Source organism: Vanessa cardui, chromosome 17 (assembly GCF_905220365.1).
Source record: "Vanessa cardui chromosome 17, ilVanCard2.1, whole genome shotgun sequence".
In the NCBI taxonomy this organism is placed as follows: Eukaryota; Metazoa; Arthropoda; class Insecta; order Lepidoptera; family Nymphalidae; genus Vanessa; species Vanessa cardui.
The window spans coordinates 964800-1836907 of NC_061139.1; the positions used below are offsets into that span (position 1 = coordinate 964800).

The 872108-nt window shown below is 33.5% G+C and overlaps 13 protein-coding genes, 1 long non-coding RNA gene and 3 other non-coding genes across 27 annotated transcripts; 8 read left to right on the plus strand and 9 right to left on the minus strand.

Moving 5' to 3' along the window:
* Nucleotides 1-2375: 2375 nt before the first annotated feature.
* Nucleotides 2376-13227, plus strand: LOC124537029 (protein spaetzle 4). Of its 2 annotated transcripts, none has more exons than XM_047113738.1 (5): nucleotides 2376-2530; nucleotides 9706-9885; nucleotides 10075-10856; nucleotides 11980-12141; nucleotides 12614-13227. In XM_047113738.1, exons 1-5 carry the CDS (start codon nucleotides 2501-2503, stop codon nucleotides 12867-12869), a joined length of 1410 nt encoding a protein of 469 aa, XP_046969694.1. In that variant the 5' UTR covers nucleotides 2376-2500; the 3' UTR covers nucleotides 12870-13227. The 2 variants fall into 2 exon arrangements, with proteins under 2 accessions (XP_046969694.1, XP_046969695.1); XM_047113739.1 differs by having other exon boundaries at nucleotides 2378-2530; nucleotides 9703-9885.
* Nucleotides 13228-14527: 1300 nt separating this feature from the next.
* Nucleotides 14528-44876, minus strand: LOC124536819 (disks large homolog 5). Its single transcript, XM_047113438.1, has 28 exons — nucleotides 44249-44876; nucleotides 44127-44176; nucleotides 42985-43277; nucleotides 41468-41583; nucleotides 40863-40982; nucleotides 40103-40220; nucleotides 39021-39166; nucleotides 38120-38243; nucleotides 37267-37379; nucleotides 36974-37080; nucleotides 36149-36288; nucleotides 35935-36030; nucleotides 35471-35590; nucleotides 30212-30369; nucleotides 29116-29300; nucleotides 28760-28839; nucleotides 28062-28192; nucleotides 26087-26195; nucleotides 25554-25644; nucleotides 23667-23740; nucleotides 22932-22995; nucleotides 20705-22638; nucleotides 20133-20407; nucleotides 19497-19717; nucleotides 19272-19405; nucleotides 18654-18873; nucleotides 18492-18577; nucleotides 14528-18410 (listed from the first exon to the last, which is right to left on the minus strand). The coding sequence occupies exons 2-28, from the start codon at nucleotides 44167-44169 to the stop codon at nucleotides 17613-17615; spliced, it is 6096 nt and encodes a 2031-aa protein (XP_046969394.1). The 5' UTR covers nucleotides 44170-44176; nucleotides 44249-44876; the 3' UTR covers nucleotides 14528-17612.
* On the minus strand, nucleotides 33963-35111 carry LOC124536818. Its single transcript, XM_047113437.1, has one exon. The coding sequence runs from the start codon at nucleotides 35094-35096 to the stop codon at nucleotides 34134-34136; it is 963 nt and encodes a 320-aa protein (XP_046969393.1). The 5' UTR covers nucleotides 35097-35111; the 3' UTR covers nucleotides 33963-34133.
* A 340-nt stretch (nucleotides 44877-45216) lies between the features above and the next one.
* On the plus strand, nucleotides 45217-68310 carry LOC124536797 (insulin receptor substrate 1). 4 transcript variants are annotated; one of them, XM_047113399.1, is made up of 13 exons: nucleotides 45217-46249; nucleotides 54895-55078; nucleotides 56654-56779; nucleotides 58523-58674; nucleotides 60468-60575; nucleotides 63303-63626; nucleotides 64887-64985; nucleotides 65130-65238; nucleotides 65364-65552; nucleotides 65853-66117; nucleotides 66193-66790; nucleotides 66877-67004; nucleotides 67256-68310. In XM_047113399.1, the coding sequence occupies exons 1-12, from the start codon at nucleotides 45883-45885 to the stop codon at nucleotides 66996-66998; spliced, it is 2643 nt and encodes an 880-aa protein (XP_046969355.1). In that variant the 5' UTR covers nucleotides 45217-45882; the 3' UTR covers nucleotides 66999-67004; nucleotides 67256-68310. The 4 variants fall into 4 exon arrangements, with proteins under 4 accessions (XP_046969355.1, XP_046969356.1, XP_046969358.1 ...); XM_047113400.1 differs by lacking the exon at nucleotides 60468-60575; XM_047113401.1 differs by lacking the exon at nucleotides 63303-63626 and having other exon boundaries at nucleotides 45220-46249.
* Nucleotides 68311-75162: 6852 nt separating this feature from the next.
* LOC124536635 (serine/threonine-protein kinase VRK1) lies at nucleotides 75163-79956 on the minus strand. The gene is made up of 6 exons (XM_047113160.1): nucleotides 79347-79956; nucleotides 79198-79267; nucleotides 78808-79004; nucleotides 78037-78253; nucleotides 76701-76871; nucleotides 75163-76600 (listed from the first exon to the last, which is right to left on the minus strand). The coding sequence occupies exons 1-6, from the start codon at nucleotides 79569-79571 to the stop codon at nucleotides 75816-75818; spliced, it is 1665 nt and encodes a 554-aa protein (XP_046969116.1). The 5' UTR covers nucleotides 79572-79956; the 3' UTR covers nucleotides 75163-75815.
* Nucleotides 79957-92980: 13024 nt separating this feature from the next.
* On the plus strand, nucleotides 92981-179304 carry LOC124536811. 2 transcript variants are annotated; one of them, XM_047113423.1, is made up of 9 exons: nucleotides 92981-93338; nucleotides 153902-154081; nucleotides 170687-170847; nucleotides 172835-172937; nucleotides 174528-174716; nucleotides 175952-176116; nucleotides 177804-177931; nucleotides 178401-178586; nucleotides 178995-179304. In XM_047113423.1, exons 1-9 carry the CDS (start codon nucleotides 93149-93151, stop codon nucleotides 179196-179198), a joined length of 1506 nt encoding a protein of 501 aa, XP_046969379.1. In that variant the 5' UTR covers nucleotides 92981-93148; the 3' UTR covers nucleotides 179199-179304. The 2 variants fall into 2 exon arrangements, with proteins under 2 accessions (XP_046969379.1, XP_046969380.1); XM_047113424.1 differs by having other exon boundaries at nucleotides 178434-178586.
* On the minus strand, nucleotides 110410-110481 carry Trnad-guc. Its single transcript has one exon. It is a non-coding gene; the product is annotated as a tRNA-Asp (tRNA).
* Nucleotides 110570-110641, minus strand: Trnad-guc. Its single transcript has one exon. It is a non-coding gene; the product is annotated as a tRNA-Asp (tRNA).
* Trnad-guc lies at nucleotides 110730-110801 on the minus strand. The gene has a single exon. It is a non-coding gene; the product is annotated as a tRNA-Asp (tRNA).
* Nucleotides 162522-163937, plus strand: LOC124536812. Its single transcript, XM_047113425.1, has 2 exons — nucleotides 162522-162682; nucleotides 163267-163937. Exons 1-2 carry the CDS (start codon nucleotides 162602-162604, stop codon nucleotides 163864-163866), a joined length of 681 nt encoding a protein of 226 aa, XP_046969381.1. The 5' UTR covers nucleotides 162522-162601; the 3' UTR covers nucleotides 163867-163937.
* A 94617-nt stretch (nucleotides 179305-273921) lies between the features above and the next one.
* Nucleotides 273922-275618, plus strand: LOC124536833. Of its 2 annotated transcripts, none has more exons than XR_006966906.1 (2): nucleotides 273922-274119; nucleotides 274902-275618. XR_006966906.1 is itself a non-coding variant. In XM_047113458.1 (2 exons), the coding sequence occupies exons 1-2, from the start codon at nucleotides 273971-273973 to the stop codon at nucleotides 275549-275551; spliced, it is 783 nt and encodes a 260-aa protein (XP_046969414.1). In that variant the 5' UTR covers nucleotides 273922-273970; the 3' UTR covers nucleotides 275552-275618. The 2 variants fall into 2 exon arrangements, 1 of the variants encoding a protein (XP_046969414.1); XM_047113458.1 differs by having other exon boundaries at nucleotides 273922-274103.
* A 1443-nt stretch (nucleotides 275619-277061) lies between these two features.
* On the plus strand, nucleotides 277062-294380 carry LOC124536735. The gene is made up of 5 exons (XR_006966899.1): nucleotides 277062-277211; nucleotides 277323-277548; nucleotides 277803-277967; nucleotides 292770-293223; nucleotides 294123-294380. It is a non-coding gene; the product is annotated as an uncharacterized LOC124536735 (long non-coding RNA).
* On the minus strand, nucleotides 289336-418626 carry LOC124536734 (potassium voltage-gated channel protein Shaw-like). Of its 4 annotated transcripts, XM_047113315.1 has the most exons (10): nucleotides 418406-418626; nucleotides 324052-324194; nucleotides 319561-319771; nucleotides 306989-307106; nucleotides 296920-297114; nucleotides 294975-295655; nucleotides 294649-294784; nucleotides 294057-294182; nucleotides 292529-292623; nucleotides 291576-291663 (listed from the first exon to the last, which is right to left on the minus strand). In XM_047113315.1, exons 3-9 carry the CDS (start codon nucleotides 319767-319769, stop codon nucleotides 292544-292546), a joined length of 1545 nt encoding a protein of 514 aa, XP_046969271.1. In that variant the 5' UTR covers nucleotides 319770-319771; nucleotides 324052-324194; nucleotides 418406-418626; the 3' UTR covers nucleotides 291576-291663; nucleotides 292529-292543. The 4 variants fall into 4 exon arrangements, with proteins under 4 accessions (XP_046969268.1, XP_046969271.1, XP_046969269.1 ...); XM_047113312.1 differs by lacking the exon at nucleotides 292529-292623 and having other exon boundaries at nucleotides 289336-291663; XM_047113313.1 differs by lacking the exon at nucleotides 291576-291663 and having other exon boundaries at nucleotides 292242-292623.
* A 23150-nt stretch (nucleotides 418627-441776) lies between these two features.
* On the minus strand, nucleotides 441777-763561 carry LOC124536824 (potassium voltage-gated channel protein Shaw-like). The gene is made up of 10 exons (XM_047113446.1): nucleotides 763338-763561; nucleotides 693115-693264; nucleotides 642944-643076; nucleotides 599275-599454; nucleotides 562383-562616; nucleotides 534266-534580; nucleotides 518166-518375; nucleotides 445127-445274; nucleotides 444813-444914; nucleotides 441777-444601 (listed from the first exon to the last, which is right to left on the minus strand). The coding sequence occupies exons 1-10, from the start codon at nucleotides 763379-763381 to the stop codon at nucleotides 444078-444080; spliced, it is 2040 nt and encodes a 679-aa protein (XP_046969402.1). The 5' UTR covers nucleotides 763382-763561; the 3' UTR covers nucleotides 441777-444077.
* Nucleotides 763562-770983: 7422 nt separating this feature from the next.
* LOC124537025 lies at nucleotides 770984-774483 on the plus strand. Its single transcript, XM_047113733.1, has 2 exons — nucleotides 770984-771005; nucleotides 773576-774483. Exons 1-2 carry the CDS (start codon nucleotides 770984-770986, stop codon nucleotides 774481-774483), a joined length of 930 nt encoding a protein of 309 aa, XP_046969689.1.
* A 3619-nt stretch (nucleotides 774484-778102) lies between these two features.
* Nucleotides 778103-782447, plus strand: LOC124536835. 2 transcript variants are annotated; one of them, XM_047113462.1, is made up of 4 exons: nucleotides 778103-778222; nucleotides 779224-779312; nucleotides 781494-781705; nucleotides 782312-782447. In XM_047113462.1, exons 1-4 carry the CDS (start codon nucleotides 778123-778125, stop codon nucleotides 782325-782327), a joined length of 417 nt encoding a protein of 138 aa, XP_046969418.1. In that variant the 5' UTR covers nucleotides 778103-778122; the 3' UTR covers nucleotides 782328-782447. The 2 variants fall into 2 exon arrangements, with proteins under 2 accessions (XP_046969418.1, XP_046969417.1); XM_047113461.1 differs by having other exon boundaries at nucleotides 781494-781679.
* Nucleotides 782448-782643: 196 nt separating this feature from the next.
* Nucleotides 782644-791587, minus strand: LOC124536911 (zonadhesin-like). The gene is made up of 5 exons (XM_047113577.1): nucleotides 791491-791587; nucleotides 788434-788601; nucleotides 786470-786583; nucleotides 785346-785531; nucleotides 782644-783188 (listed from the first exon to the last, which is right to left on the minus strand). The coding sequence occupies exons 1-5, from the start codon at nucleotides 791555-791557 to the stop codon at nucleotides 782932-782934; spliced, it is 792 nt and encodes a 263-aa protein (XP_046969533.1). The 5' UTR covers nucleotides 791558-791587; the 3' UTR covers nucleotides 782644-782931.
* Nucleotides 791588-872108: the final 80521 nt, after the last annotated feature.

Below are 872108 nucleotides of genomic sequence, written 5' to 3' on the forward strand. Positions count from 1 at the left end.
GCAAGATATACATAGAGAATTATCAATTTAAAGTAAAATTATTAAACATTTTAATCAGGTAATTTGTATAAAAGCTATGAAATATATGCATACTGAGTCGAGATGGCCCAGTGGTTAGAACGCGTGCATCTTACCCGATGATTGTGGGTTCAAATCTAGGCAAGCACCGCTGATTCATGTGCTTAATTTGTCTTTATAATTCATCTCGTGCTTAGCGGTGAAGGAAATCATCGTGAGGAAACCTGCATGTGACAAATTTCATGGAAATTCTGCCACATGTGTATTCCACCAACCCGCATTGGAACAGCGTGGTGGAATATGTTCCAAGCCTTCTCCTCAAAGGGAGAGGAGGCCTTTAGCCCAGCAGTGGGAATTTAAAGGTTGTTGTTGTTGTATATAAATAAGATTGAGAGAAGAGAGCAATTTTTAAAGTGTTTTTATTACAGGAGAAAATTGAAATACATTTTTTTTATAACATCTTCAGACTGGCACGGAAATAGGTCTCAGTAAGTGATCGTACTGCCCTAAGACATAACGCTGTAAGATTTTAATTTTTAATTCCTTTCATCAATAATGCGCCACTGACGTTGGGAACTTAGATAATATTTCCATTGCACCACACTACCAAAATATCATAAATCTTGGAGCTTCCCAAACTTCACCTCACTAAAAGAGGAAGTCTCTGCCAGCCAGTAAACCATTTACGGATTGTTACTTCCTTGATTTTATTTCTACGAGATCAAGGTGAAAAAGTGTGTAACATGTCATAATTAACGTGTCAGTAGTACAACTACACCGAGGCATTTTATTGGCGACTTCAAGAATCTCGACTTCGAGACTTGGAATCAGCCCGGACACTTACTTTGTAAGCGAGTATGTATATGGAAGAAACATGTCAAAACAGATTACAGAATGACCTTGTGAGTTGATCGCATACGAACGTTAAATATAAATTTAAAAAGGCAAAGATAGGTCAGTAGATTTTTATTATCTCCTTTTTTATTTATTTTTTAACAGGTAGGAGGATTTACTGTAATGAAAAAATAAAATAAAGGTAAAAAACATGTTCCAACCCCTTCAAATTCATATACTTATAATTTTAGACTGAAAATCTAAAAGTTTTGGCGAAAATTCTACAAAATAATAAATAATAGTGAAATTATATTTAAATAGATATAAAATTAAATAACGGCAAAACTTTAAAGACTTTTTTAACAAATTTGTGACGGAGATAGGATACAGTTTGAAATAACATGTAACCTACGTGTTTTCAACTTTTTACCCCTGAAAATGCACGTACCACCGACACCCCTAACAGCGCGGATGAAACTAGTGTTATTATAATTCAATTACAATTGCAATTATTATTAAAAATCAGTAATTGCATTTAATTAGGCAACACCTTTCGATTTTTAAATTGATAGTCGATTTGCAAAGACGCCATTGTTTTGGCGCGAGAGAAAACACCATTTTCATTCAAGATATCGCCGTGGGATAACGGTTCGGCGCACGCGCATCGCTCCCCGTCCCCCTCGTCCAGTTCTAATCACCGAGGGTTAGAGAGAGATAGCCGATACGTATAGACGACGGCTGGCAAATGATTACTCGACTGACCTACTCAATCGCACACACTCTTTCTCGACGGCAAGCGGGACCTAATTTTTCTGTTGTGTGAATTTGTAATGTAAGTAAAGATGCGGTTGCGACTCAGTAGCGTGTGACAACAGATATCGAAGATTAATAACCGGAGCGAATTCTTTTACGCAACTCTTGAAATAAGTCATTATTATTTTTTGACATTCATAGATCAATAATTGGTTTTGTGGAAGCTCACTGATTTCCCTTTTAGTCGATCGAATTATTATGACAAATAAATAGAGTATTAAAACCATTTTGAAATATTGCAACAGTAATTTTCTTAAGCTTTACAGTATTATGCAACAAATGCTAAAAAAACATTTGGCATTTTCAAGTTAACAATATTTAACTCGAATATATTTTAGTAAAGAATTATTTAAGAGATGATAGGACAAACAAACTAGTAAACAATAGATTAAATATAAAACTTTGCAGAAAAAATAAGCTTCTCTAAGTTAAAAAATAGGTTAAGCATAAAGTTAGCATAAGTCTTCTCACAGCTGCGACACACGCATCATTCAAAAATTGAAGTAAAAACACTCGTACGCATTGAGTACCGTTAATAAAGACATAATTCACGCAATCAAATTCAAAAACTGCCATCCATCCGTCAACCTGATTCCAATTAAACTCGAGTCTGACATAAACCGCGTTTGCGGAACACCATTTAGCCGAGCGACAAGTGTCCCAGCAACTTTTCCTTTACCATCGGATGTCGATTCAAAAAGTCGACTGCATCTCTGCAGTCCTTGGGTACGGCATTGCATGCGCCCGCCGGCCGCAGTTGGTGATCAGCCGTGGTGGCGCGTGGTCGCCACAATGTGTTTGCCGAACGCGTGCGCAGTGAAAGTTCGTTAGAGAAATGCGTCTCGCGATCGCCTTTCTGTTTGTGGTGAGTGCTAATTACGTTGAAAGTGCTAATAGGCTCTTCTGTAGACGCCGACAATTCGTAAGGATCGTGCGAATTTGAGTTTGTATCAACATCGGAGGTTTTATATTTTAATTAAATACAATTATAATTTAGGTTAAAATTATAATTCTTAAATTTCTAATTACAAATTGTATAGAAACTTACAATGTAGTGCGGTTTATGAATAATTAACTTTAATGTTCAAATTTAAATTTTATAAAGAATTAATGCGTTATTATAATATTAACATACGAGGCTGGTAATCATAGTTTAATTCAAACGTGCATTCTTGCACTTATCTCAGAAATTAATCTTTGATATTGATAAAATATTTTCAAAAGTAATGACTTTTAATAATGCTTTTGATAAAAAATAAATGATAGAAAAAAGATTAACCGAAAACCATTTATTAATACTTTTCCAATAAGACCACTCTGTCTTTAAAAACGCTAGACAGAGCTAGAAACCAAGCTGAGAAAATCAACAATTGGACATCAATTTAAGCGTAAAAGCTTAAGTGGACATTAGTTTACAAAGTTAACTGAACACCCCACGATAGATCTTTAGCCTGTCTACGAAAGCAGGGCGAGAGGCAGTCTACACGAACGTGGGAAGCGGGCCAAGTACCTCGCACCCATTTTTTACCCAACGTACACCTAACGAAGCTAATTTCATTGCCAGATAAGAAACAACACTATAGTTAGCCAGTCATGGACTATATTCGGTTGCAATAATAAATGTAGAACAGTAATCATTCCATTGTACTTACAATGTATCGGTGAAATTGTATTTGAAGTAAACAATTTATTTACTGTAAAGTGAAGAAATTTACCTGGAATAAGAAAATTAAACTGGTCTAGTGCAAGTTGAACTCGCAGACTAGTGGTTCTGTAACTAGTATTATTATGTTTTATAGCTGTTATAATGTTGTTAAAAAAGACGTCTTCGTTAAAAATATTCCAAAAAATAAATGACGCTTACCTTACAACAGTATGACGGACAAACGATTAGTATTATGGTATGGCAAGGAACCCAAAAAAATGTAGCCAATTAGTAATGTTGAGTGAAATTTATTTTCCACATAAAATAAAACAACATTATTTATAATGTAACATCTATCACTGTTAATACGCTGCAAGAAACAGAGAGAATAGAATTCTCGTAATAATATACTTAACATAACTTATAGCACGATACTACTTGTTTATATGATACAAATAAATATAGAAAAATATATCTAGTGACGTCTGAAAATGTTAAGTTATTTTTAATTCATGGCAAAAAATTTAAACTCAAAAACTCAAAATATCTTTTAAAATTCATTTCTTTTTCACAAATTTAAATTACACTTAAATCAAGTCGAAAATGATTAAATTTTTTTGTTGTTCGTTCATGTTTCTTTTATCTTTTGGAGTTTTATCTTACTATATACTTTTATCTTTCTTTTATCTCTTAGGCAATAATACTAAAATATAAGTTTACCCAAATGTGCCAAAATGCATTCTTCTGAGTTCTACTAAAGTTCGATCTACAAAAGTTATCTTAGTTTCATTTCATCGATACAAGGATATCTATGGGCGAAGATTTAATCACTTACGAACATATTGCTCATTTAATAGTCTACCTTTCTAAATGAAATAACAGAAAAACGTACCTACAGCAAAATTAAACAAAAAGGGACAAGTCGATTTTATGACTATACCTACTAAAAATGGTTATTAATTGTTGTTGGTCTTTGACACGTCTTAAGGCTGAAATATATAAAACCTTGAAATGTCTTGTTATAATGGAACAGTTGAAATAATGCAAATCAATAGTGAGTTTGGAGAAAGCCGATTTCACCGGTTTGCATCGTGAGTGAAAGATTGCGTAGTCAGATACGAAAATGCTCAAGATTAAATTTGTAAATTGAATAAAAATATATGAGTAGTTTCAGTCATTGAAATATTATAAACAGTAAAAACTTAAAAAGTAAAATGAAACATCAGTTTTCAAAGGAATTATGCAAACGAGGCTTTAATACGAGACTAAGCGGTAGCTGGAAGTAGTTTGCTCCAGAAATTGAATTTTTCTATGATATAGGTAGATAGTATGACGACTGGTGTGAAATGGGTCACCACTGCCTAAATTGATACTGTAAGAAATATTAAACATTCCTTACAATGCCATATCGCCACCAACCTTAGGAATTAAGATGTTATGTATCTTGTGCCTTTACTTACACTGATTCAGCCACCCTTCAAACCGGAACACAATATTAAGTTATACTGTTTGGTGGTAGAATAGCTGATGAGTACCTAGAGAACCTACTCAGACGGGTTTGACAAAGCTCTACCACCAATAATCTAGAAAAAAAAACAGTATTCAACCGACTTCCAAAAGGAGGAGGTTATCAATTCGTCTGTTTTTTTTTTTTTTTTTTTTTTTTTTTTTTTTTTTATGTTTTTTACCTCATAACTTTTTACTGGGCGGACCGATTTTGATAATTTTTTTTTTGTTTGAAAGGTAGTGCTTCCCGTGGGGTCCCATTTTTTTTATTTTTTTTTCCGATGATGGCATCCATGTGAAAACGACATAAGGCTTATATTTGCATTGCGTGTATGCGCGACAAATAGGTGAATAACTGAAAATCACGTTAACCAATTTTGATAATTCTTTTTTTATTATAAAATATATACTTCAAGGGTAATTTAGTGAAAGTTTGGTAAGGTTCTGAGCACAGGATCCATGACAAAGTAACGGAACGGAAGGGAACGGAACAATTCTGAGGAGCACGTTAGCGATACTCGGTCGAATCTTTTATTTATAGGTTATTTGGATATTTGAGTCACCTTCCGTAATGTGGTTATGTTTATGTAATTATCATAGTCGAATATTATAATCAACTAGCTACCCACCCCGGCTTCGCACGGGTGCAATACTGATACTAAATATACTACAGAATTTGTTTATATACGACATCACATCGCAAACTTCTAAAATGATCAGTGTTTCTTTACTATATTGTTCATGTATTATACACACAAACCTTCCCCTAGAATCACACTATCTTTTAAAAAAAACCGCATCAAAATCCGTTGCGTAGATTTAAAGATATAGGGACAGAGAAAGCGACTTTGTTTTATACTATGTAGTGATGGAACTCCTATACGGCTCGCAGTCAGGGTGCGATATGGGGCAGAATTTCTTACTATCTTTAATCAAATTTTGTGTATGTGATGTGATGTCATATGATGACGAAATATAGTTGGTCTTTTTCAAAGTTTTTTTGCTGAGTTCGATTACAGCTCTTTCGAGGGATCCTTGTAGTTTACCCCGCGTGACGTATTAAATCCGCATTTTCGAAAGTCTATTTTTGCTTTATTCGCAAGTTTCCTTTGAAATTGTCCTCGAAGTAGTTTCTGACTCATATAAACGGAACGCTAAATCTATCCATATTAAAAAAAATTAGTTTGTCAACATCAGCTTCACTTAAAATCAAAAAATAAATAAAATTTTAACAAAAAGAAAAACCGACTTCAAACAAAACACTATTTTAAAACAAATGAATATGCACGAAAAAGTAAAAAAAATAATTGCGTATTCAACATATTTTTTAGAGTCTTCCTAAGTTAAATGAAATGAAAAATATTAGACTACTTAAAAGTCGATTAACGATTATATCATGTAGTTATAATTATTGTTATATTTGGAGTCGGTGTCAGCCAATAAAACCCTACAGTATATCTATCAAAAAACAATACGAGAATAATTTAACAAATATGTTTTTTACAAATTACCTTTTACACAATAATATACTGGATCAATCAAGGGGCTCGTATCGCTTCTTTCTTTTGATTGTTGGGGCAAGGGCACCGTGGCTGACACCGGCTCCAAATATACCAATAACTATAACTACATGATATAATCGTTAATCGACTTTTAAGTAGTCTAATATTTTTCATTTCATTTAACTTAGGAAGACTCTAAAAAATATGTTGAATACGCAATTATTTTTTTTACTTTTTCGTGCATATTCATTTGTTTTAAAATAGTGTTTTGTTTGAAGTCGGTTTTTCTTTTTGTTAAAATTTTATTATTGTTTACTTACATTATTTTAAAACATTTATTATGTTTTCATAAAATTCTGACTTATTTCGATTATTCTGAATTATTAACTTTAGGACGATGATAATTTATATTATTTATACGAAATGATTTTTATTGTATTCCATCTCTAAACCAAACATTTTTTTTAGATCCAAAATATTTCATTGTAATCATGAGTCAACAAAATGAAGATTACATCTAAAACAAACGTGTTAACAAAACGAAATGTGACGATCAAAATGAAATAGGAAACAACGGCTATGAAACAGTAGCTTGACGTCACCAACTGCTCCCAAATACCATTGGTCACTTTCACTTACATGCCTGTCCATCTATCTGTCCGAACTAATGATACTGTAACCTCGAGCTCTTTTGTTACTTATATAATGGACATGTTACGATACAAAATAGAGTCGTTAGAAACATATCTGAAGAATGACAATAAATCTATTGTTAAATATTTGTGCCTAAACAATTTGGAAAGTGAAAATGTTTCTTAAAAAATAAACTTACAATTGTTTAATGAACTTCTGTTTAATCAATATAGTAAAAATGCATCGAAAGCATAATTAAGGATATATTGTTTTTTCACCAGCGCTAAAACTTTGTCCAAAACTTCAGCTCGAAACTAGGAAATCATTTAAAATGTCTTTACAACACAACCACACGTACTGAGAGTGCAGTTGAATGAAATTTTAGTTCTGATAAAATGATAACCGACCACAGAGTATTACAATTAAAAGCAGACAATAATCTTCCATAACATACAGATTTACTCATAAATTAAGACTTAATTGTATACATTTTGTAGATAAGTATATCTTAATAATGTGGCTCTGATTTTTGAACTAGTTAAATTTCGATAGGAGTTAGTTCCCATACAAACGCAAAGTTTGATAAATAGATCAGCTGTGTTTAGAACTAAAGATAAATAGGCAGAATACTTAAAACAACAGGGCTATAAACACATGGAGTCTGTAAATAAAAAGTCAATAAAACATGTTTGTACTGTTTATTGTACAAGATATACGAAAATAAAAATTGTATATTAATTCTAACGGTTTCGCGAGCACCCACATACGCGCACGTACAGTGCTCGATATCACGTCATCAGACATCTTCATGCCCCGAATTGTACGCGCCCAAAAACGTCCCGTGATGGCCGGCATTTCGCTCGAACCTTTGCTTTGCTTAGAGAATATAATGAAACCCCTGCTTGGTAGTAGGAGAATGTAAAGTATTGATGGCAAATACATTTTGTAAAATGTATTTGCCAACTCAATCTTGTTAGAAATATATCCAAAAGCAGTCATAATCTGTAGAATCGTCTATTTAATTTATAATTGCTTAGTTTCATCTATTTGACAGTATAGTTGGAAGGTTTGACAGAAGGCTAGGTATGAGTCGAGTCTGTAGTACATATCCTAGTAGTGAGAAATATGTATATATTGTAGTAAGACATAAAAAGACTATCTAATTGTGATCACGATACACATCAAACCATATTTCTATTAGATTGACAATAATTTTAAAAAAATATATGAGTTTTAACATGTCTTATTGTATTTATAAAATAAAATAATTAATTAAATTGCGATCTCTGTTATAAGTTGTGTTATTAAGATAAAGGATGGAAAGATATTTTTTTAAAGAAAAGCCTTTTTCACTTCACATAGATTTCTAATCTTGCTTAATCAAATTTAATGAGTTAATTACTCAATGTATTAGATTTAAAATGCAAATTATGAGTACCAAATTTATAACGACATAGCTGGGACTTAATATGCAAAAATATTTGATGACAGACGGGATATTTGTCCGTCCAATAAAAAAATAGGTTATGAGAAAAAAGGTTTCATTATCCATTCCTCTAAGAACATTTCATGTTTTAATATTCTCCTTTCAAATAAAGTGGTTATTCATATATATAAAAACAAAGTGGCTATACCTCCTTATATTTATATTTTATATAATAACTAAAAAAAATGCAATTGACTATAAATCTATAGCGTAAATCGCAACTACTAAAGTAAGATAGGTCAAGCTTAATCGATGCATCGATAATTTCCTTAATGAATCTAATGTAATCTGATTGTAGACGTAGTTTACAGATACGGGTTCGAATAACATATTTCATTATAAACACTACCACCATTTATATTGTAAGGCATATTTAATGGCTAAGACAATAATATTATGGTCATAGATAAACACTATTTAAGTGATGAATTTGGTCACAAGAAGCAAAGAATACGCAATACTTATTTTCATTGCGGTACAATTATTTTGAAATCCTTGTTAGTTACACGCGCGATTACACATCGATCCAAAAAGGATCGTACCTTACAAAGAGAGTAGGATCGTAACGTTCCCCAACCTTACAAAGAGAGTAGAAAGTACCACCTAAAAGTGAAACCTAAGTCTTAATTGTATCTTCAATTAGAGTGTCTGTGGGCGTTTACTTTCGTTCGACTGGACTGCAGACAGGTGAACATGTTTCGAGAGCGATGACCCCGATTCGGGTCTAATGAATCCAAACATTTACATTACGGTTCATTTATCAAGACGCTCACTGTGTCAATTTTTTGTAATGCACTTTTATCCATTTGATTGATGTAATTGCGGAATTGGGGAATATAATCAAGATGTTTGTATTGATAGATGGTAACACTTGACAGGTTTATTTTATGACTATTTAATTTTAGTGATATAATATGTGTCTTACTTATTCGACATAAATCTTACTATTAGAAGAATAAATCGTTTCATATAAAGTGACACAAATTTTTTTTTAGAAATAACAGTAACTAAATTTTTAATGATTGAGATGCAAAAAATTTAATTTGTTTTAATTCACAAGCTACATTAACTTTTTCTACATTGAATCTTGATATGAAGCTGTGTGACTGCAGCAAATTGATTATTTATTTATTAGTAACTCTATAAGTTTATCGCTATTCAACTATGGCATAGTAACTGTAATTATTACAGTACTTTACGAGATAAGCTTGCGCATTTAAGGTTTAAGGCGGAAACATAAAATGACACCATCTCTTGTTCGCAAGTAGGTGACATGGACAGCAGCTCATGGCTACGACTATGCCTCGGCGTGTGCGCGGCCCTACCGCTCCAAACGCGCCAAACCTGTACCCGACGTGCCGTGTGATCTGAGCAAGCAAAGCTACTGCACCACACCCGGCAATAGCTACCCTTGGCATGCGATACGACGATTCATCAGGGAGAATCAGGTATGATAATTGTTTCTTAAAACTATACATCTCAATGTTATATATAAATTGCGTCTCTGGTTATTTACTTTGTTTTTTATCTTAATGTCCCAATAAAATTGAATCGTGGTTCGTGACCATGCTATACATTGTTTTTTAATGCCATTTTATGATATATTTAATTTTAATAACCTCTTTTAATGACTTCAGGGTCTAATGAGAAGAATGTACGGGGAGGAACGTCACATCGCTGTACTTAAAGCTGAATTAGAAAATTTCATTGACGATGACGACGATGACAGAGGCAGCGATTTTTCGGAAGACCTTATAAAAACAAAAATGTTGTATACAAAGAAAACCCAAGGACGTGCCATGAAAGACAAACCACATTTTAGACCAATTCAATCAAATGAAAAACAAAAGAAAGTTGATAACGATACCTTAAAAGTGAAGCCTTTAGATACTTTGAATAGTACCAGTAAAAACAAAGACAACCAAAATGAAACAAATAATGAAGCATCAAACGACGACAAGGGTATGTCGTACAAAACTAAGCTCGAAAGTATAGCGAATATTGAAATCAATAATTTAGATCCAGACGTAATTACTCTAGAAGCAGTCATAAAACAAAGTATTGAGGCAAACAGTATATACACAAACTTCTCTGGTACGTCAAAGAGTGAAATACTGTCTTCCGATATTAAAAATAGTACAGAAAGGAATACAATTGCAACAACAACAGAAATGATAGTGAATACTACAGAAAGTAATGATGAACAATACGATGACATAACAACAGAAACGGGTAAGGATGGTTGGAAGAGTAATGCTGATGCATCGACTTTACCTCCAACGTTACTATTTTCTGAACATGAAAAAGTTAAAGTCGATCGTATTGATACGAAAGAAAATGAGAAAAAAGAAGAGTTTCATCCAAAACCAGTCGTACATCAGGAAACAATGCGACCATCTGTCATTAAGCTACGAGGAGCGTAAGTTTCCATTTATTTTTTCTATAATGTTCTTGCATGGGTGCATATGACTTTTTATTCAAATTATGTCTAAAAATCGGATAATAAGATTAAATAATTTACTATAAATATTTTACTCAGTATAAATACCTATTTTGTTTAAAAAACTTTTTGGTAAAATATTCCAAACAACTACGTCAAAACATTATAATATATTATGTATAATAAAAAAAAATGTCGTCCATTTACAACTCGTTTAAAGAGTTAAAGCGTTAGATCATAAACATATTCATATAATACAAAGATCCGCTGTATGTTGAACATGGTAATTTCCTTGATGAAGTCATGGTCTAAAACGTTATTATAATAACAGGTTTCCACTTTTGCGACAGCTTACTTTCACCCAGGCCAAAGTATATGTTTATTTAGTATCACTGCCGTCATAAACTTAATGTTTTAATACTTTTCCTTAAATTTAATAATTTTCACTTGATTGGAAATCGTTGTGAACAGTTATCTTGCATTAATGCATCGTGAAGTTATATTGCCGTCCTTTGATTACGTTTTATGTAGCTTTGCAATCAAAAGAACATAGGAAAATATGAATTAATAAGTATGTACTGTAAAATCGATTTATTCTTATTTTAGGTTAGCCATAACAGCCACAAGAGAAATTAAAGTAACTATTTTCGGGATCCATCAGAAATTTAACAGTATTTAATATAATGTTGTTAGATTTTCAAGAATTCTAAATGGTGACTTACAGTTTGCAAATTAATTGTGATCATATTTTGCACATACACTCGTTGTGTACTATTATAGTAGTTAATCTTTACTTCTATACTAATACTCAATATTATAAATGTGAAAGAAACTCTGTCTATCGCTTTTTCACGACTAAGCGAATGAACAGAATTTTGTATGAAGCAAATTTGAACTCCAAGACAGGACATAGGGTACCTTTTTTGACTAATACATGACAAAAAACCCCGTAAAATGCGTACGAAGCCGACCGAAACAACTAGTTACTTATAATTTTATTATTGGATCAAATAATCGGTCTTGCACAACAATTTTAGTATGTTTGTAAATTATAACTTTTGATTGGAGCATGATTTACAAAGTATTGATTTATTCACTACAGAAATGCATGCGAAACCAAGGAAGAGATGGCAGCACCTTTCTGGGCGAACAGCACGCGTGGGGAGATGCTGGCTCTCCTCAACATGTATCCCTTCGAGCAGTACATACACCTGGAGACGTGCGTGCACAAGCACAAACAAATGTACTGCAGAGAAGGGTGCAGGTAAGACAAATATTATTAAAATTATTTTTATAATATTACAACAACAACAGCCTGTAAATTCCCACTGCTGGGCTAAAGGCCTCCTCTCCTTTAGAGAATGCGGTTTGGTGGAATACACATGTGGCAGAATTTCTATGAAATTTGACACATGCAGGTTTCCTCACGATGTTTTCCTTCACCGCTGAGCACGAGATGAATTATAAAGACAAATTAAGCACATGAATCAGCGGTGCTTGTCTGGGTTTGAACCTGCAATCATCGGTTAGGATGCACGCGTTTTAACAACTGGGCCATCTCTGCCTATAATATTACAATTTATGTTAAAAAAAAACCTTATAAGAAGTACTAAATTTTCCTAAACACGCCGAACATGTCTCGTGAGTCAAACCGGTTTTCAAATTTACTATAAATTGAAATAATTGATCAGATTTAATATAAAAAGTTAAAAAAACCCGCACTTTTAATTTTCCAGATGTGAACAGCAGTTTCGTCTCCATCGCTTGCTGGCTTACGACCCGCGTAACGAATGTCGCGGCATCTTTGCGGACTGGTTCAAATTCCCAGCGTGTTGTGTGTGCAAGTGCTACGACGTGCCTCTTGAGTTCCGCGCTCGGTCACCCAGGATCCTGCACCCTCAGTACGACGAAGAAGTTAAAAGACTGATCTATGAGGACGTGGCGAGAGACTGGTACACCATGTCCTATGAGGACCCCGATGAATTATATTGAATTATGAATCTAAAAGTTTAGGACCTTTTATGTTGAGGTATGATTATGACTTCGTTTAAAAGTGGGGGGTAGGTATCCTCGCTGCATACTCAAGTGTTCAGTTAGTTTTACAAATATATGCACAATCATTTTTAACGTCAGCTTTCGACAGTAAAAAATAAAACATTTTTATTTAGACATGGATACAGCTTTTGTGTTTACGTTCTTAATTATAAACGTTTGTAAAATAAGTTTAGGTAGTATTTATCTACGGACATATTCACCCGTAAACCCCACCATAATGATATATTTAATATAGATTTTCATTAATCATTTATTTATTGAACAGAAGTACATGTTATTCAGTATAGTTTTAAGAGATTTATTATGTGAGATGAGCTAGCATTTTAGATTAAAAATATATGTATAATTTGAAAATCACACGCTCAATCTTAAATCTTTTGAGTAGCCCATTGTGCTGAATTGTACATATCACTGGTAATTCATATTCATTTTAATTGAATTTTTCATAACTGTTTCTGTATTCTAAGAACTTGATGTCAAGTTTCCTTTCGCTATATCAACAATAGTAGATTTAAATTTTAGGGGTATAAATATATTATTGTTTATTTCGATAAATTATTTTACTGTTAAGTTGTATACATACTTAAATATTTCGTAACTAATCATTATATTTAAGGCTAGTGAAATTTGTAAATTATATGTAAAAATATAAATAATCGTTAATTATGTGGAGAAATTCTATTAAAATCCGTTCGTTTAATACGTTGTTTTTTTTTATTCAATTTAATAAGCAAATTTAGATATATTATTTTAATTTATTTATTGAATATACATTTTTTTTATATTTACGACGATGTAATAAAAACCCCACTGGATTTATCCGTACATCGGTATTGGTTGTGAACACTTAGACTTAAAATTAAACAATAATTAATAAAAGAAACAAAAGTACATAACAATATAACAATTATATGTATTTATAGCCTGAAAACATTTTCTGACGGTCGTGATTTTTCTTGTGACTTTTCACTTTTAGTGTCACACTATGAGTTCTCTCTAGGGTCGTAAAAAAGTGTTCATCATCTTAAAATCCATTTTCGTGTGTGATCGAGAATGATATATTGCGTCGCAATGATTTGATGCTTAGATTCAAAAGTTACAAAGATTTTAAAAATTGATAAAGTAATGAATTTGAAAACTGACGAAGGTTTTCTTACTCTGACTTTACATGCGAAACTGATTGCCCGATCACAATGAAAATTCAGTTATAACCATGTGTATTTTCATGGAGATGATTTTTAAACTATTCGGTTTTTATTCGCCACTAGATGGCGCTACAGAACACATACATAAGTGATATACATAAGCAGGACTCGTCCCGACGTTTTTCTATAAAATATAAATCATCATTACATAGTTTAAAACAAAGTCGCTTACCGCCCTGTTCCTATGTATGCCTTAGACCTTTCAAATTACGCAAGAAATTTTGATGCGGTTTTTGTAGTAGATAGAGTGATTCGAGAGGAAGGTTTTTGTGTATAATATATGGACAATATAGTAAAGAAACAAGAAAAAATCTGTAGTATACTTAGTATCAGCATTGCACCCGTGTGAAGTTGAGGCGGGTCGCTAGTGAATAAATAAAAGAAACATAGTTCATTCCGTATATTTATTTATTGCTTCATTCTAAATCGTAAACAATTCGTTGAATCTTTATAAACGTAATAATTGTATAAGGAAAATACCGTCGTAGTTGATATGCACAAATACGAACAAAACGAATTTACATAAAAATAGAAAAAAAAGAAAACAAACTTAAACAGATAAATATATCGAAAATAAGACATAAAAACTGCCGCGTTCATTTATACTCACAATACTGTTTATTGTCAATTTTTAAATACATTTTCAACTACTAATTGTATATAATTATTTAGTTTTATAATTTACATCGAATCGAACAATATAAGCAACTTTCTTAACGGTAATATCAGATCAAATTAAAGTACACTTAAAACTAGGAGTGGTTAAAAAATATAGGTTTAACTGTATGAATTTTTTTTTGTGCAACTTCGAACGATTTCTATTTATATTTTTCTTATATGGTAACTATTTTTATAATGACAAGAAATGATAAAAATTCTCTGTAAGTTTACTTAATAATTATAAACATCACCAAAAAATATACAGATAACTAAATCTTTGAATATTTATCTCAATAAAGTAGCACCATATTGTTTTAATAATAAAATATATTTTAGTAGGAATCGAAATTGAGGAACAGGTCAGTAAAGCTTGTGAGAATATTTCTTTTTTTTTGTTGCCATAAACATTTGTTTCACACGCCATAAATTCATTTGTCGTTTAATCAAGGTTGGCACCGACGAAGTGTCTATCAATTTATCAATCGAATCTATTCATAATTGTTAACATATCAACTTGTGACAGCGTTCTATCAAGTGTAATTAGCTTGAGTCATTCCAAACAGGTTTCGGTTATTTTTGGCAAAGTTATTTGTAAATGTTGCCATAATTAATATATCCATAAATTGTAAATAAATACAAAATACCGGTTTCGTCAATGCCAACCATAGAAAAACGTCCTTCAGTCGTTACTGTGATAACAATAAACGTTACAAAAATTATTACAGAGAATTTTTATCATCCTAAACATTTTGAACAACGGTTGTATTGTTTCCAAGTATCCAGTAAGCGTAAAGCTGTTATAACGGCGTAAGCAATAACGCTAACATAACATAAACTTGTATCAAATCTCTGTACAAAAAAAACTTAACTACTAAACTGTGCTGAAAATAATAAAAAAAAATTCAATATCCATAAAGCCTCATCACATGTGAATATCAATGAGATCGCTTACCAACTGCACTCTAGCACTGTTACAACTACACATAAACTTATAACTCTTTATATTAAAATAAATAGATAAATTTAAAACACTGGCTGATTATCTTCAGACCGTTCGATAATAAATCTTTTGATACTCTGTGGACATATACTTCATATACTTAAACAACTAAATCGATAATATATAGAAACTTTATAAGTAGGCTTCAGTTGTCAGATGTTTTAAAAACAATCGTAATGAAATTAACAGATTAAAAATAACATTTACAAATTTTATTTTACGGAATAAGCGCTATAAAATAATTTTCGCTAACATTTACAGTAGACACGGGTCAGAGAAGACGAAATAGAATCGATAAATTTGGTCCTTCTCATTATTCCAACCCTATTTATTCCGTTAACCAATTAATTCACTACTTATATTTACGAAATCTCTGGACGCCTACGAATAATTGTATATGCAATTTGTAACCTTAAAACTGACGTGTATAAGTTTTGTCGTTTCAAAACGATGACATTATAGCGTCATATAAATGGTGCTCTAAGTGTTGTGTAAAAAACGTCTTATAATGTGCATTCAATATAATAAATAATGTTAATCCAATAAATATGTATTACTTTATTATATAAACAATAAGTTCATTATACCGTGCAAAATATATTTTATATCAATCGAAATGATTTTGTAATTGTCGATTATACGTACATCACTATTAACGGTTTACATCTGCGAAATAGTTTTTATTTATCGAAAATTAAGTTAATCAATTATCGTCCAAAAATCGTTGTAATCCAAAAACATCTATCAAATAATCTACCATTTTCTAAATTTGCGAAACACGCAATACTATTTTGCCTTTTAGGTACACAATAATACTATAAATATCTATAAACATAACAAAACTATTTTCTATTGATCCCTAAGAAACTACTGTCAACGTTGTCTATACCTAAGCTACCTTGCAAAAAGAACCCTATGTAGAACGTGTTAGGGTATATTATAATAAATCGTCTACTAGTCTAATCTAAGACACTTTCAAATATATGAATATTTTATTGTTTGATATATTCCGTCTAAGTATGATGATGTTTAAGAGGACTAATGATATCTGTTGAGGCGTTCAAAACAAAAATCAACAGAAAATTCGACCTTGAAATGTCTATGTATGTATTAAAAAATCAAATTATAACGAGTACAACTTGATAAGGACATAGACTAGATAGACGAAGAGCTTATTTGCGAATAAAAAAAAAATAACTTCTCTATTGTTTTCACCATTTAAAGTTATAGTTCTGGATTAGGATAAGACTGTTTCACCGACCTAGAGCAATCGATATAAAATTGACAGTTACATTAATATTATTAATCTCAGCGGCACCTTTATATATAAAACATAATTTAAAATAAATCGATGATGTTACATGGTATGACGCTCGGGCATATATTTTTACTATTTCAGATAAGATGAGAAAAAATTTCTACTAATTGTCTTAACTATACAGTACACAGAGATATATTCTCCAAGTTAAAAGTTTGTTTGAAACTTCTAAATGATGTCCGTGCGACATAAAGCATTTCACTTTAGCACCTACATTGCTATTACAAAGTTTAGACCAATTCTGAACACTTACGTTGACTCAAAATACGATATACCAAGAACCGAGACTTTAATCCTAAAAATAAGCACCAAGATAAGGAAATATTAGATCGGGACCGCACCGAGGCATTAATACTTCGTGTAAAATGTTCGTACTAAAGTACAAAAGTATACAAAGACACGGTTTCCGGAATACTAACGCGATCTCGTAAAAACCTTGAAAAATCTTCTACAAGTCGGTAATCACAAAATTATAAAAAGTATACGCCGTGTATACATCAATAAGACTTCCAAAGGCCCTTAATGGCTTTGAGCTTGGGCGACCTCTTCGTCGCCTCCAACTCTTGTTTGAAACTGATGATGAACTTCTCGCGCAAGCTGAGTCGGGGAGAAGACGGTTTTAGAAGGAACTTTTTTAGGTCATTCGTAAAACTACTCGCCGTGTAATTCGGTTCGTCTTTTAACGATTCCTCGTTGCTCGATTCGAGAAACGACACCGACTTATTCGATTGAATCGAGTTCTTTCTTTCGCGCGGACGATTCGTTGGAGTCGATTTCGAGCGAGAACTGATAGTAGCTTTGCTAGATGGAAGACTATAACTCCTCGATACGAGGGAATACTCGTCCTCCATGGAGTCGAGGGTGTCCGTGGAACGGTTACATATTTTGCAGCAATACCGGCAGTGTTCCATGTCGCTGTGATACCTGCCATTGCACAGCACATAGTTTTCCTTCATGCGCACGTGTCGAGGCGGTTTCAGCCTGTTCTTGTCCTTATATCTATGCGAGTCCTTGTCAGTCTTCCTCGGCCGCTTCCGTTTACACTTGGGACAGTTATTACGAGCTATTTTTTTAAGTTCCTTTAGAAATTCGTAGTCGATTTCGAAATATTTGGCGTCCGGTTCGGAGTAATACTTCAGGTCGCTGTCAGTAGAATCTTTTTTGGCTTCCTTGGGTTTCTTCTTAGTCTTCTGTTTGGGAGTGTCCGGTTGGCCGGGATCCGAGTAGTACCTTACATCGACGTCTGAAGGGACAGATGGTTTGTCATACTTACAGTGGGCACAGAATGTAACAGACTTCGGTCTGGAGGAGGTGCAAGTGGAGGGGGTGTGGGAAGGGGGCGTGGGGGGCAGGGGTCAGGCCTGCGCGGAGGGCACCCACAGGGTCTTGTTCTGCTCTTCTTCCACTGCTTCTTTGATTTGTGTGCACATGTACGCTATATTAACGCCTGCTGGTATCTCAGCTACAAGCAAATAAAACATATAAATTACAAACTATACATTTCAAAGTATGAAAATCTCACTAAGCTCAATACTTACCAGATATATAATTTCTAAATTCATTCTCCACTTTCAAGCCATGCTCGTACTTTTCCTTAGCGGCCTTAGCAGACACTTTATCCGCGGGATACCTCGTATCCTTGACTTCCTTGATCTGCTTGAACGACTTGAACTTGATGAACAGTACTATAGGGTATATCTGGTGTTTATGAAGTTTCTCTATGACCGGCACGCTCACGTCGACTATACAGTGGATACCCTGTGGAGTGTTAAGGTGTGGATCAATACAAGATTATCAGTGAAATGAAAACTTAAAAAGAAATATTACTAAGTTTGATAAGAATATTTTATCTTGGAAGAATTAATAATAATATCATGATTATATCCTTAAGAACTTTGTCGAGATATTATAATGATGAAAATCAGGTACTGGGTTGAATAAGCATTTTGCCAAAGATCGCAGGATCATTCCGGGTAGCTTTGATGTGTGCATAATTCATTTCGTGTTCGGCGGTAAAGTCAATATTTTCCTCAATAGAGTATTCCTTTACTTTGTAGTGGAAATTACTGGTATTTTACTTACTAATTGAATTTTCAACTCAAGCTCTACAATCTCATATTAATGCTGTAATGACCATAACGAATATCTTCTCTCACCTTCTCCGCAAGATCTCTCAAGGCTCTCGGATCCGGTCTCGCCCGCGCGAACACATGCGGCCAGTCCGTGACCAGCTTGCCGGCCACGCACTCGCGCAGCGGGCCCAGCACCGCCACCGGCCGCCGGCTGCCATCTGTGGGGGCGCACGCGTGAGTCGGGTACAGTCGGGCGCAGTCGGGTACAGTCGGGCGCAGTCGGGCGCGGTCGGGCGCGGTCACACTCACAGTGCAGGCGCTCGACGCGCTGGTAGGAGAGCGGCGGCGCGTCGTCGGCCAGCGTGCCCGAGTCGCTCCAGCAGCCGAGCTCGGTGTTGGAGAAGGACGCCAGCTCCTTGCTGTCGCGGTGCTTCTTGCGGCGGAAGAACGAGCGCCGCGCCGTGCTCGACGCGCGCCGCGCCGCCTCGCTGTCCAGCGAGCCCGCCGAGCGCCGCAGGATCTCCTCCACCCTGCAACTCGCGAGCGTTACGGGACATATCCGGAACCTATTCCGAATCATTCTCGCTGTGTACTTCAAATATGTGGACCTACCGCGAAATAAATTATATACAACAACAGCCTGTAAATTCCCACTGCTGGGTTAAAGGCCTCCTTTCCCTTTGAGGAGAAGGTTTGGAACGTATTCCACCACGCTGTTCCAATGCGGGTTGGTGGAATGCACATGTGGCAGAATTTCTATGAAATTTGTCACACGCAGGTTTCCTCACGATTCCTCCTTCACCGCTGAGCACGAGATGAATTTTAAAGACAAATTATGCACATGAATCAGCGGTACTTGCCTGGGTTTGAACCCGCAGTCATAGGTTAAGATGCACGCGTTCTAACCACTGGGCCATCTCGACTAATTATATGCTTAAATCTTACTTAAATTTACTGGGTATGGTGCCCCAGTGCCGCTTCACCCCCTTGCAGTCCAGCTGCCAGGCGCGCCACAGGCCAGGCGCCCCGTTGAACAGCGTGTTGTCCACGAACAAAACTTCGTCCTTCCTGAACCACAGCGAATACTCGTCTATGGTGTCCATGCCAATGGACGTTATTTTTGCGCAGCGATCGAAACCCGCGCGGATGTAGAACGCGTCACCGGGCTTGTCTTTAATTTCATGGTACTGTTGAAGATCGTGACGAACCAGCACGCTCACCTGGGTTGGGGGAAAAATATATTAGTAAACTAACGAGAATATTTCCATATATAGAATAATTCAAAGCACCATTAGCGCAATGGTCTACGGACCGCCTAGCATCGCCTAAGAAGCAGGTTCGATTCTGATCCCTTGACCAATTTGTCTATCTATTTATCGTCCCACACCTAACATAAGTTTTAAGCTTATTCGGTAAGGAAAATAAGAATAATAGTGCCTTAGCCATTTTTAAGAACTTAACATTAATACTTGTTCAATAAAAGACAAAAAATTCAACAACTGAGGGGTGAGCCTTACCTTATCCGCCGGTTTTGCCAACTCCAAAGCAGCCTGTTCAGCGGTTGCTCGCCTTAAGTCTACATTATTGTACTCTAAGATTTGATCCCCCGTGCGTAAGCCCGCTATATAGGCCGGGGAATCGATTTGAACACTATGCACGAATATGCCCACTGCATTTCCGCCCACTAAACTTATGCCCAAATCTGAACAATTTCGCATCTCTATTAATAAAAACCTGGGTAGATCCTTCCCCTGTGATTGCCTCAAAGTGGCAACATCTGTGGAGGGTACGTCCATTCTTAGGGACTGTTGCGGACCGGGCGAGTTCCGAGGTGTGGGCGACCCTGACAATGAAACCTCCTCATCGTGCGAACTTTCTCCAGAAGACGAACTCCCTGGAACTTCCATCTCGTCCTTATACTTTTCAGGGCTAAATTGGACGAGCATTGTTATGGAATTTCCAATTTGTCTTAAAACACTAGCAGCCAAAGTATACGTTGCGGAGCGCATATTGATACCGCAGACTTCAAGTAGCTGGTCACCAACTTGCAAGCCAACTTGACTCGCCAAGGAATTCTCATTGACTGTAGATACGAAAACGCCCCCACTGCTCGGGGGACAGTATATCTGTATCCCCAGTGGCTGCTGGCTTTTGTCTATGTGCACCCTTCGAAGCTCACCGGGTAAAGGTTTATTCCAACCCAATCCACAGTACTCTGGCATAGAATTTCTCGTCCCTTTATGCGTGAGTTGCTTAGCACCTCGTCCAGGACTCAGGACTTCAACGTGAAAAGTCGGCATCGGTGAATTTCTCTCCGAACTTCTCTCTATCGATCCTGTGCTGAGTTTTCCTGCTGAATTTTTCGAGGTGACACTGGGATTTGAGGGTATTCGAAACCTCTGGTTTTCTTTTTTCCTCGGAAATGTCCCACCTTCATATGTATGGTGATATTCACGGTTGGCTCTAGGTACTGGTTGGAGATCTGACATATTGTGCGTGTGAGAAGTAAACGAGTGCATGTCGTAACTTGTCCCGATACTTTCTCCGGATTGGCTTTGAGGTATATTTGTTGGACTAGAAAGGTGATTATAGCGACTGGAGGTGTGCGGGTTCGAATTCGTAAATGGCCCTCTGTAATACTGGGACTGGAGTCGTGATTGTGAAGGCAGAGTCCCCGTCATTGGAAAATTCGCGTTGCTATTTAAACTGTCCGGCCCGAAGCTGTCGCTGTCGGACGGGTACTTATTCACTGTTTTCGGAGATGAGGCCTTTTTTGAAGAATAAAACTGGTCGAGAATATCCTTTCCCGTGTGATTTTTTATGGAATGGTCAAGTGAACTGGGTGATTTTCTCGTCACAAAGTCAAGGGAATTCGGGCCCTTATTGACCATAAAGTCTAAGGAGTGTGGACTTTTCGTCCGATTCCTCATTGCCGGTTGGTAGAACAAGGAATCCTCGGATGGGTTCTGAACTAAACTAAGCCTGTTCGGCGTCACGTCTTGTTCGTAATCGCTGATGGATATTTTTTCCTTTTCCAACGTGCGATTCTTTTCGAAGGTCATGCTACTGGGCGCAAAAGGGTTGTGAATGGCTAAAGGTGCAGGCTTTGGAAAGTGCTCGATCGCTGGACTCGATTCTATAGATTTGTACACTGAATGTCTCGCCGGTGTGGTGACTTGTGTTAGCGGCACGTGTCCCAAAGGGATCGGGTTCGAGTTTCGATTGGTATTCGATCGCTGCGGCTCCGGTGGTAGCTTGGTCGGTGGACTGAGCAGAATGGATAGCGGTGGCCTCTCTTTCCTGGAACGAGGTTGTACAATGGTCCCAGTGGCATTGTCCTCTAATATAAAATTAGCTCGAGCTTTCGGCCAAGTGCCTCCATTTTTCGCGTCATTTTGTGCTTCCTTATTTTTCCGACGCGATCGTTTTAGCACACTGCTAGTTTCTTTAACTGAAAAAAAAAAAAAAATGTAACACGTTACAAATTATAATATACTTACAACAAATGAAAATTATATCGAGATAAAATACTGCAGAATAACGTATGTGTGGGGTAGGGGAATATTACATTGCATTTCAAACTTTTGAGTGTAACTTCGCTAACTTAACCAGTGAGTTTGGCCATCCATATTAACCAATTCCCTTAAATTTTATAATGATAAATTACATGTTTATTGAATAATGAATTATTGCATGTCAGATGATAATACTTAAGTACTCAACGAGAACTTTCTGTTTCCTTACTTGTTTTTCCGTGATAACTGTCGATAACGGAATCCAATTCGGCGATAGCGTCCGACTCCGGCACCTGGAATTAGTAATATATTCATAATTTTAATAAAACACTATGACTTAGCAATTAAGTACTACACACTTAAAACACCTAATTGTGTATTAATTTATAACAGATTATTTAGATGTGAAATTTACCTCATTTAAAAGAGATTAACTTATTTATTTGAATTTAAATACTTGATAGTTATTACTTATACTAAATAATAAAAAATCTACCAGTCAAACAGATCTACCAAGTCGAAAAAAAATACAAGTAATCTGATAGGAACAACTGAAATCATTTTGAGTATAAATACGGAAATACCTTTTATGTTTTGGTAAGTTACAAAAACATAAAACCAAATAACAAAACCACTTGAACATTACAAACAAGTCTCACAAACCACAAATGAATACGAAATTACAAAGCGAAATATATTAAAGTAAATGACAATTTAAAGTTCCTACAAAATATGGGTTAAATTTCTAAACGATTATGCAAATATACAAAACACATAATATCATTGCTGATTTGAAAGAACAAGCGTCAGTAGAGTGACACAGTATACGTGCACAGTAAACACACTTAAAAGCATATTGATAAGATATCAGATGCAAGAATAAAACAAAAAAACTTTGAAGCAAGCCACTAACGCCATCTAGCGACACAATACAAACACGCAGACACACAGAGGGAGGCTTTACCTTGCTCTGCTTGTCCTTACACTTGCTGACTCCGGTGACAGCTTCGATCTTCCCGCGGATCACGTCCCAGGCGCCTGCAAAACGCGATGCAATGATCGTACTCGCTATCGGTAAAGTTAGAGACACACTTAGTTAAAACTATAAAACAAAATTAAGCTGGTGTTTATGTAATTATTTATGACGATAGTAATAATTTACTATGGAACATTTTTTTTTTAAAAAGAATGAACTGTACAAATTTTGGTTTTTAGCTAAAAAAAATTTAGCTCTTTTTTATTTATTTTATCATGAATTACTTTAATATAAATACTCATTTGTACATTCAGTAAAAATAAGTCATTTTATGTTTATTAGTATTTAAGTTTTAAATTTTTCTATTCTTTATACAATTAACATTTATACTGACACTTTTTAATTATTTACTACAATTCAAACGATGGTATTTACTTAATAGATGAAGTATTTCTTAAAAAAAAACATTTGATTAATCCTATAAAAAATAAGTGTAACTAACATAACTTTTGCCGCCATACAACAGTACTTAGTATTTTTGTTCAGGTTTAAAGATTGAGTAACTGTATTTACAGACCCAAAGGTCATAACATCTTCCCCGTGTTGGCGGTACAGACGTAAAACGAATTTTTAATACATATTTCACAGAGAACCAATGTCTATGGGCGTAGGAGATCTATTAACAACAAATGACTTATTTGTTCACCTACCTAACAATAAAGAAAAATTCAAATCGTATTTCTTAGTATAAATGTAGGGCCCGGTGTACCACAAACGTTCAATACATCGATGGCTTGGCTTATCACTCGATAGCTGATAACGATATCGCTCAAGAGTTGTGCCCAAATAATGTACTTTGTTTTGTTTAAAGACACACTTTGAACATGTGACGCTTTTTACATTACAATATACAACTGGCAATATATATGTGTATGTATATATATTTTATACAATATTGTTCTAGACTTCTTGAGAATTTATAAATGTTGATATATCAATGGACTGAAGTTAATCAATTTTAAGCAAAAAATTAAAATAGCAGGGTCAAACAAATGTACGTATACTTTATATGTGTATGGTGCAACGTTTCTAAGTGAAACGTTTTTGATGTAGAGTTTTAACTAGCGCACTTGTACTGAATTGCATGGGCCTTGCATTTATATATAGTATGACACAAATTAGATGTAGCATCGGAAAATGCAATGGAATGAAAATAAAACCGATTAGTGCCGATTTACACAACCAATAGAAATAGCTCACTATCGCGCCATTCGACGCTATTCGTCACTATAGATTCTCGCGTCAGAGAAAGCAGTGCATGTAAATCGACGCGTCAAATTGACGAATATATTAGGTCATATGATATTACAAGTTATTACGTTTGTGCAAAGATCATATTCGTGTGAGAAAATAAATATTGATAATTTGGGATAGCGTACTCAATTCGTATGTGATCGGTTTTACGAATTTTGCCGATGCGACATCTAAGTTGTGTCGTACTATACCTATATGTATATGTATGTAGAATAGGAGCTGTTGATTTTCAAGATTGTTATTAAGTATACTTTAAAGGTTTTTAGTAAAATTTTCGAAATTATCAAGTAATACGTTTCCTACCATTTCTTCTTAATCAGAGAATTGATCCAAAACGATTTGAGTGTAACAATATAGTGTAATATTAAAATAAATACTCGCGTATAATGAATATAATATTACACATAGTAACGCGATTATTACTATTTACTCTTGAACAGAATTATAAGACATTTTATCGCCTTACTTTTTTAAATATCATACTGGTCGTTATAATATAAAGATATGAGTTGTTTTCTTAATATTATTTGATTTGTATCGTGTATTTGTACATCAACTTACCTCTCTCCTGGTGTATCTTCCCCTGGCTCCCGGCTGCCACGTGATACACGTATCGTCTGTCAAAATCCGGCACACCGTGGTCTACGTGTACCTGAAACATCATATACATATTAGACGTTATAAACTATACAGTAGGACATAATGCCAAACAATACCAAACACTCATACCGTCTAATGATATGTTTCAAATCATACATATTATTCATTTCTAAACGGCTCATATGAATAAAGTCAAAACATATTCTGTAATTGATTATGGAAAAAAAATTAAACTTAATATTCTTTTTATTCGAATTGGATATTAACCGTCAATCTAAGTGGGCCAAGTCACTGAGCTCACTTAAGGCTTCAGAATATGTGAGATCTAGATGGTAATTATTCCGTATTTTTGCGAAATTTTACTCAAAATTAAAACCCACAGATTAAAGAGTCACTGCGTAAACTATGCTTCTTGTTTATTTGTTTTGAGTATAGTGGTGAGTGAGGGTTATTAATAAATGCATAAAATAAACATATTTCTTTGTGCTTGGTACCTTAGGCTCGGGCGGCGGGGGCACGAAGGCGCCGGCCCAGCTGTCGTCCGTCTGCGAGCAGATGTTGACCGTCTTGCCGTCGCCGTACGACTGCTCGTACAGCGAGAGTCTGCGGGATGTTTGCGCATAGTGAGGCAAAAATGCAAACATGTTTACTTCCGATTTTATCGGAATCGGTCCAGACCGGATGAAAACGCGCGATATTATAACGAAAAAATTTGAAAAAAATAACATTATTTCTGGTATACTAATGTGTTTTTTTTTTAATTAACATTTAATGACACCTGTATACAAAAAAAAAACTGTATTTAAAACAAACTATTTGATAGCTACCTACCCACGTAACTTTATTAATTCAAATATATATTATAAGTCACCCGCGGCTTCACTCGCCAGTTAGGATGTTGGTTGTCATGTGTGATACAATAAAGTAGCCTATATCTCTTGGCGTTAGAGTTAGCTTCATACCAAATTTCATTAATGTTGTCTTAAATTTTAGCGATTATTACACATTTAACTAAAACTAGTTATTATGGATTTTAATCGCGTATATAAATTATTTTGGACATCCCGACGTTTCAAGCACTTTACAGCGTTCGTGGTCACGGGTACCCGTAATATACGCGATTAAAATCCGTAATAACTAGTTTTATTTAAATTTCATCAAATTCGGTTCAGCGGTTTATCCGTAAAAGAGTGACAGAAAGAAATTTTGTAATATTAATCTAGAATTTTAACATTTTATTATACGCAATAAGAGTGGATATTTTAACTTATAATAAATATAATATGGACAAAAAAAGTTAACATAAGATTAAGACAACATCACTAAAAATGTTTCCAATTGCGTTTAGACAACTTTCTAGTATTTATAGAAAAAGCTAACGTATTTGATCATAGCAAACACCAAGTCACCTATCACATTATTCTTTTTACAAGACAGGGGTATATAATATTAATATAAAAAAAGCTTTTACTTATAACATACTCATAAATATTAAAATAAAGTATAATAATAAGTATTTTCACTAGGCTAAAAGTTCATCAAATTTAAACAATTGAACTAAACAGTGGTTATATTACCTTATTCCATATACAGTGATTACATTAAGCTGAGACCGTTCCTAACACTATGAATAAAGTACTGACACAGTAATCACACCGGAATAAAGCGATACATAGATCTGTTTCATGGTCTAAACTCAGCTGAATCGTGTAGATAATGACTGGATAGCTTTAATGTTTATCTAATCTTACAGATAATGATCTGATAACACTTCTAAAATAATACTATATACTAATTTTCATATATAAGATGATCATTAAAAATTCTTTTGGTGGTTGTCTTTATGCAAGCTCATATGAATAGCTATACACTTATCACATATTCTACCATCGACCAGAAATACTTGATATGTTTGTGTTCAGATTTGAAAGGTGAGTGACCCGGTGTGTTACATAGTCTTTGTCACTAAGATGAGTGGAGAATTGATGTTTTAAGAATAGTTTCTTACGACGCCAATGTCTATGGGTGATAGTGACCACTAACAGGTGTACCAACAACAAACAACATTGAGTCGAGATATTTGGCCATCTCGACTCAAGGTTAGAACGCGTGCATCTTAACCGATGATTGCGGGTTCAAACCCAGCCAAGCACAGCTGATTCATGTGCTTAATTTGTCTTTATAAATCATCTCGTATTCCACGGTGAAGGAAAACATCATGAGGAAACCTGCATGTGACAAATTTCATAGAAATTCTGCCACACGTGTATTGTTCCAACCCGCATTGGAACAGCGTGGTGGAATATGTTCCAAACCTTCTCCTCTAAGGGAGAGGAGGCCTTTAGCAGTGGGAATTTACAGGCTGTTGTTGTTGACCACTAACAGGTGGACCGTTCATATATGTCACCTGATAACGACATAAAGGTCGGCCCTGTCTGATGCCACTAGGGTCGTGGAAGCGACGCGTACCTGTTCCTGGGGTCGCAGCAGGGGTATAGCGGGCGCAGTACGGTGAGCAATACACAGTCGTAGTGCACGTCGCCCAGCAGCGCTGCCGCCTCTGCCGCGCTGCCCACGCCCTCCAGCGAACGGTTGTTGATCTGATGGCAAAGGCCAAGGCTATATATATCTATACATAGTTGTCGCCTGCGGCTTCACTATAGTCTGTTCGCGTTAAGAATGCAGTGAGTTGTAATTGTTTGTTTTAAAGACTATATGTATATTGAATTTAAAAAATACACATTAAAGTAAAAAAATCGAAATTAATTAATTAATATTTTAATCACTATCACTAGTGTCGTCGTTAGTATTTATAATAAAATAATTTTCAGCAACTTCATTATAATAAAACAATTTTCATTTTTTCATAATTTTCCATAACATTATCTAAATCCCACATGGCAATTTTGAGAAATTCATCGAATTTGATTCAGTAGTTTGGTCATAAAATAACAAGACAGAATCAGAAATCCATAATATTGATAATACAATTAAACAATTGTATTTTTTATGTAAAATAATAATTAATAATTATTTGGTACGAAGAAAAGTTTTTTTATACATTTTTTAATATACGTTGATTGAAAACGAATCCTTTCCAATGATAATAAACAGTAGAAATCATTTTTTTATTTAAAAATATAATACAAGTACATTTATACACTCACGCTCACAACTCTGTCGCCGACGTAGATATTTCCCTCCTTGGCGGCTGCGCTACCGCACGCTATTTTGCTTATGAAAATACCTGGCGACAATTTTTTACTCATTTAGCTTCTTCTACAAAACTTCACAAAAGGCGAAAGCAAAAATTTATTTATTTATTTATTTATTTATTGAAATAATTAAAACGGACAATATCCAATTACACTAATTATTAATTATTACATTTAAGAAAATTATATAAATTCACAGACAAAACACTAATTATACAAGCTAAATACAAAGCAAATGAATGACGACGAATAATTTACTAAGACAGAACGAGGTATCGTGTAATGGGATAGGTGGGCGGCGCACTGACCCTGCTGCAGCGTGAGGCCGCTGCGGCCGGCGCCCGCCACGCGCAGCAGCGAGCGGGCGGCGCGCGCGCGCTGCAGCGTGAGCGCCACGGGCCCGCGCGCCAGCGCGCCGCGCAGCGCCGCCGCGCACGCCGCGCCGCTCGCCCACGCCGACACGCCGCCCGCCGCCGCCACGCGGTCCAGCGCCCTGCACGCACACCGTCACCCACACTGCTCACTCTCATCCAACGGTACTGATTAGTTACCGAGATCCGAGGCCTCAAAGCCATCATTTTGCTACTCGAACATTAAAATTATAATAATCTTTAGTCGAGTAGGCGGCTCACGGAGATTTTGAATTGTCATGTAAGAACTAGCGCGCACGGGTTATTTTTGTCACGGTGACTGTTTCGTCACTCTTGCTAAATCCGTAAATATGTATGGAGTTGCGCGCACGTTACATCGTGACAATTGGGTGACAATTGAGTCCGCCGACCGGCGAACACCCCGTGACGAAACTGTAAGCGTCTTTACGTTTTTTCATAGCAATACCCGTACTAGTGACAAATTTGTCACTCTCGTCGTCAGTCTTTCGCTATCTGCACTTTGACTGCCGACTTTGGCGCGCACAAAATGGAGTCACTATCTATTCGAAACGTAAACATTCATGAAGACAATACTGATAATATGTTCTAATAGAAGAAGTGAAAAAGAGACCAGCTTTTTATGATAAATAATTGGAAGAGTATTTAGATATTCACGTGAAAATTAAAGCATGGGAAGAAATTAGTACCCAGTATTCTCTTCGCTTTCTTTTTCTGCCGAGTATCACGAGTTCACAAAGAACCACCGTCTCTTCGAAATCCATAGTGGCAAATGACACTTCGATTTCGAAAATATTTTGTCACTGTCTCTATTAATGAGCGCACTCCACTTTGGAAACGTGACGTGACAATGACAAACACTTTAAAGTCACCGTGACAAAAATCATCGGTGCGCGCTAGGCTCTTATAGTATTGAATTAGATGTAAAACTTATGAATGTACACAATCTGAATATTACTTAAGAAAACTCATGTTTGAAATAGTAACTGTGTAAGTGTTACATATATCTACTGACTTAATCTTCCCGTCGGCGATGGAGCCCTTCTTGACCGAGGCGACGTATACGCTGAAATCGTTCGGGTAGCAGGGCTCGTCTCGGCCGCCACACAGCTCGAGACCCAGGTCCGCCCCCATACCGCTCAGTTCCACGTCGATTATTTCCCATTCGAAGTCCTGAAACACCGAGAGCCAATTATTAGTTGATTAATTTTAAAAATACAATTATATTTCTTTCTTTAGGTGAAATTTTTTGTAATCTCTCAATGCAATTTGTAATAGCGCAATATATTTCCGTAAAGTCGCAAATTTCCCATAAAAATGGAACAATAACATTAAAACACTAAATCCAGTAATGAGACTGGCTAACTCTGGAGCACAATTATACTTGACGACCTCCATGGTCGAGTGGTTTTTTATTTTATTTTATTTATTTGTTAACATATATACAATAATATTTTCGTTTAAAGGGTGCAAACATAAACTCGAGAAGTTTTCCCGTGCACCCTGCGTCATCGACTCTAATCATTACAAAAGTAAAAATTGATTAAAAAAAGTACAAAAACTAAACTAAATTATACAGAGAAAATATAATGATAACATTAGTGACATGCAGGTAATATTACAAAACATTTTTATTGAAATAACTCCATGTCGGTAGGTGTATATATTTTTTTTTTCTTGTTGAGTGCGTATAGGGTGTTCGTATAATAATGTTATTATTTTTATATTATTTGTATTTTTAATATAAAATTGTTTTAGTTTAATATTTTTGAGTCTTATCTTTTAATGTTTTTTTTTTTTTTAGAGATTTGTTATAACTAAATATAAAAATATTTATTTACTAAATATACAAATAATAACATTTATAATTATTACAGAAGTTTATGTAGATAATTAGATAAGTTTACAATGCATTAATTAGATCAATTTTGTAGCTATGACTTTTTGATAATGTTGTTTTAATATAGTTTTTATATTTTTTAATGTTATTTTATTTTTTAGAGTTATCGGTAATTGATTGATAAGCTTAGGTACAATATATCCCAATGATCTTTTCCCATATAAATTTGAATAATTAGGTAATACAAGTTTTGAATTCGCAATACTACGTGTTTTCATATCTTCTGGATTCACTTTTCTAACCTGTTTTAAATTATCATTAAAATAATTTTCTATTAATAGAGTTAATTCAGTTTTTTCATGAATTGGTAATATCTTACAAAATGCAAATAATTTTTGATAATTGTTATGAAATTTACTTTTTACGCTAGTTGGAGATAGTTCTTTTAAAATTCGTAACTGCAGGAAATATATTCGATCAAGGTATGTCTTATATGTTCTTCCATAGCTTGACAGACCGTAAGATATTATCGATTCAGCCAAAGATGTATAAAGTAACAAGCGAGTTTTATACGGTATTTTAGATTTTATTAAGTGAAATTTTGCAAGTATTGCTCTTAATTTGGCACACACGTGATCGATGTGCGAGTTCCAGTTTAGTCTGTTGTCTATTACTAGTCCCAGATAGGTATGTGTATCTACAATATCTATTGGACTACAATCACAGAGCGTCGTGTTCACGCTATTAATATTTTGATGTAAGCAATCATGGGTGTGAATAATAAGCTTCGGTTTAAAAGGACTTCTATTTTGACTGGAGCTTATATACATTAATTTGGTTTTGTTAGCGTTAAGCACTAAGCCGAAATCGTGTGACCATCTGACGAGTACATTAAAATCCGTTTGGATACGGTGTAGCGCTTCCGTTATATTTCGTCCGGCTGCTACTAGGCAGGTGTCGTCGGCAAATTGATAAATTTCACTTCTTTTTATTGCATTTGCGAGACTATTTACATATGTCAGATAATGAAGTGGACCTAGTACAGAGCCTTGAGCTGTGCCTTCTGTCACTTGTACAGTATCACTATCTACATTACCTACTCTTACAAGATACTTTCTATCGTGCAGGTAATTTTCACACCATACAAGCAATTTGCCTCTGATTCCACTTTCATTCAAAGCTTTTAACAGTATGTCATGTCTAAGCGTATCAAAAGCCTTGCTGTAATCAATGTATACTACCAGTACATGTTCTTTGTTGTCTAGATGTTTATATATACTGTCAGTGAAGGCTGATAAAAGCTGCGTGGTACTCTTACGAGGTTGGAAGCCATACTGTTTGCTAGATAGAATATGGTTACTTTCGTAAAATTTATGTATTTGTTGACTAATGTATTTTTCGGCTATTTTATCAATAGTAGGTAATATAGTTATAGGTCTGTAGTTAGTGTAGTCTGCTATGCTACCTTTTTTATGAATCGGTCTTACAATTCCGGTTTTTAATATAGGTGGATATTTACCAGTTATGATACTTGCATTAATTAATTTCGCCAGGACTTCTTTAATTTTTTCACATATTTTCTTAATGTCAATAGCTCTTATATTATCTATACCGGGGGATTTATTATTACTTAATGACATAATAATTTTTTCTACGGATTTAGCATTTGCAGGTTTATAACGCATAGTTACATTAGCTGAGACGTTGTACGTTGATTTGTCAAGTAATGGTCTGGAACATTTAGGAATTATTTGTTTTACACTGTTACTAAACATGGAAGCGAAGTTATTTGCAATTTCTTTACAAGTATTACTTTGATTTTCAAAAGCATTTCGTAAAACGTCATCAACTGAGGACTTTATCCTACCAGTAATGCTATTTAGAATATACCATAGTCGACTATGATTATTTTTATTGTTAATGATATTTAATTTAATATTGTCGTTTTTAGTTTTTTGAATCAGACTGTTTGCATAGTTTCTTGCTTTGTTATATTTTTGTCTTAATATTAGATTATTTGCATCTTTTATCCACTGTGAAAAAAGTTCGTCCCTGTATTTACATACTCTTATAATTTTGTTGTTGATCCAATCGTTGTTCATACGTGTTGTATTTGATTTTATTTTGATTTTATATTCAGATTTTTTGTAACAATCTGTAAAGCTTTTATGTATATAATCATAAATAGTTATAGGGCAATTGGTATTATATATATTTTTCCAATCTATTTGATTTAAATAGTAAACTAATTTTTGATTATTTAGAAAAGTTTTATATTTAGAAGCAGCCTGTATATGCACTCCTATACAAGCTAGTATAATAGCGCGGTGGTCGGCCAGTGTCGTACCGATAGCCGCAGTGCAAAGTTCTTGTGTGTGGGATCTTGCGTATATGTGATCAATGCATGATCTACTTAGCTTTCCATTACACATTTCAATTCTTGTGTGTTCAGTTATCCCACATACAAGGCCCATGCTATACAAAGTGTTATTATAAATATGTTTTACAGGATTGTCAGCTTTAAGGTTTATATTAATATCACCCATTAAATATAAATCGGTATACTTATTAAACATTGCAATTTTTTCTCGGAGTTCATCAACAAATAGATTCTTACTTAGACTGGGAGGGCGGTATATAGCAAAAAGTATAGCTGTATAGTTTGAATTTGTGGTAATTGTGCAAATTATGCTTTCAAAATATTTCGATCTTGTATTTTTTATGCTACATTTGTGTTTATCGCTTATATATACTATTATACCACCCCCTTTTCGTGACTTTCGTAATGAAGTAAACATTTGATATCCCTTAATATTATATAAACAGCTAATTGTTTCTGAGATATTTGCTTCCGTAAGTACAATTACATCAAATGGTTGGTTAGAGGCCATTATACATTGTTCGAGAGTTACAAAGTTTTTGTTAACTGATCGGATATTAATATGAATACATAACAGATTAATTTGGTTATTAGGTAAACAACTTAAAAAATCATTAACACTGCTACAATCTCTAATTTCATAAATTTCTTCTGACAAATTATCCATATATTTTTTATAGACAGATAATATTGATAGACATATTTTTACATTTTTACTTAAGCCTTTTTATTTATTATTGTGTATAAATCATCCATTGTTTTCAATGTGTAAGTTTTTTCATTTTCATCTTTACGAGCTCTAACATATCCTTTTTTAAACCACACGAATTTGAAATTCTGATTTATTTTTAACTCTTGCTTAGCATTCCAAAAAATTTTTTTATTTAGTTTCGTCATAGCTTCTCTAATATAAACGATATTGTTGTTACCTTTATCAGTGGGGTTGATGTCCGATACCGTAGTTTTAGTACCTTTAGCTGCAATTATCCATTTTTCTTGAGTTGATTCGTCTTCCAGTTCAACCTTTATGATCTGGTCATTTCTACCTTGAAGTCTTCTTACACTCTTGATTCCCCCTTTAGGCACTTTGAGTTTAATAGCTACCTTCTCTACGATTTCTTTAATTTCTTCATTCTTCTGGTATGGCACATTAGCAATTTCGATAAATTTCGCGAGCTTTTCTTGCTCTAATTCCTGTAGTCGTTGTTCGAGAGCTCCCAGACGAATTTCTAAATTGTTATTTTTATTTGTAAGTTCTATATTCTTGCGTTCTAGATTTTTTATAGTTTTCTTAAATGCATCGATGCATTCTACTACCTCATCTAGTTTCGCGCTATGAAATTGTAGTGAATCATTTAATTCTCGTAGTTCGCTTTTTATAGTTTTCTCAACTTCTTTAGTAATATTCTTAAGAAATTTATTTGCGTTGATTTGCACAGGAGATTCGTCATCTTCTTCTTCCTCTTCTGGAATAATGATTGACGCATATCGTCTTGGCGACTCTTGCTGACACTGCTGACATGTCCACTCAAGGCTAGGAGCTGCCTTTAGAGCAGTTATCTGTTTGTTTGTTAGACCTGTACATTTATTGTTAAGGTGCACAATCCGCTCACATTTACTGCACTCCAGTCCGGGAGAGGTCTTTGTGATATTCTTTTTACAAGCATCACACTTCGACATCGCGGGTAATTAGGAAAAAAAAAAAAAATAGTAACGTAAAATGTTGCGTAGATATATCGTGCTATGCGTTCAACGGTTCGTCAATGACTGTTTGTACACCGGTTTTCATGGGTACGCCACTCTGAGGTCCCGGGTTCGATTCCCGGCCGAGTCGATGTAGATTACCATTAGTTTTCTATGTTTTATTGGGTCTGGATGTTTGTGGTACCGTCGTTACTTCTGATTGTCCATAACACAAGTGCTTCAGCTACTTACATTGGGATCAGAGTAATGTATGTGATGTTGTCTCATATTTATTTACTGAGTATTAAGTACTGAGTACAAAAGTGGTAAAACTTCCAAGAGCATATAGGGTACAGAGAATGAGAGGCGACCTGCACGTCGGCGGCGTCGCGCGGCTTGGCGGCGCGCGGCTCGTCGTGCGAGCGCTTGGCGTCCTTCTTGCCGCCGTGGCGCCGCGCCTCCGCCAGCTCGCCTACCATCTGGTCGCGCTCCTGCGAACACGTGTCACGTCAGCTCTAGCGTGCGGGTGTGCACACACTCGACTTTCAGGACAGACGCAGAAATAGTCGAAATTATTTTGAAATTGTTACACTAATGAAGATTGCCTGTCTCATTGGACGAGACTTCTAGGTCGGGTCGATAAAAAGTAATTGGGTTTCCAATTGAAAAATTGTTGCTTTTGGAAATTAGAGGCGTATCTTGTGCTTGATTTTATGAAATAGAGAGTATTTATGCTCTATATATTAGTTGACTAGTCTCTTGTTCGCCGTGACCGAAATGGGTCGGGACGGCATTAATAAAAATACATATTTTCAGCATTAATTAAGGATATTACCTTTCTCAGTCGATTACAGAGAGCCTTAACGCTCTCTCGCTCCTGCAGCAGCTTATCCCTCTCCGAGAAGGCCCAGTCTCGCCTGCGCTTGGAGACCTGCAACAGGAGGCTGTAAGTGACCGGGCGGCCGTGGGTGGCGTTGGGGGGGCGCGTGTAGAAGGCTGTAAGTGCCCGGGCGGCCGCGGGTGGTGTCAGGTGGGGGGGGGTGTCGCACCTCGGCCTCGCGGTGCGCGTCGTGCAGCTCGGCCTGCAGGCGCTCGGCGCGCGCGCGCAGGCGCTCGATCTCCTGGTTGGCCTGCTCCACGTCGTCCACGCGCTCAGCCTCCGCCGCGTCCACCGCCATGCCCACCAGACCTGCGAGACCCACCGTCAGTTACGTACCAGCCCGTATATAAAGTAAAAAAGTAAAGTAACAGCCTGTACATTTCCCACTGCTGAGATAAGGCCTCCTCTTCCATTAAGGAGAGGGTTTGGAACATATTCCACCGCGCTGTTCCAATGCGGGTTGGTGGAATGCACATGTGGCAGAATTTCGATGAAATTAGACACATGCAGGTTTCCTCACGATGTTTTCCTTCACCACCGAGCACGAGATGAATTATAAACACAAATTAAGCACATATATATAGTGGTGCTTGCCTGGGTTTGAACCCATAATCATCGGTTAAGATGCACGGCGTTCTAACCACTGGGCCATCTCAGCCCGTATATACGAGCCCGATTTGGGGCTCCTTCTATCACATCACACTAACTCTAGTATTAATTATAAACACAAATATGATATAAAAACTGATTAATGCCCGAAATTGAACTCGTAATCATACTAGGTTATTTTGATTATCTAATACATAGTTAATATTTCTACCAGTACTAACCTTGAACTAGTCTATGAACACAAGTCACACATTGTTGAATATGTATATGTCTTACCATTAAACATTAAAACATAATTCGATTGGGATAAGAATTGATATTTCGAAATTTGAAGAATTTTGTGCCTACACTCCATTTCAATAGTAATAAATAATTAAATGAAAACCTTGTAATTTATCCATCGAGGGGTCGTTGGAGTGTTGTCCGTTGAGGAAGCCATCAGTTCCGACTCCACTCGAGAGGCCCAAGTGGTGATATGCAGAATTATCTTGTCTGTGGAAATAAAACAATAATAAATGTGAAAAAAATATACAAAAAAAAATATTTATTTATTTGACTGATGATTATCTTGTATCCTCTCCATGGTTCAAACTATCTCCTTACGACATTGCATCGAAATCGATTTAAGTCGATTAAGGTGACAGTAATTTTAAAAAATATTAATATCGAATTACCAACCTCGATTTGCCCAATGTGGAGGTGTTCTGTGGAGTCTTCAAGTCGGTACATTCTTTGATAGCGCGATCGCGGTCGACCAGCGCCGATTCTATCTCCCGGCGCAGGCTTTCGGCCTAATTACGAAGAAAACAAATATGATAATTAATTATATGTTATGTTTTAATACACCTTTATAAAATGTTTGGAATTGCAAGCATGTTGGAGTCTGCAAAAATATTGTTTTTTTAAACGATAACTTCGCTTATGATACAAGGCATACAATATACTTTTTTTAATAATTATTCATTTAAATATTTTTCCTCTGTAAAAAAAAAGGAACGATGGTCTAGTAAACAGATATGTTATTAACGCGCAAAAAGTGAAGACTATAAAACGTCCTAATTGGGACGTTTTCCTTTAATCGTTTTACGTAATAATACTTTATACTACATCATAATTACGTAGTAATACATTTTGCGTAATTAAAACATCTAGTTATCCCTTTTACTTATTGTTTTTATCAAGCTATCCTTTTTACTTTAACGAAATGTAAAATAAACGGTCCCCGGCGCGGCACACTATTTTCTGTTGTTTAGTGTGGATATAACATATCTGTTTATTCGAATATCATATTATATTATAATATATTATATTATATTATACTGTATTATATTATCGTTTAATTTTTTAAGACTATCTTATGTTTTTTGTACACCTATATCATTCTTTCTTGTACATCCTAAGGTTGGCTGGTAGAGAATGCAGTAGCATTAAGCCCGCCTTTTAATACTTTTGTATTGTACAATAAAGCATTAAAATAAATAAATATCATTGATTGAAAGTAGTGTTGGTAGCAACCGATGTCGGCGCGTACCTGCAGTGCGGTGGCGCGTTGCTCGTCGCGCGAGGCCTGCAGCGCGGACTCCAGTGCGGCCACGCGTTTGAGCGCGGCTTGCAGGTCGTCAGACAGCTTCTCCATTTCCTTGTGCACTGTGTCCCTGTAATACGCCCTTCGCATTTTCACATCTCGCTGCCTCCCGCATTCCACTGCTCTACTTTTATGAGCCATTTATTTTAACTTCTTCTCAACCCACCAAAATGCCCCCTGCCCCGATTCCGTACGTGCTTTTTGTTTTTTTTTATGGTATAGGTTGGCGGACGAGCATATGGGCCACCTGATGGTAAGTGGTCACCATCGCCCATAGACATTAACGCTGTAAGAATTATTAACTATTCCTTACATCGTCAATGTGCCACCAACCTTGGGAACTAAGATGTTATGTCCCTTGTGCCTGTAATTACACTGGCTCACTCACCCTTCAGACCGGAACACAACAATACTGAGTACTGTTGTTTGGCGGTAGAATAACTGATGAGTGGGTGGTACCTACCCAGACGGGCTTGCACAAAGCCCTACCACCAAGCTTTTCAATTATCTAACAGATGATTTATAAATAGCCATCGTGTAGGTATTTTGACATTTGAAATCATTGAGATAGGCAGGCAAAATGGAAGTCACGAGCAAATTGAAGTACTTACTAAGGATTATATGAAATGGCAATAAACATTGTACCGTCGAGCCTTTTAATTAATTTATAAATAAATATGAGACAATATCACATACATTACCCTGATATATATGACAAGACAACATAGAAAATTAATGATAGTCTATATCGACTGGACCGGGGATCGAACCCGGGACCTCGGAGTGGCATATCCATGACAACCGGTGTACACACCAGTCGTGGACTATCCATAGAGTGCGTGCTCACCTCTCGCTCATGATGAGCGTGTACTCGGCCATGGCGGCGTTGCGCTCGTCGGTGAGGCGCTTGATGTCGCTGCGCTCGCGCACGCCGCCCTCCCACTGCCGCACCACGCTCGCCACCTGCTGCTTCAGCGCGTTGCGCTCGCGGATCTGCACGCACACACACACACACACGCATGTATTGCAGCTGCCTTACATAGCACTCTGTGCTCGCGCCTTGCGCTAGCCACAGGCACGACTATGTCACATGTGCAACAATTTGTGGAATGATTAATATTTCTTACAGTGCCATTGTCTATGGGCGGCTCTGACTACTTAATTTGGGCTGACAATTATTGTTTAAATATTCACAAATATCCAGTGTTTTATTATTCGATTTTATAACTCGGAAGAAAAAATTGGTTTTTATTGATATGTTTTTCTAAATTAACTTTTGAAGTTGCATTTTCGACAAATTTTGAAAAAAGCTAAAAAACGTGATATCTCGTATCTGGTTCACTTTTGGATCAAGCATATGGGGGTTCAAAATAATGCAAATATTCACCCTTATCACTTCCTAGCGGATGTACATCAAATTACCAATAACCCTATATATAAAAAAACCCTCTCTCTATCTCCTCCTCACCCTTTAACGCGGAACACAGCGATGCAAAATATGGCTATTAGACAACAAATTTGTGTCGTGGTGACATATGTTCAAACAAACCTGCAGAAAGCCACACCTTGTATATTCACCTACCTTCGTATATTTTTTATCTTTCCTACATAATGCTATAGGATGTTTTATTTAATAACAACAACAACAACAGCCTGTAAATTCCCACTGCTGGGCTAAAGGCCTCCTCTCCCTTTGAGGAGAAGGTTTGGAACATATTCCACCACACTGTTAAAATGCGGGTTAATGGAATACACGTGTGGCAGAATTTCTATAAAATTTGTCACATGCAGGTTTCCTCACGATGTTTTTCTTCACCACTGTGCTTGCCTGGGTTTGAACCCGCAATCATCGATTAAGATGCACGCGTTCTAACCACTGGGCCATCTCGACTCGATATTTAATAAAAATGTTGGCAATTGTAAACATACCACTGCGTTCCTCTCTTGTGTCAACTCGTGACATTGTGTCTTCAGCCTACTATTTTCTTCTTGTACGATTCGTAGGTTCTCCAGAGTGGCATTGTGATTTTCTATTAAGTCGTCATACCTAAAACCGAAAAGTAATAAGTGATTTACATAGTCCAGCTAATATTAACATTTATTACAAAACTTCGGAGATTCTATTTTCGAATTTTGGTTAGTGAACGCAAAGACATAAATAGGCTATTTTACTGGTTTTTAAAATCCATTTTATATTATTTAGTAGAGGTTAAGAAACCCATTAAAAGTTGTTTTTTTATTTCTAGTACATATTTGCCGAAAAATATCATATTAAAAATTCCATTTTTAAATAACGCGCGAAAACGCTACTTGGACAATATGGCGCTACAATGGGGTCGGTGACGTCACTTTGCTGTATTTTAATCTGTGGTACATATAGTAGAAAAGCAAGGTTTACAAAAAAGTGACTTCATCGTAAGCCCGGCCAATCATGGGTGTTTTGTGTTACGTGACAAACGTTTGAAAAAAAATGCATTCTTATTTATTGATTTTTGAATAAATTGAGTATTATTTTCAAGTTTCGTTACTAAATGACCATTTTTAAACTCATAATATACACTGATTACAATAATTCACAATTTATTTTTTGCATTGTCAAATAGCCTATTTTATTAAGTTTAGGTAACCTCTTTTACAAGGAAACCCTAATAATGTTAACTTTTTAAAATATTTATTGAAAGCATAAAACCTCTTTTGGAAACAATCGAACTCTTCCTTGAGAGCCTCGTATTTCCTGAGTGTATGGACGAGAGCGTCCGAACCCTCCGCGGTGCCGCTCTGCTGCAAATGCTGCACTTCGCGCTCGAGTCTGAAGTCAATATTACAACAAAGTTAAATATGAGCTGAGACGGCCCAGTGGTTAGAACGCGTGCATCTTAACCGATGATTGCGTATTCAAACCCAGGCAAGCACCACTATATATATATATGTGTTTAATTGTGTTTATAATTCATCTCATGCTCGGCGGTGAAGGAAAACATCGTGAGGAAACCTGCATGTGTCTAATTTCATCGAAATTCTACCACATGTGCATTCCACCAACCCGCATTGGAACAGCGTGGTGGAATACGTTCCAAACCCTCTCCTTAATGGAAGAGAGGCCTTATCTCAGCAGTGGGAAATTTACAGGCTGTTACTTTACTTTCTTTACTTTAAATAACCACATTCGGTCCATTCATCATCAACAACAAATAGGTATTAGTCCTAAAAGTCCAATAAATCATTCATTTGACTAGGTAGTCTAGGTAATAAGTAATATTTTATAGTTAAATAATTTCATGTAATTGTTTTTACCGTTGATTGTCATTGAGCAAGTCGCCATACTTGCCGCGGAGGCTGCTCGCCTCCTGAGCCGATACTTCTAGCTGATTCATTGCTGCCCGGTGCTGACCACGGAAGTATTCTAACTCCTGACGATAACAAAATACGCAGACATGTAATAAACACATTCGTCAATATGATATTCGTTACGTATCAAAGAAATAACGATTACAAAATTCATTCATTCATAAAACCTAAGTCAAATAACTTACCAGTTCTGAATAGCTGGTAAGTTAAGAGTTTTCAGAAAGTTCAGTAAAGTCTTTCAGCTGAATTTCAATTCGAATTTTTAATGAGCTATTCGGAAAAAAGTATTTCATATTACGCTCTGAAGTCGTACAAAATGAAAAACCAGTTAATATTTTTCGACGAAGCAATGAATATACTCTCAGTAATATATAGGTTACTGGGTCAAGTTTGCTTTTAGCGAAGTTCATTTCTGAAACGCAAATTCCGTTGAATAGCAAAGAGTTTCAACATTACTACCTATAGCTTCGTTTTGCCTCTGAATAGAAGAACTAAAAATGTATATTCAATCCGCATCTAAGTTTATAGAAACAGTTACGATAATGATGATCTCAAAGTATAAGGATTTGCTTTGAGAGATATATATTTCAACATCATTTATTTTTATTTAAATGAATGTCGTTGAAACTTTAACAAATATTATACAGTATTTTATAACAAGAATAATTAATGAGCTTAGATGTTGCATGGATGCGAGTAGTCGGAGAAAGATCAAAGTGGCGTCCACTGTAAAAAGCCTTTGTCCAGCAGTGGACAAAAACGGGCTGATGATGTGATGATCTATGAGCTTAGATAACCCTTAAGATAGGCTTGGATCTTAGATAAATGGTTTGAATTCGAGAAAAGACCTTTAAACTTTCAAGTATTTCATTTATGTGTTTTTTCTAATCTCATACTCGACGGTGAAGGAAAACATCAGGACGAAACCTGTATGCGTCAGCTGATAATCTGACAGGCATGTGTCCACCAATCCAAATACAGTTGCATAGTTGAAACTCTGAACCTTCTCCTTAAGAATATAGGAATTGTTATCTCTTTCTAACATATAGTGTTGAAAAGGATAGTATTACTTATTTCTGTCAAATCATAAATTTAATTCAATAAATACATAAATGATTCTTCCCCTTGCTGAATCCATTTTGCTCAAAATACAAGCTACTAATGATAATATATTTGTCTTATATTACAGTCACTTTACTGAAAGAATAAGAAATAAATACTCGAATTATAGTAAATAACATATGACACTCCTTTTTGCATAGCTATACAACAAATGTTGGCATAAAGCTTATACATAAATCAATGTATCATCATAGAGCCACTTTGTAATGTTGCTAGTTAAAAAGTCACTTACTCTTGGCCAGTATAAATAAAGGCAAATCTTAACACCAAAAAGGGCCTTTTGCTCCAAATATAATTAATTATTATTTATTTAAAATAAATTAATAAAAAAATAAACACACCTTCATAACATGCTCACACCTCCTTGATGTCTCTGTGTGTTGTCGTCTCAGCTGATTGAGATCATGCAGAGCCTTTTCGCACTGTTGTTTCAAGGTCTCGTTTGCCTGCTTGTTGATGACGTCATACTGTCCAAGCTCGTAGGGAGCGCTCATAGCATGCGTATGACTGGAGTAGTTCGACTTGTCGTAGCATTGTGATGAAGAGAGCACGTCATATTCGATAGGCAGTGGTATGGACGTTATTTGGGTGTTTGTGTGACGTTCATTGCTCACGTAGCTATGGGATATTGACTCTAGAATATGTAGAAAATCACATCACATTAAATACACAGTTCATTTCAGTTTCATTACTTATTTTGGACAAATTTATTAGTTATTGAATATGTCATGTTTCCTAACACTAATTAGACTATTTATTATTTGTTAAATAAAATAAATACACTTATTACTTTTACAATAGTTACTGAACTGATATGATATATGAGAATTGACCAAGACTAACTCGGTAAAATCTAAGCTATAAAATACTTTAAAATTACTTATATCATACTATATAACATGATATATTTTTTTAAATCCTTTATTTACCCAATGTCACCACAGCTTGTAGTTTTGGGTATAATTTAAGTATTAGTAAACTTTATTCATAGACATTGGACGCTAATAATAAAATTATTTAAGAAAAGGTAAAATTAATTTATGCTTAATTTTCTTTAAAAATATTTAAATGCAATATTTATTTATTTTATTAAAAAGTAATTGTTATAAAAAATTTGGTAATATTTACTATATCTTAACTACATATACTTTTATATTTGTTTCACTAAAATGGAATATTGTATAAAAATGTAATAAAAATTATAAAACATAAAGGAATATATCCAGTATCTGTTTTAATTAGACTACTTGTTTACATCTAATATTACATTTTTATTAATTTTTGCTGATACAAACCTATATAGTATTATTTACACAATAACACTACATATTATATTCACTAAAATTAGTACAGGTACTTTCACAGATTAAATAAAAGTTTGTTATTAAATCGTTACCAAGTATACTTTTTTGTGATAAACTTATTTATTATGTGTACAAGATTTGTTTATGTTATTAGAATGTTGCTTGTTGGAACAACTTACCATTACTCCCATTGCTTTCCAAAGAGGAAGTGCCGGATGCCATAATATGTCTGAAATTGTTTTATTTATTTAATAAAAATTACTTAGAAGCGAATTGAAATTAATTTAACAATTTACTATACCTTCACTATTACGCTCTATGTCCCATTGTCTTCGAACTTACAAAAAATGATCTAATAAGAAGGTTGAGGAAGCTTGTGTTTGTTTTATTAATTATTTTTTTCTTTGATAAAATCCAAATCTCCTAGAGTGCTTGACACGGTTTTCACGCTCTAATGATGGTTGCAAAACTTCTAAACCACAAGTGTTGGTTGACTGTTGCAACTTTACTGTTTACACAGGACGAAATCTATTCGACATTATGCGACGATTTGCCAGAAACTTCTTGGCCACCCGCGAATATCTGATAACTGTACACCGATACGGTCCATAAATACCATCACCGAACATTCAAAACACCGAAATCGCCACAAAAACTGTCCTTTCGCTACGAATATGGTTTTCACGGCAAAGGAGTTAATGCTTTTTCACAATGTAAACAGATCGTTTATTACGAGAGCCTTTAAACCAAATATGAAAACCACGCAGTTTTTACAATAATTATAAGCTCAAATAAGAAAACAAAACTATTACACGTATTTATCAGTACTAATTTGCCAACATTTCCCGTTTCTGTTCTCTACCTTTTTTAGCAAGTAAATGAATGAATGAATGACGGACACAAAAGAGGACGACATATTTAGGAAGTGTTGTCAATGATAAAATATTAAAATCCTAGATCGGATACAAGTTTTCGTTCAATAATTAAATATTTAACTTCAAATTATACAACTGAATTAATAATAAGAGCTTCATACTACGATGTATTATTTATTACAATTATGAATTTATATAATTTAATATACATATCTAATTTATTTTATGGTTTCATTTATAATTAAGTAAACTACAACTTTTGGTAGTAAATTCTTGAAATTTTTGCATTTATTATATCCGTGTGATTTAAATATATATTTCCTTATCAAATATTAATAAATAATTTGAATGCGATTACTTAATTTCTTTAAAATGTTGGTCAGTGTATCCGAACATTACGGCACTATTTTCTCGTAATCGTCGTTCGAATAAATGACACGCAATAGCGAGGAACCAATAAAAAACGACGCGCAAATACAGGAGTTTTATAAATCAAGTGCATAACATAAAAACGATTTCGTCTAATTTGATTGTTTCATTTCTCGAAATTATATGGTTTTGCAATAGTACAGAATAGCGCGTAAAATTGATTGTTTTGATGTCGCACGGAGGCATGACCACGGCGTGACTTCCATGCCCTGCGTTCCTACGGAAGGGCGTGCGGATTACGTTTACTATGAATGATTTTATCTCTTTCTAAACTCGTGTATCTGTGAATGACCGAGTGTAATAGCGAGCGTACCAAATTATGGATTGAAAAGCGTTTGTTGTTGTATTTTGATATTTGCACCGCATTGCTGCGGAGTTATTGCCGTTATCTCGTTCGTGGATCGTAGTGGTTTGATTTAAGCAGTCATATGGCGCCTGCAAGACTTGTCCGAACGCGAATTAGTTACGCAGTTCGATTTGTCGAGCGCTTTACTATTTACGCACTATTGAAAAGAGATAGTACGTATTTTTAGTCGCGTCGACGGTGAGACGAGTGACTTTCATCACGGTGCGTAAACAACTTCAAGGTTATCCGTCGTGTTTGTGCCAGTGCTGATGCGGAGGCGCTGACATGGCTGCGATGGCAGAGGGTGGCGCGGTAGTGCGTCAAGGCCACCTTCGGAAGTTAAAAACGATGAAGAAGAAGTACTTCGTGCTCCGGGCGGAGACTTCGGAGAGTTCAGCCAGGCTGGAGTACTATGAGTCTGAGAAGAAATTTCGTTCTGGGGCAGCACCTCGTCGAGTGCTGCCTCTAAAAAGTTGTTACAACATAACCAGGAGGCTGGACCTGAAACAGAAACATGTGATAGCGTTATTCACTAAAGAAGAGCAGTTGTGTATAGTGGCTGAGAACGAAGTGGACCTTCATGCTTGGCTTACTGCTATTCTGAAGCAGTTTAGGTCAGATGATGCCAGTGAGGAGCTACTGCATCCCATCCGTAAGTCAGATTTACTATTTATTTATAGAAAAGTGAATTGCATCAAATGTTTAGTATCGCTGTAACCTTAACTAGTGTTATTTATATTTATCTCGAGTTCTTTTTTCTTATCTTAAAAAAAATATGGAAATCGTTAAATTATAGTGCAGAATATATATATATTTATACAATTCCTATTTTTTTTATTCCTTTATACTTTACTTTTTTATTCCTTTATAAATATGAAGTCTTGATTTCTTAACAAAACATTATCGTTAATTAGTTAAATACATTGTAATTATAGTGTATTTCATTTTAAAATATGTTTTAAAAGTTTTAATAAATAATAAAAAATACATTTCGATCTCTGCACTCATGATAATATCTGAATAACATTTAATTAAAAACAGTTCTTTGATTTATATCTACATATATCAACCTAAACAAGATTAAATAAATTTTCTATTACAAAATAATGTGACGGAATGTCAAAATTTAATTAAATATTGTTTCATATACACCTAAATTCTAATATAAACAGAATTGATATAAATGAGGCATCCTAGATAGATTCCATATACTTCTACCATGTTTATCTACTATGTATATATCTCTTAGTATTTTACTTACCATGTAATGGTTTTTATACATTGGTGAGTAAAGTCTATTGAAATTGATTGACTGGTAACTTCCCTAGATGTAACAATATTATATTAAAAAATGAGCATGCTCATCAACAATACTCAACATAACTCTTTCAAGATGAATTATATTTGAGAGACTACACAGAATTCATAATAGTGATGATTATCGAGTCATTTATTTGTTATTCGCCTGTATCCTCAGAGTTATTGGTGAAATAGCCCATGATTTTTTACCCATGCCCTACTCGCACCCATGGTGTTGGTACACACTTTAAAATTTGTGCAATGAGCAAAGTGCAAATGAAATGCACATTAATTTAATTATCAAATAATGTATCACACTTAAAAATAAATATAATGTTATTTGCAAGGCCTTATGACTCATATGAGGACGAAAACAAATTAATTATCTCACAAAGTTTTTTAATTAATGGTACCCAGTACCCAAACATCGATATTAACAACATACAAATAATATGTAATTGTCAATACTAACCTACAGTACTTATCTCTGGCTACAGGATGTAAATGATGATGCATTGTTGTCAATTATAAGAAAATTATAACATTCAAAATTTAAAGTAAAGCTTAAATTCAACTCATAAGATAGGTGCTTCTTTCATTATGGTGTCCTATCGATGCAGGCATGAATACAAATATTGCTCAATATTTCTCTAATATGTATGTTTCCTTATACAATTATCTTTTTCACAAACAAGATACACAAGATATAAACATAAAAAACATAGCATACGAAAACTCAGTACAGTGGTGTGTGTTAAGCTTTAAACCCATAATCTTTGAGTAAAGTTTATATGTTTTATAAACTAAGCCATCTAAATAGGTTCTTTGATCCTATTTAATCAAAATTACATAAATAATCCAAATCAAAATAAGATAACAAAGTATTTAGTTATAGCAACATTATAAATACCACAATACTAACCATGCATATATTTAGTATTGGATTAAAAAAAACAATTCATTTAAATAAATATGCCAACTAATTTTTGTAAAATCCATGTGACATGAAGTTTAAAATATATTATATTGTAGAAAAGTGTTGTAAATTTTTACTGAATCAATAAATAAAAAGTGATATCAATCATAATTCAATGGTATGCAGTATGTATCTCATTAAATTTGGGTTTATGTGGAATCAATAAGTCATATGATGGAAACATACTCCTAGTGTTCTCAAGGCGACCATGTCATTGACCTTCTGATTGTACTTAGATAATGTGAATAAACTTCTATTATGATCATTATGACAGATCGTTTGACATTTGACACCATATGACAGTAAATTTGTAGTAAAGTATTAATATATATATGTATATTTTTTAATTAATTGAAGCATTGTAATAGAAATCATATATCATTAATATATTATATAATATTTTTTAATTATATTCTCAGTTATATGTCATATGTTGTAATTGCTATGAGATTTGATTGTAGTAACTTGTATTGATAATAACGATTTTGTGAATATTTCGCAAGAATAAGACTAAAAAAAATAGGTCACATAAAACTAGATTTAATCTGTGCGTTAGCTTTTTAAAGTGCAGCAGGACATTCTGTAAATTGTTATTCCGAAAAAAAAAACTTTCCTATTTCCCCCCTACCACATATTTAGCGATAGCATTCGTGCCGCCTACTTTTATAGCGACCTTGAACTTAGCTATGACCAATAATAACCTTTATAGCCTACTTCTTAAAATTCAAAATTTTATATTTGTTATGGTAATTGAAAAATGCTGTTAAAGTCCCCTATATATACTGTATTATTTATGTCTTCTACGAAATTGGGAAGTCCCGCGAACGTATAGATTTTATTGGACACGATTATGAACGTTACGATATTATTAGGTTATTTTTTTCCTGTTTCGAGATAACTCTATCTGACTATCGTTTTATTAACGTTATATTATATTTAATATAAGATTTGATTACAAATGAAATTTATTTTTTAAGACTTTTCATCGAATCAATTCGAGTTTGGACGATTTTGTTATTCTTACTATTTCTGTGAAAATGATTTGACGACAGGTTTTTTAATTACCCACATTCGATCAAATATTTAAATATTATTCAGAGTCGAGATGGACCAGTGGTTAGAACACGTACATCTGAACCGATGATTACGGGTTTAAACCCAGGCAAGCACCGCTGTTTCATGTGCTTAATTTGTCTTTATAATTCATCTTGTGTTCAGCGGTGAAGGTAAACATCGTGAGGAAACCTGCATGTGACAAATTTCATAGAAATTCTGTCACATGTGTATTCCAACAACCCGCATTGGAACAGCGTGATGGAATGTTCCAAACCCTCTCTTTAATGGAAGAAGAGGCCTTAACCCAGCAGTGGGAATTTACAGGCTGTTGTTGTTTGTTGTTGTTTCAGTGGAGTCCTCATTTATCATCTGTATCTGTACATAATAATAATCGAATCACTATCATAGTTGTTCAGATTTTGTGGATATATAATTTAAAATACTTAGAAGAGTGGTATGTAACGAACAATTTTATTACTACCTACTTACTCTGTGGTAGGGCCTTGCAAGCCCACCTGGGTATAAATTATTCTATCGATTAATTACAGGCATAACGGATATAACATGTTAGTTCCAATGGTAGGCGGTGCACTGCAAGTAAATTTTATGTTTGATATTTCTTATACTGGCAATGTGGCCCATCTGATGCGGCCATATACTCCGCCATTATTTATGTTTTTTTTCAAGTTGTTTAGGGGGTATAGGTATCTGAAAATCATAGGCAATTAATGAAATATATCATGTGCTTAAAAATATTATAAAAAGTTGTAAGAATAATTGTTCTAGACCAGAATATTGTAAAATATAAATATTACAATGGCAAAAAAAAAATCCAAGTCAGAATATTTATTCATCATAGAAACGTGACGCTCGCTTGTTTATTGTCGGAAAACCCCCAACAGTCCGAAAAGAAATATTTCAGACTATAAAAAAACCAATTGAATTGGTGCGTCTTTTTCTATTTATGCGGGAAAATTGCAACACTAGATCATTTTTAAGTTTTAAGGAACGTTTAAACATAATTGAAATTACCTTATATTTAAATTAAGACGATAGTAAAAGGCAAATCGGGGTAATGTTAATACATCGAATAAAAAAATCCCTAGTGCGATTGAAAATCATGACGTTTCCTCAATAAAATTGTTGATGATACGAAAATAACATCGGCAATATATATATAATGAAATCATAAAAGTCGTCTGTTCGTGAAATAGTTTGTAAAAATAACCATAGACAATACTCGCTCTGAAGTGTATTCGTTGGTTTGTTCGCTATTTTGTTCTCTTTAATGCGGCAAGGTTTTAACGTGATTTTAGGTTTCAAGATATTCGGTCAAAGATTAAATAAAATACAGTCAAGTTGTGGGTATTTGGCAATTTAATTTAGGTAGATAAAATTGTCTATGCTATCAATTAATTGCCCGCTTTACAAGAAATGAATTATTGTGATATGAAAACTTTGTATTTGGGTTATAAAAGGATTTGCTGAGACAATTAAAAATATCGAAAGTTTATGCGATTGAAGACAAATTACTTCGTATTAATAATAACTAGACATATATTAAGCGATCAAGATTAGTGCTTATTACCACGAGGGAAAACCCCGTGTCAGAAAAATGTAAATCATAAAATCAGCGAACATTACCGATGAAAACCCATAGCACTTAAAAAATTCATATGTGTAAAAAGTATAAATAGTTTTCTTACTCTGTAAATAACATTCAAAGTATTGTAATATTCAAAATATGAGCTAATGAGTTAATAGAATATACAATTTATAATACGTAATACTAATACGTCATATCCGGAAGGAAAGAAGAAGGGATGAAATTTTGCTAAATATGTATAAATATTATATAAACCTGCGGCTATACCCGCGTGAAAATTATAAAAAATAATCTTCCAACCCCCGTCCTGAGGAAGTTTCCTAAAATCCATTCTTATCGGATTTGACGAAACCTTACTCTATATAAGGCTAAACTATATAAGGAACCTAGCTGAAAAAAAAATCGAAGTTTGTAGGTAAAAGGTGTTTTAGTTTCTGGGATTTCTTGATTAATCAGTCTGTAATCGGTCTTTTATTTTTTACATCCTTTAGCGCTTCGGAATCATCTAGCTTTTTACAGTGTATTTTTTTTTTGAATTGTATAATTAGTTCTGAAGATTAACCCTATAAACAAACAATTGTTACCTCTACAGTATTAGTCTATGTTAATGCTTCACTGTGTATCAGAGTTCTTAATTACTCCTTATAACACATTATAAGGTGCAATGTCGACTGTATAAATTATATGTCTCTTATATTTTATATTTCTTTATAATTCTATGAAGATTTTAATGAATAGTAATGTAAAGTATTGATTTTGTTTTAATTACTTCATATTACCAACCCGCATTGGAACAGCGTGGTGGAATATGTTCCAAACCCTCTCTTTAATGGATGAGGAGGTCTTATCCCAGCAGTGAAATGTACAGGTTTCAAGTGGAAATTTACAGGCTGTTACTTTATGAAACAATATAGCCCCGCCGCGTCTGTCTATCTGTCTGTATGTTCGCGATATACTCCAATACCACGGGATGGATTTTCATTCAGTTTTCACTAATTAATAGAGGGATTTATAAGGAAGGTTTAGGTCATAACTTTTATTAAGGTTTTTATGTAAATGAGTTGAAACAGAATTATTAAATACTTCGGGAAAAAAGCAACAAAAAATATATAAATAAAAGGTAAAAATATAAAAAAAGATCCACCCGTGCAAAGTCGGGACGGGCCGCTAGTTTATTTATAATAGTCTTGCATACTCTTTCTACCTTTTAATTAATTTGATATTTTTTTATCATAATTACACATATATATTATGTTTAAGTTTTGTTGTTATATCAGAAAGTGTTGTTTATATTATAGAAAATATATTTATAGAATTGTATTATTTTGTATTGGATTGCCCGCGAATTCATTCAAAGGATTTTTTTTAGGAACTTCGATCTATGACAGGTTTTGTTTTGATTTCATTTCATTGTAAACTGCAAGTCACTATCTACATTTTGCGCCATGTTATGAAATATTATTTAAATGTCTTTTTTTATACATCCGCTCTCAAACCTGCTAGGAACTTCAATCCCCTCTCTGAAATTAAATATTTGTTTAATTGTAACGTTTTAGTAAATTGCAATCAAGAAACATCTTTAATACACTACGATTGGAACATTTCAAAATGACCACTTTGATTAGGCGACTTTTTGGAGCTATCATTTCATAATTACTGGGACAAAAATCGGCTTATGCTATGAATATTATAAGATTAACTTATTTTCGAATTTATTTCGAAAAATATGATACCAAAGTATTTTTTATAGCAACATTATATATATCATAATATTAACCATGCATATACATATTTAGTATTGGATTAAAAAAAAAGAAAACATTTTTTTAAAAAAAAATAAACAAGCCAACTAATTTTTGTAAAGTCCATGTGATATGTAGTTTAAAATATATTATATGTATTGTAGAAAAGTGTTGTAGCTTTTATATGCTGAATTAATAAATAAAAATTGATATCAATCATAATTCAATTGTATACAGTATGTATCTCATTAAATTTAGGTTTATGAAAACATACAGCATATATAGTATAATACAGATTGCATACTAAAATAATTCCCATATAAGTCAGTAAAGTTTTCACTGTTATATTAAAATGCATATTTTAATATAACAGTGAACCTAATAACAACAAGTAATTAAACACCAAACAATAATACCGCTTTTTTAAATATATTATCTTACAAGCCCGACATTTTTCCAGAAAGCAATGCGTCGGCTTTCCTTTGTGACTAATAAACATACTTTAGTTAATTGTTCGACTAATGTTTTGTTACACCGATGGCCGATGCTCATTCGCTGATACTGTTAAGTAGCCAAAGCCATTGAACAGAGATAACTAATTGGATTTAGTATTAAGGAAATCTTAAACTTAAAACTTTTATTTATTTATGTTATAATAATTATTTATCAAAACATGGTCGTTAAGGTTATTAGGAACTAGCGACCCGCCACGACTTCGCACGGGTGGGTGCGATACTAAATTCTTTTTTTATGGCATAGGTTGGCGGACGAGCATATGGGCCACCCGATGGTAAGTGGTCACTATCACCCATAGACAACGACGCTGTAAGAAATATTAACTATTCCTTACATCGTCAATGTGCCACCAACCGTGGTAACTAAGATGTTATGCCCCTTGTGACTGTAGTAACACTGGCTCACTCACCCTTCAAACCGGAACACAACAATACTGAGTACTGTTGTTTGGCGGTAGAATAACTAATGAGTGGGCGGTACCTACCCAGATGGGCTTGCACAAAGCCCTACCACCAAGTAACTAAATATACTAAAGAATTTGTTCATTTACGACATCACACTAGATACTAAAACTGTCAGTGTTTCTTTACTGCCCGTATATTATATACAAAAACCTTCCTCTTGAATCAATCTATTAAAAAAAACGCATCAATTTTGGTTTCGTAATTTTTAAAGATCTAAGCGTACATAGGGACAGACTGCGGTAAGCGACTTTGTTTTATTTTGTTACTATATGTAATAATTAGTGAAGTTACATTAAAGAGGGATGGGATATTAACATTTGGTGTTAGGGTTTGTGCCAAGACCGCCTGAATAGGCACCTCTCATTTATCATTCATTTTATCGCACTGTATTGCCGTGTTCCGTTTTGAAAGGGAAGTAAGCCAGTGTAATTAATTACTGGCAAGATACATTACTTAATCCCCATGGTTGGCGGCGGTTGACGAAGTAAGGGAATGCTTAATGTTTCCTAAAATCTATGGGGCGATGACTCTTAATATTGCAATAATATGAACCGATGTATAACCCCAACAGTGATGAAGCTGACAAGCAGAATTAAGGATCTGTATACGAAATATATTCGCTAACCTATAGCGATGGAACTTGATATACGTATGATGATCCAAATAATATTTCACACATAATGACTTCCAGGCTGGATACATTACATACATATATAATTGTATTTAACTAATATATATTTTTTAAATGTATAAGAGTAACTACTTAGTTTCGTGCCGGTTCTTCTCGGTAGAATCTACTTTCCGAACCGGTGGTAGCTTCACTTAATTGTAAAATGACGATTCAAAAGTGCTTGTAAAACCCACTTGAATAAACTTTATTTTGATTTTGATCAACCAGAGTCGCAAAAATCTTTAGAAACAGTTTGTCTAACATATCATTAATTGTATTATCAAACTTTCGAACATTGATAGAATCTTAATATTCATCGGAAATATTCGTCTAAGATTAGATATCTCGAGATAACAGTTTAACTGTTCCAGTAACGACCACAATTCCTTAGTCAATAAAACACGTGAAACAAACACTCACATCTTAGTCAAAGTTTGCGACCAGCCTTTTATATTTTAAATGCTTTTCTTAGACTAGTTTTACTATCCTAATAGAGACAATATGTAGCATACTTTTTTAGTTTGGTGACAACTGGCTGAAAAAAAGGTGAAGTGCAAGTTGGCCTCGCGAACTTACGATTCCGTACCATTTATAAAAACTGCAAAACTAAAACTTTAGCTTTATGGGCATATTACTATTTATTGTTATATCAGCAACAGAAATACATCATCTGTGAAAATTTAAATTGTGTATCTTTCATGGTTTTTGAGATACAGTCTAATGACAGACGGACCGACAGCGGAATCATAGTAATAGAGAAAGATCTATTAAATCCATATACGTACATAAAAGCAGGTGAAACTGCGAAGAGAAGCTACATATTCTATTCGCAGTTTCACCTGCTTTGTAAAAATTTGACAGGAGAATTTTAAATTCATATTTTTGTAATATAATAAACTTAGTACATATAATAATATCAAAATGTTTTGTTTTACTTTTAATATATATGTTAATCAAACGATTTGCAGAACACGTGTGGCAAGTCAACGTACAGAAGAAAGGTTTGGGTGCGTCAAAGAACATTCAGGGTCTCTACAACCTCTGCCTCACGGACAAGACGCTCACACTTGTCAAGATCAAGAGTCAGAACAACGTGATCAGCAATCTTGACATACCGGAGCGGGTCGAATACTCCTTGAAGAATATTAGAAGGTAAGTGAGAAGGGATTATCTTTTAATATTATTTAGTGTTAATCCATACTTATCGCTAAGACCCCATACAGACGACGTGTCAAGTGTTTCGTTATTGTATGTTGTAGTGGTTAGTAGTCGCACTACAGTCAACTAAGCTATCATACAACGAAATTGGTGAGGCTTGAATCCTATTTTGGTTGAAATTCACGAATGTGCAGTCACTTTGTCGTAATGTTCATAGACGATATATATATATATATATTTGGCGCGTCTTCTTAATTTAAAAATGAATAATATTTTTGACAGTTTTATATGAATGCATGTTTATATTTAGAGGTTAGGTCACAATCGAAATTTTGGGATTAGAATTGGTTGTGTTGAGGAATGGACCAACTGATAACTTTATAGATGTTGTTAATATTAAAAGGAGGACAATTATTTTGGGCTTGATATAAGCATAGCTTTATTGTAAAATAAGATACACTATAAAACTAGTGTACTTTTTCTTATCTTAAGAACTTCTAATAGTGCTTGGTTAGTACATTTCTTTACAAGATGGTTAAATTTTTGCTAGTCTTCTTTAGCTCTTGGTCAGTTGTCATTTGCGTGTAATCGATCTTAGCATTACAGTCATCAGAGCATTGTGATTCATTTACAATAGATCAGTTATATCGTAGAGTATAAAATACTTTCGATACCCAAAATATGCAAGTTGATATTTCCTAAAAATATTAAATATCTGTACGTTGATTTATGTTATTATTTTACAACGAATGATCAAATTTGAAACTTTGATAAATCTGCTTAACAGTTTGTTACTGATGAAAACAGTTGTGGATTGTGCTTACTTGACTTTTATTATATATATAATTTGCGTTGTATTCCAATTATGTTTTAGTAGTAGTATGTGTGTTTACATTTTGGAAATAAGTTTTAAATTTTATACTTAAGATGAAACTTTTTTCACACTTTTGGTGCTTCTGTGCTTAAACTAAATACTATTCAATTTTGTTAATGGAATAATTAACTTTATACATAATATATTCGTGTTTGTACGTGAAATATTTTTGAATGATTTTGAGGTGTATTTTATGAACCGCGTTTAGAGTGGAACATCTTTTAAATGGGATCTCAACTCATTCACTCATTGTGAACTGATTCTTGTGATTATTTTGTAGAAATCGATATATACAAACTCACTAGTTTGTAGAAACTGAGTTAGTATATAGAGCCCATGAACTGCGTAGTTCGTATCGGCCCTCTGTCGAGAAATATGTGAATTTGCACATTGATTCCAAGATGTTGTATGCAGTTGCGCTGTACAGCAACTACAGCATATATGCTTTCGTAAAAACACCTGAAGCTTCTCTTGCTGTTTTTTCATAAGTCCGTGCTGTTTATTTTTGCCAAGCGCTGTTAGAGTTTTATAAAATTTAAAACTAAGAGCGCTAATATTCCAAATAAACATTTAAGATTACTTCAAACTGTTGTAATATTTCTTTCTGCATTTAGTGACATATTGCTCACTATATTTTTTTTAGTATACGACCTTTTTACTTAGCTAATGAAATGTCAATTATGTTTCTTTAATAGGTGCGGCGATTCCGAGTGTTTCTTCTACATGGAGGTCGGCCGGCAGACGGCGACGGGGGCGGGCGAGCTGTGGATGCATTCAGACGATTCAAACATCGCTCAGAGCATGCACTCTACGATATACCAGTGAGTTTTCAAACGAATGTCCTCCTGATCATATTATCGGAATTGTCTATTTAACAGGGAATACTTGGCCGACTTTATCGGAAGATGTAGTGCGCCAAAAACCGGCCAAGTGCGAGTAGGACTCGGGGCGAATATTATCTATAAAAACAAAAAACGTACCTGTTGTAGGGCCTCTTTAAATATTTATTTCATTCTTTTTTTTATTTGTTATCTGTAAAATTAAAGTGTCTAACTATCTCGGTTCTCGGAGTTACTAAGTCAGACGGACGGACAGAGAAGTCTTAGTAATAGGGTTCGTTATTCTTTTTGGGCACGAAAACCTAACAAATACGTTGTTTTTGTATGACGTGTCTACGTATTAAATCTTAATAGTATCAGCCCAAATATTTCTTATTAACATAAACTGAGATGCAGTTCAAGTCCCAGGATATTAGTATCTTATAAACTATATATTTTTAATATAAAGCAATTAGATAGATATCCTACTAACTAATAGATAGTTAGTTACCTGAAAACGGTAACGAGGCCGTATCTTCCACTCTAGACAAAATTAAGGTTGGAGAATCAGTTCGGCCATCAAATAGGTATTCGATGTGACGCGTGATCAACGATAGGCGAGTGGAAAAATCCCTAGACAATTGTTTATTTTTAAGTGATCGATTTAAAATTTTCAACCGACAACCATTTGTTATGTTCGTTGCACATCGATTCTCAAGGCCACTTAGATATAACTTCGTTTATTGGTCGCTTTTTGTCTTCCCCTGTATATTTATATAAATGTTATGAATAAAGGCAGATGCGCACCGTTTGATTTGATTGTGGAACGAATCCTGATAGTTTGTACTTCAGTACATGATATGAAGAAAAGCAAATGTAAATGTCTCACGACTGTGTTGAGGCTTTTCTTCTTGAAAATCTTTAAAAGTTATCCCATCATGGTGTTCCAAGATGCAAACGAGGGAGACTTCCACCATTCCCATTTTGCCCAAGGAGGTAACCTCGTGATCTTTTCCTCCAATAAATAAATTTAATGACATGGAAATTTAATGGAGTTTGCTCGGGTTAAAACGAGCAATCATCAGTTAAGATTCACGTGTTCCAACTACAGGCTATTTTAAAGCCGGAAATTGAGGTAGTTCCTAAATGGTTGAAAAAACTGTTTTAACATAATCGACGTCAACGCGAGCGGAGGGTCGTGCAGGCGCTCGACTTTAATTAAGTTTTTATAAGTGCCTTTGAATGGTTTGTTTACGGGACTAATTGTAGAGATACTTAGTACAACATTTGTTTTGAGACTTTATTGTTGTGAGCCAAAAACTGTGCTGCGTTTTTAATCGACGCTATTTTAATGATTGTAGACAGAAAATTTTGTTACAAAATTTAAATGTATGTACATATATATCTCACTATTCTATATAGGTCCTTAAGCATTATTAATAATAATTATACTGGTATTCCTTGTTATTTTATCGAAGATTTCTCGAAGATTACGATTCCAAAAATCAGTGCTGATTGGTCATAATAATGACAAAAAAGATTTATTTATTAAACAATTATGAAGGAAACACAGTGCTGAGAACAATAACTAAACCAAAACCGCACTCAACTTTCAAACACAACGATCATAAGTCTTATTTGGTGGTGGAAAGTATGATGAGTATGTGTACGCAGTGAAACTCGATTTTTTGTGACATTTAATAACTCAAAAGCAAAACGTAATAATGTATTCGTTTCAAATTTCAGCGCTATGAGGAATTGCGCGAAGGAGACAGAAAACGAAAAGGACCACATCGTAGTGCCCGCTAAGAATTCGCTGCTAATGGAGGGTTCGCATCCGCTGCCCGCGCGCCGGCAGACGTACTCCGACGGGCGCGGCCGCGCGGGGATATACAACGGTGAGAACCTCTAAGAGATATATCTCTCTCAAGTATCCACAAAAGGTCGATGACCGACGTATAGTACGACACAAATTAGATGTAGCATCGGAAAATGCAATGGAATGAAATTAAAACCGATTACTGCCGATTTACACAACCAATAGAAATAGCTCCCTATCGCGCCATTCGACGCTATTTGTCGCTATAGATTCACACGTCAGAGAAAGCAAGTGCATGTAAATCCACCCGTCAAATTGACGAATATATTAGGTCATATGATATTACAATTTATTACGTTTATGCAAAGATCAAATTCGCATGAGAAATAAATATTGATAATTTGGGATAGCGTACTCAATTCGGATGTGATCGGTTTTACGAATTTTGCCGATGCGACATCTAAGTTATGTCGTACTATATGTGATTAGATGATTCACGCGGAAAATTCAAAGGGATAATGACCTCTAGGTTACCACATAATCTATGACGTCAACAAGGTACAGTTAGAAGAAAAAGTTTCGAGATTTTTTTTTTTTTTTTAACAGAAACCTTGCTTCAATTAAATACGTATTTCGATTATATGTACATATGATTTGTTTAAGGAAGTTTTTTTGGATTCGGATTATTGAATTTGTTTTCACTTTTAATGTTTGATTTTAATAACCGTGTAGCGATGGTGAATGGTTATTTTTTTTACAGTAAATTCAAATATTAAACATTTTCGATATAACAGTACACTGCTCATGATTGAAAAATACTTGGGAGGCTTTCTTTATTTTATTTTTCTTTTCTCATAAACATTTAGATTCATGTAGATTTGACAATGATTTTATATCATGTAGAAACTCAGCCTCTTAATGTTTTTTAAGACCTTATTCCGTTTAACATCGTATTCATTGCCATTAATAGTAATTTTATAATCAATGTGTTTCTGCTTGTGTTATTTGATCTGTAACGGAATAAGGCCCAAAGTAATATTGTAGTTAATAGTCGGTTTTTATTTTCCTGTAGTGTAGTTAGTTGCTTATTATAATAGCTACATATAACATCTTTCAACCCTTTATAAAATGAGAAATAAGTATTGGATAAGTTGATACTTTTCTTTCATAAAAATAATTCGTGCATTTTGTTTTTATTTGGTTAAAGGGTTTTGTGCAATATTTTATGTTGCTGTCTGGTAAAATGTGTTTGTGTAATTAAAGGCACAATGTACAGAACATCTTATTTTTAATTTTTATGACTGGCAACACTTTTATAGTATTAGATGCGATTCATTTTTGAAGTGGCAACGCTTACATGTGGTGACTCGTTGGGTGGCTTATTTGTTTGTCCATCGTATTATAATTTTGCGTGTAAGAGTTTGTTCCGCGCATTCACCAAGTATTCAACATTTAACATAATTATGTTAATAAATAACTATACAAATTGTATTGATTGTACTGTCAATAAAACAGCGAAATTTAGTTTAAGTTTTCAAATGAATTTTATAGTGGGTTGAAATTGTTTATATAATAAGTAGATTGTCACTAACATTTTGTAGTTAGTATGTCTCTGTTAGAACTGTTACAATTATACTATCCGTTTTTTTTAAATTACACTTTCGACATTCGAATTTCGAATTTTGTATTTCGAACGTAATTTTAACAGTTCTAATAAATATAAAAAGCCTTGCATCACCGATCGGACGAGGTACGCCGCATTTGTGATAACGTCGCGTGTCCGCGTACACACCTGCTAACGAGGAACACGGCCAAGCGAATATACGTCCTAACCGATACACATAACAGCTATATCGGCGTAATCTATTGCAGACAAGGGCCTCTGTGTTGGCTCGTGTATAAGACAATGCGTGTGCGCCTCAGCCACCTACTCCATAGACGACTCGTCTGCGGCGATAGCGCCTCTGACGCCAAAGAACGGTAGGAATATTGTGCAACGAATTATACGATAATGCCAGTATTTGGTATTGTGGTGAAGAATCGTTTCATTTTAACTTATCGTACCTTGTATCCTCTGTTTTGTTTAATCGATTTAAAATATCGATAAAACTCGATTGCCGGATCACGTGATCATTTGGCAAAAATTCAACTATTTTAAACGTTCGTACTGTATTGCAGATTTTTTTTGTAATTATTCACATAATGAGTATTATATTTGTTGATTCAAAGGATACAGGGTAGTCTACATTGTAAATGATCATCATCGGCTTCCCTCTTCAATCATCGCTCATTTTATGCTAAATGCATTTTCATCATCATCCTGTATATTTTATTTTGCTCTTTCGTTTGAAGCGTCCTTCCCTCTTCGTAATTGAGACGTCATCTTGATTGTGTTCAATTTTTAACTCCTATATAACGCGAGAGTTTCTCATTTTCGATTGTTCTTTTGTTTTTGATGTTTATCGTAAGCAAATGTAATTGCTATGTGTATTCCATAAGTGTTTATAAAGTTAATTTAACCCAAAGCATGATATCTGATAGAAACGCCCTAAATGTTTTCATTGAATAATAAGTAATTATAATTGGTGTTTTGAAACTAATGGACTTTTGGTTTTTTTTTTATGAATGCTAAAATAAATATGTATTATTAGTTTGCCTAAAATCATTAATAATAACCGAGTGTCTGTCATTAAACTAACACCTAAAACCCATTAATTATATTTGGAGGGTCTAAAATATTTATTAATATAAGACAAGATTGAAATGCAACTAGAAATATATTTTCATGTAATAATTCCAGACCGAATCTCCCAGGTCTTAATTATATTCAGCTTAACGTATAATGGAATTAATTACGTAATTGAAAACAGATTTTCTCGAGTTTGTCATGCATGAATTAAATGGTCAAATTTTAGTGTTTGGTTGTCTATGATGGTTCTTGATATTTTAATCTGTGGGTATCGTTTATCAAATAATTTCTCTACTTAAACATTAAACAGTTTTTGATAGTACTAGTGGTTCAAACGCGTCGGTTTAAAGCCAACTACATTTTTCTCCTATCAGAAAAATAACGACTCTACAAGTGTTACTTAAAAAGTTTTTAAAATGTCTAATTTAATCCTATACTAGTATAAAGATCATGAGAAAGAAACATAGTTGTACCACGCGTAATAAATTACTAATAGTGAGTCGAATTGTTTTACACAAATACACATAAGACGTAGACAATACATTTAGGAAGCAAAGGTTGGTTCACATTTGTCAAATCCATCAATTTAAGATTACAAGCTCTAAGTAAAAAAAAGCAATAATATCTTAATGTACCATAGATAGCAAACGCAGGTAACTGATTTCGGGTTTGTACCTCGTCTAAACAAAAGTATAATTGCGTAAACGAATAGGACTACTACAGAAGTCGTTGGGGGTTTAGTCCTTATTCCTTTGTAACACACAGAGTCGGATTTAAAGGTGTGGAGGCCCCGGGGCTAAAAGCAGTGAGGGCCCTAGACAAACAGAAGCGTGAACACCCTAATAATTATATTTTTATGAATTAATTAGTTTTTTTTTAAATTAAAATCAGTAAGCTATGAATTGTTTCGTATTTGTATCGGTAACTTTTAAAATATTAAATGGTAACATTTTATAATTTGACTATATCTCAGTATTTGTTAACTTGCTGAAAACTGTGGCCCCCCCTCATGTGGAGGCCCCCTCTCATGTGGAGGCCCCAGGGCAGTTGCCCCGGTTGCCCTCCCCTAAATACGGCCCTGGTAACACATACACCGCCCCCCCCCCTATCGTTGTTCCGTCTGAACGTAATTAACTCACTATTAGTAAATTGTTACAAATGTGTTCGTAAATTTAAACAATTGTGATATTTATTATATTAGAATTTTGGTTTAATGCTGGACAAAGTCGTGAAGAACATACCCGGATATAATGTTAGAATATATAGTTTAGATAACTAAATTAAAGTGCTACAATCGTCTATGTCTATGTGAATCGTTTAAAGCATGTACATATCTGTCGAAGTATTTTGGTCTCTGTCGTCCAATGACGTAAGGTTTAATATCGTCTGCATGAATCGGTGATGGTTTTCTGTCGTCTGACCAGTGTACTGTCTGGTGTGAAGATATCATATACAATACATACATAAACACAAACATTTTAAAATATGGCAACGACTTTGTGATTTTAATGTTGCCATGTTTTTGTAAAATATTTTTAACATATAACGGACAATGGTATCTTGGTCAATGATATATTATAATTAAAAAATGCTCTAATTACATAAGAGGATTGTTAGTTCAATAATATAAGAATCTAATTGAGTAATATATGTGATGATTTAATTTCACTATAAATTGTGTTTTAAAATGTTTTGTCAAAAAGACATTTTCCAGCTAAGCGTAAAAAAGTAAAAGCTATACCAATTGATTAATAGCTCGAATCAGATACGCTACTCTAAAGTACTACAGTTTTTAGTTATTTGCTTAGTTACAGAAGGATATCACTATAGAGAAGTGAGCATAGTATTTCATAGTGTAAGGCTAGGGTCGATAATTTTTAATTGACTTTGTTTCTTATTGCAAAGGCGTAAGCTTCATAATCGAGATACCATCGTCTCACATCACTTAACCAACCATTGCACCGGGTGACGCTTGGTGCCATATGTTTACGTGTCGCTTCTCATTGTATTTTCCTCAGCCGAAAACCAACCGCCGAATAACACACTAACGACTGACAAACTCATCGATCATCCAGTGAGGCTCAAAAAACACAACCGTACCGACTCGTTGCCCACCGGGTGTTCGTTATTCCAAGAACCGCTCAAGATCGGTCACACGAGGACGTGGTCCACTCCCCTGACCGGAGACGAATTGGATCGAGCGATTCTAGAGAAATCGTTGATTCACTCGTCGTGTAAGACGGTCAACGGGAAGGACATATTCCCCACGAAGAAGTCGTCGGGAAGCAGGCGAGCGAGCACTGGTCAAAGGTTTCCGAAACTGTCGCCGGCGCATACGAAGAGTATGTATAAACGACACCGCTTTCCGTAACCCGCATCGCATCGCACCCTTACTAACTCGAGACCTGCCAGCCGCATGACTCCAGCTGACAGACTCCACTCATTCATTATCTGTTTCACGACCTGGCGACTCTTGGCGGTTTGAGTTCGCTTGACGTTTGAAATAGAAGATAAACAAGCTTGAAGCAGTGAATGCATGTGCTTGATTTATAAATAAGTATATTTTTGCTTGCCGATGATGTTTATTATATAATAAATATATATTTCTCTTTTTTTGTTTTTGCATGTTTTTTTCGACTCATTTAAAATTAGATTTAGTTAATTTGTTTGTGTAAGTTTTTTTAACTTTGTCTGTCCCGAAGATTTAACTAGAGAATCATTTTGTTTTAAAACAAAAACAGAAATGAAAAGTTTTAATCTTGAATAGAAAGAACAAACATCCATAAACTCATGTTTAAATGTACATTATTATAATTTTTATTTGTAATACACTGAATGTTCCCAAAACTAAATGCTTATCCACATTTCGTTGTCATTAACAATATATTAATAGCTCATAACAAGGTACCCATTGATATCATTATGTAAATGATTTCTCCGTAAGCTCAGATATTTTGTCCCGATTGGAAAATTTGCTAAGGCTCCTATCACTGTCAAGCTTCATACTAGAAAATTTCACGATGTTTTTATATTAAATTTTCAATGTTACTTCACTGTGACAGTGCTTTTATAATATCAGTCGATCCTCAGTAATGCGACAAAAGTTTAGCAAATTATTATTGATAACATCATTCCGTATTCAATAAACTATTCAATAACTATCATAGAATTTGTGAAGTAAACCAAAAATATGATACGCAACACGAACGATGTTGCAACCTATTGGTCGTATAACAAGAACAATCGTATGTGACGCTTATGCTCTTCTTAATTTGTATTACTGAGGTTCGACAGTTTCTTTAACGTGAGTATATGTCCTTTTGGGTTACTTATTAAAAATACAGAAACTCTTATCGTGAAACTATCAATTATATTATTATGTTGTTAAATTTATAATTGGTGCTTAAAATCTTTAAAAATTTGGTAGTAACATTAAAAAAGTACTAGCTAAATTCCAGCTAAAGCCAGGACACGCTTATTAATGGTGTTAAATAAGTATAATATTAAATGTTAAACTATACATTGCTGTTTTAAATTGGATTTATTAAAAATGAATTATCGTCGAGGATAAAGGGTCTACAATAAAACAATTTTGTCCTCAGATTCGAGTGCGTTACGAAAGCGTTGTGAGACGATGCCTTCTCGTGCGAGCTCGTCTTACGAACCCGAGCGACTACCGCCGCGCGATACAGATCTTGACGGTAGGAAAATTTAATTACTGATTGCTTTCAATTGGTGCTTTTTATACATGCTAGCTGAGACATATTTGGTCACATTGACTTAATATGAATATGACTTAGATTTTGGTTTGATGATTTGTAAGTGTTAAACTTTTATCTCGTAAGGTTTGGACTCATCGCGTGACGACATCGACTCGATATCGGAATGGTACCGGACCCCGAGGATACCCGAGGAACCGGATTGTTGCGACATCATGTCGAAGGATTTCATGAGGTAGCGTGTTATTAGAATGGCTATAATTATATGAAATGTTTGTTTGATGGGCAGTGATAGTAGTTTCTGAAAATGAATATTTGGGCGTTATTTTGGTTGTCTAAGTTGGTATTGTGTATTTATAGCATGACAACGCGTGGCAGCTCCATAGCGCACTCGCGGACGTCGTCGATGGGCGCCGACGAGCCCGACGTCGCCGAGGCCACCTTCCCCGACGGCTACCTGCCCATGGCGCCCGGACACGAGCCCCTCGGCCTTGTCTCCTCCAGTGGCTCTGTCTGCAGCGGAACGCCTTCCACCGATCCTAGGTTTAGGTAAAACTAACATTTGATTTACACTCCATTTTTTATATCCATAAGTTGAATATGCTTTGTTCAAGTAAGGGTTGAAAATTCTTAAAATTGTGATTTTACAAAATTCTACTCAGTAAAGCTATCCCGTTATCCTACTTGTTTATTACTGTGATTTAAATAATTATTTGATCATAATGGTATGGCATAAGTGAACATCGAAAAACTGGAACAAAAGTGATAATTCTTTATACAGCAAATTAAAAAATCAAAATACATAAATTAACTAATAGCGATAAGTACTAAATAACGATTTGTCCGTAGCGAATACCAACTGGAACCCGCCACGGCGCACATCTCCGCGGAGCGCTCCACGCGCGCCTACAGCGTGGGGTCGCGGCCGGCGTCGTCGCGGCCCGAACCCGCCCGCCTGCGCGCCTACAGCGCCGGCGCGCGCCGCCCGCCCGCGCACCACGCGCACGCCGCGCACAACCATGCGCACCACGCGCACCTCGCGCACCACCACCCGCGCGCCTCCGCCGACGACCTCATGGAGCTCGACTTCTCCACCAACTCGCCGGCGCCCAAGGTACCTCGCCCCCCACCTTCCCCCCATTCGCTTGCTCGCTATCGAACTCGACGAGATCGTCTAAATCGGTCGCAGTGGCCCTCGCAGGTGATCGTGGCGCGGACGCCGCCCGGCGGCGGCTTCGCGGAGGCGCGGCGCAGCAACGTGGACGAGTACGTGGACATGTCGCCGCGCAACGCGGGCTACGTGGAGATGCGGCCCGGCGAGCGCGGCGAGCGCGGCGAGCGCGGCGAGGCGGGCGCGCCGGCCACGCCCGACGGCTACGTGGAGATGAGCTACGGGCGCGCGCCCACGCGGCCCATCGCCATCGCGGCGCCGCGCCAGCCGCCGCGCGCGCCCGCCGCCTCGCCCGCCGCCGCCTCGCCCGACGACCGGCGCCGCCGCCGCGAGCCGCGCACGCCGCTGGGCTCGCAGACGCTGTTCCACATGTCCATGGAGTCGCCGTCGTCGCCGCCCGAGTCCGACGTGGCCGAGCTGGAGGACGACCACCACTACCTGAGCACGGTGCGCGAGATCTCGGAGGACGGGCGCCGCAGCCCCGAGGCGCGCGCGCCCGACGCCGGGGAGGTGTCCTCGTCGCCGCAGTACGTGCAGCTGGCCGGCCCGGAGCCGGACGAGCCGCCCGCGAACCCCACCGCCGCCAAGACCATCGTGCGCCCGGACGACGTCAGAGGTCAGTCTTGCGGACCCGCTTGCTAAGTTAAAATGAGTTAATGTCGCTATCTCGACGACAAGCTATAAGCGTGTGTGGTGTTGCAGCGGGCGTGCACTACGCGGCGCTGGACCTGGAGCCGCGTCGCGCGCCGGCCGCGCCCGCGCCGCGCCTCTACACGCAGATCGACTTCCTGCGCAGCGAGAAGTACGCCGCCGACGCCACCTAGCGCACGGTACGCACCACTTTACTCCTTTCCCATTCGTCTACCGTTTTTACTAAATCAGCTCACAATCACTATCGAAGTATATTTTTTTTTTTTATTTATAGTGTAATTGTTTCTATTATTAATTAATCTTGAGTCATTTTTTTTAACACAACTGAATGTGCCCTGTATTCCAATAGCAAAAAGAGTAAAGATATAATAACTACATCTTAATACGCGTAACACACTTTTTTTAACATATATTGTATCTGTACCGACAGCGCCGTCACCGCCGGCCGTCACGCCGAGGCCCGTCGTCGTGGACTCGTCTCGTCTCGTCACATCTCATCTCGTCTCTATGTTATCTTTCAATTCAATTTGTACAAATTTTAAACTAAATCAAAAAACGATAATGAAATACTGGTATGTTATACATTAAATTATAATTAATGCGAATATTTATATATATTTCGCTTACGTTTTATTTTTAAACTTGGCTCGCCGTTACTTGTTTATATTTTGTATGAATTGATATGAAAAAGTGTGAACAATCAAGCGTGCGTTATCGGTAATATAAGTGGTATTATTAAGTTTCTTTCTACAAAATTTTATATATTTATATATTAAATAAGGCTGATCATCCGGTTCGAGCACAAGGCAGATTGATGTTTATTCTTTAACGCTTGTCGTTGAAAATAAACATAAATGTAATTAGTGTAATTGTATATTATTTTATAGCGCTAGTATGTGCTTGGACGACCAGCCTCGAGTATATTTTTTAAATAATAAGCTTTCTCTTTATACGACTTCTAATTAGTAGTCCCTTACGAAGTTATGATTGCACTGTTATGCCAAATTATTATTAGTATATTAATTAAATTACTCGTATTAGAAACTTTTACTACTTCGATTACATTCATTATCAAAAATTTTAATGAAATTAAAAGTTTGACGGATCAATAATTAAATATACACTCCTTGGCCGCAGTAAGGATCACGCCACGCATCGGATAACTGCTAGAACGTTTGGGCGCAATACTCGAGGAAACAAAATCAGAATCAGTATAATCATACATTACTATAACGTACGCTAAAGCGTTCTAAGGATTATATGTTTTATTGCATTAAAATAAGAACCATAATTCTCTAATAGGTTGACGCGAGTGAACACTCAGCCGAGGCGCTTAACTTAAATTTTAACTGCCATTAAATATAGAAAGCGTATGATCGTACAACTTGTCCTAAACTTACCTAAAGTGGTATTTTTTTAGTAATATAAGTAACTGTCTTATTTATCGGTATCAAGGTATAGTATTATTTGCCATTTTTGCTTTTTTTTTTTAGTCAGTAACTTCTAAAGGCTAGAAACTATCGGGCCATGGAGCCCCTATTAAACATATACCAAAATAATAATAATTAAAAAAAAAGTTAAGGCCGAATTAATTATAATTTAATCCAGTTGAAGTAATACTTTGTAACTTCTCAGTACCTTTGTGGTATTGATTAGATTACTTGTAAGACTGTTTCCGCGTCTTGCAGGTAAAAGGGCGAAAGTACATTTCAAAAACCATACAAAGAACACATTTTGCTATTTGAATAATGATAAAAAAAAAATAAGAATATTGTTTGTGCTCACGGTAGCTTAACAGTACAAATACCTATGCCATATTGTGAAAGGCATTTGTTATATAGAACAAATAATATTTGTTTGTATTCTGATTACCACAATAAAAGGTTATAGACAGTTATTTTAGTCTAAAATAAATACCATATTAGGTAAATTTATAGGACAAAGGTTACAAGGATTGACTGTTGTGAAAATGTTCTTTTTTTAAAAGTCATAATTAAATTGTGTATTTTTTTTAAATGAAATTATGTTTGACCGTTAGATCGAATGAAATGAATAGTTTCGCATATCGCTTGCTACTGTTTCCGTGATACGATTCGCTGTGTTTTTATTACACTCTGTATAAATATTGAAAACGAAATGATTCTAAGTCTACGCAAGTCTTAAATTAATTATTATCGAACGCATTTTTATAAGTGTACAGTAAGACACAACTTGGATGTAGCATCGGCAAAATTCGAAAAACCTATCACAGCCGAATTAAGTACGCTATCCAAAATTATCAATATTTATTTATTATGTGAATATAATGTTTACACAAACGTAATAACTATTAATCACATGACCCAATATATTCGTCGATTTATAAGCACTTGCTTTCTGAAGTGACACGAAAATCTATAGTGACGTATGGCGCGATAGGGAGCTATTTATATTGGTTGTGTAAATCGGCAGTAATCGGTTTTTATTGAATTCGCCGATGCTACATCTAAGTTGTGTCGTACTGTACGTTCATTCGTTGTTTTCTCAGTTAATATATTGAAACTGATGAGAACATATTCGTACAAAATACGTTTAATATAATTAACAGTAAATAAAATAATTCGTTTTATCGGTTTGAATATTTTAATTATGGAAATATCGTTCAAACTCTAGTACAATCGCGAATACAATTATAAGGATATATTAAGAGAATAATTCAAATACTAGTACATTGTTAATAACCGATATATATACATAGACACGTGACTCGACCGTGGATCACTCTTATGCATATAGATTCGACGACACTAAAAATAATGCCTACCTTGTCTTACATTGGAAGTAAGACAAGGACAGCGCTATTCTTAGTCGGGTTTAATAAGAATGTTATCCAATTCGGGTTAGGACATAGCAAATATTAATGTTAAATACGACAACGGACGATTGGGGAAGAGAAATGTGTCACAAAGGTATTTTTGTACGATATTGTTATGAAAAAAAAAAAAAAAAACAAAATTTCCAGTCAACGCAAACGTTTTCCTATACAAACAATTTACAATATTTTAAAACATATCTCACCTTCTTTAATTCGAATGTAATATAAATCGTAACTCATTTGTTTATTATATTTGTTAAATGATGTAAATAAAACCCAGTGCACATTTCTCAGCCTCTCCGTTGTCCTTAGTCGATAAAGCAACGGTTGTGAGAGAGGCCTAACGTAGTTGATTCAGTTCTTGCGTTCCAGATAATACTACCTATTGTGTTCCTAGGGTACTGTTTAAACCACTGTGCAATTTTTACCACGATGTTTTTCAAATCGAAGTTATTTCTACACTGTTATCGTTTGTTATTGGTTAAAACTTGGCTATGTTCCATTCGTAAATACAATTTTGAATAGGCAACTTTGTAATGATAAATTTCAGAATATTTTGGGCATTCAAAAATAAGATAAACTTGATGCTTGAATTCGCTTATAAAGTTTACCCCACACGTAACATATACAGTTAAATAAATACTTTTTTTTTGTTGATATGTGTATCTGTATGTGTGTGTATATCAAAATCAGTTAATAATCATTGTTGAATGTTCTGCCTTAAAATCAATGTTGTTTTTTTTTCAACATAGTTATGTTATTATTAATGATTATTTTTGTGGCGGGAAATTTAATTAATATCTCAGCGAAATTTGAAAGACAATAATCTTCTACGACACAGTTATTCTGTATTTTAGAATGATAGGCCAAATCTATTTTGAATATATTTTCATTGGCAAAATCAGAATATGCTTTATTCAAGTAGGCTTTTACAAGCACTTTTGAAACAACTTTAAGTGAAGCAACCACCGGTTCGGAATGTAGATTATACCGGTAAGAACCGACAAGAAACTTATTTAATCAACGTCGGGATCAATATTTGATAATGTTTTGTACAAGTTTATTCTCGCAAATTCAATACGACTTTCAGGGTACCGAATGATGATAGCCAAGTTTTGTACCAAATTGATACCTGAGCTTGCCCTTTATTGTTCAAAATGTTTTTACAATAAGTTAATCATTTACTTCTTGCCTCTTTTGTTTCCAAAACTTATTCCGATCGATACGACGAGCACTACTAGATTTGTCGTAAATGATGTGTTATAAAATCTACTTGAATGTACATTAGTACGCTTCGTGTACAAGTTAATGGTAAAAATTTAGTACAACCGTGTACTCGAGAATACAAGTTACGTAGACACAGATATTCTGTCGTGTGCCTTAAAGTAGTCACAATTTTTTTTCAACGGACACCGCATTTTGATCTTTATGATCATTCACGGATTTAGTTTAGGAGATATAATTAGATTTAATACATTCGAATGGAAGTAAAAAATTTAAAGCGACGCAGAAGGTTTTTTTTATTATTTTTTGTGCCGCGTATGACGCGTTGTTTGAGTAGGTTGCGTTTTTGTTCCTATTTGCGATTTGTAAAACTTATTACCATGTTTTTTTTTTTGATTATGTTAGGTTAGGGCTTTCGTTCCAAGATTACGCGATTTTTTTTTAATGTTAATGTTATTTTGATACAATCGTATCTTTTGTTTTACAACGTGTCTCTGACGGAATAATAAGTTACATGATTGTGGCGTATTTAATCAATAAAATCGATTTATTCTACTTTTCACCTGACAGTAAACCCACCCAGTAATCTCAGATGTCTTTATTATTAATAGCAATTGTATCCGTTGAAATTTCTTTTTTGGTCCTTCGTGACCGGATCGCGCTTTTTTTTATTATTTTGTTGGTTTTGAAATTTGTTATTGATCTAATCAAATTAGACATGTATAGGGTGAAACCCGACGTTCGAATGAAATTTGAACAATAAAAATCTTCTGCTCGTTACACACCATAAAGTACAGGCTCAGGCGCGTGAATTATGTGTTCATACAAAAAAAATATGGTTTTATTTAATACTGTTTACACGGAAAAGTAACTTTTATTATAGTAGTATTTTTGCAACAATGTTGAGATTTTTAAACACAATGGTGGATATTATTAGTGATTTTATTTTTCCACATTGAAATAGTCGTACGTGTTGATAAGGTTTATTTTCGCATGCACCAGGGTTTTAAAATATATATATTAAATAATTCGAGTGGAAATGTTCCATGTTCATGAAAAGAAAAACTTTAGAAATGTGAAAATATTTTAGTGTAATTCTAAAAGATGTATTTTTTATTGGGACATTTCTTCTCTACATTGATGAAATCCATTAATAGGTAGTTTTAATAGAATTCTATATTGTTTGTTGCAAAGAAACGCATGCAACAGCTCTCTTAATAAACAGGATTTTCTATAAATATATATCTATACAAAAATTTACAGTACCAAAATTAACAATATCCAGAAAATTACAAAAGATAAAGACTATACAAAATATTTTTTTAATCATTGCCAGCTGTTGAATGCGTTGTACTAGCAAAATATTCGATTAAGATATTATAATAACGTATGAAAATATTAAAAAAAAACACGTGTTATTTATACCTTTAGTGTAACTTTGTCGCGTGTCTTACGGCGCATGCGCAGTTGCCGTTGCAAAGTTTTCAAATCCCGCCGGTGAAACGTTATTTTAAATAAAGTGCAATTAATATAAATAGATGCCTCTGATAGTACCAATTATACAAACCGCTATAATAAATGCAAAATGGATGTTACATTCCGACGGAAGCGATTCGACTAGTCTAGTGTGTTCAAATACTTCATAAATTGGTAAATAGCTTAGTTTCAATATAGATTATACGCTTTTGCCGCGCTCGAAACAAAAAAAATCATTTAAAACTATGTAAAGTAATGGGACCTGTATATAATGCCTGACTGAGTTAACACCAAATTTTTATATAAAATGTTATTTATTACGACCCCGCTGTCACGTGGGATGCCTATTTTCTTATAATTGTAAATTATTAACAATCGGACCGGACCTTATCACACTGATCGGACGAGCTAAGCGATGACAATCTATGCAACATACTGTACACTTGTCAGCCAGTCACTTGTCAACACAAGTGACATCTCCAACGCGGGCCGCATGCGTCTTGTCGCGCATCAGACGATAGTTCTGCTTCGCTCGAAAATAGCATATGAGAAGCGGTGTGATACGATCCTTAGACTTTCCCCGTGTTTAGATAACCAGTAATAAATCGTAAGCTTTAAAAAATCGTCAGAAAATTATTACCGTTCGTTATATAATATTCTTTAGAAAACGTTTTTTGGATAGTAGTTGCGCCAAAAAGTCTTTTTTTTATTTTTTAAATTAAATTCATTAAGCGTACTCAATGATGAAATCATTTTAGAACTGGCCACGTGTGAAGGTATTTTTTTTTTTAACTTAGTACAATTTGGCAGAGCCATTGTTTAATTTATATTTATGTATAAATGTCATTAGAAGAATTTGCTCCGAGAATGAGCCATGCGCGTTTAGTTGTGACTGGGGAGAATCGTGACTTGACAGGATTTAATTTGAACATGCAAGCGAACGGAGTTTCGACGTGTTTAAAAGATTTAATGTATAAATATTTAACGTAGAGGTAAGGAGTATGATTTCCAGGTATATAAAGTATATGCGTAAATGTAGCAAAAATAAAGCGCCATCTATTGACAGTGCATGACAAACTTAAACTGGATTTGTAAAGGAAAGCATTTACGGATCAACTTCAGGTTTAGTTACTAATTTTAAGTTATACTGTGTAACATTTTTTTCCCACTAAGTTATCACTTATTAAGAATACATTTGTTTATTTCTTTTTGACATACTTAACTTTATTGATAATCACCAACTTCAGACTTTATTGGATTTGCTCCATAGCCCATCCTAGATGCTCATGAAGATATTATTCTACGCATATATAATTGATGTTACATAAGAACGGGTACTCCTTACATCTACATATATGAATGAAATACAAATTGACTAATACCAAGGTATATTAATAAAATTTCCGTAATACGCAGAATTTCCGACATTATCAACGAGAAAAAGCTACCAGTGAAATATCCCAGTGTGACGTTCAAATATTTATACTAATAGTTTTCTAGTCGTAAAACAACATAGGTTTGTTTTTCTTTCTGATGATAATTTATAAGATTTTTCGTATATTTCGTCAAGTCACCGTTCTCCAGCTTTACTAGATAAGCCAGTACGCAGATAGCTAGTGCCACCTCGCAATTATGTAGAACATGTTAGTTATACATAGTATATACTTTTACTTTTATTCCACTTAGAGATAAGAATTGAGTTGTATACTAGGCGTAAGTTTGGACGGGTACGGAATATAAGGATAGTTTAATCTTTATTATGTAGATCGTTGATCAAGCTCCTTTTAAAATATGCCACACACAATATTTTATAGAAAAAAAAAATATATACCAAATTATATTGATAAAAAATATATTTATTTATTAGCACAAAGTTTATAGAGCCGTCTCGGCAAGGTCACAAAACGAAAAATGATTGTTGAAATTTTTTGCATATTCTAAAAGGAGATTTTGGCGTCATTTACATTGCTGAGAAATTGTATTTTACTACATCGAAAGCTAGTGTGAATGCGGCCTTATTTAAACTTATACATAATGTGTTATTGTAAAACTCCGTACAACAGAGGTCATGACAAAATGGAGTTTATGATATCTATACTAGTCCCATTGCAAGTTAAATAGATTTTGCATAAAAATGTTCCTGTAACGGCGTAAATAGTTGTTTTATAATGTTTAATAGTAAGTGTACTGAATGTCTAGAACATTTCGTGTCGTACCAGCTATGTAGGGTACCTAAGGATGAATTCGATGCTATACTGCGAAGGCTTATTGGAATAAAATAGTGCGCAGCCGATCGTGAACCTTAACGTAACGACACAAGAGCTAAACTACTCTGCACGGATACGGCTGTCGGTGGCGAATCTATGAGGTGGCGCTGAGTGAGTTATGTTGTTTGGAAAAAAGATTATATTTTTTTACAAATGGTGCTAATGTTTTGTGTTTTAGTCAATAATAGCTTGACCGCTCGTACTGCCACGGTAGGGACGTGAGGGAGAAGGGCTCGTTGAGAACGGCCCGCCCATATCACAAAGAGCCTAGACTTAGCGACATCACTCCACAAACGTATTAAGTTAGGTGTACTTTAGCTTTTGTAACTCGCAGCCGTCGCGAGCGCGCCGATGTCGGTGACCGATGTTATGTTTATTGAATTTCTAAATCTAATTTTTTTGGTACGTTACATTTTGTTTACTTTCATATTACGATTATATTGTAAATAAAAATAAAAGCTTTGGATTTGATTTTGTTTTTGAATTACCCTCTCATACCTCAGTAAAAACGAACAATAAATTTTAAAAATACTGTTTATTTTACATGATAATAAAGAAACCTGAGCAAATACATACATTAGATAAAAGCAACAACTTCAAATGCATCGTTAACATTATCACACAAGTAAATTTCCCGCCAATAAATTACGCTCATTACATATTTCATTACATGTCTTTTTCAAATAAACTCACTAAGTATATATACTACTTCTCCAAAATACGTGAGATGTAGTTGAACAATATTTCAATCACTGTAGTCAACGCATTTCATGTCAAACATTCATTATTGGCGCGAAAAATACACAACTCATTCAAAAGTTAACTAACTATATGATAAAAACAATACAATCAACGTAAACTTATGCACAATTCGGCAATAACACTATTAATTTTGAATTTCTCAACAATAAAGAAAAACAATTATTTTCTAAAATTGTTAAATTGAATGAAAATATAAATGCCAAACAAATCCTAGTCTTCATCGCTGCCGTCTGCATTTTACTATGTATTATTAAAAATAGTATATTACTTAAACACAAATGTGTCTCTTATAACAATTATAATCATTAACCGGTTTAAAAATTTGTGATATTTTTGGTGGGAATGGAAATTGATTATGGCGATTTATATCAAACGTAAAAAAATAAGTACTACTAGTTATGGCACAATTACTTCGGTGGCGATCGTCCATTAAGTACGGCGGGCGTGTTTTTCCAGGACTTCCCTTTGGGCTTTAAAGTCACTTTCTTCTTCACAACCCTCTTTACCGTGACCTCCTCGTCTGAGAGCAAGTTCTTTTTCGACCTCGTCCGTTTCTCTTCGATTGTAAACGAGTCATCGAATATGTCTCCGCTCGAATTCGGAGATTCGCTGATTTTAATTCCTCTTATTTGTTTCTTTTCTCCAATAATTTCACAAATCGGACTATCGAAAGAAACTTGTCTCGAATTAACTTTTGGTTTCTCAGCAGACGTTTGGGTCGAAATATTTGCGTGGTTTTTCTTCGCGGGCGGCGTTGCTTTCGGCGCCATTTTTGTCTTTTTCACTTTTACCAGCACAGCGGGTTCTATTGATTTCCTTTTCTTAGATCGTGTTGGGATTTTTTCTATACTTTCATCTGGTTCTTCGTTTTCAGAGTTCTCTTCGGTGACAGCTGACTTCGTTGGTGGTTTTTTACGCCGTTTTATTAATTTCAGGTCGCCGTTTTGTTTCGCTGTATTCTTTTTGAGCACTTTTTGCGTCGTTTCCTCATCGGAGTTTAGTTCGTCATCGTTATTCTTATCGTCCACTCGTGTCGCTTTTCGTTTTTTGGTTTGTATGAATTCCATTTTACTCGTTTTTGTTACCCCTTCCGATTTTAGGTAAGTTTCAAACAACTGTCGACACTTTGTATAATCTACATTATCTTTTGGTTTCAGGGAGTTGATGTACTCAAAGTATTTGATCAGAGCTTCTAAAAAAAGAAAAGAAAAAAATATATAATATAATCAAATAAAAAACGTATCACTAATTCACTAACATGTAACAATGAATATTGCCATATTAAAACTCACCAGGTACATTTGTGAATTGTTTAGTTTCATTTCGAACGTTTTTCATAAATGTCTCTTTGGAGTTTTGTACAGTTTTTGGTTGTTTCAAATTTTTCTCCCATGGCAGTTCCCCGACCAACCATTGCAGCATATTGTAGCCGAGTATCTCAAGATCACCTCGCATGGTTGCCACTAGAACATAAACAATAATAAGTGTTAACTTCATCGGTGGCTTTATTTTACTTATATGTTTAATTAAGAGAACATTAAGTAAAAACTGTATTTGATACACCTACATATTATTATTACATAACTACCATAAATAATAAAATGGTAAATAATAAAAGGTCTGATGGATGAAGGTGCAGTTTATAGAAGTTGATTGAAGATATAACCTCCCCAGCATCATCCTTATTCCCGAATATTTTATACCAACATGCAGTGACACAGTTTGGCCATTATGTGTTGTAACATTATATAATACAAGTAAAAATACTGACTATGGGTGACTAAATAATTAAACCATTTAGAAAGCTAGAATTAGAAATTAATAATAAACTTGTTTGGAGTATACACTATATTATTACTATTATTAGACATTCGCTACGTTAAATTCTAATATTTAGTTACATTTAAAAATAAAAATGTTTTGTTAAACAAAATACAGTGTAAACTCTTTATAACGATAAACTCTATAAAGTAGAAGTGAGCACAACTTGGTTGGTTTGTGTTAAAACCCATATATTGATACACTCTATAGCAATACAGCCATCCTCTATTACGAAGAAATGTGTTTATAAATTTTGACAGTAACTATTTACTATCCTGTTCACCCAATCATATCTAATCTTCGAAGCATAGTGTTAGCATTTTTCCCTGCTAATACAATCAGTATTAGCTTAAGATGAAGAAAATGATCTAGTGGACAAAACCAAATCACTACCAATTTTGCTTTCAAATTCTACAAACTTATTTGTAGAATTTTTTTTGTTGTTTAATCAAGACGATTCCACCACATACACTAGATATGAATATAATACATAAAAGAACTGTTATTGGACTATATGTGTAAACAATAATTTATAAGCATACTTTATCTATTTCAATTTCGATTCGATCGATTGGGTTGTTTTATTTTGTTCACTCCATATAACGAAAACTCTCTATAACGAAAAATCTTTAAAATAACGAAAAAATGCTCAATCCCTTGAGTTTCGTTATATGTATTTCAAAAGATATATACTGACTACAGTATTTTTTACCGATAATGAGTGAAAAGTTAGAATGAGTCCTTAGCATTGTATATAAGGATACCTATTTTCATGACAACTTATTTAATAATTATGAATGATCTCACCTCCTAAATGTGCATCTCGGCTTGTATATTCAATGGTTCCATTGTGGGCACATTTAGGGTCAGGTTTAAACTCCTTCTCATTGACCCTTGTTGCTAAACCAAAGTCTACAAGATATGCCTGATTCTCTGTTCCTTTCTTGAGGCCCATTAGAATGTTCGCTCCTTTTATATCTGCATGGACATAGCCTTTACTGTGTATATATTCTAGCACATCTAGCTGAAAGGAATGATAGTATTACTTAAAAAACAATCATTATTTTTTTTAAAGGAAAAAGCCAGTTAATATCTTGTTAATAATGTTTCTGTTTTCTCAACCATAACTTATGAATTCTGAAAGTCATAATAGAAGGTAAATGGGCCTTGAAAGTTTTTGAGACTTGTATAAAAAAAATCTTAATATTTTAAATTAATTTAGTAATTAATGATCTAGCTATTATTATAGTTCGTTAAAAAGATAAAATATTTTATTTCGTAGGTCTATAAAATTAAAGTCTGAATAGTTAAACAACAGGTTGTTATAGATAGAAAGATTCCTCATCCATTACCCACAAAGAGCAAACTTAATACTTTGCAAATATGACTGATAATATCTATAGTAATATTATGAATGGAAAAGTAACTCTTAGTAAATTACTGATCAATACGGAATATAAGAACAAATATATTTTCAATTTATTTAGAAAATGAATAATCTTTGATTGAAAACCTACAACTACAACATTTACAACTTGCAAATATAATTATTCCTTAAAGATAATTTTTAATACAAACCATTTGTAATCCTAATTGGAAGACAGTAGCTGGTGGAAAACACCTTCCAGCTTCTTTGAAAAGGCTCCAGACATCTTTGCCGTACCTCTCTAGAACTAAATACCTGTATTTTTCACCTTTGTATTCATGGGAACCATTTCCGTAGTAGGATGGCATACCTAGTGTAGTTAATTTCTTTGCCTTCATGAATTTAGCAACTGAAATAAAAAAAAACTGTACAATTGTATAAAATTACATACACAACAATAGAACAATTAAACAGAAGATGTTTTTACTTTATACTAATTTCATTCATTGCACAGCTGTCAGTTGTTTCTAAGTTTTTTAATAAGCATAGCATATTGTGTGATGCCTAATGCAAATAATTACTTTCCTTTTATCTTAACTTACTTTCATCTTTGCTAGCATTCCTTATATAAAAATGTTTTTCCACAAAGAGTGGGCCATTTTCATGTGGTTCCTGTTGAATAAAAATACCAATTTATATAGATATCAGCTAGCTATAATGTAGAAAATAAAGAATAAGGTTAATAACTTACTATTTTAACTACATATGGGTAACTAGAGTTTTTCTTGGGTGAACTGGTGTGTTCGCAGGCTGAATATATTTCACCAAAACCGCCGACACCTATCGAAGGGCCGATGCGCCATTTCTTTTTAGATATCGTATCATTTATCACCTCGCCAACAGGGATAGGAGCTGGCATTTTATACCCATTTGCTTTTTTCTTTGGCTGAGCCGCTTTTTTCGCCCTTCCGTTCATTTCGAAGTTAAAGGAACTATTTCACTTTGAATTCATATATTACTAAGTTCTATCACAATCATATATATTTTAAACTAAAACGTACTTAATATAATATTGCTAGTCTAATATTTAAACAATTAATACAATATTAGATTAATCAAACAAAAATGAGCGTCGTTGTTGATCTACGATAGGGATGTCACGCGAGAATCGACTATCGAGATGGATCAATCATTATAGAGGCAAACATCGATATGTCATAAATGAATCGATAAAATATATTTCTCTTTTAATATTTAAAATAATCGTAGAACATAAAAATAAAGTCTTGCAAAAATATTTATAAAATATAATTAAAATATCAAGGCGTACAATTCAAAACGAACAAACACCTAGGTAATTTGAGGTTATTGATATAACATGCTATAAAATGGAGTATGTACTCCATTATATAGCATGTTATGACATTTACAACTTACAAATTTACAGATCTATAAAATCATTTTATAAAAAAAAATGTTAGTAGATATTAATAATAATTACACACAAACAATTAAATACGAATTATCATTATTATACAAAGTAAATACGACATATCGATTCCTTAATAGTCGGTCTTACTCTTGATTTTTGCTAAAATGATTATTTACCAAGAAGTAGATTACAGATTTTAATATTATTTTAAATTTCTCGGATTTTTTTACTAGCAATCTAATTAATACACACACAACTGCAGCGGACAATCAGTTTTAAATTGTTTTCTTAAGAATATAAAATAAAATATAGTTATATAAAATATGTTTTTAGTACACACTAAGGTTCTTTAGACTTTTTTAACTAGATCTTAGGTATGTGTTTTAAAATTAATATGATTGTGACGTTTATGCCTGTTTGTGTGTCTTTCATTTTATTTTCTTCGTACTTGATTTCGGTTGGATGATAAAACGAAAGTCAGTAAGTCCAACGGTTAGTGCAAAGTAATAGGGAGCATGCAAATATAATATTTATGAAAATTTTGCTATAAAATGTTAAATAACTATAAAAGAAGGGCCACTGCAAGGTTTATATTTGGTATAATGTTTGTTTTTTAAAAATAATTACGAATGAAAGTAACTTGAAACGGAACGTATTTAAAAACACTAATTAGTGTTCAGTGACGTCACTTCTGTTATAACTACTTATTTGAGGTTATAATTGTAAAAAAGTGAATATTGAAACCAAAATTAAATTAATTGCGTATTTTGAATAAAAATGGAATTTGGGTTTGTCAAAGCAGACTCCAGATTCCTCTTTTCAGCTTTTAATCACTTTTTTCTCAGTTTTGTGTCAGAAGGTCCACTCAATAACCATTTATTTGAAAACTTTGTTGAAGTAAATGAACACATTGGCACGAAACATAAGTCTATCTGTCTATCCTTTATGGAGTTCTTTAAAATAAACACAAAAATAAAAATATTGCATCTTTCCTATTGCGCATTGAAAAAAACATAAATTAATGATATAAAATGATTTTTTAAGCAATGATTTGGGTATTGTCTGTAAATTTAAAATCAAATGTATCTTGAATTGAATGTATTTTGAGTAAAAATTTCACGGTTTTTTATAAAATATTGTCGACATAATATTTTGATTTCAATCGCTATGTTTAGCTTAATCAGTTTTTTAGCTTTTTTATACCTATTAATATATTAGTGGCTAAAAATCCATATTCGGCTCTTATATTTTGCTAAATGCTTTAAATATTCAAAACTTTGTTATCCAAAATATTCCTTACCTGTCATCTTCCATAAACATAAGTATTTTTTTATTTGATCTTCACTAGATTAAGTAGTTTCTATTTTATATATTTATTATACTAGCATCGGCTTCGCACGAATGTAATGTACCAAACGTACTGCAAAATATTTTTTTATACAACGTTTACTGTTTTTCTGTTAGTTCAGGGCCATATTGATCTATATTAATGATGTACCATTAATATAGATCAATATGGCCTACGGTTTAAAGTACTTAATTTGATAAGGATTAATGTTGTACTACTTAAAATCGCTTTGTAAATTAAGCCATTATTTCTCGTCAAGAGTAAAGAATGAAGATTCCTATTTTGATTTATCGCTAAAAGATAGACATATACTGACACGGACTTTTTTTGTAAACCTTTTAAGGGTTTACATTATTCTGGATACAATATTTTGTCTTTAAGTCGTAGAACCAGCATTTGCAAAGAGAGCGCCAAAAAAAATTTTTTTTTCCAACGTCACATTAGAAATATCCAAAACGATCACAGTTTATTTTCTTTATTATGCATATATTAGACATATGAAAAATCTATTTCAAAAAAATCGCATCAAAATCCGTCGTGTAGTTTTAAATATCTAAGCACACATGGCAAAGACAGACAACGGGAAGAAGCTTTGTTCATATTACGTAGTGATATTACTGTTCCCATGCTTGGTAAATACACGTCTTGTTACATAAAAGAATTATAATTACTACATAATGAGAAAAACTAAGCTTTTTATAATTCTATATAACTGATTAAATAGTTATGACAGGAACCCGCTCTTTCGTCCTTAGGTAATCTGATGATCTATGTAAGGTGGAATTTGTAAAGTACTCATAACAGTTGTTCTTTAACTTGAAAAAGTTATTTTTGATATATTACGTTAAACTCTTTGTTAGTAATATAAATTAAAGAAACAATAAGAAAATTATCAACATAATACACAAATATTGAAACTTGGTGGTAGGTCTTTGTGCAAGCCCGTCTGAGTAGGTACCACCCACTCATCAGTTATATAGTAAGTGGTGCATTGACGATTTAAGGAATAGTTAATATTTCTTACAGCGTCATTGTCTATGGGTAATGGTGACCACTAACCATCAGGTCATATGCTCGTCCGCCAACCTATACCATAAAATAAATATCTACTGTGATTTTTATGTATCGATTGTTATATTTAATAAACAGGATGGTTTACCTATCCTCAAAATTCGTTTCTTGTTTAATCTGAAAATAATAAACTACTAACTTTATTTTTTTGTTTAAAATTACAATAGTTCTTATTACGGTAGTACCGTTATTAGTTCTCAATTTATCTTAAGGTTATAAACAATACGAAGATTAACTAGCTTAGCGAAACTTAGGAGATGAAACAACCTAACTATAAATTGAAGGAATCGCTAACCATACAAGTTGCTTGATTGTCTGTTTAATTAACCCGTCAAACTTAGTTGACTGAAGTTTGGGAGGAGAAAAAGAACTTTTTGTTTAACTTTTTTTTTGCCTTTACAACTTTTTATTAACAGATCAGTGCTCTTCATTGTTCAGTCAAAATATTTTTTGATCGATAAAAAATAAATACGATAACAATTAATTAATATAAAAATAAATTAAAATAACTGGCAACCAACGAATACGTCAACATGCAAAAAATTGAGCTGTCAAAGAATTATTCAAAGAAATTTATTTAAAATAATCTAAATCTAATTTTTAAACCTAAAAAAGTAAAATACAGACAGTATATAAAATAAAACAGTAATAAAATATGCGTATATAACAGTATGAACAAATATATAACTACAATATGCAGAAAATCAAAATGACAGTGTCAAAACACAATAAATAATGTAAAAATCTAAGATCATGTTGACAAGAGCCAGACAACAAGCGCACAACAATCCATCCCCGGACCCGCCGCTCAGCTCCGCCTCGCAGGCACAGGACCCCGCACAAGGAAGTAGTCTGGTGTCTGCAGCTGCGTCGAGCTCGAGCGACGAGTACTTCTCCCCGCCGACGTCGCCAACACCTGTACGTCGAGCGGGGAGACGCCGGCCACCGACGGGCTTGGGAGCCAGAGGCCAACCGGTCTCGAACAGGGTCCCCGCTTCCGGTGGTGGTGTGCAGCGCATGCGATGGACACAACCCATTAATGAAAATGTCATGCGCGCATACTATGGGGCTACAAAGGGGGGAACTAACCTCACTGCGTACCGTGTTAGGATGCTCTCTCTGTTTCAGGCGCTTGAACCAGCTGTCAACGTCTCGGCTCAACGACTGTCGGATCAGGTGCGAGTCATTCTGCGTAACAACAGGCTGAGTGACACCGTACTTGATCGGATTCGCTCGGAAACATGTAATAGCGATGTCACTTCTGGCCCGTCAACGCCCGTGGTTGAGGAACCACTTCCTGCAATACCACAGGGCCCAGAACATGATGATGAGGGTGGTGGTGACATGGCTATTACAAAAAGTAAGTACAGTGATCATTTGAGGAGCGCACTGGGGGATGCGATTCGGGAGTATCGTAACACTCCCGCTGAGCTTAGGCCACGTTTGCCACGTTTACCCATGACTAAACGGAATAGGGACCTAGTGTGCACCCTGGATTCACTGCTCGCAGATTATTTTGAGAGCAGTGAAAATCTCGAGGATACGCACTCAATTCTGTTTTGTGCGGCTGTTGCAGCATGTCGTGTAGCTGGTGTTACATTTGAAGACACCGAACGTGCTACACGACCAAAGGCTGTTGCACCGGCCTGGCAGAGCAGGATTGAGAAACGTATTAATGAGACCAGAGTGCTCATTGGAAAACTATATTGTTTTAAGGAAGGGAATACGCGTCCACGTGTAATGCGTTTCGTGGGGCGGGCGTTCTTGGGAACTGGTATCAGTCCGCAAGAATATCCATCCCATGTCGTGGAGCGTATTGACTTCCTAAAACAAAAAGTTTATGCATGGGCAAGCCGCATCCGTCGGTACAGGCGGCGAGTGGACCGTTATCACTTGAATCGCAAATTCCAGAGCGATCAAAGGTGGGTGTACAGAACGTGGGAGCGACTCGACCAGGATGTGAGCGATGGGTGCCGCCCAGATGATGATGCCACGAATACATTTTGGCGCAACATCTGGTCGGTGCCCGTCGACCACATTGAAGGTGATTGGATGCTGGAGGTCAGGCAAGCGTGCGAGCCTTTGGAAGTGATGGGAAAAATTTCCATTGCTTCTGAAGATGTAGCTGCTGCAGTTCGATCCGTTGCCAACTGGAAGTCTCCGGGACCGGACGGGCTGCATAACTTCTGGCTAAAATGGCTGCGCAGCTCGCATGAATGCTTGGCATCCCAGTTCCAGTCAGCTCTAGAGTCTGGGTCGCTACCACAGTTCCTTACCACCGGAGTCACCCACCTGCTCCATAAGTCAGGTAGTGCAACGGATCCTAAAAATTATAGACCGATTACTTGTTTACCGACGGTCTATAAGCTCCTTACCGCCATTCTGAGAGATAAGATTAATAGTCACATACAGAATAATAGTATTTTGTCTGTCTCTCAGAATGGATGTAGGGGTGGATCACGAGGCACTAAGGAGCTACTCCTCATTGATATGACCATTAGCCAACAGGTTCGTCGTTCTCGAAAGAGTCTGTCGACATGCTGGATAGATTACAAGAAGGCCTATGATTCCGTGCCGCATACATGGCTCTTGAGGGTGCTGGAGTTGTATAAATTAGATACAACTCTATGCAGTTTCTTGAGATCATGTATGGGGCAATGGCGGACAGTCCTTCGCTATCCAGGATGCCGAACGATTCATGGTAATGACGAACCGATAAGGATTGAGCGGGGAATATTCCAGGGCGATAGTTTGAGTCTATTGTGGTTTTGTTTAGCCTTGAACCCCCTAAGTACTCTCTTGGAGAGTTCAAGGCTAGGCTATCGTTTGCGGAGAGGAGGTAAAGTAATATCCCACCTACTTTACATGGATGACTTAAAGCTCTTTGCACCTTCAGATTCACAACTAATGGAGTTACTAAAGGTAACAGAAACTTTTAGTAATTCTATTAGAATGGAATTTGGAGTTGACAAATGCGCGGTTATGCATGTAAAGCGAGAAGAGATTATGGAATCTGACGGATTACAACTTTCAGATTCCATAAACTTTAAGTCACTGTCCGCAAACGAATCATACAAATACTTGGGTATGTCGGAAGCGTTAGGCATCAATGTGACCGACATGAAACAATCATTGCAGGAGCGTTTCTTTGGTCGCCTGAAAAAGGTACTCAAAAGTCTTTTATCAGGTGGCAATAAGGTTCGCGCCTTCAATGGTTGGGTCATGCCGGTCTTGATGTACTCTTTCGGCATACTCAAGTGGACTCAAAAAGAACTAGACGCCTTGGATAGGAAAGTTCGTGTCCTGCTGACTGCATATCGAATGCATCATCCTCGGTCTTCGGTGATGAGATTGTACATCCCACGGAGATGTGGTGGCCGTGGCTTTCTAAATGCCAAGACCCTACATAACCGTGAGGTATACAAACTCAGGGAGTATTTTCTCCACACTGACTTGGATATGCACCGAGATGTAGTTACAATGGACAAGGGACTAACTCCGCTCTCTTTAGGCAAAGAGAACTGGCACAAACCTATAGTATTAAGTACTGAGAACCGCAAGGAGGTATGGAAGAGCAAGGAGTTACACGGACGCTTCTATCGGGCCCTTCATGGACCCGATGTGGACTTTATGGCGTCCGTATCTTGGCTACGGTTCGGTAACCTATTTGGTGAAACCGAAGGTTTTGTCTGTGCGATTATGGATGAAGTTATCATGACGAACAATTACCGGAGGTATATTGTGAGGGATGGCACGGTGGACATATGTCGGGCGTGTCACACTCCGGGCGAATCCCTTAGACATATTATTTCCGGTTGTTCTCGTCTTGCTAACGGAGAGTATTTGCACAGACATAATCAAGTGGCCAAGATTATCCATCAACAACTTGCACTTCGATACGGTCTTGTGGTATCAGAGGTACCATACTACAAGTATGTGCCCGACCCAGTTCTCGAGAATGGTCATATCACACTGTACTGGGACCGATCTATAATCACTGACAGGACTGTTGTCGCCAACAAGCCTGATATAGTGGTGATAGATCGGTCAGAGCGCCGCACGATAATTGTTGACATCACCATCCCTCATGATGAGAATCTCGTGAAAGCTGAGAAGGATAAACAAATAAAATATCTTGACTTAGCTCACGAGGTTGTCGACATGTGGGATGTGGATACAGCAGTTATTGTGCCGATAGTTGTTTCAGCGAATGGCCTAATGGCCAAGAGCCTCGACCAACATCTTAAGAGACTCTCGTTAGACAGCTGGGTCAAGGGCCTGATGCAGAAGGCAGTACTCCTCGGCACGGCGCGTATTGTGAGGAAGTTCCTCTCTTTGGAGCCCTGACCACCGGTGGCTTAGACCCTGTTCCCGTCACTGGTTGGCCTCTGTATTTTATATTTTTAAATATATTTTATACATATGTTTGTATTTTATATTTAAAAATGTAATATAATATGAGTAAAAATAAATAAATAAAAAAAAATTAATATTAAATTAATAAGTAATGTAGGATGATTCATTGTTCTTATATATAAAAATAATAATAAAATAATGTGGGTAATTCAGAAAAATATTGTTTCAATGTTTTTTTAAACCTGTATAACTTTGGTGTGATAATAAAGTCTAGAGATAGGTTGTAATAGCCACTGTATCGATACATTTTTATTCTGATAGTATTCATACTATTAATCACTAAGTAAGTATTTATAAGCCCCACCAAAAAATAAATTTAAAGTAGGTTTGCGATATTTATACACAGAGGCTAGAGTTTTTATAAATTTAACGTAACTATTTAATACATTGATGATAAGTAACCAAACGACGTAGATTAAATTTTATATATTTTGGTAACGTATACGTATACGTATGTACATCTAGTACAAATCTTCATATATAAGCAATGCCTCGGAAGGAAATTAACCGCTACTTTCATTATATTGGTAAATAATGGTTCTCTCATATTGTATGGTGTATAAAATATTGTCTGTGATTAGTTTTGCCAAATAATGGAATGTATTTAGCAAATATTATACATGATAGAAGATTATTACATGGCAATACATAAAAATACTGCTAATACTGACGCTAGTTCATTTTTCACGTAGATAATAGATTTATGATTAAACGGGGAAAGGCTGATGGCATTGTTGGCACTTGGCACTATTCCACGCGATCATGATTTGTTCATTAGCTTTTTTATGTTATTGTACTTGCCCTCGAGCAATTTAAAATTACACGAATTTAAGGTGTGACAAATTTTTCAACCGCAGTTTAACCTGTATATAATGGCTTGAGTTTTTAAAATTGGGTCAGGTGTTAAGTACATTTATTGTATGTTCAAGGTGCCTATTTTATTAACATGAAAATAGATAATGCCTCGTGTAAAACGACACGTGGTTATTATAAAATACACTTTGTTCTGCACGATCTAAAATTGGGATTTTTTAGATTTTTCAGGATTATTATATCTACAACTATATACAAACTGTGTAGACCCTGGACGTAACATTTTGATTATTGATTTGGTTATTTGTTTAATTCATCTATACGACTACCAAAGGCATGCATGAGACAGTTTCAGACTCTCAATTTTGACTGAGAAAGTATACGGGAACTTCAATTAACCCAGGAAATCGGTATTTTTGGCCCCATATCTAGGTAGATTACATATTTATTTATATAGTATGATTACATTCTAGGCAACTGTCTTAAAGTGAATGACTCTTTGGACAGGTTATAATATAATAATACAACAGCAGTATGATCATGTCAAGCAATGCTACCAACCTTTAATATAATTAGAGTTAAACTTTGAGGGTCTATGACACTATCGGAGCGGCTTAATGACTAGTTGATTGCTCAAGACGTAGTTTGTTAATTAGTACGTAATATATAAAGTTGTCTAACCTTTATAATTTGAATATTAAATACCTTGAATATAACCATAAATCTGGGACTGGGATATTAGTTTTCAACCTTTGTAACATGTGGTGGTAAGGCTTCGGATATTCTGCTGCTTGTATTCTAATTTGAACGGTGAGTGAGCCAGTGTAACAATAGACACAAAGAATATGACATCTTAGTTTTGAAGGTCCGTGTCGCATGTGCGATCTACTTGATCGCGTAATTATATTGATTGTGTAAATTTCCCACAGCATCGATATTTATGGGCGGTGATGGCCCTTTACCATCGGGTAGAACATTTGCCCATCCGTTCCTACCTACATATATCATAGTTAATATATAATCAATAATTAATCTTAACAATTTTCTCATTTCAACATATTTTATTACAAATTAATTATGTACGTAAATTATTAAAATTTAACTCTAATGTAATTAACGACAAATTATCATCATCATCCTCCAGCCCTTATCCCAATTTACTTGGGGTTGGTGCGGCATGTCTTCTTCCATACTTTCCTATGTGACGTCATCTCACAAGTAGCATTCTTCCAGTCATATCATTTTTCACACATTCACTTTATTAATCATTTACCATAACTTAAATGTTAAGAATTGTATGTTTCATATTAAATGATTGAGCCGCTAGTAGATTAAATTTAACTGTTATATTCCTTGGGATAAGATGTTTTAAGTATATTTTTCAGTTTCAGTAGAGTTTGACAAAGTTATCCGATGCGATCTATACTAATTTGTCGTGTCGTTGATGTAGATTAGAAAAAGTAAAAGTCCAAATATACTTCCTTGCGGTACTCCATATTGAATTTTCACCGTAGTTATAATCCACGCGCGATCATAATTAGGTTCGGTTAGGTCAAAATGGAACAGAGAAGACGAATTTTTAGATATTATTTATGTCTAAGAAAAGGTTTTCTTGGAACTGTTGACTTACATTTTACATGGGTTGTTGAAAAATATATATATTTTTTATATGAAGAAGAAAGATTATAAATTTCAACCGCTTATTCTTTTATTTTTTTTCCGACATCTCAAATTATCAACGATCATTTTATATCAAGTCCACATTTATGAATTAAGCTGTACAGTATCTAAAATTCAGCTTCTCGATAAACTTGAATTTATATTAATTTTTTCAGTCGTGATGGCTATATAGGCTGTTACCTTTTGCAACTGAAAAAAGCGTGGCTCATCCGGTAGCGTTAGCAAAGGAGGTTTTTACTTTTTTGTTATTGCGGATTTTTGCCTGTGATTTCTTATACCGCTACTTTCTATTATATGATAGGAAAAGTATTTAAATATTGAAAAATTTTTTTTTTTTTTTTTTTTTTTTTTATGGCATAGGCATTAAGGTATTTAGATTGCGTACGCTGTCGACCGGGTTACACGTCAACACCGTCCCACTAATCGCCTGCGTTCCCGCGCACGCGAGACGACAGCTAATCAGAGAAAGTGCTATTTTCTGAATCGTAAACGTTTAATTTGTATTACAATCGTGCGAATTGCGACGTGATTGCAACTAATTTTGTAAATAGAAAACTTTTTTATTCTGGGGCATGGATTCATTGAGAACCAAGAATCAGACTATTTTATAAAATTTGTTTTGTTATTGAGACTTTAAATGTAAAGTAAGCAGAGTAAAGTAAAGTAACAGCCTGAAAATTTGCCACTGCTTTGATAAGGTCTCCTCTTCCATTAAGGAGAGTTTTTGTAACATATTCCACCACGCTGTTCCAATTCGGATTGGTGGATTGCACATGTGGCAGAATTTCGATGAAATTAGACATATGCACGATTCCTCACGATGTTTTCCTTCATCGCCGAGCACGTGATGAATTATAAACACAAATTAAGCACATATTGTAGTGGTGCTTGCCTGAGTTTGAACCACTGAGGTTGAGGTTCTAACCACTGGGCCATCTCAGCTTCTTTAAATGTAGAATGTCAATCATTGTATTGATGTAATAACTCAGTAGCGACCTGCCCGGCTTCGTACGGTTGCAATGCTATTACATTAGAAACTTCTAAAATAAAGAAACATTGATAATGTTTCTTTACTAAATTGTGCATGTATCATATACAAGAACTCCAATCGAATCACTCTATCTTAAAAAAAGAAACCGCATCCAAATCTGTTGCGTACTTTTAGAGATCTAAACATACAAAGGGACAACGTAACGTAAATTTACAAAATAAGATATTAAAAGTAAAATTGCCGTAGGTATCCAATCAAATCCATCTCATTAAAGGGAGAGAAGGCCTAAGTCCAGCAGTGGGAAATTTACAGGCTGTTGTTGTTGTTGATACTGTAGGTTCAAGATGTAGATTCTACTGAGAGACAAAAACTCAATAGTTTCTCTTTATCCCCTTTAAAAGACAATGGTATATTAACAAAGTACGAGTTATTGTATATAAATAACAAACATTAGCAAACTCTGATCAGATATGAAATGAAACAAAAGAAATTGTCGTTTCTCAAACGTAAATATTAAACAGTAATAATAATTGTTGTGATCTAATCTTTTGAAATGTTTGCATTAGTCATCTTAGTATTCAAATGTTCATACGGTCTTTTAATTCAGCTCAATTTATCTTATATTTTTGTTAATTTGATTACGCAATGAAAATAAAAATAAGAAATAGAAAGCACTCTCGATTTCATAGAATTTTCCCTTCGCGAACAAACGATTCAACGTCATACTCATCAATCAACATTGACGAGGACACCAATTACGCTATATTCTATATACTATCTCCTTGTCCTAAAATAATGCTTTAAAAAATCTTTGTAGGTTCCACACCAGGTCATTTAGATCTCATAGATTTCATTTGTCTTTGTCACCGATTCACTATGGAATGGTTTTGCTTGATGCCCTTAATAAATTACATGTGTAAGTAGTAAACTCCCAATTCCGAATTCTAGCATCAGTGAAATAATTCTTAAAAGTATCTACTTATCTGTAAAATATATGATCCTCGTGGCACATTATGTTGTTATCCATCAATCAATCAGCCCATTTCCGTCCACTGCTGGACATTGGCCTCTCCAATTGCACGCCACTGAGATTATTCTTGGGTTACTCGCATCCAGCTCCTGCCAACCGTCTTGCGTAAGTCGTCACTCCACCGTGGCCGAGGACGTCCTACACTACGTTTGCCAAGACGTCGTCTCCACTCTAGAACACGTTTTCCCCAACGGTTATCGGTTCTGCGACAAATATGTTGTTAGCACCAAGCGATAATAGATCTCTCTGCTTTATACTGCAGTAATATTTCATTTTGAAGGTATAAATAATATTAGCCAAAAGTCAACCCTTGAATACAAAATTTAAGCATATAAAAATGAGACTGTCCTCTTAAGAGACGAGCTAAAATTTTCCCTCTCAAAAAATATCAACCACATTGACCTCCGAAAGTTTGATAATGACAATCTAGCTGACTCTTTGGTAACAAAGTGGAAATTTACCGTCGGATTTGAAACAAAAACACTTGACGATATAATGAATATATTATTTATCATATTTTACAAGAGAAGCTAAATTAAGTAGAATCGTTAAATTTTAGTGATTCCATTTCATTGATCAAGATGTTATATATTTAATGTCCGACTTTAAAGTCTATCTTAAAAAGATAGAAAATATTGAACAATCGAATATCTATAAGTTATTTTTTTCGTTCATAATCAACTGCTAATTGTTACTTCTTTTTTTAAATATCTTTGGGCCAGATTTTCGTTCTCTGCCAATAAATTATTCCTGAGGCAGTGTTCATTTCTATTGTAAAATTGCGCAGATCATTTTAACTCTGATATAGAGATTCTAATAATTTTATAAAAAAAAATTATTAATAAATAAAAATTTTTTATTAATTAATATTATTAAAAACAAGATAATACAGATGATGGAAAATCGTAAAGCCAAAACGTGTTGACTTGCAGGTTAGATATATTTCATAAATTTAACGATATTGAACTAACGAAACTTTGTATTTAAAATATCTTGCTGGTTCTATTCGGTAGAACTTCATTACGAACGAACTTTTGGTAGAGGTAGTTTTACATTTAATATAATTCTGTAAAATCTCGATTCAAAGGTACTCGAATTTCGCTATCATTCAAAACAGTGTTACATTAAGAAGAAAACGTAGATTTCGGCTTTGTTGCGATCTAAGAGATCATTCATATCAAGTGTAACTCATAAATTATTTTAATATTATTCAAATTTTACTTTTATGTTAAATTAATGCTCAATGAATTCATGATGCAGCCAAAGAAACTATGTATCTCAAAAATAGTTGGCATTATTTTGCAGAGAAATTAATTGTAATAGTTTAATTATATATAACTACAAACTAAATAATTTTAAAATTATAATAAAATCAACTCATTCACTTTTTTAAAATTAATAAAGCAGATTAATAATGTAGGTTACGGTTACGCAAAGCGTACTGTTTCTTTTAAGAAAGTAAAAGTAGATAGACATTGATCCTAATTTTTCCAAGCAAATAGAAGAAAAGTAAAAATGCGGTGAACAATCAGGTCGTTGTACCAAAGTTGTCTTTTTTGTCCCTTTGCTTTTTACGAAGCGCATACCCCGAGTCAGTGCTAACCTGTCTCGCGAGTGCGGAACATGCGCGCGCGCTCCGCTAAAATGGCCGACGGAATTACGCGCGAAAATATTTATTTAGTCTGTGAAAATCTTTCAATAATTTAGTTTAAATATTTATCAATAAGTTCTTAGTGCCAAAGATTATTTTTAAAAATAATTATGAATCTAAAATGCTCACGCTATCTCGTATTGGATGTTTGGTGTATATATTTATTATTGTAATCGTTATCTGTGATGGAATTAAAAGGGATAAGTTTAAGAGAAAGGTTGATGTTATTAGTGACATTCCAAACAATAAGTTTTTATATAAAAATGTGACAGCAACTAATAAAGAAGAAAAAAGAGGGTTTTTGTCACCTGGTGAGTAAAAAACTTTATAATTTTAAATATAGAATGTAACCAGAAATAACTGGAAAAAATTCGATATGATCCATTCCACGTCGATTTTAACCATAGGTTATACGCCTAGCAAGTAATTCTGAATTTTCATTTGCTACCCCAAATAAATAAACCATATTATGACTTGTAATACACAAGAGCCGCTATTCAATGAAGTTGGGCTTTGGGCTTATTCAACCACTCTGCATCACTTCGCCTGGATGGAATTGCACGTGTCAGAACATAATCAACATTCTATATAATCATATCTTTGCAGAATTTAAAATGAATCCATCATAAATAGGAATAAAGCACACGCTTATACCAAGTGGTCTAATGGATCGACTTTTAATATGACAATACAAACTATCAAAAAACATTTTATTAATGCTGTTCTGTGTTTGCTTACTAAAAAAAAAACAAATGAATAATGCAATACCATATGTATTTTAAATGTATTTGTTCATTCTGTTGTGAGTTCATTTGTAACATGTTTATCATCATATCTAAATTAAAACTAAACCATTTTGTCAAAGCTTATTATAAGCAAGTTGTCATTATTTTTATCCGGTCTACTTTAAAAAGTAACATTGTACATAGACCAAGACTTAACATAAGTAGAGCAATCATTTACATATATCAAAAGTAGAATATAATCTAGAATTGCTCCTTGTGGAACGCTTATTTTTAATACAGACCAAGATAACTTAATTCCTTTATGTTAATTAATAGAATTATTTTATTTATCCTGACGGTTATGGAACCATGCTCGTTCGCCTGATTTTGATAGATTTTATATAATATTATTATAAACTAGTTCTAAAAAGCTCAGATCACGAAAGAAATGTATTCATTACATTCATATAGATCCCGCAGCATTTTTGATCCTAGGTTAACCAATGTAAAGTTATGTGATTATCCCTTATGAATTTTGCAAGCCCGTCTGGGTAGGTACCACCAACTCATCAGTTATTCTATCGCCAAATAACAGTACTCAGTATTGTTGTGTTCCGGTTTGAAGGGTGAGTGAGCCAGTGTATCTGCAGGCACAAGGGACATAACAGCTTAGTTCCCAAGGTTGGGGGCACGTTGAAAATGTAAGGAATAGTTAATATTACTTACAGCGTCATTGTCTTTGAGTTATGGTGACCACTTATCATCAGGTGACCCATATGCTCGTCTGCCAACCTATACCATAAAAAAATGGAATTAAGAAAGAATGGATCTAATATATCATCACGATTAACCTTTCTTGTGGATATCATATAGCAAGCAAGTTAGAGATTGTAATAAATAAAATACAAAACAATTGAAAATCTACTCGTAAAAAACCTGCTGCTAGTCTGGGTAAAAATACATCGAATGCTAAATGTGTTTGCCGTAATCTCGTTTACACTGATCCACATGTATAAACGATACATCAAAACAAACGTTTGATTTGAATTCGGCCAAATCAGTGTATTCAATAAATTTATTATACAGTTAACGTTTATTAATGAATCACTACTTACAATAAAATCGGAGTGTCTGTTTGTAATATTGGAATAAATTGCTTGCTTGCTAAATATATATGTATGTCCATGGTTCATATGCTAATATAACATTTTCCTTCCAATTTTTGTTTATCTGCCTGTCTGTTTGTTCCACCTAATCTCTGGACCGGTTTGACCGATTTTGATAGGATTTACACTGACAGATAATTAATGTAATGAGGAGTAACTTAGGCTTAACGATAACTTTTCTATTCAATTCAAACTCGTACAAAGTCGCGGTCACTAGTTAATGATAATTTAGTTCAAATATATAATAGTAAAAGGTGATTTCTATTGATTTCAGCCATTAATAGAACATTAAAATCTTGTCCATAGAATATAAACAAGTGACATTAAATGTGATAAACTTGTCTAAAAAGAAAGTAGATCATTATCTACCAAATGTTTTTATCTACCGTTTAATACTTAAGATATTATTTTTTATAGTTAAATAGAGTAAAGATAAAATTAAAACATGGCATCTATAAATGCATTGTATTTTCAATGTTTATGATTGATATATAAATTATAAAATTCGTCGAACTCGTATTTTTATTTCAATATATAATAGTAATATATTTATCAATTATATAAAGCTACCATTAGTGGTACCATTTTTTTTAAACATTTTCGTGTAAGTTTTTCTACTGATTAGCCTTTGGCGCTTACTTCATATTATACCACAAATATACATTGTTGTTTACATCAATTGCTGCAACGTAGTTGAGCTGAGAGGTGCACGAGTAAAAATCTTCAACAAAGTGGGCTTTGCTCTGAAATGAATGAGGTCCTCCAAATCGATTTCCAAAAATATAATCCATCTATTTATATTCAGCCAATCTATTATTTTCCCCACTATATAGATATATAGAGGTATATAGAGATATAGTTATCCTCCACTGGACTAAAGCCTTATCCAAGGTCTGATTAAATTTTGACATCTCAGTCTGCCATATCCTGTCTAACTCCAATACAGATAGAGATGGAGAGACTAGATATTAGTGCACAAAACAATGTGTGCTCAAATAATGGCACACTCTTACTCATGTAAAGATAATCCCTCTGGTAGTTTTTGAGTTTATTGCGCTCAGATAGACAAGTGCTGAACGAGGAACTTTATTTTATAATATGTCCATCATTTGATTCCACTTATTGATCCATTCCAAACCAAACCGGTTCAACAAATATTCAGGTTATAGTTTGTTTTAAAAATAACAAAATAATTAAGTTGTTAAGATAAGCGATATGAGCTTATATATGTATATTTGGAAGAATTTCATCTAGTTCATGCTGGTTTCATCAAGATTTTTTCAAGAAACACGTTCATTTCAAAGAACTATTCCATAAATGTGCACCAAATTAGCAATTGTTATATTTGTCAAATAAAGTATCGGATATTTGATAATACGTGGCCAGAAATGTATTTTTATCAGGATATATATTATATAAAATATATATATAATAGATATTTTTTTATATAAAAAATAAAACAATTAACACGATCTTTATAGCAATTTGAATGTTATATAGTCTTTGATTTAAATATGATGGTATGACTAATTAGGTTACGTTCGGTAGCTGGTTACTCGGCATGCGCGAGCGCATAACCAGTAGGTAACTAGTAGTTTGTTTATGGTCACCGGCTTGGTCACTTTTAAGTAGGTTTTCCGACACGCAACTTTTGCAATGATGAGTCGCATCTTGCGATTTAATCTTTTTTATTGCTGTACAGTTTCACTATGTCTTTTAAACATTCGCTATATAAAATTCAAACGAGTCATCGAAATAACTTTCTTTGGATTTAATAGTATTGGTGATACATTTATTATTTATCTATGGAAAAAGCCGATACGACTTTGGAACCTTCAAGTAAAAGCGTAAACATTTCTTAAAGGCCAGCGATACATTTGAAACTCCCCAGTGTTTCAGATGTCCAGGGATGGTAGTCCCTTTCTATCAAGGGACATCTTGCTCGTTTGCCACCAGTTTAGATGGCGTCAGTGTTTCAACGTCCAAGACGTTGTCTCTGCAGTGTGAAATCCCTCTTATCGTGTCGAAATACTATTCTATCAGTTATAAAAGAGGTATTGCAACTGTTTAAATATAAACTTGTGCAGTTAATGCAAGAGGAGGCCTTATCCCAGCAGTGGGACATTTACAGGCTGTTACATTTTTTTCTTTTTTTTGTGCACTATAATATTTTCTGTGCAGTTGGTAAATTATCCCCTCAAACGAATCTGTCAGGATTAAATATGGTTCAGTATATAACGAGAATAGATTACATAGTCATTAACTGATAATTAGATGATCATCTGCAAGTAACACATTTTGTATGCTTTGTGTTTAATTGATCTCGTGCTCGGCGATGATTATGAAGAAACTTGCATCTGTTGGTTCATCTGCCATTGGAAATACATAATTAATATACATAGATACTTATTCATAGGCTGAAATAGATAATGATTCGATATCAAAAATAACCAAGTCTCTACCAGTAATTTGTTAAGAAAATTTACAGATTTAGATAAATATCTAGGTGAAATAAAGAAAGAAGATCTGTACAGAAAATAAAAAAAAAGTTAGATTAGATAGCAAATCAACGGTAGACTTTAAACAATGAGGCTTCTGATATTAACTGAGCTGTTTGTATCCGTGTGTCGTCATAAGGACCTTACCCGGTCAGTGGTATTTATAACGAAAACAACATAAATTTAAACAAGTGCCGCTATATAACATTGAAGCATAAATTGTCAATAAATTAAAAAAGACGAACCAACCGGTTAAAACGAAACGAGAAACGAAATAGTCCGTGAATTTTTACGTCAATGTTTATAAAAATAATTCGACATAAAGTATGACCGGATTTGTTTATGATGGTTGTTTTTTATATGTATATGTAAACTAGTAGTCGCCCTCGGCATCACTCGCATTTTAGGTTATTGGTTGTCATGTGTTAGGCATAAAATAGCCTATGTCCTTAACATGGAGTTCAAGTTTGCTTCATATCAATTTTCATCAAATTCGGTTCAGCGGTTTGGTCGTGAAAGAGTGACAGACAGACAAACAGAATTACTGTCGGACTTATAATGTTAACATAGACGAGTCATATAGTGGTCACCGTCCGTAGTCATTGGTATCATAAGAGATAATGCTGCTGTCAAAATAAAGACGCACAATGATAATAATATTTTCATAATTGTATCCTTATGTTAATTTTAAAATGACTTTTATTGGTGGTAGGGCTTTATGCCCGTCTGGGTAGGTACCAACCATTCATTGGATATTTTACCACCAAATAGCAGTAATCTGTTTTATTGATTATTTGTTCGCAGTATTGGCTGCACAAGCACGTTAGAAATGGTTAATATTTCTTACAGCGCTTGTCTATGGGCGGGGGTTACCTCTTACCATTAGGTGGCACATTTGCTCGTCAGTCGATATCATAAAAAAAGTCTGATCTGATAACAATTTGCACAATAATTCCTATAGGAATGCAGCAGGAAAGAATTATTAAGAAATTAAGGATGAAACTTTATATGGAGTTTTTTTATTTGTAATGTTTCAAATTTGGAAATCAGTATCTCTTGCATTTATGAAATAAGGTCAGTCGTTATAGCGCTTTCGAGCATATATCCCATAAAAGAGTATTTGTGATAAAAGTTTCTATGGAATTGTTTAGGAAAACATTACAATTTTCTCCAATGGTATATCACGTCGTATATACGGCTAGTATAGATATAATGAAACAGAATAATTTAGGATCAACGAAACTATTTAGTATCGACACTATCAAATAAAAAAAAGAAATACTGGAACAATAACACATCAAAAGCCTGGGGTAAATAGGTTAATATAAACAAATTGAAGATACACATGCGCACACAGTTATGAAGGTGGGGTAATCAAAATATTTATTCTGACAAAGAGCGATTTACTTATTTTCATTTAAGGCTTACAAACATGCACGAAAGTGAATATAATAAATGTAAAGATTACTATTTTTAAATATTCTCTATCTATCTAACTATTGACGACCTCCATGGTCGAGTGGTGTGTACACCGGTTTTCATGGGTACGCCACTCTGAGGTCCCGGGTTCGATTCCTGGCCGAGTCGATGTAGATTACCATTAGTTTTCTATGTTGTCTTGGGTCTGGGTGTTGTGGTACCGTCGTTACTTCTGATTTCCATAACACAAGTGCTTAGGCTACTTACATTGGGATCAAAGTAATGTATGTGATGTTGTCTCATATTATTATTATTATTATATTATCCTAATAGTTTCAAATAGTGATCCAACATATCTAAACTCCATTGGATTAAGTGAATCTTAATCAAAGATGGGCTATTTATAATATTCATGGGCCTAAATTTGTCTTTATAATGAAATAACAATGTTTATAGTGAGATAACGGTATCCAATCATGTTCAGTGGACACCGAAGAATGGACTGCACATCGTTGGTTACCGTTTTCCGTTCCGCCGTTAATTTGTGTAACAATCATATTCTATATCTTTAAAAGTGTAATATACAATTACATCACGCAAAAACCGTGAAGATATTCAGCTTATTTCAAAGAAGAATACTTGGATTTGACCTGTCTTGTTGGTCTAGTGGTCAGAGGACCACATATACCTTAGTTCAAGTTTCAAATGTCAGTTGAAGCTGATACAAAATTAACCGGTTTTTCTGTCAAAAAGAGACCTGCATGTTTGCTATGTGTAATCGGTGCTAAGCAAGGTCTGCGCCAGAAATCTTTCTGATTTGCCGTTCCATCTGATTACGATAGTGATTATGGAGTAAGTGCACTATGATATGTTCTGCATACTTGATTGGGCATACCTAGATATTATCTTAGGAATTGGTCAGAACATCTTCTTCATCATCTTTCTAATCTTATTAAAAAATGTGTGTCTGTTTGTAATACTGAAAAAACCACTTTACACTTAATGCATTTGTCATGATACACCTGTATATGCATTTTTTACTATTTTTGTCTGTAAGTCCATCCGTTCCCGCTAATCTCTAGAAACTGATCTAATAAGGAGTAATTAAGGCTAATTTTATTTTAAAATTATACTTATATGGATATAATAAAGTCACGCTGCAGTGACCAAAAACTGTCCAAAACTGCGCGCAGTCACGTCAGGTGCCTCCCATCAACGACTTAATATCGCAAACGCTGTCTAATATAAAATTAATAAGTTTTACAAAAATCTGCGATATGATCAATAACTTTTTAGTTATAAATAATAATACAATAATAAATAACAGGATCCTTATTTCTTGGTAGTCGTTACCAACGTCCAACGTCTTGATATATTTTTTTATTTACAAAAGTCGTAGAACATATAAGTACTATTAACAAATCACGTGTTACTTGAATTTATTTCTCGTTTTTTGATAGCCAAGAAATAAAAAATAGCGATAATTTTAGTTTTTAATTCGTCACAATTCATTCAATGATTACTGTTACATGGAAATTCAAATTACGAATGTTGTGGTTCCATTGCCATATTTGGAAGTTGAGATAATAACAAGCTGTATGGATCGAGACACGTTCAGTATACCGATTTGGTTGCTAACAGCTTGAATTAAGTTTTATTGGGGTAAATTATACTTTGGTCAAATAAAACTTTTTCAATAATTGCAAAACTTTTTTATTATACCTTCTAAATATATAAAACTCAAAGGTGACTGACTGACTGACATAGTGAAGAAGCGACTATTAGTTAATTTATGAAATATAAGTTTATTTTAACATTAATTTAACAAAATAAAAAAATATATATTATTTTAATTAGCACGCTTTACTTGCTCCGACTCATAGATTAGGACAGTAACAGTTAAAGCGGGTCGAACCTTGAAGAGCAAGGAGTTAATAAAGGCTAAAATATATTAATGACTTTCGACTAAGCCCCAAAGCAAGTAGGATATTAATACGCCTTAGCTGATAATCCTTATACAACATCCGGCAGTGTATTCACAGCGATATATGTTTTATAAATTTTAAAGTCAACAAAAATAAAAATAAATATAAATATTTTTTCTGTTGATTGACTGCTGTTAATTGAACGACTAGTATCGTTCAATTAATAGCCTAGCCTTTTTACTAAGTTTTGCCGTTCATTAATAAGCCTGTATGACATTCAGCTAGTACATTTCATGTGATAAAAATATTTTGGAAACTATGAACTATTCAACAATACAAATTGAATTTTATTCACTTAATTTTTATGGTATTTCTTCAAACTATGCATGACCCTTAGTTTAGTTGTATAGTGTATAGAATGTTTATATAGTATATCTATCTAAGAACTAAAACATACGAGCTAACTTTATTATCTTAGGGCGCGTAACAACTACACTTCACGAAACATAATATTTTTTTACTAGTGTACTTGTACTGAGAGGCCAAGTGTCGATGACCTTAATTTTTTTTCGACACTCTCTAGCTTTGATCGTCTATCTGGTATTATAAAAAAGCTGAGGATTAAAAACATAAAAAAAATTAACAAAATTAGTAATAATGCTCAAAACAAATAAATAAATAGTATAAACAATTATTTTACGTGTTGTATAACGGGCGGACTTATGGCTAATTAGCCATCTCTTCCAAACAAACCAATCTATGAGAGGTTTTTAAAACCACAGTTGTAGGCGGTGCAGTCATACACTTACATACAAATATTTACACACTATGATACACCAACAAATATTTAAGATAATAAAATGTAAGATCAACATCACCAACATACATCAACTGCCTGTAAATCCCACTGCTGGGCTAAGGCCTCCCTTTGGTTTTGGAACATACTCCACCACGCTGTTCCAATGCGTATTGGTGGAATACACATGTGGCAGAATTTCTATGAAATTCAAACACATTACATAGACACATGCAGGTTTCCTCATGAAGAAGTTTGCCTAGAAGCAATCACGCGTTCGAACCGCTGAGCCATCTCGGCTCCAAATGTAAGTTTTAAATTACAATATTTAAGAGACTACAAATAATTTTAAATATATATGTGAAAAAATGTTTTTATGCGGATAAGCAGGTTTTAAAACTGTGCCAAATATCAAATCGAAACCACTAATGAAAGAAAGAAGTACGTCAAGTGTACAACAAAAAAAATGTCGACAAAAAGACATATTACACGGTCCAAAAGATTTATTGTCTTTTTCCTCCTTTTTTATATTAAAAGACAAATGAACATTTTGTTTCTATGTCATTTGTATTATAAATGAGTTTATTTGTTTGTTTTTCATATCTTAACTCTGCAACTAGTCATCGTGATTTTTTTTTATGAACGTTTTGGGGTACAGGGAAAGAGACCGTGACATAGGCTATCCTGCTTCCTCCCCTCACACGCGGGCTTAAACCATATGTATTCAAATAATGTGTCAGATAAAAAGGATCTGCAAAATTTTATTAAACCACGAATATATTTTTAATATTGTCCCTTCTTTTCCTTGTTGTTTCTTCTGCTGCCGATATTTTTAATGCAGTCAGACCACTTAACTAGGTAATTATGTACTAGTACATACATATATAACGGGTTTATTAAATAGCTCTGGGATTGAGGTCTAGATTTGTAACATAACTACATATTATATATGTGTGAGCAAGTTGGTCGCATAAGTTTGTGTGTGCGTGTAAATAAAAAAATCATCAAATATTTTATTAACATTAAGAATGTTCGAAATATAATAACGGATTTATGATAAAAATTGTCTAATGCCTTTTAAAACGTGCGAACAATGAACAACCATTTTGCATATCGTTTTACAACAAGATCGCAGAAAGTGTTGAAATTACATCAGTTGACAAATAAAAAAAAGTGTAAAGTGAGTCAGTATAGTATTTGGAATATTTTTTGTGCAAATAGTTTACATATTTTATAGGCGATTATATACACACTGGGAATGATCGCCTCCTATCTATTTCTTTGTTATATTGAAAATTTTAAGTATTCTGATTTCTCGTGCCTTTAGTTAGCAGACTCAATTATCATTCAAATCGGAACACCATAGTAATAATTATTGCGGTAGAAAATAGGATGAGTGGGTAGTGTACAAAGTCCTACCATCAAGTATTTACTTTCGACTATTCAAAAGCAAGTTGCAATTTTATATTACATTAACTAGCATCCCACCCGGCTTCGTAACACATGCTTCCGGGTGCAACACTGGTACTAAATGTACAGAATTTATTTCTTTAAGACATAAAATTAGATCCTTTAAAATTATCACTGTTTATCTACATTGTCCATGTATTGTATACATAAAACCTTCCTCTCAAATCACTCAATCTAATTAAAAACACCGCATCAAAATCCGTTTCGTAATTTTAAAGAGCTTTGCAATTCTGAATTTTAATTTCATTCATTTTGAATATAATATTGGAGATCATCTGTTACTTGCTTAGTGTTGGGAGAACATTACGAATCCTATTCGAATAAGTTTTATGTCGATTTGAAGGAATAAAATTGTCATGTTTATTTGAAAGAGTGGGCGCAGTTTGACGGGTGAAAGAGGATCACACTTTGCATCTTGACCTGAAGAGGTTTCGAGGTCAATCACCCTGTAATTTATGCAATGTTTTTTCGTATAAATAAGGACGTGCGCCTTCTTCAATTTTAATATCGGCACATATATCCTTTACTTTACACACGAGAAAGTGACTTTACAATGTTTAGCATCTTCAATACCACTTGACGTTTATGCTTTTTTATATCTCAGTAATATAAAATGATAAAATATTTACTTTCGAAATTTTAAACATATTTTAAAAACGCCTTAAGTGTAGAAAAACTGTTACTAATGGTATTGCTTAGAGCATTATGTATCCGGTTGTAATTGGGAGATATTTCTAAATACTCGATCTAATTGTACAAAGCCGCGGGCGATTATTATAATACATACTTATATGTTGAGCTAAATATAAACTTTGTGGTTCATTAGTGATAACGGTAGATGTTATATATAGACAGCACATATTTTGTTCGCTGACAGTAACGCATAATAAATAAATGAATAAATATGAGACAGCATCACATTCATTACTCTGATCTCAATGTAAGTAGCTAAATAACTTGTGTTATGGAAAATCAGAAGTAACGAAGGTACCATAAACACCCAGACCCAAGACAACATAGAAAACTAATGATAATCTATATCGACTCGGCCGGGAATCGAACCCGGGGCCTCGGAGTGGCATACCTATGAAAACCGGTGTACACACCACTCGACCACGGAGGAGTCAACGAGGCAGTAATTATTTAAGAATTTAATATGTATTCATGCAATTTATTTCATAACTCAATAAAATTAGTACGAGTCTCGTATCTTGTTGGCACCGGTCTTAACGCGTCTTTTCCGGCAATCCTACACATTAGGCGTCGTCCCGAATTCCTGGAAGACAGCTTTGGTGCATCCGATCCCTAAAAAAGGCAACCGCTCAGACCCGTCCAATTATAGGCCTATAGCCATCACCTCCTTGCTCTCCAAGATAATGGAGTCCCTTATTAACTGCCAGCTCCTGCGGTACCTAGAGGAGAATCAGCTGATTAGTGACCGCCAGTACGGTTTCCGTCGGGGTCGCTCAGCCGGTGATCTTCTAGTTTACCTTACTCATAGGTGGGCTGAAGCAGTTGAGAGCAAGGGGGAGGCATTAGCAGCCAGCTTGGACATAGCGAAGGCCTTCGATCGCGTATGGCACAAAGCGCTTCTTTCGAAGCTTCCTTCCTATGGGCTTCCCGGGAAATTATGCAATTGGATTACCAGCTTTTTGGCAGATCGGAGCATCAAGGTCGTTGTCGACGGTGCATGCTCTGACTTAAAATTCGTCAATGCTGGTGTCCCACAAGGTTGCGTTCTATCACCCACTCTGTTTCTTCTGCATATCAATGATTTGTTGCAAATCGGGAACATTCATTGCTATGCAGACGACAGTACCATTGACACCTTATACACCGGCCGCGCTAATATTTCTCGGGAAAACGTCGAAGAGAACCGGAACAAACTTGTGTCTGAAATCGAGTCTTCATTAAACGAAGTCTCGAATTGGGGCCGGCTAAATCTAGTCCATTTCAACCCCAAAAAGACGCAAGTTTGCGCGTTAACCGCTAAAAAAACACCATTTGTCGTATCTCCACGATTTGAGAACATTCCGATAGCCGCTACAGGTAGTATCGGAATACTTGGCGTTGATATTTCGAGCCTCGTTCAGTTCCGCGGTCAATTGGAAGGCAAAGCCAAATTGGCTTCAAAAAAGCTGGGCGTGCTCAGCAAGGCGAGACAGTATTTCACGTCGGCCCATCGCCTAAAACTTTACAAGGCGCAAATTCGGCCTCACATGGAGTACTGCTCTCACCTCTGGGCGGGTGCTCCCCAGTACCAGCTCCTTCCATTTGACCGCATCCAACGTAGAGCGGCTCGAGTTATCGACGATCAAGCCCTTTCCGATCTCCTTGATCCTTTGGCTTTGCGTAGAGATGTCGGATCACTCTGCATCTTCTACCGAATTTTTCACGGGGAATGTTCCGAGGAATTGTTCGGATTAATCCCGGCTGCTGAATTTCACCTTCGGACATCTCGTCAAAATTCTAAGTTCCACCCGCACCATCTTGATGTCCGAAAATCCACAACAGCGCGATTTCTTAGACATTTTCTGCCTCGCACAACCACTTTGTGGAACCAGCTTTCGCCGGCGGTTTTTTCGAACCGATACGACATGGGAACCTTCAAGAAAAGAGCCTACTCCTTTCTCAAAGGCCGGCAACGCACCTGCAAGCCCCCTGGTGTTGCAGATGTCCATGGGCGGTGGTAGTCACTTTCCATCAGGTGAGCCTCCTGCTCGTTTGCCACCTATGCCATAAAAAAAAAAAAAAAAAAAAATCTCTTCCACCGTAAAATTAGCAACGACTACATCAAAAGCAAAATAAGAATAACAGATGTACGAAAACGAATTAGATTACTCAAATGGCATTGAGCAGGACAGGACAATAGATAGAAAAAAAGTGTCACACAATGATTACCACGAGGAAAAGAAATAATGGAAGATCGTATAAAAAATGGAGTCATATTTTCTCTCGGAGATGTGGATCTAACTGGGTGCAAAAATTATGGGAAATAGATGTATGGAAAGGTTTAGCACAGGCCTACCCCGCTCAGGCGATTGCTCCAAATATTCTTTTATATCTTTACATTGTATAAAACAAAGTCGCTTTTTCTATCCCTGTGTCCCTTTGTACGCTTAAATCTTTAAAACTATGCAACGGATTTTGATGCGGTTTTTTTAATAGATAGTGTGTGTTTGTGTTTATTATACATGAACAATATAGTAAGGAAACACTGATAATTTTAGAAGTTTGCAATGTGATGTCGTAAATAAACCAATTCTATAGTATATTTAGTGTGAGTATTGTACCAGTGCGAAGTCGAGGTGGGTCGCTGGTTTATTTATACACGCAAAACATATACTCATATGTCAAATTTTTAAATACCGATAGATTATAATCTAATCTCACGAGATTGTGAACTGTCGAAATATTGTGAACCGTAATATACTGCTTACAATTTAACTCATTATTATTCGATAGTGTATAATCTATAGAAGTAACTTTCAGATAAATTATATAAACTCTAACCTAACTGAAATATAATGAACTATCAAAATTGTGTATATTTATTATAAGTTGAATAAACGTTCACAATTTTTCGACGTTTACAATTACGCGCTAGGCGTCCGCAAATCATTGCGCTATTACGATTATGACTTTTTATTGATAGTCATATAACACCTCGCCTCACTGCCTCCACTGGTGACAGAAGCCCTTCTGTTACCAGTGGAGGCAGTGAGGCAGGCAACTCATAGTTGACACATTGAGATCGCGAATATAATTATTACGGTGTAATGTGACTATTGATGGTTATTTGTATTGTAGACTAAATGTTTTTCTTTTGTGGTAGATTGATTGTTATTTTAAATTAAAGATAACTGTTTTAGATGTTAACCTACTACCTACTTCTTCCCCGCGCCGCCATTTTTATATATTGTCTTTCCCCGCGCTTTTGCGATGTGTGTCACTCGAGATGACACAGAAAATATATATTTATAGAAAATATAAATCTAATATTCATTAATATGTTATTATAGATCTGTTTACACTACATTTTAAGCAAAACGGTGCTTAAGCCATTGAATCACTGAAGTGATATTTTGTTCATAAACAGCTCAAGGATTAATCAAATGTATGGAACTGTACGTCCGTTATTTCGCAAGTGAAGCCGCGACGTGTGTTGCTTACTTATACTTTCAAAATCGTAATTGGCGCTGTCCCGCGTCGTGATCATGAAAGTGATATTCTTGATGAGACACGAACATCAATCTACATTAACTAACTGTTATTTACATAGCTACGTATATCTACCGCACGCGATTGAAAATGATTTCTTTACATTCTACTGATCTTTAAAATGCGACTATAAATATAGAATCTTGTTGGATAGTTAAACCTTTGGGTTTACGATGTGATATGGAATCAAACTATCTAAATTACAACTTTATCTTTCTTGGTAGTAGGGCTTTGTGCAAGCCCCGTCTAGGTAGGTACCACCCACTCATCAGTTATTCTAACCCCAAATAACTGAGTGAGTGAGTGAGTAAGCCAGTGTAACTGCAGGCACAAGGGACATAGCATCTTAGTTCCCAAGCTTGGTGGCACTTTGATAAAGTAAGGATTATATTAATATTTATTACAGCGTCATTGTCTGTGGGTAGTGGTGACCATTTACCATCAGGTAGCCCAAAAGCTCGTCCGCCAACCTATTCTAAAAAAATAAATCTAAATCGGTTAAGCGATTTAAGCATGAAGAGTTACTTTCGCATTTATTATAGGTATTTGTGTAGATAAAAAGTTAATTGTAATACATTGTAAACTTAAACAAATATATAATGATTTCAAAACAAATTATCAGAATAGTATATAAAACTAGCTGTGCCCTCGACTATGTACGCGTTTGAATTTAACAAAAAAATATATTATTGTAGGCTAGGTTACTCCTTATTATATCAGTTATCTGACAGTGGAAGTACCGTAAAAAATCGGTCTAGCCGTTCCAGAGATTAGCCGGAACAAACAGACAGACAGACAGACAGACAAAAGTGTAAAAAATGGTGTTTTGGTATATGTCCGTGTATACTTACATAAGCATAGATTAAAAAATGGCTATTTTAATATTACAAACAGACACTCCAATTTTATAATATATATAGATAATTACATTTCCTTATTTAAAAACACTGTTACAAGATGAACATTTAAATATCTATTTGTCTCTTTCTGACATCAGTAATTTAGAATTCGATAGAATAACATAATTAATTAAATACAATTATGTAATGTATATTACTTATGTTTACTACACCATTTAGGACATTTGGAACTTATATGCTGTACCGGAGTATTTTTACCAGACAATTAATTAAACCATAAAAATAAATTACGTTTAAGAAAAGTATATCCGTATTCAGGTATATCCGTATTTGAAGCCAATATAACCAATATCACCAATATGGTTTCAACGACGACGACGGTTTTGACGACCTCCATGGTCGAGTGGTATGTACACCGGTTTTCATGGGTACGCCACTCTGAGGTCCCGGGTTCGATTCCCGGCCGAGTCGATGTAGATTACCATTAGTTTTCTATGTTGTCTTGGGTCTGGGTGTGTGTGGTACCGTCGTTACTTCTGATATCCATAACACAAGTGCTTCAGCTACTTAAATTGGGATCAGAGTAATGTATGTGATGTTGTCTCATATTTATTTATTTATAATTAACGTACCCAAATTTCCAAGCCAAGGCGAAAACAATTCCCTTTTGAGAGATAAGTATTAATTCTTGTGTTGCGCTATTTAATAGCTACACTTGCTATTTATTATTAAACCATTTTGATTAAAGATTTAAACGAATTAGCAAAGTTGAAAATATTTACAGAATTTTAATATACAGAACACTTTAAAGAGATTTATTGACTTTGTGGTTTAACTGTAGGTATTCCTACAGTTGTTGAAAGCATTTTAAAAACATTTTAAGGTTAGTATGACACAACATAGATGTAGCATCGATAAATTCAATAAAACCGATTACTGAATATTTACTCAACCAATAGAAATAGCTCCCTATCGCGCCATTCATCGCTATAGATTCTCCCGTCAGTTCAATCCGAGAAAGCAAGTGCATGTAAATCGACGTGTCAAATTGACGAATATTAAATTAGGTCATATAATATTACAAGTTATTACGTTTGTGTAAAGATCATATTCACATAAGAAATAAATATTGATAATTTGGGATAGCGTACTTAATTCGAATGCCATCGGTTTTATGAATTTTGCCGATGCTACAGCTAAGTTGTGTCGTACTATAGAAGGTGATAAGAAGAAGAAGAAAGATCAAAACGTCGATTCTTGAGTTACAAAACGATTTCGAATCGACAGCGTCTAGAAAATCCAATGTTTGTAAACCGTAAAAACATTTACGGATTTTTATTATAGATTAATTAAATTAATATATTCAAAACCGGTTAATTTTCATGCTCTCTAGCCATACTAATTTGAGTTTGTTATTTTTTAATCGTTTTTTTTTTCTAATTTATCTGTTCTAAAACTAATCCTGTTTAAATAAAACTTTCACATCGTATAAGCGTATTAAATGCGTCTAATATTTTCGTTATAAATGGATTTAGGCTAAATAAATTGAAATAAATATTTAATGAGAAACTACCTAGTTATTCTTTTCATAATAATTTTTTTTTCATAGATAAAATAAACTTTTGTTATAATAATAAGTTTTGTTCAAAGAGTTTTATATCGAATTTTTAAAAATAGAATGTATCCAGTAAGAGACAGTGTTTAACAATAAGTTAATTAATAATACGATTTATTAAGTTAAGTATTACATTGAAAATCCTTTTCTCGTGTTAGTTAATTAAATCAAATCAAAATAAACTTTATTGAAGTAGGCTTTTACAAGCACTTTTGAACCTTCATTGTACAATCCAGTGAAGCTACCACCGGTTCGGAAAGTAGATTCTACCGAGAAGAACCGGCAAGAAACTCAGTAGGTACTCTTATTCGACATTTAAAAAATACAATCCTGTCAATAAGTTTCATTTTATTTTTACATGTGTTCTTTGCGAGTAATCCTATATAAAGTTATTTGTATGTGCTTACTACTAATGAGACTAGTACTAGGAACGAAAAAGCCCAAAATCCATTGGCGGTTAATGCTCTAAATATTTAAGGGCGGGTCGTCGCTGAGATGTTATTAATATGAAAAATATATATTATATTACTTTCATAATTTTTCAGCTTAAGAAACGTTTCCGACGAGTTATGGAACTGTGAATATTAAATCGATAGGATTGCAAATGATTTATAAATCTGTTTTATAAATATTTCTCATGTACAGAAATATGCTAATCAACATTATCGGAGCCATAAAAAATAGATACTCCACGGCGGGGAATCGAACCCCGGTCTCCCGCGTGACAGGCGGGGATACTTACCACTATACTACCGAGGATTGTGAGTAAAATGGTAAATGTACTCAGTAGTTACAGAATTGGGATTAATATTCGAATAAAGAAATGTTGAGTTTACAAAAAAGGTAACTCCACGGCGGGGAATCGAACCCCGGTCTCCCGCGTGACAGGCGGGGATACTTACCACTATACTACCGAGGATTGCGAAATATGTGATGAAAATACTCAAACCTTACAGATATGAGCTTAAAATTCCAAATTAAGAAAATAATACTCATAAAAGTTGTATCTCCCCGGCGGGGAATCGAACCCCGGTCTCCCGCGTGACAGGCGGGGATACTTACCACTATACTACCGAGGACTGTGAGTGAAGTGTAAAATTGTCTATCAAGATATTTTTCAATAAAGTTGCATCCATATCTCTACGCTGTTCTTTATGTCAACTTAATCACGAATCTTTATCTGCAGTGCTCTTCAGCAACAATTTACTACGTATCAAAGGCGATAAATATCGACCCATGGAGATACGCCATTTTGATGATGATTTTATAAATATATTTTTTTTGGCACTTTTCAGTTTTTGTTAGGAATTTTTCTCATTACCAATATCCTTTGAAGCTGAGATTTTAACGTTTGCTGTAGTTAAACTGCTCACTGCTTTGAGGTAGATTAATTGGTGATATAATCAATTTACCATTTACAAAATTTAATATTATACCTTTAAATTAATAAGTAAATCTTATTATTTCTAAATAGAATACTTTTAGAAAAAAAACTCCTTGATTTAGGTTCGGGTTCCATCACAGGACAAAAATAATTGTCAAAACAGCATCGTAAATCTGTTTATTTAAAAAAGAGTAACTATGCAAGTTTCTTGGCTTTTCGCTGGAGGCTAAAGAGGCTCCGAGACGGTGGAAAAGTTTAAACATCAGATTCAAAAACGCTTCATTGTAAATTTTATTTGAATAAAATTGATTTGGTTTGATTTGCATTCCTACCTAACGGTTTCACACAGTAAGATAATTAATTTACTAAGACCGTTCATTCTTCCAATACTAAAGTGTTCGCTTCTATAACGAAATCTCTCAAATATTTTTATCATTGCCAATTAATACATTTTAATAAAATGTTGAATGATAAGGCGTATTACAATTAGATGATAAAAAAGTATTAAGTTGTATTTGTTTATTTCCATGCAAGATAAGTAGTATTTAAATTTTATATAATTATTATCATTGTATATGCAACTGATGGTCTGAAATGAGTAGCTATGGACTTCCTTGATGGTTCTTTTTGTTAAAATCTACAAACCGAATCTGAAATTAATAATTGTAAAATGACAATTCAAGTATTACAAGAGCTTCATCTTTACATGGTACAAAAACAAAGTCGCTTACCGCAGTCTGTCCGCTTATTATTTATTTATGCTTATATCTCTCAAATTACGCAACGGATTTTGATGTGTTTTTTTTTAACAGATTGAGTGATTCGAGAGGGTAGTTTTTGTATGTAATACATGAACAACGTAGTAAAAATACACTGATCATTTTAGAAGTTTCTAATGCGATATAATAAATAAATTGATATTAGATTATTATTATAATAAATAAAACCCGTGCGAAGCCGGGGCGGGTCGCTAGTTATTGGATAAAGTACATTTTTATTTTATTATTATCATAATCGGTATCTCACTTTGTAACAATTGACGGTCGTGATCAGCTGTTATTTTTTCTAGATAGTGTAAGTCTAAGTCGAGGGGAATTCTATCAGCTACATAATTTCCATACATTTTGTAGTTTATTGATATGTCAGGTCTACGGGTTTATTCAAGTGTTGGGTCCATACCACTCCTTCAAGGAAGCTAATACGTCTCGTATGCGTCTCCCTTGTGGTGCGGCTAAGAAAAACATAGATTTCTTTGACTTGCGGAGGCTGTAACGTCTATTTGATATATTATAGGAAAGGCACAAATATATTTATATAACGCCTATTGATAAACATAAACAGAATGCTATGGTGTACCTACTTGTACCCTGTACCATTATTATGATATTTTTCATACGAGATCTTATACGCCTCGTACCGTAGGAATAGAAAAAATAAAAATTTTACTTGGTGGTAGGGCCTTGTGCAAGCCCGTCTGGGTAGGTACCACCCACTCATCAGTTATTCTACCGCCAAATTACAGTACTTAGTACAGAGCCAGATTTAAAGGTCTGGAGGCCCCCGGGCCACAAAGCAGTGGGGGCCCTAGACAACAGAAGCGTGAACAACCTAATAATTATATTATCACTTTTAAAATATTAATATTTTAAAAGTTACCGATATATTATTTAAATAATAACATTTTTATAATTTGACTATATCTCGGTATTTGTTAACTTGCTAAAACTGTGGCCCCCACTAATGTGGAGGCCCCAGGGCAGTTGCCCCGGTTGCCCTCCCCTAAATACGGCCCTGACTCGGTATTATTGTGTTCCGGTTTAAAGGGTGAATGAGCCAGTGTAATTACAGGCACAAAGGACATAACATCTTAGTTCCCAAGGTTGATGGAACATTGACGATGTAAGGAATAGTTAATATTTCTTACAACGTCATTGTCTATGGGTAATGATGACCACTTATCATCAGGTAGCCCATATGCTCGTCCGCAAACTTATACCATAAAAAAAATTATGGCGCAGACAACGTGTTAACAAGCTGTTACTAGTCTAAAAAAATCGTTATGATTCATCCAAGATTTGATCTCAACAAACAAATATTAAAAGTTAGCACGAATAGGATTACAATAATTAGTGTAATCATACAAAGTCGGGACAAGAAACTAGTATACAAGTAAATAATGAACAATAATCTCAACTATACAAGAAAATTAAGCGTGCAAAGGCGAACTTATACCAATAAGGAATCTCTTGCAGGCAATCTTTAAGGTGCTGAGAGGAGAATAATTAATTAACAAGAGTTTGATTAAAACGTCGTGTGCAAACTATTACAAAACTTCAAATCACTTATAAATGAAAAGGTAATTATGAGAAATAAACCTTTTTTATTAAAGTAATTTTTTTACAGTATTTAAAACTTAAATCTTTAATTTTATTAATATTTCGTTATATTTGACGACATATCATAATTATTTGTACTTATTGTATTTGATGTGTATTAATATTTTATTTTAGTTATAGATTAATCTTACTTGATGACTGGTGTATCAAACCACCTATAATCTACATCGCTGTTTTCAAGGTTGCCTGGAAGAGATCGCTGTTTAGCGATATGGTCGCCAAAATTGTACGCCTCTTTTATTTAAGCTGTATTTATTTTCTCCTTGTTCGTGCATCGATGATATAGTTTTTGACGTCATAGAATCTAACTGGCTTTAAGCACAAATTAAGCATGAAGTAATATTGAGTTGCTCCGGGTTTTATCCTGGGCTGTAGATATGATTGACGACTTTTTTGACAATGGACTACAAAACAAATGAAAAGCTTATCGCATTTTAACATCACAATCATCTCATTATTTCACTGTCTTCTTAGCACATTACTATAACTAAACATATCGCCGTCCCCGGGGAATAAAAAGATAACTAACAAAACGTAAATTTTCAGGAGAATTAAAAAACATGTTTTCGTCAATAACTTTTTAAATACTGGACATAGAAGCGTGATTTAAAGTTTATAGAAAATTAGATTTTTATAAGCTATAAGTTAATAACGAGAAGAACCTGTAACCTATGTTGAAACGGAGATATTTAAAAAATAAAAGTTAGCCAAAATCAATCATCACCTGTGTTGCCTAACGCCCGTTATCATTTTATTCACAGTATTTCCTATCCAAAATCAAATATTGTACAACAGCTATATCATTTTATTCTTAGGATTTCAAGAGTCCAAACGCAAATGATAATACCATAATATCATTTTGTTCTCGTAAATATTCATTTACCATTTTATGTTTAATGACTGTAATCGATTTTTCTTGTAAAATTTTGATATGGTTATCACGTTTAGTTTTGCTTTTCTCATGATACCTTTTTACTAAAACAAAATTAAACCAAGGAAATACAACAAAACGTCCAATATTTAATCCTTCTTAAAATCGAGTAAAGTAATCCCATCAAAAGCAATACTTGTCAAAAAAACCAAGTCTCGCAACTCAGTTGTTCTGCGGTAAAAAGTTGTGAGATCCATGTAATACCAAGTCTTATCCATGTAATACCAAGGACTTCCTGTCCTAATACATCCACTCCCTAAGACCACGATTGTGGTCCATAACAATTAAAAATCAATAGTATCTGGAATCTCAGTACTCGAAGCATTAAGTTGTTACGTAATAATTGACAGCATAGATTGAGATGCGTCACTATAAGATCATGATCATGATCTTCTTCCTCGTCATCAGCATTGCTTCCAGAGTTACCCTGATGAGTTAGAAACTTGTTAAGAGCGTGATAATGCTTGAGATATGTCCTGACTTGGAAACGCACATAAAACCGTCATGCATAGCCTTGCTTACTGGAAAAAGTTTAGTATACATATGTATAGCACTGGCAACTCCGTCACATCGCTGGGGTTTGGACTCCCTATCTGTCGGGTATCTCGTTTCATACTGATTCTTCACAGGTTCTATGTTTAAATCATATCTGTATTTTAATACTGATTGCTGTGAATGGGTGACACTCTCTTCCATAATTTGGGTCCACAATATTCTCTTACCATCTTACCAGTTTTTTAGGCTGCCCCTTAGGTTGTTAAACTTTGATTGACCATTTCCTTGGCGTTATATCTGCCACCATTAACACATGTGTTCCTAATAATTGAGTAAATTTAATCGGGAGTATATTCTATTCTAGTTCAGTTAACCCTCAATATTGAAATGCATCGAATCTCCACTTTGGTCTTGGTCGATCTCAAAACATCTGTCCATTGTATAAAATCCAAGCTTTTGTAATGTAAATATATATCGAACTAAAATAAATCTGTTTTTATTTTGACCGTAACATACATCGGAGTAAAATAACATGTTATAGACGCCTCTTTTCTTCTCATGGAGTAGCAATTGCCTCAAGCAAGTACCTATTTTATTAGCACCTCTTTTCGCAATCTGAGCATGCCAAACATAGCAATACCTAACAAGCCTTTACAATTAATATCATCATATACAGTGAAATTGTGAATAGGATACTTTCTTTTATAGTAAAAGGTACCAACTTCAGACTATGAGATACTCAAAACCGTTTCGAAAATTGAAGACATCTATGGTCTCTGGTGTCAATCTTGCGCGAAGTCTCGACGAATTCCAACCCCCTGGACAGGCTGGGCTTCGGACTGCTTTGGTAGAACAACCTTGAGGACGAGGTGAATAGAAGAATTCAGCTAGGTTTGGCAGCGTTTCGGAAGTTACGTCGAATCTTTACATCGTCGATCCTACAGTGCCTTAAGACGATAGTCTTAAACCGGGGCCTCCTACCCGTCATGACATACGGAGCCAAAACGTAGTCACTCACGTCACGACAAAGCTGGTCCACCAGTTTAAGACTTTAAACCAGCTCAGCGTTTCTCTGCGGAATCACATCAGAACAAACATCATCACATAACCGATAACCGTTGGGGAAAAAAGAGCAGAGATGGCCCAGTGGTTAGAACGCGTGCATCTTAACCGATGATTGCGGGTTCAAACCCAGGCAATCACCGCTGATTCATGTGCTTAATTTGTCTTTATAATTCATCTCGTGCTCAGCGGTGAAGGAAAACATCGTGAGGAAACCTGCATGTGACAAATTTCATACAAATTCTGCCACATGTGTATTCCACCAACCCGCATTGGAACAGCGTGGTGGAATATGTTCCAAACCTTCTCCTTAAAGGGAGAGGAGGCCTTTAGCCCAGCAGTGGGAATTTACAGGCTGTTACTTTGGGGAAAAAGTGTTCTAGAGTAGAGACCGCGTTTCGGCAATCGTAGTGTAGGACGTTATCGGGTGCGGTGGAGTGACGATTTACACAAGACGGCTGGCAGGAGCTGGATGCGAGTAGCCGAAGAACGATCACAATGCGTGCAATTGGCCTATGTCCGGCAGTGGACGAACATGAGCTGTTGATGATGAATACATTCAAAATCTTGTTGCTCTCGTATGCCATGTTCATTAATTCCAATCTTTCCTTTTGATGGTTCATTTTGATTTTGAAACCATTCATTGGCACCTCCTTGATATTTTTTTTTAATTCCTTGATATTTTTTTTTATATTATAAATCTTAGTTGGAGTCAAGTCAAGAATACATTCTGTCTTGGTTTAGGATTATCTGAAAATTCATGAGCTTCGTATATAACTCATAGCGATGCTATGATATTTCTTGTGTTAAAATAAATAAATTTTGGATATTGTTTACAATTTTTTAGTTGCATTTTCTATGTAATCCGAATTGCCTCCAGTACTTGACAGACAGTTGAGTTGCAATATTTTTGATGTTCTACGTAGACTCGACTAATACTCTGATTCGTCCGCCGAGAAATCTTCAGCTATATCATTTTCCTCGTAATAAATTCCTTCTTTTGGGCTGTTTTAACATATAACATGGTATGAATTATAACTACTTCATCAAAAGTATTATTACAAACACACCTTATACGAAACACGTAGACTGTTTTGCACAAGAATAAAATGATAACTGCTTTTATCACAAGCTAGTCGAGAAGTTTTCACGAGAAAATAATTGTTAGTCTGTTTGTCCTACAGTAAGATATAAAGACATTTAGATAATAGTACAATATATTTTTGTTCTTGAAATATCAGGCATGAGTATAATCGTAGAATAGTAGTGTAATATTTTGTAACTTCGTAAGTATCACTACAATATTTATGAAAAAAATTGAGCAGGTGTATTAGTACCCAAAGATCTCAAAAATGACAAAACACTAAAACGATGATAATGGAAGTTATCATTTTGTTCCCCGGGGACGGCGATATGTATACCATGTTATACTTACTTAAGTAGCGAATAAGATTCTTTTATTATATTCAGCAAAGAAATTTTATTTTATGACATTATAGGGAAGGACAGGGTAAGTGCGATTCGATTCGGGCGTGTTATATTCAATGACTCTTATGAGAATACCCTCCATGAGATTCTAGAAAAATAGAGAATTTTTTACAAGTATAAATATGTAAATATTTACATCACAAGCTCCATAACGATATAGAAACAACGCATACTTTCTTACTTATTGTATATTTATACAAAACCTACTACATTACTGGAAGTATGCAAAGAAAAACAAAAATTCGAAGCAAAGAGGTTTTATATTAAAAAAAGATTATAACATATTATATCGAAAAAGTTTTTCTAGGAAAACAGCTTTCCTATTTATCAAGAAGTAAAATTTGTGCGACTCACTGATCATATCAGTATATATCTTTGGTATATTTGGAAATGTTTGCCATAATGTGTAGTGTTTTCAACCGACTTCAAAAAGGAGGAGGTTATCAATTCGTCTGTATTTTTTTTTTTTTTTTTATGTTTGTTACCTCATATCTTTTTACTGGGTGGACCGATTTTGATAATTTTTTTTTGTTTGAAAGGTAGTGCTTCCCGTGGGGTCCCATTTTAATTTTATTTTTTTCCGATGATGGTATCCGTATGAAAACGACATAAGTCTTAAATTTGCATTATGTATGTGCGCGATAAATAGGTGAATAACTCAAAATTGGTTGGCACAATTTTGATTATTCTTTTTTTATTATAAAGGATATACTTTAAGGGTAGTTTGGTGAAAGTTTGGTAAGGTTCTGCGCAAAGGATCTGTGACAAATTAAGGGAACGGGAGGGAACGGAACAATTCTGAGGAGCACGTTGGCAATACTCGGTCGATTTTTTTATTTATGGGTTACTTGGATATTTGAAACACCTTCCGGAACGTGGTTATGTTCATGTAATTGTCATAATCGAATATTATAATCAACTAGCGACCCGCCCCGATTTCTCACGGGTGCAATACTGATACTAAATATACTAAAGAATTTGTTTATTTACGACATCACATTGCAAACTTCTAAAATTGTCAGTTTTTCTTTCCTATATTGTTCTTGTATTATATACACAAACCTTCCCCTTGAATTACACTATCTATTAAAAAAAAACCGTATCAAAATCCGTTGCGTAGTTTTAAAGACATAGGAACAGAAAAAGTGACTTTGTTTTATACTATGTATTGACGGAACTCCTAAACAGCTTACAGTTAGGGTGCGATTTGGGGCAGAATTTCTTACTGTCTAATCAAATTTTGTGTATATAATGTGATGTCATATGATGTACGACATATAATAGCTCTTTTGCAAAGTTTTTTACTGAGCTCGATTACAGGTTTTTCGAGGGTGGTACCTTGTAGTTTATGCCGCATGACTTATTAAGGCCGCATTTTCGAAAGTCTATTTTTGCTTTATTCGAAAGCTTTTTTTGAAACTGCCCCCGAAGTAGTTTCTGATTTATATAAATGGCACGCTTAATCTATCCATATTAAGAAAAAAATGTTAGTCTGCATCAGCTTCACTTAAAATAAAAAAATAAATAAAATTTTAACAAAAAGAAAAACCAACTTCAAACAAAACACTATTTTAAAACAAACAAAAATGCACTAAAAAGTAATAAAAATAATTACTATATTTATATGCTATATTTGGAGTCGGTGTCAGTCAACCCTGCCACCCACTATAACCCAACCCACTATATCTGTCAAAAAACAATACGAGAATACTTTAAGAAATATGTTTCTTACAAATTACCTTTTCGTATCCCTTCTTTCTTTTGATTGTTGAGGCGTGTGCCCGTGGCTGACACCGGCTCCAAATATAACAATAACTATAACTACGTTATATAATCATAAATCGACTTTTAAGTAGTCTAATATTTTTCATTTCATTTTACCTAGGAGGACTCTCAAAAATATGTTCAATATGTAATTATTTTTATTACTTTTTAGTGCATTTTTATTTGTTTTAAAATAGTGTTTTGTTTGAAGTCAGTTTTTCTTTTTGTTAAAATTTTATTTATAATAATATAAATGAATAATTATTTTGTTTAGTATGTTTTATTTATGTGGTTATATAAATTAAAATGCTTTATACGAATATTTAATATTGAAAATTTAAATAGCGATTGTCTTGTCTGATGGATAGATATTTTTTTTGGAAATAAAAACATATATGCGTCTTAGTAAACCAGCAGGAAACATCTCCAGGCGACCATTTCCTCCCTTTCTATTTCGCTCTATCTCTTTCTAATATATACGGTTTCATGTCATATTATTAAAACTTTTTTGTTATTGTTTTAATTCACATGGGATTTTAATAACATTTTTTGTGTTTGTTATTTAATACATAATATATAACTAAAGTAACTTTGTTCAAGCCGACTGTCCCAAGACACTTCTCCTTTTAATGTAAGAGATCCTTACGTTTAAAATATAATTTCTTCTTATATAAAAACGCTATTATTAGCATATATTTGGCTATTATCATAAAGAGTTACTAAGTGCGAACATTTTAAGAAAATTGTATACATAACTGGGAATATAAAGTATCATATATTATATAATGGCTATACATAATATAATAGCTGCTATACCTCCTCAACTTACGCGGAGAAGGTTAGGAGCTTATTCCACCATGCTGCTCTAATGCGGGTTGGTGAAATCAGACACATGCAGGTTTCCTTACGATGGTTACCTTCACCACCGAACTTGAGATGAATTTTATAAACACAAATTAAGCACATGAAAATCCAGTGGTACCAGATGAACCAGCAATCATCGGTTTAGATGTACGCGTTCTAACCACTGGGCCATTTCGACTACACTTATATACCTACCCTTTAATAATAGTTTAGAAACAGTGAACGATTATGGACAATGGTGTAACTTCTCGCCCCACTTAATATAATAGCTACTGGATCGAAAGTTTTAAAAGGTTTACTTATACGAACAGTTTACAAATCTATACATATAATAAAATTGGAATGTCTGTTTGTAATATCAAAATAGCCCTCTCTTACTCAATACATACGTATGTATACACGGTACATATACCAAATAATATGTTTTACAATTTTTGTTTGTTTGTCTGTCTGTTTGTTCCGGCTAATCTCTGGAACGGCTGGATCTATTTTGACGGGACTGTCACTGGCAGATAACTGATATAATAGGGAGTAACTAAGGCTACAATTGTTTTTTTTTTGTTAAATTCAAACGCGTACAAGGTTGCGAGCACAGCTTGTATGTTATAAAATAACGAATTAGTATTTGACTCAGCAACTCGTTTGACAACTGCGCATATAATGATGACTTCCATTTTGCAACGTTTATATGTATATTTTAATTATAATTTAGTTAGAACTATACCTACATATTAAAACATAATTATTATGGTACATAATATTGTATCGAAAATAGAGATCCTATTTGTTTCAACAACATTAGATAATTAAATACGTTTTGATATTTAAATTATAATATATTTTTATCGTATGTACTAGTTTTATTTGACAATTTTATTTTAAAAATCTTAATAAATTGCAAATCAATTGACGAATTTGTAACACATATATTAATACGAATCGAAAATTAATGAATGTAATCACTTTATTTAATAAAAAATAATTTTGTCTACGATTAATTTATAACTTAAGTGATGGTCTAAAATAATTAATTTTAATTGTGATAATGATTTTTATATTAATTTTAAGATATAAGTATTGAATTTGATTTGATTAACATCACAGGGTACGTAAATATTATTACTAATAGTCGCCCACGGCTTCATTTTCAACCGACTTCCAAAAGGAGGAGGTTATCAATTCGTCTGTATTTTTTTTTTTTTTTTTTTTTTTTATGTTTGTTACCTCATAACTTTTCACTGGGTGGACCGATTTTGATGATTTTTTTTTGTTTGAAAGGTAGTGCTTCCCGTGGGGTCCCATTTTTTTTATTTTTTTTTTCCGATGATGGTATCCATGTGAAAACGACATAAGTCTTAAATTTGCATTACGTATATGCGCGACAAATAGGTGAATAACTGAAAAGCACGTTAACTAATTTTGATAATTCTTTTTTTATTATAAAATATATACTTCAAGGGTAATTTGGTGAAAGTTTGGTAAGGTTCTGAGCACAGGATCCATGACAAAGTAACGGAACGGAAGGGAACGGAACAATTCTGAGGAGCACGTTAGCGATACTCGGTCGAATCTTTTATTTATAGGTTATTTGGATATTTGAGTCACCTTCCGTAATGTGGTTATGTTTATGTAATTATCATAGTCGAATATTATAATCAACTAGCTACCCACCCCGGCTTCGCACGGGTGCAATACTGATACTAAATATACTACAGAATTTGTTTATATACGACATCACATCGCAAACTTCTAAAATTATCAGTGTTTCTTTACTATATTGTTCATGTATTATATACACAAACCTTCCTCTTGAATTACACTATCTTTTAAAAAAAAACCGCATCAAAATCCGTTGCGTAGATTTAAAGATATAGGGACAGAGAAAGCGACTTTGTTTTATACTATGTAGTGATGGAACTCCTATACGGCTCGCAGTTAGGGTGCGATATGGGGCAGAATTTCTTACTATCTTTAATCAAATTTTGTGTATGTGATGTGATGTCATATGATGTACGAAATATAGTTGGTCTTTTTCAAAGTTTTTTTGCTGAGTTCGATTACAGCTCTTTCGAGGGATCCTTGTAGTTTACGCCGCGTGACGTATTAAATCCGCATTTTCGAAAGTCTATTTTTGCTTTATTAGCAAGTTTCCTTTGAAATTGTCCTCGAAGTAGTTTCTGACTCATATAAACGGAACGCTTAATCTATCCATATTAAAAAAAATTAGTTAGTCAACATCAGCTTCACTTAAAATCAATAAATAAATAAAATTTTAACAAAAAGAAAAACCGACTTCAAACAAAACACTATTTTAAAACAAATGAATATGCACGAAAAAGTAATAAAAATAATTGCGTATTCAACATATTTTTTAGAGTCTTCCTAAGTTAAATGAAATGAAAAATATTAGACTACTTAAAAGTCGATTAACGATTATATCATGTAGTTATAATTATTGGTAGATTTGGAGTCGGTGTCAGCCAATAAAACCCTACAGTATATCTATCAAAAAACATTACGAGAATACTTTAACAAATATGTTTTTTACAAATTACCTTTTACACAATAATATACTGGATCAATCAAGGGGCTCGTATCGCTTCTTTCTTTTGATTGTTGGGGCAAGGGCACCGTGGCTGACACCGGCTCCAAATATACCAATAATTATAACTACATGATATAATCGTTAATCGACTTTTAAGTAGTCTAATATTTTTCATTTCATTTAACTTAGGAAGACTCTAAAAAATATGTTGAATACGCAATTATTTTTATTACTTTTTCGTGCATATTCATTTGTTTTAAAATAGTGTTTTGTTTGAAGTCGGTTTTTCTTTTTGTTAAAATTTTATTTATAGGGTGTTGGTTGTCATGTGTCAGGCAAAAAAGTAGCCTATGTGCTTTCATGGAGTCAAGTTTCCTTACTACCAATTTCATCAAATTCAGATTCTTCGTAAATTCAAATCGTTTATAAAAAATACATTGGTAAAAAAGGCGTATTACTCGATACAAGATTTTGTAGATGATAAAAAAGCGTGGAATTAATACTAATATAATGTTGTTGTTGTAATAATGTTGACTTCCACGCAGGATATGTTAATTTTAATAATTGTATTAACTAACATGACTTTGTATTTTTAAATGTTGAAAAAGAGTAACTACTGAGTTTCTTGCCGGTTCTTCTCGGTAGAATCTACTCTCCGAACCGGTGGTAGCTTCACTTAATTGTTAATTGACGATTCAAAAGTGCTTGTAAAAGCCCACTTGAATAAAGATTATTTTGATTTTGATTTTAGAGAGGCTGAGTTATTTTCACATTTATTTACTAGCGGGTCACTTGTTCAAAAATAAAATGAGAAGTGCATAGCATCAAAATATTAATCGTGATTATATTGTAACGTTTATTTATTTATCTGTTGATAAAAGTATGTAAAATGACGTCATTTCAAACATGGATCAAATTGTATCCACGGCTTATGTTTTCAAATAAGGATAATTTGAACTGGCAAGGTTTTATTGTCACGGCCATTCATCCACCCAGCCATTCCGCAGGGATTTTTTCATTCCACATAATTTGTAACCACTCATAAGTCTAAAGTATTCATTTGATACTAAATATCAAGAGTTATCAATGTTTCTTTACTATATTGTTCATGTAGTATATACAAAAACCTTCCTCTCGAATCACTCTATCTATTAAAAACAGCATCAAAATCCGTTGCGTAGTTTTAAAGATTTAAGTTTATTAAGGGACATAGGGAGAGAGAAAGCGATTTCGTTTTATACTATGTAGATAGAAGTATGGATTTATTTGGTGGTAGGGTTTTGTGCAAGGTTGTCTAGGTAGGTACCATTTAATCATCACATATTGTATCGCCTCTAAAATAGTTAGTATCATTGTGTACCGTTTTGAAAAGTGGGTACCGTAAAGCCAAAGGACATAGCATCTTAGTTCCCAAGCTCTTAGGCGTATTGGCAGTGTAAAGAATGGTTTACTTGACATCTGGTGGTTTATTTATTACTTCACTTAATTATTTAAAATAATAAAAATAAATTTACAGTGAACAACGAATCGTGTTTGAAACAATTGGTTTCTAAGAGGAAAAAGAATAATGACAAAGATTATATATCGTCTTTATGACGATTATGACGAAAATATTGTAAATGCGAGACTGTGGATGTATGGATATCTTTCTCAATCGTTCAACGGTTGATTATAGTTTGGAATAGTAGGTACCTAGGCAGCGGTTCAGAATGAAGGTGATTCACACGCGGGCGAAACCGCGGTCACATACTCCTTTTCTCATAAATTCCTCGTCAATTCTAGAATTAAATTGAAATAAAATTCTTACATTTCACAATCCTGTTCCGGTTGAGTAGAGGTAATGTCGCTAAAGGTCTCTTTAGTCTTTAAAAGATTTCAATTTCCCTTTAACAATGCGTACAAAACCGGTAACTGTTTGGAATTCTAGGACATAAAATCTATCTAGGGAGAAATGCATCTGTAAGAACAAGACAAGCGTCTTATTTACAACGCAATCTCTTTGAGTTTATCTATTACAATTGAAGAGGATGAAATACTTGCTGTCCTTTTTTCAAGAAAAGAAAATGGACAGAACGATTAGATTGGACAAGAAAGAAATAACAATATTTTTAGTCTGAAATCGAAATACTTATAGGATTGCTTTCTTTTTTGTTTGTGTGTGTCAAGAATTTTGCAGTTGTGATTTCGTATTCGCTCAGTGACTCAATCGCATATGGATACGATAAATTAATGTGTGTTGGTTTTACACGCGCACACACACAAAAGTACACACAGACACAAATCTTGAAGATTGAGTATTGGTCGGAAAAATGAAATAAGATCATTTTGATTTAGATTTTCAGATGGTGTATTAACAGAAATTGCACAAAACAAACAATGCAAATACATATGTAAAAATATCATATAAAATAGACGATCAAAAATTTCGTCATTTGTAGAAGTATAATCCTTCCAAATAAAGATGTCCACACAATACGGCGTCATTTTCACAACATGGGTTATACCTATATAGCGTGTCATTAGATTATTCATCAGCATCAATCATGTTTAGAAACACTTGAATATTAACCTCATGTCTTTGAGTGACAATTTATATTAATGGATTTCGGTTCTTGAAGGGCAAATTTGATAAACCGAGTTATCTGTTCGAAAACTTTTCATCATAGGTTTATATAGCAGATAGTTAGCTGGCTGAATTAATACTAAATTAATTAAGAATCTACTATTCGCTTAAAAAATACTATTTCTAAAATATCTGTAGAATTCTGACATTAAACAATAAATACAATTATTAGTTTAATGACTTTTAGTTGTGCCTATAGGGCACAGATTATTTCGCCAATGTCACGTAGGATGGAGGAGGCACGAATGAGATACATTAAACATTTTGACTCAATATATTTCTTTGTCGGGTAAAAATTTGATATAAGAAAACAATAAGAAAATTGAGTATTGAGATTGAAAATACATGCAATTTATTATATTTATTATTTTTTACGTCATATTTTGTTAAATATGCTAATGAGCAATATAGATAACAAGCCGTTTCACGCGGTTTTACCCCCGTTAAACGATTTTTCAGCTGAACTCTCAGTTTGTTAGAGCTTGATGTTATATAATATTTGAAGATGGGGCTTTAAACACTGGAAAATTTTAAAATACAAACTTTCAACCTTGTTTTTCCCCTCAGGGATGGAGTTTCCTAAAAGCCCTTATCATAAAATTCTTAGCGGATGTCTACCCTATAAGGAACCTCCTAAATTTCAAGGTTGTAGGTGTTATAGTTTCTGAGATATCATGATTAATCAGTGAGAGATATTTCACTTTTATAAATGTAGATTTACGTATTCATTCATATTATACTTAAGTATTGCACTTTAATAAATAAATCTATTTAGATTTATGTTTTTCAATGTGCATTTGCTCATTAGAAAACATAAAAACGGAATATACGAAATTGCATGAGGTGCAAGAGGCCGAATTTGTGATAAGGTTATTTCTTCCGGACTTTCGAACCTTTAGATAATAAAATATTTTTTCTATTAACTTATTACTTTTTAGTCGGTGTTATATTTTATATAAATTAAAAGTCCTCATGTAACAAATGGTTATTTGTTGATTTTTTTAAAAAGCGCTGAACCTATTTCAATGAAACTTATATGGGACCACTTCTGGAGCATGATATACCAAACAATAACATAACAAAAGAAATATTTAGTGAACCTGTACTTTTCTACATAAAAGCTACGACGAGGAGTATAAATCCATATATTAATGTTGAAAGAACCATCTCCTAACTCCTAGTAATTGAGGACTTACACCTTCCATCATCAGCTCAGCAGTATAACATTATGATTGCCAGAATCAAATACCAATATAACTTCAGAAAATATGTAAAACACGGTTCATGTGCCTATAAAATTTGAGGGTTCCCCTCGATTTCTCCAGGATCACATCATCAGACTCTGATATCCTCATCATGGTACCATTCCAGGAGTATCTTCTTTCTAACTAAAAAAATTATCACAATAAGATTTTTTATCAAATTGGCTTTTTAGAAGGATCAGACTCAAAGTAAGTCATGTTCTAAGATGTATTTGTTAGAGAGATGGTGGTCACAGCATTTAATGACTGGAATTAAAATAAACTGGGTTTAGAAAGCAGTGGGTTTAACCGCGTAATAGTTTACCAAGAAATTAGTTCCGCAAGAGCACGTGTACTGATTTGCTGCTCTTGCTGGGCTAATTATGAACATGTCCTTAAAATATGGGACCTTGGATTATAATAGAAATATTACTAAAGTTATTAATTTCGGGATATTTACCATGGTTTTTTTTATATTTATTCGGTAAAGCTCGAAATTTCGACATTATCTATGAATGTCTAGTTCACGAGAGTTCAGTCTCGTGCGAATAAAAAAAAAAAAAAAAATGGTAAATATCCCGAAATTAGTAACTTTACTTTAGTAAAAATAACCATGTTAATTTAAAATCTTAAATAGTAGAAATACTTTTATTAAAAGCCTAACACCTCACTTTATTGCTTCTAGCAATCTTTACTAAAACAACTTTAATAATTATTGTTCTTCTGTGTATGTCTTAGATTATACTTTTAAAACGGTTAAATAATACATAATTATATTTTTAATCAGAGTACTTTATATAGAAATACATTCTGTGGTCTTATAATACCGATTATTTATTATTTCATCAAAATCGGTATATATTTATTCGGTAAAGCTCTATCTATTATAAAATGTAATGACAACTTCATGTTTACAAATATAAAAACATACAATATACATAAGTTTTAAGTGGCCATACAACTGGCCACTTAAAACGCGGAATACTGCATCAAATAAAAAAAAAACATATCATTTCGCAGACCTCTGTGAAGATATCAAGAAACACATACACACACATAAATAAAATTCACACACACATAATTAAATTTGCTACCGTTGTATCGCGTTTGACTGCGCGATTAAGAAATGTAAATAAAAATTGATTAGCGTCACTTATTGCCACAAAGTTGTAAAGTAAAGTTTAAATATGCATATGGCATACATTTATTCAACTTCAAGTGTACCCAAAGGTTTTTGTAAAAATATTGCATTTAAGATCGCTTTTAGTACGCTTCGTAACATTTATTTTTATGTTTTTATCTCTATATGTAATTTTATCTTTGTTGTACAGTAAAGAATATTTGTGTTATATTGTTTAGGAAGGTTTTTTATTTATGTAGTCAATAAATCAAGTGTTTTGATTGTTTTTTGTTATTTTGACTTTTTTCTGAAATTTTTGTTCTCCTGTCTTTTTGATTTCTTTTTAACTTCTCAAGTAAATCAATATTAATTATTTATGGTTTCGTTATAATCTCATAATTCAAATGATTGATAATATAATTTACTGATGTGATGACTTAATATTTCAAACATGTAAATATTCGTCGAATATTTTTAGTTCAAACCAACCAAAGAACATTCAAAGACTTTGCGTTTATAATTTGTTTCCTGCCAAGTTTAGTCAACTCAAGTAAACCTGTATTTGTTAGATGGTAATCTACCGTAACTATATCTGAGATTTACAGGCTATAAAAACTATTCAATAATTATCATATATATTGGCAATAGAAGAAGAGCTAAAGCGCCAAAATGATGCATTTGTATAATAAGATTTAAAGTTTAGCCTTTATATCTCATTATCATTTATACACGTTACGCTTTATAATCCAGTTATGAATATTTGATAGTATAAAACATACATTTGTATGGTACACGGTAACTCTTTAAATGATGGTTACAATCTTTTATAGATCTTGTTCATAAGTGTTCTTTTTCTTAATAGCGTAGACCGGCATTCCTGTTATAGACTTGCTCACCCCGTGATCCACTTCAAGTTTGCAGGCGACACTCGGTTAGCGAGATGCGCTTGGATTAGTCGGATGTGCACGTACAGATATTGATAATTCTTTCAGCTTGTCTGTATTTAACTCTAAATTTGCTCATTAAACATTAACTAGTCAGTCAACATCAGAACTTCGCGTTTAATTAAAAAAAAATTTAAATTTCGAATTCTATGACAGTATGTAAATTAGTCATTCATCTACATTTGAAGTCAAAATGATGATTTTTTTTAAATGTTTTTATTATTTTTTTATACAGCTTTAGTAAGTACCGCTTTCTAAACGGTCAGTAACTTTTCCGCTCTTTGGGAAATTGTAACAATTTAGTAAATAGCAAACGAGAAACCTCTTTCATTTTCTACACATCTACGACTGATGTACTAAATGAGACCAAAACCGTTTTTAAGTGTTTTTATCTTCCTGTAATCACTGGGATAGGAATCGGTTTACACTATTCATATATAAGATAGTGACAACAGAATGAAGAAAGGTTTTCAAATAAGTTACGCGGAAGATTTTATCTCAACTCGATATTTTGATATTTTTCGGATTGGATTAGGTTAGGGAAGTGATGGCATATATATTCTTTAAGTTGTTCTTTTGACAGTCAAATCAACGATGCCAGAAAAAGTATTTAATGTTTAATTAAGAACCTGATACTCCACAATTATTTCACTACCACTCCCTTGGAGTAGTAATGCAAAAAGCTCTATTAAAAGATATAACACCTCGCCTTATAGGCTCCATTGGTGACAGGAGGCTTGGTTCTTTGCTTGTTCAGAGGATCGGAATTGGGATTCAACTGGGAAATGCTGCTAGCATCCTTGCCACCATTCACTCAAACAATTAATATCGTAAATATTTAAGGACTTGTGAATAACTAAGCACCAGGTCTATTTCAGCCCAAGGTCGACATAAGTTCAATTACAATAAAAAGAGTAGTTAATGAGTTTTTTGTCGGTTCTTTCCGTAGAATCTAATTTTGGAACTGGTGGTTGGTTTCAAAAGTGCTATTATGAGCTCATTTGAATAAAGAATATTTTGATTTTCATTTTAAATTAATTAGCACCTATAACAAGCATGACAACATAAAATCGAAAGTAACACAATAATGTTATCTTAAGTGTTTTATTTACTGGACCACGTCGATTTTAACTCTAGGCCTATACCAAACTGGTTTGACGACATGCCTTAATTAATTCTAATAAAATTTCGTATATACATATAAATTATCTTTTTATACTTCTTCTTATGAAAGTATACTTAAAAATGTAAAAAAAAAATTATGTCGTGTCCGTCAACGGTTTGTTTAATATCCATGTGGATCAAGTAATTTGAAACACTTTCACATTCATAATACACGGTAGCCTTGACATTGTAAACACATCATGCAACATAATATATAAAGTACGATGCAAGATTTTGTAGATAATAAAAAAGCCTGGAATTAATACCTGTTGACTTCCATGCAGGATACATTATATACATATATAATTGTATTTAACTAATATGATTGTATTTTTTAAATGTTGAAAAAGAGTAACTACTGAGTTTCTTGCCGGTTCTTGTCGGTAGAATCTACTTTCGAATCGTTGGTAGTTTGGCTTAATTGTGCAATGACGATTCAGAAGTGCTTGTAAAAGCCCACTTGAATAAATTTTATTTTGATTTTGACTTGACCCCATCCCAGCTTCGCACTTAACTAACTTAACTTAAAAACTTATGTCCATCCGGACATAAGTTTTTTTTTACATTTTTAACCTTATATAGATTTTGTTTTATTTTTTATATTTTTTTTAAAACGCTGTACCACAATATCTATTTATGCTTACAATATCAACTTGTTCATCCTTTTTCATTAATTTTAGTAAGGATTCCTTATCTTTTCTTGCAATTGTCATAGCCTACGTTACTAAGAAGAATTATACCTTTCCGAAGGTGAAAGAATTTGGAAATCAGCACAGTGCTTTTTGAGTTTATTCATTATAAAGTTACACATATACAAAAATACATTTTTTCTTTATAATACTAGTGTAGACAATGAGATTCTTCTTGGAAAGTAATATTCCATTGTTATTTAAATATTTAGTACAGTAAATGGAATGGAATGGAAAGATGACATATCTCTTATCTTAGCCGTTTAAAAGTGCAATCTGAGATTTTATCAGTTGTCATGATAAAGCGAATATTTGGCGTTGCATATATTTGCAACATAGGTATTCAAGTATTAAAGTTAAAATAGGTAGAAATAATTTTGTAGTAGCAACAGCTGATGCTGATTGGTTATATTGAAATGCATTCAATCATTAAAATGATCGGTAATTATATAGAAATATTATTAATACTATTAATCGATTTGATGACGTCGATACTTTCAGATATAATTTTTAATTTATATACTTTCAATGTACGTATGATTAATGTAGCTTAGTTTTGGCGATTTGTCTATTTTGACACCTGGCGGTTTCTGTTAATTTGTTTTAAGATTAATTTATATTTTTAATCATAATCTTAACTGTTTATTTCAAAGTTTTATAATCGATTAGATGTGTCTGTCCAACGGTGCAGAGATCGCCTGGCTCGGTATTTATGTAAATATAGACATTTAAACCATTTTAACTATTTATTTTGCTACATACACATACATTACATCGATTTTACACAAGAAAATAATTAAATTTAAAGAACACAGTGTAGGTAGCAAAGTGGTAATCTCAGTATAAGCTGTGTTAACGAACAACACTGATTTTCAGATGACTAAGTATAGTATAATTATTTAATAAATAATATTAATTTTGTCCAAGTGATGTTGATTATAGAATACGTATTCATTTTTTTATTAGTGCAGGTAACTTATTATCTTATTTGTAAAATATAATATCTTAGAATGTTTTCATTATTTTTGTTTATATGTAAGAACTAAGTGAATGTGTGTGAAATGTTTTTTTATTTGAGGATATATGATGTCGTGCTGAGCGTGCATTAGGATTAGGTGGCTTTACATTATTGATAATCAATCAATACAGTCTACTTGAAGAAAGAATGTTGATTTTACGTGTTATATACGTTTTTTTTGGTCGATTTCTTTGCAACCGATTCTACCAGCAGTATCGTAGCAATGTTCCGGTTTGAAGGGCGAGTAGCGAGTAGCCAGTACCTCCAGGCATAAGGGGCATAAGATCTTAGTTCCCAAGGTTATTAATGCATTGATAATTAAAAGTAATGGTCAATATTTCTTTCACCACCATATATTGTATGGGCGTATTCCCTCGTCCTATAATATATCTTAAAGAAGATCAAAACTTTGTCTATAACAGCAAATTAAAAAGTGGGAATATCTCACGGACTCTTAAGTCTTTATTACTTAACTTTTTAATAGCATCACTTTGTTGTCTTACCAATATCCACTTAAGCCTACTATATAAAAAGATTTCTTTTTTTGGATTAGCCGTTCTATTGTACGTTTTGTTATCCATCAATAAAAGATAATGAAGAAAAGTGGAAAACCCAACCAAATGTATTTGCGTTTAAAGTCACGCTAATAAAACGTTCGTTCCTCTTATTTTTCCGCCGGGACAAGGATTAATCAGATTGTAATGCTTGTTTCATAGTTCATAATTTTTTTTTGTGTTATTCCATCCTTTTTTACGAGTTAACGCGATAAGTTAAATGGTGTTGTTATAGGACCTTTTTGTTGACTTTTATCGCTCTGAATTAATATAATTGTCGAATCGTTTTATATTTAGTGAATTATTTATTTAACGAGATCTTTCTGTAACTTTGAATTTGTAAAAAGGTTTGGTTATTTGTATTTTTAAATAGACTGCGAGGGGCGTCGAAAAATGTAGTGGTCTACTACACGCACACTAGTAAAGTAGTGTGACGTTTGGCAAGTGTCAAGCATACAGAAATGTCACGCACTCTAGTAAAGTAGTGTGACATTTGGCAACTCTTTCGTGTCTTCTCCATCCTACGTGACATTGGCGAAATAATCTGTGCCCTGTCGGCACAACTAAAAGCCATTAAACCAAGAATTGAATTGAATTGACATTTGGCAAGTGTCAAGCGCACAAAGCTGTCACGCACACTACCAAGGGAGTGTGACGTTAGCCAAGTGTCAAGCGTAGAGAAATGTCACGCACTCTAGTAAACTAGAGATTATAAATTATTAGATATTTATCGCAGATTACATATTTATCTATTGATCTAGATATGTCACTCTATTTTTTGTGTTATTCCATCCTTTTTTACGAGTTAACGCGATAAGTTAAATGGTGTTGTTATAGGACCTTTTTGTTGACTTTTATCGCTCTGAATTAATATAATTGTCGAATCGTTTTATATTTAGTGAATTATTTATTTAACGAGATCTTTCTGTAACTTTGAATTTGTAAAAAGGTTTGGTTATTTGTATTTTTAAAAAGACTGCGAGGGGCGTCGAAAAATGTAGTGGTCTACTACACGCACTCTAGTAAAGTAGTGTGACGTTTAGCGAGTGTCAAGCGTACAGAAATGTCACGCACTCTAGTAAAGTAGTGTGACATTTGGCAAGTGTCAAGCGCACAAAGCTGTCACGCACACTACCAAGGGAGTGTGACGTTAGCCAAGTGTCAAGCGTAGAGAAATGTCACGCACTCTAGTAAACTAGAGATTATAAATTATTAGATATTTATCGCAGATTACATATTTATCTATTGATCTAGATATGTCACTCTATTATAAATACCATAGATAGAAATAAAGAAGTACTTGCTATAGTTTAAAATATAAGTTATTAAACTTGTGTTGAGCTATTTAAGAAAACACGCGTCGGATGAAATAACGCAAGTGCAGAGCCCTAAAGTTCAGGAAAGTACTCCAATCACCGAATAGGTGGAATAAACAAAAGAAAACAAACATCGAGTGGAGATAACCTATTTGATCAGCAGACGATTAAATAATACAAGTACAGATACAGTATGTACGTAATAGATTTAAGATAAGAAAATTCAAGACAACGTCGGAAGGAAAAGAAAATATTTGCCGTTTGAAACGATAGTACAGTCGTACAGCTCCCTAAGTTATTCAAGTATTTTATCTCGGCATAACTCATTACGTCAACATGCTAGTCTTATCTAGAAAATGCTACGATATTTGTAGTGAACAAACTAGAAGGAAAACTTGTTTTATAGCATTTTATAGATGCAAAAAAAATCTTTCAGTAGTCGCTAATTATATGCAACATAAGACATTTTAAACACAAAACACAATCTTGGTACTCCTGTTTCTCGACTTGCAATGTATACGCTTCTACAACAGGATCCCAGAAAGCGTTCAAAATGCTTCTGCTTCGAAATTTAATTTTTTTGTTGTTGTGTGCGAAAGGTTACTATACAATTTGTGAGTTTATGATTGATAACACACCTTGGCAATGAAACGATTGCCTCCTCCTATTCCTAATCATATACAATATGTATCTCATTAATTTGACAAAAGAAACAACAAGAGCCGCTGAGTTTCCTTCGCCTGATCTTCACAGGTCTGGGTGTTCCTTTTTCCGAACCGTTGGTAGTATTTAATTTGACCATAAATAAAAAAGTGTAATGAAATCTTCTACGTAGAATAAAGTAATTTGAGTTTGAGTTTGAGTAATGAGAAACATTAATATTATATTCTCACGAAAAATCGGTTTAATCAACCTGACGGTAAAAACTGTTAGCGCTCATTGGGCAGATCAAATAGCGCTTCAGCGATTTTCTTTTACATGCTTCCGTTCCTTTCTCGGAAATCACCAACACAGATTTCAGGAAAGCGAAAGGAAATACATTACACATGAAAATAATTTAGTATTTATTGTATAATCGTAACAGATGAAACGAATGATAAATTATGTATTTGGGGCAAGCACGACGGGTCAGACAATGGTAAACCGTAGTCGGGAATTCCTTTTTTAAAAACCAATATGTCCAAAATGTACAAAAGAAAGCAATGTGTTGTAAATTATTTTGTATAGTCTGTAATGAAAGTGTCATTTTAATGTCCTTATTCATTTCGCTTGTGTCAGATATAAACTCTTATTTGGTAATATTCTTTTAAATTATGGTATGCATCTTTTCAATTTTTTTTGTGCTTTGTTTATTATTTTTTATCTTATCTATACATATAATAAACTTGAAGTGTCTGTTTGTAATCTAAAAAAAAACATTTAAAAAAAATTCCGATTATTTGTTCCGGCTAATCTCTGCAACGGCTGGACCGATTTTGACGAGACTTTCACTGGCAGATAACTGATATAATAAGAAGTAACTTAGGCTATAATATATATATATATATATATATATATATTCAAACGCGCACAATGTCGCGGGCACAGATAGTATGTTTGACCCTCGCCAAACATCATACTAATTTACTAGTGTGCGTCTACTTATTAATTATCTAACTTATGGTCGTTATTTTTGTCGTATTCATATTAGCAGTCTATCTAGACTTATAAATGAAATCAAAGAGTTTTCTATCAATTTAATGTCCTACTTTTTATAACTTAAAAAAATAATCGTTTTTTTCAACGTTTCGACAGAGTTAAATGAATTGAATGATTGAACTCCGAATTACCTACTGAACGAAATTCTCAAATACAATAGCTAACATTTATTATTACCGTGACTGGAAAGAAAGAAAAGCTGAAGCGCCAAAATTGTGCTATTACAAACTGAGGCTTAATGTAAAGTTAATAAATATCATTTCCCAAAACTACAATTTTGGCGCGTTAGCTTTTCCTCTTTTCTTCTGTATAAGTGGATAAAGGTATCTGGATATCTGTTTAAAATTAAAATAAAATCATTAATCAAGTTTATTGTTACTCGCCGCGAAATGACGCTGTAGTAATCAACATCTATTCTGTTCAACTAATGAGCATAACTGGTGCATGTAGACACATATACACACGCATACATACATACGGCTTGGTACAAGACCACCACCCAATAATAATATTTTCTATCAAACAGCAACACTTAGTTCGATTCGGCAGGGTCTATGTAGAAAAAGTTAATTAATTTTCTATGTTGTCTTGGACCTGGGTGTTTGTGGTACCGTCGTTACTTCTGATTTTCCATTACACGAATGCTCTAGCCACTTACATTGGGATCAGTCATCATCAATTTCATTCAAGTAAACTTTACAATTAAGAGTTTTTGAATCGTCGATAATTAACTACCAATCCATTCACCAGTCTGCCTACCTATATAATAAAAAAATCATACATTCCTATATCTGAAGGGTTATTGTAAAATCAAGACGTTTTTCTAAGAGTCTACTTGAATTGAATATGTTATTATTTTCTATACATATCAGATCTGTAAGCAAGCAATTCTTGAACACTCAACAAACCGCGCTATCATCTAAATGTGATCACGAAAGTTCTAACGGGCGTCATCTTTTTTTATTGATGTTACGGTGAAAGTGAAACATTTGTTGCTTCCGACTTTGACCTCGAACGAAATAATAAAAGTACACTCGAATATGGATTGGATCTTTCCATCGATTTGTTTTATTTTATTCCACTCTTTATTCATCTTTTTTTCCTCGTACGATTCAGATTATAATCACTGCATGTCGAATTCCTTTTTTTATTTATTGAATGTAATTTAATGTTCGAGCACATCACTACATACTAGAATACAAAGTCGATCCCGATATGGATTGGATCTTTCCATCGATTGGTTTTATTTTATTCCACTCTTTATTTATCCTTTTCTCCTCGTACGATTCTAATTATAATCACTGCATGTCGAAGTTCTTTTTTAATTATTGAATGTAATTTAATGATACAGCACATCACTACAGATTGGAATACAAAGTCGATCCCGTTGTCTGTCTGTACTTATGTGTGCTTAGATCTTTAAAATTATGCATCTTGATAGATAAAGCGATTCAAGAGGAAGGTTTATGTGTTACACGCATAATATATAGAAGAGAAACGCTGATAATTTTGGAGGTTTGTAATGTTATGTCGTAAATAAACATATTTTTTACGCTTACATTGTAAACGCTGGCTGAACCCTATGTGATAGATCAAAATAATGTACTACAGTTTTGTACACCTTAAAAAGGTCTGCAGAATAATTCCCCATTGTTGTCTATCTTTTAGGGGTTACACGCAATAACCATTTTTTATCCTTATACTTCCAAAAGAACTTATAATTGATTTTAAGCAATACAACATTAATCCTTATCCAATTTCTTAATTGGATAAGGATTAATAATATAGACTAATGCGACCTATTCCAACATGTGATTCAATAAGATATTTCAGATTTAAAATGACAGGCAGGAAAATGAAAGGAATGGCGGTTTGTTTTGTCGAATGACGGAAAAACTGTGAACGTTGTAAGACATTCTGTAGGATATTTAGTATCAGAATTGCACCCATGGGTAGCCGGGGCGCGTCGCTAGTTTATTATAATGAAATATATTTTTTAAGTATGTATGTTATATTCATATTACTTGTATACTTACTGTATGAGTTTGGAGAAATATCGTTGCCCATTTTTGTCAAGATCAAGATATAATTTTGTTTGAAATTGTATTAAGCCAGTCTGGATTTTAAATTTATAGCTTTCCATTTTTTAATTAACAGGGCTCAACGTCATTTTTTTTTATTTAATTTATCATCGCTACATAGTACAAAACAAAGTCGCTTTATCTGTCCCCATATCCATGCTTGCATGCATGCTTTAATCTTTAAAACTACGCAATGGATTTTGATGCGGTTATAAAATGACAATTCGAATATTGCAAAAGATTCATCTTTACATAGTATAAAACAAAGTCGCTTACCGCTGTCTGTTCCAATGTACACTTAGATCTTTAAAATTACGCAACAGATTTTGATGCGGTTTTTTTAATAGATAGAGTGATTCGAGAGAAAAGGTTTTGTATATAATACATGGACAATGTAGTAAAGAAACACTGATCATTTTGAAGTTTCTAATGTGATGTCGTAAATAAACAAATTCTGTAGTATATATAGTATCCGTATTAAACCCGTGCGAAGCCGTGGCGGGTCGCCAGTGAGATAAACAATTGAAGCATCAACGAAATTCAATAAAAAAATAATTTATCATTACAATGATGTAATCAATGCTTAACTTAGCTTTAAAGAGAGGTCGTTAGCGAGTTTCTTCATAAGCAAAAATCAGGGTAGGTTGAGTAGGGATGGTAAACGTGCAATCGGAAACGATTACGAATTTATAAAATGCCGGCCACACCTGTGTGGCAGAGCAAGGAAACTTACAATTGGTTAAACAGGTGTGACCGTAGGTTTGAAACATATTCGCTTGAACGAGAAATAATAGGAAATTAATACATATTATATAGCAGATTGATAACGTCATATGCAAATACCTACAATTCATTGATCCTTGATCATATCTTCATCTCAAATATATGTTTCATCAGGAAAAAAAATGCGCCAGAAATCTCATCATAATTCATTACAGCAAAACAAACGATAAACAACAACAACAGCTTGTAAATTTCCCACTGCTGGGCTAAGGCCTCCTCTCCCTTTAAGGAGAAGGTTATGGAACATATTCCACCACGCTGTTCCATGTTGGTGGAATACAGATGTGACAGAATTTCGAAATATAAATATAAATCCAGCACATGAATATTCAGTGGTGCTTGCCTGGGCTTGAACCGCAATCATCGGTTGAGATGCACGTGTTCTAGCCACTGGGCTATCTCGGCTCTCGATAAACAAACAAAGTAATATTTGTCTTTATTGTGAGTAATATACCTACTGTTTATTGTATTTAGACAGCTAAGATGTCCCAGTGGTTAGAACGCGAGCATCTTAAGGGGTGATTGCAACAACACTGAATTTTCATGTCCCTAATTGGTGTTTATAATCCACCTCGGAAATGAAATAAAACATCGAGAGGAAAAAGGAAGATACAACATTTTAATGAAAACCTAGATCAAATATTACTCTGAGAAAAAAAAATCATAAAAATGGAGTCCATAAATTTAATCCCCTTTATATATATATACTCTTAGCAGGTATTTTTTTTACTTTTTCCAAACCTCAAAATTAAAAAAAATGTGTTGTAATCGGTTCGTGAATGACAGAGTTCTGAGACAAAAATCATAAAAACTATACAGTAATTTTAAAGTCGATTATACAAATATAGTTCAAATACTCACTACAGATTAGACATATTAAAGAAATATACATACATAGGATGTAATTCTGCCAAATGTGTGTTTACTTGGTGGTAGGGCTTTGGGCAAGCCCGTCTGGGTAGGTACCACCTATTCATCAGTTATTCTACCGCCAAATAACAGTACTCAGTATTGTTGTGTTCTGGTTTGAAGGGTGAGTGAGCCATTGTAACTACAGGCACAACTTGTGCCGCACAAGGGACATAACATCTTAGTTCCCAAGGTTGGTGGCACATTGACGATGTAAGGAATAGTTAATATTTCTTACAGCGTCATTGTCTATGGGTGATTGATGACCACTTACCATCAGGTGGCCCATATGCACGTCCGCCAACATATGCTCAAAAAAAAATGTTTCAACCTGTGTAGCAGCTTGGTGGATTAAACTCGAAAGCTTAACCCAGCTAAAAAACATCAAAGAAAATTACTCTTTAAAATTTTGTTATATATTTCCAACAAATTGCTTAGTAATCCTAACAATGAATGACTTTGTAATACTAAGATCGATTATTTGGATAAGTTTTATAGCATCGAATAAAACGTCGATTTTTTCGTGGCACTTTTGCACGATCTGTTTTTTTTTTTCTACAACTAGCTGGCTTTGTATGCAAAGGGTTGTCGATTAACAGTTAGCGTGTTAGTTTGTCAGACCGGTTTTTGATTATGGTTAGTGACTTCCAATCGTATTATCATATATATATTTATCATGACTTCTTACAGAAAAAATATATGCAAAGTTGACCCTCCCAACTATTTCCTTAGAGTTGAAATTTTAAAAAAATCTCTCAAATTGAGCGTCTACATTCATCCAGTTCCTAGGGCTTTACAGTTGTGTAATCTAGCCTCTATACAAATGATGTTATCATCCTCTTCCCTTATCCCAATTTTATTTGAGGTCGGCACAGCATGTATTCTCCTTCTATACTCCTCTGTCAGACGTCATCTCACAAGTAACATTATTTCTAACCATATCATCTTTCACACAATCCATCCATCTCTATACAAATGAGATGGTTGAAAGGTTTTATGATATAAACAAATAATATCTCAGTAGTCAAAAGTCACTTATGATAAGATTTCTAGCTGTGTTCTAAAATACTTATTTCAAATCAATATCAACATGTATGTACTTACTGCATTAAGCAAATTTTTTAGGTGAAATGTTAAATGATAACATAAAAATTGTACTCGTATAATAATAACATTATCAGAATCAAGAGCCTGTTAAAATTCTCGTGAAACAAGACTTTTGAAGTAGGAAAACAAATAACGAACAAAGTAACAAAAGGTTTTGATATGTTTCTCATTTGTTAGTTGTATTAGTTGATTTTAGTAAGTAGTGATTATCAATCATAGATATACTGGCGTCGTAAGAAGTACCTTCGGAACTAAGCTGATAATTGTGCCTAGGCGGCTAATTCACCCTTCAAACTGTGTATGAAAATAACAATATCTATGAAGTGGGTGCTTGCTACCCAGGCGGACTTAAGCCACCCCATTCCCAATTCCATTGGCAAGTCAATTTTTATATTCAATGACAGTTTGAACTGTGAGAGTAAATCAGCCAATGTAATTACAGACAATTCAGTCAAAATAATAATTTTACAAGACTATCAAAACGATATAATGTTTTACATTTGATTATTTTTTATATTAAATTAGATAATGTATGGCTTGGTATTTTTATCAAGCAGGTCTGCCGCTGTCACGGTACTAAGACTGTTCTTGGGTTTTCCCGGTATTATAGAGTCCCGCCTCGTTGAGATGTGCGGGTTTAATTCTAAGCCAGAACCTACGCGGTATAAAATTGAACATAATATTTTTATATATTAAAAGATAATGATATACCTATTTCGAAATACTTGATTAGAAATTGGTCTTTAGTTTATACGTTAATGTTATTAAACTTGTTTTTCTTACCAATATAATTTGCATAACTAGACGAATAAGACTTAACACGGTCAATGATGAGCGAAAATTGTAATGATTTTATACATATGAGCTGAGATAAGATGAGAAGTGTATAGAAGTTCTGGCATAGAATTGTGGGAGCGTTAGTTAGATTTATAGTTTTAAGCTTCACATCAAGTCTATTCCTTCAGGGGTTCCACTGGGCTTTTATTTGGGACTCTTTTTCTTTTATGTTTTTATAAATAACCAGCCAAACGTCTGAATTCATTATGTTAGTGTGCTTTTTATAAGACAACAATTTGTTCATATAACATCCTATAGGACAATAAAACATATTTAAATGTTAATTTAAAGTTATAACTTCGTTTAAATGTAGATAGTCTTATAATTAACAAATATGAGTATATCTTACTTTCAAGATATTACATAGGTTAAGTATTAGACGTTTGATTAAAAGTTTTAAGTGATTCAACAAATATTTAGGTTTTAGTGATTGTATAAAAGTGGCAACCCTACCTTCCTATCGAGCCAAAGTAACGACTAAATCGAACAATGTATAAAAAAAAAGAAAAAAGTACCGTCCGCACTGTCCTTAATTAAGTTTTCTTTCTATATTCGTTTACACTTTATTTACTGTGAAATTGTGAATAGGATATTGGATAGTTGAACCAATAATACTTTTGGCGCGTCCCGATATTATCTTCATTTCGAAATAGACGTATCTCTAAGTTCAATAAGTATAATGATATATATTTGTATAATAAGTTTAGGTGTAAGTTCAAAATATCTATTTTGATTGCTTCTGTTAATCATTCATTCTGTACTAATACTAGTTACCCGGCTTGGTTTCACAAGGTTTTTTTTTATTCTATTGGTTGGAGCATATGGGCCACCTGATGGTAAGTGGTCATCACCGCCCATAGATTATGGCGTTATAAGAAACATTACCCATTCCTTTTATCGCCAATGCGCTACCAACCGTGGGAACTAAGATGTTATGTGCCTTGTGCCTGTAGTTATACTGGCTCACTCACCCTTCAAACCGGAACATAAGCGCTCGTTATAATACGATACATATTAATAAACCTTCCTCTTGAAACAAACTGCTTACTGATAGCAACAACAACCTGTAAATTTTCCACTGCGGAGCGAAGAACTCCTCTCCCCTTGAGGAGAAGGTATGGGACATATTCCACCACGCTGTTTCTTACGCGGGTTGGTGGAAAGCACACGTGATAGAATTTCTATGAAATTAGATACAGGCAGGTTACCTCACGATGTTTTCCTTCACCGCCGACCACGATATGAATTATAAACAAATTGAGCAAGTGAATATTCAGTGGTGCTTACCTGGGATTGAACCCGCAATCATCGGTTAAGTTACACGTGTTCTTTCCACCGCGCCATCTCGGCTGATATATACTCTACTTTTTTTTCGTTTATTTTCGTTTCGGTCGTCATTAAAGTCGTTGTTAAAAAGATCTAAGCATATCGACTACCGGGAAGCGACGAATATGGAAAAAACTGATTGTGTGTAATCGATAATCTTTGAAATAATCTATGAAATTACTTACCTTTAGACAACTTAATCAACAGGTAATATATGCTATGACGTATGTACTCTTACATTCATAGACTTCGACGCGGATGGAGTTAGACAGTTATTTAAATTAAATTCAATGTATGTCTCGTAACGGTGTTCAAATTGATCATTTGATTTTTGCTTAATGATCTTTAGATCATCTCACATATAATTAGGAATTTTTTCGTCTTAAAATTATAGATGATCGGGCTTTGTGAGAGTCCAAGATGATTTGAATAAAATAATTAAAAAATAAATTATATTCAATAGTTAGTATTTTTTTAGATTACTCATGAAAAGTAGATCTGGCATTGATAAATTAAATGTTCTAATATTGTTAAGTCATGTTTTTTTATTTCGCTGGTAGGTTATCGAACGGTATCAATGTTCATATTATAATTAAATTTTAGACCGCGTGTTATAGTTTTATTTTTTAGTTCAATATATTTAAATAGAAAATCCAATCATTATTTCAATGATTGGATTTTCTATTCGTTCAGGTGAGAAATAATAACTCAATAAATAATATAAATTTCCTGCTCCGTATAATTTTTCGATTATATTTTGTCATGCCCAAGGGAATATCAACATGACCTATAAGATATGATGCAAGTCTTTTCGGTATCATTAGCACTCTATTAATATAGAAAGGATAATTTTAAATAAAATACTACTTTTAAAGAAATCTGTTGGATTAAGTTATAAAATTAATCCGAGAGAGGACCGGTTACACAAAATAGCAATAATTCAGTTGGCAATTAAAAAAAAGTTGTGAAGTAAGGCTTGTGTGCAAAAGATTATAAATTTAGTCAGTTAATGGTTTATATTTGATATTGGCTATTTCTTTATAATACTAAATATATGTAAACAATCACAAATTAACAAACGAAACAAAAGTAAACGTTGTGTGTGATACCATCAATGCTAACTAATGACATAAAAGGTGGCCGCTCTTTGCAAATTTTCAACATGTATTTTTTTATCTGGACAGGTGGAATTGGAAGAACAGATTGGACAGTTGGATTTGGAAACGTATTGTATTTTAAAGATGAATGAATAAATTTCCTTATCTTTATCCCTTGTATCGTTAAAAGAATCAATTTTGCACATTGGATTGGAAACAGTTACACTCACTAAGTTTTGCTTTATACAAAGGACAAAACTGTCTTGTCATTCTGTCAAAAATGTTTGCAAGTCGGTTTTACAAGCATACACCCGCCCTTACTGATTTGAGAGATTATACTACGTCTTGTCAGGCATGAATTGATTTTATTTGGTATCCATTAAATTCTAATGAAGAGACCAAATTTATATAAAAATATAAGGAAAAAACTTTGCTCCAAGTCGGTCTTATCACTTATTAGAAAAGATGGTCGATTATTTTGTTTTGAAATAATGAATAAATGTAAATAATTTATATTGAATACAAAAAAAAATACATTAAAATATAATCTAACTTGAAACTAAGATAATCCATTTATATAACCTTAAGAACCTATAAAACGACGTTATATTATTCGCTCCAAAAATTTTATGGCATTTAAATATCTGAAAAGCAATACAATGAAACAGATAACAGTTTATTCCAGCAGTTAAAGTCATTAAAGAGTCTGAATACGGCGCGAATAGGAGTTCGGCCATTCGTTGCCAACTTCAGTGAGATTAACGGGGCCTGAGGAAATAACGAAGCCTTAATCCTAGATTATCTCGTTAATTCTTTTTCTAAGTCCGTTACGCAAACGATTCGCGAACATTGTAACAAGAGCCCCACTTATATTGGAAAAGACAACCTCTAATAGAATCATAACATTATGATACCTTGTCGATACCTCTCCACAGATATCAGGTGTTTCTGTCCGAAACGGAATTGAATTTTTTTTAAAGTTGACACTATTTGAGTTTATATTTCCATGTCTGAATACAATTATAACAATATGATACCTGGTTGATAATTGTCCTCAGATATTGAGTGTTTCTTTCCTAAACGATGGTATTTTTTTTTAAATTAGTAGGTGTATATTTTCATTTCATCATAGTAAATATCATTGATTTTTTTTGACACAAAGAGTCCCTTTCATAATCTGTTTCTAATTTCTATTAATGTGAAATCAACAGTTGGCTGGACAAAAATCCTGCTGAGAATCTTTCATTGGTTCAAGTCCATCAAAGTATTCTCTTATTCGATTTTTTTTATTCTGGACAGTCAAATAAATTCGAATTGATTTGCCACAATGGCATATTCCTCCAAATTATAGGTAATTTCTTACCTTAACTTAAACACTTTTTATTTGGCACCACAACAACGAGGCATTGACGTCATGAAGCCAGGACCAGTAACCCATTTTAAATGTTCCGTCTTTACCGAAAGCGATTTACCGCGAATATCTTGAGCGAAGTGGGACGCTCGAGGCGTCGGTCATATGTCATACTATATGTTTCCTTGTTAAAGATAAGGCGTTTTCTTGTTATTTTCGCAACATGTTTATTTTAAAACATTTTCAGAGATGAAACTCGAGCGTATTTTGTTTTAGAAGCTTATTTTTAGACTTTATCATTACAGTCAAGATTTGTTCGGCGTATATTTTATTCCGTTAATAGGGAATGTTTTATGTTTAACTTACTACAAGTTTTATTGCACGATTCGTAGTGTGAGGCGTCAGAGTGCTTTAATTAATCAAGAACTTTTGTATACTGTCTCTGTCTAAATCTTAGAAATATATTAACATAAAAAAAATATTGTTTAAAAATTTATAATTGATGTGATAGAAACTTAAGCAAACTCTTCAATAATTTAAATTTCCAAACGGACACAGGTATTCAGTTTAAATTTGTCATATCAATTACTCGTATAAAAGTTAAGTACCTAATTGAAGTATTTCTTGGAATTCATTTATATTGTATTCTGTATATATTGTTACCTAAGTACTATGTTAGAAATGTATATGTAGTAAAACTGTACAAAGTTTCATCCGACGAATAAAAAATCAAAAAATCTAACATATATTTCGGAAACGTTTTTGAACTATTGTAGCGCTGCGGTAGTAAGGCCGAAGAAACATCTCAACGCTAATCTTATACCGTAATAACTCGACATTAATTTATTAGATTTCTTTAATCAAAGTTTCATTTAATTTCCGACTAGCAGTGACCATATTTTTTTAATTTAATAACTAAGTAAAATTGATATTGGAAAATTTTAAATACCAAATACTAAACGGAAATAGTGCTCTATTTCACATATACGAAGTATTTTAAATATGTTGCCCATGGCGATAATATTTTCCACATTCTATTCCAGTGTATTTTTCAACAAGATAGAAAATTTCATAAAATACTCTCAATATTTTTCAAATAAAGTTCTTCGTTATAGTAGAATCTTATTTATAAAAATGGACGTGGACTTCGACACGGTTAGAAAGATCACCATAAAAGATGAGACGCAGATGTAACTTTTTTTTTTAAATTATGCTCTCTACTTTAATATCACTGAATATTCATGTAATTGCAGTACATTGACAATTTGTTTTTGTTTGCAGTTTTGTAAATTCAAATAGTTTGTAAAAAATACATTATGGTAGAAAAAGCATATTATTCGATACAAGATTTTATAGGTGACAAAAAAGCGTGGAGTTAATAACTGTGACTTCCAAGCAGGATATATTAATTTAAATAATTGTATTTAACTAACATGACTTTGTATTTTTTAAATGTTAAAACAGAGTAACTACTGTGTTTCTTGCCGGTTCTTCTCGGTAGAATCTACTTTCCAAACCTGTGGTAGCTTCACTTAATTGTAAAATGACGATTCAAAAGTGCTTGTAAAAGCCTACTTGAAAGAAGTTTATTTTGATTGATTGAATGTTTATGAGCAGTGATAACTAAAGCAAGATGAAGCAAATCTGAATGGAGACCGAATGCAAAAATAACTGATTTGATATCGCAAGTATAATTTCACTTTCAATTAAGTGATTGTGCGGGTGAAGACGGCTTTATAATTTATTTATTATTTGAAATATATATTGGTTTGTCAGAAAATTGACACATATTTACCGAATAACAGCTGTAGTCAACCTTAACCAGTATTGTATAAGGAAATTTAGCCCCGGTCTCCTTCTTGGAATTTCTTAACAACAAACAGACACCGGTCTGACCTGCTATTTAGTTCCTTGGTATTTGCATCATAAGCATAGTTAAACGATTCGAATTCTATCATTGAACTTCGAGCTTCAAATAAATGATTCAATTCAATGAATTGCATAGTTATACTAATTTTCACTATTGTTACGTGAAAACTTTTAATTGCGAGCGAAAAGTTTTAATTGGGAAACATACAATATTGCTGAATCTGAGTTTTGGGACACAGAGGTAATTCTATACTCAATTACATAGAATATATTATATCACATTTTTTTAAAACACTGTCATTCTAAAAAGCCTTATTGAGTAATAAGGCTTTATAGTTATTATAATTTACATAGGATGTTTTCTGAAGTTATACTGAAATAAATTAAAGTGTATTTTGCACTAGCTGAAATTCATCCCGTTGGGCAAATTTATAATAAAAAAATAATGAAATTCAAATAGCAAAACGATTTCACGTCGATCTGTCAAAGTCACGTGACGTACAAAAAATAAAAATAATAAAATATAGTCTATTCCAATCAAAATATGAATAAAGGCAAACAAATCTTACGTTTACGCAAAATATGCGAATTTCTAACAGTACTTGACTAATCTATATTTGTCTATGCTGTCACACTTTCTACTAAACTACTTACTATATATATTAATTGAATTAATTTAATTTTAACTTTCAAATTTCTGATAACTTTTATCAAAGTTCTAAAATTGAGACTTTTTTTCAAACCTATATGTAATGATTATATAATGAATATCATAGATTATTCAAGTTCTGGACTTGTATCTGTTCGATACAAGTACGTGTGTACTGTATCAATACAAGTACAATATATGTGAGAGTAACAAGACAGATCTGATTTTAATCGTCAGTAGACTGTTGACTAAAACAGTCAATCGAATATGCTTTTTTTTTGACAATTAGTCAAAGGTCGAACGATAAAATATTTTAGTATAGTTTGTGCAATTATCTGGTCGTGGTTTATTTACAATAAATCACCACGACTAAATGTGTAATGAAAGCAGATTACTACATGAATGAGCTGAGATGACCCAGTGGTTAGTACGCGTGAATCTTAATCGATGATTTCGGGCTCAGGCCCAGGCAAGCACCACTATATTTATGTGCTTAATTTGTGTTTATAATTCATCTCGTGCTCGGCGGTGAAGCAAAACATCCTGAGGAAACCTGTATGTGTCAAATTTCATCGAAATTCTGCCACATGTGCATTCCACCAAAGCGCATCGGAACAGCTTGGTGGAACATGTTCCAAACCCTCTCCTTAATGGGAAAGGAGGCCTTAGCCCAGCAGTGGGTAATTTACAGGCTGTTACTTTACTTTATTTTAATTTACTTTACTACACAATTATTGTTATTTTGTGTGCTTTAAGGATTTATAAAGAGTATCAATACCAGTATATTATGTAAGCAGTCATGAGCGAAGCGTTGCTTTTCCCGTTACGCTTAATAAAAACAAACTCATCATATTGACGCCTTTGAATTAAACTCCCTTGGAGTTGTAAAGAGAAGTTTTCTTAATGAAGGCAGTAGTTTTAATGAATGCAAGTTGTAATTAAGTAGACTTATATCAAGATGCTATTAAGTTTGTGACTTAAAGATAGAAATTTTTCTACTTGTTATTCTATCTACATTTTTATCAACCTACAAACTACAATTTGCATTTTTTTATGCTATTGGTTGGTGGACGAGCATATGGGCCACCTGATAGTAAGTGTTCACCACCAAAGACAATAGCGGTATAAGAAACATTAACCATTCCTTTCATCACCAATGCGCCACCAGGCTTGGGAACTAAGAGGTTATGTCCCTTGTGCCTGTAGTTACACTAACTCACTCACCCTTCAAACCGGAACACAACAATACCAAGTACCTACTGTTGTTTGGCGGTAGAATATCTGATGAGGCCTTACTACCAAGAAAATTTAAATCCGCCGGTTGTTGAGAATGCAAATTATTCATTATTACAATTATTTTAATTAATTCTGCATATTATATGAAATACACAAATATAAACTTCATTCAAGTAGACTTTTATTGACACTTTTGAATCGTCATTATCCAAGTTTATACGAATTAAAATACAATTTAATTGAATGTGAAATGGGTTGCAATGCGGATTATAGCGAAATAACACTCAAATTATTATTTATTCTATAAAATTGGCGATTAAAAACTCCGAGCTTTTTTGTCATTAACATAATTATTTATCGATTAAATTTATAGCAATTAATTGGTAAACCTAATGAGAAAACAGACTTATTGTGAATAGAGATTAAATCTATATCATTTGAAAGTTTGTACAGTCAGAGTAAGAAAACATTCGTCAGTTTTCAAATTCATTCCTTTATCGAGTCTTAAACTCTTAGTATCTTTTGAATCTAAATACGCGACGCAATATGTCATTCTCGATCGATAAAGCAGATTATCGCTCATAGTGAGCACACGAAAATGGATCTTAAGGTGACGAACCTTTTCTTACCCCGACTGTACAACAGATCTGCAAAATATTACCCGTGAAGGTACTTGGAAGGGCTTTGTTGAAGTCTGTCTAGGTGGGTAAACCGCTCATCATATATTCAAACGCCAAAGATCAATACTAAGTATTGTTTTGTTTGAAGGGTGAACCAGTGTAACTACAGTCAAAGGGACATAATATCTTAGTTTCCAAGGTCAGTGGATACTATTAGGAGGCATATTTGCCAGTCAAACTACCTATAAGCTATGAAAAAGATAACAGTGATTTCGTTTTCATCTCTTACCATTCAATCGATTGGATAGGCTATCACCTGCCTCCTATAGTGGGAGAAACAGCGCGTGGAATATAGTTGTTTTGGTATATTAAATAAATAGTAAATATAATTCCTGCGTGTAAAGTTCGTGTAATGTATAATATGTGTGGTACATGGTTAAGTATCCCGGAGGCCATTAAATCATTCCTTACAACGAAGTTAATGTTTGCTTTGGAATTTCAAATGTCTCTCACGTAGAAGCACTTTGTGTTCGTAAATAAAATCTAATAGAGATTTTTCCTTTTACCTCGTTTTTGAGTAAGATGGAAGAACGATACGTGACTCTAGATATGAAGTTATTGCAATGTTTAGTACTAGTGGTCACGGCTTTGCTCGCGTTTAAGATGGTAGTTGTCATGTGTCAAAAAACTAGTCCTTCCTTGGGTTTCAACTTTGCTTTATACCAAATTTCATCAATTTCTGTTCTTTGTTTTGTACGAAAGAGCGATAGATAGGTTGAGTTATTTCGCATTTATAATATTGGTGTAGATTTAAGTCGGCCTTTTCCCTCTACCTGTATCTGAGCTAACTTCTACTAAACTCAGTTTTCACTAAAAGAAAGTTTCGTTGATATATTTTCTGAATGTTTTGTAGAAAGTTGTTAAGATACTTTACCCAAATAATATTCGTATACTTACACGTTCATGCAAAAGAGTGGGAAAAATCCACAAAGTAGGTACTTTACATTTTCTACCTCGCACAACCACTCTGTGGAACCAGCTTTCGCCGGCGGTTTTTCCGAACCGATACGATTTGGGAATCTTTAAATAAGGAGCGGCAACGTACTTGCAAGACCCCGGTGTTGCATGCAGATGTTCATGGTCGGTGGTGATCGCTTTCCATCAGGTGAGACTTCTGCTCGTTTGCCAACTATAACATAAAAGGAATAATTCAACATAGTATAATAATGGAGGTCTTAAAAAGACCTACGGAAAAGCCCGTAATAGTTTCTACCTATCTTTTAAGTTTAATTACGAAAGACTTCTTATTTACTGCAAATTAGTTTTAAAAACAAAAGATTATTCGCTAATCTATTTTCTCCTTATTATTAATGCTCACTCAGATATAAATTTTTGGTTTTTTTGGGTATTTCATATAGATTAAAATGTTCTCTTACATTGTAACATTCAAATTAATACTTGAGACATGAGTGATTACAAATTATGTGGAATGAAAAAAATCCCTGCGGAATGGCTGGGTGGATGAATGGCCGTGACAATAAAACCTTGCCAGTTCAAATTATCCTTATTTGAATACATAAGCCGTGGATACAAATTGATCCATGTTTCACAATGACATCACTTTACATGCTTTTATCAACAAATAAATAAACAAACGTTACAATATAAACAGGATTAATATTTTGTTGCTATACGCACTTCCATTTTATTATTAACTACCAATCCGCCCGGTTTCGCACGAGTGCAATGATATTAAATATTCTACAGAATGTCTTACAACGTTCACAGCTTATACAAGTTGCTATGTTCCCGCGTTTTAAGCCTTTAATAACTTCGAGGATAATCATTTAAATTAACTACTTTATTAAATTAAATTAATAAAGTAGTAAATTTACTTCTTGAAACACTCTGTCTATTAAAAAAATCGTATCAAAATCCATTCTGTAATTTTAAAGATCTAAGAAAAGAAAAAGAAGATAATATGAAACCGTGTGATGCAGAGAAAGATTACTAGTTTAAAATAAGTTACTGATGGTATATGAAATTTAAATTTAGAATAAAATGCAACTGAAATAAAAAAAAATGTATTCCAAGACCGATTCCGGTCAAGTCGTTGGGGAAAAGAACACATATGATTTATATTCTTTAAACACACACTCACATAGCTTGTTTATTTCTAACTATTAAGAAATACAATACTTACAATAGATTTGCCGTACTTTTGTTTTCTTACCAATATACGAGTATATCATATTGGCAACATTTAACCTTTTCATTAGTTGGATCAGTTCCAGAAATATTTTCTACAAAAGATATTCGAATATCGAATCCAATAAGGAATTAAATTAGTACGTCTCCACTTAGGTAATTGATAAGTCTACAAAGCTCACGATAACTTGGTCTGGTATGGTCTTGATAGTTATGTGCATTTCAACTCGAACAACTGGTTTTACATTACGACGGACTTGTTCTTGTAATGATAGATACACTTTTCTCAGAAGTATATGAGTATGCTGACACACTAAGTTTTCTTTGATATGAGTTAATTTTTTCGTACAGCAGGACAAGCTTCGAGATAAATTCTCCCATTAACAGAAGGTGGCAAATGCTCTTATGTTTAAGATAAGAAGTCATTGACCTTGCTCGATTAAACGATAGTAAATATGCCCTTTATACGGAGGATTTCAGAACCCCTGTGTTCTGTGATTGAAGATAATGTTACATGTCTGTTCACCGCAACTTCTCGTGCAAAACTTATTTGTTAGACGGCAGCGGTGATGCTTACTTCTACAGATTGTCCATAGACCAATTTTAAATTCTAAATAAGACTAAACATCTATTAAAAACCTGGCACCCGGTCCATGACTGGTTCAAAGCCGTTCACGGGTTGATTTGAACTATGATGATTTCAATGCGTGACCTACATTACCTTCTAACCGCAAGCTGTACCTGTTAATTGAATAAGACATCATTAACAAAACAGTATTTCCAATAGGATTACTTAATATGCTTTAAATAATATTAAAAAATTAAATTAAATTTTAAATTTCCTGAGATCTAATAGGATTGGAATATTGCCAAAAATATAATGGAACGACAAATTTATTTTGCAAAAATATAGCAATCATAAAAATATTTTAATGAAGTTTTGATTCTATCAAATAATTAAATAATTAGAATAACTTAAAACAATTTACAATGTCAATTTAAATTTGTATAAAATTGTAGTTTAAATAATTAAAAATTTTTAATTCCTAATATCTTCATTAGACAAAATTTTTGGCTACGATGACTAATTACTGAGGATAATACATGCATTTATAGTTGTTATATTTAGTTTTGTTTCATTAAAATCCTATATTAATTATAGAAGTATTATCCTTACTTGTTGATTGTGAAATTAATAACTAGCACCAGTTCGGAATAAAAAATACCCTAAGTAAGCAATAATGGACGAGAGAACTTCACGGGATTTTTTGGCCAACAGATTCGACAAAACCATAGAGAGATCTAGAGTTATGCCTTTTTGGCTGGCTTTCTATGATACGGAAATGAATATCTTAACTTCGGAATATGAAATACATTTTGTCTCAAAAAGAAATCAGAATATTTGAGTTTACTTTTCAAAACTGACTACTTTTAGACATATAAGTATATAATTCCCATATACACTTAAATGTCTAAAAGTATAAAAAAATATCATTATAATTTCGGGCAGAAACACCTGATATCTGTGGAGAGGTATCGACGAGGTATCATAATGTTATGATTCTATTAGAGGTTGTCTTTTCCAATATAAGTGGGGCTCTTGTTACAATGTTCGCGAATCGTTTGCGTAACGGACTTAGAAAAAGAATTAACGAGATGATCTAGGATTAGGGCTTCGTTAATCTCACTGCAGTTGGCAACGAATGGCTGAACTCCTATTTGCGCCGTATTCAGACTCTTCAATGACTTTAACTGCTGGAATAAACTGTTATCTGTTTCATTGTATTGCTTTTCAGATATTTAAATGCTATAAAATTTTTGGAGCGAATAATATAACGTCGTTTTAAGGGTTCTTAAAGTGATATAAATGGATATATTTAGTTTTAAGTCGTGTATCTATTTGTACAGCTCGCGGTCGGTAGTCCGGATAATCGCGTATCTGTATAACTGAGGGCCGGATAATCGAGTTTCTACGGTAAATTAATGTAAATTATTTGCTTCTATTCATTATCTAAAATAAAATTCGCTACCGGTATTGTAATAAGTGATAATACCGTCTTTGCGTACTATTTTTCCTTTTGATTATTACATGAGTTTGCTCTTATGATGTACAATTAAAAATTAATAGCAACTTTAATAAATCATACTAGGTGGCAATAAGGCCTAGTGCACGTGTGCAAACCCGAAAATCCTTACATTTTTCGTCCGTTCCGAATATTCTGATAGAAGGGTCAGTCAGTTTCGTTTTACTAAGTAGTAAGAAAATAAATTATGAAAACGCCGTTGTCTTATAATACAAAACTCAGTGAATGGAACTGAATTGGTTTGAACTGTGGCCTTTGGTTTCACATGTTTTCTATAGAACGTGCCAAATTGACTCTCAAAACGATACAACGATTTATCAATAGAAATCTTATTTAAACATAAATAATTATTATCCATTCTTTCAAATGCAAATAAAGTTATTTACGATTATTTAAATGATTTTCAAACAAAAAAATATTGTTTGATTCTGAATAATCTCCAAAGCGACTGAACCAGTTTGCCGAGACTGGCTAATAGATGACTAATATTGTAAGGAGTAATTTGGCCTACTTCTATTTAAAAAAAAAAAAAAAAAAAACGATAAAGTATTACTAAAAAAACCTCACAGGACAAACCCTTTCAGACCTAGCAGGAACTTTATATATTTCTCATTTTTTGTCATTCTGTGTTTAATTTTACAGTCTAAATCAATCTTATTATTAGCGTAAAAGATATGAACCAAAATACTTCAAAATTGTTTAATGTCTAATAATTTTCTGTTACAGGTAGTATTTTCTCATTGGGCAAAGTTCTCAATTTCTTCCCTGTGGGCGGTGAGAAGGAATGCCAGCCCTCTGGTTTCACTATCGCGAGAGCAGGGATCTGTCTCAACCCGTACGACTGTCGCCAGAGAGATGGAAAAGCTTCTGGTGACTGCGCTCATGGGTTCGGCGTGTGCTGTGTTTGTGAGTTCAATTGACTTTATTTTATAAGTTTTTATTCAAGTATTAGTTATCTCTTAATTTAATCGGTTAATACTCGTATGTATGTATAGTGCCAAGATGGCTCATTGGATAGATCGCATCTTCACTAAATATTTGTGATTTGTAAGAAGAGCTTTGTAGGTATTACCCAATTCCTCATCTGAAATGCTATGTAATACAATATTTTGGTTCTTAAGGTCGATAAAATAATGGTGAAATTTTGAATAGTTTATGTTTTAAAACGCCAATACCCATGGACGGTGGTGACGATATGTGTCATAAATGCCAATCATATTAAATTAAAAAAAAGTAAGCGGCTTTCTTTAGGTAAGTCGTGTTTTCAGGTGCCTAACTTGTTTTTGAGTTGTGTTATTTACACTTCTCAATCGTGATTTCCACTGAGATTCGAGTTTGATTTTATAGGATAAGTTTATTTAATTTTTAATGAATTATTTATCTATTGAAATGGTTTGCATGAAGTTTATTATAATAATTAAGTAAGCACTTGAAAGCCATTGGATTTATTGTCCATTGTGGCTTTGAATCAACGCAATAATATATGGTTAGTTTTCATACAATTTGACGCAGTTGCGGTATGTATGTCCATAAATATCTGTCATCTAAATTGACAGTGGGTTCATAAATAAAACAATATTCGAAAGTATAAATCAGAACTCGGCAGATGTAGATCCAGTAAGCCGTCTGATCCTCTGACCTGATCTGGGTTACCTTTATGTACATATGTATGCGTCCGATCTGGAAATTAACTAAATCGAACTCATTTAATTTCAAATGGAGGAGGGCTGGTTCGTTTTTTGCCCAGAGGATCGGAATTGCGCTTCAACGGGGAAATGCTGCTAGCATTCTTGCCACCATTCCACGCGGTCAAGATTTATACAGTAACTAGTTTTAGTTCATATTTGTATATATATATTTAAGTATTTAATGTTGTTAATTCTTATGTTAATAAAGATTGTTTTGTTTAAAAAAAAAAAAATCTAATGTAAATATGTATATTCAATAAAGAACTATTATTTCACTTCAAGAAGAAACTCTTGAGAAAATCGATAGCTGAAAAACTCTCAGAAACTCAGCGGGATTATCGTATTTTTTGTTCTTATCTTGTCATACGTTTACACAGATTTAGATAAAATAGGGAATTATTAATATCGACATATATTAATTAAAAGATGCCCTGCGCTGCATTTGCACTGGATTTTCTGATGAATTTTTGATGGATATTGATGTATCGAAACTCAAAGTTACATCAAAACTTAACTAAAAACACTCACCTAAAAAAAATTAACTATATTTATTTATTGTTATCAATAATCGAACAACAAGAGAATAATATATATCTTATTATTTATAATTATTCTGTACATTTGTTCGTGATTGCACTTCTCCTAAACGTAGGGCTCGATTTCGACGAAATTATTGCTAGTATATAGATATATTCAAACTGACAATTTTTGAAAAGGATTATTCGGTAAATTCAGGTAATCTGTTAATTCGATTTGAACAAACATATCAACGATCACATTAAAACAATACAGAAATTCCATTATCAACTACTCGTTCTCAATCCAACTAAAAGTTTTCCAATCTAAGAACAATTCACGCGCTCCCGAAGTTGCGGTGAACGACACCGCAGAGCTGAATACCTAATAAATCTACTCTTAATACACTATTGTTCTTGGATAGGATTTGTGCTAACAGCTGTTTTGAGAGCTATTTTTGAAATTTATGCTGCATTTAACAGCAGAGAAAGAGGATGACCAAAAGAGATTTTAAAAATCGAATCTATTTTTTTTAAGAACGCGAAGCATGTTCCGGTCTTAAAAATATTAAATATTTCGTTTCGGGTATTTATTTTATCATATAACTAGTAAGTACCAGATTCGTACAGGTATATTCTATGCCTAATACTTGACGTATGTATGACGTACGTGAGCCTTTGAAAGATTCTGTTCAAATCAAATCAAATCTATACTTATATTATAAATGTGAAAGTAACCCTGTCTGTCAATTTGATGAATTTTGGTGTGAAGCTAAATTAAACTCCAAGGAAGGACGCTACTTTTGTCTGACACATAACAATCAACCTCCTAAAACGCGAATGAAGCCGCGGGATACAACAAGTCAAATTATATTTTATTCAAGTAAACTTTTACAAGCACTTTTGAATCGTTATTTAACCACTATACTTAGTAAACCTACCATCGGTCCTGGAAGTAGATTCTACCAAAAAGAACTGGCAAGGAACTCAGTAGCTCCTCTTTTTCATCATTTAAAAATCATGTCTGTTAAATACAATTATATTTGTATGTAATATATCCTGCCTGGATGTCAACAAGTATTAATTCCACGCTTTTTTATTGTCTGAATAATCGCGTTTTAAATGCCTTTTTTACCAATGTATATTCTACAAAAGATTTGAATTTATGAAGGAAGTAAAGGAAAATTTGATACACCATAATGGCTCATGATCATTGACATTGTAAACAAGTTTCATATCAGGTTTTGAAATTTTTCTTGCAGTACTTTGCTATGTTTTGGTCATTTAATTTCGATTGCCTTGAGCTTGCTTGCATTTGTATTGTTCTTAATTTTAAGATTGAATAATATAATTGTTCGAATATTCTACTCTGTATACAATGTATTGTTTAAGTTAGAAAATGTTTAAACAATATACAATCGAAGTTGTGGAGAAACAGTTGAGTTCAGAACAAGTGTAAGAATTGTTGAGTTTCAGTTAATTGGTAAAGATATTGCATTGTTTAGACTTTACTTTCAAAAAGACGAAGTTTTATACATTCACAATTCTATTAATTAATTTCCTCGTAAAAATGTTTTACAAATCTGACTTTTCATAATGTTTTCGTTTATCAACATTTACCGACTAAGTTTATAATTAGGTTAATTTATTTGTACCTAGATGTGCAGTTTATCGCACAAGTAATACACGGAAAACTTATATACTGTATATCTTTTTCCTACACATTACTCTCGTATCTCACGTAATAATATGTGTCTTACTAAAATGCGTCCTTAAAAATTTTGTGTAAATTCTTGCCCTAGATCGATTTTCTTATAACGTTTTTTAACTTACTATATAGTAGAAAACAAAGACGTTTCCCGTCTGTCGTCTGTACGTCTGTCTTTAAAATTACACAACAGCCTATGATATTTTTTTTAAGTAGATAGAGTAATTTGAGATCCTCATCTCGACTTACTCCATCTACACTAACCCCTCTAACCCCTCGGTCATATTTAAAACACATGTATAATATAGTAGGAAAAAATTGATAATTTGCTGGAAATAGCGGTTTGTATTGTCTAATGAAAAAAGCTGTGAACGTTTGTGTATCAAGACATCTGTTGTATATTTAGAATCAGCATTGTACCTTGGCGAAGCCGGGGCGGGTTCACTAGTTGATAATAAACAAAAACGCTTCTTTAACTAAACATCAACTACAGCGGATGATAAAGACTGTAGGATCTACGAAGAAAATAGTGCAGGGTGAAAGTGTGTCTGCAAACACTGTCAATTTTTCTTTCTTAAACATAGACTTCCTTCCTTTATTTCTAACTATTCTATCTATTCCCTCTCTTTTAAATGCAACACATTTCCTTTGTGTTTTTATAAACGCACACACAGATCCCGTTATATTTCCGCGTAGTGCCGTAGATTAGCTGGCGTTGCCGAAATCGTTCAGGAAGATATCATCATAATTAATTCGATTCAAGTAAAAACAATACACAACATAAATCATCGAGAAATATGATAACGACACTCCGTTCTGACAGGCATTCCGTTATGAAGTTTAATATTAAGGTACGCCAACCTTATTACGAGATATCAAGTAAATACACGTATGTTGAAGAAACCAATTATCCTTCTTTTTACTAACTTTAAAAAAGGTAGAATTCTTGTCTGTATGTTCCCAATGTCTAGGTCCATACGAAATTATGATAAGTGTTTTTGATAATATAAGGTATATGTGCCTCCTGATGGTAAGTAATAAACATAATCTATAGACATTAATCAATCCTGGGAACTAAGATTTTATGTACCTTGGCAGCACAAGAATACTAAGCACTGCTGATAGGCGGTAGAATATCAGATGAATGCCTCATATCTACCCTGATGACCTCGCACTAAGCTACCGAAAATTCAATTGAGGATTTGCCAGACCTTAATGCCAACTCGGATCAATGTTGGAAATTATGTTATTGTATTTCTTCTCGTGTTTTAATTTTAAGCAATACAAACCACCAACCTGGAGCTGAGATGGCCCAGTGAGCTTAGATGGCCCAGTGCCCACCGCTGATTCATGTGCTTAAATTGGACAATTTAACCGATGATTGCAGGTTCAAACCCAGGCAAGCACCACTGTTTCATGTGCTTAATTTGTCTTTATATTTCATCTCGTGCTCAGCGGTGTAGGAAAACATCGTGAGGAAACCTGCATGTGACAAATTTCATAGAAATTCTGCCACATGTGTATTCCACCAACCCGCATTGGAACAGCGTTGTGGAATATATTTGAATCCTTCCCCTCAAAGGGAGAGGAGGCCTTTAGCCCAGCAGTGGGAATTTACAGGCTGTTGTTGTTGTTCCTTTGAGTATCAGCTAATTGGTAAAAAAACAAATATCTTAAAATTAAATTCAGTCAGTTAGATAAACTCACAGAGCTATATTCGCTACATAGCATATGTCTGCACATATCATATATATAATATATCTCTGTTATTTTATTAATGTAAATGTTTGGTTTAATACTGAATACATTGAGTTTAATATTTAATATTAGCCAATGTTAATTAACGGTAGAATAACAAGTCCTGCCTATTGTGAGGAAACAAAGCATCGATTGAATTTCTATACAATAGTATTTTATCCATAACGGTTTGAAATAATTGCATGATTAGTTGACTATTGAACATTGAATAAATGCCTCATTAGTCAAGTGGTAGGATTATGAAAGCTTATATATGTAGGTTGCTATTTAATAATAACCTTTATATATATATTTTTTACATTAACAGCCTGTAAATTTCCTAGTGCTGGGCTAAGGCCTCCTCTTCCTTTAAGGATAAGGTTTGAGCTGCTGCTCCAATGCAATAATTTTACAGATTATCGCTCATACTGATAGATCGCATACGAAAATAGATCTTAAAGTGACGAACCTTTTCTTACCCCGACTGTATATTAAAATCTTCATCAGCAAAGGAATCTGGGAGTTAGTGCTTACTCGTAAAACCATCAACCTTGGGAACAAGAAAGTCTTATGCTTGTATTTACACGGGGTATTTCACTTTAAGAAAACCTAACCAAACTGAGTAAATAGGTTGTTTTGTTTTGTGGCAGAACTAGTGATGAGTTCTTGCCAAACTTTTATCATGGAATACATAATAGCCCTCATGTCCTGCATAAGTGGATCGCAGCTGTCGTGGAAATCGGTCAGGAGGACAATATCAGTACTTTACTAACAGCTCTTAAGAAAAACCCACGACAGGTTTTCTTAAGAGCTGTTTGAATTGAGAAACCATAAAGGCCTACTTTTATTACTTTATCCGTTTATTTATTTATGAGCGGAGATAACCCAGTGGTTGAATTATGTAACTTCTTTATTTAATTAGAAGATTGGATTATTAGCGATAAAAATAAAAATAGCATTATTACATCTCCATCGAATTGTAACCCTGCCCCCCACCCCGCCCCGCTTAAATTATTAACAAAGATCACTCAGGAATAACGTAACTTATTACCCGTGAAGAAAAATCCAAATTTTATGATTACCTCCTACATACAAAACAACACATTTATCTCTTCATAATATTATTTTCAATTTTATGCACTTTTTGTTGACACTACATTCTATCAAACTTGTACAGTTGATTATTGCCTCAGCAGCTCTACGACTTCAATTTGCTATGATTACTGAATTCAATCATAAGTCATAAAGTCTGTGAGCTCATGTTATGAAATATACTTTATTAACGGCACACGCTATCAAGCGTAATGATTTAACATCGCATGCCGAAGTGAAAAGCGAACGTTATTCTGTATAATTGATTTTGTATACCTCACTGGCTACCCGTAACGTGCATCGTGGTGCAGCACATTAATGGTAATTACTGTTCACGAGATAGCCCGAAGGTTGAATATGTGAACTTTAGCCGAAGATTGTGAGTTCAAATTGAATTTTCACTGAGAACAGAATGTGCGAATATAAACCGATATGTTCGAATAATACACGAACGCGACGTTAGAGTTGCCGAGGCTGTCTTTCTAATCGAGAGCGGGGCAGTGCTTTATTTTTACTTATTAATATAGGTTCAGAATGAAAAATCAATGATCACGACACCCAAGATTTAATTCCGCAAATTTAAAACATGCTTTATTAGGTATAGTATTTATGTCTATAAAAATAAAGTGTAGACAGTGCTAGCTTTGCCGATACTCCGATGTTAAAAATGTTTATAAAATCGTGTAGTGTCCTTCTGCATGGAGGAGCTTTACATTCTTTGCTGTCGATTTATGGTACACAAATTTGTACGTGCGTGCTTGCTATACTTACAGTATCGGGTAGGACGGAAAACCGATATGCCCTGAGAAAGATTAATTGCAAAAACCAATGCTTAACGTGATTACAGAGGAACAAGAGCACAGCCAACTTAGAATTATTTTATAAAAAAACAACCGACCCGCCCGGCTTCGCACGGGTGCAATGCCTATGTTGTTTTTGTATATAATACATGTATTATATACAAAAATCATCCTCTTGAATTACTCTATCTATTATAGAAAGATCTAAGCGTACACAGGCTTTTACCAGGAGGCTTTTACCCTGAGGGGTCCACAAATTAAAATAGTTTAATTTACTTTAATTTCCTAAATTTGTTGCTTATACAATTTATGTTTATGGAATAAATAAAGCTATTTTATTTAATTTAATTTATGAAGCATACACAAGGACAGACAACGGTAAGCAACTTTGTTTTATACTATGTAATGATTATCACATATCGGTCCAACCCGAATTCAGAGTCCGAACCGTTTCGGGATCAACCTTATAATCAAGCTAGTACAATGAGCTAGTTAAATTAATTTATCATCTATATCCTCAACGTATCAACCATTATCCATATCCATTGAACATACGTCAACCCATCAAACCCTTCTAACATACGTGTATTATATAATTTCAATCAGATATGCTTCTCCTTACCGCCGTGTCATGTGTCAATACATTATCGTTTACCTATTTGTAACGATTATACGCGATCGTTCTTAATGAGTTAATATTAAAGCCCGTGATATAAGGGAGCGATGGATTTGTTCTCTCCTGCGTTAGTGTATTAGGGACGTTCGTGTCTACAATATGTCTTAGTGTGCGTGTATGACTACTGTTTGAATAAAGAACACCAATTAGTTTTTTTTTTAAGTTACGCTGATAATTGAACGCAAAGGCATTAGTGAACAGATCTATGTATATGATTCATGTATAGTACGACACAAGTTAGATGTAGAATCGGCAAAATTCGTAAAACCGATCACATCCGAATTAAGTACGCTATCCCAAATTATCAATATTTATTTCTTATGTGAATATGATCTTTACGCAAACGTAATAACTTGTAATATCTTATGACCTAATATATTCGTCAATTTGTCACGACACTGACGCGAGAATCTATAGCGACGAATAGCGTCGAATGGCGCGATGGCAAGCTATTTCTATTGGTTGCGTAAATCGGCAGTAGGTATCGCTTTTATTGAATTTGCCGATGCTACATCTAATTTGTGTCGTACTATACATGATTATATGTACATGATTTCCGCAGTATTCAAAGTTTAATAGGAAGTTTGTAATACAGAGAAATAATCAATATACGACAGGACTAAACTATTTTATAAAAGTTAGGCTAGGTTGTGGCGTAGTGTTTGGAACGCGTGCATCTAAATCGATGATTGCGGGTTAAAATTCAAACAAACTCGCTAAATTTACAAATACTTAAATTGTGAAACATCCGAAATTCTGTCACACCACCAGCCAGCAAAGGAAGAAAAAGCTTTAAAGGCTGTTATTAGTCAATTCCAATCTCATAATAAATATAGTTAAAAAAATCTTAAATTTGCATATTTTATTCGATTAATAAATAGCTCTGTTATATAATACTCTATAAACGTTTCTTGATTAATCCAGTTAACTGCTTAAAACCATTTAAATTTTACTTCAGAAGTTCCCGTTACAAATTCGCCGACATTCAAGAAACCATTTTTTGCTCTCTCCGTTATAAATACCAAAGATTATTCAATATTTTTTTTTTTTTTTTGGCGGGTAGACGTGGAAAAAGACAGACATACATTTCGAAGCTCTATTTTTATTTAATTTTTATTCATTGCAAAAGTACATATGTTTTAAAATTTACATTACCTTCGTATAAGTAGGCTATCACTACACTCACACACAAGTTTTCAACACAAAAAAAATGGACACTCCTGTTGAACAGCTGGTCAAAAGTATGGAGGAACTTTCTTCAATGTTTAGCCAGAGGATGGGTGAGTTTGAAATCAAATCAAATCAAATCAAATCAATTTTATTCAAGTAAACTTCACAATGAAGCGTTTTTGAATCGTCAATAATCAAATACTACCACCGTTTCGGAAAGCAGCTTCTAGCGAGAAGAAACGGCAAGAAACTCGCATAGTTGCTCTTTTCAAATAAACACATTTACAATGCTGTTATTGACAATAATTAGCGTCCTATGATGGAACCCGAGCCTAACTCCAGGCGTTTCTTTCTAAAAAGTACTCTTTTAATGAATAGTATGATTTATTTATTAATTTAGTCTTAATAATATTTTTAAATTTTGAAAATGGTAAATTGATTATATTTTCCGGTATCTTATTATATATGCGTATACCATTGCCCAAAAACGTTCTATTTACCGTATGCAAACGGAAACTGGGGGTTACAAGTTTATTCTTATTTCTTGTATTAATAGTATGTACATCAGCATTGATAGAATAATTTTTAATATTCTTTTGTATAAAGATTATATTATCATAAATATATTGTGAAACAGCCGTTAATACACCTATTTCTTTAAATTTTTCGCGTAATGATGTCCTGGAGCTAATATTGTAAATAGAAAAGAACTTAATACCAGCCAGCGCCTCTGCTTCTACTAATCCTACAATTAAGTCGCTATCCGCCGAGTTCTACGCATTTAAGTCCCTTGTATGGAAATCTTTGGGCCTACTTAAGGCCCAAATAGAGCTTATCGCCATGGGTTTGGATCGCATGGAGACTCACAGTCGCAGGAAGGTTCTTCTCTTCCATGGTGTCAAAGAGGAACAAGGTGAAGACGTCCTCAAGAAAACACTAGGGGTATTAACCGGCCATTTGAAGTTGTCTGATGCTACACCTGAACTAATTGACTCCTGCCATCGCTTGGGGGTGAAGAGGGATGCTTCCCGGCCTATCTTAGTTCGATTTGCCTCCGTACGCTTTCGCTCCAGAGTATGGAATGCCAAGACGGCACTCAGGGGTTCTAAAATAACTCTCTCAGAATTCCTGACAAAGGCCCGTCAAAGTATCTTCATAGAAGCTCGCAAACACTTTGGGATGAAGAAGTGCTGGTCAGCAGAAGGCGAAATAATCATCCTTCTTCCCGACAACTCTCGTAAGAAGATTTCTGCATTGTCCGAGCTCAAACAATTAGTCGCCCAGTATCCAAAGGGCAACAAGTGAACTCCGGTACTTTGTAGGTTACATTTAAATTTAGTCGGTTTATATGACGATGATACTGACGTTTGCATTGCAGGGTATAGTTAATTTCCGTTTTGTTTATTTTATGTTATTAACTATTTTACTTTATAAATGAATTTTATAATTTTATTTTTTTACTACCTTATCTTAATATTGTTAAAGAGTGACAACTAACAACTCAATGTTGAATGTCAAACGTCATTGTTTTTAAGTCTGGATTCGAGTCTTTTGAGCCGTAAGATTATCTGTTAATTTTTATTCTTTTTATTTTTTGTTTCTTCTATAATTTTCATTTATATCTACTAACTTGTTATATCTTAAATTTTAACACTTTCTTTATTTTTTGTTTGTTTTAGTTGTGTTCATTTTGAAGTGTAAAATCATTTTTTTTTCAGTCAACTTATGCCTGAGGTTTGTGTTTCGAATTAGTTGTTATTTATTTATTTTTTTTGTTTGTATTTATTATTATTATTATTTTATATTTATTTACTTTATATTATTTTTATTCATATTATAATTGATATAAGTATATATTTTAAGTTTAATGATTTTAGATGAAGAATATTTTTCTTGCTCGTCAGATGAATTCTTGAGTATCTCGACTAGTAGTAGCAACACCTCGTCATCGGACTCAGAACCACTTGAAGTGAAGCTGCCAAAAATATTTAATAATCCTAATCTCCTATCCTTAGTGCATATTAACGCGCAGAGCTTAGTTGCTCACTATTCCGATCTTCTCACTTCCTTCAGCAACGGCGTGGTTGACGGAATTCTGGTGTCTGAAACCTGGTTAAAACCGTCGATTACATCTACTATTTGTGCTCTTCCAGGCTACCAGTTTTTCCGTAATGACCGCACTGATCAGGGTGGGGGTGGCGTTGGGATTTACCTTCGCAGTGCCATTCCTGCCCGAGTAGTTTCTCTTTCCTCCTCAGAAACAAAAGGATTCCTGGAGTATCTTTTCCTGGAGATAGTATTACACCATAAAAAGATCCTGCTGGGGGTATTATACTGTCCAAACGATAAAATTAACTATTTTGACATATTAGAAGGTGTTCTGGAAAATCTCGTCCCTGTGTATGACCATGTCATATGTATGGGCGACTTAAACACTTGTTTATTAAAGAATAATTCTAGAGCACAAAAGTTAAAAACGCTAACGTCATCACTTAATTTAAACATTCTCCCCATGTCCTCTGCGACACACTATTTTCCCAACAGTAGACCAACTCTAATTGATGTAATTGTCGTCTCTAACCCTAATTTTGTCTCCTCCCACGGTCAAATGACTGCTCCATTCTCGTACCACGATTTGATTTTCCTCACTTACAAAGTGCGTCCTACTAAGGTTAGAGGCAAAATTTATCTTCTGCGCGATTTTAAGCATATGGACCTGGATCGTTTGAGAGAGGATGTGAAATGTATTGACTGGTCGTCACTATTATCAGCTAATGATATTAATGCCATGGTTGAGTCACTAACTACTGAGCTGATTAGAATATTTGATAAACATGCACCCGCTCGACCAGTACGGATGAAACATGCACCTGCTCCCTGGTTAACGCCAGTGATCAGAAGAACTATGGCTAAACGTGACAGAGCAAAAGCTCGACATAAAAAACTACCATCAAAGGAAAATCTTGACGAATACAAAAAACTTCGTAACATCTGCAACAGAATGTGTAGGGATGCTAAACGCCGCTATATTCACAGTAGACTTCAGAATACTTCCCAAGCGCAAGTTTGGGGATTCTTACGGTCATTAGGTGTGGGCAAAACCACGGATAGCTTTCAAACTACCGTGGACCTCAATGAACTAAATCAGTACTTCAGCACGCCACCTATAACATTAGATCCTGACACTAAGTCTGCTACACTTTCGTATCTATCTAATCTTGTTCCACCAGACCTGCCCCCTTTCACTTTTGAACCAGTCTCGGAGGAAACTGTTAAGAGGAATGTCCGATCTATCTCCACAAAAGCCATCGGTAGCGATAATCTTAGCCTGGATATGATACTTCCTGTGCTGGAGGATATTGCACCTGTGATCACTCACATTATTAATTTCTCACTTTCGTGCAATATCTTCCCAACACTCTGGAAGAACGCCTACGTTATCCCGCTACCGAAGACCTCCAATCCTTCCTCTTGTTCTCAATACCGTCCCATATCTATACTGCCTATCCTATCAAAAGTCCTAGAATCTATAGTTCACAAACAACTGTACTCCTACTTTACCATCAACAACCTCATGTGTCCTTTCCAATCCGGTTTCCGTCCATCACACAGCACCGTTGGAGCACTGCTGAATATAACCGAGGACATTCGGAATGCTATGGATAACACCAAGCTTACTGTAATTGTTCTGTTAGACTTTAGTAGTGCTTTTAACTCTGTAGATCTTGACATTCTTCTTGGTACCCTCCGAGCGGTTAATATTTCTTCCTCTACCATTGATTGGTTTCACTCTTATCTTTTCGGGCGCCGGCAGTGCGTGAAAACAGAAAATTCATCGTCTGCTTGGTCTAACTTATCTGCCGGTGTTCCTCAAGGCGGCATACTCTCTCCACTTCTCTTTTCTGTTTTCATTAATAACATTTCACGTGTCATCTCTTCTCCCTTTCATCTGTATGCAGATGACTTACAGCTGTATCGTCATTGTCAGTTGTGTGAGTTGTCTGAGACTGTTGACTGCCTAAACGAAGACCTCTTGGCTGTTCAGTTATGGGCCAAATCTTTTGGCTTACTGGTTAACCCTGCCAAATCACAAGCAATGATCATTGGTAGCAGTAGGCTAAGAAGTAAAATTGACTGGCCATCTGTGCCCTGTATCAAGTATGCTGGGGTTCCAATAGCCTATCATGATAATGTAAAAAACTTGGGCCTGATCATTGACTGCAACATGTCTTGGACGTCTCATCTCAACGATGTTAGTAAACGTATGCATTTCACGTTTCACTCTCTCAGACGTCTCCAATATTTTCTCCCTTTCAACACCAAAATTATGCTCGCTCAATCTCTTCTTCTCCCTATTCTCGACTACGCTGATGTTTGCTTTCTGGATGTGACAGAGGAACAGCTTAATAAGTTAGAGCGCTTACAAAATCTTGCTATTCGCTTTATTTTCGGGCTACGTAAGTACGACCATGTGTCTCTTTTCCGCGCTCAACTTAAATGGCTGCCTATCCGATTTCGCCGTGATATGCACATCCTTTCGGTCCTTTTCAATATTCTCACAAACCCTAATATTCCTGAATACCTCAGCTCCCGCCTCAACCTGCTTCCTCCTTCAACCCGCTCCAGGCGTTCTTGTATCACTATGATGCTCGATGTGCCTCGGAGTAACAGCAAATTTCGACTTCAGTCGTTCACAGTACGAGCTCCGCTACTATGGAACAAACTTCCTAAATACATACAGGACAGTACTACTATCGATATGTTTAAAAAACGATTAAGACAGCATTTCCTGACACAAGTTTACCCTTCATCATAAACTTTGATATTAATACGTGTATATCTATGTATATTATATATATCTATATATATCTATATATGTATATATATATTATATATATGTGTATGAATGTGTATTTATATAAATATTTTTTTATAAGTAATTATGTGTGTAATAAATAGAAGTATATTTTTATTTGCTATCCATTATATATAAATATATCAAATCTATCTTATTTTAGTCTGCACTACATTGCCCGCTGATTGACTCTTATCACTCACCTCCATAGGTTGACTGGAAGAGATCTCTTTTAGAGATAAGTCCGCCTTTGCTCATGTTTTTTCTATTTTATTATTTTCTGTAATGTCTTTTTAGTGCAATAAAGAATATATATATATTTCAATGTCAACGCTGTTAAATTAGCTTTGTTCCTCATGTGGTAATAATGAAATAAAATAATGTTAAGTTAACTGTTTTAGGTGTAGTTAATAAGGTATAATAATAAGTTTTAGCAGCATTGAAATGATTATTTACAATATAATAATAATCTATTTATTAATAATATTATAATACATAATTATATATTCTTCTTTTTTTACTACTCTTATTCTTATACCTATTAGCGACCCGCCCCGGCTTCGCACGGGTGTTATGCTGATACTAAATATACTACAGAATGTAAATATTACGACATCACTTTAGAAATTTGTCAAATAATCAGTATTTTTCTACTGTACTATTTATGTATTACACGTATAAAATTTCCTCTTGAATCAGTCTATCTATTAAAACAAAACGCATCAAAATTTATTGCGTAATTTTAAAGATCTAAGCATACAGGGACAGACAGCGATAAGCGACTTTGTTATATACTATGTAATGATGATTATTATATTTGACATTTAAACGTTTATTTTTGTTAGTAAAATTAACATTGTTATATAACATAGGTGTGCATCTAGAGTTGTCTATTTCGAGTGACTTGACACGAAATTGGCGGTTTAGCGGGCATGTTCATCGTTTAGTTTGTGGCTCGACCTGAGAGTGCATTATGTATGATTGTTCATAACTCGACAATAGAACGAAAATTTCAAAGCACATTAAGTATTGTTTTAGATTTTTTATTTTGTCAATAGCATAGCAAAGCTATGAAATTTCATTGAATTTTAATGAATAATTAGAAACATTTACTTACACATTTTAACAAAATAAAAAAACAAAATCAAATCAATTGTCGACCTCCGTGGTCGAGTGGTGTGTACACCGGTTTTCATGGGTACGCCACTCCGAGGTCCCGGGTTCGATTCCCGGCCGAGTCAATGTAGATTATCATTAGTTTTCTATATTGTCTTGGGTTTGGGTGTTTGTGGTACCATCGTTACTTCTGATTTTCCACAAGTGCTATAGCTACTTACATTGGGATCAGAGTAATGTATGTGATGTTGTCTCATATTTATTTATTTATTTAATTTTATTCAAGTTAACTTTAGAATGATCCATTTTTGAATCGTCAATAATTAAATACTACCACCGTATCGGAAAGCAGTTTCTAGCGAGAAGAAAAGGCAAGAAACTTGCCTTGTTGCTCTATTCATGTAATCAGATTTACAATGCTGTTATTTACAGTAATTAGTGTCCTATGATGAAACCCGAGCCTGACTCCAGGCGTTTCTTTCTGAAAAGTTCTCTTTAAATGAATAATATGATTTATTAATTTAGTCTTAATAATCTTTTTTGAAAATTTTGAAAATGTTATATTGATTATATTTCCCGGTATCTTGTTATATATGCGTATACCATTGCCCAATAACGTTCTCATTACCGTATTCAAATGTAAACATGTAGTAGAACAGCAGTTTTGTATTATAACAGTTGGAGATGTTGTTCGGAAAATGTTGACAACTGACTTATGATGAAACGGTATTTTGAAACGTATATCCTATAAATTACAATCAAAGTCGCATATAACATTTTGACATTTAACGCTCGTTTTCTTGATTTTTTGAATATTTCTAAGGACCATCAGCAGTCGCTAGACTTACTTAGAGTATTCTTGCTCTCCTCGTGTAAGTGTGGTCTGTTAATGCAGGAAAAATAAATTCAAACTTCAATTCCTTTACTCAATATAGAAGCATTTTACGTACTTGTTTATTGTTAAAATAAACATCACCACCATTAACGGTTCGAAAATGAAATTACAGGTCAGGTCAGTCCTGAGAAAAACCGGTGAAAGAAAATCGGTGGGTTTTTTTTTATTATTTACAAATATTCGATAGGAAAAGGACTAGCCAGGGTGCGATCGTTTCATTCCCAAGGTGTGCTATCAATAATAAACTTACTGATTGTGTAATAACTAGATGCAAATTTAAATTTTTTTTTAATTTGACAACATCGGCATTTTGAAATTTCTAATAGTTATTTAATCCTTACAGAAGTACAGTGCTAATACTTAACGTTGCTTAATTTAATAAGGTGTATTATTAAATTTAAAAAATATTTCAATGTTTTAAAATATATAAATAATAAATAATTAAATTCAAATGAACATTGAAGTTATATGTTGTGGTCGTAAATCTAAGTGATTTAAGTAACGTTATATGGTAATAACAACGAATGAGCTCTTAACTGTTATCTGATTTGCTTGGCTAACCTCCAGTTTCTAAAGCTTTGATCAAAGTAAATTTAACAAAGTCAGCTTTATCTGAATGTTCATTGGGTAGTGACAGCCGATGACGCAATCGGCGTCCAATGAGCGTTCAGTATTTAGTCAAAATAGTTAATCTGACATTGATCAAAGTTTCAGAAACCGACGATTAGTTTAATAGTACCTATTACATGTTTTTTTTTTTAATTATTTAAATATATATGTTACAATAGAACGTACACGTTGTTTTGATAAAATCCTCTAAAATACATTTTTTTATTATTAAAAAAGCAAATTTATTGTTAAAATACGAATATTTTTCAGTTTTAATCGACGCGCGATCTAATAATTTGATTTAAACACGTATTATTGAAATCGGCCGATCGTATGTAAATATTTCTACATTTTGTTTTTCACTCTAAATCGTCCGACTTCAATAATACGTATTTAAATCAAATTATTTTATTACTTTTTCAGTGATCACTTTGAAGTCGGTGTTATTTTTTAGAAAAAATATTTTATTTTACTCTTTTTAGTGTTATTTTCTGAAAATAGAAATTAAAAATCTTTAAGTAAAAAATGGTTATTTGTTGATTTTTTCAAAAATGTGCACAGTATGTATACACTCTTTTTTTAGAAATAAATAGGTTGGAGGTAACTGGTGGTATAGTATTCGCTATAATCATATTAATTGTTTGTTTCAGTCGAAGTGACCTGCGGGGCAGTGGTGCAGAACAACTTGACGTATTTCATGTCACCTGGCTTCCCTGAACTCTGGACTGGGGAGAAGGAATGTGCCATCAACATCGAAAAGACTCACGGGGGTATCATGCAGTTGAGGATAGATTTCGTACATTTCACTATTGTAAGTACACATTGTGGCAGCCGAAAGGTTTATATAAACTTCGCGTCAAACGCCACAAATATAATGCATTTGGTAGATTGCGAATGAGATTCTTATTCTAAACCTGGAGCATGTTTGTATCGTATTGTTAAACCTTTCTCAATTATTAAATACTCAATTTTTCTAATTAAGACCAGGATACCAATAATGAGCTGAAATGGCCCAGTGGTTATAACGCGTGCATCTTAACCGATGATTATGGGTTCAAACCCAGGCAAGCACCACTGTATATATGTGCTTAATTTGTGTTTATAATTCATCTCGTGCTCGGCGGTGAAGGAAAACATCGTGAGGAAACCTGCATGTGTCTAATTTAATTGAAATTCAGCCACATGTGCATTTTACCAACCCGCATTGGAACAGCGTGATGGAATATGTTCCAAACCCTCTCCTTAATGGGTGACGAGGCCTTAGCCCAGCAGTAGGTAATTAACAGGTTGTTACTTTTTATTTTACTAATAATAGTGCGTTCAAACATATATACTCCTTACGGATATAATATAGATAACTATAAAAAACTACTTTATATTTTAGTTTAGTAGTTTTATTAAAATTTAATATTATTAAAGTAATGCGCTTAAGTAATAATTAAGAAGGGACGGGTATAGTAATAATTAAGAATGATTCGAATTTAGAGCATTTCATACGTTTTAAGAGAACTACTTCAATTACAGGCTAGTCATAGCCAGCATCCCGTAGAAGAAGTAGCTCAAAACAAAACGAGCAAGAAGTTCGTTAGTTCTTCGTCTGGTCCTTTCAGTCGTGGTGGACTGCTGTATTGTTTGTCTACAGATATACTGACTGTATGTGGAAAATATAAAAGTGGCCAAACTAAAAATCTTATTGGCCGCTTAGGCAACATTGGCCGTCAGAGTTGGATGAATATTAAATACACGCTGACTAAAATGTGTTTTACGTAAATAAACAAGCACTCCTACATTAACACAAAGATTTTGTGTTTTTGTTATTTTCCAAAACGTTTCAATGAAAAATTATTTATAGCAACAATCTCGTTCTTTACATAATTAAAAAGTATAATAATAAGAGTTACAAAAACAAACACCAAAGAATCGAAAGAAAAGAAAAGAAACCGTAAAACGCTTACGTTTATTGGTTTATTACCCTTTTTGTTTTTACGGTTTGGTTTCAACAGGAAAAAGTTATGATTTACGAAGCGTCGCATTTATTTGTTTTTTATATATCCACGTTCAATATTTGACGAAAAATTTGAGTTATTACGCACCTTTGGATTGTGAATGACGTATAGTACGACACAACTTAGATGTAGCATCGGTAAATTCAATAAGACCGATTACTGCCGATTTATACAACCAATAGGAAATATTTCCCTATCGTGCCATTCGACGCTATCCGTCACTATAGATTCACGCGTCAGTTCAACCCGAGCAAGCAGGTGTGCATGTAAATCGACGTGTCAAATTGACGAATAAATTAGGTTCTTTGATATTACAAGTTATTACGTTTGTGTTAAGATCATATTCACATAAGAAATAAATATTGATAATTTGGGATAGCTAATCGGATTTACGAATGACGGATTTGCCGATGCTACATCTAAGTTGTGTCGTACTATAAATCTAGCTGCTTATATTTTGACGAAGGATTTGACAATTCGGATTTAATAGTTATAGTTGTCAGCGTGTTTGAAGGTACAGTCAGAGTAAGAAAACCTTCATCAGCTTTCAAATTCATTCCTTTATCTAGTCGTATACTCTTAGTACAGTCTGAAACTGAAGCTGCATATAAAATAAAACTTACATAGTATGATAACTTCATTTCCTAAGTATGATATCTTAAGGTGACGAACCTTTTCTTACCCCGACTGTACATTATACTATGAACTGAGAAAATAATTTATACCCCACTTTCATACTTAAGAACGATTTTGTTTTTTTGTTGAATTTAACATTTCTTATTTTATTTTTAGGGGCAGCCCAATAGAAAAACAGGGGAGTGTGACGAAGACGCGTTGATACTCGGGGAAGGAGCGACGAACTTCACTCTATGCGGACAAAATCACGCACAACACAGTGAGTAACTTTCCAAAAGTAATTTACTTCATTTAATTATTTACTATTCATATATATTAAGAAGTTATCAAATTCAAAACAAACTTTTTTCAAGTAGGCTTTTACAAGGACTTTTTAATCGTCATTTAACAACTATATTAAGTGACGAATCGACCAGAAACTCAGTAGTTACTTTGTTCAACATTTAAAAATACAGTCATGTTAGTTAAATACAATTATATATGTACATGCTTGGTTTAACGTAGAAATATCGGTATGGAAAAAAGAAATAACATATTAACGAAACTAGACTAAATTAGTACGCACAACTAATATTCTGTAATAAGAAGTTACTTCGTTTCTCATTTGAGAAAGTTTGAGGACCGACTTACGGTCATACGGTATTTTGATGCGTATATCCGTTTAATGCTATAATTATTGTAGTCAATATCGCATACTTCCACTTTCTGAAATTTCACGATTTTACTCTGTGGAGGATTATTCTAGGGCTGTAATATTACCAACGCATAGTTTAACATGCTACTTTTGTATGTCCTTTAATTTAGATTATGTATTAAAGGTATTCTTTTTATTGTAATCATACAATGTGTTGTTCCTTGTTTGGCTTTGTGCAAGCCCGTCTGCGTAGGTACTATCCACTTATCAGATATTCTACCGCCAAACAATAGTAATCAATATTGTTGTTTTATTGTTTGGCTGATTTGGTTTGAAGGCTGAGTGAGCCAGTGTAACTACAGGCACTATAGGGGCATAATATCTTAGTTCCCAAGGCTAGTGGAGCATTGCTGATGTAAGGAATGGTTAATATTTCTTACAGCGCCATTGTGTATAGGCCACTTGCTGTCTCTTCCTAATTTTTTTTTCTTTTAATTAAACAATAAAACAGATTAATGGTTATGATAATGGATTAATGATGCAGGTATGAGTTTTTCACTGAAGAAATGCGATAACTGTCTAAAGAGTCAAGTCCAACTATCAAGTCTCCAAAGAAGATAAGGAGTCCTAAAAGACTTGACAGTTTCTTCATAAAAAGTATTATTAGTGTAGGTAATGCGTTTTAAGAATATATATAAAAGGTCTGTGTGAAATAACATGGGAAACTTAATTAACTATAACTACTTAGTTTGCCGGTTTTTTGGCTGTACCTTTGATACAGTTCTATAAAATGACGATTCAAAAGTGCTTGTAAAACCCAGATTGAATTCATGTGTTTTGATTTTAATATATCAGTAATATTTTGTAGGCACCTTTTGAAAATCGTGAAACAATACTAATATAATACACAATATTTTTTTTATGGTATAGTTTTGCGAATTGGACCACCACCATAGACAATGACGCTGTAAGAAATATTAACTATTCCTTACATCTTCAATGCGCCACTAACCTTGGGAACTACGATATTATGCCCCTTGTACAGGCACAAGGTTAGTTACACCGGCTCACTCACTCTTCAAACCGGAACACAACAATACTGAGTACTGTTGATTGGCGGTAGAATAACTGATGAATGGGGGTAACTACCCAGTGGGGCTTGCACAAAGCCCTACCACCAAGTAAAATGTAATAATATGGTTGTTTATTTTTCAGTATATTACACTCTATCAAGCACCAGTGAGACACGTGAAGCCGGGGAGCTCCCGAGCACAAAGTCGACACCATTGGTGATACGCATGCGCGGTAGTGATATGCCGCGTCTCTGGCTCTTGCGTCTGGCACAGATGCCGCTTGCGCAGTCGTCGCCTCACAATTGTCTTCAATACTATGTTAACGATAATGGTAATCATAACTATTTTGTATATCTTCTAGGCTTAGAGTTCAATCTGCTGTTTCTCTCCTAATCTCTTATAGTACGATCTGATTTTCTCTCGACACTCTCGGATCATCTCAAACTTTTAGGCATATATATAAACAACGACAACAACAACAATAGCCTGTAAATTTCCCACTTTTGGGCTAAGGCCTCCTCTCCCTTTGAAAAGAAGGTTTGGAACATATTCTACCACGCTGTTCCAATGCAGATTGGTAAAATACACATAAGGCAGAGTTTCTATGACATTAGATACATGCAGGTTTTCTCACTATGTTTCCTTCACCGCCGATCACGAGACGAATTATAAATACAAATTAATCTCGACTTATTTATAATCTAATATATCTAACAGCTGGGTCGGATTACACCTAGCCATTGTATGTAATTGAATACTGGGATCAAGCGGCTTTTGAAGTTATTTTGAACCAACATATATGTAAAAATCGACCAATTTAAGTGGTGAGAAGGATTTCTATTTGTCATTGAATTGAAAGAGTCTCTCATATTTGCAAGCATATTGTACAGTAAGTAAGAAAACCTTCGTCAGTTTTCAAATTCATTCCTTTATCAAGGCGTATACTCTAAACTAAAACACTAAACTGACAACTGCATATAAAATTAAACTTAAATAGCACTCATTCGACACAATATGACATTCTAGATCGGTAAAGCAGATTATCGTTGACTGTACATTTATATGTAAATGATTCCAGACCTAATATAGAGTTTATTCCAATGGAATGCGTAGATTAAGACTTATTTATCATTTATTTATTTAATAATATGTATACGTGCTGTCGGGGTAAGACAAGGTTCGTCACCTTAATATCTACATATTTTCGTGTGGTCAGTATGAGCGATAATCTGCTTTACCGATCGAAAATATATGACATTGACAGATAGATTTTGACAATTAAGCAAAAATATCATATTTAATTTAAATTTGTAATGACTACTTACGCCATTAAAAGATTTCATATTGATATAAAACTAGACATAGTCCAAATATGTTTCACAATTTTGAACCAAGTTATCATACTATGTAAGTTTAATTTTACATGCAGTTTACAGTTTAGTGCTATAGATTCAAATGCTAAAGAGTTACCGACTAGATAAAGCAATGAATTTGAAAACTGACGAAGGTTTTCTTACTCTGACTGTACATCATAATCATTTATGGTAATTACGAGTATATCCGTAGGTACTTTAAAAACGTTTAACTACGCGTCGAATGGGCGTCACCTCGCTAGTCAAGAATATAGAGCATGCGTCCGAAGAAATGTTGGATTCTGTTCGATCAGATACACGCCATGCGACAGTCGCTCTTTTAGGATAGGACCGAGAGGCGATACTCCCGTGGAATCTGGTGAGTTTAAATTGTTAAATTCTTATTCTTGAGGTTTTTGGTTTTGCAATCATTGAAATAGAAAAGGAGTTGGAATGGTCCACCACTCAAGTAGGTGTGTAAACCGACTGTTTGTGACAAAACCCTTGATGTTCTCTAAATCATTTTGATGTTCATCTGTCTGTTAATATTAGTATAGTAGAATATTATATTACACATGATTAACGATGAATTTGACAGCTGCGCCCGCGACTTTGTGCACATTCGAATTTAATGAAAAAGTTATTGTTATCGCCTAAGCTACTCTTTATTACATCAACTATCTATCAGTGAAAGTCCCGTCAAAATCGGTCCAGCAAATTGAGATTATCCACAACAAACAGACAGACAGATAGACAACAATTATAAAAAAAGTTATTTTGGTATAAGTACCTTGTATTATATATATATATATATATATATATATATATATATATATATATATATATATATATATATACTATACTATATATATTATAAACACATGTACATTTACTAAAAAGCGGTTAGTTTATTACAACGCACACTTAAATTTTATTATATATATAGAAGTAACACATGTCTTTAGAAATTTAAATATTGCACATTTAAATATTTCTGATGACTATACCAGTTGGCGAAGTTCTGATAAACTACCTACTTTCTGACAACAATACTTAGTATTGTTGTTTTTCGGGTCAAAAAGTGAGTGGTTCTCGATATCGGCTATTACAAATTCATATTACTTTTTGCTCGAAACAAATCCTTGATTTTCAATGAAATTTAATACGACTTAACCATTTTGAATTGGGTTTTGATTTATTTTGCTTGAACTTTTGTCATCAGGTCCAATATATACTAGTTATTTTATTTAGGTTTCCTTTTTCATCAAAAAAAAAATCAAAATCAAAACTTTATTCAAGTAGGCTTTTACAAGCACTTTGAATCGTCATGTAACAATTAAGTGAAGCCGCCACCGGTTCTAAAAGTAGGTTCTACCGAGAAGAACCGGCAAGAAATTTAGTAGTTACTCTTTTCCAAACATTTTAAAAATACAGTCATGTTAGTCATCATTTATCATATTAAATATTCTTTTAGAAAACATAAAGTTGAAGTTACTTGTGCTTGTACAACAAAATTGGAGCAATTTGTTCTTCGAAAGTATTTACAGAGTTTGAGAGATTTGATTTATTTTTAAAACTAGATTTCGAGTATTTAAATACCAAATGGACTTGTACCTGTTCGTTTATATTTTTCTTTTAATGTTTTACTTTACTTACGCAAAATTATTTCGTAACTTTGTAATACGTAATTGAATTTGTAAAGTTTTTGAATGATAAAATAATCATAATTGAAATGTATAAGAAATTAGGTCTTTCGATGAAGAAGGAATGTTGCGTTACGACTTTACTAGTTTCTCCTCGCACCATAGTCTGGACGAGGAGTTAGGAGGACGGGTTATTAAGTACCCTAAGTCCTTGTCCTTTTCAGGACTCCAACAACGCACAAGGTAAATGTAATCATGATCAGTTAAATCGTTATGATGGGAATACATGACAAACATATAAATAGACTAATCCTCTCCAATAAACTCCAAGCCTACTCCTTAAGACATTTTCACCTGAAAGTAGTAAAACTTAGTACCTAATTGATTGTGTCATCAGAAGCTTCTAAAGTTATTCGCTTCTAGCCACAGACCAGACGGACCAAATGATGCCAATCAACGAGCAACCGAGTCAGGATGAGGAAGAGGAAGGTTCTGGATCTGATCCGCAGATTGTTGAAACTTCAACTCCTCGACCAGGGATCTTGTCTAGAGTACGTTTTGATGCAACAGCTGATTACTTGGTTTAAAATGTTTTGAGTGTAACTGCTATATGAAGTGAGTTTGATAAAGAAGTTACGTAAAAAAAGTTTCTTGAGAGAATACCTTTAAACTAAATGAAAGCTTCTTGAAATATTTGGCTTGGATGATTTTTCAATTCTTAGAATGTAAACAATATAGAATTAAGTACATTTAATATACTAAACGCTTTACACCCAAAACTGAACTCATTTAAATCTCTTCAACCCTTTAAACAAATAAACCTAATTACTGACCAGAATGACGAATTATTTTTTTCCATTACCCTTCTTTATAAAAGCCTTTGATGTAATAAATTCCTTGATAATAATAATAATTGATTCACCTAACATAACAATTTACTGATATATTTTCCAAAATCATATTAATTACCTATAATATGAAACCCGTAATGCCCCGTAGTTACTAACTCCTAAATAACAGATCTGGAGTTATATCTGGCCGTCTTGGGGGCAGAGATCGTTATGGGGCTGGTCTCCGTACCTCCAGCACTACAGCGAAGAGAAGCTGAAGTACTACGGCTACGGGAACTACATGAGTGATGGTTTCGGGAGAATGAAATGCACGGACAGGGTGACGATACCTTGTGAAAATGAATATTTTGTTTCGGTGAGTAACTAATGCTCTCAACTTCCAAACCTCAGGCAAACCTCCCCTTAACATTATGAATGCCATAAGTTTATCATATAATTGATCAAGGGATGTCGGTAGCTGCGACGTGTGTGTTGATTTAAAGTTCAGTATAATGTTGTGATTGATGCATTATCTGGACTCAACATTCTACATACTAAAATAGCAACAAGTTCCAACTTAGCTCTATCAAGATAATAAAGTTATACCATTTGATTTCATTTAATCTACTTAAAAATCTACTTAAAGAGTACATAGACACAAACGAATTAATGAAATGATTCCTAGCAACATGGCATATGTTTCTAGTGAAACTGTCTATCAGTTCCAAAATAGATTATCGTCTTCAAGTATACAGATATCAAACTTGCGCCTCATGCGTTGCAGTCGCAGCGCTGGGGCGCGGGCGTGTGCGACCCGCACCACTGCGGCGCGTCGCTGTGCGCGCGCGCCGCGCGGGACTGCCGCGTCGACACCTCCATCACGCCCTACGCCGTCTCCGTGCACTTCGGCCCGCCCACTATTAAGCCGAATCCTGAGGACAATATCGGGATGTGCTTGCGATATACGCAGATACCTTGTGACTCGTGATAACTTAGCTTGAATCATTGAAAATTTAAGTCGTTTTTGTTTCCAAACTATAATGTAACACTATGATTAGTTGACTTTTAGAGCAATTATGTCTTTTGTACGTATATTACAATGAGCGACAAAGTTTTGTACTTATTATACAATGGTATGGTTAATATAAGACATTTTGGTGGTAGGCTATTATTACACGAACTTTTTTTATGAAATAGGTTGGCAGACGAGCATATGGGCCACCTGATGGTAAGTGGTCACCATCACCCATAGACAATGACGCTGTAAGAAATATTAACTTTCCTTACATGGTCAATGCGCCACCAACCTTGGGAACAAAGATGCAATGTTCCTTTGTAGCAGTGTTGGGCAAATTTTAATTGCAGGAACAATTAAAGATTAACAATTAATTAATTGTTAATTGTTACTACTACAGTTAACAATTAATCAATTGTAATTGTGGAAAATCACAACTAACAATTATTTAATTGTTAGTTGTATAACTAACAATTAACAATTAATTAATTTTTAATTGTTTTTTTAATTTTAATTAAAAATAACAATTAAAAATACTGCTGTAAAATATAAAGACTTGAGCGAAGACGACGACTTGAAATATTTTTGTTTTATACCTACGCTGAAGAAATATTTATCAATGCAACTTTATATTATATAATATAAAAATAAACACTTTTTTTCTGTGGAAAGAGAGATTTAGAAAAAATAAGCTTAATACTTAGAACCTTTGACCACATTTTTATTCGTCTGAAGTCTAATACTTATAGCTGAATTTTCCTAAATATTTACTAATTTCATTTTGATATATAAAGTTAATTGTTAGTTTTAATTGTTTTATAAAACAACTAAAAAAGTTAATTGCAATTATTTTAATTGTAAGCTGCAATTGACATACGTTAATCAAATTAATTTAATTGCAAGGTGCAATTAAAAGTGTAATTGCGATTAATTTAATTGTAATTAATTTAATTGCAATTACTTTTTTAGTCAATTAATAAGATAATTGACAATTACTTGATTAATGCCCAACAGTACTTTGTAGTAACACCGGCTCACTCACCCTTCAAACCGGAACACAACAATACTGCGTACTGTTGTTTAGTGGTAGAATATCTGATGAGTGGGTGGTACCTACCCAGGTGGGCTTGCACAAAGCTCTACCACCAAGTAAAGCGTTAGGTCAATTATAAACTGAAATAACACCATAGTTATTTAAACTCTCAAATGTGTAAATGCGTCACAAATTTGTGTCTTATTAACATTATTTAATAATTATTGAATTTATTAAGCAAATATTAAGAAATAAATAAAATGTGCTTGACTTTTTGAATATTTGTTTAATGACTTAAATATGTTTTTGTGTTAAATTTATTTATTTTAGTAAAAATATATTGTTAATAATAATTTCTTTGTAAATTTTGTATTATAATAATATAGAGTAAATAGAATAAGGTTGTGAAAGTATTAATTATGATTGTAATATTTATTTATTTATTATTCGTTATAAGAAATTTGTTAATAAATGTTTTTTATTGAAATTGTTATTTTATTTAAGTTGTAGTTAACAATTTTTTTATTCTTTAGGAGAAGTAATATCTTATTTTGAAGCGTTTTAAGTGATACAGCATTAATCCTTATTTAATTATGATAATATATTAGCAATGCGTTTAAAATGGATCAGTATAGTTCTGTATTGCATGTATAAAAATTAAATTTTTGAACATATTTCAGATTTAAAACAGGAATATGACTGCTTGTACAGTCTAATGATAAAAACAATGAACGCTGTAAGACATTCTGCAGGATATCATTGCTGTGTTTGGTGATTGGTGTTTGTGGTACCTTGATTTTATATAGCACGCTTTAGCTACTTACATTGGGATTAGAGTAATGTAAGTGATGTTGTCTCATATTTATTTTTTACTTTTATTTTTATAGAAGATGTAAAGTCTAGTACGGCAGACAACAATCAAACAATCATGAAAAATCCGTAATTAAAATTAAATTCAAGTTTTCTATCCTCTCATCTTCTCTTTTGAAGTATACTCTTAATTTACCTCAAGCTATATTTGTAAGGTAAAAGAGAAAATTACAATCGTTCGTAATTCACTGTTAATCGCAACCGGGCGTATCACAAAGAGTACTAATTTTCCATTTTTCTAGATATTACTTTTCTTGTTTGCAAGTATAATTTTATACAAGCAAGACTCTCAACTTATTTGCTTAAGTTAATTAAATAAATAGCATTAACTTCAACGAATTACAGTCTTTATGTTTTGGGATTTAAATATTTGACACTTTATATTAGGTTTTAGTTATAAAAATATCATATGTACCTCCTTGAAGTTCAAGTAAGCTTTTTATGAAAATTCACCAATTTCTGTTTAGTGGTTTAGCTTTCGCATTTAGCATAGTTAATTAAATATATCTGTCCACTGGGCCATCTCGGCTATATATCTTATATATAGCCGAGATGGCTCAGTGGTTAGAACACGTGCATCTTAACCGATGATTTCGGGTTCAAACCCAGGTAAGCACCACTATATATACATATGTGTTTAATTTGTGTTTATAATTCATCTTGTGCTCGGCGGTGAAGGAAAACATCGCGAGGAAACCTGCATGTGTCTAATTTCATTGAAATTCTACCACATGTGTATTCCACCAGACTGCATTGAGGAGGCCATTAGCCCAGCAGTGGGAACTTTACAGGCTGTTACTTTACTTTTTTTTGGTTTATCTGGTGACTTTAAAATTACATTTCGACATTATTTAATCAATTACCATAAATAATAAAATGTTGTCTTATCTTGTATTCGGAGGAATATTATATTATTAAAGATGAAAACCGATACAATTTAATTAATACCAATTATGATCGCGAGCAAAGCTAGTAATCCGCATTGGAAACTTTTTCCTATTGATTCATGTTCGGATAATTACTCCGGATTATAATTAATAGAATATCGTGAACCATCGTATAGAGTATCCCTATTTAATAGTCGAATAACTGAGGAGTGTCCGGTATTTTATTATGCCAGTAGCCACGATGAAAATTTTAGAAGTTGGGCTTTGGGCAAGCCCGTCCGGGAAGGTACCCACTCATCAGATATTCTACCGCCAAACAACAGTACTTAGTTTTGTTGCGTTCCGGTTTGTAGGGTGAGTGGGCCAGTGTAACTACAGTCACCAGGGACATAACATCTTAGTTCCCAAGGTTAGTGGCGCATTGACGATGTAAGGAATAGTTAATGTTTGCAGCGCCATTGTCTATGACTGGCGACCACTTATCATCAGGTGGCCCATATGCTCATCAACCAATAGTATAAAAAAATAATATAAATAAATATTTGCAGCTCTCTTTGTCCCTTTGACAAACAATAGTTGTCTTATACGTACTATTTCAATGGAATCGGCTCTGAAACATTTGATATCTCATTCACAAAGCCTACTTTCGAACAAGTGTAAGCCTGAATGCAACGCTGTAGTGTGTTCAGTTATTACTAACTTTTATTCGTAACGTCGAGCTGAATTAGATATTTGTTTGATAAAGTTTGATGAATTAATCATCGAAACGATTTTATTTCTTCTATCTTAATATTCTTTACTTAATTTGGTGGCAGAATTTCATCCAACATATTTTGGATTTCATATGATAATTTTTCACCACCACCCACAAAATCATTACATAGTATAAAACAAAGTCACTTACCGCTGTCTGTACCTATGTATGCTTAGATCTTTAAAATTTTTAGATTAGATTTTTATGCGGTTTTTTTAATGGACAGAGTAATTCAAAAGCAAGGTTTTTGTATATAATACATAGAAAATATAGTAAAGAAACACTGATAACTTAGAAGTTTCTAAATGTGCCGTAAATAAACAAATTCGATAGTATATTTAGTATCAGCATTGCACCCGTGTGAAGTCGGGGCGGGTCGCTAGTTTTTATTTGAAAGTGAATAACATTTTATCTATAACACCTACCGACTTGTAATTTAGCAGGTAGTTTTTACAGATTTTACGAAATCCAACCCCCTCCAACCCCTGAGGGGGTATAACGGGGTTAGAAGTTTGTGTTTTATTCATTTTACGCGCTTAAAGCCGCCAATTCACTTTAAGCGCATGAAAAGTCATTTGCTTGCCCGAGTGTAAATCTCAACCTTAATAGCAGATAATTTATTAATGCGATATAATTCCTTTGATCCAATTAAGACAAGATCGAAATAGCCCGTTTAATTAAATATTAGTGAACGTAAACTTTTAAATTAACCGAATAATTTATACAATGTTTAATTACTCCGAAAATGGCAAAGTTCGTAATATTTTACGAAGTTACGAACGCAAATGTACCTTAATTACTTAATTCATTGAAAAGTTTGATAAATATTTATTTCATCTAGTTTGTATATACTGTCTGTATCGTTTTTCTTATTGCAAATCTTAATTGAAAAGTACTAATTATATATTCTTCTATCTAAACTTAGTGTCATTCGAATTTAGAAAAAAAGTTACTGTCGTAGCCTAAGTTACTCCTTATTACATCAGCTTTCTGTCCGTGAAAATACCATCGAAATCGGTTCAGCCGTTCTAGAGATCAGCCGGAAGAAACAGATAGATAGACAAAAATTGTAAAAAGAAACCGCACCGTTGTACCGTGTATACATACATATGCATATAGTAAATTTATTTTAATATATAAATTTTATTTATAAAAGTGCAACTACTGAGTGTCTTGCCGTTTCTTATCATCATCTTATATCATCTTATCGTCTACAATCTACTAAAATCTACTTTTCGAAACGTTACCTACTTTATATTTAATTCAACACTGTAAGATGATTCAAAAGTGCTTTATGAGCTTTTTGATGTTTTTGGGCTTACTTCTTAATATAATACGAATATTAAATTAACTGCTATGTATACCTGGAAGGTAAAGTGACTAGATTTTAGTTAGGTCACGGGCGATATGATTACTGGTTATTTGTATTTCAAAGGAAAACTTTGCAGGACCAGCGTAGCTAGGAGATTCCACCCTTCTCACCAACAAGAGAGGAGGCCACCAGTGGAACATTTATATTGACGATCTCTGTACACCGGAATTCATAGGTACGCCTCCGAGGTCCTGGGTTCGATTCCTAGCCGAGTCGATGAAGAAAATTCATTAGTTTTCTATGTTGTCTTGGGTTTGGGTGTATGTGGTGCCGTCGTTACTTCTGATTTTCCACAACACAAGTGCTGCAGCTACTTACATTGGGATTAGAGTAATGTATGTGACGTTGTCCAATTATTATTTATTTACCTATTCATAAGCCGTTAAACACATTAAGTACGAACAGTTCAACTGTCGCTTGTTACGTTTTAGTTTTTAGTGTATATTATTAAACAAGTAAATGAATTTATACCCAATTTAAATTCCTGGGGGAAATTCTAAATTAATACCCGTTAAAAACTTTTTATAATATCGTAAAGATACGAGTTCACAAAAGTTTGTTGTTATCTCGTGCCCAGCATCTTTGTCGTAAGTCGTGATTGCGTTTTAATAATGCAAGTGAGGACGTTTCGCTGTATCTTGGTACTGGTAAGCCAGGTACTAATTCTACTAACAAATCGTCAATTTATCGCAAACGAATCAAAACTTAATTATCATTGAGCACTTTTTCTATTAATCTGACAAAAAATCACGTTGTAGTTTGGTCACAGTGAGCCCGAAATATAATCAGGATCATTTTAGTATTAACTAGCGACCCGCCCCAGATTCAAATGGGCGTAATACCTTAGAAACTTCTAAAATGACCAGGGTTAATTTTCTATATTTTCTATTTATTATAAATAAAAACTTTCGTCTCAAAACACTATCTGCTAAAAAAAACTACATCAAAATCCGTTGCGTAATTTTAAAGATCTAAGCATACATACGGACAGACAGCGGTAAGCGAGTTTGTTTCGTAATATATAATGACAATGATGATTATTAAATAAATAAGTAGAATTGACCACAGTTACGATTAAGCTGTGATTAATTTTTTGAAACAGTAGTTGGTGTTTTTTTATTTATTTTATAGATTTGGCATATATGCCACCTGTTCGCCACGATAGGATGCGTAAGCGATCCCGTGGCGTCCGCCGAGAGACGGTGAGGGTACCGATGGTATTTTAGTGGGTAAACCCGGTGGACCTGGGCGTACTCGGCATCCAGAAAACCGGGGAGTCCCACACACCACCCGCACCTTCCTTCACGTGGGGGAAGCGCGTAAAGCGTTTTTCCAGCGATAAAAAAAATATATATATTTGCCACCTCATGGTCAATACCGTCTATAGGCATTGGCGCCGTAAGAAATATTAACCATTCCTTCAATTGCATATACGCCACCAACATTGGAAACTAAGAAGTTATGTCTCCAGTGCCTGTACTGCCTTGCTAAAAGTTTTAACCGAAAGACAACAATACTGAATTCTTTTGTTTGGCGGTAGAATAGCTGATGAGTGGGTGGTACCAGGACAGGATATCACAAAGTCTTATCACCAAGAGTTGAAGTTGAATCGGAATAAAAGTGGGAACGTATCATAATATTATAAGTTAGTAGAATTGCCCCCTGTATACAGTTGTACATTGTATAACACCATCTTGCTATCTTCGCAATTCATATAGACTTAGAATATACAAATTGAAGATTGAAGTTCATTTAATATGGCAAAGTAATATATGTGATAAATTATTAGTTCTGACTATTAACAGCGACTAGATTTTTCTATTAGTGTGCAGAGGTATGGAACCATTCTAATGAGTACTAAAAAATTCTTATTTAACAATTTCCCATCCTAATCCAGAAACCTTAATAGTCACCTATTCCATCTCAGCCACCTTGACCCTGATAAGAATAACTAACTTTTTTTTAAACTTTTTTTTAGAACATATTTTTCTGCTTTCCAAATCTATCATAACAATGCGAGTTATGATAGATTTGGAAAGCAGAATGCCTCGGGCGTCAATTAGTGTAAAATACGGACTTTTTCTAAAACTTTTTTCAGCATACATTCAGTACTTCTGTAGGCAAAGCGTTAACAGGCACGTATTATGTGCGGGCTATTCAAAATCCTTTCAGGGTTCCTTGGAAAATCATCAATAGGAAATTACAGGTGAATTTTGTATGTTCATTGGGAATGCTCATGTTTTTGAATGAAACTCAAATTGATCGTTTTTTTGAATTTCGAATAATATCATGCATACGCTTAAAATTCGATTGTTTTGGAATTTCTTGTTTGAATAAGTCACGAGGAAAACTAAATTTATTAAAAATATTAACGGAAATGCAATGACTTTGCTAAAAGTGAAAAATATTTCTGACTTACTATTTGGATAAACCCTTATGCTATTTTAGTGTCTTTATAAAGTGAGCAAAAACATGAAATTAGGTATTTAATAAGCGATTAAAAGCATTATATGCTCTTTCCTAATCGAAAATGTTGCCGGTAATTTTTTCTATTATTTTCTGAGGTCTATGAGGTGTGTGTTCTGGTTCTATCTGAGATACCACTTTCAACTGGTTAGTATCTTTATGACTATTAACAAGCACGTGTATCAATATAAGTTTATTATGTGCTATAACACCGGCTTACCATTCCTTAAAATTGGAATCCTGAATATCGTGATTTGGCGGTAAATATGTGATTGGTACTGACACAGACGAGCGTGTAAGAAGTTGTACCACTGATTAAATTCTTGCTTTTAGTAAAATGTTAATATCTATGGCATAGATGAAATGTTTGACGCTCTGTTTTTTTGCTTATGAAAGAACTGCTACATTAGATCAGTTGTTTATGAGGCAGATCAAATTGTCTGATCCAAGCGCCAAATATAAATTCAGTTCATAGGTAATCTTTGATATATTTATATAAAATACATACGCAAAATTGGTACATACGTTCTTGTATTACACACTGCTCATGGAAATTAATGTGAGATTAAATCGTTATAACTTTATTAATATTTCCAAACTGAACTAATTTAATTTAACGGGTACGGAACATATCTGTTGATATTTAATTCGTTAACTTTTGCGCAATGCAGGCTACGTAAGCTGCATTTGAACTGAGGTTAGGTGTAGACTGGATTTTATTTTTATGTTAGTTATATTAACCTTTCATCGTGGAAGACATGAACCATATATTATCTGTCTCGCTCATAAGGCATTTGTTTGAAAGAAAGAAAAATAGCTTTCTAAGGAAATATTTATGACAGCATTTTATATTTTGAGGGTATTTTTTATAATTCCCTTCTACGCCAGAATTTACTATTGAGAATAAAATAGGGCATATTTTTAAATCTCTTTTGTGTTTAGTTTTTACCGTGGTAATGTTCTTTGGATTTTTACAATAACTGCCTGCCTTACAGGTTAGATGCAGATCTCTCGAAGTCTTAGGTTCAATCTCCAAACCTTGGGCCCGGTTAGTAAAAATTTATTAAAATTACCTATCGATTTTTTTTTAGTATTAGCCCAGAGTCAGTGTCCCGTAGCCAAATACTAAAGCGATGTCGTTATTGATATTTTTTTATGGCATAGGTGGCAAACGAGCAGGAGGCTCACTATCAGGGGGCTTGCAGGTGCGTTGCCGGCCTTTAAGAAAGGAGTACGCTCTTTTCTTGACAATTAGCAAAGGAACTTTGTTCCAACTTTTCTTATTCACAACATCTCCCGATTATTCTATTATAAAAGATTAGAATTATCATTATCATCATCATCATGTCAGCCGAAGGACGTTCACCGCTGGACATAGGCCTCCCCCAAAGATCGCCACAACCACCGGTCTTGTGCAGCCCGCAACCAGCATATAATTATCGTATAATACAAATTCAAGCACAACCTTTCCATATATAACCTATTAAAATATACCTGACATTTTTTTAAACATTATATAGAAAAAATAATCAAATTATTGTACGAGTCATAAGTTCAAATTAAACTATGCAGATGTCGGTATAACTAATTATGTTTAAAATTCTCATTAACACCGTGTAGTCGTGTAACGGCCGACTCGTGCTATCGCTGCTCATTCCAAGCGAGTCTTTAGGTATATGACAGGGCTTAATTGAGTATCGACACAACGGATTTTCCCTTTATTATTTATGATTAATTATTATTTATATTAATGGGACGGTTTTATGTTATACATATATCGAAATATACCTTGAGATTAGGTAAGAATAAATTCTAAATAAACCGCAGAACACGACCGTCAAATGTCAAAAATGATATGAGACATTGACAATATTTAAAATTATTTTTCAGTAGATTATAATCAATCGAAGTGAATTTCAGTTAAATTATGAAAAATTTAACCTAACCGAAATATTACAAACCATCGACATTCACAGTTCATAATCTTTCGTCACCTTAGATTATAATATATTTATTATATATTTGATTACGATGCATGTGTCAAAATGGTATATGACTGTCAATTAGTTGTCAACATTTCACAAGTGAGTTACGAAATGAATTCTTACAGATTCACTACACTGAAATATCAGATATGTGATATGTGACATTGATATATACACGAATCAAAATAGTGAAATTGTGAGTCGGTTGTTAGCATTCCATGAAATTAATTCTCACAGAATAGGACTATTGTAGCGATTGTTAATATCTACTTGATATTTGAACCCTAACCCAGAACACGGATTGAAAATATCAAGCAGTTATTTACGGCATGACTATCATAGATATATACTTTAAAATAACGCGTGCATCAAATATCGTATTGTACATTAATAAAATTTGATACGTAGATCTTGAAAAAATGAGTATTAATTACATGAATGTGCTAGTAGTGCTTGCCTGGGTTTGAACCTGCCATCATGGGTTACCATATAACCTAGCCACTGGACCACCTGGGCGATCTCATGAAACTAAACATATTTAATGATGTCGAAAAGTTGTTGATGGTGATGATTTGCTGAGGAATTAGGCTACCATGCATTTTTTAATTATTGCATCGTCCAACATAAGTACTTTCTATTATTTTGCTTCAGCTTAGGTGAGTATGCTAAAGTAATTATAAACACAATGGTGCCATTATATAGCCCGTTGTTTAGTCTGCGTTTTTGTTCTAAATAATATTAAAGAGCTTTGGGGCTTAGTGGTGTATTCATTAAAGGACATGACTGCTGTTGTGAATAGAAATATCTGGAGTTGTTTAGACGACAAGGCGGTTATTTCAGGGTATTTTGCAATTGTTAAGATATAGCCTTAATTAAAACAATATATATTCAGACATAAATAACCATAAACAAAGACAGAACAACACTAAAACGTGTCTTATATAATAATCTATATAATATAATAATCTTATAAAGGCCGGCAAAAACCAACCGCAACCCCCCCATGGTGTTGCAGATGTCCATGGGCAGTGGTGATAGCTTTCCATCAGGTGAACCTCCTGCTCGTTTGCTCCCTATAACATAAAAAAATCATTAAGCGATATATATTATTCTTTTTGACCTTTTTTATAAATAATATATGACGAGAGAGTGGGCCATCCGATAGAAAATGATCACCACAGCCTGTATATATTGGCACTGGACGAAAACGTAACCATTCCCTACATCGCTAATGCACCACCAACCTTGGTTACTAAGATGATATATTCCTTGTGTAGTTATTCTAGCTAGAATTAACTTCAAAACGTAATTGAAAAATTCTAAGACGCTGTTTGGTTGTTGGTTTTAAATATAAGAAAATGGCATGGAATTAAGAAAATGCGTTGCAATAGGCTCCTAAGGTGAGTTTTTTTTTTAATTTAATTTATAACATCCACAGTCTCGCAGATGCCCGTGCCTTTTTTTACATTTTATATTAAATAACATTTTGGTGTTTTATATTTTATACTAAACATCAGCAGTTCTTCGCTGGAAATCATTTTTGTCATCTTCTTGGGCCGTGGCCCACACTGTTTTTTTTTTATATAAATAATATATACATAATCTATACTAAATAATATAAGGTGAGTTCGATCCCTTGTACTGATTCTTAAAATGACTCTTGGCATATATAAGTCTTGGCGTATATATGTATAGTACGACACAACTTAGATGTAGCAACGGCACAATTCGTAAAACTGATTACTGCCGATTTACACGACCCATAGAAATAGCTATTTCTGTTGATCGTGTATATAGTATAGGGAGCTCCCTATCGCACTTTTCGACTACGAAAGAAGAAACGAAAGCAATTCAAAGGACATATGATCTTACAGGTTGTTACATTAGTGTAGAGATCATAATATTCACATAAGAAATAAATATTGATAATTTGGGATGGCGTACTTAATTCGAATATGATCGGTATTACGAATTTTGCCGATGCTACATCTAAGTTGTGTCGTACTATAATTATCTAGCACACATAAAAAAAAAAACAATGTTATCAACTTACAGCTCTATCAGCTTGTCTATATAATAGCTAATCTTCGTTTGTCCGGAACACAGCAATACTGACTATTTCTGTTTAGCAGTAAAATATCTGATGAGCGTATGGTACCTACCCTAATACTATTGGCAAATTCTGAAATAAAACGAGGTTAAAATATAGAACAATGCGTGAACAGGAAGCATAAGTTGATAGGTTATTCTTTAATCATAAATACACATTCAAACCATATCTAAGTATCAGGAAGATAATATAATACATTCAAGTAATCCATTAGAGCTTTAGCGTAGGTAAAACCAATCATATTTCATTTGTGTAACAACTCCAGACCGTCTTTGCAACTGCCCTGCTTTCATAAATGCAAATTTAGACGTCCCAATTTAAATTTTGTTTCTGATGGTAAAATATTTATACATATATTAATATTTTTAGTGGGAAAGTAAGTCTGCCTGCTTATAACTAGTTATGATCAAATTTGTTTAGACGTAGTTCATTGATTTTAACGTATTGGCAGTTTAGGTCTTGAATAACGACATAAATTGCAGGTAACCCTATAAGATTTGGCACATACGAAATTGGAAATAGATGGTAATTTAAATTCAGATTAATCTTTTATTTAGCCTCTTTTATTTATCCATCATATGAGATACATCCAAGGAGGTTGTATATTTTGTGTACGATGATAAATTTATAAAGAGTCAGGTGTGAATTATCTAAGAAACGATTTAATGTTCCTCCCCTGCTTCTTTACCATTTAAGGGAAAAATTTGGAGCTTTCGTCACAGAGTGTATATACATCTAAAAAAATATTTGTAGTTATCTGTCTTTCTTCACGATCGATAAGCACATATTAAGTATATGAAAATATAGAGATACTTGGAGGGTTTAAAAATATACGAGTTGCCATACGTATATGCTATGTATTGGATAAAACAGTGAAAGTAATATGAGTATGTGTCTTATATTTCAGCGTTTATTTGTCAGTCGTGATGTTTCAGAAACCAAACAGATGGCGTTTCTATTTGTGTTAAGTTTGTTAATTTCAAACTCAACTCAACTTCGTACTACAGTTTCACAGCAACCGGAAACTTTGGAAAACAAATTCCTTTAAAGTTTTCAATGGATTAACTGGTAACTTTATCCGATCGTTCGGTTTTCTTTGAGAAAACTAGTTTGTTAACGAGTTTAGAATGGTTGTTTTGTTTCTGATATAATTTTTAACAGCCTTTAAATGTCACATTATAAGCACTCACGTCTTCAAAAGTTTGGGAACATAGGGTAAAATTTCTTGTAACATATACAAGTTTCCTTGCAATGTTTTCTCTGATCATAACATGCATTACAAAAAAAGTGAGCATATAAAAACTCATTGGTATCCAATTTATTCAAAATAATAGAATATTTGAATAGAGAACGAAATTCAAAAAAGTCTTATTCATTACAGAGTAGTGCTGTTACAGATAGCTTATTACTCTCTGAAACCATTGAATTCTAATCCACTTAGTATAACTTGGTCCTATCTCTGTAATAGAGGCACTCCTTGCTCTGTGATATATGCTATTAATTATTCTGTATGCAGAGAACATAGAAGTGCTATTAACTTGTAATAATATGTACAACAAACGTCTAAGACAATGGAATCCGCTTGAATGTTGATGACCTTAGATTCAAACCTCGGAGAATGGCTTAGATTATACACATGCTTACTGATTTACATAAAAATATCAATAAATTGTCAGCTCTCTATCAATTTGAAACGATTTGAAATTTATTCGGTCCAAAAGAGACGATGAGGAGCAGTGATGATTGTTGAACTATTTATAATTGACGCTTTCGTTGGTAAAATACACATACATAAGGAGCGGCTTCGGAGAGAGAACACGACTATATGAGAGAGCGTCTCGGCATTCGAGGTAATCCTACCTACCTTTATTAAGGAAGTACCAAGATATATTCTGACCAGATACGTAAATAGGCGTTAGCCCGGAAAATGCTGGTCGATAAGATTGTGGCAGTAATCTGTTATTATATATGGGAACTGACTTTTTTTAATGGACGAATTAAAAGTGAGTCTCCTAGAACAAAGTATATTTTTAATCAACTAAAAGGTGGAGGTTTTAAAAATACCTTTAATTTTTATTTTTTTCTTACTTCAGGGTTCCTTTTTTCATGAACCGATTTTGAGGAATCTTATTATATTTTGAAGGATAATCTTTTTGTTTCGTCCATTAAAATAAAAAAGTTGACGTCGGTGACATTTTTGTAAAAAAAAAAGAACTACATTGACCATAAATATTCTTAATTTAAAATTTATTTGTTCTGTGAATAATTGATATTCTTCTAAACCCAAAAGTTGTTGGTAATATAAGGAAACTCCTACACATAATGGTAATTTAAAGTGATTCGAACCAAGTCCGATAGGTGCAAAATCACGTGGAAGTTTCAATTCCACAAGAGGTCAATCGGCTTTGCGGTAGCGCTAAGCGGATTCGAGCGTTCGGCATCTTGTACGAGTAGAATTAAATTTCAGCCTGAACTAACCGTGCCGACTGACGTTTGAATTAACTTTTAATGTACATATATTAAATATTTTTAAATCAAAGTAATCTCTGTTCTACCATTCAATAACAACACTTGATATTGTTGTACAGTTCGAAGGGTCAGCATATCAGTGCTACTACAGGCACGAGGGACATAACATCTTAGTTCCTAACATTAGCAAAACATTGGCGATGTATCAAAATATACTTTATCCAAATAGGCTTTTACAAGCACTTTCCGTCAATGGGTAGTGGGTATGTAGAAATGGATAATAAAGCAAAGAAGTTTTGAACATAATTCCACTCAAATATTTAACATTCAGATAAATATTTGAGCGATCCCAAAATGATAGCCTTCGCTTGTATTGTAACAGGTCAGATTCGAGCATTACGTAAATCAGTGAAAATATTTAAGCATTACAGTGCGCAGCATAGTAATTAAATTCATTTTGTAAAATTATATCAGTGAGAGTCAAGAGTCGTGCATACAGCTGACACGACTAAGTTGGATGCTAAAAGTCGAATCTTAGATTAATATAATATAATTATAAATAATATAATAAGCGTTAATATAAAATAATAATAAGCGAATGCTCGTCAATTAGTGAGGTAGTACTGTAACGTAATGCATGAATACAATCGAATTAGAATTTAGATTGTTACATGAGAGCGAGTCTATATGATTTTTATGAACTTAATTTTGATAACTTGTAGACTTTCCAGGAATACGCTAGGCCGAAGTCAGGATGTCACTCACCGTTGTCCGCATTGAAATGTTGGGCTTCAGTGTTTCCATCACTAAAACATAGGCCGTTTCATTCCATGGTCCATGCCGAAGCCGGTGGTAGCTTTACACAGCATTGTCTATTCAAAAGTACTTTTTAGTGCCTACTTGAACTACGAATATTTTGATTTTGATTTTGTTTCGTTGACAGTGGCGACGCATCCTGCGGGCAATCCGCCCTGTGAACTCCCTGAGTATCAGTTCCAAATTGAAGCTTTAGGAGTACAGGAAGACCTGGGGTCCTCACCAGCAGGCTTGATGATAGTAGAATTTGAGTCGCTGCGTGGAACTGGTGAGCTGGGCGCACAAGGCATTCTAAGCCGAGTACCAAGTTCCCGTAATTCCAACTCAAAAATGGATATACAACAAACTTATTGTTAAAGCAATTATATAAATGTGTTCCCTATTACGATAATTTATTGCAAATATTACAAACGGTTGTACTCGTATTTATAAAAAAAAATAAATGGAATATTGAAGCTTAAATCGTAAAGTGATATCCTTAATTCCTAAAGCAATTATAAAAATTTCGCTAGCAGCAAGCCAATTTGCTACGAGCTCGCCGTAAAAAGATTTCTTCCACTGAAATCACGCCGATTGTCATACTATATAGCTGTTACTGTAAAATTATTAAAAATGAGAAAAAATGGGAATGTTTCTTGAAAGAATTTTATATTGTCAAGTCTTATTTTGTTTTCTATAAATAAATAAGCGGTTATTTAAATAGCTTGTGAATAAAAATATATAATTAGTTATCAGAATTTGAATACGCGGCATTTAGTAACAGCCTGTAAATTTCCCACTGCTGGGCTAAGGCCTCCTCTCCCAGGAGAGGGTTTGTAACATATTCCATCACGCTGTTCCAATGCGGGTTGATGAAATGCACATATGGCTGAATTTCAATGAAATTTGACACGTGCAGGTTTCCCCACGATGTTTTCCTTGATATATATATATATATATATATATATATATATATATATATATATATATATATATATATATATATATATATATAGCAGTGTTTGCCTGGGTTTAAACCCGAAATCGGTTAAGATGCACGCGTTATAACCACTGGGCCATCTCAGCTCTACGCGGCATTTATTCAGTCGATTTTGTAGTTTAAGCTAAAATTAACTATTCTAGATATCGGGACATATTAGCTCATTTTGGTCATTAGACCATGATAGCTTTGAAACTACAACTCATTTATAAGAAATAAAATTACAATTATGTATGGTGTATTAAGCCAAAATATACATAAACAGTTAATTTTATCTTTATTTACATAAGCGTTTGAATCTCCTCACTAAATAATAGTAATACTGAATAAAAATAGTTGAATTACAATTCGAGACACACAATAATAATCGAATGGTCCCGGAACGTAGTCAGTATATCCGATCCGATCCGGCTAGCCACTAGGCCGGATACGTGGTCTGTTACTTGTTTAACGCATATCGATTCGTAATGAAAGCGTTTCCACGGAGCAATGATTGTTTTCGCTGCGTTTCCGGTAGCCGATCAGCCTAACACTTGGTCCAGCTAAGCAGATTAGCAGCACAACGCTTTGTAAGCGGCGGATTAGAGCCCTCGCCCTGCCGGATAGGATTACTGGGCGCATTCTTCCAAGATATAATTTGATTTCAGAACGCGGACACTAAAGGATTATTTTGTTGCTTACAATAGTAGACATTTCGTGTACCATTGTTGTATTAATGTATAGAGTTACTTTCAATCAAATAAGTACGTAGCTAAATAACGGAGAATAATAAATATCTCGTGTGAATTATAACAATACCAAAAAATGGTCAAAATAATTTATACAATAGAAAGAGGCAACGAGAAACAGAAAGAGAGGGTAAGTTCGTCTGGCATAACTCTTTTTATCAACCGACTTCAAAAAGGAGGAGGTTATCAATTCGTCTGTATTTTTTTTATATTAGTTTACGTAACCACATCTACCAGTACACACTATCGTGAATCGCATAGAATCAATAATTCATTTTTTTCTTTCTAAAAAAACTAAATGCATATGCAATGATGGTAATTATAACATAATTGTATAAACATATAATTATGTTATAATTCTGACGTCATCTGAATGACGTCAGAATAAGATGATCAGGATCGAAGTCTCTGTTGGCGTCTGCCGCGAGCAAAAAAAGTACATAAGTTAGTTTGTGACAGTGCTAACAAATTGTAATAACTTAAAACTACCTAAATTCTGTCATGAATTTTAAAGGAAAAAATAAAGGAAAGGTCTAAGGTACTCAATTCCAGATAGATTTTGTAACTATCAATAAGGTCGTCCTTGCCTTGTCCGCATATACTATATGTGCATGCTCATTGCTCAACCTCAAAGTGACAAATTCTATCATCTAAAACAAACATCAATTTAAATAGGTAAGTCTCAACATTTCATTAAAACAAAATTATAGAGTAACTTTTAAAGCAAATTTCAGTAAGACGGTAAGAAGTTAGTGAATAAACGAGTTCTTATATAAACTAGACTTTAACGGATGGGAACTACGTGTGCGTTTTAGAGGAAGTTGCATTACGTTGGAAGTCTTTTAGTTTTTATCTTGCATCGTACTGAGTTTTATTTCTTTGTGGAGTTCCTAATGTAGTCTGATTAAGGTTTTTATGAATGCATGCAGTTAAAGTATGCTATTTACTTCAGCTGTAATTTCGTTTGAATTTCGGAAACGGATGCATAGTTTAAAATCAAGTATAGCTGCAATAACTAACTCGAAAGTGATATCTTACTTTGACAGTAAGAATTTATTAACATAAGAATTAACAACATTAAATGCTTAAATATATTTATACAAATATGAACTAAAACTAGTTACTGTATAAATCGTCAAGAATGCTAGCAGCGTTTCCCCGTTGATTCGCAATTCCGATCCTCTGAGCAAAAAACGAACCAGCCCTCCTGTCACCAGTGGAGACAATGAGGCGAGGTGTTATACTTTTGATGAAGCTTTTTGCACCACTACTTCAAGGGCCAAGAGTTTCGACAGCACATGTAACAAAAAAGTAATTAGATATATAATACACGATATAAGTAAGAATTAAATTAAGAATTGTATTAAAAGAACACAAGTATCAATTAAGTAGGTAATCAAAATTTCACGATCTGAAATATTAATGTAAATCAAATGTACCATATTGAAGAGCTAGATATTATTTTGAAGACTTTAAATGCCAAAATAAAATTAAAGAGGATTCTTGAATGCATTTATTTTATTGTTACGATTTAACAAAGAATTAGTTTAAGAGAGCGAAAATAGTTACTGGCCAGATAGAAAGAGGTACTATTGGCTGTACAAAAAAAAAACCGTAAAGAAAATTACAATAAATTGCTGTCGACAAATTTAAATTCTATCTGAACTTAAACTATTTACATATACGCATATCATATCATCATATCATATATTATAAAAAATCTCCAAAAAAAAAGAAGATACGTTTTGAAAAACTCAAGATTATTTTCTTGTTAAACATTAAATCAACGATTATTTTTTTCTGTTTTTGTTAATCAATGGCCAAGAGGTCGTTAAGAGGCTGTGCTGAAGCTTCAACCAACACCTGAAGAGGCTCTCACTTGGCTATTGGATCAAGAGCCGGATACAGAATGTAGGGGGTACTTGAGACGGCTCATATAGTGGGGAGATTTCGCTCTAAATGAGCCTGGCTGTCTAGATATGTGCTAATATAACTTGCTATATTCAACCGTCTCTTATTTTCATTATTACGATAAAGATTTAGGTATATAATTTATTGAAGAATTTGTGTACATAACTTGATATAGAACGACAATTATTAAACAAAAAATATATAAATAAAAGGTAAAAATATAAAAAAAGGTTTATGACGACCTGTGCGAAGTCGGGTCGGGTAGCGAGTTTTGTTATAAAAATTTATGTTGGCAGTCATCCGCACATATTTCGGAACTCGATACTCATAACGCAGGACGAGCTTACAATTAGCATTTGTGTTACATATGCTATTCATGAACTGCTGATATTATACTGCTGATGTTATTCAGAGTTACGAAATAAATTGTGTACGGATATTTGTATCATGACCAAAACACTAGCAACAAATACCGATAATGACTACTACAATTTTAATTGTACTGATTCCAATAAAAATATTTAAATGAAGTAATCACATAAATACACGGCGTTCACGACTGTGGTAATGATAGAATTTAATTATTAAAACTTAACTTTAGTTTATTACCTAACCTTTATAAGTTTGATTTATTGTTTTAAGCTAAATATTGTAAACACCTTTATATAATATCATTTTATTTTTAAATTTTACAAACACAAAACCGGAGCGAGTCGTCAGTACAATTATATAAAGGGAAAAAAATGTATATACCTATATACATATGTATATTTAATCTAACACCAAATAGGTTGTTTTTTTTAATTTGACAACAAATGTATTTTTAAATTTTATTTACGCCAAAATGCGTGATATTCCCAACGGAGCCTAACATTGAATGATAATGTTTAATAAGCTACTAACTTTTATGTATGTGTGCAACAACACAAGCGGATGGCTGATACGACACGAACGCAGAGACTTTAGGATATAATAATAATAATATGAATCCATTATCTTTAATAGGATAATAATCCCTTCGAAAATAGCGAAGGCTAGTAGCTGGTAAGTGAAAACACTGGGACTGTTTAGTTCATTATTTACTAGAACTCGCCCGCGGCTTCGATCGCTTTTTGGGTTTTTTTTTATGGTATATTTTATGGCGGACGAGCATATGGGCCACTTGATCGTAAGTGGTCACCATCACCCATAGACAATGACGCTGTAAGAAATATTAACTATTCCTTACATCGTCAATGTGCCACTTACCTTGGGAATTTAGATGTTATGTCCCTTGTGCCCGTACTTACACTGGCTCACTCACCCTTCAGACCGGAACACAACAATACTGAGTACTGTTTTGGTGTTGCTTTCTTGTAGTTAAAATTTGCTTCATACCAAATTTCATGATATTCGGTTCAGAGGTTTGGTCGTGAAAGTGCGACAGACAGCCAGAGTTACTTTCACATGTATACTATTAGTATAGATTACGTTTATAAATAAATAATTATTAATAAGTATGACAACAATAATAACATCAGCATGTAAATTTCTTACTGCTAGGTTAAGGCCTCTTCTCACGTGTTCTAACCACTGGGCCATCTCGGCTCTGAACTGACTAATAAATATATCGTCCGTCAAAATTATTCCATACTTGCCCAACATATTCATTCCACCCTTTAACAAAAAGCTTCAACGAGGGCGTTCATCGGAATGTTCATAATGCGGAATAATCTGCGTCCATTTTGTAATGAATAGAAACAGATTTTCTGAACTGTTTGCCCTCTTCAGTTTAATTTGAATACGTCTGCTTCTGTATTGTAGAATTTAAAGATGTATTTATTTTAAACTTAATTTCAGATCGTGTGAAAAAAATACTTAAATGTACTTGAAATAAATTTAAATGTAAAAAGGTCGCGCAAAGATTTTCTTGTCGGTTAAAGTGATCTCTTAGAATTGATCATCATCATCAGCTTTGCTCTCCACTGCTTAATAAAGGCCTCCCCCAGAGCACCACGCTGCTCGGTCCTCTGCCTCCCTCATCCAGCCTCCACGGACGTCGGACCAGCGGGTTGGAGGTCAAGTCTTAGCATTGATACAAGGAACAAACACAAACTTGTTACTCCTCTTACTCGACTGCTTAGAGTCATTTCCTCTTTTGTGAGGCAATGTACAAAGTTCTGCAACAGTATCTCAGAATGCGTTCAAAATGCTTCTGTAGCCAAATATTTTTTTTTTGTTAAGGAACGCTTACTACTACTACTTACTACTTGCGACAGGTTACTTACTATACTCATAAACTCCACTAACTAGTGGAGTTTATGATTGATAGCACACCTTGGGAATGAAACGATCGCCCTCTATACTCTATTCATATTAAATATAACGTCGAGTCGTTGATTTTCCATAACACAAGTGCTTTAGCTACTTGAATTGGGATCAGCTTAATGTGTATGATGTTGTAAAATATTTATTATATTGGGGCAATCCCGAATAATTGTGATACGTTTAAGTAGTCTGGAGTCGCGGAGAGTCAGCCACAACAAGTTCAATAAGGGATTAGCACTACAAACGATAAAACGTTACAGAGAAGCGCTTGCGAAGACCGAACGGGGAATAGTCAATGCTAGTGACGTCGCAATACCCACTTGAGAAAATTTATCGATATGGGTGCTGAAAAAAAATATATAAGAAAATAGAAAAAAAATACATATTTGGAATATTATTATTAAAAACAATTTAGTGACTTTACTTGGTGGTAGGTCTGTATAGTAGTAATCAGTATTGTTGTGTTGTGGTTTGAAGGATGAGTGAGTCAGTTAACAACAGGCACATGGGACATATCTGTATTTCCAAGGTTGGTAGCGCATTGGCCATGTAAGGAATAGCGGTGACCACCACTACCACTTACCATCAGGTGACACATTTGCTTGTATACCTACGCATATAAAAAAATACAGATATACCATTCAATTAACTGTACGGACACTTGGTCTGATTAAAGTTTAATGATAAAAAAAACTACGTAAAACTTACCGTCGTTTTAATATAAAACTTTATTTGTAGAAAAAATACGTTTGAAACAACTCAATGATAATGTTTTTATAAAATAAAATTACAGAATATTTTGTAAGCTTTAAAACATTCGTTTTAAATGCGGAACGAGAATTTTATCATAACGAACGTTATATTTTTGTTTTTGCAGAATTCACCGACAAACACTTCGTTATAGTGTCGCATGTTTTGTATGTATGTCGATATATTACATCACTACTTATCAAAGAGTTATAACTGTGTAGTTGTATCTGCCGCTTTTCCCGCGCGAAATTTGTAAAACTTTACCCATAGCACAGAAATAGCCACCCAAGATTGTATTCGAGGGACGAATTAAAGAGTTGTCTCTTTCTTTTTTGATATAACATATAAACTCCTTTGTATATACACAGTTTGTTATTGGAACTTGTTGCTTTTAAGGTATAAAAAGTAGCCTTTATTATAACTTTGGGTTTCAATGCTAAACTAAACTAAATATACAAAAGTATGTCTATACATACCAAAACATAACAATATAAACCGCTGTGTGCCTACGTTTTATCTTCGAAAATATTGATTTAATTTAAATGAACAATGTTTCTAAGGTACTCAATTGGATAAGGATTAATATTCTATAGCTTTAAATCGCTTCAATTAGAGAACAAAGACATAAAAATCCGTTGCGTAATTTTATAGATCTAAGTATACACATGGGCATTTGCCCATGTACATTTGTACACAATCAATCAATCAATCAATCAGCCCATTTCCGTCCACTGCTGGACACAGGCCTGTCAAATTGCACGCCACTGAGATCGTTCTTGGGCTACTCGCATCCAGCTCCTGTCAGTCAGTCCTGCCGTCTTGCGTAAGTCGTCACTCTACCGTGCCCGAGGACGTCCTATACACTACGTTTGCCAAGACGCGATCTCCACTCTAGAACACGTTTTTCCCAACGGTTATCGGTTCTGTGACAAATATGGCCAGCCCACTGCCACTTCAGCTTATTAATACGATAGGCTATGTCGATGCCTTTGATTCTTTGGCGCCTCATTTCTGATGCGATCCCTCAGAGAAACGCCGAGCATAGCCCTTTCCATAGAACGCTGAGCGACTTTAAGCTGGTGGACCAAATTCAACTGTACACGACTTTGTTTTATATTATGTTATGATGTATTGTGTATGTATAGTCTATCGCGAGTACAGTATTCTTTAGTTACAGTATCGAAATCAAAGTTTCTTCTTATATTTGTTTTCAACGATATTAATATTCCCTTCAATACTAAATAATATAAAGTTTTTGAATAAACACTAGTATAACAGAGTAATTTATATGCACGGACTGTTTACAGTCTGTAAACAGTTTGCGCATGGAAACCTCAAACTTTTATGAACTTTTTCTTTACATGAAGTTAAATGAATAATATTTTGTAGCTAACTTCAAGCTGGAAAATTTAAATAAAGAGCAAAGAACGAACCGTCTTGCGTTTGTATAATACATAAGTTTGAGGAATTTACATATAATAATATCAGTAAAGAACCTAATTTCCATCTTTAAGGGATTTCAGATAAAAAGAAAGTAGCGGGTTGTTGGTTTATATGTTGTGTGAATTTTAATTGATACATGTAGGTTTAAATTAATCGCTCGCAAAATTAATTAAACTAATAAAAATAAAATACCCAACTTCATAAAAATTGGTCTACATCAAAATAACTAATTTTGTTGTAAATCTGTTTGCTTATTGGTCGGTCATAGCCGATGACGTATTAAAGATCATACATTAAACGAAATAACATCAACAACAATCACAACAACAGCCTGTAAATTTCCCACTGCTGGGCTAAGGCCTGCTCTCCCTTTGAGGAGAAGATTTGGATCATATTCCACCACGCTGTTCCAATGCGTTGGTAGAATACATACACATGTGGCAGAATTTCTATGAAGTAAGACACGTGCAGGTTTCCTCACCGCCGAGCACGAGATAAATTATAAACACAAAGCCAAATTAAGTAATTTGAATTTTTAACGATTTAGGAACTACGAGCTAAGCCTGATTGACATTTTTTTTTATTGGAATAACTCCATCTTTGAGATGAAAAAAGCAAATAAATTCAAATCAAGATTCTTTATACAAAGTTGAAGTACTAGAAGTTCAAAGAAATGTCTCAAGATTAAAACTTGAGATGGGAGATTTATTTTTGTAATTTTATCATCTCACAGTGTCGTTCTTTGAATGAAATAGTCTGGAGGCGATCAGTTTAATCTCAAGGTGTGTTTTTATCTTAAGAATTGCAATTATCATATTATATTTATTTTGTATATCATTATATTATAGGTGTATAACCTTTATAACAACCTTTTAATAAGGTTACTTAATTGGTGGTAGGGCTTTATGCAAGCCCGTCTGGGTAGGTACCACCCACTCATCAGTTATTCTACCGCCAAATAACAGTATAACCAAATAACCGGAACACAACAATACTGAGTAGTATTGTTGTGTTCCGGTTTGAAGGGTGAGTGAGCCAGTGTAACTACAGGCACAAGGGACATAACATCTTAGTTCCCAAGGTTGGTGGCACATTGACGATGTAATGAATAGTTAATATAGAAATATTAACAGCTTCATTGTATATGGGTGATGGTGACCACTTACCATCAGGAGGCCCATATGCTCGTCCGCCAACCTATACCATAAAAAAATATACTAGTAGACGTCCGCGGGTTTTTCGCGTTTTAGGTTGTTGGTGTTATGTGTTGTGTGTGTGTAAATACACACTATATACGATAAGTACGTATATAGTCTTATCTTGTCTGTTATATTTTATAACTATATAAAATGAATAATAATAAAGATATTCCAAAAGATCGTTTCGATTCGCCAACGTAATACCATGTTTCATTCGGCTTTAATAATTCCAGGTTAATTAAAATACCACGGTGTTATTTCGTGTGCTTAGGAAGAAGAATATGGGGAAATGTATAAATATTATATCAAAAAATATTTTGCGTTCACATCATATTTTATTTACCTTTTAAAAAGGATTTTATCAAATTGGTTGTTTGTTTTTTTATACTTGTACATCAGAATTCCATCACTTACAACTGATTTTTTTTATATGGTCCAATTCAAATATAAAGAAAAAAATTGTAGTATATTTGTGTTTTTTACGATCAATATGTATAAGCTTTGTTTTTTTGCGAAATTAGGGGAATTACAATTTCAACTCTCGACATTTAGTTCAATAAGGAGCAGTATAATATTAAAAAAAGCGTAAATAAGCGATGCATTCATTTTCAGCGTTTTTTTTCACATTCATCAAACTTCATGTATTGAATCAAAGATTCATTGCTATTTTTAATAACACATATCGACAAAGACGTTTTTTTTTTTAAGGATGAATATTGTGGTCAAAATAACAACAACAACAACAGCCTGTAAATTTGTCACGGCTGGTGCTCTTCTTTCTTTGAGGAGAAGGTTTGGATCCAGGGTGTACCAGTCCACCACACAGTACCAATGCGGGTTGGTGGAATACACATGTGGCAGAATTTCTATGAAATTAGACACATGCAGGTATCCTCTCGATGTATTCCTTCACCGCCGAGCACGAGATGAATTATAAAGACAAATGAAGCATATGAATATTCAGTGGTGCTTGTCTAGGTTTGATCCCGCAATCATTAGTTAAGATGCCTTTAAATCATTGGACCATCTCAGCTCAGGGCGAAATAAATCGAGTTAAAATTATTGTAATTTTTTCAAAACAAGTGTTTTATATACATAAAAATGTAAATTATTAATTACTAATTACTTATCATAATATGTTGTAGTGAATTAACAATGATATTTATTTTTATTTTACTTAAATGTCAACAATACAACAAGAGGTCAACCCTGTCTAAAGTCGATGAAAATGAATTTACATATTGGTACATATATTTATTGGCAATATTTGCGAAAAGATTTTCTCAAAAATTTCGAATACCAAAATGCTCGAATATTAATATTACTTGCTTTATGAAACAACGTGCTTGTGACGTCATCGGGCTAAATTGCTTGTAAAATGTTCTCCTATTTTTTTAAATTAATATTCATTCACTAGTTATCTTTATAATCTGTGGTTACTAAAGTATAGGTATATTATTAAATTTTTCTATGTCTATTCTATGAGTATATAGGTTAATTATTGTTATAAGTCCCTAATATTGAAATTTAGAATAAGTAGGTAGGTAGGTAGGCACAGGGAAGTGGATGAGCAAATGGGCAATCTAATGTTAAGAAGTCTTAACTCATAAACATCGCACTATAAGAAATTTAACCATCCCTAACATTTTAAAGTTTACTGTTTAAATCAGTAATAATATCCTCCATATTTTGTTTTGTCTAGGGACAATATCTTTGACTGGCTTTTTTATGATATAAGTAGGTAGTATGAGATAGGTGAGGTAGGGAAAATGGTGATCAACTGATGGAAGTAAAACCACCGCCCATGTATATTGGCGCTATAAAAAATATTAATCGTTCACCACTTACCAACCTCGGGATCATTTGTACTCGTAGTTACACTGGCTAATTTAACCAAACCGACACATTTGTTTGGGGGTAGAATATTTGATAAGTGAGTTCTATTAAATAGGCTTGCACTGAAGCTTAACAAGAGCAATAATAATAATAATAACTATCAAAACTATTTCTGTTTCATAATTATTAATAATATATTGGTATTGATTTTTCGGAAACCTCAATGATTTCACAGTCTACAGACCACCTAACGAAGTGAATGCCCTGACCCTTTGACGATGAATGCATTCACTTCAAGCCTTATTTAAGCTTATAGGAATTAACATTCATTAATAGATACAAAAAAACATTATTATTTAGTAATACTAATATTTACAAATAACTACGTGATATTATATATAATTACTAGCTACCCACCCCGGCTTCGCACGGGTGCAATACTGATACTAAATATACTACAGAATTTGTTTATTTACGACATCACATCGCAAACTTCTAAAATTATCAGTGTTTCTTTACTATATTGTTCATGTATTATATACACAAACCTTCCCCTTGAATCACACTATCTATTAAAAAAAACGCATCAAAATCCGTTGCGTAGATTTAAAGATATAGGGACAGAGAAAGCAACTTTATTTTATACTATGTAGTGATGGAACTCCTATACGGCTCACAGTTAGGGTGCGATATGGGGCAGAATTCCTTACTATCTTTAATAAAATTTTGTGTATGTGATGTGATGTTATATGATGTACTAAATATATTAGCTCATTTTCAAAGTTTTTTTGCTAAGGTCGATTACTTTTGAGGGATCCTTGTAGTTTATGCCGCATGACGTATTAAAGCCGCATTTTCGACAGTCTATTTTTGATTTATTTTTAACTACGTTATATAATCATAAATCGACTTTTAAGTAGTCTAATATTTTTCATTTCATTTTACTTAGGAGGACTCTAAAAATATGTTGAATACGCAATTATTTTTATTACTTTTAAGTGCATATTCATTTGTTTTAAAATAGTGTTTTGTTTGAAGTCGGTTTTTCTTTTTGTTAAAATTTTTATTTATGTAGATATTAATGAGATCTACACTTAATTAGAACATTTTATTGTTCTATCTTTTATAGTTTAGGCATCATACGCAAAAAATCAACTTTTTTGGTAGATTTTTCCTTTTTTGTCCGAAAAACCCAAAATATCTTACGGAACTCTATTTTTTTTTCAAAATAATATTTAGCCTATGTTATGCGGGATTAATTAAGCTTTCGAATGGTGAAAGAATTTTTAAAATCGGTCCAGTAGTTTTTGAGCCTATTCATTACAACCAAACAAACAAAGTTTTCCTCTTTATAATATTAGTGTAGATTATGAGTATATAAATAACTATGATTACCATTGATCGTTGCAAAACGCTAAACTAATATTATAAATGGGAAATTCACTCTTTTGGTTACCTCTTGAATCCCTGAACTGATTTTGATTATATTTGCTATAGAGATAGTTTGAGTCCTGACAAATATAGGCTACATTTATAGCTGAAACTGCAGGTTAAAGATATATATTATTTGTTTGATAAAAATCTTTCATAACCGCTTATGGTCAAATTACAGAATGAAAAGAATCTTGGTGAGTCTACGGAATAATAATATCCCTAACGAGAAATATAACACACAACGATGTTGGTGATCCGCGTTATACAAGGAAGAGGTATTTAATAACGAGATTCCCGGATTTTGTGATCCAGTTAATTCCAGATAATATATTGCATAAGACGAATTAATTAAATTTTAAAGGAAGTTCACCCAATAAGTATAAAAGGTCATTTTATTTCATTACCATCTTAAAATAGACTTTTTCTTATATAACTTAAATAAAAAAAAAACAATACTTATACAAAGAAGCCATTATATCATTAGATACGTCGACAATGAAACATCGACGATGTTTACTTATCGTTAAATCTTAACTCAAAAATTTCAAATCAGCAGTTTTTTCAATAAGAATTAAATTCGTATTTCAAACTCGCAATGTTAACCGACCTACGGTAACAAACAACGACAGCAGCCTATAAATTTCCCACTGCTGGGCTAAGGCCTCCTCTTCCTTTTTGAGGTGAAGGTTCGGAACATTTCCGCCACGCTGTTCCAATGCGGGTTGGTGGAATACACATGTGGCAGAATTTCTATGAAATTAGACACATGCAGGTTTCCTCACGCTGTGTTCCTTCACCGTCGAGCACGAGATTAATTAGAAACACAAATTATGCATATGAATATTCAGTGGTGCTTGCCTAGGTTTGAACTCGCAATCATCGGTTAAGATGCACGCGTTCTAACCACTGGGCCATCTCGATAACACGTTAATTTAATTCATAAGTCCTATAAATTGTATCACTGTTATAGTCATTGTCCGATCACATACTGACATTTCACTCTCGTGTTTTTCAGCAAGTTTCGAGTTTATTTTTACAGAAAATCTATACAGCTTTAAATACTAAATCAATAATGTCGAGAAGATTAAGGATAGAGTAAGGTTTACAATTGAAAATTAAAATAAAATAAAGAACATAACGTTTTAATGTATTGTATTTTTATTGCATCAATCTTAAATTTAAATGTAATTTTAGGTCATTATGATTTAAGATTCGTAATCATGATTTATAAATTCAATGCATTGCATTATCATAAATATTATCGTATTTCGAAAAGGGTTTAAGTCTAACAATATCACGAGAATCCGAATAAATAAGGTTATTATCCTTATCAAAAGTCATACCTAGTATTCCGTGTATGTTTAAAAATTTCTTCACTCTTTGCAACATGTTAAAGAGGACGTACACGCCGTCTTCACTGCATAGGTATACGCGTCCATTATTGTCTAGAGCTATACCGTAATATTGAGGATCCTTCTTCAAGAATACAACATTACTTGAACCATTTTGAACACCAAACAGCCCGGTACTATTAATGAAAAATATATTGTCATCTGAATCGATTACAAACTGGTTAATTGTTGAATTTCTCAGCAGTGAAACCGTTTTTATTTTACGATTTTCGTAATAGTATAACTTGAGACTTGGAAACTTGATGAAGTAGATCTTTGACTTAACTTGGATCCACCAAATATCTAAATTACTCACACCCAACCTCTTGAGGCTCTTCGAAATCGGACTGTATTTGTAAATGCCGTGACTGCCACCGAAGTAGATTTCATTTGCCGAATCACTGGCCATGGCAAAAGCGTCTTTGATACCCTTTAAAACAGTTAGCTTTCTAGTGTCAATATTGAATGAGGCTGGTAAATACTCCCCCTGGCCCGAGTCAAAGCTGAAGTAAAGCGTATTAGTTACTCTACTAAAAGCTAATTGATTCGGACTGTGAGCTAGTGAGGCTAAATTTTCTTTGGTGTAACATCGGCTACTGGAAAAGTCGGTAAGTAGATCGCAAATTTTGTTTCGGTTGATTGTAAAGTTTATCATTTCTTTGATAGCGATCACCATTGGGAATGTTATTAAAATACCGTATAAATTGAACACTAACATTTTCTTAATACAAAATTAATTACACTTATTGAATTTGTGAGCAATTTTTTTATCTGTTATTTTTATTTTAATATCCGTTTGACTGCTGCCTTCAACCACAACACACATTCTGTCACTGTAAACAATTGAAACTGTTTTGTTTACATGAAAGACAAACAATGTATGTATTTGTAAATAAAATTGTGTCTATTTACAAGTATACAAATAGTTGGCTATTGGGTGGGATAAATAATATACCCATTGCAAAAGTGTAAATTTAATGAAAGTCTGTTTGGCTTATTAGTCTAGTGGCTAAGTTAGAGCGTATAATATCGGATTATGAGAGTGGGAGCAAAATAGAGTTGAGATGGCCCAGTGGTTAGAACGCGTGCATTTTAACCGATGATTACGGGTTCAAACCCAGACAAATACCACTATATATATATATATATATATATATAAGTGCTTAATTTGTGTTTATAATTCATCTTGTGCTCGGCGATGAAGGAAAACATCGCGAGGAAACCTGCATGTGTCTAATTTCATCAAAATTCTGCCACATGTGCATTCCACCAACCCGCATTGGAACAGCTTGGTGGAATATGTTCCAAACCCTCTCCTTGATGGAAGAGGAGGCCTTATCTCAGCGGTGGGAAATGTACAGACTGTTACTTTACTACTTTTTACTTTATTTTGGCTTATTGGTCTAGTGGCTAGGTTAGAGCGTATAATATTGGATTATGAGAGTGAGAGCAAAATAGGGAGAACAGAAAGAAGAAAAGAGACAGCGCCCTTGCGCAAATACTCCTGTATTTTAAAATATCCTCTTCTCTTATTACTCTTGTCCGATCAACGTGGTTTAAATTAGTAAAAAGAAAATCACGTAAATTGAAGAATTAACATTGAAATTGCGTGGTTCCAGTCAATTATCCTTAACGATAGAGAAGGTTTTTGACCTAATTGTAATTATTGTACATCTGTAGAATAATTACAGGTTGATGACGTCATCTTGCCCGATTTCGGTCCCGGCGGCCATTTTTAAAAGGATCTAGCCTACTTATTTGTAGTGTATAAGAGTATTTGCAAGCATAGGAGCTCTCTCATTTCTCTCCATCTCCAACACCAACGAAAAGAGATTTTTTTTTATTTACGTGCTATCCAAAACAGATGGGTGGGGGGGTACCTACTTTCAAATTCTGACTCCACGAAATTACTACAAAATTTTATCGGTCTGATTTGGAACGTAGAACCTCGTGTACCGTGGTCTTATTTACAGACCGATGTGACAGTAACTAAATACTAGTTATAACCATTATTATTCAAGTAAACACGTAACTATTATAATATGCATAATCTAAAACTTTGCCCTCAAAAATGATAGGAAACAGACATTAAGAATCTGCTTTGCTTCTTTATTTTTTTACTCAATGGATATATGTATATGAATTATTAAAGTAAGTTAAAATTTTACAGGACTGAATTTTTCAATGATAATTAAAAACTCGCTCCATTTATTGCAATACAAAAGCAGGCTGAAGAGTATTCTGCACGAAACGAAAATATTTGGGCAACAATTTAGTTCAGATTGATGTTCCAACATGTTACGTTAGCTTGTGATCGAATACATCCTACAGGGAGGCTTGCTGTTACACCGATAATATTATTTATTTATTATCAAAAGGCAATAATAATATTTTAATAATATTCTATCCTGTAATATTTTGTTTGTTAAAATGTATTTTAATTTAAATTAAACTTATAATTTGATGATTTCCCGAATATATTTATAGTAACTAAAACTTTTATTGGTGCTCAAGAAACCCCAACCAATATAAAATCGATTAGTGAGTCTTTACCAAAATCGTCTGAAACTTGCCTTCAATTTTATATTATATTTTAGAGTATTTGTTATTACAAAATGGTCAAAGGGATTTGGGTTACTACGTCTGGGTAAGTACAGCTCTCTTGTTAGAATATATTTTATAGTCAAACAGCAATTCAGCTTATTGTGTTTTAGGTGGAAGGGTTAAAGAGGGTAACTACATTTACAAGGGACACAACATCTTCGTAACCAAGTTTGGTGTCACATTGGTGCTACACATCATATTTTTAACGGTATCAATTTCATGGACCACTTGCCATCAGGTGGTCAGTACAGTAGAAATATCATGCCATTTTAAGGTTATATTGTATGAAAAAAATAACATTCCCAAGACATATAATAACTCTTTTTATCTTAAAGTAGAATAGAATATAAGCTTCGGTGTGACATTCGTCCCAAATTCAGGGCAAAGTGAACAACTTAGATTGGTTTGTTTACGATAAGTTCAATATGTCTCCGGTACGTGACACTAACCGACGAAATAAAATGTTAGAGTTATTTTTATTTCCCTTTACAACGGTGTGATGTGAGGACTCTGTCGATTAAATGTAAATGAATTTTGTTTTAAAATTTCAAACACTAATTTTAACATACATTCGTAGCATACTAAAATTATAAAGAGCTAAGATTTATTTAATTGTTTCCGTATTCAAATTGATTGAATAAAATTGATCTGTATAATATTGTAAATATTTGTGTTCCTAGATGGCCTAGTGACTGGAAGTACATCATGACCGACGAATGCGGGTTCAAATCCAGGCAAGCAAAAGTGATTTTCATGTGATTAATTTGTGTTTATAATTCATCTAGGTTATCATTCGGTGAAGGAAAACTTCGTGAGAAAACCTGCATGTGTTTAATTTCATAGAAATTCTACTAACTCGTATTGGAACAGCGTGGTGAATTATGCTCCTAATCTCCTCGAAGGGGGAGGAGATCTTAGCCAACCAGTGGAATATTTACAGGCATGTGTTGTTTTGTTAAATGAAATAAGAAAGTCATAAAGAGCGCTATTAATTTTAAAATACTTTCCCAATTAAACATTTGGTGAGCAGAGTTATCTGTCTTAATTGATATAAATATAAATTAACACAATTTTGACGTCAATTAAAAAGTTTTAATATTATTCTATGAATTCAAACTTACGTGAACAGTTGAAAGTCATATATGTAGATGTTCACAGGAGCCGATTTTATAAAGTTTTGGAAATTCTTACCAGCGCTTACCTCGCTTTATAAATACATATTTAGGTTCCACTTCTGGCCAAATTCAAAGGTATACAATTCTGACAGATCATAGAATGTTATTCTGGGCTACTGTTGGTATTTATAAAAGTAGAAATAAATTATACGACTTATATGATATGAGGCGGTGGAATCGAAGCGTAGCCTTTTTAGAATACGTCATTAAATATTCCAAATTTTTTAAAACAGTATGCATTTCTGCTAATTCCTTATATTTAAAAAAAATCCTGAATTCTGATAATAGAATTAAAGCCACATGGGATGTTATTAGTAGTGTTAGTGGAAAACCCAAAAAGGAAATGATACCAATAGAATTGAACACAGGTAGTAGATACACGAGTTCTGAATTAGAGGTTGCTAATTTATTTGAATCATTTTTTGATAAAGTACCCCATAAAATAACATTTCATTTAAAATCATCTACATCAAATGCAGCTAGGTTATTAAATAATAGTGTTTCTAAATGCGTTATTGATTTTTCATTTGAAACGGTTTCTGCAATAGATGTCATAAAAGTATTTAAAACTATAAATATTAAAAAAACTAACGACATATGGGGCATTTCGGTAAAATTTTTTAATAACATCATATACGATATTGCTCCGTATATAGCAGTAATTTTTAACAAGAGTTTGGACACGGGTTCATTTCCTAACTTGTTAAAATGTAGTAAAGTTTTACCACTTTTTAAAACTGGAAACAGAAGCGATCCCGGTAATTACAGGCCTATTTCAATACTCCCATCCTTAAGTAAAATTTTCGAAAAAAATATTTTAAATCAACTTCTTGTCCATTTCGGTACAAATGCTATTTTTCATGGTGAGCAATTCGGTTTTAGAAGAGGTCGCTCGACAACTGATGCGGGAATTGCGCTTCTCAAACATATTTACGATGCTTGGGAGAAATCACAGAACGCTATTGGAGTATTCTGTGATTTATCTAAAGCATTCGATTGTGTAGAACACGAAACGCTTCTTTATAAGCTCAAATATTACGGTGTTAAAGCTCTTGATCTCATCGCTTCATATTTAAGTCAAAGAATCTAGCAAGTTTTCATTAATGGAATAAAGTCTTCTGGATCTACGTTAAAAATGGGAGTTCCACAAGGTTCAATTTTGGGTCCCTTTCTATTCCTAGTATATATAAATGATCTTCCTTTCTATGTTAAGGGTATTTGTGATATAGTGTTGTTTGCTGACGATACTTCGCTGATTTTTAAGGTTGACAGGAAAAAAAATGACTATGACGATGTGAACGGTGCATTATCACAGATACACAATTGGTTTACAGTAAATAATTTAGTTTTGAATGCTCAAAAAACAAAATGTGTAGTTTTTACCCTACCTAATGTTAGCAAGCAAAATTATAATATATCTTTAAATGGTGACCGTCTTGAAGTAGCTGATACTACGGTGTTTTTAGGAATAGAATTGGATTCCAGACTTCAGTGGACTTCTCATTTATCATCCCTAACAGGAAGACTCAGCTCCGCAACATACGCGGTTAGAAATGTTAGACAACTAACTGATATTGTTACCGCTCGTTTAGTTTATTTTGGTTATTTTCACAGTATTATGTCATATGGCATATAACTTTGGGGTAACGCTGCAGATATTGAATCTGTCTTTATTTTACAAAAGAGAGCAATTCGGTTTATTTATAATCTTGGAGCTAGAGACACTCTTCGGGATGTTTTTAACAGAGTAGGAATACTTACTGTTGCGTCGCAATATATTTACAACAATATCATGTATATTCACAGTAACATTGATCACTTTGATAAAATCAGTGATAATCATTGTATATGCACTAGAAGTAAGGATAAACTTATAACGCCAAGTTTCCGACTCCGCAAAGTCAATAGATCCTTCTTGGGGCAAGGTATCCGTTTCTATAATAAAATTCCGCAGAAATTTTTAACTTTGCCGTTTAGTAAATTCAAATCGTTTGTTAAAAATACATTGGTAGAAAAAGCATACTATTCGATACAAGATTTTGTAGATGATAAAAAAGCGTGGAGTTAATACCTGTTGACTTCCAAGCAGGATACATTAATTGAAATAATTGTATTTAATTAACATGACGTTGTATTTTTTAAATGTTAAAAAAGAGTAACTACTGAGTTTCTTGCCGGTTCTTCTCGGTAGAATCTACTTTCCGAACCGGTGGTAGCTTCACTTAATTGTAAAATGGCAATTCAAAAGTGCTTAAAAAAGCCTACTTGAATAAAGTTTATTTTGATTTATATAACATTTGCAAGTAGGACGTAATCCGTTTGCACATTGATGTTAAATATTTTCACATGTCTGAAGTTGTGTTAGGTAGTGTATTACAGCAGTGTTTCTTTAAATGTAATTCTCTTTGGAAAACGGTAAAAGTTTTTTTAACGTGTTCAATTAGCCATTTATCTTTTCTATTCAAATGTAATGTTTGAATACATTAACATAATAGAGTATATTATGTCAACGAAATTAATGGTACCGAAAAATTACTGTACAGATTTACAAATAATAAAATAATTTGCGATATTCGGTGGTAGCTCTTTGGGCATGCAAGAAGGGTGAATGAGCCAGAGGAACAAAAAGCAAGAGGCATAACATTTTGACCGTCAAAGTGGAACATTGGCAATGAAAGGTACGGTTAATATTTCTTACGTTTAAAGACGGTGGTGACCACCATCAGTTGGTTCATAAACTCGTCTGTCTGTCTATATAAGAAAATAATCCCAAATATCTAAAGATACTACAGGAAGAAATCAACCAAACAGGTTAATACAAGTTGATATTATGAATTTCGTTTGAGTCTACTGACGTTCTTGCATTAAATTCATAACCTAATTGAATAAAGAACATTTGATGCTTAGAATATAATTATAACATAAATATTTTAATTTCAAAAGTCATACTTTTAAATTTACGTTACACTTAAATTGTCCCAAAGTATACTGAGATACATTTTTCAAGAGTCTTTTCAAACGGAGTTCACATATCCCGGAACGAACTCGTGGACCGCAGATTCTGAGTTAAAAAGACATTTTTGCTGGAAAATATACTAGGGTGTTGATTTTACAAGACCACCTCTATGAAATATGAATGTCGGTAAGTAAATTAATGTTATAGAAAAATGGACCTTGCTGTAAACGTAATAGGGCTGATTTTATATTTATAAGTCTTTCAACTAGTAAGCACTTTTCAGATTTGTTGACATTTATAAAGAAATTTTATTAATGAAGTCTCCGTAGTTTCGGAAATCGAGTGTTGCTACACTTTAACAGATGTTGTGAAAGACGTTTTAGTTGTAGACTAGGAATTTAATGTCACTTTTATTTTTACGAATCTATTAGGAAATATATAAATCTTTTTCGATATTTTCAGAAACAAATAAGAAGGAGGTTGTATATTTACGGCATCAAGAGTTTAGAAATGATCTTTGGTTTCAATATTTATTTATTATTTAAGGAAACTAATATAAAATTTAATCATTATATCAACGAAAAGAAATTTTAATATAAACTACCTATTAAAGTTTCTTTAGCTAATTAATACACATTTAAGTAATCGCCGTAAAAGTAACAGTAAATAATTATACATTTTAACAAAATAGAGGATCTGGCTCATATGTGAATCAGAAGATTGTGAGTTGAAACTTTCATTGACTTCTAAATATTTTCCCCAAATGGATCGGCCTTTTTAGATTAATTAGATACGATTAAACGCTCAGAATCGAACCCGCGAACTTTCACATAAATGCTTAATTTCAGTCGTAATTACGATCTCAACAAAACGTGATAACGTCATTTCATTTTTGAACACGAATTGTCATATTACGGATTGGATAATTGCGAAGCCAAATATACGATAACGGTTCAATTAAAATTCGAGAATAATTATTGATCAACTGGTTAAAAATTTTATATTAATCAAAAATTATAAACAATTATCATATTGCTAAAAATACTTCTTTATGTTACTTTTGTACTATAGTAGTTGTAATTGCCAATACGTGAAGTCGTTAGATTGGTCTCTGAACATTGTTCGATTGTCTAGGATTTTTTAAACCCTAGATTGTCTAAGATTATAAGAATAGAGGATTATATATTTGTCGTCTGAAATATAATTTGCGGTATTATTAAAAGTCAAGTAAAGTAGTAAAGCAACAGTATGTAAATTTCCCACTGCTGGGCTAAGGCCGCCTCTCCCACTAAGGAGAGGAGTTGGAACATATACCACAACGCTGTACCAATGCGGGTTGGGGGAATACAGTTGTGGCAGAATATTTATGAAATTAGACTCATTCAAGTTTCCTCACGATGTTTTTCATTACCGCCGAGCACAGAATGAATTCTAAACCCAAATTAAGCACATAAATATTCAATGGTGCTTACTTAGTTTGAACGCGTAATCATCGGTTAGTAGTAAATGAACGCGTTCTAACCACTTTTTTTTCGCTGGAGAAACTCTTTACGCGCTTCTCCCACGTGATGGAAGGTGGGGCGGGGGTGGTACTCCCCGGTTTCCTGGACACTAAAAAACCAGCGGTACCCTCTCCGTCTTTCGGCGGGCGCCACGGTATCGCTTACGCATGCTAACGTGACGCCCTGACGGTCGGCCCGCCTATGCGGGCCTCCAACACCTAGGGGGGGGGGGGGGGGGTATTACGCGTTCTAACCACTGGGCCATCTCAGCTCAACTGGTTAACAATTTTCTATTATTCAAAAAGTATAAACAATTATCATATCGTTAAAAATACTTATTTATGTAGTTGCATTTGTATTATAATTATATATTTAATTAACACATATTTTGTTAGTGTATCCGATTTCATCAAAAGTGTAATCGATTTTAGAACGTCATTCGTTTGGCTTTAAGATAATACATGACGTTTTCCTGCGCAAACAAATTGTCAAAAAAACAAATGAGAGTCATGCATGGAACGCAACAATAGAAGATTTTTGTAAATTGGATATTTAACTTCAAGAAATAATCTTTGCATTAGTGAATTTATTAATATAAATGTAAATAAGGGATAGCTTTACTCAAATAAATTTGGATGGCTCTATTAGGTTAGAATAATTTATTCTACTCGAGAATGGAATAAAAATAAACAAACCTTATAATTACATATGTCACGCTATTAGCGAATAGCTTAGCTACATTGTCCAGTACTAGCAGTGTTTCCGATTACAGCTTCGTCGACGTTCAAAACGCCATTTTTTTCACATATCCATAATTAATCTATATTAATAATTTCGTGAAGATCAGTAACTGTAATGATTTTTCAATAGTTTTTTCAATATTTAATAAAAAGGAGTACGTCGAAAGGGCCACTCATAGCATAGTCCTCTCGTCCTACATCTATGGTTATCTACGATGCGTTTGCCATTCGTTGCCAATTTCCAGCGTCATCACCGCGTTTTGGACCAAGGGGTTATGGGCCCATTATTGGTCCATCCGTCTGCTTCCTACTTTATTCTATAAATTGCTAATGCTACAATTGCCAAAGAAATCACATGTCTACATTAAACTATTATGCTACAAAAAAGCCGATTGAAGGATTGAACAAATTCCAACTTATTGATAGCAAAAACAGTGTCACAGAAAGGAAGGCATAACGTGATATCGTGAACGTGTTGTCTGAAACAGGTGAGTTTACGCATAGCCCAATCATTGACACTGTGTTTCAAACTGATGATCGAATTTGTCGTCTTGTCGCCAGCTCGTTGATTCCGAATCTCAAGTTTTGACTTTGAACCCAACACAGGTTAGGATCGAGCCGGAGCAATGTGATGGCCTTAAAATACACGTATATAATAATAATAGTTTAACATTTGTGCGTCTAATCTACTTGATTTTACTGTCTCTGACTCTTTATGATTTACGATAGTCTATGGATATCATATTTTTGTTATTAACTTGACTAAAATTTCAGCTACCGTAGCTTAGCATAAAATACAAATATTCTATTTATTCTTTATTTTTTTATGGAATAGGTTGGCGGACGAGCATTTGGGCCACCTGATGGTAAGCGGTCGCCGTCACCCATAGACAATGACGCTGTAAGAAAAATTAACTATTCTTTTTATCGTCAATGCGCCACCAATCCTGGGAACTAAGATGTCCCTTGTACCTGTAATTACACTGGCTCACTCACCCTTTAAACCGAAACACAACAATACTGCGTACTATTGTTTAGCGTTAGAATATCTGATGAGTGGGTGGTACCTATCCAGGCGGGCTCAAGTATGTATTCTATTTAAATATGCCTCCAATTAATCTATTCCTTCAGTATTCAGCATACCATATTTGCTAAGGGAAAGAGGTTTTTAAATGTTTATCAATAATAATGTGTTTCTCTCAAATTTTCAATAACGAATTGAGTATGGTCTTATTTCGAGCGTGTGATAGATGTATAAATATATGATATGTATTTTTATTCGCTAAGTTTTCTCTGTAAAAACATTTATACGAATTTAACACGAGATAATATCGTATGTAAAATTTCATGAGGTGAATTTAAAATTCAGTTGTTCGCTCAGGCTTGAAGTTAGACTATTCAATTCAAACCTTGGAAAATGTTTCTCAGAAATGCGGTGAGCTATTCTATTCGACGCTTTATATACTTCTAGGGTCTATATTTAAAGGAGAAGGATTTTAGTTTTCATCAACCATATACAGCCAAATCTTTTATTTATCTTTAGTTTTACTTACACGGAATTATTGTTTATTTCTTTTGGAACAGGTACACTTGATGGTAAGTAGTCACCAGCGCTCATAGACGTTGGAGCTGGAAGAAATGATCCCCATCCTTTGTATGACCAATGCGCCACTAACTTTGGCAATTAAGTTTTTGCCCCTTTAGCTAAACCATATTGGAGCTAAGAGAAATAATAATAAACTATTACATCACCAATGTGCCAACCTTGGCTATAAATATACCCTTATTGCCCATTCATCCTCAAAACCAGAACAGAGTAATATCAATATAGATAGGAAATGTGGTGAGTCGATGGAACTTAAAGAGACTGGCTTGCCCATATTCTACCATCCCGTTAATTAATACCAGTTAACATATATATTTTTTAATATAAAAATAAAGAGAGATTATATAAAAACTAGATGTACCTGCGACTTTAAGTTTTTTGGATATTAGCGTGTACTTTTTAAAGTAACGCTATACTTTATTTCTATTTTGTATATAAAATACAATTCTGAAATAAAAGTATCCTGAATTACTCCTTATTACATCAACTTATGAAAGTCCCGTCAAAATTGGTCCAGTGTTCCAGAGATTAGCCGGAACAAACAGACTGATAGATTAAAAAAATAAATAAATATTACTTTGGTATTTGTACCGTCTATAAATACAAGTACATTAAGTAAAAAGCCGTTATTTTAATATCACAAACATACTACAATTATTTCATATGTATAGATCATATGTAATTATTCTGAACAAAACGTAACCCATTTATGCAAGTCGCGTTTGCATTTAGTACATCGTCCATCATACCTCTAAATAATATTTACAAATGTATTGTCAATTAACGCTAACCGGTATTTGTGTGTACGCTAATAGGGATTTCGCGGTTTGAAGCAGATTAAAGTGGGAATTCAAAGCGGGCTCATTCTGAGTCGAGATTACGAATTAATGGGATATGTTTGATTATTCGCGGAACATTCGGGATGTTCAATGTTCCAGTTTTAAATATTTAAACGTGTATACGTGACTCGCGTGTGCGCGTGGACATGACATTATTATGATGAGCAGAGATGGCTCAGTGGTTAGAACCCGTGCATCTTAACCGATGATTGCTGGTTCACACCCAGGCAAACACCACTGAAGATTCGTGTGCTTAATTTGTGTTTATAATTTTCTTGCTCGGCGATGAAGGAAAACATCGTGAGGAAACCTGCATGTGTTTAATTGCATAGAAATTATGCCACATGAGTATTCCTAACCAACCCGCATAAGAACAGCGTGGTGGAATATGCTCCAAACCTTCTCCTCAAAATGAAGAGGAGGCTCAACCTAGCAGTGGGCAATTTACAGGCTGTTGTTGTTGACATTATTTTACATAACGAATCCATAAATAAAAACAGCAATATTACAAGCAGCTAAGAATAGTATGGGTGATACACATAAATAAATGTAGTAAAAACTGGAGAAGAGGCGAGACAGAATCAGACAACGTCCTCGTCACGACATTCGTGTCATTTTTATTCGTAAAGTGCACCAATGCATGTTATACATCAGTAAAGCAAACATAAATCATGCTTCAGAACAAAGCAAACACAAGCAAACGTACTTAAGACTTTCAGAAAGATTACTGCAAGTATACTTTGAATTATAGAGCATGTATAAACAACAAAAATCATGCTGAAAGCATACAGAACGTATGCAGAAAGTACAACGAATAAATTCAGAAAGAATAAGAATAACATACTTAAAAAATGCTAAAAGCATATTGGACTCGCAAAACTGATAATAGATTCAACGTAAGGCCATTATCTAAGGCTTTATGTACTTTTCGAGACTTATCCTGAGAATTTGATGATTTAAAAATCGAATAACTTATAATAATTACGAGACAATCCGGTATTTGAACCTTGAAAGTCAGCATATCTAAGTTTATAAGCTGGCCACTCACCAATGAGGCAGTTTGAAAGGCATTCAAATGAAATAACATAATAGTTTGTACATGTCCTATAATTGCCTTTAAATTGCCGGAAATATGCTTGCAGAGCAAATACATACACAATAGAATATCGACTTCGATACAGATTAAACCCATAAATCAAATATCTATAGGTTACGTTAAGGGCAAGAGCCGTGGGGTATATTATTGCAGATATATTTGAATAACGAACAAATTAATCATTTGGCTATTGTTGGTTGAAAATTTATAAATCAATAATTCAATATGACATAACTCCGATTACATCCGAATTAAGTACGCTATCCCAAATTATCAATATGTATTTCTTATGTAAGCATGATCTTTACACAAACGTAATAACTTGTAATATCATATGATAATATATTCGTCAATTTGACACGTCGATTTACAGGCACTAACTTTCTCATGTTAAGCTGACACGAGAATCTATAGCGATGAATAGCGTCGAATGACGCGATAGGGAGCTATTTTTATTGGTTGTGTGAATCGACAGTAATCAGTTTTATTGAATTTGCCGATGCTACATTTAAGTTGTGTCGTACTATAGAGTCAACATAAAAAAAACCAAACCAGTTATTAAAACAACAGTTTAAAGAAATCACGTGCAAATCAACACACGTGGAAGCATTGAAGCCATAAAAGTGTCAGAAATATTTCACTTAAATATTCAAATTCCAATTTTGAAATATTGCTGTACTCGCAAAATGAAGTTTCCCGAAAATTAAAAGCACGTGCATCTCATACGTCACAGGAGTGAAACCTTTTATGTCGAACATTTCTAAACATAGAGGTTTTATACTAAATTAATTAAAATTGAAATCTGTGTTCTATTTTTAAATTTGTAAATATACACTCTCACACACATGCAAACATTTTAAATGTCCCTTTCTATCTTTAGTGGATTAAACAATTGCTCCTCATTTTTGTAACTATCTATTTGACCGATTAATTTTTTTTTTTTAATGTGTCGATCTTTGTTTTAGCTTTAGAAATTTATTCTTAAAGTTCGTTTATTTAATATATTCTGGTTTGATTCACATTTTTTCCACAATTTACTTGGACTATATAATCAAAAGATATTAACAATACCGTACCAATATATACATAGGAATCAAAATTTAAAATTATAACTTTTGGTATCAAACTAACCTAGAATGTATAAATTAAAATATGATGTATACCATATATAATCTAACGATACAATTTTTCTGTCACATATATATTTCGTCACGTTTAAGTTCACGATGTATTAAAAACATATTACTGTGTACATATTTCTTTATAAAATATTCGTTTAAAATAAAATGTTATTTTCGTAGAAAATGTAGTCTATTTCTAAGCAATACGTTGTGAAATATTCTGTAGTGATAGAAAATGAAGTGGCTTTGTTTCTCGCTATTTGTATCGCGGCTTAAACTCAATTTCATTTAGTAAAAGCTTTGCCGGTGACTTTGTGCGCGTTTGAATTGAATACAAAAAAATATGTTGTAGCCCAAGTTACTCCTTATTACATCAGATATCTGCGGGTGAAAGTCCTGTCAAATTCGATTCAGTCATTCCAGAGATTAGCCGGTATAAAGAGACAGATAAAGACAGACAAACAAAAATTTTAAAACGGTAGTGTCATTGCTGACACGAGTTGAAAGGGGAAAATATAGTCGTGGGCACAGCTAGTATTAATAATATAGAAACCGTATATGTTTATATAATCCTGCACAATGCCAATATATAAATTACATATTTAAATAACAATAATATAAATATACTTGATATATTTAATAATTAAAATAAATCAACTTTTCATTCAATTTAATTTCAATTTGTCTGTATTGTAGGTACATAAAATATATACGTAATTTTTATTGATATTATGGAACGCTAGGTAAAAAAGATGTATTGTGTTTTAAACTAATGTATATATTTATCTAATGTGAAAATAATTATTCAAATCACACTAATCGTTTCTGAGATTAGCGCGTTAATAAATACAAATGGCACGTGAATATTTAAGGCTTTAGTTTAAGGTAAAAGCTCTTGACGTAGCTTATTGTATTCTTTTATTTCAGAATTTTTTATTTTATTAATAAGATACAATGATATTTGGATGATAAAATACCAAGGAGTTCGTATACATTGATTTCTACATGACATAATAAATAAATTGAATATTTTATCGAGAGTTACATAAACCATGATGCTTAATAACTATATCTATACAATTACTCAGTTAATAGTATCTTGGAATAAAGCGGCGAAAATTTAATTTCGATCAATTGAACTACTTGAAATAAAGTTCTTTACTAAATCAAAAAAAAAACAAAACCAAAAATATATATACATAGTTTATTCAAGTAGGCTTTCTCAAGCACTTATCCACCTGAAGCTACCACAGTTTCAGAAAGTAGATTCTACTGAAAAGAATCGGCAAGAAACTCAGTAGTTACTCTTTTTCAACATTTAAAAATACAACAACAACAACAACAACAGCCTGTAAATTCCCACTGCTGGGCTAAGGCCTCCTCTCCCTTTAAGGAGAAGGTTTGGAACATATTCCACCACGCTGTTCCAATGCGGGTTGATGGAATACACACGTGGCAGAATTTCTATGAAATTTGGCACATGCAGGTTTCCTCACGATGTTTTCCTACACCGTTGAGCACGAGATGAATTATGAAGACAAATTAAGCACATGAATCAGCGGTGCTTGCCTGGGATTGAACCCGCAATCATCGGTTAAGATACACGCGTTCTAACCACTGGGCCATCTCTGCTGCATTTAAAAATACATTTATTTTATATAATTAGGTATATGAGTCACTACTTTTTATGGTAAATCTCTAAATTTAAATAAAGTAACAAGTTGACATGAAAAAATATATTGTGTAAAAAATATAAAAAAGGAGGTCGATTAAGAATTGATGCTCTAAACTTGCGGTCATTGTCTGTAAGTAAAAGGATTCTAACCAAAAAGAAAACACAAAATAATAAATTTTTTAATTTGATTTGACGCAGAAATTCAATTCAATAAAGTTGACTACCTTTTTCCAGACAAAGTGTAACTTTTGAAGTCATGCCAAATCTTCGCAGTAAAATGTTCGTACGTTCTAAACCAGTGGTAGTTTTACATCCAATTTAATCCAATAACTTGATATATGACGACGCAAACGATCTTAGAAATGTCTATTTAAATTAGTAATACTTTATTTTGTGTAATATTAGGTATAATTATTATATATTGTTACTAGTAGACGCACGCGGCTTCGCACGCCTTTTAGGAGGTTGGTTATCATGTGTTAGGCAAAAAAGTAGCCTATGGTATTTCTTGGAGTTCAAGTTTACTTCATATAAAATTTCATCAAAATCAGTTAATTGACAGTTTGGACCAATAGACAGACAGACAGACAGAGTTACTTACACATTTATAATATAAATAATAATAGATATATAAATATGATTAAACTTTCTTAAAATTTATATTTCCTTTAAGGTTATTGTAGTTGCGAGTTTCCTACCCTTAAGAGCAGATATTAAGCAATATATTTTATATCCCGTTTGCTTACCTTGACTATTTCCGCAAACATATGGTCTTGTATAATACTTGCACACTTGGGAATATTTATGAGGCGTTTGTGATCTTTTGTCGACGTCATTTCTTATATCATTGGTTGGCGAACGAAAAAATAGGCTATTTGATCGTCAGAGGTCACCACAGTCTCTATACATTGGTGCCGAAATTTTAATTGTTCGTCATATCGCTAATGCTTCAATCACGAGCACTAAGATCTTATGTCCCTTGTGCCTGTAGTAACACTGGCTCACTCATTCTTCAAACCAAAATACGGAGGGGATAAAAACAAAAAGTAAGAATGGTATCTCTCTTTTGATTATTACTCAATAACAATTTGTAAATATTTCTTACAGTACTTACCATCAAATGGCCTATTACCGATCCAAAAAAAAACCAAGTAGATTTATCTACATTTCTATCATAAAGAAGAAGAAGAAGAAATCAACTGGGTTTTATAAAGGTTCCTATAAAAAGTATCTTTTTAAGTTTATCAAACCACTTAACATACAACTTAAATTTTATCTATATTACATTCGCTGTGACTAACGTATGTGATGCTATGTCATATTATTAAAATAAACCTTATGCCATTACAATAAAGCTTTTAAAAGTAGAAATTGAATGAAGACAGAAGAAATATCTCGTATCGTGTAGTGTTAAACTGGATTGGTTCGTTTCAAACAGATGGTGTCACGAAGATACGTCTGTTTGGTTTTGTGTTACTCGTGTTTCAATTTGAAATTAGAATTGAAGTTTCATTTCGCACAAGAAAAATATATATAAAAATGAATACTATAATTGGTCCTTCATATATTGAATTGATACTTACAATATTTTTTAAGAGTCAATAGCGCAATTATTCACAGGCCGATTTGCAATTTTAAAGTCGCAGGATACATATAAATATGCTACATGTTATTTTATACTAATTAGTAAGCAATCTATCTATTATAATAAAATTGAAGTTTATGTTTGTAATATTATAGTAACCTCTTTTAAATAGACTTCAAAAAAGTAGGTTCTCAGTTCCATTGTTTGTATGAATGTTTGTCCACGATTATCTCGCGTTTGGCTAAAGCTATTTGGATGCAGTTTTCAGAAAAGTATTTGTTACATTCAGGAGAAGGTTTTAGTAATTTAACCGATTCGAAAAAAGGAGGTTCATAGTTTGACCCATAATTATTACTAAATGCTTATGCATGTATGTAGGTATATATACCAAAATGCCATCTTCACAACCTTCATCTGCCATATTTTTTTACTATAATGAATAAATATATGGTATTCTTAAACAGGTTCATCATTTTTATTTTGTTAGGTATAATGTGACCATCGTTGTTGAGTTTACAATAACTGATATGAACTAATTATGCTATAAGAAATGATAATTGTAAACATGTTTGTGGTTCCAATAAAATAAAAAAAATACAATAAAATTTAACATCTTTTACGATTTTTCTGTCTGTCTGTTTGTTTTGGATAATCTCTGGAATGTGTGTAATATTTTGACCGTCCCTTCACTGGCATACATAGCTGGCGTAATAAGGAGCAACTTGGCTACTTTTATTTTAGAATTAGTGTCAAATTCAAATGCCTTCGAAATCGTTTTGTATGACATATTTATATTTGAAATATCGAATGGAAAATACAGAAACCGTCATCAATTTTATTTTATAACACTGACTGGTGGAAAACTGCGAATAGATTAAATGCCTCAACCATTATATCGGTGCAAATAGATTTAACGGCGCATTGTGCAGGGCACTGTAGCATTTTTTTATTTAGGCTAGTTCTACACTAGCAACATGCTCCAGTTCTGTAATTATGATATATTTTAAACATGTTTTTTTAAGTTCACTTTGTGGTAGGGCTTCGTGAAAGGCCGTCCGGGAGGTACCAACCACTCCACAGATATTCTACCGCTAAACAACAGTACTTAGTATGTTGTTGGGTAGTAGTAACCACTTGTCATCAGGTGACCCATATGCTCGTCCGCTAATCTATGTCAGTAAAAAAAATGTGTCTTGGACACTCGCTTGGAACAAACTTTCAATATAGAATAACAAACACAATTAAATAAATGAAAAACGTTTGATAATAATTAAATGACAAGAAATAATTTTGCTTTAAAAACTGTAACTGTAACAATAATAAAAAAATATTTGTTTAACCAATTGTTTATAATAGAAAGAGACAAAAGATTAAGAGATTGAAACATCACAACATGGTATAACGCTTTTTCCTTCATTTTTGTTTACAAACAATACAACCCGTTGAAGTGACGATTTCTGCCAGTTTAAAAAAGTACCTAATAAACTCGAACTAGAATTCAAGTACAATACTTTTAAAACGGAAAGATCTACAAGGAAGGACATAGGCTACTATTTAAAACTCGAACTTACGACCGCTGCCTATAATATGCAAGTGAAAAACGAATAAAGTATATAACAAAAGTTTTCGATATAGGTCGATTTCAGATAATTTATCGACGTCATTTCACGAACGTGAGGTGAATTTCAATTAGTGATGTAATTACAGGTGAAACGTTTATACATACGATAATGCGATTTTAAAATTTCCGTATCGCAATGTATGGAAGGCTGACACGTTGGTCTGTTGGCTAAATTATTAAGCAAAGATTATAGAATCTGAGGTTGAAAATTATAATTCATAGAACTGAATATAACATGATCTATACTGATGTGATAAATTCGAAAGTAACTGTCTGCCTGCTTGTCAGACAGTCCGGTTGGTTTAAAATACAAGATTCAATTCCAACGAATAGTCCAAACATAAGGTAATTTTTATATCTAACACCTGATGACCAAGCTCTAAGCCGTGAGTAAAGTCGTCGTCGACAACTAGTAAATAAGAATTAGTTCACCATTTGCCACATGTCTAAATTGGTTAGAAGTAGCATTGTTGTATTTTACCAAACTCTACTAATTTTGGTGGATATACATGGATACACAAAAATCGAACTTTTACACAAAGTTCTTCTCATGAGTTAAGGAATATCTTCCTACACGCTGTCCTAACATGTATGGTTGGTTGTATGTAGGTTGTATGTATGTCACCGTGAGATTACAAAATTCGTTAGATTACAATCTGACAAGATAAATGGTAATCTGTCGAAATATTGTGAACTGTGGAATATGATTGCAATTTAATGCATTATTTTTCGCTATATTGTAATCTGTCGATGGGAATATACACCTAGAAAAATTTTATCGTGGTTTAACGATGGAATTGGAATACAATTTGTATAAATATTTTTAGCTTTTAAGTTATTTGAATATCGAGTTTAATTAAAACTGCGAGTACATCGTTATATCTAAGGAATATAAGAAATTATATTTATTAAATTTGAAATATAGTCCCTTTTAATTTGCGTTTTCGAGTACCTTTGAAAAATATATTTTTATTTCTGTGAGGCTAGAGGTATAAAAAATACATTTAAATTTTTTTCATTTTACGCATTAATATATTAATAAATTCTCTTTTGAATTTCTGTATAAAAATACTGTAATTAAATAACGTAAGCGTAGTGGAAAGGTCCATATTTTAAATAATTTATCCTGTCATATGGGTGTGATGAATCACTAAGTATTTAAAACTTATAATATGTATACTCTTTATAAAAAACAATATCATCATTGTGAAGCTTAAACTATTATATTTTATAAACTTATTAAGGTTATTAATTTCGGGATATTTACGAGAACGTGTGTCGTCAACAAGACATTCGTAGACAATGTCGAAATATCGAGCTCCACCGAACAAAAATAAAAAACATGGTAAATATCCCGAAATTAATGACTATAATAATAAAAATATCCATGTTAATTTAAAATCTTTTATAAACATTTTAAAATATAACACAGTTATATAACTGAAGATGCAGACTAACATTTTTTTGGGTTGGGCTAGTCGGTCTCTGTCTGTACGTTACTAAGTTTATATTATAGGAATAAACAGAATCTAAACTTACCGTCATGCTTCTGTTATCAGCATCATCTGCGCCATAGCCTATCTTCTTTCATACTTCTCTTTCTGACGTCATCACACAACTAAAACTATTTCCAGCCATATCATCTTTCATACACTACATCTGTCGTTTCTTAGGTCATCTCCTTCCTCAATATCTATCCACGTCCATGCCCAAAACCTTCCTTACAACGTGGTCCTCATTCCTCTGCATAACATGCCCATACCGTGACAGCTGGCATCCACATAACTTCCACATATGTAACTGATATGCTTCTATATACTCTTATATTAGGTTAGGTTAGGTTATTTAATGACAAATATATATTTATAAACGAAATCCTGATTTATTTATTTATTAAAGAATTTAACAGCTATAAATTTATAAACTAGCGACCCGCCCGGCTTCGTTCGTCTAGAACTGTTAGAGTTTATCTACAATGTTGAGCATATATTATACATATAAACCTACCTCTTGAATCAATCTATCTATTAAATAAAAAGCAACAAAATCCGTTGTGTCATATAAAAATCTAGGGATACATATGGACAGACAGCGGTAAGCGACTTTGTTTTATACCATATAATGACAATGATACAGATATCTAACGCCCAATGACGAAATCAATTTTGAGAGTCGCGTACGTCCATTAAACAGCCAACGTAGTTTTATTGCGTGAAATTCGAAGTTTTACTTCTCTAAAAGTACATTCATCTCATCATCTTGACGATCACGATGATATCGAATCGAGAACTGCACGAGTGTCATTAACGGAAGCTGAGAAGCTTTGAAATCCACTTAAAACCGAATTGTTGACCCCAAGAGCGACTTTTTAAGATAATTTACGAGTAGATTTTAAGATAATCTATACTATGATTGAAACATCAATGGTTGATGGTTTGTTGATTGAAAAGTTTCATTTATTTGTCTTATTATTTCAATCATTACAGATCTAATTTATATATTATTACGATGATGATTAGACTTCACTTGGTGGCAGGGCTTTAGGTGGTAGAGCCAAGTCCACTCGAGAAGGTTTCAGTCAGTAGCCATCAGATATTCCATCCCGTATTAGTAGCGAATTGGCAATGAAAGGAATGGTTAATATTTCATACATCATCGCTCATTGAATGGCCATTGTCTTTGCGTCATGGTGACCACTTACCATCAGGTAGCCAATGTAGTCGTTCGCCATATACATTATAAAAAAATATTGGTCGTTAGTATAAAATTAGTGTAGATGTAGATCATAATATTTGAAATAATTATTCATTGATTTCATATGTATTATGTTATAATTAACATAAGTTACATAATAAAGACAGTGTATATAAAAGAGTGACAATCAAGATCTTGATGTATATGAGGGGATGAGGAGTGGGGGGACAAAAAGAAAAGAATTTAGTTTTTGAACATGACTGCTAATTGTTAATAGTCGTGATTGTGTCTTAAAAAAAGAAATTAAGACTCAGGTACTTGTAAATGTCTCAATAAAGTTATAATTTAACCTCCTCTCCTTATCAGGAGAAGGCTTGGAGCTTGTTCATCACACTGATCCAATACGAACTGCTGGACATATCTACTCAGCATTTTATTAGGAGATTTATACAAAATACATTTAATCACATATGTATAATATTTGCTCATCCAGTTAAAGCCCGCAATCTTGGGTTAAGAATCACTCGTTACAGCTGGCTATCACGACTTATTAAATAAAACTCCTAATTAAACAAATGATTTATTTTAGTCTAATCTCTTAATGGACTGTGATTTAATTCACCCTTTTCATATATTTTACATTATGCTAATGAAAACCTCTTTTGGAATATATTATGAAAAATATTAAATGTCCTAACTCGTAAGCATTGACAGTGTTCCCATTAAGGTGTAGCATTCGCTATTTTGACTCGTATTCATGGTTCATCGCACCAACATCGCACCCGTAAATCAATGTCGAATGCGGTGTGCGTTGCGGGGACAACGGGATTGTTTTGTTATTTATGGACGAAAATTGTATCTTACATAGAAAGTTTATACAGTTGCTTTTGTTATATATTCTGTTGTGATCTTGATATTTGTTTTCAGAATACTATCAATGATATTCCTACATAATGTACTAAGTTTTGGAGTATTGGTTGTCACGTGTTAGGCCAAAATAGCCTGTCCTATCTTGGAGTCCAAGGGTACTTCATACTAAATTCTATGAAAATCTGTTCAGCGGTTTGTTCGTGAAGGAGCTACAGATAGACAGATAAAGTTATTTTCTCATTTATAATATTAGTATAGAAATTAGTATTAATAAAGTACTAATTATATGTATTTGTAGGATTCTTGTGTAGTTATTAAGAAGTAGGTACAAAAATCTTAATGACAATAGTCTATCTGATCGAATTCACCAATTTAATTAAGAATACGAGCAAATGTCTCACCAAATGCCTCTTGTTGGTAAGTCTTCACAATCAACAATAGTAATTGACGCTGTAAGGAATTTAATTATTCTTTGTATTGCTTATTATCCTATCCTATATATATCCTATTATCCTTAAAGTAAGACTCTTATGCAAAGTGATTCACTAAACAAAGCAGAACACAAAAAATACAATTTATTGTTGTTTGAGGGTAGAACGTGGATGGTACCATAGCGGTCAAGCGAATAAATACATCTGACACCAAAGTTATATGGTGGGTGAGTGATAAAATTAGATAGTTTGATTGTATATGTTTTCTGCAAACGCAATAGAGCACCTGCATAATAAATGTTCTACGACATTAGCTGATATTCTCTTCAGAATGGCAGCATAAAAAATATTCTTTATAGCAAATCAATAACGATAAACATAAATTGCACACTGGAAAGTTATTCAAGAGATGGTCATATTCCATAAAACATCGAAATAACTCTTCCAAATAATCTTCAGGTGGAGCTATAGAGGAAAGAAAGGAAGGTACAATTGTACATATCACAGATAAATAATACGTCAAAGCGTCAAAAAGTTTCATTAGGATTTATTTACTTTTTCACTGTAGTACTGGCAACGTGAGGATGACGTACAGAACACATGACAGCGAAAAAATGGATATTTCGAAATATATCGAAAGAATTATATTACGAATGTGAACGGCTAAACTTATATTTTGAATATCATCATGACTGATAACGAGCTGATGACTGACCCCTCGATATAATAATAATAGCTTTAAAATATATTAATATACCAAAAAAAGGAACAACATTTATTATGTATGTTCTAAAATTATTACCAAAATATTCATTCGTTAAAATAAATGCGTAAATCCTTGGAGTAATAAAAAAAACATGAATATATAAATTATGAACAACGTGCTGTTAAACCTGATAACGTTCGCATTCATCACTTATCTTACAAAAATTCAGCGTGGATTCATGGCGTTTGTCAACGTCGTAAATCAAGTGTTGAATGCGGTGTGGAAAGCAGGAACTCTGCTAAATTATTACGATTTAGGGATGAAACACATTTGTAACCGAGCGAATTCGGTCGGAGGATCGTTATAACAGCACGTTCAAACCACTGTTTATCTATCTTATGTTTAAATTTTGACATTATTTAATGAATCATTCTAAAAAAGTATTTAAGAAAAAATATAATGAAGACTTTCTTTTTGCCTGAATTAATTAAGATAAAAAATGAAGCGCTTGAAATTTCCGTGGGACGATTGTCTGTCACGATGAACAATTTAAAAATCGAATAAAACTGTTCGATTTTTAAATTAATCGTTACATTAATGTTATATTTTTAATGTATTGTATATTGGCGGTTGTGGCCCAACTGCCATTCTACCTACCTTCTAAAGGAAAAAGTGATTTACAAGGGATGATCTTCCGACTTTACTAATCGTTTATAAGTACTTAGTAAATATTCTGTTAGTTAGTTAGTCTGTCTATAGAAAACAGAAATAATTGTTTTGTATGTAACTTGCCGCACGCATGCACAAACACACATACACACACACGCACATACACACAGACAAACAAACGCACACCCATACACACGAAAATATACCGAACAAATAAACAGACGCTTGTAATAAATTTATTCTCTGTTTATTGTAATTTCCGTCAAGCTGCTTGTTTTGTTTAGTCTTTAAGACATGTCAATAATTTGTATTTAAGTATGAGAGAGTTAGGGAAGAGTGACTTCTCCTGACACAGGAGCATACTGCACTCAGAAGGAGAAGTCAACCTTTGTAAAGTTAATGAAGTGTTTTCTTACTGATGAAATATATATTTTTTTATGTAAGTATACATAATTTGCGGAATACATTGTCTTCCATTTGAAGACAACCAAATCAATATGGAGGAAATAGAAGTCAGTACTGTGTAGTCAGTACAGTAACATTTTAATTAAAAAGTGTTTTTATATAATGAAATAAGAAAATCTCAGCACAAAGTGTGGTCTGTCAACAGAGACGGCAAATCGTTTAATTCCCTAGGTTTCGAAAATCCCACGTCGCGCTGAGCTCAAATTAATCTTTATATCCATAAACATAACATCATGAAAATGGCATCGCGCTGGTGAATATATTGTTTTTAAACATAAACAAACAGCTACGTCTGACTTATGTCATTCTGATCCTGAGGCTGATTCGATTTCCGTGTCAAGTTAATATAAAGAAAACGTTCTTTATTCGATTTTGAATAATAAAACATTTAGATGTTTTAAATCTTATTTCATGTATTATATGAATATCACCTTACTTGGTGAAGTCGTTTGGGAATTAGACGATTACTTAACGATGCACTGTTCCATCATAATTTTATTTTATTGGTATTGTGACAATGATCTTAATTTAATCTGTTTTTATTTTTAAATAAGAAAAAGATTTTATGAAACTAATGCGTTATTTTTAATCTGTTTTACACATTTTGGCATTGAGTTTATTACTCTTTATTATGTAGTGTGGTGTTTATTAAATTGCTTTAAAAAGATTTGAAATAGTAATTCATTTGTGACAATGGTTTTGAAATGAAGTTTTTTTTAATCGTCACTCAAGGAAAAGGCGTAATGCCCCCTTCACACGACCTTTTCCTCTGTCTTTCTATTGTATACGTTAATTTATATCACTGTGTCTGAAAACAAACTTCGTTCGAACCGCTTGTCCCACGACACTTCTCTTTTCTTCAGAGGAACCTTAACGACCTTGTGGACAGATAAGGGCTGAATAAATAGAATAAAGAGCCGATATTGCCCAATGGTTTGAATGCTGCATTATAACCGATGATCACGGGTTTAAACCCAAGCAAGCACCACTGAGTTTTCATATCGTTAATTTATGGCAGTAATTCATCAAGTGCTCGGCGATGAAGGAAACGTGCATGTATTTATTTATTTAAGGCAACGTAATTTCAAAATAATTCTGCCACTAGTGTATCTAGCATTGTAGCAGCATGGTGGAATATGCTTCAATCCTTCCCCTCAAAACGAGCGGTTGCCTTTGCCCAGCAGTAGAAAAATTACAGGCTGTTGCTGTGAAATATAATAATATTACCTTTGTTATATTCAAAATTAAGCCGATGAATTTCAGCAAAATTATAAAAGAGCTTAAGTATGTATTCCACTTTTAGCGAAATGATGTCAGGCGTGCTTCCAGAGCAAGTTGTGACAATGAAGTTAGCTAAGCGGGTTAAATGAGTAACAGTATGCTCTTAAACGTTATGAGAGGATTGCGTTTCAGAAATCCAATTAATTAATTGTTAAATAATATAAGGCAATATATCGAGATATTATTTTTACGTCCTCATATATAAAGGCTATATAGTTTATTTTTGTTTGAAGGACGAGTGAGCCTAAGAGGTACAAGGAATGGTACACCTTAATTAATGATTTTAGTTGGCATTGGTGATGGCTAGTTTGGGCTGCGGTGACTCATCTTCAGATTTTAAATTAATTTGAGGTTTTAATATTAATATTTTTATTTATGTTCATTTATCGAACATTGTACAGTAAAGTTACAGCCTGTATATTTCCCACTGCTAGGCTAATGACCTCCTCTCCCATTAAGAAGAGGGCTTGGAACATATTCCACCACTGGTTGGTGGAATGCACATGTGGCAGAATTTCTATGAAATTAGTCGCATGCAGGTTTCCACCTTCCTGGGTTTAAACCCGAAATCATCGGTTAAGATGCACGCGTTCTAACCACTGGGCCATCTCGGCTCATTCATCGTACAGTATATGTAAGATACGGAAAGATTAATTCCAATCCAGCACAGCAACAATTACAAGATTACAAGAGATGGAAATGGCACTCGACCGACTGAGGACCAGAACCACTGCGCCGGGTCCAGACGGTGTCCCACGGTGGACGGGTCCTGCGCGACGCATTGGTGCACCTAGGTGGGAGGCTTCGGGAACTGTTTGACGAGCCTGTCCAGCGGGTAATTCCCGAAGTCGTGGAAGGAGGGCAAGTTGGTTCTGTTATCAAAGGAGGGACGTTCCCTTGATTGTTCTTCGGCATACAGATCAATAGTGCTACTAAATGAGACGGGCAAACTCTTCGAGAAGATTCTCGCTGCTCGTCTTGTTCAGCATCTAGAAGAGGTGGGGCCGGGTCTGGAGACTATAAAGGAGGCACTCACATACCACAGGGTGCCCTCTTATCTCAAGCGACTTTTGGGGGCCATACCTCTGCGACCGTGTGGTCCTCTGGGAGGTTGGTGATGGGCGAATTGTCCGATTTCACGTGGCTTGCGGCATTCCACAGGGATCGGTTCTCGACCCACTGCTGTGGAATGTTGGCTTCGATTGGCTCCTGAGAGCGCCCGTCCTTCCCGGAATGGGGGTGTTGTGTTACGCAGACGACACTCTTATCACGGCGAGAGAGCGAAATTTTCAGGAAGCGGCCCGCTTGGCTGAAGTCGGAACGTCGCTCACGGTGGACCGTATTGGAATGTTGGGCTTAAGGGTCTCCATCTCTAAAACGAAGGCTCTTTTACTCCACAGTCCACGTCGAGGGCCCCCGAGGGGCGTCTATCACCGTCCACGGAACCGTGATTAAGGTGCAGGCCCAGATGAGGTATCTGAGTCTGATCTTGGATGGAAGATGGGGTTTCGGGCAGCACTTTGTACAACTGGGCCCGAAGCTCATCAATACCGCTGCCGCCTTGGGCCACCTCCTACCGAACGTGGGAGGACCAGACTCACCATGCCGGCGTGGTACGCTCCATGGCGATGTACGGCGCACCAATATGGGTGGATGCTCTCACCGCTCGAAACAGGGCGCTTCTTCGGAGACCAAAGATCGTCCTCACCTCACCTCACCCACATTCGTGGATACCGTACGATTTCATGGACAGCGGCAACGCTTCTCGCGGGTGATCCACTCTGGGAACTCCAGGTGGAGGTACTAGCGGGAGTGCACCGATTCCGGGTGGAAGCCAGAGCGAGAGGAGACCATCCAGGATCCGCGGAGGTGGGGCGAGTAAGGAAGCAGGCCATGCGACAGTGGAGGCGATCCGCCCCCAGTCGATGGATAAAACGGAGTCACGGCACAGTAACATTCAGACTAACACAGGTGCTTACCGGACATGGTTGTTTCGGGAAGTACCTGCACAAGATAGTAAGGCGGGAAATAACACCCGCCTGCCACGCGTGTGGTGCGGTGGACACGGCGTGTCACACCCTGATGGAGTGTGCCGCTCGGGGGCCTCAGAGGCATTCCCTGGTGGCGATAATCGGCGGAGAACTTTCGCTGCCGAACGTTATAACCGCCATGATAGGCAGCGAGAGGTACTAGAACGAGATGGCGTCTTTCTGCGAAAGTGTAATATCGCAGAAAGAGGCTGCGGAGCGAGCGCGTGAGAGTGCGTCCGCGGATTCGCTTCGACGAAGAAGACCGGGGAGAAGGCAGCAGCGCTATGCGCAGCTTCTCTTCCAGCTGTAAACGTCACCGGGAGTAGAGATGTTCTCTGTACCCCGGGTACTCCTCTAGCTTGGAAGCCCATGGTGGGCCAACCGTCGGGACGTCACGGTAGAATGCGTAAGCAATCCCGTGATGCCCCTCCGTAGAGACGGAGTGGGTATCGCTGGTTTTTTAGTGGGTATTCGAGAGCCTACAGCGCCGGCGAGCCGAGCGAAAAAAAAAGCACAGCAACATAAGCATCATTCATCCACTATGTTTTATTAAGATCAGCTATTTATATCAACTGAACTAACTCTGATATGTAAACGTAAAAAAATGTGACCCGTCACTTTGGTGGTGAAACAAGTGAAACGTGGCATAATTTTATCCAACGGGTTCTCTTACTAAGATTTTATACACTACCAAACTCAAAATGGATTGTAAACCCAAAACACAATCTCTTTTTATTTTTTCCGAATTTCCATGAAGATTTACCAACGTGCTATATTGCAAGGCCGTTTCGTCTTCCCTCAGATATCATTTAATACCCAAATACCTGTAGATAAATCCAAGGGTTGAATTTCCTAAAAGGCCGAGTAGGCTCGTGACTAGGATGACAAAACTTCGACCGATTTTAGTTGTCACGTTCTCAGGAAACCTCTTTCGACGTTTGTAAATTCACAAATGTAGCCAGCATCTCGTAGAAAATACTCGCATGGAAATTAAAAACATATAATTAAAAGTTGAGTGAGTCAACTATCTTCCATTAGCCTAAGGCAGCCTATATCAAAACGGGTACAAAGCATATATACATGCACGTTTAATTATAGATATCAATACCCGTATCAGGGCCGGATTTAGGGAAGGGCAATTGAAGTAACTGCCTTGGAGGCCTCCACATGAGTGGGGGCCACAATAGTTTTCTGCAATTTAACAAATACCGTTAAAAGTTACTGTTTTAAAAGTTACCGATACAAGTAAATAAATCGTAGTTTACTGATTGAAATAAAAAAAGCTTAGTAATCCATAATAAAATTATTAGGGTCTCCACGCTCCTCTTGGTCTAGAGCCTTCACCACTTTGTGGCCCCAGGGCCTCAAGACCTTTAAATCCGACTCTGACCCGTATGGAGCATATAACGTTTAATTAATTCGCCAACGCCTGATGTAAAAAAAATGCAATTTCCAGTTAGTGAGATGTGTGCTAAAATAAAAAAAATTGAACATCATCGTCGATTAAGAAGCGGACGAGGCAATAAGACTTCTTAAGCGTTTTCTTATTGGAAATTCCAACTTTTGTTCGGTTCGAGCTATCATTGGTCGTAGTCGCATTTATAGTATTTCATTTATACTTATTTCTAGTTTCAATAAATTCTAAGTCGTTAACTTGTAGTTACGAGTATTTAAGCTTTTACATCACAATGCTACCATTTCGATTATAATCAATTATACATTCCAATTGGTAGTTATGAAATACATTTATTAAATCATTATAAAACTTATTTTATAGTCTATGACAGATTATGTGAAATGTTTTTTTAGATATCATTACATACTTAGTATGAAACAAAGTCGCTTACCGCTGTCTGTCCATACGTATACTTAGGTTTTTAAAATTACGCAACGGATTTTACGGACGGTACAGTGATTCGAGATGAAGATTTTTGTATATAATACATGGACAATATAGTAAAGAAACAGTGATCATTTTAGATTTTTCTAATAATGTCGAAAATAAGCAAATTCTGTACAACATTTAGTCTCAGCATTGCATCCGTGCAAAACCGGTCGCTAGTGAGATAGGTAGGTGAAATATTTAAAAAATTTAGGAAGCGGCATTATTAATTTATAAAAAAACCAAAATCCTTACGTTTATTTTGAAGGTGGTAGGGCTGTAACATCCTTGGTGGTAGGGCTTTGTGCAAGCCCGCCTGGGTAGGTACCACTCATGTGGCCATATGCTCGTCCACCAACCTATTCCATAAAATAACGTATTGACTTCCAAAGTAGTTCATCATTTAAGAAGAAATTGAAAGATCAAACTTAACAATAATGTAAGTTAACACGAGGGTAACCATTATGTAGAATGGATCAAAATGGATTAAACGAATTCCACTCAAACAAGCTTTGACAGGACTAAAGCCGATTTGAGGCAGAAATACACTTGTTAAGTCGTGTTTAGCTTAAAGTATCCGATTAACCGTTAATTTTACTTTAAATGAATAACCAATTACACAAATTAGTTAAGCGATTATTCGCTAAATATTTTTTGTATAGCTTTATATTTTTCTACGTTCTAAAATTATATATTTTATTTTAGCAATAAAAGTGATTTCTATACACAGATAATAAATTTTAATTGGGGAGGTAAAATTATTTGAGTCAAATAATTTTTTTATGTGATAGGTGTCAAACGAGCAGGAGGCTCACCTGATAGAAAGTGACTACCACCGCCCATTGACATCTGCAGCACCAGGGGACTAGTTGGTACGTTGCCAGCCTTTGAGTACGCTCTTTTCATGAAGGTTCCTATGTCGTATCGGTTCGGAAAAACCGCCGGCGTAAGTTGTTTCCACAAAGTGGTTGTGCGAGGCAGAAAATGTCTTAGAAATCGCGCTGTGTTATGGATTTTTGGACATCGAGGTGGACATTTTTTTCGTATTCAAAGATTTAAACTATACCATTGCATAAGTATTAATTTGCCGAACGATGTAGTCTCGTAGAAATAAAGAAAGCTTGAAGCTTAAAATGACGCTTTTATCGTAACTTTTTTTCTCACAAATATTCCTATATTGTATTTATCAATGCATTCTACAGAAATCAATCTGCTCGTTTATCTATTGTTTACAGAAATAACTTACAACTCGTTATTACGGTTAAAATTTTTGAAAACATTTATTTTAGAATTTTTGTAACATTTAAATATTTGGTTCACAATCCCTTAAAAGAATTCGTGGAAACGGTTAATCCGGCGTTAACGCTCTTACTAATTTGTAAATGTCGGTTTCCAATATCGGCCACATTTAGTATTGCGAAGTCTGCTAAATTTCTTTGATAGTGATTAATAGTGACAGCCTGTAAATTTCCCATTATTGGGCTCCTCTTCTTTTGAGGAGAAGTTTAGAAACATATTCCACCATGCTGCTCGAGTGCGGAATTTCATGTGAATAATTTCGTTGAAATTAGACAGTTGCTGCTTTCTTACGATGTTTTCCCTCACCTCTGACTTTGAGATGAATTATAAATACAAATAAAGCACACGAATATTGATTGGTTGCTTGGGCTTGAACCTGCAATCATCTAATCACTGGGCCAACTCGACTCTGATGATAGACATTACCTTCACTGAATCCACACTCATTCATATTAAACTAATGAAATGCAATCAGTAACTTCTACACCCTCATCCAGGGTGGAGTGCTATTGATTTGAGCCAGAAGTCCTGAATCCGTGTTTAAATTTTGTTTTAAGTTCTTCGTTAACCATGAGCTCTTACAGTTCATTTTTCAAATTAAATTATTCTTACGAATTCATGGATTGCGGGTTCAAACACTAAACCACCAGGCCAGTAAGACTGAATTTTTATTTGCGTTAAATCGACCTTGGTTGTGATAGAGAACAATGCAAGGAAACCTACCTAAATTAAAATATGTATGTTATATGTGTAAACTAAGCCATATTGGAACAGCTTAGAGACTAGCTTATCTTCTCCTTAAACGGAAAGGAGGTTTTAGTCCTTCTGTGGCATATTTACAGTTACTTTACTTTTACTGTAATTATCTTTATTGCTGTCATGAGACAGGAGTTGACGCAGCGTTTTGATATAAATTTATAGGATCTCGGCCTTATTCAAAGCGTACTGACTATACCCAACTTAATGATGACACAAATGATTTACCAGTTGAAGTTAAAACAAGTTATGAATATAAGGCTATTATTGTTTTTGGTGACTTGGTGGTGATAGACTTATCTTGAGCTTTGTCGCCAAAAAGTCCTGAAACAAGATTTAAAAAATCAGACAAGGCGCAAACGAATCAATACTCAACATATTAAATCGTAATGTTATAGCCCTGTATTTGCTGAATATTCCAATATCCTATAGCCCTCGAAACTAGCAGTCATATTAGCTGGTCACTAGACGAGGTGATATTAATAGATATATGCTTTATAATAATTTATATATTACATGTACATTGTATATATATGTATATAAAACATAAAAACTCGTCTGTTTAAAATTGCAATTCTCCATTTGTATTTATTTATCCATTGTATGTTAAATATTAAAATAAATTTTCATATAAATATTTCATTGCAAAAACTTGAAAATGTTACTTCATTTTTAATTAATAGCAATTATTATATTCGTAACAATGGAATAAAATGTACCAAGACCGATACACAAATTCGCCGGCTGTTCCATATACTAAAATAAATGATTATTATTTAATACCAAGTCCCGTTTACTCCCTATCCCTTGGGAATTCTGAAATATCCTAAAAATAGTTTTTAGTTTTTTTTTTTTTTTTTTTATGGTATAGGTTGGCGGACGAGCATATGGGCCACCTGATGGTAAGTGGTCACCATCACCCATAGACAATGACGCTGTGAGAAATATTAACTATTCCTTACATCGTCACTGCGCCACTAACCTTGGGAACTAAGATGTTATGTCCCTTGTGCCTGTAGTTACACTGGCTCACTCACCCTTCAAACCGGAACACAACAATACTGACTACTGTTATTTGGCGGTAGAATAACTGATGAGTGGGTGGTACCTACCCAGACGGGCTCGTACAAAGCCCTACCACCAAGTAAAATAGTTGTTGTTTTAACCTACTTGCATGCTAAATTTGAAACCCCTAATAATTATAGTTCCGGAGATAGAGCTACTTTGGTTCGAAAATATAAATCCCATTTATTCCTTATCCCGTAGGAATTTTGAAAAATCCCTTCTTAATGCACCTCTAAGAAACTTAAGGCATACATGTGCCAAATTTCAAGTCTCTAGGTCCAGTGGTTTAGGCTGTGCATTGTCTGTCAGTCACTCAGTTACTCAGTAACGGAACAGTTTTATATATATTGATTATTTACAAAAAAAAAATGATTGAAAATTATGGACTCAATGGAAAAACAGCCAAGATAATTAAGTAATTCTAGTAAAAAAAAAACTTGATTGAATAAAATTGATCTGTATAATATTGTAAACATTTGTGTTTCTAGATAACCTAGTGGTAAGAACACGTGCATCATAATCGACGATTACGGGTTCAAATCCAGGCAAGCACCACTGAACTTTCATGTGCTAAATTTGTGTTTATAATTCGTCTCGTGCTCGGCGGTGATGGAAAACATGAGGGAACTTGCATGTGTCTAATTTCATATACAATCTGCCCAGTAGCTTCTCAGCCCAGCAGTGGGACATTTACAGGCTGTTTTTGTTGTTGTTGGGTTTCTCTCGTCCAGACAGACACGAGACGGGAATTTATTTTATCATATGTAGTGATATATTTCATATTTTGTTACGGATCCCTAATTTCATCTGTTTTCCTCATAATACGCGCTCATTTTAAAGCAGAAATTTTATTCGTTGAAAATAAAGGATGCGGCGGTTTGTAATGATTTAAAATGGAAATTGTTTTATAACAGCGAGTCATCATTGTACAATTATAATTCAGCTGTAATCTTCAAACAAAGTGGTTAATTAATTAATTATTTATTTAATTAAAATTTTCATAGTTTTTTCAGAATGTCTAGTATTCCAAAAAAAAAATGTTATTCTTGACATCTTAAGTTTGATAAAAGAATAATTAAAAAATGTAAAGTCATATTTGTTTTTCGTTTTTAATTTAATTTAACAACAACTTATATTCAGATCTACAAGATTACAATTTAGTGAAACATAATGCGTTAAATTGTAAAAATATTTCACGGTTTACAATATTTCGACAGTTTATAATCTCACGAGATAGATTGTAATCTAAACAAGTTTGTAATCTCACGGTAACATATACAAAGAGAAATAAAAAAATAATAATAATAGTCTTTGTAAATCGTGACCGCGTGGAATGGCGTAAAAAATTAGAGCAGTACTTCGCAGTTAATTCGCAATTCCGTTTATCTCAGAGAAACACGTAGACAATAACAGTTAACTATATCTACTTAGTTATAAAAGTTAATTTGAGTCCTTATTTTAAATGATAACAAGGAAAATGATAGAAGTATAAAATAAGCAATCAAAAAACTATTTTATCATAATTTTGAATGTTAAATATATTTTAGGATTTTGTACAATCTTGGTAAATCCAACTCGTAAAATCAAACTTCTTAGACATTCCAACGTTAGCCAGCAATCTTTAGTGTTACTGTATTCCAGTTCCAGTATGAGTGAGCCAGTGTAATTACCACCCATTATATATTCCAACGTTAGGCAACAATACTTACTGTTATTGAATTCCAATTCCAATATGACTGAGCCAATGTAATTAAAGTTGCATAATCTCTCAGTTCGTAAGATTGGTGGCGCATTGGCAGTCTGAAGAATAGTTAAAATTTATTGCAGCGCTAATATTTATGGGCTGAGATAATCCCTTACACATCAGGTGGACCTTTTGCCCGTTTGTATACCGTATATAATAAATCTTAATAGTTATCAATACCTCGAATAACAATTTAACACTCTCTAAATAATGTGTTAAACCAATACAGTGTGATGTTTTGAAATAATAAAAAATATAAACATTAGCACCAAAAAAACGATTCTTCCATTTAAACATAAAGGTTGCATGTCCAATTCTTTGATGGGGATGTAAGGGGGCGCAAACTACACCTTAGTGCCTCAAGCCAACCTCACCTGCCCGTGGTGCATCCTGCCGACCAGCAAATGAGGCTCTGGCGACCGACTGATGGCGGTATAACCATCAATATAATAGGCGTAGCTAAATACCACAGGCCGGTGACGGGCAGCAGCGTCACCGGTGCGAGAAGCTACGCCCTGCGATCGCCAACCCGCCTGCCCAGCGTGGCGATTATGGGCACAACCTCCACATGCAGCACACACGCAAGCCACGGCCCCCAGTTCCCGGCAGCCCCGCTATTCCTCGTCATGGTGGCGACGATGGTAACGGCGGGACGGGGGGTGCTAAGAATCACTGGGCTACGGGAGGCCACCACAACCGACTGACCCTTGCGACGTACAACGGACGCACGCTACGGCTTGACTCGCATCTAGCGCAACTTGAGGTAGAACTTGGGAAAATTAGGTGGCACATATTAGGGCTATGTGAAGTCCGTAGAGAGGGAGAGGACACCGTAACCCTCGAATCAGGCCACCTAATGTACTTCCGAGAGGGTGACCAACAATCCCAAGGTGGCGTTGGGTTTCTGGTAAATAAGTCCCTAGTTGACAACGTGGTGGAAATCTCCAGTGTGTCGAACAGGGTAGCGTACCTCATTATAAAGCTCACCGAGAGGTACAGCCTCAAGGTGGTGCAAGCGTACGCACCGACCTCGACACACTCGGACGATGAAGTGGAAGAATTATTCGATGACATATCGAGGGCCCTCCACTTCACCACGAAAACCCACTACAACGTTGTCATGGGGGACTTCAACGCTAAAGTGGGAGTACAGAACTGCAGCGAATCGGTAGTAGGACCCCATGGACTTGGAAGCAGGAATCATAGGGGGCAAATGCTTGTCAACTTCCTCGAACGGGAGGGGCTCTTCTTGATGAACTCCTTCTTCAAGAAGCAGCCGCAAAGGAAGTGGACGTGGCAAAGCCCCGACACTATGACGAAAAACGAGATCGACTTCATAATGACGGACAAGAGGCATATATTCAGAGACGTCTCAGTGATTAACAGGTTTAATACCGGTAGTGATCACCGACTCCTCCGAGGCTCTCTGAATATCAATTTTAAGGCCGAGCGCGCCCGTCTGATGAAGTCCACGCTCCGACCAAAGCTGCTCCAAACCATTGCGGGATCTGAAACATTCCAGTCAATCCTGGAGAACCGATTCGCTGCCGTGGAAACCACAACGGACGTAAACCAGAACCTCGAAAATGTAGTTCGAATTCTCAGGGAAGAAGGCACGAGATATTGTGGCATGCAGCGTAAGGGCAGGAAGTCGAACCTTTCGGAAGAGACTTTGGGGCTCATGAAGAAACGACGTGAAAACCCACCTGTCACTTCGTCAGAGAAACGGCAATTAAACCAAGAGATCAGCAGGCGCGTACGACACGACCTCCGGTGCTCCAATACTCTTGCAATAAAAAGAGCTATTGAGCAGAATCGGGGATCTAAAGTGTTCGTACAATCTCTTGGAAGGAGCCACCTGACGAAGTTGACCACAGCAAGTGGAGAAGTCGTTTCTTCTAAGCCGGCAGTACTTTCGGAAGTAGAGGACTTCTACGGCCGGTTATACGCATCGCATGCATCTCGACCTGATCCCGAAAATGAGGATCCTAGAGCTACATTAACACGCCATTTCTCCGAAGACCTGCCTGAAGTCAGTATTGGCGAAATCGAGACTGCTCTTGGACAGCTTAAAAATGGAAAAGCCCCTGGAGAGGACGGCGTTACCACAGAGCTATTAAAAGTGGGAGGTAAACCGGTACTTAGGGAACTTCAGACGCTTTTTAACTCTGTCCTCTTCGAAGGGAGAACTCCGGAGGCGTGGAGTAGGAGTGTGGTCGTCCTGTTCTTCAAAAAGGGAGACAAAACCCTGCTGAAGAACTATCGTCCCATATCCCTACTGAGCCATGTCTATAAGCTGTTTTCAAGAGTGATCACGAACCGTCTTGCGCGAAGATTCGACGAATTCCAACCCCCGGAGCAGGCCGGGTTTCGGACCGGATACGGCACCATAGACCACATCCATACAGTGCGGCAGATTATACAGAAGTCCCATGAGTATAATCGGCCCCTGTGTCTTGCATTCGTGGACTATGAGAAGGCCTTTGACTCGGTTGAAATCTGGGCTGTTCTGGAGCCCCTGCAGCGTTGCCAAGTTGATTGGCGATACATCCAAGTGATGAGATGTCTCTACGAAGCTGCCACCATGTCCGTCCGAGTACAAAATCAGCAAACAAATCCCATACCATTGCATCGAGGAGTGAGACAAGGGGACGTTATTTCCCCCAAATTGTTCACTAATGCAATGGAGGATATGTTCAAGACGCTGAACTGGAAAGGACGTGGCATTAACATCAATGGCGAATACATCTCTCACTTGAGATTCGCAGACGACATCGTCATCGTGGCAGAAACGCTGCAGGACCTACAACAAATGCTGAACGAGCTGGCTGATTCTTCTATGCGTATCGGCCTACGGATGAACTTGGATAAAACCAAGGTCATGTTCAATGAACATGTTCTACCGGAACCGACTACGATACACGGTACCGTTCTCGAAGTTGTTCAAAAATATGTCTACCTCGGGCAGACTCTGCGATTAGGTAGAAACAACCTTGAGGACGAGGTGAATAGAAGAATTCAGCTGGATTGGGCAGCGTTTGGGAAGTTACGTCGAATCCTAACATCGTCGATCCCACAGTGCCTTAAGACGAAAGTCTTCAATCAGTGCGTCCTACCCGTCATGACATACGGAGCCGAAACGTGGACACTCACGACAAGGCTGGTCCACCAACTTAAAGTCGCTCAGCGTGCTATGGAAAGGGCTATGCTCGGCGTTTCTTTGAGGGATCGCATCAGAAATGAGGTTATCCGTCAAAGAACCAAAGTCATCGACATAGCCCACCGGATTAGTAAGCTGAAGTGGCAGTGGGCTGGTCATATTTGTCGTAGAACCGACAACCGTTGGGGAAAACGTGTTCTAGAGTGGAGACCGCGTCTCGGCAAACGTAGTGTAGGACGTCCTCAGGCACGGTGGAGTGACGATATACGCAAGGCGGCAGGCAGGAGCTGGATGCGAGTAGCCGGAGAAAGACCACAGTGGCGTGCACTGGGAGAGGCCTATGTTCAACAGTGGACAAAAATAGGCTGTTGATGATGATGATGATGATGTCCAATTCTTATTTCTTATGTCTTTGATAATAAAGTTTAAAATGATACCCCGTGTCGTTAAGCCTTTTGGTTACAAAAAGTCTTTTACGCGATCTTTCTGGAACGCCCTTACGCTTAAAAAGGGACCGTTCGCAGACAATTAAAGAAAGAAATCTTGAAACAGATGTTGCATGGTTCTGTGGATTTTTTTTATTGGCAATGTTTCGCGTGTTCGAGTGGATGCAATAAGTATTCCAAAGCCAAACAGTATCAGTAGTAGGGGCATAGAGTATCTTAGTATGTTATATACTTAATATTTCTTACAGCGTTATAGTCTATGGGTAATGGTGACCACTTACCATCAGGTGGCCCATATGCTCGTCCGCCAACCTATTCCATTAAAAAAATCTTCGACTTTCAAGGTCATTCAAAACTTTTCTCTAGTCTTTTTAGTCTAAGCTCTAGATATACGAGATTTGGCTATACGTATATTGAGTTGCAATAATTAAGTGAATAATATCCCTATATGATGACTATTAGACAAGTCAATTTAATTTGGTCACAGGCTGTCGTAATGTACTACAACATTCTACTAAAAATACACCATTGTTAGGTTTCTCTGCTGTTAACAAAGTTTCAGAACTTATGCAAAATTTCTGCAGGTTACTGGATGTATAGTATATGGAAATAGAATTTCATCAGTCATTTGTACGTTATCTCACTATGTTTTCCTTCGTTGTCGAACGCGAATGAAATGTAAACTCAAAATAGCTACGTAGAACTCCGCCACACTTCACTAGGAACTAGTTGTTATTTGACTTCTCATAAAATAAATTACCTATTAGAATATTGTAATTAAAATTATAAATGGAAAAGTGGGTGATTTTTTGGTACGCTTTTATAGCTCAACTTAAGTGTAGATATAGACACAGAGTATCTAAAACCTAACCCCTAAACAGATAATGGGATGAAACCATGATAGGAAACAACTCATAATATATTATTAAAACGCAGAAAAAGTCATACAATTCAGAGAATAAAGTTTTTTTTATATTCGAAATCATAAATTTTTGGTACAGAACATTGGAATGGTAAGTTATAGGTATTTCAGTTTATACTTAACACAATCTCTAAGTCGAAAGCAATTTAACGAGATCGTAAAACTATAATAAAGCGTCGTTTCTGTTCCCATTTCACGGAACCCTAACCCCGGGTCAGTGTTCGCAGTTAACCCTGTAACGAGGGTAACTCATAGTTTGACGATAGCTGACATCTGCTTCACGAAAATTGTCTTTGTGCTTATACTGGGTCATTGTAACGTTTCCACGTTATTAATGGACACGTGGCAATGAAAATATAACATTTAAGAAATCTTGAAACAGATGTTGCATGGTTCTGTGGATTTTTTTTATTCGCAATGTTTCGCAATGTTTGTTTGTAAAATGTAAAATGTTTTTTTAATACCAGCCCAAATTACTGATGATTATTTAATTTGAGGGTTCAAAGCTGGTACAACAAAACTCAATTTTTGATTTTCTTGATTTGGGTTCAACACGATCACTTTCTGGCTATAAGCTCTGCTAGATATGTATCTATCTATCAACTTGTATTAGAGAGGCGCAAATAGGCTAAAATAAGGCATCTGAAGGCTGATTTTTTTAATTCACATATTATAGCGAAACGAAGAGCGACACGATTCCCACGAGGCGGCAGCACTATCATTACGTCAGGACGCGACTATATTCGTGCTACGACGGATCCTACCCGATGGAGGCGCACAGAGACGACTCACTTACAATTTCGCTCTCGTGAAGTTCAGTAACTCCATCCTAGGAACTATCATTCGCTTCGTTGCCAAGTGTGATACTAAATTAGGGTGTTAAGTACTTTAAACGTTACATAAACGTGTTCCTGTATTCGCGGTTTCCTCATTGCTCGATCACCCTAGTAATACGCCCCTATGATGTCTGATGATAGTACTGATGTCGTGGTCGAAATCTTTTTTTCTTAGTAATCGTAATCGATTATCTTTTGTATGCTAATATGTTTTTATATGTTAAGTAAAATTGTAAAAAAAAGCATCCACTATTTACGAAATTATTCGCTTTTAAGATTTTACGTTTGCAATATATTTTTCATAATATTTTTAATGCCGTTTTTCGCCGAATAAATTTTTAGCTGCTTATTTTAACATCTGTTAAACTCCTTAGGTTTTAAAACAAAAGGTATCTATCTGCCTATATTATGTGAATTTTCATTTATATTACTTTACATCATGACGTCACAGTACGTTAAAAGCTGATTTACTGAAGCAATGGAAATATTTAAAATATCTTGTACATTAATAAAATTTATCACTAACTTGTCATGAGAAATAAATTCATACAGTTATCATCAGTCTGTTAATGTCCCACCGCTAGACCTCTTGAGGAAGAGGTTTGGAGCATACGTCACCATGTGGGTTATTGGATACACGTAAATACATTTTATATTAAATAATAATTTTATTTGAGTAAATTTGTTACGAAGAGAATTATAGCATAATTGACATGAAACTTTTCAAATAATTATAAATACGAATCAAATGTGATTGAACTTAATAATTTATGTAATCAAATTATTAGTTATGGACTCGCCAAATAAATATTCTGTTTGGAATAAAGTAAAGCTAAGTACACATGAAATACAAATTGTATTTTTTTTATAATTTATTAAAAAGGTTGCTTCACATTAAGTTACAATATAATCGCAGCAATACTTAATATTATTTTGTTTTGGTTGAAAGGGTGAGTGGTCCAGTGTAATCATAGGCATCAAGGGACGTAATGCACGATAACATCTTGGTGGCGCATTAATATAGAGAATGGTTAAAATTTCTTACAGTGTTCATGCCAGTATCATCATCAGCTGGTCCAACTTATAAACATATGTCAAAATCTATACTTATAATAAATCTGTAGAGAGGCCATTTCTGTACATGAAATTTATTTAAAAAAAAAACTATCAAGGGATGATAAGGGATCGCTACTGGTGCCAAAAATGCAATCAGTAAAATTTTTGTCTGTCTGTCTGTCTGTCTGTCTGTATATTCGTTATAGAAACAAAAACCACTCGACGGATTTTAACGAAATTTGGCACAATTATTCTTCCTACTCCTGGGCAGGTTATAGTATACTTTTCATTACGCTACGATCAATAGGAGTAGAGCAGTGAAGGGAAATATTGGGAAAACGGGAGAAGTTACTCCATTTTTTAAGCTTCCGTCGCGTGTGCAGCCTTAATGGTTAAAGCTACATAGAAATCATGTACGACACAAATGTTCTTAAATTATTATATAAAAATAAATTCCTCGACAGCATATGTCTATCTTTCATAGTTGACTCACAATAACACGTGAAACTTCCGGAAGCTTAGCAATTCGGCGCTTTCTGACTATATTTGTCTACTCTTACGTTTACAATACTCTCACTCATCCCTAATTACAAAAGTTCACATTATTACCTATTCAATAAAAAAAAGAATCATGTAAATCGGTGTAGAAACACCAAAGTTATACATGAAATACGCTATAAGTCATCGCGCGTGAATACAGAATCATGCCATAAGGATTATTTTTGTGTATCGGTTGCCGCGTTCGACGCGCTACGCCGCGGGAGGTATAAAAAAGCGGCGGGTCCGCGCGTGAGCTTCATACAATTACAATATTTGGCTGTTGATGCGAATAGACGTTTAGAGTGTTCGACCTTATCGACAGACAATAATTGTTATTTACCAACCGTGCTTTTCAGCGCGACTTTTAGTCTAAGCATATTATTAGTTAAAATTTTATTTCTTTATAAGTGAAGTAGTAGTAGGTACGCATTTTAGTTATTGTGGTAGTGTTTAATTATATTAATAGTTTATTTTCGTAATTATCATATAATAATAATTATTACTATATAAGTATATCATATAATTATTACTATATATGTAAGTAGTGTTTAATTATATACCATATTTAGTTATTATATAATATTAATAGGTTTCGTAAGTGTAAGGTAGCTTTGGTTACTGTTGATTGAAAATACACAATGCCACCTAAAAAAAGACCATCTTTATCTCGAAATTCGAGAGATGCTAAGAGGATGAGAAATGCGCGTTCTCAAGAATCGGCAGAGGAAAGAGCACATCGGTTAAACTCTATGAGAGTTAGTGCCTCAACTTCTCGAGCCAATGAAAGCTCTTCAGAGAGAGAGATGCGATTAGCAGCTGACAGAGAGAGACGAGCTACATCACGGGCGTCTCAAAGCTTTTCTCAACGAGAGCTGAGGCTTACCATTGACCGAGAACAACATGTGTTATCCCGAGCAGCTGAAACTGCTTCACAGCGAGAATTGCGTCTCACAGCTGACCGCGAACGACAAACTTTATCTCGCGAGTCTGAAACATTTACTGAAAGGGAATTACGTCTCACAGCTGACCGCGAACGGCATGCATTATCTCGCGAGTCAGAAACCTTCACTGAGAGGGAATTGCGTCTCACAGCTGACCGCGAACGGCATGCATTATCTCGCGAGTCAGAAACCTTCACTGAGAGGGAATTGCGTCTCACAGCTGACCGCGAACGTCATATATTGTCTCGCGAGTCAGAAACCTTCACTGAGAGGGAATTGCGTCTCACAGCTGACCGCGAACGTCATATATTGTCTCGCGAGTCAGAAACCTCCACTGAGAGGGAATTGCGTCTCACAGCTGACCGCGAACGTCATATTTTATCTCGAGAATCTGAAACTTTTACTCAATATGAAGACCGTTTGACAAATGATAGGGTGCACCACAATATTATTAGATCTCTCGAAGATGAACATGAGCATGAACAACGACTAGAGTCGGTACGCGAACATTACAATTCTTTGAGACAAGAACGATTAATAAGTTTGTCTAATGAAAGATTAAGAATCGAAAATATTCGGTCTCTTGAAACGGACGAACAGCGAGAGGCCCGTCTTACTGCAGACAGATTTCGACATAGTCTTAATAACTTAGATGTATGCATAGAAGACCAACCTAGAAATACGGTGGCATGGTCCGACAAATATAAAAGTGGGTTTGCTTATAACCTCACAATTGATTACAAATCATCTTCTGTAATAGGCGATATGAACGTGGTATGTTCTTTTTGTAATGCTTCAAAGTGGAGTAAGGAGTCGGCTGGTTTCTGTTGTTCTGGAGGCAAAATAAATTTGCCTTCATTCGAAGACCCACCGGAACCTTTGAAATCACTACTTTTGGGGGAACATGTGCAATCTAAACAGTTTTTAGACAACATTCGCACTTATAATAGTGCATTTCAGATGACATCCTTTGGTGCGCAACAAATCTCCGAAGGTCCTTTCATGCCTACTTTTAAGATACAAGGTCAAGTTTACCATTTGATAGGAAAGCTCTTTTGCCTGAAGACCAACCTAAGTTTCTTCAAATATATTTTGTATCCGACTACGACGAACAGTCGAATATAAGAAATCAATATTTCCCGAATTTAAATGCTGAACTCATTTCACAACTTCAGAACATGTTGCATCAGGTTAATTCGTATGTATGCAGTTTTAAATCGGCATTAGAAGCTCTTCCTGGAGATCATGATAACAATTATAAAATTGTTATAAATGCCGATAGGCGTCCAACGCAGGAGCACCCTGGGCGTTACAATGCTCCATCCACGAATGAAGTTGCTGTGGTATTGGTCGACCAGGAATGTGATAGGCGTGATATCGTTATCCGTTCTAGAGACAATCGTTTGCAACGTATTTACGAAACCCACAGAGCTTACGACAGTTTGCAATATCCTTTGATATATTGTCGAGGGGAAGATGGTTATAATTTTGCTTTATACCAAACTGATCCGCGTACAGGCGCACCTATTTATAATAAAAAGATTTCATGCCTTCAATTTTACTGTTACCACTTGCAAGTAAGACGGAATAGGTTTGTATAGAGATAAAAGAAGAGGCTTTTACTGGTGGTCCACGCTACATGCACGAACGTACTCAAGATGCTTTTTGTTACGTGAGAAAATATGGACGTCCCGACTTATTTATTAATGTAACTACCAATCCTAAGTGGGATGATATCACTCGGGAGCTTCTTGAGGGTCAAGCACCGCATGACCGTCATGATATCATCGCAAGAGTTTTTCATTTAAAATTAAAATCAATGATAGATCTACTTACCAAAGATAACATTTTTGGAGAAGTATTATGTTACATGTATAGTGTTGAATGGCAAAAACGCGGCTTACCCCACGCACATATCCTGGTTTGATTAAAAGATAAGGTTCGACCTAATGATGTAGACAGTTTAATCAGTGCTGAAATTCCAAGTCCGATTGCAGATCCTGAGTTATACGACATTGTTAAATCTCATATGATACATGGTCCATGTGGTGTATTTAACGGAAATTCTCCTTGCATGCAAGACGGTCGTTGCACTAAAAGATATCCAAAAGCCTTAGTGGATGAAACTGTAACAGGACATGATGGATACCCATTATATCGTCGCCGTTCAAGAGATACTGGTGGTTTCACTGTTGAAAAGCGAGTATCTGGACAACAGGTTATTTTAGACAATAGGTGGGTCGTTCCGTATTCTCCTGTGTTGTCCAGAGCATTTCAAGCTCACATAAATGTTGAAATGTGTAATAGTGTAGAGTCAATAAAATATATTTGTAAGTACATTAATAAGGGCAGTGACCAAGCTACATTTGCTTTGAGAAATGAACATGATGAAGTTACAAGATATCAGTCAGGCAGATATATAAGTTCTTCAGAAGCTGTGTGGCGGATCTTAAGTTTCAACATTCATGAAAGATTTCCACCTGTGACTCATCTGGATGTTCATCTTGAAGGTGGTCAACGTATATATTTCAACGCCGAAAATGTCACAGAACGGTTAGAGAACCCTAGACAAACAACTTTATTAGCATTCTTTCGACTTTGCCAAACTGATGATTTTGCAAAATCTCTTTTATATGAGGAAGTTCCATCGTATTATACCTACGATAAGCAACGAGGTGTCTTTAATCGAAGACGCCGTGGCAGGCCTGTAGATGGTGAGTCAGGTATTTTCAAAGAACATGTTCTTGGCAGAGTATACGCCGTTCATCCTAACAACGCTGAGTGTTTCTATTTGCGATTATTATTACATACTGTGCGAGGACCAACCTCATTTATAGATTTGAGAAAAGTAGACAATGTTGTTTTTCCCACTTATCATGCAGCTTGCCAAGCGCGTCATTTGCTAGAAAATGATCAGCATTGGGATGACGCTTTAGCAGAATCCTGTGTTAGTGATAATCCAAGACGGTTACGTAATTTATTTGTAACATTACTCACATTTTGTAATTTGTCAGATGCTGTACAATTATGGGAAAAATATAAAAACAAATTTTCAGAAGACTTTCTTAGAAATATATCTAACAACGATGAAGTCACAACTAATGATAATTTCCGTGATCTTGCCATAAATAAGTGCTTATTAGCTCTTCAGGATGAGTTAACAGCAGTTGGCGGTAAATCACTATGTGAATATGGTTTGCCAACACCAACCTCAGTCGGAGAAGTAACTAATAGGGAATATTCCGCAGAGATTAGCTACAACTTAATGGAACTGCTGACAACATTAGAAAACGGTATCCCAATAATGACTGCAGAACAACGTTCAGTTTATGATCGCGTGTGCAGAAGTGTCCAAAATAATTTGGGAACAATATGGTTTTTAGATGCACCTGGAGGAACTGGAAAGACCTTTTTGACTAAATTAATATTGGCTTATGTTCGAAATCAACGTAAAATAGCTCTTGCCGTAGCTTCATCCGGGATAGCTGCAACATTGCTACCAGGAGGTAAAACGGCTCACACAATGTTCAAAATACCAATTGATTTAGATTGCACGGAAAGTCCAACCTGTAGTATTTCAAGAAATAGTGACAAAGCTAAGGTATTACGCGAGTGTAATTTAATCATATGGGATGAATGTACGATGGCCCATCGAAAAGCAGTAGAAGCAGTAGATAGAACTTTAAGGGATATAAGACAAAATGATCGACCAATGGGCGGTATCACGGTTTTATTTTGTGGTGATTTCCGACAAACCTTACCGGTAATACCACGGGGAACCCGAGCTGATGAGGTTAGGGCTTGCCTGAATAGCTCTTATTTGTGGCGTGATATACAGTCGGTGCATTTGACTATAAACATGCGAGTGAGAACTGGAGATAACCCGGATGATAGTCAATTTTCTGATACATTATTAAAGATTGGTGAAGGTACCTATCCACAACTACACCAAGGAAAACTTATTCTGACGCCTGAATTATGTTGTATAGTGCAATCTCAATCACATCTTATATCGTCAGTTTACGGTGACGTAACAAATATATTGAATAGGGACAATTCTCGGCTATGCGAAAGATCTATTTTAACTCCTCGCAATGATCAGGCAACTGAGATTAATAACAAAATACTGTCGAACATACAGGGGGAAAGCAAAGTTTATAGATCAATAAATAGAATGGTCGATGAACAAGAAACTATTAATTACCCGATAGAATTTTTAAATTCTTTAAATATGCCCGGACTTCCTTCTCACGAAATTTGTTTAAAAATTGGCATTCCGATTATTCTACTCCGAAATTTAAGACCACCAAAACTTTGCAATGGTAATCGACTAAAAGTAACCCAGTTGCAACAAAATATAATCGAGGCTCAAATTTTAACAGGTTGCGGTGCAGGAGAAACCGTCTTTATTCCCAGAATACCCTTAATACCAAATAATTTTCCATTCCAATTTAAAAGGACTCAATTCCCAGTTTCGGTGTGTTATGCAATGACAATTAATAAGGCTCAAGGGCAGACTTTTCATGTTGCCGGAGTAGATCTCGGTGTCAGTTGTTTCTCTCATGGTCAGTTATACGTTGCTCTTTCCCGTGTTAGCAGTTCTAGAAATCTTTATGTTCACGTGCCGGACGGGTCAACTTTCAATATAGTTTACCCGGAAGCTTTGCGCTAAAGTATTTTGGTTCTATAGGTACTTAAGCCCCATGTGAACGTGATGAAAATAATATTACCAATACATTTTAATTTAATAACACACAAGGAGTTACACGTTGACGAAGTCACAGGCACAGCTATCTATACTTTTCTGCCGGAAGTCACTATTCCACGCGGACGAAGTCGCGGGCAAAAGCTAGTATAAAATAAAATTAACAAAAGTCTCAAATAATAAAATACGTCATATGTAGAGCTACAAGAATCATTTGTATAATCCTGTTTACGAATAAGGTCATAAGTCCAAACATTCATCAAACAATGTTAATCCTTCTTGACTGCGATTTACTGGGGTAAAATTTGACACCGAGTAATCGTGTCTCGAGACTTCACTATAATTTAAGGTGAATGTTCTCGAAATCAGAATAATATTATAATGAGAAAGTAGCCTGTCTGTTTGATTTATTGTCACGACTAAACCGCTCAACCGATCGTAATGAAATTCGACACAGAGATAGCCCGGGACATGATAAGGATGTAGGCATATAAATTACGGAATTTACGAGAAAGTAAGCAGTCTACAGCAAAAATAAATTCGACCTGGATGAAGCCGTAGGGAACGACTAGTTTAATATTAATATAAACATATTTTATACAGTAAGTTATAAAAGTAAATTGACGTAAAAGGAAAGCTGTCTTGGGAGACTCGGCTGAAATGAAGATGATTTCGCTGTATATAATAACATAATTAAACAGTTTAATATCGTTTGAGAATTATTAATTTACAATGACAATTTTTTTTATTAAAATCCTGTGAAAAGAAAAATTATAAAAAAATATTATACACAAGCGTGTCTTATAGAAAGGGGAAAAGAGAAAGAAAGAGTGAGAGAGGAAAAGTTCACCCAGACGGGGCATAACGCTTTATGCTTATGTGATCTACCAGTCCACTGTAAGCTGCGTAAAATAACTTACTTGCAATATATGTGAAGTAATTAAGGGTATACTCAATAATGAATTTCATACATACATCTTACAAGACCCATTGTTTATTTTAGTTTACACAACCTTAGGTCTACAGCTGAAGGCTAGTCACTAAACTAAGAAAGCGATCTAATCTGTTCTATAAATCTAATATAGTTAGTGCGTTAAGGCTATACATTACTAATGATTGAATGGTTCCTACAACAATAATTACTGGCTAAGAATTTATACTCAAGTGGCTTAATTCTTCTGAGATCGACAGTAAATTGTCTCTAGTGGCGGATTAATGGTTCAGAGATTGCGAGAGGAGACAATTTAACGTTTATCTATATTGTTTTTTTGGTCTTATTCGATAAGTAGTATGATATATTTCTAGAACATTTTATATTTTCTTTATAAGAAGTTTTTTTTTTTTTGTTGACGCAGGGTAAATCTTCATAGATACCCGAACTCCTGGGGGGGAGGCCGGGTTATGTGAGATTGTACTCACTAAAACCCCCTGCGATGGCCGCCACAGCACGGAAAACGGAGAGGCTACGGGATCTTTCGCAGCACGTCCGCGGCCTCTCCCGTGCGTTGCTCCGCTTGTGGCTTGCGGAGCCCTTCTCAGGAGGGCGAAGATGGTCTCGCCCTCCCCGCACCCCTCGCTGGTGCGTACACCGGCAGTCCGGGGCCATACCGGACTGCGGTCCTCCTCTCGGCCGTATGAAAACGGATGCGTGAGACCCCCATCTCACGCACCCACGGCCGGAGGTTCTTTATAAGAAGTTATCACTTCAAAATTTAAGAAGGAGGGGAAAGGGGAAATTTTGAGGTTCATGAACAGGATACTAATATTATAAATGTAAAAGTAGCTCTGTCTGTCTGTCTGTAGGTCTATTACTATAACTCCAAGCAAAGACATTTATAATTTTTTTGCCTGACGCTTGGCAACTAATTCCTAAAACTCGAGCGAAACCGTGGTCAATTACTAGTTATTAATTAATTTGTATCCACATATACGTAGTCCGTCAATTTGGTGTATCTTTAATTTGTGTTTTTGTTTGTTTCAGTGGAGTCGAGATGGCCCACTGGCTAGAACGCGTGCATTTTAACCGATGATTGTGGGTTCAAACCCAGACAAGAACCACTGATTCATGTACTTAATTTGACTTTATAATTCATCTCGTGCTCAGCGGTGAAGGAAAATATCGCGAGGAAACCTGCTTGTGACATATTTCATAGAAATTCAGCCAAATGTGCATTCCACTAACCCGCATTGGAACAGCGTGGTGAAATATGTTCCAAACCTTCTCCTCAAAGGGAGAGGAGGCCTTTACCCAGTAGTGGGAAATTATAGGCTGTTGTTGTTTGTTGTTGTTTCAGTGGAGTCCTCATTTATCATTTGTACCTATATATCTGACAGGAAAACTTAGTTCTGCAGCATACGCGACTAGAAAAGTTAGATAACTAATTGATATTGATTCCACTCGTCTAGGATATTTTGGTTATTTTCATAGTATTAAGTCATATAGCATATTACCTTGGGGTAACGCTACTGATATTGAATCTGTTTTTATTATACAAAAGAGAGTAGTTGTTCGGACCTTTATGATATTGAAACTGAACTCAGTTCGGGATGTTTCTAACGAAGTAGGAATACTCGCTGTTGCGACACAATATATTTACAAGAATATTATGTATGTGTACAGTAACAGCTGAGATGGCCCAGTGGTTAGAACGGATGCATTTTAACCGATGATTGCGGGTTCAAACCCAGGGAAGCACCACTACATATATGTCCTTAATTTGTGTTTAATTTGTGGTGGAATGCACATGTGGCAGAATTTCGATGAAATTAGACACATGCCGGTTTCCTTACGATGTTTTCCTTCACCGCCGAGCACGAGATGAATTATAAACACAAATTAAGCACATATACAAGTGAATTACTATCGATACTTGAGGATGTGATATTTGACGATCATATATGACAAAATAAAAATTAATATAACATAAATATTAATTAACTTCTAAGTAAAGTTAACCAAAAGCTATGTAATTAGTTACGCATCGTGTGAACACCCTAGCTGCGTTATCGACACAAAACAGTTATGTAGGTAGATACATTTAGTTATCGCGCGGTAGTTTACCTACATCCAAACGCCGCGCACCGCCGCGTCTTAACAGGGTAGCAGGCTACCTTAGATAAACAAAAATGATCCAATTCCCTTCATACTTTAATCCTGGCTTAGGACAGGCAAAAATACCAAGATATTTCATTCGTTTAAGCAACCAATTTATTGACTAGGTAAATGGTGTGAACTTGACACAAAAAATAATATGAACTGTTTACCTATCTTGGTATTTCCGGCGTATTTAAAAATGGAATCATACTTATTTACAACAATTGTCAATCATTAAACTACCTATTTACCTCCATAACTACACTAACCTTAACAAATGTTCAAAGTGAGCTCCTTCTCGTGTGATACACAGTTCGGCACGTTTACGCATATTGTCTTTCACACGATTTAATACGAATGGGTCACTTTTAATAGGTTCGAAAGCACTAGTGATTTTTAATTTCAACTCCTCTCTGTTGACATACTCTGTAGCATACACAAGACGTTAATTTAATTACTAATAAGTAATAACGGGTCACACGCACACACGACAGATTAGGTATACGCGTAATATCGATCGCTAGGCACGCGCGCGGGAAGACGGACGTACAGACCTTACGGCGGCGCTCGCATTGTTAGTATTTGTTAAATTTTTAATTTCTTTTATGCAATGAATTTATATATTTGATGCATTTTGCAATTAACTGAATTAATATTAATATTGGACAACATCACATACATTACTCTGATCCCAAACTAAGTTGCTAAGGCACGTGTGTTATGGAAAATCAAAAGTAACGGTTCCACAAACACCCAGACCCAAGACAACATAGATAGCTAATGAACTTTTTCTACATCGATTAGGGAAATGGGAATCGAACCCGGGACATCGGAGTAGCGTACCCATGGAAACCGGTGTACACACTACTCGACTACAGAGGTCGTCATGAATTGATTGAAAGGTATATGTAACCGATTATTTATTAATATATATTGAGGATATCCACCTGACCAATGGGACTTTGTGTAAAGTAGAACTTTGTTCCGTTCAATCACTCTGATAATTCTATAAGAACTTCGAATGGAAAGGATACGGGCACAAGACAATATTACTTGTGGTTTGAATCCAAATCCACAATAGCTGCAACCGTATAAGCTAGCCACATGATCTTGGTAGCTAATGAATGCTGATAACAAACAATTCTCAAATTCGATACACCAGTTCAAAGTGTCACTCTACTTAGCATATCAAGACATCCAAATATTTCCCTATACACAAAATAATATGTTGCAGTGAAAATCCATTCTTTGTATTGTTTTGTAATTGTTAATAGATCTTCGTGCAAGGCTATTTGGGTAGATCTCCATCACCCAATCCTTACATGTTCAAAGGCCAAACAGCAATACTTAGTATTCTTATATGCCGGCGGTGATTAACATCGTGTGGCCATTTGTACGTCCATCAACCTATTTCATAAAAAAACACTTATCCGGGTGAAGGGCAAAGCGCTTGACAAATTAAGGTTAACGCATTAAAAATATCGATATGAAGTCGTAAACGATGAACGATATGCTGAAGTCTGAAGACTTTGGAGCGTTTAGGCTATTATAACAACAGCCTGTAAATTTCACACTGCAGGGTTAAGGCCTCTTCTCCCTTTTTGCGGAGAAGGTTTGAAACATATTCCACGACTCTGTACCAATGCGGGTTGGTGAAATACACATGTGACAAAATTTCTATGAAATTATACACATTTAGTTCTAACGATGTTTACCTTCGCCTGCAAGCAGGAGATGAATTAGAAACAATGAAGTACATAATTATTCAGTGGTGCTTGCCTGGGTTTACACCCGCAATCATCGGCTAAGAATCGTGCGCTCTAACCACTGGGCCATCACGGCTTTAAACTGTTAAACTTGATAATATTTTACTGGTCATATTTTCCGACGTGCTTTTATCGATGCGGCTCGATAAATTAACTGGAATTCGGAACATCGATGTCGATATTTCTTTATTGGAATGAAAATTGATGTTTTTACGAGTGCTATTAATTTTTTGATTACGAATTGCAAATTTATGACAATTCATTTGGCAAGCGAATTGGAGTATTTCAGTGTGTATATGTCCGTTATAATTGTTTCCATTTTACAAATCATTCTAAATAAAGAGCTGGAGCTGACATGAAAAAAAATGAAGCAAAAAATTGATCCAATTTTTATTCGTCTCTTATTCTAAATTATGTTTTAATTCAATTTGTAGTTGAGACTCTAGGACCTTTGAGTAGCACAAAATTTAAAGTATAAAACTTCGCCTTAATGGGTGACTGGTTCAGTTTTTGCCCAAACGATTGGCATTGCGATTCAGTGAAAATTCTAGCATTCTTGATACCGTTCCACGCGCTCATTATTTGTACAGTAACTAATTTTTAATCTTATTTATATATGAGGCCTAAATGTTAATAACTCTGAAAAACTTGTATTGAGATTTAAAAAAATATCTATTTTTTGTAAAGCAACATAGGTAGTTAAAAATGTCCCTCTCCATGAAATTAGGGAATAGGAATTATTAGTCAGGCTGAACAATATTATCAAAGAGGATACTTTATTTGTACGTCATGTATATTTACAGTAAAGTAACAGCCTGAAAATTTCCCACTGCTGGGCTAAGGCCACCACGCTGTTCCAATGCGGGTTTTTGAAATGCACATGTGGCAGAATTACCATGAAATTAGGCACATGCAGGTTTCCTGACGATGTTTTCCTTCACCGCCGAGCACGAGATGAATTATAAACAAAAATTTAGCACATATATATAGTTGTGCTTGCTTGGGTTTGAACCCGAAATCATTGGTTAAGATGCACGCGTTCTAACCACTGGGCCATCTCGACTCTTGTATATGTATAATGCTTAAAAATCGGTTCGAAATCATACATATCACGGTCGGTTCTGGAGGAAAAAGTTGTGTTGAAGCTTGGAAAGATCATAAAATGGTGTTCCATTTTAGTATTGCTTAATGGAACTGAACTGTAAAATCGAAAGAAAAAACCTTTTTAGCATTGGCTACCTTTTCAGTACTAGAGTTGCATGTGATATAGTGTTTAATTGGTAGAAATCCAAAACGAATTTACATTTATTTTTGGCTGATCACGTGGACCGGTATCTGACTCTTCATAGAACAAACTAATGCATGTTAACATGAAACTTAAAAGTAGTGTCACATGTCCGATATTAAACAAAGGTCTTAAACGTATTAACAAGATTTACTATACAAGTTTTGTAAAGTATTTATCATTTATCTCGTGAAGATTAGAATTTATTGCAGAGCAATAAAAGTAAGGAATAAAATAGTTCTATGACGGTAGCGATGATAGTACAGCTAAGGCTTACTGGAATAAGGATTGACAAAATTAGTGTCGATAAAAAATTGGATTCTTAATTTACTTTAAGACTAATATTTAGTTAAATGGCGTTTTAAATTCTTGACAGTAATTTGTATTTTTCAACCGACTTCAAAAAGGAGGAGGTTATCAATTTAACATAACTTTTAACTGGGTGAACCAATAATTTTAGCTATATTGTATAATCGTAAATCGACTTTTGAGTAGTCTTATAAGAGAACTCTAAAAAATATTTTGAATACGTACTTATTTTTTTAACTTTTTAGTGCATATTATTTGTTTTGAAATAGTCTTTTGCTCGAAGTCGATTTTTCTTTTTGTTTAAATTTTTATTTATTTTTACTATATTATAGGGGGCAATCGAGGAGAAGGCTCACCTGGTGGAATGTGACTACCGGGGTAGTACCGGGGCTTAAACATCCGCAACACAAGGGGGCTTGCAGGTTCGTTACTGGCCTTTAGGGAAAGTGTACGTCGAAATTTGCATAGCTTTTGTCGCCAATTATGAATATGTCTGTAGAATTCGCTAATATTTTAAACGATTTATGTGTAAAAGTTTCATTAAATTTATTAATTTATGGATATAGAAAACAATATTAATTCATAATTTACTTAAAGAATAAAACGTAAAAATCGAATAAACCATTTCAGAATTATACCAACTGTACGGTTATAAAAAATTAAGAAAGAACATAAAAAAAGGAATACTTGATTTACGAGGCTTCGAAGAATAATTATATACGTATTATTCCGTTTACACATCGGTGCATATTCTCAAAGAATATATATCGATATCAAAGTTATACTTCGAAACGATATCCACCCGTAACATAAAGGATCAACTTTTCCATAAAAGCTTTTACTGTTGCTTGTCGATATTCCCATTAATAAAACCTGTCGCATCACTATTTCCGTTAGCCGAATATAGAATTAACGACGCGCAGCGATCTGGGAGCCAAATGAGGTGTAATTGCTTGAAGCCGGCGAAATCTGACTTCATGGAGTTAACTAATCCGAAGCCAAGATATATTTTTGAATTATACTCCTATATATACGGTTCTCTCTGATTTTGTAATGATTCAGGACTATTTGAGACTTTGCGAATTTTTATGACGCGGGTACTTTTTTCATATAGAAATTATTGCTGATGTTGAATATTCAACATTTCTTTCTCAAATGAAAATCAATTGATATACTAAGGCTATTAAATACTCCGTATGCCGTTGAGCTATTAGAAGGTTAGATGATATTTTTTTTTAACAGGATTGTTACACATCTCTCTTTCTGTCATCAGTAATTTGAGTATCAAAAGAAGAAGACAAAATATTGTATGTATAAATATACGCTCAATGAACAAAGTGTAAAATCCAACATTAGTCTGAAATTGAGTTCATATGGTGAATTCAAAACACACCATTGGGCCATTCTGTAAGAAGAAACTCGAAACTCACTGCAGACCATGTGAGTATATCAAAATGTACAGGACATTGACTATTATAATTATAAAATGTAAGGGATATAGGTATCAAAATCGCCCGTCACTTTAAGTCCATTGCTAAAATTTCACGAGTGAGCCAAGAAGTACATTTTTACAGGATCGCAATATTTGGCTTCAATTGATCCCAATTATTCGGAAATTACGTAAAATCAATGAACTATTGTACAAAAGTGAATAGAATTTTTTTTATGTAGTAAGGAGTTTGTTGACGATGAGTTGTGATGTATAGTATATGATGTTGTAGTAAGCACAGCTATTACAAACAGAATACAACTAGCAACGTATTTGTATTTGTGCAACAGCTGTCCGTTCCGCCAATTAACTTTCTCTAATTAGTCGTTGCTATAATTTTGGCTTTAGACTCGATGTAACGATTATTTCCCTACACATACGACAGACGTTAAGCTTATCGTTTGTTTGCTCAATTTATTTATTTTAAACATAAAAACCGACACACATAAATATTATTAATGCTTTTTCAACCGACTCCTAAAGAAAGAGGTTAGTATTTGAGTATGATGATCCATTTAGCTTCCAAGCACGAGTGCTAAATTTCGTAAGTGTATGCTTGTATGATTATCCAGGAAAACTAAAAGTCGTATTGAGATGATCCTTTTTAATTTAAGTTAGGTGTACTTCAACTTAGTGAATAGTGTAAGTTTCATTAAAATCGTGTAGTTTCATAGACACATATTTTTTATTTTTATTTCACTAACTGTTAGTAATTTTAAAGTCGGATTAATTTTTATAAATTATTTATTATACTTATAGTGAACATATTATACTTATAGCTTCCAGTGAACTGGAAACTGTGAAATTGTGGTGTTATTATTTGCCCTAATACTTAAAAAAATTATATGAAAATATAATAACATATGAGTTGTATGTAATAAATTTATGAGCATGACAAACAACAACAACGGCCTGTAAATTCCCACTGCTGGGCTAAAGGCCTCCTCTCCCTTTGAGGTGAAGGTTTGGAACATATTCCACCACGCTGTTCCAATGCGGGTTGGTGGAATACACATGTGGAAGAATTTCTATGAAATTTGTCACATGCAGGTTTCCTCACGATGTTTTCCTTCACCGCTGAGCATGAGATGAATTATAAAGACAAATTAAGTACATGTATCAGCGATGCTTGCCTGGGTTTGAACCCGCAATCATCGGTTAAGATGCACGCGTTCTAACCACTGGGCCATCTCGACTCATCTCGATCATGACAAATACAAAAAGAAAATAGATCAAATTCACTTAAAATATTTAACTTTGTGATAAATTTGACTTTATTTCTTCTTACATATCAGGTAACACAGGTCAGTCTGTAGCTACATAGGTTTAATAAAATATCTCTTAATCACTGCATAAGTATATTAACTGATATTTCAATAGACATATAGTCTATGCCGTAGCAATTCGACCATAATTTTCAGCTAATACATCGTGGATGGCACAAATGAACTCCCCGGAGTAATTTTCGGTGTTTAGCTGTTAATTATTACAAGCATAATCCAATATTATCAGCGTAATAGAAACAGTGGTACATCCTACGTTGCTCACAGCTGGGTTAGTAGAACACATAACATGACATGATCGTTAATGGACCAGGATTATAATGTTATACGTCATTGTCCATTATTAGCTCTTTGGACAAAGTTGTATTTATGACTTTGCCAATGAAATATATACAGATGCCAAAGGCTACAAACGTTACTTAAGGTATTGTAACGTGACAAAATATACCATGCCATAATTTGTACTATTATTATAAATGTGAAAATAACTCTGTATGTCGCTCTTTCGCGACTAAACCAAAGAACCGAATTTGATGAAATTTGGTATGAAGCTAATTTGAATTCCAAGAAAAGACATAGTCTACTTTTTTGTCTAACACATGACAACTCAAACCCTTAAACGCGAGTGAACGCGGGCATAACATAGCATAACATAACATAACGTAAGCGTTACCATTTAGCCATTTTTCTAAACTACTAAGATAACTATCCAGCTGCGAGTTGGGTCAAAGTATCGCAATTACATCGGGATCGTATATAATATTTAGTTTTGATTAAGCTGTTTTATTTTTGTGATGAATAGTTGAAATTCGACCAATAATAATTTACCCCCTGATGCGCTTGCTTTTTTTGCCCACACTTGCTTCCTATCTCCTGGTGGCAATATATAATAATATATAATAATCTATCCCGCTATGATCTAAAGTCGGTCATAAAGGCAATATTATTATTCAATTATTCGACAAAGATTGACAATCTATTAAGTTACAGGTCCTTAGGGAACAAGTTGTAATCATGTTTATTGGAATATTCCTTACTATAAATATACGTTGAATTTATTTATTTTTAAACTAAACTAAATTAGAAGGAGCATTTATGACTTTTCATGTGCTTAATTTGTATTTATAAAATTCATCTAATTCCACTCAGCGTTGTAAGCCGCTCTGGATGGGTGGTTTCCACTTATTCCACATATATTCCAACACGAATTACTATTACTTTTTTTTTACTGACATATATTAACCGTAAAGAATAATATTTTTATTAACATAAGAATTAACAACATTAAATGCCTAAATATATATATACAAATATGAACTAAAACTAGTTACTCTATAAATCTTGAACGCGTGGAATGGTGGCAAGAATGCTAGCAGCATTTCCCCGTTGAATCGCAATTCCGATCCTCTGGGCAAACAACGAACCAGCCCTCCTGTCACCAGTGGAGGCAATGAGGCGAGGTGTTATACTATTGATGAAGCTTTTTGCACCACTACTGAAATAAATCTAAAAAAAAAATTAATATACGCGATTCAAATCCGTTATAAGTAGTTTTATTTCAATGTGTAATCGCGAAAATTTAAGACAACATTATGCACCACTACTCCAAGGGCCAAACGTTTCGACTACGCTTGATCCGTATTAAGGTACATAAAATTATGTTAAAGAAAAGTTATAAATTAAGGAAAGTACTACAACGCCGGTGGAAGAGATCGCAATGTAGCGATAAGGTCGCCAAAATTGTACGCCTGTTCTATCAAGGCCAAATCTATGTTATATCTATTTTTATTTCTGAATGTGGTGTAAATAAAATAATAAATAATCATAATAACGTTTTATTTACATTGTTTTTAATGCGAAGCAAACGATTATGCCTTCAAATTGAATAGGCTGCATAAAAGCTATGCCATTAGCATGATTATTTTAAATGAGGTCGAAACTGAATGTGGTTTTTGTTCAGGGTAATTGAATGTAATTTTGTAAATTGATGTATTTGTTGTGACCAAATATTCCTTTATTTCTGCTATAATCTACCTGGCTTTCAGTATTAAATTGGTTTTTAGTAAGTATTTATTAATGAGATCATATATACTATGCACTGTTTGTGATTTCACTGGTTTTACATGCAGAATTTGGTTACAGGTTAAATGTATATTTAGGAGAAGATTGATACATGATTAAACCAATACAAATTCAAATCAAATCAAAATCAAAATACTCTTTAATTCTTCAACTAGCAACCACCCGATGGTAAGTGATCAATACTCATAATTATAACATAAGTGTAGTTGATACTGTAAGAAATATTAATTATTCCTCATATCGTATCGTATATCGTATATTATGTCTACGTCTCTGTGCACTGGTACACGTTACACTGGTTCACTACAGAATTACACTGGCTCACTACAGAGTTACACTGGCTTACTAAGTGTTTTCACTAACTCACTACAAAGACATACTGGCTCACTCACCTTTCAAACTAGAACACAACAATACTACGTATTTGTCTTTGGCGGTAGAAGATGTGGTAAATGGATGTCTAAATTCGGATAGCTTCGGATAAAATAAAAAAAAAGTGCACTGAAAAATATATCTTAAGATATCGTGGCAGAAAATATTAAATTGTCAATCCAAAGAAGAAAGCATCAATGGCCAATAGTTATTAATTATTTTCTAGTAAAAGATGTATAAAATACTATTTACAATGGTATTTTATACATAGATTAAGTATTGTCTATGAAAATCAATTGATAATCCAACAGTTGATTCTAACCTAGAAGAAATTACACAAGTGTTATTTCAGTAGTTCGGGATGGCCAAAATAATATTATCGTTTTACAATGATGCTTCAATGTCTCTATTTTTTCTAGAATGCCCCACGCTATAGTCCAATTGTTTTATAATGACAGCTCAATAATATTTAAAATAAAAAATAGTCTTACATGCCAGTATTAAATGCTATGCCATATAAAATAATATTAATTACAGTGTTACAAATTATTGATCAATTAATTACAATAATAATTGTAATTAAATATAATAAAGTAAAATCAATAGCTCCTGCTATATTAATAATATGCAATAATAATGTGATATAAATTATGATATAGAATCAAATGTCATAAAACCGTATTGAAGGCTAAGGTTACTCTCGTAACACAAGATACTTTCAGCAAGTAAAAATTTGAACCCATAATCTTGTTAATACTTTGTTCTACCTGCTGCGCCTGCTAGGTATAATTAGTTTTCATAGTTAATATCAGCGATGTATCAACGTCTCAAGTAATTAAGTTGTAGATTCGACGCAACATTATATATTTGAATTGATTTAGATTGTAATTGGATTGATGACATCGAGTAATTAGAATATCTCTAATTAGCATGTTACACGTTACACATTAATAAGGTGAACTACGAGTCTCCATAATTGTGTAGTCTGGTTATTGTCATATCATTAACTTTCTTATTATTAACTTTCTTATCATTAACTAACTTATTAAAATTTTGTACGTGCACTATGAGTAAGGATAAGCTTATAACGCCAAGTTTCCGACTCCGCAAAGTCAATAAATCCTTCTTGGGGCACGGTATCCGTTTCTATAATAAAATACCGCAGACATTTTTAACTTTGCCGTTTCGTAAATTCAAATCGTTTGTAAAAAATACATTGGTAGAAAAAGCATATTATTCGATACAAGATTTTATCGATGATAAAAAAGCGTGGAGTTAATACCTGTTGACTTCCAAGCAGGATGTATTAATTTAAATAATTGTATTTAACTAACATGACTTTGTATTTTTTAAATGTTGAAAAAGAGTAACTACTGAGTTTCTTGCCGGTTCTTCTCGGTATAAACTATTTTCCGAACCGATGGTAGCTTCACTTATTGTAAAATGACGATTCAAAAGTGCTTGTAAAAGCCTACATGAATAAAGTTTATTTTGATTTGATTTGATTTGCTTTGACAAGTATTCGATGTGATTTCTTTCACTTTTTCTATATTACTTAGGCTGTAAGGTTTTGAGTTTTGAGTTCTATACAAAAACAAAGCTGAGTATCCTTTACAGTTTCTTAATAGGTCTGGGGTGCTTTAACCAAACTGGTGGTAGATTTGTTAACAATAAATAAAGCAAGTGATTCTGCATTAAATAAAGATCTTTGACTTCGATTTCTGGGTAGATCCGTGTACGAAAATGGAGTGGTTATAACCCTTTTCTTCGATATAACCCAAAGCACTTGCATCTTCGCCTGTAATATTTTCTCCTGTCAAATTTAACGTCTCATTGGATTAAATAGAAAATACACCCACACATACAGTTATTTATTCACACATGTGCATTTTTTGCTAAAATATCTGGTCTTACTGTATGACATAACCTTTCTTATTAAACGTTAAGTCCTCTTTGTATTGATTTTTACTTACATTATGTGAAACAAAATTGATTAACAAAACATATTATATATTTATACACTCTATACAAAGTTTTATTATCTTTGTTGATTTCTAGACTTTATCATCATACTCTATATCAGATAGGATATATTTAAGTTTAATTGTGTTTTATTGACATAAATTCTACTACTTCTACTAAAAACTACTTAACTCTTTGCCGGTTATTCTCGTAATACGTAAATTTTAACAAAAAAAAAAAACTGACTTCAAACAAAACACTATTTTAAAACAAATAAATGTGCACTAAAAAGTAATAAAAATAATTGCGTATTTTAGAGTCCTCCTAAGTAAAATGAAATGAAAAATATTAGACTACTTAAAAGTCGAATTACGATTATATAACGTAGTTATTATTATTTTTATATTTGGAGCCGGTGTCAAAAAAAAAATCAATAAATCATCTATACAGTGAAAAGTTATGAATAAACAAACATAAAAAAAAATACAGACGAATTGATAACCTCCTTTTTGAAGTCGTTAAAAAAACTGTTTCAATTAGCCAATAGGAATACAGTTATTTTCATTTTAAAAATGGAACATTATTTCGTTATATTGGTACAAAACCCCTTATTTCAGAGTACAATGTACAAAAATATATTGTTTCTGTAAAAGTAATGAGAAATTCTTCACTTTGCACTAAGCAAATATAAGCGATTGGGTATTTTCGCATTACTTTAAAGTGCTCAGGGAATCTAGATTAAAATAAAAATCATCATTTTAATTGGGATAATTGTGGATAAAATTCCGATTACCAAAATGGAGATCACAATGCGTTCATCATTTTAAACGAGATGGTCAAAGGACATGTAAGATCTAAACTTCTGCATGCAACCAAATGGTATATATCGATGACGTCACTGCTTTCATAGAGCTGCATAATTTGTGTTTAAAATTGACCATTTGCGGTAATAATATGGAAGTCAAAACGCGGTTCCACCAGCTCTTATTGGAGCTGAGTGATGATATAAGGTAACCCTCCCTTAGTGGAAAGAAGGCCTCACCTGTTCAAAGGGCTAAACGAACATTTACTTTATTATTTTTTAATACAATTTAGCAAAGACGACTGACAATGTTTTTATACGTATAGTTCTGAGCGGAAGCAGACAACGTGTTCCAAGTCATAAAGTTGCTAATCACACTTAGATAAGTGCCATTGAATTATCAGTCTTATTGCACCAGCACAAGAGCTACGTGTTCTCCTGCGGTATTTCTAAAACCTTTTACCGAAGAAAAACAGAAGAGTTGACGTGAATCGTTACTGTTAAACGACACGATATTATGTATACCATGTGTTTTTAGTGTATCGCCTATATATTTTCATATGAATGTGTGAGTAAAATGGTTTTGTGTTAAGTTAAATTATTTTATTATTCAACCCTACATACATACTTTTCTGTATAGATCCATTCTGGTTTAGGAGCTGAGATGGCCCAGTGGTTAGAACGCGTGCATCTTAACCGATGATTTCGGGTTCAAACCCAGGCAGGCGCCACTATATATTTGAATTTAATTGTGTTTCATCTCGTGCTCAGCGCTGAAGGAAAAAATCGTGAGGAAACTTGCATGTGTCTAATTTCATATATATTCTGATACAACTGTAATCCACCAATACACATTGGAACAGCGTTGTGGAATATGTTCCAAACCCTCTCCTCAATGCGAGAGGAGGCCTTAGCCAGTTACTTTTGAATTTACCAGCCTGTTACTTTACTTACTTTACTTTTATAGATCCGTTCACACACGAAGACTCACACTTGTTTGCATGTATCTCTTACTTTCAAGATGTCTTAGTGTGCTTAATGAAATAAAAATTAGATTACATTTGTTAATAAACATCCATGATGTAACTTCGACGTGCGCCTTCGTGTATGACTAGAACCTTAATCCTGGCTGGCTGGTAGATAATGCTTTAAGACCAACTTTTCCATATTTATTGGTGTAATTGCAATAAAGCATTTAAATGTCTATTTTCACTTTGTATGCTAATTAACCTTTCGAGAATATCTCAAGGTTGTCAACTTTTGAGATTTCTACTTTATTCGAATAAATTATTTAAAATTATATTAGAGTATGATGCTTGTGCTCCATTACATATTTGCAGCCAAGCAAAAAGCATGTTTTATTGGCTGCAAAATTAAACCAACAGCAACCATTAAATCTTATTTAGCACCATTATGGTATTCTTCATGACAGCATGGATTTACGAAGTGAAATGTTACAACCCCATAGCCACGGTCGTTAATTTTGGAACCTTTCAAACCGGAACACATCGATAAAAAATAATTGTTTTCGGCTTTCCGTTCTGATCGATCGATCACGTAAGTCAATGTAAAGGGAACAGTCAATAACGCAGGACGTGTTATATGAGGCCACCTCATAATACGACTGGAAAGAATTTAAGCACAGGACTAACGTATTTACGTGCCTTACGAGACACGAGAGTGTACAAAAGAAGCCATATTATGATTGATTGATAATTCCAATTTCCAGGCTCCGGGCAGATCTTGAGAAGTCTTCAATAAAAAAAACCAATAACTTTTTATTGACATGGGCTTCGAACCCAAGACCTTAAGTTCTGCAGTCTTGTACTGAGTTACTAAACCAAAGAGAATGTAACCGAAATGCAGAATGAGTAAGTAGTATCTACTCAAATGGGTTTACACAAAGCCCTTAAAAAAGTAAATATAATAAAAAATGGTTTATTTACAGCAAACATAGTCTATTATTATACATCTTTATTATGTCTTTCAGACGTGAGATCAAACAGCGGGTATTATAATCTCTTTGATGATAACCGACGAGCACTTGATATTTTTGGAGTAGCGTTTAATATTGACAGGAGGAAAAATTGAAATCATATTTAGAGGTAAATGTCTTATACAGTCTTGTAGTTAAATAAATAAATATTAGACAACATCACATACATTACTCTGATCCCAATGTAAGTAGCTGAAGCACTTGTGTTATGGAAATCAGAAGTAACGACGGTACCACCAACACCCAGACCCAAGACAACATAGAAAACTAATGGTAATTACATAGACTCGGCCGGGAATCGAACCCGGGACCTCAGAGTGTGGTACCCATGAAAACCGGTGTACACACCACTCGACCATGGAGGTCGTCAGATTCAGATCAGTCTTATATGAGTTTTTCATTCATATTTGCTTCCTTTTTTGTAGCAGTTAGTGCCGGATCCAAATACATCTACGCTTTAGCAGTTCAGTGATAAAACATACATAAATAATTTTTATTTATTATAATTATGTCACGTTGGCAGCGGCTTTATATTTTTTTTCTTTAGTTGTGGTAGTTTTTTATTTCATCTAAAAAGATAGTTACCACCACAAACATATATACTTATAGTAATGCACAACGCACACATATGTAATAATAAATAATTCAAAGCATGATTTTCTAAGCGATGAAAAATTCATCGCGTTTTTTTAAAGTAACTGATAACGGAAACAATTTTATTAAAAAGTCGACCCAGATAGAATCTGCAACACGAAACGTCGATGGTCGCACTTCATAAAAATAGAGTGAATCTTTTTTTTTTGCCTTAAAGCTCGTTTTAATTTATTTAGCTAGAGCTTTTAATGGACCGTTGTTCGCGACTAAATAACAAGTCATTGCATTATTTTCTTTTTCATTAAACATTTATCTAGTTACATTGTTAAGGCCGATTATGATGTAATTGTAACGCCGATTTCTATCTTGATACTTATTTATTTAGAGTTAAAAATGATGTGATGAGTGTGTTTTACATTCAAAATTGACCATGAATTTTGAAATTCAACGAGCCAAAATCATTGTTATTTCAAAACATTTAAAATATCAGAAAAGTTAACTTATCTTACGTTTTGAAACAGGAACGCATTTCTCATACGTTTCATAGTGTTTAGACTATGTTTTATAGACTAACTTTATACTGGACTAAGCGTTGATTTTTCTTATATTTTATAAAAAAATGTATCATTGATTTTAATTAATTTAATTACTTGGTGGTAGGGCTTTGTGCAAGCCCGTCTGGGTAGGTACCACCCACTTATCAGTTATTCTACCGCCAAATAACAGTATTCAGTATTGTCGTGTTCCGGTTTGAAGGGTGAGTGAGCCAGTGTAACCACAGGCACAAGGGACATAGAATCTTAGTTCCCAAGGTTGGTGGCGCATTGACGATGTAAGGAATAGATAATATTTCTTACGGCGTCATTGTCTATGGGTGATGGTGACCACTTACCATCAGGTGGCCCATATGCTCGACCGCCAACCTATACCATAGAAAAAAAATTGTATAATTATATATAGACATTTTTTTCGATACACTCTATTGATAATAGAGCAATGGTTTTTCATAATCCTAGCATCAATCTTAATTTGTGGGGATAAATAGGATACTATTGTTTCATAATATACGTATATACATAGAATATTGTAATTGTAAGTGTAACAGCCTGGCCAAGGGAAATTCGCCGACGCGAATATTCGTGCGGTGCGAACGGCGAAGCGTCTTGCGAATGAAACAAACGTATAGCAATGTACAAAGCATGCCTCGCGCAGCGGCGACCGGCGAAGCGACCAGCGAATTGTACCGAGATAATAGCGCGCGCGACTTGCGGTGCGATCGGCGAGCTAAACAAATCTATGAATCTGCATGGCGCACGCCACGGTTTCGGCGGTAGTCGCGGCGAATTGGTGCCGTTATCAAAAGAGTTTAGTTTCTCTCGCGGCGAAAAAATGAACACAGGGATTTTTTAGCTGAAATACCCAGACCAGCTATCTGGAAGTCTGGTCATCAACGGCATAAATTTAAACATGACGTAGTGAAGAGATTGTAGGAAGAAACAATAAGTATATTTCCGTCCATGTCCCGATTTTTATTCAAATCATACACTCCACAATCTGTTCCAAATATTAGGTCTTGTACCAAAACACGATTACTTCCTAAGCAATATCGAGATAATTTCGATAAAGACATTTCGCCATCGAACTTCCTCACTGGTCGCGACGGCGAACGTCACCGTCCGTGGTCTGCAAACGGTGCCGCGCGAATTGTCGATTCGCCGTTCGCTCCGCCGATCTCCGTAGCCAGGCCGTAACAACGTTGCGTTTCATGCACGGAGCGTCAACAATTCTGGCCATAAGTTGTCGTATCGATACGCTCCGTGCGTGGAACGCGGCGTTGCCAAACCGCCTGCTGATGCTGAAACAATTCCAAACCCTTTATAAACGCGTTGCCGCTTGTCTTTCCACTTTGTGTCCATCCGTGCAACAAGACACATTTGCGTATTCAATGTTAAAATGGAGGATAAAGAACTAATTGAATGTGTCCGCAAATACGAATTTATATATAATTTAAAACATCCCAAATATGTGGATGATGTCAAGAAACGAGTAGCTTGGAAGGAAATTGGGGAGCAACTAAAACAACCCCGTGAGTTTTTAGTATTGTTAGTATTTAAATCGATATATTTCTTGTCATAGATGCCTCAATATAAATAATTTTACTTTAATGCATGCCCATTTTTGTGTCTTAGATTAAAATATGTTAATCTGGAGTGACCACTCGAGCTGTGATTGGTGATGAGTGATGAGTCAACCTTTAATTGTGATGTATTAGTGAATATAACAAATTTGTAAATAAATGTCATCCATATATATAAAAAAATTGGACTGTCCATTTGTAATATTAAAATAGCCCTTTTTTACTCAATGTATATGTATGTAAAAATACTTTTAGTATTATTTGTACTTTTAGTATTTTTGTGTTTGAGTATTTAATGATGTGTATTTTTTATGCTGTTGGTTGGCTGACGAGCCATTTGATGGTAAGTGGTCACTACCGCCATTAGACAATGGCGCCATAAGAAACATTAACCATTCCTTTTCAATTCAAACCCAAAAAGAAATCCATAATTATTTTTAAAGGAAAATCTGCTAATAAAACCTCTGTTTTGTTTACCGTTGATGTTTTCATCAGGATTATTGAACATAAAAATGGATGAAATCTTTAAAGTATATGAAAACTTTTTGGAAATCATAAACTGTTATCCATATTATATCGTACCGGATATGGGCGTAGAGATAATTTATAACTGTATATAAGACTGGTAATTAGAAAAACTATTCTTAACGTTTAATCTATGTTATATATTATTGCTTTTTATAACCCATATTGAAGTCATATGTAACATTGATGTGCCATTAATTAGTTTCAAATTTGATTTTACAGCTGTTTCTTGTAAACGAAGGTGGCATTGCCTTAAATACGCATATAGGAGGGCTTTGAATAGAAAAAAGGAAAAAACATACAAAAATATAAAACAATGGAAATATGAAAAGGAAATGGCGTTTGTGGCTCCTTTTTTAGTGACAAGAAATAATCAAGATTCCATCGAAACTACAAGCGATGATAAAGTATCTGAAAATGATGAGATTCTTGACATAGAATCCAATGCTTCAGAAAATGTCAACACTGATACTGAAACGGACTACAGCCTTGCGAGTAATGCTAATAGTACTAAAATATCAAACGATTCTCTACAAAATGAGTCACAGCAAATACAATATACTAAGAAATCAATAGCAGAGCTAGCAGCATCTATTATATTAATGGCAAAATTGCTTGATGACCGAAACAAACTCAGGTCTAGAGGATATGACGAGTTGGATCGCTTTTTTTTAAACATTTCTGATACTGTTAAGAAATTCTCACCGTACGAACAAGCAGTGGCAAAAAAAGAGACATTTTCTTTGATATCAGAAATGGAATTACAACACCTTGCTCCATCTAGTTCATCATACGCCTCTACGTCATCTACGTCATCCCCGCAATCAGCAAGTAGCAGAGTAACGCCAATACCGACAAGTCCTGACAATTGAAATGATCAAACACAGCATTTTGTTCATAAATTTAATACACATAAGTAAAATAAATGTATATAAACAAGTTTGTATTTCTCTTACCGTAGATTTGCTCCAAGTTTTTTTGGTTTGGCACTTCCTCTAAGTATTATTTCTTATAGTGACATTATTCTCATACTCATTTCATTAAATTTTGATGATGCCATTAATCAAGTAGATGTCTGAATAACGTCTAGTACTCTTTCCAAATTTTATTATTTACAACAGTTTGTGTGTGTGTGTGCGCGTGCGTAAAAAAAAGTAAAGTAAAGTAACAGCCTGTAAATTTCCCACTGCTGAGATAAGGCCTCCTCTTCCATTAAGGAGAGAGATTGGAACATATTCCACCACGCTGTTCCAATGCGGGTTGGTGGAATGCACATGTGACAGAATTTCGATGAAATTAGACACATGCAGGTTTCCTCACGATGTTTTCCTTCACCGCCGAGCACGAGATGAATTATAAACACAATTAAGCACATATATATAGTGGTGCTTGCCTGGGTTTGAACCCGCAATCATCAGTTAAGATGCACGTGTTCTAACCACTGGGCCATCTCAGCTCGTAGCAGCGCGTGCGTGCTTGCGTATAATATTCTCTCTGCCTACCAGACGAATATGCCTCACACAAAAATACATGTGTTGCGGATTGATAAGCGGATGAATTGGTCACTAAAACTGTTAGACACGGCCAAGATATGCCGTTGATATCTGAAGTACATATTAGTCTAGTACATAGCAGCCCAAGTTATACTTGCTTACGTTCCTGATACGTTCATAGTTCATAGTGCGGGTGATGGTATGATTCGGTGTAGGGGCCAGAATTCTTTTTAAAAATTCTTCATCATACCATTACAATTTTTGGGATACACGCACCAAAAAGCGTGCTACCGCAAATGAAAACCGTTTCAACATTTCACGAATACAGTTACGTAAAGTTAATAATAATAATAATAAAGATTTATTGGTCAAGTTGCACTACAACACAATAACAATCTTATTCACATATAAAACAGTATAAAAAAACACAATAAATTAAAATTACACAAAAAAAAAAAAAATATTATAATAGAAAAATGGAAGAAAAAAAAAATTGTGCTGCAGTAATACAATACCAAATGGAGATTCGCTCAGTAAAAGAAGAAGCATCAATGATGCTTCTAAACTGATTTTCAGCGGTCTCCAGAAGGTATGCGCTGACAGCTGTGACACAAAAAAAAATAGTAATAAAAGTAATACAAAGCAAATCTAAACACTAAAAACAAGCAAAAAAAACTTCTTACAATAATATAACGAAAGGAATTTAAAAAAAATAATAATAAAATGATAACAATAATAACAATAAACAGTCCTAGCGGAACGCTGTGCGAGTGAGATATCTACATGAGATAGAAGCAACTAAACGGCAATTTTAATGTTAGAGAAAAAAATTATATATAACAATAACAATGTAGACTTAATGTTCCATCTCACTCTCAGTCTGAGCGTCACCTCTAGCGCTGAGCCGTCGTGCGTACTGCTCGTCCGCACTAAATAATTATAATCATCGTTGATTATAGGCACAACTTGTAATTAAAAATAAAATAGCAACAATGACAAGTAATAGGAAAAAAAAAAAAGAAAAACAGACATCGCAATGGTAAGTCAATATTTTTTTGGATTACATATGATAAGATCATAACTTCGGCTTTTCAGTTGTATTATATTTCTCTGGTCCAAGTCCTTTACTTTATATTTATTTATATTCTAGGCTCTCGAGTGTAAGTGATCAAAAACAATACTATACGGAGAATACTAATGTTAGACAGAAAGTTAACGCCAAGAAAATTTAAACCTGGAAGTATAACATTTAATATCCAATACAAAAAAAATAAATTGGAGTCGGAGATTGTGTTTAAAACTACAATAATAACAACAACCGGTCACCGAGCGCTGGCATGACTCATTCCAAGTGCTATCGGGCCGCAAACAGATAGGTACCTACTCTTACTATTAATCGTATTCCTAAAGTAAACTAAACATACTTAGTGTATTATAATAATTACATTCTGTTAAAATTTATTTTCATAATTTATATCAATTTTTAAATACTGAATACCTACACACGAGTACATACTATAACATAACATATATATATATATATATATATATATATATATATATATATATATATATATATATATATATATATATATATGTGTATATATATATATGTTGAAATTGTTTTCAGGTCCCGCAAAGGAGGTGGAAGATCATTCCAGCACTTGGTGGCGTTATACCTGAAGCTGCCTCGGAACGCTGCAGTTCTGTGCTGGGGCATTTTTAGCATAAAAAGTGACGCTCGCGTGACATGTTCATTACTGTTCCTTTTTAACCATTGTAGTTTGTGGTATAGGTAAGGAGGAATCTGATATTTAATAACACCAAAAAGTAACGATGCAAAGTGTAGTTGTCTACGATAATTCATTTTTAAAATATTGGCACTATTTAGAAAAGGCGTAACATGAGTACGAGGTGGAATATTGAAACAGTACCGTGCGCATGCATTCTGCACTCGCTGTATTACCTTTTTAGTGCGTGCAAGTAAGCGGGGCCCTATAACTGCGTCAGCGTAGTTAAACTTAGACAAAATTAAGGCCTCGCATAGTTTGATACGGACATTCGTTGAAATTGAGTCTCTTATACGATAAAGGATCTTTAATCTATAAAAACAAGTTTTAGATATATTATTTATATGATTTTCAAAGCGAAGTCTTTCGTCCATTAGTACACCTAGATTACGTGCCTCGGTTACCCTTTCAATATGTTCACCTCTTATCTCTACTTTAGGGTTATAAATGTTAACTAATTGTATTTGACGATCTGTGCCAAAAATCATGTATTTTGTCTTGGCCGCATTTATAGTCAAAGTGTTTGACTCCGACCATTTGGAGATACGGTCTAAGTCCTGCCCAAGCTTGTGCAAAGCTAAACTTATCTCACTTGGTTTAAATTATATATACAATTGTATATCGTCCGCGTACATCTGAAATTTACAATTCTCTATTTTGTTTACTATGTCTGATATGTAGATTATAAAAAGAATAGGGCCCAAGATGGATCCCTGCGGTACGCCCCTGTTTACCTGGCTACAGACAGATTTATCAGCATTACCATCCTCACGTCCTATTTCTACATATTGAGTGCGATCGGACATATAACTTTTGAACCACTCTACAGCTTCTGAGCTAAAACCATAGTATGCTAATTTTGAAAGTTACTATGTGTTAGTGGATTATTATAAAATAGCACTGCAAAAATACAACTATACCTTTTTTTTCTGTGATCATTTTTAACACTGTCGCATTATATATTTCGTTTCATTCTTTCAGGTCAAAAGTTTTACATAACAGATAATAATTTTATTCAAAAATATTTTCAGTTCCGCTGGGACTCTAGTATGTTTGAATTAAATAATATAGAATTAAGGAAAATCATACACAGAATATACAGTGTTAATATCTCATTTAAAATGTTTCTCTATTTAATCGTGTGATACAGAGTTAGGTTGGGTTCATTTCGGCAATTCATATATGTCATCGTGTCAAGCGGTTTCCAAGATTAATGATCTTCCAGAAGGCGACGAAGAAACCCGCCCAAAACGTATGTGTTTTCGGAACACCAAAAATCTTATCAAATTAAAACCACAATGGTAGAGCCTCATAATCCATTTGTCAATTGAGGCTTAGGGGCCAGGTGTGCTAAAATTGGGAAACGTTATATATAAATATTTCTCTTTGTCTAGGGCGGTGGACCTTATATATGTATGCAGCTAATAAATCTAAATAAAATTGCGTTGTAATAGATAAAATATAATATAGGAAGTTAGATGGAAGGGGAATCTGGACTTGAAAATAGCATTGCTTAATAGTTAACATTCTCTAATAGTTACGGATTGTCTGGGTAGGTATAGTACAACACAACTTAGATGTAGCATCGGCAAAACCAATAGAAATAGCCCCCTAACGCGGAATTCAACACTATTCAACGCTATAGATTCTCGTGTCATGACGTATAAATTGAAGAGTATATGAGGTCATATGATATTGCAAGTTATTACATCTGTGTAAAGATCATATTCACAAAAGAAATAATTATTGATAATTTGGGAGAGCGTAGTTAATTCGGATGTGATCGTTTTTACGAATTAGCCGATGCTACATCTAAGTTGTGTTGTACCACCCACTCATCAGCTACTCTACTGTTAAATCGCAATACTTAGTATCATTGTTTTCCAGTTTGAAGATTGAGTAAGCTAGTGTAATTGAAGGCACGAACATTTTAATATTCAAGAGAGGTGTCGCATTACTTGTCTTAAATATAAGACATCATTTATATTTCTGACAGTGCCAATGTTCTTATGTCTTTAACGATGATCAATTAAAATCTATTGGTAGTCTGCCTACATATATCTTAAATTTTTTTTTTTCATTTCAAATCAATTTTATTCAAGTAAACTTCACAATGAAGCGTTTTTGAATCGTCAATAATCAAATACTACCACCGTTTCGGAAAGCAGCTTCTAGCGAGAAGAAACGGCAAGAAACTCGCATAGTTGCTCTTTTCAAATAAACACATTTACAATGCTGTTATTGACAGTAATTAGCGTCCTATGATGGAACCCGAGCCTAACTCCAGGCGTTTCTCTCTAAAAAGTACTCTTTTAATGAATAGTATGATTTATTTATTAATTTAGTCTTAATAATATTTTTAAATTTTGAAAATGGTAAATTGATTATATTTTCCGGTATCTTATTATATATGCGTATACCATTGCCCAAAAACGTTCTATTTACCGTATGCAAACGGAAACTGGGCGTTACAAGTTTATTCTTATTTCTTGTATTAATAGTATGTACATCAGCATAGATAGAATAATTTTTAATATTCTTTTGTATAAAGATTATATTATCATAAATATATTGTGAAACAGCCGTTAATGCACCTATTTCTTTAAATTTCTCGCGTAATGATGTCCTGGAGCTAATATTGTAAATAGATCGGATAGCTCTTTTCTGTAGAATAAAAACAACTTCAATCTCTGCTGCATTACCCCATAACAACATTCCATATGACATAATACTGTGAAAATTACTAAAATAAACTAGTCTAGCAGTACTTATGTCCGTGTATGATGGAACCCGAGCCTAACTCCAGGCGTTTCTCTCTAAAAAGTACTCTTTTAATGAATAGTATGATTTATTTATTAATTTAGTCTTAATAATATTTTTAAATTTTGAAAATGGTAAATTGATTATATTTTCCGGTATCTTATTATATATGCGTATACCATTGCTCAAAAACATTATATTTACCGTATGCAAACGGAAACTGGGCGTTACAAGTTTATTCTTATTTCTTGTATTAATAGTATGTACATCAGCATTGATAGAATAATTTTTAATATTCTTTTGTATAAAGATTATATTATCATAAATATATTGTGAAACAGCCGTTAATGCACCTATTTCTTTAAATTTCTCGCGTAATGATGTCCTGGAGCTAATATTGTAAATAGATCGGATAGCTCTTTTCTGTAGAATAAAAACAACTTCAATCTCTGCTGCATTACCCCATAACAACATTCCATATGACATAATACTGTGAAAATTACTAAAATAAACTAGTCTAGCAGTACTTATGTCCTAATTATTTTATTTTACTAATTATTTTTATTGCATAAATGGCACTACTTAGTTTTCTTGCCAGGGCATACAAATGGGTGCCCCACTGCAGTTTGGAGTCAAGAGTTATCCCTAAAAAGACCGTCGACTCAACAAACTCAAGCCTTTCATTTTGCAAAGTTATTGCAGAAGGATTTGATTTGACATTTGGCAAGGAAAACAAAACACATTTAGTCTTTTTAGCATTTAGTACTAAATTATTTATGTCAAACCAACCAAGAACCCGCGACAGAGCACTGCTTACAACTTCATAGTAGTTTATTATTCTATCAAGTTTAAAAATGAGGGATGTATCATCTGCAAACAGTACAATGTCGCAAGTATTTTTTACGAAATAAGATAAATCATTTATATATATTAAGAACAAGAGAGGTCCCAAAATTGAACCCTGTGGTACACCCATTTGCGCCACAGCGCCATTTGATTTTGTACCATTAACCACAACCTTCAAAACTCTTTCACTAAGGTTGGAGGAAATTAATTTCAATGCATGGGCCCCTGATACCATAATATTTAAGCTTTTCTAGGAGAATATCATGCCTAACGCAATCGAAAGCTTTTGATAAATCAAAAAAAAAACTCCAATAGCGTTTTGTGACTTTTCCCACGCATCATAAATGTGCTTAACAAATGCTACACCCGCAAGTCGAGCGACCCTTAGTAAAACCAAACTGTTGAGAATGCAATAGCTTATTCGAGTTAAAGTATAATAGCAATTGATTAAGCATGACTTTCTCAAAAATTTTACTTAATACTGGCAAAATAGAGATCGGTCTGTAATTGTTTGGATCATTTTTATCACCGGACTTAAATAATGGGATTACTGTACTTAATTTCAACATATCAGGAAAAATACCAGATTGTACACATTTATTAAAGATGATAGCTAAATAAGGAGCCAAGTCAACAATTACATTGTTAATAATTGTGACTGATGAATCCCATAGATCACTGTTTTTTTTCAGATTTAATGTTTTAAATATTTTTAATATTTCGTACGGAGTTATATTCTCAAATGAAAATTCTAACTCATTCTGGGGAACATAACATTTGAGTAGGTATAAAGCGTCATTAGGAGACGCATTAAGGCCTTTAGTAATATTCAGAGGAATATTAGAGAAATATTCTTCGAATTCATTGGCCACATCTACATCTTTGCCTACAATTTTGCCTTTTATACTAAGGGATAACTGCCCTGCATCAAACTTCAACCTACCTGTTTCCGAACTTATAATATCCCAAGTAGTTTTCATTTTATTATTAGATTTTAAGATTTTATTTTTAATATGCAACGAACGAGCTGTTTGACAAACTTGTTTAAATAACTTGGAATATTTTTTAACAAAATTGATAAATTTACAATCACGATTATATTTCTTAAGTTCATATAGCTCATACAATTTATTTCGACTTATATAGATACCGGTAGTGGCCCAGTCTGAGAACTGCATTTCATTGTTTTGATAAAAGGTTTTTAACTGAAATATTTTATTGAATTCGTTATTAATTACTTGTAAAATGATAATAATAAGAAGAAAATATATATCTCACCTTAAACCAAACAATAGCAATATATAGTTTTGATGGTATTACTAACAAATATATTTCATTAAAAAACCGTACTCTTTTCTTTAAAGGAACACAAACATACCGGGTATCCCCCGGTGTTGCAGATGACCATGGGCGGTGGTGATCACTTTCCATAAGATTAGCCTCCTGCTTGTTTGCCTCCTATAACTACAAAAAAATCACATTGGCATTTTAAAATGCCATGCTATAATAAAAAATAAATATTGAATACACTTTTTAAAAAGATTCGTATTTAGATATACATTATTTATATTAATTATTGAAAATAAACATTTTAATGTCTGTTTGATGAAGAGCCAAGATTGAAAGCGAATTTAAGTTGTAATGATAATTAATTGATAATGTCAATTAGGGTTCGTGAACTTAAAGAACCGAGATGGCCCAGTGATTAGAACACGTGCATCTTAAACGATGATTTCAAGTTCAAACCTAGGCAAGCACCACTATGTATGAGCTTAATTTGTCTTAATAATTCATCTTGTGCTCGGCGGTGAAGGAAAACTTCGTGAGGAAACCTGCATGTGTCTGATTTCATCGAAATTCTGACACATGTGCATTCCGCCAACCCGCATTGGAACAGCGCTGTGGAATATGTTCCAAACCCTTTTTTTAGTGGGAGAGGAGGCCTTAGCCCAGCAGTGGGCAATTTGCAGGCTATTACTGTCACTTTACTGTACTGTACTGAACTTAACTTAACTAAGGATTATTTAGCCTCAAAATAAAAAGGGAAACAGCATTACAAACATTAAGTTACAAAATTACTCTCCACTTTATACATTAAGAATTTCCTTTCGGCTCTCGGACTACGTCCATTGCCGCGCAATGAATAATAAATGAAGCACTCAACTTATTAGAAAAACGTTTAACTATTCCTAAGGTTGACCTTTTCTATAAAACATTACTAAGCGGTCACTTTTTGCCTTTAAATATAATTTATGTTTTATAATTGTCTAGCCTAGCATGTCTATGAACGATTAACAAATGTATATAAAAAAACGAACTAGGTATATTATAATAATTATTTCTTTATAAAAAAGTACTTGTACTCGGGACGCCCAGCAACCAACTTATCACTTGAAGTTTAATTATCCGAAGTTACAGCGCTTAAGTTAAGAGCGAGAGAGCTCGATCCTGCTTACTGTCGTGGGCGTAAGAGAAAGGGAAGCGAGACAAAATGGCGCCGTAACGTGTTACGTAACGCGTAATTGATAAGAAAATTTTATTTATGCTATTGGTTGTCGGACGAGCATATGGACCACCTGATGGTAAGTGGTCACTAGCGCCCAAAGACAATGGCTTTATATATTATATTTTTACATTTATAATATATATATTTTGCATAAGGCCTTGCATCACTGACGGTCCGATAGTTTTGCAAGGTTAAATAACAATAAAACAATCAAATATCGTAATAGTTACATTCTTATTTATAAATATTTACCACGTGTCTATAATATAACATATATTAAAAGATGTAGCATTATGTTAAAATCGTTGAAGCGAAAATCGTCGGCTATCGAATAAAGCTTTGGCTCCATTCAAGCAAATAGCAGTACTATAATGGATATTATCAGACGTTATAGTATGAAATATTTGAAGACCGTTAAAGTACCTATACAGCAGTATTCAATAGCCCATGGTATGTGTCCTTTAATAATATGACTAAGTTGTATTTAGGGATTAAGAAAATGGATACAATAGAAAGTAAAAATTAGCTTTTTTTATTTATTTATTTTATGTTATAGCGGGCAAACGATCAGGAGGCTCACCTAATGGAAAACGATCACCACCGCACATGGAAATCTGCAACTCCAATTTCAAATCGCAATCTCCGGGGGGCTTGCAGGTGTGTTGCTGGCATTTAAGGAAGGAGTACGCTCTTTTTTTGGAGGTTCCTAAATCGTATCGGTTCGGAAAAACCGCCGGCGAAAGCTGGTTCCACAGAGTGGTTGTGCAAGGTAAAAAATGTCTTAAAAATCGCGCTGTTGTGGATTTTCTGACATCAAGGTGTCCTAAGGTGAAATTCAGCGGCCGTGATTAATCCGAACAATTCCTCGGAACATTCTCCGTAAATAATTCGGTAGAAGATGCAGAGTGATCCAACATCTCTACGCAAAGCCAAGGGATCAAGCTGATCTCAAAGGGCTTGATCGTTGATAATTCGAGCCGCTCTGCGTTGGATACGGTCAAATAGAAGGAGCTGGTACTGGGGAGCACGCGCCCAGAGGTGAGAGCAGTATTCCATGTGGGGCCGAATTTGTGCCTTGTATAGTTTTAGGCGATGGGCGGACGTGAAATACTGTTTCGCCTTGCTGAGCACACCGAGCTTTTTTTGATGCCAATTTCGCCTTGCCTTCTAATTGACCGCGGATCTGAAGGAGGTTCGAAACATCGACGCCAAGTATTCCGATACTAGCTAAGGCGGCTATTGGAATGTTCTCAAACAGAGCGGATAACGCACAAACTTGTGTCTTATTGGGGTTGAAGTGGACTAGGTTTCGTCGGCCCCATTCCAAGACTTGGTTTAATGTCGTCTCGATATAAGACTCAAGTTTGTTCCGGTTCCGACTTAGTTTACTTAAAAAATCTGTTTGTTCCGGCTAATCTCTGGACTCTAACAATTGGGCCGATTTTGAGGGGACTTTCACTAGCAGATAACTGATATAATAAGTAACCTAGGTTTTTTTTGTTAAATTTAAACGCGTACAAGGTCGCGGGAACAGCTAGTGTACCATAAAACTGTAAATAACATTAGGTTGTAATCTATCTGTACCACTGAATTTTCGTGCGCTTAATTTGTGTTATGAAGGAAAATATCGCAAAGAAACCTGCATGTGACTAATTTCGACAAAATTCGATATGAAATTCGAATATGCTCCAAACCTACTCCCCAAAGAAAGGTGAGGCCTTAGCCTAACAGTTGCAAATTTACAAGCTGTTAATTATATGTAAATAATATCTTTTAGTATAATTTGATTCAAAGTAAAGTATATATGCATAAGAGACAAAGTTAGAGGATATGTTAATATCATATGTTTTTGTTCGAAAATAACTAAAATAATCCATTGTGAATGAATGAATATTCTTGGAACAATATATCATTATTATAAAAGCTATTAATTTAATCGGATAAAAAGTAATCCAATGGTAAAGGTCATCTGTGTGGCCACAATGAAAAAAATATATTAGGGTATTATCTATATCACGTGATGACAAATGCTTGTTTTAATATCGGGAAACATAGCGAAAACTATATCAATAATTATGAACACGGATGTTTCTCGTTGCAGTTATTAACGACAGAAATCAGTGAAATAGACACGTATTAAACTAATATTCCAAATTCAAATTTCATATTTTACTGTACAAATTCTTAACGGCCAGAAAAGAAAATGCGTTTTAAAAAAATATAGACTAAAAACTTTTTCACCTTATAATAAATAATCCATAATTCAATAAATTACTTAAAATATTTAGGAGCAGACTAAATAAAGTATAAAGGTTTTGTTTAATGTGTCAAGTGGAATACTTAACACATAAAAGTGACTTCTATATAAACATCAACTAATAAGTATACAAGAAAATAATTAGTTTTAAAAATTTGACATTAATATCCAATCACTAACGTTTAGACGTAGGTAGTGCGTTCATTTTTTTAGAAAGGGACCGCTCTTTCGCCTTGCGTACGCCAAAATGTACTGAATGTAGTAGGCATTACCAATACAATATTTAAAGACACAAATAGAATAAAAAATAATAATTCATAAATGAATTTTAATGACGTATCAAGTGAGTTTAGAACAGGCTGTTCCATTCATTTTCTTCGGTGGATACTGGATGCAAATTGAGATTAGAATTTCAACCAACTAATGCAGATAAGCTCAGTAGACATACTCGTAAGTCTGAGTTTAAAAAAAAAACTGGTTAATACATTATCCGGCTTCTTTCTTTACAACATATGAGTGCACCTACAATTCGTTAGACAATGGAAAAGTTACAGGATTATTAGAAAAGTTCACGATTAGTTTCGATGAAAGAAGTTGTGATCACATATTAAAAAAAAAGAAACATATTTAATTTTATGTTCTTGACGGTGTTCCTTTAAAATAATCAAGTTGAGTACTAATACATACGATATGGTTTGGAGAGTCTTCAATGATCTACTATTGATAATCGTTATTAACTTACAAGGATGAGCGGGAGACGATTTGTAAACACTAATTAAGAACCCAACGGGGTAAACTAGTATTGTGTTCTGTTCTGAAAGGTATGTGAGCTAGAGTAAGCAAAAGAGACACAACGGCTTAGTGACTATATGGCAAAGGTTGGTGGTGCATTGGCGATGATAAACAAAATACCAGCACCAATGTCTATATAGTGTATTCCAACCATATCAGGAGAAAAGCCAAATAAATAACATTCGATAGCTGGCAGATATCATCGGCGGAGAGCCTGTTAAATCTATAATATTACGTCGACGAAACTCTTATCGAAAATTTTGGAAGTAAAATTAAAGTGGAAATAACTGATTAAGTGCAATAATATTGTTTTATGAATACATATATATTAATCATGAACTGTTATTTGCACAATATAGCTCAGTTATTAGCGAAATGTATGAAAGAAAACTAAGTTTTGCTTATCTTACCTACTGCCATTAGAATAGGCTAAAGGTCATTGACACTTAACATCAGGTAGCATTTGACATAAAGTAAAAAAAGTAAAGTAACAGCCTGTAAATTTCCCACTGCTGGGCTAAGGCCTCCTCTCCCACTAACGAGAGGGTTTGGAACATATTCCACCACCCTGTTCCAATGCGGGTTGGTGAATTGCGCATGTGGCAGAATTTCAATGAAATTAGACACATGCAGGTTTCCTCATATTTTCCTTTACCGCCGAGCACCAGATGAATTATAAACACAATTAAGCACATATATAATGGTTCTTGCCTGGGTTTGAACCCGAAGTCATCGGTTAAGATGCACGACTTCTTACCACTGGGCCATCTGAGCATTTGACATCCAACTATCTATTTAAAAATGAACACGATCGTTCACTAATGACAAAAACTTTATGCAATATCAATAAAGGAAAGGTAATTGAAACACTCATATGATTTTAAAATATTTAATGAACAATATTTCAAATATGTTTTCGTATTGTTCAAAATTGTATAATATAATATAATGTATATAGAATGCTATACATTAAGATACAAGCCCTGTTTATTCTCTGTAAGCCTTAACCTACGCATAGTTGTGCGATAACCAAAGAAAAATTGGATAAAATTGTCATATAGACAACATAACTATTAGAACTGATCGATACAAAAAAAACAAACAAAAACTCGTTCGATAATTGTTTATTAACAACGCACGTTTCGAATTTATTATATGAAGTTAATTCTACGTCAAGCGGATATAAGTTTCTATATTATATAAATAGTAATTATATTGAATTTTGCAAAGTAATTTCATAAACACAATAATTTAAATTTCGAATTGCAATTTTTTTTAAACTAACTAAAATAAATATTCTTAGTGTTGCAATCGATTCTATATTCAAATAATTTATCGTTGTATTTCTGGCTTCTGACATTTGGAATTGTACGGAACGACGTGATCTATTCAGCGTGACATGTATTTATTATAACGATTCCGAATACCATTTTCGTACAATATGTATTATAAATATTCGTTATAACGAAACGATATCGATATTTCACGATAAATAATAAAGTGATGTTAATTTTTAACAATGGTCCGCTTAATTTATATATTTACAATAAAATAGCATTAACTTCATTATAGAAATTTAGCAAAATAAGCTTTAAATTTAAGAAGACACAGCACTAGGCGAAATAATATTTAACGTTACAACTTTTTTAATTTATCTCACTAATTGGTACAATGAATTTAGAATGACAAATTTTATGATAAATATCATATTTATATTTATGATAAATCATATTCGTGCTATACGTTTAAAATTATTGCATTTTATGCGACGTCTTAACATTATAAGAGAAATGTTTTATTATATTACATTTTAATAATCATTTAATCGAACACAAAAAGAAGAAAAAAAATTGACGTCAATTATTTCATAAGTTTTTATTTATCAAATGTGAAATGAACCAACATATGAATATTGATTTAAATCGTATAAGCGATATATCTATATATAAAAACATAATTATTATCGAATTCAATACGGATATATATTATTATTACATTAATGAGTAAGTAAAAGCTCATTTAACATTTGACAATTCTGTAATGATAAACACAGGATATATTTCTTAACATAGATTATACAGGATACAAGATTGGAAGCTATAAAAATGTTTATCGGAACAAAAAAATAATTTACACGACTAAAATATATTAGACAACAATCTCTAATATCTTTATAATATAGTTATAGACTTTTGTAAATGGACAGGTAATATCGAGAAACGGTTTAGTGGAATAATTCTATAATTTTAAAACATTTCATTGATAACTATCTAATACTTATAATAACATGATATTATATTCGCTATTATACACGTATAAAAATAATATAACACCAAGAATAAAAGAAAGTGCTGATGATATGTGTCTCTAGTGATTTTAGTAACTGTTGAAATATAAAATTATTAACGCTAAACTTTTTATTTACATCATTATTACTAAACAACTTATTTATTATTGGAGAGAAAAACGCTTGAATAGTAAATTAATCCTTATAAATTTGTCATAATTAATGCTTCAATTAAAAACATTTAATTACTGTGTGGCATATCTAACTATTTGTAGGTCTATAATGAACTGGCTTCATTTGCGGTTGACGTAAGTGAGCTACATACGTTTAATATGTCGTTACTGTAAGTGACATTTTAGCCGTAAATGTGTTATATTTGTCTAAATTATGGGCATATTCGTCAGAAAATTAATACAAATTTGACAATCGAAAATCATAAAATCACTAAGCAAGCGTTTTTCAGAACCGTCTCATGGACTTTTTACTATTCTAGTATGTATTTTGTTATGTTACGAATAAAATTTTGACTAGTATTCGTCCGCGTGGTCACCCATTTTAAACATACATATTACACGTACAATATATTTCAACTTGTATATGTATATAATTTATATGTGTATATGATGGTTTATCGGAAAAACAACAATCTCAATTTTATTGGTATAAAAGGACATTTTTGAAATTTACAATTTCAATCATTCTAAGTAATACTACCGAAATAAATATTGATTAGGAGGTGCTTAGATAAACCTGCTATCTTCTTTTATCGAATGGCAATTCAATGATAAATGAAAGAGAAAGCTATGTTTTACTAAACACCTGGTAATCAATATTTATAGGTAATTCCGTAATGTATAGACATCTACTTATTTACAATTAAGCTTTGACTAGTGGTCACAAAATAACATATAATCGATGATGCGAACGGTAAAACTTCCTCTGGATAATATTAGCTGAATAAATTCAAAGCACTACATACAAACTTCGCCTTTCAATATAGATTATATGTACACACAAACAGGTTAGCCGATTATTATATCGTCCTACATTATACCTGTAAGCATAGCTGATATAGATTCAAGAAACTGTGGTCGCAGCTCGCGGGTACGGGCGGCTTAATGTAAATTCTTTGGAATTTTTAGTATTCAGTTCTAAAGTACATTTAGAATATAATATTTCGTATTCAGATCATTTGTCCGTGTTTTATAAAAATGTTAACATGTGATCATAAGTAAACATACTTTCGCTTTAGGGTGGATCCACATCTGTTGGAATTTATTCTGAGCATTATTCAATAAAAGTCAGATTGACAGTAAACGATTTTATCTCACACGCACAATGGATATGTTAGTGTGCTGATCATGATGACTTTTAAAAGCAGCGTGTGTTCTTTCATTCGTCAGATCGTCCACCCTTAATATCAGTACACGTTTATCAAATGACATTTACAAGTAAGCTAAGGCAAATTAATATATTTAAGAAGTGATAAAGTCGTTATTTTTTATATTGATAGGTATTTTAAGATTGATATACCTTTTGTATTTAAAAAATATTTTAAATTCAACCTTAACTAAACTTAAGACTATCACGGCCTTTTATGCTTAATTTAATAAGTTTTTATTTTCTTTTAAAGTAACCGTAACTGCTAGTGATATTGGTAAATAAGAACAAATTCTTAGGAGCTGATTATTTTACACTTTCTCGATACAATGTTTATGATTTTTGATTAATCAAGCTTATACTAAGAATTTCAATTTAAATCAACGAACGTGCCATTCTCAAATTATTCTTAGCTCAATTGGTCTCTTCCACTAACTTATCATCAAAATTCGTTTATTATAATTTATTGATCATTAACGGTGCTTGTTATCCATTATGTAGATGCTGACGATTTTCGTTTTTCTATTTTATTATCCCGCAATTTTGTTTCATCAAGTGATTCTATTTTATGGCCTCGTAGTAGTGGAGTTCTAGCATCCGTCTTTTCTTCAATTTTATCAATATATTCATTGTTAAAATTATTAGCTTTGACAGTATTATCACTTTCTACGGAATCTTGTCTGGATTTGCTTTCTTCTTTACTGTCTTCTATTTTTTCAGTATGGTACGCCATGTTGTCGAAGCATTGTGCCGGGACTAAATTCACTGATTTCATCATTGGTAGTGCTATAGCGAGGGCTGGACTCATGTCTCGGGGACTTGGGGTTAGACGGGTGGCTACGGTTAGATCCATTCCCGGCATCAAACTTGCGACTGTTGGAAAGAATTATATTAAAACAATGTCTGTAGAATCTGTTTAATTAGACGAATATTAATTTATCAAAAAATTATAAAGTTTTTTTTTTAACATTAAAAATAATTCACACATTTAAAAGTTTGCATGCAGCAAACGTATGGCATAGCAAAAACTTTATGATATTGAAAATTATTTTTAGAATAACGAAGATACCGTACACAAAACGCATACATTTTTTTTTACAAATGAAACAAGCGTAATGAATATTTCTACACCATACCCATTTTACCATGACATCACAAAGACAACGAAACGTTGACACTTCCACTCAACAACGAGGACAAATATACATGTATCGCACATAAAGTACAGCATTTTACGAACAAACAAAAACTAAACGTGTGTAATTTTCATCCATGAAAACTATCGCATGTGAAGATTTAAATATCAAGATAAGTAAATTACGTTTATTTTTCGTATATATAACAAGCTACAATATTAGTTTTAAATTATAAAAGTAAAGTTTATTTATATTTTCATATATACTATAGCTTCTCAGTGAAATTCTTAAAGAAACAGTAAAATATTTCGGACTACGTCATTATCTAAATTGAGATAAACCTTTAGAAATGTAAAACAAAGCTAGATCTTTTGTGTTCTTTGTAAAGCTCTTTAATTTTAGTCTTGGTAAATAATATTGCGATAGTATTCATAAAATTAAATTATTTGTTAGTATTTATAACATCTCTGTGAGTGTTGTGTTCAGTACTCACTCTATGAACTGTTTAATTGTTAATTTTATTTACATTCAATTGTTTTCTTGTATTAGAAACGTTAATAGCATACATGTAATTATCATTCAACAGTTCCTATAGTAAGTACCATTTTATCGATTGTCTAAACTTGAACCGCCGTGTTGAGTTCTGCCTTGGTTTCTTGAGTTGAGTTACTAATAGTTGATGTTTTGAGGTGGTTGCCTGAAAGTATACTATAGTATAAATTTCTACCTCGTCTACAATAGTATAATTAGGATAAAATCAAATACATATTATCTGGTTGAAATGACCTATAATAACAAAATGTGTTTGTGATTTGTAATAGTTGAACTGAAATGTATTTTTAGTGAGGCATATAAGTTCATTATCGATGTTTGAGTAAATGATGATGACAATGGTAGTACACTATCTAAGGATTTCTACTACGTTAAAAATACAGGCGGCAAAGCATCTAAACTAACGAAGGCCCCACACAACATTTAAAATCCAACCTTCCGCTCTCATCGACGAGGCAATGGGACCTATGCTGGATCCGTGTGCTGCTTGAAGATGCCTTTGGTTTGTGCAATTGTGATGAATAATGATCATATTAGTGTGTTAGTATTGTATAACATTCCCATAAGCTAATTCCGTTTGTGCAGGCGACATAGTAAGCCCGTTCCCGGAGCCAGCCAGTGTGTCGCTTTTTAAAGCATATTTAAATTTTTTCTTTTGCAGTTGTTTGGTGTTGTTTGGATCATAGCCTCAAGCTCGCTACGATCACCATCTGTGGAGGATTACACCGCATAAGCAGTTAGTTATGTGAGTTCCTAAATATATTATACATTCGAAAGGACGTTATTAGCAAAATTTTGATGTGTATACTTTTTTATGTATAGTTGAAAAAAAATTTATTTTCAGCCGTTAAAGTCTGAGCGACTTTACAACGTGACGTTAAAATAGAGCGGATGTTATCTATTTTTGCTGAAACTCAATATAAATTAAATTGTACCAGAAGCCAATCTGACAGACTGAAAGTTGGGAAGGCTACATTGTTCCGCTTCCAGTTTAAAAGCTTAATATGTCTGAAAAATAAGAACAAAATATCACACAATTTGTTAAATTGCTTGTTTATTCTTAAACTTTTGAAAATTTACAATACCTTTATATAAAATGTTTTTGATCAAATGGTCAATATAATTAGCCAATCCAGTGACTAATAAAGTCCCCTCATTGAGATATTCTCATTTAGCGTGATAACTAATTAATTCTATACAATCATAATATTATAAAAAGACATTATCAGTTAATTCACTACTATTATTTAAAATAATCTCTTTATACATTTACATTGTAAATTTACTGAAAATGTCCTTTAGCGACTAAGTCATTAGTCAAGTTAGTATTGGTAACTGACTGGTGTTTTAGTTGAGTTATATTTTTGTTATGATATTAATAATGATTTGTTTGTAAATAATTTTGTATGCCAATTCTATCAATATTTATTTCTGTGAATAATAATTAATCATGATCTTTAAGTTTATATGTATTATTATCGATGCTGAATGTAATAGCTTTAATAGATTTGGTTTATAAATGAGATTTATTTAAATTATTTATATATTTGTCGCCATCAGTTCTGTCGATGTTCTTACCCATATTAGGTCCCATCATATCTTTAGGATGGTTTGTTTTAATGGCATTCATTCTTCTGTTCACAGCTTGCGGTCCCATACCTGGTGCTAAAGGTCCCGCAGGACCGCCTGGAACCCCTGGTGCACCTATCGACATTAATATATTATTAATAATATTCAGAATTTCAATGTACAATATATTTACATTAACTTGTAAAACAATGTATAATGTTATGTACTCCAAGGGAATTTCTACAGCTTTGGTCTTTTTAAGCGAAAACTATTGCCTCTCTAACATAATATGATAGCTTAGCAATCCAAAAATAAAGGAGATAATTTAACGTGCATCATAGTTTTTATGTGCTCATTGTCAATATATATTGCCCATTTTGAAACTCTGAGCTGATGCAGGGAATTCATTGATGGAACCTATAACTTTTATTCAAAAGTGTTTGTAGCAACCTACTCGAACTAAGCTTTTTTTTGCTCAACCCGGAATGTAATTGTAATGTAAAACTACACGCAGTTTAAATAATATCAAGTATTAGGTAAAAGGTACAATAAATATAAGAATAAATACATATTAGTTAATATGAGCAAAGTGTAAACTCACGCAGTGGCGGCCTGGTGGGCTCCACGTTGATGACTCTTCGCCTTTTCTTTGGTAGCTTCGCACGGGCTTGCGTGTGTGAGTAGTACATCGCGAAGTTTGATACTATGACTGGTACGGGTAGAGCTATCGTTAACACCTGTTCGACCGAATATTATTAATTAGTATTTAACGTCCTGCCAAATCTTTTTTTAATTTCACTGTTAACATTAATATTAGGTATTAATTTTAAAAAATCTTGCCTAGCGGCCATAAAAGCCACCAAAAATATAGAATACATAATTTTTAGAGGATTCAGTATAATTTTTAGTAATGCATGAAATACTCACACCAGCCAAAGCACAAAGTGCGCCAACGAACATACCAACGTAGGTCTTCGGAGCCATGTCACCGTATCCCACTGTGGTCATCGTAACCAGCGCCCACCACAAACCCAATGGAATGCTGTTGAAGTCGTTGTGTGGGTTTGTTTGTATTCTCTCCGCGTAGTACACCAGGCTCGCGAAAATCACAATACCGAGCACCAAGAAAAATACTAAGAGCGTCAATTCCTTAGCTGACGCTCTAAAAGTCTGAATGAGGATCTTAAGACCAGACGAATGTCTTGTCAACTTAAACAGTCTCATGATACGTATGATGGAGAAAAATTCAAGAATGTCCGCATTCTCGACATGGGATGCGTATTTTTGAAGGATTAAGTCGATGTAGAAACTCATGGTTGCGATGTAATCGATGATGTTTACGGAAGATTTGACGAACTCGCACTTATTGGGCGAAGATATAAACCTAACAAGTATTTCGAGGGTGAACCAAGCGTTGCACACACATTCGATATAGAAAAAGGCTACGTGGGCGTTCGTTTGCACTTTGTCCAACGCCCAGCCCTGTGTTTGATTCGCGGTTGTCACTGTATAGTTCCTGATTACAGGCACTCGCATGTCCGGGTGCGTTTTCAGACAGAACGATATTATAGAAACACAAATAAAAAACACTGATATCACCCCGATTATCTGAAAAGAAAAGTATGCGTTAATATTTCAGGCAAAAATCTCGGCAATTAATTCTAAATAAAACTATAAATGAGTTTGTAGATAATATCACACATATGTTATCACAGTAAATAATATGAGATCATGTGTGAAATTACAAATTCACGACCAAGAATATACTGCATTCGTTGCATCTGTTGTTTTGCACAAAGAGATTAAAATTATTCGATTGGAAGAGTAGCCCGAAGTTATATAATTACGTATCAAAACAGAGAGGACTGTACTACCTCGTTAAATTAATACCATTAGCATAAATTTGAATCAGAAGCGTGAACCTGTAAAACTCCTGCGTTGCTGATAATCTCTTTACAATTTTAAAGGATTACATTTCTTTGGTCTTAAAAGAATAATTTAATTCACTGAATAAAATTATTATTGTACTTTTTTTACATGTAAAGTTCAAATTAAAAAAAAATCTTTTGGAATCCACAAGCGCCAAGTTCAAAGCCGGTATATATTTATTTTTTCCAGTACCTACTATTAATATTGCATAGCGAATACGGAGTTGGAACCTTAGAGCCAAGAATAAATTAGACTTAAATGTCACCTTGTTATTAAAACTTGTTGAAATTTTAATGAAACAAAAGAAGGTTACGGGTAAATTTTAGATTAATTGTTTATTTTAGCCTCAATTTATATTAATATATGTATAATAGTATAGGGGATTTATGGATGTGGTATTTCAGACCTGAATATGGATACGGACGTATGTATAAACAATATTTTATCGGTTTCGGATACGGCAATGAATATGAAATGTTTCGGATAGTTTCAGTACTTACATTAAATAGAAACTGTAACAGGAAAAGACAAACAATATAACAAGTTTTCAATGTTGAAAAATCCCACTTTTTAAAGCATTTATAGTTTCTACTTTAAACAGCCTTATTATTTTACGATCTTAATATAACATAAGGATTAATATAGTCATCAATATTTTCTAATATTTTATTTAAGAAATGTCGTTTTGTTCCTTATATGTTTTCATACTTTAAAATAAGTTAATATTACGGAAATAATCTCTTACAATGTTTTAACAGGGAAGGTCTTGAGCATGGACGTGAATATAGAGGAAAGGGACGATTAAAGAAACGATGGATGGATTGTGTGAAATGATGACGTCAGAATAAATAATGAAAAAAGAAGACAAGCTGGGCCGACATAAATAAGAATTGGGGTAGGAGCATAATGATCATGTTTTAAATTAAGCAGAAGAGTCACTGACCTTTGCCGCATTAGAACTATATGGCTCATCGAATAAAGACCACATTTGAGGCTTAAGCTGCTGCCACCACGACACCGTCCCGTTATAGTAGTCTTCCTCGAAACCAAATTTGCGAGCTACTTCTTCGTCAGATGGCTTCTCCGTGTCTAGATCTAGGCGATCTAGCACAGCTAAGGTCTCTTGAGTGTCCCGATGCTGTAATGAAAAATCAGTTATTAATTCACTACGTTTAATTCATTCACCACTCATTAACGATTTCGTTATTTATTTTACTGTTGTTTTGCGTTAAAAAAATAAGTTTAATATTACGTTTATTATGAGGTATACAAGATACCCGAATAAACGATGAATATATATACAAAAATACTAAAATATTGAATTTCGAATATGAACACCAGATAAAAATCAATGTCTAAATTATTATTTTATCAATTAGGCTCTTACAAGCCCTTTTATCATTATTTTCTGTATGATAATATCCAAAGATTCAATTGAATTTAAATCTATCATCAGTTTGGAGTACACTCACTAATTACTCATTTCATAAAATCCAAAATTAAAGTCAATTGAATACAGCATTTATAAATACGGACCTAAAATTCTTCCTTGTGGAACTCATTTTTATACAGATAGTGAAAGCTTTATTACAGTCGTGGAATTATTTTTGATGATAAGATCTGCAGATAATACGGTGTTACAGATAAAACTCTTGAATAATGATATATAACTAACGTAGAGCAATTAACGCTCTTCGCAATCAAATAATGAGTTTCATCGTGAGTTTGCAAATTTTAGCAGCGGGGCTTTTTCTATTTCAGATAAATCTATTTTTTTTTTTTTTTAGGTGTAGGGGCCTGTGTTCTACCTGATTGTAAGTGGTCATCACCTTCTATAGAATTTAGAATCGCAAGAAATTTGAACCATTCCTTCACCAATAGATCTCCAACCTTAGGAACCGTGTTTTTTTTGTTTTATATGTCTGTACTGGTACTCATTCACCCTTCAAAGCGAAACTCAAACAACTAAATATTGTTGCTTAACAGTAGGATATTGAGGTGGGAGCTATTCAGAAGGGTTTCCAAAAAGCCCTTCCACAAAAGAAATATTCTTAATTAGAAGATTTTGAGCATTGCATTATTGTGTGTAAATCTTAGAGGAACAAAATCAAATATTCCATTCACATATTTTATTATAAAGTGGAAGAACTCTGTAAGTATAACATGTAATTACTCACATCAGAGAGATCGCTATTACGTCTTGAAATATATGTTAATTCGTGGAGCATACGCAATTTCGACGACTTAACATATAATTAATCTGCTTTAAAGCGCTTGATACTGAATGCGACGTCAGCGTCGTTAGCGTATTCATACTGATGTTTTGTTGGAAATATTTTTAGAATTCTTTATTCAGAATGCCTTAAACGATTACGGTGTTACTTATAATATATTTATATAGATTTGTTTATCTATTATGTAATTTACTTATCTAATGAATTATTCAGACAATATTCATGAAACGGTAGATTTTTAAATAAACTACGTGTTTTGCATGAAGGCAGATGTCAATATGACTTTAATTCATCAGGATCCAATCTGCAAAGGTCTGCAAACCATTAATTTGGCAAATATACTATTCAGCTCTAAATACATTATATTTTTAGATCTTTTAAGCATCGTGTTTAATAATATATATTTTATAAAAATGTATTGTTAGTATAATTTAAAAAAGGAGTTGTTTTTGTTCTTTTATCTATAAAGATAATTAATTTAATTCAATCCTTAGTTTATCCTTTTAGGTGTGTCAATAGGGCACAGATTATTTTGCAAATATCAGGGATTGAGAAATTATAAAGCATTATAAATTAATTACTTGTAACATTTAAAAAGTTTTCGGTATCGCAAAGCTGACCTTTGCGTAGAATACCGACAAGGCCAATTAAGATATAATATTCCTACCGCCGAATTAATTTTCTGTTAACGCCTTTGATTCATCCCCAGCCAGCCATGACCACACGTAATGCGAATTTAATTTCAGAATGAAAATTAAATTTATCAAATATTCTTTCATAGTAATAATTTTATTTATGAAAGCAAGACGGATTATTTTTATAAATTTCGATTTATTTCGAGGCGTAGGCTTCCTCTCCTTTTAAAGAAGGTTATGAGCATATTCCACCACGCTGCTCCAGTGTGGGTTAGTTCACATGCAAGGCACATGTAGGTTTCCTCATGATGATTTCCTTCACCGCCGAGCTCGATATGAATTATAAATACAAATTAAGTACATGAAAATTCAGTGATGGTTGCCTGGATTTGAACACGTTATGTCATAATCATAATCAATTAAGATGTACGCGCTCTAACCAATGGACCATCTCGGCTCTTACGTATTAATTATGTATATTAAATTCAAACATTTATGTATTGGTTGGTTTTAAACCACGCTTCACTGTGGTCAGTTATACGAGCAGATAAAAGGAAAGATTATATCTAAAACCACAGTTCGGTTGTGAGTATTTAATGAACTCATTATACACTAATTACTTATAATAACATTTGATATGATACAAATAAATTTACGATTGAATTGATAACTAGCGCCATCTATTATTGTACAGCATAAGCAAAATATTCTCTTAAAAACAATAATTGTTCATTAGATTTTAACATATCTAGAAAACAAATGAAATATAAAATGAATTATGAACAAACTGACCAATAACAATAGCAGTTAATTGTTGATGTCAATGTTTAAAATTTAAAAATAGAATGAATTAGTAATCAACTATCTATTCTGAGCTACTAACAAACGGATTGGACGTTTAGGGGTTGAGAAATTAAATAATTCCGACTTATTCTTTCGAATATAAAATGTATAATGACAGAAAGAGAACATCGATATTTAATTAACCATTCAAACCATTCCTTATTAATGTAAGGTGGCAATACTAATGTGCCACTAACTTCACAACTAAGATAAATTCTAGTCTTACTAGACCTGCACAGGTCAGCTCGTTAAGGAATAAATATAAATAATAAACAATAATTAGTTGTGAACAGAATAAATAGAACAAATTTCATTAATTCACGTTTTAATTTTACTATAATATTACTAAATAAGAATAATATAATATACTAATTACGTAAATTACTATAACAGCGTACAAACAGATACTAATAATACGAAACGGTAAGCTGGCAATGACACAGCTGCTGATAATATTCTGCTATAATTTGACAGTAAAATTGGTGGAATCCAAAAATACATATCGAAATATATCGTTGAATTACATAATATTGAATTTTCAAAAACAGAACAAAAGCGTAAAATATTAACGACCATATAAAATTAAATAACAATGAAATCAATAAATGTAAATATAAATTATTGTAATGGCAACACAATTATATAAAACGTTAAGCGCCGAAATCAATGACGCGTAATGGCCGCAGTAATTTAATGCGAATATTTTGTTGCGATTTATTCAATTGTTTAACATAAATCAACTATAATAACATATATAATCATCATTACATGGTATATAACAAAGTCGCTTACCGCTGTCTGTTCATATGTATGCTTAGATCTTTTAAATTACGCAACGGATTTTGATGCATTTTTTTAATAGATAGAGTGATTCGAGTGAGTGATAATACATGGACAGTATTGTAACTAACAATTTTAGAAGTTTATAATGTGATTTCGTAAATAAACAAATTCTGTAGCAAATTTAGTATCAGTATTGCACCCGTGCGTAACCAGGACGGCTCGCTAGTTGTCTATAAAATTGGAACCAGTAAATTATTCTGAAACTCGAAACTCACCATTGAAGAAGAAAGTGAAATGTCAGAACATGATAAGCGACGTTAACTATAGTCAACATTTCATTGAGATCTATACTAATACTGTAAATGCGAAAGTAAATCTATCTGTTTGTCTCGCTTTCACGCCGAAACTACAGGACTAATTTAAATTAAATTTGGTTCACACATAGTCTCTTTTTAATTGGAAAAAAGTGTTGGAAAAGGTCTTAAATCTAAGTAATATTTCATGTTCATTTGTAAATATGAGTATATTCATATTTCCTACGCCAGCATAGCCGCGGGAAACAACTAGTTATTACATTTAAATTTGTCGTTCTATCCCCAAGTATAAACAGAATGGGTAAAACTTTGTTTGTTTCTATGTAAGGGGTTAGATCGAGATTCGAGAATTGGGTTATAAGTCTCGACTTATAATCAAATTATAAAAATTTGTAAGTCAGTTTAAGTGTATTTTATAAAATCTTGGATGCTATTTTTGGCGAAGCATCAGTGTGATAACTATTGGTTAATCTTGGGCGAACGTAGCCACTTACCGTCAGAGGACAAACTTGCTTATGTGCCAAAAAAATATTATAACATACTACTTGCATAAAATTCAAATCATTAAAATCTGCTAGTTTAGAAACCGACTTTTCAAAAATCAAATCAAAATATAAGTTATTCAAATAGGCTTTTACAAGCACTTTTGAATCGTCATTTAGCAACTGTTAGTTGTACCCCGTGGCTTCGCTTGCGTTTTATGCGAGTTGGTAGTCAAGCAAAAAAAATGTCTTTCCTTGGAGTTGAAGTATTTCTCACATAAAATTTCATCAAAATTTGGTTAATTGGTTTCATTGTGTAACAGTATGTTGTTAATGTTTTTGCATTTGCATTTTTATCGATGTATCGCTGATTAATTGAGCTGAGATGTCCCAGTGGATAGAAAGCGTGCATCTTAACTGATGATTGCGGGTTCAAATCCAGATAAGCACTACTATATATGTATGTGCTTAATTTGTATTTATAATTCATCTCGTGCTCGGCGGTGAAGGAAAACATCGTGAGGAAACCTGCATGTGTCTAATATCATCGAAATCCAGCCACATGTGCATTCCACCAACCCGCATTGGAACAGCGTGGTGAAATATGTTCCAAACCCTCTCCTTAATGGAAGAGGAGGCCTTATATCAGCAGTGGGAAATGTACAGGCTGTTACTTTACTTTTTACTTTTTTATATCGCTGATTTCATAAAGCTGAGTAATTATATTGTTATGAAACTATTGTTGAAAATAGCCACCGATATTGCGACGATATCGCGCAATATCATATATTTAATAATAACATATCGAAATGCGTCGCGTACGTTATAAAAAACGGACGATATGGTACAAACGAGAAAAGTTCGTGATGTTAAAACTTCTCGACCGAAATGATTACCCGTTTATTTTCGTTATACTTTTTGTTTATTACATTTTGGAAGTTGTAAGACATGATATGATCACTTTTGTTGGTGCGAATATTAGAAAGGTAATATATCGTTCTAAGTTTTCTAGTTCGCATAGATATAGTACTACAGAAATTTTCTCAATAATTGTGTAATGATATATGTACAGTCGGATAAGAAAAAATTCAAAATCAAAAAATCAAAATCAAAATAAACTTTATTCAAGTGGGCTTTTACAGGCACTTTTGAATCGTCAATTAACAATTGAGTGAAGCTCCCACCGGTTCGGAAAGTAGATTCTACCAATAAGAACCGGCAAGAAACTCAGAAGTTACTCTCTTTCAAAGGTTCGTCACCTTATCTATTTTCGTGTGCTCAGTGCGATAATCTGCTTTACCGATTGAAAATGATATATTGCGTCGCAATGATTTCATGTTTAGATTCAAAAGGTACTGAGAGTTTAAAACTTGATAAAGGAATGAATTTGAAAACTAACGAAGGGAAGACTGTACATTATCACAAATTCGAATGTTTAAAACGCTACAAATATAGAAGTATCAAACGCCAATTTTAGTTACGCTATAAAAAAAATGGTGGTAAGCTATGTTATAAAAACAAATTCGAAACTCACTACAGAATACGAACGTGAAAAATCGAAAACTTGTATAGGAAAGTTTGTCGCAACAAATTCTTAAATTTGTCAGCATGCAATCTCACACTTGTCGTCGAGCAAAGTAGCTGTCGAATCAAGTTCTTAAGTATTTGATACATTAATATACGTTTATAAATAACTATTTGTAGCCTGAGGCTTCGTTCGCGTTTATCTTGTTGTCAGATATTATGTATAAAAAAATAGCCCAGTTCCTTAGGGTTCAATCCTGTTCCAATTCCTGAAATGACTTGACAGATTTTGACGGGACTTCCATTAGCAGGTAATTGATGTAGAAATGAGTAACTTAGGCTGCTTTGATTTTTTATTATAAAAGCATAATAAAGTCACGCTGCAATGTTTAAATACTGTCCAGTACTCCGCGCAGCCCATGCACACCCACCCCCAATCCACCGCTACGTCAGGTGGGAACCAACGACTTAATCAAAAATCAAAATAAACTTTATTCAAGTGGGCCTTTACAAGCACTTTTGAATCGTCATTTAACAATTAAGTGAAGCTACCACCGGTTCGGAAAGTAGATACTACCGAGAAGAACCGGCAAGACTCTGTAGTTACTCTTTTTCAACATTTAAAAAATACAGTCATGTTAGTTAATACAATTATTTAAATTAATATTATACAGAATTAATAAGTTATATTGAAATCTGGAAATTAAATAATTTTTTTTTTGTTTAGTTCAAACGCGCAGGAAGTGGTGTGTAAGCTAGTTTTAAAACATAGCTCTTAAAAACCTGTGGTTTCCTCGTTTTAAAACTGTGTATCTAATATAATCCAGTTATTTTATCTACAATATTAAATAATGACTTCTATATTGTGCACCAATTAAAATATATATATTTTTTTAATATAGTATCAACCAATGATATTTTAATAAACAGATATGTTATATCCATACTAAACAACAAAAAAAGTGTGCCGCGCCGGGGACCGTTTATTTCAGTTTTTTTTTACATTTCGTTAAAAGCAAAAAGGATAGCTTGATAAAAACAATAAGTAAAAGGGATAACTAGATGTTTTAATTACGCAAAACGTATTACTACGTAATTATGATATGTTATAACGTATTACTACGTAAAACGACCAAAGGCAAACGTCCCAATTAGGATGTTTTCTAGTCTTCACTTTTTGCGCGTTAATAACATATCTGTTTACTATAACATCATTGGTATCAACGTATTGAACCACATATTTCTATTAAAAATATTCTATTATAATAGTGTATATATTTTTTTGTATTGTGAGTGTAACAATATCGCTTCGTATAACGATTTGAATGGAATTTGAATAAAAATTCCAAATGAGTTGTATTCAGATCCAACGATGCAACTTATTATTCAGTAATGGTTGAAATTCACGAAGTGTGTTGTTTATAATAACTAGATTTTGCTTACGAGTTGCATCGATTTGAAAGCCATTAGGATTGCATGCGTAATATAACCTCAAAATCAAATATAGGTACTCTATTTAAGTACACTCCTGCCAGTACCTGGGAATCATTATTTTATAAGATTTAATTAAATTTATAGATACCATTAGAAGAACCGACAAGAATCTCGATATGACTCTTTTCCACCAATCAATTTATGAACGTTATTATATTATAATATAATTGAATTACTATATAGTTACAACAACAGTATGTATGTTTCCCATTGCTATGCCAAGGCCTCTATACTATATAGTGATCAGGACTTAATTCTTGAAATATTCTGACCAATGATATGACAGTTATTTCATTTGCCACATATTCTAGAAATTATATTAATTAAAAGTGTAAGCGAGCAAGTTTATAACCTCACTCAAAGTCACAGGGGAATGGCAAAACCTTACCTGCCTTCATCCAAACATTCGCCAAAGTAGGAGAACTAAGAATATCTTGGCAATCAAAATCTATTTCAGCTTTTGATAGTGGAAGCTAGACCAATGAGCTGATTGAAGCTGACAGCTATAAGAATATTATATTGATTTTTTTTGTCAACGGTAGCCCTGATATGATCACAGATAAAAAAAATCCAAACATTGTAATGTTAGTTCCTTTTGACACTAAAGTGATATAAGAATCGTTCGGCTGTATAAAATGGTGACATAATTATTATACAAAGCCACGCCAAGATTATCGGATTTGGGTTTGTGTATAAAATGCTTCAATAAAATCTCTCTCATTTCGGAAAATCGGGAAAATATATCAACTTTACGCGATCAATTGGTTTTACTTCATAAAGAGTTATCGTTATCATCAAATTAAACACACTAAAAATCTTTGACATGAAAATACTCGACAAAAGAGAAACGTAGTATATGAAAATGAAATGGAAATATCAGTTAATATTCCTATCATTGAGAAGGTTTTGGACAACGCTTGAGTACGTAGTAAATGTATATAGTTATTAATTGTCCTCTTATATCGACAATGATGCTGCTTGAAAATAAAAAGCGAATAGGAACATCGAAGCTTTATTAACGTAATGAGGACAATAGAAAAAATATTGCCTGTTTAGATATTAAAGTGAAAACTGAAGATCAGGGGAAAAATGTATTACAAACTGTCACTGACTTTAGATATTGCATTGTTTTAATAAATCACAAAACTATATTCTATAAATATTTTAGTTGTCTCAGTTGATTCTTTCCGTTGAGATTAAAATATTCGTTTGGAAAAATAATACGGTTTTTATTTTGACTCGAAATTGAACTCATAAAAAATTGGAAAACCAGCCATTCGTTTGCTCAACACCGTGCAAGAAAGGTGTTCTGGCCAAAATATTTATAGCATAAAGATAGTAGTAGTAGACTTTAATAATAATTAGAGACATAACATCGTCCAAAGTATAGTGTTAATAGTGAAAAATAAAGTGTTGTACAGTTTATGTAACTAAGATAATAAGCAAACGGCGTATAAAAACTTGACTTGTTTTTGTTTCGGGATTGAAACGGATGAATTCACCAATCAGCTGCTTATCTACTAGGCCGGTGCGCTTCAAATAAACAATTTACAAGGATAAGGTTTTATCATAGAGGTTATTATGATATTATTATGATTGCTATGATTGTGCTATCCGGTTTATATGGCATATGAAATCATTAATCAATACCATTGTTATAGATGTCACCCCAAACCTTTTAATATGTCCTACTTTTACTTCTACTTTATTAACCTAATAATTAATAACATTAAATGCTTTAGTATATACAAATATAAACCAACTGTATAAATCTTGACCGCGTGGAATAGTGGCAAGAATGCTAGCAGCATATCCCCGTTGAATCGCAACTCCGATCCTCTGGACAAAAAACGAACCAGCCTTCCTGTCACCAGTGGAGGCAATGAGGCGAGGTGTTATACTTTTTATGAAGCTTTTTGCACCACTACTCCAAGGGCGAAGCATTTCGACATCAAATATACTACTTTTATAACCCAAATCAAGATACTTTTAATCCCAAAATTGTCGACGTCATCCTAAAGGCTACTATAGGCATATTGTATACTAAATTCATATTTTTGTTTTAGTTAGTTTAGTTTTAGTTAGCATACTGACTATTCTCACAAACTCAATCTAAATTAAATTCAATATGGAAGCATGAGTAGACTATCACTGCTTCGGAAAAGAAAATACCCTGATCTGAAAAGAACCGGAGAAAGAAACTCAGCGGGTCTTTTTTTAATTTCGGACAATTATGTTATTCACATATATTGAATATGATTTTAAATAGCGAAGAGGCGATCGTTTAATTCCCAGCCCATCAATAATAAACTCACTAATTACCTATATAATAATCCGTCGCACACAAGGGTTTCTTAACCATTTTTTTTTTATTTGGCAACAAAATCATTTTGAAAGCTTTCTGTGATCCTGGTGTAGAATAATATATATTGCCCGGCGAAACAGTTACTGAGTAGTATTAGTAGTCGAGTAACAGGAGTAACAGGTTTGTGTTTGTTCCTTTTACATGGAAATTATAGTCCACTTAAAAATACAACTTATACCGAAAATAAAGGATTTTATGACTCTTGTTTCTGTATTAAACTAACTCACTTACCTTCCAAGCCGGAACACACCACATAGTAATGTTTGACGTTCAAATAAAGAGTGGGCTGTACTTTACATTCTGATTCTTGTGGAAACAATTGACAACTAGATAATAACCTGCGTGTACGTCATCCAGCAGCACGGCTCCACCTGGTTCGCGTCCAGGCCCCAGAACTCCAGCTCTTCCTCAAACAGCGGCCCGCAGACATCCGTCGGGTAGTGAAGCTTTCCCGTTCTGAAATTAAAATAGTATTTTAATCTGAAGGTAACCGTTAAATATTAGTTTTCTTATTTGTATATCATCATATCATAGTTAAGTTAAGAATCAATGTTTCTTTCTTATTAATCTAGTTGAAATATTATATATATTATATATACGACCATAATAATATAATAAATAAATGTTGGACAAAATCACATCCAACATCTCATCCCAATGTAAGTAGCGAAAGCACTTGTGTAATGGAAAATCAGAAGTAACGACGGTAACACAAACACCCATATCCAAGATAACATAAAAAACAATGAACTTTTTCTACATCGATTCGGTCGGGAATAGAACCCGGGACGTCGGAGTGTCGTACATATGAAAACCGGTGTACGAACTACTTGACCACGGAGGTCGTCAAAAACACTTTAAGAACATGTAATTTATTTGTGAATTAATAATTTTAATACTATATTTTAATTATATATTTTTGCTCAAATATGTATTTTTCGTTGTATTTTTAAAAAGAAAAATTATATATTTAGAAAAGTCTTGTTTAGATTTAAGGATAAGGCTCCACGACGGATTGGGTACAATTATATCTAATCAATAAATAATTAATCAATGCATGTATTACACGTATTGATTACCAAACGTATAGAAATATCCACTTTCTAGCCATCGTAATAAAGTTGATATTACTGTACATAGTATTGCACTTATGTCAAGTATACTTTCGCAATGCTGGGCTCTTCAGAATAGTCCTTACAGATGAACTATTCTCGAGGGAGTTGATAAAATAATTAATGGTCTACTTCGTTTTCTGCTTACAAATTGGGTCTCTAGGCTAAAGCCTTAGCTGTATATAAATTTAACATATTATACTACGTTACCTTATATATATATATATATATATATATATATACATATGTTGTTAAGTTATGGTCGAGCAAATGGGTCATCAGATGATATGTGGTCTCCACTCTTCATAGACATTGGCACTCTATACAACTTTAATAATGGCTCCCCCACCCTCAGAACCGGAAATCAAGCTAGAAGTGAAATATGAGTTGGTGGTATCAGACGAGTTTACACAAAGCCCTACCGCCAAACAAATATAAAAATCTTTAATATAAAAGAGTTTTATGAAAAATCTAGAATATTCCAAGAAACAATATCACATTCAACATCTTGTATCATTATAAAAAGTATTCTCTTGCGTTTGTTAGAAAAATGTTTTAGTTTTCTTGACAACAAAAGATTCTTGTAATGTAACTTGAAAACACTGTCGAGTATTTTATTTAAAAGAGATATTAAAAACCAACATTCACTTGTGGTCGTTTAAAATTAGATAGTCATACAAACACCACATTGTATGTATTGTTATATCGTGTAGCTTTTAATATTGCTTGTATACATATACGTCAGTTTAAGCTAGTTCGTCATAAACTTACGATTCATATAAGAATCAGATTTTGTTTTGCTGACCTTACTAAAAAGTAAGGTCAGCAAAACAAAAACCATAAGAAAAATCTTATGTTTTTTAAATGGCAGTCAATATCATTCATGAACAAAAATTATTCTACTATTATAATTTTTAATTTAGCTAGCTTTGTTGGCGTAAGATTTTTATTCATGCCGTATAATAACTTGGCCTATATCAACACTAATATTATCAATATGAAAAGTTAAAAAATGGGTCTGTTTGACTTTATATTTTTCTGTGCGTCTGTCTGCTTGTATCTATCTGTTACGCTTTCACGACCAAACCACAAACCCGAGTTTGATAAAAAGAATGATAAAAATTTGAAAATGTTCGTGCTCGATAAGAACTGAATTACAATAATTTCTTACATACAAAAATTTTTTTAAAAAAGAACACGGAAATAATAAATAAAGTGACTGTAAAGACTTATTGAACAGTGATAAAACTTACATCAATATATAATTTTCCAATATGAAGTCCATTAGACCTTATCATTATTACTTTAAGGATCATTTATTTTACATTCGATTTTATTAGTTGGTAATTGAGAATAAGTTTAAGTTCCAACTTTATAATATGTTACTCTGAAAATTCTATAACGAATCGACGTAATACTTATTGTAGTCAACTTCGAACTTTCCATTTGAAACTGAGAAATTCTTATAAATAGGTTGAAAGAGTCGCAGAAGTTTATTTCAAGAATTCGTAAGTGACTACTTTCCCAAGGACTGTATCCCTTAAATGCTTGGGGCGTTTCTACTTGGATTTAAAAGCGCAAAGTTTGGCGTTCATTAATCGACTCGATTTATCCTTATTTTAGTAAATCGTGGAACCTTTATTTGTGTTATTTTCGGTTAAGTTTTTGGGTCAATAATCTCACCAACAAAGAAGTAAATTCACATTTAGTTTACTAAGAGATGAGATAGCCCAGTGGAGAGCTGAGATGGCCCAGTGGTTAGAACGCGTGCATCTTAACCGATGATTGTGGGTTCAAACCCAGGAAAGCACCGCTGATTCATGTGCTTAATTTGTCTTAATAATTCATATCGTACTCAGCCGTGAAGGAAAACATCGTGAGGAAACCTGCATGTGACAAATTTCATAGAAATTCTGCCACATGTATATTCCACCAACCTGCATTGGAATAGCGTGGTGGAATATGTTCCAAACCTTTTTCTCAAAGGGAGAGGAGGCCTTTAGGCCAGCAGTGGGAATTTGCAGGCTGTTGTTGTTGTTGTTACTAGGTTAATATAGGTATGTAAAATAAGTGGTCGTACGCAGTTCGCGCTAAGGGCGTTGGTGGTTATGTGTTAGGAATAAAAAGGTAGCATACACCCTTTACAGAGCCAGCTTGCTTCATAGAATATTTCATCAAATTCCCGTCAATGATTTGGCCGTAAAGACCATAAGAGAGCAAACAGATATAGTCACTTTTGTCATTTTTAAAATTAGTATTCATTACATAGTATTTGGCATGAGTTACGAAATATTTAGTAGAAGAAGACTGGCGTTGTTAGGAATTTATAATTCTTCATAAATTTCAACTGAATGCCAATACGTCATCAACCAAACCTAACTTACCTTCTTCTCCCTTCAAATAGAAATAAAACAATACCAATAATATTAGCTGACTAGAATACTTGGTATTGTTTCGTGGTAAATTATCTAACGCGTGGGTGGCAGAAAATCTTAAGTCTCTACTGTAAAATAAAATTATTATACTTTTTTTAGATTAAAGTATATTTTTGACAACCAATACGAAATTACAATGCTTCTGTAACAAATAGATATTTAAAGAATTTGGTTAAAAAATGTAAATTAAAAACAACGTAACTGATGTTGCTTAAAGAAATTAATCAAATTTCTAATTTCAATGGAAGTTCATAAAATTCGAAAAACGAAATTGTGTTCGAAATTTAATTTGAAACGTATATAAAAATAGTGTATCAATATTGACATTGCGTCGGGAGTTACTCGGAGCTTAAACAGTCGCCAATAATAAATTTGTCAGTGCAGTCTCCCGTTGAACTTTAAAAGCTCGTGTTCGTAAATCAATAACGTCTCTGGTACAGGAGATTAAACATGTTGTTCAACCAGAAAGCGCTTTAACAACTTAAATATTTTATTAGTAGCTTATTCCCATAGCTTTCTATACTATATTTAAGGCCTGCGACCTTAGTTTACATATAAACGAGCTAGTTAAAGTAAAAAAGCATATTTCGTTAAAACATGCTTTAGAATAGAAGGGAAATTCTTTGTTGCGAACAATTTCCATCTAGATGTATTAATTAATTTAAGTTAAAATAAGAGAATAGTATTTAGTAGAAAGTGCAAAGGTGGTCTTGATTCTTAAATAAATGTATTTTTTAATTAAAAAAATATATGCATGTAATAACTTTTTAAATGTACCAGTATTATTATAAAATATTTCTATTTAATTAAAATTGTAAGACTTAATTAAATATTCTAATTAATTTTCTTTTATATATGTAAACTTTGCTATACGATTGTTAATTAATAAATTTATTAAAATATTAATCTACTAATATTACGCATAAAAATATATACTTAGTTCAGTAACTTATTAGTTATTGAAGTGAAAGATTAGTTAATGTTGTCAATCGTATCTTTGCTTTAAATTTTATTTACGATCACTTGGTGGTAGGGCTTTATTCAAGCCCGTCTGGGTAGGTATGACCCACTCAGTATTGTTGTGTTCCGGTTTGAAGGGTGAGTGAGTCAGTGTAACTACAGATACCAGGGACATAGCATCTTAGTTACTAAGGTTGGTGGGAAATTGGCGATGTAAGGAATAGTTAATATTACTTACAGCGTCATTGTCTATGGGTGATGGTGACCACTTATCATCAAGTGGCCCATAACCTATACTGTAAAAAAACGATTATAAAAATCATCAGTAAGATAAATTAATTATAATATTGCCCTTGAGCATTGTCTAACTAAATATCAATTGGTTAATGATGAACTTCGTAGCAAAAATATCAATTCCGAAATGGCCAATTTGACCCCGATACCAAATTTATCCCCAAACAACCGAACTGTCTTGCCTTTATCAATTAAATTAATTTGCCCTTAACCAGACACTTGAGATAATAAATCGTAGCCTCAGATCGTATTGGTTAAAATTAATAATGCTAATTGTTAATGCCAGATGTTTGAAACCGGATATTCCTTTGTTGGTTTTAAAAACATCTTGAAAGTATAATAATAATATTGATGGAAAACTTTCCAAATGGTTCATAGAAATTGATAATCAAATCAATTTTCTTCAAGTAAACTTCACAAAACGTTTTTGAATCGTCAATATTTAAATACTACCACCGTTTCGGAAAGCGGACTCCTGTTAGATTATTTCCTTTTAGATTAGCTCAACATAATTCTATCGGCTCAATTTGTGAATAAACCCAGGCCAAGCCTTCCCCTATCATCTTCTTGCAAATAGATATACGAGGCAGACAATGTCATTGATATCGACGATGGTACCATTCAATCGTCTGATTCACTATCTAGTCGAACTTAGTTGATCAATCAAATGGAGTATTGACGTAATCTAGTTCGAATATATTTTTAAAATATCCGCCGTCCGTTCAATATTATTCGAAACTATTATTTTTGCATCCCATTGACTGTTAGTGGCCAATTGATGGATCAAACAAAAGGATTGGATTTAACGTTTGAATAAATATTGTGAATCGAGAGGGTGCAGATAATAATACACAAATCTTATCCAAAAATTGATGAACCTAGTCAATATAGAGACTCAGACAAGTGCACATAAATGAAAAAAATATATAACTATGAGCCCTCGTCGTTCAAATGGAGTTCCAACAAATATAGTAGACTTCATAAAAGATAAGAATAGAAATAGATAAAAGTTATCGTCTCGATAAAATCTTCAATCATATAAATCTGATAGATTTAGATAGTCTTCTTACTTTATGAAGAGCTTGTAAAAAGTAAATTATTCTTTGATTTCATTAATGTCAAAAGTCAGGCGTAATAAAACGTACATTTTTAAATGTTAAAAAATATGTACGGTTTTAAACTTTTATTGTTATAACGTTGGGATCAAATTCGTAGCAGAGACAATTCGCATGAATAATATTTTCGGAGTTCATAAGGTTGAATAATTTTGGTACGTTGTTACCATAAATGAAAAAGGTCGCCTCCTAAAATGCCCTAACTAAACAAATGAAGGGTGAAAGAAAATAAAATGTTGGTTCTGACTTTGAAAATAAACTTGTATCAATATATGCCTTGAGGTTTTCCACATGATTTGTTATGAAATCAATGATTTATTTACCTTTGAAGTTTTTTCAACAATTTTATACAATAGATTTAAAGAGGTAAAATTTTCTGATGAATGGGATAATATATTGGTTAAAGAAATATATTGGTAAAGTTAGACAGAACTATTAAAATTTAGTATATTTGTAACGTTCCAAAAGTTGTTGCCAAATTTTTTTGTGATGAATAATGAAGTAGTAACAAGTTCCAACTTTAGTTTAAAGATTCAACCCGTGTGTTTTATTTTATGATAAAGTTTGGCGGACGAGCATATGGGTCACCTAATGGTAAGTGGTCGACATCACCCATAGACAATGACGCTGTAAGAAATATTACAATTCCTTACATTGTCAATGTGCCACCAACCCGGGAACTAAGATGTCACGTCCCTTGTGCCTGTAGTTACACTGGCTCACTCACCCTTCAAACCGGTACACAACAATACTGAGCACTGTTATTTGGTGGTAGAATAGCTGATGAGTGGGTGGTATCTACCCAGACGGGCTTGCACTGAGCCCTACCACCAAGTAAACACCACCATGTTGCTAGTCGTAGGTCAATGAGAATCATTGATGTTATGGCTTCATAAGGAAAATACTGTCAATCAAGAGAAATTAAAGAGGATATATATAAAATAACTAAAAACACAAAATAGCTCTATGAAACGGAACTGAAGTGCAAATAAGTCTACGTAATATATGTGACTTTATTGCTCGTAGAATCGATAGTTGATGTTCCAAGGTTTCAAAATGTATATGAAGATCATCCACTGGATCATTGTAACACCTGTTAAGTAGTATCTTAGATACATAGAAGGAATATGAATGGAATCATAAATTTGGATTGAGAACAATATGAAAAAGGTAATAGAATCATCAAAAAATGCTATAAACATTTAAATAAAAACGAGACCGTTAAAGCACCAAATTATTGGTTAGCTAAATTCTTCTGTTTTTGAAGTTTTGTATTAATTGCTTTAATTTTTAATCGGGTCAATAATACTGACTTACTTAAGTACCATAAAAAGCAATCCAAAGTACCCTGATACAACAGACAAAATATATTATTTTTAATTTCAATTTTCTTCCTTTGACACTCGTCAATGATAATACTTAATTCTAAATAAAACACTTATCTCCGAAAATCTGAAGTTTCACGGAAAAACAATTTGAGAGTACGAATTTATGAATAGATCGCTAATTCGTATTGAATTTTAAGTATATTTATTTATAAAACTGAGTTTTAATATATTATGGATAAAGATTTATGTTTTCAACCCGTAAAAATACTGAATAAAGGTGAAAGTGAAGATGAAATTAAGTTACGATAAGTAGACTAAACCATTACTAACCACATGGGTATCTTCCAAAATATCCAATTATCTCTTATTTTTAAAACGTGCTTCCATTTATGATTATAGTATTTACTTGGTAGGGCTTTGTTCAAGCCCATCTGGACTGGTGCAAGTCACTCATCAGACATATTATTACCAAACACTAGAACTCAGTATTGGTGTACTACTGGGATATAATATCTGAAATTCCACGCTGGTGACGCTGTGCTATTGTAAGTATTAGTTACCATTACAGGCATTGAGTTTATGCTATGTATATTACCCTGGGATGGTCCATTTGTACGCCCATATACCTATATCACAAAAAAGAGGGCATCGAAATATATTGACAGATATCGACAAAGAAAAAAATATGAAAAACGTTTGTGCTCAATGGTCATTCGTTTTGTGTCCTGTTGATTGATGGACTAAGTGAAAGGTCTATGTCTGCTGGACAAATGCTGCAAAAAATAAACGAAACGAGACGGAATGTTTTTATCAACGCCTTTATCCTCATATGGTAGTGTACTCGTATATATTTACAAAATTGAGCTATTGAAGGGTATACAATACAATACAATACGTAATCAAAATCAAAATATACCTTCTTCAAGTAGGCTTTTGATACGTCATTTAACAACTACATTAAGTAAAGCTACTACCGATTTGGAAAGCAGATACCAATAGAACTGGCAAGAAACTGAGTAGTTACTCTTTTTCAACATTTAAAAATACTGTTATGTTAGTTAAATATATGTAAATATCCTGCCTGGAAGTCAAAAAATATAAATTCCACGCTTTTTTATTGAATGTATAATCTTGTACCGAATAATATATTTTACCAATATATTTTTACGAATGTTTTGAATTTATGAAACGGGAATGTTCAAAATATACGTTAAAAAAAACAGTAATCTGCATGGAAATTTTGTTGTCCGGGACTATAATAGTTTGTCTGAAATATCAATCTTATCTAATATTTTTTTTTCTTTGTAAGTTTTTTGTTAATAGTTTTGTAAATAATATAATCCTAGATACATGTTGCTCATACACAAACGAAACTGTTATATATGTATGTATACCCATATATTTATTATTTTATGCAGACTTCTCGCGAGTAAGGCTTCGATAGCATTTTCGACGTTCATTTGTTACGGATCCCAAAAATAGCTATCTAGGTCGCAGTATCGAACGTATCAGAAAAATTTAAGCTGAAGTGCTTTTCACTGTAAAACGTCAAGATTTCGTCACTTATTTGAAATTGGAGACGCGATACTTCAATTATTGTACGTCGCATTATTAAACCTTTCGAAACTTTTTGTCAACTGTTGTAAAAAAATCGTGTTTTAGAAGGAGTGTTTTTAATGATTTTTAAAGTCGAATCCTCTTTTGAAACTAAATCAATGATCAAAATCAAAATATACTTTATTTAAGTAGGCTTTAAAAATTACTCTTGAATCGTCATTTTATGGATTATATTTAGTGAAGCTACCAATATTTCTAATCAATAGTTAGTCTTTTTCATCATTTAAAATACAAAGTTATGTTACTTAAATACAATTTAATATATCATCTATAAAGATAACATCATCTTTATAGATATTACATAGTAATAAAGGTGAGTTTGTATTATGATTGTATTCACAGTTGTGAGAATCATATTGTTAAAATTAAAAAAAACACTGTTTGATTAGTTCTTTGGTACTAATCTCGTGATGAATAAATCGTACTTTAAAAGCCTATCCCACTGAAGACGTATATGTACAGTTATTGGTAGGATAAACGTTAAATGGACAAATACACAGTTTTCACGACTAAGTTACTTATTTCTTCTCCTGATGTTGCCGAGTCATTGATGAAAGAAAATGTAAGAGCTTGCAAATCTAACTTTAATTTTACCCTTGTAAACCCCAACGACATAATACGCGCCTTTAAGTCATTAGACATCAAGAAAACGGCTGATTTATGGGGTATTTCTCTAAAGGTGATAAATTCGATTATTGATGTGATTGCACCTTATCTTGCTTTAATATTTAATAGTTGTGTCCAATGTGGTATATTTCCTGACCTGATGAAACATAGTAAAGTTATTCCAATATTTAAATCTGGTAGTTCTTCAGACCCCAAAAACTATAGGCTAATTTCAATTCTACCTACCCTGAGCAAAATATTTGAGAAAATAATTCTAAACCAATTATTAGAACACTTTAACAAACATAATCTGCTTCATAGTAAACAATTTGGCTTCACGCGGGGTCGCTCGACTACAGACGCTGGTATCGAGCTTATTAAGAATATCTATGAAGCCTGGGAAGAGTCACGGGATGCCTTAGGGATTTTCTGTGACTTATCCAAAGCCTTTGATTGTGTTCAACATGAGACTCTGGTCAGGAAACTTTATCACTATGGAATTAGAGAATGTGCGCTCGACCTTCTGACTTCCTATCTTAACAATAGAATTCAGAGGGTTGACGTTAAAGGAAAAAGGTCTCCTGGGGTCTCAGTTGGTATGGGGGTCCCTCAGGGATCAATTCTTGGACCTTTTCTGTTTCTCACATATATAAATGACTTGCCCTTTCTTGTTGGGAACAAACATGATATAGTATTGTTTGCTGATGACACCTCCTTAGTTTTTAAAATTAATAGAAAACAGGTACAGTACGACGACGTAAACAATGCTATAGCTGATATAGTACATTGGTTTAGCGTAAATAATCTTAAACTAAATAATAATAAAACTAAAATTGTGAAATTTAGTACGCCAAATGTACAAAATGTAAAAGCCGATGTACTCATCAATGGGGAATCGATGGATCCAATTGATTCTGCTGAGTTTCTTGGCCTTACTGTTGATGCCAAGTTGCAATGGGGCCCCCATATTGACGGATTGGCGAGTAGACTGAGTTCTGCGGCATTCGCGGTCAAAAAAATTAGATTATGTACCGATGTTGATACGGCTCGCTTAGTATATTTCAGCTACTTTCATAGTATAATGTCATACGGTATTGTGCTGTGGGGCACTGCAGCCGCTATCCATACCATATTTGTGCTACAGAAGAGGGCTATTCGCGCAATCTACAACCTAGGAGCTAAAGAATCGTTAAGGAATAAATTTAAAGAAATCAAGATATTGACTGTTGCTTCTCAATATATATTCTCTAATGTTATGTATGTACGAAAAAATATTAATGATTTCATGAGAAAATGTGATACTCATAACATTGGTACAAGGAACAAACACAAACTTGTTACTCCTGTTACTCGACTACATAGAGTCAGTAACTCCTTTGTGGGGCAATGTATACGGTTTTACAACAGGATCCCAGAAAGCGTTCAAAATGCCTCTGTTGCCAAATTAAAAAAAAATTAATAAGGAACGCTTGTGTGCAAAAGGTTATTATACAATTAATGAGTTTATGATCGATAGCACACCTTGGGAATGATACGATCGCCTCCTGGCTGTTTCATCTCATATTAAATTGTTTATTTATATAATACATAAGACAAACAAAAAAAAACCCGCTGAGTTTCTTTCGCCGGTTCTTCTCAGGTCAGGGTATTTTCTTTCCGAACCGGTGGTAGTGTTTCAATTGACCATCAATAAGAAAGTGTAATGCTTCTACATTGAATAAAGATATTTGAGTTTGAGTTTGAATAGAGCCACAAAAACGTCATCTCCTTTTTATTACTAAATTTTTAAATGAAAGAGGTCAATGAACTTTACCTTAGTTTTTTGTGTCCAACCAGTCCAGTCCTTTTTACTAAAATATCATTTGTAATAAAGATTTTAATAACGAAAGACTATTACGAAAATAAACTATTCCATAAAGATAAAAAGAAATAACAGTAAAGAAATTGAATAGAATTTTTAATAAGCGATGATTACGTAATTTATGAATAATATTTTTTTAAATAATATTATGCTTAGCGACAAAGCAGATATTGAATTTTATTCATGGAATATGTCTTCACTTATGTATTTATTATGAGTGAGATATTTTTAATATGTTGAAGATATTTGATTCGAGACACGAGTTCATTTTAATATATTTCACTTCGTGGTAGGACTGACTGCACGCACGTCTTAGTAGATATTCTTTTACTACAGCTGTACTTAGTATTGTTTGTTATGTGACGGTTTGAAGGGTAAATAACGACACAGGGGACATACCTATCTCTAATATTTCTCAAATCTCCTAAATCGGATGGAACGTCCGGCTACCTATTTTATAAAATATTTGTATTCGGTATTTATTCATTATTATGAATTGTGAGCCTTTAGAATATTATACGTTGATAGAATAATAAAATGAAAGGATATCTTATTCAATTAGGCTGAAACCGTCAATTTACAAGATTATGTCAGATGTATATGTACATGTAGAATATTGAATGAAATGAATGAAGAATGAAAGTTAATAATTACTCTTTTTATCAACTACTAGCGGTCGCCCGCGGCTTCGCCCGCGTAGATAACGGTTCATAATCAGTCTTCTAATAACCCTACTGCTGACGCACGGCACATTTGAAGAATTACTGCAACCGGCGCTTGGATCTATTGTGATAAACCTCAAATTCGTGCTCACAACACCTCAGCCAGACCAACATCAGCCACGAATCTGATGAGGTTCTTAGGGTCGGAGGCCATTATGCCCTCTAAGGACCGGAGTTAGAACATTTTATAGTTCTATCTTTTATAGTTTAGGCATCATACGCAAAAAATCAACTTTTTTGTAGATTTTTTCCTTTTTTGTCCGAAAAACCCAAAATATCTTACGGAACCCTATTTTTTTTTTCAAAATAAAATTTAGCCTATGTTATGCGGGATTAATTTAGCTTTCGAATGATGAAAGAATTTTTAAAATCGGTCCAGTAGTTTTTGAGCCTATTCATTACAACCAAACAAACAAAGTTTTCCTCTTTATAATATTAGTGTAGATATTACAATTTTCAATTAAGTATTATTAATTAAGTACATATAAAGTAAATTTTATTTAGATTTGTTCAATAACTAAACTAAGTAAATAATTTCTTTTTCGAAAAATTGGAAGATGGGAGACCATTTATAGGTTAAAAAAATAGAACACATAGAAGGTTGGTAATATTAGATATACGAAAGAACAGTTAACTGCTAAAATGTTTTGTTTTTTTTTTAATTATTCTATATCGAATTAACTACTAATTAAAAATACTAGCAAATCATGAACTCAACCGAAAATATAAAAATAATGAAATATATTAGGACATCACCAATCAGTTTCGCAATTTCTTATTGGAGAGCTGTTTAGAAGTTTCTCGATCATTCAAATTTACTGGTTATAAAACAAAGGATATTATTATACCAATAATCCTACCTGTAGTAGTTGAGAACCTGCGCGAAGACGCCGGGGTGTCTGTCGAAGAAGTACTCGTTGAGTACGGGGTCGTAGTTAGCGAGCGCCTCCGTCAGACGGGACAGCCGCGTCGCCGGGATCTTCTTCAACGTAGCCTTATAGGTCTCATGTCTGATGCCACCCACGTTCAAAACTACGCGGTTCTCCGCGTCCATATTGAGGAGATTCATTTCTGTTAAAAAAAAAAAGCATAATTATACCAATCGAATGTTAGAGACGCTATTTGTATTTTATAATGATGCGCAATTAAAAAGTAACGTAATCATATGTAATCATAAGTAATAGTAACAGCCTGTAAATTTCCCACTGCCGGGCTAAGGTCTCCTCTCTAATTAACGAGAGGGTTTTGGAACATGTTCCACCACGATGTTCCAATGCGGGTTGATAAAATGCACGTGGCAAAATTTCAATGAAATTAAACACATGCAGGTTTTATCACGATGTTTTCCTTCACCGCCAAGCACGCGATGAATTATAAACACAAATTAAGCACATGTATATAGTGGTGCTTGCCTAGGTTTGTATCCAAAATCGTCGGTTAAAATTCACGCATCACAACGCCATCTCAGCTCACATATGTTATCGCTTAGTTGTAATGACTTTTGTTTTTGGTTACATTATTAATAGCGTGTCTCATTAAATACTTATTTATTCCAAAAGCACATCCCAATAGAAGGACATTTCCGGTCCATTACTGTTCAGATACAGTTAAAGGTTAAAGGTTTACGTGTTTTTGTACGAACTCGGACTTTATCAAGTGATTATACGAAACGGTACTGACAGCGGTCTCCTAGTGAATAATTTAAGCTGGTGATTATATGAATATTTTGTAAGGCCGCGGTCATTCCATTGTTATGCTACCTTAAAGCAACTAAAATAAACATTACAAAACTTATGGTTTTCAACTACAGAGCACATTATAAATTACTAGCTATCGCCCGCGGCTTCGCTCGCCTTTTAGAGGGTCGGTTTTCATGTGTTAGACAAAAAAAGTAGTCTATGTCCTTCCTAGGAGCTAAAATTAGCTTCATAGCAAATTTCATCAAATTCGGTTCATTAGTATGAAAGTGAAAGAGGGACAGACATAGTTACTATAACATTTATAAAGTTAGTATAGATTGTGCAGTTTCTCTCTTTTGGCCTTAAATATTATTATTATTTTGTTGAAAATATTCTGTGCGTATTGTATTTTATTTATGAGACTATGCGTGGTTATTTATGTTGTCATGGAAATATATAATGCTAACTTTTTTTTTAAATGTAAATCGAAGGAAAGATAACCCAAAATGTTTTCAATTTTACATCGCAGTGATTGATTTTTTTCTAATATATGTACATATTGTTATCTCCTTTGGAAATCTCAATTATTTTTGATTCAAGGTCAATTCAGGTTTTCAGCTACGAGATGGTCAGTACCAGCCGAGAGTTGGCTCGATAAAAAAACCTTTGATCCGTCATCTGATTTTTGGGCCATTTGTTTGTGAAATTAAAAGACTACATTGTAGTATTTTCTGTAGTCGACTGCTGTGGACTAAAGCGGTCGGTGAGCATTATTGATTAAATATTTAATGTAACACAACACATGTACGGGAATCAATAAATGAAAGAAGATAGTTTATCTACAATAAATGTATGTAAAGAATATTTTGTTGCCACTGAATTATATTTTGAGCCGAGATGGCCCAGTGGTTAGAACGTGTGCATGTTAACCGATGATTGCGGATTAAAATCCAGGCAAGCGCCACTGAATATTCACGTGCATAATTTGTGTTTATAATTCGTTGGTAAAGGAAAACATCGTGAGGAAGCCTGCGTGTGTCTAATTTCATAAAAATTCTGCTACATATGTATTTCACCAACTCGCATTGGAACAGCGCGTTGGAATATGTTCCTAACCTTCTCCTCAAAGGGAGAGGAGCCTTAGCCCAGCAGTGGGAAAACTATAGGATGCTTTTTGTTGTCGATATATTTTGTAAAGCCGTAAATAATTCGAGCGAATTAACGTAAACCCGTTTTCAACTGAATTATTTTGCGAACTAGATAACGTTGTAATTAGGGTCCCTACGAAGGGCACCGTAATTAGTGTGGAAATAACTAAAACAGTCAAACGGAACGAGTTAGCTGTTATTATGGTGAATTAGAAAAACTTTGGAAATAAATTACTTTCGTCTAATAGCCTTATATTAAACAATGTTAAATTACAGCTTATACAATCAAACCTATTTTTACATATACATAGGTGGTTAGAACACCGGAATCCTGACCGAAGACTATTGATTCAAATCAATATATTTTGATAGTCTATAATTAAATAAATAAATAAATAAATATGAGACAACATCACATACATTACTATGATCCCAATTTAAGCAGCTGAAGCACTTGTGTTATGGAAATCAGAAGTAACGATGGTACCACAAACACCCAAACCCAAGACAACATAGAAAACTAATGGTAATCTACATCGACTTGGCCGGGAATCGAACCCGGGACCTCAGAGTGGCGTACTCATGAAAACCGGTGTACACACCACTCGACCATGGAGGTCGTCAAAAACAACAACAAATTAACAAAAAAAATAAAACTAAAATTACTTTGGTATATGTACCTTGTACACATATGGAATTAGTAAAAATCGGTAATTGATATATTATTAACAGACACTCCAATTTTTATTATATGTATAGATTTATCACTTTTTTAAAATGTCCTACTATCGAGAACATGAACGACGGGACCGATTTTTTTTTAAATATTGGACAATATCACATACATTACTCTGATGCCGAGTAAGTAAGAGTAAGTAGCTAAAGCACTTGTATTATGCAAAATCAGAAGTAACGACGACGGTACCACAAACACCCAGACCCAAGACAACATAGAAAACTAATGAATTTGCTATATTGATTCTACTGGGGATCGAACCCGGCACCTCAGAGTGATGACCGCCTCAGTCGAATAATGTGTACAACATTATTCGACTACGGCGGTCGTCTTATCGATTGGTCGAGTATTCGATTTTGACGGGACTTTCACTGTCAGAAGAGTAACTTAGGCTTCAAAAAGAACTGTTTTGTTAAATTCAAACGCGAAGTCGAGTGCATAGCTAGGACATATGATATACAGGTAACGAAAGTGAACCGTAATATATCTCACGTAACAATTCAGAGTGAAGCCTCTTTGAGCAAGATTGAAGTCAAATTAATTACGCGTTACAGTTATATGTAATATATCTAAGTGTGGGTGTGAGTATATTACATATTATTACATATTTTTCGAATGAAATTCATGTCAATTATGTACATTGGACGTAGAATGTGTATGTGAATCAACGAATACAAAAGCGACAATTTTATTACGTTTTCGTCAGTTTTATGTGTTGAAATGTGATGATGATATCGTTCGTTCGATTTCGGTTACAGAAGTCCGATTCTGTTAGAAATCACTTCGTATCTCACTTCTGAAACATTGGCGACTAATTTACAGCGATAGGTGATTTTAATACGTGTGTTTTAAAAAAGTTACAATTATTATAGTTAATCTCACACATACGAGTATAACAATCTGATAATTCTCAGCCCCATAATGCTCAAAGAAGGCCGCCTTTTAGCACCTTATTATAGTGCACAGACAGAAGAACTTCCTTACTTTTGTAATCCTAGACGACCAAACCGATACGAAAGGAAAGAGTTCATGGTCAGGATTATCGGCTTTACACGTTTTCCGAGGTAAAGGAATGTATACATCCAACTTCTAGACTAGGCTATTAATGAGATATTTCGGCTGGTAGACTTAAAGTTTTTATTGACTGGACCCAGGACTTGGAACCAAAACCTTGTAGCCTTAATTCTAGACAGTGGATTACGAATTATACCCCGGCATCTACGGCCTTAAATCTAAGAACTTTAAATAAAATGGATCACTCATCATTGTAACCAAAATATAATGTAAAGTATACTATAATAGGCGATGCAAAGAATAGCCAATATCTCTTCCAGCGCCAATGTCTATGGGTAGTGGCTATCACTTATCAGATGGCTCCTTTTCCCATTAATATTGTGATAATACACACACACACACACACACACACACACACACACACAAGTAAAATTTATTTTGATATAATGTTAGTTTACCTACTGATTGTGAGTTGAAACTCACAATCATGAAACGGAAAAATAATATCTTACTATATACTGAATATATAGTAAGATATTGTTTATTCTTTTTAAAAACATGGACAGAATTATATGTTATGGAAGAACGGGTCCTTCTGTCACGAGTATTATATTATACTCACTAGAGGGTCCCAACCTTTATTTGCTATGTACAACTTGATAAAGAATAAACTATTTTTCATTTTCATAATTCTGACCAAAAATCGGTCAAGGAATAGTTCTACCGTTATGAAAAGTAATATTCTAGTGACTCCAGAGTGACGTATGAACTTACTGTATCTCCTCAACTCAACACGACTTCAACTATATACCGCTACGGTGATCGGCTTTGGCCGCGTCGCGACATGATCTGGATATAGTCATCTTCCAACCGGCTGAAGCTTGCGTGTGATGACATTGCTGATACGGCGGTGAAACCTGAAACAGATACATACAAATTATTTAATTGAAAAACACTATTAAACTTTAATTTTGGTCATAAAATTTTGAGCGGAGAAGCGTCATTTTTAAGTAAAAAAACAAGATTGGTGTTAATGCTGCTGTTAATGGGTTGAGGGCCAATGTTACAAGTGTTTTTTTATCCTAATATCCAATGGCTATCGGGATATAAAATTAACTTGTGGATAATAGGCTTGCGTTTAACAAATTTTAATTTTAGATGTTATATATGTCTTTTTAAAATAATTGTTAATTTGACGTAAATGTTTTTAGAGAGGTGAGGGTCATGATCCCTTTCGGACCGAGCTTGACTTATTCAAACTTTGTTTAATTAATCAATAAATAATAAGTGACTATGAAATTTTTGATCACCCTTTGGCTTCATTGAACTTCAAATCTTTAAACAATTTATTTGTTATTTTTTAATTTCAGATCTAAGGCTAAGAATTACGAAAACACAATACAATATTGGTTTAGAATGATTAATAGAACTAAAACTATATTTGTTAATACGATTGGAAATATTAAAAAAAATATAATTTACATTTAGTTCTAATGTATAATATAACATATTTATAATAATGCAATGAAACTGATATTTTTTTCCTAAATGAAAAAAAATATTATTTGAATATATAATTTCCTTTTTAAATTAAATATATATATATATATATATATATATATATATGTCTATAATTTCCTTTTTTTTATTTAATTAGATGTTGGCACGAAAAGAACGAAAGCATAAGTCCATTGCCGTTTTTATAATTAAAAATATTGTTTGTAAAAAAGCACGTTCCTTTAGTAAAGATTGGATTAGAATTTACACTTCTATTAATATAGATTATAAAACTGCGTCTTCATGAAAGGAAAGTTGTTCTATTTTAACAGTTCTACTGACATACATACTAAATGGTACGAACATTTCTGTAAGTTGTAAATAAAAATGTACATAACATTATAAGTTGAATATTAAAACTAAAATATAATACTAAAATAAAATATCGCGATTCCAATGAATCTAAATTATTGTCATCTGATATGTTCAAAATAAAATCAAAATAAACTTTATTCAAGTAGGCTTTTACAAGCACTTTTGAGTCGTCATTTTACAATTAAGTGATGCTACCACCGGTTCGGAAAGTAGATCCTACCGAGAAGAACCGGCAAGATACTCGGTAGTTACTCTTGTTTAACATTTTAAAAAAAAGTCATGTTAGTTAAATAGAATAATTATTTAAATTTATATATCCTGCTTGGAAGTCAACAGGTATGTATATATTGTTGAAATGATTACTTTGGTCGAGTCGAGTAAGTCGAGATGGCCCAGTGGTTAGAACGCGTGCATCTTAACCGATGATTGCGGGTTCAAACCCAGGCAAGCACCGCTGTTTCATGTGCTTAATTTGTCTTCATAATTCATTTCGTGCACAGCGGTGAAGGAAAACATCGTGAGAAAACATGCATGTGACAAATTTCATAGAAATTCTGCCACATGTGTATTCCACTAACCCGCATTGGAACAGCGTGGTGGAATATGTTCCAAAACCTTCTCCTCAAAGGGAGAGGAGGCTTTTAGCCCAGCAGTGGGAATTAACAGACTGTTGTTGTTTGTTTTGTTTGATTACTTCAATCAGTACGCACGTCTGGCGCTGTAGCTGTCCCAAGACTAAGAGACCAAGAGGCTCATTCAACAAAGGAACATACACTGACAGACTTTTAAATCTGTCATCTCTCAACTGACAACCTATAAAACTTAATCACGTTGTCGTTCTGTTAAATGAGTTCGTATACGTGTAAATTCATAATACCCGACATACACATATTTTTAGAACCAGAAGTAGGAAGTAGGCTAAAACAATTATCTTTAATTTACAGTAACAATAAATCTACCACAATAGAAAAACATTTAGTCAACAACACAAATAACCATCAATAATGACATTACACCGTAATAATTATATTCGCGATCTCAATGTGTCAGCTACGAATCTCCCGCCATTTTTTTAAGGGAAGTTTTGTGACTTGACGCAGATTTGATTGTTTATTCCAACTATATAAATAAAAAAATTAAGTTGTTTCTTTGAACGGGCTTCGTTAAGGAATAGGTACAGTATACATTTTGTGAAACTAGATTGTTTTGAAAAAGTCTTAATTGTCATTATCTATTTATTGAGAAAGGTATTATGTTTATCTATAACATCGCGTTACGATATGGTTAAGTACACTAATAAGGACAACATTATTAAACATTTCTAAGTGTCAGTATTATAGATTTCACTTGGTGGTAGGGCTTTGTGCAAGCCCGTCTGGGTAGGTACCACCCACTCATCAGTTCTTCTACCGCCAAATAACAGTACTCAGTATTGTTGTGTTCCGGTTTGAAGGGTGAGTAAGCCAGTGTAACTGCAGGTACAAGGGACTTAACAACTTAGTTCTCAAGGTTGATGGCACATTGACGATGTAAGGAATAGTTAATATTTCTTACAGCGTCATTGTCTATGGGTGATCGTGACCATTTACCATCAGGTGGCCCATCTGCTCGTCCACCAACCTATACCATAAAAAAATACTAATAAAATATATAAAAATATTTATATTCCAAAATGTAACTAACTTGTGACACTTTGTCTTATACCGTTTATCGTGACGTCATTTAGATAGATATCTAATTATTTTTCCATGAATCCTCGTCTCTTGTGAACTGTCACTGTCTTTTTTAATAAAAGTCTAAGGCGAGTCTGATATTAAAAAATACATTTTTCTCAACACAAAACACAAAAATAAGGATAATGTGATTATCGTCAGAATTTAATATTACAGGATGACATTTTAAAGACTTTATTCTTCTATACTTTAGTGTGAGCAAGAAAGCCGATTGTTGGCCAGTGGTTAGAACGCGTACATCTTTACCGATGATTGCGCGTTCAAACCCACCCAAGCACCACTGAATATTCATGTTCTTAATTTTTTGGGCTGGCTAGGAGGCTGTTGTTGTTGTTGTTATTGTTATTGTGCCCAACAGACCAGAGTGCAATCTAGAGTTTAGAACGCATTCATTATAATCGATGATTACGGGTGATATTTATCTAGTCCAGCCCAGTCCTTGGCGGTGAGGGAATAGGAGCAGCGTGGTGGAGTATGCTTCTAACCGTCTCTTCAAAAGGGAGGGGAGGCTTTAGCCCAGCAGTGGGAAATTTGCAGGCTGTACAAGTTTTTGTTCGCAACGTGAATGTACTACAAAAATTTTTCAATGTTATTATTGTTAGCAAAAGGACACAGGGTTACTAAAACACTTACTAAAACACACAAGTAAAGCTGTGGGCGGAGTCTAGTTTACAATCAATAATTAGTCGTTTTCACTTTGCTTATCTTATTTGATTTAATTAAGAACATCCTAATAGATTCTCATTAACATTTTCGCTGATGTCTACCAAGTAACATTATGTAACGATCTAAAACTTTCTTAAAAACCGCTTGTAATTTAATCTTTCAATAAAAAACCACACGGTCATTCTATCTATTCGATTTGAATATTTTTATACCAAGAAATATAATGGTTACGTATCACAAAGCCTCGTTTATCATCTATCTCGTAGTTTATGTATTATATCAAGCATTTTGCTCGTTTGGGCATCAATTGTGTGTGAAATATTTATATTTGCAATTGACCTTATTGGGTTCATGTGTGTGTAAATAATGTTATTTGCGATAATTTAAACAAGCGTAATAAAACGATTGATAATGTTATCACGATATATACATGGTCATTGTTTTAAACGATGCTAGCGACCCGCCCTGGATTCGCACGTGTGTAATGCTCTGATATAAATTATATTGCAGAATGTCTGACTTTTTTTAAGATTTTTTTAATGTGTAATTAGTGTTTTGTAGTTCACGGAAACGCGGTTGAACGGGATAAACATCCTATGTCCTATGTCCGTCTCCTGGTTCTAAGCTGCAGCCACCAATTTTCAGCCAAATCGATTCACTCATTCTTGAGTTATAAGTAGTATAACAAACATTACTGTCGTTTATGTACAGAAGTAAACAGGTTAAGTACGGGTGCTATTTCACTGTGGTGTGGAGTAACATCATTCTATTCGTATAACATACTTCCGTCCCTTTTCATGAAATTAATCCCAACCATGCACAAGAGCGAAAGGAAAGATGTCAAATAAAAGAAACTGTCGATCCATGCATAGCAATGAAACATAATTATTTTCAACCGACTTCAAAAAAGAGGAGGTTATCAATTCGTCTGTATTTTTTTTTGTTACCTCATAACTTTTCACTGGGTGGACCGATTTTGACACCGGCTATAAATATAACAATAACTATAACCACGTTATATAATCGTAAATCGATTTATAAGTAGTCTAATTTTTTTTTATTATATATACATATTTATTTGTTTTAAAATAGTGTTTTGTTTGAAGTCGGTTTTTCTTTTTGTTAAAATTTTATTTATTAACATTTGAGGTTGAGTTAGTTTAATTTTGTTTTTTATTTATTTTGGAAACATACAGTAACTATTGAATAAATAAAAATTTTAACACAAAAAGTATTACTTAAACCTAAATTGTTTCCTATGTTAAATAATTCATACAATTTTTACAGTTACAGTATAGATGCAAATAATAATTATTAAAATTTTAAATTTAACAATCTTCAAAGCTAATTTAAATTAAATTAAATCGAACATTAAAAATAGATAGACATGTTATATTGACATTGAAACAAGCAAGATATTCGTAGGAATATCTTGCTTGTTTCACATAAATGTTGGATGAGTATCTTATCAGCGTGATACCTATCCATAATAAAGTGAATATAGTCGTAGTAACTGACAGTTATTAAAAAAATATAATAAAAATGTTCTTTCGTGATTTTTTCAGCTATGTAAAAATTATGCGAAAAGATTTATTATTTTTAATAAAGTTTGCTTAAAATTTATTACATTTCATGTACCTAAATATTAATACAATCATAAATATTTTTGACAAAGGAAGCATATTCGCGAGTTTGTCCTTATTAAAGTACTACAATTTCGCGATCTGTTCGAAGGATTGTATATCAGATACTTCATTCTAAAATAAACTGTATGTGTCTGGAATAAGGTGTATTTTCAAAAAAACTGGTAAAATATTTTTTTCGCCGTTGGGAATGATATGAAATGTAGCTACGAGAAGAACAAAGAACGTGCCACAGACTGAAAATTGTACAGATAAAAAATAAAACAAAATGGTTTGTAATTTTTTTTCCACTGTAGCAATGATAAAGGTGTAAGAAATTGAAATAGTGTACATGCACAATACTGATCGTTACGTTTTCATTTAAAACGGAGTTATTGTTTTAAAGTCCTCTGAGATTTCTTGTAGTTTAAGAGGTTAATTTGAGACAAAAGATAAGCAACACTTAGCATTTATGATTAATGGCTAATATGGAATAAATATAAATATGGTTCAAACCTCCTCAAAGAGGAAGGAGGCCTTAGGCCTGCAGCGGGAAACTTCCAGGCAGTTGTTGTTGTTGATTAACGCCTAAGTTCTTACTTGAGAATACATAAATGTTAGTATTAATATATTATATGAGATTTTCAATTGAAAGAGACTGAAAGAAACTGATAATTACTATTATATGAGCCCTTTCTTAGTAATAGACCATCTAAGGGTTGTTTGATGCAAATTTTATATGAGTACTTGCCAGATCCCTTTTTCCCATTTTTCATTTTGGGCAAGTGCTCAGGCCCCGCGATCGATCGCCCTTCAGATAAAATAAATAAGTATAACATAAACATGTGATAATAATAAATCTATAACCTTGTTTAACTACTTTCTTTATTTATTATAACAAAATAGTATTCTGCCAGAGTCATAGAGCCCCATCATCTTAATATGCACAAGGCCCCCGACAGGTTAAAGATGATCCTGGCACTTGTAGGACATTATCGGGCTGTTATTTACTATTTTTATACGATCTATTATTCTGCTGTTGTCCAAAATCAAGTTGATCTATACTAATATTATCTGGGTCTTTGTTTTGAAGGAGCTCAATGTTATATATATATATATATATATATATATATATTTATTTATTTGTATACTATCCCTTGTTCTGCAGTCGCCCAAAACCAGACTGATCTTTACTAATATTATCTGATCCGTTGTTCTGAAGAGGCCCAATATAAGGCTGTTCTGATGTATTTCTATACGAGACCTAGATCTGAACTAGTTCAATATCGAACCGATCTATACTGTAATTAACATTGGCTAAACTCTTTTACATTACTAAGTTTAGTTGAAGTTATAAATGTAGATGGGTTTAAGCGAACTTTCTCTTTACGTGATTTAATACTGGCTAGTGTAAAGCTTAAGCAAGCCGAGCTAGTTTAGAGAGTTATCCGCTTCACAGCTAAAACTTATGAAAAATGTATGGAGTTGCAGCTCTGAAGTGGCTCCACCTAAGAGTTTTTAATAAGATGTTTTAATTCTTAGCCGTTTTTATTCTTTATTCAAGAATATTAATTACGCTGTGCCCTCGTGCACCTTGTTTATAGTAATACCGTTTTATATTCCACAACGAAAGTTACTAATTATTTTTTAAATGAAGCTGAGTTGTATAAATTTTATCTTTTATTTTTTGTGCTATATTTTAAGGCACAAAAATGAAATACACTATACTCATATTGTCGGCGAACTCTTTTCATAAGGATAAGGTATTTGGGCCTTATTTAACGTTGCTCCATTACGGGCCAGTAGATATACATGAGGCGGAATATCATTCAACGCTTGTATACTTTTTCAGTATATTTTTTATCTACCGGGGAGATGTGTTATAAATAATTTAGTTTTAAGGGATCATAGATGTCCAGAGTGTCTTGTCCAGAGTTAAGCTCTATTTGAATTTAAGAATTTAAGGTCATGATATATTATATTTTGATTTATTATATATTGTACTAATGAACTCATAGTTTGAAGTTTTAGATTTAACATAATATATGTATGTGTGTGTAATAATTTCTCTATGTTGATGTTGTTGTGATTAATACGTTAATCTCTATGCACAAATTTCTTATATACTTAAAACTTACTGAGACAGTGAACATCTTTTCACGTTACATTTTTATATCTATATATATTATTTTATCAATAGTGTGTTGTCTTCAAACCTTGAAAAAAGATCCTTTAAGCAAAAGGATCTTTTTTATGGTATAGGTTAGCGGACGAGCATATGGCCCACCTGGTAAGTGGTCACCATCACCCATAGTCAATGGCGCTGTAAGAAATATTAACTATTCCTTACATAGTCAATGTGCTACCAACCTTGGGAACTAAGATGTTATGGCCCTTGTGCCTGTAGTTACACTAGCTCAGTCACCCTTCAAGCCGGAACACAATACTGAGTACTGTTATTTGGCGGTAGAATAACTGATGAGTGGGTGGTACCTACCCAGACGGGCTTGCACAAAGCCCTACCACCAAGTAAATAATATTAAATATTATAATAATAGTAACATTAATATAAAAAATTTCAATATTCCTTTTACTAAAAATAAACTACGAATTTTAAACTTGAATAAGTTAATAACGCTATTGAATGTGGGTCCAATTTTCATTTCTAAATTCAATTTAACGACCGTTACGTCTCTTTCAGACTCTTAGACTTGAGAGATTTATCAGACTCTATACAATTCGAAAATGTTGAAAATTTATTTTAAAATGTATTTTTAGTAGAGCGACTTCTTTAGTACTTATTACTTTTTAACTATTCAACGAATGTGATATGAAATGTTTGGATGGATGAAATACACATTTTTAAAATTATTTCTGATATTATATCTAACTGAGCCGAGATGGCCCAGTGATTAGAACGCGTTCATCTTAACCAATGATTGCGGATTCAAACCCAGGCAAGCACCACTGAATATTCAAGTGCTTAATTTGCGTTTATAATTCATCTCGTGCTCAGCGGTGAACACATCGAGAAGAATCCTGCGTGTGTCTTATTTCATAGAAATTCTGCTACATGTGTATTCCACCAACTAACATTGGAATATGCTCCAAACCTTCTCCTCAAAGGGAGAGAACGCCTTTGCAGCAGTACAAGACAGACAGACAATAAAGTTAAGAAACACTGATCATTTTCGAAGTATATAGAGTCTGTATATTTAGTATCAGTATTGCACCGATGTGAAACCGGGACAGGTTGATAGTGTAGAATAAAAAAAATCCTAATTAATCTTTTTGATGCTTCGACATATGTGTACGCTCTGTGATAGTCGAAGTATATACGTTTATATTCTATTTATGCCACGTGGTCACGTATCGCCTCGCCGTAGTCTGATGCAATGTTTTTAAATATTTAATTTAAATGCAAATTTTTAGCGCCGGCAAAAATTAATATTGACACAATTACTATTCCACATCCTTACCTTCATTATTTAACGCTAGCATTATAAATAAAGAATATTGCTGATAGAAATGTTGTAATAAATAAATAATCCTATTTTAATGTCAGTTTGGCTGAGAAAAGTGACCTTGGACGTCTGGTTGGCTTGGAGTAAATTATAATGTTGTATCTTGTTTGTACCTCTAAAGACGCATTACTTTGAATGTTACCCATATATATATTGTTAATTTTCAGTAAAAAAAGTAACAGCCTCTAAGTTCTGGTCTCCCATTAAGGAGAGGGCTTGGAACATATTTCACCACGCTGTCCCAATGCGGGTTGGTGGAATGCACATGTGGCAGAATTTCCATGAAATTAGTTATTTTATTTTCCCTCACCGCCGACCACGAGATGAATTATAAACACAAATTAAGCACATATATGTATATATATAGTGGTGTTTGCCTGGGTTTGAACCCGAAATCATCGGTTAATATGCACGAGTTCTAAACACTGGGCCATCTCGTATGTAAGTTACTATGTGATATTATAAGTACTTCGTGATAATTTGTTTTTAATTTTAGTATTAGTTAATTTATTTAATTTTAGTATTCTTACTGATAATTTGATTAACAATAATATGAAATAGAATTTTTTATTTACTTTTTTATGGGACAGTAAGATGGGAATCAGTTGACGGTAAATAGTCATTATGTTTACCACTCTTTTAAGCATGAGCACCGCCACCTTACGAACTAATATGCCACAACACTTTGAATACAATCATACATCAAGGGATATGTCCCTTGTGCTAAAGGCGATTTTATTCAATGCCTTTTTATCATGTAAAACATCACTCCATTTGAAATTTATTTTAATATAAAAATGATCGATAGCCTATTTTTTTAAATTGAAAGCTCTGAACCCTTTTTGTGATCCTATTGAAAAGCGTCAATGTATACGACATAAAAGCACTAAAGTATTCTCGGACAATGGAAATGCTTATTCATTTAAAAAAAAACTGATAAAAATAAGACCAACACGGACCACCCTGCAGTACAATACCAAAATGTATACTGAAAGAAATATTTATAATATTTTTATATAGCAAAGAAGTATCAAATATACGCGCTACGCACAATTAAGTTAGTAGCAAGTGATGACGGGGAGCGTCTTAACAACTATGCCTTTTACAACCTACCAACAATCTCCAACCGTCATACAGTTCACCCAGTACAGAGGATAATATTCATTTATAGTTTTATTAATTACGAGTCCCGTTTAGTCTCTATCCCTTGGGAATTTTGAAATATCCTAAAAATTTTATTTAGTTGTTGTTATAACTTACTTGAATGCTAAATTTGAAACCCCTAATAATTACAGTTACGGAGATAGAGCTACTTTCATTCGAATATATAAATGCCATTTATTCCCTATCCCGTGGGAATTTTTGGAAAATCCCTTCATAGTGTACCTCTAGGACACTTAAGGCATACATGTGCCAAATTTCAAGTCTCTAGGTCCACTGGTTTAGGCTGTGCGTTCTCTGTCAGTCACTCAGTGACGCAGTAACGGAACAGTTTTACATATATTTATTTTTAATAACTCAGAATTATAGTTTTCTACTGTATGTAAAAAAACTTATATGTATTTTATTGTAAACATCAATATTAAGCTGAGTTGTTAATGGATTAAAATAAATAGAAAGTATTGCTGTTTGTCGGAAGAATATATGATAAAAATCGTAAATGTAATCCTATTATTAAAAAGAAAATTAATATTACAAATGAATGGTAACTTATTATTAAATCTTTTGGGCCAAGACAAAGATCTTATGCTACCAGCTGCTTACCTCAGATTTATGAAAAACCTGCTCTGCCTTTGGAGGAGGTATTTGCAAGTAGTGGGATATTAACAGTCTATTACTACTTACTTTACTTATAACTATAAAATTTTTGGCTTTTATAATAAATTCCTTCCTTCACCATTCGAGTGTTTACTCGGTGGTAGCGTTTTGTGCCCGCTTGTTTGGGTAGGTATTACCCACTTATTAGTTATTGTACCGCCAAACAACAGTACTCAATATTGTTGTGTTCCGGTTTGAAGGGTGAGTGAGCCAGTGTTACTACAGGCACAAGGGACATAATCATGCCATCAAACTTGAGAACTAAGAAATTCTCAAGCTTGGTTGCACATTGACGATGTAAGGAATAGTCAACATTTCTTAGAGCGTTATTGTCTATGGATGATGGTGACCACTTACCATCAGGTAGCCCATATGCTCGTTCGCCAACTTATTCCATAAAAAAAGAAACGAAGCAAAAATTAAGCTTTTATAAAATTGAGATAATAGCAGTGGTCGTCTAATTTGTTCCACTAAAACAAAACATTAGAGGTTTTCCAAAGTATATTAGTATTTGGGTCAACACTCGCAAATAGAGCGTGTAGAGCCGCAACGTTAGGGTATAAGGTTCAACAGTAAAGTCGTTGGTGATAAAATACACAATACGCGCGCCCTTGACCCGAGCAAATTGTGCGAGCTCTATGGAGCTAACACAGAGTATGTATCGCACTGGAAGTGATTATTGTAGCAAAATTATCAGTCTTAAAAATTAACTAACTTGTATTTTTATTCATCCATTGTGATATTAGGTACTTAACAGGTTTTATCTACATTTTATAATAATTCTACGGCCTAATAATACCAATCTTAAAAAAAACGAACTTGTACTTTTTATTTGCTTATACATAAAGTATTATGATTCTAGTTATAGATATATAAATCATCAATCATCATCAACAGCCTATTTTTGTCCACTGTTGGACATAGGCCTCTCCCAGTGCACGCCACTGTGGTCTTTCTCCGGCTACTCGCATCCAGCTCCTGCCTGCCGCCTTGCGTATATCGTCACTCCACGTGCCTGAGGACGTCCTACACTACGTTTGCCGAGACGCGGTCTCCACTCTAGATCACGTTTTCCCCAACGGTTGTCGGTTCTACGACAAATATGACCAGCCCACTGCCACTTCAGCTTACTAATCCGGTGGGCTATGTCGATGACTTTGGTTCTTTGACGGATAACCTCATTTCTGATGCGATCCCTCAAAGAAACGCCGAGCATAGCCCTTTCCATAGCACGCTGAGCGACTTTAAGTTGGTGGACCAGCCTTGTCGTGAGTGTCCACGTTTCGGCTCCGTATGTCATGACGGGTAGGACGCACTGATTGAAGACTTTCGTCTTAAGGCACTGTGGGATCGACGATGTTAGGATTCGACGTAACTTCCCAAACGCTGCCCAACCCAGCTGAATTCTTCTATTCACCTCGTCCTCAAGGTTGTTTCTACCTAATCGCAGAGTCTGCCCGAGGTAGACATATTTTTGAACAACTTCGAGAACGGTACCGTGTATCGTAGTCGGTTCCGGTAGAACATGTTCATTGAACATGACCTTGGTTTTATCCAAGTTCATCCGTAGGCCGATACGCATAGAAGAATCAGCCAGCTCGTTCAGCATTTGTTGTAGGTCCTGCAGCGTTTCTGCCACGATGACGATGTCGTCTGCGAATCTCAAGTGAGAGATGTATTCGCCATTGATGTTAATGCCACGTCCTTTCCAGTTCAGCGTCTTGAACATATCCTCCATTGCATTAGTGAACAATTTGGGGGAAATAACGTCCCCTTGTCTCACTCCTCGATGCAATGGTATGGGATTTGTTTGCTGATTTTGTACTCGGACGGACATGGTGGCAGCTTCGTAGAGACATCTCATCACTTGGATGTATCGCCAATCAACTTGGCAACGCTGCAGGGACTCCAGAACAGCCCAGATTTCAACCGAGTCAAAGGCCTTCTCATAGTCCACGAATGCAAGACACAGGGGCCGATTATACTCATGGGACTTCTGTATAATCTGCCGCACTGTATGGATGTGGTCTATGGTGCCGTATCCGGTCCGAAACCCGGCCTGCTCCGGGGGTTGGAATTCGTCGAATCTTCGCGCAAGACGGTTCGTGATCACTCTTGAAAACAGCTTATAGACATGGCTCAGTAGGGATATGGGACGATAGTTCTTCAGCAGGGTTTTGTCTCCCTTTCGCTTTGGTCGGAGCGTGGACTTCATCAGACGGGCGCGCTCGGCCTTAAAATTGATATTCAGAGAGCCTCGGAGGAGTCGGTGATCACTACCGCTATTGAACCTGTTAATCACTGAGACGTCTCTGAATATATGCCTCTTGTCCGTCATTATGAAGTCGATCTCGTTTTTCGTCATAGTGTCGGGGCTTTGCCACGTCCACTTCCTTTGCGGCTGCTTCTTGAAGAAGGAGTTCATCAAGAAGGGCTCTTCTTGATGAACTCCTCCCGTTCGAGGAAGTTGACAAGCATTTGCCCCCTATGATTCCTGCTTCCAAGTCCATGGGGTCCTACTACCGATTCGCTGCAGTTCTGTACTCCCACTTTAGCGTTGAAGTCCCCCATGACAACGTTGTAGTGGGTTTTCGTGGTGAAGTGGAGGGCCCTCGATATGTCATCGAATAATTCTTCCACTTCATCGTCCGAGTGTGTCGAGGTCGGTGCGTACGCTTGCACCACCTTGAGGCTGTACCTCTCGGTGAGCTTTATAATGAGGTACGCTACCCTGTTCGACACACTGGAGATTTCCACCACGTTGTCAACTAGGGACTTATTTACCAGAAACCCAACGCCACCTTGGGATTGTTGGTCACCCTCTCGGAAGTACATTAGGTGGCCTGATTCGAGGGTTACGGTGTCCTCTCCCTCTCTACGGACTTCACATAGCCCTAATATGTGCCACCTAATTTTCCCAAGTTCTACCTCAAGTTGCGCTAGATGCGAGTCAAGCCGTAGCGTGCGTCCGTTGTACGTCGCAAGGGTCAGTCGGTTGTGGTGGCCTCCCGTAGCCCGGTGATTCTTAGCACCCCCCGTCCCGCCGTTACCATCGTCGCCACCATGACGAGGAATAGCGGGGCTGCCGGGAACTGGGGGCCGTGGCTTGCGTGTGTGCTGTATGTGGAGGTTGTGCCCATAATCGCCACGCTGGGCAGGCGGGTTGGCGATCGCAGGGCGTAGCTTCTCGCACCGGTGACGCTGCTGCCCGTCACCGGCCTGTGGTATTTAGCTACGCCTATTATGTTGATGGTTATACCGCCATCAGTCGGTCGCCAGAGCCTCGTTTGCTGGTCGGCAGGATGCACCACGGGCAGGTGAGGTTGGCTTGGGGCACTAAGGTGTAGTTTGCGCCCCCTTACATCCCGATCCGATATATAAATAAATAATAAATATGAGACAACATCACATAAATTACTCTGATCCCAATGTAAGTAGCTACGACGGTACCACAAACACCCAGACCCAAGACAACATAGAAAACTAATGGTAATCTACATCGACTCTACCGGGAATCGAATCCAGGACCTCAGAGTGGCGTACATATGAAAACCGGTGTACACACCACTCGACCACGGATATAGATTCAAGTTATATATATATATATATATATATATATATATAGTTATAGTATATAGTTTACAGGTTTTATCTTAATATTATAATAATTAATATTATTCGAATACAAGACAACTTGTACTCAGCGTCATATTTAATATTGTATGTCAAATAGCATTGACACTATTAATAATATAATGTATTACAATTTCTTTAAAAAAATGTTAGGCAGAATAAACTAATAAAGTGTAAGTTTTGGCATTATTTAATTTCAGTCGTATCTATTAATTTGATATCTTTGGGACAACTCGTCTGCTAGCGTTTTCAGGCAGAGTGAAATTACTCTGTTTATAGCTAGTGTTGCGATCTACGTTATTTTTTTTAATGGAATCAATGAATACATGCATATGTCTCTATATCGATTTTATATATGAACATGTTTTAGTAAATTTTGGGAGATATCGATTATATTCGAATTCTTGTATATTTTTAAACCATTTAAGGATTTATTGTGTCATCTAAGTAGGTGGACTCACAAATGGACCATCTCATTATAAGTGCCATTCAGCATCATCTCCTGCCCTTATCTCAATATTATTTGAGGTCTCCTGTACATAGCATGGACTAACTCCATATACTTCCCAGGCAAACCTTTCTCTTTCAATGCCCCCATAACACTTCAGGCACCCTATCATAGGCTTTCTCCAGGTCAATGAACACCATGAGCAGGTTCCAAGTGCCACTGTTTAATGATAATCGTTAAACAATTTTGAACATACCAAGACATCACTGATCTTGGGAACTAAGATGATAAGTCTTTTGTGCCTATACTGGCTCACTGATACTTCAAACTAGGACATGACAATACTAAGTGTCTATTTTTGTTTGTCGGGCACATTTGCTTGCATACCATGCCTTTAACTCCAAGTTAGTATTTGTTTTGTTACAAACAGATATTTGTTTGATCGGCATCGACAAAACTCAGGCATCACTAAGTTTTTATGTGTTTAGTTGTTGTTTTTATTTCATCCCATACTAGGGGGTGAAGGAAATTATCATGAGGAAATGTGTATGTATCATTTTATATATGTATATTTTTATTTTATTTTTTTCAATATTTCGAATCAGGAAATTATTTTAAAATATAATATAACATTGATAACAGCATGTATCCGAAAGCAATGAAAATAATAGATTAGATTATGATAATTATTTTTAAACAAGAGTTCTGTTGTAATGTATAATATAATAATAGATGATTTATAATTATTTTATAATATTATCAAGTAAAACTTATTTAAATAAAAATGAACGTAACCAAAAGTTATTTTATATATTGTAATTTGTAACGTCATTTATGTTTACTGAAGGTTGCCTGCCGAGGGTATTTTTAGCTAAAAATGCGCCAGTTTCGTTTTCCACGGGCTTTTGACTCCGCAAATAGGTGTCGTGGCTTTACAAAGACCGAAATTATCTGACGTTTCGAAGAAGAGCGGATGTTAATGTACTTAGATTGCGAGGATGATCGAAATTCTTAATAGAGATTCGTGTATCTACACATCAACATGTGTGGATGTGTTGATATTGTCTTAAAAATCAATTTTGTTCAGAGGATCGGGATTGTGATTTCACAAGAAAATGCTGCTAGCATTATTATCACTATTTATGTCTCTATATATACAGTTTTTCACGACCTCCGTGATCGAGTAGTGTATACACCGATTTTCATGGGTACGCCACTCCGAATTTCCGGGCTCGATTCCCGGTCGAGTCCATATAGAAAAAGTTTGTCTAAGTTGTCTTGGATATGGGTGTTTACCGTAGTTACTTCTGATTTTCCATAACAGTGACGGGATCAGAGTAATATATGTGACGTTGTCCAATATTTATTTTATGACCTCAATGTAAATAATTCTTATATAAATATAGTTCATGAAAATTAAAAGATGATTACGTACTAGCTGTGTTATGCGTTCACATTCCATTGCATTGTACATCACTACATCGCTTCTGTGGTTTGTAGCTCGATATTATGTACTCCATAATCTTTCGCAGTAAATGGACTATTAAATTCAATTACCAGTGTAACGATTAACAAAAGAAACATATCGTCTCAGTCCGCAACATAAGCTTATTGGCTATTTAAAGATTGGCTAACAAATTCTGATACAGCCAATGTGGACCAATCGCTAATCAACACGAATGCTTGCCATATTCTTCAGCTTAATATAGGTTAAAGTATATTTTAACTTCATACAGTGTAATTGATTTTTTGAGACAATAGTGCATAGTTATACTACGATACGATAGTAGTCGAGTTATTATTACTCTTGTTAGATTCTCTCACGCTTCATGGTATGGTTGGCACGCGTAATGGCTTTCGAAACGTGTTTTGCTAATATATGTATATAAAATTACGTTTTTAATATTATTATGTGTTAGAAGATGAAATATAGTTGGATGTTTATTACAAATGTATTTTTATGGTATAGGTTGGCGGACGAGCATATGGGCCACCTGATGGTAAGTGGTCACCATAACCCATAGACAATGACGCTGTAAGAAATATTAACTATTATTTACATCGTCAATGTGCCACCAACCTTAGGAACTAAGATGTTATGTCCCTTATGCCTGTAGTTAAATTGGCTCACTCACCCTTCAAACCGGAACACAACAATACTGAGTATTGTTGTTTAGCGGTAGAATATCTGATGTTTGGGTGGTGGCAGACAAAGCACAACGCCCTACCACCAATTAATAAAATGCATAAAAAGTACGTTTTTATTTTTTAATATAATTATGTGTTAGTAGTATTAATATAGTTGGATGTTTATTATGCATTAAAAAGTTTGAATGACTCACGAAATAAATCCAATGTATGTCTTATAATAATAATGATGATATTCATTATTTCATTGTTTATTTTTGTTTTTACCTTAAAAAGTATTTTATTGAATTTTTATACAAAATAAACCAAAGTTTCATGGAAAAAAATTTCATGGAAAATTATTATGAGCTACGCCGTAGCAAAGGAAGGCTACGACGTGCGGCGTAGTAGTAACGATCCGCTCCACACTTACACATACATATAAAAATAAGATTACATCCATCAGTATCGTGCCGAGCGATTTTTTTATAATACAAATATATAATTAACTAATTTAATCACGCGGTTTCGGCAGAGTTATATGGAATTTAAAAAAAAATTCAATAAAATACGCTTCATTAGTTTAAACGTGAGAACGTAATTTTATATTAAGCAAGAAATCATATTAATTTCGAATTAAAGTGTAAGTAGAAATATATAAAATGATTTCATGCTAATGATGGATTCGATCTGATATGAATTGAAATATGATTTCAATAAGAAATGGCTTTCAGAGTTTTAATAATATTATATATATTATTAAAACGTTGCCTTGAGTCGAGATGGCTCAGTGGTTAGAACGAGTGCATCTTAACCGATGATTGTGGGTTTAAACCCAGGCAAGCACCGCTGATTCATTTGCATAATTCGTCTTTAAAATTCATTTCGTGCTGGTCGGTGAAGGAAAACATCGTGAGGAAACCTGCATGTGACAAATTTTATAGAAAATCTGTCACATGTCTATTCCACCAACCCACATTGGAACAGTGTGGTGAAATATGTTCCAAACCCATTCCTTAATGGAAGAGGAGGCCTTAACCCAGCAGTGGGAAATTTACAGGCTGTTACTTTACTTTACGTTTTTAGAAAAGTATTCAATTCGGTTTTTTAAATAATGTTGTGGCTACGGAAAATTGTACATCTGATGATTAACGGATATCACATTGGCGCTATACATATTCCTTACATAGTAAAGTAACTTACATAATCAAAATCAAAATAAACTTTATTCAAGTGGGCTTTTACAAGCACTTATATCGCCAATTAACAATTAAGTGAACCACCGTATCGGAAAATAGATTCTATCGAGAAGAACCGGCAAGAAACTCAGTAGTTACTATTTTTCAACATTTAAAAAATACAGTCATATTACTTAAATACGGTTATACATGTATGTAATGTACCCTGCCTGGAAGTCAAGAGGTATTAATTTCACGCTTTTTTATCATCTACATTACACTAGGAACTAAAATGTGTCTTGAGTATGAACTTACACTGTCCCACTCATTCTAGAAACCAAACACAACAATACTAACTACTTGACGGTCAAATAACTGATGAGTGGATAAAACGTGATGACAAAACAACTATTTTAATTTTTTAATAGAAATTAAGTAAATATATGTTCAATGAAATAAATTTATTATTATATAGTGAATAGCATCTAATTTTTTTGATATATAGCATACAATAACATCATTTATCCGTGACTACATTTTGATATTACTATATTTCTTTGAAATTTCTTTGATATTTTCTGTAATAACTACCTTAAGGGCTTCTGAAACCTGTCTCGCTGTCTATTTCTTGTGATATTAATTTAACGATTGATTGATATTATTAAGCTGATAAGTCACAAAGTTATTTCTCTCATTTAAACTTGGAGTCGAGACACTTGGTACGAGAACAATCAATCATAGTATCCCCCAACAACTAGTTAAGTAAAATCAATAACATCAAACGGTAATTATCGACCGTTACTTGATAAATGATTAATGATCTCACATTATAAACAATGTATTCAAAATTTTATTGTGAAACCTTTTGTAACGCGTAAGTAAAACGATTCACGTATGTATTTTTTTTTTGTTTTTATAAGAAAACAAGACGTGACCGCGACTTCGTGCGCGTTTGAATTATACAAAAGTTATCGTTGCAGCCTAAGTTACTCCTTATTAAATCGGGTGCCTGCAAGTGAAAGTTCCATCAAAATCGGTCCAGCCATCCCGGATAAAAATTTAAAAAAAAATATTTTGGTAGATGAACCGTCTATATTACATTACATACATTTATGTAGAATACATAAAATAATACATACATAATACATGCATTTATTTAATTAATAAATAAATCTTAATATAACAAACAAGCACTTCAACTTAATTATATGTGTATTAATAAAACAAAAATATTCTTAAATCCGAATTTATTATTGTTTGCAGAGTTAATTTCAGTTTCTGATGAAACTGGAGACAGGATTCTTGATTATGAACACTTATCCGTTTATAAATACTTCTACACTTTAACGGCTCCTAAAACCATTAACGCGCTATCAACATAAGATGCTTTACATGTATCGATGGAATTTTTATTACAATGCAGTACTTGGAATGTACTATATATAGACGTTTATGGCTATTATAATATGATGTCACTTTTGTAACAGCCTGTAATTTTCCCACTGCTAGGCAAAGGCCTCTTCAATCTCTTTGAAGAGAAGGTTTCACCACGCTGCTCCGTTTTTTTATTTCGTTGAAATAAGACACATTCAGGTTTCCTCTCGATGTTTTCCTTCACTATCGAGCATGAGATGAGTTATAAACACAAATTATTAATGAAAATTGAGTATTGCTTTCCTGGATTTGAACCCGCAATCATCAGTTAAGATCAATTTGCTCTAACCATTAGGCCATGTCGGCATTCAGTTCAGCGTTAGAATGCTCGTCTACTTATTTGTATACGTGACTGAAAATACCCATATATTTATAGTATCAATATTCGAATCATCTGTCATATTACCGTCAAACAAAACTTACAACAATTGTCAGTCTGTAATTACCTAATCAATAAGGAATTAATGGGCCCATATATCAATGTAAACACAAAGCAGTTAGTAGTTCAAGTATCTTTGATGAAATAATATACACTTGTATCGCAGAGTTGCAGGCGATTGTATCCATAAATACCAATTACATTTTTGATAAATAAAAAAAAAAAAACAAATGAGGCGTTTATGCAAAAGTCTACAGCGATAGAAAAAAATAATTAGCTTTTAAAAGAAACACTTTTATAACAAAGAATTAGACAAAGAAATTTCATTCGTAAATGAAAGATTAAAAAAAATTATAATGCCTTCAAAGATATTTAAATTTAAAAGAAAAATTATAAAGTGGTTTTTTGAAATGCGAACAATTTTAACAATGAAAATTTAAATTATGAAATATTTTATTTACGATAGAATGCTTTAATAATTTATTTAAATAAGAAACATGATTAGCCGTGTTAATAAAACAAACATAAAAAATCACATAAAACTAAGTTAGTTTTATTTGATACATAATAAAAGGAACACCACTTCTTGGTGGCAGTGGTGGGTGCGTCTGCGTAGGTACCACCCACTCATCAGTTATTCTACCGCTAAATAACAGTACTCAGTATTGTTGTATTCCGGTTTGAAGGGTGAGTGAGCCAGTGTAACTACAGGCACAAGGGACATAACATCTTAGTATCCAAGGTTGGTGGCACATTGACGATGTAAGGAATAGTTAATATTTCTTACAGCGTCATTGTCTATGGGCGACGGTGAACACTTACCATCAGGTGGCCCATATGCTCGTCTGCCAACCTATACTATAAAAAAAACACAATATAGAAAATTGATAAAAGTTAAAAAAAACAAAACCAAAACAAATTCTTATATCATTGCTAATCTCAAAGATATCAAGGTTCCGTATGAAAATGTCACGGAATCAATATTGGTTGATATCAATACAGGTTCTCATAAAACGATTAAAAGGTGAAAATTTTCCTGTATTTGTGATATCTAGTCTCAACCCTGATAACGACAGGTGTTATTGAAATATTGGTTGCATAGCGTGCGAGTAATTCAACCAATAGAGTTGCAATAGAGATAGTAATTTCAGGAATGTGCCGAGCTCTACACTATTGGAACTCTTAATATGTAAAGTTGAACAAACCAGAATACTAAAATCGAAGTATTTGTGTGTAATACTAAAATAAATATGCATGTAAGATTTGAAATTAACCTGGTTTTATTTTATTATTAAAGTTAGTATGGTAATTTCTATTTTTAAAGTTATTAATAACGGAATATTTTCCCTGGTTTTCTTCGGTGGAGCTCGATATTTCGACATTATCTACGAATGTCTTGTTCACGAGACACCGAACAAAAATAAAAAAACATAGTAAATATCCCGTAATTAAATAATTTATTAATATACATGTATAAAATATGTTAACATTTTACAATAAATAATAACACAGTTTTGTAAATTTTGGTCTGTCTCTCTCTTTGTTCTGGGTATTCTGGGAAACGGCTAAAACGATTTTGAAGAGACTTTCACTGCTGATCGATAGGTAATATTTTAAGTTGTTTAGGTTACATTCATTTTGCAATGAAAGAATAGGGACACATGAGAAAAAATACAACCAGAAAAAAAGCACAAAGGTTTCCGGGACCCATTACTACTAAATGTTTGATTTTAATAATCGTTTATCTATAAACCTCTACAAGAAATATCTATATATGCTACTATATTTATTTTAATTCAAATGAATAATCAAATTTCTTTGGATGATGAAACTATATTCTCAGTAGGTCAGTTGTAGTCAATATGGTCAGTTAATCGTAGGCTCAGCCTTCAAAACGAAATGAAAAATATTATTTAGCTGTAGATACGTAATAAGTGAGTGATGAATGCCACCAAGTGATAGTGTTGGGCATATTATGAGTCAAAATTAAGATGTTACTAATACATAAAGAATAAAGAATTATACGATAAATATTTCAATAGCTGAAACTACTGACTCTAGATATAATTAATATTCAGAACATAGATTTATTTTGTAACGTAAGCATCCGCTGCAAAAAGGATTTGCAAAGTATACATTTATCGCGAAGGGTATGAAATGGGTATCTTTTGAAAAGTCTTTGTTCTTTGATATAAGGAATATTAAATCTCTTGTAACTCATACTGCTAGCAGCGTTGAACCTTTACCTGCTTACGATCCATAATTTTTATTAGGCACGATATTTAACAATATCATCAGCAATTATTTGGAAGTTTCCGACGTAAAGCAATTCAAGATAACAATAAAAAACATTATGAGCCGATTCAGTTGAAATCAGTACTTCATTGGGCTCTTAGCTGTGTAATGTGTTGTTACGGCCCATTTCCGACGCAATTTAAATGCGTATTTACTGGAACGATACACGTAAGTTACTATGTAATGGAATACAAGCTTTAGGTAAAAACAGTAGACAATGCTCATTGCTCACTAAACATATATGTTTAGTGAGCAATGAGCATTGTCAAAATCAAAAAATCAAAATCAAAGTATACTTTATTCGATTAGTCATTTACAAGAAGTTTTGAATCGTCATTTAACAGTTAAGTGAAGCTACCACCGGTTCGGAAAGTAGATTCTACCGAGAAGAACCGGCAAGAATTGTTTCTCCCGTTTTATTTAAGACAAATGATAGAAGCAAAAATAAACTCGTATTTTAAAATGGACAGAAATCTGTATCAGACACAAATCAAAACTTAAATAAATCACGAAAGAAAATGGATAATTAATCACTACATAGTATAAAACACAGTCACTTGCTCGATCCCTATGTACCTATGTATGCCTAAATCTGTAAAAATACACAAAAGTTTTTTTTTTAATAGATAGAGTGATTCGAGAAGAAGGTTTTTATACATAATACATGGTGAATTTCGTAAAGAAACACTGATAATTTTTTAAGTTTCTACTGCAATCTCCTATTATTGCACCCGTGCGAAGCCGGGGCGGGTGGCTAGTTGAAAATAATTTTAAGGAATTTTTTCTTCGTTATAATGTTGCTACTGACTATCGAACGATGCTATTTGCAATTTGAGATGGTGGAAGATGAATGAATGGAGTCTAAAGCTCTGAATCCACTTCTTAAAGATTAAAAATTCGAGTCCAATTTTTAAGATTCTACATTGAGACATAGAACTCAGTATGAGTGTCTTTTGTGTGCAATCAAATGTACCATGTTAAGAAATCGATGTCGGAATAAAAGCGTAATGAATTCGTCTTATTTGAAAATAAAAATTTAAATAATATGCAATTTAAATTGTGATATTATAAGAAAAACTTTAATTAATACAAAAATAGATGAACATCTAAGACACAAAACTATACACATACAAATGACAGCAAGAAATATATAAAAATCTAAGTTTGATAGTACTAATTTTAATTGCTTTTCAAAATGTATAAAGATAACGGCTACTTAAGGTTCAATAAAATGTGAGACAGCCGAGTTCATTCCGTGGGGATTTATTTCAGCAAACCTTGTGAAATTAGAGCCATTAACGAGATAATTCTCAAGGAAAAACCAATGACGAAATAAAAAAATAATGGTATTACTTATCAACTTTTGATTTGATAAGACCATGCTTAGTCACATATGTACGTTAATCTATTAATCTTTTGGCATATTTATAATGCTTAGTGTAGGCAGTTTTGGTTTGCATTGAATTTTGAATTTATATGCGTTACTATATTATTCAGATATAAAAGCGAAATTTGCTTGCAACACTGGTAAAAAAATCGTCATTTCAATTTAATCTTTATATATCTAGATATAAGGTTTTTTTTCTTTCGGTCAATGAGTTTCCACTATCGAACGCGTAATATGCTTTACCTTGAACAAAACTATTGTTTTTACCCAGTTACCATAGCAACCGTAACACAACCTGCCTGACACAAACGTGCGTGTCACACCTGATGTATCAGGCTATTGGGTTTCGGGGTAACTACGATTTTCTTTATGCTAACGAGATATCTTTTGAAATTTGAAACTTCGTGACAATCGAAAGATGAGTGAGATTGGACGATTTATTATTTTCGGCCAAGTTTTACGTCAAAGCGAGGTATTTATAGAATCCCCGATAGTTTTGCCGCAGCGATTAGTGATTATGTCGATTTTATCTATACGATACACGATACGACTAAGTATCATGAAGGTACGATAATAAATCTAAACGAAATATATTATTAGAAAAATGACATTAAGGTAAAACACAATTAAATTTTATTGGAACATTATGGAAACATCAAGTAAAATTCCATAGATTAATTAATGTAGTATAAAATTGGTGATAGATCTATAACTAATAGGATTTTGGCCCAAAACTTTGTATCATTTGTCATCTGAAATACATTATGTAAGATGATATTAATGTGAAACGGTTCCATGAACGTATACAATAAAGCTTGAGCGGATTAAGTTTTGTATATTCGTAAATACAATAGGCACCTTATCCAAGTGTCAATCAATATGTGGTCTGAAGGTCTTCAGAATACCGGCTTGTGACCTACATTGGACTGTGCCACGACCGGCAATACGTACTATTGTACATATATTTGTATCTACAGATTTGATAACTTACACATATCAGAGATTTACTCGATAAGAACACATAACTATAGATACACATCTATTATAGTCTATTATACTATTTTTTAAAGTTACACATATGTTTTCTTTTTAATTTTCGCCATTTTTACTAGTTTGTTATTTTGTCTTTTTGCTAGAGAAATTTATTTTTCTTTTTAATGGCCCGTTTAGCCAGTTCATTTAAAAGACACATTTTTGAAAGTCTCCTCCACCTCCACTAAGTAGTGGATGCCACAGACATTGGCACTGTAGGAAATATTAATAGTTCCATACACTATTTTTTTATTTTGGCTAACATCTGCAATTTTGAAGAGGCTTTCACTAACAGAAAGTTGAAGCAATAAGGAGTGACTTGAACAACTACAACAAAAGATATTTATTTATTGTTCTAAAATCAAACGCGCTCGAAATCACAGCGTAATATCACTATCTGTATCAACACAAAATACAGAGTGAGAAAGAAACAGAAAGACAGATAATATTGACAAAGTATTATTTGTGTCAAAAAGATTTGTTCTCTTATCCTTCAAATTACTATCCCTCATTTCTTGAAATCACGTCACATGTCCAATAAATGTAATTCCATTATAAAGGGGTTGGTATAATAACCAATCAACAACGTTAATTCAGGCGTGCGACGCTGCATTCAAAGAGCAACAGAGATGGTAATCCAGAAGCAGAACGTTAGAAAGAGACGCACTGATGTCTTATTACCGTGCTCGTTACATAGTCACTGAACGGCTTATCCAATATGCATCTAGGCTCTTATGTCCAGAGAATGCTTTACTGTACGATTTTAGAATTTTAAATTGCAAAAGTGGATATTCTTGACAGAACGAATACTAAAATATGTTACAGCTTTGATAACATACGTATTCGTTTTGAGGACGTAAGTAAGCATTTTTGCGATATAGAGGAAATATGTGAAGAAGCTAAGACCAATTTGTTTATATGAGACAAAAATTATCTTATACAACATGCTACTGTTATTGTAAAGGTTTTGCCAGAAAATTGGTGACAGCCAAATCAAATCTCAAACGGATAACGTTCATAGTCATTTATTTTTTAATATTAATCATCATTAGATTACAATGAAGCAGTTAGATGGCTGTACAGTAAATTTCCCACTCCTGGGCAAAGGCCTTCTCTCTCTTTGAGGAGAAGGCTTGGAGCATATTCCACCACGCTATTCAAATGTGGGTTGGTGGAATACACATGTGGCAGAATTTCTATGAAATCAGACACATGCAGGTTTCCTTACGATGTTTTCCTTCAAACCCGAACACGAGATGAATTATATACACAAATTAAGCACGTGAATATTCAGTGGTGCTTGCCTGGGTTTGAACCCGCGTTCATTGGTTAAGATGCACTCGTTCTAACCACTGGGCCATCTCAGCTCTACGTCATCTACGCAGGATATGTAATATACCAGAGCGTGCGCTGACATAAGGGAACACATAATACTTTCGCTTTCATAATCAGATGGGACGGAAAATTCGAAACGATAAATGCGTTCAAGCGTAGGATAAACAGGCTTTACGTGATCTTTGGGGCACATGAATGTAAACACTATTGAGCTGTTGAGAATTACTTGACAGAAAAACGGAATTACTCGATTTGGAATTGGGGATATGCAAACTTATTAGCTACTAGAACAACCAGGCTGTTAAAACTCTATAGTAAGATATTTTCACTTGTTAGCTTAGATCTATGGTGATGGTAAACTTTTTAATAGCCTTTATCCTGAATAATAATGTTATTGAATAGTAGAGGCCCAAGAAACATATAAAGTTTTCTTTGGAGAAAATGGTTCAAGAATGTATAATAAATAGTCTTCGCGTAAAAAAGGCTATACAAATAAGTGACCTGATAAACGCCTAGTTAAGGATAACTCAGACCTTATAATTGTCTCCAACCTAAAGTGACGTCATTAGTGAGTAATCTACGCTACGCCAAATCACGTCAGTATTAAGTTATAGCACAATTTGCGACAACAATGACGTGACGTATGAGAATCGATCGGCGTTCTTAGATAGGTGTTAAGACAGTAAAGAGATTCTTGTCAAACAGTATTTATGTATTTTATTATTGAGTAACTACTAAGTTTCTTGCTGGATCTTCTCGGTAGAATCTACTTTCCAAACCGGTAGTAGCTTCACTTAATTGTTAAATGACGATTCAAAAGTGCTTGTAAAAGCCCACTTGAATAAAGTAGATTTTGATTATCATTACGAAATTCGAAGTCATTTATTGAACTTTCTAAAATTCACCTTAATCTCTTTTCTATGGCATATTTTGAATATGTCCTTAGTAATTAGTACTGTAAATAGTAATCATAAATTTAGTGAATTTTTTAGTGAAAAATAGCCTTAATTATATGAACAATTTTCTACATCTATTTCAAAACGTATATTCTTGATCACGTTACACATGTCTGTTTCGTGTTTTTGTAAATTTATTCTCATACATTTTGGTCTTTTTTATAGGCTTTTACAGTCAGTGTGTAACTTTGTCTGGACCCGTATGGACAAGCTGATATAGAAAGGAACAAACACGATATGAAATGGAATATCGAAACGTTTTTTTCAAACATCAAACTCCTCGTAGCTCTTCGCTACACGGTACTTCAAATATTTGTATGCCTCCCTTAATCCGTGTTTTCGAGTTTGCTTAATAAGCGAAACCCAGCTGAAAGTTTCGCTTCGCTTGGGAAATCTGAATTATTGAGTAAACATCCCCAATCCAATTATTAATTTCATCCTCCGTTCTACTATGGCACTACGACTGGCTAGGCTAAGCATTTTCTGAGTAATTTCCGCAGATATGGGACAAAAACGAAAGTAATGTACTTCCTGATATGATAGATCTTTCTTCGGTTAAATAACCAGATCTCATCTATTTCTTCTTATCAGTTAGAATAATGTAATTATATACATATATACAGTAATAAAATTTTCTTTTTATTTTTGTATGAATCTGCGTCTTTTCAAACGTAAAGTAAAGTAACACAGCGGAATAAAGTTTACTCGATAAACATAAGAAAAAAAAAACAAAATTTTTTTCTTGGAAATTGGAATAACAAACGATGTGAGGTATATTGTCTGGTTCTAGCATTTTTATTCTAAATCCTTTGGGAAGCACATTTTACTAACGAGATGTCTACATTTTTTTCACGGAGCTTCTACATTTCGTTTATATGGATATTAAAAAAAAAAACCGCAATAGGGTAATGATGAAAAAGTATGATGACATTTATGAGGAATTTTAGCGTGGAATTTGTACTGATGGAAGTGCTTACTGTTTTTTGCCATTCTAGTTCTTTTTAGATGCGGTGTGCGGGAAGCAGGGACAAGTGTGAGGTAGCCTGTCTCTTTTCGATTTGGTAATGTGTGTGCAAAATCATGACGACGTAGTAGCCAAAAATTGAAAGTGTAACAAATTCAGGTTCACGTTTGTAATTAGAATTTCATAATTAATTAGGATTACATAAAGCCAGCAATAAATCTGAAGTAAATGCGTGTAATTAATTATTTTAGGGAGAGAGCAAAAAAAATATAGGGATACAAAAGTAGATACAAAATTAAAAGCGTATTCGAATTCTTGGTAGCTTGTGTAGTGATTAACTTGTTATTAAGACTACAATAAATAAATTCACGTTTCGTACTACCGAACGATATTAAAAGTAACAGCCCGTAAATTTTCCACTGCTGGGCTAATAATCTGGGCCTCCTCCTCTCCCATTAAGAAGAGGGCTTCAAACGTATTCCACCACGCTGTTCTAATGCGGGTTGGTGGAATACACATAGCAGAGTCAATGAAATTAATCACATGCAGGTTTCCTCACGACGATCAAATTATTGTATGCTTTCGTACTCAAACATTTTTATGGTTCGTAAACATCGATCTTGAAAACCTCTGACGTAACTCGACCTTTGAAGGGTATGCACGATAATCTCTAGAGACTGAGCCATTCTCCTCCTTCTTAATAAAATTACACCATTTTTTATCACTGTTTATTCGCGGTTTAAAATTAGACTATTGAATTTTGGGAGAATTTCATGGTATTGTACATCTCAGGCTACTTTTTATTAGCCTATATATAACATTATGCTATCATGTTTCGTATTTTACCAGCCACTCATCAGATATCGTACTTCCAAAGAGCAGTGCTTAGTATTGTTCAGATTTGAAGGGCGACTCACTGTCAGTGTAATTACAATTTTGGTTTTAACTTTATTGATATAGACGCTTCCTGTAGGCCTGTCTGGATAGGTGTTACCCATTCATAAAACATTCTTCCACCATACAGCAACACATGTTGTAGGAAGTATTTGAGTTTGAAGGGTCAGTGGGCCTGTATAACTACAAAAACAAGGTACATCACATCTTAATCTCAAAGACTCAAGATTGGTGGGCTAGTGTCGATGTAAGGAATTGATAATATTTCGTACAGCGGCATTGTCTATGGGTCGTGATAACCCATTTACTCGACTGTATTATATATAACATATAACCCGCATATAACATGAAAAAATATTACCATGTATAAATACATTTTACTTAAATCTAGTTTTTTTTAATCAGTCCCATTTGTAAATAAATTTAGAGGGTAACACCTTTCATATCACCGCTGGATTCAAGCCTTCCTTTTTTGTGGAGGGATTTTGGTTTTGCTGACATTCATTGAAATAAACAAAACAAATTTGATACTGATTCCTGATACTAAATAATTTGTTTCTAGGCAACAAATGCATAAAAGTAACATAACGTGTATTAACAACATAAAAAAGTTAAATTAACAAGCCGTAAATGATAAGTGATGGTTTTAATGACGTCGCGTGCAATATTTTTGTATTAACGTAATGTTTTACTGTTTTATTTTATAGTTCTCAAAATTACTTATATTATATTTATCGTCAATGTGCCACCAACCTTGGGAACTAAGATGTTATGTCCCTTGTGCTTGTAGTTACACTGGCTCACAACAACATTACAAGGAGAGTCTCTAAGTTTTTACTTATTGAGAATAGTGTAAGCCAGAATTTAAAATGATTTAAAGAAGTATTTGGTTCAGTAAATCTTTTCTAAAGAGAGTTACTTTTTAGTTGGTGTTAGCTCGTCTCTTGGATTTGGAGTTAGGTATCAGCAATATTTAATGAAATTATGTGGAAGTTTGAAAGGTAAGTGAGGCAGTGTACAATATTCAAAATTTGAAAGAGAATCCGAATCTAGAATCTAGAATTCGCACTGTTTATTATGAAGTAAGGTTGAATTTAAATTAAACGCTCCGTAGACAAATTTATAAAACTAAACTATTAGATATACATATTAGTTTATACAAAACGAAAAAAAAAAATGGAATTTCATTTAAAACGAATCCACGCGTAAGTGATATTACTACTAAACGCTAAATACCGCATAAATCTTTTATGTATTTACAGACACCAAAAAAATTCAATGAATAAACCTATCGCGAGTTCGTCCCAATTCCGAATACATTTAATAAACGCTCCTGGTTTATAAGAATTATTCTTTCTCACGAATTTGTATGCGAATGACGTATTCGTTTTGCTCTTCAACACACCTGTGCATAATTTTACGTTTTTAAAATGTAAATTGTACCACCGAATATTTTTTTGTTTTTCATTCATTAGGGCTTTGAATTTAAATATGCAAAACAAAATCGGTTTATCATTTTATGTTAACAAATAAAATCATTTGAATTTAGAAATGAAATAGGAGAATACGTAAACTAAATTGATTTAATTATGGTATTCTTGCAATTGATAAATGACAAAAGGCTAATTAGCCTTGTAAAGGTCAGTATTAAAAATGTAAAGGAATGGCCGCCGTTGGGTATGTCCAACAGCCACATCTCCTTTTGCAGAGACGCTATGGTGCTTATTCCACCTTCGGGATAGTAAAAACACATTTTTTGGAAGATTTTTAACCGACACATTAGGTTTTCTCACTTTGAACAAAGAGAACGAGGCGAATTATAGAAACTATTTAAGTAAATAATAACATATTTAAGTATGTGAGAAATTAGTGGTACTTTTGTCAGAAAGTTTCAATTCAGATTCCTGTATTTTAAACATCTACTCTTAATTTGATCGTATCATCGAATTCCAAAATAGCAAAAGTGAACTGTCGATAAGTAACGGAACCCTAGCCGATTATATTTGAAGGGTAACGATCAATAGGGAGTTTCCAAAAGTCATTTATTATTTAAGATCGCCCCAATTTGTAATAAATACTAACAATATTAATAATCAATACAAATCTGAACTGAAACTAATCAAAGATAGATAAGTTCGAATATTATTAAAGTTTAACTAAAGAACAACTTGGAGTTAGGGCGGAGGAGAATGCAATATGATAAAGTATCATTTTCTTCCTCTTAACATTTGTCCAGTACCATGACGCGGTTCACTTTCCTGATCTTTATTTTTCCGCTTTCCTGTTCGTTATGTAGAATATCTTTATCAAACCATTGCATTATGACCTCCCTCTTCATTGTTAGTGTACTTAGATGTTGCAAAACCGATGAACTCAAGTGGTCCTGTCTGGTCTTTTTCACAAGAGATCGTCGGCAATATTATGAATGCCAAGTCTGCTTCGCATACCCATTTCATCTTTATTTTGGCAGTATAGATACTATCAGTATGTCTTTTTGTGCTGGACAATATTTAGTTTATGTCTTATTACTGACTTTTAAGCCAGACCTTTCAGCTAAATCAGGGTACGTACACTGGATGTACAGAATACAGAACACTAATTTATTGTGAGTTAATCCCGTTTTCGCTATAGTCTGCAGAGCTTGACTACTCTTTGCCCATTACAAACGTTCATGTCGTAGGTAATAAATTTTTCATAACCAGTGATTAATCTTTTCTCATTTATCGGTAGGTTAACTATCGCAATGTTTCAATAGAGCTTGTTTCAAAGAACTCGTTTAACACCCAAAGCCTTTTTTGTCGACCTACAGTCCTAAGTCTTCTTCATAGATCTTCGTCGTTGTAGCTATGTCGTAATTCCTGTGTAACATCGAGAATCGAGTTTATCAGAAATATATCGCCCAGGGCAGACCTCATCTTTGACATCAAATTTCCCAGATTTAAAACACTTGAACCAATTTTGAGTAAATAAGGCACTTAAGTTCATTAACGTCGCATTTTGTTTTTGTGGTATCTGTCGCGTTTTTTTGTAGTAAAATTTTAAACTGTATCGAATTTTTTCGTTAGTCAGATGCAAACAGAGCGATTTGACTGCATTTTTTTTACTTATAAAAATTAATTATTAAAATTTGGTTTGTATTTGTGAAATAGCATCAAGTAATGTAATATGCAGGATTAGTAATTACTTTAACTTTATAAGTCTTACCTTACAAAGTCCAAAATGTCACTATTATTTCAATTAAAAGTTAATCACCTTAATCGTTAAAGATAAATGGATTCAAATTTAAGTTAACTTGAATTTCAAACGTAATTAACGAGGCTTCAATTAAAGAGTCAATCAAAGTAAGACGGAAGTCAGGAACTTGCTTTACTAACAGCATTAATGTGCACTCGTTTGAGGTTGACGGAGGCTGAGAAGGGAGTTCATCTGAGTTTGAATTTGTTCACGAATTATTATATTTATCTCAGTGGGCGCTTACGACTTTATGCTTTTAAGAAATAATTGTAAGATGAGTTTTTTAATAGTTAAATATTATTGAATAATAAGAAACCTTTAATATAAATATGCCAAACAAATCTAGAACTTATTTCTTTGAAATAGAGTAGCTTTCTTATGTACAGTCATGTGCACTATAATACAGAAACAGGTAAAACAATGATGATAATGTTTGACAATTAAATCCGCCCTTTCTAACGACTGCAAAATTTTAATAATGTATTTCTAATTTGTATTTAATAGACACGATGTTATCGTTTCACGTTACAATCATTAAAATAAAAACGGTATTTCGTTATTCCAAACGTATCCAAAATGAAACAGTAAAATTAATTTTTAATTAAGGAAAATCTGAACACTTCCTTTTTGTGTGTAGGTTTATAAATTATAAAAATATACATCAAGTGTTTGTAATCTCAACAGTTTATTTATTTATTTTAATTAAGTGGGTCTTCTCACACAATTTAAGTTTTTTTTTTTCATAAAATAGAACGTTTTCGCTATATTTTGCTGGGCAATTATTTAAAAATGTCGAGAGGATAAAGAGGAAATTTCAGGTTTCCTAATTAAATATTAATGTAACGAAAAAAAATATTTTCAATTAATTATATAAAACGCCCTGAAAAGTTGCTTGTGGTTTCAAACCGAGTTTGTAAAGGATGATCGGGTTTTCGAGTTTTCTTTGTTCTTTCTCCTAAAATTTATTATTCAATCCTTGTCTTCGCAACTTTACTCTAGAGATAAACGTTCTAAGGTACATTTTTAGAGTTGAAGAGGTAGCAACAGACTTAGTTGTTGGGTTGGAGTACTTTCTGCAAACTCAGATGGGTAAGTACGAAAATAATGTGTTCTACCGTCATACAGAAATTACTTCGTACTGTTGTTTGAAGGGAGATTGAGCAAAACGCATAAGAGATATAACATATTAGTTCCCATACAAGGTGACAAACATCTTTGGGTGCATTAGTACAAGAACATGCCCAAAACAAAATTAATTGGTGAAATAATTTCTTTCCAAAACCTTGATTATTTCTACAGAAATTAACTTATATTCAAGGTCAAATTATTTTTGTTTATTGTTCTATACTATGATGTATTATTAATAAATTTATAATTTAAATATAAAAATATAATTTTACTATCATGTCAAAGCATGCAAGGACAAGAATAACTTTAACTAGCCAACTTTTGATATCGCTTGAGATTTTTCAGTCAGTATTAATTAATGTAAAAGTATGAAGAGTAACTCTGACGAACAACATAAAAAAAACTGTTATTTCCTACAGCACTCGCAACTGAACATACCGTTGAGACTATAAAATATAATGTTGCAAACTTCAATATTCTTCACGAGGGATATAAAAATAAAATTGACACATTTTAACTCGTTCACGGACAGTAACGTACCGTGAATGCTTGAAATTTCTACTCCCTGACGTTCAATATCAAGGCAAGAGCTTTGGGAGGACAGTTATACAGACGTCACCGCTGTGAAAGTAGACATTTATGACAGTTATGTGGCGATAAGAATTTTACTCGTTGCAGTAAAAAAGAAAATATTACCTTTTATATTGCTGGTCAGTATATCAGCAGTGCAATTTATAAACAAGTAAAAAATTATTTGATAGTAAATTAATTTGTTGGAAGATCATCTGTATTTATAACAGCCTAAAAATACCTGATATACCTGAAATATATTGATGATAACAATTTGGTTGGACTTTTGTATTTGTCTGATCCCGTAACATATGAAGCATTTTGGAACATTTTTTTTTTGGTAGAGCATACTTCCCGTTCGGTCCCATTTCAATTTTATTTTTTTTGTTAACATTTTATGTTATGTTTTCACTGGTCTGTGTCTAATTTGTATATTTCGTGATTGCATTACTCTGATAGATTATGTCTCATTGGACATTAGAAGTAGCTTGTAAACTAGCCCAAAGGAATGATATCTTCAATTGGGTTAGTGGTTTTAAATCGTGAATACCAATTTATTTTTCTCGTTGGTTCTTCTCGGTAGAATCTGTTCCATGTCGTTGTTAGCTTCAATATATTTGAATTTATTTATTTGATTTGATAGCTGCTTGAGATTTGAAAATTAGTAGTGCTACACTTCTGACTCCGAACTTCAAGGGTCTATAAACATTAAATAGAAAATGCCATTAAGTACTCGTGACGGAAGCGAAACTCCGTTATGTGAGAAACGTTGCCAGAGAGTTATACATAACTGCGACCTTGAAATTTTACTGTAACTGTCCAAAAGCATTTCAGTTACGAAATCGCTTATAAATTTCGGCGAATCAAATATAAATTGCATAAAATACAGTCGGCGAAATTATAGTCAAAATTGAATTAAAATAATCGTTGCATCATAACCGCGAAGTAATACCTAATAATACAGCGAAGATGTGAAACAGATAACATAAATCATTCTTCGTGTATTGCGATAATTTATGAAGCTGTGTAGGAAGAGCATAAAATCTGGTGTATACAACAACGGGTGCGTTTTATTTTTGTTGTCATTGAACATGAAGTATATTTAGAAATGGTATTGCACATTTTGGAATACATCTGTCTTAGACCAAATACGAGCTTTAGGCCAAGCATCAACCAATCTATCTATGATTGATTGGTTGGTGAGTAGGATCGTTTTATCGAGTAGACCCAACGTACTATGGAAGAAATTTTAGAAATCCTTTCCCTAAGTAGATCTCCTAATTTCCACGCAAGCAAAACCACGGGTTTATGATTTATAAATTATAGAAATAGTAATTTTTATAAAATTTCTGAATACTGCTAAATACGCCTAGGGAAAAGTTGAGTCTGTACGGCCAAAGAAGCTCTCTGTATGAACGAATTCCCCGTTTTCATTCGCAGTTCAGATATTGCCAGTTAAAAAATAATAATTGAGATCTGTCAAAATTTGTTAATTTAATTGATATTAATTATGCTTTGTCTAACATGATAAATTTCTGTTCTGTTTACTCTAATGAAACACATATAATCCTAACTTAAACATAAGGTGCAGTAAGGAGTTAAAGAGAACCATCAACTTACGAACGGCAATAAAATGAAGTCGAGATCAGTTAATTGAGCATTTATTTCATTGCTTGGATTAAACCTACATGTAATGTCGAATAAACCTTATTTTACACATGGGAATACAACAGTTATAGAAACAAATGCTGTTTGTATTGTACTAGGATTGGCTTAGTTATGTTAAGAATTAAAGGAAGACCTTTTTAATGTATATAATGAAATTGGGTAAATAGATGATAAATATCGCACTGAAAGTAAAAACGACAATTTACTCTACAATACATCTGAGATGTTGTGTCTTTTACGTCTGTAAATCTAGCACCTTATTTAAATTTCGATCTGGAATCCCGAAATACAGTATTGATTTTTGGTTAGAGAATGATGAAAAATGGTGAGTGGTATCAAGTAGTATCAATAGAAGGGGCCTGCATGAAGCTCGATGAAAATAGTATTGGAATTACAGAAGAATCGACATAAAAGTTTTGATGTGTCACGTAGTAATGGAGATTTGTTTCAACTTGGTGTTCCTTTATGGCTTTTATTCTTTCAATGAATATTCATTTCCATAAACATATGAATTGTTAATATGAAGTCCTTAACTATAAACAAATAAAAATAAAAATTATTTGATATGTAAAACATGATAGAATGGCATGAAGATTGTAAGAAGCATTTCTTCAGCTTCTGAGCCAAAAATGAATCAGCTCTGTCTCCAGTGAGGGCAATAAGGCGAGGTTATACTTCACATTATCACTACCCCTAAAGTTTTTATGATTTCCATTTTAAGTTCCATCTTTCAATGGAATTGGAAATATCGGGAACGTGCAATGCATCTTACCATGCAAATGTATATGGGCAGATGTGACCACTTACTATCAGCTGGTCCATTTGCTCGTCTGCCTCTATAATATGAATACAAATGGCAGTTACGTATGGCTTACCAGTGAAATGTTTTAAGCATAAGAATGAAAACTCACCTATCCAAACAAAGTATTCGTTCAATATCGTGACGTCAGCAAAAATCTGTTAGCATCGGACCGATGTTTTATGTAAATAATTATTATACATATTTTTTGGATTAAGGATTTTTTTGTTTTTATAATTAACTAAATAAATGATAACAAAAATGTTGATACAGAACCACACATTTGTCTTTCCAATTTTTATAAGCAAATGCTCTTTTATATCAGAGTCCTAAAAATATAATAATGTTTTACGTGTCTTATTTTATATTTTTAAATGTCCAAAGAATATAGGTAACAGTATATATAGTGGTTATCAATTATAGTTTTGTGTCTAGTCAAATAAGTTCAAAATCTTTATTTACTATAGAAGCATTAAAGTTGTTTATTTTTGCCAAAAATCTACTACCATCCGAAAATTAGTATTTCTGATCAGGTATTTTTTTTATCTCAAATTAAAAATTATGGGTGATATGGTAATACAGTGAGATTCTTTTTTTATTTAATTAATAGTCTGGTCGATAGTTTTATTAGTGTTTTTGGTGGTTTCTTTTGGTATGTAATTGTGTGACGAATGATAACTTTTGTAATATCCTTCAATATACAAACGTTTCTTAAGGATTTTGATTAATTCAATTATTGAATATTTTTGACTAGTGTCCTATTGTAAAATCGTATACATTGTTTCACAAAAGAATTATTGACCCTGTGTAATCGTAATATGATATACTGTGCATCCAAATAATTTAGACAAACACGCAAAGTCCAAGAATTTTTTTTAAATGTAATTTCGTACGAGAATTTACGCAATAGACAAAATGTAAATGATAGAAGTCTAAATATAATTTGTATAAAATATTAGTGAGTTCGGGAGGACTTGCCGACGAAGATATATTCACGTTAACGAATATTTCATAAGACTTCACCGCGTGCGAAGGTGAACTTCATAAAATATGTGCCATTTGTAAAGTGGCTTGTATATAAAGTACCTTAGACTTACCCTTTTTTAGCCAACAGAAGCTACCAGAATAAGGGTATTTCTTATGTAATTGGTGGCAAATGGGCAAGCGGCTCAGCTGTTGGAAAGTCACAATTACGTGCTGTTTTGCTTTTAGGAATAAGCAGGCTCATTACTTAAACTTTCCGAGACTCGTTTTATCGGAAAAAAAGTCGACGAAAGTTGGTGCCGTAGAGTGGTTGTGCGAGGCAGAAAATGCTTTAAAAGTTGCGCTGTAGTCAATTTCCGGACATCGATGTGGTGTGGATATAAATAATAATTTATTTGATAATTATTAATTTGATTTAGATAAAACGTTAACATTGAGAGACGAAAACAAAATTGTCTTCCAATAAATGGACATTTTAGAAGAATAATATTGATCCCAGAGTAGGGTCGTGAAAAGTAAGAAAGCACTGTACTATATTAACAATAATAATATTACAACATTTAAGTAAGTTTTAGTCACAAAAGCGCGCCTCGTTTGGCGCCAATTAATTTTATTTATTAATAAAATAAACATAACAAAAATTTATCTAATTTATATATCTTTGCTGTCTGTAATATATTTGCCTTCTCACGTAGACTACCTCGTACACGTAAACACTCGAGCAGTAGTTATGGATAATAGTGAAACATATTAACTGCAAAGATGTATTCAAATATTTATTATGATACTAGTGATTTTAGGAAGTTCCACAAAAAAACTTACTCCAAAAAGATTTTAATGTATAAAGAATCCGTTAGCCGTAAATTTGCATTTATTTTTTACATTATATAATTTAAAAAATATACTATATTCCTTTAACATTATATATATTTTTAATAACATTAAATGGTTAAATATATCCAAATATGCACTTAAACTAGTTACTGTATAAATCTTGACCGCGTGGAATGGTGGCAAGAATGCTAGCAGCATTTCCCGTTGAATCGCAATTCCGATCCTCTGAACAAAAAAGAACCAGCCCTCCTGTCACCAGTGGAGGCAATGAGGCTGGGTGTTAAATTTATGATGAAAAAAAAAATTATAAAGAATAAAATGTAACGGATGTATGTTTTGTTTTTATTTCTATTTTTGCTTAATGTAATATTTAACGTAGATTATCATAAACTTTTATATTCTTATATAATTATCTTTATTATTTTGTGGTCACTATTTACTTCATAATACGTTTACACCGAATTGACAACTACGGATCACTTGAAAATAAGAAAAATGATCGAAGTACAAATTGAATGACAATCGAATATATTTCATTCAATTTTTATAAAAAAAAATCAAGTCTCATTCAGAGAAACAAATGATATTACAACAAAAAGACTGTCAGAAAAATCTGATAACAAGATCTGCAATTAATCAGGCGATGTCGTTATTATTTTATTTGTGTTCGAGCTTTATTGGCTCATGTGATTATACAGATAAAACAACAAGCGAAATTATTTAAAACATTCTGTGAAATCAATTTGATTAATGACTATTTTTCAACGTCGGAAATCATTAGTCTATTATGTAACTTCACTACGTAGTACAAAACGACGCTTTTTCTATCCTTATAAAAAGACGCTTTTTCTATCCTTATATCCCTTTATGATTTTGATGCGGTTTTAATAGATAGAGTGATCCGAGAGGCAGATTTTTGTATATGATACATGGACAATATATAATAATAAAGAAATATTGATTATTTTAAAAGTTTCTACATTTACTATCAGCTTTGTACCCAAGCAAAGCCGGGGCGTGTCGCTAGTTTAAAATATTTCAACGTAATAATTCTTATCTACAATCGACTCCATAGCTATTCCGTACGAACTTCTTTATCTCAAAATGCTTCCAACTTTTTAAAACGTCACTCAGTAAAATAAATATCATGTAAAACAATTTCGATAAAAAACATCCAGACAATAGTAGACTCCATTTCTCTTTGTTATCTAACTTCGATATAAAAAGAACAGTAAGTCGATTTAAAACATTTTTTTCTGACTAACAATTCATTCTGAATAGAATAGATTGAATCTTCAGAAATAATACCCTACGGTTTTCTATATCACGATGTTATAAATAATAGTTTTATAGCTTTATTATCAACCGACTTCCAAAAGGAGGAGGTTATCAATTCGTCTGTATTTTTTTTTTTTTTTTTTTTTTTTTTATGTTTGTTACCTCATAACTTTTCACTGGGTGGACCGATTTTGATAATTTTTTTTTTGTTTGAAAGGTAGTGCTTCCCGTGGGGTCCCATTTTTTTTATTTTTTTTTCCGATGATGGTATCCATGTGAAAACGACATAAGTCTTAAATTTGCATTATGTATATGCGCGACAAAAAGGTGAATAACTGAAAATCACGTTAACCAATTTTGATAATTCTTTTTTTATTATAAAATATATACTTCAAGGGTAATTTGGTGAAAGTTTGGTAAGGTTTTGAGCACAGGATCCATGACAAAGTAACGGAACGGAAGGGAACGGAACAATTCTGAGGAGCACGTTAGCGATACTCGGTCGAATCTTTTATTTATAGGTTATTTGGATATTTGAGTCACCTTCCGTAATGTGGTTATGTTTATGTAATTATCATAGTCGAATATTATAATCAACTAGCTACCCACCCCGGCTTCGCACGGGTGCAATACTGATACTAAATATACTACAGAATTTGTTTATTTACGACATCACATCGCAATCTTCTAAAATTATCAGTGTTTCTTTACTATATTGTTCATGTATTATATACACAAACCTTCCCCTTGAATCACACTATATTTTAAAAAAAACCGCATCTAAATCCGTTGCGTAGATTTAAAGATATAGGGACAGAGAAAGCGACTTTGTTTTACACTATGTAGTGATGGAACTCCTATACGGCTCGCAGTTAGGGTGCGATATGGGGCACAATTTCTTACTATCTTTAATCAAATTTTGTGTATGTGATGTAATGTCATATGATGTCCGAAATATAGTTAGTCTTTTTCAAAGTTTTTTTGCTGAGTTCGATTACAGCTCTTTCGAGGGATCCTTGTAGTTTACGCCGCGTGACGTATTAAATCCGCATTTTCGAAAGTCTATTTTTGCTTTATTCGCAAGTTTCCTTTGAAATTGTCCTCGAAGTAGTTTCTGACTCATATAAACGGAACGCTTAATCTATCCATATTAAAAAAAAATTAGTTAGTCAACATCAGCTTCACTTAAAATCAAAAAATAAATAAAATTTTAACAAAAAGAAAAACCGACTTCAAACAAAACACTATTTTAAAACAAATGAATATGCACGAAAAAGTAATAAAAATAATTGCGTATTCAACATATTTTTTAAAGTCTTCCTAAGTTAAATGAAATGAAAAATATTAGACTACTTAAAAGTCGATTAACGATTATATCATGTAGTTATAATTATTGTTATATTTGGAGTCGGTGTCAGCCAATAAAACCCTACAGTATATCTATCAAAAAACAATACGAGAATACTTTAACAAATATGTTTTTTACAAATTACCTTTTACACAATAATATACTGGATCAATCAAGGGGCTCGTATCGCTTCTTTCTTTTGATTGTTGGGGCAAGGGCACCGTGGCTGACACCGACTCCAAATATAACAATAATTATAACTACATGATATAATCGTTAATCGACTTTTAAGTAGTCTAATATTTTTCATTTCATTTAACTTAGGAAGACTTTAAAAAATATGTTGAATACGCAATTATTTTTATTACTTTTTCGTGCATATTCATTTGTTTTAAAATAGTGTTTTGTTTGAAGTCGGTTTTTCTTTTTGTTAAAATTTTATTTATTTTATTGTTCACGTCATAGATATATTTTTCCTTATTTAGTTTTGACACTAGATAAAACACTTTTAGTACTTTCTAATGGTTTCCTTTGCGGTTGTTTTTGCCTAGGCAGTAGAAATGACTTGGGCCTAGGTAGTGAGGTGTCGAGGCCTATACCTAGTCGTTGATAACGTCTAATATCTCCAACACAGGATCTAGGGTGTTATTTAATTTGTCTGTTTCTAATTACTCTAGTTAATTTACCATGCAAATCGAAAAACAACATTGCAAAGTTTTGCTCTAAAGCGCTTTAAGCGCCTAACTAGTAACAACGATGGGCCTAGAATAACATATACATATTGTAGAAAATGAACTTCTTAATTGTAAACTTCAAAACTTCATTCTGCAGGCAATTTGAACCCAAAATAGAAGTTAAACTGCTGAGTAAATAGAATTCACTTTGATTAATAATATAATGTGATTCATAATACAATTGTTATTCATAAAACACATAAACGAATAGTGAAAGCCAGATGTTTGCGTCGCTTTATGAAAGAAAATGAAAACATCCTAACAACCAATCTGGTCCAAATACGTAACTTTTTCCCAACTAACGCAACCTTGAAATCGTGCCAAACAAAATCAAACCTTACTACATCATATCAAAGTTCATTATCGTTAAATATTTATCAAAGAAGGGGTCGGGAGAGGAAAAACTAGTCACTAATAAACTAAATGCCTACAACCCATTCGTTTTCGTAAATGTTCATTATTATGTATTCTCCGTCTGATCTTCGGCCAGATGTTTGAATTGTGATCTCGTTGAGAAAAACGTTTCGTTTCTCAACTGTGATACAATGATTAGCGAGTTTCTTTTCAAGTGATTTATTACACTTAAGATGACTTTTTGGAACAAGACGCGTAAGTGGTTTGAGATTCGAGTTTCTTTTTTAATTTATTTTAGCAACACTGACGAACAACTGACCTTATAGGTAAATGGGCCATTAAATATAGAACTTTCGTCCGATAGGCGCAAATTCTATAAGAATCAACTGCCATAAATCTAAGATGTTATGGGCTTGTATCACACTGAATAAATCCCAATTAATCCTAGTACCAGAGCCAAAGAATAGGAAAGATTATGGTGGCAAAATAACAAGCAAGTGGGTGGTATCTAAGCAGGGGGTTCAAAGCTCCTATATCTGGTGAGTGGTATATACTACTGATGGTTGAAACGGGTTAATATGTCTCTTGCAATTTGCCTTCTTTAATATCTTTTTTTTGCGAATAACCAATAAATTGGTACTTTAGAATATAATATAAAGCATAATTATTCACAATAGATCAGGCCATACCAAGACATATAAAATTTAAATCAAAGTGTTAGAAGTTTACATGACATCATATTCAATCTCAGTAGTCTCTCAACTGATTATAAGAAAATTATTTATTGAACTCAATCATTTGAATTAATTTCAAAGCTCTGTTAATGTATCGGAGTACGATCAGCGATCAAGTCTACTCATCACGGCAAATGAGCTGGAGATAATCTCCTATTATAAATAGATCTCGAGTGCGTGCGGAAATAAAATTGCACTCAATACACTCATTCTCGTAATCCTATAAGAGAGCAATTCAACACGATTGATGTGAGTTGAGTGCAATATATTTGTAACTTGTTTACGTGGTTTCCATGGTAACGCTCTGTTAACTTCCAAATTCAAATTGTTGAGTTTTGTTTTTTGACAGAAAAATCCATCAACTTCACTCTGAGCCGAAATGAGGTTTGAACTCAGAACCTTGGAATCTAAAGCCTTATGAAATAGCTATTAGACTAACAAACTTGGAACCCACACATACGGAACGTATCGATTCCAACCTATTAGTATAATTGAAAGCGAATACCTGTTAGGTGAATGGAGGCTTCCTAACCGAAATCTCTTGCAGTGTCCAATATCAAGAGTTTGCTGGCTGCGTGGAATACACAGTCAGATTTCATACATACAATAATATATATACACACTAACTGTCTTTGCGGCTTTAGTCACATAAAATTTATGATACTCTACCCTTAACGAAAACCGTCACCCGCCGTCATAGTCAACCTTCGTGGCTGAGTAGTGTGTAAATCGGTTTTCATGGGTACGCCACTCCGATGTCCCGGGTTCGAGTCGATGTAGAAGAAGTTTATTAGTGTTTTGAGTCTGGGTAGGTTACTTCTGATTTCCCATAACACAAGTGCTTTATCTATTTACATTGACATCAGAGTAAAGTATGTGATGTTGTCCAATATTTATTTATTTATTATTATAATTATAAATCCATTGTAAAGCGAATTAATAAGAAGCCTATATATCAATCATTAGGGATTTGAACTATTTCCACGACTAGCTGTATTTAATATGTTTTAGATAGAGTTACTTTTGCACTTATAATATTAGTTCACATATTTATATTTATCACTCAATACATATAACAGTAAATTATATAGGTACTCGTTTCGTACATTGGTGTTCTCGCTATCCCTTCATTATTATATTTTTTGGAAGGCAATGTGACACTGGAGAAAATTACTTTCCGAGGCATACGGAGTGTAACATAACCAACTCCGTAATTCATCATCATTATTATTTTATTATTATTTATTTAAAATGCTTTATTGCACAATACATCGAAATATATGGGAAATACAAAACATTATCTACATGGTGTGCAAGGGAGGTCTTATCACTCACAGGCAACCTGCGGTGATAGAAGTTTAGAAGGAAAACAGGTAAGTGAAGAAAAAGATATAGAAAAAAGATAAAAAGTATAATATTGTAATATTTATACTAAGGTATAATATATCACTATATATATGTGCATAGATCACTAAAATTACGCAACGGATTTTGATGCGTTTTTTTTAATAAATAGAGTGGTTCGAGAGGAAGGTTTTCTATACGTGGACAACATAGTAAAGAAACAAGAAAAAAGCTGTAATATACGTAGTAGCAGCATTGAATCCGAGTAAAGACAGAGCGGGTCGCTAGTTGAATATAAAGTAATGTAAATGTCCCACAGTCTGTTAAGCAGAAGATTTGGAGCTTACTACTGTGATATATAGTAGACACATGCAGAATTCCTCACGATGTTTTCCTTCGCCGCCGAGCACGAGATGAATTATAAACACTAATTAAGCACACAAAAACAGTGCCGCTTGGTTCTGCATCCTTGTTCGCCATCCTTGGTTAAATCATAAAACCATTGTGGCATCCTACTGAAAAAACTTGAAAGAGTCAGGTCGGGCCAATGTAATTTCTTGGACAAGCTATACCAATATGTACATATTTTATACAGCACAGAACAATATCAATAAAGGATGATAAAAATAAGAATATTAGGGATATTCTTCTAAGTCATAAATAAATGGATGGGGGAATTTTAATGGCGTTAAATAGATAACAAACAAAAGCCTACCCGAGCTTTTATGATAACGGTTTTCTTGTAATCACATTACCATTTTTTTTTTTGGTAAAAATTACATCGATAATCTTAACGTTTCTGAAGGTAATAAATAAGCCATTTTGAATGAGCGGGTCCCTTTTCCTTTGGAGAGCCTGTTAATCGTGAATTTTGGACTAAATAATAAAAAATAATAACTCTTGGGAATATGGTTACGGTGTATTGAATAACAGTTTTGTTCAAGTAGGTTTTATTGAAAGGTTATTTTGAATAAATAATTACCTTGTGTATATTGAGTTTATAATTACAGGCATTTGACACGATCAATAAGACTTTGTAGCAATTATTGTTGTAACATTACAATATACTTTTGACATTTATTTTGTGAACAAGAGTGTGCAGAAGTTCGAAAGATCATTTATAATTCTATCAATATTAAAAAAAAAAAACAGCCTGTACATTTCCCACGGCTGGGATAAGGCCTCCTCTTCTATTACGGAGAGGGTTTGGAACATATTCCACCAAGCTGTTCCAATGCGGGTTGGTGGAATGCACATGTGGCAGAAGTTCGATGAAAGTAGACACATACAGGTTTCCTCACGATGTTTTCCTTCGCCGACGAGCACAAGATGAATTATAAACTCAAATTAAGCACATATATGTATATAGTGGTGCTTGCCGGGATTTTAACCCGCAATCATCGGTTAAGATGCACGCGTTCTAACCACTGGGCCATCTTAGCACTTATCAATATTAAACACGATTGATATAAGATAAATGTAGTTATAATGGATAACCCTGTTTCTTATTGAAAGGATGATAATAATCGTCACTGCAGATCAGATCCGCTTATGTACTTATGTACGTATGTACTACTTAATTTGATCTGTAGACGTTACGAGCTTATATTACATTATATGATAAAAGATTATTGCCATTCGCTAGCATATCTTTTTTGGCATAAAACATAGCTCATAATGCTACATGTCTCAAACATCATGAGCCATATTAGCAAAAACCAGTTCATAAACCTCAACAGTTGGCCCATAAATAGAGGAAAAAGCTCACATTCGCGTTTTTAATATTTCTATATATTATTTCGCCCGCACGTTATTTTCGTTCTATGTGCGAGTGAGAAAGCATAATATACGAAGCCATTTTCGATTCGTTTTCGTGAGTTATAGGAATTTTTGCTTCCTATTTGAAATATTTTAAATATTCATTGGTAACACGCCCTGTGAAATTTTAGTATGTGGGATAAATACAACATGTACTAAGACTGAAGTTCATTTTAAAATTACTAACAGTACTTTGTATGTGTGTATGTATGTATGTTTGTATATGTGTTTAGGTATGTCGTGCAACCAATTTAAAAGCTAAATAGTAAAGGTAAAAAAGAGCTTTAACACATTTTTAAAAAGCATAACTTTGTCTTCGTCATTAATATTGAAAGTTTTATTTTTATTATTTTGTTTTTTATAAGAATTATTATGATGTTTGTTTTTGTTTAAAATTATAAATTATCTCGAACGTAAGTAAGGCCATGAAATATAATCGGTATTAAAAAAAATGGTTTACAAATTTCCCAAATATTATATTATTTTTTACAAATAGACATAATTTCAAATACAATCAGTTAAAAAAGAATTAAAAATTATATTTTTATACGTTCTACACAGAGCAAGAAACCCTAATTACTAATTGTTCCCGATTTGAAAACATTTTTTTGGAAGATACTACATTTATTTATGAAACCAAAAAGGGCTTAAAGGCAATTCCAATAATATTTATTTTTCAATTTATTACTGCGTAAGCATATGAAAGGATTATTTATATACTATAATAAAATATTATCTAAAGATATCGATATAACAATCAACATCGAATATTTAATCATTTACATTGAATAAACAATCAAATGTCTCTTGAACCAAAAACAAATGGTCAACAATTAAAATGGGCATTGACAAATAAAGGCTCGATCCCGTCAATGTCGGCCTTTGACCTGTTGATGAGGCTGCTAATTTGACGTCATGAATCACAAATAGGGTTGCTAATACCGGAATATATAAAACTCTAAGGAAATACTCATTTAAAAATCCAATCTAAAAATATACCTACTTAATTAAGTATGATTTTTTCAAGTAATATTAATGTTAATTAAAATCTAAATATAATGCAAGTACGGTTCTTCTTTGTAGAATCAGTCCGGTAAGAATATTTTAGAAATGCCAATTACATATAACTATAATAATAGGTTGGGGAAAAAGTTTCTTCGTATTTTATATGAGAATTCAAAAAGTTTTTTTTATAGTTTACTAGCTTTTGCCCGCGACTTCGTTCGCGTGGACTTCAGGTTCGTCCCGTCTAGTCTAGTAATCGCTTAAAATCGCTTCATAAATAAGCCATTATTTCTCGTACAAAGTAAAGGATAAAAAATGGTTATTGTGGGTTATTCTTAAGAGATAAACATATACCATCACGGACTTATTTGTCGACCTTTTTAAGTTGTACAATACTGTAGTACATTGTTTTGATCTATCTTGTAGGATTCAGTCAGCGTTTGCAATGTAAGCCCAAAAAATGTGTTTTTTTACGACCTCACATTAGAAACCTCAAAAATTGTAGCCTATGTGTTATTCTGATGTATAAGCTATATTGTGGTAAAGTTTCATTCAAATCCCTTCAGTAGTTTTTACGTGAAAGAGTAACAAACATCCATACATCCATACATACAAACTTTCGCCTTTATAATAGTAGTATAGTTTATTTACATTTGACTAAAGTATGTAGGTGCCATTTTGGTCCATAACTTTTTGCCATCTTGTTGGTAGTGACATGATCCCATTGCTGTAAAAATTTTGGGGCTTCTGATCGAAAAACTGCGACAAGTTGTTTTGGCAGTCCTCTCGTGATGTTAACCTGACACTGCCTAAGGAATTCTGCAGAGACCGAAACAGATGAAAATCTGAAGGTGCAAGGTCAGGACTATACGGCAGATGCATTAATACCTCCCAGCCAAACTCTCGTAATTTTTGTTGAGTGGCTAAAGATGTGTGAGGTCTAGCGTTGTCATGGTGAAAAACCACACCCCTTCTGTTGATCAATTCTGGCCGCTTTCTCTCAATTTCTTGCTTCAATCTCATCAATTGTTCGCAATACAGTTCTGAATCGATGGTCCTGCCGGGCGGTAACAGCTCATAATGAATGATGCCCTTCCAATCCCACCATACACACAGCATTACCTTGTTGCGAGTTAATCCGGGTTTTGCCACAGTCTGTGAAGCTTGACCGGCCTTTGACCACTATCTTTTTCGCACGTTCTTGTCGTATGTGATCCACTTTTCATCACCAGTTATCAGCTTCTTCAAAAATGGTTCGGTTTCATTACGTCGTAATAAAGAATCACAAATGAGTACACGGTTCATTAGCTTTCTTTCAGTGAGTTCATGAGGCACCCATATATCGAGCTTTTTTGTGTACCCAGCTTTATTCAAATGAGTCAAAACCGTTTTGTGGTCAATTGCCAGTTCTTCAGCTACATCGTAACTACTAATATGCCGATCTTGCTCCTCTTTTTCAAAAATGACATCAATTTTGTCCGTAACAGGGCGACCAGAGCGAGATGCATCTTTGATATCAAAATTTCCGGCTTGAAAACGCTTAAACCAAACTTGCGCTACTCTCACAGATACTGCATTAGGTCCATAAACATCACAATTTTTTTTCGCAGTGTACTAATTATTTATTATTGATACCAAGTAAGCTACTATAGACTCTAGTTGAGATATAGAGACAAGAAAATCTTCACAACTGAAGTAAGAATTATTCACATTCAAAGTGCTGTAAATATTAGAGTTCAATGGAAAACCGCAAAAACCACATTTTTGAATTCAGAATTGTTTTTCTTAAATATTAAATTTATAGGTTCTCAATGTTTGCTTAAATAATTGTTTAATATTTTGCTTTGTATTCAATTTATTGTAATTTACTACTACTGTTATTTTTTATTATTCGACTAAGTTGGCAACCCTCAGTATGGGAGATGTTGATTTATCGGTGCTAATACAGTCACCAATAATTTAACCTAACCGTTATTTCCTAATAATTATTTTATTAAATATAACTCTTTTAAAATAAGTTTTTTTTAATGGAGTTGGAGTATGCTCTATAAGACATTTTGAGTCATATTGTCATAGTTTTTAATTAAATATAATTGTAATATCTCATTATAATTAGGTATATATATATTTCTCCGTTTCTTTTATTTGTAATTAGTTGTTGCCCGTGGCTCCTAAAGACGATAGACATACATATAGACGGACAGAGGTACTTTCAAATTTATAATGTTAGTATTGATTTTATACATATTCAGGTATTTATTTTAATTTATTTATACTTACATAATTTCAGAAATAGACAATCATGTCTTAATATATACATCAATAACTAGCGTACATGACTTTCACAAACCACTCGACACTGAACAATTATACATATATAATGAATTTATTGAATATAAAATTAGAAAAATTAAAACCTAATAGAAAATACCTTAAAATAAGTTTAACAAGCAGGTAGACGGATAAATAGGATCTGATGACATTGGCATAATAAAAACATTAACCATTCCTTACATTGCTAACACGTCGCCAACCCTAAGAAACAAGATAATCACTGGCACACTTTCCATTTAAGCCGGAACCCAAATACTAAGGTAGAATATGTGATGAGTGGGCGGTGGTAGGTCTTGCATAAAGCCATACCAGCGAGTGACGTGATAAATTATCTTTGAACGTAAAGTTAAAGCGTTACATACACTCACCATTATAAATCTTTGCTTTTGATTTATGTCGATCGAAATTGTTTAGCGCCTTAAATAAAATTCAAAATTTTCGAGGAAAATAATTTATATTAAGATTTTATACAAATAGAATGATGAAATTTATTTATGAATATCAAAAATACCACTGATCAAAGCGAGTTATTACGAGATGACCTTTGTGCGATAATATTATACAGTATCATTGAGAAACGGAAATTATTCAGATGTAATATAATATTTGAGATATTATTTCAACTATAAATAAAAGTATGCTCTACTTTCTGGTTTGAAATGGTGATTGAAAGTCATTCGATACGTGTTGGGTATACTTCCTTCTCAAAACAAATCAAATGACTTTTTATTCGAGTAGGCTTTAACAAAGCACTTTCGAATAGTTCTATTTTATAGTATTAAATATAATGATACCAGCAATTAATTCAGTTTTAATTTCGAACATTTAAAATACAAATTTATGTTAATAAAATACAATTAAATTTAATTATAATACATCCTGCCTGAAAGTCAACACGTAGTATTTCCAGCTGAACTGAAAGCGCATTAGTGATGCTAGCCTGAACATGAATCGGTAAATACTACTGGAATATCTCCGCTTTTGAAATTAAATACATATTTTTGCCTCCGTGCTATATATAAATCTATGCTAAAAATTTACTGGTATAACACATATAATAATATTGGTTATTTAAATATGTAGGACTCAAGTTCTTTCATAGAATATATAAACAGTACTAAATAAACAAGTGTATCATCATAGTTTTTTTATTATATTAGCATCATAAAATATTGTAATTTTGTGAAAGTATGAAGACATGTTAATCCCAAATAGTTTAACGACAAAAAGTTTCTACATTGCAAATGTCTATTGTATATTTCTCTTTAAAATAATCTGCATTAAATGTAATGAGAAAAGTCAGTAAATATATTCAGTAGTGGGAGAGAGTTAAGTGTATAAAATTTACCCTCGATTCAAAAGAGTTTTATCAATTAATACATTTTTAAAAATCGAACAGGATCGAAAATTAAAAATAAAATAATAAAAAAGACAAGCATGAAATAAATACAATTGTTTTTTTTTTTCGATTCCAGTCGTAATTTTAACATCACGCGTTTCGAGTCTAATTAATTTAATTCAAAGTTAATAGCCACTTACATCACCATTATCTTAATTAAACCGGCAACGAGCTATTTTATCTAGAAACCGATTATTTGTATACCGTTCTGCGCTTGTGTACAGAACCGTCCATGCTGGTTTCCCAAACAAATAGATTGGAACTTTGTGTATTTTTTGTACTAAATTCGATTTTAACTATCATCCTTAATTAATTCGAAACTATTTACAATATTATACATTCTAGATTAACTTATAGTCTTGTATAATTAATATAGCAACAGCAAAACAGTATGCCCTTAGCAATACTTTTGTATAATCAACAATAAATAAAATTTTAACAAAAAGAAAAACCGACTTCAAACAAAACACTATTTTAAAACAAATGAATATGCACGAAAAAGTAATAAAAATAATTGCGTATTCAACATATTTTTTAGAGTCTTCCTAAGTTAAATGAAATGAAAAATATTAGACTACTTAAAAGTCGATTAACGATTATATCATGTAGTACGACTCCAAATATAACAATAATTATAACTACATGATATAATCGTTAATCGACTTTTAAGTAGTCTAATATTTTTCATTTCATTTAACTTAGGAAGACTCTAAAAAATATGTTGAATACGCAATTATTTTTATTACTTTTTCGTGCATATTCATTTGTTTTAAAATAGTGTTTTGTTTGAAGTCGGTTTTTCTTTTTGTTAAAATTTTATTTATTTTTTGATTTTAAGTGAAGCTGATGTTGACTAACTAATTTTTTTTAATATGGATAGATTAAGCGTTCCGTTTATATGAGTCAGAAACTACTTCGAGGACAATTTCAAAGGAAACTTGCGAATAAAGCAAAAATAGACTTTCGAAAATGCGGATTTAATACGTCACGCGGCGTAAACTACAAGGATCCCTCGAAAGAGCTGTAATCGAACTCAGCAAAAAAACTTTGAAAAAGGCCAACTATATTTCGTACATCATATGAAATCACATCACATACACAAAATTTGATTAAAGATAGTAAGAAATTCTGCCCCATATCGCACCCTAACTGCGAGCCGTATAGGAGTTCCATCACTACATAGTATAAAACAAAGTCGCTTTCTCTGTCCCTATATCTTTAAATCTACGCAACGGATTTTGATGCGGTTTTTTTTAAAAGATAGTGTGATTCAAGGGGAAGGTTTGTGTATATAATACATGAACAATATAGTAAAGAAACACTGATAATTTTAGAAGTTTGCGATGTGATGTCGTATATAAACAAATTCTGTAGTATATTTAGTATCAGTATTGCACCCGTGCGAAGCCGGGGTGGGTAGCTAGTTGATTATAATATTCGACTATGATAATAACATAAACATAACCACATTACGGAAGGTGACTCAAATATCCAAATAACCTATAAATAAAAATTTTAACAAAAAGAAAAACCGACTTCAAACAAAACACTTTTTTAAAACAAATGAATATGCACGAAAAAGTAATACAAATAATTGCGTATTCAACATATTTTTTAGAGTCTTCCTAAGTTAAATGAAATGAAAAATATTAGACTACTTAAAAGTCGATTAACGATTATATCATGTAGTTATAGTTATTGGTATATTTGGAGCCGGTGTCAGCCACGGTGCCCTTGCCCCAACAATCAAAAGAAAAAAGCGATACGAGCCCCTTGATTGATCCAGTATATTATTGTGTAAAAGGTAATTTGTAAAAAACATATTTGTTAAAGTATTCTCGTATTGTTTTTTCATAGATATACTGTAGGGTTTTATTGGCTGACACCGACTCCAAATATAACAATAATTATAACTACATGATATAATCGTTAATCGACTTTTAAGTAGTCTAATATTTTTCATTTCATTTAACTTAGGAAGACTCTAAAAAATATGTTGAATACGCAATTATTTGTATTACTTTTTCGTGCATATTCATTTGTTTTAAAAAAGTGTTTTGTTTGAAGTCGGTTTTTCTTTTTGTTAAAATTTTATTTATTTTTTGATTTTAAGTGAAGCTGATGTTGACTAACTATTTTTTTTTAATATGGATAGATTAAGCGTTCCGTTTATATGAGTCAGAAACTACTTCGAGGACAATTTCAAAGGAAACTTGCGAATAAAGCAAAAATAGACTTTCGAAAATGTGAATTTAATACGTCACGCGGCGTAAACTACAAGGATCCCTCGAAAGAGCTGTAATCGAACTCAGCAAAAAAACTTTGAAAAAGACCAACTATATTTCGTACATCATATGACATCACATCACATACACAAAATTTGATTAAAGATAGTAAGAAATTCTGCCCCATATCGCACCCTAACTGCGAGCCGTATAGGAGCTCCATCACTACATAGTATAAAACAAAGTCGCTTTCTCTGTCCCTATATCTTTAAATCTACGCAACGGATTTTGATGCGGTTTTTTTTAAAAGATAGTGTGATTCAAGGGGAACCTTTGTGTATATAATACATGAACAATATAGTAAAGAAACACTGATAATTTTAGAAGTTTGCGATGTGATGTCGTAAATAAACAAATTCTGTAGTATATTTAGTATCAGTATTGCACCCGTGCGAAGCCGGGGTGGGTAGCTAGTTGATTATAATATTCGACTATGATAATTACATAAACATGACCACATTACGTAAGGTGACTCAAATATCCAAATAACCTATAAATAAAAGATTCCTGTGCTCCTCAGAATTGTTCCGTTCCCTTCCGTTCCGTTACTTTGTCATGGATCCTGTGCTCAGAACCTTACCAAACTTTCACCAAATTACCCTTGAAGTATATATTTTATAATACAAAAAGAATTATCAAAATTGGTTTACGTGATTTTCAGTTATTCACCTATTTGTCGCGCATATACATAATGCAAATTTAAGACTTATGTCGTTTTCACATGGATACCATCATTGGAAAAAAAAATAAAAAAAATGGGACCCCACGGGAAGCACTACCTTTCAAACAAAAAAAAAATTATCAAAATCGGTCCACCCAGTGAAAAGTTATGAGGTAACAAACATAAAAAAAAAAAAAAAAAAAAAAAATTACAGACGAATTGATAACCTCCTCCTTTTGGAAGTCGGTTGAAAAAAGGAAATCAGAGGAATTGAGATGTACATGTTTCCGAAGAAGAATAACAACAACATTTTATGATATAGGTTGGATGACTGACATCACATCATCAGGCCATTTTTGTCCACTGCTGGACATAGGCCTCTCCCAGTGCACGCCACTGTGATCGTTTCCGGCTACTCGCATCCAGCTCCTGCCTGCCGCTTTGCGTAAATCGTCACTCCACCGTGCCTGAGGACGTCCTACACTATGTTTGCCGATACGCGGTCTCCACTCTAGATGACTGACAAATGATGGTAAGTGTTTACCACCAGTAGACAATAGCACTGCAAGAAACATTAAGCATTCCTTAGAATGCCTTGTATTTAATATCTAATGAGTGGGTGGTACCTACCGAGACTACAAAGCCCTACCACCGAGTTGTATTCACTATATACAAAAAAATGTGTATATCGAACATGAAACTTGCATTGACGTCATCATTGCTCTTGGAAACTCGGATGATTTTATGTCCCTTGTGTCGTTATCACATCTGTTTGGTGGTAAAATACCACATGGTGAGAGGGTGGTACAGTCAGAGTAAATTTCAAATTAATTCCTTTATCAAATCGTTAAACTCTTAGTACCTTTTGAAACTAAAACACTAAACTGAGAACTGCATAAAGCATATAAAGTTAAACTTACATAGTATGATAGGTTTAAAATAGTGTAATATCTTTGGACTACGTCTAGTTTTAAATCAACATGAAACCTTTTTTATGACGTAATTAGTCATAACAAATTCAAACTAGATATGATATCTTCTACTGAATTGTCAAAATGTATCTATCAGTGTCATATTTTCTCGAACGGTAAAGCAGATTGTCGTTCATAATGAGCACACGAATAGATCTTAAGGTGACGAACCTTTTCTTACCCCTACTGTATATTACCTTACACTTAGTAAACGAAGTTAAAAAAACAAACATCTCAAAGTCGTAAATAAATCAATTCAATAATAATATTACCAATTCAAATGTGATACATAATTGGTTCGATATGATCGTCATTTCCTTCATCAATTCAACAGCCAATCAAGAATATATTTCAATACATCGACATGAAGTACATCATTAAAGTTGAAACTAATTACGTATATTTCACAAAAGGAATGCTGATACAAGACTCTTGTTTTAAAACAATGAAAGAATACAAATTGTCGACTCGAATTTTACATACTATACGTATTGTTTTCAATTTAAGCGCATTATAATACGTGTGAATTGTACATCTTCAAATTTGTTTTACTTTTGGCGTAATCCATTGCTATATTGCAATTCTTTGTGGGTATGGCTTTGTGCAAACCCGTCTGGGTAGGTACTACCTACTTCTCACATATTCTACCGCTAAACAACAGTACTTAATATTGCAATATTAAGTTGGCGACGTAACATCTTAGTTCTCAAGTTTGGAGGCACATTGACGATGTAAGGAATGGTTAATATTTCTAACAGCGCCAATGTCTGTGGGCGGTGGTGACCACTTACCATCAGGTGGCCCATGTGCTCGTCCGCAAACCTACAGCATAAGAAAATTAATAGATCAACGTTTTTTGCTCGTATTAAACAGATATTAGTTGCTACTAAATTATTAAAAGTCAGACGATTCAGTTCGAATTTAATTTTTCAATTGAGCGGCGGATATTGACTCCTGTAAACGTAATTCCAACTCAAATCTCAACAGATATGACTTATCATTGTGAAAAATTTGTTCAACATTAGAAATACCCTTAGAACTTGACCACATAAAAAACCAGGAGGTGAAAACATTGGAAGTCAATGCGTTATTTATTAAAATAATACTTATTATCAATTGAGGAAGTTTTATTTTGTCTACATATATAAGTTTGGTTCTTTGGATTTTCAACTTCTAACATTTCTCTTTTAACATATGACCTAGGTATTTATTGTTGTGAGTCGTAGAATAGTAATTATTGAACAAAAAACGATCGTTGGTAGATGAGCGAATGGGTCACCTGATGGTAAGTGGTCCTCTGCCAATAGACATTAGTGCTGTCAGAAATATAAACAATTCCTTACATCTCCAATACGCCACCAACCATGGGTAAAATGTTAAGTCGCTTGCACTTGTTGTTACACGGGCTCCACGTATTATAACTCAAATATATGTTCAGATCCCTTTCCTTAAATTTTTTTGTAATGTTTTTGATTTAAAAATGCACGCTAATCCCTCGTGTTTGAACTTTCCATTAGAACCAAATTGGGTTTTAATGTACTTGCGTGCAAATTATTCAGGTCTGCTTACAGGGCACCATTGATTATTTTACAGTATCACTCGACAACAGCAGCTGTAAATTCCCACTGCTGGGCTAAATGCCTCTTCTCCCTTTTGAGGAGAAGGATTGGAACATATTCCACCACACTGTTCCAATGCGGCTTGGTGATTTCACATACTGCGGATTTTCGTTGAAATTAGATACATGCAGGTTTCCTTACGATGTTTTCCTTTACCGCTGAGCTCGAGACGAATTATAAATACATATCAATCACATGAAAATTTAGTGGTTCTTGGCTGGATTTGAACTCGCAATCATCGGTTACGATATACGCGCTTTAACCCATGGGCAATCTTGGCTCTCATGGTTAAGTGATTAAGTTATTCATCATCTTATATTTTATGATTTGTGGTGAAATTAAAATAATTCCCTCTGCTTTTATGGTGACTAATGAAAATTTAAATAAAAACAAAACAGCGCTAACAACTCCATCAAATAATTTTTTTAGTTATGTAGGAATTACTTTTGTGATATTCTAAAATAATTATCTTCACGACGTAAAGTTATTTAAAAAAATACTTTTTATTTAGAAAAGTGTGCTTAAACCTGTTTGTTCAAAGCGACTGTAATTAAATAAAACCTAACTAGATTCCAGTTGCCGTAGCACGTCGTTGGAGGTCCCGTTTTACTCCGAAATTGAGTTAGCTACATATTGGGTTAAAAGCAAAAAATACTCTAAAATATGAAATGCTAAATAATTGATGTTATAGTCTGTTTTTAAGCTTATTAAATGAATGGGATATAATGGATTGTTGATTTGATTAATTATAGACTGATATTAATTATGAATTAAAATTGGGTTAGAGAGGAAACTTCTGAGATTATTCCTTACTGTCAGATAGTCATGTGACAAAGTCACCTCTCACCTTAAGATTCTCGCAATATTTTAGTTGATAATCAAGCAGGAAGCATACTTCATGTATGCACAAAAATCAGATTAACGAAATTTACATGTGTTGAATGAAAATCTGCCAGACGTAGATTCACTAATCCACACTAAAGGAGTGTGTTGGAATTACTTACTAACTTTCTGTAATTAAATTTCAAATATAAAAAGTACATAACAATTTCTTTAATTACTTCATAATCATTTGGTATAATTGTATGCAATTCTTCTCAAGAAGTTGCCGAGTTTGAAAAATGTAGGTCATCAATTTTTATAATAACGAGAGAACTTTGAAACTCAATCCGACTCAATTTGAATCTCATTATTTTTCAGTTTGCAGCGAGTGTATTCCTGTTACTCTGTAATTAAAAATTCTGCTAAATTTATATATATTTTTAGCATTATTAAATCTTCATAGAATTAACGTCCGTATCCTTGGCTTAAAAACAAATTAGAAATGCTTTTTTATGTTATTAAGGTGCGTCAGTAAATGGGTCAGTTGATGTTAAGGCTTATCACTATTTGTACTGTAAGAAAAAAATAAATAAACATGAGACAACATCGCATACATTACTCTTATCCCAATGTAAGTAACTAAAGCACTTGTGTTATGGAAAATCAGAAGTAACGACGGTACCACAAATACCCAGATCGACAACATAGAAAACTAATGATAATCTACATCGACTCAGTCGGGAATCGAACACAGGTGTACACAGTCAACCACGGAGGTCGTCGTTAAATATATATAATAACATTCCTCATAACATCAATGCCTTGGGAACTGAGATGGTATGTTCCTTGTGCCTCTAGAAATGGCTTTTTCACCCTTTAAATTGGAACACAACTATACTAAGTTTTAAGGTGTCACCACTGTCTTTATATACATTGTCACCGTAAGAAATATTAACCATACTTCACATAGGGAATGCGCCAAAAATCTTGGGATTTAGGTTGTTACGTCACTAATCATTTAAACAGGAACTTAACTTGCTATTTGGTAGAATGTCTGACGAGCGGATCCGGATCAACTCCATGAAGTAAGTACCACCAAGTTGCACGAATAGATGTTCCACATCAGAAATTCATTACATTTTGACATAAAGTGTTTGCTATAAAAAGACCCGTGTCCCTCGAGGGCCGGCCCGTTCTATTAAAATAATTATACTTGAAAAAGTTAACTTTTATTATAGAGCCTTCATTATAACAGTCAGAATCGAGATCTCATACACTTGTATTTCAATTTGTTTTGCGTTATGTCGGTGAAAATAGCGAGTATTTTATCAATAAACAAGAACATTTAAATTAAGGAAGTTGATTGTTTTAATTACAATCACTTGATTAATGCTTTCAGGAATATCTTTTATCTTCTGTAATCAACTTGAATGATGATTTTGTACAATAATAAATTAAAACCTTCTAACGAATCTTCTAAAATTCATCTTCATTACATAGTATTTTTTTATGTTATAGTTTGGCGGACGAGCATATGGGCCACTTGATGGTAAGTGGTCACCATCACCCATAGACAATGACGCTGTAAGAAATATTAATTATTCCTTACATCGTCAATGTGCCACCAACCTTGGGAACTAAGATGTTATGTCCCTTGTGCTTGTAGTTACACTGGCTCACTCACCCTTCAAACCGGAACACAACAATACTGAGTACTGTTATTTGACGGTAGAATAACTGATGAGTGGATGGTACCTACCCAGACGAGCTTGCACAAAGCCCTACCACCAAGAAATAGTAGTAGTATAAAACAAAGTCTCTCACCGCTGTCTGTTTCTATGTATGCTTAGACCTTTAAATTTTATATTTAGTATCAGCATTGCACCCTTGCCGGGACGGGTCGCTAGTTAGTTATAGAATTAATAGACAAAAATAAAACTTTTATAAGTTGAATGAAATATTTATTCTGAGTAATCAATTAACTTTAATAGGTGTCATCGTGGGTATAATATATCAGCTATTGTCTCATAATTACCGTTTAAAACAAGCCTTGGTCATGATAATCTATTTAAACAAAAAAAAAGTTAGTCTGTGTAACCGTTCCACTTAATTTCAAAAAAAATTAAATTTAGAATAATTTCTATCGTTACTTCTTTGATGCATACATATATAGCTCATCAAAATTAGACTATAATCTATTTTTTATGTGTAGCTATCGTCTCATAATCATTTGGACAAAAATCGTCTTACTCTATTAATATAGGACAGGCAAAAAAGTATTTAATGAACTCATCGAGCTGATAAGAAAATATTATGTTTTATATATAGAAGTTTAACCGGTGTTAAGATTTATAGAGAGAAGTGACGTAACTTGTTACTATTAATGGATGTGGTAGTCAGTGATCAACCCTAAAATTATATATATTTGAATATAGAACCTACTAAAGAGCCAAGACAGCTCGGTGAACACATTAATCTTAATCGATTACGTGGTCAAACTCGAACCAAGCTATCAAATTTTCATGTGTGTGTGTTTCATGTTTCATGTGTGTGTAATTCATTTTTGTTATTAGCGGTGAAGGTGATATGAGCATATAAATATTGATAGCATATCTGGCAGGTGGATTAATAGGCGTCAATATTATCCCTTAAAAGAGAAAAGACTCTGAGACGAATGGTAATAAATTAACAGGTTGTTACTTTTTAATTAAGAGGCTTGCATTGAATTATTAGAATAATAACAATAGTTTCAATAATACATTCAAATATTTTTAAGCTTCTATCACCGCAGGTTGTCTGTGAGATCGCTTTAAGCGATAAGACCGCCTGTGCGCACTATGTATGTAATCTTTTGTATTTGCCTTATGTTTCCATGTGTTGTGCAATAAAGCATTTCAAAATAAATATATTTTTGAAGTTATTATATTTATTGTAGATAATTAACTATTACTTATACAGGTAAAATAAAAACTAAATTATGTATGATATCTTATTAAAACAACACAAAACTTATTAATGAAAATAATTAATCGTTTCATCCGCACAGGAAAGAGATGCTTGCCATTCAAATGTTACGTTAGTTAATCGTTAGTGCTTATGAATAGTTATCATATATTGAGTGTCCATCGATTTAGAATCGTATTTCATTTTACAGCGTGTCAGACAGATTGTCACGCCCTCGGAAATAGAGTCACGGTTGAACAGTCTTCGCCCCAGTTGCGAAGATAAGTTAGAACACGCTTTATTCGCTCCCGTTTTATTCCATTTCCTTACAACCTAGATCAGAATATTCTCGCGTAGGCAGAGAAAATTTAAAATGCAAATTTTTTAAAATTATTTACAAGGAAATAACGAACTATACTGTTGTTTGTTTTACTTTAGGCACAAGGGTCACATCTTAGTTCTCAAGGTTGGTAGCGTATTTGCATTGCAAGGAATGTTTAATATTACTTGCAATACTAATATATCTGGGCGGTGGTGACTTACCATTCGTTAGTCTTTGAGCTGATAAACTATAAAAACAAAATTGTTACTAAATAAATAGTCTTAGTCTAGTCTTTTCTATATATAGGTACATTTTATCAGTGATTTTTTTCTTTCGAAGTATCATTTTTCTCTCAAGGAATTTTGCACATAATATAACAACTATAATACACTATGATAACGTTAACTTAAACAAATGAATGGTAAGAAAATAAAAACAAATGTTCTTTAAAATTTTAAACAAAAGTAAAATGAATAACCTCACATAAATGACGTATATTTGCATAAACAAATCCAAGACCAAGGGTGTCAAAGTGTCACGCGAAAAGAAATGAAGTCTTACTTCTTTATCACGTTTGCGGGGAGTTTTAAAGACAGATTTATCTCATTTATTCTTCGATTACCGATATTGTTGATCAAAGTATTTCTTCCACGAACCTTTTTTTTGTTTTTTTTGTTACTTTTATTTAATTTGTACACTATTTTAGTTATATTTTATATACTTATGACTTTGCGTGCTTATATAAATATATATTATCTTTATGGTAAAGATTAAAAAATGCAGTGTGAAATACTCCACTTGCATAATATTACGTTTTTTTAAGTGTCTACCACCCTACAACGCATGCAACATCGGGTACTTGCATGCGTTGCCGGCCTTGCTTTTATTAAATATATATATATTTTTAATAGATAACATGTACATTGTCCATTGTGTTTGATTATTATTAAATAAATAATATCTTATCAAGCTATTTGTTCCAAATATAAATTATAGTTAGTATTGTTCTCGTGAATAGATTATTCGTAGATAATGTCGAAATATCGAGCTCCACCGAACAAAAAAATGGTAAATATCCCGTAATTAATAACTGTAAAGTAAAGTAAAAAGTAAAGTAACAGCCTGTAAATTTCCCACTGCTGGGATAAGGCCTCCTCTTCCATTGAGGAGAGGGTTTGGAACATATTCCACCACGCTGTTCCAATGCGGGTTGGTGGAATGCACATGTGGCAGAATTTCGATGAAATTAGACACATGCAGGTTTCCTCACGATGTTTTCCTTCACCGCCGAGCACGAGATGAATTATAAACACAAATTAAGTACATATATATAGTGGTGCTTGCCTGGGTTTGAACCCGCAATCATCGGTTAAGATGCGCGCGTTCTAACCACTGGGCCATCTCAGCTCTGTAATAACTGTAATAATAATTTATTTATTTGTAATATTATTTCATGGCGAATGTGTAGTTCACCGAACAAGGCAGGATTCAGATTTACCACGAGTATGATTGTTTGTTAACATTTGGAAAAATGAAATCAATTTTTAGTAAAATGAAATATATCTCCAAAATCAAACGTCCACGCGAATAAAGTCGGGTTCACATATCCGTCGATACCATTAACGTTTAATGTGTAATTCTCATAAAATCCAACGACCCTCAAATAAGGTTGGCTAAAAGCCAGAAAAGATAATTTTTATGAAGTGCTAGAGTGTAACACCAGTAGCCGAATAGAATTATTACGTACCATTCGGATACACTTATTATTTGACACGATGGGCTACGAAATTTGATATACTTTGAAAACCTTCGTGGACCTTTTTTGGATCATTGTAGGGATAATAAGGTTGGAAATATATGTGTATAATCTTTGGGGTATGTTGTATTATTTACAACATACATTTCCGTTCTAATTTTGAAATAAAATGAACGAAGAATAATTCATTTTATCAAAAAGTAAGTTTCATTTACTTAGGAGAAACAATTTGATTGGTTAATTTAAGCTTGGAAATGTTATTCTTAATCTTCTTCTTTTAAGTTCTGCTTTATCATTGGGTTCGAAATATATATTTTTTAAATTAAAAATTAAACGAAATATTTTGTTTTTTTTCTTTTTTATTGTTAGGTAGACGGATGAGCAAATGAGCCACGTGATGGTAAGTGATTTCCATCATTCATAACTATTGGACCTGTAAAAAATATTAACAGTTCCTTGCATCACCATTGCACTTCCAAACGTTGGAGTTAAGATAATTTGGAGAGAAGTTACACTAGCTCACTCAGCTTTCGATTGGCGCATTAACGATATAACAGATTGTTTGTACTGGCCAGTGGCCACTTACTGTCAACCTATTTGCCAGCTCATCGATCTATTTGAAATAACCGTTACCGCCGATCACGAATTGAATTATAAACTCGAATTAAATTCGAAATTATAAACTCGAATTTGAATTATAAACTCGAATTAAGCACACGAATATTCGGCGGTGCTTGATTAGGTTTGAACCCGCAATCATCGGTTAAGATGCACGCGTTCTAACCGCTGGGCCATATCAGCTCTAGCCGACCACTCATATTTAATCAACTAAATGTCATAAAATTTCAATACGACGAAGCGACTACTATGGCTCAAGTTAAACCAATAAGCATCGACCCTTTCCCGGTCATCCAATAACTTGGATCACGATACGGGTATAATATTTCTACCTAATTTAATAGGTACCTTTTTAGAATGGCTTGTCTATGTAATAATATTGTACATTTAATATATTTAGTGCAATGAAAACATATTATGGGTCTTTTGCTAGCGTTATTTCGATAAGACTTGAATAAATTTAAGAAAAGAACCTTAAAATTTCTTAAAGGTTTTTAACGCATCTGCAGGTGCAGATGTTCATGGGCGGTGGTAGGTGGTCACCATATGGTGAGTCTCTTTAATGAAACATAAATATATAATATTATAGTTTTTTTTAAAGTCAAAAAAAAATGGTTTTTTTCCATTTTTTTCTCTTAAATAATATTCTTCTTTGTTTGTCTTTTTGTGTATCTATCGCGTTAGTACCACATGTTTAATGAAAATATCAATCATTAATATTCTAATGATCATGATCATGTCCTAAAAGTTTGAGTATATTAGGAGAAAATAATCAGTAGAACTGTAAAAATAACTTCGAAACTCACGTAGAAAACGATTGTGAAATATCAAAAAGACACACATTTACGATAAGAAGTATAACATTTAAAGTTATACGCATCAGAATAAAATCTCACTGATAGACTTACTTTTCAATATTTCGCGAGTTAATTCTTATAAAATGGATATTCATATAGATGAATTGTGAATTAAAAACTCAATGTGAGATACTCTTTTAGATTAGATATATATCTAGGGTGTCGTACTACAAAATCCCTAAAACAAACTAGGCAATCTTTTACTTTACTAGTGTGTATGTATTTTTTTGACGTTATCTTCGCTTTGACAGTCCATCTAGACATCAAAATAATAAGCGGCCTGTATCGGCTTCACAAATATGAACATAAGATTTTTTTTTATGTATTTGTTTTTTTTTTTTTTAAACGCAGTGCCACATTTTCTATTCCATAGATGACCTCCGTGTTCGAGCGGTGTATACATACCGGTTTTCATGGTTTCATGGTTTTCGCTCCGAGGTCCCGGGTTCGATTCTTGGCCGAGTCAATGTAGATTATCATTAGATTTTTATGTTGTCTTGGGTCTGGGTGTTTGTGGTACCGTCGTTACTTCTGATTTTCCATAACACAACATAGCTTTAGCTACTTACCTTATTATCAGAGTAATGTATGTGATGTTGTTTCATTTATTTATTTATACTTACAATCCGAATTTGTTCATCGTATTTTTTTTTTTAATTTAAAATCTTATATTTTTCGTAATATTTATTAAATGAACGGCTATTACAATTTAAAAAAATCAAAATCTATATTAATATTATAAATGTGACAGTAACTGTCTGTCTGTCTGTTGCTCTTTGACGACCAAACAACTGAACCAAATTTGATGAAATTAGGTATGAAACAAACTTGAAATCTAAGAAAGGGTATATAATATATGCGCTGAGTATAGGCGTTTTGTCTAACACAAGACAACAACCTAAAACGTAAGTGAAGTCGCGGGTGACAACTAGTTTATTATATATGAATTGAAACAGTCTTGAAAACAGTATGATATATTTGAATAAGGATTTAAATAGAAGCATAAATAACATGGTTTAACTTTAGTGGATATTTCTATTAACTTTTTAAATGTAAATAGTGACACACTGATAATAGTTGATTAAATAGCAGTGTGAATTTTATTTATCTCATTTCAATAAGCTTGTGTTTAATATTGCAACTGGCTTAACATATAAACCAGTCCTACCTACAGATATATAATATGTATTTGCATTATCACCAAATAGATTGATTTGAAATTTAAACGAAATTTTATTCGTTTCTAGTTTCATCGAATGGATTAACTAAAAGCTTATTTCAATAAAGTGTTGCACACTATTAAAAAATTTAACAACGAATTTACTTATGCCAGCATTTAAAGCTTTTACAGTTTTTTCGTCAGATATTTCCCAATAAAGATTTCCGCAGCAAGTTTTATTATTTAAATTGAAAATAGAATTGAATGAAGTTTTAAAGGCAGATACAGAACCACTGAACCAGATGTCAGAGGGATTTATAAATAAAAAATGATAATCGTATTAAGTGTAGATCTTATAAACTGTTTACAGCTGGTTGGTTTCACTTTGATCTCATCCGGGATTTATATGAAGGCAGCCTCTGTAATAGCAGAGGAGAGTGTTTTACGCGTTTCTGTTAGCATTTCACTATGAATGCCCGATGCGTGGTATTATGACGTAACCTTTGAATCAAAGGATTGAGTGTTACCTCTTCACTGCACATATAAAACAATTTTAAAGTCGAGTTCATTATAGTTTCTTTGCAGCTCGAGCTTACTTTGGTATCAAAATTGTATCAATAATTCTTTAATAGTATTGAAAAGTATAAATAATCACGTCAGAACAATCTTTGGTTACACTTCTTCTGTTATAAAACGCAGAGTCCGTTTGGATTCGAAACCATAATATTAATTTAAGATTTTTTAAAACTAGACCATCACTGCTCTATTTGCTTACAAAATATCCAAACTAATATTATAAATGTGATTCTGTCTATCTGTCTGGTATGCCAAACTACTGGATAGATTTAAAATGAAATTTTTTACACAAATAGTCTAAAGCCTGTGAAAAGACATAGGCTACTTTTTAATTGGAAAAAAAGTCTTGTAAGCAAAGAGGTCTTACATAAAAGTAATATTTTAAGTTAATTTGTAAATATATTTATATTTTCTAAGCGACCAAACCCGCGGGTAACAGCTAATATAACAGCTGTTTACATACTAAAATATTTAATAGAAAATAGAAACTACGATTGCAAATATTGATAAAAATATCCATTCTCTACGTTCGTTCAAATTAAATTTTTATTCTTGAAGCTAATTACACGTACTACACGAGCCATTGTTGCCAGCTCTATTTTATAAACTGCAAGCGAATCACGACCTTACGATACGGAGATAGAGTTTATAATCTAACATCAATCCGTAGCCGATTAAATTTGATGAAAATCGGATTTTCCAGCTAGTTTCCGACCGGAGCAGGCCTTATTGGTAGCGTATAGATAAATAAAGCCAATACTAAGCCTCTATCTGAACCCTTCTATTGAATCAGTATTATGCGAAACGAAAGTATATCCGAAGCTTAGATAGATATCTATCTATCTATCTATCTATCTTGATTTTATTTAGTACCTTTTCAGTGATAAGAAATGAAAAATCTCTGGTGTATTAAACGCAATTTCGAGGGTATATCTTAGAAATGTTATGCGTATGATGGTTATTGCAGTCATTTCTGATTTAAGTAAACTAAGAAATGTATAATTCAAATACACGGCGGAGCAGAGAGGGTGTATACGACATAAGAGTTCTTCACACCAAAATGACTTTACAGTATACTACTACATATTTATTATAATATTAGAAATTTATCAATCAATTGTTATAAGAGTATCCGAAAATTAGATTATAATCTAATTATGATTAAGATATAGAAGAAACAGAATATGGTACAGTCCTTTCATGTGATATTCTACCACCAAATAGCAATACTTTGTATTGTGTTTTATTTTGTTGGCTGAGTGTGTCAAAATTACAACAGGTACAAGAGACTCTTATGGGGACATCTTAGTACCCAAGGTTAGCAGTGTATTGACGATGTAAGGATTTCATGGTTTATTAAAATCAAAATCAAAATAAACTTTATTCAAGTGGGCTTTTACAAGCACTTTTGAATCATCATTTAACAATTAAGTGAAGCTACATATATACATATTATATATGTGAGTTTATAAAAATATTATATTACATATTATCAAGCTCCGGATTTTTCTCCAAGCATCAATTCTGCGCCACTTAGTCCAAAAATTTATAAAATATAGTTTGATGCTTATTGTCCAAAAATTATGAAGTTACAAAATGGTAAAAAGGCCACGCTATTTACATTTTTTCATAGTTGGTTAACGTGTATATACGTGTACGTAATATGTAATTATCAACCAAACTAACCCTGTTTAACTAATCTATAAATTAGTTAGAAATAACACGAAGTTTTATATTTAAGTAATGCTTTGTTGGTATTCAATTAACATCTACACTCTACAGAGCTCTCGTCCGAAGTGCTCTTAATCTTGCCAGCCATTGAAAGCGCTTTGTTCGATAGTATTAAGTGGAATCACTTCACTTCTGTGCTATTTTCTGCATTTTTTTTTGTGTTAGAAGTTTTTAATTTGGTATTGTTTTCTATTGGCTATTCAGAGGTAGATGTTAGATTTATTTATTGTACGTACTTTCCGAATCCGTGAGTAGTTTTATTGATATAATCACATACGAAGACGCTTCTAGATGTTTAATTAACTTTATTAGAATGAAATTTTTTCTTGCGGCTTACAGTAATGTGAATTACCGAAAATCATCATGTAAAGAAAAAATGTTACGATCAACAAATTTTTGGTTATTTTTTTTAATTGATACGGAAATTTTTCATAACTTTTAATTATTCAAGGGTAATTTATTTTTAATGATAGGTATAATTTAATAATAATTACATGTAATTATGAATAGTTTATGATTCGTTTCATTGTTCTGTTATTTAATAAATAATATTTATACATATATATTGGAAGAAACTACGTTCCGACTGAGTGTCTTTTTTACGTATTTCTTAATTTTTTTATAAATGTAACAACAACAACAGCCTGTAAATTTCCCCACTGATGGGCTAAGGCCTCCTCTCCCATTGAGGAATAGGTTTGGAACATATTCCACCACGCTGTTCCAATGCCGGTTGGTAGAATACACATGTGGCAGAATTTCTATGAAATTAGACACATACAGTTTTCCTGACGATGTTTTCTTACACCACCAAGTATAAGATGAACTATAATCTCCTCGAAGCCTTAGCCCAGCAGTGATAAATTTACAGGCTGTTAATGTTATTGTTAAATAACGATCAATGTATAATAAAGTACTTGAAAAAATCTCGAGTATATTTTGGTCATCTGTTCAATTTGCTCGATCTGAATTTGTTTTATTTTTTTGTCAGTATATGTTTAATGGGTCGAATCGAATCGTGTTAAAAAACAATTACAGTAACGTACGTTAATATTGATTCTCCAATTCTGAACCGATGAGCGGTAATGGAAAGCTCTTAATCAAACGTCAGTCAGTCAAAGTCATCCATCGTCGAATTTCTTCATATTAAACAGATGAAGCATTTACCGTAGTGATGAAATATTTAACAGTTGTATTATTTGCGCTATTAGTATAAAATGTTTGGTCTGATAATTTATTTTATGTATCGCTTTATTTTTCTCAGTTTAAATAATGATATAATATTAGACATAGTTTTTCTGTTGGAACGAACCATTTGACGAAACTGACGTTTGAAATACACAGTGTCGCAGATTCTTCATTTGAGTCTATGCCTTATTTAATCTTTATTTTCTTAGCCATCAGTTCCTGCCTAATTGTTTTTCCTACCAAAATTCCTTATTCCTTTCCATATATAAATATTTCAGTTATTATTATTTTTATTAATTTATCATAAGGTTTTCTTGAGACATTTATATATTCAAGACTTTATTATACGTAACAGGATCTATAATATTAGCTTTTCCATTTCCTTTTTTATTTCTAATTTGTTAATGTAGCCACTTTCAGCATCATGTTTTTTTTTTTTTATTATATAACACCAATTCCGAAAAGTAAATGAAAAAATATTACATTAAACTTAATCAAAATGAATATTCCTTTGATCCAGGTTGTGTTTGTTGTTAATTCAATTCCTTCTGCTTCAAATTACAAGTAACTTCATTAGGATCTCCCTTATTTATAATTGGAATAAGAAAAGCAAGCACAGAACCGCAAAGTGATACAAACCAAGCAGTTCCAGTTTAATATACATTAGCCAAGATAAATAAATTTAGGTTCCTAATTTAATTCTTGCACAAACTATTTGCTTATAAATATTATTTAAGGTATGTGTGTTACAAAACAGAATGTTTATCTGCTTTTTTTACAGAATCTTAAGCTTAAAGTATATGAAGCTTAATGCAATTGTGTATATAATTTAAAACTGTAATTATTTTTTCACTTCAAAATCTATACTGATATTTTAAATGTGAAAGTAACTCTGTCTGTCTGTCTGACTAGCACTCTTTCACTAAAAAACGTAAACCGAATTTGATCAAAATTGTCTATCACATAGTTCATTTTGTTATGCAATTTTGATCTGACATCAAACTTGAGCACCAAGAAACGTAGGCTACAGTACTATCAATATTTAGTTGGTCAATATGAGCAACGTCTACTCTTAAGGTAGGATACACGTGTTTCGGGGAGTGCTACCCCCCACTTTCCATCACGTGGGTGAAACGATTTTCCAGTGAGAAAAAAAGATACATGTTTTATCAGTTATGAATCGATTTGATTTTTTTTTAAATATAGATTCTCTAGTAGATATTGGATCTGACCTTTTTTCAATTAAAAAATAAATCAATCAATAAATCGTTTGTCAACCATACGAGTTTCACGATACAGAGATTTTAATTTAGAATTTCAAGGCAATCGATTCAGTTTCAGCATCCAAATTATTTGTTTTCCGCCAGTCTGTGAGATCATCCACTATCTGTTTGGTCAGCTGCCGTGTTTGTTCATTAACGTATTCTGAGATCGAAGATTATCTGTGTATATATAGTTAGAAGTATTCATTTGTACGCTTAACAAGATATATGTGTGCGTGAGATATACGCTTGATTTGATGAAATTTTATTCAATTTTGCTAGTGTGAGTGTACTTAGTAGCCAATAGTCGGATATTTTTTTTTCAACGCGTTTCCAGTTTTAATAGTCTATTTATAATAATCTTCTATTATACCTTTGGTCTGTGTTTCGTTTTAATGAGTTATATTTGATACTTGTGATTGTGAGTTATTTCTTTTAGTATAACTTGTATAATATTTCAGAGCATACTCATATTTTTTTATTATTCTATTTCACGCAATAGTGTTAAAAAGTCATATTTCAAGTTTGTTTTAACAATACACTTACAATAAACACTAGTAGATGTATTTTTATTCGAGACAAAAGTCTTTCGAAGTTTACAGTCTAGATTTATAAGATCCATTGCGTTTGTATAAATTTATAGTTGCCTACGTCATCATTTACACAGAGGGCACATTTGTTACTAAACAATTCCTCTTTGTTGACGGAAAGCCGTAATAAACAACAAAATGTAATTAACTACACGAATATATTTACGTTAAAGCTTCAACGTATCTATAGCGTTCCGCTTGCGATACGCCAAAATAGTAACAGAACGGGGCCAATTCTACTAATTCATAATTACTAACATTCGTGATGCTTATACTCATAAAAATCTCAGCTGAATAATTTGGGTAATTCTACTATTTTTTAATGGGATATTTTAACATTTTTGGTGTGAAAATAAATGGATTATTGCGTTAGTAGAATAGTAAAAATAAAAACAGTTGTTTTCAAAATCGAAATATACTTTATTCAATTAGGCTTTCACAAGCGCATTTGAATCATTCATTAGTCATTTAACAGACTGTAAGTGTAGCTAGTAGTGTAGTAGAATAACCCTGTTGTTTGTCGGATTCGACCGATTTGTTTAGGATTCAACGTGTAACCACAGAACTGTATGTTTACGTGAACTGTATATATATCTGTTAATACTGTTATCGTTTAACTGAGTAGTTGTTTTCTCAACGAATTGAACTCCTAATTTAAACTTTATCTCGTAGGTGAGCAGCTATGTCACGTAATTACAAACTAACAATTCTGTTAATTAATGGTTAATTATGAGAGGTAACATCTAAATAGATAAATAGCTTTTGGATTTTATATGATGATGCAAATACGCATTCAAAATCAAAAATCAAAATAAACTTTATTGAAGTTAGCTTTTACGAGCACTTTTCAATCGTCACTGTCAATTAAGTGAAGCTACCACCGGTTCGGAAAGTAGATTCTACTGACAAGAAGCGGGAAGAAACTCAGTAGTTACTCTTTTTCAACATTTTAAAAATACAAAATCAAGTTAGTTAAATACAATTATTTTAATTAATATATTCAGCTTGGAATTCAACGGGTATTCGTTTTTTAAGTTATGCTTTTATTAAAAAAATCTTTTCAATTTATATTATAAAAGAAACATTCGATTTTATTTAGCAATGTGTATCCCCATATAAACATATAATTATTATTTTTTAAAGCAAATTGCCACCTTTATTGTCTCCCTACATGTCATTTTTTTGTGCGCACTAAAGGTTCCTTTTCACTATTTTTCCATCTTTATGTTACTGACATAATCAGGAAAATCTTCGCGAATGAATGTAAAATTGGAACCTGGGGCTAGACACGAATATGGAGATGAAACCCAGATTACTTTACACAGAGCGTATTACACATTTCATAAAGATAATCGAAAGGTCTAGATCCCTTAAGTTGGGCTTGTAAGATATCCCTAATATATTCAAACGATACGCCGTAAAGTCCTATCTATCGGATGAAGAGGTTTTTCCAAGAACACCTATTTGATATTTTGTTAAGCCATAGAGTATTTCGAGTTCGCATACTTGAACTGATAAGAAATTATTAAATACATAATTTTATTTTGTATTTAAATTAAAAATATAATAAATAAATAGATATGAGACAACATCACATACATTACTCTGATCCCAATGTAAGTAGCTGAAGCACTTGTGTTATGGAAATCAGAAGTAACGACGGTACCACAAACACCCAGACCCAAGACAACATAGAAAACTAATGGTAAACTACATCGACTCGGGAATCGAACCCGGGACCTCAGAGTGGCGTACCCATGAAAACCGGTGTACACACCACTCGAGAATGGAGGTCGTCAAATAATCTATTTTTGTAACTAGATATTTAATTTAATTATACATATAACATACTTCAAATATCGGAATAAAAATTACAAAAAATATTCTTAATTTAAGTAAACTCTCAACTAAGATTCAAATATAGAATTCACTTAAAATAACTCAATAATATTTTTTAAAATTAAATATATAATCTATAAATAATCATATTTATATGGATTTATGAAAATCGACGAATACGAATTCTTCAATTTACATTATGTATAGTTAATATACACAGATTAAAAATGAAATCTCGAATCAGTTCCAGCGCGTTCCATATTCTTAATTTAAATCTTTAATTCAATTTGAACGCAGCGGTGAAGAGTAATCGAATAAATCTTGCGAATGCCCGACAAAATTCTGAAACGTATATCCATTATCCATACATAGTCCGGCTATAGTTTACTACGTGGTAATGTCACTCATCATCTTTTCTATAACCAGACAGCAATACTTCGTATTGTTATGTTTTGTTTAGAGATGAGTGACGAGTTCCCGCAGTTGGGGGGGTACTTTGGAGATGTACTGCTTACAGCGACATTGTTTAGAAAAGATAATACTTACTATTATATACACTTATCAGGTTGGTTGTAACATTTGTTTATTTTCGGAAAACTAACAGTACAATAGAACACTATTATTACAAGTATTTAAAACGGGATATATGTTAATGTAAGTCTCGTGAACGAGACATTCGTAGGTAATGTCGAAATATCGATCTACATGAAATAGAAATAATACAAAATTGAAACAAAGGTATTAAGGACAAGAATAGTTAAAAATCAGAATATAAACAATTAATAACTAAGCCAAATATCAATTAATATTTGTAATTGAAAATTAAAAGACTTAAAAAACATTGATTACATACGTAATATAGGTTAAGATTAATTGATTTTATTTTTAAAACTTTAAAAGAAACATGAAATTCTATCTATACTAGTATTTTCTTTATTATGATTATTTATTTTATTACACGAACGATGTACAAAATTATTTTGGGCATAGTTTTAGTACAGGGCAAATCAAAGAGAACATATTATCTCTTACAAAATATAAAAAACAGTAATATAAGTTCAAAGACATAACGGGAAAATAATTATTGTCTAGTTATGGAACATTGTTATTTTGTTTCCAATCAATGATTCCAAATAGATGTACGGACTAATTGGTTATTGTTAGTCAACGCTAGTTTCGCGAACAATGGAATTGTGTATGAATGTCGCGAATGCATTGCAGCCAAGTTGTCATATCCCCTTGTGTTTAAATTAACATCGTTTCATTTTAGTATTGAATTATAGACGTACTATTTTTATTATGATAGCAAAATTTTGATATATTTTATTAATCAACCGCTTCAATTCAGTTTATTTTTAATCAAAATTATCACATCTGAATGTAGAATAAGATTTTTGACTAATGTCTTCGTCGTATGGAGAAGTGTTGCCGAGCCGATGGGAATTATCAACATTATAAAAGTTAGTAAGGTAACTTTATTTTTTTTGAATCTCAAAACTTTCTTAGTGATCTACGCATATATATGCAGTAAAAATGTTTTGGAATATGCCCTACAATTCTCCATACTTTTTTTGAAAATGTTTAATGAAAATTGACAATATATTTAAAAAGATGAAACTGTCTATTCCAATCGTATATTTTATATCATGTAGATGATTCGAGTTAATATCAAAATTGTTTATCAATTGCGCAAAAGGCAATGTGTTTGATGGTGCGTGTAATATCCTAAAACATCGCCCTTTTTCCTATAAATACGATCGCATAAAAATAATTTCATTTCCATTCAGAAGAGCTTTTCTGTAAGAACCAACTCGACACTTAGAAATACATTAAATTATCAGCTCTTCACTATCGCCTAAGAATGTGGTTTATATAAACAAAGACTAATCAATATAAAATTAAATGGCAAATTAAAAACCTATCTATCTTTAATACAGAGAGAAGATTAGTCTTTTAAAATTATATTTATTATTGAAACAAGGCATTCTTGCCACAACTCTAATTACATTCAAAATCAAAATAAACTTTATTCAAGTGGGCTTTTTTTACAAGCACTTTTGAATCGTCATTTGACTATTAAGTGAAGCTACCACCCGTTCCGAAAGTAGATTCTACTGAGAAAAACCTGCAAGAAACTAAGTAGTACTCTTTTTCAACATTTATAAAATACAGAGCTATGTTAGTTAATACAATTATTTAAATTAACATATTCTGCCTGGAAGTCAACATTTTGAATCCTAAAGGTATTATGTAACAGCAACATAAGAGCGTATATCCAATGACAATCTATTTTTAGTATATTTATCTACATATACCAATTTAGCGGATTAAGACCCGTATCCTCCCCGATAGAAAAGGCTTTGGCGATAAAATAGCCTGTTAGTCTGGCGTGCGCTTGGGTACAAAGAGTTATATCCACTTTATCACTATTGATAACATTTTCGACAGCACCTAGTACTTTATAGAAGAGGCAAAACCAACTTTTATCGAAAATCCAATACACCTCGATGTGGGTCAAACTATCGGCTGTCGCTTAAACTGCCTTGATTCTATCTCAAGCGTCTATCTAAATGTTTTATATTTGTATAGGTCTATAGGTGAGGTTATAAGATTCAATCAATCCGAATAGTTATATAATACTTATAAATACAATACACGCCCAAATTCCAACTGGGGTTTATATATAAAGCACGTGTTACAAAGTACATTGACGAAAGACGTATTACTCAATATTAGATTATATTAATGATAAAGAAAGGTTTTGTTGATTTCTGGGCAGGATAAATACAAGTCTCATTATACTTATTGACATATTCTGTAATTCAAATGTTGCAAAAGAGCATCTGAGATTCTTGCTATCTTTTCTCGGTAATTTTAAGTTTTACTTAAAATTTAATACACTGTAATATGATCCAAAAGTGCTTATAGAAGCCTATTGGCATAAAGATTACTTTTATTTTGAATTCGTTACGTGTTCAATGACGTGATTGTATCAAATTCAATATTCACCCATTAAGCTATCGTCTCTCCTTAAGTAAACTTGGTGGTAGGGCTAGACCGTCTGCGTGGGTACCACCCACTCATCATTATTCTTTCGCCAAATAACAGTACTCAGTACCGTTGTGTTCCGGTTTGAAGGGTGTGTGAGCCGGTGTTACTACAGGCACAAGGGACGTAACATCTTAGTTCCCAAGGTTGGTGGCATTGACGATGTAAAGAATAGTTAATATTTCTTACAGCGTCATTTTCTGTGGGTGATGGTGACCACTTACCATCAGGTGGCCCATATGCTCGTCCGCCAACCTATACTATAAAAAAAAAGTAAAACGTGTAGGTGCAGCAGACGTAATAAAAATTAGTAATTCATAGCAAAAATGCTGCTACGAATAAAAGCAATGGATTGATATGATTATTTTATCGGAGCTTAGAGACGAACAATGACTTCGGTCGCCATAAATATGCAACGAGAGTGAATTTGCACGAAAAACTCGTAAATCAATAACCGCCGAGTCACTTTTACGGTTTTCAATACTCAATAGTCGTGTCAATTTGGAAGCCATTAGGTAATTGAAACTCGACTTGTGTTAATGCAATATACTGTCAATTTTTTTTTCATTAAATTATGAAACGAGTGCTTTTAAAAATTGACATACATGAACTGTCCAAGTTTTGTTTAAATATTTACATATGTTGCATTTATTTTGTTATGAAATTCGATTTTGGATTTTATAAATAAAGTCATATAGTCATATCACAAAGTAAACAAAAAAAAATCTTTAAAAAAAATGGATGGGTGGGGCCGTTTATGGCTATCTTCTATTCTCAAAATGAGTCCCCAAACACGCCCACTTGATTTGTCGGACCCTCTACCAAACTACTACTAGCTAATATTATTTTTAGTTATTAAACAGTGTGTGGTACCTACCCAGACGGGCATGCACAAAACCCTACCACTAAGTATACCGAGAAATAATAAAAGTCCTTGAAAGAATCTCTAATAATTCACAGCGGAATAAAAGGTGTACTTTGCATAATTATTGTATAAAGAGATAACTTAAGTGTGGGGTATATTGGACACGCGTGCTTCTGACCCAACCTTTTTTTAATATTTGTAAGCATTTTCTTTGCCCCGAAACCTGCATATATACATATGTAAATTGAACACGTATAATGTATATGTGTTAGGTCAGATATGGACGATATCAAAATGGCTAAAAGTCTTTCTAACGGAAGGGGTATTATTGAAATCGGTCGAAAAATGGGCTGATCAAGGTAAATGCTGCTAGCATTTTTTAAACTATTCCAGGCAGTCGTGGTTTAAATAGTAACTATTTTTAATTTTTATTTGTAGACTTTTGAATATATTCTCAGTATTTGGGGGTTGTATCGTGTGTAGTGTTATTATAAAATATAATGATTGCTCCATTATTTTATTCACAATTATTTCATAGATAAATAAAAGTAATTTTATATGGTTTGGATACACTTTAATTATTAATTTAAATTCGCTTTTAATTTGATTGCGTTATTAATAAATATGACGAAATTTTAAATATAATCAATAGTCAAGTCAATAGCCCAATGGGTTTTTGGACCACCTAGCTATAAAAAGTATCACTCCTCCTCAGTCCTGACACAAACTTTAAGCTCAATTGGAGGGAAAAATAGGAATATTAAAAATTCCTTTTACTGAGGTAAAGGTACTACTTTTTTTAATAGAAAAACTATAACTATGAGAATTGTACTTTATAATATTGTTCTGGAATGACAATTAATTTTCATTATTTTATACTGGTTTCACCCGTAGCTTCGTTCGTGTGTTTAGAAAGTTTAAAAGTTAATTTTACTCGATAGGATATCCCATGGGAAACATTATACAACACACTAAATTTACAGTATACCTTAGAAATATTTTGCAAACTTCCATAGAAAATTTCATACTAATTTTCTCCCTCTTCGGTGATTTGTCATTAACTTATGATCATTAACTTAAATACCTACTTCTATATTTCTCACATCAGAAATTTCAAATTTCCATACTAACTTTCAAACTCAATTTAAACCTTTAGGGAATTCATTTTCAAAATTCCTCTCTGATTCCTGTTCTAAGTCTATAACGGATGATCGTGCAAAGTTTAGCATTATTAGATTCACTGGTTTAGTCAAAAATATCATTATACCTTATTTTATTCATATACACCTTTCCATATTTTGTTCGGAAATTAAAAAATATTATAAGTGTATTGTTGTTAAAGAATAAGACAATAATTTACATCTATCTAAAAAGTCCAAATTCAACAACCCAAAGTCTAGTTAAATTTAATCCAAATTTTCGCTTAAAAAAAACAACACAAAGGTGAATGAACGCGATTTACAAAAATATTTAATCAAGCTAGCGATATTTTTAATTCAATGCACACGTTGAAAATCCTCCATCTGTTTTTCATTAACGACTTTTATCCGTACAATCTATAATTACATTTGAATAATACAGATTACTCTTAAAACTAGTTAGAAAGCTATAAGGATAAAATCGCCTTAAATTTTGGAGACAGCTATGACATATCACTGAGTGTTCGATTCTGTAAGATATATTCTAGTATGAACGCCTATGCTGCACTATCTATTTGCTAACTTGTATAATCCAATAGGATCTAAGAGATCAGGTATAAGATCAGTATCATTACTTGCTTTCCGAATTTCTAACTCCAAACTGCTGAGCTTAAATTTTAGTCAATTATTTTCTTTGTATCCAAGTTTTGTTCTCTTCACATCTCTTGTTTCCTAAGATTGTAAGTAGCCCAGCAAGATATTCTTAATATTTCAAATATTTAGGTAGCCTGATGATAATTGGTATCAAATGCCAATAGACATTAGCACTGTAAGAAATAGTAACCATTTCTCACAAAGCAAATGCATTACCAACCTTAGGTGACAGTGTTTAATCTGAACATCAATAAGTAAGTGCAATTCTTCTATGTTGAATAAAAGAATTTGAATTGAGTTGAGTTAAGGAACTTTAGGAGCCAAAATGTTACGCACGTGTTAAATTAATATTCGATACTTTTATTGTGAGTTTTGTGAGCCCAAATGGTAAAGTGGACTCAAACCCGGAAATAATTATGGATCTCGTGAAGGAAAACAAATTCAGCAATATCCGTATTGGAGCAAATTAAGAATATAAGATCCTAATGTTCTCCTCAAGAGAAGAGGCTTTCGTCCACCTGTGGAATACTTGCAGGCTGTTATTTTAATTTACTGGATTTAATTGGATCACTATGCATCTTCTGTCGTATTTTATGGGAATATATCTTAGGAATTGTTTGAAATTATCCCGCTAATTGTCACCTTTGCATATAGAGTCTAAATTCCAAATTGAACACGCAATAGCTAGATGTCCGAAAATACACAAACGCATATATAAAGGCACTTCTGCTTCGCATAACCAATGTTGAACCAGCTTTTATCTTCTATTTGAAACCAATACGACTTGAGAACCTTCAAGGGAAGAGTTTACATATTTCTTAAAATCCGGCAAAACACCAGCAAGCTCCTTGATATTGCAGATTTTTGCCCCTAGTCGTTTGTCGGCAAAGTATCATAAAAAAATTGCAGTAGTTTATAACAATATTAATTCTGAAAAAACAAGAATATAATATTATAGGTACTGCAACTAAATTAGCGGTGAACCGTAAACCATGCCTAATAGTTCGTAACGATCGCAATCCACGGTCTAGTCGAGTTTATGGGACTATAAAGTAACAAAAAAATCACCTTATAGTGTTTAGATTAGAAGTTATTGCGTCGTAAAATATTTGTCTGTGTACACGTAATCTGTAAACAGATGTGTAAGTGTGCAGTGCCGCACATGAGTTTTCCCAACCATATAATATAGTTTCAATTAGTTTTTTTTTTCTGTTAAAGGGGGCAAGTCTTTAAGGAAGGAGTAGGTACGTTCGTTTCTTAAAGGTTCCCCAGTCGTATCGGTTCGGAAAAACCGCCGGAGGAAGCTCGTTCCACAGAGTGGTTGTGCGAGGTTGTGCGAGTTAGTTATATTTAGAATTAAATATAAAAGGTACTTATTGTATGAAGGTGATTTGACATGATTTGGACAGTCTATAGCCATGCTTTTAATGAGTCCCCCATTTTTTCATGAGTTCAAATAAAAATTTGCAATCAAAATCGTTGTAACAATGAATGTCCGAATAAAATTAAAGCGTAAAAGGAAATATTGTGATTGAAAAACGGTAACTTGTGTGGTTTGTTTCGAAATTTTTATCAAAGAATTCTTTACAAGGACACTAGTATACACAAAAACACCTAATAAAATTGATGTGTCTGTTTGTAATATTAAAATGCATATGTATACACGGTACATATACCAAAATAACATATTTTTCTATTTTTATCTCTCCGTCTATAGGTCTGTTTGTTTCGTCTAATTATTGGAACGAATTTGACTGGACTTTTACTGGCAGATAGCTGAGGTTATAGGGAGTAACTTGGGTTATAACAATAACTTTTTTGTTAAATTCAAACGCGCACAAAGTTCCGTCACAGCTACTTAGTACCTATATACAAAACAAAGTTTTAAATCAGTACAATCACTTGGAAAGGTGGAAAAGTATATGTGTAAGTGTTGAATATTTCTTACGATTTCAATGTACAAAGTGTCACTTAGCAGGTGACCCAATTCGCCTTTTTTATTTAACCCGCCGCTGGTGACATCAATTTGGCATACATTATTGGTGACACAGGTCTCAGAGGTTGGCAGCAAATTTCAAAATACACGCCAACCTCGTCCTTATGGCTCGTATTGACGGTAAGACATTGAATATAAAATGATACTTGACATCAAGAAAATCGAAGAGAAAAAAAGGTTGCAAAGTTGACTTTATAGAAGTACCTTACCTCCCATAGGTATGGTGACGTTTACTTTACAGGTAAAAAAATATGCCTATTTTTTTTTAATTCGTGTAATTTTTAAATAATGTGTGGGGATAATATGTACAGCGAGATGGTTTGGTAATCCTAATTAATATTTTCTTATTAACTGTCTGTATGGATTATATTTTGTACATATCTATTTAGAGACCCTTACGTTTTTTCTCTGACGAAAAAATCCGGACGCATCACTAAATCTTTAATTCAATTAAGAAAACTTTCCGGACTTTTTGTAAATTTTAATTTTGTTTTATGTATATTATAGGCTGAACAAATCGGAGGCAGGCAGGCAACCAAAGGCAATTGTTTGAAATAACTGAAAATAAATTAAGGGAGTTGACAAGACCCTTCGTGTGTTTGTAATAGATAACGATCTTAATTATGATAAATTATTGTATTGTATACTTACTAAGTTATAAGGAAAACAAACCTTTCTGATTTCATAATATCAACGCTAGGAGTGGATGTTAAGATTAGTATTTAAATTATGCATCAATTTCATAACGCCGTTACAGCTTAGAGGCACATTGTAGCAACTTTAATGTGAACCAACACGTAGACCTAGCCCTTAGGAGCGCAGACTGCAGACGAGACAAAATTACAAATAATAAAAAAAGTTTCACAGTAAATTGCTTTACATACCAATTTAGAGTACATACATACTGGGAAGTATTTGCGTAATGCAAATCATTTAATCGACACTTAGTATGTGATTGTTATACTATAAACTAACGACCATAAAAATCGCATCAAAATCCGTTGCGTAATTTTAAAGATATAAGCATACAAAGGAACATAGGGACAGAGAAAGTGACTTTGTTTTATACTATGTAGTGATAATGCGTATGAAACTAAACGATTCCTGTCAAATGACAATAATAAGACGTGTACTTAAGCCATAAATGTAATTTGTTTTTTTTTTGTTATCTATAATTAATTATTTTATTATCCAAATTAATAGTGTATCAGGTTTTTTAAATGAACATGATTATTTTTATGATTACAGTTGTTTCATCAGGTAAATAAATATTACTAATTTATTTGTAGGTCTTAATTCGAACACGATATAATATTTTCATTTGTCTTATACAGACGTCGTAAATATTTTCTACACAAAAAAATTAATTGATCGATAAATGGATGAGTGAAAGGCAATAAACTGTTTTGTCTCTTTCTATTTAACTCCGGCTTAAGAGCTTTATCTCGACTCGTAGTTGGGTGATATATTTCTTATCTATATTTTATTTGAATGATACTATAAATAAGAAGTTTTCTGAGATCAGAATTTCATCTTGTTTTGTATTTTGCTTTTAAAATACAACAACAAACAACTACAACAACAGCCTGTAAATTCCCACTGCTGGGCTAAAGGCCTCCTCTCCCTTTGAAGAGCAGGTTTGGAACATATTCCACTACGCTGTTCCAATGCGGGTTGGTAGAATACATATGTGGCAAAATTTCTATGAAATTTATCACATGCATGTTTCCTCACGATGTTTTCCTTTACCACTGAGCACAAGATGTATTATAAAGACAAATTAAGCACATGAATCAGCGGTGCTTGCCTGGGTTTGAACCCGAAATCATCGGTTAAGATGCAAGCGTTCTAACCACTAGGCCATCTCGACTCATACATCTTATAAAATACGAAATGTTATAATAAAGAGTCATTACTTTAATTTTAATAAAATGAAATTTCTCAAATCTAATTTAAGCCAAATACATCTTTTTACATCTATGTTGTTCAAATTAGTTACCACATTTATAATCAAACCTAAATCTCCGAATTTTTGATTATTACATATGTGCTCGCATGATTTCGAACCTGCAAACATCAGTTAGGATGCACACGTTCCATCCATTCTGTCATACATAATATCTGTTGACTTCCATAATATCTGTTGACTAACATGACTTTGTATTTTTTAAATGTTGAAAAAAAGTAACTACTGAGTTTCTTGCCGGTTCTTCTCGGTAGAATCTACTTTCCGAACCGGTGGTAGCTTCACTTAATTGTTAAATGACTATTCAAAAGTGCTTGTAAAAGCCCACTTGAATAAAGTTTATTTTGATTTTGTCACCTCAGGTAAAAAGAAACAACGTTAAAAATATAAGAATTAAATCAACCAGCAATCAAACGTACAAATTAAAAAGCAAATAGTGGTTATTATATCCATATCTAGAGTTATCATCATTAGTATTCAGACCTGTAAAGATTATTAAAACTGATTCTAATACAGGCTGACCTATTTTAAAACACTGAACGGTGTATCAGTGTAGTACATCAGCGTTGTTCAGACAGTTAAGTATAATGTTTGCGCTGCTCCACCTATATCAGCGTCTTTACGTGCAAATAACATGCAAGGCTGCCTAGTAACCATATATTGATTTAGGGTTGACTAGCGGTCCGGCCCGGCTTCGCTCCAGTGGGCATTAGTTTCTTTATTGAATTATTACCTTTTTTTTTGCTTTTTTTCCGACATGGCTAACAATCGTCGTTCTATTTCAACTTATTAACGCAAAAACCTTAATAGATGATATACCTAAACCTTCCTTATGAATACCTTTGTCTATTAGTGAAAACCGTATTAAAATCCCTTCAGTAGTTTTGGAGCTTATTGCGAACATAGCGACAGATAGACGAGGCCGGACTTGGTTTTTAATGTAGTGATTATGAAATAGTTGCTTTCGAAAAAATATATTTGTCAATATTAAAATAGTTCAATTTTTATTTGTTCTAGACTTTCAACTGACGCTTCTAAAGTCAAACATTTAAATGCATAATTTTGTAATGATGTGTTATATGACAGTTAGTGGAAAAACCAGTTGCTCTACAGCCTGGTATGCTATACCTAAAGGCAACCTATTATTTACTCTGTGTCATTTTTCTATTGATATCTTTGTGGTAGAAGCGACTCGTGTGTTTCTGCAAACGGCGTGACCGTATACTCGTATTAAGGCCTCAGGCGTGCGCTGATACTAGATATATTTGCTAGTAAGTTAAGTAAGTTGTTATATATTAATGAATAAGATTTAGAAATATGTATATTGCTTCATATTTTGATTATTTTTTAAGAGCCGATGTGGCCAAGTGCAACCCGTACGTATTAACCGATGATTGCAAGTTCAAACCCAGGCAAGCACCGCCGAATTTTCATGTGCTTATATTGTGTTTATAATTCATCTTGACCTCGGCGCTGAAGGAAAGAATCTGCATGTGACTAATTTCAACGAAATTGTGCTACATGTAAATTCACCCACCGATCTAACCTAATCTAACGTTCTCTTCAAAGATTAGATGCCTTATCAGTGGGAAATTTACAGGCTGTTACTGTACCGTACCGTATTTATTTTAGTCCATACTACGGAAATTTATTATATTTTAAATTATAGGGTATTCAAATAGTTTCGGTAATTCACATAATCGCTAGTTCTAATAGGAAGCTATACTAATTTAAGCCATTGGTTTCTATCACATATCAGACAAACAATGCTTACGGCTTTTGTTCACCATGAAAAATACAAACGAAAGTTCAACTCTAGTTCCAAATTTAAAATTATATTTTTGTGACGTTGTCGAAAAGTCTGACTTTTGTGAAATATTGCCAAAACTTTTCTAAAAAATTAAACACGGCGTCTTTTTGACACGTCGGTCATTTTCCGTTTAGATAATTGGAATTGAGATTCGATGGAGAATCGTTGATATTTCTGCTATCAAACAATTTCATTTATTGAGAAGATAGTTTATATCGTTAGTTTTTAATTTAAAATATATTCGAACTAAAATTATTAGGATAACGATTGCTATGGAATGAAACGCATCGAATTCGATTGTAAGAAACACAACTGTATGACAGGAAAATAGTTAAACAATGAAAATTTTCACTACGACTTGTCTTTGTCTCCTCAGCATCTCGAGACGTTTTAGGAGCAACTGAAGAATCTTGTTTTGTGCTGTTTCTAGAAAAACGTCTTTGAACGCTTTCTTTTTATTATTTTCTAAATCTTCATGAGTTTTTTCTTTGTAAATGTAAGAAACATAAAATGGAACGAAGACGGTTTTTTAATTTTATACTTTAAATTGTAAATGATAAACCTAGGTTGTAGGTATGATATTCAAATGTTTTATGTATATAGAAAGAGAGGCAGATAAATATGTCGACCTCCATGGTCGAGTGGTGTGTACACAGGTATTCATGGGTACGCCACTCCAGGACGGGTTCGATTCCCGGCCGAGTCGATGTAGATTACCGTTAGTTTTCTATGTTGTCTTGGGTCTGGATGTTTGTGGGACCGTCATTACTTCTGATTTTCCATTACACAAGTGCTTAAGCTACATAAATTGGGATCAGAGTAATGTATGTGATGTTGTTGTCTCATATACCTATAGGTTTTTCCAATCAAAGAAAGAGTGTAGAGAAACAAAACGATGTTAGTGCCTTAATTTTATTTTTAAAGTTTCGATTTGTTCATTTTTTTCCCTATTTCATAATTATGGTAATATCATAGATTATTCAATCTCTCAATCAATAACATCACGTAAATTTCGATATCAAATATAATTTATTTATGTTGTGATGTTTTTTCATCCAATTTAATCAAAAAGTATTTTTAAATATTCATGTATTCAATTTGTGTCTTTTTATTTATTAACTATACATACATAATACAGTTAATAAACTTTTATAATTTCAGATTAATGATGGTGAAGAAACATGAGGAGGCGGCTTGTGTCAGCGAAAGTTCTATCTAAAAGTCATCACCATCACTTTGGTTCTGTGACGGAATAGCCTTCAATCCTATTCATTGATATGAGAAGAAGCTTTCGCCCAGCGTAGTTATTTATTATCTGTCGTTATTTACGTCCATATGCAACGAAGTATTATGTAATATATAAGTGCATATCCCTATAAAACGTTTACCTCAAACTATAAACAAATGAACGCTGAACTACAAAAGATTTTTTTAAGTCAAACTAAATAGAACACTTGAAATCGAATACAGATTCGATATAATTAAAAGTGCAACGACCGAATTGAAATAAAAACTTAGTAAAATCTCTATCGGTGTTTACATCTTGAAATCTATTCAAAATTTCAAGAAATTTCTTGTAGTATATGCTGTTCATTGACAGTTTTAAATTTACCGTTCGTAAAATCCGTTTCGTAAATTCAAATCGTTTATAAAAAAATACATTGGTAAAAAAGGCATATTATTATAAGATTTTGTAGATGATAAAAAAGCTTGAAATTAATACCTGTTGACTTCCAGGCTGGACACATTACATACATATATAATTGTATTTAACTTATATGATTGTATTTTCATAATTTCATCATTTTATAATCTGTTTTCCGAACCGGTGGTAGCTTCACTTAATTGTAAAATGACGATTCAAAAGTGCTTTTAAAAGTCCACTTGAATAAAATTTATTTTAAAATTTTTTTTGACTATATATCAAACTGTATTAAACATTACATACGTGAACTGCCAGTGCATTTATATCAGTCCTGTAACTCAAAACGATATCTTAATAAATCCAAGTATAGAACATCCATACAACCGGATCCAATATTCCTAATCATATTTTATACGAATTGGCTTTTACTAGCGCTTTTGAAGTATTACTTCGTCATTTCTATTTAAAGCTACCTCTAGCCCGGGATTATTATTATCAAGAAATGAATGTAGGTTTAACAGATATTTTCCGAGATCTAGAATAGGTTTTTTTTGTAGCCAAAAGTGAGATACGAAGTGACAAGTGATACAAAAATAAATATGCAAATACTAGATCAAGATATACTCAAGTATGGATCAACAACATCAACAGCCTGCACATTTCTCACTGGTAGGCTAAGGTCTCCTCTCCCTTTGAGGAGAAGGATTGGAACATATTCCACCACGCTGTTCCAATGCGGGTTTGTGGAATGCACATATTCCTCACGATGTTTTTCTTCAACCCCTAGCACGAGATGAATAATAAACACAAATTAAGCACATGAATGTTTTGGTGTTGAAGTGGTGCTTGTCTGGATTTGAACTCGTAATCATCGCTCAAGATGCACGCGTTCTAACCACTGGGCCATCTCAGATTTATATTTGATACGAATACACTGAAACTGCAACCCTTACCACAATAGTTAGTCTATGCAACTGGGCTGGACAGTCATTCAATTATATATTCAATCAAATTACGAAGTTATGGAACGGACAAACACATATAAACACATTTGTTTTCGAATATTACTACGTATAAATAGCATAGCATTTGTTTTTTTGTCCATGTGTGCGTGCGGGATTTTTTTTTTCATATTCAAAGCACGGAAACTATATCTAATATTCAATAAATACTTCATAAAAATAATATGAAACGGAAACTTAAATATCAGCCTGTCGATATGAGATACGTGTTTATTATTTAATGTAGGCGATACATAACACCGTTAGGCGTTAATATATCGGTATTATCATAAATTGTGCCCACGTATCGTATTATTGTATCAATATATATTACTCATCACATTATAGTAAATATCAGAATAGAATATGACTACCAACTCACGCACTCTTCAAACTTAGCAAAGCAAAGTATTGATCTATGGCTCTAAAACAAACCATGATAAATAATGATGATGTTGACTATTGAAAAATAACAGTATCAATTCCCTTTTTCTAGCAGATGTTTAGATAGTAGATACTTTAAATTAACGTATGAACGATGGCCTAGGGTTTAAGCAGCACTGAAATTACTTAATTCGTATTTTCAATGAAATACACAGCAATAATTATTCAAATACAATATATGTAGTGTATTTACAATCCATATTTCACTATCAAACCGATGAACCGAATTTGTTGAAAAATGGTATGAAGGTGACTTGAAATTCAAGAAAGGACATAGGCTACTTTTTTACCCATGACAACCAACACCATAAGAAGCAAAGCCGCGGGCGACAGGATAGTGCATATAATGAAACGTTGATTAGTGTTCAAGGTATGATTTTCACGTATGGTGTACTTCTCTTATCGTATGGGTCACGACATCATGTGTATCGTTAGTTCCCCTTAAATGTTATACGTCTAACTGATTATTATATTTCTCGTATCAGACAAACATCACCCATCCCTTGGCTGTAAGAGCCGAGATGGCACAGCGGTTAAAGTGCACTGACGTGATTAAATCTGACACTGAATTTTCATGCTTATTTTATTTTTATAATTCTTCTCATCATTATCGTACATGGCGGTGAAGGAAAACGTCGTGAGGAAACCCACAGGTGTACGACATTCTACAATATGAGTATCTACGAACTCGCGTTTTTAGCGTGGTAGTATATGCTCCTAACCTTCTCCTCAAAGGGAGGAGAAGCCTTAGCTCGACAGTGGGAAATTTACAGGGTGTTACTTTGTATGTATACATCCCTTGTCTGTATTCTTCAAGTGTGTGAAGATCAAGGAAGCACTCCCAAGAAGAAAGTATCTTCAAAAGTACGAGCCCGGATTTCGAGGTAACAACTTCCCTTTTTACTCATATTAATAGTCATAATACTTGGTGGTAGGGCTTTGTGCAAGCCCGTCTGGGTAGGTACCACCCACTCATCAGTTATTCTACCGCCAAACAACAGTACTCAGTATTGTTGTGTTCCGGTCTGAAGGGTGAGTGAGCCAGTGTAACTACAGGCACAAGGGACATAACATCTTAGTTCCCAAGGTTGGTGGCACATTGACGATGTAAGGAATAGTTAATAATTCTTACAGCGTTAATGTCTATGGGCGATGGTGACCACTTACCATCAGGTGGACCATATGCTCGTCCGCCAACCTATACCATAAAAAAAAAAAAGTCAACTTATCTCTCGCGAGTAATATATGTACATATATTATATATAAGTATTACGATATATGGACAAAATATCATGGAGGTGTATTCCTAAGGTAGAAGGTATAATTAAAAATTTTTGCATCATCTATGTGTATTTATAGTGGCGACAATGGGACATTTGGTAGTCCGCCTTCCTATGGCATAAAAAAGATAGATAATGAATTCATCTATGTGAATTTACTGTGGTTACAATGGGACATTTGATAGTCCGCCTGCCTATAGTATAAAAAGATTTATTACTGAATTTCTTATTCAACATTGAACTTTCAATATTAAATTCTCATTCCAAATCAGTGATGGCTTGCATTTACTTTGTGAGACGTCTCAAAAGTTTCAAATGCAAATTTCTCTATTTACTTAGACATAAAATTTTATGAAGACACAACGTATAATTTGATTCGTCGTCATACAGCAACGTCATCTAATATTAATCAGGTACCTGGCGGGTTCCCAAAATTTCATATTATGATGCATTTCACTTATGTTACGTAGAGTGAATTCATAATTCACAACTTGTTCTTGCGTCTTTCAAAAGGCCGTCGACATGAAAAAGTATGTTTTAAGCAAAGTTATCACTTAGCTGTATGTTTTCATATATTACATATTTAAAAGTATTATGTAAATACATTTGCTATGTGAGCTTAGAAAGCAACACGTATCATGTGCTAATGCTCTACAAAATACCCTTAAAATTATTTCAGCAAAGTGTAGTATTAATAATCCTGATGACTTTCTAGACGGAAACTATAACATATATGTATATATTTAATTCATACTTTTCCCTTTGCACAGTAAAATAAACAAAGTTGAAATATATATAAATGTGATTACTTTTTATTCAAATATAAACTGATAAATTGATTAATAAATCCGATGTTCAAAATTAACTTCGAAAATTTGTTTAATAATAAAAAAAAAAAACAAACAAATATTATCCATTAAACCAATCAAACTTTAAGCTTTTTTTAAATACACTCATATGATTTCTTATAAAGCTATACGGATCGTATATTATACATCTTATTATTATTACTATTGTGTATTGGTTAAGTGTGGGTGAATGTAATTAATTACTATTACTGGTGAGATTGATTCATTTTTTGCCCAGATGATCGGAATTGCGCATCAACAAGGAAATGTTGCAACATTTCCTTGTTGACGCGCAATTCCGATCTTCTTGCCACCATTCCAAACAGTAATTAACAACAGTAAAACAGTAATTTTTATTTGTATCTAATTAAGGCACACATGCAAAAAAATGAGTAATTAAAAATATATATCATGATTTTATAATTGGAACTCTGCTAGTTCCTCTTTTTTTTCTCGCTGGAAAAACGCGTTACGCGCTTCGCCCACGTGATGGAAAGTGGGGGCGGGTGTGTGACTCCCCGGAGCCCTGGACGCCGAGTGTACCCAAGCACACCGGGTTTACCCGCTAAAAAACCAGCGGTACCCTCTCCGTCTTTCGGCGGACGCCACGGGATCGCTTACGCATGCTACCGTGACGTAACCTGCTTGTTCCTCTAACACAATGATAAAAAGTACAATGCGAGAGGAAATAAATTTTCAAACGATTATAAAAAGCATGACTCGCTTTTTCATTACAAGAAAAGTCCGATATCTCGGAGAGATTAGATCTTAATCTTTTCGCGTAATGGCTCTTTGAAAATACAACATAATTGTATTGATTGATGGTCTGACGCTGTCAGACGTTGAGTTCGAAATTAATTGCAAGTCGAAAATTGATTTATTAATTACCGTTAATGTTTACTTCGGTTTTCACTTTGGATGTTATTTCTAGTATTTTTCATTACAGTGAAAATTTATTATTTCCTTTATATATTTATGCTATTGGTTGGCATATGGGTCACCTGATGATAAGTGGTCACAACCTCCCATAGACAATGGTGCTGTAAGAAACATTAACCATTCCTTTCATCGCGAATGCGCCACCAATCTTAGGAATTAAGATGCTATTTCCCTTGTGCCTGTAATTACACTGGCTAGTTCACCCTTCAAACCGGAACACAACAATACTGCGTACTTTTGTTTGGCGGTAGAATGTCTGATGAGTAGGTAACCTACCCACACGGGCAGGCAGGGAGCCCTACTATCAAATAAATATATGTTGATAATCATATTTTTTATAAATATATTTTATAAGGTGGATATTCATTGACTTTAGATATTTCTACTTTGTCATTGTTTCAGGTCTTGTTGCAGATTCTAAGATTATGAGTGATTTAATAGTTATTGGGTTCGAACATTCCAAAATTTTCGGTTACACATACAAGTGTGCATCTTTGTTATAACATACATTTGTGAGCTATATTGTCTCCTGGCTGATCTTGAGGTCAAATTTAATACTAGTCATTATTGGCTCTTAAAGAAAGATAAATAAAATTTTAACAAAAAGAAAAACCGACTTCAAACAAAACACTATTTTAAAACAAATGAATATGCACGAAAAAGTAATAAAAATAATTGCGTATTCAACATATTTTTTAGAGTCTTCCTAAGTTAAATGAAATGAAAAATATTAGACTACTTAAAAGTCGATTAACGATTATATCATGTAGTTATAGTTATTGGTATATTTGGAGCCGGTGTCAGCCACGGTGCCCTTGCCCCAACAATCAAAAGAAAGAAGCGATACGAGCCCCTTGATTGATCCAGTATATTATTGTGTAAACGGTAATTTGTAAAAAACATATTTGTTAAAGTATTCTCGTATTGTTTTTTGATAGATATACTGTAGGGTTTTATTGGCTGACACCGACTCCAAATATAACAATAATTATAACTACATGATATAATCGTTAATCGACTTTTAAGTAGTCTAATATTTTTCATTTCATTTAACTTAGGAAGACTCTAAAAAATATGTTGAATACGCAATTATTTTTATTACTTTTTCGTGCATATTCATTTGTTTTAAAATAGTGTTTTGTTTGAAGTCGGTTTTTTTTTTTTTTTTTTTTTTTTTTTTTTTTTTTTTTTTTTTTTTTTTATGGTATAGGTTGGCGGACGAGCATATGGGCCACCTGATGGTAAGTGGTGACCATCGCCCATAGACATTAACGCTGTAAGAATTATTAACTATTCCTTGCATCGTCATGTGCCACCAACCTTGGGAACTAAGATGTTATGTCCCTTGTGCCTGTAGTTACACTGGCTCATTCACCCTTCAGACCGGAACACAACAATACTGAGTACTGTTGTTTGGCGGTAGAATAACTGATGAGTGGGTGGTACCTACCCAGACGGGCTTGCACAAAGCCCTACCACCAAGGTTTTTCTTTTTGTTAAAATTTTATTTATTTTTTGATTTTAAGTGAAGCTGATGTTGACTAACTAATTTTTTTTAATATGGATAGATTAAGCGTTCCGTTTATATGAGTCAGAAACTACTTCGAGGACAATTTCAAAGGAAACTTGCGAATAAAGCAAAAATAGACTTTCGAAAATGCGGATTTAATACGTCACGCGGCGTGAACTACAAGGATCCCTCGAAAGAGCTGTAATAGAACTCAGCAAAAAAACTTTGAAAAAGACCAACTATATTTCGTACATCATATGACATCACATCACATACACAAAATTTGATTAAAGATAGTAAGAAATTCTGCCCCATATCGCACCCTAACTGCGAGCCGTATAGGAGTTCCATCACTACATAATATAAAACAAAGTCGCTTTCTCTGTCCCTATATCTTTAAATCTACGCAACGGATTTTGATGCGTTTTTTTTTAAAAGATAGTGTGATTCAAGGGAAAGGTTTGTGTATATAATACATGAACAATATAGTAAAGAAACACTGATAATTTTAGAAGTTTGCGATGTGATGTCGTATATAAACAAATTCTGTAGTATATTTAGTATCAGTATTGCACCCGTGCGAAGCCGGGGTGGGTAGCTAGTTGATTATAATATTCGACTATGATAATTACATAAACATAACCACATTACGGAAGGTGACTCAAATATCCAAATAACCTATAAATAAAAGATTCGACCGAGTATCGCTAACGTGCTCCTCAGAATTGTTCCGTTCCCTTCCGTTCCGTCACTTTGTCATGGATCCTGTGCTCAGAACCTTACCAAAATTTCACCAAATTACCCTTGAAGTATATATTTTATAATAAAAAAGAATTATCAAAATTGGTTAACGTGATTTTCAGTTATTCACCTATTTGTCGCGCATATACATAACGCAAATTTAAGACTTATGTCGTTTTCACATGGATACCATCATCGGAAAAAAAAATAAAAAAAATGGGACCCCACGGGAAGCACTACCTTTCAAACAAAAAAAAATTATCAAAATCGGTCCACCCAGTGAAAAGTTATGAGGTAACAAACATAAAAAAAAAAAAAAAATACAGACGAATTGATAACCTCCTCCTTTTGGAAGTCGGTTGAAAAAGGCGATAGATTTGTACGGTTTGAGGGGAAACGAGATGGCCCAGTTTTTAGAACGCGTGCATCTTAACCGATGATTTCGAGTTCAAACCCAAGCAAGCAACACTATATATATATATATATATATATATATATATATATATATATATATATATATATATATATATATATATATATATATATATATATATGTGCTTAATTTGTGTTATAATTCATCTCGTACTCGGCGGCGAAGGAAAACATCTTGAGGAAACCTGCATGTGTCTAATTTCATCGAAATTCTGCTACATGTTCACACGCATTGGAACAGCGTGGTTGAATATGTTCTAAGCCCTCTATTTAATGGGAGAGGAGGCCATAGCCCAGCAGTGGGTAATTTACAGGCTGTTACTTACTTTAACTACGTAACGAATTAATGGGTTTTTCATCAATAAACAGAGTGATTTAAGAGAAAAGTTTATTGGAACGTGTATATTACAGTAGATAAGAGCCAAGTATATCAACTTTCCTATCCAGAAAAAACAATTTTTTTCTTTAATGTTTGTTCTTATATATAAAAGTTTTATATAACCTTACGAGCGGCCCGTCCCGGCTTTGCACGGGTTAACATAAGATTTTTTTAAACATTTTAACTTTTTATTTATATATTTTTTATTGTATATTTTCACAAAAACTAATAAATTATAAATAAATAATAAATATTAGACAACATCACATACATTACTCTGATCACAAATCTGATACAAGTAGCTGAAGCACTTGTGTTATGGAAATTTAAAAGTAACGACGGTACCATTTACATCGGCTCAGCCGGGAATCGAACCCGGGACCTCAGAGTGGCGTACCCATAAAAACCGCTGTCTCACCACTCGACCATGGAGGTCGTCATGCATCAATTATGCACTTAAACCTTCCTTATGACTCCCTCTATCTATTAGTGAAAACCGCAATAAACTCATTCAGTAGTTTTGGAGATTATCGCGATCATAGTGACAGATGCAGTCGGAGACTTTGTTTTGTAATATGAAGTGATTGTAGGTATTTGTATGGATAGATAGACCCTTAAAAAGTTGATTAAAAATCAGAATATAACTCAAACATCCTTATGAGAAGAAGTAGCCTTACATTAAAGCATATGCACATCGTTCTTTTATTCATAAAATTATTTCTAATTTATAATATTTATAATAAAGCATCTTTCATTAAAATATAGCACGAAAGCAACAAGCCATAAATCTTTATGATAATATCCATATAACAGAGATTAACTAGCGCATCCTCAAATATGATAAAATTATAATATATTTTATAATTCTATAGCCAAACGGAAATATTCGTATTCGTAGAAAGCTGAGTTTTAGAAAACATAGATCAACTTCCGGGAAATTTGTAAAGTCTTTAAAAATATTTTGAAGTCATCTCTGAACGTAGGCTACATAGCGACTACCTCAAGTTTGTAGTTATTAATTATATATGTAATAATTTACGATTGCTGATTGCTATGTGTGCTTATATACATAGCAAGTACGAATCGTAAAGTACTTCCCAGCTTATTTAACATTAGTGAATTAGTCCTGTGTCAAAATAAAAAGTATATCTGTAAAGAATACAACTATTGATCCTCGATCGTTAAATAGTAAAATTCTAGAGTCGATTCTGTAACAATTCACTTCGTTACTCGTTAAATATTAACAACTGAGTTACGGTGATACGATTTTGATACGTATATCCTATAGATTGTATAAGTATTTTGATCAATGTCGCATGTTAAATTCCGACATTACACGTTCGTGTTTTGTAGTGTTTCGAATATTTTCTTCCGGGAACTCTACTACTAGTAAATTAGGACAGTAAATTATTAAGTGAATTGATTGTTGCATGTTATACATTGAACATTTCAAAGAGGAAATGGAAAACAAAAAAGGAAGGCGGGTAATGGAAAGTCAACTCTTTTTTAGGTACCAACATACGTGTAAATAGAAATCAAAATCAATAAATAAAATGTTATTTATTCAAGTGGGTCGGAAAATAGATTAAGACGAGGGAAAAGAAACTTAGTAGCACAAATTTGAGTCAATCAATTTCATTCAAATGTATAAATTATAGGGTTTATAGGGCTTTAATTAAAAACCAATTCACCTATTTTTAATGATCATATATTATTAAAGTTGTCCATTATAATTTCATAGAAGATTTAAGTTTATTAGTAAGTATGTCAAGGGCATAGCTAGGTGACAATTCGATCTTTATGATAAGATTGCCAATTATAGTCTATTTTGCACTGGCATACTGATCCTTTTCCAAAATACATCAATATAATTTATTTATGGTACTACTAACAGAATATCAATTTTTAAATTACATAGTCTTCCTTTTTACGATCTGGCTTTATTCAAAATAGTTTCTAGTACTTACCTTTCATATTATTTGAGAACAAAGGCATATAAAAATGACATATAAAAATTCAAACCTCTGTAACGTTTCAAAAGTAGGTTATCATTAATTACTAAACAGAACTATATAATTAACGTACTATACACACAGAGAGCGTTTCAAAAGGATTTTTTAAAACAGTCTTTGATATATTTAAGTAACTTATGTAAATTACTCTTTATATTCATTATAACTGTAATTTAAATTATAACTTAACGATGTAGTAAATATTACGTCTAGACGTTATCCAAAAATATTTAATTAATAATAATATTTCATAAGTAGTTTAAAAGCGATAAGAATCTGACCGAATTTAAAGTTTAACAATTCCGGTCAACATGAACGGTTTTTATACACACGCAATAAAGTAATTTAATTTACGAACCTGTATCAGAATTAAAGAGCCCCACATTCGTATCCAGAAACACGCCACCGCACTGCTATATAAAAAAAAAAGAAAAAAGAATATCGATTCACTGAAACATCGATACACTAATTACATTTAATCGAACGCAAACTTTAGTTTATCTGTTATAACGTTCACTTTCAGAATTCCATATTTGAATAGTACGCGGCCGGTTGGCGGCAACCGCGCGCGCCTTCAGGCGTCCGTCGCGTCACTGACGTATAGGGAACGTCTTACGCATGCGCCTTAACAAGTGTGCCGATACCTAGGCATTCATTTTGTAATGAACTGAAACTTCACACTACACTGAAACGTTCCGTATTCGCAATAGGGACTATTATCCCGTGACAATGGAGATAAAAGGTACGTTTCAAGTTCGAAAATGTTAATACTTTCTGTCCCCCTCCCACTTGAGGTCTTTACAATGCATTTGAATTTTAATTGAGCAGAACCGTAGAAAATATAAATGTGGATTAAGCGTCTTGGATACATATGTGAACCATGCCTAGTTTCAAGACCGCGTAACTTATATAGTCCACGAGCTATACTACTTCACATCGACTTTTATGAAGATATGGTTATTGTATTATATTATATTTCGTTACATGTGATAAAAAACCAACAAACAACAACAACAACAGCCTCTTAACTTCCAACTGCTAGACTAAAGCCTTTAAAGCCTTTGAGGAAAAGATTTAGAACATATTCCACCACGCTGTTCCAATGTGATTTGGTGGAATACACATGTGGCAGAATTTCTATGAAATTTGACACATGCAAGTTTCCCCACGATGTTTCCCTTTACCGCCGAGAACGGGATGAATTATAAATACAAATTGAGCACGTGAATATTCAGCGGTGCTGGCCTGGATTTGAATCCGCAATCATCGGTTAAGATGCACGCGTTCTAACCCTTGCGTCATCATGCCTAAAAAACCAACCAAACTTTTTTAACTACGCCTCATTGTTCTTTTCAACCGACTTCCAAAAGGAGGAGGTTATCAATTCGTCTGTATTTTTTTTTTTTAAAATAGTGTTCTGATATTAATACAAATAGATTTTCGCAAAAGTAATCGACTGACGAAATACGAGTTAATAATATCAATAATAACATTTTAGTTGGTTAAAATAGCAATCATAATTATTCAAATTGAAATGTAAACTTTCCGAACTGCTTAAAACTGGGTTAGCACATTTTAGATTAACTGATTTAGAAAATTTATTTACCTTGGAAATAATTCATAAACAAACTCGATATGGATCCGGATATAGAATACGTGAACTTCAACAGAATATTACGATTTCAAATCCGGAAAACTCTATAAGTTATCTCAATATAATTAAGTTCTTTATTTTAACCTTCTTGACTTCTTAATTTGTATTTGTAATTCGTCGCGAGCTCGGCGATTAAGGAAAACATCGTGAGGAAACCTGCATGTGTCTAATTTCAACGAAATTCTGCCACATGTGAATCCATCAACATGCATTGGAACGTGTTGGAATATGCTCCAAACTCAAGGATTAACCGCTGAAAAGGAATCCTTAGCCCAGCAGTGGTTAATTGACAGGCTGTTGATGTTGGTTTGTTGTTGCCTTGAGTCGACTGGATTTCTGTTTTATACATAGTTACTCTGTAACATTTAACTTGATGAAAATTTCCAAAATGTATAATATATGAAAAGGAACATTTGCCCACTAATGGGCTATTGACGAATTCCAATGTTTCGATATGATACATAAACAAACAGTCAATATTTCAAATAACGATTTCTTCTTTATCGATTATTTGGAACAAATGTTTTAAGTTACAAGGCCATGTAACAATGTTTTTATTTCAATAGCTATTAATAACGCTATACTCATAATACATTTATGTCTCCAGGGCTAGGTTTTAGCAAATTTCTATTGCTATTTAATTTGTTTTTATTTTTAAGTTGGCTTCATTATTTGAAACATAATAAAGTTAATGTTCTAATGGTAGGTATACTATAACTACATGATATAATCGTTAATCGACTTTTAAGTAGTCTAATATTTTTCATTTCATTTAACTTCGGAAGACTCTAAAAAATATGTTGAATACGCAATTATTTTTATTACTTTTTCGTGCATATTCATTTGTTTTAAAATAGTGTTTTGTTTGAAGTCGGTTTTTCTTTTTGTTAAAATTTTATTTATTTGTTGATTTTAAGTGAAGCTGATGTTGACTAACTAATTTTTTTTAATATGGATAGATTAAACGTTCCGTTTATATGAGTCAGAAACTACTTCGAGGACAATTTCAAAGGAAACTTGCGAATAAAGCAAAAATAGACTTTCGAAAATGCGGATTTAATACGTCACGCGGCGTAAACTACAAGGATCCCTCGAAAGAGCTGTAATCGAACTCAGCAAAAAAACTTTAAAAAAGACCAACTATATTTCGTACATCATATGACATCACATCACATACACAAAATTTGATTAAAGATAGTAAGAAATTCTGCCCCATATCGCACCCTAACTGCGAGCCGTATAGGAGTTCCATCACTACATAGTATAAAACAAAGTCGCTTTCTCTGTCCCTATATCTTTAAATCTACGCAACGGATTTTGATGCGGTTTTTTTTAAAAGATAGTGTGATTCAAGGGAAGGGTTTGTGTATATAAAACATGAACAATATAGTAAAGAAACACTGATAATTTTAGAAGTTTGCGATGTGATGTCGTATATAAACAAATTCTGTAGTATATTTAGTATCAGTATTGCACCCGTGCGAAGCCGGGTTGGGTAGCTAGTTGATTATTATATTCGACTATGATAATTACATAAACATAACCACATTACGGAAGGTGACTCAAATATCCAAATAACCTATAAATAAAAGATTCGACCGAGTATCGCTAACGTGCTCCTCAGAATTGTTCCGTTCCCTTCCGTTCCGTTACTTTGTCATGGATCCTGTGCTCAGAATCTTACCAAACTTTCACCAAATTACCCTTGAAGTATATATTTTATAATAAAAAAAGAATTATCAAAATTGGTTAACGTGATTTTCAGTTATTCACCTATTTGTCGCGCATATACATAATGCAAATTTAAGACTTATGTCGTTTTCACATGGATACCATCATCGGAAAAAAAAATAAAAAAAATGGGACCCCACGGGAAGCACTACCTTTCAAACAAAAAAAAAATTATCAAAATCGGTCCACCCAGTGAAAAGTTATGAGGTAACAAACATAAAAAAAAAAAATACAGACGAATTGATAACCTCCTCCTTTTGGAAGTCGGTTGAAAAATATTGACGTCTATTTTTACTTCGATAATTGCTTTAATTATCATAAAAGTAAAAAAGTAAAAGTAAAGTAACAGCCTGTACATTTCCCACCGCTGAGATAAGGCCTCCTCTTCAATTAAGGAGAGGGTTTGGAACATATTCCACCACGCTGTTCCAATGCGGGTTGGTGGAATACACATGTGGCAGAATTTCGATGGAATTAGACACATGCAGGTTTCCTCACGATATTTTCCTTCACCGCCGAGCACGAGATGAATTATAAAAACAAATTAAGCACATATATATAAGTGGTGCTTTCCTGGGTTTGAACCCGCAAACATCGGTTAAGATGCACGCGTTGTAACCACTGGGCCATCTCAGCTCAATATATAATTATCATAAACACACAAAAAAGGAATCCAAAATTCCTTTTACAAAAATAAGTATTTTCTTTGATAGCGAAATCAAATTTGGAACACCCATAACATTGCTTTCCGAAATTAAAACAGTCCAACAATGAATCTTAATCTTAGTAAATACATTGTTCTCATTTCGAGGATACGTATATTCTAGAATGACCATTATTTAGGATCAAGTATCGCACAATCGAATTGACGGCTGTAAATCAGGTATTTCTGTACTATATCCTAACTAAAGGTTAAAATCCAGCAAGTCCGTATTTTACAAGTACTTGATTTATGTTTGCAATTTATCTTGTACTTTGCGAAGGGAAACTTGCGTGTGTGGAAGAAATTCAAGATTCTTATCTATCCATTGTATATAAGCTGAGTTTACATCACAAAGGCTTTTCTTCAACGATTTCATATTTTTAATAGAAGAAGAAGAGAAAGAAAGAAAAGAGTAATTGCGATAGCACAGATAATAGTAAGCTTAAGAGAATAAGATATAACTGCTCTCTATTTATCTTGGTAGGAAATGGAATTCGACACGAACGTATATATTTACTGTTAATACCTGTTGACTTCCAAGCAAGATATATTAATTTAAATAATTGTATTAACTAACATGACTTTGTATTTTTTAAATGTTGAAAGAGTAACTACTGAGTTTTTTGCCGGTTCATCTCGGTAGAATCTACTTTTCGAACCGGTAGTAGCTTCACTTAATTGTAAAATGACGACTCAAAAGTGCTTGTAAGATCCTACTTGAATAAAGTTTATTTTAATTTAGATTTTTACAGTTTTCTATTTGAGGCGCGCGAGTTTAGTTTAGACCCTCGCTTATTAAACTTGGTAGAAGTTTTTCGTACCCGTTTGGATAAGTATGTACGTATAGCTTGCACAAAACTCGTCAGTCTGTATGACTATAAGCACAAGGAACACTTAGCTCCCAAGGTTGGTAGCGCATTGGTGATATAAGTTTTTTTTTCTTATCTCAGGCCAGGCTAATCATTTTCAAAAAGCTGACTCATTTGCCTCACCCACTTAGTTGAAATATAAAAATCACACAATCAATATTCAACCGGAACCCATGATAACATTTTATACTCTTTTTTCAACCGACTTCAAAAAGGAGGAGGTTATCAATTCGTCTGTATTTTTTTTTTATGTTTGTTACCTCATAACTTTTACTGGGTGGACCGATTTTTATATATATTTTTTTTTTGTTTGAAAGTTAGTGCTTCCCGTGGGATCCCATTTTAATTTTATTTTTTTCCGATGATGGTATCCGTATGAAAACGACATAAGTCTTAAATTTGCATTAAGTATGTGCGCGATAAATAGGTGAATAACTCAAAATTGGTTGGCACAATTTTGATGATTCTTTTTTTATTATAAAGGATATACTTTAAGGGTAGTTTGGTGAAAGTTTGGTAGGGTTCTGTGCATAGGATCCATCACAAATTAAGGGAACGGGAGGGAACGAAACAATTCTGAGGAGCACGTTAGCAATACTCGGTCGAATCTTTTATTTATGGGTTACTTGGATATTTGAATCACCTTCCGGAACGTGGTTATGTTCATGTAATTGTCATAATCGAATATTATAATCAACTAACGACCCGCCCCGACTTCTCACGGGTGCAATACTGATACTAAATATACTTACTAAAGAATTTGTTTATTTACGACATCACATTGCAAACTTCTAAAATTGTCAGTGTTTCTTTACTATATTGTTCATTTATTATATACACAAACCTTCCCCTTGAATTACACTATCTATTAAAAGTCAATTTACGATTATATAATGTAGTTATAATTATTGCTATATTTGGAGTCGGTGTCAGCCAAGAAAACCCTATAGTATATCCCTATAATATATTTCTTACAATTTACCTTTTATACGATAATATACTGGGTTAATCAAGGGGCTCGTATTGCTTATTTCTTTTGATTGTTGAGGCTTGTGCCCGTGGCTGACGCCGGCTCCAAATATAGCAATAATTATAACTACATTATATAATCGTAAATTGACTTTTAAGTAGTCTAATATTTTTCATTTAATTTTACCTAGGAGGACTCTAAAAAATATGTTAAATATGCAATTATTATTATTACTTTTTAGTGCATTTTTACTTGTTTCAAAATAGTATTTTGTTTGCAGTCGGTTTTTCTTTTTGTTAAAATTTTTATTTATTAAGGTAGCAAACAGACAGGTGTTACTACCGCCCATGGACATCTGCAGCACCGCTTTTGCAGGTGCATTGCCGACCTTTAAATAATGTATATCCGCTTTTCTAGAGGGTGGAAGCTGGTTCCAGAGAAATGTTCTGCGCGGCAAAAAATGACTTAGAAATCGAGCTGATCATCTTCTGAGATGGTTATATATTAGCCACGAGACAAATGCCACAGAAATTTAAATCATGGATATTTATCGTTGTTTCTGTATTGGAGATCATAAAGTTTTCGAGTAATAGTCTAAAAAGTGTTACTCGGGGGATATGGATGGTTCGAAGCCGTTCCTTATATACAAGTATCAAATAAATTGAATATTTACCCAATAAAACTGAAAACAAGATTTAATATCACGACAAAATTTACGCAATGTAAATAAGGGGTTCAATGGCGTTGAAATGACGAAAGATGGAATAATAATTAGTACTGAAACGTCTTTTTATTATCCCAAACGTTTAAGCATATTTAGTCCTTAAAATTATAGTATTATGGTTTAAAGTCCAATGTAATCATACACTTATACCCAACGTTATTATTTACAAATTATTCAAATCCTTCTTCCTATACATTTCTTTATCATTGAAATGTTTGATACATTTTTGATTATTTACATAATACTGGGATAATATTCTGGAAAATTTTATTTACTTATTAAGCTGCAAAATCGTTAGTTGAGAATAAAACTAGATTCAATTATTTCTGAGAAGGTAATGACCGTATAAGTTTCATAAAAATGGCATTATAGACCATGCGATCAAATAAATGTTTGTCAGAAATGTAGCAAAGAGGTTTATACACCTTTTTAGTCTGAAAAGTTTTATTATTTAATTCATCGAGTATCAATATTTCTGTATTGAACCAATACTCTTTTTTCACAATAAAATCGTGTACATTGCAGCCGAGATGATCTGCCTGGATAGGTTTATTTATTTTATAGCGCTGTGACATTTTTAAAAAATAAAGGCTGCTAACAAATTTGATTGCAATCCATCACTGGACATATGTTTTTTTTTCGATACCAAGTTAAGTAGCAAAAGCACTTGTGTCATGGAAAATCAAAAGTAACGACGCGTCGTACCGTCGTAACGTACCGTCGCGACGGTACCGTCTACATCGACTTAGCCGGGAATCGAACCCGGGACCTCGGAGTGACGTACGCATTAAAAATCAATGTGCATACTACTCGACCACGGAAGTCGTCATAACTATTCTCTTTTCACATTCGCTTGTGTGTCCCCACTTTTCACATCATTGTTTTATCTGAAGATACCTCTACCCTATTATCAGATCTTCACGTCTTGTCTGCTCTAATTATCTATCTGTAATGGTTTTTCGATATACGTGACCAGCTCAAGAAAACGTTGCCCGTGACTCCGGTTTTTCTTTAAATAGCTTCATTTTAGATTTTATTTTTCTAACTCTCTCCTTGCACCCATAACTCCCTAAGGTGAGTTTTAAGCTGAATGCTATAATGATTATGTATTTATTAAATATTAATAAAAATTAACGTTACAAAATTTTGAATAAATTGAAACAGATTAATTACGACATGACCATTTCTTTCTTGTATTACAGCATGGCTGTAGATGATAAAAACTTTTTTAATAAAGGATCGTTGAAAACATATATTGTCAGCTTTAAGTAGCCGAGTAAAGTTCTCAACTTAACCTCAATATTTGAAAAATAAGAATTAGTGTCTTCCAAATTGCTACAAAACATTTATACTTAAAATAAAAAGTGTAAAACCCAAAATAATAGACTTAAAATGTTTTAATCATCATACTAGATGAGCCCGCGCAAGGTCGCGGGCTCATCTAGTATGATGACGACTACGCTTTTAAAATGAACAATAAAGAATACATTGTAGCCTTATTATAACAGTCATCTGCCAGTAAAAGTCTCGTCAAAATCGGTGCAGCCGTTCCTGAGGTTAGCCGGAACAAACAGACAGACAGACAGACCGACAAAAATTGTAAAAAAAATGTACATATACCAAAATAACATTTTCAGTTTAATAATTTCGGCATAAATACATATACATTTAATAGAAAAAGGCTATTTTAATACCTATTACAAACAGACACTTCAATTTTATTATATATATAGAATACATCATTTATTCGTTAATAAGTTTTGAATTTTTATTTTAAAAATATAATCAAATATATCAATACGACGCTTGTTAGTCTCATGAGAAACGAGATGAAAAATAAATCGAGATTGGTTTTTTCTATCGAGAAACTCTAAATAGCAGTCAGGAAGTCACGTCAAGTTAAGAAAGCACGTAAACCTCTTAGTCTTGGTCTTTTCACATTTGCTGTAACATCACGTTAGCAAAATGATAGTAATTTGTAATATCATAACTTATAACATGCAATTTTATTACAATGATATCAAGATGTATATTTAAAATATATATTAATAATTATTCTGCTGACATCGAACGTCAATTTTTTAATGAATTTATGACAACAACAACAACAACAACAGCCTGTAAATTCCCACTGCTGGGCTAAAGGCCTCCTCTCCCTTTGAGGAGAAGGTTTGGAACATTTTCCACTACGCTGTTCCAATGCGGGTTGGTGGAATACACATGTGGCAGAATTTCCATGAAATTTGTCACATGCAGGTTTCCTCACGATGTTTTCCTTCACCGCTGAGCACGAGATGAATTATAATGACAAATTAAGCACATGAATCAGCGGTGCTTGCCTGGGATTGAACCCGCAACTATCGGTTAAGATGCGCACGTTGTTACCACTGGGCCATCTCGACTCACATTTATGACAACATAAGATTATATTATCTGTGGATAAGTAGTTATGGCGGGCTTTTAAAACAAATATTAGTACAGAGAAAAATCAAAATGGCGGATTTTGTTTAACCGATCCCAAAAGTTGACGATCTAAAGATTATGTGTGAATATTATTATCAAAATAATTTAAACAATAGAATCTAATTACATTTTTGTTCCATTTGCTGTCGAAACGCTTGGCCCTTGGAGTAGTGGTGCAAAAAGCTTCATCAAAAGTATAACACCTCGCCTCATTGCATCCACTGGTGACAGGGCTGGTTCGTTTTTTTGCCCAGAGGATCGGAATTGCGAATTAACGGGGAAATGCTGCTAGCATTCTTGCCACCATTCCACGGGGTCAAGATTTATACAGTAACTAGTTTGATTTAATATTTGTATATATTTAAGCATTTAATGTTATTAATTCGTATGTTAATAAATTATTATTTCCAACAATAGAACGCAGCTTTCATACTGTGTAGTGTCCTTTGGTGTTAACATCATCATGTCCTTTGAAATTTGCATAATATTCCTAGTTTTGACGACGGCTGCTGTGACCAGAATTGATCACGAATACATAATTATTTTACAATGGAATGTATTTGTACATAACAATTTTGAATCTTATTAAGATTAAAAATATTTTACTGTTTCCCTCTTGTAAACGCTGAATTGGTTTATTTTAACAAATATGTAATATAAAGTATTTTTTGTATATAAAGTACAGGACAGTTTATTGGACTTTTTGATGGAAATTAATCCGTAATCTTGACAACAGAATTGTAATAAATATTAAACATTCCTCACATCACCAATGCGCTATTAACCTTGCAAACTACAATTTTATATTCCTTGTGCGTGTAATACTGGCTCTCAATAATCAAATCAAATTAAAATATACTTTATTCAAGTAAGCTATTACAAGCACTTTTGAATCGTCATTTAAGAACTTTATTAAGTGAAGATACCACCGATTCGGAATGAGGATTCTACCGAATATAATCAGCGAGAAGAAACTCAGCAATACTAAGAATAGCTGCTTGGCGTAAGAATATATGATGAACTACATACAAAATTTAGATCTTCAAGCTCAATTGATATATAAATTGTCATAATGACTTAATTTTAAATTTATGCATATGATTCGAAAATATGTGTCTTTGTGATTGCTTAGAAGAACATCACATAATACATGGAACGCGGTCTGACGATATGAAACTCTAATTTCCCCGAGGAGCCGTGGATAATTGCATGCTTAGGTAATTATACGCTTCATAACTGTGAATGTGTGGAGAAACAATTACAAATGTTAATTGCCATGGGTACATATTATGTTTAAATGATGATAATGAGGAGGTTAAAATATTTCACTGCGTCCAAGTATGGAGTATCTGGATGACTAGTGACCTACCCTGTCTTCGCACGGGTGCATTATTTTAATAAAGAAAAATATTAAGATTTTAAATATGAAAATAAATCTTTCTCTGAAAGACAGATAAGTTTGGTATGAAGCAAACTTGAACTCTACGAAAGGACATTGGCTGCTTTTTTTATCCTGACAACTAACCTGTAAACGAAGGAAAGCCGAGGGCGAATACTAAATAAAATATATAAAAAAAAAAGCTCAAAATCTTGCCAACGCCTATCACATTCAATATGTTAAGGAAATAACAATCCTTAAACTTCTAGCTATTTAATTCACATGTTATATTTATAAGCGATGTATAATGCAGGACAAGATTCATGTAGTCACAGTAGCATGTGAAAGAGATCCCGTGAAGTCCGTTTAAAAGGAGAGGATACCACTTTTTTATTGAATAATCCGGTGTACTAGGGCAGTCCTGGGCATCGACGAGTCCCATATTTGCCCCCCTTCCCAACTTCTCGTGGGGAAAGCATAATGCGTTTTTCCAGGGAAAAGAATATTAATGAGGACACGATTCAAGTATAAAACTAATGTAACTACGAAACTAGCGCCATTTGTGGCGTGATGTGCGCTCGTTAAATAATTCCATTATAATCTGAGTGATAAAATTATTTTATGAGTTTTTATTGACATAATTAATGGTTGCTAAGTTAAATTTGTATGTTGTACATCTTTAGGCACTTTAAGAGTATATTTTAACGATTAAACTGACCATCGTAAAATCATGATATACAACGTAATATATTCGATCATATTCTTAAATTTTCAATAAAAAACCTGGCCAATTTTTTCGACCAGAACACAGTAACTTAAAATAATGCCCAACAAAAAAGTATCACAAGGGGCCTCATAGCAATCTTGGCTGTCGTTATCCATGGTGGGCATTGTAACGGTAGGTATTTTGAAAATAAGAAATAATGCACACTCGTATCGTCCAAAGTATTATTATTTTATTGTTCTTTAATTCAACACACAAGATACGCACAATTAACACTGGATTATAACTTTACGAGCCAATAGGTTAGCACGTGTACACCTCATGCAGCAGCTGTCCACTGAATGACGGCCGCTATTCACTGAGGCGACACCCACTACTCTATTCGGAGTTACCCGCTCATAAAAAAACAACAAACAATAACACAATCGACTAAAACTAAAACAATATTGAACAATCTAATTTTGATTAACATTAAATCATAATATAATTTCGTAAATTTTATCATTAAAACTAATCAAAAAACAGCGCGCCGTCATATGTATGTGCTTTATTTGTGTTTATAATTCATCTAGTGCTCAGCAGTGAAGAAAAACATCGGGAGGAAACCTGCATGTGTCTAATTTAATCGAAATTCTGCCACATGTGCATTCCACCAACCCGCATTGGAACAGCGTAGTGGAATATGTTCCAAACCCTCTCCTTAATGGAAGAGTAGACCTTGTCCCAGCAGTGGGAAATTTACAGGCTGTTACTTTTTTTCTACGAGAAGATGCAACACTTTTTATATAATGTTAAATATATAATATTAATATTTAGTATCTGGGCTTAGTTAATTAGGCTACAGACGTGAAAAGAAGTTTAGCATTTTTTGGTCGTGTACTTGAATAAAACAAAAAATTGTTTTTATAATTTTTAAAGTACCTACTATCTCATTTTTTGGCCAATGAAATGAAATTATCAGTGGAGGAATATAGCCGAGATGATCCTCTATGACAAGTAAATCTTATCCGAAAATTGCGAGGTCAAACCTAAGCAAGTGTTACTGGATTTACATGTAGCGAATTCCATTTATAAATAATTCATCTCGTGTTCGATGGCGAAAGAAAACATCGACAAAAATCGTCATGTGTCGGATGAAAACATGTCACTTCTGTGCTAACAACTCGAATTGAAGTAACACGGTGAAAATACCTGCAAAGAAACATTTACAGCTTACCTTTTTTATTATGCTTGGAACTATTCCGTTCTACGTGGTCACTGAAATGATCTTCAAAGATTTATTAATTCGACGACCTCGAGTAGTGTGTTCACTGATTCTCATGGGTACACAACTCCGAGGTCCCGGGTTCAATTCCCGAGTCGATGCAGAAAAAGGTCATTAGTTTTCGATGTTGTCTTGGGTCTGGGTGTTTGTGGTACCGTCGTTAGTTCTGATTTTCCATAACACTAGTGCGTTAGCTACTTACGTTGGGATCAGAGTGAATGTATGTCAATGTATGTGATGTTGTCCAATATTTATTTATTTATTAATGGTTATTTAAGGTACATTAATGTAATGACAATTTTGTTTGTACTTTCAACGAAATATGAAGATTATTATCTCATAAAATCTTCTTATACATTGACCCGTTTTCATATCTTTGTGACACCATCAAATTCTTCTCGTACATTTTCGGAGCGGGTGAATTGTGAACATATTTACGATAAAATGAGTCTTATGCTAGTCGTATTAAGGACTAAAGGTTCAAAGGACATTAGAGCTCTTAAGAGTTATATGAATAAAAGATGGCGTTAACGATTCGTCGATATGACAATGGGAACACACTTCGTTTTCATGTAATATCGATTATGGATTGATAAAATGTCTCGTGCTATTTTTGTGTGTGTGGGTACCTACTTCTTGAACCTTATGTATTCAATGTAAATTTTATATACTTACTCTTTAATAGTACACTCTTTTAATACTTTCGTAAGCTCTAGAGAAGTGATTCGTTATATTGAAATTCTGTGTCAATAATAAGTTGGAGGCAACCTGACTATCCAGGAGGTCAGGATAGACCTGAATAGGTATCTCAGGGACTAGGGGATGTCCCAGTATCCTGGGAATCCCCCCTACGTGTTGGAGGCCGTATAGGCGGGCTGACCTTCAGGGCGTCAAGGAAGCACGCGTAAGCGATACCGAAAGATGGAGAGGGTACCGTTGGTTTTTTAGTGGGTAAACCCGGTGTGCTTGGGCGCACTCGGCGTTCAAGGCTCCGGGGAGTCGAACACATCTGACACTTAAGAAAAATGGCGGCAGAAACTAGGCAAGATTATTCTTTCTCGACTATTATTATGAACAACTATAACTTGCTACATAAGAAATGCTTTAAGTTGATTGCCAATGTCAAAAAGTAGCCTTATTATGCTCAGCAGATATGAAGCATCAAAATAACATTATCGAAGTAACCGAAACAAAAATAAAATAATTTGTCTGATAATTAGCGTAATATTGAACTGCGGCCTTAACCGCGTGAAATTCTTAAAACTTTTCCTATATCAACCCCAATTTTGCCGCCTTGAGGCGTGATTTAGGAATTCTAAGACTACATTTTTGAGTCCCTTGACTCAAACAATCTCAATATATAATAAATTATACAAATACATCTAAATCGGCCCAGCGAGTTTAGGGGAAGAGGTAACAGTCAATAAATCTGTCTTGGGAAATGATATCCGTTTCTATAAAATAATTCCACAGATATTATTAACTTTGCCGTTTAACAAATTAAAAAAATATGTAAAAAAGAAATTGGTAATGACGGCATATTATTCAATACAAGATTATATGGATGATAAAAAAATGTCGAGCTAATACTTGTTGACTTCCAGGCGGGATATGCTACACGTAGTAGAAAAAACGTCATACCGCTTATCGTCACGGCATACGTCAATCCTAATAATAATAAGAGTCGAGATGGCCCAGTGGTTAGAACGCGTGCATCTTAACCGATGATTGCGGGTTCAAACCCAGGCAAGCACCGCTGATTCATGTGCTTAATTTGTGTTTATAATTCATCTCGTGCTCAGCGGTGAAGGAAAACATCGTGAGGAAACCTGCATGTGACAAATTTCATAGAAATTCTGCCACATGTGTATTCCACCAAACCGCATTGTAACAGCGTGGTGGAATATGTTCCAAACCTTCTCCTCAAAGGGAGAGGAGGCCTTTAGCCCAGCAGTAGGAATTTACAAGCTGTTGTTGTTTTGTTTTGTTGTTGTTGTTATACGTCAATCCTAAGTCCTGAGTGCGTCACTCTTCCACATCAAAAGTCATTATTTTTATAGTCATATCAATTAATGGTCAATAGCTGGCAAAGTGACTTTTATCGGATAGTTTTATTGCTTACAAACAAAATTAAAGGAGGATTGCTCAACACGGATGCATTCTGCACTTATTTAATCAAAATATCTGGTTAAAATAACCAAAATTATCACACCCAAATATTATATAGAACGAGTTTTATTCGTTCCGACAGCGCAGAAAATGAATGCCATTAAACAAAATTATATTAAAACATGAAACTAGCGCTGTAGGATGCTCGTAAAGTTGTTATAATTTTATGTTATCATATACCGAAGAACGTTTTGTCTGTTTGTTTTGTTTATTTATTTATGCTTAATTCTACCAATATTTAATATATATTTGTAAAAGTCACATTAATGCAATAATCGGCCTTATGACTAAAACAGCGATCTCTCCCAGACAACCTTTTGGCAGATACCATAACTTTGGTAAATTGTATAGTGCATATAAAATTGTTTTCTTGTATATATGTATCGATTTATAAAGTCTGCTACTTTGTGGAAAAGGGCGTTGGGCAATATTATCTGGCTAAATAGCATATTAAATAGCCATTTTTATTAGTATTGCTGCGTTCCTGTTCACCCGTCAAGGGTAACTCAGACAGTTTTACTAGAGGAATAATTGATATAAAGTCTTAGTTCTCAAGTTTGGTGAGGCAGGTGATTTAAGGGATGGCAAATATTTGCTATAGTGCTAATGTCAATGGTGGAGACAACGTTTTTTAAAAATAAACAAATATTGGACAACATCACATACTCATTACTCTGATCCCAATGTAAGTAGCTAAAGCACTTGTGTTTTGGAAAATCAGAAGCAACAACGGTACCACGAACACCCTGACCCAAGGCAAAATAGAAAACTAATAAACTTTTTTCTTCCCGTCATCGAACCCGGGACCTCAGAATGGCGTACCCATGAAGACCGGTGTACACACTACTCGACCACTGAGGTCATTATGTTACTTACTATCAATCTTGTAAAATTTTGTTTCTGGGTCGTACACAGTCAGGGTATGTTGCTAGTATACTACGAACTAAAGTTCCCCAATTTCTGTCATATTCGTAGAGCTTCTAACTGAGAACCTTGTTTTCACGATGCAATGCATAATAAGTTATATAAGGACGAGTTTACATTGTACGATGTTTGTAAACGACGAAATGGCATCAATAATACAACGCGAAAGTTTCACGATTTACATAATAAAAAGCTAAATTGACTTAGTTGTTAATTCCGTCTTGATTTTCTAATAGATTTATGGCTTTATTATTATTGTATGGAAGTAGGAAGGTCAATGAACTGTTCAGCAGGGGCTGTATATGGGCGTCTCTCAAGGTATGTCTCCCGGTTTATTGCGTATCGCATCCAATATAGGATATTTTTTAAAATTAATAAAGAGCAGATATCGTTCCTATGGGTCTTATTAAATAGATCCAGAAAAAGACTATTTTCTTAATTTTTTGTAATTAATTCGAAGTAATAATCAAAAGAAAAAATCGTTAGCTAGAAAGTTCTTGGGTAATCCTCTCATATAATATTGTCATAAAAAATTACGAACATTATAACATAAGTGAGTATTTAAAAAAATATATTTAAAAAAATTATGCAAGAATTTTTCCAATCACACATTTTATGAAAAAATTAAGTACGACAAAAAAGTCGTCTGTTTAATTATACTCCTTCGTGACTTGCCTTAAGTTTGAATCATAAACTAGAGAAACTGCTAATTAGGGAACCAAAAACCCTAATTAATAAAGTTTTCTTGTCTTCTCGATTACAGAACTAGTAAGTGTTCCTCCAAGTTATTTATTCAAAGTTGCATTTAAATTTTAATAATGATGAAGAAAATTACATTCAATAGAATTTTAAAGGCAAAAACCGGTTAAAGATTAACAACTTTATCAGGTTGAAATGTTGCAGAAATATTCTTAATGAATGGAATATAAGCGGTATTGACTTACACAAGAGGATTTTGCAAAAATTATCTCCTGGGGTGTGAAGATTTGTAAACTGATGAAAGAAATATGCAAAACGGTATAAGGATAATGATTACGATTCAAAAAACTTTTTAACAAAATCTAATAGGCTGAAATTTAAAATGAAAATTAGTATGAATTTGTTTTTTTTAGTTTGGTCTTTTGTTGAGTATAGATAGTAGTTACATTCCTTTTCAAAATTCAGAGATACAATTGGGTATGAAGTTAATGTTCGTAATATTTTTAAGTTAGAAAAACTGAAATATAATAACTGTTTTTACTATTACTTTCATCTTTTACCATTTATTTTCCACCATTTTAATTTCAGAATACATCAGTAACGTAAACAAATGCCTACCCATTCCTCGCTTTTTTATTTTTCATCAATCTTCGATTGAGTATACTTACTTTTCGATATTTTCAATTTCCAAGTCAAAAAAATACAATAGAGTCTTATTATAGAAATGAATACTGTGTCCCAGGAAGGATGTATTAACTTTGGGAAGTCGGAAACCAGGTGTTATTAGTTTCCTTCCTCCTCGTGTCCATACAATAATTGTCACCGTTTCTTTCAATAAGATCGACATTATTGTGAGTATACACAATATTGTTGTAAACATACTGTGACGCAATTGTAAGTATACCTACTTTAATAAAAACATCTCATAGGTCGAGCTCCAAGATTATAAATAGATAGAATAACTCTTTTTTGTAGTATGGATAAAGTTTCAATATCTATAGCATATATATATATATATATATATATATATATATATATATATATATATATATATATATATATATATATATATATATATATATATATATATATGTATATCTCCATTGAATTGTCGTAAGCCGTAACACTATATAAGCAACCCAAGTATACTAAGCGATCTGTATTTAAATGTGTAACGATGAAGGAAAACGAATCTTAATTATTATATTTAAAGTTCGAAGGAATATCGGCGCACCTTCATCATCTTTCAGTAATAAAAAAAAACAATGAAATTGTGACCTAACATAAGAAAAATGTCAAAGTCGTAAATAAAGATACTGTGCAGAAGTCAAAACCAAAAACGATCAAATGTTACAAAAATAGTTTAAATACAAATAAACTACACTAATATACTTGGAATTTGTTCCATGGAAATTAAAGTTAAGTAGTTCTGTAGAATGTATAATGTTTTGTTTCATAGCTCTTATAGTAAAACTGTTTGGGCGGTTTTCTCAAAAGCGCGTTGTGGTAAGGCTTCCTCTTTAGTTTTGGAGCTTACTGCACAACGCTGTTTCCACGTGGGTTTTGACATTTCTGTAAAATTTCCATCCATCTCTCACCGTCACTGTCAACTAGGCTATCTCGAGAATGATGTAAACAGTTTTTTTAAATCTTGTTAAAATTGTAGGTCTATTAAGCTTACCAATAAATCCATGTCCAGATTCAGCTTCACTACAGTTTCATCATTCGTGGAAATTAAAGTTCATTCATCCAGCAACGTTATTATTGAAATCCTAGGAAGCAGCTGAAAGTAATGAGTTCCGAAAAACTGAAAACTTTATTTGTTTTCACGTAGATCGGCGTATGAAAATTTAAATAGGAAGTATTCCATGAAACGCTACTGATTGATTCACAGTAATCTAAAGAGTAAATATCATGCCTATGTGTAAATATATTGTAAGGCCATTTCATACTATAAGGTTTTTTCTTATTTACACTTAGATTTAGAATATTGAAGCTTCATAAATGTTCGAATAGTGTATACACCATTCCGAGAGTTTTTTATTGGTACACCAGTCCGAGATCCCGGGTTCGATTCTTGGCCGAGTCGAAGGAGAAAAAGTTCGTAAGTTGTCTTGGGTCTGGGTGTTTGTGGTGCCGTCGTTACTTCTGATTTTCCATAGCACAATTGCTTCAGCTACTTACATTAGGTGGGATCAGAGTTATGCATGTGATGTTGTCCAATATTTACTATTTATTATTAAGTTAAAAAAAATCATAAATTAGAAATGATAATTTTTTTCCAATATACAAAATATTTAATCAATCAAGTGGTTTTAATGACAATAGAATTGGACCAAAATTGGATTTGTAACACACCAATAACTTACAACTTACAAAAATAATCTTTTCAAGTGGAACACGGAAACTTCTGAAAGTATTTTGATATTGATTTAACTTTCGAACATCTATTTAAAGATCTGATAAGGTCATCCAAGAAAAAAACCAAAATCAAGGCGAAAGATTTTGGTCATTTATCTTCGAGTCAATATTGGCGAGGGATATTGTTCCTCAATAATTTCCCAGTCTGCCTTATTGGGTCAGTTTCCTGTTACAGTCAATATTTACTGCGCAATTGATTATAGCCACGGCAGACGCTAGACAAGATTGTCGCGAGCACAGATTAAGAGTGGGCTAGATGCCACATGTTCACAATACAGTATGAAAAGAGAGCATGTCCTTTTTACAACTACGAAGACGTCATCTCAGCCATATATATGTACATCAAAATAAATCATTAAAATATACCTACTAATAAGATAATACTGCAGGTATTGACTCTTACTTTTACTTTTTACTCTTACTTTTTCACAGCTTATAACGACAACAGGTATTTTTATACAACAACAACAACAGCCTGTATATTTCCCACTGATGGGCTAAGGCCTCCTCTTCGTTTCGGAACATATTCCATCACGCTGTTCCATAAATTTTGATACAATGATTTTTATACACTAATGAAGTAGGCACGCTTGGATTTCTTGTGAAATTCTGTCACATGTGCATTCCACCAACTTGCATTGAAACAATGTGGTGGAATATGTTTCGAGCCCTCTCGTTAAGGGGAGAGGTCAAAATTTATGGAACATATTCCATCACGCTGTTCCATAAATTTTGACACAATGATTTTTATACACTAATGAAGTAGGCACGCTTGGATTTCTTGTGGACTGACCTACTCTACATTTAATCGTAATTTTTGGATTTAATCTATTTTAATATTTTAAAATAACCGATCTCCGTTCTCATATTGTTAGTTACTGTTCTGTGTCTACAATGATTCTTATTGTAAACCCGAATTATCTGTTAGACATTTCATACTAAGTTCTCTTTGAAATGTTTATTAAATTTTTACATTTATTTTTGTACGTTGTATATATGTTTTCGTATTAAGTACTGGGTGAGATAGGCAAGACTGTTTTAAATGATAAAAAAACTCACTATATTATTCGGTACAAGATTTTATAGATGATAAAAAAGCGTGGAGTTAATACCTGTTGAATTCCAAGCAGGATATATTAATTTAAATAATGTATTTAACTAACTTGACTATATATTTTTTAAATGTTGAAAAAGAGTAACTACTGAGTTTCTTGCCAGTTCTTCTCGGTAGAATCTACTTTTCGAACCGGTGGTAGCATCACTTGATTGTAAAATGTCGATTCAAAGGTTCTTGTAAAAGCCTTCTTGAATAAAGTTTATTTTGATTTTGATTTCTGATTTTGACTAAAGCGTTAATTATTAAACATCCTGTGTGAATTAAAACAATAAGAAAAATAAATTTAAAAAAAGGAAACGGAAAGAAAGAAAACTTAGAGTGACGATTGCTATCAGTTAACTGTAAGCATAAAAGAACTTTCTTTTGTTTTGTGAACCAAAAATATGTTTCAGATCTCTTTTAATTTTGTCTGTTATTGCAAGTCATTTAAAGAGTTTGTCTTATGTCTACATTACTCTTTAGTAGGCGATTGATTAGACCCTGTCCTCTGAAATTTAATTACGCGCCACAGAGGCCGCTTTGTACTTTGAATCGTTGACTACAAAGAGATCGCTACAAGTTAATAAACACACAATATATAACATAGCACTTCTTAAGTCAACGTTATCGCTTAACTTATCTCAAAGTATCTTTGAGTAGTATTCGCTATTTACTTGTTGTTAACCGAAGATACCAATCGAAGGATCCTTAATTGTTAATTGGTTACAACACTAATACATTAACGGGGATAAATTATGCTATACAAGAAGTTTTATCCACTTAGTTGCATTAGAACAGCGTGTGACGTCATTATCACAAACACTCAAAAGCACAATTGTGTTAATTGTGTCGGGGGAAATCAAGGATGAGTTCTATTAAATAAATTATATAAATAATTGTTGCGCATAAATATTTAGAGTCGTTTTAAGGTGTTGATTGCCTGTTTAATTGTCATTAGCACAACGTTAACTGCAAATAAGATTACTTTTAATTACTTTTACAAATTTTACTTTTCGTTATTCATAATTATTAAATTTCCACATAAATGTCTATAAAATAACTTTATAATTTTTTTTAATGTATATGTTATAATTATTAAGTGACCCATTGTACCTTACAGATGTTATTTATACTTAGTAAAAAAGTAAAGTAACAGCCTATAAATTTCCTGATTCTCTGATTTGAAATGCAATCTTCTATTCATATTTTTATATATAAGGATTGTAGGTTACCCTGAAACTCACACATTTTTTTTATGGTTGACGGACGAGCATGTGGGCCACCTCATGGTAAGTAGTCACCATCACCCATAGACAATGACGCTGTAAGAAATATTAACTATTGCTTACATCGTCAATACGCCACCAACCTTGTAAACTAAGATGCTATGTCCCTTGTGCTTGTAGTTACACTTACTCACTCACCCTTCAAACCGGAACACATCAATACTGCGTACTGTTGTTTAGCGGTAGAATATCTGATGTGTGGGTGGTATCTACCCAGGCGGGCTTGCACTAAGCCCTATCAACAACCATTTTTACACAATTGTAATCACATCAAATATATATGACAGAAAGAACAAATTAATAAAAGTGGCGTGTCGAGGGAGATAGTCGCAGAGGTTGAAAATAAGTTGTTTTTACAATATTTCCTTTTAATATGAGATACGACCAAATTTTTATTCAAAATCAGAAGTGAATAAAAATATAGGTTACATTAATATTTTATCAAATTCTATACAATAGAAAAAGACATAGAGGAAGAAAGGGAAAGGCCGCCTGTACTGGCATAATACTTTTTCCTTATGAGAAAATTTGTGCCGGTTATTTCAATTACAAGTGGCGTAAAAGAATATCGAAAATTTATTATTTATACTACACATGTAATTTGCGATATAGGAGTCTATAATTAAAGAATAGGCATGAACTAAACTTGATCCATTATCGGTTTGAAGAGATGTAACAGTGACCTTAGATCCCTACCGTGCATGCCGCTGATAAACGAAAAAGTCCCTGGCGACAGAAATCATGGATCTTTAACCACACAAATGCTGAAATCCAAAAATACTAGTTAAGTAGCAGGAAGCAGTTCTTACAGCGAAAGATTTCCAACTCCTACGATCACTAACCCGCCTACCAGGCATGGTGACAACGGTAAATAAAGTAGAATTACGATTATCCAATTGCCAATTAACCGAATCGCCAATTATCCGAAATTTAAACCAAGTAGGCAATTTTTATACTTTGTATTTTTGATAAGGCCTCTGTGTTACTGTGATCGAGATGTTCAGGTGAGCAATATTGTAGAACTGTGTTTCTTAAACTTAATAAAGTTTATGCTATGTGTGACAGTTTGTTTTCATTTCTTAGCTGTCTATGTCCGGTAACCGCATTATTTCTTTCTACTATACTGGTCATGCTAACAAGTGCGATGGCGGTACTGAGAACTCCAAGGCTACCATAGGGTACCTCAAATCTGTGGATGTGCTTAATGTTTCTGGCCACGAATAATGCACGCTTTCTGAGACAGGACGAACGCCTGATCGAATCGGAAGGATAGTCACATTAACTATAGTCTGTTCGCGTTAAGAATGCAGTGAGTTGTCATTGTTTACCGGTTTTACTCCGCCCCCTTACCAATCAAATCTTTTTTAACAGCAGGGTGAAGGTGTGTGCATATTTGTGTTAAAATTCTAACAAATTATATTTGTTTTAAAGACTAAGTATGATGAATTTAAAAAATACACATTAAAGTAAAAAATCGAATTTAAGTCATTAATATTTTAATCACTATTACTAGTGTCGTCGTAAAAGTGTTAGTAAAGGATTTTCTGCAGCGAGTTCCGTAACATTATCTAAATCCCACATGGCATTTTTTTCTTGTAAGACGTGGTCGCGGCATTTCTCGCACGTTTATTTTTACAAATTGGTGAGAGCGTGAGTGTAGGTGATTTTTTTTTAATTTCAGTTAATAATAATAAAATTTTAAATAAATGAACAATTTAAACAAACAAATTATATAAACAAATTATTAGTGAACAACTTATATCACTCGATCCTAAGTTTCCTGCTTAATAGTAAAACCAATAGCTGCCACTGAAAGTCATGTTTAATCTTTTTTTTTTCGAACTGTGTACTGCTGTTGGCCCTTTTGGCCTCTACAGCGTCACCGGGGTGTTTAATAAACAAAATTCTTAACACTATGTACAATTGTTTGCGAATCTTGCCATCGCGTTGTAGAAATTTACATATTTTAACATGACGTCATCTAGTAGCTATAGGTTACATTAAATATTACGTGTACAGCTTGAATAAATTAAATATAAATATATAAATAAATAAAATTTAAATAATAAAAATATCAGTTAATAATTAATTAAATGTGAACTTGACTTTGTAATTTGAAAAGATTTGATTGGTCAAAGGGGGCGGAGTCAGGCCGGTAAACAATGACAACTCACTGCATTCTTAACGCGAACAGACTATAGGTATAGTAAGTCTATCGGATATCTCGGACATCGGAGCCATGTACGAAGACATAGTGAAGGTTAGGTCTCGTACCAGTACTTTGTACAAAATTGTTATGCACCCGATTATCGACGATCTCGATTGCATAACGATGATTGAGACTGAATACATTTTACTTAATAAGTGCTAAATATTCATCCTTCAATTTTTGCAAAAAATATATTTAGCCAAGTGTTTATGGCAACTTAAAGACAACAGCAGTTAAAGATAAAGTTAGTTCGTGGTTTTTCAATTACAGTGGAACTTATTTTTTAATTAAAAATCATACAATTAAGTTACAAATTAAACCAGTTAAATTTGTCAGGATTATAATTATACGTCGTAAAAAAATTGACTTATACAAATTAAACTACGAACAATCTGTCAGCACCATATATTACACTAGCACACTTAAACTAAAATGAAAGACAAGATTAATTTAAATTCTTCGATTTATTTAAATAATAAAACATTTTTTACAGTAAAAACAGTAATTGCAACCGTGTCGAATTATAACGCGACCCCAATACAAATATTTGCTGTAAAGCCCAGTCAAATTCGGGACGGTTACCACAAACATAAATATAACATTAGAAAAATATTTCTGAATTCTAAAAAACAACACACTGACAACGGAGATAATTACAAAAAAACTGGGTGGAATTACAGTTTACAGAGCAATGGCTATCAAAACAGCTTGATTGTTTGGCTTATTGATTGATTTGACCTAAATTATGTTTTGATCCGTCGTTTTTCTATTGATATATAAATTTATCAGTAACAAGAGACTCAACAACGTGTGAACGTCAAATGGTAATTGATGTTACTAATATAACTCGATAATTGCTTGTGCTGATAGATGAAGTCGTCGTCATCAAATAAATTTGGATCATATTAATAATTGTCAATAATTATTTGGTGGCAGGTTTTGCCGAGTATGTCTGGTTGGGTTAGGCTAGTACCCTCAGCAGATGTTCCATCGCCAAATAATAATACTTAGTATTATTATATTCCTGTTTAAAGAGTAAGTGATTTAGTGTAGCTAAGGGCTTAAATGACATAATATTTTGATTCCCAAGGTTGGTGGGCCATTGGCGGTATAACGAATGATAATATTTCTTACTGCGCCAATGTCTTTGGGTGGCGGTGACGAATTACCAGGTTTTCCATTTGCCCGTCTAATTACATATATCATAAAAAACAATCGATATTTATTGAATTTTATATGATTGCGATAATGAATGGTTTTGACAATTACTTATTTAGTTTCCGAATGGAATACGAGTAGTAATAGCCCAAAATATCATTTTTGATGAGGCTATAGAGTGACAAATAATAAATGTCAACGCAAATATCAGTAAAATAAAATTAAACTGTACGCCGGAGCATTTTGTGTAGATACGAAATTGTTCCCAAAACTAAAACAAAAGAAGTCTACAGTTTGCAGATAGAATTGTTAAGGAAAAGACAGAGAAAATTTACATTACAACAACGTAATATTTATTTTTTACGCGTTTTGTATGTCCCTTCTTTATACTTATTTACATTTATATATATTTCTACGTTACATAAATGTCATAATTTTATGACATTCAACGTCCAACTTATTTCCCCAGCCGGACGTTTGTACAGCCATGATTTTCTATATCCTAAGTTATATTGACTAGACTTTTACCTTTTATTTGGCACATTTTCTTGGTTGTTTATATTTAAACATTTTTTATAAGTAAAGAAAATTCAATTTCTCTGGCTTCCATGCCCGAGGGGCACATTCCTTACAGCTAAGGAATTGCTTATACTAAAAAGAAAGCGTTTTTCAGAACAATGACGAACTGCTGAATAAAATATTTTGCGTTGTGAAATAGATTTTTATACAAATTAAAAGATAAAATATGACCGGAGTTTAAATGATCTAACATGATCAAAAGAGATACATATGTTATAATAAGTACGTACTATGTACGACATTGACAATGAGTGAAAGTTTTTAAAACTGTATTTACTTTTAGATATCAGTTTTTTTGTTCGATACCATCCAATGTCAGTTTTTGGGTTCTCATTACTATACAAAAATAGCAATTAAATAATTTAGAACCAGAATGTTTGTATGAGCATTTCCTTAGCATTTAGAATTCCAAATATTGACTCTGAACATTCGGTCGTTTACCTTAATTACTGAGATTGATAAATATTAAAGGGTTCAAAATTTTCATCAATAAATCGTATAGATTTATCACATGTATTTGATAATACCTAATATTCTACATTGTATTTATAGTTGAAAAACTCATAATTAGGGTTTTTTATATCCAGAATAATTTATTACAATAATTAAATTTGATACATTCTATAGCTATACAATGTTTGAGAACTATGACTTAATTATTTAAAAGTTCATCATTGTACAATTTGATCACTGTTTCGTCTTTCATTTTTACAAAATATACAAAATTTTATAAACTAACAACAACTACATTATTTTGGTCAAGATGAAAATTGATTTTAATACATTATTTTTTTTAAGTTTTTAAGTAAAAATAATTTACATTTTTACCACTTTTCAAAATTATCCTCAATTGCAATTGAATTTTTATAATTTGAACAATACGATACTAAAATTTATTAGGTTTTTAATAATTTTAATGTTATATTTTAAATAAATTAATATTCAGAATTTAAGTCTAATCTAATTTGAGACATTTTATAACAATAAAACTATTTACAATGAAATCGATTTAGTAGGAATTATTATTAGGACTGTTATCATTCGAACTACAATTTAAACTTGTATCAATCATATTCATTTCTATTACATTAGAATTAATTTCATCTTTTGCATCTACAGTAGTGTTGTCTTCATTTGAATCCTCATTAGTAATATGATTATCATTTTCTTCTATATTATTTACAATCACATCCCTATCTAAATTTTCACAACTATCACCAGAATTAATAATATTGTCTCTTATTGAATCTGTAATCGATTCTCTTTTTTCAACTATAACATCTACACTAGGTCTGTAAAAATCATTCTTGTCATTTTTAGGTAAATCTGGCGGACGAACGGTTGATAGGGTGCTGGATAAAAATGATGATTGTAAATTGTAACCAGGTAACAATTTCGGTTGCAAGGGTAACATCAAGTCTAAGGAACCGGTGGTTGCAGGTCTCGGTTGCAGGGGTGGGGCGGTCATCAAAGGTGGTTGCAGAGACGCCAACGAGATAGCACCGCACTGCGTGTTGATTATCGGGCTCTCGACTGGAAAAAATTAAGGAAAATTTAGCATCTCACTTGTTTTTATCAACAATGCATTTTTATTTATATACTTTAATTCTGCATCATAAAGCTAAATATAACTTGAAGTTAATTAATTGTAAGTTTTAAAAATTTATTTGCCTCTGGGTAGGCTCTAAGGGTTTGTGTTTAGGAGAAGCGTAAATGACAATCACGGGTTGCTTAGGCGTTTTACCTATTGGCGCTCTTGCTTGAAGAGGTTGGGCAGCTGCTGGTGGACGAAGCATGTTTGACGGACCCTGTAGTGCTAGGCTTATCATGTTCATACCGTTCACACCTAAAAAAGCGATGAATCAATTAGTGTAAATTATTTTATATTCCTAAATTATTTATTATTCAAGCGGCTTTATTTTTACAAAGCGATTCATTTTAATTCCATAATAAATGTATTCCATATAAATTGTCCTCGAAGACTTTCCAAATTTTAGTTGATAACAATGTCGTTGATAACGCCATCTGACGATACTGAAATAAACTTCTAAAACTCACCGAATTTATTGTTCCCGGGTAACTCCTTTAGAACCACGGGGTGTTTCACTGCGTTTACTCTTCGGTTGGAGGCGCTAGCGTCGCGTTTCCTACGGGGTTGTTCAACTGGTAGCACACGTCGCCGCTTCTTGGGTAGTTTTGATCGTGCCTGCCGATAGATGGCGTTATATAATATTTAGTTTCGGTTATCTATTTTTGCATCTTAAATTAATCCATTCTAATATTATAAATGTGAAAGTATTTCTATCTATCTGTCTGTCTGTCTGTCTCGCTTTCACGCTAAAACTACTAGTTTTCAATAAAATCACACAAATGATCTAGAGCCAAAAAAGGAATTGGACTACCTTTTAATTGGCAAAAAATGTTGTAAATAAAGAAATCTTACGTCTACGAATTTGTAAATATATGCATATTTTCAATTAATTTTGAAATAATTATTATTGTCATATAAATTGTGATATAAATTTATAATGTGTAGTTTTACATATAATCACATCACTTCTGTTGAAGTGAAAGTCGTTTATTACTTCATAATAAATATTATGTACCAACAAACTTTGGAAACAATCATATTGTATTATGGCATGATATAAACAGACAAGTTTCAATGATATTTCTAAGAAGAGCAAAAGTTGGTAGAAGAACGACTGGGGACAGAAAATAAGTAAGTCATTTTCGACCCGGATTTTGGTTTTATGGAATCAGACAGAGTAGATATAACCTCATCGTATTTAGTTATTCAGAGCTTTTTAATTTTTGTTTCTTTGTAAAAAAATAAGAATTTGCTAAAACATACTCTTTATCATAATTATGCCGTCGGATGCCTTTGGTAATGTTCGTAAATACGATGTTAGCCGATGAAATATATTTATTCCAAATAAGTATTATGTTGTGAAATACAATCGAAGTTTTATTATTTTCAATGATTTATGATCACTAATACTCTACCAACCTTGGAAACTTAGACGTTATATCTATTGTATCTGTAGTAAGACTGGTTTACTCAAGCTTAAAATTAGATCACAAAAATAGTATGTACATAAGTATTGCTTTTTGGAGGCGGAATATATTATGAGAGGGTCGTAACTTTCCAGACGGACTTGAAAAAAACTTTACTACTAAATATAAAAATAAGTTATAAATTAAATATTATATAAATACAAGACGTTCCTCCCATTTTCGTCCTGGTGAAGTAAAATTCAACAGTTTAGGTGAAGTTTGATTACATACACAAATATGGAAGGTACATATTGTATACAAAAACAATACTTTGTTCTGATTAATATCATATTATATGAAATTTTGTAATAAAACAAGTGAAAATCAGTTATATAATGTCGAGCATATTATTTATATTTTTATATTCGAATATTTCAACGTTTTAAGCTAGCTTTGCCCGCGAATACGTTCACTTTTGAACTTAACAAGTAAAGTAATTATTCATTTCGCCAATTTTATTATAATTTATTAATTATGTATTAAACATATTTTGTGATCAATAAATACTTCAAAAGTTAAATAGTAGTACAAATAAATTCAAATCAAAATATACTTCATTCAAGTAGACTTTTTCAAGCACTTTTGAATTGTCATTTAACAACTATATTAAGTAAAGCTACGACCGGTTCGGAAAGTAGATTCTACCGATAAGAACCGGCAAGAAACTCAAAAGTTACTCTTGTAAATGATTTTTTCTTCGCTTTATCTGTTTCTCTGTAATGTTTCGCGCTCTACATCTCCTTTTTATTTTATAATCTAAGGTTGACGTGATAAGCGTGCATTAAATGTTCTTTTATATTAACAAACGAAAACACAGAAAAACCTACGTCTCTATCAAAACGATATAGTTTAAATCCTATTATTTTATATTATAAATGCGAAAGTGTGTGAGGACACATAGATTATACATCAGTATAACACATAGGCTACAATTTATTATGTCTTAATGTAATTTGGTCATAATATTATGACATATCAAGTACCCGTGCTGAGATGGCCCAGTGGTTAGAACGCGTGCATCTTAACCGATGATTGCGGGTTTAAACCCAGGCAAGCACCACTATATAATATATATGTGCTTAATTTGTGTTTATAATTCATCTCGTGCTCGTCGGTGAAGGAAAACATCGTGAGGAAACCTGCGTGTGTCTAATTTTATCGAAATTCTGCCACATGTGCATTCCACCAACCCGCATTGGAACAGCGTGGGGGAATATGTTCGAAACCCTCTCCTTAATGGAAGAGGAGGTCTTATCTCAGCAGTAAGAAATTTACAGGCTGTTACTTTACTTTTTACTTTTTACCCGTGCGAAGCCGGGGCGGGTCGCTAGAAGTTTTAATACTTTCTAATCATGATCTTTCTTAGTGTATAATCAATTTTATCTCGCTTTGTACTCTATTATAGGAAAGGGACGGAAGTGTGTAAAAGGACAACAGGGTCAAATCAAATAGAGCTTCTATTTGATTTGACCAATGAGCGAGCGCGGTGCAAGTGTGGACTGTAAGATGGAACCACTCTATTTCCTGAGAGGATATCATCTTAATGTTGCTTATTACTCAAGTGGAAGAACTAATGTGAAGCACGCTCCTTCTAAAGAAATTGGCATTTCTAATACGCACGCCCTAAAGACACCCTCAGGTCCTATGAGCCCAACCCTCAGCTTGGGATGTAGGGACGTGTGCTATTTATAACACCATCAAGGGCTCTTAATTAATGAGGCCTTTAGTTTGTTAAAAGAACTTAATAGCTTCTGAAAGTAATAGTTCTCTTAACAGAGAAACATTTAAAATATATATTCCACCCTAAGACACCGCCTTCGTACTACTGAAATATTTCATTTAATTAAAGAATACAAAAAAATGTTTAGCGAATTAATGAAGTACAAAAAAATAATACTAACTGAAATGCTCGAAAGAGTTTATTTAGACAGGGTACCGACATTTTTGAGCCTACAAGTGGCATACTTACTTAATAAATGACGTTAAAATTACTTTGCTAAAATTAATTAAAGTTCTTATTTCTTTTTATATCTTTGCGGTACTCATTTCGATAGAAATATTAAAGTATATAAAGAATTTAATAATTACATTACAAGTCATTTCGGTATGATAAGGTGTTGGTGATTAGAACTGCGTACCCTGCTATGGTACCTTGTCTAAATCATTCACATCAGTTTACGTAGATTTTTGTCTTAAGTGCGAAGTAAAAAAAGGAGTAGCTTGTTTACTATGAAAATATAAGAAAATAGAATTGAAGTAAAAAGCAAAATATAATTTATAAATTATATTTATAGTGCTTGAGTTATATATATAAAATATATTAAAAATTTGGTTATAATTATTAAAGCAATTTAATATAAGTGCTGCAATGCAGCCTTGCTTGAGGCCTTATAAATATTTGCGACTTTTTGAAAATAGAAAGTTTTAGAGTAATTTCTAGGCGGCATATTTCTAGGTCTAGGTTTTAAATACAAATTTAATCTATACCAAAATGTAAAACCAATCGTCTTGACTGATTATCGAAATTGGAAACTGTACCATAGAAAGTAATTTTTGGAAATTTGGTCTTAAAGAATGGTCTTGAAGCAAATTGTAGCCATATACTTGTACCAAGGTATCGTGTTTATATGTAAGCAAAGAAAAAATAGTCTCGAAATTATTTCATGCTACGCTTCGAGCTACAACGATGAACGAGGAACAATGTGTATTTTATATCAAAGGATCGAGGTTTTGTGCATTGTTAAGGGTTTCCGATTCCCAAAAGAGCTTATAACTTAACAGAACAAGTGCACGTTGCATATACATACAACAACAACCTGTAAATTTCCCACTACTGAGTTAAGGCTTCCTCTGTCTTTGAGGAGAGGACTTGAAATATATTCCACTATGCTGTTCCAATGTGGTTTGGTGAAATACACATGTGGCAGAATTTCAAGAAAATATAAAATTAGACACATGCAGATTTCCTCACGATGTTTTCCTTCACTGCCGAGCACAAGATGAATTATAAACACAAATTAAAGATCTGAATATTCAGTGGTGCTTGCCTGGGTTTGAACCTGCGATTATCGGTTAGGATGCACGCGTTCTAACCACTGGGCCATCTCGGCTCTCGTTGCAATATACAATGCAAATGATAGAGGCAGCTCTGATATAAGTTTTATAATAACTGAAAAACAGTGTAGTTATATCACGTTGGAGCTCGTGGGTTCAGTACTGGGTCACTGAGTTTTCATGTCCTTAATTAGTGTTCATAATTATTGATCTCGTATAAGCGGTGATCGTACTACCCGTATTGGATGAAATTCTGCCAAACGTAAATCCACGAACTCACGATAGAGAGTATTGGAATACTCTACAGCATGAATTTTATTTGAGTGATATGTTAAAGAAGGTACGTATGTCTGCTTACAAATCCATTTGTGTACTTATGAGGTGGTCGATAGTTTCAAAGTTCCACCTTATAATGAATAAGAAAAAAAAAAACATCTTTATATATGAGTGTAAACATGTTAAATAAATGAACGATACCATTCAATTTGAGGCGAACTATATGGGTAACATGTTACAAATGAAATAAAACGCTTGAACATACTACTTATGCAATATTCCAATTTATGTAAAGATAAGGAAACGTACGCGTTAATCTGGTTACAGATAATTAAAATCAAATTTAAGTTAAATAAAGACCTTTCTAATAGCAATGGCCTACTATAAAATACGTGACTATAATGGCTAAATGCGTGATCATTATAGGACATTAATGACTTAAGTTCTGATATGTTTAATTCATGTTATGAGAACATTTAAGCTCGTCTGTGCAGGAAATTGTGAGGAAACCTGCATGCGTGACAAAGATTCGGCGGGGTAAAGTAACAGCCTGTAAATTTGCTCGGCTAAGGCCTCCTCTCCCATTAAGGAGAGAGTTTTTGGAACATATTGGAAATTAGACACATGCAGGTTTCCTCGCGATGTTTTTTCTACACCATCGAGATGAATTATAAACACAAATTAAGCACATACTCGTATATACATGTATAAATATAGTGGTGCTTGCCTGGGTTTGAACCTGAAATCATCGGTTCAGATGCACGCATTCTAACCACTGTGCCATCTTCTCCTGTCCTAAGTTCTTGGAAAGAGTTTTGGTGTGAAACAAATATAGGCTGTTACTGGTAACTGTGACAGCTTCACGTATGTGATGATAAATGATGAGGAATATAAAGCTCTTTATTCTGGCATGGTTTAATGTCAGCAATTTTTCCTTGACACACTCGAGCAAGCGGACAATTAGTGCTAATGACATTTGGCTTATGTTATAAGTAATGTGAGAGTAACAATTAAGATCACCTCATTTTATATCTCTGTAAGATTTCTACTTCATTTCGTCAAGTTTATTAAAGTGATCATCTTACCGTCTTTATTTAATGCGACATTAAGGATATTAATAACTAAATAAATTTCAGACTATTTATTTTTACGAGTATAAAAGCATTTGTAACAAAAAGATTAAGATGTTTATCTTATTATGTACTAGATAACCGTCCTAGTATCGCACAGGTAGAATAAGGCTCTGATCTATGAAACGATATGAAATAATGTACGATATAAAAACTGTGACTTGGTCTCGGGTAATGAAGGTTCCCATTATCAATGATTATCATTATTGATTATTGATTCCCTTACGAAAGTGACTCCACTTGACATTTGATGTTTTCCACAGTTACCAGTGACAGCAGGTTTGTTTATCATTTATTAATTAAAATGAAAGGTGTGGCAAATAGACAGAGGTAAAGAAACGCAGACGGTCGGAGAGTTTTACGAGTTCCATTTTCTCTTTATAAGTTCCATATAACAACAAACAACAACAGCCTGTAAATTCCCACTGCTGGGCTAAAGGCCTCCTCTCCCTTTGAGGAGAAGGTTTGGGACATATTCCACCGCGCTGTTCCAATGCGGGTTGGTGGAATACACATGTGGCAGAATTTCTATATATTTCTAAATTTGTCACATGCAGGTTTCTTCAAGATGTTTTCCTTCACCGCTGAGCACGAGATGAATTATAAACACTAATTAAGCACATGAATCAGCGGTGCTTGCCTGGGTTCGAACCCGCAATCATCGGTTAAGATGCACGCGTTCTAACCACTGGGTCATCTCGACTCTTATATGTTAAAAAAATAAGTTCCATGAACAAAAATATCATATTCTGACCAATGATTTTGTAACAAATAAACGACAAACATTCAAAGTAATTATTATATAGTGATTTGCCCTATTAAGCTAACTCCATGTTATTTATTTGAGTTCGAAAGTTGCCACTGTTAACAATACCGTGAATCGGAAATCGCGTAGAGCTTGGCTGTGATCTTGAAATCTTTCCGGTAATATTATTAATAACTTGATTTATTTAAAAGGAAATACTTCATTACCCCGTCCGTCCAAATACAAGTCGTACAAATTGGTGCTATAAGATCTATAATCGTTTCATAAATATATAGAAATATGTGAATATACAAATCTAGAAACGTACATTATATTGTTCATTAAATATCATCCGAAACATTTGAGCATCGTACAAATATTTAAGCTGTTGAATATGCATATAAATAGGCTGTGTTCACTCATCCTGGATTCTGGTGGTCTGCTATCATTAAAAGATTATCCCAACAGATTAAATGTATGTAATAGAAAAGTTTAAGGGATTAAATTTTAAATTACCCTATATCATGAAACAGTTACGTTTAATATATAATTAAGCTTTTTTTTATGTGATAGGTGGCAAGCGATGGAAAGTGACCACTGCCGCCTATGGACACTTGCAACAGCGGGGCCTTGGAGGTGCGTTGCCAGACTTTAAGGAAGTAATACACATTTTGACGAAAGCTGGTTTTAATCGCGCTGTTGTGAATTTTCGGATATCAAGGTGTTGCGGCAGAAACTTCAAATTCAAAATTCGTAATTCGCACCACCTAGATTAGAATCTTCAAATTTTAGCTTTGTATTTACAAAACCATATGTAATACAGTGGCGTAAATAGGGCGGTGCCACCGGTGCCCAGGCACAGGGCGTAGACTCTCGGGGGCTTAAGAATAGACAGACTGGTCAGGACTATTGTTTTTTCGTTTTGCTCTTGTTAAGATTCCACTGAGCCCTCGATTCTAGTACTCGATTACTCGATTCTAATAAACACGTACTTACATGCTAGTATCATTAAAAACATAGATCGCGCTCATTTTTTTGGCAGCGCACGAGCGTATTTGTTTTTAGTGTTTATCGTTAATGGGCAACACATTTGCAGTAGTGAACCTGCGTTTAAGTTTTAGTGAGTGAGACAGTAAAATAAGCAAATGGTCTGCTTAAATAGGCACAGAAAAGGCTATTTACGGCACTACTAAAACAAAGGATTGGTCATTATGGTGGCGCTACTGTTTGTCCAGATTCGTCAGGTGGGTTAACCGACAGGGTAACACGGTATGTTTAAACGATCCCATGATGCCCCTGACAAATCGGAGTGGGTACTGCTGGTTTTTAGTAGATTTTGCTTTGTACTTGACGCTGGTGTGTTTGATATACCCACATTTTGAGGAAAGGGATAAATACGTTCCCAGTAACAATGAAATGATTGTCACACTTGTGCTCGTTGTTAGTTACGGCGGCAAGTGGTGCGACGACCGTCTGTTAACTTTTTGGGTCACGCCGTTAAAAATATTGGGTTTCCCTGTACAGATATTCCCAATAGCAGTTGAGCGGAAATTTTTAGTCTTTTGTAATTGCGAATACGTGAAATCGTTAGTTTGGTCGCTTGTCTGAACATTGTTCAATTGTCTAGGATTTTCCACCCTAGATTGTCTAGGATTATGAGAGTAGAGGTTAAACATATATTTCTTCTATGAAATATAATTTGTGGTATTGACTAGCTCTTTTAGTGTGACTGTTATGGTCGAAATCAGACAGATACCTTTTTACCTGGTTTCCAATTTATTGTTACTTGTTATGCTTTGTGCATGTCCGTCTGGGTAGGTACCAACTACTTATCGTATTTTCTACCACCAGGCAGCAATACTTAGTTATGTTGTGTTTCCATTTGAAACGTGAATGAACTGGTGTAGCTATAGTCCCAAAGGATATCACGTAGCTACCATGGTTGTTGGCACATTGGTGATCTGAGGAATGTTTAACCTTTTTTAACAACTCGACTGTCGATTGTTGGTGATCAATTATTATCATCGGATTAGCCATTTGCCCGTAAGCCTACCTACATAATAATAAATTGTTGTACTGATAATTTTAAATAGATTATTTTAAATTCAAGTTATGTTGTTAAATATTTTTGAAATAAGTTAACTTCAAATTCTATAACGTGTCACAGCTCGACACTACTTATTCTAGACTCTGATCGTGACGTCATCATCCATCGTTCTAACTTCATTTTAGTGTCATTGCACGTGACGTCATTATAGTGCTTAGAAGATTGCCACAAATCACTTTGGGGTGCGAATTTAATCAAAGGTGGCGCAAATTGCCCGCCACTGACTAATTTACGATCGTCTCGCTCACTTATAAATTACGTTACTATTTGTATCTGATGAGCATCTATAAGCGAGCGTTTCATGAAGGATACTAAGAACATTAATTAATTTAAAATTTAAATGTTGAAAAAGAGTAACTACTGAGTTTCTTGCCGGTTCTTCTCAGTAGAATCTACTTTCCGAACCAGTGGTAGCTTTACTTAATATAGTTGTTAAATGACGATTCAAAAGCCAACCCTATACTATATCTATCAAAAACAATACGAGAATACTTTAAGAAATATGTTTCTTACAAATTACCTTTTATACGATATTATACTGGGTCAATCAAGAGGCTCGTATCGCTTCTTTCTTTTGATTGTTGAAGCGTATGCCCGTGGCTGACACCGGCTTCAAATATAACAATAACTATAACTACATTATATAATAGTAAATCGACTTTTAAGTAGTCTAATATTTTTCATTTCATTTTACCTAGGAGGACTCTCAAAAATATGTTAAATATGAAATTATTTTTATTACTTTTTAGAACATTTTTATTTGTTTTAAAATAGTGTTTTGTTTGATGTCGGTTTTTCTTTTTGTTAAAATTTTATTTATAATCTATACGTATAATGAAATTGGAGTGATTGTTTGTAATATTAAAATAACTCTTTTTTACTCAATGCATATGTATGTATACACGGTACATATACCAAAATAACATTTTTGTTACAATTTCTGTCTGTCCGTCTGTTCGTTCCGGTTAATCTCTGGAACGGCTGGACCGATTTTGACGGGACTTTCACTGGCAGATAACTGATATAATGAGGAGTAAGGTTACAATATATTTTTTAAAGTTCAAACGCGTATATGTTCGCGGGCATAGCCAGTTTTATCATATGATAATTAATTTGTCGCGAGCACTTGGTAGGGTTCAAGTACAGCTGTGATTTATGTAATGCTTGATTACGCTTGTTTGTAAGCTTTAGGTGTCTTTGTGAGTTAATCGTGTAATTTAGTATAGAGAGGAAATTTATTGACTTAATTATATTACATAGAAAAATTATGGTCTAGATTTTGTTGTACTGAAATATTTGGTCGTGTAAATATAAATGTAAACGGTTATAATATTCATATAATTGTTTGTTTACAGATTGTCACTACTCAGAGCTTTTACAGCTATAAAGAGTACTATTTAAAATCAGCGTTGAGTTAGGTCAGAGCAAACCAACAGGCTAAATGGCCCTGACCCACTGGGTCAAAAGGAAATGACGCGGTAGCTGAGGCTGAGGGGAGGACCAGTCCGTATCAGGAGGGAAACCTCGAGGCCAGTACTAGGCTTGCCATGCAAGCGGGATGACCACCACTGCTGGTACACCTACTTAGAGCACGAATGCTGTCATTATTAATCATTTAGTTATTCTTTACATTATTGTTGTTTTCCTTAAGATTAATTCGTGTTTACTTTGTTAGAAAAAGAGTAGTTGACAGGTTTGCTTATTATTTCTCTGTCATAAATATATTTTTCGTTCTTTCTGTCTTTATTATGTATCATCATTCATAATAACTATGATTGTTATTGAATAAATAACTCTTCCATTAAAATGAGTATGTAAAGTAAATCTAAGATAAAAGAAAACATTTCCAACCAATATTGAAAGATAATAAATAGTCCTATTTCCAACACACAGTTGAATAGATGGCCTTGGATCGATAATTGGACAGCTGAACCAATATTCTAGATAAAAATATATATTTTGATTCGATCAAAGGCATAGAAGTATTTTATTTCATAACGTTATACATCAATCGGATAAATAATAGAGAACGTTGTTTTTGTTTTAATTTGCCAGACGATGAATTACTCATAGACTATCAACCATAAACCACTTCGCCTGGCCTCTATGACGTAATTGATGTATTTTTCTTGTATATGTATTCATTGGTTCCCTCGACATCCAAATCCCTGCAATACAAATAATTGATTTTTGGACGTGCAGTATGGAATTCTTCGGACATATATTTTTTTAAAACTTAAAGTATACACTCATACGTAATGAATACACCCTAAATAACTAATTCATGACCTATTTATATTCGTTAGATGTTAATTTTTATGATAGCCATTTTCTGTTGGCGAAGTTAATAACTAAATAGGACTAGACTCCAGTTGCTTTGGATCTGCAGCCTCAACATCTTACTGTTATACCTTCGAGGTAGGCACCAAAAATATACTCCAGATATTTCTTCATTGAATTATCTGAAACTATTGAAGAAAAGCGATGTGTAGATAGAATGAAGATAGACAAGTTGATTAGGCCTAATTACGATCAGACATCTCTGATTGACACTACTGGAGATGAATCACTACATTGCAAATGTGGTGTCGACTCTAAGATCATTACTTGTATCGCTTATCTACTCAGATATATATAATACCTCGAACATTTACCTACAAAAAATGCTGGAAACAAAGTTGTCTTTGCGATGTACTTTGTTTTAAATCACAGAAATATAGGAATAAATTTAATGATAAGAAAATTGTTACTAAAGATTACATGTGAATTAAAAAATAACAAACAATGGTACAGAGATAAAGAGTAAGAATATTTAGTAGACCATGAGCTACTTTAGAGAACTGCGCTCCAAAAATTATGTACAGTCAGGGTAAGAGAAGGTTCGTAAGATCTGTTTTCGTGTGCTAAGTATGAGCGATAATCTGTTTTACCGATCGAGAATGACATATTGCGTCACAATGATTTGATGTTTAGATTCAAAAGGTACTAAGAGTTCAAGACTTGATAAAGGAATGAATTTGAAAACTGACGAAGGTTTACTCACTCTGACTGTACGTAATTTGATCCACGTTAGCAATCATAATTTTGCTTTAGGTTTATAAGATGCGATACTAATATAAAAACGATACAAATAAAATTACGCGATTTGCATTGCGATTCCTGCTTAGCCTTTATGCAATTATCCACGTAGAACCGTCAACAGCGCATTGGTTTACGGGCTGGCTAAAAAGACGAAATTTGATCCTGACCCCAAATTGCTGCAACTTTTTTTAAAATACAATAAAATAAAATAAAAGTACAGGACTATAAATTCACGAATACGAAAGGCTTGATAATGCATTACATCTTTACGAATAAATGAATTAAATCGTTATCGCTCGAGGCTTCGACCATGAGTGAAAGGGGGATGTCTTTACCAACGGGAGGTCTTTAGCAGGTGCTAAGTACTTCATGTCATTTTTTGTACTTACCACTTAAAACGTGTAAGCAGTTTCATATTGAAGACACTTTCGTATTTATAATATTAAATCAAATCAAATCACAATATACTTTATTCAAGTAGGCTTTTACAAGCACTTTTGAATCGTCATTTAACAATTAAGTGAAGCTACCACCGGTTCGGAAAGTAGATTCTACCGAGAATATCCGGCCAGAAACTCAGTAGTTACTCTTTTTCTACATTTAAAAAAAATACAGTCATGTTAGTTAATACAATTATTTAAATTAATATATCCTGCCTGGAAGTCAACAGGTATTAAATTCTACGCTTTTTTATCATCTACAAAATCTTGTATCGAATAATACGCCTTTTTTACCAATGTATTTTTTATAAACGATTTGAATTTACTAAACGGCAAATTAAAAAATGTCTGCGGAATTTTATTATAGAAATGGATACCTTGCCCCAAGATAGATTAATTGACTTTGAAACTTGGCGTTATAAGCTTATCCTTAATTCTAGTGCATATATAATGATTATCACTGATTTTATCAAAGTGATCAATGTTACTGTGAATATACATGATATTGTTGTAAATATATTGCGACGCAACAGTGAGTGTTCCTACTCTGTTAAAAACATTTCGAAGAGAGTCTCTAGCAAGGCATTATGCAAGGTATACGGTACCAACCAATAGTACGTGTTATTGCAAAATAACTTTCAATATAAATTAAATCCAATACAATCCTTTACGATTGAAATTGAAACCAGATCCCCAATCCACGTTCCACCAGTACAAGCGCTTAATGAGGTATTACGCTAAAAAGGATATACATCAAAAGAAAACTCCCGAGGCATCGTAACCACGCTTGAAGAAAATTTTACCCCAGACTTATAGACTAACCTTTGTATGTATCTGTTGATATTTCAAACGAAAAGATTAAAGCCTTATGTTTCCAAAAGTTTTCTTAAACTTGGTCTCTTGTCTTTTACAAGGTATTGAAGTAAAGTGACAGCCTGTATAAGGGATAGGAGGCTATTGGCCTATTAATACAAAGCATTGGTGTGGAAGAATTTAATTGAAGTTAGACACGTGCATGTCTCTTGGCAATGTTTTTTTGACAATGTTGTTTTGTTTTCCATGGCCGAGTGGTGTGTACACCGGTTTTCATGGGTACGCCACGCTGAGGGTTCGATTCCCGGCCGAGTCGATGTAGATTACCAATAGTTTTCTATGTTGACTTGGGTCTGGGTGTTTGTGGTACCGTCGTTACTTCTGATTTCCATAACACAAGTGCTTCAGCTACTTACATTGGGATCAGAGTAATGTATGTGATGTTGTCTCATATTTATTATAATTATATACATTATTATATACATGCTAGCACGAAAAGAATTACAAGAAGGAATCGTCGATTGAGATGCACGTGTTCAGTTTTCTTTCAATGTATCCGATTTTCAAAAAACCTTTTTTACTTATATACCTATGAGGTATTTGAGACTTTAACTTTAGAGGCTTTTTTTTTTCAAAGTTATAAGCCATGAGAAAATGGACATTTCCATTCCAACTTTCGGGTATTGGTTTTAAAAATACGACATTGTTCATACGATATTTGAGTTGAATTGGTACTTTCATAACCCTCAGACGTGTATTAGTGTATGCAACTCAGTTTTGGTGGAGGTCCTTATTCTTCCTCGCGTGATTGAAAATCAAACAAATATCTGACATATCATATTTATTTATGACAGATATTACGCATGTTACGTTTATTTATGCTTATAATTGAATGCACCTATTCTTAATTAAGCCTGAGCTGTGACGGAACCACGTACGAGTCTAGCAATTGGAACCGAATAAATTAAGACGAACGACTACTCAGCATTAATGGAACAAGAGATAAGAGTTAGCGATTAATCGAAAAACAGCTTAAAAGTATTCAATAAATTAAGTAATGATGATGGGATTTTTGTTCAAAGAAGTCATATGAGCGGTATATATACATATAATACTCATACAGTTAATGCCATTGCTTTGGGTAAATTTGCCTAGTAGGTACAAAGCATATGTTCCAGTTTGAATAGAGAGTGAGAGTGTGTAATTACAAGTACAAGAAATATAAAAGTTTTGTTCCTTAGGTTGACAATACATTCGTGATGTTAGAAACAGCTAATATTACTTACAATGTTTATGGGGACTATATACTACTTACTATCAAATGCAGGAGCAATTTCTGTTCCCTCTCTTCTATAATCCGATAAAATTAAAAAGCTGACAAAACCGGTAAGATTTTAGGCACAAGATTTTAACAGCTTATCTAAAATAGTCAGTGAAAAAACTGCTACTCTCCAGTCCCTAAACTTCCTCTAGAATTCAGGTAATTAATCCAAAATTACTAGCTATTATATCATCACCTATGTAATAATACAATAAATAAATTGTATAAAATACGCTACTTGCTTATGCCTTGTAACAATATCTGGCTCGTTATTAGAACATTTAATACCGATTCTAGCTAGCATTTTCCTTAACTGGTTCGATTAGATTGCACCGTTTGCTTCTAAACTAGCTTTAGCGTATTGATCCAGAACACTGCCTTTAGAGGGCTGAGTTAAATAATTGATACCTTATATAGAATATGATGTACATGTGTGAGCTGTGATGGACCATTGGTTAGAACGCGTCCATCTTAACCGATGATTGCGTCATCAAACCCAGGCAAGCACTATTGAATTTTCATGTGCTTAATTTGTGTTTATAATTCATCTCCTACTCGGCGGTGAAGAAAAACATAGTGAGGAAACCATGTGTCTAATTTTACAGTAATTCTGGCACATGAGTATTCCAATAACCCGCATTGGAACAACGTGGTTGAATATGTTCCAAACCTTCACCTCAAACTGATAGCCTTGGCCCAGCAATGGGAAATTTACAAGCCGTTGTTTTTGTTTGTTATATGCAAGTTTCATCATAATAATTTCCATCACTATTAAGAACGAGAGGAATTGTCAACTATTTATCTGCTAGTTTTGGACCCAGAATCAACGGTTAAGATTCACACGCTTTAACTACAACCCAATCTCGTATAATTATATCTTGATGATAAATATCGTTTTTGTATTTTGAATTATTTTCATAATATTATACTTGAAATTGTTATTGTTTATTTGTGAGATGAAAACGATTTTATAGCTTCGATTATTCTATATAAGGCCTTTGAAGAGACTTATGTATGAGATAATTTAGGCTTGAATTATTTTTATCCTTCAGAGGCCTTTATGTCTTTGAACAGATATTCTCAGGATGGGTATCCTTTGAAATTCAGATTTTGTAAATATATACCATTTAAAAGTAATAGCCTGTAACTTTCTGTCGGGCCTTTTTAACTTACAAGGAAATGTATCGCATTAAATATATGTCGTCTGATTATATTTTACAAGAAATGAACTATTCTATGAAATCATTTCAAACTAAATCACATATATCTCAATGGTTTCGTATAAAAACCGTATATAAAAATAATATTTCGATTTTATAGAAAAATCGAATGAAATTATGGGATTAACAAATGAATGAATGAAATAACAGACGCGAGTGAATGTGACGTATAGATTTCGAAATATAAAGCAACGTGTTATATAGACAAATGTTCAAATTAAAAAAAAAGATTAGAACTATATTGCATTTATAGGACACTTAACACATCGGAGAAAATCTTTCGGATTCTTAACAACAATACTGTAAGAAACCACAGTGTATATCACCTGACTGTGATACGGTACTTTATTATATTCAACGACACAAATAACTTCTTGATACTTGACGATCGCATTTAAGAGTCTTTCTTGCTCGAATATAAAATATTTTTGTCAATTAAAATTACTCATAGACAGATTAATTTTTATGAAAGCAATTTTAATGAATTGGTTGTTTGCTTATTGCTTATATTCTTAAAGTTAACCTGTAAATGTCAGCTGGATAGCTCTTTTTGAGGAAAGGGTTTTGGGCGATTTCCACCAGTCTCGTAAATAGCCTTTTCTGCGCCCTGTGCGAGCTTCTATAACTGCGCCCTATTTAAGCAGACCCTTTGCGTATTTTACTGTCTCGCTCACTAAAACTTAAACACAGGTTCACTTCTGCAAATGCGCTGCCCATTAACGATAAACACTAAACATACTATACTAGCATGGTACGTTTGTATTGGCATCGACTCAGCAGAATCTTAACAAGAGCAAAACGAAAAAACAATAGTCCTGCCCAGTCTGTCTATTCTTGCGCCCCCGAGAGTCTACGCCCTGTGCCTGGGCACCGGTTGCACCGCCCTATTTACGCCACTGGTTTCCACTACACTACTCCACTGTTGTTTGGTGTATACACATGTAGCAAATTTCCATCCGACATAATTATGCACGATATGATATTCTCACTAGTCACCATTTATAACATGATTCATAACAAAATTAGAAGATGCTCTTCAGAGTTTGAACTCACTCTCTTTGCTTAACATACAAGTGTTCTAAGCACTTAGATATTAGGCTTAAAGAAAAATAATTAGGTCCGACTAGTTAAACGATCTAATTATATTTGCGTCCTATTTTTCTTCTGAAAAGTATTGTATAAAATTTTCTTCATTAATGTGGAATATTAAATTCATAAGGAAAAGTATTTCACTGACCTTTAACCTTTTTACAAACATCAACGTGTTCTTACGTTTACCAGTCTGAGTTTGGACTGTATATTTGTGCGAATGTGTACATTTAAAGACAAAAAAATTACTAACAAAGAAACGCTTTCTCTACTAAATCATTAGTACTGAATTAAGGCTATAAATTAAGCTTAATACAAAATATATATACATCATTACGAACGAGAGCATTTAAATTCAAGAACATAATAGCTATCTTGATTGATGAATTTTAGAGAACGCTGTATTACTGACTAACCTCTTATGAACAGAAGAGTAAATACTAATTCCAATGTTCAAACATGAAAAAGGGCAAACTTTATAGGAACATTAATTGACAATTTCCAGAAACACTTTCAAGCCTAAATACCGATTACCAAATTTTTATCGATCGGTAACAATTAGTAATGAGTTACGCTCGTGCTTACAAGATGTCTGTATGCGTTAAACGATTAACATTACAGTCAAGACAACTTTTGTTTTTAAATTTTGCATGTAGTTAACCGAAGACAGACGAGTCTGTGTAAGTCAAAATACTAAATTTGTATCTATAAAGTAGTACTGTTTTATAAAACTTTTATATTAACAGGTATTTCATTTTTGTTTTCATCTTCTATATTTATATTTTTACTAGTCGTGAAAGAGTGACAGGTACACAAATTTTTATTATACTGGACAAAATGGGGACAGATCAATTGAATTGAAAAAATCAAGAGTCTAAAACTATAGACGATTCCGCGTCGATTTTTCATAGTCTCATTCTGTTATAGTTTCTGGGTTTCATACTCTATCGATTCGTTAAGTTTTCACATGATTGACGCTCAAAGACGTTCATAAATGTATTTTTTCTTTCATATCTTGAAAACATTATCATTTATAATTGAATTCTCAATTTCCCGTAAATATTACAGAACGCAAACACACGCTGATCTGCGTAACGAGGATTGAGGACTATAATTGCGCTCATGAATAATTAAGCTATAATTAAATTCGATCAGTAAATTAAAATTGCAGCCTGAAAATAACCCAAGGCTGAGTGTCTTCTTTTGAGGAGAAGATTAGAAAGCATATTCCACGACGCTGATCTACAAATTTGGCGAATACACATTAAACAGACACTAATTCGATACAGGTTCTCATGTTTTTATAATGCAGTGCGTCGATGTGTCAAAGCGACGAACAATAATGAGAAAAATTTCCTCGAATACTTCCTAAAGTTTGTCTAAGTATGAAAAAAAAATGAAACAAATCCGAAAATCGAAGACTCTTTTTCGTCAAAGCACCAAAACTAACCTCAGTCCGTTCGAATTAGTGTTAGTGTCGAATTTTAGTTTTCAATTTATTCTGTACTTGGCAGAAAAAGAAACGTGAGGGAGACTGCACGTAGCGGAAGAATTTCTTAGACGTATACAACAGCTGATCCACATTTACGGCTTAACAAAGCTGTCACGGGTGTTTTATAATAACGACTGCAGGATAATCTAATATATCTAGAGGCGTTTCGTGCTTTCAAGATAACGCAACTAAAAATGTTGCTATATATCGCGAAGAGGAAATTTTAAACTTTTTAATTCAGTGAAACAAGCCTAAATACCGATTTTCATATTTCGAACATTTGTAAATTTACGTGGAAATCACTCCAATGATGGTCATGCCCCGCCCACTTCATCCCCTTTTAACTTCCGATGGAAATCTATTTCGAAAAACCCTCTCACAGTGCTCACCTACATTTCATATGGAATACCTATGCAAAATTGCAGACGGTAATACGATAGGCAGACTCCAGGGGAAATTACCAACGGCGTTACTTCGGGTTGCTACTGAAATTTTAATGTTTTGCAGCCGTAAGAGCTAACCACTAAACTAACAAGGCAGTTACAAACATTTATTATTAAAAATGTGAGTAGCAAGCAGTGTACAGTAACTTGAAAAAAATATTGAGTACAAAAAGTAATCATAAAATTAATAGAATTCATGTTATTAAGAATATTGAAATTGCTCGATTTGCTAGCAGGTTTTTCAATTGTTCGTTTATGGTATTGGAAGATATATGAGATCAGCTCAATCCAGCCACAAACGGAATCCAGTGAGGGAGAGGGGTGTAAGAGGGTTTGGGTATAATTATCGCTTAGCCTCATCGATCAGTACTGGAGCAATCCATCGTTAGGGTTGTACTTAGTAAGGATCCCGGCAAAGCCCGTTCCAATCCCAAGAGCCTGAGTACTTTTCTGAAAAATCCCTAACCTAAAATTCATAACCTTATTTATTTATTTAAAAATGCTTTATTGCACAACACACGGAAAAAAAAGGGGAAATATAAAACATAAAATAAGTACATGGTGCGCAAAGGCGGTCTTATCGCTTATAGCGATCTCTCACAGACAACCTTTGGTGATAGGAGCTTAGTTAGTTCCAAGTTCCATAAACCTGTCTATTAAACAATGCTAGAGCAAATTGTATCTCAAACGCGTCATAACATATCAAAAGTAAATTCAAATAATACAACAAAATATATTGGCTTTGTAGAATATATATTAAGGATTACCCTTAAAAAACCTTCCAATAGAATGAGCAGTCTTGCAAATTGAACACATGATGCCAAAGACGACTTACAAATTGACGTTTCAAGCGCTTTTATAACAAAAAACACTGACGTACAGTTTTTGGAACTGCTTGGGATAGATCGTTGTAAAAATAAAGGCTTACCTGACATATATCTTTGAACATACTTATCATACAAAAACGCTGAGTTTTAATACTTTTTTCGGGTTCATTATGGAACTACTACAATTTTTAAACTGATTTGTATAGAAATTGCATGTGGTGATAATCACGCAAAATAAGAAAGTAATCTGCTTTTTTACATTCAATATACATAGCATTTAAGCATGACGTTTTGTATAGGTCTTTTTAATTTGCTGGAGTGACTAAAAAATATTTTATAACACAATTTCAGTTATGTCAGCGTAACTGATAGTTGAATTAGTTCTGTTGTTTTTAATTAAACAATATAATACTCCAATCACTAGTGATTGCTGACTTTTAAATTGGACTTCGCAACAGTGAATTCTTTTTAAAAATAAAATTCGAGTTACCAAATAGGTCCTTAAAACAATTTTGTGCCAGGACAATGTTGAAAAAAAGTTTTACCTAATAAGATAGGGAAGCACACGCAATACCAGTGAGCTTCAATGTATATATTTTTTACTTGTTGCTGTGTCAAAAACATTTATTTCGAAACGTTAAATATATTTGCGCTGCACTAAAATTCCACATTTAGATTTGAATCTCATCGTACCTAAAGAAATTTCAATTTAAACTAATACTAATGACGTAAGCTATTAAGAAAAAATTAAAAACCTCGGCACAGAAAAGTCACGTTTGAACCGCCAACGGACCCGGTCGCTCGATGATGTTCTTTAGGAGCCATTAGGAAACTACGAATGTGTTTTAAGCGTGGTGTAAGTTACAAAAAATTTACTAATTAACAGAGCCTTCAAATGTAAAGAAAAGTTTTGCGATTAGACCTATTTAGATTAAATTACTATATATACATATACTAGCGACCCGGCACGAATGTAATGCTGATACTAAATGTAGTAGAGAATGTCTAAATTATCAGTTTTACTTTACTATATTTTCCGAGTATTATATAAAAAAACCTTCCCCTTTAATCACTATATTTATTAAAAATATCGCATCAAAATTGTTGTAATTTTAATGATCTAAGCAGACATAGGGACAGACAGTCATAAGCGACTTATACTATGTAAATATATCGCGCGAGATTGTAAGCATTCAATTTGTAAACGGTGATTCAAATAAATAAACTTAATCGAGTTAAAGGCAAAACTACGATAGTAGGTACATAATTTTATTCGTTACATTAGGTTAGTGTTTATAACTGAACTGAAGATCATTTTGTTAGATTAAAATCTACTAAAACTAATGCATTTTATTGTAAGTATGTTACGGTTCACAATATTTCGATCTTTTACAATCTCGTCAAGATAGATTATAATCTAACGGGAATTGCAATTCTACGTATACATATTAAACAAATTGAGTTAGCAAGTACTGTGTAAAGTAAGCCGTACTGATAGATTCTTTTTTGTGACTGTTCCCGTAATCGACGTTAAAGAACATAAATTTTGATAAATATAAGTATATTTACACTTTTTTATTTATTGTTAAGTTACATGACACAACGCCAATGAATCTATATTTCTATATTTCTAATTCTAATTCTAATTCTTTATTTGTAAAATTTTTGAAAACAACAAAAATTTCGCCACTAGGCATACAAATATAAATTGGTACAAATTATTACTTTACATTAATTGAAATATAAAAAAATAATTAACTGCTAAAACATAAAAAAAAAAACCAATAATAATAAAACATTAATTAAAATATGTCAAAATATAATATAATTAGAAATAAGATTAATTAGGAAATTAGATACGAACTTAGGCAAACATCATTAACTAATATCAAAAAATTCAGAGATTTTGTAAAATGTCTTTCTGAAAAATATGAATCTTTATAAAACTTTCCAGAACTGGCTCATCCCAAAGTTATACTAAGTCGTCATGACTTACTTATAAGTTTTCCAGTATAATGGCGAGACATCTTTAACAATAAAACGCTTCGCCTATAACTTTAAGCCGTACACCTAGTACAAGTATCTTACAGAGAAGAAAACGAAAGTAAGGGCTTACAAGGGAACATACTTGGAACTTGTTTACGGCGGGTCGATGTCAATGAAAGTCGGACATTTGATCTCTGAAAACACTTTAAAAGACTCGTTATAGTTTATTGACATGATCTAGTATTATTTCAAGTAATCATGTCTCAAAGCGTGCTTAGGCATTAACAATTTGTTAATATATCAAGAATAATTAATCTTAAAATAAATTCCAAAACAAGAGAAAGATGTGTCTTTACCGGGAATATGTATTCGCTTTTGTTGATTTCTTAAAATCAAACAGGTGCTCCATTAATTATTTATTTTATGACTTGAGTTCTGACAAAGTCTATCTTCCATTTCTGATGTTTCTGAATATCTCAATGTTTATCAATAATCTATGTGCGGATTAAAAATAAATACAAATCAAATATGACGAAATTCTTAAATTATTGTCAAGATTATGCCCTTACACATGGTCTTGTAATTCATATCAATATGAATATCGTTATATACGTAGGTTTAAATTTGACAATCAAATACTATTCCTTGATTTACGCTCGTTATATTAATGTAATTGTGGACTATATTTTATTAAGAAGATCTCGATACCATTAGATTTACCAAACAATAGTATACTTTGGCAGATTTGACTTATTTTAATTTTTAATGTGACATTTTTAAAGTGTCATTTTAATACCCACATAAAAGTAAAGTAATATTAAATTAGTTGTACGAATATAAAATTAATTATTATTTTTACGCTTATTGCTCAAATAGGACTAGATAATTCTGTAAAATTGCGAAGAGCAGCAATGCATTAAAATGTAAAGTATTATTGTGCTTTACATAAAGTATTATTTAGCTTTTAAAATGCGCTGCATGTTCTGATATAAAGTCTATGTATATTGTCTTGGTGGTCTTTCAGCGAAGCATTACAAAAAAACGTTTCCACGTGTATTCGTATTGATATGTAGGTTTTATCACGATGTTCCGTCCCATCAGCGTCCGACAGAGATTTGTTTCAATTAGTCAGTGTCAACGTTGAAATATATAAATATAATTTATTATACATCAGTAGAATACATAAACCTTAATGGAATGCTCTTTGTCTTGCCCTTTTTACTATCCTAATTGTCTTCTTTATAGTTTTTAGGGATCCACGGTGAACAAAATCTTTCTATAGTTGCTTATAGATATTTCCAATATCTTTTAATGTATGCTGTATACGCTAATACTGCATACGCGTGAAAGATATAAATTAAATAATCAAGGATCTACATGAATTGTCAAGACTAACAAACACTAGTAATTTTTTAGCAAATACCAGCTAGTATTGAACTATGAATAAATCTAAAACATTGGAAAATTATGTTTATTTTTGTAAATGTTTCAGTTTAGAGGATGGGTACAGTGGCCACCTGATGGTAAGTGGTAACCACTCGCCATATATATTGGCACCGTAAGAATTTTTAACCATCAGCCAGCAAATTAAGGAACTGAGATGTAATGTTACCATTGCCTTGAGCTACACTGGATCACTCACCCTTTCAAATGGAACACAAAAGTATAAAATGCCATATCCAATATATTTTATCGGTATAATATATGATGAATGGGGGGTACCCCTATTCAATGTTGCAAAGCCTTAGCAAGTAAAGCTATCAATCTGCTCGGCGTTTTTTATGAGAGAATTATACTATAAATTAACAGAACAGTTTCTATATAGAACAGGGTTATTAAAAAGTAGTATATTAATAATCATATATTATAGGCATTTTTAGTATACGGTGACGATATGGACAAGGACGTCTGGCAAATTATTAAATTAACCCTTTATTTTATACACCAACATTGGGTGAGTTTTCGACTCAAACTTAAATTCATTTATTCAATATACATAGAAGCACTACACTTACTTATTTATATTCAAATTGACACGACAGGACGAAATCAGGGTATTTTCTTTTCCATCTTTACCATACCGGTATGGCATATAAAAAGCGACGAAAGGAACTCAGTTTCTTTTGATCAGATATCAATGAATAGACAGGAGGGTCGTTACATTCCTTGGTGTGCTATCAATCAATATTTTAAAGTAAGATGAAAAGATTTTTCTAAATAAACTTAATTTCATTTTTAAATATTTGATCTTACTACGTGTCATACTATTTTATTAAATCAATAAAATATGAATACGTCGTTTATATTTTCACTTCGTCCCTGAATCAAGGAACCCAAAAACGTCACGAGTAATTCGAAAGATTTACGGAAATTACACATTCTACGGTACGACGGATTCAAGCGTTCCCATTTATTAAAAGGCGAAATGATTTTGTCCGTACGAAATCGTAGAAAATATATTTCCTTTTGACAGCCGACGAACGGGCAAAGCGTTAAAATGCAATGGTATTTTGTGAGCGAATTGAGATGGATAAAATAATCAACCACTTTTATTGTAAATATTTATTTTACTTAAAAAAGCGTGTTTACGTCTGTGCGTGTAAACTACTCATGTATGTACGATACAACTTAGATGTAGCATCGGCAAATTGAGTAAAACAGATTACTATCGACGTATACAACCAATAGAAATATCTCTCTATCACGCCATTCGACGTTATTCGTCGCTAGACATTCGCGCATCTGTTGAACCCGAGAAAGTAAGTGCATATTAATCGACGCGAAGTGTCAAATTGACGAATATTAAGTCATATGATATAACAAGTTATTACGTTTGTGTAAAGATCATATTTTCATAAGAAATAAATATTATAAATTGGGATATCGTACTTAATTCCGATGATGGATTTTGCCGATGCTACATCTAAGGTGTGTCATACTATACGAAGTGTACATAAGTTTTATATTTACATTTTGTTACTAGGAAAATCCAACACGATCGAAAAGAGTTAAGACACAAGATCAAGAGCTGTAAGTGCTTTATGAGACAAAGGAGGGTAAATATTGTCAACATCCAGACTTCCGACTGCCACTTAGAATTTCCTAACTGATTACGAAATGTATTATATTTTTATTAGACTGGCCTAAGGATTGATCTCAGAACCGCGAGGACTATGAGTTTATAAGCAAGCCAGACAAACAATCAAGTACGCATTTAAAAATAGTAATTAAAAGTCAATTATTCGTCGTCGTAATAATTTACTACGTCATAAATTTTTCTATCGCTAACCAGATTGTGATCTATTCGAATTAACAACATTTTTAAACAACACGTACTTATTTGAAGTACCCATTCTCGCTAAATGGGAAAGAACGTTAAAACATCATGTATTTGTGGAAAAAAGAAAGAAAAATACAGACGAATTGATAACCACCTCCTTCTTGAAGTCGGTTGATAAATTAAATTATATTAATAGAATGTCTCATTATCTAAGCCCAAGTCAAGGGCAAATTATATGCAAACAGATAAACGTACTTCGTACTCATGTTTTGTTTGCTGATGCTAACTTGAGCAAATATTTTCTTACTCGGTTACGTATTCCTGTCTGTTGTCAGCTTAGCTTGAGGGGTTAAAGGAGTATTGTCTATAAACAATGCGGTGTGAAACATAGATTAGAACAACAAAGATAAATTGGTGTTATTAATGGACTTCGAATGTCGTAGTTTATGTTTGATGATCGTGGCATTTTTTTTATACTTGTCTCACATCAATATGGTGAACTGGCGTTTGTTCAACTATACATTTACTACATAAATATTAAAAGACAAATGTTATTTTGTATTAGTTGTAGCATTTTGTAGAATATAATTAGATTTATGAAAATTTTGTCTATTTTTTTCGTTATCTGAATTCGCATTAAAACGATTTTATTGAGCGAGAGCGAGTCAGTGAATCAGTATAACTATAGATTCACGAACAAAACAACTAAGTTCTCAAAGTTGGTGAACAACAAAAGTTAGCTTATAATACTTAAAATGTCTTATGTGCCAATAGCGCCCGTGTTCCATTTGCCCGTTTGGCTTTGCAGAAAAAATAAACTATGTAAAAAACGTTGAAGAATTTGTTATAATATGGCATTGTACCAAGTGAGTAAGCTTGCGATTACCTATTTGGATTTATATCAAACTACTGACTCATATAACTATATTATAAATAAAGAGTATGGGCCATATGGAAACTATACTATTGCTTATCGTATAGTCGTAATAAATAAAATTTTAACAAAAAGAAAAACCGACTTCAAACAAAACAGTATTTTAAAACAAATTAAAATGCACTAAAAAGTAATAAAAATAATTGCATATTTAACACATTTTAGAGAGAAATGAAATGAAAAATATTAGACTACTTAAAAGTCGATTTACGATTATATAATGTAGTTATAGTTATTGTTATATTTGGAGCCGGTGTCACGGGAAGCACTACCTTTCAAACAAAAAAAAAAATTATCAAAATCGGTCCACCCAGTAAAAAGTTATGAGGTAACAAACATAAAAAAAAAAAGAAAAAAAATACAGACGAATTGATAACCTCCTCCTTTTTGAAGTCGGTTGAAAATAGCTGGAATTTCCATGACATGACCATATTTCCTTACGATGCCCTTCACTGCAAAATACGAGATGAAAAATTATAAATACTAATTAGGTTTAAAACCCACTGGTGACTGGATTTGAACCCATTTTTTATTCAAGAGTACTAGCCTCTGCATTATCAATTAAAATTTTTAAATAGAAGACGAAAATAGAACAAAAGTTTATGCTCATAAATGTGAATGTATTGTTAATATAAATTACACTGACTAAGAATAATTTCTCATTTTAACGTCTTCTACATTATAGTTCAGTGTTCTCATCACGATCATTTCATTATTCATATTATATATTATATTCATTTCCAATCCATTTGACTCTTGATTAAACAAAAGCGAAAAAAATCCCTCGACCCTTCGCTTTGTTAGGTCATCATTCAACTCATAATATCGAACTTAAGATAATCTATCTTGTCATGTCGGTGATGTTCCCCTGACAAATATCAGTAAGGGGGCCATTCATAAGACAGAATATCCAACTGCGCAAGACTTATAGCGCCAACCCAAGTACACCTCTTATCCCTTACTCTCATAGTACGTAAGGAAGATGAATGTTATGTAATTTGACACGACTTGAAAAAGTTCACGTGCACGACCAAATGCTTTTGACACTTTTCAATCTATAAGAATGTAAGCATCTTCCAGATTACAGTCTATTAGTGAACTAAATCATTTTCACTGATCGACTTAGAATTTCGACCTAGGACTTTGAGAAGTACTAAATCAACTATGTATGTAATTAATATCGCACAAAGATAACTTTTGTCTGGCCTAGAACAAAATTAGTAAAGTAAAGAATAGTATGGCCTTTATAGTAATGTTGTGTATTTTTCAAATGATTATTATGACTTATTGAATCAGTGCAACAGTTTCGGATGCTTTATTTGTCTATTGAACAATGGTATAATTATTATCATCATCATGATCAGCCTGTTATTCCGCTACTGGATATAAGCCAGTACAATACATGGTTTGTTTCTAGTTTGACAAATTCTGATTCTAAATGAATGTATAATAATTTATATTAAAAAAAATTAAAAACATTTCATCATGTTTACACCAAATATAAATGAGTGACTTGCAGCTTACAATAAAATAAAACCTGTCATGGGTTTTTCTAAAAAATCTTTTGAATTTCATGGGAAACCCAATTGATAAATGGTACCAACCTTCTATGATTACGAATTTTTATTTGACTCACGCAACAACGTGCACTGTAAACTCTATACATGTGTTACGATAATTAATACGTTTTTTTTAAAATACTTCAAAAAGAAATACGTAATCATTTCCATATTATATTTTACAAGTAAGTGGTACTTCGAAAGATCCGTCATATTTCGAAGTATTGCTAACTAATTACTCGTACAGTTCCATTGGAATATGTAAAATCCACTGTTAAGAACGGAATCAAGACTCAGGGAAACTTATGAATTTCTTACTTGTTGTTTTTATATTACTATATATATTCACTATTATTTCGGTACTTTTGATTGTTTTATTTAATCATCTATATTAAATTTATATGGAGTAGAAATCCTCTGCTATAAAAAACGACTGATATCTTAATGAAGCCATATCATCTTCATAAGCAAACAATAATCTCAAGTGGTAGTGTCACGCTGTATACCTTCGGGTTACAACCGAATGGGCCGGCACGCCCGGGGAAGTACCACTCTCTCATTTAAAATCAGCGTAAAGTGGTAGTTATGCTACCGCGTTTCGTCCGGTAAGTGAGAGTTCCGGAGGCCCAATCCCCCTCCCCCCCAAAACTTGATGGTTGTGCAGAATTTGGTAAAATTACCCCAGGAGGGTACCATCAACGTCAGCGGTGGAGAATCCCTCTCTGGGCATCCATGCTCAGGATATACACCACCTGAGCAGGGATGCCCAGGCTGCCCTCCGAATACTGGGGGGGTAATTTTGCGCTCGCCACTGTTCGGGGCAAGCGGAGCAGGCATCATAAGGCAACCCCTACCACCCTCGCTGTGGACTTCTGCAACATAAGGGGACTCAACTCCAACCTCAACGCCGTTCACTACCATCTGGAAACGGCGAAGCCGGCCATGCTCTTTCTAACCGAGACCCAGATATCTTCTCCTGCCGATACGACTTTTCTCTCGTACCCGGGGTACAAATTGGAACATTCCTTTATACCACGAGCTGGGGTATGCGTTTACGTCAGAGATGATATCTGTTCTCGATGCCTCGGCAGCCTTGAAGGACAGGACCTATCGATTATCTGGCTGCGTGTAGACTGCGATGACCATCCGCGAATCTATGCGTGCCTTTATAGGTCCCATAGCGGTAAAGCCGAAACCGACCGACTGGTTGAGCACGTCCAAATGGCTACAGATTCCGTGCTGCAGCAGATTCCATCCGCAGAAATCATTATTCTGGGTGACTTTAATGCTCACCACGCAGAATGGCTCGGCTCATGCACCACCATCATTCGGGTCATGATCGGGTCAGGATCATGCGGGTAGATCTGTTCTGGACTTCGCCCTAGCGTATGATCCTACACAACTGGTCAACTCGCCAACGCGAATACCGGATGTGGAGGATCATACACCTTCCCTGTTGGACCTTCTGCTGACTTCGCATCCGGATGGCTATCAGGTTATCGTCGATCCCCCTCTGGGCTCGTCTGACCACTGTCTCGTCCGGAGTACATTGCCGGTCGTGCGGTACTCACGGCCTCGCTTTGTTGGGTGCCGCCGAGTATGGCACTACAAGTCAGCAGATTGGGATGGGATGCGGTCTTTTTTTGCATCTTACCCATGGGGGCAGATTTGTTTCTCGCCGGATGATCCGAACGCTTCTGCTGACTCTGGTGCCGATGTGGTGCTTCAGGGTATGGAACTATTCATTCCTTACTCTGCAGTACCCATCGGTGGCAAGTCCCAGCCTTGGTTTGGTCGCTTCTGCAAAACGGCATCACGCCGAAAGTGGGAACGCTATCAAACCTGGGCTAATGCATCTGCGTCTCGTGATGTAAATACCAGCGCATTTAAAAAGGAATACAACTCTACCTCTAGGTCCCTCAAAAACGTGATTGCTAGGGCGAAGACGGAGTACATTGGCAGAATTGGCGAGAGACTTCAGGAACACGAGCGTTCTGGTCTCTCGCTAAGGCTGTCTTAGGGAATTTCTTTTAGCCATCTTTTCCATCTCAATTCCAGCAAAGTGCAGTTCGTAAAGCACTTCTTTCCTTGGACATTCATAAGTCGAGCGGACCCGATGGTATCCCTCCAATCGTGCTACGGACATGTGCTCCCGAGTTGGCACCGGTCTTAACGCGTCTTTTCCAGCAATCCTACACATTAGGCGTCGTCCCGAATTCCTGGAAGACAGCTTTGGTGCATCCGATCCCTAAAAAAGGGCAACCGCTCAGACCCGTCCAATTATAGACCTATAGCCATCACCTCCTTGCTCTCCAAGATAATGGAGTCCCTTATTAACTGCCAGCTCCTGCGGTACCTAGAGGAGAATCAGCTGATTAGTGACCGCCAGTACGGTTTCCGTCGGGGTCGCTCAGCCGGTGATCTTCTAATCATGCATGCTCTGACTTAAAATCCGTCAATGCTGGTGTTCCACAAGGCTGCGTTCTATCACCCACTCTGTTTCTTCTGCATATCAATGATTTGTTGCAAATCGGGAACATTCGTTGCTATGCAGACGACAGTACCGTTGACACCTTATACACCGGCCGCGCTAATATTTCTCGGGAAAACGTCGAAGAGAACCGGAACAAACTTGTGTCTGAAATCGAGTCTTCATTAAACGAAGTCTCGAATTGGGGCCGGCTAAATCTAGTCCATTTCAACCCCAAAAAGGCGCAAGTTTGCGCGTTAACCGCTAAAAAAACATCATTTGTCGTATCTCCACGATTTGAGAACATTCCGATAGCCGCTACAGGTAGTATCGGAATACTTGGCGTTGATATTTCGAGCCTCGTTCAGTTCCGCGGTCAATTGGAAGGCAAAGCCAAATTGGCTTCAAAAAAGCTGGGTGTGCTCAGCAAGACGAGACAGTATTTCACGTCGGCCCATCGCCTTAAACTTTACAAGGCGCAAATTCGGCCTCACATGGAGTACTGCTCTCACCTCTGGGCGGGTGCTCCCCAGTACCAGCTCCTTCCATTTGACCGCATCCAACGTAGAGCGGCTCGAGTTATCGACGATCAAGCCCTTTCCGATCTCCTTGATCCTTTGGCTTTGCGTAGAGATGTCGGATCACTCTGCATCTTCTACCGATTTTTTCACGGGGAATATTCCGAAGAATTGTTCGGATTAATCCCGGCTGCTGAATTTCACCTTCGGACATCTCGCCAAAATTCTAAGTTTCACCCGCACCACCTTGATGTCCGAAAATCCACAACAGCGCGATTTCTCAGATATTTTCTGCCTCGCACAACCACTTTGTGGAACCAGCTTTCGCCGGCGGTTTTTCCGAACCGATACGACATGGGAACCTTCAAGACTTTCCATCAGGTGAGCCTCCTGCTCGTTTGCCACCTATGCCATAAAATAATAATAATAATAATAATGAATATTTGACTCCTAGGCTATTCTTGAGTGTGATAAGTGTTCGATAAGATGTCTTATCATAAATAAAAGTAAAAAATAATCATTTGTATGTTTCACTTTCCATATAGACGTTTTATTCTACCCGTGAAAAGCCAGGACGAGATGCTTGTTAAACAGAACTAAAACACTTATTTGAAAATAAATTATAATATAAAAAAAAAGATTTCGTAGCCATTATTATGTTATTGAAAATATTAAACTCAAAGGTTCTATCTCTACCATTTAAATTTAAGAATATTCTTAGAACCTGCTTACTACGGCCTTGGTGTAATTCCTTCAATCTTTTTCACCGAGAAACCCCAAGATTTCTTTTCTATTGATATTGCCTGCGAAATTTAATTTTATTATCGCATCTAGACCACTTAAGAGGTCTCAGGCTAAATCAAGGATTAGTCTATATCTTCGTCTTGATTTATTTTATAGGTCAAGATAGCAATCTTAATTTGCAAAATGATTAAAGCTCGTAGACAGTTAATTTGTTTGGTCATTTGTATTTTTTATTATTATTTTATATATTTGATTAACATGGATGTTACAACAGGTGGTGCTTAGTTACTTCTGTAGACATTGTCGTTGCAATTAATACAATGCCAACGCATCTCCAACTTTGATACCCAAGATGTTATGTCTTTTGTGCCTTCAGTTACAATAACCACCCAATTCCATTTCCGCTGCCCATTCACTTTTAAAATCGGAACACAAGATTACAAACTATAATTGTTTGGCAATAGAAAAGTATGTTAGTAGGTTTATACCTATGTTACGATATAATCCGAATGAGTCAGTGATAAAAAAGCTTTCACGAATTCGCACCTTATAATAAAAATTCGGCAAAATCAAGCAATGATCCTGGAATATTCTAACGATATAAATATTCAATGCTTGATGGCGCTATTGTCCTTTTCAAAGGGCGGAATCTATATCGAGCGAATTCAGAAATTATAGTATCAATCAAACAACACCAAGTTCTGCGTCTTTTGGAAATAATGGATTAACGTTATAGAATCAGCTTCGCCCGGTTGAAAATTTACGGTCTTACTTTACTTTTACTATTAAAACTATAAATTGTAATTTTAAATAGAAAGTTGTTAAAATTAAGCTTCTAGTTTGGCCGAATTTCGTAACTTTGTTTGAAATTTACGACAAAACGCATAAATTCTAGCCACAAACTTTACCGTAGGAAAATATCACCTTGCACAGGGATTACTTATCCTAGTACGGTTCGTTTTACATTTACATACAATATTACTATTATTAGTCTGAACTTTTTGTATTTAAAACGGCTTTTTAGTTTGGTACATAAAACCTGGAACATTGACTATGAAAATTTTCTTACAGTACTAATGACCAATGCAGTTAAGTCCATTATCAGGCAAATTACTTACTTGTTTGAAATAAATATAATACCAAATCAAAAGTGACCTAATATTGATAATACGTTTAAGAATTAAATTTTAAAGTTCAGTACTCTAACGTGGAACTAGACCTTACAGGAAAACTCCGTTCCGGAATATACGCGTTTAGAGAAGTTAAAGGCAACTGATATTGATACGGCTCGATAAGTACATGTTTATTTTCTTAGTATTTTTTTATGACAAACTTTATTTTCTCAGTATTTTTTAAGACAAACTTATTTTCTTGGAGCTAACTGCCTCGTTGACTTAAATGTTCTAACATTTAAAGAACGTACATTCCGAGATCATAAGTTCAAACCCCAAGTCGGTCAGAAAACCAAGCAAGAAGGTTAACATATTTTAAAAAACTATTGTCATTATGGCTGTATATATCAATACCATTACCAGCGATATCATAATAAGAATGAGTTTAAAAAATCAGCTAATGCCTAGAGTCTGGATATTAAGGAAAGCTAACAGTTTCGACAAGTTTGCTGTGCTAAAAAAAATATTTTCAATCTTTGTTTTGATTTTGGTCGTTTTCGAATCTTCAATAATATGTATGATATCGTTTTTATTTAAATGTTATGATAATTAAAGATAAATGCGAAGATTTCCATTCCGCAAATGAATAATTCCTGGGCTTCCTCGTCCCTAAAATGAATATAAATTTTGCTAATTAAATAAATCTATTTTTAAAACAATTAATAAATATTCATACAACATAAATTAACTCAATAAATAATTATAATATTATACAGCATGGAGTTGGTGTTGGTTAATTTTAAGGCATGGTGTATAATTTAATTGTATTTAAATTCAATATTTATGTTATTTCATGGGTAGGACACGGTATGATTTAATTGCCGGCTCTTCTCAAAAGTATTTAAATTTGGAAGCGTCAAAATGATTGAAATAAAATATAACCTCTTTTAATATGTTCTTTTGATGCAACGTAGTTATAAAATAATGTTAACATTAACACACTATCTTTTTAAAATTGGAAGACAATACATGTTCGATATACAAATTAAATCGAGTGCAGAATTTTGTTCGATGCAAAAATGAATCGGAATAAAAAACCGCCGAACGAAATGGAACATTAAATAGCTACAAAATTTTCACGTCAAAAATTGCGAGCGTTTCTGTATTCGAAGTTATTTAAAGCACTTAGGGGAAGTGTTTGAGCAAGATATTACAGAGTAAATTTAAGCCTATTATCGATAAATTGACTGATCAATTTGAATCGAATATAGTTTATTTATGATAGGACCATCGTGTTACAGACTTTTGATATTTCATTGTTTTAATAAATCACAAAACAAAATTAAACAAATATTATAGTGCCTCGGTTGTCTCTCCGATAAGATTACAATAATTATTTTGATTAATATGGTTTTTATTTTGACTCTAAATTAAGCTTATAATTGAAGTCGGACAACCAGCCTTACGCTTAGATACGAACAAGAGAAGTGTGCTGACAAATAAACACCTATATTATAAAAGTAGTAAGTGTTTTCAATGTCAATTAAAAGTCCTCTTGTCGAAAATTAAACTCTATTAGTTAAAATATAATAAGGCCGTAATAATCTTGTATTAACGTCGCTTAATATAATTTTGGTATCCATATACCAAAATTATATTACCTTTTTTATTTTAAGATTAATTAACCCTTATTGGATAATACAATAACGACATAATAAGCAAACAAAATTAAAATTCAAAACATAATATCCTTTAACATAGTCGATTAAGATAAAAGTAATATATAATAGGACTTATAAGCAATTTTCGTCGTAATTAAGAAAATACTTAGAAGTTTTGATAAAATATGTTTCCAGCTAAGGTTGCTTGCTCGACTCCACTCAAAATTTAATAATGACATTAATTAAGCTGCGGAAGCAGTTATTAAGGATTGCAGGTGCTTTTTAATAATATTTCATATTTAGTATTTTTCATAAGTTACTAGTAGGTCTCCAAAGAATGCTATTTAGCATTTGCTCAAATTTTCCAGCTAGCTTCACTTGGTAGCTTCACTTAATATACTTGTTAAATGACGATTCGAAAATGCCTGTAAAAGCCTACTTTAATAAAGTATATTTTGATTTGATCATGTTTGAGCTGAGTTGGCCCAGTGGTTAGAACGCGTGCATCTTCCGACGATTTCGTGTTCAAACCCAGGCAAGCACCACTATATATATGTGCTTAATTTGTTTTTCTAATTCATTTCGTGCTCGGCGGTGGAAAAAAACATCGTGAGGAAACCTGCATGTATCTAAGTTCATCGAAATTCAGCCACCAACTCGCATTGGAACAGCTTGGTGGAAGGTGTTCCAAACCCCCTCCTTAATGGGAGAGGCTGTTACTTTACTTTTTTTATTGTTAAATACTAGTCACTCATTTATCTATATTTGGTGTCAAAATGATGAAACCCTATTTCATCATTATATATAGAAATCAGAAGTAACGACGGTACCACAAACACCCAGACCCAAGACAACATAGAAAACTTTTACTTTTAATATTTCCATGAAGTGACAACCCTATTCTTTGAACGTCAAAGTAACCGAGTCTCAAAATAATTGGCGCAACATGAAAACTCGGATGCTTTTAAAACGCTATCAAAATAATAGCCGCTGCTTCTTTTGTAATTAAACAATTTATAATGTCATAATATACGGTTCATGTTAATGTGTAATGTAATTATTATCACATACTTTCTGGTTCAGATGGCTATAAATATGCGTCTGTTGGGCTAAGGCTTGGGAATTAAGTAGAAGTAAGTTGGCTCATTCCACCAGTATGCTCCAACAATAAGGACTAAGCTGGTTTAACCCATCATCATACTCTAATGTGGATTGGTGGCTTTTTATGATATAAGTAGGTGACCGAACAAATAGGCCACATGATGGTAAGTAGTCACCTCCACCCATAGACAACGCGCTCTTAGATATTATTATCCATTCGTTAAATCGCCCATCAATCTGGGGCAATAAGATGTTATGTTCCTGTGCCTATCGTTGCATTGGCTCACTCACCATTCAAAACGGAACATAACAATACTGGGTACTGTTTTTTGGCGGTAAAATATTTGATACGAAGGTGGTGCCTGCCAAGGCGAGCTGGCATAAAGCCATACCACCAAGTACACAATGACTGCACACTTAGCATATTTTCAACAAGACCTACAGATTCCTACCAACGATTTTCGATACACAGATTACAAACTTTGTGATAGGGCTTTACGCAGGCTCGTCTGGTTAGGTACGAGATACTTATTTATTGTCACTGGCAAACATCAATACTTGATATTAAATATTATGTTTCAGTTTGAAGAACGAGTGAGCCAATGTAAATACAAGTACAATGGTAAGATCTCTAAAGGTTGATAGTGTTTAGCGATGCAAATATATAAATAAGTAGGTAATATGTCTTGCAGCGCTAATTTACATATGGTGAACATTTCTCATTAAGGGACTCATTTAAGCGTCTACTTATTTATTTTATAGAATAGTTAAGAATTTTATACGGAACCATTTTATCGTGTCTATAAATAATTTATAGTAAAAAGTTACAGTACTTCATAACAGTTTTAATAACTTCAATTTTCTTCACAACAACATTTCAAAACAATAGTATTTTCAATTAACATTCGAGCGAATAATATCGCGAATACTTAGAAAAGAGAGTTTCATTTTTAAACATGGAAAAGCGTGCAAAGTTCTTCTGAGGCTTTACTGTTGAGAAATTGTTTTATTCAATGTTAACTTACTTATTTTTAACTTTATTTTTACAAACCATACTTCTGTATGAAATGTTTTGACGTTGCTTATTCGTTTTTCCAATTTACTACCTCACTCAAAATCAAATTGTAGGATTCCATTGAACAGTTGAGTGTCAGTTACCTTTGAATTATATTATTCAACTTCATAAGATTCTAGATTAATTACAATGATTTCTGACTGATCCAACTTCGGTTCTACTACGAAATAAGATCTCCTTTACTTCTTTGAGGAGAGAATTTGGATACCATTCCTCAAAGCTACTCAAATTCGGATTGGTGACTACAATTGTAGAACATTTCTAATGCTAAAGTCTTATCCAATTATATTACAATTCATTAAAATATTTCAAAATTATTTTTACACAACGCTATGGAAGAACAAGACTTTCTGACACAATTTTTTCTATAGATTCACTAAAATGGTACGACCTTGTAAACTCATAAACTGTAATAGAACTTGTTAATTGTACATTTTATCAAAAATATATATGTTTTTCATGTATTTTCTTACTTTTATTCATCTGACGATCGAAGGTCACATCAAAATAGTGAAGAAAAAATTCTTTTGGTCGATATTTAGTTCCAATATATCAAAGAACTATTCTGGTGATATCATACGACAAATGTGTGCAGGAGTGCTCTCAAAATTATTTTTGACGGCAATTATTTCATCAATTGATCGGGTCGTATAGACTTCAATCAAAGCTGTTATAAGTTCTTTTGAAACATCACTTTACAAGTTTGTTAAGCTTGGAAATCTATCGAGAAGAATCAACGAGAACTTTGCTTTTACTTTTTCTTACTAATGGTAATTATAACTTGATGGATCTTAGTGCTAGCCCCTCTATATACCTATCATAGCAATTATAATTGTTATGTTAAAGTTTGAAGAAGTCCAGTTTAACTGAGTCAACCAAACTACACAAAGAACAAGATCCCTTGTTACTATCACATATTAATTCGCAAAGTAAGGAATGCATTAGTGATATAAGGAATGACTGTTAGAGAGTATAATAAAACTTTTATATTGAATTAAAAATTCATATGTTAGTGAAAATCGGTAAAAAAAACCTTACGACCTTATTCGTGTCGTCACAAAGCCTTTACTTTAATAATAAACGATGCATATAATCGTAAGTTATAGCAACGGTATATAATCCACAAAAGTCGACCACACATAAAGTCGCAACTTCTGTGTTGTAACGTTTTGCGTCGGACATATGTATCAATTTTTGTTCTTTCTACATCATACGACGTCGGAACTGAGCAATGATTCACGTGTGTGCGCTCTAATGGATCAACACAAATCATCGCAACGGAAGACAAGGCTATATGCGCGGTATTTTATATGTGATAAGATATTATATTGTTATATTTTATTATTATTAATACAAGGAATTATTATTATATTATATTATTATTATATTTATTAGCGAGTTAAAATCTCGTTATTTAAAGAAAATATGAAAATATGGTTGTCACGTATGTGTAGTATTTATATTTTAATAGATTACAGTACCAAAATCTCTTATTAGCCAATAATCAAGTTACGACCTAATGCGTAGGAGGTGTCAATTTATTCAAGTAGGTTCATAGAAGCACATTTGAAACGTCCTATTCCAGCGTTGGAAGGCAACTATGCTGACCATTACACGTTGGAACTGAGATGGCCCAGTGGTTAGAACGCGTGAATCTTAACCGATGATTGCGGGTTCAAACCCAGGCAAGCACCACTATATATATGTGCTTAATTGTGTTTATAATTCATCTCGTGCTCGGCGGTGAAGGAAAACATCGCGAGGAAACCTGCATGTGTCTAATTTCATCGAAATTCTGCCACATGTGAATTCCACCAACCCGCATTGGAACAGCGTGGTGGAATATGTTCCAAAACCCTCTCCTTAATGGAAGAGGAGGCCTTATCTCAGCAGTGGGAAATTTACAGGCTGTTACTTTACTTTACTTTACTTTAACTTTTATTCCAGCGTTGACTTACATAGTATCACCGAGTAAGATACTCAGTAGTCATTGGCCAGTCCACTTAGTTGAATAATATAGCAAATTTAAAATATATATTCGAATGAACTGATACGACCCATTGGCAGAATATATAAATTTGAACTATAGATACCAGGAAAGTATGGCATTTTCCTCCATATCATGATCATCAAGATCATGAGTACCAAATCATTTTGAACGATAGTGGACTGACCTTCAATCTTTATGAGAAATTAACAGATTGTTATTGATTATTACTTTACGTATATTTTCTTCTTCGTTATTATACATATAAAAGTATAACATAACGTCTTATCTATAGGATATACATGAAGAATTTCTCAAAAGATAGATAGAAATCATATTCACATCTATCTATCTTTTTTTTTTTTTTTTTTTTATGGCATAGGAGGCAAACGAGCAGGAGGCTCACCTGATGGAAAGTGACTACCACCGCCCATGGACACCCGCAACACCAGGGGGCTTGCAGGTGCGTTGCCGGCCTTTCAAAAAGGAGTAGGCTCTTTTCTTGAAGGTTCCCATGTCGTATCGGTTCGGAAAAACCGCCGGCGAAAGCTGGTTCCACAAAGTGGTTGTGCGAGGCAGAAAATGTCTGAGAAATCGCGCTGTTGTGGATTTTCGGACATCAAGGTGGTGCGGGTGAAACTTAGAATTTTGGCGAGATGTCCGAAGGTGAAATTCAGCAGCCGGGATTAATCCGAACAATTCCTCGGAACATTCCCCGTGAAAAATTCGGTAGAAGATGCAGAGTGATCCGACATCTCTGCGCAAAGCCAAAGTATCAAGGAGATCGGAAAGGGCTTGATCGTCGATAACTCGAGCCGCTCTACGTTGGATGCGGTCAAATGGAAGGAGCTGGTACTGGGGAGCACCCGCCCAGAGGTGAGAGCAGTACTCCATGTGAGGCCGAATTTGCGCCTTGTAAAGTTTTAGGCGATGGGCCGACGTGAAATACTGTCTCGCCTTGCTGAGCACACCGAGCTTCTTTGAAGCCAATTTGGCTTTGCCTTCCAATTGACCGCGGAACTGAACGAGGCTCGAAATATCAACGCCAAGTATTCCGATACTACCTGTAGCGGCTATCGGAATGTTCTCAAATCGTGGAGATACGACAAATGGTGTTTTTTTGCGGTTAACGCGCAAACTTGCGTCTTTTTGGGGTTGAAATGGACTAGATTTAGCCGGCCCCAATTCGAGACTTCGTTTAATGAAGACTCGATTTCAGACACAAGTTTGTTCCGGTTCTCTTCGACGTTTTCCCGAGAAATATTAGCGCGGCCGGTGTATAAGGTGTCAACGGTACTGTCGTCTGCATAGCAATGAATATTCCCGATTTGCAACAAATCATTGATATGCAGAAGAAACAGAGTGGGTGATAGAACGCAGCCTTGTGGAACACCAGCATTGACGAATTTTAAGTCAGAGCATGCACCGTCGACAACGACCTTGATGCTCCGATCTGCCAAAAAGCTGGTAATCCAATTGCATAATTTCCCGGGAAGCCCATAGGAAGGAAGCTTCGAAAGAAGCGCTTTGTGCCATACACGATCGAAGGCCTTCGCTATGTCCAAGCTGGCTGCTAATGCCTCCCCCTTGCTCTCAACTGCTTCAGCCCACCTGTGAGTAAGGTAAACTAGAAGATCACCGGCTGACCGACCCCGACGGAAACCGTACTGGCGGTCACTAATCAGCTGGTTCACCTCTAGATACCGCAGGAGCTGGCAGTTTATAAGGGACTCCATTATCTTGGAGAGCAAGGAGGTGATGGCTATAGGCCTATAATTGGACGGGTCTGAGCGGTTGCCTTTTTTAGGGATCGGATGCACCAAAGCTGTCTTCCAGGAATTCGGGACGACGCCTAATGTGTAGGATTGCCGGAAAAGACGCGTTAAGACCGGTGCCAACTCGGGAGCACATGTCCGTAGCACGATTGGAGGGATACCATCGGGTCCGCTCGACTTATGAATATCCAAGGAAAGAAGTGCTTTACGAACTGCACTTTGCCGGAATTTAACCTCCGGCATCGTGGTATCACATCGCGGAATTGTTGGTGGAGATTTTCCTTGGTCATCCAGAGTCGAGTTCGACGCGAAGAGAGAGCCTAAAAGATCAGCTTTCTCTTTCGCGGTATGGGCCAATGACTCACCGTCTCTGTGCAGAGATGGAAAAGATGGCTGACAGAAATTCCCTAAGACAGCCTTAGCGAGAGACCAGAACGCTCGTGTTCCTGAAGGGAGACGCACCAGTCTCTCGCCAATTCTGCCAATGTACTCCGTCTTCGCCCTAGCAATTACGTTTTTGAGGGACCTAGAGGCATAGTTGTATTCCTTTTTAAATGCGCTGGTATTTACATCACGAGACGCAGATGCATTAGCCCAGGTTTGATAGCGTTCCCACTTTCGGCGTGATGCCGTTTTGCAGAAGCGACCAAACCAAGGCTGGGACTTGCCACCGATGGGTACTGCAGAGTAAGGAATGAAGAGTTCCATACCCTGAAGCACCACATCGGCAACAGAGTCAGCAGCAGCGTTCGGATCATCCGGCGAGAAACAAATCTGCCCCCATGGGTAAGATGCAAAAAAAGACCGCATCCCATCCCAATCTGCTGACTTGTAGTGCCATACTCGGCGGCACCCAACAAAGCGAGGCCGTGAGTACCGCACAACCGGCACTGTACTCCGGACGAGACAGTGGTCAGACGAGCCCAGAGGGGGATCGACGATAACCTGATAGCCATCCGGATGTGAAGTCAGCAGAAGGTCCAACAGGGAAGGTGTATGATCCTCCACATCCGGTATTCGCGTTGGCGAGTTGACCAGTTGTGTCAGATCATATGCTAGAGCGAAGTCCAGAACAGATCTACCCGCATGATCGGTGGTGCGTGAGCGGAGCCATTCTGCGTGGTGAGCATTAAAGTCACCCAGAATAATGATCTCTGCGGATGGAATCTGCTGAAGCACGGAATCTGTAGCCATTTGGACGTGCTCAACCAGTCGGTCGGTTTCGGCATTACCGCTATGGGACCTATAAAGGCACGCATAGATTCGCGGATGGTCATCGCAGTCTACACGCAGCCAGATAATCGATAGGTCCTGTCCTTCAAGGCTGCCGAGGCGTCGAGAACAGATATCATCTCTGACGTAAACGCATACCCCAGCTCGTGGTATAAAGGAATGTTCCAATTTGTACCCAGGGTACGAGAGAAAAGTCGTATCGGCAGGAGAAGATATCTGGGTCTCGGTTAGAAAGAGCAAGGCCGGCTTCGCCGTTTCCAGATGGTAGTGAACGGCGTTGAGGTTGGAGTTGAGTCCCCTTATGTTGCAGAAGTCCACAGCGAGGGTGGTAGGGGTTGCCTTATGATGCCTGCTCCGCTTGCCCCGAACAGTGGCGAGCGCAAAATTGCCCCCCCCAGAATTCGGAGGGCAGCCTGGGCATCCCTGCTCAGGTGGTGTATGTCCTGAGCATGGATGCCCAGAGAGGGATTCTCCACCGCTGTCGCTGATGGTACCCTCCTGGGGTAATTTAACCAAATTCTGCACAACCATCAAGTTTTGGGGGGGAGGGGGATTGGGCCTCCGGAACTCTCACTTACCGGACGAAACGCGGTAGCATAACTACCACTTTACGCCGATTTTAAGTGAGAGAGTGGTACTTCCCCGGGCGTGCCGGCCCATTCGGCTGTAACCCGAAGGTATACAGCGTGGCACTACCACTTGAAATCTACTATAACTATCTAATATAATCTCATTATGATAAACAGGACTATTCAGTAACAAACTTTTTCAGATGTCACTCGTCGAAATGTTGACTTTTGAGATTCGATTTTTGGTTATTTATATTATAATTATTGATGTAATAAATTTCACATATTATTAATAATCACGTATCATGACCATCACTTTCTGTTTTGGGTATTTGCTTACAAAATATCTTTATATTTTTCTTTTGAATATTCGCAATAGCGGATGCTTGTCGATCCCTTTGCCCTTTTATACTGCTCTTTCTAAGCGATGACTTTGTAAGAAAATCCTTTTATTAAATGACGTAATAATTTTAAACATATCAAACGTATATCCGAACCTTAAATGTATACAAATACTAGCTGTGCCCGCGACTTCGCGAGAGATTGAATATAATAAAAAAGTTATTCTTCAGTTCTCAGATTTTACTATAACGTATTAATTCGGTATTAGGCACCTTTTGTGACCATTGACGCAACAGCAAAGTGGTGAAAAGCATGAGGGCTGCGTGCGTTACTAGACAGTATTTCTTGATTTGATTTTGCAGTGTGACTTTATTATTTTAAATATAATTCTAAAATAAAACATAATAGGCACATTGATAGCTGATGTAATAAAGCCTCAGAGCTTATTACATCAGCTATGTACCACTAAAAGTACCGTCAAAATCAATCCAGTCATTCCAGAGATTAGGCCAAGACAAAAATTGTAAAAACTTTGTTATCTGTGCCATGTAAAAATACATATGCTTTTAGTAAAACACAGTTATTTTAATAACACGAACAGACACTCCAATTTTATTATATGAATAGAAGATATAAAAACGTTACTGCGCACAAACACAATACATCATCCTAGAACAGGTTAAAAGCGTGACTATATCGCTGGAGCAATCTCTTTCGTGCAATTCGTGTCAGAAATTGAAGTAGTTTGTATTTAGAATGGAATTCTCATATATGAATATAAATAATAAATATGAGACAACATCACATACATTACTCTGATCACAATGTAAGTAGGTAAAGCACTTGTGTTATGGAAAATAAGAATTAACGACGGTAACACACCCAACCCCAAGACAACATAGAAAATTAATGAACTTTTTCTACATCGACTCGGCTGAGAATCGGGACCTCAGAGTGTACCCTTGAAAACCGGTGTACACACCACTCGATCACGCAGGTCGTCGAAATATGAGATTTTAATGTTTATCTCTCATGTAATTTACAATGTTACATTGTTCTATTGCTACATCGTTTACGTCAAAATATATCTTCAAAACAAAATTTAGCCTTCAAACGTTTTTTTTAAAGCGCCATTAATTTAACAACAACAAGATGAGCGCGCAACTCATCATTACACTTCCATTTGGAACGTTTCGTTGTGAACATTTTAAAAATATACTTTCTAAAGCATTTTTGAATGTTTTAATTATTCTAATTTAATGTTGTGAGATTAAATTGTTTTTGGGAATTATAATAATATCATTCTTTCGTATTTGGTGGACCTCGTTTGGGTGGGACTTATGTAAAATTTCAAGGCAGAATTTGAATAAATTTTGTAACTATTTGAAGCATCAATATCGCATTAGATTATGAACTACATAGTGATGTAAACATTTGCAGGATTGATGACCTATCAGGTTGTTGTCACAAGTGATAAGCACTGCTAGCACAATTGACGTATCCCTTAATAGGAATATTAGTAATGCCTTGATTAATTTAAGGCATTGGTAGTGTTCCTTTTTAAATGTAACGTTTGAGTGAATTATTTTCGGTCCAAGTGGTCCAAGGGAAAATGTACACAATTTCTGTACCCTCAAAAAATACTGTCAATTTCCTTACTCTCATAATCCAATGGGACGGCAAATCGGTGATAGTTCAGGTGTTGGATACCAAAGGTTTTACGGCCATTGTTACTTGTAAAAATAAAGCATAAGAAGAGGTTATTGTGGGTTATCCCTGAAAGATGAAATATAATTATATCAATACGAACTTTTTGTAGATTTTTTAGAGGTACAATTTTGTATTACATTATTTTAATCTATTTCGTAGCGAACGCTTGCAATATAAGCGCAAAAATAAGTGTTTATGCACATCATTACTTGGTGTTAGGGCTTTGTGCAAGCCCACCTGGATAGGTACCACCCACTCATCAGCTATTCTACCACTAAACAACAGTACACAGTATTGTTGTGTTCCGGTGAGTGAGCCAGTGTAACTACAGGCACAAGGGACATAGCATCTTAGTTCCCAAAGTTGGTGGCGCATTGACGATGTAAGGAATAGTTAATAATTCTAACAGCATCATTGTCTATGGGTGATGGTGACCACTTACCATCAGGTGGCCCATATGCTCGTCCACCAACCTACTCCATAACAAAATGATATTAGAAAAATCAAAAAATATCAGTGTTTCTTTAGTATGTAGTGTATATATTCACGAAAAAAAAACTTTCCTCATGAATCACTCTATTTATTAAAAAACCCGCTTCAAAATAAATTAATAAATAAATTTAAATATCTAATCATACATATGTAGGCACGAATAGACAGCGATATGTGCCCTTATTTTTTACTATGTAATGATTTAAATAAAAGCTTCATGTGAGATTATTATCGTTTAAACTGTAACAAAATAGACGACAATTTTCGGGCATTTTGTGAGACAGTATTAGCTGTTAATATTTAAAAAAAAGTCAGTCCACAGTTCACGGGTCATTAGCCTCGGAGGGACAGAAGGGTTAAGAGCTCGGCTATTATGCCACCCTGACGCAATTTAGATTAAGTTTATAAATTTTATTTAGTGTTTATATTTTGTTATTTTTTTACATAAGGTTTAAGAAACAATGTTTTAAAAACTGAAACGGGAGACGAAAAATCCTACATCACTAGGAACATTCAGAAAAATTGACCAGACTACGGAAATGAACTAAAAAAAATCTCCAGAAAAATACAATAACCATTTGTGTTGTATGGAGCCCAGGAAAATCGTTTTTTTTGAAGTAACCAAGACCTTAAAAAAAATCTTCTTTAATATTATAAATGTAAAGTAACCCTGTTGTTTGCCTGTCGCTATTTACTGACCAAACTGCTGAACTAAATACAGTAATACTCGGGGTATTACTGTATTTAGTTCAGCAGTTTGGCATTACGCATTACGCTACGCTACGCGAATTCGAAGTTACGGGATTTTTAAATTTTGTAGTTTATTCGGTTTCGGAAAAAACTATATACATTTTTTTAAAATTGGTAATGTGATAGTAACTTAATTTAAACTAGCGTCTTTAAGTGACGTTGTCGAACTTGCGAGCCAAATAAATTTGGAAGTGGGTAGTGATGAAGTTCAAAAACTGCTGGATTCCCAAAATCAGGAGTTTACAATGGATGAGTTCATAAAAATCGTAAACAAGAAGAAGACATTGAGAATATTATTTCTGTAATCCAATCCAAATGATAGCTGTAAACTTGTCCGAATCCACAAAACAGGGATAACAATTTTGAAAAGCATAGATTTCCAACGAAGAGCACATTTATTTTACAACACAAGGAGTAAAAAATATTAGTAAGCTACGAGATGTTATGGGAGAAGGAAATATCATGTCATCATCAACTTTCTACATCAAAATAACTTCGAATTGTGTTTACACAGTTTATCATAATATTAAATCATATTATCTACAATAACACACATACATTTATTTCTTAAATTATTGTTCTATTTATCCCATCTTTTTATTATAATTCTATTTTTCCGGTCCCAATTAAAGATACCTTGTCCCATCTATCGCGTAAGTTCGGGGTATTACTGTATGCTGAAATTTGATATGAAGCAAACTCGAGTTCCAAGAAAGGACATAGGCTACTTCTTGCCTAACATATGACAAGACCCTAGAATGCGAGCAAAACTGCGGTCGCCCACTAGTTCAACACAATCAGTTTGTCTTCCTCAAAACTATTTAAAAACACGACTCGTCTTTGCATCAAAATTTATCAAAGCATTTCTGTCGATCTAAAGAAAAGCGATTGGTTATCCCGTCGATCAAAGGAGTCATTAAGGTGTGAAATTGGTTATGAATTTTGCATATTGATCATATCGTTCGATATAATCTTCAAATACGGGGTGTAAACTCGGTCTATACACATTAAGCCAGTGATGGCTTTTAGAGGTGTCAGGGTTTTGTTCACGCTTATATGGGTAACTGTCGGCCATTTAATCGTTCTTCTACCAATAAACAGTAATACCTATTTAAGAGGTTGGAAGGGTAAGTCTGCCAGGATAATAGTATTTTACTTCACATTGTGGTAAAGCTTGAAACAATGTGAATAAAAAGACAAAATATTCGACGACCTCCGTGGTCGAGTGATGTGTACACCGGTATTTTATGGGTACATCACTCCGATGTCCTGTGTCCTGGGTTCGATTCCCGGCCGAGTCAATATAGATTATCATTAGTGTTCTATGTTGTCTTGGGTCTGGGTGTTTGTGGTAACGTCGTTACTTCTGATTTGCCATAACACAAGTGCTTTAGCTACTTACATTGGGATCAGAGTAATGTATGTGATGTTGTCTCATATTTATTAATTAGGCACTAAACCAAAATTATTGATAACTAGTAGTGGCCCGCGGCTTCGCTCGCATTTTAGGGTTGGTTATCATGTGTCAGGCAAAAAGTAGCCTATGTCCTTCATTGAAGTTCAAGTTTGCTGAACCAAATTTCATCAAATTAGGTTCAGCGGTTTGGTCGTGAAAGAACGACAGACATACAGAGTTACTTTCATATTTATAGTATTAATATAGATTAAAGAATTTACTTATTAGTAAATATTTGTTAACTTCCGTCTAGGTCTGATTTGTCTATGGGTGTCGGGGATTACTCAACATTAAGTGGCTCATTTTATGGCCTACCTTCTTATAAAATTGAAAAAAAGAATATTATATATTCTTCAGAAAAAACATCATCACCATATTAGTAAATGTAACACGTTAAACGTATTCAATTTTGCGCCCTATAATAAACGTCATGAGACTCAAATTAAAATATCTCACTATGCTAATAAACACGGCATGACAAAGTTTAATTATAAGAAGGTTTAGACAGATTGCCTGCAAGGTATGAAATTCCTCGAGATTTATTTTAATACTGACATTGCTATCCATAATTTCGTCAGCAAATACTCAGCATCTGCAAAGTGCTATCAATTTTACAGCTCTCCGGTGGGACTTTGTGCTTTATTACTTTTACAAAACGGTGTTACTATTTCTGCGTTCCATTATAAGTAAAGGTATGTAATTAATGAATTACCGATACAGGGAATAATTTATTAGATTATGTGCTAAGAAGTGCTGGAAAGGCTTATATTTATGACTATTAATATCATATCAATGACTGCGATTCCCAATCTTTGTTATATTGGAAATAATAAAAGATAACAAAATAATACGAAATCCCAAAGAAAGTTATTTTACTTAGTAGATCTTATTTAAAATCAATATAAAAAGGCTCAATATCTAGTTTGTGGCATATATACATTTATCTTTATAGGTTGTTAAACACACACCTTTATTATACCTGTTCTTATGTTATAAATTGTTGTATCTACTAATCGTTCTACTCTTAGTTTTCGCAACTAAAGATTCTGTGTTATTAATTAAAGGAACCACCTGATAATCTCTAACTGATGGGCTAAAGCCTTCTCTTCATTTTTAAAAAAAGAAATGGAGCCTACTCCACCGCCCTCCAATGTGGGTTGACAAATAGACGTATCCTCACAATAATTTCCTTCAATGCCGAGCATAAGATGTAAATACAATATATGATAATGGAGAAGTGCTTGCCCGGATTCGAATTTTTTATGTTCGGTTAAAACGCACGCGTTCTAACCACTAGGCCATCTCGTTCTCAAAAGATAAATCACTTTAGAAGATATACATATCTACATCATAGATATGAATAAAAAGCATAAAGTTCATTTATATACAAACGCATTTATGTATGCATGCACATAGAAAAAAGACGAAGTGATCGTTGATATCTGAAGATATAAAACATTACACATCAGTTATTTCAAAAGGTAACAAACCAATCCGTAAACAGTTTATGAGTGCATATTTATATTTTAAGATGGATTCAATAATAAAAAGTAACATAATTGGGAGCAAAGCAAATTAATATAATAATAATCAACATTTATAAATAACTAATTTCTTAATTCATAACGTATAAAATAAGGCGTATTCTTAATTAATTATATGTAAATATATGTTCTAATGCTTACAATAATTACTAAGTACATAATATTTAGCCTAATTACCTGGCTGTTCATTAACTAAGTGGTCTTATGTCTTTTAACAAAGATACAGTCGGGGTAAGAAAAGGTTCGTCACCTTCAGATCTATTTTTGCGTGCTCATTATGAGCGATAATCTGCTTTACCGATCGAGAATGTCATATTTCGTCGCAATGATTTAATGTTAAGATTCAAAAGAGAGAGTTTAAGATTTGATAAAGGAATGTATTTGAAAACTGACGAAGGTTTTCTTACTCTAACTGTACATTGGGTGCTGATTAATTAACGCGCTATTGTACTAGCGCCACACATTCATGGCTCAATAAAGTGACTGAATGTGAACTTTACAATTAAAAATAATTACGACTAAATTGACTGTAATTCTATTAAGTTTAAAATTTATTGGAAATTGGGCAAAAATAGTTGCAGCAATTTGAGTCACGAATTTGTCGACAATAGTTTTGGATTAAATGTATATTCCGAACCGGGAATATAGATTCTATCAAATACGGGGAATATTCCGAGGAATTGTTTGTATTAATCTCGGCTGTTGAATTTCACCTTCGAACATCTCGTCAAAATGCCGCAGCACCTAGATGTCCGAAAACACATAACAACGCGATTTTTAGGACTTTTTAGCCTCGCACAAACACTCTCTGGAAATAGCTTTTGCCTACGAATTTTGAACCATCAAGAAAAGAGCGTACTTCTTCCTTTAAGACTGGCAACTTACCTGCAAACCCCCGGAGTTGCAGATGTCCATGGGATAGTACCTAATCACTTTCCATCAAATGAGCCTCATGCTCGTCTGCATATCACATAAAAAAGAACCACTTGTTCTTTATTTAAATAAAGTATATTTCCTTTGTTTTATTTTTATATGACAAGCATATCGATTCCTTTTACGAAATGCGTTTGGAATAAGCTAAAATATAATTTGTTTATTATATAAGATCTTATCAAGCTTCCGTTATATATAGGTTGCACAAACATTCATCTCCGAAGTTTTAAATCTAATAGATTTCGATGATAGCTTAAAATATTTTTTCTAGCAATCAATCCATTACCTTCAAAAACTAGAATTTGAAAATATATTTCCAGTGTTTCTCAAATTATGATTTATATTTCTACAATCCAAATGATTCAAAAATCTATACTTTTATAAATACATAAACAATTATACGTGTTTATGTAACAGCCATTAGTGTGACTCATTGCTTTGTGCTGACTTAAGGCAATCCTACAATGGAAGACGTCTCACCTTGTTGATTTCAGCAACACTCATGTATGCTCTCGGAATCATTAAACGATTTGTTATCATTGCGAGAACTGCGCACATTCATACAAATCAAATAGCGCGCAAGCATGCTACTCATAGCACATCTCCTTTTCTTCCTTAATTTTTCTCACAGAATAATAATAAATCTTTTGATTTGTCCCACTTACAAATGTGTTATATTTATTCCCCGTGAAGCTTAAATAATAATAAGAATACTTCAAAACAAATTCAAAAATGTTTCCTTAAATATCCGGACGCAACTAAAAGTTGTGTTTTCTTTGTAAAATAAATAGACAGGCAATTGGACTACCGGATATAAGTGGTTACCATCGCCCTTAGCCATTGACGATATAATTTTTTTTTTAGCGATTATAGCCATTCCAATACACTACCAACTTTGGTTGTATATGTTTTGCAAACTGTCTCAGACAGACTCCTTGGAACTGGTATAGAAATAGTATTGTTTATGAAAGTACAATATGTGATGAGTACGTGCTACCAGAATCCAGCCGGACTTACACAAAGCCCTTTCATCAAGTAAAATAATCAGATTTAATAAACAGACAGAAGAACGAAATAAAATAGCAAGGAGAGCTTGTGACTCTGAGGTAACATGTAACACAAATCCTTATCTTGTTGACGGTACACGTCACCTATCTCCAGTAGTTCGGTTTAAAAATAAACAACACGAGATAACTTTGAAATTAATGAAGCGAGAGATCCAATGAGGCGAGGTTACTCTTTCAACATAAGCTACATTACAAATTGAACCATATGTTTTGGGGAATAAGGTATTGTTTCGAATATGGTTATCTCTTAAATAATCCTTTAGGTAAAATATAAGCTTTTATCACAATCTTATTTGCGTCTGAAGCAATTGTTTAGATATCAATTATTACGATTTTTGCAGTGCCATAGTTTTCGTAATACAATTCATTACCCCCAAAGTTGAATAAACCCCTGGAAAGCATATGAACACAAGATGCAATTGTTGGTATGATATTTTTGACTTTTAAAAGACATAAAGACTCATCTGTATTTAAAAAAATAGTATGTCTCCAATTGTTTTATGTAAGTAGTCGCCACTGCCCACGGTAATTGGTACTGTAAGAAATATTAATTACTCCTGATATTACAAATAAGCCACTGATTTGAGAACTAACATGGTTCCTCGTGCCTTTAGTTATAATGGTTCATTAAACCTTTTGAACTAAAACATAACATCAAGGCAGAAAAGCTAATAAAATTATGATACCTACCCGGACGGCTTGTACAAAGCCCTATCAAGTCAAACTCAAATTCCTTTATTCCATATGCATTACACTTAAATTTAACTAAACACCGGTTTGGAAAAAGAAACACCCAGACCCGTCGAAAGAAACTCAGCGGGTCTTTTTTTGTCAAAAGTATGAATTAATTTCTGAAATAGTAGTCCGATTTTTTTACCTCAATACCACCAACGATGCCTGCTGAACTAAGGTATAATATCCTTCAAAAGCGAAAAAGTGACATTATTATCACAGCTCTGTAAATAATTTACAATTTTCCTACTTCACTGATATGTGGACTCGCGTTAATCTTGTTTTATTGAAGCATGATTGATTACCATGTAAGCTGCGTTGAAACCGGCAAAGTTATCAATAAAATTAATCATACTAATATATGCTATACATTACAATTAAACTTTGAATATGGAATTGGTGACCAAATGTTTACGATCTATTTAAAGTTGATTGATTATATTCCAATACTGGTTAATATTATTTTTGTCTGGTCTAGTCTGCCTAGTTTATAAGGCTATGGTTCTCAGTATCTGTTCAGAGTTAAGAAGATGTCAATATTGTCATTGCAAAGCCTGCATCTAAAATCTCTCCGATTATGTCGAATCGCTGACCCATTTATCTGAATGTATATCTCTTCTTACTTTGATGACTTCATTGGTGTGATTAATAATAGACCACTGATAGATAGGTGTAACTAATAAGTGACAGATCTCGAAGTTTCAGAGGCAAACTCCAAAAAAATATGACTTTTTTTTGTATAAAATAAAAACTTAATAACAGACTGGAAGTACTCATGGTGCCTCGGAAAGCAAGAATTGCGTTCATCTCTACGTCTAAACTCTGCAGTAATACATGACGAACTATGAGAGACAGGTATTTGAGTATACACCTGTGATTACGCACACACTGCACACACACACAATAGACGTAAAAAACAACTCCAAATATTTCCAGCAGTCGTCCTATAAATATGTGATATAATCATTATCAAAATCAAAATCATTGTCCTTAAATATAACATTTAAACTATGAAGCTGAAATACTGCTATCGTGCCGGCTCACTGTCGTCCGAGGCGAGGACAGTCCGATAGAATTGCTAAGATATGATGTGCTATAAATATCATAATTCGATTAAGGTAATATTCAATCATTTTCAAATGTCAAATACAGTTAGACTTTCCATTATTATTAAAAATATTTATAGATTATATTATACTTAAAAATAATATTTAACGTCAATCCGTTATAAAAATATCTACATTTTAAAATAATGAATAATGACTTTCCGATACTCGAGAGCCATTTTTAACAAACAAAGGTTTGACCTTTTCGTCTGGTCTATAATCGTATTCGGGTCAAATAGCTTTCGAATGAAACCTAATTCCCATTTCGACCGCTGCGGCAGACTATTTATTAGAATAGTGAAACAACGGATCTTTGGTTCTAGTTAAATGAGCCGTAGAAATTGAAAGGATCGGTACGGCTACTCGTTTATCTCGTAAAACTTTTAAGTATAAACTTTTCTTAGGAAAAATTTGTTTTGTAATCGATTTCGTTAGGCTTATTTTTTATGGTATGTTATGGCGGACGATCATATAGGCCACCTGATGGTAAGTGGTCACCATCACCCATAGACAATGACGCTGTAAGAAATATTAACTATTCCTTACATCGTCAATGTGCTACCAACCTTGGGAACTAAGATGTTATGTCCCTTGTGCCTGTAATTACACTGGCCCACTCACCCTTCAAACCGGAACACAACAATATTGAGTACTGTTATTAAGGTAGAATAACTGATGAGTGGGTGGTACCTACCCACTCATCAGTTATTCTACCCTCAAATTGGGGGCTTGCACAAAGCCCTACCACCAAGCATAGTAGTATTTTTAAAAGCGTTTGGATTAGACGAAAGTAAAGAAACAAAAAACGATCCCACTCGTTGTAATGTTTTTATCGAGCAACATATAAATACAATAACAGATTACGAGTATATGTACATATGTCAAGTAAATAAATAAATAAATATGAAACAACATCACATACATTACTCTGATCCCAATGTAAGTAGCTAAAGCACTAACACAAGTGGTTCAATCTTAAATGCTAACTTCTACAAAGTAATACATAAAGAAAATCCAAGGGGTTACCTATATGCGATGGATGTATGTTCCCTAACCGTAAGTAAAATAAGTAAGTTTTTTATGAAATTTAAATTGTCGATTTTCAGGTCTCGGGTTCAGCTGGCTGCTGTGGAATATCCGGGCGTTTAATGATTTTATTAATTATCTTTTTCATGACTTACTAATTAGCGAAGGAGTTAAGAGTAAGGAATACAAATAATTTTTCATATTTACTTTTGGCTCACAATGAATCCAATTTTCGCGCCCAATCATTTTGTTATCACGTATTTCATCTTTATTCTAAATCAGGCAGTCTATCATATTAATCCAGCAAGCGTTCAGATTTAGATAAATAACATACATATATACATATCATTCTATTTAACTAATATAATATGACTGTATTTTTAAATTATAAGAAAGAGTAACTACTAAGTTTCATGTCGGTTCTTCTCAGTAGAATCTACATTCCGATCCGGTGGTAGCTTCACTCAATATAGTTGTTAAATGACGATTCAACAAGCCTACTTGATTAAGACAACGTCCGTGGTCGAGTGATGTGTACACCCGCTTATTGTGTGCGCCCCTCTGAGGTCCCAGGTTCGATTCCCGGCCGAGTCGATGTCGATTATCATTAGTTTGCTACTTTGTCTTGTGTCTGGGTATTTGTGCTACCGTTGTTACTTGTGTGTGATACTTATAAGTGCTTTAGCTACTTAGATACATTAGAATCAGAGTAATGTATGTGATGTTGTCTCATATTTATATATTTACTTATTTATTTCTTTCTTTAAAGTATATATTCTATTTGATTTTAGAAAACTCTTTCAGTTTATGCTTGAAATTAAACTTGAAATATACCTACTAATATGCTCGCATTTGTAATTTAATATGTTTTAACAAAAACGCTCCACAAAATTTACCGACGAAAAGCATGATGGATGTTTAAGCGAGTTTTTTGCCGAAAGTCGGAGTAGACGCAAATGTTCCATCCGACAGTTATAACTGTTTTAAAACTTTGCACGTCATAAAATCTAAGATATATTTACTGTTTTATGTTAATTTATTACATCGGATCATTTGACTTTTCAATAAAAAAAAAACTGCAGTCGACATGGCCCAGTGGTTAGAACGCGTGCATCTTAATCGATGATTGCGGGTTCAAACCCAGACAAGCAACACTGAATATTCATGTGCTTAATTTGTGTTTATAAATTCAAATCGTGCGTGCAAACCAGCATGTGTCTAATTTCATTAAAATTCTGGCACGTGTGTATTCCACCAACTCGCATTGGATCAGGATGGTGGAATGTGTTCCAAATCTCCTCAAAGGAAGAGGAGGCCTTAGCCCAGCGGAGGAAAATTTACAGGCTGTTGTTGTTGTTGTTATTGTAAGAAAAAAGTAATGAGCAGTTTACAAATAATTCCATGACGTTTACATCCTCAAAAAGACATATGTTTCAACGTACTAAAGTTAACTCCCCATTTTGTACGAAAAGAAGTTTATGTCTAGATTTTAAAGTTTACTGGGACCTTTTTAGTTTGAGGCAATTTTTTTTATTTTATCTTCTATTACAAGAAGCAGGTGATATAGATCGTTTCGGTTATGTAATCTAACTAAACTATTCATCGCTTAAACCATCTGACCTTTGCAGTCCATTAGAACTGAGTTGAAATGTTTATTAAAGGAATATTAGCTATGAAACCCCGGTAGCGTCTTAAATTTTCGCGATTATTACACATTTAAATAAAACTAGTTATAACGGATTTTAATCTCGTATATTAATTGTTTTGGACATCCCGACGTTTCGAGCACTTTACAGCGTTCGTGGTCACGGGTAGACAGTCTACCCGTGACCACGAACGCTGTAAAGTAGTTTTATTTAAACCCCGGTAGCACTTACTATTTGTTAAATATTGGAGTTTTTACTTTTAGATCACATATTTAGAGATCTTATTTGACCCGTACTGGTATATATTTTTATTATCATTCTAGTTTCTGAATGCGGCTTCGCCCAAGAGGTATGAAGGCGGCTTGTATAGGTATTAAGAATGAAAAATAAACTATTTGCTCTTTCAGAATATAATCTAATTCTGAACAAAATTTCCAATCAAAACCATTTAGCCTTCCATAATATCAGTAAAATAAAGAAATTTGTATGTATATGATATCAAATTTATAATTTAAATATTATTGAACGACAAGTTCAACTTCGTTTCGTGTCAACCATACTGAGGTTAAATGTGTCGTAAAGAGTATCTTAATATCTCGACTTTATTTGTAAAATTTTTTATTAGTAAAATTCTAATATTCTTTTGTATTTTTTACCAATACTGTAATTATTTCAAAAAATTATGTAAACATATGATAAAATGCTTCTTATATAAAAATACATTCATTCGTGTAATTACAATGTGTCTTAAATAAATAAGACATGTTATGATTACACACGAATGACTTCAAGTGAATTGGTTATTAGCTATATACAGGAAAAAGTATAAAGAATGAAGAAAGAAAATACCAAAATTAAAACATGAATAATGTAACGAGACAGTCAAGAAAAATAGCACAAAAACAACATTTCATTTGTCAAGTTAAAACCCAACAGAGCACCAAGTATTTACTTAATTGATGAAAAACATACTAATGTAAGTTTAACTCAGATGTAAACTTAACATGAAATCTGAAGCCTGATTCGTAACTACAATATGTTAATTTTAACTTTAAACTATTTTACAACTGTAAAAATCAAAGAATAAAAAATATATTTACTATCTGATATCCGAACGAAACTGACATGTTTATGAGCACGGTTTCAGAGGAGCGTATATATCAAGCGCATTTATTGATTTACGATTTTGTTTTTGTTTTTTAAAGATTCGACGAGGAAATTACATTTCATGCGATATAAAACTACAGAATTGATGAACGATTTAAAAGCGACACAGAAGCGCTTGATCCTGTAACATATCGTGCCAAAGCGGTCGTGCCAATTAAACTGTCCAAGTGCTTGACACGAGCTTGTATGGATTGATTTTTAAAACGACAGCATCACGATCAGACAAATAGAATATAGATCACTGACTGGAAAGCGATTTCGTCAATAAATAGCTATCAAACTCAAACTGAAATTCCTTTGTTCAATGTAGTAGCATCACACTGACGACCTCCGTGGTCAAGTGGTGTGTACACCGGTTTTCATGGGTACGCCACTCTGAAGTCCCGGGTTCTATTCCCGGCCAAGTATGTAGAAGGTTTATTAGTTTTCTATTTCGTTTTGGGTCTGGGTATTTGTGGTACCTTCTTTACCTCTGATTTTCCATAACACAATTGCTTTAGCTACTTACATTGGGATCAGAGTAATGTATTTGATGTTGCCCAATATTTATAAAAAAATATATTTATTCACACGTGATGGTCAAATTAAAGACTCCCACTGTTTTGGAAAAAGAAACATCTGAGAAGAACCGCCGAAAGAAAGTCAGAATGTAAATTATATTTAAGATATTAAATTAAAGTATATATTTTAATGGACGTTTCCGAAAATTTCACGTGAAATTATTTTATTCTACTAATAAACAAGGGAAGGGATTATAGATATACATCTCAAACACATGAAACCAATGGTGTTTGCTATCTACACTATAGTATCTTAATATACTTAGTTATTATTCTTAAGTTTTTCACCAGAAAGTTATTTTAAACAGTATTAAAATTAAAGGAAATATCAAGAATTACAATAACTTTCAAAGCCAAGCGACATTTTACGATTTGTCTTGTCAATTACAATTCGTAACTTCTCTCAAGATTGATCGCCATAAGATTTACGGAACGGAACAAAATTAAAAGTAGAATTTATCTTTTGTAACTAAAATTCTATTGAATTCATTAATAATGCTGTCGTACTTTGAATTATACTAATTGTTAGAACAATATAAAAGTATGATTCCTTTTGTTGTGTATGGTTGGTAGATATATCATTTCAAGGTTCATTCATTCATTGGTTTTGAATAGTAACAATTTTAAAGAGAACATTTTTATTAAAAGATCAGTACGATATAGGCCAATAATAAAAGTCTCTTTAATTTTGTAGCATTATACCTCGCAACAATATTGTATGAATAAATTTATTAATTAACGCGAGACTGGTCGAAACATCATTGAATAATATACACTGTTATTTAATTGGAGACAGTGAATACCATTCGTGTCGGTACTTGAAAGTATTTGATGATAGAATTTACATTACAAACCGGTGGTGGCATGGCATAAAATATTGTTAAATGACGATTTAAAAGTGTTTCCACTTGAATTAAGTATACTTTTAGTTTTAATTGTCAATACTGACAGCAGGATGTTGCAGCAATAATTTTTATAACTAGATGCTGCATACCAGGGTAAGTAGGTAAAATTATGATTATACTAGTAGTTTCCCTGCTGCTCTCGCTTTTTAGGGTATTGGTTGTCATGTTTTAGGCAAAAAAAGCCTATGTCCCTTCTTGGAGTTCAAGTATGCTTCATACCAAATTTCATCAATTTCGCTTCGTCGGTTTGGTCGTGAAAGTGCGACAGGCAGACAGACTGAGCTACTTTCACATTTATAACGTTAATATTGATTACCAAACAATTTCTTTTATTCTCTTTTGGATTAAAAATTGGTAGACATCGAGGAACACACAAAGCTAGTTCCAGATCTACTAGTTTTCAATTATTATAATACACCACAATGTTTAATAGAATGACTACGATTTTCATTGTTAATAAATTTTCACTACTCATTACATACTATAAAAGAAAGTCGCTTTCTCTCTCCATATCTCCGTATGTAGCATACATAAATCTTTAAAACTATGCAATGGATTTTGATGCGTTTTTTTAGTGGATCGAGTGATTCGATATACAAAACCCTCCCTGGGTTTTTTATATAATACATGAACAATAAAATAAAGAAATACTAATAGTTTTAGAAGTTTCTAATGTGATGTCGTAAATAAACAAATTCTGTAGTGCATTTAGTATTAGATTTGCAGCCGAGCGAAGACAGCGGTGTCGCTAGTATTTTTTTTAAATGAAATGTAAAATTAAAATAGTTATACAGAAGTGCGAACCGATTCATTTTTCAGCCATTTGGGAGAATTTATGGGCTATTATCGTTATGAATAGACGGCATTAAATAATCCATTGACATAATTTATATACCTGCTCCGTATACTTCATACACTGTTAAGTACTATATGTGTTTAGTTAAAACTATATTTATTGTTATTCATATTGTAAAAGGAGGCTCATTGGTTTATTTTATTTTATTTAGAATATATTTAACAAAATCCCTCCTTAATATTATCATGTCAAGAAGAGCGTAAATTAAGCTTTAAGTTTATTTTCTATAAGAACAGTTTGCTTTGATGAAATACTATTGGCGCTTAATACCTTTTTAATTCTTGACACATTTAATTTGTTTTGTTCTGTTTTTAATAGTCATTAGTCATTTTGTTATCACAATAGAAGTTCTCAAACTTAGTTATATTCAAACCCAGACAATATAACTAAATAATCATGTTCCAAATTTGTGCTTACAACTTATCCCGTGCTCGGCTAAGGAAAATATCGTGTGAAAATCGGCACGTGTCGACTGGAAAATGTGCTACTTATCCAGCATTCTGAATTAAGCAACGTGGTGAAATTAGCTCCTAACCGTTTCAAGATGGGAAGGAGATCTTTGCCCAATAGTGCAATAATAACTCAGAATTTGTTCTACACATTTTTTTTGTAATGAACAATAATTAGGATTTTTTTACCCAAGCTTTATAGCGTTACGTTACGTTAGCGTTGCGAGCCGTGATGTTCCAGAGATTAAAACTCGTATATCTTTACCGATGATTACGAGTTCAAACCCAATCAAGTACTACTGAATTTTCATGTACTTAATTTATGCTCATAATTCATGTCAAGCTCAGGGTTGAAAGAAATCATCGTGAAGAAACCTGCATGTGTCTTATCTCAACGAAATTCTGTCATTACATGTGAATCCACTGATCCGCATTGAAGCAGCGTAGTGGAATATGCCCTAAGCTTCTCCTCAAATTAAGAGGAGTCCTAAGCCCAGTAGTGCGAAAATTTCAGGCAATACATGTTGAAACGTTATAATAGCATTATTATATAATAGACAAATAAGATATATCAAATCAAATCAAATCAAAATAAACTTAATGTTGTCTTAAATTTTCGCGATTATTACACATTTAAATAAAACTAATTATAACGGATGAATCGCGTATATTAATTATTTTTAAACATCCCGACGTTTCGAGCACTTTGCAGTGTTCGTGGTCACGGGTAGACTAAGATGACATTTGTCTATTTGAAGAACAAAGGAAATATTATTAACAACTACCGCCAACGATTTCTCAATTGATATCTTGAGTAACGTTCCGGTTGCACGCAGAAGGCACTAACTGTATCTTTAGGTCTTGCAGTCTGTTGGATTTGGGATTTTAAATTTTTAATAAGTGGATCCCAGGTGTTAGAAAGTCTCCAACCATCTTCTCTATTGAAGTTCGGATGTTTTTGAATTTCAATAGCCTCGCGTATCATTCTAGGAATGAATCTGTGTTCTCTAGCGAGGATCTGTGGTTTATCAAATCGGATAAAATGGTTAGGTTTATCCAGAGCATGTTCACAGACTGCAGACTTAGAAGAACGCCTATTTTTGACATCTCCTATATGTTCCTTGACCCTGGTACCGATGCTTCTCTTTGTTTGGCCTATGTAAGATAAACCACACTCACATTCGAGTTTATATACTCCTGCAGTTTGTAAATGGATATTACTCTTGATAGGTCTCAAGAACTGGCTCACTTTCTTATGAGGCTTGTAAACGCTTTTTTAATAAAAATAGGCGATGCCAGTATATATAGATGCCTATATAACCAGTGACAACAAAATATATAGATAATAAATACAATTTCAAGTGTGATTAATTTCACGAAAATTAACATTTCCCATAATTCAAAAACAAAAGTATCTGTTCGTGTCATGTTAAACAAAAGGTTTCGACGAACGACAGTTCGTTCGCAGGCAATTAAACTGGACCCGTGTGGAAGAGAGCAGCCGACCATGAAATGACATGAACGCAGCTTAATTCGACCAATTGTAGTAGTTGTTAATCATTTTCCACGTGTTATTACGTTAAATGTTGGGTTGTTATGTAATTTGAAACTGCTCGTTTTAAATCAAGAGCCGAGATGGCTCAGTGTTTGAAACGCGTGCATCTTAACCGATGATTGCAGGTTCAAACCCAGGTAAGCACCATTGAATATTCATGTTCTAAATTTGTGTTTATAATTCATATCGTGCTCAGCGATGAAGGAGAACATCGTGAGGAAATTGGGTAATTTTATAGAAATTCTGCCACATGTGTATTCCATCAACCCGCATTGGAACAGCGTGATAGAATATGTTCCAGAACCTTCTATTCAAAGCGAGAATAGGCGTTAGCCCAGCAGTGGAAAATCTACAGGCTCTTGTTATTGTTGTTTTACAACGTTATTTAATTATGGTGTTTTTTTATAGCCTTTATGGAAAGGTCTTGGAACGTATTCCACCAAACCATGTTATTGCAAATCGGAATATTTATTGCAGAATTTTATTCAAAATACTTCTTCACACCCTTTTTATTATTGATCAACATCATATTTATTTTTAACAAAAGAATAAAAGACATCAAATAATACTTTGTGGAATAAATTACAAAAAATATTCGGAACTCATAAAAACCTTAAAAATATTTTTTTTTTTACCCTCAGGCTTGGTTATTTTCATCAGATTTAAATGTATCAAACAGTAAAAGATATTTTCAAATCGGCTCACAGATCACAGAATTCTAAGTCAACAAATATAACAATATGAAAACGGCTTCTTTCTTGAAGCCGATTATTATTTAAGCTTGATTACTTATGTATTAATAGTATAAGCTTGTTATAGTATATTCTTGTTTCGGTGATTATGAAAACATAGCTGCGAAATATTAAGAAGATTCTTGATTGCAATTTACTGAATTGCTATAATTTGACAAAGAATTAATTAACGAGTAGAAAAAAATACAGGCCGGTTAGACAGCTATTCTTAGCTGTATAAGAAAAAAAAAAAGAAAAACGTTAACCAATAAAAACTGTTTTCGACAAACTCCAATCCTGAGCTAATTTATAAAAGAGGTTTCATAATTTTGGCGCCAAATGAGTGACTTGAAATATACAATAAAATGAAATCAAAACAAAACCTGTGTTAGGTTTCGAATTATCTTAAAAATATTTTGAACAAAGGTGAAGTTTCGCAGGAGACCCACTATTATTATTATTATGAGTATCATTGTACGTGATTATCCTTAATTGTTTATTTCGTTATTTGAACTCTCCACAAATTTGCTATTCGCCTTATTATATACAAAACAAATCCGCTTTACCCTCATTAATTTCGACTTTTAAAAGTGATACACGAAAAAATACTCCTATTTCAGCTTTTTTCTTAACCGACTTCTAAAAAAATTACGTTATGAGTTCGACATATATGTATTATTACCATGATCCATTTCGGCTTCCAAGTAACCAAACGTAGTAAGTACACGTTGTACTTATTTTCGTAAGTGTATGTTTGTCCACCAATTTCAAAAACTAAAAGTCGTATTGGAATAATCATATTTAATCTAATTTAGGTACATATCAACTTAGGGAACAGTGTAAGTTTCATTAATATCGATCTAGTACACATATACATTTTTTTGTCTTTAGTTCACTAGCTGTTTCTAATTTTGAAGATCTCCGTGGTACATCGGTTTTCATGGGTTCACGCCGTGGTCCCAAGTTCGATTCTCAGCCGAGTCGATTTAGAAAACGTTCATTAGTTTTGTATCTTGTCTTGGGTCTGGATGTTTGTGGTACCGTCGTTACTTCTGATTTTCCATAACACAAGTGCTTTAGCTACTTACATTGGGATCACAGTAATGTATATGAAGTTGTCCAATATCTACAAAAAGGAAAAAATGATCTCAGATTATTGTATGATAAATTATTTATTTTTGTTAATATCATTGTACTCCATAACTACTAACGCCGTTCACATATGCGAACATACAGGTGAGCGTGTTAATGAGTCTTCTCGGTGTCATTATACAAATGCGTTCTTTTTTTAAAACATTCTTCAACGCTTCAACGAAACTCTCATATCACTTTATTTCTCATCTATCCATAAGCTGTCTGCTATCGGAAATGAATTGAGCAATCAATTTGAAATGAAAATTGTATATTAAGGCTAACCTTTATACAGATGTAAGGAAATTAAGTTATTTTATTAAATCAGTAATAGTTCAACGCATACTCATACAGTAATTGATTCATGAAAGGTCATGTAGGTAAGCTACTCGGAGTACCCATGCTATAATTGTTTATTGGTTAGCTGGGTGACGAGCAAAATAGCTAATTAATAATTTAAATATTTAATTCTTTGAATATTGGATATTATCACATACATTACTCTGATCCCAATGTAAGTAGCTAAAGCACTTGTGTTATGGAAAATCAAAAGTAACGTTGGTACCACATAATAATACCTAATTTATAAAAACTTACGACTTTATTGAAACTTTAGATTAATGATTGAACATAATTTTTTAAATGAAAATTCAAACATCATTTAATAAATTGTTGTTTCATAAATTGTACAGCGAAATAATAAATTATTTTCTTACATTTCAAACACACTAAAGTTTTCTTAAATAGGGTTTCTGAAAAAGTGAAGTAGACTGGATCGAAAGTCAAAGCCTCACTAGAAGGTTCTTAGATCAACTAACAAGCTCCTTCCTCTAAATAATGACGATTCGTTCAGATCTGTAAGAACATAGGTAGAAATTGAAGTACGGTACTGTAACAATGATAGAATATTTAGCTAACGGTATACATTGTATACCGTTAGCTAAATATTCTATCCTACCTATTCTATCTACCTATACTAATATTGTGGAGGTAACATTTCTTTGTTTGTATATGGGTCATTACAGTTACATTAAGCTAAATTGTTTTTGAGTGCTATAGATAATATGTATGTCATATAATTTTTTATTCATAAAGAAGCAGCAACATCAATAAATTCATCTTAAAGCTTAAGACCAACATTGACAACAGCCAGACAAACATCAGCTAACAAAAGACACATATTACAAAATTAGGCTATGACATTTTCGTAAAATCCTTTAAAAAATCCTTACACAAGCTATTACCCCTTAAGTCGGATTTTTAAAAAAATGGATGGATGGGTGGCGTGCATTTGGAGAGGCCTATGTCCAGCAGTGGATTGAATCACCTGATAATGTCACGTTAAGTAGAAACAGTTCCAATGACTTAAATAGACAATATATATAGCTTTTTTTACATTTTGTTTTGTGCGATATATATATAAGGCACAAGTGAATTTCCATTTTAAGATACATTTTTGGGTATATAACATTTGTGTATTTTATTCGAGTAAAAGGTTTGACTTCTGAAACGTAGGCGTAAGGTAACTAACCTTTTTTTAGTTCTTTTCAGTAAATGTAATTTCTTTTGGTACGATACTGAAAAGTTTGAAATTTCAAGACTGTATTTGAGATTTCAAAATTAGAATATTGGGTTATGCGAGGGCAGATAAAAAAAATCCACAAGGCAATCAACCGGCGGTAATCACTTCACATCAGGTGCAAATTATTTACGTGTAACATATATGTAAAACTTTTGTAAGGTATTTCTTAATTGGTCACACAGTTTTTTTTTGTATATATTGTGGTTTAGATCAGTATAGATATGGTTAAGTGATAAATAATTAATGATGGTTCAGTTGAGGTGAAATACAATCAAATGAGCAATACCTGTTAAATTTACATTGAAACCACAATCAATATGCGTTTTGTTTTGAAATTGAAATTAAATAGAACATCTGTTAAATGTCACGTTACAGAGTAATAAAAAACAGACAAATTATAGACAGAAAGTAAAACAAATATGAAGATATATATAATAAAACAATTTTAAGAATGCTACCTTAAATTGTTGCTGTAATTTCTCTTGGTAATTATTACTTTTGAAATAGAAACAGAGATTTTAGTAGTTTAGTAGCAGCGTGACCTATTCGAACATTTTTTAAAAATAACTCTTGATAGTGGTTCAAGATTTAGTTTAATTTAAATAAATATTTAGGACATATACATATATGAAGATATAAAACTAGTTGAATTTGCCTGAATGTTAATAATTCTTAATTGACTAAATTGTTTTTAAAATAATTGAAAACAGAATGAGAGGGTGCAGGCCATCTTTCCAACATCTAGTAACATTATTTTGATACTAATTTTCGTCTGCGGATTTGCTTTGCTATAGCAAAATATAAAAAGTAGCCTACGTCCTTCTTTAGTATTCAAGCTCGCTTCATATCTAATACTGAGCTTGTGTTCATATATACGTAATATTCATCGTAGTTTAGGCTTGTAAAAATAACATACACAGTTTATTTATAATCCATAATATTAGTAAGTATTGATTATCAATAATTAAATATATTAATTAATATCTTGGTGGTAGGGCTTTGTGCAAGCCCGTCTGGGTAGGTACCACCCTTTTATCAGTTATTCTACCGCCAAATAACAGCACTCAGTATTCTTGTGTTCCGGTTTAAAGGGTGAGTGAGCCAGTGTAACTACAGGCACAAGGGACATAACATCTTAGTTCCCAAGGTTGATGGCACACACTATTTCCCAAAGTTGGTGGTACATTGGTTATGAAAGAAATGGGAAAAATACATACGACGCTAAGAAGCCACCATTTACAATCAGGTGGCCCATTTGTCGGCCAATACCGAAGCCATAAAAAAGTCCATCATAATAAAATTTGCAAAAACTGTCACATGTTATACGTCAAATAATAAATTCTTAAAATAATCTGTCAACACACAATACATGTTGTACCTAAGATAATGGTCAATTTTGTAGGATATATCTTATGCAGAACCTCCACAGTAACAAACGATCCTTTGTTAGAACTCACACCGTTCTGATGTATTGCTAGAATATCAAAGACTATATATACGTCAGCGTTGCATTCTCCCCTCGATGCTCTTTATTATTCATGAATTACAAATCTATAAAAAATATACTATAGACTGTTTTTATAATAAAATTAGTTGCAGCAGCGAAAAGTCATTCAAGATGAATAGAATTTATTATATTTTCGGCAGGATAAATAAAAAAATATTACTTATACTAAAAATAAAGTAAAAGCAAAGTAAAGTAATAGCCTGTAAATTTCCCACTGCTACGATAAGGCCTCCTCTTCCATTAAGGAGAGGGTTTGGAACATATTCCACCGCGTTGTTCCAATGCGGGTTGGTGGAATGCACATGTGGCAGAATTTCGATGAAACTAGAAACATGAAGGTTTCGTCACGATGTTTTCCTTCACCGCTGAGCGTGAGATGAATTATAAACACAAATTAAGCACTATATATATATATATATATATTATATATATATATATATATATATATATATATATATATATATATATATATATATATATATATACATATATATATAGTGTATATATATATAGTGCTTGCCTGGGTTTGAAACCGCAATCGGTTAAAATGCACGCGTTCATCGGCCATCTCAGCACTTTTTTTTTTTTTTTTTTTTTTCTTTATTTTATTTAGGGACTTTTATACTAATGTACATGCCAGCCCCATCGTAACATAATTACATTAATTCTAATATATATCTAATCTATAAATAAACTAATCAAATGTGACTTATGAATTTGAACAATGCTATAGACTCTTTAGATGTTGGTCTGGCAAGAATATCAACAAACATTCCAATGTCAAATTTATTCAAATTCATAAGTCTCATAATTGCTTCTCTTCCAGATTGAAATCGTACACATTCACTTAATATGTGTTGTACATCTTCAACAGTTTTGCAAATATCACAGTTGGGGGAGATAGAAACTTTCATCATAAATTTAAATTTATTTAAAGGCATGTGTCCGGACCTCAATCTGTGAGCAGTGACAATTAGTCTTCTAGATATTTTACTGTTAATGAACCAGGGTATATGTGGAGGTTCACTTTGTATTGTCTTGTACCATATTCCCTTTTCTAATGATATTTCGTTAAAATATTCTTTCCATAAATATCGACACTTGTTTTTATAGTAGGTAAAAAACTCAAAAAAATCAGGTTTGAAAATAATTTGCTCTCCTTCTGAAATACCCCTTTTAGCAATCTTGTCAACCTCCTCATTACCCGCTAATCCAACATGCGATGGAATCCATTGCAATTTCACTTCAATTTTTTTCCGACGTATCTGAATTATCTTAGAAAGTATAACATAAGCTATCGATGTACCTCTGCAACCAGAGGCGCATCGAGCTATATGTTGTAACGCACTCTTACTGTCTGAACAAATAAGAATCTTTCCTTGTGATAAACTGATAACATACGATAATGCTTCTGAAATTGCAATGAGTTCCAGCGTCATAATAGACACACTGGTGTTTATTTTAAAACAGTTATTTACATGGTCTTTATTTTGAGGATCGTAAAAGGCTGCACCACAGCCACCATTAACATTTTTAGAACCATCTGTGAATAAAGTATACCACCCATAATATTTATCATTAAATTCCTTGAGAACATTAAATTTAAGGGACGTAGGGTCATACGTTTTCTTAGCCTCCTTTACACAGTTTAAGTTAATATCTATAACATTCTGAATATCAATATTTGTTATCCAGGTTTCTAATTTAAACATCTCCAATGGATATGACGAGGAAATATCATGTGCATTGATTTCAGATTTAATTGTAGCAAGTAATGGCTTCTTTTTATTTAACCAATATCGATTTTGAAAACTTAATGTTAAATCATCTAGAATTACATTTGTTGCACTATTTTCCCGAGAACTCGATTTTAAGCAATATTTATAAGCTAGAAACTTCCTTCTGATATGCAAAGATGGTATGCCGATCTCACTTTCCATCACATGGATCGGCGTAGTTTTGATAAATCCGCCAATTATTCTTAACGACTGATTTTGTATTTTACAAAGTTTGTAAAGGTGTGTATTTGCGCTATTGTCAAAGAGAAATGATCCATAATCCAATCTACTTCTTATCATCGCCAAATATATTTTACGTAAATGATTTGGGTGAAGACCCCAAGATGACCCAGCCAAAACTCGTAATAAATTTTGAATACGTTGCGTTTTTTCAATTATTTCTTTTATATGTTTATTCCAACGAAGAGATTTATCTAACCACATACCTAGCTATTTATATGAGTCTACACCACTAATAAGCATATTATTAATATTTAAATTAATAGTTGTTCTTTGATATCCTTTGCTAAAAATGCAGTATTTAGACTTAGTTTCAGATATTTTAAGACCTAATTCTTCAAGAAATATAACAAAAACATCTAAGACTCGTTGAATTTCACAGACGCTTTCAAACAAACTTTTATGTGATGAAAACAAAACAAAATCGTCTGCATATTGACAGATAGAAACATTATTATTGGCACTATGACATAAATTAAATGTTGCAATATTAAATAATAGTGGTGATAAAGGGTCGCCTTGGGCTAATCCTCTACGTGCAATTCTACTCATATTAGGGAGATTTCCAAGTTCATTTTTAACCTGTAAATGTCTCTCTGTTAAAAAGTTCCATAGGTATAAGCAAATTTTTCGCCCGACTTTTAAATCATCAAGAATATTTATTAATTTATCTATCAAAATATTATTATATGCGTTTTCAATATCTAAATAACATACCAGAGTAGGAACCCTTTTTGAAAAATTTAATTGTATTTTAGAAACTAATTGTACAAGGCAGTCTAATGATGACTGTCCTCTTCTAAATCCTGTAGTGTATGTCGATAAAATGTTATTTTTCTCTATATACCACTCTAAACGCTTAGCAATCATACTATGAAATATTTTACAAAGACATGAAATTAATGAGATAGGTCGAAACTTCACTGGTAAATCTGATTCAATATTTGCCTTAGGAATAGCTACTATATTTATATTTCGCCATTGTTTCGGAACTATTCCTGTTTTGAATATACAGTTGTACATCTTTAGAATGTACAACTTCGCGCACGTGGGTAAATTCCAAATCATTGAATATGTGATACCATCGCCGCCCGGGGCCGAATCTTTACTTTTTATACAACTTTTAATCTCCGATAAATTAAAACTACTATCTAATAATAAATTTGTAAATTTAACTTCTGGTGCCGATGGAATCACATAATCAGGAGCAAGATCGCATAGTAGTTCACTTTTTTGTTCATCGGAAGCCTGTACTTTCTTGGTTTTAAAACCCTTCATCCACCTCATTCGACACCACATATCTGAAGAAGAAGTTGATTCATCCACGCTATCGCAATAACCACGCCAGTCACATACACTAGCCTTTGAAATAGCATACTTTGCTATTCGGGTTTGATTTTGTAGGATATTTAAATTACTTGGTATAGGATTTTTCCTAAAAAAACTTAATGCTAATCTACGCTTAGCAACAAGATGTGACAAAGATGAGTCCCAATAAGATCTTGGAACAAAATTTTTGACTGGATTAAGTGGTAATGTAATCATCGGAATACTTACATTTGCTGCTTTATAAATTAAATCAAGCAAATTGTCGTATAGAGTCTGTGGATCTTCGCAGTCCTCAAGATATGGAATATGATTTTTAATAAACTCAACATACTTTGGCCAATTTGCTCGCTTAATATTGCGCTTTTTAGTGAATTTTATAGTATCACGGTAATTAATACGCATTTTAATACATAGATGATCACTACCCAAATTTTCGTTAAGCACCATCCAATCAATTTTGACTGCAATATCAGAAGACGCAAATGAAATGTCAGGTGAGCTCTTTTGAAGATGATTATTTACTAATTTGATTCTTGTATATTCTAGACTATTAAGCGATATAAAACCCCATTCTAAGGCAGCGTCATAAATTTGTGTACCTCGATTATCTGTTTTTTGTGACCAACTAACGTGATGAGCATTGAAATCACCACATATTATCGAATTATTCTTAAATGTCGAAAACACAGTATCCCATTCGGATGGTTCTGTACGAATTGATGACGGGCAATACAGGGATATTATATATTTAACATCTTTACAATTTAGAATTTTTAGGCATACCGTTTCTATACCAACATTATGGAGATTTAGCTGACACTCTTGAACCAATATCGACTTATGAATAATGATGGCTACACCACCATAGGAATCTATTCTGTCACTTCGAAATATGTTGTAACTATAAACATTCAAAAAGTAATTCTTTTCAAGCCAAGTTTCCGAAATCAATGCTACATGAATTTTTTCCTGCATTAACAACAATTCAAATTCTTTTATTTTATGTTTTAAACTCTGTGCATTCCACTGTAATATATTTAACACACAGTCTTTCTCTTGACTATCCATTTTTAAACATTGGTAGAAGTACGGAGCAGAAGTTACTATCTTTAAAAAATGTACATACATATCTCATAAATTCCTCAAATATAAGAGTTAGAAATAGTTTAATCTTAACTTCAAGGTTTGAATCGCAATCATAAATATTTTTTATTTTTTGAACAAACCTCATAAAAGTGTTTAATCTGTCTCTTTCTTTTGAAGTATTTTTCTTTTGGTTAAATTTTTCTTCTCTTCCATCATCGCAAAAAGTGTTACTATCGGAATTATCTATCGAATTCTGAATATATTGACGTGCCTTTGTGGTTTTACGTTTTCGTTTACTCTTCTTATGTTCTGCTGCATTGCTCTGATTATTTGTACTTTCTTTTTCTTGATGCTCTTCTTCTTCTGTCGATTCTTTGTTTTCTGCATTAACTATACTGGAAGCTATCAAAACATCTCTGTAAGATTTTTCAGTTCCTTGATTTTTCACAACAGATTGTTGGCTAGGTAAGTTTGTTTGTGTCTGTTCTCTACGGATTTCTTCTGACTTCTCTTTGCTAAGATATGTCGCCAAGGCTTTTCCATATGTACAATTTAAATCACGCATTATGGTTCTAATCATCTTTTCTTTTATAAATACTGGACAAGATCTATTTAGAGCCATGTGTTGTCCTTTACAATTGATACATTTATAACTTGTTGTCTCACAGTTTGAATGATTTTCTCCACATTTAGGACAAATTATTTTTCTAGATGGACAGTATCGAACAATATGTCCATACTTCCAACACCCAGAACACTGCGTTACTGGAAACATGTAAGGGTCGACTTTAAATCTGCACCCATAACCATTCACATAATCAGGCAAAGTTGACCCTTTGAAACATATTCGGATGGTCTCACTGTTTATCCATTTTCCTGAATAATTCATGCGTTTCAGTCTTCGAATTGATACAATTTCAAATTCGCTTACTAAATTGTCTTTAATTTCTTCTTCTTCAACATCTAAATCAATATTTCTGATAATTCCATAGGACAAATTCAACTCATTAGTAAATTGACATCTTAATCCAAGATCCATAAACTTTTTGCAATCTATTAACTTTTTTGCGCTATTTTTATCTTCAAAATGTATTAGTATCTTAAACGGACTTTTACATTGTATATTAGTAATATTAACGATATTTTCTGCTCGCAAAAGTTTAGCCATTTTAAATTGTTTCGGCAACATTTCTTTACCTGTTACACAAACCACTATCTTATCTTCAAATTGCGTCAAAATTTCATTTCCACACTCATCTGGACCAGGACTATTTTGTTTTTTTGAAAAACTTCTTGCTATTCGCTTTCGCCCAACCGTAATAAATTCATCGTCTTCTCCTGTGTCTTCTGAATTAGGCCGCATCCTCTTTTCACAAATTCTTTTTTCATTTTCCATAATAGTTTCAGCCTCCTCTTGTCGTGTCACATCTCTATGCTGATTCTCTAAAATATCATCGTCTTCCATAATATCACTTCCACTAGAATCACAAAACGCGTTATTACTAACGTTCGTGTTCATCTTAACATTATATTTATGTGGGTAGTTGTGAAAAATGTCCGATGTGTTAATAAATAGCCGTCTCGAACACAAGCGTGCGCTCGAATTAACGTCGGGCGCGCGAATGATCTCAGCACTTAAAATAAAAAGACTAATTAATTACCGGTTCTTCTCCGTAGAATCCACTTTTGAAATACGCTTCTATGGGGCTACCTTAATAAAGAATATTTTGATTGAATTTATAAAAGACGATTCACAAAGAATTCACTAAATTTGCAACAAACAGATCCAGCACACAATCCTTAAAAGTTAACATACGAATTAAGTAACAGTTTTGACATAATAAACACTGCCAAACTGATATTAAGCTTGACAACAAGTGTAATGACATGAAATGTAATATTACATAAAAATTACTTTCGTTTTAAGGTGCATTTTTACTTGAACTAAAACCAGGTTAAATCAACCCTAAACTTGAGGCAGTCTTCCGAAAATATCAGAAACAATGGCCGTTCTAGATCCCGAGTATTACTTCGAAAAAGTGCAAGAAAATATTTACAATGCACTCGACAAAGTAAAATTAAAAATTCTGAATAAAAAGTATTTCGTAATTATTACAAATTTAATAAATAAGCACAGGTTATCTACATCGATGAATTACTAACGAATCGATATTATTTCTGGCAACATTCATAAATAATAATCAATCAGATTCAAATTAAATCTATAGAATATCGTATATTTTTAATATCCTCAATATTTTAGATTATATGTAGTTATTTGATTTATTTTAATTCGGCATCATTGTAATTGTTTGGTACGCAAAAATATATTGCTACAGTAAGAAATATAACAACACTGCTGGGCTAAGGCCTTCTCTCCCTTTTAGGAACATATTAAACCATAATTTTCCAATGCGGTGGAATACAGATTTGGTAGATTTTGAGCACGAGATGAATTATAAACACAAATGAAGCACATGAATATTCAGCGGTGCTTGCCTGGCTTTGAACATGAAATCATCGGTTAAGATGCACAAGTTTTAACCACTAGACCATCTCATATGCTCAAGAAATATTAACCATACCGTATATAGTGGAGGCCACACTAACCTTCATAAAGACCTAACTAAAAGTGGTCAACATCACAAATATATCAATCATTTTTTTACATTGGCAAAACGTCATCGTCTTTGAGAGCTGTTGATGCTATATCCCTTTCTGGTTCAGAATTTCAAGACGAAACATCACTATTATTGGTATTGTGTTTGATGGCAGAATATATACTGAGTAGGTGGTTTAAACCCAAATATTTCTTTTTTGGGTCATGTTTTAGGTACAAAATTACTCGTTACAAAAACTGGTAATGTTTATTGAATAATTCTGATTTTTCGTGTAGCATTTGACCGCTAATCAGATATGCGATATCAGAGATTGCACTGTATCGACCGATAGCTTGTGGGAATTAATGAAGCGTGAATAGTGCTGTTAATCTGCTGTTTTGTTATATTAAAGTCTCAGTTTGATTCTGACGCATGTAACCATTGTCAATCTTCAACAGGTACCCAGTTATTATATGTGGAATTACTTACCAACTAAAATTTTCACCACAAGCTATGCAAGTAATTGAGAAGTTAAAATGGATTTTTTTGTATTGGACAACATCATATACATTACTCTGATCCCAAGGTAAGTAGCTAAAGCACTTGTGTCATGGAAAAACTAACGAATTTTCTACATCACCTCGGCTGGGAATCGAACCCGGGACCTCGGATTGGCATGCCCATGAAAACCAGTATACACAGTACTTAATCACGTAGGTCGTCAATATTAGAAAAAAAAACTAAATCTAGAAAAAACAAGTTGCAATCAGATGCAATGAACGCAGTTAGTTGGTCCGCTTTTAATGAATCTATTACTGTTATATATACAATACGATTGATAATAATAAACAATTACAAAGGTAATAACGACACAGTGTCGATTGCTGTAGTTGTTTTACTAAATTACGACACGTATTCTGTATTCTCGATTAAGCTGTGGGCTTACACGTTGGTATCAATTTCACGCTCAATAAACTTTATATTGTATACGAACTAAACCTAACATGTATACAAATCAAGTGTTAATTGTTCATTAAAATAGATGAATTAATTCAAGTTAATGTATTATTAGTAGTCTGAATGCCTCACTGTTGGGCTTAGAGTACTCCATTTTGTGGCAGAATTGTATTAATATTAGACATTTTCATGTTGAAACACGATGTTTTTCTTTACTACATCACTGATTATTTATGTGGTACCATACAACGAAATACATTTTCAATGATTTTTCAGTAATAAATAATAAGTAATAAAACGGTAGTTTTGAGTACTTATTACGTTTTTTTTTTTTGTTAATTTACATCAAAAAAAATGTAAAATTAAGTCATGTGCTCTAAATGTACATAACTCGTATTAAGCGCACAAATTAATAACCCAATGTGTCAAAGTTTTATTAAATTTGTTGTTTCAAAATTTTCAATTATATTAAAATTTAGTTTTAGAATTATTAACATATTTTATTGTTGTGAATATAATAGTTTAAAGATTACAAATAATATCTCTGATAATTAGTTTTTTGTTTCTCCGATCAAGTGGATCTTTCGGAGCGCTTCGACGATTTGAGAATTTTTCTAATAATCTATTACCTCACATTTGTATATAAATTATTGGAACATACTGTTAAGCATTTTAATTACACTTAAGATACAAAACTATTGTTCGAAAATATACGAAACACTTATGCAATAGCTATATTTTGCCGCTTACTCTACACTTACCTGAGTATGTGAGTAGAACATGGAGAAGTTGGATACTATGACGGGCACAGGGAGTGCTATCGTGAGCACGCCAGCGAGAGCACAGAGTGCTCCAACGAACATGCCCAGATAAGTTTTGGGCGCCATGTCACCATAGCCCACAGTGGTCATCGTGACGATCGCCCACCACAGCCCCAGTGGGATTGACTTGAATTGATTATCCGGATTATCCTGTGAACAAAATATTATTTTCAATCTTTTTAACATAAATATAACCGAGTTTATAAGTAGACAGCTCAAAATAGATAGACTAGCTACGTAGGTAGTACATAGTCGTATATAAATCCGATTGTAAAGAAAAATTGCACATAGAAATCTTATTTTGATAAACTTCTAAAATATTATGAACTGTTTAGTTCAAATACTTTCGCTTGAGAACCAAAAAGGAAGAAAGAAAAAAAGAATTAATTCAAAAAAAGAACAGACTACAATGATTATCATATTTGTGATGAAATCAGAAGATCCGAATTTAACCCTTAAAATTCGACGTTTTAAGAACTAAAATCATATACTTTATTCCTGGATTTTATTTTAAAACATAATCCTTCAAATATATGAGACATTGTATGACAAATAAAATCGCAAATAGACTGGAACGTTGATTGATGGTTTATTCATTTATCATTTGCAATGCAAGAGGTTTAAAATAGTTGAAGTATTTTGATTGAAAAACACGTTGAACGTACTCCAAGAAGTTCTTTATTATTAAGCAGCTCGTAAAACCACAATTGGGCTCAAGATTGAAGCTTAAGGAGCTTGGAAATTATTTTACATTTAATATTCTTTATAAACGGTTTTATTTATGTAAGAAGCGGAGATTTTGTAATTTTTGATAACACTACTTATAATTTCTTGCTTGACGAACGAACGATGAAGCTAACTTAAATTTCAAAACACATATAAGTTGGTTTGAGAAAATAGGTATTAATGCATAAAATAATTTCCTGTAGAGATTTGTTTGTTATTTGAATTGTCTTTCTATTTTTTCAGTGATAGAAAGCTTCATTATTCCTTAGCGGTCTGGAGTATAATATATATTTATAAAAAATCATTTTCTTTAACACACACATACAAAGCTGGAACATATCGCTGGCATAATAAAAAAGTTTCTATACTTTCTATCTGCTGTTATATAACAAAATGACAGTGCACCATTAAGTCACAGCTAATGTCAACAGGGCATAGCTAACAGCTGAGAACGAGAGATATAATCGTATATAGTACTTATTTTTATAGATGTGTGTGTGCGTTAACACGTGTGAACTTCTCTATTGCCTCAATTTAATAGGAATAACACCGGACACCTGATGTCCAGAGAGTGTATAGTGTTAGATAGCTGCAGTACATCATAATGCACACTTATTTGCGGAAACTGAATTTGATGAAATTTGGTATGAAGTAAATTTTAAAGTCTCAGGAAGGATCTGACATGGCCCAGTGGATAAAACGCGTGCATTTTAACCGATCTTTTCGGGTTCAAACCCAGGCAAGCACCACTATATATATGTGCCTATATTGTCTTTATAATTCATCGCCTGCTCGACGGTGCATGAAAATATCGTGAGGAAACCTGCATGTGTCTAATTTCGTTGAAATTCTGTACATGTGGTGGAACAGCGTGGTGGAATATGTTCCAAACCCTCTCCTTAGTGGGAGAGGACACCTTAGCTCAGCAGTGGGAAATTTACGGGCTGTTACTTTACTTTACTATGAAGGGTATAGAAGAAGTTTACGAGAAGTTCTTATTGTATGTGTATACATGCCAACAGACCAAGTTGAGAACCAACCGTTATTTAATCAGTGTTTGGGTGAGTTAAGTGCAATTATACAAGACTGTAGTGTGGAGGTAGCCTATATATTAGGGGATTTTAATGCGCATCCTAATACTCCGTTTGGTAATGAACTTCTTGAATTTTGTAAAGACAATGAGTGGATATGTGCTGACTTAAATAAATTAGATATTAATTCAGATACGTACACATTTCAAAGTGAAGCTCATGGCTGTAAGCGGTGGCTAGATCACTGCATAGTTACTAAATCAGCCTGGCAAAATATAGTTAATATCAGGGTGCTTCATAATGTATACTGGTCTGATCATTTCCCCCTAGAAGTAACTTGTAATTTAGGTATAATTAAAAATAAAATAAAAAAATAAAAATAAAAAAGCCTTTTATTTCTTGCACAGTGCTGCTTTTAGTACAATTTTGGAAAAAAAAGAAAGATTATGACTATTAAGAAAAGAAAGTTAATACTTATTTAATAATATTAGGAAAAATATAGTTAATTATTACTAATTTTTTATAATGTTTAGTTTTTTTTTTATAGCAAGAACCCTCCTCAGGTGAAGGTGAAGGCCTCCTCTAAAGAAGTCCATTTCTCTCGGTCTTGTGCTATTTGCGGCCAGCAGGGGCCAGCAATTTTTATGATATCATCTTCCCATCTCAGACAAGGTCTGCCTCTGAGGCGCTTGCCCTGTGGGCCCTTCCATTTGGTTACCCTGTCGGTCCATCTCTCGTCCGCTAGTCTCGCAACATGCCCTGCCCACTTCCACTTTAGCTTTTTTGCAAAGCATAAAGCATCTTTTGCTTTGGTGATTTGCCTGATTTTTGAGTGGCGAATTTTTTGGAGCTTTTTAATATTCAACATGCTTCGTTCTATTCCGCGTTGGCAGCTAATTATTTTGTTTTTTACGGTCGTACTGTATTTCCAAGTTTGGCACGCGTATGTAAGGCAAGGTAAGAGGCATGAATTCCAGGCTTTTGTTTTTAAATTTATTGGCATGTTACTTTTAAATATTTCTCTTAAGGACCAGTATTTGTTCCAAGTGTTTTGTGTTCTTCGTGCAACCTCTTGTTCATTTTGTTTACTGTCAAAGCCAATTTGTTTCCCAAGGTAGATGTAGTTATCTGTATATTTCAAAGTGTCATTGTCTACTGATACTTTTATATTTGTGCCGTTAGTCATGACCATTGTTTTGGAAAGATTAATTTCCAGACCTACCTCTTTGCTGGCTGCGTTTAGTGAATTGAGCATGGTTTGTAATTGTACGTGAGATTCTGAGAGAAGTACTAAGTCATCAGCGAAGCGTAGATGGTTCAAATATTTGCCTTTTATCTTGAGTCCTATTTTGTCCCAGTTAAGTTTGCTTATTATTGACTCTAGAATCGATATAAATAATTTTGGGGAGAGTGGGTCTCCTTGTTTCACCCCTCTTTTGATGGGAAACGCAGGGCCAGTATCGTCTAGTTTTATTTTTGCTGTGCTTCTCTTGTACGTATTTTTAATAACTTCTATGTATTCGGGTTCAACGCCTTGAGCTTGGAGAGCGGCCCAGATACTGGAGTGCGACACGGTGTCGAAAGCTTTTTTATAATCTACGAAGGCGATGTAGAGCACTCTTTGCATTTCCTTGTACTTTTCTATTAGTAATTCTAGTGTGTGTATGTGGTCAATGGTTGAAAATCTCTTGCGGAAGCCTGCTTGCTCTATTGGTTGTTTTGATTCTAGTGTGACGCTTATTCTTTTATTTATGATGGAAGAAAACAGTTTGTAGATACATGAGAGTAAACTTATAGGTCTGTAATTAGTAATATCCCTCGGATCTCCTTTTTTGTAGATAAGAATAATGTCTGATTCTAGCCATTGCGACGGTATTTCAGCAGTTACTAAGATTTGGTTAAATAAATATGTTAAGGGTGAAGACAGTATCGCACTTGCTGCTTTAATGGATTCATTGGAAATTCCGTCGGGTCCGGTGCTTTTGTCTGTCTTTAGTCTTTTTATCTCTTGTAAGATTTCATTTTCTGATATTTGTATTATGTTTCCGCTCTCTTTGCTGTACGTAGGCTTAGCATAGCTATGGTTTTTGTCATTGGCGCTATAAAGAGTCTTGTAGAAAGTTGTGGCTACCCCTACAATTTCCTTGCGATTATTCACTGTCACGTCCCCTCGGTTTAAACCATATATCCAATGCTTGTATGTTTTTAATTCTTTAAGAGCCTTTTTGGAACTTCCCGCTTTTTTTAAATGTTTTTCAAAAGTCATCGATCTGTATGTTTTATAGTCATGTTTTATGTATTTACTTATCAGTTTGTATAGTGCTGATAGTTCGTTTTTTTCAGCTCGAGTTTTTGACCTAGTATGTTGAAGCTCCTGTCTTCTCCTGATGAGTGTCAGCGTACGTTCAGTTAGGACTCTATGGGTATCTCTTGAAATTATTTTAGGCGATCGTGCATCACGTAAACTTTGAATTATGGCATATTCTAGTTTGTTATAGTAGTCTTGAACTGATGTTTTTCCTTGGCATATAATTATAGCTTGTAGATGAGACAGTAGGCTTTGTTTATAGTTTGATATTTCTGTGTCTGTTTTCAATGACGAGTGTTCCTTGTTTTTATATGCTGTTCGTTTCTTCTTTTGTTTTTTTATTAACAGGGTTGCTCTGATTGGTCTGTGATCCGACGGGTAACTAATGTTTAGGACTTCTATATTTTGGCATGCGTTTGGTGTATTTGTTAATATGTAGTCTATTTCGTTTTTGTGTTCTCCATTTGGAGAGCGCCAGGTCCATCTTTGGTTGGGCTTTTTGGGAAAGAAAGTGTTTAGAATAGATAATTTGTGTTCGAGAGTGAATTCAATGAGCCTTTGGCCTCTGCTGTTCCTTACGCCATAACCGTATCGTTTGGTTATTAGACGTTCGTCTCTTCCAGGTTGACCTATTTTGGCGTTGAAATCCCCTAATATGAAATAATATTTATAAGCTTGAGTTATAGCTTTGTTGACATTTGAGTAGAAAGAGTCAATCTCATCCTCGTTTGCTGCCTCAGTCGGTGCGTATACTTGTATAAGTGACATGAATACTCCTTGAATATCTAAGTTTAGTAATGCGACTCTATCATTTATGCCAACGAAGCTTTCAATCCATTCTCTGCGAGTTTTGTTTATTATAAAACCGACTCCATTTCTGCCTGGTATTAGTCCAGTGTAGCATATAATGAAATTTTCATGTTCTTCTATTTTAGTGCCTTGGCGTCTTATTTCGCACAGACCAATTATGTCGTATTTAATTTCTTGTATTGCTTCGCTCAGTTCTATTAATCGTTCATGAGTGGATAAAGTTCTTACGTTGTAGGTTAATATATAATACTTGTCATTTTGTATTTCTTGAGTTAATGTCGCTTCGTGTGTTTTCGATATTCTTTGAGATTTCTTCTTTAGAGGGTTTTGGTCTTGATCTTCCACGGTGACCAACCGGGTTGGAAGATAAGGTTTAGTTTTTGTAGTTGATTGTTGCATATTTTCTGTTTCTGATTCCGAGGAGGGCGGTGATTGTTAGTAGTTGTTGCTTGTACTGCATTGAGCGCTAGGTATGTTGTTTGTGTTTTTACTGACAAGGAAGTTAAGTAAGCCTGGTTTCACTGTTCCTTCCGACAAACTAGACGTTCTTTTTATTTGGGTGTGGTGTCTGTTTTTCTTTCTAGCCTGTACATTTGTAACTTCGTTGGTATATGTTTCGGGAGATGGTGTCAAAATTCTTTTATTGTTATCTTTGGGTTTGGTTTTAGGTAGTATTACAAGTTTGTCATATTTGATCTTTACTATATTGCCTTTTTCTCGCTCGGTTATAGCCTGCTCTTGTAGCACTTTTCTCTTCTCTAATATTTGCTTGGGATAGTCTTCCATTAGATAGTATGTAGTTTTACTTAGTGCCTCTTTTCTCTGTTTGAATATTTTAATTTTCGTGCCAAGTGTAGTGAATGTAGCGATTATTGGTCTAGATTTTTCCCCTTTTTTGCCGATTCTCTTCACTTCCTGTATATCCCTATGGATTAGATCTAGAGAGAAATATTTATTAACAAAATCTATTATAATATTTTCCAGCATTTGGTATGAATTTTCGGTTTCTTCGATACCGAAGAAGACTATGTTGTTCTTTCTTGCCTGTTTTTCCATGAAGTAAATTCTTTTTTCTTGGTTTTCTAACTTTTGTTTGAGGTCTTCATACTTTTCATCCCAAATTTTAAATTTCTCTTCTAATATGCTATTTATATTTTGTGTTACGGTTTCTGTTACTTTTTCGCCGCTTTGTAGGATGGTGTTCTTTTGTGAGTCGAGTTCGTTCTGGATTTTACGTAATGCAATCATTATATCTTCCATGACTATTAAGTTACTGGTTTTGTTGGTTTGTTTTGAAACTTCTAGCGCCCTCTGGTGGAATGCGCAGAACTAGCCCCCCTTAACACTTTTCGATCACTGACGGTTCAATACATTACTTGACGACGTAATTAGTTGGTTGTTTAAATAGATGGCGTTCGTTTGTAATTATAGTATAGTTTTATTTTATTTATTTAATTTTTTTTTTTTTTTATTATTAATTGCCCAGCAATATATCGTATTTCTCTCTTATCTGTAGTAGAGAATTGAGTATTTAAAAATAAATATGATACTTCTGTGGATTCGGGCGGAATCGATCTCGGTTCTGTTGGTTATTCACAGTTCTTACATACCTTTACACCAAACGAGCTTTAACTTGAGTAATGAAATTTTTCATCAGTATCCGCTCGGTCTTAGTGACTTTGAGGGTAGATTCAATGAGGATGTTTTTTGACCACCTTCAAACTTTTTAATTTTTACTCTTATTTTTACTATTATAATAATAATTTGTTTGATATGATTTATTATTAACTTAACTCTCACTAGTGTTTATTGTTTTAATTTTTTTTTTTTTTATAGTTCACCAATTATAACGATTTTTATGTTTTACTATTGTCAATTTTTATAATGTTTGTCGACACATATAATCACTCCTTTTTTTCACTTTGTCTGAATATTCACTTTGGATAACGTTTCTGCATACGATTCATTTGTAGATATGTCTTTTACACAAAATAACAACCACTATTTCGCACATATATAATTTTAAAAGTTTATTTTTTACGGATCGAGTACTGTAAACTTTGCGTGCAGCGCCCTCTTTAATTTAGGTATAATTAAGGCAAAAATATTTATGAATAAAAGTCTTAGTAGCAAGGTTGTGTGGGGATCTAGGGATTCAAATGAAATCTATAAATATAGTGTATTGTGCAATAATAAGCTAAAGCATATTCAGTTTCCATCCGAATTTCATAATTGTGCTGATAAGATGTGTAAAGATTTACGGCATAGGCATATAATTGATAATTACTACAAATCTATTGTAGATATTTTGTGTAAAGCATCCATTGATAGTCGCAAATCTCGTACATTTAAGTCAATTAAGGTGAAGTGTATGTATGGGTGGAATAAATATGTCAGGGATGCTCATAGACAGGCTAAAGAAGATTTTTATACCTACGTTTTGTATGGTAAACCTAATAATGGACCAATTTTTGATCAAATGTGTAATAGCAGAAAAAACTTTAAGTCTAAATTAAAATATTGTCAAAATAATCAAGAACAGATAAGATTGGATATATTAGCATCGCATCATTCTGAAAAAAGATTTATTAAATTCTGGAAAAGTACAAAAAGTTTAAATGGACGAGAAAACCTGCCTGTGAGTATTGATGGACATACTGATACTAAAGAAATAGCAAATATTTTTAAAAATAATTTTTCTGTAACCCCAAACCCACTTCTATTGGGGTTGCTTGGGACTGATGCCTGTGCTGTTGATAATCCTACTAATTTCACTAGTAAGGATGTTGCTAATATTATTAATAAGATGAAAAGAGGAAAATCACCAGGGCACGATGGACTCAGTGTGGAGCATCTACGATATGCAGGGGTGCACATATATAGGGTACTAGCAATGTTATATACATTTTGTGTCAGGCACTCTTATATACCAACAGATCTTATGAGAACTATTGTTGTACCTGTTATTAAGAACTCAATGAATGATACTTCTGATATAAATAATTATCGACCTATTTCCTTGGCTACCATAATTGCAAAAGTATTTGATGGTTTGCTTGATCAACATCTCGAAAAATTTGTATGTTTAAATAGTAATCAATTTGGTTTTTGTGAGGGTCTCTCTACTGAAAGTGCAATATTAAGTTTAAAACATACTGTGGGATATTACATTAAGAGAAAAACTCCAATATATGCATGTTTCTTGGATTTATCCAGGGCTTTTGATTTGGTCTTGTATCAGAAGTTGTGGGGAAAGCTGAGAGACATGGGTATACCATCAGATCTGGTTGATACTTTCTCTTATTGGTATGAAAATCAGTTCAATAGAGTAAGATGGGGAGATAGCTACTCTGATGAATATCACTTACAGTGTGGAGTAAGACAGGGGGGGTTGACATCGCCAAGGCTTTTTAACATATATGTTAATGCATTGGTCGAGGAACTCAGCAGTATGCATGTAGGTTGCTATATAGATGGGATATGTATAAATAATATAAGCTATGCAGATGACATGGTACTGTTGAGTCCCTCGATTGGTGGCTTAAGGAAACTGTTGGCTGTATGTGAATCCTATGTATGTGAACATGGCTTGAAGTATAATGTTAAGAAAAGTGTATATATGATATTTAAAGAAAAGAAACATATTTTATCTGACCTTGTACCATCTATAGAGTTAAACGGGGTTTCATTGAGTCGAGTTAAAGAGTTCAAGTATCTTGGTCATATCATGACTGAGACATTAAGTGATGACCAAGATATTGAGAGAGAGCGTAGGGCATTGTCGGTCCGGGGTAATATGTTGGCACATAGATTTGCTAGATGTACAAGAGAAATTAAAATAACACTTTTTAAAGCTTATTGCCAAAACCTCTATTCTGGCAGTCTATGGGCAAACTTTACACAACGGGCCTACAGTTCCTTACGTATTCAATACAATAATGTATTTAGAGCTCTATTCTGGCTTCCTCGACATTGCAGTGCTTCAGCTATGTTTGCTGATGCTGGAGTTAATGACTTTTATGCTATTATGCGCAAAAAGGTAGCGTCATTAGTACGGCGTGTTCAAGAAAGCTCGAATAAAATTTTGAATTTAATTAGTGAAAGAATGGACTCAGACTTGTACAGGAGATTCACTGAACTACATGTTCTGAGAAATTAATAATAATAAATAAATAAATATTAATTATGTAATACTAACATAGAATAAGTTAAATTGTATACTAACAAATATGGACTATTATTGTCTGAAAATAAATAAATTATTATTATTATTATTATAGGCTATTTTTTTGCCTGACACATGACAAGACAACTAGTACTTTGTATCCTAGACAATTGCATTCGACGTTGTTTAAAAAGATTAAATAAATCAACATGGAGGAGTTAGGAAGTTGTATGCAGTACTAGTTTTCATATCCAGTTTGACGCAATTAAGCACTCTGTAGATGTATAACACTCACAGCTCAGAGCAGCGATTGGCTCTACATAATCCGACACGTACTTCTCATCTAAAATAGGCTAGAACGGGACATTCAAAACTTTGAATTTGGAACAGCAACACGTAGCTACTATTTATATTGTCCCCTTAGAATAATCCGTAAAATATCGTAGCGGTTTTTCTAAAAGTTTAGCACGAAAAAACACCAGAACTATTATTCCTATCTCTATCAAAACACGTCGACAATTTTTTTATGTTCTAAAAATAGCATTGATACCAAAGCATTTTTACTTTACATTTTAGCCTTTTTTTATTCGTGCATTTTTTGTTTCAACATTTGTATGAGTATCTATTCTTATTAATAAAGAGGTTGGTTTTTTTTTTTATTTCTCAATAGTTAATTTGATTGGCGTAAATCACATTAAATCAATTTTTTCATATTAACTGGTATAAATGGTATGTCGTATCCGGTCAATCGTACGGACATTCAACGTAACGCAAAGTGTGCCTACAGTTGTGAACTTGACTTCGATGTAGATGTGCTATGATTGGCGTGCTTTCAACTTAGTCGTGAAGGTATCTTGGGTCGGGGCAGCCAGAGAATTGTCGTAACGTTCCTGAATTTCTGAATACAACACTCTTATTTTGATTATTTTGTGTGTGATCGTAATCGTGTAATAAAGTGTATCTAGATATAGTAGTGTTAACTAAATGCTCTTTATGTTCTTTTCACAATAACCCACTGTATGTCCATACGGCGTACAATAATAGTGTCTATAGATAATCAGGACATCGTCGATCGATGTATATATTTTTGAGATAATTTTATGTCAACAGAGCAGAGCACTATTTACGCACACCCTGTTTAAAGTATATTAAGATTAAATATTCATTACTAATTGTCACAATTCTTAAAACAAATACAATGTTTATTTTTAGACATTTATCGTAATTGATGGCTAAAGCTTTGGATATATTAAACAAACTCCACGTAGGCGATAGAGAACCTTGTCTAACTCTTTAAATACAAAAATTTTCTTATATATTACTATACAGTGACTTGCCTTTCATTGACCTTTGACCTTAATTATATTATACAACCTGCGCTTATAAGCCTCGGGGTAATATTTGTAACGTCACGTTCTCGTTACGGGTATAAATGTAACCTTTGTTTGACGGTAGTTGTATCAATTTTCTCGCTATTTTGTCTTATTTATTTAATGCCCAATAGTGGGACTATATACTTTATTTTAATTTACTCTACTTATTTTGAATCGAAGGCTTAAGAGCTATTTTCATCAGCTGAGAACCAGTGTTTTGTTAAGTGTATCTTACTTATTTTACAATTAATCGTCATTTTTTGTTGAGTTCCATGCTATGTGTGACGTAAATAAAAATAAATAGTTTTTCTCTTTCTATCCAATGGATATAGATGAGACAGAATTTTAGTCAGAATACGAAAATAATTATACAAATTTACGAATATAAAAAATCCGAGGGTATAAATGATAAACGAAGTGTCATATCTCTCAAAAACTTTTATTTCGAAATCGAATTAATTTCGACATCCCTCCGAATCCGATTTATATTTAAGAATGAATTATTTTCGGTCTCACAAAAGAAAACGTCTAAAACAATTTATCATTTACATACACACGCAATAAATATAAAAGGATCGTTGGCTTGGAATAAAATATTGTTATGAAAATATTGTGGTTTTTCTTTAAAGGACATACATATATATAGAAGAATCTTTGATGATATCTATTTGTGTAAAAACCTTGCTTACCGGTACTTATTGACTGCATTTAATACTTGGATAATTTCTTGTAGAAAAAAAAATAGTGCATATTGCACTGAAATGGTTTTAGTAGAGAAATCAAAACAATTACATAATATTACTGAGCCGAGATGGTCTAGTGGTCAGAACGCGTGCATCTTAACCGATGAATGCTGGTTCAAACCCAGCCAAGCACCACTGAGTTTTCATGTGCTTAATTGGTGTATGTAATTCATCTCGTATTATTGCCGAGCCGAGATGGTTCGAGGGTCAGAACACTTGCATCTTAACTGATGAGTGCGGGTTCAAGCCCAGTTAAGCGCCACTGAATTTTCATGTGCCTAATTTGTAATATAATTGATCTCGTGCACGGCGATGAAGGAAAACATCGTGAGGAAACCTGCACGTGAATAATTTCAACGAAATACAGCCACATGTGTATCCACCAACCCGCATTGGAGCAGCGTATTGGAATATGCTTTAAAACAACCACACCTTCTCCACAAAAGAGGATGCTTTAGCCCAGCTGTGAGAAATGTAAAGGCTGCTAATGTAAATATAATATTTATACCATTACATTACCTATGTAGTAGAATGAGGATGAAAAGTCTTTTTAAGCGGAATTTCTTGGAGCTATGATACTTCTAAGTTAGCTAAATTTAAGCACGGTATTATAACGTATCATGTTGGACTTGTAGCCGCTTCAGGGTAGGACTTACTCGATATGAAGGAGGTCACAAACGGATTTTTAAAAGAAAAACTAAACGATTATTTTGCATTCTGACGAGTGAATAATATTAATGTAGTTTTTTTATTTACATATTCTCATTTCTAAAATATTTCAATTTTCCCATTCATTTTTATGCAACTACAAAAAAAACTGTTCTGTTTATTCAAAAAATAATAAAGGTTTTCGGACCTTCGCACCTTTGTTGACTCAGGGCCTCCAGACTCCTAAATAAAGCTAGAGAACTCATGAAGGGTTAAAAATAAATTTATGTGTTTTTCCGTTGCCAAATCTTTATAAATAAAATTTTAACAAAAAGAAAAACCGACTTCAAACAAAACACTATTTTAAAACAAATGAATATGCACGAAATTGTTGGGGCAAGGGCACCGTGGCTGACACCGACTCCAAATATAACAATAATTATAACTACATGATATAATCGTTAATCGACTTTTAAGTAGTCTAATATTTTTCATTTCATTTAACTTAGGAAGACTCTAAAAAATATGTTGAATAGGCAATTATTTTTATTACTTTTTCGTGCATATTCATTTGTTTTAAAATAGTGTTTTGTTTGAAGTCGGTTTTTCTTTTTGTTAAAATTTTATTTATTTTTTGATTTTAAGTGAAGCTGATGTTGACTAACTAATTTTTTTTAATATGGATAGATTAAACGTTCCGTTTATATGAGTCAGAAACTACTTCGAGGACAATTTCAAAGGAAACTTGCGAATAAAGCAAAAATAGACTTTCGAAAATGCGGATTTAATACGTCACGCGGCGTAAACTACAAGGATCCCTCGAAAGAGCTGTAATCGAACTCAGCAAAAAAACATTGAAAAAGACCAACTATATTTCGTACATCATATGACATCACATCACATACACAAAATTTGATTAAAGATAGTAAGAAATTCTGCCCCATATCGCACTAACTGCGAGCCGTATAGGAGTTCCATCACTACATAGTATAAAAAAAGTCGCTTTCTCTGTCCCTATATCTTTAAATCTACGCAACGGATTTTGATGCGGTTTTTTTCAAAAGATAATGTGATTCAAGGGGAAGGTTTGTGTATATAAAACATGAATAATATATTAAAGAAACACTGATAATTTTAGAAGTTTGCGATGTGATGTCGTATATAAACAAATTCTGTAGTATATTTAGTATCAGTATTGCACCCGTGCGAAGCCGGGGTGGGTAGCTAGTTGATTATAATATTCGACATAACCACATTACGGAAGGTGACTCAAATATCCAAATAACCTATAAATAAAAGATTCGACCGAGTATCGCTAACGTGCTCCTCAGAATTGTTCCGTTCCCTTTCGTTCCGTTACTTTGTCATGGATCCTGTGCTCAGAACCTTACCAAACTTACACCAAATTACCCTTGAAGTATATATTTTATAATAAAAAAAGAATTATCAAAATTGGTTAACGTGATTTTCAATTATTCACCTATTTGTCGCGCATATACATAATGTAAATTTAAGACTTATGTCGTTTTCACATGGATACCATCATCGGAAAAAAAATAAAGCAATACCTTTCAAACAAAAAAAAAATTATCAAAATCGGTCCACCCAGTGAAAAGTTATGAGGTAACAAACATAAAAAAAAAAAAAAAATACAGACGAATTGATAACCTCCTCCTTTTGGAAGTCGGTTGAAAAGAAATAATAAGCTTTTAAAAGCAAGGCAAAGAAAAAAATAATTCAAATATCTTTTATGAACATCGAAACCGTATTTCTAAAGCCACCGTGTATAATATTTTGTTCAAAATTAAACTCAAATACGATATAAAATCGAGATGTATTCGAATCACATTTCGTACTGAACTTGCAATGAATGAAGAGATTGAATACTCGCTAAATGTGCTTTATTGTATCACGATTGCAGATCAACACGGTAAATGGATTTACTCCACCAATCAATACCGATTTACATTTGGATTGGAATTTGTATTTTAAATGATTTCTAGTAAACAAAACGGAATTACTATTTGTATACAACGTAGATGACAAAATATCTGTATACGTATAGATTATAATCTATACAATTTTACGGTGACGTAAATAAGTTGATATGTCACGGCGAAGTTTATTTGATAGAGACTTTTGCAAACCCGTCTGGGTATCATGCATTCATTATGTATTTAGCTGCAGAATTGTTATACTTTGTTTGTTGTATTTTGGTTGAGGATCAGTGAGCCAAAGTGACATTTAAGTGGCCAGTGCTGAAGACTATGTGTATGATATGTGAAGTGGTGAATATTTATCATCAGGTACCCGATTTGCCAGTCTAGGATAAGGATGTATCTATAATTGAATTTCAATTTTATTTTTATTCAATTATTATTATATTTAGATTTGCAGGACGTCGATTACGAGATGTTTAAATACAAATGCAATGTGCATTTGCTTATTTTATGTTATGCTTGCTCGTATTCAATCTCGTGATCTCCAATTTATACAATACTAGTATTCCACTGAGCCCCTACTGAGTCTCTTTTGTACATATGATTAAATAATTTGAGTATTGCAGAATAGAGAATATTTGTATTTGTATATTATTTTATATGATTTATTTTTAGGTTTATTTTGTATGGAAAACTAAACTCACTTAATTAAAGAGAACCCCGATTCGGATTCGCACGGGAGCAACATGAAAATGATATGGTATTCGTATATACAATTTCAGGAAAAATGTAGTTTTCTATCTAATTTGTTTTAGATTTTACCAGTTCATTCTGGATATTATAAACCCACTAACATAATATACAAACACAATTTTCACCTCTATATAATATCTGTAATAAGAGTAAAAAAAGAAGTAAAGTAGCAGCCTGTAAATTTCCCACTGCTGGAATAAAGCCTCTCCTCCTCTTCTATTAAGGAGAGGGTTTGGAACATATTCCTATTGTGCATATTCATATTTCTATTCCTATTGAACACATTCCTAATATGGATCATATTTTCTCTCCGTAATGAAAGAAAATTAAAAAAAAAAGAGAATTATAGTTCAGGCAATTGATTTTTATACAAAAACGATATATATCGCATTTTAACTAAGAATGTAATATTTATAAAAGTGTTTATAAGGCAAATTTATAGGAAAAAGTTTTGTAGATTAACTTTGTTTTTTGCTTAAATATAAGTTGAGGAGTAAACATGTTCATTCGGACATTCTAACGATGTTTTCTTCATCACGAGAGAAGCTCTTAACTTGAATGAAGTCTGAAAAACAAGATACTTTTTATATTCCTCGAGATTCTTAAGAATTTACCCAAAAATATGCCATAGTCGTATGAATAGTTCACTTGTTTTAAATCTATATTAAAATTATAAATGTGAAAGTAACTCTGTCTGTCTATAAGCCGCTTTTTCACGACCAAACCAATGCCCAATTGGATGAAATTTGGTGTCAAGCAAACTTGAACTTCAAGGACAGACATAGGCTACGTTTTTTGCCTAACACATAACAACCAACTGGGCGATAACTGATATTCAATAAATTTCTTATATAACGTTATATTCACTGTTAAACACCTCGTGTAACAGTATAATTTGAAATCAGAATTGTGTTGCCTTACATTGGTTGGTAATATTAAAACAGAATTATAATTATAATAATTATTATAATTTATTCCCTGTTCACCTAGTAGACGCCAGTTATCCTAACGATTACCAATAAATTATAGGAGCTTTGCGTCTTTTTTTATTTGTCACGTTGATCCTTATGACTTGGAAATTTCTTAAGTGTTACAACATTTTGTGTTCGCATTTATAACCATCTATGAATCGCTAAAGAAAGCAAGTGATTAACGACATAAGGATAATTTTTTGCTTTGCGATCTCGTACATGCGTCTTTTTGTTGTGGTGCTATTATCTGTGGGAAGGTGAGCCTTTACCGCCTTTAATGAAACAATAATAATAATAGGGTAACATGCCTTTTTTGTATTTCTTTTTCCACCAGCTTTTCCGTCCATTTATTAGTTTTATTGTTCTGTGATTACATAAATATCAAGATCCAAAATATTATTAACTCAAGTAGGCTCATAAAAGCACTTTCAAATCTCCATGAATTCAGTGTAAGGCAACAATATAGGTATTATTATTTTAAATTACAATAATTTTATATGAGTGCACTCATCGTATTATAGGGTCTTGGTCTTTTGTTTAAAGAAGATTCAATTTACATAAATATAACTCACCTGTGATTTCTCAGCATAGTACACGAGGCTGGCAAATATGACGATGCCGAGGACGAGAAAAAACACCAACAAGGTCAGCTCCTTCGCTGACGCCTTGAATGTATGGACGAGGATCTTCAAGCCGGGACTGTGCCTCGTGAGCTTGAACAGCCTGAGGATCTTGATGATGGAGATGAACTCTAAGATGTCAGCTTTGTCCAAATTCCTTTTGACAACCGTCAGCTCGACTACGACGTCCATGTAGAAACTTAATGTGGCTATAAAGTCGATTATATTGACTGGTGATTTGACGAATTCTATGATATTCGGAGCGACCTGAAACAAGATTAATGGATTAATTTTACTATAGAACCTTACGAAAAATAATTAAGATTAAGTATATCGCAAAGGCTGTTGAATTGTCGTTTTCATTTATATTACATAACTTAAATAATTTTAAATAATTGATTAAATTTACATATGTGTATATTTCTTTTAATTTTAAATGCTGTCACTGACAAAGTCTTCCGATAATATCTATCAATGAATACTAATTAAAAAAAAAGCATTGTTTAGTATAAGAACTGTATTAACAAATTTAAATAAATTGACCTAAGATTCTTTATATAGTAAATATAATAAATTTTAACCCCCGACGCAAAAAGAGGGGTGTTATAAGTTTGACGTGTCTGTCTGTCTGTCTGTCTGTTATAGCTCCCGAATGAATGAACCGATATCAATTTAGACCGAGCGCTATTGTACAAAATAATAATGAGTGTTAGATAAAAGATGAGATAGGTAAGCATGTGACACTAATTAATTAGGAGCGGTCCCCCAACGCGAAGTTATTTTTTTAATATTAATACATACTTATACATATAGGTACTTTAGGATTAATTTCCTTTTATTATTTTTTACTTTTTAAAGGTAGCTTATGTTTTTTGTGGCGGGGGTTTCTGAAATTTTTAATTTAATTTTATTTCCGTCATTTAATTCTATTGAGAGATTCCCGTAAAGTACTTTTTTTCATGGAATAGGTTTGCGGACGAGTATATGGGCCACCTGATGGTAAGTGGTCACCATCACCCATAGACAATGACGCTGTAAAAAATATTAATTATTCCTTTCATCGTCAATGCGCCACCGACCTTGGGAACTAAGATGCTATGTCCCTTGTGCCTGTAGTTACACTGGCTCACTCTCCATTCAAGCATGAACACAACAATACTGCGTACTGTTGTTTAGCGGTAGAATTTCTGATGAGTGGGCGGTACCTACCCAGGCGGGCTTGCACAAAGCCTTACCACCAAGTAAAATATGTACTTGAACAAAAATTTTAACCAAATTAAAAATACCGCAGATGTGTCATGATAGCAATGACAACCACTTTTGGTGGAAACGTTTTATTAATGAATTATTATACGTATTGTTAAATAATAACGCTATTTTTAAAAATAGGTTTCACTCACACATAATGCGGGTTCAATATTTGCGGACTGTAAAAACGTGTATTAAGGGATGGATTGGACTTGTTTCCGTGATTGTATAATGAGTATTATACGCTTAAGGATATAAGAAAAAGTAGAAAAATATTTCAGAGACCATGTCAATTCTAGTCGCTATTACCTGCCACTTAATTCCATATGCAATTATAGCGTTCGATATGTAAAAAAAGATTTAATCTACAGTTATTGCAAACAATGAATAATTTATTGGAACAATGAAAGCAATTCTTTTCTCGTTTTCGTTACCCAGTTCGTATCGACTGAGGATTTCCAATAAATCTTGTAACATAAGCACATAATATACTTAATATGATATATGTATACGTATATAATGTAAATGTATTTAAAAGAAACAAAAGAATTTCAGCAAACGAAATCGCAAGCAAGTCAACGTCAAATCCAAAGCAACGTTGTTTCTACTTGTATTCATTTTGCATAAATTTCGAGATCATTATTATGTACCCAACATCGTCAGATTCTGAATGAATATTAAATACTTTTATAACATCAAATTGACGTAAAAATGGCAACGCTTAACATAATAGAATACTAAACAATTACATAAAAAGTAGATTTTCTTCTGAAACAATAATCTTTGATAGGCAATAATTCAATATTATTCATCTATTTGAGCATTATACTGTGCTCAGTTATTAGGTCGGCGAAATTTTCAAGCGAAAGTCTCTCTTTGGTTCTGAACATGAACCATCGTATTGCCTCCGTTTCGTAAAGAAAAATGATTGCAGGGCTTTTAGTGGGTCTTACAGACTAATGCAGGATGCTGGATAGTGGTGCTGGTTTCGACAAAGAGTGTAACACATCAAAAACGGTGTGTATGCCTAGAGGGAGTTTATCGCATGGGGCCCATAGTGTCATTCTGGTGAGCTGGAAGGAGATAGTCTCCTTCTGAGAAAATATATCACAGAAGGAAGCCATGAGGCGTAGCGGGTGCATGAGAAGAGTGGCTCAGCTGAACCGAACTTAAAGAAGACCGAAGAAGAAGAAGACGGTACAAGGCATCAGCATATAAGTTCACTTTATCCTGGGGACACCTTTAGGGAGGAATGCTCGTTTAAATAGGGTACTATTTTAGCCCATCACTGAAAAATGCGCAATCTATGCCGTGAAGCCCATAAAAGATACGTAGTGAGTGCCGCTTTTTTTAGTGTGTATTTCACCGCACACGGCGTCAGCAAGTCCCACATACCTTTCTTTCTCCGTGTGAAACGCATAAACGTACTCATCGAGACCAGATAAAGGAAAGTGGTTGTCGCGGATAGATATCCTCTTCAAGAAATATATCGTATACTACCGATTAGCCACCGTCAAATCAGCTCTCTAGCACGTTAACCGGTAGCTGAGATGACTTTATATGAGATGAGCTCCGTTGGGCCTAAGATCAGGAAAGGTGAGCGGATGCATATTTTATAACTATCCTTTGTCCTCTCCTATAAGTTCTTAAGTCGGCTATCGTTAAGATTTTCGTAGATAATAATCCCTTAAAAGCCGATTTCACACATCAGTTTAAAAAAAGGATTCTTAAAATACCAATCTCTATAAACCAATCAAATCAATATCTGAGTGTCACGGCATTTTAATTCGATAATACAATTTCGAGATTAAATTTAATAATTATTTGCCTAATGGTTCTCGGTAATTGAAGAGTTTGCCATTTGGCATTTAAAAGTCAAGGTTAAAATAATTAAGTTCTGTTGACTTCAAAGCGGAAAGATTCGTAGAACAATAATAATTTCCATTTCAGCTTTATATTATGACAAAGTTCTGAATAAAGTGTAAGCAAGTAAGATATATTATATAGTGTGTTTGTTTTCCAACACATTTATATTGATGACTCATTAAACTTAATGACATAGTAATCATTATAATAAGAATTTTTGGATAAATTTCTTAATCACACTGAGATATCTTCCAAGTACGAGGAAACATTGACAATTTCACGCGAGCCCATCTCCATGATTCAATAGATGTATAATTTATCCTTGATTAGTGTTATATTTCCTATAATATAGTTTTAATGATTATTCGAAGATTGAAATGAAATTAACATAATGATTCTATTCTCCATTATTATAGCTCAAAGGAGATGATAAAATAGTTTTGTAATGACTGAATGAATATATTCAAATATTATTCTGAAACATAAATCACGAAACGTTCATTTTCTAAATAGTGTAAAACAATGTCGCTTTATTTCACTCTCAGTATAACCGCTAACATTTTTACAAGGATTTTGAAATAGTTTACATAAATAATTTGTACAACAAAACATTTGTATTCTTACTACTAAAACTCCGAATAACCTTTGAATAACATACAAAAGAAGTTCAAACATTTATAACCTCGTCTTTTTGCGAAATCAGTAAAAATAGCAACATTCTTTGTTCCTCAGAGCCTCGATATAATCGGCAAAATTTTATGTTATCGTAATTTATCCAACGATGTTTCTGAATGAAAATTTTGAAGCGAAATTATTTTAATAAAAGTATAGACAAATCAAGCGTCAGAATAATAAGAAAACGCCCGAAGACTACACTAATATCGTCGTCTAACTTTAAACAATGAAAACAAAAATTCACCTTTCACTATCGACGTTACCTTTTCACGTGCTATTTTCGATTTCACTATTCTCAAAGGCTGCAGTTTAAACAAATCCCCTTACACGATAAATCCGGTTTCAGTCTCACAATCACTATCGAACGAACCGTCGCAAATCATCTAAAACGTAGAAGTTAGAGGGTTGGCGTCGAATATTTCTCTGATTGTTGAACGTTTGGCATATCTCTCCGATAGATAGTTTTCAAATTCATTGAAATTGCTATCGGTTTGCGTCTGGCTTTAACAGTTCATTAAGGCTCGGTTTAGATTTGATTACAAGGATCTGTGTTGGACTTTTCAATTTAAAAATGTTTATCGAAAAATTTCAGTTTAAAATTGGAAACTTGAATTACTTTTAAATTCAGTTGTTTAAGTAATAATAGAAATGTAGGAATACGAGACGATCATATTTAGCAATGTTATTTAAATAATGGTAACAAATTATTGTCCTTGAGACTGTTTGTTTATTGTTGTTTTCGTGGAAATGATTATTTTATCGTCCTCCATTACTGTAGATAGTTCTGGAACATTATGAGGTGATTATTATTACATAATGTTTTAACATAAAATAAAGCTTTTGTAAGGAATCAAGAACAAATACGCTGAATGGTAAATGATTGATGACCTAAAGACTTTTGGAAAACGTCTAATTATATTAAACTCAAACTCAGTTGAAACCGAAATAGTCTGTTTGACGATGTCACGTACGCATTCACGTGATGCTGAAAAAATTAATAAAACCAAATTAAAAGGACAATAATTTTCAATATCCGATTGAACAAGCAAAGCTGAATTTTTTATATTCTGGTTTTGTTGGTAAATTTTACTGTATGATCTGTCTGTCTGATATAAACGAACACATTTTATTGTATAAATAACAACATTGTAAATCGGATTAAATTCTATTAAGTACATAGGCCGGTAGAAAGCACTTCCTTTGTTTTATTCCTCACTTGATGCCTTCGAGATATTACGAATTTATCAAAATACAGAAATAAGACAAATAGAAAAAAATAATATTTAAATTTTTTTTTTATTTGGGGGTAGGGCTTCATGCAAGGTCATCGTATATTCTACCACGAATACCTGGTATTGACAGGTTCCGGTTTGAAGAGTGAAGAAGCCGGTGTAACTACGTGCACATAGATAGCATCTTAATCCTACGGTGGTATATTGGTGATTTCCATGGACGGTAGTGAGCATTTAGCAAACAACTTTCCATTCATCCTCTTCCATAATAAATAGTATATCTTCAATAAAAAAGGTTCGAGCTAAATGTTAAAGGATATTAATAAAAGGAGTAACAAGAACTTTACGCATAAATTTTCCGTACCCTTCACAGGTAACGATGGAATTATTTTGTTAAGCTAAGCCGTTGGACTAACGATCTCTTAATAGATTGTAATAAAATCTCGATAACATCTCACAAATTAATCCGTTGATAATAATCGTGATAATAATTGTTTTAATGGACAGGTTTAGCTTATTCGGGAATTAATCTTTTGTAATGTAAGAAACTAAAGACAAATTCGTTAGTAATAATTTTAATAATAATCAATAATTTCTTTAAATTTTGTTTCCATCTTAGATATTATCATCAATGCTTAATATTTAAACAAGGCCTGACAAATCAAAATCAAAATAAACTTTATTCATGTAAGCTTTTACAAGCACGTTTGAATCGTCATTTTATAATTAAGTGAAGCTACCACCGGTTCGGAAAGTAGATTCTACCGAGAAGAACTGGCACGAAACTCAGTAGTTACGCTTTTTCAACATTTAAAATTAACAGTCATGGTAGAATTAACATCAGAATTAATTCTATGGTTTTAGATGTTAAAAAAATATTCAATATATAATCTTCTAATAAAAAGTATGTACAAAATATTTCCTAATCACTACAGATGATCGTCCAGAATGCTTGTTTTTCTTAGCTGAAATAATGGTTCTGCAGTCAGACGAAAAGGGAAACCCAAGAGAAGGCATATAATTGACATTGGTTCCTGTAATGTTTCCTACGTGATAGTAACATAATTTATAGCATTATTTGTCAGGGATTTTTGAAACGTAAACTACATATATTATATTAGTATAGTTAGACTTTTCCGGTATTTTATTTATACATGGTTTTTTATTTATAAATGAACTATCGAGAAACTACTAGAAACTTCTAAAATCAATGTTTCTTCACTATATAGTCCATATTTCATACACAAAAATCTTTCTCTCCAATCAATCTATCTATTAAAAAAGTCGTATAACAAACCATTGCTTTACCATATTTTAAATATCTAAACACATAGGTACAGACAGCGGTAAGCTGTTTTATACTATAGCGGTACATTGAATACATGAATTAGAAGTAAGTTAGTACTTTAATGTGGATTCAAAATTTCTGAATCACGCTAATGTTTGGTTCAGAGGAATATATATAAGGTCTTTAAATTTTTATTAATTAAGGTTTTTAACACTGTTCCACTTTAATGACTACAAGTAGTAACAAGTGCTAACTGAACGTAGTTTTAACATTGTTTGAGCAAAAATGGCTTTTAATTCTTTATTCGGAGTGGAAATTATTGTCGCACGTTTGATGAAAGGAAAATATTGATACAAAAATTTCAACAAATTTTCCTCCATTATAAGGATTCTTGATTAAAAGATATTAACGTTTTATAAGTAAGAGTAATTATCAATTACAGTTAACGCGTTTAAAAAATGAAAGGAAGCTTGTTCTTTGTAGAAAATGTACAATTTGTAGCAACAAACTTCTTATTAGTTAAAAGTAAATTTTACGTGTACCCACTAGTATTTAGTCACGAGTCTTCCCATATTGTTTTGCTAATATAACCTGTATTATATATTTATATAAATGCAATGGTTAATTTTGATATTCTAATAGATTTTGGAATTAATGTTAAATTATTTATTATAAGTTAAATATAAATTTAACAATCATAAAAGTGAATTTATTAAGCGTTCTTTTTATCATAGTATCCGTCTGTCCATTTTACGGCTTACGGTTCGTTAGAGATAAGATAATTGATGTCCCATTTCGACATTTTATTTGTACTACAAAGTATATATAATAATAAAATATAATTATAAAATGTGAGTGTTTGTTTGTAATAATAAAATATGCATTTAGTAAGCATTTACGCATACTAAATGCATATATATATGTATGCCCTGTAATTTTTGTCCGCCCGTCTGCTGGATTCATTTTAATGGGACTTTTACTGGTAGAAAGCTGATGTATGAGGAGTAACTTAAGCTACAAAAAACTGTTTGTTAAATTCAAACGGCCGATGCGGGCACAGCTGTTTACAAATATAATAGTAATTCCGATTTCTTTTTGAGTCTATATACAAGGTTTTTCTATCCCTATTGTATAGGAACTCTCTCTCATATACCGGCAAGTAATACTGTTTAGCATTGTTGTATTCTGGTACATAAATAAAGTGAATCAGCGTTATTACAATTGATTGTTACGACCGATGGTTCAAATTCAGTGCAGCGCCACTGAATTTTCATTTTCTTAATTTGTGTTTTGTAATTCATCTCATGTTCGGATGAAGGAAAATATCGTGTAGGAAATTTGCATGTGTCTAATTTCAATGAAATTCTGCCACAGGTATTAAGAACAAACCGCATTGGAATAGCGTGTTAGAATACGCTCTATACCTTCTCCTTAAAGGGAGAGAAGGGCTCAGCCCAGCAGTGGGAAATTTACAGGCTGTAGTTGTAGTTCATACCTATTGTAAGCGGAAATCAAATTCTCACACAATTTAATTGTTTTTGAAATAGTTTTGGTGAAGTAGTTGCATATCTCTAACGAAGATAATTAAATATCAATATTAATCTACAGTTATAATAATAACGTTACAATAGAAAATAATCATTATATATTTAAGTCATGTCTAGAATCAGTGTGTCTGTCAAATGTTCTATCGATGATAAAAAAAAATCCGCTGTTGTTTTTGAGATTAGCGATAACATATAGGAGATCATAATTTATAATATTCTGATATATAATAATAATAAGTATATATAATAACTATAAAACTTATAGAATTGTAATTTAGTAGAAAGGTTCTTTATAAGGTGTAGACATCCGCTAAGAATTTATGAAACTCCATCCCTAAGGGGGTAAAACTGGGGTTGGAAGTTTGTGCTTTATAAATTCCGGTTTAAGCCGCAGGTTCAGCTAGTAAATCTATATAAATTTCCCAAATAAATTCAGTGAGTTTTTTAATCAGCTCGCGGTTTAATCTGAAATCCAATCGTTTTGGTTAATTGAAAATTATATTTAAAGTTATTTATGAATTGCTGTACATTTTAATATAATCGAATTTCACATAAATTGCTTTAATTTTTGTTCAAAATGTTTGTACCGGTATTTACAACACGAATAAGGTTGTTCTTTTCTTTTCACAATCCACATTGGAACAGAGCGATGGAATATATTCCAAATCTTCTCCAAAGGGAGAACCTTCTCCTTAACCCAGCAGTGGGAAATTTACAGACTGTTGTTTTTGTTTCTTTTCACTTCCAAGTCAAACTCAAACTCAAATAACTTTATTCAATATAGAAGCATTACACTTTCTTATTGATGGTCAATTGAAACACTACCACCGGTTCGGAAAAGAAAATACCCTGACCTGAGAAGAACCGGCGAAAGAAACTCAGCGGGTTTTTTTTTTGTATGTCTCATATATTATATAAATAAACAATTTAATATGAGATGAAATAACCAGGAGGCGATTGTTTCATTCCCAAGGTGTGCTATCGATCGTTAACTCATTAATTGTATAGTAACCTTTTGCACACAAGCGTTCCTTAATATATTTTTTTAAATTTGGTGAAATTAAGTGCAATTAATATTATCACGTCACTTGACCGATTTCAGTCACGGTGGCCAATATCAAGTTCCCTTTTATCGTGCAAAAGTAAGCGTTTAAACTGAGGTGCATCTTCATAATCCGATGGGATGAACATGACCAGAATGAGTTTGAGCGAAGTATTAACGGTATTACGTGCTTGATGAGGCACGTGTATATACATCCAGTTTTGAAACTCCATACTGTTAGTGAGAATTTTTAATAGAAAAACTCAATAACATATTGGCCATCGGTTTGAACCCAGGACCTCGAAATCAGCGTTCTTATATCTAACTTTAAGACAAACGAAGCAGATATTCGCACTGTAAAAGAGGGTAGGATGGGGCCTAATATATTATAATATACTAAGTGCACAGTTGTTGTAACCACAAGTATGTTCTCTATTCCCTCGCTTCCTTAATCTGCTAGTGGGGCAAATATGACACAGCCAGACCAACGGCTTTACGTTTATTAATATGTTTCCAACTGACTGTACTAATGTAACATTTGTACCACAACTTAATTAACTCATTATAATTAATTACTTATATATTATGATTAACTTAAAACCACAATAATTATCTGTAAAAATAAATCGTATTAAATTTCATACCCATACAAAATCAATATGTAGGTTTAGAAAATATGTCTACCCAAAAAAATAATATTCAAATCGGAATTTAAAAAAAAAGCAAAATAATTTAAAAATAGAACAGCCTAATTTGTCTTTCATTTATATAAATCTTTCATTTATATTTGTATTTCAATAATGCGAACTCTTTGCTTATCTGGTGCGTTATAAACTAGCCTCTAGATCAACGAAAAAACGTTTTGTTTACACAAATTGAATCACCAATTGGAAGAAGGGAATAAATCCAAAAAACAGGAACGGAGATAATAAAAATATTTCATAACATTTTGCTTTCAACTCATAATTTTTTAGTACATCAATGATTATTAAGAAAATATAAATCCTGATTTATTTACCGACAGACCTGCCTTAAATGTATATAATATGTAGCCCTACGTCTAAAGAATGTAAGTGTGTATAAAAGTGAATATGTCGAAAAGTGGCGTTTATTCCCTTCTTCCAATTAGTGGTTCAATTAAAGGTACCACCCCGTACCTGATACGATAGAAAAGTGACGTCATATATTCTTATGTTTTGATTATAGCTGACAATAGTACCACTAATTATTTTGTATTCGATACTACAATGATTATATTAGCCGAGGCAGACAGAGTTATATGGACTGAGCGACTTGTCAAGCCCTATTCAAGCTTCACGAGGCTTTGATGAGTGGTTCAGGTGTTTTGAATTACAGTTTAATGTCCTCTACGCTTAAAGCATGTAAAATATTTAAATTTGAATTTAACACTTAGCAATGTAACAGACTTGAATTACGAACGCCTGTTGTTAGGTTTTTAATCGATATAGCATTATAAAGTACTTTATCGTTTACATATTATTTTCCTTCCAACTTTCAATTACAAGGGGTTTGAACTTTACTTGGTGGTAGGCTGTGGTAGGCTTTGTGCAAGCCCGTCTGGGTAGGTGCCACCCACTCATCAGATATTCTACCACTAAACAACAGAACTCACTATTTTTGTGTTCCGTGTGTGTTTGAAGGGTAAGTTAGTGTAACTATAGACACAAGGGACATAACTTAGTTCTCATGGTTGGTGGCGCATTGGTGTTGTAAAGAATGTCTTATATTTTAACTGCTCATTGTCTATGGGCCGCGGCGACCACTTACCATCAAGTAGTTCATATTTTCGCCCGCCTACCATCATAATTAAAAAAATAGATTTAAAAAAAATCCTTTATATTTTCGGTAAAGATTGCTTGATTTGACCGTCTATTGAGTGCTTACTCAAACTTCGGGAGGATGGTTTTTTGCTGTAACTGTTTTTACAAACATTTATTTTACCATATAATTCCCACACAATTCATAAGTACTTAAGCAAATTACCAGCGATTATTATATTGCTAGTACTAGTTTATTTAATAGCGTATGTGTTGAAGTTAGAAGTGACTACGAATGCACTAATTTTCCTTGAGAGCTGCTAACTCCGGGAACCCGATTACACCAATAGTAATTACTTTAAGCGATTAAACTTGTCACATAAAATTGACAACCAGAATCGATTCTTGCTTTTTTCTAAGCAAAATTTATTTTGATGAAATTTGAATTTCGAATTTTAATGGAACAGTAAAATGTTTCTCCAGCAAAGAGGTTTAAGGTATGCCTTTGAATGTCAGTCAATAAATATTCGACAAAATCACATACATTACTTTGATCCCAATGTAAGTAGCTAAAGCACTTTTTATGGAGAATCAGAAGTAACGAGGGAGCCACAAACACCCAGACCCAAGACAACATAGGAAACCTTAAACTTTTTCTATATCGACTCGGCCGGGCATCGAACCCGGGACCTTGGAGTGGCGTACCCATGAAAACCATTGTACACACTAGTAGTCCACGGAGGTTGTCAAATGTGAGTAGACACATATTTCATAGTAAAAAGTTTGTGTGTGCACTATTCTTTCACTATCACAATCACTATTATAAAAAAATGAGACAATAAAACTTCTCAAGGATAACGTTAAAATGAAAGCCTAGGTCCTAGGAGCCTATGTCAGATTGGACGCTTAGACTCGGCCCGAGGCTAACTCCACAAGGCCTCTTCATAATGGTATAATCACATATGAATTTGAAAAACATGGCGCTTTTGCTACGATATTTTTATTCAATACCGACAACGATATATCGTTATGTATTTTTGCAAATGAAGGTAGAATATTGTTAGCGATAAAAACATCACCGGTGTTGTGGTCACGTGTCCTACTATTGTAAAACTATAAAAGAGCATGACAAAGGGGGGATCGGACACTTTTTCTTGAGCACTCGTAACGTACAGACGTTGACGAGACCTTTTTTGTAGTCCTAATCTTTGTTCTATATTTTTGTGTGTTTATTAGAATAAATAATTGCTAGAACATTTATGTAAAGTTTTGTTTGTTGATTTAAAGATATTCTTATGAGAGATTTAATAGTTTTGTTTTCATTCGTATTTAAGTTTAATTGTTAAATTGATTATAAATAAGAAACCTTTTAATTTTGAGTAGTTTTATTTTTTTTTAATTTAATTATTTGCTTTTTGCTAACAATATAATTTAAAAACAGTACATAAAAATGAACTACAGTTTTTCATTTCACGGGATTACTTATTATTATTATTACATCAAAATATACATGCATGTTTGTTATACAAACATATAATTTATTAACAAAATTCCATACGTATTTTAATATTTATAAGCCTGTTATAATTTATTCGAGTAATATTAAAGTATATTTTATATTTAAATGATCAACTGTTTTTCTGTACAGCTAGTTGTCGGCCGTGATTGCACTCGCGTTTTAGGCGTTGGCGTTGTGGTATTAGGTAATAAAATACATGTGTATTTTATTACCTAATACCATTCTTGTAATTCATGCTTGTTTCATAGAAAAAAATATTTAAGGTTCAGCGGTTTAGGCAAAAAGAGGTAACTAATAGATTTTCCTTATTCCACGTAACGTTCGTAATATTCCAAAGAGTACTCAAATACATATAGTTACTTAGTAAGTTAAATACATAGAGATCCTGTATTTATTTGCAACTTATAAGAAATAATTATTAGCAAAAAAATCTTTAATATTACAATATAAATTCAGGGATTATTACTTATAAATTACACCTAAATTATTTACGCAAATAGAAGACTATGTATTTAGAAAATAAATTTAAAAAACTCACAAGACATCTGTAAATATGTTAGGAATACACTTTATTTTAATAAATAGATTAAAAGACCATCGTGCTGGTTTTTCTATCTAATTAAGGCTGCGCCACACGCGCTCTTATACCGAGCAAAATAATGTTTTGTGCTCAAGTCTAGTAAATACACTTTCAGAATAATTTATTTATAGCTACCTATGATTATCGTATAAAGGTAAAACCACTTAATGAAATTGTGAATAATATATAATGTAGGTATAATAAAAGCAATGTTTTTAGTGTATAAGAGTTTTTAATACGAATTCTTTATTGATATTGTGAAATGGAGTATCAGATGGTAAGTAGTCAACATTGCTGAAATATATAGGAAGAGTAACAAATATGTTAAATATTAATTTATATTTATTTTTAATCATGATTATATTAAGAGCTGAGATGGTCCAGTGGTTAGAACACATGCATCTTTATCGATGATTGCGAGTTCAAACCCAAACAAGCACCACTATATATATACATGTGCTTAATTTGTGTTTATAATTCATCTCGCGCTCTGCGGTGAAGGATATAACATCGTGAGGAAACCTGCATGTGTCTAATTTCATCGTAATTCTGCCACTTGTGGATTCCACCAACCGACATTAGAAGAGCGTGTTGGAATATGTTCCAAACCCTCTCCTTAATGGAAGAGGAGGCCTTGTCCCAGCAGTGGGAAATTTACGGGCTGTTACTTTACTTTTATATTTGAACAAATATAAGTTGATACTACCAAAAGCACTGATTTTCGTTCACCGTTTCTTATGGATGTATTTTCTTTTCCAAAATGATGGTAATTTTTAATTGCCAATCATAAAGTAAGTGCAATAGAGCATAAATGTTTTTTTTTTTCATTAATTGGCTAGGGTTAGTAATTACTGGTATTTCTTGCTTACTGATGAGTAGTACTAAGAGTACCTACCACATGTCGTATATCTCTTTGTCAGTGGAATAACCTTAGGGTATAGTTTATGAACTATCCAGGCGAGTTGTTCAAAACAAGTGCCAAAAAACCAATGATTAATTTAGCTGAATATGTAAAATATTGTAGTTAGATTCATACTTTTTCGAAACTCACTGGAATATACTATGAGGCAATATTTTATACACCACAGCTGCAAATAGGGATATTTTCCGATTGGCTTTTTCTTCTGAATATTATTGAAGGATCGTGTTATGAATACATATATATGATATATTATTTATCGGTTTTATATAATCCAACGTTTTTATTAACATTCGTTTTTTCCTCGTAATTTTCTCGAATTATTGCGGATGGAATAATTTCTCGCTCTCATCGATGCGTTTATGATTTTAATAAAAATATTAATTTAAATCTTTCTACACATATATAGGGAAATTAATATATAAAAATATAAAGATAAAGCGTCCTACAAACCGTGTTCCATTCATGATAGAAAATCGCAGTAACCTGTGAACTATGTAGGATTCCTATTGAAGTATACAGATGACAGACGGTCTCTATTTGCTTAAGCAGATTGATTTATAAAACGAAATCCGATATGATCGTAAAGAGATCATATGGGACAATATTAGCCACATTCTTACTTTCTTCAATCTCATAAAATCAAAATCAAAATAAACTTTATTCGAGTGGGCTTTTACAAGCACTTTTGAATCGTCATTTAACAATTAATTGAAGCTACCACCGGATCGGAAAGTAGATTCTACCGAGAAGAATTGGCAAGAAACTCAGTATTTACTCTTTTTCAACATTTAAAAAATATAATCATATTAGTTAAATACGTTAATTATACATGTATGTAATGTATCCTGAAAGTCAACGGGTATTAGTATTATTCCAAGCTTTTTTATCATCTACAAATTCTTGTATCGAATAATATGCCTTTTTTACCAATGTATTTCTTATAAACGATTTGAATTTACGAAACGGTAAAGTTAAAAATGTCTGCGGACATTCTCCGGTGGGACGGCAATATAAAAAGTTTAGCCACAGGACAAACAGCAGTTTCTTGCAAACGATGGCCTAGTAAACCATTTCTTTAATACGAGATAGTTCTACTTACTTAAACTTAAATTCCTTTATTCAATATAAAAGCATAATTACTTATTGATAGTCAAATTAATTACTACCGCTGGTTCGGCTTCTGTTATGCCTATTTATAGTGACTGGGTCTGCAGACACAGTTTTTCCATATAATCCATCCAGCATAGTTGGCTTAAAAAATCGACATGGCCAAAATTAATCAAAAAGTGATAGTACACTTCTTAACGCTAGTGTGCTACCAATTAGGTACACGGTCTAATATATGATTCATGTAATGACCAGTAATTTAATTTGCTCACTATTAATTGATATTTGAATAAAGCCATCGTATAGCTTGTATTTTCAAGTGGCCGTTCAATGACTTAATCGCTGACTCCAGCCAGCATTTAATATGAACATAACTCCGTGTTATATAAATATAATAAAGTTAATGCAGTTGGATAGAACACAGACTGTTGACTTTCGTGGCAAACACTAGCAAAACTCTAACAGATACATTAAAACTTTGTCGGGGCTCATAGTTGCTGAACAGTTGCATTCATTTTTATAAAGTTGTGTTTATTCGTACAGTAAAAAGTTAATTTATTCCATTAAAATTTTTGGACTCGTTTGAAAATTAGTTTGAAAATATATTTCATAATATGCTGCGGTAGCTGTTTCCACTGGTAATGTTAATGTTTATTTATATTATTAGGTAGTGTTAATTAAAAAAATAGCATTAAGTATTTGTTTAGCATCAAGTTTAAAATGACTATTTTACTAAATTAAAAAAAAAAATGTACAAAATTATTGGGTGAAAAAACACTTAGTGGTTTCAGATGATAACACATGGGTTTTAATTGACTTTTTTATTGAATTTACTTTGTTGTATATTATTAACGTGATTAATTATATTACTGAACTTCTTAATTATAATAATGAATTTTAGGTAGCCTCTAGTATTTTAGTATTATAAAATTATTTTAGTTAAAAAATATACTTGTGTATTGTACGTAAAAAATACATGTTGTGGCCGTCTTAAAAAGTCACAAACTTTATATTAAGTATAAATATGTTTATATGTATAACATGTATAAGTGTAGTGACTGCTGATGGTCCTTAATAAATAAATAAATAATTTTATAATGTAACAGTTATCCTTTGGCAAATTCATTGGCAAAATAAGAATTTTAAAAAATTAGACTAACATGGCATTTCTTTCGCCGGTTTATAGGTCACGGTTTCTTTTACGGTTCGGAGATAGTTTTTACTTTGAATATTAAGTAACAATAATGATTCGATGTAGATTAAAGGAATTTGAATTTAAATTGAATAAGAATTTTCCAGTCTCTAGTTAAGCTCAAGGCGTGCATTTTATCTCGTATACGAGTAAGCCTTTATCAAGAATAATGTGGAATTTTCGTATAATGTTGCGCCCATTGGGATATTGGTATTTTCGTGTGCCCCGCCTCTGGGAAATAGCTGCCTTGTGTATGTATGTGGCTCGCGAGAAATACGTGTTATACAGTTAGTATCCGGTAATACTACCCTGGAATCCCGTGGGTAATTAGTGTATTTTGTTAGTGAGTCATAAATATTGAGCTAATATGATATGGGTTGGAATTTATTGACATTGGACTCTTTGGAAAACTTGAATCAAAAACAAAATCTGTTATACGAGTTAGTATTTCAATTGTTTTATTATTAAAATAGAATTTAAACTAAAACGTCAACAAATAAATGAAATATTCGGCGCATTTTATTCACTCATTTGACATATTAGTTTCATCCTTTCAATCCTTTTCATTTTTTAATATAGGCTCACAGACAAATAAGCCTGTGGTGCTATTACAGTTATATCATACGAACTATTGCTATAAAATATTTGTTGCGAATTGATATTAAATCAAATAAAAAATATGAGTCAGTATTATGGAGTAACATAATACTCCATAATACTGATTTATCGACTACAGTAACAGTACAGTAACAGTAACAACCTGTATATTTCTGACTGTCGGGGTAAGGTCTCCTATCCCATTAAGGAAAGGGTTTGGAACATATTCCACCACGCTGTTCCAATTCGGGTTGGTGGAATGCACATGTATCAGAATTCCGATGAAATTAGACACACGCAGATTTCCTCATGATGTTTTCCTTCACCGCCGAGCACGAGATAAATTATAAACGCAAATTAAGCACACATATATAATGGTGTTTTCCTGCGTTGGAGCCCGAAATGATCGGTTAAGATGCACGCGTTATAACCACTTGGCCATCTCAGCTCATCGACTGCAACATTTATCAATTCGTCAGTTGCTACGCTATAACCGTAATGACCCTGCTAATTGGAAGCTGTCATTACCAATAGACATCGGTGCCTTAAAGATATAAACTATTCCTTACAACACCAAGGAGCCATCAACTTTTCCAAGATTTTATTTCTCTTGTATTTGTAATTAAAGTGGCTCATTCAACCTTCAAAAACAGAACAATACGGAGTATCACCGTTGGCGTTAGAATTTGTGATGATTTGGATAGCTACCCTAAGAAGACTGCACAAAGCGTAGATCTGAAACACTGAGTAAATATTTGTATGTAAGCCTCCATTATCCATATTTATACAAAACAGTTGCTGTATTTCTTAAGAAAACGTCAATTTCTTATATAACACGAATATTTCATACCAAACAACAGAAGCAGACAAAAGGCGTGAACTATATAAGTGTATAACGGATCCACTACTCGCGTTAACTCAATAAAGATGGAAAAACGGGTCAGCACTAGACTTGAGTGCACTCTGAGTGGAGAGCGTGTAGCTTCAGACGTGCCTAGTGTATATTGTGCTGTCTTTTTTTAATATTCCGTTTTACATCTGCAAATATGGCATGTTAATATCTGAGTATGAATACCGCAAATATTTATGCATTAGCCGTTATTAGTTAAGGCATAGCTATACATAATATAATAATATTGGAGTCTGTTTGTAATATTACGTTATTCTATTGTTAAACATACGAAGGTCAATTTAAAACATATAGAAGTAAATACTGATAAGTGATAACCACCGCTGAGACGTACATGGTCAATGTCCTGTACATTACCATATACGTCTCAGCGGTAAGAAAAAGAAAAGGTTTGTCACCTTAAGATCTATTTTGGTGTACTCAGATCGAAAATATATGACACTGACAGGCCTATTTTGACAAATCAGTAGAAGATATCATATCTACTTTAATTAGTAAGGACAAATTACGCCATTAAAAAGATTTAATGTTGGTATGAAACCTGACGTAGTCAAAAGTTACACTATTTTGAACCAAGCTATCATACTAAGTAGGTTTAATTTTATATGCTGTTGTCAGGTTAGAGCTTTAGTTTCAAAATGTACTAAGAGTTTAAGACATGATAAAGGAATTAATTTGAAAACAAACGAACTTGGGAACTAAGATGTTATGGTCTCTGTTGTAACACAAGCTTAATCACTCATCACACCGGAACACAACAAAACTAATTGCTGTCTGCAAAAGAATATCTAACAAGGTATTTGAAACTCCTAGTTACTAATATTTGCTTATCCACGTCCATCCATCCATATTTAAATAGTTAATTCGGTCTCATTGATTACACTTCCAACGTAGTAAGAACCCAAAAAATGTTTAACACGTTTTAATAGTAAAAGCCTGTAAATTTCCGCTGCTGGACTAAGGCTTTCTCTCCCGGTAAGGAGAGGGTTTGAAACATATTCCATATATTTTTTTTAATTTTTCCCTTCGGTCGGTGCGGTCCATTTAAGACCTTGTTTGAAAACTATCATTACACCGCTACGGCGCTTATTAGACTCCGTAATGTTATGTGTTGATGTGATGTGATCGAATTTTATTTCATCAGTGTTGTGTGGGGGGAAAACCCGTATTGAATACACCATAGTATTCTGTTTTCAATGGTCATCATATAAATATGTATATTTATCACTTTCCTTTTCAATATATCGAATACATATTACAACCTCTATCCTACAGAGAAATCCATGTTTTTCTTAGCCGCACTCGCGTCGCATTGAACGTGTTAAGATGTTATAAAGTATTTATAATGTTTCCGGCCACAGTGAACGTTCTCGAATGCAGTCTCTATGCTCTTATTGTAAGCCGGCGCGATGACCGAAGCTAGAGCGCTAAATTCCTAAGCCCCGCTCTGTAGCTCAGTATTTATATCCTCAAAGTGCTGTCATTTCAATTAATTTTAATTCTGTTGACGTATTAATAAAAAGACGCGACTGTTGAAAATTTATAATCAAATCTGTTACGTTTAATATTATCAGTTTTACCACGCGTTCTTACTTTCTTTTTTTTATAATCTGACCTGATTTAATAAAACCATTGAATTTATAAATTCAGACTCAACTATTTTTATGGTTGGCAAGCTAATGGGCCACCTGAACAGTGGTCACCACCGCCCATAGACAATACCGCCGTCAGATATATTGATCATTCATTTCATCAGCAATGAGCCACCCACTTTGGGAACTAAGATATTATGTCTCTTCTGCTTGTAATTACTCTGGCTCATTAACCCTTCAAACCGGAACACAACAATACTGAGTACTAGTGTTTGGTTTGGTAGAATATCTGATGAATGGATGGTACCTACCCGGACGGGCCTACCATAAAGCAACTACTGATCATTTGTACCCAACGTTAAAATAACAACTCATGAATTTCTAGCATACTAGTTATTTTGTATTATATTCAAATGCAATGTGCTATAATGTTCACAAAATGTCTTACTAACATATTTTACTTAACGTGCAGAGAAATGCGCACTGCGTCATAACATATACTCATATATCGCTTGATATTACTTCCACATACAATATACTGTTAGCTTTAAAAGGTTATAAGAGTTAAGAGCTGAGACGATGAGACGACCTCCGTGGTCGAGTAGTGTGTATACCGGTTTTCATGTAGTACGCCGCTCCTAGATCCCGGGTTCGATATTTTTTTATGATATAGGTGGCAAACTTGTAGGAGGATCACCTGATAGAAATTGACTACCACCGCCCCTGGACATCTGCAACACCAGGGGGCTTACAGGTGCGTTGCCGGCCTTTATGTCGTATCTGTTCGGAAAAACTGCCGGCGAAAGCTGGTTCCACAAAGTTCGATTCTCGGCCGAGTAGATGTAGAAAATGTTAATTAGTTTTCTATTTTATCTTGGGTCTGGTTGTGGTACCGTCTACGTCACGTTACTTCTGATTTTCCATAACACAAGTGCTATGGCTAGTTACATTGGGATCAGAGTAATGCATGTGATGTTGCCCAATTTTCATTTTATTTATTTATTTAATGATACTGATTTGATGAGTACTGGAATCTTAAGTTGAGATTATGGGTTTAATCTTGAGCAAGTATCACACAGTTTTTGATATGCGCAGTTTGCCTTTACAACTGATATCATGCTAGGTGGTGCGTTTGGATCTTATTGGGGTAACACCCACTCATCATTCATCATATTCCACCACCAAACAACAAAAGTATAGTTGTGTGCAATTTTGAAGGTTGGGTGACTCAATACAAATACAGACACAACAGATCTAACATCATAGCTTCCAAGTTTGGTAGTTCCATTGTCGCTGTAAGAAATATTCTTACAGTGTCAAAGCCTACCGTTGATAGTGATCACATACCAGCAGCTGTAAGCATTTTGCTGTCCAATATTATAAAAATTTAAAACATTATAAAAAGAAGTAAAGTGCAGGTCTTACATGACATTTAGAACCATTTATACCCATTTAGCTCCGCAAGCTCAAGCTTCTCAAAAGAGGAGAAGAATTTGGTGGGTGTAGTGGGTTCTTTACAGTCAATTATATTATTTATTTATTTTTTTATTACATAACGTTAATTATTTATCTCATATGTTCCTCTATTACTTGTTATAAATAGTACATGCTCTTAAATGAGCAGTATGCGTTAGCAAGCAGCTTAAGCGTGGATTTTAGCATAAAGTAATTTGTAATAATGCACCCTGAGGGAAATACGAGATGGTTATATGATATTAATCCATGGAAGCTTTGTTAGACTTTTCATTAGTTGCAGTAAAGTTTTGTTACAATATTGCTTTAGGTTATACTTATAGGATATAGGTACCCTGAGTTCTTCCGGGAGAAATAGCAATTGTATTTAAAACCCAATCGTGACGTCAAATCTACTTAAAAATACACACGAAAATTCTCATCAAAATCAGTTTAACCGTTTATGAATTCCATTCATTTATATTTACAATTTCATTAAAATCTCTTTTGCATCATTTAATTATTTCATTTCAACAAGGTTTTTTTTAATTCCTAAGCTATTTTGGACATATTATTGACAGTACAATCTAGTTCTTAAAAATGTACTATTGGTAAATTGTTGAAATATTTACATGCTTTTATTGTAAACTAGCAACCCGCCCCGGCTTCGCTTGGGTGCAATGACATCACATCACAGTAGAAACTTCTAAAATTAAACCTTTCTCGAATTACTCTATCCGCTAAAAAAACCACATCAAAATCCGTTGCGTAGTTTCAAAGGTAAGCATTTATAGAGACAGAGGGACAGAGAAAGCGACTTTGCTTTATACTATGTAGTGACAAATAATTTGTTTGTCTGATCTATCATATTAAGACATACATGTTACAAATGATAGTGGATTTGTATATTGCTCAAAGTGAATCGCATGAATACAAAACCCTTGGTCGCAGGTGCGAATCCAGCAAGTGTCGCTGAATTTTCCATGCGAAGTTATCGAATCTAGCGGTGAAGGATATCTTCATGTATTAGAAAGAGTTCTTACAAATAACTTTTCACTTATCGTTTGGAATGTAATTGCGAATTCTTCTAAATAAGAAAAAAAAAATAACCAGCTTTACAGCGTTCACGAGCTCTTTCTTTTTTTAATTATCTAAATTAACCAATGGTTTTATTATATTGTTTATCAAATAACAATTAAATTATATTAATTGAGTAGGATTACACACTGAGGATATTTCACCGTCTTACTTAACTTTTCAATGAATTTTAAAAAGTATGTAGTAAAATATATTTATTATTATATTTTTAATAATAAATATTAAGTAGACACTCGTCTCGGTTATATTACAAATTTGGTTATACATGATATTTGAACGATACTTCAACCGTTTATGAAGTGCACACAACAAAAGCTCTGTAAAATGTATTAATATTTATAATATGTATTAGGATAGACTTATGTATGAAAGCCAGATTAGCAAATAATTGTGGTAAGTCACGTGACACTGAGGCTATCAACTTATGGATCTAAGATATCATGTTACATGTGCCTGTAAATGTCACTTACCATATAAACGAAAATACAGCGCTATAAATAATAATTATTCATCAACGGTCGAATAAGCACCAGTGGGTTATATCCACTTAAATATCTGCATAATCCCTATATTCGGTAAAAAATTACGTCATCGCCATAAATTACGTATAAATTCGACAATAATTGACTGACCGGTCCTTCCGTAGCCGGATTAACGTCATTAATATAAAATGACGTCATATTTGTAGTTGATTAAATTGAAATATACCTCGAAACCAGATGGCAAAGCTGAAGGCATTCGTTGGTTTTTTCTTGGCTTCACGCCAGAACGTTGGTTCCAATATTTACAGAAACTTGTTACTCTTTAGTGTTCCAGCATTGTTGGCGCGCTTAACGGAATGCCAAAAACACGTTGCAATAAAAGGTTACTTGTCGATAGTTAATCGAAGCTGTTTTATTCGGTGCTGTAACTTTTAACAACTTCGCGCTCTTTATGTTTCAACTTGAGAATTTGTATTACTTGGTGGTTATCATCGTCAGATATTGTACCGTCAAACAACAGTATTCAGTATTGTTGTATTTGAAGGCTAGATTAGCCAGTGTAACAACAGTAAATAGGGTAACATCTGAATTACCAGCATTTCAACGATGTTCGATTTTTTTCTTTCAGTGGCAAATTCTGTGCGTGAATCTGATCGTGAAATGGTCACCCATTTATCATCAAATGTCTATTTTACTAGTGCACCTACCTACAGTTTATAGATATACATACATATATCTTCTGAGAAAAGATCAAGTAATTAATTATAGCACTCGTATTCTTCGTATAGGGGTTTTTAGCTACAAGGTAATGAAAAAAAATAACACAAAATTTTAAATACTTAAGGTTCAATTTACGCTGTTGCAATTTATTTAGATTTAAAATTAGAACTTGTTTATATTAATATAAGTGAAACAGTTCCCAAACTGAGCTATCATCTGTTGTTCTATAAGAAGCTTTGCAAGTGTTGCTATCAGACTTATCCAACTGCATTGGAGAAATAGATACAATACATAGTAACATTCGATCAAGAGCAAGAAATTAAACAAATTTCACCAATTCATTTCTTTAAGAAAACATAACATTATATGTTCAAACTCAAATTCAAAATATTTAAATTATTCAAGGACGACCTCCGTAGTCGAGTAGTGTGTACATCGATTTTCATGGTACGCCACTCCGAGGTCTCAGGTTCGATATCCGGCCGAGTCGATATATGTAGATAAAGTTCAGTAGTTTTCTATGTTGTCTTAGGTCTTGGTGTTTGCGGTACCGTCGTTACTTCTGATTTTCCATAACGCAAGTGCTTCAACTTACATTGGGATCAGACTAATGTATGTGATGTTGTCCAATATTTATTTATTTAAAAATATTATTTTTATTTAAAACGATTAATTAAGTGAAAAGTTACTTGGAACTAAGATTCTGCCAAGAAGAAACTTACTGTTGGTTGAGGTATCATTACTGGGACAAAACTACTTAATGAGTTTGACATTTCGTTAGTATTTAAGTTCTTTTATGGCGTAGGCTCTCATTAAGGAAGGATGTCTTTAAAAGTTCTAACAATGGGGTAAATAAGAAACGAAACGTTTTATAGAAAACTTCTTCTCTTTTTGATTATAATTGCGACGAATAATAAAATATAATTACGAATTATTTGGTGTATTTTATACTTTTAAAATATTTTGAGATTAAATAGAAGCAAAAAATCTGTATTTATCATTTCCAACATTATTATTTGTATAACATAAAATACAAAATATATACATATAGAAAGTATATAATATGCACAAATTTCAATTTAATTAATTTACAAATAAAAACGGATAAGAGATTCCGGCTTAAAGGATGAGCGAGTCAGTGCACCTATAGATATAAGGGACATAGCATCTTAGTTTCCATGGTTGGTGATGTATTGGCAATTTAAGGAAATATTAAGAATTCTTACGTCAAAAAAATCCTTACAAAGTTTCCTTCTTGTAGCCCATCGCAAGGAATATTTTATTCGACTACAAATGTAGTCGGGAATAGAGTATTGAATGTCTGCATTCAATTCAAATCAACATCCCGATCACGTCTTACTTCACTTGATACTTGAACCTATCGCAAATTGATGTCGAGTAGTGGAGACGCGTCACCAAAGATGTGGTTAGCTATTTATGCAATATCTTTCATCCTCTTTTTTATGTAATGTAAGTGTGCGTAAATATTGAACTGGTCTTACTATCTATCATTTATTAACATAAGAATTAATAATATTAAATGCTTAAATAAATACAAATATGAACTAAAACTTGTTACTGTATAAATCTTGACCGCGTGGAATGGTAGCAAGGATGCTAGCAGCATTTCCCCATTGAATCGCAATTCCGATTTTCAAAAAACGAAAAAACGAACCAGCCCTCCTGTCACCAGTGGAGGCAATGAGGCGAGGTGTTATACTTTTGATGAAGCTTTTTGCACCACTACTCCAAGGGTCAAGCGTTTCGACAGCAAATGGAAGACATCTTATCTATTATTATCTTACTGTCTTGGAACTGACAATCATGATCGGACAATTATTAATATCAGAAAGGAATTTACGTGTAGTTGTTTTTTTGAAGAATATTGTTAATGCTCCAATTAATTAAAGAATTACTAATATTCCTATTTAACACTACGTTATAAACTCAATTCAAACACAATTTACTTTATCCAATATAGAAATATTAAACTTTTTTATTGATGGTCAATTGAAAAAGTACCAGTATTGTAGGGGTGGGAATGACAATAGCCCAAGGGGTCCGAATAGAACCTGTGACTTTTTACATCACTAGGCAGTCCGTAAACCGTTGCACAATACACGCTTCCTTTCATCCTATACATACAGATTTTAACGATGTGAGCATAAGTTTAATGAAAACCACTTGGAGGTAGTAGAAACCCGCCTGATTCACATACTTAAAATAGCAACACTTAGTGATACTCTGATTTGAAAAGTGAATAAGTCAGTGTAAAGACACAAAGAGTACAATATGCACACAAGGTTAGTTGGTGTTGGTAATAGAAGGGAAAGTTATTTACATTTATATAATACAATTACAGCCTACAATTAAAAAAAAACATAATATATAAATGCCTCATTAAAGTCACTCGTGTTCGGGTCGTGATCTACGATTATGAGCCAAATGTTCTATCAAATGAGTTATATAAACTTTCTGAACATGTGAATATTATTTCTCGGTATTTGGAAAATATTACTGCTAAATAATTTGTAAGTTTTCGACACCATCAACAAACTGGTAGTCCCTTTAATTTTCATCCACAAATTCAAGTGCAAACATAAGAGTTCACTTCAAGACTATAATTTTCTACTTTAATTTTATAGTAAGTAGTATTTAAAAATATGTATGCTAACTAGATTTCATTAGCTAATAGACTTAGAAGTACTAATTATTTTAAAAGGACTGAGATAAACTAATGAATCGCAGATGGTAACTGTTTCTCAAATCCCATAGGATACTTAACTAATGCAACGCAAATAGTCTTAGAAGTAACTTTAATAATTACACTGAGTAAATGTATAAGATATGGATGATCTTTCAGAATAAAATTGTAAGTTTTAATCAATTCATTATTCATATAATTTTTGGCACTAATTCATATATTTATTTATAGCCTTTTTCATAAAGAAACATACGATTTAAGTCTGGTAACTGCTCACATACAGATCAGTCAATTCACATGAGTTAATGTTGTTAATGTATTATAACGGTCACCACAGCCCATAAATATTGGCGCTATAAGAAATATTAACCAATCCTCACCAACAGCAACAAACTTTGAGAGTTTAGATGATATGTTCCTTACGTTTGAATGTACACTGGCACACTCACCTCTTAAACAGGAACAAAACACAATACAAAGTTTTTCTGTTCGGCTGTCAAATATCTGATAATGACGGTATTTATCCAAATGGACTTACACAAATTCCTTTCACCAAGTTAACTATATCGGCGTTGATAAATAAAATATATAATATAATTGGTATTTTTTTCACTAAATTAGTATGCACCAATGCATGCCAAAGTAACATAAAGAGGGGGGGGGGGGTGTCTAAATAAGAAGATCTATCCTGTATCATTGTTTTGTCGGCTAGATTATGAGCCTGTTGACCTCGGACTGCAGACACCCTCCCTCTGTTCAATTTCCGGGTCAGGTCGATCAAAAGGTCTTATTAGGCCAATAACGGTCCTTTCTGACGTGAAACTCTCGGTAGCAGTTCAAATCTTCGAATTTGGCTGTGTTTGTCCATATCTCAGAAAGTCGGTAAATACGTTAGTCCTGCGTTTGAACTCTCTCTAGTCTGGATTATTGTACTATGAGAATGCTTTTATGTTTGAGCAAACACTTTTGCACTATAAAATGTCCAGCACAGATGACTTTTGAGAATCGCCACTCTGATAAACGCTCAAATTCACTCAACTCACAAAAAATCTAATAATCAATTAATATTTTTGATGACCTCTGCGGTCGAGTAGTGTGTACACCGGTTTTCATGGGTACGCCACTCTGAGGTCCCGGGTTCGATTCCCGGCCGAGTCGATGTAGAAGTTTTATTAGTTTTCTATGTCGTCTTGGATATGGGTGTTTGTGGTACCTTCGTTACATCTGATTTTCCATAACACAAGTGCTTTAGCTACTTAGATTGGGATCAGAGTAATGTATGTGATGTTGTTCAATATTTATTTATTTATATATTTATTAATATGAATAAATCGTATTATAATATAACATTTTCTGAAAAATCGAACAATCTCAAAAAGTCAGTCTAAGTAATTTATTCACAAAGTGATGTTGAAAACCGTTGATTTTCAACCGAATATTCCTTGATATATATAAGCCTTTAGCAAATTAAAGTCTTCTGAAAGAGCAGGTGTCGTTATTCGCAAACGGAAAATGTGCGGAAATTTATAGTGTGTCACAGGAAAAGTTACCTTATATAAAGGGTACACGGGGTTAATATCGTTTGCGATATCAATTTTTGGAAAACATTCAGGATTGAAGGCAATTTTGTAGCGCCAAAATTTTGTTAAATGTTCAACGAGCTATTAAATTTAACTGGGTAGGTTTCACTGGGTAGTTGTTTAGTAGTTTTAGTACGTGTAAAGTTGGACCAGTGACAAATCGCCAAATGTGATTAGCCTCATTTATTTTAGGTTAAAAGTAAATATTCATATGATCTATTTTATAGGTTTTAAAGCCTATACTACTACTATACTATACTATATAGTACTACAATACTATATAGTACATTGTACGTATTGTTCCTAGTTATTGATATATGATGGATAGGTATAAATAATTAAAAAATCGTGAAACAGATATTTATCCATTATCATAATCTGTAGGTATTTCCTATTATTTTTGTATATTATAAACATTCAAACTCTTTTACAAACATCTATTTGTATTTCTTTCATTATTATGGATTTTCTAGCGTTATTATAGTTATAGTTTTTATTACAAGTCCAATAAAGTTTATCATGCTGAAATAAACGTTATCACCTACAGAAAGCTTTAAAGAATAGCAAAATAGTTTTTTATCGGGATAATTTAGCATAGTAATAGCTCTGTACAAGTTCGTTCTGACAATCGATTCAAATCATTACTATGCACGAGCACACTGATGCAGATATCATAATGTATTTATGCATTTTAAATTAAACAAACGCTATATTTTTTATCTTCATTGCTGGTCGTCCGAGAACGTGTCCTCTCTCTTAGAGTTTATTTTCTCTTTTCAATCTTCTCTTTACGTTATTATATGACCTTTTTGAAGCGAGACTTAAGATGATTATTTTCTGAATCTAATGGTTAACGGTGACCACTCATTTACCACTTAATATCCATTACCGGATGATGATGACTGTGACTGTGGAAAGTAAGATTTGATTTCACTTACCACAGATCTCACCAGCAATTCAATGGTGAACCAGACATTGCAGACCAGTTCAATGTAGAAGAAAGCCACATGAGGCTGGCCGTTATTCTCCCAAGGATTCGCTTCCACCACAGCTGTGGTATTGTCTGTATATCTTTCTAAGTGTAGCTCGATGACTCGGAGATCTGGATGCGTCTTTAGGCAGAAGCATAGGACTGATATACAGATGAAGAACACCGATATTGCTGATATCACCTGAAAAGAAAAAAAAAAACAAATGAAAGTCGATTTCGACAGCTTTGCAATAGTATAGCGGCAATCGAGATTAATCTTCTGGCATTTATTGAAGATATCCATTGTCTGGTTCTGAAAATCATCACCAGATTCTTAAGAAATTTTAATGATAAACCTCTTACCAATGGAGTTATGCTCAAACTAACAAACTTGAGGAAAGTCCTCTTCCTCCTTTCGAAGTCGGTTAAACAAAGAATCTATTACTAGGTCCTATCATAAATAATTCTTTAAATTTGTTAATATATATTCTATTTAGGTTTTTTATACATACATATTTACACAATAATAAATTCTTACAAAAATTTAGTCAAGCAAAATTTATCAAAAAGCGCTTGAAACCAAGATTTTAAACATGTTTTGCATTACACCACCACCAAACCATTTGTAGCTAATTTGCACGTTTCAATGACTCAAAATTTATTTAACATTCAATATGAAGACCCCAAATCCCATACATATTTTATTAGCGAATGTGTCAATAAGTTGCTAATTAGGAATACGCATCGCACGAAATAAACTTAGCTTCTAAATCATTCATGTATATTTAATTTTATATAATTTTATAAAATACTAGATAAACGATTTTGATGTTTTTTTTTATATAGTTTTCTTTATTGGACATTTGGATACGCTGCAATTCTGTACTCCCACTTTAGCGTTAAAGTCCCCCATGACAACGTTGTAGTGGGTTTTCGTGGTGAAGTGGAGGGCCCTCGATATGTCGTCGAACAATTCTTCCACTTCAACGTCCGAGTGTGTCGACGTCGGTGCGTACGCTTGCACCACCTTGAGGCTGTACCTCTCGGTGAGCTTTATTATGAGGCCACGCTGGGCTGGCGATCGCAGGGCGTAGCTTCTCGCACCGGTGACGCTGCTGCCCGTCATCGGCCTGTGGTATTTAGCTATTACGCCTATTTTGTTGATGGTTATACCGCCATCAGTCGGTCGCCAGAGCCTCGTTTGCTGGTCGGCAGGATGCACCACGGGCAGGTGAGGTTGGCTTGGGGCACTAAGCTGTGGTTTGCGCCCCCTTACATCCTGATAATACTAAGTACTGTTATTTGGTGGTAGAATAACTGATGAGTGGGTGGTACGTACCCAGACGGGCTTGCACAAAGCCATACCACCAAGGAAAATTGTGTGATGTATAATTTAATATTATTTCAGTTGTATGTGGAGGTTCTATTTTCACGCTGTTTTTGTCATTGTCACGTTGACATGATCACTGAAAGTTAATTCAATTCAGTTTCTCAATAGCATTGATAGTTGTACGATAACCTAATTCAGTTATCATCAACAGCCTGTAAATTACCTACTGCTGGGCTAAGACCTCCTCTCACTTTGAGGAGACGGTTTGGAGCATTTTCTACCCCGCTGCTCCAATGCGGGTTGAAACACACATGGGACAGAATTTCGTTGAAATTGGTCACATACAGGTTTCCTCACGATGTTTCCTTCACACGAACACGAAACAAATTACAAACACAAATTAAGCACAAGAAAATTTAGTGGTGCTTGCCTAGGTTTGAACCTGTAATAATCGGTAAGATGCACGCGTTCTAACCACTGGCCCATCTCGGCTCTTATCGTACAAATAATTTACTTTTACATTTAAAGACCAACACATCGTATTACACAGTCTAACAACACCTTGTAAGTAAGCTTGAAACGTAAACACACTCTAGTGGAATGAGATTGAACAAGTGTAATTACAACTCACTCGGCACTTCACTTAGTTTTACAAAGAGTGTTACATTATTAATGTAAGGTGAGTGTCTAAATGTCTTTAAAGAAAAAACTGGCTAAATACAAACTGTATGACATTTTTTTTTGTGGTATAGGTTGGCGGACAAGCATATGGGCCACCTGATGGTAAGTGGTCACCATCACCCATAGAAAATGACGCTGTAAGAAATATTAACTATGCCTTACATCGTTAATGCGCCACCAACCTTGGGAACTAAGATGTTATTTCCCTAGTGCCTATAGTTACACTGGATCACTCACCCTTCAAACCGGAACACAACAATACTGAGTACTGTTATTTGGCGGTAGAATAACGGGTGAGTGGGTGGTACCTACCCAGATGGGCTTGCACAAAGTCCTACCACCAAGAAAAATCTCTAAAATTAATTATGTCTTACAGATTATTTCCGCTTTAGATGCCATTAAAAGAAAGCATAAACTGTGAAATTAATTACTATAGTGAATTTTAATTAAATTATATTATAGAAACCTTCCCCGGCTTTGCACGGCTGCAATGCTGATACTAAATATACTACAGAATGTCTTACAACGTTCACAGCATTTTTGTCATTACACCGTACAAACCGCTCTGTTCTTGCATTTTAAAACTATAATGTCTTCGAGTAAATTCATTTAAATTACATGTTGTAAAGGACCACATATATATATATGGTATATAAATATTTACGGTACTTAATTAGATTAGTTAATGAAGCTGTATTGTTTAAAATCGCTTCGAAAATAAGCCACAATCTCTCGTAAGAGATAAAAAATTGTTGTGGGTTCCTAAGAGATAGACGTGTATCATTGGGGACCTTTTTAAAGACATCTCGATCTATCTATTCAAGTCAATCCAAGCTTATTTAATATATAAACAAAAACAACAATAGCTCAAATTATGCTGGTATTATGAATCTATTTAATTGGCTATTAAATTATTGCACTACTAATCATAGTTCCTTAATGGACAGATACAATATCCAAACGACATTATATATTAATGCTGCAATAACACGAGAAGTCAAGATAAACCGCACCGAGTTTCCGTTTCCGCAGAATTACATACGACATATTATGTAGATTTTCTAACGACGGCTTCTCCACAGCTGAGCATGAAATTAATTATGAAAACAAATAATTAACGACACATTCAACCCTCGTTTTAGAATCACGTGTTTGAATTGCTATGAATTACACTTTCATTTTATGTTACTAATATTTTCGTCGATATCTTTGAATCTATGATCTCGTCATTAATTATATTTTGACTAGCTTTTTTGACCCGCGGCTTTGTACGCGTAGAATATGAATATATTTACAAATTAACTTAAAATATTACGTTGACGATTGGTATAATAAGAGGTCTTACCTCTTTGTTACCAAAAAAAACAAAAATTTCATTAAAATTGATCCAGTAGTTTTGGCAATGAAAGCGAGCCAGACAGACAGACAAACTTACTTACGCATTTATAATATTAGTGTGGATTATTACTATTCATTTTATAATTGTTTTTTTTAAGTTCGAATTTAATTTAATAATGGTTCCAAAAAAAAACACTGGTTTATGTCACATAGGTAAGCGAGAACCCCGCCCCCGCACCAAAACCCATTCAAACTGAAACACAAAAATAAAAAACATAGCTTGGGCGGTTACTGTATAATCGTACACCATCACCGCTACCCATAATAGCTGGGATATAAATCAAACAAAGTTGAATAGCAGACTAAGCAACAAGAAAATAAATGTTTTTTAACAAAGCACGAGATACTTTTATAAGATGTTTTGATTGTAAGTATATGCTAGAGAGCGTACGATTGTTGGCTCGAATTTATACGAAGTTACAGTTTACGAAAAACCGGCAAATTTGATTTATCAACATGTAGAATGTTTTGTCGGGTAAGAGTATATTTCCCCCCCCTTTCGCGAGAGCTTAATATACATGAATATATTATTACGGGAATAAGATAACGTTATTTTATAAAACTAAAACTTGTTTAACACAACTAAATTTAGACGAATAAATTCAAGGATGTTTTAAACTATCCTGTCGCTCTTTCTTTCGAATGTCGAGACTCTATCAACAGTAAGATATGGTCAGTGTTTAACTGAACTGAATTTAACAAAAAGTATAAATCATAAATACAACAACAACAACAACAACAGCCTGTAAATTCCCATTGTTGGGCTAAAGGCCTCCTCTCCCTTAGAGGAGAAGGTTTGGAACATATTCCACCACGCTGTTCCAATGCGGGTTGGTGGAATACACATGTGGTAGAATTTGTATGAAATTTGTCACATGCAAGTTTCCTCACGATGTTTTCCTTCACCGCCGAGTACGAGATGAATTATAAAGACAAATTAAGCACATGAATCAGCGATGCTTGCCTGGGTTTGAACCCACAATCGTCGGTTAAGATGCACGCGTTCTAACCACTCGGCCATCTCGACTCTTGTGTGAGTCAAAACAGTAGCAAAAATAAATTGAATCAATAATAATATAACCGTCAATAGCGCAGTGGTTTATGATGCAAAGCGATGAAAAAGTCACAGGATCGATTCTGACCCATGGGCTACTGTCGTACCCACTCCTAGCACGAGTGATAAGTTTAAAGGGAAGAGGTTAATAGTGTTAGTAAATTCTTAATTAATAAGGAGCATAGCTAATATTATTTTAATTTAAAAAAAGATAAATATATGTTAATGGAAAGAGATATGAGGAGGCGATGGATCGGACATAAGGCTTTTGGTTTACGAGACGATTTCTTCTAAATCATTCTACTCGTTCCGCGTACAAGAACTTCCTTTCATAAACTGGTAGTTAATGCTGGGTGACATAAAATATTTTTATAAGTCACATATAGTACGACACAACTTAGATGTAGCATCGGCAAAATTCGTAAAACCGATCACATCCCAATTAAGTACGCTATCCCAAATTATCAGCGTTTATTTCTTATGTGAATATATGACCTAATATGTTCGCCAATTTGACGTCGATTTACATGCACTTGCTTTCTCGGATTTAACTGACACGAGAATTTATAGCGACGAATAGTGTCGAATGGCGCGATAGGGACCTATTTCTATTGGTTGTGTAAATCGGCAATAATCGGTTTGTTTGAATTTGCCGATGCTACGTCTAAGTTGTGTCGTACTCTAAGATGTTTTCTTGTGACCTTAATGCATTTCGTTTTTCGGCCCATTTTGTATCGCCTTAGTCACATCGACATTCCTTAAGTGCCTTTCAGTATCAGTGAATCTATAGAATACGTCATGTCACAAAAAAGTCAATAGCCGTTTCTCATCTACCGTAATCAATCACACCAGGTATAGAAGGTTAGCCTGAAAACATCTGCCAAATGAAATTTCAGTTCACAAAAATCAACTTTAGCGGACAGGATGCTAGATCATCAATCATAGTTACTGTACCGCGGCCCATATTTCTGTATCCATGGTCTAAGTTATAAGAAAGAGGATATTTTGGCAACTTAGTTACATCAGCTATTCTAAATTTAAATAGAAAATAATGTTAATGACTTTATCGAAATCATAAATTTCTCGAAGTTTGAGAGCATGTGCTAATGAGTTTATCTCAACCCATAAATTTACCGAAGTTTGGGAATATGGGCAGATTTACCTTACGCTTCTAGCGCATAAGGCGTTAGTCTTTTGCCTGTGTCGAATCATATCAGACTGCTAATCCATCGTATTGTGAAAACAAAGTTGACAGAAAGGAGAAGTGTACTTGTGTTTGCATATTATAGTATATTATGCACAGTTGGCTGGTTCCCACTTAGATTAGCCAACCTCAGCAAAATAACTATCGACATACATAGTTCGACTAGTAAAGTCGAACTATGTATGTCGAAGTAGAAGTGAAGTAAAAAGTAACAGCCTGTAAATTTCCTAATGCAGGAATAAGGCTTCCTCTTCCATTAAGGAGAGGGTTTGGAACATATTCCACCACGCTGTTCCAATGCGGGTTGGTGGAATGCACATATGGCAGATTTTCGATGAAATTAGACACATGCAGGTTTCCTCACGGTCTTTTTCTTCACCGCCGAGCACGAGATTAATTATAATATAATATATAGTGATGCTTACCTGAGTTAGAACCCGCAATCATCGGTTAGGATGCACGCGTTCTAACCCCTGGGCCATCTCAGTTCTGATAAGAGATGGTCCCAAAAAATTGTACATCATTCTGCACAAGTCTATCTAAATTTCTTTAAGTTGTCAGCTAATTTACTAATCACACTAGATTTCTTACATAATTATTTTACTCTATAAACAAAGACTAAAATGTACTATCATAGACTAAAAAAATAAACTGGTTAGTTAATAATAAAATTATTAACGTGTTAGTGTCTAGAGGCAATCTATATTGCATCGAACTAAAGCTACAACACAAGAAAGTTGTAATATAGACCCGCAAGAAAAAACGCTCTTTCAATAACTTTGCGCCACAGACAATTAACACCAACACAATTTGTCAAATGATTGTTTGGTACAAATATTCACTGAAAATACAACATACTATACATACCGTTTGTAAGCAAAGCAATTCCCTTAAAACTACATCGAATGTTATTTGATCGCGCTGTTATTTTAGGCGTAAATGATAGTCATAATTATTATCGCGATGTTTACAAATTTCAATTAATCATCGAAAATTGTTTGCAAAATACAAATATTTATTGCCATTTAGACAAACAATACATTATAAATTGTAACTATCGACGTATACTTATATTGTTTGTATATATGTTTTTGGAATTTAAATGCGATCATTCTTCCAGACAGTTTGACAAAAAATTACAAATTTAGCTACTGCTGCTTTTAGAGTTCGAGTAATATACGAATGGGATAAAAACAATATATTTTGATGGTGTGAGTAAAATTCGGCAAATGTAGGCAGCCTGGCAAATAGACATTATCTCTGTCAGAAGTATTAACCAAGTAATTGCTAATGCGATAACTTTGAGAACTAAGATGTTATGTCACACTTGCCTCAAGTGGATGCTGAGACACAAACAGTCAAAACAAATGATAATAATCTTATATAACTATGTACGTAGTTTTAGTGGAACTAGCCGAGCTGATCAAATATAATTACCCAACTTACGACTTACGTTATTATGTTGGTGACTTCCGATTGTAACCAATTTAATGAACCTAATAAATTATTTATAATTAATAGTAACATTTATGATTCTTTAACTGTTAAATGAATTATTATTAATGTGAAATATTATCTATTTTATAGGAGTTAGTGTGTTTGTAATATAAATTTTTTAATGACCATCACAGGCAGCGGACATTGGCTCTGAATGAATTGTTTACCATTTCTTACATCACCAATGCGCTACCAACATTGGCACCAAGATGTTCCACTGTTGGTAGCGCTTTTGTGATGTATTACTAATTACTCCTGATTCCTGATGGGGCTATATCAATAAGTCAAATTTATTGCTTTATAAATAATTTCACTGTATACAGTTCCAAAATAACCAATGGCTGCGATATACAACTCTGTCACTCAATAAAAAAATTTTTAAAGCTTATTCCACGATGATACAATACGGGTCCGTATACCATATACATATATATATATAAGATAGATTTTCATCTGACACATACAGTTTTACTTATTACATTCGTAACTCAACAATATAATATATACCTGTGCACAATACTTTTGTGGAGATATAAGTAAACTAATTATAGTAACTTATCATTAGTTAATATTAATCAAAATTAAATAGAGTTATGTTAGCTCAAAGCATGAAGACAATAGAAGTAAATGCTTAATCAGCAGAATGTAAGTCATTGTGTCATTCTATGCTTTGGGATCATATGTCTTGGGAAATGATTTTGTAAAAAGGGAACAACATTCGACTAGAGCATCAACCTCTGTTCGGTCGTGTCAATTTTAATTATAATTAAATATTTTAAAACTCAAATATTATATTTTTAAAAAAGTCTGTCTTGCTCCCGTAAACTTGTCTGGCGCAGCCGGTAGGATTGTTTCATATAAATTGCAGCCTTCATCTTAATTAATTTTCGTCAAAATCCGTGAATAGTTAGGATTTTGAAGGTCTGTAAGAAACAATCCAGAACCAAAGAAATAAGACAGTGAGTGAGGAGTCCAGACGAAGACGATGCTGGCGACCGGTTGGTGAGTAAAACTTTTCACCTTCCTTTGCCTTTTGTTATTTTGGGATAAGACTTCTCCTAATATAACGTTTTCTGGTTTTCTTATATAATTTTATTTAATGATTTGAATTTGTATTGTGAGTGAATTTGTCTTAACGAAAGTTTAATGAAATATATATAATAAGTTAAAAAAATCATATAGTTATATTGTTTAATAATAAATAAATATATTGCTAGTTTAAGTTAGTGTGTAATAATTTTAATTATTTTTCTTTTATAAAATCGAAATGGATCATATAACTCTGATCCCTAACGAAATTTTAAAATTAATTCCACTTTTTGGTGGCGATAAACGCCAATTAAACTTATTCATAAGAAAATGCGAATATGTAATAAGTAAGTTTCAAGGCAGTGATGCACAAAATATATACATTATGCATAGCATCACTAGTCGCTTAGTAGATAAGGCCGCGTCGCTTATTAGCGAGCGCAAGGATATTATATCATGGGATGAATTTAAAGATTTGTTAATTCAACACTTTGAAGACCCGCGAAGTGAAGAGTGTATTGCCATAGAATTAGAAAATTTAAAAATTAATTCGGGAGAAAGTTACCTCGATTTTTGCAATAGAATTCAGTCGGTACGTTCAATTCTTTTATCAAAAGTCAATCAAATATTAAACGAAGGTATTAAGCAGAGTAAAATAATTATTTATAATAATACGTCACTAAATGTATTTTTATACAATTTACCAGAGAATATTGTCAGAATAGTTAGATTAAAATCGCCGACAACATTAGAGAGTGCGTTAAGTATTGTGTTGGAGGAGGTGAACTTTCGTGAACAATACAATCAACGAAGTAAAGTGGCAAATTCAAAGGTCAATAACTCTTTTAATCAACCAACATATTTTAAGCCTAATAATAATTTAAATTTTTCTAATAAACCGAATTTATCTATGCCGAATTACCCTTCTAACCAACAACACCAATTTAAATTCGGAATACCGCACGTAAACCAAAGACAGCATATGCATATGCCTACAGGTTTTAGACAAAATTTATCTCCATATAGATTCGAAATTGCTAAAGGACCACAAATACCACCACAAAGAATTAATCCTCAATACGGACACCGACCTATGCAACAGTTAGGTTACCGTCCACCTTTTAATAGTAATAATTATAGACCTCAAACACAGTTTGGTTATAGGCCTAACTTACATCAAGAAGGAACAGGACAAAATGACGTATCTATGAGAACCGTAGTGCAAAATAAACCGACTTTCCCTATTAATGAGACTTATGCATATGACTACAATTACTATGACGATGAAGATTATTACGACCCTGACCTCTACATTTCAGAAAATGAGTCCTATGAAAATAACTATAATGACATAAGATATTACAATGAAGAAACAGACGAAAACACTGCCAAAAAAAGTTCTAGTGACCTTGATAATGAAAATAAGGTAGAAAATTTTTCAATAGTAGCCTCAAATCTACAGAATCGATAGAGTTAAATTGCGAAAAACACCTAAAACTACCATATATATATATATATATATATATATATCCCAGAAATAGGTGCGAAATTTATGATAGATACTGGAAGTACGCGTTCTTTCATTAGCCCTGAAAAGGCATATTATTATTTCAACAATTTTATTTCATATGAACCATTTGAAGTTATAAGTACGCATGCTACCAGCACTCATAATGAAGCTATTAACATTCCTTTAATGCCAACGTTCAATAGTAATGATTTTCAAAAAATTTATGTGTATGATGTAGATGTAAAATATGATGGATTGATTGGTAACAACCTCTTAAAACAGTTAGGAGCAGTTATCGACTTAAAAAATAAAATATTGAAAACAAATTCATCAAGGATTCCTATAATATATAATGACAAAGAATATATTCTTGAACTTCCACCGCGTTCTGAATTAAGAGTATCCTTACCAACAAATCAGCATTCCGGTGATGCAATAATTAATTTTACTGAATTTTGTAAGGGCGTGAGAATGCCAGGTGCGATAGTAAAATGTGTGAACGGTTATGCAAAAACAGTTATTCAAAATACCTTAAACGAATCTTTGACATTGACTATTAAATCCCCATTCGAGGTATCAAAGTATGAAAATATCGAGTGCAAGGTCAATTGTATGAAAAATGAAAGAGAATTCGGAGAAAATCAATTACTATTAAAAAATCTAAATAAGTTAAGGTTAGATCACATGAACGAAGAAGAGAAAAATAAAATATTTTCCCTTTGTAAAGATTATAAAGATATTTTCTATTGCGACCAATTACCTTTGACATTTACGAATGACGTTAAACATTTTATAAGAACGCGCAATGAGGATCCTATATATATTAAGCTCTATAGACAAGCCCCTATACAAACGGAAGAGATCAAAAGACAGGTAGAGACTCTTTTAGATAATAACGTAATTCAGGAATCTTACTCGCCATGGAGTGCACCCGTTCATCTTGTTCCCAAGAAAATGGATGCCTCTGGGGAAGTAAAATATAGAATGGTTGTAGATTACCGACGACTGAATGAAATAACTATTGACGACAAATACCCTCTTCCGAATATTACAGATTTATTAGATAAGTTAGGTAAAAGCGTGTACTTTTCTACGTTAGACTTAGCTAGTGGATAACACCAAATAGAGATTAACGAATCTGACAGACAAAAAACCGCTTTTAGTACTCAATCAGGACATTTTGAGTTCTTAAGAATGCCATTTGGTTTAAAAACCGCCCCAGCGACGTTTCAAAGGGCGATGGATAACGTTCTCAAAGGTTTACAGGGTAAACATTGCATGGTATACCTTGACGATATAATTATATTTTCAGCTAGCTTAGAAGAACATATTAAAAGCCTTAGAATAGTTTTTGACAGATTACGTACTACAAATTTAAAGGTACAACTTGATAAATCAGAATTCCTACGAAAAGAAGTCCTTTACTTAGGACATACAATTACCAAAGATGGGCTAAAACCTAACAATGATAAGATAAAAGCAGTATTAGATTTCCCAGTACCGAAAACTACGACAGAAATTAAAAGTTTTCTTGGATTAATAGGATATTACAGACGCTTTATAAAAGACCTTGCTAGAGTTACACAGCCTCTGACCTCATGTTTAAAAAAACGTAATAAAATAATAATAGATGACAAGTATTTGGAAGCATTCCAAAAATGTAAGGAATTACTGACGAATGCACCCCTTTTGCAATATCCTGATTTTGAAAAACCCTTTGTACTTACTACAGATGCATCCGCCATAGCCTTAGGCGCAGTACTATCTCAAGGCCCTATAGGTAGTGACCATCCTATTGCTTATGCCAGTAGAACACTTAGTGACTCTGAGTCACGTTATAGTACAATTGAGCGTGAGCTATTAGCAATAGTTTGGGCGATAAAACATTTCCGACCATACTTATATGGCCGAAAGTTTACAATTTACACTGATCACCGTCCATTAGCTTGGTTATATTCTCTTAAGGAGCCAAATAGTAAGTTAACCCGTTGGCGGTTACGTTTACAAGAATATGATTTTGAAGTAATTTATAAGAAAGGTAAACAAAATACAAATGCAGATGCTCTTTCCCGTATAAAATTAAATGCAATAGGATCAGACGACAATACTTCTATAGCAGTAAATGTCGATGAAAAGGAAACTCTTCTTCAGGACCACTTACAAGACGTAACTAATCAAATTCTCGAATTAACCGGGAGACGTAATACAGATGACTCTAGAACTGTTACTGTAACTGACTCTGAGGCGACCATATCAGTTTGTTCTGAAGATTTAACAGAAATCGAACCTCAAAACCAAAACACTTCCAATTCTAGCTCTACGGAGACTGTCCATTCGAATGTAGAATGTGATACTTCTGGTATTCCAATTTTACATGAAGCTATCGATACTAAACCCAATCAAATATTAGTTTTTTCATGGCTTAAAAACGAACTTCGAGTTAAAGAATTATCAAGACCAAAACAGAAAATAATTGAGGTTTTCTTACCATTAAATAACTTTGAATTAATAAAACAATTTTTTAAAGAATATATCCGCACCAAAATTAAATACTTTATATATTTCGAACATTCAGAACATAGGAGAGATTTTGCTAAAACAATAATTTCCTTATTTAAAAAAGATACTGTAGACATTAAAGAATGTACCGAACGCATAATTTTTGTTAAAGACGAGGCTGAACAAAAAGCAATAGTAATAAAATACCATCAGGGAAAAACTTGTCACCGCGGTATAAAAGAAACAATGACTAGGATTAAACGAAATTATTTTTGGCATAATATGCAGGAAACCATTACGGCATTAATAAACGCATGTGAACTCTGTCGTAAAATGAAATATGATAGGAAACCTATTAACCCCGTACTTCAATTAACCCAAACACAAGATGCGCCGTTTCAGGAAATATTTATAGATTTATTTAACATTGAAGGAAAGTATTATTTAACATTAGTAGACGCTTTTAGTAAACTTGGTCAAGCAATAGAAGTCAGTAGCAGATCCACCCCAGAAGTAGTTCGCGCGTTAATTAAATACTTTTCTTATTACGGTGTACCTAAAAAGATAACTTCTGATCCAGGTACAGAGTTTAATAATGAGTTAATGTAAGAATTAGCAGAAATGTACAAGATTCTACAGGTATTGTAGAAAGGTTTCACTCTACGTTAATAGAGATATATAGATTAGCCAAATACGAACATAAGTTCACGGACGCTGCTTCCGTCATGACTTACTCTATCATGGCATACAACCACACTATTCATAGTGCCACTGGTTTAACGCCTTTCGAAGTAGTATTTGGTCATACCGATTCTAGTAATGTATTTGATGTCGATTTCCAAAAATTTTATATACAACAATTACTTAAAGATCATATAAAACGCACAAAATACCTATATCAATATATTTCCAATAAGATATACGAAAATAAAGATAAAGAAAGAAAAAGGAGAAGTGGTGAACAAGAAATAGATTTAAGCGTTGATAAAACTATATTTGCGAAAGTAGTTAACACGAGAAAAAGTAAGGATAAGTAAGGGGGCTTCCCTTATCAAAAGGCAATTGTTAGAAGAGAAACTTCCCGTAATGTAGTACTCGTAACTATTAGAGAGCGACAAACTAAAGTCCCGCTTAAAAATATAAAACGACCTCAACAGGTGGTGCATAATCGCCCTGGCGATGATGAAGAACTCCCAATCCCTTCGACTTCAAAAGATTGAAGGTAATCCGGGCCTATTACCCGTCAAACAGGGCCAGGCTTATAAACAGGAAAATAAATGGGTTATTATTAAAATAATAGATTTAAGTTCAATTTTTGCCGATTTAGAGTTTAATATAAATAGATATAGTGATTTTAATAAGTTAATTAATACAGACACGCCGTATATGCACGAAATTAGTAACACGAAAATACAAGTAGAATACTTAAAAGATATAACTATAGAAAAGGTAAAACAAATTATACCAACTAAAAGATTTCGTAGAGGTTTGCTTAACCCATTGGGTTCTATTATAAAATCAATAACTGGTAACTTAGATCACGAAGACGCGCTTCGCTATGATCATTTTATTAATAAATTTAATGGCAAACAAAATTTACTTGATAACAAAATTACACTGGTTTCTAAAATGTTGGAGTATTCTATTAATAGTACAGAAATTTTATATAACAATTCTTTAATCATTAACGAACGTTTAAAACGCGTAGAACTAATGTTGAAGGACATAGCAACCAAAGAAGAAAATGCAGTATATTCCACTTATATTTTGAGTATGTATAGCATGTTCATTAATAACTTCCGTTCAATATATGTATATAACGCTCGATGAGATGGAAACAGCCTTAGCCTTTAGTAAAGTTTCTGTGCTACATCAATCTATAATTAATACAACAGAATTGTTTTACATATTAACTTCTATAGAAAAATATCATAGTTTAATGTATCCTGTAACTGAAAGTAATATGATTAAGATAGAACGAACATTGTGTGTTAAAGCGTATGTAAAAGGAAACCAGATTATATTTATTATGGAAGTCCCTCTTACAGATAATAGTATATTTCATTATTATAAAATGTATTCATTACCTATTTTGGATCAAGTTAAAAACGAAACTTTTATTATTATTCCCGAATATCCCTTCCTTATGGTGAAAGGTTCAAAATACTTGCCGGTCGCATCTCCGTGTCAAGACATTCTCAGCGATAACCAGTACATATGCACTGAACATGATATCGTACCCTACTCAGCGATAACGTGTATGGAACAGTTGATGCAGTTTCACAGTAATCTAACACAATGTCATCAACGCGTTGTTCTTATAGAAAAAATTAAAACACAACGTCTTTCTGCTGCTCGTTGGATAATATATTCAAGAGATAAAGAAGTAATGTCTTATAAGTGTGGAAACGATGTAACAAAAACATCTATGATTGGAACTTATCTCGTACAAATCGATCCTGGCTGTGAGGTCATCTTCGGCGATCTCCAGTTATTTTATTTTCAACATTTGAATACAAGATGACACCCATTATTAATCTACCTGAGATAAAGAATAAAAATATATCTATTTCTGCCGAGCCGATCGATATTAAAGGAATAAATTTGGATGATATAAAATATCTTTCTGCGGTTTTCAAGACAAATAGTTTAAGTGAAAGTGAAAGTGAAATAGAATCTGTAATAAAGGTGAATAGTGTCAGTTTAGGGACCCTAATTATATACTTAATATTACTTGTTTTGTGCTTAATTTCAATTTCAAAAAAGTCAAAAGGTCGAAACCTTCAGAATCCAGATGCCTCTGACGGTTTCGAACTTAAGGGGGGAGGAGTTATGTTAGCTCAAAGCATGAAGACAATAGAAGTAAATGCTTAATCAGCAGAATGTAAGTCATTGTGTCATTCTATGCTTTGGGATCATATGTCTTGGGAAATGATTTTGTAAAAAGGGAACAACATTCGACTAGAGCATAAACCTCTGTTCGGTCGTGTCAATTTTAATTATAATTAAATATTTTAAAACTCAAATATTATATTTTTAAAAAAGTCTGTCTTGCTCCCGTAAACTTGTCTATATATTTATATGTTTTTGTTTACACTTAAGAGTAGCATCACAATTTATCCTGGTGGTAGGGCTTTGTGCAAGCCCGTCTGGGTACGTACCACCCACTCATCAGTTATCCTACCGCCAAATAACAATAACAAAAGTTCCGGTTCGAAGAGTGTAACTACAGGCACAAAGGATATAACATCTTAGTTCCCAAGGTTAGTGGCACATAGACGATGTAAGGATAATAGGATAGGAAGGATAATCTTACCATCAGGTGGCCCATATGCTCGTCCGCCAACATATACCATAAAAAAATCTAAGTTTCAGAATTAGAAAATTTAATAGAAATATGGTATTTATATGTAATTATGTCTGCATGTGAAATTATAGATTCGAAACGATATCCACATTGTTTGAGAAACTGAGAATATATGCTTGGATTTGAACCCGCGATAATCGATTTAGAATCTCATTTTCAAACCCTTAAGCTATTACAAATCACGCTACAGAATCAAACTCTGTCTGGTAAATCAAGTATTTACCAGACAGAGCTGATATGGCCCAGTTGTAAGAACGCATGCATCTTAACCTATGTCTCCGGGTTCAAGCCCAGGCAAGCACCACTATATACATATATATGTGCTCAATTGTGTTTATATCATCTCGTGCTCGGCGGTGGAGGGAAACCTCGCGAGGAAATCCGTATGTGTCTAATTTCATTGAAATTCTGCCAAATGTGCATTCCACCAATCCGCATTGGAACAGCGTAGTGGAATATGTTCCAAACTTTCTCGTCAAAAGGAGAGGAGGCCTTAGCCCAGCTGTGGGAAATTTACAGGCTGTTGTTGTTGTTGTTGTTGGTTAGAAATGAATAGGTATTTATTTAAGCGTTTTTGGATACTTTACTTTTTTTTACTTTACGTATTTACCGTATGTACGTACGTTTGTGTGTACCGTATGTACATAATATGTAAATATTTGTTAATACTTTACTTCGTTCTGCATTTCTGGGGACGAATAATGAAATTGTTTGTAATCCAACTGTATACAACGCGTAGTTACGTAACAAAATATAAATTTTATTTAATTCATTATTTATGATAACGAAACACAAACAAACAGTTAAATCTATATCTTTTCATATAATATAAGTTGTATGTTTGTAATATGAAAATAGTCGTTTTTTTTAATGAATATAAATATATACCCGGTACATATACCAAAAAAATATTCTTTACAATTTTGTTTTGTCTGTGTGTTAAGGGCCTCTGGCTCTGAAACGACTAGGCTGATTTTGACGAGAGTTTCACTGAAAGATAGCTGATGTAATAAGGCTTAACTAATCTAGTTTTATTATAGAATTATAAAAAAAAGAAGCTCAAGTACCGTCCAGTATGGCGCGTAGCTCTCGCGCTACCACTCCGCTGTGACGTCATCAAACTTGTTATAACAAAAGCTGCCTAATACTAAATTAATAAGTTATAGTAAAATCTCCGAACCGAACAATAACCTTTTTGTTAATTCAAACGCTCATATTTAGTCGCGCTAGTAGACCATAAATTCTTGATATAGAACGACTACCTCACAGTGTCAACTGACTCGTTGGTTTAGCAAATTATAAAGCCGCAAATCCCCAGGTTCTTGGTTCAAACCCAACGCAAGGTCGAACAGTTATTAGGCTTTTGTATCGAAAAATTTCAGCTTCAGCCCGGAATTTAGAAATTGCAAGTCTCTACTCGTCCTGGTTGTTTCGGATTAATTGCTGACTCATCTGCGAGTGTGTTTGCTTTACTTTACTTTTAAATTAATAAAGAAATACGAGAAAATTGATCCCGCTGTTTTATAATTGTATATTTTATTATTCAATTAAATTAAAAATTCTACCTGGAGCCGTAAAGACGGATCTCTGTATATATTTTCCGAATCAGCTTTATCTGCGACCGATGTTTTTGCGATTTTAATAAACGATTATGTACGTTGTAAATTTTTGTTTTTAATAAATATAAAATTGAATACAAAATATGAGTACAATTGTGAATCGGAATTGTTTATGCAATATAAAACAAAATTCAAGGAGTTTAACGAAAACAATGGAAACCAAATAAGATGAGATGTCATTTTATAAACTTCACGAGATTGTACGAGTGTTTACATAACTGAATTTTATGATTGCTATATTGTATGAGGGAAAACATTTTCAACATTACTTTCGTTTTTTTTTTTTTGAATTTGTATTCCATGATGCGTAATGACCCATGCTGTAACAAGTTTTACAAAGGAGGTACAACTTAGTGGTCCATTCAAGGTGACGGTGGTCCAAAAAAGCAACTCCTCAATGAAGAGTTATTTTAGTATATTTTTAAAATCTCTCAACTTTCAAAGCCAATAGTTTATATATCATTAATTAACATAAATAGCGTTACATTACAACATTTGGTTTCCTTTGGTCGATGATATTTCATGAGATATGTTGTCTTAATAATTTAAGTGGTCCAATCATAGCAAACTTCCCCTAACACTGGTGTTGGACGGTATACAAAATGATCACGAAACTTGCTCATAACGGAGCACAGAGCCTCCAGCTAGGATTGCTAGCTGTCCGGATAAAACCGGACACAGTTATACTTTTTATTTACGCGTTCAAGCAGTGATGGCCTGTCCAAATTTCGCTAGAGTTTTTTCTGATCAGTAAATATAGCTTAAATGTTTGTTACATAATTTAATTTAAAGCATTTGGTATAAAAGTCTGATCAGAGTCTGGTTTTACATTAAAACATCATTAATGATTAAAGGTCGCCGACCTCTACCCAAATGTTCGGCCGATCTTTTAACCTTAGCTCCAGATGGAACCTTAAACATGAAATATACAAAAGTATTATATCCACTCACTTACACATATTATGACAATCGTTATTTTACTAGAATTATGAACTAAACCTAGCGAGCTGTATTACAAATCTCTTGCAGTCGAAGCGGCAATATCACGACAAAAATATCTAGAAAATTCCATCCTTTGTGACAAACAGACTTCAGAATGATAGTTCGAATGGTACGAGAAAACTACTAACTTTTTGAGTTTAGATTTCAATAGAAATATTTCTGTTGGTAGCGATGTCGATTTAAAATACGAGAACATATCTTTGTTACAAAATAATGTCTCATTATCACTACATAGTATAAAACAAAGTCGCTTTCTCTGTTCATATATCCCTATGTATGCTTAAATCTTTAAATCTACGCAACGAATTTTGATGCGGTTTTTTAATAGATAGAGTTATTCGAGAGGAAGGGTTTTGTATATAAAACATGAACGCTATAGTAAAGAAACACTAATAAATAAATTTTAGAAGTTTCTAATGTGATGTCGTAAGTAAAAAAATTCTGTAGTACATTTAGAATTAGCTTTGCACCCAAGCGAATCCGGGGCAAGTCGCTAGTCAGGTCATAATTGAAGTAAAATAGTTGTAGAAAAAGTGTTTTAAAGCGGTGTGCAGTGCTGTGCGGTCTGAAATCCGATATTACAAGTATAAAATTAAATTGTCGAGCATTCCGTAGCAAATGATGTAAGTGATACCAAGAATTAAATTTTTCTACGGCAAACCTTTTACGAGTTCATACCCTTTTTTATGCAGAGATAAAAGCTCTAATTGCTAAAAAGCTACGTCCATTTTACAGCAAATTAATATGTAAACAGTATTTGCGCAATGTAATACAGTAATTATTAGTATTTGATTTTAAATAAGGTCATTGAGGAATCATTAATTTTTATTCATTTTAAATTCATATTAAAAGTGTCATTTTCTCCATGTATATGAAATTTCTATACGGTATGGTATTATAAATTATTTTTGATTCGACTAAATATTCTTATTCTAAACTGATCAAAATATACTTTAGTTAATTTAGCATTGAAACGTAATTTTGCAAGAACATGTTAATATAAAATAAAAGTCAAATAAAGCTTCTTTATATTTGGACTGAAGATTGCATCTATAAATACCGCCATGAAGCCATGAAGTCAGTAGATATTAATTTACACCAATAAAATATAATTAAGAATCATTTCTTTTTTTAAAATGACCTCATTTATTTATAATAGTTTGCTTTTCAAATTTAGAAAAGTAATCGAAGATGTCGTAAACAGTTCCAGTTTTAAAAAGTTTTATCATCTCTATGCAAATACCATCAGACTTGTTTTTGTTCGCTTAACCGAGTCTTCTTGAAAAATCAATCATTTTCAACCCGCTGACAGTGACAGTTCAAACTTGAGAAAACTTCAAAAATTGTAAAGTAATTTCAACAATGTATGGCAAAAGCATTACTGCTGAAAAGTTTTAAATTATTATTACAAAAGACTTAAAATTTGAAATGTTTGATTAATTCGCTTAATCTTCATTTCTATATTTAAAATTTTGTATCCGGCTAGAAGGACCAATATTGATCATTTTTATATAATAGTCAATTTTTTATTTTGTATACCTAAATATGACGTAAGAGTCCGTCTATACATTGACGATATATTAATAAAGATGCATTTTATTTCATATAAGCACACATCATCACAAAGAGTCACATCAGTTCTTATCAGTACAATTAAATCCTGAACCATAAATAAGTAAATATACTATACACATCAACACCGTCTAGTGATATTTTGTATAAAATTCTTAAACTCAAAAAATCATAGCCAGTTTTAAAATCTTTTGATGAAAGACTATTTTGTAAACCTTCTTGAACGATTCTAAATTTGAATTAAAAAAAATTAAATTAATATAAAATTTTTACGCGATATAATGGTAGCGATGGCCGAAGGTTTCGTTTACCTACAGTCATATTAAGATATTTTTTTGTGTCAAATTTTAGTTTTATAACAAGTTATCGATTAATTTCGAGTTAAACCTATTGTGTGGATCATGCAGCGGTGCCATTTAACGAGAGAAAAAATGCTAAGAGCAGGAGGCATGCTCCAAGCTGTGGCTACTCAACGGAGTATTGCTGAGGAGATTGGAACAAGATAAAACGCTATATCTATTTACGGTTATGGTCATGCTACCGTGCTACTGGTGAAGAGACGGAAAGATATCCAGGTGGGAAGTGCATAACCAATCAACGACAAGACCGATATTTGCAAGTTGCCACCGAAAAGAGAATCAAATGCTACGGCACTTCAATTGGTTCAGAGGCTCCAGCCAGAAGAACAGTTGCTTGTGAGTGACCAAACTGTAAGGAAAAGACTGCATGAAGCTAACCTTCATGCTTGCAGACCGCTTCGTACTCCAGCACTACGCCGAGGAAATCGTGGGCGACGACTAGAGTGAGTTCGTGTAAATTTGCTCTCGGAAGATAACCAGTGGTCTGTAGTACTGTTTACCGATGAGTCCTGGTTCGGTTTCCATCTCGATACATGAAGCGTACGTGTTTGGCGATTCCCTGGTCATGATAGCCGGCGGCATAATTATGGTTTGGGCGAAATTTCATCTTGGTGGAAGAACAGACCTCGTTTGGAACAGAAACATCATGGCGGCCGAAAAATACCGTAACGAGATGCTTGTGCCAATAATTTAGCCCCATAGACTAAAAATGGGCCAAGAATTCACGCTCATGCACGATAGCGCCCGTCCGCACACAGCGGGAGTGGTGAAGAAATGGTTGTAGGAACAAGACGTATCGGCTTTGAGAAATTTCCCTGCAAATATTGCGAAGGATGAGCCACTTTTTTGCATCTTAGTCTGACCTGGGACAATATACCGCAATCAGACTTGGATAACTTAATCCAAAGTACGAAAAATTGTTGCAGGACCGTTATAAATGTCCTGGGTAGTTTTACAGACTACTGATTTTTCATATGACTGTTAAAAACAATAACTTAAAAATAATTTTCTACATTTTTCACATTTTCTTGAGACAAACATTATTTGTTAGTTTTACCATTATTTTACGTTTTTTACTTTATTTAAGGATATAATTGTTTACGCAAAATAATATGGTTTTTTTTATTCTGGAGTATAGTCAGATAAATGGGCTTTATAAAAATATAAACATGTTGCATGTTATCTTTAATAAATTTTGAAATAATTGAGTAAATTCAAAATATCCCTAGACAGTGTTGATGTGTGTATTTATAAGCCAACTTACATATACATATTTTTATTTTGTTTGCTTTTATAATATTCGACACGTGGTCTTGCTCATGTCTAATTTATTATACTGTTATATTTATAGAGATCTCATACACCGTACATTACGCCCCATTGGGATCTTGTCGGTTTGAGTTACACCGCTTGGAATAGTTACCCTTACTTTAACAAAGTCCGTTGAAATTGTTAAATCATTGTTTATAAATTAAATCTTGAAGGAGTATGTAGATTAGCTTAATCAGGTATACATATTTTGAAAAAAAAAGATGAGAAAGAGGATAATTTTTTTTTTCAAATGAGTTACAATATATCACATCCTAGTCGAGTCGAGATGGCCCAGTGGTTAGAACGCGTGCATCTTAACCGATGGTTGCTGGTTCAAACCCAGGCAAGCACCGCTGAGTCATGTGCTTAATTTGTCTTTATAACTCATCTCGTGCTCAGCGGTGAAGGAAAATATCGTGAGGAAACTGCATGTGACAAATTTCATAGAAATTCTGCCACATGTGTATTCCACCAACCCGCATTGGAAGAGCGTGGTGGAATATGTTCTTCCCAGAGGGAGAGGAGGCCTTCAGCCCAGCAGTGGGAATTTACAGGCTGTTTTTGTTGTTACAATATTGTGCATGTATTACATATAAAGATTCCTCTTGAATCAATCTTTCAATAAAACAACCGCATCTAATTCCGTTATGTAATTTTAAAAATCTAAGCGTACATAGGAACAGATAGTGGTAAGCGACTTTGTTTTATGCTATGTAATGTGATGGTGATGATGATGATGATGATGATAAAAATCACCGTAAACTAGTTATAATCGTTAGATTATAATCTGTTTCGAGCGTTTGTAAACTTTCGAAAGATGAACGTTTATTATATAAATATTAATTTAAATAATTGTATTTAACTAACATGACTTGGTGTTGTTTAAATGTTAAAAAAGGGTAACTACTGAATTACTTGCCGGTTCTTCTCGGTACAATCTACTTTCCGAACCGGTGGTAGCTTCACCTAATTGTAAAATGACGATTCAAAAGTGCTTGTAAAAGCCTACTTGATTAAAGTTTATTTTGATTGGATTTGATTCAACTTACAATAAAACATATACATTTTTCGGCAGTTAATAATATTTCGGTAACGTTAGACTTATTACAATTTAACTGCATTTTACTTGATTTTACTGAAACGTAATTAATTAACCGAATAATAATTTATTAAATTGTAAACAGTATATTTCGGTTCACAATATTTCGACAGTTCACAATATTTTTGTTTGACTTTTATATCTGCCAAAAAGGCACAGATTATTTGGCCAATGTCACGTGAGATGGAGAAGACACGGACGGAGACGGAGATTGATCGGTACGTTCGAGATTACAGGCTCAATTTGATTTTGAAGGAATAATAGTAGCAGATTGATTCCAAACCCTAAAACAACACGATAATAATACTTAGATAAAAAACAATTGCTCTTATTTTTTATCTAAGTAGTAACTATTTACAGGTTAGCAAGATAGATTATAATCTAACAGTATTTATAATTTTACGGTGACATACATATATCAGTCCCAAATGTCACAAATGAAGCATTTAATATCATCAATTCGATGTTATTAGTAACTGTGTCTGTATGAGTGTAAGTTGTTATGTGTGAGTAAATTAATGTTCTATATTCAAATAGTGTTCGAATAATTATTGCTAAATGCTTACGCTTGAATCTTTGAACCATTTATGCAAATGGCGAAGTCAGCCATGCGGCGAAATAGTTCATTTGTAACTACATGTATATTCTAATAGAAGTTTATTATTTAATTATGTCATACATTTCTGTGCTAAACTCGTTTGTCTGTGTAGTTTTTGCAGACAGTACTTTTTCTGCCAAGACCACTTTTTGTAAATCTTTTACTGTCTCTAAATAGTTGTTATTTAATACTGTTTATGATTTAGGTAGGTAGAGGCGATCTGATGGTAATAGTCACCACTACCCCTTGGCATAATCACCGTAAAAAATGACCATTTCTTACAACGCCAAGCTTGGGCTAACATGGTTTGTCTGGCTAATGAGCCCGATCGAAAAGTAAATCGAGTCAGTAATAAAAAATATTGTTCATCTATACTGTAAAGGAAAGTAACTCTGACTGTCTATGTGTCACGTTTTCACGTCCAAAGCATAAACCAAATTTGGAGGAATTTTGTATGCAATTTTAAGCCGTAAGGGCATAGGCTACTTTTTCATACCAAACGACCAACCTCTAAAACGAAGATTATTTTCTTAAGAAAATTGTATTATAATTTAAGTAACATTATTTTCAATTTAAAATATTTAAACACACAAGAATATCCTATGGCAAAACAAAATCCACACGGGCAAAGATGGAGGCGGAAACTATTGAATAATAAACGGCGTCTACGCGATGTTTTCGATCATATTATTTCAATTTAAATATAACGTTCCTCATTCAAATATACATTTTAACATCACAGCTATAAGGTTCATTTCACGTTTGCATTTTTTTTTGTATTTACAAATAAAAGCAAAGCACCTGAAACGCTACCATTAAGCCGCTGTAATATTTTAATTAGTTGCTCCATGGACAAAAGAACAATACATGTTAGTAACTGTTCTTCGTACAAAGTTTACTTGTAACTAAAAAGGCGTTTTACTCTTACTGTTAAATATAAAGCCTACTTTTACCGGTAAATGTCAAGGTCTTACCTTGGCCTGGTAGCATGTTTGTTTTTTTTTTTGGAAGTTTATTTTAGAGGTGTGGCAACGATATTTGCTCCATATTAGCGGCTTTTTCAGTCGTGATTATGTAATATAGACTATTTTCATAAATTCGTCGATATTATTCCAAATTTCTCCTTAAGATACTTTATGTGATTTTTAATTACTATGAATACTTTTAGATTCATATATAATATGAGGGAGAGGTATATTACAATCTCTAAATAAAGAGTACAAAATCAAAATATGCTTTATTCAAGTAGACTTTTACAGGCACTTTTGAATCGTCATTTAAAAAGTATATTAAGTGAAGCAGCAACCGGTTTGGAATGCAAAATCTACCGAGAAGAACTAGCAAGAACCTCAGTAGTTACTTTTTTTCAAGATATATAAATATAAAGTTGTCAAGAAACCATAGGGTGCTTGGCCTAAGGCAGAGTTTAGCTGATGGAGGGATGCCAAGCTTGCCAAAATTTGACTGGCACTGACAGTAAATGAAATTGTTTTATTGCATTGACGTATGGATAGAATGCAACTACTTAAAAAAATAGATTTGAATGGAGAGAAATTGTGAAAAATAAAATACAGACTGTTGGGGAGGTTATTCTATCAATGCTCGAATATTCAAATTTATACCATATAATGTCTAATAATTACTTACGACACTATTCTTCTCAACTATTTCCGAAATATCCGATATCAACTTCGCCGTCATTCAAAACGCCATTTTTTCACGAATCCAAACTGATATTCCAAATTTGCTAAAAACTCAATTACCATGCATTGAAGGTCATAATTGCTTTGTATCTATATTCCAAATTTGAAATTGATTATAGAATTTCCCATGAGAATGAATTCAATTCATTGAAATGATTATCTCAATGAATACATTATCATAATATTCAATCACATTTGTTATTTAAGTGATATGTTTTGTATTGTTATTGTTGATGATAAATATCTAGTTCGAAAATAAACTGACAATATTATAATTGAAATGGTATACATTTATAAAATGTAACGACTCTCTTTTAATTTGTTTAAATTATTTTTAATTGACCGCCTAGTTGGTTTAGGTATAGACTCTAAGTTAGTCTAGAGTTAAAACCCAATTATATACTAATATTACAAATGGGTAAGTAACTCTGTGTATTTGTCGCTCATTCACTACCAAACACTTGTACACTATTTATTTTAGTATTAAATTTTTTATTGATTTAAGCAAAAAATTTAAAGTTGAACTAAAACATTGATAGGGAAGTCACTGGCCCCTAAGATACGCGTTTTTCTAGTTTAGGGGTACAGGGCCTCTGTGAGATATGTATTTTGATATAAGAGCAATAAATATATTTTGATTTGAAACCAATGAACCGAAATTTGAAATTTTGTCGTGAAAAATACTCGAACTCCCAGGAAGAACATAGGTCACACTTTTGTCTGACAGCCAATCCTCAAAACGCGTGCAAAGCCGCGGGCTACAACTAGTACCAGCATACATCGAAAGTTATAGGTTCTTCTGTCAAGGAGTTCGAAGTTTGAAACTAAACGGTGTTAACAAAGTCGTATCTGAGCTCGTTAAGCCATTCCTACGACATTTGAACATTATTGGGAATAGAGAGTGCACCTGTTCTTGCACACATAGTAGTGCTCTATAATAATTGTAGTGCGTAGTTGATCACTCTTCTATCAAATCAAAGTAAACTTTGTTCAAGTAGGCTTTTACAAGCACTTTTGAATCGTCATTTTACAATTAAGTGAAGCTACCACCGGTTCCGAAAGTAGATTCTACCGAGAAGAACCGGCAAGAAACTCAGTAGTTACTCTTTTTTAACATTTAAAAAATATACAGTCATGTTAATTAATTACAATTATTTAAATTAATTTCTTCGTTAAGAATTATCGCTCTAGTTGATATTTTATGGGAGAATTTAATCGTATAAATTTCCTACCACCAATCAGCAATACTTAATCATTGTTGTTTTCTAGTTCAAAGGGTGAGTGAGTTAGTGTAATTATGGACACAAAGGGCATACAATCTTAGTTTTCAAGGTTGGTGTTTCATTGGCAATATAAGGAATCGTTAATATTTCTAACAGCACGAAAATCTATAGGCAGTGACGACCATCAAGTAACCAGTCAAATTAACTATCATATATAGATTAGGTAGCACAATTAACTGATTATGATAAGACATAGGTGTCCAAAATGGCCCAGTGGTTTGAACGCTTACTTAAACGATGTTATCGGGTTCAAATCCAGGTAAGCCAGGTTTATTTGTGTTTATAATCCATCTCAAGTTCGTCGGTGAAGGAAGACATTGCGAGGAAATCAGCCTGTTTCTAATTTCAACGAAATTCTGCCATGAATATGTCCCAAACCTTCTCCTCAAAGGAAGAAGAGGTCTTAGCCGAGCAGTGGGAAATTTAAGCTATTACTATATAGGTATAGGTACAGATCTATAAATATCGGGCAACGAATTCAATCCTATAATGTTGTCTTAAATTTTCGCGATTATTACACATTTAAATAAAACTAGTTATGACGGATTTTAATCGCGCATATTAATTATTTTGGACATCCCGAAATCGTAGGCGGTAGTTGCAAATAATATTTTCTTTTGTTCTTCAAATAGACAAATGCCACCTCAGTCTACCCGTGACCACGAACGCTGTAAAGTGCTCGAACGTCGGGATGTCCAAAATAATTAATATACGTGATTAAAATCCGTAATAACTAGTTATATTTGAATTCAATCCTATATATTTGGGTACAAATTACTTTTTCACTTACATCGTTAACAAATGTCTCTACCCTTTAGATTGAATTTAGTTAGATTAAATTCCATGTAGCTTTCAATTGCATAAATCACTCTAGTGTCGTACTGAATATGTACAGGATTTAATGCTTCTATTAAAGCAGCGATACTAACATGTTGAGTTAAGTTTGTTTAATTTTAGTTGACATTTAGAACATAATACGGAGTCCTCACTAACGAATTAAACTCCCGTGATCCATGACGCAAATCTGGATGGCTTTCGTATCTGGTTACACGTTTCAAGCTCGATTCAAAACGTGTTTTCCGTTTCAAGAGATCGGTATTTATGCCTGTGTCAAAGGGCTCGGGAGCAAACCTAGCATGAACGCAAACGCATCCACTTGAACACCATGATAGGAATAGTGTGTAATTAGTTTTATATACAATTAAAGTTAAGCATACCGTACAACAATGTGACACTACTATATCAATGCCTAATGGATCAGTTGTAGTATCTTCGAAGCGTAATATTTTAAAAAAACAACACGCGATCACCTATAACAGAGACTGGGAATAACAAAAGATGTTAAGTTTGGGTGCTTCAATTTCAAATCATTAATGTTATATTGATATTTATTATTATAAGGTCGTAAGTTATATAGTCTTTTCTTATTAAATATTACTATTCGCTTTTGGTGCGTAAACATTATACATTGAATTTATATCAGTGTAAGAATAACTCGTGTAATAAGACAGCAAACCTCAAGACGCTCTTATGACCCCTTTTCACACTTACATGGTATTACACACATATGGTTCTGTGACTGCGGACTGAAACTAAGTCCAACACCAATAAATTCTAAAGCGCTTAATTTATTTTTATAATTAATTTTATGCTAAGAATAAAAATCGTTGTCGTAAAACATTTGACGATAATTTTCTAGAAGTATATCCATCAATGTATCAAATTAAAGCTTTCTAAATAGAGCCCCTATATTAAGCAGAGGGATATTTATTACCCTTATTATATCCTCAATCCCTAATATCCTCTATTTTATGTTTTAAAATTAAAACCCAAAGAGCAAAATTTTTTTTTTGCTTTATTACATAGGTTTCAAACGAGCAGGAGGCTCACCTGATGGAAAGTGATTACCACCGCCCATGGACATTGCAGCACCAGGGGGCTTGCAGGTGCGTTGCCGGCCTTTAAAGAAGGAGTACGCTCTTTTTTGAAGGTTCCCGTGTCGTATCGTTTCGGAAAAACCGCCGAATTTAATATTATGAATTATAATATAGCACATGATGATAAACTTAGGGTAAAATATATTTGCGACTTCATCGTTGTGTCGTTTCTAATACATAAAATGTCATTCTAAATATATAAAAAAGATCCTATATAAATTTGAAAATAAATAGCTCACCGAACAGAAACTCTACACAGTGTCACAGTTATAATGCCCATCTCCGAAGCGACAAATATACTATTGTCAGTTGAACTGACATTCCAAATTTAAATAAATTTAACTTGCGACATTTTCAAGCTGAACGGGAACGGGATTAATATAAAAATGTACTGGAAATATATAATACAAGCAATTGCTACTGTCAAGCTTTTGTAATGATGAAGTCAATGGGTGGATTGAATGTTAGTACAGACAATGAGGTTCGTCAATTGTGTGTACATTACGGACTTTTTATAAATAAGGTAGAAGATGTTTATGTTTATATTTCTAACTAGCTACCGGGCTAGTGTATATGGGTTGTTTTACCGACAATCAACAGTACTAAGTATTGTTGTGTTTCGGTTTGAAAGGCGAGTGACCTTATTCAGGTAGGTGGCGCATTGACGATGTATGGAATAGTTAATATTTCTTACAGCGTCATTGTCTATGGGTGATGGTGACCACGTACCATGAGATGGACAACTAGATTGAAAAACAAATCTTGTTTTTTTTCGTCTGGAAAGTTGAAATTGTTGGTTTAACTTGTTTAAAATAAGCACGTATGGTAACATTCTTTTCGAATCATTATGAGTGAAAGAAAACTATATTAAAATCCGTAGCGTAGTTTAAAAGATCTCAGCGTACTGACAGCGGGAAACGACTTCTGTTTTTTACTATATAGATATACATAATAAAGTAAAATATTAAAGTAACAGCCTTTAAATTACCCACTGCCGGGCTAAGGTCTCCTCTCCCATTAAAGAAAAGGGTTTGGAACATATTCTACCACGCTGTTCCAATTCGGGTTAGTGGAATGCACATGTGGCAGAATTTCGAAGAAATAAGACACATTCAGGTTTCCTCACGATGTTTTTCTTCATCGCTGAGATGAATTATATACACAAATGAAGCACTAAATTAATTAATTAATATATAGTGGTGCTTGCCTGGGTTTGAACCCGAAATCATTGTTCTAACCACTGGGCCATCTCGACTCAATAGAGATACATAGTATCTTAAAACAACATAACATTCCTTATAGATATGAAAGTAAGTAGGTAATGGAATTCCATAAATATGAGCTAAATATCAATGGATCGATTTAAGCCGAAAGCATCAGTCAGGAATCCATATTGGTTTTTGTGAATAATTTACGCACACCAGTAACTTAAGCTTGGCTCAGACTATCGCTGTCAATTGTAAAAACACATTTAATATTTATTTATTTATAATGCCAAACTGTATACATATCATTATAGGACTGTGTCCCAATTCGATATTACAGCACGTTAAACAAAAATATTTAAAATATCTTTCCATGTAATAATATAATACTATACAAATTGTATATGATATATTCCAACAAGCAATTATTGTGAGTTCACTCAGACTGCAACTAAACAAATCCACCATACTCAAATAAAAAAAAACATTTTTTGATTTTGTGTTTATGGCTTATAATTTTTTTAATATTATATTATTTGTACTTGCGTAAAGCACCCGACACAATTTTTAATGGATTGTTCTACGTATAATCCCGACCGATGGTCAGTACTGCAATCTCAGCTAGATTGAACTTGACTTCCTTACCAAAAAAACGCCCTTTTGGTAATCATAATTTGATATACGAAATATAATGATGAAGAAACGCTATAAGAACATTCCGCATTTTACGTGCGCGTATGAGAAATGAGGAAGCAAAAAGCTTCTTGCGAATGGGTAGAATAACAATGACGAAGTAGTTAACGACGCTTGCTTATACGGTTATACGATGGTAGGTGCAGAAAAATTTAGTCAAATAAAATATATTTTAATGTGCTGACATAACAATGATTATTCAATAATATCTGTGTGATTTTATAATATAAACTTGACCAATTAATAATTATAATAAAATTAATATGACTTGGTGACGGTGATCGACATAGCTCGGATTAGTAAGCTAAAGTGGCAGTGGCCATATATGTCGTAGAACTGGTAACCGTTGGGGAAAACGTGTTCTAGAGTGGACCCCGCGTCTCGGCAAACTTAGTGTCTTCAGGCACGGTGGAGTGACGTTTTACGGAAGACGGTAGGAGCTGAAGAAATATCACAGTGGCATGCATTTGGAGAGGCCTATATCCAGCATTGGACAAATATGGATGATGGTGATCAAAAAACTTTAATACCAAGTCTAAATCGAACACGAAAATCAGCGAGAATGTGGCCGTAGCATAATAAATTTCGCGGCGATTTGTACGATGGATTGTATTTGAGACTTAGCTTTGTGATATGCCGGCGTATTCGTCTGTTATTGAAGTTAACTGATTCCAAAGTAAATATTTAAAACAATCTGAATTTCTCCGGGATTTTCATTGGTCGAATAATTTATCCAGTGTAAAATATATTGTGCATATCACATTTGCCAAATAGTTTTTGTTATGCCATGATAAATATTCTATGCAAATAAAATTGTCGATAAAAATTCGTTAATCTTCGTAGAACTTATTAATATGTAATAGGGTTTTATAGTTGAGACTTTTTTTAAAGAAAATATTTTCTTAAGGCAACCGTCAGATCTAGGAGTTGGAATAGAACTGACTGGCTACTGGTTAGGATTTGAAGACGTTAAGACAATCTTCTGATAATCTTGACTAAGCATTATAGGGTGCAAGGGACTGTTATAATAGAAAGATCTATTCTCACCTGGATCATCACATCTGGACATGTTAAGCATTTTTAACTAAGTTCAAAATAAGAAGGAGATTATCAATTCGGTGGTATGTTATTTTTATATTTGTTACGATAGAACTCCGTAATTTATGAACCGATTTGGAAAATACCTTTTTTTTTGGTAGAATATACATCCCAAAAGAAAAAAATACGGGATACAATTTTTAATAAGCGCGTATTTTATATACAATTTACTTTCTCTGAATATTATTTAATAATTATGAAGTTGAAAATAGAGCTAACACCGAGTTTTATGCCGATTCGTTTTGATAGAATCTACATTCCGAATTAGTAGCTTTAGTTAATATAGTTGTTAAATGACTATTCAAAAGTGTTTGTAAAAGCCCATTTCAATAAAGTATATTTTGATATTTGATTATACCTGCGAGTTCTGTTGCAATGAGAACCAGTTGTATTTTAAGACGAAAATGAGTTTTGAAAAGCATACTTTATTACGGTATGTTGTTATAATATTATATTAAAGGTGTAATCATATTAATGTTATCAAGAGAACGTCTGATTTTCCAGACGAACGAAGGCCATCGTAGGTATGTTTATGTAGAGCATATTGTCCTGCGTACTCAGAGGGAAAATAGTTTCCGGTCTCCGGTTCTTGCGCTTTCCAAGCGAACGACGACAACACTATGATAATTGATTTGACTCAGTAATATAATAAGGCAAATTGTTAATACTTATAACTATGTAATTTTGACAGAATAAAAAAATATACTAGTGGATAGAGATATTTGCCAGCTTATGTTTTATGATCACCATACCACATGTTATGTCTTTTGAACTTGTACTTACACTGGCTGACTCAAATTTCAAAGCAGAGCACACATATTTCACATATCTATTAAATACTCGATGTGCCAGTGACTTCGTGCGCTTTGTTATTGACGATTTGACGACCTCCATGGTCGAGTGGTGTGTACACCGGTTTTCATGGGTACGCCACTCTGAGGTCCGGGTTCGATTCCCGGCCGAGTCGATGTAGATTACCATTAGTTTTCTATGTTGTCTTGGGTCTGGTGGTACCGTCGTTACTTCTGATTTCCATAACACAAATGCTTCAGCTACTTACATTGGGATCAGAGTAATGTATGTGATGTTGTCTCATATTTATTATTATTATATATATTATAACATTTATGTTATTAAGATGTGTAAGCTCTATTACTTTACTTTGTTATTAATTAACAAAAAAGTTTGTTCAAATCGCAGATTTTCTTATATCTTATTAATATGTTATGTATATTGAAATGAAACTAGTTTTAACGGATTTAAATCGCGTATATTAATTATTTTTGGCATCCCGACGTTTTGAGCACTTTACAGCGTTCGGGTAGACTCTACCCGTGACCACGAACGTATCATAAACATGTCAATGTGTAATAATCACAAAAATGTAAGACAACATTATGTTATACCTGTATAAGGTAGTTTTTGTGATATTAAGTCGTTAGTAGAGGACACGAGACGTGACAGCGGAGGGGTGAATGCGCGAGGGCTGCGTGCTACTGGACAGTATTTGGAGCGTGGCTTTGTTATGATTATATATCTAATTCCGTTATTACTCCTTATTATAATAACTATTTGTCAGTTCCTTCAAAATCGGTCCAGCCGTTGCAGAGATTAGCAGGAAAAAACAGACAGACATACAAACAAAATTGTAAATTGTATTGTCCCTTGGTGGTAGGGCTTTGTGCAAGCCCGTCTGGGTAGGTACCACCCACTCATCAGTTATTCTACCGCCAAATAACAATACTCGGTATTTTTGTGTTCCGGTCTGAAGGGTGAGTGAGCCAGTGTAACTACAGGCACAAAGGACATAACATCTTAGTTTCCAAGGTTGGTGGCGCATTGACGATTTAAGGAATACTTAATATTTCTTACAGCGTCATTGTCTATGGGCGATGGTGACCACTTACCATCAGGTGGCCCAAATGCTCGTCCGCCAACCTATACAATAAAAAAAAATTCGTATCTCTGCCTCACGGTACTAAATGCATATCTTCGTATACATATACATATGCATTTAGTAAGAACCGGCTATTTTAATATTGCAAACAGACGCTACAATTTTTATTTAATATGTATAGATGAAAGATTTCAGCTTGGCGGTGGAATATCTAACGGGTGGGACGTATCTACCCAGACGGGCTCACATAAAGCCCTGTCACCAAGTTAATCCATATAATTTAATGGCTAGCTTATAAGGCTATAGATTCCAAATTTCAACAATCGAGTCAGACCAATATTTTTTTTTCTGAACAATTCTCAGGATCAGCCTAAAGTTTGGATGGTGGTATTTTGACACATTTGAAAAGCGAATCAAAGGTCATTGATCTGAAGATAATGCTCGCGTTGTATTTATTGTATTATCGGATAATGAGACTGTATTTGTGTTTACACACACACACACTTGCTTATCCTTTGAGAATGCATATAAGCGACATCAGTGAAGATATCATTATCATTATCATCATCATCATCATATGTTTAGTATATTTTTATTCAATATGAACAGTAACTTTTCATACTACATATATTTATTAACAAAATCCATATCGCAGTTCACATGACGTCGGAGACATGACATTGTTACGACCGCTATTATAATAATTATTAGTATTCTAGACAGTTTATTGAACTCGAAAAAAATATTTAACATCACTAAAGTACTTAAAAAATGAGAGAACGTCAGAGATAGACCAATTACAATTAATTTTTAACGGAAAGATAAGCCTATTGATAAAATTTGAATAACTTTACAAAGTTTATAGACGAACGTAATTTTATTGAGCTACGATGTTACAAACACAACAGACAATTTGATTATTATATTAATCGTATTTTTGCTGCTAAGATTCTTTAACAACCTTGTTTTTGGCAAGACGCCAATAAGACGGGATATTGAAGAAAATTCATTTTGCAAAGTTTAAATCACTGCGACAAATTCAGCGCTTCGTAGAAATGCAATTACATTGGCATAAACTAAAATAGCAATCTCTTGTGCGGATCTGTTTTAATTTATCATTTATATTTTTGTCGTCATTCTATGATTATTTGTTTTAGACGACCTCCATGGTCGAGTGGTGTGTACACCGGTTTTCATGGGTACGCCACTCTGAGGTCCCGGGTTCGATTCCCGGCCGAGTCGATGTAGATTACCATTAGTTTTCTATGTTGTCTTGGGTCTGGGTGTTTGTGGTACCGTCGTTACTTCTGATTTCCAAAACACAAGTGCTTCAGCTACTTACATTGGGATCAGAGTAATGTATGTGATGTTGTCTCATATTTATTTATTTATTTTATTTATATTCTCGGCTGTTTTTTAGTATGAACTAGCGACTCGGCCAGGCTTCGCACGGATGCAATGCTAAATATACTACAGATTTTTTCTTTTTTAATTACTATATGGTACATCACGTACGTCACTCTGTCTATTAAATAAACTGCATCAAAATCCATTGCGTAATTTTAAAGATCTAAGCATACATAGGCACATAAATCGGTAAGCGAATTTGGTTTTTACTATGTAATGATGATAATTTGAAGAGGTATTTATTTATCTAGGTATCCGATACACTAATCTTGCCATTCTAATTGTTGAGTTTAAACTATACTTGTCTCTTAAATACATTATGTTTTAGTTATTATCGTTTTACTAAATTACTTTGATCGATGGCTTCTCCGGACCAAAACGACTTAGGAATATTTAAGAAAAGCACATCCTTACTTCCCTTCACCCACTAATTTCTTAAAGGCCGGCAACCTATCTGCATGTATTCCGGTATTGCAACGACAATGACATATTTATGTGCATACATTCTATCAGGCAGAAGCCTGCTTGTTTAGTTAATTTACATTAATAAAAATAATGCCTTGAACTCGTAAGCTGCATTTGATATTAAAATATAGCGTGTAGATTATATGGAACAAGTGCATCAATTACTTGGTGGTAGACCTCTGTGCAAGCCCACATGATTCTGATCCTGATTACTTCTATAATTCTTCAACAGTCGGGGGAAGAATTTTTCGACAAGGTTACAAATGAAAAAACTTTAGATTTTATACGTTACACGGTTTGCCTTCGAGACTTCAACTTGGATCCCAATTTACGATGTTGGCGAGTACCTCAGTAATTGCTATGAAATTTTATAGCCTGTTAACAAAATGTAATAAAAACTTTTTAATTTATCTACTTATTTGGGAAACATACTATACTATGATAATATTGTAAAGTGAAAAAGCAATTATCAGTTAATCAATCAAATTTACACTAAAAATTAATTTAAAAAAAATCACTTTTAATTAAAAAAAAAGTTTTTAGAACCAGCAAAACAGTTAAAGTTCAATTTATTAGGTACGTCAACTAATTCTGTATTCACTTATTTTTGAGTAAAATATATCTTATTTGATACATATCTGTATGCACTTCTCTGTACTTTGAAACTTGCTTCGAGAGAGTTCAAAGGAGTGAATAATATAATAAGTATATTGTTTAAATGTAGGAGTCCAGAGAGTAGGGTTTTACGCAACTTCTTCAACCCATTCTTCAGATGTTCTATCGCAAAACAATACCAGGGTACAAACTAAAGAGATATAATATCTTAGCTTCTAGGTGTATTGGCTATACAGGGAATTGTATGTATTGTAGGTAACCAGTTTTACCAAGACTATCTGGGTACCTTTAACACATTTATAGCCAAATGCTGCAAAATAAAGTTTTTTAGTGATCTGCTATTCTACAAAAAAATCTCATCAACCGAATATAATTATTTAAGGTCGCCTTTTCAAACTGTCTCTTTCAAACTGGCTTCAAAAACAGAAGGAGATTATCAATTCGGTTCTATTTTTAAGACTATTATTGAAAACTCGTCATTGAACAGATTTTGTTTTTGATTGAGGTTACACTTCCTGCTCAGTGCTTTGAAGTTTGAAGAAAGAATTTGAAGTGAAATTTCAGTTTATTAACCTTTAACTCTTGTAAAATTTATTATACAATAGCTATAAAATTAAACAATCCATTTATGTGTATAGTGTGAAACAGACGCCAAGTCGTGAAATAAAATTTTCCTTTTATATTAAACCATTATAGTTTATCTATATTAAAATTTTAAGATGTTGTTGAAATTTCTCGAAATTGGCATTCTGCCTTAGCATGTATTATAAACGAGCTGGTCGTGAAAACAAAATTATTTGGCAACTTAAGCGACTCTTTACTTATTTATATAATCAAAAATTCAAAGCTTTAACATTGTCCTTAAGACTTACGTCAACAAAGTTTAGTTGTAATGGCTTAAACTCCAAATTCAAGATAGTCCATTAATAGGTTGGCCTTACACAAAACTACAACAGTAGTGGTTATGTTATAAATTTATCGGTATATTCCGAGTTTTAAGTCAAAGTCTGGGTCAGAATTTTCTATTAAAAATCTTACATATTAAAATCTGTGTGAACATCCTTTGCCCTGGAGAACACGTAAAGCTGTCGGTCCCATCAACCATTTCCGGTTGTATTGTATTTCACAACTCATTGGACTAAGAGAGTGGGTACAAAATATCTTATAACTTACCTAACAATACTTAACATTGACAAAAGTAGATATTTTTGGTTTAATATAATCTGTTCACTGAAAATATATATAAAATAAAATCATATCAACAATAATTATTGAAGCCTTGGAGCTCTGGAACTTTTTTGGAACCTTGATTTTTAAGTTCAATCTGATATTTAAATCCATGTCATGTGTAAGGGTAGGTTTAAAAATCGAATTCGGTTATATTTAAAAGTTATTTTGGTTTATTCTTAATAAGATACCTCAGCTTACCTTTGCAGCGGGTGAGCTGGAAGGTTCGTCAAATAGCGCCCAAACTTTTGGCTTGACTCTCTGCCAAATACCAAGTTCACCGTTGAGGTAAGCTTCTTCATATCCGAAGAGCCTCGCAATTTCTTCCTCCGACGGCTTTTCACTGTCGATGTCCAACTTATCCAAAATTGCCAGGGTATTCTGTGGACAAAATTGTTTAATTAACAACCTGCAAAATATGTTATTCCTTTATATACATATAACGGAGAAGCATGTCCAAGTCCGTTTTTAAAAAACATGACGTCAGCATTGCTGTCGTACGTAGTGTCAGGGTTTCGATCTTTAACCATCATCGGTGGTATGAAATTAAACTCGGGAAATAATCATCTCTGATTTATTTCAATATGAGGCGGTCCGATCGCTCCGACGGCTCGACCAAGCCTGTCGATACCAGCGGGCGCTTGGTCTTTTATAAAAAAAATAGGTGGATAGACTTATTCACTCAACATAACATCTGTTTACAAACACAAAAATATTTCAGACTAATTTAACATTTCACAATTCACTAAGAATTATTAATTTAACAATCAAACAGTTTTAAATTATTAAAATAATCATTTCTGGACACGTGTTTACATATATTTTTATTGAAAATTGGAAAATAGTCAATGGATTGTATCCACCCAGATGGACCTATGGAATATTTCCATACCAATGATATGTATATTTTTCAATGTCAATAAAAATGGAATTGTGTATCGTGTACATTAAATATTATTGGAAGAAACATTTAAGCAATACATCATTCATTTGATATACCTATTATCTTTTAACATGTGAGTACTTTTAGAAGTATCTTTTGCTGACAGTTTGAAAGATGAGACACACATTATACAAATATGTTACATTATACGAATAGTTCATCTGTCTTCAATATTTTTACTCGGTGGTAGGGCTATGTGCAAGCCCGTCTGGGTAGGTACCACCCATTCATCAGTTATTCTACCGCCAAATAACAGTACTCAGTATTGTTGTGTTCCGGTCTGAAGGGTGAGTGAGCCAGTGTAACTACAGGCACAAGGGACAGAACATCTTAGTTCCCAAAGTTGGTGGCACATTGACGATGTAAGGAATAGTTAATATTTCTTCCAGCGTCATTGTTTATGGGCGATGGTGACCACTTACCATCAGGTGGCCCATATGCTCGTCCACCAACCTATACCATTAAAAAAAAATCTAGCCTTAAGTAGTTGGAAATTGTTAGTTATACTAAAGAGATCATTTTTGATGTAACACATCTATTCTGCATTGCACGTGAACTGACCCTAACTTAAATAGGCTGTCTCCCATAATGCGTCTTCAACACCACCTTCTACTCCCAATTTTGTGTATGACGCATATGAAATAATACATGATTTATCAGTATATACGAATTATTTTAAAAGTCTTTGAGAGAAATTTGGGAGAAATACCAACTCGTATACCGTTACAGAAAACGGCATGACATTCTCTCATAACCTTTTCTGCTGCTGTTCATCTTATGCGTAGGTTTTTTTTTAAATTTAAATCTATTTAATCAAAAGTACTTAATTGTTATTTAGGTATGTATTTTATTGCGTAGAACTTACTTAAAAGTCATATATGAATTTTATTAACAGCTACGATTTAAATTTCTTCTCTTGTAATTAAATTGAGAGTCGAGATGGCCCAGTGGTTAGAACGCGTGCATCTTAACCGATTCAAACCCAGGCAAGCACCGCTGATTCATGTGCTTAATTTGTCTTTATAATTCATCTCGTGCTCAGCGGTGAAGGAAAACATCGTGAGGAAACCTGCATGTGACAAATTTCATAGAAATTCTGCCACATGTGTATTCCACCAACCCGCATTGGAACAGCGTGGTGAAATATGTTCCAAACCCTCTCCTTAATGGAAGAGGAGGCCTTATCTTAGCAGTGGGAAATGTACAAGGCTGTTACTTTACTTTTAATTAAATTATCATATAGCATCTCTAGTGCATCAACCACACGTGTAATCTAAATAAATAATTGCAATTTATCAAATTTTTATCCCACTTTATTATTCAAGAGGAAATACTAAAATCCAAACTCAAGCGTTTTCCAGCTAGAACTCAAGGACGCAGTTATCAACGGTCACAGGATTGAATTGAAATGCATTTTTTAAATTTGGAATAAGATTTGAATATTTAAAAAAGTTTCTGACATTTCGTAAATTTTGTTGAGGATTTGGTAAACTTGGGTCATCGTAGTGGAAATAATTTATTTAAGGTAACTAACATATCAACTAAGAATATACGTAGCAGAAACTAAAATTGAAATCTATACATATTTTATTCGACTTTTTATATTAAAAGTATTTCATATTAACACAAAATAATAATAATTTGTAATATGTGGATTTGGATTGACGAGTTACTCATATGATTTATACAAAAAAACTGAATACGATGGCAGGTTTTGTCCAAGCCCCCAAACAGCAATATTTAGTGTTATTGTGTTCCGGTTGGTAGGGTGAGTAAGGGGTGAATGAGTTTAAGGGATACGTCTTAGTTCTCAAGGTCACCAGTGTATTAATTATATTATGTAGGTAAAATAAGGTGAGTTATACCGAATAATATTCGGCAAATACTTTTTAAGCATTATCGTCACCAGCTCGTGTTTGTCCACTTCTAGGGATAACCCAGAGCATTATCAATTATTTGCTTGCTTGCTATGCTTAGCATAAATTAAAAATAAGGATAAAAGTAGTTATCGTTGAATTTCATGTAGAATAAACTATAATTTAAATAAATTAAATATATAATTATATGCTTGTAAGAGCTACTTGAATAAAGTATATTTAAATTAAAATATTTAATTACCATTTACCATACAATTTTTCAAAAGAGTACCTAAGTGAGTTTCTTGCCGGTTCTTTTAAGCGTACAAAGAGACATAGGGACAGAAAAATCGACTTTAGTATAAAATACTATATAAAGATTCCAATTGTATGTATTCAAGTCTTTTAAGTCAAGCACGCGTTTTATAATCATAATCAAGCACCTCAACTTTATTTGAAAGACTAATTTCTGTTTGCAATTCATCTCATGTTCTGCAGAGAAGAAAATTTTCATAAGAAAATCTGCGTGTTTTGAAATGAATTTCTAAGATGTGTAGATCTACCTATCTGCAATGCAGAAACATTGCAAAAGAACTGCTATTCTTTGTTTCTGAAATGTAATCATTTAATGTTTACTTCATAAAAACACGTTTATTTAGAGATTTTTTTATTAAATCTATTGGCGGGGACTTCGGCCACCTGAAGGTAAGTGGTAACCACTGTCTAAGAATAGTTGGAACACAATGCAGTAGAATATATAATCTGTGCGTGGGGCCTACTTGATAGTTTTGTAAAAACCTTTCACCCGGCTTCCGCAGTCTTTGCAAAGTCAAATTTTTCTCAAATATTCTATGTATTATAGTCATTAATAATTTCCTCAATTACTTAGTTTTGTTTAACACTGTTACTAAAATAAATCTCAGGTTTTTTTTTTATCACAGATTGAATTATCTCCAATACTGTGAAGTAAAAGGAACAACCTGACAATGCTTGAATGCTGGAGTTAATCCCCTCTTCCTTTGAGGAAAATATTCTGGAAATTATTCCACTGCTCCAATTCATGTTGATGGATACAAATGCAGAATTTCATTGAAATTAGATATATGTAGGTTTCCTCGTGATATTTTCTTTCACTTCAAGCTCATGAGCTTAGTGGTGCTTGTGTAAAGGATTTGATTAGAAACGGTTAAATAACTATTGCATCTATATCACATGTGAAATAACACATATAATTTCCAATTTAACTCATAACGTGAGCGATACCATAATATAATCTAAAAACGATCCATAACCACTTATTGCATTTAATATTTTTCTGAGAACCCAACATTTTATGCGAAGAACGTGACGTAGCATTTACTATCAAACCCTTCGAATGAAAAACCTTGAAGTTTAAAGAATAAGGGTCATTTTTCAATAACATTAACATTTCATTTATACATATGTAATACTCGGGAAGAATAATAGATACGCGTTTTCGATATTTGTGATATACTGATGTAGAAAGCTAAGAAGAAATATAATCGTAAGCTGATTAATGCATATCTTTTGAAATGTATGACATAAACAAATATAAGCCTTCATCTTAACGTATAGTACGACACAACATAGATCGGCTAAATTCGTAAAACCGATCACACCCGAACTAAGTTCGCTATCCCAAATTAACAATATTTATTTCTTATGTGAATATGATCTTTTCGCAAACTTAATAACTTGTATTATCATGTGACCTAATATAATCTTCTATTCGTGCGTGTCTAATCAATCTATAGCGACGAATAGCATCGTTTAGCGCGATAGGGAGCTATTTCTATTAGCTGTATAAATCGGCAGCAATCGGTTTTATTGAATTTGCCGATGCTACATCTAAGTTGTGTCGTACTATAATTGAATTATCAGAACACTTAGCAGATACAATTATACTAAACAAACAACATATATGATTACATAGTATAAAACATAGTAATTTGATGGGAGGTTAATATGTATGATACATGCATAATATAGTGGAGAAAGACTGATAAATTTAGAATTTTCTAATGTGGTGTTGTAAATAACCACGTTTTGCTGTGCTTACACTATAAACGCTGGCTGAACCCTTCAAGAACGTTTTAAATAATATACTACAGTATTAAATATCTTAAAAAAATCTACATAAAAGTCTGTAATCGTGTAAGTCTATCCCATAGGGATAATCCACAATAAACATTTTTAATCATTTACATTTTACGAGAAATAATGGTTTAATTATGAAGCGATTTTAAGCAATACAGCATTAATCCTTATCCAAGTAACCACTTTGTGAATTTAATTTGATCAATACGGTTTACAGCATGTAATTTAAATAAATAATATCGAATTCGCAGGTCTACAGATAAAAAAATGACTTTATTATATTTAGTATCAGTTTTGCATGCGAAGCCGGTCGCTATCGCTAGTATGTTAATAAAATACAATTATATTTGAATATACCGCCTAATATATATGTAATCCAAAGGTGTCGCTATATTTACCCCTTCCTTTGTTCTCTCATTCCCATTAATAACTTCCATTTTGAATTCGACTAAAAAGATAATGTCCTGAAATACAATGAGCACATGAGATGAATGGCATACACCGCAGCTTCAATTATAATATACTAGCTTTTACCCTCGGTTTTGCTCGCGTATATGGATAATAATAAGGCTAATGTTTAATGTTTGTGCAGTGAGGTAAACTTTTTCGTTATCCATATGCTGTACAAGATCCGCCCAGATCTTAATTGAGAAACAAACATCAATCCATCCAAATCCAAATTTTATTTGTCAATCAATTGTCTATTTTATTAATAAGAAATACAGAATATTTTTGAAGGATATCTAAGATTCATAGCAAACATTAGAATAATATAATAAAGTCTCACAATCGACGGAGATTAAGCGACAGTTAAGACACATCGAGACAAATAAATATTAATATTGAACGACGCGTCGCTTCGTTTTACGAAATATTTTTCGCATAAGAAAGCCGCAATGAATAGTGCTTGAGTTTTTATAACGCAAATCCGAAATAAAACTTATCATAATACGACCTAATTTCGCCAAGAGTTTTCAAGAGACATCTTTATATGTTTTCCTGGAGTTATAAATCATAATGGTGGACAGGAAAAGGCTTTTATTCATTTCAAGACAACTCCTGACTGTCCCTTTATTGTATTAAATCTAACAGTAAAAAGTTATTCAACTATAATGTTCTTAATACTTTTGTTAGCAGACATGGTTTATGGTCATGGGTCAGAGGACCCTTGGTTTAAATACTTCGATACTGAAAACTAACGTAGCATAAATGTTTATGAAATATGTCGGGTAGGCCAACCCGCGCCAGATGTTGAATTAAGTTTAAATGGATTTTCATACTCAAAAGACACAGCATGTTCCTATTTTAAAAACTTTGCTTTTACGTTTTTATCTTGTTCTTCTGGCTGCTTGATGGTAAGTGGTCACTTCTATTCCATTCAAGAAATATTAATCTTCTTTTACGGCGTTAACACGCCACCATTACTTGGTTGTAGGGCTTTGTGCAAGCCCGTCTGGGTAGGTACCACCCACTCATCAGTTATTCTACCGACAAATAACAGTACTCAGTATTGTTGTGTTCTGGTTTAAAGGGCGAGTGAGCCAGTATAACTACAGGCACAAGGGAGATAACATTTTAGTTTCCAAGGTTGGTAACACATTGACGATGTAAGGAATAGTTAATATATAATATATAATATATATAATATATAATTAATCTTACAGCGTCATTGTCTATGGGTGATGGTGACCACTTACCATCAGGTGGCCCATATGCTCGTCCGCCAACCTATACCATAAAAAATACAACAATTTTGGAAACTAAGTTATCAATATTTTTGTGTCTGTAGTCATTCTGGCTAACTCACACTCCATAACAATCCTGAGCTGTTTATAGCAAAATTATATTCTTATTTATTACTAGTTCAGTTCAGATAAGTTCGCAAACCTAACTATAACTTATTAATGTTGTATTCCGCGGTTTTTGTGATAATAAGTCGCTGTTAGGAGATACCTGACGTAACAGCGCATCAAAATTCTAAAAGAAAATTTAACAGAATTATTAACTAAAGTCCAATTTTGAAAATATATTTTAATTAAGTAAAAATAAGTTTCTAATTCATCTGAAAGCGTCAACAGAATCAACCCTTTGATTGTTGACGCATAAAATCTGTTTATGGACTCGTAAAATACTACGTAGGCTTGGGATCAGTTCGTGAGGGTAGTGGTGAGGACCTAATTTGTAAGATATAGAGGAATAATCATTATTATGATTACACTTTAAACAATAAATGTAATACTGACATCAAGCCTCTGTACATGTTAATGACAAGGTGAAATTAGGTAAAAACTTTATTTGCACTGATTCGACAATAAATAAAAAGTCAGCGAAAATAAAATGTCTTAAAACAAACATAAAACATACTTTATTAACAAAATATAATGTTCATAGTTGTTAGCTTATGTTACACTAATTTTCACAGGATTCTGCCATGAGAAGTTATGTAGATTATGCATTTACTTCTGGAACAGTAGAAAAACGAGCATTAGGCTCACCTCATGGAAAATGACTATCATCGCCCTTGGATATTTATAAATTAGGAGCTTCCAAATCTGGTAAGGTAGGTCTTTATTTGCAGGTTTCCAAGTCGTGTCGATTCGGAAAAATCCTAAATTGAGGTCATATTTATATAATTATAGCAACATTTATTATTTAGAATGGTGATAGAATATTCAGTAATTAGGGATTCAGACTTCCATAAATCCCTGCTACTAAGTCACATTTCAAAATAAGTATAGGGTCAATTTAGGTAACCCATATACCGCTTATGGCTTGCACCACAAAACAGCCTTAAGCAACAGATGGCGCAACGAGCTGGTAAAACTAATATGTGTATAAATTATTTTTACCCACGTTACCCTTTACTTGTATAATATTTCTTTGCTGTAATTAGATATTTATATAACGTATGAAACAAATATTTATTTATATACCTAGTTGGTTCCCACAACTCCACTCGTGTTTTAGGAATTATTCATCAGATTTATTAAACAGTTGCAAATATCCTTCTGATATTTAAGCATGCTGTATACCATTTAAAAATTTTATTAAATCTGGTTCAGTACTTTGGTCATGAAAAGACACAGTCAAGCAGAATTACTTTTGCACATATAATATTTGTAAATTTACTTGGATGTTAATATGGAAATAATGTTCCTCGCTCGCATGATATTTGAACAAATTAATTACGCCTGTTTATTTTGAATCCCAGCCGAGATAGTATATTGGTAATAATAAGAGAAACTGATCCAAATATTTCAGGCTCAAATAAACTGCTCAGCGGTTGAGGTAAATGTCGTGAAAAAACCTGCATATGTTGGTAAAAATTCTACTTCTCAATATATTTGCACTAATTTGTATTAGTAGTGAATAGAAATAAAGTTGCCTGCTCCTCAATAGTAAAGGATATCAAACCTTAGTCTGTCAATTTTTTAATATTTATCTATTTATATTACATTTATTTATAGGTATTTAATACGTTATTCTGAAAAGTGAATCACAAAATAGTTTTGTTTTAATTTATTTTTGAATAAGCCGAATTCCTTTTAATAATACGACCAATTTAACCTCTCATTTAAAATTAAAATAATTAATTCAATCAGCTTTTTTATCCGATCATTCGATCGTTTTCGTTTCATACTTTCTTGCTGTGGATGTTAAGGGTCTTGCCATCTTCTGCCACAAAGGTTACCTCCTATTTTAAGTCCCAAGCTCCACAGCTGTTGGAGAGCAGAGAAAAAATTAAAACACTCTTCGCCTTCTTCTGGAATATGACCATCTTACAGAAGCCTAAGACCTTCCACGCCGACGAGTTGACGCACTTCAAGCGTATACTCAGAGGTATCCCAGTCTGCTCCGATGGTGACACGTCGTTTTCGCTTCCAATTTTAAAAATATTTTATTGATCTTCCATCCCTTATCTATCTCGAATCGTGTTATACTATCTTATAGAAATATAATGCTGAAGAATAAAGAAGTGCATCTGTATTTACGCACACAATGCACTGTTGGACACCTTATTTAATCCTTCACAATTGATTGTCTGTCCGAAATTCGCTTACGGAAAATGAGATCATTTTTTAAGTCGGTTAAAGAACAGTTTCAATGGACGTTCATGATAACGTACCATCGGATAGTCTATTTATCAACCCCGATAACTATTATCAATATCTATATATATAATAAAATTGGACTGTCTGTTTGTAATGTATACACGGTACATATAACAAAATAACATTTTTTTGTCTGTCTGTCTGTTTGTTCCAGCTAATTTCTGGAACGGCTGGACCGATTTTGGCGGGACTTTCACTGGCAGATGACTGATATAATAAGGAGTATCTTAGGCTACAATATTTCTTTTTTGTTAAATTCAAACGTATACAAGGTCGTGGGTTAGCTAGTTTTATAGTAAAAAAGTAGGATAGTCGATATTGTTTTGAAATGATATAAAGTGTTTGTTACAATTACCACTCCTTAAATTTAAGTCAAGACATGAAATGGTAACCTACTCGTATATCTAATTATTTTGTTTTACATGTCTCGGCTAGACGGAATATATTTCTCTCTCTTTTTTTGGTATGAGTAAGTAAGATGGAAATGTAACCGTGTGAAATTGACTATTTCGAAAAACTTAACACTTAATTGGTCAGCAAGCAACTTCATCATAAATCATAAAGTAACTGCCTGTAAATTGCCAAATGCGGGGCTAAGGCCTCCCCTTTCATTCAGGACAGGGTTTGGAACATATTCCACCACGCTGTTCCAATGCGGATTGGTGGAATGCACATGTGGCAGAATGTAGATGAAATTAGACACATGCAGGTTTCCTCAAGATGTTTTTCTTCACCGCCGAGCACGTGATAAATTATAAACACAAATTAAGCACATGTATATAGTGGTGCTTGCCTGGGTTTGAACCCGAAATTATCGATTAAGATGCGCGCGTTCTTACCACTGGGCCAACGCAGCTCTTCATAAATCATGTAGATCTAAAAAATATAATTTTTGTATGTAATGCATGTCAATGCTAGACAAAGGCGCTCTTTCTTGGGTTGCATGACTTGTGATCAGTAACGACCTGAAGCTACTACTTTCGATTAAGATTTACGCTTTCTAGCCACTGGCCCAGCTTAGGTTTTCAAAATCATTAGTCCATCTATCGCTTAACGTGTATATAGTATTCTAGCTTAAGTTGATGATATTTGACTGAGTTTAGTACTATAGGCGCATGAACATTGTTAAAAAGGCAAAGGTCTTAAAAGATTAAAATTGCTAAAGAAGATTCTCTTATGAATTTTGCAGGACAATACGTCTTCTCCGTCGTCAGTAGATTATAAATTAATATTAATGGTCATTAATAAAATTTTATTGCTCTGAGGCGAAGCCGATAGCCGGGCAATTAATTATACGCTTATATTCTTATTAATAAGTCGCTGTTCCCGAGTAAATAATAAGTTGAGCTTCGTTGAAGTGTCGGATGTTTTAGTTATTGCTTGATAAATACAAACATATAATAAAGCTATCGTTTCATTATGAGTGCAAGTGCAGTTTATATTAAATGCAAACCCGTCTAGGTAAGTACCACCTACGCATTATATATAACAATACTTAGTAATTATCTGTTGTAGTTTCAAGGGTGAGTGACCCAGTGTAATACAAGGGACATACTCTCAAATGAAAATGTTTATTAATGTCGGGTCTGACCACTTACCGTTTGGTGGACCATTTTCCAGTCCACCGATTTGTATTAAAAAAAAAGAAAAAATGAATATAATAAAATATTTTAATATTACGACTAGTATAACTAAAATCCAATTATAGCAAAATTAATTTCAAGTGAAAATTATTTCAATTTGAAGGTGAAAATTATTTTCTAATTTAAATCCACGAAATATACGTTTAATTTCAATTCGTGAATCTGTAACGTTTTCTAATTTGTGTCCATGAAATATTAAATGAATGTACTCATTGAAGATTCGAGTTCAAAATCCATAGAAATATCTTTTAATGCCGAAGAAATCTCTCATATTAATATTTCTTCTAGAAATATAATTAAGTTCAAAATACCATACGTTATTCACAGGAATTTTCATTAATCTTATCTTTGTGTTTCATAAATATTGGGTTTTTTCTTACATATCAAGTCATATTCTCGTTTAATAGAATTATGCTTATAATCTGACTGAAGCTCGAAGATACGAAAATTCAAAGTTAAAATCTAAATACATCATCATCATCAGCCCGTTTTTGTCCACTGCTGGATATAGGCCTCTCCAAGTGCACGCCACTGCGGTCTTTATCCGGCTACTCATATCCAGCTCCTGGCATTGTAAATCGTCAAATCGACCTAAATACACTGCCTATTATTAAATCGTTTATTAAATCAAAATATACTTTATTCAAGTAGGCTTTTACAAGTATTTTTAATCGTTATTTAACAACTATATTAAGTGTAACTACCACTGGTTCAGAACGTAAATTCTATTGAGAAGAACCAGCAAGAAACTCAGTAGTTACTCTTTTTCAAGATAAAAAAAAGATATGATGACTCGACAACAAAACCTTTTGAATTCAATTCTATTCAATTATATACTAATCTGCAGTGGCAGTGCTATACCAGTACATACCGTTCTATCCATTTTTTACGGCAAAGGTGGTAAACGAGCAAAGGTTTTCTTGATAGAAAATGGCTTTCAACGGCTATCTGCAACACCTGCGGGCTTGCAGTAATGTATTCTCTCTTTTCTTGAAGGCTCCCAAGTCGCATCGGTTCGGTAAAACTTGCGAAGCAACCATGCTTATAAATAACGCTGTTATAACCATCTAAGTGGTGTAAATGAACTGTGGAATTCTGACCAAGTATTTAGTGGCCGGGATTAATTCAAAGATTTCTTAGGAACATTTGAAGGGAGTTAAAAATAGGCCTAAGATGCAGAGCGATTCAAAAAATCTGCACAAAGCCACACACATAAAGTAATTTTTCAAAAAAAGAGATTATAATGGGGTGTCGTTAGATCAGGTGTAACACATTTTTCGTTTTTTATATTGCTCTAACAGTTCGCAAAAAAGTTTAACTTCCAGAACGTTTTATAAAAGTTGTATAAGTCTGAAGTACATTTTGATTGTTTCGTATAAAATGTTTCAACCAAGATACGAGGGGTATATACTATAAAATTCAATTCCAAGACGACATTTTCTTCGTTATGGCCAGTGAATCAGAGCCGTTGAAAGCGAAGTCATATAAAGAAAGCTAAAGAGAACCCAACTCAAATTGTTCAGAAGCTTTCGTCTTTACATACGGCTTGACAGAGCGGTCGTACGGAATAACGATCGTTCAAAATTTACGATACTGAGAGATTTAAATTATACGAATCGTTGTTTCTTCCAAACAAAGCAATTTCAAATGGTTATTGTCGTACGTAAAATAGTTTCGGTTTTATTTTTCGACGACTGTAAACAGCTCTGACACAAAGACTCGTATGTTTGTAACTCAATAACTCTTAAACGGTTGAAAGGATTTGGATAAAATTTGAATCTCTATCCTGATTTTGTTTTGACTTAAGAAAAACTTAACACCTTCTTTTTCCCTCCAACTTAGGCAAAGCAACGGGTAAAAGAAGCTAGTCGCTTCACAAAGTTTATTGATGTGAAATATCTATTTGTGCGCCTTAGGGAAAAAAGACTGTCTCTTATTTTTGATTGAAGTAATTCCTTAGTATTTTTCTTATTGTGTTGAATAGATGTTGATTTTTAAAACGTTGCTGTACTTTATGCGAACCTAGTATGTGATTGGTAAATAAGTAGGTATGTAAGTTTATCTTGCAGTAATATAAATTTTACAAACTTCTGCTGTTGCTATGAAAGTAAGGTTCTAAAAAAATCCGTATTTGTATCTGTTTAAATTACTTTTAAGTTTCATATACACAACGCTAAACGAAACTTAAAACCAAATATAAGTTTTGCTACTTTCAATTTAATATCAAAGCTTAAAATCAATGACAAATACATATATAAATAAATACGAAATTACATACACTTTCATCATCATTCATCATTCATCTTTAATTTCATCCTTACTTTAACTCCCTCAGCCCTAATTCATCACGAATTTAATAAAATCCATACGATATTTGTGTACAAAACTATATATTATTTACTACGTGTGTTGTATATCAGGTATTTTACAAGTTTATTAAGAAGATTTGAAGTAAAATTAATTTAATATTTTTATAAATAAAGTTATAATTAACTCTCATAAGGAAAACCTGTGTTGGCGCTTTGACTATCAAACTTTTCTTACTTATAAATAATGTTATGTATGGTGCGACACAACTTAGACGTAGCATCGGCAAATTCAATAAAACCGATTACTGCCGATTTATACAATCAATAGAAATAGCTCTCTATCGCGCCATTCGAGGCTATTCGTCGCTATAGATACTCGTGAAACCGATGTGTCAAATTGATATATTAGGTCGTACGATGTTACAAGTTATTACGTTTCTGTAAAGATCGTATTCACATAAGAAATAAATATTAATAATTTGGGATAGCGTACTTAATTCGGATGTGATCGGTTTATACGATTTTTGCCAATGCTACATCTAAGTTGTGTCGTATACCTTTTTTGAATTTTCCTCATTAGCCGAAGCAATTACTTACTTACTGGCTCAATCAATACTTTACTACTGGACTAACAACTAACCGGTCAAGATAATTATGTGATTATTGTTCTAATCGTTATGTAAATAGATATATATTAATACATTTGCTAATCTACTTAACATATTTACATAATATATATACTTGCTTTTTTAAAAATCTATACTAATATTATAAATTTGAAAGTAACTCTGTCTATCTATGTGTCTGTCTGTCCATCTGTCTGTCTGTCTGTCTGTCTATCTGTCTGTCTGTCTATCTGTCTGTCTATCTGTCTGTCTATCTGTCTGTCTGTCTGTCTGTCTGTCTGTCTGTCTGTCTGTCTGTCTGTCTGTCTGTCTGTCTTTCTGTCTATCTGTCTGTCTGTCTGTCTGTCTGTCTGTCTGTATGTCTGTCTGTCTGTCTGTCTGTCTGTCTGTCTATCTGTCTATCTGTCTGTCTGTCTGTCTGTCTGTCTGTCTGTCTGTCTGTCTGTCTGTCTGTCTGTCTGTCTGTCTGTCTGTCTGTCTGTCTGTCTGTCTGTCTATCTATCTGTGTATCTGTCTGTCTATCTGTCTGTCTATCAGTCTGTCTATCTATCTGTCTGTCTGTCTATCTATCTGTCTGTCTATCTGTCTGTCTGTCTATCTGTCGCTCTTTCACGACCAAACCACTGAACCAAATTTTATGAAATTCTGTATGAAGCTTGAACCCAAGAAAGGACATAAGCTACTTTCTTTGCCTAGCCCATGACAACCAACTACTAAAACGCGAGCAAAGCTAGGGGCGACAACTAGTATTTATATAAAATGAAAAAGAAAATCATGAGAAGGTATATTATTACTAGGATATCAGGACAAACCGGGATATAGATATATTGAAATTCTGATTAACCCTTCCTTTGGAAAACCATAATAAAAACACAGTCGTAAACAGTGAAGCGGTACTGTATTACTCCAGTTATGAGATTGTTAGCAATTTAATGGGATTTAAACCGCGTTTATGAGGTAGATACCTTCTGAATAATGACGTCACATTATTTTTAATAACCTACAAAATATGTAAACGTACTCATTATTTGTTGTTTGCGTTGTAACATCAGTGCTGCTAATTATAATTAATTATAATATTAGATATATTTTCTGATAGTAGCTTTAGCTTTAGTTAGTGTTTAAGTGTTTTGGTTGTGTGTGAGGCAAAAAAGTAGCCTATCTCCTGTCTTGGAGTTCAAGTTTGCTACATACCAAATATCATCAAATTCCGTTGAGGGTTTTGCTCGTAAAAAGCGACAGACAGACAGACAGATAATTAATTCATTTCTTGTTTAGTTAATTTCACGTTTATAGTTGTAATGTAGATAATTATTTCTTTAAAATACTGTTATGAAGCCATGAACCGGAGCTCTCTAAGCATTGTTAAGAGAGATACTACCTTCAAATCCCATATTATGAATTTTAAATATATATGTGTGTGTTAGTTGACATGACTCTCGCTACTGATAGTGAATGTTTGTGTAAAATAATTCCAAACATACAAATTTATTCGTGATGTTGTCATCATTGCAAAGTATAAATTCAAATTCAGCAAATGAAACATTAAGTGATCGTTATATACATAACGTATAATCTAAATAATCGTTCCAGTACATAATGTTTGTAAGTGTATGAAATTTATTTATATATTGTCATAAACAGAAATGAGGTGATCCTTCAAAGAACCAAAGTCATCGACATAGCCCACCGGATTAGTAAGCTGAAGTGGCAATGGGCTGGTCATATTTGTCGTAGAACCGACAACCGTTGGGGAAAACGTGTTCTAGAGTGGAGAACGCGTCTCGGAAAACGTAGTGTAGGACGTCCTCAGGCACGGTGGAGTGACGATATACGCAAGACGGTAGGAGCTGAAGAAAGATCACAGTGGCATGCATTTGGAGAGGCCTATGTCCAGCCGTGGACAAATATGGCTGCTGATAATGATGACGATGGTGATCAAAAAAGTTTAACACCAAGTCTAAATCGAACACGAAAATCAACGAGAGTATGGACGTAGCATAATAAATTTCGCGGCGATTTGTACGATGGATTGTATTTGAGACTTAGCTTTGTGATATATCGGCGTATTCGTCTGTTATTGAAGTTAACTGATTCCAAAGTAAATATTTAAAACAATCTGAATTTGTCCGGGATTTTCATTGGTCGAATAATATAGCCTGCGGCAGGCAGGAGCTGGATGCGAGTAGCCGGAGAAAGACCACAGTGGCGTGCGCTTGGAGAGGCCTATGTCCAGCAGTGGACAACAACAGGCTGATGATGATGATGATGATTGTCATAATAATTGAAATTATATCTTACTGGCTGTTGCACGTGATTTTCTCGCGTTCGGTATACTCATAAAAATTATCTTATTGCCTCTCTTGCAGTTCATCTAAGGCTATAAACTTGCTGCATAGCAAGTTTCATCAAAATTGGACCGACAAGTTTCGTATTTATAATATTACAACAAATAGACGAAAATTGTGTTTCGACTGCATGTTTTATTATATATCAAAAAATAGTAATAATAATAATTACAGTATAATATTTCTAAATAATAAAGATTTTTAATCTTAACCGATTATTACGGATTCAAACCCAGACAAGAGGATCCGATTTTTCACATACTTAATATATATTAATAAACATATGTTTATAACGTGTCTCCAAAAATCTAAATAAACTTTGTTCAAGTGGGCTTTTACAAGCACTTCCGAATCATTTAACAATTAAGTGAAGCTACCACCGGTTCAAAAAGTAGATTTTACCGAGTAGTAGTCAGTAGTTAGTCTTTTTCAACATTTAAAAAAATACAGTCATGTTAGTTAATACAATTATTTAAATTAATATATCCTGCTTGGAAGTCTACATGTATTAATTCCTCGCCTTTTTATCATCTACAAAACATTGTATCGAATAATACGCCTTTTTTACCAATGTATTTCTTATAAACGTTTTTGAATTTACGAGACGCAAAGTTAAAAATGTCTGCGGAATTTTATTATAGAAACGGATACCTTGCCCCAAGAAAGATTTGTTAATTTTGCGGAGTCGGAAACTTGGCGTTATAAGCTTATTCTTACTTCTAGTGCATATACTCCTGCTTGGCAGTTAAGGTAGATATCGTAAATAAATCTGCATTTATTGAATTATATATCTCACATGTGAATTATCAGCGCATCTTTCGAGAAACTCTCATTTTATTTCGTTTTACAAGACGCCAGCTTCTTGTTACGACCGATATAATAAATACATAAAAAAAATCTATATTACCACGTGCTTCTTCGCGCTCGTAACGAAATCAATTTAACATTTCATGAGGAAACTTATACAAAAACCTTAGCACGTGTCGGAGTTCGGAAGTTTTATGAAAACAAGATCCGAGTCGCACCTAACAAGTTCCGAAGTCCTGACTAACTTAATGAATGGATAAAAAACCGGAAAAAAACATCCGAGATTTGTTTGTTATTCGAACAATCTCTACGGGACATTGTAAAACGAATTTATATTGACGATATGTACTTTAATAAAAAATCCATTAAGACGTTCAATTCGGAGCAGTTCACTACGCCTCGTATGCTACCGAAAATATTCTACGGAAAATCCCCATACTTTTATTGGTACGACCGGGTTAAACATAGAACCATGTCATAAAAGGTCTTATATGCCCCCTAGACCGAAGCTGTCAAAATGTACAACATGGACGAATACAAATCCAAATTAAAATAGCTATTTTAGTAATGAAAAATTGTAATTTTTTACTTATTGGTAACTACTTGCCCACATTTTAATTTACTACAATGATATTTGTACCGCTTAATTTAATTTAAGCGCATTATTACTTGACTTTATTATATTAATACATAATTTTTTTATGAAAAGCGAAATAATCTAATTTTTTGGAAACTTTATAAAGAAATCCATGGACTTTTTTAAAGAAAAGTTTTTTGGACGCATTGTAGATTAATTTTCACATTTGAAATTACAAAAACAACGAACATCTCTACTTGATTCCAACTTCGATACTCGTGAGGGATGATTTTTATATTTTGTTTTCCTCTTAAACAGAAGCATAATGAGTAATTTACATTTTCTAACTTTAAATATGAACTTACTAAATGTCTTCGCCTTTTCATCCTTTAAGATAAACAAATAAATATGAGACATCACATACATTACTCTGATCCAAATGTAAGTAAGTAGCTAAAATACTTGTGTTATGGAAAATCAGAAGTAACGAAGGTACCACAAACACCCAGACCCAAGACAACATAGAAAACTAATAGTAATCTACATCGACTCTGCCGGGAATCGAACCCGGGACAACCGGTGTACTCGCCGATGATTTAAGAACGCTGTAACAGCTGTCTGTTACTGATATACAAGTCCCTAAATCACAAATTTTACACTAATTTCACGATTAGAAGTGGTGCCTATATAATGATGTTCATCTTTCTAACTTCAGATATGACGAATTTAGGTGATTAATTATGAAAAAAATCATCTCAATGCTCATCAATGTTCAATAAGAAATTCTTATGCATCATTTCATCCTATTATACTGGTTTAGGCTGAGTATCTGCAGTCATCTATACATTTAATAAAATTGGAGTGGCTGTTTGTATTAATATATAATATATAGCCTTTTTTTACTCAATGCATATGTACGGTACATATACCAAAATGATTTTTTTATCATTTTTGTCGGTCTTTCTGTCTGTTTGTTCCGGCTAATCTCTGGAACGGCTGGACCCATTTTGACGGGACTTTCACTGAGAGATTACTGATATAATAAGGAGTAAGTTAGGCTGTAATATTTTTTTTTGTTAAATTCAAACGCATATAAGGTCGCGGGCACAGTTTGTTTAAAAATACATATATGTATATTAACTCAAATTCAATAAAAAAGAAAAAAGCCAGACTATATTTAAAAGGTTTATACAATTATATTGTGAAATTATATCGTAAGTAAGTTTCTTTGATCTCTGGTTAAATTAGTTAAGGCAACTAGTTTATAATTGGATGTTCTGTATTATGCAAGGAATTCGTTTTAGATTTACTCAAAGAGAGGAAAATCTTAATCTAGATTTCTCATTACCTATGTTCGTATGATTTCATTCAAATTGTGTTTCAGCTACAGATTATTAAGATATTATTTTTGTTATAAGTAATCGAATCACTTGATGGTAAGTGGTCACCACCGCCCATGGACAAACCTCGGGAAGAACTAAGACGTTATGTCCCTTGAGCCTGTAGTTACACTGACTCGCTCACCGTTCAAACCGGAACACAATAATACTAAATATTACATTTTACCCCTAGGTACCCACAATTGCACAAAGTCTAACCACCAAGAAAATCAATAAGAACACTTCTAACGTAGGTATGTTAACCTTGGTGTTATGAAAAAAATCTTTGTTAAAGCTGAGTCACTTAAGACTTTATATATAAATGAATTAATATATGTCTATACGAATATATATAAAATAAGAAACGATGCCTTATAACAACTATGTAACAGAAGTAACTACTACAGATGCAGCTTAGTAAAATATATTCTTCAGATTGTTAACGTGAAAAGCGTGAATTTCAAACTCTTGTAAACTATATTCAAGTGGGCGTCAGGATTATATTCGCTTGTTGCACTTTTGAACTGTAATTCCAAAAGATTAAATAAACGTATAACTACAAACAAACATTTATATTTCAAAGAAAACAAACAGAAAGTAATGTTCATTATATGTAAAATCATTTTCAAAGCAATTGAAACGTATAAAATCTAGGATTTAAAATTATTTGCATAAGTATACACAAAGAAAAAACAGCTGGAATAATGAGTGTTATGGCAATAATAATATACATGTTATGTATATTTAAATATTCCATCATCTCTACCTTGTTTATCCCACTGTTGGGTTATCTGGTTTACTGATCCAGATTTATATCGTGACTGTGATAAAGTGGTCTTCCAATCTTGCTCTGTACGTCCAACGCTTTCCCTTGTCTTATAAATAAACATATATTCAGATATACCTTTCATGTGCATAATAAAAATCTCTTCCTCGCTAATCTGAAGGCTATGAGTTTAAATTACGTTACAGATTTAAATGCGGTAGCCATCAATTCAAGAGAAAGGTTTAGGAGTATGTGTTAAGGGCTTAGTGTAAAAAAATTCTTTGTTTGAAATTTTATTGTTTTTATGTTTGTTATGCAATATAAAAGTTTTATAATGTACACCCTTATTCTATCCTTATGAAATCATAAGAATATTAGACATGAATTTCCTGAGTACCTTTAAAATTTAATTAATTACAAAATAACTTCTTCAAAAACAAATAAAAGCGAATAATGAAATTTAAACAATTATAAATATGTAAACGTTTGATTAAAAATGTATTAAAAAACTTTTAATGAATTGGGTGACATTAAAAACAAAATCCTAATACTCTTAAGGGAAACGTTTTTATAATCCCTTGAATAATCAGCCCTTAATTAATTGCAATTTAACACTTAAACCTATTTGGGTGTCGAAAAATACTTTATTAAAAACAAGCGTTCATAATTGTGTATGATAAAATAATTTAATTAAAGTACATTATATTCAAGTATATATTAAGTGACGACCTCCGTAGTCGAGTGGTGTGTACAACGGTTTTCATGGGTATCCTACTCCGAGGTCCCGGGTTCGATTCCCGGCCGAGTCGATGTAGATTATCATTAGTTTTCTATGTTGTCTTGGGTCTGGGTGTTTGTGGTACCGTCGTTACTTCTGATTTTCCCTAACACGAGTGCTTTGGCTACTTATATGGGGATCAGGGTAATGTGTAATGTCTGATATTTATTTATATGTTTGCCTTAGATATGAGTTAGATTTGGTTAAGGTGACTTTTTTTTGTAAAACTAGTTGTCACTCGCGGTTTTACTCGCGTTTTAGGGTACCAAATTTCAACAAATTCTGTTCGTTTGGTAGTGAAAGAACGACAGACAGATAAACAGATAAAAGAGTTATTTTAACATTATTTTATAATATTAGTATAGATTTAAGAGGCTAAGTCGGAAAATGTCACGCTTTCAGTCTCCCTTTGAGGAAAACGTTAGGATATGATTTACAACGCTTCAATACTTATTGGTTAATACACTTGTGGCAGGATTTCATCCGGTACGTGTAGGTTTCCTTCCAATATTTTCCTTTACCTCTGAGCAGAATAAAATAAGTATAAACAAAAATCTTAACAAAAAAACCGACTTCAAATAAAATACTATTTAAAAAAAAGCGCATTAAAAAGTAATAAAAATAATTGCGTATTCAAAATATTTTTGAGTATGAAAAACATTAGACAATTCGGTTCACCCAGTGAAAAGTTATGAGAATGAGGACATTAAAATAAATACAGACATAATTGATAACCTCCTCCTTTTTGAAATCGATTGATAAACCCAAATACACACGAAAATAAGCTCATGTTTTTACAGAATATAATATTTACGTTGGTCGATTGACGAAGGCGTAATAAGCAACAGTATTTAATTACCTTTAATTTCCTGAACGAGTTGAATAATAAACACAAATTAAACACTTAGTCTGCCATCTCGGCTCTCTTTTGTTCGCGAATAAATATTCGCATTCGAAAACAAATAAAAATCTATACATATAGGAGATATCATAGAAACATATGTACTACTTGCATATACTACATCTGCGTGCTCAAATATTATCATTTACCTCAATCATAATACGATGGGAACCCTTACACTCTGATATAATCCTCGTGCCCTTATCTCTATTTTATTTGGGGTCGGCGCAGCACGTCTTCTCCATCCATACTTCGCTGTCAGACGTCATCTCACAAGTAACATTGTTTCTAACCATATCCTCTTTCACACAATCCATCCATCGTTTCCTTGGTCGTCCTCTACCTCTATATTCATCCACATCCATGCTCATGACCTTCCTTACAATATGTTTCTTATTCCTCCGCATTATATGCCCCTACCATGATAGCCGTCTTTCACATAACTTTTCGGCTTATACCATAAAAAAGATTGTACGACGACAATACGATTGTATTGAACGACCTTCTTTGATACATTACTAATATTCTCAGTCCGTTTGAATATATGATATTACATAATCTAAAGCAATTATTTCATTAGATTTCTCTATCACACTTATCTGACAGTTTAAAAGCATGTGAAGAGTTGATACTTCATAGGGATCACTCATCTGCACTGATTTACATTTAAAAACATCATATGTTGCAATAAGAATGTTTGATGCTAAGACATTATTTATTATAACGTCAGCTATTTCAGCTTTTGGCGTATACGATGTTAAATATATGTTTATCTTTTTAATTTTATTTATGATGTTTTAATGCGTTGATGTCAAACCGGCAAATAGAACGCATCAATGTCAATTGAAGATCGCGTAAAGTTACATTTCAAATAAACATATCTGATTTTTTATTTATAATTGAAGGTACGTGGTGAAGACTACGCAGCCAACCTGTACAGGAAGTAGACGCTTATCATATAGTCTACCGCCAAGCAGCATAACTTAGTATTTATGTTCCAAAATGGAGAGTCCCAGTATAAATGATTCATATTGATTCATCACGTTGGAATAAGCTACAAAATAATACACTTAATACTTGATTAATGGAGGATATTAACACAGTGCGCTTTGCACTTTGTTAAAATTAAAAATAATAATAATATTAAATCAATCTAATCAAATACAGCATAAACACAAAAACTAATTTACATATTCCATGCAAATTTCTAATGGTTCAGCTATATCGTACACTATAAAAAAATCTTGTTTAATATATCTCAATTTATACTATTCCAAGTAAATACATTATATAGCAGTATTCAATGCAATAGAAGTTTCGACTATCAAGGCGCCATTTTTTCACAAATCTATAATGGATCATTGGATTGCAATGGATTAATCAAACTCACGAACAATTATTGCGTCAATGTTGTTTGTTTGGCTTCTTTCCTCTTATGGTCGGAATAGGTGATTAATTCAATCCAAGTGAAGTGGAATTATAAAAACGTACTAGCTATATGGAAGCTAGTTTAAAAATAGATGGTAAATAAATAAAATTTTAACAAAAAGAAAAACCGACTTCAAACAAAACACTATTTTAAAACAAATGAATATGCACGAAAAAGTAATAAAAATAATTGCGTATTCAACATATTTTTTAGAGTCTTCCTAAGTTAAATGAAATGAAAAATATTAGACTACTTAAAAGTCGATTAACGATTATATCATGTAGTTATAGTTATTGTTACATTTGGAGCCGGTGTCAGCCACGGTGCCCTTGCCCCAACAATCAAAAGAAAAAAGCGATACAAGCCCCTTGATTGATCCAGTATATTATTGTGTAAAAGGTAATTTGTAAAAAACATATTTGTTAAAGTATTCTCGTATTGTTTTTTGATAGATATACTGTAGGGTTTTATTGGCTGACACCGACTCCAAATATAACAATAATTATAACTACATGATATAATCGTTAATCGACTTTTAAGTAGTCTAATATTTTTCATTTCATTTAACTTAGGAAGACTCTAAATAATATGTTGAATACGCAATTATTTTTATTACTTTTTCGTGCATATTCATTTGTTTTAAAATAGTGTTTTGTTTGAAGTCGGTTTTTCTTTTTGTTAAAATTTTATTTATTTTTTGATTTTAAGTGAAGCTGATGTTGACTAACTATTTTTTTTAATATGGATAGATTAAGCGTTCCGTTTATATGAGTCAGAAACTACTTCGATGACAATTTCAAAGGAAACTTGCGAATAAAGCAAAAATAGACTTTCGAAAATGCGGATTTAATACGTCACGCGGCGTAAACTACAAGGATCCCTCGAAAGAGCTGTAATCGAACTCAGCAAAAAAACTTTGAAAAAGACCAACTATATTTCGTACATCATATGACATCACATCACATACACAAAATTTGATTAAAGATAGTAAGAAATTCTGCCCCATATCGCACCCTAACTGCGAGCCGTATAGGAATTCCATCACTACATAGTATAAAACAAAGTCGCTTTCTCTGTCCCTATATCTTTAAATCTACGCAACGGATTTTGATGCGGTTTTTTTTAAAAGATAGTGTGATTCAAGGGGAAGGTTTGTGTATATAATACATGAACAATATAGTAAAGAAACACTGATAATTTTAGAAGTTTGCGATGTGATGTCGTAAATAAACAAATTCTGTAGTATATTTAGTATCAGTATTGCACCCGTGCGAAGCCGGGGTGGGTAGCTAGTTGATTATAATATTCGACTATGATAATTACATAAACATAACCACATTACGGAAGGTGACTCAAATATCCAAATAACCTATAAATAAAAGATTCGACCGAGTATCGCTAACGTGCTCCTCAGATTTGTTCCGTTCCCTTCCGTTCCGTTACTTTGTCATGGATCCTGTGCTCAGAACCTTACCAAACTTTCACCAAATTACCCTTGAAGTATATATTTTATAATAAAAAAAGAATTATCAAAATTGGTTAACGTAATTTTCAGTTATTCACCTATTTGTCGCGCATATACATAATGCAAATTTAAGACTTATGTCGTTTTCACATGGATACCATCATCGGAAAAAAAAATAAAAAAAATGGGACCCCACGGGAAGCACTACCTTTCAAACAAAAAAAAAATTATCAAAATCGGTCCACCCAGTAAAAAGTTATGAGGTAACAAACATAAAAAAAAAAAAAAAAAAAAAAAAAAATACAGACGAATTGATAACCTCCTCCTTTTGGAAGTCGGTTGAAAATGAGTTAAATAAATCCCCTGATGATCTACGTAAGTTGAAAGCATGTCAAGAACTTGGCTGATACGAAATCGTTACGAAAACACAGACGAGTTTGAGGTTCAAAGGAATTTACTATTTATATTCTAGATACAGCTCGTACTTGCGTATTTTATACAAATACGAGGCCGATATATAAACATTACACGACTATAAATTATTGAGTGTTATCGTTTAAAATAACAAATTTGTGGAATATTCGGATAAATTAAAGTAAGAACCTTTGTGTGTAGTACACAAAGGTTCTGTGCTGTGTTTGCTATACTGCGTGACCCTTTGAGGAGTTGCTTTCAGCGTATTATAACAAACCGCTCTATTAAAAGACTACGCAGGAATACGCATTTGGTTATACAGTTATTTTTAATTTTAATTTCAACCGCATATTTAAATGTATGGTTTTATTTTCTATTATACAATTTTAGTTTAAATAATGTTTAATTTATATTTTCAGTAATATGCATTTTGATATGATACCTGTAAATAGTAGAACTTTTACTTTGATAATTTTGAAATGTTAATTTATTTTTCATGTGATATTGTATCTACTGTGGTTGTGATAATAAAATAAAAATAAAATACAGTATTTCATCTGATACGTGAAGATCTAAGGCAACCGACGGAGACACGAATAAGCCTATAATAATTGAATCAGTATTTCAAAAACTTGGTATTGAATAATTTGTTTAGCTAATCGTTGTAAGAAACACAATTGAAATTGCTTTGGTAACTTATAATTAAATGTCAATTAATTGAATTCTGTTAAATAGAACGACAAATAAATAAATTCTTGCTTACTTTATCGTCTAAAGTATTTAATAACATTTGTATGTATCTAATTATGTATTAAATTTTATTAAATTTTATTAATAGAATATATATCGTTAGATTAGCGAAATATTAATTCCTGTCTTACTATGATACTCCATTTTGATGCATGTATCCTTTATCTGTTATTATGGTTATAATCAATGATGCATACCTGATTTTGGTGGTAGGGCTTTGTGCAAGCCCGCCTGGGTAGGTACCACTCACTCATGAAATATTCTACCGCCAAACAGCAGTACGCAGTATTGTTGTATTCCAGCTTAAAGGGTGAGTGAGTCAATGTAACTACAGGCTCAAGGAACATAACATCTTAGTTCGCAAGGTTGGTGGCGCATTGACGCTGTATGGAATAATTAATATTTCTTGCAGCGTCATTGTCTATGGGTGATGATGACCACTTACTTCGGCCGAACTATTCCATAAAAAAACCTCATTCTGATACTTTATTAAGTTGGGATGAGTTCCTATTTCTTTTAATCATAATAGTACTACATTGATACATATTATTATATATAAGCAATATTTTAATTCCTGTGAAATATGAGTATGTTGTTTAGACTCAAATAAATTAAAGCACAATTATATTTAGACAAATAGTATTTTTTGAAAATTTATGCACTTGACGGAGCGTGTAGTTATGTCGCGGTATTTTAATTCAGATTTACGCTTTGATAAATATAACAAACACACCAACTGATCGCTTCAGATATTCTCTCTCCGCCAAACAGTACTTGGTATTGTTGTATTCCGGTTTGAATGATGAGTGAGCCAGTGTAACTACAGCCACAAAGGACATATTAGTACCCAAGATTGGCGTATTGGCGATGTAATGAATATTTAATATATCTAACAGCGCCAATGTATATGGGCGGAGGTGACCACTTCCTCGTCCAACCTATACAATAAACAATAGCCGAAATAATTAAAGCGCGATATTTACCATGTTTTTTATTATTTACCATGTTCTCGCAAACATTCGTAGATAATGTCGAAATATCGAGCTCCGACGAACAAAAATAAAAAACACAATAACGTTAATAATAAAAATAGTCTTGTTAATTTCAAATCTTATAGCCAAAATAATTCCTATCTATAGTTTAATGATAATAGATGTAAATAAACATAAATGAAATGTAAATAAATTTAATAAATATCGATTTATTAATCGAAATAAAAATCTCCCAATATACATATATATTACATAGAAAATCGACTACATTGAATAAATGTTTTTATTAAAGCGATAGAGATTATTTTTGGCAACATCTTTGAGATCTCTTGAACAGATGTTTTGAACTTTTTAGCCAATCTATTCGTATTACAGTTTCATTTCTTTTCTTCCAACTTATATTGCTCCGGGTTGTTTGTTTTAATTATAATTTAAGTTGAAATTGAAGAAATCTGTACTAAGTTGAGCTTGTTGTTTTTATTCTATACACACAAATGAATAAATAGATTTACTATATGGTCTGACTTTGTGCAAGACCGTATACCCATACCACAAATTTATTATATCATCATCCTGCCCTTATCTCAATTTTACTTGGAACTCTCCCAGTATATCTTCTTTCATACTTCTCTTTCCACGTCATCTCACAAGTAACATTCTTTCCAGTCATATTGAAACACAATTGAAATTGCTTTGGTAACTTATAATTAAATGTCAATTAATTGAATTCTGTTAAATAGAACGACAAATAAATAAATTCTTGCTTACTTTATCGTCTAAAGTATTTAATAACATTTGTATGTATCTAATTATGTATTAAATTTAATTATATTAATCTAATATGCCCGATTGAATATATATCATTAGATTAGCGAAATATTAATTCCTGTCTTACTATGATACTCCATTTTGATGCATGTATTCTTTATCTGTTATTATGGTTATAATCAATGATGCATACCTGATTTTGGTGGTAGGGCTTTGTGCAAGCCCGCCTGGGTAGATACCACTCACTCATGAAATATTCTACCGCCAAACAGCAGTACGCAGTATTGTTGTATTCCAGCTTAAAGGGTGAGTGAGTCAATGTCACTACAGGCTCAAGGAACATAACATCTTAGTTCGCAAGGTTGGTGGCGCATTGACGCTGTAAGGACTAATTAATATTTCTTGCAGCGTCATTGTCTATGGGTGATGATGACCACTTACTTCGGCCGAACTATTCCATAAAAAAACCTCATTCTGATACTTTATTAAGTTGGGATGAGTTCCTATTTCTTTTAATCATAATAGTACTACATTTATGCATATTATTATATATAAGCAATATTTTAATTCCTGTGAAATATGAGTATGTTGTTTAGACTCAAATAAATTAAAGCACAATTATATTTAGACAAATAGTATATTTTGAAAATTTATGCACTTGACGGAGCGTGTTCACATAGTTATGTCGCGGTACTTTAATTCAGATTTACGTTTTGATAAATATAACAAACACACCAACTGATCGCTTCAGATATTCTCTCTCCGCCAAACAGTACTTGGTATTGTTGTATTCCGGTTTGAATGATGAGTGAGCCAGTGTAACTACAGCCACAAAGGACATATTAGTACCCAAGATTGGCGTATTGGCGATGTAATGAATATTTAATATATCTAACAGCGCCAATGTATATGGGCGGAGGTGACCACTTCCTCGTCCAACCTATACAATAAACAATAGCCGAAATAATTAAAGCTATGATTTCGCGATATTTACCATGTTTTTTATTATTTACCATGTTCTCGCAAACATTCGTAGATAATGTCGAAATATCGAGCTCCGACGAACAAAAATAAAAACACAATAACGTTAATAATAAAACTAGTCTTGTTAATTTCAAATCTTATAGCCAAAATAATTCCTATCTACAGTTTAATGACAATAGATATTGAATTGAAATGTAAATAAATTTAATAAATATCGATTTATTAATCGAAATAAAAATCTCCCAATATACATATATTACATAGAAAATCGACTACATTGAATAAATGTTTTTATTAAAGCGATAGAGATTATTTTTGGCAACATCTTTGAGATCTCTTGAACAGATGTTTTGAACTTTTTAGCCAATCTATTCGTATTACAGTTTCATTTCTTTTCTTCCAACTTATATTGCTCCGAGTTGTTTGTTTTAATTATAATTTAAGTTGAAATTGAAGAAATCTGTACTAAGTTGAGCTTGTTGTTTTTATTCTATACACACAGATGAATAAATAGATTTACTATATGGTCTGACTTTGTGCAAGACCGTATACCCATACCACAAATTTATTATATCATCATCCTGCCCTTATCTCAATTTTACTTGGAACTCTACCAGTATATCCTCTTCCATACTTCTCTTTCCACGTCATCTCACAAGTAACATTCTTTCCAGTCATATTGTCGTATACGTATACGTCTCCTTCTATATCTATCCACAACCAAGTTCAAGTAATTCCTCACAACCTGGCTTGCTAATCATGCTACTAAGGTTTTGGTTGAAGTTTTACAGTCTGCCACCTACCCGACATCAACCTTCCTTGGGGATACAATCGGTCGGATTTTTTATCCCGATGAACTATAAGAGTGCACCTGTATTTACCTACGTGGACCACAGTATATATGGCTGGACTTAAGAAGGGCCTCAGTGCACAGAATCAGTTAAGACATAATGACATTGCTGGTATTCGCTATGACCAAACATAGCAAAGAATTTTATAACTGGGAACTACAGGATTTAGTGAAAATCTTATCATTACTTTACTGAAAGTAGCACTAAGTAGAATTTATAGTAATTGTGTAATTAATTCGCAAAACAATTTAGGTAATTTCCCAGGCTTGTACGTTAAGTACAGAATTTTGGAGAAAATATCTGGTCCCATTATTTCTAGACTTGGCACCGCAACTGTGATCTAAATAACAAACTTGGCTCTAGGAACTCTAGAATTGAATTTCTCCTGTTCCCAATCCATTAAGTTGAAAGTGTTTGGTAAAACGTATGGCCGAGTTGGTGATTTGTAGATAGAAAATATTGTTTACAATTTTATATTGCACGTGAAGTCGAAACTTATTAGAATCTATACATATTATAAAATTGGAGTGTCTGTTTGTAATACAAAAATATATATATATATATATATATATATATATTAATTCAAACGCGTACAAGGTCGTGGGCACAGCTAGTTGTAAATATTTTCATGTTTATAAAATCAACAATAGCGATAATAAACACTACTACCTTTTCATGTAAGTATTAAGGATTTTAGAGGATCTCCTGTATCTCTTTTAGAGGATATCCTCTACCTCTTTAGAGGATGTTGTCTAACTCAAAGCTGTTTTTTACTCACCGTTAAAGACAATAATCGATTTTCAGTCGACACATGCAGATTGCCTTAACTGCCAAGCATGAATTATAAACCCAAATTGAAGAACATTATAAATTCAGAGCTTGCTCGGGTTTAAAGCCGCAATCTTCGACTAATATTCACGTGTATTAATCTATCTTAGCAGCTTGATTTATTTATGAATAATATTGTTTACTGCATTGAAGTAACTTTTAAATTTAATAAGTAGCTTTTTGCAAGATGGTTTGGGTAGGTACCTTTTTTTTGGCAAATCGAAATCGAAACATACAAGAAATTCAGTATATTTATTCACCAAAGATAATCTATCGCCGAATTATAATTTGCACATTTTCAGTGCAAAGTTTGTGAAAAGGCAGTCTTTCACCCTAACCAGGACGGTAGGGATGATTTTATTTTAAATAAATTAACCCAGAGAGGAGTTTAAACATTACAGTTACCTAATAAAATTAATAAAAATATCCTTATTTAATTAGTATCGAAAATATTTACTAAGAAACAGGTCGTATTTATTTGATTTTTAACCGGCTTAAAAAAAGGAGTGTTCTCAATTTGACCGTATGTATAAAATAAAAGAAAAAAATAGATTTTAATTGATACTTTTTTAAATACATTTTTAAAGTTGCATTTTTGAAAAATTTTGATAAAAGCTAAAAACTGTGATAACTCAAAAATGATTCTATTTTGCATAGGGGGTTAAAATTATTGCAAGTAGTTACCCCCATCACCTCCTAACGGATATACGTCGAATTACCAACAACCCTGTATATACATATACTATTGACATGTTAGAGTTGATACAATATGTCATTTATATAATATAAAAAGTATCATAAATGTGATCATTCAATTTACTTACCTTTCATTCTGTCAAATCAAACCCACACATTGCAGAAAAGCGAGAGCAAAGTCACGCATGAAAAATTTTAATATAAAATTAATTGTTTTGGCGCAAAAAATGTGGTGTCTGTTGTTATAGCTGAATTTTATTTATTGAAATCTCTGGAATAGATATCATAAAAGTATTTAGATAAGTATTATATTGGTGTCTATAATTTTGGCCATTTTCATCGTATTGTCATATTACTTTGGGGTGATGGTATAGATATTAGATCTTTTTTGTTAATTTTCTATAAGTCTATTTATAATCTTGGAGGCTCCCTTTGCTGTTGTTGTTGATGTTTTTAAGTGAAGCAGAAATATTTAACATTAAACTTTATTATACACCACACAGAAAAAAATAAATAAAAAGTAATAGATTTAGCCTTAATAAAACAGCCGTAATACAATATATATACAATATTGCATAATTTTTTTCCATATCAACAGTGACATTGATAACTTTAATAGGATTAGTGAAAATAATTGGATACACACAAGAAGTAAGGATAAGCTTGTAACGCAAAGTCCCCGCTTCCGTGAAGTCAATAAATCCTTCCTGGGACAAGGTGCTCGTTAAAAATTCCCTGTTCTTTTTAACCGACTTCAAAACAAAGGAGTGTTCTTAATTCGACCATATATATATATATATATATATATATATATATATATATATTTTTTTTTTTTTTTTCTTTTTATGTTTGTTCGCCGATTACTTCGCCCCTTACGAACCGATTTTGATGATTTTTTTTTAGTTAGAAATACTACTGGAATATAATATAACTTATAAACAAATTTATAGGCTCATGTACCGTGTTTTACACATTTTCTGAAGTTATATTGCCATTTGCTTCTGGCAATAATAATGTTATGCTGCTGAGCTAATGATGGAAGGTGTAAGTCCTCAATTACTAGGAGTTGGGAAACAGTTCTTTCAACATTAATATATGGATTTATAATCCTCTTCGTAGCTTTTAAGAAGAGAAGTACAGGTTGACTACACATTTCTTTTGTATACTATGTAGTGATGGAACTCCTAAACGGCTCATAGTACGGAACAAATTTTTCATCAAATTTTGTGTATGTGATGTGATGTCATATGATGTACGACATACATATATTAGCTCTTTTGCAAAGTTGTTTTACTGAGGTCGGTTACAGCTCGGGGTGGTATCTTGTAATTTATGCCGCATGTATTAAAGTCGCATTTTCGACAGTCTAGTTTTGCTTTTATTCGCAAGTTTCTTTTGAAATTGTCCTCGAAGTAGTTTCTGTCTCATATAAACGGCACGCTTAATCTATCCATATTAATTAGTTACTCTACATCAACCTCACTTAAAATAAAAAAAAAAATAACAAAAAGAAAAACCGACTTCAAACATTTTAAAACAAATAAATATGGACTAAAAAGTAATAAAAATAATTGCGTATTGAACATATTTTTTAGAGTCCTCCTAAGTAAAATGTAATGAAAAATATTAGACTACTTAAAAGTCGATTTACGATTATATAACGTAGTTATAGTTATTGTTATATTTGGAACTGATGTTCGGTTTGATTTTAAATAATATAAGCCAAGTTTCAGAAATAATAATTTTGGTACCAATTTTTTCTTCAATCATTATTGTTGTATCTCTGCAAGACAGTGTGTTGTTATTAAAGTATCTATTCATCAAATTTCTGATGAGAAATCAAAGATATTAGTAATAAAAGTCACCTCATATTAAAGGTAAGCGTCACCTCGAGACGCTAAACGAATAAAACCCTACTTGCTACGGTAACTTCAAACAAACTAATGTAATATCGAGAGTGGCACGCGTTGCAATATTATATTATGAGGCCGACTTAGATATTCTACCTACGAATAATGATATATACTAAATAGTTTCCGTCCGCAACTTTACACGTGTCTATGAGAGGGAGGGGGGAAGCAGGTGTTAGGTACCTTTTTGTAAGCCTGTAAATTATTCTACTTATCATATTTATAGTATAAATAATCATTAAAGGTTGTATATCTTCTTGCTAATTATATTAAATTAGATAAATGTCATAAATACTTCTTGGTTAGAAATGTAGATTAAAAAAAATTAATTTGATTTTGGATTGTGCATTTTTATTGTAAGTGAGAAGATGTTTTGTAATTATTGTTAAAAGAAGATAAAACATAGTAACAGCCTGTAAATACTGCTGGGATAATGCCTCCTCTTCCATTAAAGAACATATTCCACCACGCTGTTTCAATGCGGGTCGGTGGAATGCACATGTGGCAGAATTTCGATAAAATTAAACACATGCAGGTTTCCTCACGATGTTTTCCTTCAACGCCGAACACGAGATGAATTATAAACACAAATTAAGCACATGAATATTCAGCGGTGCTTGTCTGGGTTTGAACCCGAAATCATCGGTTAAGATGGACGCGTTCTAACCACTGAGTCATCTCAGCTGGGGTCATCCGCCTCGTGGGAAGCCAGTCGTCAAGCTGGTCTGATTTGACAACCCATTCAGATAAAACATAAGCATTGTAAATTGTTCTTGTTGAATTTTATTTATGTTCCCGTTTACTGGAAGCTGTGTTTTCAGTAAGTGCTTTTCGATACCTCGCTTAGCGTATATGCCGAAATTTTATGATTATCGGTTGAATAGTTAACGTGAAAGCGTTGAACATGAGCAAACATTCTTTAGCAAATTATTAGTAATACTTATTTTCCATTTAGCGTTTCATGTTAAATAATTGGATAATAATAAAAATTTATTGAAATGAAACCTCTTTGGAATTGGAAATCATTACATAGTATAAAACAAAATCGTTTAGCGCTGTCTGTGTGATGTATGCTTAGACCTTTTAAATTACGGATTTTGATGAGGTTTTTTTAATAGATAGAGTGATTCACGAGGAAGGTTTTTCGATACAATACATAAACAATATAGTAAAGAAACACTGATAATTTTAGGAGTTTCTAATGTGATGTCATGAAACAAACTTTGTAGTATATTAAGTATCAGTATGGCACCTTTGCGAAGTTAGAACGGGTCGCTAGTAAAAAATAAGGGGAAAAATTTCAAGGTCAAACTTAAGCACACAATGTCTTAATGTGCCGTTGCTGACCCAAAACCAACCGTCACGTATATGAGCCTTACGACCCCTTTTTAACATTCAAAGATACTTCGGAATCACTAAAAGGTGAAATATACACTAGTCTTAAATATAAAGATTTCTTACTTTGCCGACGGAATGTTCGTGTTGAAAATTTGATCTTAACTTATCTAGTTTATATATAATGACGAGTGACCTGCCCAGTCTACGCACGAGTAAAAAAATAAAGTAAAGTAACAGCCTGTAAATTTCCCACTACTGAGATAAGGCCTCCTCTTCCATTAAGGAGAGGGTTTTGGAACATATTCCACCACGCTGTTCCAATGCGGGTTGGTGGAATGCACATGTGGCAAAATTTCGATGAAATTAGACACATGCAGGTTTCCTCACGATGTTTTCCTTTGCCGCCGAGCACGAGATGAATTATAAACACAAATTAAGCACATATATATAGCTGTGCTTGCTTGGGTTTAAACCCGCAATCATCGGTTAAGATGCATGCGTTCTAACCACTGGGCCATCTCAGCTCACGCACGAGTGCAATGCTATCAGCATTTAATATACTACAGAATGCATTTATTTACGATATCACTTTGGAAAATAAAATTATCAATGTTTTTCAACCGATTTCAAAAAGGAGGAGGTTATCAATTTGTCTGTATTTTTTTTACTATATTGTGCATGTATTATATACAAAAACCTTCCTCTCAAATCACTCTATGTATTAAAAAAAAACTGCATCAAAATCCGTGGTGTAATATTAAAGATATCAGCATACATATGGACAGATCGAGGAATGATGATGATTATCACTTTGGAAATTATTATCAAAATAAGAATAGCACCAAAGGGAAACACTACACAAGAACAAAGTAACAAGTTACCACAAAAGCGATTTAAGATCATACGTTTTCCCACGGGAAGGATACTGAGAATCTTCAAACATATACATGTATTTTTTATCTCTTGTGCCTGTTACACTGACTATCTTACCCTTTAAACGGAAAGACAAATCCTCAGTACACCCACTTGGTGGTAGACTATATGACGAGTGGGTGGTACCTATCCAAACGGGTTTATACAACACCCTACCACCAAGTTCAAATCCATACTCCTAAATACAAAGCGCTATAACAAGCCCAATACTTAATAACGCATAGGTTTATTGGATAGCTTATTAACTAAAGAAATCGAAGTTGCGTTCAAATCCTGAGTCGTGGCATTAAAAAAAGAGATAATATGACACATTTATCATGTAAAGGTTTTCTTCTAAAATGATTCGTCGAAAAGGCTTCGTCATCCGATAAGATTATGAGAGCACGAATAGTCATATATAGTAATACTTAATTTTTGTTTACGCACATGCATACTTGTGCATATAATAAAATCTGTGAAGTTGGCTTATATATATATTATAGATAAGGTGGAACTCTGTCGAGAAAACTTTATAGCTCAATACAATTTTTTATAGACGAAAACAAGAGTATAGTAGTATATGAGACATTATCATATACATTACTCTGATCCCAATGTAAGTAGCTAGAGCACTTGTGTTATGGAAAATCAAAAGTAAAGACGGTACCACAAACACCCAGCCCCAAGACAACATAGAAAACAAATGATACATACTCGGCCGGGAATGGAACCCGGGACCTCGGAGTGTGCCCTTGAAAACCGGTGAACACGCCACTCGACCACGAAGGTCGTCAAAATGTATTTGAATCGATTATCAGATTTATGATGTAAACCAGATAGCTCGTATAGTTGTTATATCGATTGGAAATTATGGACAGGTATCATAGCAGATAAGTTAATTACGATAATTGAAACAACAGTAATTATTTCTTAAATTTGGAAAAACATTTTCATATTAACTATTACAATTTTACTACCTCATATACAGACAAATTATATTTATACACCGTTACAATGATAAGTATTTTGTAACTGTGACTTTATAATTATTTTATATAATTATAAAATAAATAATATTACACACAGACACTCCAATTTTAGTATCTGTGTAGATACATGTGGGAATTTTCACATACATTATTATAGACCGGACTCCATATCATCTAGTCTTCGTCTAAGCAAAGAAAGGGTTTCGTGCCGCACATCGTTAAAAGATTGTTAACATATATTGTGACATATATAATTTACTTGTACATATGTAGATAAGTAAGGTTTTATTAGCACTTCTGAATGGCGATATCAATGCCTAAGTGATAGTATAGATAAATAATTGACAATGTGTTCCTAGACTATACTTTATTATTTTACTTACTTTATTATTTTACTTACTTTATACTTGCTTTATTGGGTAAGCTATGTAAAGCTAAGTAAGATATGTTGTCGCACATTGTAAGCTATGTGTAAGTTAAATATGTTGTCAATAAATATGTTTTTTATTTTACTATATTTATTGAAATGTAAGAAAATCAACAATAGGCTAGTTATTATTGTAACGATTAAAGAGCTTAAAAGTTCTGAGTAAATAGATTAGTTCTCAAATCAATTAAAGTTAAGACTGTTGTACTTATTATAATATTCATTTTTCGTTAAATATTTTATGAGTAATAGTAAATTTACTTGGTGGTAGAGCTTCGTGCAAGCCCGTCTGGGTAGGTACCACCCACTCATCAGATATTCTATCGCCGAACAACAGTACTCAGTATTGTTGTTTTTTCCGGTTTGAAGGGTGAACTAGCCAGTGTGACTACAGGCAAAAGGACATAACATCTTAGTTCCCAAGGTTGGTAGCGCATTGACGATGTAAGGAATAGTTGTTATTTCTTACAGAGTCATTGTCTATGGGTGATGGGAACCATTTACCATCAGGTGACCCATATGCTCGTCCGCCAAACTGTACCTTAAAAAAATGTTGACAATAGTTCCAGAATGCGAGACTAGAATTTGAGTGAAAATTTCTCAAATAATAAAGTTATTGTAGTCTCCCATATTAATTACGTTAATATCAAGATATTCTAAGACAATAAACCTCGAGATACGATATTCAAGAAACTGTATCCTACGAGAGATTCTCTCGATTGAAGCTGTGGTTCTCCCGTTTCGTATATAACATCAAAGAAACACAGAATTAATTATTTAGTCAAGTAAAACATTAAGGTTAAACAGCACAGTGAAAATCCTTTCTGAGCCAAAAGTTTACCTTCCTTTTGAGCAAAAGTACGTAAAGTGTATTTAAATTGTAAGTTTTTCAAATAGAATAATAGATAGGGGCATGTGAATAATGTAAAATCTTTTATGCCAGTATTACGAGGACGGGCAAGTGCCACCTGGTGGTAAGTGGTCACCACTGCTTTTTCACATCGACAATGCTCCATAGGAACAGATATATTATGTCATTTGAGCCTGTAGGCTCTGGCTCACTCACCCTTCAAAACGGAACACAAAAAACTAAGTATATGGTGATAGATCAGATGAGTGGGTGGTAACCAACTCACATGGTCTTGTAACATGTCCTACCAAGTAAATTCGAATAATAATAATAAATAAATAAATAATCGAAACATAAATATGAGTTCCAACAGTTAAGCCTTAGATTATACGTATAGATAGGCTATCAATCTGAGATCAATGAGAAAAAAAACCGGCATTATACAATCACTAGTAAAACCAAATAAAAGCGAGTATCAGTATATTTCACACACACTTGGATAATAAAGTTGCTTCGTTCGTGCTACGAGTAGTGCCTTTATAAAGAATCTCTATCTATAAATACTAGTAGTCCAAGAATTAACCCATCACTTGGTAAAGATTATTCATCTCTATACATATTATATATGAATTATTACATGTATGTTTGAATTTTATCACATAAATCATAAAATACATTACGTTCCCCACAACCGCCCCGAAAATCATAAATTTCTCGTATAAAACAAAGTGCTTCGTACTACTGTAAGGGCTCGAATAAAAACGTAGGTATCGTATATAAAATAAATATATATCAATATTGTATCGATAATTATTAAGGAAAGGGTACAACATAAATAAGAGTATATACTTCAAACGGATGCCTAAAATAACCTTAGTGGTCTAGTGGCTAAAACCTGTTAACCTGAAGTTACGATTGCGGGTTCAACTACGAGCTAGTACATAGGAGTTCTCAAAATTTGTTTGTATGAACTTCTTTTTTTTAAATTGAACTTTTTATGGGAGGGTAAACTTTGTGCATACAGTTATACTGGCATACTCACTGAGTATCAAACTTACGAAAAATTACTATAATTATTTTTTGTCATTTTGCTGTCTATTGACAATGATTTGAATGACTTTATTTCGCTTATATTTGTATGAATAGAACCTTAAAAAGTTTATACAAATTCCTCACAAGTAAAACTGTCACATAATGATTACCCTCAAGATAAGAAAACGCATTTGCCCAGCCTTGGGACATTAACTGACTTTAGACTATCGCAGACACACAACTTGTATTCCACGAGCACACAACTTCAAAAGTTAAAATGGAAAAGTACAAGTGTTCTGAATCTACGAAGCATTAAATACAAAAGCTTTGTGAATAATGCGCTCACATCTATTACGACTTGAGCAGCTTGTCGTCCAACGATACATAAAGCTATTATATGCTATGATATTAAATCTTTATTTATAGTAATAAGAGTGCGATAATATTCCAGTGATGGATGAATAACCTTACCTGTTCTATTGGTAAAAGATTTGTAGCTCATCTATTTTTAATTGACTTCGAAGTAGGAGGTAATCATTCTAGACATTTTTTTATTGATTATCATAGAACTCCGCCATTTATGAAGCATTGTAGAAATTGCATTATACATCAATTTAATTATAAAAACTTGTTTTTGATAATTAATAAAAACTTTGTGTGTATGTTCGTTCTCTATGCCGGGCTAAACATTTATCCGATTGCAATGACATTTTGCTAAATTGTTGTGATTAAAATCCTCGCGTCACCATTATAAACAGTATATGTTAATCCTGATGATCCTGAGACAAAACGGGTTGGCCAAATATAAGAGTAATTTAATTCCTGTATCAAAGCTCATTCGGTGGACGCTGTACTTGTAGCGTTGAGAAAAATTACATTTACACTCGATTTTATAAAAGTTGAAACTATTTTTATAATCGCTCGTAAAACGTGGAATAAAAAAATATTGAAATTGTGATGTTAAAATATAAATAAAAAATGTAGATACTTTTAATTAAGGAAAATTGTTGTTTTTTATTGAAATACTAGCAGGGACCCGCGTATTCGGGCGCGTTTGAACTGCCAACAAAAATCAGAGAGCACTGTGCATAATGATTTACGTTAGAAGTAATTATTTAAGTTGCAGATGCTGCAGCAGCTCGCTTCACCTATATAGATTCTTTGCTAGTAAAAGACCTGTATTAATACGCTATAGCATATATTGAATTTCTTATAGAACCAATATCCGTGAGCTCTAGTGGCCACTAACCAGATGACACATAAACATTTAGTCCGATTTGTATATAATTTATACATTATTATGAGTCGAGATGGCCCAGTGGTTAGAACGCGTGCATCTTAACCGATGATCAAACCTAGGCAAGCACCGCTGATTCATGTGCTTAATTTGTCTTTATAATTCATCTTGTGCTCAGCGGTGAAGGAAAACACCGTGAGGAAACCTGCATGTGACAAATTTCATAGAAATTCTGCCACATCTGTATTCCACCAACCCGCATTGGAACAGCGTGGTGGAATATGTTCCAAACCTTCTTCTCAAAGGGAAAGGAGGCCTTTAGCCCAGCAGTGGGAATTTACAGGCTGTTTTTTTGTTGTTGTTTATACTTTATTAAACTATTTATACTGTCATTGTAGTTTAAGTCGAACTAACGAAAGGAACGAAAGAAATGAAGAAATGGTCTTAACAGCCAATATACGACGACAGACACACAATGCAATCAAGATAACGATTCTTGACAATTTACGCCCTTTACTAGATAAAATTGGGATAGTGTAATTTGTTCACGATAGCTTTAGCAATCTTGTGAAAAATAATCCTGTTTTTTTTTCATTCGTGTTCGATTTTTAAAAATATTTCACATCTATCAGCCAAGGGGTGGGATACACACAGAAGTTTATGACGCTCTCTCATTCCGTCATGACCTCTCTCTGGCACTGTTCTCTACTCCCCTGGGTAACGTACCGTGTACTACATATAAATCTTTCCTATATATATTATTTTCACTACATAAAAATATTATTATTTTACCAAGGAACTATAATGAACTAATTTTTTTTTTATTTCACTTTAAATTTATATATTTTTTTTATGTTTTTGTGTTTTTTATGTTTTTTATGTTATAGGTTGGCGGACGAGCATATATGCCACCTGATGGTAAGTGGTCACCGTTACCCATAGACAATGACGCTGTAAGAAATATTAACTATTCCTTACATCGTCAATGTGCCACCAACCTTGGGAACTAAGATGTTTGTCCCTTGTGCCTGTAGTTACACTGGCTCACTCACCCTTCAAACCGGAACACAACAATACTGAGTACTGTTATTTGGTGGTAGAATAACTGATGAGTGGGTGGTACCTACCCAGACAGGCTTGCACAAAGCCCTACCACCAAGTAAATATCAATTTTATCAAATAATAAATTCATATCATGACTATCACGTGATTAACACTTTTTTTTCATAAATGTTTCGATGTAAAAGTTCATGCAAATTTACCATACGCAAATGAAAATTGAATGTAAACACATCATGTTTATATTTGCTGACCAAAAATTCTCCTAAAAACGGAGATTAGGTTAAGTAATTAACTTTTTATTCAATACTTTTGTCAAGCGGCTGTTTAGCAATATAATTCCTTATGTATTAAAAATTTAAAATTCCAAACCTATTGATTTGAAAAAAAGGACAACAGCACAGCCTGTAAATTACCCACAGCTGGGCTAAGGCCCCCTCTTCCATTAACGGTTGGGGTTTGGAACACATTCCACCACGCTGTTCTAATGCGGGTTAGTGAAATGCACATGTGGCAGAATTTCGATGAAATTAGACACATGCAGGTTTCCTCACAATGTTTTCTTCACCGCCGCGCACGAGATAAATTATAAACACATATTAAGTACATATATATGTATAGTGGTGCTTGCTTGGGTTTGAACCAGAAATCATCGGTTAAAATGCACGCGTTCTAACCACTGGGCCATCTCAGCTCATTGATTGATTTGAAAACTGGACATGAACAAGGGAACAAGTTTACACTGATGACGTCTATCGTTAAGAGCGTATCGTCTTATTGCCGCTTGTTAATTTCTATCATTTTTAAGCTTATTTGCATATATATTAGGTATGGGCTATTTTTTCAATCGTATCGAAAATAAAATGACGTACTAAAAAAAATTACACTACATTGGAGTTACACACAGTTAATATATAAAGAATAATATTAAAATCGTTTGCCATTCATAGTAACCGTATACATATGTGACGGTGCTTACGATTTGAGTAATTTTATTTCCAAATTTAAAAATGGCAACTAAATTATAAGCTTATCAATTAATACATTAAAGACGAAGTACGCAATTTTAAACAATGATTTAAACCTTTATAATTACGTATGTATTTATTCGGTTAACGATTTAGATTAGAAATAACAAGAACTTGAAACTTAATTTTTTGCACTTAGCTTGGTTTTCATTTATTCGTTTTCTCAAAATATAGAAATACATTTTTTATTAGCAATACATTCCAAACAAGGTAATCTAAGAGTTTACGTCGTAATAACATAAATAACTCAACTTGCAAAATATTTAATAAGTAAATAAGCATTCAATTCACATTGAATATTAAAAAATGAAAACACGCATTGAATTTAATAATTTGTCAAAAATCAGTAACATTTATTTAGATTTTTTCAATAGATTCTATAAATATAAAATCAAACTTTTACATTATTTTTCGTTTAATTAACTGACCTATATTTGTTTCAAAATCTCTTTAAAATATCACGTGAAAATTTTTGATCCAGCATATTCGCTCCTAAGTGAAATTAAGGACTTAATCCTAAATACACATTCTATGGAATATCATTGAGAAATGAATTAGGGATTTTTTTTTTCATATACATTCGTGCTTTTGAAGTTATTTATTTCTTAGAACCAAGTTCTTTTACCCGGCTTACAGTAAAGTAAACTGTCGGAAATCGTTTCGTAACGAAAAAGCTATCTACTCCCTTCCAGGCGACCCTTTCCTCTCTTTATCTCTCTTTCCATCTCTTATTCTAAAAGGTTTTATTTAAAACAACTCAACTTAGACAGTATTTTTAATAACAAATATATTTCTTGTCTTTTCATTATTCTCAAATGTATAATTTATTGTATTGTATATCTTTTTATATATTATATCAATAACGATAAACAGTCACGTTACAGTTACAGCGTAGTTTCAGGTAAATTATAAAGCGGAAGAGTTTGTTTGTTCGTTTGTTTAAACATGCTCATCTCAGGAACTACTGATCTGGTTTAAAAAAAAATGATCCATTTATAGAGGAAAGCTTTGGGCTATATAAAATTACGCTGTCACCAATAGCATCAGTGAGGAATGTTGCAAAAACGGTTTTCTTTTTTCACATTACCACTTTCTCCGACAAACCGAAAACACGCGGGCAAAGCCATGCGCGGCCACTAGTTATTTAATAATTATAATTTATAGCGAAAACAAATTTGTTTCAACCGCGTATTCACAACAACAAGTCGTTTTTTAATTATTTCTTTTAAACAATAAGGCAAGAACAAGGCTCCTGATGAATCATACGTCTCAAATATTACACATTTGCCAGTAACCATAGTAAGCAGGTTTGCTCTTGTCGCCGATATTACATTGGTACATTGTTCAGAACAAAATTTGATGATATTTGCTATGACGCAAATTTGAACTCTAAAAAAGGACATGGGCTACTTTTTTCCTTGACACTTGAAAACCAATACCCTTAAACACAAGCGAAGCCTCGGGCGACAACTAATAATAAGTAAATCAATCTATTTTTATGTGTGTTTACAAAATCGACAAAAGATCGATAACACCGTGTGACGTGATCATGTTAACTGTAAAAATATTGCGTAAGAATAGTGAACAGGGAATACTTGTCGAACTTTTAGTTTAATAGTTTTTCAAAAGTCACCAGAAAACACTTTTCCATAGATTGTATTGAATACTAAAAGGTCCCAGTGCGTTCATGTCGAAAAAAAGTAAGTCCACAACAAAGAAATTACTGGGAAGTCACAAAGAATTTAACGATCAACTAAAAAGTGATAAGGGATGCCATAATAACTTGGGATTCGAGATTTATTATTTGATAGCCTCGGCCTTCAAACCAATTCGTATTGAGATATAAAATCTCTTAAATGCTTCCCCGTGGACGCATTTCGTGGATTTCCATACAAATGGCATTTGGACGGAGGAATTTGTCCCACGTTATTTTAATGTAATTAAAATTTTAAATCTGTACCATTCAGACATCATTACTATTAACAAACAAAGTAAAAATGTCTTTAACCAAAATTTTTCCTTTTTCGTAATTTTGTTTTATCACTAAAAATAAAATGGAGCATTTATTGAAGATCCGTCAAAAACTATGAAAAATCATATCCACTATTTATGTCCTCGATGTCATAGGCGCTTGTTTGCAGTAAAATTTCATCAAAAACTAAGTTCAAAAGGCTTGAATTCAATACGAAATCTCCATTCAATTGTTTTGATAGAATACCTTCGAAATAAAACATATCTTTTATATCTAAACTATCTTAATTATCTAACTAGAACATCAGAAACTCGTTAGTACTAAAAGGATCTCGAAATTGAATCCTATAACCAATTCATTATGATGAGAATCGAAAATCAAGGCTCTTTCTATGTAAATTTGTAAGGTAATAGGATCAAGATTGTAGAGCTGTTTGACATGTTAAATACGAACTCTATAATAACAGGATAAGGTTTATTTTCCGTTAAAACAAACAAAAAGTAGAACATGGTTAAGAATTCTTTCTTGAGACAATAACGATTAAAATACCTGTCCATTTGACAGAATCTAGAAAAATGTCGCATTTTGCATTGAGCCTGAAACGATATGTAAATCTGGTCTGTTCAGAGTATCTTCTCATGTTTACTAATTTTATTTTATTACATGAGATTACTGATAGCTGATGGTCCTCTAAGCTGCTCAAAAATGGGAAAATATCCAGAAATATGACTATAAACATTATTATTGAGCTTACTTATATATGAGCACTGAATTACCTGAGTATCCCTGTGTATACTGTATGTTGACCAGCAGCACGGCTCCACCTGGTTGGAGTCCAGCCCCCAGAACTCCAACTCCTCCTCGAAAAGTGGTCCGCAGACATTTGTGGGGTAATGGAGTTTGCCAGTTCTGCAACAAATATTTATGCCTAAAATTTATTGATATTAAAGTGCTTCAAAATTAAAATAATTTGTCGACCTCTATGGTCGAGTGGTGTGTACACCGGTTTTCATGGGTACGCCACTCTGAGGTCCCGGGTTCGAATCCCGGCCGAGTCGATGTAGATTACCATTAGTTTTCTATGTTGTCTTGGGTCTGGGTGTTTGTGGTAACGTCGTTACTTCTGATTTCCATAACACAGGTGCTTCAGCTACTTACATTGGGATCAGAGTAATGTATGTGATGTTGTCTCATATTTATTATTTATTTATTATTATTAATTTTAATTTCTTTAACAGAAATAGCTGTAAGGAAAGATTTAAGTAATTCGAAAATTTTACTGGGACAATAAATTCAACAAATCCATTATGAGACACTCTTTAATTAAATATGAAAACAACGATGTTAAATTAAACATGTTGAAAAGAAAACAGAGAATTTAATGATAAGGGTTGTCTGGGTATAAAGATTCATTAAGCATTAAACCAAAAAGATTACCAGATACCAAAAATCCATTACCCATTCCATTATTTAATCCTCAAATGTAAACGTGGCAAATGTTTCTTTATGCTTGAATTGATTTTATTTTATTAACCACGTGATTTATATAACATAAATAAAAGACTCCAATTTAAGCCTTATAATTTGATTTCTTAAAGATAAAATTCGCTCAAATGATTACGCATAATAAGTACTGTTTAAAATAAACTCATGCGTGTATATTATAATTATGTTTATTTGAAATTTACTTTTATGTAGTTGCGAATAAGAGTTAGATTGGTTGAGATATAAAATTACTATACGGCATTTTAAGGCAGGTGTAAATAAATTAAACCCTAGTATGTGGAGCTGCTCATGTGTAGCAATTAGAACGACTTTACTTTATACTCGTAATTTACGTCCGTATGGGAATAGCCTTTATACTAAATTTAGAAAACCGTTCATGGTCTAAAAGTTGAAGGAAAATTTACCTTCAGCTATGATTTCGATTAATATATAAATATAAAATTTAAATCTTTTAGATTGTATTTTATGTATTTAGAATTATTAATGCTTTTATAGAGGAAAAACCGAACTTAAATTTTTAATAATATATTTTATTCAGCATAAAAACACTACAGTCTTACTGAATTAAAACACACATCTTATCACCAGTTCGTTTGATGGAACCAGAACAGACCGATGCAAGTAGCAAAACAATCAAGAATCCTGTAAAAAGAATGACTAATAATACTAATCGTAGTCATCACTTTCCATAATAATAAACTTTCAATGTTGTACTTCTAGGCTTAAGCCTGCTCTTCTTCTTATTTCAAAGGTTGACAAAATTTCAGCCTTCCATCTGATAAGATTCACTAATCACTGTATTATCCGGGCTTATTTTCTATTTGTGTTTCACAGTGTATTGTAAATTAACTGTACCATATTAAAATCCATCATACAAGTGCCAACATCTGTGCCAAGTTATAATTTAATAAGGTAAATACATAAGGCTACATACATATATTATTAGTATAAAAAATAATATTATTAATACAAAAGTTCGTATATATGCTGATAGCCTTTGATATTTTCTTTCGTCTGAAGTCAATCTTGGTGAGACAAATCATGTTCATGGTAAAAATAAATCCTCGTAAGAGAAGATGTAACATTTGAGTTCCAGAGGATTAGATAACATTTACAATATTTAATATAAACTAGCAAATTACCCACAACTAGGCTAAGGCCTCCTCTTCCTTTAAGAAGAACCTTTGGAACATATTCCACCCCGCTGTTCCAATAGTTGGTGGAATGCACATGTGGCAGAATTTTTATGACATTAGACACATGCAGGTTCTTCACGATATTTTCCGCCGAGTACGAGATGAATTATAGATACAAATTAAACACATGAATATTCAGTGGTGCTTGCCTGGGTTTGAACCAATCATCGGTTAAAATGCACGCGTTCTAATCACTGGGCCATTTGGCTTTTACTTTATACTAACTAACAGATATTACAAATTTATAGAAACTTGTAAAAATTAGATATATATTTCTTTAGTCATGAGAAATCGTTTCAATGGATTCACAATTCGGTCGCTTCTATTATGAAAGCTTTCAGTTCTATAGCAGACGTACTGAATTTTTTTATACTTAGAAATTTATCTAGAACAGTCTGCTTTTATGATAGTTTTGTTGGAAAACTTCTGTACTTTTTAGGCATTTCTAGACTGAAAATGACTGATAACTTTTGTATTTTGACATCTGAAAAAAAGAATATTCTGAGTGTTCCACTATTTATTATACATGTAGCATACATTTGGCAACTTTTTGTTTTTTGTCACCATTTGTGACTATGTTAATTTATAAAACAATTTCACCTCAGTACTGTCAGGAAAAGCCAAAAAATTATACATTGCATAATAGTTAGGGTAATTTTAATATGCTGAGAGCTGAGATGGTCCAGTGGTTAGAACGCGTGCATCTTAACCAATGATAGCGGATTCAAACCCAGGCAAGTACCACTCTTTATATGTCCTTAATTTGTGTTTAAAATTCATCAGACTACATGTGTCTAATTTCATCGAAATTCTGCCACATGTGCATTCCACCAACCCGCATTGGAGCAGAGTCGTTGAATATGTTCCAAACCCTCTCCTTAATGGAAGAGGAGGCCTTATATCAGCAGTGAGAAATTTACAGGCTGTTACTTTACTTTACTAATATGCTCATAAACATCCTGTCTAAGTGACTCACTCCGTGACAACACATCCACTATACACTAACACGTGTTAGTTCTGACATATTTCAAAAGTAATAATTGTTAAATTTTCATTCATAAAATAGTATAAGCTATGATAATTTGATTTATAGATCGTTTTGAAAGCCAAGGCGGTTCTTTTAAGCTTGTGACTGACCTGTATCATTCAACAGATTATGTTTTCATTCAGTAGAGGAAGTCGAGCCTTACGGCGCGTCCTGTACATTCTCGATTTTCCGACGTATGATATGAGATAATAGTTATGAACCTATAACGTATCGCTTTGAATTTCTGTGTCAAAATCAATATAGAAGCGTTACAAATGCTTATCATGGTTGTATAAATAATGATTGGAATAAACTTTATCAAAATAGCTTTATATAACTAGCATAACCAGCTTAGCAAACTAGTTATTTAACATATCCTAATATGCATTTGGTGGTCGTTTTTTATCAATGTGATAAATCGATGGATGATTGTGTGAAAGAAGATATGGTTAGAAAGAATTTTACTTGTCAGATGACGTCCGACAAAGAAGTATGGAAGAAGAAGACATTCTGCGCAAATTCCTAATGTAATTGGGGTAGGGCGAGAAGACAATGACGATGATTATGGTTGTTTTTTGCAATTAAAAAGGCCTATGTTCGTCCTTCAGTCAATCTTGCTTGGTCAAATTCGGTTCAATGGCTTATACATGAAAGTGTTACAGGCAGATAGAGTTACTATAGAATTTTGTTTTAAAAGTATATTTTCATAATCATCTTTATTAATAACCTGTAGCAATTATACGCAAAGCGTAACTACTGCGACACATATTTATGCAGTTGAAAATATTTCATTTAATTCTAATACCATAATAGAGAGAAAGAAAAAATCCATTTCATTTCAAAAATATATACCGAAACAACAAAAACTATGTTATCATATAATATGAAGTGTGTTTGTTCAGCACAAAGCCCCCCAGATCGTAGGAGTGAAACGAAGTGTGTAATTGTTCCTAAACCACTGAGCGCGACGTTACACCGGCGTCACAGTGACGTCGCTGTGACGTCACTAACATTATTTAAAATTACTCTCAGAACAGGTACGTGTTTAGACTATAAAACAGCTAGGAGGCATTATTTGTTGATGGTTATATAGGTAACTACATATGTTTATTTATTATGAATCGTAATATGATTTATGAAAAGTAACTGAGTAAATGACGATTTAGAAGATATCTACATTTGGAGCAAAAATAATGAAGCATTATTTAAAAGAAAATTTTAATGTCAAACAATACACATTAGCTTAGTTAGGGTGTATCATTGAATATATTTACGAAGTAATTTTTAAAAAAGATTAATTATATAAGAACACTCAATCTCAATTAACTTAGGTCATCTATAATAAAACATATGCAAAAATATTTTTAAACCCGTTGTTTCGATAACAAACAAAAGTTTGTTCATCTAATATAAGGCATGCAATTTACAAAGTCTTCCACAATCTTGTAATTCAAACAACAGTTCAAGTCATTTTAATGAGTTCCTTAACACTTCAATTTCCTCGTGTAATATTTGTCAAAGGACTCGTGTACATGGGTGACTCTATTACACAGTACTAACACTACGTTAAATTCAAAAATTATAGTTTAGTTCTAATTATACGGAGTTTCAGAACGGAATAGTTTAGAAATGGAAATTGAATTTGTACGAGCTATTAGTTAATATAGAGATGTAAGAAAATGTTTTATTGACTACGTAGTTGAATAAAGTATATATAATATTATAATAGTAACAGTCTGTAAATTTCCCACTGCTGGGCTAAATCCCTTTGATAATAGGTAGGAGCAAATTCCATCACGCAGCTCCAATGCGGTTTGGTGGATTAGTATGTGGTAGAATTTCGTTAAAATTGGCACATATAGGTATGATGCTTTTGCTTGAGAGCTAGAAATGAATGCTGTTATAGACCAGACATCGCCGTGAAGAATAAACATAATATATTAATTAATATATATGAGATATATGAACATGAAAAACTAAAAATAAAGAAATCTTGGTGAAGAAAAGAAGTATGTTTCTACTTCTAGATGGATGATGGATTGTGATGATGATTGTATGTGCACTAGGAGTAAGGATAAGCTTATAACGCCAAGTTTCAGACTCCGCAAAGTCAATAAATCCTTCTTGGGGCAAGGTATCCGTTTCTATTATAAAATTCCGCAGACATTTTTAACTTTGCCGTTTCATAAATTTAAATCGTTTGTAAAAAATAAATTGGTAGAAAAAGCATATTATTCGATACAAGATTTTATAGATGATAAAAAAGCGTGGAGTTAATACCTGTTGACTTCCAAGCAGGATAGATTAATTTAAATAATTGTATTTAACTAACATGACTTTGTATTTTTTTTAATGTAAAAAAAAAGAGTAACCACTGAGTTTCTTGCCGGTTCTTCTCGGTAGAATCTGCTTTCCGAAACGGTGGTAGCTTCACTTACTTGTAAAATGACGATTCAAAAGTGCTTGTAAAGGCCTACTTGAATAAAATTTATTTTGATTTGATTCAAATCAACCACACGTCTATCCACAAACCTGCATTAAAGTGGTTTGGTTGAATGAATTTCAAGCTTTCCCTGTAAAAGTAGAGGAGAACTTGGCCAAGCGGTGGTCCACTTACAGACCGTATAAGCTACGTTTATTTTTATTTTACTATTTGTAGACACTTCACAATCATTATGAATGAGTGAATGAATGAATTAATCATGTGCATAAATAAATCTGTTTTATTAAAATGATAAATTCTATACTTCTATATTTTAATTTTATTTTATGTTCCATTTGGATAATATATTCAATCCATAGAACAATCTGACTTTATTCTTTATTACGTAAAGATTTACGAATGTTGAAATCGTATTCTTGATTTAAAGTTTGCTAAGCTATTCAGATATATTGAGCTATATATATATATATATAATTTGAAAATTATGAAATGAATAACGGTCTTTTTAAATATGTTCAAAGTGAAATGCCACTCACTGATTAATCTCAATAAAGATAACACCTACAAACTGGAACTTTGTCAGGTAAGTTCCTTATAGAATTCTTTTCACATTAATTTTAACTGAACAAGATTGGGACGGACAGTTAGTATGCCCATAGTTTTGTATCGATTGCAATATTCATTTTTGGATCATCATGCACTCGAGGCGCAATTTCCGATGGTAATATTTCTTTTTTTTCATAGTATAGGTTGGCGGACGAGCATATGGGTCACCTGATGGAAAATGGTCACCATCACCCATAGACAATGACGCACTAAGAAATAGTAACCATTCCTTACATCGTCAATGTGCCACCAACCTTGGGAACTAAGATGATATGTCCCTTGTGTCTTTAGTTACACTGGCTCACTCACCCTTCAAACCGGAATTCAACAATACTGCGTACTGTTGTTTGGCGGCAGAATAACTGATGAGTGGGTGGTACCTAACCAGGCGGGCTTGCATAAAGCCCTACCACCAAGTGAATTCTGATACACCGATAAATAAAGTGCATATTTGTGTATTAACTTCGTTGCTCTGTTTGAGTTTTATTGACTAGCGATATCGAATGTGTTAACTCAAATAGTCATTCAAATTGGATTTGTTTTTTTAAGTGACAGTAATATTTCATAATCAGTTAGTAAATATTATATTTAAGACAAAATATTTAAAATCTAATCTATCAAACCACTGAACCGAAAATTATACAATTTAATATGAAGCAAATTTTAACTCCAAGGAAGGACATATACTACTTTTTTGCCAAACATTTGACAACCAAACGCGTAAAACATGAGCAAGCTGCGGGTGACTACTATTAAATAAATACATAAAATATACCAGAAGATCTAACATGTTTCGAGGTTTTACGATCTAATATCGTACAAGGAGCTCTGCTTCGCTAAATCACCCGCTCTAAATTTAGGCTATGGACGAGACAAGAGTGAATTTCACGTCCTCATTATTTAAATTTGGTTTCCATTTAATCCAATCGAAATTTTATTTACATACTACCCTTTCAGAAAATAGTTTCAATTCAGTACATAACAAAAACATAGTAGCTATTCTTAATTTTCAATATTATATATTCAGTATTAATTGTTTATTGTTTTTTAAAGGTGTCACACATTTTCAATGACATCCGCCTCGAAGGACCAAATTTGTCTTTATTGTTTTTGATATATTTTCTTTTAAAGGCATGTAATAATAACAATATGATTTTAAAATTTTTAAAATTTGCCAGTTTAACGATTAAGCGCATTTAATTATATTTGTTACGAAAATTGTTTATAATTATAGAATCATAATATTAATACGAACTATTCCTTATATCTACAAAAAAAATATTTAGTCGAAACGAATCAAACAACAACAGAATTAAACTTGAGTAATTTAAAAATAATACAACATCACCTCGAAAAAAAGTCTCACATTTTTATCAAATTTCTAATACCTAATACGTTAAAGAAATTTAATAAAGATCCTAATAGGATCAAAGTGGAATCTTTTAAACGGTTCTGGCTCGCCCATGCGAGCCTTTATTTGATATAATTAGGTCGACACGTTTTATGTGTTAAGGTCTTACGTGTGGAAAATACAATTAATTACATTTGGGATAAATTATAGAGCTAATAAGTAAAACTACTTAAATAATATATGTTTACTTTTGATTCTCGGTTACAGTGCAGTTTATACTATCGACCCAACAGTGCAATTCTGATACTAAATATACTAAATAATTTCTTTATTTACGATACCATATTAGAAACTTCTTTGTTATATTGTCCATTTATTATATACAAAAACCTTCCTCTTGAACTCATCTATTAAGGAAAATAGAATCAAATTTTGTCTATCTAGATCTAGAGCATACATAGGTACAGACAGCAGTAAGCGACTTTGTTTTATACTATGTGTTTTCCTTCCTAAATTCGCAATGAGACAATGGCTCAGCAGTTAGAACATACAGACTAAAAGATATAAATTGTAAATGTCTTATATTGTAAATATATTACGGATAGTTGGTAATGAGTCGAGATGGCCGAGTAGTTAGAACGCGTGCATCTTAACCGATGATTGCGGGTTCAAACCCAGGCAAGCACCGCTGATTCATGTGCTTAATTTGTCTTTATAATTTATCTCGTGCTGTGGTGAAGGAAAACATCGTGAGGAAACCTGTATGAGACAAATTTCATAGAAATTCTGCCACATGTGTATTCCACCAACCCGCATTGGAACAGCGTGGTGGAATATGTTCCAAACCTTCTCCTCGTAGGAAGAGGAGGCCTTTAGCCCAGCAGTAAGAATTTACAGACTGTTTTTGTTGTTGTATTGTGAGCTAGTAATGAAAAAAATATAATTAAAGTGTTCATGAAAGTGATAAGTATGTTATTTTTTATACCTTAAACTATAGGTTCAATGGTTAAAACCTAAGGAACATTTCGACGTAAGCTATTGGCCATTTTGTTAATAAAAAGACCCGATATATAAAACCCTCAGTACAGCCCAAGGGCGTCGTTCGACCGCGATTTACGCCTTACTGAATTTTAACACTCAATCGATGCTTAAGATCGGGCTAATAGACTCTTTAAAGTACTTCTACAATTTCGTCGGTTTATAGAAAATTCTACGGTTTTCAAATGTTATGTTTTATTATTAAACTAGTTGTGCCTGCGACTTTGTACATGAATTTTACAGTAATACATATACATATATTTGTAGCCAATGTTACTCCTACTTTAGCTATCTGCCTGTGACAGACCCGTCTTAACCGGTCCAGCCGTTCTAGAGATTAGCCGGAACAAACAGACAGACAAGCAAAAAATTGCAAAAGTGTTATTTTTTATATTTATAGGGTATTGATATATGCATTTAGTAAAATGTACAAAGAGACAATCCAATTTTATTATATTCATAGATTTAAAATAAAATTAGTAAGGTAACCGTAAATGTCCCATTACTGGGTTAAAACATTCTTCTGGATACTAACTCGGTAGTGAGGCTTTGTGAAAGACCATTTGGGTAAGTTGCACCCACTCATCAGATATTTTAGTGCCAAATAGAAATAGTTACGTTCCGGTTTGAAGGATGAGTGAGTATCCAAGCTTGGTTGCGTATTGGTAGCATAAGTAATAGTTAATATTACTAACAGTGCCAGCGTCTATTAGCAGTGGTGACCACTTACCAATACACTACTTACTTAAAAATATCCTACACGTGAATAACAAGTATATATAACAGTTTATTCAGCTTTCTCTTTTCTGGACATCATCGTAATGTTATTAAAGTTATTAATTTCGGGATATTTACCATGTTTTTTATTTTTGTTCGGTGGAGCTCGATATTTCGACATTGTCTACGAATGTCTTGTTCACGAGACTGAAGTGTGCGGGTAGATGCTGATAATGTTAGAGGTGTCCGTATCGAACTACCTCCTTTCTTGTACGTTTGCTACGTAAACACCGGTCACCACTACTATTGTCACCCCTACCATTGTCACTAGTTGAATTTATTTTATGTACACTCGACACTCGATCCCGTGTTTTGCAGACGAAACTCACCGTATCAATTCGCGAATTTTAGCGTTTATGCCATATGTTAAAGGAGTGACAGACAAGATAGCTAGAACCCTGAGTAGATATGCGGTGAAGACTATCTTCACTCCTTTCAAGAAGATAGGGCAAATGTTGCATTCGCCTAAAGATAGCTTTCCCCTGGAAAAACCCGGAGTTTATAAAATCGACTGTAGTTGTGGTAAATCCTATGTTGGACAGACGAAGCGTACGGTATCTTGTCGCATTAACGAACACATCAAGGCGGTAAAAAACAACGATACCAAGAAATCAGCCATCGCGGAACATCTCCTGGAACCCGGGTCGAACCATTGGATCGAGTTTCATAATACTCAGATACTCTCGACAGAACGCCACTACATACCCCGACTGGTACGAGAAGCCATTGAAATAACTAAATTTAGTAATTTCAATAGAGAGGATGGGTTTCAACTGTCGAGAGTATGGAATCCAATAATAAAATTATGCAAACCCCCGCAAAATAAAAATAAAATAAAAAATTCGCGAATTGATACGGTGAGTTTCGTCTGCAAAACACGGGATCGAGTGTCGAGTGTACATAAAATAAATTCAACTAGTGACAATGGTAGGGGTGACAATAGTAGTGGTGACCGGTGTTTACGTAGCAAACGTACAAGAAAGGAGGTAGTTCGATACGGACACCTCTAACATTATCAGCATCTACCCGCACACTTCAGTCTCGTGAACAAGACATTCGTAGACAATGTCGAAATATCGAGCTCTACCGAACAAAAATAAAAAACATGGTAAATATCCCGAAATTAATAACTTTAATAATAAAAATAACCATGTTAGTTTAAAATCCTATATCATCGTAATGTTTTCTGTACAGTTGTTTCAGACTGCGTCAGATTATACCATCAAAAATAGGCAGTCAAGCGACTGCCTACTATATTAACCTATATTAACAGTGCTGTATTTGTGAAAAAAATATGTGTAAACTTATTCATGTCTAGTAATAATAGAATAACTTTGATCAAAATTTGCATTTAAATAGGTATACAGATTTTTTTTATTTATTTCACCAACAACAACAAGAACCCATAAATTTACCACTGCTGGGCAGCCTCCTTTTGAGGAGAAGGTTTGGAACATATTCCACCACGATGTTTCAATTTGGGTTGGTGGAAAAAATGTCATTTTCATTTGATTTTTTGTTAGACTAACTTTTTTTTCAGTAAGATGAACTAGATCTGAGGCTACGAAGACTCGCTCAAATGCAACCAACATTCGCTATTGAATAGCGAATGCCAAGAACACAAATTTCTTAGAAATTTCTATTGAATAGTTAATTTATATGAAGCCTTACAATTTTAAAAGTTAAAGCAATTTTATATAAATCAGAGTTATTAAAGTAAAACTTTTACGAACTAACAAATAAGTTTAAATTGAACTCAACTTTAATTTAATAATTTTTATACATGTAACGTTATGGACGTCAAAATTAATTTATCTTATATGACATAAATAATTTACGACATCAAATATTCGACTAGAACCTCAGACTGTGGTTTCAATATTTATAAACCTTCATTAAAAAAAGTAGTATCATGATCTTCATAAAAAAATTATTGGTTTTTTACTAAATGCATATACGGTATACATAACATTTTCGATTTTTGTCTGACTGTTTCTTCCGGCTTACCTTTTGAACGGCTAGATCGATTTTAAAGATTTTTTCTAATAACAATATGATAAGGAGTATAATATAAGGCTACAACAATTATTATTTTTTTAAATTAAAACGTGCCGCCGACACAGCTAGTATTAATTTGTGAAACAAAAGTTAAAATTGTTTGAGGTCACAATTAACGAATGTGACGCTACCTTTTTAAAATTTTTAACAAAGGAATGGTCATACAGTTATCATAAAAGATTTTAAATTTCGAATGTCGTTTTCAGCGCCAACGCTTTCTACGGGTCAAGAGGTGCTCACTGGCAAGTGCTTCTACCACTAAATTAAGCTGACTCCATACATACGAGTCACAACTATGACATCTGATTTTTTTTTTTTAAATTACATTAACACGTGGTAGCATATATTTAAATTCGTTCCGTGTAGTTTTTATGTGGTAGTGGTACTACTGATCAATGACACTATCACCCAGATATTAGAACTAGGTATAAGAAATATTCTCATTAGTTCTATCACCGATGCGCCACCAACCTCGAGAGTTAAGTCTTGCGCTTATAGTTTACATAAACTACTTACACTGGCTCACTCACCCTTGAAACTGGAGAATTTCGAAAATAGGTCCACCCAGTAGTCGGCTACGCGTAAAGTCCTATCACGGACAGTTTTATTTACCCAAAAACACAATATCATCATAGCTCACGATTTTAGGATTCTATGGATTGCAACTACATTACGCCGCCTTTAAAAATGTGCTGTCTCGTGCGTTTGTTTCTTTAACATACATATGTCACTGTAGTATGTAATCTGTGATTTACCAAAAATATAACAACCATTTACGTATTTAAAAAAAAGTGAATGTAATGATACTATCAACGTAAGAACATAAAATAGTAGTATTACATTTAATTACTTCAAGTGACTTTGCTTAACTTTAAATATAAATATTATTTTTCAACTTACTGAAGAGAAATGCGAACCAAAGCATTTCATCTCGACGTGTTTTCGAAACGCATCCACGCTTCTAAGCTCATAGCGTGTCGCGAGATATTTAAACAGACATTTGAATCGTTTGAATGCTAACTCTTATACGAGAAAATATAAATGTGCAAATTATTTGCCACTCCATTAAAAATAAAATGTATTATTATTTATGTTTATGCGGTACAAAAAATGCTGCTCTCACCTCTGGGCGGGTGCTCCCCAGTACCAGCTCCTTCCATTTGACCGCATTCAACGTAGAGCGGCCCGAGTTATCGACGATCAAGCCCTTTCCGATCTCCTTGATCCTTTGGCTTTGCGTAGAGATGTTGGATCACTCTGCATCTTCTACCGAATTTTTCACGGGGAATGTTCCGAAGAATTGTTCGGATTAATCCCGGCTGCTGAATTTCACCTTCGGACATCTCGCCAAAACTCTAAGTTTCACCCGCACCACCTTGATGTCCGAAAATCCACAACAGCGCGATTTCTCAGACATTTTCTGCCTCGCACAACTACTTTGTGGAACCAGCTTTCGCCGGCGGTTTTTCCGAACCGATACGACATGGGAACCTTCAAGAAAAGAGCGTACTCCTTTCTTAAAGGCCGGCAACGCACCTGCAAGCCCCCTGGTGTTGCAGATGTCCATGGGCGGTGGTAGTCACTTTCCATCAGGTGAGCCTCCTGCTCGTTTGCCACCTATGCCATAAAAAAAAAAAAAAAAAAAAAAAAAAAAAAACACTTATTTTCATTGTTTATGGCTTACGTAGAATGAATAAAAAAAGTCTTAAAAGCTCACGAAGTGCTTAATGTAAATTTGAGTAGATAATTTTTTCTAAAATTTATGTCGTCATTTTTATGTGCTGTTCTCTGTTCTTTTTTCAAATCAAATTTAAATATATAATGATAAATTATTTAATTACTCTGACCTTGACTAAGTCTTTCAACATCATTAAGCTATTTTAGTATCATAAATATATATTTAGAAGCTGGTCTTAGAGAAATAAATGTTTGTTGTCTCGTTGCTCAAATGGATGGTTTATAGCGCTCCTGATTCCGAGGTTGTGGGTTCAAATATTACTACAGATCGGTAAATTAAGTTTAAACGTTTCTGAGTTGCAGCTCAGACTTTTGAAGTTGGCAGTAATTACACGCCATTATTAGAAACTCACACATGCATCCGTTGGTCTTATATCTGCACTTTTTTAAATAATTTCGGATTTGATCTTCTGCACTCGTGCTTGTATACTCTGTGTGTGTACTACAATACGACATGCACATTTGAAAAATGATCCTTCAGAATGGCTACTTCACACATAACGGGCCACATGAAACCATTAACCATCGGTTGTTTGAATAAATTTGCAAGGCTGAGATAACATAATGGATAGAGCGTGTAGACTTGAATCATAGATAAGAGGTTCGAATTCGGACACTTGCACACTAACATTAAATATTTCTGATAACGATTCCATATTTAGTTACATAAAACAAAATATGACACTTGGTAAAGCTTGGTGCAAGCCCGTCTGGGAAGGTACAATTCAGTCATAATATTCTATCACCAAGTTGACAATACTCAGCAAGTCGTGTTTTGGTTTGAAGGTAGTGTTACTACGGCCATAAGTTGGAAGCACATTGGTTTTATAGTTGAAGAACGATTTTATAAATTTTATTACAGCACCAATGTCTGTGGTTGCCACTTACCACCAGGTGACCGTATTTGAAATAATGTACAAACTTCAAAAAATTCGACAAAAGTCCAACTCTCAGTGTAGACCGAGCACCAATTATTTTTTTCTGTAATAAAGAGGGCCTCCTTTCGTACTAAACTTTTACAGGCTTATATACGAGCATGTACAAGATTCTTATCTATTAGTAAAATCACAAACACAATAAATATCCCACTCAAGTAATCTTGATACTCGCACGTATAAACAGGGATATCACATCACTAATAAATTTCCACACTATATTATTACGTGTTTTCCTTCGAATGATAAAGAATAAATTATATATTTGAATGGTTTTGTTTTCTCCGTAACTTACTTCCCCATACCCTCCACGTAACGAATAACCCAAGAAAGCTTTTGTTTATTTAATAAAACCATTAATAATTCATGAACATCTCTTGGATTTCTATCTGTATTATGAACCGGCGAATTGTTCTGTATTACATTTTGTTTGATTTTTATTTAACTGAATATTCTGTTGAAACAAAACTCTATATTTAACTGGTTTCTGCCCGTGACTTCGTCTGCGTGTGAGAGGGGGGATCAGTATTGGGTAGCCTATACATTAAGACATCGTTACATTTATACCAAATTTCATCCAATCCTTTTAGCCTTTTGACGTGATAAGGCAAAAAACAAACCAGTTTCCTCATTTACAAAATGTATTGAGAAAAATATTTTTAGTAATTTATCATCTGACTTCAAACCTACTTACTGTCTTTTGCTTTTTTCAGTATTCATAAAACATAAAACACTATTTGATACTGAACACGAGCTACAACTACAGACCACATTTTGTGACGTACTGTCGTCTGTGGAAGATGAAATTTTAATATGAAAATTATAACAAAGAGGTATAGAGCTATAGCCTATGTCATCTTATTTTTTTACATAATGGGTAGGCAAATGCGCACCTAGTGTTACGTAGTCAGCATCAATAGACATTGACGCAGTTAAAATATTAACCATATTTTACTTCACTTTTAATGCGCCATTTTATCCAACCTTGGCAACTAAGATGTTATGTCTCTTGGGCCTGTAGTTACACTGGTACTCTTACCAGAACACAACAATACCAAGTATTGCTGTTTGGTGGCAGAACATCTGATGAGTGGGTGGGGCCTACCCAGACAGACTTTAAAAACAGTCTTCCACGAAATACAGAAGTAAATATTTTTTTTTATTCTTTGATTTAACGTGATTAGGTCCTTATTATGGCTTCATACATATATAAGTTAAAAAACTCAGCGAAGTTGTTATCGGAATTTTGGTATAAGAATTGGAATAAAGAAGTCAAATAAAATATATTAATCAAGAAATTATTTTTGTAAACAATAAAGAAGATTTATAAGAAAAATTGTGAGCAAATCGTATGGAATATGTCAATGTCACATTAATTTATATTCACTCTACATATTATTGAAATAGGCCATTTTAGTCCAGTTATTAAGTCGTGAAAACGGGTAAGAAATAAAAATGAACACGGGTAGCCAAATTTTGGATATTACGTGGCCTACAAATTTTACTCTCCAAATTTTTGGCATTTTTCGTCAACATATTTGTAACGGGTGTTGCACACGTGGAAAATTCAAAGGACCATAATTGTAGATCGTAAAAAAAACAGCAAAAATGTATTCTATAAAAAATTTACGTGTCTTAAGGGGGAACTGAGTCATTATGAAAAATGGAAACTCAACCCTTTTTTCAAGATGGCGGAAATAGCACAAGGCTTTTTTGGTCGACAATTCAAAGTTAAGCTGTTCAAGGCAATATCCAAAATGTGATTGTTTCGGTTCATTTACATTTCCATTACATCTTGAATGGATTAAAATATATAATATCGAATGTATTGGGTTGAAAACTTTGAAATATTTGAAGGAATTATATATAATGCAAAACTTTAGTCTTATTACAAAATGTTACCAAGACGACTCCGAGCGATCGTTAATCCGATACCTGGTTCGTTAAATCCTTCATCAATTTTATCTCAAACAAATGCTGCTGTCATTTTTATTCCTAGAATTTGATCAAAATCTTTAAATCGTCTTTCCCTAAATGTAAGTGATTAAATTAATAATTTAGATAAGATCTGGTTAACAATCATACTTAATGTGATATTTTTTTAGCTACAAGGCGCGTATGTTACCGTTTAAATAAGTACAGTCAGAGTAAGAAAACCTTCGTCAGTTTTTAAATTAATTCATTTGTCAAGTCTTAAACTCTTAGTACCGTTTGAATCTAAATATCAAATCATTGCGACGCAATATGTCATATTCAAAATTTAATTCCAAATTTAAAAGAAATAAACTTGAAATAAAAACAAAAATTTATCATGAGACTAATTCAGCAAAGAGTAACTCTTTCACAAATAATTAATTATTTCACTTGGTGGTAGGGCTTTGTGCAAGGCCGCCTGGGTAGGTACCACCCACTCACCAGATATTCTACCACTAAACAATAGTACGCAGTATTGTTGTGTTCCGGTTTGAAGGGTGAATGAGCAAGTGTAACTACAGGCACAAGGGACATAGCATCTTAGTTCACAAGGTAAGTGGCGCATTGACGATGTAAGGAATAGTCAATATTTCTTACAGCGTCCTTGTCTATGGGTGACGGTGACCACTTACCATCAGGTGGCCTATATGCTCGTTCGCCAAGATATTCCATAAAAAAAGTGATTGGTTTGATGTATATCCCATAGTTACGGCCAATAACAAAACTCCGTATTATTGAGAATTTTTTAATTTTGATTTTTCTTGGCCTTTGAGTTAACCGAACACAAGAAAAACGAATTCGAAACAATATCGCACACATCCATTACATAAATACAAACAGACAATAAAAACGATCTCCTATAATCTATATCACATAACATGTTATAATTTATTCAGCAGATAAATAGAACAGGGTGACATATGTAGCGAACGCACCAATGAACATCCCGATCGCCTCAACTCGGGAAATCGACTAAAACTTTACGGAATGTTTTTTGTTCCGCTAGGATTGGTAGAACTGAATTTACACAGGGGAACCCTTTTGTATCGAGGATTCTGTGTATTTTCTACTCTTTGGTAAAATGTAGGTACTTATATTTGTGTAACGATTTCTTGCATTGATAGTTTTTCTTGTATTACGTGCAAATTTTTGCCAAACGATACAAGTAACTTTTGGAAAACATATTTTATTTAAAGACAAAATATATTATAATTTAAATTCTGGAATTTGTAAATAAAAAATAAATTAATTAACGAATATATTTTTAGTGAATGTTCCTACGTAAAATGTTCCTACCTAGTTTATTAGTCATACATTAAATATGATGACCAGTATTTTTTTCTTATCTACATAAATAGATCTAGCTCGAAAAATTCAATCTTGGACAATTTATTTTTATGCAATTTTACTGAATAGTACCAAATACTAGTAGACTAGTATAATACCTCTATATTGTATATACACCTTAGTTACCTTAAAATCGCTAAAAAGAAGAGTTTAAGAAAAGCTTTTGAAAAGTATTTACCGAAAGACGTCAGATCAGCTATACTTTTAGCATAGCTAATGTTGACTAGCGATGGTAACTTCTCGCCATTATGCGATCTGTCTACCACAAAAGGCAATAAAAATGCTACACAGTGCTGCTGTTAAGTCAAATCAAATAAAAAATAACTTTATTTAGGTAGGCCTTTACAGGCACTTTTGAATCGTCATTTTACAATTAAGTGAAGCTACGACCGTTTTGGAAAGTAGATTCTACCGAGAAGAACCTGCAAGAAACTCAGAAGTTACTCTTTTTCAACATTTAAAAATTGCTAAAATTTGGTAAAGTTATTCATTTGAAACGCTAATGTATTGTTATAACTACTTGTACTTGTAAAATTTTTATCTGCAACCTTTTAACTGAGGTACAAGACCAAACATAATGTATGTTGTTAAATCATAAGCTTTTCAGTAGTGAGCTACAATACAAAGTACATAAAATAAAACCAACAAGCCGATTAGCGCATACAATATTTTCACCAAGCGCACTCTCCGTCAACTGCAGAACTAAAACATCACTATACTTTTAGTGTACTAATATTATAAACGCGAAAGTAACTCTGTCTGTTACACTTTTGTCGCCAAATTACTGAACCAAATTTCATTAAATTTAATGTCAAGGAATATTGAATCGTTTTTTGTATACAACATCTCACGACACCCTTAAAACGCCGCACGCAAATATTGATATAATTACATGACATAGAAATTGTATAGTTTTTGCGTGGTAGTGGGGTATATTCGCATACTCGTACAGTGTAAGATAGTAGTCTCAAGTGCGTCAAATTGTATGAAAATCTAGCGAGCCCCTTTTAGTACCTTTATGACGTCGCGTGAGAAATTTATGATTGGTACAGATATTTATTTCAAACATCAATCCTTTTCTTTTCTATATTGAACAAGTTTTGTTTGAAAGTAATATTACCCGTCAAGAATATATTAATATCTAGAATGTAGAAGTTTAGTTTGTTTCTAATACCTTTTGTGTTATATGCGGATGTCAAGTTATACTAGTAATAATAAATAATAATTTTAATGTTAGGATAACTAATATCCAATGAATAAATGTTGCAACATGTAAGCCATTGTTATAAAAAGCAATACAAGGAAATTGCAATCATAATTCTGTGTCCGTGTCGAAATCAATTAGTCCTAGGATTAAAATAATCAGAAGCTCATATATAAACTATTTTACACTATTTCATTTAACAAAAGAATATAGTACTACGTAAGCGTAGACAGTATCGATCCCATTGATTTACATTGCGTGATAACACAGCAGCAAAATTTCTTGCGTCGAGGCAAAGCCGCAATGGATATTGAATCAAGTGGAATTTACCTTATTTATTATAGTAATCTCGTTCAAGCAACCTCTTTTTAAAGTTTACAAAGTTAACAAAACCGGAAATAGTATGCTCTTACTTTAAATCCCATGTTATCTAGATAAAGTTTTAGCAGGCTACCGGTATAGTGACGGATCTGAATGGCTCTGGAATCTTCAAAGTGCCATTGAAGGCGCGACGTGTGAGATTGGTTTCAACGGCCGTAAAAATCTACTTCCTCCAAATCTCTAGCTTTGAGACAACCGTTCCTTTTCGATATTGTCAGTTACGTCCAACAATGATTGCGACAAAGTTACTTAACGATGACTTTAGACATTCTTGTCTGGTGTTCTGGTCAATCAATTTTTCGATAGTCTGTTAATATTACGGCCGTTTCTAAGGCTTTGTATGAAAATATCACAAATCTTGCTAATCCGAACATACAAGTACCGATGTTACAGAATTTTTGCGTTTGATGCGAATCAGATGAATCTCATCTAAATGGTGTTTGTAATTTTGGATATGAGCTGACATGATTGAAAAAAAATACGTACATATGGTCGAAATTAATAATTATTTTCAATTTATCTAATAATGTATCCGCAACATTCAGATATACAGCAATAAGAATCAATCAACCAGTTAACACACTCTATTTCGCAAACAAGATAGTTGTGGCAAACAAATTCAATGATTAATTATGATTTGGAAAAAAAAAAATCACAAACACTTATAATTTATTTTACAATCACTTTTGAATTATTTGACCGAATTGTAATAAATTTAAGGCTACCACTGGTTTAGAATGTAGATCCTAACCAGTAGATCTGACAAAAAACTCGATAGCAACTCTTTTCCAATATTAGAGATTCAAAATTGTAACACTTAAATATAATAATATATGTATATACTGAAAGTCAACAAGTATTAGCTCCACGCTTTTATTCTCGTATTGAATAATATACTTCATGTATTAATGCTTCTCTTTAACTATTTAAATATATATTTTTAACTTTGCCTAGTTAAAAAGATCAGCGGTTTTCATTTAACAAACGAGTGTCTGTTCCGGAAAGGATTTATTGACTTTGCGGAGTCGATGACTTGGCGTTACAAGTTTACCCTTACTTCACGTGTATATCCAATTATTATCACTGATCCTATCAAAGTTATCAATGTAACTGATAATATACAAAAATACTATTCAATATTCAATATAAAAATAATATTCCTGTATTCTAAATTGTTCGTACAATAAAGTTTAAAGTAAAGTATTTCTGCTTCACTTAAAAACATCCCAAAGGGAGCTTCCAAGATTATAAATGAACCGGACCGAATTTGTATAAAATAAAAACAGATTCAATATCTGTAGCGGTACGCCAAAGTAATATGCTATGAAAATGGCCAAAATTATAGACACCAATGTATATAAAACTTGATTTATCTAAACACTTTATTGATATCCATTTCAAAGACTTCAATAAATAAAATTCAGCAATAACAACATACACCACTTTTTTGCGCCAAAACAATCAATTTTATATTAATATTTCTGATGTGTGACTTTGCTCTCGCTTTTTTGCAATGTGTGGGTTTGATTTGACAGAATGAAAGGTAAATAAATTGAATGATCACATTTATGATATTTTTTATATCATATAAACGACATATTCTATCAACTATAACCTGTCAACAGTATATATATATAGTACGACACAACTTAGATGTAGCATCGGCAAATTCAATAAAACCGATTACTGCCGATTTATACAACCAATAGAATTAGCTCCATAGCGCGACATTCAACGCTATTTGTCGCTATAGTATTTCTCGTCAGTTCAATCCGGGAAAGATGCATTTGATGTTAATCGACGCGTCAAATTGACGAACATATTAGGTCATATATTACAAATATCATCTATAATAATCTACCTAATTAAGTCTTTAACATTTATTTTAATTTCGATTCAAATCTTTAATTCGTTTATTTTTAGTATGAAAATATAATCTTGTTAAAGAGTTACTCAGCTCAGAAGACATCGCTCCACCTAACATCATTAATTATTAAGGATACTTTTAAACATGGCTTAGGGTGGCTTGCAGAGGGATTTGCTCGCCCCTTTTTAAAAATCTACTCACTTTAAAGCCGCAATTTTGAAAGGATTTCATTTAAATCGCGAGTATTATACGATCGTTTGACGCATTGGGTTTTTTAACTACTTTCTGTGGTATTATAGATTTGATCAACTTATGATATTTTTAAATAAACTTTTACTTAACTTTTCATGTTAGCGTTTGAGATAAACCTTAAAACTGAATGGTGGAAATTTTTTAATAGTTTGGGCAAATATTTTCGATACATTTTTGGTGTTAATGTAATTAGTAATTTATTTTTGTTTGTGTATTTTTAAATAAAAATCTGTTTTAAAGTTGTTAGTCTGTGCAATGTAATAAAGTCAAGGGGGTGGCCAAAAAAATGTTTGTTCCCTCCTCTCTATAATAGCGGTTGTTCATATAGAACAATCGCCATTATACACATTGTGTTGTAGAAGTAATAAATGTTTTATAAAAGTTTAGCCATTCTTCTTTTATATTTTATCTGAATCTTTTTAAACGTAATTTCAGAATAAAATTACAAGGTCGAATTTTAACGTTTTTTTTTTAAATTCTATATCACGATTGTTGTTGATTAAAAATATTTGTACTTCTGTCACGTGGTTTGAGTTACACGAGCGTTAATTCATTTCCCGATCTGTAAGGTTAATCACGTTAATAGACCTTTTGTTCATTGTTTGCATATAAAACCATTTAAATGATCATTTAACGGAGTAATCCATATTGATTTATATACATAATTAACTATTTTGCTTACTGTATTGTAGCTACTTGTAACAAAATATATTCCCTAACTACGAACTTACTGAAAAAAATAATTATTTATTTAATAAAAGTTTAACAATCAATTATTATATTAATATAGGTTAACACCGCCACCAGGGGTGATCTCATTTCCCTGGGAATCCCCCCTAGGTGTTGAAGGCTCGTTGATAGGCGGGCTGACCGTCAGGGCGTCACGGTAGCATGCGTAAGCGATCCCGTGGCGTCCGCCGAAAGACGGCGTGGGTACTGATGGTGTTTTAGTGGGTAAACCCGGTGTGCTTAGGTGCACTCGGCGTCCAGGGTTCCACGGAGTAACACACACCACCCCACTTTCAATCACGTGGGGGAAGCGTGTAAAGCGTTTTTCAAGCGAGAAAAATAAGGGTAACACCGACAGATAATAAAATTTCATGAGTAAGATAGACTTTGAGAATAAGGCTGCAGAAAATGGAATACAGATTGCTTATGTTTTTGTAAACATTTATAAAGACATCTCAGCAAAGCGACAGCACGTATGCATTTTAAATTTAAATTAAAATAAAAAAACAACTTCTTAATAAAAATTCTCTTATAAAAATAATGACACAATTAAAAAAGAAAGTATAAAACTTCTTTAGAAAACTGTAGAAAATTTCTTTAGACGCAGTAAGAGCAAAATTTCAAGGTCAAATTTTGGTATCGAAATTATCCAGTGATTGGAACGTCATCCATCCATCTATCATTCAAAAGGGAGAGGAGGCCTTAGCCCAGTAGTAAGAAATTTACAGGCGGTATATGTGTGTGTGCCCGCATATGTGTTTTTTTTGTGTACACTTTTATAGCATTTATACATTATAACAAGTCCATTAATGTCAGTGAAACTTCTCCAGGATAATCCTGAAGTCCTGAATGGGTTTGAGTACATTTCCTTGTAATCGTAGAACAATAGACCTGAGGTATTTGGAAGTTTGTGGGGCAGCCTCTAAGTTTGGAATGTAGGCTTTTGTGTCACGTGTCGTGACTGTTGTTTTCTTAGTTACCCCCTCAAAGGCGTTGCAAGAAAATGCTTTTGGAAAAAAAAAATATGCATTTTTAAAAGTTTCGCTACGGTATTGACAGTATGAAAAATATTAAGTGTTTCTTGTCATAAGTAATAATAATAATAAAATATTTATTCTTTAAAAATATTTAAATTCTACTAAAACCTGTGTCAGACTCTTGCAAAAATATTTTAAGCACAGTTTTACTCAAGCAAATAATGACAAATTACCTAATGAATATTTATATCTCATTATTAGTCATAGTTTCCTGCCTTCTCTTTATCTCCAACGCAGCTACATTACGTTCTACTAAAAACACAATTTAAAAGCACCAAATTGGTATCAGATGCAGCGGCTAATCACTCAACAGAAAACGGTACATTAACATGCAAATGACAAGACAACATTTTTCTAAAAATGAAACAAGTTGTACTAGGTTTTAAAAGAGCATAAGTGGACTTAATTTCAAGGGAAAGCAGACTTTCGAGACGGTAACATTACTTCAAATTTGTTAGTTAATGCTCTGAGAGAAACACAAAAAGAGTTCGTATGCTATGGAGTAGAGGAGTACAGACCTACGATCACTCTGGGGGTTTTAAAGTGTATTCGAGGTCGGACCGTCTGGCTAAAAGGCTTCTCTTGACAAAGAAACTTTAGAAACAACATTTTTTATTATAACTCAGACAAACAAAAATTTATATTATGAAAATTAGACAAATCATAATTTCCAGTGAAGATAGTTGAATGTACCTATTGCTAATATGAGCTTATACATTATAAGTGTACACTGTTGTGTGTTTTTTTGTACACATTTGTATCTTAAATGTATCAGAGAAAATATACTTTGAAACGACTAATGCGTAGTAAACGCGTTTTGCTATAATTTATAAGCCACATGTGACTGTTTTTCATGCTATAGAATGAGATTTGATTTTAAAAACATATTGCTACTCTTATTAACTTTGTCTCGGAATCTGCTCCAATTTATCATCAATATCCGAAATATTCATTGATATATTTGGCAGTCATACACCAGCGAAATACTGATCTTTACGGTTTGTTATTTAAATATAATTAAATAATTTCTTATGCATTTGTTTCGGGACGAACCATAAACATTGTTGCTTGGAAGAATACAGATAATAAAAAAAAATCCTTTCACAATGCCATTTGATTTTGAAATTCAAAAAAAGAATGTACATTTTAATTTCTATTTTTATATTAAGCTGCGTGTACATTATAATTGTACATAAGTTAAGTGAAAACGTTTTAAGGCTGTCTTGCTCGATTGAACACGGTACTGTATAAAGGCCACTAAAATCATTAACCATAAATGAAGTCATACCGTTCACTAAGATGTCAACCAGAACCGCTTACCCTCATCAGACTGGCAGACACTGAAGTAACTAATAGCGTGACGTAATTTATTCAAAGCGTAGGTATTTATTAAATACACAGGAGCAAGGTCCAAAATCTTATTTAACGACGAAGGCCATTACCTACAAATGGAACAAATACAGATTATTCATTACGACAATATACATTTATTACCGGATAATGTTGAGTAACGATGGCAAAATATTGATAATAAGACTATAAATTTTACATTTATTAAATAAAAGCTTGCTTGTAATGAGGTTTGTTAACATAAGGATTATTAACATTAAGTCCTTAAATATTTACTGTTGGAATGAACAAGCAACATCCGCGTCAAGTCACACAACTTCTCTAAAAAAAATGCGGGAGATTTTGCGGCTGACACATTGGGATCGCCATTATGATCATTGTGGTGTAATATGATTATTGATGAGGTTAGCTTACTTCCTAATTCTGGTTCTAGAAATACATATATGAATTAAAAATAGTTACTGTATAAATATTGAAGGCGTGTGATGCGACAGCATTTTCCGATGACTCGCAATTCCGATCCTGTAGGCCTCTAGGTTTATCTTCTAGGCCTTAGTTTCAGGTTTTATTATTAATTAATGAAATAAAAGAATCATTCAAATGTGAGTTAGTATTTTCCTACTATTCAATTTCTATTTTATAATAAACAATTTGAAATTTATATTATAGATGTTTAGTGGAATCTTTAAATACATCGTACCCTTTTTGACCAAGAGAGTAATAATAGTCAGTTACTTATTTATTAGTTATGTTACCATCCTTTGAAACTTTAAAACATGGAAGTCGTAATTCCGTTAAAAGAATGTTACGGCATAATTTCGTCATTTTAGTTTCATTGTACAATAAATAGTGAATATATTTTACATAACTATCACTATCTAAGAACACTGGAGTTTACCAATTTAAATAAGGCCGCTGTTTTTTCATCAACCTTTTCATTCCAAATTTAAAATGCCAAGCAAATAAAATAAACGTAATATCCACCACTGATATTTTCTTTCACGTCAAAACTATCATCCGTTCTTTGAGTTTAAATGAATAAAAAGGTGCCAAAAATTCAACCAATAGCAGGAAAGGATTAACTTGTCAACATGTTACTGCCTTCTCTTGTGATTTATAGCGCAGGGGAAGGGAGATAAATTTACATATCCAACCAAACGCAAGCAAGGTTCGTTAAATTTGCAAATTGACAAGTCAAGAACCGGACTACGAACCCGTCATTCACCACTGAGAATTAAAGTTCGGCTTTGAACTGTCATAGTGAACTCGAGTGACTATCATGGGTTCCGTTAAACTTATGGAAGCAGATCATTATTTAATACAACATAAAAAAATTAGGGAATATTTTTGTCTCCTGTTAGAGAACATTCAGTTACAACTCTATACATTGGTTAAACTATTTCTTGTATTTCATTCACCCGACGACCTCGAGTAGTGTGTACACCAATTTTCATAGGTACGTCTGATTTTTCATAACACATAATATAATTATACATCATATACATTACTCTGATCCCAATGTAAGTAGCTAAAGCACAAGAAGCGATGTTACTACAACACCCATACCCGAGACAACATAGAAAACTAATTAACTTTTTCTACATCGACTCGGCAGGTAATCGAACCTGGGACTCGCAATGGCGTATTCGGCGAATACACTACTCGACCACGGAGGTCGTCAGTATCCTAATATCATACCTATCAATAAATTATTATTTGCTTATGATCATTGGGATTTATTAACAACAATATTTACCCAAATTTACGTTTTCGATCTAAGTTTTATAGCAAAACAAACTTGAATACTGAAATATAAAAGTTCAAGTAAAATATTCACGATTTTCACGTATGAATTTATTAAAGCATTATAAAGTATCCACTGATAAAAAGTCCCATTTATATACTGAAGATTGGTCTTGGGAATTACAGAGAAAGCTGATTTACTAGTTGTTCGGTAATATTTTTTTTTAAATACTGTATAAAAATGGTTTATTTTTTAACATACGGGGGTAAAACGAAATTTATGTGTTTTATAAATTTCGTGCATGTGAAAAGTTTTAATTTAAGCTAACAGTAACATGGTCAAGTAGTATTTCAAATTAATATAGCACTTAATTATTTATCAAAAAAAAAAACTGGTATAGGTTGGCGCACGAGCATATGGCCACCTGATGGTAAGTGGTCACCATCACCCATAGACAATGACGCTGTAAGAAATATTAAGTATTCCTTACATCGTCAATGTGCCACCAACCTTGGGAACTAAGATGTAATTTCCTATGTGCCTGTAGTTACACTGGCTCACTCACCCTTCAAACCGGAACACAACAATACTGAGTACTGTTATTTGGCAGTAGAATAACTGATTAGTGGGTGGTACCTACCCAGACGGTCTTGCACAAAGCCCTACCACCAAGAAAATATAATTTATAAAAGAAAATTAACAGAATTAAATACGAATACTCGCAAAACATTTAAACATTAAGCAAAACCCTTTGGTCCAAAAATAGAACATAATTTCGCATTGGGGTATATTACAAAGGGTTCACAATATATTATATTTACTGTTTGCAATGTTTACATAACTGTTTTAAATGTAACATTCAACATATCCGTTATACGGACGGGACTTAAATGTAATTAATCATCATTACATTTATGAACTGTCATCTGCCCTAAGGTTCTCTGAAAGAGAAAACTGGCTCAGCGATAAGACTCTTATAGGACCTTGCAATACTTCCTAAATTCCTTAATGATTAATTTTATACGAAATTGACAGTCTGGGAAATGGATCACATGATAGTATGTGGTCATTTAAAAATTAACTATCCATAATTTCCACATCAATGAGCCATGAACCTTAGTAAGGTAGTACACCCTATAATACATAGTATTGCTATTTGGTTGAGGTATATCCGAAAAGTTGTTAGTATGTCACCAGATATGACAGGATAGGGTCCTATCTTCCAAACAAAAGCCTCATTTATTATATTTTTACAACCTTATGTAAGTCAAGTTCTACAATGAAAAGGCCAAAACAATATCTATTTTAATTATTTGATTATTAATACAATATACACTTAATTTACATTAAATTCCTCCCATAAACCCAATGTTACCTAACCAAAAATAATCATAGCACTTATTATAATAGAGAATCTCATTTCTAAATTGCAATTTAGCGTTCCCCACGTATACAAAGTATTGTTTGTTTCAAGGGAAATCTACTTCAGCTCTCTCCTAGAGTGTCTGTGCGTAAATTGTCCACAATGATATTGAATAATTGATAGAAACTGACTTACCTGTCTAAACCGTCTCAAAAGGGAGTATCTTTGTCCAACTGTGAGATATATACAGGCTGTTACTTTTTCGAATTTTGACTCCAACGATGGACATTATAAACAAGAGAAATTGAGACAAACTTGTACAAACTTATTTCCATCTTTGCGAAGCCAGTTCAACTTTCCAGAGAATCTACAGAAACCTTTCAGAAAAGTATTAGTTTCTATACAAAAAAAGGACAGCTTTATATTAAATAATTAAACATTCGACTCAATAAGATACTATAAGAGAGTATATAGTACTCATTGACTATCATATAGGATATATAATTAAATTGTAAAGGAAAACAACACCTACGTCAATTAATGAGTGGAAAACTAACTACAAAGATTTTTGTTGGATATTTTCGGTAAAATCAACATTCCGAATCGGTAGTTAACTCAAGTAACTCGAAATTGAAAGCAATAGAAAAGTAAACAAAAATGTTCCCCTACTCAAACTAAACATACGAGCGCATAAAACATATGACCATTTTCAAAATTCGCCCCGAATTCCCAGCTCCAATTACACTGAGTGTTGCCCGACCTTTGTAGATCGGTCCAAGCTCTCCATATTGATTGATTTATGCTCCCTACTTTTTTCCTCTTTTGAGTGTAAAGTCACTTCCAATACTAGGTTATTCGAATAACGAAATTAAAAAAAAGAAAGATGAAATGTATTTCAAAATTCGAAATTGAATTTATTCGTTTTTATTATATCGTTTTTTGAAATAAAGTCATGCCTTTTTTACCATTTTGTTTCAATACACATTATATCAATGTATCATTATCATTACATAGTATAAAACAAAGTCACTTATCGCTGTCTGTCCCTATCTATGCTTAGATCTTTAAAATAACGCAACGGATTTTGACGCGTTTTTTTAATAGATAGACTGATTTTAGAGGATGGTTTTTGTATTATATACAAAAACAGTATAGTAAAGAATCACTGATAATTTTAGTAGTAATAATATTAGACACATATTAATATTTGTCCGTTCTTATAATTGTTTTAAAAAGTAAATAATTATTCTTGTGCCAGGTGAAAAGGTTAGTGAGCCTGTGTAACTACAGGCGCAAGGGGCAAAACATCTTAGTTCCCAAGGTTTGAGACGCTTTGGCGATGTATGGAATGGTCAACAATGGTCTTACATCATTGTCTAAGAACGATTGTGACTAACCATAAGATGGTCCATTTTCTCGTCCACCTAATTAAATCATACAAAAAATGGTATAATAATATGTACTCATTTTGTTGGCCGAGTTAATGAGATAGTTTTTTCTTAAAATGCAAATAGACTAAGAGCTACTAATAGCATCAATACTATAGATTGCTGTGTTGTGGTGTGAAAGATATATGGACCAAAATGAATAGTCTTCACGCATGTTATATGTCAGATCACGTGGTAGGCGTTTCATTTTATAGAAATGATTTTTAATTTATCACAATGATATCACTTACAATATCGTGCTTCTTGTTATAAATTAAAAAAAGATGTCAATGCTAATTAGTGATTCCAATATCAAATTAGTCTCAGTAATTAGTGTGTGTTAATTCTGTATACAATTGCTGCTACGAATTTTAACGAAGTATTTATTTGTATAACCTTAATTGGAAAACTGCCTTAGGCTCTATACCTGTGTACCGGGCAAGCTGTAAGGTCATAATATTCATTTTATTTTTTTTTTAATTTTAAAATCTTAAAATGGTGCATTATTTCATGCCTGTTTTATTTTAGGGTTAATTTTGAAATGTAAGAATTATTTATTTGTTAATAATTATTTCGGTTACAGTAATTGAGGTCAAAGCCTTTCTATGTTTTTTATAAATTGAAAAGAATAATTTTATAATCTGTACAAAGTACTGATATTCTTAATTCAAAAACAGCATCTAAGTTATAAATACATTAATAACATTATCCTCTTACGTCCATTTAAAACTGACGCAATCATTCAAATTTAAATTTCGAAGTGTTCTACAAAACGTTTCGATTTCAAAAAAAAAAAAAAGAACAATATTCAGATCTCTATAAAATACTAAATTAAAGATGTCCATTATTCTAAACCACACATCATTAATGTCGATGAAAATAAATTACTTTTCGCGCGTGGAAAAATATTTACGTAAGGCATAACTGCACTGTGAGTGAAATGTTTTCGTATGTAAATAAAGTTTGTCTACACTAGCGACAAAAAGTATTACGACAAATACAATTGGTAAAATATTATAATCATTACAATAAATATCTTAGTGTTTTTTTATAATATTATATTCTATATGATTAGTTTTGCTGATAATTGACAATAATAGTTTAAAAATATTCGAATATTTTCATTATTTAGCCTTTTCCGGTGTCATAATGCCTAAAACGTAAATATTAGGCATTTTTGCACGTACGATTTCACAGAGAGCTATTAACAACTTCCCGCAACTAAAACCAACGATAAAAACTGCCGAATCAGTGAGATATGAACGCAAATAGTACGTAAAAAACTCGATTAAACAAAACATAAAAATAGCCAGTTTTATATCCACAATATTTACACCCTGTATCAACACATTAAAACGGCCACACGGCTACAATAACGCAGACTTAACACGAACTAATGATTTTTATTGCATTGCAGATTAAACGTTATTTCACAATTAAAGTTAATCATTCGACGTTTTATTTTGAGGAAAAACGTTTTAATAATGTCGATGATACAACTACTTCCGCTAATTGCGTCACTCCGCATCAAGTTTTTCTTTCGATAAATTCTCAGTAGCAATACAGGACCTGGAAATGATTATTGCATACACTCGTGCCTCAGATAGCACGTAAAAAGATTTATGCCAGAATTCTGCTTAACTGCGGCAAATTTGCCGTCGCATCTGATTATGACAAAGCTTACTTAATGTCATCAATACGAAAGAGAGTTTGTTTTATATGTTATTTGTTGACACGTCTTACCAACTTAACCGATAATATTTATTGTTCGGACTTTTCCAGACTTTCAGACTTGAAGCTACTACTGATGTTAGGTGAAATGAATTACAATTTTTACCATAACACGAAATAAGGACACATGTTCTTAGAAATTGCAGCTTCAAAATTAAGTTACAAGATAAAAGTAGATCGCATTAAATAGTATACTCAAACTGATCTCTTCAATAATATCCATGCCTTTATCCATGTGAGAACTATCAAAGTAATATTACCAGTGACCAGAATAAAACTTTTCGCCCTTAATAACTCATTTACTTAGTTATAGTTTGTGCAAGTCGGAGCTGTACCATCTCATTTTTTTATCATAACCCAGCGACGAAGAGTGAGTCAGTAATCTTACAGGCACAAGGAACATGAAATCTTAGTTTCCAAAATTTATGACATATTGATGAATTGGCAAATGATTTATATGGCTGGAAAGAATATATCTTGTGACGCGACGTCAAACAGAGAAGTATGGAAGAAGAAGATATGCTGTGCCGAACCAAAAGAAAATTGGGATAAGGGCAGGATGATGATGACAGTAATAATGATGAAGTTGGTGACCTTTAGATGCTCCAGGTAAATTCCTAGTACAATTTATCTAAGCAAAAAATATTATTTCTAAACTCGAGAATATTCTTTTGATATTTTCCAGAAAAAAATACTTTAAAACCTTATTATTGAAGATACATTTATCCGCTAAGGATTTCTCATACGTCTTTGCAACTCATAATTCTGTGTTATTTCTTTGATAGCTTCAATCTTTTGTAAATGAAAGATCCAATTTTTTCTTCAAAGCTTATCGTATTGAAAAAGTCATTTCCAACATCAATGACGAAATACATTTAATCTGTATTTTATGATTGATGTACAGTCAGAGTAAGAAAACCTTCGTCTTAAAAAATTAAATTCTTTATCAAATCGTAAGCTCTTAGTACCTTTTAAAATTAAACATCAAATCATTGCGATGCAATAAGTCATTCTTAATCGGTAAAGCAGATTATCGCTCATACTGAGCACACGAAAATAGATCTTAAGGTGACGAACCTTTTTTACTCTGACTATACATATATGAGTCAATTTCTTTGAGTGTGGTTGAAGCGAACTGTTTTAATTATACATATCTTCTATAATATCTTCTATATCTGCCATAGTAATCAAATCGTACAATAATAATAGTCGTTGCGTACTGGCCTAATCATATAGTCATATGCATATTGTGTTTAGGCAATCCTTTTTCACCTAAAATACAAGCAGCTGCTTTAAACTTTATGGGTACAACTTGTTGTCTCGTCTAGTGTTGCTAGATGTAATAAATATTCAGTGCAATTGAAATTCATTGAGACAATATAAGACTTAAAATGACGTAAAATTCAATAATCGTCTGAGTGCTGCAGTTTATATTCAAAATCAATATGGTTATGTTATTTTGAGCATCCCATAATATATTTGTCACTTAAATTGATGAAGTTATTATTACCACAATACATACATATATTTGTCGCATTGTCTTTCATCAGTTAAAAGTAAAAAATGAAAAGAAACATACTTTAAACATTTGTGTAATGTTTTTGAGCATTTTGCATTGTGTTGTGAACAAGATTATTTGAGTTCTTTGCACGAATGTCCCAAAATTATTTTGTTTTTTTGCACTGTTACCGCCGCACTTCCTTTCCTTTTATTCTCCTCGCGTCAACGAAACTTAATTACGCTGCAGAACAGATAATTACAAGTTAGATATTAACATAAAATTTACCTTAATTTCCGTGCCTAACAATGAATCCGAATCCCAAAACAATTGCCGAAATTTGCCGTGAATTTATCCTCTAATTGTTCCAATCTATATGTTACCGATCAAAAAATTGCGTAAAATTTATCAAACTCAATTCATCAAATCATGATATTATTTATTCCATTTGAAACTAGTATTTTTTATGGCATAGGTTGGCGGACGAGCATATGGGCCACTTGATGGTAAGTGGTCACCAACACTCATAGATAATGACGCTGTAAGAAATAATAACTATTCCTTACATTGTCAATGTGCCACCAACCTTGGTAATTAAGATGTTATGTCCCTTGTGCCCCTTATTACACTGGTTCAATCACCCTTCAAACCGGTACACAATAATACAGAGTACTGTTATTAGAATAACTGATGAGAGGTTGGTACCTACGCAGACGGGCTTGCACAAGGCCCTGCCACCAAGTAAATTATAATTGTATTATTCAATACGGTATTTCAATACATCTTTCGTCTTATTCATCTTACGTCTGAAAACACTTAACACTACTACTTCCATTGAATAAAATTGTCCCCTTTTTCGATATGTGAGTATTTCTTTCAAAGCAAAATTAAAAAAAACACATTCTTTCTAATATTAGTCCATAATCTTGATCATATATAATGCTCGTCCTTCTGCCCTACACCGTTTACAAAAATCAAAATGGAAATGTATTCTTTTTCGAGTAAATTTAAAATACTTTTTCGGTACTTAAAGTAAATTCTAACGAGAAGAACCGTTACGTAACGCAGTCGTTACTCATATACACCATTACAATCTTTCAAACAAATAATTTTATGGTTGAGACGAGAATTATGCATCGTTTGCATTTGCATATGCCGTAGTCACAAGTTAAGTTGCGCGATCTTCATTATTTACCTGGTCTTGAGTCTTAAAAATTTCGATTTTTGGTATGGTGAAATTTATTCAATCAATCTCATCAATTTCCATCATAAACGAACGAGTATGTGTTTTAGAAAAACCGTCAGAATTTATCAACCATAATGTTACACCATTTTTATAATCTCTAATATCCAGAATGCGCAAACATACGCGTACGTTCCTTAATTATATTAAATCAGAATAATCACCTACTTACCCCTTTTACGTCACGTACCCGTTTCGGACATATTTCATGGGTCTGGTGTTGCCATTGTCATTTCTCGGGTTATGCTATTAGTTTGCTGGCTTAAATCGTTTTCATATCTTACGACACGATATCGTGTTTTCTCTTGATAAATAAACGTAAAAAGTAAAGTAAAATAAACAGCTTGTAAAATTCCCTCATGGCTAGCCTAAGAACTCCTTTCTCTTTTGAGAAGAAAGTTGATATAGCTCACTCAACTCACTTCCGTATCATACTTTCTCCAAAGTAGGATACAGGAGTTTTTAGAATTTCATTTAAATTAGATACATGCTGCTTTCCTCATGCTGGTCTCGGCTCATGTATAAAAAATAAATCACACATTATGAAAACAAATCATTCGTGTTTATGTATTTCTTAGCATTTTGTTAATACTTTATTGATTCTATATTAGTGTAAAATTGTAAGTAATCAGTTTATCTTCAAGTGTCTGTATTTTTTATTCTTCTGTTCTATTTATTTATGTACTGTCGGTTTTTTTCTACATTTAAAATATTTTTTATATAAAATAAAATCAACAACATTAAGTAAACTCAGTTCAATACAATTCATTCATTCATAATTGAATATATAAGCACTTACTTATCACGTAAAATAAACGTGTAAGTAAAGTAACAGCCTATAAATTTCCCACTGCTGGGATAAGACCTCCTCTTCCACGAAGGAGAGGGTTTGCAACATATTCCACTACGCTGTTTCAATACGGGTTACTGGAAAGCACATGTGGCAGAATTTTGATGAAATTAGTCACATGCAGGTTTCCTCACGATATTTTTCTTCACGGTAAATTATTATTCAGATGAATTATAAACACCTGTATATAAAGTGGTGCTTGCCTGGGTTTGAACCCGCAATCATCGGTTAAGATGCACGCATGTTCTAAGCACTGAGCCATCTCAGCTTACTGATATAAGTAATAGACGTGTATTTGTGCCTATATAACATTGGAGGTAAGCGAGTTAATGGCATTACAGACACAAGGGATATTACACCTTCGATTTCTTGGCGACGAACTGACAGGTTAAGTAATAGTCATTCTGCAGTTGCTCTTATAGAAATAAATTAAAATAATGAATCATTTTTATACATTGTATCTAATGTTATAAAAACGCTCCTCAGCTAAGCATGGACCGATATAGAACACAACATATAAAAACTGAATACATATTTTGTAATGATTAAATTCAAAATTCGACGTTTCACCCGCACCGCCTTGATGTCTGAAAATCCACAACAGCGCGATTTCTTAGACACTTTCTGCCTCGCACAACCACTTTGTGGAACCAGCTTTCGCCGACGGTTTTTCCGAACCGATACGACATGGGAACCTTCAAGAAAAGAGCGTACTCCTTTCTTAAAGGGCGGCTACGCATCTGCAAGCCCCCTGGTGTTGCAGATGTCCATGGGCGGTGGTAGTCACTTTCCATCAGGTGAGCTTCCTACGCGTTTGCCACCCATGTCATAAAAAAATGGAGTAATTTACCGATGAAAATAGAAGCAAATTGACTAAACGGATTGACATTTTTTGACAAATTGGGACAAAAATTGTTTTCTTTAATTTGTCCACATTATACGGTCATAACTAATTGTCTTTATTAGCTACCAAACATTTTCTAAAGAAAAGATATTTTTGGTTTTTGGAAAAAAATGTAAAAACCGTTTAAAAATGTTACTCCATGCTCTCATGGAGTAAGATTTCCTTGTTTTAATGTTGATCAAAAAGTCTTTTCCACTTAGAAAAGCCCATTTCGTACCGTATAATTTCTGGTGGCAATTTCAAAACCACCATCGTCTTGTATAGCGCTCCCAATTCAGCCACGGATGTCGATAAAGATGTGTTTTATGACGCGTTAAATCATGATGAAAATTGCCACGATCATAACCGAAGCGGAAATAGAGGCTCTGAAAACTTGAGAAATGAGGACCCGTCCTAATAAGTGCGGAGATGCTAAAAACTTATCCTATCAATATTGACGTAGCTATTACGTAAATATTGGGCATGTATCCTATATAACGAAACTAATCTGAAAGCGGATGCCGCAACATCATGGAACATCAGATATCATCGATTTGATGATGACGAGACAATCGATTTGAAAAACTATGAATATTTACTTGGTGGTAGGGCTTTGTGCAAGCCAGTCTGGGTAGGTACCACCCACTCATCAGTTATTATACCGCCAAATAACAGTACTCAGTATTGTTGTGTTTCGGTTTGAAGGGTGAGTGAGCCAGTGTAACTACAGGCACAAGGAATATAACACCTTAGTTCCCAAAGTTAGTGGTACATTGACGATGTAAGAAATAGTTAATATTTTTTACAGCGTCATTGTCTATGGGTGATGGTAACCACTTACTGTCAGGTGACCCATATGCTCGTCCGCCAACCTATACCATAAAAAAATCGTTTTGGTACGTCAAAGCATTCAAAGTACTATAACATTAAGCTCAAAATATTCTCCCTATCTCTCTTTAACTTTACATTAACCCATCTGTGAGAAAGAGATGAAACGAATATTAAACCGATTTCGATATCACTAATTTATATCCTAAAGTATCAGAAGAGTTGCAGACATAGATTTAGGATTATACGACATTCTTGATAACTTGGACTACTATGGTGATTTTCGGAGTCAGGTACATGCAAACAAGCGAAAAAAGGTCTGACGCTGCATAAAGAAGGGTTGAAACGTAAAAGTAACATTCGTAAGGCCTAAGGGTCACGATTGCGAAGATAAGGATCATCTTGTTACAAAATACAGCGTTTTCCGGCAAAGGGTGAATATCAGATGTTTTTAAAAAAAATGTTCGTTAAAGATCATAAATATATTAGATGATCAGTTTGTTATTAAGAAGAAAACCCTAAAGATACCAACAAAAACAAGAGCCTGCAAATTTCCCAATGCTGGGTTCAGGCCTCCTCTCCATACGAGGAGAAGTTTTGGAATATATTCCAACACGCTGTTCCAATGCAGATTGATGGAATACATGTGTCTTTTTTATGAAATTAGACACATGAAGGTTTCCTCACGATGTTTTCCTTTTCGATTACGAGATGAATTATAAATACAAATTAAGCACATGAATATTCCATGCTTGCCTGGGTTTCAACCCGCGATCATCGGTTAAGATGCACGCGTTATAACCACTGGGCCATCTCAACTCTTAAAGACAAAACGTACTGTAAACAAAGTTCAGATTACGATGTTCATGCACTTATAACCGCTACAAACAAAGCGAGCTCAGATTTAAAACGTATTCACGTTGATCCGGCCACTGTCCTCTCTTATACACTTGAATAATCTACGACTACATACAAACAAACAAAGTGGATGAAATGAAAATGATAATGTATTTGAAATAAGCATGCATTGAATACATTATAATAAATGAAGTTAGTTTCAATATTCTCTGCTGAGTTTTTGCCAGTTGTTTATCAAGTTTTTTGCTTAAAATAAGTAATCAGATTAAGTTTTTTTTTTTATTTGATAGATGGCAAGTGACCAGCTAACCTGATGGAAAGTGACTACCTCCACCCATAGATATCTGCAATACTTAAGGGTACGCTCTTTTGGTGAAGGTTCCCAAGTCGTATCGGTTCGGAAAGACCACCGGCGAAAGCTGTTTCCAAAAAATGGTTGTGCGCAGCAGAAAATGTTTAAAAAAATATTGTTCACTTTATGTTATAACAACGCCCATAGTCATTAGAATTTGTTCTTTTGGAAATATTAAGAAGCTTACACAGTCAATCCGCTACCAATCTTGGGACCAAAGACGTTATGTTCCTTGTGCCTGGAACCCGCTGGCTCATTTATCCTTCAAACTAGAACTCAATAGTAACGATTACTATTTAGCGGTAGAATATATGTTAAGTAGGTGGTACCAACTCAGACGAACCTGCTCAAAGCCTTACCACTAAGTAAGAGGAGAATAATAAAGTATTGAAAACAAAACGATAACCCAGTCTATCTCTTCGGAATAACCCACTAAATAATGAAGGGATTTTAACCAATACAGAATGAATCAATATCCAATTAAGTACCTTTAATATATTGTGAATTTAATGTAGATCAATATGGCCCTTTTCACCATGACATTTAAAAGAATATTTTCGACAATATTACAGAATTCAAATGTAGGGACATAGCTGTATCTATATTTGTAAAACGAAACGTTTATTTTTTTCATTTCGCAAATTTTAAAATCCTTACTAATATTATAAAAGCAAAAGTTTGTATCAATGTATGTTCTGTCTTTCATGCTAATCTTCTGAATGGATTTTAATAAAACTATGTAATATATACAGGTATATGGCTTATAAATCAAACTAACATAGGCTCTAATTTATAAAGATATTTTGTGAATAACACATGAAACAAAACCTTAAAAGGAAAATTATTAATTGTATAAATTTATTATTTCATTTTCACTTACGATTTCATTGAGTGACACTTAATTTTATTTTCAAGATTGTTTAAAGATTTCGATCAATAATTAACATTGCCAGCGAATAAGTGAATCGGAAGGAACTACCCTTTCTATCTACAAAGTGTACCTCTCACGGAAACTTGAAGGCCCCTTAAAACTCGACGGGGGTAAAAAGATTGAAGTGTACCAAGCTCAAGTAATTTTAAAATCAATGTACTTAAGTTCGAAAGTGCACCAATGTAAAAAGGCTTGAGACAAAGTACTTTCATTGTAAAAATGTACCGTCTAAACTACTAACGTACTCTTCACTGTTTTAATATAATAGAATACCTGTGTGGCTAGGTATACGATGAATTCAAAAGTATATGCAGGCGTTTTTAAAAAACTTTAGTTAGGACGTGCATACGTGAAATAGTATTTTCTTATTACGTTGATTTCTTTTTTTACACAATTGTTCCGAGAAAATCTTTTAAAGTAATCATAGCATCGGTTTCATTAAATCTTTAGACTAGTCCGAATTATGAATATATTAAAAAATATATTAAATAAAGCGAACCGATTAACCAGAACTATTCAGTCTATATATATATATCGGCGGCAGCGATGGCTGAGCGGTAGTATGGTCCTTTTCGGTGTTCGTTGGTACGGGGTCCATTACGATGAATTGATATAACACGTGGTATAGCGATAGAAGTTTTATTACGGATTTACAACTTGGTTCTTAAGTAGGTAAACCGACAGTTTCGCCTTGGAGGTGTGGGCTGATCAGTTACTCAAACGCAAGTGTCGTTATCCAGTCCCCATACTCTCCAACACGACTCTGTCCACGTGACTTTAACATTCCATGACGTCACCGCGTTTACCCACTACTATAATAATCAAATAAGCTTCTTTTAATCAAAATGATTGGCTTTCCACGACATATATATATATATATATATATATATATAAATTTTTGATAACACTATTTTCCATAACCTTAAAGGCTTATTACATTTGACAAGCTATAATTTATGTCTAGTTGGGTTATCAACGTTGAAAATGTGTTGAATATACATACATAAAAATTGGCCAATCGAAGGTCGCGGAAATTAGTGTGACATTTATATTTACATACATAATAAATATAGTTCACTTGTTTTATTTATTTTGTATTGCGACACTCTACCTAGATTTATCAATAATTTATTATACGGTTTTATAAAGAATGAGTATTTGAATACAGCGGACGTAAATATTTGCTATTTCCACGACTTTTCATGTCCTCTTTCAGGTACGAGCGTATACGTTGTGACCGCACAGTGGAATGTTTTTTTTTTTTCTAAAGCCATTTTAAAGGGAAATACTATTCGTGGTATTATTTAGAAAAAAGTGTTGGAATTTTAACAATAGCTTTTATTTTTGTAAAATAAACACTATACAAAAAAACGTACATTCTATTTTATTATAAAATTGGATTACAACTTTAATACAATGTATAATATTATATGATCACATTTTTTTATAAATGTATATTAAGTATTAGTTTGAAAATTGTATAGCTAAACGCGCTTAACTTTGAGACAACATATTCGTTATAGCCCGTAGATAGCCCGTTTATTGAAGGCTATATTATTTATACTACATATAAATAGATAGGAACGGAGCAATGACTATAAACGTCAACCGATTTGTCAAAGCTTTGACAAGTACTCATTTCTTCAACGTATCCGACACGTCGTAATCCAAGCTTAACGCGAGTAAAATCGCTGTGCCATAGCGGGTAAATGTAACGTAGATCATTTTTATACATCTGGTAAATAAATTACTTCTCACGTTTAACCTTATTACTCGACCATCTTAGTGGTTTTATATAGTCAGGATTTGACTCAATATAAAAGCTATCTAATAATAATAATAAATTTATTTATTTCAATCGAATTTGTAGATGTAAAAAAACAAACGAAGTCTTAAGTTAGATACAGATAATATAGATAAGACATATTAATATCTACTCATTGCCTCCACTGGTGACAGGAGGGCTGGTTCGTTTTTTGCCCAGAGGATTGGAATTGCGATTCAACGGGGAAATGCTGATAGCATTCTTGCCACCATTCGACGCGGTCAAGATTTATAAAGTAACTCTTTTTTCATATTTATATATATTTAAGCTTTCAGTGTTTTTAATTCTTATATTCATATTTGTTTGTATATTGATATACGCATACTATTTTGTCATATTTTGAGTCTATATTCCAGTTCTTAATTAATCTCCAATTGTAATTTTACAGAACAATAACTTCAAAATACACGTTGTATTTCGAACATGTGTAAAATTCATTTGTAAAATTTTTACTTCGTTTTAGCTGGCTTTATCGACTGACGCTTTAGTTAAAGTTGTATCTACATACTTAATCTACATATATAAGGGAAATATCACTCAAATATCAATATCTCAGAAACGATTACACATACACACTTGAAATTAGGCTAGTAGGTTCTTTATAGGGTGTGGATATCCGGATTTTACGAAACTCCAATCTTGGAAGTTTGTGTTTTATAAATTTCAGGTAAAGCCGCAGGTTCATCTAGTACAGTTAAATTATATAAAAAATAGATATCATTTATTTCACAGATATTAAACTTTCCCGCAGCCGTTTTGTAGATTTACATAATATCATATGAATAAAATGTTGTCGTATAAATTAGAGTTTTGGCAGCGTTCACTTGCCGAGTTTAATTTTTGATCTACAGGACTTAAGGCAAGATGGCTTTGTGAACGGAATTTGTGGATAATACCGGATGATTGTAGGTTCGAAAACAATGGGTCAAAACCGTCTTAGATCGTCAATAATTATGCCCTTTGTGGCTCTACACAGGCTCTCTCGAGCCGGAACACAATACAAGTATTGCTGTTTGGCGCTGGAATATCTGACGAGTGGGTTATTGTACTCGTGAATAACACAGACTTCAACCATCACCAAATAGAATAGACCAATAAAAGCAAAATAGAAACATGCATACGAATTATTAATAAAATCTCAAAAAATTATCCATATTTACCTAAAAAATTATGAAGAGCCGGAAGGCCTAGTGTTTAGAGGGCATACATTTTAACCAATGATTTCGGGTTCAAACCCTAAAACTAACTAAATTTTCATGTGCTCCGAGCTCGAGATGAATTGTAAATATAATTAATTCATATTTATAATAAATCTCGCGCTCCGTGAAGGAAAACATCATGAGAAACCCTTCTGAGAAGAGATTCTGTCACATGAGAATCCACCAACCGGCATTGGAGCAGCGTGGTGGAATATGCTCGTAGGTTTCCCTTCTAAGGGAGCTGTCTTAGCTCAACACAAAAGTAACTCTGTATGTTACATTTTCACGTTTAAACCTCTGAAACTGGTATGGAGATAGATAAACGTAGGATATAGAAGGATATCTTTAATGCACCCCTCAAAACGCTGAACATAAAGTTTTATAAATTAAGCGCATGTAAAGCCGCAGCTTGAGGTTTAGTCATAAATCAACAGCGCCAAATTCGACTGCTTTACAAAGTATCTAGCAAACGTATACGGCCTTGAGGCTGTGTTTAGCCGTTTAAACTTAGAGCTCATTTGCTTGGTGCGATGCCAGTTCGTGCCGGGATACCAGACCACGTGCGGATAATGGTTTTATTTAAGAGGAAAGCGGTGTTGTTTCATAATAATTCGGGTCTAATGTTGTTATGTATTACGTTAATCGTCTTCTCGTAATTATGAAAAATATTATCATTATTTCATGTCTTAGTCTCTTATTAATTCTGGAATCTAATTAGTCGGCTCACTGTTCGCAACGAAAGCTTATTATTGTGAATTTATTACTTTATTATGTTATTAATTGAATGCCTCCTTTGTCTACTAGCTTAGTTTTAGGCTAAAATTCCGGGTACAGTAAATAAACAGGCTTGTAACAAAAAGGTTTTAATAGAATTATTATAATCAAATACAAACAAATATACATATTATAATATCTAGAAAATCAAAAATAATAACACCATATTTTTTATAACAAATGTATCATGTATAGTGATTCGAAACATTTTTTTTTTTTTTTTATGGAATAGGTGGCAAACGAGCAGGAGGCTCACCTGATGGAAAGTGACTACCACCGCCCATGGACATCTGCAACACCAGGGGGCTTGCAGGTGCGTTGCCGGCCTTTGAGAAAGGAGTAGGCTCTTTTCTTGAAGGTTCCCATGTCGTATCGGTTCGGAAAAACCGCCGGCGACAGCTGGTTCCACAGAGTGGTTGTGCGAGGCAGAAAATGTCTAAGAAATCGCGCTGTTGTGGATTTTCGGACATCAAGATGGTGCGGGTGAAACTTAGAATTTTGACGAGATGTCCGAAGGTGAAATTCAGCAGCCGGGATTAATCCGAACAATTCCTCGGAACATTCCCCGTGAAAAATTCGGTAGAAGATGCAGAGTGATCCATATACATATACACGAACAAAGTCACTTGTGACATTTTGATACTTGAAAATGGATTTTAATATAGCCTAAAATTGCCAGTACATCCAAAAAAGGGTTCAGTGTAACAAAATTTGTTGAATAATTGAATTATTTTAAATCAATTTTAAAGGCTTTGGTATGCGTACGAAAAGTTGAATCACAGTTACCACGAGGAATTCATTAAAATGATATATATTTAACATTTATATTGATCTATTAATAAATTGGTTACAAGTTCCGGCTTTGTACAAATGAAGTGAGATGAGTAAGAAGTGTACAAAGCTTTCTCATAGTACACGAGCATTAAACATTGTAGCTGATTATACTCCCCCGTCTACCTAACTAGACTAGATGTTTAAGGTATGGTAGGTAATCTATTTTATTCTATGGTATGGTAGTAAAGCCTTTTCGAAAACCAGCTTGTTAAGCTGGAAGTCATCAAACTTGCTAGAAGCGTAATAACCGTTGAAAACAACTTGCAAACATATCTTAGAAGTGTGATAGGTGTTTTATTCTTCAATAAAGTATTAACGCCCTTTTTTGAAAAAGAGCATCACTACCTTTCAGTGGCATGCCTATGTTTTGCCATTGTTTGACTATTAAGCATAAAGGAGTTAAGTAACTTGTGAGGGACCCTAAGAAGTCTAGCTTCAGAAGTTTAGCTGTCACTCCATCATCAACCGGCGCCATGTTGTTGCTGAGTTGTTCGAGAGCTATTCTTATCTAATACAGGCTGACGTTCGAAATGTTTTCAGTACATTCCCGGATTAGTGCCCGTAGCTGACACCGGCTCCAAATCTAGCAATAATTATAACTACATTATACAATCGTAAATCGACTTTTAAATAGTCTAATATTTTTCATTTCATTTTACTTAGGAGGACTCCAAAAAAATATGTTGAATACGCAATTATTTTATTACTTTTTAGTGCATATTTATTTGTTTTAAAATAGTGTTTTGTATAAAATCGATGTTACTTTTTGTTAATTTTATTTATTTTTTTATTTTAAGTGAAGCTGATGTAGACTAACTATTTTTTTATTATGGAAAGATTAAGCGTGCCGTTTATTATGAGTCAGAAACTACGGACAATTTCAAAAGAAACATAGAATACGATAATACGAAAATAATAATACGATAATTACGAAAATTAGACTAGATTTCTCTAGGGTCAAAAGATTCCAGTTTTCGTAAAATGTTTGTTAATAAATACAGCACCACTACACTTTCTCTTGGTTCTTATCTAAACTACACAAGAGCCCACTCAGACAAACAAAAAAGGCATCGAAATCAGTCTAGCCATTCAAAAGTTCAGAGATATAAGATAATAACCTATTCGTAATATATATCAGACTTATGGTGACATTAAAGATTCCTTTGGTCTTTTTTTCTAAGATTCAAGATCATTTGATAGGATTCTTGCACATTACAAGAAAGTTTATATTTTTCGTAAAGTATGGATATTGGCTGTAATGGATAAAGGATATAACTTATTATGATATAGTACTAACTCGGAAAGAAAATATTTAGTCTCTGGTAGTGAAACCTGCCATAGCTATAACAGTTATTTTATATATATCCTCGGTATTTCAGCTTGCTTCGTAACAAATTTCATATTTGGTTCAGTAGTTTAGCCTTGAAAGAGCTAACAGACAGAACGACAGACCATCAGACGCATTGAGATGAATCAGCTACTTTTTTGTGTTTTTCAATATGATAAATAAAAAGATAAAATTTCAATATAGTCAGCGTAAAACTCTTGTTTTTTTTTGTTAGGGAGCATACGAGCATAGGATTATCTGATGAGAAGTGATTTACACCGCCCGAACATCTACAACAGCGGGGAGCTTTTTACGTGATTTTTCCATCCATTATTATGGCATTAGGCTATCTCGTATGAATTCAGAATTAAAATTCAGATTACTATTGGCAGATAATGACGATGCAGTGCCAGTGTAAAAGTTCTGCTGTGAAAGTGACCAAAATCACCAAGTCAATACGTTCTCCCACTCAAAAATAAAAAACATACACGCTGTACGCGAGTGAGGAAAATTCCAAACAGAAACTTAACACCATCAAAACATAGTTTATTTGCGTTAATAAAATCCGTCATAACAAGTAAACCGACAATTTATAGCGGAACATTAAAACTTGGTTGTTAAGGATGCTTTCACAGTTGTGTACACTGAAATATGGCGTCGTTACTCCGAATAGACGTGCATCAGATCACCGTATCGGTTACAACATTGGAACGTTACCAGCGTCTACCATGTGTTTCTACCGTGAAACTGACTTTGTTTGACGTCGAAATCTATCTTGGACGTGGATATCATGTTTCTGATAAAAAAGTATCGTTAATTCAAATGCTGGTGGTTTTGGTTGTAGCAATAAAACTGCTTCAACAGATATCACAAATTTTCTCCACAATTTTTTTTGTACTATTAATACTTATTGAAACACTAAAGTTTACAGGATTTTCCAAAAACAGCAACGGTGTGGATTACCAAGTAAGGTATTTAAGTAAAAATATTGATGTAGGCTTTTATAAGCACTTCTGAATCGTCATTTTACAATTAAGTGAAGCTACCATCGGTTCGGAAAGTAGATTCTACCGAGAAGAACCGGCAAGAAATACAGTATTTACTCTTTTTTAACATTTAAAAAATACAAAGTCATTCAGTTAAATACAATGATTTAAATTAATATATCCTGCTTGGAAGTCAACAGGTATTAATTAACTCCACGCTTTTTTATCATCTATAAAATCTTGTATCGAATAATATGCTTTTTCTACCAATGTATTTTTACAAACGATTTGAATTTACGAAACTGCAAAGTTAAAAATGTCTGCGGAATTTTATTATAGAAACGGATACCTTGCCTTTGACTTGACCAAGACTGCGTCTTGCGTCATTTAAGTAAGAATATGATATACATTACATTAGATATATAAAGATAATCCAACCATCCAATATACCAAAATATTGAACTAATATTTAGTAGTCATGATTATGACGATTGTATCTTCAATCTTTAATTCCAAACCAACTTGGTTACTCCAATATTTTTCTACTAAAGATGCTCAGGTGGTTCAAACACCATTTAAAGCAATTAACCTTAAGCTCGAGCTCTCGTTTTTAATGCGTAGATGAACGGAAAAATGTGCCATTTGATGGTAAGTGATAACAATCGCCCACTGTCATTGACGCTACATGAACAAATTGGCCAATGCATGAACAACCTATGTCATGTCTGTCACGCCCTGTGCCTGTAGTTTGGCAATAAAATACTTAATGGCATTATAATATATTCTGCGTAGTTAGTCGGTTTACTTTGAGATTATCCCTTGTGACAAAAGATAAAAGCCTACCACCTAAACACTTGTGCAATATATTATGCGGTAAATAAAACTTTGTTACAGTTCCGCCTAGAATATCCTTATTTATATAACTGTAGCTTACTTGGCAAATATAATATCGTGATGTTGTATCTATGTGTTGTGTTTCATATAATTTTACCTTTTCTTTCTTATTTACCGTCTTGTTTGTTTGTTATTGTTATACATCGCTAATTTATTATAACAGTAATATTATACAATTATATTAAGAATAATATGAAATGTGTCATTTTTTTATCGACTGTACTTTGTTTGTATTTAATCGCAAGTGAACGTATACCCTTATTTGGGCAATTTGATGACTCATCGTACAATCGCGTACACAATAAACATAAACAACGTTAGATTAACGATAGTTTGTTAACATCACATTACAAAATTCGATATAACGATTCAGTTGGAAAGATAAATCCATACTAATACTATAAATGTTAAAGCAATTGTGTCTGTCTGTCGGTCTTTCACAACCGAACTAGTGAACTGAATTTAATGAAATTTGGTTTGAAGCAAACTTGAACTCCAAGAAAGGATATAAACTACTTTTTTGGCCTTTAAATAAAACTAATTATAACGGATGAATTTTTTTTTTTTTTTTTTTTTAATTATTTTTAAACATCCCGACGTTTCGAGCACTTTGCAGTGTTCGTGGTCTTTTTTGGCCTGATGTATGATAACCAACCCCTAAAACGCGAGCGAAACCGCTGACGGCAACTAGCATATACATATATTGTACTTACGATATCAGTTGTGACACACATGCCAGTGGGTTTCTGTGGTCAAATTGCAAGACGCTTGTTTACGTGAACCTTAAATTAACCTGTTTTCAAGGCCACAAAAGCTAAGATGGTCCAGATGGTACATATACAAAAATTACATTTTTAATTTCCTTATTACTGACTAAAAAATTTCTAAAATCCTAATCACATACTATATATACTGCTTTAATATACGTCAAACATTTAATAGTGCAATATTAAGGTCAGTGAGTTGTCTAACTTCACAAACCGCGTAAGCTGCTGAGCTGAGCCTTCATGTCAGCAATGATATATTAGAATTCCTAACAGCCTAACTGCCTAACTCGTTAGAATAGTGGCTATATAACATACTTGAGATCCTGGATTTAAATCAAGGGTCGAGGCTAATAAAAAGTAACTGACATTTACCCATTTGAAATTGAGTTACTTATAGCTAGTTGGATACATTTATGTTGATTGGCCCCCTTGTCTTGCTTTTAAAATTATGTCCCTTTATATCTCACTCCACAGATGTCATTATTACATAGTTTAAAATAAAGTCCCTTACTGTATGTCCCAATGTATGGTTAGATAAATGTAGCCTAAGTTGTTCTTTTTATATCTGAAAGTCCCATCAAAATTAGTTCAGCCGTTCCAGAGATCAGTCGAAACAAACCGACAGACACGCAATAGACAACAATTTTAAATAATGTAATTTTCGTATAACTAGTAGTCGTATAAAAAGTATATATGGTGTGCCGTGTAAACTGTACAATTTTTAGTACACAAAGACACTCCAATTTTATTAGATTTTTATAGAAATAATTATTAATATTAATTTGTATACGAGTAAAATTTAATACATAAATTTTTAACATCATTCAATGTTAAAATCGAATTAACATTATATAATCTTATTTGCACTCAATAGAATCGCCATTTTAGAAGAATAATTATAGAGTTCCATGAATTCGAAATTTAAATAATAACAGCAAGAACTGGCGAGTTGTAATCGAATCAAAGTGTAAGTCCGAAAACAAATAATCATTTCATCTAACTTTAGAATCACCACAGACTATAAATATTGAAGTCAATATTTTACATATAATAAAAAAACAGAATCGAACACGATATATTACTTTAAATTGTAACACATAAAATATGACCTACATTATATCGACTATCGCAATAATGTAATAAATTTTATAAAAATACAACAGAGTATACAACTGTAATAAAACGCCAGTTAGTCTAAAATTGAAGCTTGTTGATTGACGGTTCAGACGGATCGGTACGTGAATAAAACGGGAAACAGATCACAGCATCATCTGGTGCTGAGGGATTGATTAGTATTCGGTAGAACTGTCGACGTCATCTTTGTATTGTTCTTTATAGCAATATATTTGTAATTCATTGGAATACTGTAATGAATAGTCTGTTGATGTTTTTAGATATTAAAGACTGTGTATCAAGCGAAGGCCTAGAAGGCCAACATAATCTATTTAAGATATTTTTAATCTACGAATTACTAAAGAATTCTATTTCATTTATTCTATTTTAATAAAAAGTATGTGGTTAGTCAGCTGTGTTACAGTATTCCTCCAATTTTGTCCAACTTATTATGGCGTTTTTTATTTGTAAATTTTTTTTTTTTTTATTATAATTATCACGATCCGAGATAAAGTGCCAAAATCGCGTGAATGCTCATTGAAGATTACAGATTCAAGCCCAGGAAGCAACCACTGTGAAGGCAAACGTCGTAACGAAACACAAGTGTCTCGCCAAATACAGCCAGCAATTGCCATTAGAAAATTTTCATGGAATAAAATCCAAGCCTCTTCAACGGGAGAAGGTTCTACGCAACATTGTGACCGTGGGTTTAATTTATTTCTCTCAAAATTCATCTATAATTAAACGCAAAAGCTTGTGAATTAGACACATGCAGGTTTCCTCAAGACGTTTTCCTTCACCGCCGAGCACTAGATGAATTATAAACACAAATTAAGCACATGAATGTTCCGTGGTGCTTGCTTGGGTTTGAACCCGCAATCATCGGTTAATATGCACGCGTTTTTCCCATTGGGCCATCTCGACTCAATAATATATAATGAACAGTTATTTGGCTCCTTGTACCGATGCTTATTTAACCTAATCTATTCGCTTCACAGTCGATATAGAATTATTAACTAATCCAGTATTAACATTCCTTTGATTAATTCAAGAATTATCTACTGATGGAACGACTAATAAACTATATTAAAGTTAGGTTAACATCATTGTTATATTATAATTGAGCCCTTAACTATATACATAAGAGAATTAAAACCACTAAATGTATTAATTGTGGCTATGTGGGATAGTGACAATAATGATATCAAGATTTCCCCTTGAATCCTGATCTTCTTGATAAAAATGAGTATCATGGTGTCCTGTAACTAGTGGAGATAAAAGACCAAATGTTTCAATTTGGACGACGATTGAAGATGAATATTTGGATTGTTAACTAAAATGTTAGGTATTTCGCACAACACAATATTATGTAATAAATGACAGGCGGTATTAGTATTCGTTGATTCCCAGACAGAATAGATTAAATAAATTTCATTGGATTTGATTGACATAACTTTTAAATTGAAATGGAAATAGAGGAAAAAATATCTTTCTAGAATCAAATTTCCATACTAGTAATATCTTTGTATGCAATACGCTATTCCAAAATGAAGATTCAAAAATTGCTTGTAAAAACCTACTCGAATAATGCATAACTATAACATTTCACTCGGTGGTAGGGCTTTGTGCCAGCCCGTCTGGGTAGGTACCACCCACTCACCAGTTATTCTACCGCCAAATAACAGCACTCAGTATTGTTGTGTTCCGGTTTGAAGGGTGAGTAAGCCAGTGTAACAACAGGCATAAGGGACATAATATCTTAGTTCCCAAGGTTGGTGGCACATTGACGATGTAAGGAATAGTTAATATTTCTTACAGCGTCATTGTCTATGGGTGATGGTGACCACTTACCATAAGGTGGCCTATATGCTCGTCCGCCAACATATACCATAAAAAAAACATATGTGCCTATGTCCTTTCTTAGAGTCAAGTTTGCTGCATACCATATTCGGTTCAGCGGTTTAGTCGTGAAAGAGCGACATACACAGACAGAATTACTTTCACATTTATAATAGTAATATAGATTAAACAACATTGTCAAGTTTATATAATAAATATATGAGATCTTATTTGCCACCGGAACTGTAGTTTGTCGAGAACTATCATTTCTTAAATTAAAAGTTTTAAGAGGAAAGCATTCCAGCAATTTAGCTGAAAAGTGATAAATTCTTGTCTCTGTCCGTGGACATTCGTATTGCGAGAAGTAAAAGCTATTAGCAAGGTTGGTGATACACTGTTACAATGTAGGAGAATTACGTCATGAGAGCAGGTTGTAGTCGTCATAGATAAGGTTTCAGGTTCAAATAACATTTTTGAGAGTATTTCTGTCTAAATTGATGGTCTATCCCTTCTGTTGTCGCTTTGTCTGAATATGAAGACCAGAGAAAAGGGATTTCTTACTTGAGCACAAATACGGACTTTTACACTAATTTCTTCTGCGTTTGCTGTCTTATTTGATTGTTTATGAGAAAGTCCGGATGATTCATATGAAATTCTGCAACAGGTGTAATCACCAACCCACATTGGACAGCTTGATAAAAAAATACTAAATTCTTTGTAGTGGAAAGAAGAGTTTATCCCAGTAATGGGTATTTATTTAAAGATTATTTTTCTGCAGGTGTCACCGAACAAGACTTTAATTTCTTAAATTTCATTTATTTCCACTTGTAGATAAATGTAAGTAAAATCAACTGCTCATGACGTACCTGTAGTAGTTGAGAACCTGCGCGAAGACGCCGGGGTGTCTGTCGAAGAAGTACTCGTTGAGCACGGGATCGTAGTTAGCAAGCGCCTCCGTCAGACGGGACAGCCGCGTCGCCGGGATCTTCTTCAACGTAGCCTTATAGGTTTCGTATCTATAAATAAAATATTTCTATTAACTAAAGAAAATTATTATTTTTATTGAGCAATAATTCGTTTATAATGTTATGTTTGCATTTAAGAAGAAAGTTATTTTTGTAGCCTAAGTTACTTCTTATTACGTTAGCTTTCTGCTCGTGAAAGTTCCGTTAATATCGGTCCAGCCGTTCCAGACATACAGACGGACAAAATAGAATAAAATATATTTTGGTATATGTTGCGTGTGTAAATACATTACTTAATATTAAACTATAAGAATGGCTAACCATGGTCTGATCTCTAGGAGGAAATTTATAATAAAAAATGGCTATTTCTTCACCCTCAAAATAGAACAGGGTTTGGACAACCAACAATGTTACTTCGTGTGTCATTAAGAACTTCAAGACTTAGAACTGCTACTATAAATGTGTAACAGGAAAAACTCAATAAATACCCACTGGTCTGTCAGTTTCCGAGCTTTTGACTTCACAAAGGTAGTAAAGAATTTTTTGTATATGAAACACAATATTATACAGGCATGGCCTGAAGCTAAGACCAAGTCGTATGCATACACTTCCTGCCCATAGTATATATCTAAGGCTATATGTAATATTTCTTTGCTATATATATATTTTATCTATGTGTTAGTCATTTTATTAACAATACTCCATGTTTCTTTTTTCTATTTAGTTATTTATTTAATCGATACACCACAGTATTTGAAATATAACACTTAAAACAAGAATACAGAAAAATGACAGGTACAACTTCAAACACTTAATAGGTATATTCTAGCAGATTCTTTTCAGTAGAATCTACTTTCCGAACCGGTAGTAGCTTCATTTAATCCATAATCTAACATGAAAATTCAGAAGTACTTTTATGACTCTACATGAGTAAGGAATATTTAGATTTACATTTTTGATTAATATTTACTACTATATATAGTAGTCGCCCGCGACTTCGCTTGTGTTTTAGAGTGTTGGTCGTTATGTGGTAGGCAACAAAAAATTGCCTATGTCGTTTCTTAGAGCTCAAGTTTTCTGCATACCAAATATCATTAAATTTGACAGAGTTTCTTTCACATTTATAATATTCATATATATTTTTTTGATATTTTCTAAATATAACCATTAATTTTGATACAAGTCTTTAGTATAAATTTTCAGTATCAGAGACCTTTTAAAATAATAAGACGTGATATCAGCAAGTCGTGGGTCGTTAACATCTGTTCGAGAATAATAAAACATTTCATTAAACCGACATTAATTTTCCTAATGATGGAAATAAATATATTCTAAGAAAATTTTCATACATTTTCGTCCTTTGTTAAAAATGAAATCGTATTACAATTTTTCTCATCTTCGTCTACAAAAGTTTAACATCAAATATAGAGCTCATTGTATTTATGAAGCAAGTACTAAGGCTATAGCCATATATATTTTACTAGTTATCGCCCGCTGATTCAATTATGATTTTTCATGTAAAAGTTTTCATCGTTAAGTGGAATTCAAGGTTGCTTCATTCTAATTTTCATCAAAATCAGTTCAGTAGAGTTTAATCATTAACCATCAACAGACAGACAGTTACTATATTTTTTTTTTCGGTACAGATAATGTATTTATAAATAACACGACATTCATAACTTGACGACCTCCGTGTTCGAGTGGTGTGTACACCGGTTTTCATGAGTACGTCACTCCGAGGTCTCGGGTTCGATTCCCGGCCGAGTCAATGTAGATTATCAACAGTTTTCTATGTTGTTTTGGGTCTGGGTGCTTGTGGTACCGTCGTTACTTCTGATTTTCCATAACACTAATTATATTATTTAGCTACTTACATTGGGATCAGAGTAATGTATGTGATGTTGTCTAATATTTATAAAAAAAAATGTTGAATAATTTAAATAATGATTAAGGACATTGTTTCAAAGATTTAAAAAAAAATATATGCATTAGAATTATTTAAACTATGGTCTTAATTATGTACAAAAAAAAATTAAAATAGTTATAATACAAATCATGAATCATGGAAATGTTTGTAAGGTTGAACCGTGGGGGTACCATAAGATATTCTATCGTCAAACAGTAGTATTAAGTATTGTTGTTTCCCGTATTGAAGAATGAGTGAGCCAGTGGAACTATCATTTGCCACTACACACTACATTTGCGAGCTGAGATGGCCCAATGGTTAGAAATGCGGGTTGCATTGGAACAGAGTGGAGGAATATGTTCCAAACCCTCTCCTTTATGGGAGAATAGGCCATAGTCCAGCAGTGAGAAATTTACAAGCTGTTACTACTACTATTACAACATTTTCCCGCCTGCCTACCGTTGTTATAACTTTTTCAAGTTTCCACTTATTAGGGTAATGGTAAAAGGCAGAAAGACTGTTGGCCATAGAACGTTAAATGTTATGGCTTAATAATTAATTGTACCGTTAGTTTAATTAGAACACGATATCTCTATTAGGGGCAGCGGTTTTCAAAGAGTTCATTATCGTAATGATCGCCGACCTTCTTAAGGAAAAGGTACATTCAAAAAACGAATTTTTTTTTCGCTATATTTGACTTTTTTCTATGGTATAAGTTACATTATTCTAAGTTATAAGGATAAATGTCATTTTATGTAGTATTAAATGAATTACAGGAAGGATAATGGAACTTGGCACCAATTTAGATCTCACTTCTTTTGTCGTTGAAGTCAACAACCAAGGCATATTTCATAATACTGAACTTGGCTCTCATTTTACATTTATGGTTTTGATGGGATATTAATTACTTACATCGCCAATGCGCTACCAACCCCGGGAACTAAGATGAAAGAAGAAAGAAAGAAAGAATGATGAAAAAGAAAGAAAAGATGCTGTGTCCCTTGTGACTATAGTTATACTGGCTAACTCGCTCTACAAAACCGGAACACAATTATACTATAGAAGATCTGATATGTGGGTGGTACCCAGGCGGACTTGCACAAAGCCCTAACACCAAGAAAAATTACTACTTAATTTATTACTTAACAAATAATGCGTCTTATATGTTATAATATTTACGTCAATGTACATGTACCATGTACTAGATGGATCAAGATCCGAAAACTCCCTCCTTCCTCCCTCTGTTCGACAGAAGTGAACTGCAGACCATATATCTGATTTGAGTTTTGGCGCCGAAGTTCATTCGCGAAGCGGTGCTAAATCAGAATCAAATGTGTGAACCTGGATTAATATATCAATTCATGTAGTGAAATATATAAAATTACTTGTTGTTCATTAAATACCTATGTCGTAAAACCACAATATAAAAACACATTTTTTTTTTATTTTAAACGCTGCGCTAACCCCCAATCTATCAATTCAGTGGGGACATCATATTGTTACCCTACGTTGAACTAAAGGCATAAACGCCATGACGTTTCCGGCGCTTACGATATATTGTTCACGAGAAAAATATTCTTTAAAAGCGATCCAGCGCTGTCTTCAATTGTTTGATTAGATGATATAATCAAGATTCATCGCTGCAGCGATACCCTTACCAGTATGTAAACAAATTTACATAAATGCTTTTGTCTATCTTAGAATAGGTCAATATTTATTATGATTCCATAGCAACAGAGACTAGGACACTGACTTCGTCTTATATCGGGAAACAAGGCTTTACTTAAAGCAAACAAATAATGAAACGTCGCCATTTTGCATTTAAAACACTTAGTGCTTGGACCATGGAATAATAGTACAAAACATTTTTTAAACATATAACACCTATTTTTCTAATAGTGTCGGGAAAGAAAAAACAGTGTATTGTAAATATATTCACTTGTTTTTCGAGAAGGCCTTTACCAGCACTCGCCGTTAATATAAACAATCTGTGATTAAATATTTTGCTTTATGTTACGATATTGACTGACGAACATTCGCCTATAAATAAATCTAAGATTCGATTTCAGCATTCCACAGCTGTCGTCAGTTGTTTTTAAGGTTTCAGTAAGCGTTTATATTGTACTCGGTAACTTTACGATAAGAAAAAGAAAAGGAAACAATATCAGGCTCACAACGTATTTCAAAATCCGTCTCACTTACTTATGTAATGTTTAAATCTGAAGTGTTACAAAATGAATATAGAACTGCCCTTAATGACCAACTTAATGCAAGACAGAAGCTAACAATATAAAAATTTTAACAAAAAGACAAACCGACTTCGAACAAAACACTATTTTAAAACAAATGAATATGCACGACGGTGCCCTTGCCCCAACAATCAAAAGAAAGAAGCGATACGAGCCCCTTGATTGATCCAGTATATTATTGTGTAAAAGGTTATTTGTAAAAAACATATTTGTTAAAGTATTCTCGTATTGTTTTTTGATAGATATACTGTAGGGTTTTATTGGCTGACACCGGCTCCAAATATAACAATAATTATAACTACATGATATAATCGTTAATCGACTTTTAAGTAGTCTAATATTTTTCATTTCATTTAACTTAGGAAGACTCTAAAAAATATGTTGAATACGCAATTATTTTTATTACTTTTTCGTGCATATTCATTTGTTTTAAAATAGTGTTTTGTTTGAAGTCGGTTTTTCTTTTTGTTAAAATTTTTATTTATTTTTTGTTTTCAAGTGAAGCTGATGTTGACTAACTAATTTTTTTTAATATGGATAGATTAAGCGTCCCGTTTATATGAGTCAGAAACTACTTCGAGGACAATTTCAAAGGAAACTTGCGAATAAAGCAAAAATAGACTTTCGAAAATGCGGATTTAATACGTCACGCGGCGTAAACTACAAGGAAGAGCTGTAATCGAACTCAGCAAAAAAACTTTGAAAAAGACCAACTATATTTCGTACATCATATGACATCACATCACATACACAAAATTTGATTAAAGATAGTAAGAAATTCTGTCCCATATCGCACCCTAACTGCGAGCCGTATAGGAGTTCCATCACTCCATAGTATAAAACAAAGTCGCTTTCTCTGTCCCTATATCTTTAAATCTACGCAACGGATTTTGTTGCGGTTTTTTTTTAAAAGATAGTGTGATTCAAGGGGAAGGTTTGTGTATATAATACATGAACAATATAGTAAAGAAACACTGATAATTTTAGAAGTTTGCGATGTGATGTCGTAATAAATAAATTCTGTAGTATATTTAGTATCAGTATTGCACCCGTGCGAAGCCGGGGTGGGTAGCTAGTTAATTATAATATTCGACTATGATAATTTCATAAACATAACCACATTACGGAAGGTGACTCAAATATTCAAATAACCTATAAATATAAAAGATTCGACCGAGTATCGCTAACGTGCTCCTCAGAATTGTTCCGTTCCCTTATTTTCCGTTACTTTGTCATGGATCCTGTGCTCAGAACCTTACCAAACTTTCACCAAATTACCCTTGAAGTATATATTTTCTAATAAAAAAAGAATTATCAAAATTGGTTAACGTGATTTTCAGTTATTCACCTATTTGTCGTGCATATACATAATGCAAATTTAAAACTTATGTCGTTTTCATATGGATACCATCATCGGAAAAAAATAAAAAAAAAAATGGGACCCCACGGGAAGCACTACCTTTCAAACAAAAAAAAATTTATCAAAATCGGTCCACCCAGTGAAAAGTTATGAGGTAAAAAACAAAAAAAAAAAAAAAAAAAAAATACAGACGAATTGATAACCTCCTCCTTTTGGAAGTCGGTTGAAAAGTAAAGGATCAGCCTGTAATTTTCCTTCTGCTGGGCTAATGGCCTCCTCTCCCATTAAGGAGAGAACTTGGAACATATTCCACCACGCTGTTCCAATGTGTGTTGGTGGAATGCACATGTGGCAGAATTTCAATGAAATTAGTCACATAACCTGCATGTGTTGTCCTCACGATGCTTTCCTTCACCGCCGAGCACGAGATGAATTATAAACACAAATTAAGCACATATATATATAGTGGTGCTTACCTGGGTTTGAACCCGAAATCATCGGTTAAAATGCATGCATTCTAACCACTGGGCCATCTCGGCTCAATATATATAAAAATAATACATTAATTAATTAAATTATACATATTTTATTTACTTAAGGATTATTCACAGTAAGTCCGTAATTGTATACAAATATGTATTAAAAATTTTCTATAAATCGTGACCGTATTGATTACTTTGGAACATAAAAAAATGTAATAGATTTTTTTCTTTTTGAAGACTTTTTTTAATATAAGCCATTAAGATTGTTCAAGGAATTAAAGAGTAAACTCTACGTTCGAGTAGTACTCTACGTTCTGTAATCTCGTCTAATCTAATTTATATAATCTGGTTATAATCTAACTTTGATATTAACTAAAATCATTTTTAGTTGTAATTCTTTGAATTCTTAACTAGATGTCTGTCGTATCTGTGGTTCTTGTCCGGTTTTGGAACCACAATCATCACTAAAATTACTTGTAACTGTATTCTGAACTGCTTTTATTATATTTTTAATATACAATTAATGAGCTTATGAATGATAGCACACATTGGGAATGAAACGATCGCCTCCTGGCTATTTCATTTCATTTAAATTGTTTATATAATACATGAGACAAAGAAAACCCGCTGAGTTTCTTTCGCCGGTTCTTCTCAGGTCAGTGTGTTTTCTTTTCCGAACCGGTGGTACTGTTTCAATTAACCATCAGTAAGAAAGTGTAATACTTCTATATTGAATAAAGCAATTTGAGTTTTAGTTGGCTAATATTTCCTCACATAATTTAACGTTAATATATTGCAAAAGCTATACTATCTCACGACATTACAAACATATATACAAAGTTACGGTTCGATGATACTCGTACCAATCCCGACTTCATTATATTAAGGCTTCGTTGATTAAACTGGAATAAAGCCGGCCTATTTGATCTCTGATAATAAAGGCGATACGATAAGTAATTATTTACCGTTGAGAAATACGGCTGTTACATGTTCGAATCGAATGAATATGAGAGAAAAAAGTATTCTTCTTCGAAAATGGAATATTTACTTGAACTTACATTTTCAATCATATGGTACCAATAGTAAGTACCAATAATATAAAATTGTATCAAAATATACTTTGTATTTATCAGTTCTGGTATTTTTATTCGGTGGTACGAATTTTTTGTAAGCCTATCCATTCATCAGATTTTCTACAGTGAAACCGCAATAGACAATAACCATTTCGAATTGAAGGGTGAACCAGTATATCTATGAGCGAAAGAGACATAACATCTTAGTTCCTAAGTTTTATGGTGCCTTAGTATTTTACGTGCCAATGGCTATCGGCGGTTGTAACCACTTACCATTACATATCAATAAAAAAAGTAGCCAGAATAACTACAGGTCAGTGGGTGGAATATACCCAGATCAAAGTCAAACTAAACTTTATTCAAGTGGGCTTTTACAAGCACTTTTGAATCGTCAATTAACAATTAAATGAAGCTACTACCGGTTCGGAAAGTAGTTTCTACTAAGAAGAACCGACAAGAAACTCAGTAGTTGGACTTTTTTTTTGTTTTACGAGGAAGAAAGGCGTTTACGCCTCCCGCCTAAAGACTCAACCGGTGCCATAACGGCCCCATTTCCGAAGCTCTAGCCGGCCCCGTTGCCCAGGGTACACCACGAGGAGGTGACTGACATGCACCCCCGGACATAACATCCTGCCATAACGGGTGGATAATCACTGCTATTTTCCACAACTTCTTCTGGTCCTTTAAACGCAATATATTTTCCAATTAAAACTTGGAGATTTTAATCAAATGATTGTAATAATAGTTCTGAACGGATTAACAAACACTTAATTATAACGAAGCACAGATAACATCTAAAGTTAAACAAACCCTATATGTTTAAGGTAATTAGTAGCCCTAAGCTATCTCCAACGTAAGAAAGAGATCGGTATAGTACGACACAACTTAGATGTAGCATCGACAAATTCAATAAAACCGATTACTGCCGATTTACACAACCAATTATAGAAATAGCGCCACTCGACGCTATTCGTCGCTATAGATTCACGCGTCAGCTCAACCTGAGAAAGCAAATTATATTACGAGTTATTACGTTTGTTTAAAGATCATATTCACATAAGTATATACCTAAATATTGATAATTTGGGATAGCGTACAAATTTTGCCGAAGCTACATCTAAGTTGTGTCGTACTATACTTAAAAAAACGGAGCCGTCTCCTTTCAGCTGAAGGTCAATGGCCTTTGAATGACAAATGACACCAGTCAAACAACCCGCGGTCGTTGTCTCTATACAGAAACCAAGGAAAACTCATTTTGATTAATAGTCCAGTGTAACTTTTGAATCTTAGCCGTATAAGGTTCAACCATAAAAAGTGCTTATGTTAGCCATTCGGCTAACATAAGCACTTTTTAATGTTCATGTACTTATCATTCATAGTAGGTAGAGGCCGCTCATAACAAAATAGGTACTTAAACATATAACTGCCCCTTAATATTCTACTTAGTATCGTTGTGATCCAGTTTGAAGGGTAGTGAGGCAGTGTAACATACTCAAGGAAATATCTAAGCTTCTAAAGTTGGTGGCGCATTGGTGATGAGTAATGATTAAGATTTATCATAATACCAATCTATACCATTCACTGATCACCATCAGGTAGCCCAGTAACCATTCCACTAGCTTACAGGCATTCGTGCAGCATGGTGAAATAAACCCCAAATCCTTCTAAACGAAAAAATACCCAAACCCAACAATGGGACATTTCAAATTACTATTATATTTAGATTTCTAAGAGAAAACATATTTTAGATTTAATTTAAAACTTTTTATCCTACAGATGGTATTAAAACTAAGCTTTCATCTCTAAGTAAGCCACAGAGCATAATCATATAAAACTCTTAGTAATATACGGTGAAAACTTCCACAGAGCGCTTTGAGCTGCATTCCCCGACCTTGACACAGAGCGATTGTAAGTTCGTCCCACTTTCCTTTATTACTCGTAAATGGAGTAAAATTCTATGTGCAGTTGGTTGTTAAGTCATTGTGCCTTTAGCATATAACTAGAAATGATATCAAACAATCAGCTGATATTTATAACAAACATTAACACGTTCAATGCAGAGCGGGTCTAACGTACCCCATATGTGGCTTTAACGGCGGCTAAGAAAAACATTTTCTCTGTCTCTCCTTGGTTGGATTTGGGATATTGTAGAAAAGTGATATATATATTTAATTGATGCTTAAAGAAAACCAAATGCTATGGTGTACTTACTAATACACACTGAAGAAAAAAAATTCATATAACATCGAGTTTTAATTTCTACGTGTATTATGATAGTTATCATACGAGGTTGTTAAACGTCCCGTACCGCGGGAATGGAATAAAAATTAAAAAAATGATGCCGCTGCTAACGTGTTAAATATTTTTTTATGTAATAGTATTAATTAAAATGTAAATATATGTATATATGCATATGGAAGTTAAAATTATTGCAAATAGTCACCACTATCACCTCCTAATGGGAATACGTCGAATTACTAATAATCCTGTATATTTTCAATATTGTAGAATTAAACTTCTTGATTAATTGATATAGACTTGAAAATATACCTCGAGTTAGCTAATTCGATGTTTCTCAAAGAACATGAATGTTTGTTTATTTGACACACATAACTAATCACGGTCAGTATTAGCAATACGATATTATACAAAAATCAAACTAGATTTCACAATCCGACAGACAGTTACAGTATTTTGTAAACAAAATAATGATCATTTTTCTTGATAGATTTCGGTCAAGGTCATCTCTCAATTATGATCACAGACACAATTGCATTGTATTCCGTCACTCACACTCCCATAGGACTTCAATTCCAGCGAGACCGGAAATAGTTCGGGCGGAGATTAATGAAACCAAAACGGATGTGGTCTCACAATATAATCCCCCATTTCATATCACATAAATCGTAGAACTGAAACGCTAGTTTATCAAAATCTTGCTAACAATAATTCGTAAGAGGTATTAACTAATTATTATAATTTTCGTGTGTTAATGCCACTTCTAATATTGTATAATCTTTATTCCGAGATTGTCCACTTCCGGTCCGGAGAGGATGTTGACGTCTGTATATTCATGATAAAACTACGTACTAACAAAGGAAACTTCGTCGAATTTCTGTATGATAATTGTTCCTGGTTAAATGATAATTCAGAAATTTAAATGAACAATATCACTACATAGTATATAAATAAAATTTTAACAAAAAGAAAAACCGACTTCAAACAAAACACTATTTTAAAACAAATGAATATGCACGAAAAAGTAATAAAAATAATTGCGTATTCAACATATTTTTAGAGTCTTCCTAAGTTAAATGAAATGAAAAATATTAGACTACTTAAAAGTCGATTAACGATTATATCATGTAGTTATAGTTATTGGTATATTTGGAACCGGTGTCAGCCACGGTGCCCTTGCCCCAACAATCAAAAGAAAGAAGCGATACGAGCCCCTTGATTGATCCAGTATATTATTGTGTAAAAGGTAATTTGTAAAAAACATATTTGTTAAAGTATTCTCGTATTGTTTTTTGATAGATATACTGTAGGGTTTTATTGGCTGACACCGACTCCAAATATAACAATAATTATAACTACATGATATAATCGTTAATCGACTTTTAAGTAGTCTAATATTTTTCATTTCATTTAACTTAGGAAGACTCTAAAAATATGTTGAATACGCAATTATTTTTATTACTTTTTCGTGCATATTCATTTGTTTTAAAATAGTGTTTTGTTTGAAGTCGGTTTTTCTTTTTGTTAAAATTTTATTTATTTTTTGATTTTAAGTGAAGCTGATATTGACTAACTAATTTTTTTTAATATGGATAGATTAAACGTTCCGTTTATATGAGTCAGAAACTACTTCGAGGACAATTTCAAAGGAAACTTGCGAATAAAGCAAAAATAGACTTTCAAAAATACGGATTTAATACGTCACGCGGCGTAAACTACAAGGATCCCTCGAAAGAGCTGTAATCGAACTCAGCAAAAAAATTTTGAAAAAGACCAACTATATTTCGTACATCATATGACATCACATCACATACACAAAATTTGATTAAAGATAGTAAGAAATTCTGCCCCATATCGCACCCTAACTGCGAGCCGTATAGGAGTTCCATCACTACATAGTATAAAACAAAGTCGCTTTCTCTGTTCCTATATCTTTAAATCTACGCAACGGATTTTGATGCGGTTTTTTTTAAAAGATAGTGTGATTCAAGGGGAAGGTTTGTGTATATAATATATGAACAATATAGTAAAGAAACACTGATAATTTTAGAAGTTTGCGATGTGATGTCGTATATAAACAAATTCTGTAGTATATTTAGTATCAGTATTGCACCCGTGCGAAGCCGGGGTAGGTAGCTAGTTGATTATAATATTCGACTATGATAATTACATAAACATAACCACATTACGGAAGGTGACTCAAATATCCAAATAACCTATAAATAAAAGATTCGACCGAGTATCGCTAACGTGCTCCTCAGAATTGTTCCGTTCCCTTCCGTTCCGTTACTTTGTCATGGATCCTGTGCTCAGAACCTTACCAAACTTTCACCAAATTACCCTTGAAGTATATATTTTATAATAAAAAAAGAATTATCAAAATTTGTTAACGTGATTTTCAGTTATTCACCTATTTGTCGCGCATATACATAATGCAAATTTAAGACTTATGTCGTTTTCACATGGATACCATCATCGGAAAAAAAAATAAAAAAAATGGGACCCCACGGGAAGCACTACCTTTCAAACAAAAAAAAAATTATCAAAATCGGTCCACCCAGTGAAAAGTTATGAGGTAACAAACATAAAAAAAAAAAAAAAAAAAAAAAAAAAAAAAAAAATACAGACGAATTGATAACCTCCTCCTTTTGGAAGTCGGTTGAAAACAAAGTCGCTTTCTCCATCCCTATATCCCTTTGTACGCAGAGTGATACAAGAAGAAGATTTTTATATATAATACCTGGACTATTTAGTAAAGAAAAACTGATAATATTAGACAATTGTACTGTGATGTCATATAATTGCACCCATGCGAAGCCAGTTCGGGTCGCTAGTATTAAATAAAGCAGAATTCGAATTTCTGGATTCAAAGCATGGGTTTAAAAAAGGGAAAAACGTCTGGTGATCGATTTGTTTTATCAAAGGAGTTAAGAAGATCTTGTCGTCGTGGATTGCGCACTTTAGTATCTCCTGCAGATGGCTAATCTTTGAAATTGGATGCCTTGACCGAAACCCAGTCGGAGCAACGGAAATAAAAGCGGACTATTTAATATATCATTATATATTTTGCGATTTGTAACATTTAATGTCATCATACATAGAACGATGCTCAATTATGAAAATAAAAATATATAAATGACATGTAAATGACATAACGAATATAAATTTTTAAGTTCATATTTTAAAATGTATGTGATGTAATTTAGTGAAAATAATGGAAGACTGTTTGATTATATTTTTCTCGGTTTTTGTGAAATATTTAGTTCACTCATAACGATTATAAACTTAAACTATTTAACGATTATGAGCTTATAGGTGATGATGGACATACTAGTAACTTTTCAAGAGTTCCACTGTCCAATCTTCCCTTAACACCAAATAAAATCGATGACACGAAATTATTTATAAACTTTCTATTCGATACAAAAATACAAATACAAAAAAAATCGGCCACATATGCATTCCACCAACCTGCAATGAACACCGTGGTGGAAATTGGAATATGTTCCAAACCTTCTTGTCAATAGCCCAACACTGTACGAAAATACACGTGTTTTTAATCGATTTTAACATAAGCAAACAAACTTATGCTAGAATCCACTTCTCATATTCGTTTACGTTCCGACTTTGCTAATTAACAGTGAAGCTCAAAGGTGTAAATTGAACCATCATACACGTATAACTTTGGACTCAACTGACTTTATCATTCCACGGAGCTTCAGGCTTTGTGGGATTCAAAGAGTAATTCATTCCGAGCGATCTTGATTAGTACACTGCCTATTTTTATTCTGCCGATTCTGAATTTAAAATGTAATCTGGAATAAAATATTAGCATCGGTTATCGTTATGATATATGTGATCGTATTTTACGGAATATAATTAATAATAATAATAATAATAATAATAACCCCCCCAGGGGATCACCTTGTCGTGGTGGGGGGGCTTACGGGTACATGGCACTAGTTATTTGGTTTTAACATCTTACCAATAAATTTAATACCTACCTAAACTAACGATCCCAAACCCATCTTATGGAGAAAACAATGGAAAGTCGAAATAAGATATATAGTTTACGGCCGCTGCCCGGGGGTCGCCGGGGCACATCTGGAGCTAACGCTGGATGTCACAGCATGCGAACCGTTGGCGACGGGGGACTGAGCAGGCGGGTTCCCCTCGAAAAATCTACTACAGCCGAACGATCATCCTCAACATCATCCAATTCCTCCTCGGAGCACTCACCCTACTCTAATATACCATCTCCTTCTTCCACTCATAGTTTATTTCGTTCATTAAACTCATCACCATCATCTTCATATTCATTACGATCAACAAGGTCAACAACTGTTGTACAGGAGGCACTCGCCACCAAACCTGTACCCACTGCTGATCTCCCACGTGCGCGAAAAAAATGGACTCAAGATATGAACCGATTCATATGGCGCACATATCTAATAATAACCAAGTGTGAGACGACTCGTATGAATACCTATTTAGATTCCCTACATAAAGAGTTTGATAGCAAGTTCCCCGAAATGCAGGCCAGTCGACAACGACTAGGAGATCAAAGAAGGGCAATCCTAAGAACAAAACTACTATCACAAAGAACGCTTGATGATATACGTGGTGAAGTAAAACAATTAATACAGACAGACTCACATGATCATTCACACGCACGCAAAACTAACAGTCCTTTCGATTTTACACATACTTTAACGCAAATTAAATCTACAACTACTAGAATGAAATGGACGGACGAAATTAATGAAGAAATTATTAGATGTTATTTTTTAGTTACTGAGTTGGAAACAAATAAGACTGCTTACCGAAAAAAAATGCATGAACTATTTGTAAAAAAATATCCACATCTATCACATATTACAGAACAGAGAATTGCCGATCAAAGAAGACTACTATTCAATAATAAAACAAACATCAATAAGTTAGATATATTAAAAAGAGAAGTAGAACAAAAATTAGCCGAATTAAATGTACACCTACCCCAGACAACGGAAAAACATATAACATTACAAAATTTAGATAATAACAAACCAGAAATTTCAATAGATACGTCAAGCGCACTCACACAAATACAACCACAGGCACAACTTCCAACATTGATTGCAGATACAGATCTTGAAAACCATCTACTACAAAAAGTTGAAACAGAGTTTAGTAATGCAATGGCACAGTTTAATGACACAAACCCAGAGACAAGACCATATATACCTAAACAAAAATCATCACGAAAACTTTCTCAAATTGTTTATTACCTGAATAACACAATAGTACCGAAATATTTAAATCATGACCAACATTTCAACACAGTCCATACAATAATTTATTCAGCAGCGTACACAGCAGCTCTGTGTAATGGCACTAGATTTCATGCAGCAGAAAATGCGGTAAGAAATAGTCGTAATAAGAAACCTACATGGCAAAGGAGAATTGAGAATAAAATAGAAAAATATAGACTAGAAATAGGTAGGCTAACACAATACATAGCAGGAAATAGAAGTCACAAAATAATAAAAACTGTTGATGAAATAAAAATTAAACACAAAACTCATTCACAGCATGAAGAACCCAATACAGAGCCCCAACATTTTCTTGATACACTGAAACAGAAGTTAAACGCAGCTTCACATAGATTAAAAAGATATTTAAATTGCACTAAACGTAAACAACAGAATCATACTTTTATAAATAACGAAAAACAGTTTTACAGAACCATGAATACTAATCATAAAGACAATACTATTCAGAACTCCAACACTCCAACCCCTCAAGGCCTTCAGCAATTTTGGGCAAGTATTTGGGAAAACCCAGTACAACATAACTCTAATGCTGAGTGGCTCCTAAAATCAACAAACACAGGACATATTATCGCTATGGATTTTGAAAATATTCCCATAGATACCTTCACTCAAATTATAAAACGCACACACAATTGGAAAGCACCTGGGACTGATAACATCCACAATTATTGGTACAAAAAACTCACATGTGTACATCCATTCATTCACAGCCACATAAACCAATTTATTCATGCACCACACACTATGCCTTCATTCATATCTCATGGAATTACTTACATGGTCTCGAAAGGTTCAGATCCCAAAAATCCAGCTAATTACAGACCTATTACATGTCTTCAAACTATATACAAAATAATAACAGGATGTATCAGTCACTTAATTTATTCACACATTGATCAACATAACATACTAGTAGAGCAACAAAAAGGATGCAGGAAAAATAGTCAAGGATGTAAGGAACAGTTAACAATAGACGCAATAGTAATGAAACAAGCACACACAAAGAAAATAAACATTCACACTATGTACATAGATTACAAAAAAGCTTTCGATTCAGTCCCTCACAGTTGGTTACTTTACATTCTGCAACACTACAAAATTCACCCTAATTTAATAACGTTTTTACATGCTACCATGCTTCAATGGCAGACTAAGCTAAAATTAATACAAAATAATACATCACTTACTACTGAAACAATTAAAATCCAACGAGGTATCTTCCAGGGAGACTCGCTCAGTCCATTATGGTTTTGTATTGCGCTAAACCCTTTGTCAGAGTTACTTAATAAAACTGAAATGGGAATACAAATGAAACATCACGACTCATATCATACCCTTTCACATTTACTTTATATGGACGATATAAAAATCTATGCAAAAAACAATGCCGAACTTACAAAACTAGCTGACATCACACAATCATTCTCGACAGACATCCAAATGCAGTTTGGGGTAGACAAATGCAAAATACACTCAATTATTAAGGGGAAATCACAAAGAAATACTTACATACTTGATACTGGTGAGCAAATAGAATACATGGATGAACACAGCACTTATAAATATTTAGGATTTCACCAGTCAAAACAAATAGAGCAGAAACAAACTAAGTTAGATTTGATCAAGGTGTTTAAAATTCGACTGAACCAGATTTTAAGGACGCAACTCAACTCTCGTAATACTGTGAAAGCTATTAACACCTACGCAATCCCGGTCCTCACATACTCCTTTGGGATCATAAGCTGGTCTCAAACGGATCTACTAAAACTACAGCGTATGATAAGCACACATATGTCTCACCATAGAAAACGTCATCCCAGGTCATGCGTACAACGCTTAACATTACCTCGTCAGGACGGAGGACAAGGGTTAATTGATATTAAAAATTTACATAACACTTTAACAGACAAACTACGCACCTATTTCTATTCTAAGGCTGATCACTCACAAATTCACAAGCACGCAATCGAAATAGACAAAAAATTAACGCCTCTTAATCTTAGCAATAGAAGTATTCAACCAAAATTAATTAATAGACAACAAAAAATTGATTTGTGGTCTCAAAAGTCTCTACACGGAAGGCATCTAGCCGATCTTGGCCAGTCACACGTCGACAAAGATGCGTCGAACGAATGGCTACGGAGAGGAGAGCTCTTTCCAGAAACAGAGGCTTTTATGATCGCCATTCAGGATCAAGTAATAGATACTCGAAATTACCAAAAGCACGTCATCCGCTTACCGAACTTACCAACTGATTTATGCAGACGATGCCATAGTAGTTCTGAAACCATTCAACACATCACCGGGGCTTGCAAATCCATAGTCCAAACTGACTACAAACATAGACACGACCAAGTAGCAGCAATCATCCACCAGAACCTAGCTCATGCTCATTCATTAATAACTAAAAAGGTTGCTTACTACAAATATACACCTGACACCGTATTAGAAAACAGCACATTTAAAATATATTGGGATAGAACTATAATTACAGATAAGACAATACATTTTAACAGACCGGACATTACAGTAATAGATAAAAATAAAAATATAGTAATTATAATAGACATAGCAGTATGCAACACACACAATCTCCTTAATACATACACTGAAAAGATAACAAAATACTTAGAACTGGCTAATGAGATTAAAAGGCAATGGCAAGTAGATAACATAAAAATCTTGCCAATTGTAATATCTACAACGGGCGTTGTCCCGAAAACTCTATCGAATAACCTAAATGCCCTGCAAATGCCCTCATCCACCATCAGACTCATTCAGAAAGCAGTTATCCTCAACACTTGCCGTCTCACTCGTAAGTTCTTAGCATTATCAGATCCTTAATTTAAAGGCCGATACACTTGGCTTAGGCTCGTGTATCAGTTCCATTACCCCTCTAAAAGGGAGAAAAAACAGAAGAGAAACATAAATAATAATAATATTTATTTGGCAATAATAGAAGTACAGAAAATAAATGACACATACAGAGTACTTAGAAAAACATTTCACAATATAAGAGATTAATGACCCCATGCTAGGAAAATCCTGTGTTATGGGGAACATTCATCCGTCCACTACAACTAATTAAATCGACTATGTTTTCAAAGTAGAATACACGTTTCATATTATAATAGCAGATAATATATATATACTTGTTTATTTATTTATTTTTTTATTTATTATTATTTTTATTTATTTTTTTGTGTCCCGACCAACGGTAAGATTTTGTTAAAAAGTGTAAAATATGGTAATTATGTAAAAAGTAGGAAGTAAGAAGTATGTCTATTCGTGCGTGATAAGGTATGTATGAGAGTGGTTGTGGAGAGATGTGTGTGTGGGTGAGGTTGTGTGGGTGGGTTCGTGGGGTGTTGTGTATTTATTGAATTGTTGAGTGTGGTATTTGTACCTGATAGCTATGGTAATAAGGTAATTAATATGTGTGTGACTGGGAATAATTGCGAAATTGATAGTTTTTGTTTTTTACTCCAGTTGTCCTTTATATGCTGGTTTAATAAGGTTTTCTGTTTCGTGATAGTCTAGCGACATTAGATATTCTTTGGTGTTGTTTTTGCATTGGTGCTTGTTTAATTTATGTAAGTTAAGTTTTGTGTGTAACTTTTTGTACAGTAGAGAGCTCAAGAATGGAAAATGACGTCGTGCGAAGGCTGTATTAACGTGGAGTTTCTCGCAAGCAGGAATTGGTCTTCTCCTTGGAGCGGAGCTGCTAATTTCAGGGGGCAACAGCGCAGCGTGTTTACGCATGATAGTGCGGAGGATGTAAAGCTGCCTCACTGTTAAGGTTTTATACTCCATATACAATTGACGAGTCGGATAACGGAACGGCTTTCCCATGAGAACCTTGATGACAGCACGTTGGGCGCGCTCCACCTTGAGAATTGCTGTCTTTGCAGTCCCTCCCCAGACCGTAATACAATACCCTACAATTGATCCACAAAGTGCATTAAAAACTACATTTAAGGTGTCAATGTGAGCCGATAGTCGAAGTTTTTTGAACACAAATATAAGTTTTCGTATGCGTGATGAAAGGGCTTGAAGGTGTGTTTTCCACGATAGGCAAGCGTCGAGTTGCAGTCCGAGATATCTTATCACTTTCACTCTGGTCAAGGCAGGGCATGTACAATTAATGCCTTGTGTGTCACATTGGTGTGCTTTGACTGTGATTGTGTGTTCTGCTGGTTGCACAGAGGGTCGAGAGGTAAACGTTATGAATTTAGTTTTGTCGACGTTTAAGGTAAGACTGTTCTTGGATAGCCAGAAAGTTATTTGCCTTAGAACTGCTTCCGCAACGTCTATTGCCGCCTGCCAATCATGGCCGTGTGTCACAATTGCCGTGTCATCGGCGTAGACCACTACGTGCGCCGATGGATGGGAGAGCTCACAGAGCTCATTTACGTAGATAGAGAAGAGTAGGGGACTGATCAGACTTCCTTGGGGCACGCCGAACTCAATCAACTCATCAGCACTAATGTAGTCTCCTATTTTGACACACTGTGATCGGTCGGAGAGGAAGCTCTTAAATATATCGAGAGCAATTCCACGTACCCCAATGGATTCTAACTTCGATAGGAGGATAGGAACAGAGATCGTGTCGAAGGCCTTCGAGAGATCTAGGAAAATGCCTAGGCACTTCCTTTTTTTGTCAATATTGTTTACGACACAGTTAAGTAGGTTGGAAACAGCATCTTCGGTGGAAAACCCCTTTCGAAACCCATATTGGTTTCGTGATATAAGTTTGTATTTGTTTACATAGTTGTTAAGGTTTTTGTATAGTATTTTTTCCAGGATTTTGGAAAGAGCTGGAAGTACCGAGATAGGGCGATAGTTTATGACGCTGCCTCTGTCACCTGATTTGTATATAGGATGAACTAGGGCCTTTTTTAGGGCTCTTGGGAAAATTCCTGCAGACAGAGAGAGATTGCAAATGTGTGTAATTGATGGAAGAAGTATGTTGCTAGCGGATTGCAATAGCTTGCACGAGATTCCGTCCCAGCCCGCGGAACTATCGGTACGGAGTTCCATAACCATTCGCTCAACCTCTTTTTCATCCGTCTCCAGTAATACCAATGAGTTGGGGGGTGTTGTTGTTTTCCTGAAGAAAGATTGGGAGCAGTTCTGAGGAAGAATAATTTTGGTAGCGAGATTCTTGCCTACCTGTGTAAAATATGAATTTACAGAATCTACAGATTTTTGGGGCGATTGACAAAGTGTTAGGAGTTCAGTTGGTGAAGGTGAGTTGTGCTTAGTATGAGTAATGTTTTTAATAGTTACCCACATTTTTTTGGGATTATTCTTAGCTTTCACAAACTCTTGTTTTTCATACGCAATTTTTAATTTTTTAAGTAAGCTGTTGCAGAAATTACGATAGCGAAGGTATGTGATTTTAAGGATATGGTTTTTAGGATCTTTGCTTATTTTTTTGTGCATCTGGTCTCGATTTCGAATACATCTCAATAATCCCGGGGTGATCCAGGGCTTTAAAATTCTGGCTTTGCTGGGAATGGATCTATAGATTGTGTTTTTAACTGTGATGGAAGACAAAATACCTATCAATTCGTCAGTTGCTAAATTCGGATCCTTCATTGCCATAATTTTTGAAAAATCGCAATTTTCGATGTCTTTGATAGCATTTGAGAGATTGAGGCGAGATAGGTTAAATTTACGGGGTTTATTGATTGGTTTACAACTGTTAAGGCTTAATAGAACGCCTGAATGATCGGTGACTGAGGTATCAAGAACTAAAGTTATCGCTAATTTGTTTGTTTTCAATAAAACGTGATCCAAACAGTTGTTTAGGCGAGTTGGAAGTTGGTGTGCTGGTAAAAGACCGTGAGAAGCTGCTAAGTTAAGATACTGATGAGACCGAGCATCAGTGCCGCTGGGACAAATATTTATATTGACGTCTCCAATCAATGCGATGGTGTTAAAATTTTTGAACTTTACCAAAACGTTATGTAAACCATCGAGAAAGTTATCAATGGTTTTGATTGACGGCGATCTATAAAGTGCAATTATTGCTACTTTATTTTCGATAGTACAAATAATGCAGCTAGAGTCAGTGAATGGCGGCTCCGTGATGGTAAAACTCAAATGTTCTCTTATGTAAATAACTATTCCATCATTCTTATTAAGTAAATTTTTAGTATGGTGTACTGTATAGCCAGCCAGAGTAGGTATTGAAGTAAGATTATTGAGCCAGCATTCTGTCAAGATCAAAACGTCACATTCGATTTTAATCGCTACTAGGAGGCAGTTGAAATCATGAAAGTTTTTGTTAATACTTCTAATGTTTATGTGGAGGATGTTAAGTGATTGGCCATTAACATAATTAGAACAGTTATCAGGTGAGCATTGATACGAAAGGGAGACAGATACATCATCTAAGTCATTATTTATTTCGTTTATGGTAGCCATTGGTAAAGTTTTATTTTTCTGCATCTATCACTAGGCATTATAACTTGTCGGGGATATTTGTATGAGTATGATGAGTAATTTGTAATGGTGTAGCTTATTATCATTACGGGTTTTGTGCCATATAACCAAAAGGGAGAAAGTGGTAAAAAGTGTAAAATAGGTGTATGAAAGTGTATGAATCTGAGTGGGCGAATTGATGATAGGTAGGTATATTTGGCTGCAGTGTAGGTTATATTGGTGTAGTGTGTAATGTTAGTTCGAAGTAAAAGGTGTTTTTCTTGTTGGTTGGTGTAGTTGACATACTTAACTATATGTAAAAACTTATCTAAAGATGTATGGTGGGCGTTAACAAATAATATGGTTTTATTTATCCTTAAAAGTAAATAGATATTAATAAGGCATGCAAACTTAGACTGATAGGATAGTCATTGTTCTGTTAAACGTTCCAGTTCCCGCAGAGTCTGCTCAGACTTCACCAGTATTTGCTTAGCTCCCGTTGTTTTCCTCAAAAATATATTGCCATTTATGGTCCAACAGAATTCGAATTTGTTTACTTTTGCAAAATCTTTAGTTGTAAAGAAAAGTTTTCTGGAGCTGGCTGGAAGATGTTCGGATATATAAATCGGCCGCCGTTCACCGGGCAGGCCAATGCTAAGGGAACTGAGGCGGTCATTACTGTGTTTCTTATTGAAGTTGCGGGTCGCCGTGAGCAATTGGTTTTTTGTCTGGACGCTAGTAAATTCAGCGACAATTGGTCTGACAGAGCCCGATTTACCCGGTAGACGGTAAACATCACGCAAGTTGGCACTATTAAGCGGAATATCAACGGCTGAGCTGACTTTGGTTATAATATCCGCGAGATCCGACACAGACTCGTTCTCGACAGCGGGTACGTTACGAATTTCAACACTGGAGGGGCGAGATAGACGCTGGAGATCCTGGATCTTAGATTCCAGATTCAGTATACTTTCTCTATAAGAAAGTTTTTCTTTTTGAAGTATCTCTAATTGCTTAAATATATCATCATACTGCTTGTTAATGAATACAACGGTTTTTTCTATCTCGTCATTTGACTTTTGAATGCAATGGATTTGCGATTTAACCTCGGTCATTTCAGCAACCAATTTATTTAGAGTAGAAGTTTGATCATTACAAAATTTCGTGAAATAGGCTTCCTGGTCTGTTTTCCAGTTATGCAGCATTTGTTGTATTTCCTTTTTGAGATCCTGGTATTCGGAGCCTGGAGAGCAACATGTGCGGGGACGCTTGTGACGCATTGTAATGTTTACATCTTCGTAAGGACTGTTCGTTATAAGTGTAGGAATATCCGAGTCAGACGATGTTTGAGTAATGTTGGTAGTAGAAGAATTTGATGGCGGTGAGCGTTGTACGCGAGGCATACTGTGTGGGTAGGCAATGGTCTCGTGAACGGTCGAACAAAGTAAAATGAACCGTAGTACTCACAGCAGTAGGTCGAGGATGAACGAAGGGTGGTAGCCGCGCTTGAGACGCCGCGTCGCCCGGATGGTATTGCTTGGGCAGAACGAGATGGCAATTATGACCACTGTGCTGCTTCCGCGGAGGTGAAGACGGTGGGTGCGGAGCAGGATCTTTACGCTTACGGCACTAGTTTACCGATGAAACAGCTTTATCACCCGCGAGAAGTGGATATGATTATAAGCAATCGTGATATCTATTTAAGTGTTATAGTTGCATACGCAATGATGAGTATTATAAATTAAATTTGACACACGTCTACTCTTAGACAAGGTTTCGGACGGAATGTATATATAATATAATTATGATTTCGACTTCAAAATTGAAGCGTGATAACTCAAATACGAAAAAAAATACTACTTACTACTAAAAATACTACTACTACGGGCAAGATGGTCAACATTAGCCATAGATATTCGTACTGTAGGAAAGATTAAACATACCATATACCAACAATGCGCCACGAATCTTGGGAGCTTAGATGTTATGTTCTTTTGCTTGTAGCTAATGAATCACTCACCCTTTGACGCAGAACACAAGAATACTAAGTATTCCTGCTTGACTGCAGAATATATGATAGGTACCAATCCAGACAGGCTTGACAAAACCCTAACCGAAATGAGTAATAAGCACATATACGTAGAACTTATATCCAAGGATACAACGCGTATTGGAAAAGGTTATAGTGTATATTCCGACCTGCGTGATCCTAAGATTTTCGTTGATGGTCGATCTTATAACTCATTTTTCCAGGGAATTGTTCCCAGGATTTCTACCGACCGTTGAATGTCACCTTCGGAAATCTCGTGAGAATTCCAAAATAATAGCGCATCACCTACTTGATCCTTGTATTCTTTAAACAGGTATTCCATTAAAAAAAAACTATTCAAAAGTTTCATCCCCTTTAATTTAGACCATTAAAGTGATAAGCGATAATTATTTTTGTTTACTATTAAAGGGTTATGGTTAGTCAATTAAACACTGTAATTAATTTCTCTAATTAAAATTTGTTATAAAACTTTTTGGTTGTGTCCTCATTGAGCGCTTAGACCAGATTGCCTGCCGTTATCCAACCTACATGTGTCTAAGTTCATAGAAATGCTGACATATATGTATTCCACTAATCCGTTTTGGTACAGCGTGGTGGAATATGTTGCAAACCTTCTCCTCAAAGGGAGAGGAGGCCTTAACCCAGCAGTGGGAAATTTACAGGCTGTTGTTGTAATCGAAATATAATAATAAAATAAATATAATTGATCGGATAAAATTGCAATGTTTTACATATTGTGCGATATACTCTATTTCTTAAATGGTCTTAAAATAATCTTCCAACGTGACCTCCTGAACTCTAGGCATAGTAAAGACGAATCTTACGCGACGATAAACTGGGTTTAATGTACTGTGGTACAGCCCGGCCTTGGTTAGCGATTTGGCTGCGAATTTAGTTCGTAGCGACGACACTACAATGGTTATGGACCAATTTGCAAATAATTTTATTATATTAGTAACGACTTAATCGCTATAATTAAGTTTTTCTTGAACGATAACATATTTTTTGATGCTTTCTTTTACAATAAGCTAGAGAGAGACAAAAGAACATTCTTAAGTGTTTATGTAATCGAGATACTTGTAATTGACAAATTAATTTAGATATTGTTCCCCAATCATGTTCGTTTATATCGAAAATAAAAAAACTGTTATTAAAGACAAAAATAATAGCCGTATCTCGCGCCGATGTTCAGTTAATTTTATCATTTTATCATCATATCAAAGTGTCTACCACCGCCCATGGATATCTGCACACCAGGGGACTTGCAGGTGCGTTGCCGTACTTTAAGGAAGGATGCTAATAATATGAAATAAACGTATATTCTAAATATCCCAGAATCATTAGCAGTAGTGGTAGTACCAGACATTAGTATGTTCTACCGACGAACAGTAATATTAAGTTTTTTGTGTTCTTGTAGGCAGGATGGATGTACCACAGTGACTGCAGACATGGGATACATAATATTAGCCCAAAGTGTGGTGGTCCATTGAATTATAGGGAATGTTGTCTATGAATGGTGGTAACCACTTACCATCTAGTAGCTAATTCGACCGTCCTACACCTACACTATAAAAATGTTTTATAAATAAAAAAAATATTATAATATTTTATTATTAGCTATAAAAATCTTTTAAATTCTTATTTTGTTTACATATTCATGTGTATTTTTCTCATGTTAAAATGTTTATTTAAATAGATTTATTACTAGATGGCGCTGTAACATTTAAAATAAAGCATTAAATCGATCCCATTTATTTTTAGAATATAATGTGAAGTGATACATGCTTATCTGAAAGTAATAAAGACGTAAGTTGAATTATATATTTTTAATTATGAACCCTATGACAAATTTATATAAAGAGAGTACGATATGTATCGAATACTTAGTGTAAAGTTTCAAATATGTAAAACAATCCGAGTGTCATATAAATATGTAAAATATACAGTGTATTCCCCACACTCCTGTTATGAAGACCATGCCACAGCCAGGCGGTACGAAGGGCGACTGACCCAGTTTAATTACAGGCGCAAGGGACATAACAATGAAACTCCCAATGTTGCCAGCGAATTATTAATTTTATAACTAAGTATTATATAATGTAAGTTTTCACAAATATAAGTTGAAATTTTTATTAAATGAAATTCCAGTTAATATTATTAACTATCGACCAACCCCAGCTTCCCAATGCTGCTACTGAAATGCGACGAAATCGCTTTTTATCTAAATCGTCTAAATCTGTATTATCTTCAAAAATAATCATTTAAATTACATGCTGTGAACGTATTGATCTATATTGCGATGCGCAATATATTGTGGTACATAATTGGATAAGATAATTATTTCTTGTTGTAAAAAGTGAAGGAAAAAAAAGGTTATTCTGGATTATCCATAAGAGGCAGACATACCATCGCGAATTTTTAATGAGTACTATACTATAGTACATTGTTTTGATATATCTCGTAGGGTTCAGGCAGCGTAACCAATTGCAATGTAAGCCTTTACCATCTCATATATATCTATCACCATCTCAGGATATATTTGCCTTCCATTCTCCTTTATTATCAGCCTTCAGGAATATGAGATCCACACTCACACACTCATTACTCATACTATTATGTCATCATTTCCCCCCTCCAACACGCAAATAAATAATTATTTATTATTATTATATTGTAATTCAGAGTTATGTACATATTATTACGTAGATGGACTTAACTATATTCTAACTTCTGATAACATTGGCTTAAACTAACAAGCAAAATATTAATTTAATTTTACTATAAGTGGAACTACCCTCGATTTGCTGGCAACATTAAAAGCTATTATTTAACTTGCAATGTTCGTTAGTTTGATTAGAATAAATCTTGCAAGCTGAATTCAAACTACTTCCTCTTATTAAATTGAGTTGAAATGTTGATTCAGTTCTAATAACAATACATTTTTATAAAATCAAATTATTCTTCATCCCTGTAGGCTTGTAAAGGCACTTTCGAATCGTAATAGAACGTTTTAAATTTGAAACAGCCGCCATTTTGGGAAAAGGATTCATTAGAGAATGAGAATTTTTCGAAAGTCCAATAACTTTTTGTCTAACTTGGAGCTTAGACTCAGGAACTCAAAACAAGCAAATGGGAGTCCTGGTGTTATGTGGTCACCACAGGCCCATAGACATAAGCTCCTTATGCAATTTTACTACCAAGTAGACATACTGAATATTACTGATTGTGAGCAATACTCAGTATGTCTTGTGTTTGCAGAGCCGAGATGGTCCAGTGGTTAGAACGAGTTCATCTTAACTGATGATTGCGAGTTCAAACCCAGGCAAGCACCACTGAATATTCATGTGCTTAATTTATGTTTATAATTCATCTCATGCTCGGCGGTAAAGGAAAACATCGTGAGGAAATCCTGCATGTGTCTAATTTCATAGAAATTTTGCCATATGTATATTCCACCAAACCGCATTGGAGCAACGTGGTGGAATATACTCAAATCCTTCTCCCCAAAGGGAGGGAGGCCCTTAGCCCAGCAGTGGGAAATTTACAGACTGTTGATGATAATGAGTAATATATATGATGAATAGGTTAAATCTAGGACTCACACAAAGCTCTATCAAATAAAAATAAATCTTGTACTTCCATTTATACCAATTTGATACATAAACGATCACAACATCCAAAATTTAAATGTAATGTTATCCGTGGATGTATAAATACAAAATACTTAAGAACAAAGGCGGGAAAATTACTCAAAACATTGAAATTCTTTCACAGAAGCCCCGCCGTGTTACTTAAGAATTCTTAAACATTCTCTTTTGTGCCTGAATATTTTAGACACGAAATATGTTTAGTTTGATCTTTCTTAGTGAAGGCACTCATCTTTGCCGTATCATATAGAAACGTACCCATTCGCGTATGACATGCGTTTATTTGAAACAGAAACGAATTTATGCTTATTAAAATTATTCGGGTAATCATTTAAATTTGGATATTTTTGTCTCAATTTACTCAACGCCTTACTTACTCCTAATCAATCGTCAGAAAACATCATCAATCAGAAAACCTTAGCTAACTGACTAATTGACTAACTATACAAAAATAATAATTAAAGATAGTTATTATACAAATCAAGACCGTTACAATGATAGCAGCATTTCCCAATTGAATCACAATTCCGTTCTGGACAAAAATGAACTAGCCAGGCGCCAGTAAATACAATAAGGCGAGGTGTTATAATTTGAGTTAAATTTACCTTTCACGTACCTAATACTGGCTACAGGGATTCGAATAATTGGTAAAGGAATCTTGTCCCTTTTAGGGACATTATCCACAAATATCTGTTAGAGAAATTTAGATTCAGTACCCTCAACTGTTCGATTTTAATTGATGAATGTACGCCTTAGGTGTATATAGTAGGATCTTTTATCTGATATTGTGTACACGTTGTTGTTGAAAGGGGTTATTGGGGGTTTGTCTAAATTGTATTCGGTAAGTCCGAACATGATTGGGTTATCTCTATCATCGATTGCCATTTTAAGTTTTAAGGCAAACCAATCTTGATAGGTATCTTTATCTATAATGTCTTTTACAAAACGTCAAGACTTTGTCATTCGTTCCAGTTATACGGGTGAGTGAGCCAGTGAAACAACAGACCCGAGGCAATTATTTAATTGCATTTCAAATATCAAAATATACATTAGTCGAGTGGCCTTTTTTGAATTTTTATTTTATAGAATTGTTTTAAAACCTGACTGTGTGAATTATAATATTTATTTGTCAGATAAAGTTAAAAACCATAAATAAAATTTTAACAAAAAGAAAAACCGACTTCAAACAAAACAGTATTTTAAAACAAATTAAAATGCACTAAAAAGTAATAAAAATAATTGCATATTTAAGATATTTTTGAGAGTCCTCCTAGGTAAAATGAAATGAAAAATATTAGACTACTTAAAAGTCGATTTACGATTATATAACGTAGTTATAGTTATTGTTATATTTGTAGCCGGTGTCAGCCACAGGCACACGCTTCAACAATCAAAAGAAAGAAGCGATACGAGCCTCTTGATTGACCCAGTATAATATCGTATAAAAGGTAATTTGTAAGAAACATTTCTTAAAGTATTCTCGTATTGTTTTTTGATAGGTATAGTATAGGGTTGGCTGACACCGACTCCAAGTATAGCAATAATTATAACTACATTATATAATCGTAAATCGACTTTTAAGTAGTCTAATATTTTTCATTTCATTTTACCTAGGAGGACTCTCAAAAATATCTTAAATATGCAATTATTTTTATTACTTTTTAGTGCATTTTAATTTGTTTTAAAATACTGTTTTGTTTGAAGTCGGTTTTTCTTTTTGTTAAAATTTTATTTATTTTTTGATTTTAAGTGAGGCTGATGTAGAGTAACATTTTTTTCTTAATATGGATATATATATTAAGCGTGCCGTTTATATGAATCAGAAACTACTTCAGGAACAATTTCAAAAGAAACTTTCGAATAAAGCAAAAATAGACTTTCGAAAATGCGGCTTGAATACGTCATGCGGCATAAACTACAAGGTACCACCCTTCAATGAGCTGTAATCGACCTCAGTAAAATAACTTTGCAAAAGAGCTATTCGTATGCTATGTCGTACATCATATGACATCACATCATATACACAAAATTTAATGAAAGACAGAAAGAAATTCTGCCCCAAATCGCACCCTAACTGTAAGCCGTTTAGGAGTTCCATCAATACATAGTATAAAACAAAGTCGCTTTCTCTGTCCCTATATCTTTAAAACTACGCAACGGATTTTGATGCGTTTTTTTTTAATAGATAGTGTAATTCAAGGGGAAGGTTTGTGTATATAATAAATGAACAATATAGTAAAGAAACACTGACAATTTTAGAAGTTTGCAATGTGATGTCGTAAATAAACAAATTCTTTAGTACATTTAGTATCAGTATTGCACCCGTGAGAAGTCGGGGCGGGTCGCTAGTTGATTATAATATTCGATTATGACAATTACATGAACATAACCACGTTCCGGAAGGTGATTCAAATATCCAAATAACCCATAAATAAAAGATTCGACCGAGTATTGCTAACGTGCTCCTCAGAATTGTTCCGTTCCCTCCCGTTCCCTTAATTTGTCATAGATCCTGTGCTCAGAACCTTACCAAACTTTCACCAAACTACCCTTAAAGTATATCCTTTATAATAAAAAAAGAATCATCGAAATTGGTTAACGTGATTTTGAGTTATTCACCTATTTGTCGCGCATATACATAATGCAAATTTATGACTTATGTCGTTTTCATACGGATACCATCATCGGAAAAAATTTTTAAAAAAATGGGACCCCGACACAGAAATGGGAAAAAAAATTATCAAAATCGGTCCACCCAGTAAAAAGTTATGAGGTAACAAACATAAAAAAAAAAATACAGACGAATTGATAACCTCCTCCTTTTTGAAGTCGGTTGAAAAACAAAACAAGACAAAAATTAAAGTAATTGATAATACACTTTATTATAAACGAAAAATGGAGGAACGTAAATATTTAACTCACGATTTGATCGAAGAAGAATCCGAGTCTCTACGTAGTTGAATTTAGATCATACTCGTAATATCGAACAGACAGTTTTATTATTAATGATTGACCTTCTTTGAATCATCTTCAGCATGTACCAAAGTGAAAGCAATACTATGTTTATGATTCCCTTTTTAGACGTGATTATTAATCTTTAGACTATTATTTTGGTTTTTTCATGATTTATCATATTGGTTTCATGGTTTATGGAGTACCACAAACTTGTATTAAGATGAGCGTGCTATTGTAACTGCAGGCAAAAAGGACATAACATCATAGGTCCCAAGGTTGGCGACCCGACTATACCCAAGTACATACTAAAGCCTAGTTTAATATACAGGAAATATTATCTATATACACTGACAGGGCTAGCTTAAGCCCACATTTGAAGCCGCTCCATTAAAAATCGATTCAAAATCACTTCAGCGATATTGCCGCGGAGAGTACCTAACAGATTGAACATTTTTGAGTTCCTTTAAGATATTAGAACAAGATCTCCCAGTGCGATAACGTTCAAAAAAAGACTAGCGTATTATTTTTTAATTACATTTTTTTTTTGTATATGTTACAAAAGGCCAGAACGCTCACCTGATGGAAGATGATGTTACTTGGTGGTAGGGCTTTGTGCAGGCCCGCCAGATTAGGTACCACCCACTCATTAGATATTCTACCGCTAAACAACAATACGCAGTATTATTATGTTCCGGTTTGAAGGGTGAGTGAGCCAGTGTAACTACAGGCACAAGGGACATAGCATCTTAGTTCCCAAGGTTGGTGGCGCATTGACGATGTAAGGAATAGTTAATATTTCTTACAGTGTCATTGTCTATGGGTGATGGTGACCACTTACCATCAGGTGGCCCATTTACTCGTCCGCCAACCTATTCCATAAAAACAAAAAAAAATCTACACGCCCGCCGAAACAATGGCTCACATATCAATGTTTCACCAAAAAGCTTTAAATAATTAAGGTAATAAACATAACACTTTCATTAAAACCACTAAATCTTCATACAAAATTTAGTGCAAAAAAGTATCTAAATAACTTCTCGTTGTATCACTAAATCCCTGAACCCCTGGGAGTTACTTGAAGTCAATGAAACGTGAAACCGAATATTAAACGAAGCGCTAAATATACATCTTGACTTCACTTGAAATACCTGAATAAGAAAATATTTCCGTTAAACATTTTGTTGTTTAACAGCTGTACTGCAATTTAAGTTCATTATGTATTCTTTACATGAAATACTAAATATTTTGACGTGGAATCCAGAATCCGAACCGGTGATAACGGTTTCAATTTAAATAAACAGTTAATTAATATTTTAAATAATCTGCATAACTTTCGGAGAAGTAGAAATAATATCAAAAAGTATGTATATCATATAGGTTATGCACAGATTTTATATTGTAAATTATATTTTACGTTTGAATCAGATTTTGAGGTAATTATTTAGACGCGTTATGGAAAAATGGTGAAAGTATTTTTTTATGATGTGCGCTCATAGTGACATGAAGTTGCTCGCTAAACCGCCAATTAAGTGTCAAGTTGCTTGATATAAACAACTTCACACCTGATCTTATTTTACGAAGTTTATTTTATGACAAAATTAAAATGTGAATGCGTAAATTTGTGAGTGAGTGTTAGTGAGTGTTACAGAAAAAGAATCCCAGAAAGGCCGTGTTGTTTTACGCGGATGACACGCTTATCATGGCAATGGGGGAGGGGGATATTCAGGAGGTCTGTCACGGAGGATCCATGCTGGGTTTTGACAGTGTTTGTCATAAACCCAGAGGACCTCTATTTCTACAACCAATGCCGGACCCCGTCTCAAGGGCGTATATCACCGTCCAACGAACGAATTAAGATACGCCGATGAGGTAAGTATTAACGGGAACGGAAGAAGGTGCTTCACACAACATTTTGTCCAACTGGACACGAAGTTGATCATGAGGTTGATAATAGAGTTGATAATATATGTATGTAGCTAAGCCCGCATTGATGTATGTATGTATTGCACGATGTCAGTATCACTACCCGTATGTCAGATACACGTGTATTTTGTTACGTATTAGATGTCATTAGTCCTCTCATTACGTCGGGAAAAAAGGGTTAGATATGAACAATAAATATTATGTCTTTTATTGGTAACTACCGGGCCGTCCCGACTTCGCACGTATGGACATAAGTGTTTTTTTGTATTTTTACCTTTTTTTGTTGGATTTTTCGACATGTTTAACAATTTTGGTTCTTATTTATTAACTTATTTACCTAAATCTTCATACAAAATTTAGTGCAAAAAAGTATCTAAATAACTTCTCGTTGTATCACTAAATCCCTGAACCCCTGGGAGTTACTTGAAGTCAATGAAACGTGAAACCGAATATTAAACGAAGCGCTAAATATACATCTTGACTTCACTTGAAATACCTGAATAAGAAAATATTTCCGTTAAACATTTTGTTGTTTAACAGCTGTACTGCAATTTAAGTTCATTATGTATTCTTTACATGAAATACTAAATATTTTGACGTGGAATCCAGAATCCGAACCGGTGATAACGGTTTCAATTTAAATAAACAGTTAATTAATATTTTAAATAATCTGCATAACTTTCGGAGAAGTAGAAATAATATCAAAAAGTATGTATATCATATAGGTTATGCACAGATTTTATATTGTAAATTATATTTTACGTTTGAATCAGATTTTGAGGTAATTATTTAGACGCGTTATGGAAAAATGGTGAAAGTATTTTTTTATGATGTGCGCTCATAGTGACATGAAGTTGCTCGCTAAACCGCCAATTAAGTGTCAAGTTGCTTGATATAAACAACTTCACACCTGATCTTATTTTACGAAGTTTATTTTATGACAAAATTAAAATGTGAATGCGTAAATTTGTGAGTGAGTGTTAGTGAGTGTTACAGAAAAAGAATCCCAGAAAGGCCGTGTTGTTTTACGCGGATGACACGCTTATCATGGCAATGGGGGAGGGGGATATTCAGGAGGTCTGTCACGGAGGATCCATGCTGGGTTTTGACAGTGTTTGTCATAAACCCAGAGGACCTCTATTTCTACAACCAATGCCGGACCCCGTCTCAAGGGCGTATATCACCGTCCAACGAACGAATTAAGATACGCCGATGAGGTAAGTATTAACGGGAACGGAAGAAGGTGCTTCACACAACATTTTGTCCAACTGGACACGAAGTTGATCATGAGGTTGATAATAGAGTTGATAATATATGTATGTAGCTAAGCCCGCATTGATGTATGTATGTATTGCACGATGTCAGTATCACTACCCGTATGTCAGATACACGTGTATTTTGTTACGTATTAGATGTCATTAGTCCTCTCATTACGTCGGGAAAAAAGGGTTAGATATGAACAATAAATATTATGTCTTTTATTGGTAACTACCGGGCCGTCCCGACTTCGCACGTATGGACATAAGTGTTTTTTTGTATTTTTACCTTTTTTTGTTGGATTTTTCGACATGTTTAACAATTTTGGTTCTTATTTATTAACTTATTTACCCCAAAACATAAATAAATTATATACCTAAACCTTCTTCATAAATCTAATAAAGTAAATTTTGGAGATTATCGCGAACATACAGACAGACACACGGGTCCACGGGACTTTGTTTTATAATATGTTATAACTTGGCTGACTTAATTATTTATTGTGCTGCAATATTTTCCTGAAAATCTTTCATGAGATCTTGAGAATTCACTCCCCAAATTTTTGGCTCTTTTATATCTAAATAACAGAGAATGCAAAGGACGATAATTGTAGATCCTAAAATGCAACAAAAATGTTTTCCACGAAAATTAATGTATCTCAACGGACAACCGAGTTATAATGACAAATGGAAATTTAACCCCTTTTTTTCAAGATGGCGAAAATTGCACAAGGTTTTGGTCGACAATTTGCTCCAGTAAATTTAATATCCAAAATATCGTATTCTCGGTTCATTTCCATTTACAAATTTATATAATGGCTGAACTATATATTAAGTTATACATAGTGTGTATTTCAGCGCTATATGCTCACGTGATGTTGGTATAATAATAAAAATAGTTGCCGAAATGAGAAGAGGTTTTATTCGAACATAATCTTCGTGTAAAATAATAAAATTCCGCAGACATTTTTAACTTTGCCGTTTAAAAATACATTGGCAAAAATGGCATATTATTCGATACAAGATTTTGTAGACGATACAAAAGCGTGGAATAATTACCTGTTGACTTCCAGGCAGGATACATTACATACATATATAATTGTATTTAAATAATATCATTGTATTTTTAAATGTTGAAAAAGAGTAACCACTGTGTTTCTTGCCGGTTCACTTGAATAAAGTTTATTTATATTTTGTGATGCATCGCACCGTGAACAATCAGAATTAATCTATTTTTATAAACACCATTTACATGTATTTATTCTCAAATGATAATCTATTATGTCAAAATATGTGTCATCAATATTTGGGCTATCATTCAATCAATCTGATCAGCTAATTTATAGCCGACAGAATTACATCCATATTTTGAATGAAATCAGCTGTTATAAAGTAATTAATTAATTAAGTAATATTAATATTATCGTTTGTTAAATTATAACACTAGACAATGTAGAATTTACGTAATGTAATGCCAGCTTTTGATTGGCTGACAATGACATTAAATATTTCAGGAATATAAAACCTAGTCAATTTAAAACGATTGTAGAAGGAGTCAGTTAGGTTTTAGTATCAATATGTCAATCAATAGGCTTCAATAGGCTTCATATATTCATTTTTATTGTGTTATTAACTGACTAGCTTAAATAAAGGAATAATAATATCTAAATACTTAATAATATAAACGTAAATTAACACAACGTTTTCATCCCTTACTATAAATAATTTAAAGTCTTGAAAATCAATATTAATTAATGAAATAATTAAACATAGTGTGTTTATAACTTCTTTTAAATTTATTCAATTTAAAACTTTACTCTTACTTTTTGATATTTTTCGATTCTCCCTTCGATTCGATACCTCTTAATATGAGAAACACTGATGAAAATATAAATATTATATAAACTCAGCCAAAGTTTCTTTTGCTTGTAAAATTTATTTAGTTTTTGAGAATTCACTTCCAATTTCACACGTGAAATGTTGCCAACCAAATACGAGGACACGTGATTTTAATACGTGAATTCTAAAAACGGTATAAGTATTATAGACGTTGTCGCTTCTCTGAAGGAATAAGGTTACAGAAGTGATAGCTTTATACATTTATACATATTTTAAATAACAAAAAGAAAAACTAAATTTAAACAAAAGACTATTTTAAAACAAATGAATATGCACTAAAAAGTAATAAAAATAATTGCTTGATAGTTATACTATAGGGTTTTCTTGGCTGACACCGACGACTATAGCAATAATTATTTAACTACATTTTATAATCGTAGATCGACTTTTTAGTAGTCTAATATTTTTCATTTCATTTTACGTAGGAGGACTATAAAAAATATGTGGAATACGCAATTATTTCTATAACTTATTAGTGCATATTTATTTGTTTTAAAATAGTGTTTTGTTTGAAGTCGGTTTTTCTTTTTGTTAATTTTTTTATTTATTTCTTGATTTTAAGTCAAGCTCATGTAGGCTAACTAATTTTTCTTAATATGGATATATTAAGCGGGCCGTTTGTATGAGTCAGAAACTACTTCTAGGACAATTTTAGAATAAACTTGCGAATAAAGCAAAAATATACTTTCGAAAATGCGGCTTTAATACGTCATGCGGCATAAACTACGAGGTACCACCCTCGAATGAGCTGTAATCGACCTCAGTAAAAAAACTTTGCAAAAGAGCTATTCGTATACTATGTCGTACATCATATGACATCATATCATATACACAAAATTTGATTAAAGACAGTAAGAAATTCTGCCCCAAATCGCACCCCAACTGTAAGCCGTTTAGGAGTTCCGTCAATACATAGTATAAAACAAAGTTGCTTTCTCTGTCCCTATATCTTTAAAACTACGCAACGGATTTTGATACAGTTTTTTTTAATAGATAGTGTCATTCAAGGGGAAGGTTTGTGTATATAATAAATGAACAATATAGTAAAGAAACACTTTTAGAAGTTTGCAATGTGATGTCGTAAATAAACAAATTCTTTAGTATATTTAGTATCAGTATTGCACCCGTGAGAAGTCGGGGCGGGTCGCTAGTTGATTATAATATTCGATTATGACAATTACATGAACATAACCACGTTCCGGAAGGTGATTCAAATATCCAAGTAACCCATAAATAAAAGATTCGACCGAGTATTGTTAACGTGCTCCTCAGAATTGTTCCGTTCCCTCCCGTTCCCTTAATTTGTCATGGATCCTGTGCTCAGAACCTTACCAATCTTTCACCAAACTACCCTTAAAGTATATCCTTTATAATAAAAAAAGAATCATCAAAATTGGTTAACGTGATTTTGAGTTATTCACTTATTTGTCGCGCAAATACATAATGCAAATTTAAGACTTATGTCGTTTTCATACGGATACCATCATCGGAAAAAAATAAAAAAAAAATGGGACCCCACGGGAAGCACTACCTTTTAAACAAAAAAAAATTATCAAAATCGGTCCACCCAGTAAAAAGTTATGAGGTAACAAACATAAAAAAAAAAATACAGACGAATTGATAACCTCCTCCTTTTTGAAGTCGGTTGAAAACAAAGTCGCTTTCTCTGTCCCTATATCTTTAAAACTACGCAGCGGTATTATTCGAGGGGAAGGTTTGTGTATACAATACATGAACAATTTATTACTATACTGTTCACAGAAACACTAATAATTTTAGAAGTTTGCAATGTGATGTTGTAAATAAACAAATTCTGAAGTATATTTAGTATCGCACCCGTGCAATGCCAGGGCGGGTCGCTAGTTGATTGTAATATTCGACTAAGCTAATTATATGAACATAACCACTTTACGGAAGGTGACTCAAATATCCAAATAACCTATAAATAAGAGATTCGGCCGAGTATTGCTAACGTGCTCCTCAGAATTATTCCGTTCCCTTCCGGTCCGTTATTTTGTCATGGATGCTCAGAGACTTACCAAACTTTCACCAAAGTACCCTTGAAGTACATCCTTTATAATTAAAAAATAATTATCAAAATTGGTTGGTCGGTTGGAGCAATTTTAGTTATTCACCTTTTTATCTTGTAAATACGTAATGCAAATTGAAGACTTATATCGTTTTCATGTGGATACCATCATCAGAACGGAATTAAATTGGGGACCACACGGGGAGCACTACCTTTCAAAGGAAAAAAAATATCAAAATCGGTCTACCCAGTTAAAAATTATAAGGCCACAACATAAAAAAAATACAGACGAATTGATAACCTCCTCCTTTTTGAAGTCGGTTGAAAATTACGATTCAATATTTATACATTTTGTTTCGATTTTATAATCAGACCAAAGTATTTTTCTTTAAAATGTGTATATAACAATTTGTTGTTTTAATTTCCTTAAATTTTGTAATGAGCTGAGATGTCCCAGTGGTTAAAACGCGTGCATCTTAACTGATGATTGCGGGTTCAAACCCAGGCAAGCACTAATATATATGTGTGCTTAATTTGTGTTTATAATTCATCTCGTGCTCGGTGGTGAAGGAAAAGAATTATGTGCCCAAAATTATACTCTTGGTAGGTACCACCCACTCATAAGATATTCTACCACTAAACTCCTATATTCAACATAGTTCCGGGTTGAAGGGTGAATGAGTCAGTGTAACTAAAACTAATCAAGTACAATGAACATCAAATTATAGTTTCCAGAGTTGGTGGCACATTGGTGGTATAAGGAATGATTAATATTTCTTACAGCGCTATTGTCTATGCGCGGTGGTGACCACTTACCATTAGGTACGTTTCCCGTTCACTAACTTGTATCATAAAGAAAGAAATTTTTTAAATCCCGCTTTTAATATGATCAATAAATTGAACATCATTTATCTTTTTTTTTGATTTGTTTGTTTTTTTTTTAATTTGTTTTATGAAATCACTGTTTTTTTATGTTTTTAATTTTTACTCAAAGCTATTTAATAGTTTTACATTCAAATTTTAACTTTTCTTGTTCATTCAAATTGAAACTTAATATGTTTGTGTTCTTTCCCAAAAATAAAATTTAAAAAAAGCATTAATACTTTTCCAAAATTAAAACCATTATATAGATAATGGTTTCAATTATGGAGCATAGGCTTGAGATCAAAGACTCGAAATATGTTTGTGTATGTATAAGTCTATGTTGTATGATTGTGTTGTCGCAACAAAAACAAGGATGATTTTTTTTTGTAGATAAAATTTGCATTCAACTGTAGCGTTTTATTCCGGCAATATAACGCGACCTCCGCTCCAAATACAGCCCTGAATATTGGGAGAACTTAATAAACTCGTAAACTCAAACAAATTTAACAGCTGTGGCTGCTTAATTTAAAAAAGGACGTAACACTGATACTACGATCAACTTATGTGTAAATACTACGAAATTAAGAAGGCACCACTAAATATTTAAGTAAAGTAAAGTAACAGCCTGTAAATTTGCAACTGCTGGGATAAGGCCTCATCTTCCATTCTCTCACTCCAGGAGAGAGTTTGGAACATATTCCACCACGCTGTTCCAATGCGGGTTGGTGGAATGCACATATGGCAGTGCAGGCTTCCTCACGATGGTTTCCTTCACGGCCGAGCACGAGATGAATTATAAACACAAATTAAACACATACATATATGTAGTGGTGCTTGCTTGGGTTTGTATGTAATATGTATATACATTACAAATTACATAATATACATTAGTGATACTAAATGTATCACTAAAAGGTAATTGATAACCTCTTCTAAAAATCATTGGGAAATATATAACATATAAAATAATACATTAAAATGACTATGGCTGGTTGGTGGAAAACCACTCACCATATATGTACCTATTTTACCGCCAAAGAGCAATTAGCAAACGGTTAGGTATTTAGATTCCTAAAATTCTATGAAGAACTAACAAGAAGCTCGTAATTATTCTCGAATGTAATTATACTAGCGGTCCCCCCGGGTTTGCACGGATGTAATTTATTATCAAAGAAAACGAGAAGTGCGCTTAGCAATAAAATATTCAAGAGATACATTTAACGAGGAGTTAGGCATCAACTCGTTATCAGCCATGATGATATTCTAAATATTAAGTTAGTAGTTATAGTACGACACAAATTAGATGTAGTATCGGATAATGCAATAAAACCGATTACTGCCGATTTACTCATCCAATAATAGTTCCCTATAGCGCCATTTGACGCTATTCGTGGCTATAGATTTTCGCGTCAGTTCAACCCACTCGAGAAAGCAAGTGCATGTAAATCGACGTTCAAATTGACGAATATATTAATTTGGTGATAAGATATTACAATTTATTACTTTTGTGTAAAGATCATATTTACATACGAAATAATTATTGAGATTTTGGGATAGCCTACTCAATTCGGATGTTATCGGTTTTAAGAATTTTGCCGATGCTACATCTAAGTTGTGTCGTACTATACATTCGTAATAACTCTCTTTTAGGCTTTATGGCTGTCATGTATTGTGTTCTACGTCATATTGACGTTGCTAGCATGTACGCTAAAAAAATTAATATATAATCGAAAAAAGGAAACATATTATATCAAAATGTGTTCTATTTTGACAATTGTACACCAGTCAAGTTCGAAATGAGTCAGAAGTACATCATAATAATAATTAAATATTTTTACGGCCGAATGCATTTATACCTTTTTGCGAAAAAAAATATGCTCGTTCACAGAGGTTTACTTTTGGCGCGAAGTTCGAATATACCATATCTTATAAAATGTTCCGTTTTCGTTACTGTTGTCATTATTGAATTTAAGAATTGATTGTATAAGAATTTAAGAATAATAGTGATTGTCATTTGTTATTATAAAATCAGATAGTTTCACTCTATATTTAAATAAAAATATTTTCACTTTTGTTTTAAGAATTTTATATAATCCAATTATAGAAATCAAAACCTAGTATGTTGCTAGTAAAGACTAGTACTTGTAACAGACCCTCTCATCTACATCGAAATATTGTGTATGTCAAATCATAATCTCTATAATATTATACAGAAATTTAATGAATCTTTAATGAATCAAAGTCGAACAATATTTTAAAATATTAGTAGAACACATTTACAAATTTATTCTATGCACGTTAAAAACAATTCCACAGGGAAATGAAACGGGCTTAATAATATTAGTTGAGTGAAATTCCACAACGGTCCGTTGTAGTTGCAGTCAAAATGTATTTCATTCAATGCTGATAAGTCGTAAAAACATTTAAACATGATAAATCGTTGTCGAGAATATTCTAATATAGTTGAGGAAAACAAAATAAATTGTATCGTCGTAATAAATATTTCGTCGTTATTCAAATTAATTATTAGGCTTAGTGCAAGTCAGTCTGCGTAAGTTTTTATATTGAAATTTAACTTAATTCATATTATAAAGCCCAAGCCCAAGCCCAAAAAGACACAAATATTGGTGGTAGAGATGGGTACTGCCAATACTTATGTCTTTTTGACTTTTTGCAATCGTGTTCCACTCAAGTTATCAAAGGAAAAATGTCGGGGCGGTACATGGCAGCGCTGTAGATGGATTCGTTGGCCTGGTTGAAGCGGAGGGGCGAAAAGACGCATTCCCTAGGTTCTTGATACAAACAGGAGACCCAGTGGTAGTAGTGGCCAGATGCACGAGAGTAATGCTAGATGACAGGATACTCGTGATGGCAAAGTCCGTCTCAGAAGGTCCGGGCGTCGACGCACCTCTCGTGGGTTGGGAGCTGCCACAGATATCGTGGATAAACGGGGTACCAGGATGCGGAAAGACGACTCACATTGTCAGGAATTTTGATGAGGATAACGAAGTGGTAATCACCTCAACTATCGAAGCCGCCAAAGATATGAAAGAACAACTTACACGCCGTTTAGGCGAAAAAGCTAAATCAAGGGTACGAACTATGGCATCCGTGATAGTAAACGGGGTCAACGAGAGCACAAAGTGCAACCAACTGACGGTCGACGAAGCCCTCATGAACCACTTCGGAGCCATAGTAATGGCGGCACTGCTGTCTGGAGCTAGTGGGGTGGTCCTTATCGGAGACATCAACCAGTTGCCTTATATCAACAGAGAAAATCTGTTCGAAATGAGGTACTGCCGGCCAAGCCTGACAACAAACATCACCCGCGAGTTATCCTGTACGCACTGAAACCCCCTGGACGTCGCATACGCCACTAGTGAGGTAAAAGCCCTATAATCCACTCCCTCAAAATGAAGAGATTCACTGACGCCAACATACTATCCGACCAAACCGAAACCCTATATCTGGTCCATACGCAGGAGAAAAAGAAACTCCTGATGGACCAGGGATATGGAAAAGGAGAAGGATCAGGCGTCATGACCATCCACGAATCTCAGGGACAGACCTACGGCGACGTTATCATAGTCCAGTCGAAAAATGTGAGGCTCCGTATTCACGAAAGTGTTCCTCACGCAATTGTGGCAATTACTAGACACACTAACACCTATGTAATTTTAATATGCTCAGAGCTGAGATGGCCCAGTGGTGAGAACGAGTGCATCTTAACCGATGATTGCGGGTTCAAACCCAGGCAAGCACCACTATATATATGTGCTTAATTTGTGTTTATAATTCATCTCGTGCTCGGCGGTGAAGGAAAACATCGTGAGGAAACCTGCATGTGTCTAATTTCATCGAAATTCTGCCACATGTGCATTCCACCAACCCGCATTGGAACAGCGTGGTGGAATACGTTCCAAACCCTCTCCTTAATGGAAGAGGAGGCCTTATCTCAGCAGTGGGAAATGAACAGGCTGTTACTTTACTTTACTTTTACTAACACCTGTGTCTACTACACGGACGATGGTGACGACGCTATCGGCAGATTCATCGGCCGAGCGGCGGGTGCTTCAGAAAGGACCATCCTAGAGCACAGTCTCAAGACATCTATACATAAACGCGACATCAGAATCGCCGAGGCCGTGCTCTCTCTGATCAAACGCGGACCAGGACCCGCTGGATTGTAGTAATTCGAACACATATATTGCTATATATATTTATTTATATATTATTTGTTATAGATTACGTATATATTATTTAAAAATATATATATATATATATCAGTGTGGGCCACGTCTCCCAAGAAGACGACAAAAATGATTTCCAGCGAAGATCTGCTGATGTTTAGTATAAAATATAAAACGCCAAAATGTAATTGAATATAAAATGTAAAAAAAGGCACGGGCATCAGCAGCAACTTGCATTGATAACATATTTGCTACCTATATTCCACAAAACAAAATTATTATTAATAACCTAAGTTCAGATCATTGTGGACAACAAGCCTTATTTAATTTTCATGTTAAAAAAATAAGTACTTCTGAAAAGATAATGTTTGTTCCTTTGACCGCAAATCGTATTGAGAAGTTAAGAAGTAATATTATGGCTAATCTCCCTCACATACATTTCAATGATAATCCCAATGTATTATATAACAATCTATTTAAATTAATTAAAAACAGTTTTAAATCTATATTCACTTCTAAAACAGTTAATACAAAAAACTTTTTAAAATTCAGTGATTGGGCGACTATTGGAATTCATAAAAGTAGGCAACGAATGTATGAGCTTTACAATGAAAGAACGTACAATCATAGTGCCACTTTTGCCAATTATGTAAGTAACTATTCTAAATTATTTAAAAAAGTGTGCTTTTTGGCAAAATCTGTAACTATAAAAAATAAAATTAAGAATGCACATAACAAGATAAAAATGACTTGGAAAATTATTAATTGTGAAACTGGTAGAGTTGGCAGTTGCAACTCCGAATTGAGCCTGAATTATAATAATAAAGTAGTAAATAGTCAAAAGGAAGTTGCTACAGTTTTTGAAAATTTTTTTGCTGACATACCAGTTTTGACAACTAAGTCACTTATATCTTCTCCAGATGTTGCCGAGTCATTGATGAAAGAAAATGTAAGAGCTTGTAAATCTAACTTTAATTTTACCCTTGTAAACCCCAACGATATAATACGTGCCTTTAAGTCACTAGACATCAAGAAAACGGCTGATTTATGGGGTATTTTTCTAAAGGTGATAAATTCGATTATTGATGTAATTGCACCTTTTCTTGCTTTAATATTTAATAGTTGTGTCCAACGTGGTATATTTCCTGACCTGATGAAACATAGTAAAGTTATTCCAATATTTAAATCTGGTAGTTCTTCAGACCCCAATAGCTATAGGCCAATTTCGATTCTACCTACCCTGAGCAAAATATTTGAGAAAATAATTCTGAATCAATTATTAGAACATTTTAACAAACATAATCTGCTTCATAGTAAACAATTTGGATTCACGAGGGGTCGCTCGACAACAGACGCTGGTATCGAGCTTATTAAGAATATCTATGAAGCCTGGGAGGAGTCACGGGATGCCTTAGGGGTTTTCTGTGACTTATCCAAAGCCTTTGATTGTGTTCAACATGAGACTCTGGTCAGGAAACTTTATCACTATGGAATTAGAGAATGTGCGCTTGACCTTCTGACTTCTTAACAATAGAATTCAGAGGGTTGACGTTAAAGGAAATAGGTCTCCTGGGGTCTCAGTTGGTATGGGGGTCCCTCAGGGATCAATTCTTGGACCTTTTCTGTTTCTCACATATATAAATGACTTGCCCTTTCTTGTTGGGAACAAACATGATATAGTATTGTTTGCTGATGATACCTCCTTAGTTTTTAAAATTAATAGAAAACAGGTACAGTACGACGACGTAAACAATGCTATAGCTGATATAGTACATTGGTTTAGCGTAAACAATCTTAGGCTTAATAATAATAAAACAAAAATTGTGAAATTTAGTACACCAAATGTACAAAATGTAAAAGCCGATGTACTCATTAACGGGGAATCTATGGATCCAATTGATTCTGCTGAGTTTCTTGGCCTTACTGTTGATGCCAAGTTGCAATGGGGCCCCCATATTAACGGATTGGCGAGTAGACTGAGTTCTGCGGCATTCGCGGTCAAAAAGATTAGATTATGTACCGATGTTGATACCGCTCGCTTAGTATATTTCAGTTACTTTCACAGTATAATGTCATACGGTATTATGCTGTGGGGCAACGCAGCCGCTATCCATACTATATTTGTGCTACAGAAGAGGGTATTCGCGCAATCTATAACCTAGGAGCTAAAGAATCGTTAAGGAATAAATTTAGAGAAATCAAGATATTGACTGTTGCTTCTCAATATATTTTCTGCAATGTTATGTATGTACGAAAAAATATTAATGATTTCATGAGAAAATGTGATACTCATAGCATTGGTACAAGGAACAAACACAAACTTGTTACTCCTGTTACTCGACTACATAGAGTCAGTAACTCCTTTGTGGGGCAATGTATACGGTTTTACAAAAGGATCCCAGAAAGCGTTCAAAATGCCTCTGTTGCCAAATTTAAGAAAATTATTAACGAACGCTTGTGTGCAAAAGGTTACTATACAATTAATGAGTTTATGATCGATAGCACACCTTGGGAATGAAACGATCGCCTCCTGGCTATTTCATCTCAGATTAAATTGTTTAAATAATATATGAGACAAATAAAAAAAAAAAACCCGCTGAGTTTCTTTCACCGGTTCTTCTCAGGTCAGGGTATTTTCTTTTCCGAACCGGTGGTAGTGTTTCAATTGACCATCAATAAGAAAGTGTAATGCTTCTATATTGAATAAAGTTATTTGAGTTTGAGTTTGAGTTTGCATCTGCGAGCCTGTGGATGTTGTATTTTAAATAAAAAAAATAAAATCGTGTTCCACTTTAAATAACACAGATCACAAGAGATACGAATATCCCCTATTTTTTCAGAATTATTTTTCTAGAAATATAGTTATTTACATAATAATTATTAACACTTAGGCCTTAAATATATATAGATATTAATTAAAAAGTGTTCCCCGTTGAATTGGAATTCCTCTAGACAACAAAACGAACCAACCCTCTTGTCACCAGTGAAGTTAATGAGGATTGCACTACTACTAATAGGTACTACTACTACTGAACTTATACTATTTGCTAGTAGAATATGTGGACTTGGCCATATTTTAGTGTATAAGATTGACTTTTACTCAAACATTTACTGATTTTTTATCAGTAAATATTTACAAAAAGTGTAAATATAATAAGACAATGACAATTACCTATAGAACCGCAAAGTTGTAACTTAAAAATGAATAGTAATTAATGCTTATTTCTTGGTCCATATCTAATAAAAAATAGATCTTCGTTATAAAATTGGTACAGCATTCATTTTAGTAAACAAATCAGTTGGAATATAATTTAGACCCGAGGCAGTATGTTCGTTCGAGTAAAAGCTGTTGAAAAGTTGACTAGAAGTGTTCTGAAGTAGAAACTGACGATAAGGATTAACACATTTCAAAGCTTTTACACACGGGTGATCTTTTTATTTCGTAATAAAGAATATTCGTTGACTTTTAATCTAAAATCTTATTTTACTTTGCACAGAAATTAAGAGTTCGTTTAGCGTTAATATTAAAGGGTTCAATTTAATCTGTATGAACATATGTTGCTTAAGAAATAAAATAATCGATCATACTACCCTTATGACAGTTTTATTATACAGAATGTCTTCTTCTATACTTCTCTGTCTGAGGTCGTCTCGTAAATAACATTATTTTCAGCCATAGTCTTTCAAAAAATCTATCCATTGTTTCTTTGGTCGTCCCCTTCTACTATAGCCATCCGCGTCTATGCTCAAGACCTTGCTCACAATATCATTTCCTCCGCATAATGTGCCAATATAGTACTAGCCGGTTTTTACATAACGTTTTGGTTACCGGTTCCACTTTCAAATTTATCTATCCAAACACCACAAAATAAAATAATCAAATGTCAAACGTGATTATTTGAATTGAATTTACGAAAGTTAAGGCAATCTTTCACTTCGATGATGCTACTTCAGTTTGATTGAGCAGAAAACTATATGTATCATTTAAAATTTTCCCGTAAAGAATTTAAATACAGCTGTTCCCTTATTCAACATTCTTGTTATAGCCCTGACTAACGTGTTCCACTGCTGGGCATAGGAATACCTACATCTTTTTCCCGATATTTTTGGGATATAAAATTTCTCAATCTATCTGGAAGGAATCCAGTTAATCTCGCCAATTCCGTCGAGACCATCCGCAATGTTGTTGCCTACAACATAGACCCATTTGGTTGTGTTATTTGAACCAAAATATTTCTGATTATTTTCCAAATATTTAGCAATCAGTTATATTCCAATGATTCAACTTGCCGAATGCTTTTTATGATGATAATTTGCATCAATCCTTGTTAGAGTATCAAAGAGCATATCTGCAAGCTGATATTCAAATATTAATGGTTAATGTAGACGTTGATGAATAGTAGTTATTCTTCCGCCAAATAACAGTACTTAGTATTGCTGTGTTCCGGTTTGAACGGTGAGTGAGCCAGTGTAACTACAGGCACAAGGGACATAACATCTTAGTTCCCAAGGTTGATGGCACATTTACGATGTAAAGAATAGTTAATATTTCTTACAGTGTCATTGTCTATGTGTGATTGTGATCACTTACCATCAGGTGGCCCATATGCTCGTCCGCCAACCTAAAAATAAAAGTATGAGTGTGAGTGATCTCCTATGAGTTATCTCTCCAGACATAGCGGGAGATTGCCCTTCATTAGATCTCTGTCCAAAGCTCATCTAAGAGTTTTCAGTCCAACTAAATAATAACCCACTCAGTAAAAAACATTGATTGAGTTATGTGATAGCAAAATACTTCGTCATCTCCTGTCGAATGTCACATTGCCTTTGACAGAAAGCGAGAAATCATTTGTAACATTTCGTTACATTACTTACCCCTTAATGGCTTTCCTTGATATATTACCGTTGTAATAACATTTGGGGTTTTAATAAATCGTACAGTTCTACTCTACTAAGCTGAGATGGCCCAGTGGTTAGAACGCGTGCATCTTAACCGATGATTGCGGATTCAAACCCAGGCAAGCACCACTATTTATGTATGTGCTTAATTTGTGTTTATAATTCATCTGGTGCTCGGCGGTGAAGGAAAACATCGTGAGGAAACCTGCATGTGTCTAATTTCATCGAAATTCTGCCACATGTGCATTCCACCAACCCGGAACAGGACAAAAAAACGGAACAGAACCGGATTGGAACAGCGTGCTGGAATAATTATGTTCCAAACCCTCTCCTTAATGGAAGAGAAGGCCTTATCCCAGCAGTGGGAAGTTTACAGGCTGTTACTTTACTTTTTTTTACAATTCTACTCCACCCCTATGCTAATAATGTACTGCGGCTTTTGCTTCAAGATATTTAACAATAAGTTACTAATTTTTAGTAAAGGAAATTTTACGGTTTTAGTACCTGTTTCTTAAGACCTTCTTTAGCCATTAATAAGCAGTTAGTAAAAAACATCTACTGCTTGCAAATAATACATACAATGTTTACTATTGTATGTGATAGGATCTGCTCCTTTTCTTTCGACTTTTGTGTAGACGAGAAACGAATAGAATCGCTTCGGGTTAGACCCGTTCAAGAGGCCCGTACCCTATCCTCGTAAACAAACAAAACCCAATTATATGCTAAAAGATTCCAAAGATCTTTGGGGAATTTTATAAATATATGAGTTTATTTTGAATATTGACATAATAATGATGTTTATATTACAATATCAATAGACTTTACCGCCCACCGGACATTTGTAATTTCATATAAAACTACAATAAATATTATGTTATTTATTGCGTTACATAAAAATTGTTTAATTTATAAAAATTATAAGAACCAAACCTAGCAATTGTTAAGGATTAGTACTTGTGTTGAGTGACCCTGCTCATCCATGTGTATTTATTACTTAGTACATTCAATTATAATTTTATAATACTACAAATCACTAAAGAAATTACTACCTGGCCAATTATTATTTTTCAAAAGCTCTTTAAATGAAATGAAATTAATCTTCTTCTTTTCCTGCCCGTGTCTTCTATTCTCCCGTATTATTCGTCAGCTGATCGTTCACATCTATCTCTATTATATCCCCTCAAACTTCACCCATGTCTTCTAAGGTCGTCCTCTTCCCCTCCCTCTATCTAACCTCATGCGTTTAGTAACGTCTCTGCGCTTCATATGGACATACCCATTTAAACGGATTTTACTTTTTCTGTTACTGACATCAATTTGTCTTTTATAGAGGAGTTTATCGATTACAAATTAATAAAATCAATAAACTCGAAACTTTTCAATTATCTAAATGTTTCAGTATTAAAAACTGTTTTATTTATAATTATTTCGAACTATTTATTTCATAAATAAGACACTTATAACTAGAAACAAATTACTACGCGCATATAACTTAAATTCTTTTGTCGGAGTAGACGCATTCTATTTCAAGGTCGTAGGTTAACATGTAGTAGTAGTAGTAGTAACTCGGAGTAATGCCAATGTTTAACTTATGTTTAGCTAATTCGTCTTTAAGTCAACATCATAAAATCCACCATATGTCTGAAGAATTTTTGACACTTGAACAATAGTAGCGAATTAGTAGAGTCGGCTCTATCTTTTTTTTGTTATAGGTTGGCGGAAGAGCATATGGGCCACCTGATGGTAAGTGGTCACCATCAATCACCCATAGACAATGAAGCTGTAATAAATATTAATTATTCCTTACATCTTCAATGTGCCACCAACCTTGGGAACTAAGATCTTGTGCCTGTAGTTACACTGGCTCACTCACCCTTCAAACCGGAATACAACAATACTAAGTACTTTTATTTGGCGATAGAATATCTGATGAGTGGGTGGTAGATATCCAGATGGGCTTGCACAAAGCCCTACCACCAATACTCCTGCTTTTAAGTTGGAGAAAGGATTTTTTTATATATTTATAGATGAACACTGTCTGTTTGTTCAATCGAGTGCAAATTACAAATAACTTTTAGCAACTCTTAACACACAAAAGTGAAACATTGATTTATTTATTAGAGATATATCCTGTTTCAGCGTGAAACTGTTCTGTAGACGTTTTTAAGATCTCTTAAGATATTTATAAAATATATCTCGGGATAAAACTTTAAACGCTTCGTGAAGCCGAGCCGCGTCGCCTTTGATTTATAAATGTTGAAAATTATATCCTGTTGGAAATAAACTCTTGATTTTTCTATTTCTATTTATTTCATAGATTTTTTATTATTGTAACAACTTACTTGAAGAAGATATTTTCCTTTACATAAATACGCTATATATGTACATATGTATGTAAATGTGTGTATGGTGGGGCCTTCACTTAATCAAGGTTTTATAAATTGGCTGAACTGTTTAGAAAATCGTTGAGCTTATATAAAATATTTTTATTTATTAAGATAAAATGTAAACTAAAAATTTACACTACATTTTTTTATTAAAGTTTTTTGTGTAGTGACTGTAAAATTCCTGGTGGTAACTCAGTGGTCGCATTGATGTGTATTGGTAGAACATTCTATAACTTTGTGGTATCAAATATGGACTTACATAGACTCATCGGAATTTCATATAAAACATTAATAAAATCCCAAATCTTTAAATCATTTTAATAGATAAAACTTATCAGGTAAAGAATTTCGAGATGATTATGGCTTCACTCACGTTTTTGCGATTGATCGTCAGATGCTGGTATAAAAAAGAAGTCCATAACTTTCACACTTAAAGTAAAAGTAAAGTAACAGCCTGTAAATTTCCCACTGCCGGGATAAGGCCTCCTCTTCCATTAGAGAGTTTGGAACATATTCCACCACGCTGTTCCAATGAGGGTTGGTGGAATGCACATGTGGCAGAATTTCGATGAAATTAGACAGATGCAGGTTTCCTCACGATGCTTTCCTTAACCGGCGAGCACGAGATGAATTATAAATACAAATTAAGCACATATATATTGTATATAGTGGTACTTGCTTGGGTTTGAACCCGCAATCATCGGTTAAGATGCATGCGTTCTAACCACTGGACCATCTCAGCTCACTTTCATACTTAATTTGATCAAAATCGATCCAGTAATTTTATCATATCAGATAAACAGAAATACTTCCGCTTTTATAATATTAATGTAGATCAATGACTCAAATGTATTTTCATTGATTTCCTTAGATAGAGTTCCTTCCGCATTTTTATTGTTAGTCAAGATAAAAAGTCTTTAAGGAGTTTTTATTGATTTTCATTTATCAGAAGACTAATTATTTTTGACTAAAGACTGTTTTTATTTAAGTAAAAGAGTAACTAATGACTCTTTTTTTAAACTTCTTGATAGAATATTTATTTTGATTGATGTTTTTAAAATGAGGCTGAATAGGAATAAAAATTGGAATCTTTAAATATTATTCAATAAAAAAAAAACATTACCACAGAATATCCTAAAGATGGCGTAGCTTATGCTGATAAATTGTTTTTAATTCGTCATCATATTAAAGTTAACCGAAAATACAAAGTATTTACATAGAAAATGTATTTCGAATGAGTGTCTTCTAAGAGTTTTGTAAAATAAATCAACATCGCTCGGCGACTTTCAGACGTAACGACTTTTCATGAACCCCAAGCCGTAAATCCTTGGCAATCAAAATTTTAAACTAAATTATATTCTTATTATTAAAGCTATGTACATACTTATTTACGTAATATATCTCTTTCGCAGACTTGTCAATTTATATAATTTTAATTTTCAAATATTCATTCATGAGATTTATAACAACAGCCTGTAAATTTCCCACGGCTGGGCTAAGGCATCCTCTCCCTTTTTAGGAGGAGGTTTGAAACATATTCCACCACGCTGTTCCAATGCGGGTCGGTGGAATACACATGTTGAAGAATTTCTATGAAATTTGATACATACAGTTTTCCTCGCGATGTTTTCGATGAACGAGATGAATTATAAACACAAATTAAGAACATGAAAATTCAGTAGCAGGCGGGTTTGATACCGCAATCATCGGTTAAGATGTACGCGTTCTAACCACTGGGCCATCTCGCCTCGCCTTATGAGATTTACACCTTGAAATTTCAAAAAAGCATAAGCGACAATTACTATAATAATCCCAATATTAATTGAAAATATGTATCAAAATGGCATATCAATTACATACAGGTAGTAATTCCTTATTGCATTAGAATTCACTATTAATGGTTGGGTTTTATGTACGTCTATTGTTTGAATTTGGAATGATATTTCTGTATTCCAGTTAATTTAGTTATCAAGTGTAATTAGACATTAATCCCTTGTTTAACTTACAAGATTGTACACGAGGTTTTCCTCCAACATCGAACGTGAATTATAAACAAAATTAGCTATTACTGGTTGTACTGGTTTGAGCCGGAAATTTTCAGCTAAAGTTAATTTACTCCCTGGGCCACCACAGCTAGGTAATTCGTTTTACCTCCTTGAATATTTTCCTATAAGCATAAGGTTTTATGAAAAATACAGTAATGCTGCTTAGCTTTGAATCTTTTACCTATTATTGTTATGCGAATCAATATCAAAATTTTGTTTATCTAAGTAGGCTCATATAAGAATGATATATATTTTTGTTTTTTTCTTTATGTATATTTAATTTGGTGGTTTAATTAGCAGCTTTATATGATGGAAATTAACTACAGCCACTTATGGATATTTGAGAGGAGTATGCAAGTGCGTAGCGGTATTATAAAATGTAAAGTAGACTCTACCGGGAAGATATCGCAAGAAATTCAGTAGCTACTCTTTCCACTCTTCCAATTTCAGAATATGTTAATAAATTACAATTAAGTTAATTCCATACTATATTATCACTAATTGCACAGTAACATGTATTATTTATTAAAAATATTTTCACGTGCTCTAACTTTTTTTAATAGGCAATGTTAAAAATAATCGTGGTGTCTTACTATAAAACGTGCATCAAACTCAAATGATGTACGAACACTCAATTTTTCGTATAAAAATCTTTCGGGGGGACAAGAAAGTCTTTGCAGGTGAAGGGAAATAAGTATAACAATTTATTAATTGAATCCCTCGCCAAATCCATTGATTTACTAACGAAATAATGCAAGTGGCTCTTTCATACCACTTCTCCCCTATTATCTTTGCCGCTTTGATTGTATTAATAAGCCACAAGATGTTGAGTGCTCACTAAAACATTTTGATTGTAACAAATATAAACTTGGTAATACTGCTTGGTAATAGAATATATATTAATATTATAAATGTGAAAGTAACCCTACCTGTCTGTCGCTCTTTCACGACCAAACTACTGAACCGTATTTAATGAAATTTGACTATACCAAGCTTGAACTTCCAGAAAGGTGGTAGGGCTTTGTGCAAGCCCGTCTGGGTAGGTACCACCCACTTATCATTCTACCGCCAAATAACAGTACTCAGTATTGTTGTGTTCCAGTTTGAAGGGTGAGTGAGCCCTTGTGCCTGTAGTTACACAACTACAGGCACAAGGGACATAGATCTTAGTTCCCAAGGTTGGTCGCAAATTGACGATGTAAGGAATAGTTAATATTTCTTATAGCGTCATTATCTATGGGTGATGGTGACCACTTACTATCAGGTGGCCCATATGCTTGTCCGCCAACCTATAACATAAAAAAGGACATGGGCTACTTTTTTACCTGACAGATGACCAACACCCTAAAAAGCGAGCGAAACCGCGGACGACTACTGGTTTAATATAATGGGTTCAAGCAATATTTCTAAAGATATCTCAAGATACGGTTTATGATATACCTGTAAATAATTTCATCGTTACAAAAACTATTGTCTCCTCTAGATATTGCAATGTAAGCACTAGAACGCCCGATGTTTGGTCTGAATTGTTGACTCGAGATTACCTTCGTTATTTGTGTAGGTTATATTGTTTGACAAGTACGAATAGGGCCTCGCCAGCGGCCTTCCTTTCCGTGAGTCCACGGTGGAAGATGACTTTGATATTTCAGTTCAAAGGTGATATTTATTTTGCTGTTTTATATTGTGAATACCTTTAGATAAATATGAGTATCAAAGAAAATTGTTACCTTGGATTTGATATCGCAACAGTATGTGTGTCAATTATTTATGTTTAATATAAATGGAATAGCTGTTGACGGTGATATTAAAGATAGTTTTTTTTTTGGAATATTATTTCCACATTACTCTGTGTGTGTGTGTGTGTATGTGTGTGTGTGTTGCATTTGCAACAACAAGACAAGGTTGACACGTCTATTCATCTATAAAAGTAAATAAAAGTAACTATACTATATAAGTATAAGTAACTAAGTATTTTATTCTATGAGATTTACAACAACAGCCTGTAAATTACCCACTGCGTTTCATATGGACATACCAATTTAAACGGATTTTACTTTTTCTTTTACTGACTTCACTTTGTCTTTTATAGACGAGTTTATTGATTAAAAATTAATAAATAAATGTTTATAATCAATAAACTCCAAAAACTTTTCAATTTTCTAATTGCTTCAGTATTAAAAACTGTTTTATTTAAAATTATTGCAAACTATTTATTACATAAATAAGACACTTATAACTAGAAACAAATTACTACGCGCGTACAACATAAATTGTTTTGTCGTAGTAAAAGTAAAAAAACGTAAAGTAACAGCCTATACATTATATATATATACATTACCATCTGCTGGGCTAAGGTCTCCTCTCCCATTAATAAGGGGGCTTGGAACATATTCCACCACGCTGTTACAATGCGGGTTGGTGGAATGTACATGTGGCAGAATTTCGTTGAAATAAGACATGTGCACGTTTCGTCGCTATGTTTTCCTTCACCGCACGAGATGAATTATAAACACAAATTACGTACATATATCAGTTAAGATGTACGCGTTCTAAGCACTGGGCCATCTCAGCTTTTAATATATAAACATACATAAGGAATCTTAATTTGTACTTGTGTGAAGCGGGCATAGGTAGCTTATGTTGATTTAATATTTCAAATGCGTATTTATTACCAATCCACATTAAAGTATAAACCATAAGTTATGTATAAAGTTAAGGTTTCCAACAGTTGAATTACATTTAATGTAATTTTTAATGAAATGCAAATAAATCATTATATATTCAGTACGAAAATCAACAAATGTTATCTCCACGCTTCTTCATTATATATTTTATTAATTAACGCTTTATTAAATAATGTTGATTTATCAGATAAATTAAATTTATTACATTTAAAACTTGCAGGATATTATGACAGAAACGAACGCTTTATCCAATGTTGGACGAATTGAATCGACTTTGCGGAGACGGAAACTTGGTGTTATAAGTTTTGTTACTTCTCGGACTTGATGTTTATCATAGTTTCTAATATAATATTATATTGTATAGTACTTACAGCCTGTAAATTTATTTTAAAGCATATTCCACTACGCTACTATTGTGCCGGTAGATGGATCCACATATAGCAGAATTTAGTTGAATCTAGACACATGCGGGTTTCCTCACGATGTTTTCCTTCACTACCGAGCTCGAGATGACTAATAAATGCAAATTAAGCACATGAAAATTCAATGGTGCTTGAATGGAATTGAACCCGCAATCATCACTTAAGATGTACGCACTCCAACTACTGGGTCATCGATTCTCGATATTATATTATTATGTATGTAATAATGTTATGTAAATAAGTTGTGACGTCACAGTAAGTATTGTTAGTTAGAAACAATCCCAAAGAAGTATCGAGCTCTGTGATTTTGATAGCCCTAACAGCTGGTCTTTGATAACTACATACGAATTATTTACATTAAGGCCCTATTTGCAAACACGTCGAAGGGACATCAGATCTACAATAACTATTGTTGTACATCGTGTTAGTGGATTATCGTGAAAAGAACACATAGTCAATGTATATAATCACACTTTGTGCACTCATAATTACATTTACACGGAGAGTAATGAGAATTAACAACACTCAAAGCACTTAAGGAACGGTGGGAAAGTTCTGTGACGTCATTCGGTGGGCGCAATTGGGCGTTGGAGTAAATGATCTGCCAAGACCGAGATGCCTTCACGATTCTATCGAAAGCGCACTGAAGCTCTACCAAACTACACGGAATTCCTTCGAGTATCTGAACGAATGACCAAATGCGACACTCGCGATTGAAAATAGTTCCAGTAAAAATCATGATCATATTGAATCGCTATTCAGATCCTGTGGGCAAAGAAACCATCCCGCCTATGAAGATGAATTTTTATACTTTTTTATGGGGCAAACGAGCAGGAGGCTCGCCTGATGGAAAGCGACTACAGCTGTCCTTGGACATCTGCAACACCGGGTCTTACAGGGAAAGTGTCCGCTCTTTTCTTGAAGGTTCCCAAGTCTTATCAGTTCATAAAAACCGCCAGCGAAATCTGGTTCCTCAGATTGGTTGTGCGAAGCGAGTGATTTTTGGACATTTTTAAAATTACAGTTCAATTGTTTTAACTGAAGCATTTATAAGTCTCTCGAAAAAGCGAGTTTGATCTAACAACGATATTGATGACATTAATCTAACTAACGGAAGCTAACAAGTTTCGGATATAGTTAATTTTCTGAAAGCAAGTCCTTAACAGTATAACTTATCTTGCTTTCAACTAGTGATGTAAGCTCAACTTTATCAACCCAAAGTGACCTTTTCAAGTACATTGAAAACAAGTAGAACTTCGAAAATGCTTTGTATTCAGTTTGTGGTGTACTAAAGAGGTTTAAACCGTACAACCTCCACACTTAGTGAGTTATTTATCCTTAAAGAGGGTCGAGAGAATCTGCAAATATTTTTGGTGGTGGAATACACTCTAAATCTTTGTATGATAAGTCAAGATTTTTGTCCAGGTTTTATAAGCTTGGCGGACGAGCATATGGGCACATTTCGGAGGGATATATATTTTGTTAAATTTGCAAAATAGGTCGTCAAACTAGGCAGACACGGTAAAAATATGTCCTGTCTCGTGTGTCTGTTGTTACATAGCGAAGCAGTTTGGAAAAAACGTCCATTTAGTAAGTGGCCACAGGCCAAAGAAATATAAGAATTTTTAACAACCATCCTCGCGAAATTAAATTTTATGTCACTTGTGCATGCAGTTATACTGGCTGACTGTCCTTTCAAACTAGAATGGTAAAGTATCAAATGAGTGTGTGTAGTATATATGAATCTGACCCTGACTCACTATTTTAGTCGATAAAATCCAAGGAATATGAAATACACTTCCGCTTCGAACATTATTTTGACCACTTTAATATAAGCAAATATAAACCCTTCCATTAAATTTGTATCATGTATTTAATGTGTAATATTGTCGAAGTTTATCCCTAAAAAAAATATTTTTCGATAATGTATAAACCTTAAAATATAATAACTTGAACGAGCTCATATCGCCGATGTTTTTAAGCTAATTTTAAAATTTAGTTAAATGATCGACGCAGTGCGGCACAGATAAAAAGGGGAGGTAAAGTGGCGCAATTTTCATAATGACACTTAAAAACACGAGACACTCTCTTATAAAATATTCATGGTACACCAAGAAGCACTGAAAACAAGGATACATTTTAATAAAAGTAGATAAAGATATGGAAAAAAAACGCGATTCGATTGGAATTACCGCAAAAAAAAGAAAATAAAAACTGGACCAAAAATGACAACCGCTTTGAATAAAAGCTAGAGCTGGGTAGAGAAGAAGGTATCACGAGATCCGAGATAATCCGATGTAACCGAAGATAGCGTAAAAACGAAGGCAAAACGAGGCAAGGCTTATTCTTTTTTGATCTGGCTGGAAATAACACGCTATGCAAAGTCAAAATCAAGTCCCCGCATGGAGTGTGGGGGTATTTGGGACTCATCGATACCCAAATCGATCCCTAGTACACTATAAAACAGGCACCAGAGGACCGCTTTCGCATGCTACTGCCTACCAAATCCTTGGGGGAATTCCCAGGATAGTGAGAATCCCCTAGTCTATGCGATGCCTATTGAGGCGGGAGAAGTTGTACGTAACGTAGCTTAATTCTCTCATCCATCTTCTTTAAAATTCAATCTGTATTTGAGTGTAAAAAAAACATCGTTAAAAAATTGCATGTATAAGATGCTACATGTGTAGCTACCGTTTCAGGGTAGTGGAGTATTTGCCTCTATGGAAGTCATTTACAGGCTGTTTATATACTCTCGGAAGACCTGTTGGTTTCCCTATTTGTATATATAATATGAATATTCAGCAACAGCATAATCCAATGCTAATGATATTTCCATCTCGATAATCTTCACAAGCCGGCAATGAGATGCAAATGCTTCGCTCCCAGGTCAATGGTTAAGGACATGTAATGCGTATTTTATAAATGCATTTTAATAAATTGAGTTTTTATTTTTATAAATTTATTAAATACAACAACGAAATTAAAGTAAGGCAGTTATGTTGCGCAGTACACAGTTTCTGCCAACTAAGAAATCGTAGGAAACTAGACATTCCGTGAGTTTCTAGTAAATTTGCTGATTACTTTAAATTTAATATGGTATAGTTTTAAGCTTAATGAATTAGTTACATGACATCCAAGTCTGTCACATGTATTTATTTTATAATTAAATTACATATTATATAAATAAATATGAGACAACATCACATACCCTGATCCCAATGTAAGTAGCTAGGGCACTTGTGTTATGGAAAATCAGAAGTAACGACGGTACCACAACCACCCAAGACAATATTGAAAACTAATGACGACATCGACTCGGCCGGGAATCGAACCCGGGACTTCGGAGTGGCATACCCATGAAAACCGATGTACACTATAAGTAGCGGGTCAATTAAGTTTTAATTTCTGTTTAAATGCAATTTAGATAGTAAATTTTAAAAAGTTTAATTGAAGCTTCCGAACCTTGACTAGGCTTTAAATATTTGCTTATCAGATTACATAGTTCCTCTTAATTATATGGTTTTGTGACTATTCCCTGTCTAAATTACTTAAGATATAATTTTAAGTTTTTATTTTTAAATCTTTAATTTCGTTTTGGCTCGTGATTTCGTCTAGATGGTTTGGACCCAATATACGTTATGTATGCGTAATAACCGTGTTCTTTTAGAGCGTCAGAGATCACATGCTCAATCGACTATAGCGGAGTCAAATAAAACTAGGTTAATCATTTAAATACGTGTTATAATAATACTTTGTTTTGTTAATTAAAATAATCAATAATCAGATGTATAAGATTACGGTCCCATTTCCTTTAGCACCTCTTACGAGTAGCTGAAGGATGTCGCTCCAACCCACCATTTTATATTTAACTAATTTTGAAAAATATTAAAGTGGGGGGAGGTTGAATTGGCCCCGCGCCCGCCATCAGTAGATTCCAACCATTGATCGGCGAACCTTCCTCGTACATGGGACGTTCAATTTTATAGTGCGCACACACTTTGTTAAATAATATACGTATAAAGTGGAACTAAGGTCCAACAAATATCACAGCCGTAGCTGAGGCGTATAGAAGACTCATAGTCTTACTAATAAACTAAACCGTGGTTCGGTAGTTTTCACAGTCGTAACTGCGGTGTATAAAATATTATTGTCTCATTAATAAACTAGACCGTAGTCCAGAAGATATCACAGCCGTAGCTGAGGAGACCGTAGTTCGGTAGTTTACACAGTCGTAACTGGGGTGTATAAAATATTAATGTCTTATTAATTAACTAGACCGTAGTCCAGCAGATATCACAGCTGTAGCTGAGGTGTATAAAAGACCAATTGTCTTATTAATAACGTAGACCGTAGTCCAGTGGATAGTACAATAATAATTGCAGTATTTAAATTGATGATTAGACTTATTCAATAAGCCAATAAACTAAACCGTGGTTCGGTAGTTTTCACAGTCGTAACTGAGGTGTTTATAGAGTAGCCAATGCCACAAAAATAATAATCAATGTGAGGTTCAAAGTCTCATAAATAGTAAATCAGTCATCGCTGAGGAAATCTGTAGTCATGGGTTCAACCCTAGATTATCACATCATCAAATCACTGCCTCTCATACCAGTTCAAGCGCACTGTCAGGCGGCCTAATGTAAGGAATACGATTTTCGTTGAAATATCCACTAACACAGAGTGTTGTTATATCGTATTATAATACGTAATAATTCCAAACATAGTGGAATAAAATTAGATGAAACTCATAGATTACCGCGTAGGAATCATACGAGTGAATATAACACAATTTGTTATATTTTCTACCGTAGTAGATTATAATGTATGAATATATTTAATAAGCGTATAGTTGTGTGATCGTTATCGCCGTACTCTCTTATAACTAAGACTTAAAACTAAGACTTATATCTAAACCGTACGATTCTTTAATTAGCTTATAAACCTATTATACGCTTCACGTATTTCGTTTTACTAAAACCTACAGTGGATATAAAACTTAACTTCAACCTACAACAGGCACACACCTGAAACTAGATTACCCAAACCACCAAAGAGCTCAGATAATCAATTGCATGTGATAACCAACTTCAATGTGATACGCAGACTTATAACTGAACTTACCTACTTCAATGTCTCTTATGATATTCTTAACACTAAACTAAGGAGGCGTCCCTAAAAGGACGAACATTTTGCTACAAACGACACTTCTCGTATAAAACGATTAGTGCGCCATGTGTATATAGTTATTGCAGCCTGGATGAAATCCATTATTTGAGCCCGTCACTGCATGAACGTATCACTTCAGCTTATTACAGCCTCCGCAACGCCCCGCAGCATTCGGTCGTGTAACCTCAAACCCCGAAACCATCTTACATAGGCAGCCTCTTCGGCAACAGAAGGGGGGGGACCACCGTATCGCCGAAGACGTTATACAGTAACCTCAAACCCAGCAACTGTATCACCGAAGCAAATTCAAGACGACATCGCCACGAGGGACACTAATGCAGCGATCAAGCCGCACAGCCTCAAACCAAGCGTCGAATCATCAAGAATCCACCAGAGTATATGCAGTACAGTATTCGTGCGCGATCATTATGCATGTGCACAACATACTTTAAAAAAAAATGTATTAAATCAACCATATTCATTCTCATGTATATAGTATAGTCCGTTACAGCTTGGAATATATTCCACCACGTTCCTCTAATATGGTCAATCCACATACTCATGACAAGTTTTGTTTTCGTCATCTTCATAATGACACACATATTTACTTGGTGGTAGGGCTTTGTGCAAGCCCGCCTGGGTAGGTATCGCCCACTCATCAGATGTTCTACCGCTGTATTGTTGTGTTCCAGTTTGAAGGGTGAGTAAGCCAGTGTAACTATAGGTACAAGGGACATAACATCTTAGTTCCCAAGGTTGGGGGCACATTGACGATGTAAGAAATTGTTAATATTTCTTACAGCGTCATTGTCTACGGACTTACCATCAGGTGGCCTATATGCTCGTCCGCCAACCTATACCATAAAAAAATATATATAAAATAATAGAAGAAGATTGTATTGACTTTAACACAGGACATGTAATTATTTCGATTTATATTATAATGAAATAATAACAATCGCTAAGGAAAGTTTGTTGATATTTGTTATATCAACAAACTTTCCACGAATGACGTTATTGACTTAACTTGGGAATAAAACGATCGCCGTCGGACCATTACAAATAAAATTAAAATCTCATTAACTTCATTCGAAAACATACTCTTACTAAAAACATTCTCCTGTGTTCATTCTCCGATTCTTCTCAGGTCTATACGTATTTGTGTGACGCTTTAGTTGAAGGGCCTAAGACGCGCCATTACCGTCAGATCTTCAATATTGCAGGAAGACTTTGACGTTTATAAAATCGATTTATATAAATCAAGGGTTTCGGTTTTCCGCAGCAAGGTTTGTTACTCAAAATCAAAATCAAATCAAAATAAACTTTATTCAAGTAGCCTTTTACAAACACTTTTAAATCGTCAGTTATACATATATATATTTATACTGACATATAAGTTATGTGACATATGCGAGGGTAACGCGCGGTCCTGTATTCTTTATGGAGGTTACAGCGTGACTTTACGTATAGCTCCAAAACAAAAGTAGCCTAAGCTACTCCTTATAATATCAGCTACAACAACAACAACAACACGTGGCAGAATTTCTATAAAATTTGTCACATGCAGGTTTCCGCACGATGTTTTCCTTCACCGCAGAGCACGAGATGAATTATAAAGATAAATTAAGCACATGAATCAGCGGTGTCTGCCTGGGTTTGAACCCGCAATCATCGTTTAAGATGCACGCGTTCTAACCACTGGGCCATCTCGACTCATTTATAATAATATCAGCTATCTGTCAGTGAAAGTCCCATCAAAATCAATGCAGCCGTTCCAGAAATTAGCCAGAACAAAAAACAGACAGCAAAACAAAAAAAAATTCAGGCATAAGTAATGAGCATATGGTATACATATATTTATTAGAATATTACAAACAGACAAGCCAATTTTATTATGTATATAATAATTACAAAATGGCATATCGTATTTCGGTTACCAACATTTCTCAAGTGAGTTACGAAGTGATTTTTTACAGAATAGCACATCAGGTAACGAGGTACTCGAATTTCAATTACTTTTCGCATTAAGAGATCGTCATTATAAAGCTCCGGTTTCTTCTGATTAGCAACATTTGGACGTCAAAATACAGCCATCTTATATATCCTATTGTTTCTGTGTAAGCCGAGATGGGTCATTGGTTGAACAAATCAATCTTTACCGAAAATGGCGAGTAAATCCCGGTTAACATTACGCATTATTCGGAAATTTGTATTTGGAACAAAATATATAAAAAATATGTCAACACGCATTAGTACAGCGTGGTGAAATATGCTCCAAATCTTCACCTCAAAAGGGGTATAGCCTTAGCCCAGCAGTAAGTCATTTACGTACGTAATTTTTTTACATTATACAGTATACAGATAACACCAATGTTTGAGGTTTAAATGCCAAAAACACTTGTCTTAAGGAAATGACGCCATCTTTTTTTTAAAGTTTCAATGGCGTCACGCGAAGCTATATAGCATCGCTGTTCTAGGAAACATTATCCTTAGCATTAGCTAGACACGATTCTCTGTGACATCATTTGTTTGAATGTTAAACATGCAGGTTATATTTTATCTATAGCCTAAAAATTTTTAAATCCCTAGCCAATTAACCTATATTTTGAACTAGGTTAAGAACAGAACGATCAGTGTAATTTACCTAATAAACAATACTTTTATCGCTGTCATTATTATTATTTTTATTTGAAAATAACTCGGACTCTTCTTACTAAGCTTTACATATATCAAAACAACAGCAACAATAGCCTGTAAATTTCCCACTGCTGGGCTAAGACCTCCTCGCCTTTTGATGAAAAGGCTTGGAACATATTCCACCACGCTGTCCCAATGCGGGTTAGTGGAATACATATATGGCAGATTTTTTAAGAAATTAAACACACAGCTTTCCTCACGATGTTTTCCTTCACCGCCGAGCTCGAAATGAATTATAAACACAAATTAAGCACATGAATATTCAGTGGTGCTTGCCTAGGTTTCAACCCGCAATCATCGGATAAGATGTACGCATTCTAACCACTGGGCTATCTCGGCTCTTTTTATTTATATTGTGACCTTAGAAATCCACAAAAGTGCTCAGAGCAACTAGTTTATACTACTAAATTGTTGCATTGAATTATTTATAATATAATAGTTTCCGCCTGCGCTTGAGTAAAGGGGAAGCTTAGTATTGACCCTTTGTCCCTTTCTGTAGCTGTCTTTCTGTAACGTGTATGCAAAATTTCATGATAATCCGTTGATAATATAATTTAGTAGGTAGGCGAACATGACACAAGCGAATGAGCAAGTGAATGAGCCACCTAAATTCATATTCAATATATGTATGTAATAAATTGGACAACTAAAAGCCCCGCAAATTTTTCTTTGCCGGTTTTTCTTGGGTCAGAGTATTTTCTTTTCCGATGGTAATGTTTAATTTTATTGTCACTAGGTACCTATCTGTTATGCCTAATAAATTCCACATTTAAAAAAGGAATTTAAGTTTGAGTTTTAAGTTTAATGGCAAATGACCATAGAAATTGGAGATGTGAAAGATAACCATCACTTAGATAATCAAATTTAAGAGCTGAACTTAATTACTGGCTTCTTTCAAGTCGCTACATAAGAATACTGAATATTGTTGCTTATAGAATACGAGTGGCTGGTATCTACCCAAATGTGCTTACACTAAGTCCTACCACCGAGTAGGCATTACGTTGTAAAATAGTATCAAACAAACACACAAACACAATTTTTTTGCATTCATAATAACAGTTAGGATTTATGATTTCATGGGCTATTTAAAACTTCATAGTCTTATACTCCATATGTCATAATCTATCTTCAAGTCTTCCAAAAGATTGGTCTAACGCCAATGAGATTCCTGAATATCTACGAATATGTTTACGTAATGAGCAGTAACTAAAATATACATCATAATTATAAACTTCTAGGGACGCTCATTTATAATATTTGAATTTATAAATTTTGAATAATAAATAAAAGTATGTGAGATAAATATTTATCACGCAGGAATTATGTTTTCTATTTTTTTAAATCCAGAGATTGTATTTAAATTCAAACGAACAAGTATAATATTGTAACATCTAATAAAGTACAAAAATCACGAATACAATTCTGAGTCAATTTTAACGATTAACATATTGGCTCATTAAATTGAAGGAGACTCGTGTAAAAAATCCATCTCATTTTGATTGTATTATCATTTCGTATAATCGACTGTGTAGCACCGGCTTAAAGCTTATATGCAATTTTTCCCATATAACCCACATGCATATGTAAGAATATAAATAAACATAATTAAATAAAGGTAACAGTAGTCGCCGCGACTTCGCATGCGTTTTATGGTGTTGGTTGTCATGTGTCAGGCAAAAAAAGTAGCCTATGTGCTTTCGGGGTTCGAGTTGGCTTCGTAACAAATTTCATCAAATTCGGTTCTCCGGTTTAGTCGTGAAAGAGCAACAGACGGACAGTGTTACTTTCACATTATAATATTAATATAGATGATATGATAAAAGTTTAAAAATAAAAACAAAATCCGAGTTATGTACTAGTCGTACACTAAAAGCCTTCGGGAAGTAACTTTGCCTCCCTAATGTAGGCTACGTGTGGTCAACATAGATATCATTCAAGTCAGAACGTGACGCAATAACAGGCTCACAGAAATCTGACAAAGTTACGGCCGAAACTTTGTCTAGTTTCTTACTGGAATTATAGTACTACACAACTTAGATGTAGCATCGGCAAAATTCGTAAAATCGATTACTGCCGATTTACACAACCAATAGAAATAGCTTCCTATCGCGCCATTCGACGCTATTCTTCGCTATAGATTCTTGCGTTAGTTCAATCCGAGAAAGCAAATCTACGTGTCAAATTGACAAATATATAAGGTCATATGAATATATTACAAGTTATGACGTTTGTGTAAAGATCATATTCACTTAAGAATTAAATATTGTCAATTTGCGATGGCGTACTTAATTCGGATGTGATCGATTTTACGAATTTTGCCGATGCTACATCTAAGTTGTTGGCCGCGACTTCGCTTCGATTTTAGGGATTGATTGTCATGTGCCAGGTAAAATACCCTATGTCCTTCCTTGGAATTCAACTTTGCTTCATAACAAATTTCGTCAAAAAATCGGTTCATATTATCTGTAGCAGTGTCATGACCTGCATCTGTTCTGACCTTATCTGATAAAAAGGCTTCGTACAAACCCATCTGGGTAGGTACCATCCACTCATCAGTTATTCTACCGCAAAACAACAGTATTCTGTACAGTTGTGTTCCAGTTGGAAGGGAGAGTGATCTAGTGTCGAGTCCCAAGGTTGGTGGCGTATTAGCGATGTTTGGGACGGTTAATATCTCTTCCAGCGCATATTGGTATTGGGGGCCATATGTTCGTCCGATTTATATTAAAAAATAAAAAAAATAAATGTACTGTTCGAACGAACACTATATTTATGTTTTTATCCAAACTCGAGTATTTATTAATGCTACATTCGCTTGAATGAATCGTAGACATCAAGTCATCTAAACGTTTTTTTTTTTTTTTTAATTTTTATGGTATATATTTTGGTGGGCGAGCATATAGGCCACCTGGTGGTAAGTGGTCATCATCACCCATAGATAATGACGCTGTAAGTAATACTAAAAACATAAAATAAACTATTCCTTACATCATCAATGTGCCACCAACCTTGGCAACTAAGATGTTATGTCCCTTGTGCCTGTAGTTACACAGAACAACCGGAACAAACCGGAACACAATAACACTGAGTACTGTTATTTGACGGTAGAATTACTGATGAGTGGGTGGTACCTACCCAGACGGGCTTGCACAAGGCCCTGCCACCAAGTAAAAGCCAAAGAAGATGGCATATATATGTATTTGTCAACGTTTTCCTGGAGAAGTTTATTATACAACCTTCTTTATTGTTTGCTGACCGAGATGGCATAACAATAAATCAACTTCTAAACCTTCTATTCAACAGATCGCCACGACTATTTGTATGTACACGGCACAACATCTGTCGAGATTTATCGTGGATTATATTTAGATTTTACTATTGATATTTTTTCTATAGAAAAATAATAGTTGAGAAACTCGTGTTAAGTGATTTTCCATATTTTTGCGCTGTTGAGAATGTCATCTTTATTAATATTATAAATGCGAAAGAAACTCTGTCTTGCTTTCACGCCTAAACTACTGGAAAGATATAAGTGACTGTTTTTATAGTATAGGTTCGCGGACGAGCATATGGGCCACCTGATGGTAAGTGGTCACCATCACCCATAGACAATGACGCTGTAAGAAATATTAACTATTCCATACATCGTCAATGTGCCACCAATCTTGGGAGCTAAGATGCTATGTCCCTTGTGCCTGTAGTTACACTGGCTCACTCACCCTTCAAACCGGAAAACAATAACACTGAGTACTGTTGTTTGGAGGTAAAATAACTGATGAGTGATTAGTACCCACCCAGACGGGCGTGCATAAATCCCTACCACCAAGTAAATTTGGTATACAAATAGTCTAGCCTGAGAAAGGACATGAAATACTTTTTAATTGGTAACGAATGTTTTAAACAAAGAGATCTTAATGTGAATAAATGTAAAATATTACAAATCAATATATAATATTTCAAGTTAATTTGTAATAGCTAGTGTAGTATAATCCTTACTACTATTATAAAGTCTGCTGTCCTACAGTATGTATATTAGTGAGTTTTGTTTGGCCATTCCACGCTACAACAGGACTGTATACACTGCCTCATCCTAAAATAGTTGAACAATTTTCCATAAACTTTCGCATGATATTTAAAAACACACGCGATATCTTTTATCTCGTTAAAAATACACGGTTCCTTTAGGATAGCGATTTAGCATAATTCTGTAATTCCTTCTTCCCACTTAACTGGGGGGAATTTTAATAAAATATCATATAATAGAGTCCTAAGAGAGACCTTGGGATAACACACATGTTCCACTTTTTATTTCTAAAATTAACAGTTTTTATGGTCTGGCTATTAGCATAATTCTGCAATTCTATCTTGAAACGACTTAACGGATTGGGTGGTTTTTTTTTTTGTAATGCATAGTTCACAGCCGTAGTTCGAAGCGGACGAACCTTTTCAACCGACTTCAAAAAGAAAGACCCTTTTTTATGTTTGTTACTCTTCGATTTTGATAATTTTGATAGATATACTTTAGGGTTTTTTGGCTGACACCGGCTCCAAACATAACAATAACTATAAATACGTTATATAATCGTAAATCGACTTTTTAGTAGTCTAATATTTTTCATTTCATTTAACGTAGGAGGACTAAAAAATATGTTGAATACGCAATTATTTTTATTACTTTTTAGTGTATATTTATTTGTTTTAAAATAGTGTTTTGTTTGAAGTCGGTTTTTCATTTTGTATAATTTTTTATTTATTGATTAAAAATTTGTATACGTTTGAATCAATGTAATCTATTTTCATGTTCAAACGTGTGTATGTATGTTTGTGTGTGTGTTATTCTAGAGGTATGATTAATGCAGATCGAAATCGTTTAAGACATTAACAGACAGGAGCCGAGATAGCCCAATGATTAGAGCGTGTTCATCTTAACTAATGAATTCGGGTTCAAACCCGCACTGAATTTTCAAGTGCTAAATTTGTGTTTATAATTAATCTCGAACTCAGTGGTGAAAGGAAACATCGTGAAACCTGCATGTGTCTAATTTCAAAGAAATTCCCCTACATGTGAATCCACCAAACCGCATTCGAGCAACGTGGTGGAATATGCTCCAGCCCAGCAGTGGGAAATTTATAGGCTGTTACTCTTTTATCATTTTCGATCTGTCTATCTGTCATGCTAAGTTTTATCAAGAACACGTAGAGTTGAAAGTGGAAAAAATAGGAAATATTCGGTCACTTGAAAATGAAACCTCTAAGTCAACGCAATCAAAAGATATGGTCGTTTATATCGCCTGCCCCATACATTCAGAAAGGAAATCAAAACCCATGGGGTACTTCCCGGTGATCAAGAATCATAACATTTGGGAAGAAGCTATCTTATAGCATAGTTTAGGAAAAAATACGAAACCAATATACATTATTGTTACATCAGTGTCTGTTTGATTGTCTTATACGGAACCCTTGGTGTGTGAAAGCGAATCACACTTGCTCGATTTTTAGTATATCTGCTGTATATTTATCTATACATAATCAAATTGGAGTGTCTGTTTGTAATATTAAAATATCTCTTATTACCCAATGCATATGCATGTATACACGGTACATATACCAAAATAACATTTTTTACAATTTTCGTCTATCTGTCTAACTGTCTGTTTGTTTCAGCTAATCTCTAGAACGGCTGGACCGATTTTGACAAGACTTTCACTGGCAGATAACTGATATAATAAGGAATAGCATAGGCTACAATAATATTTTTTGTTTGTTAAATTCAAACGCGTACAAGTTCGCGGGCATAGCTAATCAAAAAATAAAAGTTTATGGTTAAAAACAACCTATTATATTTAATTGGTATGATTACTGGGCAAGTAAACAAAGTACTTAAGGAAAATAAAATAAGATCTTATCCAAACATTAATGAATATTCCCATTGTTTTGTTACAAGTGAAATGTGCAAATAAAATCAAGGTATCCCTTATGTATGATTTAACTTCCCCTTACAATCTACGCAACGATATTGGCTATCGGGTATGATAACCATTAATCAACAGCTACGCTACAATGTTTATGTGTGCTGTTCGAACACATATACGAATTTACTCACATTGGCGTTCTTATTTTGAAAAGCGCTTGAAATTATAAATACCTATTTTTCTTATTAAAAATTGAATTGCTTGATAAAGCGCTAGCGAGGCTTGGATTTTAATTAGCGAAACAAAATTTGAATCTGTCTCTACATTCTTTTCGAATTCCAAATTTGAAATTTCAAATGACATTACAATACAAATATGATCTTGATAAACTTATGACATTACGCCTTATATATACACCATAAGATCTTGACTGCGATTTTTTTGTTGTAAATATATCCGGGATAAAAAAGTCTACATTCTTGTACATGTGTAGAGCAAAAAGCATAACACTTGTTTATTTACTGTCAAATTTCTGCCACCGGTTCAGAAATTAGAACACACTTACGGCGATAATATTATCAGTGTATTGAATCTATATACATACATATATATATATATATATAAATTAATCCCGAGATCTCATGGTCACGGTATCACGCATGGACGCTGGACTAATATCGCTAATTCGTTTTTGTTGTTTATTTATCGAAGGAAATTCGTATACAAAAAGAAAAGTAAAGTTGTATGGAACATTATAAGATTTAAGAAAACTTTCATATTAAATTTTGGCATAATAATTTGTTTTATTGAGTAGACGAATAACAAATCAATATTCATAATTAAGATTGAAATACAGACACACAAATTAGAAATTTGATTTAGTATAGACATGAGGCGCAGAGTTAAAGAAGAAAAGCGATGACTCAAGAAGATTTCAATGGAGTTTGAGAAGATTATGAGAGAGATTAATTTAATCAAATGATAATAATAAAGGAAAATAGAAGGAGTGATATGATATGCTGCGTCAACACAACATATGAAACACGAGCAGGGAAAAGAAGGATACAGTTAGTTTATATTATTTTATCTTTTTAAAAAACGAAGAAGATGAAATGTTTTTCCGAATTCGAACCTGCTAGAAAAATACTGGGTCTAACCACTGTGCTACGTTTTATCAATATCAATATAAAAAAGTCATAACATCAATATAAATAGACTCAACAAACTACTTGAATTGCCTTTAGGTATATAAACTACAGCGCTTTATTAATAATAGTCAGATAAGTCTATTATTATTTATCAGAATGTGTGTTAAGCTCGACATTAAACTCGTTTATAAAAGTGTATAACTTTTACTATTTACTTGGTGGTAGGGCTTAGTGCAAGTATTAAATATTCTATGGCCAAACAGCAATAGTTAGTATTTTTGTGTTTCGATTGGAAGGGTGAATGAGATTGTATTTGCCATAAGGGTCAAAATATCTTGTGATATAAGGAATGGTTATTATTTCTTACAGCTCCAAAATCTATGGGTGGTAGTCACCACTCACCACCAGGTGGCCTATTTGCCCGTGCCCCTATTACATAAAAAATCAAGTATTTTGTAATTTAAATAATAGGTAAGTAATGTTTATCTGTCCGGTATCTTTTTTTAATAGGCAATTCATATCTTGATTGAATTAAGTTTAAGTCAAAATTTCAAATATTTAATTTTTAATATCCCTATTTATCGTATATATAAATAAATGAAAGCTAGTATTGTTGAGTCGTTATTAACTGTAAACATATAACATAAGAACCGATTTTTAATTCACAGGAAAATATGAATTATATAAATAATATTTTCTATATAATATACATCATAAAAGCAACAAGTTACTGATGTCATTTGAGAAATCATACTCTTTGAAATCATTTGTTCTGAACGGTTTTATTATTTTTTAAATTGATTTATCGAAATAATTCTTTTTTCAAATATTAAATATTCTTAATTCGTTTGTTTGAATATACGTAAAAATACTATCAATACAATAACAAGAAACCATACCTAATACCGCCAACGTTCAAAATAATACGGTTCTCGCCATCCATCCCTGCTCACGATCAACCGTACATTGACATTTGAAAAATCACAACACAATACTAACACAGTTTTAAAACACAATAATCACAAAACACGTCACTCAATGAAATGTTTACGCGTTTACCCGAAATCATCACTAACGTGAAACGCGACCGCGCGCGGCGACGTCCGCTAGCACACTGATGCTGGATGAAACGACACCCGCCCACCCCCACCTGTGGACCGAACGCAGTGCAGTCTTATGTCTTTCAGGTACAATACTCGTCTGATATTTTTCTTAGCTGTTGCAAGTTTGTCTGAAATCTTTGAGAAAGCTTTCAATGTTATAAATAAATTGTAGGCTTTTAACTTATAAGCTCTTGTATGAGCTTTTAAAAAAGTAGAAAATAAATGAAATGGACTAGACGATCTTTTTTACTGCAAACCTAAAACGAAGAAGTAAGTATGTAAAGTTAATTTAAAATTTATCATTATAGTAAGGAATATTATATGAAAAAAAATTTAAACTTCTCTTTAATAGCACAAAGGTTTTTTTATATTGTTCTAAAGATTTTACATAGAAACAGACATTAAATTCAAACACCGGACCAAAACACTTTGAGGAGAAGGCTTTGAGCTTATTCCACTACACTGCTAAAATGCGAAATGATGGACACATGATTCAGAATTTCGTCAAAATTATAGATATGCAAGTTTTTCTTTACCGCTGAGCACGAAATAAACTCGAAATACAAATTAAGCACATAAAAATTCAATGGTACTTGCCCGGGTTTGAACTCGCATTCATCGATTAAGATGCATACAATCTTACCACTAAGCCATTTAGGAAGAGAAAATTGAATTATATTAAAGCCTTTTCGCTTACGAAATACAGTACTATGTACTAGATTCAACTTATAACTATGTCATGTTAAATCTAGTTTAATGAATTGAATATACTAGGCAAGTATATACAATTATTTAACATGCAGTCTGTTGGCCTATGTCCAGCGAGGTAATTAGGGTGGAAACCCTGTTCTTCCATTAATACACACGAGCTATTCTTCTCCAACCTTCTTTTTCGGTTATCCTTCCTCTTGATCTGATATCTACTAGAATACCTATATACACCATTATATTATGTAGTTTGTAGAAGTAATCTCTACAAACATTCAGCTGAATATCAAGCTGTTAATAGTCAGAATTGCTTCACCTATAAACGTGGGCATCCGTTGTGGATTCGATTTTCAAAAAATATGTTGAAAAAGACAAATCCCCATTTTTTATAATCTTTGATTATCGAAATAACGATTGATAATTTTAACAGAATCCTGTATTTTTGTTAAATAATATCATAGAGATTTTCAAATAATAGATAGAGTTCTGTTGTCTCGACTTTCGACTCTCAATTTCCCACTGCTCGGCTGAGGCCTCATCTCCCTGTGAGGAGGTTTAGAGCATGTTCCACCATATTGTTCCAATGCGGGTTGGTGGATTACACTTGTGGTACAATTTCTATGAAATTAGACACTTGCAGGTTTCGCGCAAAAAAATAAGTATGAAATTTAAAAATAACTATAGTATTTGCACGGGTGTGAACTTGGATACTTTAGGTTGCCATGTACGTTTTGAATAATAAATTTCATTTAACTGAACCTTCTCAAATTGACGACCTTTATCGTAAATTTCATTTTCCATTCCGTACCCAAAGTATAGAACTATATAACTAACCCCACGCTGTCTGTCCGTCAATCTATCAGAGGCTTATATTCGAACCGAATAGCGAATAAAAAATACATAACAATAACTAGATGAACCTATGGCTTTACTAGCGTGAAAATTGAAAAACTTAGCCTATAAACCTTTCCAGCGATAGAAACTATCTCAATTCTTAATTTCATCAAAATCGGTTCAATGTTTTAAGTGTGAAGATATAACAGACAAATCTACTTTATTAGTATAATATATTTATGATTTAGGTAAGGTGGATTTGTAAATGGGCCACCTAATGGTAAAAGATCTCAATCGCCTATAGGCAATGGTGATTTAAGAAATATTAACCATTTCTTACGTCACAAAACTTGGGAACTGAAACTTTACATAGCAGAATGGATTTGTGCAAACCCATCTGGGTAGGTACCACCCACTCATCAGTTATACTACCGCCAAACAATAGTACTCAGTATTAATGTATTCCAGTTTGAAGGGTTAGTGAGCCAGTGTAATAGTGTAACAGGCACAAGGAACAAAGTAAGAAATGGTTAATATTAATGTTGTCTTAAATTTTCGCGATTATTACACATTTAAATAAAACTAACATAACGGATGAATAACTGGTCTCGTTCGTGGTCACGGGTCTGCCCGTGACCACGAACACTGCAAAGTGCTCGAAACGTCGGGATGTTTTAAAAATAATTAATATACGCGATTCATCCGTTATAATTAGTTTTATTGAAATGTTTAATATTTCTTTTGTGACCATTATCAATGGACCACTTATCATTATTTGGCCCATATGGTCATACACCAACCGACCGTACCGTAAAACCATACTTACATATGTGTGACTATAGTTTAACTCGTTAACTTACCCACCACACTGGAACTCAGCAATGGTATGTAATGTATTTTACGGTAGATTGTACAAATGACAATAACACCATTTTCATTATCATGTTCCATAATGGGCGTTTTTTTATATTTTCTAGAAACTTTTAGTTCACTTACACAGTATTTCCTTATTTTATTACCTTACCTTACCTTCTGTGCGAAGTCAGGACAAGCATTAGCTGTATGAAAACATTGCGTCACACCAACAAACAGTACGGAAAAGTTAAATGATTGAATCAGCGAAAAATTTTCATTTTCGCTGACTTTCAGGACCGAGGGAGGATACACACGCGTCACTGTTTCCAAGAAGTGTGTATTAAAATAAAAGCTGACGATATATAACGTGCGAATTCCTTTTTGAAAATAGAATGTTTTTTTTAAATTAAAATATTATTTAATAGTTCATTTGAAAGAGGTTATATCAAATTACACACAATGGGCCAGTGTCACTACAGGCACAAGGGACATTACATCTTAGTTCCCAAGGTTGGTGGCGCATTGGAGATGAAAGTTTGTTTAGCGTTTCTTAGCGCCATTGTCTATGGGCGGTGGTGACCACTTACTTTAAATATATAGTATGTGATTTAACTGTAATAATTACAATATTTGAAGTGTACGTGCATCAAAATAACATATTATTGTAAGTTGTAAATTCTCAAATGGAATCCGATGTCACTTCCCATTTCGGCTTCAGGCTGGTACAAAAAGGATCTATATACTTTTTGTTTGAAAAGCAAACATAAATAGAAAAATTCTTGTATTTATCCTGCTAAGAAAGTTACAACTATCGGCGTTTCTTTACTATAATATTCACTTATAAAAGTCCATCTGCAGTTGCGGATTTACAAATTTGCCGCTAGTAGGTAGTTGCCGCCCCTACTGACTTTTGAAATTCAATACGTTTGTTTAGTTCACAATCATATTTATTGCTGGGCTGATGTTGAGGATAATGAAAGTCACTAACTGGTTCTCGATTTATTAACGAGACGGTACAATTATACTGTGACGCACTTTATAGACACTCTGTTTTACATATGCAATGCTTCGACTTTTATACATGAATTATGCCAAAGAATATGAGATACACAGATGTGAAATATTTTAGTCATAGAATATGTAACTTTACTAACTGTTTACTGTAATACCTATGTGCATAATATACGGCACATATCAATTATATTTATTCTGAAATTGCAACTTTATGATTTGTGTTCTATCGTCCTCATTACATAGTCATATTAGTATAATTATAATCTAGGTGATGTGATATGATTTTTTTTTATTTCTGTAAGATAATAACAAATTTGGGCTAAATTTGCCGCCCTAGGTTCCAGCCTACTTAGCCTATTGTTAAACTGTCCGTCTGGAATCCCTCTATTTAATAATAAAAACAGCATTAAAATCCATTGCTTAGTTTAAAGTGTCTTTGTGGATAGATGTGAGACGTTTTCGCGTTCGGAGTCGAGATGGCCCAGTGGTTAGAACGCTTGCATCTTAACCAATGATTGCGAGTTCAAACCCAGGCGAGCACCGCTGATTAATGTACCTAATTTGTCTTTATAATTCATCTCGTGCTCAGCGGTGAAGGAAAACATCGTGAGGAAACCTGCATGTGTCAAGTTTCAAAAAAAATCTGCCACATGTGTATTCCACCAACCCGCATTGGAACAGCGTGGTGGAATATGTTTCAAACCTTCTCCTCAAAGGGAGAGGAGGCCTTTAGCTCAGCAGTGGGATTTTTCAGGCTGTTGTTGTTGTTGTTTTTTGTTGTTGTGAGACGTTTTATACTATGTAGAAATACAGAAAAGCATTGCCGATCTCATAGTACTACTCAAGAAATGTTGTACACTTATTAGGTCTGAACTTCTCAAACGATTATAATATATGATATTTTCAAGGACACAAGTACCTAGTACCTGGAATACCTTACAAACTGGAAACTTTGAAAGACCTTTGGGCGCTATGAAAGTGTATTTCAAGGTCAAATTTGAGTGCTAACTTTTATTTGTAACGCTTAACAAGTTCCAAGTCAAAATACAAATATTTTCTAAGATTTAAAGTCTTAAAGAAATGTATCCATCCATAGTACGACACAACTTAGATGTAGCATCGGCAAAATTCGTAAAACCGATCACATCCGAATTAAGTACGCTATCCCAAATTATCAATATTTATTTCTTATGGGAATGATTTTTACACAAACGTAATAACTTGTAATATCATATGACCTAATATATTCGTCAATTTGACACGTCGATTTACGTCGATTTTGCACGTGTTTCGCGGGTTGAATTGACACGAAAATCTATAGCGACGAAAAGGGACGAATAGCGCGATAGCTAGCTGTTTCTATTGGTTGAGTAAATCGGCAGTAATCGGTTTTCTTGACTTTGCCGATGGTACATCTAAGTTGTGTCGTACTATACAAATCTAATTTATTTCTTTGTCTTGTGCGTCTCTTCAAATATTTATTAACATTTCTGACAGAACTGTTTCAATTGTAATGAGAAAGTTTTAAATGACAATTTTCATTGTTGGAAAACGTTATCTACTTCATTTGTTTTAAAGATTATGTATTCTACATTGCAAGTATTATCAAAAGCATGAAAGTAATTTGTTTGTTTGATCTCATAATTAATTCTTTGAAATTATTTTGATTAATTATTTTCGAGGCAGATGAGATGTTACTTATAAAAACCACCAAAACAAATTCCTTCTTAATTGCAAAATTGGAAATAGTTAAAGAAAAAAAAATCAAAGCGCCAAAATGGTACTTTCTGGAAAATAGTGAAGATTTTAATTTAGTAATTTAATTGATATATTGTTAAGAAGATGATTTGAAATGGCCTACTTACAAGAAAGTGATCTTAACAAAAGACAGCGGATTGAAAGCCGGAACCAATGAATTTTCATGTAATCTGTACTTGGTGCTCTAGAAACACATTTTGAATAAATCTTGATGCTCAAATTTTAAGGATGAAACCACATCATCCAAAAACATGGACTAGAAAGAAACGAACGATGATGATATGGTCTACGTAAAAATGATCCAAGAATTATAGTGTAGTGTTTAGAAATAAAACACGTAACTCTATGTATAACCTTTTACTGCGCATACACGAATCCCCATCTCACATACTTTTTCAATAATACCCACGTTACAATATACAATACATAGATATATCAGAACTAGGAATAGAATTTGTACACAACATAAGTGTAAATTACACCATGTATTCTCTTACGCAAATAAATAAAATCCATTGGGACAACTTATCTGACACTACCGATAACAACAGAACTAATAGCTATACATGCTTTCCAAAACAAGAAAGCAAAAATATTGGCAACTTCCGAACTCAGTGATACTACTGATAGCCAATAACGTTTTATTGACACAACCTCGAGATCTGCATCGTTTTAAGCGAACCATTAAATTAAAGAGGCCATTGAAACCAACAAAACATTTGTGTGTGAAAATGTTTTTAAATAAATTGAAACGTTGTATAATAACGATTGTCCATTAAGCTTTTTTATTTACATACAGACTCAATCCAATTTTATACAATAGATATATTACGTGCTCCTCACTATGAATTAACCCACTTACCCATCAATACGGACCATTGTACAATATATCTTATACTGTGAATAGGTTCAGTTTATATGGAACTAGTAGTAAGCCGCGACTTCTCTCGCGTTTGACGATGATTGTCAGGCAAAAATGTAGCCTATGTCCTTTATTGGAGTTCAAGTTTGCTTCGTACCAAATTTCATTAAATTCGGTCCAGCGGTTTGGTCGTGAAAGAGCGACAGAGAGACAGATAGAGTCTTTCACATTAATAATATTAATATGGAATGATGGTGGGTCGTGGATATGGCATGATATAAATTTAATCTATAATTAGAAAAATATGTCTGTAATTTGAATGATTATTTGGAACACATTCTTACGATATATTGTGAGCTACCATTAAGAAGTGAATATAGGAACTTTTTGCAGCTTTTAGACGAAATATTTGTCATAACAAGGGCATGGTCTGGTAGTTCTTAATAAAAGGTTTTATTACCTAAATAAAGAAATTAAATTCAAAAGTAATACTGTTAAAGGGGCGTTTGAGTTTAAAGGTGGCTAGAATTCCAGCAGCATTTCGTCGTTAATTCACAATTGCAATGCTCTGAGCGTAAAATGAACCAGTCCCCCCCTCCCCTATCATCAGCGGAGGCAATAACGCGGGGAGTTATATCTTTAGATGTCTCCTTGCTCTTTAACTCTTAAATCCAAAAGTGTTTAAGTTTAATTTTAACGAAATATTTAGTAAATTTGAATGCAAATATATAAAATGAGAGTAAGTTTGTTTGTCTTTACGTGAAAAGTTAAATTTGAAAAGGGAATAAATTCAGACATCGAAACGAAGTTGGTCATTTATCCCTGTGGAGTAAATCCAAAATCCACGAGAAGCTTGCTATAAACGAGGGTTATATCACAATACACAGGATTTTACACTAGTAAAATCCTGTATCCTGTATCCTGGTGAATTTTGGTGACAAAGGACCTAATAAGTGGTCACTACTGCCCACAGACTAACCTCGGGAACTCAGATGTTTGGAATTACACTGGCTTACTCACCCTTTCTAAAGAACATGTTTATTTTACACTGAAGTTAGAAACATCTTTAGTACAATGTAAATAGTATTTCATTATGACATTATTAAAGTTGGTATATTTGGTCAGATGATCAGAATTTCTTTACGTAAATATTTAGTAGAACTCAGTACAAATACTTTCCGTTTATATAAATTATATAGTTGCGATTCCTACATGGATGACAGCCCTTACAGAGCGTCGCATCACACCCCTGGGGACGTATCATGAGCACGAGAAAGTCTCATAACGCCAGATAATACATAGACAACTAAATCTTTTAATTACAGCAAAGAAAACTATTGTTTTAAATAAACTATTATCACAACTATTATTATATTATGCGGAGGAATAAGGACCATGTTTTAAGAAAAGCATGGATGTGAATGGATATAGAGGTAGACCAAAGAAATGATGGATGGATTAGTACGAGTAGAAGACGATATGATTAGAAAGAATATTACTTGTGAGATGAAGTCCGACAGAGAGGTATGGAAGGAGAAGACATGCTGTATCGACCCTCAGTAGAATTCGGATAAGGGCAGGAAGATGACAATATTTTTTTTATGACATAGGTGGCAAAAGAGCTGGAGGCTCACCTGATGGAAAGTAACTACCATCGCCCATGGACACTAACACCAGGGGGCTTGCAGGTGCGTTTCAGGCCTTAAATAAATATATTGTTACAACTATTCAAACAACTACATTTTCTACTATAATTTTTATTTTATGTCGTTATAAAATCCATAGAAGGTTGCAAAGTATAACATAGATCGTAAATTGCACTGTAAGGGTCATAAAACAATTCTAACACCGGAAATACGCAAACAGCCGTGTAATCTGCACGTGTTATATTCCTTACACCTGTTTTCATGCCTGCATAGGATGTTATTAATTCTTTTAGAGCTTCGTGAAAGCATGTTTGGGTATCACGCACATCAGATATCCTATCGACAAATAATAGGAATCGATATTATTGCGTTCTTGTTTCGAAGTTCAATAATGCTCCCTTCATGTTTTTAAATAATATCTTATCTTATTTAATACGCCTTATTTGTCAAAGTTTATTTAACATAATATTTAAAGTAACCAATCAGAAAAAGTAAGTATTTAAGAAAGTTATTAACGACGCAAATACATTGCCCAAGGAAGAGAAATATACATATATAACATATTTGACTGCTTTGATAATAACTAGAATTTTTATGTTCTTGTTTGAAAGGTAATAGGCACAAAGGACCTTCTTAGTTCGCAAGATTGGTGAAGCATTTGTGACGTAATAAACGGTTAATATTACTTACAGCGCCATAGTAATCTCTTACTACATCCTAAAAAAGAAAACAAATTATGGCAATTGAATTTCTAGTTCTAATTTTCAATTTTGTACATTTAACTAAATTGAAAATTAGAACTAGTAATTGCTTCCTAAAATTTGATAATATGTCTACAAAACAACATCGCACTATATAATCATAACCATATCAAGATAGTGCTTTAATTAAGCACCATTTAACTAATGATCCGATATTATTTACCAATTTAGAATCGATTTCTTGCTAGCTAGGCCGGTGTTCGATTACCTTATATAAAATTTAAAAAAAAAAGGTTATTTGGAAATTATCTATTCATAATATAAGCTGCAAAATTCTAAATTTAAATTTATATTATAATAAGAGTCTGTTAGAAATCACATCTCAATTACATGAATAATTTTCAAAAATCGAATGTTCCTGAAAACGGCGGCAAGCTTAATGCAACTATGCCAGACGATTAGGTAAATGTATGTTGAAATATCACTTAACGTATTAATTATTCATAATGGCAAGTGCTATTTTATAGTTTCCATCAACATTTAATTGCTTAATTCGCTATTTTATCGCTCATACTATTTACTCTGCTATTACATTATCAAGTGTTATTGTCAATAACAACGTTATATATAACGTAATCAGATAGTTAACATAACGAGCTGCGATCACTTTTATCACTCTTTTTATTTGACAGTTCATTTCAATCTTTCCAGCCAAAGAACTAAATCTTTCTGTGGACTTATGGCTGAGTATAAAAATATATTATACATGTTATACATTTAGGAAGTTATACTTTTAAGAATTACAATATAATATTATACTATGTATCAGAATTTATTATTCTAATTTATTAATTGTTAGGTCAGGTTATTACCTGATCTAACAATATTATATTTTATCAGGGTAAGATCCCAGTATAATGTTCTCCCTAAATCATTCCTTGCCCTGACGATTGACGATTATTTTTAAACGACTACTCTTAAGCGTTAGAATATTTGAAATTGTCTATAATGTGGAAAAAGAGTAACTGAGTTTCTTACTGGTTCTTCTCGGTAAAATCTACTTTCCGAACCGGTTGTAGCTTCATTTAATATATCTACTTGTCAAAAGTGCTTGTAAAATCCTACTTAAATAAAGTATATTTTGTTTCTGATACAAAAAAAAACTACACATATGTACGGATAAGTTAACATTTTATATAATATATACATACATATATATGAACTAACGTGTGTCCCATATCGTTGATAAATATCGGTAATCGAGTCTTGGTCCCAAGATGCCTTCTAACGTCACAATATATTAGGAATTCTTGATATTATTAGATTATTAATTACACTCAAGAATCAATGTTGGTACGCGCCTGTGGTTTATTCACGAGATAACTGATACTAACAGTTTAATACATTGATTCAATGGAATTATCTCAAACTAGTTCCCGCAACTTCCCTCGTGTTTGAGCAGTTGTTTGTTATGCAAAAAAGTAACCTATTCTCTTCCTTGGAAGTGAAGTTTTATACCATATTTGATTTGGTTGTTAAGGAGCGACAGACATACACAGTTACTTTATCAATTATAATATGAGTACAGATTACATGTTTCTGGTAAGTATGTTTTAAGATCTTTAGTAAAAGGCGAAAGATTTATACATTTTGCAGGGAAACCAGAGCTCCTGGTCCCCCGGATCGAGAAGGCAGTGGGTGCGTTGACACACAGACTGCCGCCTAATCTCGGGGGACCGAGGGAGGAGATTCGCCGCCTCTATGCTGGTGTCGTGCGATCGATGGCCCTCTATGGGGCACCCGTTTGGTCACACCGACTGACGGGCACCCGCCGCTGCAAGACTAAGATCCTGAGTCTGCAGCGGAGAGTGGCCATCCGCATGGTGCGGGGATATCGCACGTTATCCTTCGAGGCGGCGACCCTTCTGGCGTGCTTTCCACCGTTGGACATCCTGGCAGAGAGGGACGCGAGGGTCTACGACCAGACTCGCGCCCTCCGTCAAAGCGGCGGAAGTGCGTCCTACCCTGCCAGTGTCCTCGAAGCGCTCAGGCGGCAGGAGCAGAGAAGGGCACACACGACGTGGTACGCCCGTCTCCGCGGAGATCGGTACGCGCACAAACGCGTCGTGAGTGCGATCCTGCCAGCCTTCGAGGCCTGGATGCGGCGGAAGCGACGAGTCACCTTCCGACTTACACAGGTGCTGACCGGTCACGGTTGCTTTGGAGAGTACCTGTGTAGGATCGGACGCGAGGCGACGGTGGTTTGCCACCACTGCGGGGTGGCCCAAGACGATGCCCAACACACGCTAGAGGCTTGTCCCGCGTGGACCGCGGAAAGGCAAGTCTTGGTCCAGCAAATCGGGCGAAATCTCTCCCTGCGAACAGTCGTGTCGGCGATGCTACGCAGGGAATCGGCGTGGGAGGCCGAAGTCAACTTCTGTGAGACCGTCATGGTCCAGAAGGAGACTGCGGGGCGGGCTCGGGAGAGAGCCGATCCTGCCCGGCGGAGGCGACCTGCGGGTCGCCTTCACGGCCTCCAAGCCCCAGTGCCCGGGGCGGAATAATAGTGGGTGCGTGAGATGGGGGTCTCACGCATCCATTTTCATAACCCGGCCTCCCCCCCAGGAGTTCGGGTATCTATGAAGATTTACCCTGCGTCAACAAAAAAAAGTATATTTTAAGATGTTGGTAATATTCTGTACTAGATGCTGATTGTGTTTATAAAGAGTCGAGATGGCCCAGTGGTTAGAACGCGTGTATCTTAACCGATGATTGCGGGTTCAAACCTAGGCGAGCACCGCTGTTTCATGTCCTTAATTTGTCCTTATAATTCATCTCGTGCTCAGCGGTGAAGGAAAACATCGTGAGGAAACCTGCATGTGACAAATTTCATAGAAATTCTGTCACATGTGTATTCCACCAACTCGCATTGGAACAGCGAAGTGGAACATGTGTCTTTGGCCCAGCAGTGGGAATTTACAGGCTGTTGTGGTTGTTGTTGTTGTGTTTATAATTCATCTCGTACTCGGCGGTGAAGGAAAATACCGCGAGGAAACCACACGTGTCTAATTTCATAGAAATTCTGCCACGTGTGTATTCCACCAACCCGTATTGGAACAGTGTGGTATATTCGGAGCTTCTCCTCATAGGTAGAGAGAGTCTTAGGACAGCCGTGGAAAATGTACAGAAATTTTCACGACAAACAAATTAACCCAATTTGATGAAATTTTGTATGAAGCAAACTTGAACTCCAAAAAGGACTTAGGATACATTATTGGCCTAACATATGACATCAAGCTTTAACGCGAGCGAAGCCACGGGCGACTACTAGTACAAAATATATCAACACAATCAAACAAACAAAACAATAGCGTATAATATTTTTTCTAGAAAACATAAAATAATTTTATTTACATAGTAAGCACTGGGTTAATTCTACTAAAACTCTAGTTGGATCTGATGTCGGTGCAATATTCTTTTGTTCTTTTCATCGCCTCGTGACATTTTGCGAGGATTAATTAACATTTTTTCTATTACTTCTCATCTATTGTTCATTCTTGACGCCATTTTGAAATAGAATTTAATTTCCTCATTGCGAACTAAGCGTCGTGTTTTAGAAATATTAGAAGATTAAATATAATATTTATTATGACTGTTCATATCCCACAGCTGGGCAAAGACTCCTCGATTTTATTCACGATTCACAAATGTGGGATTGTGGAACACATGCATCAGAATTTGATCCATATATCCAATAAGGCAGTTTTATTTATTTTTAAAGTTACACCACGACTTATTACTAAACAGTAAAAAATTATATTTAATATAGGTAACATTCAAGGATACATCCTTTATAATAGGTGTAACCAATATTGAAATAATGGTTTTCCATAATGACCAATAAATCAGAAAATAAGAATATTTAATCATTTTAACAAAATCAATATCTATTTGCGATTATCATTTTCAAATCAAATCATATAGCCCAAATATATCCTCAAAATTAAAAAAAAAAAAACAAAATTCGGCGGTGACTTCTGTTATCCAGTGGTCTATTTCAACCGAATGTATGGCAATTTCATTTTATTGATCATAGAATTGCATCCGATTTGTAGATAGAACAATTGATAAGACCCTGATGAATCAGCTCCGTTATCAATATCAGTTGCAAAAGATAAGAGTTACGAAATAATAACATCTCTCGTACTGCGTATGGTGGAACGACACTATTTATTTTTGTTAAATGCGACATTTTACTTGGTGGTAGGGTTTCGTGCACGTCTGGGTAGGTACCACCCACTCATCAGTTATTCTGCCGCCAAATAATAGTACTCAGTATTGTTGTGTTCCAGTTTGATGGGTGAGTGAGCCAGTGTAAAGGGATATAACATCTTAGTTCCCAAGGTTGTTGTTAATATTTCTTACAGCGTCATTATCTATGGGTGATGGTGACCACTTAATACTTATCAGGTAGCCCATTTTCTCGTCAGCCAACTTATTCAATAAAAAAAAGATCGCTATATTTTCACAAAAATGTAATCCATATTTACTGTATATATACTGATTTATTGTACATACAGTATTATTAATCATCTATAATACATACTGCAGTAAAACTACTGTGCTATGTGCTACGGTGCTATGCTGATACTAAATATACTACAGAATTTGTTCATTTACGATATCACACTAGTAACTTCAAAAATTGTCAGCGTTTCTTTATTATATTGTCCATGTAATACAAAAATCTTCGTCCCGAATCACTCTTCTATTAAAACCGCATCAAAATCTGTTTTAAAGATCTAAGAATACATAGAGACTGACAGCGGTAAGGGACTTTGTTTTATACTATGTAAAGCAGATAAAGAAAACGTACCATCGTTTCGGAATAGCTGACCTGATAGTAAGTGGTCACCACCGACCAGAGAAATTAGAACTATAGGGAAGACTCGAGAAGAACCAGCGAAAGAAAATCAGCGACATTTTTTTAATGTTATTGCAGAACATCGAATTAGTAAATAGATAATTTTATTTGTTTTTCTAATTTGCTTTTGATCTGAATAACAAATTACAACGCTGTTTACGTTGATTGACATAACAAGCTTAAATTGATTTAATTATAAAGCGCTTTGATTAATTAGAGGATAATATCACTATTAAAAGTAAAACCTAATAAAACATATTGCGTACTTTAGATCAAAATTACATTTTTCACAATATGTGCATGTTTAGTTTTTTTTCAAGTAGGTATTAATTTAAATACAGAATTATTTACTCTTCGTTTGAATGGATCGCTGTTTGAGTAGCTAAAGGGAATTGAACGCGTAGAGATAGATTCTATTACAAAATTTCCAAAATATAGATATGTAAGTTTTTATTCCATAAAATGTACCTAGTATTTGCACCTGCAGCCATGGATTACATTCCTCACACATAGGCGAAGGATGTGATGAGAAATAATAATAATAATAATTAGAGTAAGAAAATTATTAATTCTTTTAAAAGTAATTGTAATACATTGTAATGAAAATATATGATATTTTTGACATTAACACGTTACCTTTCTTTGTTATTTTATTTCCTAGTACTAAAGGTTTCGACGAAGAGATCGTTTTCTTAGCGCCTTTTCCACATTTTCCTTGTGTGTGCTTTATTTTTAACTTTACTGGTGTACAGTAAAAAATATTTGTATTGTATTATTGTTCATTTTAAAATTGATTAAATCGGCCTCAATGGAAAATCCCAGCAAATAAGAGCATACCTTAAATCACAACAAGTAATTTCAAATAATTTTGATCAAGGGTACCTTTTCAAAATGATTTGAAACGTAAAACAAAACGAAAAACTTAGACAGCTACAAAAATATCTTATCTAAATTCTTTTTATTAAACACTCATTGTCGTCCTATTAAAAAAAACAGTCGTTCTTACAAATTAGAAGATGTAATAGAACTTCTATTTGAAATTATAATTATTATTTTGTAAGGGAACGTTAAGATTTGAACACGTCGACTTGCAAAACCAATTTTCGTTTTTACCAACATTGTGGAACAATTTCCGGAATATCTGCAATAAATCTTTTGCTTCAAAAACGAGAATGTAAACAGCATATTTGAAGAATTCGGCTAATCTCATATCGATAGCTCGAGATAAAATTATGTGTCAATGTTAGTATTCTCTTTGTCTTCAGATTAAATAGACAAAATGTACAAGTTTGTTCTTTTCTGTGCGTTCATCGTCCTGGTTGGGAGCTACCCTCAACATTTTGCAACGAAGAAATTCAAAGTTGGAATTGAATATGATGGTGAGCTTCGAGTAGTTAATAAGTTTTAAATTGCCTTTGATACTGTTATAGCCCGTTGATCCAAGCTAGCGGATCCAAGCAAGAACAAGACTTATTTGTTTTTTATGATTAAATAATCTTATACTGCCTTGTTTTAAATTTGTAATGATTGATTAGAGTTCGAATTTTAAATCTGGATAAAAAATATTTCAGATTTCGTAACATGCCTGTTTTTTTGGGACTTATTTCACCTATTGATTCGTTTTTCGAAATTGAGATCGGGTAGTGTGGTCATACATATTGCCGGAACCATACGAAATATACTTTTAGTATCATTTAGTAGATTTTAGTTGACAGTAAAGGTAATGTTTTGCATATTTTCAAAATTATTTTGGAACGAAATAATCCATTGGTCACGAACGAGCATGATACATGATACATGTCCTATTCTCAAAATCAGCCTATAAATGTCGCATGTTGAACAAGGGCTTGATTCTTATAAAGGAGATTTAAATCCAGGTCCATCTCGTTCGTTCCTTGATATTTGACATGCATGTTTATTGAAAATATTATGATATCTTTTTACAATGTACTATTAGGATTCACGTGTTCTATTTACTGGAGCTTACTCAAAAATCTATCAAATTCAATCACGAACGCATTTCCAATGTTATTTGCATTTACCAGTGGAATATCTGGCAATTGGGTGTTTTATATCTAATACTATATCGCCTTTCATCTGAGTATACTGCCTATAAACTAGAGGCTATCTAGACATTCAGAGTGTTAGTCATTCGTTGTTATATAAGCCATTCTGACCAACATAATCTCTCTACTTGTGTGCGTGATAACGCTAAAATGGTACTTGTGTAAATCCTACTTAGATTGATAGATTATTATTTATGTGTGCTTTGTTTGTTTGCTTTAGTGCGCGTAAATGTTTTACATGTGCGTGTGTAATCCATATGTCATCGAAATATAAATCAACGGCTGTTTGTAATAAGATTCATATTTGATTACAGGTTCTCTGCCCATGAAAGGTGGATCGGATAGATATCGACACAGGAACAACTATGATCCCTTTTTCGTCACTGTCACCACTTCATCTAAGGCAAGAAATTAGTAGTTATCTCAATAATTGTTAATATACGACTGCTAGGTACATCCTTTTTACACGATTGTGAGATATATGCACCATATTAATGTATATTTTTTTGGAAAATGACTTAACTTTTCGATTCCTGAAATTTATGGGTATGATTTGAGAAGGTTTCTCGCCCTGGAATCGCGTGTGATATTCGACTCGACCAATGAGCGGTACTAGAGTTGGATATCATATGGTACCGACCCATTTTCCGAGCAGTTATAATTTTAGTGTAGATTATTAACAAGATAACGTCAAATTTCACAAATCATTGTAAGGCTCGCTGGCATTTTTTTCAAAGGTTTCCCTAGAATGGTCCTGTTCTTAATTTAAAATGAGAACGAATGTCGGAAATGAATATAAATGGTTTCCAAATTGAATAATATTCGATATCGTTAGGGCAGAATCTATGTAGATTAAAGGTTAGCTATGATTAGAGAATTCATAAAAAACTAATGCATAAAATAAACATAAATATTACTTTTATTTGTAAGTTTTACTTTTGTAGGGTAATTTACAGACATGGTTTTGCAACAGCATCCCAAAGAGCATTCCACCTACCTTTCTTATAGGATAAGACTAAATATAACAAACAATTGATATAACAATAAGTTCATAATTGACCACACCTGAGGAATCAACAATCGCGTCCTAGTAATTTCTTGAAAATACTGAAATTTCAGTTTTATTTCAATCGAAATAAACACATTAATATTAATTTTTGTTTACCGCGGAGTATCAAAGAATTGTTATCTCATTATTCATTCTAAGCTTACATCTTTATCATCATATGTCTTATGAGTCAAATGTTACAAAACGATAGAGTTTTTGTTAGTCAGTCATTTTTTTTGGTCGCTTTTTATGGTTCCGTAGTCTACTAGGAACCCTTATAGTTTCGTCATGTCTGTCCGTCTGTCTGTCCTGGTTCGTTCTCTGCCGTTTCTGCACCGATTGCCACGAAAATAGTTTGAGAGATTTTTAATAATAATCCAAAAATTGGTTTTTAAAATTATCGAAATATAATTATATAAAAATGTGCCGTAAGTTCTTTCAACGAAAACTATAGCGGACTCTGTATCATACATAGTTATTTTTATACAACTCGACCAACTTATGACGTACAGTTGCCCTAACTAAATGGTAATGTATGGAAATAACTACCCACAAACTATGAAAATAAGTAAGAATGTTACATACCTACAGAAGTGGGCCAGGGTAGAAATAGAGATAGCTAAATTTCCATCTTATGGGTACGGAACCCTTTCATGTGCGTGTGTCATTAGCAACCACAATTACACAACAATTCTTATTTTAATTTATCCGCATAAATATTTTCAAAAAATTTAGCGTTTCGGAATAACCTACTTATTATTTTCTCATTATTATAAGACATACATTCGACTAAAAGATGGGAAATTCTCAGGTCAAACTCAGTTAGTCATTTTGATGTTGACATCTGACAATAAAACACATGCGACTTTTAATTATAGTCTGACCCTCGCTTGATATTCATTTTCCGAGACAATCATCCCTCGCTTTGAACTTTGCCTAGCATAAATGATTGCTATTAATTTCAGAATGACGACTAGTACGTAATCAGAATCAGCTGCCTCTCGTGTAAAAGCTCATAATATATAGGTAGGCAGACGGGCTAATATGCCTTATGGTGTGTGTGTCTAGGTTAGGTTAGTGGTCACCACTGCCACTTGACATTGGTGCTGTAAGATTAATTGATCACCACATCTTCGGAACAGGATGTTATGAAATACAACACTAAGTATGGCTGCTTGGCATATATGGTGGTACCTAAGACAATAATTTTGCACAACCACCTACCATCTCCTTTATAATATTATTACTAGATAAATAAATGACTATACGCAGTACTTATTAAAACTCCAAGAATTACTTCCAATATATCCTATATTACATACATATACATACATATAACTTTATTTAACTAACATGACAATGTATTTTCAAATGTCGAAAGACTGACTACTGAGTTTTCTCGGTACTTCTCGGTAAAATCTACATTCGGAACCGGTAATAGCTTCACTTAATATAGTTTGTTAAATGATTCAGAAGTGCTTGTAAAAGTATACTTGAATAAAGAATATTTTGATTTTAATTTTGGTTATTTTTCAGTCTGGCTTCGTCATCTCGTACGTGGAGGTCACCGCGACTACAGACATAGATGGTGATGTTCAGTTCAACCTCATACGTGGTGAGACCGGATCCCGTAGCCTGGTCTTCCAGCTGGTATCCAACCAAAGCGAATTCCTTTCGTACTCATACTTAGTATACGGTATCAAAGAAGAGGAATACAAAAAGGTGACGCAAGTCTCTTTAATTAATAGGTTAGTTGTTTTGAGACGATCTTGTTATGTTGTTTAATTTATCCAATATGGCGGCAATATATTGGCGCCAATTTTTTATATATAATTTTATAAATACCTACTCTTTTTCAAGGGGCCGGATAAACCAAAAAAAGGCTCACCTTTACCCCGCTCGCAATACCTAGTTTATCATTAACTATCTTAAAAAACATCAGTCAAAATTTTATTCATATGTTGATATGAATTTAAATAGGAAAAATATGAATCTTAAGAATTTAAGCATTAAGTTAAATCCCAATTTCAGTATATCAAGTACGTATTAAAGACATATTTCTTCTCTATATATTCCATTCAGTACTCGTATTTAAAAAAAAAGACAATAATATTTTAGTACAAATATCCTTGAATTGGAATAAAAGTTTAAGTAAATTTTGGTTCGCAGCGCCATCTATGAAACAATTGTATAACTACGTCTTGTCGGATAATTATTTGAGTTATCGTCCGTCCTTATGTGGCGTAGTTTGTAATCTTTCCGTTAGGTGGCGTTAATATGTAAAAACTTTTTTCCTGAAAACGTGTCTTAAATATCAGAGTAAATAAATATTCATTATAATTATTTTGTTTCAGCTTGCCAACATTATAACTATTCCAATGACAAACTTCAGCAATCGGCTACAGTATAATTGCTTCTCGATTTTCATCTTTATTATTTTTTGTTGTAAATATATTTTATCATGAATAAAAGAATATAAGGTCGTCTTAATAATTTATTTTCTTCAAATTTACATTAATTTGATTATATATTAAACTATAGTATATCTATTTTTAATACAATAATAAGATATAACAAGAAAAAGATATTAAAAGGAAATATAACTAAAATCGATAATGTATTAATTATTTAATATAGTGAAAAGAAAAATAGACATTTAAATGAAATAAAAAAAAATTGAGCTATAAAGTACTTCAAACATTATTTACGTTGAATATTTTTAATATGAATGTCTCAACAAGACTTTTTTTTTTTGTAACTCCTTAAAGTATTTGTATAATAAAACTTTAGGATTGGAAGTTCTTTAAAGAAGAAGTTGTTCATATTGGTAATAAATATTTCGATTATGTTCTCAGTGAAATCGGAAAGTTAACATTTTTCTTATATTTAGTTCCAATAAATATACTGATTTTGGATATGTAAGACATAAGTTCCAAAATCATCTATATACGGTATTGAATACAACCCTTTCAAACTAAGCGGCAGTCAAATGTAAGATATTATTGATTGCGTTCCAATATTTCGTCAGCACATCCGGAGTGGTTCCATTAACCGACGGACACTTATCAACACTGATGCAGTCACCTCCAGGACTCCTCAGCAGCCCAGACGCACAGATGCAGCCAGATTTACATACCTTGCTGCATATTGGCTCAGGGTCTGTGCAACTCGGCTCACAAGCTGCATTGCACATGTCGTATACCTCGTTTTCGTTGAAGCACAAACTTATATCTGAAATATTTCATTTAGTAAAATTAGTAATACATTCGCAGACCGGTCAAAATGTACAAGATATAAATATGTTAACAATAATTATAAAAAAACCATGAAAAGTATTTTTCGTGTTGGCTTACATACTAAAAAATCTAGTATCCCAATATATATTAATATATTGATGACCTCTGTGGTAGAGTACTGTATACGCCGGTTCTCATGGATACTCAGAGAGGTTCGATTCGCGGTCGTATCGATGTAGAAAAATAAAATTTTAACAAAAAGAAAAACCGACTTCAAACAAAACACTATTTTAAAACAAATGAATATGCACGAAAAAGTTATAAAAATAATTGCGTATTCAACATATTTTTTAGAGTCCTCCTAAGTTAAATGAAATGAAAAATATTAGACTACTTAAAAGTCGATTAACGATTATATTATGTAGTTATAGTTATTGGTATATTTGGAGCCGGTGTCAGCCACGGTGCCCTTGCCCCAACAATCAAAAGAAAGAAACGATAAGAGCCCCTTGATTGATTCAGTATATTATTGTGTAAAAGGTAATTTGTAAAAAACATATTTGTTAAAGTATTCTCGTATTGTTTTTTGATAGATATACTGTAGGGTTTTATTGGCTGACACCGACTCCAAATATAACAATAATTATAACTACATAATATAATCGTTAATCGACTTTTAAGTAGTCTAATATTTTTCATTTCATTTAACTTAGGAAGACTCTAAAAAATATGTTGAATACGCAATTATTTTTATTACTTTTTCGTGCATATTCATTTGTTTTAAAATAGTGTTTTGTTTGAAGTCGGTTTTTCTTTTTGTTAAAATTTTATTTATTTTTTGATTTTAAGTGAAGCTGATGTTGACTAACTAATTTTTTTTAATATGGATAGATTAAGCGTTCCGTTTATATGAGTCAGAAACTACTTCGAGGACAATTTCAAAGGAAACTTACGAATAAAGCAAAAATAGACTTTCGAAAATGCGGATTTAATACGTCACGCGGCGTAAACTACAAGGATCCCTCGAAAGAGCTGTAATCGAACTCATCAAAAAAACTTTGAAAAAGACAAACGATATTTCGTACATCATATGACATCACATCACATACACAAAATTTGATTAAAGATAGTAAGAAATTCTGCCCTATATCGCACCCTAACTGCGAGCCGTATAGGAGTTCCATCACTACATAGTATAAAACAAAGTCGCTTTCTCTGTCCCTATATCTATAAATCTACGCAACGGATTTTGATGCGGTTTTTTTTAAAAGATAGTGTGATTCAAGGGGAAGGTTTGTGTATATAATACATGAACAATATAGTAAAGAAACACTGATATTTTAGAAGTTTGCGATGTGATGTCGTATATAAACAAATTCTGTAGTATATTTAGTATCAGTATTGCATCCGTGCGAAGCCGGGGTGGGTAGCTAGTTGATTATAATATTCGACTATGATAATTACATAAACATAACCACATTACGGAAGGTGACTCAAATATCCAAATAACCTATAAATAAAAGATTCGACCGAGTATCGCTAACGTGCTCCTCAGAATTGTTCCGTTCCCTGCCGTTCCGTTACTTTGTCATAGATCCTGTGCTCAGAACCTTACCAAACTTTCACCAAATTACCCTTGAAGTATATATTTTATATTAAAAAAAGAATTATCAAAATTGGTTAACGTGATTTTCAGTTATTCACCTATTTGTCGCGCATATACATAATGCAAATTTAAGACTTATGTCGTTTTCACATGGAGACCATCATCGGAAAAAAAAATAAAAAAAATGGGACCCCACGGGAAGCACTACCTTTCAAACAAAAAAAATAATCAAAATCGGTCCACCCAGTGAAAAGTTATGAGGTAACAAACATAAAAAAAAAAAAAAAAAAAAAAAAAAAAAAATTCAGACGAATTGATAACCTCCTCCTTTTGGAAGTCGGTTGAAAACATCATTAATTTTCTAGGTTGTCTTGGGTCTGGCTGTTTGTAACACGGTAGCATGCCTGCATGCATGTAGAGTTCTCCAGCGAAAAAAAAAAGGGTCTGGCTTGGAATCAGAGTAATGTATGTGTTGTTTTCCAATATTTATAAAAAACATATAACACACATAAGTAAAGTTTGAATAAAACCAATGAAATAACTTACCAACGGGGCAGTCCTCAATTTTCACACATTTGTGGTTAACCTCGTCTCTATAGAAACCTTCCTTGCAGAAACAGCCCATGCTGCAAGCCAGTCCACAGATTTCTGGCTCCGGGATAGTACAAGTAGCGGGACAGGCCGTGCCACATGGCAAGTACTCCTCATTCGGTCCACAGTATGGATTTGAAACTGAAACCAAAGGCATACTCAGGCGTCCTGATTGTCACCATTGTCAACACAATTAGTTCAAGCTGTCAGTAGTACAACAACAACAGCCTCTAAATTTCCCACTGCTGGGCTAAAGCCTCCTTTCCCTTTGAGTAGGTTTTGATCATATTTCACAACGCTGTTCCAATGCGTTTTGGTGGAATAAACATGTGGCAGAATTTATATGAAATTAGACACATGCAGGTTTCCGTTTTCCTCACGATGTTTTCCTTCACCGCTGAGAACGAGGTGAATTATAAACACAAATTAAGCATCTCGGCTCAAGCACTAAATACGTGAGACCTTAAAAAGCATTCTCATTCTCTTTTGAAAACCATTTAATTTATTAATCAAAAATAAAATTTATGTAATATCTAAAGTTGACAGAAGGGCTGGATCGATCTTTGCCCAGAGGAACGGGGAAATGCTTTATCTTCATGGGGGAATACTACACGCAGTCAGGATTTATACAGTAACTATTTTTAGTTCATATTGTTATATATTAAAGCACTTAATGTAAAATGACGTATGTATATGTATACTATATTAAAATAAATCATGCGAAAACATACACAAATTATATATTCTATCAATGAACTGCATTATTTAGTATTATTGAGTTCCGGTTTGAATAATGACAATATTTCCGATAGTTATTCGTCAAATAAATTATTTATGGAACAAATAAATTAACAATTATTTTTAACCGACTTCGAAAAAAGGAGGCGTTATTAATCCGTCTGTATTTTTTTTATTCTGACTCCAAATATAACAATAATTGTGAGTTATATAATCGTAAATCACAAAAATATTTTTAAATAGTGTATTGTTTGAAGTAGGTTTAGTTTGTTTAATAAAATACAGAATCTCTATTTTATTTGATTTCAACGCTTGGCTGATAAAATGTAATCATTACTTACGAGAGGCGTCTTTCGTCACATTTCCCTTTTGAGCTTCGTCAGCGGACAGTGTTTGAACAGAGCTTCCAGAAGGCAAAGGAGTGCTCGAATTATTTACGTCGGCCACTCCGGAATCTGTACACATTAAACTTTCATTTTAAACTTTAGTAGTGTATATTACATGCATATATAATTGTAATTAACTAACATGACTGTTTTTGTAAATGTTGAAAAGGGTAAATACTAGTCTCTTGCCGGATCCTCTCGATAGTATCTACTTTCCGAACTGTTGGTAGCTTTTCTTAATATAAAAAAAGTTTTTAAATGACGATTCTAAGTGCTGGTAAATGCCTACTTGAATAAAGTATATTAAAATTATGATTTGTTTTTATTTATATCTTTACTAATATTATAAATGCATAAGTAACGCATAAATGAAATTTGGTACACAAATAGTATAGAGCCTGAGAAAGACCTCTAGGCCTCTTGGCTACCAATCATCAACGTAATATTTTAATTTAATTTGTAAATATAGTCATATTATATGCGAGAAAAGCCGCGATAAAAAAAATACTAGCTAAACCTTCGGTTTTACACGCTCGTAATTTATAAAACTTTACCAATAACAAACAAACGCACAATAATATAATATAACACACAAACCATCACTTCCATTTTACCCCCTCAAAGGTTAAATCAAATAAAGTAGCCTATCGTACAACTATTATCATTGATACATTTTTTTCATTACAAGTTTCTTCTAAAGCAGCTAGCGAAAAGAACATTTTATCTCATATTAAAAAATATCCTTCGAAACAACGTAGCGGAAAAAATGCTAACAAAAACCGCCAATTTGTTGTGGTCAATAAACACATCAAGCGTAATGGTCTGATGTTTTTATACGTGACCAGTTTGCGGAAAAAAATATAAGTAACAGAGGTCACTTAAAAAAGATTCAAGAACTTACTACGTGTCTGGATATCTGTTGAACATCGCAAAAAGAATTTTAAGTTTCACATATTTCGACACTTGTCATTGTAATTGATAAAATATTGCCTTTATTTTTTGACATTATACGTAAAGGCGGAAGGAAAATGTACCTGAAGGTGCGTGGTCACCGATACCTATAGAAATTGTCGCTGTGTTTAATATCAACCATTCCCAAAACCAGAACTACGATATCATATTGGCTCACTTCTCTTTTTTGAAACGAAAAACAACAATAATAACTGTTATTGTTGGACTGTAGTGTGTTTAATTTATAGAATTTAATTAAAATAATTTCATACTTAAAAATAAGGTACAATTACATTACATGCATACAAGGTATATTTCGGTAAGCAAGTAAGTATGGTTGTATTGTATATAACACTTGTCACTATGTCATAATCTTAAAGTAAATAGTCTCAAAATTATTTAACTATTAAGACGTTCATTGGGGATTGTTTGATATCGAATGTCGACAGATGGGAAGCCATTCGCAGCTGCGGACGAGACTTTGTTTTGTGTAGCAGTACAATCACACAAATTTGCTGAAATGTAGGCACCCAAATCGTCTGTACGATACAGGAAGGCTCCTCTTAGCTCTCGTGACAAATGGCGACACACGAAAATAAGCCTTATTTACAAGCAACGGAAAAAGCTTATTGCTAATATGTAATTTGTTTTTTTTTGTTACCATTTTGTTAATCCCGTCAACGACATCGTAGTGTCAACTCCATAATAATGGATATCATCTTAATTACTATTATTGAAATTAAAAAAGTACAGTCAGAGTTAGAAAACCTTCGTCAGTTTTCGAATTCATTAGTTTATCGATTCTTAAACTCTTAGTACCTTTTGAATCCAAACATCAAATCATTGCGACGCAATATGTCATTCTCAATCGATAAACCATAGACTCATAATGAGCACACGAAAATAGATCTTAAGGTGACGAACCTTTCCTTTCCCGTCTGAACATGACAAGATATATATATACTTACTACACATATCAGCTTTTACACAAGTTCCGTTAGAGTTTCTCAAGTAACCTTGCAGGCAGAAGCAGCCCTCTGTACAGGAAGTATTGCAAGCCTCCGGGCTTGGAGTGCTGCAAGTTGGAGGGCAGGCTGATCCACAAGATGAGAATTCTTCGTTCGGTGGACATGACACTGTTAATATAAGATTTTTTTATATATTTACTTTTTGAAGAATGAAATTATAGCCGTCGTAACTGAAAAGGAACACAATAAATTTAGTTGATTTCGAACTAGCGTATTTGGAAAAATGAATCCAAGCCGAAACAAACAAACAAGACGTTAAATGTATGTGTGTTTATCTATTTACGCATTATTCTTACAACAACAACAACAGTAGCCTGTAAATTTCTTACTGCCCGGCAAAGGCCCCCTGTCCCTTTGAGGAGAAGGTTTTGAAACATATTTCAGCTCGCTGTTCCAATGCGGTTTGGTGGAATACACATGTAGCAGAATTTCCATGAAATTAGACAAATACAGGTTCCCTCACGATGTTTTCCTTCACCGCGCACGAGATGAATTATAAACACAAATTATGCACATGAATATTCAACAGTGTGCCTAGGTTTGGGCCACCTCGGCTCTCAATAAATAAATTTTATTTAAAAAAAGAATCCAAACCGAAATATAAACAGAAATATTAAATGCGAAAATAGTATGGAGAATTCGTGAAGATGTTTATCTATTTATGCATACTTCTTAAAGTTACTTCTAAATTATAGAGTTATGTTGAATAATTCACAATTACACATAACTAAACAAGATTTAGATTTCGAGTGTCGAGTGTAAGTAAAATAAATACAACTAGTGACAATGGTAGGGGTGAAAGTGACAATAGTAGTGGTGACCGGTTTACGCAGCAAACGTACATAAAAAGAGGTAGTCTGTTACGGAGACTTCTAACATTATCGACATCTACCCTCAAACTTAAGTCTCGTGAACAAGACATTCCTAGATAATGTCGAAATATGGAGCTCATGGTAAATATCCCGCAGTTAATAATAACTAAACAAGTTCAAATCATCTAATTATAATTACAAAATGCAATTATTATTTGCATTTACAAATCTAATTTCACGGTTAAATTTTAATTAGCCGTCAAAATTACTTCCTATTTATCGGAGTGTTATTTGCCTAATCGAAGTTGTTCGTTATAAATTATATATGAAAATTGCTAATTTCGTTTGTCTCGTTTTTATATGTGGACATAATTGCTTAATGCTGAGTAAGACATTATTACTTTTTTTTTGTTTAAAATTACAATCAGACTGACAGTACTAGCTGATAATAAGTTGTCACCATCTACAATGAACTTCTACTAGTACTACGGACTACTCTTTAAGAAATAGTAGCAACTAACAATCGTCAATTCGCATTTAAGAGGTTGGGCGTCAAGTGTTACGTATGTCCTAAACCTATGACCAATTTTTTCATACCAAATTTCATCAAATTCGGTTCAAGTGGTTTGGCCGTGCGTAGCAAATACATAGGTGGATAACCATATAGACAAACTGACAGAGTATAGAAAACTAGTAATACTGGTTAAGTAAATTGCTTGTAATTTTTTAATATAGCTTTTTCATTTTGTTTAAAAATATATCACGATATAAGGCTATATATACTTGTAGTATTATATTAAAACATACCATCAACATAATTAAAAATTCTATCACTAAACAATAATTCCGTGTATTGTAGTAGAATAATAACTACTGACTTATTTTCGGTTTTGGGCAGAATCTAGATTCCGGACCGTTTAGCTTTGAATTTAATAAATTCTGTCAAAAGAAGACATCAAAATGATTCAAAAGTGTTTTCAAAAGCCAACTCATAGAGTGTGATTTGATTTTGTTATAATTTAATTTTCTTTTAATTTACTAAGAGAGAGAATGCCTTCATGATGAAGTGCACAGGTCTTGTTCGTTCTACGAGGAATACACTTGTTGGGAAACAGAAACGTTGACTAAGAGAGTGAAGTCTGCACCAAAACGATTGGCTCACTGCAGGTCTGGATGTTACTGCAAGTAAGGATAATTATTTTTTTGGAATTGTAAGGAATGCGCCACCATCTTTGGGAACTAGGATGTTATGAAAGAAAGAAATGTTAAGAAGGACACGATACAATTATAAAAAGAATAAAAAGTACAAAAATAAGAAGAAATATTCTGAATTCTGAACTGTGATATGATTGATATGATATGATTGCAAGTTAACGTATTATTTTTCGCTATATTGTTATCTATCGAAGTTAAACCGTCAGATTACAATCAGTCTCGCGTTAAATGGTGTAGCTCTTCCTAATATACGTATACGTTACGATTTAAGCGATGCTGAATATATTAACCAATATGTCCAACTGATGTGATATATCGTATATTATATTAATATATTATTATAATTCATAGAACATATTAATATTTAAAAAAATCAAATCATTTATATTTAAAATGGATGGTTGTATTGATATTCGTTTTTAAAGGTAAAAATCCTCAAGAAACAGAGGGATAGATTAAATAAAGACGCCCCCCCAAACTCCTCCTCCTCTATAACACGAGGCCAAAATTGTTCATTGAAATAAAACTAATTTTAACGGATTTGAATCGCGTATATTATTTTTTTTTTTTAACATCCCGACATTTCGAGCACTTTACAGAGTTCGTGGTCACGGGTGGACTACTAATAGACAGTCTACAGGATGAATGGGATGTTAAAAAAAAATTATAAATTATAAAAATATACGCGATTTAAATCCGTTAAAATTAGTTTTATTTCTATGTGTAATAATCGCGAAAATTTAAGACAACATTACAAAATTATTCAAAGAAGTTAGCATGCAATAAATATGACTTTAATTATCTTTTTCAGAAAAGGCATGGTCCGATCGTACCCCAACGGAGGTTGCATCATGACGATGATCTGTCGTGACCTAGAACTACAGGCTGTCCTGAATAAAATACCCGCAGAATTTTCCAACATTTGAAATAGCTGATATAAAAAATAAACCGCTAGTAAACGCTTACTCACCCTTAGCTGTCACCACACACACAAACAAAGTCAAACAAATAACGATATAGCACACAGATATACCCATTTTGTAAATTTCTTGCAAGCAACCGTCTTCAGTGAGATATATTTTAAATATAAAAGACAAATTCAATGAGAATTGTGACCTCTGATGTAATTAGTACAAAGTGTCAACCTTGTGTTCTATCAACCGTTTAATTTTTTTGTAGAATAGTTTATTGAAATAACAAACAAATAATAGAAAATGTTACGATTTGCACAACATCAGAATCGTGGGCAGATATCCATCATATAATCCATTTTATTTGATGGGTTAGACGTTCTTTTATAAATACCTATGTGAGCACAATTACTCCAACCGACGGTAAGTTTGAATTGGCCATAGATGGTACTGAAAGTAACATTTAGCATAGCTTATAGCCAATGTGCTACCAACTTTGGTTACCAAGGTATTGTGAATATTATGTGAAAGGTATACTACAGGTACACTCATACTAAATGTTGCTGTTTGACGGAAGAATATGTGGTACTTACCCCAAGCTCACCAAGTAAGGTAGTTGGAGGAAACTTCAAATATTTAAGAAGAGTTTAATGCTTTATAATTCGCAGATATATTAAACATCCATCCATCATCTTAAATATTACAATAAATATCTCTATCTATCTATATCAATACCTTTACTTACATTCAATGAAGCTCTTTTGAAGGGTGCGAACAAGTTACTACCATGCCCCGACGTAGTTGTCGTAGGACCTATAGCACGGAGCCATTTTTGTTACCGTCTTCTAAAGTGTAATAAAATTACCAAATTACCAATAGGCTAAGTAGACTGGAGCCTAGATTGGACTGAAGGCGGATTTAGAGGGACGGCAAATTTAGTCAATTTTTTTATTATCTTACATAGATAAAAAAATCGTATACTCATCATTACATAGCGGGTTGGAGTAATAATCTAGTAACTGACAGAAATATCACCTAGTTTATAATCATACTAATAACGGGAAAAAACCGATGTAATGAGTACAAAAATCATATGTGGGAAAATGTAAGGGGCGGCATAAATTGAATAGCCTACTAGCCTACTAGTGGCAGATTTGTAAATCCGCCACTTCCAATCGATACATACATTATATATCCACTTATTGTGTATTAATTACACCCTTTTATCGCCCCCCATCGAATCTAGTTTACTTCTCTACTCCCCGTTCAAAATCAACCGCCTTTTGTTTTTCTCGTGCCAGGCAGTACCAGCTCGCCGAACGTCGCCAAGAGAGGAACCAGACTTGTGTGGTAACCAACTCACATGTTTTTTTCCGAGCCGATACGACATGGGAACCTTCAAGAAAAGAGCGTAGTCCTTTCTTAAAGGCCGGCAACGCACCTGCCAGCCCCCTGGTGTTGCATATGTCCATGGGCGGTGATAGTCACTTTCCACCAAGTAGGCCTCCTGCTCGTTTGGAACTTATGTCATAAAAAAAAACATGTTCAAGAAAACTCTCCTTGTTTTTCGTCGTATCGACGGGGTCACATATAGGATCTGTAATTTAATTTCACAAGGAGTATATTCCAATCTTCCTCTACTAAGAAAACAATGTAATATTAATACATTAAAGCTCAAACAGCGATAAAAGAGCATTAACTTATGAAGTGCTTACGTCAGAGCTGTCGCATTACCGTGATTGAATGGAACAAACAGACCGTCTTGTTGACCGATTGTGTTTAACGATTTATTGCCTCTTAACATATTAATATGAATAGGGTATTGCTTATTTTTACTTTACGAAGCGACATTAGCTAATGCGTTTACGTTTTATGCCTAGATGCAAATGCCTGACCCTAAATCTTAATCAAAAGTAAGAGCCTGAAAATTACCCACAGCTGGCCTAAGCCTCCTCACCCATTAAGGAGAGGGTTTGGAACATATTCCACCACGCTGTTCCAATGCGGGTTGGTGGAATGTTTTCCTTCACCGTCGAAAACGAGATGAATTATAAACACAAATTTAGCACATGTATATAATGTTGTATTAATTTAGTATAAAACAAAGTCGATTCCCGCTGGCTGACCCTGTGCATACTTAGTTCTTTAAAATTATACAAAAGATATCTTTTATTCTAGTCGACTTTTACAAGCAATTTTGAATCGTCATTTAATAACTATATTAAGTGAATTCCCACCAGTAAGGAAAGTAGATTCTACCGAAAAGAACCGGCAAGAATCTCAGAAGGTAGTTACTCTTTTTTAAAAATTAAAAATACAGACATGTTATTAATTCCAACCTTTTTTAGTAACCGTTTTTCATTAACGTTAAAAAGATAAATGTACAAATACATGTATCTGATATACATCTAGCTCTCCTTTATCACTGTGACGGAATTCCGGTACACTTTTAAAAACTGGTACCTTCTACCAAGACCCCTTTAAAAATCTTTGCTTAAAAAGTCTTATAGAGCTCCCTTCATTTGAATAATATTATTAACTAACATGACTTTGTATTTATTAAATGTCAAAAAAGAGTAATTACTGAATTTCTTGTCGGTTCTTCTCGGTAGAATCTACTTTCCGTACTGGTGGTAGCTTCACTTAATTGTAAAATGATAATTCAAAAGTGCTTGTAAAAGCCTGCTTGAATAAAGTTTATTTTGATTTGATTTGATTTCTGTCGACATGTACGAGGCGCCTACTCTTATATAGAAAGAAAGAAAGAAAGAACACTTTAATTTGGGACAAGATGACAATTGGTACAAAATAAAAAGTAAAAATAATAATAATAAAAAATAAATAAATAACTTAAGTACTAATAAGTTATCATTTACACATGATAACACAAAAAAAAAGAAATAAAATGAACAATAAAAAAAAGTAACGATACAACATAAAAAAAAATAAAGAAAAACAACAACTACTATAATATACGTGACGTGTCCCAAATAGGTATACCATTCAGCAATTCATAGGTGTGGACACCTAAAGATGGTTTTTAATGGTACCTTTTTTTTATACCTACTGACGGGCGGTGACCCAATTAAAATACAAATACTAAAATTTAATATACTTTGTTATGTATTGGTTTCCTTCAAGTACACAATCTTTTCATAACCATTAATATCGATGCTACATCTACTGGGCAACATTTTGTTTTTTAAATTATTTTATCTCGGTGTATTCTTAAAAGAGGTCGTAACCTAAAAAGTTTACATGAAAAATTATTCCTAACAACAATTATTGTGAGAGATGCCCCCATAACGGTATTGTCTGGAAGTGCCACGTTAGTAGGGTGACACTCTTTATATGTGAAAAGGAGGACATAACAAATAATACTTTTTTATTCTAAATTTAATTTACTGCTATAAATAATATAGGTATATATAATTATAATAGACAATTATAAAAAATAATTCATTCTGATGCGATCCCGCAGAGAAACGCCGAGCATAGCCCTCTCCCATAGCACGCTGAGCGACTTTAAACTGGTGGACCAGCCTTGCCGTGAGTGTCCACGTTTCGGCTCCGTATGTCATGACGGGTAGGACGCACTGGTTGAAAACTTTCGTCTTAAGGCACTGTGGGATCGACAATGTAAAGATTCGACGTAATTTCCCAAACGCTGCCCAACCTAGCTGAATTCTTCTATTCACCTCGTCCTCAAGGTTGTTTCTACCCAATCGCAAAGTCTGCCCAAGGTAGACATATTTTTGAACAACTTCGAGGACGGTATCGTGTATCGCAATCGGTTCCGGTAGAACATGTCCATTGAACATGACCTTGGTTTTATCCAAGTTTATCCGTAGGCCAATACGCATAGAAGAATCAGCCAGCTCGTTCAGCATTTGTTGTAGGTCCTGCAACGTTTCTGCCACGATGACGATGTCGTCTGCGAATCTCAAGTGAGAGATGTATTCGCTCGCCATTGATGTTGATGTCACGTCCTTTCCAATTCAGCGTCTTGAACATATCCTCCATTGCATTTATCAAAGTATCAAATCAAATCAAAGTATATATGATGTATTTTTTAATGTTATTCAATAAACAAAAAATAACATTTGAATTAAATCTGTCAAAAAAAAATATGATTTGATATTTCATTGATACAAAAAATAAAACAATAAATCTGTATTTAAATTTTATAGTCAATGGTTATATGCTAAAGAAACGTAGACAATATGTTCGAATAATAATAATAATTGGAATGTTACGTACAACAAGCGACCCGCCTCAACGTCAAAGATGTAACTAGGGATTCACCCTGACCTTTAGAATAACAATATACATATAACTCAACAATCTATAATTTATCTTAAATGTAACCAATGTAGGCATAGAGAATTTCACAATCGATTTCGACTCTAAGATAAAGGCAAAAGACAAAAAACACTGTATTCTTTACACAACTATGTTAGTTAGTCATAATAATATATATGTCGGCGCGAAACCACGAATTTAAGAAAAACGCTTGTCCAGAAATGATTATTTTAATAATTTAAAACTGTTCCATTGTTAAATTAATAATTTGTAGTGAATTGTGAGATATTAAATTAGTCTCAAATATTTTAATGTTTGTAAACAGTTGTTATGTTGAGTGAATAAGTCTACCCACCTATTTTTGTTATAAAAGATCAAGCGCCCGTCGGTATCGACAGACTTGGTCGAGCCGTCGGAGCGATCGGACCGTCTCATATTCAAATCAGAGTTTGTTGTTTAGCGGTAGAATATCTGATGAGTGGGTGGTACCTACCCTGGCGGGCTTACACAAAGCCCTACCACCATAGATCTGAAAGTGGCCGATAATAGTTATTGAGTTTTTCACTTGCAGCCCGAAAGTCTGCAAGATGATGTTATACCCACGTGACTAAAAACATGAAGTAGTGTTGTGCCTGAACACCATAAGGTCAATTCGTTGCTGCCTCATTGGATTATGTGAGTGAGGGAATAGAGAACGCATATTGTATTTGCGGACATACATACACTTGATAACATGTCCTGCAAAGGTGACTGGCACTAGTTGAGTGCGGTAGCCACGATAGAATTCGATCAGGATCATCAGAATACCTAAATGCGCACATAAAGGTATTAAAAACAGCGGAGGTCATGATACACGAGTCGGTATCCCAAAGAGGGTCAATATGTATTTCAGTTTTTACAGAAACCATTGTCACCTGAACCCCGACAGTTGTTGTGACACCTCTTTGTTTTAAATGAAAAATGATTATTTCGTTACGAATCCTTTTGTTAGTGTAGACATAGGAATATGTTCTGTATGTTATGTGACATAAATGTGACATTCGCTCGATCCTAACAGAAGATAAGTAAGCAGTAAGCAACTATGATTCAGATATGAAATTGATTTATGGTGTTGTTTTGAAAATTCAAAGGATTCATAATATATTTTAAATATGGAATTGTAAATAGTTGTCACACAACGTAACGACATTAACTGAAAGATAATTCGAATTTAAAATTTTTAAATTTAAATGGCATTCTAAAATCATCAGTGTTAATGATCGATCATTCAAATCATTCGTCTTACATTTATGAAGAGATTTTGTTGGAACTTTAAATTCAACTTGTGTCACGATATCATGCGTTTTAATTAAAAAAAAGAAACTTTTTTATTGAAAGTAGGTAGTTAGACTGTACAATGGTTCATGTAAAGTACTAACCAACCCTTATATTATCTATACTCAATCAATCATGGGGACTAAGAGGTTATGTAACTTGTGATGTGATTACACTGGCTCACTAACCCGACAAACCTCAACGCAATAATACGATGTGTAGTGGTTAGGCGGTAGAATATATACCTACTCACACACACTCACACAGTTTTACCACTAAGAATGATCTAAATTGTATAATAATTTCCATTACTCGGTAATTCTGAATTTCTTCTCGAACATAAGACAACAACAACAACACCCTGTTAATTTCCCACAGCTGGGCTACGGCCTCCTCTTCCCTTGAGGAGAAGGTTTGGAACATATTCCACAACGCTGTTCCAATGTGGTTGGTGGAATACACATGTGGCAATATTTCTATTAAATTAGACACATGCAGGTTTCCTCAAGATATTTTCCTTCAACGCCGAGCACGAGATGAATTATAAACACAAATTAAGCACATGAATATTTAGAGGTGCTTGCCTGGGTTTGAACCCGCAGTCATCGGTTAAGATGTACGTTCTAACCACTGGGCCATTTCGGCTCCACGCGAACATAAAAAATGACTTTAAATGTTGTCTGGAAAAAAATACATTCATACAACAGACCGCTCTACTGCTGTCGCGTAACAGACTAGAATGTTCAGTATAAACTTTGCATACAAAACTTTTACATTAAGACCCTTCTAAAGAGACCTAACTTCATCTCTTTTTGGAAGCAACATGAGCGCTCGATCGTCAAAGTAAAGTTACATTTGAACGCTTATTCTAGACTCATTTTGATACTAAGCGATACATATAATACAGACATCTAACATTACATTAGACGCGAATAACCCATTTATTTATTTATTGGAAATAGTTATAACATCGACTTATCACTAACACATTCACTTAGCAGTAGATACAGGGTATTAAATCTAGGTGAATAAATCATTACAGGTGTAAACAACATTGACCTTAAGATAAAACTATACTAACCTAATTATATCTTTACTAAAAATTAAAAAAAGATAAATAAATTATATATAATTAAACAAAACATAAAATATAATATAAATACAACAACAAAAATCTACAAGGGTTGACATAACTTAATTTATGAATAAAATGGTTTTAAAGTTATACTATGAGATCTTTACAGAGCTTCACAAAAGTTGGCTTGCTTTGGGAAAGATGTCGATATTGCCGTTAGAAGAATATTCAAGCATTGAAGTTAAAGTTTTTTAAAGTACAATATATTAGTACAATAGTTGTAAACAGTATTACGGAAAAAGTATTATAGTGGTCAGACCCTAAAGGCAATGAAAATGCACAATATTGAGGTGAAAGTTTTTGAAAGATAAACGACGTATGTTTAAGTACGCATGTCAATTAGTAAATTTTTATAAAATAAAATATCATATGATTTCCCTTAATAAATATGTGTATATATATATATAGTGAAGAAGTTATGAATGTACTTAATGTTCCGTTGCTGGGCTAAGGCCCTTTCTTCCTTTTTAGAAGGTGTGGAACTTACTACACTACAATTCACCAATGCAGGTTGATAGCTGTAGCAGAAGAGAATCTGCAGGTGTGGGTTTCCTCACGATATTTTCCTTCACCGATTTGCCAGAGATGAATTATAAATAGAATATAAGCCCATTAACACAGCGACTATTCCTCCGAATCATCTAAAACGCCATTTTTTTAAAACTCGAACATACTCTGTTTTTCAGTTTAACTCTCTAATTTGTAGTTTAACTATTGGAAAGAATCTACTTACTAATACGTTCTTGTCGGTTCATCTCCAAATTGGTTGTATATTTAAAATATAATCTGTAAAATTATTACTAGAATTAAGTACATTATGACATTTTGATGTTCAAGGAAAGCACCACGACACTTAGGGAACAAGGATCATATTTCACACTTTAATTATTTCCCTTAACGCTATTATAATAATCTTCTAGTTAGGACTCCCTCTTAAAGTCTTCGCAAAAGGTATATTTATTTTATTTATAAACAAAAGAACTGCCAAGCAAAATGTTTGTACCTCTTTTTCTTCTAATTACATCATCATCATCATCATCATCAGCCCGTACCCGTCCACTGCTGGACATAGGCCTCTCCAAATGCGCGCCACTGTGGTATTCTAATTACTAATTAGTAAAAATATGTTACTAAAAATACTACTAAAAAAATATTTAAAAAATCCCTCTGTATTTCTTTCACCGGTTCTTCTCAGGTCCGAAGTATTAATTTTCGAACTTGTATAAAGATTTTTGACTTTAGCTTTTGGTAGGTCTAACCTTTTTATATCTGTGTTTATCATACAATAATTAATATTAATTTGTAAGGATAATGTAATAGTCTCAAACCTTGAACTATAGTTCTAATTTAATTAAATTAACGCCAGTTTGTGTCGTCAAGCAAAAAGGAACCATATCGATTGATACGAAGATTGACTTTCGATTGGGTGGTTGTAAAGTTTGTAAGTTTCGTCTTAACAGAGAGAAGGCGGTCCATCCATTACGACGACAATGGAACCACGTTGGTTAGTTGTAATTAATGCGGTTTAGGTTACCATGTTCGAATAATCTACAATTGCATATATATGGATTGTTGCTATCGAGAAGGGAAATAAAAAAAATACATGGGTAGCCATTTCAGCAAGTCAGAAAAACCCTGTTTCGGTAAACGACTCAAAAAATTTGATATAACATTTGATATTTTACATAAAAAATAAAAATGTACTTTTGAATCGTCATTTCGCAAAACATATTAAGTGAACGAAACGGTTCGGAATGTAGTCTGTACCGAATAAAACCGACACGAAACTCTAGTAGTCATTATTTTTCAACATTTAAAACACACAATTATTAGTTCTTTTAAATATTAAACTTAATAAGACACCAATTATATTAGCCAACGAATATCATATTTTGGTCAAAGGGCGTTCCTGCTGTTATGGGGAGGCCTTGGATTTTTTTGTACATTAATGTATAAAAAACTTGTTTAATTTGATTAAGTAAGATCATAAGCGTTCAATTACAAACGTGTTATGATATGCTTAATTTGTACATGTTTTCGTGCTAAAGAAAAACATGTTGACGATACCTACTACTGCCTTCATATAAACGTGAAATCTTGTCCATAATAGAAGAAATCATTTGTGGGATACCTTTATGAAACTCTATGAAAGAGACTGCTTCATCAGTCGCCTGGCAATGAGGTTATAAATAGTACAGGGGATGATTCTTGCCTCGTACTCGCTAGTACTCTTTGGGTACGATTTCATACGCAAGTTTGTTTCTAATTGGGAGTAATGTTATTTGATTTTGTTGTTCTTAATTTATATTAACAACATCATTTGACTGTTTCAAAAAAAAAAAAATTTCAAAGAGTCTAGACTCAGATAAAAAAATATAAGTAGTATTTAAGTGTGCAATCATATTACTGAATAGTATTCAAAGGTTTTCGTGTAACCTTGTCATAGTAATTGTTAAGTAATCTTGTATGTGGAATTCTAACACTCTAAATATTGTCATTTGGACGGTATCTGACTTTGAAAAGAAAGATTTGTTCTCGTTATAAATAACTCAAAATATTGAATTATTTTGTACAAATGGGACCTATTTAATTTCTCAACCTGTGAATATATTTAGAAAATGGTTAATTTTTCCAAAAAAAAATATTGTATCAAAAGATATCTAATAATTGATATCATTAATTCTATATTATATTCAAAAATGAACTGGTCATTTTAACATCAAACAGACTTCTTGTCAAACATTTTACGTTCAACGTGACACGGTCCTTAAGCTACAGTCATACTTAACGTAAAAATATAGTCACCTGATAAAAAAAAATATCAATAAAATTCGATATTTAAAAATAAATCATAAAATACAACCATAATTCAAGCACATTCCTTGCTAACGATAATTATTTAACGTGACATGATCCTCCAATGCATACTGATTTCGTTCCGAATAGTTTGAACGAACAGGATGAGTTCGACCTACATTGCATTTGCAAATAGAGAGACGGCATCCATCCGTAGAATTCAATTGCTTTGGTGTCTTGAAGACGAAGCTTCTATTATGTGGAGAGCATTCAATTTAAGAAGTAATAAGATAAGAATTCGTAGAAGTCGACTTCGAAGACTACTTTATTCTAAGCTTAGTTCAAATTGTGAATAAAATTCTAAAATGTTTTTTAAAAACTACATTGGATATACTAGATACTACATACATCTAAATCGAACGATTATCGCTAATAATTTTAAAATTCAACCCTTTGTTTTAGTCAATATTTAAAGTGCTTACTATAAAGCCTTAATATTAAGAAGCTAAATTTGCATATTGTAAAATATAATATGCGATGTTAAATATTAACGTACGGAGGTTTTGTGGTATGAAATATTGCTCATGTTAGACAAATAAATAATAAAGTATTAGTGTAGTCTAGATAAGAATTTAAATTGAAATTGAAACATTAAAGTGAAGCAACGCAAAGAAAAGAACATTTCCCGATACTAAGAAACGACAAGTCTAAAATAGTAAGCTGATTTTTGTCTTATTATGATTATGGGACGATAGCTGCATATAAAAATCAGTCTTGATTAAATTTTGATATGAATGGATAATTAATTTTAGAGAGCATACCTTGGGGTGGTCTATGTCTAGCACTAATAATTGATTGATGCTAAAAGGTAAGTAAATTTCTAAAAAGAGTCGGTAAACATTGCTGTCATTTTATTCTAAATGTTGATTAAGGATTACTCAACAACAGCCTATAAATTTCTCACTGCTGAGCTAAGGCCTCTTCTCCCTTTGAGGAGAAGGTTTGGAATATATTCCACCACTTTGTTCCAATGCGGGTTGAATACACATGCGGTTGAATTTCTATAAAATTGGACACATGCCGGTTTACTCACGATATTTTCCTTCCGCACGAGATGAATTATAAACATAAAATTAAGCACAGGAATGTTCAGTGGTACTTGCCTGGATTTGAACCCGCAATCATTGGATAAAATGCATGCGTTCTAACCACTGGGCCATATCGACTTATATCACCTATTGAATAACAAATCAGTAAAGGCGAAGACAAATCAGTGTTCAACTAAACAACGCTTATAAATGAGGCAGTACGTTTCATGGGATGACTTAACAAAAATACAAAAGAATATTAACCTTTTAATATCACACGTGCTAATGCACTATGCATGTCGGTCTGCGTATAAATTAGAGCCTCGAATTATACCATAAACTAGGTGGGACGACATAAATATTCCATTTAATTTACTCGGTCTTTTGATACGGACAAAGTGAATAATGTTACTGATGATACGACGACTTTACGCGAACATATCTTTGAAATATATTCCTAGTCATGTAGTTAAGTGGGAAAACAAATACGTTTGGAAGATTTCGTCCCGACTTATAACGGCTACAGTGCTTTTTTCGCGCAGTGGATACCTTCAACGAGGTACCCATACCACTTGTAACGGGTTATGTGGTATTCTGTCCCACTGAAACCACTATGGTGCTCGTCCTCGACTCGGATTAGAAAGGCTTTGGGATAACGATATACGGAGCAACCTGGCATATAGGGCCGATAACACAGAAAATATGGGGCCCCCTCACTCTCGTAATACGATGGGATGACCAATTCGACCCAACCAACGGATGTCCGAGTATTCCGAAGACAGTACTTTCAAACTCAAGACTATCACTGAGAATAATTTAAACGGAAAAACCTGATATATTTTTTTGGCTAGACTTGAGATTTAAAGTAGGCCGTATATTCACCCAATAAAAGTGTTAAAAAAAAAAAAACATTATTTTTATTTATTTTTTCTTAATTATGCTGAACAAGATACTGATGATAGAATGATGAATAAGAGGAAGTTGCTCAGCTTACAAGATTTGACCAAAACAGACTATCACACAACTTTAAAGAGTTCTCTCATAAGTCAGGTAAGATTCGGAAAGTAACAGTATTTCCCATTGCGGATTAGTAAGTATATCTTAGAAAGTATATAGAGACAGTTTTCCTAACGATGTTATTCTTCACCACAGCACGAGACGAATTGAAAACATAAATTACAACAACACAGACGTGTCTGTTCAGACTTAAACCAGCAAAGTTTCATTAAGTTCCACGAGCTTAATCCAATTGGATTTTAACCTAAAAAATAGTGAAAGTAACGTGACAGCCAGTAAATGTTCCACTGGTACACTAAGGCCTCCTCTAACCCTGAGGAGAAGGTTAGTGTATTCATATATGACTCAATATCATTGCAATTAGTCACATGCAGGTTTCCTCACGATGTCTTCTGAATTATAAACACAAATTAAAAACACGAAAATTCAGTGTTTCTTACCCGGATTTGAACCCGCAATCGTCGGTTAAGATACAATCATTTTACTGAGCCATCTCGAATCTTACCTATAACTTGATAAATATATATTACGTAAAGCATAAAATAAAAAATATTGGTTCCCTTCAATTACAATGAAGAATGAATGAAATCCCACAAATTAATTTTGTTAGGCTTATTTACTTGGTTATATTTGTCAATGGGTACCATCGAATTATTTCGTATTTAATTCTATAGCCAACAGGAATATCTGGTATTTTTTAAATTCCAATTTAGCAAATAAATAATCCAATATAACTACATCCTTAGGTAATGTTTTTTATTTCTTAGAGTGCTAATCTAGTCTATAAGCGTTAGTATTAGCTAGTTCGCCTGACTATTTATAATAAATCTTTTCTTTTTAGCGAATATTTGGAACTTATTCCATAGGTTACTCCAATGCGAGTTGATAGTAATATATCTGGCTAAATTTCATTCAACACATGCAGGTTTCACTGATTACGAAATGAAGCTCATGAAAATTTTGCGGCGCCGAGATTCAACCCTCTATCTTCAGGTAAGATTTACGAGTAAATATTGAGCTATTTTGTATCTGATATTTTGCTTATAAGGAAAAATATGTTATTTTAAAACTTTGCCTCTATCCTCTCTTAATAAAACGCCAATACAGAGCACATCTCGTCGCCCATGCTGGATAAACACAATTTTTCTCACAGTCAAATTGAGTTATCACGCTTCTAAATCGCATTACATATCCGTGTTAGGGTGTAAGGGATAGGATGATATTTATAAGTCTTGACTTAAACACATTTGGTAGCAGAATTTTGTGCCAACTAGTCTAGGTAAGTACTACTCATCACGTTTTGTACACCCAAGAAGCAACACTGGTTTGAAGGGTGTGGTTCAAATTTCATACAGTGTCAAAGTCAATTTCACGCGGTGTAGACCAACTAACATCAGATGACCTATTTGGTTATCACACCATGATGAGGATGATGAAAGGCCATAAAAGTGATTCCAAATGATAATGATGACAAAATACGTTGCACTCAGGTTTATTGGATATTCCTCACAATAATATAACTTTGGATGGAATCGGGTTATGTTAGGCTTGTAAGCGCTTCTAATATATTAAAAAAGGCTTGAATCCGATCACAGACTCGTAAGAGCCACTATTATGCTAAAATCAGGGAAAATGTCTAGAAAAAATTTCAAAAGTACAAAAACCAGACCAAAAACGAGCGAAGAAATCGATAACTACTTGAAAAAACTTACAGATATGTCGAATGCATCAGATAAACTAAACGAAGATACAGACATTCAGACTTACTACGATGAGCTTGAAAACATAATACTTGAAAGCCTAAAAACACAAAAAAAATACAGAAGCCAAAGTGCATAAAATATTCAGCAGTGATACAGAACTTTTAATCAAAAGGCGCACAGAACTAATAAAAACAAAAAATAAATCCAAAGAAATGAAAGCCGAACTTAGCAAATTGTATAAAACAACAAATAACTCAAAAAAACAAGATTATAGTAACTATAGACAAAGCATCATAACCAGAAATTTAGAAAAATTCAGAAGTACAAAAAGAGCTTCTAAGGAATTAACCACACACAAAAAATGGATACATAATTTTAACCAGGAGTCAGAAGTTATTAAGACAAGGAAAAATGTGATCCAGTATGCAACTAAATTCTATAAAAACCTATATAAGAAAAAAGACAACACCATCACGGAAACCCATAAAAACCACCAAATAAAAAATAACACTGTTAAACCAATTGACGAAATCGAGGTGTACACTCACATAAGACAATTGAAAAACGAAAAAAGCCCTGGTCCAGACGGAATCACAAACGAAGCAATAAAAATGGGGGCACCAGCCATATTAAATCAACTAACTAACTTATTTAATATGGTCTTGAACACAGAAACAGTTCCTAAAAATTGGTGTTTGTCAGACATTATTTTACTTTTTAAAAAAGGTGATCCGCTAGATATAGGGAATTATAGGCCAATCAGTCTTTTATCAAGCATATATAAACTCTTTGCTTCAATACTACTCAAACGAATAACCCAAGATATTGACAAATCACAACCTATAGAACAAGCAGGCTTCCGCTCAGGTTACAGTACCATTGATCATATCCATACAATTGAACAAATAATAGAAAAATATAGAGAATTTAACAGATCACTCTACGTGGCGTTCATAGATTACACAAAAGCCTTCGACAGCGTCAGTCACGGCTCTATATGGTCGGCACTCCAATCTCTTAATATTGACGAAAAATATATCAACATAATAAAAAATATATACGAAAATAGTACAAGCAAAATTAGACTCGAATCCAGTGGAGAACCCTTCAAAATTGAACGGGGCGTTAAACAGAGAGATCCGTTGTCACCAAAACTTTTTATAGCTGTTCTCGAATACATTTTTAGAGAAATCAATTGGTCAAATAAAGGCATTTTGATAAACGGTAGGTACCTCAATCATCTAAGATTTGCAGACGATATTGTGATACTGGCAGAATCACCTAAAGACCTAGAAGAAATGGTCACTACACTTGACAAGGAAAGTCAAAAAGTTGGACTAAATATGAATCTAAGTAAAACGAAAATAATGACCAACAGTTACAAACGACCAATAGAAGTAAAAGGACAAATTATAGAATACGTTGATAACTATATCTACCTAGGAAAGCAAATCTCGTTCAATACTAATAGTAATTTGGAAGAAGTATCACGAAGAATAAATATAACGTGGAAAAAGTTTTGGGCGTTGAAAGAAATACTAAAAGGCAATTACAGCCTGAACATGAAAAAAACTGTTATGGACACCTGTATTATGCCAAGTCTACTGTATGGTTGTCAAACCTGGGTACTCACAAGGAGCATAAAACAAAAAATAGAAAATACACAGAGGGCAATGGAGCGAAGCATACTTCGAATTAGAAAAATAGAAAAAATAAGAAGCGAAAACATAAGAAAGAGAACAAAGTTTAATAATGCGCTGAGACAGGCACTAACTACAAAGTGGAAGTGGGCTGGACACATCGCACGTTACTCGGATAAAAGATGGACAATAGAGGCTACGAAATGGAAGGGACCAGCAGGAAAAAGAAAAGTCGGCAGACCACAACAACGATGGCGAGACGACATCATACAAACGGCGGGAGAGAATTGGCTCGACCGAGGAAAGGATAGGGAAAAGTGGAATAAGTTGGAGGAGGCTTATACCCAAAATGGGGTCCATACCCTGGAATAAAATAAAATTCTAAGTATTATAATTTAAAACTAACATTAGACTAAGTAGATTCATAAAAACTTACTAACATCATTTGAAATGTAAATTAAGGGATATGGAATAATAAAAGCTTTATTATTATTATTATTATTATTATATTGTTATTTTACTTTTCTCTCTTATGAGGTAACTGAATCCTACACACGCGGGCCGTAGCCAAGCGTTAGTAGGAGCTAAGTAATAGTATAAGCAGCTGAGATGGATGAAGTCGTAAGGAACTTGCGAGTGAGGCGGCAAGTGTTAAGGATTACTGCCTTTTGGAGTAAATCATTAGTGTGATGAGGAATGTGTAATATATCAAGGCTACGTTGTAGGCTTTTGGGTACGACCCCAGTTGATGAGATGACTATGGGAACGATATGGATGGTGTCCGCACGCCACTGACGCTTCAGTTCTATTGCTAAATCTTGATATTTACTGAGCTTTTCCGAAATTGTCGATTGTATGTTGTGAGTGTTAGGGATAGCTATGTCAATAAGGTAAACAGTTTTGTTAGTTTTGTCGTGTAGTGTGATATCGGGTATATTGAAATGTATTGTTTTATCTGTGATTATGGTTCTATCCCAGTATATCCTGTACCTGCTATTTTCTAGTATGGTGTCGGGTTTGTATTTATAGTATGGTATCTTCTTATTTATAAAATTATGTTTGTGTGCAAGATGTTGGTGTATAATGGCGCTTACTTGGTCGTGTCGGTGTTTATAATCAGTTTGCGCAAGGGCTCGGCAGGCAGAAGTTATGTGTTGAATGGTTTCAGGATTAGAATGACAGTGTCGGCATGTATCTGATTGAAGATTAGGGGCGCGTATTATATGCTTCTGGTAGTTCCGGGTGTCAATAACTTGATCCTGGATCGCTAACATAAAAGCCTCCGTTTCAGGAAACAGTTCACCACGCTTCAGCCAAGCGTTTGACGCTGCTTTGTCAACATATGGTTGCTGTAAATCGTGGCGGTGTCTTCCATGAAGGGATTTCTGTCTCCATAGAGCGGTTTTTTCGTTCATGTCAATAATCCGTTCGTTTTTTTGCGGGTGTCGGTCATTAAGGTTTAGTGGGGTAAGGCGTTTGTCTGCAAGCGTTACTGTTTCATGTAGTGGAGAATATTCTGAGCGTTGATGGAAGTAGTGTCTCAAGGATGTAATTTGTTTGTTATGCAGATTGACTATATCTATTAAGCCTCGTCCGCCTTCACCTCTGGGAAGAGTCATTCTTTGAACACAAGATCTAGGGTGATGTTTTCGGTGGGCAGTTAGAGTAGTATTAACGATACGTTGGAGCTTTTGGAGCTCACATTGGGACCAGTTAATTATACCGAAAGAATATGTAAGTACCGGGATTGCGTAACTATTGATTGCTTTAAATAAGTTATGGGAGTTGAGTTGAGATCGGAAAAGGATATTAAGACGATGTTTAAATTTAGTTTTAAGGCTATTTTTTGTTTCTTTTTGGTCAATTTTCCGAGCTTGTTGAAAGCCTAAGTATTTATAAGTAGATTCTTCATCTAAAGGTTCAATAATATTTCCTGACTCTAAAATGTAGCTGTTTGAGACGATTTTTCCATTTTTGACAGAAAATGTCTTACATTTATCTATCCCAAATTTCATGTGTATGTCGCTTGAGAAAGTTTGTGTAATGTCTGCAAGGCGATGTAGTGATTGTATTGTGTCGCTGTATAACTTAATATCATCCATGTACATAAGGTGTGTGAGAGTGGTGTCTTTGTGTGGAGTGTTTATAATGTAGCCGAGATTGGATTTGTGGAGCATATGGGAGAGAGGGTTTAACGCAAGACAAAACCATAGTGGGCTAAGGGCGTCACCTTGGAAGATTCCTCGTCGTATTAAGATGTCAGGTGTTTCTGTATTAGAATGTCCCGTGATTTTAAGGGTGGTTTTCCAGTTCTGCATTGAGTTTTTAAGGAAATAAATAAGTTGTGGGTGAATTTTATAGTGTTGTAATACGTAAAGAAGCCAGCTATGTGGTATGGAGTCAAAAGCTTTCCTGTAGTCTATATACATGGTGTTAATATTTTTTTTCTTAGAAGTAGCATGTTTCATCGTAACTGAGTCTATTATTAGCTGTTCTTTGCACCCTTGTCTACCTTTTCGGCATCCTTTTTGTTCTTCGGTAAGAATATTGTTAGCGGCAATGTGTTCGTGTAGAAGTTCAGTAATACATCCTGTAAGTATTTTGTAAATGGTTTGCAGACAAGTAATAGGACGATATTTAGCAGGATTTTGATGGTCGTTATCTTTTGGTATCATAAAGGTAAGGCCCTGTGTAACAAAGTGAGGCATTGTATTTGGTGTTTGAATAAATTTGTTGATATGTTTATGTAGTAGTAAATGGACTGATGTGAACTTTTTATACCAATAATTGTGTATATGATCGCTGCCAGGTGATTTCCAATTGTGCGTCTTATTGAGTACTCGCATAAACACTTCTAAAGGTATATGTTCAAAATTCATAGGTTCTATAGAATTAGTTACTTCGTAATCTGTATCTAGCCATGCAGCGTCCGTATTGTGACATACTGGTTCACTCCATATGCCAGACCAGAATGTATGTATTGCATTGGTTGGTGGTTGTGCTATGTCTTGCGTATTTGTACTAGTGTTGCGTTGTGTGGCGGATGACAAGATTCTGTAAAACTTTTTCTCATTATTAGCGAACTTATTATTAGTCTAGGTAAGTACTACTCATCACGTTTTGTACACCCAAGAAGCAACACTGGTTTGAAGGGTGTGGTTCAAATTTCATACAGTGTCAAAGTCAATTTCACGCGGTGTAGACCAACTAACATCAGATGACCTATTTGGTTATCACACCATGATGAGGATGATGAAAGGCCATAAAAGTGATTCCTAATGATAATGATGACAAAATACGTTGCACTCAGGTTTATTGGATATTCCTCACAATAATATAACTTTGGATGGAATCGGGTTATGTTAGGCTTGTAAGCGCTTCTAATATATTAAAAAAGGCTTGAATCACGAAAAATTTTTTTTATGAAATCGCTACCTCTCAAGACTTATACTGCTCGACTTTCCGTCGCGTCTTCCTCTGCAGACATGGTGTACACATATTACAGATACTGATACTTTATTATTTCTTAGCATTTTAATATAATACTTGTTTGTACTAGCCGAGATTATTCAGTGGATAGAACACGTGGGATGCAGGTCAGTCACCTCACTCACTTTTAGTATATGTTGTATGGTACACTTGTTTTTTTTTTAATACTATTAGATAGCAGATGAGTATATGGACCACCTGATGGTAAGTGGTCACAACCGCCCATAGACAATAGCGCTGTAAGAAACATTAACCATTACAACCAGTCAAGATTGGTGGTTTCATCGCCAATGCGCCACCAATCTTGGGAACTAAATTGTTATGTCCCTTGTGCCTGTAGTTACATTGGCTCACTCACTCTTCAAACCGGAACACCATATTACCAAGTACTGTTCTTTCTATTAATATCTGATGAGTGTGTAGTACCTATCCAGACGGGCTTGCATAAATTGCAACCACCAAGTGCTTAAAAGTGTATCCATCTTCTTGGGAATGCAACATAATATTGAAAAAAATTGTATATCGAATCAAAAATGACGGAATTCCGTAGCAAACAAAAAATAGACTAAAAACACAACTTAATTTATTACATTATTTTTTTCAAGTTGGTTAATTAATGAGCACTTTTATTATTAAGACTCTAATTTGCTCATTAAGAACTTTGTTTTAGTTGTATGACAATTCACAAGGAGCATAGTCACCCCTATTATACGCCTTTCAAGAGTTGTATGTTCTACCTCAGAATACTTTATACAGCGTCGACTACTGTACTAATCATACCCTTCTAGTAGATTCGTATTTATTCAAAAGAACTGTAGTTGTCGATATCAATTTTCTGTTATCAAAATTTGTTTACGATTTTAATTTTGTTTTCTTCTATAGCCGTAGCACCGCTGTATAGCCGGCCAGTTATTTTATAACGCTTTCTAATATTAAATATTTTTTAAATCGCACCAACTTATTTATTTTCAACCACGAATACTCCTTGGCCAGAACTCTTCATAACCAGACCATAACCGTTTTTCTATTTGTCCCATAATCACTGGGACAAAAGTCGGCTTACGCCAGTAATATATAAGATGTCACTAATAGCAATATTATCTTTATCAAATTGAACTTATGTATTTATTTGATTACATTTTGGATAATATTAACTTATATGTGAATTTTGAACATATTTATGACAACTATCTAATTTTTTTTTGTATACAATGAAATAATAGTTTATTAACATAAGAATTAATAACATTAAATGCTTAAATATAAACAAATATGAACTAAAACTAGTTACCGTATAAATCTTGACCGTGTGGAAATGCTGCTAATTTTCTTGCCACTATTCCACTATCTAATTCGGCTTACTTACTATTGTATCTCTATACTAATTATAGATCTCTCTATAATTTAATTATAGTTATGGTTGTAGAGGTCAACTAACAATGGTCTTGAAATAACCACACACGCTTCATCTCATAACTTATTCTGCGCTCCGAGAGGAGTGCACGAACAGACGGATCCCTTTATTAGATCCAGACGATACAGATATGATGCAGTTGTAAATAGAAATTTCATTTGCGCGAAATGAAGTTCCCTTGCTTGGATTTTATTTTAAGGCGAATATGGAAAAGAACACGCTGTATAATATTATGCTATAGCTTTTTTTTATTATTAAGATAAACCAGTACATATAAATTTAGATTTTCTGAGTATACATTTATATAGTATGAGATATACCCGCATATTGCATCCTGCTCCGGCTTCGTGTAATGTTTCGCAAGCGTAAAAATTATGTTTATTTACGACATAACTTTAAAAACTCTAAAATTATAATATAAAATATAAAGGTATTACTCTACTATATTGTACATATATTTAAATGAAAAACTTCCTCTTGAATCAAGCTATCTATTAAAACAACTGCATCATAATCAGTTATTTTAAAGATACATACGCATACATAGGAGCAGACAGAGGTAAGCGACGTTTTATAGTATGTAATGATGACCTTCATTACGTCTGCTACCGAGAAGCTAAACTAAATATGACGGACTGAAACTCGGAGTTTGTGTGTATGTGTGTATGATACAGTAGTTTGTACTGTCTAATCACAAACAAGCTGGGAACGTTGTAAGACATTCTGAAGTATATTTAGTTTTAGCATTGCATCCGTGCGAAGCCGGGAAGAGTCGCTAGTATACAAATAAAGTTATGTTTATCCTGCCTGAATATCAACAAATCAAAAATCAAAATCAAAATAAACTTTATTCAAGTAGGCTTTTATAAGCACTTTTGAATCGTCATTTTACAATTAAGTGAAGCTACCACCGGTTCGGAAAGTAGATTCCACCGAGAAGAACCGGCAAGAAAGTCAGTAGTTACTCTTTTTTAACATTTAAAAAGTCAACAGGTATTAACTCCCCGCTTTTATATCACCTATATAAATACTAAACGACGCTTTTATATGTCTTATTTATCAATGCTTTTTAAGATTAAAGATTTTTAGTATCTTTGCAGTTGCAAAACCTAAATAAAATGATAATACAGAATATAATAAATACGAATAAATATTTCTTCACTTCCGATAAATTGCCTCTATAAAGCTGGTTCACTTTTCGTCCACAAAATCGAAATTGCGATTCAACAGGGAAATGCTACCGGCAATGCATTCTTACACGCTGCCATGGCTTGTAATATATCTTTATATGTCTATTTGATTTTGATTTGTTTTTAAGAATTTATATCCTTAGCATAGCATTACTTATAATTTAATTTGGTTAATCGAGGTATCAATATTTAGATTTTATTGAAAATACTAGCGACCTAGCCCCAGCTTAGCACGGATGCAATACTGACACTAAATATTACATAGAATATGTTTATTTACGACATTATATTAGAAACATCTAAAATTATCAGCGTTTCTTTACTATATTGTCGATGTATTATATACGAAAAGCTTCATCTCAAATCACTCCATCTATTAAAAAAAACCGCATCAAAATCCGTTGTGTAATTTTAAAGATCAAAGCGTACATAGGAACAGACAGCGGTAAGCGACTTTGTTTTATATAATGTAATGATTATATTACGTTAAATGTGGGCTTAAATATACGCGTAGTCAATACTGAAAATGTCTGAATCGTATTTAATTATCAAAATAACCCCTGAAATCAATCAAGGTTGAGCTTGGCAATTAAATTTTCCGGTCCTTTCTCCTAAACAATCTACGGCCGGAGGTATTTCGCACATTCTTCAGAGTTCATTCGAATTGGAAATATCTCCGGAGTGGGCTTGCCTCGGAGACACGACAAATATTCCTTTCATCCTACGGAATCTTTCATAACCTTTTGTCTCCTATTAGTTAACGGTGTATGAATTTCGAGTATGTTTCTTTATATTTTAAAAAATAAAAACAATATTCATATTTCTATTAAACGTTTTATATTCAAAACGTATCACTGACATATTGTAAATGATTAAAAGCTGTACAGAACATGAATTTTAATTTTATTTTTTTATTGACAAAGTACAATATTAGTCTGCCTGATGCAATGGGTCATGATGCCAATGGGTGACTTTCCGGATCGACCGTGGCATCGGATCATGAGAGAGAGTGAATAAGTAGTTCCATTGTATTTACGCACTTCTTCACAATAGTACAGTCCTGCGTAGGTAACTGATATGATTTGAGAGCAATTTCGACTTGACCAATATCATGCAGCAAACGTGCATAAAATATACCCTCAGCCAATCAATACACTGTTTTTTTATGATATAGGTTAACGGACAAGAGTATGGAAAATGATGGCGCTTTAAGAAATATAAATCTTTCTATACCAATGCGCATGTTATGTTCCTTGTGCCTGTAGTTACAATGGTTCACTCACCCTTTAAACCAGAATAGAACAGTACTGAGTACTGTTGTTTGGTGACAGGATGGTACCTACTTAGCTTGTACAAAGCCCTATCACCGAGTAAAATTCTTATCCTTGCTTGATGTTTATTCTTCAAACAAATTTAATAACATTCGGGCCAGCTTTGGCCGTAAAGGGCAAAAGACGGATACAGATACTTTCGCATTTATGATATAGATGTATCTCAATCGTCATTGCGATCGGCATAGATGTCGATAGGAACGCCATCTAATGGCTGGTAGTTACTTTCAATGAAACAAAACCAAAATTAGTAAGAGGGGATTATACACCCGGAGCTTCGTATGAACTCATGTAAGTGTGCCTCCGATATTAATAAATATAGATCACATAACATTATCATGTAAGTGTGCCTCCGATATTAATTAGTGTTGCCCATATTCAGTCTTGGTCTTGCGGTCTTGGTCTTGTTCTTGCGTTTTTGCAAGACAAAGACCAAGAACAAGACCGCATATTTTTTGCAAGACCAAGACCAAGACTGACCGTGCAAGACTTGAGCAAGAACAAGACATAGCCTGCAAGACTCTTGCGTCTTGCAGCTAGGACTTAGCGCTATTTCACCGAGTAGTTAGGTGTAACAGTTCGGTGTATAGGTACGCTTAGGAATTCTATAAGACGCAAAAAACTGTATCAAAGAATATGAAAAACTGGACCTATGCGCTTTACGACTAATACAATAAACATACCTACATAGCGAATAAAGAAATATCCATTAAAATCAAACTGAGTGCATGCATAGTTATGTTTTAATCATCGGCACTTTGATAATGCGGCATCAAAGGTTTTGCACTTACTTCTCAAAGAAATTTGACGTTTTTCGGAAGTACATGGTTATGATACACGCGCCGGCGGCTTCTTTTGAAATTATATAAAATAAATAATAATAAATAAATATGAGACAACATCACATACATTACTCCGATCCCAATGTAAGTAGCTGAAGCACTTGTGTTATGGAAATCAGAAGTAACGACGGTACCACAAACACCCAGACCCAAGACAACATAGAAAACTAATGGTAATCTACATCGACTCGGCCGGGAATCGAACCCGGGACCTCAGAGTGGCGTACCCATGAAAACCGGTGTACACACCACTCGACCATGGAGGTCGTCATATACAACAATCGTTGCCGCCGCGCCGAAATCACAACATTTGACACTATTTTATAGCCGCCACAGGGCGTAGGTATACTCATGCAAAATAATTTCGAATTTTAAGAGTACCTACAGGTGTTCCAAAGAATAAATAAGTTTTAGAGTGCTTAGAATGAAAATGAATACATTATAATAATTCAACAACAACAGCCTGTAAATTCCCACTGCTGGGCTAAGGCCTCCTCTCCCTTTGAGGAGAAGGTTTGGAACATATTCCACCACGCTGTTCCAATGCGGGTTGGTGGAACAACATGTGGCAGAATTTCTATAAAATTTGTCACATGCAGGTTTCCTCACGATGTTTTCCTTCACCCCTGAGCACGAGATGAATTATAAAGACAAAATAAGCACATGAAACAGCGGTGCTTGCCTGGGTTTGAACCCGCAATCATCGGTTAAGATGCACGCGTTCTAATCACTGGGCCTATCTCGACTTATAATGATCACGCAAGTATTATTATGATTACGATAAAATGGTTAGGGAAGGTAGAAGATGTCATAATGATTTATTCTAGTAAGTATATATTATAATATTGATTATATTGTTTTAAAATAATTACTTAGGTACTATTATTGTACATTCAGTCATTATATTTCTTAAGTTTTTAAACGACGTATAGGTCAGTTGATTTTTCAAATTTCTTATCAAATCTTCAGTAATTTATTAATCTACTTGATCTTTACTATGGCTATGTTAATTCAAGCTCAGAGTGTTCCAATTCTAATACGTTTTTCTAAGATTTAAAATAAACTTTAATAATAGATAATTGCAAGACTTGCAAGACTCTTGCTGCAAGACCAAGACCAAGACCAAGACTGGGAGTGCAAGACCAAGACCAAGACCAAGACCAGGTGTATTGGCGCAAGACCAAGACCAAGACTGGCTAAGTCTCGTCTTGTTCTTGCATTTGGGCAACACTAATATTAATAAATATAGATCACATAACAAGTAAGCAGCTTTAATGTAATTAATATTAAACTTTTATACATATTAATAAATATATGTAAAACAGCGTTAACATTCATAAGCCGTTACGAAACCGGATGCGCGCTTCCAAACTGCATCAGGACAATAGTTATAATATTATGATAATTTAGTGCATTTTCACCTTCCGTCTATCGTGTAGCCGTGACGTGGTGCAATTCAAAGCCGATTGTGATTACAAATATATTATTTACAGCTAGTTTTGGAATACTTGGCCTTGATATTTCGAACCTCCTTCAGTTTCGCAGTCAATTGGAAAGCAAAGCCAAACTGGCATCAAAAAAGCTCTGTGTGCTCAGCAAGGCAAGACAGTATTTAACATCGGCCCATTACCTGAGTATACAAGGCACAAATTCGGCCCACATTGAATAGTGCTATCACCTCTGGGAGGGTGCTCCCCAGTACTAGCTCCTTCCAATTGGATTCAAGCTCTTTCCGATCTGCTTGATCTCTTGACTTTGCGTAGAAATATTGTATCACTCTGCATCTTCTACCGAATTTTTCACGCGGAATGTCCCGAAGAATTGTCCGGATTAATCTCGGCTGTTGAAGTACACCTTCGGACATCTCTTCAGAATTAGAAATTTAACCCTCACCACCTTAATGTCCGGAAATCCACAACAGCGTGATTTTTAAGACATTTTCCACCTCGCACAACCATTCTGTGGAACTAGCTTTCGCTGACAGTTTTTCCGAACCGATACGACTTGATAACCTTCAAGAAAAGAGCGTACTCCAACCTCAAAGGCCAGCAACGAACTCGCAAGCCTCGGTGTTACAAACAAATAAAATCGCTATCTCTTCTGCATAAATCACGCATGTGTTTATAGGAATTATCATGCATTTACTCCATCATTAAGTCGCATTATATTTAATATATAACGCCCTCATTGTTAATTATCATCGTTAAAAGCCACTACGATTATGTGTTCATAATTTTATAACCATTGTTTCATCTGTACAATGTATGTAGAACTATTATTTGGGAACTTGAAACATAGTCTCTCATAGATATCAAACAGCGAATGACGGTCGATAATATTTATGTCCCAATTTTTCATTTACGGTTTTTTAAGTTTAAGTAAGTAAGTACGTAGCCGTCGTACGGGTGACATTCTAAAAAGGTATATTGAAATATCCAAAAAAATTTTTTTAGTTAAAGCGAAAAGTGTATTCGACATTTAGTTACATATAAGATATTTCCCTTATTCTTAAATTATTAATAAAATTTTAACAAAAAGAAAAACCGACTTCATACAAAACACTAATCTAAAACAAATAAAAATACACTAAAAAGTCATAAAAATAATTGCATATTTAACATATTTTTAGAGTCCTCCCTCCTAGGTAAAATGAAATGAAAAATATTAGACTACTTAAAAGTCGATTTACGATTATATAATGTAGTTACGCCTCAAACGCCTCAACAAAGAAACAATACGAGCCCCTAGATTGCCCTAGTATATTATCGTATAAAAGGTAATTTGTAAAAAACATATTTCTTAAAGTATTCTCGTATTGTTTTTTGATAGATTATTTTTTGGCTGCAACCGACTCCAAACATGGCAATAATTGCCGGTTCAAACCCAAACAAACACCACTAAATTTTCATGTGCTTAATTCGTGTATATAATCATCGTTCATCTCGAGCACGGCAATGAAGAAAAACATCGTCAGAAAACCTGCATGGATCTAACTTCAACGAAATACGACATGTGAATCCATCAACCCGCATTGCAACAGTATGGTAGAATAAGCTGTTAACCATCTCTTCAAACGGAGAGGAATCAGCCCATCAGTGGGAAATTTACAAGCTGTTACTATTGCGATTATTTTTAACCGACTTCAAAAAAAGGAGGAGGTTCACAATTTGTCGGGGACTTTTTTTTATTTTTTATGTATGTTACCGAATTACTCGAAGATGGCTGGGCAGATTTTGACAATTCTTTTTTTATTTATATTAAATTTAAATTTGTTACTTTTTATAAATAACTGTAACTATTGTTAATTTTTGAGTTATTCGCATCAACCAATCGACTTAGTTATAAAAACTCATACAATAAAGGACAAGTTCCTTAAGAACTGTTAATCATAAGTTAAATAGCCTAATGACCAAGAGCCTCGACCAACACCTTAAAAGGCTGTCTTTAGGCAGCTGGGTCAAGGGTCTGATGCAGAAGGCAGTACTCCTCGGCACGGCGCGTATTGTGAGGAAGTTCCTCTCGCTGGAGCCCTGACCACCGGTGGCTTGGACCCTGTTCCCGCCACTGGTTGGCTTCTGTATTTTATATTTTTAAATATATTTTATAAACATTGTATTTTATATTTAAAAATGTATTATATATGAGTAAAAATAAATAAATAACAAAGTTAAATAGTAATTTTAAGGCAGACGCCTGTAATAATTATATTGCAATAGAGTTAAATGACTTGTACAAACTTTCGTAATTGGTATTGCTCGGTCTTCACATCAGAGTAATTAATGGAGGGGTTCAGTTCAAATATCAATCATTTAATAAAAGCAAAATAACAAGGTCGTATTATTTTATATATCGATATATGTAAATTGTAAGGGTAATAAAGCCGTGTTCACAACGGCTATAAACGAATCGTTATATAAGGTAATGTTATATAAAAACGTAATAAGTATTTCAATAATTGTAATTTGTTATAAATCAAGTATACGCTATCTTAAGATACTTAATTACATATATTACTATTTTTGACGACCTCCATGGTCGAGTGGTGTGTACACCGGTTTTAATGCGTACACCACTCTGAGGTCCCGGGTTCGATTCCCGGCCCAGTCGATGTAGATTACCATTAGTTTTTATGTTGTCTTGGGTCTGGGTGTTTGTGGTACCGTCGTTACTTCTGATTTCCATAACACAAGTGCTTCAGCTACTTACATTGGGATCAGAGTAATGTATGTGATGTTGTCTCTTATTACACTGTGGGAAATATATCTTTTCTAAACAAAAAAATGTAAGAATAATTTTATTTAAAAAACGACAATATTTACAATAAACAAACTAGTATTATACTAACAAAAAATGTCAAAAACATATTACGTAATAATAGAATTTCTAAGAAAAAATGAAATCAACAATTTTTTTCACAGCCATTATCAATCATTACTAGAACTAATTTACTACAGATCTAATAACTACATAGTATAAAACAAAGTCGTTTTCTCTGTCCTTATATTCCTATGTATGATTAAATCTTTAAAATTACACAAACGCAACGGATTTTGATGCGGTTGTTTTTAATAGATAGAGTGATCCAAGAAGCAGGTTTTTTTATATAATATTTGAACAGTTAATTTTAGATGTTTCCACTGTGTCATATAATTGCACCCGTGTGAAGCCGAGTTGGGTCGCTAATATCGTAATAAAAATAAATGCAATGTATGTATTAATAAAAAAATAAAACAGAATATAATAAATAAACACTTCAATGTAATAATAGTAACAGTTGTGTGTCTTGAAAGTTTGTTCATTTATCGATCGAACTTAATCAAATTAAGATGTCAACGGTTGTCAATCATATTTAAAATTGATAACGACTTGTCGAATAAGAGCTAGCGCGCACTGGTGATTTTTGTCACGGTGACTTTAAAGTGTTTGTCATTGTCACGTCACGTTTCCAAAGTGGAGTGCGCTCATTAAAAGAGACAGTGACAAAACATTTTCTAAAGCGAAGTGTCATTTGCCACTATGATTTCGATTGCTTTCGAAAAGACGGTCGTTCTGTGTGAACTCGTGAGACTCTCGAGAAAAAGAAAGAGAAGATAATTACTAATTTCTTCCCACGCTTTGATTTTCACGTGAATATCTGAATACTCTTTCAATTTTTTATCATAAAGAGCTGGTCTCTTTTACACTTCTTCTATTAGAACATCATTATTAATATCGTCTTCACGAATGTTTACGTTTTGAATAGATGGTCACGCCATTTTGCGCGCGCCAAAGTCGGCAGTCAAAGTGCAGATAGCGAAAGACTGACGACGAGAGTGACAAATTTGTCGCTAGTGCGCGCATTGCTATTAAAAAACGTAACGACGCTGACAGTTTCGTCACGGGCATGTTCGCCGGTCGGCGGACACAAGTGTCACCCAATTGTCACGTCGTAACGTGCGCGCAAGTCCGTACATATTCACGGACTTGACAAGAGTGACGAAACAGTCACCATGACAAAAATCACCGGTGCGCGCTAGCTCTAACTCGAGGTATGTAACAAGAAAATCGAAAGTCGAAAGTGTAATGCGATATTGACTACAATAATTATGTAATTTATTGGATACACGTATCAAAATGGCGTAACACCATAAGGTATTTTTTACGACAAATATAAAAATAATATAATAGTCAAATCAAAACCGTAACTTTTAGACAAATAAAATCTTTAATACCCCCAAAAAATATATATTTTAAATTACATACACTAAAATTTTTACATTAACTGCATTAATTTCCCACTTCGGCGCTAAGGCCTTCTTCTCCTCAAAGGCATTGCAACATATCCCAATTTTTTAAATATATATAAATTACAAACTAATTTAAAGACGGAAATATTATGTATAATTTAAGCATCAATAGGACGTTGGTTTACGTGGCGCCTAGCGGTGTAAAAAGTCGCAGGAACGATTCTAACCCCAGTGGGCTATTGGCCTCCCCCTGTCCTAACACAAGTTATAAAACTTAAAAAGAGGTGTTAATTGGAAAATTACTTATTCCTTAATTAATTTGGAACATGGCTACAATAAACAAATATTACATCAAAAACAGAAGTCACCCTAAACAAATAATTGGTTCAGTATAAATTCATAAAGAATTAAAATTGATGTTCTTACTTCAATATAATACCACTAATAGCCATTTGCATACCGAAGGCTTTATTTAGCGGCTTTTAAACTTAATTGGAATAACCGCCGGCAATGAATATTGGAGAACATTTAAAAGGCTCTGATTTTTTTTGCATAAATGAAGGTAATGAACAATAATTCGTGCAAAGTAATTATTTAATACCTACTCGTAAGTTCGAATATCATGTATGATTTATTGCATTTACATATTTTTTTTACCGTCATACTTTTTCTTCTATAATTGAAATCGACAAATTTATATTATGCTAAGAGTCGCCCGCGGGTTCGTTCGTGTTTAGCGTGTTGGTTGTCATGTTTCAGGCAAAAAAGTAGTCAATTTCCTTTATTGGAGTTCATGCTTACTTCATACTAAGCTTCACCAAATTCGGTTCAGCTGTTTGGTCGTGAAGGAGTGACAGACGGACAGACAGGCAGAGTTACTTTCACATTTATATATTTTATTACTTTTTAATTAAATTTTATAATAGAACAGTTTACTTGTTTACTGAGATGGTCCAGTGGTTAAAACGCGTGCATCTTTACCGATGATTTCGGATTCAAACCCAGGTAAGCACCACTATATATGTGCTTAATTTGTGTTTATAATTCATCTCGTGCTCGGCGGTGAAGGAAAACACCGTGAGAAAACCTGCATGTGTCTAATTTCATCGAGATTCTGCCACATGTGCATTCCACCAACCCGCATTGGAACTGCGTGGTGGAATATGTTCCAAACCTTCTCCTTAATGGAAAAGGAGGCCTTATGCCAGATGTGGGAAATTCACTTACTTTTAACTTTACTTTTATTTACTTGTGTTCCAACATTGGTATTGATTACTTTAATAATTTTCAGCTCAATGTACAATTTAGACCCAAAGAAGTTATGATTAGACTTGCATGAACTGTCGAAAGGAGCTGAGTGCTCTATACAAAGATCTGTACGAATTTCCAATGCGAATTATTGTAACAACAACAAAAACAACAACAGCAGCCTGTGAGTTTCCCACTTCTGGGAAAATTTGAACTCCAAGGCTACATAGGCTACTTGTTTTGTGTAACACATGACCACCAGTCGCCTAAAATGCAAGCGAAGCCGTGGGCAACAACTGCTTTTTTATGAAACGTAAAATTATCCGTCATAAAAACAATGATAGCGTAAAAAAGTGTATTCATAAGAGAAGTCTATTATAAAGTTACGAAAGGGTTCCTGTTGATGGCACTTTGGGTTCTTTATGCCGTAAGTTTGAAAGAACCGAATGTTTCTCGCGAATATATCATACGGAGCAAAAACTTTCGGAATCGAACCTATACTTATTGTTATGTTAATTTTTTGTTTATATAACATTCTTGGCTTTGGTTCTTGTAGACTGTAGTTAATGTTTTCAATATATTATTGAAACAAAAATAGTCTGAAAGATAAATACGATATTTAATAGACTAACATGATTGTATTTTTATATGTTGAAAAGAGTAAGTACTGACTTTCTTGCCGGTTCTTCTCAGTAGAATCTACTTTCCGAACCGGTGGTAGCTTCACTCAGTATAGTTGATAAATGACGATTCAAAAGTGCTTGTAAAAGCCTACTCGAATAAAGTATATTTTGATTTTGAGTGAAAAATTCCTTAACCATTTTGTTACGTAACGCGTTACGACGCCACTCTATCTGGCGTCCCTTTCTCTACGCATACAACAAGCACTTCCTATCTCACTTACAGCGTTAGCCGCATTTTTGATAGACGTTTTTTTTTCCTTTTCTCTTCTGTCGGGTGTTTCAAGACGCACACGTATTTGTATAAGGGGGATTTCAAGAGTAAGGCGCTAATTGACATTAAGCCCGTCTTAAATCCGTTTCAAATGAAAACATAAGCCTTATATTGAAGTAGGGATGCGTCTTTTAGTAACTCCTAGACTGGAAGTTGAAGACGCGTGTTGTATCGCGTTACCCCTTTCTGTATGTCTAATATCGTCACAGTGTAGACATTATTTGTGTATAACGCCATTTTTAATATCTTTGTTTTAAAAATGGAATGTAACGTAGACACAAATTTGGAGTCTTTCTTAACAACAACACCAGCTCGTAAATTTCCCACTGTTGGGCTAAGACCTCCTCTCCCTTTGAGGAGAAGACATATTCTACCATACTGTTCCAATTCGGGTTGGTGGAGTACACATGTGACAGAATTTATATGATATTAGAAACATGCAGGTTTCCTCACGATGTTTTCCTTCCCTGCCAAGCAAGAGATAAATTATAAACACAAATTTAGCACATGAATATTCAGTGGTGCTTGCCTGGGTTTGAACTCGCAATCATCGGTTAAGATACACGCGTAACTATTAATAAGTTTTTGTTGTCAGACGGTCGTTTTACCATTAGATGTCATTAAAAAAAAACAGTAGTAGTACAGTTGTAGTTTATTACACCGCGCAGCAAAACTTAAGGACGAGATGAGACATACGTATATATAAATTCTGCTCCTTAAAACAAATAGATACTTACCTGAACTTGCGTTGAACCCGCGATCGTTTCGTATTTATAGATGATCCTATCTTCCAGTCAACTTTATCAATTTAAACTAAATGGCTATTGCACAAAAAAGTTTCACTGAAATCGATACAGTAATTTATGATAATCAAATAAAAAGCCTATAAAACAAACAAAATATCAATATTATATTCGAACCGACATACTTTTAAACAGCAAAGCTAGTCGGTTTTATATTTGATAAAGTGTATCATACCTTATTGTGCATTAAAACACGAAGGTACGTTCGCTTGCAACACGCTAATCTGATGATAAATCTCTGCCTAATGCAGCATTACCTAAAATTAAACAGAGATTAGGTCGGCTACGAGTACGTACCCAAGTAATTACTTACTGTTATGTAATGCGCTTGAAACGATACTTAAAATGAACCCTGTTATTTCATTTGATCTACTTTTTTATACAGAAGGTCAGACAAATGGGCTTCCTTATTATAATAGACGACCTCCATGGTCGAGTGGTGTGTACACCGGTTTTCATGGGTACGCCACTCCGAGGTCCCGGGTTCGGTTCCCGGCCGAGTCCATATAGATTACTATTAGTTTTCTATGGTGTCTTCCGTTTGGGTGTTTGTGGTACCGTCGTTACTTCTGATTTCCATAACACAAGTGCTTCAGCTACTTACATTGGGATCAGAGTAATGTATGTGATGTTGTCTCATATTTATGGTTAGTGGTCACCACAATGATATATATTGACGCTTTACGAAATATTAACGTTTCAATAAACTAATTAAATATTTGTGCCTGTAGTTCTCCAACCAGACCACAATTACACTGAGTACTGCTTGCTTGATCGTAGAATATCTTAATTCTGAATGGTCCACCAAAAATTATGCCATATATCAATACATATAATAAAATTGTATAATCCGTAATTTTATACATGTGATTGTACTATTTTTTTTATAGTATAGGTTGGCGGACGAGCATATGGGCCACCTGATAGTAAGTGGTCATGCTCAGTGGGTATGGTTCATAACCCATAGACAATGACGCTATAAGAAATATTAACTATTCCTTAAATCGTCAATGCGCCACCAACCTTGGGAACTAACATGTTATGTCCCTTGTACCTGTAATTACACTGGCTCACTCACCCTTCAAACCGAAACACAACAATACTGAGGACTGTTGTTTGGCGGTAGAATAACTGATGAGTGGGTGGTACCTACCCAGACGGGCTTACACAAAGCCCTACCACCAAGAAAGTTTTAGTGCGTTTGAATAAATACAATACATTTTTTTTAATTGAAAAATAATAAATTACCTTTAAATACATACTGTTTGAATATAGTTAAATTGGTACGCGTTACTAATGCATACAAAATGTAATTTTTGAACCATCTGCTGTGACGAATCAGTGGGCTGGATAATTTGTTTCATACGTTTATATAAAGTTTTACAGGTGCCACGTAACTTTAAATACGTGAAAATATAAAAATCCACCTCAATGAATTTGTCTGTCTGTATAAATGGAGCCGAGATGTTAAGTTTACGATTTTTGTTAAGTCATCCCATGAAACGTACTGCCTCATTTATAAACGTTGTTTAGTTGAACACTGAATTGTCTTCGCCTCTACTGATTTGTTATTCAAAAGGTGATACTGAATGAGCCGAGATGGCTCAGACGATGTTTTTGTTTTCGTCACATGCTCGAAGGTGAACTTGCGACAAAACATCAAAAACATCATGAGGAAACTTGCATGTGTCTAATTTCAGAGAAATTCTGCCTCGTGTGCATTCCATCAACGCCAAATTGAAACAGTGTTCTGCCTCATGTGCATTCCACCAACAACCAATTGGAACAGCTTGATGGAATTTGTTCCAAACATTCAACTCAAAGGGAGAGGAGGCCTTAGCCCAGCTGTGGGAAATTTACAGGCTGTTGTTGTTGTTATTGAATAAATGGACTATGGACCACCTGATTGGAATTGGTCACATTTGCGCGCGCAACACAATTTCACAAAGCGCAAAAAATATATATGTGTAACATGCGGTAAATAACTGGTAATTACATTGTATAAAGTTATGGTTATTTGAATATATATAACTACGGAGATGGTTCAATTAGAACACGTGAATCTTAACCGAAGTTTGCGGGTTCAAACTCCGATAAGCACCTTTAAGCTTCGTGTGACTAATTTGTTTGTAATTCATCTCGTTCCTAACGAAGAATTGAAACTTTCATGAGTCATAAAAAGTCAATTTGCATGAGTTATTCCTGAAAAACTTGGTGGTAGGGTTTTGTCCAAGTCTGTCTGAGTAGTACCTTGGTATTGCACCCACCTGTCTAATCTATACGTATAAATATTTTAAAATATGCAACAGATTTTATTGCTGTATTCATTAATAAATAGAGTGAATCATGTGGAACATTTGTCATACATGCATATTATAGTAAAATGACAGAATTTCAACTGACCAGGAATAAACAAGAATTTTTTTATATGTTTTATTAATCTAAAACTAGCATATAAACCCTTATACATACCCTTGTGAAGTCAGGACGTCTAGCTGGTTAATATTATAAATTAAACCGTATATATCTTTTCAATTTAGTCGGTTAATAATTTCTAAAAGTTTAGTTGATTTCATTTCCATCCGGAATTAGAACAAATGTGTTTCAATTAATACTAACAATAGCTTTCCTTCACGCTTCGTGTACACTGAAGTGGGCAGAGACAATTTAATGTTCACAGATGGTTAACTTAACAAAATGGCGACCAAACAGATTTGACAGTTAACAAACACAATGCATTTTTTTATCTGTGAAAATAACCATTTCCTCGAACAGATTAAAAAGTTAATTAAACGTAACGTTATACTTGCAAGGATGAAAATTAGGTTGCAATACTATTGTATTTTATTTTAGTTCCAAAAAAATTCCAATAATAATATCTATAAATATTTCATTTGGATGTAAATTATGTATGTAAATAATAACGGACTCAAAAAAAAATTGTGCATCTTGTGAATATGTTATAGGTGAAAGAGGTTTTTTTTTTGTTTAAATGTTATGAACACAGTTTTTATCGGTAGTGACACTATTCGACAGTACTGAAATTCGTTTTTAGATTACTGTTTAAAAAATGACTGTTTATTTCCATTCAGTCTTTAAACTTAAATCTGTAATATATTCTAGAGCCGTAGAACACTAACCTTATCTATTATTGAGATTAGGTCCACCTTATAAATAATTCTTATTGAAACAAATGTATTGTTTAGCTTTGAGATTATTTTAAAACTCATAAACTAAATATTTTTTTATAATAGATTTTCAATTTCAATAAAATAGCAACACTATATTTTAAATGTCACAAGAGACCTAAAAAAATATCGTTTCATTAATTTCGTCTGCACTTTACTTCAATACTTGTACCAATCAATATTCCCATTTATGATTTTAATCGTGCATTGACTTAACATAGCCCGTATTCTTCGTCTTAGCCTTACAAGGAGACATCGCTCGTTATTTGCTTAAGCCAACAAGACAGACTGAAAGACACTTCCTGTGAAATCTACCGAAAACTTGTTCAGACATACTGGACAAGGGCCACCGTCCACTGAACATAGCTTTGTCGCTATAGGTTCCTTAGTGTTATGAGCGTATTAATTTTAAATAACAATGTTTAATGCAAATTGATTTCGTTATATAAGTCTCAAAATTATATATAAGCATCTGCTTGATGGGTTTTCTAACGCAAAACAACAATAAATAGTATTGTAGTGTTCCGGTTTAAAGGGCGAGTGAGCTATAGTGTAACTACTACAAAAAATCAAAATCAAAATATACTTTATTCAAGTGGGCTTTTACAAGCACTTTTGAATCGTCATTTAACAATTAAGTGAAGCTACCACCGGTTCGGAAAGTAGATTCTACCGAGAAGAACCGGCAAGAAACTAAGTAGTTACTGTTGTTCAACATTTAAAAAAAATACAGTCATGTTAGTTAATACAATTATTTAAATATGTTATATATATATATATATATATATATATATATATATATATATATATCATATATCCTGCCTGGAGGTCAACAAGTATTAATTCCACGCCTTTTTATCATCTACAAAATCTTGTATCGATATTAAAGTTTCATACCGTACTAATCTTTGTGGACATTGGTGACCCCTTCCCGAATACACTTTTGGCGATTAACGTGATTATTTACGTATACGTCGTCACAGTACCAGAAAAATTGAAGATACATAACACCACTTCTAAACACATACATTTTATATTAATATTATAAATGCAAAAAAATCTCTGTCTGTATGTCTGTTTTGTTGCGAACCACTGAACCGAAATCGAAAAAATAAAGCGAACTATTTATCCTCTACAGCTGACGACTATCCCCTCCAATACTACCAAATCCATCCACTAGTATTCTATAAAGGAAACCAGAATATAAATTGGTAAAACCTTAAGGGACTCATAAAAGCGTCGCGTCGAATTGAATTCAATGGACCGTTAGCCTAACGACTGTGGCGAACTTGTCCCGTCTTGTCCAACTTTAAAACAATCACCTAGACGCAGATTGGGGACTAACTTAGTTATTGTTCGCTAAATCGCCGATAACTTTCCCTTTGACACTACGGTTATTCGGATTACGCTGTAAGCGGGACTTTACCGGAATTAATAACGTGCTGGTAACTTGAAATTACATCGCACGAGGTTGAATCAACATTTGATGTCTAATATATGAATAATAAGTATTGGACAAAATCACATACATTACTCTGATTCCAACGTTGTGTTGAAGCACTTAGTGTTATGGATAATTAGAAGTAACGAAGATACCACAAACATCCAGACCCAAGACAAGATAGAAAAATAATGAATTTTTTTGCATCGAACCAGGGACCTCGTAGAACCCATGAAAACCGGTGTATACACTACTTGACCATGGAGGTCATCATATAAAGTATTTTTTATGACACAGGAATTCGAATGAGCTCGGCCCTGATGATAATCGATCACCATAGACAATGACGCTGTAAGAACATTAATCATTCCTTACATCCCTAATGCACCACCAACCTTGGAAACTAAGATGTTATGTCCCTTGCTTATAGTTGCATTGGCTCACTCACCCTTCAAACCGGAACACAAGGTACTAAGTACCGCAGTTTGGTGGTTTACACTAATTCTTTTCATCATAATCATATTTTAATATATGATGAGTGGTATGGTATGGTGGTACTTACCCAGACTGGCTGACTGACTGACTGACTGACTGACTGACTGGAAACGCCTACAAGGTCGCGGGCACAGCTAGTTGTATATAACATTATTTAATTTAAAAAAATCATGTATAACAACATAGGTATTTAGGCAAAAAGTTATTTCAACGCATAAACACAAATTAGCCCGTTCCATATTTGAATTTTTTCAATTCAATCTAAACACCCAAAACAAACGAATAAAAAGTTTCCGGCCGTTTTTTTTTTTTGTTTTTAATTTCCGTACCATTAATTTAACGAAGAGCGTATCCGTGTAATAAATTCAGAATATTTACAATAAAATTTACAATGTCGATTGTCGAATGGGAATTATTAATCACATCGGACGCGTTAATTTGTTTGCGAAACAAACAATTACAACATATCGTTGGGGTAGTTTTGATGTGATCGTTATCAACTTTGAAAAGCACTGACCGATTGAATAATCTTAATTGACAATCGTTGCCATTTTTGAAAATATTCGTAATTTCCATTTGTATAATAAAATATAAATGACGAACTTTTATTTAAGACTAATAGTCACTTGCGGCTTATCTCGTCGGTTGTCATGTTTTAGGCAAAAAGTAGCCTATGTAGTATCTTATATATACATTTTTTTTGGGAACAAAATAAGGGATACTATGTGCATAGGGATAATCTTTGATTTCAGTTTAATCAGTCAAAAATCTAAGAAGATTTATACAAACTTTCATATCCTATTTTATCCCCTTACGGATGGAATTTATCCAAATCCTTTCTTAGCGAATGCCTACGTCATAATATCTAACTGCGTGCCAAATTTCAGCCCGATCCGGCCAGTGGTTTGGACTGTTCGTTGATAGATCACTATGTATATGTATATGTTTGGGTTACCCCAAAGAACTGACTGACTATATGTAAATGTATTAAATACATTTGAGTAATTTCATCAAAATTCTGCCACATGGGTATTCCACCAACCCGCATTGGAACATCGTGGTGGAATATGTTTCAAACTCTCTTCGTTATGGGAGAGGAGGCCTTAGCCCAGCAGTGGGAAATTTACAGGCTGTTACTAATGATATAAATGTTTTAAATTTGTAACACATAAGAAGCCTAAAATTTTGATAACATATATATTTTACGACACACCTACATTATTTCAGCGCTGCAAATTATAAAGTAACGGATCTGGCATATATTTAACGACTCGTTTTATTTTGATACAGTCGTATATACTGGATAGAACCAGTGGGATGGTCATCGTAAACATCATGAGAAAGTAGAAAATAATCGCTTACACGATACGTGACGGATACGATGCGATATCTTATATCGTGTCGGGTTACTGTCCTATTTATAACTGTAGCCTTAATAACGCAAATAATTAGTAAATAGTTATAAAGAATTATAGTTCTTTAACATATATTTAATGAAACAACATTATTCTCTTAACTACTTTTTGACTTCCTTTGACTTCCAAAGTGTCCTCCCCTATTATAGGAATAGGCTGCGAACTGAAATTACTATTTTGATATCATGCTTAAAATGCAACAAATACCCACCTCGTACTTTTTCTATATACATATATAAAGTAGTAAGTCCTGACTGACAGAATCCTCGGCGCTGAGCATAGCATTTAAAGTAAGGGCCTTGAAATTTGGTGAGTTCGATCGTTTTATTGAGTAGACACGCACTAGAAATCCCTTTGAAATTATACCCTAAAAGGGGTAAAATGGGAATCGAAAGTTTGTATGAAAGTCGGTATTTTTTTAAGTTACAAACATAAAATTATTTTATGTGATGTTGATTTAGATTGATAGGTTACGTTTTTCTGAATATTACACCCTAAAGGGTAAATTACACTCCAAAGTCATATACAAGGAGGTCTAAACTTAACGTAATATTTTAAGTTGTAACAACTTCCACGCAAGGAAAGCTGAGGGCAACAGCTACTCTTATATGTAACAATATATTAAAGGGTGTTTTATATTAATCGCTACATCTAAATGTACTTACAGTGGAGACATTCTAAAGTTTATTTACTCAATTTTGTAATCTTTTTCGTTTACGAATGTTTTTACGCGGCGGCATAACGGAAACATCGCGTGTTTTATGAGCATTACGGTTTAAATATCGCGATTCGTGTAATGTTAGACGATTCATTTACATTACTCTGTAAGCGTTGTATTTTGTTTGATTCGATGGTCTTGTGGTAAGTTTATACTTCTACAGGTTTCGAGGTACAGGGTTTAAATTCAGGAGATGGATAAAAAAATATAATGTCTGCCAAATTATTTTCATTACTAGTCGCGGTTTCGAAGTCAACACTAATTTTATTTATATTCAGGACTAATACTTTTGTATAATTATTTTACTTTTGAAATCATTTCTCAAATTAGTAGTCGTATATTATTCACAATCAAATTAAAAATTATGTATTTCTTTATGTTAAGATGGCCCCGTGAAGAGTAAGAGTAGAACGAACCAGCATCATTTCATTTTTTTTTCAACCGACTTCCAAAAGGAGGAGGTTATCAATTCGTCTGTATTTTTTTTTTTTTTTTTTTTTTTATGTTTGTTACCTCATAACTTTTCACTGGGTGGACCGATTTTGATAAAATTTTTTTTGTTTGAAAGGTAGTATTTCCCGTGGGGTCCCATTTTTTTTATTTTTTTTTCCGATGATGGTATCCATGTGAAAACGACATAAGTCTTAAATTTGCGTTATGTATATGCGCGACAAATAGGTGAATAACTGAAAATCACGTTAACCAATTTTGATAATTCTTTTTTTATTATAAAATATATACTTCAAGGGTAATTTGGTGAAAGTTTGGTAAGGTTTTGAGCACAGGATCCATGACAAAGTGACGGAACGGAAGGGAACGGAACAATTCTGAGGAGCACGTTAGCGATACTCGGTCGAATCTTTTATTTATAGGTTATTTGGATATTTGAGTCACCTTCCGTAATGTGGTTATGTTTATGTAATTATCATAGTCGAATATTATAATCAACTAGCTACCCACCCCGGCTTCGCATGGGTGCAATACTGATACTAAATATACTACAGAATTTGTTTATATACGACATCACATCGCAAACTTCTAAAATTATCAGTGTTTCTTTACTATATTGTTCATGTATTATATACACAAACCTTCCCCTTGAATCACACTATCTTTTAAAAAAAACCGCATCAAAATCCGTTGCGTAGATTTAAAGATATAGGGACAGAGAAAGCGACTTTGTTTTATACTATGTAGTGATGGAACTCCTATACGGCTCGCAGTTAGGGTGCGATATGGGGCAGAATTTCTTACTATCTTTAATCAAATTTTGTGTATGTGATGTGATGTCATATGATGTACGAAATATAGTTGGTCTTTTTCAAAGTTTTTTTGCTGAGTTCGATTACAGCTCTTTCGAGGGATCCTTGTAGTTCACGCCGCGTGACGTATTAAATCCGCATTTTCGAAAGTCTATTTTTGCTTTATTCGCAAGTTTCCTTTGAAATTGTCCTCGAAGTAGTTTCTGACTCATATAAACGGAACGCTTAATCTATCCATATTAAAAAAAATTAGTTAGTCAACATCAGCTTCACTTAAAAACAAAAAATAAATAAAATTTTAACAAAAAGAAAAACCGACTTCAAACAAAACACTATTTTAAAACAAATGAATATGCACGAAAAAGTAATAAAAATAATTGCGTATTCAACATATTTTTTAGAGTCTTCCTAAGTTAAATGAAATGAAAAATATTAGACTACTTAAAAGTCGATTAACGATTATATCATGTAGTTATAATTATTGTTATATTTGGAGTCGGTGTCAGCCAATAAAACCCTACAGTATATCTGTCAAAAAACAATACGAGAATACTTTAACAAATATGTTTTTTACAAATTACCTTTTACACAATAATATACTGGATCAATCAAGGGGCTCGTATCGCTTCTTTCTTTTGATTGTTGGGGCAAGGGCACCGTGGCTGACACCGGCTCCAAATATACCAATAACTATAACTACATGATATAATCGTTAATCGACTTTTAAGTAGTCTAATATTTTTCATTTCATTTAACTTAGGAAGACTCTAAAAAATATGTTGAATACGCAATTATTTTTATTACTTTTTCGTGCATATTCATTTGTTTTAAAATAGTGTTTTGTTTGAAGTCGGTTTTTCTTTTTGTTAAAATTTTATTTATTCTTACTCAGCAGTCCAAGAGACAATCGTAAGGATACCTTCATCTGAGTATTCACCAACTCATAATTAACATCCAGATAGAATAAGCGCAAATCCTACTTAGAAGAGAAGTAGCCTTATCCCATATTAAAAGCATGTAACTAAGTTATATTTTATTTGTAAAGTAATATCTCCCGTATATTTTCTATTTTATTAGACGCATAGATAACAAGCGCTGAGCTCGTAAACAATAAACGCGGCGTGTGGCCTCCGATTTCCTTACAGACTTAATCCAGAGATAAACTGACATTGTACCAACAGAATAGATAATTTACTAAAGCTCCGAACACACTAGCTATTACGTCATTGAAATTATAATTGAAGACAGTTCTCAAAAAAAACCTTTTCATTCTTTTATATATTTTTTTATATTTAATATATTTCTTTTATTATAGATATAAGAATAGAACGAGGTTTAGCTTACCATAAAATTCTTTTCTTTTTACACTGAATTTACGATAAATTTTAAATCCGTAGCTGTAAAGGAGGCTTCGTTCTTCGTATATTTATTATTTATATGATAAATGTGACGTAACTCAGTCTATCTGTCGCTCTTTCACGACCAAACCGCTGAACTGAATTTGATAAAATTTGTTATGAACCAAACTTGAATATCAAGAAAGGACTTTTTTACCTGATACATGACGTCCGACACCCTTAAACGCGAGCAAAGCCACAAGCGACTACTAATCATAAATAAAGCAGATACTCATTTAAATCAATAACAGATAATGAATTTTCTTCAGACCATTCAGATTAGCCGTGATGTACTATGTAAAACATAGACTACTTCTTAGCTAGCTTATAAACTTTAGGTCCTATTTTCAAACCCTAATCGGATTAATAAAATGTTTAGAATTAAACACCCGCGAAGTTATTACTAAGTTTGCATTACACTTAATGATTTTCAATGTAGAAATGCCGATACGGAGAAAAAACACTCTCAGACTTGGGAAAAAGCGGTGAAAACGGAGACACATTTTGAGATATTTACAATATTCGAACATACGAAAGAAATAGCAAGCAATCGATTTAATTCTGATAATATTCTAAAATCAATTAACTAGACATTAACGGAAGACTTTCAGATAATGGTAAAGAAAAAGTAAAGTAACAGCCTGTAAATTTCCCACTGCTGGGATAAGGCCTCCTCTTCCATTGAGGAGAGGGTTTTGGAACATATTCCACCATGCTGTTCCAATGCGGGTTAGTAGAATGCACATGTGGCATTTCGATGAAATTAGACACATGCATTTCCTCACGATGTTTTCCTTCAGCGCCGAGCACGAGATGAATTATAAACACAAATTAAGCATATATATTTCGGTTAAGATACACGCGTTCTAACCACTGGGCTATCTCAGCTCTAATTGGTTCTAAATTATTTAAATTTCGAACATTATTAAATTCTTGAAAACCATTACTTAATAAATACCATTATCTTTCCTACAAACAAGATATACAATTCCGTACTGTCTGAAAGCAACCTACGAAGGCAGGTAACGTAACAACGGACGTGAAACTTCGGGCGGCTGCATCTCTGATGTAATGCAATGCAAATCGCTTTGTATAATATTTGTTGTATTTATATAACTAGTGCGACAAAAACCTTCGCGTTATGTCAAATATTTTTTTATATATTTCGAAATATATGACAGGTTTTGTTTTTATTTCATTTCATTTTAAACTGTGAACATCAAGTCGTTTGGCGCCAGAATGATGAAACCTCTTTTGAAGGATATTTTTAATAACAAATAATACACATTAGTTCAGTTCGTAGTGAAGTTTGTCGGAAACGATTTACTTTAATAATGTTTACATTATATGCATCCATAGCGCTGCTGTGTAACCGGTCTGTAACTTTTTTTAAATAAATTCTTTATTATTTCGTAACAATTTAATAAAATACCATCAAGAATCCTCGTTATTTTTCAATTCCGATTTTTTATACGCAGCTATCGCCGTATTTTTTTTAATAGGTAGTCAGTTTTGCTATGGCTCCTTTGGTATTAGTATTCACCAATGCATACAAATACACCACCTTTAAGCCAATCCTGGGAATGTTCCGATACTGGCTAAATAGAATGCGAACCAAAACTCAATGACACATGGAACAGACCTACTTGTTCCTTATGTAATCCAGTTATTATGATGAGAAAAATATAGTATCAATAAATGCGTTTGAATTGAGGACATTGATCCAAGTTATCGTAGGGAGAAAAATGCTTAACTAGAAATTAACTAATAATTTCTAAGAGCTTTATCCACCATCTTTAATAAATAAACGAATGTTGTAATCATAAAAAATATACACAAAACTCATCATAATATTAATGTCATTAATAATTTGATATGTTCGTGGTAACTACCCCATGATGTTATAAATTGTAAGTTATGACGCAATGACCTCCCTTTTAATAAACAGAATTGTTTCTCTCCCTTATTACCGCCATTTAGAGAACGACCCTTTAAATAATATCCAAATTATCGAACAGAAAATCTAACTAGATTATTAACCGCCTTCCCCATTCACAGGAGCCGCCATATTCACTCCCTAATATGTTTTTATTGATATTCATACTGTATATGACATATGTATAATCTTAGTGTTATGTGATGACCTCCGTGTTCAAGTAGTGTATACACCGGTTTTAATGGATACGCCACTTCGAGGTCCGGAGGTCGATTCCTGGTGGAGTCGATAAAGAAATAGTTCATTACTTTTCTATGTTGTCTTGGGTCTGGGGGTTTGTGGTACCGTCGTAATAATGATTTTCCATAACACAAAGGCTTTGGTTACTTACATTAGATCAAAACAATGTATGTAATGTAGTCCAATATTATTATTTATTTATGTATTATCAAGGGCGGGCTTGAACGCATACTTTTTGTAACTGAAGAATATGCAAGCAGTTATGTCAATAGTTGCACGTGTGCATTTTAAAGACTATGTTAGCCTATGCCATACTTTGGAGTTCAAGCTCGCTTCATACCAAATGACATCAAATATCATAAATCATAATGTACGAAATGCATTTGGCCCTCAGCTTAGTTATACATTATCAAATATGCAGTGAAAGAGTGAAAAGGGTTATATTGTCCTCTTTAATTGAACATAAGTTGAATTGATTACTTTTTTCTCGGCTAAAGGCTCCGAAAAAAATGTTCAACTTTGTCATACATTAATTTCTCATTCATTAATTCAAATCATTCGATATGAGATCTCGCAGCGTATATTGATAACTTACAAACAAGCACCTTACAACTAATTCAATATTAAATAATCTGGCCTGATTTCGATTAGACAAAGATTATAGGAGAAACAAAAAAGTGAAACAAAAAGCGATGAAAAGATTTACATATAATAGATATTTCGCTTGGATAAGCGCGCTAAAGACGTTTATCGAGCAAGGTCAACGACATCTACGTGGCTCTTAAGGCATATAAACTAACAGCATTTAAGTATCCCACGTTGGGTATATATATCTCCTTTAAAGAGAAGTTTGGGGAGCTATGCTACTCCAGTAATCACACGCTCGAAAAATATTATGATAACATAGTGTTACGAGAGTAACCTAAGCCTTCAATACGGTTTTATGACATTTGATTCTATATCATAATTTATATCACATTACTATTGCATATTCTTAATATAGCAGGAGCAATTGAATTTACTTTATTATATACAATTATTATTGTAATTAATTGATCAATAATTTGTAAAACTGTAATTAATATTATTTTATATGGCATTCAATACTGGCATGTAAGACTATTTCTTATTTTAAATATTATTGAGCTGTCATTATAAAACAATTGGACTATAGCGTGGGGCATTCTAGCAAAAGATAGAGACCAATGTCTCTATCTTTTGCTAGAATGCCCTCTAGAATGAATGATGCTTCAATAAGCATCATTGTAAAACGATAATATTATTTTGGCCATCCCTTAACTACTGAAATTACAATAGTATAAAACAAAGTCGCTTACCGCTGTCTGTCCCTATGTATGTTTAGATCTTTAAAATTACGCAACGGAATTTGATGAGGCTTTTTTTAATAGATAGAGTGATTCGAGAGGAATGTTTTTGTTGAAAATACATGTATAACATAGAGAAGAAACAAAAAAAAATTCAGTATATTTAGTACCAGCATTGTAGCCGTGCGAAGCCGGGTAGCTTGTTACTAAATAAGATTTTAAATTAACATGGTTATTTTTATTATTACATTTATTTAATGGAGCTCGATATTTCGATATGTCGATATCATTATTGGTGGTAGCGCTTTGGGCTATCGCATCTGGGTAGTCACCACCCACTCATCAGTTATTCTACCGACAAATAACAGTACTCAGTATTGTTGTGTTCCGGTTTGAAGGGTGACTGAGCCAGTGTAACTACAGGCACAAGGGACATAACATCTTAGTTTCCAAGGTTGGTGGCACATTGACGAAGTAAAGAATAGTTAATATTTCTTACAGCGTCATTGTCTATGGGTGATGGTGACCACTTACCATCAGGTGGCCATGTGCTCGTCCGCCAACCTATACCATAAAAAAAATACGAATATCTTATTCACATTTCCAAGTTCCATAAGATAAAAATAAACAACATAGTAAGTATCCCGTTTTGTACCTGTAACATAATAACTAAATTCCCAAGGTTAGTCGCATTGCCGATATAGAAAACGGTAGTATTCTTTTAAAACAGAGAAATCTGTAGGCGATAGTTCGTGTTTTAAAATCGGAATACGCAATTCAGTTTACCGAAAAACCGGTGTATATTTTAAAACACAAACTACGTTACTCAGAAACAAAAGCAATAATTCACTCGCCATCGAATGCAAGCCTGATTTGCAATATCAATTAGCGGCCATTATTGCTCATTCGCAAGATGGCGTCGTGTTAATGAGCGGGGAAAACATTCGATATTTAAATTTGTTTTTTTTTTGGAACTGAAATGATTCGAAATAGGTTCGATATATTGTTGAATTCAAATCGAAAACAAAACAGACCGCACAGCTAGCAACAATTACTCATAAAGTTTGCCAATAATTCAATGGAATAGCGCGCAAGCCCTAACCCCCGTCAATAACAGTCGAAACCTTCACAACTAAACAACGCACCTGACTCTCGGACGTAGACCAGGAGACGATAGCTGTATATCATAGAGTACATATATTACAAACATTACAGTACAAATTTATTCAAGAAATTTATTACGAAATTTGTATACATCAATTCAACAATTTAAATGCACATACATATAGCGCAATTTTATAAAAGACTGGCGACCCACCCCGTTTTCGCACGGGTGCAATGCTAATAATAATATACTATAGATTTTTTTATTTCTTTACGATACTTTATTATTTAATTACTTACTATTAAAATCCTTGATCTCGAATCACGCAATCTATTAAAAAATCGCATCCAAATCCGTTGCGTAATTTGAAAAATCTAAGTATATTTAAATATACATGCGGGGGTAAGTGAATTTGTTTTATACCATATAAAGAATATTTTTGTAATTTATTTATACAGTAAAATTCCATTTTACAGATACAAGTTTCATTCCGTAACAACTATTTCACTAATGAATTTATTAATAAACTTAAATATAAAAGCACCTTTTTAGAAAATCATACACAATTTTTCTTATAATTAAATCCAGACCATAGAAACAAAATAGCCTCCTGGACTATTTGAAATATCTCTTATCGAAGTTTCTCGTATTTCAGACAATATTTCGAGTTTCGGTAAATAAACTACCTGTATTGGAAATTGTATTTATATCTTATATTATTTCCAGGAATATTCGTATAAGGAATAAAAAACATCACCGATTATTATTTATTTTTCTTGGCTGGTCTTTATTTTATATTACTAGGTACTAGTTTTAGGGCGCGGCTACACTCGCGTTTTAAATGGATGTCAAGTATTGTTTACATAATATCTTTTTTAATTATAGCCTCTGTTATTATTCTGATATTGCAAATATAATCCTCCTTATTTAAATCCTCATTTTCGTTTGAATATCGAATGTAACCTTATACCTTATTGTATCCCTACAAAACCACATAATGGAATTCCACGGGAAGCTGGCAGTTAAATCATGGTACCTAGCAAAAAGGTGCATCTCTAAAAAACCTTCCAGTCTTGTAAAATAATACGATAGGTAAAGCCAATAAATGTCGTTTTTTCTCGCTGTTATCCTCTTTAGATACCTTCAGAAAGGTATCCCTCGGGGATGAACCGCGTAATACAGGGATTCTTACCCACTTAAAGCTTTGCAATGATCGTGTCGATATAACGCATCTTGAGCCATCTCCATTCCTTTATCGAACCACTAGGCGAAGACAAAAGTTTCATCCATTCATTGTTGACATAACCAGCTCGTTTTTGGTGAGAGTAGCTAAGATTTGGAACGACCTGCCCGCGTCTATTTTTCCTGACAAGTTGAACTCCGGAGCCTTTAAGAGTAGAGTGAACAGGTTTCTTTTGGATGGGCGTGTACCACCTTCGTCTTTATCTACACTTTCCATCAGGTGAGATGGAAGACAAACGCCTATTTCATTAAGATACGTATGTAAAAAAACGCATCTACACCTCCTCGTTCTTCTGGATGAAGGTAGCCAATAAAAGGCTGGGCCAAGGACTCCTCAAATCTTGAGAAAATTTGGACTTAGTCATGTCACCACGCTGTTCCAATGTGGGTTGTAACAATTACTGATATCATTAATGTAAGGTTCTATTATCCATACACCTGACTATATTATTACATCAGTTATCTGCCTGTGAGTCCAGTCATAATCGGTCCAGTCGTTCCAGAGATGAGCCGGAACCAACAGACAGACAGACAGAGAGACAAAAGTTGTTGTAAAAAATGGTATTTTAGCATATGTGCCGTGTATACATACAATGACGATTCAAAAATGCTTGTAAAAGCCTACTTGAATAAAGTTTATTTTGATTTGATTTGATTTATGCATTGAGTAAAAAATGGCTATTTCAGTATAACAAATAGACACTCCAATTTTATTATATGTATAGATTTATCCCGCATAGTTTGTTTCGCCGAATCTTCCCTTCTGCACTGGTAGTGTTCAATTTGAGAAGCTATTGAATAAAGGATTTTGATTTGATTTAAGAAACGAAATCATCAAAATCACAATACTAATCTGAGCAATTATTCTCTCAACGTTTTCATCTTATAAAGCATTTTTGATCTCTGCCATCTTGTCATCACAGAAGGGAAATACAGGCTCAGTTGAATCGAACGCTTTGTATTAACGAATTTAACGTCCTTAGCGCTTATTCAAGCGAAATACCTATTATCTAAAGATCGTTTGATCACTTCTTGTAATGCCTTTTTTATTTCTTTTATTATAAATCTATTGTAGATTAAATTTTTAGCATTTTTAATGTTTAATTAATTGTTGAAGCTATATCTCGCAGAATTTATCCTATTAAGTAAGGGTCTATAAACAAATTTAGATTAAATAATGACCGACTTAAATGAGAATAAACAGGTACAAGATTTAATATTAACTAGTTATCGGCTCCGGTTTCAGGGGTACAATAAGATCAAACAAAATATCTGAGTTGAAGAAAAAACATGTACTTCTGCATAATTTATAATTCTGTATAATATTTTTTTTTGGGGTAGGTAAGTTGAAATTCTGGGCTTTTGTCTTCTGTAACATATGCTATACATATATATGTATGTATTATATATATCTTTGTTTTGATTTTTTTCGGATTTTAATGCAGTTTTTAATGACGAACTAAATAAGTTTGTCTAAAAAAACTGTATTAAAATCCGTTTCATAGTTGAAATCGTGTAATCGTAAAGACGACGGCAAGGGACTTTGTTTTATGATGTGTGATATGAAAGAAGAACTTTAATTCAAAATCAAACTAAACTTTATTCAAGTGGGCTTTTACAAGCACTTTCGAATCGTCATTTAACAATTAAGTGAAGCTACCACCATTTAAAAATCAATTTTAAAACGAAATATGCTTATTCGTATGTAACATGTGCGTATCACACATTCTTAAAACTTAAATATTATATAAAAAGTACGGGCTAGGATCATAAATAAAAAATGCCCTTCCACATCGCCTTAAATTTATGAGAAAATCAATATTAGCGTATGCGTAACGCTATCACAACCTACCTCACACCGAAGTTTGTGAACAGGTCGTAAAAATGACATCACATTCAAAGGAAAATAGACTTTAAATTTCTAGTATTAAGTACCTGCATTGCGAATCTGCATAAGAATAATAGTCAATATTGATCCTGTCAGCTTTTGACAAGCGATACGCTATCAACTTGTTATAAATGTGTACTAAGCCATCACTCAAACGAATGTTTTAGAAAACATTATTAGAAGTATTATGTCAGTCCACGTGGTGATGTTCCAAGATGTGCAACGCTATTTTGTAAAACTCAAAACTTGGCGTTCAACGATCAAGATTTGTAATTTATTTATTTATTCATAGGTACATAAACATAATACAATCAGAACATACATTGAAATAACGAAATTACACAATTTTGAGCTAGATTACATTCCTAATCATGTGTACACGGCATGCTCATATCAATTATATATCAATGCAGTCTGGTACTAATTTATATAATAATCAAAAAATAATAAATTATAGCAAACATATAAATTAAAATAAATTGAAATTATGAAACATTAATAATTAAATTATCTAAATAACATTGAATATTTATTACTATTAAACTAATAACAATAAGTACATCCATTTGAATTACGAGACTAATATAATAAGTGAAATCAAATAATCATAAAATAATACAATTATCGAAAAAGAGCAAGGACTGAAATTTATAAATTCAGAAATATCTTTCAATTAACTATTAGGTATTTACAGTCGATCATTCAAAAAATTATAAATTTTTATAAATAAAAAAAAACCGCCTTCAAAAATGAACTAAAAAGAAAAAAATAATCAGTTACATCCATATCCAATTTACGATTTTTTAATCACCTCTCAAAGTCGGTGCCAACATTGCTAATATAGGTACATAATACTTACATACAAAAATTAAATCTATTTATTGTATAGATGACACCATTAGACAAACCCTACTATCGATACATATTAAATGATTTCAATATAGGAATTTATTTACTTTGTTGGCACCGACTTCAAAAGGTGATTAAAAAATCGTAAATTGGATATGGATGTAACTGATTATTTTTTTCTTTTTAGTTCATTTTTGAAGGCGGTTTTTTTTTATTTATAAAAATTTATTTAATGCTTTTCAGTGTTGTTTTGTTATTTATAATTACAATTGGTTGTGTTTGTCATTCACTTTATTATACTCAGTACATTTCGGCTTTCGACTCTAAATATAACTCAACGCCGTTTCAATACGATGTGGACTGCAACTCAAATTAAGCGTTACCTAAGTTACAATAGCCTAATGTTAACTGCTCATCGCCAATTAGACAATACCATTTTTCCCGATGCAATGCCGTTAATCATTGAGGAATTCTCCTGGTAGTCCACCATCAGCTAGACTTCATCATAGACATGTTTACTAACATCAATTGCTTGACGACTATCTTCAAGAAATAGAACTAAACCCGTAAAATAGTTACTTACTAATATGTTCTTATTAGCAGTTGTGGTCTTCATCATCATTTCCACTTCATCAAATGTCACTTTTCATGAGCATATGACCAAGGCACTTTGAATAAAACCGAAATCACTATAGGTGTGCCTATAAAATTTGAGGAGTTTCCTCAATTTCTCCAGGATCCCATCATCAGATCCTGATCTCCTGACAATGGGACCACCTGTAAAACATGCCCTTTCAAACAAAAAAAGAATAGTCAAAATCGGCCCAGCCATCTTCGAGTAATTCGGTAACATACATAAAAAATAAAAAAAAAAAAAAAACAAGGGCCCCGACGAATTGAGAACCTCCTCCTTTTTTTGAAGTCGGTTAAAAAAGAAAAAGAGTTGAAAAAGAGTATGAGTACTGAGTTTCTTGTCGGTTCTTCTCGGTAGAATCTACTTTCCGAACCGGTGGTAGCTTCACTTAATTGTTAAATGACGATTCAAAAGTGCTTGTAATAAAATTTTAACAAAAAGAAAAACCGACTTCAAACAAAACACTATTTTAAAACAAATGAATATGCACGAAAAAGTAAGAAAAATAATTGCGTATTCAACATATTTTTTAGAGTCTTCCTAAGTTAAAGAAATGAAAAATATTAGACTACTTAAAAGTCGATTAACGATTATATCATGTAGTTATAGTTATTGGTATATTTGGAGCCGGTGTCAGCCACGGTGCCCTTGCCCTAACAATCAAAAGAAAGAAGCGATACGAGCCCCTTGATTGATCCAGTATATTATTGTGTAAAAGGTAATTTGTAAAAAACATATTTGTTAAAGTATTCTCGTAATGTTTTTTGATAGATATACTGTAGGGTTTTATTGGCTAGCTAGCTGATTATAATATTCGACTATGATAATTACATAAACATAACCACATTACGGAAGGTGACTCAAATATCCAAATAACCTATAAATAAAAGATTCGACCGAGTATCGCTAACGTGCTCCTCAGAATTGTTCCGTTCCCTTCCGTTCCGTTACTTTGTCATGGATCCTGTGCTCAGAACCTTACCAAACTTTCACCAAATTACCCTTGAAGTATATATTTTATAATAAAAAAAGAATTATCAAAATTGGTTAACGTGATTTTCAATTATTCACCTATTTGTCGCGCATATACGTAATGCAAATTTAAGACTTATGTCGTTTTCACATAGATACCATCATCGGAAAAAAAAATAAAAAAAAATGGGACCCCACGGGAAGCACTACCTTTCAAACAAAAAAAAAATTATCAAAATCGGTCCACCCAGTGAAAAGTTATGAGGTAACCAACATAAAAAAAAAAAAAAATACAGACGAATTGATAACCTCCTCCTTCTGGAAGTCGGTTGAAAACCTACTTGAATAATGTTTATTTTGATTTTCATTTCAATTAAATTAAAGATATGTGACGTTTCCTGACTCGTCTGTCTGTAAACTTAAGGCTACCGAACAGATTTCTTGTTTCGTTTCTAAAATCACTTATACAGTACTTATTAATATAGTAAATATATACAGTATTATAATATTCCATATAAATATCATTTTCGGATTGTACCAAAGCAGCCCCATTTTTAACAGCTTAAGCGAAGCAAGTAATATTCTCGAGATCTCTCCTTTCTCCAAAAATCTATTAATGAAAAATCTTCTGAGGTGCGTCATAGATAGATAAGGTCCTATGCCAAACCATGTATTAAAATTGGGGAGGAAGTTTCGAGCACGTTCTACCTGGCTGGTCCAATGCGGGTTATTGGATATAGAAGTATCAGAATTTCGTTGAAATTTGTCACATGCAGGTTTCCTTACGAAGTTTTCCTTTACCGCCGAGCAGGAGATGAATTATAAACACAAATTAAGCACATGAATATTCAGCGGTGCTTGCATGGGTTTGAACCCGATGATTGCATCGGTAAATATATACGCGATCTAACCACTGGGCCATCTCGGCTCATTTAAATGACTAATATCTCATAATATCTCTAAACATGTAAAAAGACTATAGTTTTTCTTTCGTTATCCACCAAAATATTACACGGTTAAATATTTACAAAACATAAATAATATGTACAGTTTAAATAACACCATTGTTTAAAAAAAAAGGTAAACGTGATATCTTTCCCGCGTTAATATATTTTTAATCTGTCGTAATGAGCGTGTGAATGAGGTGTCGCGACAATGATACCACGGTCCACAGATAACGTAGGGCCGTTTTAAGTGTATGTAAGTTTATTTTATCTGTTGCTGATGACTGATTTAATGGGTTATGTTAGAGTATCCGGGTATTATCCTTCGGTTGGGTTCAATGCATTAAGTAATTGTTTAAAAGAAGAATTTTTTTTTTATTTAAATCTTTCAAGGGTTTTGAATTTATATTTTTTGGTGCGTTCGAGAAAGATTTTTATGATCGTCAACTGTGTGACACAATGAAGTTGCCCGGTCATCCGCCAATTGAGAAATAAACTTCACACCTCATATTAGTTTAAAATGTTTGGTTTTGTCACAGATTTATATAATGAATATTTAAATTTGGTAGTTAATTTTATGGTAGTGATGTAAAAACAAGAAATTTATAATAATAATAATTTTATGTTTAATAAGTTTATAAATTATATATTACTTTTTATTCTGCTTTGTACTTACTACTTTTTTCTATATCTGTTTCCTCTATCTTATGGTTGCCTGAAAGAGATCGATAAACATGACTAAACTATATGATTACTAGTATACAATAAAGAGTTTTTTTTATTTTGATTTGATTTGATTATTAATTATTGTAATTAGTATTTCGTATGCAATTATAATCTGATTCACTTGGTGGTAGGGCTTTGTGCAAGCCCGTCTGGGTAGGTACCACCCACTCATCAGTTATTCTACCGCCAAATAACAGTGCTCAGTATTGTTGTGTTCCGGTTTGAAGGGTTAATTAGCCAGTGTAACTACAGGCACAAGGGGTATAACATCTTAGTTCCCAAGGTTGGTGGCACATTAACGATGTAAGAAATAGTTAATATTTCTTACAGCTTCATTGTCTATAGGTGATGGTGACCACTTACCATCCGGTGGCCCATATGCTCGTTCGCCAACCTATATCATAAAAAAAAGAATTCCAAATATAATTATTTATATTAATAACTATATTAATTTATATATAAATCAATTCATTTTAATGTTAAATTTATAATGAATAGTCATGCTAAGATTATTATTTTGTATTTTAATTTAATAACAGGCAACACTAAAAAACCACTTGTTAATATTTCTAACACTTAAAATGTCAGATATCTATTGAAAGTAATATGATGATTGGTATCCAGTGGGACTGAAGGTTCACCATCTTGTATCTTAACGACCTCACGACATCGGGGCGCCACTAACAGTAAAACTCGTCTATACAGATATCTCAAAAGTTACGATCCTATGTTATTTATTATTCAACCTAAATTTTTATGCAATATGATATTCCATTTTCGAATTTATGTCAAAATATTCGCTTCAAAATACACCTTGGAATTAGAAATTTTTTTTTTAATACAGCCAGTTCCAAAATAAGATTAAAAAAACACAACACAATTGTATTATGGATCCGATTTATCTTTTGTGAGTTATGAGCACGAAGCGACTGTTTATATCAATTAAGGAGGAAAAATGTCACTATCTGATATTTTATGCAAAGTATTGTTAAAAGCAGAGTCGAATTAAAAAGATTGGATGCCCTAGGTTACCTACTGCTGAAAACGTGACCTAATTTCATTCAGAAAGGAAAAAGAATGTACGTGTATATGGGTTATACGAAATTATTTTTTTTAATGTTTCGATGCAAATGATACAGGAAATTTGTATTGTGGAATCTTTTTTGGAATTGATTTAAACTACAACATTTAAACTATTTAGTTTGTTATGAAAATAAATAACTGATAAATGTACCACCCGATGGTTGGTGATAATCATTGATCATAGACTCTAAAAGAAATATTAATCAATCATTATATTTATATGCAATTAGAGGTGCCCGCGACTTCACGTGCGTTTAAACTAAACTGTATATTTGTACATAATTCTAAAATAAATGTAACCTAAGTTTTTCCTTCCTCCATCGTCATCCTATAACATCAGCTATCTACTGGTAAAAGTCCCGTAAAAATCAGTTCAGCTCTTCGAGTTATTAGTCGAAATAAACAGACAGACAAACAGACAAAAATTGTAAACAAAATATTTCGGTATCTATATTGTGATGCATGTGCATTTAGTAAAAACGTTTATTTTAATATAACAAACACAGTCCAACACTGGCTCACTCGGTCTGCAAACTGTAACATAACAACAATACTAAGTATAGGTATTTGACGGTATAAATACAAGTGGGTGATACCTAAGACGGGATAGGTGTCATCCTCCTGCCCTTATCCCAATTTTATTTGGGGTCGGCGCAGCATGTTTTCTCCTTCCATACTTGTCTGTCAGAGGTCATCTCACAAGTAACATTCTTCCTAACCATATCGTCATTCACACAATCCATCCATCTTGACGACCTCCCTGGTCGAGTGGTGTGTACACCGGTTTTCATGGGTACGCCACTCCGAGGACCCGGGTTCGATTCCCGGCCGAGTCTATGTAGATTACCATAAGTTTTCTATGCTGTCTTGGGTCTGAGTGTTTGTGGTACCTTCGTTACTTCTGATTTTCCATAGCACAAGTGCTTTAGCTACTTACATTGGGATCAGAGTAATGTATGTGATGTTGTCTCATATTTATTCATTATTTATTTATCGTTTCCTTGGTCGTCATCTACCTCTATATCCATCCACATCCATGCTCAAGGCCTTCCTCTATGTTCCTCCGCATTACATGCCCATACCAGGATACAAGACGGGATAGGTGTGCCGTAAATAATTATGTAATAAATATATGATTTCGTTGCATAAACTCAAGGAAACTCTTGTTTATTTTAATACAAATGATACATATCAATCAACGTCGAAATCAGTCCGCTAAATTACTCGATCTCATTTTTCATTTTGTGTGAAACGAAAATTTAGGTTGATTTTTTTGGTAAAGATTTTTTTATTAAGGCGGGAATCGAATCCACGAGGGTTCACGCAGATGGCTGTTAAATTGAACGTCGTTATTAATTACAATCATTTGTAAACGTTACTTTTGATAAGGAGAGTGATATTGTGTAACTGACGTCATAATAAATGCGTTATTTTGGTAAGTGCTGAGTCTATTTAAAGTCTATTGGTAAGGTATTCTTCTAAAGGAGAATTTAGAGGGAACAGGAATAAATTTAAAGTAGGTCGTTTTTGACACATGGTTATACTCCTTCATAAAAAAATGCATATGATGTAATAAATATAAATATAAAGGATAATATTTTCTAATGCAATTTAAAATTTTCGGTGATGGTACAACGGGCACTAAAGAAAAGATAAAAGAGTAAAATATACACTAGTCTTAAAAACATAGTTTATTCCAAAAAGCAGTATGCTGTACGCCAGCAACAAAAACCTAGACAAAAACTCTGAAATAAACCCGAAATATATCTTATAAATATTTGCTACTGCACGTAAATATTATATTTTATCACTAAATTTTCTATATTTAATTTAATATAATCCAGCCATCCGAGATTAATAACGTCACAAGGTCCTAAACACACAAACTGTAAAATCCAAACTAATACACAAAACAAAGGCGATATTTGTATTAATGGATGTCTGTTACTATTCCACACAAAAAATTATGAACGGATTTTAATGATTAGTATAACATATAGGTTATCATTTATAATTATATTCTGTTAATAGTAGTTACATGTAACAAATCGCTTGCAAAATCTAAATATATTATAAACTATCGTCCCGCCCCGTTTTCGCAAGGGATAAATAATTAAATGTCTATTAATACTACAGAACGTCTTACAAAATTCAGAGTTTTTCAGTCAATAGACAATACAAACCGCTACGTCCTACGATATCACTTTAGAAACCAAAATAATTAGTGTTTCTCTACTTAAATGTGCATGTATTATACGTATAAACCTTCCTCTTGAATCAAACTATCTGTTAAAAAACCGTATAAAATTCGTTGTGCAAATTTAAAGATCTAAGTAGGGACAGACAACGGTAAGCGACTTGGTTTTATACTATGTAATGATGATAAATATTCATTTAAATTTAAAATGTACCCAGATGGACAAATAAATTAAATACTTAATTATGATATCATTTGAAATATAAACATTAAGAAGTGAATAGCAGTCAATGACAAAACAGATCAGGTTACACGGTTAGTAATCTGTGGGTTCAGTGGTTCGTGTCTAACGAATTCAGTTGTCGACGTATTGTTCGATGCCGAATAGTTTGATAGGCGTGTGCCTAGCGGCTAAATATTAAAGGACCGTTGACAAAACTTCACTAATATTTTAATTTAAAACAAAATAATGAAACATGTGTCTCACATTTTACCACCCACTCATCAGTTATTCTACCGCCAGACAACAATACTCAGTATTGTTGTGTTTCGGTTTGAAGAGTGAGTGAGTCAGTGTAACTACAACCACATTGGACATAACATCTTAGTTCCCAAGGTTGGTGGCGCATTGACGATGTAGGGAATAGTTAATATGTTTTACAGGGTCTATGGGTGATGGTTACCACTTACATCATGTGACCAATACGCTCGTCGACAAGAGCCAAATAAAACTGACGAAGAGGCGTATTTTACGATTTTATGTACACTTAAGAAAGCACATACATATATCTACTTCCTATGGATCCTAATTCTAGCTATCGTAATGATGAATGCTGTCGTAATTGTGATCGTAGTAATGAATCTCTCTGTATCGAGGTTTAGGTTATGATCAAGGAAGCGGATTGAAGGACTGTTAATTGCCTTCTTTAACGTGAGCTAGGTCTTGTTTTCTAAAAAATATCTGATTCGCTATTTTTGCAGCTCAGAATCATGTATACGCGTAAACAAGGCATTCATCAAAGGTCATCATGTGTATACAACTATCACCAATTTTATTACTATCTATCATTAGTAATTTAAGGGAAGATGAGGATTTCACGGAATTGTTGGCGGTTCATCTGATGGGAATTAACTACCACCAACGCTCGCGACAACAGGAAGGCTTAAAGTGCGTTGACAGATTTTTAAGATTTTTTTAATTCAATGTTAAGGCTCCTTAAGGTTCCCAAGTCCAATGATTGCGAAGTAAAAATTCCCAAAAAAATTCGCACTGAAAAATACAAAATGAATAAATGAAATAAATTGCAAAATATGTAATAAATTGGTATCCACAATGGAAACCTTGTTTTGCTATCCGTACCTAAAACAGAAAGGGTAAAGCGCAATCGGAAACGTTCAAACGATTATAAAAGGCATCATTTGAATCTGAATGGCTAGTGTCAGATTACCCTTTCCCCACTTCAACAGCCGCTTTCATCCGCTATCCCGGGATAAGTGGATTTATATCTATCACTATGAGAAAATGGAATAATTAATTTATCCATAAAAAAAAGTATTTAGTGTAATTCAAACGTATTAACTTAAGCTTAAAATCAAGAACCCGAAATTTTCTTAAAATCTTTATTAATTATTATAAATGTGAAAGTAACTCTGTCTGTCTGTCTGTAGCTTTTTCGCGACGAAACCGCTGAACCGAATTTGATGATATTTGGTATGAAGCAAACTTGAGCTCCAAGAAAGGACATAGGCTTTTTTTTACCCTAAAACCCGAGCGAAAACAAATTATTAATTTAACTCTCCTAAGTTTTTAATTAATTGAAAAAATCAAATAGTGTCAATGGCGTCGTAGAATAAACTCCCGATGTGCTGTCAGAGGTTGATTCGAGGCCAAAACGCATTATTGAACGTTAAAACGATCACAGTAATGTCTGTGAGGCCATAACGTTTTTAAAACATATCACCATAGGCAATAGTTAGATACTAATTACTATAAATAAAAGTAATTTTCCTAGAATTGACTTATAAATAGAGACTTGAAATAATTTTAAACATATTTTATTTATGATTCGTTTGAAGGAGCAAAAGCTCTGCCGATATGGTCTGACAGAAACCATTTATTGCTAGTTTTATTACTAACTTAGTTCTGTTGTTCGATAGTAGATTTTATAAGATATAAATATATTTGATGTAAAATTTTAAATTGACATGGTTATTTTTATTATTAAAGTTATTAATTTCGGGATATTTACCATGATTTTTATTTTTGTTCGGTGGAGCTCGATATTTCGACATTGTCTACGAATAGACATTCGAACGAATGCCTTGTTCACGAAACTGTCTCGAGAACAAAGTAAACACCCCAAAATCAATAACTTTAATAATATTATATTTGAATTACTTAAATTAATATGTTCTATTTATACACCCTCCTGATTACTGATATATATAAGAAATAAACTTATTTAAATGACAAATAAAAATACAATTGCATCCCTTGTCTTGTAGCTTATGTTCGTTGGTTCATTTAGAACAACTCTAATAGATCGATATTATGGAAAACTTTAATATGCTCGATATCAGCAGAAAAAAACCATATATTTGTCTGGTAGCTGCTGAGATTAAATAAGCTCTCTACTTATACCATTGTTGGACACCCGTATTCAAATTGTTAATTCATCGCTCATGATTCAAAATGTGTGATGAGAATCTTGACGAGCAAACAAATCAAATTAATACACAACAAAGGAAATGCAACACACGGCAGATAAACGGTTAATGGGCTAAGTACAAGACGGAAATATCGTGTAACATACCTCCTAAACCCAAAAACGTCAACGCGAATAAACGCGGAATCAATGGGAGCAGGTCTGAACGGCCCCATATAAAGCCAGCGGAGCGGATTTGAACGGATTACGGGTTATTTGCGTCAGAAAACTGTTTGTTCGTTCGCAATAGTTTCGATTTAACCCCTAATTCAATATGTGTTTGGTCTTTGTGTATTCGAAAATCCCGAAAACGTTATTGGTTATGACGTCGCCGCTTTCGTTTTGTTTGAACGTTTAAAGACAAAATTGTTTTTGAATCGGGGATATTTTGTTATAAATGAACCTTTTTATTTTTTTTGACATAAACATTTTTGTCACGATAAGCTAGTGTGTGTAGAAATATCTATGTGTGCTACTATAACCCCAAATCAATTTACAAGTTATAGAAAAGCTTTTGCGTTCATTCTCATTCATCATTCATTCTACTCTAAACTCTATGGCGTATACTATATTGTTATAATTTATTTAATACTAACTCTTTATAATAAATTGTGTATGATACCTTGCTGGTTTACGCTAGATAGTTCAAACTTCAAAGTTCAAAGTTCCTCTATTGTTGCTGAAACTTAAATCGTTATTGTTTTCTCACAATGTGTGATTGGGTCACTGCGTGTATTTTAGGAATGCTTCTTACTCTGCAACTGTATATGACCTTAGGTAACATTGACTTAAAATATCACATTTTTTAATTACCTTCAAAAATCAATTTAATGAAAATAACTAATCAATAGCATTATTTACTATTCCACACAATATAGCCATTGTTAATTGGCTAACATAATTAATTGTTCTTTAAAGCCAATAAAATTTAAGACAACACATTTTTTTACATTTAGTTTTCCATTCAGAAAATGATAAAAGCCATATTGTCTAATATTCCAACTACAATATGATCTGTCTATGTCTGATCACTAATAGTGATAAGACCGCCTTTGCATACTAATGTTTTCTCTTGTCAATTTCTTTTACTTATTGTCAACTTTACGTGTGTGCAATAAAGAAGTTTGTCTATCTATCTATCTACATGTCAAGAAATGATACAGTTTATATAACTTCTATATTTTTATGTTAAAACGAAGTTCATATAATGAGATTGTGTTTTCATATCCACGCAAGCATTCATTTGTGTTTGGTGAAGGATATATACTTATATAATTTCTATCTCCACAGCTATGCTGTCTGCCTTTGGTGTATCTATCTTTTATTTGTATCTTTTTTGAGTAGTGTCACAATTTAAATTTGATTATAATATAGTAAATACAAGTTTTTTACTGTAAATAAATCATATCCTAACATAACCTAAAATTTACTATATTAATATGATTAATAAAACTTATTTAACTTGATATAAAAATAATATAACTTAAAAAACTAAAAATCAATTTATTTCTTATTATGAAAATGTTAAATATATTGTCGGAATGAACAAGAAAAATCAACGCCTAAGTCACACAAATTAAAAAAAAAGGGCGGGAGTTTTGCTGCTGATACATTTTGGATCGCCATTATAATTATTACTGTGTAATATGGATTATTGATGGTTATTTGTGTTCTAGGGTTTTATCTAAATGGTTTTCTTTTGTGGTAGGTTGATTGTTATTGTAAATAAAAGATAATTGTTTTAGAGGTTAGCCTACGTCCTACTTCTGGTTCTAAAAATATATATAATGTGTAATTAACTTTGTGACAAAAAATATACCTTTTTTATTTAATTTATCTTTAATGTAGTTTAACTTTGTATGAACTCACGCTGTACGTCGGGACACGTTGCCAAATATCTAATTTAGATGTTATAATGTTTTATTTACTTATTTACTGTATTTTAATTACTTAGTTATTATACAATATGAATGGTTTTCATATAAAATTACTAAATTTACAATAGCAGGTGAAAGTTAGTTAGAGTCAAAAATACACGTACGAGGCTTCCCCAATCATTGGTTTGAGTAAAATAATAAAATTATATTTGTCATTAGCAACAATCGTTAATTAACAAGATTTTATCAACTCAGTTAAAAATAAACACATTATTATAAAACAATATTAACAGACTAATCAAATTATATCAAAAAATATTTTCTAAATATTCATTATATTTGACAACTTTAAGTTTAATTCGACAATTAATGAAAATTTGTAATGTATGGTTTGATTTTTTTAACATATAAATAAACATATATATTTACCGAGTTTCTTGTCGGTTCTTCGCGGTAGAATCTACTTTCCGAACCGGTGGTAGCTTCACTTAATTGTTAAATGACGATTCAAATTGTGAAAGCCCACTTGAATAAAGTTTATTTTGATTTTAATATAATATTTATATGTGAAATCAATATCAAAAACCACAAACAAATATTAGTATTTCGAACCGGAAGCGGGTTTATTCAACCGACGTTGGGTCACAGAAGGGTCCTTTAGTTGTCCTTTGGCAGTAAATGGGTTAAGAGAATTTTGATGACGACATTTCTTTTATTTCATACTCCTTTGATTAGGGAATCGAAGCGAAACCATGTCACGGAACTTCAAAAGATTTTAATAGTGTTCTTGAAACTTTGATTAAGACAGTTCTTTCATTATAAACGTATGAGAACGCAAATAGGCCCCCTGAGTGGTCACCACCACCCATAGATAATGTCACTATAATAATTATCAACTATTCTTTGCATCGAAGATGTTATGTTCCTTTAACATATTCAAATTAAAGTAAAGTAACAGCTCGTAAATTTCCCACTGCTGGGCTAAGGCCTCCTCTTCTTATAAGGAAAGGGTTTGAAACATTTTTCACCACGCTGTTCCAATGCGTATTGGTGGAATGCACGTGTGGCAGAATTTCGATGAAATTAGACACATGCAGGTTTCCTCTCGATTTTTTTCTTTCAGGATCGAGCACGAGATGAATTATAAACACAAATTAAGCACATATATATAGTGGTGCTTGCCTGGGTTTGAACCCGAAATCATCGGTTAAGATGCACGCGTTCTAACCACTGGGCCATCTCAGCATTTGGATTAATAAATAAATATCAAATTAGTTTCTTGCAAAGGTAACTTCTTTATTTCTTTATTGATAAGAAGCATCCGTGCGTAGCTGAGGCGGTAGTACAAAAGTATTGTAAAGAAAAACTTGTAACTTCAAGCATCCGTCTCCGTAGAGTCGATTTAATTCTTACGTCCGTCAACGTGTTCTACGAGGTTCCGTAAATAAAGCTTTGACTGAATTGATAATTAAATTGTTGAATTGTCTATGTAACTTTTAAATAACTTCCTCTTTATTGAATTTTACATCTTTTATTTATAAGTACATCACTAGATGTCCTTCGTAATTTTTAATTTACATTATCTGTGGTCGAACATGGTTTTAATAAAAAACATGGCGGCGATTTCACTAAAACATAGATAATAAAGAAAAATCTACATTTCGAGCCGTAGTTTAAGATACAATAATAATGAATGATAATTGTCCTAGGTAACTAACGCATTGATCTGAACAACGATTAATAATTTATTTGAGGGCCCGTCTGGGTAGGTAGAACTTATCGCATAACTAACTGTGCCCGCAACTTCATGCGCATTTGAATTTACATAAAAGTATTTACAGTATTTAGACATTGCAGCGTTACTTTATTATTATTTTAAATATAAGTTAGCCCAAGCTACTTCTTATTACATACATCAGTTATCTGCCAGTAAAAATCCCGTCTGAATCGGTCCAGCTGTTCTAGAGATCAGCCGGAACAAATAAAATGGAAAATAATATTATTTTAGTATATATGTATACATACATAAGTATTTAGTAAAAAGGCGTTGTTTTAATATTACGCACAGACAGTTCTATTTTATTATATGTATAGATGATATTGTTATGTTACGGTTTGAAGGGTGAGTGAGCCAGTGTAACTTTCACAAGGGATATATTATCATCTTAGTTCCTGAAGTTGGTTGTACGATGTGTTGTAAGGAATGGCTAATATTTCTTACAGCGTCAATAGGCGACGAGGCCTATTTGACATTAAGTAGGCCAATTGCTTGCTTGTTTCTGAAATACAGATTATAAGGTCAAGATGATCACTAATAACTATTTAGATGCAATCGTGTAATAATTTATCTTCAATTAACGAATAATTATCGTGATGGATACGACGCTTGGTCCGTCAATGCAGCCTTGTTTCAGTCTGGCTGTCTTTCTAGAATGTTATTAATATCATCTTGCAACTGGTTTATTCCGCTTAGCACTTGATCTGGTAGTTACAATTTTATACTGTAGGTTTTGTTATTAATAATAATGACTTCCTTAAATAAAATGTTCAGAAATAAAAATGTTGAGAATGAAAATCCTTCGTCAGTAATACAAGGCCATATATACCTTATTACATTTATTTTGAAATTCCGGATATCCCTTTTAAAAATTATGTAATAATGTCTATTTAGAGAGATGATGTCCAAATGTTGACCCAAGAGGTGGACCGCCTAGCTGTTAAAAAAAAACAGACAATAGAAATATCTTTCTGAACGATTACAGTCGATACTTAATGGAAAACGAACAGGAGTTATTATTTTACACAAACAATGCACAGCTGCACTTTCATAGACCGGAAACAGTCAGGGTCGGGACTGATCACGACCTTTCTGTGCAGGAGTGTAGGTTAAAAGAAACTGAAACAATGAAACAACTCACTTGAACAACTCAACTATCTTATATGTTAAAAGCGTAAGCAGCTTTTTGTCCCTTATATAATAGGATAACAGATGCACTTAGAAGATCGGTCATGGTCTTATTTTGAAGAGCTTCAACCGAGGATTCTGAATTGCGATTTACTAAATTGTAACGATTAAAAAGGAATTAATTTTGAAAACGGAAGAAAGTTACAAGCCGGGTAGAGATCAGTCCTATGGGAGAATAAAAAAAAAACAAATATAAAACGTTCGTACAGACGATTACAGTTAACAATTAAATTAAATCAAAATCATAACAAAACCTGTCATATATTTCAAAGTTTGTAGAATAGTTAATACAACAACACTAGTTAATACAGTATTATAAAAATATTATATCGAAATCCTTATTTAATATGTGAGCAAAGTAGAATAAACCAGTACGGCGAGTGCTATGATTCATTTGACGTTATACCCTCTTGGCGCTGTGCAACAGCGGCTCGTGTGGTTACACGCTACTGGAATTATTGATACACTACACTCATTGTACATTCAACGTTAGATCACTGTCAAAATATAAATACCACGTATTAGTTATACATACATTGTACTAGTTACCCGATCCGGCTTCACACGGGTGCAATACTGATACAAAGTATTCTATAGAATTTCTTTATTCACGACATCACTTTAGAAACTTCAAAAATTATCAGTGTTTATTAACTGTATTGTCTATATATTGTGTGTTATATTTACTCTGTATAAAAAAAACGCATCAACATCCGTTGCGTAATTTTAAAGATCTAAGTATACAGGTACAGACAGCAGTAAGCGACTTTGTTTTATACTATTTTATGATTATTATATATTCGCATCAATAAACTACAGGGTTCAAATGTGTTTTTACAATACATTTAATTAAATATTTAAATGTACTTGAAAACAAACGAGTAATTACTTAGTGCTAGACTTAGCTACCATATGTTCGAGTGGAGGGTTGTTGGAAGTTATTCTGTTATTATGAGGGTGTGATACCGTTTGAAATTAATGTTATGTATGTTATTATTATTAGTGGTACGCTCGCGGAGATGCTCGCTCATTTAAAAGAAAATTTCGAAACAAATGATAGCTTTCTTTTTCATTTAATTGTAAACTGCAAAATTCTCTTCTTAAAACAAAACTAAATTTTATTTAAATGATAATTTTATTACCAATTAGTATACATCGGTTAATTTACAATTGAAGTTTGCCGATAGCAATTAAATTCGGTTTACGTTTTTCATTTTTCTTATACAGTCGTAGCACTTCTTTATAGACGGCCAGTATTTTTCCGACCTCTAAAATTAATTATTTGTCAATAAATTGCAATCAAAAATCCTGGTTATTTTTCTGCACATCTACGACTTCAACAATGAAAAAACTTGTTGACTTATAGGCAGGATATATTTTATTTATTTTTTATGCTATAGGTTCGCTTACGAACGTATGGCCACCTGATGGTAAGTGGTCACCACTGTCCATAGACATTAACGCTGTAAGAAATATAAACCACCATAATTAAAACGTTAGAAAATAGTAACCATTGCGTTTCTCCCCGGTTGTTCTCGGTAGGATCTACATTCCGAAACGGAAGTTTTATGTACTGTAAAATAACATTTCAAAAGTGGCTGTAAAAGCCTACTTGTATAAATGATATTTTGATTTTGATGACTAGGATCCATATGTGTCAGAAACTGTTCCATAAAACATTTTATTAGGAAAACGTGGCCAAGCTGTGATCCTTTCGGTCTTAAAAATTTATGACGTCACATAAAGATCAAAGTACGATGACCTTAGTCCATTCTCATATCAGGCTGGCTGTCTGAAAACAACCGACTGTATTGAGGATGCCGGCTTCAAGTGCTGACATCGCCGATTGGCCCTACTGAGCCCTACTAACCTACTGAGTTAAAAATCCTAAATCTTAAACGAAGGTGACAGTTGCAGTGTTCAGGTACTAAACTTGTATTAACAATTAATGTTTATATGATTTTAAATTAACATGGTTATTTTTATTAATAATTTTGTTCGGTAGAGATCGATATTTTGACATTAATCTACGAATATCTTGTTCACGAGTCTCGTGAAAAAAAAATAAAAAACATGGTAAATATCCCGAAATCTTGTTCAAGGGTAACTCATTGAAGAATCCTCCATGTGTCGCACGAAATACCTTAATGTGTACCTATTATTACTTTTTAGTTACCCGCATTGGAACAGCGTGGTCTCCTCAAAAAAGGGCCCAATTGCCGATAGGTACATTCATAGAATAACTTAAAACTATATAACTATTTTAAGACCAATGCAGTCTTTAACCCCTCATAATTATACTTCTGTCACAAGAACAATCAATACAGTTTTAAGGAATAAAGCCGTATTCGTACACTTTTAATATACAGTCATATTTACCAACGTTGTTCAGACATTAATTACATTTGCTATTATATTAATTCGATTCGCAGATAATAATAACATATCTTTATTTCAGGCATGATATTTTATGTTTTGTTAGGTTAGTGTCATTATATAAAACATACCATATACAAAAATGTTACTAACAACTATCCAAAAACCTAAATCCCAAATAATCGTCTCTCCTAACAGAGTTGTGCATGTTATTGCAAGCTCTACAAAGAGTGCTGTCCAACTTGGCGCTAAAGTAGTGTAGAGTAAGTTGCTCAAAAAAGTGCTCATTATGGATACCGTACCCATACGAATGGTTGCATAGAAGCAAAAAGAATACGCTGCATTAATTAAACTTGTCAACGTCTAAGCCTTTTGATCTTATTACATTTTCATGTAGAATATCACTATTTACCTTTAATGTAATCTTGAAAAATTTCAACTGTAATTACCAATCCTACTAATTAATAAATGCGAAAATTTGTGAGGATGGATGTATGTTTGTTTGTTACTCTTTCATAAAAAGACTACTCAACGGATTTGGATGAAATTAGACAGTAATATAGGTTATACGTCATCATAACACATAGGCTACAATTTATAATTATTTTATAGAGCTTGGTCATTCTATAACGATACATCAATAAAGTATATTTAGCTTTTCAATACATACTACATACATAGTTCCTCCAAATATAGTAACTTTATTGGCTCCAAACAATGTCTTCCTGTGCATTGAAAAAAAAACAACATTTTTCTAGTTTTAATTGCCGTATCTGTAACTCTCTGTATATCTGTAATTTTGTTAGTCCAAGCCTAAAAAAATGTCCAATTTATTCTATTAAAACTAATGAACGCCAGGAATATAATTTCCTACATAATTCATTATTTGGGTCACGTGTCTCATTAATGTTGTAATTAAAGCAGTTCGTCCGTATCATACATACGACTGGGGTGAATCCCGAGTAGGTTTATGCTATGTCGTGACTGACAGACGTTTTACTTTATTAGCGAATGCTTTAAAAGTGAGGGGTTCCAGGAAACATTCAGATTCTGGTTCATACGGGTTTATTTTAATTGTTATATTTATATCTCCATAGACATGTTGCACGAGCCTTTGTTTTATCTGTCTCTAATTTGTATTTTTTGGACAGCATATTTTTGTTACCAGACAGCAGCAAGGTTTAAGTTTGAGTTTCACCCGTTCGAAATGTGGATTCTACCGATAAAAACCAGCAAGAAACTCAGTGGTTACTCTTTTTCAACATACAGAAATACTTATACATAATATATAACTCGTTAATTTCCAGGCAGGATATGTAATATATCCTGCCTGGAAATTAACGAGTATTTGCTTCAAGGTTTTTGTTGTGTCAAAAATATACATAAAAACCTTTAAGATTAAAATAGTATTCGTAACGTAATAAACCAAACCTTTTGAAAAATCCTTTTTAAAACACGTACACCAGAATTGAAGTACATTTTTTCGACTGCCAGTATCGTTATACTGACTTACATTTTTAGCTTAGTGCGTAAAAAGTAAGGATAAAAGTGCGTTTGAGCATTTGAAGCAAAAATGTGATCCATGATACGATTTTTCTTTAAGTTTACTCACTTAAGGTGAGTGCGTGATACCAAAATTTTATAATACACGTAACCAAAGCTTTCCAGTGTGCTCTGGAATAAATAAGTGATACATATAATTTCTAAAAAAAAAATGCATAAAATTAATTTAAGAAGAAAAGTTTAATACACAATGTGACTACGACATTTTATTTTCCCTTGAGCTATAAAATTAGATTGTAGACTGATTCCCTAAAATAGGATTACTATATGTAATTTTTTTTAAGTTCTAGAAATATTTTTACAATAACAAAATATTTATTCATTGACGACTTTTTATAAAAGCAAAATAAAAATTGAATAAAATAATCTCTCAAAAAATCTGTACAAACGAAAACAATAACAAACATCATGTATAAGGTTTTTCTTTCTTCACAGGGAGAAATATAAAGAGAGGGAGGTCGCCTGGAGGGGTCGTAACACTTTTCCTTACGAGACGATTTCTGCCATTTCAATCCACTGTGAAAAGAGCAAGAACTTCCAAAAACAAGAGAACTGTCTTGGGACCCTGTTGGAATAAAGTTGCTTTCATTTTTGAAGTTTATATAAAAGACACAATAAAATAAATTAACTACGTTTGAGAATAACACAATACCAAAATTGTTTAAATTAAAACAGTGAGAGCAAATAACACAAAATAATCTAAACATAAAATAAAATTTGAGGGTCGGTTTGTATTATTAAAATGACCGCTTTTCAATAAATGTGTGTATGTATACACGGTATTTACCAAAATAATATTTTTTAATTTTTATCTTTCTGTCTGTTTGTTCCGACTAATCTATGTAACGGTTGGATCAATTTTGACGGGACTGTCACTGCTAGATAGCTGATGAAACAAGGAGTAACAAGCTATAACAAAATATTTTTTTGTTAAATTCAAACGCACATGAAAGCACAACTAGTATTAGAGCTGATAGGCGAAGGACAGAACACTTTCGTATATATGTATATACATACGAAATAAGGTGTATACAAAACTGTTTTAAGATTCAGTAGCAACAATGAATCCAAACTAACACATGACATTAAATAAAAGCGCCAGAAGCAAAAACTAACGTACACAACATTGCATAACTTCAAGACCACGTGATATGCCTTCAGTTATTGTTAATGAATCATTATATTACAGTTTTTCTGATATCATAAACACTTCGTATCATTCAGTAGCAAAGTTAAATATCGAAAAACATCTTGAGAACAAACTTTAAATAGAATACACCTTTATTCTACGTTTAAAACAAAAAACAATAATGAATTACCAACAGAATATCGGTTCCTAAGCTTATTTTGACTAATCCTTGTAATAAAAACAAAATGGTAACTTAATCCTTATTAAGGCAACAACACATTATTCAAATGTATTCCCGGCCGTCAGTAATGTCAAGTTCATTCGTAGATAACATAGAAATATCAGCCGGTTTGCTTTTTTCAATGGTTTGTATGGCACAGGTTTCCCAAGCTGGCGCCGTAAGAGAAACTTGCCTGAGATGTGCTTATTTCCTAAGCCCTAGACAGCCTATACAACATTCCCAGTCTAGATCTCTATCACATCTCAATGAAGAGAAAACACCAGTTTTTTAACATAGATTAAATATGATGTGTTTATTATCTGTTAAAGATATAATCTGTGTCAAGAATTTTATAATCTGTCTTGTTTGGGCGTGACGTCGTTTTTCGCGGCAAAGTTATTCAATTTCTTTTATCGATATGGACGAAAGAAATTTAATAACTTTGTAGTGTATATACAGGGTTATTGGTAATTCGACGTATATCCGTTAGGAGGTGATAGGGGTGACTATTTGCAATAATTTTAACCCCCATATGCATAATCCAAAAGTGAACCATTTTTGAGCTATCACGTTTTTTATGTTTTTTTAAAATTTATTAATACTTTATTTAGGCTATATTACAAATTGTCTTTTATATAACTTAGCTATTGAACTTATATATGATATATTTTTAAACATTGTTATATTTTATTTCTTACATAATAAACAGTTTGCCCTTTGATAAATATATGTTAGTGTTACTTATTTTTATATGCTACAAGCGACCCGCCCCGCCCCGTTGAGGAGACAAACAGATATCTATTTAAAAAAAACCGCATCAAAATCAGTTGTATATTTTTAAATATCTAACCATTCATAGGGACAAACAGCGGTAAGCAACTTTGTTTTAAGCTATGTAATGATGGTAATGACTGAATGACAAAACTTGGCAAGCGCTGGTCTTTCACCAATTGTCATTATAATCATGAAGTTGATATACTGCAGCGATTATTAATCTATGCATCAAACTGGATAATATGAATTTGTCAAAACACATTTATACAAGAAGTTCAAATAATATTTTAAAAACCACAACGAGGGAAAGAGAAATAAAAAGGAAGAAATAAATAGTGAAGGCAGAGCATTTTAATCTTATGAGATAATTTCTTCCAGTTCAATCAACTGTAAGCCGCATAAAAGAACATCGTTCCAAAAACTTGGATCATCAACAGCCCATGTTCGTCCATTACTGGACATAGACCTCTCCAAATGCACGCCACTGTGATCTTTCACATTCAGCCCCTGCCAGCCGTCTTGCGACAAAATCTTGGATATATTCAACTTACCCCATTCTAATATACTATTAACCTTATATCATTTGTGGAAATGACAAATTCCTAAATAAACAAATGACTAAATATTCGGTCGGAATTAGCTATGTTTATTTAGTTGGCACAAAAACTAACACCCTCATGCCATCTGCTGCTAACACATGTGGTAATGACCCACATTCAACTGGTTTTTATACAATACGATATTGATTGTGGAATTGTTGTTTTTGTCTAAACTCCGAAGTGTTTATTGCTTTAAAAGTTTATTAGTTATCTAAATGACTTTTATGAAGATAATTTTCTTTTATATTGTAGATATTAAGCCGCTTGGTTATGTCAAATAATAGCAAATATTTTTTGAAGAGAATTAATTTAACGTCAATTCAGTAGCGTTTCTGACGTGATAGTAACGTCCACGGAAATTGACATGTATTTCGTTTGCTATTTCATTCTGAAAAAAATACTTAAAAAACAAACACACATGTTATGTCCCAATATCATTGAATTCCTGAACTAATTTCATTAGAATCAGTCTACTGGTTCCAGCCAGTTTAACATAGAATTGAATAAAAAAAATGTGTAGAAATTTTCAACAGAAGAAGTTGGTAGTGAACATAAGTGCCAAGAGCGAGAACACATAAAACCATTTATTCCACGTTTGAAATGTCGCCCTAAATTACGGCTTCTATACTATTCCAGTATGAAAGAGACAAAACTATCAGCTTATGTGTACGCACACATAGATAAACTAGAACAACTCCTGCGCTGATTCTCGTCATCGAGTCTGAATGGTCAGCATGGGAACAACTTAATTTTTGGAAAATAAAAAGCGAACAAATTAAAACCTCCCTCTTATTATCTTCAAGTAACAGCTTAATTTTAGGACGGATTACAAGATTTTAAATAAAAGACTTAAGTCTAATAAGGTTGCGTTCGGAAATCCGGGCAAGTCCCAATGAGTTTTAAGCAGCAAAGTTGATTACAATAAACGTACCCAATTTTGTAAGCGTCGAGTGTGTTTGAAATTCTATAAAAGACTCCGACCATTCACTGTTGTGGAATAATACCCAAATATATCTATTTAATAGAAGCCTTTGCCCAACAATGGGATGTTCGTGGGTTTATATTTAATAAATTTTGTAACGAATGGACATCAAATGCATAGCCATAATAGTTGTCAAATTTTTCATTACAGAAATGGCCGTTCTGTACAAACAGTTTTGTTTGTTTTTTATGTTTAATTAAATAATTTGTAAAATAAATCAACGTCAATCTATCAATCTATATTGATAAATTTCCGTTCTCATTAAAAAAAAATACCGTAAAACTTTACTTAAAAATCGTGATTTTAAAAGCGAAGTTTCCAATAAAGTATGTCACGATTAAATTGCATCGAAAAAGTTTTATTTCAACATCAGATCGGGTTGTCGCTGAAATTTTTCTCATTACCGATGTGGCCGTTATTACTGGCGATCGGCCAGAAAATATCGATTCATTAATTTCTCGGTATAGGACGAATTAATACAGCGGGACGTTAACACATAATACGAAAATAAAAACGTCCTAATTATCCTTTTTTGATTTGATATTTGATTTATTTTTACAATTTTCATTAAAATGTTGCAAACTTTATAGTGGGATGATATGGATAGCGCAGTTTCGATCAGACCCCTTAGGGCTTTTTAGCTTCAAAAATAAACATTCTATAAATTGTTGCTGAGAATCTGATATTTTTTTCAATAAATAAGACATATTCAACACAAGATCATATTTTTAGGAATGGGGTTTTACATATGACTATTATATTTTGCTTTATCAACATACTCTAATTAAATTTGTAGGAAAAAATTGTGAGAAATTCTACTTTCGGATATGGTATTAGCTTCACTTAATATATTTGTAAACAAACGATGCAATAATGCTTGTCAAAGCTGTCTTGAATAAAGTATATTTTAATTTTGATTTTAATTTTTGAAGCTATTCATTTCATTCAACACAACTCATTACATGACTACTCAAGAGTGTTTAGTAAACCTTATTGACTAAAGAATATTATGTTTTAATATGATTATGAATTCACAATTTTACGAATTCTAAAAATCGTGAAAAAAAAATTTGAAACCATATCTTAGTAAAAAAAATACAGTAAAATTACGAACTGTCTTCGTCCTATACTTGCCGTTTATTATTCACCAAATACATTATTCTAATAGCATATTCGGTCCACCAAGCGATGTGAGTCGCGGATACGATCCTTACCCCTAGGCTATTGTCGAAACCACTCGTAACAAAAGCTTTACGCTTAATTGGAGGAAAAAATATATCAGAAATTCTTTGAAAACAGACATTCAATTTATTATTTTTATGAAACGAAACAAAAATACATAAAGAAGAACCATATCTTTTACAAAATTAACATACTAGCTATCTATCCCGACTTTGTCTGGACGCAATAAGTATTTTATTATGTTTCAGATCAAAGCGCCACCAGAAACCAAACGAGTTTAAGACGAGTTAATTTACAAACATATAGAAAAATTACATATTTAAAGATTAATGGTAAAATAATTCATTTTAATTAAATTTCTTAGTACTAACAACATATAAAATAAATTACAATTTTATTGCTAATTAAAAAAATACCATTGTAATATAACTTTATAATATTGAGTTCAGTACATTCGGATATGTTGACATCTTCAATAGGATACTAGAGAAATTAAAAAGCGTAGATTGAGATTTATTCAGGCTGACTATGAGGCAGCTTGCTTAAAAACCTAAAATTCAAAGTAGAGTTGAGAAGCTAGTTTCAAAGAAAACTAACATAAAAACAATTGTCATTACTATACGCTCTTACAAGCACTTTTGACAAAATAAGTAATTAGATAGAAGATTATATAAATATATAAATAAAATAAGTAATTAGATAGAATTCTATCTAATTATTAGCAGGAAGAACGCATCAAGAAATTCCAAGGAGTTATTATTCTGTTTCCCCAATTATGTACGTGTAGTAAAAATTAAGTTACAAGATTAGAAGTACATATAACAATTGTATCAAATTATATCTATATAAGATCTTTATGAATGTGTGTTCATATAATCCACTTAGATTACACAACATCACGACATCTAAAGCCAGTTCAGACAAAAGGCAAACTCGATCGTAAAGCCTGTAATTCGCTAATATTGACGATACATAAATTTATGGCAGTGCGTTTGGGCACATTGGACGTTATGCAAACCTATTGGAGGCTTAAGATGTATTGGTAAATTGTCCTTCGGTTTCAGGGCGAGGACCCCATCAATCTACGGCTAGACCTATAAAACGTATTGCACGACTTTCCATTAGTAATGTTTACGAGGATTCCTTTGTCGTTGTAAATTCTAAGTCATTATTTCACTAATAAGCGAGAACGAGTAAGTAATTGTAAAGTGTAAGTATTAGTTATATTCATGTAACTATAGTAAGAATCTTGCTATGCTAAATAGACATTATAATTTATAATTAATTCAACAGTGTAACATGACGTTTCGAAAATGCACATATGACAAAATATTGGACAACATCATACATTACTCTGATCCCAATGTAAGTAGCTGAAGCACTTGAGTTATGGAAAATCAGAAGAAACGATGGTACCACAACCACAACGACCAAGGACAATGTAGAAAACTAATGAACATTTTCTACATCGACTCGGCCGGGAACCCGGGACCTCGGAATGGCGTACCCATGAAAACCAGTGTACACACCACTCGACCACGGAAGTCGTCTTACATGTCTACTGAATAACTTAATTATAAAATCAATTAAAAAACAACATAACAACCATAATTCACAGACGATATAAACCATTATCATTTCGCACTAAAACGTGTAAAATTTGCATGAGCTAAATGCACAAAGCACTCCACACTCGTAATCTCATTGCAGCTCGTGCCAACTCCCAAAACATTTGTAACAGGGTTGCATTAAGCCTGTACGTTGAACTAGATGCTAAATGAGCAATCGGCAAGTGTGTCACGATGCTTGGAGAAATAAGGGCAGGTATTGTATTTAAGTTCATAACTAGTGTTTTTTGTCTCGTTGACACGTTTATTGTTTGATCAATTGAAAGGTATGTGTGGAATTTTAATTTACGTTTAGATGTAAGTCTTGTGAGTGTATCGGTATACATTTTTAATTGATGGTATAATAAAACAATAAGAATTCTAAATTTAATTTTTTGAGTTGTTGTATAATTGCATACGATTTTGAATGTAATATTTCTTTATACGGGTACTGGTTGTCGCCTGTAGCTTCGCTCGTGTCTGGGTGAAATTGTGGTTGCGTGTTTGATATATGTAAAGAGTAGCCTTCTCCTTCCTTGGAGTTCAAGCTTGCTTCAAGTGGTTTGATTTGTGGCAGTGCTTTGTTTAAATTTCATTTCATCGAAATTCTTCCACATGTGCATTCCATCCTCTCCTTAATGGAAGAGGAGGCCTTATCTCAGTAATGGGAAATTTACAGGCTGTTACTTTACTTTACTTTTGTTTAAATGTTTTGGCAGAGACACAGAGTTACGTTCCCATTTTTAATATCAGTACAGATAGAAAATAAATTAAATTGTGTTTTTTGTAATTAGTCATACTTCGGATAAATTATATTTACTAAGCAAAACTTACAAAGCGTTTACTTTTTGTTAAATCTATTTAATGATCTCTGACGAGATACGAGTAAATAGGTTCTTGTACCAAGCGCACATACATCACAATTACGGACATACTCATTATACGTACATCTGTAAATTATAATTTTTAAATTCTACTAAGCTATAGTCTATACCAACTACAAGCGGACAAAAGCCAAATAAACTACATTTGGCACCGAATTGACGAGATATCATTGGCCTAGAGCTGGAATAGTAATCTGTGATATTCATTACGGATTTGCGAATAAATGGAATGTTGAACGTCAACACAACATTTATCAAAATTTGATAATAAAATAAAAGATAGTATAAGTTCGTAAGTGGAATAGCGTTGTAAAATAAATATAGGTATTAAATAAATTAAATAAATAAATCAAGAACTATTAGAACTATTAGTAGTGTACAATATAGCAGAACTACACGTAAATTGTTGATCTATGGTCTGTTAATTTTTATTCCTTTTGTATAGGAATATACTATACAATCCGCATAATATAAAAAACACCAATTATCACAATACGTGGTAGCTTCACTTAATATAGTTGTTAAATGACGATTCAAAAGTGCTGGTAAAAGCTTACTTGATAAAACTATATTTTGTTTTTTTATTTTTTTAAACATGAAAAACAACATTAAATAATATCTAATAAAAAAAGAAATATTTTTTCCATAATATGTAATAAAATATTTTATTTTATGTAAAGTTGATATTCCTTAACCTACTCATACATTAATTGCTTCATTTGTAAAGTTTATTTATAGTTGGCAACTTCAATAACAAATCACGACGCTAATAAGAGCAACTTGCACATACTTCCTTTTCGTTGTAAAAACGTTTCGCAATCAAAGTAGAGTCTTATTATTACACCAAAATCAGCCCAAACGTTGTTTAAAGAGCGAAATGTTTTAGTACAATTAAAATATCAAGATACAACTACTAATGTAAACTACGCTGAATAATCTTCTTATATGTACGCTTTCATGTTCCCTAACAGGATTTGCTTAGTGAATAACTTAAGCCTTTATTCAAATGTACAGCATTCCTCTAATTCGTATTTGATATTATATTATAGTTTCTTATTTTTAAGTAACATAAATAATAAAATATTAATTTAATTGGGGGCGGCGGGCGAACAATCTCTTACTCCACCACTAACAAGCATACCTAGCTCTTTGCCTGGTTGAATGCTTAGGATATGAAAGATAAACTTAGCATCCCACACATAGTATTAGCTAACCGAGAGTGCTAAGGTGAATTGTGCGTTTCAGACCGCCTTATCTCTAAACTAATTTTCAAAAACCTTGAAAAGTTCTACTTGGTGGTAGGGCTTTGTGCAATCCCGTCTGGGTAGGTACCACCCACTCATCAATTATTCTACCGCCAAATAACAGTACTCAGTATTGTTGTGTTCCGGTCTGAAGGGTGAGTGAGCCAGTGTAACTACGGGCACAAGGGACATAACATCTTAGTTCCCAAGGTTGATGGCACATTGACGATGTAAGGAGTAGTTAATATTTCTTACAGCGTCATTGTCTATGGGTGATGGTGAACACTTACCATCAGGTGGCTCGTATGCTCGTCCGCCAACCTATACCATAAAAAAAAATTTGGTTATAAGAATGTTCGAAACATGGATAATGTAATTTTGCCAAGCCGTTTCTAAGTTCATATTTTCCAGTTGTTATAAAACCGGTATATTGATCAAAAGTTGTGTTATTAGAATGTAATTAATGATAATAACAATTTATGTTATTAATAAAAACAGCGTGAAAATTTCTGAAGTCAGGCTTCCTTTCGCCTGCGGGTTGCTAGATACATGTAACAGAATTTTATTAATATTAGGCACAAACAGGCATGTATGAGTTTATGGTTATGTCAAATTAAGCAAATGAAAAAACAGTGTACCCCGTTTTGAAAACCGCAGTCATCGGTTAAAATGCATGCAATCTAACGACTGGACCATTTGAGGAAATTATTAATTAACTAGGGATCCGCCCCGACTTCCACGGGAGCAACACTGATACTAAATATACTGCAGAATTTGTTTATGTTTGACATCACATTGGAAACTTCTAAAATTATGTTTTCTTTGTGTTTCTTTATTATATTGTCCATGTATTGTATACAAAAATCTTCCTCTCGAAACACTCTATCTATTAAAAAGAACCGCATCAAAATCCGTTGTGTAGTTTTAAAGATTTAAGCGTAAAAAGGGACATAGGGTCAGAAAAAGTCCACTTTGTTTTATACTATGTAAAGATTAAATAACAGTATGAAATAATTAAATGACAATGTCAAACAAAATTGTTAAAAATATTAAAATGCCGTGTGAATTTAAATAATAACAAAAATAACTTTCAATAATATGTTAAACCGTATATATATATATATATATATATATATCGCATAGCCGCATCAAAATCCGTTGCGTAATTTTAAAGTTCTAAGTCTACATAGGGACAGACAGCAGCAAGTAACTTTGTTTTATATATATTATGTAATTATGATTAATAATTAATATAAAAGTAATATACGAAACATTGAAGTAGCCTTTATCGAGTGTATTTCAAATAAAACAAATAATGATCGCACCCCGGTAGCGAACAAACAAACCGAATAACGAGCGATTAGGAAACGGACTTATTCACGATACGAAAATAAATTTACGATACAATATGTGGGGCGAAGACGTTTCCTCCGGTTTAATTGTTATTTAAACGGTATTCCGGGGTTCCTTGGAATATTTAACGTGTACTAGCTACAGTTACACACCGACTGAGTAAAGGTCATAATACGTTTATACTTAAGGACTATTTTTTTTATATTTCATTATTATTACTAAATTGAACATTGTCCCGAATTAAAATGGAAATTAAAATGTCATGGAGGTTTAGAGCATATTCCACCGCGCTGCTCCAATGCGCTTTGGATTATAAACATGTTTCATTGAAATTAGGCACATGCATTTTTTCACGATGTTTTCAGCACATGAAAATTCAATGGTGACAAGCACAGGGCCATTTCGGCTCTAAAATGTACGTCATATCAGTTGGAAATGTCAAGCATCAAACTAGCTGTTTACTAGGAAGGATCTTGGTAGATATGATAAGGAGTTTATACGAGATTTATGTGAGACTAAAAAGATTCAAACTATAATTAAAATGTGTTTATAATTAATTCGTTGTTGTCGGTGAAGGACATCGCGGAAAACACATAATGTCATAAATTATTCGGCTTCGCATCGATGTCTCAATATTGATAATAGAATATATAATGCCGTTATCTACCTAAACTCTATTATGATCTATGACCAGAAAACAAAATCCTATGTAACTTATCGATGATAACACTACAAAAATATTTCCAAAACTAATCAAGATATAAGAAAAACAATCGAAAATCGATATTTTTTTTTTTTTCTTATTAATATGCTATTAATAGTGCCATTAATTCGATCAGACATCAGTTTTTAATTACACCACGGCAGAACAGTGTCTAGATATAAGGCCGCAGATCCCAAAATTCTGGATTTAACGGGACGATGACCGAATTGAGTTTTTCTATCTAAAAATTGGGGGAAGTTCCACAACTATTTCCGGTCGTTTCGGATTAACCATCCCATCAGATTATGAGAGAGAGAAAGAAAAAGCTCTTGTGTACACAAATTTGTGCATTATATGTCCTGCGTAGTTAGCTGATGGATGGAAGTTGGAAAGACATGATCATCATCTTTTAATATTTGATAACGATTTTCTTTGGTGAATTCCAAGTACATTGTGGGTCTCCCAAAAACTTCACATTTATTCAAAATATTTTTTAGCAAAATAGACTCCTATGACGGGTTATATTTTGATTTAATTTCATTGTCACTGTAAGGGACTCGTCTACATTTAGCGCAAAAATATGAAACCTTATTTTAATGAATTTTTAATGTCAAAAAGTATAATTATTTCGTTTAGAATTGGAATTAGTCGAAAACAATTTACTTTAATTTTGTTTCCATTTTTATTTTTTTTATAAAATACAGTCGTATTATTGCTCCCTATACGGCCAGTAACATTTTTCAATCCAGAATCCTCTTTAATTAATTATCTGCGCATCTACTGCTGAAGCTTTTTAAAATGACACCACAACCGATTTTTTTTAACAGTCATTATCACTGAGAAAAAACGACTAACTTTAATAATATATGTATGTATAAGAAGTTTTATTTATCTCCGGAATAACATTCTGACTACCTTAAAAGGTAGTTGGAAATAAACATTAATAATAAACTATTTATACTAAAAAAAGTTATAAAAATGATTTTATTCCTTATCCGTATATTGTTTTCCCAGAATAACACTTTTTAATAGTTCTGGGTGAGTGACAAGCAAACAAAAAACAATGCGTAGTCGACACGTGCGCTAATAATAATTTCTTCACCCTCGAGTTAAGCGAGGGTGTGACGCGATTGTTTTCCAATACGTATTACAAAGTTTTTATTTTATATTGATTATTTTTACGTTGACATGTGGGCAAGAGTAAAAGGGGCCTAAAAATAATTAAGGAATCATTTTAATTTAGCCGCACGCAAGTACGCTATATAATACTCTAACCTAACCGATGAGATGACAATTTTTTTTTTATATAGAATGAATTAACAATCTGATTTTAAAGTAGCAATAAAATTAATAATAATTCATTATAATTAAAAACTAAAACGGCATATTTGTTATCAATCAGAAATAGTATGTCCGAAGCAAATTTCGCGCCAAAAACTACGTCAAGCTTTGACAGTTACGCGCA

Coding starts and splice junctions, on each gene's coding strand:
- LOC124536818 (XM_047113437.1), bottom strand. CDS start 35,096: ATGTCGAAGTGTGATGCTTGTAAAAAGAATATCACAAAGACCTCTCCC.
- LOC124536824 (XM_047113446.1), bottom strand. CDS start 763,381: ATGGATGGCGAGAACCGTATTATTTTGAACGTTGGCGGTATTAG. Junction 534,581..562,382: donor AATTGCTGGTGAGATCTGTG/GTAAGTGAAATC, acceptor ATCTTGTTTCAG/GTCGCTCCGAATATCATAGA. Junction 444,602..444,812: donor TCAAGCAAGAGCGCCAATAG/GTAAAACGCCTA, acceptor AATTTTTTCCAG/TCGAGAGCCCGATAATCAAC.
- LOC124537029 (XM_047113738.1), top strand. CDS start 2,501: ATGCGTCTCGCGATCGCCTTTCTGTTTGTG. Junction 2,531..9,705: donor CGATCGCCTTTCTGTTTGTG/GTGAGTGCTAAT, acceptor GTTCGCAAGTAG/GTGACATGGACAGCAGCTCA. Junction 12,142..12,613: donor TACTGCAGAGAAGGGTGCAG/GTAAGACAAATA, acceptor TTAATTTTCCAG/ATGTGAACAGCAGTTTCGTC.
- LOC124536835 (XM_047113461.1), top strand. CDS start 778,123: ATGTACAAGTTTGTTCTTTTCTGTGCGTTCATCGTCCTGGTTGGGAGC. Junction 778,223..779,223: donor AGTTGGAATTGAATATGATG/GTGAGCTTCGAG, acceptor ATTTGATTACAG/GTTCTCTGCCCATGAAAGGT. Junction 781,680..782,311: donor AAGAAGAGGAATACAAAAAG/GTGACGCAAGTC, acceptor ATTTTGTTTCAG/CTTGCCAACATTATAACTAT.
- LOC124536812 (XM_047113425.1), top strand. CDS start 162,602: ATGGACACTCCTGTTGAACAGCTGGTCAAAAGTATGGAGGAACTTTCT. Junction 162,683..163,266: donor AGAGGATGGGTGAGTTTGAA/ATCAAATCAAAT, acceptor TTGTAAATAGAA/AAGAACTTAATACCAGCCAG.
- LOC124536819 (XM_047113438.1), bottom strand. CDS start 44,169: ATGGCATCCGGCACTTCCTCTTTGGAAAGCAATGGGAGTAATG. Junction 38,244..39,020: donor ACGCTCATCATGAGCGAGAG/GTGAGCACGCAC, acceptor GGCGTATTACAG/GGACACAGTGCACAAGGAAA. Junction 26,196..28,061: donor TGCTGCGACCCCAGGAACAG/GTACGCGTCGCT, acceptor AACATCCCGCAG/ACTCTCGCTGTACGAGCAGT.
- LOC124536833 (XM_047113458.1), top strand. CDS start 273,971: ATGGAGGATAAAGAACTAATTGAATGTGTCCGCAAATACGAATTTATA. Junction 274,104..274,901: donor GGAGCAACTAAAACAACCCC/GTGAGTTTTTAG, acceptor TTGATTTTACAG/CTGTTTCTTGTAAACGAAGG.
- LOC124536635 (XM_047113160.1), bottom strand. CDS start 79,571: ATGAACGGAAGGGCGAAAAAAGCGGCTCAGCCAAAGAAAAAAGCAAAT. Junction 79,268..79,346: donor ACCCATATGTAGTTAAAATA/GTAAGTTATTAA, acceptor TTTATTCAACAG/GAACCACATGAAAATGGCCC. Junction 76,601..76,700: donor ACAATTCACAAATGTACCTG/GTGAGTTTTAAT, acceptor TTCTTTTTTTAG/AAGCTCTGATCAAATACTTT.
- LOC124536734 (XM_047113312.1), bottom strand. CDS start 319,769: ATGAATCTCCTCAATATGGACGCGGAGAACCGCGTAGTTTTGAACGTG. Junction 294,785..294,974: donor CACTTTGTGCTTTGGCTGGT/GTGAGTATTTCA, acceptor TCGGTCGAACAG/GTGTTAACGATAGCTCTACC. Junction 291,664..294,056: donor TATGATGGGACCTAATATGG/GTAAGAACATCG, acceptor TCTTTCCAACAG/TCGCAAGTTTGATGCCGGGA.
- LOC124536911 (XM_047113577.1), bottom strand. CDS start 791,557: ATGGGTATATCTGTGTGCTATATCGTTATTTGTTTGACTTTGTTTGTG. Junction 788,602..791,490: donor GTGTGTGGTGACAGCTAAGG/GTGAGTAAGCGT, acceptor TTATATTAACAG/TGTCATGTCCACCGAACGAA. Junction 786,584..788,433: donor TGTAAAAGCTGATATGTGTA/GTAAGTATATAT, acceptor TAATGTGTACAG/ATTCCGGAGTGGCCGACGTA.
- LOC124537025 (XM_047113733.1), top strand. CDS start 770,984: ATGGATGTGAATGGATATAGAG. Junction 771,006..773,575: donor GGATGTGAATGGATATAGAG/GTAGACCAAAGA, acceptor TACATTTTGCAG/GGAAACCAGAGCTCCTGGTC.
- LOC124536797 (XM_047113399.1), top strand. CDS start 45,883: ATGGCTGCGATGGCAGAGGGTGGCGCGGTAGTGCGTCAAGGCCACCTT. Junction 55,079..56,653: donor TCCTTGAAGAATATTAGAAG/GTAAGTGAGAAG, acceptor TTTCTTTAATAG/GTGCGGCGATTCCGAGTGTT. Junction 63,627..64,886: donor GTCGCCGGCGCATACGAAGA/GTATGTATAAAC, acceptor TTTTGTCCTCAG/ATTCGAGTGCGTTACGAAAG.
- LOC124536811 (XM_047113423.1), top strand. CDS start 93,149: ATGCTCACGCTATCTCGTATTGGATGTTTGGTGTATATATTTATTATT. Junction 93,339..153,901: donor AAGAGGGTTTTTGTCACCTG/GTGAGTAAAAAA, acceptor TTTCTGTTACAG/GTAGTATTTTCTCATTGGGC. Junction 177,932..178,400: donor GACCAGGGATCTTGTCTAGA/GTACGTTTTGAT, acceptor CCTAAATAACAG/ATCTGGAGTTATATCTGGCC.